Here is an 814,481-nt window from a genome sequence, read left to right on the forward strand (position 1 = left end):
AAGTTAAGACTGTACAGATGTACTTGCAGCAGTCCAGGGGAGACAACCAAAGCCAATGGAAAAGGGCAAGGTTATTCTTTGGAGTTATTGCGTGCACCAATTTTACCAGAAAGTTTTGGTGTATTTGCTGTGTGTGTTTCATTTGCTATTTCTACACACAACACATATGAATGTTTCTGTTCATTGCCACACATGGATTATAATACATACACAACTCATTTTTAAAAAATGGTTTGTTATGCAGCACTCAGCATTGAAATAGCTAATCATTCAAGGGTAAATCCAAAACATAAATGTACAAAAGGCATGCGTTTATTGCATTTTCTGTTAACAGAAATCAATGGGTTTATAGAAATAACACCTGCATTGTAAAAATTGTGTTTTTCTTTAAAAAATGAACACAAATTGCCGTGCCATGGTGAACACATTCCTTCTTCTGCCTTCTAGCAAGTACAGCTAATTATTTAACGTAAAGCTCATGAAAAGACTGTGCAATTAACATTTTGGTCCATACCACATCCATTTTACATGACTTCCCAGCCCTCAAAAGCATCTACAGCTTTGAGCTTCAAGTATATTCATCAATTAACATTGCACAGCACAAAAAAAATCTCAAAATAAAAAGGCAAGTTTGATGAACAACTGCAACAGCCGAAATTTACAAAAACACAGACGTGCCCCCATTGCAGTCACAGTGCAGAGACATGAAAGTTTTCACAAGCCTCTACGTAACTTGTAAACAAGGCCAGCCAAACTATGGGCAAAGCAATAAATACAAAATAGGGCAGTTACTTCTGCATTCATCTTACAAAAAGAGATACATCTCCAACACCACTCTCATAAAATACAAAAAGGTAATTTTAAAATGCAGCCTTCCACATCCCCATAATACAAATCCAGAAAGAAATATTCTTTACAAAAGTAGTACAAATGTTTGCACTACAGGCCCAATTTTATAATTTATAGAGGATACCCAAAGGTCATGTACAAATGGCAAAACTTTTGTTAAATCTATCATAAATGCATGTGTCTTTATGGCCATGCAAAATTGTCAATATATTGCTCATAATATTAAAAACTGAACAGTTTCAGAACAATAGTAATTACATTTTAATCCCAAGAACAATGACGCCCCATTTCTCAAGAGTTATAATGAACCCCCCCCACCTCCGTAGTCTTTCAAACTCATTAGAATTCCAGCTTTATATTGCAGAGTACTACAATTATTTTTAAGAAAGCTGCTGAAATCAGAAAACAGTGTCCATCCTTAAAAGTTATAGCCCTCAGTTACAAAAGGAAACACGCTTTCAGCTGCTGCTTCGAAACAAGCATCATATTAATCCAGGTTACAGCCGAGCTGTATCTATGGCTGGATTACAGCTGGCGTTTGAGGATCACACGTGTGTCTCGATACAGGTCAACCATTTACACTCTTTAATCCAGCAAAACCCAGGTTTATTGCTGTATGTATCCCTAATACAACAATGTACAGTCTTCCAAAGTGTAGCACATTAAGGGGCATTAACGAGTAGCCTGTTCCAAAGAATACATGAACCTTTGACAGAAATCTGTGCTGCAACAAACATTACAGGGTTTCAATGATCAGCATGAGTGGGCAGGCCAAATTTTACTCTTGCTATCTTAATGGAGGCATTAACCCATTTATTAAAAAAGTGGAGGATGGGGGGGGGCCGCAAAACTTGGTATGAATACATTCAGCATTCATGTAACATGGCTGACAGCAATTTCTACCCTTCCATCTGCTGCAGTGTAAATACGTTGTGTATTTTCAAATTATTGAAACCGAGGCCAATTACACACAAACTCACCAAGCCCTCCACCGCCTCAGTTCATACACATGGTGGAAGGTCTTCCAAGTCACTCTCGCCATGACAACAGTGCCCCTTCAAGAATTTTTTTAAACCAAAAAAGTTCTAACCATTCTATTGCCTTCACTGTAAATCCTACTGTTTTAATTTGGTCGGGTTTGGTTTGGTTTGGTTCAGCATGTGTATTGAAACCGCATTTCCGAATGAAGTGTGCCATGAGCTACATACACTTTGGATGCCGGGTTATGTATCTAGAAGCTTAAACCTGCCAACTTCTACCTAAAGATATAATTCCTATTAAAACATGCACCTTAGAGCATGTACAGAAAGGCCAGGGCACTATCCATCTGGTCATATGGCTAAGGTCATGGTGTAATGTTGGCAAGCAGTGTTATTTGTTTTAAAGATAACCTCAGCTCACACAAGTACATTCAGCAGCTAAATCATGCTTACTGGAGCACTGCTGCCCTTTTAAAAGTACAAAATGAGGAATATTCATTAACCTATAAAAAGCATTAAAAAAAGGTACAGGTATAACCTGTATATTATATTCAATTAACATCTGATCAAGATTGTCGTAGCCAATAAATTCAGAACTAGAAAAAAAAAGTGAACCCAAACAAGCAAGATTTCGGAGTTCAAAAGGTGGAACAGAAAGTCCACAGAAGCACAATTCTTTGGTCCAAGTTCTGGCAAGTGGCATTTGTTTCCAAAAGGAGTATTTAGGAGTCTTCCTTCAGTATTCGTTTTCTGACTACTCCATCTGCCTCGTTGTCTGATGGCTGCTGATCAAAATTACCTTCCTGTTGGTCATTTTCAAAGTCATCCTCAATAGCAGATTCATCTCCTGAGCCTTTGTCGCTCAAACCATTCCTCTCTTCCACTGCTTCCGATCCGTGTGCTCCCCAGTCTGGAACATCTGGCTCCTTTTTCTCGGGCTCCTCAGAGCCCTCATCATCATCATCCTCGTCGTCCCCATTTTCTTCTTCAATAATCTCTGTTAATACAGAAAAGCAGGGATGAGACGGTGTGCGGATACACAGTGTGCTGAGAGTTCGGTGAAGTGGGGGAAGGAGGTGCTGCTTTGCCTTGCTTTTCCTAACTTTTCCCGCAGCGCGGCAGTGGACCTGAGAGTAGAAGACTGAGATTGTGGAATAAAAGCAGCAGCAGACCTGCACCAAGAGACAACTACTGTGCGACGTCACAGGTGAGGCAGGAGAGTCCGAGAGGTGAGCAGAGTATAAAAGGGGAGGCCTAGAGCGGGAAGAGAGTCTAGGAGTCTAAGGCAAGTCATGGCAGCACAGCTCGCACCCGTGATATGCTCCTCCTGCACGATGTGGGAAGTCATGGACACTACCAGTGTCCCTGGCGACCATGTGTGCAGGAAGTGTGTCCAGCTGCAGCTACTGGCTAACCGTCTTTTGGAGCTGGAGCTGCGGGTGGACTCACTGTGGAGCATCCGCGATGCTGAGACTATCGTGGATAGCACGTTCAGTGAGGTGGTCACACCGCAGGTAAAGAATACGCAGGCAGAAAGGAAATGGGTGACCGCCAGGCAGAGTAAAAGGACTAGGCAGGTAGAGCAGGAGTCCCCTGGGGCCATCTCCCTCTCAAACAGATATTCTGCTTTGGATACTGTTGGGGGAGATGGCTTATCAGGGGAAAGCAGCAAGAGCCAGGTTCGGGGCACCACGGGTGGCTCTGCTGCACAGGAGGGGAGGAAGAAGAGTGGCAGGGCTATAGTGATAGGGGATTCCATTGTAAGGGGAACAGATAGGCATTTCTGCGGCCGCAAACGTGACTCCAGGATGGTATGTTGCCTCCCTGGTGCTAGGGTCAAGGATGTCACGGAGCGGCTGCAGGGCATTCTGGAGGGGCAGGGTGAACAGCCAGTAGTCGTGGTCCATATTGGTACCAACGACATAGGTAAAAAAAGGGATGAGGTCCTGCAAGGTGAATTTAAGGAGTTAGGAGATAAATTAAAAAGCAGGACTTCAAAGGTAGTGATCTCAGGATTACTACCAGTGCCACGTGCTAGTGAGTATAGGAACAGGAGAATAGACAGGATGAATGCGTGGCTGCAGGGATGGTGTAGGAGGGAGGGATTTAGATTCCTGGGACATTGGGACCAGTTCTGGGGAAGGTGGGACCTGTACAAGCGTGACGGGTTACATCCGAGCAGGACCGGGACCAATGTCCTCGCGGGGGTGTTTGCTAGTGCTGTTGGGGAAGGTTTAAATTAGAGTGGCAGGGGGATGGGAACCTGAGCGGGGAGTCAGAAGGGAATAAAGTTGAGAGCAGCAAGAGAGGGGAAGACCCAGGGGAAATCTACAATACAACTAGTACAAACAGTTGTTCAAGAACGAGTGAAAGGGAAAAACGTAGAGCAGCGGAAAGAAAGTGTACTTTAGGCACGAGAGATAAAATAAAAACTAGAAGGTGCAAGGCGATTAACCCAGCATCAAAGCTGTGGCAGGGGGTTGGGAACCTGAGCAGGGAGACAGAGGAAAGCGTATCAGGAAGGGACAGAAGATATGGAGTAAAAGGTAAAGTGTTAAAAAAGGAAAAAGCAGGAACTAAGCGTCACAAAACAGATTTGAAAGTTCTTTATCTGAATGCACGTAGCATTCGTAACAAAATGGACGCGTTAACGGCACAAATAATGACGTATGGGTATGATCTTGTGGCCATTACAGAAACATGGCTGCAGGGTGACAACGACTGGGAATTAAATATGCCAGGGTATTTAACAATCAGGAAGGACAGGCAGGAAGGAAGGGGAGGTGGGGTGGCTATGTTAATAAGGGAAGGAATCACTGCAACAGAGAAAAGATATTGGGACAAAGGATCAGGATAATGAAACAGTTTGGGTAGAGATAAGGAATAATAAGGGGCAAAAAACACTCGTGGGCGTAGTATATAGGCCTCCTAATAGTTGCAACTCTGCTGGAAGAAGTATTAATCAGGAAATAGTCGGGGCATGTAATAAGGGAACAGCTATAATTATGGGGGATTTTAACTATCATATTAACTGGACAAATCAAATTGGGCAGGGCAGCCTTGAGGAAGAGTTTATGGAGTGTATTAGGGATGGATTTCTTGAGCAGTATGTAACTGAACCAACAAGGGGGCAAGCAACCTTGGACCTGGTCCTGTGTAATGAGCCAGGATTAACTAATAATGTCCTAGTTAAGGATCACCTTGGAATGAGTGACCAATACATGGTTACATTCCATATCCAATTAGAGGGTGAGAAGGTTGGTTCTCAAACAAGCGTACTGAGCTTGAATAAAGGAGACTATGATGGTATGAGAGCGGAATTGATTCGAGTGGACTGGGAAAATAAATTAAAGGGTAAGACGGTACATGAGCAGTGGTGTTCATTCAAGGAGTTTTTTTACAACTTTCAAAAAATATATATTCCACTGAGGAAAAAAGGGTGTAAAAGAAATGACAGCCATCCGTGGCTAAGTAAAGAAATTAAGGATAGTATCCGACTAAAAACAAGGACATATAAGGTAGCCAAACTTAATGGGAGGATAGAAGATTGGGAAGTCTTCAAAAGACAGCAAAAAGTAATGAAAGGATTGATTAAGAAAGGGAAGATAGATTATGAAAATAAATTAGCAAAAAATATAAAAACAGATAGCAAGAGTTTCTACAGTTATATAAAAAGAAAAAGGGTGGCTAAGGCAAACGTAGGTCCTTTAGAGGATGAGACCGGGAAATTAATGGTGGGAAACATGGAGATGGCAAAAATGCTGAACAAATATTTTGTTTCAGTCTTTACGGTGGAGGACACTAAGAATATCCCAACACTGGACAAACAGGGGGCTCTGGGGGGGGGGGGGGGGGGGGGGAGGAGCTAAATACAATTAAAATCACTAAGGAATTGGTACTCAGTAAATTAAAGGGATTCAAGGCGGATAAATCCCCTGGACCTGATGGCTTACATCTGAGGGTCTTGAGGGAAGTGGCAGTCGGGATTGTGGATGCTTTGGTAATAATTTTCCAAAATTCTCTGGACTCAGCAAAAGTCCCGGCAGATTGGAAAACTGCTAATGTAACACCCTTATTTAAAAAGGGTAGTAGGCAGAAGGCTGGAAATTATAGACCAGTTAGCTTAACATCTGTGGTGGGTAAAATTTTGGAGTCTATTATTAAGCAGACAGTAGCAGAACATTTGGATAAACATAATTTAATAGGACAAAGTCAGCATGGCTTTACAAAGGGGAAGTCATGTCTGACAAATTTGCTTGAGTTCTTTGAGGACATAACGTACAGGGTGGATAAAGGGGAACCAGTGGACGTAGTGTATTTGGACTTCCAGAAGGCATTCGACAAGGTGCCACATAAAAGATTATTGCTCAAGATAAAGAATCACTGGATTGGGGGTAATATTCGGGCATGGGTGGAGGATTGGTTATCTAACAGGAAGCAGAGAGTTGGGATAAATGGTACATTCTCGGACTGGCAACCTGTAGCCAGTGGTGTTCCACAGGGGTCGGTGCTGGGTCCCCAACTCTTTACAATCTATATTAACGATTTGGAGGAGGTGACCGAGTGTAACATATCAAAGTTTGCAGATGATACAAAGATGGGAGGGAAAGTAGAGAGTGAGGAGGACATAAAAAACCTACAAGGGGATAGAGACAGGCTGGGTGAGTGGGCAGAGATTTGGCAGATGCAATACAATATTGGAAAATGTGAGGTTATGCACTATGGCAGGAAAAATCGGAGAGCAAGTTATTATCTTAATGGCAAGCAACTGGAAAGTACTGCAGTACAAAGGGATCTGGGGGTCCTAGTGCAAGAAAGTCAAAAAGTTAGTTTGCAGGTGCAGCAGGTGATCAAGAAGGCCAACGGAATGTTGGCTTTTATTGCTTGGGGGATAGAATATAAAAACAGGGAGGTATTGCTGCAGTTATATAAGGTATTGGTGAGACCGCACCTGGAATACTGCATACAGTTTTGGTCTCCATACTTAAGAAAAGACATACTTGCTCTCGAGGCAGTACAAAGAAGGTTCACTCGGTTAATCCCGGGGACGAGGGGGTGGACATATGAGGAGAGGTTGAGTAGATTGGGACTCTACTCATTGGAGTTCAGAAGAATGAGAGGCGATCTTATTGAAACATATAAGATTGTGAAGGGGCTTGATCGGGTGGATGCGGTAAGGATGCTCCCAAGGATGGGTGAAACTAGAACTAGGGGGCATAATCTTAGAATAAGGGGCTGCTCTTTCAAAACTGAGATGAGGAGAAACTTCTTCACTCAGAGGGTGGTAGGTCTGTGGAATTTGCTGCCCCAGGAAGCTGTGGAAGCTACATCATTAAATAAATTTAAAACAGAAATAGACAGTTTCCTAGAAGTAAAGGGAATTAGGGGTTACAGGCATCGGGCAGGAAATTGGACATGAATTTAGATTTGAGGTTAGGATCAGATCAGCCATGATCTTATTGAATGGCGGAGCAGGCTTGAGGGGCCGATTGGCCTACTCCTGCTCCTATTTCTTATGTTCTTATGTCCTGAAACAGTGTCAGTGAAACACGTAATAGCCTGGCAGCCTTTGGCAACCCAGCTTCCCTTCACCCATGCCCCTTTAAGACTTGCTCCCCCGCAGGCCTTTAATTCTCCATTCGCAACCCAATTGTAGGACACTGACCACAGTCAAATTCGGTGCTCGTTTCCTTTTGTTGTTTTCCAGATTCCATACAGTGAGTGAAAGGGCAATATAACAATTTTTGTCTCCGAATTAAAAAAGGGCCAGTACAAGAGGGTGGACAAGTGACTGACTGAAAATCGGCAGCTCACGCTTGTGAGGAATCACAGGCGCCAGACACGCATTTCATTATTCTACAGTGCAGTGTATTGCAATATGTTCGAGGCAGCCCCTTGAACAGAGGTTAGCAACACAATGTTGGATAAACAATTAGCTCAGGAAACACAAGAGCTGTTATGAAGGATACAAGCAACGATCTGTTGTTGCAAGGCAAGAATGAAGGCAACAAAAATTAAAACTGTACACTCATTCCTTTCAACAAAACAAAACTTTCAACGAATAACGATCATTTGATTTGTTACTCATATCCTCCAGTTATTGAGGCAGCAGCAGGACGGATGCTACAACTGGCCTCAGCATCTCGTGGGGGTGGGGGGCAAAAATCAACCAAGGTTCCCTCTTCTGATTGCAAGGCAGCAAACTCTGCTGGAACAATGTCTGTGGAGGTCAGGATGTGGAGATGCCGGTGATGGACTGGGGTGGACAAATGTAAGGAATCTTACAACACCAGGTTATAGTCCAACAGTTTTATTTGAAACTGTTGGACTATAACCTGACGAAGGAGAAAGCCTCCGAAAGCTTGTGATTTTCAAATAAAACTGTTGGACGATAACCTGGCGTTGTAAGATTCCTTACATTTGTGGAGGTCAGGTGAGAAGAGACTGCGCTCAGCTCCGGTGGCACCCCCCCGCCACCACCTGTCAAATTACCGACCAATGCCAACGTGGACAGTCAAGGCTCAAACAAAGCAATGGAAGATAACCAGCACCTGGGAAATTGTGCCCCAAGCAAAGCAGTCAATGGGAGGTTTTTTTTTTTTTTTTTGAGGGGGGGGTGGTGGGGAAAGAGAGAAAGAGGGAGGCGGAGAAAGAGAAGGAAAGACTAGAGAGAAAATTGGCAGAGGAAACTAGTGATGGAATTTTTTTTTTACTGTCAATAAATCTACCTACCATTAAGGCTCTTTTACAATCCATATAATTTTCAAACAGCAGATTTAAACACATGATCAGTGCTTCCAAATCACAACAGAAACAATATATTTAGTTTAAGTATACAAAATGATAAAATTGTATTCTAAATCGACACTTCTGCATGTCAAAATGGACCATCATACTGAAAGTATTGGCCTATTTAATACAGTCGCAAGTTTACTAAAGGATGTACAACATACTAGCAAGTGAAAATATCTTTAAATTCTGGGGTTCTTACCTGTTACCTCGAACTGACGTTGACGCTTGGGTGGACAGATGCAATCAGCAGTTAAGACCAGAATCTAAAGAAAGACAAGACACAATTTGATGCCGAGTGCTTAGGGAAGAGTTATTTTAACATTCCAACATTCGGAGAATCCTTAGGATAGCACCAAGAATCTATTGTGCAAATAAAAGCAACTAATAACCTGCATCTCAATATGAATAAGGGTTTCGATGAATTTAAATTTTAAAAATCGAATTCATCTTTAACCTGGAATAAATATATATATATAGAAACACCGAAAATGTAGATTTTAAAATATGAACCAAAAAAGGAGCAAAAAAAGTTCACTTACATAACTAAAAATTTTAAATATTATAAAAAGCTTCCGAATTTTATAATTCTTTTGGTGATCTTTTAGCACTACAATCCGAAGGGAAAAACACAGGCAATTTTACCAAGTACAAGTTTGTAGGAATGGAATAGAAGATGGTAAATGGAGAAATGACATTCAGCTCATTCATCCAGATCCCTCCTTCCTGTTGTCTGTCCATCACTACCAGGAAATGCCTTGTCTCTGTTATTGAAGGCTGGTCCCTACAAGTTCACTCTTTTGTTTGTAACTATGTCTTTGTCCATGAACCGATATCACATACAGGATTTTTGAAAGCATTTTAATCTTTCTTCTTCAGTAGCATGCAAGTTCAGTTCAGACCACAAACACCATCTGGGAGGGGGGAGGGGGGGCGAGAGACAGCTGGAAAAATAACGGGAAAAAAAATGGTAGAAACCGAGGGAGATAATAAATGAAAACCTGTGACTAAGATGTTGTGCAAAACTATTGCCCAACACCCGTTAAACACGTTACTTAGCTTCATGGCTTGGCGTACACATGTAGTTAAATGCTACAGTTACACTGTAGGTATTGGTCTCAGGCGGGTAACCCTACAGTATGTGTGCAAGCAGACCACCGAAGTACTGCTAGCTGCGCATCAGTCCCAGGTCGCAAGGTCAGCCGCAAAAGCCATAAAGTTGAGATATCTGGGGTGCTCGTTTTTAATATTAGATGATGGCGCCTTCACAGTTACCTAGAGTAATACCGCAAATCAGTGTAAACTCAAGCTAGGGCGAGTGAACTTCCTGGAGGGGTACCCAAAACTGCCTTGCGCTGAACGCAAAAGTGACACTATAACATACACAAGAGCGGCACGATCACCAACTACACCACTAAAATGACTTGCATTTATATAACGCCTTTCAAGACATTCCAAAGCGCTTTTCAGCCAATTAAGTACTTTTGAAGTGTAGTCACTGTTGCAATGTAGGAAACGCAGCAGCCAATTTGCACACAGCAAGCTCCCACGAACAACAATGACCAGATAAACTCTTAAAAAAATTTGCACAAAATGCCACTTTCAGGCTGGGCTAATAGTTATTCAAGAGATGATAATACAGCATTGTGAGGTCTGCAAGGGATGGGTGAGAAATGATGAGGGGACAAAAGGTCGCTGAGACAACGCTATAGCAAAATAGGAACAGAAAATGCTGGAAATGCACAGCAAACTGATCAGTGAAGAAGAACTATCAGACCATCCCCACCTGAAACCTTGTCCAATTCTTTTTCTCAATTAAAATGTCCTTCTAGCAACAAAAAGCCACATTTCAAGTTATAACCTGCCTTCCCATGTTACTTCTAGTGTAGAACTGATCAGAGGAGCTAATCTAAATTAAGCTCATTACAACAAACAACTGAAATCCGTTCACTCTTTGGTCCAGTGTATCCAGTATCTTACCAGGCCGAGGATGAGACCTGCCAATAAAGTAGCCACAGCAAAAATAATGTAAGATCCCCAAACTGGAATTCCCAGCGTCTCAGTCAAGTAACTGTGCATTTGCTGTAATCAAAGAGAAATAGTTTACATTGTCAAATTAAACAAAAATTTATACCAACGACACCGGCAACATTGTTCACCATACAGCGCAGCAAAACAGCCACATAAAATATCATGATGCAAATACATATTAAATATAAGAATACAAAAGAAAAAAGTCACTAGCTCTGAGCAGGAAAAGTTCTTAAAGGAGAACGGAAAAGTTATGTTCTTTCCAAAATATGTTAATTGCTTGTGACACCTATAAAGCAAGCCTTTAACTTACACTACCATTATCCTACAGTGTACTACCAGCAAATTCACAGCACACAGTACTCTAGGTAAGAGAAAAGTCATGCTGCTTTCCATTCAATAAACTGGAATGGTTGTTTTTCAGACTGGAGGAAGGTATACAGTGGTGTTCCCCAGTGGTCAGTACTAGGACCACTGCTTTTTTGATATACATCAATGACTTGGGCTTGGGTATACAGGGTACAATGTCAAAATCTGCAAATGACACAAAACTTGGAAGTGTAGTAAACAGTGAGGAGGATAGTGATAGACTTCAAGAGGATAGAGAGAGGCTGGTGGCATGGGCGGACACGTGGCAGATGAAATTTAACGCAGAAGTGCGAAGTTTTGGCAGGAAGAATGAAGAGAGGCAATATAAACTAAATGGTACAATTCTAAAGGGGGTGCAGGAACAGAGATCTGGGGTAAAGGTGCACAAATCTTTGAAGGTAGCAGGGCAGGTTGAGAAAGCGGTTAAAAAAAGCATACGGCATCCTGGACTTTATAAATAGAGGCATAGAGTACAAAAGCAAGGAAGTTATGTTGAACCTTTATAAAACACTGGTTCGACCACAACTGGAATAGTGTGTCCAATTCTGGGCACTGCACTTTAGGAAGGATGTGAAGACCTTAGAGAGGGTGCAGAAAAGATTTACTAGAATGGTACCAGGGATGAGGGACTTCAGTTATGTGGACACCCTGGAGAAGCAGGGGTTGTTCTCCTCAGAGCAGAGAAGTTAAGAGGAGATTTGATAGAAGTGTTCAAAATCATGAAGGGTTTAGATAAAGTAAACAGAAACCGTTCCCATTGATGGAAGGGTCAAGAGCCAGAGGACACAAGTTTCAGGTGATTGGCAAAAGAACCAAAGGCGACATGAGGAAAAATGTTTTTACACAGGGAGTAGTTATAATCTAGAATGTGCTGCCTGAAAGGGTGGTGGAAGCAGATTTAATCGTGGCTTTCAAAAAGGGAATTGGATAAGCACTTAAAAGGGAAAAAAATTGCCTACAGGGTAAGAGTGGGGGAATAAGACTAACTGGATTGCTCTGACAAAGAGCCAGCATGGGCTCAATAGGCCGAATGGCCTCCTTCTGTGCTGTAACAATTCTATGATTCATCACACGCATCCAAGTAGTTTATAAATCTGCATTTCTTCCATGTAAAAATACTACAACTAATGTGGGATTTTACAGCTACTGTATTTAATCTGTTCAGATTACATTAATATCTTCACTTTACAGTCAAGTTAATTTGATTTTAAAACTGTTTCTATTAATGCAGCACATTTACCTGAGGAAGGAGGAAGTCTCCGAAAGCTTGTGAATTTAAAATAAAATTGCTGGACTATAACTTGGTGTTGTAAAATTGTTTACAATTGTCAACCCCAATCCATCACCGGCATCTCCACATCTATTAATGTAGATATATACAGCTCTTCCTCCATACAACATTACTCCCAGGAATGAAAAAAAAAAGTAGCATATGATTGTACTGAGGGAAGCCAGTTTTCAAAAAAAGTGCTTGTGGCATTAAAACACGAGAAAGCAGCTACACAGAGCCAAATAATCAGATTCCACAGAATAGCAAATTTGAAGTATGAAATGCTCTGGTCAAACGACTGCTGCTAAAATCAATAGTAGCACTTGCACACTGAAGTTAGTCAGTCAATCACAGATCCTCTGCGGAGTGGCAGAATTAATGAGATGCTAGTTACTGTTTCAATCCTTTTATAACTGAAATGCAAATCATTTTTAAAAGCTATTTTAAACTTAAAACAAAATACACTAAATTTGGGAGGCATGTAAAAACTGTTCCGAAACTGAAATAGCACTAACGTTCATCAAGAGCTGTGAGTAATTTATTTCATACATAAATTAAACTTAAACGAATGTGCCATTTCTACCATGCACTTCAATAACATGCTTGCCTTTTATTTAAATAAAAATAAACTATGCTATATATAGACAGATCTTTTATGAAAACCAATTTATATCCCAATTGTGGAGTAGACCAGAACTCAATTTCATCACTTGTGCTAAAGTACTTGTTGGATCCAAATCACATTCCATTGATTTTCACAATGCATTCTATTCATGCTAAACATTAATCAGATAAAAGACGAGGTGAAGTTGAAGAGCTCTAACAGAAGGATTTTACGATGCATTGCATCCCCTTGCGGTTTAGTTCCAGCATAGCTAAGCTCGCCATGTGCCTGTATTTGGATTACAGTCCAGTGTTTGAGTAGACTGTTCGGAAAGTAAAAGATAAGCCGGACATTACTATATTAATTAAAATTTAAGTCTTACCTTTCTTTTATTAAAAATCAAAACAAAATTATATTTAAGTTGAGGGTGCAGCCTATATACAAGTTAAGATCCAACCCTCCCCTCCGCTGGGGAAGAGGATCCAATATAAGGGTACAGGACAAGTCTTTAATCATTTTCATGCCTTATGATGAGAGGGGCATTAGTTATTAAGGTTAATTAACTTTTAACAAAGTAAATCCAAATCATAATCACTCGCTCCTATCCGACCCCTGCTCAATTTTCTACTTGGCTAAAGGTGCTGCAGGCAGAGCGAATGGTAATTAGGTTTTTAAAATAAAAAACAGAAAATGCTGGAAATACACTGCAGGTTAGGGGGAAAAGAGTCAGTTAGGGTTGCATGCAATGCTTTATTCGAATCTGGTTTGCATGGTTGCATCTGGGAGTACTGTGTTTAGTTTTGGGTACCTCAGGAACGATGTATTGGCTTTGGAGGGGGTACGGTACAGATTCAACAAAATGACAGCAGAGGCTTGAAGGGTTAAATTATGGAGGACCGGTTGCATAAACTTGGGTTTGTATTCCTTTGAGTTTAGAAGGTTGAGGGGTGATCTAATTAAAGATCTTTAAAATAATAAAGGGATTTGGTGGGTAGATACAGAGAAACTATTTCCCTTGGTGGGGGACAATCTTAGAATTGGAGTTAGACCATTTAGGGGTGAAATCAGGAAGCACTTCTTCCACACAAAGGGTAGTGGAAATCTGGAATTCACTCCCTCAAAAAGGCTGCGGATGATGGGACAATTGAAATTTTCGATACTGAAAGATCTTTGTTTTGTGAAGGTGGCAAGGGACATGGAGAAAAGATATGTAAATGGGGTTGAGGTGCCAATCAGCAGTGATCTAATAGAATGGTGAAACAGGCTCAAGGGGCTGAATGGCCTACTCCTGTTCCCGTGTTCCTAAAAGTTAGGAAAGCATTTAAACATTTCTGCTCCAATTCTGATTTTTCAAAAAACGTTCACAACTCCTGAACAGAAATAATTCTAGATCCTTCTCGGAGAATTCAATTAAAAAAATGTTACAAAGTACAATTTGAGCACTGCCTGCTCCAAAAGATTTGCTATTGGCTGTTGCCAATTTCATGCATCAATTCATTCTAATTGGATCAACTACAGTTGATTTTACAAATCACCCTCAGCCAGCACAGAACAAACAGACTTAAAAAAACGTGGGGGGAGGGAATTCTGGAAAAAGCTATGCAAAGTCAAAATCTCTGGGCGCTGGAGCAGTAAAGTATCATTTGCACTGGTGCATTAGTCACACCAATAGGTTTGTAGTCAAGGAAACCGTGCAAATTGCACACTAGGTTTTACAGAATTCACGCCCATTTAAGTAGCCCACATTACGTTATGCGAACAGCTAGAACACAGATTCATTTTATCGCCAACTTTTAAGTAGTTCTACTTCTGCATATTGACATGGGCCGATGCACTCCTCCCTCTCAAGCGTGAACATTACTTTAAGAATATTCCACCGTCAAGGTTACAATTATTACCCAAAAAAAAAAATCAGGAATGGATCATTTAATAAAAAAGAATCACTCAGAGATTGTGCGGTTTGGTCGACACTTACTCTGATCCACACTGACAGCCGGAAAAGACTCGCCATTCCGGACATGCTAAAGGGAGATCAGAAAAATAAAAGCAAATTAATTGGATGTGAACAAATTGACTCCACTCCACGCCCAGCTGCACCATAAACAAAGCTGACCAACGTGACAAACCATCTTGTTGAAGACAGGGCAATGGGAGTTGAAATCAACCCAAAAGTGAGGCGACTTGTAAAACTCAAATCGCCCTTTCCTCGTCCTAAATTTTTCGGCGTATCGCCAAGTAGGAAAATTTAAACTTTTTAAAAAATGTGTTTGTTCTTGCCTTCTTCCAGCTTTTCTCTAATTATTTCAATTTACACATTCCCTCACCTTGACTGCAATGCCTTTACAGTCAGATTTCCTCAGCCATCTGACTTATTTGATGCCTTGTTCACGGCTTCTTTCTCTTAACTGGTTCCCCATCTAAGTCCCATAAACCATGGGACATACACGATTCCAACACCTTATTTATGTGCCACTGTGGAACAAGAGAGCGCTCATCCAAAATTAAAAATTCATGATTTCATAAATAAATGATATGGACAGAACGTAACACGTCCCTGTATACTACAGTCAGTGCGCATTTACCGAGGCAAGTCGCAGGCCAGTAGCTGCAGTTTGGGTTCCATTTACATGGTTTGCCTCCTACCTGGCTGTTAATTTAACTGTTCTGTTTAGGAGTGAACACTGAGCATGCCTTGCTGCAGCTTTTAAGTGAATGAGGTGCAGCAAGGTCAAACTTGTAAATTAGGGTCAGGTAAGTTTACAAATGCAAGGGGTGGAGAACCCCAGCAGAGGTTCTGTGCCCAATAGGGAGAAAAAAAGACTTGCATTTATATCACACCTTTAACAACCTCAGGATATCCCAAAGCACTTTACAGTCAATGAAGTACTTCTTAAGTGTTGTAATGTAGGAAACATGGCAACCAATTTCCACAAACAGCAATGTAATTAAAGACAAAGTTGTCTGGTCATTATGTGAATTGGCTGAGGGATAAATGTTGCCCAGGACACCGGGGACAACTCCCCTGCTCTTCTTTGAAATAGTGCCTCAGTTTAACGTCACATCCAAAAGGCACCTCTGGCAGTGCAGAGACAGACAGTCCCACAGTACTCCACTGGAGTGTCAGCCTAGATTTTGGACCCCCAGTCTGTACTGAGCTGGCTGGTAATGCAGTGGGGCCTCTACGCCTGGTCACAATGGCCCTGGACTAGTGGGTGGGTGGAGGTGAAATCATCAAGGCCAGTGCACACGTGGTTAGGAAACAGTTTTCGTTGTTATCTCATTTTTCTCTGCAACTGATAAAGAAATAAAATATACTGTATGTTCAGAACCAAGGTGGGTGCCAATCTAGAATCAAGTCAACCAGTTTTCTATTAGAAAGAAAATGAAGTAATTACACAATGGAAGATGGAGACTTCCATCCACTGATCGATTCCACAGCCTCCCACTTCTTTTCCTTAATGAAGCTTTGGAAATCTTCCAACATCCTCGCTCCATGATATTTCCGAAAAACGCCTTCTTTGGCACTGTTATGAGTGAGATAAAAACATTGCAGAACAATATGATCAACATATTCTAAATTTGCTGAAGCTCAGCAGATTAAAAAGATACAGTCAAGCAATTTATGTAAACACGAATAAAATGCTAGGAGGCTCAAAGTATAGCAAGTAGTCATGGCACGAATATTGCTGAGTGAATCGGTGAATAATGTGATAGAAACCACCAACATAACAATTAGCGTTGCACTCACTGAGTTATCTTTCTTTTGGCCAAGGTTGGTGCTGAGCAACATGAATGTGAATGAACGGAACATTTTCCCATTGGCAACTTGTATCAGCAAACACTAATGGTACTTTTAGATTGCATGAGACCAGTGCTCGTTCTGCAGGGTCCCCAACTGCGGGACACGCATGGCAAATCCTTTCAGTTTTGCAGTTGGTGAAGACGACACATTTTTAGCTGGCCTTAAGTGAGTTCCGATAGGTTTACACACTGCTTCCAGCACGAGGCCCGTGCTTAGGGAAACCGCCAGCACTGAGGCTTGACACAGCTGAGATTTGGAGTAAAACTCCCAATTAATTAACTTTAACCCCGACCTCAATAAGCACTCTTTACTGCACCAGTGTGAAGGTTTCACTTCCCACATTGGTCATCTCAGTGGCCACTTGGTGCTAACCTGTGGCTAACTTTGTGCCGTGGGCCACAATCACTCGGAGTTGGACAGACCGTCCAAGCTTAAACTAAATGGCCATAAGAACAAAGAGGCTTCAATCCCATCTGCCTGGGATGCATTTGAACCCAGGCCGCAAGGACAATGTGCAAAAATCATTTCACCAACCAGTCTTAGATCATCCTACAGAAAAAAAAGTTTGCCTTATGGTTTTTTTTAAAGAATAATCTGAGCATCCTGATAAGTGTTGTATAATATGTAGAATTTTTTTTTTAAATCCAATTTTAATTAGGGTACAGCATTAAGATTCTATTGTGGAGACACGATGACAATCATTGTACTTACTGGTAAATAGTCGGCAAAGTGGTAACAAAGAAACGGCCACTCAACCCTAAGAAAAGATTTTGAAAAAAAAAGTTTTATCACAGCGTTCTAATCTCACGCCTTATTATGCACAACGATTAATGATTCCAGAGAAGGCAATGATGAGATTGTTTTATAATAGTATTATACATTATGCCCCACAAATCTTTCATGTCAGGTGAGAGGCATGCTTATCTTTTCAAGCAAAAAAAGCATTAGAGCAGCAACACTTGCATTTATATAGCACCTTTCATGACCTCAGGATGTCCCAAAGCGCTTTGCAGCTAATTAAATACTTTTGAAGTTTAGTCACTGTTGCAATGTAGGAAATGAAACAGCCAAGTCCCACAAACAGCAATGAAATAAACAACCAGATCATCTGTTTTAGGTGTTGGTTGAGGGATAAGTGGCGGCCAGGACACCGGGAAGAACTCCCCTGCTCTTTGAAAGGTGCTATGGGATCTTTTATGTCCACTTGAGGGCAGACGGGGCCTCGGTTTAATGTCTCATCTGAAGGACAGCACCTCCGACAGCGCAGCGCTCCCTAAGTACGGCACAGAAATATCAGCCTGGATTGTGCGCTCAAGTCTCTGGAGTGGGACTTGAAGCTGCAACCTTCTGATTCGGAGGAGAATACTACCAACTGAGCCAAGACTGACACTAGTGCTACATGTCACCAACTGTACAGCATAGATTAGTTAATTTTGATACTGGAAAAACATGGTTTGTTTGTGTGGTTTGCACCCGAGAACAGCCTCCCCCCACCACCTTCTCGAGGGTAACTAAAGATGGGCCTTGCCAGTGACACCCACATCCCAGGAATGAAATTTTTTTTAAAACTCCAAACACCAGTTTAAATTTTCAAGTAGGAACAGGACAAATGCCTGATTGCATAGTTTAATGAGTTTGTCCTACAATTTGATTTTTTTTTAAAAATGATCTATTTTGCCCCTTCCTCGTTGTAAAGTACTTCACGGAGCCTCACCCCATGGCATCACATTAAATCTGCGGTGTCAGTTTCACCAGAAAGAGAGGTGAAAAACAAAAAGCAAAACTGAATTAAAATTCAAAGAAACGCAGCTTTTCAACACGTCTCTTGTACATCATCAGGGACTTGTATTTCAGCGGTCACAGCTCACTCACTAGTCATATAACTAGCAGCACTTAGTGGTTTGTCATTGAGAGCCGTACTTATAAAAAAGGTCAAAAAATGGCAGAGGGCCAAGTATGAAATGGTTTCTTGTTACTCTTCATGAAAAAGCACGGTGATCTTGCGTATTACCAAATGTAGACCAAAATTTTGGTGGATCGTCAAAGGCAGGTTAACTAGTTCAAGTTATTTGTCAAGCCTTGCATCCTCATGAATTGCTGCACACATTCATGTTACTCCAACAGCACATTGCACCCTGCACAGCCTCACCTGTGGCAAGAAAAATGGACCCAAACAAATATTGATATTCACAACGCAGAACAGAAGAGGATAGGGAGAAGCTGGAAAGCTCAGCTTCCAGTAAAGGCTTGGGGCTTTTGATACCATTTAATTACCGTGCCAATTTGGAGCTAAATATAGCCAAATTCTTGATTCGCTTACCAATTTAGAAAACTCACAACTTGCCGATACTTATTGCAGGGCTGGTCAGGGAGGAGGAGCAGAGCAATTCACTCGGCACCTTAAACAGTGGCCTGCGATACAGGATCCTCAAAACAAACGCTACTGGCGATGCCATGCAACCCTGTCTCAGTGGTTGCTATGAAAGCCACTGTACACTCTGCCGCCTGTCACATGTTTACTTTAGACAATGAGTACAGGTACAAGAAAAATACACTGGCTTTGCAGCTCGAGTCACAGGAATGTAATTATATCAACGACACGTGGCAGGGTTCCAGTTAAATTGTATGCAATTTGAGTCAGTTACAATACAGGTCAGCTCACAGGATTAAGACAGGTTTTTTTTTGTCAACCCGTAGCGGAAAGACTTAGCGGTAAAGAGCCTTCCATTGACAGGACAAAGGGGTGCTTCCAGTCAAGCAGAGATATTTGTTTCACATTTCTACAGCACTGGGATTAAATCCCAAGGAAACCAGCTCAAAACAGGATAGCAACCAGATTGATTTGAGACCCAGAGTTACTGCTATTTTGTATCGACACCAGTAGGTGGTGCAACTCTACAGGGCAGTTTACAGTCCTGTTGTCCTGCGAATCAGCCATGTCTCAGCTATGGTTACATATCTATGGTAGAAGTAGCATGTTCCACCCGACAGTCGATGGGGAAATTAATTTCCCACAATTGAAGTCAGCTCCCTCAAACGGGCTGCTTTGATCAAATACTTAAACATATCTGAAGTGTACTTCATGTCTCTTTCATTCTGGATACTAAATTCAGCGACACAAGCAACATGGGAAAGGTATAATTAAAGGGAAAACAGACAACCAGTTCCTCCGGTCACGGCACTTATCATTACCAGAGATTTTGCAAAGTGCTTCCTCCTACACTTGAGTTTTATTTCTGAACAGCAGCTATTGTTCACCAACATCAAGGGATCTTCCTTGAAATGCAAAAATTCAATTCAAGTACAAATTTGGAGAAGTAAGGATTTCCACAATCTTTTTTCAAACAGCTGATTATTACAGTCTTAGGATCACCACAAAACATATGGATAAGTTTTTCTACCACTAGATGAAGTCAGTGAAGAGTAGCCCACTTCATACTTGGCCTTCTGCAATTTTTTTTATTAAAAAGATGGCTTGTCTTCTAATTATTGTATTTTGAGGAAAAAAATTAACATGAAACAAAATAATCAGATTAGCTTCTTTTTAAAAAAAAATTCTCGGGATGCGGGCGTTACTGCCCAAGGCTGACATTTATTACCCATCCCTAGTTGCCCTCGAGAAGATTGTGGTGAGCCGCCTTCTTGAACCGCTGCAGTCCGTGTGATGAAGGTACTCCCACAGTGCTGTTAGGAAGGGAGTTCCAGGATTTTGGCTCACCGACGATGAAGGAACGGTGATTGAATGTCCAAGTCAGGATAGTGTGTGACTGGGGGGTGGTGGCGTTCCCAGGCACCTGCTGCCCTTGTCCTTCTAGGTTGACAGAAGTTGCAGGTTTGGGAGGTGCTGCCGAAGAAACCTTGGCGAGTTGCTGCAGTGCATCCTGTAGATAGGACACACTGCAGCCACGGTGCACCGGTAGTGGGTGAGGTGCCCACTAAGCTAATTGATACTCAATCAAACAGAAGCAGGACTAACTACATTTCAGAGTTCCTACATTTTCAGAATTAGGTACAGTATTAATGTCTTAAACAGGTAGCTCGTACAAAGAGGACCCGGCTGTATTGAAATGTGTTTCCCCTTTAATTGTACCTGTCCCATGTGTCACAGAATATTGTATCCGAGTTGAAACAGACATAACGTGCACTTTAGTTTGTTTAAACATTTGATCCAAGCAGCCCATTTGAGGGAGCAGACTTTAATTGCAAAAAATTAAATTTCCCTCTCAACTTTAGAGTGGTTCTTGGTTCCATGCAGAGTTGGTGCGGAGTTAGCCGATCTCAACTCGGACAGCAGGAGCGATGCTAGAACTGGCTTTCAGCCCCACTCTGGGTTAAGGAAGAAAAAAAAATCCAGCAATTCCTGGTAAGAGTTTTCTTAATTTAAAATAGACACCTCTCTTTCATTGTTGTTTCAGGAAATAACTTTCTGCGGGGTGGGGGGGTTGGGAAAAAGTGGAGGGGCTACATAAATGCAAGTAGTTGTTGTTGGACTTCTTTTCTATCCCGAGAGATGCAACTACTATAACAATACAGTGGTTTTCAATTTAGACAGGTTCTTCTCACCAGTTTTGCACTGGTCAAGACAAGGGTCATCAGCGCTGGGGCATGGAACCGTTCACGCCCCTCCCTCCCCACTTCTGGCACCCAGCGCCAGCATCGAGACAGGTCAGGTACAACATCAGGAATTTATACATGATATAAAATGCTCCTGAATGCTTCATAAATCAGTTGTAAACAATTTTACAACACCAAGTTATAGTCCAACAAATTTATTTTAAATTACAAGCTTTCGGAGGCTTCCTCCTTCGTCAGGTGAACGGGGTGGAAATGAAATTTTCGAATCCTTCACATTTGAAAATCACAGAACAATGCCTGGTGATTACTGCCCGTTGCCAAGGCAATCACAGTGAGCAGACAGAAAGGTGTCACCTGAAAGGCCACTGAATATACAAACCCCCAAAAAAAGAGAGAAGGAAGACAGTCAATGACCCGTTATATTAAAAACAGATAACATTTGTTCGCTGGTGGGGTTACGTGTAGCGTGACATGAACCCAAGATCCCGGTTGAGGCCGTCCTCATGGGTGCGGAACTTGGCTATCAATTTCTGCTCGACGATTTTGCGTTGTCGTGTGTCTCGAAGGCCGCCTTGGAGTATGCTTACCCGAAGGTCGGTGGCTGAATGTCCATGACTGCTGAAGTGTTCCCCGACAGGGAGAGAACCCTCCTGTTTGGCGATTGTTGCGCGGTGTCCGTTCATCCGTTGTCGCAGCGTCTGCATGGTCTCGCCAATGTACCATGCTCCGGGGCATCCTTTCCTGCAACGTATGAGGTAGACAACGTTGGCCGAGTCACAGGAGTATGAACCGTGCACCTGGTGGGTGGTGTCCTCTCGTGTGATGGTGGTATCTGTGTCGATGATCTGGCATGTCTTGCAGAGGTTACCGTGGCAGGGTTGTGTGGTGTCGTGGACGCTGTTCTCCTGAAAGCTGGGTAATTTGCTGCGAACGATGGTTTGTTTGAGGTTGGGTGGCTGTTTAAAGGCAAGTAGTGGAGGTGTGGGGATGGCCATAGCGAGGTGTTCGTCGTCATTGATGACATGTTGAAGGCTGCGGAGAACATGGCGTAGTTTCTCCGCTCCGGGGAAGTACTGGACGACGAAGGGTACTCTGTTGGTTGCGTCCCGTGTTAGTCTTCTGAGGAAGTCTACGCGATTTTTCGCTGTGGCCCGTCGGAACTGTCGATCGACGAGTCGAGCGTCATATCCCGTTCTTACGAGGGCGTCTTTCAGCGTCTGTAGGTGTCCATCGCGTTCCTCCTCGTCTGAGCAGACCCTGTGTATTCGCAGGGCCTGTCCATAGGGGATGGCCTCTTTGACGTGGTTAGGGTGGAAGCTGGAAAAGTGGAGAATCGTGAGGTTGCCCGTGGGCTTGCGGTAGAGGGAGGTGCCCGTCTTTGATGGAGATTCGTGTGTCCAAGAAAGAAAGGATGCCCCAGAGCATGGTACATTGGCGAGACCATGCAGACGCTGCGACAACGGATGAACGGACACCGCGCAACAATCGCCAAACAGGAGGGTTCTCTCCCTGTCGGGGAACACTTCAGCAGTCATGGACATTCAGCCACCGACCTTCGGGTAAGCATACTCCAAGGCAGCCTTCGAGACACACGACAACGCAAAATCGTCGAGCAGAAATTGATAGCCAAGTTCCGCACCCATGAGGACGGCCTCAACCGGGATTTTGGGTTCATGTCACACTACACGTAACCCCACCAGCGAACAAATGTTATCAGTTTTTAATATAAACGGGTCATTGACTGTCTTCCTTCTCTCTTTTTTTTGGGGGTTTGTATATTCGGTGGCCTTTCAGGTGACACCTTTCTGTCTGCTCACTGTGATTGCCTTGGCAACGGGCAGTAATCACCAGGCATTGTTCTGTGATTTTCAAATGCGAAGGATTCGAAAATTTCATTTCCACCCCGTTCACCTGACGAAGGAGGAAGCCTCCGAAAGCTTGTGTAATTTAAAATAAATTTGTTGGACTATGACTTGGTGTTGTAAAATTGTTTACAATTGTCAACCCCAGTCCATCACCGGCATCTCCACATCATTCATAAATCAGGGAAAGGAAGCCGAGCAGTCGAAGAGGTGACCACCTGCGCCATCGAAAAGATCGGTTCCTAAAGGTTCCAAAGCTGCCTAGGCCTCAAGCTCTGGTATTCCCTCCCTAAACCCCTCTACCTCTCTCTCCTCCTCTAAGACACTCTTTAAATCCTACCTCTTTGACCAAGCTTTTGGTCACCTGCCTAGTATCTCCTCATGTGGCTCAGTGTCAAATTCTGTTTGATAATCGCTCCCGTGAAGCGCCTTAAACTAGTAAAACGCCACAGATAAACGCAAGTTGTTGTTGCAGAAGGAGCAAGGCACAGGGTTTGAGAGAGAAAAGTTCGAGAATGCGCTGCCAAGGCAGCCGAGACAGCAGGGGTGCAAAAGGTCAGGAGTTGAAAGAGTGGACAGCATGGGCTGTCAGGGAGGACGCAGATGATGGGAAGGTGCAACATAGCACAGATCGGGCAAATCTCCTCTGTTCTGCATCGACGCCGTGTCCTGAATCCAATCTCAAAAAGATGCCCCTTATTTCAGAGGTGTCCAAACTTTCTGCTTTAATTGGGCCACTTACTTTCGTGTCAGAGTGCCACAGGCTGGTTAGGCCGCAGCTGGAGTATTGTGTGCAATCCTGGGCATCACACTTTAGGAAGGATGTCAAGGCCTTAGAGAGAGGGTGTAGAAGAGATTTACTAAAAGGGTATCAGGGATGAGGGACTTCAGTTACATGGATAGACTGGAGAAGCTGGGGTTATACTCCTTAGAGCAGAAAAGGAGGAGATTTACAAGAGGTATTCAACATCATGAAAGGTTTTGATAGAGTAAATAAGGAGAAACTGTTTCCAGTGGCAGACGGGTCAGTAACCAGATGACACAGATTTAAGGTGATCGGCAAAAGAGCCAGAGGCGACATGAGGAAACATTTCTTCTTACGCAGCGAGTTGTAATGATCTGGAATGCACTGCCTGAAAGGGTGGTGGCAGCAGAATCAATAATAACTTTCAAAAGGAAATTGGATAAATATTTGAAGAGAAAAAAAATTAGAGGGCAATGGGGAAAGAGCAGGGGAATAGGACTAATTGGATAGCTCTTGAAAAGAACTGGCACAGGCACGATGGGCCGAATAGCCTCCAGTGCTGTACCTATGATATTATGAAGTGTACAGTACTGTCCCAGACCCAGGTCTATTCCAATCACTAGGATTATCCAGCATTACAGAGTGATGCTCAGAGCCAGGTGCCTGACCGTATAGATCACTATCAACACCTAATATCACATTTAATACATCAGTAACAAGATTAAGAGTAAATCTCAACAGGTGCGAAGACATCACAATCATCATCTACTAAAACCCAAGATCGTTCCAGGTGTTAAAACAAAGGCTTAACTTTTAACCACAAAACAGTTTGAAACATTAGAACCTTTTAAAAGTGGAAAGAGAGGAGAAAAAAGTTTGCTTGATTATTGTCCCTTTGCCCATTTGATTTGACAATTTGAATGGCGGTTACTTTTCAGTCGTAACAACTGTTTCAGGCAGGAGCTGACTTTCGGTCCAACTAGCCCAGCCAAGCACAGTGTTCTCTTGGTACACTTCTAATAACCCTGCCTCAGATTCTGGTGGAAGTCCCGAGGCCTTACACTGGCTGTTCCTCAGCCCGTGGCTGAGAATCAGCGAGCGGAAGGAGCTGCGATCTCCCTCCCGAGATGCTCGGTCAGCCCAACATTACGGCACCTCCGGCGAAACTCCCAGAATCTAGGACTTGTATCCACAGAGCAGTGCATTTGGTCGGTTTCTTGTTTGGCAACAAGGAATGAAACGTGCCCAGTTTGTCATGCTGAAATGGGTATTCATCTTCAGGAGGTGATGCCAAGCAGCTTGACTGGCAACTTTATGCTGATCAAAAGAAGGAAGAAATTTTGTGAGCCTCACAACGCGATTACAACAGAAACAATACTGGGAGGGACGGGGGGTGAAAAATTCAGTCTTAATTATTCCCTCCTCCACTGTTATACAGCGAGTTAGTCAGCAGGTGATTGTCATCACCTCACCTGGGACCCTGCCTCGAGGCCTGAACATTTTAGTCCCACTGGAAGCTCGAAATATATATAAGCAGCCCAGCAAATTGGATCAAAAGCTTGTCTTGCTGCTTCGGATCCACAGAGCATACGGTGCATGACTAATGCTGGAATTTGGCATCGAGCAGGAGGACGGGAGGTAGAGGCACAGTCAATGCTATTGTACGACGTGATAAATCCCATCTCACGCTGCAGTGTGGTAACACCCAAGAGAATTTATCCAAAGACCTACTGTATATACACCACAATCTAGGCCATGAAGGGCAGTCACGGGTCTATCCTTAAAAATCCACTCCATAACTTCACAAAACATATTCTGTTAGTTATAAAGCAAACTCAATTTTCTGAGAAATGTATTTAAAGACACCATTGCAGGGTAGAGACAGAATATCAGTAAGTAAAGGAATTCTCGAGAGAGTCAATGCCGGTTTACGGTGTCTAGTGTGGGTAAGGGACGGTATATTTACTCAATGTTTTGTAAGAAATTATATTTACAAAAAGAGCTTTGGGATTGACATGACTCAATTTATCTTTCTGAAGATATTAGCAACTAGAGTGTGGAACAGCGAGGAACTGCGTAATCAATCGGAAAATAATTTGAACTTTTTTTTAAAAAAAAAACTCATTTCCGCCAGGATTTCCTCCCATACCTTTCCTTCTCTGGAGTATGGTTCCACAGATGGTGGCAGCAGTCCTCTGGCCACATGGCTAAGGTAACAATCTCCATGCGCAAGCCTAGACAACGAGGCCATCGACAGCTTATCATAGCAACCGAGCCCAATCCAGTCATAACTCCGTGTCCATTTGGGTGCATTAGACAGTGGGAGTCACTGGGGAAAGAACACGAACCTTAGCTGAGTTTTCCCCGTCTCTCGCCTGGAAAGACGGAAGCCAACTGCAGTGAGAACACAGCTACCCTGGATATGATCAACTAACTAAACACAGATCAGACCTGTGTGCGCCTCAGCATCAGATCGTGTACTGCAATCAGTTCCATTTTTTATCCCCCTAAAGTTTGGCCTTTGTTAGACAAAAAATTCAATAAAACAGTGTTACGACCGATTCATCAGTCATTTCAAATGCGTCTCCGCTGATACACATCAGCGTAGATATAGAAACACTTGGGATGACCGTAACAACAAAAGGCGTACACCAATTCTAGGAGATAAAGATTGAAATCATGTTTGTCTGGCTAAGTGCAGCAAGCTGAAATTTATATGGCTAAAATCACCACAGGGCTTTGTGCACAAGTGTTTGCTTTTAGCACAGATAGATAAAAGAAATTGGACTACAGAGAAATCGATTGCAACATATACATGGACAAAATAGGCATTTTAAAATAAAAAAGGAAGAACGTCCAACTGTATGAATTGTGTAAACTGGCCTGATGGCCACACAGTACAAGTTATTCACAGGACAGGTTAGCTGCTCTGTATTAAATCTGCTCTGGTGTCACTTTATAGTGAAGCCTAAATGCTGCACAGGTAATGAGCTCACAGTACTTTACACTGTTTCTGCTTAATGTCAGCTCGGCTCAGATATTACGGGTTGAAGCACCGCACCAAATAGTCTAGGCCGACACATCAGTGCAGCATCATCAACGGCGCCATTTTTCAGATGAGACGTATGGCCGTTTGAGGTTTAGGTGGACATTAAAAGATTCTGTGACACTATCTGAAGAAGAAGCAGGGTGTTCTCCGGTATCCAGGCCAACCTTCCTCTCAACCAACCCCAACAAGAACAGATCAACTCGTCATTCATGTCGTGTGCCGTTTGTTTATTTCACTAACATTTACCCCCCCAACCCCCCCCCCTGTAAGAAGTTTCAATCTGGATTTAAGATTTGATTATTTCAGCCAATATCAAAATCAGGAACAATTTGTTCCTGACACTACGGTTTGTACTGATTTATCACAGATAAAACATTGAGCCTGTTTTGTGACATAGTAACAGGCCACGATAATCCAACTGGGATGCAATACGTTTACACTTTCAAAATTAAAGATAACAAACATACAGTTCTCTGAAACACAGCAACATTGTGATGCTGTCCATGTATCTACAGCATTCGAGTCACACAAAGCTATTTTTACAAGCATATGTCCAGTTCATATATTTAGCTCTTTTTTAGTACAACTGGTTTTCAAAAGGATAGGACTGGGCAAACCCCTTTTCTAAGTAACTCAATTTACATAAGCAAGCTACTTCAATTTAGGACAGATTTCAATACTCTCTTTTTCAGCACAAGTATATCCTGAAGTTCTTAAGTCACTTGTGAGCTATTAATGGCAGTGTAGATTGCAGCAAAGTTATTCCATTTGCCTTCTTCTGCTGCATGATACCTGGCTATACAGGCAAAGCACAAAATGATGTGCAAACATGCATAACTTGCAATCCAGGTTTGCGATCGTGCCAAATTATTTCTCATTAACAGTTATTTTGAAGGCCCCCCCCCCTCAATTATATATTGAGTCACATGCACTGGGTATGAATGGAACAGAACTGAACTGAAAATACACACATTTCATGTGAACAATATTTTCAAAGGCATAGGGAACATTAGTATTTGGTACCACATGCAGAGGAAACCAAGATTCAGAGCTTATTTTATTCCATAAATGTTGCACAATGCTGTTTAATATTTGATTTTAGTTTACAGAAACTATTTACCAAAGTTATTAAGTGTATTCTTGAAAGCAGCAAAAGACACTCCATACAGCATGTGGGTTCAAGACTGCACAAGCTTACAGCTTTCATGTTGATATATTATACATCGGCATTTATTCCTCCAAAAAAAACATTTAGAATGCAACGCCAAGTGTTGCACAAACTAGTTCTGGGCAAACAACCACAGCTATGAAAGCCTCCATCACAGTACCTGGCTCTCGAGTGACATCTATCTTCCCCACATGGATGCCAAGTTCTTCACGAGAATTTCCGAGCTGCTCCCAATCAGCCTGGATTTGCTTGCATGCTGGACACCACGGGGCATGACTGCAGAGAGAGAAAAAAATACCTCAATTTGAATTTTGGACTTTTTTAAAAAAAAAAAAATTCACCTCAGGTCACAGGCACCGTTTTTATGTACTGTATTCAGGGAATTTAACAAAAACTCTCCATCATTGTTCTTTGCTCCTACAAGTAGAAAAGGTGGCAAACCATCCTGACTGTCGCAGTTTCCCCCACATTTCATCATCACAATATGCAACTTTTCCATGACTATAAACACACTTACAGATGTTTCCATGCTTTTCAATGAATTTTGCACTCATTCAGCTGAGGTAAGTCAGTGCTGGGGATTGGAACTTTTTTTTCCCTACTTCTGTCACCCAGTGTCAGCATCAAGTGTTAAAAATCCCTCGACTCAATCCTAATCAGCTCCCTCAGTCCAACCTCCCCCCCCCCCATCCCCCTCAAACCATTGCTCCAGCGTGATATTTTGTTTCCCTTACTTCATGTGCCGGCCATCCTTACGGCCTCCAGTGAGACGGAGTGGAAAGCCACAAGCTGACTTCGCATCAGACCCTTCATGCCAACAAGGAGAGTTTGATCAGCCGTCAGGCTGCATTTGAATCCCGGCCCCAGATATGAATGGGAATCGCAGCATTCACTGATCTCAGGAAAGGAGTTCTTACTTGTACGAAAAGACCTGGATCCATTTTGCGTAGCAAAACGGACCAGAGTTTTTAATTTCATAAACTCCCATGGGAGGGATCCACAATATCGGCAACCAGAGAACACAGATTTATGGTATTTGGCACAAGAACCAGAGGCGAGATGAGGTGTTGCTGCATTCCAATGGCCAGGAGTGCGATTGCTGCAGTAGAGGGATGAGCTCATGGCTTTTTTTAAACCAAGCAACTGCTGCACTTCTACTTATAAAATATGTGCTGTGTTTGTGAATATGAACAATCCCAAAGCTCAGTATCACTTTAGCTGTATCCTGACTATCAAATTGTGTACATTGTCAAAGACTAGGTGCTGAACTGGGTTGGATACTTAGAATCATACAACACAGAAGGAGGAGGCTATTTGGCCCTTCAAACTTGTGCCTAATTTCCAATGGGAATCACCTAGTCAAAAAAACAACCCTACCTCTTTCACCATTGCGATTAAGGGGCTACCACAACAAATCAGACGACCACTGCTGGACAATAGCATGTTAGTCTTCAGTCGAATCATCATTCAGTTTGAACTGCAGTATTACCTGAAGCCTTTCGTCTCAGGCAATATAAATAAACCCAGCCTGTGTGTTATGGGCATGCTTAAAGTTCACTTGCAAACTTGTACGCTGTTGACAGGGGTACATGTAAAATGGACAATTAGCAAAGCTCACTATAAGCACTTTCAAATTACTTCCTGCCAACAGACCATTTATTTTCATCTTTGACTGGTAGCCTGGCCCACAATCTTCAAAGGGATTGGAGATCAAGCAAGAAAGCTGGGATTTACCCAATATTGCTCAGAAATGCAAGTATTTTTTTCTCCTACATATATTTAATATTTTAGAAAAACTGACATTTAAAAATTACATATACAAGTCAGTTTTCAAAAGGCTAAATATAAAAAGGTTTTACAGCTTTCATACGGTCGAGCACCAATTTTAAGCAAATATAGTTATGAGTGGGCTGACCGCATTTTGCTGATAATGTTGCAACCACTCCATTATTCGTTTAAGTGATTTTCTGAAAGGTGTCCCATTGCTTTAAAACTGTTTATCTACACACATGGGTAAATTGTCCATTAAAGTGGCGATATTTTGCTACAAGTGCAATTCAGCTTGAATAATGCACTGAAAGCAACTTCAAAATGAAGCTTCTCCCGATTTCATACGGCCCCATTACGGTGATAAGAGTCATACTTCATGCAACGTAGTGCAATGGACTGAATTTCATTAACGAGCTCTAAAAAATTGAGGCATCAAGTACAGCCTTAAATAGTCACAAACTATGGAAAAGGAACCAACTGCCACAGAGTCTAAGCTTCGCGTAAGCCACACCCAGATATAGGTCATTGGACTCCCAATTGGGACAAGCACCTAAAAGGCACAGCAATGACTAACAATCTCCCCTGGCTTTCAATAATTAAATCGAAGCTGAAAAAAAAAGCAACACCTCCATCAATTATTGTCACATTTTTATGTAAATATGTCAAAATTATAAATGTAGCAAACCTGAATTTTTGACAGTTATAAATTTTAATGGTATGTGAAAATGTTAAACATTAATGTGTTGAAACATGTTTACTCATGGCATATTTAACCCATATTAAATGTGGCACAACAACCCAGTCCCCAAGAATGCATCACTCAAATGGACCTGCATCCCTCCTACGCCATCTGGTCTGAAGCGGACAGTGGGCAGAGCAGAACAGTCAGAACGGCAACATGAAAGGACTTGGTCACAGTTAGCTACAAAATTCAAGCTCACAATTCCCCAAAAACACACGATTATTTTGACGGAAGTTTCTTTTTTTTTGAAGTGCACCTGTCTGAATTACATTCGGACCTCGCTGGATGGAAGATACACCATGTAACCAACATACAGTGGGGCTGGACATTAGCTTGTAATGGTTTTCACCAATCCTAGTGCACTGTACAACATAAACTGGTGAAAACATCGTTCACCTGACGAAGGAGGAAGCCTCCGAAAGCTTGTGAATTTAAAATAAAATTGCTGGACTATAACTTGGTGTTGTAAAATTGTTTGAAATGGCGGTGGAAGTAGATTCAACAGTAACTTTTCAAAAGGGAATTGGATAAATACTTGAAAGGAAAAAAACTTGCAAGGCAATGGGGAAAGAGCAAGGGAATGGGACTAATGGGATAGGTCTTCAAGAAGAGCTGGCACAGGCACAAGGGGCAGAATGGCCTCCTTCAATGCAGTATAATTCTATGATTTTACTTGAAGAGCAAAAATTGTACTACATACAGGAACTGATCAATGACCTAGATTGCAACTGTACATAAGGATGGCCCCATAAGGACGGCCTCAACCGGGATCTTGGGTTCATGTCACGCTACATGTAACCCCACCAGCGAAAAAAAGTTATCTGTTTTTAATACAACTGGTCATTCTCTCTCTTTCTCTGCCTCTCGGGTGTCTCTCTCTCTGTATTTGTGTTCTGACCGATTGTGTATTCAGTAGTCTTGTATGTAATGTTTCTCTGTCTGAGCACCATGCCATTCCTTTGATTATTATATCTCTGCCGAGGTGAGATAACAGGCAGTTGGAAAGATTATCTGTAATCACCAGGCATTGTTCTCTGACTATATATGCTGTACCTTTATGGAATCCTCCTACACTCACCTGACGAAGGAGGAAAGCTCTGAAAGCTTGTGATTTCAAATAAAGCTGTTGGACTTTAACCTGGTGTTGTAAGACTTCCTACATTTGTCCACTCCAGTCCATCACCGGCGTCTCCACATCATAAATATCAAGCAGCAATCTACTCAGAGTTGAGAGGAGAGTTATAAAGCACTGAAATTCCATTCTCAGACCAGGCTATCATTTAAAGATCAGTTTATTGCCCTGTCATTACCAACAGGCATTTATTACTCACTTTTAACTAAATTTTCATCTTCATTTGGAAAGAAGGGATTGAGGGATATTGCGAGAAGGCCATCCAATGGGGCCAATCATTACAAGGGAAAAGGATGGATGTGTTGGACCAAATGGCCTTTTCTGTTCCTAAAGATTCTTACGCTATTTCTCCTCCGTTTCACCCACATCTACTGCAATGTGGATACACCGCGCTCTCAGCACTTAAAAACTTTGCAAAGTAAACCAGGCTTAATCTCAGGCTGCACCACTAAGCTGAAGAGAAGTGGCCAGTTTAAACATTATAACCAACAGAAAACTAATCAAGTAACTAACTCGTCAGCAAGCCAGCCAGGGTGGATATAGGAAAGCAATGTACGCATTACACGTTGGCTTATGGAACTGCACCACTGCGTTTTCCAAAATCAAACAGGAAGATCGATCGATTGTCAGTCTGCAGTTGATGGACATACAATTGATTGAAAAATATAATCCACTTAGGTTTGCTTTGATTGAAAAGTTAATCCAATTAAATTTGCTCAGTGCTATAACACATCAGATATCTGGCTTATAATGAACCAGGAAGGAGTATCGTACCTGTAGCAAAGCAACACAATAATCAAAATATTTAACGATTTCAATAAAGGATATCCAATTACAGAAAATAACCCATTTGTGCAGCCCTGCCATTGTTCATAAATCTGTCTTGGGCACATCTACCAGAAGCAGCGGAAGCGAGTGACACTGATCAGAAATTAATGCAGAACTTGTGTCCTTTAGGCTGCAGTGACAGGAAATGGTTCAAATTAAACTGCAAACAGTAGATCGAAGTAAGCGAGATTCTGCTGGCAATGTGGAGCCTCACCGAGATTGAGCGCGAGTCGTATCCTTTCCATCACCAAGACCGCCTACTTTCCACCTCCGTAACATCGTCCGTCTCGGCCTCCCTGCTGCTGAAACCCTCATCCGTGCCTTTGTCACCTCGAGACTCAACTATTCCAATGCTCTCCTGGCCGGCCTCCTACCTTCCACCCTCTAAACTTGAGCTCATCCAAAATTCTGCTGTCCGTATGCTAACTCGCACCAAGTCCCGTTCACCTGTCGCCCCTGTGCTCGCTGACACCCTATCCCCCACACGTTAAAAGGTGCCAAATAAATGCAACTTGTTGTTTATGATTAAGAATCTTTCTTCCAGCCTAGTGTATTAAAGTTAAGTCTCTGTTAGAAAAGCCAACACCAAAATTGGGTCTATTTAGTTGCATTTTGCTCCCTGCATTAATTTCTGCTGCTGCCTTTTCCCCACCCCTCGGAATTAAGTTGCAGCAAACAATGTGCTGCAAATGAGAATTCCTTCAGTGATTCCCATCCTGCCCCACAACTTAAGAAAAGGAAGGTGTTCATCAGGGGACTTCAAATTCAGGTGCGGTGACTCCTGAAGTGTTACATCTGCACCCATCACTGCCCCATGACCCGCATTTATCCATGCCAAAAAAAGCCCTGCCTGGGTGGGTCAGAGGAGACCCGTCTTCACCACCTCCACATCACCAGAAAGGTTGTTACTGAGCTAAGTCATCTGCTCCAGGCTGGCCCACAAACAACAGATCATTTTCCCCACACAGCTTTAAAAGGTGATCACAACATTAAGCTTTTATGGTGCTGGATCCTTGCAACCCATCTGCCAGACCAGAGGCAGCAAGCAAGCGGGAAGACGCTACTTTTGCATGGGGCAACACCTTCAAAGTGGAAAGGGCACGTCAACAGGGCATAGCGCAGTACTTTCACCAGATGGCAGAAGTGCCAAGAGCTCAGGGTATAATAGAGGGCTCCTCACAGCCTCCTTGAACAGAAAGGACTTTGACTCAATTAATGCTCAAGTGGCATCTAACCTCAGAATCCCATTATTCAGGAAGCAGCAGCCCACAGTGCCTGCATTCTTCTGAAGGCTCGCACAGATGGCTACCAGAGCAATAGGGCTATCCTCAGCAGCCATGGCTGATGACTCCTTACTCAAACAGTAGCAGGGCATAAATACAAAAAAGGTACCAATGTGTGCCTCAATCAAAATGACTACAAAGGACATGTTGGGAGCAAAATTCCTGCTGTTTGGAGCCCTTCTCTGTCGCCCAGAAAAGGCGTTCAAAATAATCATGGTAGATAAGCAAGACAAAGAGGAGCGAGCATCCAGCAGCAAGAGGAGGAGCTGCACAAGAGGACTCGGCAGGAGGAGAGGGGAGGCAATCACCATGGTGCTACGCAAGAGAAAAATCACTAAGCCTTCATGATTCTCCCAAGCTATTTTGACAGCAACAGGCTCATGTAAATTGGAGCCCAAGTTTTCCATTGTCGCAGTCACAATGTTCATTAGGGAAACTGTCTCGGTTTCTCTGTCCTTTGGGGCTCCCGGCAGATGGCCATGACGTTACCACTGTGCACTGCACACACGGCAGAGAGACTGGAGGTACACTCTGCAACAACCCTTACGGCAATCTGGTAAGATGTCGTGAAGGCCTTTTGCTCATCGATCACCTCAGTTTTGAAGGCTGACCCAGTAGCAAACCAATCCCGCACACCGTTGCTGGCAGTACGTACGATCTGCAGGATACACTGCTTGCCGAGCTTACTTCAACAGCTCCGCGACCATCGAGAAGGGCAAGATTCGCAATATCATGGGAATGCTATTGCCTTCAGGTGTCCCTCCAAGTCACGGACCATCCTGACTTGGGCATGCATTACCATTCCTTCATGGTCACTGGGTCAAAACTCAGCCAGCCCCGCACCCCGCTCACATTCCTCCTTCCTGAGCAAATTCAGGAGTGGCAACCACGGAGCATCTAGTAGCAGTGTCAGTAGGGCCTCCAAGTAATCATTCTCATACCACGGGAGTTTCCCCCAAATTCCTCCTACATTCCTCGGCAGCAAAGCGATTTTCAAGGCAGCAAGAAAAGCAGCCCCCTACACTTGCCCGACCCACCCACCCACCGCCCCCCTCCTCCAACCACACATTTAATTGAAGACAGCAGCCCTTTAAGAGACATTGGCTCACTGGACTTCTCAGCCTTCAGCTAATTAAGTTTCCAGCGAGGGAGGCGGCCTTCTTCACCAGCGGTGCAGGCCCAGATTTTGCAAACGTCACAAAATGGGGGCTAACGTATCGACTGGATAGGGTCATTGAGGAAGATGCCACATTGCAACAACACTTCCTTAATTCAGTTGCATGAATCGTTGCTATCTTGTAAATTTTAAACCGGTAAAGGATTTAATTCATTCAACAACCCTGGGAATATTATATATACACATATATAAAAAAAAACCTCATGTTTGCAGGTCATGCGATAACAAATGGAACGTGCTGGAGAGTACCCTCGTCTCTCGTGCTGATGGAGCTGCTGTGGTTTCTGTTTCTTTTTGTCTATAGATAGATGATGGAATTATGGCATTCCTCCATTCTTAATAAAGCAATTTCACCCAACTTTGCAACCGTTGTATCAGTCAGCAATTTTAAACTGGTCCAACCTTGCATTCCAGATATGCACTTGCTTTAGGTTTCTCCATTCAAAATACTAATGTATCATATTTTCTCCCTTCCACCCCCTCTCCACACAAAAGCAATTGGTACAGTTCAAAAAGACACCAATCACCTTGCCTACATGGCCATTATTCATTTGCGATCCTCGACAACGACTGCTGGCAGTCTATTCAACTACAGGGTGCGTCACAGTCAAGTGTGATCCTGCCCTCATCTGAAGCCCAGACGCAGGCACTTCCTGCAGAGGTTACTGAAATAGCGATCAGTAGCAGGAACCTTGGCCAAATGATCCCTCCCGAATCCAGGCGGACTCAGACCAACTGCAGCCCCACGCACGCTCCCCACCCCACGCGCAACCCCCCCCTCCCAGTGTTCTCTGGGCTGAGATCAGCTAGCTCAGTAAATACCAGGAATACAACCAGGGACCTTCCTAGTTTTTCTTTGAAAAACACTTCTGGTTGAAATTTAAAACAACATATTTTGGGCCGGTAGCTATCAACCCATCTAGCCTGTACATCCAGTTATTCCCTTTCGTTCGAGATACATCTAGATCTCTTACAAAATTGAGCAATAGTTTCCTTTAGAGGCTGTTTCCATTTTGAAACCCACTAGACATTTCCCATTTGGCCACCTGTGCTGGCAGCTCAATGGACCTGTTGCTCTCCCTTCTGCTGAAGAAATATCAGACTCAAGTTATCTACTTTAAATTTTCCTTATCTTGAATCTATACTTTCTGGTTCGCCAATTCAGTACAGAGCAGAAAAGCATTTCCTTTTCCAATTGAGAGAGCCTCTTCACAATCTCAAAACCTTTTATTAACCTCCCCTTTGCCTTGTCCTTTCAGGAGAGAAAAGTCCCAGAGCACACAATTGCTCTTCACAGCTCAGTAGTGGCATTAATCATGTAAGCCCCTCACCAACAGCATGATTTCGCTTTTGAAATTCAGGCACGAAGTTCTCCAGATGTGGTCTTATTGGGCAGGGTACAATTTTAAAATCACTTTTCACAATTTATAAAGTTATGCCCTTTCCTATGCTGCCAATATTGTTTGCTTTCTCTACCACTAGGCCAATGACACTGATACTGGAGGTCCCTCCCTCTCCTCCGATATCCCCAGTATGTTCTCACCAGATCTGGCCAGGGTAAATTGGAATCAAAGACTGGCAGGCAAAACCGTAATTGAACAATGGACAGCCTTTAAGGAGGAGATGGTTCGAGTACCGTCTAGATATATTCCCACGAGGGAGAAATGTAGAGCAACTAAAACCAGAGCTCCCTGGATGGGAGAGAGTAAGATGAAGCAGAAAAAAGGGGCACATGACAGATGTCAGATTGATAGCACAAGTGAGAACCAGGCTAAATATAGAAAATTCAGAGGGGAGGCGAAAAAGGAAACAAGTGGGGCAAAGAGAGTATGAGAATAGACTGGTGGCTAACATAAAAGGGAATCCAAAAGTCTTCTTTAGGCATGTAAACAGTAAACAGGTAGTAAGGAGGGGTGGAACTGATTAGGAACCAAAAAGGAGATCTACGCATGGAGGCAGAGGGCATGGCTGAGGTATTAAATGAATACTTTGCACCTGTCTTCACCAAGGAAGAAGATGCTGCCAAAGTCTAAGTGAAGAGGTAGTTGAGATACTGGATGGGCTATACATTGATAAAGAGGAGGTACTAGAAAGGCTAAACTTTTCCTAGGTTGCTGAGGGAAGTAAGGGTGGAAATTGTGACGGTACAGGCCATAATCTCCCAATCACCGTTAGATACCGGGGGGGGAGGTGCCAGAGGACTGGAGAATTGCAAATGCTACATCCTTGTTCAAAAAAGGGTGTAAGGATAAACCCAGCAACTACAGGCCAGTCGGTTTAACCTCGGTAGTGGGGAAACTTTTAGAAATGATAATCCGGGACAAAATTAATAGTCACTTGGACAAGTGGGGATTCATTAAGGAAAGCCAGCACGGATTTGTTAAAGACAAATCGTGTTTAACCAACTTGATTGAGTTTATTGATGAGGTAACAGAGAGGGTCAATGAGGGCGATGAGGTTGATGTGGAGTGTATGGACTTCCAAGAGGCATTTGATAAAGGGCCTCATAATAGGCTTGTAATCAAAGTTAAACCCACGGAATAAAGGGGGCAGTGGCAGCATGGATATGAAATTGGCTAAGTATAAGAAAAAGAGAGTAGTGGTGAAGAGTTGTTTTTCACACTGGAGGGATGTGTACTGTGGTGTTTCCCAGAGTCTCTGGGACCATTGCTTTTTTCTTGATATAATTAATGACTTGGACTTGGGAATACAGGGCACAACACCCAAATTTGCAGATGACACAAAACTTGGAAGGGTAGTGAACAGTGAGGAGGATAGTGGTAGACTTCAAGAGGACATAGGCAGGCTGGTGAAATGGGCGGACACGTGGCAGATGAAATTCAACGCAAAAAAAGTGTGAAAGGAACAGAGAGATCTGGGGGTATATGTGCACAAATCATTGAAGGTGGCAGGGCAGGTTGAGAAAGCGGTTAAAAAAGCATACAGGATCCTGGGCTTTATAAAGGGCTTTATAAATAGAGGCATAGAGTGCAAAAGTATGGAAGTCATGATGAACCTTTATAAAACATTGGTTCGGCCACAACTGGAGTATTGTGTCCAGTTCTGGGCACCGCACTTCAGGAAAGATGTAAAGGCCTTAGAGAGGGTGCAGAAGCGATTTACTAGAATGATTCCAGGGATGAGGGACTTCAGTTACATGGATAGACTGGAGAAGCTGGGGTTGTTCTCCTTGGAACAGAGACAGTTGAGAGGAGATTTGATAGAGATATTCAAAATCATGAAGGGTCTGGATAGAGTAGATAGAGAGAAACTGTTCCCATTGGCGGAAGGGTCAAGAACCAGAGGGCAAAGATTTACAGTAATTGGCAAAAGAACCAAAGGCAACATGAGGAAAAACTTACTTTTAAAAAAAAAACACAGCGAGTGGTTGTGATCTGGAATGCGCTGCCTGAGGGGGCGGTGGAGGCAGATTCAATCATGGCTTTCAAAAGGGAATTGGATAAGTACTGGAAGGGAAAAAAATATGCAGGGCTACGGGGATAGGGCGGGGGAGTGGGATTAGCTGGATTGCTCTTGGAGAGCCGGCACGGACTCGACGGGCCGAATGGCCTCCTTCCGTGCTGTAACCATTCTATGATTACATACTCCATGTTACCTTTTCCTTTGTCAAATCTCATCATTTTACATTTACCTGCATCTGCCAACTTTTGGTTGCAAAAGCATCATCTGTAAATCCTTCTACATTTCTGTATATCAGGAATCATTTGCTACAACAGAGGAAAACTGTTAATGATTTTGCAAAGGACTTAACTGTTTTATTCTTATATCCGTTTTAACTGTTGCATCAAGTTTTGCGAGAAGCCAACAATGACAAACTGGATGGCAATTACAGTACTGTTAAAAACAGGCACACGGTTGTTATGGATAACAAAGTGTATTTACGTCATTTGCTTCATTACAACATATACATTATAGCGCATACAACAAATCTTTTTTTAAAAAAGGCTGTGATACGCCAAACTGTTTAACGATTTAACTCTGGGAAACTTTTGGCCAAATATAACCTTCTTCTTGAGGTTACATTTCCATATTTCAGAGTTTCTGCGGAGCGTCTACTGACGCTACTGTGTCGGCCACTGAGATGGAGGCAGGGCAAGACTTACAGCGGTCTATTTTAAAGCAAACAAAGTCTATTTACTCAGCAAACAGCCTATTTTAAAAAAAGTCTCTACAGCAAACAGAACTCATGACCAAAAGTACAGCAACGTCTCCAGATAAAAGCAGGGTGATTTCTTCAGCAAAACGCAGTGAGTGAAGGATAGTTATATGCAAATTATGTGCATTAAATCAATCCCAGTCACTTACAACAGTGCGGTCTCCAGGCGGGATTGACGGGGGAATTACCCAATCATCTCCATTCTGGCCGGGAATAGTGGCATCGCTATGCGCAGCCGAGTTTCTGCCAGTTTGTTGCTGAAAGGTTTGCACACCGTTCAAACATGGATAAATTATAAGCATCACAAAGATTGAGAATTAGCACCGATGAGGTGATAAAGACTCTGGAACATCACTGAATTGGTTACTAGGTGATTTTCACAACTAGAAAAAAACGCTTGTAAAAAGCTCAACACATTGATTGGCAAAGGGGGCTTAACACATTGGCTTCAGTGAAGCATACAAAGCTTAAATTAATAAATCCAGGCTTTTGCAATTCATTTAAACGTTTTATTCTCTCATCAGTTATTCATTTAAGTGGGCTTGACTGTACTCCCATTTTAATGTTGTGGAAATTTAGACAACTTTCAACTGACGCCAACAACAAATCATTCACAAACATGATAAACAGTGGTCCCAACACTAATCCCACTGGCATACTAGAATGATTCCAGGGATGAGGGGGCTTCAGTTACGTGGATAGACGGGAGAAGCTGGGGTTGTTCCTCTTGGAACAGAGACGATTGTCAGAAATTTGATGGAGGTATTCAAAATCATGAAGGGTCTAGACAGAGTAGATAGAGAGAAACTGTTCCCATTGGCGGAAGTGTCAAGAACCAGAAGACATAGATTTAAGGTGATTGGCCAAAGAATCAAAAGGTGATATGAGGAAAACCTTTTTTATATATAATAAACACTGAGTGGTTGTGATCTGGAATGCACTGCCCGAAGGAGTGGTGGAGGCAGATTCAATCATGGCCTTCAAAAAGGGAACTGGATAAGTACTTGAAAGGAAAAAAATTGCAGGGCTATGGGGATAGAGACGAGCTAGATTGCTCTTGCATAGAGCCAGCACGGACTCAATGGGCCGAAAGGTTACAGCACAGAAGGAGACCATTCTATGATTCTATGCCACCAACAACCAACCAGGATGTCTTCCTGTTACTCCTAGTTGCTTTATTTTTAAACTAGCCATTCTTCAATCAAATCTAGTGCACTTCCGTATCGTGTGTGGATTTGAACCTTACGGGTAGTAATCTTTTATGCGAAACACTGCGAGATATCTTAACATCCGTTATCTCACCTTTGTCCAGAGGGCCAGTAACTTAATCAAAGATATCTAATAAATTTGTTAAACGTGACCCCCACCCTCTTCTAAAGCTATGCTGCCCAACTCCCATTAATCTATGCTCCTCAAGGCGATTCCTTATATTCGAACCAATTTTCCACAATCCATGTGAGATTTCATGATCTGTAATTAGACTGCTCATCTCGAGTCCCCTTTTCTTGAAGATAGAGGTTACATTTGCTATTTTTCGTTCCACTTGGATGTGCCCCAAGTTAAATGAGCTCTGGTAAATATACCACTAACCTTATAAGCCCCTGGGGCGAACAAAGTCTGGATCAAGTGCCTTTTCCATCTTTAGGGTCTGTAATATACTTAATCGTTGCTCTTTTATGATTACTACATTGTCCAATCTTATCCTCCACCTCAGCCATTTCATCAGAAAACACTGTTCCAAAATAATGGTTCAGCATTTCAGCAACTTCCCTATTCTTAAATATAACCGCCTCTCAGTTTAGTGGCTCAAATCCTTCCTTTACCTTTTGTTTGCATCCAATCTCCCTGAAGAATGTTTTACTGCTTGTCCTTGCGTCCATAAGTTGTCTTTTCTTTGTGTATTCTCTTTGCAACCTCAGGTTGGTTTCATATTATTCAGCCCGTCTTCACAGACCAGCTTCCTTTACCCATTAAAACAAAAGCAAAATATTGCAGAAGCTGGCGCACGAGTTCTGAAACGTTAACTCTGTTTCTCTCTCCCCAGATGCTGCCTGACCTGCTGAGCGTTGCCAGCATTTTCTGTTTTTATTTTACTTTATCCATTACCTGAGCGTGTGAACACCACGACACTTTCTTCTATGCCTTTCTGAACTCTTCTTGCACACCAGCAGCTTTAGCCTCTATGACTCTTTCAACTTATTCCAACGTTAAGTCTGTCTGTACCTGGAAAATTATTTCATTAATACGCACTCATTTTTCTATCACTCTTTCCTTCAGAATTTCTTCTCACGCTGCTGTCTCATATCTTCAAAGTCAGCTTACCTAAAAATCGAGCTGAAGTCTCTATTTTCCAACCTCATGTTTGGGACAATTTTCTTCACCTGTGATGTCCTGAATTGCTGGCACTGAGGAGGCTTTTCTTTTTTCTCCTTGATAGTTATAGGAATATCTTTTAATCAATCTTCATGATAAAAGACTGGATAAGTTAGCAGCCAATAATACTTCAGTCTAAAAATGCCATCTTAATCAGATATACAAGTTGGTCAGTAGGTCTCCCTCGACCCCTGTATGACCTGTGTTGTCAGACTGCGTGACGGACGTCCAGTCCTGGATAAGCCAAAATTTCCTCCAATTAAACATTAGGAAGACTTCGGCCCCCACAACAAACACCGTTCCCTATCCGCCAATTACATTGTCCTCCCTGGTCACCCTCTCAGGTTCAACCAGACTGTTTGCAATCTTGGCGTCCTATTTGATCCTGAGCTGAGCTTCTGACTCCATATCCTCTCCGTGACAAAGACTGCCTGCTTTTACCTCCGTAACATCGCCCGTCTCCGCTCCTGCTTCAGCCAATCGCCGTCGAAACCCTCATCCGTACTTTGGTTATCTCCAGGTTTGACTATACCAATGCTCTCCTGGCCGGCCTTCCATCTTTCACCCTCCATTAACTTGAGCTCATCCAAAACTCTGCTGCCCGCATCCTAACTCGTACCAGGTCCCGTTCACCCATCAGCCCTGTGCCCGTTGACCTTCATTGGCTCCAGGCCCACAAACGCCTCGATTTTAAAATGGTCATCCTCATGTTCAAATGCCTCCTTGGCCTCACCCCTCCCTATCTCTATATCCTCCTCCAGCCCTACAACTCTCCAGAGAACTCGTGTTCCTCCAACTCGGAGCTCGCCCTTCCATTTCATTCGCCCCACCACTGGCAGCCGAGCCTTCAACAGTCTAGGAATTCTCTCCCTAAACCTCTCCGCCTCTCTCTTCTCCTATAAGACGCTCCTTAAAACCTATCTCCTCTTGTGCTAACCTCTCCTCCTTTGGCTCAATGTCAATTTCTGTCTGATTTTGCTCCTGTGTAGTGCTTTGGGTCATTTTACTACATTAAAGTTGTTGGTGTTTTGGTCTTATTTTTCCAACTTTTAAGTTTATTTTTCTTTCCAACTAGTTTAATCTAATTAATTTTTCTAACCTTTTTTGCAAAACATTTTGAAACCTTTATTTTATCTGGTTTTTTTCTTCTTTTGGACTCTCCCTTGCATTTTAAACAGTGGGACAGGTCCTGTTTTTTTAAAAACAGAACACAAAAAGGTGGGGTTTTTTTAGAAAAAAGCTAAAACTCAATTTTTTTTTAAGAAAAGTGCCTTTAAAATCCAGAATATTAAAGTTGCATTGCAACCAGTTCAATCTTTGGCTCAAAAGTCACATCCATACATGGGTCGCACTGCTCGGATGAATAAACCAGTCCACGGTGCTCAGAGTTAAATTTAATGAAAAGTACTCGACGGGTTGAACGTCAATGCTAGGAAACTGAACACATCACTTTCTCCACTCAGGATCGGCACTAAAATCATTCACGGTCAGGAACAGAGTGGGTCAGTTGACGGTAAAGCTCCCTCTAGTCTGGCCAAACAACACGATGAACTTCCACGTGTCCGATTCCATCAGGCAGTAGGCAGACACTGTGAACCACTTTCACGGTCGTGCCTTTTTACTTCCTGTGAGTGGTCCCTTTGGCTAGGCCGCTCTACACCAAGCACACTGGCACCTAAAATTACATCGGGGTCCCACGTACACGGCAATGACAGCTGGCTCAGTAGCCCCACGGGGCGTTAGTGGACCGATATTTCCCCTCCACTACCACCCTGTTCCTGCCCAAAACTTAGGGTGAAAATAGGGCCCAGTGTGCCTTAGCCTCCATCTCCAACAAGAATGCCCCTCTTGCAACAGAGGCAACTTTATTATCCCATTTTCTTGACTTCTTCAGAGAATGCCAATTCAGTGCCAAATTATGAACAATTTTGTACTGTGGCTGGAGATGCACTACAAACTCTTCAAAAATCACTCCATAAAGCATCCTTACAAGTGGCACAGAGGCGTGCTTCATTCTGGGCCCAGGGGTATATCCAGGCCGTAGAGGCAAAAACAAGAAAGTGCACTATAAAGTAACCCAGTCCTCTCAATACTGCAAACACTTCGAACCAAAGTATTAGAAGTTGCAAATTAACTTGTCATTGCTGTTAACATTGTCCCAATTTCGTTAATTCATAATGCCGCCGATGTGCGTTTAATCCCATTTTCTCCAGAAGAATGATTAGTCTGTCCAACATTATGCACTTTATACTTTGTAAATCTCCAACGGATCTGTTCAGCTGCATTTATTTTTACCATCCTGTCCGCTGACCTGAGTTCATTACCGATTGAGCTAACTATGGTCCGTCCTAACTGTGCAGGGTGCCTATAATGTCATCTGAAACAGTTTTCTTTCTGCCCCTTCCCCTTTAAAATTGTTCTGTTCTTTTCTGCAACTATATTTCTGGTTTCTTTCAAATTCTTGGTCTTGACTCATTTATAGCTTGAAATCTGTGATGGCTGAAAGCAAGTGTATTAGTTCAATAAGTGGTTTCGCACAGTACACGATGTACAGTACTGGAACATTCATCCAAACATACCCAATTTAATGGAGACGTCCCAACATTCAACAACACCACTTCCGATTTAATTGCTGGGACAGAAACTATACAAGCACAGTGGGCCCAGAACTACATCACTGTCACAGCCAAAATGCATTGCTTTTAAACAGCAAATGTTTATTGCAGCCCATGAGGAGGCACAGTGATTCTCCTCATTTATTTTGAAGCTGCTTACTTGGATAATTATATAATCCAACCTGAAAAATATTCTAATTACCTTTTATATTTCATAGAATGCAAAGTGCAAAAACAGGCCATTTGGCCCAACAGGTCCATGCTCCACACGAGCCTCCTCCCTAACCTACTTCATCGAAGTCTTGACTGAAATAATCTCAATTTGTATTGGGACCTACGTATTCTTTCACTTTTATCCAATGGGAGGCAACACGAAGCTTAACCTGTTTCAGAAATGGCCTAATAAATTCCTAAATATGTGATTCACTGTTGGACCTTCTATAGCTCCTGCACATGTACTTGGGGCTGTTTTCATTAGAAGGAGGAGATTAAGGGGTGATTTGATAGAGGGGTTTAAAATTAGGAAAGGCTGGGACACAGCAGATAGAAACAGACGGTTTCTGAGGGGGGTCTAGAATGAGAGGATTAAAACGCAAGATTAAATGCATGAGATTAGGGACATGGAGCAGTTGAAACATGTTTTTTTTTAATTACACAGATGGTTGAGACTGGATTGCACGGCCAGTAATAGTGATGGAACCAGAAACCATTTAAGAATAGGTTAAGTGGGTGGTTGAAGGAAAGGGGGATAAAGGGATATAGGAGCAGGGCAGGCACATAGCATATTGCTCAGAATCAGCATAACAAGTGCAGAAGTAACCAAATTTGTACCGAGGAAATGGTAGAAATAGAGAAGTTTATTAGAATATTTTTCCGGTTGGACATATAATACATATCCAAGTAAACAGCTTTGAAATAAACACAGTTAGCTGTTCCTCCTGCATGGGCGACATGGAATTAGGACAATTGCTCATGTGAAAGATAAATACCAACATGGACTGGTTGGCCAAACATCCTGCTTAAGATTTGTACTTCATATATATTCTAATCACTCAGATCAGCATATAGAATATCCTATGAAGATTTTAAACTAAATAAAACATCTTGCTTTGTGCATTTTTGCAAAACTCTACATAATTTACCACTGAACAAGTTTCTTTCAAGATCATATCCTGCCAAACATTACCCCAGTCTACAAAAGGATGCATGAAGGAGATAAACCCTGTTAGCAGCAAATTGCTCCGAATCAACCTATTATAGATACCTAAATTAAAAGGAGGACCGTTGTAATGAGTAGGCCAACAAATAAGCCAAAAGGCAAGATAACATTCAAGCAGAATCATCAAGTGAAAAAAGGAAACTCATAAGCCACGTAGCGACAGACTTTGCTAAACTCCCAGTGGCAGCTCACGTTTTACAAAACCTGTCCAAAAATAATGTTTGAAGACTTTAACCCACCTCCTTCTTTGTGGAATCGTGGTCCCAGCCTCAGTTTATAATTGTTTTGCCATCTTATGATAGAAACTTCTGACCAGGAGACATCCTGTGATACTGTGGCTGCCATGGATTTGAATTTTAAATCCTCTCTAACAGACTCTTTGAACTCTGCCACTGACAGAGAGACTTCAACTGAGAGTTCTCCCAAAAATCTGATTCTGCATTAGCAAAAGACGGTAACCCAATCTTAACTACACATTTTAAAAACAGACTTCGGTCGGCACAGGGTCAATGACCCACTCTGTTCAAAGCCCCCTGGGAGGAGATATAAAAGTTGGTGTGCAATATGATGCAAATAGTTTGCAATAATCCTCGCCGTCCACTTAACGCCCTGCAAAATCCGCGCAAACTACCCCCACCCCTCCCCTACCCATTGAATATTTTACATCCAAAATGATGATTCACCGTGCAACAACCGCCCCCCCCCCCCCCCCCCCCAGTGTGAGCGCCAAGCTTCCGGAGGCGTGCAGAATGCGGGCCCGGGCCCACAAAGCATCTTTTGCTGGGGGAAAGCGGCTGTGCGTTGCCCGCCCGCGCGCTCCGGGCCTCTAGGGTTTCCCCGGGGATCTGCCCGCCCGCCCGCCCGCGCGCTCCGGGCCTCTGGAGTTTCCCCGGGGATCTGCCCGCGCGCTCCGGGCCTCTGGAGTTTCCCCGGGGATCTGCCCGCCCGCGCGCTCCGGGCCGCGTTCCATTTCACGCTACTCACAACTGCAACATCCACTCGCCGCTCAGGATCAGGGTCCAGTTGGTGTCGCCCAGCGGCTCCACCGTGGGGTCGGCGGCCCAGTCCCCCTCCTGCGTCTCGCAGCGGGCCGACTCGGCCAGCAGCAGGCACAGGCTCAAAATCCAAGACGCTCGTTCCGCCGAACCCGCCATCTTTGTTGATAAATGCAGCATTTAACCCCCCCCAAAAAAAAAAGAGGTAGGTCTGGAAAAACCGAGAGCGTCCCTAATTTTCAAAACCGTGCCTTCCCGCTCCCTGCAGCACAGCCTCTACCGTGCGGCCACACGAGTCCTTAGTGGGCGAAGTCAGAACGCCTGAGGTAACCCCGCCCTCAACCATTAATGCTGCATAAAAGTTCCAGTGCCACGTTCTGTGCCTTTGCAAAATAAAGTAATAACCCAGTGTCATCAAGCAAAAGAGGCAAAGGAAACTTATAACATTAAATAAGAATATTATTATTATCGATGTCCAGTCGCAGAAAGCCTCAAGCTCCTTCTCCAGCACCACACCGGCCCGGACAAGATCCACGTTTTATGTTCTCCAGAAAATGAGCTGTGTGTTCCCCCCCTCTCCGATGTTTCTAACCTGGGAACGAACGCTGGGTGCGGGTATGTGAGGATTCCCGAGAATGCAGACTCATTAGCGACAACAAAGTGTAATCCATGGCAACTCAACTTGCATCGAGAATCTTTCACCCTTTTCGAGCAGCTGAAGACCGTGTCTAAAAGTTCACTGATTCAACCGCGGAGTGTGCATTTTTGTACCTAATGTATGTACAATAATTTTCAAAGGTCCGTTTTCACATCATGTACCTGATTACTGCTGTAATGGAGCAGATTTTTCGTGAGGGATGGTCTGTACCCAACATTTTAGAAAGATTCTTGGGACAACTACAGCTGGTAGTATTTAAAATTGTTAACATATATGTGAACGACCACCTCATTGACCAGGATCTGGCTGTTTGGAATTGAATGGATTGACTGATTGACAGGAGCCACATCACAAAAAGATCTAAGAGGCAAATTACAATGAGTTCATTACCCTCCTGTACACAAGGCAATACAACATCCTACATAATAACACAATTATAAAAAGTTGCAGGGAGTAAGGAACTTGAGCAATTCCTGGATTTGGATCAAGGGAATAAGATATAAGCAACATAAAAATATTTGACAGGGTCAGGTCCCCTTATTCCTCCTCTCCCGCCCCCCCCCCCCCCACCTACCCATTGCAGAAGCACAATATCCCCCACAATATGGGGGATATTGTGCTTCTGCGATTACATATGCTCATACTGTAACTGTGTCACCTACAAAGCCAACTGCAAATATCTGCAGGCCATAGTAGGGCAACTAGCAAAACAAAGCAAGGATGGGCCTGGCCACGCTGCCACGGAACGCTCCGTCCAGTTGGACCGTTCCGCCCCACCTGTCCTTCGTGGAAAGGTTTGTGCAGGAAAACACCTTTGACCACAAGGCGATCAGCAAGTGGTCCGCACGTAACGTCCTCGAGACCCTGCGGGAAAAGGAGATGGTGGATCCTGTCGGTTGGTTCCCCGAGCAGACTGTCAATGTCATTTGGCAGAACGCCTCATCGCCAGAGCTTTCAAACAAGCACCAAGACCTAGCTTGGCTGGTGGTGAGAAGGGCCCTTCCCGTCAGATCCTTCATGCACTCCCGGGCTCTCAGCGCCACCGCGCGCTGTCCCAGAGGAGGCTGCGGTGGAGACGAGACCGTCACCCATCTCCTTATGGAATGTGCCTTTGCAAAGAAGGTCTGGAGAGAGATGCAGTGGTATCTGTCCAGGTTCGTCCCGAGCAGTTCCGTAACACAGGTTTCTGTGCTCTACGGGCTGTTCCCGGGGACGCACACTGAGACGGACATCAGCTGCTGCTGGAAGACCATCAACTCGGTGAAAGACGCCCTTTGGTCTGCCCGAAACTTGCTGGTCTTCCAGCACAAGGAGCTGTCCTCGACCGAGTGTTGCAGACTGGCACATTCCAAGGTCCAGGACTACGTGCTGAGGGACGCACTGAGGATGGGTGCGGCCGCCGCAAAGGCCCTGTGGGGAAAGGCAACCGTTTAGAGCCTTCCCGCCATTGTAAACCGAGGGGCTGCAATCAGGGAAAAACCCCCTCGGGCAGAATGTAAAATTCAAATTGCTGTAATGTACCTGTAATGAATCTGAAATGAATCTGTAAGCAATAATCTGTGTTGAGTATGATGCAATGAGACACCCTAGAGTGTCATGAACTGTAATTATGTCCAATGTGTTCATTGAACTGTACTTGACGTAACCTGCAAATTGTATAATCTGTATTGTGTACGTTTGGAAAGTGATATGACAACTGTATTGTATGTACTGCTGCAAATTTTATGAATAAAGTATATTTTTGGAAAAAAAAACTAGCAAAACAAAGCAGCGTAAATCAAACATTGATTACAGTATTTATAACTAGAAATTACTTATTACCCTATAAACTTAGCACCCTAATTGCACATAGGAATTTACAATGTGAAAAGTTGACAGGAAATGCACGCACATGTAAGATTTGGAATATATTACTGGTCAATCTCCTGTGGTGTTGCATATGGTAAGTCGAAGAATGTGGTCTGCTGCTTGTCTGCTATCTTTGTTTTTTCTCTCTGTCTCTCTTCCTCTGACCCTGTCTTTTTTTTCTGCTTCTCTCCCCTTAATTCTTTCTGCGTCATTTTTTCTTTTCAGGCGAGATGTGTAGGGAGGAATGGGGCAAACATATCAGCTGGCTTCTGAAATCAACTGGTGTTTTTAAGAAATCGAAGTAACACTACATGAAGAAACAGACACTCTTTCAACCCCGCTCTCTCCATTTCACTTTCTAAAGTTTATAGAACACAGAACAAAGGTTACAACTCGTGTGAAATCAGAAAGCTCACTCATGTATTCTTTAGTACAGCTGACTGATGCATCCTGAGAAATTAGGTACTCTGCATATCCAAATTCTGCTCGCAGCATCACAGATCTGGGCAAAAAAAGAATAACTCCAAGAACAGATTTTTGGCAGAGGCTGAAATCTTCAACTAACAACTTGAAAGACACAAAAGACAATTCAATGGATAAATGTAAACAGGTTATTGGCAATTTTTAAAAAAAAATTAAACCCTTATTTTAGAAATTAGAAACTAAAGTTACTGAGAAAAAATGGCAAGTATTTTTTTTTTAGCAAGGATTTTGAGAGAATTTTGGGAACCCAGTGGTCAGATATCTAGTGATTGAACCCAGTGCAATCAGAGTGACAAGTTTACATAGGCGTTTTGATTATAAATATGGACATAGGAATTTATAATGGGAAAAGCTAACACAGAAATGTGTGACAAAATGTGATAAAGAAAATTCCAGCGTGATAAGCTTACATCGAAGGTTTCCATTACAAATCTGGACATGGGAATTTTTAGTGGAAAAAGTTGACAGGCACAGATGAATGTTTTTCATGATATCATATATTATTCATCGATCTCCTGCACACAGAGAGTCCAGACCATAGAATCATAGAAATGTTACAGCACGGAAGGAGGCCATTCGGCCCATCGAGTCCATGCCGGCTCCACGCATGAGCAATCCAGCTAGTCCCACTCCCTCAAGTGTCTTCAGGTGAAGTGGGATTAGAAGGTGGAGAATAAATGAGTCAAGGCATGGAGATGCAGTTCAGTCTCCATTTAAACTCATACATCTCATTCCAGGTCCAAGTGGTCATGGACCCACAGCACTAATCTTGTACTAAATTGACATCTCATTCAGAAAGGCCACAAGATGACATGTTTGGAAAGTGGAAAAATTGTCACGTTGATGTAATAGGGATAGTCTTCTAAGGTTGGAATTAAGGCACATTGTTGAGACAGAGTAGAGGGAGGTCCTACTTTTGCTATACCTGATCTATACTTGATGATTATCTTGGTTAGCACAAAATTCATATAAAGAAAATTATTAAAAAGGTGTATATGTCATTGCAGGGTCTTTTACAGATTCATTTATAGATATGCAAACTTATTCCTTCAATTGTTCTATTAATTCCTTCACACCACACACACATTAGAAATGCAGCATGAATAATGCGGACAATAGAGAGGCATTAAGTCATTGATATAGTTGAAATGAAGCAGAGATGTGTGGACAAAGGGCTTTTCTTTGGCTTTCAAACAAACCTTAGAAAATGGATTAAGAAAGATATTATAAACTATGCTGTTCCAATATTTCTGAATGTAACAGTTGTTAAAAAAAAAACAATTTCACACTTACCAGACAATTCTGATTCTGAGGACATACTGTCTTCCTCATCGTGAATTATGAAAATTCAAAATATTTGGTAATTAAGCACTCAGGCCAACTAGGCGGGGTTACAATCACAACAACTTGCATTTACGTAGCGTCCTTAATGTAGTAAAATGTCACAAGGTGCTTCACAGGAGCGTAATCAGACACAAATTGACACCAAGCTAAAGAAGAAGACATTATGACAGATGGCCAAAAGCTTGGTCAAAGAGGTAGGTTTTAAGGAGCATCTTAAGGGAGAAGAGAGAGGCGGAGAGGTTTAGGGAGTGACTTCCAGAACTTAGGGCCCAAATGGCTGAAGGCACAGCCGCCAATGGTGGAATGCAAAGTTCTTGAAGGGTTGTTGGGCTGGAGGAGGTTACAGAGATAGGGAGGAGCAAGGCCATGAACAGAAGGATGAGAATTTTAAAATCAAGGCATGGGTAGGCCAGGTACCAATGTTGGTCAGCAAGCGCAGGCATGATGGATGAACAGAACTTGGTGAGAGTTAGGATGCGGGCAGCAGAGTTTTGGATGAACTCAAGTTTATGGACGATGGAAGGTGGGAGGCCGGGCAGGAGAGCATTGGAATAGAACTTGGTTTAGGACTGGAATGCTTGTTTCTTGAATTTCTAAAATGTGCCCTTGGCACTGAAATTCGGACTTTAATAATAGAAATCCATTTTTTGCATTTCTGTGTCTCATGACATGGAAACATTAATTATTGGGGCTATTAGAGTTTCTAGTGAATTTTAATTATCAGCAAAACAAATATCAGAACTTAACCCAGTATAAATATCGCCATCAGCCCTACTCCGACAAAGCTGTGATCTGGCTTTGGACTTGACAAAAGGTAACAAGTCTTTTTTGGTACTTTGTGTTTTTTTTGTGATCTGCGGTAATTTATTAGATTTCTTTTTGTCTGGTCATTGCTACGTTTACAGTATCCCTACATTACAACAGTGACTACACTTCAAAAGTATTTCATTGGCTGTAAAGAGTTTTGGGACGTCCTGAGGTCGTGAAAGGCGCTTTATAAATGCAAATTCTTTCATTCTTCTGATCCCTCAACTAACACCACCAAAAACAGATTCCCTGGTCACTGATATGCTGTTGCTGGGACCTCACTGTGTACAAATTGACTGCCATGTCTGCTTACGTAACAGTAGGAACGACACTTCAAAAAGCAATTTATTGAATGTGAAGAACTTTGGAGTGTATTGAGGAGTGAGAAGGCAATATATAAATGCAAGTTCTTTCTTTTTACTGCCGGCAGTAAGTTAAGATACTGCTTATTGGAATATGCAACATTCCTAGCTGTGTACAAAGTCAATGAACTGACCACTGCATAACTGAAGTACCTTAACGCCCAACCCACTGAAAATATCCCCCGTAATTCATCATTTTGTTTCTGATCCATACAGTTTTAAAAACATATAGAATTTTTTATACTAATGATTCAAAGGTCTGTTTCATATTGCAGGAGGAGTTTTTAGAAAGTGCAAAAATAAGGGTAAGAATAATTTCTTTATTTCACTGAATGTTGCCTGACATCCTCTGTATCTACTGTTCAAGGTGTCCTGTCAGAAAAGAAATGATCGAAAGCCTCAGTTTGTTTTGGTTTCTAATTCTGTACATTATTTTAATTTACAATGTATTTTACAGAATCTCATCACTTTGCTATCAGAAGTAATAGAAAGGAATGCTTCAGTATTCTGGCAGTGAACTACACGAGTGTAAATCTTGCGTAGTACCAAGATAAGTGAGTGTGCAAACTGTTACAGATATATGCCCCTTATTTTATCCTACTTTCTGAGATTGAATTCATATCCGGGGCGGGAGAGGGAGAGAGGAAAGGACAGAACTCAAGATTTGGTGGAAACAAGTATTATCTGCACATTGAGTTGGGGCCCATTTAGCTTACCTGTGGAGAGAACTCCAAACAGGGCACAAGATGTGACATCAACTCCAATTTGTGCAAAGTGGGAAATTTGGGCCGATATATATTCCAATGTATTACTGTATTTATTAAGTTGATAAGTATTTTTTAAGTCTTTGAAGGGAGAAGAGTAACTGTTGCAAAATCTTTATATTTTCATTTTTAATCTTTTTCACCTCAGTATTAATGTTTTGCTACTGCCCATCTGTTTTATTCTGGATTCAGATGTTTGTTTCTTGTTTGCTCCTTCCCACTCCCCACCTCCACGATGATATGGATGAAGAGTTAATTTTCTACCAAAACAGCACCTAACAACCCTCCTTAAAATGCTAGTTTTTAACCAGGCAGTAAAACCTTTTCATTTTAGGGCATTCATACTGGACTGGACAACAGCTACTGGGTAGAAAAAACAGCAGGCGTTTTACCTTCGACATTTTATTGATAGAGAAAGGTTACAGCATGGAAGGAGGCCATTCGGCCCACCAAGTCCGCACCGGCTCTATGCAAGAGCAATCCAGCTCGTTCCACTCCCCCGCCCTATCCCCGTAGCCCTGCAAATTTTTTCCTTTCAAGTACTTATCCAGTTCCCTCTTGAAGGCCGTGATTGAATCTGCCTCCACCATTCCCTTGGGTAGTGCATTCCAGATCCTAACCACTCGCTGTGTAAAAAGTTTTTCCTCATGTCACCTTTGGTTCTTTTGCCAATCACCTTAAATCTATATCCCCGGTTCTTGACCCTTCCGTCAATGGGAACAGTTTCTCTCTATCTACTCTCTCTAGACCCTTCATGATTTTGAATACCTCTATCAAATCTCCTCGCAACTGTCTCTGTCCCAAGGAGAACAACCCCAGCTTCTCCAGTCTATCCACGTAACTAAAGTTCCTCATCCCTGGAATCATTCTTGTAAATCTTTTCTGCACCCTCTCTAAGGTCTTCACATCTTTCCTAAAGTACGGTGGCCAGAACTGTTCTTATGTTCTTATGTTCAATACTCCAGTTGTGGCTGAACCAGTGTTTTATAAAGGTTCATCAAGACTTCCATATTTTTGTAGTCTATGCCTCTATTTATAAAGCCCAGGATCCCGTATGCTTTTTTAACTGCTTTCTCAACCTGCTCTGCCACTTCAACGATTTGTGCACATATACACCCAGATCTCTCTGTTCCTGTACCCTTTTTACTGTGCCCTCTAGTTTATATTGCCTCTCCTTGTTCTTCCTACCAAAATGTATCACTTCGCATTTTTCTGCATTAAATTTCATCTGCCATGTGTCCGCCCATGCCATCAGCATGTCTATATCCCCTTGAAGTCTACCACTATCCTCTTCACTGTTTTGTGTCATCTGCAAATTTTGAAATTGTGCCTTGTACACCCAAGTCGAAGTCATTAACATATATCAAGAAAAGCAGTGGTCCCAGCACTGACCCCTGGGGGACAACACTGTACACCTCCCTCCAGTCCAAAAAAAACAACTACTCTCTGTTTCCTGTCCCTTAGCCAATTCTGTAATCCATATTGCTACTGCTCCCTTTATTCCATGGGCCACAATCTTGATGATAAGCTTACCATGCAGCACATTTTGAAAGTCCTGAGACACCACATCAACTGCATTGCCCTTATCTACCCTCTCTGTTATTTTTTTTATTTGTTCATGGGATGTGGGCATCACTGGCAAGGCCAGCATTTATTGCGTATCCCTAATTACCCTTGAGAAGGTGGTGGTGAGCAACCTTCTTGAACAACTGAGTGGCTTGCTTGGCCATTTGTAGAGGGTGATTAAGAATCAACCACATTGCTGTGGGTCTGGAGTCACATATAGGCCAGACCAGGTAAGGACAGCAGGTTTCCTTCCACTAAAGGGCATCAGATGGGTTTTTATGACAATCTGGTAGTTTCATGGCCACTATTACTAATACTAGTTTTTTTTAAATTCCAGATTTTATTTAATGAATTGAATTTAAATTCCCTAGCTGCTGTGGTGGGATTTGAATTCATGACTCTAGAATGTTAGTGCAGGCCTCTAGAATTACTAGTCTAGTAACATAACCACTATGCTACCGTACCCAGTACCTCATCAAAACACTATCAGGTTAGTTAAACATGATTTGCCTTTAACAAATCCGTGCTGACTTTCCCAAATCAATCCACACTCATCCAAGTGACTGTTAATTCTGTCCCGGATTATCGATTCTAAAAGTTTCCCCACTACTGAGGCTTAACTGACTAGCCTATAGTTGCTGGGTTTATCCTTACACCCTTTTTTGAACTAAAGGCCTTGGTAATTTTTGCATGGTTACTTCATTGATGCCTGGGGGCAATACAAGGCAGCTAGTCCAGAATGTTAGTAATTGAAGAGTTATGTGAATCAGTCTCAAGGTAATGAAACAATAGTGTCTGAGGACCAATTATCGTATTGTCAGAATTTGTGCAGGAGTAAAATACAAACGACAATTGTAAGGTTCTTCCCAAATACTATTAAAAAGAGATATTTTTTTAATTTTAATTTTTAATTTGAAGAAAGGATAGACCCCAGCCTCTGACCTGAATGTATTTGTTTGATAATAATGAAAGCAATGGCCTCTAAATGCATCTATGTTGAATATTATACTAGAAATGTTTAACATGCATTAAAAAAAATTCTAATGAACATTCATTTTATTCAAAAACTGACTGTGCATCACTCATTTTTGATATGGAAGCTTGTTTACAGTGCTATACTTTGTTTCAATAACACAAGGACAGAGTAGAACCTAAACTGAGCATCACATAAGCTGCAAGTATGGTCGGACAATTCTTTGTTAACTTTTGGAATCCTTTTAAAGATGCTAAATTGTATTTTGGATTCTTGGCCAGATCAAATCTATGCTATGAATTCATGAGGTGGGAATTGTAATCCCCACTACCCAATTGATATTTATAAAAGTAAAATTAAAAGTTTTATATTGTAAAAAAAAATGCAAGTCAAGGGGCCAGGAGCATGTTGAATCTGGACCAGAGATGCGGAAAATTGTTCAGCAGGAAACCTTGAACAGGAATAAAATTTGCATTAATTGTCAAGTCAACTAATATATTGTGGTTGGGCTAGCACATCACTGCTGAGTGTTAAATTTCTCACTGGGCATGGTAATTGTCCCTTGAACAACAGATGTTTACTCTGTGGGCCTATTTTGTACTTGTACTCAGGGGCAAAGCAAATCCCTGACTTTAAACATGAAAAGTAACAGGTTCGCTCGATTCATTTTCCATCTGTCAGCGGAAGTTGGGTGGGGATTTGGGTCGAAACTGTGGCACCAGGTAGTTCTCAAGTTTAGCAGTAACTTATAACTGGACCCTTCACTGCCATAAAGAATTCATGAAAAGTACTGTCTGGAGCTGCTTTCATTTTGCATACACCTCCAGACTATGGGTAGAATTGTGGACCAAGCCATGCAAAAGATTGCTTTAAATAAGTAAATAGATATTAGTTGCAAAGAAACATTTAATATTAAGTATTTTGCAGCATTTGGAAACGCCTAAATGCTCACAAGAAGCTCTTGTGGCCATGATTGCCGATAATTAAGAAAAAGATTGTTACAGACACTGATGCTTATGCATAATTGCAACTTTGGCAATTGTACACAAGACCCAGATTGCAATTCTGCGCATGGATTAGGATTAATGCACACAGTTGTTTCTCATCTGTAACTACAGAGCAGAAAATCAGGCCCCAAGACATTCTTGTGAGCATTTGCAAACAGCAAATTGCTTAAAGATCTTACTGATACTGATATGGTTATCAAATGTATGAAAATTAGATGTTTCTTTAAGAACTTGGACACTACAATTAGACGCAGTATCCTTCGAAGACGAAGGGGGAAAGTTCCCACTTGGGATGGCGATCCACTCACCCCTGCTGGAAAGTGCACATGTGTGGCTTGTTGGATCAGTCTTGACTGCAAAGCTCACGGTCCAGTGGACTGCACACTCACTGTCTAGGCTCAAGCGTGAAGAATAGCCACTTAGACAAGGTGCCAGAGGGCAGCAGGTGCCTGGGAAACCATATCCTTGCTTAATTAACAATCTTCAAGAGAGAAGGAGAGAGAAGTCAGAAGGGGGGTAAAGTTGCTGGTCACGATGTTATTCTGCTCAAGTGTGAAGGGAACTTTAAGGATGTTACAGCAATCGTTTTCGTTTGATATCCTTGTCCTTGTTTCTGATGAGACTTTATTTAAAAGATTTTTTTTTCCAAATAAATTAAACCACGACATATGATATATCAGAGCCGATTTTAACCCCTGCCCGCCCAGCGGAAACTGGCAGGCAAGCAGGTAAAATGGCCACCATTGACCCTGTCGAGCAGGCGAGCGGTCACTCGCCAGAAGGCAGCAGGGTCCTTCTTTAAATATGACCATCAGGCTCCGATGAGGTCATTGCCCTGACTGCAATTTTAACCGAGATCTGCCAGCAAGCAGATCCGGGACCAGGAGAGGCTCAGAAAGGTAAGTAATTTTTTGTTTTTAAATTGTTTCCATGTGGGCCAGAAGGAGCAACCTTCTAAACTCGTGGAAATACATACCAAGTTTATGTAACCTGTGCTCATAATTTAAATCTTTAAGCTATGCTTTCATTCTGGTGAATCTGTGCTGTACCTCCTCCAAGGCCAATATATCTTTCCTGAGGTTTGGTGCCCAAAACTGAACACGGTTCTCCAGATGAGGTCTGACCCAGGCTCTGTGCAGCTGAAGCATCACTTCCTCATTTTTGTATTCAAACCCCCTTGAAATAAAGGCGAACAATCGATTAGCCTATTCGATTCCTTTTTGTGCCTGTGCACTATAGTCCAATGATCTGTGTACATGGGCACCTAAATCTCTTTGCTCCTCCACAGCTCCTAGTCTCTTATCTTTTCGAAAATATTCTGTTTTGTCTTTCTCGGATCTAAAGTGGATGACCTCACACTACCCCACATTGAACTCCATCTGCCATCGTTTTGCCCACTCATTTAGTCTGTCTGTGTCCCTTTATAACTTCCTGCTCTCATCTACATGACTTACTATGCCTCATAACTTAGTGTCATCTGCAGAGTTGGATATAGGACTCTCTGGGGGAAAAAAAATTGATAAGGCCTATTATTGGGCGGGGGTTGCGCGATCCGCTATTACCCCACGCCCAATGGTCCCAGCGCAGGCCTGAGGACTTACCTTCAAGCAGCGTTCTGAATCAGCGTTGACATGAGGATTCAATGCAATTCGCACTTCCCACCAGTAGGGGGAGCCCCAATCTCTTAAAGGCAGTCTGTCTCTTAAAAATCTCTTAAAGGTAGCCGGTACCTGTTATTTGCTGAAAATAACAGTCTGTTGTCTACACAGAGTCTGAATGGAGATCAATCACAGATGCAGCTCCCATCCCTATCTTTGCAAACTGATGAGTTATGTTAAAACATTGAATAAAGGTTGCACACTACCAAAACTCACATCCTCCAATCTGCATGCCAGACCTCACCAATCTGCAGATATGAGTTGGTATGAGGCCTGTGAGACTCCGTGCACCAAGATTCTCAGATGATGCACTAGAGGCCTTGGTGCAAGAGGTGGACAGAAGGAGGGACATCCTATATCCGCAGCCGGGAGGTGGTGGGGGTGGGGGTGGGTGCAAGAGGCCCTCCAGACATATACCCAAAAGGCAGAGGGAGGCAGTGAGGGATGAAGTCAATGCCAGGTGCACACTATCATGAACATAGATGCAGCGCAGGAAGAAGTTCAATGCTTTGACATGACTGGTCAAGGTGAGTGAAGTCAACTATCAAGTGGTTTCTCCTACTGACTGCACCACTAGCCGCATCCACTGCTCCACGCACTACACCCCCATCAGCCACATACCAACAAACTCTTTCCATCAGTACGCAATTTTTCCAATCAGATGCTTCCTCTCACCCTTACACATTACCACTGTTGCAAGCCACACACCCATAACTCACAGGTCACACACACTGGCAGCTATTCAACCATTACAGGCACATCACCCAGACACACGTCCCACTTTCTTGCAGAAGAAGGTGGCGCATAACAGGACGCAGCAAGTAGCAGTGGCATTTAGCCCCTCGAGCCTGTTCTGCCATTCAATGAGATTATGGTGGACCTGTGACCTAATTCCATATACCCACCTTAGCCCCATATCCCTTAATACCCTTGGTTCACAGAAATCTATCAATCTCAGATTTAGAATTCACAATTGAGCTAGCATCAACCGCCATTTTCAGAAAAGCATTCCAAACTTCTCCCACCCTTTTCGTGTAGAAGCATTTCCTAACTGCACCCCTGCATGTCCTGGCTCTAAAAATTATGCTATGTCCTCGCGTCCTTGTATTCAAGTATAGGAGACCTCCAAAAACAGGTACAAATGTCTCGGCAGCCAGAAGCAATAATCCAGCCACTAACCCGTAAATCCTGCATGGTCCCTTTAAATAGCCCTGGTGGGAGGTCCTCCAGGCACTCTAAGACACGTTCAGATGGACGTGGTTAAGACTATGCGTTGAGTTGAGCGTTAAGTACCAAAATGGTGTCTATCACTTTAAATCAACGTTGCACACTGATTGTATCCATTTCTCCTTACTTTACATGCTTCCGGCGTTCAGTATTTGCGCATGCGCTAACTCCTATACCAAGATGGCGTCCGGCGCACATCATGCTGGAAAAGCGCTAAATTGGGCAGTGTAGCGCTGAAACAATGGGCGCTACACGGCCCAATTTAGTGCCCTCGATTCCTTCATCCAAGTCATTGCTTTATATGGTGAAAAGTTGAGGCCCCAGTACAGATCCCTGGGGGACATCACTTGTCACATCCTGCCAGTAAGAGAACACTCCCTTTATCCCTACTCTGTCTCCTATCTCCCAACCAATTACCAACCCATGTCACAAGGTTAGCTCCAGTTCCATGGGAAAGTTCTCATCTGCAGTGCTGCCCATTGCCCTGCATTGCGAAAGCCATGTTCCTGCTGTGACTGCGAACAGGCTTTAATTTGTTTTGGTTCTTTCTATGCTTTTATTATCATAATAAAAATATTGAGTGCACTTATACAACTTTAAACTCATAAATGACGATATGGTTTTTGAGTAGCAAGCACAGAATTCCCGAAAGAGCTTTCTCAGCATTGAGCTGGGGGAAACCTCTTACTCAAAGCACCAGCAGTGTTTACGTTATACTTGCCAGTCTTTTTGAGAAACTTGTAGGGAGAGAGCATAATTAAGGAAGGCTTACATCTCCAAATTTCTTGCAGTTGATTGATTGATAATTTATTTACAGTGATTCAAATTTTTAAATTGTTAATCATTCCTGTGCAAGATTCTTAGAATGCAGATGTCAAACAAATCAAATCGGAAACTATTTCTTGCAAACATTTTTGCTCACCAATTTTTTGCTTTGTAGCCCTACTGACTACAGACTTAAAATAAGTTTTCTAACATAATAAAAACAAAAAAATGACATATTTCACAATACATGATTAAAAGTAACTAAAAAGTTGCCATTTGTTTCTTTGAGTATCTTTATTAATGTTTTTTACTTGAAGGCCTCGGCCTCTCTCAAAAGCCTGGCCTTGAACTTGATATTTTTGCCTAGAACTTTTAATTTGTTGACTGAAGAGAAATCATGCAGTCAAATTGCAGTCAATTCAAAGTCGCTTAACACAAATTACAGGATAATTCAAATTACGCTTGAAAAAAACCCTTCTATTTAATGCAATTGCTTGATTCAAGTCATGGACTATTTAAATTTGGTTGCACAAAATTGACTTTGAATTATCAGGATTAACTATGGGGGAAAAATTCGTTCATGTCACACCCGTTTGTTGCATGCTAAATTCACATTGGAGGGACCAATTTCCCAGCACAGTCAAGCATGTCTCCCCCGCCCAAACCTGGAAGTGCTACCAAAAACAGGCGTTAGGTGCCTTTAATATGCTAATCAGCAGCTTAATGCCTACTTTAGGACCCATGTAAGGAATCTTACAACACCAGGTTATAGTCCAACAGTTTTATTTGAAAATCACAAGCTTTCGGAGTTTACCTCCTTCGTCAGGTGAGTGAGTGAAGCATAGCATATATTAGGCTGGGAGGCGATCACAGCAATCAAAGGTGTCGTTGGTGTTCAGACAGGTTAGCCACGGAAAACATTACATCCCAGTATACTGAATATACAGTGGGTCAGATTACACAGACAGATAGAGAAAGAGACCCGAAAAGCAGAGAGAGAGAGAGAGAGAATGTCCAGTTGTATTAAAAACAGATAACTTTTTTTCCCGCTGGTGGTGTTACGTGTAACGTGACATGAATCCAAGATCCCGGTTGAGGCCGTCCTCATGGGTGCGGAACTTGGCTATCAATTTCTGCTCAACGATTTTGCATTGTCATGTGTCTCGAAGGCCGCCTTGGAGAACACTTACCCGAAGATCGGTGGCTGAATGTCCTTGACTGCTGAAGTGTTCCCTGACTGGGAGGGAACCCTCCTGTCTGGCGATTGTTGCGTGGTGTCCGTTCATCCGTTGTCGCAGTGTCTGCATGGTCTCGCCAATGTACCATGCTCCGGGGCATCCTTTCCTGCAACGTATGAGGTAGACAACGTTGGCCGAGTCACAGGAGTATGAACCATGCACCTGGTGGGTGGTGTCCTCTCGTGTGATGGTGGTATCTGTGTCGATGATCTGGCATGTCTTGCAGAGGTTACCGTGGCAGGGTTGTGTGGTGTCGTGGACGCTGTTCTCCTGAAAGCTAGGTAATTTGCTGCGAGCAATGGTCTGTTTGAGGTTGGGTGGCTGTTTGAAGGCGAGTAGAGGAGGCGTGGGGATGGCCTTAGCGAGGTGTTCGTTGTCATCGATGACATGTTGAAGGCTGCGGAGAACATGGCGTAGTTTCTCCGCTCCGGGGAAGTACTGGACGATGAAGGGTACTCTGTTGGTTGCATCCCGTGTTTGTCTTCTGAGGAGGTCTATGCGATTCTTCGCTGTGGCCAGTCGGAACTGTGGATCGACAAGTCGAGCGTCACATCCCGTTCTTATGAGGGCGTCTCTCCTGTTCGCCTTCCCCTTATGCCCAAGCCTGCATCGTGACGCCCGATTAGCAACTGCAGCTCATCGGTATTACACAGATGAGATCCAGGGCATTCATTTTCAGCTCAAGTTCTAGGTACGCCGTCCACTTTCTCACTGAGATCTATTTCACGTCCCTGTATTTCAGTTTGTGTGCTTTTAACATAATTTGAGCACAAATTGGAAGATGAAATTAAGGTTTTCAGCTAACATTTCAAATAGATGCTTTAGAAAGCGAGTCAAGCTGAGGGAGACAGCCACACTAATCGGTCAAATGCCCTCTCTATTGTTTACGTTCACAATTCCAAAACCAATGATTGTTTCCGCTGGATTTGTTGATATAGCTCCAGAATGTAAGGAAACACTAACTGTTTTTCCATTTCTGGACACTGAAAAATACGTAAACCATGAATTTTTGGCACTTTTATCCAAATTAAATGAGATTTTCTCTGGTGAGTTTAATTTTTTTTAAACCGACAACAGCAAGTGTTTTTCTTTTCAAGCATAGCTCCTTCACTGTGGAATTGAACAACCACAAAACATTTCAGATAATTGTTTTTTTTGTATTTAAAACCCGACAACAATGTAAACTATTTTGTTATCATTAGGTTCTTATCCGAAAACAATATTTCGGGACATTTATCTGCAGTAAATAATATTTTCTGAGGCAAGTTCTGGAAATGTGGATTCTAGAAAAGAGTTGATGCTGTTTGTGAAACCCACCCATGTACATTCCAAGAGATGCAGAAACTGTTGACAGAATTTTACTGGTTGAAAGTAAAAGTACATTTGCAGCCATATCTATTGTTCCAGAGAGGTAGAGGCACAGATGCCAGAATACCATGTAATATAACTGGAATTTTGCTAAAACAGTCACCCTAAACCAATGACCTTGATAATGCATTTGCATTACATGGCATAACTTCTTGTTATAGAACAGTGTATCCTCTAACTCGTTACGAGCAACACAATGCGTTATCTGCTGGCAAGCCTTGCATCTAGCGTGCATCCAACACACAGAAGATGTCAAACTTTGCTACAGATATTAAAAAAAATATTTTATATATAAAAAAAAGAAAGAAAGGCAGTGATTGACCTGCAGCCTAAAATTTGCAAGCAGCTACACGCTGCGGTCTGATTGGCCTCAATAAAGTACAATGGCTGCAATGATCTGGATTTATCAATTAAGAGTAGTGGCATGAAGAGGTCAAGCTAGGTTAGCAACTGAACATTAGAACTGTGCTCCATTCCTCAGAGTACCAGTGAGGACTGCCTTGGGCGATCCATTAGTATATGTAAAAGTCTAGTGTTTAGTGTGCGCTTGGTCTGCTACACTTCAGGTGTCATACCTGTATATATGCAAATTTCTGTGACACACATGTAGCTCATTGATTCAAATTTTATATTCATAAAGCTGCAGCAAATTATGGTGCTGGTTTTCCACTCTGGGGTACAATCACATGACTTGCTTACCTTGGGCCGATTGTGTGTGCCAGAAGATCAAGGAGAAAACGAGATGACCCTGAGAGGCCTGCAACTGCACCCTTCATGGTCAACAACAGAATCTTCTGACTGCTACTCTTCAGAAGGAATAGAGGCCCAAAGACCAGCCCGGGGAAGGGCTGAAAATGTAAGAACTATTTAATGACATGATTGGACTTTATGATCTTTGGCCTGAACCATGTGGGTTCTGGAGCAGCCCCTTGTGTCAGGTTTCTTCAGGCATCCCTGTGTTGGGGTATCCAACAGTCATGCAATACGTAAGGTGAGGCAGGAAGCTGGAATCGTGGTTTCCCACCTCATTAAAATGGTAATACTGGGCCTACGCTTGTTCCAGGTGCACGCGCGTCAAATGAGAAAGCGCCAAGAACCCCAAGCGAGTGAAGACCTGACATAACACGTGTCCAACCCTTTTCCCTCTTCGCTGTGTCTGAGAAACACCAATTTCCTAGACACAGCAAGGAGAAAAATCCACCTGGACAACTCAACAGGTAGGGGACATACCAATCATAAACAGGAAGGGGGGTATGTAAACCTCATAGAAAAGCTACTGTGGGCATATTAAAACAACTAATGAACAACAAGCAGTCGGTAAAAACTCCCAATAAATAAAGAAGGGGAATTAATCAAATCATCGAAATAGTTCTTGAAAATCCTTTTGGTCACGAATTTGGACTCTCACTAAGGTGAGAAACTTAGTATTGGAAATAAGGTTTGTAGTATAATAGACATTAAAAAAATTACAAGAAAATTATTAAACTAACCTACTCTGCAGCATTTTATGAGTTAAAATGTCTCTAATATAGTTTCCCGTCTCAGGACTCTGAGAACCCTAAGGTTGGAGTTCATTAGGCTTTCAGAGCTCTCACTGTCAACTTAACAGACTCAGCAAGTTAGGAGACCACAACTCCCATTGGAACTGGCCATCATAAGAGTGGGTCAAAAATTGCTGTTTGTAAGCCCCACCTCTTCTCTCTCCCTGTCCAGATTTATTTATGTAACAGTGGGAAGAACAAATTGTCTTCTTTATTTATCTTCCTTCAGTGGCATTAAGAGCAGCTCATTTATTTATTGCCAGGAACCAATTAAAAATCAGTTATAAACGTCTTTTCAAATTCTTTCATCAGTAACATGTCCGCCCCCTCCCCCCCACTTCCCTAATCTACTACCACGGCAAACTCTTTGCAATAACAGAGCCTCCAACACACCAATGCCACGAGAGGTCTGTTGGAAATGAAATGTGTATAAGATCACCAGTAATCATAGAATCATTACAGTACAGCAGGAGGCCACTCAGCCCATCGAGCAACCCTTTAGTCTCATTCCCCTGCTCTTTCCCCATAGCCCTGCAAATTTTTTCTCTTCAAATATTTATCCAATTCTTTTATGAAAGCCACAATTAAATCTGCTTCCACCACCCTTTCAGGCAACGCTTTCCAGATCATAACTACTCGCTGCGTAAAAAAGTTCTTCCTCAAATCGCCTTTGGTTCTTTTGCCAATAACTTTAAATCTGTGTCCTCTGGTTCTCGAGCCTTCTGCCAGTGGGAACACTTTCTCTTTATTTAGTTTATCTAAACCCTTCATGATTTTGAACACTTCTACCAAATCTCCTCTCAACCTTCTCTGCTCGAAGGAGAACAACCCCATCTTCTCCAGTCTATCTACGTAATTGAAGTCCCCCATCCCTGGAACCATTCTAGTAAATCTTTTCGGCACCCTCTCTAAGGCCTTCACATCCTCCCTAAAGTGCAGTGCCCAGAATTGGACACAATACTCCAGTTGTGGCCGAACCAGGGTTTTATAGAGGTTGAACATAACTTCCTTGCTTTTGTACTCTATGCCTCTGTTTATAAAGCCCAGGATCCCATAAGATTTTTTAACCACTTTCTCAACCCATCCTGCCACCTTCAAAGATTTGTGCACATATACCACCAGATCTCTCTGTTCCTTTACCTCCTTTTGAATTGTACCATTTAGTTTATATTGCCTCTCCTCATTCTTCCTGCCAAAATGTATCACTTTGCACTTCTCTGCATTAAATTTCATCTGCCATGTGTCCATTCCACCAGCCTGTCTATTACCTCTTGAAGTCTATTACTATTGTCCTCACTGTTTACTACACTTCCAAGTTTTGTGTCATCTGCAAATTTTGAAATTGTGCCCTGTACACCCAAGTCCAAGCCATTAATATATATCAAAAAAAGCAATGGTCCCACTAGTGACCCCCGGGAAACACCACTGTATATCATCCTCCAGTTCGAAAAACAACCGTTCACCACTACTCTCTGTTTCCTGTCACTTAGCCAATTTCGTATCCATGCTGCCACTGCCCTCTTTATTCCATAAGCTTCAATTTTGCTGACATGCTTATTGTGTGGCACTTTATCAAACACCTTTTGAAAGTCCTTATACACAACATCAAGCGCACTGCCCTCATCAACCCTCCCTGTTACCTCGTCAAAAAACTCAATCAAATTAGTTAAACACAATTTTCCTTTAACAAATCCGTGCTGGCTTTCCTTTATTAATCCACACTTATCCAAGTGACTATTAATTTTGTCCCGGATTATTGTTTCTAAAAGCTTCCCCACCACTGAGGTTAAACTGACCGGCCTGTAGATGCCGGGTTTATTCTTACACTCTTTTTTGAACAAGGGTGTAGCATTTGCAATTCTCCGGTGTTCTGGCACCACCCCCCGTATCTAACGATAATTGGAAGATTATGGCCAGCTCCTCTGCAATTTCCACCCTGACTTCTCTCAGCAACCTAGGATGCATCCCATCTGGACCAGGTGACTTAAGTACTTTAAGCAGAGCCAGCCTTTCTAGTGCCTCCTCTTTATCAATTTTCATCCCACCCAGTATCTCAACTACCTCCCCTTTTACTGTGACTTTGGCAGCATTTTCTTCCTTGATACAGACAGATGCAAAGCACTCATTTAGTACCTCAACCATGCCCTCTGCCTCCATATGTAGATCTCCTTTTTTCCTGATCTCCAATAAGATATGTTCAGCACCCTCCTTCATTGGACCAACTGCAGCTGTTACAAGTAATTTGCGGGAAGTCTAATGATCAAGCACCACTTGTGTGGACAGGTATATCTAATTGCTGGACACAACAGAACTATATATATGTAAAATAAGTCTGTCGTTAGTTCCTGTCTGTCATACTTCAGGCTTCACATTCCAAAGCATCACACTTTTTTAAAGATGTGAAACCATTTTTTAAGCGGTATAAAAATGGAGAAAGAAAACCAGCCATTTCCTCATGGTTTTGTGCTATTGGTAACCTGACAACTCCTTGAGACCAGGAACTGGGGATTTACAAGCAGATGCCAAACTACAGACATATTTTCAGTGTTTAGCCTCTATTTATCTTAAGGATGTGGCTAATTATAACACTTTGCCACGGGGAGCATCTAACCAGTGGCATTAAAGACACAGAGCAGTTTAAACACAACTCCACTTTAGCAGCTAAACATCACACTAGTGCTCCCAAATTAGCTGTGAGCAACCACAGGACATCAGCACGCCCCTTAGAAATTTTTGCTACCTCCCTCCACCAACCCCATCTCTAAATCTCTCTTTAAAAGAACTAAATATATTAACTGTAGTATTTAGGCCAAACATTGTACTTAACTTTTCCAGTATTCATTGTATTTTCTGTTTGACTCAAATTACATACCTTTTAACAGTTGCCCTTTTAATTCTATGAAGAAAATTTAATTTTGTTTATTCCTTTACTTGGTGAATTTTTTGAGATTTTGGTTTGAGATTTACAGTGAGATCTGCTTAGGTTGTGTCCTTTCAACATTATGAATTTGGATAGTGCAGTAATGTAATCCATACAGCTGTCCAAACATCAGTATCTATAGAATTTTGACTAAGCAGATGACATGATTCTCTAGGTATAGGTATTCAATATTTTACAACTGTAACTGGATCTGTTATTTATTAATGGAAATTAGTCAAAGAACTTCAGATTAATTTGGCTATAAGAGTCAGTTGATCTCTGCTTATTGGCCCAACTCCAGGCCTGAAAGTACGTGGAGATTATATTGAGTGGGTTGGTGACTTCTAAGTACTTAGGTAGCCTGGCAACAGCTGATAACTCCATCAGTAATGGAATTAAGAACAAGATCAGTTCTGCTGCCAACTTGTTTGACTTTCTGAATAAATTATCGTGGGAGAGACGTTACAGTTCTCTTTAGCTCTCGAAAGAAATTCCCCTATACATGTTTGGAAGATAGATCAGTTTGCCAGTGCAAGCTTCTTGTAATAACAGGTTACATTAGCTATGATGTTGAACTTTGTTTTCTTCAATGTTTAGTTTGCAGTGCCACAAGTAGATGAGGGTACTGATTAGAATCCTACAGTACTTTTGAATACTAAGAAGAGCTGACTCAGTCAACCAAAGAACCATTTAATGAATGCGTAACCTATAACCATTCCAATTAATTACTGTTGCTGCGTTTTGGCTTTGTACATGTATATACCGTGGCTGCAGTGTGTACTATCTACAGGATGCACTGCAGCAACTTGGCAAGGCTTCTTCGACAGCACCTCCCAAACCCGCAATCTCCAACACCTAGAAGGACAAGGGCAGCAGATGCATGGGAACACCATCACCTCCAAGTTCCCCTCCAAGTCTCACACCATCCCGACTTGGACATATATTGCCGTTTCTTTATTGGCGCTGGGTTAAAATCTGGAACTTCCTATCCAACTGCATTGTGGGAGCACTTTCACCACATGGACTGCAGCAGTTCAAGAAGAAGGCCCACCACCACCTTCTCAAGGGCAATTAGGGATGGGCAATAAATGCCAGCCTTGCCCGACGCCCACATCCAGAGAATGAATTTTTTTTAAAATTGACTGACCTATGCGCTTCATACAGTTATAGTTAAGTTTTAAAAATATTATCACACTCATGTTATCACTTAAGTTTGTATTAAATATATAGATGTAAATGGCTGCTCTGATGACTCAGTTGCTAAAAGCATTGTGTAAACACAGACCAATAGGTTTCAAATTGAACTCTTGGTCTGTATTCGGTTAGCTACTCTCTGCTGGAGTGGCAGTAAGAGTTGCTACAATTGGCTTGAGTACCCCTGGGATAAGAAGGGGAGAATCAACCACAAATACTGCTTCTAATCGCTATCCGGAGCCCCCTGCTGAAAAGGGGGCACGTATTGATGTCGGGTGAAAGGATCAGTTGGGATGCAATGCTCACCATTTAGACTAAGAACATAAGAAATAGGAGCAGGAGTAGGCCATACAGCCCCTCGAGCCTGTTCCACCTTTCAATAAGATCATGGCTGATCTTCCACCTCAACTCCACTTTCCCACCTGATCCCCATATCCCCTGATTCCCTTAGAGTTCAAACATCTATTGATCTCAGCCTTGAATATACTCAACGACTGAGCATCCACAGCCCTCTGGGGTAGAGAATTCCAAAGATTCACAACCTTCTGAGTGAAGGAGTTTCCCCTCGTCTCAGTCTGAAACAGAGGTGACCCCTTACCCTGAGACTATGACTCCTAGTTCCAGACTCTCCAGCCAGGGGATACAGCCTTTCAGCATTTACCCTGTCAAGAACACTCAGAATCTTATATGTTTCAATGAGATCACCTCTCATTCTTCTAAACTCCAGGGACTCACACATGAAGAATGGCCACTTGAGTGAGGTACGGCTATCAGCTTGGCAAGGGTCAGCATCTTCAAGATGTTGCTTTCTCCCCATAAAGTAGCTTTTGCAATCATTTTTGACAAACTATTCAAAGAGGTGGTTGGTTTCCGAATATAATTAATATCATCTATGTAAAGATGCTATGTGCTCTACATTTCAGCCGGGGGGCACCGGATAGCGATCAGAAGCAGTATTTTTAAATTTTTAAAAATTCGTTCACAGGATGTGGGCGTCGCTGGCAAGGCCGGCATTTATTGCCCATCCCTAATTGCCCTCGAGAAGGTGGTGGTGAGCCGCCTTATTGAACCGCTGCAGTCCGTGTGGTGACGGTTCTCTCACAGTGCTGTTAGGAAGGGAGTTCCAGGATTTTGACCCAGCGACAATGAAGGAACGGCGATATATTTCCAAGTCGGGATGGTGTGTGACTTGGAGGGGAACATGCAGGTGGTGTTGTTCCCATGCGCCTGCTGCCCTTGTCCTTCTAGGTGGTAGAGGTCGCGGGTTTGGGAGGTGCTGTCGAAGAAGCCTTGGCGAGTTGCTGCAGTGCATCCTGTGGATGGTGCACACTGCAGCCACAGTGCGCCGGTGGTGAAGGGAGTGAATGTTTAGGGTGGTGGATGGGGTGCCAATCAAGCGGGCTGCTTTATCTTGGATGGTGTCGAGCTTCTTGAGTGTTGTTGGAGCTGCACTCATCCAGGCAAGTGGAGAGTATTCCATCACACTCCTGACTTGTGCCTTGTAGATGGTGGAAAGGCTTTGGGGAGTCAGGAGGTGAGTCACTCGCCGCAGAATACCCAGCCTCTGACCTGCTCTTATAGCCACAGTATTTATATGGCTGGTCCAGTTAAGTTTCTGGTCAATGGTGACCCCCAGGATGTTGATGGTGGGGGATTCGGCGATGGTAATGCCGTTGAATGTCAAGGGGAGGTGGTTAGACTCTCTCTTGTTGGAGATGGTCATTGCCTGGCACTTATCTGGCGCGAATGTTACTTGCCACTTATGAGCCCAAGCCTGGATGTTGTCCAGGTCTTGCTGCATGCAGGCTCGGACTGCTTCATTATCTGAGGGGTTGCGAATGGAACTGAACACTGTGCAGTCATCAGCGAACATCCCCATTTCTGACCTTATGATGGAGGGAAGGTCATTGATGAAGCAGCTGAAGATGGTTGGGCCTAGGACACTGCCCTGAGGAACTCATGCAGCAATGCCCTGGGGCTGAGATGATTGGCCTCCAACAACCACTACCATCTTCCTTTGTGCTAGGTATGACTCCAGCCACTGGAGAGTTTTCCCCCTGATTCCCATTGACTTCAATTTTACTAGGGCTCCTTGGTGCCACACTCGGTCAAATGCTGCCTTGATGTCAAGGGCAGTCACTCTCACCTCACCTCTGGAATTCAGCTCTTTTGTCCATGTTTGGACCAAGGCTGTAATGAGGTCTGGAGCCGAGTGGTCCTGGCGGAACCCAAACTGAGCATCGGTGAGCAAGTTATTGGTGAGTAAGTGCCGCTTGATAGCACTGTCGACGACACCTTCCATCACTTTGCTGATGATTGAGAGTAGACTGATGGGGCGGTAATTGGCCGGATTGGATTTGTCCTGCTTTTTGTGGACAGGACATACCTGGGCAATTTTCCACATTGTCGGGTGGATGCCAGTGTTGTAGCTGTACTGGAACAGCTTGGCTAGAGGCGCAGCTAGTTCTGGAGCACAAGTCTTCAGCACTACAGCTGGGATGTTGTCGGGGCCCATAGCCTTTGCTGTATCCAGTGCACTCAGCCGTTTCTTGATATCACGTGGAGTGAATCGAATTGGCCGAAGACTGGCTTCCGTGATGGTGGGGATATCGGGAGGAGGCTGAGATGGATTATCCACTCGGCACTTCTGGCTGAAGATGGTTGCAAACGCTTCAGCCTTGTCTTTTGCACTCACGTGCTGGACTCCGCCATCATTGAGAATGGGGATGTTTGCAGAGCCTCCTCCTCCCGTTAGTTGTTTAATTGTCCACCACCATTCACGACTGGATGTGGCAGGACTGCAGAGCTTTGATCTGATCCGTTGGTTGTGGAATCGCTTAGCTCTGTCGATAGCATGTTGCTTCCGCTGTTTAGCATGCATGTAGTCCTGAGTTGTAGCTTCACCAGGTTGGCACCTCATTTTTCGGTACGCCTGGTGCTGCTCCTGGCATGCTCTTCTACACTCCTCATTGAACCAGGGTTGATCCCCTGGCTTGTTGGTAATGGTAGAGTGAGGAATATGCCGGGCCATGAGGTTACAGATTGTGCTGGAATACAATTCTGCTGCTGCTGATGGCCCACAGCGCCTCTTGGATGCCCAGTTTTGAGCTGCTAGATCTGTTCTGAATCTATCCCATTTAGCACGGTGGTAGTGCCACACAACACGTTGGATGGTGTCCTCAGTGCAAAGACGGGATTTCATCTCTACGAGGACTGTGCGGTGGTCACTCCTACCAATACTGTCATGGACAGATGCATTTGCGACAGGTAGATTGGTGAGGACGAGGTTAAGTAAGTTTTTCCCTCGTGTTGGTTCGCTCACCACCTGCCGCAGGCCCAGTCTAGCAGCTATGTCCTTCAGGACTCGGCCAGCTCGGTCAGCAGTGGTGCTACCGAGCCACTCTTGGTGATGGACATTGAAGTCGCCCACCCAGAGTACGTTTTGTGCCCTTGCTACCCTCAGTGCTTCCTCCAAGTGGTGTTCAACATGGAGGAGGACTGATTCATCAGCTGAGGGAGGACGGTAGGTGGTAATCAGCAGGAGGTTTCCTTGCCCATGTTTGACCTGATGCCATGAGATCCAGAGTCAATGTTGAGGACTCCCAGGGCCACTCCCTCCTGGCTGTATATCACTGTACCGCCACCTCTGGTGGGTCTGTCCTGCCGGTGGGACAGGACAGACCCAGGGATGGTGATGGAAGAGTCTGGGACGTTGGCTGAAAGATATGATTCTGTGAGTATGGCTATGTCAGGCTGTTGCTTGACTAGTCTGTGGGACAGCTCTCCCAATTTTGGCACAAGTCCCCAGCTGTTAGTAAGGAGGACCTTGCAGGGTCGACTGGGCTTGGTGTTTTGCCGTTGTAGTGGTCCGATGCCGGGTGGTCCGTCCGGTTTTATTCTTATTATGACTTTTCGTAGCGAGATTTTACAACTGAGTGGCTTGCTAGGCCATTTCAGAGGGCAATTAAGAATCAACCACATTGCTGTGGGTCTGGAGTCACATATAGGCCAGACCAGGTAAGGGCGGCAGGCTTCCTTCCCTAAAGGACATTAGTGAACCAGATGGGTTTTTACGACAATCCGGTAGTTTCATGGCCATCATTACTGATACTAGTATTTTCATTCCAGGTTTTATTTTAATTAATTGAATTTAATTAATTAATTGAATTTTAAATTCGCCAGCTGCCGTGGCAGGATTTGAACTCATGACTCTGGATTTTAGCCCAGTAACATAACCACTATGCTATCGTACCCGGTGGTTGATTCTCCCCTTCTTAACCCAGGGCCACTCGGCTCCAGACCTCATTACAGCCTTGGTCCAGACATGGACAAAAGAGCTGAATTCCAGAGGTGGGGTGAGAGTGACTGCCCTTGACATCAAGGCAGCATTTGATCGAGTGTGGTACCATGGAGCCCTCGTAAAATTGAAGTCAATGGGAATCAGGGGGAAAACTCTCCAGTGGCTGGAGTCATACCTAGCACAAAGGAAGATGGTAGTGGTTGTTGGAGGCCAATCATCTCAGCCCCAGACATTGCTGCAGGAGTTCCTCAGGGCAGTGTCCTAGGCCCAACCATCTTCAGCTGCTTCATCAATGACCTTCCCTCCATCATAAGGTCAGAAATGGGGATGTTCGCTGATGATTGCACAGTGTTCAGTTCCATTCACAACCCCTCAGATAATGAAGCAGTCCGAGCCCGCATGCAGCAAGACCTGGACAACATCCAGGCTTGGGCTGATAAGTGGCAAGTAACATTTGCACCAGACAAGTGCCAGGCAATGACCATCTCCAACAAGAGAGTGTCTAACCACCTCCCCTTGACATTCAACGGCATTACCATTGCTGAATCCCCCACCATCAACATCCTGGGGTCACCATTGACCAGAAACTTAACTGGACCAGCAAAGGAGGAGATTGCGGGGGCTCTGACACATATATTCAGAACCTCTCTGGCCACAGGGGATGTGCCAGAGGACTGGAGAACCGCTAATGTAATACCATTATTCAAGAAGGGGAGTAGGGAAAAACCGGGGAACTACAGGCCAGTGAGCCTAACATCAGTGGTAGGAAAATTATTGGAAAAAATTCTGAAGGACAAAATTAGTCTCCACTTGGAGAAGCAAGGATTAATCAGGGATAGTCAACATGGCTTTGTCAAGGGAAGATCATGTCTGACTAATTTGATTTAATTTTTTGAGGGGGTGACTGGGTGTGTGGATGAGGGTAACGCAGTGGATGTGGTATACATGGATTTCAGTAAGGCCTTCGAAAAAGTCCCCCACAGGAGACTGGTCAAGAAGGTACGAGCCCATGGAATCCAGGGTGCCTTGGCACTTTGGATACAAAACTGGCTTAGTGGCAGAAGGCAGAGGGTGATGGTCGAAGGTTGTTTTTGTGACTGGAAGCCTGTGGCCAGTGGGGTACCACAGGGATCGGTGCTGGGTCCCTTGCTGTTTGTGGTCTACATTAATGACTTGGATATGAATGTAAAAGGTATGATCAGTAAGTTCGCTGATGATACAAAGATTGGTAGGGTGGTAAATAGCGAGGAGGATAGCCTCAGTCTGCAGGACGATATAGATGGGTTGGTCAGATGGGCGGAACAGTGGCAAATGGAATTTAACCCGGAAAAGTGCGAGGTGATGCACTTTGGAGGGACTAACAAGGCAAGGGAATACACAATGAATGGGAGGACCCTAGGCAAGACAGAGGGTCAGAGGGATCTTGGTGTGCAAGTTCACAGATCCCTGAAGGCGGCGGAACAGGTAGATAAGGTGGTAAAGAAGGCATATGGGATACTTGCCTTTATTAGCCGAGGCATAGAATATAAGAGCAAGGAGGTTATGATGGAGCTGTATAAAACACTGGTTAGGCCACAGCTGGAGTACTGTGTGCAGTTCTGGTCGCCACACTACAGAAAGGATGTGATCGCTTTGGAGAGGGTGCAGAGGAGATTCACCAGGATGTTACCAGGGCTGGAGCGCTTCAGCTATGAAGAGAGACTGGGAAGATTGGGTTTGTTTTCCTTGGAGCAGAGGAGGCTGAGGGGGGACATGATTGAGGTGTACAAAATTATGAGGGGCACAGATAGGATGGATACTGAGGAGCTTTTTCCCTTCGTTGAGGGTTCTATAACAAGGGGACATAGATTCAAGGTAAAAGGCGGGAGGTTTAGAGGGGATTTGAGAAAGAACTTTTTCACCCAGAGGGTGGTTGGAGTCTGGAACTCACTGCCTGAAAGGGTTGTGGAGGCAGGAACCCTCACAACATTCAAGAAGCATTTGGATGAGCACTTGAAATGCCATAGCATACAAGGCTACGGACCAAATGCTGGAATATGGGATTATAGTAGACAGGGCTGATGGCCGGCGCGGACACGATGGGCCGAAGGGCCTCTATCCGTGCTGTATAACTCTATGACTCTATGACTCTATATAAATAGTGTGGCTACAAGAACAAGTCAGAGGTTGGGTATTCTGCAGGGAGTTAAAATCAAAGCAGTCCATTTTGGCGGTCTTTTCCCGCTCAGTGGCTATTCTAAAGACAGGCAGCTGAGGTGCCCGTCCGACTCAGGCAGGAGGCTCCAGAATTTATGCCAATCAGAATCCTCTTACATAGATGGAACCTCAAAGCTATTTTTACGGCCCACTGGGCAGATCATGCCCCATGGACGCTCTGCTCAGAGAAAGTTGTCGGACCAGAAGCAGAGGCCCTCCATGGTAAGGGGGGATCAGGAATGCTCCTCTATACCCCACAAAAATAGTTTGTGCCGCGGCCGTCCTGGGCTCCACCCCCTTCCGCATTCCCAAAACCATCCTGAACCCCCCCCCGGACAACTTACCTTGCTGCCAGCCTCCGGGTCTGCCCATTATCGTGCCAGCCCGAACCACCATTGGGGCGAGCAGCTGGCTTGGCTCCGTTTAAATGAGGCCAGGTTGTCAAAATGGACCGGACCTCCCACTGCAGCTCCCGGTCGATCTCCTGGCCCGTTCCCACCGGCAGACCAGCCGGGAGTTAAAATTCCCCGTGTCTGGTGTGAAGTAAACCTTCCGTTCTGGCTGATTTTAAATACACCTTGGTGCTTTGGCACATTATTCGATGCAATAGTCGCAAATACATACAACCCAAAAGGACTCACGCATGAATCCAAAAACAGATGGAATTAGGGACTTCACTTGTGTTTGCAAATTTCAGGCAGTGGTGTGGGCCTTGAATGATTCTCTGAAGAGAAACCGGGCAGCATTCAGAACTCTCTATCTTTGCCATGCTGCTCCCTTTTCTGTTCTCCCCCCAACTCCTAACAGCAATTTGAAGCAGTGTTTAAAAAAATAACTTTCAAAGTTCCACTTCCCTTCACAGGCTCCATCTGCTCCAAACTCCACAACACACTCTGCTCCTGATAATTTGAAATTGATTTTAGTTTTTGCGCTAAAAAAAATTTTGAATTATTCAAACATTTGAACTAAGGCAATATAACTAACACAGCAAGGTGGGAATTTAGTGCTTAAAAGATTGAATTATCCGATCATTTTAATGTAGCAACTTTGAATTAAGAGGAGTAGAGTACACTGCAGAAACGGCTTAAACTGCGAGTATTCGCAGTCGACCGGATGCCCTAATGTCGGCATGTTATTTTTTCTCTCTCTTAGGAAATAATGCACTCGAGTTGACTGCTGTCAAAGTGGTTTACAGATGTAAGCATGCGTACAACATACCCCACAGAACCTGGGAGTCAGGCAGGTTAAAATGGTTAAATCATAGAACATTCACCAGGGGACAAAGTGAAATCAGACATAGTCAGGGATAGCAGGGCTGGGTTGCAGAATGAAGTTCCCTTTGCTCGTTATAAGCTTGCATGGTAGATTTTGTCAGAGCAGGCTTGCACTTGTTTTCTAGAGGGATTTAGAACGTGTCTCCTTCCCGCAGCACATTTTGATTTTAGATATTTAATTTGGTGAACGCTCCAGCACTTTAGATCAGGCTTTTAAAAAGATATAAATATTTCATGATGTCAAACAACGTGGATAACGAAAGTATAAGAGACTATATCCAATCGAGCTGGGAATCATGTAGACTGCAGTAGAATCATAGAATCATAGAAGTTTACAACATGGAAACAGGCCCTTCGGCCCAACATGTCCATGTCGCCCAGTTTATACCACTAAGCTAGTCCCAATTGCCTGCACTTGGCCCATATCCCTCTATACCCATCTTACCCATGTAACTGTCCAAATGCTTTTTAAAAGACAAAATTGTACCCGCCTCTACTACTGTCTCTGGCAGCTCGTTCCAGACACTCACCACCCTTTGAGTGAAAAAATTGCCCCTTTTGTATCTCTCCCCTCTCACCTTAAAACTATGCCCCCTCGTTATAGACTCCCCTACCTTTGGGACCGAGTAACCTAATATTAGCAAAACAATACACCTATAAATTCAATTATTCACACTCTCTTCCCCTCAGCCTGGTCTTCGAGTTTACTCAGCTTCCCTGCTCTGGCCTAAACTTTCACCTCACGTAAAGGGGCATTTTAACCTTTATCGCTGGGCGAAAACAGGTGATAGTGAATTGGCAGCCCATTTTCCATCATCGGTGAAGAAAACCAGGCAGGATGTAAAACAGGCTGCCGATTTGCTATCGCCCTTTTGCGCCCAGCGATAAATTTAAAATGACCCCCGCTATATGCAATGTTGTCGAAAGGCACAGCTTTCGGAATCAAATGGGTCCTTTTGTCAGGCGATTAATGGGCAGAGTTATTTTCAGTGATAATTACTCATTCAATAAAAAAGTGTTAACTGATGTTGTGAGGCTCCTGGTGAAAAAAAGAAAGCCCATTTCAAAAGATTTCTTCTTTCTCACTGTAAATTAAACCATTGTTCTATTTGATTCATTGGGTGAGCAGCATGGCTTATTGTAAGAAAAAGTATACATTCAAAAGGTCTGTACGCCCCTGTAAAAGGCTAAATCTGCATGCTTCTTTCAGATTCTTAACACCCAGGCTTAATCCCAAGACACTGGCAATTACAGGGATGAAGGAGAGGATTTAAATCTTATTATTTTGCTTTAACTCTTAATTATTTTAGACCCAAAAGAGTTAGAACCAGCCATCTGTTACAGAGTTGTTTACCAGAACAGACAGAGGATTTTAAACTAGTGAAGCAGAGGGAGGGCCAAATTGTGGAGTAGATGAGAGAGGGCTAAGAATGAAGGGGAGAAGCAGGGTAAAAGTTCAAGGCATACAGGGTTCAGAGATGCACCTTCAGACAGATTGGAGCCCAATTAAGGAGAAGGACAGTGAAAGGAAGAGGAAAAAAGAGAGTAGGGTACTGAGAAGTATAAAAAGGTAAAGGTTTCACTGTTTATGTGCAAATACAAGCATTAGAAATAAAGGGGCCAATTTTCACTTGGGAAAGTTGGCGGTACGGGCTTAAAAATGGGGTCGACTGCCTCGCTGTCTCGGCCCATCGCTATTTTGAAAGGGGCCTACTGCTTGAAGGCCGAAGAGCCTGCCTCAAATAATCGATGGGCCTCTTTTAAGAGTCAAATCAGGGTTCTATGGCATACATAGGACCCTGACTGCCATTACAGGCGAAAACTGGTCAGTGAACGTGTCGTGTACTCTCTGATCAGTTCCACAGGCAAGAGAGCCGAAGAGACCAGCAAAGGTAGGTTCAGAATTATTGTTGTGAGGCCAGCAGGAGCAGTGTGCTCTGCCAGGCCCCATAAAAATAATTCAGCATGAGATCTGTAAGCAATTTAGAGAGGTATGCAGTTGTAACAAAGATGTAATAATGGAGCGGGGCTGGGGGGGGGGGGCTTTAACCATCCTAATACAAACTGGGATAAAGTAAAAGCTTCTAGTCAAAATAGTAAGGGGTTTTCTAGAACACATGCAGGACTGTTTCTTTAATCAATATGTTGTATGTCCAACAGGGAAGCATGCACAACAACAACAACAAATAAGGTGATATTAGGATGGATCAAAGAGGTAGGTTTGAAGGAGTATCTTAAAGAAGGAGAGCGAGGTAGAGTGGCAGAGAGGTTTAGGGAGGGAATTCCAGAGCTTTGGGCCTAGGCAGCTGAAGGAACGACTGCCAATGGTGGAGCGATTAAAATTGGGGATGTGCAAGAGGCCAGAATTGGAGGAGCACAGAGATCTCGGAGGGTTGTAGGACTGGAGGAGGATACAGAGATAGGGAGGGGCTAGTGCTAGATCTGGTTCTTGGTTACAGAGCAGGACAAGGAAGCTACTTGAGGGTACGAGAAACATGGCAAATGATGACCGTAATTTAATTAGGTTCACATTGAAAATAAATAAAGAAAATGAAGAGTTCAAGACAAAGATTTTGGTCTGGAAATTAGCTCATTTCAGTGGGATAAAGGGGACTTGGCCCATTTTAATTGGTTGTAAAAAAAATGGGCAGGTCATACACCGGGCTAGCAGTTTGATGTGCTTGAATATGAGGGGGCTGAAAACACACTGCCATTCTGGAGACCTCCCACCGTAACTTAAATGGGAGCTTAGCAGAATGGCTACAAACCCGGACAGGACTCGAATATGCTGGGACTTGGCCATGCGCTGATGTTCCTGTATGACCTGTGGGGGAAAGAGTCTCCGCCCACATCTACAAGGCCATTGCCATAAGGGAGCAGGGCCAGGGGCAGGGGCTCCACAGGTGAAGAGATGCTGTGCCCCAGCCTTCAATTGGAAGCTGGCATAAGGTTGGCGCAAGTACACCTAATCCCACCAGGCGTACCTCACTGACCGGGTTGGATGTGGGGCCCAACTGGGGTCCAGGCCTGGACCCTGAATGAATAAGGGCAGAATTTTTCTTTACGAGCAGCATCCAGATACAGGGGGCCACTGGGGACAGTCTCTTCCTTCCCAGACCTCCCGCCTCCAACCTCCCAGCCCAGTCAAACAGCCTTTCCTCCGACCCACTCCCAATCAACAATTATTTTTGTAACTAATAGACAAAACGGTTCAAAGAAAATGAAAAATAAACACACAATTTTTTTTAATGCCCCTATGATTTTCCTCCTGGGTTGCTCACAGCCAGTGTCCAGGAGATTAATCTTTAATTGCTGGAGACTTCAGAACAATCCTGGACGGTTGGCAACCCTAAATCTTCAGAAAGTGGTAGTCAGTTTAATTGACCGGCCCTCTGGCCAACCTCTGGATAAGGAAGATATGGCATTCAACTTCCTGTCTCTCATGATCAGGAACTTCCTTTCACTACCCAATATCTAGATGTAGGATAGTCTAATTCAGAGGGTGTAACAGTGAGACCCTTTGTTACATGGATTAGATTTTGCGATACTCACACACGTACCCTCCGATCACTTACCAACCGCTTACCCTGGGCCTGATTGGTTCCTTCTTAAGTTAAACTGGCCCGGACCTTCCTCCCCGTCCCAGCAAAACTTCCTTTGTTTCTTCTGAGCACAGGAAGTTGAATGCCATATCTTCCTTATCTTAGGTTCGCCAGAGGGTCGGTCAATTAAACTGACTACCACTCTTCAGGATGGAGGCTCAGCCAAACCACCTCTTGCTATGTACAATTCTAAAGGGGGTGCAGGAACAGAGAGATCTGGTGGTATATGTGCACAAATCGTTGAAGGTGGTAGGACAGGTTGAGAAAGCGGTTAAAAAACCATACTGGATCCTGGGCTTTTTATAAATAGACGAATCGAGTACAAAAGCAAGAAAGTAATGCTAAACCTTTATAAAACATTGGTTTGGCCACAACTGGAGCACTGTGTCCAATTCTGGGCACCACACTTTAGGAAGGATGTGAAGGGTGCAGAAAAGATTTACTAGAATGGTTCCAGGGATGAGGGACTTCATTTACGTGGATAGACTGGAGAAGTTGGGGATGTTCTCGTTAGAATAGAGAAGGTTAAGAGGAAATTTGATAGACCTGTTAAAAATCATGAAGGGTTTAGATAAAGTAAATAAAGAGAAACTGTTCCAATTGGCAGAAGGGTCGAGACCCAGAGGATCCAGATTTAAGGTGATTGACAAAAGAACCAAAGGCGACAAGAGGAAAAACTTTTTTACACAGCAAGTCGTTATGATCTGGGACGCACTGCCTGAAAGGGTGGTAGAAACAGATTCAATCATGCCTTTCAAAAAGGAATTGGATAAATACTTGACAAGAAAAAAATTGCAGGGCTATGGGGAAAGAGCAGGGAACGGGACTAACTGGATTGCTCTTAAAAAGAGCCGGCACAGGCTTGATGGGCCGAATGGCCTCCTTCTGTGCTGTAACCATTCAATGATTCTATGACAGTATTGGTAGGAGTGACCACCGCACAGTCCTCGTAGAGATGAAATCCCGTCTTCGCACTAGAGGACACCATCCAACGTGTTGTGTGGCACTACCACCGTGCTAAATGGGATAGATTCAGAACCGATCTCGCAGCTCAAAACTGGGCATCCATGAGGCGCTGTGGGCCATCAGCAGCAGCAGAATTGTATTCCAGCACAATCTGTAACCTCATGGCCCGGCATATTCCTCACTCTACCATTACCAACAAGCCAGGGGATCAACCCTGGTTCAATGAGGAGTGTAGAAGAGCATGCCAGGAGCAGCACCAGGCGTACCGAAAAATGAGGTGCCAACCTGGTGAAGCTACAACTCAGGACTACATGCATGCTAAACAGCGGAAGCAACATGCTATAGACAGAGCTAAGCGATTCCACAACCAACGGATCAGATCAAAGCTCTGCAGTCCTGCGACATCCAGTCGTGAATGGTGGTGGACAATTAAACAACTAACGGGAGGAGGAGGCTCTGTAAACATCCCCATCCTCAACGATGGCGGAGTCCAGCACGTGAGTGCAAAAGACAAGGCTGAAGTGTTTGCAACCATCTTCAGCCAGAAGTGCTGAGTGGATGATCCATCTCGGCCGACTCCCGATATCCCCACCATCACAGAAGCCAGTCTTCAGCCAATTCGATTCACTCCACGCGATATCAAGAAATGGCTGAGTGCACTGGATACAGCAAAGGCTATGGGCCCCGACAACATCCCGGCTGTAGTGCTGAAGACTTGTGCTCCAGAACTAGCTGCGCCTCTAGCCAAGCTGTTCCAGTACAGCTACAACACTGGCATCTATCCAACAATGTGGAAAATTGCCCGGGTATGTCCTGTTCACAAAAAGCAGGAAAAATCCAATCCGGCCAATTACCACCCCATCAGTCTACTCTCAATCATCAGCATAGTGATGGAAGGTGTCGTTGACAGTGCTATCAAGCGGCACTTACTCACCAATAACTTGCTCACCGATGCTCAGTTTGGGTTCCGCCAGGACCACACGGCTCCAGACCTCATTACAGCCTTGGTCCAAACATGGACAAAAGAGCTGAATTCCAGAGGTGAGGTGAGAGTGACTGCCCTTGACATCAAGGCAGCATTTGACAGAATGTGGCACCAAGGAGCCCTAGTAAAATTGAAGTCAATGGGAATCAGGGGGAAATCTCTCCAGTGGCTGGAGTCACACCTAGCACAAAGGAAGATGGTAGTGGTTGTTGGTGGCCAATCATCTCAGCCCCAGGACATTGATGCAGGAGTTCCTCAAGGCAGTGTCCTACGCCTAACCATCTTCAACTGCTTCATCAATGACCTTCCCTCCATCATAAGGTCAGAAATGGGGATGTTCGCTGATGATTGCACAGTGTTCAGTTCCATTCGCAACCCCTCAGATAATGAAGCAGTCCGAACCCGCATGCAGCAAGACCTGGACAACATCCAGGCTTGGGCTCATAAGTGGCAAGTAACATTTGCGCCAGACAAGTGCCAGGCAATGACCATCTCCAACAAGAAAGAGTCTAACCACCTCCCCTTGACATTCAACGGCATTACCATCGCCGAATCCCCCACCATCAATATCCTGGGGGTCACCATGGACCAGAAACTTAACTGGACCAGCCACATAAATACTGTGGCTACAAGAGCAGGTCAGAGGCTAGGTATTCTGCGGCGAGTGACTCACCTCCTGATTCCCCAAAGCCTTTCCACCATCTACAAGGCACAAGTTAGGAGTGTGATGGAATACTCTCCACTTGCCTGGATGAGTGCATCTCCAATAACACTCAAGAAGCTCAACACCATCCAGGACAAAGCAGCCCGCTTGATTGGCACCCCATCCACCACCCTAAACATTCACTCCCTTCACCACCGGCGCACCATGGCTGCAGTGTGTACCATCCACAGGATGCACTGCAGCGACTCGTCAAGGCTTCTTCGACAGAACCTCCCAAACCCGCGACCTCTACCACCTAGAAGGACAAGAGCAGCAGGTACATGGGAACAACACCACCTGCACATTCCCCTCCAAGTCACACACCATCCCGACTTGGAAATATATCGCCGTTCCTTCATCGTCGCTGGGTCAAAATCCTGGAACTCCCTTTCCCACCAGCACTGTGGGAGAACCTTCACCACACGGACTGCAGCGGTTTAAGAAGACGGCTCACCACCACCTTCTCAAGGGCAATTAGGGATGGGCAATAAATGCTGGCCTCGCCAGCGACGCCCACATCCCATGAACGAATAAAAAAAAAATTACAATGGTTGGCTCCTCTGGTTTGACTACACTCTCACCCCTCCAAGCTCTAACTGCAAACTAGCTTTAAACCTTTTGTGACCACTTTAACTTAAATGCAAGTCATACACAAATTCTTCCATTGTAAGATGGTTGAAAATTCCAAAACACTTTCCTTGCGGCCTTTCCGATTGATGGTGCCAATTTATGCTTATTTACCATGAATTGCAGATAATTCTACTGGTAATTCTCTACTTAAATCATTTAAAGCACAAATAACCATACGCAGCACACAGACCTAGTAAAGCCAGCATGAGATTTCCAATTTTGCATCAATTACGAGGCAGCTTTGTGCTGTGGTCCTACACCCACTGGGAACTGGATTGAAAAAGGCTCAAGGTGATCTCATGCGCATTGACATTTACAGTCAGCGGAGAAAGAAGATGCAAGGAAAAGGCTGGGGAATAAACAAGACAAATGATGGGACATCGGTGGAGGCCCTCATAACAGTGAGGGAAATAGGGGATTCAGATAGGGCGTAGTAAGAGATGAGCCAAATACTTTATTTATAAATTACAATCATCCCTCCATAGGTAAACTTAAAAATATATTTATTAGAATTATTCTCTTGTACTTGATAGCGAGTTGGCCCACTTCTCTCCAGATAAGTAAGAGCTAGATATTACAGACAAGTGGTAAACATCAGCACTTTGGAGTTGTGCTATGTTGCTAGGTAATAAATGCTGTCTGCTAAATGCTTCATGTGCAATCCTTTATTATTCAAAGATAATTTACTTCTAACACCATCTTAAAAGCTGTGGCTAGTTTTAAAAATATATTTTGGGGAATGTCTGCTTGGGACTTGCTGTCAATTATTTTTTTATGGATCGTCTGGACTTCGTTAACTGAGTGCTGTACAACAACAACTACTTGCATTTATTTAGCGCCTTTAACGTAGTGAAACGTCCCAAGATGCTTCAACAACAACAACTTGCATTTATTAGCACCTTTAACGTAGTGAAATGTCCCAAGGTGCTTCACAGGAGCGGTTATCAAACAAAATTTGACACTGAGACACATAAGGACATTAGGACAAGTGACCAAAAGCTTGGTCAAAGAGGTAGGTTTTAAGGAGCGTCTTAAAGGAGGAGAGAAAGGTAGAGAGGTGGAGAGGATTAGGGAGGGAATTCCAGAGTTTAGGGCCTAGGCAGCTGAAGGCACGGCCGCCAATGGTGGAGCGATGAAAATAGATTAAAATACTGGACATTAACTGTGAATAATGATTCCTTATCATTTTAGCAGTCAGTTTTGATTACATAGCAAAAAACACCGCAAAAAACATAGCAAAAAACACCGCGATTTATGATACTTTCTTTAGCTTCAGACAGTATGCCGGAAAAATGTTTACACAGGAAATCTCCACAGGAGAGATTTTATTGCTTTTATTTGTGTAGTCACTTCCTGAAATATCAAATCATATTGCAGCAGCAAACAAAAAATCTTAGCGATACAGCCGCCATGACACTCCCATCCCAAGCTTAGACTGAGAGGAACATTTTTTAATGAGAGTGTTGCTTTAAATGCTGTGAATTCTGAGGTGACTAGATTGCACAATCTGTAATTCTGTTTACAGTGCGATGATGTAAAGATGCCTGGGCAAGGTGCCACCCTGAAATTTGAGACCTTCCATCGGGCAAACACTCAGAATGTGTGGTAAATGGCATAGGTGCCCACCATTAAATGCCAACTGTCAGCTTAACTGTCGGCTTTGGCTCAAAGGTAGCACTCTCGCCTCTTAGTCAAAGGGCCATGAGTTCAAGCCCCACTCTAAAGATTTCAATATATGATATGTTGACGGGGTGAGATGAAGTAAGGTGGGAGGAGGCTCGTGTGGAGCATAAACACCAGCATAGACCTGTTGGGCCGAATGGCCTACTTCTGTGCTGTAAAATTCTATGTAATCCAGGCTGACCCTTTAGTACAGTATTGAGGGATCCTGGCCTAATCTGATGTTGGCACGTGTACTTGCCAGCTGATTTCCCCCCCACCTCCCTCCTATGCAGCCCTATACTCCTACCATCTCAGTGGCATGGATCGTAGATCAAACCTATGACCTTCCTGGTCTGTGTGGATCTCAGTTCCTCAATGGATAGTGCACCTTCCAACTGAGCCATTGGAAAAGCCATCTAAGATGTCTTGGCATCAAACTATGCAGTGGCTTTACACCAATGAGAATTGAGATCCTCCATCGAAACCAGAGAGTTGCTGCCTCTATGTATCTCTTTCCTTCTCAAGGTCTCCCAGTTAACTTTGAAGAACTGGTATTCTCTGCAATTTCCATTATCAGCAATGTTTGTGATATTTCCCAAAATGATATATATTTATATTTAAAAAAAACACTCACAAATCAGTGTTCATTGCTGGCTTTAGGCCTTTTGCAATCTCATAAATTCATTTCATTTCTGGAAAATAAATATAAACCTAATTTATCTTACCATTATAATTACTGTATTTTGCCACCTCTGTATGTAATTTTTGCAGTGATTTAGAAAGCAGATGGGAAAGAGATTTAGGGACTAGCAAGTCTCTCAAGAAGTGGTGTAGTCTCTGCTGTTGTGCGCTTTCTTCCTCTGGAGAAGTATGCACTATCTTTATCCAATTTAAAATTAACTACTGAACATATTGGACACCAATTCAGCTCAATCAAAGCTGCTGGCTTATCCAAGGACAACAAATGTCAGACGAAATCTAATTTCATATTCTCTGAAGCTGTTCTAAATTCTATCTCTGGCCAATAATTGCACAATGTCTGATTCCTAAAACCCGTTGGTCAAATATAATAGGGCAGACCTCCTCCTTGCTGTTTGTTAAACCAAAATGACATGAGTTGGTTTATATTTTGCTTTACTTGGAAATGCACAGTTGTAAGGTCTCGGCTTTCATGGTGGGAGGTAGTGACAAGTATGCTTTGAAGCAAATTAGATCAAAGCAGGCAGGATCCTTAGAAAGCACGCTGTGTGCCAATCATTCCTGGTGAGTGTAGAGGACCAAAATTGCTAGATTCACGATCTGCATGCAAATGTGTTACAGGGTGAAACTTCCTTCTGCCGACTGTCCAGATCACTGATCCTGTCCTGAATCCTGGGGAGCAGGGTCGTTTTAACATTCTGAGTGAGTGGCCTGCATATATACAGATGTCCACTCTAAGTTGCACCTTGCTGTTCCAACTGGGGATGAGCCTGAGGTTGTTATCGCGCTGAGAGAAGAAAAGGCAATTCTTATTTCCCCAGAAAGAATCCCGGGTCTCCATTCGAATGTCATCTAGGATCGATTCCCCTTGCTCCATTTCCTCTTTGGGATCTTTGGAAGACCTCCAATCAAACCCACGCCCTCAGCTGACATGGAATCCACTGGGCCTAAGAAGGATGAGCTGGATGGAATTCCTGGGGTATCTTGGGAACGCCCCCAGACATGCTCCAAACTCCTGCTGAAACGTGTTCCCTCCCTACACCTAACCCAACCCCTCACCATCCCCCCACCTCCCCCCCGCCAAATCGGATCGAGATTTGAGATGGAGGGCAAATGGGACAGAAACCCAGTGAATCTAGGTTCCATCCCCAATTCTGCTCCCCCCTCCCCCAGGGCAAAACTCCCAATTTCCGCCTTCCCCCAACCCAGGAATCTCGGCCTCTTCTGTGACGTTACACTATTCTCTTAGTCGCACTGAGTTTTTTAAATCCCTACATTAATCCAAATGATGTGCTCGGTTGTGCAGCCTTGTGGTACGTGCACTTATATTTTCCAGTGATGCAGCCCATTGAAGCTAAGTGAAGAGACATAGATGCATTTGCCACACTGCTGATTTCCCAGGGTCAGCTACATCTCTCTGGAGAGACAGAGAGTGGAGGGCAGGTGCTTCCCCAGAAGGGAGCTGCTCTTTCTTGGTGGATTAGAGCCACATTGGTGCTGGCCAAGGAGCTAATCATCCTCATGGATGGAAGCACCACAGGAGAGAATGCGGTGCAAGATTTTTCTATTTTCATAGAACATTTAAAAAAAAAATTGGGTAGCCTCACCACAGAAGTTGCCCACCGATAAAGGTAAACAGTGCTTTTAACATCTAACATCAAAACATTTTTATGGGGTGTAAACAAGAATACGCTTTAGGAGTCTAGGAACAGCTGCAGGCCATTCAGCCCTTCGAGCCTGTTCTGCCATTCAATTCGATCATAAGCTTTGTCTGACTATACTTCAGTGACGTGCCTTGGGACATTTTTTCTACGTTGAAGGTGCCATAGTTGTTGTTGTTATGAAAATGCAGTAACAAATACACTCAATTCTGGTACTTGACAAATCTGGCTCAGACAGTTAGAGCTAAAACTATGGCCCTAATTTGAGAATATCAGCATGTCCCACAGATAAATACATTTCTGAAGCTTGATCCTATTACAAAACCTGTTCAAAACAGTTATCCACATTTTCAAATTACAGGGCAAGAAAGTTTATTGATGATAAAAGTTTACTTTTTTTTGCTAGCTCGGCACACGAAAACATGTTCCATCCTTAAAAACAGAACTGAAACAAGTCACCAGCAGTCAAGGGATGAATTATCTTCAGAAACCAGGCTGAGTGTGTGTTCTTCGACGGATTATTGCTCACTTTAATTAAAACAAGGCACATCAGGCTGTCGAATAAGCTGGCTCTTTCTATTAATTCCACGAGACAGAAATGATCATTATTTTCTGGTCCGATCCATACGTGTCACAGGACTGCTCAGCATGACTGATATCAGCCCCTATTTTCTCTGTAAGCCTTTGTACATAGATTCTGTGGCTGCTTTGTCTGTAACATCTGCTGTCGTTGATGTGCAGGAGTTCTCTTCCTTAATTGAAAGCACAATCAACAATGACAACAGCAACTAGCATTTATACAGCACCTTTAACGTAGAAAGAAACATCCCAAGGCGCTTCACTGAGGCATAATTGGGGAAAAAATGGATCAGGAGGGGTGGGTGTTAAGGAGGGCCTTAAAGGAGAAGAGGGGGATTGAGAGGTGGAGGGGTTTAGGGAGGGAGTTGCAGGGCATGGGGCCGAGGCACAGCCGCCAACATGTGGCAGGGGAGAGAGGAACGTGCAAGAGGACAGAATCAGAGGATTGGAGAGTGTGGGGGGTTTGTAGGGCTGAGGGAGGTTACAAAGGTAGGGAGGGGCGAGGCTATGAAGGGATTTAATGACACAGATAAGAACTCAAACGTAAGAGGTAGGATTTTAACTGTGAAAAACGGGTGGGTTGGGGACGGAGGGGGGGCATTGAAAATTGCAACAATTTCAGACCTGCCCCCAACCCGTCTCCAACCCGCCCATTTCCGGTTTTCACCGGGGTGGGACGATGGGTTGGGCAACCAACCCGCTCTCAGGATGACTGACTCCCCCCCCACCCCCCACAACCGTGACCTCCATGTCTCCCATGCCCATTGGTGCCCCATGCCCATCGATGCCCACATGTGCCCTCATACCCATTGGTGCACACATGCCCATCGGTGCCCCATGCCCACCCACGCCCCCCCATGCCCCCCCCCATACATACAATCTAAGACTTAACTGGAGTCTTACCTTTTCACATCCTCTTCCTTGCTCTGCTCTCCCGTCTGACTGAGACCAGCCTGTCAATCAGGCCGGCCAGTCGGACGGCAAACCCGTACTTCCAGGTTTCCCGTCCGCAATTTGACCCCCCCCCCCGCCCCCTTCCCGGCTCCGAGTCAAAATCCTGGCCAAGGTGTTGAGGGCCCGCGAGCCAATGTAGGCCAACCAGGACGAGGGTGACGGGTGAGCAGAACTTGATGCAGGATAGGATATTTGGCAGCAAAGATCTAAGTTTGGAAACTCTTGAGCTTTCTTTCATGTGAGCATTGCCATTTTCATTTATTTCGTTCAATTTTAAATCAAAGCAGGCTTGTTGTGGCAGCTTATAATGAAGGTTGTGCCATTATGGTACGAGTTAGTTATTTCCTAGATGGTCCATGCAGTGCATTCAACTGCACAAAACTCACTGGTGGTGACCTCTTTCCCTCTGCTATTAACACCATCACCTGCCACTGAGACAAAGGTATTTCCTTTACCCACTTGTTAAGTCAATAAAGTACTAATTAATTATTTCATGCCACAAAGCTACGAGATCGTGCTTCCTTTTTGTATTCATTTCAACTCATAATAAAGAGGTACTCGGGCGAAAAGGACATGTTCCACTGACAATGGCATTCCGAGATACTCTAAGGTGGAGTTTTCTATGGTCCTCACCAATAGCACAAGCAAGGACCATGCAAAGGGGGTCCTGAGATTGGATGAATAGGCCTTTGGCCTGTTTCCCACCTGATTCCTTTTGCCTGTTATTTGACAGCCAGACAATCATTAATATCCAGAGGCCACTCACACAAAATGTACAATATCCTTATTAAGACTCTGCAATTATTGACATTTATTTCGGTGGTGTAAACGCACAGTTTCAGTTTTTATTGGGATTGCACTGTCTAAAAGAGTGTGTGCAAAAAGGCAATGATTGTGCACAATGGTACCTCCCATAGCACAGCACTTTCCACTTTAGGTTTGGGCCACAATTGATGGGGAAGATAAGGAGTAGCTTTGCCTTGCTGCTCATAACAGAAAACGAGTGACCTGGGTGACAGCCTTAATGCAGTCAGCCACCTTCTTCTGAGCAGTTTGTACCTGTGCTTTTACTCAAGGGAGGCCTTCTGCCCCTAATAGGACTACCTTCCTTTGCTGCACATCCTGCAGCAGGACTTTGGACCCTTCAAGATCGAAAGCAGCAGCCCGCCCAATTGTGAACAATTCATCAATATTAAATATTTTTGTCACCATCACAACTAGCTCTTCAATGGCGAGCTGTAACCCTTTGAGAGTTGTTGTCTCGCTGGATTTTCCATTCCCTTACCAAGTATACTACGGGCAACCTCTTCGGACAAGCTCTTCCAATACCAATGGCCTGTTCAAATCCTGTCGCAAAATCTGACATGAGCTGCTGGCACAGGTGGTCTTGTGCTATGGGGTAACTACAGTCCAGTTTTTGCCTGACATGGACATTTAGGACCATAGAGCTGCTGTGTAGTGCTATAAATCCCTAGAAAACTTTTGAGGAGGCCTACTCCTGAGTCTGGAGCCTGAGACTTAATTTGGAGTCCTTGGCCAGAGATTGAATTGTTCACTTGGACTATGCTGCAGTCAGAGCTCTCCGTCGCACATGGGGTCCAGTGGTGACTCCCTACACAATATTATAAATTATACAACCACTTTCTTCTTTCGAGGTACGGCCACGACCTTGGCCACTTTCTCAGCTGCTGGAGATGGCGCGATCACTTTTTGAGTTGCTTGTGTTGTATTCGCAGCCTCCTTATTCTCTGATGTTAAAGCCCTGGCTGGGCTGGTACTCCCGGACTGCTCCTCTGTACCTAGTCCCCCGGACTGCTCCTTCCCCAAAGTGCAGCCAAATCCTATCTTCTTCTCCTCATACCGCCGTCAAACCCCAGGACGTTCTACCCGTTGCCACCAAACTCCAGAATACCCCTTTCCAAATCCTGGGACACTCCCCCACCACTGTTCCCAAGCACCTTGGGGGACCATTTTAAACTTGCTACCGGAGCGTAAAACTGGCATTGTGGTTATATAATCTGCTCGATTTTCCTTTCCGCTGATTTCAATAGAAGGGAACATTAGGCAGCTTCTATAATGGGCACCCAAACTGCAATGCCCGTTTTATGCTCCAGCGATAATTTGAAAGTTAGCCCCCATATTCCTTTCCCCAAATGGTGCTAAATCACCCATTTCCGCCAATGCAGCCAAACCTTGAGACCCCCTAACATTTGTCACCCGACCCCAGGGACCCCACTCCAGTGCTGCCAAACCCTGGCACTCCTTCTTCACTGTGCCAACCCCCAGAATCCCTCCATCTAGTGCTTCTAAACCCCAGGATCAGCCCCTAGGGTGTGCCTGAGTGCTGTTAAACCTCAGTACCTTCACCACACGGACTGCAGCGGTTCAAGAAGGCGGCTCACCGCCACCTTCTCGGAGCCCCCCCCCCCCCGCCTCCAACGCACCCCCTACTTCATTCGAAAATCGAGCCCATGGTATAAGACCATTATGGTGTTACTAACATGAGCAACATTAACATCAAAAACCGCTATCACAGAGCCACCCACAGGCATAAAGGATATTGCAGGTAAATGTGCACCACCTTTATAATAGGATTGTCCAGAGGTCCAGGTTGACATAGAAGTTTTCAATGTGTTTTGAAATGGAACGTTGTAACCCACCTACCGTTTCGAATATAATACTGATGTTTCACCTTGTTCTGTCTCCGCATATTGTACAATTCAGAACTCTACAACTTCCCATCCATCTTCCTCACTAGTCGATAGCATGGCAGTTGCAAAGTATCATAACTTCTAGGCAATCAATATCCAAAAAGGGTTCATGTCAGAATGTTATAAGTGAGTGCTGTCACCACAAATATATTGGGAGCCCAAAGCTTTAAATAGCTCTTGAAAAAAAGATTGATTAAATTAAAGGTTGTTGAAAGGATTATCTACACACCATTAAAAATTTGTATCTATAGAATGGATGATTATAGAGAGGATGCACATGTAAAGCGTCTACAGGAATGGTGACTTGCGCGTAGCAACCACTGGGTATTATTGGTCACGTGGTCAACACAGCCCAATCACATCCTGAGAATTGTACAAAAAACAGACAAGGCAGCCATTTTCCTTTCTGTTTCCCTGCCCCAGCTGTGCTCCAATTCAACTCACCGAGAATAGATTCCAGCGATATTATAACAATTACAGACGCTTAAGTTCATTGTTGATAGTGATTCGTTTTTTGATGATACCTTTTTGATAACACATTTCGTTTCCAAATCCTGAGTTATTGTTCTGCGTTTTTCCCCCATATAAACTGGTGCAGCCTGGGCTAGCCGAAGGATCTGCGTTTATCTTCTTCCATCTTAGGACATTAAATCTACTGACATAATGGGCCGGAAATTGCTCCGAGCAGCGAACCAGCAGCACTCGCCGCTCGTTAGATTTAAATTCACCCGCTAAGTTACCGTGTTCTTTTTGGCAGCGACTTCCTTGAACTGCAAGTTCAAATAACATCAGCGTTCTTTCCCGGGCTGTGTGAGTGGTGAAATGATCTCGAAGGCCCCTCAACTGATCAGCTTGAAGCAAGCCACGCTGTGAGAACCAGGAAGTGCAGTTCATAGACAAACAGTGCAAACTAAAAACTTGGGTGTGCCCGATAAGGTATTATAAAATGACATGGAGAAAGCGAAGTAAAGAGAGGATAAGATTAAAAGACTGAGATAAAAGAGACAGAAGGAAAAAGTTTTTTTAATTTGAATTTTTTTTTCAAGTGTCCAAAAACGATTAAAATTGGGAGTAATGAGACTCCACATTTTTAAAAGTTAATTTTTAGTGTCAGAGGTTATTTGGCAGTCATTAAGACTTACCACGCTGTTAAAACTTAGTTTAGACCTAAAAAACTGAGCGTAGTTGTTTTGTAGCGAGATTAGTTCGTTTCCAGCTAGGCAGGAGAGCAAGTTGGCGCTGGTCCATTGATTCCAGCCGGCGGTGTCCCTTTAAGGTGAAGCAGTCACATCGCTGGCGAACCAGGGAGAGCAAGTTCCGGATTTCCGCGTTTAACTGAGCATGTGCGGTCACCAGAACTTGCTCCTTGATTTCGCCACTAATAACGGTGAGCGCTGTTATGCTCACCGTTGTTTTAAAAACAATTTCTGGGCCAATAAGATAAAGAATTTTAAAGCAGCACTGCTGCCTTTTCTAGAAGCTTTCAGGTAGATATGCTTTCTAGAACTGCCAAGAGCAGTTTACTCTAGAGCAGCCATGTTGGCACTGGGAGAGAACATGATTCAGAAATGCATCAAGTCTGCTGAAATATATGTGTAAATTATGGGGAATGTTTCCTATTTTTAACTTCTAAAAACGTTTTTGCTGGGAACAGACGGAGTGGATATCATATGCATAAAAGTATAATTGGAATTTATTCCATCGGACATTTTATATCTGTTGCAGCTAAAATGTTTGGTATTTTTTGTTACGGAGAGGACTCAGATTGTGTCATGTGTGATCAGTTGTCTGCATGCTTTCCAATAATGACAATGCCCCTATTAATGCAATCTTATCCCAATGGCTAAAGACAGGTAATGTTACTTTATTGACAAAGAAACAAGTCTCTCCTGGCATGGTAAAATTCAGATTTTTATTCTTGTTCCTCCAAGGAAACGTCCGTAATGCCACTCCTTTGATATGGGGCCAGAATTTGCTAAAGCAGGGCATCTAATGGCAACTGCCGTTAGTTAGACTTGTCCCTGCAACCTTCAGCTCCAAATATTTTTGCCCACAAAATTGCTAAAAGTGCAGCTGATAATTGTGCAGCGAGGAAAACAGGGATCTGGAACCTGAGTGAACAGGGCAAGCAACAGGGTATCTCCTGATTGAAGGATTGTGAAATTAACAGCGGATGGACTGAGAAGGAAGTGTAAGTTAAAGGGAGTGAATTCAATGTCAAATCAGGTACAGAAAAGAGAAATAAAGAGAGGGAAAGAAAGATTGGATTAAGAGGGAGAAAGAAGAAACAGAAAGGAAAAGTAAAAAACAAAATTTAAAATTTAAAATTTTACGTTTCTAAAACCTCCCCGAAAAATTCAAAACCTGGAGGACTGAGACTCCACACTTGTAATAGTTAATTTTCAGTGCCAGGGAGATTGATTGGCAGTCATTAATGCTTACCATGTTGTTAAAAGGGTATTTACGCTTATAATGACAAGACTTAACCTTCTGTGGCAGGTTTAATGGGCAATTAATGGGCAAATCCAGCAAGTTCCTAAAAAAAGCGGGGAGGCTCAGGGTGAGATACCGTTTTCACAAAGCTAACGGCAGCAGCTTTTGGATATTCACATTTAACTGCGCACCTGCTCCTCACCTGAAGTTGCTGTACTATTTACCCATAAATAACGGTGAGCTCCATTAGCCTTGCTGTTATTTTGACAGCAAATTCTGGCCCATTATATAAACCAGCTGGATGAACTTTAAAATGATACTATATATTTTTTCTTCTTTGAAGGCACATAAGCAAGACTACATTATCCTCACTTTTCTCCAATGTGTCTTCCCTCGGGCAACAGACCCCTTCCATGTCTGAAAGGCTAGGATGGGCAGCCTGCTCCCACGCCATTGGGAGGAGGAGGAGGGTACCCCTGCTGCCCTTTCAGACATGCAAGGGGTCTGGTTACGACTCATCATTAGATAGTTTCCTCCTCAATGAAGGAGCCTTAGTACCTCCACACTGAAATGAGCCTGCGATCAGGAACTCAGCAGAGTGGCAAATCAAATCTATGTCTGTTAATTGCCATAGTTCATGTGAATCGATCCACTGATATGTTGTGTCTCTATGCCACCCTCATGCATTTTTAAATCATTCCATATTAAAAAGGAATAGACACCTTTGGGAAGTTTCTCACACATTACACTATGTAAATAGAATATTTATGAAAGTAAGAATATGTAATCTGAGCAGTAAACCAGAGGGCTGAATATGTATTCTGGTCATCAAAGTATTCAGAAGGAAGTTGTAGTTAAAGTTATTCAGTTAGAAAATGGCTTCAGATTTTTTGGTTTTCTATTCATTTAACAGATACATTTGCTTATTAGGCAGTCACTTATGTGCACTCATCTGAACCTAAATAAGCAATCAGCGCTGCAAATACTTGGCCATGGAACAAAGCTATGAACCTTTAATCAATAGATGGAAAGAGTAGACAGGAGAAATTATTTCATGCACCATTCCTTCATTTTCATTAAAATGATGGATCATTGCTATTTTGTACAGCTCATTACACATTATGATTGCGGCAGAGACCTGTGAGTGATGGTGAAAGGTCAAACCACACTTGATTCACCTCCACAGTGCCTGCGTCGAATGCAACAAAAGAGCATAGAAACTGTTAAGATTAGAAAAAACAATGTTACTTTGTATCTCGTGTGAAACACTTAAAAAAACGCAGTATAATTATCACAGATCATTCATATTTATAATTTATCTTTCTGCCTTTGAGTGTAAACAGTAGTACTGTGCAGAAGACATTGATTTTTAAGTCAACTTTGAAAATAGCCTTTGAAGTGAATCATCCCAGATTTTACAGCACGTGGTAACATCTACAAAATATCACAAACTATGAATGCTTTAGCACAACAAAGACCCAGTCAACAGTGTTTCAAAAGCAATATGCAAAATAATTTCAAGCTGATGTTCTGGAATGTTCTTGAGGGTATTGGTACTTTCATAGGCTTTCCACATTGCTCATTACTGGTGATTCTCTTACTGGTGTCTTGGAAAGCAAGTTTACAACATCCAAAAGCTAATCAATCTAATATTTCCTCCACCTCTTCCTTTAATTTCTGCCCTTTCCTTGTATTGCTAAGTTACTCACTTGAAAATTTGTTGTCCATTCTGAATATGTGCCCAAAACACTTCATCTGTAATTCGTAAATATTTTGGGACTGAAATTCTTTGGGTGGTTACATCGGTCTCCCACCGTAACTCTGCCAGGAGACCAGTGGTACCCCCTGGAAAACAACAGAGACCCGAATGTGGCAGTTGTCTGCCATTTCCAGGAGTTTCTGACCTGCCGTGTAAAGCTTTACATTACCTAATCATTACTTCTTGATAGATCTCATCTTCTGTCCTGCCCTTTTCAACCTTGATGTTGTTGTACACCATGGACACTTACCCTTCATTCAGGTTTCTAAAAAAAACACTCATGAATTGGAGCATGTTTGACTCCCCCGTGATCCCAACAGTGGGTGGATATTTTGTAGCACAGACTATTTGATCATTGGTACTTATCCTTACAACCTTTCATCTTGTTCTTGAATAGATATTTATCTTTTTAAAAGGGATAATCAACGCAGAATTGATTGCTTTGTTGGGATGTTCTGCGATGTGGCATGTTCCACGCTGTTGTTGCTGTTAACTTGTTAGCAGATTGTTGAAAAAAATTGAAATCCTGTAATAAATGGCTATGCAGTTTGGGATCTAAAAATAACCCAGCATGTATTCTTAGGAATGTATATTTATTTTATCACCGCCAGACAATCAAATCATCCATTCAATAATCATGTAGAAAGCAAATGGTTTGGGATTTTTGATTTCTTTCCATAGACATATTCACTCATCAGGTAGTCACTGAAGTGGAGTCAATTCTTATATATTCTGGAGCCTGACTTTTGTTTCTCATGTTATTCCTCTTCTTCGCTACATTTGCTATATCTTCCCCAATGCCACAGTTAGTAATTCTGTCTGCCTTTTTATGACTACTTGTTAGTGAGCAGTGAACTCAAACCTTATGCGTCTGTCTCATATCCCACCTTCCAAAAATATGTGTTCCCTTTCATTTTGAGCACTTTTATTTTGCATTTGATCATATTAAAAAAAGAGAAAAAAAAGTTGAGAAGCTACAACCATACATAAGCAAAATAAAAAAGACAGCAGTATTGTATGTCAGGGAATAAGATATATTTACAGTTGCAGGAGGATAATAACCATCAGTATAATGTCATATGCACAGGGTGATAAAGTAAGAGGAAACATCTAAGTGTTCATTTTGTAAGACAGGGACAGGGTAGATATCTGGTAGATTCAGAACCACATTGTCTGAAGTTGAGCAAGGCAGTTGCAAGCATTCCAAGTTATCTCCAAATCTCTCCTAAACTTTGCTATACTTAAAACAAAAGCAAAATACTGCGGATGCTGGAAATTTGGGTGCACTCAACAGGTCAGGCAGCATCTGTGATGAGAGAAACAGAGTTAATGTTTCAGATCAACGACCTTTCAACAGAACTATACCTATGTAGCCCAAATTCCATCTGTGCCCATTCTTCGGTCACAGTCAATTTGCTTTTCAGAAAAAATACATTTAATGTACATTTCCAATCCCGCTTTAATCCCCCCCTTGAGTCTTACATGGTTAAACAAACTGATCGACTAGTAGTTCTCATAAAACACGTTGCAGTTGAATTTCCATGGGGATTCGCCCAAATGTTCGCTGCAACTTTGGCAGATAATCCTTGGAAACCCTTGAGAAATGATATAGATACCATGGTTTACATCGTTTCTCCGGAGTTTCCACAAACCTTCTGCTGAAATTACGGGGGACGATCAGGAGAAGTCCCAAAGAAATTCAACCCGTTGTTTCCATTGGTGGAAACTGTTATCACTATGGACAGTTTCCATATCTCAGGGAAGTATCTAATTGCCCAAATCATGCAGCAAATTATTTACTGCTAGTACTACTACTACTACTACAACTACAACAACAACAAAACAACTTGCATTTACAAAGTGCCTTTATCATAGAAAAATGTCCTAAAATGCTTTGTAAAGCACTATCAAGGAATGGACACCGAGACAAAGGAGGAGATATTTGGAGGGATGTCATTGGCATGCACGTGAAAGCTGACCCCACATCTGTGAACAATGTCATCAAGGAGCAGTGTGCAGATGAGAAAGAGGAGATAAGCAAGGATAGGTAGTTGGGGGACTATGGAGCTAACATTATAGGGGCAGGAAAAGAAGCCATTGCTGAAGATGTTCTGACTATGATAAGATAGTTAAGAATGGAACCAAATGGCACAAGCATGATGGGCAGAATGGCCTCCTTCTGTGCTATAAGATTCTATGATTCTATTCTAAGTGAGGGCAGTCCCACTGAGCTGGACAATGGAGGAGAGGCCTTGGAGGAGGATGTGGTCGTCGGCCATGTCAAAGGCTGCAAAGTTCGAGGAAGACGAGGAGTGATAATGCACCATGGTCACAGTCACAGAGAATATACAGCAAAACAACCCCTGCAGCAAAGTTTTCATCACATCCAAACACTTTTCTAGTCTTTAGCTTATCATTTGCATCAACCATTTCAGCCTATTTAAGACAAAAGTCAGAGAGACAACTGTGCTTGAAATGGGTCACTTTATCTCACACCAATTTGTGTAAATTGATGATCTAGAGGTGTTCAACACTAACACCAGTTTGTTGCACTTTTTCCAGATTAAGTAATAACCTTTAGTACCAATAGTTGTAGATCTCACAGTATGACCAGATGTCATAGACATTCCATTTGAAAGTTTTTTTCATGCTATCTCACCTGTTTGATTTTCCCTCTTGTATTTGTTGCTTGTTCTTGATCCCCTGTTCAGTTTGTCTGTCTAATGGAGTTCTCTTGTGGGACGGTCCTACATTGGTTTTGATAATGGATGGTCTGTTATTCTCCTGGGCATCCTTCATTGGTCAGTGAACTATGGCATTGATAGAGAGATCTGTCGGTTGTTGCTGTCCTCTTTGACCTAATTATTTCCTTTCTATTATGTTGTGTTGCTATATTCATTTTTGAAAATAAATCGTCCATGTAATTAATATTTGCCAGTAATTGAAAGCAACTCCTGAGATTTTGTTGGATTAATTTAATGCAAAAAAAATTCACAGGCTGCAAAAAAAGTTAATGTCTCGCTTGTTGATGGCACAAGTTGTGTATTTTGGCAATGTGCTGAAACTTTTTACAACAGAATTATTTAATAAAAATAAAGTTACTTAGAACTGTTGCCTTTCATAAATATTAACAACTCTGGGAGTGTCTGACACGAGGGAAGGGAGGGAGGACGGAGTTTTCAGAATTAAGCATTCCTTTAGCTTGTAACATTATGTAATTTCTTTCATATATTCTTATAATCAACTTTATATCCCCTTGGCCTATCTTTGTTACACTTTGTAATGCTTCATGAGACTCTCATTATAAACCTCAACTAATTTTGTACCTTTACTTCTAGAAATATAGTGTAAGATACTTTTATTTTTTACATGCTTTCTGTGGACAACTGGGATTGTTCTCCTTCGAGCAGAGAAGGTTAAGGAAAGATTTGATCGAGGTGTTCAAAATCATGAAGGGTTTTGATAGAGTAAATAAGGAGAAACTGTTCCCAGTGGCAGAAGGGTTGGTAACCAAAGGAGACACATTTAAGGTAATTGGCAAAAGAACCAGTGGTGACATGAGGGAAAAAAAGTTTTACGCAGCGAGTTGTTATGATCTGGAATGCACTGCCTGAAAGGGTGGTGGAAGCAGATTCAATAATAACTTTCAAAAGGGAATTGGATAAATACTTGAAGAGGAAAAATGTGTAGGGCTGTGGGGAAAGAGCTGGGGAATGGGACTAATTGGAAAGCTCTTTCAAAGAACTGGCACAGGCACGATGGGCTGAATGGCCTCCTTCTGTGCTGTAACCATTCTATGAATCTATGATTCGATGAATGAATTCAGTTCCTCCCAACATCGTATGTGTCAATGCCCACTGGAAGCTATGATTCTACGATATGATCAGTTGAAGTACCTTGGAAGAATAACATTGCTATATATTCGCTTATGGTTATGTTGAGATGCAAATGGCCAGTAAGCATGTTTAATACGTGGGGCCACACCCAATGATAAATTGGTATTACTTCAAGCCACTCAAAGTATATGATGCATTTTGTTACTGCTTTAACATATGGTTAAATGATCCATGAGGAAACTGCTGGTTGATGTCATCCTCAACTAAATTAATCCAATTTCTTCTCCGCCTTTGACACATACTCTCCTCGGTCGATATACTGTTTTCTGTGCTACAGAGCAAACCTGAGGAGAGACTTTTCTATTGAAGCTACATGTGAATCTCAGGAGGATGGTTTTGTTACTGATGCCTATTACAGATGCTCTTTTTCTAATACTTTCTGTAAATTATGACACATGAGAACATAAGATGCTTTGGAAAATATTCCATTACCAGTAAATCATTATTTTCTAGTCATAGAGTTATTCATGACTACAATGGAGAATGTAATTTTCTTTCTTTGGATGTATAACAGTACGTCAAGGTCAGGTACAGAGTAGAGTAAATGGCAATGCCAGAAGCCCCAACATCCTTACAATGATGCTTCCTTAAAATGAGTCTCAAAAAGACTATTAGTTTTGAACTTCAGGCTTTTCTTTCATTCAATCTTGATTTATCAGTTAAAACTTCCTAACACCATGACCTTCTCTAGGGAGCAAGACTACATAATGTGTTTCCTTTTTTTTGGAGAGATTTTATGTACATGTATAGATATCTGTTTTAACACACAGGCATGTGCTAACACGCACACATGCACAGCCGTGTGCACAGAAGTGGTAGAACAAAAGAAATGAAAAATTATACGACTACTAAATTTTAAACACTATCAGATAAAATTATAACTTTAAATGCTCAGTATTATGAACACGACAAAGCAGATGGAAAGCACCTTTTCTACAGTTCACTTTGGGGGTTGGTTTAATGAAATTTGACTCTTTAGCAAATAGTTTTTTTTGGTATGGAGATCAAATCTTGAAATTAATTTAAGGACATCACAGGAACTGACGTACAGCCAGGTTTGTTTGCTTCTATTTCTGATGAATGTACCACTTGACCCTTTGCTGTACCTGCTTATTTGCGGGCTGGTAGTGTATTCCAGTGCGGTGGCTTCACCTTGCAGTATCCACTGGGTGAGGCACAGATTGGTATGCTCTGGAAGATGGCTCTTCTGCTGGAGCAAGGGTGATGTTTTCTTTTGCGAGCAGTGGGCATTAACACAGAGGCCTGGGAATGATCTGTATTGCCTACTGTTTTAGTGCTATGATCCATTGGAATGGGACAAATTTTACTTTCAGTTTGAATGGAGAATGGTACCACTTCTGGCTCTGGCAGTGTTTTAACATTTGAGAAACATTTTTTATTTTGTTTCTAAACTATGATCGATTGTATAAGGAAAATGATAGAGATTATTTTTCGTAAAAATAAATTTTTTGCTCTTTGTAGGTTGGATTTCATGGTATCCTACCTGTCAAGGGAGTGTGTTATGTCATTCACCTGCACGATTGCCTCCCCTGAACTGATAATGGAACCAAACTAGTGGCAGAAACTATGCTGGTGTACTCGGTCTGCTCACCTACTGGACGCACATGGTTAATAAACAGGAAGAATAAAGCTGGCACAAAATATGGAGCTCACCAAAGACATCAAACCATTAACTTTGCTCATTAACCTGTTTCGCTCTGTGCTCACTTTTCTGAAGAAGTGTTGATAAGCATTCAATTCCACGTGGTGTGGACTCAGAAGTAAGATGAGTCCCAATGCTTCTGGCGGGTTTGATGTTCCTCGATTTGCCCGCAGATGTGTTTCTGAGGATCTTGAGTAGTTTTGTCAGCCTAGCAAGCACATGATCATCCTTGCAGCTGCCTCCATTCTAGTGACCATGGGTTGGGAAAGAAGATCAGGTTAACCAGTGCCTCTGGGGTTTGTCAATCAGCATGTCCAGTTGGCCAGCGCTACAGGTAATGGATCAGCGTTAGTTTGTTAACAGATGGTGATATTTTTGGTGCGTTCTTGTCAGTTGATGCAGAGCAGCAGCATTGACATTGCCTGTTGACAGCTGATAGTCACTGTAGTTTTGTCCCAATCAACACCATACACCATTGTCTTCAGCATGGCAGCACAAGAAGTTTATATCTTTATCTACAGGATAGCTGTCTACTCTGCCACGAGTTGTGTTGAAGGCTGAACATGACAGAGGTGGCAAAAACAATTATTTAGTTAACTCCCATGGTAATGTCATTGTTGTAGTGGACATTGTTACCAAGGTCTATATTCTCTGGAGAATGCGAGGTGATCTTATTGAAACATATAAAATTCTTAGAGGGCTTGACAGGGTAGATGCTGAGAGGCTGGTTCCCCGTCTGGAGAGTCTGGAACTAGGGGGCATAGTCTCAAGATAAGGGGTCGACAATTTAGGACCAAGATGGGGAAACATTTCTTCACTCAGAGGGTTGTGAATCTTTGGAATTCTCTACCCCAGAGGGCTGTGGATGCTCAGTCGTTGAGTATATTCAAGACTGAGATCGATAGATTTTTGGACACTAAGGGAAGCAAGGGGGATAGGGCAGGAAAGTAGAGTTGAGGTAGAAGATCAGCCATGATCTTATTGAATTGTGGAGCAGGCTCAAGGAGCCATATGTCCTATTCCTACTCATGTTTCTTATGTTCTTATATAAGATTGATGAGCTGTTTGATGTCGTTAATAGTGTTATTTCCAAGTTGCAAACAAGCAGCTGTAGAGGGGCCTCAATAATCTCCTGCTGTGTTTTTTTTATTGTTGACATACTGGGGGCAATTTTAACCGAACTCGCCTGGCAGGAAACTGACGGGAGCGGGTGGAATGCTCGGTTTACACCCCAATGGATATTACTCTCCAGTACAGAATTAATCAGAGCAAGAAAAATCCTCTTGAGATCTTTTATTAGCTCAAATAGCGGAGTTATAGGGGTAGAATTTCCTGTGCCAGCATCTGGCAGTACTGGATCAATCCATGGATGGAAAACTGGACATGCTCCCTGATGGGGAACGAGCCTGTCCATTTGATTTTCCTCCAAACACTGCAAATAGGTGATCCAATATGCCCAGCTGTAAGAAAGGAAAACCTTGAGAGTGTTTTAATTATTGAAAACGCAAAAGGGGAAGTAATTGGACTTTGCTTCACCTGTTTTGTTGGGCGCAGAATGGGGGTAAGAAGCACTAATTTTCCAGTGCTGTCTCCCCTGCCCAAAGGGTGCCTGAAATTCGTCCGATGCCATATTGGGTTAGGCAATATTCAGGCCTTCGTGGCATTCTCATAAAACTGCTGTAAGGCCCCTTGCATATGATAATGAGGAGCCAAATGGCTGTCTAAGGACCCCTCCTGGAAATATGTTAGGATTGAGAGGAGCATGGGCTGGGCATGTTCCACTTGAATTTTTGAGTCCTCCAGCGGCCTAACCAATGGCCCATAAAAGGACCGCTAGAGGCCGCCACCAAAAAGGTAAGCATTTTCTTTTAAATTTACCTTCATGTGGAGCCTGGACGAGCAGACCCAAGACCACAGTGGGTGAATAAGAGGTTAAGATAATCTAAAAGCTACGCAAAATAACCAAAACATAACAAGGAAGAAAAAGTATGGATGATTGGGAGTTATATAAAAATCAGTTGAGAATGACTAAAATGAAATTTAGAGGAAGTAAAAACAAAATAGAAAGACTGATTCGAAAGATTAACACAAAAGGCATCTAAGGACGCAATTTAATCATATAAGTAGTAAATGGATTAATAAAGCTCTTTTATGGGATAAATTGGGTGGAAATATATTAAAAGATCTGAAAATTGCAGATCTATTAAGGGAAATATTTACATTAGTCTTTACTGAAAAGATTGTGGAAAATTTCAGATGCATTAGCAGAAGTCATAAAGCATGTGTTATGAAAAAAACTCATGGAATCAATGAGATGGCATGCTTTAGACAGTTATGCTGTAGTCATGCATTTATTTATGAGCCAGGGAGGAATGCTGAACATGTGTTCAGAACAGTGTACTTATATAATAAGCACAAAGAGGGGCTTGTTATTACAGGATAAATGTCCTAAGAATTGCCTTAAACGTGTCCTTAAAAGGGAGTCAGTAGTCAGACTGAATGTTAGGAAAGAAAAGAGCTAATACTAATGAAACCATGAAGGCTTATATAAACAAAACATTCCATACCAGGGGCCACAGGCCCAGAGATGGCTTGTTAAGTCCTGTTTTATCTGGACTGTGTGACTCTTCTGTGACCAAAGACGTCAGAAGCTAGGGAGTGAGGCTCAGTGGCAGGAAGCAAAGGGTAATGGTCGACTAGTGTTTTTGTGACTGGAAGGCTGTTTCCAGTGGAGTTCCGCAGGGCTCAGTATTCAGTCCCTTGCTTTTTGTGGTATAAATCAATGATTTAGACTTAAATGTAGGGGGCATGATTAAGAAGTTTGCAGATGATACAAAAAAATTGGCTGTGTGGTTGATAGTGAGGAAGGAAGCTGTGGTCTGCAGAAAGATGTCAATGGACTGGTCAGGTGGGCAGAAAAGTGGCAAATAGAATTCAATCCGGAGAAGTGTGAGGTAATGCATTTGGGGAGGGCAAACAAGGCAAGGGAGTACACAATAAATGGGAGGATACTGAGAAATGAAGAGGAACAGAGGGACCTTGGAGTGCATATCCTCAGATCCCTAGAGGTAGCAGGACAGGTAGATAAGGTGGTTAAGAAGGCATATGGAATACTTTCCTTTATTAGCCGAGGCATAGAACGGACAACGGATGAACGGACACCGCGCAACAATCGCCAAACAGGAGGGTTCCCTCCCAGTCGGGGAACACTTCAGCAGTCAAGGACATTCAGCCACCGACCTTCGGGTAAGCGTACTCCAAGGCGGCCTTCAAGACACACGACAACGCAAAATCGTTGAGCAGAAATTGATAGCCAAGTTCCGCACCCATGAGGACGGCCTCAACCGGGATCTTGGGTTCATGTCACGCTACACGTTACCCCACCAGCGAACAAATGTTATCTGTTTTTAATATAACGGGTCAGTTGCTGTCTTTTCTATGTTTCTACCTCTCTATCTCTGTTTTTTTTTTGTTTGTTGTTTTTTTTGGTGATTTGTATATTCTGAGACCTGGCAGGTAACACCTGTCTGTCTGCACACTGATTGCCTTGGCAACGGGCAGTTGAAAAAACTGTCTGTTATCACCAGCATTGTTCTGTGAATTATAAATGCGACTTCATTTCGAGGACTTCATTTCCGCATCGTTCACCTGAGGAAGGAGGTAGCCTCCGAAAGCTTGTGAATTTAAAATAAAATTGCTGGACTATAACTTGGTGTTGTAAAATTGTTTACAATTGTCAACCCCAGTCCATCACCGGCATCTCCATAGAATATAAGAGTAGGGAGGTTATGCTAGAACTGTATAAAACAATAGTTCGGCCACAGCTAGAGTACTGCGTACAGTTCTGGTCACCACATTACAAGAAAAATGTGATTGCACTAGAGAGGGTACAGAGGAGATTTACAAGGATGTTGCCAGGACTGAAGAATTTTAGCTGTGAGGTAAGATTGGATAGGCTGGGGTTGTTTTCTTTGGAACAGAGGAGGCTGAGGGGAGATTTAACTGAGATGTATAAAATTATGAGGGGCCTAGATAGGATAGGAAGGACCTATTTCCCTTAGCAGAGAGATCAATAACCAGATTTAAAATGATTGGTAGAAGGATTAGAGGGGAGTTCAAAAGAAGTTATTTCACCCAGAGGGTGGTGGGTGTCTGGAACTCACTGCTGAAAGGGTGGTAGAAGCAGAAACCCTCATCACATTTAAAGGGTACTTGGATGTGCTCTTGAGGTGCCATAACCTACAAGGCTATGGGCCAAGAGCTGGAAGGTGGGATTAGGCTGGATAGCAATTTTTCGGCCGGCAGAGACACGGTGGACCAACTGGCCTCCTTCTGTGCCGTAAATTTCTGTGATTCTATGATTCTAAATGAACAACCTGGCAAGTTTAGGTGCTGGTGCTTCATTAATTTTGAGATCATCAAGGGTACCAACAGGTCAGCGTGAGATGATTGACACCAGGAGGGCTGAACTCTTCGAACCCATGTATCACTTAGATTGGTCAATAGAATTGAGGAGGTTTCTTTCGAAATTGAGGTGAAATAACATATTGTTTTTGACACTAAAATTCAGTCTTCAGTTCCCAGTCTTCAATCCTTCGTTCTTAGTTTAATTCTAGTTCTTTTAGTAGTTCTTGTAGTAGTCTTTATATTAGAAGTTCTATGTCTAGCATATGTAGAAAGGTGTCTGTAAAATCAGAAACTCCATCTCTGACAGAGAGAGACAGAAAGGTTACAGAAGTTAAGATCGTACAGCTATACCAGCCAGAATGCTGACAGATATAAGTGTGTCACTTAAATGTACAAGTTCCCGTGAGAAGAGAGGTGAAATTTGCACAAGTTGTCTCGATACAGCTTGAAGTCTATTCGTTTCAAAAGTAAAAAAGCCCTAACTGTCTAAGCCTGTCCTGGTATCAATCTAGTGGCCCTCCTCTGAATGTTTTCTATATCCCCCACTACATGAAGGAATCAAAGCTGGTCACAGTTGTGGTCACATTTGATGGGTCACGTGGACACTTGATATGGCAATATGCCTGTACTTTTAGAAGATGAACAATTGGCAAAGCCCAGTACGTTCTTGTTGTAAAGCAACATTGTAAGTCCAGCCATGCGTCAGCATACTTACCGTGACAACCTTGCATAGTCCAGCAGATTTCCTCCTCATCTGCTCCCATGTTCTGGCCACAGGTGAAACAGCACTCACTCACTCTGTCACTTCCATTTGTGCTGTTCTGTTGCTGCTCTTTTTTGGAGGATGGGCCTCGCCAGCAAAAAAGAATCACTTTTCTCTTCACGACCACACCCTCTTTTCAGTCACATTTTTCACCCTCAGTTACAGGTCAGCTTTAAGGGCATGCAGCAGCTCTTTAAGAGCTGATGGTGCCAGATAGTTTGTACCTTGATCCGTTAGTGCTCTCACTGTAATATAAGAACATAAGAAATAGGAGCAGGAGTAGGTCATACGACCCATCGAGCCTGTTCCGCCATTCAATAAGATCATGGCTGACTTTTGAACTCAACTCCACTTTCCCGCCCGATCTCCATATCCCTTGATTCCCTTAGAGTCCAAAAATCTATCGATCTCAGTCTTGAATATACTCAATGACTGAGCATCCACAGATCTCTGGCATAGAGAATTCCAAAGATTCGCAACCCTCTGAGTGAAGAAATTTCTCCTCATCTCAGTCCTAAATGGTCGACCTTTTATCCTGAGACTATGTCCCCTAGTTCTAGACTCTCTAGCCAGGGGAATCAACCTCTCAGCATCTACCCTGTCAAGCCCTCTCAGAATTTTATATGGTTCAATGAGATCACCTCTTATTCATCTAAACTCCAGGGGGTACAGGCCCATTCTACTTAATCGCTCCTCATAGGACAACCTTCTCATCCCAGGAATCAATCTAGTGAACCTTTGTTGCACCGCTTCTAAAGCAAGTATATCCTTCCTTAGGTAAGGAGACCAAAACTGTACATAGTACTCCAGGTGAGGTCTCATCAAAGCCCTGTACAATTGCAGCAAGACTTCCTTACAATTGTACTCCAACTGCCTTGCAACAAAGGCCAACATGCCATTTGCCTTCCTAATTGCTTGCTGTACCTGTATGCTAACTTTCTGTGTTTCGTGTACAAGGACACCCAAATCCCTCTGAACACCAACATTTAATAGTTTCTCACCATTTAATAAATATTCTGTTTTTCTATTCTTCCTACCAAAGTGAATAACCTCACATTTTCCCACATTATACTCCATCTGCCACCTTCTTGCTCACTCATTTAACCTGTCTATATCCTTTTGCAGACTCTTTGTGTCCTCCTCACAGTTTACTTTCCCACCGAGCTTTGTATTGTCAGCAAACTTGGATACATTACACTCGGTCCCTTCATCTAAGTCATTAATATAGATTGTAAATAGCTGAGGCCCAAGCACTGATCCTTGCAGCACCCCACTAGTTACAGCCTGCCAACCTGAAAATGACCCATTTATTCCTACTCTCTGTTTTCTGTCCGTTAACCAATCTTCTATCCATGCTAATATATTATCCCAACCCAATGAGCCCTTATCTCTTGTGTAACGACCTTTGGCACCTTATTGAATGCTTTTGAAAATCCAAATCTACTACATCCACTGCTCCCCTTCTATCTACCCTGACTACCAACTCTGGTCAAAAAACTCTAATAGATTTGTCAAACATGATTTCCCTTTCATAAAACCATATTAACTCTGCCTAATCATATTATGATTTTCTAAGTGCCCTGTTACCATGTCCTTAATAATGGATTCCAGCATTTTCCCAGTGACTGATTTCAGGCTAACAGGCCTGTAGTTCCCTATTTTCTCTCTCCCTCCTTTCTTGAATATCGGGGTTACATTTGCTACCTTCCAATCCACTGGGACCGTTCTAGAATCTAGGGAATTTTGGAAGATCACAACCAATGCATATTTATTATGATGAGCTGAACTCATATTATGGAGAAGAAATAGGCACAACTCTGGTTAATAATTTAGGGCTGTATCTCAGGACTGAAAGCCTGTGAATGCTATCTGATATTTAAAAATAGGTGTGAGAGCTAGAGATCAATTAGTCCAGCGTGCATAGTGGATAAAATACAATAAATATTGTTTCACATAATACGTTTGAACATTTGTCGAAGGAGTTTAAATGCTTTATTTTTAATGGTCATCGTGTCTTTTCAATTATAGCCACATTATTGGTGAGAATGATTCTCAGTGGCATAGAGGGTGATTGTAAGGGAGTGTTTTATGAATGCGCGCTCTGGCAAGGTGTCTCGCTGGTAGCATTCATAAAATCAGTCCTCCATTATCCTTCCTTCAGTGACAGTCATCACCAACAGTTGACCTGCCATGTGTTATATTCTGCTATGTTTCTTCACTTTCTCTATTGATAAGGTAGCTGGTTACGTGTTGCTTTGAATTTGAACACAATGCACATGCTCAGACTGCACAATCTGTATTCAACAAACAGAGTCGTAGATCCAAGCAAAAATACCAAGTCCAAGCCCAGGCTTTGGTGAGAGGCTGGGGCCTTCAGGTAAAAAAAAAATTGAATTAAAAGGATTTCACATATTATTGTGAAATATGTAATTTAAAAAAAATTTGCTTAATCCCTTATTTTGGTGGGATTTGAACTCATGTTCTCTAGGTTAATAGTTCATGCCACTGGTTTGCTACAATAACAGCAACAACAACTTGCACTTACATAGCGCCTTTAGTGCAGTAAAACGTCCCAAGGCGCTTCACAGGTGTGTTATCAAACAAAATTTGACACCAAGCCACATAAGGAGATATTAGGACATGAGCTTGGTCAAAGGGGTAGGTTTTAAGGAGCGTCTTAAAGAGGAGAGAGAGGTAGAGAAGCGGAGAGGTTTAGGGAGGGAATTCCAGAGCTTAGGGTCTAGGCAGCTAAAGGCACGGCCTCCAATGGTGGAGAGATTAAAGCCGGGGATGCGCAAGAGACCAGAATTGGAGGAGCGCAGAGATCTCGGAGGTTTGTAGGGCAGGAGGAGGTTACAGAGATAGGGAGGGGCGAGGCCATGGAGGGATTTGAAAACAAGAATGAGAATTTTAAAATGGAGGCGACTCCGGACCGGGAGCCAATTAGGTCAGCGAGCACAGGGGTGATGGGAGAATGGGACTTGGTGCAAGTTAGGATATGGGCAGCAGAGTTTTGGATGAGCTTAAGTTTATGGAGGGTGGCAGATAGGAGGCTTTCCAGGAAAGCATTGAAATAGTAAAGTCTAGAGGTAAGAAAGGCATGAGTGAAGGTTTTAGCAGCAGATGAGCTGAGGCAGGGGCGGAGACGGGCGATGTTACGGAGGTGGAAGTAGGCGGTCTTGGTGATAGAGTGGATATGTGGTCGGAAGTTCATCTCAGGGTCAAATAGGATGCCAAGGTTGCAAATGGTCTATTTCAGCCTCAGACAATGGCCAGGGAGAAAGGACGGAGTCGGTGGCTAGGGATCGGAGTTTGCTTCGGTCTTCCTAATATTTAGTTGGAGGAAATTTTTGCTCATTCAGTGGTTGGACAAGTGAGAGACAGTGGAGGGGTCGAGAGAAGTGGTGGTGAGGTAGAGCTGGGTGTCATCAATGTATGTAGAATCTGACGTGTTTACGGATGATGTCGCCGATTGGCAGCATGTACATGAGAAATAGGAGGGGGCCAAGGATAGATTGCAGGTGATTGTCTGGCTATGACTGGATAGATAAGAATGGAACCAGGCGAACGCAGTCCCACCCAGCTGGACGACGGAGGAGAGATGTTGGAGGAGGATGGTGTGGTCAACTGTGTCAAAGGCTGCAGAGAGGCCGAGAAGGGTGAGGAGCGATAATTTACCTCGGTCACAATCACATAGGATGTGACCATGAATTTGTGACTCTGGTAAGGACCGTTTCAGTACTGTGGCAGGGGCAGAAACCTGATTGGAGGGATTCAAACATGGAATTGCGGGAAAGATGGGCACAAATTTGGGAGGCAACAACACGTTCAAGGACTTTGGAGAGGAAAGAGAGGTTGGAGATGGGGCGGTAGTTTGCAAGGACAGAGGGGTCAAGGGTGGTTTTATTGAGGTGGGGAGTGATGATGGCAGATTTGAAGGGAAGGAGGACAGTACCTGAGGAGAGAGAACCGTTAACTATATCAGCTAACATGGGGGCCAGGAAGGGAAGTTGGGCGGTCAGCAGTTTGGTGGGAATAGGGTCGAGGGAGCAGGAGGTGAGTCTCATGGTCAAGATGAGCTCGGAGAGGGCATGAGGGGAGATCGGAAAGAAACTAGAGAACGATGCAAGTTCAGGGCTAGGGCAGGGGGCAGCGTTAGGGGAAGTTTGGCTTGGTGAGATAGGGAAGGGAGGGAAATGGGAGAGGCAGCTGAACAGACGGTGTCAATCATTGTGACAAAGAAGCCCACGAGCTCCTCGCACTTGTTGTTGGCGGTGAGGGTGGAGAAAGCAGGGGAGAGGGGTTTAAGAAGACGGTTTGTAGTGGAGAATAGAAGCCGGGGGTTATCTTTGCTTTCCAGGATGATCCTGGAATATTGAGCAGTTTAGGCAGAGGAGAGCAGGACCCGATAGTGCTTTATGTGGTCCAACCAGATCTGGCGATGAATGGCTAAACCAGTTGTCCGCCATAAACGTTCAAGTCTGCGTCCCTTGGACTTAAGAAAGCTGAGATGACGGCCATACCGGGGGAACAACCAGAGTGAGAGAGAGTAATGGTTTTAATGGGGACAAAGGTATCAAAGGTGGAGGTGAGGGTGTGATTGAGCAGATCAGTAGCTGCAAAAATGGTGGATAAAGAAAGAAGTGGGATTGGGAGGGGGAAGGGGGATGTGGGTGGAGAAGGATACATGGAAGTGATCAGAGATGGCCTTACCCGTGATTGTCACGATGGGAGTAGAGAGGCCACGTGAGCTGGCAAGGTTGAGTGGGGTGGCTGTGAATATGGGGAGTTTATATGGAAGGAGAGATTAAGGGGGGATAGGAGGGTAGTGAACTCAGAGAAAAGAGAGCATGATGAGTTGAGATGGAGGTTGAAATCACTGAGGATGAGAAGTCGCTCGGTGCAGAGGCTGAGGGAGGAAAGCAGTGAGAAACTTGGCGTGGTACTTGGGTGGGCGGTAGTGAACAAGGATTTTAAAGGAGAGGTGAGAGGGGTAGAACAAGGTGAGATGCTCAAAGGAGGAGAAGGTGCCAGAGGAGTAGGGGGACAGACCAAAGTGTGATTTGGTTATAAGGGCCACACCACTACTGCGGTGGTCTGGGCGGGGCAAGTGGTGGAAGATAGAGCCAGGCGGGAAGACTTCATTAAGGGGGAAGGTGTCATCACCCATCGGCCAGGTTTCCGTCCAGGCCATGATGTCAATGCAATCGTCCACAATAAACTCATGAATGTTAAGGGCCTTGTTCACAAGTGAATGGACATTTTGGAGGGAAATGTGGAGAGTGGCGGAGATGGCTGACCTGCTGGCAGAGTTCACAGGATCAGCGCTGGGAGGGGTGAGTGAGATGGGAAGGAGATTGGCAAGATTAGCCCCCAGCGGGCGCGCTGGGTGGGAGAGTCGGTGAGTGAATAGGATGGGGCAGTTGGGGTTGCTGCTCGTAAGGAGGCAGCGACGAGTGCCTCGATGGGCCCTTCGGAGGATGCCAAGAGAGGCACAGAGGGAAGCTGTAGGCTTATCTAAGAGGGAGTCAAGCCTGGGACGGTGGCGGGAGAGTAGGAAGATCGAGGAGTGCTGAAGGGTTGGGGCATGAATTTGGGGGGGTCAGAGTACCCAAGAGGGGAGAAATGAAAGAAGGAATGGTGACAGGAAGGAGGGGCCTAGGACGGGTAAAGAGAAAATAAGAAAAAAGATGCAAAAAGGGGAAATAGAAGCAATGGGCTCGGGTCCGGAGTGACAACCGAAACATGCACGCGAATGGACACTGGGAAACTCGACCACATAGACGTGGTTACATAGCAAGATTGAGATAGATGTGTCCTGGTAATAAACAGGGAATAGAGAGGAGACAACAGGAGGGAGTCCAAGGTTAAAGTCAGAGGTCCCGTAATGGGATAAAGTTGACGTAGATAGGGTGGGTTCAGCTTGGAGCATCGACGAACATATGTCCAGGTTCGGAGACAAGTGTAGAGGGCGAGTGAGTCCAGAAGCTATTTGAAGGGTGGAGTATCGGAGGACTCACTGCTGGAGGGATTTCCGTGGGAACGAAGAGCCAGGAGGTTTGCAGAATCGATCACTGGGCAGAACAACGGCGGCAAAGTTGGAGATCACAAAAAGATCCAGCTGTGGCGGAGAAATGGACTACGGCCCAGCAGAGTGAATTTGGTGAACAGGAACCACACTGTAGCGAAATAATGCTGAAAAACCAGTCGGCCCAGTTGGACTGTCATAAGCTCAGCAGGTAACAGCAACGGTGGGGGGTGGGCTGTCGGCTGGACAAAATTACCTTAAAACTTAAGCAATTGAATAGCAAATCAGAGTCACATCTTACAGTGTAGCAAAGTGACCACTATGGTACCGTACTAAGGTTTCTTTAACGTGAATTCCATGCTTTTGGGTATGCTGTTAAGATTTCTCCGACGCTGAAATAAGTTGTTGTGTTGACATCCGCCCGCGCCCCCCCCACCAACTCTGAAATCATAGAATCATAGAAAGGAGGCCATTCGGCCCATCGAGTCCGCGCCGGCTCCATGCAGCTAGTCCCACTCCCCCGCCCTTTCCCCGTAGCCCTGCAAATTTTTTTCCCTTCAAGTACTTATCCAGTTCCCTTTTGAAGGCCATGATTGAATCTGCCTCCACCACCCCCTCGGGCAGCGCATTCCAGATCCTAAGCACTGAAATTTCAGTTACGGAGCTCAAATGGTGGATGAAGTTTTTTTTCAGAAAGCATTTGAGTCCACCTAATGGACAGATCCTGTAATAAATTATGACAAGTGATAATTGATACAGCAAAATATGGAAATAGAAATTTACAATCGAAAAAGTTGACACAAAAGCGTGATCAAAATTGTGACAACAGGAAGCAAGATTTTGTAGGCTGGAAGTACATTTCTTATGTGAGATTTTTGATGCAATATGGATTAGCTGAAATTTGAACTCAGTTCTACTTTTGCCCCATTTTAAAGGGAAGTTGTTCTGTTTTTATAATGTTTTCTCATCCTTGTGGACTATGTGAATTGCACTTAAAAAATGTGTAATTTTTTTTATTCGTTCATGGGATGTGGGCATCACTGGCGAGGCCGGCATTTATTGCCCATCCCTAATTGCCCTTGAGAAGGTGGTGGTGTTGTTGGAGCTGCACTCATCCAGGCAAGTGGAGAGTATTCCATCACACTCCTGACTTGTGCCTTGTAGATGGTGGAAAGGCTTTGGGGAGTCAGGAGGTGAGTCTCTCGCTGCAGAATACCCAGCCTCTGACCTGCTCTTGTAGCCACAGTATTTATGTGGCTGGTCCAGTTAAGTTTCTGGTCAATGGTGACCCCCAGGATGTTGATGGTGGGGGATTCGGCGATGATAATGCCGTTGAATGTCAAGGGGAGGTTGTTAGACTCTCTCTTGTTGGAGATGGTCATTGCCTGGCACTTGTCTGGCGCAAATGTTACTTGCCACTTATGAGCCCAAGCCTGGATGTTGTTCAGGTCTTGCTGCATGCGGGCACGGACTGCTTCATTATCTGAGGGGTTGTGAATGGAACTGAACACTGTGCAATCATCAGCGAACATTCCCATTTCTGGTCTTATGATGGAGGGAAGGTCATTGATGAAGCAGCTGAAGATGGTTGGGCCTAGGACACTGCCCTGAGGAACTCCTGCAGCAATGTCTTGGGGCTGAGATGATTGGCCTCCAACAACCACTACCATCTTCCTTTGTGCTAGGTATGACTCCAGCCACTGGAGAGTTTTCCCCCTGATTCACAATGACTTCAATTTTACTGGGGCTCCTTGGTGCTACACTCAGTCAAATGCTGCCTTGATGTCAAGGGCCTTTGAGTTGTGACATCCTGTCTTAAACAAGCAATGATATGGTGCCTAATGACATAACTGTGGACTTTAGTTACATGTGCCTATATCAATTTTTGCTGATCCTTTGGTTAATGAAGCATCTGTAAAGTTATTTTGCCAAATATGATAATAAACAAAATAAATTATTCGAAAAATGGCAAAAAGGGTTGGTTTCAACATTTCCTTTGAAATGATTTAAGAGCACTATATGCAGTAGCATGTGTTCATTTATACAGTGAAAACTGAATTGGAGACTCCCTGGATTTGGAGGTGATGGGGCCAATACTTTTGGGGCCCATACTGGGGACTGCAACAAGTAGATAGTGCACTGAAAGTGTGCTGATCCCAAGGTCACCGTTTAGCGCCCCAATTTCCCATTGTGGCTGATTGTAATATAGAGGGCTTTCATGGGCAGATGCTGAGGCCTCCAATCAGGGGCAGTCATGATGACATCGGAAATTGCAGCACTGCTGTGGGATCTTAAAGGCTTGTGGCTGGTTATAAAGGCTTATACATCCCTGGGCTTTGAGAGAGCCTGTCATGGTAATAACGTTTTCTGAGGCAAGGTTAAACTTGGAAGCCTGGATCTTGTTGCAACAGGTCAGACAGTTGTGTTTGTCCAGTTTGTTCTGTCAGCACAACGATTTTAAGATTTTAAATGCCAATGAAAAATAATTAGTTGTTGAATTGATCAGATTCTCTGCAAAACATCAATTATGTTAAACAGGAGGGCTGGTTGCATAAGGGCAACCTGCTTGGGTGATGAGGAGTTTCAGCAGCTGCTGCAGGAGGTGGAGCAAAGGAGGGATGTCCTGTTCCCCTCCCATGGAAGGAAGGTACTCAAGGCTGTGGCACGCAAAGCATGGTAAAAGATGGTTGAAGCCATAAACTATAGTAGCGTTGTCCACAGGATATAGATACAATGCAGAAAGAAATGTAATGACCTTACCAGTTAAGAAATAGTAAATGTGAAACCTTATTTATATAGGCCCTGAAATTCAACTGGTGTTCTACTGGTCTCTCACCGTTAATTTCAGCGAGAGGTCACCCCAGGGAAATAGTGTAAATAACTGAAAATAAACATTTGTTTGCACCATTTCCATGAAGGTTCCTCCAGTCTCCCAATGGAATATAGTGGGAGACTGGTAGAACCCCTGTGGAATTTCAGGGCCATGAAGCCAACCTAGTGTACCCTATTCCAAAATGTTATGTCTTCCTTCAGATATGATAATATAAGCCTGCAGAGTGTCCTGGCCACTAAGGATCATCTCCCTGGTCACAATTTCAGACAATGGGAGGACTTCTCAACTTCACTGCTTGGGTGAAATACTGGCAAAGTGGATCAGCCACCTATTATCGAATCTGCCTGATTTTCATTGCCATTAAATGGAAATGTAAATTGGACAGGTTCTATAACAGGCAGCTGATCCACTCCACCATTTTATCGTTCAAGTGGTGAAGGTGAAAATATCTCCCACTGACTCCACACAAGTACTTTGAAGGATCTAATGCATGAAAGAACATTAACCACCAGCTGCTGCTACTTCCCTGCAAATCCTCATTAATGCATAGGGAGGGAGCTCAGCTAATGTTGGAGGGTGTCTTGATATTGGTGTCATTAATAAAAGTCTTGTATATCTCTACGAGGCACCTTTTAAGAAAAGACAGGCTAATGCCAGTGTAGGAGCACCCGTGACGACTCATTTAGTATTTTATATATCTCTATAGACCACCTCTCAGATGCTTCCTTTCCAGGCTGAAAAGCTCAAGTCTCTCCAATCTTCTCTCATGACTCAGACCCCCTGACACTGGGGATTAGCCTCATGGCTCTTCTCCACACTGCCTCCGGAACGTGAACGTATCCCTGACACGGAAGGAAGGTACTCAAGATTGTCGCATGCAGAGCACAGTATGAGGTGGGTGAGGACATAAACTCCACTAGACAGACACCTTGTTTGAGAGCCCTTAGTTACTTTGACAGCCGTAATTTGGGGAAAGAGCTACAGTGCTGCAAGGATGGAATTTGAGAGGTGTCAGGAGATGGTGAAGCAGGTGGGCAAGTCTCTACCGCAGGTTTGTCATTCTATCACCTTCCCTTCCCTCCAAATTCTAGTAATTTTCATAGACATTAACTCTGATGACATTCTTTGGAAGATGAAAGTGATGATATCGGCAGATAAATATACCTTAAGTTCATAAAATCACAAGATACTTGTGGATGAGGATGGCAATTCATCCATCCAGAACAACCCTACACTCCTCCCATTGCTGTAATTAATTGTTTTTAAATAATTCCAGGATTTTCGCTTCCATCACTCCCCCTGGAAGTCCATTCCATATGTTGATCACTCTCTGCATGAAAAATAAACATGACATGAGTCCTAAAATTACCTTTAACCAGTTTGAACCTGTGCCCGCTTGTCCTACTCTCACAATTCAATTTAAAGTAGTAGAATCATCGATTCTATGATTCTACTATAGAATCATAGAAGGTTACAGCATGGAAGGAGGCCATTCGGCCCATCGAATCCATGCCGGCTTTATGCACGAGCAATCCAGCTAGTCCAACTGCCCCGCCCTATCCCCGTAGCCCTGCACATTTTTTCATTTCAAGCACTTATCCAATTCCCTTTTGAAGGCCATGTTTGAATCTGCCTCCACCACTCGCTTGGACAGTGCATTCCAGATCCTAACCACTCACTGTGTAAAAAAAGTTTTTCCTCATGTCACCTTTGGTTCTTTTGCCAATCACCTTAAATCTATGCCCTCTGGTTCTTGACCCTTCCGCCAATGGGAACAGTTTCTCTCTATCTACTCTGCCTAGACCCTTCATGATTTTGAAAACCTCTATCAAATCTCCTCTCAACCTTCTCTGTTCCAAAAGTATTTTGAATTAACTTTTTCCATACCATTTAATATCTTGTATACCTCTATACTTCTCAGGCGCCTTCTTTCCAGCTTAAAGAGCCCGGTCTTTCCCCTGCCACTAGGAATCAACCTTATGGTTCTTCTCTGCATTGCCTCCAAGGCTTGAATGTGTCTGTCATTTATGGCCAACCAGAACTGAACTAGGACTCGAGATGTGATCTGACCTGAGCACTATACAGTTTGTTCACTAACCGTCTGATTTGTCTTCTACCATTTGGGCTGTGTAGTTGAACATTTTATTGACTTTGTTGATTACTGCTCTAAATTGGCATTGAATATGCTAATCACTTGGGTTTCTTTCAACTTCAACAACATTTTAGATATTTCGACACCATTCATGAATTATATATGTTGCCCATTTCCCTTCCTATGTGCAATACTTTACACTTGCTTGCATCTGCATTAAATTTCATCTGCCATTGTCCAGCTCACTCATATATTTTGTTTAGCTGAATTCTATCATTTCTCGGCCGCCAACTTCAATTTCACCAACCCATCAAGTTTTGACATCATCTGCAAATTTGACCAATCAGTATTGAGTTTCTAATTCTAAGTATTGATGTAAATTAGAAACAGCAGTGGTGCCAACACTGACCCCTGGGGCACCCCACTCATTACCCTTCCCCCCTCTCCCCACGCCCCCGCCCCCCCAGCAATCTGACATCATTCCTCTAACCAGTACCTGTTGTTCTCTACCCTTTAGCTAATTTCTCATCGATACCCAAGTTTTGCCCTGAACCTCCACAGCTTTGACTTTAGTTAGTAATTACTTGGGTGGACTTTTATCAAGTGCCTTTTGGATGTCTAAGTACCTAGTGTTGCAGGGTTTACCACAATTGACTTGGGTTGGCACTCCCTTAAAGAACTCGAGAATGTTGTCACCCAGGATCTTCCATGTCCAAAGCTGGGCTGATTGCTGTTAATTAGGTTATTATACAGATAGTCCTCAAGTTTATTTCTAATAATCAATTCCATCATGATCTGTGGAATTGAAGTAGGTCTGATAGGTCTGTAGTTGCTTGTGTCTGTTTATCACCCTTTTTGAATATGGGTTCCTCATTAGCAGTTTCCATTCTACTGTCTGCATTTGCTCTTGTGATTGTCTCTCTTTATGCCTTCATAGGAACTGCACAGCAAGCAGATGCTGGGCCCTCCATGGAACTTCCAAGATGCTGCTCACTTGGCACACTGCCACATTCCAAGACTTGGCATGCAGAAGCTCAATTACTACCGCCTTGGGGTATATAGATAGAGATAATGAGCATAGCACTGAGGTGGAGTCACTGAGCACAGGAGAGCACATCAAGAGGTGCAGAAGAAAGAAGATGAGGCCCCTCGTTAGAGGAAGAGAGTGCCTCCTCCAGCAGATACACAGGCAGTCGACCCAGATCTTCAAGGCACTGCTTTCAAGAGCAAAATGCAGCTAGAGCATGATAGACTTTGGAGTTATTGGGTGATGTGCCTAGCAGTGTTGGCAACATAGCGACAAGTGTGTGGGAGTGCCTATGCTGCATGTGCAGGGCCGGATGCACAGAATTGAACGCATGCAGACATCCTTGGAGTGGCTGGCAGTTCTGTAGCCATCTGTTGCGCACCCCATTCACAGCTGAGGTCTTGTTGCCAGTCTTAGGTTCTGTTATGAATGCTCAGTGTGCTACACTCCAGATCTTCCATGGCACTGAGGCCTCCTCAATGGAAAGTTAAGGGGGATCTAATGGATCTTTGCTTCTTAAAACTTGGTCCTGAATTTTCTTGCACTCTACAATATGCACACCTCCCAGCCTGCCTTGATACTAATCTCAGGAATTGCTATAACCCCCACATCATACTATCATGGAATGCAAAAAGCTTTCTACAATACAAAATCAGCACGTAATAAGTCATAATAGTCAGTTAAATCACTGGACTTGCCATATAAATAAGACACACAACAGGAATTGCACGTATTCAATTTAATTGGACAAGATAGCTGACATGGTTCCTCGCTAAATGAAAACCGCTTATCTGCAAATTTTTTGACTCGTTTTAAAGAAAAATAAACCGCTGATAAGTCAGGCCAGTGTAACTTCTGGATGCCCCTCTTCATATTCACCTTTATCTTTATGATAAATCACTGAGCCCCATTATGTATCTTATAGGTGCCAGACACACACACTTAGAGGGATAGATACAGAGAAAAAGGGTGTCTCTCCGTGTATGTGTATAAAATCCCAACAAGTTAAAGGTGTTTGGTCGTTCTTTCTGCATTAAGTGTGGGATGCGATTGGACTGTGACAGTGGCTGTTAGCTAGGAGTCGCTGTGCACTGTATACATGTGAGCACTGTGTGTGTGTGTGTGTGTGTGAGAGAGGGAGAGGGAGCTGTGCTGAAAAGGAGAGGCAGTCACTCAGTGGCTTTTAATAATGTTGCTCTCTTTTGCCTGTGGCGTCTCCGGGGTTTCAGTGCAGCTTCCAAGGCTCATCCTCCCTCAGTGACTGGGCACCTCTCCCACGGACTCACTCGGCCATCCCAGTAGCACTCGGCTGTTTCTGTTTGTGTGTGTGTGTGTGTGTGTGAGCCACTGATTCAGTTTCGTGAGGTGGGGAGAGAAGAAGAAGAAAAAAAAAAGAGACTGACAGTTGAATCATCATTATTATTGTTTTGAGTGTTTTTATTTATTTATTTCTCCCTCCTTTACCTTGAGGAACTTTAAATGTATCTCAATGGCCGGGGCACAGCCTGGGGTCCACGCTCTTCAGCTCAAACCTGTCTGCTTGCCTGAGAACTTAAAGAGAGGAAATAAATTTATGAAATGGGATGATGTGAGTATTGACACTGAGATAAGGTTCAAGCAGGGGGGGTGGGGGGAGAGATAACATTTTGTTTTTACAAGGAGGGGTGGGGGGGTTGAGATGAGACTGGAGCTTTATTTCCGAGGTTGCTGCTTTTATTATTTCATCTCGGCGTGCAATCTGAATGTAAATATATATATATTTTTAAAAATTCATACTGTGTTTCCCTCTTTCCGTGCATTGGGTGCCGCTGCAGCGGCGGCTGCCGACTGACTGGCGGCTCCGGCTCCGGCTCGGCTCGGCTCGGCCAGAGGGTGCGAGCTGAAAGCGGTCTCTCCGCAGTCTGTCACCGGCCGCTGAGAGGACGGAGAGGAGGAGGAGGAGGAGAGACATGTTAAAAATAGATCAGTGGTCCCATATCAGCGACAGTCTGAACGCATGGCCTCAGCCCCTCCGAGTGCCCAATGTATCCATTTCTCTCTCTCTCCGCCCTTAAAACAAAAATCTCTTCGCTTCCTTCACTTTAATGTATCGTATTGCACTTGTCATTCTCTGTTTTTCGTGCAGCGCCGATTTGCCTCGATGCAACTCGTGTCGTTTTCTTTTAAATGTGTGTGTGATATTTAGGAAGCTTTGGTTTTTTTTTTGTCCTTTTCAACAAACGTGTGGTGGCCAATTGAATCTTTTTCCCCGAGTATTCGAGCTTTAGCTGGAAACATGTTACCAGCAGCCTATGTGTCTTGAGTCTGTGTGTGTCTACCTGTGTGTGTGTGTGTTTGTCTATCGGTCTGTGTGTGTCTGTCTATCAGTCTGTGTGTGCGTCTGTGTGAGTCTATCGGTCTGTGTGTGTTTATCGGTCTATGTCTGTCTATTGGTCTGTGTGTCTGTCCATGGGTCTGTGTGTGTGTCTGTTGGCCTGTGTGTGTCTGTCAGTCTGTGTCTGTTGGTCTGTATGTCTGTCTATTGGTCGGTATGTGTCTATCGGTCTGTGTGTGTGTCTGTGTGTGTCTATTGATCTGTGTGTGTCTGTGTGTGTCTGTTGATCTTTGTGTGTGTATAGATCTGTGTCTATTGCTCTGTGTGTGTGTCTATTGGTCTGTGTGTATCTGTCAGTCTGTGTGTATTTGAGTCTGTGTGTGTGTCTGTGTCTATTGGTCTGTGTGTATCTGTCAGTCTGTGTGTATTTGAGTCTGTGTGTGTCTATCGGTCTGTGTATCTGTCAGTCTGCGTGTATTTGAGTCTGTGTGTGTCTATCGGTCTGTGTGGCTGTGTGTCTATTGGTCTGTGTGTGTGTCTGTGTGTGTCTATTGGTCTGTGTGTATCTGTCAGTCTGCATGTATTTGAGTCTGTGTGTGTATCGGTCTGTGTGTGTGCATCTATTGGTCTGTGTGTCTGTCAGTCTGTGCGTGTGTCTATCAGCCTGTGTGTATTTGAGCCTTATGTTTTTGACTCTGTGTGTCTTTTGGCCTGTGTGTATTTGAGCCTGTGCATGTCTGTCGGTCTGTGTGTGTGTCTGTGTGATTTGAGTCTTTGTGTGTCTATTGGTCTGTGTGTATTTGAGTCTGTGTGTCTATTGGTCTGTGTGTGTTTGAGTTTGTGTGTATTTGAGTCTGTGTGTCTATTGGTCTGTGTGTGTTTGAGTTTGTGTGCATTTGAGTTTGTGTGTCTATTGGTCTGCGTGTATTTGAGTTTGTGTGCATTTGAGCTTGTGTGTCTATTGGTCTGCGTGTATTTGAGTCTGTGTGTCTATTGGTCTGTGTGTATTTGAGTCTGTGTGTGTCGGTCTGTGTGTGTATTTGAGTCTGTGTGTGTGTCGGTCTGTGTGTGTATTTGAGTCTGTGTGTGTGTCGGTCTGTGTGTGTATTTGAGTCTGTGTGTGTGTCGGTCTGTGTGTGTATTTGAGTCTGTGTGTGTCTGTCGGTCTGTGTGTATTTGAGTCTGTGTGTGTGTTGGTCTGTGTGTGTATTTGAGTCTGTGTGTGTGTCGGTCTGTGTGTGTATTTGAGTCTGTGTGTGTGTCGGTCTGTGTGTGTATTTGAGTCTGTGTGTGTCTGTCGGTCTGTGTGTTGCGCTGAACTGGAGGTGAAAACGTACCGATCACATCGATTCGGCTCAATGATTATCCCCCATCAAATATGCAACAGATAACATCAGCAGCGGTGCTTTTTCTTTCACCCTTTAATCGGACCGATACAAATTGATTCTAAAAGCTGATGTGCGATAATGCTTTTCCTAATGCATTTACACCCGCGTGTTTTGTTGTTGTTGTGGGCATGTGAACCAACAGATCCGGTCGGGATATCGGAGAGGAGTGACTGAGGGCTTTAAGTACAAATGTGGTATTTTCTTATCTGAAGCGGAAGTAATTTAAACGGCCACAGTAGCGTTAAGAGGTTCACGGTTTTTTGTTGCATCGTCAGCACAAAGTATTCCTTCCCATTTGAAGGGTCACTGGTCACTTTTTTCCCCTTCTCCTTCCAACATTATGCTTTTTTTCTGTTGCGTCTTGTGAACATCCCCACAGCTCCAGCTTTACACATTTTGCTAAGAAGTGTGTGAGCTGAAGCAACTGAGCCCACCAACAGGTTCAGCTTTGTAAAACTCTCCTAACAAGCCCAAACAACCTGAAGCCACCCAAGGCATAAATTCTTACAGGTACTCCCACTGCTAAAATAAAACAGAAGCTAATAATCAATAATCGACATTCATTGGAAATCGAATCCAATTAATACTTGTTATTTACGATAATGATACTGAAAACTTTAAATAGCTCAGTCAAAATAACTCTATTCACAATACTCGAGTAACACAGAGGCATCAGCAATGTGAATACCGCTTAGAGACATCAGGGTTGGGCGCCTAAAGGAAAAACTTAACACCAACAGTGCCTTTAACGTGAGTAAAACGTCCCAAGGCGCCCGTAGAAATTTCCACCCAGAGGTTATTAACGTTATTCATTAACACCGTTAAAGATTAAGCGGCCAGAGCAAGTGCCTTGAGAACTTTATATTGACTGTTTTGTCCTGTTGCTAGGACTCCACATCTGTAACTCCCGTTACCTTGAAAGTGGATCCACAGGGATTGTTCCTTTACTGGACAGATCAAAACAAGGTGAGACTATTAAACTCACTTTCTTAATATGCCTTATGGGCTTGTGGCAAGTAATATTATCAAATGATTTCCGAACATAATCATTATGGAATCAGACTGCAAACCTTAAAATGTATCTAGATTTCGAAGTCTCAAGAATTTTTGTCATTACTAAATAGTTACTACTCAAATATTTTTCCACAATAAATGGCAAGATTAACGATGCTTTCACTTCTATCATGCTTGAAAGACTAAGTATTTTGCTGAAGCATCTTTGGTTGACTAGAGAATCATTCTGATAGTCTCGAGGTCTGTAAAATTTGAAGCAATACCATACAAATAGAAGTGACCTGGCTCTCGAAGAATGTGGAAGCAAAATCAAAACAGCTGAAATGACACAGTGTTCTAAACTGGTCAGTTTTCGACTGTTTTGATTTCTCTCTGAGCCATGTTATAGTTGGCCTAGAGAAATCGTAACTTTTTCTTTTAAATTCAGAAGAGAAAATGCTGGAAATGTGCAGCAGATTGTTCGATCTCTGAAAGAGAAGGATGGGTTAATGTTTCCAGAAAGACAGGTTCATCGAGATCTGATGAAGGGTTACACGCCCAACGTCAGGCTATTTTTGTCATTCAGTCACTGACAAACTGTGCATTTCCTTTCCTTATTTCTAATTTCCAGCATTTGTGTTTTATTCCTAACAATTGCTTTTTCCTGGCCTGATGATCTTTTTTTTAATCTTTTAGCAGTGGTGTAATGCACAAACATTAATCTTGATTACCATGACTTTTGAAAGCATAGATTATGTAACCGTAATGCAATTAATTCCAAATGCAAAGCTTTAAACTAATTTGCGAGATCTGTAAAATGCAAATCATGTTTTTGTTGTTTCTATTTTTATCTTCCCAAAATTCCTGCTGATGCTGACAAAGATATTTTGTCTCTTGGGAGACTTGGGCCAAGACATAGGGATGTCCTCAGGCTGTGAATGAAAACCTTCATTTAGCTGAAGAACTACAAAAACTTTGAGAAGTATTTTGGGTGGTATGTGTGACACGCTGTCTAGCAAAATTCTCTTCTAAAAGAATTGATTGATAAACGAACAATTCGAGTTTTCAACCAGCTTACGGCCTAGAAGTAAAGGGAATTAGGGGTTACGGGGAGCGGGCAGGAAATTGGACATGAAGCTGAGTTCGGATCGGTCAAGGCCCTGTGGGTGGCGGAGAGGGCCCAGGGGCTGAGTGGCCGGGCCCTGCTCCTACTTCTTGTGCTCTTTAGATTTGAGGTTAGAATCGGATCAGCCATGATCTTATTGAATGGCGGAGCAGGCTCGAGGGGCCGACTGGCCTACTCCTGCTCCTATTTCTTATGTTCTAATGCCACATGCATCACCGTTACTGTATTGCTTCCAGTTATTTCTATTGATAAACAGATTTTTTTAAAAATTCTAAATATTACAAGGATTAAATTATGAGAAGAGATTACATAAACTCGGCTTGTATTCCCTGGAGTATGGACGGTTAAGGGGTGATATGATTGAGAGTTTTATGATTTTGAAAGGAATTGTTAGTGTAAATAGAGAGAAACATTTTCCTGTGGTGGGGGAGTCTAGGACAATGGGTCATAACCGTAAAATCAGAGCCTGGCCATTCAGGAGAGAAGTTAGAAAACACCTCTTCACGCAAAGGGTGGTAGACGTGTGGAAATCTCACCCACAGAAAGCAGTAGCTGCTCGCTCAATTAATAATTTTAACTCTGTGATCGATAGATTTTTCCTAGCCAAGGGTATTAAACGATATGGAGTCGAGGCGGGTGGATGGAGTTAGGCTACAGGTCAGCCATGATCTCATTGAATGGCGGAACAGGCTTGAGGGGCTGAATGGCCTACTCCTGTTCCTATGTTCCTAAAGAACCAAAATAAATAAGGTGTTAAGATAATAAGAATGATGAAAATCTGAAGTAAAAATTAATTTTGGTATAAAACGCAAAGTAGGTTGGTCAGCAAACGTTGACATGTCTTTATCTTGCAGATGATTGCTGATGTACTGTGTTTTCTGTTTTTATTTAAGTAAATTATTATTTGGTTGCAAGAAATAGATTATTTGGCTGTCGTAAATTTCTATGGGATCGACCAGCAGGCTTGCCAGTGATGAGTCTCTATATTAGTTTAATGTGTGGTAGGAGTGCAGTGATGTGCAGTTTAAATTGCTTTCAATGATGTAATCTGTATCAGCAGTTAGCTTATGGTCAATTGGTGACATTTTTAATATAGTAAAGTACCTTACTTTTCTTCAGCTTCTCAGTAGAACTCTTGTGGCATGAGATATAACGACACAACATTCCTGATTTTGATGCAGCAACACTGTTTCTGGAGATGATTCAGTTGTCAATTTCCTAATGACTGGAGAGTCCACCAATTACATCTGAAGAAAATGTTGGAAACTGTCAGATAATTCTTCAAGACACAGAGGGATGAGAGCCAATTATATAGTGGATATTGTCTCTGTAACTGATAGCCAGCGTAGTCAATCACATCGACAGTTGATCGTGGATTGATTAATTACACACTGTGGGGTAAACTGGGTGTTTGACATGTGCGGAAACACATCAGTATGCTTATCTCATTGAAACGTACAAGAACATTCAAGATTCTGAGGGTAGATGCTGAGAGGTTGTTTCCCCTGGCTGGAGAGTCGAGAACTAGGAGGCAGAGTCTCAGGAGAAGGGGTCGGCCATTTAAGACTGAGATGAGGAGGAATTTCTCCACTCAGAGGCTTGTGAGTCTTTGGAATTCTCTACCCCAGAGAGCTGTGGATGCTGAGTCGTTGAATGTGCTCAAGGCTGAGATAGATAGATTTTTGGACTCTTGGGGAATCAAGGGATATGGGGATCGGGTGGGAACGTGGAGTTGAGGTCGATGATCAGCCATGATCTTATTGAATGGCGGAGCAGGCTCGAGGGACCATATGGCCAACTCCTGCTCCTATTTCTTATGTTCTTAAGAGGCTCCAAACCAAACACGATGGGAGTCGTGTGGCAGGAAGAGGAGGAGATGGTGGGAAGGTGAAGGCGTAGGGACTTGATGGGAGTAAGGATGGAGATAAGGATGGGGAAAGCATTAGTGATGGGGGAGGAGATGAGAAGGGAGCTGCTGAGGGCCACATTTTCCCTGCAAACCCCACTGGAAAATATTGCCTGCAGCCACTGGGACCTGCACTCTCCACCAAGCCATGTCACACCACATACCATCTCTCACCCGAAAGGAAAGAAGAAATTTTGAAAATGAGAGAGAGAGAGAGAAGCAGAGGAGGGCAGGACAGGGAGAAAAGCAACAATAGCAAGGGAGAGAGAAGTAGAAGAGAAATAGGAACAGAAAGAGAGAAACAGCAACATGAATACGAGAGAGCAGTAGGAGAGAGATCGTATTCTCCAAGTTACTGTGTGCAGTGCCACAGGAGATTCCAAGATATTTATCTTCATGGGTAGCTTATGTATTCATCACACAAGCAACCGCCAGAAATATTCAAAGAAGCTACCTTTATGAAATAATTAGCTGAACCACCAGGGAATGAATTATCATAATATCGTTAGTTTATTAACATATTACATTATGGCCTGGCATGAGTACAGCTTGTTAAAGAAGGAACGTCACCATCTGTAGCTCTTTTAATAGCAGAAAAATAATCAAAGTTACAAAATGTTACCATCTGTACATTAAGATATCAGAGTTACTGTTAATCATCGTCCTTTTTGCCTATTTCTGCCTATTTTTTGTTCACTTTCAAATATTTTTATTGAAATAGAAAGGGCCGTGATATCATTGGGAAACTGTTTTGGAGGAATGGTGAGCACATGGGCTGAATTCAAATGAGCAAATGCAGCTGTTAATCCAGAGTGCTCTTGTCGTTTGAGCTGCATCTGTTAAGGAGGGTCTCTTGCATTGTCAAGCTCAGTAACTCCGACAAAACTGTTCCTCTGGTGTTGTCGTCAGCACGATTTAAATTAAAATCCCCAAAGCGTAGTCTTAAATGACCTCCGCTCCATCCAAAAATAGAAAGTTAAAGCTACTCCCAGTTCTTCGATTTCTTAAAGGACCGTTGTTGACAAAACATTTCAGGAAAGATATGAGAAGCCACCTTCGGTGAAACGAGTAAGTAATCCAAATAGTAAACTAGTGTGATTTTGACGCCATTTTTTTTATTGTGGGGGGGGCGGGGTGCTTGTTAGGTGAGAACTAACAGTCAGAGTGAGAATGTTTTCCACTTCAGGTTAAACGTGCAAAAAAGTGTTCAAGCTGTAGTGTTTTCCTGGGCCTTTCACATGTTTCTGTTGAAATTCATTGTAACATGACAATAAATTGCCTTTAGTATCATTGTAGGCATTTCATCCTGATGATAGTTTCCTTTCAGACTATATTTACAACAACAATTTGTATTTATATAGCGCCTTTAACGTAGTAAAACGTCCCAAGGTGCTTCACAGGAGTGTTATCTGACAACATTTTTTAGTTGAAGTAATCCACCCATCAGTAGTAGTTTCAAATCAGGTGCACACTGGCTTTCCATAACTTGTTTATAACCAGCAAGTTTACTTTTGGGTTGCAGCCGGCTGCATGCGACTCACACAAGTAGCTGTCGTCACCAGCACAGGTCTTAATATAATATGAAAGCAGCTTATTTGCAGTTCACATTACCTGTTAACTTTAGTATCTGTTAGTGGCAACTAAACTCCATTTGTAGTTATGTACTGATTGTGAATAAATGCTTATTGAAGCATATTCGAACACCATCTTTGTGGTTTGCACATTCTTTTTTTTTGTTACCAGATAGTGGATAGTGGAACTGCAATTAGTATGGAAGAAAATGTTTAGCCACTGAAGAACAGAGTGAATTAGTGGCACTCAGTACCAGAAGTGACACGTACATGTTTCAGTGCCTAGTTACCGTTGTTCACACAACATAAGCACTTGCATTAAGGCTTCACTGAACAGACCATCTGAAGGGTTACAAGACAGTTATCCTAGTATGTGTGCACAAAACGTAACTCTCCAGCACCATTCCTGCTTAAAACTTCAGTGATCATAGGTCTGAGTTTAGGGAGACATTCATTTAGACATGCCTCCAAAAGGTGCAGAACAAAAGCATTTGGGGTGATTTTATTTCCTGTCTCCACGAATAAGTCGAGAAAACATTAGAAGGAAAGTCTTTAATTTCTATAGGGCCTTTCACAACCTCAGGATGTCCCAAAGCGCTTTATGGCCAATGAAGTACTTTTAAAGTGTAGTCACTGTTGTAATGTAGGAAACACGGCAGCCAATTTGCACACAGCAAGCTCCCACAGACAGCAGTGTGATAATGACAAGTTAATCTACTTTCGTGATGTTGGTTGAGGGATGAATATTGGAGAGGACACCGGGGAAAACTCCCCTGCTATTCTTCGAATAGTGCCATGGGATTTTTTACATCCACCTGGGAAGGCAGACTCTGTTAATCCGAAAGACGGCACCTCTGACAGTACAGCACTCCCTCAGTGTCTGTCTGTCTGAAGTGTCAATCCAGATTTTGTGCTCAAATCTTAGGAGGGGGTCTTGAACCAACGACCTTCTGACTCGAGGCGAGAATCACGGCAAACACGTAACGTAAATGGGTGCTGGAGCTGCTAGTTTGCTCTGGATCTAATAAGGTCTGCAGTCACAAGCATAAAGCTGTAAACCACAACTCTTAAACAACTTGTGCACTGGCAGAATTACACACTTGCAGTTGCTTCATTGTTGCCACCAGTGTGCCACAACGTAAAGGGGGTGAATTTGGGGCACTCTGCAGCCTCACCACATTGTGGAGTAACTTCCACTGGGTTCTTCACTTAAGTAACTGGAGATCACTCTGTTGGTGAACATTAAATGCGACAGGCTGAAAGGGGCATTCCAAAAAAAGAAAATAGAGGATAAATACCGAATAAGACTGTCCCAGAAACTGTTGGGCAATGCATTTCATTGTTTTTTTCAGAATACTAGTTTAATTAATTAAACTTAGCAGGTGCCAGTCTTGGCTCAGTGGGAGCACTCTCGCCTCTGAGTCAGAAGGTCCTGGAGATCAAACCCCACTCCAGAGACTTGAGCACATAATCCTAGGCTGACTCTTCAGTGCAGTACTGAGGGAGTGCTGCGCTGTCGGAGGTGCTGTCTTTCGGATGAGACATTAAACCGAGGCCCATATTGATGTCTGCCCTCTCGGGTGGATGCAGAAGACCCCATGACACTATTCAAAGAAAAGCAGAGGAGTTATCGCAGGTATCCTGGTCAATATTAATCCCTCAACCAACATAATTTAAAAAAAAACAAATTATCTGGTCATTATCACATTGCTATTGGGCCTTGTTGTGCCAAATTGGCTGCCACGTTTCCTACATTGCAATGGTGACAATACTTCAAAAGTACTTCATTGGCTGCAAATGAAGAGGACATGAAAAGCGCGATATAAATGCAAATTCTTTCCTTCTTAGAAGCTAATGCAATGTGATTGATTATGTGGCTTGAAAGCACTGAGTGTTTCAAGTTTTGTTGAAGGTATGTATATCTGTGCATTAGTTCAGTCTGGTGTTATACTTGATCACTGAGGTCAACAGTTTATATTTTAACAAAATATTGATGTCTCCTCAAGTAGCAGGATCCCAAAAGGGCCCATGCACTTAAAGCTTAGCATTAGACCATATTGACACAACAAAGAATATATCCGAGAACAAGTGGTAGCATTTGGTTGCTGAACCACAGGTAGTTGATTGTAATGTAATTTTCATACATTGCATAAAATATGTAAAGGAGACAATTAGGAAGAAGTTCAAAGTTCTGGGAAAATAATATAGGGCTTCCGACATATACAATATACTTGTACTTTTTAAGAGATATAGGCCTAGAAATTTGGACGGAGTCGTTGCGGCAGACCAGTACCTCTGCATGCCAGTCTGGCCTTGGCGTTAAATGACCCAGACCCAATTCCCAGGGATGGGTCATTTAGATATTAGGGGTTGGCACCAATACTGGAGCTACTGGGGTGCTCACCACAAAAAGCTAGTGGGATTTTGCAGTGGTGACTTGGTGCTTGGGGGCAGGGGGGGCGGTGTTCGTGTTGGGGAGGGAGGAAGCAGGCTGGTCAAGCTGAATACTTTACTAGCCCATGCCTTCTTTGCTGCTGCTCCCTTGCTGGTAGGCCCCATATTCTCTTGAATACGGCATTATAGAGCCCACATGTGGCCCTATATGGTAAGGACGCCTGCTTCTTGCAGGTCCACTTTACTGCCAGCGGTGTAGGAGTAGCTGGCAGGATTTCTGGAGGAGTTTGGGATCCTGCCTGACATGCCCCCAAAAGTGACATAGGGATGGAGATTGGAGTTAGGCAAAAGAGATGCCTCTCCTGCCCCACCCAGTCCCCCCCAGCCCCCTTCAGAATTTCTCTTGGGAGTGACTAAGGGGAGAAACCCGGTTTCTGAGAACAAGTGACTAAGGGCAGAAACCCAGTTTCCTGTCCCCTCAAAAAACTGTGGTTTCATAGAATCAGAGAAATTTACGGCACAGAAGGAGGCCATTCGGCCCATCGTGTCTGTGCCAGCTGAAAAATAGCCATCCAGCCTAATCCCACTTTCCAGCTCTTGGTCCGTAGCCCTGTAGGTTACGGCAATTCAAGTGCATATCCAAATACTTTTAAAAATGTGTAAAATGTACTTTTTACATCAAACGCGCTACCCTCATCGACCCTCCTTGTTGCTCCTCAAAAAATTCAATCAAGTTAGTCGGACACGACCTTCCCTTAACGAATCCATGCTGACTGTCCTCGATTAATCCGTGCCTTTCTAAATGAAGATTTATACTGTCCCTCAGAATTTCTTCCTACAATTTGCCCACCACCGAGGTTAGACTGACTGGCCTGTAATTACTCGGTCTATCCCTACCTATGGTACTTAACTGCAAAAGAAAGGAAGCTGTATTCAGAGTTCTCAATTGTATATGGGTAAACATTATCTCTATGATCAGTCGGGATTGTATTTCCAACAAGTTGGAGCAGTTTTGACCCCGAGCGAATCTCATTTTTACTGGTCAGATTAGCTCGCTCTCTCTCGCTCAGTTATTCTAAAATGTGAGAAATGCCTTGTACCTTTTCCCTTTCATTCATTCTCTATTCTTTCATTCTGTGTTAAGTTCCCTCTCTCCTTGCCTGTTCGTTTCACCGTCCATTTTTATTTCTCTCTTATGGCCATGCCAACTCTCTTCACCTTCCCTTTATTTCTGTTTTACAGCCCTGGCCTATAGCTTTATAATTCATCCCTCTGCTCTATGAAAAAGACCACTTCAACCCAAAATCAACCCATCAACCTAGGTGCATGAACATTAGTTAAAAACTGTGGATGTCCAAAGGGACTTAGGGGTTCAGGTACATAGATCATTGAAGTGTCATGAACAGGTGCAGAAAATAATCAAGAAGGCTAATGGAATGCTGGCCTTTATATCTAGAGGACTAGAGTACAAAGGGGCAGAAGTTATGCTGCAGCTATACAAAACCCTGGTTAGACCGCACCTGGAGTACTGTGAGCAGTTCTGGGCACCGCACCTTCGGAAGGACATATTGGCCTTGGAGGGAGTGCAGCGTAGGTTTACTAGAATAATACCCGGACTTCAAGGGTTAAGTTACGAGGAGAGATTACACAAATTGGGGTTGTATTCTCTAGAGTTTCGAAGGTTAAGGGGTGATCTGATCGAAGTTTATAAGATATTAAGGGGAACGGATAGGGTGGATAGAGAGAAACTATTTCCGCTGGTTGGGGATTTTAGGAGTAGGGGGCACAGTCTAAAAATTAGAGCCAGACCTTTCAGGAGCGAGATTAGAAAACATTTCTACACACAAAGGGTGGTAGAAGTTTGGAACTCTCTTCCGCAAACGGCAATTGATACTAGCTCAATTGCTAAATTTAAATGTGAGATAGATAGCTTTTTGGCAACCAAAGGTATTAAGGGATATGGGCCAAAGGCAGGTATATGGAGCTAGATCACAGATCAGCCATGATCTTATCAAATGGCGGAGCAGGCACGAGGGGCCGAATGGCCTACTCCTGTTCCTATGTTCCTTCCTATGTTCCTATTACTGTCTGATGATTTAACATGTTACAGATTCCACAGCAACAACAGTACCTTTTAAAAATATTTAAACGTCACTCTTCATTTTAACTGTAGGACAAATATCAAAGAACCACCAAAATCGATGCCAACATTTATTTGTCATTTTATACACCAGTAAAGTTTTAGGGTTTTTAACTAAAGGTGCAAAAAGTCTAAAATTATAGAAGCAGCGATAAAAAGACAGTTGGACGGGGGCAGAATATCGTATGTTCTTTGAGACCTCACTAGAAATGGCTGGCATGAAGCAATTAATCACTTGTCTGTATAAGACAACAGAACTGTGCCACACACATATGTGGGTTGGAAATACAGTTATGGTGAAATAACAGAATTATGACTGAAATAAAGCAGGTGCCAGCATTGATTCCAGAATTAACTATTCACACACTTTAGGGACAATCACGTTCAGTATTTGATGGCAAAATGTTTCTTTTTTGGGCTATTTGGCTTTTTACTGCAATGATTGACATGTCTCGATGCCTCAACTTTAAAATTTTCATCCTTGTTTTCAAATCCCTCCATGGCCTCGCCCCTCTCTATCTCTGTAACCTCCTCCAGCCCTACAACCCTTCGACATCTCTGCGCTTCTCCAATCCCGACCTCTTGCGCATCCCCGATTTTAATCGCTCCACAATTGGTACCTTCAGCTGCCTAGGCCCTAAGCTCTGGAATTCCCACCCTAAAGCTCTCCGCCTCTTTACCTCTCCCTCCTCCTTTAAGACGCTCCTTAAAACCCACCCTTTTCAGTCCTAATATCTCCTTGTGTAGTTCGGTGTCAAATTTTGTTTGATATTCGCTCCTGTGAAGTGCCTTGGGACATTTTACTACATAAAACGCGCTTTATAAATGCAAGTTGTTGTTGCCTATGCCACACACAGTTGTTCATTCACATTATCAATCACAACCGCTGCATGATTGGCCTATCAGACAGGGAGAGATTTTGGGCAGATTAGCATAAACCTAAAAAATAAAATTGGATTGAAGCCATTTCAATGGTGGAAATTTGATATACTTTGATTCTTCTTACATACACATGGGCACACACACATATGGACATGCACACACAAGCACATGAGTGTGCACACACACACACACACACACACACACACACAGTTAAGGAATTCAGTTAGATTATTTGTCAACAAGTAAAGAAGAACTCCAAAGTAGTGTTACCAAGAAATCAGTTAATAAGTAGGACATACTTCAAAGTGCAGTGAGTCTGAATACTAACCTTTCACTTCTGGGACCTCGGTTTGAACCTTGCTCAGACAAAAGGGAAGGTGGCTCTCTCTTACTGTCTCTGCGACAGCTGGTCCTAAGCAAAATGAGTTTAGGCAGTCTCATTAATCAAGTTCCCATTAGACAGACATCCACAGCAAAAACTGTCCATCATTTTGTCACAAATTGCTACTAATTCAGCAAATTTGGTCTGAGAGGCTCCAAACAAAGAGAGAGACCAAACATAGAGAGTGTCATCAATTAAAAAAGGCAGATAGGTCCATTAGGGATTATCTGATTTGGAATTCAAGACTTGATCATAGTGAGCTTTTTATTGCACCTGATGCGTGCCATGTCAACCTGGGTGTACTTGATACCATAATTAGAAGCAGAGAGGAAACAATGCTGCATTCCCTTTGTGCATGCCGCTGCTCCCCATAATTATATTGGTAATTATAAAATACATGGGGAGATGATTTCTACTTTTTGCTATTTATGGGCCCATAACACGCCATTGGTTATGGGCCCAAAAACTGATGTGGGTAAGAAAGTCAAAAATCGAAGATAAAAGCTCTGTTTGTAGCACAATGGAAAAATAAGGTAACCACAAGGTTACATTTAGTATTGGATGTTGTAATGTCAAATTACAGCCACTGGAAGCCTTGCTTTGTAGCAAATGTCTGGTAAGATCTCCAGTAAAGTCTTAGCTTTTCCTTTTGAATACAACCTAGCGGGAGATTCTGAGGTTTCGATCAATAATTTGAAATGGATGTGGGACATTCGATTACTAATGTATTACTCTACAATATTCCTCAATAACAGGTATGATCGTGATAAAAGGGAGAGGATGAAATGGAACAAAGTAAAAAAGAACACTGATAAGTGGGGGGAAGAGAAGAATAGGGGATAAAATTTAGGGGCAGAGCTAAAAGGAATAAAAGAAAATTAGGACTAAAAACAAATAACAAGGAAAAATAATTCAAAAGAAAATGTAGAAAGAAGAAAAGCAGAAGTGTAAAAGAGAAGGTAAAGATAAGAGATAATTTTCTCAATGGAATGTGCTCCTCTTCCATCTGGCTTAAAAAAGAATTGCTAACTGCTTGCAGGAGATATTTGAAATTTAATAGCATTTTCCCAGCTTCAAGTAGAATTGCTAGTTTTCCAGTTTCCAAATTTGTCAGAAAATTGCTAAGCTGAACTTAGCTACAACTCCATCAGCAAGTAACTTTTATGATCCGTTACAGAATGCCATCCTTTCTGGTGAATATAAATCAGCAGGCAGCTGAACCCAGAATCTTGGTCCCAGCTCAATACACATAGTACCCCAGGATATCATTTGAACGGTCCAATCTCATCAGTATCTCAGTTTGTGACATAATTTGAACCCCGTGATAAAATTATGTCCTTGAATCTATTCACATTTATCTATCATAAAAAGCATGAAATTCTATCTTCTGAGGATTCATTTCTTTTGCACCTCTAACTTCAGTTTTCATTAGTTCTTCATATTTGATCACAAACACGTCCTTCTGAAGCCCTAATACTTGTCACAAGGAAACTTTTTGTTTTGTTTTTAACAATTACATAGATTGTCTCGTAGGAATTGGTGACATTCATTATGTAAAATGTTACTGGTTTTTGCGACCTTTGTATATTCTATGGCCCTTATTTTCTAAGATATCGGTGATATTGGTATGACTGTATGGGACACACAATGTTGAGTAATTGATGGTAAAACATTTTAATAACAATTAATGTGGCAATGAGTCAGGTTCTTGGTGTCTGTTAGTGAATAAATATTTGAAGTTACCTGTTGTTGGTTGTGCATCTTTTCTAGTAATATAAGAGACAGATATTGCTATTCCTGCTTAAAAGCCATTACCTCCTCCTTGTTCATTATTCCTGATAAAATGTAATATCTTCAACAGGAATTGCACCTGTCACCCTATATCCAGCAAATGGAGAAACCTATTCAAAGCACTTGGTTAATCTAGCAACTGCGTAGTAATTTCTTTCATTTATATCAGTAATTACTAAATTAAACAAACTGTTAATTTGTAATGTAGACATCAATAATACAAGTTCTTAGGATGTGCAAAACTCTGAAAATGAGCTTTGATAATCTGGTCTTGAAATAACATATTCTACCATGAGAAGTGCACTTTAATATTCCAGTTTCCTAACTCCCAGCATTGTGGTATCAGGATGACTACTTTCACTATATAATGTTGGGTATGTCTAACTATATAATATATACAGTCTCCTATTTAGTGTATGGGTTGCTTTATGGAATGTATACATTTCATTATAGCCTCAAAATAGCATTTAATGCATTCATATGAAATTATTTTCTCCACTATTTTGAGAAAATCAAAATTGCAAAGTAATTTCATACAAATGAGTTGGACATTCGTACAGTAATGGCACGGCATCATTTCAAGGCTCATAGTCATATAAAGGACATCTGCAACACAGTGTCCATTCCATCCTTTTAAATGTTGGCTTCACATTGAGGAAGATTCTTCATTCACTTTTGAATTAATCACAGGCTGAATCAGTATGGTGGGTTATTGGGGTTTCCATATTTGTGTGGATCTAATCAGTAGGATACACCTTTGTAAATTTTCTGACTTCATCAGCAATACAGTGTTTTCAAAACTAAGTTTTTAGACCTGCCACAGGTGGAGGTGCGGAAAAATTTATTGGAAAATTTAGGACTTCTTGAAGATTGTCACAAAATCCTTGCCGCTAATCCTGATCCAGCAATTTGATCTTCACATCCCCTCCACCCCCCCGCCCCTTCCCTGACCCTCCGAGCGGATAACAAAACAGGCCTTAAAGATAGCCTTTCCTCCCTGATTGAAGCTCCTCTCGACTCTCTGGATCAAGGTTCAGATCTTATTCAGAGTATGTTCCAGTCTCCTGGAATTGATGCTGACACATTCAATCACATAATCGGGCTCACAGTCCAAAGTTCCGGTTCATCCTTCAGCTTTTGGGCTCAGTTCTGTGCTCAGAGGCAAGAGTACTATCACCGAGCCAACACGAGCACATAGAAGGTGCAACAGGATCAAAGGACATCCTATTGTTGCTCTATTTTCAAGTATTCACCGATGATTTTGCTATGGTGAAGGCCAGGTGTGCTGTGTTAAAATATATGTGGGTGCATTCATCTGAAAGGGAAGTCAGTTCTGAGAGAGTCTTTGTTATGAAAGAACTATTCATAATACTTTCTAGCACCTGATACCATATAAAATGGGAAAAAAAGCAATTAAAATGAGAAGTGCAATAGCAAGTCCAGTAAAGATTTCCATGTGTTAGACATATTGAAACCTCTGCAGGTCCAAAGAAATAGGATGGGAGGTCCAGACATAAACCTTCGTTGACCATTTTTGCATTCTTATTATAGACTAGAAAAGATCATTTAATTTCATTATTTAACATACAAAATTTCTTTATAATCTATAACAGTTTTGGTAACTAACAATAAATGCACACATCTCTCTTCACAACTTATAATTATTTTTTACTGCAATATCTGCGCGATGAAGGTCGACTAAATATTGCCAAAAATACCATTGGGAAGCTTCTGGTAAATAAAATGTGATGAAGGACCTTTTGTTCTCCTGGCGATTCTGCATAGTTAGAACAAGTCAACCATAATTAATTTGCACAGTGATAATGAAACGATAATATGGCTGCAGTATATGTATCTATATAAATTAAAAACATTTAAAGGTAGCTTAAATCTTTTAATCCCACAATAAAGCTCAAGTAATTTATATTTTACAGATGACTTTACTAATCTTTTGACCAGCTTTAAACTCGATTGGACTGATTGTTATGCAAAGAGCCCACAATAATTATTGACTGAAATTAATGTCTTTGGTGAACAAACTTATGTAACGTTGGATTTTGAGTTCAAGTTGTGTTTTGTACTGTCTGGACTGGAAACATTAATTTCTAGCGGTGATCTCCTTATTCCATTTTTATGGTTATTGAAGTTTAAGAATAGAAACATAATTTTCTTAAGTGGGTTATCCTCATAAGGAATAGCTTATAGACAGGTTCCTGTCCTAAAGCAGAAAACATCAACAGATTGAAAGTCTTGATAACCTTCAACTTACAAGTAAGATGTGTAGTGAACTGAATGGTTAAACTCAGATACCTGTGTATTTTCTAATGGATGTTAAAATGCAGCTTATTGTTGAGTAAAGTTCGTTGAGTATGAAATGTTTATTCCATTACGTGCCCCACAGCTTTCATAATTAATAGACTTCTAAAATTTATAGACCTTTATGGAATAATCTTTATTTGAAGGGCTCCTCTGCAGATCCCAGGAGACGGATCCAGAAAGTAAAGTGCATTGCAGTCAGCTGATGTCAGGTTACCAACATTTAATTAAACTTGAGAACGACTATATGGCTGCAGGTAAAAGTTATAGGCACAGGGAAGGGAGAATATCAAGTGATAGTCGAACAAGAGATGAGAATTTTTTAGAGACAGGTAAGGCCTCTCTGTTCAGCTTGTCAGAGTTTTCTATTGCCAAGCTCCTTTTACTTTTCTCATTGTTGCCTCCCATCACCAGACTTCTTCAGACTGTAACCTCCCAGAGAGGGATCAGATGACATCAGAAAGCTCCCGAGTGCAGGTGGCTGTATATTGCCTTACAGGAACGTAATGCAATTCAAACGCTCCAGATAATATCAAATTTAAAACTTCCACAGACTGCATAGTGATAAGAACTCTATCTTTCCTATTTTTCATTTTGAGGTGATGGGTGTCAGTGTTGGGAACTGGAACAATTTTCCAACTGTTAGTATCAAAAGTGTCCAGGTCAGGTATTGTGCAGCCAACTACAGAGTAAAGCTCTTCTATTCTCTTTTACTCCAGCCTTCTAAAAGAAGTCCATACCGCTCCAGTGTCGATTTTTTTCATTACCAAAACCAATCCTCCTTGTAATCTTTCTGATTGACGATTTTTGCCGAAGATAGCCTTGTTTTTTTCTTTCACTACAGCCATTTTCTTAAACCCCTCTGCCCTGCCTCCCTTCCCTCACATCCAACAAGTGCAGGAGCTCATGGACCTCTTTGATACTAAGATTGAGACCACCCATTCAGCTGCTTCTGCTACTTTCCCCCTCCCCCAGCCCACCAAACCAAACCTCCCTCTAGGCTCCACCCAGCCCAGCTCTGATCTCCCATCTTTCTTTAGTTTCTCTATTGTTTCCCCTAATGCTCTCTCCGAGCTCATCTTGTCCATGAGATCCACTTCCTGCTCCCTTGACCCAATTCCCACTAAACTACTGGCCACCCAATTTCCCTTCCTGACCTCAGTGCTCGCTGACATTGTAAATGCTTCCGTCTCCTCAGGTACAGTCTCCCTCTCTTTCAAAACCACCATTATCACCCCTCCTCAAAAAACCCACCTTCGACCCTCTGTCATTGCAAACTACTGCTCCATCTTCAACCTCCCGTTCCTCTCCAGAGTTCTTCAGTGTGTTGTCTCCTCTTAAATCCGTGCCCACTGTTCCTGCATAGTCTTGCTCAGTGGGACTGCCCTGTTCCACTCTTGTCCTTCCAATTATAGCTTAAGCATCTTTAGCAATGGCTTCTCTTCCCACCTCTGCATTGTTGCCTCTAGAGTCCTCTGAGGATCTCTCCATGGCCTCTTCCTCATCTACGTACTGCCCCTTGGTGATTTCAGCTGAAGATATGGGGTCAGCTTCCACGTGTAAACTGAAGCTGACATCCAACTCTACCTCTTTACCACCTCTCTTGACCCTTCCACTGCCTCTGTCAGATCATTTGTCCGACATGCTGTTCTTGGATGAGCTAAAATTTCCTCCAATTAAACATTGGGACAATCAAGACCATCGTCTTTGATTCCCACCACAAGCTCCATACCCTTGCCACTGATTCCTTTCTCCTGCCTGGCCACTGTTTCCGGTTGAACCAGACTGTTCACAACCTCTGTGTCATGTTCGACCCCGAGCTGGGCTTCCGACCCCTCCCCCCCCATGCTCTCCATCACTAAAACTGCCTACTTCCACCTCCCTAACATCGCCTGCCTCAGCCCATCTGCTGCTGAAACTCTCACTGTGCCTTTGTTACCTCCAGACACAATTATTCCAATGCTCCCCTGGCCAGTCTCCCATCCTCCACCCTCTGTAAAGTTCAGCTCATTCAAAAATCTGCTGCCTGTATCCCATTCCACACCAAATCCCGCTCACCCATCACCCCTGTCCTTGCTGACCTATGTTGGCTTCCAGTCTCCCAGTGCTTCCAATTTAAATTTCTCATCCTTGTGTTTAAGTCTTTTCATAGTCTTTCCCCTACCTATCTCTGTAACTTCCTGCACCCCTACAACGTCCACAGACTGCTCCATTCCTCCAACTCTGGCCTCTTGTGCATCCCCCCTCCCTTCATTGCACTATTGGCGGCTGCACCTTCAGCTGTCTTGGCCCCATGCTCTGAATTTTCTCCCTAAACCCCTCTGCCTCTCCACCTCCCACTCCTCCTTTGACACCCTTCTTAAAACTCACCACTTTGACCAAGCTTTTGGTTACTCCTCCTAATATCTCCATCTTTGGCTCAGCAATGATTTTAATAACATAAGAAGTAGGAGCAGGAGTAGGCCATACGGCCCCTCGAGCCTGCTCCGCCATTCAATCTGATCATGGCTGATCTTTGACCTCAACTCCACTTTCCCGCCCAATCCCCATATCGCTTGATTGCCCTGGAGTCCAAAAATCTATCGATCTCAGCCTTGAATATATTCAATGACTCAGCATCTACAGCCCTCTGGGGTAGAGAATTCCAAAGGTTCACAACCCTCTGAGTGAAGAAATACCTCCTCATTTCAGTCTTGAATGGCCGACTCCGTATCCTGCTATTATGCCCCCTAGTTCTTATATCTGATTGCATCTCTGAGAAGTGCCTTGGGTGTTTTTTCCAGGTTAAAGCCACTTTATAAATGCGCATAGTTGCTGTTAACTTGTGGACAGTTTTGTGTTATGGGCCTGCAGGCATTAAGAACTGAATTGAGATTTTCAGAGCTCTTTTCACATAGAATCATAGAATCATAGAAAGGTTACAGCAAGGAAGGAGGCCATTCAGCCCATTGAGTCCGCGCCGGCTCTATGCGAGAGCAATCCAGCCAGTCCTACTCCCCCGCCCTATCCCCGTAGCCTTGCAATTTCTTTCCTTTCAAGTACTTATCCAGTTCCCTTTTGAACGCTATGATTGAATATGTCTCTATCACCCCCTCAGGCAGTGCATTCCCGATCCTAACCACTCGCTGTGTAAAAAAGTTTTTCCTCATGTCACCTTCGGTTCTTTTGCCAATCACCTTAAATATATGTCCTCTGGTTCTTGACCCTTCCACCAATGGGAACAGTTTCTCTCTATTCTAACTAGAACCTTCATGATATTAAATACCGCTATGCAACCTCCTCGCAACCATCTCTGTCCCAAGGAGAACAACCCCAGCTTCTCCAGTCTATCCACGTAACTAAAGCCCCTCATCCCTGGTATCATTCTAGTAAATCTCTTCTGCACCCTATCTAAGGCCTTCACATCTTTCCTAAAGAGCGATGCCCGGAACTGGGCACAGTACTCCAGTTGTGGCCAAACCAGTGTTTTATAAAGGTTCACCATGACTTCCATACTTTTGTACTCTATGCCACTATTTATAAAGCCCAGGATCCCGTATGCTTTCTTAACTGCTTTTTCAACTTGCCCTGCCACCTTCAACGATTTGTGTGCATATACCCCCAGATCTCTCTGTTCCTGCACCCCTTTTCGAGTTGTGCCCTCTAGTTTATATTGCCTCTCCTCGTTCTTCCTACCTAAATGTATTACTTCACATTTTTCCACGTTAAATTTCATCTGCCACGTGTCCGCCCATGTCACCAGCATGTCTGTATCCTCTTGAAGTCCATCACTATCCACCTCACTGTTCACTACCCTTCCAAGTTTAGTGTCATCCACAAATTTTGGAATTGTGCTCTGTACACCCAAGTTCAAGTCATTAACATATATCAAGAAAAGCAGTGGTCCCAGCACTGATCCCTGGGGAACTACCACTGTACACCTCCCTCCAGTCTGAAAAACAACCGTTCACCACTACTCTCTGTTTCCTGTCACTTAGCCAATTCTATATCCACGTTGCTACTGCCCCCTTTATTCCATGGGCCACAGTCTTGATGATAAGCCTACCATGCAGCACATTATCAAATTTGAAAGTCCATATACACCACATTAACTGCATTGCCTCATCTATCCTCTCTGTTACCTCATCAAAAAACTCTATCAGGTTAGTTAAACACGATTTGCTTTTAACAATCCGTGCTGGCTTTCCCCAGTCAATCCACATTTGTCCAAATGACTGTTAATTCTGTCCCAGATTATCGTTTCTAAAAGTTTTCCCACTACTGAGGTTAAACTGACTGGCCTATAGTTGTTGGGTTTATCCTTACACCCTTTTGTGAACAAGGGTGTAACATTTGCAATTCTCCAGTCCTCTGGCATCACCCCCGTTTCTACAGATGTTTGGAAGATTATGGCCAGTATCTCCGTAATTTCCACGCTTGCTTCCCTCTGCGACTGAGGATGCATCCCATCCAGACCGGGTGACTTATCTACTTTAAGTACTGCTAGCCTTTCTATTACCTGTTCTCTATTAATTTTTAGCCCATCCAGTATCTCAACTATATCTTCCTTTACTGAGACTCTGGCAGCATCTTCTTCCTTGGTAAAGACAGATGCAAAGTACTCATTTAGTACCTCGACCATCCCCTCTGCCTCCATGAGTAGATCTCCTTTATCGTCCCTAATCAGCCCCACTCCTCCTCTTACTACCCGTTTGTTGTTTCCATGCCTGTAGAAGACTTTTGGATTCCCTTTTATGTTGGCCGCCAGTCTATTCTCATACTCTCTCTTTGTCCCTCTTATTTCCTTTTTCACTTCCACGCTGAACTTTCTATATTCTGCCTGGTTCTCACTTGTGTTATCAACCTGACATCTGTCATATGCCCCTCTTTTTCCGTTTCATCTTACTCACTATCTCTTTTATCATCCAGGGAGCTCTGGCTTTAGTTGCCCTACCTTTCTGCCTCGTGGGAATGTGCCTAGGCTGTACCCGAACCATCTCATCTTTAAAGGCCGCCCACTGTTCAATTACGGTTTTGCCTGCCAATCTTTGACTCCAATTTACCCGGGCCAGATCTGTTTCCATCCCGTTGAAATTGGCCCTCCTCCAATTGAGTTTTTTTACTTTAGAGTGGTCCATGTCCTTTTCCATAACTATTCTATATACTCCAGCCTGCACTAAATTTGGATTCAAGCCCCAGAGTTGAGAGGACTCTGTGCTAACTGACTGACATCACGCAATCCACCAAAAATCTGATCCTCTGCATACATTTCCTGCAAATGATTGAGAGGTTTTCGAGTGACCAAGGCTAGTGGTGCAGGTGTGGAACAGGCCCTGGAGGACTGGAAAATTGGCCCAGATCCATAGAGCCAAATCCATGCCAATTTTAGTGCCAAGCATGTGTTTCCAGCAGGCTTTTCTGACCATCCTAAAGTGGTCTGCCTAAAAGGAGCCTTTGCTTCATTTAAATATTTAATGGATTAAATTAAGCCGTGCTCAATTTTCCATCTGTTTAGGTTGGAATTGGGCTCAAGGTTCCATTTAACCACCCGAAGTGAGGCTCAGGGACACTCCATGAACGATGGATTAAAGGATTTGAGTTTTTAGCCTTTTCTAATTCTCTTATTTTTTCAATAATTTTTTTAATTTACTGCATACTATTAATCTTTGGCATTTTTATGAGATATTTGTCATCTATGTTTTAAAAACAGTTTTGGAGAAAACATTTGGTATTCTCTGAAGAGTTTATGTTCTCTTAATATTTGTATGGAAACTAAAATAGTCAAATAATGTCTGCGAATTCACTGGAATACCGACTCTAATTGAAGCACTTGAAAGACTTCAACAGAGTAGGAATGAAAGAGAGGACATGGATAAAGGAGCCCTTATAGTACAAAATGTTACTGGAACTCCGGGAACAGCAAGGCATCCAAGTGAAAAGTCCATGAGTCAGAAGCTCACCACGAACTATTAAGTAGGACTGATCTGAAAAATCCTGGGAGTTTGGCCAGATGAGATTTTGGCTCTTCACACCCCTGCTGAATCAGAAAATGGACCAGAATATTTTTGGCTATAGTGCCTTTTATATTGGTGCTGATTTGATTTGTGTAATATAAGTGCCTTTGAAGTCAATGGTACTTTATCTCTATTTTGTGACAAAAATAGTTGACTTGTTTTCTATCAGCACAACCTGACAGGAAGAAAGTGGCTGATTGAAAGATAATGCCTTCTGATTCAATACATTATTTATTGTTTTCTACATATTAAATATAGAAAAATAGATGCCTGGGAGTGATTTGCAGGATATTGATGAATTCAGATATTATTGATAACAGATCTTCAGTGATTTGTGAACATCATCTGAAGACTGAGATAAAGTAACTGCCTATTCCTATATTCCTATAAAATATCACATGTTGATAATCAAAGAGCAGTATCAGTAGCTCAGATAAGTTCCAGAAGAACTTTTTTTGTTTTTAGATGTTAGTGTAGAATTTCTACACATTAATTGAGTCAGAGTCATTACCTCACTGATGGTAAAATGCAGTAACAAGTTTGTACTTAGCTGAGGAATGATAAAATGGCATTAATATGAGTAAAAGCTAAGGCATTGTCCAGAAAGACAAGGTCATCTTATTTAAAGATTAAAATTTATTTTCCTAAATAAGGAAAGAAGCAATAATACTTTGGTAGCTATGATTATTAAAAATGAAGCTTGCTGGCTGCCTTTCATTATTTATTTTATTATAACACTGCAAAGAATGACATTGCTAGTTAGAAATTGGACTCGGAGAGTGGATCTGCTCTGTGTTTAGACATTGAAAGTAATGTTAGGTTCTGAAAGTAATTCAGAAAATACTCCTATAATATTTTATAGTTTGAGGGTAGCATAGGCAACATATTTTCATTATTAAAACACCATTGAATGCAATTACATAGAATTTACAGCACAGAAACAGGCTATTCAGTCAGACTGGTCCATGCCAGTGTTTGTGCTCCACACAAGCCTCTTCCTATCCCTCTTCATCTCGCCCTGTCAGCAAATCCTTCTATTCCTTCCTGCTTCATGTGTTTATCCAGCTTCCCCTTAAGATTCACCTGTGATGGGTTTTTATTGTGAATAGAAGAAAAATATTGACATGCTCGCTATGACGACTTCAAAGGAATCATTCTGCAAGTAGTGCCTCAAGTGGGGAGCGGCACTTACAGGGAGATAGATACATCTCAGCAAATCGCAAGGAGCACAGTTTGTGATTTTCCATGCATTCACTTTAATGAATGGCAGATCACAGACTAAGTGCCTGTGATTTCTGGAGATGTTCTCCCTTCGAGCACTACTCCCTACTCGGATGCCCCTAAAAACTCATTGCTCCATCTTCTATTCTTAACTCGTTCTTTTCCAGGTTTCTCGACACTGTGAAACTCTTTACCTCCCTCAGCCTTCCCTTCACCTGACAACTTACCACCTTTTTTTAAAACTGAAGTTTGGCATCATCTTACCATTACTTAATTTATCTTGCTTTCTCCCCTCTTTTGAACCTTGGTGGTAGTCCTGCAATATTTATCAAACAGGGATTAGAGAGGAAAAATCTTTATTAGATGGATGTTTGAATCTGGTACCTGTTGAAGCCACAGTACAGGGGCTTGCTTGATGTCTTGAGTGGATTTGTTAAGCTCAACAAATGATTATCATTATTCTTCATTCTGCATCATCCATATTCCATAGGAACCGTAGACTAGCTTCAAAAGTTGTGCGGAAAACATGTGTTAAGCACGCAGATGAAAATCTCATGGTTTCCTATTCCTGCATTGTTCAGAACATAAGAACATAAGAAATAGGAGCAGGAGTAGGCCAATCGGCCCCTCGAGCCTGCTCCGCCATTCAATAAGATCATGGCTGATCTGATCCTAACCTCAAATTTAAATTCATGTCCAATTTCCTGCCCGCTCCCCATAACCCCTAATTCCCTTTACTTCTAGGGAACTGTCTATTTCTGTTTTAAATTTATTTAATGATGTAGCTTCCTGGGGCAGCAAATTCCACAGACCTACTACCCTCTGAGTGAAGAAGTTTCTCCTCATCTCAGTTTTGAAAGAGCAGCCCCTTATTCTAAGATTATGCCCCCTAGTTCTAGTTTCACCCATCCTTGGGAACATCCTCACCGCATCCACCCGATCAAGCCCCTTCACAATCTTATATGTTTCAATAAGATCGCCTCTCATTCTTCTGAACTCCAACGAGTAGAGTCCCAATCTACTCAACCTCTCCTCATATGTCCACCCCCTCATCCCCGGGATTAACCGAGTGAACCTTCTTTGTACTGCCTCGAGAGCAAGTATGTCTTTTCTTAAGTATGGAGACCAAAACTGTATGCAGTATTCCAGGTGCGGTCTCACCAATACCTTATATAACTGCAGCAATACCTCCCTGTTTTTATATTCTATCCCCCAGAACCTGTGGCAATGCAGCAGTACGTTTTTCCTCAGTTGAAGGTTCTTTGCCTCTTGTGTGGGATCTCTCTCCACCAAAGGTTTGGGACACATTCTCCAGCATCTTTTCATGAACAGGCGAGATTAGACGTTAGAATATCAAATACAACTGGTTCAGTAACGTCCTTTAGGGAAGGAAATCAGCCATCCTTACCCGGCCTGGCCTACATGTGACTCCAGGTTGCATAAACTTGGTTTGTATTCTCTTGAGTTTAGAAGGTTGAAGGATGATCTGATCCATGTATTTAGAATGATTAAGGGATTCGATAGGGTAGATCCAGGGAAACTATTTCCTCTGGTGAGGGAATCCAGAACAAGAGGGTATAATGTTAAAATTGGAGCTGGGTCATTTAGGGGCGAAATCAGGAAGCAATTCTTCACACAAAGGATATTGGAAATCTGGAACCCGCTCCTGTAAAAGGCTGTTGGTGCTGGGTCAATTGAAATTTTCAAGCCTGAGATAGATAGATTTTTGTTGGGTAAGGGTATAAGGGATATGGAACAAAGGCAGGTAAGTGGAGTTGAGGTACAGATCAGCCATGATTTAATTGAATGGCGGAATAGGCTTGAGGCCTACTCCTGTTCCTATGTTAAGATCTTGTTAATGGGCTTTCAGAAAAAAAAATGTAGCAGGTTCTGATGTTGGAAATTAAAATGACCAGGTAGAAAATTAAAATGATCAGGTAGGAGTTAGCTCACTCACTGAGCAACCAAACTCTTTGGCAGAGTAGCTGTTCAGCATAGACTTCACCAAGTTGTTTTATTAACTAGTTCTTTGTTGCTACTGGTGGGACAAGGCTGTTCGGGAGTGCAGGCTCTACTGGAAACCAAGTACCCTCCTCCACCAAGTATCATTGAGATTTTCAACAATCCTACTTTACTGCACTTACTGGCGCTTTAATCAGCTGAGCAGTTCTGGGCTCAGGGCACTTTAAGGAGATGAGCATTAAACCACTAAAAAACACCCATGCATTACGCAGCAGTCCATTTCATTCTTATAGGAAATTGGAAATCTCCATGTTTGCATATTTGAATAAATCACAAAGGCTGAACCAAGTGACAAATTAGTTTAAATATCATTTTTAATGCAAACTACACAAGAAGACAATGCAGACAATTTGAAAACTTGAATTATAGTTTATTCTTTGTTTCTGGTTTCAAAAGTCAAAAAGAAAGATAGACTTTCACGACTTCCGGACGTCCCAAAGCGCTTTATACGCGTGTGCAACCTTGGCTGTAAAAGTAACTTCTTTGGTTCTAATGTCATAGGTCTATAGTTTAAAATCCAGAAATGGTCATGTAAGTGAACTCAAATTCATTGTTCTGCTTCATTTCTCAGTTTCCAGGTTTCCCACTGTCTGAAAGTGGATTAATGTCTTTGGCCATTACTTGATTAGTTGTTGAGAGACTCAGAGCAGACGTGTTTGCTGGCAAGTCCCAATTGGTCAGGTTTCTGCCAGTGAGGCTAGCAAGATCCTATGGATAAACTCATGGAGTGGAAGCCTGAAGTAATTAGTGTTCTATTTGTTGCTATTTAGCAAAAAAAAGGTAAGATTAACACTCAGTTATCTAAAAGCGGAAAGCATCCTCCACAATTACTAAACATTACTGTCCAGATGTAACAACAGCACATAACGACAACATCCGGAGGATTGGAGGGCTGCTAACGTTGTACCATTGTTTAAAAAAGGAGCGAGGGATAGACCGAGTAATTACAGGCCAGTCAGTCTAACCTCGGTGCTGGGCAAATTATTGGAATCAATTCTGAGGGACAGGATAAACCGTCACTTAGAAAGGCAAGGAGTAATCAAGGACAGTCAGCATGGATTTGTTAAGGGAAGGTTGTGTCGAACTAACTTGATTGAATTTTTTGAGGCGGTAACAAGGAGAATAGGCATTTGATGGATTTTAGCAAGGCTTTTGACAAAGTTCCACATGGCAGATTGGTCAAAAAAGTACAAGCTCATGGGATCCAAGGGAGAGTGGCAAATTGGATCCAAAATTGGCTCAGTGGCAGGAAGCAAATGGTAACGGTCGATGGGTGTTTTTGTGACGGGAAGGCTGTTTTCAGTAGGGTTCCGCACGGCTCAGTACTCGGTCCCTTGCTTTTTGTGATATATATTGATGATTTGGACTTAAATGTAGTTTGCAGATGATACAAAAAGTGGCCGTGTGGTTGATAGTGAGGAGGAAAGCTGTAGAATGCAGGAAGATATCAATGGCCGGGTCAGGTGGGCAGAAAAGTGGCAAATGAAATTCAATCCGGAGAAGCATTTGTGGAGGGCAAACAAGGCAAGGGAGTACACAATAAATGGGAGGATACTGAGAGGTGTAGAGGAAGTGAAGAACCTTGGAGTGCATGTCCACAGATCCCTGAAGGTAGCAGGACAGGTAGATAAGGTGGTTTAAGAAGGCATATGGAATACTTTCCTTTATTAGCTGAGGCATAGAATATAGCAGCAGGGAGGTTATGCTGGAACTGTATAAAACACTGCTTCGGCCACAGCTTGAGTACTGTGTACAGTTCTGGTCACCACATTACATGAAGGATGTATTGCTCTGGAGAGGGTACAGAGAAGATTTACGAGGATATTGCCAGGACTGGAGAATTTTAGCTATGAGGGAAGATTAGATAGGCTGGGGTTGTTCTCTTTGGAACAGAGGAGGCTGAGGGGTGATTTAATTGAGGTGTACAAAATTATAAGGGACCTAGATAGAGTGATAGGATGGACCTATTTCCCTTAGCAGAGAGATCAATAACCAGGGGGCGTAGATTTAAAGTGATTGGTATAAGGATTAGAGGGCAGCTGAGGAAAAATATTTTCACCTAGAGGATGGTGGGGGTCCAGAACTCACTGCCTGAAAGGGTGGTAGAGGCAGAAACCCTCAACTCGTTTAAAAAGTACCTGGCTATGCACCTGAAGTGCCGTAACCTACAAAGCTATGGACCAAGTGCTGGAAAGTGGGACTAGGCTGGGTGGCTCATTTTCGGCCGGCGCGGACACAATGGGCCGAATGGCCTCCTTTTGTGCTGTAAATTTTCTATGATTCTATCTGCAGCACCGTCGGCAAATGGGTTCCAATAGCTCATGTATGGCGCCTACCCAGGGACCCTCTCCCTCCTAAATCTCTACTACTTTGCTTTGCTCCTGTGCTGTGCGGAGGATGTGGAATGAAGAGATAAAGATAGATTACACAAAGTCAGTCTCAATTCTTTGAATGACATGCATCCTCTACATACCACAATCCCACTCAAGTGTCACCACAGCCAGTGCAGGGGTATAATTTTTTTTGGAAGAGCACTGTTAAATGCTTAGTCAGTCTCAGTTTAGCTTCACGTGAAAATGAACAGGTGTAGTTACACAGATCCTGGGGTTTTATATAACACAGGAGGAGGAGACCATGTGTGCTACTGCATATCTGCAATAGCCTTTTATGTGTGTGCTCAGTTTGCCCAGAACCCACCAATCTGAGCTGTATTTCTATGAGGGATTCTGACTTGTATAGCATTTGAAGGATGAAAAAGACCCGCCTATGTAGTTAATTTCATTTTTTAATATTTGAGCATACTGCATAATTAATTGCTCATTCATAAAAGTAACACTTGCAAATAAACTATGTAATAAGTGAAAATTAATGAACACTACTAGATCAAGGAACGGTAATTAATCCAATCTTGATAAGAACAAATGAAATAACTGCAAATAGATTTAGTTGCTGTCGATGTAACTACATTTTTGTGTTTGATTTTCTGTTCAAAGGTGTATAAATAGCTTGTGTTCTGGTGAAAGGTCATCGACCTGAAATGTTAACTCTGTTTCCTTCTCCACAGAGGCTGCCTGGCTTGCTGAGTATTTCCAGCATTATCTGTGCTTTTAATTAACTATTTCAGAGTTATTTTTATACATTTCCTTGATAGCTCAATGAAACAACCAGTTTCTCCTTTTCAGACAGCTAATGTCCATGTATCAAATACTGGCACATTTCTGTCATTTTATCTAGATAGTAAAAACAGGTTTCAAAGCAGAAGCTTTCTGTTTATCAGATAGAAGCCATTAAGCATTTTAATGAAGATAATTGACAAGGCTTTTGTGGCACCAAGGATGCTGTGTGGAGCACCTGAAATTCACGGGAAACCCGAGGTGTCAACGTGGGAGGGATTTATCGTCAGACATTTCATAAAATCATTTAGGTGCTACTGAATGTGAGAGGTCTTTTCTGCAAATTAATGGCCAGCCTACACTCTGCTGAAATATATATAAAAGATATTTATTTCTCATTGTATGCAATCTGAATTTATTTAAATATGTCTTCATAATATTGAGCCCCCTCTAACAAGGAGAGCCATGCTGAACTTGTGGGGCCAGTTTTCCAGAGCATCGGTTGGCAGCAGGCTACTCGTGCTTCAGGGGGCTGAATTATATCATGTCCAGTTTTGTTTCAGTCGGTGTTGATAGCATTTCATAGCAGGCTGTCTTACTGCATGGTCTTCCTTAACAGCTACCCTGCTACCTGACTAAGTCTGATTATCCACCACTGAAACTTAACTACTGTTTTTTTTGTATTCAGAGATTTTGGCTGTTTTTAAAAGTGATGATTTTGAAACCTTTTTTTAAAATTATGTACAGATCAGCTAAGAAGATTTGGGTGCTAATAGCAGTAACATATATATAGATTGGCATAAATCAAAGCTTGTTAGCACACCAGTGTTTGTTTTCGCACAAGACAAGGATGAGTGCCAAACCTTTGACCGCACATAAACCTTATCATTTAAAAATAAAGAGTCCCAGTGTTTTTCTTTTGATGGGACTGAGATTCAACTTTGGACTTTCCATTGTGATTCTGTGCTGAATTGAAAAATATATTTTTCTCGCTGTTTAATGTTTGTTGAGAATACCATGTTTAGACTCATGAATCGGTTGTCTTCCACGGCATGATTTTGATGGTTATTGTCACCGTGATAAAATGATAGAATAGCCATCTGACCAGGTTTGTAGACAGTTTAAAAAAATAAGTAACTATTTCCCCTAAAAATACATAGCTCAGTACATCTCACTACACCTTGTGAAGCACTTTGAGATGTTTGTAAGAGAGGTAATAAGTTGTTATACAAATGCAAGTCTTTCTTTCACTATTGTACATGCTCTTTCTCCTCGCTCGTTCTTGCTGTGTTGAAGTCGAGACTTATTGGACTCTCACCTACTTTCACGCTGTTCTTTCCCAGGACCTCAAAATTGAGCAACTCCCTACCCGCCTTAGTCCTCCTATACTCTGATCGGCTTTTAAAATGCAAGAGGTAGATTTCCGCCTGGTCGGTAATCTCTATAAGGGATCGCTCGCCCTTCAGAGAACCTGCCCGATTTCGACTCCATTGATTTCAATCGGGCGGTTCTATAAGGGGCTTGGCAATCCACACCCCCAAGACTACATCTCGGGAGGGTGAAGACCAAAATCTACTCTCCCAAGCCTTGAAGCACCTACTTAATTTACCTCATCTCTTCTAAGCATATATTTTCCTCTGTTTTCTAATTTTATTAAAGGTAGTTATGATACTCCCTTGCTCTTTCAACTTTGGTGGGTTTCTTCCCCTGTGGACTTTAATCTGCTCCAGCAACTTTGAATCTCCAGAGCCAGATCACCGAACTTGCTTGAAAATTCCACAGAGGAACTACAGTCCCTTTAAAAAGGAAATCTAATCAGCCCCTTAATAAAAATCAAGCAGTTGAAAGCAACCTTATCATCATTTTTAATCGATTTACAACAGTCTTAGTCAGCTCATCGAGCAACCTGGTTTAGAAGAGTTACTATTCCTGAAGGAGATTGGGAGCTAAATTAACCACAGTTATAATGGAAAAAAATCATTGAAGCAACCTCAGCACATAACTATCTTCTGCTAATAATTCAGCTTCATCATGTTACGGGACTCGAGGACCTCCTGCAAGACAGTTTCCTCCAATGATGAGATCAGTCATTGTTTATAGAAATAGGTAGGAAAAAAATGTTACTGTTAATCATTACCTATTTCAAATGGATTTCGAAAGTGATACTGATGGTGGATTTCATCTGTGGCACCTGTGCTGTTACAATTGGAGCTGGATTTATTGGAACTGTGCAGTGTACATCTTTAAAGGCTGATGACATCTGCATTAGGCTAGTTTCAATCAGTTGTCTGTCACATGCATAATTAAAGAAAGTCTAATGGGGCAGGGGGGCAGTTAAAGTGGAGCGGGGGGGCAGTCAAAGTGGAGCAGGGGGTGCAGTCAAAGTGGAGCAGGGGGGGCAGTCAAAGTGGAGCGGGGGGGCAGTCAAAGTGGAGCAGGGGGGGCAGTCAAAGTGGAGCAGGGGGGGCAGTCAAAGTGGAGCAGGGGGGGCAGTCAAAGTGGAGCAGGGGGGGCAGTCAAAGTGGAGCAGGGGGGGCAGTCAAAGTGGAGCAGGGGGGGCAGTCAAAGTGGAGCAGGGGGGGCAGTCAAAGTGGAGCAGGGGGGGCAGTCAAAGTGGAGCAGGGGGGGCAGTCAAAGTGGAGCAGCGGGGGCAGTCAAAGTGGAGCGGGGGGGGCAGTCAAAGTGGAGCAGGGGGGGCAGTCAAAGTGGAGCAGCGGGGGCAGTCAAAGTGGAGCGGGGGGGCAGTCAAAGTGGAGCGGGGGGGGCAGTCAAAGTGGAGCGGGGGGGGCAGTCAAAGTGGAGCGGGGGGGCAGTCAAAGTGGAGCGGGGGGGCAGTCAAAGTGGAGCGGGGGGGCAGTCAAAGTGGAGCAGGGGGGCAGTCAAAGTGGAGCGGGGAATTCATCCACTTCTTTCCCTCCCCGATCTGGCCAACTGCAATTTTAAATTGTATGACGGGAGAAAGGCTCCTCTCACCCTGACCGAGAAACAGAACTGTCTTCCATCGCTGCAATGATATAATCATCAGCCCTTCAGGGGACTGGAGGCCCTGCTGCTGCTGCCACTTCTACTGCCTGGCACGGTTCTCTCTTCTCGGCTCCAAATTTAACTTCCCACTCGGATCTGACGCATTGCCTCTTTAAGCTGCTGCAGGCCTTTAAGCTGTATGTTTTTCGGTCCCCCTGTTGAGCAACCAATGGCGGGCATTAGCTGTGCCTGGTGCTGGCCCATTCTGTGCAAACGTGCTGAATCAAGAAATATAGGTGGGCACTCGTGTCAAGGTGCAAATATCCCACTACCTGACTTGTACCGAGACACTGGATGAAAACCTTGGCCTGTAATCCTACTCATAGAGACTACAAGCATGGAAGGTATGTGAAGTGGGAAATTCATACTGTTTCTAGTGGATCTTCTTCAGAGGTTGGGATTAAGGTACACTATCTTTGGCAAAATAGAAGGAGCTTAATTTTTTCATGTGACCATTCTGTTCATCACTTTGGAGCACTTGATATTAACAATGGATGTCAAAACTAGAAAAGTGTTCCATTTATCATCACCACCAATATCCTTCATCTCAATGGAGACAAACCTTCATCATAATTGTGAAATCATGCAGTTACAAAGAATTATGGTCTTTTGAATAGTTTTGTTTCAACAAGATAATTGATTTGGAGTTACTGAGCCCAGCGACATGAGGGAACTGAACTAACCTAGGCGAGCAGTGGGCACCGAACTAACCTAAGCGAACAATGAGCACTGAACTAACCTAAGCGAGCAGTGGGCACTGAACTAACCTAAGCGAGCAGTGGGCACTGAACTAACCTAAGCGAGCAGTGGGCACCGAACTAACCTAAGCGAGCAATGGGCACCGAACTAACCTAAGCGAGCAGTGGGCACCGAACTAACCTAAGCGAGCAATGGGCACCGAACTAACCTAAGCGAGCAGTGGGCACTGAACTAACCTAAGCGAGCAGTGGGCACCGAACTAACCTAAGCGAGCAGTGGGCACTGAACTAACCCTAAGCGAGCAGTGGGCATCGAACTAACCCTAAGCGAGCAGTGGGCACCGCAGGGACTGGAGTGCATAATAGACATGGACAATAAAATTATTAGTTGATTGGTTTTGGTGGTTGAATTATCAAGATGACATGGGTTGTCCCAGTGTCGTCAGTGAAGGGACATATTTATGCCGACCCCCACCCTCTTGTTTAACGGGCTTAAACTAAAAAAAACAAAGAACTAATGTATACAGCTACAATGACATGATTGCTGAAGCATTCTGGATCAGTGACTATCTGCTGATAGTAAATCAGGCCCTTCATGCTTTGGGCTTAATGACTTCGGCAGGGAATTAACCCCTAATTGAATAGTATTAATAGAGAAACTTGCTCTTCAAGTCTCTGTTTTCCTGTGGACTGCAAACAGGTAGGTGAATAACAAATTGGAAGGTTCATCCATCATCATTGCTGATGATTTATAGGTAACAGGCATTATCAGCAGTATGAGCTAATGTTGAACATTTTCAGGTTGAGTTAGGAACAATATAATCAATAGACAATTGCGTGACCTGGTTGAGGTAGTTTCAATTTGTCTCAGTTTGAAGCATTTTGCTTCTGAGTTAGAAGGATGGGGATTCAGGCCCCAATCTGGAATTTGAGCGCTAAATCCAGGCTGGTCTTCCAGTGCAGTTTTGATAGAGGTGCCACCATCAGATGAGACATTAAACTGTCTGTCAGTTCTAGTGCTTCAAGTGGACATTAAAGATCCCATGGCATTATTTAAAGAAGAGCAGTAAGGCTGCGCCAACATTTCTCTCTCAACCAACACCATCTAAAATGGATTAACTGGTCACCTCATCACTGCTTGTGGGGTTTTGCTGTGTGTAAAATGGATGTTAGCCACTGGACTTCAAAGAGTAATTCATTGTATAGGAAACGTTTTGGGATGTTTCAGAGAAATACGGTACGGTGCTATTTAAATGCAAGTTGTCTTTGTCTAATTGAATGTCCATCAATCCATGTGACTTGGACATGTTAAGTACTGGAGAACTACTGATGACATCAGGGGATGATCAGACAGCAAGGATAGTGAACAAGATGACCCAGTTTGCAATGGCACATCCTGTATCATGGATTTTATTACACTACTAGGCCTCGAAAAGCTGAAGGGTCTTTGTGGTAGTCTGAGGCCAAATTATACAATGTGGGTTCTACCCCCAAACTGGCAGTGGGACCCAAGAGGCTCAGAAATGAAAGGTAAGAGAAGGTATTTACGAACACCTTTTTTAAAAAATAGTTAAAATGTAGTATAGTGGTTAGAAAGTTAAATTAAATTGTAAAAATAGACAGGAGGAAAGGGCAAAAAGGCAGAATGTACAGAAGTGAAGGCTTCTGGCAGCCTTCCAGCACCTTACTCAAGTGGTTATTGTCATGATTGAGCCTAAACAGTGAGTGTACTTAAGGTTAATATTAAAATAGGCTAGCTCCAAGAAAGCCATTTTTAATATGATGGGTTTTAGGGAGGTTTTTACCTTTAAGATCAACCTGCAGTTCAATATTGCCACTAATCTCTGTCTTTCACCATTAGATCCTAATTATGGAGCCTTGGAACTGGGGCAGAGAGAGAGGTGAACAATGTTACTAATAAACAAAATGCTGAGTGTCTTGAACAGAAATCTCTAAAAGCATTATGTTTGAATCATGTGGTCTTGGTGTGTTTCCAATTTTAATTCCAAAGGTTGAAAAGAGATAATGTAGCTGTAATACACAGTACATCTGACAACCATTTAGAAAACAAATGAGCATCAGCCCTGAAAAGAAGATGCTGCACCTCATTGGAGACAAATGTAATTAAGACATTCAACTGCAAAATGAACTGAAGTATGTGCATGTATTCTCATACAAAAACCTGCATGCGTCAAACCAATAAAACATAAGTTATACAGTGAGTTAAATGGTTGCCTGGAAATCATGATCAATAATCTATTTAAATAAATTAATTGGTGGGCTTTTTGTGGTTACTGTATAACTATGTGAGGAGTTCAGGAGCCTAGATTAACCCTGAGCTTGCTAGCGCTGTGTTCCCTGAATTGGCTAGTGATTTCTTAAGGAATGAGTTCAGCTCATACAACACTGCTGAAAAATTGTAGTGATATTTGTTACTCATATCAGGAGTAACCTTATTCCATTATAACTGTCTACGTCCACATTTAGAATGAATCTGCCGATGCAGACTTCTCATGCTGTAATTACACCTTCCTGCCAGTGGAGGCACTATATTGCCACCACTGGCAGGGTGTGTAATTACAGCATAAGAAGTTTACATAGGCAGTTCCCATTATAAATGTGGATATAGGCATTTGTAATGAAAATATAAATGGGCAGAATGTCTCACTATAAAGTGGATTGAATCATATCTGTATGCCCTGGTCCAATTATTTCCTACCCTCCAATCCGCTTTACCGAAAGGCTATATTTAGTCTCAAAGTCCTGTGTACAATACCAAGGGAGATCAACTATTAAAATAAAAATACTTTAAAGTTTTAAATAATAAACTTAAATCATAAATATATCTCTACCCCCCCCCCCCCCCCCAGCCTTCCCTCCTCCCCCTCACCAATTTTCTCTTCTTCCTCATACTTCTTTTCTAGTAATCATTAATCTTTACAACCAATAGTCTATCCATTGCTTAACTTTGATAGATTTGTTTTTAAAAAAATGTTTAAGGGCGATACTTGAATTTGATAGTGTCTCTACTGTCCTGCTCATCTGGATCAGTTAATACTGATTTTTGATTGGCTCCAATTCAGCCAGTTGTGTCCCAGGACTTTTGTCATTGGCCTGGCCAAATGTGTGATGCTTTTTTAAGTGGGGGCATGAGGCAGACTGACCCCCCTCAACCAGTATTTTTCTCAGTGGACTCAAAACGATTAACTTCAATGGCAGTATTGGCAGGTTTAAACAGCTTAAAGGGTTTAAGACTGGACTAGCTTTTCCAATACAAACGTTTTTTTTTAAAAATAGTCCTTGAATATGATGAATTGAAAAATACTCTAGATGCTATCTGAAAAAAATTGTGTCTCATAATGTGATCTTTACACTGCTGTGCAGTTGGCACGTTTCCCTGCATTATGCTGTGCTAAGACCCTAGGCCTGCACAGCACCTGATGCATGCTGCACTCAATAACACAACCTGGAGGAGGTACTTAAGGTACTTGGAGCCTTTGTTGTGCCTATGAGGCTTATTAAAGCCTCGGTTCTAAAGGGAGGACCCTCCATAAGGAGTGAGACCCCTCAATAACACTCAGCACCCATATAAATCACCCTTTAATTGAGTTAAACATAACATCATTGTGTTTAGTATGTCTGTTCGCATTGTGCCCAGCCATACATGAGGACAGATCAATACCACATCATTTTTCTAACTGCCTTAATCTGCTTCAAACCAAATGAACTACTACAGTACATTCTAATGTCAAGTTAACCCAACTTTTATTTACACTTAGTGTATGGTGCAGGAGTGTTCAGTGTGTTTTGCTCTGGTATGTCCACTCAGTGAAAGTGTCTGTACTTCCTAACAATGTGCTGCTTGTAAGTGTTGCCCGAATGGGAGGAGGAAGTGAGGTGGGTGGTTGCTGAATGTTAGTATCTACCTCTAGGGATGGAGGTGGCTCGCTACCTTTTATGAGCTGGGTCAGTAGATAGCCCTGTACCTACAGGCACAATGGGCTTGGATTTGGTGGCTGCCTGGACTTGTATGTCTAGGAAAACATTGGTAGTCTTTTGGCTGAGTTACATTTGACTGAGCCCGTGGTGGATGTGCCTTGTATTGTACCTCTCGTCGTGATGTGGCATTACCCGGGGAGATATCTTCCTCCGTGCTAGCTCCTGCTATTCCCCGCCTGCCAGTCACACTCTCAGCAGGAATAGAGGTCTGTGTGAGAACAGACAACTGGACAGCAATGAAGTTGTTGAAGCCATACATTATAGCTGTCTACTGCTGATTCCCCACTGTACTGAATCCAGGCGAGGAAGACTGCTATAGTTTGGAGCTCTGGGTCTGTGATGGGAAGTACGCCTAAGCTTAGGACCTTAGCCAAAGGGTGCTACACTGCAGAGGGCCCTGGACTGGCCACATTCTCCATGCAAGTCTGCAGCTCGGTCCGTTAGTCATGCAGCACTGCACAGATGTGGGTTGTGGACTCCTCCAAAGAAGTTGCCAAGCTGCAAAGGTTGTTTAACACACTCTTGCATGCTTCCATGAAGTGCTGATGTTGAGCCATCAAAATGCATTTATAGCCAGCTCCTGAGAAATCCAAATCCATGGTTGAGGATGCACATTGGGCTCTGACACATTTCCTTAAGCACCTAGAGCAGAACAACATTTTAGAGTGCTCACAGCAAAACAATCTTTGAAACATAGTTTTACATGGCATGACATTCAAGTGTTTTAGACCGCAATGCCTGGTCTATGTGAGGAACTGAATGAGTGAATAAGGAGATAAGGAATTAAAAGCATAGCATACTATGAGTCTGGGGAAAGCCTTTCTGTTGTCTTCCCCATTCCCTGTATTACCTCCACACCCAGATTCTCAACTGACCTCTCATAAAGAGTCAAAGGTTGCAGTGTTGGTGGAACCACCTGTCTGCAATGTTGCGTCTTATTATGTGCAGCCTGCAATCAAATATAAAACAGGCATATGTTGAGACACGATGTGTACTCCCAAGTGCCCAAACCACCAGCCACCTTCTGGGAATGTGTGAACATGCAGCATTCAGGTTTCATTTTCTGACACATGCTGCTTGTTGCTTGTCACATTTAATGGGTCACCAAATCAACACATTGATATGGCGACATTACACTGCCCAGGAATAGCATAAGCACATCTGTGCATTTACAAGGATGAACTGTTGGGAAAGTTCATTCTTCTGCTGGTGCAATGAATTTAGAATGAAGTTAAATATTAACAACTTTTCATAACTCAGCAAATTCCTTACACACCCTGCTCCCACTTCAGGGCACAGATGAGACACCACTTGCTTGCCCTGACACCTCTATCAATCCTGTTCTTTTATTCACTTCTAAAAGACATCCTACATCATCAATTCAAGCAGTGATACAGATCTATCCACGGGGGGTGGGGGTCGATGAGTTCTACTTAAGAGCACTAGGTGAAACATAAAGTATAAATGAGGAGGAGCAAGTGCAGGTGGTGTTGGCAGAGATACAACCAGCTGGCCAGTTTAACACTTCTCTGCAAGGCCTCCACAGCTTTGTCAATGAATGGGACAATTTTCTCCCTTGTCTGCCTCTGGTCGTTCCCACCCACCCCTCAGTTGCTGGACAAATTTAAGGAGGACCAGCAGACCTTTTAAGAGCTGCTGCTGCCAGATAATCCACCTCCCTATCCCCCACGGTGCTCTCAGCACATCCTTGAATATTTGTTAGATGATGAGCTTATAGTGGAAGGACAATCCGGCAGAAACATGTTGGGCCAGAATTTGCTGTCAAAATAACAGTGAGGCCAATGGCACTCGTTATCTATGCGCAAATGCTACAACAACTTCAGACGAGGGGGCAGATGAGCAGTTAAATGCGGATATCCAAAAGTTACTGTCTGGGATTAGCTTCGCGAAAATGGCATCTCGCTGTCTGCCTCACCATTGAAATACATCGAACGGCGTGAAGTTGCTGTATTTGCGCAGTGGATACAAACTAAACTTGCCACAGAAAGTTAAGTCTTGTCCATTTTAGTCTAAGTACTCTCTTAACAACATGATAAGTGTTAATTACTGCTAATCAACCTCTCTGGCACTGAAAATTAACTATTACAAGTATGGAATCTCATTCCTTCAGGTATTGATTGGTGGAGGTTTTAAAAATCTTTAATTTAATTTTACTTTTCGTTTCTGTCTCTTTTCTCTCTCTTAATCCAATCTTTCTTTCCCTCTCTTTATTTCTCTTTCTGTACCTGATGTGATATTGAATTCACCCACTCTAATTTACACTTCCTTCTCAGTCTTTGCATTGCTAATTTCACAATCCTTCAATCTGATTTGATAAGGAGATACCCAGTTGCTTGCCCTGTTCACTCAGGTTCCAGAGGCCTGTTTCCCTCGCTGCGATGTTATCAGCTCGCACTTTCAGCAACTTGCCACGCAAAAGATTTAAAAACCGAAACATGCAAGGGCAGGTCTAACTGACGGCAGACGCTGTTAGATGTCCTGCTACAGCAAATTATGGCCCTTTATCTACCCTATTGTGCCTGTCTTTAGAGCTGAGAAGACTTGAGGAAGGTGGAGCTGCTTCCCACAGAGGACCATGAGATGCAAGTTTCACAAGACAGGAAACACATGTTAGGTAATGAAGCTGTTCAAATTGACTTAATAACCACTGGCGGGTGATGTAGAATTAAACCATGATGATATTCTGCAGGACCTGGTCTCCAGCAATGCTCTGTCAGGCAGACTGTGTGGTGATCAGTGGTGATGAAGCTAATTTAGCAACCAATGCAAGATAAGTTGTTAAATAATTAGCTGCATCTGCTCTATGTCATACCCGAGTTAAGCCAGACTGTGACCTATTAATGAAGAGTAAAGAGATTGAAGCTTGCATTCTACAGCCCCATTACAAATTACAGACTCTGACAACTTGCAGGTATTGAAATTGATGTTTTGGAAAGGGATAGCTCTCTTCGGGAATGTTTCCGTAATTGCAGAGTTGTCAATAACACAAATGCCTCAGTGTCCATAGTTTATAACCTATCTGTGTTGAGTGTATCTGGCTGAGTAGAAATGACATGAACATTAGATCTGGAGCTGCATAGAAAGAGAATTAGCTGAAACACTAAACCCAGATGTATTTTGACTGTTTGACCAGTCTTTTATTTTGGGGATTGGTGAGCAGCAAGATTGAGATTTAGGTGGTGATAATAGTTTGTAACAACAGTGAGTGGCACTTTCTTCCATTGATTGTGAATAGTAAGAAAATTCCATCTTGTATCTTTTATAAGGGGAGCAAAGAAATGTTGCTTGCATTTTAACAGAAGTATTTTCAAAGCAGAAAAGCTGCTCTCGTCACAGTCTCTGCTACAGTGCAGAGTAGCACTGAATCTTTCTGAAAATTCTGAGCATCATTTGCATCAAGTTTACATGCAGTGCCATTGTGCATGATGTTAGCAAACGTGACCTGCAAGACGATACAGCTCTTTAGGATCATCAACTCCCTAATGTGAATCTGTAAAATCAACAAACAGAAAAGAATCCTTGAACAGATTCGCTTGTTATTAAAGTGGTCGGTATTTGTCTGAAATAATTGGCATACAGAAGGCAATGAAATAATTGTATAGAAATTACAACACACAAACGGCCCAATAAGTCTGTGTTGGTGTTTATCCTACAAGTAAGCAGTTGTCCTGATTCCACGTGCCTATCTTGTTCTCGTCTCCCTTTTATCACCATTTCCTTTAAACACCTATCCAGCCTACTCTTAAATGTTGACATGGTCACTGCTTTAATCGCTAAGTCTAATACTGCATCCACAGTCTCACAACCCTCTGATTTTTTTTTTAAAGTTTCACCTGCTCTCTGAATCTTTCTCTAAAATTTGATATTTAATCATATCAATGCCCCTTAATCACTGGAAACAGTCTGTTTCTATATACTCTGTCCCATCCTCCATCACAATTTTAAACACCAATATCAAATCATCCCTTCATCTCTATTCTAACAAAAGCAGTCCAAATTTTTCATGTTTTTCTTTGTATTTCCTCATATCCTAGTGACTCTGTGCTGTACCCTCTCTATTGTCTCAGCATCCTTCCTATAACATAAAGCCCAAAACTGTTTTCTGTACGCCCACCATGGCCTTACTAAGGTTTTATTGTGATTCACCATTACATCTCAACTTAGATATTCTATGCCCCTTGCCATAAAACCCAGTAATCCATTTGCTTCTTTTATGGCCTTAACCAATCAAGATGTTGTTTTTAATGTCTTGTGAACCTGAACCCCCAAATCCCTCTGACCTTCCACATCAGCCAACCTTCCCCCATTGAAATAATGATATGTACCTCCTCGCGTTTACAGACATTGAATTCCATCTGCCACTTTTTGCCCCTTCTGCTATCTTATCAGTATCTCCTTGCAGTTGCCTTTGGTTCTCTTAATTATTTACAATGCCTCCTATTTTAATTTTATCTGCAAATGTGGACACCACTCCCTCTAGCCCTATATCCAAATCATTGATGAACACGAAGAGCAGAAGTGGGTCCAGAACAGAGCCTGGTAGGACACTGCAATCCACTTCCAATCTCTGAGAAACAGCCCTTAACTCCTACTCTCTGTTTCCCCCCCTCTTCCCAGTTTTTAATCCAATTTGCGACCCTTCCTCTAATTTCATACCCCTTAATCTTCTCCAATATCCAATCGTCTCCTGTGTCCATGTTCACCACATCCATTGCTCTTCCCTCATCCTCCAGATCAGTCACCTCCTCAAAGAATTCTATCGAGTTTGCCAAGCGTAATCTTCTTTTCTGAAATCCATGTTGGTTGCTTCTAATTATTTTCTATTCATTTCATCTTTAATTAAAGATTCCAAAAAGTTTTCTATCATGAATGTTAAACTAACTAAAGGCTTTGTGTATATTCGTAAGTATGAGGTTCACAAGATCCCAATGGATGAGGAAGGTCGTTATATGAATAAATGTAACAGAATTCTGTATAACCAGAAGAAATCCTGTAGAAATGAAATATAAAAAAGATACTCAGCAATATCGGAGATTAAAATATACACCTGATATGTCGCTAAATATGTCTCTATTAACTTATGGTAAGGATACTGTTGGGATAACAGTGGGCAAAAGTTTATTGTGCTTGTGTAGAGTTAATATAGAGTCGTGTCAGGTAAGACTATATTGCATTCTGAAACACTTCTGCCTTGAGACTGACAAGTCCAGGGGACGTTTTTATATAAGGTGCAAAAATAACTCTTCTTGTCCAGTTGATATTAAGAATGTTTAATGTTTCACTAGTACCCTTTGTTTTTGGGGAACTGCACAGCCCAAAATTCCTGGGGTCTTTTTACCACCTGGCAAATACTTACCATCCACTGAGGCTTGTGGTGCAAGAAGGGAGCATGGATGACATTTTAACTAATTTCCTCTCTTTTTATTGGAGAACTTTTCTTTTTCTTTATCCTAACTGTTCATAATGTTTATACAGAATCTAAAATAGCCAAATATTGTCTAATTCACCAGAAAGCCAATTGTATTCCAAAGTAAAAACAGAACAGCAAGAGGTCAGAGAGACAAGATGAACAAGGAGTTCTTACAATATAAACTTCCACAGGAGCTCAGGAACGCAACAAGGCATCTAAGTAAACAGTTCTGTGGTCAAGTTAAAATTAATTTTGGTGGTCTGGGTTGATTTCAAGCACCAGAAATAGTGTTTCATGGCTGAGGTGGTACAGGGTGAGAGAAGGTAGGACAAGGAGATCAACAACACAAGAGGCAGACTGCCCATATGTAACATTGCACTATATCTGCAGACCCTTGCATGCCTACCTGGCAATAACTGGGGAACTGGCTTCAGGTCAGCAGCAGATCTGTGCTGCCCACTGTAAAAACCCCTGTATCGTAGGGGTAAAGGTCACCTTCTGCTTCTGCCCCCTTTTAGGCAAGCACTTGGCTCATCTGCAGAGTGAGTTTCCACCTTTTATGTGTTGCTTATGTACGTTATCTTTTCATAGCCTTTCTGGTTTCCTTCGCAGCCGGAATAGTTCCTTCAAGGACTTTATGATGGTTCTTGGTTTTTGCGGTTGAGAATTAGTGCAATGAGTTTACCAATATTGTAGTGAGATAGGAGGGAGAAAGACAAGTGCCATCCCAGAGGAATCAAAGGAACCGCCACTATCATGGCAAGTTGAATATCATTCATAGTGCAGCATAGCTATTTTGTATAATAGGTATAAACACAATAGATACTTTGACTTTCACTTTTAACTTTAGGATAGATCAGAGACACCATAATGGCAATAGAAAAAAGGGGTACAAGTAACATTAAGATAGAGACAGAATCCATATGGATTGAAACAAAGGATAAGAAGGGATCGATCACGTTAATCGGTAAATTCTACAGACCACTTAATATTGGAAGGGAAGTGGATACTAGTGAGAGAGAGGGTTCCTCCGGGGAGTGCAGCCAGAGCTAAGTCCACGGCACCATGGATGGCTCAGCTGTGCAGAGGGGGGAGGAGAAAGGTCAGGGGAGTAATAGTGATAGGGGATTCCATAGTTAGGGGAGTAGACAGGCACTTCTGCGGCCGCAGACGTGATTCCAGGATGGTATGTTGCCTCCCTGGTGCCAGGGTCAAGGACGTCACTGAGGGGCTGCAGAACATTCTGGGGGGAGGGTGAACAGCCAGAGGTCGTGGTCCATATCGGTACCAACGACATAGGTAGAAAGAGGGATGTGGTCCTGCAGGCAGATTTTAAGGAGTTAGGAAAGAGATTAAGAAGCAGGACCTCTAAGGTAGTAATCTCCGGATTACACCCGGTGCCACACGCTAGTGAACATAGAAATAGGAGGATAGAGCAGATTAATGCGAGGCTGGAGAGATGGTGCAGGAGGGAGGGCTTTAGATTTGTGGGGCATTGGGACCAGTTCTGGGGGAGGTGGGACCTGTTCAGGCCGGACAGGTTGCACCTCAACGGAGCCAGGACCAATGTCCTCGCGGAGAGGTTCACTAGTGCTGTGGGGGGGGGGTAAACTAATTTGGCAGGGGGATGGGCACCAGGATGTAGCAATGGAAAAGAGAAACAAGATGCACAAAGGATCGGGGGAGACAAATAGCACTGGAGCAAGTAATAGTACAGTATTAGGTGTGATCAGACTAAGAGAGAGTATAAGAAAGTCGAAGACTGGTTTGCAGTGCATGTGTGTAAACACACGAAGCGTGGTAAACAAGGTTGGTGAGCTGCAGGCACGTGGGATAACGGAGACCTGGCTCAAAAAAGGGCAGGATTGGGTTCTAAATGTTCCTGGATACAAAGTGTTCAGGAAAGATAGGGAAGGAAAGAAAGGTGCAGGGGTGGGGGGGGGGGGGGTGGCAGTATTGATCAAGGAGAATATTGCAGCACTGGAGAGAGAGACCATCCGGCATCGGACCACTACGCACCGGACACGACAAAGACAAACCAAGCCCAGTCGACCCTGCGAACTAACATCTGGGGACTTGTGCCAAAATTGGGAGAGCTGTCCCACAGACGAGTCGAGCAACAGCCTGATGTAGCCATACTCACAGAATCATAGCTTTCAGCCAACATCCCAGACTCTTCCATCACCATCCCTGGGTATGTCCTGTCCCACCGGCAGGACAGACCCACCAGAGGTGGCGGTACAGTGATATACAGCCAGGAGGGAGTGGCCCTGGGAGTTCTTAACATTGACTCCGGACCCCATGAAATCTCATGGCATCAGGTCAAACATGGGCAAGGAAACCTCCTGCTGATTACTACCTACCGCCCTCCTTCAGCTGATGAATCAGTCCTCCTTCATGTTGAGCACCACTTGGAGGAAGCACTGAGGGTAGCAAGGGTATCAAATGTACTCTGGGTGGGGGACTTCAATGTGCATCACCAAGAGTGGCTCGGTAGCACCTCTACTGACCGAGCTGGCCGAGTCCTGAAGAACATAGCTGCCAGACTGGGCCTGTGGCAGATGGAGAGCGAACCAACATGAGGGAAAACCTACTTAACCTCGTCCTAACCAAACTACCTGCCGCAGATGCATCTGTCCATGACAGTATTGGTAGGAGTGACCACCACACTGTCCTCATGGAGCCAAAATCCCATCTTCGCACTGAGGCCACCATCCAACATGTGTGGCACTACCACCGTGCTAAATGGGATAGATTCAGAACAGATCTAGCAGCTCAAAACTGGGCATTCATGAGGTGCAGTGGGCCATCAGCAGCAGCAGAATTGTATTCCAGCACAATCTGTAACCTCATGGCCCAGCATATTCCTCACTCTACCATTACCAACAAGCCAGGGGATCAACCCTGGTTCAATGAGGAGTGTAGAAGAGCATGCTGGGAGCAGCACCAGGTGTACCTAAAAATGAGGTGCCAAACTGGTGAAGCTACAACACAAGACTACATGCATGCTAAACAGCAGAAGCAACATGCTATAGACAGAGCTAAGCGATTCCACAACCAACGGATCAGATCAAAGCTTTGCAGTCCTGCCATATCCAGCCATGAATGATGGTGGACAATTAAACAACTAACAGGCAGAGGAGACTCTGTAAACATCCCCATCCTCAATGATGGCGGAGTCCAGCACGTGAGTGCAAAAGACAAGGCTGAAGTGTTTGCAACCATCTTCAGCCAGAAGTGCCGAATGAATGATCCATCTCGGCCTCCTCCCGATATCCCCACCATCACAGAAGCCAGTCTTCAGCCAATTCGATTCACTCCACCTGATAGCAAGATACGGCCGAGTGCACTGGATACAGCAAAGGCTATGGGCCCCGACAACATCCCGGCTGTAGTGCTGAAGACTTGTGCTCCAGAACTAGCTGCTCCTCCAGCCAAACTGTTCCAGTACAGCTACAACACTGGCATCTGCCTGACAATGTGGAAAATTGGCCAGGTATGTCCTGTCCACAAAAAGCAGGAAAAATCCAATCCGGCCAATCAGCGCCCCATCAGTCCACTCTCAATCATCAGCAAAGTGATGGAAGGTGTCGTCGACAGTGCTATCAAGCGGCACTTACTCACCAATAACCTGCTCACCGATGCTCAGTTTGGGTTCCACCAGGACCACTCGGCTCCAGACCTCATTACAGCTTTGGTCCAAACATGGACAAAAGAGCTGAATTCCAGAGGTGAGGTGAGAGTGACTGCCCTTGACATCAAGGCAGCATTTGACCGAGTGTGGCACCAAGGAGCCCCAGTAAAATTGAAGTCAATGGGAATCAGGGGGAAATCTCTCCAGTGGCTGGAGTCATACCGAGCACAAAGGAAGATGGTAGTGGTTGTTGGAGGCCAATCATCTCAGCCCCAGGACAGTGCTGCAAGAGTTCCTCAGGGCAGTGTCCTAGGCCCAACCATCTTCTACTGCTTCATCAATGACCTTCCCTCCATCATAAGGTCAGAAATGGGGATGTTCGCTGATGATTGCACAGTGTTCAGTTCCATTCGCAACCCCTCAAATAATGAAGCAGTCCATGCCAGCATGTAGCAAGACCTGGACAACATCCAGGCTTGGGCTGATAAGTGGCAAGTAACATTCGTGCCAGACAAGTGCGAGGGAATGACCATCTCCAACAAGAGAGAGTCTAACCACCTCCCCTTGACATTCAACAGCATTACCATCGCCGAATCCCCCACCATCAACATCCTGGGGGTCACCATTGACCAGAAACTTAACTGGACCAGCCACATAAATACTGTGGCTACAAAAGCAGGTCAGAGGCTGGGTATTTTGCAGCGAGTGACTCACCTCCTGACTCCCCAAAGCCTTTCCACCATCTGCACGGCACAGGTCAGGAGTTTGATGGAATACTCTCCACTTGTCTGGAAGAGTGCAGCTCCAACAACACTGAAGAAGCTCAACACCATCCAGGACAAAGCAGCCCGCTTGATTGGCACCCCATCCACCACCCTAAACATTCACTCCCTTCACCACCGGCGCACTGTGGCTGCAGTGTGTACCATCCACAGGATGCACTGCAGCAACTCGCCAAGGCTTCTTCGACAGCACCTCCCAAACCCGCGACCTCTACCACCTAGAAGGGCAAGGGCAGCAGGCACATGGAATCAACACCACCTGCACGTTCCCCTCCAAGTCACACACCATCCGACTTGGTCAAAATCCTGTAACTCCCTACCTAACAGCACTGTGGGAGAACCTTCACCACGCGGACTGCAACGGTTCAAGAAGGCGGCTCACCACCATCTTTTCAAGGGCAATTAGGGATGGGCAATAAATGCTGGCCTTGCCAGCGGTCCCCACATCCCATGAACGAATAATAAAAAAAACTCTACAGACACACGAACAAAAGAAAAATCAGGTTAAGGACAGGGATACTGAAGGATCCACATGATGAACTCACAAGTAACAACATTGAAATGGCAGAAATATTGAACAATTACTTTGCTTCCGTATTTACCCGGGAGACTAACAAAGTGGCAGGACATTAGAAGAAGAGATCAAAAAAGATATTAAAACATTTAAGATAGAAAGGGAAGCGATAATTGATAAACTAATCAATCTTTAGGGAGGATAAGAGCCCTGGTCCAGATGGATTGTATCCATGCATATTAAAAGATGTTTGGGAGGAGATAGCAGAGGCATTATTTTTATATATATGTAAATAGATAATAATTCACTTAGAAAAGGGAATAGTGCCAGAGGACTGACGAACAGCTAATGTTATTTAACTCAGCTATTTATAATCTATATTAATGATTTAAATGAAGGGACCGAGTGTAATGGATCCAAGTTTGGTGACTATAAAAAGCTGGTTGGGAAAGAACATAAGAACATAAGAAATAGGAGCAGGAGTAGGCCAATCAGCCCCTCAAGCCTGCTCCTCCATTCAATAAGATCATGGCTGATCTGATCCTAACCTCAAATCTAAATTCATGTCCAATTTCCTGCCTGCTCCCTGTAACCCCTAATTCCCTTTACTTCTAGGAAACTGTCTATTTCTGTTTTAAATTTATTTAATGATGTGGCTTCCACAGCTTCCTGGGGCAGCAAATTCCACAGACCTACTACCCTCTGAGTGAAGAGGTTTCTCCTCATCTCAGTTTTGAAAGAGCAGCCCCTTATTCTAAGATTATGCCCCCGAGTTCTAGTTTCACCCATCCTTGGGAACATCCTTACCGCATCTACCCGATCAAGCCCCTTCACAATCTTATATGTTTCAATAAGATTGCTTCTCATTCTTCTGAACTCCAATGAGTAGAGTCCCAATCTACTCAACCTCTCCTCATGTGTCCGCCCCCTCATCCCCGGGATTAACCGAGTGAACCTTCTTTGTACTGCCTCGAGAGCAAGTATGTCTTTTCTTAAGTATGGAGACCAAAACTGTATGCAGTATTCCAGGTGCGGTCTCACCAATACCTTATATAACTGCAGCAATACCTCCCTGTTTTTATATTCTATCCCCCTAGCAATAAACGCCAACATTCCGTTGGCCTTCTTGATCACCTGCTGCACCTGCATACTAACTTTTTGATCTTCTTGCACTAGGACCCCCAGATCCCTTTGAACTGCAGTACTTTCCAGTTTCTCGCCATTAAGATAATAACTTGCTCTCTGATTTTTCCTGCCAAAGTGCATAACCTCACATTTTCCAATATTGTATTGCATCTGCCAAATCTCCGCCACTCACCCAGCCTGTCTATATCCCCTTGTAGGTTTTTTATGTCCTCCTCACTCTCTACTTTCCCTCCCATCTTTGTATCATCTGCAAACTTGGATATGTTACACTCGGTCCCCTCCTCCAAATCGTTAATATAGATTGTAAAGAGTTGGGGACCCAGCACCGACCCCTGCGGAACACCACTGGCTACTGGTTGCCAAATAAGCTGTGAGGAGGACACAAAGAGTCTGCAAAGGGATACAGGCAGATTAAGTGAGTGGGCAGGAAGGTGGCAGATGGAGTATAATGTGGGGAAATGTGAGGTTATTCACTTTGGTCGGAAGAATAGAAAAACAGAACATTTTTTAAATGGTGAGAAACTATTAAATGTTGGTGTTCAGAGAGACGTAGGTGTCCTGGTACAAGAAACACAAAAAGTTAGTATGCAGGTACAGCAGGCAATTAGGAAAGCAGATGGCATGTTGGCCTTTATTGCAAGGGGGTTGGAGTACAAAGGTAAGGAAGTCTTACTACAGTTGTACAGGACTTTAGTGAGACCTCACCTGGAGTACTGTGTACAGTTTTGGCCTCCTTTCCTAAGGAAGGATAGACTTGCCTTGGAGGCGGTGCATCGAAGATTCACTAGATTAATTTCTGGGATGAGAGGGTTGTCCTATGAGGAGAGGTTGAGTAGAATTGGCCTATTCTCTCTGGAGTTTAGAAGAATAAAAGGTGATCTCATTGAAAGATAGAAGGTTATGAGAGGACTTGACAGGGTAGATGCTGAGAGATTGTTTCCCCTGGCTGGAGAGTCTAGAACGAGGGGGCATAGTCACAGGATAAGGGGTTGGCCATTCAAAACTGAGATGAGGAGGAATTTCTTCGCTCAGAGGGTTGTGAATTTTTGGAATTCTCTACCCCAGAGGGCTGTGGATGCTGAGTCATTGAATATATTCAAAGCTGAGATGGATAGATTTTTGGACTCTTGGGGAATCAAGGGATATGGAGATCGGGCAGGAAAGTGGAGTTGAGGTTGAAGATCAGCCATGATCTGATTGAATGGTGGAGCAAGCTGGAGTGACCAAACGGCCTACTCCTGCTCCTATTTTTTATGTTCTTATTCCTATATTTAAAAAGAGAGCTAGAACAAATCCAGGGAACTATAGACCAGTTAGCTTAACGTCGTTGGTAGGAAAGATAATGGAATCTTTACTCAAAAATGTAATAGACATCGAGAGAATGAAAATATAATGAAGTATAGTCAGCATAGATTTCAAAAGGGAAAATCATGCTTGACCAACCTTACTAATTTTTTGAAGAGTAGACCAGGGTAATGTCGTAGATGTAATATGTTTGGATTTTCAAAAGGTCTTCGATAAGATACTGCATTGTAGACTCACGGCAAAGGTCAGATCATGTGGAGTCAGGGGACGGGTAGCAGAATGGATAGCAAGTTGGCTATAAAACAGAAAAAAAGAGAGTAGGGTTTAAGGCTAGCTGCTCAGACTGGCAAAAGGTGGGAAGGGGTGTTCCACAGGGATTGGTGCTGGGACCACTGTTGTTCACAAATTACATTAACGATTTGGATTCAGGAATCGGAGGTACGATTTCAAAATTTGCGGACGACACCAAATTGGGAGGTGTAGTTAATACAATGGAAGGATGCGTCAAAATGCAAGAGCACATTAATAAACTTGCAGAATTGGGCGTGCAATTGGCAAATGAATTTCAATATAGATAAATATGAGGTGGTGCATTTTGGTAGGAAGAATAAGGAGGCCACATACTACTTGGATAATAAGAGTCTGAACAGGATGGAGGAGCAAAGGGATCTAGGGGCACAGATACACAAATCACTAAAAGTAGCAATGCAATCATGCACTCGGGTTCATTTCTAAAGGGATGGAATTGAAAAGCAAAGAAGTTATGTTAAACTTGTATAGAACCTTGGTCAGACCATACTTGGAGTATTGTGCACAGTTCTGGTCTCCATATTATAGAAAGGATATAGAGACATTGGACAGGGTGAACAAAAGATTCATAGGGATATCCTCTCAGTTCTGGTATCATCCTTATCAGGAAAGGCTAAACAGGCTGGGACTCTTTCTCTAGAAAAGAGAAGGCTGAGGGGTGACCTGATCGAGGTCTTTAAGATAATGGTAGGGTTTGATACGGTAGACGTGGAGAAAATGTTTCCACTTGTGGGGGAGTCCAAAACTAGAGGTCATAAAAAATATAAAATAGTCGCTAATAAATCCAATAGGGAATTCAGGAGAAACTTCTTTACACAAAGGGTGGAACACTCTACCACAAGGAGTAGTTGAAGCAAATAGCATAGATGCATTTAAGGGGAAGCTAGATAAGCACATGAGGGAGAAAGGAATAGAAGGATATCCTGATCGGGTTTGATGAAGTAGGGAGGGAGGAGGCTGATATGGAGCATAAACACTGGCAGAGAACAGTTGGGCCAAATGGCCTGTTTCTCTGCTGTAGTCTCGATGTAACTATTTCCCTTTGGGATTTAAGCTAAATTGATTTGTCTTCATGTACAACTTTGCTGTCAACTTAAACTTAACATCTTTCAGTTCATCATTTAACTCTGTCATTTTTTCACCCAGAATTTATTTCTCCTTCATCCCATCCAGCTGATTAGTTATCTAACATGCCATCTTTTGATAAATTATCACCACTGTAGTCTTTTCTCTCCCAGCATCTTGGCATATCGTCCCCTTTTTTGTCACACTTAGCTTTCCTTGCCAGGCCTTTTTTTTTTCTTGATTTATTTCTCAATCTTTCTTCCTGTTACAAGTTTTATGATAGTCTTGTTGAAATAACTTACAATCAATAACTTGCAAGGTCCACTTTAGGCTTCAGGCCCAAACTAATATTGCCCCATTTGGGTTTGGTGCAACATGCAGTCAAATCTATTATTTGTTGATCTGCCCATCTGCTACTTTCAATAGACATCCTCCTATTTGAACTGCTGAAGCACAAAAATAATAAATCTAAGAAATGTCCTGAGAAGTGCCCTGTGATTTCCTGCTGGGCACTTCCAAACAGGTGGGGCTTCCTCCAGTGTCTCGTTTAACTCATTGGGTTGAAATAAGCAACTTAAACCGTGCCAGTTCACTGAAGGATCGATCCCACAGGACAGCAATACCTTTTCCAAAACTGCAATTTTGAACAATCATGCCGTTGAATCTTTTTTTCAAAAGTGGCAGCCCCAGCAATTTGATTTCTACATGAACTGAAGATATCGCCGTATAAATAACATCGTAAACACCCAAAATGAAATAATTCATACCAACATAACTAACGTACTATATCGTCGTCTCCATGATCTTTCCAACGCCTATAACAAAGCTTTCTCCTCTGTTTGAGAAGTTCGGCTTTGAGTTTGTGTTTCCCTGACCTTCAGTTGCTCAGCGAAACTTTCTCTTCACACTTTATTTCCTCTAACTGTGAATTGAGCATTTCTGGCCTGCTTTTCTTTATTTGCTGTTATGTTTCTGTTCATTTTTTAAAAATTTGTTCATGGGATGTGGGCATCGCTGGCGAGGCCAGCATTTATTGCCCATCCCTAATTGCCCTTGAGAAGGTGGTGGTGAGCCACCTTCTTGAACTGCTGCAGTCCGTGTGGTGAAGGTTCTCCCACAGTGTTGTTAGGAAGGGAGTTCCAGGATTTTGACCCAGCGACGATGAAGAAACGGCGATATATTTCCAAGTCAGAATGGTGTGTAACTTGGAGGAGAACGTGCAGGTGGTGTTGTTCCCACATACTTGCTGCCCTTGTCCTTCTAGGTGGTAGAGGTTGCGGGTTTGGGAGGTGCTGTCGAAGAAGCCTTGGCGAGTTGCTGCAGTGCATCCTGTGGATGGTACACACTGCAGCCACTGTGCGCCGGTGGTGAAGGGAGTGAATGTTTAGGGTGGTGGATGGGGTGCCAATCAAGCGGGCTGCTTTGTCTTGGATGGTGTTGAGCTTCTTGAGTGTTGTTGGAGCTGCACTCATCCAGGCAAGTGGAGAGTATTCCATCACACTCTTGATTTGTGCCTTGTAGATGGTGGAAAGGCTTTGTGGAGTCAGGAGGTGAGTCACTCGCTGCAGAATACCCAGCCTCTGACCTGCTCTTGTAACCTCAGTATTTATGTGGCTGGTCCAGTTAAGTTTCTGGTCAATGGTGACCCCCAGGATGTTGATGGCAGGGGATTCAGCGATGGTAATGCTGTTGAATGTCAAGGGGAGGTGGTTAGACTCTCTCTTGTTGGAGATGGTCATTGCCGGGCACTTGTCTGGCGCGAATGTTACTCTTTCGTCACCAATGTGCTTCTTTGCATTTTGGAAATTTTCTCCTGAAACCAGCCAGTGCTAAGGTTGCCCTCCTCTCCAGAGGTTTCCATGTGTCGTTCAAACAGTTATTTTCCTCTAGGTTTTTGATAGGTGTGGTGTAATTTTGTAAGAGTTTGTGCAATACAAATTTTAGGATTCTGCAATGAGGTATAACTATTAGTGTACTGGAAATGTTGATATAATCTATCGTAGTGGAGCTCGAAGCACATTGCTCACTGTGAGTCGGGGGATGAGCTATTTTATGACTGGTGCGTTGCTCCATGCAACACACAATTATGTGCGGCATGCACCATTTTGACTTCCGACTTCCACATCCATAACTTTGCCCGCCTTTGCCCCTGTCTCAGCGAATTTCCTCCCGAAACCCCTCTGCCTCTCCACTTCCCTTTCCTCCTTAAATCCCACCTCTTTAACTAAGCTTTTGGTCATGCTTTCTACTATCTCTTGCATTCATTTTTGTCTGATTACGCCTCTGTGAAGTGCCTTTGGACAGTTTCTACCGAGAAAGACGCTATATAAATGCCATTTGTTATTGTTAATGATTTTCAGCTGTCTTATTTTCCGATAAGTGGGAGGGATCTGGTAGCATCCCCAGAAAATGTTGCTTTTTGGCAATTTATTTGGTGGACTTTGGAGAGTGTATTGCATTTTCTTGATAGCAATTCAGAGAGCTGTTCTCTTATAATTCTGTAGGTGGAGGCTTATGAGTACTACTAGTCGAAACAGTTACATAGAAATTACAGCACAGAAACAGGTCCATGCCGGTGTTTATGCTCCACATGAGCCTCCTCACACCCTACTTCATCTAACCCTATCAGCTTATCCTTCTATTCCTTTCTCCCTCATGTACTTAATTAGCTTCCCCTTAAAAGCATCTATGCTGTTCGCCTCAGCTACTCCACGTAATAATTAAAATACTGTTGTATTATAATATCAAATTCTCTACATAAAATTTAAATGTTTTTTGAACATGCTTTACGCGCAATGAAATACACTTTAATTGTCCAGTCATTCAGTCATTCCATCAGTGGTTTGAACTATATTTTTTTCCCCCCGCATCACTCACACTATTAATTGCATTTGCTTTCAGACCCTGGTGAAGGCAGGGTTCAAAGCTGTAGCTTAAGGCTTCAAACTCTGGCACCGAAAAACGGAATGTTATTTAATTATTTATTTAGTTTGGTAAATTCAAAAAATAGCTCTATTTTCTGTGTCACATACATGCAGTGAGCCTTTTCATTCTAATCGTTTTACAAGTGCATTTTCACGAAGAGGGAAAGGAAGTGTAGGGGCTGTGCTCTAGGTTAGAAATATTTCTTCAGTTTATACGGAGAAAATACAGTGCTGTTGTTCACCGTTACAAAAACTATTTGGACTCTGGAATCGGAAGTACAATTTCAAAATTTGCGGATGACACCAAATTGGGGGTTTTAGTTAATACCGAGGAGGACTGCGACAAAATACAGGAAGACATTAATGAACTTGCAGAATGGGTGAGTAATTGGCAAATGAATTTCAATATAGATAAGGGTGAGGTATTACATTATGGTAGGAAGAATAAGGTGGGGGGGGCACATACTGCTTGGATAATAAGAGTCTAAATGGGGTAGAGAAGCAGAGGGATCTGGGGATACAGATGCACAAATCACTAAAAGTAGCGATGCAGGTTAATAAGGCCACAAAAAAATCAAATCAAGTACTGGGGTTCATTTCTACAGGGATAGAGTTGAAAAGCAAAGAAGTTATGTTAAACTTATATAGAACCTTGGGTAGACCACAGTTGGAGTACTGTGCACAGTTTTGGTCTCCATATTATAAAAAGGATATGGAGGCACTGGAGAAGGTGCAAAAAAGATTTACTAGGATGATACCAAAACTGAGAGGTTATACCTATCAGGAAAGATTGAGCAGGCTGGGGCTCTTTTCTCTAGAAAGGAGAAGACTGAGGGGTGACCTGATAGAGGTCTTCAAGATTATTTGATAGGATCGACATAGAGAAGATGGATCCACTTGCAGGGGAGACCAGAACTAGGGGCCATAAATATAAGATAGTCACTAATAAATCCAATAGGGAATTCAGGAGAAACCTCTTTACCCAGAGAGTGGTTAGAATGTGAAACTTGCTACCACAAGGAATAGTTGAGGCGACTAGCATAGGTGCATTTAAGGGGTAGCTGGATAAATACATGAGGGAGAAAGGAATAGAAGGATATACTGATAGGGTTAGATGAAATAGGGAGGGAGGAGGCTCGTGTGCACCATAAACACCAGCATGGACCTGTTGGCCTTTTTCTGTGCTGTACATTCTAAGTAATTCTACGTAAAATAATAGTCTGAGTGGTTTTGTACCAGCATGAATTCTCATACCAGCATGTTGGTGCTCCTTCTCTGATAGGCAGCTGCAGTGATGTCTACACTAGGAAACCATACGATAGTCGAGTGGGTGCCAGTGAGACAATCCGCACGGGGCAATGAGAGTGGTGTTATTGCACTTGTAAATCAACCCAGATGAGTAATTTAACTTTGGGTGGGGGTGGCGGGAGAGAAAGCACAAACAAAACCTAGGCAATCTGGCAACAGATAGAATGGAGAAGAGAAATGGGAAAAGAGCCTGACCATAAGGAATACAGAGATAGAGAAACAGGAGAAATATTGCACAAAGGAAAAGTGGAACAAAATAAATTACTTTTTTCAGTTTATACAGTCTATGAGGAAAGGATCCATTTAAAGTAATGGCGATCTAAGCATGTTTAAGGTGATGGTAGAGTCGCTACAATTGGCCTTAATACCCCTGGAGGGAAAATACCAACCAGAGCATCCCCTCCTGATTACTATCTGGCGACTTCAGCTGGAATCTGAGTGTGTGTGTGTGTGTGTAAATCCGATGACAGGTTCATGTTTGGCTGTGATGCTCTTCACGATGGAATATTCCGCAAGCATTCTCACTGACGGTATGGACAAGAACAATAGTTACTCGGGCAAGGTTCCAGAGGGCTGCTGATGTCAACGGACGCAGACTGCAGCATGAGTCAGTGCCTTCGGGAAAGGCTGGGAAAGCAACAGATTTCACGTTTGAAGTTGGGACACAAAATTAGTATTTCACGGAGAAATAAATCCTATCAGTAATTCAATGGGGGTCAAATTGCTGTGGTTGCTGTTTGTAGTGACGTCGTAAATCCATTCAAAATTAACATCTTTTATGATTTCACAGCACATAGTAACCAGTATAATCCTTCCTCCGTCATGGCAGAGATCCAAGATGTTCCAAATCATGTGTGGTTATCTTCGCAGACTTTTGAGTGTCACAATTTTCATTTATTCAAGGTTATGCTGACAGGGTTTACTTTTTGCAATGCAATGTTTAAAGGTGGCTTAATCAGCAAGAGGGAAATAGATTTGCAAAAATCAGTCAACAGTAGTAACCGTTGATGAAATTCTCATCAATTGACTACTTGTAAGTTACATTAAGTCACAAAATGATGATGGAAAGCAGCCATGTGATTTAAAGTATAGTGATCAAGTGGCCATGTATTTGACTGAAGACAATTCCTGACCCCTCTCTGGGTTGATGGAAGAGAAATGCACAAAGCAGGTAATTTTGATGTACGAGGATACATGGAATCTTCTAGTAATGTCATTTGTCGAGCTTTGGTGAAGTTTGTCTATATGTAAATGGGATTGACTTGTGAATAAATCAAATCAGTGGACAAGTTCCAATCTAATTGACAATGTTGTCAGGATTGACCACTCCATAGAAATAGCCTTATATTACTATACTGTCTGGATTTTCAAAAATATTGTGCAAATATTATCGACAATAAAGTAAGGCCTGTATTATTCGTCACCAGAATTAAGCAGCTAAATGTCAAGGGTTAGCTACCTGCAGTTTCAATTGCAATGATATGTGTGTGTGTGTGTGTGTGTGTGTGTGTGTGTGTGTGTTTTATTTACTCCCTATTTTTCTTTTCAATATCAACCCCGCATACTTGCACAATTTCTGTGAGAAATTGATTGTGAACATGCAGGTCCTTTGTTGAATTATTTGAATTTCTGGAACTTTCCATTTTCTTAATTGTACGATTTATGTTACATGCACTGGAACCAATATCTGTTAATGCTGATGCGTGAACCTACCTATGTACATCTGGATATGCATTTTTATATCAAAGTTCATTGTGAAATATGTTAGATGGCAGTTGTTTACAAAATATATTTTCCGAAATAATGGTGCTTAAGCATCTTTTGTATGATGTGGAGATGCCGGTGATGGACTGGGGTGGACAAATGTAAGGAATCTTACAACACCAGGTTATAGTCCAACAAATTTATTTTAAAATCACAAGCTTTCGGAGATTATCTCCTTCGTCATCAGATGACGAAGGAGATAATCTCCGAAAGCTTGTGATTTTAAAATAAATTTGTTGGACTATAACCTGGTGTTGTAAGATTCCTTATCTTTTGTATGAACAACATACATACTTTTTGAATTGAACTAAAGTGAATCCAACTTGTTGACTCTAAAACATTTCATTTTTATGGCGCACCTCTTCTCTGAAATGATTCCAAATTTGCTCTTATTCCCAAGCTGCAGTTGGTTGGTAGATTGCCATGGGAAAGTTGGCAATTTGCCATGCATAATTCACCATCCTATTTAAATCTAACCGAGTGACTGTGGTATGTTCATTTACGACAAGTGCTCTCCTCGAAGCATTCTCATAGGCTACCCTGAGAATGCTGAAGTGCTGCCAAACAGATCTATAGGTACTGTCTTCCAAGAATATGGACAAAGCTTGAACAAAGGAAGGTTAAAAGAAAGAACTTGCAGTTGTATCTCACCTTTCACAACCTCAAAACCTCCCAAAGTGCTTTACAGCCAGTGAAGTATTTTTGAAGTGTAGTCACTGTTGTAATGTAGGGAAATGTGGCACTTTGTGCACAGCAAGGCCCCACAAATAGCAATGAGATAACGACCAGATAATGTTTTTTCGTGATGTTAGTTGAGAAAAAGATATTGGCCAGGACACCAGGAGAACTCCCGTGCTGTTCCTCAAATAGTGCCATGGGATCTTTTACGTCCACCTGAGAGAGCAGACTCAATTTAACCTTTCATCCAAAAGACGGCACCTCCGACAGTCCAGCACTCCCTCAGTACCGCACTGAAGTGTCAGCCTAGATTACGTGCTCAAGTCTCTGGAGTGGGACATGAACCCACAACCTTCTGACTCAGAGGTCAAAGTGCTACCATTGAGCCAAAGCGGACGCCTTAAAGGCACTTTATGACATTCTGTCGAGGGGCTCCACTTGGTCGACATATACAATTTAGGAAAGGCTGATCCAAAGGCATTTAAGACTCACTGTACACACAAAGTAGAACAAAATTTGACAGAAACTGTCATGTAATACTCTCTGAGGCTGGCTGTAGAGACTGCTGGGAGCTCTCACAATTAATGTTTGCTCTTTATTTTCTAATCTGATTGGTCTGCCTTGACTGTGTGATATTATTGGTCATGTGGTTAGCAGCAACCAATCAATTTGGAAAGAGGGCCTCTTCCATGTCACTCACACAGAAGCAAATTATTCCAATCGTAAGAAATTGCAGCAACTTTTCCATCCAGTTTCAAATTCCGTGTTTTGCAAGAAAATGGTACATTTTTGCCTCATCTCCTTACCCTGAGCACTTTTTTTCTGATTACTACTTATATAAAAAAAATAATTTAAGCTCAATGCAATTATTTTAAAGCATGGCTGAAGCTCTACCAAGACTGATAGCAGCTGCAGTTTCTAATTGCAGTCCATCCTAAACACATTGACATTCCTGCATCATTGTTGGCTTCCATCCAGACAGCCATTATATATTAAACAGTTATCACAGTGCATGCGTTTATTTTTAGCAATCCTTTTTTACGCGGTGGTACCCAAGAATCAATGCTTATTCCATCTGCGTCCTTTACTCTGCTTATCACTTGGCTCCAAAAATTGTTGTACAAATAATTTCTGCATATCTGTAGTCATTGTTTCAATTAACTTCCACTGGTTCGGTAACTGACTTCCTCAAACATAGAGCTTGCTAATCTGTGCGAATAAAACTGCTGTGATTAAACCCCAGGGGATGTTTTTGAATTTGTTTTCCTGTTTCAGAAGATCTGTTCAGGTCAGTGGCTTTCTTTGGCACAAATGGGTTGTTGTCTTTGGAAATATTTTCCAGTGAGAGTGATAACCTTGAAGTCTACAAGTCATCGTACTCTATTTCCTCACAAATATTCATGCACCTTCCCCGCAATCCATGTTTTCAACTGATTTCAGAACTCAGTGTTGCCGTTGCCCGTTTTAATTGTCATAAATTTGAATGTATAAGTGCGTAGTTCTTTAAGGTGGCTTTTTGTGCTGATCAAGGTGAGGTATATTGGTGGAGTAGTGGAACACCCTCCCCTATCCCTAATACAGTGTCTGCGAGCACTTCCAGAGCACAGATTGTATGATTAGATGCAGCGTTAAGCTCCATCTACTATGCCATAGAAATGTCTGTCCCACCCTCAGATGTGCTAATTTTAAATTACCACACCAGCTAACTCTGTGCCCTCTCTCTCTGTGAAATTTCCAATTTAGTGCTCGTTATGTACTACAGATCCGTGCCCACTCTCATTTTGCATAAGACTCTTACAGCCAACAGGCAAAGGAGACCTTGACCGCATCAGTGTGGGCCGGTTTTTAATCGATGTGGTAGAAGGGAAAGGTCAGTGTGGAGCTCACAGCATCACCCAGTTCTTGAGGTTAACTGATTTTATAATTGGTTGTTTTGAGTCTCATCCATTGGGAGATTGGTGGGACACAGTTTTGATGATCACAAAACGATGTGTTATGGAGGGCAGGTTTCCCCAGATGGCTGTCCGCAGTACATTGAGATGAGGTCAAATGTTGTATTATTTTTGATCTTTATTGGAACAATTTTTTTTTTAAAGTAAAGTACGTCCTGCGGCTAGTGCTCAGTTGCTGCAGATTTAAGATTCTCCACCTCACTTTCAAATCCTTCCATGACCTTGTCCCTCACTACCTGTGTGACCATCTCTATCGTTTTCACACTGCATGGGGCCTCCTTTTACTCTTACAACACTGCTCTACTTCTCTTTCCCCGCTCCATCCACCATTGATAGCCACTCCTTCAGCAAATATGTCCTCTGTACCTTGAACTCCCCCCCACCCCCCTCCACCCCAGCATCTTCACCTTGCCACCTTCCAACCTGCCTTCAAAAACTTCCACAATATACTCCTCTTCATCAGCGCATTTGCCCTCTCCAGATCTTCCCCCCTCTTCCGTTCCCTCCCCACTCCCTGAGCTAGATATCCACTCACTACCCATTGCCCTATAAGAATGCTCTTGAGATGTGTTTTCAGATGTAATGACTGCGATGGAAGTGTGACTTGTTGTTAAGAGTATCGACCAGTCATCATGGCAAACATTTCAGATGGGGTTTTTTGTACAGAACTGATTTTTTGCCAGTAATGTCCCATCGGGTCAACTGGATTTATCAGCAACCCGAGGTCTAGGTCAGTAGAAGCCTGGCCCATCCTGCTTCACACCCGTCCTTAGGTCCACCTTGTTTCTGCTTGGGGGCCAAGGGACTGTTGCCTGCATCTCAAGTTGCCAAGGTAGCAAGGGTGTTGGGCATGAGTTTCCAGCGGGTACTCAGTCCTACTCAGCATCCAAACCAACAGGTCAACTGACTGTCTGAGCAACTGATCATGTTGTTGATGCACTTTTAAAAATGTTTTAGAAGCATTGGGGTTATGATTTCCTACTCCGGGTTGGACATATTCCTGGAGGATTCATCACATGACCACTTGCCTCCAACTGCCCCACCCAATCTAACATCCTTTTATTTCCATCTCCAATATTTTTATAACTAATAAATGAAAGTGTTCAAAGGAAATGAAAAAGAATGTTTTAACACCTCTATGATTTTTCTCCTGGGATGCTCATTGCAGTGTCCAGGAGATTAATCTTTAATTCCTGGAGACTCCTGGACAATCCTGGAGGGTTGGCGACCCTACGTAGGATCAGTGTTTGCAAAAACAGATGATCTGCCAGTTCTAATACCAAGCAAGATTGTGTGCTTGCTTTAAAGCACCTGCCCTGCAGCAGCACCCTCAATGTGTCCTTGACTCCAATGCCAGCAGTACTCCCCTTGCCCCCAATCACAAAGACCGGGCAGTGGAACCTCAGGGCAGGCACAGCCCAACCTGCCTGTGAGAGGTGCCACAGGAAGCCCACTTGTAATAATAACGAATATAACCTGAACTTGCATTGCAAACATTGGCGCTACTGTAAGTGTCGTTAAGCTAGAGATTTCAGAGCCAAGGACCTGCGGGCAGTTTAAAAAAAAATGTTAAATCAAGGATTCCTTGATCTACTTAGTGGGTACGGTAGTATAGTGGTTATGTTACTGGACGAGTCATCCAGGGGCAGAGAACGTAAATTTAAATCCTACCATGGCAGTCTGAAACTTTGACTTCAGTTTATAAAAAAGAAATCCAGAAATTTAGAAAAAACTCAGTGGAAAAGTGACCATGAAGATATCAGATTGTTGTAAAAATTTAACTGGTTCACTAATGTCCTTTAGGAAAGGAAACCTGCCGTCCTTACCTGGTCTGGCCTATTTGTAACTCCAGTACTACACCTACCCAGTTGAGTCTTAACCACCCTCTGAAGTGGCCCAGCGAGCCACTCAGTTGTAACAAACTGGGCAACTAGAGATGGACAATAAATGCCGGCCTTGCCAGCGACACCCACACCCTGATAATGAATTTTAAAAAAAACCTCGGGGGTGATTTTAAACCCCAAGAACGGGTGGGTGGGAATTGAAAATAGTTTTTCTCTGGGTCGCGACCACAACCCGGCTTTATTTCCGGGTTTAATGTCGGCGAGTAAAAGTACAGGCTTCCCACTGAGAATGCAAAGTCTGACAATTTTGTGGTTGCGACCCAAAAATAACAGCTATTTTCAACTCCCACTTGTCCCCAACCCACCCGTTCTTGGGGTTTAAAATCAACCCTCTAATGTCTGAAGAGATTTTTTTTTTCCATCACTGAAGTTCTCCAGATTCAGGAACTGTCCCTCTAAATTGGAAAATTGCACATGTCACTCCGCTTTTTAAGAAAGGAGAGAGAGGGAAACCGGGGAATTATAGACCAGTAAGCCTAACATCTGTTGTGGGGAAAATGCTGGAGTCTATAATTAAAGATAGGGTGACTGAACACCTTGAGAATTTTCGGTTAATCAGAGAGAGCCAGCATGGATTTGTGAAAGGTAGGTCGTGCCTGACAAACCTGATTGAATTTTTTGAAGAGGTGACTAAAGTAGTGGACAGGGGAATGTCAATGGATGTTATTTATATGGACTTCCAGAAAGCATTTGATAAGGTCCCACATAAGAGACTGTTAGCTGAGATAGAAGCCCATGGAATCGAGGGAAAAGTACGGACTTGGTTAGGAAGTTGGCTGAGCGAAAGGCGACAGAGAGTAGGGATAATGGGTAAGTACTCACATTGGCAGGATGTGATTAGTGGAGTCCCGCAGGGATCTGTCTTGAGGCCTCAATTATTCACAATATTTATTAACGACTTAGATGAAGGCATAGAAAGTCTCATATCTAAGTTTGCCGATGACACAAAGATTGGTGGCATTGTAAGCAGTGTAGATGAAAACATAAAATTACAAAGCGATATTGATAGATTAGGTGAATGGGCAAAACTGTGGCAAATGGAATTCAATGTAGACAAATGTGAGGTCATCCACTTTGGATCAAAAAAGGATAGAACAGGGTACTTTCTAAATGGTAAAAAGTTAAAAACAGTGGATGTCAAAGGGACTTAGGGGTTCAGGTACATAGATCATTGAAGTGTCATGAACAGGTGCAGAAAATAATCAAGAAGGCTAATGGAATGCTGGCCTTTATATCTAGAGGACTAGAGTACAAGGGGGCAGAAGTTATGCTGCAGCTATACAAAACCCTGGTTAGACCGCACCTGGAGTACTGTGAGCAGTTCTGGGCACCGCACCTTCAGAAGGACATATTGGCCTTGGAGGGAGTGCAGCGTAGGTTTACTAGAATGATACCCGGACTTCAAGGGATAAGTTACGAGGAGAGATTACACAAATTGGGGTTGTATTCTCCAGAGTTTCGAAGGTTAAGGGGTGATCTGATCAAAGTTTATAAGATATTAAGGGGAACAGATAGGGTGGATAGAGAGAAACTATTTCTGCTTGTTGGGGATTCTAGGAGTTGGGGGCACAGTCTAAAAATTAGAGCCAGACCTTTCAGGAGTGAGATTAGAAAACAGTTCTACACACAAAGGGTGGTAGAAGTTTGGAACTCTCTTCCGCAAACGGCAATTGATACTATCTCAATTGCTAAATTTAAATGTGAGATAGATAGCTTTTTGGCAACCAAAGGTATTAAGGGATATGGGCCAAAGGCAGGTAGATGGAGCTCGATCTCAGATCAGCCATGATCTTATCAAATGGCGGAGCAGGTACAAGGGGCTGAATGGCCTACTCCTGTTCCTATGTTCCCATGTTTCATTCCAGTTATCTCCCCTCCTCTCCTGAAGATACTGACCCCTGCTGGGATATGGTTTCATGGCAACTTGCCAGCCCCCAGTACCTCACCCAAGCATGCTAGTTAAGCATAGGTGGGGTAAGAGAATCATTGAGAATCACTACTATTCTCAATGCTTTTAAGAATCATGGTGAGCACTCTCCTGCATTTCACAGCCCTTTTTGTTTCTGTGATCTTTGGCCATAACAGCATACTTTGAAAAATGTAATTTATTTTAGGCACTTCACTAAATCAATTTTTATTATTGTTTGCTCTGAAGTCTTCAAAGGTTTGATTCTGAAAGTTAAAAACGTTCTGGTGTTTGTTGCTTCTTTTTTGTCAGTCAGCTATGAAATTAGTTTAGAAAATGTGACCCATAAATAAGTTTCGGGAAAAAAAATAGCAATCCAATTTCCATAAATATGCCAGAGGCAATGGAGAAATTATATTAGTTTTTAAGTTCCTTTTCACCACTTCCACGAGATATGTGTTTTGCACTGTGCCCTGATTCAGAGAATGAGCAGGTCATGAGCTCTTCGGCTTTTCTCTATAACTGGTCACTAGGAGGCATTTGGGCGCAGCAAGGATAACTTCAGTCTGATTGTCCCTCACTCTCTGCAGGGTAACACCTCACAATTTTTTTCTATTCATTCATGGGATGTGGGCGTCGCTGGCGAGGCCAGCATTTATTGCCCATCCCTAATTGCCCTTGAGAAGGTGGTGGTGATCCGCCTTCTTGAACCGCTGCAGTCCGTGTGGTGAAGGTTCTCCCACAGTGCTGTTAGGAAGGATGTTCCAGGATTTTGACCCAGCGACGATGAAGGAACGGCGATATATTTCCAAGTCGGGATGGTGTGTGACTTGGAGGGGAACGTGCAGTTGGTGTTGTTCCCTTGTGCCTGCTGCTCTTGTCCTTCTAGGTGGTAGAGGTTGTGGGTTTGGGAGATGCTGTCGAAGAAGCCTTGGCGAGTTGCTGCAGTGCATCCTGTGGATGATACACACTGCGGCCATAGTGCACCGGTGGTGAAGGGAGTGAATGTTTGGGGTGGTGGATGGGGTGCCAATCAAGCAGGCTGCTTTGTCCTGGATGGTGTTGAGCTTCTTGAGTGTTGTTGGCGCTACACTCATCCAGGCAAGTGGAGAGTATTCCATCACACTCCTGATTTGTGCCTTGTAGATGGTGGAAAGGCTTTGGGGAGTCAGGAGGTGAGTCACTCACCGCAGAATACCCATCCTCTGACCTGCTCTTGTAGCCACAGTATTTATATGGCTGGTCCAGTTAAGTTTCTGGTCAATGGTGACCCCCAGGATGTTGATGGTGGGGGATTCGGCGATGGTAATGCCGTTGAATGTCAAGGGGAGGTGGTTAGACTCTCTCTTGTTGGAGATGGTCATTGCCTGGCACTTGTCTGGTGCGAATATTACTTGCCACTTATCAGCCCAAGCCTGGATGTTGTCCAGGTCTCGCTGCATGCGGGCATGGACTGCTTCATTATCTGAGGGATTGCGAATGGAACTGAACACTGTGCAATCATCAGCGAACATCCCCATTTCTGACCTTATGATGGAGGGAAGGTCATTGATGAAGCAGCTGAAGATGGTTGGGCCTAGGACACTGCCCTGTGGAATTCCTGCAGCAATGTCCTGGGGATGAGATGATTGGCCTCCACCAACCACTACCATCTTCCTTAATGCTAGGTATGACTCCAGCCACTGGAGAGTTTACCCCCTGATTCCCATTGACTTCAATTTTACTAGGGCTCCATGGTGCCACACTCGGTCAAATGCTGGCTTGATGTCAAGGGCAGTCACTCTCACCTCACCTCTGGAATTCAGCTCTTTTGTCCACGTTTGGACCAAGGCTGTAATAGGGACTGGAGCCGAGTGTTCCTGGCGGAACCCAAACTGAGCATCGGTGAGCAGGTTATTGGTGAGTAAGTGCCGCTTGATTGCACTGTCGATGACACCATCTATCACTTTGCTGATGATTGAGAGTAGACTGATGGGGCGGTAATTGGCCAGATTGGATTTTTCTTGCTTTTTGTGGACAGGACATACCTCTGCAATTTTCCACATTGTCTGGTAGATGCCAGTGTTGTAGCTGTACTGGAACAGCTTGGCTAGAGGCGCAGCTAGTTCTGGAGCACAAGTCTTCAGCACTACAGCTGGGATGTTGTCGGGGCCCATAGCCTTTGCTGTATCCAGTGCACTCAGCCGTTTCTTGATATCACGTGGAGTGAATCGAATTGGCTGAAGACTGGCTTCTGTGATGGTGGGGATATCGGGAGTCAGCCGAGATGGATTATCCACTCGGCACTTCTGGCTGAAGATGGTTGCAAACGCTTCAGCCCTGTCTTTTGCACTCACATGCTGGTCTCCGCCATCATTGAGGATGGGGATGTTTATAGAGCCTCCTCCTCCCGTTAGTTGTTTAATTGTCCACCATCATTCACGACTGGATGTGGCAGGACTGCAGAGCTTTGATCTGATCCGTTGGTTGTGGAATCACTTAGCTCTGTCTATAGCATGTTGCTTCAGCTTTTTAGCATGCATGTAGTCCTGAGTTGTAGCTTCACCAGGATGGCACCTTATTTTTTTAGGTACGCCTGGTGCAGCTCCTGGCATGGCTCTTCTACACTCATTGAACCAGGGTTGATCCCCTGGCTTGTTGGTAATGGTAGAGTGAGGAATATGCCGGGCCATGAGGTTATAGATTGTGCTGGAATACAATTCTGCTGCTGCTGATGGCCCACAGCACCTCATGGATGCCCAGTTTTGAGCTGCTAGATCTGTTCTGAATCTATCCCATTTAGCACGGTGGTAGTGCCACACAACACGTTGGATGGTGGCCTCAGTGCGAAGACAGGATTTCGTCTCCACGAGGACTGTGCGGTGGTCACTCCTACCAATGCTGTCATGGACAGATGCATTTGCGACAGGTAGATTGGTGAGGATGAAGTCGAGTAAGTTTTTCCCTCCTGTTGGTTCGCTCACCACCTGCCGCAGGCCCAGTCTGGCAACTATTTCCTTCAGGACTCGGCCAGCTCGGTCAGTAGTGGTGCCACCGAGCCACTCTTGGTGATGGACATTGAAGTCCCCCACCCAGAGTAAATACTGTGCCCTTGCTACCCTCAGTGCTTCCTCCAAGTGGTGTTCAACATGGTGGAGGACTGATTCATCAGCTGAGGGAGGACGGTAGGTGGTAATCAGCAGGAGGTTTCCTTGCCCATGTTTGACCTCATGCCATGAGATTTCATGGGGTCCAGGGTCAATGTTGAGGACTCCCAGGGCCACTCCCTCCTGACTGTATATCACTGTACCGCCACCTCTGGTCAGTCTGTGCTGCCGGTGGGACAGGACATACCCAGGGATGGTGATGGAAGAGTCTGGGACGTTGGCTGAAAGATATGATTCTATGAGTATGGCTCTGTCAGGCTGTTGCTTGACTAGTCTGTGGGACAGCTCTCCCAATTTTGGCACTAGTCCCCAGATGTCAGTGAGGAGGACTTAGCAGGGTCTACTGGGCTGGTAGCTTTCCTCAACAGCCTTGCCAACATTGGAGATTGGGTGGTTGACTTGTGGGCGCAAAACTCTGGCCTGCTGTCGCCATGCCATCTGATCCCAGCGACTTTTAAATTAATCGCGACGTTCAAAGCAGGAAGAGAAAATCCTTGCTGACACCCCTTGATTTCCTGTGCACAAAATGTGGCTCTTCCACTAATGGCTATCAAAATGTTAAAAAAATTTGTGCTAGGGATGTCGACAATGCTGGCAAGACCGTATTTATTGCCCATCCTTCGTTGCTCCGACAAGGTGGTGGTGGTGGGCTTTCTGTTGTTTTTACAACTGTGTAGCTTGCGAGGCCACTTCAGAGGGCATTCAGAGTCAACAATGCCATTATGGAACGTAGAGGCCAGAATGGGTGAGGGGTAGTTGGGTTTTTAGCACAATCCGGCTGCTTTGATGGTAATTTTTCCAGGGCTGGGCCATAAAATGATAGATTTAGTGAATTCAATTTTACAACTTGCCTTTGGTGGGATTTGAATTCACAGCTTCTAGTCCAGTACCATTGCCACTCCACTATTGTACCCATAACTATCAAGAAAGTTTGAAAGGCTGGGGCTCTTTTCTCTTGAAAGGAGAAGGCTGAGGGGTGACTTGATAGAGGCCTTTAAAATTATGAAGGGGTTTGATAGGGTAGACGTAGAGAAGATGTTTCCACTTGTGGGGGAGTCCAAAACTCGGGGCCATAAATATAAAATAGTCACTAATAAATCCAATAAGGAGAAAGTTCTTTACTCAGACAGTGGTGAGAATGTAAAACTCGCCATCACATGGAGTGGTTGAGGCAAATAAGATAGATGCATTTCAGGAGAAGGCTAGATGAGTACATGAGAGAGAAAGGAATAAAAGGCTATGGTGATGGGTTGAGCTGAAGTAAGTTGGGAGTATGCTGGTGTAGAGCATAAACACCGCATCGAGCGGTTGGGCCGAATGGCCTGTTTCTGTGCTGTAAATTCGATGTAATTCCATGTAATAACCATCACCATGAACAGTGTCACAAAATATGTACTGCACCCTCCAATTCCAGATGTATCCACTGCAGATATTATCCATGATGGTGAAAATCAGGTCAGGTGAGTAAAGAAATTGTGAAAATTGCAAAAAGACATTAAAATTAAGTGAAATTTTTTAATATAAAAAATTTATTTCGTTAGGAGACTTATTACAAATCCAAACATGAAAACCACCAAATATTTACAGTTCCCACCACGTTTAAAACAGACCAATGCTTATATCAGCCAGAAAACGATAGCCATTAACCATTTGGAATTCATTTCAAGGTTGTTGGTTATAGTATCTTTCGTGTTCTGTTTATTTCGGGCAGAAGCAGCTGAGCCCACTCACTAGTTCATTGATATTATTGGGAAGATCTCCCAGAGCCACCAAATCGAATTTATAAACCGACAGCTTGGCTAAAACATAACCTCAGACAAGATGATTGTAAACAATTTTACAACACCAAGTTATAGTCCAGCAATTTTATTTTAAATTCACAAGCTTTCGGAGGCTTCCTCCTTCCTCCTTCCTCAGACAAGATGCACCACCTATCAATGGAAGAGAAATGGAACAAGTGGATAAACTCAAATCTAGGCTGAACAATTTCAGAAGAAGACTCTCCGTAGCTTCTGCCCACTGATAATAGGGAACGCAAGTGAAAACTCTGCATATCAAACTCTGACTAAAAGGAAGTACAGTCCTCACCGCATTTAGGCGGTGGATGGTAAATCCATCAGACTCCCAAACAATTTCTACGTCCATCAGAAATTAGATACACATTTCAATTGCACCCTTTTTATTAGGTCCTAAACAGAACAGATTTCTATGACCGTACTGTTACGTGCTCTTGGGAACAGTACAGTCATAGCTTGTTTTCTGCACTGAAATTGTGCGAATTGTCTTTCAAGAACTCTTAAATGTTGGTTACTAATAGTTTATTTTTATTCAAACACCGCATTTAACACATTGGACATTTTTGGAAATTAATCTCCACTTGCTGAGCACCCTCCAGACCTAGGCCTCTCCTGGTCCTCGATCCAGCTCCTGGCAACTTTGTCCTAACTGGGAAGCCACTACTGCTCCCCTGCTGTGGCCTCAGGTTAATATTGCAGTCGGCCCGAATGACGTCATCAAAGCCCAATCTGCATATTTAAAGAAGGACCCCACCGGCTTCGGGCAATTTAAAATTGCAGTCGGACAGATCGGGGTGGGAAGGATTAGGGTAACTCCCCACCCCCTCCCTGTTCCATTGTAACTGCGGAATGGAGGGGTTAATAATCCCCCCCCCCCCACTATATGTGTTTTCTTCAAGAGCCAGCGATGGCTTTGTAAGCTGCAGTAAGAGCCAGCCACCATGGAGCTGCACGATCTCAATCCCAGTAATGCACACAAACCGAGTTTTGGCCTGTACACCTCGCTTGCCTCTACACCTGTTCCTGCTGAGTGGACAGGAATATAATTCAGTAAGAAGCCTGCTTTATACAGAGGACAGGCAGAAATACACCAGCAACTTCAGGGGGAAATTACTCCTTTAAATGAAAATAATTAATGACCAACTAACAAAAATGCAGGAATACAGCTTTGAGAATATGATTTTGTCAGTGGGTAATTTAGTCATGGAAAAACTGGCATTCCCAGTTTACTATTGAGAAGAATTTCACACGTTTAATCAGCCTCTGGCTATATGCCATGGGGCCACTGGATGCTGTTTCAGTCGTACTCATTCATTCATTGCTATTGTCAGAATCTCCTAATGGGAAAATAAGGATTAATTTTGTTTTATTTAAATGGCTTCGTGTCTTTTAATATGAAAGTAGAGAAGGTTAATATATGCATATTTGACTTCTGATAGTATGTATTAATTTGGTTTATGGATTGCCCTAGAAACATTAAGATTTTATTGTTACATGTGAATAGTAAATTAATTCCTGTGTGTTGATTTTTAATTCAATTATTATCTCAGTCCAATATCTTCTGGAATATTATGAAAATATCATTTATGTATTACCACTTGTACTGGATCCTAAATTAAATGGGGTTGTTTCGAAGACTAGTAAATAACAAAAACTTGCATTTATATAGCACCTTTAACTTGTGAAAACATCCCAAGGTGCTTCACAGGAGTGTTATCAGACAAATATTGACACCGAGCCAAAGACGGAGACAGTAGGACAGGTGACCAAATGCTTGCTCAAAGAGGTACATTTTAAGGAGCATCTTAAAGAAGGAGAGAGAGATGGAGAAGTTTAGGGAGTGAATTTCAAAGCTTAGGGCCTAGACGGCTGAAGGCACGGCCACCAATGGTGGGACGAAGGGAGAGTGGGAGCACAAGAAACCAAAGTTTGAGGAAGGCAGAGTTCTCAGACAGTTGTAAGATTGGAGGAGGTTACAGGAATGGGGAGGGGCGAGGCCACGGAGGGATTTAAACACAAGGATGAGAATTTTAAAGTCAATGCGTTGGTAGACCAGGAGCCAATGTCGGTTAGCGAGCACAGGGGTGATAGGTGAACAGGACTTGGTGTGGTTTAGAATACGGGAAGCAGAGGCCAGTCTAAGTTTTTTTCAATACTCTGTAATTTGTGTTGTGATCCAAATATTGTCACTTGCAACTGGTGATGTTTTTTCTGTTATGGTCCGAGCAACTGGCTTATGGTTTAATTCACAAATCAACTGTTGACCTCTTGCTTTGAACTAGCTTTAGGGTTTAAATAAAACCCAACCTCAAATGAGAAATGAATTACAATTATTAAGGCTTAGAACATCTTGACATACAACAGCTCCTGCCAGCTTACAAATTCCATCTTATGGCCTGTCCAACTTGTTCAGTGTGGATCCCAACTGATGCTTCAATTGAAACATTGGGCTGGAAATTACTTAAAAAAATAACGGTGATCTCACCGTTAGTGGCGAAATCGAGGAGCAAGTTCCGACGTTCGCACATGTGCAGTCAAACACGGAAATCCGGAAGTTGCTCCTCCTGGTTCGCTGGTAATAGGACAGCTTTGGGTTAAAGGGATATCACTGGCTGGAATCAGTGGAAACAATGGACCAGCGCCAATTTGCTCTTCTGCCCAGCTGGAAAGTAACTAATTACGCCACAAAACTGGTGCGCTTAAAAATACCAGGTCGAAACTAAGTTTTAACAGCACGGTAAGTCTTAATGACTGCCAAACAACCAAAAATTAACTTTTAAAAATGTGGAGTCTCATTACTCCTTAATAGTTTATGGTCATTAAAAAATGTTTTTTTTTAATTTAAAAAGTGTAAGAATTTTTAAAAATTTTTTCCCTTCTGTCTCTTTTTAATTCAATTATTTCTTACCCTCTCTTTTTTTTGCTGTCTATAATCGATTTTGCAAATGATTTCAATGTTGTACCTTTCACTTCCTGGATTTAACGTTCCAGCTTGCAGAAAATGTTCGCGGCTTGTCAAAAATATTGCAATCTGATCGGAACGGTGAGCGTTGTTGGTTTGCCACTCGGTGCAATTTCTGGGCCATTGTTACGGGTTAGTGTTGAGGAATATCTCTAAATTACATGCTCAAACATCATTACATGCATTAAAGATGAATAAACACCAGTGTATTCCATTAGCCTGTTAGGGGCGGGAGAGAGAGTGACGGTGGATTGGGGATCTGGGGGAAGAGAGTGATGGTGAACTTGGGATGGGGAGGTAGTGGAGAGAGTGACGGTGGACAGGGGGTGGAGAAAGTGACCGGGGACTGGGGGTGGGGGGGGGGGAGGAGAGAGTGACGGTGGACTGGAGATGGGAGGGGAGAGAGTGACGGTGGACTGGAGATGGGAGGGGAGAGAGTGACGGTGGACTGGGGATGGGAGGGGAAGAGTGACGGCGAACTGGGGATCGGGGCAAGAGAGTGATGTGGACTGGGGATGGAGAGGTGGTGGAGAGAGTGATAATGGATTGGGGATGAGGCGATGGAGAAAGTGAAGATGGACTGGGGATCGGGGGGGGGGAAAGAGAGTGATGGTGGACTGGGGATTGGGGGGAAGAGAGTGATGGTGGACTGAGGTGAGGAGGTGGAGAAAGTTATGGTGGGATGGGTGGAGAGAGTGATGGTGAACTGGGGATCGGGGAGGAAGAGAGTGACAGTGGGCTCGGGATTGGGGGGAGAGAGAGTGATAAGAAACTGGGGGTCAGGGAATGGGGGGGGATGAAGGGCGACCTGGGGAATTTTATCAGTGTTTTGAGCTTGGAGCAGATCCTTCGATCTGTTGCGAATCTTGATTTTAGGAAACATGCTCCAAACACAGTCACTCATAAGCAGCATACACTGGCCAATCGTGATTTTGTTGTTTGAAAATTCTAAGCGTATTTTCAAGGATGACCTTAAAAATTGGCTTTATAAACTAGTGGCCATCCAGCAGGGACCAGATGGCAAAGGCAATGGTTGGAGAGGCAGCTGGGGGGCTAAATGTGCTGATCATCCCTCTGTTCATAGCTTCCTGCTCCCTTGTATATAGTTTCCTAAGCTGCAAGAATATGCAATTATGGAGTCAACCATACCACTGAGCTCTGTGTCCTCCCTGAACCCTGGGCTGGCTAAAGAGGAGAGCAAGCAAACTTTAAAATAAAAGACCATGGAAATCTCCTCAGCTGCAGGATCTATGTGTGTACCAAGGATGGTCATGGCCTAGTGGTTGTACACAAAGGGTTTAACACCAAGTTCTTGCATCAATAATCATGAGTATTGTTACTGAGAATACTTCAGACATAACGGGGCCAATTTTCCTGTTATTGTACCTGGGCCCATTGGATCGCCTGGGCACAGGGCATAGTAGAAGATCAGGTGGGGCAGATCACACACTGGTAATGCCCATTTAAATAAAGAAAAAGTGGAAAATTGGATGTAGAATTTCCACCCCCTCCCCCACTCCGTTTCCTCTGTGCACTGCACCCAGGCAATCCGATACACCCAGTTTGAACAGGAATATCTCCCCCCAACTTCTTGCATGACTACATTTGGAGCCCAGTGTTCGGCCCTGAATATGTCTGGAGATGCATGGCTGATGACTCTGCTTCAGCCTCCACCTCAACAATGGCATTCGTTTTGAAGGTAGCGAAACATTGATGGATTCGCACCTTCTCCCGAAGCTGTGCCAAGGTTGTTTCCTGGAGCTCCGATATGGAAGACCCTTTCTGCCTGTGGTCAAAATTAAACGGATGAGTTCAGATGTTGGGCCTGCTGCTGTTGTGTTGCTCAAAATGACTGTTTGTTTGATGATTATTGATTGGTGATTACACCGAAGGATCTTTTTAGTTTTTGTCCCTACATCCACTGTATGGGACTTTAGCTGCGACTAGGGAATATCTTCCAGTCTGGATGAAAATCTGGTTTTGGAACAGCGCAGTAAGCAAACCACTTCTCTATTTGGAACTGGGATGATCTTGTGCGATTTCATGCTGTCGACCCCAATTAAATATTCAGATGAGCTTCAGCCTGTATTGCGATTGGTGCTGGGAACTTGCCATGGGAGGAGGTGGGCAGAGCAGAAATTGCTCGAGTTAACAGTTCTTAAAGGGTGGATGTCACTTTAAGGCAAGTGGCCACATTAGAGGTCAGAAATTGTTTCGGCCTTTTTAAGGCTAAGAATACTTGATGTGTATCTTTCAGTCTTCCAAAAGCTGTATGGCGCAACATTAAATAGCAGGTAAAATAAACGCGAAGGAAGAAAATGCCGTCTGTGTGCACCTGATATAATGACGTGAATCGGCTGATGGCTGAACAAGTGAACGTACTGCTGTGTGAGGAGGGCTTCCCTGTTTTCCGCTCCAGGGCACCCACCCTGCAGGACTGTAGTGTGCAGCAGGCCTGGCAGGAGATGATAGTCAGGATCAATGCTGCGTACAGTACCCGCAACAAGACTCTGGAGAAGAGATGGAAGAATGTGGCATAGCTTTAGGAAGCTGCCAAGCTAGGACTACCCAAACAGTGGCCATTTATCAGGTAGCTGGTCCAAATATGCATGCCACCAAATGTTGCTAGTCAAGCTGTTTCATATTTCCTGCTGGCTCGAGCCATACCCTCAAACATTACATCTCTCTCATTGCTTGTCATGAATACCCATACTCCAGCAGTACGTATATTCAAGCTACAACTTAAAATTGAAAGCCGTAGCAGCATTCCTGGATCTTCAAGGGGCTTTACACACAAAATTCTTTTACCACAACTAGCTGCATAATGTACAGTTAGTTATTGATACCCAGGCATACGCTATGGGTGTTCCTGCAGCACATGGCATCGGTCTGCAATTGGCTCCATACTCACCCTTGGCCTGTAGAGTCACTTCCCCTTGGGCATTGCCAGGTGGGTGAGGTAGGTCCTGCAGATATGGTTGGTGGTATGATGGGCATGGGCAGTTCTGCTCTGGTGTCCGCTGATCTTCTTGGCATGCCTTCTTTCATCATGTACTGCAGCAACCATGCAATACAGTATTTGTTGTGCTTCAAAACCAATCCCCATCCTAATTGTAACTTGACTTGCTGACAGCACCAGGACTTTTCACTTCAATGCCTTGTCACTCCATAAACTCCTGCATATAAAAAAAATTAAAATTGCATTTTAAGGCCCCAGCTGGAGTATTGTGTCCATTTCTGAGCACCACACTTCAGGAAGGATGTCAAGGCCTTACAGAGGATGCAGAGGAGATTTACTAGAACGGTGCCAGGGATGCAGGACTTCATTAACGCGGAGAGACTGGAGAAGCTGGGGTTGTTCTCCTTGGAGCAGAGAAGGTTAAGAAGAGATTTAATACAGGTGTTCAAAACCATGAAAGGTTTTGATAGAGTAAATAAGGAGAAACTGTTTCCAGTGGCAGAAGGGTCGGTAACCAGAGGACACAGATTTAAGGCAATTGGCAAAAGAACCAGAGGCGCGATGAGGAGAATTTTTTTCACGCAGCGAGTTGTTATGATCTGGAATGCACTGCCTGAAAGGGCGGTGGAATCAGATTCAATAATAACTTTCAAAAGGGAATTGGAGAAATACTTGAAGGGGGAAAGTTTGCTGGGCTATGGGGAAAGGGCAGGGGAATGGGACTAATTGGATAGCTCTTTCAAAGAGCCCACACAGGCACGATGGGGCAAATGGGCTCCTTCTGTGCTGTATCATTCGATGATTCTAAGAGCTCTTTCATGTTCCCTCTTTCTTCAGCTCTTCTGTTCTGCTGTGGTCTTATGGTGAGCTTTCCAGTGAATGAACAGACTATATTTCGCTGTTTTAGGCGCCACATAAAAATCAGCTGCTGTTCGGAGAAAATGGTGAAAACATTTTTCCTAAAAGTAACAAAAAATGATGAACAGAAGCCAGTAATAAAAGTCTATTAGAAAATAAAAAAGATGAACAGCTTCGGCCTCTTAAGAATTCCGTCATCCATGGAACTTCCCTTAAAGCCCACTCCAGGGAATAGATTTTGACTTTGTACGCTAATGGCAATAAAAATCGGGAGAGATGTAAAACTGGCTGCCAAATCACTACCACCCATTTTACTTTATCGTCCAAAGTCATACTTGCCTCCCAGACTTGCAGGCAGAGTGCAATTATGTCCAAAGCAGACAAAAAAATTACACTCTGATTTATTTAAAGGTATTATCATATTTAAATCAAGCCACTCTGCTGAGACTTCAGGCTACTACTATAATACCTGCTGGAAAACAGCGCTTGGCAATAAAGTGGCACAGATCAGGCTGCATGGATCTTGACTAGATTTTCCACTCACTCCGCACTGCTCTGCTCTCGTGCCCTACGGACCAAAAATGTGTTTCTCCACAGGGCTCCCATCTGTTTGTTACTGTTTATAGCAAGTGTTCCGTTCAGCACAAGATGACATTTGCCCACTACACATTGTGCAGGAAGTGATCAGTGCTCAACTAATTGGGGGAAATATTTTTTCGTGGACAGAGCAGAATTATTATTAGCACATATTTTTCCGGTCATTCACGCTCGAGTATAGCTTTGGTGTGAACCTGAAACCGCTTTGCATCAACACTGTACTTGGAGTGTAAATCAGTGTTTGAGTCCCAAACTGCCTCTAAATGAAGTGGAGTGAGACTTCCGAGAAGGTGGAGTCTCGCTGCGGTCTAGCCAAAGCCTATTTACACAACAACTACAGCCACAGTGCAAGTTTCTTCTGACAGTACAGTTGTGCCTTAGTACTTTATATTTTTTTTTACATAAAATCTGTTTTGAACCGAGATAAGATCAGCTTTCTTTTCTCTCCATCAGAAACACATGATATAAGGCTTGAAGTGACTGTCAGCAACGTTATCACAAAACTGCTTAATGTTTTGGATCAAAGTCCTCCCTCTGGTATTTTAATGGCGACATTAACCACGGGTTAATAGTAGAGAGAGGACTCTGATAAGAGCATGTTAAACATTTTGTGTGAGAGCAGTTTTCCGGATCTGGCTGTTTTTTTTTTTGGCAGCCTCTCCTGCCCTGGAGGTGACTGAAATTATCTCCACTGTGTCCTGATCTTCCTTTCCAGGGGCATCGGTTGGCGTCAAGGGTCATTCTTCTGTGACTGGACCTGCTGTGCTGTCAATCGTTGCAGAACTGGTTGTGCGGAGGTGGGAGTTGTTAATACTGACCCCACGAGCCCTGCAACGTTTCGACGTGCTGAATAGAGCAATGTGTTCGGGGGCTACTCGGCTCTGAGCGGAAAGCTGAGCTTAACTCTTGCAGATAGTTTTTGTCAGGAGGATTTAAACACTTAGAAACAGGCTTGAGTTTGTTGCCATCCCTTCTTCCTCTTCATTGGAATTTTAGGAGAGGAATATTGTACAACGTGGGTGAAGAATGCTTTCTGCGAGGACCTGGGGAAATGGCCGTAACCCCCCAGAACATGATGAATTTTGATGCTCCACTGAGTACATTTCCAGTCTTTTAGATTACACTTTTGCGAATACATCCACACATATATGAATAAGTGAAAGTGAATGCCTATTGAAACAGGAAACGTATACAGTCAGTTGGTAAATGTGGAAAAATAAACGATTTGGATGTGATTACAGATTTATTCTAGAAATACATAAAAGTTACAACATGGAAGTAGGCTGTTCAGTCCTTGTTGGTCTTTATCCTCCACACAAGCAAATAGTCCTAATCACATTAACCCCGCTCCCCCACCGGTTCTCATGTCCCTTCATCCATCTATCCAATCCAATCTTGACACACTTTCTTCCTCATCCACTAACCCTGGAAATGTATTCCGCCGTCTCACAATTCTCTCTGTAAAGAAGTTTCTCTTGCTGTCTGCAAGTATTGAGTTAGTGAAGCTGTTGATCACCATAGGAACAAGAGTAGGCCATTCGGCCCCTCGAACCAGTTCCGCCATCTGTGATCTGTGACCTCTAACTGCAAAAACCCGTCTTAGCCCCAGATCCCTTAATACCAAAAATCTATCAATCTCAGATTTAAAATTAACAATTGAGCTAGCATCAACTGCTGTTTGAGGAAGAAAGTTCCAAACTTCTACCACCCTTTGCATGTAGAAGTGTTTCCTAACTTCACTCCTGAAAGTCCTGGCTCTAATTTTTAGGCTATGTCCCCTAGTCCTAGACTCCCCAACCAGTGGAAATAGTTTCTCTTCATCTACCCTATCAGTTCCCCTTAATATCTTGAAAACTTCGATCAAATCACCCCTTAATCTTCCAAGTTCCAGGAAATACAGCCCTAGTTGTGTAATATCTCCTCGTAATTTAACCCTCGGAGTTCAGGTATCATTCTAGTAAAGCTATGCTGCACTCCCTCCAAGGCCAATATATCCTTCCTAAGGTGCGGTGCCCAGAACTGAACACAGTACTCCAGGTGTGGTCTAACCAGGGCTTTGTTTAGCTGTAGTATAACTTCTACCCCCTTGTATTCTATATATAAAGGCCAGCATTCCATTAACCTTTTTGATTATTTTCTGCAGTTGTCCATGACATTTTAATCTATGTACAGGAACCCCCTAAGTCTCTTTGGACTTCCATTGTTTTGAGCTTTTCACCATTTAGAAAGTACTCTGATCTATTAGCATTGCTAATCATATAGTGGGATATATTTTCAGGGCATTTGATCACTGAAAAATCCTGTGTGCTACATTGAAGAGGCCATATTTAGAATATTGTATGCAATTTTGGATATCCTACCTTCTTCACAAATACATTGATGGATTCAGAGAGTACGGAAAAGTGTGACAAATCAAGAAAAGAGACATGCAAAATTGAGCTTGTTGGAGAAAAGGTGGAAACAGCACATGGCCCAGGTCCTTTAAGTGCTGAAAGGCACATATAATGTGAATGTTAAACGGTTTATTAACTTAAACTGTGATCATAGAACATGAGTACAAAATTTGAAAACCTCAAGTAAGAATAGAGATTGGCAAGAATGATTTTCCTCCAGATTTGTGGAAATGTGGTGGGATAGGTTTCTTTTAAAAGCATTTGATGTTATCTCAATTATATAATCAATTTAAGAAGAATGCAGACCAACATCTGGTAGGGAATGAGAGTCAAGGTTAGATGGTTACAAAGATTCAGTCTGGTTGAGACTATGGTACGTCATCTGTGGAACATGATGGTCTGGATTGAATAGTTTAGATTTTGAAATCTAGATTGTCTCGGGTTTTAATTTCTTCCGTGTATCATCTTTAGTCCACTGATTAAGCGATTGTTACATTCTCACTGCATTACCATAATACGGCAGGGAAACATTTCACAAATGCTTTATCTTCCTTGAATTTTTACCAGAGAGTTTTCAGGACTGGGAAAGATTAAGGAAATTGGGGAGAGTCTTAAAAAATAGACAAGTGTCTCAAGGAACTTCAGAGGCATGAAGGGAAAAAAAATGAATGTGGGCCAAAGAAGGACAGATTAGGAGGGGTGACAAGATGGGTTTTAAAGATAGCCCTAAGGGTCTTAAAGAGGGAGAGTGCAGTATTAGGGTTCAAGGAGTGATTTAGAGTGTGGGGCCAATGATTGGGCAAAGGGAGGAGGATGGACAAAAGACAGAAGTCACAAACACAGAGTTTGGGGGGAGGTGAGGTGACAGGGCTGGAGGAAGTTATGGAGATAGGGAAGGATGAGGTCATGGAAGGTTTTGAGGACAATAATTTTAAATTTGAGGCGCTGGGGACTGGAAGCCAATATAGGTCAGTAAAGATGGAGGTGATGGGTGACTGGATCGGATAAAAGCAGCACAGTTTTGGATGAGCTGATGAGAGGCTGACCAGGAGAACATTGGAGTAATGGAGGTGACATGAATGAAGATTTTGACCGCAGATGAGCTGTTGTAGGGACGGAGGCAAGTGATGTTATGGAAGTGGAAATAGGCAGTTAATCTGACGGAGAGGATATAAGATTGGAAGCTCAACTTGGGGTTGAACAGGGTGCCAAGCTTGTGAACCATCATAGTTCAGCCTAAGACCCTGGCCAGGGATGGGGATAGAATTAGTGGTGAGAGTACAGAATTAGTGGGAGCCAAAGACGATAGTTTAGGTGGTCTTAATATTTAATGGAAGAGAGTTAAGATGTGCAGCGTTGGATACAAAATCTGCCAGCATTGGAAGGTCTGAGATAGGTGATGGGAGAGGTAGAGTTGGTTGTCATCGGAATTCTTGTGGAAGCTGACCCCATGTCTACAGATGGTGTCGATTGGATACCAAAGATTGGAACCAAGCGAAGGCAGTCCCACTGAACAGGACAGTTGAGAGGTGTTTGATAGCTGCTCGTGAAACTATTGGATTCAGTCATATAGAAAGCTTGTTGCCAGAGAGAAACAAACCCTGAATATTTGCTGTTCAGATTAGCTTTTTCCTACAGTTTTTTTCACAAAACATTAGTTTTCCTTCACAACTCAAAGATATCATTTCCACACAAGATGTATTTTCTGTTATGTCGCTGGGTTCTGTAACTCACTTTGAGGTCTTATTTATTAAATATAATAGTTCCTTTGTAACTATGATGAAAATAAAGGCCAAAAATATCTTTCTATGAATCTTTCCAGGAATATTCTTTGGGCAGTGTTAATACATGAAATTCATAATTGTAGCCAAAGGAATCTCTTTGTAAATGGTCAACTGAATAATGTGGAATCAATGCTGTTTAACATTTAATGTCAGTATTTATAACTCAGCTCTGGGTTCCAGGAGATTCGTTACAAATTTAGGATACATTTTGTTCTTTTCATGAATAATAGGCTATTTGTCCTTCTAATAGAAAAATGAAGAGTGTGCCCCCATTTTGTTTCCCAAATTTGTGTTCAATCCAAATCAGTTAGCGTCAATCAAAAGTAGCCAGCTGTTTAGGAATCGGCTGATTCCACACTTAGGTGAAATGCCTCAGTGAGAAATTTTGTGTGTCCTGTTTTATAGACCGGGACACACAACTCCTGATGGACTGTGCAATTGAAATGTGAAATTAACTTTTCAGGCAGAGGAGCTGAGCTGACCAGAATCCACAATGTGGTGGCAAACAGTGGTAGATTTAGTGAGCGTTTTTCACCTGACTCCCCCTTCCAGCTCATGCACTTAAGTCAATGAACTTGCAGTTGACTAGTCAGTCCCAAGTTTAACCAAATGGTTAAACTTGGGACTGACTAGTCAACTGCAAGTTCATTGTGTGTGAACTGCCTGTGTGGGCCCAGTCAGAACTGCCAGCTTAAGTCACTGAATAAAGCAAGGTTTTGCATATCTCCTAATTCTTCTGTCTGTGCTCTTCCTGTGTAAAAATACCTCTCTGATAAGACTATGAATAAACTTTAATAAAGAATCTAATTACCTTTACCACTTTCAACCGAGCTGTGTAATTCTCACTTTGGATCCACTCTCTGTTATCAATGCTTTTCATTAACCATTAACTTAGTCGAAAAGGAAATGCTCACCAAACATCTCTGCAGGAATCCACCAAAACCCAAGTAATAACCTCACCAGCATTGCCACTACAGCAGACTGAGAAAAACCATTGGCGGGATAGTGGAGTCAAGGTGCATTGCTGCCAATTTAGCACAAGGATCAGCTCATCTTCTGTCTGTGCTGAAGGGCAGCGGATGTAGAGTGCACTTTGGAGGAGAGGCACTGATGAAGGAAGGTGTGATCGACCATGTTGAGGGCTGCAGAGAGGAGAAGGAAGACTAGGAGTGATAATCCACCATGGTCACGGTCACAGACAATGTTGTCAATGACCTTGGTTAGTTTTAGTGTGGTGGAAGGGATGGACACCTGATTAGAGGGATTCAAACTGGGAGTTACAGGAGAGTGATGTGTGTCTCAGCTGGAAACCTCTCTCAGGAGCATCCTTTACTGCCCAGTGTGATGCTTTCCACTTCCCACACCACCACCGCTCTCTGAGATAACACAGGCAGTTATTGCCAAATTATGATATTTTTGTGTTGTGGATTGTGTAAAGTTGAGAGGACCGTGTTGTACCCAACCCCACAATGTGAGTTTTTTTAACATTGACTTTTAGCAGTATTTTTCTGCAGAACTGATTCCGCATAGGCATTTAACTGGGATTTGATGATTTCATACAGTTTGACAATTTTGTCTAATAGCCGTCCTGGTAGTCTGTACAAATGCTTGAGACATGGTACATCAGCCCTGCAGGGTGCTTTTAGGTTCTTGATGTTACTGGGAATCTTTCCAAAGACTCTTACAAAACCTCAGGGGTCAGATATCTTCTTTCTGCAGCATATGGCCGAAAAGGCAAGTGATCTAAAGTAAATGTCCTGAATTTATGTTACTTTGCTGTCCTGAATTTACTTTACTCTGCTGCCTGTATCCTAACTCACACCAAATCCCATTCGCCCATCATCCCTGTGCTCGCTGACCTACATTGGCTCTCGGTCCGGCAACACCTCGATGTTAAAATTCTCATCCTTGCTTTCAAATCCCTCTGTGGCCTCGCCCCTCCCTGCCTCTGTAACCTCCTCCAGCCCTACAACCCTCCGGGATCTCTGCGGTCTTCCGATTCTGGTCTCTTGCGCATCCCCGATTTTCATCACTCCACCATTGGCGGCCGTGCCTTCAGCCTGCCTAGGCCCTAAGCTCTGGAATTCCCTTCCCAAAACCTCTCTACCTCTTTACCTCTCCCCCTTTAAGGTGCTCCTTAAAACCCACCTCTTTGACCAAGCTTTTTAGTCACCTGTCCTTATGTGGCTCGTTGTCAAATTTTGTTTGATAACACTCCTGTGAAGCACCTTGGGACGTTTTACTATGTTAAAGGCGCTACATAAAAATTGTTGTTGATTATCTTGTGTGCTAACAGAACTGCTCTGGAGATATTGGAGAGGCCAACTGATGATGTTACTTACTAACCATTAGCTTCATTAACATTAATTAATATATTCGAGATTTGGCACCATTCTGTACCAGCATCTTATAAAACATTTCAGAGAACAGGACGTTTGGACCTTATTTTATTCAGTCTTTTATAAAAGCTAATTAGAATGAAAGTGATAATTAAGAATATATTTTAGGCATCATGACCTGATTAATGGACTGAATTTTTCTTCTACACACACTCAGTATTACATCGCCATGCTTGCCAAATTACAAAAGGAAACGTAACTGAGAACATAGGTGCAGGGTGAAGCTGGCCTGCTCATTTGCCTGATTTTTATTTGGAGCCAGCAAATGTTCTAGACACTGAATGTCCCACTCCGTTGTTAGAGGGATGAGTGTGTCACTGCGTAATGCAGTATCAATCCTGAATGTTCAATGTTCCTCAGACTACTTTTGTCTGATTTACAAGACACTTGCATATCAAAAGACTCATCGTAGTTACCACCATACCTCTTAAACGATCCACATTCCAAGAGGGAATTGCACTTTAAAGCACTCTGCTGTGCATTGTCTCTAACTGCAGATTTTTTAAAACATGATTTTAGGAAGTTTACTTACACGCTGGGAAGGAAAAAAAAACATTTCTTTTATCCTTTCTTTTGCCACTTGGCAGTGAGCTCCAGTGAGAGTGGGGAAGCTTTATTGAACCAGTGTTATCTTCACAATTAATTTGGGTGATTATTCATGCAGCCACATCATCCCCACAGGATTTGGTGCCACTCAATAATTTTGGCGGGAGTCACTTGTATTGTGCCCCCTCTTTATCTTTAGCCCTCAGCAGACCTGCTGCTGCTTGTTTCTCTGGGCCTACATTCACAGTTATAAGATGTTGCTAAAGCTAAGGTTCCATGCTCCCCCTTTCTTTCCATCCAGCGAGAGAAGGCATTTCAATGGGACCATCCCAATATTTATAGATGGGAAAGCATTCCAATTGAAATCAAGAGCTCACGATGCAGGGAAGTTGGGATGTAGACCCACATCCCATCAATGTGTTAGACTATACGGTCAAGAGTTCCTCAGAGCGGCCTCTGAGCAGTAACGACACTGTTCAGAACTGTGCCTTTTAACATCGAGTCTACAGCACAGGAACAGGCCATTTGGCCCAACTGGTCTATGCCAGCATTTAAGCTCCTCATGAGACTCCTCCCTCCCTACTTCATTAACCCTATCAGCATACCCTTCTATTCCTTTCTCCCTCCTGTGCTTATCTAGCTTCCCCTTTAATGCATTTATGTTATCATATGACATGATGTTAGTTCAAAACGCTGCTGCAAATGGAATGTTGGATGGTAATACCGTTTAAATCAAATTCTATTGCTTTAAGGCTGGGTATGAGTCTGAGGTTGATTGCAGAATTTTATTTCATATTGCCAGTACCATGAAGTTACCCATTTAAACCATCCAGGATCTCAAAACAACAAGAAATTCAGCTACAATGTGACAAATTTTAGAGAAATTAAGAGTACTAGAATGATTCATAAAGGAAATGGATAATTCATAACCTATACATAATTTATCAATTTATTACATTAACATTATGGTGTTGCTATTCATTCTTAATACAATAAAGGTTATACTATTTCATGAGTATTAGACAGTCAATTTATTGCATGAATATAAATTGTATAGTTACTTCGGGGCTGATTTTCGTCTTCGTAGCACTCCAATTCGGGGTGCTAGTGGGACGGTGGAGGATGGGAAGCAGTTCTGCTGGATCTCTGCCAGTTTGGACCCCACTCTGTCTCCCGTGTGGGCTTTAGGCAGGCACCTGAAGCTCCCGCCCAAACCCCGGACCTGCTTGACGTCATGTCTCCAGCGTGCCCAGTGAAGCCTGGCAGGATTGACGCCTCAGTTGGTTCTGAAGATGGGAATGCCTTTAATAGGCTCATAGACTTTAAAGGTAAGTGCATTAAGCCTTTTAAAAGGCCCTTGATTTTTTTGTTTTGTTTCCAATTAGCACATAGGCTTTCATGAACCTTTGCGCCAGCTGCAGTTATTTATTTTATTTTGCCCCAGGCTCTCTTTATTGTCAACCGAGGGTTTGCCGCCAAATATCCTTCGTGCTGATGTATTTGGGGGAAAAGAGGGACCAGCAGAAGGAAGGTCAGTCTGCTCGAGAGGTGCTCTGAGCACCCCCCTACCTGCACCCCAACATCTGCACAGAGAGGTAGCAAACCTCACTTTGTCAGATATTGTTGGTGGGGGCTCCTCTTTCCAATGTTGGCTACACCAACCGTGCCCCAATGGCATCACAATGAGACATGAATGCCTGTCTAACCCTTGTGCTGGAAGGTTGTTCAGAAGCATTCCAATCATAGCATGCCATGCTTTACATGGTGTTGGATGAAAAAAGGCATGCCAGGGTGTTCAGAAGTCGGGGATGCCTATTTGGCCATACCCGACAAGCTGCCACCAACCATTTCTGCAGACCTGAGCAAACCCACCTGGGAATGGTTGTGGTGAGCTGCCTTCTCAGGGTCTGGATCTGCAAAGGGGAAGATGCTGAGCTCTGCCATCTGCTGCAAGGACACCAGCGGCTACCATGCAGCATGGAGCTTCCACATTTACAGGGACAGTAACGGTCAGCTGTGGCCTGCAACTTCGTACAGTAATGCTGCAGAGCTGACCTATGGGATGGAGCTGTGGAGTGGCAGAGATGGAAACCCTCCTTGCAATCATCTAATGCAGCACCACCTCAACTTCAGCAGTTGTGAAAGAAGAGATGAGCTCCACCATCACTTGTCTGCAGACTCATGTCTGCACCTACAGGTCCTTTCCTTTCTTCCTGGCCTGACACATCTTAATTCCCTGCCCCTTCGGCCTCGGTAAAGGTCACTGATGGGTTGAGATGCCTTTTAATGCTCTCGTGAAGGTTTCTAAATTTTTGCTCCCCTCCATGTGAGACTCCCCCTTAATTGCCCCTTTCCCTACATAGGAACGGGAGTAGGACATTCGGCCCCTCGAGCCTGCTCCGCCATTCAATTCGATCATGGCAGAACTGTATCTTAACTCAATCTATCCATCTTGGATCCATGACTCTTAATAGCTTTGCCTAACAAAAATCTATCTATCTCAATTTTGAAATTTTCAATTGACCTGCATACAATTTTCCTCTCCTGACAGTGGAATATTTCCTGGAACCACCTGTATTTGCATCTGGACTTGTGAATAATTATGCAAATAAGATTTGAACAGAACATTGAGTGCTTTTAGCACTTGAGATCCATGCGGGTCTTAAAGCAGAGCGACCAAATTTGAACAGTTTAACTCCCTTTTATCTCTTTAAATCTGGTTCAATTCTATGCTCGTGCATGAAAAAGGCAGCAGCAGCTGATAACTAATTCTAGTTAGAAAGGATTTAATCATTGTTTCATAGAAAAGCATTGCCTCAAATCTAACACTTAAGTTCTCGGTATTAGCATAAATATTTTTTAAAATTTGCATTTAAATAGCGCCTTTCATGACCTCAGGACGTCCCAAAGTGCTTTACGGCCAATGAATTACTTTTGAAGTGTAGTTACTGTTGTAATGTAGGAAACGTGGCAGCCAATTTGCGCACAGCAAGCTCCCACAAAAGAAGTTGGTGATGGGCTGCCTTCTTGAACTCCTGCAGCCCTTGTGGTGATGCTACTCCCTCAATAGTGTTAGTTAGGGAATTCCAGGATTTTGACACCGCGTTATCGATCCGAGTCAGATTAGTGTGTGACTTGAAAGAGGAACGTGGCAGCGATGGTGTTCCCATGGCTATGCTGCTCTTGTCCCTCTCGGTGGCAGGGGTTGCAGTGCTGGGAGACGCTGCCAAAGTTAACTTGGTGCGTTCTGTAGATGGTACATACTCCCCTCACAAAGTGCAGCTTTGCACCTTTGCTGAAGCATGGGAAACACTGCTGCTGTTCATGTTCAAAATTGCACTGAGAGAGAATTAATCTCATTGCCGCCAGAAGGTGACTTGAAGTACTGCTGATGTGAGGCCAGATACTGTGACAGCGGGGCTTGCAGCCTTCTGCTCTCCATCCTACAACGTGGTACTCGTTTTATCCATGAAGGATAAAAGATTTGAGTGAGTGAGCCCTGCCTGCAGGGCCGACTGACCCCCATCCCCCTCTCCACCTACCTCCCAGACCAATGCTCAACCAACTGAGCTACCCACCGCAGAGAAGATCCGCAGATCAGACAATATTAGTGTTTGTTTTCCTTCTGGCTCCATAGACAAAAACAACAAATAATTGCAAAGACAGCACTGGGGCAGATCTGTTGCGCTACAAAAACAACTGCAGTTGCTGTTACTTCCCTGCAATAAACTTCCACCACTTGTATGTATGATGCCATAATTTGGAATAATTTTCGACATCTTTAAATTGTCGAGAGTTTTGTGACCAGAATTATGTGAAAGGGAATGTCCAGATAGGATACAGGAGGGTAGAAATGATTGTCTTCAACCGCTTAATGTGATCATATCAAATTTTTATCTCTGCTGTTTTCAATGGAAGCATTAGTCCTTTTGTAAATGAATTTTTTGATTCGTTAATGGGATGTGGGCATCGCTGGCGAGGCCGGCATTTATTGCCCATCCCTAATTGCCCTCGAGAAGGTGGTGGTGAGCCGCCTTCTTGAACCGCTTCTATTTAAATAGTGAAGAGAAGAATTTGGTGCTATATGTTTTGAGAATTTGTCGACAAATTAACGATCATTATGTCTACCTTTGAAATTTGTTTCCTGGGACTATGTACTCTATATTAATGTAACATTTGGACTGAACACAGCTTCTTGTGTCCCACAGAGTATTCCATTATAATTTTTAAACATAGAGTACAACTCATAACACACTAAAAATGCAGAAGTATATAAGTCCAACTGATTTCTATCATCTTTGATATCCTGCATTGAATTACTGTTCTGTTCGTAGGCTTTTTACCTGCAATATTCTTCTCTGGGTTGGTTTCCTCCCACAAGTAAGTTCTTGCTCCCTGCAAACCAGAGTGTAACTCTGTCTGTTCAATATCTAGATAACTGTAGACTCGTCATGTCCCTCATTGCTGTTTGTGGGACCTTGCTGTGCGCAAATTGACTGCCGCATTTCCCAACATTGCAACTGTTGATTACACTTCAAAAGGACTTAATTGGCTGTAAAGTGCCTTGGGACTTCCTGACATTGTGAAAGGCGCTATATAAATGCAAATCCTTTCCTTTTAGGGGGTGGACAGAAATCCTTCACTGTCTTCAGTTTACGAGATACATCATGGGTTGTTATGTGAGCCTCATGAATTTAGAAGGTAATAGAATAAACATTCTGCCAGACAATGTCTTGGGCTATAAACTGCATAACAAATTTACCAACAATAAATAGGTAAGAAAACTGTACCAAAGATAAACAATACTTTAATGGTAAATGGAGACTTTACTATTCCTTCTACGAATGTAGAAACACAAGTTATCCCACCTGTGCCAACCGTCAATGTAAAGCTAGACATGAAGCATGATCCAAGAGAATATTTATTCTACTACTTTCCAATGTCAAGGAAATCATGTGGTGGCATTTGATCTGTCCTATACAGTGACGAGGGTCTATGTTCAACCATTGGACTCTACAAATACTCAGATATTGGGCCGGTCAGAGGGCACTCTGGTTCCTAGGGAGCGAGGGCTGACTTACAGGAGTGGCGTTTGGCCCTGAACCCAAGGAAAATGTCTGCGTTCAAGTCCCATAAATGTAATGGCGGTGACTGCAAAAGGTTGGGATTAGAATGTTACTCGGAGTAACAAGCTGCTCAATGTTTTAAAATTTAACGTGACAAACAGGAGTATTTGAAAATGTCTGCAAGGCTCAAGGAAGTAGAATTAACCTTTATTGGGCCTAAAGGAAAAGGATGAGTATTGTGCATTATTGTAGTGCTCAAACAAGAGGTTGAGAAGGAACAACTTAAATTCAGGCTGTACAAACATGAAGCAGAGGAACATGAGAAACCGTACTAATGCCCAAGTGCTTCTGTGTAAACATGAGGTGGAGGAACAGGGGAGACAGTAACTGGACGAGGCAGAGGAAAATGAGAAGCTTCATCCATGTGCTCCTCATCTGGTGGAGAAAGGAGTTTTGACAGCAAATCTGGTAATTGAAGGTACCTTTGATCTGGCCCATAACTTGGCATGGAGTAAGTCCAGACCAGAAATGAAACGTAAGGCAATGTGGCCTGCATGACTCAGCTGCCCACTCAATAACCTTGCTAAGTAACTGAGGGACAGAGCAATACCACATTTATTGCTCTTCCTCTCTGACAGGCTGCTCTGGTGAGGACCTAATCCAAGAAGCCATGCTAAAGGCTAGAACATTTGCACTGCTAAAACATTCTTTTAAAATTCTGTCCAGAATGCTAATTTCATCAATATAATAAGGGTGCATTTTGAACAAAGTCCTCCTTCAGCTTTCCTTCCCCCTAAACGAAAATGCATTTATTGGGTTTTACAGTTTATTTTTCAGTGTATACATAAAAATTAAATGATGCCAAATTTAGAATTTAAATGTCGTTGGTTCTCAAATTGAGTGTGACATTTAGTTTTTAGCTGCTAGAGTTTGAAGCTTTAAGCTACAGCTTTGAAACCTGACAGCACCAAGGCCTTATCAAAGAAAATGCAATCAATAGAGTGAATGATGTGGAGAAAATAGTTGACACTTGTGGGCTGAACTAATGTATTGCTGGCAGTTATAGTGTGTTTCATTGTGAGAAAGGCATATCTAGAAAATTTAATTTGAATAATAGATCTTTTCCTTTGGTTATATAAAAGTGGAGACTTAACGTGTGTGCGTTGCTGTGAAAATGGAAGGGAAGCAGCTCAGATTGTCTGGTGAGAAAATTAATTGCCTTGGTCTTAACAATGCTACTACCAAATGGAAGGTAAATCTCATGCTTTCAGCATTTGCTTCCTCCTTCGGAAATGTCTGCATCTTTCAGTGATGGGCTGGTTGCTTTTAAAATAGAATTGAATCGGTATTAATTTCTGTTTCTTTCTCCTTTTTTCCCCCTTCCTCCACTGACCACCCCATTTCTAGCCAACATGGTGCACCCATGAGCCTCTCCTGCGATGATGCTCAAAAATCATTCTGTTCATTAATCTGACTAACAGCATACCCGATGAGAAATAAATTAGGAACAGGAGTAGGCCATTCAGCCCCCGCACCCCCCCCCAAGCCAGTTGCGCCATTCAATTAGATCATGGCTGATCTGCGTCTTAACTCAATTTACCCTCCTTGGTTCCATATCCCTTAATACCCTTGCCTGACAAAAATCTATCAATCAATTATTCACTTCGTTGTTGTGAATATCCACAACTTTCTCATTTAATGACCTTTAACAAGGCATTACCAAGCAAAAAAATCAACTGCTTGCAATTTTTTTCTCCAGTGTTCATTTTTGGATGGTTAAGAATGGGCATAGTGAGGTTAAACAAGGACAAATAATCCATTCAATCACTTTTTAATCCACAAGAGCCCCGATTTTAACTCTGGGCACGTTTGGGCTGGGTGGGGTTTGGCTCAGGAGGAAAACCTCCCGCGGCAAGTCAAGCCTGAGGCTCAGGCCTCATAACAGGAGGCAAACGCGAAAAGTTGTTCAACGTAAAGTAAAACCACAATATGGAATAATTTTAAAACATGTTGCCTTCGAAAGTACCTACAAAGCAGTTACACAGAATAGTCTTTCTCCAAACATAGTTGAGAGCTTCCTATTTGCCTAAATGAGGATGCTGCCATTCCTTTCCCCTCAAAACCCTGGGCTTTGTAAAAGAGAATGAATAGAAGCAAATGATTACTTTGTAAAGATATGGGGGCTCTCGTTCTTCGAATGACGTTTCATTGTCTTTCTGATCATGGTGTAATGGTGAGAATCAATGGATTTGCTTTTGTAAGGTTCTGCTGTTTAAGGCATACCTCGCACAAAAGTGAAGACCGAGATGTTGAAACAAATTTTCAAAACAGCCGCAATTCTGCAAAGAGATTGGTGGCTCATATTTTTTTCCCCTTCTGAGTTATTTTCAGCTACTGAAGGAAAGAAGCTGAAAAAAAGCTTTTTACGGTTTTAGGCTAAGTGGCAGTGGGTGAAGAAATAGAGGCAACTGTTAAAATACTTGCAACATTTCCTCATGGCAGATTGTTACTGCTATAATAGAAATGAAGGATGACTTTACATTTATACAGTGCCTTATCACATCTCTCAGAAACATCTCAAAAAGGCTTTACATACAATGAATAACTGAAGTGCAGAGACTGTTAATTATGTAGGCAAATGTGACAAGCATTTTATACACAACAACTTCCCCCATACAACAGATGAAAGACCAATTAATCTGTTTTTGGTAGTGTTTGTTAGTCAAAACACTGCGAAAGCTCCATGCTCTTCGAATAGTACCATGGGATCTATTAACATCCACTTGAACTATTGGACCATATGGGCTTCCAGAAGGTATTTGATAAGGTGCAGTGACTCTTGCTGGAAAGTGGGAGTGTGTGCAGACAGGATTGGGAATGACTGTGCTCCACCACAGTTAAATAGTCTATTGATTATCCCCATCACTTTGCAATTGTTCTCGGGATGACGCTAGCAATACCACATTTATTGCCCATCTCCGGTTGGCATGAGAAGGTGGTGGTGGGCCGGCTTCTTGAACCACTGCAGTCTTTGTGATGATGATCCATGCATGAAGAATGACCATTTGGATGAGGTACAGGAAGTGGCCAAAGTCCATTCAACTGAGTGCCAGCGTGAGTCAGTGCCTTCAGAGAAGAGTAGCGAGGGCGGGGGGGGGGTGGGGGGGATATAAACCCATCAGAATAGATATGTTCCAATATAACGAAACATTTTAACAGTGGGGAGGAGAAAATTATCTTTTAGTGGTTATCATTGTCGCTGACCAACAAACACATAGCTAATGAATGATTATCTAATACAACAGACATTTAGTAAAGATTGAGTGAGTAGGCCCTGCCTGACAGAGGTTACTACAATTTGCTAATGTAGATGCTCCAGCTCAGCTGATCCCGGACTTCAGTTGCACTGCAGCAGTGATAGTATTTTGCAATTTCAAACTCAGTTGCTGAATTGGTACTAGTCATTATGCTACCCCTAGCAACTAGAATGAGATATTTTTAGTTGTATATGAATATAAATTTTTGCCACTCTTTGGTGTCTGTGGTGACATCTTCAGGCAGGATTTTGTACTCGATAGGTTAGAAAGCACTAAGGTAACAATTGTGGATTGTTAAGCTCTAAATCAGCGATTTTGGTAACCCTTGTATTTTACTCTTCTGGTATTTCAACCAGTTTTGAGTTCACAATTGAGGCTGACTTCCCAGTGCAGTACTGAGGGAGTGATTCACTGTTCAAGATCCTTTGAAAGAGATATTAAACCGAAGTCCCATATGCTTTTTTTGGTGGTTTTGGTTGATGTCGAAGGTCCCTATTTAAACAAGAGCAGTGAGTTCTCCCAGTGTCCACTTCAACGTGCCGCCTTTGGGCCTGTGAATCTAACGGCTTGCCTTCTATCCCTTGTATTGAATATTTTGTTTGTATAAACCTTCATGGTTTAATTAGTATTAGCCCTTTCCTTTCCTAACATTCAGTCTGACTACTGACTCCATTTTAAGGACATATTTTAGGGGATTTCTCTAACACAGACAAGATATATATAAGCATTGTCTCCAATGTGAACCTTCTCTCACCTCCAGGCTTTAGTCTCTCACTTTTGGTCACAATGGTCCTCATCTTTCTGTATTTTATTCATACTTGGTCAGTGCTCCTTTGAACTTTCCTCTCTTGTTCTGCAAATGTGTCACCTTGCATGCTCTTCTGTTTCCTGCATTCCCACGATGTTGAAAATGAGACTCCTCACATCATCATCATCTCTAACTTGTTCTTTCCTGCCCTTTGACTTTCCTTAGTCTTTCCTTCCTTCCTTTTAATCTACAGGCTTGGCATCATCCAGCCACTATGTCTTGATTTATCTCCTCATTCCTACTTGTTTCAATTTTGGCACCGTGCATTTTGACCTTTTATATAAGTTCCGCAGAAAAAAAGTGTGTAGAACACTTGGATCATTTGGATTTACGCAGTTATTCTGTATGTTGTGGAATTTTTAAACTTTCTACAATCACTTTGAGATTAATGCTTCCAGAGCTTCACCCAATTCCACCCCCTCCCCCCACAAAAAAAAATCCTCAGTGCAGATGTGAATGGGCTGACGTTGTGTTCTTTGAAAATCAGTCTCAGATTCTGTGGTATACATAGAAAAGATATAGCAAGCACTTTGAGATGCAATGCACTACAAAACAAGATGAACATAAAGTTCTTGAGGCACTTTTTTAGATTGACGGTACATGGTAAGCTGTTAATTATGGAAATTATCCCCTCCCTTGTGGCTGTGGCGCATATGGATGATGTAGGGCCCATTCATGAATATAAAAGAACATAAGAAATAGGAGCAGGAGGAGACCATACGGCCCCTGGAGCCTGCTCCACCATTCAATAAGATCATGGCTGATCTTCGACCTCAACTCCACTTTCCCACCCCATCCCCATATTCCTTAATTTCCTTCATGTCCAAAAATCTATCGATCTCAGTCCTGAATATACTCAACGACTCAGCCCTCCGGGGTAGAGAATTCCAAAGATTCACAACCCTCTGAGTGAAGAAATTCCTCCTCCATCCAGTGCTCAAACCTGCCCTACTTGTTGGTGTCAGGGACACAAGAATTGCCATAGTTGCAGCTGAACCTTTTGCCTGAATCCAAATATCGGGAGCAAAGCTTTTCAAACCACTTGCCCTGATTTCAAAACTCTCTCTGCCAGATGATGTGGCCTGGAACTTTGTCCTTTGCATTCATAAACTTCAAAAGCTTCTTGTTGGAGCACGGTTGCTGGAATATTCATTAGACCACAGGAAATCTTTCACTTGCCTGTCGATATCCCAATACAATATCTGAAAGGCGGTTGATTTTGTCGTGCGGTAAGATATTTGCCCGACCAATAGCGACACTCGGGTAGGTTTAATGGAGGGGTGCATGCACTGCATCAGTCCAGGGGACTTAGGAAGCAATTAGCAACAAAAAGGGTGAGTGAAAGATCCATCTTTTTGGGATCGAACTGATCCTGGTCCTGTATTGGCGCTGAGCAGATCCTTAGCTCTATCCTGAAGCTGTCCCCATGCAAAGACAACGTCTGATGTTTTAACTGCTGGTCAGACACAAGATATGATAATGACACTCTGCTCTTTGCTAATGTTATTTTGGTTCTGGTGTTCTTCTTTCCCAGTGTCCTCCCACCAATCACAAAGTCCTTATTACAGTTATCTTCGCTGCCCTGTATTGTTCTGCCACCTAATACAGATGGGAAACTGACTGTTCTGCTTTGGCCCACTTGTAATATAGCAAACCGATGAGCGGTTTATTTTGTTACTAAATCGATTGTATTTTAGTCTAGATTATAATAAACGTGCTTCAACATCATCTTCTGTGGTCTTATGCGAAGTAAGTCTTGAAAACATTGTTAATAGCGAATAAAATTAAAATTGTGTGTATTTACAGCCCAGTGACCATATATTTTAATAACTGGTTATGAGCTAATTTAAGTTTACAGCATCATAACATTTGTGAATTTCAATATTCCAAGAAAATACATAAATGTGATGAGTACAGACATGCTGTGACCATGTTGGTGAGACACTGTCTGCCATCAGTCTCCTTTCGACTTGTAATATATTGATGTTTACAGTGCCATTGACTCCCACAGGTAGAAATTTAAACAGGCGCTGAGATGAGTTATTAAAACCTATTATTTCCCGAGCACGATCTGACAGCGCTGGAGAATGAGTGGAGTGGGAAATGGGTCCCAGTCCACTCGTCTGAATAAATTATGCAAATAAAAGACCTTTTTGAATAACGCAGATTTATAGGGCAGCCTATGGCATAGCACACAGTGTGAAAAAAATTACATTTTACCGCAATTGTGGGCATACCTGCTGATGGGACAAAATTGATTCCACTTTCTAATTTGTAAAAGGTGGAGGGTAAAACTGCTTTTCAATGGATCCCTCACACGCAGCAGCATTTATGCTTTCAATCTCTGACTATTGATCGATAAATGTAAATATGTATCTCCACTGGGCTGATGACTGAGGCCATAATTAAAATATCGAACGAAACTGAAAAGTGACTTGACATTTGGGTTTATCGAACATATTCAGCAACAGTGGCAACTTGCATTTATACAGTGCCTTTAATGTAGTAAAATTGGTGCTTCGTAGAGATGGAAGGAATAAACAGGTATTGAGCCAAAGAAGGAGATATTAGGAGGGGTGACCAGAAGGCACCGATTTCCCCTTTAGCCACTCATTCCCCCCACTCGAGTTCACAGTGGTACTGCCAGCAATGATTTTCTTTCAGGCTCAGTGGTAGCACTCTCACCTCTGAGTCAGAAGTTTGTGGGTTCAAGTCCCACTCCAGAGACCTGAGCACATAATCTAGGGAGGGAATGCTGCATTGATGCTGTCTTTCAGATGAGACGTCTGCCCCCTCAGGTGGATGTAAAAGATCCCATAGCACTATTCAAAGAAGAGCAGTGGAATTTTCCCCGGTGTCCTGGGGCCAATATTTATCCCTCAACCAACATCACTAAAAAACAGATTATCTGGCTATTTATCTCATTGCTGTTTGTGGGAGCTTGCTGTGCGCAAATTGGCTGCCGCATTGCCTACATTACAACAATGACTACACTTCAAGACTTCATTGGCAGTAAAACACTTCAGGGCGTCCTGAGGTCGTGAAAGGCGCTATAGAAATGCAAGTCTTTCTTTTCTTTTACACATCCACCTCAAGAATAGGCATGTGAGGATTATGTGGAGCAAGTCAATTGACTTGCAGACTAACTGCTCGAAAAGTTCACTGTCAGTGACACTACTGCAATTATGGTCTATTTACTAACTAGTTACATGCCTGTTTTCAGTTGCTTGAGTCCCTTGCAAGTATTTACTTTATACAATGGAGTTGAAGCAGGCTTGTGAATTTAATACATTTATCCCAAAGAGGACCTTCCAAGATTGTGGTTTGTTGTACCTGGGAGAGTTTAAATATGTAAATGCATCCACCGAGGAATCCCTATAAATTAAAATGAATTGATTTTTTTTTTTAAAAACACTATTTTGGATACAGCTAGGGTTTAGAACTTAACAATCATCATGCCTGTCAGCACCAATAAAATGTTAAAAGTGAGATTCATGATCATAAAGGGTAACGTAGATTGCAGACCCAATTAAACAAATGGACTTGTGTTGACTTTGAGTGAGATGCAGGAAAGTAAGCAAAAAATTTAAATCACAATGAGTGTTTTTCACTCTTAATTAGTGAGACTTGACCAGTTTGCTCGTCATAATAGCTGCCCATAAGGTCCCTTCTCTTTTAAGATCCTTCCTTGACCAAATTGATCATGCTTCACTCCCCATCCCCACACCTACCGGCTGTCAACTTAAAACAGAAGCAAAATTAGGGCATGAAGTCACCAAACTGACTTTTGCAAGTGATGCAAGACCCCCTCAAGGAATCTAACAACCAGTGAGAAACAAGACCCCCTCAAGGAATCTAACAACCAGTGAGAAACAAGACCCCCCTCAAGGAGTGTAACAGCCAGTGAGAAACAAGACCCCCTCAGGGAGTGTAACAACCAGTGAGAAACAAACTTTAAAAGTTCTCAGGCAGATTTCCTCCACTTTATTTATAAACACCTTGGTGTTAGCAAAGAACCACTGTCGTGAAGACTTTTGCAAACATAAAAATGTAACTACCCATCTGGATGCTGGTGAGCAGAGCACGGTATCCCCAAGTGACTGACCAAGAGCACAATGTAAGTAACTTTTGTGCCAGCATCTCCAGTATAACAGCACTGTTACTAATTGAGTCCCATTCAGTAGGTCATACTTTCAGAACTAACGCACTTAAGGGCCATGTATGGCACATTTACCACAGTAGTTGAGGCAAGAGAAGTGGTTACAATTCTATCGCACTGTTCTAATCTCAATATGATTTACGAATCCACCTCTTGTGTAAATTCATATTACTTCAGCCTCCCTCATTTGCATAATTTATTCAAAGGTTGGGACCGTGACCATTTCCCTACTACTCCTTCAATCACTGGAACTACCACACAGACTGTATCGACATTGTTTTAATTCTTTAACACAGTTTAAAAATTTTAGCTCCATGACTCATTGGGATTGAAAACGTTGGGGGAAGAATTGAATTAATTTTAACACCATGGCCTTACAAACAGGTCCACAGTTGACGGGTGGCTGAAAGCAACTGAAAGCTGAACTGAGTCAGAATGGACACCATGTACAGTGAAGGATGGGCAACCACAATGTATTCATATTTTTTATAACGGTCACCAATCCCCTGCAAGATGTAGGGTTAAACCGAAGGGTCATTCTTTCCCATTTTTAACTTCAATTCCCGCTCAAGAGAGTTCCTAAATTAAACAAACTTTCTCAGCAAATCTGAGACTTTTCAATGGGAGTGAGACTCGGTTATCTTTCGATCATACGTGTAACATGTTTTGATGCATCTCAGTTAGAAAAATAGCCAGGCCGAGGATGTAAGAATGGTTCCGGTCTCTATGTGCAGCGATATTTCCGGCAAAATCATAAATGCATTCTTTCGGGACCTGTAGTATGATTTTACTGGAAATGCTAGGAAGTGATTTTCGACTGCTTACATGTTCCGTTCATCGGTAGACGCAACATTTGTTAAAAACTTCTACTGGCCACTGGCTACCTGATGCCGGCCCGATTCGATTGTTGAGCTGGCCTCAAAATGGCTGGTCAGCGCTCCTCCCATCGAAACAGGTGGGAGCCTCATGTACATACTTAAATCGGGGTCCTACACCCGTTCTAGGACCCTGTGTAATTTTAAGTTACCACTGGGTTCTGCTCTGCCCACTGGCACCAGACATAGAATGGCCTAACCATCAGTCCTTAAAGGGATGGTTGTAGGCTGCCCTAAAAATGGGGCAAAAAACCTCGGTGCCGTGATTTTTGTGGGACCAGGAGGGTCCTACCTGCTGCTAGCTGCTCAGTGGTGCCCAGCTGCACCCCTCCCTCCCTTCCCTTTTTAAGATGTGGAGATGCCGGTGATGGACTTGGGTTGACAATTGTAAACAATTTTACAACACCAAGTTATAATCCAACAATTTTATTTGAAATTCACAAGCTTTCGGAGGCTTCCTCCTTCCTCAGGTGAATGTGGAAATGAGGTTTTTAAGGTTTAATTTCTGGGGCTTAGCTCTGCGGAGGAGCCACCAGATTTCCTGCCCCTCGCCCCCCACCGATCAGTACGTTGGCTGTCAGCACCCGTTGAGTGCTGACGGGCACCGAGGGTAACCATGAAGAATGGTTCAGGCCGCTCACCATGTCATCAGGTGGGCGGTGCCATTGCTTCACCCACCACCCTCCTGTTGTGTGGCAAAATTGAAAATTGGCCCCTCTGAGCAGCGGACTGGCATCAGCAATATATTTTCAACGTCATGACACATACTGACCAGAGGAAGTTTGACTCCCTTTACAGAACTGGAAGTTGTACCCCATACTGAATACCAACTATTCAAAGTTTAGATGTTGAGTATAGTATTTATCTTGCAGCTGAACCTGCAGAACCTACTTCATTCTTTTTGTCTGATTGTATTTAGATGAGGGAACCAAATGTAATATTTCCAAGTTTGCTGACAACCCAAAACTAGGTGGGATTGTGAGTTGTGAGGGGGATGCAAAGAAGTTTCAAGGTGATTTAGACAATTTGCGTGAGTGGGCAAATACATGGCAGACGCAGTATAAATGTGAAGTTATCCACTTCAGAAGGAAAAACAGAAAGGCAGAGTATTATTTAAATGGTGATAGATTGGGAAATGTTGTTGTACAAAGGGACCTGGGTGTCCTTGTACACCAATCACTGAAAGCAAACATGCAGGTGCAGCAAGCAGTTAGGAAGGCAATTGGTATGTTGGCCTTCATTGCAAGAGGATTTGAGTACAGGAGCAAGGATGTCTTACTGCAGTTATACAGGGCCTTGGTGAGACCACATTTGGAGTATTGTGTGCATTGGTCTTCTTACCTAAGAAAGGATATACTTGCCATAGAGGGAGTGCAGCGAAGGTTCACCAGACTGATTCCTGGGATGGCAGGACTGTCGTATGAGGAGAGATTGGGTCGATTAGGCATATATTCACTCGAGTTTAGAAGAATGAGAGGGGATCTCATTGAAACGTATAAAATTCTGACAGGGCTAGACAGACTGGATGCAGGGAGGATGTTTCCCCTGGCTGGAGGGTCCAGAACGAGGGGTCACAGTCTCAGGATACGGGGTAGGACATTTAGGACTGAGATGAGGAGAAATTTCTTCACTCAGAGGGTGGTGAACCTGTGGAATTCTCTACCACAGAAGGCTGTGGAGGCCAAGTCACTGAATATATTTAAGAAGGAGATAGATAGATTTATAGACACAGAAGACATCAAGGGGTATGGGGAGAGAGCGGGAATATGGTATTGAGATAGAGGATCAGCCGTGATCATATTGAATGGCGGAGCAGACTCGAAGGGTCGAATGGCCTACTCCTGCTCCTATTTTATATGTTTCTATGTATTTCAATTTCAATGCCTACATCATGGAATCGTATAGCACAGAAAGAGGCCATTCAGCCGATCATGCCTGTGCCTCTTTGAAAGAGCTATCCAATTAGTCCCACGCCCCTGCTCTCTCCCGATAGCCCTGCAAATTTTTCCTGTTCAAGTATTTATCTAATTCGCTAATGAAAGTTGTTGCTGAATCTGCTTCCACCGCCCTTTCAGGCATTTCGTTCCAGATCATAACAACTTGTGTTTTCATTTTATCTATCTGAGATATATATTAGAATTTCTCTCCAGTAGACATTTGAATTCAGTTCCACTTTGATCTATTTTTCAATTAGACCATCATTACTCTGGTTCTGCATAGCTTTCTTGTTCCATGGACTTTTTAGTGGACTGTTGCAATTCTATTGAAATCAGCAAAGGCCATCTGAACACTTAACATTAATTAGAATCATACAAAATTTACGGTGCAGATGGAGGCCATTCAGCCCATCATGTCCGCGTCGGCCAAAAATGAGCCAGCCAGCCTAATCCCACTTTCCAGCTCTTGGTCCGTAGCTTTGTAGGTCACGGCACTTCAAGTGCATATCCAAGTACTTTTTAAATGAGTTGAGGGTTTCTGCCTCTACCACCCTTTCAGGCAGTGAGTTCCAGACCCCCACCACCCTCTGGTTGAAATTTCTTTTCCTCAGCTCCCTTCTACTCCTTCTACCAATCACTTTAAATCTATGCCCCCTAGTTATTGACCTCTCTGCTAAGAGAAATAGGTCCTTCCTATCCACTCTATCTAGGCCCTTTATAATTTTGTACACCTCAATTAAATAACCCCTCAGCCTCCTCTGTTCCAAAGAAAACAACCCCAGCCTATCCCATCTTTCCTCATGGCTAAAATTCTCCAGTCCTGGCAAATCCTCGTAAATCTCCTCTATACCCTCTCTAGTGCAATTACATCCTTCCTGTAATGCGGTGACCAGAACTATATGCAGTACTCAAGCTGTGGCCTGAATAGTGTTTTATACAGTTCCAGCATAACCTCCTTGCTCTTATATTCCATGCCTCGGCTAATAAAGGAAAGTATTCCGTGTTCCTTCTTAACCACCTTATCTACCTGTCCTGCTACCTTCAGGGATCTGTGGACATGCACTCCAAGGTTCTTCGCTTCCTCTACATCTTTCAGTATCCTCCCATTTATTGTGTACTCCCTTGCCTTGTTTGCCATCCCCAAATGCATTACCTCACACTTCTCCGGATTGAATTCCATCTGCCACTTTTCTGCCCACCTGACCAGTCCATTGATATCTTCCTGCAGTCTACAGCTTTCCTCCTCACTATCAACCACACGGCCAATTTTTGTATCATCTGCAAATTTCCTAATCATGCCCCCCTACATTTAAGTCCAAATCATTAATATATATCACAAAAAACAAGGGACCTAGTTCTGAGCCCTGCAGAACTCCACTGGAAAGAGCCTTCCAGTCACAAAAACACCCGTCAACCATTACCCTTTGCTTCCCACCACTGAGCCAATTTTGGATCCAATTTGCCACTTTCCCTTGGATCCCATGGGCTTTTATTTTTTTGACCAGTCTGTCATGTGGGACCTTGTCAAAAACCTTGCCAAAAACCATGTAGACTACATCAAATGCACTACCCTCATCGACCCTCCTTGTTACCTCTTCAAAAAATTCAATCAAGTTAGTCAGATTTGACCTTCTCTCAACAAATCCATGTTGACTGTCCTTGATTAATCCGTGCCTTTTTAAGTGACGGTTTATCCTGTAACTCAGAATTGTTTCCAATAATTTGCCCACCACCAAGGTTAGACTGACTGGCCTGTAATTACTCGATATCCCTCTCTCCCCTTTTAAACAACAGTACAATGTTAGCAATCCTCCAATCCTCCGGCACCATGCCTGCATCCAGGGAGGATTGGAAAATAATGGTCAGAGCCTCCGCTATTTCCTCCCTGGCTTCTTTTAACAGCCTGGGATACATTTCATCTGGGCCTGGTGATTTATCTACTTTCAAAGATGCTAATCCCCTTAATACTTCCTCTTTCACAATGTTTATCCCATCCAATATTCCACACTCCTCCTCCTTAACTACAATGTCAGCATTGTCCCCCTCTTTTGTGAAGACAGATGCAAAGTATTCATTAAGAACCATACCCACATCTTCCACCTCCACACATAGGTTACCTTTTTGGTCTCTAATAGGCCCTACTCTTTCCTTAGTTATCTTCTTGCTCTTAATGTATTTATAAAACATCTTTGGATTTTCCTTGATTTTACTTGCCAATATTTTTTCATGCCCTCTCTTTGCTTTCCTAATTTCCATTTTAATTTCACCCCTGCACTTCCTATTCTCCTCCAGGCTTTCTGTAGTATTGAGTTCTCGGTGTCTGACATAAGCTTTCCTTTTTTGCCTTTTCTTTCCGTGTATGCTCCTTAACATCCAGGGGGCTTAGATTTGGGAGTCCCACTTTTTCTCATTGTGGGAACATGTTTACTCTGAACCCCTTGAATGCTTCCCACTGCTCTGACGTTGATTTACTTTCAAGTAGCTGTTTCCAGTCGATTTTTGCTAAATCACTTCTCAGCTTAATAAAATTGGCCTTTCCCCAATTGAAAACTTTAACAATTGAGCTTTGAGCTATCTTTGTCCTTTTCCATAACTATGCTAAATCTAACTCAGCTATGAGCACTACCACCAAAATGCTCTTCCACTGATACACCTTCTATCTGCCCAGCTTCATTTCCTAAAATTAAATCCAGAACTGCCCCCTCGCTTGTTGAGCTTGCTATGTACTGGCTAAAAAAGTTCTCCTGAATGCAATGTAAGAATTTTATGTCCTCTATACCCTTCACACTGTTTGTGTCCCAGTTAATATTAGGGTAGTTGAAATCCCCTACTATTACTGCCCTATTGTTTTTGCACTTCTCAGAAATTTGCCTACATATTTGCTCTTCCCTCTCCCTCTGACTGTTTGGGGTCTATAATACACTCCCAGTAGTGTGACTACCTCTTTTTTGTTCCTTAGCTCAACCCATATGGCTTCATTTGATGATCCTTCTAACATATCATCCCTCCTCACAGCTGTAATTGTTTCTTTAACCAATAATGCCAACCCGCCTCCTTTTTTATCCCCCTCTCTATCTCGTCTGAAAACCCTGTAACCAGAGCAGCCATTCCTGCCCCTCTTTAAGCCATGTTTCCGTAATATCTAAGGTATCATACTGCCACATGTCTAACTGTGCTCTCAGCTCATCTGCCTTATTCACTGTACTCCTTGCATTGAGGTAAATATCTTTAAGCACTGCCAAACTCCTTTGTTGTTTACTTTCTAATCTTTGTTTCCTCTGCCTTCCAAGCTCACTTACTGATTTTCTGCCTTCCATTTCCAGTTCTGCTTCTCTCCCTTCTGAATCTACGCCCAGGTTCCCATCCCCCTGCCAAACTAGTTTAAACCCTCCCCAACAGCACTAGCAAATTGAAAGTAATTTGAAGATCTTTTGCAACCATTAGGTAAGGTCATAAATTCTATTCAGTGTATCATCAGTCTGTGAAAATTCCTGTAAATGCATCAGCACTGATGTAATTTCTGATGTAAGTTAGTGATGTTTATGATCAGGCTTCCGACATCAATCTGATTGTAAGTAGATCAGAGAATCTGTTGGTGCCATTGAATGTTTGTGAAAGTCCGAAGACAAATGTAGTAAGGTTAGAGTTTGGAATTTGGAGTTTTGGAAAGCAAAAGGTTTTGGCTTGAGGCCTAGTAATCTGTACTGCAGAATAAGTCCGACATAAATGCCGAGTTTGACTCGATAGATAATTGTGTTTAGTGGTGCAGTACTGAACCAGACAAATGTGGAAGGTCCCTGGTTCATGCTGAGTTGACTATGTGGATTTTACCACATTTTTACCTCTTTGTCTCCAAATTAGGAAAAGGAAAAAAAAAATCAGTTGTTATTCTTGCTCCTGATTGTTATCTAATGACTACCTACCCAGTAAAATGTGTGGACATCAGGAAGACATGATTGGGCTTGGCTGCACTGCCCATCTGAGTCAAATATTAGGCTGTTACTCAAGGTACAGGCACACATATGAAGAATAACCACTTAGACAAAGTACCAGAGAGCACTCGGTGCAAATGGAGCCATACTCCAGTGACGTATGAGGGAAAGGAAGTCTTGAGTTTCTCCTAAATTAGAACTCTGCTGAGAAGTACATCCTTTAAGGCTCATCTTCATTATCATCATTTTCATCACTCTTCCTGTGCTGTTGAGGCACATAAGGCAGTAACCTATCAAGACCATCCAATTCTGTCTTGGGCTTTTGCCTCTTGATCCCATGGTTGCAAGTGCACTGTTACTGTGTCGCGTAGAGTTCCTTTTAGTCAACTTCTAGCTCTTTTCCCTCGTGGCTTCCATTTCCATGTTTGCTTACGGGTCCTTGTATCAGTCATCGAATGTGACCAATGTCTTCCGGACTGTTGTAGTCACAAGTGGCATCTGTGATCTCTGAAGTGCACTTTCATTTGTCACTTTGTTAAAAGATCTGTTGCAGAAAATCTTACTACTGTTTCCCATGGTTACCTGCCAGCCTTTCTTCAGAACCCCTCTTAAACTTTTTTTTTGTTACTTCTGTTTATATATTCAACAATTCCCTCGCCCACCCCCATTCCCAGCAGTGCAGGAAGACTTTGGAGAAGAGGAACGAACTATGGGGAAAGAGCAGGGGAATGGGATTAATTGGATAGCTCTTTCAAAGAGCCGGCACAAGCACGATGGACCGAATGGCCTCTTTCTGTGCTGCATCATTCTATGATTCTATGATAGTAAGCCACTATTGAAGCGCGAAAATTGGCAGGAGAGAGCAGGCCCTGAAAACTCTGCATTCTTTTATGCGTGCGTTGGAACTCCAGCCATGCTGAAAATGGGTTTCAGCGTGTATCCAGGGCTTCCAACATGGTCAGTTAACTGACCAGGTGACAGTTGTAACGATATAGGAGGGTGAGTGTACACAGGGTGTGGAATGTCAGATGTCCAGCTGATTGTGCTTTGCTCTTTATGGAAGGCAGTGAAGGAAGGAGTTGGCGCCAATTTTGTGCGTAGTTTTTTTTAAAAACGTGATTACTTTTATTTACAGGGCATTGCAGTGGGGTAGGTCCATCTTTCAGATTTTTTTTGTTGGCTTGTGATTGGGATGTATATTGAATTTGGGGAGAAAGGTCTTCCACAATTGGTTATTTTCTTGATCACACAATGGGGAAAACAGTTGATCAACAAGTCATGAAAATGCATGAAAAATATGTATTTCACAAAGTTATCAATGTATGCCCAGATTGGTGTTTGCTCTGATTTGGCATTCGTTCATTGCCGTTGCCATGACAATAGATTATTCCATAATGACAACACAAGCTACTGTATGAGCTTCACACGCAGTTCTCAGTTTCTGCAGCATTTAAATTCTTTGAATTTGCGTTGGAGCAAAAAACAACAAATATCTGATTTCCACTTCAGAGGATATTGAGTAATTGACAAATTCACATTCAAGGCTACGGTGGTGATTAGGAATTGTGCCCAGATCTAATGAAAGCCACAGATGGAATTTATGACAAGTCTATTAATAAACAGTTAGGAAACAGAACATGGGCAACGATATATTTTTCTTTTTGTAATATTTCCGATTATATTATCTAAGAGCTCAACAGTCTGAGTGGAAATTGCCTAACGTTTTAAGGTTGATCTGTGGTCTACAGTGCTATGTAATCTCTGCTCGCAATAAAAATTCTTGTGATGGCAATGTACAAACCTCCTCAATTAGTGCTTTTATATCCGCATCGCAATTTGTAAGTAAATGCAATTAAAGGCAATGCACATTGCGGGGGGTGACATCGCTTTGTGTTATTTGTGACCAGTGCATTACTATGTTGGTATGAAATTCCTCTGTGTGCTTTTTTTTAATGCTCTTGGTGATCTGTTTATTTTACACAGATTAACAAATGCATTTAAAATATCTGACACAAGAATTTCATGCAAATATAATAATGCACTATAATAATATGGGGCTTATATTGCTTATTACCTCACAAGGTGGGGTAATAAAGTATAACATTAAATTAACATGATTTAGCAGCTTTTAGAACACTGAAAAAAAGGCCGTTCACCCAGCCAGTTTGAAAGGCACCTGTTTCTTATTCTCCCCACGCCCTCCTTCCACGCCCCCCTCCAATTCTCTTCCCTTCTTTGAAGACAGTGACAGACTCTGAGGTAGGGCCATTGGGTACTGGCTAAAGTGGCCATTTTTCATGTGTGAATATGGCTGGGGAATGTCACCAGACAAGTTGACCATATGGGGTACCGCAGCTGAGCCCAATTTTGTCCTCCTGGCCATGTATGTGCACTTTCTCACCGTGTCGTAGAAGCGGAAACTTTTCCTGGTTTTTGCCCCCTCTTTAGCCCAAGCCACTTGTCCTTGGCCTCATAACTGAGATGAGCTAACTTAGCATCAATTGGGAATCAAATCTGGGATGTTCCCTTTCTGCATGGCAGGACCACATTGGGTATTTAACCACTTAGCCGTTGATGAACCTACAAGTATTTTTGTTCTGGTCTCGTTTCCTCAGGAATAGACCATTTCACGAAAACAGTGTAAATCTTGGCCATGCCAATGCTGAAAAAACTTCCATTGCGTTTTTGCTCCTAAGCATCTGGTTGCATTTCCCAAACACATTGTAAGTTAGGAAGATAACAGGAATACTTAAAAAGGGCAAACGTTTTCACTTGGCTGCTTATTTGGGGATGACTAATTGTAAAGAATGAAGATACTTTGTCCAAAGTGTGGTTGTCACAGCAGATCTGAGACTCAAAGGGGAATAGTTGCCATTGTGCAGTAGAGCACAGGAACCCAAACTGCATAATGAAGAAAAACCTGTTACTTTTGGATTCTGAGCACATTGATGTTTGTGAGTCCATGCACAATTGACATTTTTTGTGGCAAAATCGGCCGCAGTTTGAAGGTAAGTCAATTCCGGAGCAAAACAATAGCTGTTGTATGTCTTCTAATAGATATTTTATGCCAAGTTTGGACAGTAGCTTCTGATCAGCAAATTGCTCGTATAACTGTGCCACGTATTTGTAAGTGATGTGCTTGGCAAGAGACAGTCTGTCAAATGTTTGTTTTAATTGTTGATTCTTGTGCCTATGCTGTGTCAGTGCTAGACTCTGTACAATACCAGCTTTGACAGACTTGATTATGCAGGATTTGGTCTGCCACTCAATGTGGCTTTTCACTTGAGTTTCCGCATTCCCTCCAGAAGATATTTGTAAAAGTGCCTTCCTACATACAGTAATTGAGATATCTATCGCCACATTCAGCTGCTCGGGTCGTGGTTTGTAGAATAGCAGAAAATAAATACTAAAAATACTACATATGCAGAATGTACCATTACATGAGAGACCTTCTTTAGATTTTCTTTGATAAGCTGAGTTTCCTTTTTAAGGTCAGCTTTTTGCACTATTTCAGTATGGGGAAGATTTTCTCTGTGCATTTTATGTAATGAAGTAATGAACCTGTTTACAAAGGCAAAGTTTAAAATTGTGTCGTACTTGACATGCAGAGGATATCTTCCAATTATATGTGTTTCATATTTCTGCCATTTTTCTCCTCATTGTCTCTCATTATTCTCCCTTGCTTTACACAAACTATAACAGTTTGTAAGCGATGCTGTTGGATGCTTTGTGAATAGGGGAAGATATGACTATGCAGTCAATGTCTGCCCAGATTTGTGACACATTGCAATGCATTTTTCCTCTGGAGTGTGCTTGTGGGCCAAGTTCCTTATTTGGTTGTCAAGAATCTCCACATTTGCCATTGAGACATTGTTTTAAATTTTTGCATATTCTACAGCTAGATTCATCAACTTTTCATTGTACCAGTTTGATAGTCCCTTAACCATTAAGGCCAGGCCATCATGATTATCAGTGGGCGAAGGGAGGAATATAGACTGAAGCTGGGGTTGTTCTCCTTTGAGCAGAGAAGGCTAAGGGGAGATTTAATAGAGGCTTTCAAAATTATGAAGGGTTTTGATAGATTAGATAGGGAGAAACTGTCCCCACTGGTGGGGAGGGTCGGTAACCAGAGGACACAGATTTAAGACAATTGGCAAAAGAGCTAAAGGAGGCATTTTTTTAACGCAACAAGTTGTTATGCTCTGGAACGCACTGCCTGAAAGGGGGTTGGAAGCAGATTCAATAGTAACTTTCAAAAGGGAATTGGATAAATACTTGAAAAAATAAAAATTTGCAGAGCTATGTGGAAAGAACGGGTAGTGGAACTAATTGGATAAACTCTTTCAAAGAGCCAGCACAGGCACGATGGGCCGAATGGCCTCCTTCTGTGCTGTTAGATTCTGTGATTCTATGAAAATTAATTCCTGAAACTTCAACTCAGAACTAGCAATAGTCACCTGGAGAAAGCGTAAAATGATTTGTGATTTTTGTTGTCGTTCTGGTGACAAAATCGTATTGCAACAAAATTGCTTATGGCAAATTTCCAGCGCCAATCATTATCTTGGAAAATATGACCCTAAGTGACCTTTTATTAATTGGACATTGTGTTTCCAGGAACTTTCCTGCCCATCTCCCACAACTCCACGCCTCCTACCACCTGCTTCTCACAACGCTCTCTGGAATCTTCCGGTTTTGCATCTGGAAATCTTGCGACGTGAAAGTTGTGCAAAGGCTAAAATCTGTCGTTGATCTGTGAAGAGCGTGATGTGCATCCGAGTCAACGGCCTGTGGCACAGGCCCCATTTTAATGGCCTCAAATTCTTATGGGGCGGATGGCAGGAAAATAAAATATTTGAACCTGCAGGCAAGGATCCCTCCCAGAAACAAAAACACAATGGAAGAGCCCATTCTTCTTTTTGAAATTGTGTTTGTGTCTACTGAGAGCCTAGGGACAGTATTTGTTGAACAACCTGTGCAGGCAAAGCTCTGTAGATTGAAAGTGGAAATGTGTTTAGCTTCTTTTACTGTAACACTACATTTACCTCTTTCCTGATGAGCCCACTTTCCCTGAGAGATGAAATTTTTTGGATTTCTCGTAAGTGATGGCCTTCCTGCAGTACAGATGCCAGCAGGTAAACCATCTGGCAGATTTGTTTACTTAAATAGATAGCAGATACAAAACTCTTGCTGCAAACCAATTTGTTCTTTAGTAGATGGATGAATTACAATACATTGATTGTGTTTAGTCATAATCAGTAACTCATTGCTTCTAGATCAATTAATGCTTATCCAGCTAATACATTTAAAGCTGACTTAAGGGTAGATGCATCTTTGAATTGAAAGCTACAAGGCCCAGCACAATTAGAACTGATCAGGTTGTTTGGAACACGGTCTGAATGCAGTTAAGTGGAAATGTCATTGTAAGGAATGCGACCAATAATATAAGGCATAAGGTTAGTTAGATAAGCTGAAGTTTTGGATGAGCAGAGATGGTGGACAGGGAAAATCTTCATTGCACTTTCTTTCCCTCAGGAGATAAAAGTAACTGAGTCTTTGATAAAGCAGACTGTACATGATTTAATAATCTAGCACTGGGCATCAGGACAAACCAGACAGCCAAATTTGTCTTGAATTTCACCACTGTGGCAAATTTCAAACATCTTTTAAGTCTTTTTAAAAAAAACTGTCAAATGGGACAGCGTCAGAAAAGTGTGTTAACAGAAATTGTGACAATTGGCTCCCTCGATGGTCAGAAACACTGACTGATTTCCTCCAGCTCCCAAGCACCATCTCCACCACCTTCCTCGCCAGACGTATTGAGGCTACTTGCAGTGCTGCGAGGGGTGCCCTGCCTTTAATCAGCGAGCTCAGCACAGAGTGGATTGAACATTGTACTATATGTATGGGTCAGTACCACATCAGGCTGTGCATTTACTCACTGGACCACCAGGGGAGCCAATTGTCATAATTTCCATTAATAATTTCACTTTTCTGATCTTTTTTGACATAACGGACACATAAAATGATCTGTCTGGTTAATAATTTCAGTGCAAACTTGGGTTAATGGAAACCTGTGGTGGGTTAGATAGCTACAGTTCTAGTTTTCCCTTGTTTCTGTCTACTTTCAATGTAGAATCTTCCCTTAGCTAGTCCAAGAGTATGAGGATAACTTTGCATTGTGATGTGTAACTGATCCCAGACCCACTGATCGAAATATTTCTGTTGTAGCCAAACTTCTGACCTTCTATTTGATCTCAAGGCTGTAGAAGCTTTGCATACCCATACTGAGAAAGTTCTGTAACCTTGGGGAAACATATTTGCCTACTGTTAGGGAATGGAAGGAACATTACATTACCAGTTATAGTGGGGCTGGGGAGCATATAGCTTGTTGCTATTTTAATTGTTTTGATCCAGTTGCCCTAAGAGATATTTAAGTTACACAGTTCTTTTTTGGGACCTGTGGTAGTTGTTCCAAAAAAAAATTTAGAATACAGTTTTCAAGGAAGGTCATATTTCAGTTAAGGACATTGGGGTTGAGTTTTTGCTCATTTACATCAGTAATATCAGTGCAATACTGGCAGAACTGGCAGAACCAGCACAAAAGATCAGGGAATTTTAAACTTAAGTGAATTACACCCAAACCACTTATGTTACGCTGGTTTGAGCTTCAGTTCGCCTGAATCAGGCCCCGTGCACAAAACTGGCCACGCCCTCAGGTCGACATTGCGAGATTCCACCGATTGCATTTTGGTGATAAACCCATTTTCAGCTGTATTAATAAAACTGTGCCAGGTTACCACCCTTAAATACATCAAGGAATAGTTTTTAATGGAAAGAAAAAAATATCAACGATTACGTTCTATTACGCCGCCCGATTGCACCGGTTCATGGAAGATTTTAAGTTTGTGATTATGCAAATGCTTCTTATCGGAAATTTGAATTGTAACCTAACCAGTGGATTTTGGGCGCAATTTCTCAATTGCACCCAAAGCGGAAACTCTACCCCATTAAATTTATGACTTTTTTTTACTGCTAAAGAACTAAGGGCTGATGTTTCTTTCTCACCCTCTGTTGGACACCAAGACAGGCACAATGTAGCCGAGGTGCACTTTGCTGGTGAAGGGAACAAAGCGTGCTAATTTCCTGGCCCTGGCCAGCACCCTTGCTGGACATTTCGCTGGGAATGGAGGCAGAAACAGGGACGTGAGAGACCTACAGCTGTGTCCTTGGCCGCCAGCTTCAAGGCTGTCCACAAATCTCCCAAATTATTAAAGGTTGGGAAACTATACTTTTTTCCTATTTAATTATTTTCCTATGACAATGTACCATGACTTGTACTAAAAAGAAAAAAGAATGTGTCAGCTTTACCAAAAATGTTGATGCATTATGTCATATATTAAATCCTAATTATTAAGATAAATGAACTGAAGAATTCATACTTTGCTATAAAATAATGGATGGCCCAGATGAATTATGTATCTGTAATCTCAATGATTTTGGTCCAGTCACGTTATAGACATAAACATTTCAGGGATCCGAGAGTTTTCAGCTCCTTCTGCTAAAGTAAGGCGAACATGCATTCAATTCATATAATAGGGGTGTGCACTAAGTCCCATTCTCCCATCGCCCCTGTGCTCGCTGACTTACATTGGCTCCCAGTCCGGCAACACCTCGATTTTAAAACTCTCGTCCTTGATTTCAGATCCCTCCACCGTCTTCCCCCCTCCTTATCTCTGTAACCTCCTCCAGCCCTACAACCCTCCGAGATTTCTGTGCTCCTCCAATTCTGACCTCTTGCACATCCCTTCGCTCAACCGTTGACAGCCGTGCCTTCAGCTGCCTAGGCCCTGAGCTCTGGAATTCCCTCCCTTAACCTCTCGGTATCTCTACCTCTCTCTCTTCCTTTAAGACGCTCCTTAAAACCTAGCTCTTTGACCAAGCTGGTCACTTGTGCTAATATCTATTTCCATGTGGCTCAGTGTCAAATTTTGTTTTGAGAATCGCTCCTGTGAAGTGCCTTGGGACATTTTACTATGTTAAGGGTGCTATAGAAATGCAAGTTGGTGTTGTGCTTAGTTACAAGTGTGTTTACTCTAGCAGTTTTTCCTCTCCTTTTGATCCCCAGTTTTCCAGGTAAACTTATCTGGTTTTTAGCATTCAACGAGTTCAATTATCTTCATCAGCCAAAGGTTTCCTTTTCTCACACTGTACCTTCCTATCTGGGATATCACCATCTCCACTGAGAACATGTGGCTAGAGCTTTGACCTAATAGCTCTGTGATGCAAAAGAGGGGATTATGGAGAAATAATGGTGTTCTGCACAAATAAAGTAAACCATTTACCTATTGTACATAACAAAACTCAAAAAGGCAATAACATCAGAAACTTCCCAACAGGAATGTATTTCATAATGAATGGTTGGCTCTGATGTTGCAGCAGACTGTATGTCCCACTGCAACAGGAAGGATGAGATTATTCGAGAAGAATAATGCCTGTTCAGACCATATCAGTCTCGCTTTTTAACTCATTTGTATGGAAGCCACCCTGGTATCATGAACTCGTTTGCTAAATTCCATTTCCGGTGGCCCAGTATGGATGATAGAATTGAGCAAGGCATACAAGATTGTGAAGCACTTCTGTCAGAACAGCTGAAAATACCAATGATTGCTGCTAATCTATGAATATGGCCTTTGTGACCATGGCAGCAAGTACATATTGAGGTCCTAGGACCATTAATGGATATGAGGTTTTTCATTTTAGTTGATGCACAAACAAAATGGCTGGAAGATGTTCAGTATATCTCATACCAACATAGAAAATGATGGGTAGGAGAAGACCAGCAGGTCCATCTAGCCTTCCCCACACTCCTGATGGCTGGAGCATCATGACTGAATTGTTCCTACTCCTCCCTCCTCCAACGCCCCCCACCCCCACCCCATGCCTCCCTTCCTGGAAGAGGCAAAAAACGAGAAAAACCCAGGGCCAAAAATGGCAAAATTACTCTGTAAAATTCCTCTCTAACCCCCTCAGGAGGTCACATGCACAAATGTTACCTATAAAGACATTTAGCTTCTGTAAGATGCGATCTCTGCCCCAGTCAAGAACCGGTCTTGCTCCCTCTAGAAGGTATAGAGTCAGCACTCACTGCACCAGCCAGCAACATCCCAGAGGCTCACTACTCTCTGGGAAAAGAAGAACCGCCTAACATCTGGTCTATTCCTACTTTTACGTCGTTTAGTATGGATGCTATGCAGCCCTATCATTGTCTTGTCAACCTCTATCAAGTCTCTTCTAAGTCTATGTTGCTCTAAAGTAAATAGACCCAGCTCCTTAAACCTACCTGAATAACTATGGTTCTTTAAGCTAGGAATCATTCTCGTAGCTCTCCCCTGATCCTTTTCCAAGGACACTATATCATCCACCATGTCAGGGGACCAAAGTACTATCACTTGTCACCCAACAAAGGTTGTGAGTATGATAAGTCATAATTTACCCAAAAGTCAGTCTCATAGGAATGGACCCTGGTTTACAGCATATAAATTTAAAAATCACTTGAAGATTTAACAATATGGAATGCACTTTTTCATTCCTATGCCATTCCTGTTCAAACAGTGAAGCGAAATAAATTGTTCAAACCTTCAGACAAATGAGGAAAAGCTGGGTCATTTTAATCTCTAAATCAGCATTTCATGCACATGTTCCAGACTGATGGGATGGAAGTCGTACCTTTTCACTGGTTTTGATGTAACTAATAAGATCAATTTAGGCAGTGAGAACCCAGTTCCTTCTGGGCAGGAGTTCGCAGCTCACAAACTACCTATAATTCAAAAACTGATGAGTACTATTCATTGGTAATTTCACCTGGAGAGGACAGAAGTGCTGGCTGCTGTGCAAAATGGAAGAATTTACAGCGGAGAGTGCTATTATGAGATTGGTGTTGAGTCACATTGGTGGAGCAGAGTAGAGGGAGCTTCACTCTGCCTCTGGCATACACTTGTAACTGGCTCGGGACTCCTTGATCATGACAGTGGGTATAAAGATGTTCCTTTCTCCAGCACTGCTATCTCTCACCTAGGTGAACATAAAAATTAAAATTTAAAAGAAGTATTTGAGGTAGCAAAATCATTTTGTCTGAGCTGGAAACAACCTTGTCATTGTCTTAAATAAAAGATGAATAGGGAACATGTGCGATATTTCTGTTGGTTGACAAGACATTTTAATAGCATCAGCACTGCTTTAAAGGTTTATTGTACATCATGTGCTATTTGCTGTGTCTGAATGATTGTTGCCATGGTATTAATTAGAACACTGTGCAGTCGTTCCTGTTATTTATTATGTTTCTTTTATAATGCCAGCTATTCAGGTAGAAACAGCATTACAGCTGTAATCCAAATCACAGCAGCCAGGTTAGGTGCCCTATGGGGAGAATTCAGGTTTCAGCAGCCGGTGTATGGGGTAACTGTAGTTCACTACAATCCTTGGGCCAGCTATTGTTTAACTAGATACTGGGCAGAAAAAGGTACACTCCTGATAATAGAGGAGGCAAGGTCTGCTTACGGGAGTGACGGGTGAGGCTGAACCCCAGAGACTATCTAGCACAAAAACGTTAAAACTTTGAGGCTCATGATGGGAAGCACTGTGGGGGATAGTGACAGAGTTTGTTGGAGTCTTAATTTGCATTGCCATGGACTGCTGAGCCCTGGGTTAATCGTGAAATTACCCTCCGCCAGCGTTTCCCAAACTGTAGGGCAGGTTGCGAAAGGTTCCAAAAGGGGGGGGCACGAAGAAGTCGGAAAAATAAAATATTTTCAGAAAAAATGATGTTGAGGTGTGAACTAAAGTGAACACTTTTGCTGTGCTTCCTGTACCCTACACGTGTGGCGGTTTGGGATGTAAGAACATAAGAAATAGGATCAGGAGTAGGCCATACGGCCCCTCGAGCCTGCTCCGCCATTTAATAAGATCATGGCTGATCTTCAACCTCAACTCCACTTTCCTGCCCGATCCCCATATCCCTTGATTCCCCTTGAGTCCAAAAATCTATCGATCTCAGCCTTGAATATGCTCAATGACTCAGCATTTACAGCCCTTTGGGGTAGAGAATTCCAAAGATTCACAACCCTCTGAGTGAAGAAATTCCTTCTCATCTCAGTCTTGAATGGCCGACCCCTTATCCTGAGACTACACCTCTAGTTCTAGACTCTCCAGCCAGGAGAAACAACCTCTCAGTATCTACCCTGTCAAGCCCCCCTCAGAATCTTTTATGTTTCAATGAGATTTTTAAAAAATTCCTTCATGGGATGTGGGCGTTGCTGGCGAGGCCGGCATTTATTGCCCATCCCAAATCACCTCTCGTTCTTCTAAACTCCAGAGAATATAGGCCTATTCTACTTAATCTCTCCTCATAGGACAACCCTCTCGTTCCAGGAATCAATCTAGCGGCAGAGTGTCTCCCACATACACAGCCCATTGCTCAATTGCCGGAGCGACATCAATCATTGCCATTTCGTGGGACTTCCCCGGTCTCGTGAGTGGGTTATCACAATCTAAGGCAATGTCCTAAACCGCTACATGTGTAGGGTGCAGGGAGCACAGCAAAAATGTTCATTTTGCGACACACCTCAACATCGTTTTGTCTGAAAATATTTTATTTTTCTGACCTCTTCGCGTGGGGGGCAACGTTGCTTTACAATAAGGACCTGTAGGGTAGGAGTCAGGACCATGAGGAAAACAGTGTGTTTTATTTTTATACTTGTGATTTATTGAACGTTGTTTTATGTTTTGTAAGTTATCAACAAATATCTAATGTTTACATTTCTGGGGGGCCACCAGATTGATTCCTGGAACTAGAGGGTTGTCCTATGAGGAGAGATTAAGTAGAATGGGACTATATTCTCTGGAGTTTAGAAGAATGAGAGGTGATTTCATTGAAACGTATAAGATTCTGAGGGGGCTTGACAGGGTAGATACTGAGAGGTTGTTTCCCCTGGCTGGTAAGTCTAGAACGAGAGGCATAGTTTCAGGATAAGGGGTCGGCCATTCAAGACTGAGATGAGAAGGAATTTCTTCACTACAGACGGGCGGGAGCCAAAATAGTTTGAGAAACTGCCGTAACCATTAAGTTCCTGATCTTGGGTACCTCCGGTCTCCTTCCTCACAGAATGAGATTTGTTCCTCCAGTGCTCTGAAGCATTTCCCTACCAGGTTTCCCTGGAATAAGGCTGTTGTCTGCTCTCTTGGGCATAACTCGTGTGTCTCAGAGTCCGACCCATTTGGGGAAAAGGGAGAAAAACAACTTTTTCTCCATCAACTTCAAAGAGTCAGACGTTTTGGATCTAAGATTATTAAACAAATAATCTTTAATTTTGTGGATACCTAAAATAGCAGATTCCACACTTGAATTTGGTGAAATGAATCATTTGATATAATCAGTTTCATTTCTAAATCTTTTAATTTAAAAAAATATATATATTTCCACCCTCCAGTTTAACAGAGCAGGAATAGACACTGGAGCACTTTTTTTTGATGGTCCTGTGCAGAGAGGACACTCGACATTTATAACAAAGGCATCACTTGAACACGCAAACAATCATTATGATGTTCTGTGTTTGCTACATGAGGCAGCATTTCAAGCTCATGGCTTAGTGACTTTATCTTTTAAGCTGCTGTGTAGCAAAAGCTAAATTAGGGATAAAAGCTCCATTGGTGCCTGAATTGGGTCTCAAAATATGAAGACAATACATGAATCTCAAATTTTTTATAAAACCATTGGAAACATTGATAAATTGTACATTTTGTTGAGTTTTAAAAGTACAATAGTAATGTCTGATTGTAAGGTGTCTTGCGATAGCACAAAATCCAATTATCAAAGTTTGCCTGGAAGGTTATGATTTTTGAATAGACCGTTTGTCCATCAAACAAGAGCATCACTAGGCCAAGGTCTCAAGTCAACATAACGCTAGTGTCAATTCCACTGCAAATACAACGCAAGGTGACTCAATGTAAAAAGGTTTGTGCTTGGAAGCAAAAGTGTTCAAGCTCACCTTTTGGCTACATGTAAACGTAAAATACCTTTAGGAAATGGTTGTGAGAGGAAGGAAGAAAGAATGAACTTGCTTTTATATGCAAGGCGGCATATCGTCAGGATATCCCAAAGTGCTTCACAGCCCGTTAATTATTTTGAAGTATAATCACTGTTGTTATGTAGACAAATGTGGCAGCCAATTTGCGCACAGCAAGGTCCCACAAACAGGAACGAATTAAACAGCCAGTTAGTCTATTTTGCTGATAGTGGTTGAGGAATAAATGTTAGCCAGGAGTCCAAGAGCTCTTCTTCGATTAAGCCTCGATTTAACATCCCATCCAAAAAATTGGCAGCTTTCACAATTCAGTGCAGCACTAAGGGAGTGCTGCAGTGTTAATCTTAGGAGGGAGGCTTGAACCCACAATCTTCTGACTCCGAAGCGAGGGTGCTACCTTCGAGCCAAGCTGAAAGTTCATTTATTTTGCAGAACAGCTGTTAGTGTCACCGATCATGCACACCAGGGCAGTGCCAGCTTTCAAACTGGGTCTGTGGCGTTTTCTGATAACTGCTGAAGAGATTTACTAGGATGGTACCAGGGATGAGGGACTTCAGTTATGTGGAGAGACTGGAAAAGCTGGGGTCGTTCTCCTTAGAACAGAGAAGGTTAAGGGGAGATTTGATTGCGGTGTTCAAAATCATGAACGGTTTTGATAGAGTAAATAAGAAGAAACTTTTGCCAGTGGCAGAAGAGTCGGTAACCAGAGGACATGGAATTAAGGTGGTCGGCAAAAGAGCCAGAGGCGAGATGAGGAAACATTTTATTACACACCAAGTTGTATTGATGTGGAATGCACTGTCTGAAAGGGTGGTGGAAGCAGATTCAATAGTAACTTTCAAAAGGGAATTAGATAAATACTTGAAGGGAAAAAATTTACAGGGCTATGGGGAAAGAGCAGGGGAGTGGGACTAATTGGATAGCTCTTTCAAAGAGCCAGCACAGACACGATGGGCCGAATGGCCTCCTCCAGTGCTGTACCTACTATGATTGGCATTGGGGCGGGAGAAAGCTGGAGGTTTATAATTGACTTAATTATCCAAGGGTTCAGAAGGGCGGATTATCGGGCAAAACATATCCTTGTGCTGAACGATATAGCCCTGCTCCAATCATTATCAGTATCAAAAGCAAACATGGCTGGCAAGAGTTAAAGCCACTGCTTCAGAACAGACAGGACCACAGGTAATACTTTGTTCAGGATCAGCTACTATTGACACAGCCATAAATCTCTTTGACAAAAGCTATTGGTTTGCCTGCAGTCCCAAAACTTTAAATTTCTTTTGCAAGCCTTCAAGGAGAAAAAAAAAAGTTTTAACTTTGATAACCCTGTCCATCTTCTCCACCTCCCCCCTCCACCCCCCCATCACTAATTTGTTCAACTGCCTCTTGGCATTTTTAATAATCTTTTGAAACCATACTTGATATCTTATTACTTTAGTTAACTGCCTCAATATCTCCTGTGCAAATGCTATGCTGAGGCTGTTGCACATTGGCATGTCCATGGTAATTAACTGATCTTCTCTGGATGGGTAAATGTTATGTTTTGCTTTTATCCGAGCTTGCTGCCACTTTTCCCCTGTTCTCCAGTACTCATTAGGGATATTATCTGTTCCAATAGCCTTCTGCTTCCTAATTGGACACATTGGCTGCCTGTGAGAGGTTCGAGTTGAATAAGCTTCGGGAGCCTTGACCCAATTGCATGTGATGACAAGTCCACAGTAGAGCTGCCCATAATTCTGCACACGTCGGTAAGCTCACGGAGGGAGGACATTAGGGCAGCTGGTGAGGGGAATAGAAAAATTCGCACCAGTGCAGGAGGGGGTGCTCTTCCCAGGTTGGAGTTAGAGATTGGGCAGGTTCCAGAGACACTTGCTGCATGACAAGTCCTCGATTTGCCAGCAGCCATATCCTTCGCCTATCAAAGAATAATTTCAAAAAAATGTCAGTTCTCAGAACATGTAATTTTGTAAAAACATCTGTAACTTGTGAACAGTACAACTGGTCAAAGCTGTAGTATAGTTTTGACATTATTTGGTTAAAGTTGAAGCATTGTAATTTGGGGGGTTGAATGCAGTGGAAGTATTTAGAATGAGAAAACCATTTCTAAGTCTGAAGATGAATGTACACAATGTAAAAAGTAACTTATAATAAATAACCAGGTAATGGTCAGGGGTGGGGGAGGTGGGAGAAAAAGCTTGTCCACATGTATATCATACATGTCTCTGTACTCTAGATATACGGATATGATTTACACTCCATTATGCCTTCATAAGCCTTATATCCACAGTTCTGAGATAGACATAATTGTTCTGATATTGGTAGCTACGTTTAATGTAGTTCTTAAAAAGGGGTTGTTTCTCTGATGTGTTGCTGTGAAAACCCTGTCGAATGAAAATGTCACTGCGTTCAGTTCTGTGTCAATCTTTGACTTGCTTTCATGTGACATGCATTGCCTTTCGAAGTTTGTAATGGCAGGTGATATTTGTATAATGAGCATGATTGCCATTTAATTCCTATAAAAAATTCTGAGGGTGTTATTTTGTGTGGCAGAGTTGGTCCTGCATTGATAGTTCAGATTACCATTGCTGTTGCGGGTTGAACTTGATGGCAGATCAAATGCAAATTATCTGTGGTCTGAAAAACCATTTTGACCTGCAGAATGACAGCTTGGAATTTTTTACTATTAATACCACAGGTATTTTTTAAAAACAAATCTGCAATTAAAATTCCCAATAGATTTTCGTGTGTGTGTGTGTGTGTGTGTGTGTGTGTGTGTGTGTATAAAATCATAGCATTTTTCTGTGTGCTGATTATATCTGATGTGGACTTAATAGTTAGTACCCCACACCAAACCTGTTTGACGGCTAAACCCTTTTTTTGAATATAATGACTGGGCTGTGTCTTTATAAAGATTTATATTTGGGATATGGATGTCGCTAGCAAGGCCAGCATTTGTTGCCCTTGAGAAGGCGGTGGTGAGCCGTCGCCTTAAACTGCTCGAGTCCGTGTGATGAAGGTTCTCCCACACTGCTGTTAGGCAGGGAGTTACATAATTTTGACCCACTGGGAATGAAGGGATGGCAAAATACACCCAGATCAGGACGGTGTGTGACTTGGAAGGGAACCTGGAGGTGGTGTTGTTCCCATGTACCTGCTGCTCTTGTCCTTCTAGGTGGTGGAGGTTGTGGGTTTGGGAGGGGCTGTTGAAGATGGGTAAGATCCTGTCACCACTGGGATCTGGATTTAAATCTAATCCAGACTGGTGGGATGAAAGTCTCCTTTTTGCTGGCTGGCTGGGTCCTGTTTGAGTAGAGTTTGGGGCAGTCTGAACCTATTGCACAAATTGCCAGTGTCAGCACTAAGCTGGCAGTCTCACTCAAAGAAGCTATAAGGTGGCTCGTGTGGGAAGTGGAAAAGTAACACTGGTGTGGGACAGCGATCAGGAGGGTGAACTTTGGCTGGGCCTGGCCCTGGGGTTGTGAGATCCACCTGAGATGCACAGACAAGCACAACTCTAATCTTCTGAAGTTATTTTATGTTTGTCTAACATTGTTTTGCCTTTTACAATGATGACTCTATGTAAAAAGATGCTGATAACATTATCAATGATTTTTCATATCACATCAGCCTATTTGTACAGAATAGCTTACTTGATGGAGTGTATATGACAGCTAATAATGAACTGATTTAATTGTGTCAAGCTCTGATGGGTGATTTATGCAATTTCTTTAAGTGGTAATTGCATGGTTTGTAAATATTATTTTTCTGTCTTATCAGTCTGTCACTGAATTACATTGCATTGGGATCCAGGCTGGGGTAAACAATACAGATATATATCTGGTTGCTGTTTGAGTTACACAGTTGATCTTGTTGCTTTGGAGTTTGAAGTATAATTTGCAGGGTAGACATAACTGGGGATACTTGTTTTCAAATCCCTCCATGGCCTCGCCCCTCCCTATCTCTAACCACCTCCAGCTCTACAACCCTCTGAGATCTCTGTGCCCCTTCAATTCTGGCCACTTGCGCATTCCCGATTTTCAGTGCTCCACCATTGGCGGCCATGCCTTCAGCTGCCTAGACCCTAAGCTCTGGAATTCCCTCCCCAAACCTTTCCTCTTCTCTATCCTCCTTTAAGAAGCTCCTTAAAGCAAGCTTTTGGTCACCTGTCCTAATGTCTCCATCTTTGGCTTTTTGATTCAGCAGCTATTAGCACAGTATGGTCTCATGATACATTCCATAGATCATTCTTCCATTGCAATCTCAAAGCTATACAGTCAGTTCCCCCACCTGCTTTAGGGAAAAAGGCTTGTGGTCTTTAATTCCCTCCCCAAACTTCTTTGCCTCTCCACCTCTCTCTCTTCCTTTTAAGACCCTGCTTAAAACCTACCTCTTTGACCAAGCGTTTGGTCACCTGTCCTAATGTCTCCTTCTTTGGCTCAGTATCAACTTTTATCTGATTACGCTACTGTAAAATGCCTTGGGACATTTTACTGCGTCACTGGCGCCACATAAATGCAATTTGTTGTTGTTGACAACTAAGATAATTGTTCAGTGATCTCCATGGATACATGTCCGCAGGTATTCCACATCAATATGGAGCACGAGCCCCCGCCCCTTTCTTCTGAAGGTACCGCCCCTTCCTGCTGTGTAGATTCGTGGGCACTGACAACCACCTGACTCTTTGCCCCAATCGTCTTTCTTCACCTGTGCTATTGAAAATGTGGAGGACGTCCCGACCAAGACTGGTCCTTCCTTCCCTCCGCATCTACACAAGTGCACTTTTCAGGGGGTGGCCTGGTGGGTCATTGTTGGGCCAACCTTCCAAGATTGTCTGGGAGTCTCCCGGAATGGGACATGAATCTCCCGGGCATTGCTGCTAGCAACCCGGGAGAACTTCACCCTTTAAATTTCTCACCACAGTAACGGCTGCGTCCCCTTTGCATGACGTACCTCACCCCTTCCCCCCCCCCCCCCCCCCGCCCCCCCCACCGCACCTGCTTAGAGGTGACCGGAATCCGAACCGGCTGGTGGAGAATCAGCTGTGAGTCTGGCGGGGGGGAAGAGATAAAGTGGGGAGAGGTGCGAGTGCTGGGTCGGAAAGGGTGAACATGAACTGGGGGACAGGGGATTGGAGATTGGGGAGAGGAGTGGACGACTGTGGCGGGGGAGGTGGTCAAAGGATAAGAGCTGAAGACCGGGGGAGAGAGAGTAACAGCGGACAAAGGGTCGAGGTCGAGGGAGATCAGGGACTGGGAGATGGAGGATAGAGATGGGGGCTTTCATGGGGGGGAGGGAGGGAGTGGGAAGAGAGACTGGGGAATGAGGTCAGGGGCTTGGGGGAGGGAAGGAGATTGGGGAATGGTGTCAAGTTTTTCTTGATAATCGCTTCTGTGAATCACCTTGGGATGTTTTACTACGTTAAAGGCGTTATATAAATGCAAGTTGTTGTTGTTTGGAGATTAGAGCTCAGACCGGGGAAGAGAGGGGGACTCATTTCACTACTCTTGGGGGGACAATTTTATCCTGATTCACCTGATGGAAACTGTGCAAGTAGACATTTAAAATAGTCCAAGGTGTTCAGCTGCCCCGGAGCTGCCATGATCCAACTGTCTTACAAATTTAATCTGCTCTCCTGTGCAGGTGGCATGGACACCTAGCTAAAGCCAGCGGGTCCTTCTTTCCATATGCATGTCAGGTCCCGATGACGTCATTGGGACCCGACTGCAATTTTAACTCTGGCCCGAGCAGGGAAAAATAGAGCCAGCCCCAGAAGAGGCCAATAAAGGTAAGTTTTTGTAGGAGCAGGAGTGTTCCTCCGGACCCCACGAGGACAATTCGTCCTCCACCACCTTCCCCAAGATGCCCACAACAGGCACCAGGAACCGATCTCGACACCTGCCTTGTGCCGGAACGGGTGAGAATTGGACTGTCTGGGAGTCTGGGTCTGATTCCTGCAACAGTTTTCCACTCAACTCACCACCCGCCCGACTGGAGTTAAAATCGGGGCCTTGATCAGTAAACCTTTGATGCATCTTTAAATATCAACAACAACTAAGTAATAATAAGAAATCTTTACCGCTTCAAAAACAAACCGTTCCAAGCACCACTGAGAAGCAGTAAATAACCTCGAAGTGGGAGCTTAATTGTACCCAGAAGTATTCAATTCACCTTAACCACAGCATGTTGCTCTTCAAAGTCATACTTCAGCTACTGTCGCTAGACGGTTTTAAGAAGAATGGAAGAAAATATCAATAATATTTAATTGAAAGTGTTTTGTTTGCAAATGAATATGACTGGATGAAAGATTAGATACTTGTTGTGAGAGAGAGTTCCCTAATATTTTTCTCACTTCAACCTTTAGATTAGACCTTGCTGTTTTTGCTAATAGTTTTGTGTCGTACATTGTCTGTAACACTGGCCCTTATTGTCCCTGTTTTGCAGTAATAGCACAATTGCCAGTGCAATGTTGCTAAACGCAATAACGGCAGATTTATTTTTCATGTTGGTTCATCTCCATTAAAACTTGTTTTTTGGGGATGGAGTGGGGAGTGGGGGGGTAGTTAATTATTTTAATCTATCAGACACCTTCCCATATTGATTCTGAACTAGAGTAGGGCTTGGAATGTTTGTTTAGTCAGTGATGTTTGTTTACTGGGAAATATTAATAACTTCTGAAACATGCAGTTGATATTTTTATGTGCACATTTTGTATTTTAATGTTTGCCTTACAGACATTGGGGCTGATTTTATGTGTCTTTGCCCATCATATACGGGGTGGTAGCAACCTGAGAATGGTGTCTGGTCACTTATCATCCCACTTATCCTGTTGGTCCGACCACAGCCATCTTGGGTAAGGTACTGAAGGGCGGCCGCGGTGCCTGCTTGTTTCAGGCGGGATGCCACATTTGGAAATCGGGGTCCTGTGACATACATAGCACCCTGATTTTCATATGAACATGTACACCCATGAGTTCTCCCTGGTGTCCTGACCAACACTTATCTCTCAACCAATATCACTAAAAACAGATTATCTGGTCATTGTCACATTTCTGTTTGTGGGACCTTGCTGTGCGCGTATTGGCTGCCATGTTTCCTACATTACAACAGTGACCACACGTCAAAAGTACATCATTGGCTGTAAAGCGCTTTGGACATCCTGAGGTCATGAAAGGCGCTATATAAATGCAAGTCTTTCTTTTTCAATAATATTTGTATTTGCTTCTGGAATGTTTGATTTGCTGTAAAAAGCAGAAGTTTGCATACTTTTTCTTGAACTTTTGAGCTATTTAAAAATGTCACAACTTACTCCTGTGTATTCACCAAGGGGGAGGTCGACGACTTTTACTGTCACCCTGCCTTCAAGTGTAATACAATCCACCCCAGTGAGTTCTGGAGCTGACTCTGTACTGCCACCACTGGAAGAGATAGAAATGGCAATCCAGGTGGGTTTCTGCACTGCAATTACCATTTGAAGCCCTGGAAGTGGTTTGTAGTAGCCATACGAGAGTATAAAGACCAATAGGTTGATTTGAAGTTTAGTCAGGGGGTGTGATCACGCAGTCTGCCTAGGGTCGCCAACATGCCAAGATTGGCCTGGAGTCTCCAGGAATTAAAGATTAATCTCCAGGACACTGTTGCGAGCAAACACCCGGGAGAATAATTATAAATTGTATGTTGTTTCCATTTTCTTTGACCTCTTTCATTTATTAGTTGTAAAAAAAAATATTGGACATGGGATTGCTCCTCCTGGCCCCACAAAAAGCAAAAAAGGTACCTTTTCCTGAGTGGCCTGCAGCGCTCTCTTTAAGGGCCCTTGGTTAGGCTGCTCAACACTTGGAACCAGTGGGCAGAATGTGCTCAGCACACACTCCGTCCATTGGTATCTAAACAAAAAAATTGCATCGGGCAGGGTCCTATGTACATCATAGGACCTCGATTTTCAGATTTGAATGAAGCTCCCGTCTAAAACGGGGGGATTCCTTAGACACCCGTGCAAAAGCCCCTGGGAAAATGTTGGCTGGTGCGAACAGGGCAGTAAACACACCATTCCAGTTTTCGGGCCACTGCTATCGGACAGAGCAACTCAAAATGCTCCCGGTATTTTCTTGGTCTTGGAATGATATTTCTGGCATCATTTATTAATTGAATGATATTTGAAGTGACAGCTGACATTTTCTGTCAAGCAAATGACCTTGCTACTGATTGGCGGTGCCTCGGGCATGCCACACTGTAATGTAGCAATATTGCAAAGACCACCAGCATGTTGTCCACGTAGTTACCAAGAGAGGGGTGTGTGTGTGTGTGTGTTTGGATAACTGCTGGAGTTTACTGATTTGCTCGTGAGGGAGAAACATTGATGACATTGTGGGCTCAATTTTGTGGGGAAATTGCGGGTGCGTTGAGGGGGGAGCTCTGAAAATCGGGGAAATCCCGTTCGGGTTCGGAAACCGGTTCCAACCTGCCGATTTCCGAGTTCCCCACGGACGCACCTGTGTGCGAGCGGGCGTCCCGAATCCAGAAGTTCTGCTGGCAATTAAAGCCGGCGGGATGATAGTTAAAGAGCCAAATATACCTCATTGAGGTACTTAAGGCACTTTACTTGTGACAGATTACATACTTAGAATGATTTTTAACTTACCTGGGTAGCTTGCCCACTGCTTCTGATTCATGTCTGGTGAAACCAGACATGAAGGGCCGGATCAGGAAAAAAGAAACAAAATAAAGTAAATCAAAAACTATTGCACGACGTTAAAACACAAAATCAACCTACCTTTCCACCCTGCTCTGATCTCCAATGTATCCCTTTCCGATCTCCCCCTCTTCACACACCCCCCCCCGATGTCTCCCCGATCTCCCCTTCTTTCCCCCCCGATCTCCCCCTCTTTTTCCCCCCCGATCTCCCCCTCTTTTCCCCCCCGATCTCCCCCTCTTTTCCCCCCCCGATCTCCCCCTCTTTTTTCCCCCCCGATCTCCCCCTCTTTTTCCCCCCCGATCTCCCCCTCTTTTTCCCCCCCGATCTCCCCCTCTTTTTCCCCCCCGATCTCCCCCTCTTTCCCCCCCCGATCTCCCCCTCTTTTTCCCCCCCCCGATCTCCCCCTCTTTTTCCCCCCCGATCTCCCCCTCTTTTTCCCCCCCGATCTCCCCCTCTTTTTCCCCCCCGATCTCCCCCTCTTTTTCCCCCCCGATCTCCCCCTCTTTTCCCCCCGATCTCCCCCTCTTTTTCCCCCTCCGATCTCCCCCTCTTTTTCCCCCCGATCCCCCCTCTTTCCCCCCCCGATCTCACCCTCTTTTTCCCCCCGATCTCACCCTCTTTTTTCCCCCGATCTCCCCCTCTTTCCCCCCCCGATCTCCCCCTCTTCCCCCCCCCGATCTCCCCCTCTTTCCCCCCCCGATCTCCCCCTCTTTCCCCCCCCGATCTCCCCCTCTTTCCCCCCCCGATCTCCCCCTCTTTCCCCCCCCGATCTCCCCCTCTTTCCCCCCCCGATCTCCCCCTCTTTCCCCCCCGATCTCCCCCTCTTTCCCCCCCCGATCTCCCCCTCTTTCCCCCCCCGATCTCCCCCTCTTTTTCCCCCCGATCTCCCCCTCTTTTTCCCCCCGATCTCACCCTCTTTTTCCCCCCGATCTCACCCTCTTTTTCCCCCCGATCTCACCCTCTTTTTCCCCCCGATCTCCCCCTCTTTTTCCCCCCGATCTCCCCCTCTTTTTTCCCCCCGATCTCCCCCTCTTTTTTCCCCCCGATCTCCCCCTCTTTTTTCCCCCGATCTCCCCCTCTTTTTTCCCCCGATCTCCCCCTCTTTTTCCCCCCCCGATCTCCCCCTCTTTTTCCCCCCCCGATCTCCCCCTCTTTTTCCCCCCCCGATCTCCCCCTCTTTTCCCCCCCCCGATCTCCCCCTCTTTTTCCCCCCCCGATCTCCCCCTCTTTTTCCCCCCACGATCTCCCCCTCTTTTTCCCCCCCCGATCTCCCCCTCTTTTTCCCCCCCCGATCTCCCCCTCTTTTTCCCCCCACGATCTCCCCCTCTTTTTCCCCCCCCGATCTCCCCCTCTTTTTCCCCCCCCGATCTCCCCCTCTATTCCCCCCCCCGATCTCCCCCTCTTTCCCCCCCCCGATCTCCCCCTCTTTTCCCCCCCCGATCTCCCCCTCTTTCCCCCCCCCGATCTCCCCCTCTTTTTCCCCCCCCGATCTCCCCCTCTATTTCCCCCCCCGATCTCCCCCTCTTTTCCCCCCCCCGATCTCCCCCTCTTTTCCCCCCCCGATCTCCCCCTCTATTTCCCCCCCCGATCTCCCCCTCTTTTCCCCCCCCCGATCTCCCCCTCTTTTCCCCCCGATCTCCCCCTCTTTTCCCCCCGATCTCCCCCTCTTTTCCCCCCCGATCTCCCCCTCTTTTCCCCCCCGATCTCCCCCTCTTTCCCCCCCCCCGATCTCCCCCTCTTTCCCCCCCCCCGATCTCCCCCTCTTTTCCCCCCCCCGATCTCCCCCTCTTTTCCCCCCCCCCGATCTCCCCCTCTTTTCCCCCCCCCGATCTCCCCCTCTTTTTCCCCCCCCCGATCTCCCCCTCTTTTTTCCCCCCCCCCCGATCTCCCCCTCTTTTCCCCCCCCCCCCGATCTCCCCCTCTTTTTCCCCCCCCGATCTCCCCCTCTTTTCTCCCCCTCTTCACCCCCCCCTGATCTTCCCCCCCCACACCTTCCATTCCAGCAGCCTATCAATCAGGCTGGCTGCCGGGCGCAAAACCCAGAGAGCACATTAATCACCATCAATCAACATGCAATCGTGTCGGAAACGGTAAATATTTTTTATTCGGGTTTGCCACGCGCACCTTCACCCCCCTCCCCCCTCTCCCCCCGTTGCCAACCTGCCACCATTTCAAAATTGAGCCTTTGTGTGTTTTTACATATGAAAAAACACGAACATGACACCTATTGTAGAAAATGAACCACTTGTTAAAACTAAGTGAAGGGACTGTGGGATGGGATCCTCCTTGTTTATAGTTTTGTCATGTGTACTTAAGAATGGTATGGCCCAAATAAACCAAATTTGAATTGGTTTTCATGTATCCTACTACAATCTATCAACATCCATCTCATACATAACTGCGTACTCCACAGTACACTGCTGTTTGTGGCCGAGTGCTCATTGTATCCTTCGTCCAATCGGCAGACCACACCCAACCTCTGTAGTAGTAGATTTTGAAATGGATTTGATAACGGAAGGTTTTATTTCTAAGAGAATCTAAATATTGTTTTTTTTTACTTTTTATTTAGTGACTTTCCAGCATTTTGAGTGAACTATTGAGATATATCTAGAATTATTTAAAACCCTTTCATTTGTACACACGTCCTGTCTACAAAATTTTAGTTCTTGTTGTAACACTTCCCTTTTGCTACTATAAATTCCTATGTCCACATTTATAATGGACGCTGCTTCTGTAAACTTGTCACGGTGTAGTTACACCCTCCCACCAGTGGTGCCAGTGTAGCGCCTGACTTGTGTCTAGCAGCTCCTCAGCCGAAACTGAAGGGAAACTCTTGTGTTCCAATGAGCTCCAATTCTCTGTATCCCAAGTTATCATTAGCTTAGCTACTTAACTATAAGTAATAAGGTGTAGAAGGGATCATTTTCAACTTCACTGCCTGGCAATGCGTTTGGCTGTGTATGGGATCCCGTTTCCAAGCACCAAACAGCCCACAACCTCCCCCATCCCCAGAAGCATGGTGCACCCATTCCACTTCACCAGCACCTGCTGTCAGAGAGAAAATGAGAGTTGTGGTTCAGGGCTGAAGTTGTTAAAGTCAATGTTCAGGCCAGAGGGCTGTAAAGTGCCTGGTAGGAAAGATGAGGCGGTGTTCCTCGATCTTGCGTTGAGTTTCATTGGATCAGTGTAGAAGGCCAAGGGCATAAAGGTCAGGGTTTGGGCAGTCTCAACCCATATCCTAGTGGGGATAAGTCCACAGTACAAAACCACTTATAATTTAGTTATAAATTAGCACTTTCAGTCACACTAGCACAGTAGGGGGGATACTCTGCTGAGATTGAGGTTGCGATGGGTTGTTGATGCAGTGTAGAGATAGCGTTCCTGTACTTGGTGGTCCTACACTTGACGTGGGAGCGTTTGACGCTGGCATCAGGTACTAAAAGTGGACAAGTGTTTCATTTCCCTACCACCGGCTTTCCTCACTTTGAGCATGCAAATTCAAGAAAAGAATTTATAAATTGGTGAGCTATCTTGATGCAAAGTAAAATGTCCCTCCTAAGCTGTTTACCATAAATCCTGTTGCAGATGAAAGGCATTTTCAAATTGCAACAGCCATTAGAATCAGCAGCAGGCTGAAAGAATGTTAATGTGGAGGGCAGCTAATGAGACAATCACTCATAATGCAACTCTGTAGAGGTTAATACTATCTGTAGGAGACTGTCCATTAAATGGCCACAGAGTTTCTTAAATCTCTTCATGATCAAATTATTGTGATCATTGCTAATAAAGAAATGCATTTGAGGTTACATCTTCTGTATATTCTCTCCAAATGAAAATCACTGGTTTCTTGTCATGTGACTAACAGAGCAGACACTACACACTGAACAAAAGCCTATTCTTTATTGCTTATACCTCTTCTACTCATTGCATCACACATAATCTAAGCAATAGGAAAATTTCAACAACAAACTAGTGTATTTTGCTGGGGCAAATAATATAGAGGGTAGATGTGATCTTGAGCACATTATATCTTCCCCACATCAACACAAACCCTAGAAAGTCAATGTATGTGTACGCAGACGACACCCAGCTCCAACTCACAACCCCCTCCCTCGACCCCTCCACTGTCTCTCATTTGTCACACTGCTTGTCCAACATCTAGCACTGGATGAGCAAAAATTTCCTCCAACTAAATATTGGGAAGACTGAAGCCATTTCCTTTGGTCCCCACCGCAAACTCTGTTCCCTCGCCACCGACTCCATCCCTCTGCCTGGCCACTGTCTGAGGCTGAACCAGACCGTTCACAACCTTAGCAACCTATTTGACCCTGAGATGAGCTTCTGACCACATATCCGCTCCATCACCAAGACCGCCTACTTCCACCTCTGTAACATCGCCCGTCTCCGCCCTTGCCTCATCTCATCTGTTGCTGAAACCCTCATCCATGCCTTTGTTACCTCTAAACTGGACTATTCCAATGCTCTCCTGGTTGGCCTCCCATCTTCCGCCCTCCATAAACTTGAACTCATCCAAAACTTTACTGCCCGTATCCTAACTCACACCAAGTCCTGTTCTCCCATCACCCCTGTGCTCACTGACCTACATTAGCTCCTGGTCTGGGAATGCCTCCATTTTAAAATTCTCATCCTTGTTTTCAAATCCCTCCATGTCCTCGCCCCTCCCTAACTCTGTGACCTCCTCCAGCCCTCTGAGATCTCTGCGCTCCTCCAATTCTTGCCTCTTGCGCATCCCCGATTTTCATCGCTCCACCACTGGCAGCCGTGCCTTCAGCTGCCTGGGCCCTAAGCTCTGGAGTTTCCTCTCTAAACCTTTCCACCTCTCTACCTCTCTCTCCTCCTTTAAGACACTCCTTAAAACCTACTTCTTTGACCAATCTTTTGGTCACCTGTCCTAATACCTCCTTATGTGACTCGGTGTCAAATTCTGTATGAAGATTCTTGGGACGTTTTACTACGTTAAAGGCGTTTTCTAAATGCAAGTTGTTGTTGATATTGAGGGTATTTAAAGGAAACGGGTCTTCAGGTATGTAATGGGGATATTATTGTTACATCAGACTTATATGAAAGCTTTTTTAACAAAACGCATAGATAAAATGGAAGGAAAACAGCGCTATCTGCACAGTGTGGAAAATATTGCACAGTAAATATTGTCTGGACCAGGTCTTTCTCCCCATCAATGTGGGGAATTCAGACAAAGCATACACATCCATTTAACTGGGGGTAGAAGATATCAGGAAACTTAAGAAAAAATCCTGAGATTTGTTACTAATTTTGTGCTTTCACCGTTCCAATATAATATTTAAAAACTGGCCAGCCCTGCGATGCATATAAATTACTTACTCATGATTCACTGTATAATTTCAGCACCTGACAGAAAAATAATTTATTCCAGTAAAGCATGCCTGGCTCCGCTGCCTCTGACTCTGTGCCTCGTAATGGTCTCGTGCCCTTGTAGCAGAAGGTTGGGCCCCTCGCCACTTGACCTTTAACACCGCTAACGACATCAAATGAAGTGCACGTGCGAGTTGGCAGGTCAGCTAATTCAAAGTCCACACACTGGCGTTATCGCAGATAAAGTGGTGATTCTCGAGATGAGACCTTTTTGGCAGGAGTCAGCCTCTTGTAGGAAGTAGCTTGATAGGAAAGGAAGAACTTGGGATTGTACAGTGTCTTCCACGTCCTCGGGACATTCCAACGTGCTTCACGGCCGATGAATCCATTCTGAAGTGTAGCTACAGTTGCAATGTAGGACACACAATCTATGGGTCTGCTAGGGAATTTACATTGAAAGTACATGCATTGCGACAAAAATGAACAGAGCAGGATGTGTTTGACTACGAAAGCGTGCGTGCATTTGAGAACAAAACAAAGCTAACTTCTGGGGCTAATTATTTCAACTTGATTTCTCATTTTGTTTCAACCAGTTACACAGGCTTACACTCGCAATCCTTCCCTACAAAGATTGTGACTGCAAAAATAAAATTGTAATTTTCTTCCCCCCCGCCCCCCCCAATAACCCCGCACCTGCCCCCAATACCACATAAACCGTGCTAGTGTTAGGTGTGCTACAATCAGCCTGGGCTAAGGGTGGGTAAAATCCGTTGGAGTTCTCTCTTCGGAAGACCATCCCGGGACAAAAACAGAAAATGCTGGAAACGCTCGGCAGGTCAGGCAGCACGTGTGGAGAATTTCACCCCGATTGTTTTGAAGGTTTAATTTAACACTTGTCTGAAATAGCCTCAGGCCGGCTCTTTCAACTGCCAGGCTGTTCCGTTCTCACCCATGGTTGTTTCAGTTGAAGCGTCTCCAGCAGTTTGCCATGGTGGAATTCTCTGGCACTGCTTCAGAAATTGTACTAATCGCCACACCACATCAGTCGATGGACAACCCAGGAAACAACACCTTTCTGCGCGTCATTCACAACACAAGTTATTCGAAAGGGGAACTGTCTCTTTTGAAAAATATTTTGCACTCCCTTTTATTTGTTTGTTTGCCAAACACTGCAACATTATGTCAAACTCTACATCAAGGTGTATCATTGCATCAGCAAGCTGTTATCATGCCACTTACACATGACATCACCAGGACTGAAATGGCCTTCAGCTATTTATTTTAGTTGCAGTGCTAAAGACGTCCACTGCAGTGCCATGTCTCATTTGTCGCAGAGAACCTTGAGAGATATGTCGTCATTTAATCTGAATGTTATTCTAGGTTTAGTCAATTCAGTGCTGCACTTCAAGGATTCACAAATACCTCATTATTTTAGGCATGGGAATAAATTAAAGGAAAACAATCGCCTGTTTGGTACTGGTTACGAAAGAAAAGTCACTTTTGTACCCTTAGGTCACTATGGTGATGTGGAAAAAAAGTCTGCTCTCTGACTACAGCCCCTTCAGCGGTTAGTCCTTGGTGGAGGCGGTGTAGTAGAATTTGTGAAGTATTTGTGGGGTACAACATACTTTGTTTGTACAGTCGTGAGCTTGACCCTCTTGCGTTCTGCTGGAGATGGTATTTGTAGCAGCTTGCCTTCTGTACCTGTCTCCACCCCTGGCCGATGACTTGTTCCCCGGCCTCCCTCAGGTTTGTCGTGTTGGCTTTAAAACTAGAGGCAGGCTATGGAGCAATGGGTAAAGAGGTGTTTGTAACTGACTGATGCTCATCGTCAGCAGAAGCGTCGACTCACTGGGTCAGGTCGCGTTGACCCATTTGACCTGGTAAATTGGATGATCATCACATAGCAGTGGGGAGAAAATTAACTCCTGGCATCAGTGCTTTGCTCCAGTAGCAGCATGTTCCTGATCTTATTTCGTGGGATTACGTCATCAAAGACTGATGGCTTAAGTCAGATGCTGGTGGTCAAGGGCCAGCTAGCAATCCCGATTGGAATGCAGCTACGTTGTGGATAATAACACGCAGCGCAACGTTGCCTTACTTACTGATTTCACTGAGAGACCACGGCTTGCAAAGCAACCATGACCTGCTTCGAGAGCTGTTTAACTTGTAAATATACGTGTGCTGGATTGAAGTCCGAGGCCTAGAGATTCGAATGCTCAACGCCTGATTTTCTGGCTCGAAACGGGTGTGCAGCATGCGCGCTGGAAATGCACTGCACGCCATATTAGGTCATCGTAGTCATCCTGGGCACCCGCTGGGAAAATGCGCGTAGGTCATTGTGAAATTAAATAAGCCTCCTACACTGGTTGTGGAGGAGCCTGGCATCTCCATGAACAGAAAAGGATACCCTTCCCTCTGCATCGTTTGTGATGAGAGTCAGCAGATAATGCAGACTGGTGTCCGGTTTCCCGACAGCAGCCATGATCCTGCCTCAGTGCTCCATCCCAGCTCTCTTCCACCCAGACTGTTGGGTTAAAAGGCTAGCTACTTAGAAGCAAGGGATAGCCAAGGCTCATGAACCTGAGCGCAGTTGCTAAGCTGGCCTGCCATGAGAGCCATGCCATCACAAGAAACCTGATAGAACAGACCATCGGTGTACTGATGTAACGGTTCCACTACCTGGACCGCTCTGAGGGAGTTCTGCAGCACAGGACTTGGCCGTGTCTCCAAAGTTGTCATGGTGTGCTACGTGCTGTGCAATTTTGAACCTCCAGAGGAGACAGCCTTTACCACCATCTGGGAGAGAATTAGTGGAGCAGGAGGAGGAAGAGTAGGAGGAAGAGGAGGAACAGAAGAAGCACATCCTGTCAGCTACCAGAAATCTCGGTCAACAACTGATAGACGAGCGCTTGAGCTGAACCATCTCTCCGCTCCCCAAGACATGTCTGTCCCACCATCCATATAATCAGGGTCCTTACAACCACCACCTGAATGCGCTCGTACAATCCAACTTTATGGGTCTTGCCCTTACACGACTAAGAATACCAAGAACAACATCAATTCTACAAAAAAAGTTTACTGTACCAACATAAATATGATGTGGTCGTCAATATACGATAGTCACTAATAAATCCATTAGGGAATTCAGGAGAAACTTCTTTACCCAAAGAGTGGTTTGAATGTGGAACTCGCTATCACAAGGAGTAGTTGAGGCAAATAGCATAGATGCATTTAAGGGGGAGCTAGATAAACACATGAGGGAGAAAGGAATAGAAGGATATGCTGATAGGGTGAGATGAAGTAGGGAGGGAGGAGGCTCGTGTAGAGCATAAACTCTAGCATAGACCAGTTGGGCCGAATGGCCTGTTTCTGTGCTGTAGGCTCTATGTAACAATGCAACTCTTCATTTGAGATTTGAGAATATTGAACATAAAGCATTAAGAATCACCCTAGTGCATGTCCTGTTTGCTCCTTTTCCTATCCTAGTGCGCCTATAAAGTGGATCCCTAGTGGCAAAAGCTTGGCAGATGGAAGGTTGCTGATCTTCCATTGTGGGTACTTCAGATGGCTGTTGTGGGTGAGCTTGAATAGCTCTGGCCTTTAAAGGCCCGACTGCAGCATCTTGGCACGGGCCAGGGCAGTCTGGTTCTGCTCTCTATGTGGCACTGGCAGGGAGGGTGGCGGTGGGGAGGCATCCTGAGAGAGGACGGCAGGTGCCTCTCCCACGGAGCCAAGGCCACTCTCGTGGGGCAGTGCCACAGCAGTTCTGCTCCTCTGGTGGAGAAAATAGTGCAGGAGTGATGTGAAGCTCTGGGAATCCCTATCCATGCTGGACCCCACAGCCAAGATGGCAGCAGTGTGAGGGATCACGGAAGCTGTCAGAGCTGCCACTCATTGAGGGGCCCCACTGCAGTGTTCGTGGAGCTGACCATTCGCTCCATTGTTTCCTGCATGGTCTCATTGCCCTGTACGATGGAGTCCACCATCCTCTGTGCCATTGTGAGCAAGCCTTACCGGCAGGCATCCCAGTGCACTCAGCAGTTCCTGGTCTATGGCCATCAGCCTTCTTCTGTATTCTGGCCCCCCCCCCCCCCCCCCTGAGGTCTGTATCAGAGGATGCAGTGTTAGCCTCCTGCGAGCTAGTTCCTGTGCCATCCTTTCCCCCTGCCTTTGCTCATGGGCACTTGTGCTCGGCGAATCACCCTGCGGAGACCATTTTAGCCCAGCCTCTAAACTACAAGCGGTGCCAGTCTCTGAGCTGGTGCTTGCCAAGGTAAGCTCGAGTGACGCCGCCTCCTGATGGGTGCTGCCCTCCTCTTCCTCTGATTTCTCTCGGACTTCTACATGTTTTGCACCTGGAGTGGAAGAAATGGACACGGGTGACCTTTTAGTGTCGGGGGGTCAGCAGAGAATGATGAATGGCTGCTGGGGTGTGTGTAGGGTGAGATAGAGGTGAGAAAGGAAACAGAGGGGTAAGAGCTGAAGAAGCCTCGAGGGACATGTCCTGCAGCATGCCTAGTCTCCACGGCCACGACTCGCCCCCTGCTCACAATGTCCACCACCATCTCCTCCTGTGGGGGCAGGATGTGGCCTTAGCCTCCTCCAGTTGCCACCTGCTCACATTGCTTGCCAGCTCCTCCTGCGAAAAAGAAGGGAGCCTGTTAGCGGTCGCCTGCTAAGATGGTTTGAGAGTGTGCCTGATGACAAGAGGCGTGGGGAAGTGAGCCAGTGAGAAGAGTAGGAGCTGTAGCATATGGCAACAGGAGCAGAAGGAGGTGGAGTGAAGTGTGGTGCAATGATTGTAGGAGCACGAGGGAAGAGGGGAAGGGAAGGATTATGAGCAGTGGAGCTACAGGTGGTGCAGGTCTGAGCAGACAGTAAGACAGCTGAGAGTTACAAGTCTTACCTTGAGAACCCTGGTGAGGTCATTAAACTTCTTTCTTCATTGCATCCAGGTCCTGTGTGCAGTGCTCCTCGCATTGATCTCTCGAGCCACCTCTTCCTACTGTCTCTGGACAACTTACTTGGAGATGCCTTCTGCATTGGAAAATCTGGGGGTCCTTGCCTCTGCAGCCATTTTTGCCCTGAGTAAATGTTTCTTGCTGCCCGCAGCCTCTGTGCACCTCCCCTTTTAAGAGATGCAGACTGTATTTATATGGCGTCGGAGACGCCAGATTTTTCACCCCTGCAAACAGGCAGCAGCCAATAAGGAGCGTGGGACCTGTTTCATTGTAATGAGGTGGGTGCACCAATATCGTGTGGTCCCTGCGGGCAGATGAACGCCCACTACGCGCCCGTATTTGGGCCCAATCGAATTTCTAGGCCACGATCTTGAGTGCTGTGGATTCTTTCTGGGGCACTCCTTATTTGATGTGGCAAGGTCTGAGCGTCCATTTCTCAGAAACACGTCTGCATACAAATGAAATGAAAGCTAAGACAGATGCTGAGTTCATTTTTGTCATCGGATTATGAATAACATTAAAAACAAAAGCACGATTTTCCTGCTTGCAGGGCCAGGCTACAAGCCTAGTGCTGTGGCAGTCAGAGCCCTGGACTCCATCATACCTAATCAAATCGACATGGCTCATCCATCAGCTACTTCGTCGTTCCAGCTGCCTTCAAAGTGACGCACCCATGCGTGAAAGCTGTTGAAAATCCCTCTACCCCAAAAGTTCAGTCATGAAGTTACTGTTGCTCTCCAGCGTGAGATTGCCAACTCTGTGCACACGCAAAGTGCAGGGCATGAGGAGATTAGTGTGTGGGCTCCGTTGCACTAAAATTGCACCTTGCTGGAAAAATAATGCTTTGCTGTTTGGAACGTTGCTGTCAATTTTATCATTCTTGTGGAACATCTTTCTCTTTCAATGTGCAAATGTTGTGCTTGTTGAGATGAAGGATATTGGTGGTGGGGAACGGACTGCTTTGTACTTTGGGTTTCCCATGTGGGTATCAAGCATTCTCGGGTCAATAGTAAAACTGTTGGGGTCCAACAATGTGCCTCGGTACCAGTCTCCGAAGAACACCTCTTACTGCACCAATGTGACGTTTTTCCATTTTCCACACCAGCCGCCCTGTGGCCGAGATTGCAAACTCATGCCGAATTAGGCCCAATGTAAGGAGTCTTACAACACCAGGTTACAGTCCAACAGCTTTATTTAAAATCACAAGCTTTCGGAGGCTTCCTCCTTCATCAGGTGAGTGACCTGACGAAGGAGGAAGCCTCCGAAAGCTTGTGATTTTAAATAAAGCTGTTGGACTATAACCTGGTGTTGTAAGACTCCTTACATTTGTCCACCCCAGTCCATCACCGGCATCTCCACATCATCGAATTAGGCCCGATATTGTTGTGCAGGCCTGTGCCCACTTACAATTGGTACAAAGCTTTCCAAGTCAATAATTAATTTAGAAAGAGCTCTTTTTAAAAAAATTATGCACACTACATTCTTGCAGACACCTATAAGGCAGCCAACAAACGCTTGCTTGATAGTGCACTAAAAGCGCCCTGTTAATTAAGCTGCGTTCTAATTCCATCATTTTGTTATAAACAGCAATCTGCCATAATTACTTTTCACACTTGAACTATTCAGCAGTCCCATTTTTAGCAGTGTAAAGCATTTCATGATAATATACAATCCGAGTGCAATGTTAATTGGATTCAGTTTTAATGTGATTGAAAATATTTGGTGGAGCATCATATAGACACCTTTTTATACTTTAGTTATTCATTGCTAATGCTTTATTTTCATTTATTTATTTTCCCCACCAGTATTTGTATTTTGATCTAAATATGTAATTTCGAGACTCTAAAGCCTGCGATCGGTTTTCTACAGATTGTGCGGCCGTATAATAAATGGTAAATAATGTTTATCATCCTAATGTTTATCTTACCCGTAGTACATGGGTAAGATGGGTATAGAGGGATATGGGCCAAGTGCAGGCAATTGGGACTAGCTTAGTGGTATAAACTGGGCGACATGGACATGTTGGGCCGAAGGGCCTGTTTCCATGTTGTAAACTTCTATGATTCTATGATTCTATCCTGAGTGCAACAAAAGGCTGGATTGTAATATTTCCATAGCATCAGATTTAAATGTTTGATGCAAGCTGCATCTGAATTTTTGTTCAGATACTTCTGACGTTGTGAAAGACTGTGTATTGCTGGTTCAGTTGGTAACTGCCTTGCTTTCTATGGAACTGAGCCATACAATCCAAGACTAAGGGGTTTAATCGCAATGTGTGAAGAGTTAGCTTGTTATTGTTGGTGCTAGTGTACCATGCCTGCAATTGAGAAAAATCAGCCAGCCTTTCCGACCTATATTGATATCTAGTGTTCCTGTAAAATTTGTAATGATGCCAGGTGAGGCCAGGATGGGGCTCGGCTGCAATGGCCTTCCCCCGCCCCCATCCAACACAACAACATGCATTTATATATCACCTTTTAACATAGTAAAACATCTACACAAGAGCGTTATCAAAAAAAAATTGATACCGAGCCACATAAGGAGATATTAGAAGAGGTGGTCAAGAAGGTAGCGACTTAAAGGAGGAGAGAGAGAGAGGCTGAGAGGTTTAGGGAGGGAATTCCAGAGTTTTGGGCCAAGGCAGCTGAAGGCACGGCCGTCAATGTTGGAGCGATGAAAATCGGGGATGTGCAAGAGGCAAGAATTGGAGGAGCGCAGAGAACTCGGAGGGTCGTAGGGCTGGAGGAGGTCACAGAGATAGGGAGGGGCGAGGCTACAGAGGGATTTGAAAACAAGAATGAGAATTTTAAAATTGAGACGTTCCTGGACCGGGAGCCAATGTAAGTCAGCGAGCACAGGGGTGATGGGTGAACGGGATTTGGTGCGAGTTAGTGTGCCGATGCTCACTGTCTGGATTCACCAATGCAGAATGGCCACTTGGACAAGGTGCTTGAGGGCACCTAGCATTTATGATACATACCATAGTATGAATCTTCAGGGCAGCTCTCCATCACTACAATGATATCTTGCAATTTATCCTGACTAACATCGATCCCTTAACCAACACCACCAAAACAGGTTATCTGGTCCTTTATCTCATTGCTGTTTGCGGGACCTTGCTGTGTGGAAGTTAACTGCCATGTTTCCCTATGTTATAACAATGACTACACTTCAAAAGTACTTCATTGGCTGCAAAGCACTTTGGAACATTCTGAGGTTGTGAAAGGTGTTATATAAATGCAAGCTTTCTCTTCCTTCACTTACCACCACAAAACTGAGCAGGTTAGATTTCCTGTTGTGCGATTTTATATTGTTATTTCTCCATTGTTAACGTCATCATCTGCCAACACTTTGGAAGGAATGAGTGGGTGCTGCTTATCTGATATATGACTAGTTAGAATGTCACCACTCACCAGTGATCAAGTGCACTGCACCATTTTAGAACTATGTAACCTTCTGCAGTTAGCAGCATTGATGGAGATGGTGATGTGAAAGAGCTGTCTTTGTTTTGTCACATACAACCCATTAAAAGCCCCATCATCACTTAAAAATCTTCTGGAACCTTTCCAACATCTGGTTTAATGGACAAAGCCAGAAAAGGTAAGTGTTGTCTGCCATAAACAGAAACCATTAGCTTAGTGTCCACCAGATGCTGAGCAAACACTAGTAGGCATTTTCTGACCTACAGGTTTACTGTCTGGTTCTTAGGATTTGTTGAAATGTCACTGAAATTGAGATTAAACCCATCCTCTTGCATCACATCACACCTCGTGTGAATTTGTTAAACTGCCAAAGCTGATTCACAGCAAATTTTTGCAATGACTGCATGTAGCCAGAGTCAGCGGGGTCCATTTTGACGTTTCGGAGACTAACCGGCATGGCGAGCTTGCCCGTACCACATGGCGAAGAGGCAGCCGCGATTTTGAGACACCGGCCTCATTTACATTTGGTCGGCGAGCTGCTGGGGGCCAAACGGGCATCGGCGGATTAAGGCTGGCCAATATCGGGCCGCTTCGCTCGCCATCAAGGTAATTGTGGGCAGGAGGGTGCCGGGGCAGTAGTGAACCAGGTTGTTTTTGTGCGGCTCAGAGGGGCGCTCCTGCTCCTCTGTGTCCCACAAAGATCCAACTTACCTTGGCTCAGCCTCTCTGGCTCTGTCGCCTGTGGAAATGATTGGCGTACAGTGCACGCTCCGAGCATTTCTAACCAAAAATGGCAGTTGGGATCCATATTGAAATGGACCTACCGCCTGAAGGCACTTTGGACGGCCAGCGTTAATGAGACTGAATCTCGATCTTGTTTGGCTTCTGCCAGCAACTAATGTACTTCAGCCTCCAACCCATCAATCTCCTTGGCTGCCCACTGAGTCTGAATCCAGTGGTTACACAACTGTGTACGACTCAGCCTCGAGCTGAGTTTTAAACCCCACACCTAGTCCATTGTCGGGATTGCTGCCTGCCATCTCTGGAGCGTTGCCCCTGCCCTCATTCGCACAGGTTCGCACATGATATCCACACCATCATCATGTCAAGGATTGTTTTCTCCAATACTTTCCCCACTGCTACTCTTTACAAACTTCAATAAACCCAGGCATCTGAGGTCCAAGTCTTCTCCTACATGAAGTTCTGCACATCCATTATCCTCTTTCTTCATCCAACCACATTAGCTTCCTGCATCCTGGTGAATTGATGTCAGAATCTCCATCCTCATTTTCAAATTTCCTCAACGCACTTGCTCCACCCAGTCTGGAAATTCACCTTCAATGCTAAGTCCTCGCACATAGCCTTCATTCCTCTGGATTATTGCTTGTTCCTTGCTCCCTCTGCTCCACAATTCCTGTCGTAATGCATTATCTCCTGATGACTAAATTCTGTTATTTCTTTGCTCTTGAATGGAGTGTGTGGTCCCCTCCTCTTTTCCCTTTGATCCCCAATTTTCTCCTCTCCTCTCCCCTCCTGTCCCCTAAAGGCATGGATTCATGCTGTGCTTTTGGTCCACAGACACTGGCAGTCCTCCAATACCTTGTGTAAGTGATCCCTCTTCTTGTTTGAGCCAAGCCATTGAGTGTTGGCGGGCTAATCAAGCATAGTTGGCATTGCTGCCAGACTGGACCTTATCCTCACCGAACACCCACACAAAGCCTTTGAGCAGGAGTCACTTGATAGTCATCAGGGGGAAGTTAATTTTGCCTGAGTATTCTTTTTCCCAGCTCGGAGACACTGGGGCCAATTGAGGCACCCCCAGCGCCGCCTCCACTGAGCTCTACTTACCCAGCACAGGCGAGAGATTGAACCTGAAACATTCCTGGTCTGTCCAACTCAACAGCACATCACGCGGGCTTTCACTCACCCAGTCAACTGGGGAATCTCCCCCTTCTATATTTGATATTTTGCTACATTTGAAAACCACTGTGATTTGGAAGAGGAGGGGGGCGGGAGGGAAGGGGTAGAGACCCATTATGAAAGATGATCTGAAACATGTTTTATTAGTATTGCTAAGCAAGCACAATAGTCGTAAGAAGACTCATCTCCAACTTAATGTAGAAAATCAAGACCGGCATGAAAATCTGGTGGGGCAGAAGGCCAGTAAGATTCATCCATGCCAGGAAGTCATTCACGACAGTGCAGCTCCTCCATCGAATGCGCAGTGTGACCTCCAAGCTAGCTGTCGTACATTGTGCCCTGCTGTCTTTGTTAAGCACATTTACATCCGTAGGGAAACAGATCACGATACGGATTCCACAGATCATCTGCGCCCACACAGTAATTTATGAGGCCTTTTCAGTCGTTATGTGTTTTTGCGAGACACTGTTTGCTTTGAAAGCATTTCATGCTCTTCATTGTTCGCAGCTGCTGTGTCAGTTAGGATCCAGGAAAGCCACATGAAAAGGAACCGCTCCAAAATAAAACTGAGCACAAGTATATTCAGAGCTTCAATAAAATGGAGGAACAAATAGAACATGATAAAATGTGTACAAGTTTTACTTTAAGGTAGGATAACCGTACTGCACACGGTTTGTGATGCTATATGATTGAGGAATGGCAGCATCCTTTGTGTTCTGGACCTGATTCTGTAGAGTTGAAAGGGCATTGCAACAGCTTTTCAAAGCATATCATAAATAGCACAAGACTATTTATTAAGAAATAAATGGGTGATGTTGAAAGAAATTCTAGCCATCTGAATAATGGTTAGACTGGACTTAGTTAAGCTCTAAGACATAAGAACATAAGAAATAGAAGCAGGAGTAGGCCATACGGCCCCTCGAGCCTGCTCCACCATTCAATAATATCATGGCTGATCTTCGACCTCAACTCCACTTTCCCGCCCAATTCCCCTATCCTTTGATTCCCCAAGAGTCCAAAAATCTATCTATCTCAGCCTTGAATATACTAACTGACTGAGCATCCGCAGCCCTCTGGGGTAGAGAATTCTAAAGATTCATCACCCTCTGAATGAAGAAATTCCTCCTCATCTCAGTCCTAAATGGCCGACCCTTTATTCTGAGACTATGCATCCTAGTACTAGACTCTCCAGCCAGGGGAAACAGCCTTTCGGCATCTACCCTGTCAAACCTGCTAAGAATTTTATACGTTTCAATGAAATCACCTCTCATTCTTCTAAACCCCAGAAAGTATAGGCCCATTCTACACAATCTCTCCTCATAGGACAACCCTCTCATCCCAGGAATCAATTTAGTGAACCTTCATTGCACCCCCTCTAAGGCAAGTATATCCTTCCTTAGGTAAGGGGACCAAAACTATACACAGTACTCCAGGTGTGGTCTCACCAAAGCCCTTACTCTTGTACTCCAACCCCCTTGCAATAAAGGCCAGCATACCATTTGCCTTCCTAATTGCTTGCTGTACCCTGCACAAGATAGTTGTAGATTGTTTTATTGTAAAGCAAAGCCATCTCCGCTATTTTTAGCTTGGAGTAATACCTTGCTGGTGAAAGCATTCACTGATTTAAAGTTTAGAGCCAGAGTTGCATATTTAATGCAGATTTAATATCTAGATGAAGAGAAAATAACTAGAAGCAGCCAACACAGATTTCAGAAAAGAAGATCGTGCTTGACAAACCTAATGAGAGTTCTTTGAGGAAGTGACAGATGTGGATGGTGCAAATGTACCACGCGGGAGACTATTGGAGAAAATGAAGGGGTATGGAATAAGCAGAAGGTTAATAAATGGGATTAAAAAGTGGTTAGAAGGGAATAAATTGAGAGTAGGAGTTAAGGGCAGTATCTTAAGAGTGGATAGCATTTCTGACCTGGAAGCCCTTCTGTTCACTGTGTACGTACATTAATGATTTGAATATAGGACTAGAGAGAATGGTGTCCAAATTTGCAAACGATACTAAAATAGGATGCATTGTAAATAATTCTGAGGACCCCAGGAAGCTGAAAGGGGATCTTGATAAGATGGTGGAATGGACAAAAAAGTGGCAGATAAAATTCAATGTCAGTAAGCGTGAGGTGATATATTTTGATTTTTTTAAAAAAGTAAAAGTAATTGTACTTGAATGGGGGAAGGTTGGATGTCAGTGGAATTGATCATTGAAGCAGTAACCAGGTCAACATTTAATAGGTTAGATAGTTGGTTGAAGGTAATGGGGGGAAAAAGAATAGGCACATGAGATTAGGACCATTGCTCATGTGGAGGATTTGCTTTTTCTTCCCCTCCCCTATATAAGCAGCCTCTGCCCGACTGCTGGAGTTAGTACTATGGTTGGAGCATTAGTTAGAGGCAAAGCAGATGACTGTGGATAAAGTATGAAATAATACCTTAAATGAAGACAAGTTTCAGACAGGTGTGACATTTATTTTGCTGCTGAAAGTGCACAATCAGAATATAATCTTGAGTATTTTCAGTAGATTTGTTTGTATTTGCTGAATGAAACTTTTCACATTGAGGGAATATTGCTGACTTTAAAGGATGGTGACTTTTCACCACACCCTATGTCACCACTTCCATGATTTGAGCAATGTTCGAAACTTGTGACATGGGATAAGGCGATAGAACGGCAATTGGTTACTGTGCTGTGTTTTGGGACGAAGGTGAAGTTCTCGTTTCAGAAATGAATGCAGGAAGGAGCTTTCCTCTCATCTCTCCAAGGGTTGAAAATATTGTGGTGAAGTGAAATTTTGTAACGCGTTCTATTTATTTTTGTAACATGGAATGTAATGTTTCTGGTGTAAAGTCATTGCACTCCATTTAAATAGTAACTATTTTGTCTGGAAGGCAAATATGTAGCAGAAGAGCTCTTGTCAGTACTTCCTTCTTCGATTGAAGATAATGGAAGCACGAAGGTATATGCTCAAGTCATCCTGCCTGAGGCTAGGTGGTTCTTTTCCTGGCCCTCGCACTCTGTTTGTTAATGGGAGTGCATGAAAGGATATGTTATAAAACACATACTTATTGGTCCTTTTACACAGAGGTATCAGGGAGTGACTGATCAACAAGTCTTATCATCTCAGCTTCTGGGTTTAACATCTAATTGACGGGATTCCAGTCGACAGCCATGCAGAAAGGATCATTAGCTGAATAGGCAAAAGACGTAGGAACTACAGAACACAAAACAGTCCATGAACTGTTGGAACTTTTCACCACAAAGTAGACATTCCTGTCTTCATTGAGGCAATCTCTCTAGAATGATAGGTTCCTCTACTGCTTAAATCTTTGAAATAAATGATTGCGATCAGAAGCTTTGTATTTGACTTCAGCCAATGCAGCTTCTATTTGGCCCACATTGATGCTTTGAAGTTCTGAAGAGGAGTGAGGAGCAGCCTGAGAGTGATTGCTCAGCTCTCCATGATTATTCTGGAATCCCATAAAGAATAAGGACCTGTGGAAGAGGCTATGTGAAATTCTTCTCTAGGTGCATATCTAATCACCCAATGATGTCAAACTTTAGTAACAGCAACAGAAAGCCAAAGAACCACTGGTGTACAGTGCTGTGGAGTGGTAGGTTTGGGAGTTCATGCTTTAGGGCTTCTTACCAAGCAATCCATTCTTAGTTGTCCCACTGTGGAAGGGGAGAGGGGTGAAACATAGGAAATAGGTTATGAACCTGTGGAGTGACAGTAGATTACTGATAGATGGCTTGACGGAGGAAGCAATAAAGCCCAGCTCATTCTAGGCACTTTGACATTATATGAATTCTGCAAATGCAGGGAGACTTGATCTATGGTATGCATTGCTTAATATAAATTATCCAGCTTCCTTATCCTAGTCGGAATATAATGAAGCCAGTTGTAATAATGTAAACCAGGAAATTCACTTTGGTCTCCTATAACCCGAACTAAACAAATGCCAACTACAAATGTTCTCGTGTATGTGTGTGTGTGTGTGTGTGTCTCACTCTGTGACTGTGTCTCTGTCCCTCTCTCTCTGTCCCTCTCTCTCTCAACCTTGATTGAATCTGAATGATGAAATGGCACTCCTGGCTTCATATCTGTGTAGTGTTACATTGTTCCATAATTCAGCAAGACCTTGAGATGACAGCTTGAGACTAATTGACATCAGAGTAGATGTCACTTGTAAATGACAGGGTATTTGTGGAAATTTCAAATGAATTGATTAGCCGACATTGGCACTTGCATGCAAACAGAATTTCGCTTCTGGGTTGAGATTGCTACTGAAATGGTTATTTACGTTTTCTTCCCTTGCCCCTTTTGTTAAAATATATTTCCCCTCCTTTAATTGTCTTGGTACCCAACACCCTACCCCTCATGCCCCCTTCGCAATGGCAAGCCTGGCAGCCCGTTCCCAGGCCTCTGCTTGTGTCTGTACTTAGCCAGTGATCAGCAGGCACACAAGAACAGCCTGGAGTGACTCACACGCTCCAGAATTCCCTCCCCTGTGGTCAGGTTCATTGCCTGCATTCTGTCTCCCCTCCTTCATGGGGTAATCAAGACTGGGAATTGACTGTATTAGGAATCCCACACACAAACTTCCATCCTGCCAGTCTGTGACGCTTGTGCTTTGGAGCATACCTGCTGCTATGCTGCTGTTAAAAAAAAAAAGTTATTTTTAATCCATCTTTTTAAAGTGGTTCTGAAGTGTAAAAGAAGTTCACCTTTCATTCAGGTCTCTAGATGTTCATTGCCAGTACTTCTGTATAAATAGCTGTCAATCCCACAGGGTCCCATCCTGTAACTCACTGTACATCACTTCCATTTAGTGCCAATGATGGATATAAATGGTCTCCTTCCACTTTTTATCTAAAAACAAAATCAAACTGTTTTTTTTCAGCGTCTCCTGATGCATGCTGTGAGGCCAGGTGGTGCATGTTTGAGTCAGGGAAATCTGAATTTACGATGAGCGATGTGCTTTTTCCCTTTGCTCCCTTTTTAGGTAGAAATCTGGATCATTAAACAATGCCCCAACTCAAATCTTTGCCTGGGAATCATAGAATCATAAAATGGTTACAGCGCAGAAGGAGGCGATTCGGCCCGTCGAGTCCGTGCCGGCTCTCTGCAAGAGCAATCCAGCTAGTCCCACTCCCCCGCCCTTTCCCCGTAGCCCTGCAATTTTTTTCCCTTCAAATACTTATCCAGTTCCCTTTTGAAAGCCATGATTGAATCTGCATTCCAGATCATAACCACTCGCTGTGTAAATAAGATTTTCCTCATGTCGCCCTTGGTTCTTTTGCCAATCCCCTTAAATCTATGTCCCCTGGTTCTTGACCCTTCTGCCAATGGGAACAGTTTCTCTCTATCTACACTGTCTGGACCCTTCATGATTTTGAATACCTCTATCAAATCTCCTCTCAACCTTCTCTGCGCTAAGGAGAACAACCCCAGCTTCTCCAGTCTATCCACGTAACTGAAGTCCTTCATCCCTGGAACCATTCTAGTAAATCTTCTCTGCACCCTCTCTAAGGCCTTCACATCCTTCCTGAAGTGCAGTGCCCAGAATTGGACACAATACTCCAGTTGTGGCCGAACCAGTGTTTTATAAAGGTTCATCATAACTTCCTTGCTTTTGTACTTAATGCCTCTATTTATAAAGCCTAGGATCCCGTATGCCTTTTTAACTGCTTTTTCAACCTTCAACATGCTGGGAAGATGCTGGAAAACACCACTGTCCGACCCAGCTAGGCCCAGCTGTTCTCCAGTTCTTATAAGTTGTTGAACTTCCTCTAATAAACTTAGTAAGAACAGTTGTTACACATAAATACTTGAGAAACAACAAAAAGGAATAACAAAACCGACATAAATTGAATCTTTTGGAGAGTCACTTATTAAGGGACTAAAATTACATTTAAAAACTTTTTATTATCCATGGACGAAAAGTTGAGTTAAGTTTAAGTTGCTTTTCCAGAGAGGGCAGGATGTTTTTCTTTATGATTTGTGAGTTTTTTTTAAAAAAAATTATATTTGCACTCATCGCTGTACCTAAACACCAAAAAAAAATGTGTTTAACTTCTCCAGCTTTCAGCAGGCCCAACTGGCTCCACCTTCCTGTCAATCTGCTGGAAATGACAGAGGTGATAATGAACCTGCACCTTACCTATGTATCATTGCTTAAAGGACCAGGCCACAGGTGGGGGGAAGTGCACAGCTGCAGTCTGCTCATTTAGCCCACATTCAAAATGGCAAGGTTCTTACTCCAAATGGGTTGATATATTTTACAATTAAATATTTTGACCTGGCAAGCCGTTGGTGATAAAAATCTTAATTGAAGTGATTCAGTCTTCAACGACTGAAATAAATTAACTTCTTGTGTCCATCAATCCTGGTTTCTGTCGAAGGATACAAGAACTGTAATAACCTTTGCATTCGTATTCCCCAACTTTTGAGGGTTTCCCAAAATATTTTGACAGCCCAATGGCTCAGTAAGTGCACTGGCTATTATGATATGGTACTGAGCCAACCAAGCCAAGACATTCATAATTCATTTGATCCGTTGCCTGTGCTGAGTTAGGTAACCTCAGCCAGGGCAGTATTGAGACACTGAAAATTGGCTTCAGTGTCCCTGGACTAGGCAGTGGACAAAATCAGCCAAGGGTGCCATTCTTGATCACCTTCCAGTGGCCCCTGACCTGGATGTTGCACAAAGACAGGGTTGCTCCCCACAGTCAGATGGACTTCCAGAATGGTCACCTGGACGAGATTCCAGAAGGCTGCAATGCCCATGGAATCATACTCCAGCATGAGTCATCACCTTCAAGAGAGAGAGGTGAAGGAAGCTGGGAGAAAATAATTCTAAAAGAATGGGGTTAGCGTAGCATGAGCTGGATATTTATAAATAATGCAGGTAATTGAGACTGCGATTGAGGCTGTTCTGAAAACTCAGTGACTTGGAGCAGCTGCATCAGCGGAACCAGGACAGTGAATTTGGATCAAAACAACCCCTGTGATCCGTATGATGGTCACAGCTGGCTGATGGCCGCTTAAGTTTTTGGCAGTTACATTTATGATAATGAATGGACTGATAAATGATAAAAGAGTTGCAGGGACCTCACAATTTAGCTAAATGGAAAGAAATTGAAGGAGAGGCTAAAGCAGAAAAGAAATAAGGAGAACATTTAAGAAGCATTGTGAGGGAGGATTCAAGAATTTGTTCCAAAGGCAGGATTGAGGCATTCATGGGGCTTTTAACGAGATAGGTGTCTGACTCACCCTCTGATAGCTAAAGAGTATGGAAGTTTAGGTATATTTTTTTGTTAACTCAGTTAGGTACGCGACTTAGAAAAATGAGATAATAAATGCGATCTAATATCGTGCGACAAAAGATAAATGATGTAGAAATAAACAGTGCATGATCTGATTCTTTCGGATTCTGTGAAAACATGCGGATTTTGAATTGAAATCACACATTTTCATGGTATGTATTTTTCACTGTACTTTGTGTTTTTATATTGGTGATAAGCCGTTAGCTTGCTTATGTTTTTGGCTCGAGGCAATGCCTTAGGTATGTGACTGATTCATGACTGAAAATCTCACACCTAGGATTTGCCCAGTGTTGACAGCATCAGGCACTGTCAGTAATGTGCTTCTACACTGAAAATATTGGGACTCAAGTCCTGTTCTCCCATCATCCCTGTGCTTGCTGACCTACATTGGCTCTCAGTGCAGCAACACCTCAAATTTAAAATTCTCATCCGTGTGTTCCAATCCCTTCATAGCCTTGCCCCCTTCCTAACCCTGTAACCTCCTCCAGCCCTACAACTCTCCGAGAACCCTGCGTTCCAACAAATCTTGTGCTTCCCTGATTTCCTTCGTCCCAACATTGGCGGCCTTGCCTTAAGCTGTCTCGGCCATATGCTCTGGAATTCCCTCCCTAAACCTCTCCGCCTCTCCACCTCGCTCTCCTCCTTTAATACTCTCCTTAAAACCTACCCCTTTGACCAAGCTTTTTGGTCACCTGCCCTAATATTTCCTTGTGGCTTGGAGTCAAATGTTGTCTGATAACTGGATCAAAAAAGGATAGAACAGGGTACTTTCTAAATGGTAAAAAAGTTAAAAACAGTGGATGTCCAAAGGGACTTAAGGGTTCAGGTACATAGATCATTGAAGTGTCATGAACAGGTGCAGAAAATAATCAAGAAGGCTAATGGAATGCTGGCCTTTATATCTAGAGGACTAGAGTACAAGGGGGCAGAAGTTATGCTGCAGCTATACAAAACCCTGGTTGGACCGCACCTGGAGTACTGTGAGCAGTTCTGGGCACCGCACCTTCGGAAGGACATATTGGCTTTGGAGGGAGTGCAGCGTAGGTTTAGTAGAATGATACCCGGATTTCAAGGGTTAAGTTACGAGGAGAGATTACACAAATTGGGGTTGTGTTCTCTCGAGTTTCAAAGGTTAAGGGGTGACCTGATCGAGGTTTATAAGATATTAAGGGGAACGGATAGGGTGGATGGAGAGAAACTATTTCCGCTGGTTGGGGATTCTAGGAGTAGGGGGCACAGTCTAAAAATTAGAGCCAGATCTTTCAGGAGCGAGATTAGAAAACATTTCTACACACAAAGGGTGGTAGAAGTTTGGAACTCTTTTCCGCAAACGGCAATTGATACTATCTCAATTGCTAAATTTAAATCTGAGATAGATAGCTTTTTGGCAATCAAAGGTATTAAGGGATATGGGCCAAAGGCAGGTATATGGAGTTAGATCACAGATCAGCCATGATCTTATCAAATGGCGGAGCAGGCACGAGGGGCTGAATGGCCGCCTCCTTTTCCTATGTTCCTATAACGCTCCTGTGAAGCGCCTCGGGACGTTTTACTATGTTAAAGGTGCTATATAAATGCAAGTTTTTGCTCGGACTATTATCCCTGCTCCCTTCCTTACACACACACACACACACACACACACACACACACACACACACCTGACTTTTATTTCAGTTCTGTGACAGATCTAACAGCTTCTGCAGTAAAAGTGGATGCTGAGCTATCCTGAGAGATCTGCTTCCAACTCACTATAAAAGCAATTCCGTGTCTCTGTGCCCAATTGTGAAGTGACTTCCTTTGTATAAAAATAGTTTTTAGAGGCGCAATTACTATGGATGAATTATTTTGAAGATTCAGTGGAGCCGCCTTATCACACTGAACTTGGCAGTTACATTTATAGTAAAGAATAGACCAATAAATGATAAAAGAGCAACAGGAAAGCAATTGAAGGAGAAGCTAAGAAAGTAGAGAAAAGTACAGAGAACATTTAAGAAGCATTGTGAAATAGGATTCAAGAATCCATTCCCAAGGCAGGGTTGATGTATTCCTGGGGCTATTAATGAGATAAATGTCTGACTCACCCACTGATAGCCAAAGAGTATGGAAATTTAGGTATATTTTTGTGTTAACTCTTGTTAGATGCGCTCCTTAGATTGCATTTATTGTCTCATTTTTCTATTATCATGTGACAAAAGATAAATCATGTAGAAATAAACAATGCATGGTCTGATTGTTTGGGATTCTGTGATAGCATGCAGATTATTGAGTGAAATCACACATTTCCGTAGTAGGTATGTTTCACTGCTGTATGTGTTTTTATATTGGTGATAAGCCTTCTGGAGGTTTATACATGCCATGCCTTCGCTTATCAAGATGACTTGCACTACGTGTAGTCAATCTGTGTAAAGAATACGATTTTGTATGACTTCGCTCATCTGTTTTGTTCCATAACTCCTGTTTTTTGTGCCATCTCTCCCACAGGAGACAGATCTGCTGGAAATCAGCCACGTTAAGGATGCTAGGACTGGAAAATATGCAAAAATTCCCAAGGTAGGCTGTGTGTGTCAACTCTCGTAGAAATTATGCCAATTTCCCTTCAGTAACCTGCACAGAAATGTTCGCGCCCAAGTGTTTGGAACAATTTGATATTTGTAAAAAAAAACAATAATTGACAAAGTTGAGGTGTTTTCTGTCTGTCATTTTCCCAGTGGCTACAAAACGCATTATGTTAAATTTCTGAGGAGACTGAAATTAATAATCAGCGGCAGGTTGGTAAAACCTTCACTTGTGGCTCTTAACTGTGAATATGCTTCGGTATCTGTGTTTATAAAATGTCGATCCATCACTTCCTGTCACCATTGTGGTGAAGAGAATTGACAGAATGTCAAGAGATAACCACAATAATGCGCATCAGCCTGACAGCTATTGCAGCAAAGTGTTGGACTCCGAAGGGTTGTGACTTCAAATCCCAGCCCTGACTTAACAAGTGACCGTACCTACCATTAGTGGATGAGATTTGCCCAATTCTCAGTCAACTGCATGACAACCGCTTGGTTCTGGAGAGGGGAAGATGAAAGCACAAAAGGTAAGCAGGTCCCAGTGCAATGCTGTTGGTAGCCCATAACGCCTGCTTTCAGTCCCAACAAAGGCCAATAATAACATGTCAGAGTTGTAATTCACCAGCCATCCTCCTTTGCGCCGGGATTTCCGATGGGTGCAACGTGGCACAGAAATGTGTCCTCTTGTAGAGGACCTCACTGGTAAATGTGACCGGAACACCAGGAAGAAAAAGTAAACATGTGAATGTACACAAATATTGATGATGTGTATTTCCCTCCCATTCTTTCGCCCCTTTTTTTTCTTTTCCCGCCTCATTTCCTCCTTCAGTTGGAGTGCTTTGAGTCATCGACTCTTGGTGCTTCACCAATGATTCCCTGATGGATCGTGAGCATCTGCTGGGTGGAACTGGTTCTCCTGATCTTGCGTGACACCCCAGCAAAATCAGTCGTGAACCCAGAGAGCAAAGTGAGATTGGTTCTTGTGTTTATTTGGTGACTGATTGATCTGCACATAATAGACAACAGTGTTGTACAGGTAAAATGTTAGACTCCTGAACTTAAAATGTTTTTACTGATCTATTGGACGGAATGGAGTATTCCAGTGGCAACTTCCAGCATTTCAACACTCATAATTTTGATAACAACTTATTGATTTCCCACTATTGTTTCAAAAGCATGTGATTCATGGGCAAAGAAATGAGAGAGACAGTATTTTTTTCTATTTCTCTTACACCATGATTATTGTGCATTAAAGCAATCAATTTTATATCTTAAAATCAATTAGTAGATAATATTCCATCACAAAACGCATTGAAAACTCCCATGTCCGGCTCTGGCTATGGGGCAATGCATTTCAAAAGTGTCAAATGTTCAGAGACAGTAAACGTTACACCTGCAGGTGGCTCTGTGATAGGGGTTTGCTTTGCTGAAAGACCTGTCCAGAGTAACACTGGCTGCAGGACAGAGTACCTGTACTGTACTGTGGGCTTGTGTATTGGTGTGCGGTTACACTGCAAAGCAAATGGGTGGCATTAAACTCCAACAAATAATCGATTTTGTGCTGTATTTATTTTGAACGGCCAGTAAATATAAATGTAAATATATCCCAGGCAAAATTGTTGCAGCTTTTGTTGGGAAGTTGATGAAACCCAGCGATCTTATAAATGTGGCCTGAGGAATGCTTGTTTGATTTACCTCAAACCTTCACTCACTGCATAGCTTCAGGCTTCTCTGAGTAGCCCACTGCGACCCCCTTCCTTGATTTTCTCTGTCCCCCCCGCAGCCCATTCGAAATATTCTTCCATCAGCCGATCTCAACCTGAAGTCATAGTCACTTCAGCGAGCCTTCTCTTCAGTCAGAGATTAAAATTCTATCTTCAAACCCAGCCCCTCACCCCCAACAACCGGTATTGCCTGAACCCAGCAAATCTGTACTGTCGTGTCAAGCTATGTAAGTTGACTGATCTTCCAGCCATATCGATGGCCAACACTAGACTTTTAACATTAAATCGACAAAATCCAGAGTGTTGGCAGTGCTGCACCTCTCGATCATGGGTGGCAATGTAGGCCAGGCTGACGATCTCAAACTCTATATATCGCTCTTTTTTTCTCTTTCTCTTTTCTCTCTCACTCTCTTCCCTCTCACCTCTCTCCCTTCTTCCCTCTCTCTCTTTGCCTCCGTCCTTCTCTCTTCCCATCTCCCTCTTACTTCCTCTCTCTCCCCCTCTTACTGCCTCTCTCTCCCCCTCTTACTGCCTCTCTCTCCCCCTCTTACTGCCTCTCTCTCCCCCTCTTACTGCCTCTCTCTCCCCCTCTTACTGCCTCTCTCTCCCCCTCTTACTGCCTCTCTCTCCCCCTCTTACTGCCTCTCTCTCCCCCTCTTACTGCCTCTCTCTCCCCCTCTTACTGCCTCTCTCTCCCCCTCTTACTGCCTCTCTCTCCGTCTCTTACTGCCTCTCTCTCCCCCTCTTACTGCCTCTCTCTCCCCCTCTTACTGCCTCTCTCTCCCCCTCTTACTGCCTCTCTCTCCCCCTCTTACTGCCTCTCTCTCCCCCTCTTACTGCCTCTCTCTCCCCCTCTTACTGCCTCTCTCTCCGTCTCTTTCTGCCTCTCTCTCTGTCTCTTTCTGCCTCTCTCTCTCTCTCTGTCCCATTTCCTTCTCACCAATAAGTTTGGACAACTGAACTCAGCTCATGGCAGGGATGAAGACTGCTCATAATTTCGGGATTTTTAACCTATCTTTGACACTTTTTGATAGGACAGAAGTGACCCTGTCACTCGCAGACCAGAAAGCAGAGCTCTGTGCATACATCCAATTACACTTGCAGAGTAATTGTTTGTCACAGTGTTATGTGCAAGACACACAAAGTGCAGGTGGCAGTGTAACTCCGTTCCACTGGCTACACTTCACACCACACAGATGAGAATCAGTATTGACGCATATTATTGAGTGTTCTGCGTTAATATTAGCTGGTGTCCTAGAATGTGAGGATCTTGATGTGTGTGTGTGTGTGTGTGCGCCATTTCAGAACAATACCTTGACATTTTGAACAAGTTTATCCTGTTGGATTTGTTTTCTGGACTGATATTTAGGGGGTTATATTGGATATCCCTTGAAACCGGGCGCGGGGGTTGCGGTGTGCGATTAACCCGCACCCGGTCTTTGAGATGCAGCCAGCACGTAACGTTCGTGCTGCCTGATGATTTGCCTGATAGCTGCGAGCAGCCAGGCCTGGCTGTGCTGTTGTGTGGCTGCTCATGAGCAGAGCGGTCCAGATAGCACGAGTGGCTCGCACCACTTAAAGGCAGCCTGCACCTCTTATTTGCAAATTATAAGATACGGGTCCGCAAGGAGTCTGAACGGAGATCAGACATCACACATGTAAAACACAAATGCAGGTCCCGTCCCTATGTTTACAAACTGTTGAGTTATGTTAAAACAGTGAATAAAGGTTGCGCACTACTAAATCCCACATCCTCCAATCTGCACGGCAGACCTCACCAATCTGCCGATCAGAGTTTGCACCAGGCCTGCGAGAGAGCGTGCACCATGGTTCCCCGATGATGCACTAGAGGCCTTGGTGTAAGAGGTGGACAGAAGGAGGGACATCCTATATCCGCAGAGGGGCAAGAGGCCCTCCAGACATATGCTCAAGGGGCAGTAGAGGGCGAAGTCAATGCCCAGGCACATAGCACCATGAACATGGATGCAGTGCAGGAAGAAGTTCAGTGCTTTGACACAAGTGGACAAGGTGAGTGAGGTCAACTGTCGAGTGTCATCTCCTGCCAACTGCACCACTAGACGCATCCACTGCTCCACACACTGCACCCCCCATCACCCACATACTGACAAACTCTTTCAATCAGTACTCAACTCTTCCAATCAGATGCTTCCTCTCACCCTCCTACATTACCACTGTTGCAAGCCGCCCACCCACAACTCACAGGCCGCACACACTGGCAGTTATTCAACCATGACAGGCACATCACCCAAACATCCATGGAGTCACTGCCACTCTCAGGATGACAGCATTCCTGTTCCACCCCTGCCACTCTGCCAGTGCCCTTGATGTTGCCTGTCAGCTGGCCAGCCCACCTGTAGAGTATTGAAACTTTATTATAGGAACATAGGAAAATAGGAACTGGAGTAGGCCATTTAACCCCTCGAGCCTGTTCCGCCATTCAATGAGATCATGGTTGATCTGTGACCTGACTCCATCTACCCACCTTAGCCCCATATCCCTTAATACCCTTGGTTAACAAAAATCTATCAATCTCAGATTTAAAATTAACAATTGAGCTCGCATCAACTGCCGTTTGCAGAAGAGCATTCCAAACTTCTACAACCCTTTTTATGTAGAGGCGTTTCCTAACTTCACTCCTGCAAGTCCTGGCTCTAATTTTTAGGCTATGTCATCTAGTCCTAGTATTCAAGTATAGGAGGCCTCCAAAAAACAGGTACAAATGCACCAGCAGCCTGAAGCAATAATCTAGCAACTAACCTGTAAATCCTACATGATCCCTTTTAAATAGCACTGTTCAGCTGTGTGTGATTAAGACAGTGCGTTAGCTGGAGTGTCGAGTTCTAAAATCGCATCTGAACTTTTAAATCAGCGTTGCACACTGATCTGCTGCATATTCTCTCTAATTTACATGATGCCGGCATTAATTATCTGCGCATGTGCAAACGCCTTTACCAAGATGGGATCTGGCACGCGCCACGCTAGAAGTGTGCGTGCGCATTCCAGATGCCGTTTTGGATCCTTAGGAGGCTGCGTAGCGCCTACAAAATGGGCGCTACATACCTTCTGCTTCTGTTGTTCAACTCTCAGGTGATGTAATTTACTTACATTGAAATGCCAAAAGCTCTGTGTTAAAATAGAAATAGAATAATCTGGCCTCTCTCGCTGGCTCAGTCATTGTATCCCGGTGAGTAGCTGAGACATATTAGATCCGACCCAAGTTCGATCCCCAGTCTGTGTTGAGTCTGCTGATTTTCTGCGGGTGTGGGTGAAACACCCTGGTTTAAATATAGGAAAAATCAGCATGGTTTTGCTCTTAAACCCTATCCAGCAACCCTTACTGGACTTGCACGTGTGTGAGTGTTGGTTGAGAACGGGATTGGGCTCCCTTTCACGTTCTTATGGTTGAATAGCTTGCCAACGATCACTGTCAGTGGCCGCATCTGAATAACCAGCAGTTGAGTGAGGAACCAAAGAGTGATCGGCATCCGTCAACTGTACATATGGAGGGAGCGTGAGGGCAAGGAAGAAATTTGCCAAGTAAAAAAATTGAATAATCTTGGATAATATTATTGAATTTTAATAATGAATGCAGAATTAAGCTAAATATACGATGCTAACATTGAGCTATACAGACCACGGTCTCAGGGTCAATCTCTAATCTCTGCTGAGTTAGCTGATCTCAACTAGGGCAGTAGTAGAGTCACTTCACTCAGTCTCACTGCCCCAGGCTAAGGAAGGGAAGCCATCGGCCAGTGTTCCCCTTCCTGGATCATCATCTTGTGACTCCCTGCTCGAGAGAGCACAAGTGTGGACTTCCGGTGAGGACCAGGTTCCAGGTGATCAGTGGTGCCATTAACAGTTGAATAGCTTGCCACCACTCACTGGGTAACACGTGAAGTTTGTCCATCTCAGCATCAGGTGCCAGAGAGCATCTGGCCATTGTGGATCTGTATCCCAGCAGGATTTAGTGCCTTTAGGATACAGAGGGAGAAAAGGAGAATAAGTTTGCAAAAAAAAATTAAAACATACAGTTCTTAGAATTATTGGAAAAGTGCTAAAGTTATTTTTTTTCCTTCTTTTTATCTTTAGTTATAATGAAAGCTTTAAAGGATCACAGTCTTTACTGAAAATCTTTGCAAAGCCCTTTTGTTGTTTACCAAACACAGAGGCACAATGATAGAACTTAGCACTGCTGCACCATTGCATTGCAGAATCATCATTGCATTACTGATGTTGATATAATGCAGTTTTGGCTTTATTCCCTCTTCACAATAAGATGACGCCACTTTCAACAAGCTGCCTTTGTGCGTGCATTCATTACATTCATTGTCACGTATTTAGTTTGCTTTTTATTCTGTTCTGTGGGGAGTTGCTGTATGTTTTGCATTAGATCTTCATAACCCGAAAATATAACTGAGCATTGACTGTGTTTTATTTTGCCCTTTTACAGTCAAGTGATTTTGTAGGAAGAAATCTATAGGCTCCATTTTGGTTTTTTTAAAGGGGGGGGAAGAAAATAATTTTATTTCTGCTGATATTTTCTATTCCCTAGAAGTAGATTCCATCATGTCTATATAAATGTACATGGACTTTTATTTGTAAAGTACATTGCACTGTGTGTCTGTGCACGCACACACTTTATTTATAATATGAGATTGCAACGAAAAGGGAGCATAGCAGTTCCACGGAAAAGGGGCCTGAGTATTACAAGGCAGGAACTGCATTTAGTAAATATTTATTGAGTCTGAAAACCAGAATCAAAATACACATTATTTTTGCAAAGTAAGGGCTAGGTTAAAATACCCATTTGTAATCTGTGCTGTTAGGTTTGTCCATTAGTTCTGTATTTCTGAAGCACACAAGCTGCGATGGCCCAACCATCATTGGCCCCTGAGTACTGTCCAAGAACAGGCAATCGGAGGAAGGTGACAAAACCTCTTCTAACCAGAACGAACAGTTCACTGAAGCTCGTGTTCAAAAGGTTTTATTTAACCACCGAAAAGGCATAGTTCATTTTGTGCTGTACTTTTTTTATTTTTGCAGCGGAGATGTTACAGGATAGCAACTGGCCATCATATGGATCAGTACCACATTGGGGAGTGCATTTTCTAACGAGCCACCAGGGGGTGCCCATACCTGACTATCCAGCTGCATTACTGTCTACATATCTACCAAAAGCATATTCATGAAATTGTAAATGTCACTGCACCTTGAGCGCCTAGCAATACAACCTAGAAATAGGCATGCAGAGAAAACCCATCCCATCAATGAATGGTGTTCACTTTCATTGTTGAATTAATTAATTAACAGCATGGCTAACCACTTTAACAAACGAATGCTTGTTAAAAGCACCCCCAAGCACTCCTTACACCACATTTAAAAGCTTCGTGGAGAAAAACATAGGAAACCTATTCTATGAATTTTCATTTCAATAATGAAAGATGATAAACTGATTTGGGGTGGGATCATTGGCACGCTAATGATGACATCTTGTTTAAATTCTGTGTGCGGGGTGGAGATTAGGCAGACTGTAAAATGAATAATGACAAGATTCGACTTTGGAGCAAGTTTTCCATTATTTTAGTCTTGCTTGGCGAATTAATGTCCAGGTAGAGGCAGTTTTCTTGCATTTATATTTAAAAAACGTGTTATGTACAGTAGTTACAGGTTTCCTTGACTGGTTAAATTGCAAACCGTAATTAAGACCCATCACTGGAGTCTTATAATACCTGAGGCCATAACAAATCTCCTGAGCTTCGAAACTTAATTTATTTCTCGTTGAGTTTGAAGCAGAATTATTGGGTTTGAAGCTGTCATTCGGTGAATTTCTGTACGTGATTCCTATCCCCGGGCAGTTGTTAATATCTTCTTTGCTGATCGCTATTTATGATTCTTGTCATCTGCTGACCTCAATTTTGATTTCCTTGGTCCCTGCAGTGGCGCCTTGCACTGTGACACAGCTCTGAATCTTCAAAGTCGAACACAAAGGAATGAGCTTGGTTCTGGCCTCTATAGTGTTGAGATGCTTCAAGATGTTCGTAGCAAGGCATTTTTAAAGAAAACAAGAACTTGCATTTATATAGCGCCTGCCACGACCTTAGCACGTCCCAAACCCCAGAGGTGTATTGCAGGATTATATTAAAAGGTTTTGAACAGCCACTTTACAAGATAGTGTATTTATTCTTTCCGTATAATTACATAGTTACTCTGCAATTTTTTTATATCTCAGAGGTACTGTAACGATCCATAGCGGAGATTACTGTGAGAAACAAAATGCCCAATGATGTTACTGAAGCCCCTCTACAATCCACCCATTAATATATACTGCATTTATGATTCATACTAGCATCTAATTTTTATTATAATTAGGTGCCTAAAATGGTATAAAGAGAATACACAATGAAAAGTCATGGCATATGATCAGGAGTTATATATTTAGCCCAGTGATGAGATATAAATTCTATCCTGTTTCTTCTTACCATGCATTCTTTATATTATAGACACAAGGCACTGATCAGCTGTGTATAAAACTTACTGAATGACATTCCAAACAAAATGAAGTACTTAAGGATGATATTACAGCGGGAACTATCCTCACCCTGTCTGTGATGTTCCCTTTGGACCTTTGTTCCAACCTGGAAAGTTCTCTCACCATTCAGATTTCTTGCTGCTGTTAACCTCATTAAATTTTAAAAGATAAAACATAACCTGCTCTGCCAGACCTTGTACATGTATGTTACGGCGGAATAAAATACACAGGAGTGTATTTCAAAGCTGTACTGCATTTCGGTGATGATGGTGTTATGGTTTGTGATATTGTCTGAACCCCCACAGTGTATTTAACCTTATAATGTGCTCTTTTAACCCCCTTCCAAACAAGCAATTTTTGCCCTCTTCATTTGTACCCCTAGAAGATGTAGTATTCTCCTGAGAAGGTGTACAGATGACTTCTTCCTTAGACTCTGCTAGATTCTGTTACAGGCTGGTAAGAGATGCACAAGATAGACCCAGGGTGATTCTTCGCTCCGGTTCCCTCCCTACCCATGTGGTGATGCCAAGCAGAACTTAGATCTTGAACCCGTTTTCCAAAACATCACCCACAGATAGCTGTCCCACTCCTCTACGATGCCCGACTTCTGTACAGTCTTGAGTAACTACTGTTCTAGGTTCTATTTTGTTCCTTCTCCACCATTCCTTTTAACAAAAATGACAGAGAATACAAGCAATTAAAAAACACTGAACACTTGTTCTTGAAAGGATTTAGAAATGTATTTCTGAAACGGAAGGTTTCGATTAAAAGTAATTCAGATTGTAATCTATTTTCTTCTGGGCTTTCTTAGCAGATTGTAGACATTGTAACAATTGGGGTTTCAGTTACTTAGCAACTAGAGTGGTGAAGGAATTTATTTTTCTACATTAATACTGTAAGCTTGCCTTTCAAGGTTCTCAATATACAATTTTGATTTGATAATGACTCGAAATTGGATTTATCACTTTTTTAATAAGTATCATTTAATACTTTATACACTCTTTTCCTACACAATAGCTGCTACTTGTCGACAATTTGTCCTGTCATTTCTGTGGAAATGTCTCTGCACTACTGCAGGTAGCATTATCGTGTCTAATTATAGAGTATCTCAGGGTAAGAAAACTGCAGACCATAAATATGAGGTACACTGAGCTATTAATCCATTACGGAAGCATTGTATTCCAGTCAGTGTTAGAGTTTTAAAGATAATGAGAAATCCCCTGTAGTTTCAGAAAAGGGAGTGTTAAAGTCGCTGGAGGGGGATACATTGTTTGTAAGGAGCTGAGTAATTGCCTTCAAGTTATAGATGCAGCTGAATTCCATGCACTGACTTGTGGCATATAAATGTGTCCTAAATGTATTTAGTCTTCCATTAGCAGAGGATTGTTTTATTATTATATTATTTCTGTTTAATGGACGACATCGTTATGTGCATCTATATTGCACTTTATAAAAAAAAATCATAATTGCAGGACTCCATATGAGTCCTTCATTTTGTTTGCAAAGACTAGAGTTAACATGCTGAGCAATTTGCAGCAGTGTCTCAGCTCCTTTTTAATGCATGATGTGGAGATGCCGGTGATGGACTGGGGTTGACAAATGTCAGGAATCTTACAACACCAGGTTATAGTCCAACTGTTTTATTTGAAAATCACAAGCTTTCGGAGGCTTTCTCCTTCGTCAGGTGAGCGAGTGCTCACCTGACGAAGGAGAAAGCCTCCGAAAGCTTGTGATTTTCAAATAAAACAGTTGGACTATAACCTGGTGTTGTAAGATTCCTTACTTTTTAATGTAGAGTAAGGTTCTCTTCTTTCTCGGTTGGTATTTCTCCCTTCTCCTCCCTTTCCTGATGTCCCCCCATGCTTCACATCACTGGAAGTTGAAGCTCTCGAGACTTCTGCAGTGCCATTTTTTTTATATAACTTTCATTTTCTTTCTCATCCAGGTGAGGGAGAGTTGCTTTGGAGAATGGAACACTTTCCGTTTCAGTCACTTAGGGCACGATTTTAAAAGGGAAAATGGGTGGGTCGGGGGCCGGGGGAGGCATTCAAAATCGCAACCATTTCAGACTCTCCCCTAATCCACCCACTTCCGGTTTTCGCTGGGACGGGATGTGGGGTGGGCGACCAACGTCCATTTTTCCAGAGTTTCCAATTTCAACCCCTGGGGGCTGGGATTTCCGGGCCTTGTCCTTCACGTCATGTGATAAGGCCCAAAACTAACAGGTAAGTGCCTTTCTGACACAGCTTGTGGGCCCGGAGGAGCAGGAGTGCTTTCCCCAAGCCCAATAAGCCAACCTCCAGAGACCCCCCACAAACGATTGTGAACTCCCCCCACCCCAGTCTCCGACCACCCCTCGAAGAATCGCAGACCCTCGCGATGATCCCCGATTTCCCCCTCCAACGATCGCTGACCCCCAATTCCCCCCTTCCCAACGATTGCGGATCCCCACGAGGACCCCCGATCACCCCCCAATGATCACGGGCCCCCAATCCCGACCCCCCCCCCCCCCCCGTTACTGATCCTCTATCCCTCCCCCCATGACTGACGCCCCCGCCCCGTGCCAATCCATGCCCCCATGCCCCCTATACCCACCCATGTCTGCTGTGCCCCTCCCCCCCCCGTCCATACAAACAAAGACTTACCTGAACACGCCCTCTTCCTGGCTGCTCTCCCATCCGACTGAGACCAGCCCGTCAACCAGGCTGGCCTGTCTGACGGCAAACCGACAAAAAAAATAAAAGATGACCTTACGTCAAAATCGTAAGGACATCCGGGAAACCCGTGCTTCCAGGTTTCCCGTCCTCAATTTGACCCCCCGACCCCTTCCCGGCTTGGGGTCAAAATCATGCCTTTAGTATCAGCATTAAGCGTTCCCAGGTCCCTTTACTCTCAACAATGTGCTTCATCCCCAACCTGAGAGCTCTCAACATTACTTCACTTCTGACACCAGCCATCCTGTGTCCGCTCTAACCGAGATGATCAATTTGTAGTCAATTGAATGCTGAATTAGAGGCAGTTTTTTGTGTTGTGCAACTTGTGTCCACTCAGAACTGGATTGAAACTTTCAATACTAATTGACTATCGGACCCCATGCTTACAAGGGACACTTTCATCCCATCAATCCAGGCTGAATTTTGACTCTGGTTTTAGAGATAAAAGGCCAGTCTCCAACAGGATGCACCATCAAATCGCCCCCATCCCCATCCCCCCCGCCAATGTCATAATGAAACTTTGTGTGTGTGTGTGTGTGTGTGTGTGTGTGTTGTGTGCCAGTGACCATGTGTTGAAGTGAAGCCCATCACTCCGATTTTGGCCCCCTCCTTCAGTACAGAATCGCCCCGCAGTAGCTGAATGAGAAATTAGCACCTCAGCACGAGATCGTGAGCGTGGCATGCACATCCCAACAGTGTGCCACTAAGCTGCCTGCACATGCCAGCTAGGTCTTTATCAGACCCATTTGCCAGTCTAATCATTCTTTTTCAAGACCATTCTGGGACCATCTTACTTTTTCCCCAGTCTCTGCTTCCAAATTTTGCTAAAAATGACTTTGCAGAGTTTAAAGTGCAACTCTGTGAATCGGCAGCAGAAATTTGATAAAGAAACAAAAGGGGATAACAAAGTGCAACTGAGATACCAATACCCTTTAGCACACAATTCTTCTTAGACTCCCGAGGCCAGAGACGTAAGGGAGTGAGGGGAAATGGGGGCAATGTTGTCTAGACAACAGCGTGGCAGGGTTCAGTCAGGGAGATGTGGGGATTGACAAATATTTTGGAGTTTTTTTAGGAATCTTTGAGAATCAAGATGTATTTATGCAGAATTTTCCCTTGGGATTAAATGGATTGAGTAGATATGCGATGAGGGAAGATTGTATAGAGTCAGTGGAAGGAGTAGTTTTGATTGACTGGCCGTGCCTCGTACAATGTTTTATGCTTCACGTTTTCTCATTAGCTGGTTAGTGTGTAGCCATAGCAACTTGAAAAGTGCATCACTAATCTATGGAACTGCAGTGCTTTGGCAACCTTTTTCCTGCTAGTTTAGAATTTAGTCGCTCTTTCCCCTTGACGGCTGCACTGTGATTCTCCTGCCATTGGTCACTGTCCTGAAGATAAACCATGTGACCTCCGGACAAACAATGGTAGCACAGATTTTTGTGGGTCTTGCTATCAGCATTTAGTGAACTGCCTTCTTTTCGGCCCATTAAACCTGCTGAGCCAGTTTAGTGCATCAGTGTGCTGAAATTACCATATAAGCAAGCCTACATGGAACCAGTCAGTGTCCATTCCCAAGCTCACTATGATATTCAGAGGTCTGCAAAATCCATTTATTTTTTAATTTGCCAGTTTAAAAAAAAGGAATAATTTTTTATAGTAATGTTATTTTCTTCTGCTTTCCTGTAGGCCCATTGGAGGCCAATTTGTGATATGGTGACACTGGTCTTTCATGCTTGCCAAACTGACCTTCTCCACCATGCCTACAGGGGGGTAGAGGCAAATAACAAAGTAAATGTAGGTTCTCAGTACTTGGAGATTGCTTTGGCATGACTCTCCAGCAACACAATGTATATAAGATAAAACCAGTATTTATACCCCATTTACATGACTGGCTTGCCTCTGGCGATAACACCCCCCACCTCCTCCCCATGGTGTAGTGGAACTCGGAGGCAGTGAACACCATCAGATTTGGTGATTTCCATTGGTGTCTCTGCCTGCATCATGAATATAAGCGGTGCTGACATTGGAAGTAAAGAAACATGGCTCCCACTAAATTGAGTGGCTGAATCCCACTCCATCTCTCCTTTGTACAGGTAAAGTGGTTTCAGCATTACTCACCTGTACAACCTTCCACAGCCAATGAGAAAGTTACGAGAGCCAAAGGAGCTGTGAATGTACAAGTACTTTCTGCTGTTTGCAATTGTTTTAAAACCTTTCCTTAACAACAAGCAACAGTTTGCAGTTTTATAGCATCCTCGTATGAAATAATGGGCCAGAATTTGCTGTCAAAATAACAGTAAGGCTAATGGCGCTCGCCGTTATTTATGCGCAAATTCTACAGTAACTTCAGGTGAGGGGCTGATGCGCGGTTAAACCTGGAAATCCAAAAGTTACTATTCGAGATGCGCTGCTCTGCCCTTAGCTTCGCGAAAACGGCATCTCGCTGCCTGCCTCACCATTGAAATGCATCGAATGGCCTGAAGTTCCTGTATTTGCGCGGTAGATACGAATTAAACTCATCACAGAAAGTTAAATCTTGTCCGTTTCAGTCGAAGTACCCTTTTAACAATGTGATAAGTGTTAATTACTGCCAAACAACCTCTCTTTCTGTACCTGATTTGACATTGAAATCACCCACTCTAATTTACACTTCCTTCTCAGTCCTTGCGCTGTCAATTTCACAATCCTTCAATCTGATTGGTTAAGGAGATGCACAGCTGAACGGTTTTTATTGATTTTCACTGGACTGGAAAATGCCTCTTTGTTCCCCGGCATTTAGATTTGTCTTAGCTTTCATTTGTCCAGTGTGTACCTCAAGGATACATGGCAGGGAGTCACAATTCATGGAAAATAAACCATTCAGTCGCATGATAATTGGTGTTTTTAACATCAATCATGGATGTCATCATGTTTTTTATTTATAACATATCTTTGTAATGGTAGGTGGCCTTATATTTTCTATGAACTGTTTGAAGATCAGAATTGTCGAGTTTAAACTGGCAACTGATTGTCATATTTAAGTTTGCCTAAGTTTAAAATAGGTGTTAAATGGGGCCTCCTTTAATGATATCTCAGCTGACACTGTTCCATCTAATACTATAACCTCACTCCTTTACCTTTCCCACTAAGATCACAATGCCCCTTTTCCAGCTGATTTAATCCTATTTAATTTAGTTGTATAACATTCAAAGACAAAATAAATATGGTGTAATCCCAGTGAATCTATATCCGGGCTAATTGTTAATGGATTGTCTTTCTTGATCTATATCAGTGTTGTCATTTAATGCTGTGATTGCCTCATGTTATTCCATTGGACAAATATGTGCAAATACGTAAATATTATCCTTGGAGTTGCTGTGACTAAAGGCCACATTATATGATTTGATCCACACTAGGTGTAAAAATTGGATGAACAAGAAATTGAAAGGTATGCGGTTTTATCTTGTAATTGACTGTTTGAATACTCAGCAGTTCCTCCTGCCCAGTTTATTAGTGCAGGTATTTAATGCTATCTAATACTATAAATTTATTTGAAATGAATACTGCCAGTATTTATTTTGAGTAGCTGCAGCTGAGGACTGGGTGGAGGTTTGGTACTTGTTATCCATCATTGCCACATGTTACCCACAAAAACCTACACTACCATGTCAATTAGAGATTCATTGGTAAATGGGGTCAGCAGATGGCATGAAAATCTACTTTAAGTAGCAGAAAGCATAGAGCTGATGGTGAAGTTCAAACACCAGCTAATGTATAGTATCAGCATGGGTCGTTCGTCAATAATTTATGCGCTAAGTTTGACATTAGCTGTAAAATACAGGCCACAGTCAGTCACAATTGAGGCAGTGTATCAACACCATTCTGAACTGAGGGTTCAGGGAGCATAGAATCATAGAAAGTAACGGCTCAGAAGGAGGCCATTCGGCCCATCGTGTCCATGCCGGCCGAAAAAGAGCTATCCAGCGTAATCCCACTTTCCAGCACTTGGTCCGTAGCCCTGTAGGTTACAGCATTTCAAGTGCACATCCAAGTACTTTTTAAATGAGTTGAGGGTTTCTGCCTCTACCACCCTTTCCGGCAGTCAGTTCCAGACCCCCACCACTGTCTGGGTGAAAAGTCCAAATCATTAATATATACCACAAAAAGCTAGGAACAAGGCCAGATTATTTTTTTTTGTGGATGTTTCCAAAATGATTCAAGCAAATATAATGTTGTACTTTCACACTGCAGTGATTGTTGCTATTCATGTTGAAGTAGTCGTGTTTATATACAAGTAGAGTACTTAATGAATCTTGAGTAGACGGTCGATTAAATAATAAACCACTTAGTGACATTGGACACAAATGAATGAGATCTGACTCCTTCGTTGTTGAGTTTCTTGGTAAGGCACCAAGACTGAGCTAGGTTTGTTGTATTGACTTTTAGTTTGCATTATTTGTATATGTTTATTGTATCTAGGTCTGGCATCAAGAATAGAGACCCATTCTGAAAAACCCAACCATGATATTGCCAGGGAGGCAAATTTCTCAACAGCAAGCAGCATCTATCCCAAATACCACATACTCCCAAAGGATGAGCAACAAATCTCAGAAATTTACTTACAAGTCAGTTTTAAAACAGTGTAGTAACTGCCCATCTTTTGCTGCTCCTGCTTAATTCACTTTCAGCATGCACCTTCAGTCTTTTGCTTTGTCCTGTTTCTTTCATTGCTTTGTGGTGTCAGTCTTTCTGGTTTCAGTGGAAAAGACAGGAGATTAAATTGGTCTTCAGTGTAGGGCGAAACCGGTGATCGTGAATCGCCAGCTCGTTTTACACTGCGCTCGATTTTCTTTTCCAATGAAGTCAATGGAACGGTGTCTTGAGAGGTGATCTTATAGAGGTATATAAGATAGTGAATGACTGAATCTGCTACAAAGGGTTAATTTGGTTCCAATCTTCAATGGCCATACATGTCATCTTGGAATCACCTTGAGGCTATGATTCCCTCTCCCCAAGGAGGATACTCAGACACCTGACAACTGCCTTCACTGGTCACTAGCTAGACAGCAAGCATTCGGAGCTCTGCACAAGTAGCATAGTGAGCAGCACAGCTAATCATAAAACGTTAGGGTGCATTGCCACCGTTCTCCTGATCACAGAATGGGGACACACAATACTCCATCAAAAGATGGTTCCACCAGCTGGAGTTGCAGAGCTTCCCTCTCTGCAACTCAATCATGACAATCTCCAGCAACATATGTTCTTGCACCCAGCCTCCAGATAACACCTGTTATCCTAAAGCTCTGAGTTCTTCATCAACTGTGCGACTGGTACCTTCCTTCAAGGTGGTGAAAGGACCTCATTGTTCTAAATGGCCAAGACCAGTTATACATGCCAGGCTTACTCATCATCAACCTCTTATTCCATGCCTTCATGTGAGAGGCCTTGCCAAAGAGATGTGTCCGCTGTAAGGTCGACACCCCCTTCAGGTACCTAGTGGGAGGTTGCTATACGCTGGAGGTCTCTTTCCCTACAACAGTGTTCCCTTTTCACTATGGATCACTTCAACACCTGAGCCTGGATTTCACACATTGAGCAGAGGAAGCATTTCTTTAATGAGGAAGGAGGACTGTTCGGATATATTTTATACACCACAAAGTGAGTCAAGGTTAGGAGGTTGCTGTTATGACCAAGTGTGTTTCTCCCCGTGGTACCGATGGACTGTTTGCAGGCTGAAGTTGGCATCTACCAATATAAATATAAATACCAGTATCAATATAAATCAACGCTTAGGGAGATGCCCCTTGTACCTAGCAATCAATACCGTCTCTTGAAGCTACTTATGAATAGCAATCAGGATTTTATTTTGACTCGGATCTGCATGAAAATTTGTGCTCCAGCATTGTGGCTTCCAGGCCAATTATGTAAGATGCTTTGTACACGATAAACACTGGCAAGAAGAAAGCCCAAAAGCCTATCGTTCATACAATTGACAGTGTCATCGCAAGAGATGGAGGGGTGTGGATTACATCATTGCTGATGGTTGAGGTGGTATGTTCAGATCGGCCAAGAGTTGATGTAATAATAATTTGTGAGGGGGCTTGAGGTCAAGGGTGAAAAGTCACGAGAGTCTGTCGGTTATAGTCAGTGCAGGCTCACGACAAGGGGTCGCGAAGCTATCTGGAATGAGGCCTGTGGTCGATCCGTTATACCAGTGGGCAGACTTTTGCATTTTTCTTAAAGAGCCATTGTCGTAGGGAATTTCTGGCTTGCGACATTGTTAGCAAGGGTGAATTGCAGCATATTGAAAATTGAGGTCGACAGTAATTGGGAACGTTTATGACACAGCTGGATGGCAATTGCCATTTTCTGTACCTTGTTAACATGCAGGAATTTCTTCTTTCGAGACATAAATTCCAGATGACAATGTCCCGTTTAAATAGCTCCAGCTGAAAATGAATGATGCGAGCAATAAACCTTCACTTCTGAGAAGTCGAAGCAGTAATAATGGGCCCTATGATTGATAAGTTGGTCAGTTGCTATTAGAAACTGCAAGGCAACATTAGTTTAGAATCTGAGTTCCTGGAGAGAGAGAGAGACGGCTTTGAAGTGAAAAACTACCAACTGCTTCAGCCTCCTGACAATCCAAGGCTTCACCTGTAAATTAACTGCCACTCGTAATTTTTAAGGAGGCTGTAAAAGGAAAGATGAAAAACAATATATTTTTATTATTTATTGCATTTTCTTGGAAAGTGAAAGTCGTTGTAGGAAATAAAGAAAGAAGAACTTGCATTTATATAGCGCCTTTCACAACCTAAGGACATCCCAAAGCGCTCTTCAGCCAATGAAGTACTTTTGAAGTGTAGTCACTGTTGTAATGTAGGAAAAGCTCAGCCAAATTGCGCACAGCAAAATCCCACAAACAGCAATGAGATAAATGGCCAGATAATCTGTTTTTAGTGATGTTGGTTGAGGGCTAAATGTTGGCCAGGACACCGGGGAGAACACCCCTGCTCTTCTTCAAAATAACGCCATGGAATCTTTTACGTCCACCTGAGAGGGCAGACGGGGCCTCGGTTTAATGTCTCACCCGAAAGACGGCACCTCCGACAGTGCTGCACTCCCTCAGTCCTGCACTGGGAGTGTTAACCTAGATTTTGTTCAAATGTAAGGAATCTTACAACACAGATCCGAAAGGAAGAGAAAGACAGAGAATGACCCGTTGTGTTGGAAACAGATAACTTTTATTCGCTGGTGACTATTCGCTGACTATGAATGCGAAACGTTCAAGGAATCCCACTCACTCACCTGACGAAGGAGATAATCTCCGAAAGTTTGTGATTTTCAAATAAAACTGTTGGACTATAACCTGGTTATTGTAAGCTTCTTTACATTTGTCAACCCCAGTCCATCATCGGCATCTCCAGAGCATAGATTTTGTTCAGTTTAGGAAGGTTCGGTGGAATATGCTTCATGGGCAGGATTGATGTTGGACTTAATCCTGCCGGCATTTCAGACCTGCAACATCACTGTGGGTGAGTAAATAATTAAATACAGAGCCAGTGTCCCTGATGTACCTTCAGCATGTAGTAATTACTCTGCTTCTTTTAGAGTCAACTTCAGCTTGGAGTACGATAGCATCAGCAGGAGGATCAGCAAATGTTAAAAATGCATTAGTGACATAAGAATCATTTCAGATTGTTTTTCAGCCCATGTTGCGCCTTAGATTTTTTTTAAAATTACGAGTAGCTACAGTTTTACAACTGAAAACATTCAGGGCGTGATTGTAAAAGTCTGAAGTATCTGAAATCCAGAATTCATTTCAGTCCCACGCATCATCAATGATTTGAAAGCCTAATTTTGCATCCCTTTCTGTTAATCACGCAGTACGTGCTGAAAAGTTTTCATGGTAAAGGGAGGAATTGTTAGTAAGCACACTGTAATTAAATGGTGCCAGTAACATGATCAACACTCGTTAATGTGATTGCAAGTGGGAACACAGTTTGGGAAGGGCTTTGGGGTCGATTTTAAAATTTCAGAAATCAGCATTAACGGCCTCAAAATGGGGTCATCTAGACTTATCGCCCTGTTAACGGAGATGCTCTGCCCGCTGCCACTTTTACAGGGGCCTATCGCTGGGCGGCCCAAGCACCTGCCTGTTTCAGGCGGTAGTCCCCTTTTAATATGCAAATCGGGTCCCACAATGTACATCGTATCCCTCTATGCCATTTTAGCACAGAACCATGTGCCGTTCACTCCAGTTTCGCTGGCGATGCTGCGAAGAGGTCTCGAAAAGGTAAATTTTAAATTATTTATGTGGGGCCAGGCGTTCTCTTCCTGGGCCCTACAAAAACAACCTGGGCCGCTGCCACCACAGGACAGCCCCTCTCCTCCGTGATTGTGACCCCCCCCGCCCCTCCTTCGTCCCCCCCCTGGACTTATCTTGCTGCCAGCCCAGCGGCCTCCGGGCCAACCGATTATAGGGCCAGCCTGAATCCGGCGAGCCGCGCGGCGACACCCATTTGGACGAGGCCTGGGCCTCAAAATGGCTACGGCCTCTTCACTGCCGGAACGGGTGGGCTGTCGGCCACCCAAAAATTTTAAAATCAACCCCAAGGGGGTGGAAACAAAAGAAACAAAGTGGGAGAATGTCTGTTCCTCGGCATAATTAACAACCCGCCAACAAAATTGCTTTCTCAGAAATTGCCCGTTTCCAAACCGTGCAGAGCTGGGAATGGAGCAAATGGAGATACTGAAGTCTGCTTGATGCTGGCAGGGAACAGAGAAGGGAACATGTGAGGAAGCCAGGTCACTTATAGTGAAGTGCGGGGCTGAGAGTGGCAGGGATCGAAACACTTTTTTTTATCCCTGCCCCCCCTCCCTCCATTTGAATAGAGAGTAAAGCTACATTATTGGCAAAACTTACAGCAGTTAAATTTCATAATATGATAACTTTGTCCATGCCCCAGTATGTGCCCATTTGTGAAAGTAGGCTTAATTTGTGATGGTGGCAACAAAATCTGGGGTGGTGAGCTGATAATGGTCAAGTCTAGGGCCAGTTGCTGGTCTGGAATGAGTTCTGGGGTCAGGTTGGACAGAGGTTTAATCAAGGGGGGAATTAGGGAATTGTCATGGCAACGGTGCCCATAAAAAGTGTTGGTCAAGTGTGATTGAGCATTTTTCTAATTGGTTCTAGGATCCAGTTGTTTTTTGGTTCTGAAACCTGATTGAAGGAATAGCGGCTCCTGGGATTTGATTGTTTGCAGTTCTCGGATATCATTGGTTGCAGGAATGGTGGCCACTGGATCCCTGATCTGATTGATCGAAGGGTCACAACAATGATACATTTTTACATTGTCACAGACTACAAGTTTTGATACTATTGGAGAAAACTGTCAATTAACTGCCCAATAAAATCAGTTTTGCACTTAAAAAAAACTGCAATTTTCTTTATTGTCAGTTTAGGTACCAACATGAATTGCAGAGTCTAACGTCAAAGGTTCGATTTTGTTATCGGTTCTGCCTAACAGATTAGAAATCTGGGCAGAGTTTGCTTACCTTGAATCCCCACCCATTTAGCCTCCAACTTAATTTTCTGGTCAGATTTTCATCTGGTGCCAGAAGCACCCGTCATTTTGCCAGGTGCAACATTCAAATGAGGCTCGTTTGACAGCATTTATACACCCCCGCCAATCCCTGCAGCTTTACTTGAATAGCATTGAGTTGTAAACCCACCCATATAAAACGGACCGAGAGATTTGCTAGGGATTGTGTTGTATGCGACAATGCATCTAAAGCGACCTATTTGAAAATGTGTTGCTGTCCTATGAAGTTTCTCCCCATCCACCACCCTAAACATTCACTCCCTTCACCACCAGCGCAGTGTGCACCATCCACAGGATGCACTGCAGCAACTCGCCAAGGCTTCTTCGACAGCACCTCCCAAACCCGCGACCTCTACCACCTAGAAGGACAAGAGCAACACCACCTGCACGTTCCCCTCCAAGTCACACACCATCCCGACTTGGAAATATATCGCCATTCCTTCACTGTCGCTGGGTCAAAATCCTGGAACTCCCTTCCTAACAGCACTGTGGGAGAACCGTCACCACACGGACTGCAGCGGTTCAAGAAGGCGGCTCACCACCACCTTCTCGAGGGCAATTAGGGATAGGCAATAAATGCTGGCCTTGCCAGTGACGCCCACATCCCGTGAACGAATTTTAAAAAAAAAAATTTGCTTGTTTTTGTCTTCCCGCTTTTCCTTCCCTCTCAGCACTTAGTTGCTGAGCAGGCTTTGTGCCAAGAGTGTAGGAACTCTTGTGTTTTTTTGGAATATCCATCATAAAATGAAAAATCCCCAAGTTTTTTGGAGCAGGAAGCTCCTACAAGCAATTGAAGGTTACCAACCCAGTTGGTTTGCACTGGAGGTAGACTGTGCACACTTAACACTACCCTCACACCTGCGTCTTCAGGCAGAGGCACCGCTACCCGAATATGCCAGTGGAGCCATGCCTGCAGATGCTCTGGATTAGCAGGGAAGCAATGATGCAGCTGTGCCATCTGCTCCAAGGACACTGACAGCCGGCTGGCAGTGCCAGTGCCAGTGGCACAAATAGTTAGCTGTGCCCTCAAGTTGCTATGAGCTCCTATGGAGAGAGCATCCTGATGTGACAAGCAGGGACACTCTGCTCGCTATCACCTCATGCAGCCCTACCTTCACTTTGCTGGCTGCATGTAGTGATACCACTACTTCGGGCCAGAATGGAGATGATTGGATAATTCCCCCGTCAATCATGCCTGGAGATCGCACAGTTACAAGTGACTGGGATTGATTTTACCCACATAATTTGTATGTAACTAGCCTCCGTTCACTGCATTTTGCTGGAGAAATCACTCAGCTTTTATCGGGAGACGTTGCTGTGGTTTCAGTCATGAGTTCTGTTTCCTGTAGTTCATAGAGACTCTCTTTAAACAGACTCTGTCGACTGTTTTCTGTAGTGCGCTGTTTAAACACACTCTGTTCGCTGAGTAAATAGACTTTGTTTGCTGTAAAATAGACCGTTTGCTGTGAGTCCCACTGTAAATCCCGCCCCGCTCCAACTCATTGGCTGCCACAGTGGAACCAATAGGCACTCTGCACTTTGCCAACAATGAATTGTGTGGGGTGGGGGTTTCAATGTTACACCACTCCATCCCTTGGTCAAACATTCCTTCCTCTTTGCATATTTATTGTGCCAGCCACCTGGTTTTTCCAGCCTTTGCAAAGGTTATAATCATTATATAATATTAAAAAATCTTGTGTATGGCACACACTTACTTATTTTCTGTCACAATTTAGAGTCATGCTTCTTATGTCCATATTTAACATTGAAAATTGCCAAGTAAAAATAGGAGAGTCCTATTTAAAGACTAAATAAGGCTATTTTTGTCTGCTCTGCCCCCACATATAGCATTTGAAAAATGGTGCATTGCAGATGTAAAATGGAGCGCTATTCCTTTGCTCCCATTTTGCTCCAAACATCCTCTCTGGCTTCTCTGGTATCTGCACCTGACGGAAACTGAAGAGGGGACAGCGATGTAAATTTAATGCGAATGAATTACATTACATTACCATAACATTACATATGGGAATGTTGGAGGACACTGCACCCAGCTTTCCTCCAAGGGGCGAGCTCCCAATGTGGGCCAGGAGCTCGCCTACATCATGTAAATGAAGCTGATCCCAAAAAAATCAGGGGGTAAGTAACTTAATGGTTCAGATGGGTGCTAATAAGTCACTGCCTGAAGGAAGCCCAATCATAAAAAACTACGCTTGCATCTTTAAAGTTGTTGCAGATCGGCCTAAACTGAGCAGTTTATCATCAGTTTGCACTCGAGTGATAACAAATAGGATCTCCGCTTCAGAATAGGAACTGGTAATGATATATTGATGTGCGAGCTGTGTGGTATTTTAATATACTGAAGGGATGACTTATTTGGTAATTCTCTAGAAATGGCACAGATGCACAGTTAAATTCCAGTGCTGCGTGCGTCAGATAGTCCCTGATAGCATCTTTTACATTTAACATGGTGTTTTTAATATTCCAGTGAAATGGGCAAGTGTGGGAAAGGAAAGCACAGAAAGAAAAAACATAGCAGTGGATAAATAGAATGTGAAATAGCCAAAAAGGAAAATGACACAACATTATAAAGGGTGAAAGGGGAAAAGAGAAGTGGTAGCTTCTGAAAATGAGACGCCAGAATCATTTGGGATTTGAAATCCTGCATCGAGCCTCGTTTTCACCCAGGGTCATAAAAATGACCAGGGTTAGCTGACTGAGATTATGGATCAGATACAGTGTACAGGCCACCTGTACTTATCCATGAGCTCATATTCTCAACCCCATTCTCACTCCAGCCTCCTAGAGGAATTTGTGAGGTTTTTTTTTTGAAGAACATAGAACAATAATAAGTTGAGGGTGAGAAATGTTTTTTTAGTTCCCCAGTTCTCCTGTCGGAAAATCCAGCTGCATTACGAACTGTAGCTCAAGTTTTGGTTTGAAGAGTTAAGCTCGACTCTTGGCCAGGCTCAGCTCTCAGCTCTCAAAAGAGCTGCCTTACTCATCTCAGTTTCTTGTCTGATGTGTATTTTTGGTGCACAGAAAAGAGACTTAAAACTATAGTCTCAAAATACAGGTAATGATATCCACCTGTCATCCTAATTGGATATTACACTGAGCTTTTCCCAACGCTACCATCCATCACATGAAGATGTGCATTCACTGTATCTCAGCAATAGAAATCCCAGCGTTTGTTAATTGAATTGCATTTATTCATGTAATTCTCACTGAGTCTTATTAGCAATTCAGTTAGAATATTTTTGCAACTGTGGAATTAACCAAGGGTTTTAACATATTGAAACTGGTTTAATGTCTGCGAACCGGAAGGATTTCATTCTTTTATCTATAAAGCAATTTAATAATCATAAACATTTTCTTGAAAATTTATCCTGGTGTTAAGTTGGTTGGCAACGGTCTCCATATAATTCAGCAGTATTTTTTATTGTGTTTTCAACATTATTGGTCTTTTAATACATTTTCAAACCAGTGTGTTCATACTTTCATCTTAAGATTCTCTTCTGTGCATCAAAAATGCACCTTCACCAAGAAGCCGAGATGGATAGGGCTGCAATTTTATAGAATCATACAGCACAGAAGGAGGCAATTCGGCCCATCGTGCCTGTGCCAGCTCTTTGAAAGAGCTATCCAATTAGTCCCACTCCCCTGCTCTGTCCCCACATCCCTACAAATTTTTCCTTTTCAAGTATATATCCAATTCCCTTTTGAAAGTTACTATTGAATCTGCTTCCACCGCCCTTTCACTATATCACGCTGCATAAAAAAAATTCTCCTCATCTAGTTCTTTTGCCAATTATCTTAAATCTGTGTCCTTTGGTTACCGACCCTCCTGCCAGTAGAAACTATCTACTCTATCAAAACGCCTCGTAATTTTACAGGGCTGAGTCATGCTAAGCAATCTTTAAGCTTAACTCATGATAAATTTAACAATGAAAATACTAATCTCATAACTGCAGGAGCAGGAGTAGCCCATATGGCCCCTCAAGCCTGCTCCGCCATTCATTAAGATCATGGCTGATCTTCTACCTCAACTCCACTTTCCTGCCTGATCCCCGTGCAATATCCAGTCTGATATCGAGCCATTCAGGTAAGGTCGGGTTAGCTGATCTTCACTGTAGATATGGTGAAAACAGTACAGTGATCTGCATGTCACTAGGGAGGAGAGAGGAACGAGTCAGCCAGGTTTTTTGGATCCTAATTGCTTTTATGTGACCTCTCCATGTTGGTGAGAGCAGGAATGGCTCGGGTGTGAAGCAGTCTCCTACAGCCCCCACACTTAGTTACTAAGTTAAGGAGAGGAGGGAAACTAAGCTGGCCAATGAATGTCCTTCCTAGAATGGCCAGTTGTGAAGGTATTACAGGATCAGCATGCTTTCCATCACTGACCCTGGGTTCTATATTAGTGATGGATCAGACCGAGAGCTCTGAGCAGAGATCAATTCCTATTTAATATTTTATTATGGGGACACTAAGTTTTTCATATTAAACTATGCCTGAAGCTGGGGGTTGGGGACAGTAGGGTAATATTGGAAGCGCTGAAAAAAATTGTCAATGTTCACTTATTCTCTTTCTTTGATTTTCTTGTATTTTGTTTTGTTGTTGCTCGAATAACCAAAAACACCATGGTGAATGAGGAACCTAGAAAATTGTAGTTCCATTTTACTTTAAAGCAATGCATTAGTTATCCCAGGTTGAGACACACCTCATTAATGCACAGATCGCTCAGCTTCTAGTGGGATATGCTGATAGGTTTAGATGAAGATGGATGGGAAGAGGCTCATGTGGAGCATGAACGCCAGCATGGACCAGTTGGGCTGATTAGGCTTGTTTCTATGCTGTAAATTCTAAGTAGTTCTAAAAAGTGGGATAGAGATCCAGGGCTGTCATGCAGACAGATATCTGGGGAGGCTTTATGTTTCACCAAGTGAGAATTGGTGTTCCATTTTATTCCAATTGGTGATGGGTTGTCATCTTCTGCAATGAAACAAAATGACCATAAAGGCAGAGAGGGGATTGAGGCAAAAGGAAACCAAAGAATAAATTGCATTGGTAACTATTTAATGACTTGATTTTCAGTATAGCGTCTGTGAAGGAGGATAAGGTACGTGTGGAGCACTGGCGATCTTGATGTGGGTTGTTATCTCTGAGTGGTTGGGTGCTTGGCTTTCTTCGGTGAAAGGGTAGATGGTGGTTCAACTTCCTGACGTCTATTGTTATGCCCTGGTCAGTGGTTTTCTAGTATCAAAGAAACATTTCCGAAATACATTTTTTCAAAATGTTCCCCATTTTATATGGTGTCTCTGCGTATCTTCCATTCTTTAATTCTTTGTGTCTCCCTTTCTCTTGTTTGTCTTCCACTCTGTGTCTCGCTTTTTTCCCTCTCTGTCTGCCGCTTTCTTTCCTACTCTCTCCCTCCCTCCTTCTCCCCATCCCTCTTCCTCTTCCCTTCCCCCTTCCCACGCGTTTCCATGCACCATCCGATTTTCTTCCCATGATTGTACACAGATAAATTTCCTGTAAAATCTGGGAATTCCCACAGACATGGGAACAGTAGGGAGGGGGCAACACAGAGAAACCCAAGCGGGGAATTGCTTTGTTTTTCTCAAACTGTTAATTGCCATAATTGCATGTCTTTTAGTTCATTACTGCTGAACATTATGACTAGCCTGGTAGAAATCAGTTTTCAAAAGCACTCTCAGATCCCTGGGTGATAGGTTTACCCATCTGCCAATAAGAAGCTGTGTGTTTGAGAGAGGGATGTAAAACACAATGACAACCACAGATATTAGTGCAGCATTTTTTAATTATGTAAACATAAACTGGCCTTTATTTTCACTAACTTTTTCTCAATAATGCTTCACAACAGAAAATACTGTTGCGCATTTAGTTTTTTTTTTAAATTTCCCCTCCAATTTTCTCCCTTCCAATCCTGTGGACACTGGGACTTGCTGGATTACAGTTCTGCAGGTATTAGCTGCCCCCAGGAAACTTGCCCAAGTGCCCATTCACCCTGTGTGAGCCAAGTCCGGTGTGTCGGCAGGCTCTTCGTTTGCGGAGCGCCTGATCGTGCCCTCGCCCATGCACTTCTCCGCAGGTGGCACTGCCCAGGGCTCAAGGTCTGCCTGATTTTCTTTTCCCACAAGTGGCCCTATTGTTGCCCTACCTGAGCGTAGAATGGGGAATCAAACCTGAGGCCTGCCTGACTTGCCGTGTTCGCGACCACACTGGGAAGCGCATTTACCAACTGAGCCATTGGCGGGGGAGGGGGGGCGGGTGGGGATGGGTGAGGGGGGGGGGCGGGGGGAGCCTTGATCTTAGCAACATTGGCGGACGCAGTTAATAGAAGAAGGTTGCAAAGGTTATAAATCAAAAGCATCTGGTTTACGTAACCAGTAGAAAGAATATGTTAAAAACTACAATTAATTGGCATATAATTAGTTGTGACAATGACTCCACAATGACTCTGCTCCTCAAATCAGAGTTTGAAAATTAACAGTTTCTGCAGACTAGGAACTGTGCAGAAGGGGTTACCTGAAGCATCCTTAAAGAAACATTGACAATGTTTGTAGCATTACAGGAACAGTTTACCCAGTACATTTAACAACACCAACTTGCATTTATATAGCACTTTTAACATAGAAAAACTTCCCAAGGTGTAATCAGACAAACAGGAGAAGGAGATATTGGGAGGGGTGGCCATAACCTTTGTCAAAGAGATGGGTTTTAAGGAGAGGCTTAAAGGAGGAGAGGGAGTTGGAGAGGCGCGGGAGTTTAGGGAGGGCGTTCCAGAGCGCGGCCCCTATGTTACACGCATGACGGACCTCCTTTCCTTGAATTGAAAATGAGCTTGGGGCTTAAATGCGAGTAGCAAATGGAATGCGTGATGTCCCCAAATTCCAAATTAAAATATTTAATGTTCACTTCAGTTCATTGCTAATTGCCCTCATCGGAGCTTAGGAATATTTTGCCTGCCAGTAAGATTACTAATTTTTACCTGTGCATGGTACTTTCAGAGTCCAGTTTCCTTTTAAAGAAGCAAATGCAAGTGATGCTTTCAAACAGCTTATGTGCCAAATGAAATGAAGGAAAAGCGGAGGCCACTTACAATGCTGGCATTAAACGTTGCCAATTGTTGAGGAGGGCCGAGAACGAGAGGACAAAGATTGAAGATTAAATGTAAGATATTAAGGACGGAGAGCAGGAGAAACGTTTTATTTACAAAGTGGGTTGTGAGGGTGTGGAATGCACTCCCAGAGTTATTGATAGAAGCAGAGACCAAGTTAACTTTTAAAAATAGGTTAGATAGGTAGTTGAATGCAAAGGGGATAAAGAGTGATGGGAACAAGGTAGACAAATGGGATTACGACCACTGCTCATGTGGAGGATAAACATCAGCATAGGCTGGTTGGGCCGAACGGCCTGTTCCTGTGTTGTAAGTTTCTATGTAAATGATACTGTAATCAATTGTATTCTGAAGCCATTCTATGCACCACAATCGCTGCTAATTTTGTAAAGACAAATTTACTGAGACTTCAGATTTATTGCGCTGCATTCCTCTCTCAATGATTAATTGTTTGAAAAATAAATCAATGCACCGCCCTGCGTGAAACATAACTCAACAATTACCATCCAGTGCTCGCTACAAATGACCTGATCTTTTCTCAGGTCAGGGGCCTCTTTGTTTTGGTTTCTTGGGTCCCGTTAGTTGCATTCAGTTGTGTTGGATGTGGTTTCCTTGGTACAGTAGAGCCTGACATATCGACTACCCCTCTAACACAGACGTCCCACTAAGTCAACCACTTTTAGAAGAATCTTAAGTTATCTTTATAAATTATGTCCCATTAATTTGATTACGTTGCTATTCAGGTCCACTTTGGATGCCTATAAGTCACCCCACCTCTTCCCCTGCCAAACTAGCCATCTAAATCTCCCAGCCAGAGGGGTCACTGGTGGAGCCCATGGAGTCGACAGGCTGTGTGCTGAATAAAAATTCAGCAGCGTTACTGAGATCAGCACTGCAGATGCTGCCAATGGGATTGCTAGAAGTTAGTACAAAACTGACTGTAGTGCTTACCTTTCTAGCTGGAGACTGCTGGCAAAACCTTTCTTCTTAACCATCTCAGTCGATTCCCCTGGTATGTGCTCCATCTTCACTCCCTCAAGTTCAAGGGGCACAGAGTTGAGCATACCTGGCGCACAACTGGTATAGCCATCCATCACCAGATTTTGTTGGACCACACCAAGCACTAATTGGCTGCATTCTCCTTTGCCAAAACTGCACACTACTCCAGGATCGTTCCAGAAAGCAAAGATGACCTCCGGCTTCTTTTCTCCACAACCAACCGACTCCTCCAACCCCTCCCCCCTGCCTCCTCCACCCTTATCTCCAACAACAAGTAAGAAGAGCTCACAGATTTCTTTATCATTAAGATTGAGATCATCTGTTCAGCTGCCTCTGCTGCTTCCTCTTCTTGCCCACCTAGCCAAGATTCTCCCAAGGCTCCCCCCCCCCCCACCTGCCCACCGCCCTAGGCCTGAACCCGTATCTTTCTCCAGTTTCTCTCCCATCTCTCCTCATGCACTTTCTAAGCTCATCTTGTCCATGAGACCCACCTCTTGCTCCCTTGACCCCATTCCCACTAAACTGTTGACCACCTAACTTCCCTCCCTGGCCTCCATGCTAGCTGATGTTGTGAACAGTTCTCTCCCCTCAGCTACTGTCCCGATGGCTTTCAAATCTTCCTTCATGACCCCCCTACTCAAAATAGCCACCCTCAATCTCTCTGTCCTTACAAACTACCGCCCCATCTCCAACCTTCCTTTCCTCACCAAAGTCCTTGAACATGTTGTCGCTTACCAAATTCACGCCCATCTTTCCTGCAACTCCATGTTTCAACCTCTCCAATCTGGTTTCCGCCCCCACCAGAACATTGAAACGGCCCGAACCAAAGTCACAAATGACATCCTCTGTGACTGTGACCATAGTACATTATTCCTTCTTGTCCCCCTCAACCTCTCTGCTGCTTTTGACATGGTCGATCATACCATCCTCCTCCAGTCCCTCTCCTCCATTGTCCAGCTCATTGGGATTGCCCTTGCTTGGTTCCACTCTTACCTATCTGATGGTAGCCAGAGAATTTTCAGTAATGACCTCTCTTCACAGCCCTGCACCATTACGATCTATCCTTGCCCCTCCCCCCTTCCATATCTACATGCTGCCCCTTGGTAACATCATCCAAAGACATGGCATCAGGTTTCACATGCATGCTGCTGAGACGTATCTCTACCTTTCCACCACCTCTCTGTACTCCTCCACTGCCTCTGTGTTGTCAGCCTGCTTGTCTGACATCTAGTCGTGGATAAGCCACAATTTTCTCCAGTGAAACATTTGGAAGAATGAAGCCATTGTCTTCAAACTCTCTACCCTTGCCATTGATTCCATCCCCCTTCCTGACCAGTGCCTCAGGCTGAACCAGACTCTTTGAAAACCTATTTGACCCCGAGCTGAGTTTCCGACCCAATATACTCTCGGTCACAAACATTGCCTCCTTCTACCTTTGCCCACTTCCGACCCTGCTTCAGCCCGTCTGCAGCAGAAACCCTCATTCATGCCTTTGTCACCTCCAGACCTGATTATTCCAATTCTGCAGAGCAAACTTCCTTATTAGAAGCAAAATGGAAAATTGGTAATCATTGATGCAATCAATAACGTGGTGATGGCACTATGACTGATGGTATTATTGTAATGACAGTCAGCACAGGCCTGTGCCAATAGTGACATTGAAGCAAAACTGTCACTGTTTTTAATGCTTTCCTGTGAGCACCATTGTGCATCAAAGACACAAAAGCCTAGATTATTCGATTGGTATTATCTTAACGCCAGCATTTTAAAAGGATTGAAGCTGGAGTTAAAGTAACGACAATCAGTAAACCTAGGCCAAAATGTGCACCCCCATTTACACATGAGATTAGCAGTGAGCCATACAGGGATGTCCCAGGTTGATTCCTGACTCTGCTGAGCTGAGTGATCTTAGCCAGGGCAGCAGAAGAGGAACAACTTAGCCTTCGTGCCCCTGGGATAGCACGGGGGGGAAAAGGGTGTCAGAGTTCCTGCTCCCAATAGCTAGTCACCAAAAAGTGTGTGTGTTTGGATGCTGGATGAGGACAGGATGAGGCTTGGTGGTGACTGCTGAATAGCTTATTGACACTTTCATTCCCTAGCCTCATACATGAAGAATGGTAATTTGGTTGAAGTATTAGATAGTATTTACAGCACAGAAACAGGTCATTTAGCCCAACAGGTCTATGCCAGTATTTATGCTCCTCATAAGCCTCCTGCCACCTTACTTCATCTAACCCTATCAACATATCTTTCCATTCCTTTCTCCCTCATGTGCTTATCTAGCTACCCCTTAAATGCATCTATGCTATTTGCCTCAACTAGTCCTTGTGGTAGCAAGTTCCACATTCTAACCACTCTCTGGTTAAAGGAGTTTCTCCTGAATTCCTTATTAGATTTATTGGTGACTATCTTATATTTATGGCCCCTAGTTTTGGGCTCCCCCAACAAGTGGAAACATCTTCTCTACATCTATCCTATTGAACCCCTTCATAATTTTAAAGACCTCTATAAGGTCACCTCTCAGCCTTCTCTTTTCTGGAGAAAAGTAGCCCCAATGCAATGGAGGGTATCTGGTACCCGTGAATCTGTAAACCAGCACATGACTACATGTTCAGAACCGGAGGGAAGAAATTGGAGGTAGGTCGGGGGGGGGGGGCGGGGGGGAGTCTTTAGAAATAATAATTTGTTGCCAAATCACAAACTTAGAATCAAGTTTTTAAAAAGATCATTGCTATTTTATTATTACTTATAGTTACTCAGGAGCTGTGGATTCAAATCCAGTTCTATTACCCACTGAATTTTAATGTGACTCACCCCTCAATGTGCACACAGCAACATTCAGAAACACCTACAGAAACGAACACTTCTACAAAGGTCCTCTGGAAAAAAATGTAAATGATTTCTGACCAGCCAGTGGAATTCGGTTAAAAATACCTACTCTAACCAGAACAGTAAGCTAATTGAATGAGCTTCAAAACAGGAAATACAGTTGTGCTGACATCCTGTTCTTTTTAAGTACTGTAGCATTGGCTCGGAAGCAGCGAATAGGAATTATAATGCAATGAAAACTAAAAATATACAAGGGAAGAGGAATTCAAATATTAATTCATTGTATTTTGGCACCGTGCCTAAGAATGAATGAATTTCTGAACAAATTATGTTGCAGCGGCTTTGCCACAGAAAACAAAGGTGCTTTAATAGAGATATTAGCCGCTACAGATTGTTGGCATGACGATATTAAGGGATATAACTTCAAATCAAATGCCACTGCTTTTCAAAGCAAGATATCTGGTAAATTATGCAGTTCTGCAAATGCCATGGGTCGTTAAAATTCTGTGTGGAAGGAGCAGAAAATATTTCCCCACCAGATGAAGAGTTTCTTTGTTCCCCACCCAGTCCTCTCTTGAAGGAGGTGATGGCCCTCATCCAACTTCTATATCTGCACTCTTTGCAACTGGAGTCACTAACAATGAGCAGGAGTGGGCACTCTGGCTGATAATTTTCTTCCCATTCCTAGCCTAACATTGCTTAGGCATATTGTAGCACCTCTACCGCTCCCCAACAACAACGTCCCAAGGCATTTCCCAGAAGCATAATCAGATTTTAAAAATTGGCACCGAACCAAAGAAGGAGATATTAGAATGCGTGATTAAAAGCTTGGTCAAAGAGGTAGGTTTTAAGGGGAGTCTTAAAGGAGGAGAGAGAGGTGGAGTGGCAGAGAGATTTTGGGAGGGATTTCTAGAGCTCAGAGCATAGACAGCTGAACGCACAACTATCAGAGGCAGGGAGAATACAAAAGAGGCCAGAGTTGGAGGAATGCAGAGTTCTTGGGAGGGTTGTAGGATTGGATTAGATTACAGAGATAAGGCGTGGCGAGGCCATGGAGGGATTTGAACAGGAGGATGAGATTTTTAAATTGGAGGGGTTTGGGGTGGAGGGGGGTTGGCTGGGAGCCAATGCAGGTCAGCGAACACTGGAGTGATGGGTGAGTGGGATTTGGTGTGGGTTAGAATAAGGACAGTAGAGTTTGGGATGAGCTGAAGTTTATGGAAGGTGGAGGATGGGAGGTCGGCCAGGAGAATATTGGAATAGTCGAGTCTGGAGGTGACAAAAGCATGGACGAGGGTATCAGCAGCAGATGGGCTGAGGCAGGGGCGGAGACAGGCGATGTTACAGAGGCGGAAGTAGGCATCTTTGTGATGGAGAGGATATGGGGTTGGAAGCTCATCTCGTCGGCACATGCGTGGAACCTGACGTCCCGCCTTCAGATGATGTTGCCAAAGGGCAGCATATAGATGAGGAAGAAGAGGGGACCAAGGTTAGACACTTGGGGGAGTCCAGAGGTAACATGAAGGGAAGTTATTGCTTGAGATGCTTTGGCTATGATTGGATAGGTAAGCATGGAACTAAACGAGAGAATTCCCACTCAGCTGGACAATGGAGGAGAGGCATTGGAAGAGGTCTACCATGTCATAGGAACATAGGAACAGGAGTAGGCCATTCAGCCCCTCATGCCTGCTCCGCCATGTGATAAGATCATGGCCGATCTGTGATCTAACTCGATAAACCTGCCTTTGGCCCATATCCCTTAATACCTTTGGTTGCCAAAAAGCTATCTATCTCCGATTTAAATTTAGCAATTGAGCTAGTACCAATTGCCGTTTGCAAAGGCAGCAGAGAGGTTGAGGAGAGATTGTGCATCATGGTCAAATAGGATGTCATTCACAACTTTGGTGTGGGCTGTTTCAGTGCTGTGGAAGGGGTGGAAACCTGATTGGAGAGATTCAAACGGGGATTTGGGAGGCACAAAGTTTTTAACAATTTTGGCGAGAAAAGGGAGGTTGGAGATGGTGCAAGGACAGAGGGTAGGTTTTTTGAGGAGGGAGTTGATGACGTGGTTTTGAAAGGGAGCAGGACAGTACCTGAGGAGAGGGAACCATTTACAATGTCAGCTAGCATGGTGTCCAGGAAGGGAAGTTGGGTGGTCAGCAGTTTAATGGGAATGTGGTCAAAGAAGCAGGAGATGGATCTCGTGAAAGATAAGCTCTGGTATGAAGGGAGCTAGAAGAGAAGCTAATGGAAGTTGTGGCCAGCTAAACCAGCCCACACTGGCAATCAAACCTCTGGCTTAACTGGTTTATAACAACCTTTTTAATGGCATAGGATGAAATACTTCAGAGTTGTAATTTTGTGCATTGGCCTTTTTTTCTTTACAGTTACAAGATTGCTTGCAAGTACACAGTGACATGTTGTACATAATGCAATTACACAAAGCCAATATTCTTTCGTTTTTTATGTCCAGTATGAATAGATTGCAATGTTATAATTTACTGCGGTTACCAATACGTATACCTAGAATTATTACTGTATGTCAAGTCCAAAACCAACTGGGGAAGCACTTATAAACTTTTTAAAAGATATATATAGAATATTACACAACATCAGGTGTATATATAAACTCAAGGAAGTGCACAGCAGACTTATAGGGATAAAGCACATTCCTGAATTTAAATGAATAATTTGTTACAATACCGTAAATGTACCTCAATACAGTACGTGCACCTCACAAAGTCTACCCACTCCCTTCTTCTACACAGTTGCCCCCAATGGCAAAAACACAATCAGAAGTAACCCTTCTAACACAAAGGAGTTGGCACTCCTCGAAAGGGGGTTTTACTGGATGCCACTGATTTTAAAGAAAAAGGCCCGACAGAGGCAAAGCTAAATATTTTCTGCTGGTGACACTTGCTGCTGGGTCTATCATCCTGGGGCTGACCTCTCAGCCCACTGTATTCAGAAAGGGCTTTTATAGACTTCATTCCACTATCAGGGACTGTTGAGGCAAGATTGTTAAAGTCACAATCGTGCATGTACAACTCTGACACAATTGTAATTGTCCTATTGTTGTTGAATCCACCCGCGATATAAACAACACCAGTGTGAGCGGATTTAATTACCAAGCTGCCTCCAGTGTAAAGGGCCGTTAGAATCAAGTCTCTACAAGTGAACTGCTTAACTTCAGTTTCTGCAATAAAAACAAAAAATGCCACAAATTCTAATAAAGGGTTGCTACCCAGAACATTAACCTGTCCTTTTTTTTTCAAATGCTGATAGATCTACCGTGTATTTCCAGCATTTTCTGTTTTTATTTCCAGCATGTTCAGATTTTTTCTTTTTATCTCTTCAGTTTCTGCAGTCCTTTACTTTACAACTGCAAGATTAGAGTTCAGGAGAGAGGAATTTATATTGGTTTCATTATAATTGAAAAAAAATACAGTCTGAGCATTTCCATAAGATTGCACAGGAACAATAGTATAATAGGTTCAAATTCCAGCAACTACAGTACGGATTGTGCTGAAAAGGCCAGACACCTGAAGGACTCTACCCCCCTCCCCACCCCCTCCTCTTGTACAACAGCTCAATATAAGTCATGCAGCATACTTTGTACCTTGTTCAGTAGAGTACAAGAGCCAGGGAACAGTTTCATGCCTCACTTAATCATTCTTTAAATGCTGTAGTAGAGAAAAAAAGACTCATATTGAATTACTCTGAAGCACAATCACTGTTATGTAGGCAAACATACCAGCCATTTTGTGCACAGCAAGGTCCCACAATCAATAACTGGTTGAATGACCAGTTATTCTGTTTCGTTGCCGGTATTTGTTGAGGGGGGAATGTTGGCCAGGACACTGAGAACTCCCTCTTCTTTGAATAATGTCACGGGATCTTTAATGACTACCCGAACCACGAATGTAGGTAGAACTGCCAACATAATCAGGATTGGGACACCATGCATGTCTTACTCACATGCCTTTTAACTTTTCATTAACCTTATTTTTGCCTCAATAACAAACTTGAAGCTTGGTGCTGGTTTCTTTCAACAGGTACTGTACTTGGAAAGATAAACATAGACGTAGGGCAACACAGAAAAGACGTGTGTCCTAAAACAATATTTTTACCTGCTGTCGAATGCATGTCGATGATGAAGATGATGATGAAGAAGAATACTGCTTGCAGCAGACAAAGGGGGAAATAGGGAGTGTTCAAGTGCTCCAGTTTACAGGAGACGGGAGAGCTCCCAAAATGAGGAACGGAAGAGGCAGTAGCACCAGTAAAGTCAGCTTTTATACAGGAGTCAAAATAGAATTTGTTAAGACTCCCGAAATGTGACACTGGCACTTCAGTGTGGTACTGTGGGAGTGCTGCATTGTCACAGGTGCCATCTTTTGAATGAGATGTTAAACCGAGGCCTCGTCTGCCTGTTCAGGTGGGTGTAAAAGATCCTATGGTACTCTGCTCCCAATTTGCTGGATAACATTTCTCTCCCAGCCAACACCATCAAAATCCCCAGTCATTCATTTCAGTTTGTGGGACATTGCTTTGCACAAATTGGCTAACATATTTGCCTACATAACAACGGTGACTGCACTTCAGATGTGATCCATTGGTTGTAAAGCACTGTGAGATATCCGGAGCATATGATAAGGTGCTATATAAATGTAAGACCTTTCTTTTGTGAGTATCCTCTTTGGGGAGTGGTAATCAGAATCTCTTTTGGGGGGGGGGGGTGGCTCTAAGCTGACATGCCTAGTGATGGAAAATTGGAAGCAAGTCAACGCTCTGTGACAGACTTGGTAAACTGATGTGTAAGCAAGGCAGGTATACTGTCCTTCAGGGCACTGTTGAAGAATGACCAGATGGCCTGGCCCATCAATGATGCCTAGGTTCATAGAGCTATCACTGGAAGTTGGGGAAATCTTCCCACTCAACCTCCAGATAACCCTGCAAATCAATAACCTAACGGGTAGGGTGGTCTCAGCTGGACAAGCAGTGGCAAGCTCTCCAGCTGTGCAATGGTGAACTGCATAGTTTTATTTGGTTAACCTCCAGTAGTTTCCCAGCACCCATTGCCAACCTACACCCAAAAGCCCTTAGATATTACCAACCTACACCCAAGTTCTCTGGAGTTAAGCGAGAGAGTGTGCAATCTATCTCTGGCAAACAGAAACTCCATCGGTGTGGATTTCTCCGTGAATCAGGTTGGCGATGCTTTAAAAATGGTGAGTGGTTTCTGCGCACTCATTTGCCTGAAAACACTTAGAAAGCCACATAATTCTATTTGTACATCTTTCCACTGATTTCCGATCAAAGGCCTCCGCAAGCTTTCAAATGTCAGTAGTGCACTTTTTCCCTCTGACTCTAATGCTAGATAATTATATCCTACCCTCTTTGGCTGTGAATTAAATTTTTGCTCTGAGACACTTTTTTTGTGTTGACGGGTGACGTCCATGCCTGCTGAAGATGTCTGCAGGGCCCCATGTCCCTTTTGTCAGCAAGTGGCGGGACTGCAGTTGCATAATTACTGCTCTCAAGATGTTGCTGGCGAACTTGACAGTATAACATCCTCCTGCATGTGTGGGCTGCGAGAGAGTAAAGTGTACCAGGCTGGGGAGTCCAAACATCGGATCTGCAAAAATCATACTTACATTCAATCCCAAAATGAAAGAATTGAAAATGATACTTTGCTTTTATTATCTATTTATTTAAGGATTGCACCCAGAGGATGGTGTATACCAACATATTTTAAGTACAATAATAAATGTGCACAATATTAAGTATTATCCAATGTTTAAGAGAATATTTAATTGTTATATATTGCTTCTTTCGGTGGGTTTGTTCTGCTCATTGAGATGCAATACATTGCCTGTACCTGGCCCCGATATAGCACAGAGTAAAGCTCCCTCTGCTTTGCTCCCCAATTAGGCGTTTCAGTCTAAATCTTATCCCAGTCTTAAATGATACCACAAAATCCGTAGCAATTTGGAGCTGTCTTTCATCGGTCTGGGTTGAATTGAAGTTGTGGTCCCAGAGGTAAAAGGATAGTGTGCTAATCTAGCTCGCCACCCATCTCTGTATGCAAATAACTTCTAGACAAGCTAACATAATGAAAGCCCCACAAAAAGTGAAGATAATTCTAGAGTCACAAACAATTAAGGAATAAGCAGAGAGAACAAGTGGGACTGGGGAAAATGATAGTCAGTGATACATTTCCCTATGCATGGTTGACGTGAACAATTATATTAACTGTTTTAAAACTAAGCCTAAGAGATAGAGACAACTGCGTTGAAGGAACAAGGACAATGGGGCGTTTTAACCCTTTGAGTACAGTACTGAATTTTCAAAAGCTTTCACCAAATACTAAGCAAGCGTATCTTTTTTAACTATATTCGCAACTGTTCTGGTGAGTTGGCTGTAGAGATACTGAATGCAATGAAGAGTATAAAAACAAATGGGAACTTTTGCAAACATAAAATTAAATCAATAAATGAGGCCATTGGTACCGACCGGTACCATAATTGTTTTTGTAACAACTCATTTTATCTAAAGAAGCTTGCTGAGGAATAAAATAATGCTTCACATGTCACTCATGGAAAAGATGTTTAGATTTCTGTTAACCACAGTTAAGAAGAGGAAGTGAAGTATTTGTTTTTGCTTTGCCATTGACCCTCACTCTTTGGCCCAGTTCATGCCAGTTACAGAACCAGTAAGCATGGCGACCAAGCAAAGGCCAGAGCAGTGAGTGTAGAAAACATGTTCCCAGTGGTCGGTATCATAGTAAACTCCACATGGACTCGGGTCCAATCATGACAGGAATGTTATTATTTCCACAGGCCTTTCCTGCAATTATAAAAGGGGGGGGGGGGAAGAGAATTGTGGAGTGCTGTAGATGTGAAAAAAAATTGGATGCAAATTAAATTTAAAAGAGATGCCATGTTTGCGGAGGCGGGCAGGGTGGGGTGGGTGTGAGGGGATGGGGAGGTGTTGAGGGTGGGTGGGGAGGAGCAGATTTAGAACAACCGTGGCTGGGATTTTCCTCAGAGCTGCTCCCTGCTCCACCGGCAAAACTTCAACACAGACGGGCTTTCTGCCGCACTTCCAGCTAAGTTACAGTGGTGGAACTTAGCTTGTCCTTTCCTTCTATGCCTCTGCAATTCCCTCTGTCCCTTTATGTTTCTGTGGTTCTCGCTCTGTCCTTTTGTGTACCTATGGTTCTCTTTCTGTTTCATTGTGTATCTGTGGTTCTGTGTTCCTCTGTGACCCTGTGGTTCTTCTCTCTCAGGATCACAGATACACAATGAAACAATGTCCCAATCTCTGGTTCAATCTGTGTTTCTTTATCTATGTATTGGGATTTGGCACATTGAGCTATCATGAGCAGAAATCAAGCCCACTTAAGGACTTATTTTGCCCTAGGTACAGAATGAAATCAAGGCTTTTACAACCTCTGTACCCTTTTCTCCAAGTCAATTTTCTCGGTCTATCTCAAGGCACCAAAGCAAAAATTCTATTCCAATTTCAAAGAAGAAAAACATCCTTTGAAATCGGGTAATTAACCTACCGTTTTGCTTTCATATCTCCTGTTCTCTCTGATCGTTTGACCTACTGTATTAATTGATTCTCACATTACATCTCCTGCAATGCATTTGTATTGCTGGCTTCTCTCTTTTTCTTTGGCCTTGTTTATCTCTTTCCATTTGTTGACGAGATTTATTTGAACTTCAATACCCAAGGCAAATTAATACGTGATGACAGCAAAACTGAATTGAACAAAACGTGGTGCCAGGCAGTGCATAGTCAAACCCACGTAGCAGGTTTTTGATCTCAGCTGTGTTGTCAAAAGGTAGATGCTTTTCTCCTGGGGAGGGAAGAGAAAGCAGAAGGTGGATCATCCTGGGGCACCTCTTGCACCTCCTAGTGACCATTTCAAAGGTAGCATTGTGTTAAAAGTTCCCACTTGGCTTCCACCGAACTCAAATGATAACATAGAATCTTACAGCTCAGACGGAGGTCATTCTGCCCATCGTGTCTGTGCTGGCTCGATGAAAGAGCGATCCAGTTAGTCCCACTCCCCTGCTCTTTCCCTATAGCCCTCCAAATTTTTCCTTTTTATATATATCCAATTCCAGTTTTCTATTGAATCTGCTTCCATTACCTTTTTAGGCAGGGCACGTCCATATTTGTGAAACAAGATATGAGGGAAGATAATTTAGGCAGACAGTATAAATGAGTTTAGTTTGTTATAATTCTGATTCTGTGTTTTCCCTTGTAAAAAAAAACTTAAATAAAACATGAAAGAGAAAAGGATTGAAAAAGTGACTAGATATGTATCTGGTGAGATCGAAGGATATGGTGGTGGAGATCTATCAGAAAGCAACAGACTTGTTCATAGTCTTTCTGTGTTCTTAAAAGTTCTCATTGTTGGTCCTGGGAGAAGGTTACCTGCCTGCCACATTGGATGAAAACCAGAACATGATGTGGAAAAATTTAAGTAATCGAGGAGAAGCAGATGGGAACGGTTGCAAGTAAACCTTCTCATTGAGAAAACAGCATAAATTGCAAGAACCAAACTGGAGCACATTGTTGTCATCTGAACCAAAGATTATGAGCTTTCCACTCATCTGTTGTGTTTATAGTTTGTGCAGCAGTGCTCTGAACGTTAGAAATCAAGTCTGAATTCTCGTCGATGTCTGTGGTAAGAAGGTTTACTTGGCGAGGGGCCATCTTGGCACATGTCGATAGTGAGCATTCTCCCTGAAAGATGAGACTCGTGATGTTACCTTTGCAGAATCTTTTGAACGTAGCTCACAGCACATTGCTGGGAAATAACTGGGCTCTGCTCATTGCAATCATTATAAAAATAGACATCAAATTACAAAGAACAGTGCAATGATGTGCTTTTTTTCTCACACATCCTTAAGTATTTGATTTTGTTGTTTTGTTTGTGGTTTTGTTGATTTGGGCTTTTTGACAGTTCCACAGGCTTGAACAGAGTGCCCTGACCCAGCAGATTGAGTCCAGAGGGGATTGCTCACAGCTTTCCAAACCTATGACTGTAAGTCATTACCAGTGTCTGCCTGACAACTTGCATTTATATAGTGTAAAAAAATTCAAAAGGCACTTCACAGCTAGAACTAGCTAAAGGGAATGGACATTGAGTCATGGTGGGAGAGATTAGCAGAGGATGGCCAAAAGCTTGGTTAAAAAGGTGGGTTGTGGGGTTTTTAAGATAGAGAGGTGGCAGGGTTTAGGAAGGAGGTTCCAGAGAGTAGGGCTGATGTGGCTTAAGGCCCCACCTCTAATGGTGAAGCAAAGGGAATGGGTGGGGTGGGGGCAGGAGACACATAAAGCCACAGCCAGAGGGACAAATGGAGTAGGAATGGATAAGGATTTTGAATATAATGGGTTGGGGGGAGACAGGAAGCCAATGTGGTTCGGGCAGATGACAGTGATGGACGAGCGGGACATAGTGCAGGGAAGGATATGGGTGGTTAAATGCCAAACAAGTTGCAGTTAATGGAAGGTGGAGGATGGGAGGCCAGTCGCGGGGGGAGTTGGAATAGCCAAGTCTAGGAATGACAAAAGCGTAGATAAGGATTTCATTGGTGGAGACACAGAGGTAGGGGCAAAAGCAAGCAACCTTGTGGAGCTGGAAATAAGTGGTCTTGGTGATGGATGGAATGTGGGATTTGAAGCTCAGCTCTGAGTCGAAAAGGACCCCAAGATTTTGCACAGTCTAGTTCATCCTAAATGAATGACGAGGGAAGGGGATGGAGTCAGTGGGAAGAGAGCAGAGTTTATGATGGAGAAGGGCTGAAAGCAAAGTCTTTGGTCTTCCTGATGTTCATTTAGAGGAATTTATGACTAATTTATGACTTGATGTCTGGCGGGCAGTCTGACGTCATGGAATTTGTTGTGTTGTCAAGAGTAAAGGTGGAGAGGTAGAGTTTAATGTCATCATCATATATTTGGAAGCTGACCTTTAACCCCGCAGGAGACAAAGCCATCAGCCGTTTTAGCTTTACTTTCTCGAGCGTATCTCCCTAAACTCATTCATGTTGCTCCCTCTTCCTACCCTTAATAACTCCTATCTTTTTTGCTGTGCTTTCCATCATCTGTCGTAATCCTTCCACTGCAGCTCAATGTCCTCTTTTCTACATAACTGTAAGTTGTTATGTTTTATCCAGGAATTAAACAAATCACTTAATTCCCTGTATTTATTCTTCCTATTTCTGTGCCAGTATTCTGAGATAATAGTCACAGAATGATATATAAATGGGCATGAATGTTGCTGCTTCACCTTGCAATGTGCACTAGGTTGACTTCACTTCATTTTGCCTGTGTTTTCCTTGCCCCTGGCAAAGCTTTGGTTGTTACACACTCTGACGGTAGATAACCGACTTGAGCTGCTAGTTCAGGATGGTGCTGCTGTCAGCAGCTGGATAAGAAATAATAAGCAGCTTTGAACTGTGGTAGACATTGCAAACACATATGACAATTGGAAATGGCAGTCTGCTGATTGAATCAAGGTTGCTGAGGATGAAAAGGATGACTGTTGTAACAGCACCAAAAAAAAAGGCTGCTGTTAGCTGCTCCAAACCAGCACACTCCAATCATTCAGCAAACACACTCCCATTGCTCTGATCAATGAGACAATGTGAGCTGAGTTGCTGTATATTCCAGTATATTGCTCCAGGTGACTCTATTTTATTTCTATGTAACAGAAACTAGTAGATCTCCCATGGCATTCTCATGGTGTGTCAGAAGATACCAGCATGGATCTGTTGGAGGGGGACGGAGATCGGGGCGGGGTGGGGGAGGTGGCGCTGGGGGCTGGGTGCTCACGATCATTGGGTGGTAGCTGCTGGTAGGCTTGTTGGGCCTGGGGGAAGCACTCCTGCTCCTCCAGGCCTACAAGCTGTGCCAGAAAGGCACTCGCCTGCAACTTCGGGCCTTCTCGCCTCTTTTCACGTGGCTTGAAGGTGAAAGCCCGGGAATCCCAGCATCCAGGGTTTGAAATCACAAAACCTGTAAAAATGGAGGCCCGAAGCCTCCTTGAAAAGTTTTAGTCACCAACCCGCCTCCTGGGAGCGGGTTGGTCACCTGCCCCTCGTCCCACCCCGGCGAAGACCGGAAATGGGCGGGTTGGGGACGGGTCTGAAATTGTTGCAATTTTCAATGCTCCCACCCCTAACCCACCTGTTTTTCAATGTTAAAATCGTGCCCATAGTGACCGAGTAATTCAAGTTCAATGTTTATTGAATGCTATTCTGGGATTTTTATGGTGTGTTAGTGATTGAATTCCATGGCTCTGTTAGTCTGTGAAAACCATAAATGAGTGGCCCTTATTTGATATTTGATATATATATTCCTTCACTAATGTGTATTTGATTTATATTAATTACCATTTTTAAAGCTGAGAATATACATCAAGATGACAGTTAGAAGTAGATATCTAATATTTATCATTAAATGGGGTTTAGCTGCACTGGGAGTGGCACTGTACTGGTAATAATAGGGGCAGTCTTCAGCTTGGGGGATAATCGTGGAGTTTAGCAGCAATGAGGGGACTGTCCTGAGATTTCGGAGAACTGGGAAGTGGCCTTGGAATTTGACAGCACTGCAGTGGTCTGCTTGGTCTGAAGGACATAGCTGCCAGACTGGGCCTCCGGCAGGTGGTGAGCGAACCAACACTAAGGAAAAACCTACTTGACCTCGTTCTCATCAATCTACCTGTCGCAGATGCATCTGTCCATGACAGTATTAGTAGGAGTGACCACCGCATAGTCCTTGTGGAGACGAAGTCCCGTCTTCACACTGAGGACACCATCCAACATGTTGTGTGGCACTACCACCGTGCTAAATGGGATAGATTCAGAGCACATCTAGGCGCTGTGGGCCATCAGCAGCAGCAGAATTGTATTCCAGCACAATCTATAACCTCATGGCCCGGCATATTCCTCACTCTACCGTTACCAACAAGGCAGGGATCAACCCTGGTTCAATGAGGAGTGTAGAAGAGCATGCCAGGAGCAGCAACAAGGTGTATCAAAAGATGAGGTGCCAACCTAGTGAAGCTACAACACAGGACTATATGCACGCTAAACAGCGGAAGCAACAAGCTGCAGACAGAGCTAAGCGATTCCACAACCAACGGATCAGATCAAAGTTCTGCAGTCCTGCCACATCCAGTTGTGAATGGTGGTGGACAATTAAACAACTAATGGGAGGAGGAGGCTCCGTGAACATCCCCATCCTCAATGATGGCAGAGTCCAGCACGTGAGTGCAAAAGACAAGGCTCAAGTGTTTGCAACCATCTTCAACCAGAAGTGCTGAGTGGATGATCCATCTCAGCCTCCTCCCAATATCCCCACCATCACAGAAGCCAAACTTCAGCCAATTCAATTCATTCCACGTGATATCAAGAAACGGCTGAGTGGATACAACAAAGGCTAGGGGCCCCGACAACATCCCAGCTGTAGTGCTGAAGACTTGTGCTCCAGAACTAGCTGCTCCTCCAGCCAAACTGTTCCAGTACAGCTACAACACTGGCATCTGCCTGACAATGTGGAAAATTGCCCAGGTATGTCCTGAACAAAAAAGCAGGAAAAATCCAATCCAGCCAATTACTCTCAATCATCAGCAAAGTGATGGAAGGTGTCATCAATGGTGTTACCAAGCGGCACTTACTCACCAATAACCTGCTCACCAATGCTCAGTTTGGGATCCGCCAGGACCACTCAGCTCCAGACCTCATTTCAGCCTTGGTCCAAACATGGACAAAAGAGCTGAATTCCAAAGGTGAGGTGAGAGTGACTGCCTTTGACATCAAGGCAGCATTTGACCGAGTGTGGCACCAAGGAGCCCTAGTAAAATTGATGTCAATGGGAATCAGGGGGAAAACTCTCCAGTGGCTGGAGATATACCTAGCACAAAGGAAGATGGTAGTGGTTGTTGGAGGCCAATCATCTCAGCCCAAGGGCATTGCTGCAGGAGTTCCTCAAGGCAGTGTCCTCGGCCCAACCATCTTCAGTTGCTTCATCAATGACCTTCCCTCCATCATAAGGTCAGAAATGGGGATGTTCGCTGATGATTGCACATTGTTCAGTTCCATTCGCAACCCCTCAGATAATGATGCAGTCCATGCCCGCATGCAGCAAGACGTGGACAACATCCAGGCTTGGGCTGATAAGTGGCAGGTAACATTCGTGCCATACAAGTGCGAGGGAATGACCATCTCCAACAAGAGAGAGTCTACCACCTCCCCTTGACATTCAGTGGCATTGCCATCACCAAATCCCCCACCATCAACATCCTGGGGGTCACCATTGACCAGAAACTTAACAGGACCAGTCACGTAATTACTGTGGCTACAAGAGCAGGTCAGAGGCTGGGTATTCTGTGGTGAGTGACTCACCTCCTGACTCCCCAAAGCCTTTCTACCATCTACAAGGCACAAGTCAGGAGTGTGATGGAATACTCTCCACTTGCCTGGATGAGTGCAGCTCCAACAACACTCAAGAAGCTTGACAACACTCAAGAAGCTCAACACCATCCAGGACGAAGCAGCCCACTTGATTGCCACCTCATCCACCACCCTAGACATTCACTTCCTTCATCACCGACACACTGTGGCTGCAGTGTGTACCATCCACAGGATGCACTGCAGCAACTCGCCAAGGCTTCTTCGACACCACAACCCAAATCCACGCCCTCTACCACCTAGAAGGACAAGGGCAGCAGGCACATGGGAACAACACCACCTGCATGTTCCCCTCCAAGTCACACACCATCCTGACTTGGAAATATATCGCCATTCCTTCATTGTCGCTGGGTCAAAATCCTGGAACTCCCTACTTAACAGCACTGTGGGAGAACACGGACTGCAGCGGTTCAAGAAGGTGGCTCACCACCACCTTCTCAAGGGCAATTAAGGATGGGCAATAAATGGAACTGTAGCTGTACTGGAACAGTTTGGCTGGAGGAGTGGCTAGTTCTGGAGCACAAGACTTCAGCACTACAGCCGGGATGTTGTCGGGGCCCATAGCCTTTGTTGTATCCAGCGACGCCCACATCCCACAAACGAATTTTAAAAAAGGTTATGGCAGCATGGGGAAAGGGCGGGTGAGGTGAATCCTTTGATCTTCCATTGCTGTAGAGAGGGAACCTGAGATTTGGTAGAACCGTGGAAGGGGAAACTCGAGGCTTGGCAGAACCGAAGGAGCAGAAGGCGGGGTTTGGCTCACCGGCGGATTTCACTTTAAACTTTAGGCCTCATGGATAAAATGAGCTCGGAAAGGGCATGAGGGGAGATTGGAGAGAAAGTAGAGGAAGATGCGAGTTACTGTAGATTTAGCTTCTCCCTGCATCCAACCTATGATTTACTTGATCTTGGAGCGTTTGATGCAGACACCGAATGCAGAAATAGAAAAATATTCCATCACCCAGCACTGACATCATTCACCTTGATGAGCACAAAAATTCACCCAAAGTGATAAATACAGCAGGCCATTGATGATTCATTTAGATTTTCCCCCATAATAACTTCATTGATCCTTAGTACTTTTCATCATTCACGAGATAATCTATAACTGGCACAATGAATCTTCTGGGCTATTTCTGACGTAGTTAATGAAAAGTGAACACCATGTACTTGTGAGAGTTGGAATTAAGTCAAAATTTTGCATAACTGACCGAAATAAACCAGAAACTGGAAGCTTAAATACAATAACATATTTGTAAATAAGCAGCATTTGAAGTCTGATCATATTCCTTTTACATTTGTTGTTTTAGTGAATAATATTTTTTCATAAGTCTTTCCCCGCAGGAGAAGGATGAAGCCACTTCCTATCATTATTTCTGGCACACACAGATGGAGGGACTCAGAGTGTGATTTAAGTGTGACTGTGATTTATTTTGTTTCGCCAGTGCAATTGGATCCCAAAGATTTATGACAACATAAAAAAAAGTTGACGTGGTCATGTTGGAATGTAATTTCTACACCTACAGAACCTGTAGCTGGAGATGGTATTATTCAACGTGTTGGGGTGATCTGGGCAGCCTTGAGCAACAACTGGCACTTGAAACAGTGACGCATTAGATGACTTTGGTTCTTCATTGAGGAATGAAGCTTTTGAATGACATTTTATTCGTTTCAGCGTTTGACTGTATCTGTGGAAGGAGAAATCGGGACTCCGAGTTCTCAAAAATAAATTCCATATGGTAAAATACATCCTTAAGTGTCAGGTTGGCTCAATTGGTGACACTCTCATCTCTTCAATCAGAAGGTTGCAGATTCAAGTTCCACTGCAAATTCAGTCCTGCACTTTTGAAGGTGCCGTCTTTCGGATGAGACATTAAACCGAGACCCCGATTACCTGCTCAGGTAAAAGATCCCCTGGTGCCACTTAAAGAAGAGTAGGCAGTTCTCCTGGTGTCCAAGCTAATATTCCTCCCTGACATAACACCATTAAAACAGATTATTTATACAAATATACCAAAAAGACAGATAGTAATGGACCAACTATGCATCATGACTTTCAATACACCCTACCCTCTCCTGGGATTTTTTTAATCCAGATTTTAAAAAAAACTAAGCCACTTCAGGGGAGAAGAATTCAGGGAAATTCCTCTCCAAGCCACATCAAAGCATAAAACATCTTAAAAACGAGTTCCAGTGGATAACAGTGACGGCATAGTACATCAGCCAATATCACACCTACCTTTTGTACGTAGCAATATCAGCCTCCTCCAGGAATTAATTCAGCTCCTTTTTGAATGTTTGCAGTGAATTCGCACTCACTGCGTGAGCTGGCAACTTATTCTTTGCGAAAAGAAAAACTTCCTAACATCTAACCCTGACCCATGCTTACATGCATGTCCTCTCACTATCCCACCAATTTATCTCATTCAAATAATCTGTCCATGGGGTCAATCTTTGGTTGCAAAGTGCTTTGGACTGTCCTGAGGATGAGATACGGTTCTATAGAAACGCAATTTTTTTTTAACTGTAACCTATTACATATTCAATCCAATTTTCCCAATAGAAGCAGCTAAGTCGTTGATTGACATAGATTCAGGTGGAATGTGAGTTAGGATCACAGGTGCAGACTGAACAAAATAGTGTGGAGGAAAAAGCATGTACAGCATGTTTTATTGCCAAGGAGTAATGTTAATAAAAGAACATGGACTCTTTTTGCACACCATGTTATGTAATGGCATGCAAAGTGCTTCAGCGTTGCTGTCTGAAGTGGGAAATATCTTACTTTTTTTCAAAAACAAATACACCATACTTCTGTGTTATTTCTTTATTGTTCTCATGGGGTGAGGGATGAAATGTATTGGGCAGCAGTGTAGTTGAATCCTCTGTGAACCCTGACAATGCACCTTAACATCAGGTTAACCTCGCTCCAACATGCAAAGTTCCACACTCCAGACACTGTGAAAGCGGCTAAATTTGATTCAGTTTCACATACTTTTGTGATGAGAACCCCTGTAGATACAGCCAGCCACGTTTCGATTTATGAAATTTACAGAACCCTCAATTGCACGGAATAAAGTGACTTTCATTGTCCTTCCTTGGTTTTAGGAACATAGGAACAGGAGTAGGCCATTCAGTCCCTTGAGCCTGTTCCGCCATTCAATTAGATCTGTATCTTAACTCCATCTACCTGCCTTGGTTCCATAACCCTTAATACCCTTGCCTAACAAAATCTATCAATCTCAGTTTTGAAATTTTCAATTAACCCCCAGTCTCAACAGCTTTTTGGGGGAAGAGAATTCAGATTAGAGTTTCTAGAAGTTAAGATAAACAGCAAGAGTCAGCTAGGGCTTTCTCAATGTAACATGTAAGATTCAGTTGTCTTTTGTTCTCCAGAACAATTAGATGCATGTTTTTATTTAATTTGTTGTAGATCTAGAAAGTACAGTTTATTCTGCTTTATACCTGCTGCAATGACTTTATGCATTGTGAAAATTAAAGGATGCTGCCTTTGTTTAATTTGGAAATATTCTTGGAGACACTGCTGATGCTAGGATTATCATGCCTTCCATCCATAGGTAATGTACTATTGTTAACAATGCCTCTTGAGCTTCTCCTCGTGTCTTGCTGTGTGTCTGGTGCGGTATTGATCCATACAGGCCACAGGTCAGAGATTCAATTCCAGTCTGATCTGAGTTCGCTCATCTAAGTTGAGGCAGCAGTTACAGAGCTACAGTTGGCCATAAGTACCAGGGACGAGGGAAAAGTCCACAAGGATTCCTGCCTCTAATCTCTATCCAACAACCTTTGCTGAAAAATACACGTGTGCAAATACTGGGTGAGGAGAGGATCCCAGCAGAGCTGTGTTGCTCCAATTATTGATTAGCCCACTGTCATTTACTATATAAACTCACACATATAGAATGGCCACTTAAGCACCCATGTTCCTTTGAAACATCCCTTCTGTCCTGAGGTCAGTGAGTTAAGACGTGATTTCACATTTGTATCCACCTGTCTGCTGCCTTAACTCCAACAGAAGACTGGTGGGGCCTCTTGGAAAACGGCAGAGTGGGGCTGGATCTCCGCAATTTCAACTCGTTTCCAACATCTCTCATAAAGTGCAGAACCTCCACCTGGGGCGGACCCAGGGGCATAGATTCCCTACGCTGGGAGTTCCCGCAATTCTGGTTCAGTTGGGACCTGGCGTATATCTAGCCTCCACATGAAGGAAAATCGGGAAGCAATCTGGACCACCGATGAAAGGGCTAAATTAAAAAAAAACAGATTGGTTCCCTTACACGGAGCTGAGGGGGCAAATTTCCTGGGGGAGGGGAGGAAACTGGGAATCCCTCCCCATGACAGGTAGGCATGAAATTTTCTGCCCATATAGGGCAGGCGGGTGCCGAAAATATGCACATAGTGGTACTTGCTCCCGCCTGCCCCATGCAGATTAGGTGCTCTCCCAGTGACCCCATAAACTTGGGGCATCGATTTTAACTCTCAGTGGGTTTCTGGCAGGAAACCGCTCTGAATAGTTGATCGAAATTGGGGCTTAACTAATTTGTGTTTATTAAGAAGCGCGATTAAACCAGAGCAAAACAAAACAGATTTACAAAAGTTACAGTACAGTGCTTCACAATTTGTTCAAAAGCAATAAAACCTCTACCACTTCAGTTCTTTTCTGTAATCTTGGACTATGAGTCTGCGATAAAAAGCTTCACATGTGAGATGACCCCCACAGAGCCCTTTCTTGCTGCCATTGCCTTGGGCAAGTGGTCTCCTAGTAAACCAAAGATCCTCGGGCTGTCACACAAACATACCTAATCAGGCAGCTTGTTGAAGCCTTAGAACAAAAGCGTCTCTCTCTCATTTAAGAAACTTGCTTAAAGAAGTCTCCACTCTTCTCTCAATACGCAGATGAAGAAGGTGTTAATGAATGTTCGCCAGGAGAAGATGTCAGTCATTGCAGTTAGCTTGTTCTCACAGGAGCCAGCTTGCATACATATCTAAAGAAATAATCAAACCTTTTGGTCTGGTAGTGGGGCTGTTTTATGAATACTTAATATAAGCAGAGGGGAGTTATCTCCCTTTGAAGCAGGCAATTTATGTACAAGCCAGGGATGTGATTTCTGCACCTTCCTCGAATACAAGGAAACCAAGATAGCAGAAAAATCCTCCCAGAATAAAGTCACAGAAGCCATTTTAAAGTCTTTGCAATAATAATGGCATAGCTACACATTGCTATAAAAATGTCTAATATTGAGACTCATGATCTGGGCCAAAGCAGGCCCTCAGGTCTGTCACTGGTATTTATATAAGTGTTGACAAACATGATCATTTGAACCCTGGTCACTTGGAGCCTGTTTAAATGTGCAGAAGAATTTACCGCTAACACAGATAAAACTAGAACAATTGCCCTTTCAAGAAACTTTGATAGACATCAGAATCACTCAGTTGATATTTCCCTTGTGCCAAAGTCGAGATCTAAGTACAGATACCAGCAAAGTATGTTGAATCACTGTAAAAATACTGGGTTAGATTATTAATTTGTCGTCCGGCGCAAAGCTGGGATTGCAGATGGGCTGCTTGTTATAGAAACTACCTGATCTTCATTTCCATTGAAATTAGTGGAATATCGGGTGGCTTCTATAATGGGCAGCTGATCCACAGCACCAGTTGTACACCCTGAAGCTGAAAATCTATCCCATTGTGGCAGCATTAATGATTTAGGCCCAGACCCAGCTCCAGATTTATTATACATGAACAGTTCTTCAAATATTGCCACGTGCAATTAAACAGGGAGAAGAGTGATGTTTGAAAAAATGCTATCTTTCGTCACCTGAGACTGGAAAGTTCGAGTGAGATGTCTCCAGGAGAGACAAGCAAGTGACATTGTGATCTGAAGGCAGTGGGGAAACCGTAGATGAATTGTAAGAGTGAACCTGTGGGAGGATTGTAAGGGCAAAGAGCTACAGCAATGGGGACCTTACAAGATCTATAATGAACCATCTTATAGTTTATTGGAGTTTACCAGATGAATGGGAAGTTCAGTTGTACTTTTGGTTATAAGAAAATCCTTGCACAATTCCTTCTCTTGTGTATTTATTCAAAGATATAGACCTTCAGGAACTTCAAAATTGACCTGGTAGGGTATTATACCTCACTAGGTACAGGGTGTGTCTTTTTGAACTTTTAAAGATACATATTTTTTTTAAATGAACATGTTTGCACCTGCGATCAGCTCAGAATCTCTGCCCAAGATTGCAATGAGAATAAAATATCATTTTACTCGGGTTAAGAGATTAAACAGTGTAAGGAAGTCAGGACTGGAGATTTCTTATAACACTTTTTAAAAAGCTTGTGCAACATGAGTTTGAGCAATCTCAATCCAGCTCCTAGGGGACAAGTGTCCGAATACTGCACAAAACTGTCCCGAATTCAGCATTAATTTACACGAAATTGGCTATCTCACATGATAAGGTCACAGAACAGTTGATGTGGGAATGGAAAAAAATACACTGGTGCATTAGGAGGTGTCCTTCTGCATCTGAGGTACATTTTTATCAGATCATTAGTACTTTACTCTCCATCTAACTGTGCTGCAGCTGACCTGGGAGCAATTGGTGCTGGCACTGTATGCCTAAAATGGGAAAATAGTATGGACTGAGCTAAGCAAATACTCTTATGATGGTTCCTGTATTGCTGTGGCTGTATAAGAGGGGATTGTTTCTTTCTGGAGGGAGGCAGGCCAGCTGGAATGATACAGAAGTGGAAATGGATACATATTCTGCAGTGTTGCTCAATTTGTTTAGGAAATCAGTAAGTATTTATGTAGAACTTTCCCTTAGGAGATTAATGCATTGAAATGAAGTTCTTCAAATATTAGGATACCAATGCTTAACACATTTGAAATTCTTTTGTCTGCTTTTTTAATGGAGATGTTAATATATTTATTTTAAATAGCGGAGAAAAGAATTAAGCATTCATACACTAATATATGAAGAGCCAAATTTCAAAACATAAATGGGAGAATGAGCCCACTTACATTGGACATTAAAACTATCAAGTCAGCTTGGATTGCCACAGTGGTGTTATCAGGGCTACACAAAATGTAATTACTCTTCTGAAAGGTTCATCGATAGCATTACTACCAACAGCAGACCGCTTCCCACCCACCACCAGCCATTAAGCTCTCCTGTACAGGCCAGCAATGTGGATTTTCAGTTACTGGTCTGTACTTGCTTCACAAGTTAGATAGAGATGAGGAACGCCATTGCGCCTAACTTAGCTCATCCATCCAGAAACACCCAACAGTCCCCTGTCACAAACTATATTTCTTAAAAGGCTCAGAAGTTTTTTTGTTCCCACTACCCTACCTGGAAGTTCATCCTTTGTTTGAAGAAGAACTTCCTGACATCAGTGTTAAATTTGCCTTTTTACTAGTTTAAACCTATGTCGTCTTGTCCTCGTCTTACCATTTAATTTCATATCCTGTTCCAGTCTACCCTTTCTATACCATCTTCCATATCGCTACAAGATTATCTCTCCAGTTCTCCTTTCAAGTTTGAAAGGCTCAAATTTCTCCAGTATTTCCTCATAACTCAGTCATCTGCTATGAGAAAAGTCATGTGGCTATTCTCTGAACTGCCTCCATGGCTCGACCATCTCCATTGCATCACAGTGAGCAGAAATGGACACGGCACTCTGACCAGAGGACTGTACAGTTTAAGTACGACTTGTACCCTTCTGGCCGTATAGCTTGGCATTCTATTTGCTTTACTGCTCCGGATCGATAGGGCGTGTTGGGGAGAGATTTACCTGGGTCTGTGCCCAGGCGCACTAGATTGCGTGCAGTTAGGTAATATCAGGAAACTGTGCGGGTAGGAGCGCTCGTCTGTGAAGGAATCTGCTCAGTTTTCCTCCATTTTAATTAATGGAAGGGAAATCAGGTGGGTTCCTTCGCAGACTTGTGTTCCAACCTATCAGATTTTCCGACATACGCTGTGCCTAGGCAATCCAGGAAAATGGCCCCTGTTTGGCATTAAGCCCACTCTTAGATCTCTTCCAACTTTATCCTGAGCTACTCTCCAGCATGTGCAGGTGTTTTACTGTTGTTTCGGCTGTCGTGCAATCTGACCCCAATGGACGTTTCCATAGCATTGGGACCCGAAGGTAATGTTGCAGTACTGCGTCCAAAATAGTCAATATAAATGCGTCCTCAATTGAGATGATCATCAGATTCAAGAATAGGCAATGAAAGGGAGAAAGCCAATGTGGAGAAAGCGAAGGGAATGAAAAACAAATGTGGAAAATAAGGAAGGAAATCAGGAGAATAAACCAAAAGGAAATTCCTACAAAGACTGTTCTGCAGTCTTGAAATTCCTGGCTTATATGAGGATTGATCTTTCAGGAAATTACATCAAATGTAATTACTGCAAAACAAAATTTATCTGCCATTTTTCAATTAACATTTGGTTTTGAAATAACTTCACTAAGTGATTCTTGGAATAATTTAAGATAGCCTCAGGTATCATTTCCTGAAATACTGCTGTGTGAACGGGCCTAATGATTTTCTCTTAAAGGCGTCAACAGGAGTAAATGTCCTTCCATCACAGCCAGCATTACTTCTTCAAAATAAAATTCCTGCCTATATTAACTCCCTAAATACTGAATTTCTTCAGTGCTTCTCAGGATTGGCATGGAGGTAAATTTTGATTGGATTAATCATCATAATTACAACCTGCAAGATATGAAAAATCTCAAACATGGACGCTACTCAACCTGTTTCTTGCAGTTTTGCAGGCCTTCCTGTTTCGTTTTTTATCCGCTAGGCCAGAGTTTCCAAACTTTTTGTCGATGGCCACGATGCCAGTCTGGGAGTGTAGGCCACACATAATGGGGCCTATTTTCACCTGGGCAAATCGGCATTAACGGGACATGAGGGCCTCAGAATAGGGTAAGTAGACTTACCGTTCCGTTAATGCTCTGGCCTCCGCCATTTTGAAAGAGGCCAACCCCAGGGAAACCAGAGCTCCTGCCTGAAACAGGCAGTAGGCCTCTTTCTCATGCAAATTGGGGATCCGAATGATGTACTTCGGACCCCGATTGCAATATTAAGAGATCGGCCGCCCAAAAGTCAAAATCAACCCCAACATCACAATGTAGACTTGGTTGAGGGAAGCCATTCAGCCCATCCCAGCTCACCTTTCCAGGAAGACCCACCAAAGTACAAATTCATCTTGGGCCTGCTCTTCGGTCCCAGAATCGGCGCTGTGCAGACAGCATGCGCCCCAAATGGGAGGATAGGCCTCGGGCCTCATTGCAATAATGTACGTGAGCAGCCCGCGTCTGTCGTACCTCCCTAGGCAGCTTGCCCTTTGTAGTGCATGAATTTTGGGCCACTTGCCCAGCCAGAAAATGGGTGCAGCGATGGGCAATTTCTACCCCAAAGTCTCCCATCACAGTGCCCAACTATTTCTTAAATGATCCCTGGGTTTTTGCTCATAGTGTCCTACTTGGAAGTCCATTTCCAATGTTGATCACTCTCCATGCAAAGAAGAACTCCCACCTCCACCCAGAAAGAGAAAAAAACACTATAGAACCAGTAGTTCGATTAAATTTTTATTTTATTAAGCCCCCTTCCATTTGCTTTATGGAAGCTGGAACAAATCAACCTCCTCGTAGCATCTCTTTGCCTTTTTGCAAGAAAAGAAGGGAGAACAGCACTGAAACCCAACCCAGTCAACAACCCACAACTGCGTAGGTTGTGAAGGAAAGACTTGAGGCCCATGGATGAAGGGGAGCTGGCATGCAAATGGTCCATCGGCTGTATTATGAGCTCTATGCAGTGCTTTGACTACGACCGTTATGTCACATTTTCTCTCGGCATCTGCTTGTGAATTTGAATTCCTCCCATCTTCACTCCTCTCCCCGAGCCTGCTCTCTGAATGTTACCATGATAGTATCCAATCGCAGAGTGAAATGCAGTGCTGAGGGAATGCTGCAGTATCGGAGGTGCCGTCTTTTGGATGCGATGTTAAAGTGAGGCTCTATCTGCCCTCTCAGGTGGATGCAAAAGATCCCATCGCACTATTTAAAAGAAGAGCAGGGGAGATCCCCCAGGTGTCCTGGCCAATATCTATCCCTCAACGACCATTACTTAAAAAAAACAGATTATTTGGCCATTAACATGTTGCTGTTTGTGGGATCTTGCTGTGCATAAATTGGCTGACGCATTTCCTACATTACACCAGTGACTACATTTCAAAAGTACTTCATTGGCTGTAAAGCGCTTTGGGTTGTCCTGAGGCTGTGAAAGGCGCTATATAAATGCAAGTCTTTCTTTCTAAATCAGCAGCCAACTCTGCATTTCACCACGTCAAACCTTGGACATTTCATCAACTACTCTACAAAGTTTGCAGCCTGTAGGGTGGGAAAAATAACTTCTGAAAAATGTGAGTCAGGATGCTTTGATTATAACTTTCATGCCACATAACACTGCTGTTCCATAAACGGCACACTTGCTGCATCACGGTTGTAAGCCAAGTTCTAATATTCAACTCGTTTGACAGAGCTCAAACCTGCATTCATCTCCACTCTGTGATACTGAGCCGAGAGTGCTAATGCTGCCAGCTTCCAGATTATAATTTAATCATGTAATGTAATTGGAACACAACATAAGCCAGCGGTAAGATATCATAATCGCCACTTGCAAGGCTGGCTATGACACAACTCAACAGGTAATTATCTCACCTCACTGCCAGCCATGACAAATCTTCTATTTATCATCATGTGAAAGTCATGACAATGAAGACTAATATTTTTCAATCGTCTATACTTTAAACCTTTTTTAAAAGATATTTTTTGGACTCTTAATAAAGCAATTAGAGTCAATTTTCCAGGTTTAGCACCTACATAAGTACCTGGAACTATGCACAAGGAAATTGAGCACTCATTCTTTGCCACTATTTGCTCCTGAATAACACTGCGGCTGCATTTCCTGTATGGCCTGTCAGGTGGTTGCACCTGACGGCAACTGAAGAGGGTGTAAATTGCACGCAATCGAGTGTCAGGGACCTGTGCATTCAGACTTCCTGTTCTAGTGCCGGATACAGATCAGGGGCAAAGCGCTCCCAAAACGAAAGTGGTGCAGTAGCTTCCAGAGCTTGCATTGCTGTGCTAGCTGCATTGAAGGGGCAGGCTACTCTTGTCTTTATTTTTGACCTCTTGAATAAAAATTCAGCTTCAGAAGTTGTTGGAGAAGACAGTATCTCTCTTTTGCTCACTGATGGAGGCCACGCTCGGTCGAGTGGTTTGCCCCCTTCTGCAAGGAGGCTCATTTGGATCTGGAAGAGGAACAGCAACCACAAGCTCCCCCTTGACAGCTGCTGAAGATATTCGCCTGACCCTCTCCAGTGTCACCATTAACTGAGTCGGTAGCAAAGGGTAGGTGTGTGTTGAGTTAACTGATCTCAGTGGTAGAAGCCTTACCACTGACTTCTGCTCCCCGAGGGAGGAGAAACTTGACCGGGGTTCCTAATCATGCTCACAAACGAACATTGGAATTGTTGGACCAAAAATGACCAAGGTCCATCTAGTTCGCCTTCTAATGTCCTGATAGTCACATAATACAACGATAATGGACTGTTGACTAATCATAGCAATCAATCTCTATCAATTAATTTACAGCTCAGACATGGGTGAGTTAAACCCCAGTGGTGGAGAGCTTTGGGAACCATTGGTCCAAAGTCACCTGTTCCTCCCAAGCATGATACACTTACCACATGTCACATCTCAAATTACTCATATACTGTATCCCAAAATGTTATTTCTGAAAGAAATCTATCTATTTTGCATTTGAATTAATCAATACTAACTAGGGTGCTTCTTCCATAGATTGACCACTCGCTCACTGAAATATTGTTTCCGCTGATTAGTTTTGCATTTACCCCACTTCAGGGGCACACCGTGACCTCTGGTTCTATTGCTCTGGACAGGGTGAAATAACCTGTCATGGTCTACGTTATCTCGTCCCTTTTTAGAATCAGTGATCATATCACCTCTCAACCTTCTCTTTTTTCCAGTGAGAACATGCCCAATTTACATAATCGCTCCTCATAATCCAATCCCTCCACCCCCTCCACATCACAATCTAGTAATGCCTGTGGAAGGACAGCTGTGTGGAGACAGGGTGAGGTTAAGTTTGGCCTCCGCTGTATTGCCCTCCACATTCCAAAAACTGGTGACACTCACTGTCCATTAGGTTCGGTGATAAGCAGAGGCTTGTTCAGTGAGGTACCGGCCCATACCCAGCAAGGAGTGAAGATCTTCGAGGGGCAGAGCTAGGAGAAAAAATATCATGAACTGTTATTGAATGTGCAAGTACAGATAGAAACTAGGAGCAGGAGTACGCCATTCGGCCCTTCGAGCCTGCTCCGCCATTCAATATGGTCATGGCTGATCCCCTATCTCAATACCATATTCCCGCTCTCTCCCATACCCCTTGATGCCTTTTGTGTCTAGAAACCTGTCTAGCTCCTTCTTAAATATATTCAGTGACTTGGCCTCCACAGCCTTCTGTGGTAGAGAATTCCACAGGTTCACCACCCTCTGAGTGAAGAAATTTCTCCTCATCTCAGTCCTAAATGTCCTACCCCATATCTCGAGACTGTGACCCCTCGTTCTGGACCCCCCAGCCAGGGGAAACATCCTCCCTGCATCCAGTCTGTCTAGCCCTGTCAGAATTTTATATGTTTCAATGAGATCCCCTCTCATTCTTCTAAACTCTAATGAATACAGGCCTAGTCGACCCAGTCTCTCCTCATTTGACAGTCCTGCCATCCCAGGAATCAGTCTGGTGAACCTTCGCTGCACTCCCTCTATGGCAAGTATATCATTTCTTAGGTAAGGAGACCAAAACTGCACACAATACTCCAGGTGTGGTCTCACCAAGGCCCTGTATAACTGCAGTAAGACATCCTTGCTCCTGTACTCAAATCCTCTTGCAATGAAGGCCAACATACCAATTGCCTTCCTAACTGCTTGATGTACCTGCATGTTTGCTTTCAGTGACTGGTGTACAAGGACACCCAGGTCCCTTTGCACATCAACATTCCCCAATCTATCACCATTTAAATAATACTCTGCCTTTCTGTTTTTCCTTCCGAAGTGGATAACTTCACATTTATCCACGTTATACTGCATCAGCCATGTATTTGCCCACTCACTCAACTTGTCTAAATCGCCTTGAAGCCTCTTTGCATCCTCCTCACAACTCACGATCCCACCTAGTTTTGTATCGTCAGCAAACTTGGAAATATTACATTTGGTTCCCTCATCCAAATCATTGATATATATTGTGAATAGCTGGGACCCAAGCACTGATCCCTGCGTACCCCACTAGTCACCGCCTGCCACCCTGAAAAGACCCATTTATTCCTACTCTCTGTTTCCTGTCTGTTAACCAATTTTCAATCCATGTCAGTATATCACCGCCAATCCCATGTGCTTTAATTTTGCACACTAACCTCTTATGTGGGACTTTATCAAAGGCCTTCTAAAAATAGATTCCACTTGCTGCACGTTTGCTGCAAAGAAAATACTTACTGAAAGTTACTATTTCCTGGAGCAGTCTGCCATGCCTATTTGTGTATTCCTTTCATGTGAGAATTGAGCTGGCTTGTAGCACACGGGAAAGGTCACTGAACAGATCATGTGACTTCAGGCCAAAAGAGATCCATTTTTTTTCCCCCCAGGCTGTGCTTTCCTTGAAAGCTGTTTTCAGTGAATGTTTGGATATGCTCAGAGTCTGTATGGTTGGATGGAGCTGGGATTATAAATCTGGTTTAGAAGTGATATTTGCTTTAATGACTGACATGACTGCACTTAGGAAAAGCATCAACACCTGTATCCACATCTGGACTCTGAATTTCTCTCAAACATTCCAGCATTAATGATAATGCATCAAAATTTAGCTGCCTCCTTTTATCATGCATAATTCAACTTTTCGTGGAACAAAACTGAATGATTTGTTTTTCAAAGATTACAAGGACCGTTATCGTACATGATGTGTCTTGTCAGTTTGTTGCTGTAGTTTTCATGTGGCTCCCAGAAGCACTGATGTTTAAATAAAACTAAAGCAGTGGTGAGGCACCAACATTCCTTTGAAGCTTCTTTTGCCACACTCGACTTTGATGGTGCTTTTGTTTTAACCTTTGATCCTTGCTGATGATGTCACATTCGCCTGCCACCATCTCAGCTTTCCTGATATTTATGTCTGCAAGTGTCTAAATGTTATGGCAGGGGATTGTACATACATGTCCTCCACATGCTGTTTTGTTGGTCTATCAGGTGTTCACGGTGAGGTGTTCTGTTAAAGCTTTTAATTATAATGGACGAATAGTTAGTCTTTGTAAGATGTTGTAATGTAACAAAAAGGGTAAAATAACCAAAATTGTACAACAAATGATGGCAGACCATACAGATGGCAAAAAATAATTCATTTAGTAGAATTTAAGAAATTGATTAACAACTAAGATTCAGTTAATACTGTTTAGATGAGAATTGTTTTGGTAGGAAGAATAAGAAGGTCACATACTCCTTGGAAAGTAAGAGTCTAAATGGGGTGGAGGAGCAAAGGGATCTAGGGGTACAGATACACAAATCACTAAAAGTAGCAATGCAGGTAAATGCCATAAGAAAAGCAAACAAAGCACTGGGGTTAATTTTTAGAGCAATAGGATTGAAAAGCAAAGGAGTTCTGTTAAACTTGTATAGAATCTTGGTTAAACCATACTTGGAGTACTGCGAACAGTTCTGGTCTCCATATTATAAAAAGGATATAGAGGCACTGGAGAAGGTGCAAAAAGGATGCCAGAACTGAGAGGTTATACCTATCAGGAAAGATTGAACAGGCTGGGGCTCTTTTCTCTAGAAGGAGAAGGCTGAGGGGTGACCTGATTGAGGTCTTTAAGCTGTTTGTGGTCTACATTAATGACTTGGATATGAATGTAAAAGGTATGATCAGTAAGTTCGCTGATGATACAAAAATTGGTCGGGTGGTAAATAGCGAGGAGGATAGCCTCAGTCTGCAGGACGATATAGATGGGTTGGTCAGATGGGCGGAACAGTGGCAAATGGAATTTAACCCGGAAAAGTGCGAGGTGATGCACTTTGGAGGGACTAACAAGGCAAGGGAATACACAATGAATGGGAGGACCCTGGGCAAGACAGAGGGTCAGAGGGATCTTGGTGTGCAAGTTCACAGATCCCTGAAGGTGGCGGAACAGGTAGATAAGGTGGTAAAGAAGGCATATGGGATACTTGCCTTTATTAGCCGAGGCATAGAATATAAGAGCAAGGAGGTTATGATGGAGCTGTATAAAACACTGGTTAGGCCACAGCTGGAGTACTGTGTGCAGTTCTGGTCGCCACACTACAGGAAGGATGTGATCGCTTTGGAGAGGATGCAGAGGAGATTCACCAGGATGTTACCAGGGCTGGAGCGCTTCAGCTATGAAGAGAGACTGGGAAGATTGGGTTTGTTTTCCTTGGAGCAGAGGAGGCTGAGGGGGGACATGATTGAGGTGTACAAAATTATGAGGGGCACAGATAGGATGGATACTAAGGAGCTTTTTCCCTTCGTTGAGGGTACTATAACAAGGGGACATAGATTCAAGGTAAAAGGCGGGAGGTTTAGAGGGGATTTGAGAAAGAACTTTTTCACCCAGAGGGTGGTTGGAGTCTGGAACTCACTGCCTGAAAGGGTTGTGGAGGCAGGAACCCTCACAACATTCAAGAAGCATTTGGATGAGCACTTGAAATGCCATAGCATACAAGGCTACGGACCAAATGCTGGAATATGGGATTAGAGTAGACAGGGCTGATGGCCGGCGCGGACACGATGGGCCGAAGGGCCTCTATCCGTGCTGTATAACTCTATGACTCTATGACTCTACTCTATTATGAAAGGGTTTGATACGGTAGACATGGAGAAGATGTTTCCATTTATGGGGGAGTCCAAAATTAGGGGCCATAAATCCAATAGGGAATTCAGGAGAAACTTCTTTACCCAGAGAGTGGTTAGAATGTGGAACTCGCTACCGCAAGGAATAGTTGAGGCAACTAGCATAGATGCATTTAAGGGGAAGGTAGATAAATACATGAGGGAGAAAGGAATAGTAGGATATGCTGATAGGGTTAGATGACAAAGGATGGGAGGAGACTTGTGTGGAGCATAAACACCGACATGGACCAGTTGGGCTGAATGGCCTGTTTCTGTGCTGTAAATTCTATGTAATCGATGAATTTTCTACTTGCCAGATAGTCACTTAAGTGGAGTTGACTAACAACTAATTATTAACAAACTTTTAGAAATGAAAGGACATAGGGGGAGGGGAATTTTCTTGATTCCTTTGTGTTAGCACCATTGTGTAAGCAGCAGGAATATTGCCAATGGTCCCTATTTTCAAAGAAATCATAAAAGCATTCTATAAGAACCTATTGATGGTTTCACTAGGGATTGTGATTGAAGGAGATCTTCCTGCTACCTTTATGATGTTGCCAACTCTTGGCTATCAAAGGAAACCTTCCACCCGGTCGCAATGTGTAACAACATGGTAAAGAAAGAACTTTCATTTATATAGTGCCTTTCACGACCTCCGTACGTCCTAAAGCGGAAATGTGATTACGAAGATTTCTTCCGTTCATTTTTCTAGTTGAATTGTAAACACCTTCCAAAGGAAAATACTTATGATTTTGTAGAAATACTCTACAGAGCATAAATACATATATGATGCCACTACATGTAGTGACCAGAGGAATTCTTACCTGAAGTTTGTTCATTGACAGGAGAGATGTGACACTTTATAGAACAGAACTATTTCAAGTAGTAATCTCCAGAGAAAACATGATGGCTGACACTGCTGCAAGCAGTATTTACATTCCTCCACCCATATTGTTGCCATCAGAGCTGCCAAGTAAAACCACCTCTTTCAGATGAGTCCTGGCACTTCAGTGGCAGAAAGCACCCCCTAACTTACATTAAGTTGAAGTTGGAGTCGCCGTCAGCAATGCTGTAAGGTAAATGCATCATGAGAGTCAAAAGTTAAGGTTATAAAACAGCAACCCATAGAAACAGATGACCTGTAAATGGTGTGTGTTTATGCTTATTTGTGTGCATGTGTGTATTTGCGTTTGTATATGTGCATATGTTTGTTTGTATGTATGTGTGTTTGTATATGTTATAGAGTTATACATCACGGATAGAGGCCCTTCGGCCCATCGTGTCCGCGCCGGCCATCAAGCCCTGTCTAATCTAATCCCATATTCCAGCATTTGGTCCGTAGCCTTGTATGCTATGGCATTTCAAGTGCTCATCCAAATGCTTCTTGAATGTTGTGAGGGTTCCTGCCTCCACAACCCTTTCAGGCAGTGAGTTCCAGACTCCAACTACCCTCTGGGTGAAAAAGTTCTTTCTCAAATCCCCTCGAAATCTCCCGCCTTTTACCTTGAATCTATGTCCCCTTGTTATAGAACCCTCAACGAAGGGAAAAAGCTCCTTAGTATCCAACCTATCTGTGCCCCTCATAATTTTGTACACCTCAATCATGTCCCCCCTCAGCCTCCTCTGCTCCAAGGAAAACAAACCCAATCTTCCCAGTCTCTCTTCATAGCTGAAGCGCTCCAGCCCTGGTAACATCCTGGTGAATCTCCTCTGCACCCTCTCCAAAGCGATCACATCCTTCCTGTAGTGTGGCGACCAGAACTGCACACAGTACTCCAGCTGTGGCCTAACCAGTGTTTTATATAGCTCCATCATAACCTCCTTGCTCTTATATTCTATGCCTCGGCTAATAAAGGCAAGTATCCCATATGCCTTCTTTACCACCTTATCTACCTGTTCCGCCGCCTTCAGGGATCTGTGAACTTGCACACCAAGATCCCTCTGACCCTCTGTCTTGCCTAGGGTCCTCCCATTCATTGTGTATTCCCTTGCCTTGTTAGTCCCTCCAAAGTGCATCACCTCGCACTTTTCCGGGTTAAATTCCATTTGCCACTGTTCCGCCCATCTGACCAACCCATCTATATCGTCCTGCAGACTGAGGCTATCCTCCTCGCTATTTACCACCCTACCAATTTTTGTATCATCAGCGAACTTACTGATCATACCTTTTACATTCATATCCAAGTCATTAATGTAGACCACAAACAGCAAGGGACCCAGCACCGATCCCTGTGGTACCCCACTGGCCACAGGCTTCCAGTCACAAAAACAACCTTCGACCATCACCCTCTGCCTTCTACCACTAAGCCAGTTTTGTATCCAAAGTGCCAAGGCACCCTGGATTCCATGGGCTCGTACCTTCTTGACCAGTCTCCTGTGGGGGACTTTATCGAAGGCCTTACTGAAATCCATGTATAACACATCCACTGCGTTACCCTCATCCACACGCCTAGTCACCCCCTCAAAAAATTCAATCAAATTAGTCAGACATGATCTTCCCTTGACAAAGCCATGTTGACTATCCCTGATTAATCCTTGCTTCTCCAAGTGGAGACTAATTTTGTCCTTCAGAATTTTTTCCAATAATTTTCCTACCACTGATGTTAGGCTCACTGGCCTGTAGTTCCCCGGTTTTTCCCTATTCCCCTTCTTGAATAATGGTACTACATTAGCGGTTCTCCAGTCCTCTGGCACATCCCCTGTGGCCAGAGAGGTTCTGAATATATGTGTTAGAGCCCCTGCAATCTCCTCCTTTGCCTCACACAGTAGCCTGGGATACATGTGAGTGTAAGTTTGTTTGTATGTGTGTTTGTATATGTGAGTGTATGTTTGTTTGTATGTGTGTTTGTATATGTGAGTGTATGTTTGTATGTATGTGTGTTTGTATATGTGAGTGTATGTTTGTATGTATGTGTGTTTGGATATGTGAGTGTATGTTTGTATGTATGTGTGTTTGTATATGTGAGTGTATGTTTGTATGTATGTGTGTTTGTATATGTGAGTGTATGTTTGTATGTATGTGTGTTTGGATATGTGAGTGTATGTTTGTATGTATTTGTGTTTGTATGTATGTGTATGCATGTGTTTGTGTGTGGGTGTGTGTGTCTGTCTGTGTGTGTCTCTCTCTCTCTGTTCCTGGATATGGAGCATCTGGATAGGATAATTGACTGTGCGGGTTTCATGTCCTGTGTGCTATTTTTAGTACACTAGTTAATGCCTTTGCAATAAATTTCTGTCTGCACTATTACAATACAATTATTAACCTGTTTCCCAGTTAGCATCTGATTTAAAAGTGCACAGACGAAAGCTTAGCACACATTATCCAGTGTGTTATGAATAGCACACGGAACAAATTGAACTCCTTTGTGTCCCTTAGCCCAGTAGCAGAATTGGACCCACAAGAACTAGGTTTATGGTTGGGCCACCTGGATAAGGGAGCCAGGTTTAGCACTGTGAATAGTGGAGCCTGCTCGTGGATGCTGGTCTTCTGGAATCCCAGCTAAATGAAGGCCAGTGTAAAAGCAGATACAAGATTGCTTGAGATTGTTGGGGAAGGCAGTTGCTATGACGACTAAATAGTCTCTGTTTAAACAAATCTATCTAATCGAATTGTAAGTAGCTAGATCTATCTACTTAATGAAATTTTATTAGCTTTATTTTTCTTATGACTGTTTCTTGCTAGTATGTGGGCTTGCTACCTGTGATTTTTTTTTATTTGTTCACGGGATGTGGGCGTCGCTGGCGAGGCCAGCATTTATTGCCCATCCCTAATTGCCCTCGAGAAGGTGGTGGTGAGCCGCCTTCTTGAACCGCTGCAGTCTGTGTGGTGAAGGTTCTCCCACAGTGCTGTTAGGAAGGGATTTCCAGGATTTTGACCCAGCGACAATGAAGGAACGGCGATATATTTCCAAGTCGGGATGGTGTGTGTCTTGGAGGGGAACGTGCAGGTGGTGTTGTTCCCATGTGCCTGCTGCCCTTGTCCTTCTAGGTGGTAGAGGTCGCGGGTTTGGGAGGTGCTGTCGAAGAAGCCTTGGCGAGTTGATGCAGTGCATCCTGTGGATGGTACACACTGCAGCCACAGTGCGCCGGTGGTGAAGGGAGTGAATGTTTAGAGTGGTGGATGGGGTGCCAATCAAGCGGGCTGCTTTATCTTGGATGGTGTCGAGCTTCTTGAGTGTTGTTGGAGCTGCACTCATCCAAGCAAGTGGAGAGTATTCCATCACACTCCTGACTTGTGCCTTGTAGATGGTGGAAAGGCTTTGGGGAGTCAGGAGGTGAGTCACTCGCCGCAGAATACCCAGCCTCTGACCTGCTCTCGTAGCCACAGTATTTATATGGCTGGTCCAGTTAAGTTTCTGGTCAATGGTGACCCCCAGGATGTTGATGGTGGGGGATTCGGCGATGGTAATGCAGTTGAATGTCAAGGGGAGGTAGTTAGACTCTCTCTTGTTGGAGATGGTCATTGCCTGGCACTTATCTGGCGCGAATGTTACTTGCCACTTATGAGCCCAAGCCTGGATGTTGTCCAGGTCTTGCTGCATGCGGGCTCGGACTGCTTCATTATTTGAGGGGTTGCGAATGGAACTGAACACTGTGCAGTCATCAGCGAACATCCCCATTTCTGACCTTATGATGAAGGGAAGGTCATTGATGAAGCAGCTGAAGATGGTTGGGCCTGGGACACTGCCCTGAGGAACTCCTGCAGCAATGTCCTGGGGCTGAGATGATTGGCCTCCAACAACCACTACCATCTTCCTTTGTGCTAGGTATGACTCCAGCCACTGGAGAGTTTTCCCCCTGATTCCCATTGACTTCAATTTTACTAGGGCTCCTTGGTGCCACACTCGGTCAAATGCTGCCTTGATGTCAAGGGCAGTCACTCTCACCTCACCTCTGGAATTCAGCTCGTTTGTCCATGCTTGGACCAAGGCTGTAATGAGGTCTGGAGCCGAGTGGTCCTGGCGGAACCCAAACTGAGCATCGGTGAGCAGCTTATTGGTGAGTAAGTGCCGCTTGATAGCACTGTCGACGACACCTTCCATCACTTTGCTGATGATTGAGAGTAGACTGATGGGGCGGTAATTGGCCTGATTGGATTAGTCCTGCTTTTTGTGGGCAGGACATACCTGGGCAATTTTCCACATTGTCGGGTAGATGCCAGTGTTGTAGCTGTACAGGAACAGCTTGGCTAGAGGCGCAGTTAGTTCTGGAGCACAAGTCTTCAGCACTACAGCCGGGATGTTGTTATTAATGGCCCTCTTGGAAAGACCGACCAGGATGTTGATTAAGCTCAGAGAGGAGAGCTAACGTGGGAGTGGAAGGTTAATGGAACAGGCAAGGGGTCTGCTGGACATGGCTTAGAAAGATGGCAATCGCGTAACCGTGTTTGCAATTTCCACCCCCTTCATGTTTTCAATCTAACACACACAGACTAGTTCAAGCCACAAATTTAATATCTGTCAGAGAAAGTTCAGTGTCGGCCAAGAGACAGGAAAATGCATTGTTTTGGTATGGCCCTCAGTCTGTCAGTGCCTTAAATAAACGACGCTGCATTTCCGTTTGTTCCTAGTAGCCCGGCTGGCTCTTTCCCCTGGTTCTCTGCTCTTCTGAAGGCTGCGTTGCCATTTATTTTTACAAAAAAAGTGAGGGCTGCCATCAGCTGTACTGTAAACAGGTTCTTAGAGCAAACAAAGTAAAGCTGCAGACAGGTGACTGAGGGACAGTACATTGTCGGGAATGAGACTTCAGTGTTTTGTTGAATTATCTTTTAATCCCTCAACCTAGGAGAGGACAAGAAATATTTTTTTAAAAGGGTTATTTTTAGGGTTAGGGTCATCTTTTAGTAAAGAGGGGCAAATGAGGTTTGGCATTTGGATTTGCAGTACTGAAACCTGTTGGATCCTCGAAAGGAATGGTTGACGCAAACCATTGCATGGGTTATATGATGGTGAAGTGTCAACATGAGAACAGAGACACCCCTAGTATATGGCTTCCCCAGTGTCAGTATGACTAGCACAAGAGGAAGGGAGATTTTTGTTCATGGTCGTAGGTTGATCCCCATAGTTCTTATTCTTAATGATTTCCCTCTGATTATTATTGACGTTAAAAGAAAATGGATCCAATGTTCTTTTGTTGCACAGTCCAGGTCAGCGTGTTTGCCTTTACCCTACAAATAATATGGCATACACCTGTGGTGGAATGTGATGATGCATAATTTACACAGGACCAGGAGTAAAGACAGATCTCTGGGCCTCTCTTCGTTATGGGAAAGAATTACTTCCAAGTTATACTGGACCAGGTAGTGCAATGTCTAGAGCATTTCTAGGAGAGGTACAAGAAGGCAGACGCAGTTACATTGTGCTCCTTCACCGCTCTCAATTTCAGGGAACTGCTTGTGCACTTAAACAACAACTACTTACATTTATATAGCGCCTTTAACGTAGTAAAATGCCCCAAGGTGCTTCACAGGGCTGTTATCAAACAAAATTTGACATGAATCACGTAAGGAGATATTAGGACAGATGACCAAAAGCTTGGTCAAGGACCTAGATTTTAAGGAGCATCTTAAAGGAGGAGAGAGAGGCGGAGAGGTTTAGGGAGGGAATTCCAGAGCTTAGGGCCTAGGCAGCAGAAGGCACAGCTGCCAATGTTGGAGCGATGAAAATTGTTTGCTATCTACTTGCCAGTCTCCAGTGAAACACCTAAAGTTAGGAAAGACTTGATCGGATCAATTCTCTTCTAAGATGGAACATATACGGGTGGTACTGGAGGCTTCTCAAGTACCTTTTTATATGGCTGTAGTAAAACCGCAGACAATGCACAATGCCAGCAGCGCAAGGCCAAACATCCTAGCTGGTCTAGCGACCGACATCAAACTGCCAATTCTGAGAAATTGCCAATAACATACATTGATCATGCCACAATGGCACCAAGCGTGTATTCCAAATGGGGCATTAGTGCTGCATAGGATTACAGTGGGGTTTAGTCAAGCTAAGACAGTGATCGCCACCTGTCAAAAATAGCAAATGGTCAGTAGAAATCAACTCGCTGGCATGGAAACCGTGTGCACCATTTATGTTACAGCACTAATGCCAGAAGTAGCTCTAACTTGAGTAAAGATGATGATACTTACTCCTTTGGAGGCTCAGAAACCCACCTAAGAGTGATCCTGGTGGCAATTTAAAGAATGCCAGGAGGCTGTGGCCATTGTTTCCCGTTTTGCTGCTGGGCTTACGTGGGTGCAGTTGCTTTTCGGTTGTTCAACAATATATAAACAGGCCGGATTGCACATCACTGCCAACCTTGGGCTCTATTGTGGAACTGCTTCTTCCTTGGATATGTGCTAGAAATTGAATTGCAAAGTTTCTTTACACTGAGTCACTACAGTTGGAAGCTGCATCGCGAACAATATTTCTGTCGGTGCTGCCTTTTAGTGAATAACATCTTTGTGCTTGAAACTCAAAGTTTTGGCTCTTTTTGGAGCAAATGATTGTGCCATTAAATAGAAGCAGTTAATCCAGATAGTAACATTACATGATAATAGTGTGCGAGCCATTATTGGTATGGTAATTTGTAGAGAATCAGTATCGGGTTCAGACAATTTATGGCAAACTTCGATTGGAAATTTAAAAAAATGAGGAATAGATGTTAATGGGGAAAAAATCTCTCTGAAAAAAATTAAAATCAAGGAACTTTGATTTCTGAATATTTCATTAAGTGTTTACAGATATGGGGGGGGGGGGGTGGAGAGAGAGTAATTTTCAACTTCCCAAAATCGGTTTTACACTGCAGCGATAAATGGAAAATTACTCCATTGAATCTGAAATAAAAACACAAAATGGTGGAAGAGAAAGATAGCTTAATGGTCTGGTGGGATGGGGATGGGGGGTGAAGTGGGGGCGGGGGGTTATGGTCCTTCACCAGAAATGTCAACCTCTCTTTCTTTTGCAAATGTTTACCCCGGATGTATGTCTCTAAAATTTTCTGCTTCTGTTTCCGATTGTGTTTATGCTTTTCATCTTGACCTAAGTCAGTAACTGTTGCGGTGTTGTGTTGTGTGCTGTAAGAATCAGCACTGTTTTGTACCCATTGAGAAGAATGCACCTTTAAACAAAGCAACAACAAAAGAACTACAGCCATTTATGTTGTTTTCATTTCCACTGCATAACGGGAACACGCTTAAAATTCCTTTGTGAGCCATTTTAATACAATCCCTAATCTGTTTCCTTCAAACAGGTTAATGACTGCATTAAATAATGCACGAGCACATTGAGCAGTGCATTGCCAAAGAAAATTAAACCCTAATGCCTACCTTTTGCAAGTTCAATTATATAAATTGATTTGAAGAAGAAATAGCTTACACTCAACTATATTAGACAAATTAATGCAATGCAAATGAGTCTTACTTCTTCAGCGTTTTATGTAGCAATAGGATTGGCCTTATCATTTATTAAAAAAGGGGGCAGGAATGATTGTAAGCAGCAGTGGGTCAAATCTGTTCTTCATTGAAATTTGTATCTTCTAACCAATTTGAAGACAGTATCCTCCTGCCTGACGGCATGAAGCATTAGCTTTGATCAGCAAGTGTTGCACTCATTGGCACCGGTACAATTCACACTGAGGCGGTTACTCAGACTCCTGCAATGGCACAGAAGCAGAAGCGCATGGCAGCGGGCCAAATTAGAGGAGAGTCTGACACCCTCGATGAGTCTTGGCGGGCAGGAATAAATCCTTTGAATGTCCGCAAAGCCCCCTCAGAAGGTGCAGCACCTGATAAATCTTGAACTCCGCGCCAATTAAAATGGTACATCAGTGAAAACATCTTGGCTGGACCTTGCAACCCTGATGGTGATGCAGCCTGATAATCTATTACAATTCTCTTGATGGGAATGATCTTATGTGATTTGGTCTTGCAGTAAAATGGCTATTTAGAATACCATCTGTCTGCATGCAAGCTATGGGAACGCAGAAAGCAAGAACTAGGTTTTTCTCAACCGAATTAAAAATGCTATTTGGAAACCGAGTTGGACAAATAAATCCTTTTTCCATCCTTTTTGATGATTATCTGACCATAATCTTTGCATCCTGGTCAAGGCCACTGAATTGCCATTTTCATAGAAAAATGGAGGGAATCACAGAAGGTGATCCTTAAAACCCCAGTAAAAGTCCTATAAACTCATGCAATAAAAATGGAATTTGATTTATTCAGCTGCTATGAACCAATGGGCCTCATTATGAAGGGATGGAATCACCGAATGGGAATCCAGAATCATTGGTAACAATCCCTGAATCCCAGGTGATTAAAAATGGAATTTGACTCATTGGCGGTGAAATTGAACTTTGGCAAAGGTGCAACTACAAGCGGTGGAAGATTGGTCGCCTGTTACACCCCCACCACCCCCGATGGAAGCTTGGGAGAGACTTCCAGCTTTACTCTCCTTCACTCCCCCTATGGCCTTTGACCCCAACATTTGCAGAGTTGTCTCTTTACAATGGCTCAAGGGTCTATGGTTGTGAGGCTCTCCTTCCTCGCACCTTTGCTCCCTCTTGTTTTATAAGAACATAAGAACATAAGAAATAGGAGCAGGAGTAGGCCAATCGGCCCCTCGAGCCTGCTCCGCCATTCAATAAGATCATGGCTGATCTGATCCTAACCTCAAATCTAAATTCATGTCCAATTTCCTGCCCGCTCCCCGTAACCCCTAATTCCCTTTACTTCTAGGAAACTGTCTATTTCTGTTTTAAATTTATTCAATGATGTAGCTTCCACAGCTTCCTGAGGCAGCAAATTCCACGGACCTACTACCCTCTGAGTGAAGAAGTTTCTCCTCATCTCAGTTTTGAAAGAGCAGCCCCTTATTCTAAGATTATGCCTCCTAGTTCTAGTTTCACCCATCCTTGGGAACATCCTTACCGCATCCACCCGATCAAGCCCCTTCACAATCTTATATGTTTCAATAAGATCGCCTCTCATTCTTCTGAACTCGAATGAGTAGAGTCCCAATCTACTCAGCCTCTCCTCATATGTCCGCCCCCTCATCCCTGGGATTAACCGAGTGAACCTTCTTTGTACTGCCTCGAGAGCAAGTATGTCTTTTCTTAAGTATGGAGACCAAAACTGTATGCCACCTTACTCTGCAAGGAGATAGCGTAGCAATGTTGGAAGCTTGACGAGCACCTGCAAGAAACTTGTGTACGCGTCAATGAGCCTGCACCATTCACCTCGTTCATTGTTTTGGAAGTTTGCTTTGTGGGCACAGCCTTACAGAATTAGATGCGACAATAACTCCAGGTTTTAGCGACAGCTACAAAGTTTACCCTGCAGCAGCATGGGAGTCTGTGGAAGAACTGTAAGGTTGTCTGGGGGATTTGCACGTGGCCTCAGTCAAACTAAAACAGAGTGAGAGCAAACTCTCTATGGCATGCATACCACAACCTGCATTTATATAGCGCCTTTAACGCAGTAAAACAAAATTTGTCGCCGAGCCACATCAAGAGATATTGGAACAGGTGACCAAAATTTTGGTCAAAGAGGTCGGTTTTAAGGAGCGTCTTAAAGGAGGAGAGGTGGAGAGATTTAAGTTTACCGTATCTATTTATTTTGGCTAACAAGGTGCTGGGTCGACTTCCCTTTGTGGTCTCCCGAAAGGCTAACGAACATTTTCCTCAGCATGCCAGTTGGAGACTGCACTCGCTCTTCTGGCCGCCTCATCTCACAAAATGCACTGAGTTCTCTGCGCTGTGCTTTACTGATGCAAACAGGATGACCCTCCTTTCCTCCACTTGCTGTAGCTGCACCTCCATTGGTGAGTGATATTCACCCCCTGTCGTTAATTCTGCGGCACGAAGGGGATTAAAAAGACCCCCCCCCTTTAAATTGCAACAGCTTTAAAATCTGCTTCTACACAGGAGATCCTGATCCCGCATTAAAGGAGCTCCAGGCCCAAACATGGGCAGGAATTTCCCCGTGGATATCAGTTGAGACTGACCCTAGAAATCTGGGCCACGGTCGCCTTGACGGAAATGGTCGAGTGAAAAGTGTCCAGCACTCCAGCCCCACCGCCTCCATGCCGAGACCAGAACTTTACACTGAAGTTTATAATACGCCTCACTTCATGCTTGGCTCACCACCTGCTTGTCACGGAAATATAGAGAAAGGGGCCAGCCGTCCTGAAACTTTATTGCTGCAATATGAGAGAAAGCATAATTCTATCTGATTAGGCTGTGTTCCAGAGCATGCCTGAGGTCTCGGAAGCAGGAAATACTGCCAGCCTGTAACGACAGGAGGTCCAGCAGCCTACCCATCAGAGGGTCAATTGGTATGTGTCTCAGAACACCATCAGACAGTGCTTAGCAGTGCCCATAATATCCATTCACTTATTTCAGGATATGATTCCAGTAGCCTTGAATAATAGGGAGTACCTCGTCCCCATCTCTTTGCCAGGACTGATACTCAAATTCAGTTCTCCACTTGAGCTGGGCTGGACTGGACTGAGCAATATTACGCTGACCCACATGCAGTCAGCTGTAAGTCCTAAATTGCGGCGCAAATCACTTGCCGCCTCGCCACAGAAAATAATAATGTTGAATTGAAGCACGCAGATCATCCATTCCAACCTCTAAAACGATACTGAGACTGATTTGCCCACCACAAAATATGTTTTCAAACAGCGAAATTCAAAAACCACACATTATTCACACCACCGAAGCAGAGCAGTGATGGACAGAAGCCCAGCACCTCATGAGCTCTGATATTTGCCTTGTAGCATGCTGCAGCTGCGAGCTCATGTGGTTTGAGAAGGAATCAAAAATACCTTGAAAAAATCCGCTTGAATTATATTACAAGTCACTATGTCATTCTTCTGAAGGGCAAGGCAATGAGGCAAACTGGTGAATATTACTTGGTTAGAAGTGTGCCAACCTAAGTGAGGTGCTTTTTAAGAGCTGTCCCCAATGACTCGGTGAGTTTATTGAGCGATTAGCTGAACCTTACAGAGCACCCACCCCAGTCCGTGCTGCTTGTCACAGCTGTAAAAGTGGTAAAGCTGCTGCCAAAGGTTTCAGTTCCCCGCTCCACCCTGGGTTAAGGAGGAAAAAATCATCCAGGGTACCTGCTCCTGGTCACTATTCAGCAATGCCTGCTCGAAGTGACATGTGAGCACGGTTGTGATGCCTTCCGTGACTGAATTGCCTGCCTACATTCCAAGTCAAGGCGCCTGACAGAGCTGTATCCTAGTAAGTAGTCCGTGTTCTCAGAGAAGGAGGAAATGGGATAAAATTGGTAAGGGGACAAAATCCCTGCCCAATGTTACTTTGCAAAAACAAATTAAACACAATTGGGGGTTATTTTTACCCTTTATCGCCAGGCAAAAAAGGGGCGATGGCGAATTGGCAGCTTGTTTCACACCTCGCCCAATCATCTCCTGATTCACCATCACCCGTTTCACACCTCGCCCAATCATCTCCTGATTCACCATCACCCGTTTCACATCTCGCCCGGTCAGTCCCTGATTCACCATCACCCACTTCACACCTCGCCCGGTCAACCCCCGATTCACCATCACCCGTTTCACACCTCGCCCGGTCAGTCCCTGATTCACCATCACCCACTTCACACCTCGCCCGGTCAGCCCCTGATTCACCATCACCCGTTTCACACCTCGCCCGGTCAACCCCCGATTCACCATCACCCATTTCACACCTGACACGATCAGCCCCTGATTCACCATCACCCGTTTCACACCTCGCCTAATCGGCTGCCGATTTGCCATCGCCCGTTTTCGCCTGGCGATAAAAATTAAAATGACCCCTGCCCTCAGTTTTAAATTTAAGGTTCCTTAAGATAAATAAGTAAGAAATAGCTTTATAAATATCTTTAGCTAAATTGTGGATAGAGTAAGCACTCAATATGGTCCTTTGAGTTGTGGTTATATTAATATATTGGTGGAAAGTAAACCACAGATAATGTTTATTGTGATTTATCAGCCTGAAATCTAAATTCAAAACTTTTTATCTTCCAACCTTGAAAGAAATGTTAAAGACTAACGGTGCTGGCAAAAAAAAAAAGCAAAGCTACAAATTTAACTGGAATAAATCTGTGATGTGCTCAGAAATATAAAGCCAAGGGACAGCTGTCAGAATTGGAAGAGAGGAGAGAGAGGGCATAACTTGATTTTGGTAAACTGGCAGATCTCCTGTGGCCCTGCCTGTGGTCGGTCATAAGATATGTGCTTTATAAGGACAGAACACACAAGCCCAGAATTTGCTGGAGCAGGGCATTGTGCCATGAGTTGGATTTTTTTATCTCACCCTTCAGGCCGTATTACTTTTGCCCCGCAAATTAGTGGAAATGCAAATTGATAATAACGCAGCAAGGGCAACGGGGTATCTGGAATCTCCTAAAGCAGTAGCATTATTCTCCTGCTAATGTGCAGCTATGTGAAAGTTGGTGTGCCCCTTTAAAACCACAACGTGTAATGTTAATATCTTCCTGGGTCAGGTCCATGGTCTATCTCCTTAACCAATGAAATTTAAGGATAGACAAAGAAGCCGAGCAAACGATGGAGAAGGAAATAGGGCGAATAAGAGTCAAATTAGATACAGAAAGAGAAGAGTAAAAGAGACGGAAAGAAAAATGAAGAGAAAAAATTATAAATTTAAGAACCTCTGCGGAACAATTTACTACCTGCGGGAGCGAGACTCCACAGTTTCAATTGTTCCCTTTCTGGGCCTCTAAGGTCGAGTTTCAGTCAAGACCGTAAATCACGTCATTAACGGGGTCTTTACGACATGAAATACCAAGCACTAAATATCTGCGATGAGATTCATTCATATTTACGGCGCAAATCCAGCAATTTCTCGACCCTCGTCGAGAGGTTGACGTCGAGCTGCCGTTTTTGCGAGGCGGAGCCGCGCAAATTGTCGAGCAAATCGCGGCGATTCGCAACTCACGGAGTATCTCTTCCTCGCCACAAGTAGCTGGGTTTTTTTACGCATTAATAATGGCGGGTGCTGTGAACTCACCATTATTTTTCCAGCATATTCAGGGCCAATATGTATTATTCTACTGCTGGTGTGCAGCTATGTGTAATTTAGTGTATCCCTTTAAGGCAACAATGTGATATTAATATCTTCCTGGGTCAGTTAGAGGTTAATTGTCCTCGGGCAAATCTTTGGATCAATTAGAGGTCAGATTGGCTCTCTTTTTTTTAATAAGCATGACTCTCAAAGTCAATTGGAGGATACTTTCTGTTGATTGGGAAACTGTGCATGCCAGTTTGCCTGGCCACCACCTTATACCAGTTAAGGTGCCCTAAATGAAGATGGGCAGCCCTCATCATACCCACCCCTTGTGGCATGACACTCATTTCGCCAGCCATGGAGCAGAGGGCTGGATACTCAGTTACTTGCTCGCAGTATTTCATGCCTCCATCTTGAATTTCCTGTCACCTTTTTATCTGGTCTTCTTCCCTCTTCTTCCCTTCAGCCTTGGCAAAGGCTGCCAACAGTCTCAAATGTCTTTTGAGTCTTTCTGTCGGCTCTGAAAATGTTTTGCTTCCTATCCAGACATTTACCTCTCACATGGTTATATTCCTTTAAATTTCAGTTATCTGCTGCCCCCATTAGCTCAGTGAAGGCGGAGAAAGCTGAAAATAACTGCTCTTGACTGGTTCTGGAAGATTGGCCTTTATTTGTTTGAGAAGTTGCTTTGCTTAAATGTTTTTTTGTTGACATTTGAAACTTCTATTTTCTCCCTGGACCAAACATCAAATCTCTCCAAAAGAGAGAGGCAGCTGGCTCCCAGTCTTCATCTGATGCCGATATAAACATATTGCCCAGAGTGGTTCAGGAGCAACTTCCTTCATTTTTGGCACTTCTTCTCTCAGAGCAGGTGCCTGGCATTCACTCAGCAACTCTCTAAAGTAGCAGGGCTGAGACTGGGGATTCATTAGTCTCGGCATTAAAACCCGTGTTCCATCGCTGCCTTTATAGCACCAATTGGCAAAATGTATTCTGCTTTAATGGATTGCGTATCAAGAGTTCTGAATTGCACACGAGACACTTCTGCTTCGAATAGGTCGCCACATCCTGGCCTATAATGGATGGTGGCTAATTGGGTAAGTGTTCTTTGTGGCGTGCGTACAAAGCCACACAGACCAGCAAGGTTTCAGGTTTGATTCCTCGCCTGTGTTGAGGTAGGTGATCTCAGCTGGAGCAGCTGAGGCAGCGATACGGTTGGCTTCAGCGTCTCTCTGCCAGGCGAAAGCAACACGAGCCAGGGCTTTAGTTCCTCATCACAAAGCACTGACTGCTGCTGTAAAGTGGCGAGGGCAGGATTGGGCTCAGCTGCGATGCCCATATCCTGTCAGCTCTCTGTGACCCGAAGAGTGCGTTGCTGAAGAGCTGTCTGCGGCGCAGTACTCTCCAGTTTGAGTCACGGCTTCAGAGGAGGATGGAGAAAGGTTGATAGAAACGACATCGCGACCTCAGCAGCCACTGAAAGTGAAATCAAAGGCAGCAGCTGACGGGCAAAGTTCACTTACGATTTTTATCTTAAAACATCTTCCCTGACAGCTTCAAAAAATAGTGTCATCATACAAACCGCTTACATTAAGATTCCACTTTCAAAACTGCCAAAAATAACATTTGATATTAAAATTGCTGCCAACTCGTCCTGTCTGATGCTATCTTTGACATCACTTGACAGGTTGGTCTCTGAACAAGAGCATCTGAATCTCTGAATATGAGTATTTGTGTTTATGAAACTCTGTTGTGAATTCTTTCGTTGATTTTATTTCCACAGATTTTTTTTATTATTCATTCTCGGGATGTGGCCGTTTCTGGCGAGGCCAGCATTTATTGCCCATCCCTAGTTGCCCTTTGAGAAGGTGGTGGTGGGCCACCATCTTGAATGGCTGCAGTCCGTGTGGTGAAGGTTCTCCCACAGTGTCTCTAGGTAGGGAGGTCCACGATTTTGACACAGCGACGATGAAGGAAAGGCGACATATGTCCAAATCAGGCTGGTGTGTCACTTGGAGGGCAACCTGGAGGTGATGGTGTTCCCATGCACCTACTGCCCATGTCCTTCCAGGTGGTGGAGGTCGTAGGTTTGGGAGGTGCTGCCGAAGAAGCCTTGGCAAGTTGCTACATTGCATCCTGTAGATGGTACACACTGCAGCCACAGTGTGCCGCTGGCGGAGGGAGTGGATGTTTAAGCCAGTGGATAGAGTGCCGATCAAACAGACCTCTTTGTCCTGGATGGTATCGAGCATCTTGAGTGTTGTTGTAGCTGCACCCATCCAGGCAAGTGGAGATTATTCCATCACAGTTCTGACTTGTGCCTTGTAGGTGGTGGAGAGGCTTTGGGCAGTCAGGAGATGAGTCACTCGCTGCAGAATACCCAGCCTCTGACCTGTTCTAGTAGCCACGGTATTTATGTGGCTGGTTCAGTTCAGGTTCTGATCAATGGCAACCCCCAGGATGTTGACGTTGGAGGATTCAGCGATAGTAATGCCATTGAAAGTCGAGGGGAGGTGTGGTCTCTCTCTTGTTGGTGATGGTCATTGCCTTCCTTTTGTCTGGCACAAATGTTACTTGCCCCAGGTCTTGCTACATGTGGGCATGGACTACTTTACTATGTGACGAATTGCGAATGGAGCTGAACACTGTGCAATCATCAGCTAACAGCCCCACTTCTGACCATTTGATGTAGGGGAGGTCATCGATGAAGCAGCTGAAGATAGTTGGACCCAGGACGCTGCCCTAAAAATTGCTGCAGTGATGCCCTGGGGCTGAGATGATTGGCTTCTAATGACCACAATCATCTTCCTTTGTGCCAGGTATGACTCCAGCCACTGGAGAGTTTCCCCCCTGATTCCCATTGACTGATGCCACACTCGGTCGAATGAGTCACTCTCACCTCATTTCTGGAATTCAGATCCTTTGTCCATGTTTGGACCAAGGCTGCAATGAGGTATGGAGTTGAGTGGTCCTGGCAGAACCCAAAATGACCATTGAAGAGCAGATTATTGGTGAGTAAGTGCCGTTTGATAGCACTGTTGACGACTCCTTCCATTACTTGGCTGATGATTGAGAGTAAACTGATGGGGCGGTAATTGGCCGGGTTGGATTTGTCCTGCTTTTTGTGGATAGGACATACCTGGGCAATTTTCCACATTGCCGGGGTGATGCCAGTGTTGTAGTTGTAGTAGAACAGCTTGGCTCGAGGTGTAGCTAGTCTGGAGCACAGGTCTGCAGCACTACAGTCGGGATGTTGTCAGGACCTGTAGCCTTTGCTGTATCCAGTGCACTCAGTCGTTTCTTGATGTCACGTGGAATTAATCGAATAGGCTGAAGACTGGCATCTGTGTTGGTGGGGGCTGAGAAGGATCTTCTGGCTGAAGTTGGTTGCGAACACTTCAGCCTTGTCTTTTGCACTCACGTGCTGGACTCCGCTGATATTGTCATGTTTGTACAATTAAAATGGCATTGACTGACTCATTACCTTTTGCTTGTGGCCCCGGACAAGTTCAGTGAGGCATTCGGACAGGAAAAATAACGCTGATGATGTCACATGAATTTTGGAAAATGGTGAGTGCTACCAGCATTTTGAGCTGAAATCCTGGAATAAACACGCTGGGAGTTGATCTGTCCTGACTAATGGAATCCCTGCTCTGGAAGAATGCTCAAAACTTGTTAGGTTTAAGGAGTGGATGGAAGTTGGCATTAAAACTGTCCAGGGTATATCTGGGGAGGAGAGGCAAATCGAGTTATTTCAGCAATTATGTCAGGAATTTGAGATGTCCCACGATAGATTATAAAGGAATGTGCAAATTAGAAAAGCCCTGAAAGATAACTTTGGAACAGGTGACAGCCGAATCCTGAACGCAATTTCATTGCAAAGATATTCAATAACATAGGAGAATGGAGACCTGAGACTTGGAAAGAAGCCCGGGAAACAGAATTTATGCAGCCTGACTGCAACATAATACAGCTGAATGTCTAGTTAGCACCTTAGCAGTGTGAGGATGTGATTAATCCAACTTAAAATAATACACCAATATTGTGCCACAGGTAATTTGGCAAGAAGGAGGCGTCTGAGTGAGAGTGAACGCTGGAGGTATGATGCTGACAGTGAAGATTTGATTCACGTACTTTGGATTTCTTGCTACTGAAATGCTGTAATGGATACAGTTTCACAGGCCAGTAGGATAAGAACAGATGGATCCAAAATGATGTATCCTGGGCTATGTCTCTGATGTCAATGCACTGTTCTTTACTTCCAGAAAGATACTCTTACCGCTGTTAACAGACTCATTACACTGGCATGGAGATCCAAATCACAACCATCTGCTTCTCACTGGGAAAGTGCAGTATTAGAAAATAGCCATTTTCAACAATTAGCTTTTAGAAGCAAAGGAGAAGCTGAAATTATTCAGAGAAATCTGGGAAAAGATTGAAAAATCTGAATTGAAAAATTGATAAGTCACCCGGTCCGGATGGGATGCATTCTAGGTTGCTGAGGGAAGTAAGGGTGGAAATTGCGGAGGTACTGGCCATAATCTTCCAATCACCCCTCAAATAATGAAGCAGTCCGAGCCCGCATGCAGCAAGACCTGGACAACATCCAGGCTTGGGCTGATAAGTGGCAAGTAACATTCGTGCCAGACAAGTGCCAGGCAATGACCATCTCCAAGAGTCTAACAACCTCCCCTTGACATTCAACGGCATTACCATCGCCGAATCCCCCACCATCAACATCCTGGGGGGTCACCATTGTCCAGAAACTTATCTGGACCAGCCACATAAATAGTGTGACTACAAGAGCAGGTCAGAGGCTGGGTATTCTGTGGCGAGTGACTCACCTCCTGACTCCACAAAGCCTTTCCACCATCTACAAGGCACAAGTCAGGAGTGTGATGGAATACTCTCCACTTGCTTGGATGAGTGCAGCTCCAACAACACTCAAGAAGCTCAACACCATCCAGGACAAAACAGCCCACTTGATTGGCACCCCATCCACCCTAAACATTCACTCCCTTCACCACCGGCGCACAGTGGCTGCAGTGTGTACCATCCACAGGATGCACTGCAGCAACTCGCCAAGGCTTCTTCGACAGCACCTCCCAAACCCGCGACCTCTACCACCTAGAAGGACAAGAGCAGCAGGCACATGGGAACAACACCACCTGCACGTTCCCCTCCAAGTCACACACCATCCCGACTTGGAAATATACCGCCGTTCCTTCATCGTCGTCGGGTTAAAATCCTGGAACTCCCTTCCTAACAGCACTGTGGGAGAACCTTCATCACACGGACTTCAGTGGTTCAAGAAGGCAGCTCACCACCACCTTCTCAAGGGCAATTAGGGATGGGTAATAAATGCTGGCCTCGCCAGCGACGCCCACATCCCATGAACAAATGTTTTTTTAAATCCTCAGATACGGGGGTGATGCCACAGGACTGGAGAATTGCAAATGTTGCACCCTTGTTCAAAAAAGGGTGCAAGGATAAACCCAGCAACTATAGGCCAATCAGTTTAACTTCGGTGGTGGGGAGACTTTTAGAAACAATAATCCAGGACAGAGTTAATAGTCACTTGGACAAATGTGGATTAATTAAGGAAAGCCAGTACGGATTTGTTAAAGGCGAATCGTGTTTAACTAACTTGATTGAGTTTTTTGATGAAAGGATTGACAGAGAGGTTGATGTGGTGTATATGGACTTCCAAAAGGTGTTTGATAAAGTGCTGCATGATAGGCTTGTCATCAAAGTTGAAGCCCATGGAATAAAAGGGACAATGGCAGCATGGATACGAAATTGGCTAAGTGACAGGAAACAGAGAGTAGTGGTGAACGGTTGTCTTTCGAACTGGAGGGAGGTATACAGTGGTGTTCCTCAGGGGTCGTTACTAGGATCACTGCTTTCCTTGATATATATTAATGACTTAGACTTGGGAGTACAGGGCACAATTTCAAAATGCGCAGATGACACAAAACTTGGAAGGGTAGTGAACAGTGAGGAGGATTGTGATAGACTTCAAGAGGACATAGACAGGCTGGTGGAATGGGTGGACACGTGGCAGATGAAATTTAAAGCAGAAAAGTGAGGAGTGATACATTTTGGTGGGAAGAACAAGGAGAGGCAATATAAACTAAAGGGTACAATTCTAAAAGGGGTGCAGGAGCAGAGAGATCTGGGGGTGTGTGTGCACAAATCGTTGAATGTGGCAGGGCACGTTGAGAAAGCGGTTCAAAAAGCATACGGGATCCTGGGCTTTGTGAATAGAGGCATAGAGTACAAAAGCAAGGAGGTTATGATGAAAATTTATAATTGTAAACAATTTTACAACACCAAGTTATAGTCCAGCAATTTTATTTTAAATTCACAAGCTTTCGGAGACTTCCTCCTTCCTCAGGCAAATGCCTTAATTAATCCACATTTGCCTGAGGAAGGAGGAAGTCTCCGAAAGCTTGTGAATTTAAAATAAAATTGCTGGACTATAACTTGGTGTTGTAAAATTGTTTACAATTGTCAACCCCAGTCCATCACCGGTATCTCCACATCATGAAAATTTATAAAACACTGGTTCGGCCACAACTGGAGTATTGTGTCCAATTCTGGACACCGCACTTGAGGAAGGATGAGGATCTCACCTCAACCTTTCTCCCTATTCTTTCAGTTCCTTCTCTCCATTTAAACACCTCATCCTCCACCACCACCCCTCCTACTTCTCCTTTAAGATCTTCATCTATTGCTTTGCAAGCCCTTAGTTATGGTTTCCAATCCTAGACTCTTCTTTCCCCCATCTTCATTCGTGTCTTAAAACATACTACTTGGGTATTCAAGGTATACACCTAGCAACATGTTTTCCCAGGGTCAGACTTCTCCAGGTCATTTCCCAAAGTCACAGCCCTCGTTGTAATCAGTTGGAGCTACTCCAGGGCACTTCCCTGTCAGTGAGCGGACACAATATGGCTTGGGTAAAGATATTTGACATGTTTAAAGACTAAATATTTTTAGGTTTTTTTTCTAATAGACTATGGAGGAGTCCAAGGGATAATGTGTTTCCCCTGGAACATCCTTCCCTGTTAACAGAGGTTTAACTAACATGTGGCCTGAGCACACACTATAGTTAAACTGTTTAAGAGGTGGGCTTTGGCTGCTGGATAAAGAGGTAATGATAAGGATCAGAATCCTCTGAATTGAAAATCACTATAGCAGTCTGCCAATCCCCAACATTTTTCTTATTTAAATTAAGTAAGTCCTATGATGGATTTCCCCTCTAAGATGGACTTAAATATAACAAGGATGTGAATTAAGGCTTAGTGATCTTACAACACAGTCTGGAATCAAATAGAAAATCTTGTAATTAATCCTAAATCATTACATAGTGTTTTATCAAATAAATTGCCCTAATAGACTTGGAAATTTTTCAGAAAAATTTATGACTTCTGTGTTCAGCAAGAGCTCGCATTTATATAGCACTACTCTCTTGCAGGATGACGTCTCAGAGCATTTTAAGACACGAATGAAGATGGGGGAAAGAAGAAGAGTCTAGGATTGGAAACCATAACTAAGGGCTTGCAAAGCAATAGATGAAGATTTTAAAGGAGAAGTAGGAGGGGTGGTGGTGGAGGATGAGGTGTTTAAATGGAGAGAAGGAACTGAAAGAATAGGGAGAAAGGCTGAGGTGAGATTTCAATATGAGCACTAGACCAACACAGGAGACATGACATGACATATAGCCAGCAGGGATGGTTTAGAAAGCGGGAAGGAATCGCCAATGGTGAGCCATGTTTTGGTCAAGGCCAGGATATCAAAATGTTTAACCAAGATGAGGCCGTGGATGGGGAGAGGCCTTCTTTGCAGGCATTTTGCAGGGCACTGCTGACAGGGAGAGTGGCTGATGGATCGTGGAAGAGATGGTGGGGAAGGGGGTAGAGGGAGGATTTGCTGTGAGTCAGAAGACGTAAGTGTGAGGGACGGTGGGAATGGAGAGAAGCCATTTTGTGCATGAAATGGAGCACGACCAAAGGCAAGGTGACAGCAATATTAGAAACAGGAGTTCAAGTGCAGGACGAAGAGGATGTCAAGTTAGGAGGAGTCTAGAGAAAGACGGACAGAATTTATGGGTGCCGTGGCAGTCAGGAATGGTGCAGTTTGTTGTCCGAGCAACCCAATGGGGGGAAAATATTTGAACTGTGAAAGAAACCATTACTGACACGTAACCATTATCTTCATTATTGTGGAAATTAGTTGAAATACTTTTAATTCAGCGTTTTGTTGTTTTGAGTTTCATCAATGAAATTAAAGGGCAGTATTGTGAGTTGAGGAATTTTCAGTCAGGTAGTAGTTCAAAGACTAGCCTGGGCTAATCGCCTAATTTCAGAGTCCCCATGCTGACTGCCCTGGCAGCTTTACACTGAGACAGATGTTATATCTGCTGCAGCACATAGTTTATTCAACGTGGTTTTTATATTTTTATCTTCAATTTTCTCTCCGTGCCCATCTCGTCCTGAAAGAGGATTAACGGACAGCGATAGTGATTTTTAATAAAGGAGGTTGTGATCCTCATCATCGCCCAAGTACCCATTTGTCATGAGTGAGTCTAGACGTTAGTGCTGGGGGGCAGTTTGCCCACATAGCTGATCCTGTTATCACCCGATATTCACACTTTCCAACTGTGGTCACTGAACAGAAATCAGGAGCAAGAGGTTTGACTGATTTTCCCCCCCTCTGCGGCCCCCTGGGATACCAGCAACCTATTACCCTCCCAGCTGAGATCTGCCAATTCAGAACAGACCAGGGATATAATCTGATCTTTATACCTCGGTGCAACACAGCACTTTGCACTGAACCATCAATTTAATCTTAGTTTATTTTTAAAAGTATGTGCGAAGCACGACACAATCTGTGATGTGATAACCTTTGTGTCGTGGTATTGTCTTCTGTACATAAAAATGTTACCATGATGTCACCGCCCCTTTAAACTGGAAATACAGTTTTCCCCATTGTTGCCTCCAGCTAAATGCGTGATTTGTTTATAATCTCCATTGTTCCTGGACTCTCTGTGGACTGGGCTAGTGTGGCTCAGAGTGACATTGTGTAAACAGAATCACTCCGCCTATTGCTTTTTAGCACTCTTCATGGCACCACTGTGCTCCAGAGAGGCTGAGAAACACATCGACTCCAAATATTTACAGGGCAATGTATTGGGAATTTAACACGCAATTGCACCAGCTATTTAAGTAGTTACATTTGAACAGTAGGTGGTTGATTACTGTACATCCTGTCTGTCAGATTGTTGCTGTATGAAATAATGGACCACTTAAATCCTATTGATCTGGTTTATTTGTAAAAAAAACATTTCTGGTTGTGACATTTAATTACTCGATTGATAACCAACCTCGTTTTATAACGAATTTTCTATTAGTTCTGTCTTAAACAGTAATGGTTTGCATCTGTTAACTATCACAGTTATGGGATTTCTGACTTTGAAAGAATCTTTAACCAGGAAGTGAATGAACTAAAGAATTACCAGTCTAAGGAATTGCCAGTGCCCATGGCACTTATGGAAGATGCATATTTTCTTCGGATTCTCACCAGCCAGTTTGTTGTGATGGTTGGTTATTTCAGGCTGGACCAATTAAGTGGATGGGCTGATGAATGGCAGATGGAAAAGTAAAAGGATTTGGGTGTAATTATGGGCCATTAGTATCCAGACATGATGAAACTCTTATTTAGCAACCTCAGAACAGGTTATTCTGACTTTGTATGGTCAATGGTGAGGTCACTTTAGGAATATCTTACAATTTGAGCAGCCACTTTTAAAAGGATATTGATTCATTAGAAAGGGACCAGAGACAAGTGCCAAGGGTGGCAAGAAGGATGTGCAGGAATTAGCTTGTCTTCTAGATCTCTGCGCTCCACCAATTCTGGCTTTTTGCGCAGCCCTGATTTTAATCGCTCCACCATTGGCCGCTATACCTTCAGCTGCCTAGGCCCTAAGCTCTGGAATTCCCTCCCGAAACCTCTCCGCCTCTCTCTCCTCCTTTAAGACGCTTCTTCAAACCTACCTCTTTGACCATGCTTTTGGTCACCTGTCCTAATTTCTCCTTACGTGGCTCGGTGTCATATTTTGTTTGATTGCTCTTGTGAAGTGCCTTGGAACGTTTTACTATGTTAAAGTCACTATATAAATGCAAGTTGTTTGGAAAAATGAAAATTGAGGTGAAACATGATCCAGTTTTGTTTTTAAATGCCGAGAGGAATGAAGGGTAAGCAGGGTATTTCACTTGGACTGTGAAGGCAGAAGTAATATATATGAGTAGAAATTTAGCAAGCCTTAGCAAAGAGGAGATTAAAAGGATTTTTTTCCCTACAGTACATAAGATACGTGGACTACCTTCCCAGTTAGTGCAATTAATTGTGTGGTAATGATACGTGGTTGGGAATAGGATTAATGGTGCTGTGGTAGGCAGCCAGTCTAGAACCAGTCATTGATGCAGTGTTTCAACCTAAACTGTAATTCAACTCCTATAGGCAGAAGATTTCCTCCGTGAACTAGCTGTAAAATAATCGTAAACCTCTTTAGTAAGGAAGCTTTTACAATTTCATCACACACATCCGAGAGAGGAAATCTTCCCCCATGGATGAATCATGAGAAAGGAGAGGAGTTTTTGGCCAATTTTTGATTCTCCTTTTCTGCAGGTGGTGACTCCTAGGTGCAGTTCCACTGATACTGGGTGGCAGACTAATAGGTCATCCAAATGACCTTTCTTTAACTCTGAATTTAGAGGGTGAATTTCACCAGTCAGTTCAAAGGGGCTTCAAACACAATCCCAGTCTCTCCCTCACAGCCACATAAGTGCTTACAAGCAGGGAGCATCCATTGTCCCACCTTCATATTCTAGATCAAATATATTAATTCTCCTTCACCATCTCTTCGATCGACGCAACTTTCATTTTATTTTTCCACTCCTCTTCTCTCAAACACATCGGGGCCAACAGTCCCGCAGGTCATTGGGCGCTTCACATTATCAGCTGCTTCACATTATTGTCCCTTCAACAGTGAGGCCAATACATATTTTTTTAAAATTCATTCATGGGATGTGGGTGTCGCTGGCGAGGCCGGCATTTATTGCCCATCCCTAATTTCTCTTGAGAAGGTGGTGGTGAGCCGTCTTCTTGAACCGCTGCAGTCCGTGTGGTGAAGGTTCTCCCACAGTGCCGTTAGGTAGGGAGTTCCAGGATTTTGACCCAGCGACGATGAAGGAACGGCGATATATTTCCAAGTATGCGCCCCATAAAGCAGGTCCCAGAGACAAGACACATAATCATCAGGAGTGCCTGATCAGCGGTCCAGTTGCTCAGCACCAGTTGGAAATAGGTGGTTCAAAGAAGGCCTTCAAACACATGGATCTCACTGCATTGCCTGTTCCTCCACAGAGGTCCTCAACTTATTGCAGAACATCCTGTCTTATGACCTCAAACGTCGGATCAGCACATCAGGTATTTCTTGTGGAGCCCGTTCTGAGATCCCCCCGCAAAAAGTGACATATATTTTAGGGCAGCCAACAACCTGCTGTATCTGCTGTCCTCCCAATAATCTACCGCCTTGGTCTCTGCATCTCTCAGCGTACCATGCACTAAGCACTGTCAAAATATTTGAAGTAACTAGGTCAGCTTGGAGTTCCAAGAGTGATGCCACTGCTCAGTGTGCAACGATCCAGGCGTTACCGTGCAGGACTTCATTATTATTGATTCCTTTCTGGGACATTTGTACGCAGCTCTGTTACAAGTTACAGGTTACTCTGTTACAAGTTACTCTGTTACTCTGATACAAGTTCGGCTGAGATCAGCTAGCTCAGCACAGATTGGCGAGCTTCCTGGTCTGTGGTGGATCACTACTCAAGTATATGGCTCTCAATTGGGAAAAACTCATTCCTACAATCTGTTACGGCAACACGGGTATTTAAAATTTGGGTACGAGGGAGATGGATATGGTAAGAATTCCGTCCTTGTTCATTTGCAACACAATGTGGAGCAAGATTTTCTGACCTTGGCTAGATGTGTGCTTTCATCTGTTGATGGTGGAAGCCATGTTTTTCAAATTTCTGATTCCCACTAACGATATATTGTACTATGTCAGTATATGGGTCATAGACCAGGGGAAATATCTGGGCAATGACAGTCTTAGTGATTCATATGGTGAGACCTTACACCCACTCAGTGGATACTAAACCCTTCTGTGCACCTACATATATTAGCTCTGCTCAGGCGCATATCATTTTATTGGACTATTGTTTAAATATAAAATGTAATGTAGGGAGCAGTGTAATGTTGAGATAATTGCAAGGATTAGCGTATTGGATTCAAAAATCAGCGATCTTGCAGTGTTATTTAAATCGTGGAATTAAAACATAACCTTACATGACCTGCTGTGAAAATAAGATCACTTAATTATCACTGAGCACTGTTCTTTTGTTTTAATATGTGACCTTCATTGTAAATTATCATGGCTGGATGAGTCGCAGGCGCTGCCAAGTTTTTCAGTAGGGGCAGGGAGACTTCATACTGCTAAGGATTAAAGGGGACCTTTTACTTATACAGAGCGAGAAAATGAAACGTCAACTACTCCAACTTTCCTGCCTGCTTCCTCGCAGTTGGATACTTGGGGGGAAAACAATCATAAAAATATCATCCCTGTAAGTTCTTCATACTTCCTTAACTACTTCTTCCCTCGTTGTTTAACTCTCCCATTCCCTAAGTATTTTGAGATTCCCCCTTGATGCGGGAAGCTGCTCTGTTGATGTCGACAGCAAGGACCCATCAGCAAATGATTCCACTGCAAATCCCACTGCTAAGTATTCAGGCTTGGCCCTGGATTTCCATTGGAGGTATATTGGGGTTTGAAATAATTTTAGTGACTTGGCTTCAGAATATAACAGAGAGGAAGAGTACAGAGAGGCAGGCGGTGTTGAGGTAGAGCTGGTGGTCGTCAGTGTACATGTGAAACTTGACACTCTGTCTTCGGATGACGTCGCCAAGGGGCAGCATGTAGATAAATAGGAGGGGATCAAAGAGAGGTCATTAGGGGACTGTAGAGGTAACAGTGCGAGACAAGAGGAGAAGTCATTGCAGGACTTTGATTAGGGCTGTGTCAGTGCTGTGGCAGGGGAGGAAACCTGATTGGAGAGGTTGAAACGTACATACGTTGGGCATGGATTTGAGAGGCGACAACATGTTCAAGGAGTTTGGAGATGAAAGGGAGGTTGGAGATGTGGTGGTAGTTTGCAAAGACAACGGGGTCAGGGGTGGGTTGTTTGGAGGGGGCAGTACATGAGCAGAATGAACCATTTACAAAATCAGTTAGATCAGAGAAAGAGGCTGGAAAGTAGGCCAGTTTCTACACGATCTGAGAATTGTATTAACATACGCCGGAACATAAAATCTAGCATAAAACAGGCAGAAATCAGCATAACCGATCGGAGCTCAAGAAAAGTGCGGACTATATGCCATCTTCCTTCAAATGCTTTTCTATCTTATTAATGTTATGAAAATTACAATTTCAAGTCATCATTTACACACTTTGGGTGCAGTCGATAATTGGGCACAAATTGTGCCCGAAACTTGTAACCCCAGTTAGGTTACAGTACGTGTTTCCGCTAAAATGCATTTCCACGATCACAAACGGAAAATCTTCCATGAACCAGCGCAGTCCAGCAGTGTAATGGAACGCAGTCGTTTATTTTTTTTTTCTTTTTTGCAATAAAAAATATTCATTATTGAATTTAAGATGTATTTAAGAGTGGTAACCTGGTGAAGTTTTATTAATGCAGCTGAAAATGGGTTTATCGCAAGAAATAAAGCATTTTTAATAAAAGTATCTGGCCCTCCACCTGTGAGTAACCTGATTTTAAATCACTGAAAATGACTTAAAAAAAACCCATACTGAACCATTTACAACTTTCATTGGTGTACACAAGTCAGTTTCTTGGTAAATTTAATATTTTTTAATATATAAAAACATTTAAAACGTACCAACGAGCTTAATTTGAAGATCCTCCGAGACCTCTGATAAAACCATTGAAACTCTACTCCATCGCATGTTTGAGAAAATGCAATTGTCGAGGCTTTTCTTCTTTTCATGTAACAGGTTCTGATGCCCAAGATATAGAAAATACAGTGCAGGTCTCAGCAAGGAGAAATAAAAAAAAGAATCTCTATAAAAAATTGCTATAAAACACCAGAAATATGACTTTGGGTCCTGCTGTGCCTAAAATTTTGGGCATAAATTTGCGCCCATTTAGAACTTCTGTGGATGCAAGAAACTCGTGTTGTCTGGTTGTCTGCCTGGGGACAGTGATCTGTTAATGAGCCAAGTGGGGTTTCAGCACACGTGGGAGCAGCGCAAATGATGGAGGAAGCTCCCATGTCACATTGTTTCACTGTAAATCAGTTTTCCTGAAATTTCCTCGGGGAGATGGGGAGAAAGCGCAACTCTGCTCTTACGCTGTAGTTACGACGAACCTTTTGAGGAAATTCCAGGCCAAAATATTAGTGCACAAAAGTCCTGTTCTCCTGTGGAGTAGCAAACATAGAATTCCTTAATGGGGTGCAGTAAAGGGGGAGTAGGTGACAGCAATGGGTTGGGAGAGAACAACAGGGCAACCATGGGTGTACAAAATTACCTCACCCCTGGGTGACACTGTCATTCTGACAGAATATTGCAGTTTACTGGGCTCCAGCTCCTATATTTTCCTGCAGTTCCCTCTGCCCACCCACATGCAGGGAAGCTGTCATGAATAAAAAATGGAAGCTGAATATTTTGAGAACCCACCATCTCCCGAATTCAGCAGAGCGTGGGATTCTTCTGGATGTGGGATTCTGTAGGATGGCACCCTGCTCAATGAAACCACTTATATTGTGCAAGCTGTTTACAGAGGGAAAATTAATTCTTTATTGAGTTCAAGATATTTTTAGTACCAGAGTAATTTTAGAAAGCGGGCGAACAAAACAAGCTGTTAATATTTAGAGGTAGTTTTTTCTAAAATTAAAAATAAAATCTACTTTAACTTTAATGGATCGTTGTTCTTCAGAACACCAGCAGGATAATATCGTTATTGATTTAGTTTTTATGTTCCAAAGGAGCTGTCAGCTTCACTCGTGCGACCATTTTTCACATGTAAGCCAACATAATGAGAGTCAGCAACTTGTTCGACCATGGAGAGGCACAGGTGGTGGATCATCACAGTCAAACCCAGTCCCTTCGTTATCCAGCATTTACACACGGGCACTTTCCAGCAGCAATCACTGGGTGGTAATTAGGAGTGGGATCCCAGGCTGATTTTCCTTCATTCTACCTCAGGGACAATGAGGCCCATAATAGCACCCTCACCACCATCCCAGCTGGGATTAGTTAAGTCTGCACAGCCCAGAGATTGAACTGGGGATCTTTTTGATTTGTAATGGCTCAGCGCCACATTGGACTGCGATGAACTAGATGAACCATTAGGAGAGTTATGGGTCGAATGTCGATTCATGGTAATATTTTCAACAGTGTATATTTTCCAATAATAGTTATAAAGCTGATATTAGTGTGGTACCAGTCCCATATTTCCATCAGATTTGATCTCGCTGTCTTTATCACCTTTACACCATTCGCCACACCTGCCCTATAATCAGTACGCCCGACATTTAATGGTAAGATAAACATAACGTGAATTAAGTAACCTAAAAGCTATAATATAAAGAGCAACATATATTGTCAGTGTGCTTCAGGCAGTAAATCAATCTCTGCTTTCAGCTGATGTCTATAAACCTCTCGAGCTTCACTCTTGCGGTTTCTGAAGTCGACAGATCTACTCAATTAAATTATTGCCTTGTAAACGTTGCAGTCCATCCATTATATTTTATATGTATTCCAATTAAACTATATAGGAGCTGCAGTCAGCAGGTCAATTAAGCTACAATAGCCACTGTTGGGTTACTGTAGAATGCAGTAACATCTGGCTAAAGGGTAAATAGCTGAGTTACAGCTCAGCCTTTGTTAAACAGCATTAGCAAAAGATGACCTAACAGTGCTGCTGTCATTATTGTGCCATGCTCTTCTTACAAGGATATGATTGTTTCCTAATAATTTTTTTTCTTTAAAACCTTGCCATTAATACTTGGGCCTCGGGATCTGATGCAGGTCCTTGTTTGTTCGGGCACCCAACATTTGTGTGAGGAGGAAAATGAGATGGGAGGTCGCGAACGCCCCCTCCTGCCTTATCTTCTCGTACCAGGTCCTGTTCACCCATCACCCCCTGTGCTTGCTGACCTACATTGGCTCTCAGTCCGGCAATGCCTCGGTTTTAAAATTCTCATCCTTGTTTTCCAATGCCTCCATGGCCTAGCCCCTCCCTATCTCTGTAACCTCCTCCAGCCCTACAACTCTCCGTGATCTCTGCGCTTGCGCTCCTCCAATTGAGGCCTCTTGCGCATCCCTGATTTTCATCGCTCCACCACTGGCGGCCGTGCCTAGGAATTCCCTCCTGAAACCTCTCCACCTCTCTACCTCTCTCTCCTCCTTTAAGACGCTCCTTAAAACCTATCTCTTTGACCAAGCTTTTGGTCACCTGTCATAATATCTCCTTATGTGGCTCGGTGTCAAATTTTGTTTGATAATTGCTCCTGTGAAATGCCTTGGAACATTTTACTACTTTAAAGGCGCTATATAAATGCAAGTTGTTGTTGTTGGTGCTGGGCCTGCATCTAGTCCTGGTGCAAGCCCAATGAAGACAATTGGGAAATCGTGGTGCGATGCAATGGGGGCAGAGAGCTGATGTTAAGTTTCTCCACCACCACTGCTCCCCGCCACTTTTCCCTCTTCACTGGGCCTTGGGAAATGCTGACTTTCCTGGTTTCTTTCTAGTATTTTGGTGGCTGACTAGCTTGTTGTCGCTTTAAGGCTTGATTACTGCTTGCTGGAAGCCTCCTGTTTGTGTGTATGAGATAAACTGGCTCCTGTGCCGATGCCACTTCAAAAGTGAGCGAACCTGAGCCAGTTCTGTATAGGTGGACTGCTTAACAATTGTTGGGATGCGACATTAACTAAGGTGTTGGAAACATCTGACATTAAGGAACTGGCTGGCGCAGTGGTTGGCATTTCACTCTGCAGCCTGGGTTCAAATCCAGCCCAGACTATTGGGATGAAAGTTACTTCTGTCTTCAGGGCCCCAATGTTAACACCAGCTGGGTTTTGGGCAGGTGGATAATGGTGTGAGTTAAAGACTCCCCTAATGCTCCAGAATTCCCGGGCCTCATTTAAATCCCGCTGGGATGTCGACAGGAAGCAGCGGAAAATGGCATGGCCTGGGGGGCCACCGGCCGACATCAGGTACGTGGCGGGATCGGCTTCAGGGGGAGGGGAGTCCGTCTCGCAGGGGTCTCGTCTTCAGGAAAGGAGGGAAAGGGGGATTCCACGGCCAGGGAGGCCTAAGCTTTCCTTGTGGGGCCCGGAAGAGATCGCCTGCTCCGCCTGGCACCACTGGGAAAGTAGACAAAACTTCCTGCTTGCCAGAAGACGTGCTCCAGCTCCTCATCCTGCTGTCTTCACTTGGCGGGAAAGCTACAGCAGGTTCCGTGCTCAGGCCACCAGTTAATTTGCAGTCAGGTCCCAATGACGTCACTGGGACCTGATATGCATATTTAATGAAGGACCCCACCGGCTTTAGGCCATCTGCTCAGTAGAGTAGGTTAAAATTTGGAATGGCGAGTTCCTGGCACCTTTCCGGCGGGTAAGTAACCTGGGTGATTTTAACTGCCCATCTGTTCAGATGGGTGGAAAGGTAAAATCACTCTCTCCCACCCCCCCCACCTTCAGGTCCGAAGGTTGCATGTGAAATGAGTTTGGGCAGTCTCAATGCAGTTCCCCATGAACATAGGCCAATCGCACAAAACTGTCCCTAATTCAGCATTAATGAGCAAAGGTGCTCAGACAAACCTAGGGATGGTTAGTGTAGGAAATCGAAAAAGTGCCTCAGTGGTGCAGCAGCGGGGTGGACTTCTAGGATTGGGGCTGACGCACATTGTTGGGGCACAGTCGAAGAGCTTTGCTGTGCATCTGGCTGCACCATACCCGACTTGGGAATGGCACCTGATGCCTGAAATGGAAAGTGTTCTGGTGGCATGGGCGGACACGTGGGAGATGAAATTTAACGCAGAAAAGTGTGAAGTGATACATTTTTGGTAAGAAGAATGAGGAGAGGCAATCTAAACTAAATGGTATAATTCTAAAAGGGGTGCAGTAACAGACAGACCTGGGGGTATATGTGCACAAATCGTTGAAGGTGGCAGGGCAGGTTGAGAAGGCGGTTAAAAAAGCACATGGGATCCTGGGCTTTATTAATAGAGGCATAGAGTACAAAAGCAAGGAGGTTATGATGAACCTTTATAAAACACTGGTTCACCCACAACTGGAGTATTGTTTCCAGTTCTGGGCACCGCACTTTAGGAAGGATGTGAAAGCCTTACAGACGGTGCAGAAGAGATTTACATAAGAACATAAGAACATAAGAAATTGGAGCAGGAGTAGGCCAATCGGCCCCTCGAGCCTGCTCCGCCATTCAATAAGATCATGGCTGATCTGATCCCAACCACAAATCTAAAGAACACAAGTCGGAGCAGGACCCGGCCACATAGCCCCTGGGCCCTCTCCGCCACCCACAGGGCATTGACCGATCCGAACTCAGCTTCATGTCCAATTTCCTGCCCGCTCCCCATAACCCCTAATTCCCTTTACTTCTAGGAAACTGTCTATTTCTGTTTTAAATTTATCTAATGATGTAGCTTCCACAGCTTCCTGGGGCAGTAAATTCCACAGACCTACCACCCTCTGAGTGAAGAAGTTTCTCCTCATCTCAGTTTTGAAAGAGCAGCCCCTTATTCTAAGATTATGCCCCCTAGTTCTAGTTTCACCCATCTTTGGGAACATCCTTACTGCATCCACCCGATCAAGACCCTTCACAATCTTATATGTTTCAATAAGATCGCCTCTCATTCTTCTGAACTCCAATGAGTAGAGTCCCAATCTACTCAACCTCTCCTCATATGTCCGCCCCCTCATCCCCGGGATTAACCGAGTGAACCTTCTTTGTACTGCCTCGAGAGCAAGTATGTCTTTTCTTAAGTATGGAGACCAAAACTGTATGCAGTATTCCAGGTGCGGTCTCACCAATACCTTATATAACTGCAGCAATACCTCCTTGTTTTTATATTCTATCCCCCTAGCAATAAAAGCCAACATTCCGTTGGCTTTCTTGATCACCTGCTGCACCTGCATACCAACTTTTTGATTTTCTTGCACTAGGACCCCCAGATCCCTTTGTACTGCAGTACTTTCCAGTCTCTCGCCATTAAGAAAATAACTTGCTCTCTGATTTTTCCTGCCAAAGTGCATAACCTCACATTTTCCAATATTATATTGCATCTGCCAAATCTCCGCCCACTCACCCAGCCTGTCTATATCCCCTTGCAGGTTTTTTATGTCCTCCTCACTCTCTACTTTCCCTCCCATCTTTGTATCATCTGCAAATTTTGATATGTTGCACTCGGTCCCCTCCTCCAAATCGTTAATATAGATTGTAAAGAGTTGGGGACCCAGCACCGACCCCTGTGGAACACCACTGGTTACTGGTGGCCAGTCCGAAAATGAACCATTTATCCCAACTCTCTGCTTCCTGTTTGATAACCAATCCTCCACCCATGCCAGAATATTACCCCCAATCCCGTGATTTTTTATCTTAAGTAATAATCTTTTATGTGGCACCTTGTCGAATGCCTTCTGGAAGTCTAAATACACTACGTCCACTGGTTCCCCTTTATCCACCCTATACGTTATATCCTTGAAGAACTCAAGCAAATTTGTCAGACATGACTTCCCCTTCATAAAGCCATGCTGACTTTGTCCTATTAAATTATGCTTATCTAAATGTTCCGTTACTGTCTCCTTAATAATAGACTCCAAAATTTTACCCACCACAGATGTTAAGCTAACTGGCCTATAATTTCCAGCCTTCTGCCTACTACCCTTTTTAAATAACGGTGTTACATTAGCAGTTTTCCAATCTGCCGGGACCTCTCCTGAGTCCAGGGAATTTTGGAAAACTATCACCAAAGCATCCACAATCCCTACTGCCACTTCCCTCAAGACCCTAGGATGGAAGCCATCAGGTCCAGGGGATTTATCCGCCTTGAGTCCCATTATTTTACTGAGTACCATCTCTTGAGTGATTTTAATCGTATTTAGCTCCTCCCCCCCGAGAGTCCCCTGTTTGTCCAGTGTTGGGATATTCTTAGTGTCCTCTACTGTAAAGACTGAAACAAAATATTTGTTCAGCATTTTTGCCATCTCCATGTTTCCCACCATTAATTTCCCGGTCTCATCCTCTAAGGGACCTATGTTTGCCTTAGCCACCCTTTTTCTTTTTATATAACTATAGAAACTCTTGCTATCTGTTTTTATATTTTTTGCTAATTTCTTTTCATAATCTAACTTCCCTTTCTTAATCAATCCTTTAGTTACTTTTTGCTGTCTTTTGAAGAATTCCCAATCTTCTATCCTCCCACTAAGTTTGGCTACCTTATATGTCCTTGTTTTTAGTCGGATACTATCCTTGATTTCTTTACTTAGCCACGGGTGGCTGTCATTTCTTTTACACCCTTTTTTCCTCAGTGGAATATATTTATTTTGAAAGTTGTAAAATAACTCCCTAAATGAACACCACTGCTCATGTACCGTCTTACCCTTTAATCTATTTTCCCAGTCCACTTTAATCAATTCCGCTCTCATACCATCATAGTCTCCTTTATTCAAGCTCAGTACGCTTGTTTGAGAATCAACCTTTTCACCCTCTAATTGGATATGGAATTCAACCATGTTGTGGTCGCTCGTTCCAAGGGGATCCTTAACTAGGACATTATTAATTAATCCTGACTCATTACACAGGACCAGGTCCAAGGTTGCCTGCCCCCTTGTAGGATCAGTTACATACTGCTCAAGAAATCCATCCCTGATGCACTCAATGAACTCGTCCTCAAGGCTGCTCTGCCCAATTTGATTTGTCCAGTTAATATGATAATTAAAATCCCCCATAATTATGGCTGTTCCCTTATTACATGCCCCGACTATCTCCTGATTAATACTTCTTCCAGCAGAGTTGCAACTATTAGGAGGCCTATATACTACGCCCACTAATGTTTTTTTTCCCTTATTATTCCTTATCTCCACCCAAACTGTTTCATTATCTTGATGCTTTGTCCCAATATCGTTTCTCTGTATTACAGTGATTCCTTCCTTTATTAACATAGCCACCCCACCTCCCCTTCCTTCCTGCCTGTCCTTCCTGATTGTTAAATACCCTGGCATATTTAATTCCCAGTCGTTGTCACCCTGCAGCCATGTTTCTGTAATGGCCACAAGATCATACCCATACGTAGTTATTTGTGCCGTTAACTCGTCCATTTTATTACGAATGCTACGTGCATTCAGATAAAGAACTTTCAAATCTGTTTTGTGACGCTTAGTTCCTGCTTTTTCCTTTTTTAACACTTTACCTATTACTCCATACCTTCTGTCCCTTCCTGTTACGCTTTCCTCTCTCTCCCTGCTCAGGTTCCCAACCCCCTGCCACTTTAGTTTAAACCCTCCCCAACAGCACTAGCAAACACTCCTCCTAGGACAGCGGTCCCGGCCCTGCCCAGGTGCAGACCGTCCGGTTTGTACTGGTCCCACCTCCCCCAGAACCGTTTCCAGTGTCCCAGGAATTTGAATCCCTCCCCCTTGCACCATTCCTCTAGCCACGTATTCATTTGAAATATCCTCCTATTTCTACTCTGACTAGCACGTGGCACTGGCAGCAATCCTGAGATTACTACCTTTGAGGTCCTATTTTTTAATTTACCTCCTAACTCCCTATATTCTGCTTTTAGGACCTCATCCCCTTTTTTACCTATATCGTTGGTGCCTATGTGCACCACGACAGCTGGCTGTTTGCCCTCCCCCTCCAAAATGTTCTGTAGCCGCTCCGAGACATCCTTGATCCTTGCACCAGGGAGGCAACACACCATCCTGGAGTCTCGGTTGCGGCCGCAGAAACGCCTGTCTATTCCCCTTACAATTGAGTCCCCTATCACTATAGCTCTGCCACTCTTTTTCCTCCCAGCCTGTGCAGCAGAGCTACCCGTGGTGCCAGGAAGTTGGCTGCTGCTGCCTTCCCCTGATAAGTCATCCCCCCCAACAGCATCCAAAGTGGCATATCTGTTTGAGAGGGGGATGGACACAGGGGACCCCTGCACTACCTGCCTGCATCTCTTACTCTTCCTGGTGGTCACCCATTCACTTCCTGCCTGTATACCCTTTACCTGCGGTGTGACCAACTCGCTAAACGTGCTATCCACGAGTTTCTCTGCATCGCGGATGCTCCACAGTGAGTCCACCCGCAGCTCCAGCTCCGAGATACGATCGGTCAGTAGCTGCAGGTGGACACACTTCCCGCACACATGGTCGGCAGGGACACTGGTAGTGTCCATGACTTCCCACATCTTGCAGGAGGAGCATATCACGGGTGCGAGGTCTGCTGCCATGACTTGCCTTAGCTGAGTTACCCCTTTTAAATTACGTTGAAATTAGAAAATGTTAACTATACTAGGGACCTAGGTTCACTAAAAAAAAAACACTATCTGCTATAAAACCTGCAGATCTTCCCTTTCTTATTACTTTACTTACAGTAAAATGGTAGAAATACTCACCTGAACCTACTCACCAATCAGCTGCCTCCCCTGTGCCGCGTCACTTTCTGACTGGTGACGTCACCCCGAACTGCCGCTGGTCTCAGAGTCTCGCTCTCAGAGTAAGCTCTGGTCTCGCTCTCTCCGCGCTGTTTATATCTCCGCTCTGGTCTCGCTCTCTCCCGCCGCTCACCGCTCTCAGGTCTGCAAGAAAAGCAAGGCAAAGCAGCACCTCCTTCCCCCAACTCCCACACGTACCGAACTCTCAGCACACTGTGTAATATCCGCACACCGTGCTGTCCGCACTGACAGGCCCCTGTATTTCTACAGTTGAGACTCAGATGAGTCAGGCCTGCCCCACCTTCAGGGACCAATTGAATCTAGCTAACCAATTAACTTGCTACAGCAGCTCTCTGCTGAAGCCTGACAGAAACTTAGAAATTTAAACTTTTAAATTGACCTTAAACAGTTGAAGCAATATGCACTAGATTTAAAGAGATTAACCCTTCAACTCCCACACCTGACAGAAACTTAGAAATTTAAACTCTTAAATTGACCTTAAACAGTTGAAGCAATATGCACTAGATTTAAAGAGATCAACCCTTCAACTCCCACACGTACCGAACTCTCAGCACACTGTGTAATATCCGCACTAGAATGATTCCAGGGATGAGGGACTTCAGTTACGTGCATAGACTGGAGATGCTGGGGTTATTCTCCTTGGAGCAGAGAGGTTGAGGGGAGATTTGATAGAGGCATATAAAATCATGACTGGTCTAGACAGAGTGGATGGAGAGAAACTGTTCCTATTGGCTGAAGGGTCAAGAACCAGAGGACACAGATTTAAGGTGATTGGCAAAAGAACCAAAGGCGACATGAGGAAAAACTTTTTTACACAGCGAGTGGTTGCGATCTGGAATGCACTGCCCGAGGGGGTGATGGAGGCAGATTCAATCATGGCTCTCAAAAGGAAATAGGATAACTTCAAGGGAAAAAATTTGCAAGGCTGTGGGGATAGGGCGGAGGAGTGGGACTAGCTGGATTGCTCTTGCAGAGAGCTGGCATGGACTCGATGGGCTGAATGGCCTCCTTCCCTGCTGTAACCATTATATGATGCTATGATTGCTCAACACTAACATCTCTTACATTGATAAGCAACAAGAATGATAAGAAAAGTTAATATTGATCACTTGGCTATCAAATGGTTATGTCTATCCATGACTTTTGCTATTGACCTACCAGTAAATCCCCAGCGGTGTCCTGGAAAAGTGGTGCTGTATAGCCCACTGGGGCTTGGGGGGAAGCAATCGCTCTGTCTCTGAGATTTGCTTTGATTCACAGTTGTAAACACTGTAGAGGCATAACCTATTAGGCAGGCTGAGTATCTATGAAACCTATTTGCGACTGGAAGCTGTATTTAATTGTGAAAGACTCCCTTTTGAACTTCCTTTGCCCCAGTTTGGACTGAAGTAAACATAGGGAATAATCGGCCTCTTTGCATCAGGGTTTCTTTAGTGAATATCTGCATCACCAGGCAGTAATGATTTGGCTGATAAAATTGTCCATAAATATCCTATTTCATGAATAAACTTCACCTCGTGGACATTGTTCCAACCTAAGTGTGCTACTTCTAAGATCTCTCAAAGCTGCAAGATATTTCATTGTTTTGTAATAGATTTTCTATGTTAGTTGAACCACTGTGATTCATCCATCTGCTGTTAATTGACATTTTCTTCTGCTGATTTTATTTCTTAATAAATGATTCATTGTTGTAGCCTATGATATATGATCTCTCAGGGTGTCCTTTGTCTGTTGGTTGGAGACATCTGGAGTTTGTATTTCCAGTGTAGATATATTAGATAAATGGGAAGGAAATTGTTCACCTCAAATTACTTCATACATAGTGTCACATTTCAGTGGATGTGATTCTTTGTGTTGGGCACAAGAAAAAAAGTGTTTGGAGAGTGTCTGAATTGTAACACTCTAAAATTGTTCTCTTCCCTCTTCTTAAGGCATTGAATCTCTCAGGGAGGTGTGCCCCCACAACTGGTGGGAGTCTGTTTTCTCACCAAAGTGGCTAAGCCTTGACAAATTATCCAACAGTGGAGGAAATCACAGCCAAGCCTGATCTGTCCCAGCCGAATGGGTCATGTGTATTGACATCCAATAAGTGTTTCTAGAAGGGAATCAGAAGTGGAACCATGGCTGATTTTCCCTGGAGCCGAAGGGCTTTGTTGTATAATTATAGTGCCCCAGCTAACTCAGTGCAAAATGGGGGATTGAACCTGGGACTTTCACAGATAGAGACTTTAACTTTGAGCTCTCAGGACAGCTGGAAAAGAGCTTCTGTGTAAGACTATGTAAAAATATTTTGTTGCTAATGGCATTTACCTTCCAGTAATGGGCACTCTGAATTCTCTCCAAATATTAGTGAGTCCTGCCTGGTCTTACAGATTTTGTGTTGGAGGCTGGCCTACTCCCAGACCTCCATATTGGCCAGCCTCCGAAGAGACGTACAACCTAATAATGGTTCCATCATCTGATTTTCTCTTCCTCCCTCTATAGGCTTACAATCAGTGCCTCCCAGTCCCTGCTAAGTATTGGTTCAGATTGGAACCTGTGCAGAGCTGGGACTTCATCTGTCTCCTCCCATTCCTGGACGCTATGCGGGAGTGCTCCAGTGCTCATTATCAACGCACGTAGAGCATCTTAGTTCTCAGTTGTATAAAATTGCCTCAGTGCAACATATGTTGTGTTACTGAGCTATACAGACCAAGGATGTCTCAAGTTCAATCCTGAGTCTATGTTGAGTTGGGTATGGTGGCAGAGAAGGCACTACCATTGCTGCTATTGGTCTAAGGAGGAGAAACATCAGTCAGCTTACAGTTCTTCATCACTATCCAACGAGCTCTGCTTCAAATGTATGTGTGTCATTGTGGAACAAAGACAGGATCAGGCTCAGCTGTGTTGCTTTCAGTGCTCAAATAATCTGTCACTCATACATTGAACTATATCCCAATGAGGGACTTGACGCCCTCAGAGGAAAAAAGTGAGGGAAAAAGTGATGGATAACCTCTCGAGCAAGGTACCGTGCTGACACCAATGGAACCAGGCCCCAAGAATCAGATCTTCAGGAGGTGAGAAAACTGGCAAAAGAAAAAGCAAGGATGTAGAAACAAAGTGAGAGGGAAAAAGAATTCATTAGAAAACAGCCATTTTGATGTGAGCTGCAGTACAGTACGAGTATTTGTTAACACACTGTTTTGGTTGTTGTCTGAATCAGTGATGCATGATTGAAATGACCAGAGCTGGTTCAGAGCCTGGCACTTTATTAATCTTTTACGTGCAAGGACAGCTGCTGCTAACTTACCTTAATGACCTCAGGCTTGCATGAATGAAGAACGCTGAGGGCGGAAATTTGTATTCTGCTCGTGTCAGCGTTTGGTGAATCATCCCCAAGATTAATTGCACTGTGAACTGTTAAATGCTAAACCTGCCTGTAGGATAATTTCATCACGCAATCTTCTTATGATAGTATGGTAATAACAAAGTATGATGAATTGATTTTAGTAATTATGCTCATGTGACTGCTGTATTTGGGAAGACCTGCAGCTGCTTAATAAGGCATTTATGTTGTTCATTCCAAACTTCTTAGAGTATCTTCTTATAGTAAACATGAAAGATTGAACTGCAGCAATGACTTAACTGACGAACATACCGCCCAGCCCATTGTAGTACTGAGTCATACAGACCAGGACGTTCCCAGGTTCGAACCTCTGATTTAGTCGATCTCAGCTCAGATGACGGTTGGCCTTTTACAATTAGTCTCAGTACTTCTGGGCAAGGCAAGGAAAAATGAGACTGTGTTTCCTTCCACTCGTGATCTCGATCCAGTGACTGCTGCTGGAAAGTGCCTGTTTGTCGAAGTCAACTGAGGGACGGGACCAGTCTCGACTGTCACACTTCCCCACACACCGTATAGCCTGCTGATGCTGTTTAGGCCCACACGTGGAACGTGGCCATTTTTGATGTGGTATTAGAGGGTGGCAAGTACCCACTGAACTGCACCCCAATTAGGGTTGCCAACTCTCCAGGATTGGCCTGGAGTGTCCCGGAATCGAACATTAATCTCCCGGACACGACCGCGAGCAACCTGAAAAAAAATTCATGGGGGTATTAAAAAAAAATTGAGTTTTTTTCATTTTCTTTGAACACTTCTGTTTGTTAGATATAAAAATATTGGAGATGGGGGAAGAAAGGGTATTTGACTGACAGTCAAGGATCATCCAATTTGGGAAATGAGTCTTTTTGCTTTCCAATTGGCACAGGAAGACGAGGCTCCACGAGGATGGACGTGTTGGGTGACCAATGGTGGGAGCCTGGGGGCGGAGCAGTTGGAGGCAGGAGGTCATGTGATGAAAGCTCCAGGAATACCTTCAACCAGAGTTGGCAACCCTAACCCCAGTTCTGCAAAGGAGAAGGGGCGTCGAGAAAATCGAGAGAGAGAGAGACAAAGGAGAGATCCCTCTGGAGAGCATTTATGGGAGTTGCAGTCTTACAAGATGAATTATTTTAAAATGAAGGCACTGTGTATTAAGGCAGCTCCGCGGCCCAGAAGGAAAATCAGTTACAGCACCCAGTTGTGTGTTTCAGTGTGATCGGGACTGACGTGATAGCTTTTCCTAGATAGCTTGAGTGGATGGAACAGCATGCTTGAGAGCAGGTAGTCTTCAAAATCCAGACTGATTATTAATGAAATGGTCTATTAATCAGCAAGCTCAGACCATGTAGATCCTGTCACTCGTGGCATTACTATAATGCAAATCAGATGCAGGTAGGAAGAGAAAAAATGTCATTTTAAGTGAAACCCTAAAGGTTTTATGCCCAAATGATTGCAGTAATGAGGAGTTTCACACAAATCATCTTACTCCGCAGCATACCCTGCTCGATTTGATGCTAACTCCCCCAGATTGAGTTTTGGCTGCCATGTTTAATAAAGCTTTCTAACTGAAATGCAGTGTGATTTCTTAACGTTTTTAAACATAATTGTCAAAAGCAGTAGACCCTTGTGTCTGTTAATTTTAATCCAAGACTTGATGTTCTGTTTGCATTCCCTCATGTGGAAGTCTGCTGTGAGCCTTCAAGGTTCGTAGGGCCAAATGGGCAAAGTATTGGATGACATATCATGCCTGTGGAACTGTATCCCGGGAAGGAATCTGAAGCAGCCACTTGCGGATGCAGTAGAATGTCACATGGATGACTGTCTTACTGTTTTTTTTTCTCCTCACACCCTAAGGAAAAGCTCCTGATCACTGCTCATTTCGACCCTCTCTGAATGAGATGTGGAACTTGAAGATGTCAGAGATGGCGGGCACAAACCCATAGTTTGTTGTTTGGTGTCTTAACGGGCACAGCTAGCACACTTCTGACATGCACGCAGGCAGATAGGTGGGGGAAGAACTTACCTGATAGTACAAATAACACCTACTCACAGTCTCGTCCTGTTTTCCTCTCTTCCTGGGATGAAGGCACTCACTCAAGGCTGGGTACAGCTCCCACGCGAGCAGGCGGCCTCCCAATGTTTCACCCAAGCGGTCGTTGTTCATTTGTGAGAGAGCGGTGGTCGTATAGCCCTGCTCACACTGAGGACATCACAGGCAAGCCTAGTAGCTGAAAGCTGCACGTGTGCCCATTCCAGCAAGGCTGACTGGATAGCGAGAAGGAACAGGAATGATGGCTAATTTAGTCTTCCTCTCCCAAGCCTAGGAACACTGAGGTCAGTTGTAGCAACTCCCAGCGCTACAATCCAGGCTGAGAATCGCTAACTCAAACTTGGGACTTTACTGGTCTGTTTGTTATTACCTCACCAGGTGGTGTCTTCATGCACAGATCCATCGCATAAATCAAACTACCACTTGTGCATATCCACGTTACAGCTACGGATTCTTCTCTCTTGTCAGAAAATTAATTATTTCTTTCCTCAGTTACCACAGCGTTTCTAGGTTTTAAAAAAAAAATGAGGTCAGCTTCAAGATTTATTTTTTTTATTCGTTCACGGGATGTGGGCGTCGCTGGCGAGGCCGGCATTTATTGCCCATCCCTAATTGCCCTTGAGAAGGTGGTGGTGAGCCGCCTTCTTGAACCGCTGCAGTCCGTGTGGTGACGGTTCTCCCACAGTGCTGTTAGGAAGGGAGATTTGTTTCTTTGAAGCGTCATTAGACAAGAAAGGCAACGATTGTGAAAATTAGTGGGGTACATGCGGGTAACCATTGTAATGATGCTATCCATCTGCTTCCAGGGGCTCTGTGCCACTGTAGTTTGAACAGAACCAGCCAGCACTGAAGAGACATGCAGAGTACATCAAATCTTTAGCTTTTAAAAGTAAAAGTCGGAATAAATTTATCACATCAAACTCACATTAGTAATAGTAGGATTCAGGTCCCTGCACATGTAGGATCTTAATTTCAGCTGGGCCATGTGAGGAGACAGTTTGCCAGAAAAAGGGAGAACAGGACAGAACTCATCGTTCTAAAGTATTTCTTTCTTGCCAAAAAGTTGGATATTGCACTGTCACACAATGCGTCAGGTTGGGACCTGACCAAAAATTGGCATATGCTGCTTACCATAGAAATCTCAAGGCCTACTGGGACATGGTTTTATACCGACAATCCCATTCCTACCTATCGATTTACCAATAATTTGCTGGTCATTGTGGGGAGGCTGAAATTAAAACCCAGGTGCTTCCTCACAAGGAGGAAGACTAATTCAGAGGGACAATCATCTTTGATTTGTTCTTGCACTTCTCTTAGCATCCATTTTTGGAGCGGCCTTGACAGAGGCCTGAGAGCGGCTCACCCACCAGCCCACCTTTTGGCCCTGTGTAAAGACTAAGAAGAGGTAAAAGAGCCAATAATTTATATTGGGCCGGAAATTGCTCGTAAAATAGCAGTGAGCCTAATGACCATTATTAATGGGCTAATCGAATAGCAAGTTCTGGCAACCGCTCATGCGCAGTCAAATGTGGAAATCCGGAACTTGTTCTTCCCGATTCCCTGCTGATCTGACAGCTTCGTGTTAAAGGGATATCATCGGCTGCAATCAATGGACCAGCGCGAACTTGCTCTCCTGCCTAGCTGGAAGCTAATTAATCTTGCCAGAAAAAAGGTATGTTGAGTTATATCAGGTCTAAACTAAGTTTTGACAGTGTGGTAAGTATTAATGACTGCCAAATAACCTCTCTGGCACTAAAAATTAACTTTTAAAAATGTGGCATCTCATTACTCCTGATTTTAATCATTTTTTGGACATTTAAAAAAAAATTAATTAAAAAATTTTAAAAGTTTATTTTTTTACTTTTTCTTTCTGTCTGTTTTACCTCAGTCTTTTAATTTTACCTTCTCTTTATTTCACTTTCTCTATCTGATTTTATAGTACATTTACTAATCTTATCTGACACTTCTTGGTTCTTGCTTTGCGCGGTTTGTGAATGAGATTCACTTCCTGGTTCTCACAGCGTGGCTTGCTTCAAGCTGATTGGTGGAGGCGTCATGGCGCTCCTTTCCTCCTCTCACCACTCAGAGAAGCCCGGGAAAGGAGGCTGCCCTTGCAGGTCTCGAATAAAGCAAGTTGACGCTAAACGGACCACGGTAACTTAATGGGTGAGTTCAAATCTAAGGAATGGCGAGCATTGTTGCTTCACCACTCAGAGCAATTTCTGGGGCAATGATTAAAAAAAATCTTAACCTCACCAAAACAGGAGAAAAGAGATGCACTTTGTACAAGCTTAGTGGGAGTGCGTGCTGCTTTTGGCTGAACAGTGAGAACAGCTGCATAAATGATATGGGTTTTAATATTAAAAAATGCAAATTAGACCTCTGTTTTGGGAGCCAACTTGCCTTCTATTGTGAAGATAAGCGAGAAGGTTTGGAATGCTCTTGTTAAAAAGCAGATGCTGTACTATAACCAGATATTTCTCAACACTACCTGTTCTTTAAAGTTTAGTGTATTCCCAAAAAGTTCTAGCAGGACTAAAAACTTAGCTCACTCATTCCAAATTCAAGGCTGCTTTTCACGTTTAATCGATTTTAAACTCCAAAGTCGTTCAGCACTTTTGATCTAATAAATATTTAAAAAGTCCCAAATAGATTGTAATGGTACTTAACTCCAGAAATATTTTTACTTCAAAATTAAACTAATGGAACTGGGTGGAGAAGTGGGTTGGACCCTAGCTTTTTATTGCTGTAACCTGGGCTCCAGTCCAACCTGAACTGACAGGGTGGAAGTTTCTCTTGTCTGCTGGCTGTAAGGGTTTTATTTGACATGAGTTTGGCCAGTCTACATGAGTTCCAAGTGGGGATATGTCCACAGCACACAATTGTCACTAGAACTGACAATCTCATTCGGATGGTTGACGTGAGAAATGGAACAATGTCCTGTGAATGGATTGGGTGTGCTCTTCCGATGTTGGGGTTGAGGCATATTATTGGGGCAGAGTAGAAGAATTTTACTCTGCACTACACTTGACCTGGGAGTGTTTGGCACTGATGATTGTCTGAAATGAAAAGCATTTTAATTCCCAACACTATTGACATTTACCTTGATGAACACAAGATTCAAAAGCTAAATAAAAATGAATTGCAAAGCAAGTGTCACATGAACTTTCTTATGATCCTATAGAAAAGATTTCTGCCCCATTTTCTTTACAGTACTGAACAACCATTGGCACCAATAATAGAGGCCACCATGTTTTCTGGTGGTTATCAGGCTGAGTGACTCAGCTTGCCTGTAGATGCTGTTTCCCACTTGCTGATGTGTACATACCTTCCCCAGTCATTGGAAAAAGTGTGATGACCAGAAAACGTCTTTGAGGTGCAAATCGTGACTTAAAGACAATTGCACATGCACAGTTCTTTTTATATTCCAGCAATGTGAGATCTGTTCCACAGCATTAGGAGCCTCGGTCAATATTACAGAACTGCCTGTTGAAGCAGCCCTGCAATATAAAAAGACCATTAGAGAGAGGTCGCAGAAGCTTTTTGCTTTCCCTCTTTGTACAATAAACTGAATAGATTTGCCAGCTTAGTTTTGATTGAACTATGATTTCTATAGTGTGTCATTTGCCTGCTGTTACATTGCATAGGGTCACAATGTGTTGTAATTGTAGTATAAGCAGGCTGATCTTTTTCCCTGTAGATCCGTTGACTGCGACATAAAAGATTTTTATTAGTGTTTTAAGTTGTGAACTTTAGTGCCTTGGTTCTCTTTCGGTTCCCCTGCCATTGTAATAACACCTCTGACTGTGCTGCATATCACAGATGCAGTGGTATAACTGCAGAATGTCTGATTCACTTTAACCTATCAATCTAGGCGTTCCTTCTATAATGTACTGTTCAGCATGTCAATGTTCCCATGGCAGTGGACAGCAGATTCCTTACTTACCCTGTGACTGGGCCTAACAACAGATAGTTATTAGGAGTGTTTACAACACAGGATGTGGAAACACTGAAATAATTTTTTACAAAGTCTCTGTGGAAATATCAACAGACATCCGAAAGTACTTGTAGGTACAGTACATGGAATAAACAGTTATTCGGTCGTTCTTGGCCTTTCAATGTGTTCACAGCATGTGAGTCAAATAGTTCAAAAGGTTCACCTCCGCCTCGAACAGCAACTTCTGCCTAAAAAAGAGAAAGGAAAGTACAATATAATTGTTCCACAGTCTCACTACAGTTTGATCACTTAATTCTGTGGTGAGCTGTTAATTCTCATTAAAAGAAGAGGTAGGGTAGCTTATAAAACGAGGATAGGGTTTTCAGTGAAATTAATGTGGTTATATTTTGTGCAAATTTTGTTTTCTGGAACCTTATTTATTTGACCTTCCAAAAATATTAATTTGTTTTAACATTATGCTGCACACGATTCATACGACAAGCCAAGCAGTATTGGTGTATTTGATGAGCTTTTAATTTTATTTTTTATTGTTAGTTCCTCCATTACAATCCTCTCGTAAGGCACTCCTCTGGTGGGAGGAGTCCAGAACAAGGGGGCATAACCTTAAAATTAGAGCTAGGCCATTCAGGGGTGATGTCAGGAAGCACTTCTTCACACAAAGGGGAGTGGAAATCTGGAAAACTCTCCCCCAAAAAGCTGTCAATTGAAAATTTTAGAATTGAGATTAATAGATTTTTGTTAGGCAAAGCTATTAAGGGTTACGGAACCAAGGCGGGTAGATGGAGTTAAGATACAGATCAGTCATGATCCAATTGAATGGCGGAACAAGCTCGAGGGGCTGAATGGCCTTCTTCTGTCCCTATGTTCTTATGTTCCACTGTGATACATTCTCATAAATCTGGGCTGGCCCATTGAATTTCTCTTCAGGCCCTGCTTGGTACCACTCTGTGATTAGTCCATAAGAAGTGAAATCCAAGTCAACTGAGATATGCTCTTATGAAGTACAGAACAAGAAAAAAGGCCAATCAACCCATTCTTTCACTGATCCTTCACTTGGGATGGAATGACCTGATTCAGTGACACACCTTTAGTAGCCTGGTCATCCTGAGGTGAGAGTTCAATTGATGAGCAGGGCTGGGTTGACCCCTTAATTGTCCCGTTTTTGAGTTCTGAGGTGTTGAAACCAGAGTTCTTTCTGCAGTCGGTGAACTTGTACTGGAATTTTTACTCTACTATCATTATCCTATAGCTTTCAGAGCAGTATTACATTTTAGAGATGCAAATTATAGTAAAGAACAAGACAAAAGAAAAAAAGTCATGAAAATTCTTATGCACATTGTTCTACACAGTTCCAGTGTTAGACTGAAGCAAAATTAGCAATGATTAACACTTTTAGAAAAGAATACAGGAATACCTAGTTAAAAATGGGGTTGATGGTTATAAGGATAATGTACATGACAACCAATCTTGATTCACATGGATAATCAGTGTTTTGGAGTCCTTATCTGCATTTCTAGATAAAAACCAACACCAACTGAGCACCACTGCCATTCCTACCTGCTGCTTCGTGGGATGTAAATCTGCTGCACACTGTGGGTGGGAATTCTCGTGATAGTTTTGCAAAATCAGGAATTCCAATACAAACCATGTAGCAGACTTCCATCCCCTGGAGAAACAGCAACATCAGGTAGGAGGCAGGAAAGTGGTGAAAGGAAGAGGAGACTGGTCATAACTTTAACTGGGTGGGGGGCAGTGGAGGGTGAAGGAGACAACTGAAATAATCTGAGGGGGAAAAGGGTGCCAGAGTAAACTGAGGGGTTAGTGGGGGAGGATCAAACCTGGGAGGGTGGAGGAGAGTGCCTTTGTGTTACTATGACAGCTGTATAAGCTATTTTGAATCACTTTAGCAATGAAATTTAGCAAAAGATTGTACCAATATATTCACAATAGCCTGCAATTTCTCTGCAAGAAATGAGGGAAAACCCTTTCAATTTTTGTCACAAGCTTCGACAACACAAATAAGTTTGTGGGTATACCTGCAGCTTAAGTTATGACAGGCCTGTGCCCCACCATACGTTCAATGTAAATACATGGGTACGGTGCTATATTCAGAGCATGTTTTCAGTTGTCAGCTTTTGTCAGTTTTCTAGCTGGCCATTTATGAGCTAACCTTTATTGGTACAGATGCAGATGATCAAATATTCTGTGGACTATTTGGTGGGGCCATGGAAATGTCCTTCTGTGGAATGATGCTGGCTAAGTTGAATAGTATAAATTATGGAGTCAGAGCTTTAAAATACATTTTAAAAGTTAATTTGTATTCTTAATATCCATTGTATGAATTTTAGGGTAGTTCACACACTCAACCTGATCCTATTGACTTGTGGGTTCATTCCAGGTCTAATTAAGTGGCAGTTGCCTTTCCATTCGAGTGGCATGTCCGCTTGGCTCAGTGGTAGCACTCTCACCTCTGTGTCAGACGGTTATGGGTTCAAGCCTCACTCCAGGATTTGAGGATAGGGTTTAAGATTGACACCTCAATGCAGTACGGAGGGAGTGCTGCATTGTCGGAGGTGCTGTTTTTGAGATGGGATGTTAAACCAAGGTCTGCCGATTCGAATGGATCATTAAAAAAAATGCATGCATTATCTGAAGAAGAGCAGGTAGTTTTCCGGGCATCCTGCCAAACATCTCCCCGCGCCCCCGCCCCAAACCAACACCATCAAAAAACGGGCTCTAATCATTTGCTCTTTGTGGGATCTTGCTGTGCACAAATTGGCTGCTCTCTTGCCCACATGATAACAATGATTACACTTCGTAAGTAATTCATTGGATGTTAAATGATTTAGGGAGCTCCCCCCACCCCCTGCCAAATACACACTTTTTTAAAATTTGGGATTACATTTTGGACACATCCTTAATAATTTAAAAGGAGGTGTTTTTATTTAAAAGTTATAGACCCCATGCAATATAATGTTTAACTAATGAATACAAATGAAGAGACTTTTCCATATTGAAACTTTGCTTGGATAAAAATTATGTGAAAATGTTATTTTCCAAGTATTATGAACCTCTTGACCACAATCTGAAAGCCAAACAGGTGTCTTGTGTAGATTGTAACACAAATTTAAGAGCATCCATTTGCTTCAATGTATATTAAAAGTTAGGTGCCTGAAGGGGTGGTCCCAAATATTTTCAATTTGACTCCAAACATGTAGTACTTAATATCACTATTCATCAACATCTCCTCTCCCTGAAATAAAGTATGACATTTTGGAACACCAAAGCAGTTGTTCTGCTACCGTTCCCAACTTTGACACCATTGTCCATCCTCTTCCTAGTTTCTCATGTTTTGGTTCAGTTTCTACTTGCCTCCTGTGAAAAGGTTTAAGGTCCTATAACATATATAAGAGGTCAATTATGTATATATATTAAGAAACTCAATAGACCAAGGGGGTGATATTCTGCCTTGTGGGTGTTTAAGATTCTTTAGCCAGATATGCTGTGGTCATACAAAGTACTTTCATATCGTACTAAGACAGTCGTGTGCTGCAAATTGTGATATGCAACATCTTAACTTCCGATTGGCAATGCAAAGCTAATTGGGACTATTGAAATCACCCACTGAGAACGAGGCATATTGCTATTCTTAAAAAGAAATGTACTGATCGTGATGCTGGTATGATGAGTGTGATAGCGGTGGTGATAAAGGACACAAAATGGAGACTAAGTCTAAATTACACAGGTAACCATGATAAAAATGAATATTTTTCCCTCAGCCGAAAATTAAAATTTAACCAATTTAATGTAATCTGTTTGCCTCCTTAATATCTGAGACTGAATACTTATAAGCTAGATGTGATGAAGAGGGTAATTTTTTCCTGAGATACCATCTGTATTGAGAGCCAGAAATCTGCCTTGAAATCCTTCTGAGATTAAACATTTTGTGTGGATTTCTTTTCGATATAAGGGTCAAGTTGTAATGACTGAAGCTCTTTACTTTCTTTGGAAAATGTAATTCCCAAGAGTTTATATGTACCAGCATCTGGAATATAACCAAAATAGAGTTTCCCAGTTATAGGGAAAGCATTTCATAGCTGAACTGAAGCTCAAGGCCAGAAGCTTTAGAACATTAAACTGTTTCCGAATAAGTTATAATGCAGTCCAACTTGTTAGCCAAGAACATCTTCTTCTCTCTTTTTGAGAGAATACAATAGCCTTGATCTAATGTGAAATCTTTTACACATTTGGCTAATAGTTAAGCTGCAAATAAAATGGAACGAATGGATGAGAAGCCAGATGCCTTTTCAAGCACGGACCTTGGAGAAGTTCTATAATTGAGTCTAACGGAATTAGTTATGTCTCTCTTTGAAATCTGAATGAATGAAGTTCGCAGAACAAAATCAAAAGACGGCAGAATATTCATCATAAGAGGATGTTCAATGGAGCCAGAAGTCTCTGGAAATCCTGTCAAGGAAATTAATAATGACTAATAACTATATGTAGTCACTTGCAGTGCATTTATGCTTTAACATGACTTACAAACATCCGAAATTACGAAACACAGGGAAAGTTCAGCTGGTCCATCAAGTCTGCCCGCACCTCATGATGGCTGCAGCATCCTGACTAAATTCTTCCCCCCACTACCCTCCTCCTTTTTAAACTAAAGACCTTGTTGAAATGCTTCTACTCAATATTTTACTTTTTTTTTTAAACTGTGGAGACAATAATTGTTCCATTCATTCCTATGGGCCATACGCAAATTGGAAATGCATAAGAACTTCTGTGGACCTGAGAGAGGCAACAAGTGCAGCCCAGGAGCAAGGGCAGAGGCCCCCCCCCCCCCACCCTTCCTTCCCCACCGCCCCCACACAACAGGCGGGAGAGGGTCGGGTGCGGGGTTAAAATTGCAAAAATCTGCTACCCGACCCCAACCCTACTTCCGGTTTGAGGGAGGCGGGTTTGGGTGCAGCCGAGTAACCCGCTCTGGAGAGGCGGGTCAGTGATTATAATATGTTAATGAGGGCCCTTTCATGAGATTTCGGCAGCGATTTGAAATTAACGCCTCCTGCACGGGTTTCCCGGCAAACTCGGCAGTAAAACGGAGGTGAGATTGAGTGGCATTTCATGGGGATGGTTAAAGGTCGGGTGTCCTGATATGAATAAAGACTCAGTGCTCACAGCTGCTTTCTCAGTTCCCCCTGGGAAACGGTTTGCTGAGAGCTGTTGTGGTGACAGACGTATTTGTACAGTTTGGCGGTGTTCAAACAGTGAACACCAGGAGGGGTGGCGCCATGGCTGCTTTAGATTGTCTTCCTCATCCAAAATTCAATCAGCAGCAGCAAGGTTGTGCTGCGGACGGAGCTGCAGGTGGCCAGCAGAGCAACAGAGAGGCCAAGTTTGCAGGAGGCACTACCCACATAACAGGGTGTACAGACAGAGGCTCAGCTTCCTTGACCTATCTGAGGAGCAGTGTTTCTGGAGGCTCAGATTGTCAGGTCAGGTGGTCGCAGACACCTGCAACCTCCTAGAAGAAGAGTTGTTCCCTGCTGAACCTGGTGGCCACACATTAGCCATGGCTGTGAAAGTCGCCACCGCCCTCAATCTTTTTGCCTCGGGTTCCTTCCAGGGCAATATCTGAGACATATCAAGGGTCTCCCCAGTCAGCTGCACATAAATGCATACGACAGATGATGGATGGATTGTTTGCCAGGGCTGGGAGTTATGTCAACTTCCCCTGCGACGACAATAGCCAGAATGAGCGAGCACTCAGATTCACATCTCTGGCTGGTTTCTCACATGTACAGGGTGCCGTCGACCGTGGCAATCCGAGGACCACCAGACCAACCAGGGGCATTCATCAACCGCATGGGATTTCATTCCATCAATGTTCAGCTGGTGTGCAACCACAAGAAAAGGTCCATGCAGGTCTACGCCAGATTGCCTGGGAGCTGCCACGATGTTTTCATACTGCGGCAGTCTAACATCCCCGACCTGTTCGTGCCTGGAACCACCCTTATGGGGTGGCTGCTAGGCGACAAAGGCTACCCCCTTCAAATCTGGCTGATGACATCTCTGAGGAAACCCATTAAGAAGCCCAAGAGCGCTACAACGACAGCCATATCATCGTGTCGTCAAGCAAGCCATCGGCATGCTCAACATGCGTTTCTGGTGCCTGGACAGGTCTGAGGCGTCCTTCAGTACTTGCCAGCGAGGGTTCTGTAGGATAATCATTTGGTGCTGTGTTCCTGCACAGCATTGCGCAGCAGCAAGGACTAGAGGTGGAGGAGGAACAAGACACTCATCGCTCTTCATCTGATGAGGATTCCAATGGAGAGGAGAAGGAAGATGAAGATGGGACACCCAACCTCAGACCAGGTGCTCACATTGTTGCCTGGGATGCCAGGGATGCCAGGGATGCCCTAATAGCTCGAAGGTTCAGTTAGTCACTCACACTGGATCAAAGTAACTATCGCATCCCCGCCACCTCCCCTCACCCCCACCCCCACCCCCACCCCCACTGACACAAAGCAGTCCTCTAACCAACCATCCACCCATTGCACATGCCCCAATTGGCCCCGTCAATTCATGTCTCCCCATTCATCACCAAGCGAGTTGCCTCTCGGAACGCAAGAATGGTGAACACGAGAAAGTGATGCAAATTAATAAATTTTATGTAAATAAATAAATGAAACTTAACGACACATCATTTTACAAACACCCATGTGCATACCCTTTGTGAATTAAAATTTATTTTCCTTTGTTTGCCTATTGCTCCTACGTGGTGCGTCCCCTGTGGCTTCAGCAGAGGTAGTGGCAGGCCGCTCTGATCCCTGCTCTGACTGCTGAGATGCTCTTGGTCAATGACCTCTGGGTGTTGGAGCCCGTGAGGGCCCCGCCAAAGATCGTCCCACCTGTACCTCTGCAGGGCAGGCTCGGGCATCGGGGATGCGGCAGCATGTCGGGTACTGGCTGGGGGAGGGGGCAACAGATGAGACGTGGGAGCGCTTTGTGTGGAGTTCCCACTTCCATGTCCCCTTTCACCATCATCCCTCTCCTGGCCCAGCGCCACATCACTCCGATCACACAGCAGGAGAGCAGCTTGGTGCAGATCAGGGATGCCTTGTAAGGCCACGGATAAGATACCTGTCATTCTGTTTAAGGCGGCAGACATACTGGCATCCAAAGTCTGCAAGCCGTGGTCATGGCCTGCAGGGACTGATCAGATTACCGCGGAGGAGGCCACTCTCTCCATTGCAGACGTTCTCGCAATGGCCTGGGGCATCAATCCCCAAATGTTCGAGCTGGACTCCTCCATTCCCTCTGCTTTTGTGGAGACTGGGTATGGCATGACTCGCAAATTTGCTGCTGTCCCTCTCTGATTCTCCCTTTCATCACTGGACCCCGCGATTCAGCATCTGTGTCCAGCTGAGCAGAGCTTGAAGAGGATTGCGCCCTCTGACGCTGACTCTCCACAGTTGTCTATGCCACCACTCTCGTGTTCACTTGTGAACTGTGACTCACTGAGTGAGAACCCACCTAACTGTCTAACAGGACCCACCGAAGTGCGAGTGTCCTGTGACAGTGCAAACTCAGAAGGAATCAGCTCCTCTGAGGAAACGTCATCCGGAAGGGCCACGGGCTGCTTTTCTTTGCGTGATGACCCTGGAGGAGAGACGAGACGGATATGAATTAGTAATGGCAATGAAAAATGTTGCTACTTAGCATAATTGAGGTGATCATATTTCACTCGTTGCTAAAATCAAGTCAACTTGACTGGGTCTTGAATGAGATGTGGGTCGGAGATATTTAATGGTGTCACCAGGCAGCTGCAAGTCCCTGTCTCTCTAACTCTGATGGTCATGGACGCAGAGATGCCGCTGACCTCTATTGCCTCGTCCTCTGCATCTGTCGGCTGCACAATCTGTGGCAGGCAACCTGCAGTCCTCTCCCTCTCCCTTGTATTTTGTGCGCTCTTCTCCTGCAAGGGGGAAATAACAGACCTATGAGTGTCTGTAAGGCACGTGTTCACCCGATGGGTGCAGTGCATTCAGTGAGGGTGACTATCAGGCAGATGCATCACATTGCATAAGGATTAGGGTGAGTGGCAGTGGTGGATGGTTAAATGGGGAGGTGAGGAAGTGCATAGAAAGTGAACGATGGGTGCTCTTGAAACTTAAGTAGGTGTGAGGAGTGATGTGATGGAGTAGACTTGACAAGACAGAGTGAAAGTGCAGGGATGGTGTTGTACGCTACAGGATGTACATGAATCTGCAACTGTGCTCACCTTTCCTGACCTGGTTAGGTCGTTAAACCACTTCCTGCACTGGATCCAGGTATGAGGCACTATAGACCTCCTGCTCAACTCCTCAGCCACCTCTAACCACACCTTCTTAGTGACAGCAGCAAGTTTCCTTTTGCTATTGCTTGGGTAGATTATCTCCTTCCTGCTCCTCACTGCACCCAGTAGTACATTGAGTGAGGAATCGTTAAATTGGGGCACAGCCCTTGACTGTCCTGACTCCATGTTTGAATTTTTTCGTCTCTGTACAAGTGCTCCCAACTCCTCCAAATTCCACCTTTGCATTGGCCCTTTAAATAGTCGAGTTGAGATCACGTCATGCGGGGGCGCATCACGCCTGATCACTCGCATTGGAGACACCAAACCCGGAAATAAAATGATAATGAGGTATCCATGTTGAAATCGGACATTCCCATGCGTCCCACCATCTTCCGCGTTTCGCGCCCGCTATCGTCGTTCCCCGCTCAGATCCGCCTCTGTTATTATCGGGCTCGCTGTCTCATTTGTCAAGAGATTTGTTAATGTTCGGCAAAAATGCAGACGGCCAACTGCACTTTCTTTTGAGAAGCTTATTGTGATAAGGACTTTTACAGCTGATTTACTCATAATCCTCTGCACTTAATGCAACTCTGGGTAGACTGAAGAAGCTGAGGCTGTTCTCCTTAGAGCAGAGAAGGTTGAGAGGAGATTTGATATCATGAAGGGTTTAGATAAAGTAAATAAAGAGAAACTGTTCCCATTGGCAGAAGGGTCAAGAACCAGAGGGGACAGGTTTAAGGTGATTGGCAAAAGAACCAAAGGCGACATGAGGAAAAACTTTTTTATGCAGCGGGTAGTTATGATCTGGAATGCGCTGCCTGAAAGGATGGTGGAAGCAGATTCAAACGTGACTTTCAAAAAGGAATTGGATAAATACTTGAAGGGAAAAAACTTTGCAAGGCTACGGAGAAAGAGCGGGGGAATGGAACTAATTTGGGTTGCTCTTACGAAGAGCCGGCACGGGCTTGATGGGCCAAATGGCCTCTTCCTGTGCTGTAACCATTCTATGAAACTTTGTTAATTTTATGCTGTACGATGGCTAAAATCTTCTTGCGCTTTTTTAGGAATGGAGAACGCACTTCTGTGCAAAAAAAGACATCCTTATATTTGATGAATTGTTCGATCAGAATAGATCAATCATATCCCAAAAATGTTATCTTATAATTTTTTTTCCTTTTAGTCTCCCACTTTTATCCTTTATCACCACCAGTGTATAACATCAAATTCATATCTTCTTTTAATTCATTGAGTCAGTGAATTGAATAATCCGAACTCTCATCTGTTTCAGTGTCTTACTGACACTAATTTAAGATGCTGTATATCAGAATACGTAGTTTTGAAAACAGGATGGTAATTTAGACATATAGCTGTCTGAAGCACCTTTGATGCCCAACATGCTGATATGTGTCCCATCAAAATCGCAAAAGTTGTAACGGTTTTAATTGAGGCTTATAGCAACATTCAAACTCCAGACTTTGTGTCACCAATGATACAGCTATTATTTGACTTCATTTAATTAGCAAAAGCTGCAGCAAATATTTTACATTCATTATTCCAAGAGTTATAGATCACCAGTTGCTGAGAAGTTATTATTTAGTTTAATGAAAATTGTGATGGGACCTTCTAAGCAATTTACCAATCAAAATAACCTCTTCAAAAAAAACTTTGGACAGGAAAGATTTAAAAGCGTCTTCTGAATCTGTATAAAAATAATCGGATCTAATCATTACCTGAAGGCTTGCTTTATAAATCATGTTGGTTTACAAATTGGTCTCATTTTTACAGTTATTATTAGGGTTAAAAGAAAAAAAAACTAATAGTGATCCTCATATATTTGTGGGGTACAGAACAAAAAAACTTGAGCTCATCCAAAACTCTGCTGCCCGTATCCTAACTCGCACCAAGTCCCGTTCACCCATCACCCCTGTGCTCGCTGACCTACATCAGCTCCCGCTCCGGCAATGCCTCGATTTTAAAATTCTTATCCTTATCTTCAAACTCATCCATGGTCTCGCCCCTTCCTTTCTCTGTGACCTCCTCCGGCCCTACAACCCTCCGAGATCTCTGCGCTCCTCCAATTCTGGCCTCTTGCGCATCCCTAGTTCTCATCGTTCCGCCATTGACGGCCGTTCCTTCAGCTGCCTAGGCCCTAAGCTTTGGAATTTTCTCCCTAAATCTCCCCACCTCTACCTCTCTCCTCCTTTAAGTCGTTCCTTAAAACCTACCTCTTTGACCAAGCTTTTGGTCACCTGTCCCAATATTTCCTTACGCAGCTCGGCGTCAAGTTTCGTTTGGTAACGCTCCTGTGAAGTGCCTTGGGACGTTTTATTACGTTAAAGGCATTATATGAATGCAAATTGCTATTGTTGACCTTTAACAGGATTTACAGCATTTGTTAATTGTTTTCCTGATGAGCCTATCTCCATTTCATAAAACTGTCAACATTAACTGCGGTCCTCTTTAAAATTTAAAGTAGTTTCCACAGCAGGATGGGTTGGGCAGATGCTTCTAATTTTTTCGAGGATTTCATTTCCACATCGTTCACCTGAGGAAGGAGGTAGCCTCCGAAAGCTTGTGAATTTAAAATAAAATTGCTGGACTATAACTTGGTGTTGTAAAATTGTTTACAATTGTCAACCCCAGTCCATCACCGGCATCTCCACATCATAATATGGTACAGCACAGAAGTAAGCCATTTGGCCCATCATGCCTGTGCTGGGTCTTTGAAAGAGCCATCCAATTAGTCCCATTCCCCTGCTCTTAACCCATAGCCCTGTAATTTTTTTCTCTTCAAGTATTTATCCAATTCCTTTTTGAAAGTTACTGTTGAATCTGTTTTCACCACCCTTTCAGGCAGCGCATTCCAGACCATAACGACTCGCTGCATAAAAAAATGTTTCCTCATGTCACCTCTGGTTCTTTTGTCAATCACCTTAAACCTGTGTCCTCTGGTTGCTGACCCTTCTGCCACTGGAAACAGTTTTTCCTTATTTACTCTATCAAAACCGTTCATGATTTTGAACACTTCTATCAAATCTCCCCTTAACCTTCTCTGCTCTAAGGAGAAATACCCCGGCTTCTCCAGTCTCTCCACATAAATGAAGTCCATCATCCCTGGTACCATTCTAGTAAATCTCCTCTGCACCCTCTCTAAGCCCTTGACATCCTTCCTGAAGTGTGGTGGCCAGAATTGAACACAGTACTCCAGCTGAGGCCTAACCAGTGTTTTATAAATGTTTAGCATAACTTCCTTGCTTTTGTACTCTATGCTTCTATTAAGCCCAGTGGTGTGCCACAGGGCTCAGTGTTGGGTCCCTTGCTGTTTGTGGTATATATTAATGATTTGGACTTGAATGTAGGGGGCATGATTGGCAAATTTGCAGACAACACAAAAATTGGCCGTGCAGTTGATAGTGAAGAGGACAGCTGTAGACTCCAAGAAGATATCAATGGGCTGGTGGAGTGGGCGGAAAAGTGGCAAATGGAGTTCAACCCGGAGAAGTGTGAGGTAATGCACTGAGGGAGGGCAAACAGTAAAAGGGAATACGCAGTAAACGGGAATATATTGAGAGGGGTAGAGGAGGTGAGAGACCTTGGAGTGCATGTGCACAGGTCCCTGAAGGTGGCAGTACAGGTAGATAAGGTTGTGAAGAAGGCATACGGAATGCTCTCCGTTATTAGCCGAGGTATAGAATACAAAAGCAGGGATGTAATGATGGAACTGTATAAAACGCTGGTAAGGCCACAGCTGGAGTATTGTGCGCAGTTCTGGTCGTCACATTACAGGAAGGAAGTAATTGCTCTGGAGAGAGTGCAGAGAAGATTTACAAGAATGTTGCCAGGGCTTGAAAATTGCAGCTACGAGGAGAGATTGGATAGGCTGGGGTTGTTTTCCTTGGAGCAGAGGAGGCTGAGGGGAGACTTGATTGAGGTGTACATTGAGGGGACCAGATAGAGTAGACAGGAAGTACCTGTTTCCCCTAGCGGAGAGTTCAAGAACTGGAGAACATCGATTTAAGCTGATTGGCGGAAGGATTAGAGGGGACATGAGGAAAAACTTTTTTACCCAGAGGGTGGTGGGTGTATGGAATTTGCTGCCTGAATTGGTGGTAGAGGCAGGGACCCTCAACTCTTTCAAAAAAAATACCTGGACCTGCACCTAAAGTGCTGTAAGCTGCAGCGCTACGGACCGGGTGCTGGAAGGTGGGATTAGAATGGGCACCTGGTTGTTCTTTGAGCCGGCACGGACATGATGGGCCGAATGGCCCCCTTCTGTGCTGTATCTTTTCTATGGTTCTAAGGCAAGGATCCCATACGCTTTTTTAACGGCCTTCTCAACTTGTCCTGCCACCGTCAAAGATTTGTGTACATACACCCCCAGGTGTCTCCGTTCCTGCACTCCCTTTAAAATTGTGCCATTTAGTTGATATTGCCTCTCCACATTCTTCCTACCAAAATGTATCACTTCATACTTCTCTGCATTAAATTTCACCTGCCATACGTCTGCCCATTTCACCAGTTTGTCTGTGTCCTCCTGAAATCTGTTACTATCCTCCACATTGTTTACTACATTTGAGTTTTGTGTAATCTGCAAACTTTGAATGTATACCTAAGCCCAGGTCATTGATATATATCAAAAAGAGCAGGGGTCCCAATATTGATGCCTGGGGAACACCACTGTATAATTCCCTCCAATCTGAAAAACAACCGTTCACCACTACTCTTTGCTTTCGGTCCCCTAGCCAATTTTGTATCCAAGTTGCCACTGCCCCTTTAATCATATGGGCTTGAATTTTGCCAAATTTTTTGAAAGTCCATATACACAACATCAACCGTACTACCCTCATCAACCCTTTCCGTTACTTCATCGAAGAAATCAATCAAGTTAGTCAAACATGATTTTCCTTTAACAAATCCGTGCTGACTTTCATTTATTAGCCCATACTTTTCCAGGTGCCAATTAACTTTATCTCGGATTATTGTCTCAAAGTTTCTCCACCACCGACGTTAGGCTGACCGGCCTGTAATTGTCGGGTTTATCCCTCTCCCCTTTTTTGAACAGGGGTGTAACATTTGCAATCCTCCAGTCCTCTGGCACCATCCCCATATCTAAGGAGGATTGGAAGATTGTGGCCAGAGCCTCCGCAATTTCCACCCTTACTTCCTTCGGTAACCTAGGATGCATCCCATCTGGACCGGGTGACTTTTCTACTTTGAATACTGCCAACCTTTTAAGTACCTCCTCTTTATGTGGTTTTGTCCTCTCTAATATCGCTGCTACTACCTCCTACATTGTTTCCCTTTTGCTTGCAGTTATTATCATGAGCATTTGTCACCTTCAGAAAAATGAAGTCGGAATTGAATTTCCTGCACAGTAAAAAAAAAAGCTGCGTCCTTTTGACAGTGAGGGATGAAAGCAGTGGGTGAGGAGGATGAAAGAAACCAGCCTTGTTCAGTTAAATAACGAGATACACAGGGTAATCAAGCTGAATGAACAATTTTCTTCAGAAAGGCAGTTCAATTCAATTCACTTTGAATGTCTAGACTTACAGAAATATTTGTCCACTAATATAACAATATGTTAATAATGAAAATAATCCAAATACAGCAGCTATTAGACTCCCTGACTCATAGCCTGCAAAGCAAGAACTCCTACAAAATTCTACATCAAAGGCTGTTAGAAATAGCCATTGTCTGTGTAACTGGTTCAGTTCAGGATTTTTCCTCCAGTTGAATTATTTTCCATGTATAAATGGCTTTTCCAGCAATCAAACGCGCCCATTTCCCTTCCTTCCTAACTTATTTTTAATGATGGGCTAGAATTTTATGTGAGTCATTCCCTGTGAGTGGCGAATTTTTACCAGATTTGCGGCAGTTTTCTTAAAGAATCAATGGCCTCTTTGCTGCCTTCCAAAAAAAAAATATCTTCGGCAATTCTCATTCCCAATGTAAAATCTGGCAATCGTTGGTATGAGGTGTCTCCCCTTCCTTTTTCAGACCGTGTGCTGTCAAGTGTTGCATTCTATACGTGTGGTTAGGGCCAGTGTTCTCAAACAACACATCAGCGACCTCCATTTTAACATCTTCAGTCAGATGGCGAAGTCTCTAACTCCATCATTAATTCGAATAATGCTGCACCTTTTGCCAAAATAATTATGGTTGCAAAAGCTGCCCTTTTTGATTTTGCTCCAGTCGTTATGGGAAATGGGCAGGATATTCTTAGTTTTAAAGGCTCATTTTGACTATTCCTGAAATCAGGACAGTTGTGAAATTCAAATTTGGTCTTTCATTCACATTGATACAAAAGCGTAGAAGCAACTTGCAAGAGGGCAGTGGTGCTGAAGTGATAAAAAAGTGGTCTGCTATTTATGTCTCCTTTTTATAATGAAGAACCTGAACCAGTTCTGCAACAGGCTAATGTTCCTAATGCTGTGGAGTCAGTCCCATTTACATTTACACTGTGGAGCTGGTAGCAATGGAGAAACAAGTGCATAGTACTTCAGTATGAAAGGGGCATAGCAGTGGTCCAAAAATAAGTGCCAGATCTAAAGCATTATGACAGCAGCTCATGGAGATCACCCTTCCCTCAATATATCATTGATTAGGCCAGTTCAGTAAAGGCATATTCCGGTATGATCAGGCATGCCATCATGTATCATCCTGAAGACTGGGTTGTACAGTATCAAAATGTCTTGCACTTCTTACATGCATCAGACTTCACATTAAACAGCCTTGCACTTTACATGATGAGCTAAATGTTATAGGGCTAAAAGGTTAACTTATGAGGACAGGTTGTATAGACTAGGCTTGTATTCCCTTGAATGTAGAAGATTAAGGGGTGATCTAATTGAGGTGTTTAAAATGATTAAAGGATTCGATAGAAACTATTTCCTCTGGTGGGTAAGTCCAGAACAAGGGGGCATAACTTTAAAATTAGAGCTAGGCCGTTCAACAGTCATGTCAGAAAGCACTTCTTCACACATAAAGGTTAGTGGAAATCTGGAACACTTTTCCCCAAAAAAGCTGCCAATTGAAAATTTCAAACTGAGATTGATAGATTTTTGTTAGGTAAGGGTGTTAAAGATTACGGAACCAAGGCGGGTAGATGGAGTTACAATACAGATTAGCCATGATCTAATTGAATAGCAGAACGGGCTCGAGGGGCTGAATGGTCTACTTCTATGTTCCTATGAACAATGAGGACGCATTCCCCACCGCACCCCCCCCCACATGTGTCTGAATTATAACACTCCAGTCATTGAGGTGAAACACAGTTCTTGCCATTGTTCTGTTTTGACTGAGTCTCTGTTAGCACCGTGTGAGCACAAAGTGAAGAAAAACAAACTTCAAAATCAAAAGCTTCAGATTATAAACAGTTACAATTTGAAGAGCTCTGTTATTCTCCCAGTAGCTGTGTATCTTGTAGAATCACAGTGCTGAATTGTATATTCTGACCTTTTTGCCATTCGCACAAAGCCAAGGGGATTTTTTTTTCTCTGACAGAGTTGTAGAGCAGGTGTTCCAGGTGTAACTGGGGCAGGGTGCACCAATCCCAATCGATGCTTAATCCTCATGCTCTCCAAACTAATTGTCAAGGGAGTTTCAGAATTCTTAGCTATTTTAATGAACAAATCAGTTGGAGACTGAGTGTCCGATCTGCAATCAAGAATGTAGTAAATCTCGTGCTTCTTTTGTGAGCTAAAGAACAACTGGACCATCCAAAAATCCCTGGGTGTTATGGTTAATTATTTCAGCTTTATCTAAAAAGGGATGATCACTGGGAATCCATGGTTTCCAGGTCATGGCTTATAGTATCTCCGACTGTAAATCTGCTATCGTCTCTTAATGGGTTATTTTCAAAGTGTTTAAACTGTGCTTAGAAGCATCCGTTACCTAGAAAGCAAACTTCAAAAATGGATTTGGTGAGAATAATGTGGCTTGACTTGCAGTGCTGTCACCTTGTTGGATACTACAGTTGCTATTGGTAACTGCTTGCACTGTTGTAAGCTGTTAGCATAATTGCTAACCCTTCACCCTCCCCAGCAGGACACCACTGCCTCTTTAAAGCCTCATCATCACTGTCCAATTATTTACTTGTCAGTCTGGTAATTTGAAAATTAGCCTACTTTGTACACAGGCCGAGAACCAATATGATTACTGCAAACAATTTCAAATAAATTTTAATGAAAAATGGCCAGAATTATATTTTTAGTTAAATTTAAACAGAGGCACAGCAGTTTTTATTATAGATTACAGTCACGACCTTCAAAAGGCCTATGAGGTACTGCTGCTTGCAATTAATCTCCTTCCTTCATTTGAACGTAATCATAAATTGCCTTTTTTGTTTCAATTATTGAAAATGTTTCTTTGTTAACTGAAAATGTTTAATTAGAACAGTATGCTTTTTGTCTTGCTGTAATTGAACTCTGGTTTGGAACATCTTTTATTCTCTCCAGTCCTGACGAAATCTGGATCCCAATGTTTTGAGGATGTAGTTAATTTGAGTGCTGATTTTTTTCAATAGATTGTAATTTTAAAAATTCATTTATTTGATATGTTATTGTTTTACCTTCCATTTTAATTACATTTTCATGTTTCTGCTGTATGTGGACCATTAATTCAGTTTAATTCTGGCCTCTTGCACATCCCCGATTTTCATCGCTCCACCATTGGTGGCCGTTCCTTCAGCTGCCAGGCCCCAAGCTCTGGAATTCCCTCTCTAAATCTCCCTGCCTCTCTCTCCTCCTTTAAGACGCTCCTTAAAACCTACCTCTTTAACCACCCGTCCTAATATCTCCTTATGTGGCTCGGTGTCAGATTTTGTTCGATAACGTTCCTTTGAAGCGCCTTGGGACATTTTACTACATTAAAGGCACTATATAAGTGCAAGTTGTTGTTTAGTGTGAACTGCCAAACTACTATCCAGGATAAAACAGCAAATGATGTAATAATGAGAGATTGAACCTGGATTACTTAGGCATCAGTGGTTGTTTACAGTGGTAGAGCTGGAAGTTTACTGCATGTTGACTGTTTGAATTTGTCTTGGTGTTATTGGAGTTGCTAATATTGCATTTCTGCCAAAAGGGAGCCTGGGAGGCATAGTGAGATAGACACTGGACTTTCACCTCAAGGCCTCAGTTTAATTCTGGCCCTGTCTGACGGTCTCCTCTGTCTGTTGGCCACAAGGGCCCAATGTTAACGAAGCTTGACCTGTCTCTACCAAATGCAGGTCAGTTCTGCAGCCAAGTTGGTCCAGGCATTACATCGTGGAAAGACTGCCAGATACGATGCAATACATTCGGAACTCCTAGCGAATATCTGAACACACGTTAGCGATACCTCACCCTGAAGTGTGCAGCAAAGGCATCAACTGACCACCTATGATTCGTTTTTCCTCATTAAAGCTGCTGATCAGGGTTTTGGGGCCAAGGCACACTAAGGGAGCTTTATTCTGCGCCTAACTGGGTTTAACCTGACCTGGGAGAGTGCTTAATGTTGACGCTGGGCATCTGAAATAGGAAGAATTTCATTTCCCAACAGTTGATGAGCATAAAATTAAATTTTTTTAAAATGAAATACTGAGCTTCCCAGAGAGGTGCCGCATATAATAAAATATGCCAAATAAAAATCGATATGTATTTTTAAAAATTCATTTATTTACAAATGGAGCAGCACTTAGTTTAACCTGCTGTCTGCCAAAAGCTAATGTTTTGAATATGGGTGTGCCGAGGAAACTGACTGGACATTCTGCCCACCTACAGCACAACCCCATTTCCGAGGCAGGATGTGTGGTGATAGACACACTAGAGATTTAGTAGAGGAAGGTGGACTTGGCTGTATTTGCGATGGTGAAAACTCTGTCAAGATTTTAAGGCTTATGGTTTAATGAAGGACTTCCACTCCTGCTCTCGATGCTGGTATGCCCTCGCCTCTAACTCTCTCACATCCACAGTGACCTGTGATGTGAAATAAAAAAATACAAAAAAAAGAGAGAAAAACAAAGGAAGGGAGAAAAAAGATGAAGGGGAATAGAGAAAAGAGAGGGAATGAGTTGAGAGAGAAGATGTGGGTATGGTTCTTAATGAATACTTTACATCTGTCTTCACAAAAGAGAGGGACAATGCAGAGATTGTAGTTAAGGAGGAGGAGTGTAAAATATTGAATGGGATAAACAGAGTGAGAGAGGAAGTATTAAGGGGATTAGCATCTTTGAAAGTAGATAAATCACCAGGGCCAGATGAAATGTATCCCAGGCTGTTAAAAGAAGCAAGGGAGGAAATAGTGGAGGCTCTGACCATCATTTTCCAATCCTCACTTGATACAGCCATGGTGCCGGAGGACTGGAGGACTGCTAATGTTGTATTGTTGCTTAAAAAGGGAGCGAGGGATAGACCGAGTAATTACAGGCCAGTCAGCCTGACATCGGTGGTGGGCAAATTATTGGAATCAATTTTGAGGGACAGGATAAACCGTCACTTAGAAAGGCACAGTGTAATCAAGGACAGTCAGCATGGATTTGTTAAGGAAAGGTCATGTCTGACCAACTTGATTGAATTTTTTGACGAGGTAACAAGGAGGATCGATGAGGGTAGTGTATTTGATGTAGTCTACATGGATTTTAGCAAGGTTTTTGACAAGGTTCCACATGGCAGACTGGTCAAGAAAAAGTACAAGCCCATGGGATCCAAGGGAAAGTGGCAAATTGGATCCAAAATTGGATCAGTGGCAAGAAGCAAAGGGTAATGGTCGACGGTGTTTTTGTGACTGGAAGGCTGTTTCCAGTGGGGTTCCGCAAGTCCCTTTCGTTTTGTGATATAAATTAATGATTTGGACTTAAATGTAGGGGGCATGATTAAGAAGTTTGCAGATGATACAAAAATTGGCCGTGTGGTTGATAGTGAGGAGGAAAGCTGTGGACTGCAGGAAGATATCAATGGACTGGTGAGATGAGCAGAAAAGTGGCAAATGGAATTCAGTCCAGGGAAATGTGAGGTAATGCATTTGGGAAGGGCAAACAAGGCAAGGGAGTACACAATAAATGGGAGGATACTGAGAGGTGTAGAGGAAGTGAGGGACCTTGGAATGAATGTCCACAAATCCCTGAAAATAGCAGGACAGGCAGATAAGGTGGTGAAGAAGGCATATGGCATACTTTCCTTTATTAACGGAGGCACAGAATATAAGAGCAGGGAGGTTATGTTGGAACAGTATAAAACACTAGTTAGGCCACAGCTTGAGTACTGCGTACAGTTCTGGTCACCACATTACAGGAAAGATGTGATTGCACTAGAGAGGGTACAGAGGAGATTTACGAGGATGTTGCCAGGACAGTAGAATTTTAGCTATGAGGAAAGATTGGATAGGCTGGGGTTGTTTTCCTTGGAACAGAGGAGGCTGAGGGGTGATTTAATTGAGGTGTACAAAATTATGAGGGGCCTAGATAGAGTGGATAGGAAGGACCTATTTCCCTTAACAGAGAGGTCAATAACCAGGGGGCATAGATTTAAAGTGATTGGTAGAAGGATTAGAGGGGAGCTGAGGAAACTCTTTTTTCACCCAGAGGGTGGTGGGGGTCTGGAACTCACTGCCTGAAAGGGTGGTAGAGGCAGAAACCCTCAACTCATTTAAAAAGTACCAGGATGTGCACCTGAAGTGCCGTAACCTACGTGGCTACGGAAAGTGAGATTAGGCTCATTTTCAGCCGGCGCAGACAAGATGGGCCGAATGGCCTCCTTCTGTGCCGTAAATTTTCTATGATTCTATGATTCTAAGAATACATTAATGCCACTTGGCTGCCCCCTGACATCTATGTGATGGCCTCTTCTTGTCACTTTGAACCATGTTTGTGCTTTTAGAATAAACTATTGACTTGGGTTTTTGGCTTGTGACTGAAAACCTCTCACCTAGGATTTGGCCAGTGTTGAGAGTTTTGCTCGTTTCTTTCTTCACATCTAGCTGTGGGAGTTACAAGTGTTTTCTATTAAGACGATTCGAGCACTCATAGTGGTAACAAAAGCCTTCTATCGGGTTCTGAGCTGATCCTCTTGCATTCTGTTGCAGGAGTGGTTGTGAGGGTTTGCCTCCATACCTGTTTCCATGTAGATACAAACCTAAAAAATGAGCAAAAGTCGACCAACGGTTTCAAAAAGTCTGACGCAGCCCCAGAAAAGCCGACATCTCAAGAACGATCTTGACATGAAAACTAGTGGTTATATGGCTTGTTACTTTAACTCTAGGCAGACACTGTATTCCTTCATTTGTATCGGAGGACAAAACATGGAAGCCCAAAGGGGAAATTCAAATTTTGAAGGTGTAAAATTAATGGTGCATTTCTAAGGGGGGCACGTTCCTCCAGAAAAAGTTGAATGTTTGCATCAAAAATTATACTTCATAAATGAGATTTTTAAGCTTAAAAAAATGAAAAACAAATGACATTTGGATTTTCAACAGATCAGCCAGACCGAAGGTTACCCCAACAGTCAGACTCCTACATCCAATCTTTCACCCTTGCCCCAGTTCAAAAATACACTTCACTCCCTCTGGACCCAGTTCACAATGACTGTACCTCATCTAATTTCCTATCCTTTCACAGAGCACACTTAACTTTTCCAACCCTCCCAGTTCACACTGACACTCTTCTCTCCCACTACCCCCAATTGAATTCTTCCAAACCAGGTAAGATTGTACTCTTCTTCCACTCCCCCATTTCACTCCCGATCTCTGTTATTGCGGGCACTCTCCTTCCTTCCTCCCTCACCACATCCAGCTTCTCCCTTCTTCCCATTCCAAAGTACACTGCCAGCTTCTGTCACTTTCCCTCTCACCGTCATTACCAGCTATTTTCTGCTTCCCTCTATTGTCATCCATTTCCCTCCTTTCATTGCCATCTGTTTGCCGCAGACCGCTCCTATCTGAGTCCAATCCCTCACTCCTCTCAGCGCTGTTCCTAGCACTAATGGCACAGATTGCATCTCCTTAATACTGCAGGCAGGAACTCATCTTCTAATGAGAATTCCCATCTACAGATGGCACAATCTAAGCCATTAAGAAAGAAAGAACTTACATTTATATGGTACGTTTCATGACCTCAAGACATCCCAAAGTGCTTCACAGCCACTGAAGTACTTTTTTGAAGTGCAGTTAAAAACCAACCTCTTAAAATAAATGTACTGATCACTTTTGCTCCTGAATGGAAGAGATTGGTTCAGAAAAGTGTCCCAGGGCAAAAGTAAACTTTCTAAAATTTCAAGCTGTTGGCTGTTGACACCAGAAAGCACAGGATATGCAAGGCAAAGGAAAATTTCTCTCATTTATAATCTTAATGAGACAATAAAACAAATGTTGATAGTTTTCTGGCTATAATTGATCAGCATTCGCACTCCAGTTTGGAGAAGTAATCTTATTTAAAACAGCAGAGTTGGCAATAGAAGGTCAGTGAGTTTTATCATGAGCAATTTAACAAGTTTATCATTTTAACATTCAAGTGTAGTCAATATTTGCACTTGCGTCAAGGAATTATTGGCAATATACTATGATTTAGCAGCAAAAGACCTGTGTTTTATTAATTCCAGTTTTACTTTGATGTTATATAGTGAAGCTATTGGACTCATTTGGGCTCGAATCCAATTTTCAGGAGTTCAAGATCAGAGATAAAAAGAAAATCTGAAATGAGAACAGAAAATCCTGGAAAGACAAAGCTCGGTCAGCATCTGAAAGTGAAAGATAGATTAAAGTTTCAGGTGGGACCCTGAAGAACATAGTGCTAACCCATTCCCCTTCAAAATCAGTACTGAAATTTTAGTTGACATTTTTAATTGATAATTAATAATACAATTTGTTTCTATTCTCTGAAACAGATTTTTTTTTAAGGTCAATTAGGATCGGCTACAACAGCATGGAAGAAATTCCTGCCTTTGCTAATTGTAGCAAGAAATTAGATACAAATAATAAGTGGTCTAATATCAGGTGGAAGCATTCCTGGATTATCCACCAATATTTAGCTTGGCTTTAAAAGTTAGTTTTTTAAAAAAAAACAGCTAGTGAAAATTACGGCAAAACGTCAGATTTTTTTGCTTGTTAAGGTCGTCAATGATGAACTTGTGCCATGTTCTGAAATTGTCGAGTTGCATCATTTACTCCTGCTCAGATTTGAAATTGGTGAGTTTAACAAAGAAAACATTCTGAAGTATCACTACAGCAGTAATAACATTCATCGGCATTTTGCCCCAGACAACATAAATATAGGGGTTATTGGAGGGTATATCAGGGGAAGAGGAATGGGGGTGCTAGTCTCATAGCAGATGCTACCCAAGGCAATGGGTCTGTCAGGGCAGTGTCCCAGGCCCAACCATCTTCAGCTGCTTCATCAATGACCTTCCCTCCATCATAAGGTCAGAAGTGGGGATGTTCGCTGATGATTGCACAATGTTCAGTTCCATTCTCAACCCCTCAGATAATGAAGTAATGCATACCCGCATGCAGCAAGACCTGGACAACAGCCAGGCTTGGGCTGATTAGTGGCAAGTAACATTCGCGTCACACAAGTGCCAGGCAATGACCATCTCCGACAAGAGAGAGTCTAACCACCTCCCCTTGACATTCAACGGTATTACCATCGCCGAATCCCCCACCATCAACATCCTGGGGGTCACCATTGTCCAGAAACTAAAATAGACCAGCCACATAAATACTGGGCTACAAGAGCAGGTCAGAGGCTGGGTATTCTGCGGCGAGTGACTCACCTCCTGACTCCCCAAAGCCTTTCCACCATCTACAAGACACAAGTCAGGAGTGTGATGGAATACTCTCCACTTGCCTGGATGAGTGCAGCTCCAACAACACTCAAGAAGCTCGACACCATCCAGGACAAAGCAGCCCGCTTAATTGGCACCCCATCCACCACCTTAAACATTTACTCCCTCCACCACAGGCGCACCATGGCTGCAGTGTGTACCATCCACAGGATGCACTGCAGCAACTCGCCAAGGCTTCTTCGACAGCACCTCCAAAACCCGCGACCTCTACCACCTAGAAGGACAAGAGCAGCAGGCACATGGGAACAACACCACCTGCACGTTCCCCTTCAAGTCACACACCATCCCGACTTGGAAATATATCGTCATTCCTTCATCGTCACTGGGTCAAAAATCCTGGAACTCCCTTCCTAACAGCGCTGTGGGAGAACCTTCAACACACGGACTGCAGCGGTTCAAGGCGGCGGCTCACCACCACTTTCTCGAGGGCAATTAGGGATGGGCAATAAATGCCGGCCTCGCCAGCGACGCCCACATCCCATGAATGAATTTTTAAAAAATCGTAATTGCTTGGGCGTGGCACAGAAGCAGTTTGTGGGAAAGCTTAGGCTGACAGGAAGGTTTGTGACTGAGGTGTACCACCTGGCCCACTGAGCCCAGCAGGGACAGTCAACTATCTGCCATACACCACTGGTGGCTACTGAACATCACCCCAAGCCATCACTTTGATGCTACAGGGGCCTTCCAGGAACCCACAGTGGAGATTGCAATAAACTTGTGCAACATCACGGCACCATAAGACCATAAGAAATAGGAGCAGGAGTAGGCCATTCGGCCCCTCGAGCCTACTCCGCCATTCAATGAGATCATGGCTGATCTGATTTTTACCTCAACTCCACTTTCCCGCCTTTTCCCCATATCCTTTGACTCCCTCGCTGATCAAAAATTTGTCTAACTCAGCCTTGAATGTATTCAATGACTCAGCCTCCACAGCTTTTTGGGATAAAGAATTCCAAAGATTCACGACCCTCTGGGAGAAGAAATTCCTCCTCATTTCCATCCTAAACGAGCGACCCCTTATTCTGAGACTATGCCCCCTAGCAAATGGTTACCCAAGGAAGAGAGGTAAGCGCAGGGACACCGTTGTAGTGGGAGAATTGATAGGGAGAGGAGTGCTGAGTTGCTTCTGTAACCCTTAATGTGAACCCCGAATGGTGTGCTGCCTCCTCGGTGCTAAGGTAAGGGACATAACAGAACAGCTACAGAAAGCCTTGGAAAGGGGTATCAAAGATGGAAATTAACACATTACTGGGAGTATATTTGGCACCATTGAACAGTAGAAAGAAAATTAATGAAATTAATGGACAAATTAGAGAGGTGTGCGTCAACAATTGAGTTATAATCGATTTTAATTATTCAAAAATTGACTGGGATCAGGGAAAATATATATGGTGAGAAAGGGAATTTTTTTCAGGATGGTAAGTTTTGCTTTTAAACACAAGAGCTGTAGGGATTGAGACATGGTGATTTGGCCAATGGAAATTTGGTACATTCTCTTTCCCATCATGGTTTTTGTACTGTAATTTGCATAATCCTTCTATTTTCACTTCCAATACCTCGTTTGAGATATCCTCGTTTGTGATATTTCTCTTTGTCAGTAAAGCATTTTTTGCAATTATCTTTACTGACTGGTGGATTTCCCTTCGCGTTGCTGAAAACATCAGAGGAATGTGTGTTTTATAAAACAAACAATGGAGCAAGGAGATGAATTGAACATGAAAGATTTATTCAACTAATTTATAAGAGGAATAGAATTGTATAGTTACTGAAGTGCTGGTTGGTGGGTCCAGCGAATTAATCATTTATTTTAATTCAATAATTAGAGACATTACATTAGATAGACAGTATAACAGGAATCAAGAAGTAGCAGATCAATTAAATGTGGAAGGTTCTTTTGACTTAATTTGCTGCAAATATAGAATGATTTAATTATTGAAGGTTTGAACCGTAAACGGAAGAACATTTTTTATTTAATTTTTTTGTATTTAAAAATATTAAAAATTGAGATTGCAAGCGTGGCTTTTTCCAAAGAACAATAAATAGGATTAAAATGTAGTAAAAGAAAACTTGTACTTAAAAATAGGTCTTAAAATAAAAATCGGCACCCAGAGACATGACAGAATGGTGTTGGTCAAACATTGATACGTTAACATGGCAAAACTGCATAGGAGATGTTTGTCTATCTATAATATGGAGCTCCCGACACACACAATGATTTTAAAAGATTACTAGCCAATCTCTCGTGGTGTTACACATAGGGAGTCAAGACCAAGTGTAGTTTACAAGTGAAGCAGAGTTGGAGGGTGGGGGATAACTGGACCAGGGTACAATGATAGAAGCCAGAAGAGGTCAGTGGGGTAAGGTAGAATGTGGTGGGGGATTGGGAAGGTAGAGCAGGGAAAAGGGGAAGGTAGGACAGGGTGGGCGTGAAGGGGAAGGTACAGCAGGGATAGAGGCTGTGAGTGGGATGTAGAGGAGGGTTATGGGGTGGATCGGTAGAGCACAATTAGAGATGGGGGTGAGGGGGAAGGTAGAGCAGTGTTAGAGGCCATGGGGAGAGGGTGCAGGTAGAGAAGGGCTAGTGGCTGGGGGGAGAGGAAGGTAGGGCAGGGTTAGAGGCCATGGGGAGAGGAGAACGATAGTGTCGGGTTAGAGGCCTGGGGAAGGGTGACGGGAGAGCAGAGGTACAGAACAGGCCAGAGAAGGGGGTAAGGTAGAGCAGGGTTAAAGGCCAAGGAGGAGTGAGAGGAAGGTAGAGCATGGTAAGAAGCCAGAGGAGAGTTAGAGGTGGGGAATCTGGAAAGAGATTAGAAGGCCAACTCACGATATTGGAGCAGAGCTGCAGCCTCGAGGAAGTGACCAGTGGTACAATATGTTAAGCTTGGCAATAGTGGAGTCAGGGGAAGTGTGGGTGGAATAGAAAGAAAGGAGGGAGGGGAGGATGGGGCAATGTGGACAGGGTGGAATGGTGAGAGAAAGGGCTGGAGGGAGAAGGTAGGAGAAAGGAGAGGATGTGAGAAAGGAGGATTGGGGAAGAGGGGATGTGGAGAAAAAGGGAGGAGGAGAGAAGTTAATTTTGGGAATATGAATCATTGAATTTAACATTAAGCAAATTTTGCTCCGAACGCTCAGTATAGTCCACATTAGAAGATAGCCTTTGGAGAATGGTAGGAGAGGGCCATGAGATTCTGAGGGTCAGAGCAGGGAATCTCAGAGGAGGGCAGTTGAGGCTGCAAAGCGACTGAGAACACAGTTAGGAACCTGGAAGGAGGTGGGGAGGCTGACCAAAGAAGAAAGGAAGAGTGTCAGCAGGCAAGGACGATAGGTGATTGGAGGCTTGAAGTGCTCTGGGTTCATGAGGGAAGCTCGCTGGAGGTAATTTTGATCAACAATATCCTGAAAGGGAAAATAGAGTTAGTGACTAATAAATAGAAATAAAATTTCCAACAATAGTGAGTTACTTACGGGTACATTGAAAAGTTCAAATAATATAAAGAGTTAAACTCAACTATTTATTTGCTGCTCACCTTGCACAGCAGAAGTCCAACATGGCAGAGTCGGAGCCAAGAGGAAAAACAATGCTCCACACTGACACCCAGTGGCTAAAGTCTGAAACTGTGTGCCGTCTCAAAGAACTTTGCTAATGTTCCAGCTTACTGACTGTTGCACTTGATAGGAGAATCTTATTAAAAATGTGATAATGTCATAGAGAAAAGGTTGCGTACAAACGTTACAGGGTAGATCGTGACAAATTTAAAGTGAGAAACCTCGCAAGGGCCTTGTTTACATAGGAGTTTCCAACGGGAGGACATGACGAACATACTGATTTTAATAACGTATAGAAAGATTACTACTTTGCTTCGTATCATATATCTGTTTTGTGTTCTTCAGTAGAATAATATTCGAACCTTACCTTTGTGCTCTTGTTTAAATCATGCAACTTTGTTTTGGATCTCCAGCCAAGTCCTCCTAAGACTGCATTGACCCTTTCAGTGACATATTAGCATGTTTGGTGCCTCTTTTGCATACTTTGGGGCCTTTCTCCCCCACCAAAAAAAATCTCTTGCATTTCTCTGCAGCAGACATAACTCATATGTTTCAAAACTGCACATTCCCAGAATTTTGTTCATGGTTTGTTAATTATGATGAAAAACGAGCACTCTCGACTAGACTCCTGTTCTCTGTGATTAATACAAATGGACATTCATTTCAGTTCTTTAATTGGCAGCATTATTTATTCTAATGATTTGGCAGCTTAACTGTAACTGAGAGGAGATCATTGATAACTTATTCATGCTTTTAAAATGATGCAGTATTTTATTCATCACTATTCCGTACTGTACACAATTGCAGCTTCCTTCCTGGCTGGTTCTACAATGTTTGATCACTGTAGGCCAGTCCAAAAAGTGAATGCCAATCATAAATGACCCAGTGTACAGTTCCAACATGCCTTGTTCCATAGATATTGAGTGTTAAAGCTGCATGACCACACAATCTGTTCTGTTCAAGATGATAGCACTCAACAAAATACTGCAAGAATTCTTACTCAAAGATCCATTTTGTTACTGAAATATCAAAATGGGAAATCTGTTGATTTTTAATCAGAATAGTTACATCATTGACTGACACAGAAATAAAAGACAATCACTTTGAATTAAATTCAACAGATTTTCCATTTTGATAGTATTCCTTGCATGCTATCATCTTGAACAGAACAGATTGTGTGATCATGCAGCTTCAACACCCACTATATATAGAACAAAGTACATTGGAACATAAACTTTAAATAGGATTATTATGTAGTAAAATTGATTAAAATATGCTTTCAATTTTATTTACTGAATGCTCGAAGCTTGTAATAATGTTCTGTTCATTCACACTGTCAGAATTTGTTAGTGGAATGCATAGATTTTCCCATCAAATGCTTTTTGTTCTCAGGCTGCTCTTGCTTTTAAAATGAATTAGAAAATGTGTTTACACAGCATAATTTTTTATTACTGTAAACTGAGGTAGTTTATGATCAGCATCCACATTTTGGTTTGACTGTACACTGGGACTGGCCGACAGTGTGATAAAAGATGATGTAACATTATAGAACCATTTCGGAAAGATGCTGCAATTGTGTCCAGTATGGAATATTGATCAATAAAAGTACTGTACCGTTTTAACAGTATGAAGAAGTTTAGTAATTGTTTCTTCTCAGCTACAGTTAACCTGTCAAATCTTCTGAACAAATTATCCTGTGCCTTTCAAATAGTTTGATTCTGACGTCTATTATTGTGACTGTCGAGCTATCAGTCACTTTCCTTCTTCATCATTGCTTGTGTTTAAGTCTCTATGATTTTATCCTTTGCTAATTAGTTACTTTTGTCATATTGTGCCAAAACTTTCACCTTATTTCAATTTCTACCTTAACCAAGTCGAATTCTGGCAAAAATATTTTTTTTCTGAGAAATTGCTGTTCCCAAGCCGCCACCAATATATGCTCATAAAAATAAAGAAGAAAGAAAGAACTTGCCTTTATATAGCGCCTTTCACGACCTCAGGACGTCCCAAATCACTTTACAGCCAATGAAGTACTTTTGAAGTTTAGTCACATGTTGTAATGTAGCAAACGCAGTAGCCAATTTGCGCACAGCAGGATCCCACAAACAGCAATAATATAATGACCAGATAATTTGTTTTTTTAGTGATGTTGGTTGAGTGATAAATATTGGCCAGGACACCAGAGAAAACTCCCCTGCTCTTCTTTGAAAACTGACATGGGATCTTTTATGTCCACCTGAGAGGACAGACGAAACCTCAGTTTAACATCTAATCCGAAAGACGGCACCTCCAACAGTGCTGTGCTCCCTCAGTACTGCGATGGAGCATCAGCCTACATTTTGTGCTGAAGTCTCTGGAGTGGAACTTGGACCCACAACCATCTGACTCAAAGGTGAAAATGCTACCACTGAGCACTGGTTTTGGTATGGAAATGCATCCAGAGTGGTAACTCTTGCGTACAATATCAGATGTTGTCTTTCTACCTAAAGCTACGTGACATTTATAATATTACAGCACTAACCACAGGCATAAAATGAATTTCTCATTGAAACTTTGTGACATAAGAGCTTTCAATGCATTTTGAATTGGAATGTGGTGACCTACCTATTGATATTAATACGTAATAGATACCCATATATTTTGTGAAGTGTACTCGATGGGAGATTAGAATCAGGGTTTGCACTGTGATCACAGAACATTGGAAGAATATAATGCTCCATTGTTTCTACGTCTGAGACACAAGTCAGTGAAATTCATAAATTAGTACAGGTTTCTCACTCGAGTATAAGTGTAAGTCTACTGAGATGTTAATGCACTTGTTTTCTGTTTTGACATGTGTAGAATAAATTGAGCAATACAATCAGTGGTATAATATTGCATTTAAGCTCACAAAAAGACCTGGACAACTTGTAGACGTGTCTGCTATATGTGCAAATTATCCTAATGAATATAAAATATAGACTGTGACAGCTCAACTTGTACCATTAGTGGGAAGAGCGGTACTCAACGGGTAGCCACGGGGCTCTACTAGGGAGAAGGAAGATTCAATATACAGCCACAGGGCTCAAGCAAGGAAATGGAACAATCTACGGATAATTCACCAAATCATCAGCATGCAGCACTTTGAGTTCTCTGTCCAGAGGATTCATTAAGATCAGAGAGGAGTCGCCTGGGAGGCAGCGGTAGATTGGGAGAAGCAAGTGGGAGTCGGCTGATTGGCATTGGATGGGATTTGGCAGCACATCCTAAAAGTTAGGCCAAAGTCAGAATATCAGAAGATTTTGTGATCTGCTGGTATCAAATTCTGGTAAATGGGGAAAATGCACATTGATGCAGTGGTGGGGGCAGGGTAGGGGTACATTTCTGAGGTTAAGATCAAAGCATTGTTGGGATAGAGCAGATAGAGATTAACCCAGAATTTGGCAGGTGCCATATCTGACCTGGCAGTACTTGATACCGACACTGTCTGTGCAAAAAAGATCTGTTTACCATTCTCGAGCATTTTCACAAGCTCGCACAAGATTAAAAACACCTCATTTGTAGTTCTAATCATTGTTTATTTCTAGAAAATGTTGGATTGTACTGTACCAGAAGCAGTGGTTTATAAATCACTCTCTCTTATATTTGCAGCCACCCTTCCACCTCTATTCCATTTGGGTTTTGTGTATTTGAATTGTCTTCGGTGTCACTGTTAATCGATTGCACTACATTACAGTTTTTACAGATTGCAAATCTATTGAGTTCATTTGAAAATTAATTGAAGCATCAGGTGCATCTATTCATAATGAGGCACAGTTTGTCGATTAAATGAAAAATCAGTTACCTTTCCAGTGCATTTTATTATTTTAAGAGCTGCGCTGTTTGGGTTTATGACAGTGCAGGTGGCATAAATTTTGGTTCGGTCTCATTCAAGCATGATTTACTATCAGAGCATTAGCTTGATTAGGTAGAACTATTGAGTTGTCTATTCTTTGAAGCTCTCACATCCAAAGAGATGTTCGTGGCATTGATATGATGCACAGTGAGTGCTCGAAAGACGCAATGAATCCACAGTGTACTCTCCAAGAACTTGTTAATTATCCTGGCTCTTCCCTGTTGTATTTTGTAACCATGGAGACTGGGATGCTATAAGCCATCTACTGCTTGATTTGCTAAGGTGGTGGTTGATGGGTTATTGGGACACGCTCACAAACTAAGGTCATGTGATTAACAGATTTCAATCACAGCCTTCTATTTATTCTGTTGTGATTTTTTTTCTCTAGTTCACTGCTTAGAGCTGTAGCATCTCTTTTACTAGTCCACCCAGGTTGTTTTACTATTGTCCTATATACTGCTCAAGGCATCCTTGTTAATACTTGTTACTCAATTCTGGCTTTCGTCAAAATGTACCCTTTGTGGCGGCCCGTAGTCCGAGGACTTCGACAGGGTTCAAATCCACGCCTTGATTGATGATCAATCTTTGCTAACCTCAGTGGGCCAGTTTTACTTTCGTGAGCCAAATTGATGGAACGGTGTGGAAAGAGTTTCGAAGAACAGGGATGCAGTGACCTTTCATTCTTTGCCTCATGCGCATTTAATCTTGCTGCGTTTCTCCCTTTCTTCAAAACCTTTGTTAAAAAAAAAACCTATTTCTTTGACGAGCCTCCTCCCCACACACAATGGCCTCGCTATTAATCCCCCCTACGAAGGGTGGGGGTTACAAAGTGAAACACGCCGGAACGGGAACCCCAACCTGCCGCGAGCGCGCCCACCCCGCCACTTTTATGCCAACGGATATCGGAGCGTCCGAGTGCCCCGCCATGGAGAGGCGGGCATGTAATTAACATATTTAAACCGGGCTCCCACCGTGCGATCGGGATCCCGATTTGAAAGCTACTGTTGTCGCAAGGGTTTCCCAGGGGTCGGAAAACCCAGCGGTGAAAGGGCGGCAGGAGCTGCAGGCTCCACATGGTAAGTGGCAGTTTCAGCACTCCTCATGGGCCAGGAGGAGCAGGAGTGCTCCCCCCCACCCCCCCCCCCCCCCCCCCCACAAGGCCCCTCAAGAAAGTCTTTGTCCTCCCCCAATCCCGATTGCCAGCCTCCCCCCAGCACCCCCGATTGTCGATCTCTTCCCCCCGCCCCCGATTACAAGCCTCACCCATCTCCCCCAGTCCTGATTGCTGACCTCCCCCCACCCAGCCCCAGCTGCTGACCTACCCCACCCCTCCTGATTGCCAGGTACCATCCCCAAGGGTCCCCAGTTGCATCCTGCTACCGCTGGTGCTCCCCAGTCGGCCAGGCTGTCCATTGCAGCAGCACTTTTTAATCAGATTTATATTATAAGTACAAAGTAATCAAATCACGCTCTGATTTAGCTGCTCTGCCTCCAGTGAGACCCAACCAGTAGGTGGAGTGACGCCGTTGGCTCCAGAATAACAACTAGAACGGACACAAATTCTACCTCCTCCTCCACCCCAGAAACCAATTTATATCATAATGCCCATTGAAAGCATCCTATCTAATTATTGGTGTGAGAGCATCCTCCTTGAAGTGTTGGACTCCGACAGAACAGTCAGTTGGACCCGTGTGTGTGACCAAATGCTCTGGGCTGTACTGAATGAGTGTTTGAGCATCCCCTAAGCTTGGAGAGCTATTACATATCTGTAAATACATACGTGCAAAGCATGAGGCAACGAATATGTATCTGCAGAGGTGTATTCATGTTTCAGAGGAAACTAGACTGCTACTGTCCATTCTCACTTTAACTTGGAGGCACTGGGAGCCAAGTGATGTTGGTGGGTATACTTTCTGTAAATGGAATTTTTGACTCCACTGTTTTCTGGCTGCTCCAAAGGTCAATCTGTGACCCCAAGGCAGCAGCATGCGGCTCTCTTTAAACCTGCATGTCCCGCCATTATTAGTAGGGCAAATGCCTTTCTTACTCTACCACCTCTGGTACTCTTGCAAGAGGGAGGTGGAGTTATTCAATGTGATCTCCTGTTCTATAGTCGCCCCCTCCCCTGGGTATAACTGTGGCATTAACTAGTGTGGGGTGGAACTTTAGTCTGGACCTCACTGGTACATTTATTCAGGCTGCTTGTTTTACTAAGAAGATTTCTACAGCAATAACTTTGTAATGGACTCCCTGGGCCCGTTTAATTAAAACCCATCAGTGCGGACAAGCAGATGGGTCTGTAGGACATGTCAGGATCTTATCAAGCTTATGCACTCCCAGCTTTGGATTTGTAAAAGAAGTGCGGTGGCCCAGTTTAAGAAACAGGAGATAGTACACTGGTCTTCTTACAGACTGAGCAAGCTTAGCTTAATCACAGTTAAGGACATCACCAAAGAAATTAGCTCCTTTGAGGATTTTGGTGGATAATATTTCAAACTCTTTGATCTTCTGTAGGACTGGAATTTAAATTAACACACACAATGTTGCCTTGTGTGAAGGTCTTTCTCCAGAAATGCGTTTAGAACTTTTTCAGATTCCTCACTGTTCCATCAATTTGTAATGCATCTGAAAAATATATCCGTATATTTTAATTAATTATCATTCTTAATACCCTTTTTACAAATGAGACTCTTTTCAAAAATTTGAGATCAATTTCAACATCATTTTGGTTTAATTTTGTCTGTGACTTTTGGTTAAACAAGGGAACTGAATTAACATTCGTCGAGAAACAGTCATGTTCCAGTCACCTGTATTAGTGTGTCAGCTCTTACTGTACATTTAACTCTCTGGTAATGTTGGGTACAGCAACTCAACTCTGTCGAGTCAGTTTCCTTAACGTTTTGGCCATTTTGGTCATTTTAACTTTTGTCGATGGTACAAAATGGTTGACATCGAATGGACCGCCCACTCTACACCGAGTCCGATTTTCATTTCCGTTGAAGTCAACGGAAGGAAAATCGGAGGGGATGGGGAGAATGCATGGTGAGGTGTATAATGGGCGTTCAATCCAATATCACTTGTTTGACACCATTGCCAAATGTTAGAATTATCCCCTTAATGTTTTGGTCAGCACTTAATGTTTTCTTTTACTTGCTGCTTCCTCTGCTTATTTTCCTCCCCTCATCTCTTGGCGGTATTGATTCCTTCCTCGGTTATGGTCATCTTCTGGTACCTCACCACTCTTATTGTGAGCCCACACAGTGAAAGTCTACAGGCTGCTAGACCATGGAAGGGGGAGGTGGGGGTGAAACACATCACAGTTAAATTTGATTCTATCCTCAGCTAAAGCAAGAGTAATAATCCAGACAATGTGAGTTCAAATCTCACCATGGTAGTTTGTGAATTTGAATTCAGTTTTTAAAAAAAAATTCTGGAAGTAAAAAGCTGGTGTTCAGTAAAAGTGACCAAGAAGTTGTCGGATTATCATAAAAACCCAGCTGGTTCACTCACATCCATAAGGACGATAGGTTTCCTTCCCGAAAGGACACGAATGAACCAGTTGGGTTTTTATAACAATCAGATAGCTTTATGGTCACTTTTACTGAACACCAGCTTGTTACTTCCAGGATATTTTTTGTGACTCCAGTCCCACACCAACATGGTTGACTCTTAACTGCTCTCTGAAGCGGCCTAGCAAGCCACTCAGTTGTATCGAACTGCGACAAACAAGAAGGCCCACCACCACCTTCTCAGAGCAACTAGGGATGGGCCATACTGCCAGTGACGGCCACATCCCGGGAATGAATAAGTAACATTGTTTTAATGTTCACACGGAGGCACTTCCAGTAGAGGTCACTCCCTAATGATCAATGGCCATTCTCCATTCTCTAATTGTAACACTTCTACCACAGCCTTAGTGAAAGTGGTGACCATGGCACGGACAGTGGATTGAACCCTGCATTGGTGTTTGTCAAAGTATTCTGTCAGAAGAAAATCGGCAGAGATAGACACAAAACTAGCTTATTTTAACATTAATCATACTTCACTACAATTGTTTAAATTTTGAAAACGTACTCATAGCTGTTGAGATGGCTCTCTAACAAAAGATAAATGTACATTGTTTCTTGGACCCACATGCAATAAATCAAAATATCTGTTATTTCGCACGTATCATAAACATTTTGAATCATTCTATTTTTCTCCAATCCAGCGCATAAATTGTACCTTCTAGTCTGTTGTTGGATTTTCTAAGTATAAGGACAGATTTCTACCGCAACTAGATGACTGGTGCATGGAGTCTTGATATTTAGTTTTGTTATACTTTGCACCATGCTGGCTATGATTCCACGGAAATCGACTGCCTTCCAGAACCTCTAAAAGGTGTCCGTTCTTTACATGTGAGCCTAAGCAGTGAGTGTTGATTGGCTGTTTGAATGTGTGGGCATAGTCGAACCCAATTCTAATCTCGTTCGATATCCACGCCCTGCAATTTCCAATTAGGAGTGCGAAACCTGGCTGTGTTTCTTACCCCCTCCCTGGCCCAGAGAGTCTACCATCGCCTTATCAGCAAACCAAAGACATACTGGGTACCAAACCTGGGACTTTCCTGGCATGTCTGGTTAAATTCCAGCACAGGGGAGTGCATTCGCCAATTGAGTCGTTGGGGATATAATTACTCCCTATCTGTGTAAACTCTTCCAGCCCTACAACCTTCTGAGAACTCTACGTTCCTCCAACTCTAGCCTCTTGCACATCATCAACTTCCTTTGCCCTACCACTGACAGCCGTGCCTTCATCTGCCTAAGCCCTAAGCTCTGGAATTCCCTCCCTAAACCTCTCCACCTCTCCTCCTTCAAGATGCTCCTTAAACCTCTTTGACAAAGCTTTTGGTCACCTGTCCTAATATCTCCTTATGTGGCTCGGTGTCAAATTTTGTTCAATAACGCTCCCGTGAAGCACCTTGAGACCTTTTGCTTTGTTAAAGGCGCTAGATAAATCCAAGTTGTTGTTGTTGAGCCGGTAATCAGAAGGAAAGAGGCAGCCTGTGTTTAGAGGGATTATTTATCAGTTGGTGCACATGATGAGACGCTTTGTTTTCTCCAAACTTTTTTTTTTAGAATGTTTTGGAAATCTAGTATAAATGTACTGCTATATCGATTAGAGCCTATGAAAAAAGGGTTAGAGAAACTTAAATTTAAGAAGGCAGTTGAAGTATATAAAATGTTAGATAGTATAGATAAGGTAAACCAAGATTATTGCTTCAAAGCATGCCAAGAAAGTAGGACCAGAAGGCATTCATAGAAATGAGTAAGAAGTAAATTTAGAACAGATATCAGGAAAAGGACTTTACCCAGAGTGATAAATATTTGGAATAATCTACCAAGCGAGGTAAAATCATCAAAATACAATTAGATTTCATTATGGGAGAATTAGTGTATGAGAGGGATGAGGTTCAAAGAGCCAAATGGCCCTATCTTTTTCCTGACTTTTCTTATGTTGTTATGAACCCTCCCTCAGGCTGATGTCTGCTTGAGTTTTGCTTCATTACAGAGACAACCAAATCTGCATTTTGTTGTGTTAAGTCATGATTATGAGAACTGTCATATGTCATTTTGGCCTAAGTAGGACATTTATCTTTATTTAAACCATACCTGTAGGGTTTCAATTCAGTGCAACCAAAATTTACATGATTAGCTTTATTTTCTCTTTCTCTTTTATATATACAAATATATTCCAGTCTTGCCTCATCTGTCACGTTTAACCTATTTACTTTTTATACTGACATTTGAGACCTCCATAGCCCTGTCTCTGAGGTAGATGGGGCTGTGGCCCTCTGCTTGACCTTAGTTTTTTGATCCTGGCTAAGTCCTTTCTGTCCCAGTGCCAACCTGCAGCCCTGGCCAGATCCCTCCCTTTCCAAATAGTTGATATGTGCCCTGCTTGGAGTCTTTCCTCCCCCCTCCACTCTCAACCCACTACCATGACCTGCCCCTCGAACACTAGCCCGTGGCCCTGGGCAGACCCATCTCTCCCACCCGCTCCCCCCCCCCCCCAACTCAAAAGTTAGCCTGTGGTTCTGGTTGGCTCTTTCCTGCTCCCCACTACCTATATAGGACAGAGAAAGATAAGAGAAGAGGAGAGAGAGAGAGAGAGAGAAGCAGATGATCAGAGAGAGCAGCAGGAGAGAAGGACAACCAGAAGCGGGAAGGAAACAGGAAGGCAAAAGAGAACAGAATAGAGTGAAACAGAAGAGGGGAGAGTGAGAAGCAGAAAGGAGGAAGTGAGATGCAAAAGAAAATATTGACGCAGGACAGAGGGAGAGAGAAAGAAGAGAGAAAGGGAGAAGCACGAGAACAGAGAGAAACAAAAGACAGAAATGAAAAGAAAATAGAAAGAAAAAGAGCAGGAAAGTCAGAGAAAAATAATGAGAGTGTGTGTGTAAAACAGTAAGTGAGAGCAAGTGGCCTATTACAAACTGCTACCAGATGCCAGTGTTCATTGTATGATTTATATCAACGAGTGCTAATTGTATTCAGGTGGGGACTCTCTTGTATCCTTTCCATTGGAGAGCTTATCTAGGGTGTGGTGTGTGTGTAAGGGAAATCTCTGTAAATAAAGGCTTGGAAGATACTGAAGACCAGGCTCTAGTATTCTGTCCCTCACCACTGTCCAATTTTAACAGTCAGTCCCCCCACCCAAACATCTTCGGCCCAAATCTCCATGCCACGCATTCCCAGCTGTCGCCCCTCCCTTACCTTCCCACCTCCTGTTAGGGCCCCACCTCCGCTGCACCTCGACCCTGTTAATGGACTTCAGCAAACAGACTGCATATAAATGAACAGTACATTAAGTCTTTAAAAATGGGACCTGAGCTGATGGCTGAGCAGGTCAGGTCACATTATTCTGAGCCCTGCCCCACCCTCAATCCAACCATAACTCCACAGCCATCCCAATGCTTCCAGATCTCAATAACCCTCTCCCACTGTTCCCATATTCCAAAACCCACCCCCCTCTCAGTGCTGAGACCTGGGACACCCTCTCCAGTAATACCAGATACTGAACCCATCCTCCGCAGTGCTTGCCGATGTTGAGACCTTCCTCTCCCACCCTCTCCGTCCCTCCCCCGGTACCTACTAATGCTGTCAGACACCAGTACTTCTCTCGGTGCTTCTAGATCATGCATCACTACTCACCAGTGCTTCAGGGCCCTAAGAGTTCCATTTAGTGCAGCTGGAGTTATGTTCTTCCCCTCGTGCTGCCAACCCCGGTACCCTCCCCACTGGTGCAGCATCCTAGCATCTTTCCCACCAAGTGCTTACAGACATTGGTGCCTTCCCCGAGTGCTTCTAGACCCTCTTCCCTGCTCACATTACTGCCACCGTCCCTCTACTGTCAGACACCAAGAATCATCCAGTAAACCAACTCCAAATTCCACCCCCTCCACTCCTACCAAATTCAGAGTTCCCATCTGCAGTAGTGATATCCCTCAGAACCACCATGCAATAATACCAAAGTAGAGCAATCGGCATAACTGCTGCTAATCTCCATAGCTGTGCTTTCCACTACCGCTAAACCTGCCATTTCAATCTGCTATATGACCCAGCCTCCTACTGTTATCATTGCCTTTAAGAAAATTAAAACATAAAAATTGAGTACATAGTTAAAGGAACGTATAATAATAATCAAGGACCATCATTTATACCTTTCATGCAAAACAGGCCAGTGCATTTTTTGTGGTTTGTTTTTGGGATATAGTGATGCTGGCAAGGCCGTATTTTTTGCTCATTCTTAGCTGTCCCAAGAAGATGGTGGTGACCTTCTTCAACTGCAGTGATCCTTGTGGTGATGGTGCTCCCACGATGGTGAAAGGTAGAGAATGCTAGGATTTTGACCCAGTGACAATGTAAGAATGGCGGCACATGTCTAAGTCAGGATGGTGGGGGACTTTGAAGTGGTGGCGTTCCCATGTTGTTGCTGCCTTTGTCCTTCTTGGTGGTGGAGTCCCATAGGACTGGAAGATGCTGTTGAAGTAAGCTTGGTGAGTTGCTGCAGTGCATCTTGTAGATCATACATAGTGCAACCACAATGGAGCGGTGGTGGAGAGAGTGGACACCGAGTCCGGTGGTAGATGTATCAAACAAATGGACTGCTGTGTCCTGGATAGTATCAAGATGCTTGAGTGTTGTTGCAGACATTCAGGTGAGTGGGGAGCCTTGTTGGAGAGGGTTTGAGGGGTCAGGAAGTGAGCCACTTATCACACAGTAGTCAACCTCTGCCCTGCTCTCGTAGCCACGGTGTTGATATGGCTGTTCCAGTTAAGCTTCTGGTCAGTTGTCCACCCCTAAGTTGTTGATGGTGGGGTCTTACCAATAGTGGTGACATTGCAGGTCAGGCAAGGTGGTTGACCTTTGTACTGTTGAGCTTGATCCCAAAATACCGAATAAAAATGCCATGTAACACAGAGAGAATTTAATGTATTAATTCAGTGGCCCAGATAATAATACACTGTGTGTTATATAGCATTAAACCCTTATTGTTATAAAACACAGCAACCTCCAACTCATCACGGACTATCTACTAGTACTGTATACCTATGTGTTCGGGGACACCCCCATCACACTTCAGGGAGTAACATAGATGCAGATTTCTGTATCATACTGCATCAAAAAAGTATTATAAGATTGAAGTAAAGCTAGGGAATCTTTCCCTATCAATAGAAAATACTCTCAAATTGACCTCAGGATTTACAACAATGAGATCTTGTGGCTTTAAAGAGACAAGTCAGGTTACATACTGCTTCCCCTTAGCGGTAGAATAGTGCCCTGTGTATCACATAGTACAATGCCTCAGTCCTGGTAAAAGAGTGCATCCTCTGACTTATCATCAACAACACTACAGGGAAGCTGCTACTATATTTAAATAGGGAGATAGAGCCAGTCCAGGGAACTATACACCAATTCGCTTAACGTCGGTGGTAGGAAAGATAATGGAATCTTTACTCAAAGGTGTAGCAGAAAAACATCTAGAAACCAAAAATATAATAAAGAATAGTCAGCACGGATTTCAAAAGGGAAGGTCATGCTTAATCAACCTTATTAAATTTTCTGAAGAAAGGGTAGACAAAGGTAATGCAGTAGATGTAATATATTTGGATTTTCAAAAGGTCTTGGGTAAGGTACCACATAGCAGACTCATGACTCAAGTCAGAGTATGTAGAGTCAGGGGACAAGTAGCAGAATGGATAGCAAGCTGGCTACAAAACAGAAAACAGAGAGTAGGGGTTAAAGGTAGTTATTCAGATCGGCAAAAATTGGGAAGTGGTGTTCCACAAGGATCGGTGCTGGGACCACTGTTGTTCACCATTACATAAACAATTTGGACTCGGGAATCGGGAGTACAATTTCAACATTTGCGGACATCACCAAATTGGGGGGTGTGTTTAAAACCAAGGAGGACTGCGATAAAATACAGGAAGACATTAATAAACTTGCAGAATGGGCATGTAATTGGCAAATTCATTTCGATATAGATAAGTGTGAGGTATTACACTTGGGTAGAAAGAATAAGGGGGCCACATGCTTGGATAATAAGAGCCTAAATGGGGTAGAGGAGCAGAGGGATCTGCGGGTACAGATACACAAATCACTAAAAGTAGCGACGCAGGTTAATAAGGCCATTTTAAAAAAAGCAAACCAAGCACTGGGGCTCATTTCTAGAGGGATAGAATTGAAAAGCAAAGAAGTTATGTTAAACTTATATAGAACCTTGGTTAGACCATGCTTGGAGGATTGTGAACTGTTCTGGTTTCCATATTATAAAATGGATATGGAGGCGCTGGAGAAGATGCAAAAAAGATTTACTATTTATACCAGAACTGAGAGATTAAACTGATCAGGAAAGATTGAACAGGCAGAGGCTCTTTTCTCCAGAAAAGAGAAGACTGAGGAGTGACCTGATAGAGGTCTTTAAGATTATGAAAGGGTTTGATAGGGTAGACGTGGGGAAGATATTTCCGCTTGTGGAGAGTCCAAAACTAGGGGCCATAAATATAAGATAGTCACTAATAAATCCAATAGGGAATTCAGGAGAAACATCTTCACCCAGAGAGTGGTTAGAATGTAGAACGCGCTACCACAAGGAGTAGTTGAGGCGAATAGCGTAGATGCATTTAAGGGGAAGCTGGATAAACTCATGAGGGAGAAAGGAATAGAAGGATACGCTGTTAGGGTGAGATAAAGTAGGGAGAGAGGAGGTTCATGTGGAGTAAAAAGACCGGCATGGAACTGTTGGGCCAAATGGCCTGTTTCTGTGCTGTACACTCTATTTTAGATTTTTTTTATCACTTTTGCAATTTTAGGTACATTTATAGGAGTGTTTCTCTTTGAAATGATTTACAGCAGCTCCTATTAACACAATTAGTCCTCTATGATCTGGGAGTTGTACTTTTCAGTAATCTGTTCTTGCAGAATAAATTCTGGAGGATGAACGATTAACCTATTTTCAGCAATGTTTAGAGTATTAAACATAGTTTTGCACTCCTTTCAGAAATGGCAGAATATTAAATACAGACAAGAGTCATTCAGGCTAAAACATTTATTCACTAATCAATAGAACTCTGAAGCAGAAAAATATTCTGCATATGGTATCAGGTAGAAATATCAAACCTAAATGTAATACATTATTACAAAATATTAAACATCAATTATAATAGATAAATTGTATTTGGCTACTTGCTCTTTTGAAAATGTCCGCAGATAATAATTGTTAAATTGCCAATACTGCCTATCTTCAAACACTCGTCCACTTTCAGTCTCGGTACAGGTTGGACTTTAATTATGACGTATGCAGTGTTCTCCTCATGTAACCCATAGGCCCAATTTTAACTCGGGGCGTAAGTGCGGGGCCTGAAGTGGGTGGCAAACCATGAGGACCAGGAGATTTTAGCTCCTGGGCCTCATTAAAATGATCGAACTCAGACTCGCGCCCAAACCCGGCAGGAATCGCTACCTGGCTGGTGGACGGGAGCGGGATTTCAGGCGGCTTAAGGTTAGAGGTCACGGGAGGGGGAGGGTCCGGAGGCAATTGCAGTCAGAGGAAGTGGATGGGAGGCTCAAGCTTTCCTCGTGGGGCTCGGAGGGGCACTCTTGCTCCTCGCGTCCCACGAGGAAACCTAATTTTTTTTAAAAATTAATCACGTTTGTTACCCTCTTCCAGCCACGTTCCTGCTTGCTGCCAAGTGGCTAATGGAAGCTACGGAACTGGGCATCACTGCCACGATCAGCAGTTAAAATCGCGTCGGGGTCCGAATGCGTCATCGGAGCCCGACATTTAAATATTAACGAGGCCTCGGCCGGCCTGCGGTGAGGGCCTCTGACGCCTCCCGAAATCTGGGAGTTAAAATGGTGGCCGACGGGAGCGCTGCGTGAGCGCGGAGGTAAGGACGCGGCCTCGATTTCAACGCCTCGCCCGTTCCGTTCTGGTCGAGTGCGGTGGGGTTAAAATCATGTTCATGTGTCTGACTGTATCTCAGAATTCAGAATGAATTGCTGAACTGAAAACCTTCAGGCTAGGACATCGCCAACATTTCCGTTCTTGTCGAGGTAAAATTATGATTTATGCGAACCAGTTAGCATATTAGATTGCTTTAGATGCTGGAAACGAGTTTCCAAGCAATATTATGCCTCAGAAAAATTACACTTCCAAAATACAAACAATCCTACAATATTCAATTAAACACAACATGCTACAGAAGCTAAGATACGGATTTGTCTCCATGGCTTCATTTCATTTCCGAGTTATCAGGCAAACACGATAGATAAACCATTATCTCATTCAGGATGCTGGAACAATAACACAACTGCCTGATCCTTGTTTTAATTTTACATTAACGTCAACAGATCCATAAATTTGTGACATTCCCCATCTGCTCCATAAGCCACTAACACAAGTGCACTTTCCAACTAGAGTCAAAAGCCCTGGCTCATTGGTTCCCTCTCTAGCCCAGTGATACTGAGATTAATTGTACCATCCCAACTGCTACCCTGGCTGTAATCAGAGAACTCAGCGCAGAGTAGTGTCGATCCTGGGACCTCCATATATAATTATGTTCATAATTAGTAGAACTATTCCGACTGAGGCCCATACTTTTTTAGCTAGTACGTAGCAAGCCCAACAAGAGATGGGGGGAAGCAGTTCTGGATTTAGTTTGAAGGAATGAAGCTAGGCAGGTGGAAGGAGCATCAGTGGGAGAGAATTTTGCTGGTAGTGATCATAATACAGTTAGTTTTAGCATAGTTATGGAAAAAGACAAAGCGAGAACAGGCGTGAAAGTTCTAAATTGGGGAAAGGCCAATTTTACTAAGCTGAGAAGTGATTTAGCAAAAATCGACTGGAAACAGTTACTTGAAGGTAAATCAGTGTCAGAGCAGTGGGAGGCATTCAAGGAGGAGATTCAAGGGGTCCATGTTCCCACAAGGAAAAAGGGTGGGACTACCAAATCTAGAGCCCCTTGGATGACAAGGAGCATACAGGATAAGATAAGGCAAAAAAGGGAAGCTTATGTCAGAAACTGAGAGCTTAATACTACGGAAAGCCTCGAGGAGTATAGAAAGTGCAGGGGTGAAATTAAAAAGGAAACTCGGAAAGCAAAGAGAGGGCATGAAAAAATATTGGCAAGTAAAATTAAGGAAAACCAGAAAATGTTTTATAAATACATAAAGAGCAAAAGGATAACTAAGGAAAGAGTAGGGCCTATTAGAGACCAAAAAGGTAACCCATATGTGGAGACGGATGATGTGGGTATGGTTCTTAATGAAGACTTTACATCTGTCTTCACAAAAGAGAGGGACAATGCAGAGATTGTAGTTAAGGAGGAGAAGTGTGAAATAGTGGATGGGATAAACATAGTGAGAGAGGAAGTATTAAGGGGATTAGCGTGTTTGAAAGTAGATAAATCACCAGGCCCAGATGAAATGTATCCCAGGCTGTTAAAAGAAGCCGGGGAGGAAATAGTGGAGGCTCTGACCATCATTTTCCAGTCCTCCCTGGATACAGGCTTGGTGCCGGAGGACTGGAGGACTGCTAATGTTGTACCATTTTTTTTAAAAGGGAGAAAAGGATAGACCTAGTAATTTCAGGCCAGTCAGTCTAATCTCTGTGGTGGGCAAATGATTGGAATCAATTCTGAGAGACGGTATAAACCATTTAGAAAGGCATGGATTAATCATGGACAGTCAACATGGATTTGTTAAGGGAAGGTCGTGTCCAACTAACTTAATTCAATTTTTTGAGGAGGTAACAAGACGGATCGATGAGGGTAACGTGTTTGATGCAGTGTACATGGATTCTAGCAAGGTTTTTGACAAGGTCCCACATGGCAGACTGGTCAAAAAAGTAAAAGCCCATGGGATCCAATGGAAGGTGGCAAATTGGATCCAAAATTGGCCCAGTGGCAGGAAGCAAAGGGTAATGGTTGACGGATGTTTTTGCAACTGCAAGGCTGTTTCCAGTGGGATTCCGCAAGGCTCAGTACTAGGTTTGGATTGCTTTTTGTGCTATATATTAATGATTTGGACTTGAATGTGGGGGGCTTGATCAAGAAATTTGCAGATGATACAAAAATTGGCCGTGTGGTTGATAGTGAGGAGGAAAGCTGTAGACTGCAGGAAGATATCAATGGACTGATCAGGTGGGCAGAAAAGTGGCAAATAGAATTCAATCCAGAGAAGTGTGAGGTAATGCATTTGGGGAGGGCTAACAAGGCAAGGGAATACACAATAAATAGGAGGATACTGTGAGGTGTAGAGGAACAAAGGGAGCTTGGAGTGCATGTCCACAGATCCCTGAAGGTAGCAAGACAAGTATATAAGGTGGTTAAAAAGGCATACGGGATACTTTCCTTTCTTAGCCGAGGCATAGAATATAAGAGCAGGGAGGTTATGCTCGAACTGTATAAAACATTGGTTAGGCCACAGCTTGAGTACTGCATACAGTTCTGGTCACCACATTACAGGAAAGATGTGATTGCACTAGAGAGGGTACAGAGGAGATTTATGAGGATGTTGCCAGTGCTGGAGAATTTTTGTTATGAGAAAAGATTGGATAGGCTGGGGTTGTTTTCTTTGGAACAAAGGAGGCTGAGGGGAGATTTAATTGAGGTGTGTAAAATTATGATGGGACTAGATAGAATGGATAAGGAGGACCTATTTCCCTTAGCAGACAGGTCAGTGACCAGGGGACATAGATTCAAAGTATTTGGTGGAATGATTCGAGGGGAGCTGAGGAGAAATTGTTTCACCCAAATTTTTTCACCCCAGAGGATAATGGGGGTCTGGAACTCACTGCCTGAAAGGATGGTAGAGGCAGAAACCCTCAATTCATATAAAAAGTACTTGGATGTGCACTTGAAGTGCCGTAACCTCCAGGGCTACGGACCAAGTGCTGGAAAGTGGGATTAAACTGGATAGCTCTTTTTTGACCCACAAAGGGCCGAATGGCCTCCTTCTGTGCCGTAACTTTCTATGATTCCATGGTTCTACTAGTCCAAGGTCAGGCAAGGGAACAGACACAGCAATAGCAATATAGATTGTCTCATCTGTTCGGGTACAATGTGCCACCGGGGAAATGGGACAAAGCACTTGAGAAATCATTTCACGTGCTGGCTGGATTCCATGATAGTGGGCCGGGCACGTGAATATTTTAAGCCATTTTTCTCATGAATATTTGAATCAATTTTCTACCTTCTTTCGCCTCTTCCCACATTGCTGAAGATGCTGATTCTGTGCGCCTTGCCCTTTGCACCTTGCTCAAGTGGCCATTCTTCTTGTCTGATCACATCAAGTGAATTAACGGTAGGCTCTCTTACCATGGGAGCAGCAGAGACGAACTCAACCCTGCCCTCACCTCATATCCACACACACGCACTTCCCAGCAGGAGTCAGTGGATAGCGGCCTATGGTGTAAACCCTGGCTCCTTTTCTCCTCCATAACCCAAGGACACCAAGGCTAATTGTACTGTCACATGCTGCCCTGGGTAACACCGGCTATCTTTGTACAGGCGGCAATTGGAAGCTGGGAACTGTCGCTTTGTGTAGTTTAGTATCACAACATGGAGTGCATTTACCCACTCAACCATTGGGGGAGTTTCCCTTGTGCAATCTTGAGTCAGGAGGCAGCTGCAATCTTTTTTTTTCAAATTGAGAAACCTCGATAAAGGCCAAGTGTAGTGCTGTCCATCCATTGAGCTGACGGTATCTGATGAGGTTGTATATCAAGTCAAGTTATTATAGTGAGCGTGGTATATTATAAAGCACAGCACAGCTTGTTCAATTCTAATAGTAAAGGGCATTCAGACACTCAGCTGAAATTCTTGCCAGGAACTTGCAATGCTTTTTGTTCAAAATATAACAGGGAGATATTTCACAGGAAATCTGTACGGAAATAACAATTGGCATTGCGTTTGCTGTTTTATCTCTGAAAGTGAAATGAAACATTAAATAGTGCTGTTGCTGGTGCTGATGTTTTTGCTTCAGAAGATCATTAATCTGTCATTTGATCTTTAACAACATTTCCCATTAAACAAGCCCCTTTCTCCTTACGTGCTGTCCAATGCGACACCAGTAGGCCGGTTAGACTTGCCGCTCACACATTTACTGCAGATATCACCCCATTTAAAAACAGATCATGTTTAGTTCCTTGTTGCTAGGTAGCTAGCTGGCCAAGTATGGTTTCTAGGCACACAATTCATGCTTTGCGCATTTAACTGTAACCCCTGTGAAGTTTACAATTGATTTAGTCCAAGCAAACTTCAACCTGCCCTTTGCATGTTTCCATTTTTAATAGCCAAAGATGTTAATAAGCTCTTTACGAGTGCAACAATAGCTTGAAGCAGAGGCTTTCGACCATGCAGTAGTGATGTGGATGAGGTAATAACTATAAACATGGAAGGGGTGTGAGGCTATTAATAGCCAACAAACTACTCAGCCAATTATTCATTGAAGCATCATTTTCAGCTACTAGATTTTTTTTTTCATTGAAAAAATAGAAAACTGTTTTCTATTGTCCAATTTAGCACTTGCATTGAATTACCTATTGCAATCAGTGGAAGCATCAAGAGGTGACACAGTGCTGTCGAAAGGTGAGACTCCAACACACACAGCCATGTAGTGGTAAAACACCACTCACAACTGCTGTTCCTCATACAGTGAGTTCACCGTCCTAAGCCATGTGGATGTGGGGGACACTGAATGGAAGTCAAGCCCCTCCTCATAATAAACAGGGAGCGAGGGAAAATTCAAGGGAAAGTTACTGTCTTAGGAGCTGGTTGCAGATTGGCAGAGGTCCAAGAGCAGGTTAGCTGCCATCCTTTCTGTTCAGAGTGAAGAGTCTAGAGAGTGAGAAATGTATAAATACTTCACCAAAAAATAATAACGGTGGAATTATTTTATTTTGTAAGCAGATGTGGTTTCATCTGGTTGAAACATGCGATTAAAAACAGCAAAATTAAATGACGGAGCTAAGTGATTCCACAACCAACAGATCAGATCAAAGTTCTGCAGCCCTGCCACATACAGTCGTGAATGATGGTGGGCAATTAAACAACTAACGGGAGGAGGAGGCTCTGTGAACATCCCCATCCACAATGATGGCAAAGTCCAGCACGTGAGTGCAAAAGACAAGGCTGAAGCGTTTGCAACCATCTTCAGCCAGAAGTGCCGAGTGGATGATCCATCTCGGCCTCCTCTCGATATCCCCACCATCACAGAAGCCAGTCTTCAGCCAACTCAATTCACTCCACATGATATCAAGAAACGGCTAATTGCACTGGATACAACAAAGGCTATGGGCCCCAACAACATCCCAGCTGTAATGCTGAAGACTTGTGCTCCAGAACTAGCCGCGCCTCTAGCCAAACTGTTCCAATACAGCTACAACACTGGCATCTACCCGACAATGTGGAAAATTGCCCAGGTATGTCCTGTCCACAAAAAGCAGGACAAATCCAATCCGGCAAATTACCATCCCATCAGTCTACTCTCAATCATCAGCAAAGTGATGGAAGGTGTCGTCGACAGTGCTATCAGGTGGCACTTACTCACCGATAACTTGCTCACCGATGCTCAGTTTGGGTTCTGCCAGGACCACTCGGCTCCAGTCCCTATTACAGCCTTGGTCCAAACATGGACAAAAGAGCTGAATTCCAGTGGTGAGGTGAGAGTGACTGCCCTTGACATCAAGGCAACATTTGACCAAGTGTGGCACCAAGGAGCCCTAGTAAAATTGAAGTCAATAGAATCAGGAGGAAAACTCTCCAGTGGCTGGAGTCATACCTTGCACAAAGGAAGATGGTAGTAGTTGTTGGAGGCCAATCATCTCAGCCCCAGGACATTGCTGCAGGAGTTCCTCAGGGCAGTGTCCCAGGCCCAACCATCTTCAGCTGCTTCATCAATGACCTTCCCTCCATCATAAGGTCAGAAATGGGGATGTTCACTGATGATTGCACAGTGTTCAGTTCCATTCACAACCCCTCAGATAATGAAGCAGTCTGTGCCCGCATGCAGCAAGACCTGGACAACATCCAGACTTGGGCTGATAAGTGGCAAGTAACATCCGCGCCAGACAAGTGCCAGGCAATGACGATCTTCAACAAGAGGGAGTCCAACCACTTCCCCTTGACACATTCAATGGCATTACCATCGCTGAATCCCCCAACATCAATAGCCTGGGGGTCACCATTGACCCAAAACTTAACTGGACCAGCCACATAAATACTGTGGCTACAAGAGCAGGTCAGAGGCTGGGTATTCTGTGGCAAGTGGCTCACCTCCTGACTCCCCAAAGCCTTTCCACCATCTACAAGGTACTAGTCAGGAGTGTGATGGAATACTCTCCACTTGCCTGGATGAGTGCAGCTCCAACAACACTCAAGAAGCTCAACACCATCCAGGACAAAGCAGCCCGCTTGATCGGCACCCCCATCTACCACCCTAAACATTCACTCCCTTCACCACCGGTGCACTTTGGCTGCAGTGTGTACCATCTACAGGATGCACTGCAGCAACTTGCCAAGGCTTCTTTGACAGCACCTTCCAAATCCGCAACCTCTACCACCGAGAAGGACAAGGGCAGCAGACACAAGGGAACAACACCACCTACACGTTCCCCTCCAAGTCACACACCATCCCGACTTGGAAATATATCGCCGTTCCTTCATCGTCGCTGGGTTAAAATCCTGGAACTCCCTACCTAACTGCAATGTGGGAGAACCTTCACCACACGGACTGTAGCGGTTCAAGAAGGCGGCTCATCACCACCTTCTCAAGGGCAATTAGGGATGGGCAATAAATGCTGGCCTTGCCGGCAATGCCTACACCCCAGGAATGAATTTTTTAAAATGTTGGGCTATTTGTGGTGACATTCAGCTCCTGGGAACAGCTGAATAAAGCCTGCTTTCTTTGCTACATGGCAATGTAGCCACTTTATATACTGCAGTGTTTCCATTTTGATCTTAATTTAACCACCAAACATTTCTTTTGATGTGACATTACCTCATCAATTCATTTATACAATCTGGACACAGTACTCAGTGGATGGTCCAACCAGTGCACTTACAGATGGGCATGACTTCCTCCAACTTGTACTCCATTGTTTTGATTATATAAGCCAGCATTCTATTTGCTGTATTTCATTGCTACTGTGCAGTGACCGGACATATTAACTACCGAGGCTCCTAAAATCCCAGCATCTCTTTCAACATCACCTTCAGCTATTTCATCATGATTTGCGGAGTGTGTACTTCACCCATTTTTTTCCAGTGTGCAATAATTTACACTTATCCGTATAGAATTTTATTTTCCAATGTTCAGTCAACTTGCAGAATTTATCTAACTCATTTATGAGTCTTTGGCTTCCTCTTCAGGTTTGTCTACTCACCCACCACCCCTATTTTGATATTGGCTTTCTTTTTGACAGATTTGTATTGAGTTTCTGCATCCACCTTCAAATGTTCTATGGCCTCACCCTTCCCTACCTCCATGATCACCTCCAACCCTACGGCCTTGTGCGCACTCTCCGCACTCAATGGCCTACTTCTCGTTCGCTGCTTCATCGTTAGCAGCTGGTCCTGCAGCAACCTTGACCTTGCCTTTTGAGACTCCTTCTCTCAGCGCCTGGGTCTTGCCACCTCTCTCTATGCCTTCAAAAACCTCATTAAGACCCCCCTCTTTCACTATGCTTTTGCCCTTTCCTTTTTTTCTTCCCCCGCCCCCCCCCCCCGATCTCTGCTTATTGGTTTCCACGCTCTATCCACCATCCTGTAAAACACTCTTGAGATGCCTCTCTGTATGTAATGAGCACTATTGAAATTTAAGTTATTATAATCCTTAAGTTGTCTTCCAATAATTCCACTATTTTACCCATGGTCCGGTAACCTCGGAGTTTTGGCACTGAGCTAACAACCCAGAGGTCACATGTTCAAATCCCATCATGGCAAGTTGTGAAATTAAATTCAATAGACCTAGTAATTTGTGGGCTGACACCAGAAAAAAAAATGACTATGAAAGCTGCTGATTTGGTTCAATAATGTCCTTCAGGGAGGTACCTGCCATTCCCACCCAGTCTGCCTTCCACATGACTCCAATCCCACAATATTTGGTTGACTCTTAATGCTCTCTGGGCAATTAGGGATGAGCAATAATGTGTTGCCCAGATCCCAAGAACAAATTTTATAAACCTTGATGTAATGGGTCTGTTGTTGGCTGGATCTGTTTTGTCACCTTCTTTCAAAATGGATATTACATTAGCTTGTTTGTAATCTGCCGAAATCTCCCCAGCATTCACAGAAATCCTCATAATGACCACCAGCACCTTGCAGATATCTGCCTTTGCATTTTTTAGTACCTACGATAAATGGCACCAATTCCTCAGGATCTCTTCATTGTGAAGCCTTCTCACCTGTCCAGCACTTCCATCTCATTGGTGCCCAAGTCATTATGCCTACTTCTATTGTCTCTGATTATGGAGGACATGTTATTAATATATTCTCCACTGAGTGAATAATTGCTGAACATATAGTTTTGTATTCACCCTAATTTGTGTCCCAGGTCAATTTATTTTTTATGCGCTAAAAGATTTCATACAAGTTAGACTTTCCATGAAGAAGGCTTTATGTCCCAAAAAACTCAACCATCATATACAATATGTCCAGAGTGTCACATAATTATCACCTTATAGTTTATACAGGGTGAGCTATGACCTGTGGCATGCAGTGAAGTAAAACCCAAAATCATTTCTGTTCCAATTACAAAATCCAATTTCAGAAACCTGTTGTCTGCTGCGACATTCATTGTTGGTGAAAAAAGTACACAAAACCAGACTAAAGCCGTCCCCTTGAATGCCATCCATGCACGTGGTTCTGTACAATACAGAGTCACCTTGAAGTAGGAGCAGCCGTGTGAGCCTGTAAATACTGAACACCTGAACGACTAGCATTGTCGTGATCCTGTACTGTACTGCAGTCATCTCGTGACATGCTGTGTTATTGAGTGCTGCATGAGCACCCTCATTGTAACTCCCCAATCCAATTCAAGCAATTTCCTTTCAGCCTGTGCTACATAACTAGTTGTTCACTCGTTCCGGCCTTTTATCAGGCCAGTACTCGTTGCATGAGGCAAAACTGAAATAAACTTTGAACAATTGGGCAGTCTTACAGATTAAGATCAACTTCCAAAGGAATTTTGTCGTTAGAAAGGCGATTTAGCACAATGTCAATGAAGACTTTATTTAACAACAACTTGTATTTACAAGTTCCTTGTATATTCAAGTTCCTTGTTATTTGTATAGCTAAGTTCCGCACCCATGAGGACGGCCTCAACCGGGATCTTGGGTTCATGTCACGCTACACGTAACCCCACCAACAGGAAAAAAAAGTTATCTGTTTTTAATACAACTGGACATTCTCTCTCTCTCTCTCTCTCTCTCTGCCTTTCGGGTCTCTTTCTCTCTCTGGCTTTGTAATCTGACCCATTGTGTATTCAGTATACTGGGATGTGCTGTTTTCCGTGGCTAACCTGTCTGAACACCAACGACACCTTTGATTGGTGTGATCGTGTCCCAGCCCAATATAAGATGTGCGATTTGAGAACCTTTCACTCACTCACTCACCTGACGAAGGAGATAATCTCCGAAAGCTTGTGATTTTCAAATAAAACTGTTGGACTATAACCTGGTGTTGTAAGATTCCTTACATTTGTCCACCCCAGTCCATCACCGGCATCTCCACATCATGTATTTACAGAGCACTTTTAAGGTAGAAAAGCATTCCAAGCCACTTCACAATGGCATGAGGTAAAACAGGCATCAAGCCAAAGAAGGAACTATGAGGAGAGGTGACCTAAAGATTGGTCAAAAAGGGTTTTAAAGGGGGAGAGAGAAGTGGCCATGGTGAAACAAGGGGGGAGAGCATAAGGGGCTGGAGTCAGAGCAGAGTTTGGGCGGGGGTTTAGGGCTGGAGGAAGTTACAGAGATAGGGACGGGTGAGGCCATGCAGAGATTTAAATGCAAGGATGAGAACTTTAAAAGAAATCATGAGAACAACTTATAGGAGATTAATACGTAAGGAAATCTGGATCAGCAGCAGTTCTTTGGGAGACTGCAATATCTGTATTTCAGACCATTACTGTGTCAAACCTGCAGTGTAACATTTTATTAGCTGTGTTTCAGCAAGGTTGAACTTAAGCTTTATTGAAAAAAACAGGTTATTTTTAATGCTTAATAATTGGTTGAAATTGAAAAGTTGACTTTGAAGGTGGCAATTTTATTTAGGTACTTAAATCAAAATGGTGGATGGTTTAATTGTACTGTTTTCTACTTCTGTGACTAAACATAACCAGCATTCTTCAAGACTGACAAACAACACCTTGCAGCCTGATAGGGTCACTGTTCTGCTTCTTTCAAGGCATTCTGTTGTTGCTGTGAAGACTGTTGCAAGAAACTTTGCAGTATTTATTACTACCCGACAGATAATATCATCGAGCACACTGTTAAATCCAATGCGTGGCTATGCAAATAAATTTTGTTGCAGTATGAGCAAAAATTGTGCAGTCGTACTGATTAAGATCAGCTTTCAAATGAGTCCTGTACTTAAATAGGTGATTTAGCACAATGTTTATGAAGAATTCATTTAACAACAACCATTCGTTGGAAGACGCTTGAGGAGTTGTCGACATTGGAATAGACAGAGAGGGTGACAAATTTTTGAGGAGGGGGAAATCTGGGGCAAAGTGGAACCTCTGCCCAGCTTATTGTTCACGTCACTGACCCCATCCAGAATCCCAGGGTCAGGCGAGTCTGCATATTTTGGGTGGGCACCGATGCTGTTCTAGCGGAATTGAGGCGCCAATCCCAGCGGGGTTCGGAGAGCAGGAATTTCGCTGCTGCACCTTGCCACGGTGTACTCGGAGCAGGCCAAAGTGAAAATAGAAAGGGTTGAAAGGTCCAGAATTCAAACTTTCCACCTTCTCGGTGGCTGCTGCAGGGAAACAGACATTGAAAAAAGCCGCCAAGCTTCACTTCCATCAGGATCTGGTCCGGGCACATACTGTACGCCTGTAATGGGGCCAACTGGGGCAGACCGGCGGTACTTAGGATAGCTGATATCATCCCGCCAATCCCCCTTCTTCTTGTGACAATATCACAGAAGGGGGGTGGGCACAAGAAACACTCGGCCCTCACTTCCTGCAGGCTTGGCACCAGGGCGAAAGAAGTTGTTGGAGACCCAGCAGAAATAGGTCCCTCCCCTCCAAAATCTGCCACCCCTCTCTACCCACCTAATGCTGGCAGTGCTCTCCCAGGCCCAGGAGTTTCACGCCCAAGGTGTTTACTGGGATGTGGGGATGTGACCTGTTTCTTAGTCCCGGTGTGGTAGCTTTCACTATGCAGGCTGGTTATAAAAAATGAACTCTTTGAGCTGACAACAGAGTACCTCCAAACACTGTTGAATAAATGCCACCAGGAGGCACAGTTTAACGTATACTTCCTGTGTGCAGTGAAGTTCCTCATCTCCGCTCCCCACACCAGTATCCTGATTTTGGCGAGGTGATGTGAACAGATGAAGATAGTCCTCATTTTGGGAAGGTAGAATGGAGACCAAAAGCTAGCCTGCACTGTCCCCACTAATGTCATGATGTGGAGATGCCGGCGATGGACTGGGGTTGACAATTGTAAACAATTTTACAACACCAAGTTATAGTCCAGCAATTTTATTTTAAATTCACAAGCTTTCGGAGGCTTCCCCCTTCGTCAGGTGAACGATGACCACTAATGTCCACCTTTTATAGCATCATTAGCAGAAGACAAAGTTCCCTTACACCCAGCCAGAAAAGCTACCGTTTGATTGAGGGTGAGCCAAGTGGGGGAGGGAAGAAAATAATTTTAGAAAAGGATGAAAACACACAGGCCTTGAAATGATGCTGTGTGATAATAGATACAAATGCTTAATACATTTGTCTGAAATTCCTTGCTCTGCTATTCTAGAGGTAGATTTAACCCTTTTTATTTAAACGGATTAACATTTCTGCTAAAATAGTGGAATGCAGAATTTCAGACCAATGCAGCAAGCATTCATATCAATTGTCCCACTGCATAATTTGAAGAATTCCTGTTGAATGCTGATCTCTGCGATCCAAAGTGCAATCTGCAGTATGATTGAACTTGATAGCTAGAGGCCATGCAAACATCAAATTTACAGACACCGTGCATTGATGATTTATACAAAGCGAACTTCACGCAATTGAAATAAGTAGGTATGCGACATTTATCATCATAACGTGAATCAGAGCAGCCACTTCAGTTGATTTACAGAGCCGTTCCTGCTACTGCTTTTTTGAAAACAACCCTCTGGTGCATGACCAGCAAGATTGTTTTTGATGTGAGTGATAGCTACTTCAGTTATTTTAATGCGATTCTCCTCTGTTACAGTTTGTACCCTTATCAGTCAATGGGTCAGGTGGGTTGCAGAATATATGTGCTCGCTACCAAATACACAAGAGACAGCGTTCAAACTGGGAATGCTGCTCTTGGCACTAAATGAGCCCAAATGACATGGTATTGAAGGTTCAAGAGTGTAAATTTTCCCTCTTTGTTGGTGAATGGTGGAAAGTTTTGGCCAAACAATTAGCGGGTGTAACGTTACTGATCCAACCTAATCAAGGCCAAAATAGAAGGTGCATGTGTGACGAAGTCAAATCAGTCAATGAACATGACTTTCAATAGAAAAGAATGATCTAGCAGCTCCCCCAATTGGTTCAATAGACAAATTCACCACTTGGTATGCACTGACGCATACAGACCTAAAGGATGCCAGAATCAGTCCCAAGTTAACGCATCTCGGCCAGCAAGATAGGAGTAGCACTATAGCTAACCGTGTCAGTGGGCTAGTGTTTCTGATCGCTTACTGGTAACCCTTGTTAGAAGTTACACAAGTGTAGGTGTCAACAACAACAACTTGCATTTATATCGTGCTTTTAATATAGAAGAACATCCTGACACCAGATGAGCACTTTGGGACTTTTCTGATGAGGTCCTTCATAAATATACCTATTGAAAATGTTCTTAAGTAACCGGAATTATTTTTTTCTATAATATCAAAACGAGATGAAACGTAGCTGTCACGTTCAGCTAGTACAAGAAAAGAAATGATCATTATTCAAGTTTAGAGAGAGGTTCTGAATAAAAGTCGTACATGAATTGACTTTTGGTCACACTAAGTAGTGTTGCAGAGATATATTTGATAAAGAAGAGAAAAATGCCAATTAGGTGAATCAATTTTATTTTTGGCCTTCGTTAGAAAAACCCACAGCCTAGACAAGTGGACAGAAAATTGTTCGTCTTGCATGAGAGATTGGTTTATTTGCATAAGTGTTGTACATTTTTCTGAAATTAGTCAAAAAGCAAAATCCCTTATAGAGCCTCTTTGCAAATTATTTCAGTGGAGATGTGCAGCCCCGCCCTGCTTCCATAGCCCAGTGAACCTTCTCCTTGCAACACTAACACATCTAACCCAGGATGTGGAGATGCCGGTGATGGACTGGGGTTGACAATTGTAAACAATTTTACAACACCAAGTTATAGTCCAGCAATTTTATTTTAAATTCACAAGCTTTCGGAGATTTCCTCCTTCCTCAGGCAAATGTTTCAAGAGCTCCTTGAAGCCTACGCATTTATACATATTGAACAATACATGGTGTTTACAGACTGCCCCTGCAACTGCCCGTTGCCAAGGCAATCACCGTGTTCAGACAGAGAGGTGTCACCTGCAGAACCCCCGAATACACATTCAACAAAAAAACAAACATGGGCGATATGCTTGTACCTATTAATATTTTAAAAGTCTTGCAATTGTGCACACTTCCTGTTGTCACACTTAGTTCATGTGTAATAATTTTGTTATGTCCGAGTGTCGCACTTTTTTCATGCCTCGGGTAACACCTGGAAGTATTTAAATAGTTAGAAATCTTTTTGAACCGACATGCTAACAGTTACTTACCTTGTAAGCCTCCCAACACTAGATGGCATTGCTGTGCCACTCAACTATGCTGCCCAACGAAGGAGAGAGATTGGGGGAAATGGAAGACTGATTGGTGGGTCAGGGACAGAGTGCGATCGAGTCGGAGAATCATAGACAGAGGGCAGGGGAGAGTGAGTCAGGCCGATCGGGAAGAGAGAGATTGGGCACTGGCATCTGGTTAGGGGTTCAGAGACTGGATTCGGGCAACAGAGATCAGGGGGACAAAGAGAGATCAGGTGTTGGAAAGAGAGGAATCATGGGAGACCGAGAAAGGCAGGCCAGGGAGACAGAATGAGATCAAGATCAGCAGGGGAGAAAGAGAGAGGCAGGTCAGGGGGACAGCGAGAGAAAGGGAGAGATTGTGTGGGTGAGAGAGGTCCCCAAAACCCCTCCCCAATACTCCCATTATCCTCAAGCCACCTCAACTACTGTCAGATCTCATAAACCTACTGCACTTCCCCCACACCCTAGCATCAAACTTCTACCATTCTCTCACACCACTGCCACATCTTGGGACCACCCACCCCTCCTCCCAGCCCACACATATTAGTAATTCAGAACAAATTGATAGGTTGCAGGTTCACTTAGATAAGTTTAAATCTATGGGACCATGTGTGGCAGACACCAGTTCATGTTCAAGACACTGCACTGGTCCATTTAAAGTTGGAAACTCCAGGAATGTATATTCCATACAGGGGTACATGTTAAAGGTAATGGAGCAAGAAAGAGACCTGGGGATAGTAGTCATATACCATTTAAAGGTGCACAAGCAATGTGAATTTATTATAGGGAAAGTAAATACATTTAGGTTGTATTTCTAAGACTGTTGGGTACAAAACACAGAGCACTACACTTTGGCTATATATGGCTCTGATGCATCTGCCATTGAAGTATCACATCCAAATTTGATCCCTCTACATGGAGAAAGATGTCAAGGCCCTGGAGAGGGTAACTAGGATGATATGAAATCCTGAAGATTTTAGCTACGAGGATAAGCTCCAAAAATTAGGATTATTTACTTGGGAGAAACACAGAATTAGAGGACATTGAAGTTTTTTAAATGATGTGATTGGACACAGTCTGATTAGATCGGTTATTTGAAATGGATGGTAGGACTAGAGATCATTCCTTATTAGATTTGTAGGCAAGATGTTCAGCTGGATGCCACACAATCATCGCCCTCTGGAACATGTGCTGAGTCTGGAGTTGCCGCTGCCTTTTAAAAGGGAACATCGGAGTGCAAAAGAGCTGAAAAGACCATTGCAGTCCATCTGGCTGTTGCTAATATCTAGTAACTATCATATCCCACTATGTATCCCACTATACCTCGCGTATCCCTCTGTCAAATTTTTCACCAGGCACTTATCCAACTCTCTCTTGAATTTGCTGATTCAGTCAGTCCACCACTGCCTCTCTCCGCACTCCATTCCGCACAATCACAGACGGAACCTACTGGGAAACTGGGTAAATAGCCATTTTCAGCCATTTATGCCAATCCCCTGGGGTTCTGCTGCTGGTTTCCTGACAGATTTATGGCAGAACCCTCCACGGAATTTCAGGGCCATTAAATCGGAACTGTTTTCACCCTCCTAACATTGAGGATATGCCCTCTTCTTATTGAACCTGTGAATGTGTTAAATATAGTGTCGTTTATCTTCTCTCTGCCCTTTAGAATCTTGAACACTTCTATAAGATCACCCTGAGCCTTCTCTTCTGCAATAAAAGCATTCCCAGCTTCTGCAGCCTCTCATAGTTCGGGTGCTTATCCCCAGTTATCAATTTAATTGCACTTCACTGCACTCTCTCCAATGCCTGGATGTCATCCTCAAAAATAAGGGTTGTGACCTGTTCCACTGGGTAAGCAGCCCAAGATCCTATTTGTTGTCTTTATTCTGGCCGCACACTTTGCTGATGGCTTCAGATATCTATCCACCGTGTCCTCGAGCTTGTCAAACTCCCGAGAGAAGAGGGCACGTCCAGTTCAAGGGGTGAGTTTCTAGTTAATTATGATGCGTCATGGGCAACCACAGTCACCTGGAACTTGCCGTATTGTCTTAGGGAGTCAGAGAAGACTTTGCCAGAGTTTTTTCCTTTTTCTTTCCACAGGTTTCTTTCTCTTTGTTCTGTGCCTCCCAGGAGATAGTATTTCTAAGGAATTGGTGGGTGGTGTTTGAGATTCCATGGTCGACTGGAATGGTTGGGCTTGAGGGATTTGATGGTCTTTTCTCGCTCTTTTCCTGCGTACCCATTATATATATTTTTTAAAATCTTGATCTGTGAGGGATGTTGTGGGAGATCCATATGTATACATACAAAAGTCTTGCGATTAGCATGAGCCAACCATTACAGTCTTCTTTCCAAATCCGTTCAGTTGCCATGATCACTCCTTTACCACCTGCCCAATTCCCACCCCCACCCCCAACCCCACCCTTGCAAAAGCATAACATCTGGCTCGCTATGAGCACCCCCAAGGGAGCTCTGGTAGTGCCATGAAAGGACATCAGGTCAAACTGGATGCTGATATAAGTGAGTTGATGAAGAAATCAGGATATGAGTAAAACAGGAATTTGTATATATTTGAGTGATATAGGAATGGGCGTCACTGTATTTTGTTAGCAATTAAATTACTTTTATTGTAAAATTGTTCCAGTGCTACTTCAGGTAGTGTGTGATGTGTAAGCTAATTAATTCCTAATTGAACAGCCTATTATACATGTTGCAGGTGGAGCATAGGCTCATGAATGCAAAATATCATGTTAATTAATCATGGTAATGTCGTCCATATGGAATTACTTTTGTACTGTGAAGCAAAGCGTTTATGACTTGGGACGTTTCTTAAGACTGGGAATTATTTAGTCAAATTGGCCTATTCTGAAAATCAAAGCTACAGTACCTCTTTTACAAATGCGTCTTCTTCCTGAAATCCAAGACATTTGTCGAGTGAGCACGCAATAAAAAAAATTGTAAAAGAAATCAAGGATCCACTTTGAGGTTTATTAATATGATAGAACTGATCCCATCTTTGAAGAGATCAAAGATCTAATATGTAAATTGACTTTTTTAATAGTTCTTTCTAATACAGTCGAATGAGGAAGGGAGGCTAGATCGTCAGGCTGTGGCGTTCTGAGGTGTTATGTGACAGGATTTGAAGATAGAGTCTTGCCATCTGTATCTCTTTAAAAAATCAAAGTTAAGAACAATTATGATTGATTGTTCCTATTTTTTTCTTCAAACAATTACTATTGATGATGGCTCCAGGGAGTTGACTTGGAGGCATTATTCTGCCTGATAGTGTGAGGGAGTTGAATTATTGTGAAATTATATTTGAAGTGCTCTGGATTAATGGACATATCTCTATTGATAATTTAATGCTGCATTTATACTACAAAACTGCTCCTGAAGGTAACCGTGTCTTTGGAGGCAATAAATAAGGTGGGGCTCATGCTCCAGGGGCATGGAGTATCACGTGTCTTTTCCCTGTTCAGCTGAAGAGGCAGCAACAATCACGGCAAAACGCTACTGCCGGCACCGAATCACGAGATAGATAAGAATGAGGAAAGCGGTTTGATCCGTCCTAACTCATCCATCCAGAAAGAACTTAGAGTCCTTCCACAACATCCAAGTGTTTCTTCAATTATTCCAACATTTCTGCTACCACTTCCTGATGTGGAAGGCCATTTCATGTGTTGATCACTCTTTATATCACAGACTAACAATTTCTTGTAAACAATTTTACAACACCAAGTTATAGTCCAGCAATTTTATTTTAAATTCACAAGCTTTCGGAGGCTTCCTCCTTCGTCAGGTGAACGATGTGAAAATCGTTCACCTGACGAAGGAGGAAGCCTCCGAAAGCTTGTGAATTTAAAATAAAATTGCTGGACTATAACTTGGTGTTGTAAAATTGTTTACAATTGTCAACCCCAGTCCATCACCGGCATCTCCACATCATAACAATTTCTTGGCATGGGTGGTGGTACAGATTTCGGTTCTGCACTCTGTGTTATCTTGGGTTTGGTTTCGCACATCACTCCCGTAAGCAGACCTCACCTCCTCTATGAACTAGACAGCACCTTTTCTTCTCAATATCTAGATAAACAACAGCATGAGTGGGAACCGTGACAATAAGACCCCTCATTGTGGAAACTGTGAATTGGCACATGCTACCACGTATGTACTCTGATCTTTCAGAAGGCCGATTGATGAACATTCTTGTGAGAGGAGGCCAATTGTGAACTAATGGTAACTTGTTTATTTTACATGACGTATATGAATGAGCAGGATATAGTTTTCAGTGACTGGTATTAACCTTAGAAAATGAGACGCCCATGTCTTACTCTGATTGCAGACTCACAATTGAACAAAACTGGCTTTTTTCAGAGAGGAAGAAAAGATGAAAGGTGACCTCTGACCCTTCACTTAGCTCTCTGGTTTAAGGATTGGCTTGCTCAGCTGCCAATCAAACTTATCACCTTAAATGAGAAACCTCCTCCCTTGGTGTGGGAGCCATGGCAACTACATTATCTGTTTAGTTAAGCACACTTGCTGTGTGCCCCTGAAATGAAACTATTCCAACATCAAACGTGTGAATATCTTTAGTAAGTGTTGCTTGATTCCCCAATGTCTCTAACTGACAGCTACTTTGTCTGGTATTCTGGCTAATGATCCTAAATGACATCCTGTAAAACTTATGTGTTTCTGGGAGTTAACCATTTGAGAACTTAATGTAACGTCATAGCACCATCATCATACAAATTAAGCCCAAATCCCTTTCAGGCCAAATAGTTAAAAAATATCGAAATGTTACGGATGTGCTGAATGCAGTTTTTATTTCCATGCAGACCTTCATCGGAGAATGAAAGTCGCCATCTTAACTTGTAAGCAGTTGTGCAAATGCATTCTTGCCCAAGCACAGTTGTCTGTCTGTTGCCCCTGGTGCTCTGGAGTCTACCATGCAATGTAAATGAGATACATTTCACAGAAATATGGACTTCAACCAAGTGCACTTATTAACTCAGCTGTGATACTTGCGCCATCAAATAGCCAACAGATGCTCATTGTCTAAGTTCACACATGAAGAACAGACAAGGATCCAGAGTGCAGACAGAGCGCATGAAACTGTACCCTACAAGGGTCCGCTCTCTCAGGAAAGGAAGGGAAAACGGAGAAAATGGTAGAATCATGGTGTGTAGAAGCAGAAGGTGTGTGTTTCAATTATCCAAAGTATGCACTGGAACAAGTCCCCAGTACACTGCAAATACTTCTGGTATCAGTTGTGCCATTACTTCAAAAAGAATGTTCATCGTAACACAAGCTCTTTAAGTTCACGAGGAAATGGGTAATCTTGAAATACATAAATCTCATTGTTAGTGTTTCAAACACTGACCAAAATTGCAGTTTCAGCCACTGAAGTAATCTGAGATCACAAGAGGCTGCCTGACCCCAGAAAGTGTGCTCAAACCAACAAGTTGCAAATTCCATCAGCTGCCTATAGTGTCACCACTATTCCAGGCCAGAATGGAGATGATTGGGTAATTCCCCTGCCAATCACGCCTGGAGATCATACTGCTGTAAGTGACTGGGATTGATTTTACCCACATAATTTGTATGTAACCAACTTCCACTCACTGCAATTTGCTGGAGAAATAATCAATTTGTATTGTGTAACTATCCTCCACCCACTGCATTTTGCTGGAGAAAGCTCTCTGCTTTTATTGGGAGACGTTGCTGTAGTTTTGATCATGAGTTCTGTTTGCTGTAGTTCGTAGAGACTCTTTTTAAATAGACTCCATTTAGACTGTTTACTGTGATGCGCTGTTTAAACACATTCTGTTTGCTGAGTAAATAGACTTTGTTTGCTGTAAAATAGACTGTTTGCTGTGAGTCCTGCCGTAAGTCCCGTCCCACTTCCAACTCATTGGCTGACATAATGGTGTCAATCAACATTCTCAATTCAATCAACATGATGCCTGAAGAGCCTGTGTATCCCCATTGATTTGTGCTTTAAAATGACTACTGATGCTGTGGTTAAGGGTTCATTCTGATAAAACAAAGTGTGAACAGTTTCTGGAGAGTGCTTTATTCAGTTTGATGTTTCGGCTGTGGAAATGGAATGAATGTTTTGAAATAGAGATGAATACTGTGGTTTTGATCTGAGTGCTAAATCATGACTGACAAAAATTGGAATCAGTTTGACTGTACTTTGGTTCAAATCAATTATTGAAGTTCACCAATAAGTCCTTTTCCGCTAACTTTCTTTACTTTTCCCCTCTCCTAAACATACCCCTGCTGGGTTATGGTTTGGATGCTATCAGCGTTTCAGTACCTGATCTAAGTGGCCATTTTGTCACATTTGACCTTAGCCAATGAATGTCAATGGGCTGTTTGGGCATGGTAGGCTTGACATCCAAGCCTGATGCTGTCGTTACCCACATACTGACTTTCTGGCAGGGTTCACCAGATAGTGACGGGAATGGAATCCCTGGATTATTTTTTCTTGGTCATGAAGTTTAAAGGGGATTGTTACCATTACAGCAGAGTGAGAATTAGCCAGGGTTATTTTCAATGTGATGGTATCATAGGGTTGCCAACTCTGGACATATTCCAGGAGGTTCGATCACGTGATGCTTCATCGTGTGACACTTGCCCCCATTTTTCAAATAAAGAAAGAAAGGAGGACCTGCATTTATATAGTGCCTTTCACAACCTAAGGACATCCCAAAGTGCGTTACAGCCAATGAAGTACTTTTGTAATGTACGAAATGTTAGCAGTGAGGATCAGAAAACTTCCTGTTTCCTCCCAAGGGCACTGAGGTTAAATGAACCACCTCAACTACCACCCCGGCAAAGAACAGCTAACTCAGAACAATTTGAGATTTGATCTGAAACATTTTGGACTGTTTCGCTCAGTTCTATTCAGGAAGGTGCATTTTTACACTAAGCTGCCACTGGAATTAGCCAAGCACGCAAGTCTAATAGAAATTAACTTCCTAACAATCAACAGTACAAAGAAAGACTTGCATTTATATAGCGCCTTTCACAACCACAGGACGTCCCAAAGTGCTTTACAGCCAATGAAGTACTTTTGAAATGTAGTCACTGTCGTAATGTAGGAAAAGTGGCAGCCAATTTGCGCACAGCAAGATCCCACAAACAGCAACGTGATGATTACCAGATAATCTGTTATTTGAGGAATAAATATTGGCCAGAGCACCAGGGAGAACTCCGTTGCTCTTCTTGAAATCTATTACGTCCACCCGGGAGGGCAGGCAGGGCCTCCATTTAACATCTCATCCGAAAGCTGGCAGCCCCGGGTGTTAGGCTAGATTTTACGCTCAAGTCTCTGGATTGGGACTCGAACCCACAACCTTCTGACTCAGAGGCAAGAGTGCTACCCACTGAGCCACGGCTGACACCACTGATCAGTGAGAGTATCTGGGATTTTGAACATTTTCCTATAATCTGCTGAAAAAGCAGAGTGGGGCACCAAAATTAGTTTTGGATTGCTATAGCAAAGAACATGGAAGAGACATGACGGAGCCAAATGGCCTCATGCTTTGCTGTAAATTTCTATGGTTCTATCAGCCTCTCTCTACAACATTCTGCGGCATACCAGAAATGAGTTATTAAATGAATTGTAGTTTTAAAAAAATGAATTATAGATTACGTATCACAAAATACTGAGAGTGTTCGGGCAGTTATTCAATCTGCAGCTTCACTCCTGTGGTCTGTGACATCATCAGAACTGCTCAATTGGATTAGTGCCTTGTAACTCACTGTCGGCCATCTATTATCTAACAGCTATTTTGGTAGAATTACATTTCCTAGACATAGAGCACAAATAACAACTGTGGCTCGTTTTGATGCAAACTACTTTTGTCTGGTAGAAGGTAATTGGACCTTAAATAATTGAATGAGCAGACAGGAGCTTTCAGTCCCAATACTGCTCCTGTCAAAGAGTGGTTACCTTGCAATCTTTATGCATCGGGATAAGCTTGTTTACTTTAATGAACTACACAATTCTTTTCTGATTTATGCATTAAGAGCTGATGGACATGATGTTGATGGACAGCTTTACTGTTTCTGTCTGCACAGAACCATTTCATATTGTTTAAATATAGCTGAACTGAAGGTGCATCAAGACATGTGTGGGTTAAATAGCAGATTAAAGCCTGCAACTGGTTTTAATGTGTTGATTTATTTCCATTATTATCTTCTGGCACACCGTGCAGAGTCTCCGGCGCCTGCACAAGTGAGGAATATTGGGGTTTAGAGAAGACCAAAGTTAGCTTTCCATAATATTTTTGTTTCTGAAAGATGGACCTTTAGTTGGAGATCAAGCCTTCAGTAGGTTTTCTGGCTCAGTTCATTCTGTGAAGTTACTAACACCTCTTGAAAAGTTATTAGTGCATTTCAGAATCGAGATAGCAGCTTATTTCCAAATGTTGGTAATGCTTATGCTGAGGTTGTGCAAGGCACTGGCCACGGTAGGTTTGATTAAATAGAGAGAGCGAAGACAAGAAAAATTGTGACACAGAGAGAGTGAGGTCTTTCTATATCTGAAACGCTCCATATACACATCCTATATTTAGTCATCCTTCCGAAAGCTCCCACTTTATTCAAAATCAAAAGTAATGACCCTGGATCGTACAGTGACTCAAGGTATTTCATTCCATTGACCTATCGCAACTCAGAAGTGCTAAGATGAAAAGACAACTCAATGCCAACTCAACAAAATTAAGAGAAGCACTGCTACTTGTAATTTCAAGCAAAATTTGGCAAATGTAAATTTTAACAACACATTAGGAGCTTGATTTCTAGCTGGCCTTTCAATGTTGTTTGCATTTATCTACCCACAGATAGCATGAACCCAACACTGATGCACTGAGTACTTAAGAATTTCATGACACGAGTGAGGCCATTAAGTGAACTATCATTGAATTATTTGAGGATTTGTGAATAATACAGTGACAGGTAGTACACCTTTTGTCGTGTGTACAAGACAGGAAAACATGCCTTTTCAGATTCTGCTTTCCATCCCTCTTATTTGCAAGGAGAACAATTAAAAAAGATAATTTACCAACAATATCTGCCTTCAGGTTTTTTTCAAAACAAAGTTTTGTCACAAGAAATTAAAGCCTAACTCCCATACAAATACAAAGAAATGTCAAAAGTTGTTCGAAGTGATCTAGTGTACCATGCATTTTCAAAGTGACGTGCGTAAGGAGAATATTAATGAAGTTAAAGGACAGATTCACCCTTATTCAGACTGCGGAGAAGCTGAAAGGTTATTTACCATTGTAATTACTTTTTGTTTGTATCCAACAGAGCAAAACTGTTGTTGCTAAAGATTGTATGTAGCTTGTCTGGATTATTTAGAGATTAGGATGACGCAATTATACCTGGCATTTTGTTCATTAAGATTGACAGAACATACCTTGTAAATCTTTCTGTGATCAAATTATCCATATAGTTATTTAACATTTTTTAGAAGTGAGCATTGAGGAGAAAGATTTCAATGCTGGGGAAATGGAATATTTTTGTCACTTTTTGCACCCATTGTCAGCATCACACGGTCTCAGGTCAAGTAGAGCCCAGATCAAAGGCAGAGGGGTCAATTTTAACCTGCTACAACAGACCTAAGAGTGTTAAAATGGCAGTGCAATACTCACCGCCCAGTTTGCGCCTGCATGGGTCGAACACCATTTTGACTCTGGTTAAGACTTTAATATTTTAATAGGGTCCTATAATGCAGATAGGACTCCCACTGTGATTTTTACAGGAAATAGCAGTTCAGCCACTGAACTGGGAAGTACAGAAAGCTGACAGGCCATTTGGAAGGAAATTTAAAGGGGCACTCACGTGAATTGTTCTGGGATCACTGGATCTAGCTGGAAAGCAAGCCTATCTTATTCCAGAGCACTGTACTTTGTAATGGATAAGTTCTGTTGGCTTATCGGAACAGTTGCCACCTTTCACGTAACATGTTCATAAGCACAGAAACTCAGGTATCATCACATCACAATACATGAATGCAATTTTGTTGTGGGGGGGGGGAGGGTCCCCATTTCCTTCCTCCCCGTCCAGAAAATGCTGGGATTGACTGTGATTTACGGATAAAAGAAGAAAGAATTTGTAGTATTTATATAGCACCTTTCACGACCGACCTCAGGACGTTCCAATGCACTATACAGCCAATGAAGTACTTTTGAAGTGTAGTCACTGTTGTAATGTAGGAAATGCAGCAGCCAATTTGCGCATGGGATCTTTTACGACCACCTGAGAGGGCAGACAGGACCTCAGCTTAACGTCTCATCTGAAAGACGGCACCTCCGACAGTGCAGCACTTCCCTCAGTACCGCACTGGAATGTCAGCTTAGATTATGTGCTTAAGTTTCTGGAGTTGGACTTGAAGTCACAACGTCCTGACTCAGAGGCGAGAGTGCTACCAACTAAGCCAAGGCTGACACCAAATATTCACCTATAAGCTGCTTTTACACTGGTGCCTGTTTTGGCGTTCATTGCAAGAGGATTTGAGTACAGGAACAGGGATGTCTTACTGCAGTTGTACAGGGCCTTGGTGAGACCACATCTGGAGTATTGTGTGCAGTTTTGGTCTCCTTATCTGAGGAAGGATGTCCTTGCCATGGAGGGAGTTCAACAAAGGTTTACCGGACTGATTCCTGGGATGGCAGGACTGACGTACGAGGAGAGATTGGGTCGACTAGGCCTATAGCCACTAGCGTTTAGAAGAATGAGAGGTGATCTCATTGAAACATATAAAATTCTAACAGGACTAGACAGACTAGATGCAGGGAGGATGTTCCCGATGGATGGGGAAATCCATAACCAGGGGTCACAGTCTCAGGAAACGGGGTATGCCATTTAAAACCGAGATGAGGAGAAATTTCTTCACTCAGAGGGTGGTGAACCTGTGGAATTCTCTACCACAGAAGGCAGTGGAGGCCAAGTCATTAGATGTATTCAAGAAGGAGATAGATATGTTACTTAATGCTAAAGGGATCAAGGGATATGGAGAAAACGCGGGAACAGGGTCCTGAGTTAGACGATCAGCCATGATCATTTTGGATGGTGGAGCAGGCCCAAAGGGCCGAATGGCCTACTCTAGCTCCTATTTTCTATGTTTCTATGTAAGTCATATTCCAGGAGACTGGAGTCAGCTTCTCATGTTGACGCTACTAAATCTATTTCCCTTAACAATGGAGTCGATGATAGTGTGGCTGGGTTAAGGACGCAGTTTAAACCTGGGGACTCCTGGATTCCAACCCAATTGAGCATCAGTGCAAAAGTAAGTTGCGTGCAAGGTTTTCAGATAAACCGTAGCACGCAACTTTTATTGAGTCTTTTCTCCAGTTCAATTCTAGAACATCCTAACTGGTTCCATTAATTGAAGTCTGTGTCAAATCACAAACGACAGAACTCAATGGCGAGGAATCATTGCCGCATGTAAACAAGTCACATTCAGGATTTGCTCAGTAATTCTTAAGTGGTTTGTATTGGTATTCTGCGTTCAGTAAATTTCCATTCTTATGCATTGCAATCTAATCTTGCTTCTGGTCATGTGCTACTTCAGCATGTTATCTTTAGCACCTTATGGGCAAGTATTATTCAAGAGCAACAGATTGTGAAATGGGAACTTTTAACATTTGTTTATCTCCACCTTTTCCCTTTTCACAGTTTAATGATTTAATTTGACAGCAGTTTTAAAATGTATTTACTCATCATATTGCTGTTACAGGAGCGATAAGCACAATCCCTCTTGTTTACCATTTCAGTCATTCACGTGTTAAACTGTTAGCTTGTGCTTTTAATGAGAAAAGGGCTCGGTGATGTTTTTATGAAGAGGATTGAAGAGACATTAACTGTGCAAACATTGCACTTGTGTGTCTAGGAAAATATTGAGATTGTTAATGTTTAGGCTCTCACTTTACAAATATTGCTTTATGGCCCCAATGAGATGCTGTTTATGGTAGTGTGATATCTGATCGATGATGCTATTCTGATCTAGTTATTGTGTTAAAGCCACAATTCTGTTCCCTCCTTCCTCCCCCCGATTAATGCCAAAAAATAATTTCCAAACAGTTTAATAAGAAGCACCTTGTACTTTAGTCTTTCCAACATTTACTGTCATATTTAAGTAGTAATATTAAGGTTTAAGTTTGTAGCTCACCCCTGGGTTAGTGCACCACCCAATGTGATATTGTGTTAAATAGAGAGAAAGAAGGCCCTAGGGCTGGTTCCAGTTCGTGCTGAGTTCTGTAGAGATGCTACAAGTGGCCTCAGTAGTTCTGTGGTAGGGAAAGGAAAAATCGGCTCAGATTCCTGCTCCGGATCATCAGGCCGTGAAAGGTGCCATCTAAATGCAAGTTCTTTCTATGTAGGCATCCCTGTTGCAGAGCGCACTTGCGTGGATGTTGGATAAGGGCAGGATCGGGCTCGGTTGTAATGCCGTCTGCCATCTAATAATCTGCTGATGTTCAGCGTTCACCTGACGCGTGGGCATTTAAGTGAGGCACCAAGGATGGCTGGTGCCACTGCAGCATGTTAACACGTTAAGGAGAGTAGGGAAGAACATTGGAGGAGAAAGAGGAAACAAAACAAAGCATATTTATACTACTATAGCCCTAACTCCTGACCTTTCCAGGATATCAAGAAGGGGAAATGTTCTGCGATGCAGCTCTACTTAAGGAAGGAACCAGTTAGTTTATTAAAAGTACAGAAAAGTGTGCCGCATTTCGTTATTTTTAGAGAATCTGAGGAAACCGCCATTCCCCAGATGTTTCAGCTAAATTGTTAGTATTCTGCCATTCTTGAATGATCTTCTGTCCAGTTAAACAGTGTTGTGGAAACAGATGGACCGATTGCTGGATTGTGACAAGTAAACAGACAGTGGTGTGGACCTTGATGGTGAGAAACTGAACCATCTCAATGGGCCACAGTGAAGTAAAATCACAAGTGGAGTAAAATCACCTGTACCAAAATCATAAATATTGTTTTACTTGCATTTATCATTTTGGTGCAAATAGTGGACAGATGAAACCTACTGCCAGTTTAGCTAAGAAGGGCTTTTTTGTGTACATGTTCATTCAGGCAGGAAGTGACCAGAGCCCAGACCTAAACATTTATTTTTTTCTCCTTCTTTACTTCCCTGGACTACAAGAATGTACCTAACGGGTTACATGTGACATCAAGGAGGCCAATGTCAAAGTTATATTCCAACCAATTTTGACCCTAAAAATGCTTAAGAACTCAGTTTCTCTCTCTCTCTCTATCTATCTATCTCTCTCTCTATGACAGAGATGTCTCTCTCTCCGGTCAGTCAGCAAGGTTGACAGACTCCAGGCTGAAATATGAAAACATTTGGCCTATAAGAAAAAAGGTTAGTGCCAGTTAGTTCAAGGATTGTTTAGCTGTAGGTGAGTTTAGGCCATAATAGAGGTGGAGTTGTATATTTTGTTGTTTTATGGTATGAGGTGTAATAGAAAATAAAGGTTTCGCATTTAGTCTGTTCATTCATGTGTTTTATGTAAAATAAACCTGTTTGTTACTTTGCAATTGGTCTCACCTTACTCGAGTACTTTTCAGTGCAACTTCCGAAAAGACAGGAGAGCACACTTGGCAGTACATGTGAGATCATGGTATGCAGTACACACAACAGTGAGTTTATTGTTGCAATCCTCGAGTTGTACCATTGTTTAACTAGATGTTGAGCAGTAACGGCGTTCTCCAAATCATAGGGACCATGAGGTCCAGTTAAGGGAGAGTACTGTGATGCTGAACCCAAGAGAATAGTTGCTGTCCACCAATGAATTTGTGATGCTCCCCTTCTACTTTCCTGTAGATTAGAGTTAGATTGCACTTTTACTGGTTTGATAATGTGTACAAAATTCTAATATCCTAATGTACTGGAAAAATAGAAATCTAACCAAACACAAATGGAAATTAATTAACATGACCTGAGAGAGGAGGGAAACCAGACAAATACATTCATTTTAATTAAGATTTGGCTGTGCAATTTATTTTACTTAATATGTTTAGAATATTTAGTTCTTTTAGAGAAAAATGTTGCATGATAAAAGATTAGTTCAGTATCTTTTGATCCAAGCACTACTGGATATATTGCAGAAGCTGGTGAAATTGGTTTTTAAATGTATCTGCTTAGGTATTGTCAGGATCACTGTCCTGGTGAAAAATAACAATGGTTTACAATTAATGATTGCCCAAGGGCCACTTATAAGATGTAACTGGGTTCTAAATCCAATCATTTTGTACATCTGAATTTGGTTACTATCATGTGGGGAGCATGAATGTACTTCAATTTAATTTTATTCACAGTACAGCAGGAGGATGAATGACGATATGCAACCTTTCAGTTGTATAATTTCAAAATGTATTAGCTGTGTGAAAAATGAAGAAGGGAGAGTCGCTCCTGGGCTGTTTCTTCTGTGCCTCCTGGTGGCTGGCTTAAAGCAGCATTGATCAAGCCTTGAGAGCAGGTTGGCCGCACATGGAACTGGGGAGGGAAAAGGAAACTCCATCCCCTTCAAAAGGACACCAACAATAAAACCAGAGATTTCTCAAGTGTTAAAAGGTCAGTCAATATGTGCCTACTTGTTCATGTTGATTCTTCAATAACACAATGAACATGAAGGCTGATTTACCTGACCTTTGTCTTTGAGCAATGACCATTTCTCCAGTCACAATAGGCAGGAAAAAAGGGGCAAAGATCCATTTTGCTGAGTCTCTGCCCCTACTTTATGTTGCCCTGGGTTCTCTAGGGCTTCCCTTGCTGAGGGAAATGTAGCCTCTGGAGCCCTGATCTCCGTCAGCAGCCAGAAGGCTTTAATCTCAGAGGCTCAATACACAACTACAGGCTTGAGAGGCCTGCAGAAGTGCTTAAATTTCCTGCCTTTCTGTCAGCACTCGGCCCTCCTAAGGGGCCGGCCTGTGCCAGGCATTCCCCGCAGGCCCACATTAATGGAATGGCCCAGGGCAGGAGCAGTGTACTTTGGGCGTATTGCTCCTGCACAGCGCTGAGGTGGGTGGGGGCAGAAGAATCTACCCGAATGGTGCTTTAGTGACCATTGTCTTTCATTTTGCCACGCCTAGAGGTGCCAAGCGTCTCTGAGTTCCAGAACGGTCCTGAAAATCAAACATGTCCGGTTATGCTCTCAATTGAATCGCACCTTGATACAAAACTCCCATCTTGTGCAGAAAAGCAAGATGTTGGGGGGTAATTTTTGACTTACTGCCAAAGAGCATTGCGGCTCAGGCACCCGTTCGATTTTTCTTTCCATTGGTGGCACTCGTAGTCTCTGCTTCAAACAAACCTTGAATTAAAATGCACCAAACACGCCGTGGGAACATACAGAGATGTAAGACTGAACGGAACACTTTGGACGAGGAAGTCGGAGATGTGCCGTTTCTCTCGGTGTCTCCCTGAAGGGGAGGGTTTACAAGGCTGCTGTACAATCTGTTCGTTATTTTACACCATAGTTGTGCATTTCCCACTTCCCTCATTAGTCTGATGTGGGAGGAAATGCTTATTCACCTTGCAGATAGTAACGGTGCAGTACTTGCACCATGTGATAATTGACTGTAAATGTGACACATAGCAGTTGAGAAATCCTAAGCGTCTATAATTATCAACACTTACCAAATAGAATGGGCCATAATTTGCTGTGGCAGGGCATCTAACAGCATCTGACGTTAGTTAGACCTGCCCGTGCATGTTTAGGTTTTTAAATTTTTTGCGTGGCAAGTTACTGAAAGTGCGAGCTGATAACGTCGCAGCGAGGGAAACTGGGCATCTGGGACCTGAGTGATCAGGGCAAGCAACTGGGTATCTCCTTAAGCAATCAGATTGAAGAATTGTGAAATGAACAATGCAAGGACTGAGAAGGAAGTGTAAATTAGAGTGGGTGTATTCAATATCAAATCAGGTACAGAAAGAGAAATAAAGAGAGGGAAAGAAAGATTGGATTAAGAGGGAGAGAAAAAAGAGAGACAGAAAGAAAAAGTGGAAAAAAAATGTTAATCTTTAATCTTACGTTTTTAAAATCTCCAAAAACTCCACACTTGTAATAGTTAATTTTCAGTGGCAGAGAGGTTGTTTGGCAGTAATCAACACTTATCACGTCGTTAAAAGAGTACTTCGACTGAAATGGACAAGACTTAACTTTCTGTGATGAGTTTAGTTCGTATCCACTGCGCAAATACAGGAACTTCACGCCGTTCGATGCATTTCAATGGTGAGGCAAACAGCGAAATGCGGTGTCCGTGAAGCTAACGGCAGAGCGGCGCATCTCGGACAGTATCTTTCGGATTTCCGCGCATCAGCCCCTTGCCTGAAGTCGCTGTAGAATTTGCGCATAAATAACGGCGCGCGCCATTAGCCTCACCGCCATTTTGACAGCAAATTCTGGCGCAATATGTCTGTGGGCTTCATCCTGTAAAGCCGCACTGCCTCATTCATTCTGGAAAATCATTTTCATTGAGGTTTAATAAAACATCTTGGGGAAGAAGTTCAGCATCGTTGCGCCCATTTGACGCTGGAGGTCGCAGAAGAATCCGTAAAAGGCAGTTTTTTTTATATAAAGTTACCTCAGTGTGGAACCAGCTGCAGCAGGAGAGCTCCTACTGCTTCTACATTAATACTGTGGACTGCTGACGGTCCGCGATCGCTGCTCTCCCAATCGTGCCCCCACCCCTGCAGACTTACTTGAACATCTCAGCCAGCGTCTGCACCACATCCTTCAGGCCACGACTGGCCAGCTGCACCGTGGCATCCAATAGGCGCCCGCAGCTTGGTGGTCTGAAGGCCCAATTTCGGACTGTTCTCGGGCTTGCCTCTCCTGCCGTCATTCCGGCATGCTGGCCAGATTGCAGCCGGCAAAGAAAATCTTGAAAATAGTGTTTTTCGAAAAAGAGAGCATAAAATAGAATGAGAAAGGGCCGCTCTGACAATCAAACTCACTCCTTCCAAAAGACTGTGTTCAACGTCATATTTATTTAATCTCTCAAAGCACAAGTGACACTTTCTAGAAAAGAAAATTCTGCCACTGAGCTCATTTAAAGGAGAAAAAAGACTCAATAAAATTTCACCTGAACCACTCCACACTGATAACGACAGAATATCAACTGAACGTTACATTACTCAATCCTAACCACTTGTATTCCACAGATGAGATTCCCATAACTCCAACAAATCTGGCGCTATAATCTATTTGATTTTTTGTGTTGATCCTCAAAACCTTTTATACTTTTCACAACCGGATGTACTTATTACAAAGTAAAGTTCCCCAATCATATCTCCTCTTCTGCGAGCTCCTGTGCACTAACTCAAGCGGTGATTTGGTTCCACAGATGTCAGGACCTCTCCAGTCCCTTGCCCTACTGGCTTCTTATTCTGTGTCAGGGTCCTAAAGGAATGGTGCCCGGGGGGGGGGGCACGCAGATAAGTATTTAGGATTGGAGTCGGGAGAAGGAAGCCCAGGGCAGGGGAGGCCTAAACTTACTCTGTGAACATAAGAACATGAGAAATAGGAGCAGGAGTAGGCCATACAGTCCCTAGAGCCTGCTCCGCCATTCAATAAGATCACAGCTGATCTTCGAACTCAACTCCACTTTCCTACCCGATCCCCATATCCCTTGGTTCCCTTAGAGTCCAAAAATCTATCAATCTCAATCTTGAATATACTCAACGACTGAGCATCCACAGCCCTCTGGGGTAGAGAATTCCAAAGAGTCACCACACTCTGAGTGCCTTCCCTCCATCGTAAGGTCAGAAGTGTTCGCTGATGATTGCACAGTGTTCAGTTCCATTTGCAACCCCTCAGATAATGAAGCAGTCCGTGCCCACATGCAGCAAGATCTGGACAACATTCAGGCTTGGGCTGATAAGTGGCAAGTAGCATTCACGCCAGACAAGTGCCAGGCAATGACCATCTCCAACAAGAGAGTGTCTAGCCACCTCCCCATGACATTCAACGGCATTACCATCGTCGAATCCCCCACTATCAACATTCTTGGGATCACCGTTGACCAGAAACTTAACTGGACCAGGCACATTAATACTAGGGCTACAGGAGCAAGTCAGAGGCTTGGGTATTCTGCGGCGAGTGACTCACCGCCTGACTCCACAAAGCCTTTCCACCATCTACAAGGCACAAGTCAGGAGTGTGATGGAATACTCTCCACTTGCCTGGATGATTGCAGCTCCAACAACACTCAAGAAGCTCGACACCCTCCAGGACAAAGCAGCCTGCTTGATTGGCACCCCATTCACCACCTTAAACATTCACTCCCTCCACCATCAGTGCACCGTGGCTGCAGTGTGTGCCATCTACAAGATGCACTGCAGCAGCTCTCCAAGGCTTCTTCGACAGCACCTCCCAAACGCGCGACCTCCACCACCTAGAAGGACAAGAGCAGCAGGCACATGGGAACAACACCACCTGCATGTTCCCCTCCAGGTCACACACCATCCCGACTTGGAAACATATCGCCGTTCCTTCATCGTTGCTGGGTCAAAATCCTGGAACTCCCTACCTAACAGCACTGTGGGAGAACCTTCACCACACAGACTGCAGCATTTCAAGAAGACGGCTCACCACCACCTTCTCCAGGGCAATTAGGGATGGGCAATAAATGCCGGCCTTGCCAGCGATTCCCACGTCCAATAAATGAAAAAAAAAAATCACCCACCCCTTATCCTGAGACTATGCCCCCTAGTTCTAGACTCTCCAACCAGGGGAAACAATCTCTCAGAATTTACCCTGTCAAGCCCTCCAAGAATTTTATACGTTTCAATGAGATCATCTCTCATTCTTCTTAACTCCAGAGAATATAGGCCCATTCTACCTTCGGGCCCAGAATCCACTTGCTGCCATGGCTGGCCCAGAAGGGAAGCTACAACAGCTTCCCCGCTCAGGGCTCGGGTCACAATTGCAGTCTGCCCCCGATGACATTATCGGAGCCCGATCTCCATATGTTAAAAAGGACCCCATTGCTTTCTGGCGGGTAACCCGTTCGCCTGCTCAAAGGAGCAGTTGACGATCACAACCCATGGCAAAGCAGCGGGATTGGAGAGGGTAAGTCATCGCGGCCATTTTAACAGCCAGGCGGGCAGGGTTAAAATTGGCCCTTTAACGTCAGACAGGATGCAGCAACTCAAGGCGGAGTTTATGGAGGGTGAAGAATGGGAGGCCAGCAAGGAGGACATTGGAATAAATGAGTCTGGAAATATGGATAAGAGTTCCAGCAGTGGAGAGGCTGAGGGTAGGTGTGGAGGCAGGCAAGGGAGCAGAGTTGATGACGGGAGCTAAAATCAATGGCTTCAGTCTTTCTGATGCTCAGCTGAAGGAAGCTGTGACTGATTGGAAACTGTGGCTCATCCATGACTTGATGTCAGATGATCTGATAGCATGGGGGTGGTGATGGGGTCACGAGAAGGGGTGAAGATGTAAAGCTGGCCCATGGATGCGGATGATACCTCTGAGTTGCCAGCATGTAGCTGAGAATGAGAAGGGGGACTAAGGTTAATTTTTGATGGACTCCGGAGCTGATGGTGCAGGGATGGGAAGAGAAGCCATCGCTGGAGATGCACTGACTGCATTTGGATAGGTAGGAGTGGAACCGTGCAAGTGCGGTCCCGTGGAACTGGACAACGAAGAGAGAGGCAGTCGAAGAGCATGCTATGGTCCACCATATCAAATGCTGCAGAGAGGTCAAGCAGGACAAGGAGAAAAACCACCATGGTCATGGTCACAGAAGATGTCCTTTGTGGCTTTGGCTCGGGCTACGCTGGACTGGAGCGATTCAGACATCGTGTTGGATGGACACGGAACTAGAGGTCAATGAGAGGTGCAAGTGCAGAGAAGCAATACTTCCTGACCGGGAAGGAGTGTCTCTCTTCAGGGCTTCCTCACACACTTCCTGCCAGGCAGTTTCTAAGCGGATGGAAGCAGTCTGTCTGCCAAACTACTTGAACAAGAAGGCGTATCTGAATTTAAGGGGCCTAAAGAATGGGAAAAAAAGTGGGGGCAAGAAATGAGGATAATCACTCCACAGATCAATCAACACAGTTATCTAATAGAGAATTTAAACAAGAGACAGCATTTGAAGTTCAAATCTCAATAGACAATGGCTTTTGAATTTCCTCTGTGTGCACTGACTCAATATCGGCCGTTGGGCCAAATCCAACCTGCTGTAATGTTTGATACATTTGGCAATGTACTTAAAGCTGTATGTCAATGGAAGAAAGAACATACAACAGTGGAGACACTAAGGTTACTGGGGAACAATTTGTAATGAAAGGGAGTTGATGAAAGCCTTTCTTATTTACTCATGTACTTCCTCTGACTACATTCACTCTCTGAGTTTCAAAATTGTGCATCATAGAAAACGGAAGAAGCAGAAGCAGAAGGTAAAGTGCAAAAAAGTAAAGGAATTAGGCAACAGAATGCAGCACGGACCATGGGAGAAAGGGATAGAGATAGAGGGAAGAAAAGAAAAATAGCAGAAGACGAGGGGAAAATAAGAAATAAGTAAAAGAGAAACAGAAATAAATAAAATAGATCAATAAAGAAAGCAAAATGAAGAGGAACTACAAAGAGGGTGTCCCTTTAAAGGAGTAAATGACCAGAATTGAAGAGACATTCTTATATTAGCTTGAGGCAACAGATGTTGTTAATTGTTTGGTGTCTGAGGGATCACTAATTGGAAATATGAAGACTTTGTTCTTTGTTAGTTAGAAAAAAAACCTTCTGAGTGAGCTGGGAGCATTACATCTCGAGGAGCTGAGCACAGCAACTACTCCTGTGTGGAAAGTCACAAAGGATGTCATTGTGCAGAAAAACGTATCTGTGTGGTTTTCCTTTTGATAGGCAGCAGTACAAGAGAATGTGCTTTCATTTTGTACAACCCCACTGAGATGTGATGTAGTCCTTACCAGTAACACAGGCCTTGCATTTTAAAAAAAAGAATTTATTGATAATTGCAGAATGAGCATATTATTACTACATTGCACACTAACATCCCCACTCCAGAGACAATCTCACTCAATTTTACAATATATACAGGCTGGATATCTCCCATATCAGTAAAGTTCAATGAAATCCCAACTAGCACTCCAATCAAGCATTGATCCATCTGCCATAATACCCCCAAGGGAAAAAAGAAGACATCACTAAGTTTCTTTTTTTGCCTTCTTCTGGTCTGAAGGTGCAGACCAATGCTTGGGTAAGGATCCCAGCTACCCTCCAGTACCTCCCCAAGTGGCCATTCTGGACATGTAAGCCAAGGCAGTGTATATTATTCAACTGTAGAGGGCATTGCAACTGAGCCTGATCCCCTGAGTTCAACCGACATCCATACATGTGCACTTTCCAATTGGACTTACTGGACAGCAATCAGGAGTGGGAACTCCAGCTGATTTTCCCCTCTTCCTACTCCGAGAGTGCTTCAGTCTACCATCGCTTCCCTAGCTGGGATAACGCAGCACAGACCAGGGGTTAAACCTGGTGTGTGTCTCCCAGTTCAGTACTAGATGATGTGCTTACCAAATAAGCTATCAGAGAAGCTCTTAAAAGTAACTATATTTCTATGTATTGGACTGAGTAATATACTGTGGATTGTGATCTACAGCTAAAGCATATCTTGTCAGCTCCATTTCTCCTGGTGTTTCCATGGTGCTGAAGTCCAGCGTGTTAATCTGTGTTACATCGAGTTCCATCAAAACTACAGCACAGAAACTGGCCATTCGGCCCAACTGGCCTCTGCCAGCATTTATGCTCCACACTAGCCTCCTCCCTCCCTACTTCATCTAACCCTATCAGGATACCCTTCTTTTCATTTTCCCCTCATTTGCTTATCAAGCTTCCCCTTAAATGCATCTATGCTATTCACCTCAACTACTCCTTGTGGTAGAGAGTTCCACATTCTCACCACTCTTTGGGTAAAGAAGTTCCTCCTGAATTGCTTATTGGATCTATTAGCGACTATTTTATATTTATCACCTCTAGTTTTGAACTCCCCACAAGTGGAAACATTTTCTCTACGTCTATCCTATCAACCCCGATCGTTATCTTATGGACCATTTTAGCAAATAACCAACAAGCAGTAACGAAGGAAGTGAAGTCCACACGGCGAACAAAGACACTCGCACGCTCTGCTTTTTGTCTTATCATTTTGCCAACAAATGCGTAAACAGGTTAAAATACCCATGCATAGTTTAGTACTGCACTCAGTTCTGGTCTCCACATTGTAAAGAGGCTATTGAGGCATTGGAGAAGGTGCAAAAAAGATTCACAAGGATGATACCGGAACTGAGAGGATGTACTTATCAGGAAAGACTGAACAGGCTGGGGCTCTTTTCTCCAGAAAGGAGAAGGCTGAGGGATGACCTAAAAAAGGTTTTTAGGATAATGAAGGGGTTTGATAGAGTAGATGTAGGGAAGACATTTCCGCTTGTGGAGAGTCCAAAACTAGAGGTCACTAATAAATTCATTAAAGAATTCAGGAGAAACTTCTTTACCCAACGAGTGGTGAGAATGTGGAACACGTTACCACAAGGAGTAGTTGAGGCATAGATGCATTTAAGGGGAAGCTAGATAAACACATGAGGGAGAAAGGATTAGAAGGATATGATGATAGGGTTAGATGAAGAGGGGTGGGAGGAGGTTCATGTGGAGCATAAACACCAGCATGGACCTGTTGGGCTGAATGGCCTGTTTCTGTGCTGTCGACTCAATGTAACTCTATGGCCCCGATTTTCAAATCAAATTGCGGGTGCATTGGGGACAGGAGGGCTGTGAAAATCGGGAAAACCCCGAGCGGGTGAGGAAGCTGGCCCCAACCCGCTGACTTCCGGGGTTGCCACAGACACGCCCGTGTGCGCGCGCGCTTCCCGAATGCGCAGGTCCCACCAGCAATTAAAGCCAGCGGGATGATAGTTAAAGAACCAAATGTACCTCATCGAGATACTTAAGGCACTTTATTTCTGACATAGTTAAACCGATTTTAAACTTACCTGGGTGGCTTTCCCACGGCTTCCGATTCACGCCTGGTTTCGGGGCTGGATCAGGCAAAAATAAAGTAAATAAATTAAATAAAAAACCATTGTACAAAGTTTAAAAAACAAAATAAACCTACCTTTCCACCGATGTCATCTGCACCCCCTGCTCCGATGTCTCCCTCTCCGATGTGCCCCTCTCCCCCCGATGTCTCCCTCTCCGGTATCCCTCTCAGCCCCCGATGTCTTCCTCTCCGATCTCCCGATCTCCCCCTCCCACCCCGATCATCCACTCCGCTCCCCGTTCTCTACCTCTCCCCCCACCGATGTCGCCCTCTCCCCCCCCGCCCCCCCCCCCCGATCTTCCCCTCTCTTCCCCCCCCCCCCCCGATCTTCAGCGCCCTCCACGCTCTGTTCCAGGGCCGGATGACGTCTCACTCTGAGCCCTATGTGTTTAATGAGCTGTGCGAATATGCGTATTGAGATCACTTGCCCAACAGTGTCTATTTATTCATTTTTAATTTAACTAAAAAAAACACATCTGCATTCCCTATTAGCCACATGTGACCAATGGCTAAAGTACTGGACAGCCCTGCTGCAGATTTAATTTAATTCTGTGTAATTCCATGAATGAGCGTTTCTTTCCTGGCACCTGTATGATAGTGGAGCCCACTACTTCCCTCTTGTGACTGACTTGTGTTACTACATTTTCCCATTCATTTCATTGGTACATTTGCAAACACCTGCCGAGCCTCCAGCTGCACCAATGTGACCTCTTCCATTTGCCACGTCATCCGTCCTTGTGGTGTCTGAGTCCCTACTCCTGATCCCTATACAACTGCCCCTGTGGACACCAGGAGACAACAGGATTAGGCCCGGCAATGATGTGCCCTGCGACGGGATAGTCTCTCAAAGTTTACTGTGACAGCCCATACTTGGTGGGGCATCAGAGAGTGACCACTCCCTGTGCATTTGGTAATCCAGTGGGGGAGTCGTTGGAGGTAAATTCAACCTAACAGGTTGAGCTGGGAAACTGACGGGATCGGGTGGATCGGCAGTTTCAGACCCCGCCCAATATTAGTCTCCTTTGACTTCAAATCGGGTGGGATATAGAACCAGTGCTGCACCCAATCCCGTCAGTTTTCAGAAGGGTGGGTTGGGTTGGGTTATAATTGCCCCCATTGTCTTCAGAAGACTTGGGGAGAAAAGTGGAGAAACAAAATGGAAGAAAACCACATACAAAAAAAAACTGCCCAGTTAAGAGTCCAGTTAATTTTCTGCCATGGCTTCATAGTGTCTGGAAGTTGGACTAAGATTGCCTAACTAACTTGCATTGAAAATTTAACACCTAACACTTCATTTGCAGAGGTAAAAGGAGGCTAGGTTCATTCTGAACTTCAGTTTCTTTATTCCATCACCAACAGGTGAAGCTCAGTCTGCTTCAAGGCAATTCTGGATGCCATCAGAATCCCTCCTTCTCCCTTTCTCCTATTTGCAGACACTCTCTATATAATGGGCCATAATTTGCTGTAGCAATGCACCTAACAGCGTCTGCCGTTAGTTAGACTTGCCCTTGCATGTTTAGGCTTTTACATTTTTTACGTGGCAAGTTGCTGAAAGTGCGAGCTGATAACGTCACAGTGAGGGAAACAAGGCATCTGGGACCTGGGTGAACAGGGCAAGGGACTGTGTATCTCCTTAACCGATCAGATTGAAGGATTGTATGATTCTATGACTGTGAAATTAACATGGAAGGACTGAGAAGGAAGTGTAAATTAGAGTGGGTGAATTCAATGTCAAATCAGGTACAGAAAGAGAAATCAAGAGAGGGAAAGAAAGATTGGATTAAGAGAGAGAGGAAAAAGAGACAGAAAGGAAAAGTCAGAAAAAATTAAATTTAACATCTTTAAAATCTCCAACAACAATTAAAAACCTGAAGGAATGAGACTCCACACTTGTAATAGTTACATTTCAGTGCCAGAGAGGTTGACTGGCAGTAATCAACACTTAGCACGTTGTTAAAAGGATACTTCGACTGAAATGGACAAGATTTAACTTCCTGTGGCAAGTTAGTTCGTATCTGCCGTGCAAATACAGGAACTTCACATCGTTCGCTGGTGAGGCAGGCAGTGAGATGCCATTTACACAAAGCTAATGGCAAAGCGGTGCAACTTTTGGATTTCCACGTTTAACTGCGCATCTGCCCTTCGCCTGAAGTTACTGTAGCATTTGCGCATAAATAACAGCGAGGACCATTAGTCTCACTGTTATTTTGACAGGAAATTATGGCCCAATGTTTCCCTTTCGATGTTGTTTTTGCTGGAGCAAAGTTAAATAAAGAATTCTGTGCATACATGCGCAGCAAGTATGCTTTTGTGCGCAGATCTCTCTGTCTCCCTCCCTCTCCCTCTCTCCCCCTCTCCCTCTCTCTCTCACTCCCTCTTCCCCCCCCCCCTCCATTTACCCACCTTTGCTCCATATCCCTTGATACTCTTGACTAACAAAATACTATCATTCTCAGTTTTGAAAGCTACAATTGTCCAAAAGTTCCAAATTTCCTAGACAATACCAAGAGATTGAATGGATTGTTAATTCCTTTGGAATATGACAGCATAGGAAATGTAAACTGTGGAGAAAAATTTTGGGTAATATGATTGGTGATTATTTTTCTAATTTGGTAATCAATTAGAAGCGTGACAAACAGGACTTAACCAATGAAGTAAAAGAAAATTGCCGCACAGAGACTCCACACTCACACGTTAGGTAACAGGCACAAGAAATGTTATTATAAGGCTGTCTTGTTTAACATTGAAGAAAGTTTGCATTTTAGAGTTCAGCTTTAAAATGATCATGACCATATGCCTCCAGTACAGACCCGACAACAGGATATTTCAAACATCCAATTTCAAAAATGGTAAACAGTTTTTCTCTTCTCTGCACTGTTTCCTCTCACTTTAAAGTACTGTCCTCCAATTCTAACACCTGAAGTTGATTTATTTTAAGAACATTAAAACCTTCAGTCCACATCTTTTTACCCCTTTTTTTAAATGTGCTCTTGTTATGCTGAATCTGTTGGAGTGGGGATGGGGGAAAGAGAATCTAGAATTCTTGGGTTGGCTATTTACAATCAATATAAAAAAATGCCACGTATTGGGGTAATGTGAAGAATCCAGGATCCTTATCATGTAAGCAAGGTGTGGAGCTGTAAGAAAACCAACTGGATTTCCTTTCCTTTGCAGACTTTTTAAGAAAGATACGGACAAGGAAAGCCATATGGCCCATTTTAGTTCATCCCTCCAGAAAGAGAAACCTGTAGTTCCCCCATCATAGCTCCCACGAACCTACCTGTAAATCTTTTCCTAGTGTTGATTAATTTTTGTATGAAGAAAGTCTTCCTGGCATCAGTGCTTACTTGACCTTTCACCAGCCTCTTTGTCCTATCTCTCATGGTTTAACCTTGAAGTGGCCTTCAAGGTGTTAGCCTTGGCTCAGTGGGTAGCACACTGACCTCTGAGTCAGAAGATTGTGGGTTCAAGCCCCACTCCAGGGTTTAAGCACATAATCCAGGCTGATACCAGGGAGTGCTGCAGTGTCAGAGGAGAGACATTAAACCAACACCTCCTCTGCCCCCTCAGTTGGGTGTAAAAGATCCCATGGCACTATTTGAAAAAGAACAGTGGCATTCTCCCTGGTGTCTTGGTCAATATTTATCCCTCATTCAGCTCCACTAAAACAGATTATCTGGCAATTTATCTAATTTCTGTTTGAGGGAACTTGCTGTGCAGTTGCCTGGCTGCTGAGTTTCCCTACATTACAACAGTGACTTCGCTTCAAAAGTAATTTGTTGGCTGTGAAGCGTTTTGGGACATCCGGAAGTGGTGGAAGATGCTATATAAATGCAGGTTCGTTCGTTCTTTCACAATTTACTGTTTCCACACTTGTACATCTCTATCAGGTCACCTCAGTTGTGTATTAAGGGTAATGTTGGTTAAAGGTGTCACTTGCCGGTCAACTTGTAATTTTAATTTCCCAAGTACATCCAAGTGAGTGTCAACCACCTCGAGCCCGAACACTTTCTGAGTCTACACATCTGGAGGATTCAATGACACTTAAAATGTTGAGCGCACAACACTGGACATAATTTTACCAAAAGTTATTGTTGATTGACAAGAGTGACAGAGATAAATATTTACAGGCTTTACGTGACTGAAAGGGAGGTAAGTGCAGCTGGAGGGGGTATGTTACAGCAGTGTCTGGCTTCCCAGTGAACACTGCGATTTCAAATGAACGGCAGTTGATTGAGTGTTCTGTATCCATTGTGACAACACACACCACAGGGCCTAGTGAGAAGCTGAGACTAAAGCTCAAACTGTCATCATTCTGTCACTCTCTTAACAGCGCTGCCGATGAATCATATCTTTGCAGCCTATGATAGTTTTTGATGGTTTGTACGACTAGAGTTGCCCCTTCCAAAAGCATAGCAGCTCAACTGACACACATAACTCTATATACCAATGTGACTAGACGCACTCAGCTCACAATTGCTCAGTTACAGAGAAAAAAATCATAGAATTCAAATGAACAAAATATTTCTTAGCCTTTCTTTCAGGTATAATTTCCAATCATGATTGGACAATTTCACTGACAAAAAAAAATTATATCGCATTAATACAAACTGTACTGACCCTTCGTGGACATGGTGCCTTTTCTCTCTTGTACAAATATCAGAAAAGATCCATGTTTGTCAGGGGTAGGAACCAGATAATTAATCTGTTTTCTGATATTTGACACCTGGTTCTCAAGAGCATGATTACCTCATCCCTTTGACAGTGCAGACACGCCACAAGTTTAGTGTTGATGGCTTCACCCTGATGCTAAACATGTTGGGGGAGATTTTGACTCATTGGAAATAAAAATCAGGAGAGATGTAAAATGGACCATCGATTCACTATCACCCGTTTTACACGATCGCACAAAGACAAAATTGCCCCCGTGGAGTGTAAAATCGGTGTCAAGGGTCGAACTGAATGACATGGCCTCCTCCAAGGTCTCTCACTGCTCTTTGCTGCAGTGTCATCTTGGACCCTGACTCCAGATCCAGGCTTACATTTACACTATAAATGGAGCATCAGTGCAAAGCAAAAACCCTTTGCACCAAAGCTACAGTTATAGTGGGAATGCACCTTAATGAATCAGATAGGGTAGCAGTTTGCACAGACATGTTGGGATTTCATTAAGCATGTTTCCTGCAACACCACTTCTGTGAATATTCTTGGGCATTTCACAAACCATGAAAGTTATGTTTCACACCAGAGAAAATAAACATATTGCGTTTGATACATCATATTATCGTCTATTAGAGACATGTCTGTCCCTTTTAGTATCACAAGTAGGCATCAATGAAAACGCCTTATGGTCCATCTAGCTCATTCATCCAGATACATTTCATAGTCCCCCCAACACAACTGACTCTTGAATGATTGTCAAGTTTTCATCTGCAACACACCACCCTGAAGTCTATTCCCATGTTGGTCATTCTATGTGTGAAAAACAACTTCCTGGCATCAGCCCTAAAGTCAGCTTTCACCAGTTTGAATCCATATCCATTTCCTCTACTGTCATGCCTTAACTTGAAGGAGGGCTCTGGATTTTACTTGACTGCACCATTTAATATCTTGTATTCGTTTGCCTGGTCCCCTCTCGGGCCTCCACTTTCAAAACAAAAGCGTCCCAGTTTCTTTAGTTTGCCCTCATGCCTCACTTGTTATGGTCTTTTCATTCTGTCACACTCTCTCTCTATATTTTCACAACAATCTGTTTTCATTCCCACTGCTGTCTGCTCCATAGCACTTCATTCCAGTTTTTTGTCCCTCTGATTTCGTTCTGTTCTTTCATTTCGAACAAGATGTTGGCAGGAAAGAAAAAGCCTAGGCGCGGAAGTAATGAAAAACAATATTTTGTTAAATAAGTCTTAAAGTAAAAAGAAATGATAGCTGATGACATAATTAAATAAAAACTATTAGTCTACTGCCCTGATGAAAAGGACATTAAAAAAGACAACCTGAATGGTGCTGGTTAAACAAGTATTTGAATCAGAATCTGTAGATCGAGCTTCCACACAGTTCACCTGAGGGAAATGAAACTTCAGGTGCACTGGTGCTCCTTAATCCCACTGGTCCACAGGTAACTCCAAGAGCTCTAACTAGCAACATCCTTGAATTGCACAAAGGAAGGTGGCTGGTTATGCAGCGCTGTAGTCAGTTAAACCAGCTTGCTCAGCTAACTAGGCCCTGCCTCATTGCATACCGCAGTCCAAATTGGTAATGTCGTTGTGCTGCTGGGGTGAAGCAGACTGCAAACTAACATCTACATTTGCAACGCCCTGTATCCTTGGGTATCTCCCTGTGTATGACTTGTCTCTGGGTGGAAGATAGATCTGACCACAGTGGCTGATGTGTCAGCCCTCTTTTACCGCAATCCTTGAATGCCTTGACTTTGTACGGTAGTGTGAAACGGGTGAGAGCGAGCCGGCAACCTGTTTTACATCTCTCTCCATTTGTATTTCCATTGAAGTCAAGATCTATCCCCTTGTGTCTTTTCGGCTGGTCCCTGCCCGACAGCTGTCTCCCTTCCCACCTGTCACCTAAGCTCTGGTTGTGCCTTGTTTGGATCTTACGAACTTTAAAAGATCGCACATTTCTCTTCAGAGCCATCTCAGCTCTCTGCATGCTCTGATACTACGGTGGGTTCATTCTCCGAAGACACAATCATTGTTTTGGATTTAGATGAATCATCTATGAAGAAATCGATGTGGACATTTTGAATTTATGACTTCTTCAGATTAGTACCTCAACAGTTTTTTTTTTAAAAGACAACTGGATTAGATTTGTGTGGGCAATGCATCACTCTGACATCTCGTATTTGAGTTGCTAGTGGAATTTAATCATTTACATTGTGTAACACAAAAACCTCTCAATAACATGTAATTTAGCTACAGCTTCACAAAGTCAAAGCGTAAAATTATATAACCCTGCAATTTTCTCCTTTTTAATTCAGAGGTACTTAAAATAGCCCCTAACTTCATTACATTCCATATAATAGCAGATAGTGGTGAAAAGGCATTTGCCGGTTATATTTGATGGTAAGTAACATCATGTGGGTGTGACCAAGGCCCCATTCTGTTGTCCATCTGAAGCAGTCAGCTCAAGAAAAGAAAGGACTTACATTTATATAGAGCCTTTCACAACCTCAGGGCATCCCAAACACTTTACAGCCAGTGAAGTACTTTTGAAGTGTTGTAATGTAGGAAACACAGCAGCCAATTTACGCACAGCAAGATCCCACAAATAGCAATGTGATAATGACCAGATAATCTGCTTTTTTAGTGATGTCAGTTGAGGAAACAGTATTGGCCAGGACACTGGGAAGAACTCCTCTGCTCTTCATCGAATAGTGCCTTGGGATCTTTTACGTCCACCTGAGAGGTTTAATGTCTCATCCGAAGGACAGTACCTCACTCCCATCAGTACTGCACTGAAGTGTCAGCCTAGATTGTACGTTCAGGTCTCTGGAGTGGGACTTGAACCCACAACTTTCTGACTCAGAGACGAGAGTGCTACCACTGAGCCACGACTGATACAGGAGACTGACAGCTCTAAATCAAAGCAAACCCAGTAAACTTTACCTCACTGTTGTGCCAACTTTCCCCTCCTGCTGCGTTGCACCCGGGAGAAATTGTGCTCTTTACCTCAATAACTCATAAATAAAGAGTTATTTACAAATGTTCTTTAAGAGTTTTTGAGCTTGTGTACATTTAACCCTGGAACAAAAGCATTATCACAATGTAAATAAAGTAGAAAGGATTTCCGAAAGCATAACTCGGAGTCAGCTGTGAAGTGTATGCTTGTACGCACATTGATTTCGCTCCCTACCGTATGTTTTTATCATTCTCGCTGAGTGTATCAATATTGAATGAGAAAGCCTTCTGTCTGATAGCAATGCCAGGGATAGTTTATTGTAAGTCAAAATGCCATGTCAGATCTCCGTCGTGCCATGACAAATGTTCTGGGGAAGCAGTAATAGAAACAAAGGTCAACTAGGGAGCAACATGCTATTAGTAGCTAGGAAAGAGAGGACTTGGGGCTTTATTAGTTGAGTTCAATCTAAGCTGACCTAGAACTGCACAGAAATGAAAAGCAGGCATTAATTACTATCCTGGCATTAATTACTATCGTGGCATTAATTACTATCTTGGATGTATAACTCGGTGAAATGAGGTACAACTGTGCCACAAATAACATTTTAGTCCAGCTTTATCTGGAGTGTTGCCAAAGCAATGAAGAATTTCCAGGCAGATTCAGTTACTTGCCCTGACAGCTCACTGTTGTGGCTGTCATGTTGGTGGCTATTGCAGAGGTCATACTTGCTCCACTATCAGCTATTCCAATGCAGCTGTAATATTTTTTTAAATCTTGGCTTTTGTCACATCTCTCCACCTTTCGAAGCGCAATTAGTACTTGACTCTATAACACAAAGGCTAAAAATTCCGGGAAATTGAGGAAAAGACATATGGGACAATGGGCAGCTTGGAGAGGAGGGGGCCAGCGATTCATTTGCACAATTGTGAAGATGTCACAAACAACAAGAACAAAGCTTGAATGATTTATAAACCTCAACGTAATGTGAGATTGAAATACTGCCTTAATCTCACTGCAGGCATCTATTATTATTTATATATATATGGATTTAATATTTAGTTTTAAATATAGGTGTTTATGTGGTGAGTGTGTTCAGTTGGAGGTTAAAGTGTAACAAAGATAATTGTAACATGGGACCTGAAGGTACGTATTATCACACGGTTAGAGTGACGGTAATATCATGTTTCATCAAGCAATGGGTTGCCAAGAAATGTATTGTACGTTAAAATATTTTACCCCTTTAATGTGAAGAAAATTCAGCATTGAGATTGCTACAATTAGTGTGTCTATTTGTTTAAAAGACAGTTACATTACTACTTGTCGTACACTTTGGATTGTGCTTAAAATCTTCAGTCCTAAACTCTGTTTGTACCTTCCACACTTCCAGCTCTGGTCTGCTGAGTGTCCCCTGCTCCCTCTACACTATCGTCAGTGGCAGAGCCTTAAGACATCTCAGTCCCACATTCTGCAACTCTCTCCCTAAACCCCTCTGTTTGCTACATCCCTCCCCACCTTCGAAAACCTCCTTAAAACAAACCTCTTTGATCATGCCTTCATCCATCTCCCCTCATCTCTCTCCCACTCCTGCTCAGTTTTGACATTGAACTATGAAACAGCTTGGAACAGTTTGCTGACCTCAAGACACTATAAATGTATAAAGTCATTGCTGTGGCAAGAGTCTGCTGTATTTGGTTGCGATGAACGCTGTAAGAAGTTGATCATTTTTGGTCAGTAAAGTTAGAAATTCTGACAATACCATTCACAGAAGGTTTGGAGCAATGTGCAGCACCTCGACATAAACCAATCCAATTAACATTGACAAGCGAGACAACTAAATGCAAGCAGCCTGAATAATGAGTAATGAACATTTTTATTGGAGCTGATAAGGTCAAGTGGAATGATTCTCTTGTTAATTAGATGCTGCTTTTAGTACAAGCCAACGCCACCTTCATCATGGAAGCAATGCAGTCAGATCCTTTCCGTATTCAAAGGATATTTGAAAGTGAAGCATGTTGCACCATATTTGGAAGAAATAACAATTCATCGCCTTTCTGATATTTGAACTGTGCTAAGCAAGATCAGTAATGCAGGCTGACATAAGGGAAACACTGAAGTAAAATGAATTATTATTCAAGCTATAATTGTACATTATTATTGTTATACTTGTATGTTTTCCCTGCGGCAGCTTGGAGTACTGATCTGTGTCCAATTTAGTACAGTTAACTTACTAGACTAGAAAAAGTCATCCAAAAGAACCACAAAGCCAGTGCTTAAAAGTTTGAAGATATCATAATAAATTGATGCATGGCTACAAATATTGAAATGTGTGTGTTTGGAAAAAAACAGAAGAGCAAAGAAAATGGAAACGCAAATGGATTTAAGTTGCAGTATGCTGTATAGTTGGAACACTTGAGATAAGATTGTCTTTAGCTGTTACACAAGGTTTAATGCAATAAACTCAACACAGGGCTTTCATTAATGTTTAAATGTATTTGGGGAGCTGTGAAGTGGAAAAGCATTAAATGTAATGGAATTAGAAGTGAGTGTATGTGTGGGGGTGTGCAAGAGTGGGATCTATCTTGCAGTGCTGTCTATCTCTGTCACTTTTGTCTGCCTCTCCATTTGTAACCTCAATAACTTGAAACATGTCAAATCATATTTATAATGAATTTCAGAACTGACCTCATCCCTTCAGAGTCTGCAGTACTTTATTGCAATGGATACGCTAGGAAGGACATTGCACTTTCCTTTCTTGTGCAGTATGGGGGAGCTGTATATTGCTAATGAACTGTCTATTAATCATACAGTAATGCATAAGCAGGATAGCAACTCTTCCAGTTTCGTGTCTGCATGTCAGCAGTATAGGATCCAAATTCTACGATGACACCCACCCTCATTCATTGATCTTTATTTTTGCATGGAGAAATTTAATTAAACCCATGCACTTTCCGCACAGACAGGGAATAAAGTTTAATTCCCTCCATCCATAATTTGTTGCTGTCATTGTTAAATAACTTAATACTTAGATAAGCAGCAATGTTACTGGTTTCATTTCCATGCAAAGCAGAGGGTAAAGAAGCACTGGCTTGTTTGCACCTATTTCTTGAGGAGAGAGAGAGGAGACTATCATTGATACCAGGTAATTCTTTGCACTTGCATTACTGGGCTGTTTACCCTGGCACGAAGAGTGTTTGAGCCCAGGGCAATATCTCGGCACCGACCTCGAACTTGGGTTTTTGCTAAATTTGATGACAGTTGGAGAACTGGTGGTGTACTGGGTCCAAACAATGTCCTTTCACCATGGGACCTGGCTTGTGAATCTATTCCAGAATGAAAGTATTCCTCTCATTAAGTATACATTATCCTCTCATTTAGCAAAACCCTTTAGTGTGGGAAATGGAAATGTCATGCTGCTATGACTGGGAGGGAATGAGGGGAGGAGACAGTGGTTTCTAGTGTAAGGGTGACAGCAACACACTATTGGCAGGGAAGAGGGAGGTTTGTTGCTAACACTGGATACAAAAAGTGCCCCATTCTCCTGCATTATGACTTCGCTCACAAAAACTCACAACAGCAATTGAAAACCTTGATATTAAGTCACCCTATCTTCAATTCTAGGTTGCGTTACAATCTTTCTGTGTCACCAACTGTGACTAAACTTTAAGTGGCTTCCACCATTTCACAATGGATACATTAGGAACTAGCAAGTCCAACACGAGAGGGGGCAGTTCTGGATTTAGTTTCAGGGAATGAAGCTGGGCAGGTGGAAAGACTATCAGTGGGAGAGCATTTTGGTGGTAGTGATCATAATTCAGTTAGATTTAGTGTAATTATGGAAAAGGACAAAGATAGACCGGGAGTAAAAGTTCTCAATTGGGGAAAAGCCAATTTTACTAAGCTGAGATGTGATTTAGCAAAAGTGGACTGGAAACAGCTACTTGAAGGTAAATCAGTGTCAGAGCAGTAGGGGGCATTCAAGGAGGAGATGGTGAGGGTTCAGAGCAAATATGTTCCCACAAAGAAAAAGGGTGGGACTCCCAAATCGAGAGCCCCCTGGATGTCAAGGAGCATACAGAGTAGGATAAAGCAAAAAAGGGAAGCTTATGTGTGATACTGAGAACTCAATACTGCAGAAAGTCTAGAGTGTAGAAAGTGCAGGGGTGAAATTGAAAAGGAAATTAGGAAAGCAAAGAGAGGGCGTGAAAAAATATTGGCAAGTAAAATCAAGGAAAACCCAAAGATATTTTATCAATATATAAAGAGCAAGAGGATAACTAAAGAAAGAGTGGGGGCTATTAGAGACCAAAAAGGTAACCTGTGTGTGGAGGCAGAAGATGTGGGTATGGTTCTTAATGAATACTTTGCATCTGTCCTCACAAAAGAAGGGGACGATGCAGACGTTGTAGTTAAGGAGGAGGATGGTGAAATATTGGATGGGATAGACATAGTAAGAGAGGAAATATTAAAGGGTTTAGCATCTTTGAAAGTAGATAAATCGCCAGGCCTGGATGAAATGTATTCCAGGTTGTTAAGAGAAGCAAGGGAGGAAATAGCAGAGTCTCTGACCATCATTTTCCAGTCCTTTCTGGCTATAGGCGTGGTGCTGGAGGACTGCTAAAGTTGTACCGTTATTTAAAAAGGGAGCGAGGGATAGACCAAGTAATTACAGGCCAGTTAGCCTAACCTCAGTCGTGGGCAAATTATTGGAAAAAGTTCTGAGGGACAGTATAAATCATCATTAAGAAAAGCACGGCTTAATCAAGGACAGTCAGCATGGATTTGTTAAGGGAAGGTTGTGTCTGACGAACTTGATTGAATTTTTTGAGACGGAAACAAAGAGGGTCGATGAGGGTAGTGCATTTGATGTAGTCTACATGGATTTTAGCAAGGCTTTTGACAAGGTACCACATGGCAGACTGGTCAGAAAAGTAAAAGCCCATGGGATCCAAGGGACTGTGCCAAATTGGATCCAAAATTGGCTCAGTGGCAGGAAGCAAAGGGTAATGTTAGATGGGTGTTTTTGTGACTGGAAGGCTGTTTCCAATGGGGTTCCGCAGGGCTCAGCATTAGGTCCCTTGTTTTTTGTGGTATATATCAATGATTTAGACTCAAATGTAGGGGGCATGATTAAGAAGTTTGCGGATGATACAAAAATTGGCCGTGTGGTTGACAGTGAGGAAGAAAGCTGTAGACTGCAGGAAGATATCAATGCACTGGTCAGGTGGCAGAAAAGTGGCAAATAGAATTCAATCCGGAGGTGTGTGAGGTAATGCATTTGGGGAGGGCAAACAAGCCAAGGGAGTACACAATAAATGGTAGGATGCTGAGAAGTGTAGAGGAACAGAGGGTCCTTGGAGTGCATGTCCACAGATCCCTGAAGGTACTTGGATATGCACGTGAAGTGCTGTAACCTACAAGGCTACGGACCAGACGGTGTCTGGCTGAGTGTCGGTGAACATCTCTGACAATAACACTAAATGACGCCAGTAAGGCATTTGTGGGTATAACTCGTTGATCTCAGCTGGTTTCCCTGCTACCTATCAGTCTGATTTCTCATTTGCACTGAGTACTGCACCTTGGTGAACTGTTGGGACCAGTAATTACCATCTGGGAGTAGCCTGAGTGTGACTGTCAAGTGAGACTGGAATTTGGACTCTGATTTTCCTGCTTTGTGTTGAGTCTGGTAAATCACTCATCAAAAATATACTTAAGTATAAAAAAAAATCAAGTGTGTTATTTAATCCATTGGGCAAGTGAGTTGGCTTATCTTGTGCCTAAAATTCAACCTTCAAACCTTCTGACAGGGGGCTTGCTTCCTGTTTTTTCTTTTATGTGTAAATTTTTTATGTTCTGGACGATTGCGCCCAAAGAGCTGGCTGTTCATAAGGGTTAAACATTCGTACACATGGCATCTGATAAGGAACGTGAACGTTTGGTTAATGGCGAGGATTTGACAATGTTGGAGCACTGGCCACAGAAGATCTCCACTCTCAGGATGCAGCGATGCTCGTGCACTTCATACTTGGAATGCAAGCCTGACATAATTCAATTATAGCAGGCTTTTTGCATGGGACTGCTAGGTTGAAGGTGAGATTTATTTCAGCCTTTGATCCACAACAGTTTACAGATTAAAAGACATTTTTTATAGTCCCCCCTCTGGATTTGGAACTTGCCTTCCATTTTTCCGAGGTTTATGTTAGCTTGTGACACCTAGCTTAGCTAAGTGGGAAATATGTTTTCAACTGTACTTTAGTGGAGGAATAATATGCATTGGGTACTGTTTCCCAGGACAGGTGGCAATGAGGGGGTGCAGGAGGCGGGGGAGAGGGGTAAAAAATTAAAAAAGAAAAGTCTTGGATTTACATAGCACCTTATCACGTTTCTCAAACATCTCCAAGTGCTTCACATATTAGGGGTAAATCAGTGATCCCATGTTGTTACCTGTCAGCCTTGCCTGCAGGGAGTGTGGGTCAACGAATCAGTTCTGCAGTGTTGTAGTTCCATCTCCAACTTGCGCTCCCTTTGAGCCAAGTTCCCCATTGGGATCATGAGATTGTGGAAGTATCCCTGTATTGAATTACTGTTCCTAGGTAAAGTGAATATGGCTGCCAATTTGTGTGCAACAATACTCCTATTTTGCTTGGAAGTGGGGCGGAGAATGTTCATCAGGACATCAATGTCCAAATAGTGCCATGGAATTCTTAATGTCCACCTGAATCACTTGAACAAGCAGATGGGACCTTGGTTTAACATCTCATCCTGAAGATGGAACCTCTGACAATGCAGCACTCCCTTTTTATTGCACCAGAGTGTCATTCGAGATGATGTATTCAGTTCTGCAATGGGCCTAAAGCCTTGCAGTTTCAGTCTTCCAAACACAGTCATTCCTGCAATATGTATGCCTTCGGTAAATTTACAATTCCACCATTGAAGAACATTCAGTATGACTGTCATACTGTAAATTCCAATATCAAATTCCTCTGGACAGCTGATCTAATGCAGTGTAATATTCAATTTGCTGAGGCGTCTGTAAATTACTGAGGATTCTTGACTGAATTGACCTTAAAAGACTTCTGCTCAATCAGTAAATTTGTTTTCTATTGATTTTGTGATGGAAATTATAAGGTATCGCACTTTCAACTTAATAGTAGCTTGAACTAGTCTTTTTGATTAAATTGTATAATCTGGACGCTGCTCAGCAAATTATAGCTGTGAGGGATGAAACATGAACCAGATACCTACCTCATTTACACTTAAGGCTGGACTTGTTACCAGTCTGAGGCTCTTATGTGAATGCAGAACCTCTGATCATCTTAATACAGACCAGAGCAATGTCACTAAGTCATTGCACTGGACAACCCTGTCAGCTATTGCCATAATATGTACATCAAAGGTTAATGCTATTTTTGAACTAGTTACTTATCACTTAAAAGGAAAGGCTTGCACTATAAATGTTTGTTTCAATTCCTTTGGCATTACAATTTAGATAGCAAGATGAAACTGACGTAAATACTTACATGCTAGACCCGTTCACCATAATCCAGTGAGATCAAATAGCAAAATTATTGAAAACTTGAAAAGATTAACATAGAATTAGCTACAATTTTGAAATTGTCAACAATATCCAGCTCAAATCCATTTTTTACTTTGTTCTAGTAGTTCCATAATGTGCAAATTCTACCCTGTCTTATGAAAGGTGCACATTAACCTTATTGGAAATTGAAGCCTTTGGGTATAGGTTAGAATAAGCCATTGCATGTTGACACTACATTTTAGAATTCTTTCTAACCAAATAACGATACTTTAGGCAATATAATGGAGAAGCACAGGTCAGTATATCAGCATTACTGACCATCTCCTTCTAGTTGTAATATCACTGATTGTGTGAGGACTGAATCAACTTTCAGCGGCTCCTCTCCAGCAATCTAATTTGCCAGAAAATTGCTTCTTGCTGCTTTAAACAGGGAAAACAAATTTCATTGTCAAATCTTTCCAGCACCCACAATGACGAAAATTTTGAATTAAAAGGAAAAAGCACATTCCTTATTCTAGTTTTGTGCAACAGAATTCCAATGGTTTGCAAATAAAATGGGACTGAGATTGTTAATCAACTTATTTTTCCTCAGGTAATAGTGATTTCTTTCATTACATAATATTTACAGCTCAGAAACAGACCATTTGGCCCAACAGGTCTATACCCACACGAGCCTCCTCCCACCTTGTTTCATCTCACCCTATCAACATATCCTTCTATTCCTTTCTCCCTCATATACTTAACTAGCTTCCCCACATTCTTCAGAAAATATCAATATAATATCTTTTCCTATGTCCCACACTGAAACAGCAACAGCGCAATATCACGTCGTGCCTCCATGTCCCACATTGGGATAGCATCAGGATAATATCCCTGTGTAAACTTATGTTCCACCCTCGGTTGGTAGCACAGCAATAGCCATGTTGACACATTGGCACAATATCAGTGAAATGTCGGTGTGTAACCACATCCCATATTGGGATGGTATCAGTGAAATGTCCCTGTGTGTAGTCATGACCCACGTTGAGATGGTATTAAAGCAATATCTCCCTCTGTATATAGCCATGTCCTATGCTGGGTATGTATCCATCTCCTAACTAGGAAATTATCCATGACTATTCTGTGTTATAGATTAAAGTGACCCTTATTAAGGTTCTTTTAACAGGGTATATGTAGCTGACTTGATATAACGTAAATTACTGTCACAAATCTTATTACAGTCTGTGCTTAATTGATTAATCGGAATAGATGTAGATCAGCAGTGATGCTATTTCAGACTGATGCCAGAGGATGATGAAGTAAATCTCCCTTAGCGCCACGTAATTGGATTCGGGAGCAGGGGGGAAATTTGCTTCTATCTCATTCAAAACAATAAATCCTTTCCGGCACTGGACTTTCAATAGTCTGATCTTTATTCTAGCAAGTGTCAGTATACTTATCACGGAGTAGACAAGCTAAATATAGTAAATACCATTTAATTTAACATTCCTAGCAACCACAAGAGTGCTCTAAAACCCACCGTTATCATTTTGCAATGTGTTTTGCTGAATACGTGTTGAACCTTGCAATATCTTCTTTACGCATTTGAACACCTGAAAAATAGCCACTGCACCAGAGCCCTGCAGCTGTTCACGGAATCTTATCACTTTCAAGGGTAAGAGGGGAGCAAAAAAACGAAAATTTGAAATGAAAAAAAGACATGATTTCTCCATTATAAAAAGAGTGTGTGGAACAAATTAAACCTCAATCTCTTTTAAATCTCCTTTTAGTCTTTGCAGTACTGGTTGTCTTAAAATAGCCTCTCGATGTCAGACACATCTCTGAGCACTGAAAAACCTTTTGAACTTTCAAAAAAGCACTATTTCATTCATCTCTAGAAGTGATTTCGCAGATCAAGTATTTCTGATTAGTTAGTATCCTCGGAATAAACAAACAAATTCTAAATATTTTTACACCAGGTGTATTTTATTTTGCTGCAGAAGTGCTAATTCTAAAAACCCTAAGCTTAACTTCCTCCATAGTTTGTTTTTAGGAGGCGCCTCAAAGACTCAATGGGTGTTGGGATATACAGAGCTGGAAAGTGTCTTGGTGTAGTCATTGGATGAAGATAGGACTGGATCAGCTCTGATTCCCACTTCCCCGGTTAAATAGTCTGTTGACACTTGTACACGAAACATGTAAAGTTAACATGCAGGTACAGCAAGCAATTAGGAAGGCAAATGGTATGTTAGCCTTTATTGCAAGGGGGTTGGAGTGTAAGAGTAAGGAAGTATTGCTGCAATTGTATATGGCTCTGGTGAGACCACACCTGGAGTACTGTGTACAGTTTTGGTCCCCTTACCTAAGGAAGGATATACTTGCCTTAGAGGCTGTACAACGAAGGTTCACAAGATTGATTCCTGGGATGAGAGCGTTGTCCTATGAGGAGAGATTGAGTAGAATGGCCCTATATTCTCTGGAGTTCAGAAGAATGAGAGGTGATCACATTGAAACATATAAAATTCTTAGACAGGGTAGATGCTGAGAGGTTGTTTCCCCTAACTGGAGAGTCTAGAACTAAGGATTGTAAACTCAGGATAAGGGGTCGGCCATTTAGGACCGAGATGAGGAAAAATGTCTTCACTCAGAAGGTTTGAATCTTTGGAATTCTCTATCCCAGAAGGCTTGGATGCTCAGTCATTGAAAATATTCAAGACTGAGATTGATAGATTTTTTGACACTAAAGGAATCAAGGGATATGGGGATAGGGCGGGAAAGTGGAGTTGAGGTGGAAGGTCAGCCATGATCTAATTGGCGGAGTAGACTCGAGGGGCCGAATGACCTACTCCTGTTCCAATTTCTTATGTTCTTATGAGATGCTAAAGGGTTGTAGGTACCCATGGGACCATATTCCAGTATGAGTCCGCATCTTCAGAAGACGAGAGGGTTTTAAATGGGAAATAAAATTGAAAAATATATTATTTTAATTTTAATTGAGATTACTCCTGAAAAGAGCACCAATTTGGACAAATCAGCCTAATGTTTTGTTTATCTGTATATATTAAAATTGGTACGTCTGTCCCATGTTCTATTGAAAGTCCTGTCTAAACACATTCATATGGACATTCTCATGTTAAAATTGTCCACACTTACCTGTCATGCTTAACTATAACCATTCCCTGTGATGCCAATAGGTGATGCTCTAATAGTATTTCCAGTGTCAATCTGAGCACTGAGGTGTAACATTGGACCTGCCACAACCCATAATGGTTTGTTACTTCTAGACTTGACTATTCCAATGAGCTCCTGGCCGGCCTCCCACCTTGCACCCTCTGTAAGCTTGAGCTCATCTAAAACTCTGCTGCCCGTATCCTAACCAAGTCCCATTCACACATCATCCCTGTGCTTGCTGAACTACATTGGCTCCCGATCCGGAAATTTTACAATTCTCATCCTTACTTTCAAATCCCTCCATGGTCTCGCCCCTCCCTATCTCTGTAACCTCCTCCAGCCCTTCAACCCTCCGAGATCTCTACGCTTCTCCAATTCTGATCTATTACGCATCCCTGATTTTAATCGCTCCACCATTGGCAGCCGTGCCTTCAGCTGCCTAGGCCCTAAGCTCTGCAATTCCCTCCCTAATCATCTCTGCCTCTCTACCTCTCCTCCTTTAAGATGTTCCTTAAAACCTACCTCTTTTACCAGTCCTAATATCTCCCATGTGGCTGGGTGTCAAATTTTGTTTGATGCTCCTGTGAAGCACCTTGGGATATTTTACTACGTTAAAAGCACTATATAAATGCAAGTTATTCTTGAATCTTCAGCCTGAAGTTGCAGGCCTTCCCCCGCACTGGTAATTCATTATCTGTGAAACGCTTTGGGAAATCCCAATAAGGTGCTGTATAAATACACGTACTTCTCTTTTCTTTCTATTGCAGGACTGAAACTGATGAAAAAGATGTTGGACTTCAGATCAGTCAAAGTCATTAAGGACCAGATTAGAAATGGTGGCGAGTTTGAATCAGGACAATTTTGTGACTAAATCCTAACCTGAACACAACGTGAATTCAGCTCATAAAGCATAAATTCAGTTGCTAAAATATCTGTATACAGATCAAAACTCAAGTGCACAAATATTTTATAGAGATTAAGGTTTAATTCGTTCCACACACTCTTTTTATAATGGAGAAATCAAGTCTTTTTTATCTTTTCAATTTTATTTTTCTCCCTCCTCTTGAAAGGTTGAGTTATGCTGGGATGAGATTCCAGGAATAGCTGCAGGGCTCTGGTGCATTGTTGTAGTGGCTTTTTTTGAGTTGTGAACCCACACAGTGAGAATTAACAGACTGTGGCATCACCACTCAGCGTAACCCTGTCCTCAACCAACATCTGCACGCACTTTCCAGCTGACGAAAGGTCTTCGATCTGAAAAGTTAACTCTGTTTCTTTCTCCACAGATGCTGCCTGACTTGCTGTGTATTTCCAGCATTTTCTGTTTTTATTTCAGATTTTCAGCATCCACATTATTTTGCTTTTGATGTAGTGTCGTCAATGCTGTCCCAGCTGAAATTATCTAACTCGGGACCTTCCTGAGCTATATGGCTGAGTGCCATTGTCCATAGTCTTCTATATTTATAATTTTTTGTATTATTGGTACATTATTATTAAAATGCATATTTCCCTTACAAACAAATGCATTCTCATTGAGCTGTTTACCAGTTTACTTTAAATTTTGTCCCAATCTTGGATTGATCACTGTGTTGCATGAAATATTTTACAGTGACATGTTCTGTACCAGCTAGTGAAAGTGACTATAACAGAGACATAATGTACTTCTCTGTAACATTCACAATCTGATTCATACTTCCAGCTTATTTCACCAGGATCTGATCAAGCAGCGTGTTTCCTGTCCGATTTGCAGTATGCTTGCAATGCAGTCAGGACCTGTTGGGCACCTTGCTGTATGCCTTGTGGGAGTGTTATAACACACAGACTGGTCTCAAAAGTCATAAACAGCTTCACTGATTACACACTGTGGAGTGCTTTATGTTGTGTCCCAGCATGATCTCAGAGAAACATCCAGTATTCACTATTTCCATAATTAAATGCTCTCGACCCTTTACATGGCCAGCAGCAGGTAAAGAAGCATGTGGTTTTTTTAATAATTACTGTTTAAAAACACATACATTTTGCCCTTCAGTTGGCTTTAAAATGCCATTTAAGTTCTTAGAACATGTCACGTGTGGAAAATGCATGTTTTATCAATAATGATCATCGAAACAAGACAGATTGTAGGGTAGAAGGTAGTCAACAGGGAGGCACATAAGCTGAACATAGGTGTCAGCCGTGGCTCAGTGGGTAGTACTCTTGCCTCTGAGTCAGAAGGTTGTGGGTTCAAACCCCACTCCAGAGACTTGAGTATGTAATCTTGACCTGTACTGCATCCAGTTCTGGTCACTAAGATACCAGAGGGACATTCAAGCTCTGGAGGTTAGTGCAGAGAAGAGCCACAAGGCAGATCTCTAGTGTTGGATCCTGAGTTATGAGGAAAGAACTTGAGAAACTTGGGCATTCCAGTCTGGAAAGAATGCATCTTCAGAGTTGAGTATTATGCAATTGTTAAAGTTCTGGAAAAAGTTAACCCAGAATATTACTTCAAATTAAACATCTGCAGTGGAACAAGGGGGCATGAGTTTAAACTGATCTTAGGACTGGTATCAGGCAATACTTCTTCAAAAAGAGTGATCAAGATGTGGAATAAACTTTGAGATACAGTAGTGCAGGCAAAAACCCTGGAATCATTTAAGAAACAATCGGATATTACAATGGGATTGGGGTGGCGAGGACTCTATGGATGGATGAACAAGGAGGGCCGATTGGCCTTCCTCGTCTGTAGTTATCTTGTGACGACTGAACTCAATTCAGTAGAATGACATGGCAGCACAATTGAAAGTGTACATCTGGAGCTTCTCATCAATTGAATGGACTGGCCTGAAATGCAAGATTTTCCACAGCCCTGTGCTGCTCAATGGGTTCCGATCAAGCAATTCCTTGTCAGGCTGTCATTCATCAACATTCACCTGACAATCAAAAGTCGCATTAATGTTTTACAGGCGACAGTGCCTTCCCTTGCCAGGATTGTAACCCTCAGGCTGCGAAGCTGTGAAATGAGCTGCTTCACCTCTTTCACTTTATTCCGTAGGTGAACCAGTCCAGAAGGGCTCCTGAGCACATGGTAAATGGACGAAGCTTTCCTGACAAAAGTAACTCCAGGCCCTGTCACATGAGGTGCTTTTATACTCAACCTGAGTTTTGTGAGGGCAATGCCAAACTGACCCCTTGTGTGTTGCTGCCTCACATTTATTACCATCCTGGACTTCCTCTGGGCCTGTTGGACGTTCATTAAACAGAGACCTGTTCTTCTGTGTTTGTCTTCCAATTTTTTGTTAAAAATCAACTTACTGATCGGGAGCTCGTATGCTTCATCTCATGCACTTGCATCATTATCTAATTTTATGTCCTGACGCAAGCATGATGCAGGCTAAGGATGGGCCATGGAATATTCATAGAATCATAGAATGATACAGCACAGAAGGAGGCCATTCGGTCCTTTGTGCCTGTGCCAGCTCTTTGAATGAGCTCTCCAATTAGTTCCACTCCCCTGCCCTTTCTTCATAGCCCTGCAAATTTTTCCCCTTCAAGTGTTCATCTAATTTCCTTTTGAAAGTTATTATTGAATCTGCTTCCACCACCCTTTCAAGCAGTGCATTCCAGATCATTACAACTCGCTGCGTAAAAAATGTTTTACTCTGGCTCTTTTGCCAATTACCTTAAACCTGTGTCCTCTGGTCACCGACCCTTCTGCCGCTAGAAACATTTTCTCCTTATTTAATCTATTAAAACCCTTCATGATTTTGAACACATCTATTAAATCTCCTCTTAACCTTCTCTGCTCTAAGGAGAACAACCCCAGCTTCTCCAGTCTCTCTACGTAACTGAGGTCCCTCATCCCTGGCACCATTCTAGTAAATCTCCTTATTTTCTCTATCTAAACCCTATTGCTGGCAGATCAGGAGTCAGAATAAAGTGGGTCTCCACTGCCATCAGCTGAACGGGGGCTGTAAGTTTACTTTTTAAGTAGTTCAGAATCCACTCATCAGGAGTCAATGGCACTACAGTCATATAAAAGAGCCTTGGCTGTCTCAAACCTTATCTCTCTGCCAGAATCAATCCTTTCAGCTTAAAGAGCCAGAATTGAACTATTTAAGCATTTGGTTTTTGGCACAGCCAGGACAGAGAGGCCCTTGTTTAGTTGAAATTAATTTCAAGTTCACACGTCTCCAAGTTCAGAGGATGACGATACACAAGGCTTGCTCTCTCTCTTTGCCACAGTTTCTCTTTCCCGGCCCCAACTGCGCTTTCCGAGAGAATGCTGCCATCGGCATCTTCTTCCCCCATGTTATTCACTTCATCCATTGGATGTGTGCTGAAGGAAAACTGCTATCTCCTTTCTCTACCATCTGTTCTGTTTTTCCAGTTTCCCCTCATCCCATCCCGGAAATGAAGCAAGAAAATAATGATTCGACACAGCTTAAGAAGATATAGAAGGGCTGATTCCATGGTCAGGTACTCCTGAAAATCACTGGCCCGCAATACTTGATTTTCTGTCCGTTTAAATTAATGGTTGGAAAATCAGCCACTGTCGGCCTGCGGTTTCCCAGCCTGTGCTCCGTGCAAGAGCCATTCTGCTCCCGGAATGCTCAACCACTGAATCAGCCCGACAGTGAGAAACAGCTGTTTGGCCAATTTAGTCTTACAAACTCTACACAATTCTTGACTGGAATTTCGCTGACCTAATTAAACTCCTGACTGAGTCGGATAATAAAAGGTAATCATTGCAAGAAGGGAAAACTCTGCAAAGTCCCTCCTTGACGTCGACAGGTGCCTGTAGATTATTGCCTGTAGACTACCATTTTACAGCCATCCGACTCAACATTGATTTCAATAACTTCAGATCATAACCACTGCTCCCATTTTTTCGGTCAGCTAGCGCTGGTAATGTTTCTGCTGCTGCCTTTTACAGCTACTTCTGATCATTCTTTTGTTTCTTAACCTGTCCCACCCTCCTTGCCTTGCACCATCATCCCTTTTGTCATTTAATCACTCGTGCCCTCTACCCTATCACAGACCTTCCCTTTTGTTCTTTCCTCCCCTCCCTCCGCCCCTTTCCATGGCTCTGTATTTGCTTAAAAACTTTAACTCTTTAACATCTTCCAGTGCTGATGAAAAGGTCTTCGACCTGAAACGTTAACTCTGTTTCATTCTCCACAGCCTGACTTGCTGAGCTTCTCCGGCATTTTCTGTTTTTATTTCAAATTTCCAACACCTGTAGTATTTTGCTTTTGATTAGCACTTGATTAGCTCCCTCATTTACTTCGGCAGAATCACAGGCTTAGAAAAAAATGATTCTGCTGGCTGGATACAGGAGCAGATTTAGTCGTGTAAACCTGGGAACCCGGCTCATGAATGTAGCCCTCCCGGAATCCAAACTAAATAGGTGCCAGTGTAAAAGCACCAAAAGATATTCGGGTGAGAAACTTAAAAGTCCAGGAGAAACTTCAGTTTTCCCCTCTTGTAAGCCTTAGCTATCATTATTCATCTGCAGCTGGAGATTACAAAGAATTACATGGAATGTACTGCACAGAAACAGGCCATTCGTTCCAACATGTCTACACCGGTGTTTATGCGCCACACAAGCCTCCTCCCACCTTACTTCATCTCGCCCTACCAACATATCCTTCCATTCCTTTCTCTCTCGTGTATTTGTCTGGCTTCCCCTTAAATGCATCTATCCTATTCGCCTCAACCACTCATTGTGGTAGCGAGTTCCACATTCTTACCACTCTCTGAGTAAAGAAGTTTTTCCTGACTTCCTTATTGGCTTTATTAGTAACTATCTCCCCCCAGTTTTGGACTCCCCTGCAAATGGAAACAGCTTCCCTACGTCTACCCTATCAAATCCCTTCATAATTTTAAAGACCTCTATCAGGTCACCTCTCAGTCTTCTCTTTTCTAGAGAAAAGAGCCCCAGCCTGTTCAATCTTTCCTGATAGTTATACCCTCTCAGTTCCGGTATCATCCTTGTAAAAAAAAAATGAGCACTTTCTCCAGTGCTTCTATATCCTTTTTGTAATATGGAGACCAGAACTGTGCACAGTACTCTAAGTGTGGTCTAACCAAGGTGGGGCAGGTTTGGCAGGGTTAGGGGGACAACCACGTACATCGCTGATGTATCGGTTTGTTTTTAGCTGCACAAATTGTCGGATGGTGCTACTGAAAGTCACCCCCTTTCTCTTCAGTAAGTAGGTCAGGGAGATTCCACCACCAATCTCTGTACAGTTTGTCCGAAAGAGTATGTTCAATTGGTCAAACAGCTGTTTTTTTATTGTAGGACGGATATCACTCTAATGTTCCAGTGTACTTTGTTTAATTTTGATGGTCCTGACTGATGCTCCATTTAGCCTTGAGATCAATGATCACATTATCTTGGGAATTCTCTAACTCCTGTCTCTGTTCTACTTCCCTTCTCTGTTCCATCTTGTTTTACCACTTTTTTTTTACACTCTATCCAGTTGCTCTTGTCTTTATTCTCGTGTCCTGTTTTACGTGTGTTATCACCTTCCCTTCACTTCTCAACTTTCCAATTCACCTCAGCTATTATTTTTACCTTCTGATTCATCCAATTTCATACATTGGGGAAAGAATCGCTCCAGTTACCATGTGCATTGTAGAATGTTAAAGCGCAAAAGCATCCGATCAAATCTGTGCTGATGTTTTTCGTCACATAAGCCGTTTGGTCTAATCCACCTCTCCTGTGCATCCCCGTAACTGTGAATATTCCTCTTTTTCAAATAGTTCTATGCTGTTTCCCCTTTAAAAGAATTTAAGGATTTTGCTTCAACAACAATTTGTGACACAGAATTCCACATTATAACCATCTTCTGGGTAAAGAAATTTTTTCTAACCTCCCCTTTAATTCTTTTTGCGATTATAAATTTGTGCTCCCTCATTACCACCTTTCTGATCAGTGGAAACAACCTATTACTATTGTAAAGCATTTAGCATGTCCTGAGGTCATGAAAGGCTCTATATAAATTCCAAGTTCTTTCTTTCCTTATCTTATCAACTCCTTCATAATCTTGATGACCTCAATCAGATCATCCCCTTAATCTTCACAGCACTCGTGAACAAACCCTTAATTACTCAAGTACCTTTTCATAAATGTAACCCTGTGTAGCAACATCATAAAAGAACATGTTTACAACATTGCTGGTTAGCAACCAAAGCAGTTCTTCCACCAGCCCCTCCCCCATTGTCTTGTTTATATTTAGCCTCTCTAATGTCCTGTATACGGTCTCTTCATTCAGTCACTCTGCTCCTTTCCCCATATCGCTGCCTGGAGCATTTCTAACCCTTTTCCTTTTTGTTGTTGTGTACTTTGGAGTTGCTAGTTTTGCAGCCCTGATGTTGGCACCACATGCAGCTTTGTACCTTGTAACTAGAACACGTTGTCACCTAATCAATCTCAACATCTAAAATGCCTTCTATACTGAGAGTTCTCATCACAGTCAGCACCTATGCTGTAATTATGTATTATGTCAGCAAATAAACCGCCTCCATATGAAAGTAAGTACAGCTGTAGATGGGGAACACAGCCTATTTTTCTAGTTGATCCTTGTTATTAAGTAACATCAGCATATGTAGTTCTTAAATGCGAAGGGAAGGGCTGAATCACAGGTTGTTTGGCAGAATTGGTCTTTCTGTGATCTCCAGTTTTCTATTGTGTACTTTGTTGATGTAACACGTTGCAGTTCTCTCCTCAAAATGATTTATGAATACATTTCAAGTCTAAGTTTCCCCTCTTCAGGAGGAAAGCTCTATTGCAGAGATTGGGGCTGGAGTGGGCAGTGGGACACACATTAGCATACATAGTGTTCTAAAGTGATGCTTTAAATGCACTCTTGCGTCAAAATGGACTCCTGAAAAGTCTGAATCACGATGTCAGGCTGTCAGTTATTACAGATAATGTATGATTTGCTACAAGGCTGCTTTTAAGGAATGCAGTGGACTACTGGAGTACCTGACACAGGCAGCATAATGTTATGTTCTAATTGTCGTTCCACAGCATCTGAAGTCCAGAATATATTGTTCTCCACAGCAAATATGCTATCAAATTGAATATGTGGAGCATTGTCTTGTGATTGGTTTAGTGTTTGAAAGTATAGTAAGCAGCCACTCAACCAACAAAGGAGCTATACTAGCTTGATTGCAAAAGCACATATATTCCTTTCATTTTCTATAATTTTGTTTTCCAGGAGCACAGCTACACATTTCACAACAGTGAGTGCAAAACAAGTACTTAAAAAAAACAGCCTTTGTGAAACAGTTGTACGTCACTTTAGGATCATCCACCTTTAAAAAAACATTTGCCATTATGTTATATGTCTACATTTGGGCATCCTACCACAAGGATCGAGGCGGGAGAACGGAGAAGGGCTTAGTCGGGGGAAGTCTGCTTTTTGAAAAAAAATCGTTCTCAGAATGCGGGCATTACTTTCAAGGTCACATTGGTTGTCCATCCCTAGTTGTCTTGAGAAGGTGGCAGGCTTTTCCTTGCAGTCTTTTTGGTGACAGACCTCTAATGATGATTTAAGTAGAGAATTCCAAGATACTGATCCAGCGAAAATGAAGGAACAGCGATGTATGTCCAAATCAAAATGGTGTGTAACTTGGAGGGAAACTTTGAGTTGACGGTGATCCCATGACCCATAAGCTGTAGTATGAAGGGCTCAGGAGAGAACTACTGGACCAAAAAAATGGTTCACAAATGCATTCCTTTTTCAAACAGTTGTCCTGATGGGCAAGAGGACCACGATATTGGTCATCTTGCATCAGCCGGAGGTGACTGGTGTACAGCGGGCGCTAGTCCCGCCCCAAGAGGCAGTTCACCTGTTGTGAGAGGAGCAAAATTAGCCAACCGGTCCGCTGGCTGCGGACCTATGGTAAGTCCAAAGGGGAGGGGAGGCGATTGGGAGGGTGGGCCAGCAGCAGCCCACAGTTTTAATTTTAATGCACACCTGCTCACCCTGGCTGCACATTCAGGTAGGGAGTTGAAAGCTCACCGTTGCGATTCTTCCATGGCCTCCAGCGGTCCCGTTAAGGACCGCAAGCACAGGACCCTTCTTTGCATATTTAAATTGGGCTACCCCGGCTTTAAATCGGCCGCCAGTGCAATAAGGTGGTAACCACGCCCCCACCACACATCAAGCACAAGACCTCGCACTCAGAAATTGGTATACTTTGCACCCATTTTATGCTCCATTATGTCATTATGCACCCATTTTATCTCTGCCAGTAATTAAACTGCAGGAAGATTCTTTCCAAATGTATCACACCATATGTCTATTAATATTGAATAACAAATTAAATCAATCCTTCACTAGTTTTTAATATTCCCTAGCCAGCAGCCAAATGCCTAATATAACTATATATGTCCATGCTACAGATTTGACTCATAGTTCCCCAAAGATCACCTAAGATGAGGACCAATTAATATTTAATACAGACTATGTATAGTCCAGAGAAAGCTAATGATCCCAGAACTGGGCTACTTTGTAGAAGTCTCAGATACATGAAGTCCCCTCACTGGCAGAGCTCAATTTAGATCAGGCTATTCTTTAAAGAGGCTTCGTCTTTCAGAGAAGATTGGCAAACATTTAATGTGTTTGCAAATACACCCACAGAATTTTCATAATTTTATCTGGTCTCCATGTCTGGCAATGTAGGGTGCAATGAGAAGATGTAATGATGGACATTTTTATATTGGTAATGTGCTGGCAGTGGCAGGTGGATGGTGTCCTCTGGCTGTTGATGGTACACTGTAATATAAAGCAGTCAAATGCCATTCCCAGAACAACAGATTTTCATGAAGGTTGGAAGTGTGAAAAATACAGTTCTCTTTGTCTGGGCTCAAACAAGGACCATACGGACAGGAGTAGGCCATTCGTCCCCTCGAGCCTGCTCCACCATTCAATTAGATCATGGCTGATCTGTACCTCAACTCCAGAGACATATGGCGCACTAAAAAAGTGGAGAACAATGTGTGGAGAATGCAGGTTACTTGTTACACTGGTCTCCCAGCACTCAAGCACCAGTATAAAGGCACTTTTATGCTGCCCGGCCAATCTCTCAAATCTAGGGAAAACTACTTCTGTGCATCTCTTTCTGTTTTATTTTATTTTGAAGTTGGGTGCCAATCGAGGTGGAATGTGAAGAGCCAATTGTTATATCAATGGAAACATGGGGGATTGGCACCACATTTACCTTCCTGAATCTGGGTCCCTTAATCCAACAGCCCCTTCATAAATCCACATTTTTGTGGCTTATGCCATTGATCCCAGCACACGTAGGAGTGTTTATATTATGGCAGCCACGTGATGGAGGCATCTCATGTCAGCTGTACACCGATCATAAGAAAGTGCCTAAAGAGACTAGCCTGGAACCTCATGTGGGGGTTGCTCCTGATCTCCCACCTTAACTTCAGCGGAAGATTGGCAGAACCCTTTGGCTATTTACGGTGTTTCTTTGGGGATTCTGCTGGAGTTAAGATCGGGAGAACAACACCTGCGGAACTTCAGGGCCACGTTAATTACGCAAATTATGTGGCTTCGTTTGTGAACACAGAAAGATGTTTACTAAGTAATGACCATGTTCCTTTAAAGATCGACAGCAGTGACTTTTATTCTGATTTTAATTGAATTTTAAACACCTCTTAAGGGTTGTGATTGAATTCCATATATCTGTTGATGTATATGAAAGTAGATCTTGTAAGAACTGATTTTGCTTCCGGAACTGGGTACTTTAGGGTTTTGTATTAATGTCACTTAAGATTTGTAAATGCTGCAACGTCAGGTCATCCATGTATTTTTGGGGTGGATATCAGACAGAGCATTTCAACTTTCCTGTCCACCTTAAGCAGTCCTGGAAGCAACTGAAATGGCAGTTTGAGCAGATGTGAGCAATAAATCACTTGTCCTACCCTATCAGTATAGATTTGAAAGCTGCTCTAGTTGTCAGCATAGAAGGCACACAGACAAAAGGGATTAGATCCTCTTCATTGCATTTTTGAAACCACATAGTATTTTAATTTAATGGCACAATTTGTTAAATTCATGAGATCATTTGAAGTACATGGTCAGGAATCGTGCTTAATTTGAGTATGATGTAATCCATGAAACACGTCAAAACAAAATGGTTGTGCTATCTTTGTCCTTGAACAAACCTTCTATTGTGAAGTAAATGGTTATGTTAGATCATGTTGCAGTTGTTCTGGCTAATCTTTTGGATGGAATCAAAGACAAGTAGCATAAATAAACATGAGACTTTCTTCTGAATTGAAAACTTGTTTACTGTGAATGGGGCTGATAAATTAAGATGTGGAATTAGTCTCTGATGATTAACAAACTCGTACACCTTAGGCATGTTAAATCCAGCTATATTTTGAAATTCCAAATTGTGTATACACTATTATTGATTTGGTTCATCTTCTGTGGTGAGTTTATACAGTATTTTTATCTCATTAAACTTTTATTTACTGTGACCATGGTGAACTATTCCTCCTCATCCTTTTCGACCTGTCTGCATCCTTTGACATGGTTGACCACACCATCCTCCTCCAATGCCTCTCCTCCGTTATCCAGCTGGATTGGACTGTGCTCGCATGGTTCCGTTCTTATCTATGCAGTTGTAGCCAGAGAATCACCGGCAATGGTTTCTCTTCCCACTCCCGCACCATTACCTCTGGAGTCCCCCAAGGATCTATCCTTGGCCCCCTCCTATTTCTCATCGACTTGCTGCCACTCGCGACATCATCCGAAAACACGACGTCAGATTCCATATGTATGACACCCAGCTCTACCTCCCAACCACCTCCCTCGGCCCCTCCGCTGTCTCTCATTTGTCATACTGCTTGTCTGACATCCAGTACTGAATGAGCAAAAATTTCCTCCAACTAAACATCTAAACATAGGGAAAACCGAAGCCATTGCCTTTGGTTCCCGCTGCAAACTCTGTCCCCTAGCCAATGCCTCCATCCCTCTCCCTGGTCACTATCTGAGGCTGAACCAGACCGTTCGCAACCTTGGCGTCCCATTTGACAATGAGATGAGCTTCCGACCACATATCCGCTCCATCACCAAAACGCCTACTTCCACCTCCGTAACATCGCCTGTCTCCACCCTGCCTCAGCTCATCTGCTGCTGAAACCCTCACCCATGACTTTGTTACCTCTAGACTCTGCTACTCCGATGCTGTCCTGGCTGGCCTCCCATCTTCGACCCTCCATAAACTTGAGCTCATCCAAAACTCTGCCGCCCGTATCCTAACTGGCACCAAGTCCTGTTCTCCCATCACCTCTGTGCCCGCTGACCTACCCAGTCCGGGTATGCCTCGATTTTAAAATTCTCATCCTTGTTTTCAAACCTCTCCATGGCCTCGCCCCTCCCTATCTCTGTGACCTCCTCCAGCCCAACAACCCTCTGAGATCTCTGCGTTTCTCCGATTCTTGCCTCTTGCGCAGCCTCGATTTTAATCGCTGCACCATTGGCGGCCATGCTTTCAGCTGCCCAGACCCTAAGCTCTGGAATTCCCTCCATAAACCTCTCAGCCTCTCCACCTTCCCTCCTTAAAACCTACCTCTTTGACTAAACTTTTAGTCACCTGTCCTGTGCTCCAAATATCTCCCTATGTGGCTGGGTGTCAAATTTTGTTTGATAATGCTCCTGTGAAGCACCTTGGGATGTTGTACTACATTAAAGGTGCTATATAAATGCAAGTTGTTGTTGTTGTTGGTTATGATCTGCTGTCTATTGGACATATTTCTTGACGAAGATAGTAATCAGCACCATCCATTTTAAGCACAAACCTGCCATTGAAATACTTGGAAGGGCACAACCAAACCCAACTTCACTCTGTATCCAACCATGTACACCTCCAGTAGGGGTCGCTGGATAGCACTGAGCGATGGGAAGCCTGGCCGATTTTCCCCGCCTCTGACTCATATTCAGCATTAGCAGCCCTACCCTGGATGAGCTCAGCTATCTCAGCACGGAACGATGATCAAACCTGGGATCTTCCTAATCTGTATAGCTCAACTAATCATTGCCTTTTTAAAAATGTATTGCATTAATCCATCGATAAACACATTTACAACATTGTTATTATTCCATTATACTAGACAATCATTCCTATACTAGACAACCATTTTCAGCCAGAAGTGCCTAGTGGATGATCCATCTCGGCCTCTTCCCAAGATCCCCAAAATCACAGAAGCCAGTCTTCAGCCAATTCGATTCACTCCACGTGATAGCAAGAAATGGCTGAGTGCACTGGATACAGCAAAAGCTATGGGCCCCAACAACATCCCGGCTGTAGTGCTGAAGTCTTGTGCTCTAGAACTAGCTGCGCCTCTAGCCAAACTGTTCCAGTACAGCTACAACACTGGCACCTACCCAACAATGTGGAAAATTGCCCAGGTATGTCCTGTCCACAAAAAGCAGGACAAATCTAATCCTGCCAATTACCGCCCGATCAGTCTGCTCTCAATCATCAGCAAAGTGATGGAAGGTGTTGTCGACAATGCTATCAAGCAGCACTTACTCACCAAAAACCTGCTCACCGATGCTCAGTTTGGGTTCCGCCAGGACCACACGGCTCCAGACCACATTACAACCTTGGTCCAAACATGGACAAAAGAGCTGAATTCCAGAGGTGAAGTGAGAGTGACTGCCCTTGACATCATGGCAACATTTGACCGAGTGTGGCATCAAGGAGCCTAGTAAAACTGAAGTCAATGGGAATCAGGGGGAAAATTCTCCAGTGGCTGGAGTCATACCTAGCACAAAGGAAGATGGTAGTGGTTGTTGGGGGCAATCATCTCAGCCCTGGGACATTGCTGCAGGAGTTCCTCAGAGCAGTGCCTTAGACCCAACCTCTTCAACTGCTTCATCAATGACCTTCCCTCCATCACAAGGTCAGAAATGGGGATGTTTGCTGATGATTGCACAGTGTTCAGTTCCATTCACAACCCCTCAGATAATGAAGCAGTCTGTGCCCGCATGCAGCAAAACCTGGACAACATCCAGGCTTGGGCTGATAAGTGGCAAGTAACATTCGCGCCAGACAAGTACCAGGCAATGACCATCTCCAACAAGAGAGAGTCTAACCACCTCCCCTTGACATTCAACGGAATTTCCATCGCCGAAACCCTACCATCAACATCCTGGGGGTCACCATTGACCAGAAACTAAACTGGACCAGCCACATAAATACTGTGACTACAAAGGCAGGACAGAGGCTGGGTATTCTGCAGCGAGTGACTCACCTCCTGACTCCCTATCTCCAAGGCCCAAGTCAGGAGTGTGATGGAATACTCTCCACTTGCCTGGATGAGTGGTGCTCCAACAACACTCAAGAAGCTTGACACCAGCCAGGGCAAAGCAGCCCGCTTGATTGGCAACTCATCCACCACCCTAAACATTCACTCCCTCCGCCATCGGCGTATCGTGGCTGCAGTGTGTACCATCTACATGATGCACTGCAGCAACTCGCCAAGGCTTCTTCAACAGCACCTCCCAAATCCACAACCTCTATCACCAAGAAGGACAAGGGCAGCGGGTGCATGGGAGCAACACCACCTGCACATTCCCCTCCAAATCACACACCATTCTGACTTGTAAATATATCGTCGTTCCTTCATCATCGCTAGGTCAAAATCCTGGAACTCCCTACCTAACAGTACAGTGGGAGAGCCTTCACCACACGGACTGCAGCGATTCAAGAAGGCAGCTCACCACCACCTTCTCAAGGGCAATTAGGGATGGGCAATAAATGCTGGCCTTGCCAGCGACGCCCACATTCCATGAAAGAATTTAAAAAATCATTCCTTAACCAGTAAGTAACTTCAGAAATTAAACTCCAGTTTGTCTCTTATGACATATATTAACCTATTGAACGTCAAAAACTGGTTAAAATATACCAGCCTTAAATTTCTTTCAGAATAATAAATCTACAATGCTCGTTCAGTATCTACTTGAGATACTCTTTCAGGTTTACTCTTCTCCCCTTAAAAAACAGAGCATCCCTTCGTTCAATGATCACAAATTTAGCTCATTGCTGTAAGCAGCTGAACCATCGAGTGAGTCCATGCTATTTTTCAAGTTGGTTCTGCCCTGTGCTCTTTTGAGGGGGAGCAGGTGGTCCCTTATCTAGGCTTCTCGATATTTGGAGAATCGAATTGTGTCTTTTTCTTTTTGTGGACCGAAGGGATTATCTCCAAGTCGAGATCTTCCAGCGAGGAGTAGCACCTGGTAGGAGTGTCCAAATGGGGAATCAGACCATGTATCTCAAATCGGAAAAATATCGACCTCCACAAGGTCAAGTGCTGCCTTATTAATTAATGCTACCGCGATGGTTCTTAGTTAAGAAGCCGGAGCATTCTCTTGGAGCTGCCCCTACCCTGCCGCCGTAACTTCACCTTGCTTACACGCCCGAACTCCCGGCAAAGTTACGTCGGCAGCTCCAAGGAAATTCCTGGCCCTCGTGGCACTTGTAAATACTGCTGCAGCTTATTGAACAAAGGCACCAGTGGCGGGAAGTTTCTGCTCGCTTTGCGCCCAGATTCCAGCGCAATCGGCCGAACCAGCCCGAAAGATCGAGAAATTTAAAACCTCGGTGTGTTACGCCCAAAACCACTTACGTGGCTGTTTTCCGCGACTTTTTACGCTGGTTCAAGATTCAATTTACCCGGATCAGGCCCCGCCCACAACGCTGGCCATTCCCCCAGGTCAACATTGCGAGATTCCACCGATTGCATTGGTTCTTCAAATTGAGCTCATTTTCTTAGGCGCACAGGCACTAGTAGGCACGTTTTAAAAGCTTTTTCACATCAAAAAATATTTACTAAGAAACTGACTAGTGTACACCAATGAAACTATTAAATGGTTCAGTATAGTATTTTTTAGGTCGTTTTCAGTGATTTTAAATCAGGTTACTCACAGGTGGACATCTTTATTAAAAATGCTTATTTTTGGTGATAAACACATTTTCATTGCCCAGGTTACCACTCTTACCACACGGGCTGCAGCGGTTCAAGAAAGCAGCTCACCACCACCTTCTCAAGGGCAATTAGGGATGGGCAATAAATGCTGGCTTTGCCAGCGATGCCCACGTCCCATGGACGAATAAAAAAAAAATACATCAAGGAATACCTTTTAATAGAAAGAAAAAAGAAGAAATTATTACATTCTATTACACCGCCCGATTGTCCGGGTTAATGGAAGATTTTACGTTTCTGATTATGCAAATGCATTTTAGCGGAAACCTGAAGCCCAACCTGACTAGCGCCCAAAGCGGAAACTCTACCCTGTGTGTGTTTAAGCCAGTTAAGAGGCAGCTACAGAACTGCTGGTAATGGTGATCGCCCCAGCTGGTGGGAAATGACTGAACATTTCAAATCGTTTATACGGTCCTACCAGTTCATTTTGTAAATACCACAAGGTAGCTCACCCCTCCGAATTATACTTCAAAGGCACAAATGGCTGCTCATGTTTTTTCCTTCAACTAGATTATCCTACTTACCTAATAAGTGGATGTGTAATATTACTGTCAGCTGCAACTAAAACCATTATCCCTATCCGCAATCTGGTCTCGGTAAACAGATTAATTTTCAACCAACTGCCCTGTCAACTGTGCAAAGCTTTGCAGCAAACCTTGTGACAACACATCAGAGGAAATTATGCAAACCTAAGACATTTAATGGTACCAGTAGCTCTTTTTTAAATAGCTGATGTGACAGATGTAAGTCAAAGCTTATTTTCCTGCCCTCGGAGATTACACAATGGAGGATTATTTCCCATCGTAGTGCCTTGACTTTACAAGGAGTCAGAGGCGGCCTCTTAGGATCTGTCCTTCTCCAGTCTGCCACCTAGGGCTTTCCGAGAAAGCTGTGTGGGAAGAACACTTTTTGTTTTCATCTCTGCAGCATAATCAGTGCCGTTGACTAATACTGCTCAGTGTCGGGTGGAAGATGTTTTCTGCTACTGACTGGGAATTCAGCTGGTTGTAGATGATTCGGGTACAACAATAAGGAATATATGTAATGAGTCACAACCAGTTCCCTGCTTGACTCTTCATATTGTCTGCCTCGTCATGCATTGTGTAATATGTTAGGAAACATCAATTTACCTCTGGTCTTTCAGCCCTATGTTAATATAACCAATGTACTGTGTAGCTATTCAGTCACATTCACTGTATCCCTGGCTAAAGTTCCTTTCAAACAATCCGTGCGCAATGTTTCAATGAGGACCAGTAAAGGCAAGTTCAGACCAGATGACCTACTGAACTGATTTCAACAGCTATGGGTTAGAGTTTAAAGTCGGGAATGGCTAGCTGACTGGCCATTTCTTAGGTTTGTTGATCCAGCTGACTGGATATCCCTATTTAGCTGACTTTGACTTGCTGGTCCAATGATTTTTTTTTCTCAGGGCAGTTTCACTTTGCACCAATGCTACACTTAGTCTAAATACTGCCTGAATCCAGAGCCAAGGCCCAACTTGAGATGAGAATGTCCCACTGACTCTAAAAGTAGTGTGAATGCGTAATTAATGCCACCCATTATTCTTATCATTTCCGCTCACCTCCCCCTACCCCTACTCTTCTCTGACTTGTGCTAAGATATGGTTCCACGGGTGCTGGCAAATTTTCAGCACCTCGCGCAAGTGGACATTCTGTATATGGGTGACACGGTGGAAATTTCAGGGCTTAAGGCCTTCACGAGTGAACGCACGGCCGCCAATTGTGAGGCGAAGGGTGTAGGGATGCACAAGAGGCCAGAGTTGGAGGAACACAGCATTCTTAGAGGGCTGGAGGAGGTTACAGAGAAAGGGAGGGGTGAGGTCATGGAGGGATTTCGAGAATGAAAATGTTAACATCAAGGCGTTTGTGGACCAGAAGACAACGTCGATCAGCAAGCACAGGGGTGATGGGCAAGTGGGACTTGGTGTGGGTTAGAACACATGCAGCAGAGTTTTGGGTGAGCTCAAGTTTATGGAGGGTGGAAGGCGGGAGAGCATTGGAATTGTCGAGTGCAGATGTAACAAAAGCATGGATGAGGGTTTCGGCAGTAGATAAGCTGAGGCAGGAGTTGAGACAGGCGATGTTATGAAGTCTCCAAAGACATGCAGATATTTATCTGCTACTCTGCTTTATTCATTCAGCCACAGTCTCTTCAAAAGCAGGGACATTTAATTGTCACACAGAGTCAGTAGGGTCAGCTGTTTGATATCACTCATCAACCAGTACTGTGTTTTTCCCAACATGTTTTATTTATTCATTATCATTTGATTTGTGGTTGCAGTTTTTTTCCTGCTCTAAAAAGTAAATGCTGTCACCAAGGTTACAGTAAAAGCATTTCAGAGATCACACTGAGCCTCAACCTCAACCCTACCTGCAATCCTAATTAGCTATGTTTATAATATTTTAATAAAAAGATGAAATGCTAACATTTTCAATATATTTGATAAATCCATAATTATATGCAATTATCTAGATAGGTATTCTGATTAACCAATTAGTTATAATTAATTTTAATATTTTTCATCTAAGATTATGTTTAATTTTATACAATTATTTCATGAAATATTTAGATTTTTATACGTTGAACTTATTTATACAATTAGATGTATTTATAATTATTATATATTGATGATATTTCTAATAATGAAATATAATTCCTTTTGGAACATGACAAGGATGGATGAATAATAGATTTAGTTATGTAATGGTGTGAGTGAGAGCCACAGATTGATTTATTACATTATTTATTGATGGGAATAGAGTGCTTGTGGGGGCATAAATTTATATATTAGTGTTTGTACTCAATTATTTCTGCTTCTGATTTTTATTCCTGAACACTGCCGCAAGATGGTATTATATATAATATGCCTTCTTTAGCCTGGCGTTCAATGTCTATCAAATAGTCACTTCTCTGCTCCCTGATTGGCTGACTATATATAGTGTCTGAAATGTTACATCATGATTTTCTGATTGGATGGCCAAAATATTTTTCTCAGATGAAAATTAGATCCAGTAGAAAAAGAAATCTCTCAGAACAGCTACCACCACAATTCCCACACCTTTCCACTTCCAACAGGTCGACCCTTAGTTTTCCCGAGGTCCATTCCCATGCCCTGCTGTACTCTGCTCTTAAGTATCGCTGCGCTCTGCTCCCAAGACCCCACTGCATTCCGTTTCCCCTGCTCAGAATGGGATCCTCCTCAAATTGGCAATCACACTCCAGATCAGCGGTTGTATACAACGTTATGGGAGATTAACTTGTGTTTCTAAACTCATTGACTTGCAATTTTCACCTGAGCGTCTCTCAGTAGTTGTAAACTGAAGTCCATCCTGGCAAAACCTGATTCCTACTCTTACTGAAGAATTAGTAAAATGTCACAATTGTGCGTTTTGATATTTAGGTTTCCACACACTAAATTCATTAGTTAGTAACATAATGCAGTCATGGTTTCATATTGTGTCACAGCAGCTGATAGTTGCCATGATTTATTCTGCCTATAATCATGAAAATTAAGGAAGAAACTAAAAACAAAAAACACAGGAGAACCTTGGCTGGTAGAAGTGTTGAATCAACTTTACTCTGTACCTAACCATGCTACACCCTGGGATGCCCAAGGCTCTGTCTTGGCAGGCCACATAGATTTGTACCATCGAGCCTCAGGAAACAAATACAAAGTTTAATTCCATGTTCACATCAATTTGCATTCGGATCAAGATGCTGATACGAACAGATCCTTGACTTCTGATGTTAGGATTTATAAACCAATGAGGCAACAGCACCAGAAACAGTTCTTTCCAAATCTCCAAGCCCACAAAATTCAAACAGGCCACATCAGCAAACTAAGAAATAAGCACCAATAGGACTGAGGTGCCTGGACTCTGAGAACCAGATTGCCAGAGCTCAGGGGCTACATGGAGCTAAAAACTGCACACTGCTGTAAACCTGCCTGGGAGTGTCCTCGCCTGATGAACAGGAGATTCATGTTGGGTGGGGGGGTTGGAGACTTCACATCATCCTTGATCAAAATGTAGCACTGGTATTAAGATATTTGGCAGTGCAGCCTAGTAACCAAACTTTCAGATTGTCCCATCCTTGATGGTTCTTCAGGTAGAATAACTCTTCAGTTGGGAAAATGTTGGAAGTTGTCCATTACTACAGCCAGGTGGAAAAGTCTTCAACTTTTCCAAATCCAAACACCATGAGGTTGAAATTGTGCTGCTGTTTTTAGTGCACTGGTTCATGAATTAGCATCAATCTCCTGTATCCATTATTTTAACAAAGCCAGTGTAAATGCACCAAACAGTGCGCAAAAGTTTGGATAGATAGAAATTTCCATCCATGTTTTGTTCTGCCTTTGTTTATGTCAATGATTGTATATATACCTATTTAGCTGATCTAATCCTGCTCGACTATTTATTGAAAAGCACTTGGGTCCCAAATTGAATAAACTACCGAGTAAATCAAGCTAACATACCTTGTCAATTAAATAGCCAATAATTTGTTTTCAATAAATCAATAGGCCTGGTCTTCTATACAATATACACTGACCAAGTGATTAATGATTGATTCTCAATAAGCTTGCACTGATTATGATGCATCTGTTGGCCCATTATCCTCTATCAATGAAATGAGCATATTGGTCTTACACGATAGATGCTGGCAGTGTTTCATGGTCTCTCGCGTGCTTTTATCTGTAGTGCCGATATTTCCTGTAATATAGGCTGATTAGGACTGTTATTTATTTTTCAGTTTGTGTTTTGTTAGTTTATAGAAACAACAGAAATTCTACTTTATATGGAATGTGATATTGTGTAGTTTGTGCTGCCATTGGGGAAAAATTTGATGCACTTAACAGGAATGACCAGCTAATGGGAAAGAATATAATGGATCTATATAGGAATACTTTTCTTAGAACAGTGTGTCCAACAGAAATTGCTGACTAGCCACAGATGTGGCTACGGCAACACCGATTTAGCCACATGCACTAATTTTAGTAGAAAATGCCTTACGTACACTTACACAAAATGTATTTCGCGTGTATATTTACTTAACAAGCATCTACCACCATTCAGCAACCAAGGAAGTAAAGTACTTACAATGATCATAAAAGCACTCACACAGACTGCTTTTTGTCATCCCATTTTATCAAAAAACACACAAAAAGATTAAAGTGCACTTGTATACATTGTGTGAAAATCACACTACGTCTATCACCGGTGTCTTTTATTATTGTTTTTATTTATCAATCAGAAATGCAATTAGCCACACCTGGATTCCCAATTAGCCACATGTGGAGAATAATAGAATATATTGTTCTCTGTGCTCAACAAGGTGCAGAATTTTAATGCAGAGAGATCTTGTTTACTTTTGGCACTCCATTGTCAGCTTCGAGCACTCCCAAGCCAGGTTAGATGCAGAGCAAAGCTCCCCGTATTTTACCCTGATAAATCTGAAGAGCATCTTCCATTGTACCAGTGTGATCTTTCCATTTTCTACACTAAGCATTTTTACAGCCTCTCCCAAGTAAAATATCCAGAGCGTAGTGTTGAATTACGGGGAGCTTTGTGTTGTGCACCTGTATCAGCTACCAGCTAGGCTGAGCCTGTATAAACTCATAGCATATTGGACCATTATACCCATCGAGGCAGAGGAGGCCTTCAATCCGTCATTCTGGATTAGAGTCAAACCCAGGCCCTAGAGGTGAGAAAAAGTGTTCTAACTCACTGGCCCCGATATTGGCGGGGAGGGAACTGGGGCCACTTGTCAGCAGCTGGGAAACCCGGAAATACCAGGAAGACGGAGGTCCTGCTGAATTTAATGGCAGGACCTCATTAGAATTTTTATTACTCCATTTCCCGCCCAGCAGCCGGCCAGATTGAGAGGCTGCCCAATACCGGGCGGGATGGTCTGCTGTAGAAGGCCGCAGTTGGGGACTGGAGGGGGTGGGGGTGGTAGAGATCGGATTACTTGGGGGGTGGGGGAGTAGAGATCAATCGCGGAGGGAGGTCAGCAGTTCGGATCGCGGTGGTGGGGGGGTGGTGGCAGTTTGGATGACTGCGGGGGGTGGTCAGACGATCGCGGAGGGGGGTCGGCTGATCACAGCAGCTTTGTTTGAGGGGCTGGAGGGGCACGGAGCCTCATTAACATATTATAATTACCGACCGGTCTTTCAAGAGTGGGTTATTCAGTCATCCCCCAACCCGCCCCGGTGAAACCGTAAGTAGGCACATTCATGTTAAGTTGGGGGTTGGGTTTCCCATTTTAACAATTTAACCCCCCCCCTTGCCACTGCCCTGCCAATCCTGGGGTGGGGAGGGGGTAAAAATTACCCCCACTCAGTCTCCCAAGTTCCTGCCTTTTTCAATCTGCATTTATTTTACATAAATATTTCACTCTCAGATGTTGCATTGTGTTGTCAAAACAAGAATACTGGAGGAAGTTTCACCACAGTTAAGAGTAAAATGCATTTGAAAAATGGTTTCCTACCTAGGACTTTCCTTACATATTGTTCCAACATGCCACACGTACAGATGAATGTAAAATGATGGCCCATAAATGTTCAAATAATGTGAGGTGGCAGAAGAGCAGGGTCAAATAGATTATTCAATATTTCACGAGGCATATTTCTTGCTGATTCTGGAGATTGAGGTTGAAATGGTTGAAACTCAGTGCATCGTTTCAGATGTATAGATGGTCCGTCTGTCATCAGTCTGATTGAAAGGCAACTCTGGTGAGTAGACATGCTGCATTTTAAAAATAAATGAAGCTTGCTTGGATCGTGTGATGAAGGTGAAATCGGAAGCATCGGATTAGAAATGATTAATTGGAAATGGAGGTTCAGCACGTTGCCTCCCTGTTCAAAACATTTACTTCATCTGTCACCAAGGTGTTAAGACTTTCAAAGGTTGAATTTATTTACTCCTGACACTCCATTTCAAAATGTCTGCTTTTGTCTTATTGTAAGCCACCTCTGAGTCAAAGATGTATATTAGGCACATGAATTTCCAGCCAATTTACTCCAACTACATTGACTTAAAAGTGAATTTATTCATGTCCTGAGCTTACCAAGAGATTTAATTGCATGTAACATGAGAGACTGAAAGGCAAGTATGAAGTTTCTGACTCAGGTGGAATTGAAGGTGATTTACAGGAGTACTTTGGTCTGAACGGTTCAAAATACTTCAAATAGATGTTATGCAAAATGGATTTTCTCCATCTGAGACTATACTGAAACCCACTTTGCTGTTTAACTATTTGTGCACAATTCCAGGAAAACATAAATTATTTAGTTGTCGATAATACTTTTCCCTGCGAGATTGAAAATGCAATTTTACCGTCATGTTCATCCCATTTCAGAAACGGTTCATGACGGAATTCCACTGTCTTCGTTATCCAACCAATTGCAAAACAAAAAGGGAATGTCTCCTGAGAATTGTCATTACTTTTGTTGTGTATTTTGAGCGATAATCATCTGAGAGGGTTTTTTTTCAATGCAAAGTTAATAGTGCTATGTGTACAGGGGAAAGGATTCATCTTGATGAATGGCCATGGTACTTTATCTTCATTATGTCTTCAGTGCTGATGTGATCAAATGCATTTTACAGAACCTAAGAACAAACTGGAAAATTGAGCTAGACTATCATTAGTTATTACAAGAAATCCATCATTTACCTCACTGACTCTGGGTTGTCCATCACTGTTGAATTTTCTATGCTGTGAAAATATTTTTTTTTAAACTTATTTTCAGATATGGCATTGAATCTTAGTGTCTCTCAAAATGTGAATTGCCCAGTTTGAAAGATATGGGGATTGTTTCCTTGATTGCCTTATCTTTGATGGGAAAGAAATGGGCTTTTCAATTGCGTAGGTTAATGCAACCATGGAAAGCGTTATCATCTTCTAGGTTTTGAATTATTGTTTGGTGGTTATCAGCCTCTCCTTTCTTAGCTTGACTCGGCTGATAGCATTTTTGAGTAAGACATTTATAGGTTCAAGTGCTGCTCCAGGGCACGAGCACATTGTTTAGGTTGGCACTCCATTGCAGTACTGAGGGAGCATGGCCATGTCAGAAAAGTAAGAGGCTGAACTCAAATTCAATCCGCTTGTTCCAGTAGTTCAGGTGGAGATTAAAGAGCCCATGAATGATGATGTGCACGTGTCATTGCTGTTGACATAAGCAACACTCAGCTTCCTCAAAGATATAGTCAGTAAATGTTTCCAGCTGGTATGGAGTTCGGTGATACAGACCAGCAATGTTCCTGGTTGATCTTCTGGCTTGCGCTGAACGCGGCCAGAGCAGGGTGAGGGACGTTACATTTGACCTCAGCAATACTTGGAGCAGGGAAGAAAAATAAGTCAGTCATGGTTCATGCTCCAGATCATTGTCCATTGACCCCCGCCTGCTGGAAAGTTCTAGGTGAGGATAGGTTCAGCTGTCTGAGCTTACACATGAAGAATGGCCACTGAGGTAAGATTCTGAGGAGCTGATGGCGCCGGTGAAGTTGTACCTTAGCATGAGTCGGAGCTTACAGGAGAGGAGGAGAGAAAATTGGAGAAATAAAGAATTAGTCAAATTATGTGAACCAGTGACTGATCGTGACTGGCACGATTGCACAGTGCATTAGTATACACGCTGTAGTACTAGAGTGATAGGATGTGATTCCCATAAATTTCACACCAGCTCTATAACTCGTTTCTGAATCAAGCTGTTTTTGAGACAGCAGCAGTCCTGTGAATTTAGTTCTGCTCAGCAGATTTTCAAGATGGCACCTGCGAGCTCTGGAGAGGTGAAAAGCAGTTCAATTGGCCTAATGGGAATTGTTTAAGTGCCCTTCATGCTCATCAGAGCCCTCATTAAAGTAAATTAAAAAGGAACGGTGAATAAAAACAATGGCTGGAAAATGATATTTAAGTCCACTTGAGTGTTAGACATGGAATAATCCACAGCAATCTGACCTGTACAGGCGGAATTTACTTTCCACTTCTAAACTCGCAGTTTATAATTCCACTCATGACTATAGTACTCAGGTTATCTCATGGAAAGAAAGAATTGAAGAGCACACATTTCTGCATAGATTGCTGAAAACGTATTTGTAGATTTAAAAGAATTTAGGAATTCAGCCCATTCAGCCCATTCAGTTTGCTCTTTCATTTAGATTCTCATTTGAGACTCCAGCAATCTACTTTCCATCTGCTTCCCACCTCAAAACTTATTTCCTTCCCATTCTTGCCGAATCAGGAATTGGCCCACTTGATTACTTCACCTGACCTAGATTAACTGTGCCCGTTGGCAGTTTGTTCCACAAAATGAGAAGATATTCCTCAAGTCTCCCTGGAAGATTTAACGAGAAAGATAGTCCTTATGCTGTGGTTTGTCTGTGCCGATTTAGATCATCTTGGATGAGGTGGCAATGGGGCACTATGGTTGGCCTCAGCACCTCCCTCCACCCCCAAGCTGGTGAAGGCATCCAAGAACCCTGCTGCAGTTATCCATTCACTCCTGCTCAAAATTTGTGTATGTACAAATGTTGGGTGAGGGCAGGGTGACTTAACTGCGATGCCTCACTGTCGAACCGACCACTGAACACTCACTATCTAGATATTGGGCTATATGGGTACACCTCTAAACCCAAGATTCTCAGACCACTTATTGGAGTGAGTGGTACCTGAAAGATTATCTAAGGCAAGACCGTAAAGCGAGCACCATCTTTTTTTAAATTCATTCTCGGGATGAGGGCATTGCTGGCAAGGCTGGCATTCGTTGCCCATCCCTAGTTGTGGTGAGAAGGTGGCGGTGAACCATTTCTGGCGGTTTGATAAAACGAAAGTAGCTCGCTAGACCACTTCAGAGGGCAGTTAGGGCAGACACGTATAAGCCAGACCAGGTAAGGAGGGCAGGTTTGTTCCCGAAAGGGCATGAGTCAATCAGTTGGGTTTTTACGTCAATCTGACAGCTTCGTGGTCACTTTTACTGATACCAGCTTTTTATTTTTGGATTTGAAAAAAACTGAATTCAAACTCTCAAACTGTTGGGTTTTGAACTCATGGGTCCCGATTTTCAAACCAAATTGCGGGTGCATTGGAGGCGGGGGGGGGGGGGGGGGTGGGGTGGGGCTGCGAAAATCTGGAGAATCCCCAGCGGGTGAGGAAGCCGGCCCCAACCCGCCGACTTCCGGGTTTCCCACAGACGCGCCTGTGCGCACGGGCGCTTCCTGAATGTGGAAGTTCCGCCGGCAATTAAAGCCGACGGGATGATAGTTAAAGAACCAAATGTACCTCATTGAGGTACTTAAAGTACTTTATTTCTGACATAGCAGATAGTTAAACCGATTTTAAACTTACCTGGGTGGCTTTCCCACGGCTTCCGATTCACGCCTGGTGAAACCAGGGCCGAATCAGGCAAAAAATAAATTAAATAAAAAAACCATTGCACAAAGTTAAAAAAAAATAAACCCACCTTTCCACCGATGTCACCTGCACCTCCCTGCTCTGATGTCCGATGTCCCCCTCTCAGCCCCTGATATCTCCCTCTCCGATCTCCCCCCTCCCTCTCCTCTCCCCCCGCCCCCCCCCCCCCCCCCGATCTTTAGCTCTCTCCACTTTCTGTTCCAGCGCCCGATCTCTCTCTCTCTCTCTCTCTTTTTTTCCCACCCCCCCTCGCGTTGCAGCTCCTGTCAATCAGGCTGGCTGCAGGGCGCGAAACCTGGAAACAACTTATGATCACCATCAATTACATTGTGATCATATCGGAAAAGATAAGTTTTGTTTATTCGGGTTTGCCATGCGCACCTTCACCCCACCCTCTCCCCCCCGCTGCAAACCTGCCACCATTTCAAAATTGAGCCCGTGCTCTCTGGATTATTAGTCCAGGCCTCATGGTTACTAGTCCAGTAACATAACCATTACAATACCGTACCCCTGAGCAATTACCCTGTATCTATCTATATGTATTTAGCACTAGTTACTGTGAGAACTTGTTTCAGTTCGTTCGGTAGCGAAGGCTTTTGTAAAGTCTTCCTGGTTAGAATCTAGCTTCTGTCTTCTCCTAGATCATATAAAGAACCAGAGAGGCAAACAGCCGATCTGTGTGGGAAATTGTTACTTTTTCCTTAAACGCCTATGTTGTAAAGGACATGAGAATGAAACTTTCCTAATCTGGTTCAGCATTATTCTAACGGTTTTTGACAAGTTTGAACGATGGAGATTATTTATAATTTAACTGTACTGCAGAAGGAGTTATAAAGACAAATGGTTCATAAAATGGAAATGCTTTCTTTATGAGGAAAAGAACCTATCTGCCTACATTGAAAAATAGCGCTAGAGTGTTATTGGGTTATTCTTTAAGTAGACAATATGAATTCAGATGGCCATTGTGTTTGTTTTGTAACCTAAAGCTTATAACAAAATATCCTTCAGAATCAGATAGTGGCAGAGTACTTGAATGTGACAGCGAGCATAAATCAGGAGTTCAGCATTATTAGACCATAATAATGGTCGTTCGGCTTCAAATAATGATGCAAAACCAGAGGGAGCTGTGCAGTGAATCTACTTTGAACGGGGACATTGCAAATAAAGCCCAGGTCCTACACAATTTACATAATTCTGTCGGAGGTGTGTTGCCTGATTGCAATAAAACATTACGAATTGTAGTTTCTTTTGAGGAAATCGTATTTTTCATTCAGAAAGACGACTGATAGATCTACTATTACTGAAGCTACACAACGTTCATTTCTGTGATTGAGAAAAGAAACCAACCTGTAGCATTAACGTACAGTAACATTCTCTTAAAATTAAACTCTGTTTGACGCGTGCCAGATAAATGGAGGAGGAAACACGTATTTTGATCTGTGTCAAGACGAACCAGTGAACTCCAGATATTGTAACAGCCCAGTGTGCAATCGAGGAGAAGTTGCTGGACAGTTATTCAAGCTGTAAGAGAATGACCTGAGCCTTGCTCACTTGAAGCCTCTAGGATCAATGGGGGGGTCTAAATTTGTCTGGAAGTCGATTGAAAAGAAAATCAAGCAGAATGGGCTGGTGAGTCGCTATTGCTTGTTTTGCGATACCGTCCCAAAACAAATACATTTTGCACAATATTTTTATCAAAGAAACGGCAGCTAGTTGAAGTTGGACCAGATTGTATCATTGTCCTCTGCATAAACATAGGAAGGGGATTTTAACTGCCAGTGGTTTTCCGGCAGGGTCACCGCTGGTTTCAGTTCATTTCCCGCCCGCCCGTAGCTGTACGTGGAAATGGTGGTTTTAACTGCCAAACCTCATTAACATGCCTCTGATCCACATCCCACCCGGAACAGGCAGGAAGTAGACGGGAAGCGGTTGCTAGCCACCGACACTTAGGTAAGTATGGGGAAGGAGGTTCCGGGGGGGCGGGGGGGAGGCTGCTGTGGTAAAGAAAGGGGGTGAGGGGGTTGAGACTGGGGCAGGGTAGGCCTCAACTTTCATTATAGGCCCCACAAAGGGAATGTTAAACACCTACCTGGAGATCCACGTCAGCTTCCCGACCTTCTTCACGCTGACCTTCACCTGTTGGGAAAGCCACTATGGTTTCTCCACTCAGGCTGAAGTTAAAATCACTGTCAAGGCCTAATGATGTCATGGACCCAGATTAACATATGTGAATTAGGACGACGACGGCTTAGCAGCCTGTCCAGAAGCCGCCGTTAAAATGGGAAATGGCAGGATCTGAGCAGCCTTCTGGCGGGTAAGTGACATGGGGCATTTTAATTGTGCACCCGCCCAGTTTCCGCTGGGTGGGTAGGGTTAAAATTCCTCCCCCCTCCCCCCTTAATTTCTTTCTAGACAATGGTTCACATTGCACCCTCTTAAAAGATAACTTATATCCGGACAGAACAATGCTGTGTGCCACTTCTGCGGAACAGTTCACTTCGAAATAATTTTCATAGTTTTGGCCTGTGCAAAATGTTAGAGTACCAGAAAAAATTGATCATGTCATCTGTGGCCCCATTGACCGCTCATGTTCCATCTTGTGCTCTGTAACCTAAACTGATGGCTTTTATACAATCTTGTGTTCAGTTTCCTTATTTAACCATTCACTTTCCATCTCATGCTGTTTTCCCTTAACTAACGCGTCATCCCCATCTTGTACTGCATTCTTCAACTGACAGCTCGTGTCCCATCTTCCACCGTGTACCTTAACGTAACGGCTCATGTCCCATCTTCTGCCGTGTACCCTAACGTAACGGCTCGTGTCCCATCTTCCACCGTGTACCCTAACTTAACAGCTCATGTCCCATCTTCTGCCGTGTACCTTAACGTAACGGCTCATGTCCCATCTTCTGCCGTGTACCCTAACGTAACGGCTCATGTCCCATCTTCTGCCGTGTACCCTAACGTAACGGCTCATGTACTATCTTCTGCCGTGTACCCTAACGTAACGGCTCATGTACTATCTTCTGCCGTGTACCCTAACGTAACGGCTCGTGTCCCATCTTCCACTGTGTACCTTAACGTAACGGCTCATGTCCCATCTTCTGCCATGTACCCTAACGTAACGGCTCATGTACTATCTTCCGCCACGTACCCTAACTTAAAGGCTCATGTCCCATCCTCCACTGTGTACTTTAAAGCAACAATATATATCCAGTCTTCTGCTGTGTACACTAAAGTAACAGCTCATGTCCCATCTTGTACTGTGTACCCTAAACCAACAACTCATACCCAATCTTGTGCTGTATACTGTAAATTAACTGCTCATATCATCTTGTGCTGTCTATGCTAGACTGACAACTTGTCCCATCTACTGCTGTATACCCCAAATTGACAGTGTATGCCCTATCTTAGGGTATATACCTTAAGCTGATAAATCATGTCCCAACTTGTGCTGTTTACCTTAAACTAATAATTCATGTCCCATCTCCTGCTGTGTACCACTGACCTTTCACAACCCATCTTGTACTGTATATCCTTGATTGTCAGCTCATATCCTCCCTGAGGACAACCTCCCCATTCCTGCTGAATGCTCCAAGGTTAAAAATGGAAGATATTTCCTCTCTGAATTTGTTTATCAGAGGATTTTTGGATTCCTTTCTTCTAAATTCTAATCTCCTTGCTGCAGGTGCACGCATGCTCATCACAAAAATGTATCCAATATGATGGTAACATCATTTGTTGAAACTTATGTGGAATGTTGTCATAGATTTAAATGGAAAGAACACCAAACTCTATAAATATTATTGACAGTTTAATCAATCAGAATTCCCTTGAGCCAATAAATTAAAAGGCAAGTCTCGATCTTAATCATTAGAATCTCATTTTACTCCGCCATTGATCTCAATGGTAGAAAACCAGGGGTTTAATCTCCTTTCTGCACTATTTTTAGTGTACCAGTTAATGTGCATGTGTAAAGTTCCTGTCAGCGCTATTTAAATGCAGTCGACCTGTTTAAATGGCTTAAGGATTGTGTTTGAACAATGCAGACAGAATTCAACCTGCGCCCATTAACTCATCTACTGGAAATAGTGCAGAGAGAAAATGAAACCCTTTAGTATTTTATTCTAATATTTTAAGTAACATGCTGTCACAGTGACTGTTTTTACCAGTGAGCCTTTGGGTTTGAACTGTGAGAAATGAAAAGAGGAACCTGAGCTCTCTTATTCTCACGCAGATTCTATCTAACGAAGGTTTAGTGGCTGAATAATCTTGTTAATGCTTTTCCTTTCTCGGTACGTCTCACAGAACTAATGGCGATGCCATTTGCAGCCCCCCCCCCCCCCTCCCCCCATACTGATGAAACACCCACACTCCCACAGTGATCACACTAAACAACAACTGTCATCACCCAGCTCCCCCCTCCCCTCCTGTTGCAACCTTCACACTCATGCAGCCATGTTGACGCATGCTTGCACAGCCCTGCGCCGATGCAAGTCCTGCAGTGATGCATCCAGAACCAACAGTTCATAGAATTACATATTACATCGACACTACAGCACAGAAACAGGCCATTCGGCCCAACTGGTCCACGCCAGCATTTATGCTCCACACGAGCTTCCTCCCACCCCTCTTCATCGAACACTATCAGCATATCCTTCTTTTCCTTTCTCCCTCGTGTGCTTAGCTAACTCCCCCTTAAATACATCTATGCTATTCGCCTCAACTACTCCATGTGGTGGTGAGTTCTGCATTCTAACTACTCTCTGGGTGAAGAAGTTTCTCCTGAATTCCCTGTTGGATTTATTAGTGACTATCTTATATTTATGGCCCCTAGTTTTGGCCTCCCCCACAAGTGGAAACATCTTCTCTACATCTATCCGATCAAACCCTTTCATAATCTTGAAGACCTCTAACAGGTCAGCCCTCAGCCTTCTCTTTTCTAAGCGTTCTTGGTTTGTGCGATTCTCAAAAATAGAATTATTCATTTTTCTTCGACAAGCTTGGCATGATTCCCGCAAATATAATGAATGTTTTTGTCACCACAAAATTTCCATATCATGCTGCACATTGTGGTCATCCTTGCTGTACTCATGTGTTCTGTCTTGCTGCAGGATCTTGGGTGGAATTTGGCCATGATGTAATTGCACTGCATGCTGGGGATCAGAGCAAACAGCTTCTTTATTTTTATTTGATTTACATATTCTTGACATTTTGCACCGTTACTGAAGGGAGTACATGTGCTGCTGGGAATGGTCATAACCATTCTTGGGGAATAGTTAAACAGCAGTTTTTGCCAGTAACTTTATTTTTCAACATGTATGGTTGATTTCTTTTTAATTGGTGTTATTAAGGTGGAGTTAATACCGTTACTGAGGAGTAGCATACTTTTGGATGTCAAGTGTAAAGATCAGGCTCTTCCAGGTCAAGGTGTAGCATGGGCCAGACACAGAATAATGCTCTCTGTACTCAAGTCCTAACAAATCTGCCTTAGCTATAACACCAGCTGTGGCCACACCCTCTCTGAACTAAATTACTGGTTTAGGAATAACTTGTGCCAAATTGTGGACTTCTAGTGCTGTGGGTTCAAGCCACCAAGAACTTGGTTGAGAGCATCTAAATTCATTTCGTTTAAGACTCTTGCAACCAGCATAAAGGAGGTTTTCATTCAGTCAGTCAGCTGGGCTGGATTTGATCTGAGGTCCTATCGGTAAAAGGATAGTGTCCAATCCACTGTGGCACCCAATTGTTTTACCTCATTGGTTACTTGAGTCATCAAGAAGGAGACATCTTTACGCTGCATTTGAAAACAAGGACATGTAATTGTTAACATTTAGCGTAGTTATTTTTGCAACAAAAAGTGGGGTCACCCAGATTTTAATAGTGCATATTTTATTTCAAATATAGATATTACAAAATCCTATGTGTAAGACACACCTTTGCACAGGTTATGGCCTGTAAACATTTAGGTCTGCTCTTTCAAACTTCTGATTTTCTAACCTTTGGTCCTCCATTCACCATGATACCTCTGCACCTATTAATCTGCTCAACCACTCCTTCACCTCCACTTTTGATGCCCCTGTCCCCAGTAAAGCCCTCTCCCAGCCTGGTCATTCGTCCTAGTATAGCTGTCATCTTAACTCCCTCAAGTTCAAAGGGTGCAGACTTGAGCGTATCTGGTGCACATCTGATTTAAACATCGATCACCAGATCTTGCTGGACAACATCAAGCACTATCAGGCCTTGCTCACCTCTGCCTTAATTGCTTGCTACTCTAGCATCATCCTTGAAGGCAAAGATAACCCCCAACTCCTTTTCTCCATTACAAACTATCTTCTTAAATCCTTCACAAACCACCTTCTTAAACCTTCTTAAACCCTTTTGTTACCTCCAGTCTCGACTATTCCAATACTCTCATGGCCAGCCTGCCATCCTCCATAAACTTCAGATCAACAAAAATCTGCTGCGCATATCCTATCCCACACCAATCCCGCTCACCCATGACCCCTGTGTTCGCTGACCTACACTGGCTCCTGGTCCCTCGCTGCCTCAAATTTAAAATTCTCATCCTCGTGTTAAAATCCCTTCATGGCCTTGCTCATCCCTATCTCTGTAACCTTCTCTACCCCTACAAACCTCCTGGAACTCTACATTCCTCCAACTTTGGCTTTGAGTTCATCCTGAAATCTTTTCGTCACACCATTGGCGGCTATGCCTTCTGCCATCTAGACCCTCAACTTCAGAATTCTCTCCCTACACCTCTCCGTCTCGCCACCTCTCTTTCCTCTTTTAAAACCCTCCTTGAACCCCGCTTCTTTGACCAAACCTTTAGTCACTGCTCCTAATATCTCCTTCTTTAGCGCTGCGTTGATTTTTGCCTGATCACACTTCTATGAAGCACCTTGGGAGATCCTTCCACGTTAGATGCGCTATATAAATGCAAGTTGTTGTTGTTATGCACCAGCACAAGTGGCCGTTTGCTGATCAGCTTAAAAGTCACAAAAGTTCTGAGGGAGAGTCTTCGACATGAAACATCAACTGGTTTGTGTTCGTTCAACAGAGGCTGTTCCACGGAACTGCTGAGCGTTTCCAGCATTTTCTGTTTTCGACTTGAACACTGATTTACCCAACACTCCAGATTTTGTGACACATATAATTAAAGGGGAAGTCCTACATCAGTAGCCTTTTTTTTAAAAGAAGTAAGAGTTGACAAGAATCGTGACTAACCTTAGATTTTTTGGTGTTTCCTGTCTGAAATTTGTTGACTATTTTCTACAAGTAGTGATCTGATTTATGTCGATTTATTAACAAAACAGACTCCTTTTCAAAGCAACACTAAAGAAGGTGAAAGCCAAACAATTCTTTATGTGTCACCTTTAATCTGCATCTTTTAATTCAGCCTGTTCAATTTGCAAGATGTCCTTTGGTGATGGCTCGGCGGTTTTATTGGTTGATAAGCTGTTGATGATTTTGATTTGTTAGCTTAATGGAAAAGGAGAGAACTCAAAAACACAGTGCTTTCAGCCGATAAGACGAAATGAAAATGACAGATAAGTTATAAGAATTATACTGTGACGCAAGCGACTGGTTCTCAACATGAATATGAAACGGTGGTTTACATGGACTATCGAAGCAAATAGAATTTCTATCGGCTGAAAAATAGATTGCAATTTAACCTTCAATTAGAGTCGTAAAAGAGGAATTTGTTACGGTTTGATCGGTAATCTTGTTCTTGATGAGAAATTCAAATAAATATGTGACAAAGAAGACAGCATTTCACTGGGGATCTGTTCTAAACAATTTGTACGTAAAGTGGCTGCGGAGAGCTGTTTTTGTAATGGATGTTGCTTTGCTCCAAACATTGAAGCAGAATTGCTTATACACAAGATAAGGGCTCATGGGGTTGGGGGTAATATATTAACATGGATAGAGGATTGGTTAACGGACAGAAAACAGAGAGTAGGAATAAACAGGTCATTTTCAGGTTGGCAGGCTGTAACTAGTGGGGATCCGCAAGGATCAGTGCTGGGGCCTCAGCTATTTACAATCTATATTAATGACTTAGATGAAGGGACCGAGTGTAATGTATCCAAGTTTGCTGACGATACAAAGCTCGGTGGGAAAGTAAGCTGTGAGGAGGACACGGGGTAATTTTAACCCCCAAGAACGGGCGGGTGGGAGTTGAAAATAGTTGTTTTTTTGGGTCACAACCGCAAAATTTTCGGACTTTGCATTCCTAGTGGGAAGCCTGTACTTTTACCGCCCACGTTAAACCCAGAAGAGAAGCTGAGTTGCGATCGCAACCCAAAAAACAACTATTTTCAACTCCCACCCGCCCCTAACCGACCTATTTTTGGGGGTTAAAATCACCCCCAAGGAGCCTACAAAGGGATATAGACAGGTTAAGTGAGTGGGCAAGAAGGTGGCAAATGGAGTATAATGTGGGGAAATGTGAGGTTATTCACTTTGGCAGGAAGGATAGAAAAACAGGATATTTTTTAAATGGTGAAAAGCTATTAAATGTTGGTGTTCAGAGGGATTTGGGTGTCCTTGTACACGAAACACAAAAAGTTAACATGCAGGTACAGCAAGCAATTAGAAAGGCAAATGGTATGATGGCCTTTATTGCATGTGGATTGGAGTACAAGACTAAGGAAGTCTTGCTGCAATTGTACAGGGCTTTGGTGAGACCACACCTGGAGTACTGTGTACAGTTTTAGTCTCCTTATCTAAGGAAGGATATGCTTGCCTTAGAGGGGGTGCAACGAAGGTTCACTAGATTGATTCCTGGGATGAGAGGGTTGTCCTGTGAGGAGAGATTGAGTAGAATGAACCTATACTCTCTGGGGTTTAGAAGAATGAGAGGTGATCTCATTGAAACATATAAGATTATGAGGGGGCTTGACAGGGTAGATGCTGAGAGGCTGTTTCCCCTGGCTGGAGAGTCTAGAACTAGGGACATAGTCTTAGGATAAGGGGTCGAGCATTTAGGATTGAAATGAGGAGAAATTTCTTCACTCAGAGGGTGGTCAGTCGTTGTTTCTATTCTGGACTGAGATCGATAGATTTTTGGACCTCAAAGGAATCAAGGGATATGGAGATCGGGCGGCAAAGTGGAGTTGAGGTCAAAGATGAGCCATGATTATATTGAATGGCAGAACAGGCTCGAGGGGCCATACAGCCTATTCCTGCTCCGATTTCTTATAAGGTTCTGGACCATCACAATAATTGAAAATTTGTGCAGCACTTTAATTTAAGTGAGACTACTTTTGTCTTCAGATTGCCCTTGTCTAAATTATGTTATTATTCAGAATTCCTCTGCCTGTTGATAATTCATTAACTAAAGGGGTCGTTTCTCCCTGACAGCTATTTGGAGTGAATCTCTAATATATGGAGCACCCTGGACTAGCCCAAGCTATTAGACATCATTAGCAAGTTTGTCTAATGTTAATGGTTGACTCACTAGTAAACTGTTAGAACATAGTCTGGATAGGGTGTTCAAGATACTGTATCCCAGTGTACATATTGGTTTAAGCTGTAATACCAAGATGGGCATTTTAACAGATATCTATCCATTCAAAGGTTGTAGAAATGATAAGGACAGAGTATTTCAAGGAGGTTATACAAAGTGCTATCTATAAAGACTTTGTACAGGGTTATCTATAAAATGTTCGAGATAACACTGTGTTATCCCTAAAGACACTTACCTTCGATATGATGCGATTTCTGCCCCAGTCAGGAACTGGTCCACTCCCTCATGAAGGCAGAGACAGAGTCAGCACCCACCGCACCAGCCAGCAATGTATTCATCATTAATCAATGGGTTTGACTGTAGCCCTAAAATCAGGTGCCTCAGTTTTAAATAAGGAAAAGCAGCCTGTTAACCCATTTAGAAGCCTTTCTATTGGAATCTTGGCTTACAAAGATTTTGGATCCCCACAAAAAAAACATAGCAATGTAAAGGACTTGAAGAGACCATTACAATCAATTGGGGTGGACCCAAAGTCCAGACCTCAAATATCCAAACATCTAACTCTTGAATGTACCTACACAATCTGCCTCCCTGAGCTATTCACTCCACGCATTCGCCACCCATTGTGTAAACTAAATAAATCTGAACCATTTCTTCACTTTCCTCTTCTAAGCTTCAGTCCATACCCTTCTAGTTGCAGAGTTTGAGACTATATCAAACATGTTCGGGTTTATGTTGCCAATAACCCTTGAGTATTTCAATGAGATTTATTTTTTCAAGCATAAACATTTTCAGTTTCCATAGCTTTCCCTTGTAGCTTAACAGCTGTTTGTGAATCATTGATTAAATCACCCTTCTCAGTACCCTCTCCAAAGCCAAGGTGCCTTTACTATTGTTGACCGGAGGTGACCGGTTACGGTTACTGGCTTAGTACAAACGCAAACCCACTAGGTTTCTCTGACACTCCCTGAGTGGTCACAGAATATAAAGGATAATACCCGAAAAGGAGAGCTGACGCTGGCCAGGCGTTCCGTTCTCTCTCTCTCTCTCTCTCTCTCTCTCTACTTCGTCTCTACGTCCCTGACGTAGGGTCTTCCACTTCCATGATGGTTGGTCTCCGGAGTGTTCACTCTGGCTCTACGCCCCAGATCCTTCATTCTTATTCCGAATCTTATCTCTTCAAGCTGTGCTGTCTCTCTCTTTCGTTGGTTTAGGCTTTCTCAGTTACCCTGTGTCTTCTCCTCATTGGCTCTGTCCCAAGGACTTAGGTAGCATTATCTCATTACTCCTTTTCTAAATAAGGACTTGTGTCTTATCACATTTCCTTTGTCTTTCACAAAACTTAGCTAATTCAAACCGGTTCCATCCAGCTAAGGCCAGCGACTGAACTCAGGTTACTTCAGTTCTAAAGTTATTCTTGCCTTTGTGTTTCAGCAGCTGATGTCTCAGGTTACTTTCTGCAGCCCCTAGCCAACACTATAGTGTGGCAAAATTGTACAACAGGTGGGGCTTAATCATTTATCCCTCAATCTACTCCTAAAATGGATGATCTGGTCATTTATTTCATTGCTGTTTGTGGGAGCTTGCTGTGCACAATTTGGCTGCCGCGTTTCCTACATTACAACAGTGACTACACTTTAAAAAATAAAGCACTTCATTGGCTGTGCAGCACTTTGGGACGTCCTGAGGTTGTGAAAGGTTCTGTATAAATGCAAGTCCGTTCGTTCTTTCTTTGAACAATACTCTGCACAAGGTCAGTGGTTGAATTTCCATGGGGGTTCTCCAGGTTGTCTGCCATAACTTCGGCATCAGATCTGTGGAAACCCCAGAGATACTCATTAGCACTGTGGATCTTCTGCTTAAGTTACAACAGATGATCAGGAGAACCCCTGTGGAAAATCTACCCGACAGCTTCATTTCCTGGGATCACTGTCTGACGGAAAGGCATGTGCCTGTGATCCTCTGGTGCCCTGTTCAATTGTTTTGAAGAAATCGCCGTGTTGCTGATGCAGACGTACCCATTTTGTTGTTCTAAGTAACTTGTTTCTTCTGCAACTACAATCGCACCTTTGACATTAAGCAAAATGCTGCGGCTGCTGGAAATCTGAAATAAAAGCATAAAATGCTGGAAAACACTTCGCCGGTCAGGCAGCAGCTTTGGAGAGAGAAACCGTGTTAACGTTGCAGGGCTATGGGGATAGGGCGGGGGAGTGGGACTAGCTGGACTGCCCTTGCACAGAGCCGGCGCGGACTTGGTGGGCCGAATGGCCTCCTTCCGTGCTGTAACCTTCTATGATTCTATGATCGGTCGATGCCCCTTTAATGTAGGCTTGCATTTGTGATCCCCTCTGTGAACTGAAAATTGCCCAGCAATTGTTATTTCAAAGGGAGGGGTGTAAGGGTACAGTTGTAATTTATTGAAATATTTCTACTTTCCTTTAGACATGATGAGATATATATATTTCTTTGCAGCTCTAGTGCAGACATTTCAACAATCTGGTACTTCACAATAAAAATCAGGTTGATTGCCACTGCTGGGCAACTGGAAAAATATTCTCAAGTAAACATTAAGAAGTGGAATATGTATTATTATCTAGTAAATACTAAGTTCCGAAACTGTTTGCTGAGAGATGTGCAAGGCAGTAGGTAAAGTGAAAGACTGCAGCTCCATTCATCTCATTACCTTTCTGTTCCACACAGTTATTCAATATCGAATTTTATACACGGTAAGACACCATTGTCTGCTGTGCCATATTTCAGGGCTGCTCAGCTGAATTATAAAAATTTCTTTGGCCTTTGTCCTTGAATTGGATTTGTGGGGGTTTTATCCAAGGCAAGAACTGGCTCACAGATTAATCGACAAAGCTTTCGACTTAAAGAGTTTAGAAAAGAGAGGCTTGATTGATACTGTTTGACGAGACCGGCATTCAAATTGAAACGAAACCTTGGTCTTAATTGTCTCCAGCATATCAAATCAGTCATTTTACCTTAGCAATTACACAGATGATTTGTATTCAGCACTGGGCAGCACATTTAACAAATGGCAAATTTTATAAGTGAGCTTTCTTTTGTGTTTCAATTAAATAAAAGGAGCAAGATTAAAAAATCAAATCATAAAGTCTGGTCTTTATTTTGCTCTGCAGTGTGTTTTAATTTTGAAGAACTGAAACAGTATAAAAATGTGAAGAGGAATGTTAATGTACATATATCATTGTTTGCAATTATGAATTGGATTTTCAATGAAAAAGAGACCTGTACAGTGGATAGAAGATTGTAAGCAAAAAGCTGGAAATCTGAAACGAAAACATAAAATGCTGGAAAGACTCAGCAGGTCAGGCAACATCTGTGGAGAGAGCAGAGAAGTTAACGTTTTGGGGTGATTTTGATTTTGATGAAGGGTCCACACCTCAAACCTGAACTCTTCTGTTCTCTGCAAAGATGCTGCTTGTTCTGTCTGCTAAGTGTTCCTAGCATTTTCCCTTTTTTTTGTTTCAGGTAGAAGATTATGTTTGATTCATTTTTTCTTTAATAATTTCTGTTTGTGGGTTTGGGTGGTATAGTGTGCTTGCCAGACTAGAATTTACTGCCCATGATATTATCACATGAACACTTGTCACATTTCTGTCAAGTTTTTCAATCTCTCATTTTAATGGGGCGCATTAATCCAATTTAAAATAACCAGGCTACCACCTCTGTTATAGGGAAAGAAATTGCTTGTATTCATATCGTCTCTTTTTTACCTTGAGTCATCCGAACGTGCTTTTACAGACAATTAATTACTTTTGAAATGTGGTCGCTTTTTTGTAGGCAAACACAGCAGCTATTTTGCACACAGCAGGGTCCCACAAACAGCAAAAAGATAATGACCAGTTAATCTGTTTTTGGTGCTGTTAGTTGAGAGATAAATGTTGGCCAGGACAACAACAATTTGCATTTATATAGCAAATTTGTTTTTCTTTCAAAAATATACTTTATTCACAAAATTTGTAAAGGTACATACAGTACAATTCAAATATCATGATACAAATAATAGTTACACCTTATATCATACAGTTCATGACACTCTAAGGTGCCTCATTGCGTTGCAATCAGTACAGATTACCGATTATATAGCGCATTTAACATAGTAAAACGTCCCAAGGCGTTGAACAAGACATCAAGAGAACTCCCCATTCTCCTTTGCGTAGTGCCAAGGTATCCACCTGAAGAGGCAGATGGGGCCTCGGTTTAATATCTCGTCCTAGAGAAGAGGAGGAACTTGATGTGAGCGCGTTAAGCATTCGTACAATAAACATCACAGATAGCAATTTTCAGGTTCCTGTTTAATGACCTATGGGACCAGGTTTTAAGCCCTACCAGAAATAGTGGAATAAAAGTTTCCTCTCTCTGCTGACTGTATGTAGATGGGTTTAAGAAATCTCAGTTCAGTTCCCAGAAGGCATAGGTTCACATTACAAAGCTCCATATAGTTCACCATAAATTGGCACCAAACTGGCAATTTCATTGAAAAAGATTGTATGGGGTGAGTGCTGTGCAGTGGAACAATCCTTACAGATGCAGTGGGGGGTGTTCTTACTGTTGTTGGGACCCAGACACATTGTTAAGAAGAATAGAAAGAGCTTTACTGTGTCTTTGATCCATGCTACATGGACAGTTCTTGACGCTCACACCAGATGCAGGAAGTGTTCCATTCCCCAACACTGGCATCTCTAATCTGAAGGGAGGGAAAAAAGTGAGCTTTTTTTTAAAGCAATGAATTTTAATAAATACACACATGTACATTAAGATGATGAGTTAAATCCCTTTGAATAATGTAATGATACTGATCATATCTGCCTGCTGTTGAATAAAACGAAGCAGAGGGGATGCATTACGCTTACAACCCACTCTCTCTCTGTTTCGCCAGGACACCAAGCTCCGAGAGTTGTTGGATGTTGGAAATCAGGGGAATCGCCTGGACAACAGGATGGTCACTGTGGTTTACGGGCCGGACTTGGTCAACATTTCATATCTCAACTTCATGGCCTTCCAGGAAGATGTAGCAAAGGTACCTGTGCATTCCCACCATTCTGTTCAGACGCGCAGTGTGATTCCTCGAGCTTGGAATGCCCGCTCTAATATTGCACTGCGGTCAGGCATGTTTGAAAGGGCGCCATTATGTTTCAGGTGAGGCGTATCTCGGGTCTTTCTGCTGGCTCCTGAATACCTGCAGTTGCCAATTTTGCCTGAAGTGAAGTGGAAACCCGGCAACTAAAGCTTCAGTCCTTTCGAGCCTCCGAATGTTCCTGCATACCTTATTTCAAAGCAGAAGTTTCCTTTTTTTAAAAAAAAGATATCAGCCACCAAATATTTCCTATTCCAATTTTCTATTATTTATAAGCGATATAGCTTCTTTTTCTAAAAGTGGAGATGATCGTTGTTACGATTTGGAACGCACTGCCTGAAAGGGCGGTGGAAGCAGATTCAATAATAACTTTCAAAAGGGAATTAGATAAACACTTGAAGGGGAAAAATTTGCAGGGCTAGGGGGAAAGGGCAGGGGAATGGGGCTAATTGGATAGCTCCATCAAAGAGCTGGCACTGGAACGATGGGCCAAATGGCCTCCTTCTGTGCTGTATCATTTAGGCAAAGGGAGGCTAAAAATGCACTCCACAGATGGAAAAACATTTCTCTGCTAAAATGGTGTATAAGTTATTTATTTTCCTGTGGTTAGTTGTCTTAAAACCACGAGTACCAGTTAAAAATATTTAGCATCAACAAGAATGATAATTCAAATTTGTTCTAGTCGAGATATTAAATTGAGATATTAAACCATTTACTGAATTATATTAAGTATGATTTCTTATTTTTCGGTATGTGAAAACCCACATATTTTCTGCTCTATTTTCCCAATGCGAGGGCGCCACCTGTAGTTGAACAGATGAGCAGGTGAGCTGCATCCTGCTCCCAGCCGGTCACTAAGAGGTCTAATAGCAGACTGGACATGATTCTCCTTCTTATTTTAATCCCCATAACAACATAGTTGTAAGAAAAAACTCAGGGTGTGTGTTGAACTGATGTCCTGTACTATCATGGTGCTGTGTTATGCCCAGTTGCTACTTATTATTGTGCAGTTCACAGACCAGGCGCTGTCTAACAGGGGACAGTTTAACATCCTTTTGTTTTATTAAATCTGAGTAATTGCATCTCTAGATTTTTCCAGTGATCTCTGTGGGCAGATTTAATGATTACAGGAGGAATGTTTGTTTGGGAATAAGTAAACAAAGTCTTGCTGCAAACCATCTTTAAAAAAATGTTTTAGGCCATTTTCTGGAACGATGTAAGTGGTGGTTTTGGTTAATAATGGTTTTAGTTCTGTTCATACTGATTTCAGCAAAACACAAATTATGCAGAGTAATATGGCTTTATGTCTCCCTTTACTGATCCATGGCAAAGTAATACCCCATATCCTTACTACTACCCTTCTCTGTCCAATACCTTTACACTGCCTGTGCTGCTTTTAAGGTAACTGCTGTATGGTGGTTTCCTCATTGTTAAAGAGTATGAGCAATAGCCATCGCCATTTTGATTTTCCTGTCATGGATACAATAAGTAAGAAAGAGCGTACATTTATATAGCGTCTTTCCCGACCTAGGGATGTACTCTGTGCTGCTATTTATAAAGCCAAGGATCCCATATTCTTTTTTAACAGCTTTATCAACTTGTCCTGCCACCTTCAAAGATTTGTTTATGTGATCCCCCAGGACTCTCAGTTCTTGGACCCCCCTTTAAAATTGTACCATTTAGTTTATATTGCCTCTCCTCATTCTTCCTCCCAAAATGCATCAGTTCACACTTCTCTGCATTAAATTTTATCTGCCATGTGTCTGCCCATTTCATTAGTCTGTCTCTGTCCTCCTGAAGTCTGCTGCTATCCTCCTCACAATCATCTGATTTTAGGTTTTGGTTGAGGGACAAATATTGGCTAGGACACTGGGGAGGACTCTCCTGCTCTTCTCCGAATAGAGTCATGGGATCCACCTGAGGGCAAGTGGGGCCACGGTTTAATGTCTCATCTGAAGGACGGCACCTCCGACAGTGCAGCACTTCCTCAGCACTGCACGGAAGTGTCAGCCTAGATTCTGTGCTCAAGTCTCTGGAGTGGGGCTTGAACCCATGACCTTCTGCGTCAGAGGTAAGAGGGCTACTCACCGACCCAAGGCTGACATTGTAAGCCCGCTTCCTGCGTCTCCTCGGTGAACTATGGGGCGTTGGACAGATGAATCAGTGCCATTACCGGGGAATGGGTGGGTTCACCAACAACAGAAGGCTGCCCACCCTCTTTTCGATAAGCTACCAGGGAATGGATGGAGGCATTAACAACACAAAACCATCTCCATCTCTGTTTACTGCACCAATGAGGATTGGATGAATGCATCTCCATTATAAAGCCTCCTCCCCGACCATGTAGATTACCATTAATTGAATATTTCTATCACCATTATAAAATCATTTGCATCACCCATTTAACCAAATCTAGTCAGCATTTAATAGATGCTGCACTAACCCCCTTAGACTAACTCGGAATGGATGGAATCTTGGTCTCTGGAAAGCCACCTACCTCCTCCGCACTAGACTAATGAGGATTGAGCAAGCCCATCACCATTATGAAGCCCTCACAAGCCTAGCAAGGATTGGATAGATACAAAACTATTTATCTCCTGCTTGTGAGACACATTTAAAAAAAATAGTTTCAAAAACAAAACAAAATAAGTTCAGGGAGATTGGATGTGTATCGTGATCATTCTGCAAATATCAAGCCTACCGAACGACACTGCACAGCCAGAATTTAAAAACAGAAAGTTAGGAAACATTTATGTTTTCCTGCAATGACTTCAAAGTCTATGTTTCCTATGGCTCACCACCCAGCTGATGGTGAGATTTATAAAATGGTGGTAGGGGAGCATAATATTTTTAAAGTGATAGGCCAACCTGAATAGTTACAATTCAGGTATTTTGGAGAATTATCGATGAATGGCCTCAATTTGAGTCTCTTAGGAGTCAGGGGCTAGTAAGTTTTGGATTGGTGCTTCTCCACTGCACAGCCACCTCCTAGTCTAACTAGGAACAGATAGAATCATGGTCTCTATAAAACCATCGACCTCCTCCCCACTAGACTAATGAGGATTAAACAGATACATCACCACTGTGGCTCGCGTCAATACTGCTTAAAGGGGAGGAAGAGTTTAGGGGGAATAGTTTTTACTCAATGTACTCCTTTTTCTATCCTAAATTAATAATCTATATCTGAAATGTCTTGGACTCTTTTTTTTTTCTCCAAAATCTTCAATTTTGTTGCCGGTATGGAAGTCCTGAGTCAGATCCCCTCCCTGCCTCACCACACTGGCGTGCATTGTGAGGAGGGTGTCCTGGAGTGGCTGCATTGCGAGTAGTGAGGGCTATGACCACCAACAGGCCTAGGGGCCCTTATGGAGCTTGAAACCCCCAAGAGACTGCATCACAAGCTGGGAAATTCACCCTAAGTCAGTTATTGAAAATCTTTTATTGGACTTTTTAGCACTATATTGAATTTAATGTTGTTAGTAGTAAGTAAAGTGAAAGTTGGCAGGAGCTCAAAATACAGTACAGCCATTTAAAGATTGGAAATTTAATTCAGGCAATGTACAAATGCAAGCTTGACTTCTTCAACTATTATATGTTGAAGTGGCTTATTAAACAATCGCATTAAATGCAATGCTTTTTGCTCTGTAATCAGTGTATCAGTAATTAGTTTATTACAAAGCCATTTAAAAGATTAAGTGTTGATCGTTGGGATTATAAAGTTACTTGCTTAATGTCATGCAAATATTTCAGGGACAGAGCAAGCTCAGTAAGAGTGGTAAATGCTTTATTGTCAGCTTCCTTGCTCGTTATTTTTCCAGCAGCCCACTGTCCTGAAATCAGCTAATATTTTTACAATGTAGTTAAGTATTATTGAAATTATTTTTGTGCCTCCAATTTTTTTCTCCTCCTCTCCTCAAGGCAGCCATGCTTGAATACAATCCCACAGGTGCCCACCAATACTTTGCCCAGGAGGCCATTCTACATGGTGCCCTGGTAGGCTATTCACCCATGGGGGACTTCAGAGTTGAGACCGAACCTGTACTAATCTGATATCCACACACACGTCCTTTCCACCATTGGTCACTGGTGGAGAGCAGGGGGGGGCAATTCTAACCCCCAAGGACGGGTGGATTGGGGACGAGTGGGAAGGTAAAAGTTGTAAAAAATAAATGTAAAACCCGACCCCAACTCGCCTCCAACCCGCCCACTTCTGGTTTTAACGGAGGCGGGGTGAGGGGCGGTCGACCAATCTGCTTTCAGGAGGCGGGTCAGTCAGTAAAATCTTTTAAGGAGGCTGTTTGCCTGCATTTTAATACCTTTTTTTATTTTTAACTCCTGGGGGCCGGGATTCCCGGGCCTTCTGATTCTCGTCACGTAAGAGGAGGTGAGAAGGCCCAGATCAAGAGGTGAGTGCCTTGTGGGCCAGGAGGAGCAGGAGTGTTTCCTCCAGGCCCAACAAGCCCACCTGCCGCGATTGGAACCCCCCCCCCCTGCCCCCGACCGAGGACCGGCCTCAAACCCCGATGTCCGGCCCCAACCTCCCGATGTCCGACTTAACAGGCATCCGCTCCTGGCTGTGTCCGACAGGCATCTGGCCTCTCAATCTCACTGGCTGTTCGGCGGGAAACCTGCTGAAAGAAATTTACAAGACGTCCTGATGTCAAAATTGCCAGGAAATCCGTATTTCCGGGTTTCCCGTCCTGAAGTCCTCCTCCCCCCTCCCCCTTCCACCCCTGCTCTCTCCACGGCTCCGAGTAAAAATCCAATTGACTGCAACGCCCCCCTCCCAACCAAGCCAAGAGCCACTGAGTTCAATAGTTGAGGCCCCTATTGGTGCCTGGTCTGAGATCAGCTAACTTAGCACAGATCAAAGATGAAACCTCTGGTCATGTTGGTCTATGTGGGCATCAGATTTACCAACCGTGCCACTGAGGGAGCTGGTAAAATACAGTTTAAAAAGTGGTGGGGCACCTTTCTCCTGACAGCTGACACAGTTGATAAATGGAGGAATTTTTGAAATGTGTTCAGGATAACTTTGTTAACCAGTACGTTTCCAGCCCAACGAGGAAGGAGGCATTGCTGGACTTGGTTCTAGGGAATGAGGCGGGCCAAGTGGAGCAAGTGTCAATGGGGGAGCATTTAGGGAGCAGCGATCATAGTATCATAAGGTTTAGAATAGCTATGGAAAAGGACACGGACCACTCTAAAGTAAAAAATACTCATTGGAAGAGGGCCAATTTCAATGGGATGAGAACAGATCTGGCCCGGGTAAATTGGAATCAAAGATTGGCAGGCAAAACTGGAATTGAACACTGGGCGGCCTTTAAGGAGGAGATGGTTCGGGTACAGTCCTGGCACATTCCGACGAGGCAGAAAGGCAGGGCAACTAAAGCCAGAGCTCCCTGGATGACAAAAGAGATAGTGAGTAAGATGAAACGGAAAAAAGGGGCATATAACAGATTGATAACACAAGTAAGAACCAGGCAGAATATAGAAAGTTCAGAGGGGAAATGAAAAAGGAAATAAGAGGGGCAAAGAGAGAGTATGAGAATAGACTGGCGGCCAACATAAAAGGGAATCCAAAAGTCTTCCACAGGCATGTAAACAGTAAACAGATAGTAAGAGGAGGGGTGGGGCAGATTAGGGACCATAAAGGAGATCTACTCCTGGAGGCAGAGGGGATGGCCGAGGTACTAAATGAATACTTTGCATCTGCCTTTACCAAGGAAGAAGATGCTGCCAGAGTCTCAGTCAAGCAAGATATAATTGAAATACTGGATGGGCTAAAAATTGATAAAGAAAAGGTATTTGAATGGCTAGCTGTACTTAAAGTAGATATATCACTCAGTCCGGATGGGATGCATCCTAGGTTGCTGAGGGAAGTAAGGATGGAAATTATGGCCATAATCTTACATTCGTACATGCGGGGGTGGTGCCAGAGGACTGGAGAATTGCAAATGTTACACCCTTGTTCAAGAAAGGGTGTAAGGATAAACCCCGCAACTATAGGCCAGTCAGTTTAGCCTCGGTGGTGGAGAAACTTTTAGAAACGATAATCCGGGACAGAATTAACAGTCACTTGGACGAGTGTGGATTGATTAGGGAAAGCCAGCACGGATTTGTTAAAGGCAAATCGTGTTTAACTAACCTGATAGAGTTTTTTGATGAGGTAACAGAGAGGGTAGATGAGGGCAATGCAGTTGATGCAGCGTATATGGACTTTCAAAAGGCATTTGATAAAGAGTTGCATGGTAGGCTTATCATCAAGATTGTGGCCTATGGAATAAAGGGTGCAGTAGCAACATGGATACAGAATTGGCCAGTAACTAGAAACAGAGAGTAGTGGTGACCGGTTGTTTTTCGGACTAGAGGGAAGTGTACACGAGTGTTCACCAGGGGTCAGTACTGGGACCACTGCTTTCCTTGATATATATTAATGACATGGACTTGGGTGTACAGGGCACAATTTCCAAATTTGCAGATGACACAAAACTCGGAAGGGCAGTAAACAGTGAGGAGCATAGTGATATATTGAAGAGGATATAGACAGGCTGGTAACATGGGGGGACACGTGGCAGATGAAATTTAACACAGGAAAATGCGAAGTGATACATTTTGGTAGGAAGAACGAGGAAAGGCAATATAAACTAAATGGAACAATTCTAAAGGGGGTACAGGAACAGAGAGATCTGGGGGTTTATATGCACAAATCGTTGAAGGTGGCAGGGCAGGTTGAGAAAGCAGTTAAAAAAGCATAGGGATCCTGGGCTTTATAAATAGAGGCATAGAGTACGTAAGTATGGAAGTCATGATGAACCTTTATAAAACACTGGGCACTGCACTTTAGGAAGGATGTGAAGGCCTTAGAGAGGGTGCAGAAGAGATTTACTAGAATGATTCCAGGGATGAGGGTCTTTAGTTATGTGGATAGACTGGAGACAGAGATGGTTGCGAGGAGATTTGATAGAGGTATTCAAAATCATGAGGGTCTGGACAGAGTAGATAGAGAGAAACTGTTCCCATTGGCGGAAGGGTCAAGAACCAGAGGACATAGATTTAAGGTGATTGGCAAAAGAACCAAAGGTGACATGAGGAAAAACTTTTTTACACAGCGAGTGGTTATGATCTGGAATGCACTGCCCGGGGGAGTGGTGGAGGCAGATTCAATCATGGTCTTCAAAAGGGAACTGGATAAGTACTTGAAAGGAAAAGTTTGCAGGGCTACGGGGAAAGGGCGGGGGAGTGGGACTAGCTGGATTGCTCTTGCATAGAGCCGGCATGGACTCGATGGGCCGAATGGCCTCCTTCTATGCTGTAACCTTTCTATGACTCTACGAACTGTCAGTGTGGAACTGAGCCGTACAGAACAGTAGGTTCCCAAGGTTGAACTGGTCTGCATTGAGGGAGCTGATATGAGCTGGGGCAGCAGTTGGGGAGACCTAATCAGCCTTAATACTGTCACCCAAAGCAGATCCTCCTGGTATCCGCCCCCCCTCCACACCCCGCGATGGCTCCTCTTTCCCCCTCCCACCCCCCCCCCCCCACAGGGTTCCTGCTCTTGATTTCCATGTCCAGTGATGCCCACTGGGAAGTATGAAGATTTTTTTTATGTTCATGCGAGTGAGTGAGGTGAAGCCCTCTTACAGGAACTCCATCACCATCCCCTATAAAGCCTGGTCCAAGTTCGGCAGCACCTTCAGCAAGTACGCCGAGGAGATGAAGGAGATCCAGGACAAACATCGGGACGAAAAGGAAAAAGCAGGAACTGAGTGTCACAAAACATATTTGAAAGTTCTTTATCTGAATGCACGTAGCATTCGTAACAAAATGGACGAGTTAACGGCACAAATAACTACGTATGGGTATGATCTTGTGGCCATTACAGAAACATGGCTGCAGGGTGACAACTACTGGGAATTAAATATGCCAGGATATTTAACAATCAGGAAGGACAGGCAGGAAGGAAGGGGAGGTGGGGTGGCTATGTTAATAAAGGAAGGAATCACTGTAATACAGAGAAATGATATTGGGACAAAGGATCAGGATAATGAAACAGTTTGGGTAGAGATAAGGAATAATAAGGGGAAAAAAAAGATTAGTGGGCGTAGTATATAGGCCTCCTAATAGTTGCAACTCTGCTGGAAGAAGTATTAATCAGGAAATAGTCGGGGCATGTAATAAGGGAACAGCTATAATTATGGGGGATTTTAACTATCATATTAACTGGACAAATCAAATTGGGCAGGGCAGCCTTGAGGAAGAGTTTATTGAGTGTATTAGGGATGGATTTCTTGAGCAGTATGTAACTGAACCAACAAGGGGGCAAGCAACCTTGGACCTGGTCCTGTGTAATGAGCCAGGATTAATTAATAATGTCCCAGTTAAGGATCCCCTTGGAATGAGTGACCATAACATGGTTACATTCCATATCCAATTAGAGGGTGAGAAGGTTGGTTCTCAAACAAGCGTACTGAGCTTGAATAAAGGAGACTATGATGGTATGAGAGCGGAATTGATCAAAGTGGACTGGGAAAATAGATTAAAGGGTAAGACGGTACATGAGCAGTGGTGTTCATTCAAGGAGTTATTTTACAACTTTCAAAAAATATATATTCCACTGAGGAAAAAAGGGTGTAAAAGAAATGACAGCCATCCGTGGCTAAGTAAAGAAATTAAGGATAGTATCCGACTAAAAACAAGGACATATAAGGTAGCCAAACTTAGTGGGGGGATAGAAGATTGGGAATTCTTCAAAAGACAGCAAAAAGTAACTAACGGATTGATTAAGAAAGGGAAGATAGATTATGAAAATAAATTAGCAAAAAATATAAAAACAGATAGCAAGAGATTCTATAGTTATATAAAAAGAAAAAGGGTGGCTAAGGCAAACTTAGCTCCCTTAGAGGATGAGACCGGGAAATTAATGGTGGGAAACATGGAGATGGCAAAAATGCTGAACAAATATTTTGTTTCAGTCTTTACGGTAGAGGACACTAAGAATACCCCAACACTGGACAAACAGGGGGCTCTGGGGGGGAGGAGCTAAATACGATTAAAATCACTAAGGAATTGGTACTCAGTAAATTAATGGGACTCAAGGCGGACAAATCCCCTGGACCTGATGGCTTACATCCTAGGGTCTTGAGGGAAGTGGCAGTGGGGATTGTGGATGCTTTGGTAATAATTTTCCAAAATTCTCTGGACTCGGCAAAGGTCCCGGCAGATTGGAAAACTGCTAATGTAACACCCTTATTTAAAAAGGGTAGTAGGCAGAAGGCTGGAAATTATAGACTAGTTAGCCTAACATCTGTGGTGGGTAAAATTTTGGAGTCTATTATGAAGGAGACAGTAGCAGAACATTTGGATAAACATAATTTAATAGGACAAAGTCAGCATGGCTTTACGAAGGGGAAGTCATGTCTGACAAATTTGCTTGAGTTCTTTGAGGACATAACGTACAGGGTGAATAAAGGGGAACCAGTGGACGTAGTGCATTTTAGACTTCCAGAAGGCATTCGACAAGGTGCCACATAAAAGATTATTGCTCAAGATAAAGAATCACTGGATTGGGGGTAATATTCTGGCATGGGTGGAGGATTGGTTATCTAACAGGAAGCAGAGAGTTGGGATAAATGGTTCATTCTCGGACTGGCAACCAGTTGCCAGTGGTGTTCCGCAGGGGTCGGTGCTGGGTCCCCAACTCTTTACAATCTATATTAACAATTTGGAGGAGGGGACCGAGTGTAACATATCAAAGTTTGCAGATGATACAAAGATGGAAGGGAAAGTAGAGAGTGAGGAGGACATAAAAAACCTACAAGGGGATATAGACAGGCTGGGTGAGTGGGCGGAGATTTGGCAGATGCAATACAATATTGGAAAATGTGAGGTTATGCACTTTGGCAGGAAAAATCAGAGAGCAAGTTATTATCTTGATGGCAAGAGACTGGAAAGTACTGCAGTACAAAGGGATCTGGGGGTCCTAGTGCAGGAAAATCAAAAAGTTAGTATGCAGGTGCAGCAGGTGATCAAGAAGGCCAACGGAATGTTGGCGTTTATTGCTAGGGGGATAGAATATAAAAACAGGGAGGTATTGCTGCAGTTATATAAGGTACTGGTGAGACCGCACCTGGAATACTGCAGACAGTTTTGGTGTCCATACTTAAGAAAAGACATACTTGCTCTCGAGGCAGTACAGAGAAGGTTCACTCGGTTAATCCCGGGGATGAGGGGGCGGACATATGAGGAGAGGTTGAGTAGATTGGGACTCTACTCATTGGAGTTCAGAAGAACGAGAGGCGATCTTATTGAAACATATAAGATTGTGAAGGGGCTTGATCGGGTGGATGCGGTGAGGATGTTTCCAAGGATGGGTGAAACTAGAACTAGGGGGCATAATCTTAGAATAAGGGGCTGCTCTTTCAAAACTGAGATGAGGGGAAACTTGTTCACTCAGAGGGTGGTAGGTCTGTGGAATTTGCTGCCCCAGGAAGCTGTGGAAGCTACATCATTAAATAAATTTAAAACAGAAACAGACAGTTTCCTAGAAGTAAAGGGAATTAGGGGTTACGGGGAGCGGGCAGGAAATTGGACATGAATTTAGATTTGAGGTTCGGATCAGATCAGCCATGATCTTATTAAATGGCGGAGCAGGCTCGAAGGGCCGATTGGCCTACTCCTGCTCCTATTTCTTATGTTCTTATAATAGCATTGGGCCTAGCTGTAATGCTTCCACAGTCAAATAGTCTGCAGGAGTCAGCGCCTTCAGGAGATGGGGGGAGAAAATTGGATGGAAAATAAAATTAAAGATTGATATAACTTTCGTTGATGGCCATGATTCCTCTCAGTGACAGTTCTTAATCTCAGCCAGACTTTCTGGGGTGGAGCAAGAGAGGGAAAGATCCAGATTTCAACGTTTCAAAAACTTTATTCAGGTAAAAAAATTTTTTAAATATGGAGCCTTTTTTTTTGTTTTAATTGGAGAGGGTGTGTGTGGGTGGCTGTCTGAGAGAGAGGGGGAAATTACTGATTATACATCTGTTGTAGCTTTCTCTTTGAGCTATTTAAACTTTAGAAAGCACATTAATCGCAGAGAGGGGCAATGTCCTTCCCCATTGTATTTGAATCAAAAACAAAAATGCTGGAATCACTCAGCAGGTCAGTCAGCATCTGGGAGCGAACAGGTAAATTAACATTCCAGGTGTGGAGCCTTCTTCAGAACTGGACGATATTACTGATCAACAGCAGTTAAAAAGATGCAGAAGAAAGGGAAGGAGAGGGAAAAACAAGCCATGCACTCACACACACACACAGACACACGCACATGCACACGCACACGCACACAGACACACGCACACACATGCACAGACGCACACACTGACACATGCACACACACACACTGACATACACACAGACTCGCACTCACACTGACTCGCAGACACACACACACACATTGACTGACATACACACAGACTCGCACTCACACTGACTCGCAGACACACACACACACACACATTGACTGACATACACACAGACTCGCACACACACTGACTCGCAGACACACACACAGTGACATTGACACACACTCACACACTGACACACAGTGACACTGATACACACGCACTGACACATACACCCACACTCACACACACTGACACTCACACTCACACTCACACACAATTAGACTGACATACAAACACACACACACAGTGACACTGACACATGCACTGACATGCACTAATACACACACTCACACTCACACACATGCACTGACACACACACACACTGACACACGCACACATACACGAGAGGAAATAGAATGATCTGTAAATTGCTTTGTTGGGAAACAGGAGATTGTTAAATAGTTAAAGTCATATTAATATGAGTAATGATAACACCTTATGTGGGGCATTTGTGGGGAGGTAAGATTTGATGCCTGGGGTGGGGACTATGCTGGTGGAGGGTCTGCAGCCTTGGTTCCGACCTGCTTTTTCTTCTCCTGCTTCATTTAGCCTATGTGTTCGTGCTTCCATTTCTACCCACCTTACCATGCCCCCGCCCCTCCTCCCTACACCATCTCAGCTATTCACACATTCTCTGTCTCATAAATGACCTTAAGTTCCCTCATTATGCCTCCTGCATGTCTCGTTTAAGCCATTTAACCAGTTCCTGTTTTCCACTTTAGCACTTGAGGTGTTGCAAACCTGTCGATCTAATCCACCTTCTTTTGTGTCCTTCCTTTTATGTTGTATTCATCTGCATCACTGGGGGTTAACCCTGTCTCTGAACTCCCAATCGCATCGTATTCCGCAATTGTTGTAACAGTCTTGAATTCAGTTATCTTGTTGCCAATGCTTCTAACGTCCTTCTACATAAACCTTAATAGGTTGATCCTATCATTTGCAGCATTCCTTTTCTTATTTGATCTTCCCGTTATTGATTTCTTTTTCGTTCTGATTATATTTTGTTTGCCCCTGCACAGTATTGTGTCACACAAAGCTATACTTCTGAGTTTGATGTAATAACACTGCAATTGCCAATGTTCCGCTAATGCACATTGTGAAAATGATAGAAATGCAATTTAATTCAAATAGGTTAATTGGTCGTGACTGAATCAGTAATGTCACTCCCATTTATATTGTTGGATGCATCCAGTGATATATAAATGCTCTTTAACAGGGCATTCTATATGCCATATCAAAAAAGTATATATTATCTATGAAAGATATTACACCCTGGTCTGCATGACAGTACAGATGGCATAAAGGCTTGTTAGTATCAATTCTGTTACTTTCTGAAGTTGGTATAAAAACTACTAACATTTGGAAAATAGTCCCCTCTGTTTCTTCGGCCAGGTAACATTTCCCTATTTGTCTTTCCAGGAATGGACTGATGCACTATTCAGTCTGGCAACTAATCTACTGGCACAGAACAGGTCAAGAGACACTTTATTGGACAAAGTGTAAGTTTGATCATTTTTTTTTTGTTGCTTTTATTTAGCTTGTTTCAACATTTTCTAAAACACAGAAAACATCACTACCCTAAAGATTTCGTATCTGTATTCCCACAAGTAGAATCAATACCATGGAGTTTAGGTTAATCTGTCTCACAATGTAAGTTCAATGGGGGTAGATTTTGATTCCGTGCGATAGTGTTAAACGGGAGATGACGAACCAGCAGCCCGTTCTACATCTCTCTCCCTTTTTATTTCCATTGATTTCATAGCTGACGATTCATTATCACCCGTCTTGCACTGTTGCACAAAATCAAAACCCACCCCAATCTATCGAACTGCTGTGCCATACTCCGAATATGTACTTCACCCAATAGCTTAGTCGCAAACTCATGAAATGCTCCCAACTGAATCAAGAAATCTGGAGCGATAAGCATCTCAGACACAAATCTGCATCCTTCTGATGGAATGTTAGAATTTTATCCAAGACCATATTTAAATAAGTCACTTGACCACCTAGCTTACTTGTCTTTTACTATTTTTAGGCTTTATGATCAGTGAAATATGACCCAAATTAAATATGTACACGCGAGTATTTTGGGCATTTGATGGAAGTACTTAAAATTGACAGACTGTATGTGACAATTCTAACCAATGACCATATGCATCAGGGACCAAAAAAAATATATGCCAGATGTGGTAATGGTTATGGTGGTAATGCTGTGCCAGGCAGAGCTTTTCCTGGGGAAGAGTGGTGGTGGTGGTAGAAAGCTTTAACTTTTTACAATCCACCATTAAATCTGTTGTTCGTGTACCAATGATAACACCAACAAGGCTTAAGTTGTTCAGACTTCTGTTTCCCCTCCTTTTGGAAACATTGCTCAGAGTGGCGAACCAACAGTGCTCGCCGCTCCATAGATTCATACTAACCCACTAACTGTTCTTATATGGTTATATAGAAAGAAAGAACTTACATTTATATAACACCTTTCATGACTTCAGAACATCCCAAAGCACATTACAGTCAATGAAGTACTTTTGAAATGTAGCTGCTGTTGTAATGTAGGGAAATGTGGCAGCCAATTTGTGCACAGCAAAGTCCCACAAACAGAAATTAAATAAACGACCAGATAAACAGTTTTTTGTTGGTGTTGGCTGAGGGATAAAAGTTGGCCAGGATACCAGGAGAAATCCCTGCTCTTCTTCAATTAGTGCCATGGGAATCTTTTACATCCACCTCAGTTTAACATCTCATGCAAAAGATGGCACCTCCGACAGTCCATCGCTCCCTCAATACTGCAGTGAAGCATCAGCTTAGATTATGTGAGTGGGGCTTGAACCCACAACCTTCTGACTCCAAGGTGAGAGTCCTACCACTGATGCTTAATATCAGAGATTAGCGGTAAAATAGCTCAGAACTTGGGGGGTTCAACGTTCAGAATCTCAATGTCTGAAGGCCAAAAGTTAAGGGAGCACTAGCAGGGATTAACAGGTCACCCAACTATGAGCAAAACTGACCCCCCTGCGACTATCAGGAATAAGAGAGGCACATAACAATCATAAAACCACATTAAATCACTGGGATCAGGCAGATGGGTAACCACAATACCTTCTACTGTCCCTGCACTAAATCACTTAGGAAATGATTTCAGAACAAGTTTAAAAAGCTGAACCCTGTTTTTATTACTGTCACTGCAGAGCTAGCTGCCATAATGAACATTCCCCTCACTGGATACGTGTTTTTGCCTGCAGCATTAAAAAAAGGCAGCTGCATTCAAGTGTATCCAAATATAAATTAGGGAAAGTGCAGAATTCCACAACCCCCCCCCACAAAAAAAATTAACTTAAATTGCCCACATCTGTCCAATCCAGTTACCCTATAAAAGCATAGATCATATCATGAAAATATATTGAGCACATCTCAGCCTGGGATGTATTAAATTGGTGGAATTCAAGATTGTGCTTGGGGTGAGAGTCCAGTTTTAGAAATCATAGAATCATAGAACGGTTACAGCACGGAAGGAGGCCTTTCGGCCCATCGAGTCTGCACCGTCTCTATGCAAGAGCAATCCAGTTAGTTCCACTCCTCCGCCCTATCCCCATAGCCCTGCAAATTGTTTCCTTTCAAGTACTTATCCAGTTCCCTTTTGAAGGCCGTGATTGAATCTGCCTCCACCACCCCCTCAGGCAGTGCATTCCAGATCCTAACCACTCACTGTGTAAAAAAGTTTTTCCTCATGTCACCTTTGGCTCTTTTGCCAATCACCTTAAATCTATGTCCTCTGGTTCTTGACCCTCTGCCAATGGGAACAGTTTCTCTCTATCTACTCTGTCAAGACCCTTCATGATTTTGAATACCTCTATCAAGTCTCCTTGCAACCGTCTCTGGTCCAAGGAGAACAACCCAGCTTCTCCAGTCTATCCACGTAACTAAAGTCCATCATCCCTGGAATCATTCGAGTAAATCTCTTCTGCACCCTCTTTAAGGCCTTTACATCCTTCCTCAGGTGCGGTGCCCAGAACTGGACACAATACTCCAGTTGTGGCCGAACCAGTGTTTTATAAAGGTTCGTCATGACTTCCTTGCTTTTGTACTCAATGACTCTATACATAAAGCCCAGGATCCCATATGCTTTTTTAACTGCTTTCTCAACCTGCCCTGCCACCTTCAACGATTTGTGCACATATACACCCAGATCTCTCTGTACCTGTACCCCTTTTAGAGTTGTGCTCTCTAGTTTATATTGCCTCTCCTCATTCTTCCTACCGAAATGTATCACTTCGCACTTTTCTGCGTTAAATTTCATCTGCCATGTGTCTGCCCATTCCACCAGCCTGTCTATATCCTCTTGAAGTCTATCACTGTTCTCCTCACTGTTCACTATACTTCCAAGTTTTGTGTCATCTGCAAACTTGGAAATTGTGCCCTGTACACCCAAGTCCAAGTCATTAATATATCAAGAAAAGCAGTGGTGCCAGCACTGACCCCTGGGGAACACCACTGTACACCTCCCTCCAGTCCAAAAAACAACCGTTCACCACTACTCTCTGCTTCCTGTTACTTAGCCAATTCTGTATCCGTGTTGCTACTGCCCCCTTTATTCCATGGGCCACAATCTTGATGATAAGCTTACTATGTGGCTCTTTATCAAACTTTTGAAAGTCCATATACACCACATCAACTGCATTACCCTCATCTACCCTCTCTATTACCTCATCAAAAAACTGCGAAATCAGCTTATTTCCTCTCAGCTTGGGGTTCTTATGTGCCGCTGTTGATTTTCTCAATGGTGCTATTTAATGTTGGGGCATCTCTGTTTAAACAGGACTGTTGAGAGGTATCATGAACTGTATATCATGTACTGTACAATGTATACTGGACATCTAAATCAGCATCTCATGAAGCTGCATGTGGCGGAATTGATTCTTTTGACATGATAGCGAGGCACTTTGAATATTAATGAGTTCTCTGAGCTATAAATAGAACAAACTTAAGAAACGCTCTTCAATATTAAAAGGGGTCTTTGAATCCTAGCGGCACTTTTAATTTATCTAAAGATGTAACAATACTTTCTCAACAGTGGGAATAATGATGCATTGAAAATAGATATTAAAAAAACCTTGCAGGTTGTATACATTACACCATATAGGGTATGTACTATGTCGGTACATGATGCATGTGTGTGTTACAATATAATAAACACTAAAGTAATCCAGCCTAATGAGAAAAATTCTTATTTTTGAGTAAAGCCAGCTCATCGTATCACAACTGAGGTCAAAATTCACAGTGTTGTACAGTGCCCCTCTACTTATCACACATGGTAATGCATATATACCTCGATATGTTCCAAAGCAAGATGAATTGCTCGGTGAAGCAACTAGTTTAGATATTGATTCAGTACAGAGCCATTTAGTGTACAGGCTGTGCAATTGTCCATCTATCTATAAGTATATTTATATGTAGTTAGTACCTGCTCCTCTGGGAGCTGGGAAACAGTGAGTGAGTCAGCAGTGACTGAGCCAGTGTGACTCTTATTGTAAATAATGATCTTTGTAAAGAGGTCAGGTTGAATTTCACTTATCAGAGGAACCAAAGGGGTAAAAGATGTTCTATAACAGTTATATTCTGAGTATGTGGTGCATGTGTTTCAGTGTATAGTGTGTTACGTTTTCAGTGTGTTCCACAGATGCTGTATGCATTTGAGTGCCCGAGTCTGCATTTCTGTGTGTGATGTATTCATTCTATTATTTATATTTATATATATATATATATATATATATATATATATATATATGAGTTCAGTGCGTGGTTTATGTTTGTACAGACAAATGCTCCCAGGACCCCTTTATATAAATCTTATCACACTTTAATATCCACACATATAAAAATGGAAAAAGTAGCAAGTACAAAATTTATTTACTCCATTTTGCAATTGTATCATGGTTATATTTGGATTTTCTTATACATTTCAAAGAAAAGTTTAAAATGAACAGTTGACAAGCAATTCTATCAAACAAACATTTTTCTGTTTTATAGGTACACCAAGCTCAAGCTTCAAACAAACCAGGATGCCCGGATCCCTGTAAAAAAGTATGTGATCCCACATTATCGTGTGGGCAGATCTGACCATTTCATAATACTCTGAATAGTGTATGTTGTTGTAGCAAAGACCTGTAAGAATTATATTCCATGGCTCAGTTGGTAATTACGCTACCCAGTGTGAATCAGCGCCAGAGGGACCAGTAAGATCCCAGGTTAAATTGCTGGTTTGTGCTGAGTTAGACTATCTCAATTGGGACAATGATGTGGGCATTACAATTGGCGTCAGAATCTCAGGCAAGGTCGGGGGGAGGGGGGGGCAGAAATCAGCTGGTGTTCCTGCTTCTAATCATTATTCAGTGATTCCTGTTGGAAAATACTAGTGTGGATCTCGGACAAAGACAGGATCAGGTTTCTTTGAGCTATCTGTTTGGTTGAATAACCGGCCGGCATTCACCGTCTCGGCTCTTCCGTGACAAGTCATCACTCGGGCAAGGTTCTGGAGAGCGGCCTTTGCCTATTGTACAATACCCTGGTGAAATTCAGCACCTTCAAGAGAGGAGGGGAGAAATTTGGAGGGGAGCCAGTATTGCATTCAGTAAATTTGTAAAGCATTAAATAGGTGGTAGAGTTCCAGGATACAAGTTACTCATAAATCCAAACAAAATAACGTATTTTCTGGTTGAATTTTAGATGTCCTCCAGATATTATTTTGTTTCGATTTTGATGTTACTTAGAAAAGAAAATTCCCGCTCCTTTTGTTCTAAGTTTTGCACATCATACTCTGGGTTAAAGCATAGGCTGGCAACCTATTCATTGGCCTCTCTCCCAATGCCGCTTTGTAGCCAGAGTATAATGTGGTTGCTCTTCTTTCTCATTTTGCTGCCCCCCCTCCCTGGGAAGTGGTCAGTTGCTATTTGACACTTTGTTTAGACTGGACAACTGAGACCAAAAGCAACAACAACAATTTGCATTTATATAGCACCTTTAACATAGTAAAATATCCCAAGGCGCAGGAGCAATTATGAAACAAAATTTGACACCGAGCCACATAAGGAGACATTAGGACAGGTGACCAAAAGATTGGTCAAAGAGGTAGGTTTTAAGGAGCGTCTTAAAGGAGGAGAGAGAGGTAGAGAGGTTTAGGAAGGGAATTCCAGAGCTTTGGGCCAAGGTAGCCAAAGGCACAACCGCCAATAGTAGAGCGATTAAAATTGGGGATGTGCAAGAGGCCAGAATTGGAGGAGCGCAGAGATCTCGGAGGTTTGTAGGGCTGGAGGAGGTTACAGAGATAGGGAGGGGCGAGGTCATGGAAGGAATTGAAAACAAGGATGAGAATTTTAAAATCGAGGCATTCCTGGACAGGGAGCCAATGTAGGTCAGTGAGCACAGGGGTGATGGGTGAACGGGACTTGGTGTGAGTTAGGATATGGGCAGCAGAGTTTTGGATGAAAACTTACTGCACAGGGAATTACGGGTATGAGTCTCAGCCATTGCACTTATGCTCTGTGACTAGTGCACATCTATGCTTCAAATATTATATTTTAAAACTTTCAAGATAATCTCATTTTTGCATTCCTCTTTTGAAATTCAGTATCTGTGCAACTGCACACAAACAACTGTCAGGGTCCAGAGGGGCAATTTTTTCACTCAAAGGGTGGTGAGTGTCTGGAACGAGCTGCCAGAGGCAGTAGTAGAGGCGGGTACAATTTTGTCTTTTTACATGGGTAAGATGGGTATAGAGGGATATGGGCCAAGTGCAGGCAATTGGGACTAGCTTAGTGGTATAAACTGGGCGACATGGACATGTTGGGCCGAAGGGCCTGTTTCCATGTTGTAACTTCTATGATTCTATGATTCTAAGATATCCAGTCAGTGTTGTCAGAGCCGGGTAGCAGACCAGAGTTGAATGGCAAGAATGGATGAACAGGCTAAAGTTTTGCTTTCTAACCTTTGGTGATCATGAAATATTTGTGTAGAGCTTCCCCTCAGCAGATTAAATTGGTGGGGTAGATTCAATGAAACAGTAGGTTATGTATGGGCTGTGGACTGGTTGGGTCAAAGGGCATTTTCTTGTCCTCTGTTTTTTAATGCTATAAAATGCATTATAAACACGTTTAAATTCAAACATCACCAACCTTGTCTTTTTCTTTTTTCTTTTGTGCAGCATTTTCCGGATGTTTTCTGCTGACCGGAAACGAGTAGAAACTGCGTTAGATTCCTGTGGTCTCCCTTCTGGCAGGGTGAGCACTATAGCCGTCAATGTCATTCTGTTACCGCAATTAACATTCATGAGTAAAAGGCAAGAGTAGACCAATTTGCCCTAAATAGCCACTGTATGGGATTGAATCAAACCTTGGTTATCTTTTTCTTAAGAGTTTTTCGTGCAACATCTGTTGCCTGTTTTCTGTGGAAACTTTTTTTTATCTTGAAATCTTGTCTGCAACAACAAACCATCACTGCAGGATATATTTTCCTCTCTGTCTCTAGAGCTACAGAAAAATTATCTCACTAAACTGTCATTATAAATCATTAAATATTTCGTGAAACAATTTGTAGTAATCATTAAAAGTGAATTCCACTTATATCAAGAAATCTGCTGCATAATACCCTTGATCTAAATTGATTATTTCTTAATCAAAAAAAAATTTCCACTTCTTTGCATCTTCATCAACATGACACACTAAATTACTCTACGAAAGTATAAATACCTTAGCAATTATTACTTTAAGAACTTTCCAGGTGGTGCACATATTTCCCTTAAATATACAATCAGGAGATTTGTACAGTTACTCAGAGTTTGCAATAAGAGGGAATCTCATGATTACAATTTTTAAAGTTAGACAATTCAAGGGAACATTATTATTTTTTTTTTGTACAATTCTATTTTTTTTAAACATATTTTTGTTGTGCATTGAGAGAAGTGGTTTGCAAGAATTATTTAGCCCAATGCGCTTGAGAGAGCTGATTTAATGGGCACTGTTGCAGTCATGAAATTTACTGAAGCATCATTGAGTTTAACTTGCTGAATGTCAAACCTCACACACCCACTAATTGTGCATGAAGGGGTAGTCATTATGTTAGAATTAATAAAGTGGGCACTAACTTTTGCCCATGCTTGTAACATTTCTCCGAGGAGTGAACAGGTGTAATACACAGTAACACTAACACACACACACACACACACACACACACACACACACTCACCTGGTATAAACTTTTGGGTTGCTTGTTCACTGCTTGATTCAAAGAGAATTAATGAGAATTGTATAAATTTCAATCACATTCATTTATGCCATTTGCAGCACCTGTCAATGCACAGGGGAAACAGGCAGCGTTCAAGAGGTGAGCAAAGCGGAGAGAAGCCTTATGGAACTAGTAAAGGGGAGACTTTTAGTGAACTTTGCAGTATGTGTGTTGGATCAATTATCTCCAGGCCAGACTTTTTGGAGGCAGAGGAGGAGCAGCAACAACAATAGCAGGAGACAACTACCTGGGAGGTTCAAGGTCATGGGTAGTAGGATTTAATGACTTTGTAAAAAAGCATTCATTCTTGGGATGTGGGGTCACCAGCAATACCGGCATTTACTGCCCATCCCTTGTTGCCCTGAGCAGGGGGTGGACCTTCTTGAACCGCTGCAGTCCATGTGGTGAAGGTGCTCCAACTTTGCTGTTGGGTTGGGGGTTCCAGGATTTTGACCCAGCGACGATGAAGGATTGGCGATATATATCCAAGTCAGGATGATGTGTGTCTTGGAGGGGAATTTGGAGGTGATGGTGTTCTCATGCACCTGCTGCCCTCGTCCTTCTAGGTGGTGGGGGTCTCGGATTTGAGGGTTCTGCCATAGAAGTCTTGGAGAGTTGCTGCAATACATCCGAAAAATAGTACATGCAGCAGTCAGGTATGCTAGTGGTGGAGAGGGTGGATGTTTAGGCTGGTGAATGAGGTGCCAATCAAATGGACTGCTTTGTCTTGGATGGTGACGAGCTTCTTGAGTGTTGTTGCAGCTGTACCCATCCAGGAAAGTGACAGGTATTCCATCACACCCCTAACTTGTGCTTTGTAGGTGGTGGAGAGGCTTTGGGGAGTCTGAAGGTGAGCCACTCATCGCAGAATACCCAGCCACTGTCCTGCTTTAATAACCACAGCATTTATGTGATTGTCCAGTTGAGTTGCTGGTTAATGGTGTCCCCCAGGATGTTGTTGGTGGGACACTCGACGATGGTAATGCCACCGAATATCAAGGGGAGATAGTTAGGCTCTGTCATATTGGAGATGGTGTGAATGTTACTTGCCACTTATCAGCCCAAGCCTGGACGTTGTCCAGGTCTTCCTATATGCGGGCCTGGACTGCTTCATTATCTGAGGAAGTGTGAATGGACCTGAACACTGTGCAACCATCAGTGAACAGCCCCGTTTCTGACCTTCTGATGTAGGGAAGGTCATTGATGAAGCAGCTGAAGATAGTTGGGCCTAAGATGCTGCCCTGAGGAACTCTTGCAGTGATGTCCTGGGGCTGAGATGATTGGCCTCTAACGACCAAAACCAGGTTCTAGGTATGACTCCAGCCACTGGAGAGTTTTCCTCCTGACCCCCATTGACTTCAGTTTTACTAGGGCTCCTTGGTGCCACACTCAGTCAAATGCTGCCTTGATGTCAAGGGCAGTCACTCTCACCTCATCTCTGGAATTCAGCTCTTTTGTCCATGTTTGGACCAAGGTTGTAATGAGGTCTGGAGGCGAGTGTCCTGGCAGAACCTAAACTGAGCATCTGTGAGCAGGTTATTGGTGTGTAAGTGCCGCTTGATAGCACTGTTGAGGACTCCTTGCATCACTTTGCTGATGATTGGGAGTCATTGATCAGGTTGGATTTGTCATGATTTTTGTGGACAGGGCATACCTGAATAATTTTCCACATTGTCGGGTAGATGCCAGTGTTGTAGCTGTACTGGAACAGCTTGGCTAGAGGTTTGGCTAGTTCTGGAGCACAGGTCTTCAGCTGGGTTATTGTCGGGCCCTGTAACCTTTGGTGTGTCCAGTACACTCAGTCGTTTCTTGATGAGACCATAAAGTGGGGCGAGAGTGGGACCTGGGAGACCATAAAGTGGGACGAGAGCGGGACCTGAGAGAGAACATAAAGTGGGGCGAGAGTGGGACCTGAGAGAGATCATAAAGTGGGGCGAGAACGGGACCTGAGAGAGATCATAAAGTGGGGCGAGAGTGGGACCTGAGAGAGAACATAAAGTGGGGCGAGAACGGGACCTGAGAGAGATCATAAAGTGGTGAGAGGGGGACCTGAGAGAGAACATAAAGTGGGGCAAGAGGGGGACCTGAGAGAGACCGTAAAGTGGGGTGAGAGCGGGACCTGAGAGAGACCGTAAAGTGGTGAGAGGAGGACCTGAGAGGGACCGTAAAGTGGGGTGAGAGCGGGACCTGAGAGAGACCGTAAAGTGGTGAGAGGGGGATCTGAGAGAGACCATAAAGTGGGGTGAGCGGTGACTCTGAAACAGACAGGAAAATCACAGTGACATCACAACACAAGCAGGAGTGGCAGGGGTAAGTTACAGATAAGTATTTGGTTTATTGGTTAGTGTTTTTGGTGGTTAGTGTAAGTTTTTAGTTGATCGGTTAGTGTTTTTAGTAGTCTTTAGTCGTTTTTTTTAAGTGGCTAGACTTTGTGTTTTAGTGTTAGCCAAACAGTAAAATAACCTTAAAGCTAAACAAACAGTTTTAAATAACTGTTAACTAACATGGCAGGTGAACTGGGGCCCGTTGCATGCACATCCTGTGCCATGTGAGAACTCCAGAACACTTAGTGTGTCCTGGAGAACCACATGTACAGGTAGTGTCGTCAACTGCTCGAGCTCGAGCTCAGAGTTTCTGAATTGAGGGACGGCTGGTGTCACTACAGTGCATACGGAAAGCTGAGTGTTTTAGGAGCTGGTAACCCCGCAGCTACGGGGAGTTCAGGAGGAGAGGGTATAGGTGACCACCATGCACACAAGGAGGAACAGGCAGTCAGTGCAGGAGAGTGGCACTCACAAACTGGTATTCAATGTTGAATACTAGTGAGGGTGATGTCACCTCGGGGAAGTGCAGTCAGAAGCAAATCCACAGCACCGTGGGATACTCGACTACAGAGGGGGCACAGGAAAGTGTAGAAATGCAGTTGTTATAGGGGATTCAATAGTCAGGGCCTTGAATGACACATTTTCATGAGACAGAAGTATAATGTCTCAATATATAACCTTTCCAACATTTGGTCCATTCTGGTGTGTGTTGCAGCAAAATTGGCAGAATTTTAGTATGTTGAATGCTGTATAATATTCCCACTTAAAAGAGGCAATATGCATGTTTGCCAATGAGCAGCTGCAGAAGGGTCAGTCCCAGATAGAGGAAGAGAGGGAAACATGAACTCTTGCAGAACACTAGCCAGTGCCCTAGGATATAGATGCAATAAGTACTAATCAATGATGTTTTTTTGAAGCTTGCATACAGCCTCTTCTGCAAACAGAAGAGCAGAATAAGAACATGAGAAATAGGAGCAGGAGTACGCCATTCGGCCCCTCGAGCCTGCTCCGCCATTCAATAAGATCATGGCTGGTCATCATCCTCAACTCCACTTTCCCGCCCGATCCCCATATCCCTTGATTCCCTTAGAATCCAAAAATCTATCGATCTCAGCCTTGAATATACTCAACGACTGAGTATGCACAGCCCTCTGGGGTAGAGAATTACAAATGCAGAACTGTGTAAATATATTTTACCTAAAATTGTCCAATTGTGTATTTTTGACACAAGACTATATGCGCCTTTTTTACATTGAGAAATACAATTGCAATTTTTAGTGAAGAATATTTGCTTTTTTTAATGTAAGGGTGCATGTGTGCAATATGCTGTGGCGTTCTCTCCTTGGGCATTATGTGCTAATGTACTGTATCTGTTCTCTTGTATTGCTTTGAAGAATTCCTGAGACGAGCCTTAGGATCTTTTCTGATTCCACTGGCAGTTCTTCTGTACTTGTTGCAGACAAATATGGTCCTGTATGTGTGTTGGAAGTAGCCTGTTCTCCTGCAGGTGTATCGGGCTTCATGCTTTGGAATTCTTCGTCTATCACTTGCTCGCAGACTGTTGCTGGCCAAGGACATGCTTTGACTCGAGAGGCAGCTGCCGGTTCCTGTGATTCTGCATGCATGCTGCGACTGGAGGTTGAGAATCTCGATGTTCAGAAAGCGTGGCTCTGCTGCGAGTTTTCTGAATCCCTCTAACTTGGCTTTGTCCAGTGTGTTTCCAAGCATGTTGAAAACTAGCCTGCATCACATTGTGGGTACGTTGCTGAAAGATGCTCCAACTCTGATTGTGTCTGGCATACCTGAGGGCTCCCCTGCAAATGCTGCTGATGCTGAATACTGTTCAATGGTAATCTACAGAGCAGAGCATCCTTGAGAACAAAAGAAATAGAAGCCAGACTAGGCCATACGGCCCCTCGAACCTGCTCCGCCATTCAATAAGATCATGGCTGATCTTTGACCTCAACTCCACTTTCCCGCCTGATCCCCATATCCCTTGATTCCCTGAGTGTCCAAAAATCTATCAATCTCAATCTTGAATATATTCAATGACTGAGCATCCACAGCCCTCTGGGGCAGAGAATTCAAAGTTTCACAACTCTCTGAGTGAAGAAATTTTTCCTCATCTCGGTCTTAAATGGCCGATCTCTTATCTTGAGACTATGACCCCTAGTTCAAGACTCTTCAGCCAGGGGAAACAGCCTCTCAGCATCTACCCTGTCAAGTCCTCTCAGAATTTTATACGTTTCAATGAGATCACCTCTCATTCTTCTAAACTCCACAGAATATAGGCCCATTCTATTCAATCTCGTCTCATAGGACATGACTGTGCACAACTGGCTGGTACAATCTTCACTTCTACCCAGACCAATTTGCAATGTCTTGCGCAATGAAGAAGTGACTTGCTCACCAGTTCAAGCCAATTCATCAATGCCTCCACAAAATCAAAAAAATGGCTCAGTGGGGCCTGTGGCCATGCTGTACCTTCACACAGCAAAAGCCAATCTTTCTTTGCGCATCACCTTAGCTGTGCTGCCACGTCAACCTCACTAACACTCTCTGAATTGTATGTGTCTGGACTGGTGTCTGCTTCAGACTGCTGAGGTGAGCATGATGGTCCCACACGACTGGGTTTCCATCTTTGCTACCTGTGGTCTTTCAGCAAAATAATACTAACACGATGGTAAACGTTGTGTTTTGTGGTAGAGCACAAACACTGCTTTGAGCCTGATGATGGTGAACATCATTGCCACTGAGCATATATACAATTATTATTGCACAAACCAGAAACGCTGTTGTTTCTATAAACTTCAGTGTTTGTCCATGTTGTGTACAGCTCCCAGCCTAAGAGTTCCATGATATCCTATTTGCTGAGTGCTAGTACCAGCACAATGCCACCCAGTGATGGGCTCAGGAGAAGTCATGCCCTCCCCTCCCACCTCCCCCCCCCCCCACCCCCCCTCCTCCCACCAATCATTCTGAGGTTGGCCAACATTGCTTTGGTAGATCACCTCCATTTCACTCCCAGAAGCCTCTGTCACCCGTCTTCAACCTCCAGGTTCGGCCTGCAAGACTGTGCAGTTCCCGACTCGGCCTTTGGACTAGGCAACTCAGCATACCCTGGTTCCCAGCTCAGTTTCTTTCCTGCGTAGTCAGAAAAATCTTGAGTTTGCCCCCCACCACAGTTGTCCAAACCTCGCTCCATCACTGGTTCCACCTGTTGAAGGAACAGGGTGCACTGCTTCAGCTGTAACTCTGCAGAAAGAAGTAACCACTGCACAATGGCACATATATTCCTGGATTTGGTAGATTGTAATGTAAAATACTTCACTAGCTGAAGATGGAAGTGAGCCAGCAACATGAATACTTTAGTGTAGTCAGTTCTGTTTATGTATATGGATAGTTACTGAACAGTTTTTCTCAGCTGTTAGCAGGCAAGTATGCTTTTTCTAGGCTGTTTTAATAGTTCGGAAATGTCCTCATTACCTCCACTTACAGCAATATATTGGCGAAATGTGGGTTAACAATACTGTCTGACACCGTCACATAATTGAATAGGAATTTCTACCAATATAAGATAATTGGTACTCAAAGCTATAATTAGTAATGTCCTTCAATCTTTAGACTTTTAGTCCTTGGGGTCAGCTAATCAACACATCATAATTTACCTTATCTGATCTTTTATATTCTCCGTGTTGCTGATGTCTTGCACTATATGATCAATCTATGGAACCGGCTCCCTCGAGGGATAATGAAAGCAGTTAGTATTGATTCATTCAAATGCAAATTGGATAGATTTCTTTCAGAAAAGAACATTTTGGGAGACAGTATTATGAGTAATTTAAGACATAACATGTGGTAAATGTAGCATACTTGGAAGGAACAGCTGACTTTGGACCTATGGTTCCCAAAACTCTTCACCACTGGGGTTTTCCTCACGTCATGTAAGAAATAAAGGCTTGCATTTATATATTGCCTTTCACTATCTCAGGACATCCGAATGTGCTTTACAGTTGGTGGAGGGATAAATATTGGTCAGGACACCGGGGATAACTCCCCTGCTCTTCTTCGAAATAGTGCCATGGGATCTTTTACGTCAGCCTGAGAGGGCAGAGGTCGACTAATTGTTTGTTGATTGTTATCATTAGTCATCAACTCCATTATCGTTGTATCACGTGACTACCAGGATGGCAGAAGGCCAACTCGATGGACATTGGTCCTTTTCCGTCCAGCAATTCTTATGTTCCTATCGACTTAGGTTTTTTACCTTGAGGCACCAAGGCTTTAAGAGGCTTTAAGAAAACAAAAACCTTCCCAATCCAATCTGAACCAGGAAAACCTCGCATTTAGCTTATTTTAATCAAACTCTTCCCTTTTCCAAAAATTGGACTCTGGACTCTGATTTGAGGATTCACTTTGTGTTCCTGGCTTTGCATCTGTCTGGTTTTATCTGGTTACTCGTGCTTCAGTGTTTCAATGTTCCCATGCTCCCGTGTTTCAATTACATTTTTCTCTTACGAAAACAGCAGTTGAAGGACTGTAACACCGAAAAGTTAATGCACTGCTCATGTCACTTTAATTGACAGAGGACTCTTTGTTTACAAAACCTTTACACCACATCTCAAAAAAAGAAATAAGAGTTCAGAAATAGATGCTTAAATATGCACCCTTTCATACAGCTTTAAATAGACGAGGACGTGTATTTTAAATGCGCGTTCTTACGGGATCTGTAACTTTAAAGAGCGTAGAATTATGCCACTTACTGTGAATAGACCCTACTCTGAACGAAAAGTGAAGTGTTTGAGTGATCCATTTTGGTGACCAATTATCAGATCAGTGTTTACAAAGGTGAGATAAGGTTAACAATAATTTGCTGTTTGAAGATGCACTGCAAATGTGCAGTAGGAAAGTATACACATCAATAAAAATTACCCTCATTATAAACAACAGAACAGTTTGAAGTGAATTTTGTTTCCTTAAAATCAATGCATATAAATTCTTTCTAGCAGATTCATACAACTGAGTGGCTTGCTAGGCCACTTCAGGGGGCAGTTGAAAGTTAACCACATTGGTGTGAGACTAGAGTTATACATGGACCTGATTGGGTAAGGAAGGCAGGTTTCCTTCCCTAAAGGACATTGGTGAACCAATTGGTTTTTATGATAATCCAATAGCTTCATGGTCACTTTTTTTTAAACTAATACCAGCATTTTTGTTTCCAGATTTATTTTTTTTAAACTGAATTCAAATTCTCTGGATTATTAATCCAAGCCTCTGAATTACTAGTCCAGTAACATAACCACCACACTATCGTACCATAGTACCCGAGAGTGATGGAATACTCTCCACTTGCTTGCTGCAGCAATGCTCAAGAAGCTCGATACCATCTCATCCACCAGCCTAAACATCTGGCCCCTCCACGACCGCTGTACCGCAGCTGCTGTACGTTCTATCTACAGGATGCACTGCAGCAACTCACCAAGGCTTCTTCGGCAGCCTCTCGCACCTATTCTTGTGACTTAATCAAAACAACATGCATTTTAACCTGGATGTATTGCACCCTATATACAGTGAAATACGTTCACCAAATCACTGCCTGGAACAAAGTGTGATTCATGTCTGGAATGGTCTTCCAGATTGGATCGTGGAGGCAAAACCTCTGAAAGCCTTCAGAAGGCAGTGAGATGCTGTGACCCGAGGTTTCTATGGAAGGATGGCATTGATGAACCAAGTGGCTTCCCTCATTTGTAGTTTGCGAAACAATACAGCATTGCTTATGGCAAGAATACATGTGTGTGTTTTCCACATCTTAGGATATGAATTTACTCGCATAAAATGAGATTCTGTGGCCTAGACATTGGACCTTGTTGCAGTCGTTTTACATGCATTTCAGGGACCAATGTCCTGTGCCCCAAGGATGCCTGAAAGACATCGACCCAATGTTGGGTCAGGCCATTTTTCTGTGGCAGTTGCCTAAAACAGGCATTAGGCTTGTTGCATGTGCTATTGAGAGTCCCTTACACCTGTTTTAGGACGCCCCTCTGGGAAACTGGGCTGCCCTGAGCGGCACAAACGCTGAGCCTACTCCGCTTAAGTTTTGCTCCTGTAGATGTGGCCTAACAAGCGGCCGCCACCAGAAGAGTAAGGAAACAAAACAAAAAATGTTGATGTAGATACAGGGGGAGCAGGAGTGTTCCTCCCAGCTCCACAGCTCACCTGAGGGCCACTGCCAGCCACGATCGTCACACCCTCCCACTGTTCTTGCCTCGGCACTTACCCAAGGCCGCTATCGGCAACGCAGGCCTCCCATTTGGCCTCCAACAACCAATACCATCCTCCTTTGTGCTAGGTATAACTCCAGCCACTGGAGAGTTTTCCCCCTGATTCCCATTGACTTCAATTTTACTAGGGCTCCTTGGTGCCACACTAGGTCAAATGCTGTCTTAATGTCAAGGGCAGTCACTCTCACCTCACCTCTGGAATTCAGCTCTTTTGTCCATGTTTGGACCAAGGCTGTAATGAGGTCTGGAGCCGAGTGGTCCTGGCGGAACCCAAACTGAGCATCGGTGAGCAGGTTAATGGTAAGTGCCGCTTGATAGCATTGTCGACGACACGTTCCATCACTTTGCTGATGATCGAGAGTAGACTGATGAGGCGGTAATTGGCCGGATTGGATTTGTCCTGCTTTTTGTGGATAGGACATGCCAGGGCAATTTTCCACATTTTTAGGTGGATGCCAGTGTTGTAGCTCTTCCAGTACAGCTACGCTAGAGGCGCTGTTCTCAAGCTGATCAATCTTGATTTGTTTGTAAGCTTTCTTCATTTCCTTGACACCAGTTTTCATTGCATCCACCGTAGTCTTTGTGTCTTTCAATGACTGTATGATATAGTTGGCTTGTTCCATGTTGTTCATACGTTCTCTTCTAGTTCTGGAGCACAAATCTTCAGCACTACAGCCTGGAATGCGCTGCCTGAAAGGGTGGTGGAAGCAGATTCATTCATGGCTTTCAAAAAGGAATTGGATAAATACTTGAAGGGAAAAAATTTCAGGGCTACGGAGAAAGAGCTGGGGAATGGCCTCCTTCTGTGCTGTAACCATGCTACGATTCTAGTTTATATTGCCGCTCCTCGTTCTTCCTTCCAAAATGCATTACTTCTATTAGGATGGAGAGCCATGCCAGCAGAGCACATGTTCACTCAGCCACTCCCTACTGCGGCACAGTTACAATGAAAAGCTCATCACAGGAGCTGAGCTGGTCCTAACATTCCATTGTACAGCGTGTTGGAGCTTTCCAGAGAATGCCCTTCAAGCAAGTTACTGCTTGATATTGTAGCTCTCAACAAAAAGTTAGTAATTAATTTGGCCTAAGTTAGCCAAGCGCTTCCATGGAGTAATTGGTGACCAATGAACCCAAAGAAAATATTGAAATTGTTAACATAGAAACATGGCTGTGAATAGAAAGTGGACATCAGATAAAATTAAGAGGGTGTTTCACAAATATGGATCTGTTAAGTTTGGTGGAGGAAAGGCATTACTAGTAAAGAATGATATAACAGAGATCAAAAGAAATTATTCAACAGCAGACGTGAAGATGGCAGAAGTAATTTGAGTAGTAATTTGTAGTGACAAGTAATAATTGACAACTGCTGTCTCCAAGTGAGCATTGTTTGGGGGAAAAAAAGAAAGTCCGATAATCATTGAGAATTTTGATATTCATGGGGAAAAACTTACACATCAGGAAGAGGGAAAAGAGGAGTGAAAGAATTTCATTGAGGTGATTAAAGGCTTTTTAAAACATTTGAAGCAGGGTACAAGGGCAGATACCACATGAGATTTAGTGTTTTGCAGTTCGCCAGAATTGTTCCTGACCCGCATACTGTTTCCAGTGATTATTGTGCAGTTGGATCTGATATCAAAACAAAAGCAGAGGCCAAAAATAACAATAGAATTGTGCAAGGTTTTTGAATAAATTTACGACTAAGCTGCAACTTAATCAGTTTTTGTGTATGAGTCATTCATAGATTCCCGTCAGTCATATGTTTCTGTACTAGGAATGACTCACTTGCTTATGACAGCTGAAATGCCAGCCATTCTTAAATTGAGTGGAAGGGCAATCATGGAGGATAAGGGTTAATCACAGAAGTATATGAAAATATGACTGCTATGCCAAAAATAGGGAATACCAATTCTCATATCTTATAGCCTTAATTTCTTTGAAGTCATGGCTGCCCACGAATCATGAATAAATATTTATTGATAATATTGTCTTTTATAATATTAAGACACGGTATTCTGAAGACTATGGAATGCTAATGATAAGATAAATGCAGATAGTTCAGAATCTATCATCTGGCTGCTTTCACGCACATCCAGCAGATATTATCAACACGAAACAACAAGAAGACACATCCATTAACAAACTTGTTATAACAAAAAGTTCAGACACACAAAATTGCTAGCTGTGACAGGATATAAATTTCAAAATGTTGAGGACAGTTTGTTCCTTTCAAAAGCACTAAACTAATTCTGTTAATTCAGAATGAGATCCTATCAAGTCAGAAAAAATATTCTCCTGAGTGTAGATGACTTTTTATGAAAAATATGTAGCAATTTATGACAACTGGTATTGGGGGTATAGCTGTGTAATGTTAGTTGGGGTTAGACATAGCGAAGATGTTTCCACTTGTGGGGAGACCAAAAGTAGGGGCCATAAATATAAGAACATAAAAAAATAGGAGCATACAGTCCCTCGAGCCTGTTCTGCCTTTCAATAAGATCATAAGATCAAGCCATAAGATAGTCACCAATAAATCCAATAGGGAATTCAGGAGGAACTTCTTTACCTAGAGAGTGGTTAGAATGTGGAACTCACTACCACAAGGAGTAGTTGAGGTGAATAGCATAGATGCATTTAAGGGGAAGCTTGATAAACACATGATGGAGAAAGGAATAGAAGGGTATGCTGATAGGGTGAGATGAAGAGAGTTGAGAGGAGACTTGTGTGGAGCATAAAGGCTCTAAGTTTGATTAGTTTATTAATTATCTCCCCCCTTTCTATCTTAATGTCTTTATATCTTTTTTGATCTCTTCTTCTAATGTCTTGCCCGCCATGTTAGTCTCCCTGGTAAATACTGAGGCAAAGTAATTATTTAAGATTTCTGCCCTTTCACTATCATTTTGTGCGTATCCCTTAGTGGCCCTATCCCTAGCCTGATTTTTCTTATGTAATTTATGTGTCTGTAGAATACTTTACTATTTCTTTTTATATTCCTTGATAATTTAATTTCGTATTTTCTCTTTGTCTTCCGAATTGTTTCTTTGACTTATTTCCTAATCTTTTTGTGTTCCATTTTGTCATCCTCTCCTTCATTGTCTATGTACTTAGTGTGTGTCTTTAGTTTCAATTTTGCCCTTATTTCATCCATGCTGTTTCTTTATGGCTATCATGTCTTGGAAACCCTGTGAAAGTTTTGGTAGCTGCCAGTCCGGAAGCCACCAATGTGTTTAGAACCACCTCCTGCCGCCTCTTAACTGCCGAAATCTCCTGGACTGTCAGTCTCTCCAAGGTGTCCTGCATGTCAGGAGTAACTTGCTGCAATGTGTTACACATACAGTAGTGGACTCCTCCTACTTCTCCATCATCTCAACCATATGCATGAAAACCGTCTCCATTGCCTGCACATGCAGCCTATGCTCCCTAATCATTGTTTGTTCAGAGGCTGTCCCCTCATCACCCCGCCCCCATGCAGCCACTTCCTTGGTCATTATTGTGGAGATGCCGGTGATGGACTGGGGTTGACAATTGTAAACAATTTTACAACACCAAGTTATAGTCCAGCAATTTTATTTTAAATTCACAAGCTTTCGGAGGCTTCCTCCTTCCTCGGGTGAATGTTGTGGAAATGAAATCGCATTTATAAATCACAGAACAATGCTTGGTGATTACAGACAGTTTTTTCAACTGCCCGTTGCCAAGGCAATCAGTATGCAGACAGACAGGTGTTACCTACAAGGTCTCCGAATATACAAATCACCAAAAAAAAAACAGAGAGAGAGAGGTAGAAACATTTTTTGGTGATTTGTATATTCGGAGACCTTGCAGGTAACACCTATCTGTCTGCACACTGATTGCCTTGGCAACGGGCAGTTGAAAAAACTGTCTGTAATCACCAAGCATTCTTCTGTGATTTATAAATGCGATTTCATTTCCACAACATTCACCTGAGGAAGGAGGAAGCCTCCGAAAGCTTGTGAATTTAAAAATCACCAAAAAATGTTTCTACCTCTCTCTCTCTTTTTTTTTTGGTGATTTGTATATTCGGAGACCTTGTAGGTAACAACTGTCTGTCTGCATACTGATTGCCTTGGCAACGGGCAGTTGAAAAAACTGTCTGTAATCATCAAGCATTGTTCTGTGATTTATAAATGCGATTTCATTTCGAGGATTTCATTTCCACAACATTCACCTGAGGAAGGAGGAAGCCTCCGAAAGCTTGTGAATTTAAAATAAAATTGCTGGACTATAACTTGGTGTTGTAAAATTGTTTACAATTGGTCATTATTGCTCTTCTAAGCTGCTTCATACAGAAAAGAGCAAGCTGCTCAGAACTCACCATCCCTCCCAATCGCAGCAAGCCAATTACCAGTGGTTTCACTACTGCCATCCCGGGCCGCTTGCATTTTGAGGCCCTTGTTCAGAAGATTAAGTGGATTAGGGACAGGATAACGTGGGAGGGCAGAAGTCACACTGCCGCTAACCCACCAATTGGGAGAGATAGAGAGAGAATGGGGCTCACAGAGAAACATTTGAGTATAAATAGGCACAAGTCTCGTTTGTTAATTTTCCATCCACATTCTGCATAGATAATCTGAAACGGAAATGAGATCATTCTTTTCTTCTCACATACTTTCTAGGCTCAGCATCCTGACAATAACCGTCTTTGACAGCATCTTTTTTATTTCTTTATGGCAATGTTATTCCTGATGTGTTTCGTCACAATGTAATGAGCAGCCTTTCAACATAAATTAAGTTCCACATTTCAAATTCAATGATACCCGAGGAGAAAGATTTTCCCCCAACTTGCATTCACTATAATCTAAAACCAGTTGTTTGATGTTTGTCGGTTCCAATTTCTTCAGCAATATTTGATGTGTTTTGCAACATGCCTCTGGAAGGATCACAGTGTATATTCGATATTAATGCCCCACTTTGTTTCTTCATTATCAGCCGAGGATTTACCTAACTGTATCACCCAAGCTGTGGGCTTTTCTGGTGATAGGAACAGGAGTAGGCCATTCAGCCCCTCGAGCCTGTTCCGCCATTCAGTTAGATCGTGGCTGATCTGTATCTTAACTTCATTCACCCTCCTTGGTTCCATATCCCTTAATACCCTTGCCTAATAGAAATCTATCAATCTCAGTTTTGACATTTTCAATTGACCCCCAGCCTCAACAGCATTTGGATGGAGAGAATTCCAGATTTCCACTACTCTTTGTGTGAAGAAGTGCTTCCTGACATCAACCATGAATGGCCTAGCTCTAATTTTAAGGTTATTCCCCTCCTTGTTCTGGACTTCCCCACCAGAAGAAATAATTTTTCTCTATCTACCCTATCATCTTAAACACCTCAATTAGATCGCCCCTCAATCTTCTGTACTCAAGGGAATACAAGCCTAGTCTTTGCAACCTGTCCTCATAATTAAACCCTTTCAGCCCTGGTATCATTCTGGTGAATCTGCGCTGCACCCCCTCCAAGATGTTTGTTAGACTAAAAGTTTCTCTTATGTATTTTCATGAATGGACTATTAATGATATTGGGGGTCACATTAAACTTTGATAGGGGCAGAAAACTAGAGGTAGCAGATAGGTCACCCACTGTACACCCCGCCTGTACACCTCTCCTGTACATCCCATCTATATATCTCGCCTGATTGTACTTTCTGTTGAAGTCGATGGAAAGGAAAATGGAGCGAGGTGTATGATGGGTGACTGATCCGCTACCACCCATTTTGCACCCCCGCTGTAGTTGAAAATGGCCTCCATTGTATTAATATTAGACTATGGAATGAAAATCCAGCAAATAGGTTGATGTTAAAATCATTCAAAATTACATAGTTCTGCAGTTGCCCCATCTAATTCTACTGGGCCCTTCCCTGTATGATTCATGTGTGCCAAGTACTTGAAATAGAAATAGTTCCGATCTTGATTAAATGTTATGCCACATAATTGAAAATATGTCTTTGGATAATTCAGCCAGGGTCCCACTCCAGATTGCTGTCCAGTGACCTCCTTACTGGGAAATACATTTGTGTGGGTACCAGGTGAGAAAACAATTGAGTGTGCCTGACAACGTTCACTGTGAGGCTCATGAAGAATGCCACTTAGGCTAGGTGCCAGAGAGCTGCTGCCAGCCAGGGAACCATGCCCAGCATGAACAGGAGGGAGAAAAATAGCTTTTATGACATCAAAGTCAATGTGCAGTGCAGCAAAGAGGTGCTGATTAATTTTATGGATTTATACATTAGAAATACCAATACAATAGGTGGTTCTTATCCCACTTGTGTGAATTACAAAACTCATTCTGCGCTGGGGACAACCTGAATGCAAATACATCCTCATAAGCAATTGAAAACAAATAAAATAGTTTGGTACTTCATTTCTATCGCAGCAAGTGCTGGCATAGCCAAGTCAGCTCTATCTGTGGCATCAATACCTATATGCAAAACACACTCGTGTTACACAAAATACTTTTATTTTCCACTACGACCAAGCTTTAAAATGATGAAATGATAAAATCACTACCGAAATCAAATTGAGTAAAACAAGCCTCCCACTGCATCCTTCACATTCATTTCTCTGCTCGGCATTGACTTACTGTGAAGTGATGACATCTCAATGCAGCATAATAGCGAGAGCTGTAAAGTGTTTGTGGTGCGACCTCAAAGTAAAAGGTCACTAACCAAAACTCAACTGTTAAAGCAATCTATTTCAAATGTTCAGCATAATAATGGAAAAACATGCACATTGCATAAATGGAATGATAAATTAAACAAATACAATAGTGCAAAAAGTCACTGATGGGTGGGAGAGGATCCCATTACTCGGGCTCTAAATTATGAGAATAGGCTTGCAAAGTTAGACTTCTTGTCACTGGAGAAAGGAACAAAACCTAGGCCTTTAAAATAAGTAAGTTATTTGGCTTAGACTGTAACCAGAGAACCGATGATGCAGGTTTGGAATTAATGAACATCAACTGAGGCAAGATATTTGGAGAAACTTATTTTCCATGGAGTAGTGGTGGGTTACACTGCTTAGAAAAGTAGCTGATGCTCAATTTCTTCAAAAATTGTGGGGTAAAAATCTAGCTAGGAATAGCTTTGGTATTTATGAAAGTAGATGTAGATGAAAGCCTCCTTTGCATTAGAGAACTGTTCTACTTGGATGGTTCTGCAGCGTGCTGGAGCTCCCATAGCTCAGGGATCCACCCAATTTGCACGAGAGGGCAGATTTCAGAGCTCCAGTAACGAGTGAGAAATAACTGCATGCATAAGAATGTGTGTGTATATATGTATCTACATACACACAGTTGTTCCCAAGCTGTGGTTGCATTTCTCGTGTTCTAGCCATGGACCTTCCCTGATATCAGGAAAGGATCTCCCAGGCCAGCACTGCAAAGCTGCATTCCTGGCCCAGGTGAACGGTTTGACCATTCAGCTCACTTGCAGACCAACAAAATGCTAGTCATCTGCCAGCTATTTCTGTTGCTGCCTACCGTGTTTCCGCCTCTGAGTCTCAGAAAGCAACTACCTGAAGTGTTTCTTGGCTGCTTCAGGTTTATCAGCACTGCCTCATCATATTTTGGCGTTGCCACCAAAATCAGGACAACTATTGGTGGCAGATCTGTCATATAAGGGGAGAGTTAGTTCGTTAGATACTCCAAGGGAGTCAATGATTCCTGTGCTGAGAAGTGAAGAAGTAGTCTGAGGGACAGCAGTATGGCATTGAATAGTGAAGATCTGCAGAAGGATGAATATTCTGGAGTTTTGTTTGATTATATTTGGAAATCAAGGCATATTTATCCAGAACTTTCTGTTAGAAGATTACATGGGTAAGGTAAAGCCCATGATAGGATTGATTATACATGAACTGTAGAAGGTGAGGACTTAATCAGTTCCTTGTTCCATTCTATCTTTTGTTCTTGAATGCTGCCTGGTAATGTATTGATGCAGTTTCTATTCTATTCATGAAGGGTCTGATGTTTGCCTTCAGAACTTAATACTAAGTAAAATCCACCTATAGTTTAAATCAATGAAATAATTCTTTGATTATGAGGAATCAAGGACATTAAGCTTTATGCTGTTATGAAGAAGCCCTGTGCAACAGACTCATTACTTTGGACCTCATGAGTCATGTATCTCTTTCACTTGTGGAGCGGACAATGTATTCACCACCTTCCTGTACAGTGTTCTGTATGTTCTACATATTGGCATTTAGTCTGGCAACATTTTATCAAAAGACATTTTAGACACGACGCATAAGCATCACCCAGTACAGAAATAGTTTAGTTCTTGAGGATGAAAGCAGTCGACATGACAGTCTGCATAGTGTCACCAAGAATTTGCATTCCACAGGACTCTATTGTGTTGAAAAAATGAACTATGGTATCAGACTTTGGAGCATGAACAGCTCCTGACAATCAATGAGTTGCGTCATTTGCATGAGCTGCAGGTAGATTTGTGCATAAATCTTATTAAAGTTGTACAGAAAAATGTCAGAACCGTTGATATATCATCGACAGTGATGCATTAACGCAGAGGTTTTTAATTGCACAGAATGCTATTGAGCTGCCAATGTGTAGACAGCTTCATTGTAAGCGACTGTAAACCCAGGAACAAAATACATAAACATACTAAAGCAGATGCTGAACAGATCTCGGCATCAAGCTACAAATTATCACTGTCTCCATGGCAAAAGGATTACAAGGTCACAGTAAAGTTTTGGTACGTTGTAGGTGCAAAAGCATTAACTCAAATAATAACTTGAAGCATTGCTAAAGACATTGTTGTGTCCATTGGAACTGTTGCCCAGCCTGTGCTAAGAATAAAAATAAATCTAGACTTTTGAGAGGAAATCTAGCTATTTTGGTCGTTAATTGGTTTGCTAGCTTGTGCTGCATCATTATAGCTGTTATATAACATACATAAGACACACATCACCCAGTACCGTAAAATGACTAAAGTTATCAATATAGAAAGAAAGAACTTGTACTTTATCATGTCTCTCAGGAATGTTCCAAAGCACTTCAATTACAGTGATGACTTTAAAGTCCAATGAGTGTTGTTATGTAGGCAAACACCACATCAGGACCATTTAACCTGTTTCCAGTTCAGGGAGGAGAGTGAACCTGGGCAACCCCCTGCTCATTCTCAAACAGTGCAATGGAATTGTTAACATCCACCTGAACCAAAGGACAGCATCTCTGACAAAATAGCACTCCCTCAGTACTGCACTGACGTGTCAGCCGAGATTATGCATTCCAAATCTGATGTGGAACTTGAATCCACAGACTTCTGACCTAGAGATATGAGTGCTACCATCTGATCCAAGCTAACGGGTTTTGAGAGGGTCGTTTTTCCAAATTTATTCTCTCCTCTCCTGAAGGAAGTGCCATGGGATCTTTTATGTCCAGCTGAGAGGGCAGATGGGGCCTCGGTTTAACATCTCATCTGAAAGACGGCATCTCCAACAGTGTAACATTCCCTCAGTACTGCGCTGGAATGTCAGCCGAGATTATGTGGTCAAGTCTAAAGTGGGGGGAGAGCACTACTATTGAACCAGGGCTAACACCTGACATTTTGTTCAAAAGGTGAATTAGACTGAAAACTTTGGACATTTTAATAAATTAAATCTGTTGTTTAAATCATTTTAAATTCCAAAGTTAAATTAATGCAAAGTTAAATTAAATGTTTTATTGGCAGCGAAAGTTACAGTTGATCCTTAATATCAGTAACACTGAAACTCTCAGAATGTTACCAGAGCCACAATAGTGTTAAATCTGCCCACAGTATCTACCGTTCCTGATCTAGTACCATAATATCATTGTTATATCTGTTTATTTTTGTCTGTTACTTCACCCGCAATGTAGTTGTAATTCATTTTTAAGAAAACAATATTTTCCAGTGCTAGTAAAATGTTCTTTTTTTAATTTTCACCCACAGAATGACTCCATTCCTCAAGAAAATTTCACATCTGAAGCATTCCGAGTGTTCTTGAATAATATTTGTCCTCGGCCTGAAATTGACATCATCTTTTCAGAACAGTAAGAAATCCATTTCCTTGTTTGATTCACAGTTGAAAGTTTGATAAGTTAGCTCTGACCTTGTGTTTGAACTTATAGCTCTGTTGTGCCTACAATATTGATGAACCTAGGAACAGGAGGAGGCCATTCAGCCCCTCGAGCCTGTTCTGCCATTCGATGAGATCATGGCTGACCTGTATCCTAACTCCATATCCCTAACACCCTTGGCTCACAAAAATCAGATTTAAAATGATTAATTGAGTTAGCATCTGCTTTTTGTGGGTGAGAATTCCACACTTCTACCAGCCTTTGCGTGAAGTGTTTCGTATCTTCTGTCCTGAATGGCCTGGTTCTGATTTTAAAGTTATGTCCCCTTTTCCTAGACTCCCCCACCAGCGGAAAAGTTTCTCTCTATCTACCCTATCAATTCCTTTCAAAATCCTAAAAACATCAATTAAATCACCCCTTAACCTTCTATAGTCCAGGGAATACAAGCCTAGTATGTATAGTCTCTCCTCATAATCTAACCCTTGGAGCCCTGGTAATATTCTGGTGAATCTGCGCTGCACTCCTTCCGTGGCCAATATATCCTTTCACTCCAGATGTGGTCTCACCAGGACTTTTTGGAGCTGTAGCAAAACTTTCTCCCCTTTATAGTCTAGCCCTCTTGTTATAAAAGCTACTATTCCCTTAGCCTTTTTGATTATTTTTTGTACCTGACTATTACTTTTAAGTGATCTGTGTACATGGACCCCCTAAATCTCTTTGGACCTCCACTGTTCCTAGCTTTTCACCATTTAAAAAATACTCGGATTATCCTTTTTTGGATATTTAAAAATGGACGACCTCACACTTGGCTGCGTTGAAATCCATCTGCCACAGTTTTGCCCGCTCATTAAATCAATCAATGTCTCTTTGTAATTTTAAGCTCCCATCTACATTACTTACCATGCCACCAATCTTTGTGTCATTGGCAAACTTGGATAAATGGCTCTTTATTGTGTTATCTTAGTAATTAATAAATATAGTGTATAATTGAGGCCCCAGCACAGATCCTTGTGGGGCACCCACTAGTCACATCCTTCCAATTTGAGTACATACCCATTATCCCTACTCTCTGCCTTCTACCACCTAATCAATCTCCAAACCAGGTCAATAATTTGCCTTCAATTCCATGAGCTTTAATTTTAGCTAACAGTCTCTTATGTGGAGCCTTATCGAATGCCTTCTGGAATTCCATATAAACTACATTCCCCTGTCTACTACTTTAATTACTTCCTCAAAATATTCAATAAGGTTCATTAGGCATGACCTACCTTTTACAAATCCATGTTGGCTCTCTCTAATCAGCTCAAATTTCTCTAAGTGCTCAGTCACACTGTCCTTAATTATAGATTCCTGTAACTTCCCCACATCAGATGTTAGACTAACAGGTCAATAGTTTCCTGGTTTCTCTCTCTCTTCTGACTTATACATAATACCCCCCTTGCACATGTACTGCACTGTGCAAATACAGAACTTGGGGCTTGTACTGACAAGATTAGATGGTTGGCCAGAGTCTATTATAGATTGGATTGTGTATGGTCTTTGGAAGGAGCATTTACAGATGTGTGGTCACCTCCCCAGAGACTTTTCATACAGCCTCAGTTCCTGCCATAACCAGGAATGCTCTGCTCCAAACAGGAGACTACGTTTCCACTGTACTAGGCACAGGGGAATATTCCCACTTAAACAAATGCACTGCATTTTATTTTTTTGCTTCATCGCACTATTTTAAATTTGTTACAGGTGGGATTGGTGAGCCAGTGACATTATTGCACTGTTCCTATTTACTGACCTGTGGAGAAAATTACCTCTGTGTGCCAGATGTGGTTAAATCATAAACCCATTGTTTATGAAGTCACATGATTTTGCTACACTTAGCACACGTTGGAAATCTTTCCTACTGATTAGTTATCTGACAGGATAATTTTCAAGATGATAATTTGTCTTTAAAACAATGGTTTCCAACTCATTGAAAATTTTTCAATTTTTAGATTTACCATCAGTAACCCAATAACAATATCAGTATACCTCAAGCCAATTCTTCAAATGATCAGTTCATATTTCAAAGTCACCATTTTTCCTACATCTAAACTATTTGGATTCACTGCAAAATAATTCCTAATCTGTAACATTGGCTGTGCAAAAGTTGAAAGTTATTTAAGATTTTTTGGACCAAAATGTCACTCCATTGCTACCTACATTCATATCCCTTTTTCTCCTTTCCCTGTCGCATTGAAATTTTCAGCGTTGCCAATGTTTGCGATTCACTTGCAAGTCCTGTGATCTTCAGAACTGTTTTTACTCAGGATTCATGCAGAAAATTTAAACAAACCTTTCTTTAAAGTTCCAGTGAGAAAAGTGAGAGTTAAAGTAAACATAAAAGATGAGACTCGTGCATGACCTCTGACTCTTGCCTTTTAATGACAGCGCATTGATTATTTAACGCATCGACATGCCCAGAGCTCAGCGGTGCACGCTGTTCTGTTGATGTTTAGATGGTTGGGTTTGTTGAAGATTTGGGCACCAAACTTCTGATGGGGTTGGAGGGCACAGAGCAGGCCAGTCCCTGGCTGGGGGGAGCCAGCCACCAACACGTCAACACACAGCTTGGAGAGGGTTTTCCCAAGTTACCCAGGGAATTTCGCCCAATTCACCAATAATAGGCCTAGCAGGGCCAATATCAGATGACAGCTTGTGTAGCTCCCATTCTAGGGTTCATTAAATTTGTGCCGGCATAAGTAATCGACCCCAGAAGATGAATTCCTTTTGAAAGAAAATCTCGTCCTTTTTTTGTACTATCACCCTGAATCTCCCAAGAGAGGTGAATAACCAAAAATAAAACATCCAAAAGATAAACCCCTTTGAAATTTCTCTCTGAACCCCAAATATAATTTAATTAAACTCCAGGATTTTAGTCTAACAGTGATCATCCTAACCAGATGACATTTTCACAATCCCAACAGCAAAAGAACCATTGCATTCTGTAGAATATTTGATCATCTCTGTTTATAATTAATCTTGTAACCTTTGGTCATGTTCTTCAACATTTATTTATTTCGTTCTTTTTAAAGGAACAACAATCACTACACAGCAATCACTGCTTGTGTTGGGAGTTTATTCCACATATCCACAATTAAGTGGTGGTATCATTCGAGTCTCCAGTAATGCTTGAGGCCTGTTAATTTTGTACCCAGGTCCTCTATATCTGTGATCACAGTCCAAGTTAAATAACAACAACAACTTGCATTTATATAGCGCCTTTAACGGAGTAAACCATCCCAAGGCGCTTCACAGGAGCGATTATCAAACAGAATTTGACTCCGAGCCACATAAGGAGATATTAGGGCAGGTGACCAAAAGCTTCTGACCAAAAGAGGTAGATTTTAAAGAGCATCTCAAAGGAAGAGAGAGAGGTAGAAAGGTGGAGAGATATACAGAAGGAATTCTAGAACTTAGGGTCCAGGCAGCTGAAGGCATGGCCGCCAATGTTGGAGCAATGAAAATCGGGGATGTGCAAGCGGACAGAATTGGAGGAGCGCAGAGATCTCGGAGGATTGTTGGGCTGGAGGAGGTTACAGAGATAGGGAGGTAAAAACCTTATTACATCCTCATTATCGTAAACAATTTTACAACACCAAGTTATAGTCCAGCAATTTTATTTTAAATTCACAAGCTTTCGGAGGCTTCCTCCTTCCTCAGGTAAATGTTCCTCATTATCGACGTCTCTCATTATTTTAAAGTATTGGATCATATTGTGGTCCCTTTAGTGAATGTCTTCTGAATTTAGAACCCTTAGTCCAAGAATCCTCCTTATTGTTTTTCTCTGAACCCTCTGCAATGGATCAATGTCCCTTTGAAGGATAAGTTGCTCAAAGCTCCAAAAAAAGTCCTACATATGGCTTTACCAATGAGTTACACAAGGTTCAAACAACCTACAATTAAATGGACTTAAGGTGCATTTCACTATATGGTACTTGATTACTTTTGATGACACCTGACTGGATCCTATCAGTGGTTAACAATCACCTCAGATCCCCCGCCCCCCAGCCCTTGTTTACTAATAGACTGTGTATACATGTTAGATGTATCTGTTCTAATATGCAATGTGTAATATTTATACACATTAAAATCCACTAATTATCCTTTATCTCGTCCACGTAATTGGTCCAAGTCACTTTAAATGCTGTCAACCTCTCTTCCACTAGCCATCCGATCAAATAGCTTAACGATTAAAAGCAGATATTATAGTAAAATTCTCAATAGTATTCTGAACCTTGGTTCCATTCTTTTTGGAGGCTGTGGTGTGCTATCTTCACCAGACATCTCATTGCCATCTTTACCATCTTCATTCTTCTGCTCTGAGTCAGTGGTAGTTTTTGGCTGTAAGTCAAAGGAACTGGATGTGGAGAGATGAAGGAATATTTTCAATAATTGGCGTTTGTACAATCAGTCTCTGCCAAAAAACAGGGAGAGACAATTTATTCACTTTGTATACAGCAAGCATTGAACGTGATTTGTAAGACTATATAAAATAGATGGCTAGAAATCATTTTATGCATTACATTTATCACACAAGTAAAGCCATCATGGCTGCCTATGGAATAAATGTAATGCATGGAGGAATTTGCAGCCAATTACTGGAAATACTGCTGAAAATCTATGAACATTGATATATTTGTAAGTGTTAAAGTGTTTTAAAAAAGCATGTATTAAGATTATAATCAAAAGACTCCAAGGAATTTCTGGCTTCCTTCCCTTTATGTTTAAGAGTTTAATTTATATTTTTTCATAGAATAGAATCATAAAATCTTGCAGCACAGAAGGAGGCCATTTGGCCCATTGTGCCTGTGCCAGCTCTTTGAAAGAGCTATCCAATTAGTCCCACTCCCCTGCTCTTCCCCATAGCCCTACAAATTTTTCCTCTTCAAGTATTTATCCAATTCCCTTTTGAAAATGACTATTGAATCTGCTTCCGCCATCCTTTCAGGCAGTGCATTCCAGATCACAACAACACACTGTGTAAAAGAAAATCTTACCCCCCCCTCTGGTTCTTTTGCCAATAAAATTTACTAGGTTTATTGAATTCAGTTTCACAACTTACCATGTGAGAATTGAACTCACAACCTCCAAGTTACTAGTTCAAGATCACGGCCACTACACTACTATACCCCTTTTTCTGACCAAAAGAGAACTTTTGGAGTTGGGACATGCTGTTATACTTCTCTGCCAAAGAACGATTTCATCATTTCAACACATGCTTTTAATCATTAATATGTTACCTGTGTCCTCTGGATTTCTAATAACCATAAACTTTATTGAGTGGCAAATGTCCTTTAACCGCACATTTTTTTGCGGTAGGTTTTAGATTGCACCACAGCAAGGAAATACATCATCTGGTTTCCAAGTGCGAGATCTGTACGAGCTTGAGAATGGCAAGGGTTCCTTGTCCTGCCCAGTGTTGGCTAAGTATGGATGAGGTTGGGTCCAAGGGGGTGGCTTTTCCAGTCATAATTCCTTTTGGCCTCACAGACTTCCTCGCTGGAGGCTGGGGCAGGACCATAATGTGTGCAGGAGTCAGATGGAATTTTCCTAAATTTGTGCGGGTGAGATATGTGCAGCGGAGGATTCCAAGTTAACCCCTTTCTCATTCTGCTGCACGTCGAGGTCATGAGAAACAATCTCAGGACCTCCTTCAAGTCCGGCACAGAGGTGGACACTACTGAATAGAGGGTTGGAATATACTTGTGGAGTGGCTCTTTGTGCTACAGAGAGCCAGTTCTAAGAAGGCCCGTGTACTTCGGATGTTATGGAGCACAGTGGGGCCCTGGAGTTAGCGACAGACTTGGAGGTAGCAGAAACAGTCGTTTTGGTTGATATGAAACCAACTAACTCTGGAAGGACATGATTTGCCTCGAGTGAAGCAGTTTGCCCAACCCAGTTGTGTTCTTCCCATGCCATGTTTTAAAAACGCTGGCATGGGGATCCTCTGAGAGATTTGTCTTGTACCATAGAAAGAAAAGGGCCAACAAGCTCACTGGAGCTTTCAGTGTGATGCAGGCTTCCCTCTAACTTGCTAGGGTCAGGGATAATATCAGGCACTTCTGGGTATCTGCTCCTCTGGGGGCTTAAGATGGGGAGTTTGACAGCCAGTTCAAGGAACATACAGGCTGTACTTACAGCTAAAAACCGCAAGGAGATATTGTGACCAATTCCCTCAAGCCAGCATCCCACTTAGCCCAATTAGAATGATGCTAGGTTGACTGCTGACGAAATAGGTCATCTTTGAAATTCTCTACCCCAGAGGACTGCAGATGCTCAGTCGTTGAATATATTTAAGACTGAGGTCAATGGATATTTGGACACTAAGAGAATCAAGGGATATGGGGATAGGGCAGGAAAGTGGAGTTGAGGTAGAAGATCAGCCATGATCTTATTGAATGGTGGAGCAGGCTCGTGGGGCCATATGGCCTACTCCTGTTCCTATTTCTTATGTTCTTATGTAGGTCAGGAATCTGCTGCTGCCTCCTCATAATGCAACCTCACTCCCCACCAACTCCTTGCCCTGCAAGTTTCCATTCCCAGCAAGGAATGTTCTTGGTCCGGTCACCAAGCACCATCCACGCTAACGTATAAAACTGTATAACCTCTACAAGATCCTCATTGTACTTTTTGTGCAAGTAACCTACACTACAACAGCGGCTACATTTCAGAAGTGCTTCATTGGCATGTATTGAGACATCCGCATTCTAGCACGTACTCTGTGCCAAACCTCCACCGGAGAAAGTGTGTAAACTCCTTATGGAAACTAAAAATAAAACTTCAGAAAAAAAAACTTTATTGCCTTTCTGCGGCTTTCTGTTAAAGGCAGATTTTTTTGCTGTCAAAACCATCATAAGAACATAAGAAACAGGAGCAGGAGTAGGCCATATGGCCCCTCGAGCTGCTCCGCCATTCAATAAGATCATGGCTGATCTTCAACCTCAACTCCACTTTCCCACCCGATCCCCATATCCCTTGATTCCCTTAGTGTCCAAATATCCATCGATCTCTGTCTTAAATATACTCAACGACTGAGCATCCACAGCCCTCTGGGGTGGAGAATTCCAAAGGTTCACAACTTCAAACTGGCCCATGTTTCTCTCATTGTTAATAAGGGCAAGCACATTTCACAACACTGGGACTAGCCTCTAGAAAAAAGGGGGAGAATGGGGGGCATGGACAGGGGCGTGGCAGCACGTGTCCTGAGCACATTTCTAACCCCAACTGCTGAAAACTAGTGGGGTGGAGGTCAGAAAAGTTAGGCCAGGGTCCTCAATCCAATTTGATTAGAGCTGAAGTATGCCCATAATCACCATTTGTGAAGAAGGCATTTTGGCACATCTTGTCGTTTTCTGATACCCTTGATATTCCCAACCAAATTATCCCTAAAGTGACCTATATGGTCTTTGATGCCTGGTTATATCGCTGCTACCCCTAAGCTACTAGTAGTATTTTTGGAATTGGGTGAGAAGACAGTGTATAATTATACTGTCCCATTACTACATTACAACCATGACTACACTTCATAAGTATGTAAAGCGCTTTGTCTGTAAAGCGTTTTGGGACGTTCTGAGGTCACAAAAGGTGCCATATAAATGCAATCTTTCTTTATTGCAGTGTTCTCAACCTGATGAAAGCAGAGATCTGTACATGTGTACTTGAGCATATGCACACAAGCTTTACTACTTAATGACCTACAGCTATGGGTGAAGTTTTTAAAAAGAACTGAAACCAACATCAGTTCTTTTTTTTTATAATCATTAAAAGTGTAAAGGCTGTCAAAGTTCTTTTAAAACATCAGTGTTAAACTGCAGCCATTGTGCAGTGTGAAGAGTGTTAGATTGCATCTCAATGGAAAAATGCCAAATTGTGTAGAGCATGTCCTCCAATCTCAGTACTGAGGCAGTGGAGACGAGGCGCTGTGCGAACTTTGCTCTGTCTTGGCGGCTCTGCATTTGAAATGACCCCCAGGAAAATGATTCAGGGTTACAACGGGGTCACAGCAATGAGCAGAAGTTCTGCCGCTCCGCACAGAGGAGAATTCCACCTACTTATTTTGTGATCCTTTAAAGGCCGTCCCCGTCATTAATTTTAGTTTGACTTGACGACTGCCACAAAAAACAGTCGTTTGCTCTTTGATGCCTTTTGGCTGCTTGACCTCCAGTGAAAGTAAGACCTCTTTTTCATGTCAACAACAACTTGCATTTATGTAGCACCTTTCACAGGAGCATAACTGAGTAGGAGTCAAAAAGGGAGATATTAGGAGTGGTGATTAAAAACTTGGGGAAAGAGTTAGATTTTAAGGAGGGTCTTGAAGGAGGAGAGAGAGGTGGAGAGGTGGAGAGGTGGACAGGTTTGCGGGGGGGGAATTCCAGTGATTAGGACCTAGATGGCTGAAGGCATTGGCTGCCAATGGTGGGGCGAAGGAAGTGCACAAGAGGCCAGCGTTGGAGGACGCAGAGTTCTCGGAGGGTTGTAGGGCTGGAGGAGGTTAGAAATAGGGAGGGGCGAGGCCATGGAGGGATTTGAACACGCGAATGAGAATTTAAAATTTAAAGCATTGCTGGACTGGAAGCCAAAGTAAGTCAGCGAGCACAGGGGTGATGGGTGAGTGGGACTTGTGCAAATTAGGATGCGGGCAGCAGAGTTTTGGATGAAGTCAAATTTATGAAGAGTGAAAGGTGGGAGGCCGACCAGGAGAGCATTGGAAGAGTGGTGTCTGGAGGTATCAAAAGCACGGATGAGGGTGGGGTGTAAAACCGGCTGCCGATTCGCTATTGCCCCTTTTGCACTACCATTGAAGACCAATTTCATCCCCTTTGCTTTTAGATGCTATGCCTATTTTCGGTTGTACAGGATTATAACACTGACATAAATGCTAGCCAGTTGCTCCAGTGTTGCCCATACATGCTATTACTGGAGGGCATCTTCTCACGATGTTTACTGATCCGTAGGAACATAAAACATTGGTCATTTCTCAGGTTTCAAAATCCTTCCTCATCAATGCCTTATCCTGTGCTTCCTGCTCAACATCACTGTGTACTTCTGTCATATGTGTATTTGCTTCAATATTGTCCCCAATTTGGGACAATGTCAATATTGAGAGCAGTCGTGCACTACTAGTCGCAGTGAAATTACTCACTGTGCTCCTTTAGTATGTATTGGTCCAAACATGTTCAATGAATCATAGAATAAGATTAATCTTGCACATGCCAGTGAGCTCTGTGCTTCCCCTCAATCGCTACAATTCTAAAGACCTTCAGACCTTCCCTATCAATTAGATCAAAATAGCATCTTCATATGTCTTGAATTATTTAATGTCCTGGGGTCCACCACGTGTTTCATGCTGTGGCCTCCTGTCATGTGTGAGTTTTACCTTTAAATGTATAAGCTGTGAGAATTAAGACCAATGGCTTGGCCCACGGAAATTTCTTCCACTGATATGTTCTCTTTCCCATCATGGCATATGTACCACAATTTGCATCATCTTGCTAAATTCCCATCAAATGCCTTGCTACATCCCAGGAAATGTTTCTCTATCAGTTGTGAAGACCCACATGAATATGAGATAACGGTCTTCAAAGTCTTCTGGACAAAACTTGAAATACGGTTTTATATATATATAAAAATATCTACACAATGTAGTGTATTTAACAATAACAGCACATCATCTTCTGCTTCTCTCTCTCTCTCCCTCTCTCTCTCTCTCTACCTTCTGCGTTTTGCTTTATATACTCAACTCCACCTTCCCCAGCACAAACCCTCAGGCTTGCTGCACAGTTCAGCAACATTTACCATGAGTCTTCAACAACTACTATGTCCCCATATATGCCCCGTGCTCGTACTTTAATAGTAATAGTCATGTGTTGTTAAAGTTGTTCTACTCCTTCCGAACCTCCATCCAGATCTTTGAGTGACGTATTGTTATGCCTGGCCCCTTCTTTGTATTTTTGGGACTGTCCTTCCACCAACGAAAACCTGCTTATGTTTCTCCGTAACGAAGGTTATCAGTATGTGCAAGGCCCTTTGGTTAATTTGGATTTTGGCACTTGTTGTTCAGCCATTTTCCACATAAAACAAAAACCACTGGATTAACATTTTTTTGACATTTAAGTGGCCTTCTAGCTTCTTGATAAGTGTTAAAAGGATCACAGTTGAAGATGTATTGTGATTGGCTGTTGGGTTTTCGTTAACAGCTAATGAAATTGCATTCTCCGGAAATATCTGTTTCAAAGTCAAACATTCCCACAGTTTTGTTAGTAGTTCATTCATTACAATGTAAAATGGACAGTTTTGCGTTAATCCCTGAATGTGGAATGTCAGGCCCATAGATGTTTAAAGGCTTTTCTGCATAGTTGTTCTGTTTGTTTTAATTGAAAACTTTGCGGGATTGCTCAGGATCAAATCCCCAAACATCTATCTCTATTATTTCACCAGGTTTGAACAGCCTTAAAGCTAAATCTTTAGAGCAAAGGACTAAAATAAATTATTCAGAATTACTGACATTTTAATTAAACAATGACAATTGTAAATCAGAATGCTCTCCTAAACCAACCCTGGTGACTATTTCACACCATGAGTCATAATGTGAAACTACAGAAAGGATCCCAGTGTAAATAAAATGGTTCTGAGTTCTCGGATGCAAACAACATAATAAAAGATGCTTGTGTTAATTTTGAGTGTTGGGACTCAACGAAGCATATTAACATAATAGTTGTGCTTGTTTACATGGACCCTGATTGTAGTGAGACTCTGAAGGTCTTACTGAATATATTTTTCCGGGATCATAAATTAAATGTCGCAGGATTTTGTTTTTTGTTATGGCCAATGTCTTACGACAGTGGGCGTGATTTTTTTCCCCCTCAAGTGACTAGCAGTGAACATTCTACCAGATTTTGTCAGTGGATGTATGAGTACTAGCACAATTGGAGGTAAGACAGATGCAAAAGAAAGAAGCTTTTAAAAGATGACCATCTAATAGCATATTATTTCAAAGTACTCCAATGTAATGGAAATGTAATGGGCTTTATTCTTTCCTTTCATTTAGTGGTGCAAAAAGCAGGCCGTACCTAACAGTGGACCAGATGACAGAGTTCATCAATTCTAAGCAGAGAGATCCACGTTTGAATGAGATACTGTATCCTCCTGTGAAACAAGAACAAGTGCAACAGCTCATCGAGAAATATGAACCGAATATCAACATTGCAAAGAGAGGTTGGTTAATTTTGGAGTTTATTCAGTATAATTGCACACTTGTAATATTGAACAATGGTTTGTTTTCAAGCATATCTTTCTTGTACTTACTTTAACAAATGTATCTATTTACCATAGTGACATGTATGAAAATTTAGTTGCCTTCCATTTAACGCAGTGACGAATGACTAAATGCAAGATTGGCAATTAATTTAAACAGTTTGCCCAATGCTGACACTGTAAAATGGGATTATTTTTACTCTATCTAACCTGTTATACAAAGAATAATGAATGACAGGGAGCGTGCTCAAGGCTGTGACAAATTCTTAGGTGTCAGATGATGTCACAAACCTGCAAAAACAAAAGTTTAAGTGCTTGATTTCAATGTCAACTTCTCTTGCCCCCTCTCCTTTGAATTTATCTCAACCCTCTCCCTCCATATAAACTCTCCTCCATACTTACAGCCACCCCCTGAACCTTACCATCTACTACAGCCTCTCTACACCCATGGTGTGGATCATTGACAAGGCCATCTCTGCCCACTTCCTTGTGTCCCTCACTTCCCACATCCCTTCACCCCATTTCATTTTGTGACTGTGCTTGGAAATAACTCTTCCCCCAAGACACTTTCAAACTCCCAACTACCCAGTCTTTGGCCTTCCATTGACCACAATACAACAGTTGTCCTGTTCAACCACTCCCTCATGTCTACCTTTGATATCCTTGTCCACAGCCAAACCTTCACTCGCTCCCATCCTGGTCATTTCCCCTGGTGTGGCCGCCATCTTTGCTTCCTCAAATCTAAGGAGCTGCCCGGCTTGAGTGTATTCTGGCACACAACTGGTTTAGCCATCCATATCTGGCTGGACCACATCAAGCGCTATCAGGCCACGCTCTCCTCTGCCAAAATTGCTTCCTACTCCAGCAGCATCCTGGAGAACAAAGATAACCCCCAGCTCCTTTTCGCCACTACAAACCATCTCCTTAAACCCCTCTCCACCCTCACCTCCAACAACAAGCACAAGGAGCTCATGGACTTCTTTGTTACTAAGATTGAGACTATCTGTTGAACTGCCTCTGCCGCCTCCCTGCTTCCCCTTGCCCACTAAACCAAACCTCTCCCCAGGTTCCCCCACACCCTACCTCTGAACCCTCGTACCCTCTCTAAGTTTGTCTTGTCCATGAGGCCACCTCCTACTCTGTTGACCGCATTCCCACTGAACATGAGGATGAGAATTTTAAAATCGAGGCGTTGGTGGACCGGGAGTCAGCGAGCGCAGGGGTGCTCATCTATCCCCTACTCACGTCCAGACTCGACTATTCCAATGTTCTCCTGGCTCACCAACCATCCTGCACACTCCATAAACTTCAGCTTATCCAAAAGTCAGCTGCTCGTTGAACCAAGTCCTGCTCACCCATCACCGCCTGCCCTCACTGATCTACATTAGCTCCTTTTGTGTGTCCCCGTTCCCTTGACAAAATGCTGACGTGGACAGAGGCAGACAAAGCGGGAGAGACAGAGGATTCGTTGGTTTTAACATCGCAGGCTTTTAGAGAGTATTGTGACTAGCAAACCTGAATAGCTCATTGAAGATCCAAGCAAAGTAATTACTGTAATGAGTGCCTTATGGCTAGTGCTCTCTATAGTGCACAAATAAAATCATTATTATTGGTATTTATCTGAAGTGAAATCCAATTTTGCAGCTTTTAGGGCTCAATCGGGCGGTGCTGCTTTTTGAAGTTGATGTGCACGAATGGTGATCCTCTTGAACTCTTTGGTGATTGACTGTTAAGTCATTATTAGGCCAAATGTTTACATGGGCCAGTGTGTAGGTGTGTAGTTCATCTTTTCTCCTACATTTTAATCTGTAGTATATGATTATTTTTAACGGCAATGGTTGTTGCTGTTGAAGTGGCTGCAGTAATTACCATCGATCTCTGAGCCAGTATGCACACTCGAGGAACGTATTCTCTTACAACAAGTGCCTGCCCATCAACCTTTGAATCAGCCATTCGCTGTAAAACTTCTTCAAAGTCTTTACCCCCTCACACACACACGTCCACTTCACTCAACCTAACCTCAAACAAGATCGTATATTTGATGCTCCTCAACTAATTTTCTTGGTACATATAATTTCTTTGGGGATAAATATTATATAAACACACCTGTAATTGCAACTTTCCGAAGCCATCAGCTTGTCTGAAGCCGTTGCCGTCTTTGTAATCTTAAGGAGTCCAGACCATGATCCCACCGTTGGGCCTCACAGCTGCCTAAGGGAGGCTGGGGCACGGGAGCTCTGATGCTCGGAGTTCCCAACACCTGGCTCCCCCACCCCTGGACAAGGCCGTCCAGGAAACTTGTGCACAAGGTCAGGACCCAGCGGGCACTGGTTCCCAGCCTAGTTTCCAGCTGTTCTGACAGACTTTCACTGCGATTGTGGTGGGATTCTGCTGGGACAGCTGTGGATTATGGTGGGATTCTGCTGGGGACAGCTGTGGATTATGGTGGGATTCTGCTGGGACAGCTGCGGATTTTCAGCCCCTTCCCTTATTCTCTTCAAAGGAGCTTCCTGGGGTATTCTCAGTTGTTGTCTTGTACTAGGGTTTATTTTGTTGCTTGAAGCTACTTAAGCATAAAATATTATTCAAAATAGTAAAATCAGCAGCCCTCGGTCCAGGTGATCCCCTGCCTGCTTGTCCCTGGCCACTGTGAGGCCAAAAATTACTGAGCCATCTTATCTTGTGAATGTACAACACACTCCCTCTTGAGATTATTGTCGGTGCATGTTATAGAAATTTCAGTGAACAAATAAACATAGTCTATCTGGGATTAGGTTCCCTATGAAGCAACTGGACCCTGTAAAATTGTATTGAAGTCCCTTCGACTACTTTTATTTTCATATTTAAAATATTTGTAACCCCCGTCCAACAAATATTGAATGAATTATATTTGGCTTGAAAGACAGAATTACAGCAGACACCAAGTGAAGCGTCAAAAATCGAAATTTTCAGGGGAAAGCTGACACGTAGCTAGAAAATAGATCGAGCATTCACAACCCCTTTCTATTAATGTCTAAATTCACCGCTGCTGCAAACTGTGCTTTTGCGTACTTTAGATGCTATATTAAGGGCTGTTTTGGGACTGTTAACTTTTTGGGGCTGTCAGTTATTTTGAAACAATTGGTCAGCTTTTGCTAGTTTTCTGGTTTGGATGTATGAGCTCTGGGAATTGTAGGTCTCCCAGCTTACATTAAAGGCATGCTACATAAATGCTGTCGGTGATGTTGTTGTATATCAGAGAGCAAAACATAGAAAATGTGTGAGACACATGCCAGAGGAGAGGAGACAGAATCAAGGAGAGAATGAGACAAACCAAGAGATACACAAACAACGACAAAAGTGTGTGAGAGGCATACAGAGAGAACTTAGAACATAAGGAATAGGAGCAGGAGTAGGCCATACGGCCCCTCAATAAGATCATGGCTGATCTTCTGTCTTAACGCCCGATCCCCATATCCCTTGAAGAGAGCGACAGAAAAAGTGGAAGACAAGCAAAGATAATGAGAGTGAATGAAAATTGAAGAGATGGAGACAGGTAAACAGTTATAGGGAGAGACACAATTTAAAAAAAAAATTTGTCGGGAAACAAAGCCACAGCTGTTATCATTAGCGGAACTGAATTGGTACGATAACAGCTCTGAAAACCAAGGAAAAAGTTGTGCGAAAAATGGCTAAAATCTCAAGCAGTTACAGGGATACTTTTCTCATGGCTACAGTCAAATTTCTATTAACTAGCATGCTTTCAAATTGCCCGTTTCTGCCCCCCTGGTCTGCTAAATATTGATGAAAGTTTTCAGGCAGTTACCTTAACAAGTGGCTGTACAGTTGATAAGTGCACAGCCCTCTGGCACTGCTTAAAATAAGAGTTTGGGATTAAATTGTTGGAACGTGGAGTATGTGCCAACTGTTACAGTAACCAGCTGGAAACTTCCTTCACTCTTTGACAGGTTGAAAGAGGCAGAGCACTAGCACTTAAAAATATACTGCTGCTTAAAATTAATGTTCAATAAGGAAGAGAAAGATGTGTTCTAGGATGAAAATCACAGGATTTGTTACAGGATGTAGAGCTGGAAGAAAACACTTGGCCTAACAATAATAATACATTCTGAATTTCACGATGTAATGCTCCTGCAATTATAAAATAGTGCACCCTCTGATTTGCTGTGAAACTAGTTGTTTTTAGATTAGGAATAGCTGAGGTGTGAATGTTTCCTTCTGATTCAGTTAGCAAGTGAAGATTGATTCAGTCTCAAATTGCACCAGCTGACAACAACAACAACTTGCATTCATATAGCGCCTTTAATGTAGTAAAACGTCCCAAGGCGCTTCCCAGGAGCGATTATCAAATAATTTCTGACACTGAGCCACATAAGGAGATATTAGGACGGATGACCAAAAGCTTGGTCAAAGAGGTAGGTTTTAAGGAATGTCTTAAAGGAAGAGAGAGAGACAGAGAGGTTTAGGGAGGGAATTCCAGAGCTTAGGGTTTAGGCAGCTGAAGGCACGGCCACCAATGGTGGAGCGATGAAAATCGGGGAGGCACAAAAGGCCAGAATTGGAGGAGCGCAGAGATCTCGGTGCATTGTAGGGCTGGAGGAGGTTACAGAGATAGGGAGGGGCGAGGCCATGTTGGTATTTGAAAACAAGGACAAGAATTTTAAATTGAAGCATTGACAGACCAATGTAGGCCAGCGAGCACGGGGGGTGATGGGTGAATGGGACTTGGTGCGAGATAGGATACGGGCAATAGAGTTTTGGATGAGCTCAAGTTTACGGAGGGTGGAAGGTGTGAGGCCGGCCAGGAGAGCATTGGAATAGTCGAGTTTAGAGGTAGCAAAGGCTTGGATGAGGGTTTCAGCAGCAAATAAACTGAGGCAGGGGCAGAGACGGGCAATGTTACAGAGGTGGGAGTAGGCTGGCACAGTTACTGAATGTCCAATACTTTGAGGTGAAATGATGAAGTAATTGAATTAATTTGGGTAACTCGAGAGGATAGGGACAGTATATTGAATTATTTGATAGCAAATGGGGAAAAGTTTTGGACAAGAAAGTTGTCCAATATGGAAAGAATTCCAGTATTGTGACTGTCCAGTTGGGATAAGTTATGATTTTTTTTCTCCTTCAATCTTTCCTCCAATTTTCTCCTTTCCTATTTTGAAGAGAATGTCTCATGCTAGGAAATGGCACCACAGGTGTTGATGACTCTTTGATACTTCGTCCAAAAGGCAATTCTTCATGTGTGAGCCTGGACAATGAGTATTGGGTTATACGGCCATGGGTGGTGTCACAGCTGAGCCTGATTATGTTGTCACTCAGTGTCCCCCACACAGAATTTCTGTTGTGTCATTGGATAGTGATGAGGCGTGGGAAACCACGCCGAAATTTCTCCTCTTAGCCCAGGGAGAGTGCCACCAATAGTCGTGGAATCATTGACTCTGGCTGCAGTCAAGCAACTCAACACAGGTCAGGGATCAAACTTTCTAGTCAGTATGGCTCATCACCACACCAGGCAGTGCACTGGCTCACGGTTTGGGGAGCTGAGAAATAATCATTTTGCTTTTCACCTCTTTCCACCATTTGTAAAGCATTTTACAAGTTATTAAACTTACCAGCTGACTCCTTGTAAAAGTAGCTAAAATATCTATACTTGTGATCATTACCTGCTGTTCTCCCATACCCTCTTTACTTTGGTCAGCCCTATAAAGAGGTTATCCTGCTTGTTCTGATGAAGAGCCCGCACTCAAAACATTCACCAGTGCTTCCAACGCTGCTGTGAATTTCTGGCATTGCTGTTCTATTTAGATTGCCAGCGATTGAATTTTTTCTTTGTGTCCTTTTAATGGTTTTAATGGAGCATTTCATTACAAAACAAAGGCAAGGTCAAGACAAGTGCCTTTCTGATCAGATTTAGTGGCACAGTAGAAGAGAAAAGGGATTCATCGTGTCAGAATAAGAGGACGTGGTCTGTACATCATATGCTGCTTCAGGGCTTTCAGCTTAAACACAAAATTTTAAAGAGTGGAAAAATATTTTGGTCATTCGACATGACTTTGCCAACACCCACGTGGTTTCAGGCTGTCCCCTTTCTGCTGTGCATCCTGTCAGCTTCTTTACCTACTTTTTTTTTCTCTCTTGGGTTTGCCCTAACTATCTCCTGATTCTTTCAAAAAATTGGAGTGACTATCTTGTGAAGAAGCTTTGCCACTCAGTACTCCCAGGTCAGCTGCAGATAGAGCTCCCCATGATCTGCCCTAACTTCAGAAGACCTCCCCGTACTGGACCAGTTTGAATCTTTTGACTTCCCATACCAATCTTCCTCATGATCTTTGAGTGCTAGTTGATGCCAAATTAAGAGCGGTTTTTCACTGTGGATCTGTACCAGCTAGGAGTTGCCTTGATATTGCCTTCTCTCATTTGACGTACGATCCTTAACAGCCTTTCAGCCTGACTTGGATTTGAACCTTAGCCCAAGCGGTGGAAGGGCAATGTACCAACCCAAAGCATCACCCATTTTTTCGCACATAACCCCCTGCCCAGTCTTCTGATTCAATTCCACTTTCTCATTCTCCTTCTGACCTTAAGATCACTCTTTATATTCTCTTCTTCCCCTATTAATAAATGTTAAAGAAGTGCTGCCTCTGCGGAAATTGCTTGGTAAACCGTTATTATTTGTTTTTAAAAAAAACGTAGGGGATGAAATTGGTTTTCGGCTGTAGTGCAAAGCATGCAGTAACGAATCGGCAGCCTGTTTACACCTTGCCTGATTCCCATTGCCATTTACTTCAATACCAGTGTCATCACATTAAAGCACGGCAGCATCACTAGCACCAAATCCTGTTGAAAATGACACACTGCACTCCTGCCTTTCTCTCACTCCAATCGACAAAAGCTTTGTCAAATACTTTTTTTGCGGTGACATTGTCCCTTTAATTCTGTCCTCACCCCAGAGGTTTTACTTGTAACTTAACTTTTAAAACATGTCTAGTTTAAATTTTAATGTATGTTTTGAGATCATTGATTCAAAAGGGATGATAGTTACAGATATCATAAATTGACAGAACTATAAGTGTGCCGAAGATAGCTGAACGGAGACGAGTAAGGCACTTTTGCACTGACACTTGTTTAGTTTGGATTGTAGGGAAGTGGCATCTGGTTCTCTGCATTTGCACTGCTAAAATCAGCTCTGTTATCTTGTTGGCAGAATTGTGCACCCTATTTTCATATGGATTTACAGTTCTGCTGCTGGGATAAGGGAGCTGCATTTAGCAATATAAACATGGATAATCTCCTATAATCCGAACTAAACAAACACCAGTGGAAGAACTGCCTACAGAACCAGAGAGGGGCAAATTGAAAGGTTTTGGTAGGATCTCCTCAATACAATGTCCTGTGTGTATTTTGTGAGGAATACATAGCTAGAAAACCTGGAAGAGGTATATCACTGTTTAGTTACAGAGTCGGGTGAGAATAGCGAGTAGATTGGCATCTGCTCAGTTGCCAGTCCACCTTGAGATCTTTAAGTCCGGTGATGTTAAAGCAGATCTTGGTCTTGTTATTTAGCCAATGACAGCTTAATGAATTTCTCTGTTGTATTCTCACGAATAAAATTGGTTTAGTGCCACATCGGTTTTGCTTTTGGGGCTTTTCTCATTTGATGCGATGAGAGCTGGACTTCACTTGGCAGCTCTTGGCTGACTGCATTCTCATTTAATCTACGCAGCCCAATTGCCCAGCTCAAAAAATAAACTGGGCCGTGAAATGTATTTTGAGAGTAAGGCAAAGTTAAATATCAAAACTATTACATTTTTAATAACTATTTGGAATTGTATTGATGGGAGAATGTTAAAGGGCAAAGGTCCAAGGAAAAGAGGACCACGACATAAATATCACAATTAAGTGCCTAGCCAGCCGAAAGCATAACTGCCAATGTTGGGGCGAAGGGACGAGAATGCACAAGAGGCTAGAGTCGGAGTAACACAGAGTTTTCAGAGGGTTGTCAGGCTGGAGGAAATTACAGAGCTGGTGAGGGGCAGGCTGTGAATAGTTGTAAACACGATGAGAATTTTAAATTTGAGGCGTTGGGGGACTAGGAGCCAATGTAGGGCACTGAGCGTAGAGCGAGGGGTTAGCAGGATTTGGTGTGGGATAGGAAATGGGCAGCAGAGTTTTGGATGAGCTGAAGTTTATGGTGGGTGGAGGATGGTAGGCCGTCCAGGGGAGCATTGGATTGGCCTAGATGGGAGGTGACAAAGGCAATAGATTGAAAAAACTAAGAGACATTGGCCTCGCTCTTAACCCACCCACCCATGACGGACAGAGGAGTGTCGGGGGTGGGGGGAGGTTTAAAATGTGAAATACGCGGAACGTGACCCCGACGCACCGCGCACTTGCCCGCCACCATTTTTACGGCAGTGGATATTGGGGCGTCCGAGTGCAACGCTTAATTAATATATTTAAATCGGGCCCCCACCGTGCAACTTACTGCTGCTGCGTGGGTTTCCCAGGGGTCAGGAAATTCAGCAGTGAAAGGGCGGCGGGAGCTGCTGGCTCCGCAAGGTAAGTGGCTGTTTCAGCAGGAGTGCTTCCCCCAGGCCCCTCAAGGAAGCCTATGTCCTCCCCCAGCCAAGATTGCCAGCTTCCCCCTCCCACTTCCCCCATCGCCAATCTGTAACCTTCTTGAAACAAAAGCAGGAGGATGTTAGGCGATAGGAAAGATCATCTCAAATAGGCGATATTAATGAAGCAACAGAATGTGCAAGTTGCTAAGACAACGAGAGACCCATCCGAGGGAAAAGGTTATTGGAAAATTTGGAGGTGGGGGGAGCAGAAAACAGAAAGTCTGCAAATGCAAGTCCGCAATTGAAACTCAAATGCTTGGAAATGAAACATTTAGTAATGTCTGAAGTCACTAACAACAAGTTGCATTTACATAGTGCCTTTAATGTGGAAAAATGTCTCAAGACACCACAGAGATGTAAGGTAAAAAATGGACACTGAGTCAAAGAAGGAGGTTTTAGGAAGGCTGATCAATTCTTGGTCATTTCTTAAATAATTCCAGAGATTGTGTCTCCACTACTCTATCTGGAAGTTTATTCCGCACATTGATCACTCTTCTTATCAGTAAGAATTTCCTAATATCAGTCCTAAAATGACCTCCTTCTAGTTTGAACATGTGTCCCCAAGTTCTGCTCCCGCAGTTCAATTCAAAGTAATATTCTGGGTTAACATTTTCTGTACCCTTAACAATCACCACCTCTGATAGTGTTAGTGCCACCTTGTTCACTTTACTGTGTCACTACAGATCGAAGCCTCGCCTCAAGATTAATGGTAAAGTGAATAAGTTATCAATTCTGATATTCCGAGAGAATTAATCTGACAAAAATGGAGTCTATGGTGTATTACTTTTCATTTCTCTAGGATTAAGATAGATTCTTTTAAAATATCACGGCACAGAGACTGCACATTTCATTAAGCCAATGTATTTACCTCTGGAGTGAATTGAAATAGTTTACTTAAAGAGGTTAATTACAATCTTGTTTATCTGCTTGTTTAGTTCTGAAGCCAGTCAATGAAGAAAAGGGATCACAAAGAGAAGGAATCTGATCCTCTCCCTGGCTCTACACTTGCTTAAAAACTGTTAGATCTTTATTTCTTCCAGTTCTGATGAAAGGCCATCGACCTGAAACGTTCACTCTGTTTCTTTCTCCACAGATGCTGCCTTATCTGCTGAGTATTTCCAGCATTTTCTGTTTTTATTTCAGATTTTGCTTCCACAGTATTTTGCTTTTATATATAATTGGGATCAGGTGGAATGGATTTGTGTTTGCTCTGTGAGAGGGGTTAGCAATACAGCCATATGCCCAGGCAGAGGGATTTATTTTGGCAGCCTATTATGGGTTTTTTTTCAGTTCTTTAGGCTCATTGAGCTAGAGATGAATACTTACATAGAATCATAAAAATCTATGGCACAGAAAGAGGCCATTTGGCCCATCGTGTCTGTGCCGGCCAAAAAAAAGAGCCATCCAGCCTAATCCCACTTTCCAGCTCTTGGTCCGTAGCCTTGTAGGTTATGGAACTTCGAGTGCATATCCAGGTACTTTTTAAATGAGTTGAGGGTTTCTGCCTCTACCACCCTTTGAGGCAATGAGTTCCAGACCCCCACCACCCTCTGGGTGAAAAAAATTTTCCTCAACTCCCCTCTAATCCTTCTACCAATTACTTTAAATCTATGCCCCCTGGTTCTTAACCTCTCTACTAAGGGAAATATGTCCTTCCTATCAACTCTATCTAGTCCCCTCATAATCTTATATTCCTCAATTAAATCTCCCCAGCCTATCCAATCTTTCCTCATAGCTAAAATTTTCTAATCCTGGCAACATCCTCATAAATTCCCTCTGTACCCTCTCTAGTGCAGTCACATATTTCCTGTAATGTGATGACCAGAACTGTACGCAGTACTCTAGCTGTGGCCTAACTAGTGTTTTATACAGTTCCTGCATAACCTACCTGCTCTTATATTCTACGCCTCGGCTAATAAAGGAAAGTATCCTGTACGCCTTTTTAACCACCATATCTACCTGTCCTGCTACCTTCAGGGATCTGTGGACATGCACTCCAAGGTCCCTCTCTTCCTCTACGCTTCTCAGTATCCTCCCATTTATTGTGTATTCCCTTGGTTTATTGACCCTCCCCAAATGTATTACCTCACACTTCTCCGGATTGAATTCCATTTGCCACTTTTCTGCCCACCTGACCAGTCTATTGATAACTTCCTGCAGTTGACAGCTCTCTTCTTCACTATCAACCACACAGCCAATGTTTGTATCATCTGCAAACTTCTTAATCATGCCCCCTGCATTTAAGTCTATATCATTGATATGTACTGAGCCCTGCGGAACCCCACTGGAAACAGCCTTCCAGTCATAAAAACACCCATTGACCATTACCCTTTGTTTCCTGCCACTGAGCCAATTCTGGATCCAACTTGCCACTTTCCCTTGGGTCCCATGGGCATTTACTCTTCTGACCAGTCTGCCATGTGGGACCTTGTCAAAAGCCTTGTTAAAATCCATGTAGATTACATCAAACGCGCTACCCTCATCAACCCTCCTTGTTTCCTCCTCAAAAAGTTCAATCAAGTTAATCAGACACGACTTTCCCTTATCAAATCCACTGTCCTAGGCATTTAGGTGAAACCTCATGCATAATAATTTTGATTTAGAGACACTGGCCCAGGTTCAGTAGTATTATGAGTGTTAGCCAAGTGCCATTTATTAATTTTTTTACCCAAGGAGGTATAAGTCAAAAGTTCTGCAGTGAATTGAAAACAGCTGCATTGGTTTTCCACTCTTTTTTTACTTTTAATAAACCTGATTTGTAGTTTAAAGGCCAGGTACACGCTCTGACAGCTTTATTTGTTCCACTATCCAAGACTAAGAGAACTCAAAAAGGGTTCGTGTAAATTCAAGAGCTAATCACAGTAACAAGGATTCTGTTCAACTCCAGGGCAATGCTACCAGATATTGAGCATATAAAGTCACACTCCAGTTCGTAGAGAGAAAAGGCTCAGTTATGAGAATGGTCTTTGTCACTGAGCACAAGCAAATAGATGTTTAAACATTTAAAATGTAACACTGCTTTCACTGAATCACAAATCCGGACAATATCCTACTTAATCTTCTTAATTAGCTCTCGGCAATTTTACAATTAACCAGCATTCGGGTTAGGGTTGCCAACTCTGGATGGATGTATTCTTGGAGGTTTCATCACGTGATCTCCCACTTCCAACTGCCCCATTCTTTTAATGCCCCTATGATTTTTCTCCCAGGTGTTGCTCGCAGCAGTGCCCTGGAGATTAATCTTTAATTCCTGGGAGACTCCAGGTGAATCCTGGAGAGTTGGCAACCCTAACTCGGATGGCACTGAACAAAACTCTGTTTACCCTGGTCAGAGCCGGGTACTATAACTGGGCATAAAGCTGTCCTGTTAAACCCGGCCACAGATTTCTTGTGGACCATCCCTTGCTGTGAGGAACTCTGATATTCCTTGTCAGTTCGCATGGGCATCTGAACTGTCAGTCAATGTCCTGCAGACAAAATGCCCCTTGGCCTGAGCCACACAATAGATCCCAAAGACAAATCCATTCCATCTGATGTTCCTTTTTCTCAATTTCAGAACTACAGAAGCAGATAAACAAAGTTTGTAATTAATCTCTTAAGTAAACTGTTTGATTGCAACCTGTTGTACTCCATCAGTCCTGCATCGCTCTCAGCAGGTACCTTTATCAAATTGGTACCAATAGTCGAACTATGCCCTTTGACCTTGTTAATGATTGAAATTATTATTATTTTGTTTATTCTACTGTAAATTAGCTCTATCAAGTTTCCTCAACTCACTTACTGTTTTCAGGCGAAGGTATAGCCCTCATTCGATAATGGTGAAACTAGGAATCTGGTCTGTCAAAGAGCCATTTTGTGATGAATTTATATGTTGCTATTTACTCGTTCACTTTTAAGTTAATAAATGAAGACTGGTGACACATTAAATGTGTTAGCAGATAGATTTCTTTATTCCCATGCCTGTGAGAGGACCACCTAGTAAACTAAAGCTGGAAATCTTATTATAATAGCCCAGTATCTTGCTGAAGTTTAATCAGAAATATTGAGGATATTGAGTACTTCAGAAAACTATATTATAATCAGAAAACAGCTTGAAACACAAACCAAAACGGTGGCTTAACTTCCAAAATAACACGGGAGTTACAAATTATTTAAACTATTATCGTACAACATACCTCCCGCAGCTCAGTGTGAATTATTGCAAGCTGCATTATTGGTTAATGTATCAAATGTCTGATCAAATAAGTTGGGCAGTTCCCAAGACTTGACCATATTAATCAAAATTCAAAATAAATGAGTATAATCACACTTTAGTTTCCAGCTGAGTCCCTTTTGGCTTCAAACCCTTGGATTTGCAATAAGTATAGCACACAATCAAGAAATAATGACCTGTCAGCATATCCAGGGGATATTTCCTCGACTTTGAACAGACAAGCTATGTTTCCGAGAAGATTTGTCGTGCCAATATTAATTTGTTTAGACAGCGCGAGCAGCAGCATCTAACTCCTGCCGGTTCTAATGTTGCCCAGAGCATGATTTGGTTGGATGTGGATTGGGAAATGTTGCTCTTAATGTTTAAGAGATGAAACGAAACGTTGGCTACCTGCGAAAAAAGGAAGTGCGTTGCTGATTCTTCCAAAGTAACTCCCCAGAAAGCTGACGCCAGGCTCGTGGACGGGCAAAATGCTGCCAACGGTGCAAATTTGAAAAATGTCATTTGGAGTGGGCAGTTTGTCCATACAAGGGGGTCAGTCATAACTCAGACCGCCGGACGGGAACGGGACGGTAGCAGCCCTGAAACTGGAGTGTTGCACTTACGGCCACAATCTCGCTCCGATACCACCATTTTGTCCAGGGCCTTCACAACGGCATTCCAGAATCCCATCGAGATCAAGCGGGAGCCTTATCAATTCAATGACAGACATAGTACCCCGATCGCAATTTTGAGGTACAAGTAGGCAGAGCGTGCGCCACGCATGCTTCAGACCATTTGCACCGGGGCAGTTGGTGGCCTTAAAGTGACCACTGGAGGCCTTTCACAAAACGGCCCAGGAAATTTCTAATTTTGTTTGATGGGCCGGGAGAAGCAGCCCTCCCGGACCCACAGTAAAAGACTCTCAGCCCTGCCGGCCCATTCGAGGGCCACCCCCGCCATCCCAGAACCGACGAGCTGCGGCGGGTGCCAGTTTGACGCCTGAAACACGCCAGCAGAGCGGAAGTGTGGCTCAGGCCTCCCAGCGGCAAGAACGGGTTGGTGGCAGGCCCTCCCATTTCCTGCCAGCAGTTAAAATCGGCCCTAATGTGTGGCAAGTAAAAATGGCTCTGTTGCGAGTAAATTTCCATGGCTGTTGCCCAAGATCAGTTGATGAAAATACATTTTTTATTTTGATGTACAAGACGCAAATGAATTTGGGACAGAGATTTCAAAGAACCTAACATTCTGTTCCACCTATTGGCCAGAGCCCGCAGCTACATCTTTAAAGGCAAATTGTTCATATGCGGGATTTCTATTCTAAATGTTTACATAGGCAGTTAACTGTTAGCATAAAAGCATGACCAAAATTGTGATATTAGGAAGTTCATGCATACGTAACATTTTTAATAATATATTAATAGATATTCGGCTTCAGCACGAATAAAAAAATATTTGTATTGATATGGCAGCTTTTTATGTCTCTCAGAAACACATCCAAGTTCTTCCAATGCAATGAATTATCTTAGAAATGCAGTGACCATCGTTTTGGAAGCAAACCTTTTCTAAAGAAACAAAACTCTTTGAAAATGAATTTCCATGCAGACGTTAAAATAAAATGTATGAGTATAGCTCTACAGAGAGCTTGCAATATCACGTTCGCTAACTGCTCAAAAACATGATGATGGGCACCAGTAACGCAATCTGAAGTAAATAAATAATTTCAGGAAAAATACTTTTCATAGCCAGCTGTTCATAGGTTGCAATTGTGACTTTCTTTTGTGGCCCAAAACATTCCCCAGTGGCTGAAAAGGAACTATACAGGGCAGTGATTGGTGTACAGTTTCCAGTAAAAAGGAACAGTCATGGAATATTTTTTTATTCATTCGCGGAATATGGGCATCGCTGGCAAGGCCGGCAATTATGGCCCATGCCGAATTGCCCTTGAGGCAGTGGTGGAGGCCACCTTCTTGAACCTCTGCAGTCCATGTGGTGAAGGTACTCCCACATAGGGCCCTAGCTGTCTCTTCCATTTTACAGCCAAGGGCACAGCTTAATAATGAATATTGCTAAGATTAACTAACTGAGCATAGATTGAGGATTAAACCAGGGATGTTCTGGTCTGCATGGCTCAGTACAATGTCAGATGGTACCTATACCCACTGAACCATGTGGGGGTCGGGGGGTTGTGAAGAGAAGGTCATCTTCTATCAAAGTTAATGCATATTTTTCCCTCCCCCTTCCCATCCCTCAGTATCTACTTTCTTACGCATTGTAATTTTTAAATGGTTTTAATTTGCGCCCAGTTAATATATTCAGTGACCACTCTGCTTAATCAATAACTATCTAATTAATGAATAGCAACACTTTGCAGCTATTAAAGGTTCTTCGGTAGTAATGGATTGATGTAAATTTGATAACGCGGAGTGCGAGAGCTGCCTTAGATGTTGATTCTCTACCTTTCAACAGGGTGATAGACAGCAGGCTTCAAAAATTAACGGTGAAGATTTTGCTCAGTTGGTCACATTGAAGTGTAGAATTTCCCAAATCTCCTGTACACTGATTGATACCCCAGCAAATGAACAGGAAGGAGAATTGGTCAGTTTTATAACACATTTGAAAGGGGTACTGTCTTTATGCCAACGAGAGTGAGTAAGACAGCCATGCATGCCTTTTGTCGCGAGATGTCACGTCATGACATAATGTTCATGAGAAGGAGAGGGAGGTTTGCAAATGGAGTTTAGATTCCTGCTGGGAGTGCAGGGTCAGTGAATTTACCCGAATATCTACTGCTGTGTGAATTTCTTGTTTTTTTGTTTTGGGTGAATTTTGTGCTCATCAATGGGAGGAACGGGAGTGTTGGGGATGGAATACTTTTCTACTTCGTTCACCTAAGGGCTGATTTTATGCTACCGACAGAGGACTTTGCCCACCAGCCCTGATGTTGGGTGGTGCACCTGCGATGTCCCAGTATGTGCTGCTGACAGGTGAGGGACCCCACCCAATGCGCAAGTTCATGGAACCATCCCTCTCCTGTCAATATCAAGACCAGGCCCATCATGAATTGGACACAAGGTTTCTTCTTTTTTTTTTGATCAGCCAGGTATCTGACATATTCAAAAACCCATCACCTTGCTTTAAGGGTCTGCAAAGCAAGCAAGCTGTCAGCCTTCGTTCAGCTGTAGCACTCTCGTCTCTGAGCCAGAAGGTTGTAGGGTTGCAGCGCAGTAATGGAAGTATTTAAGTGTGACGTTGGAATCGTTCTTGTGGTGTTGATGGAAGGTTTGGGTTTTGTTTAGTCTTTTTCTTTTGGTGAATTTTTGTACTCATCAATCACCCAGTATGGGCGTGAAACATAAGAACATAAGAACATAAGAAATAGGAGCAGGAGTAGGCCAATCGGTCCCTCGAGCCTGCTCCACCATTCAATAAGATCATGGCTGATCTGATCCTAACCTCAAATCTAAATTAATGTCCAATTTCCTGCCCGCTCCCTGTAACCCCTAATTCCCTTTACTTCTAGGAAACTGTCTATTTCTGTTTTAAATTTATTTAATGATGTAGCTTCCACAGCTTCCTGGGGCAGCAAATTCCACAGACCCACCACCCTCTGAGTGAAGAAGTTTCTCCTCATCTCAGTTTTGAAAGAGCAGCCCCTTACTCTAAGATCATGCCCCCTAGTTCTAGTTTCACCCATCCTTGGGAACATCCTTACCGCATCCACTCGATCAAGCCCCTTCACAATCTTATATGTTTCAATAAGATCGCCTCTCATTCTTCTGAACTCCAATGAGTAGAGTCCCAATCTACTCAACCTCTCCTCATATGTCCACCCCCTCGTCCCCGGGATTAACCGAGTGAACCTTCTCTGTACTGCCTCGAGAGCAAGTATGTCTTGTAACACTGCCAGTTGCATTATAGTACAAGCAGATGCAGATGCAGAATAAAGCTCCCTCCATCTTCCTCTAAATATATGCTATAAGCCTAACTAACCTCAGAAGGGCATAATCTACAGTTCCAGAGGGAATTTTTTCCCATTTCCTTTTTTCCCTTATCTCTTAGCGAGATTATCAATTTAATTTGTGGCAAATTATGTGTTTGATGCTGTGGGCTTGCAATTACAAGGAGCATTAGGGTTGATACCAATCAAACTAATTTTGAACAGGACCCATACAGCTGACAGTCAAGGTTATATTCAAATCCAGGTTCCAGTGCGAAAGGACAGTGTATTAATTCTTCATGCAGCCCAATTCCTTTATAGGAACATAGGAACTTTTGGCTTTCCATTCATCTCTCTCTCGGTTTATTGTGTTTCCTCGAATGCTGTTACAGCTGGGATCAGGTTGTTGTGCAGTGATCTTCAAATGTGCATTTAGTTATTATTCACCGTCGAAATTTCTGATGCTAAGCATCTGTTTATCTATATTGAATTAATAGAATGTCCCACAGATTTCTGACGATGGCAGTGAAATCAAATTGAAATATAGTTTTTTTTTGTTGCCCAGGAGGCACCTTCTTTTCAACTAAACATGTAGGCTTCTTTGGGAAGAAAGTCGTCAGTAAGAGATATAGGCAAAAGACTCCATGAAAGGTTAGGATGTAAGGTTATGGTCAAGGAAAGGTCCAGGATCCAATTTTTACTTGGAATAATTGCTTAGAAAACACAACTGTTATTTTACAAGAAGGGAGAGAAGGATAAACTGTGTTACTATAGACCAGTTAGTCTATCGTCAGCTGTGGGCAAACTCATGGAATCCTTAATTCAAGTTAAAATTAATGAGCTTTTAGAAATTATTGAGTTAAACAAGGACAGCCAGCATGAGTTTGTTAAAGGGAAGTCATGTTTGTTGAAGAAGTGACCAATTGGATAGATAAAGGGAATGCAGTAGACATGTTATGTATGGATTTTGATGTGGATAAGGTGTCCAACAAGAGGTTTGTTAGAAAAATTCTGAAGTTGTAACAGCAGTTGGTTGATGATCAGGAAACAATGAGTTAGGGCAAATGGGTGTGGTTTGTTTTGGAGAAGGGATGGAAGTTGTGTACCTCGGGGGCCAGTACTGGGTCCGCTTTTGTTCTTGGTATTTGTAAATGATTTGGACTTGGGTAAAGGGAAGACAATTTTGAAATTTTGCTGACAACACATAAGTAGAGGGTTTGGCAAACAGTGAGGAGGACTGTAAAAGACCTCGGGAAGACAAGGTCAGGTTAGCAGATATGCGGCAGATACAATTTAATGTGAAAAAGTATGAGGAAGAAAACAAGGAATGGAAGTATACACTGAATGGAAAGATGCTGACGAGTGTGAATAAACAGAGAGACTTGAGGGCTCATATACATAATTCTCTGTCAGTGCGAGTACAGGTAGATGAAGCCATAAACAGGTCAACAGTATTTTGGGTTTTATGAATAGAGACACAGAATACAAGAGTAAATAAGCGATTAATTTGTACAAAACATTGGCTAGGACATAGTTAAAGTATCGTGTGTTTTGAGCATCCCATTACAGAAAGGACGTTGGAACCATAGACAGCAAACAGCAAAATTCACCCGGATAATGCCAGGGATCAGAAACTATAGTCATGAGGGGAGCTATTTGGACTATTTCTGCAGAAGCAAAGAAGGATAAGAGGGGATTTAACAGATGCTTTTAAAATCATAAAGGGTTGTGATAGATGGAATAAGGAAAGAGTATTTCCTCTGTTTGAGGAGTCAGTGATGAGGGAGCACCAAATTAAAATTGTCTCTAAGTGAGTGAAGAGAGAGATTGGGAGAAATTTCTTTACACAGAGGGTTGTGGGAGTATGGAATGCTTATTAATAGGGGGTGATTGAGGCAGAGGCCATTGCATCTTTTAAAGGAAAATGGGATAAATATTTGAAGCAGAGAAAGATACAGGGCTGATGGCAGAGAGCAGGGCAGTGGGAATAGTTTTGGATTACTCTAGCAAAGTGCTGGCACAGGAACGCTGGGCCAAATAGCCACCTTCCATGCTGTGAACGTGTATGGTTCTACATTCCAAGGAAGAGTAGTAACGTCTGTAATTACTGTAAATCTGCTGTTTGTCTTCGTTTACCTCTTCAGTGTTAATAGATCTGTTTGGTAGTTTATTGTCCACTACAGTATTTATTCCACAGCTTTCTGAAATAAAGTAATGTATCCAGTAAGCTAAAATACACATTTATTCTGTTGACAGTTTTGCTATCTTGAATTCTTCTTGCAGTATCTTATTGAAATGTTAGTTTTTGGTTCGATTTAACCTGACAGTCTGATCATTTAGATGTCTATCTCATCCCTGAGAAATAAACATAAGAATTTTTCCTTGAATCAAGGTAATAGTATCTCACTTTGCTACCATGTCAGTGTTAAAGTAATAGGAGCCATTTGTAAGAAGGCACTCTGTAGCAGTAATATTCATAAAGTGGCTCAGCTCTTCCTAACAGCAAACTTCTTGTTCCATGTGTTTCTAGACCTCTGCCCATAAACTGCCAGCTCTGGTATGTTGGGAGAACCAGGATATCAGATGGATAGGTAAATAGATACTGATATTGTGGCTGTCAACGAAAAGTTGATGGGTAACTTTGATCCAAAGCCATATAGAGTACTACAGTGGAATTCAATTATAGTGATTGATTTGGCCAGTTACGCAAATGATCACTATAATTGACTGGTCAGTGCAGACGATGTGTACTCTACTGCTATACAGCACTCACAGCACTTTAAACAACTGATTAATCATCTGCTCGGCCTCTCCTTCTAATGCACTGTTTAGAATTTTACCTCTTAATGTTAAGTTCTTTTATGCCCTATAAATTCATCCTTGGCTACTAAGACCTCAATACGGCGGGCAGGAAGAGTGCGCACATTTCCAGCCAGATGTGCGTCACCCGCCATATTTGGAAAGGAAAAAGAATAGATGTACAGGGCCCGCGCCTGAAACAGGCGTATGCAAATAAGGGGCCTAAGGCCTGTTTGAGGCCCCCACTGCAAGATTAGCTTGCCCTGTGGTAGCCACACCAGCAGTAAAACCAGACTTTGGGACTGCCTGCAACCAAAAAGGTAAGTTTGAAATTTACTTAGCTGAATGTGGAGCCGGGCGGAGAAGGTCACTTGTGCCCGAATTTCAACTTGCTGGCACTTTAAACAGCTGGTTAACCTGCTGCTCAACTTCTCCCTTCAAAGCACTGCTCAGAATGTTACAGCTCTCAGTGCTATATTGCTGCACTTTGTTTCCCTTCTGTCAGTCCCAAGCTTGTACTCTTGAGCATTAATCTGCCTCAACATTTACCAACCCTTTGAGCAGCTGAGATCCCAGAAAAAAAACAATGCGAGCAGCCCCAATTCCCACTAGTTTTCCAGTATTTGGGAGAGTTCTTATTGGCAACCACAAATTCAGATAATCAATTGATGGATGGATAATTGAGTTTGCACTGTATATATGTGAGTGAGCCATGTACCAAACTCTCAGCACCATTCCGCTCCATAGCTCTGCTCCTGCTGGCAAGATTAGCGGGCACTGGTGCAACTGAGCTATTAGCTGATCCACCAGCTCAACGTTCCTCCACACACCTCCTCGCAAGCATCTGAACTTCTGGCAGCCGTTAAAGAGGAGGCTGTGAGCCGCGCTGTATCATCCGTTGTCTGCAGACTCTCTTTTCCTTCATCCTGGCCCACCGCTTCTGAAAAGCACAGCCATTCAGCTTTGGCAGAGGTTGCTGGTGGGTTGAGTTACCTTTTAATGCCCCTACAGCCGATCCATTGGCAGCTTACTGTCTGGAGCTGTACGCGACCTTCTCCCGCAAGAAAGAAGGGAGTGTGTTAGTGATAGCCTTGAGAGGTGTTCAGAGAATGTGCCTGTCATAGTGGAATTCTCATCCTTGTTTTCAAATCCTTACATGGCCTCACCCCCTCCCTATCTCTGTAACCTCCTCCAGCCCTACAACCCTCCGAGATCTCTACGCTCCTTCAATTCTTGCCTCTTGCACATCCACCATTGGCCTTCAGCTGCCTAGGCCCTAAGTTCTAGAATTCCCTCCCTAAACCTCTCTGCCTTTCTACCTCTCTCTCCTCCTTTAAGGTGTTCCTTAAAACCTACTTCTTTGACCAAGCTTTTGGTCACCTGTCCTAATATCTCCTTATGTGGCTGGGTGTCAAACTTTGTTTGATAATCGCTCCTATGAAGCGCCTTGGGACATTTTGTTACATTAAAGGCATTATATAAATGTAAGTTGTTGTTGTTGTTGAATGGCTGGTATGCAGTACGTGAGATGTGAGTTGTGGAGAAAGGAGGTTGGAATAGTAGTGAGTGTGAGGAGAAGGTACATGGTTGACCCGTCCGCCTTTCCCTGTCTCTGTACTTGCGTAAAACTGTTAAATCTCTAACTTCTTCCAGTTCTGACGACAGGTGATTGACCTGAAACGTTAACTCTGTTTCTCTCTCCACGGATGCTGCCTGACTTACTGAGTGTTTCCAGCATTTTCTGTTTTTATATCAGTAGAGCAAATGCGGATTCTCATAGTTAACTTCAAAACGGAACTATTTTTGCAGCAGAGTTTGATTTTCTGAATTCACTCCAGCAGTAACGTTGAATTTAATTGTTGAATTCTGATTTAGAGATCTGTAGAGTTCCATGAAATGTTATACCAACTTGATGATGTTTCAAGTTGTTATGACATCTGCATTTGTGCATATCTGGGTAGTTGGCTTAACCTGGTCCAATAAGGGATATGTTGTGACATTCGGTGTTAACATGTACACTTTGGTTGATTCTTTGCAGTTTAAGAATTTTTTTCTTCCTTGTCTGTTACCAGGGCAGCTATCAATCGACGGTTTCAAGAGATATTTGAGTGGTGAAGAGAATGGAGTTGTCCCACCTGAGAAATTAGATCTGAGTGAAGATATGACTCAACCTTTGTCCCACTATTTCATCAACTCCTCACATAACACCTACCTCACAGGTAAGAAATCAGAACTGTGTAGTGCCCTAGGTTTTTCTACATCAGAGATGAATGCTTCATCGAGTGGCCTTTCTTACACTTGCACTCTCATTGGCGATTGAACAAAAAAAAAAGCTGCCAACATTTCTCCTCCTTTCACCTCCACCTGAAGGCATAGACTCATGCTCGGTACATTGGTGTTTAATGTCCTCCACTACCTCACCCGTGTGGTAGTCTTCATTTGTTAGCAGGCTGTTTGACTATGGAGAAAATTACAACTGAGCCTGATTTGGGCATCGCACAATATCTACAAATGTGTACTGCCCAGCAGAGGTCAGGGACAGGAATCAGGAGAAGGCTGTTTTCCAGTGCAAAATCTCAAGTGAGAAGACACGTTATTACTGGTCATTTGCTGCTGAGATCGTATTTGATCTATGGTTTGTCTTTAACAATTTCAGAGCACAAAGTTGCTGAAGTACATTTATCGAAACTGTAGCTCTTCTAGACTTATCCGTCTCCTCCCTCTGTCTCAGTCCATCTGCTGCTGAAACCCTCATTCATGCTTTTGTCATCTCCAGACTCAACTACTCCAATGCTCTGTTGGCCAGCCTACCATCCCCCACCTTCCATAAACTTGAGCTCGTCCAAAACTCTGCTGCCCATATCCTAACCCGCATGACGTCCTGCTCACCCATCAGCCCTGTGCTCAATCAACTACATTGGTTCTCCGTCCACCAAAACCTCAAATTTAAAATTCCCATCCCCATGTTCAGATCCCTCATGACCTCACCCTCCCTATGTCTAACCTCCTCCAGCCCTGCAACCTTCCTAGAACTCTGCATTCCTCCAACTCTGGCCTCCGACTCCCTTGGCCCCATCATTGGCAGCCGTACCTTCAGCTGTCTAGGTCCGAAGATCTGGAATTCCTTCCCTAAACTTCTACATTCTTAACTTCTCTCCCCTTCTTTATGACCCCACTTAAAACCTACCTCATTGACCAAGCTTGTAGTCATCCCTTCTAATATCTCCTCTTTGCCGTATCAGCTGTGGCTCAGTGGGTAGCACTCTCACTTATGAGTCAAAAGGTTGTGGGTTCAGTTCCCACTTTAGCACCTTGAGCACAAAATCCAGGCTGACACTCCCCGTGCCGTACTGAGGGAGTGCTGCAGTGTCGGAGGTGCCGTCTTTCAGATGAGACATTAAACCGAGGCCCCGTCTGCCCTCTCAGGAGAATGTAAAAGATCCCATGGTACTAATTCAAAGATGAGCTCCTGAGGTCATGTAAGGTGCTATATAAATGCAAGTCTTTCTTTATTATCGAGTAGCTGAAACACCTTTCAGCCTGGGCCACGTTTGAATGCCACCAGTGAGCTGTGGGCGTAAAATGGGAACCCTGCAGCAGCTCACTGGTTGTGGGAGGGAGTTAGATCGTCTGACTGGCTCAGGTGGGGGTGGTCCTCACAGGAGCTGGTAGCGGGCCAGCGTCTTTTTGTGAGCCCAGGAGGAGAACGTTTGCTTTTCCTGGTCCCACAAAAACAAATTAAAAACTTCCTCCACCGCTATCTGAGTAGCCTCCAGCAGTCCCTTTTAGGACCACTGGCTCGGGCGCTCATTGTCTGGTCCACACTCCACCCGTTTGTACCTGGGAAATTACAGGTGCAATCAGTGTACTACAATCGGCAATATGATTTGCATATTTAAGCAGACACCCACCTGTTTCAGGCAGGTGTGCTGCTCGCTCATTTACAAACCTGTCTACAAATCCCTTCACCCCCGCACCCCGTGCCCCCAATTTTCAACTAACAGCCGCTCGTTTTACAGACGAGAAATGGTCGGTCAGCAGTTAAAAATCGCCCCGATTCAACAGCAACAGCAACTTGCATTTATATAAGCGCCTTTATAAGTGTTCAACGGTGGTTCACAGGAGCGATTATCAAACAAATCGAGGCACATAAGGAGATATTAGGACAGGCGACCAAAAGCTTGGTCAAAGAGATAGGTTTTAAGGAGCATCTTAAAGGAGAAGAGAGAGGCAGAGAGGTTTAGGGAGGGATTTCCAGAGCTTAGGGCCTAGGCAGCTGAAGGCATGGCTGCCAATGGTGGAGCGATTAAAATCGAGGATGCGCAAGGGGTAAGAATTGGAGGAGTGCAGAGACCTCAGAGGGTTGTAGGGCTGGAGGATGTTACAGAGAGAGGGAGGGGCGAGGCCATGGAGAGATTTGAAAACAAGGATGAGAATTTTAAAATCAAAGTGTTGCTGGACCGGGGGCCAATGTAGGTCAGTGAGCACTGGGGTGATGTTGATGCGAGTTAGGATACGGGCAGCAGAGTTTTGGATGAGCTCAAGTTTATGGAGAGTGGGAGATGGGAGGCCGGCCAGGAGAGCATTGGAACAGTCAAATCTGGAGGTAACAAAGGCATGGATGAGGGTTTCAGAAACAGATGAGCTGAGGCAGGGGCGGAGAAGGGCAATGTTACGGGGGTGGAAATAGGCAGTCGTGTTAGGACACGGCATTGTAAATATAGTTTACCCTTGGTATAAAAGATACTTCTGCAGAGTTTTGGGCATGTGCAACATGGAGGCTTTGAACAATCTTGTAGCCAAGTTGAGAAAAAAGAACTTGCATTTATATAGCGCCTTTCACAACCTTCACATCCCAAAGCACTTCACATCCAATGATGTATTTTTGAAGTCTAGTCACTGTTGTAATGTAGGAAATGTAGCAGCCAATTTGCGCACAGCAAGGTCCCACAAATAACAATGAGATAATGACAGATAATCTGTTTTTTTTTAGTGATGTTGGTTGAGGGATAAATATTGGCCAGGTCACCAGGGGGCAGAACTCCCCTGCTCTTCTTTGAAATAGTGCCATGGGATCTTTGAGAATAGCATCTTCCAACCAAATTTGCAATGTTGTGGCTGAGTCTGAGAGCAGATATGTACCTGGAGCATGAATACTGTCCCATTATAAGAGACTTACAGATAAAATGCTATTTTCCTTGCACTGTATGCAATGTTACCAAATGGAAATGTTTGGTGAGAAAATTCTGTCATTTCACAACTACAGTCAGAGACACACTTTAATGTGAATGGAGGCATCAATTACTCGCTGCTGGTTGAGTACTGCACCTGTCTTCTGGATTGCTAGATTTACCTCCGGTATGAAGATGCTTTTTAGACACAAGCAATAAGGAGGCTTTGTATCACCATGTAGCCAGGTTGAGAACTGTACTTGAGGAACATGAGGGAAAAAATGCTTACGCAGCGAGTTGTTATGATCTGGAATGCACTGCCTGAAAGGATGGTGGAAGCAGATTCAGTAGAAACTTTCAAAAGGGAATTGGATAAAGTGGAAAAATTTGCAGGGCTATGAAGAAAGAGCAGGGGAGTGGGACTAATTGGATAGCTCTTTCAAAGAGCCGGCACAGGCATGATGGGCTGAATGGCCTCCTTCTGTGCTGTATCATTCTATGATTCGAGGTGGTGTGGAGAAATAGTGGGTGGAATCCAGCTGTACAGTCAGCAAGCACAATAATTCAGTAAAATGAACACCTCTCTATAACTAACTTATTTCATGTCTCCAAATAGATTTGTCCTAATGTGGCTACAATGTATATATGAATAAAGCAGAATGTAGAGAAATAGTGATTTTGGATCCCTTTGATTAAGTCCATTGCTTTTGATTTTAAATGGTGAAATTCTAGAACTAAGACGAGTGACAAAATTATCATTATGTTCCCCATAGTGACCGCAGCTTTTAAACTTCTTACTGTAGTGTGGTGTTTTCATATATCATCAGTCATTGCTGCGTAAATAATAAATCTCATTCAAATCATCAAATGCCGTGTTGTTGCAGATTGTACACTTGCAGTGATTTTTACGTTTTTTTTTTCTCCCCCGAAATAATAAATCAAATGTTTGTCTCGTTTGTCCTGTTTGTGGCTGAAAGTGATATCACACTGCAAACAGAATTTCTCTTCCGTCTACGTGAGACTGTGTAGCTGCTTTCTATTTTGTGTTGTGTTATCACAGCCGGACAGCTGGCCGGATACTCTTCCGTCGAAATGTACCGCCAAGTCCTACTGTCGGGATGCCGGTGCGTGGAACTGGACTGCTGGAAGGGGCGTTCAACAGAGGAAGAACCAGTTATCACTCATGGATTTACTATGACAACTGAAATATGTTTCAAGGTAAAAACATTTTTTTTTATGTTTCGCTCAATTATCCCCGCCATGTTGAGTTCTTTCTTGTGGCACTAAAAGGAGCTCAAGACGGCTATTGGTTTAAAGGGAACTGAAGGTGGGACTGGATTAATTATTAGGGTATGCAGTGCCTCTTTTTGAATGCAATTGTCGTGGACAATCTTGTCTATTTTTAAATCTCACACCAGCCACTGGCTTACTTGATAAACGCACCATTTGGCGGACCGAGGTGAACAGACCAGGAAGGTTGCAGGTTCAGTAGAGGGTCTGTGCTGAGTTATTTGATCGCAGCTTAGTGATAGTAGGGGGGAGCCACAGTACCCCCAAGGCTAGGGATTGGGAAAAAAAGTCAGTCAAACTTCCCATTTCCAATCACTACACCATGACCTTTGCTGAAGGGACATGAGTGTAGATTTTGGGTAAGAAAAGGATTGGGCTCGCTGTGATACGCCCACGGTTGCTCTCACGATTGTCCTGCTCACACTCGCTGTTGAAGCTTCTACATGAAGAATGTTCATCGAGTGAGGTATCTGAGGGCAGCTGGGGGTCAATATCTTCGGGAAGAACGTTGAAGAAAAACAAAGGAAACTTAAGGAAAAGTAATTATGTTGTTGGCCTGTGCTTGAACGAAATCAATAGAACAAAATCAGACAGGAGATTGTGATTGTCCAGTGATTGTCTCCTGCTATTGTGACTTTAGTTTTGACTGCCAGGAATGGCTGTAAATTGAACTATAATTTGACATTTCTCAGACAGACCACTTTGATACATAACCTGACAGTGGGGAACTTACAATTTGTGCATAATTGTTTTAACTGAAGTCTTTGGGAGCCAAGCTAAGTCTGTGAGTTGCAAATGAGGAAGTCGAGAATGTACTTCATTTGATTTTCATACTTTTCTGTTAGCTGGATTAATACTTCATTGAGTATTGATGGTACATAGCCTAATTGAATGGGTTTGAAGTGTGCTTAACATGTTTTTTTCTGCAGTTTTGGTCCAATGCAAAATTGTGATTAATGTAAAGTCACAACTTGGTTGTTCATGCTTTAAAAGTAATATACAGTGTTTGGTCAGGGATTCCAATTTTAACTATTCAGTCCAAACAGCTACCTGCCAAGGTACAAAAGAGTTTTAGAGCTGTTTTGACTTCAAGAAGCTGCACACGATATTCGCCTCACTGCTCTGGTTAACGAATGGAGAAATATTGGTGGGTGGGATGGGAAATGAAATTATCGCCCCAAATTGTAGCAAATGAAATATTTTGTTTTTTTCATTCTTTTGCAGGAAGTGATTGAAGCTATCGCCGAGTGTGCTTTTAAGACTTCCCCATATCCAGTGATCCTTTCCTTTGAAAACCATGTTGATTCGTAAGTATTTAGAACAGTTTTAAATGATGGTGCAGTGTAACAGTTACCACACTCACACTTTCTGGAGGACTGGTCAATTGTAGGGATAATACTAACAGTGAAAAATTAACAAAAGTGAATTAAAACACACAAGGCTAGAAATTACTTTTGGCGATGTTATCAGGCATTCAAGCATTCTTATGAGATTCCTTTTTCTGCTATTTTAGTGAAAGTACTAACCTCCTTAGAATAAGTGGGTTAATGCATGCATTAAAATAACTGACAGAGGAATGTCACATGAACACATTAATATCACAGCATTATTAAAAAGTTATTAGCTTGGGTAGTTTCAGTGAATCATATTTATGCTTTTTTTTTTAAAAAAAAGCTTTTTTTGTGAATGTTTGGCTTCATCAGGGTGGGGAATATCAACATCAGGGAATGGGACGCTTTCTATTTCAAGGAACTTTGTATCAGGACAAAGTACTTGCCGATGATGAACAGCACAGCAGTACGACATTTTTCCATTTTCCAAACCAGGCTGAAATTGAGTCAAGGTCCCAGAGGTGAAAGGTCAGGTTCAGACCCACTGTCGCACCACAGTTTATATTTTTCACTGATTGTAGAGGCAGGTCAATAAAAGGGGAAGTGCAAGGAACCTTTCTTGTATAAAATTCTTCAGGTTAAAAAGGCTTGCAGCTGAAGCAGAGTGGTGACAGTACACATTGGAGCAGTAACATGTAGTGCAGTTCCTGTTTCCCACTCCAGTAAGTTCCCAATCTCAACCGTGGGCAATATCTCCCCATGGTGGTGGGGTGAGGAGAGAAAAATGAATAAGGAATCTACACCACTCCAGACTGACATTGGCAGAAGCCCTAGGGGCAACCCATCTACTTTGCCTCTTGTACACAGGAGGAGGGCAACATGGGAAAGTGCCAGCAAGAAGAGAAACTGAAGAAGAAGAAGGTACTAGCTCTCAGAGGAGATTACATACGTTCCAGAATAAATTTGTGTTTCTCCATCACAATTTTTGCTTCTGTCCCTTTAGTCCTAAACAACAGGCTAAGATGGCAGAGTACTGCAGGTCGATATTTGGAGAAGCATTGCTGATGGAAGACCTGGAAAAATATCCAGTGAGTGTACGATTCCTCTTCATTGCACTGTAATAATATAATCATAGATTTGGTTCATTTTATCTTTTTTGCTCTCAGATTCTAAGGGGTTGAAATTTCTCTTTTAACAAAAAAATGAGACGATGCCTTCTTTTCTCTGTGATTAAAGCTAATAAAATTGCAGGAATGCATAGCTTTGAAGTTTACAATTTAAAAGAATACAATTTAATTTGCAGGTTGTTAATTACAGAGAGAAGCAAATAGCCCCCTGTTCTGGTTTCCCAGGGCTACATGCTCAGGTTGCTATGTAACATCTGCTAGTTTCACATGCAGATGTGAGAATAACTTGTGCAACATACTTGGGCTGAAATTCCCCCTTGTCTGGGACTTGTGCTAATCTTGACATAAGCTTGAGATGGTTCCCCTGAGACGCACCAGATTACTTAGCTTGACTTTGGGAGTAACTCAGAAAACCAGAAATTCCACCAGCCTAAACATAATGGAGATGCAACTCTGAAGTGTGTGTCCACATACTAACATCTGTTGATGTCATTTGCGTCATCACATAGACATTATGGGCACGATTTTAACAGCGAAAAACGGGGCGGGGGGTTACAAAATTGCAACCTTTTCAGACCCGCCCCCAACCGGCCCATTTCCGGTTTTTACCAGGGCGGGACCAGGGGCGGGCGACCAACCTGCTCCCAGGAGACGTGTCGGGCCTTAAAACCTTTAAAAGTGGCTTCAGGCCTCCATTTTCCCACAGTTTCCGATTTCAACCCCGGGCCTTCTCTTTTACACCTTATGAAAGGAGGCGAGAAGGCCCGAGCCCAACAGGAACAGCTTGTGGGCCCGCAGGAGCAGGAGTGCTTCCCCCAGGCCCAACAAGCCTACCTGCAGCAACCCCTCAAAGATTGCGGAACCCCACCTCCCCCGATCATGGACCACCGCCCCTTCCCGACTCGGGGTCCAAATCATGCCCTATTTCTTTGCATTTTGAACTACATTTTTCAATCCAGATTGTACAGCTGATCTCCTGTACAGCTAATCTCCTGTTCAGTGGACATAGGAACATAGGAACAGGAGTAGGCCATTCAGCCCCTCGTGCCTGCTCCGCCATTTGATAAGATCATGGCTGATCTGTGATCTAACTCCATGTACCTGCCTTTGGCCCATATCCCTTAATACCTTTGGTTGCCAAAAAGCTATCTATCTCACATTTAAATTTAGCAATTGAGCTAGTATCAATTGCCGTTTGCGGAAGAGAGTTCCAAACTTCTACCACCCTTTGTGTGTAGAAATGTTTTCTAATCTCGCTCCTGAAAGGTCTGGCTCTAATTTTTAGACTGTGCCCCCTACTCCTAAAATCCCCAACCAGCAGAAATAGTTTCTCTCTATCCACCCTATCTGTTCCCCTTAATATCTTATAAACTTCGATCAGATCACCCCTTAACCTTCGAAACTCAAGAGAATACAACCCCAATTTGTGTAATCTCTCCTCGTAACTTAACCCTTGAAGTCCGGGTATCATTCTAGTAAACCTACGCTGCACTCCCTCCAAGGCCAATATGTCCTTCCGAAAGTTCGGTGCCCAGAACTGCTCACAGTACTCCAGGTGCGGTCTAACCAGGGTTTTGTATAGCTGCAGCATAACTTCTGCCCCTTTGTACTCTAGTCCTCTAGATATAAAGGCCAGCATTCCCATTAGCCTTCTTGATTATTTTCTGCACCTGTTCATGACACTTCAATGATTTATGTACCTGAACCCCTAAGTCCCTTTGGACAGCCACTGTTTTTAACTTTTTACCATTTAGAAACCCTGTTCTATCCTTTTTTGATCCAAAGTGGATGATCTCACATTTGTCTGCATTGAATTCCATTTGCCACAGTTTTGCCCATTCACCTAATCTATCAATATCGCTTTGTAATTTTATGTTTTCATCTACACTGCTTACAATGCCACCAATCTTTGTGTCGCCGGCAAACTTAGATATGAGACTTTCTATGCCTTCATCTAAGTCATTAATAAATATTGTGAATAATTGAGGCCCCAAGACAGATCCCTGCGGGACTCCACTAATCACATCCTGCCAATGTGAGTACTTACCCATTATCCCTACTCTCTGTCGCCTTTCGCTCAGCCAATTTCCTAACCAAGTCCGTACTTTTCCCTCGATTCCATGGGCTTCTATCTTAGCTAACAGTCTCTTATGTGGGACTTTATCAAATGCCTTCTGGAAGTCCATATAAATAACATCCATTGACATTCCCCTGTCCACTACTTTAGTGGCCAAAGTAAGTGAAGAGAAAACTGCTATTCGTAGTATAAAGTGGCGATGGGTAGGGTGGGCGCAGTTAGAGAGGAAGTAGTTCCATTTTTTTCTGTACCTACTGGCTCACAGATAAAATGGGCTGGCGTGAGGAAGTGGCAAATAGCACAGACATTGGAATCAAAGTTAAATTCCACTGAATCTGGCATCCTCTCCTCAACTATATGCAGGAAGAGAACTCTGCAGCTGGAGATCGAGGGGAGCCAGTATTACAAATGTTGAAGGCAGCTTTCAGCGCTATACTGACTGGCAGCTTAAATTCTAAAGTCAGTACAATCCCAAAGTTACCTCGTGTAAGTCTGCCACTCACTCGCCTTTCGCTGGGAGTCAGGGAACTGCAACAGGAGTAGCAAGGAAGATGCAGGACTCCCAGATACTCCGGGGATCTCTGTGTGCGCAGGCAAGCCTTGCTTGTTTGTTGCTCGCCCACTCTCCTCTGATTTTTATCCTCCTGTCGGTGTGATGTCCTCTTTTCCGCCCCATATACTCAAGAACAGAAAATGCCGGAAACATTTAGTGGGTCAGGCAGCATCTGTGGAGCGAGAAACAGAGTTAACGTTTCAGGTCGATGACCTTTCATCAAGATGTATGGGATTTAACAGTTTTGAAGCAAGTACAGAGCCTGGGAAAAGAGGGGGGGTGGGGGCGGGAGAAGAACGTAGGTGAAGGTCTGTCTGTCTTGTTGCTCCATTGCCAGGCGACGTCCAATGTCTGGTATATTTCCCAACTAAAGTTTGAAATTAAGAGACGAGACCAAAAAATAAAATAATTTCTAGGTCTAAATTAAAATTGTTCCCATTACACAATTTTATCGCTTTTCACTTTATAAAGAAACAAATCTGCATCTAATTCTGAAAAAAGGATCACAGTCACAACTTAGCAATGCAGTGCTCAATAAAATATTACCATTTTGGTCATGAAAGTTCTCCTGCATCCGATTTGGATGTAATGTTAATTATTTTATTCTCCTTTTATCTTAGCTTGAGGCAGGAGTGCCCCTCCCAAGCCCACACGATATGATTGGTAAAATTCTTATTAAAAACAAGAAGAAGGGACACAAATCCTCCGATGGAAGTGCCAAAAAAAAGCTGTCCGAGCAAGCATCGAACACATACAGTGACTCGTCTAGCGTCTTTGAACCCTCGTCTCCAGGAGCAGGTATGTTAACTGTCAGGACGCTGAACAAGGCATTTGTTGTGTTAGCAATACGGAGTTCTTGTTTCTTCATCAGGATAAGCATTGATCTTCATAATAGGGTTGCAAGATCACAAGATAAATGTGGACAAGGAAGCCATTCAGTCCATCTTTGCTCATCTTAAAAAAAAAACCGAGTTTATTCCACTACCAACACCCCAACCCCCAACTATTCCAAGCATCAAACTGTTCTTCAATGACTCCAACGATTTTGCTTCCACTATACTACCTAAGAATTCATTACACAAGATAATCACTCTTTTGAAAAGAAACTTTTCATGAATGTAAAGCAATTTCCCCCTGCCCCGCCCCTCCCATTCTCATGTCCCGGTTAACCATGAAGATGGCAATTGGTGCTCTAAAGTGCGATGTGAATGAATTTTGTTGTATGACTCCACAGTTCCACATTACAATTAGACTGGAGCTTGTACTGGCCCTGAGTTTGTAACCAACCCACAACATAATGTAAATGTTGTAATTTGTTAGTGTTTCCGTCGTTCAATGTTAATATAGTTGCATCAACAGAGATTTCAGATCTCAGCGTAAAGGGGAGAAAGGGCCTTGGTAGTATTGGTCAGGAAGGGGGAGGGAGGCCAAGACTGATGGAAATCCTTCAATGTAACTGGATGCCTCAATTTACATGGTACCACGTGCAGTACAAACAGGAAAATTGTGCACTGGTGGAGACTATTGTACTGCGCTAGTCCTGGATGCCGAGATCCAATGATGAAGTATAGCTGAGGGATTTGGCACTGCTCAAGGTGCACAATGAGTCTGACTTCAAGAAGAAAATAATGGAGATCATTCCAATTTGAGATACAGGGTGAAAGTGTGAGAGAATCTGAATAAAAGAAAGTAAGTAAGAAAGGTCTATATTGAAAGAGAGAGAATATATATACTAGGAAAAATATATTTTTATATGTTCTGAGAAGGACAGGGAAGGGACAAATAAAGAGCATTCAGTGATTTTACTCGAGACAATGATGAAGACTTTGGACAGAACATGCATGCTGCTCAAATTAAGATTTAAGAATTGGTTTTGATGATTTGAGTACTGCTCTTCCTTCAATGAGCTATCACTCACCGTCAAATAAACCAAGTCAATCCCATCGTCAACAGCACATCAAGAAATAACAAAATTTCAAACTTTGCACCGACACACAAACTCATTTACCCCACCTGTAAGTGGTCAGAACATTTATCGGGGCTAATGTTGCATAATTTGAACCTTTCCGAATTTGGCATTGGTTCCTCCACTTTCCAGCAAGGTGCTTTTCCCCCTGTGCACCTGCCTCCTGTGGCCCTCAAGTCATTCCTTTTAAATAGCACTGCCCTCTCACCCTGTGTAAAACTGCTGCTGTGAGCAGCCACTTCTATTGATGAGACTGGTGGAGGGCCCTCCTGCGATGGACGCAATGACTGTTAAAACAGCGAAAGAGCTCATGTATGAAAACAACAAAATGGACGGTTCAGGGTGAAAGAGCCTGCATCGGGATTGTCCAACAATTTCTGGCAACTGCATTAATTTACATAGATCATTAATCCCTGTGGGTGCCATTTAGGAACTGGGGTGTAGATGGTAGTCACTTATCACTTGGTTTATCATGAAGCAATAAGCTCAACACCCACATTATGTACTTAGGGTGTGTTTCAACTGGAGTTTTCCTGCAAAGAACAAATTCAGTTGAATTGACTTAGTTACAACAGATGGGGAATGAGTGGCTCAATGGATTATAACATTATCCTTTCAATTTTGTAATGTAATCCGATCAAAATCTCCCGTCTCTCTGCCACCTGTCAGGGCCCTTAGTGAATTGAGTCAAGGAGAATCACTCCAATTTCTAGTGTGCACTCGTCCACAGTCTCAATCGGAAATAGAAAAATTCTTCCTGATGCAATGGGGGCGGGGAGTCCTTTTCTGAGGTATGGGATAAGTAAAACCTTCTCAGGGTAGTATAAAGGGAGATTAAGGGCCCGATATTAGGAGGGCGGGGGGTCGACTGGGCGCATGGGAAACGCGCCCAGTGAAATCGGGATGCTCCGCACGCAATTGCAGGCTAATTGAAGCCACTTACCTGTGCTTCCGGGTTTCACGCTGGCAAGCTGCGCAGCGGGCGGACTGCACATGCGCAGCATAGGCTGTCAGCTGGAGGAGCCCTATTTAAAGGGGCAGTCCTCCACTGACTGATGCTGCAAGAAAATAGGAAAAATTACAGCATGGAGCAGCCCAGGGGGAAGGCTTCTCCTAGTTTAATGATGCCTCACTCCAGGTCTTATTGGATGGGGTGAGGGGGAGGACAGAGATCTTCCCCCTGGCAGACGGGAGGAAGCGGCCTGCGTCTGCCACCAAGAAGGCCTGGCTCGAGATGGCAGAGGAGGTCACCTGCACCACCAACATATCGCCCACCTGCATACAGTGCAGGAGGCACTTCAATGACCTAAGTAGGTCAGCCAAAGTGAGTAAACTTACTCATTCCCCTACACTCCGTCTGCCACATCACCACCCCGACCCCACATCTCCTTCTGCATTGCCAACACTACTCTATCACATCACTCCTCACACCCACGCAAAGCTCATCCTCATCTTACCTGCACTTACTCACCTCGCCAGCACTCATCCCGCCACTACCACTCAACCCAATCCTCATATAATCTCATGGCTCTATCTCATACTCACCCTCTCATGCATCTCTTTCACAGTCAGCCTCACTCAACCTGCCACTACCTGTGCTGCAGCCACAGGGCATGCATCACATATGTGCAGTAGGCAGCGTAAGGCAAACGTGTCATGAGCATGAAGGGGATGCACAAGGGTGTTTGAGGGTTTGTCATGGTTTTTACTTATATTTAATTTCTGACCAACTCACATTACATATTATATTGGCACCACTACTGCCACGTCTTTGCGAATCTTGTCTGGTTTGTGCAATAATGCCCTTTCCTGAGGATCACAATGAAGACCCACAACTGATGCCACCCATTGTGTCACTGCAGAGTGGGTGTAGGTGTATTTGCAGGGCTCTTTTGTGCAGACGGCTGAGAGACGTCGGTGATGTCCCCGGTGGCACCCTGGAAGGATGCAGAGGAGAAGTTGTTGAGGGCAGGGGTGACTTTGACAGCGACAGGTAAGAAGATGGTGCTCGGGCCAGCCGGGAGCAATTCGGCATGAAGGAGGCTGCACATGTCCACGACTACATGTCGAGTGACTCTGAGCCTCCGTGTGCACTGCTGCTCAGAGAGGTCCAGCAAGCTGAGCCTCGGTCTGTAGACCCTGTGGCGAGGGTAGTGCCTTCTGCGTCGCATCTCTCTCTGCTGTTGCCCTCCCTCCTGCTGTGCAGGTGGATGTGTCACAGCACTGTGTTGTGGAGCTCCACGTGTCAGAGGTGGACGGCGTGGCCGGTGAGGCTGGTGATGCTGTTCGTCCTCCGAGGAGGTCATGACTGCAGCTACGGCGACCCCCATCCGGAAGATGTACATTTGAGGGGGTCCGTAAGGTAGGTACATGTGTCTGGACCCCAGGGTAAGTGTGCAAGTTGGTGAATTTTATTGTTAGGAGGAGGGTGGTGGAGGCCAAACTTTGTCCAAAGTGACAGATTGGCCTCCTGCAATGAGTGAGGGTCTCCCCCCACCACAACCTGTCAAATGGACCTTTGCAGCTGCCACAGGCTGACAGCTGCAACACGTCCATTTGAACTGGGAGTGTTTCCCCCTGTACGGGAAACAGTCCCAGTTGATCTGAAAATCCCACCCCTCCTAAAATATCAGGTCAATCAGGTCTGTAAACGACCTGAAATAGCTGGTTAATTACTTCAAGTGGCACCCCGCCAGCTTTAATTGCCAGCGGGAAACCCACATGCGGGGGCTGTGCGTGCATGTCAGCACGTCACTGGGGAACCCGGAAGTGGGCAGGTTGGAGCCGGGCTCCAGACCCGCCCCGGGAATCCCCGATTTTCGCAGCCCCCCCGCCACGAACGCACCCACTCGGGGGTGCGACAATCGAGCCCTAAATGGCCAACTGAGCCATGTTACACCGTCCCTCGGAGTGCTCAATGCTGTTAGCACAGAGCCTGTTGTAGGGCTGTGCTATTTCCTGCATGGACACCTGCAACATAGCAATGACACTTCCATCGGTAATCAAAATCACCGCCCTACAGGAGGGCCAACCTCGGTCAGGAGCTCACTCTGCCCACATAGTGAGTGCCAATCCTGGGAGATTTGTTGGGATCTCCATCATCGCTATTTTGAAGAAATGACTCTGCCACAGCCCGAGTGCTGAGATGGTTAAATACATGTTATATGGCCCTCAGAATAGCCTAAAGAAGTGATTTCTATTTCATCAGAGCTGTCACTTTCATGACAATCAATTTGAAAATCATGACAGTGGAGAAGTGTCACTGGAAATCTATTTATCTTATTCCGTCTATGACACAACTCTGGAATCCTCCAGGAGCCATGCACCACAGGTGTTCTTAGCCAGCTGTACCTTGTTGATCTGGACCCACGGTCGGAATGCAAAAATAATTTCAGGCAACTGTTCTTGCACAACATTCCTGTTTTGCTTCCACCTTCAGTGAGGACAGTAAAGAGCGAGTGCTCTTATTGGAGATAACTGAATCTAAATTCTACTCATTACCAGAGTGCAGTGACTTGGGTATGGTTCGTTCTGTTGATGATTTTACCATATAGTCAATGCGGGTATAAAACAAAATTATCCCCTTACTCCCAGAGATGCCAAGCTGCACACTTGACTTGGGTGTTTGAGTAAGTGGAGACTATCCCTCCAGTGAAGGTACTTTCAGGATGGAAGGGATGGCCCAGAGCATGAAGGGACTAAAATACTCGATCAATGCATGTGTGAAGTTATGGAATAAAAGCAGAAAATACTGGATGCACAGAAGTCAATCAATTTATTAAAGGGAAAGAAAGATAGGTTCATGTTTTGGGCAGGACTCTTCTTCAGAACTCAGCTGTTCCAGTGTATGATGTTTTCCTTTTTGACACTATTCTGAGTGAGCTATAATGCTCTCACATAACTGAACGCTGGTAGTTTGAGGCAAATTTAGTTAACTTTCCGATCATGCAACCTTTGGCCAAACCTTAAGTGTCTCTTTAGATTAATTCAGGGCACTCTGTGCTGAGGACTAACCATTAAGTGTTATTTTCACACATAGGAATAATCATTTTTGGTTTTCACACATGTAAAGTATCAATCCTGTGGGCAGAAAAATAACAATTATTCTCATACAGAAAGCACAGATAGAGTCAAGCATCCTTTTATGTAATGTCAATTTGACAAAATAAAATGCACCAAAGTTGACTTACCTACACTAATTTCTTTCCATGCCTTTCAATCCAGCTTTTGACCCTCAGTCTCAGCTTCTGTCTTTCATTCCCTGTCTGTTTGCATACATCAAACTTGTGCACCAATTCTTTTTTTTGACATTGAGAGTTTTATTAAGGAATCAAGGAAGAGTAAATCTTGCATACAGAGAGAAATTGCACATGAGAGATATTATGATAAATGAGAAGAAAGTATTCGAGAAATTAGTTAAGCTAAAGGAGGACAAAGTGTCAGGACCTGATTTCCAAAGATCCTCAGGAAAATGGGGGGCAGGAGGTGGGGGTGAAGATATAGCAGAGGCCTTAGTAATTATATTTCATGGATCTATTGCTTGTGGATTGTGTGCTGGAGGACTGGAGAGTGGCCACCGTAATACCCATCATCGAAAAGAGACACAGAGCTAACTCAGGTATTTGCAAGCCAGTTAGTTTAGCATCTGTAGTAGGGGAAATGTTTGGAATCTTTAATTAAAGGTAAAATGACTTAGTATCTAGATGAAGAGAAAATAATTGAAAGCAGCCAACATTTCAAAAAAGGAAGATTGTGCTTGACAAACTGATAGAGTTCTTTGAGGAGGTGACAGCTATGGTGCATGGGGGAATTGCAATGGATGCGGTGTGCATGGACTTTCAGAAAACCTTTGACAAGGTACCACATAGGAGACTATTGGAGAAAATTAAGGGATCTAGAATTAGGGGGAAGGACAGCACGGTGGATTAAAAGCTGGTTAGAAGGAAAGAAACAGAGAGTCGGAGTTAAGGGTAATTTCTCAGAGTGGTTGGAAGTGGGTGGATGGAATTCCATGTCCGTAGAAGTGAGGTGGTACATTTTGGTTAAAATTGGTACCCTCGGGGAAGGTTGGGTGCTGTGGAAGAGCAGAGGGATTTAGGGCTCAGGTTTAAAATACATTTAAGCAGCACAAGTGGATACGGCAATTAAAAAAAGATAATGAAATGCTGGATTTTATTGCAAGAGGTATGGAATATAGAAGTCGAGACGTGATGATGAATCTATATAAAACCTTAGTAAGACCACAGTCACTTTGTGCAGTTTTGCGCCCCATACTATAAGAAGGATGTTGAGGCAAGAAGGAAGGTACAGCACAGATTCACTCGGGTGCTGCCTGGGCTGTTTTCAGCAGAACAGAGGAGAATACAGGGTCATTTGATAAAGGTACCTAAAATTACGAAGGGATGGGGTGAGGTAGCTAGAAGCAGAGTGTTTCCAGTCGTGAAGAGTCTAGCATGAGGAGACACAGATATAAGATTGAATGTCAGAAATGTTGGACAGAGAGTAGAAGAAACTTATTTTTAATACAGAATGCACTACTGGAGTTAGTGATTGAAGCAGAGACCATGTAAACATTCAAGAAAAGGTTAGATAAGTGGTTGAAGGAAAAATAAATTGAAGAATATGCCAACAGGTTGGGCATATGAGATTATATTATTGCTTATGGGGAGAATAAGCACCAACGTGGACTGGTTAGAGCAACTGGCCTGTTTCTGTGTTGTAATTCTATATTTTTATTAGTGAGAAACGTGGGTGATGGACTTCCCGTTTTTAAAACAAATTGTCATAACCTTAAATTCTTTGAATATTTTATCGTGCAGAACTATAGTCAACATGGAGTTGTGACTTAATTGTGGAATATTATGCCAAAATGTGCTGTATAAAGAAATAGTTATGGTGTAACTCCCCCCTCCCCGTCTCTCTTTCCCCCCCTCCCCCCCGAACCGCTGTAGAATGTAGTGTTAGAGGTTGAATTTCTCCACATTGGGCAAAGTTTGCAGTTTTGTCATCTTGTAAGTCAAGTTGATTTCCTCTTCAAGGCAAGCCTTCAGTCTAGGTAGTGTAAATGAACAGTAGCTTGCTGCACTGATGGAGACTCATTTGTTTCTGCTAATCGACCCCCCGAGACACAACATTTCATTAGCAGAAGAAATATCCCAAATCAGTGCTTGGAGACATTTAATTAGAAGCAATGTTTGAAGTTATTTTGGTGACAAAGCTTGTAGGTATACAACATGCCCAGCGTGTGTTACATAACCCGCTATAATAATGTTGCACTAATCAGGGAGGTATGAATATAAATGAGATGCCAGAGGAGAGGGTGACCGAGACTTTACATTGAACAGTTAGGGGTCTTTCTCCTTCGTGAGATAAGCCCATGAATGTGCCAATACAGCTGCAATAATTTGCATAATCTACGGATTTTCAGTTTACAAAGTGACAATAATCACTCATTTTTAAAATCCTATTAACTGGGGGTGAATAGAATTATGCAGGACAAGGAGTGGAGTTTTTACTTTCTCATTTTGCTGTTTAAGTCATTCTTGTTTTGCAGAACATTTTCAAAGTGTGCTAGAGCCAACTATTGGGCTGGAAATGCAACCATGGACGTTTACAGCGCAGATGGAGGCCTTTTGGTCCAAGATGCCTGTGCTGGCTCCTTGCTAGAGCAGAACCAATCTCACTGCCCCACTCTCTCCCCACAACCCAGTATCTTCCTCTGCTTCAAAAATGCAATGTTCTCCACTCAACTACCCCCTGTGGCAAAGCATTCTGACAATCCACTGTGCAAGGAAATTTCCCCAACTTCCCTCTTCACTGTCTCTGTGACGATTTTAAATCAATGATTCCTCATCATTGACTCCCCAACCAAAGGAGACAGTCTCCCCCTAATGATTCAATCAAAACCCTTTATAGTTGTAAAACCTGGTCACTAACAGGTGGTCTTTTAAAGAATTAAGTCGCGATAGAGCTGCCATGAAAGTATGCTGTGGAATATCAGCATGCAACACTTAGCATGCTCATCTGAAATTCCTCCCTCTGCTGTTTCAGTGGGGGTGTTAAACTAAATAGGCTAACTTCTCTTTTGAAATAATTCAGAGAGGATTTTCAGATGATTGCCTTAAATGTTCGAACGCTGTTATCCCCAGAGTGTAATTTCAAGACCCATGTGAATAGAGGGCTAATGAACAAAGGAAATCAAAAACATTTGCAACAGTACATTTTTCTCTCTGAAGAGATGAGCAAATCACCCTGATCTACATCAGAAGATAAATTCTGGAAGCGCACGACAGGCCAGTCAGCATGTGAAGAAGAAAGACAGATTTTATTTCTCTTTTAGACGCTAGTGAACTTGCTGTACATTTTCAGCTTTTTGTTTTCTTTTCATCTCCGCATTCATGTGCTTTTTTGCGCATGTTCACTTTTTTTTTTAAAGTAGTTTCTGCATAAGTGCGGTGTCTGTCTACTGGTCAAGTGCATTGGGGAAAGGATAATACACAGTGAGCACACAAAGCAAGATTTACACTGACAATATGTTATAATAGTTCAGAAAATAATGTGCAGCAAAACATCTTCAGTGATGTACTTTGAAATGAAAAAAGAACTTGCATTTATATAGGGCTTCATTACATCTTTAAAAAACATCATGAAGAGCCTCACAGGCAATAAATTGCCCTAAAGTGCAGACATTATTGTTATGCAAGTGAAATTAATTTCTAATCGTCGTGCTCTGCAAAAATAATGGACGCACACTACTGCTGTGATGGTACGAAGCAGCTACAAACACTAACATTGCTTTTCAAATAATCTTTAAAAAGGATCAACTAATTTTTCTTCAAAAGTGTCTTGCCATTTAGAGAATGGTCACACCGAGAGCCCATGTGTTATTTAATGCTTCCATAAGAAGCAGTGTGTCACCCCAGTCAGAGAAAGATGCCTAACCAGCGCATAATGTCACGTTATGTATGTCTTCTGCTCGTCACATTTGCTGTGCTTGAAGTAATCACATCCTCTGGTTTCATTATTGAATTATCCAGCTCAGAACCAGTAGGGCACACGACTGGGTGTGTAAGCGCACTAGACTTGGGCACCAGCTTTTGTTATTTAAGTAATGTGAGAGCGGTGGGGGGTAAGAATTCCTCGGAACGCTTTGTGTGGCAACATCGTGAGTGAACTCGTGTGGATTGACCCTGTTCGGTGTTTCTGGCGAAGTTACGAACACGTTTTTTTCCAGGCTTTATTTATGATTTGTTTCCTGAAGGATATTAGATCGGGTGAGAGTCATGAGGTAAATTCACTGCAGCCTCATTCGAAAGGAGTTTGGGTCAGAGAATTGGTGCTGCAGTGTTATAGCCCTACCTCCAATCCCACACTCCCTTCTGCAATGGGAGCGTGGGAAATCGGTGAATTTATCCTTATCTACAATAATTAAATGACCTCGTGTCACCAATCCAAATTTGTGGCATGTTAAAAGGGCCCAAACCTTTCACACAAGTTATACACCGACATCCTCAGAGTTTTGGACCAATCTGCCCTGCATCTAAGCAGTGGTACCACTAACTCACAACTCCTCAATATTGCCTTTGGTTGTGAAGACGATAAATGTTCTATTCTCACAAGTGTACTTTGTCAACTTAATGCACATCAAACTGACAAAAGGGAAAAACAAATCTTGTCAAACATTTTCCGTACTGTAGTACTTTTAGTGATACAGGTGAGCAAGAAGTAGGTAAGGGTGTTGTTTGTCTGCTCCTGCTAAAGTTTAATTGATAATTTAATAAAATAACGAAAAATGCCGATGATTTAATGGTTCCGAGGTGATTGATTTTATTTAGTCTGTACTGCCATCTGGTGTTCAACCTGGAGTAATGCAGGTATTATGATAACCTCAGTTTTGTTTCCTCGTGTTGCACACACTGCATTGAAAGGAAGTATATTTCACATGTACAGTGGATTCCATTTAACATCAGTTTCCACTATCGCTTTTCATTTGTTGAAATAATGCAGACTTACAAGGCATCTGTAGTTTGGAGGATGGGATTACAGAGCCAGGGATAGGGAGTCCCTGTTTTGGGAGTTCCTGTTTCCCTGGCTCATTTGGAACCCAGCGTCGGATTGGAAGCTGGTATGCCAAATGAGATATGGTGTAAAAAGAAAGAAAGAACCTGCATTTTATGGCGCCTTTCACGACCTCAGGACGTCCCAAAGCGTTTTACGGTCAATGAAGTACTTTTTAAGGGTAGTCATTGTTGTAATGAAGAAAACGCAATAGCCAATTTGCGCACAGCAAGGTCCCACAATCAGTAATGTGATAATGACCCAGATAATCTGTTTTTAGTGATGTTGGTTGAGGGATTAAAAATTGGCCAGGGCACCAGGGAGAACTCCCCTGCTCTTCTTCGAATTAGTGCCATGGGATCTTTCATGTCAACCTGAGAAGGCAGACGGGGGCTCGGTTTGACGTCTCATCCGAAAGACGACACCTCCGACAGCCACTCCCTCAGTACCGCACTGGGGGTGTCAGCCTGTATTATATGCTCGGGTCTCTGGAGCGGGACTTGAACCTACAAACCTCTGACGCAGAGGACAGAGTGCTACCCACTGAGCCACGCCTGACACCAGATAGGTGGTAGTGGATCCTTGAAAAACGCCCCAATTTTTTTTTTTGAGGTAATCGCTATCTGACCCCTTCTCACAGGTGTTGACGGAAGTCCACCTGCGGTCAGGGCAACCCCATCCCCGAAAGGCAAACCGGGTGCCAACTTCTCAGGTTGCACGGGGCAGGTGGGTGGCAAAGATGCACCCGTAGTGGAGCTTGCAGCCACCTGCCCCACGAAGGTGGGGCTTTTTTAGATTCCGCAGTTTCACAACAAGCAGTACATTCTCCTGTGAAACATTGGGGGTGCTCCTCTCCCATCATTCAGGTTCCTAATCAATAGTATTGGATTTTAATTAAAGTGCTACATACGTATAAGCAGTGAATTTTGCGAGGTTTCATTCCCGCCGCAGCGCCCAGCTGAGGGCAGGTCAGAAAATCAGGGCTACCATCTGCACCGCCACTAGCGAGGCTCTGCGCTGGGAGTGGAGTCTTAACAATTTACCCCCATCACTGTTTGTTTCCAGTCATATCAGCCAGACAGGAATATTCCCAGCTCATCTTCTAAATGGGTGATGTTTGCAAAATCCCCACTCCCGGTTTTATTGCACAGTGAGTCGTTTTGAATTCACCTTCGAGGAAAATGGAACTATGAAACTGTGCACTTTCTGGCAGTTTTCGTATCAAACACTCTGAAAGTGACTGTCACTGTGATTCACCGGACTGCAACTGGGACACACTGTATAATTCAAAATAAAATGAAACAACAATTCAATCGCATGCTGATTGCATCAGTTCAACATTATGATAAACGACTGCTGCTAAGTAAATTTAGATTTTTTTGCAGTGCCTGAGAAATGTGACGTGCAATACATTAAAACACAATAAGGGTTACTGTTTGGTTGATACAATGACATGAACCAAGAGTTGGCTGTCACAGCACAAACTAGGAAGTGGATGCATGTCCTAGTGGGATCACAAAAGGATTTGGGGAGCAATGATATCGATAATGACAGCAGCACCATTGTGTTATGTTTTCTTTAATATTTTAAGTACATGAAACCGACTATATGAATTGGTCTTTTCATAAGACGTTTTCAGCTAACATTGCCAATTTCGGGGAAGTTCGGTCAGTTCCTATATTGTGTGACAGACGAGCCTAGATTTCCAAATCGGCATTACATGGACACCATCCGTAAACCATTTATTTTAATGCCAACATTAAAAATAACGGTGTTTGGAAATTGTAAGCCTCAGTATGCGCGACCCTTGGTTCTGTTTTCTGCCCTCAGTCACCCGGGCACAGACTCGAGCTCTGGTGGAATTGCTACAGGATATACCTGCCCTCCAGCTTTGGTCACTTGCTTTCAGTTCATGGCACAGTCATTCTGTATTGGTCATTGCAGCACATTGATCCATTGCTTCTTTGGGAACTACTTCACCATAACAGTGTAGGGTTTGGATAAGTATGACAATGGAAGCCCTTCGTTAGAACTTGGTTGGAGAAGGCATCACATGTTTCAACAGAATGTCCTCATTATGCTGCCAATTAGAAAGAAAGAAAGAAAGACTTACATTTATGTAGCGCCTTTCACAACCTCAGGATTTCCCAAAGCGCTTTACAACCAGCGAAGTCTGGAGTGGGGCTTGAACCCATGACCTTCTGACTCAGAGGCGAGAGAGCTACCAACTGAGCCACAGCTGACACTGACAATTAAATAAAGGTCCCCCCAAAATCTGAAGCTCAGAAGTTGAGGAACTTGTACCCTTATGTCATGAATGCTAACAGACAATCTAAGATGCAGATTTTGTTAGCATCCATCTCCTTGGAACAGAGACGGTTGCGAGGAGATTTGATAGAGGTGTTCAAAATCATGAAGGGTCCAGACAGAGTAGATAGAGAGGAACTGTTCCCATTGGTGGAAGGGTCAAGAACTAGAGGACATAGATTTAAGGTGATTGGCAAAAGAACCAGAGGTGACATGACGAAAAACTTTTTTACAAGCGAGTGGTTAGGATCTGGAATGCACTGCCTGAGGGAATAGTGAAGGCAGGTTCAATCATGGCCTTCAATAGGGAACTGGATAAGTACTTGAAAGGAAAAAGTGCAGGGCTATGAGGTAAGATAGGAGGGGGAGTTCCGTTCTTGATTAGGGAGAACATCACGGCAGTAGTGAGAGGGGATATATCCGAGGGTTCGCCCACTGAGTCTATATGGGTAGAACTGAAAAATAAGAAGGGAGAGATCACTTTGATAGGTTTGTACTACAGACCCCCAAATAGTCAACGGGAAATTGAGGAGCAAATATGTAAGGAGATTAAAAGACAGCTGCAAGAAAAATAGGGTGGTAATAGTAGGGGACTTTAACTTTCCCAACATTGACTGGGACAGCCATAGCATTAGGAGCTTGGATGGAGGGAAATTTGTTGAGTGTATTCAGGAGGAATTTCTCATTCAGTATGTGGATGGCCCGACTAGAGAGGGGGCAAAACTTGACCTCCTCTTGGGAAATAAGGAAGGGCAGGTGACAGAAGTGTTAGTGAGGGATCACTTTGGGACCAGTGATCATAATTCCATTAGTTTTAAGATAGCTATGGAGAAGGATAGGTCTGGCCCAAAAGTTAAAATTCTAAATTGGGGAAAGGCCAATTTTGATGGTATTAGACAGGAACTTTCAGAAGTTGATTGGGAGAGTCTGTTGGCAGGCAAAGGGACGTCTGGTAAGTGGGAGGCTTTCAAAAGTGTGTTAACCAGGGTTCAGGGTAAGCACATTCCTTATAAAGTGAAGGGCAAGGCTGGTAGAAGTAGGGAACCTTGGATGACTCGGGAGATTGAGGCCCTAGTCAAAAAGAAGAAGGAGGCATATGACATGCATAGGCAGCTGGGATCAAGTGGATCCCTTGAAGAGTATAGAGATTGCCAGAGAAGAGTTAAGAGAGAAATCAGGAGGGCAAAAAGGGGACATGAGATTGCTTTGGCAGATAAGGCAAAGGAGAATCCAAAGAGCTTCTACAAATACATAAAGGGCAAAAGAGTAACTAGGGAGAGAGTAGGGCCTCTTAAGGATCAACAAGGTCATCTATGTGCAGAACCACAAGAGATGGGTGAGATCCTAAATGAATATTTCACATCGGTATTTACGGTTGAGAAAGGCATGGATGTTAGGGAACTTGGGGAAATAAATAGTGATGTCTTGAGGAGTGTACATATTACAGAGAGGGAGGTGCTGGAAGTCTTAACGCGCATCAAAGTAGATAAATCTCCGGGACCTGATGAAATGTATCCCAGGACGTTATGGGAGGTTAGGGAGGAAATTGCGGGTCCCCTAGCAGAGATATTTGAATCATCGACAGCTACAGGTGAGGTGCCTGAAGATTGGAGGGTAGCCTTTGTTTAAGAAGGGCAGCAGGGAAAAGCCTGGGAACTACAGACCGGTGAGTCTGACATCTGTAGTGGGTAAGTTGTTAGAGGGTATTCTGAGAGACAGGATCTACAGGCATTTGGAGAGGCAGGGACTGATTAGGAATAGTCAGCATGGTTTTGTGAGTGGAAAATCATGTCTCACGAATTTGATTGAGTTTTTTGAAGGGGTAACCAAGAAGATAGATGAGGGTTGTGCAGTAGACGTGGTCTACATGGACTTTAGCAAAGCCTTTGACAAGGTACCGCATGGTAGGTTGTTACATAAGGTTAAATCTCACGGGATCCAAGGTGAGGTAGCCAATTGGATACAAAATTGGATTGACGACAGAAGACAGAGGGTGGTTGTAGAGGGTTGTTTTTCAAACTGGAGGCCTATGACCAGCGGTGTGCCTCAGGGATCGGTGCTGGGTCTGCTGTTATTTGTTATTTATATTAATGATGGATGAGAATTTAGGAGGCATGGTTAGTAAGTTTGCAGATGACATCAAGGTTGGTGGCATTGTGGACAGTGAAGAAGGTTATCTAGGATTGCAACGGGATCTTGATAAATTGGGCCAGTGGGCCGATGAATGGCAGATGGAGTTTAATTTAGATAAATGTGAGGTGATGCATTTTGGTAGATCGAATCGGGCCAGGACCTACTCCGTTAATGGTAGGGCGTTGGGGAGAGTTATAGAACAAAGAGATCTAGGAGTACAGGTTCATAGCTCCTTGAAAGTGGAGTCACAGGTGGATAGGGTGGTGAAGAAGGCATTCAGTATGCTTGGTTTCATTGGTCAGAACATTGAATACAGGAGTTGGGTTGTCTTGTTGAAGTTGTACAAGACATTAGTAAGGCCACACTTGGAATACTGTGTACAGTTCTGGTCACCCTATTATAGAAAGGATATTATTAAACTAGAAAGAGTGCAGAAAAGATTTACTAGGATGCTACCGGGACTTGATGGTTTGACTTATAGGGAGAGGTTGGATAGACTGAGACTTTTTTCCCTGGAGAGTAGGAGGTTTAGGGGTGATCTTATAGAAGCCTATAAAATAATGAGGGGCATAGATAAGGTCGATAGTCAAAATCTTTTCCCAAAGGTAGAGGAGTCTATAACGAGGGGGCATAGATTTAAGGTGAGAGGTGAGAGATACAAAAGGGTCCAGAGGGGCAATTTTTTCACTCAAAGGGTGGTGAGTGTCTGGAACGAGCTGCCAGAGGCAGTAGTAGAGGCGGGCACAATTTTGCCTTTTAAAAAGCATTTGGACAGTTACATGGGTAAGATGGGTATAGAGGGATATGGGCCAAGTGCAGGCAATTGGGGCTAGCTTAGTGGTATAAACTGGGCGACATGGACATGTTGGGCCGAAGGGCCTGTTTCCATGTTGTAAACTTCTATGATTCTATGATAGGGTGGGGAATGGAACTAGCTGGACTGCTCTTGCATAGAGCTGGCGTGGACTCGATGGGCCGAATGGCCTCCTTCCGTGCTGTAACCTTTCTATGGTTCTATGATGTAAGGAACGTATGCCAAACGAATGACGTGCAGCCACTGTTTGGGAGTGGCAAAATACCAAAACGGCCTGTGACCGTCCCTAAAGACCTGCTCATTCCAATCACCCACAAGTCGGGTTACTGACCCTCCCAGATTGTCGGCGAGTCCCCGGGATGGAAGATTAACTTCCCGGGCACTGCACTGCAGCTCGGCTTCGGCAACTCCGCAGTGGTGTGCAGTATTGAGGTGCAGCGATCTGCTAAAAAGCTGGTAACATTGATCACTCTGCTTCTGTTAGTCACTGCCATTAGCATCTACCTGTTTTAACAAGGAGGGAGAACACTAAAAAATTAAAAGATTAGATTTGTGAAAATGTCTTTTTCACACTTTAGATCGTTAGGGGGTGATTTTCAACCCTAAGAAGTGGTGGGTTGGGGATGGGTGGGAGTTGAAAATAGCAAGTTGGTTTTATTTCTGGGTTTAACGTCAGTGCGTAAACGTACAGGCATCCCACTGGGAATGCGAAGTCTGAAAATTTTGCGGTCGCGACCCAAAAAACAGCTATTTTCAACTCCCCCCCCCACCCCCCCCCCCAACCCACCCGTTCTTGGGGTTTAAAATCATCCCCTTAATCTGACCTGGGATCCATACACACCTTTTTGAATACAATTATTCATAAGATGAGGAAACAAAAATTGGATAATGGAAGCCCAGCAGAATTCCGGCAAGTGTTAAGTCAAAAATGAACAGCAAAGAGCCTGCAAATATTGAAACCCAAAACATGTTAAATGAAAGAGGAAATGTACAAGATTTGGTCGACAAGAGTTGAAGCAAAGAGTTGGAAGTATCTTGTAGGGGAGAGCTAGGAAGATTTTATTTTGGTTTAAAATGACTAGTGAGGCATGTGTGTGTCAGGTGCATAATTTTCAAAAGGCCAAATAGCAGGGAATGAGGGAAGAGCTAAAATAGATTGACTGGGGGAATAATTTATTAACTCCTCAGTACAGGACAAATGGAGTAGCTTCATAGACTCATGTAAGAACACTCAGGTCAAATAGTTCATTAAATTAGCATGGGTAGAGTCAAAAAAAGGACCCTAAATGAATCAACGAGACAACCAATTGTAAAATAAGATAGAAAAAGGGGCTTCAGAAAAGTTTGGTTGGGAAGAATATAGGAAACTTTAGAAACATGTCAAAAGGGTTATCAGATGAGCATGGGGGGAACAGGGTAAAGAGTATAGCTGCACACAAGAGCAAGGATTCCTTCCAGTACCATTAAGCAAGAGCACAGTCGGAGAAGGAGTGAATCTAAAAGAGAATGCCAACGGGGATGAATTGGAGGATGACGAGAAAATATTTAATATAAATGTAATGAATATTTTTTTGAAGCATTTACAGTGTCACGTGATCAAATGTCACAGGATCAAACCCCCAAGAATACATCCCACCAGAGTTGTGAACCCTACCCCCCAAGATCACTCAAGTGACTCCCATAAATGAGCACAAACACAGCAAGAGAAGAAAAGAGCACCTCAAACCCCACAATGTCAGCTGACACAGACTAGGATGCCCTGTCTGCTTCACCCCATCCTTTTCCCTACAAAACTACAGCCAATGCCTTTGAGCGGCCCTTGGCCAACTGTGCTGTTACACAACCGCTCGACAACATTACACATCATTAAATTCTCAGTCACGGTAGTTACTCTGGCTCATTCAAGTCAGCCCAGAACTGTGATGGCTCCATAGGAAGGGGTTGCAGTTCCTCTTTTAATGAAAACAGGACAAAAGCTGTCCTCATCAGTGATTAACAGCCCTGCTAACAAAATTGCATTCCCAGAAACTGCACATTTCAAGGCTGAGTGTTCCTGCAATTTTGTTAACGGGTCGTTAAGCACAGAGTTTTTGTTAAAAGAGGAACTTCACCTTGTGTCTGTTCTACTGCTGGGTGACCTAATTCACAGTGGATTTCTTCAGATCCTGTCTAGATAAACTGGTAATAGTCCAACAGTTTTATTTGAAAATCACAAGCTTTCGGAGCTTACTTGCTTCGTCAGGTGATTGAGTGAAGGGTTCTAAAATCGCATAGCATATATTAGGCTGGGAGACGGTCACAGCAATCAAAGGTGTCGTTGGTGTTCAGACAGGTTAGCCACGGAAAACTTCCAAGCGTTCTCCAAGGCGGCCTTCGAGACACACGACAACGCAAAATCATCGAGCAGAAATTGATAGCCAAGTTCCGCACCCATGAGGACGGCCTCAACCGGGATCTTGGGTTTATGTCACGCTACACGTAACCCCAACAGCAAGGGGAAAAAAAAGTTATTTGTTTTTAATACAACTGGACATTCTCTCTCTCTCTCTCTGCCTTTCGGGTCTCTTTCTCTCTTTGTCTGTGTAATCTGACCCATTGTGTATTCAGTATACTGGGATGTAATGTTTTCCGTGGCTAACCTGTCTGAACACCAATGACATCTTTGATTGCTGTGATCGTGTCCCAGCCTAATATATGCTATGCGATTTTAGAACCCTTCACTCAATCACCTGACGAAGGAGGTAAGCTCCGAAAGCTTGTGATTTTCAAATAAAACTGTTGGACTATAACCTGGTGTTGTAAGATTGCTTACATTTGTCCACCCCAGTCCATCACTGGCATCTCCACATCATAGATAAACTAGAACTGAGATATGAGTGTGAAGTGCTTTCACATTAGAGCAACATTGCAGTTATAGTATCAGTACAGCCTGAATGTAGAGTCAGGTTCCGACCTGACACTGGGGTGAAATGGAGTGAGCCTCATTCCAGTCACCCGATTTACGCTGCACAAGTTTTGCATCTGTGTGAGGCCGAAACAGCATTACACCAATGTTAAACTTATTTGGGTAGATTTTCCGGTACCTCGCACATCGCAAGCGTGCATCAGAAAATCGATTTTCTGACATGTGCTCATGGCATGCAAGATATTAACTGTAAGCGAGGACTTGGAAAATCTACCCTGTAGTGTAAATGCATCCTTGGACTCTCCCAGCCGAGCATTTCTTTTTTTATTATTCGTTCATGGGATGTGGGCGTTGCTGGCATTTATTGCCCATCCCTAATTGCCCTTGAGAAGGTGGTGGTGAGCCGCCTTCTTGAACCGCTGCAGTCCGTGTGTTGAAGGTTCTCCCGCATCTGCATCAATAAGATAATTTCCTTTGATTTCAGTGAAACAGTAACGCAGCATCTCGTGGTGTCCTGGCCAATGTTTATTCCCCAACCAATATCACGAAAGAAAACAGATTATCTGATTCATTTATCTCATCGCTGTTTATAGGACCTTGCTATGCACAAATTGTCTGTCATGCTTTTTTAAAAATTCTACATTACTACAGTAACTACACTTCAAAAGTAGTTGATTAGCCAAAAAGCACTTTGCCAATTCCTATGGTCGTGAAAGGTGCTATATAAATGCAAATTCTCTCTTTCTTCAACCTGAATTAAGCAGTTTATGATGAGTAAGCCTGGGATACAGCACTGGACTTGAATGTCCAGAATCTCAAAGCAGTGGTATGTCATGAGCTGTCCTGCACAGCTCCTTCCACCTCACTAAAAGTACACACTAGGGCACTCCTTTATAATTTTATAATTCATATAACTTTATAACTCATCCAGGTGAGTGGGGAGCCTTGTTGCAGAGGCATTGAGGGGTCAGGAAGTGAGCCACTTATCACAGAAAAGCCAACCTCTGCCCTGCTCTTGTAGTCATGGTGTTGACATGGCTGTTCCAGTTAAGCTTCTGGTCAATGGCCCACCCCTAAGTTGTTGATGGTGGAGGACATGGCAATAGTGGTGGCATTGCAGGTCAGAGAAGATGGTTGAACTTTGTACCCAAAGTTTGACCCCAAAATACCAGTAAAAATCCACAAATGCCATGTAAAGCAAAGAGAATTTAACATATTAATTCAGTGGCCCAAAAAAATCAGGGACTCCTTAAGTCTTGACTCTTGCCCAACTGCAGGTGAACTTTCTGGACTTGAGCAAGTAAAGTATGTTCCTACAGGGAGAGAGTGCATACACTCAGGCCCAGATAAACGGGCACTTTAGGCTGGATTTTAATTGTGAAAAACGGGTGGGTTAGGGGCAGGAGAGCATTAAAAAGGAAGCAGGAGTGCTCCCCCCAGGACCAACAAGCCTACCTGCAGTGACCCCACCCCCCCCCCCCCCCCCGCAACGATCGTGTCCCCCCCACAACGATCGCGGACCCCTGCGATGAGCCCCGATCCTGACTGACTCCCCCGGTGACTGACCTGTGCTGACTGATCTCCCCCCCCAACTCCCCCCCCCACCCCCCCCGATGACTGACTCCCCCAGTGCCCACGTGCCTGCCCGTGATCCCCGTGCCCACCCATGCCTCTCCCATCCATACAATCTAAGTCTTACCTGAGCACTTACCTTTTCACGTCCACTTCCTTGCTCTGCTCCCGTCTGACTGAGACCAGCCTGTCAATCAGGCCGGCCTCTCGGACGGCAAACCCACAAAAAAAAAGATGTCCTTACGTCAAAATCATAAGGATGTCCAGGAAACCCGTACTTCCGGGTTTCCCGTCTGTAATTCACTGCCCCCCCCCCGCCCCCTTCCCAGCTCTGAGTCAAAATCCTGGCCTTTGTGAATTTCTTAGTAGCTCGATATGGAGAATCTTAAGCATGATTTGATTTGCCCACATGTCGGACACCTGACTGACCAAAAAAAAATCCTCGTCCACATTGTTTAATTCCACTCGGCATCAAATGAACGAAAAAGATTTACTAGAATGATACCAGAATTGAGAGATTATACCTATTGGGAAAGATTGAACAGGCTGGGGCTCTTTTCTCTAGAAAAGAGATGATTGAGGGGCGACCTGATAGAGGTATTTAAGATTATGAAAGAGTTTGATCGGGTAGATGTGGAGAAGATGTTTCCACTTGCGGGGGAGACCAGAACTAGGGGCCACAAATATAAGACAGTCACTAATAAATCCAATAGGGAATTCAGGAGAAACTTCTTTACTCAGAGAGTGGTTAGAATGTGGAACTTGCTACAGGGTGTAGTTGAGGCGACTAGCATAGATGCATTTAAGGAGAAGCTAGACAAGTACATGAGGGAGAAAGGAATAGGATATGTTGATGGGGTTAGATGAAAGGAGGTAGGAGGAGGCTCGTGTGGATCTTAAACACTGGCATGGACCTGTTGGGCCGAATGGCCTGTTTCTTTGCTGTACATTCCATATAATTCTCTGAACCATAAGAAACATGTGTAAAAGTGCTTAAAAACAAAAAGTAATCAGTAGGTGGGAAGTTTGTTTTCTGTAACATTTTACTTTTCAGATTAAACCACATAAGCAGGGAAAAGAACACATAACGACAGCAATCTGCCTTTATGGAGCACCATTAGCAAGTGCCAAGGCACATCGCAAATAAACGCAATGATGCAGACGTCAAACCAGGAAAGGAGAGATTAGGAAGGGGGGCTGAAAACTTGGTCGGAGAGATGGGTTTTTCAAAATGTTTTTAATGGTGGAGAAGCGGAGAGGTTTAGGGTGGGAGCTGGACCAAGGCGGCTGAAAGTTCTGCTTTCATTGGTGAGGCAAAGGATGGGGGGAGCTGCGTTTGGGAGGGGATATAGGGCTGGAGGAGATTGCAGAAATAGGATGGGTAGACGCCATGGAGAGATTTATAGATCAGGACGAGGATTTTAAATTTCACGAGTTGATGAATGGCAGGGCAAATGGCGAGGACAGGGAGAAATAAACAGAAAGCAGATTAAATTTGTCATTACTGTATCATACTTCCAGACAGAGGTGTCTTTTTGTCTTGCCTACAGGTTCTCGAACTAAAAGGGAGAAAGAAAACTTGACAGAAACAGCGGCCGTGGCTTCTGTTCAATAAATCGCAGTGTAAATCCTTGCTGTTTTGCAAGTTACATTAAAGGATATAGCGTAGAAATGTTATAACTTGAAACAGGATAGGACCCCACTCCTGTCGCAGTGATATAGTGCAGGATGATCTGTCATCATTGGTTTCCCAATTGTTGGCCAGGGGCTGCAGAAACTATTGAGTTTATTCCGAGCTGCTGACACACAGGCAAAAGCAACTTTTGAACTGAAGTAACCTGAATTCAGTCGCTGGCCTGAGCTGGCTGGAACTGGTTTGAATTAGCTAAGTTTCGTGACAGACAAAGGAGGTGTGATAAGACACAAGTCCTTATTTAGAAAAGGAGTAATGAGGTAATGCTACCTAAGTCCTTGGGACAGAGCCAATGAGGAGAAGACACGGACTAGGCGAGCAAGCCTAAACCAACGGGAAAGAGACAGCACAGCTTGAAGAGATAAGATTCGGAATAAGAATGAAGAATCTCTGGCGTGGAGCCAGCGAAGACTCCGAAGACCAACCATCGCGGAAGTGGAAGAACCTACGTCAGGGACGTAGAGACGATGTCGAAAGAGAGGGAGAACGTAACGCCTGGCCAGCGTCAGCTCTCCTTTTCGGGTATTAGCCTTTATATTCTGTGACCACTCAGGGAGTGTCAGAGAAACCTAGTGGGTGTGCGTTTAGATCCTAGTTTGGGTATAAAACTGTATAACCTGATGCAAACTGCATGTCTATATCTAACCAGACGTATAAGCTATATGTATATGATCTAACAACGTGAATAAAGTGAATTGAGAGTTAAGAGAGAATTGCCTCTTCTCTTTGTACTAAGCCAATAACCGTAACCGGTGACCTCCGGTCAACATATAATCAAACTGAATTTTTCTATGAGGAACAGTTTCCTTCTTTGTACAAATACATCTTGTTTACAGAAAGCATTGCTGTTGATGTATGTTATACCTGGCTGTTTAACACTTAATTACTATTAACATTGTGCAAAATGATCTGTTAACTATATGCTTCTCCATAATGTTGAACCATTGTTAAAATTGGGATTTTTCTATTTTTATGTACATCCATTTATATATATAGATAATTAATCCTAATTATTTTAATTACAAACCTGAAAAACAGCTTTATTAAAGATTTTTTTTTAAATGAACTAAATTAACTCTCCATCCCCAGCTTCCACCTGTAGCACTGTAGAAATTCACTTTCAGATTTATTATTCCTTCACTCTATGCTGTACCAAGTACTAAATCAGCATGATTCATCATTGCTTCTCACCCCAGGCACTAGTTAATCTTATTTTCTGGATGGATGGTGTACGCTCTGGTGGATAGGTAGGCAATTTGGGATTTTCGAATCCGACTTAGATAGTTTCAGCAAGTATTGTTTCAGTTGCAATTGATAGAAGAGAAGCTGGGAACTTATTGGAACTGTATTCAGGGTTAGTGCCTACAGCTAATAATTAATTCTTATAGATGTAGTGGATAGTACCAATTATTAGTTGATGAGCTATAAAGAGCTAAGTGACTGAAGAGGCCACAAGGTACACACAGTGACATTGTTTGTAATACTGTTTATAATGAACTCTTGAGAAGATGTGTATGCCCCTCTCACCTTTCGCTTTTGCCTGCTTGATGGGCACTTCTCAGTTAGTATAACTTCAGACAGTTTGTTCTGTGTCCCGAGGACCATGTTTTTCAACCCCTCATAAACGTTAACAGTAATGTGGTATGTTGTATGTTAGTTCTTGTTTCAGTGCACTGCGTTTTGCTTCTTTGATAAACTTGGACATTCAATCTATCAAACAATATGTTTCTTTATTTCAGTTTTTTTTGATCTGCGGTTTGTAATATCTCTGATAATTGCGTGAGCTGCTTCAGATTAGACACGCAAGGGCAGCCAGTCTGACCAACGCCAAGTCTTTTATTATTGCCTGTGCCTCTCCACCCATGCCTACCCCGGGACATCTCCAGGTCAAACTGGTACTTCCTTGATTATAAGCTGCTGTTTCTTTCTCTCCACCAGATAGCAATAATCTCCATGTATGTTTTATGTATCCGTATTTTACGTTTGTCATTGAGCCGTTGTCACAAAGATGGACAATTCAGTTATCACCATTTCAGAGTAAAAGGTACCTTCGATCCTGAGTGCTTTGGAAAGAGGTTTTTTAAATATCGGCACACAAGTGCCAAACGATTCATATGAAAAGCCTTTGCTATTTTATCTAGGTATTATCCTGCTTATTTTAAATGGATTGTGCCTCTGTTAAAATAGCAGACAAAAGAGTTTCGAACAAAGACGTTAAGCATTCTCACATTATTTGAAGAGCCATATCATGAGGCAGAGAGTTCTGTAACTGAGGTTCTACAGGACTTTGCAGAAATAACTACTGAATCTCGCTATGAACCAAGTTATTGGTGGTTTACTATTCATCAACCTCTATTTCCATCTCCAATAACCTTGTGTATAATATTGTGAGACATCGCATAACAATTTGTACCCTACAGTTTGTTCAGTTCTTGTGGAAAAACTAAAATAAAAAGTTATGCTTTTAAAAAAATATACCTATATGCAAAAACTTAACCATTTATCATTATCTGCATAACAGCCTCATCCAACCCTGAGGAGCATGATGTAACCCAACAATCCAATGTGGATGGAGCAGATAAACATGTGGAAAAAATAGGGAAGGAGTTGGCTGAGCAGAAAGCAATTGGCAGAAAATCAATAGGTCAGAACATTTGCAATTGTTTTCAATGTATTGTATTGCTCTTGGACAGACTGGTTCATCTTGTACCTGCTGAGAAAAAGTATCACTAGACTCATTACAATGGAATGATGTTCAGGGCAAAAAGTTGCCTACTGACAGATTTACATATTACAAGGATGGTTATAACTGTACTTCAGTAGAGGACAGTAGGAACATAGTATCATAGGAACAGGAGTAGGCCATTCAGCCCCTTGAGCCTGTTCCGCCATTCAATTAGATCATGGCTGATCTGTATCTTAACTCTATCTACCCGCCTTGGTTCTGTAACCCTTAAAACCCTTGCCTAACAAAAATCTATCAATCTCAGTTTTGAAATTTTCGATTGACCCCCAGTCTCCACAACTTTCTGAGGCGGTGGGGGGGGGGGGGTGGGGGGGGGTGGGGGGTAGAGAGTTCCAGATTTCAAGCCTATCAAGTAACTTCATCCAATGCCTTGTCCTGCACTTTCATACTCAGTTCTTCAAATATCACCTATTGCCAGAATGGAGATGATTGGGTAATTCCCCCGTCACTCACGCCTGGAGACCGCACTGCTATAAGTGACTAGGATTGATTTCACGCTCGTAATTTGCATTATGTAACTATCCTCCACTCACTGCGTTTTGCTGGAGAAATCACCCTGCTTTTATCAGGAGATGTTGCTGTAGTTTCGGTCATGAGTTCTCGTCGAGACTCTTTTTAAGTAGACTCTGTTTGCTGTTTGCTGAGTAAATAGACGTTGTTTGTTGTAAAATAGATTGCTATCAGTCCCGCCCACCTCGAACTCATTGGCTGACTCAGTGGTATCAATAGACACTAGGCAGCAGTGAGCTGCTCCAGGCTGTGCATTTCACTCTGCCCCCCTCAGAGAGATCTCTGTGTATTTATATGGGTGTGCATCTGTTTTCTTTTTACATGTTCATAGAATCATTACAGCACAGAAGAAGGCCATTCGGCCCATCGAGTCTGTGCTGGCTCTTTGTAAGAGCGATCCAGTTAGTCCCATTCCCCTGCTCTTTCCCCATAGCCCTGCAAATTTTTTTCCCTTCAAATATTTATCCAATTCCTTTTTGAAAGCCATGATTGAATCTGCTTCCACCACCCTTTCAGGCAACGCATTCCAGATCATAACTACTCGCTGCGTTAAAAAAAAGTTTTACCTCATGTCGCCTTTGGTTCTTTTGCCAATTGCCTTAAATCTGTGCCCTCTGGTTCACGGGCCTTCCGCCAATGGGAACAGTTTCTCCTTATTTACTTTATCTAAACCCATCATGATTTTGTTGGGACAGCACCAGTGGGTGTTTCCATTTTCTCATTGCATTAAAAAGTTTCTAAAGTGCCCAAAGGACCCATTTGGCTTCAGTTCGTTTGGGAGTCCGAGGGCTGAACCTAACTCCAGAATGTTTGTGGGACAACATTCATCGGAGAAAGAAGGGTTGCAACAGGCACCTTAAAAGTAATGTTTCTGCAAGGATTTGGAAATCTCAAAAAAATTCCAAGGTGATTTCAGAATCACGCAGGTGCAGATTTTGACTGAGAATTAACTAGCATTTATAAATGTTACATTTCCCTTGTGCGTTTGTAAGTACATATCCATCCATTGTTTGGATGTGTGAGCCAATGCTGTATGTTTTCCAACACTATTAACTATGTTTTTAAGCAACCTAGTGCTCTGTTCTAGTGAATAAAGCCTCCCTTTAATGGTCCTGATGGATAACATTCATTTCTGTATATCATAAATGGTTAATAATAAAAGAAACCTGCAGAAAAAAATCATAACAATTTTTTCTAAAAGTCTTTGTCTTGTTGAATTTCTCCACCAATTTTTTCCCCTCCCCCATCCTCTCATCTTGCTTGAGCACAGTTCCAGGGTGACTTGTCACCCTTCACTACCTTGCTTAAGTGGCTTTCACATTAAGTACTGGCAAGCGTGCGAGATGTCTTTGCTGGGCCTGGTCCTGTCCTCACCTGACATCCACACATTAGCAGTTCTGGCAGGGTTTGCTGGATGGCAATGAGGAGCAGGAACTCTTTACTGACATTTCCCCTTCCCAGCCTAGAGGCACTGATGCCACAGTGAGGCCTAGCACCAGATTGAAAATCTGAACGGTATTCAATTCATTAAATACTTATTTTGCAACATTTCTTCACTGTACCTCTGGACATCTGTTAAAAGTAACATCCCTGGTAATTACTGTAAAATGTCTGTAGGAGATGGAGAAGCAGAAAGTGAAGAGGAAGATGATGATGATGAAGATTCCAAGAAATCCTCTATGGATGAGGTAGGCCGAACTACTGCATAAATTATATTACTTTGTGATATCTGCACAGTGCTCTTTTCATAGATAGAGTAAATTCTGTTTAGGGAAGAGATAGTCCAGAAACCGTGATTTGACTTTATTGTCTGAAAGGTTCAATTTGGAGTTGAGTCCAAGGTTGATGGTTAGCACCACTTCCCACCTGGTGACTGCTGAATTTTTTGCTGGAAGCCACAATCTGGACTAATGCACAAGGTTCTCTGGAAGCTACTTTTATACTTGCATTGTCAGCCTTGGTACAATGGGAGCACTCTCACCTCTGAGTCAGTCGGTCAAGAGTTCAAGCCGCACACCAGAGACTTCAGCATATAATCTAGTATGAAACTTCAGTGCACTACTGAGGGAGTGCAGCACAGTTGGAGGTGCCATCTTTTGGATGAGTCGTTAAACTGAGGACCCTGTCAGGTGGATGTAAAAGATCCCATGGCACTATTCGAAGAAGAGCAAGGGAATTATCCTAATGTCCTAGCCAACATTTATCCCTCAACCAAAATCACTTATAAAAATAATTATCTGATCATTTATTTCATTGCTGTTTCTGGGACCTTGCTGGTTGCAAATTGGCTGCTGTGTTTCCTACGTTACAGCAGTGACTACACTTCAAAAGTACTTCATTGGCTCTGAAGCACTTTATGAAAGTTCTTTGTTTCACTGTTTTCGTTCAGATTTGAGGAAACCATGGGGCCATCATCGCTGAGCTTCCTCCCAACACCTACACTACTATCTTTTGCACAAACGTAACACTTCTGACAAGTTGCTATTTAAACATTTTTTTAAATATCCCGTTTTGTACAGTTCTTCCATTGTGTTTGATGTTCAGCTTCAGACCCGCTCAGAAAGGGCAGATGTTGCTTGGTCGTCACGGTGCATATTCTGAAAGCTGTAAAGGAACCTGAGCGCAGCGTGTAAAAGATTATGTAAATATGGTACATCATTTACTCACCAACTGTTGGTCAGCAATTTTCAATCATTAAAATAAATGTTGTATTTCTTGAAACTAATTATTATTCCTTTGATATGTATTATAGTGGGTTGCTTATACAAAACACTTCCAAGAAAATTATGACTTTATTCGACCAAATCTGTACTGGGACCATAATTACATAATCGTAATTTAAAATACATTTGTGGCATATCTGGCATTTCATATTTGAAGTGCAGCAAAATGTGGGATATTTATGTGAACTATCAGATCAGAGTACAAATGAACCATGGGATAAAATAGAAGGGACTCCAGTATTAAAAAGTCAAATATTTGTCTTGTACTGCTTCAATTAAATGTGTAGCTCAATTAAAGGGGCATTATATTCACAAAAAAAGTGTTTGGCAGACTTTTTTTGATTCTAGAAAGAGAAATTACAATTTTTGGCACCTTGACATCCTGTGCAGGTGACAGACTTGGACACAATTTATATAATGCTCAACAAAACTGCTTCACAAAGTCACTGCTCTTCCAATATTGATGTGTTTTATATTCTTTGATTGGAATAACAACAACTTGCTTTTATATCATGCCTTTGACATAGCAAAACATCTCAAAACCCTTCACAGAGGCGTAATCAAACAAAAATGGTTTGCCGAGACACAGAAAGAGATATTAGATGGGCAAAAAGGACGAAGCTGCAAAAGCTTGGTCAAAGAGGTGGCTTTTAAGAAGAGCCATAAGGCCAGGAGAACAATAGTGATAGGGGATTCTATAGTTAGGGGAACATACAGGCGTTTCAGCGGCCGCAGACATGATTCCAGGATGGTATGTTGCCTCCCTGGTGCCAGTGTCAAGGATGTCACTGAGTGGCTGCAGAACATTCTGGAGGGGGGAGGGTGAACAACCAGAGGTCGTGGTCCATATCGGTACCAACGACGTAGGTAGAAAGAGGGATGAGGTCCTGCAGGCAGATTTTAAGGAGTAAGGAAAGAGACTAAGAAGCAGGACCTCTAAGGATTACTCCCAGTGCCTCACGCTAGTGAGTATAGAAAAAGGAGGATAGAGCAGATGAATGCGAGGCTGGAGAGATGTTGCAGGAGGGAGGGCTTTAGATTCCTGGGACATTGGGACCAGTTCTGGGGGAGGTGGGACCTGTACAGGCTGGATGGTTTGCACCTCAACGGAGCTGGGACCAATGTCCTCGCAGGGAGGTTCGCTAGTGCTGTGGGGGGGGGGGTTCAAACTAATTTGGCAGGGGGATGGGCACCAGGATGTAGCATTGGAAAGGAGAAACAAGGTGCACAAAGGACTGGAAGAGAAAGATAGCACTAGAGCAAGAAATAATACGGTAGTAGATGGGATCAGACTAGGAGAGAGTACAAAAAAGTCTAAGATAGGTTTGCAGTGCATGTGTGTAAACGCACGAAGCATGGTAAACAAGGTTGGTGAGCTGGAGGTGCAAATAGCCACATGGGAATATGATGTTGTGGCGATAACGGAGACCTGGCTCAAAAATGGGCAGGATAGGATACTAAATATTCCTGGATACAAGGTGTTCAGGAAAGATAGGGAAGGGAAGAAAGGAGGGGGTGTGGCAGTATTGATCAAAAAGAAAAAAAAGCAGGGACTCAATGGGCTGAATGGCCTCCTTCCGTGCAGTAACCTTTCAATGATTCTATAAAAAAAAGGAGATGGAGGTGAACGGACAGAGGGGCTTAGGGAGACAATTCCAGACCATGGGGCCTCGGTGGCTGAAGGCACGGTCGCTAACGGTGCAGCATAGGGGATGGGGCTGATGCACAAGAGGCCAGAATCACCTGAACAGAGAGTTTGAGGATGGGCATTGTGGGGCTGGAGGAGGTTACAGAGAAAGAGAGGGGCAAGACCATGAAGAATATAAACATGAGGATGAGAATTTTTAAATATGAGGCTTTGGGGGTCCGAGAGCCAGCGTAGATCAGCAAGGACGGGATCAAAGAGTGAAAGTATTTTCTTCCGCCATTTTAAATATAATTTTGTCCCCAGTTTTTGTTTTTTTGTGCATTGTACATCATGTCTCAGCTGAGATCCATTGGCAACCTGCTCTTCTGCTCTTGCTACAGTATCAATGACGGCCTTGAGCCAGCCACTAAGATAGGCACAAAAGCCTACTTGCCCTCCTCCCTCACACCTTTACCCTGTGAGGGAATGCCTCACCTCTGCTCTGTGCCTTCTCAATGGAAAAGCCAAATTTACCATGTGGAGGTTACATGGACACGTGTCCCAGCACCGCAATGTGAACTGAAGCAACAACACTCCCGCGTCATCTGACTGAATAGGACAAAATTTGCCGCGGCAGGACGTCTAATGGCGTCTGCAGTTAGTTAGATTTGCCCTTGCACGTTTAGGATTTAAAACTTTTTGCATGGCGAGTCGCTGAAAGTGCGAGCTGATAACATCACAACGAGGGACACCGGGCATCTGGAACCTGAGTGAACAGGGCAAGCAACTGGGTATTTCCTGAAGCAATCAGATTGAAGGAGTTTATGATTCTATGATTGTGAAATTAACAGCGCAATGACTGAAAAGGAAGTGTAAATTAAAGAGGGTGAATTCAATATCAAACCAGGTACAGAAAGAGAAATAAAGAGAGGGAAAGAAAGATTGGATTGAGAGAGATAAAAAAAATTAAATTTAAAATTTCACATTTTTAAAATCTCCAACAATTAAAACCTAAAGGAATAAGACTCCTCACTTTTAATAGTTAATTTTCAGTGCCAGAAAGGTTGTTTGGCAGTAATTAACACTTATCGCGTAGTTAAAGGGTACTTCGACTGAAATGGACAAGACTTAACTTTCTGTGACGAATTTAGTTCGTATCCACCGCGCAAATACAGGAACTTCAGGCCGTTCGATGCATTTCAACGGTGAGGCAGGCAGCGAGATGAGTTTTTGCGAAGCTAACGGGGGAACGGCGCATCTCGGACAGTTACGTTTGGATTTCCGGGATTAACCGCGCATCAGCCCCTCGCCTGAAGTCGCTGTACCATTTACGCATAAATAACGGTGAACGCCATTCGCCTCGCTGTTATTCCGACAGCAAATTATGGCCCGGTACGTTTTTGGATTTAAAGCTACATGTCTTCATTCGCAGGACCGATATCCTCGGACTTGAAAAGCAGTATGTTCTGTAGGACCTGCATATTTATAACATTTTGACTTGTATTGCAGGGGACAGCTGGATGTGAGGCCAGTGCCACAGAAGAAATGTCCAACCTGGTTAATTACATTCAACCTGTGAAGTTCGAGTCCTTTGAGGTGGCGAAGAGTGAGTGGCTGTTTATTTGTCAACTTGCACACTGAAGAATATCACGATTTGCTGCCATCATTTTGAGATTTGACTGGGGCGGGGGGAAGGGGGTTAGAGCTTATTGTCGGGTTGAACCGGGGAATTTGGAGGGGAAGAACAGTGCCAGCTTATAACGGGGAGAGGGGGGAGGAATGCAGATCCAATTGAGGGGGAAGAGAATGTAGAGTACCGGCATGAATCGAGAGATATACCCTGGATTTTCCTCTAAATCACCGTCCAATTTGGATCGGTAAATGGAGTAAAATAGGTTCTTCGAAGCTATGGCTTCAGATCCACTGCTTAAAAAAAACTGTACCTGAATTGTCATCCCAAAAAAGCCCCAGTGCCCTTTAAAGGCCACCAGGAGCCCACTCCGACTCGTGGCTAATCCCGTCAACACTTTTCCGCCAACTTCTGCCACTGTATAAGTGACAGTAGGAGCTTCAGGGAGGTATCCCTGAGGTGGATCCCACATCCAGGAGGCCATTTTGTGTCCTGTTGGTGTTATTTAGCCTGCATATCGATCTCGTAAGTACTTTGGAAGTTTCGTCAGGAATTTTGCTGTTAGTTTCACTTAGTTTTGCTCAAAGTATCGCTTTGCGTTTGGGACATGGGTTTGCCAATAGGATGACTTCAATTTTTATGCTATGCTGAGGAGAATGCAGATATGAATGAGGTTAGATTTGAGGCTGTTAGAGTCAGGAATCACAGAAAGAATCTCTTCTCTCACTCATACCCACTCACCAGGGTCTACACACCAAGAGGTTCTTACTTAGATTTTTCTGGCCATCAGTGCTTCAGAAGCTGTGCCTCCCCCTCCCTCTTAGAGTTTACAGGGGAAATATTGCAACAGCCGACCTGCAGCACACTTCCAGGGGGAGAGCAACAATGTCCGTACTAATCAAGTTGCCACTGCTTTGAATTTCTTTGCATCTGAATCCTTCCAGGCAGCATCAGGTAATCTTTGCTACATCAGTCAGGCAGCTGCTCACCAGCACATCAAGAACGGTGATTGGAGGGGTTACTATGCCTCCATGTACTGGCTCTGGAGGCAGTAGAGTGCCTGTATGAACCTGTGGGGGTGGGAACAATATTTGAAAGGCGGCATACAATTCTAAATGTTTTGCCTGCAGCCCTGACTAGAATGATTCTATGGCTAATAAGATCAGGTTCATATCCTCTATTTGATAATTGGCATTTCTGCTTGAAAACAAAAAATAATTGAAGTAACAGATTATCTGCAGCTACTGGGAGAAAGAAGGTTTAAGATATAAAGAAAAATAATTAATTGCCAAAGTGCAATGTCCATGTTCATTGTCAACTCCAAAATGGAAAATGCATCAAATAAAGGATTAGAAATCAAAGTTTTCTGCGGGGAGAGGGGAATTTACCTCTAGACTCTACTTGAAAATAAATTTAGTGCCTTCAAAGCTTATATTCCCTTTCAGGCTGTCATGTACTTATGTTTTTTTCTTCCAATACAAGTGAAGCAATGTTGAGTATTTCTAGAGCATAGTTTTTAGGTCATGTCTCGCTGCACATTCAGTGTAAGTGTTTGTTTTTAAGCGTCAGGGGCGCTTTTGAGTTGACAGCTTTTGTTAGTGTTCTATTCATAAGAATATCGTTGACAGGACTGTAAAGTTGCCCTTTCCTTTAAGATGTATTTTACAAAAGAGCTTTCTTATTTGTTTTGGTAGGAAATATATAACTGGCTAATTTCCTGTTGCCAGGGCATTCTTTACATACGAGTGCAATATGCAATGTGACTACAAGATAATCAAAATGGTTCTTTCAGACTCTATAGCAATAGTTAGAAGACATATAATAACATAATTGGTTTATTCATCCTGCTCCGTTACGTTAATATCCTTTTTGATTCATTGACTTTTAATCATTTTCTTCCCTATTTTTATCAGACCAGGACTGTTTGGGTCAAGAGTTCTTTGCCTTTGAATCTCAGTACCCTAAGGCCAAAGATTAGCCTAGCATAATTGCAGGCAGTGTACTGTCAAACATATGACTACTGGCATGAGACAGTGAACCACAGCTTTCAAAGATAGAGTTATCCCTTGTTGAGAATTAGATAAGATCATTACTTTTTTTTTGCCTTAAACCACATGATTTGTGAGACAAACAAGGAGTTTCACATTTTCAGGCTGTACTGATATTTTTTTGGCGTCATGGTGGTTTTGAGATGTAAATGTGTGTATTATTCTGGAGTCACACACTGGTGTTAAGTACCACAGATCAAAGGCAATGTACAGGTCAGCAACTTTAGTAGCTAAGTACAAGGAAGATCGCAATTCGCTGGCCACTCGTCCTGAATTCTTTTTTGGGGATTGTTATGGAGATGTGGGCATTTGATTTTAATTGGGATTTTGAATTGATAGTCCGCATTTGTCCCACTTCGAAATTTGTTATTATCTGAATGCTACACACACACACACACACACACACACACAGAGTTTCACTGGATTGCTGGGAAAACTGGAAGTTCAGATCTATTAACGGGTAAGATTGTTAAATTACTGGATCAGTAATCCAGAGGCCAAGTCACATAATCCAGAGAACATGAGTTCAAATCCCACCATGGCAGTTTGTGAATATGAATTCAGTTTTTTTTTTAATTAAATCTGGAAATCAAAAAACTGGTATCAGTAAAAGTGACCATGAAGCTTGTCAGATTGTCATTAAAACCCAACTGGTTCACTAATGTCCTTTAGGGAAGGAAACCTGCTGTCTTGACCCAGTCTGGCCTATATGTGACTCCAGTCCCACGGCAATGTAGTTGACCCTTGACCCTCTGTAGTTGCCTAACTAGCCACTCGGTTATATCGGTTCCAGAAGAAGGCCTACCATCACCTTCTCTGGTCAACTAGGGATGGGCAGTAAATGCCGGCCTTGCCAGCGATGCCCACATCCTGAGAATTGATTTCCAAAAAATGTTTTAAATATCGTGGGATATGGAACAACCAGGCTACCGCAGAAAGCACATATTGGGGCAAATTTTTGTGTGACCGTTTCCATCAGGCAGGAGATTGGCAGAGTGAGCCCTCCTATCGCTCGCTGGAAGAGTTCCGAGGCCCGCCAAACCTTCAGGGTCGAGTCTCATCATCGTTCCGTCGGCGAGCTGCTCGCGCACTTGGAGCAACTCACCGCTCGCAGGGGGTGGAAAATCCCGTGGCTCCACCATGGAGTCCAGCCAGTCCAAGTAGGTTAAGTGGTGGGGCAGGGGGGGGAGGAGGCAATCCCAGGGGAAAGCCGGCGAGGGTTGAGCGTGCCTCAGCCACGACTCAGTTGGTAGCACTCTCGCCTCTGACACAGAAGGCTGGCACTTCAGTGCAGCGCTGAGGGAGTGCTGCACTGTCGGAGGTGCCGTCTTTCGGATGAGACAATGTCCTTACCAGTCAAGTCGCCACTGCTGTTTGTTTCTATTTTTTTCAGTTTGCATTTTGGGATTTTTGGATGTCATTACTGACGAATGGGAATATTTTTCTACTTTAGGCAATCAGCGTCACCTGAAAATGTCCATCTGTTTGACAGTTAGGAGCTAGAATGAGGGAAAGGAGGCAGAGCCATAGAGGAGGGATTTACCCCAACTCCTTTAGGTCAGTCCCTCTCTCAATATCAACAGAATATGCCCGGTGAGATGAGGTGTACCGATCTCCACTTGGGTGGATGTGAGCCCCAACCATGGCTAACCCCCACCACCCCCCCCACAAAGAAAGCTCCCGCCATTTTTTTTTAAATGGCCGATCCGACCCTCTTGTTGAGAAGGTTGGGGTAGAGGGCTGATCAAACTATCCCTCTCCACAAAGGGCAGGCGAACACTGCAGTTTCCAGCCACCATGGACATCACCTGATGTGACATTTGCAACCCCCCCTCTCCCCCCACAATGACTTCCCACTGACCTTGCAAACCTCTCCAGGGTCAGGGCTGGAGGAAGTCGGTGGGTGTAATCCCGACACAACTGTCAAGATCGTGTCCTGAGGAATTTTGGCCCTTTAATTACTTTCCAACGCCGACAGTAAAAAGCAAAGGGTGGCGGCCTCAAACTTTTGGCCGGTTCGGTTCTTACTTGCGAAACGGGATGAGGAGGTAAGGAGGAGCAAGCATGCTTCGGACAGTGTATTGGCAGCTGAGGAAAGTTCTGCGGAGGATTGGCCACGGTGATTGACGAAATGGGGAGAAACTGGAAAATTTGCCCCAGAGACGAAGGTGTTAGAGAGAGGTGACCAAAGGTTCTCTCACCAAGCAAGAAGCTTTTACCTGTAGCCTGTCCAGGAGTGGGAGAGAGGTACGAGGAGAGTCTCGGCGGATTTGGGAGCAGTATTTGAACTTTTGGGCTTTCAAGAGAGTTGTTGGAGGGGAAAAAAAGATATCTGTCACGAAAGAGGCAAGCAGACTTCCAGACTTCTTGCGTTGGATGCAGGAGTTCCATTTGAGGTCAGAGGAGATGCTGAGGCCAAGGTTGTCAGCGGTTGAAGAACAACATGGCGACGCTGTCCTAAGAGGTGGGAGATGTTGGTTAGACTCGTGAGAGGAATGAAGAAACCATGAGGTAGAAATTGATCGTTGGCTGGAGCACAAAACGGCCCACAGCGAATCGGCCGCCCGTTAGACACGTGGCTCGATTTTCTTTCATACAGACTGTAAAACAGGCGGCCCATTCGCCGTTGACCGTTGGTGCACCACTGCCCATTTTGACGTTTTAACCCTATTCCTTTGAGGAACTGAGATATTGAAAATTTTCATTGCCCCCTCAAACGTCGTGGTGCAGATCAAGATGAATGGAGAGCAGTGGGGGCAAAGCAAGTGTGGAGAATGGAATGAACCAAAACTGTTGCCAAACACTGCAGCCTGTTCAATGGCGCAAACTCTTGCAAATCAGCTCGATCCAAACTTGGTGAAGATTTACTGGAGGCAGTTGTCAACTATTGAAGTTGAAATCCGGCAGTTAAAAATCGGGCGGGCGGAGGATGTGGGGGGGGGTGAGGGGTGCAGGGGGGGGTGCACCTCGGCCACCGGATCAATGCCCAAGGCTCGCCTGCTGCAATTTTCAGGTGGGTGTGTGCAGGGGCGAGCGGCAGGCCCACCTGTTTCCGGCATTAAATATGCCAACCGGGGCCCTGCACCAGGAGCAGCTCCGAGGAACTTTTCGTCTCTGAGTCAAATATTAACACCTTATGTGTGCAGGCCAGGTTACGGTCTCCACATTCTGAGGCGCTCAGTTTTCCTACCAAAAAAAAATCAGAGTGACATTTGTGTTTAATGTAATTATATTTGTATCCAGCAGAGGGACCCTGTCAGTCATTTAATAAGCTTCAGGGTCGTGTGGTCAGAATAGTCGAAAGTGGAAAGACGACAGAGACGGTGATTTTGAAACAGAGTGGTTTCTTTACAGTTTTATTCAGAACCCATTTCCACAGACACATTGCTGAGGTGGATTGGGGAAACTATCTGTTTGAATGCACGTGGTCCAAGAGTACGAATCAGCACCTCAGTGATACCTATCCTGCTTGAATTTGCTGCACATATTTGCCTTTCCTAAATTGCGCTACGCTGGTTCGAAGTGGTTAAAGAAGTTTGAAAGGATATTAATCCAATGACAGATCGCTGTACCAAGCCTGAAGAGGATTCTGCTCCCGCTGTCTAGGCCCTAAACTCTGGAATTCTCTCCCCGAACCTCTTCACTTTGCCGACTCTCTCTCTTCCTTTGATAAATGTAAGGAATCTTACACCAGGTTATAGTCCAACAGTTTTATTATCCTCCTTTGATAGGCTGCTTAAAACCTACCTCCATGACCCACCTGTCCTAATGTTTCCTTCTTTGGCTCAGTGTCAATTTTTGTCTGATTTACGTTCCTGTGAAGCACCTTGGGACATTTTACTACGATAAGGCGCCATGTAAATGCAAGTTTTTGTTGTTAGTTGCGTTAGAAGCAACAAGAAACCTTGGGTACTCTAAGCAGCGATGGGTATGACCGTCCCAAAGCAACACTAATCAATCACGTTGTCTGAGAAGACTACTATCTATGAGACAATTGCCTCTCGCCAGGCTCAACCCAACATGGGCGGGGAAAAGGACCATGTTCATGAGGCAATCAGCAGAATAAGGACCGCAGGCACCAATCGCAGATTGTTAAAGACTGCGCTTTAAAGGCGTTACATTGACGCACACGACAGAAAAATGTGATCTGAGTGAAGTGCTGGACTTAGCACGGTCAATTAAGGGCAGAAGATGCAGAAAATACACCGAAGGCCACTGGCAGGAAGTTAAATATTGCGCAGTGGAAACCAAACCAAAAGGACAAGGAATATTGGGCTTGAAATTCGGCCGCCTAGCGCCCGTTGTTTTGGCGCTACGCGACCTCCCGAAGTGCCAAGATGGCGTCTTGGCTGCGCGCGCATGTTTCCAGCGTCACGTGCGCCAGACGCCATCTTGGTATGGTATTAGCGCCTGCGCAGAGACCGAACGCCGGAAGCATGTAAAGTAAGGAGAAAATGGATACAATCAGTGCGCAACGCTGATTTTAAGAGAGAGACACCATTTTGGAACTTAACGCTCAACGCAGTCTTAACCCCGACCATCTGAACGTGCCTTAGAGTGCCTGGAGGATCCCCACCAGCACTATTTAAAGGGACCCATGCAGGATTTACAGGTTAGCTGCTGGATTATTGTTTCTGGCTGCTGATACATTTGTAAGTTTTTGGAGGTCTCCGATATTTGAATACCAGGACGTGGGGACGTAGCCTAACATTTAAAGCCAGGACGTGCAGGAGTGAAGTTAGGAAACGCTGCTACACGCAAAAGATGGTAGAAGTTTGGAACGCTCTTCTGCAAATGACAGCTGATGCTAGCTCAATTGTGAATTCTAAATCTGAGATTGATAGATTTCTGTGAACCAAGGGTATTAAGGGATATGGGGCTAAGGTAGGTATATGGAGTTAGGTCACAGGTCCAGGATCTCATTGAACGGCGGAACAGGCTCGAGGGGCTAAACGCCACTGCTACTCATGCCTCCTGTTATGCACCACCTTCGCCCGCAAGCAAGCGGGATGTGTGTCTGGGTGATGTGCCTGTCATGGTTGAATAGCTGCCAGTGTGTTTGGTCTGTGAGCTGTGGGTGGGCAGCCACAGTGGTAATGTGTAAGGGTGAGAGGAAGCATCTGATTGGAAGATTGAGTACATGGAAAGAGTTTGTTGGTATGTGGGTGATGGGTGTGTAGTGTGTGGAGCAGTGGATGCGGCTAGTGGTGCAGTCGGTAGGAGACGCCACTTGACAGTTGACCTCACTCACCTTGACCACTCATGACAAAGCATTGAACTTCTCCCTGCACTGCATCCATGTTCATTGTGCTGTGCGCCTGGCATTGACTTCATCTCCCGCTGCCTCCCACTGCCTTTTGGGTATATGTCTGGAGGGCCCCTTGCCCTCCCCCCACCCTCCGCCGATATAGGATGTCCCTCCTTCTGTCCACCTCTTGCACCAAGGCCTCTAGTGCATCACCAGAACCTTGGTGCACGGAGTCTCACAGGCCTGGTACCAACTCGGACCGGCAGATTGGTGAGGTCTGGCATGCAGATTGGAGGATGTGGGATTTAGTAGTGTGCAACCTTTATTCAATGTTTTAACATAACTCATCAGTTTGTAAACACAGACCTGCATCTGTGTTTTACATGTGCGATGTCTGATCTCCGTTCTGACTCCATGCAGACAGCAGACTGTTATTTTCAGCAAATAACAGGTACCGGCTACCTTAAGAGATTTTAAGAGACAGTCTCCCTTTAAGAGATTGGGGCTCCCCCTGCTGGTGGAAAGTGCAAATTGCATTGAATCGTCATGTCAACGCTGATCTCCAACGCTGCTTGAAGGTAAGTCCTCAAGCCGGACAAAAGTCTCGTCCTGCCTGCGCAGGAAGCAATAATGGTTAATAATGGATTGTGCTACCCGCGCCCGGTTTTTGAGGTTATCCAATTTAACCCCCATTATTTCTGTGATGGTATATATCCATATAAGGGCAGAGAGACGTTATGGGAAAACGATCCATTTTTCAGACTGCATTTTCTTGTGAACAAAAAGTCTGATAAAGAGCCAGAAAACTAAGATGGAAGAGTAGAAAGAAGACACGGACTCCGTGTCAAGTAAGGATGCATCAATTGTGCTACAGACTGAAAATTTAACGTAATGGTGGATTCAGGTCACCCCAAATGTCGTTGATGTTTGTAGCTTTGAGGGAATTGAGCAGAGGTGCTGATACCATGGGAAAAGTTCAGTGAAGCTGTTTCTGAAACTTTGTGACATTTTTTCGTCAAATCGTAGGAGTGATACGGGCAGAAGGGAGAGTCACAACTGGTGAAATGTACAAAAATGTCAGCCGTGGCTCAGTGGTAGTGCTCTCACCTCTGAGTCAGAAGGTTGGGGGGTTCAATCTTCACTACAGAGACTTGAGCACAGAATCTAGGCTGGAACCTCACTGCAGTACTGAGGGCATTGTCAGAGGTACTGTGTTTTTCAGATGAGACGTTAAACCGAGGCCGCGTCTGCCCTCTCAGGTGGACATAAAAGATCCCATGATACTATTCAAAGAAGATCAGGGGAGTTATTCCAGTGTCCTAACCAAAATATATATCCTTCAACTAACATCAATAAAAAACAAAATATCTGGTCATTTATCTCATTGCTGCCGATCTTGCTATTGGCTGCCAGGTTTCCCTACTTAACAACTGTGACTACACTTCAAAAGTACTTCTTTGTCTGTAAAGCAGCTTGTGACGATCTGAGGCTACGAAAGACGCTATGCTTTCAATAAAGTATAACGCTGGCTCTCTCCTAAACATATGGATAGCAGAACAGTTGCAGTTGTTGAGTATAAGTAGCAGTGCTGATAAAATATTTATGAATTTCCAAACATCTCCAAGGCATTGGTAAACTGAAGGGTTTGCGAGTGAAACTACATATAGAAGAATCTGTGCAGCCTTTACTCAAATCAGTCTCAAATGATACATTGGGTAGAACTTTGGGATCTTATCCGTAGCTAAGACATCCCAGAATGTTATCCGCCAAAGATGACATCCCTGGAGTCATGAATGTATCAGATGCTGTCTTGGTAAGTCCACGCACTGAAGTGGAACGCGACACTTAATTAAGAACTGAAATGACTGAAAGCAACAGGCTCGCATTTACTCATCAAAATTGTAAACTTAGTAAGTAGTAACCTTCCCCTGGTTAGGAATATAGAGAAGATGGTCTGTCAATAGACACAAAGGAGATGGGAGCTATCCAGAAGGTGGTTCCACCACCTGGTGTCACTACTATGAGAAGCTCACTGGGGTGGTCACCTACAATTCGTACTTTATCCTTAAGCCTCCGACGGTCACAGAAACTACCACAGGAACGAAGAGTGAATGAGGTGAACTTCCAGTGGATATCAAACATATCAAAGCCTTGCAGCAGTTGGAATACTTACTTTCTAGTAATGCTGTTGTGTAGAATTTGATTCCCAATAGAGGTTTTTAAAATTATCCAAGGTTTTGAGGATAAACAATGAAACATATCGGCCTGGATTTTCCTGTTTTGGGTGGAGTGTAGGCTAATTAAGTAGATTTAAAGTGAAACAAGAGTATTCAAGTTGATTCATGTGTCCACTATTCTGACAAGGAGCCTATTCAAAAATACACTAAAGCCTTGTTAAAAGACTCGTGGGATAATTGTTGTGTAATGCAGTATGGCGTTTTGTTCTTACATTTTTGTAATACTTGCTCTCTCTAGGTTTACTCCTTGTTGACATAGAAATTGATACAAGTTTTTTTCGTTTATTACACCATGTTAACTCTTGGGACACTGCCAAGCAATAAAATGATTGACACCATTTTCCTCCCCCTCACAAGGGATTAATTCTGTTTTATTAGTGCCACCCATCACAGCAATAACGCTCCCAACAACCGGCTAAGGGCAGAATAACAGACCATTAATTTTAAGATTGCAAAATGTTCTTGCTTGGTTCACTTTCCCCAGTTTATAATATGATTTGAATTCCCATATTAGATTACATCTTGTAACTCACTCCAAAGCATGCAGCGTCCAAGAATCATGAAATAAATCCTAAATTGTTCCAGCGACGGTGCCAAGCTGTAGCAATCGCCTGTCCCGAAATCTAAAGATAACTGTTTGATGAGAGGTGAAAATTCAGTGTTTATTGGATATTTGTGCTTTATTTGTAGAGAATAACAAGAGTTTCGAAATGTCATCTTTCGTGGAGACAAAGGCTTTGGAACAGCTGACCAAATCTCCAGTGGAATTTGTGGAGTATCCTTTTTATGTGATTGTACACGACCAGAGCCCATCTTATGCACTGACTGCACTTTCCATTAACCGTTCGTTAAAAGTAATTCGATACAGTTTAGTTTAACAGGGAGAGATGTTCTCCAGGGAATCGTGCGATATTAACATACAAACAAGATATTAAACCATTTAAAATAAACGGGTTAATGTCTACTTTAAAGCAGCACAGATAAAGGAACTTCAGATACGTCTATTAATGAGTTTGTGCACCAATAGCACACTGTGCCAAAAATGTGCTTCAGGTTCATTCAGAGTATCTATGTCAGAGTGTTACATTGGGAGTTGGCCTGACATTGATGACATATTTTATTCTGTAATTTTTTGACTACACTTTTTTAAAGAAAACCTGCAAAATGTGTTTACTGTCAGAGAAAGATGGCAGGAACTCCTGAAAAATGCATGAAACACCAATGCATCGGAACACGAAACTGAGTGGAGGAGTTGTGTTTTTTTTCGGGGGGGTGTGGCGGGTGGGTGGGGAGGCGGGGGGCATGTGGGGGGGTAGGTGGGTGGGTGGGGGAGAGGGTGGGATGAAGGGTATTTTGAATTTTAACATATGTTTTAGTGGTGGAGTAGATTTTTAAACTATAGATAACAATCTTCTCATTCTGAATCCAAATGACCAGTGGCCCGCATCCTGTCCTGTTCAAAAAAAGTGATTGTAAAAAAATTATAAATTTATATTTACATAATTATATTTATATATTTATGATTATATAAAATAATAAAAAAGCTGTTCATCTAGATTATGACCACCGGTTGGAGCTGCATCTTAACAGACACTGTAGCAGTAGCAAGAAGCAAATGTGATTCGATTAGTTTTTTCTTAGATGCCCAAATTTTTAAAAATTGTTTTTATTAAGTATAATGCAATAAGTTAAGGATGTGATACATATGTTTAGGCAGTTTATTCAGTACTTATACACAACATGCACTGCTGATCAAAAAAGATTTTTCAATTTCGATTTGATAGCAGTGTTCAAAATCGTGAAGGGCTTTGATAGAGTAAATAAGGAGAAACTGTTTCCAGTGGCAGAAGGGTCGGTAACCAGAGGACACAGATTTAAGGTGATTGGCAAAAGAACCAGAGGCGACATGAGGAAAAAAAATTTACACAATGAGTTGTAATGATCTGGAACGCACTGCCTGAAAGGGCGGTGGAAGCAGATTCAATAGTAACTTTCAAAAGAGAATTGGATAAATACTTGAGGGGGGACAATTTACAGGGCTATGGGGAAAGAGCAGGGGAGTGGGACTAATTGGATAGCTCTTTCAAAGAGCCGGCACAGGCACGATGGGCCGAATGGCCTCCTTCTGTGCCGTATCATTCTATGATTCTATGAATTTGTAAGTCCCTTTCGGAAGCTCCTGTTTTAACTTTTTTGGAAACGAAGGGGGAAAATGACAGGATCAGATTTTGTAGGTTCACCTTTGACTTTAAGGCAATTTCTAAAAGAAAGTCTTCAAGAAAGAAATTTTTCCACGATGTGGAGTTTCTTCCAGAGGCGTTTGGTCTTTAACAATTGCATGTTTATTGCTGCAGCAAGTTTCCTGAATCCAACTTGTTTTGGTTTTCCAACTGTCAAGTATTTTAATGACCTCATTTAGTGCCACTTTTACTGTTTTGGTAGGGGAACCATAGTCATTGGGGCAAGAACTTTTTTGGAAGCTTTATTGCTTCAACACGGCACGATCTTCAACCCTGGGATGGAGAAGGTCCAAAATAATCCTGTGTCATCTTCATTGTGATTGTGCCATTCAACTGATGCACTGATGTCCTGACGATGCGGTTAACTCACTTTGATGGGAGACCATTGAACGTGTGACAAACTGCTTTGCCACCATTTACACGGTGCCCACCAGATTGCAATGCCAGCCATCGAACAGTTCTTCTCCTGAGTGAGTGTGATTCTTTCGAGGGTGTGCGCTCCCGAATTATGAAGAACGCACTGACTTGTGCGTTCTGCAGACAGCCAGTCACCAATTCCCCGGTTCCTCTCATGGTGATTGTATTTGTAGTATCCTTTAAGCTTCCATCTGAAAAAAATCCGAGTCCTTCATTTTCTGTTTACTTTTCCTTAGCAAATGCTCTGCAGATATAATAAGAGACAGCTGAGCCGCATTTATCCAAAGGGAACCCGAGTGGATTCCTCTAACTACATGCCTCAGGTATTTTGGAATGCTGGATGTCACCTGGTAGCCCTTAACTTCCAGACATTAGGTGAGTAACGCTGTGTAGAAGGTTCAGTTACATGAAAATGAAGCGTCTGAGCCAAATCAGCACTTTTAGAGATTAACTAACAGGAGGGTCATTTTCGGAGGCTCTGCTCCCAGCGTGGAGCCATGCCAGCAACAAGTGCGCGTCGGAAAAGTGGGGAGGCAGTGTCGCAGTCCTGAACCGAATGCTGCGCTCACCCCAGGCGAGAGTACTCATTAAATTACACTCATTAAATTAAATTAAATTCCATGTTTTCGAAGGGTATGCTGATAGGGTTAGATGAAGTAGGGAGGGAGGTCACTCGCGTGGAACATAAACGCCGGCATAGACCAGTTGGGCCGAATGGCCTGTTTTTGTGCTGTGGACTCGATGTAATGGAGCCTAGTGCGTTCATTTGACATTGTCAGTGATAGAAGCATGTGATAGAAGCACTAATATTATGATTCAACTATCAGGCTGTCAAATCAAAGAAAAACAATTTAAAATGTTTAATAGGAGCCTCTGTTGCCTCTCCATGACCATTATTTAGCAACTGGGTGGGTGGGCTGAGCAAACTATAGCTGCATGTTGTAGCCCAAAATTTTTAAAAGACCCTTATGGAAAATGAGATCACAAAACGTTTATCTTTTATTTATAAAACAAATTACAAATACAGCTGCTTCAAAGCCAAATAAGATAAAATGTTCAAACAAAACGTTTTGTTTACATTGAATATCTACCCGAGCCTATTAAAAACAGTCTGGTGTGGAATTGAACCACATAGGCTTTGTGCTGAGTTAGTTAATCTCACCAGAATTCCACATTTGGCCTCAGTGTTGCTAGACAAAGAAGGGAGGGGGGGGAAACAAAGATAGATTTAGTGTGCTTCCACTCCTGATTGTTACTGGACGGCGCCAGTATAAAATGCACTGCACACACCTGGGGTGATGATGTTGCTGGATGACATTCACTAATAAGGCTGCCATGTGAAGGATTTGGGTGAGATACCAGAAGGTCTCTGCTGCTCGTGGAAATTCAACCCCAGCACGAAACACTGCATTCAGGAGAGGAGGGAGAAAACGGAAAGGAAAAGGAGGTGTAAATCATCACTACTTTTTGTTTTTTGTAAACAATTTTACAACACCAAGTTATAGTCCAGCAATTTTATTTTAAATTCACAAGCTTTCGGAGGCTTCCTCCTTCCTCAGGTGAACGTTGTGGACCACAACATTCACCTGAGGAAGGAGGAAGCCTCCGAAAGCTTGTGAATTTAAAATAAAATTGCTGGACTATAACTTGGTGTTGTAAAATTGTTTACATTTGTCAACCCCAGTCCATCACCGGCATCTCCACATCACTTTTTGTTTGTCATCACAAAATTCTGACGGGTCCCAATGCCCATAGTTATGGTCAAATGTAAGGAATCTTACAACACCAGGTTATAGTCCAACAGTTTTATTTGAAAATCACTGTTGGACTATAACCTGGTGTTGTAAGATTCCTTACATTTGTCCACCCCAGTCCATCACCGGCATCTCCACATCATAGTTATGGTGAAAGTGCTGATTTGAATTCCTTCTTTTTTCATTTCTGCATCAACATGATACGCCATTTATACCAAAAGGAAAAATCAAAATATGATAAGTAACAAGCATCTTTACTTTCTTTCTTCAATAATTTACTCAGACCTGGCTATGCAACTGAACATGGGGATGTTTGAACACAATGGGAAAAGTGGCTTCCGCCTGAAACCAGAGTTCATGAGACGGACAGACAAACACTTCGACCCTTTCACTGAAAGCACCGTTGATGGGATTGTGGCCAACACCCTTTCAGTAAAGGTGTGAAGCTCTCATTTTTGATGGTGATTTTAAAAGGTGTTTATAACGTTGTGGGGGCAAAATTGGTTCTCGACAAAAACGCTAAACGGGCGATAGTGAATTGGCAGCACGTTTTACACCAGGTATTGAAAACAGGCAGTCGATTCACCATCACCTGAATCACGTTTTTACCAAGGACCAATTTCACCCCATAAGTATCTGAATTCATCTTGGTTTTTGTTATGAATCAAAACTTTAAAAATACATTTTTATTAAATTTGTACTCCAATTAAATTATCAGTTGTACGAATACGAACTAATAAACCTTTGAAATGATCAATTTCTCGAACAATTGATATATCCCAATGTCGGTCACTGTATTCCGAACTTTAGATTACCCAAGCATTACTTCCACACCTTCTACTCCACTGTTGACTCTCAGTTGGGTGCAGTTTTGATGATGTCATGTTTCGGGACTTTTTCAACACTTTTACGCAGAAAGGATTTGCAAAAAAAAAGTTACTTTCAAATATTGAGGTTTTTAAAGCAAACTCTATTTACACAAGTTTAAAAAAAAGACACTGAGACAATAGGTGGTTAAAATGCGGATGGTTAGCTTTGATGTTGTTTCCCCATAGACTGTAAATAATAAGTAATTCATTAGCCTGTCTTGCCAATTAATAAACACCTCACACCCATTATGTTGGGAAGTCTCTGGACCTGGTTGCTTTGGCAGCCCTTCTTTTCTGGCTATGATTCAGGTCACTAGGGAGTTCTACTGTTACAATCCTGGGCTACACTACTGTACAATTAGATATTGGGCAGTATGGGCACACCCCTAAATTTAAACTGCTCAGACTGCTTAGGGGCATGAGTAGCACTGCAGTACCTGAGAGAATGTACTGACAAGACCTGAATTTGCAAGTGCCCTTGGATACCACTGACATCTGAGCCCTTTTCTCAAAGCTACTATTAGCTAAAATATATAAAAGTATTTCATAGAAATAAAAAATCATATTCAAATACTTTAGCATCTGTAGTTGTTATGTTACCATCCTAAAATCCTTGACTATTTGTCCATTATGCTTACTTACTGTGCAAGTGTCTCTTAATTAATGGTGTATGCTTGAGATTATACAAGATTATACAAGATGGAAAGAAGTGCGCCTGAAATTCAGGCGCACAAATGCAGTTTCTGTCACACTTCTGGCCAGGTTGCAGTGACGGAGAGGGAGCAGCTCTGAGAAAATTCTGGCCATAGGTTTCACGTTCATTATATTCCACATGGCATGTTGGGCTGGGGGTAAGTTTAGTAACTCGGAAAATCAGAAGTATGAGAGGTGGGAAGGGGCGGACAATTGCGAGGCCCAACATGGAAGATACTTGTGATGGACCAGATCCACGGGCACATCAGACTCAATGGGGTAGAGTTTCCATTCGTTGACACCAGTGATATCAGTGCAATCGGCCGAACAGTGCAAAAGATTGGGGAATTTTAAACGTAAGTGAGTTACACGCAAAAATCACTTCCGTTCGTGTTATCCGTGATCTTTTACTCTGCTTTAAGTTTCAGTTTACCCAGATCAGGCCCCGCCCACAAAACCGGCCACGCCCCCAGGTCGACATTGCCAGTTTCCGCCGATTGGGCTGGTTCAGGAAGGCTCTTCATATTGAGCTCATCTTCTGAGGCGCACAGGCACTAGTAGGCACGTTTTCAAAGTTTTTTCATATCAAAAAATATTTAACTTACTACGAAACTGATGAGTGTACACCAATGAAACTACTAAATGGTTCAGTATAGTTTTTTAATGTCATTTTGAGTGATTTTAACTCAGGTTGCTCACAGGTGGAGGACTGGACACCCTTATTAAAATTGCTTATTTTTGGTGATAAACCCTTTTTCAGCTGTATTAATAAAACTGTAGCAGGTTACCACTCTTAAATACATCAAGGCACAGTTTTTAATGGAAATGAAAAAAAAGAAATGATTACATTCTGTTACGCTGCCCGATTGCGCTGGTTCATGGAAGATTTTACATTTGTGATAATGCAAATGAATTTTATCGGAAATTTGAACTGTGATCTAACCAGTGCAATTTCAAGCGCATTTTGGACGCAATTTCCCGATTGCGTCCAAAGCGGAAACTCTACCCCAATGAGTTTAACGTTTTACAATTGGTTGGTAAATGTTAACGGTCAATGGTACTGACCTACATTGGAAATAAATAAACAACTGAATCACCTGGTGAATCTGTTTACGTCACAGTTATAGCCTTCCCTGAAATGCCTCCTTTAATTGAGGGGTTAAATTATTTTCTTTCTTACCTGCCCTGAACAAAATCCGTTCCTTGTGCTCTCATCGCTGATTCTTTCTCTGCTTTAAAGAACTGAAGATGCAGATGGAAAGGTGATCTTCTCAGGCAAAAGTCCATCAGAAAGTAGTCATCCTTCTTTGTGTGGGAATCTCTCTGATTCTCATGGTTTGCAGTGTTTAGATTAACTGAGGTCGTTGGAGCGCACCTTAATTCAATGAACGATAGCCATTACACCTTTACTCAAGGTAACGAATGTTAGATCGCTATTAAGATATATTTTTTGTTGTTTCCTTCAGATACTCTCTGGTCAGTTTCTTTCTGACAAGAAAGTTGGGACTTACGTGGAGGTAGACATGTTTGGTCTACCTGTGGACACAAGACGGAAAGCTTTCAAAACAAAAACATCACCAAACAATGCTGTGAATCCGATCTGGGAAGATGAGCCTATTGTGTTTAAAAAGGTTTGTACTTTAACTTTTGAGTCAATTCAATATAGCAATATTTTATTCAACCATAATTAAACTTATTTTTTTTTTAATTTGTGATTCTGAGACAAAAGGCAGCACGCATCATCTCAAAAAAGTATATACACACCAATGTTTAATCTCTGGCACATTGCTTGGAAAGTTATACAATTATTTAATACCAGTGGATCTCCATGGCATTGCTCATAATAGATCAGAGTTTACACTGTTGCAATAACGCTGCTGGGATGGGGAGGAGATACAAGGAGGGATATGCTCGGAGTCAATTAAGTAATTGTTTTTCATTAGTTCCTGGAACACGTTGGCAGATCTTCCATGGCATTGCTCACAGTGAGTCAGAAGACACACTGTTTTGTTTTAATAATGGTGTTTTCTTCCATGTAATGCACAAAAAACTACGAAGCCCACAGATTTCTCCAGCCGCTTTCCCCATTATTATATTTTCTACCTCTCAATTACGCTTTGCTGCTGTTTTACTTCGAGTCGGTCAACAGAGTGTGATGGCTTAAATGAGACATGATGTGGAGATGCCGGTGATGGACTGGGGTTGACAATTGTAAACAATTTTACAACACCAAGTTATAGTCCAGCAATTTTATTTTAAATTCACAAGCTTTCGGAGATTTTCTCCTTCCTCAGGCAAATGTTTCAAGGGCTCCTTGAAGCCTACGCATTTATACATATAGAACAATACATGGTGTTTACAGACTGCCCCTGCAACTGCCCGTTGCCAAGGCAATCACCGTGTTCAGACAGAGAGGTGTCACCTGCAGAACCCCCGAATACACATTCAACAAAAAAACAAACAGGGAAAAAAAACAGAGAAAAAAAACACAGAGAGAGGCAGAAACATCCGGAAGGCAGAGAGAGCCAGCAAATGACCCATTATATTAAAAACAGATAACATTTGTTCGCTGGTGGGGTAACGTGTAGCGTGACATGAACCCAAGATCCCGGTTGAGGCCGTCCTCATGGGTGCGGAACTTGGCTATCAATTTCTGCTCGACGATTTTGCGTTGTCGTGTGTCTCGAAGGCCGCCTTGGAGTACGCTTACCCGAAGGTCGGTGGATGAATGTCCATGACTGCTGAAGTGTTCCCCGACTGGGAGGGAACCCTCCTGTTTGGCGATTGTTGCGCGGTGTCCGTTCATCCGTTGTCGCAGCGTCTGCATGGTCTCGCCAATGTACCATGCTCTGGGGCATCCTTTCCTGCAACGTATGAGGTAGACAACGTTGGCCGAGTCACAGGAGTATGAACCATGCACCTGGTGGGTGGTGTCCTCTCGTGTGATGGTGGTATCTGTGTCGATGATCTGGCATGTCTTGCAGAGGTTACCGTGGCAGGGTTGTGTGGCGTCGTGGACGCTGTTCTCTTGAAAGCTAGGTAGTTTGCTGCGAACGATGGTCTGTTTGAGGTTGGGTGGCTGTTTAAAGGCGAGTAGTGGAGGTGTGGGGATGGCCATAGCGAGGTGTTTGTCCTCATTGATGACATGTTGAAGGCTGCGGAGAACATGGCGTAGTTTCTCTACTACTCGCCTTTAAACAGCCACCCAACCTCAAACAGACCATCGTTCGCAGCAAATTACCTAGCTTTCAAGAGAACAGCGTCCACGACGCCACACAACCCTGCCACGGTAACCTCTGCAAGACATGCCAGATCATCGACCATGCAGACGCTGCGACAACGGATGAACGGACACCGCGCAACAATCGCCAAACAGGAGGGTTCCCTCCCAGTCGGGGAACACTTCAGCAGTCATGGACATTCATCCACCGACCTTCGGGTAAGCGTACTCCAAGGCGGCCTTCGAGACACACGACAACGCAAAATCGTCGAGCAGAAATTGATAGCCAAGTTCCGCACCCATGAGGACGGCCTCAACCGGGATCTTGGGTTCATGTCACGCTACACGTTACCCCACCAGCGAACAAATGTTATCTGTTTTTAATATAATGGGTCATTTGCTGGCTCTCTCTGCCTTCCGGATGTTTCTGCCTCTCTCTGTGTTTTTTTTCTCTGTTTTTTTTCCCTGTTTGTTTTTTTGTTGAATGTGTATTCGGGGGTTCTGCAGGTGACACCTCTCTGTCTGAACACGGTGATTGCCTTGGCAACGGGCAGTTGCAGGGGCAGTCTGTAAACACCATGTATTGTTCTATATGTATAAATGCGTAGGCTTCAAGGAGCCCTTGAAACATTTGCCTGAGGAAGGAGAAAATCTCCGAAAGCTTGTGAATTTAAAATAAAATTGCTGGACTATAACTTGGTGTTGTAAAATTGTTTACAATTAAATGAGACAGGATGTAAATGTGTCGTGTACAGTAAGGGCACTTTATATGCCAGACTTCAAGTATATGTAACCAGCAGAAGTTCTAGGGTGTTTTCACAGAAGAAGGCCATTCGGCCCTGAATATTGGCTAGGACAACCAGGGAAAACTCCCCTGCTCTTCTTCGAAGTAGTGCCATGGGATCTTTTACATCCACCTGAGTGGACAGGCGGGACCTCGGTTTAATGTCTCACCCGAAAGACGGCGCCTCCAACAGTGCAGCACTCCCTCAGCACTGCACTGGAGTGCCAGCTTAGATTTTTGTACTCAGAGGCGAGAGTCCTACCCACTGAGCCACGGCTGATATTTTTCCTCCCAATAAAGTAGAGAGAGATTCCTATAGGGTCACCCATGGCCCCAATGTGTAGGGAGGCAAACGAGAAGTGGTTGTGCCTAAAGACATTTCAATCACTGAGTTAGACATTAAAAAAAAGGTTTTTTAAAAATCTTGAAAATATAAGTCAAAAGCAAACATTTAAATTGCTGACTGCCTTTTAAATTTTTTTTCCACCTGGCATAGACTGGCAACGTTGGATGCTCAATTCACATGAGCGAAAGTTTGAAAGAGTGTGGTTCTGGCAACAGGAAATAGTACATACATTGAAATGGTATCTTTGTGGCAGGAGCTCCAAATCCAACAACAACTTGCACTTATAAAGCGCCTTTAACGTGGTGAAACATCCCAAGGCACTTCAGAGAAACGTTATTAAACAAAATGTGACACTGAGCCACATAAGGAGGTATTAGGACAGGTGACCAAAAGCTTGGTCAAAGAGGTAGGTTTTAAGGAGTGTCTTAAAGGAGGAGAGAGAGGTAGAGAGGTTTAGGGAGGGAATTCCAGGGCTTAGGGCCTAGGCAGCTGAAGGCTTAGCCGCCAATGGTGGAGCGATTAAAAGCGAGGATGCGCAAGAGGCAAGAATTGGAGGAGTGCAGCGATCTAGGAGGGTTTTTTTTTATTCGTTCATGGGATGTGGGTGTCGATGGCCAGGCCAGCATTTATTGCCCATCCCTAATTGCCCTTGAGAAGGTGGTGGTGAGCCGCCTTCTTGAACCGCTGCAGACCGTTTGGTGAAGGTTCTCCCACAGTGCTGTTAGGTAGGGAGTTCCAGGATTTTGACCCAGCGATGATGAAGGAACGGCGATATATTTCCAAGTCGGGATGGTGTGTGACTTGGAGGGGAACGTGCAGATGGTGTTGTTCCCATGTGCTTGCTGCTCTTGTCCTTCTAGGTGGTAGAGGTCGCGGGTTTGGGAGGTGCTCTTTGAAGAAGCCTTGGGGAGTTGCTGCATTGCATCCTGTGGATGGTGCACACTGCAGCCAGTGGTGAAGGGAGTGAATATTTAGGGCGGTGGATGGGGTGCCAATCAAGCGGGCTGTTTTGTCCTGGATGGCGTCGAGCTTCTTGAGTGTTGTTGGAGCTGCACTCATCCAGGCAAGTGTAGAGTATTGCATCACACTCCGGACTTGTGCCTTGTAGATGGTGGAAAGCTTTGGTGAGTCAGGAGGTGAGTCACTCGCCACAGAATACCCAGCCTCTGACCTGCTCTTGTAACTACAGTATTTATGTGGCTGGTCCAGTTAAGTTTCTGGTCAATGGTGACCCCCAGGATGTTGATGGTGGGGGATTCGGTGATGGTAATGCCGTTGAATGTCAGGGGGAGGTGGTTAGACTCTCTCTTGTTGGAGATGGTCATTGCCTGGCACTTATCTGGCGCGAATGTTACTTGCCACTTATGAGCCCAAGCCTAGATGTTGTCCAGGTCTTGCTGCATGCGGGCACGGACTTATTCATTATCTGAGGGGTTACGAATGGAACTGAACACTGTGCAATCATCAGTCATCAGCGAACATCCCCATTTCTGACCTTATGATGGAGGGAAGGTCATTGATGAAGCAGCTGAAGATGGTTGGGCCTAGGACACTGCCCTGAGGAACTCCTGCAGCAATGTCCTGGGGCTGAGATGATTGGCCTCCAACAACCACTACCATCCTCCTTTGTGCTAGGTATGACTCCAGCCACTGGAGAGTTTTCCCCCTGATTCCCATTGACTTCAGTTTTACCAAAGGTTCTTTGGTGCCACACTCGGTCAAATGCTGCCTTGATGACAAGTGCAGTTACTCTCACCTCACCTCTGGAATTCAGCTCTTTTGTCCATTTTTCGACCAAGGCTGTAATGAGGTCTGGACCTGAGTGGTCCTGGCATAACCCAAACTGAGCATCGGTGAACAGGTTATTGGTGTGTAAGTGCCACTTAATAGCACTGTCGACGACACCTTCCATCACTTTGCTGATGATTGAGAGTAGACTGATGGGGTGGTAATTGGCCGGATTGGATTTGTCCTGCTTTTTGTGGACAGGACATACCTGGGCAATTTTCCACATTGTCAGGTAGATGCAAGTGTTGTAGCTGTACTGTCAGCGAGCACAGAGGAGATGGGAGAACGGGACTTGGTGCGAGTTAGGATACAGGCAGCAGAGTTTTGGATGAGCTCAAGTTTATGGAGGGTGGAAGGTGGGAGCAGCCAGGAGAGCATTGGAATAGTCAAGTCCAGAGGTAACAAAGGCATGGATGAGGGTTTCAGCAGCAGACGAGCTGAGGCGGGGGCGGAGGCAGACAATGTTACGGAGGTGGAAATACCTACCAGAAAATGCACAGCATGTTCATTATGGGCAGTGATTTGACATAAGTGTCCCCTGCCCATAACTCTGGGGTAGTCACACTCTCTTTATGCACCTCTGTGGGTTTGTAATCAAGCCAAAAATCAACCTTGTAGTTTTCAATCTAAAGCATCTTTCTAACTTTTGTGTCCTCTTTTGTCCTTCCCAGGCTCGAAAGGCATCGAGCACTTTTTAATTAGTTCAGAGGTTTGGCTTCATTTGATTCAGAGTCCATTTGTACAGGATATGTGCAGGACATTTATTTCGGACTGTTGAACAGGATTCTTCAGCAGTTCAGCTGACTCAACCTGAATAAATTCCTGCATGTACGTCAGCAGCTCTCTTTTTTTCTGGTGTTTGAAAAATGACGCTGACTGTTGGAATATATGGATCTGACTATCAGAGTCACAACCCTTGATTTTTTTTTGCCAGTCTGATCACCAGTGGGAGTGTGATAGTGTAGGCAAATTTTTCCGATGTTGAGACACAGTATCGTATTTATGGCGGACTCACATTGGTATTGCCGCCTAAAATTTGGAGCTCACCACTGAGATTGGGGGGAAGGGGAAACGGGGGAAGTGATTATTGCAGGAATCGGATGTCTGCGGCAGCTTAAAGGGCCAGGCAGCCATCCCCAAATGAAAATATGTCGGTGCCTCTGATAAAGTTGTAAAAAAAAAATCTGCCACCGTGGAATTGTTCACTGATCATTCCTTCGTCAATTCACCTTTGTCTGTGGCATTTTTAAATACTTTAATGGGTTATTTAATGCATCTGTCGTAAGTGAAGCCAAATAATCACTGCACATGTTAAATTGGGCAGCGATCCAACATAATGGGTCCCAACCCAATTTTCCACTCCTGCATGCTTCATTACAACTAATAATCCAGTGGGATTTGAGAGGAAAATCCTGCCCAAAGTCTTAATCGAGCTCAACTTTTGTTCAATATCCTTGGATTCAACCCTTACCTCCTGTCCATTTGTATTAAATTGATCAATAATTGGCAAAATGGGGGTCTGTAATCTGGGCAGAACAAGATTCTTATGTGTATATAGTGCCACATACATATCAAGGCTGAGTCCACTGAACTGCTGCTCGTGTGCGCTAAACTTTATCCACATCAATATCAGACTGATCATTAGAACAGGAGTAGGTCATTCAGTCCCTCGGGCCCGTCCCGCCATTCAATTAGATGATGGCTGATCTGCACCTCAACTCCTTTTTCCCGCCTTTGTTCCCTGTCCCTCGCTAACCTTAGGGCTGGTGGTTAACGAGCAAACTGGTAGGCCGGGTAACAATCTGGGTGAGACGGCCAGGAGGCACTCTGGGTGGGTGATCAAGCCCACGTGCTGGCAAGCAATTGGGTGGGCAAGCAGGCAGAAGCACTTGGGGCAAGCGAGCAAGGGGCAGGCCTGGGAGCAGTCAGGGTAGACAGGCAGGAGACCTTTACAAATAATCTGCCTCAATTCTCCCCATTGGTTTTCCCCTCAGCTGCATAATGACAAAGTGGCCCCGTCATTCATTTGTCCAGGAAAATAGAGCATGGAGGTAAAGTGACGAAGCATTTGATTGCTGATTTGGGTTAGCAAGAATGCATTGAAGTCTAAACCCAGGCCTGCACATTCAGAGTAAAAACCAAACCAGAGTAATGTTCTCCAGTGAGGGGGTGACAGGGAAAGTAAGAACAGTAAATAAAAACATTGCTGTGTTAATTAACATGAATTGCATAAACAAACAACCTCCTGTGAATATTTATTTACCTCAGATAAATTACAAAAGTTCATGTCTCCATAAAATTCAGTTACCTTTCAGGCTTATGGGGTTTTCCATCGCTAGTGATAGGATTGCTAACCAGCAAGTCTTGGTATGTTCTGTGAATGGCTAATATTGCTGCCAATTGTTTAAAAAAAATCATGGAATGTCGTTACGCAGCCCCCGCGCCCACCTACAGAATGTGTTGATGAATAGACTCAGAAGGGTACGTCCTTCAATCCTGCATTCTGAGCCCAAAATGAAGAGGAGGCACATTCCCACGAGGCAGAAGGGCAACTAAAGCCAGAGCTCCCTGGATGAGAAGAGAGAGAGTGAGTGAGATGAAACAGAAAAAATGGGCGAATGGCAGATATCACGTTGATAACACAAGTGAGAATCAGGCAGAATATAGAAAGTTCAGAGGGGAAGTGAAAAAGGAAATAAGAGGGGCAAAGAGAGAGTATGAGAATAGACTGGCGGCCAACATAAAAGGGAATCCAAAAGTCTTCTACAGGCATGTAAACAGTAAACGGGTAGTAAGAGGAGGGGTGGGGCCGATTGGGGCCCATAAAGGAGATCTACTCTTGGAGGCAGAGGGGATGGTCGAGGTACTAAATGAATACTTTGCATCTGTCTTTACTAAGGAAGAAGATGCTGCCAGAGTCTCAGTAAAGGAAGATATAGTTGAGATACTGGATGGGCTAAAAATGGATAAAGAACAGGTACTAGAAAGGCTAGCTGTACTTAAAGAAGATAAGTCACCCGGTCCAGATGGGATGCATCCTAGGTTGCTGAGGGAAGAAAGGGTGGAAATTGCAGAGGTACTGGCCATAATCTTCCAAACATCTGTAGATACAGGGGTGGTGCCAGAGGACTTGAGAATTGCAAATGTTACACCTTGTTCAAAAAAGGGTGTAAGGATAAACCCAGCAACTATAGGCCAGTCAGTTTAACATCAGTGGTGGGGAAACTTTTAGAAACGATAATCCGGGACAGAATTAAGTCACTTGGACGAGTGTGGATTGATTAGGGAAAGCCAGCACGGATTTGTTAAAGGAAAATTGTGTTTAACTAACCTGATAGAGTTTTTTGATGAGGTAACAGTGGGCAGATGAAGGCAATGCAGTTTATGTGGTGTATATGGACTTTCAAAAAGCATTTGATAAAGTGCCGCATGGTAGGCTTATCGTCAAGATTGCGGGCCATGGAATAAAGGGGGCAGTAGCAACATGGATACAGAATTGGCTAAGTAACAGGAATCAGAGAGTAGTGGTGAACGGTTGTTTTTCGGACTGGAGGGAGGTGTACACTGGTGTTCGCCAGGGGTCTGTGCTGAGACTACTGCTTTTCTTGATATAAATGACTTGGACTTGGGTGTACAGGGCACAATTTCAAAATTTGCAGATGACACAAAACTTGGAAGGGTCGTAAACAGTGAGGAGGATAGTGATAGACTTCAAGAGGATATAGACAGGCAGGTGGAATGGGCGGACATGTGGCAGATGAAATTTAAAGCACAAAAATGTGAAGTGATACATTTCGGTAGGAAGAACGAGGCGAGGCAATATAAATTAGAGGCAATATAAATCTAAAAGGGGTACAGGAACAGAGAGATCTGGGGGCATATCTGTACAAATCGTTGAAGGTGGCAGGGCAGTTTGAGAAAGCGATTAAAAAAACATACAGGATCCTGGGCTTTATAAATAGAGGCATAGAGTACAAAAGTATGGAAGTCATGTTGAACCATTATAAAACACTGGTTCAGCCACAACTAGAGTACTGTGCCCAGTTCTGAGCACCACACTTTAGGAAAGATGTGAAGGCCTGAGAGAGGGTACAGAAGAGATTTACTAGAATGATTCCAGGGATGAGGGACTTTAGTTACGTGGATAGACTGGAGAAACTGGGATTGTTCTCCTTGGAACAGAGATGGTTGCAAGGAGATTAGATAGAGGTATTCAAAATCATGAAGGGTCTAGATAGAGAGAAACTGTTCCCATTGGCAGAAGGGTCAAGAACCAGAGGACATAGATTTAAGGTGATTGGCAAAAGAACTAAAGGTGACATGAGGAAAAATGTTTTTACACAGCGAGTGGTTATGATCTGGATGCACTGCCTGAGGGGGTGGTGGAGGCAGATTCAATCACGGCCTTCAAAAGGGAACTGGATAAGTACTTGAAAGGAAAAAATTTGCAGGGCTGTGGGGGTAGGGCGGGGGAGTGGGACTAGCTGGATTGCTCTTGCAGAGAGCCGGCACGGACTCGATGGGCGGAATGGGCTCCTTCCATGCTGTAACCTTTCTATGATTCTATGAGTTAATCAGGAGGAACCAAGGCAATTGGGAAGTATTAAGGCATCTGCAGAAAAAAAATACTAACAAAGCCCAACCCAGTAATTCGAACTCCAGCCAAGAATTCCAAATTGAGGCTGAGACTCCCAACACAGGTTAGGCTTCTTCAAGAAAATATTTTCCAGAGTCCTCCTCCTGGCTGCACAAAAATTACTACAGCCCAGCTGCTGGCATGTGCTCGCTGACTCCACGCCCATTTGGAATGCGAAGATTTCCCATTGCTGTTTCATTTCATTCGTTCATTTGCTGCTTGTGGGACTTTTCCCACCAGAGATTTGGTGAGATGCGCTCGCCTAAATTACTGACTGCACTTCAGAAGTAGTCCTTGTGTTGTAAAGTGGCTGGGACGTCCTGAAGATAGTGATAAGTCTGTACCTACGGAGGTTCCTTTGTTTTTTCGTTTGGAATGGAACCATATTGCCAAGGAGATTTTCATCATGGCTATTTGGGAGCCGCTTGAGTGCAACTGATTGACTAATCAGTTATAAAATTCTTCAAACATCAGGAATAGTTTTAATTACAGCTTTAATTGCTGCTTTAATTACTGTAACATTAGCCCCAACATATTAAAATACATCAAATACAAACGTAACAAAAAAACTTCAACTCTACTTGTCATCCTATTTCCCCCATTCCTCCTTTTCTATTTTCTATCTGTCCAGTTTTCTTTTACATTAAAGAAATTGGCAAAAGAACCATGAGGGAAACATTATTTTACGCAGCGAGTTGTTACAATCTGGAACGCACTGCCTGAAAGGACGGTGGAAGCAGATTCAACAATAACTTTCAAAAGGGAATTGGATAAATACTTGAAGAGGAAAAATTTGCAGGGCTATGGGGAACGAGCAGGGGAGTGGGACTAATTGGATAGCTCTTTCAATGAGCCGGCACAGGCACGATGGGCTGAATGGCCTCTTTCTGTGCTGTATCATTCTGTGAATCTATGATTCTATGAATTTGACCTTTTTAACCTTATCTATGCTATCTTCCTTAACTATGCTTCCCCTTAAAAAAAAGTAAGTTTAATAAATTTTACTTATCTGTTCTCTTCTTTCTCCTGGAGAAAGTTCACTTTGGAGGTTGAAGCATGTTGAAGGAAATGGGGTTTTCATTGGCTGACCAGCCTTGAAGGATCTGTTTTTTCAGCCACTTGAAATTCCAGATGTAGATTTGCCAGCCTAAACCAGTAAAGGGCTGCCAAATAGGTAGACTTGTCAATATGGCAGTGCCCAGATAACTAAACCTGTTTTGTAAATTTTTTTTTTTTTATTACAGACAGAAAAGAAAATAACTGATTAATCAGAACATATTTTGAAAATGTGGTACATTTAATCATTTACAATATGCTTCTGAAAACTTTTTTTAAAAACTGTTTTCAAACTCTTATATTATTTGAATCAATATAGTTCAAGCGGTCTCATTAATTCTCTGCAATTACAATGATTTCCTAAAATGTGTTTTTTTTAATGGAACATGCTCAATCCCATTCTCAGGTTGTTCTGCCATCTTTGTCTTCATTGAGGATATCTGTCTATGAAGAAGGAGGTAAATTCATAGGCCACAGGATATTGCCTGTGCAAGCTATTCGACCAGGTAAGCACAGTCACGCTCCGTGTATGTTTCCACAAATGTTTGTGAGGTTTTATTTTAGTACAGTTGACCATCTCCTCTCTGTAACGTTACTCCTTGCTTTATTTTAGGTTATCACTATATCTGTCTAAGGAATGAACGAAACCAGCCACTGATGCTTCCTGCTCTCTTTGTATACATAGAGGTTAAGGATTATGTCCCTGATACCTTTGCAGGTATAAACAACAACATCAACAAATTGCATTTATATAGCACCTTTAACATTGAAAACATCCCAAAGCGCTCTACGGTGGGAGATTTTTAAAAAAAGGAACTCCATGTTGTTTTAGTCATTGGAACACAATGCACACGATATCGACATTGTGTGGCTGAATTTCTACGGCTCACCTTTTCGGGGGTGAATCCGGTTGGAACTTTCGTCCACCCCAGAGTCGTTGATTACTTTTGGGGAAACCACCTTTTTAATTTTTTAATCCCCCACTTGAGGCATTTAGTACCGGCCTCCCCTGCATCCAGAGTTGGTCTGGGCACAGATGACAGAAATATGTTTTATGACGTCTTTCCCTGTGTTGTAGTGCATCGTTATACACACCCGCCCATTTCTGGGTGAGTGCAGTATATGCCTGCTCCCAAATTGAAGGGAAATTTTGACAGGCAGAGAAAGGGGCAAGGACCCAATATAACTAGGTAGCCACATAACATTGGTCCACATAACAGTGTTTTTATGCTGACTTCTTGGAGGACATTCAGGGCTTGAGTGTACATCAGTCTACATCTTCCATTAATATTCCCTCCCTGTGCAAATCTAGTACTAATTCCTTACTATAAACAGGGAATCCTGGATTATTTGTAACTTCATCTGAAGACACTTAATGGCCGGTTTTTAAAGCAAGCTATTTACACGGAAAATAAGAGAAGCTCATGGTGATGAAACTTCTTCTAGGCATTAGTTTCGAATATGTTTCATTTATCCTTACAGATGTGATCGAGGCATTGTCTAATCCTATTAGATATGTGAACCTGATGGAACAGAGAGCACAACAGTTAGTGGCTCTAACTCTAGAGGACGAGGAAGAAGAAAAGAAAGATGTAAGAGATGCCTTTGTCCTGTCACTGCACAAGTACACAACAGTAATTCTGTTTAAAGCAAATACAGTGTTACATAGAATGTACAGCATAGAAACAGGCCATTCGGCCCAACTGGTCTATGCTGATGTTTGTGCTCCATGCGAGCCTCCTCCCCCACTACTTCATCTAACCCGCAATCTAATCAGCAATGTGTCACAAAAGATATTATACGCAGCAGAACTGTTCCTTATTTTCTCAAGTCATGATTACTTGATGGAAGATTCTCCTGCTCACAATGTTTAAGGCTGTTTCTACTCTATAAGTAGTGAATTTTATTTTATTTATTTACTGGTTAATCTCATGTGGCAATGCTCAGAGACTATTATTATTCTCTCCCTCCCTGTAATTGTCTTTCTGTTTGTATTCCACTTTTTTTTGTCTCCCTCTTTCTCTGTAGAAACGCTCACACATTTTCTCTCATTATCATGTCTGTATCTCTGTTTCACTCTTTTTCTCTATCTCTCTTCCTCAATTGGACTTTTCCCCTGTCTTTCTATTTTGAGACTTGGAAAGGAGGACATCAATGCTGAGGCTGGGTAAGTAGGAAGACTAGGGCAGGGGAGTGCAGGGAAGCAGAGGTGGGAAAGAGTGGGGCCTAAGAACAAAGAGTCTGAGGCCTACTGCTTGAAGGAGCACATTGGGGTTGGACACTTAGAGAGCAGACCAGACCAGGCCAGGCCAAGCTGCGAAAGCAGCCCCTGCAAAACAGTACAGGACATGGAGAACGATGCTCACAAACTGAATGTTGCATTTAATTAGTCGCTAGTAACCACATGATCAACAATACAGAGGCCAATCAGAGCTGAGACAAGGTTCGCACAGAAACTAGATGACTGGAAACGAATAGGTGGATGGGCAGGCAGCGGATGGACACAAATGTTTACTTATATATAGATTTTAAAAGATTAAGCATGGAGAATGGAATATTTCCCATTTTCTGGCATCCTGGTGCTGAAATACAACAGAGCATAATAGTATAAAAACCCTTAGCACACTCATCTGAAATTCCTCTCTCCAGGGGTTGTTAAACCTCTTATTTTAAATAGTTAGCACCTCTGCGAAAATGGCAGAGAGAGGGATTTCAGAACAATGAATTAGTCTTTGTACGCTAATATCCCAATTTCAGGGATCCAATGTCAACATCAAGTTCTCCCTGGTTAGCTATAGCACAACCAGCTGCCAGAATAAATCTCCCATTCTGTTACAACAATGTGCCTCATCTCCAGCCTCTATGCCCTACTCCATCAGTATGACATTTTTGCATTTGGGTTTTCCACACCAAGCATCCTTGTGACCTCTCCGAGTGAGATTATCGGTCCAGTGCTAATTAATGCCTAAAGTTTGGTGCTACGGGACCACGCCAGTAGGAATTGGGATGTCACTTCCAAACTCATTTGAATTTTACAAGGGACTCGTATCCAGCAGGGAGAAACTTTCCAAAACAACCTGAACTGGATTCAAATTCAGGTCCCAGAGGTGTTGGTGCTATGCATTACCCCACTCAGAACCTCCCCCCCCCAGCTCCCCCACCAACCTTTTAATTACTGTTTAGGATCATATTTTCATATGACTGGTTACTGGTCTACTACTTAATACCGGTGAAGCAGTTTCAATTAATTGTCTGTCAAAGTTGTCCTTTCCCTCAATTCCATTGAAGAAGAATCATAAATTGAACCAGTCAGTTGTTGGCAGGCTTGCAGAAAAGCTAAGATGACAAATCATTTTCATGAGCCTGCTGGCAATTGCAGAGTCCGTCTGAAAGATCCATTAATCATCGGCAAATAGTTTAATTCTTCTGGTGGAACATAAGCGCTGGGCTGTAAATCTGGACTTGTGTGCAGCAATGTGACGTGCAACCTTGGCCAATCAGCCGTACCGTGTATATTGCGACTTTCTGCATTAAAAATAAATTGTTATTGGGTTGGACTCTTTCAAAGTTCTGTTCCTTCGTTCCATCTTTGCATTTCTTAGTTTTGTGAAGATAAGTGCTGAAATTATTTCAGTTTTAATTCTTCAGTGAGAATCCCATGCACTAAACCCTCACTGATTAACGATCTGTACATGGCCAGTTTCCATATACCTTTGGGGTTTTTGAAACTCGTCTTAAATTAGGCTTTGGATGGGGTTAATTTCCATTGGAATAGAATTGAAAAGCAGGGAGGTTATACTAGTGTAGAACCTTGGTTAGACCACACTTGGAGTACTGTGCACAGTTCTGGTTTCCGTGTTACAAAAAGGATATAGAGGCACTGGAGAAGGTGCAAAAAAATTTACAAGTATGATTTAAAACCTGAGAAGTTATAACTATCAGGAAAGACTGAACAGGCTGGGGCTTTTTTCTCTAGAAAAGAGGAGACTGAAGGATGACCAGATAGAGGTTTTTAAAATAATGATGGGGTTTGATAGGGTAGACGTTGAGAAGCTGTTTCCACTTGTGGGGGAGACCAAAACTAGGGGTCATAAATATGAAAGTCACTAATAAATCCAATAAGGAATTCAGGAGAAACTTCTTTACCGAGAGTGGTTAGAATGTGGAATTCGCTATCACATGGAGTAGTTGAGGCAAATATCATAGATGCGTTTAAGGGGAAGCTAGATTAAAGCACATGAGGCATGAGGGAGAAAGGAATTGAAGAATATGCTGGTAGGGTGGGAGGAGTCTTGTGTGGAAGATAAACACCAGCATAGACCAGTTGGGCCGAATGGCCTGTTTTCTGCGCTGTAATTTCAATGTAATGTAATAGTTTGAGAGTGTATTTCATTGCAGGCATGAATCTGCTATCTTGATGCGAGATCTTCTTCAAGCAGATCACATGGATTCATATAATTAGATTTTGGGTCTTTTCTGTCAGACTTGTTTGCCTAATGGAAGAAATAAACATTTTTGCCCACTTTACCCATTTGTAAAGATAAAATTGAGGGGCAAACAAAGATGTTGAGTGATTACTAACATTTCTTCTATCATAGTCTTCTTAATTTTTAATAACTGTTTTAGGACCCCTTGCCAAAATTGCCGGGCCTGTTCCACTCGGGATTCTTAAGCCGAGGGAGACTCGGCTTTGTTGAATTTGTGAGCCTTGCTTTGTTGAGTGCTTTAGTATTTGATGAGGTAGTTGATCCAGTGAACTTTTGCACCTGTGGGCTGACAGTTCGTTAATCCGATATTGTAACATTTTATCGTAATATTAAGGTACCAAGTGTACTGAGTGTAACAAGTTTTTGATCCATCTGACACAAGGCACCTGGAGTAAGGGGGAAGGTCTCTGTTTACACCAGGACATGTCCCTTCTAATCACCGATGTGACCTAAAATCCCTCTGTGGTCCGTTCATGTGCACATTTTGGCTGCTGCTTCGGAACTGAGCCCTTTACTTCTATGTCTTCTTTTTTCTCTCGTCTCCTCTCAGGCCCTTTCTCCCCCATCTCCTCCCCTCCCGGTCGCCCAGTCATTCCACATTTCATTTTTCTCCTCTTGGGTTCTTTTCCCCCGCTACCCTCAGTCCCAACCCCAACCCATCACTACTCCTCTGCCTTCCTGCTCTGCTGCTGCCACTCCAGGCTTGAATCGTCCTTTGATAAGTCTACATCGACCCTCTGCCCCTCTCTTGGCATTCTCCGAAGGGCCCATCGAGGCATCCATCGCTGCCTTCTTGTGGGCAAACTGCCCCTCTGTCGCCGACTTTCCCGACCAAGGTGCCCGCTGGGGGGCTAATCTCGCCAACCTCCATTCCGCCCCGCTCGCTCACTGGCTCCTCAGATGCTGCTACTGGATCAACAATCACCACCCTTGTCTGCATTGCCCTCCAGAATGGCCGTTCGTTCGTGCACAAGGCACTTGCCATCCACAACCTTTTTGTGGACAATTGCATTGATATCATGACCTTGACTGAAACTTGGCTAATGGGTGGTGACACCTTGCCCACATTTTCACTCCATCAAGTCCAAGGGGCACAGAGTTGAGCATATCTGACCGCACAATTGGTTTAGCCATCCGTCACCAGATTTGGGTGGACCACATCAAGCGTTATCGGGCCACGCTCTCCCTAACCCCATTCAAAAAATATTTTAAAGTTCTTCGGCTGTTTTTTTTTTTGAGCGGGCTCCAGCAGTCCCTTCAAGGGTCGCTCGTTAAGCCGCTCAACACCTGATACAAATGGGCAGAGCGTACGTCACGCGTGCTCCACCCATCTTTAACCTAAGAATTGCAACACGGGTCCTGCAACCAGCGCAGGGCTCCGACTTGCATATTTAAGCCGTCTCCCCCCCCGCCCCCCCGAAACAGGTGGACGTCCTGCTCACACTTTTACAGGCCCGGCTGAAAATTGCATCAGGTGAGCTTTGGGCGTCAATGAGGCGGCTGCGGTGGAGGCCATTTTCAACTGTTGCCCGCCTATCTTTTCAGGCAGCAAACGGTGTTCAACAGTTGAAAAAAAACCCCCTCAGTGCCAGCATCTGGCTTGGTCAGATCCAAATTAAAGTCTCTCTGCATTGGCAGTCACTTAATTTTCCATTAATCTTCCCTTCCTCCTCCACTCCGTAGCAGTTTCTCTTGCCAGAGAGTGGGAAAAAGATATGGAGGTAGGATTTTCCCATCACTTGTAATGCCAGTGAAAGACTCATATTATTAATATTATAGACTTACATTAATATTATAGGCCCTGTCAATTTGATAGGGTACCTTCACCATGGCTGTGGATTCTGGGCATGTCTTGCTTCCATCTGGTGCCTTTTTTTTTCTCACTTTCCAAAGAGCAGCACTCCCAGCAAGGGCAGGTGTCGAAAACTTAATTACCTATTATACACAATGCATTAACTCCAAACACTTAATTCAGACAAGTAAGAATTTATTAAGAAACTTGTACAAGTTGGAAGTGTATCTCAATCAAGGGTTGAGACTACGACTTCAATTCAAACAAAGAAACGGTTATCTTTTATACACTTAGTTCAGTAATGTCTGTCTATCATTGAATATGGGCGTACATGTACACTCTCAGTGGTCGAGTGGTTCGTCAATCAAAAAAATAGGGAACCCACCCTATGACATTCATAGCTCATTCCTGCTTTGGCACGAGAAAACACTAACTCCCTAAATTCCGAGCTGGTTAATCACAGAGCTGAAGTCAGAATCAAGGCTACATGGCCTCTCAAGAAGCTGTATTCTCATTATATTATAAGCCAGCAATACCCTTATCTACATGGGGGGAGGGGGGGAGGCCAGACAGTACCAAGCACCTGGACAGCCAACTTAATTATCAACGTACCAAGGACAATTGTGTCTTTCTGTGAGTGTGTATGAAATTGTAACTACCCTATGTATGGGAGTCAAGGAGTTAACATTGGTCAAATACCCATCATGCTTTTCTCTTTTATGGTCAAGTGACTGTTCATCAAGTGACTGTTCACGTATTTCTACATTAATGTGGTCTTTATAGTTTTCCACATTAGTGTGGTCTTTATAGTTTTCCACATAGGCTGTGAAAAGTATGAATAGAAGAGAAAAAAAAACGGTGAAACAAGAAGAAAGCAACGAGGAGAGAAAGAATGATAAACAGAAAGAAAAAAGGCAGAGAGAGAAAGGGCAGTGAGAAAATGACAGGAAAAGATAAAAAGGCGATAAAAAATAAAGGAAGAACAATGAAGAAGGTTGTGGGGCGAAAAGGTGATAGAAATATATGAGCAGTTTTTAAATGATGTAGTAGTCCTTGCTCTCATTACTTTAAAGCTGAGAACGGCAGGGCTCCATGCATGTATTCGCTGCTCACTGGCCAATGATCTTTAATAATCAAAATAGCTGACAGCATTGTACTACAACAGTCTACCAGAGTTTGTTGCAACTTAAGCTTAAACTTACCTTTTTTGGACGGGTTTTTTGCTTCGCCTGCTTTTTGTATCTCTCTCCGATACCCAATGAGGTACGATGAACACCTCTTCAAGCTGATTACTGATGGATGATTGGCTGGAAGCACCTCTTCTTGTGGTTGCCAGGAGACATGACTCAGTCGCTCTAATGATAACTGAAGAATTTCGGTGACTCAGAGCTTTTGAAAGAGACTGCAAAAAAAAACACTCACAAATTTCCCCATTTTGGAAAAGGACGTGCGTGCAATGCCGGGTGATGGTGAACTGCGTCAAAAGATGCCCACCTTCAGGCTTGATCAAAACCCGGGTGGTGGCCAGCAACCATCAGGCAAGTCGGTGGTTGGAATTTCGGGCCTCGACCAAAAGTTAGTGAGTATCCCTGGCTAAACCTTTGGTGTGTGGTGAGGCCATAGTTTTTTTGAGAATGTGGAATATTATATCCTTATTGAGTAATTGTTCTGATCATCTATTCTTTGATTAACAAGAGAATGTATTCTACAGCGGTCCATTTTCTGACTGTGGAGATGCCGGTGATGGACTGAGGTGGACAAATGTAAGGAATCTTACAACACCAGGTTATAGTCCAACAAATTTATTTTAAAATCACAAGCTTTCGGAGATTATCCCCTTCGTCAGGTGACGAAGGGGATAATCTCCGAAAGCTTGTGATTTTAAAATAAATTTGTTGGACTATAACCTGGTGTTGTAAGATTCCTTACATTTTCTGACTGACCACCTTCTGTCAACCTTTATCACATTGTAGGTGAATAGCTGTGTATATTTGACCTAAGTTAGGTTAGAAGTGGTTCAGCTATTTTTCTACGTTTTACCATGGCAAGGCACAGACAGGAGTCAGGTTTACATTGGAACTACCAATCCCAGAGTGCTGGCTACCAGATACATTCGCAGCTGCCAATGCTCGAATTATACAGTCTGGCTGCAAATGTGACTCATTGCCAGGGAACGCTCTGGGCGGGCATGCTTACTGACACGCACGTACAGAGTTCTGATCCCAAACAGTAAATTTTGGGCATTTAAATAAGTGCAAATTTTGAAACCAGGCCTGGCAACAAACTGGAGTTATGCTTCATGTGGTGTCCAGCTGAAGTAGAAGGAGATGTACTATTTCAGGATATTTTACACTGCTCACGTCTGGAGATAGAATCATACAGCACTGAAGGAGGCCATTCAGCCCATTGTACCTGTGCCGGCTCTGTGAAGAGCTATCCTTTTTTGTACTTGATTGAGCTCTTTGATCTTCAACCTGCCGCCAGGACTCCCTGAGACCCTCTGGTCCACATGGATCCCAGAGCACAGCCTTGCACCCCATATCTTCAGGCTGAATGGCCTCCTTCTGTGCTGTATGATTCTGCGATAGGTGAGAGGTACTCTTTCAAGATATTTCACACTCCTCACGTCAGGACATGACTTCAAAGTTGAAGTGCCACTTTCGCATTGGCCACGGAGTAGAAACCGCTTCACAGCAGTGCACGAGTGGCAGAACCTAAGACGGTCATGATTTATCTTTATAACACATTCTGTTTTTGCTTTACAGGGCAAACTTGCAGATCTTGTACTCCCAGAGAGAAGCTGCACTCAAAAGGAACTCAGGTCGGAGATGAGGCTAGGACGCTGTAGCACTGACTCCCCAACCTGCTTCCCCCTTTTGAGTGCAACTCCCCACTGGGGACACACAGGATCAGTGAGTTCACCCTTGTGTTTATTAAGGAAAACAAGCAAAAGAAAACTTACAGTCCTGCAGGCAAATACCGATTTTCAAGAGATATCTACTTTGAGTTGCTCCTCAGCACTGTATTTAAAAATAGAAGTTTCCCAAAAAACCTCATTTTGGAGCAGGCTTTAAAACTGTTGAGAAGGTTAAAAACTGATGCAGTTAGAAAAACAATTATGTCTGAACGGTAACTAACGTATTTAAATGTCTGTGCTTTCCTAGAAAGGAAAAGCTTCAGAAATGTAATAATCAATGGTTATTTCATTTGAACCGTTTTAAATTATGTTGCTAGTGTCAGCTGATTTTTGTTTTGTTCAGGTGCATTAAATTGATAAAAATATGGTAAGTAGCCGGGACAAAGGGGCTTAGTATGAACTGCAAAATAAAAGTCGTGAGCTATCCTGTTCTCTTTTCACAGCATATAAAAATTGCATTGCCAGTAATCTATAGTAAATATATAAATTATCATTCAGTTATGAATCATCAAACGACAAATTGATCTGAGCCATTCCTGTCTATGCAATTTAAGCGAGAGTCCTTGCACTGGAGGGACAAGGTAATGGCACGAAAGAGCTTTTCTTCCCTGCTCATTGGCCGTAATTGCCATCAAGGAGTGAAATGAAAGCTGCCTGAAGATCAGATCCAAGCTGAAGCACACAGGACCACTCAATCAGGCGCCATGGCAACTGGTCATCAGAATTTGGCCATCGCAATGACTAAATTGCCTACAGAGAGTGTATGAGTTTTCGAATGAGGGGAAAATGAAGTGTGTGTGTGTGTGTGTGCATGTGAGCTACTGCAGACTTGCCGTTTACAAGAATAATCTGCCCAGCATTCAGACGTCGACTGTGTAAAACTGCAAACAGAAACAGCGAAGGAGCGAACAGACTGGATAGAATGTTGAAACATGCTTCGCAGAATTGGATATCACAATTATGTTTACACAATTTGCAGCAAAACGGAGGTACTGTTCCTGTTAAAATGTATTGACGGTGCTGACTGATTAATTTGAGGTAAATTTTAAAACTTGCTCCAGAATCAAACCCTCTATTCGTATATACCGGGGCAGTGGGATACTGTCGAGCACCGATGTTATCTAGCAGCAATCAGAGAAAGAAAATTTGTTTTTGCACTTCTATCAATAACATGGACGATCGTTCTGCTCCCTGTAGGTTTTTTTAAGCAAATTGTTAGTGTACAGTAGTGACTGTTTTCAATGGGATTGATGGATTCCTTCGTTCTGAAGGATGAATGAACTGTTCCTGTCTTTCCCTCAGGCTGAACCTGTTGACATTCCCACAGAACCTAATAATGATCCAAAGCCAGCTCCAGCAGAAAACGGTGTGAGTCCCACACCTGGTCTAACACCCAAACCCCCCACCCAAGTCACCCACGTTCAACCAGCACCAGGTAAGTGAGTTGATGCTTAATGGATTTTTGTTTTTAAAAAAAATCGCGAAGAAATAAGCTTTTTCAGCGATCATGAGCCTTGTTATTCATCAAAATCGTTTTGCATTGTTTGTTAGCTGCAGTCAAAACAGCCGGTAAGGCAGAAGATCTCATACAAAGCGTCTTGTCAGGTAAGCTGTTAACAAACTCTGTGCAACACAAGGACTTAAAATCGTGTCCAGCCCACAGTCCAAATGAAGGCTACTGATAAAATAATAAAAAATATAGAAATAAAATAACAATGAAGTGCCTGCGGAGTTCATGATAAGTTCTAGGATGGATTTTTTTTTAAAAAGGCTTGCATGTATCCAAGTTTACACAGAAGCAGACAAGACAGTGTAAATTCACTGAAAAGGTTCACACATAAGGCTGAAACCTTGTCATATAAAAACCTATGACTGCTATGTGACATATAATTGTCATTTAACAATCATACGTATGATAAGATTACTATATTTGTCCGTGTATGATATTGATAATCAATGTCCGTAAAACCATATTTTTGCACTATCGCATTTAAAAGGACTTTGTCTTAGTGAAAAGTGGCTTAGCAAACTTATTTTTTTTGTTTGAGTTGAAGAGCCAAGTTATGTCTCATCTTTTGTGACAGTGAGCTTGCACACAAGTGGTGCAGGTAATGCCAGCTACACGATTTACCTCACTGCATCATTGGCTTATAAATAAATAAAAATAGTTTTACCAAGGGCTTTCTTGTGAAGCACAGCTCCATATAACTATTACAGTTCATTAAAAGCAATTGGCTTGTGTATAAATGCTCGTCACTTATTGACCATAGACCAATCTTCATTAGTTTTAACTTGTGCCTCTATCTCTGTAACCCAAGCCTGGAAATTGCAGTGTGCTGTTATCATTTTCAAACTTGTTAACGCATTCCTTTGTCTGTTATTTTAACAGAGGTGTTAACTCGTTTAGCATCTCCATTAAAGTGGCAGGCAAAGGAATCCGGGCGGAACATGCATTTGTTGCTCAGCACCATTTCAAGCCTTTAGACTCCTGTTTAAAATGGTCGAGAATATCGAGAAGGGAGAGAACGGAGGCTTTGTAGAAACTTGAATGTAACAAACTTCTCTGTCCATGTGAATTATACAAAAGTAAATTTGACTGTACTTTTAGAAAGCTGATGTATTATGCTGAGCAGTATTTCAAGGAGTTGAATCAGATAAAAAAATAAAATTACTAGTATTTCAAAATAAAAAAATGTAGGGTGCTCAGATGTATACAAAATGTATAAAGACAAAATTAAAACACATGCTAACTTCCAGTGCACATTTTTATTCCCTTCACCAACATCTTTTAAAGAGCAGGCACAGGCACGATGGGCCGAGAATGGTCTCCTTCTGTGCTCTAAGATTCTATGACTTATTTAAGGGCCGCTTCTAATAATCTTAATCTTTTCAAATTTAAACGAGTTAGTCATTTTTAAGTGCGTCGTCATTGAATATCAGGGATTCATACACTCCTGATCGTTCTCATCGTAGTCGAGGTTTCACTGAAGATGCATTGTAGTAATTTTACATTTTATGTGACAGTCTGAGTAGTTGCGGTGAGACATTTACTAAAGGCAGAAGAAAAAAAAAAACTGCGTTTGATGTGATAAACTGGTTTCTATAAACTGCTGCAGAAGTGGAAGCCCAGACCGTGGAAGAGCTCAGACAACAAAAGGCATTTGTGAAACTTCAGAAAAAACATTACAAAGAAATGAAGGAATTAGTGAAGAAACACCACAAAAAAACCACAGACCTGATCAAAGAACACACGGCAAAATACAACGAGTTTCAGAATGAGTATTTAAGGCGCAGGGTACTTCTGGAAAAATCAGCAAAGAGAGATGGTAAGAAGAGGTAGGTGCACCATTCTCAAATACTTTTGGGTAATCACAGTGGGGCCTTGTGTGATTTCTAACTTGTTGCATTAAGGGCTCTTTTCCCCCCCCCCCCCCTGAAATATTTGCTGCAGATATCACGTGATAAAATAATTCTTTGCAAGCCTATTTTAAAATAATACTAAGAAGTGTGGTTTTCTACGTGCCTTTATTATGGCTTATTTTTAGATAATAGAAAACGATAAGTCCTTTTTTATTCCTGGCATGTTCAGTGAGTCACCTTTTGCATTGTTTGTGAAAACTAACCTTGTTCACCTACCCTCATATCAATCTGTGGTGCTTAAAATGTGAAATATTTCACATCACAGCGGCTGAAAAATAACAAAAGATTTTTCGGATATGATCCACAATGCAGTGGAATTAAATGATTTATCGAAAGACCTCACAGTAAACAAATTTTCTCGGCTGTTTGTTTCAAATTCGGGTATCGGAGAGCCAGAACACTGGAAACTGATAGAAAAATATCAGATACATTAAAAATAATTGCCCATTCATAACGTAAAATAAAACCACTGGTCTGCATGGACTAATAAAAGTCTTGAATTTGAAATGAAGCAGGGAAAAGCACTGTGTCCACAACTAGCTACAGTTTCCAAGTGATCATGTGCATTTGCTGCAATTGCAATTGTCATTCTAGATTTATTCAAAGCACAAAGCTGGTTTAAAATTGATCCTATATTTTTGATTCTGGGCAAAATACGCAGCATTTCTTTATGAAAAGGGAACTGTCGAAAGGGATCATGAAAGTGTTTATTTAAACACAGGCATTGTCAGGTGGAATGGTTTAGAATGGTATGGGGCTCAATTTTAAAATCAAATTGCGGGTGCATTGGGGGCGAAAATGGCAAAATTCCCAAGCGGATGAGGAAGCCAGCCCCAACCCGCCGACTTCTGTTTGCGCGCCCGCTTCACAAGTACAGAAGTCACGCCGGCAATTAAAGCCAGCGGGATGATAGTTAAAGAACCAAATGTACCTCATTGAGGTACTTAAGGTACTTTATTTCTGACATAGTAGTTAGTTAAAACGATTTTAAACTTACCTGGGCGGCTTTCCCACGGCTTCCGATTCACGCCTGGTGAAACCAGGCAAAAATAAACAAAATAAATTAAATAAAAAACCATTGCACAAAGTTTAAAAAACAAAATAAAACCCACATTTCCACCCTGCTCCAATGTCTGATGTCCCTCTCTCCCCCCGATGTCTCTCTCTCCGATGTCCCTCTCCCCCGCAATGTCTCCCTCTCCCCCGCAATGTCTCCCTCTCCGATGTCCCTCTCAGCCCCTGATGTCCCTGTCCGATCTCCCCCTCCCCGATGTCCCTCTCCGATCTCCCCCTTCCGCCCCCCCCCCCCCCCCGATCTTCCACTCTCCCCCCGGATCTTCCCTCCTTCCCACCCCCCGCCCCGATCTTCAGCGCCCGACACTCTCTTTTCCAGTGCCGGATGACGTCTCGCTCTCTCTCTTTCTTCCCCCTCCCACCTCGGCGTTGCAGCACCTGTCGGCAACCTGCCTGTCAATCAGATTATCTGCCAGGGGCGAAACTCGGAAACAACTTTAATCACCATCGATTACATTGCGATCGGGTCGGAAAAGTGACGTTTTTTTAGTTCGGGTTTGCCACGCACATCTTCACCCGCCCTCATCCCCTGCTGCCAACCCACCACCATTTCAAAATTGAGCCCATGGAGTTCACAGTGAGAGAGAGCTGCAGTAACATTCACAGTTAACATGAAGTTGGAGCACTCTCCGTTAATGACTGTACCTCCGATGCTGTTAACTCTTGCTCCTTCTCAGCATCAGTGACTCCCCTATGAGAGGTCCTTCATTGATAACATTAGCACTGAAATTTAAGTAAATGTTTTTTAATATTTGCCCAAATTTTCCTGTCAAAATAACGGTGAGGTTAATGGCGCTTGCCATTATTTATGCACAAATGCTACAGCAACTTCAGGCCACGGGCAAATGTGCGGTTAAACTCAAATATCGAAAAGTTATTGTCCGAGTTGTGCTGCTCTGCCGTTAGCTTCGCGAGAACTCATCTCGCTGCCTGCCTCACCATTGAGATGCATTGAACGGCGTGAAATTCCTGTATTTGCGCGGTGGATACGAACTAAACTTGTCACAGAAAGTTAAGTCTTGTCCATTTCAGTCTAAGTACCATTTTAACGACGTGGTGAATGTTAATTACTGCCAAACAACCTCTTGCGCACTGAAAATTAACTATTAAAAGTGTGGATTCCCATTCCTTCAGGTTTTAATTGTTGGAGATTTTAAAAATTTAATTTTTTTTCACCTTTTCTTTCTGTCTCTTTTTTCTCTCTCTGTTAACCCAATCTTTCTTTCCCTCTCTTTATTTCTCTTTCTGTACCTGATTTGACATTGAATTCACCCTCTTTAATTTACACTTCCTTCTCAGTCCTTGCGCTGTTAATTTCACAATCCTTCATTCTGATCGGTTAAGGATATACACAGTTGCTTGCCCTGTTCACTCAGGTCCCAGATGCCCTGTTGCCCTTGTTGTGACATTATCAGCTCGCACTTTCAGCAACACGCCATGCAAAAAATTTAAAAACCTAAACCTGCAAGGCCAAGTCTAACTAACAGCATATGCTGTTCGATGTCCTGCTACAGCAAATTATGGCCCCATTACTTTGAATAGGAGCTGTGAAGCCTGGGTGCACATTAAAGACGTAATTTTGCAAGGCTCTGCTCCCAGCATAGAGCCTCATAGACTGGTGCATATGCTATATGGTGTTATAGCCCACGATCCACACCTCTCTCTGGCAAGGAACCTCACTGTAGATGGAGCTTCGCAAAATTACCCCAAATTGCAATTGTGAACATTTTGGACAGGCAAATGCAAGGTTTTATGGAACTCAAAAAAGCACAGAAACAGATGCAAAAAAATGAGGCATGCCAAAAGTTAAATAAATCTGTAATTTTGACTAATGGATTTCCATTGGGGTTCCTCTCAGTAAGTCAGGACATATGCTGCTTTATTCTGTACTATGAAGCATACTAGTATATACGTATTATTATATAATATTAGCTGATTTAAATGGTGTTGTGAACAGCACATAGGATGAAATGCTATTTTATCGTGACAGGAACATTATACCATAATGCGTATTGGACCTGGTTACGTGATTGGATGCACTGTAGTGCTGGTGCCAAGGAGAGGGGGAGGGGGAAAACATATAATCAGGTGATTCCTCACTAAGGATCTTTTTGCAACCAGAGCACAACTGAAGAGCAGAGAGCAATCACACTTTCCGTTCAATCCCTTCATTAAGCCTTTGAAAATTCTGCCAGTTCGTTCAAGGTACCTGTTTTGCGTGTTCAGTGTGCCAAAGACAAAGACAACCATTTAAAATGGGCGCTGCTTTGAAAACTCCTTTATCCATTTTGGGCATTGCACTCGAGGGGAGATTTCCTGGGTTTGCTCCGTTGTAGCTGGAGGTATTTGATGACTACTGTGCATTGGTCTTTACTAAAGAGAAGGATATCCCGAGCAGCTGAATCCTAAAGTGATTTGAGAGTGAGGTGAGCGATATTGTGATGGATGAAAGGAAAACTTTAGATCGTTTGGTTTGGCTAAAGAAAAGCAAAGCACCAATGTCGAAGGGGATACATCCTAGGATCCTGAGGGAGGAACTAGCCGAGGCCTTAGAAACGATAGGGTAGATTTTCAATCTCCGCCTGGCAGGAACAGTGCGGACAGGAATTTAAGATGGTGCGTGTGCGAGGGAGGGGGTGGGAGGGGATGCGCTGCGTTCCTGATGCATCCCCACCATCTTTACTTGACCTTAATTCAGAGACGGGAGGGAGGCCCACTCCTGGCGGGGGATGGGGGGGAGGGAGGACCTTCTTTACATTGAAAAGTTGCCGCCCAAAGACATCATCGGCATCGCGACAACATTTTAATGTCTGGATTCGGGAGGTCCACACGGGGCCAAATCCCACAGCAGAACCATAGCGGGGGGCCCCGAGTGGCCAGAAGAGGCCACGGTAAGTTTTTTTTGAAAAATGACTTTTCTGTGGAATCCTTGTGGGCCAAGAGGAGCAGCACTGCTCCCTCAGGCTCCGCAAGGAGCCCTTGGTTCTCCCCAATTCCAGCCTCTCCTCTCCCTCCCAGCGCTGGCATCTGCTGCCAAAGCCCCTGCCCAGTGTTAACATTATGCTGGAGACGGTTCCCTCGGGACCCTGGTGACCTTGGGCTTCAGACCCGATTTGTGCTTCCGCCTGCCGGCCCTCTTGTCATCCCCGCTTGTTTTGGGCGGGAGACTATCCTGGATTCTCTAAATGAGGCCCAGGAGTTAAAATGGCCTGGGCCTTCACGCTGAGCTCCCTGCACCTCAGGCGCCCTGAACATTCCCCCAGTTAAAATCGACCCCTATATTTCAGGTCTCTTATTAAGCGTGGATGTGCGCCAGAGGACTGGAGAGTGGCCGATGTAGTACCCACGTTTAAAAAGGGAGACTGTGTTAATCTGACTAATTTACAAGCCACTTAGTTTAATATCTGTGATGGAGAAAATTTTAGAGTCTGTAATTAAGGAATGTATGAACACGTATCTGGATGAGGAGAAATTAGTTAGATGTAGCCAGCGCAGATTGCAAAAGGGATGATCATGCGTAACAAAGCTCCTAGAATTCTTTGAGGAGGTAACACATATGGCAGACGGGGTGGGGTAATGCAATGCTCCTGACCCCTGTTTGATGGCTGATGAATTGGGTGTTAAGGTGTCAGCCGTGGCTCAGTGGTTGCATTCTTACCTCTGCGTCAGGAGGTTGTGGGTTCAAGTCCCACTCTAGAGACTTGGGCACAAAATCTAGGCTGACGCTTCAGTGCAGTACTGAGGGAGCACTGCACGGTCGGAGGTGCCGTCTTTCCGATGAGACGTTAAACCTGCCCTCTCAGGTGGATGTAAAAGATGCCATGGCACGATTTTGAAGAAGAGCAGGGGAGCTCTCCCCGGTGTCCTGGCCAATATTTATCCCTCGACCACCATCACTGATAAACAGATTATCTGGTCATTATCACATTGCTGTCCGTGGGAGCTTGCTGCTTGCGAGCTGGCTGCCGCGTTTCCTAGATTGCAACAGTGATTACATTTCAAAAGTACTTAATTGCCTGACAAAGCAGTTTGGGATGTCCTGAGGATGCGAAAGGCGCTATATAAATGCAAGTTCTTTGTTTCTTTCTGCTGCACGCAGTGAGTGGTTGCAGGTTTGACTTGTTTGTAACTCTAGAAGACAACAGTGTACAGGCAGTCTTAACACTATCTGTAGCACCTGTAGGACAAGTGAACAGACTGCACACTTCAATTGTACAATCTACCCACTGGAAAATTCGATGCCATGAAGTGGTACCTGTCACAATATTACATCAGTGACTGCACTTCAGAGGTACTTTATTGGCTGTAAACCACTGTGAGAATTCCTGAGGTCGTGAAAGGCACTATATAAATGCAAGTTCTTTATTTCCTTTTGTCAAAGGGTTCCACATTTTTTGCTCATACTTGCCAAACGGTCACACTGCCTTTCAGCGCCTGGCATGCATACCCATACTTCCAATAGGACGCACACTTAAGCTGCAACTTACAACTGAGAGCCCTGTGACACTCACATCACCCGTGGGCATCATACAACAAAGGACTGTAATACAAACCGGGTCACTCATTGACACCCCCGCCACCCCAGGGGGATGGGCTGAAGGTTGGGCACATGGCAGTCATCAGTGACCCATTTTGGAAATGCAACAGTGCAGTGCTTTCGGTCACATCCTGCTCGACAGCGGGAAAGGAGATAAAGCTTTGGATTTGCTGACTAGTGCATCAGTTATCTATTTGATGCAGGCAGAGGCAGCACGTTACCTGATATGGCAGTTCCTAACCAGTATTGGACGATAGGCGTAACTGTTGAAGGCTGTGGCGGCCTGCCAACCACTGGCACTGCCATCCCTACGTTGCATGTTGGCTACAAGTATCCATGCAGCAGATGGTGAAGCTCTGTCCTGCTGATCCAGATCACCTTGAGGCAATCGTCCTATGCCATTTGGCAGGTAGTTTTGCCAAGATTTCCAGATGGTTTGGGCCTTGTTTATCTCTACGGCATGCTTCTCGTATCTCAACCATGAAATACCATATTTGAGGCACTTTAGCTACTTAATGAGTTTAAGAAAAGGGACCCAAATTTGTTTTGAGCAAATAAATAGTAATAAAAATATGGAAAAAATCCAATAAAAATAGCACTGTACCGTAAACATTGCAAAGAAAAACACACAAAGTCAATTTATGCCTTCGGAATTTCCCTTGCTCTCATTTCAAATGAGTACACAAGGAAAAAAGAGCAAACCTGTCCAAATCCTACTGAATTGTGTTAGATGTTCATTGAAATATTTCTGCATCAAATCTGAGGTCTTGATGAGGTTAATACACAAAGGGCACGTCACTTTACCAAACGTAGAAGAGCGTTGAGTTGCAGCCTGGAATGAAACTGGCAGAGGGCTCTTTCAAAGAGCCAGCACAAGCACGGTGGGCCGAATGGCCTCCTTCTGTGCTGTATGGTTCTATGAAACCCAGGGCCTGCTCTCCCAATTCAGCGCTCCCTCTTTACTGATTGTGCATCTGATCTCCCAGTGCAAAGGACCATTGAATTGGCTCTTTAAATAGTTCTATTTCTTTTATTTTTCAAATTTCAAGATGTTCATCCCTTCTCATAGTTAAAGAGTTCTCATTGGTAGCAGCGGGGAAGGTTTTGTATTTTTTTTTAGATATTTGATTGTTTCATTTCTCTTTTTTGTGGAATTGATAGATTTTTTTTCAATCTTCGTTTTTAGAGATCTAATTTTTTTTTTCCTCTTTTATGAATATTTTAATTTCAGCCACTCTGGTCAAACTGTGAAAACAAAGAATGGGCATAGTACAGGTGTGACACGGAGTCTGAGACATGAATTGTGACTAGTGGATCTCCCATGGCATTGCTCATATTGAGTTGGAGGATATGGTAATACTGAGAAAGGCAAGATCTTGGGATTTGACAGCTCTGTGCAGGGGGCAAGAGGTTTGGGTATTTTGATAGCAGTCGGGTGGAAGAAGTCTTCAGGTTTGGTACTGTGAAATGACTAGCATGGTTAAATCTTTATTAAAAATTATAGTGTCATTCTCCGTATAAATAAAAGCAAGCTCAGATACTGAAAATCACCTGCCTTTCTTTGTCCCTGTTGTTGCCTGAGCTAGACACTCTGGAATTTTTTTTTTTAAGTTCAAAAGGATTTTTAATAAACTTATACTCGAAAACCTTTTGAAATTCGTTTTTTCCATTGTGATAATACTGCCACGCCCTGAACAGGGACACAATTCAAAATTTCTACTGAAAAAAATAAACTTCTTTAAATAATTGTTTATGACTTTTTGAAGTGTAAACAACAGAAAGCACAAACAGTGTAATCACTCCCTTTCTGATTTGTTTCCAAAGTAAAAATGAAGCACTTGATCATTTAAATGTGAAATTTTAGCAGAAGAAACACTCAAGTTATTCTGCCATCTTGTTTAGAAAAGCAGATTTTTTTTTAATTCGCTCATGGGATGTGGGCGTCGCTGGCGAGGCCGGCATTTATTGCCCATCCCTAATTGCCCTTGAGAAGGTGGTGGTGAGCCGCCTTCTTGAACCGCTGCAGTCCGTGTGGTGAAGGTTCTCCCAAATAAATTCAGAAATCTTATTACAGCATGAGGAAAGGCACTTCTCTTGCAATGAACCATACTGGTGCGTCTTGAGAAATTCTGGGATTTCTAGTAGCGCAGGTATAGTTGGCAACTCCCTTCAACTGACAGGCTGCCAGACATGAGGAACACATCAATTACAAGCCCAGGCTTTTGAGAAGGGCTGAGGTCTCCAAGTAAAAACATTAATGAATGTACTCAAAGACGCAAATGATAACTTTATAGGTAAGTTTAATCATGTTATTGTGAAATATGTATTTTTAAAATGTTTTTATTTTGTTAGCAACCTTATTCCGAGCCTTTAGTCGGCAGGCTGGGTGAGAAAATTGGCGTCTGAAAAACATTTCAGAACGTATTTTGGTTTGTTTGCTCTTTCCTTTCTTTAACTGGTAGCTCTTGACTGTCCATGTTTGATTTGTTTTTCTCCGAGCTTTTGATACCCATTCCTGCTCGCTACTTGCTGATTGGCAAGGTGACAACCTGTTCAGTTGTAATTTATTGCTGTATTAGGAAAATAAAATTTGAGTCATTTAGGGGAAAATGTAGCACAGAAATGTACGTGTGATGAGCACAGTGTGACAGGTAAAAGGAAGTAAGATGCTCAAATGAGACGTATAATCCTTTGTGTGGATGAAACGTCATACTTTTTATTAATATACTAAGAGAATTCCCCTGTCTTTGCTTGAGGTAAGTGCAGTGATATGCTGCTTTATAAGGACAGAGACTGATGCCCTGCGATGTATTATTTCTGTCGCTAGGTTGAAGCTGTGACCCTTTTAAGGTGATAAAGTCTAATTGCTATTAAGTCGGCACTGGGTGATTTCATTGAGTTTAATTGCTAAATAGACTTCAGGTTAGAACCCTGACTTTGTTTGTCTTTTTTTAAGTATAATTTTGTGAAATCAATTAAGGGGCTGCAGATATTCTGACTCCAGTGTTTTCTCTTCCTGGAGAGTATCTCTGTACATTCCAAAGGACTGTCGTTGTTTCTTCATACTCTTTTTAAAGTATGACACCTGAAGTGTGACTGAGAAATATAACAGACAGGAAATGGAGAAGTATCACAGGCAACAAATGTGTACTAGATGCACCACAGATATATATAAAAAAAAAATATATATATATACACACATATATAAGAGATAATGGGGGTAATTTTGACTTTGTGCAATAGTGTTAAATGAGTGATAGTGAATCGGCAGTCCATTTTACATCTCTCCTGGTTTTTATTTCCATTGAAGTCAAAATTACCCCCAATATGTGTGCATGTATACATACAACTGCCCTAGTAGCACACTAGGAATTTTGCATGAGCACATTATCCAGATTGCTACTAGAAGAAATTAGATGATTTAGATCCACATTTCCTCCCTGAGCGAACATCAGTACCATTATCTGGGCAGGCTAGGGCAGAATTTGGGGTACAACTTGGAAACTCAGAGTTCCTGCCTCATTGTGTGCCAATTCTTAATCCTGGTGAATTTGGGTTTGAGTGTATAATGTTTGGGTAGAACACCATTCAAATGAGGAAAATATGTTTAATTTCCTCCATTTGCACCCTACCCACACAGGAGAAATTATAATGGAGAATAAGGAAATGGCAGAGACGTTAAACAAATATTTTGTCTCTGTCTTCACAGTAGAAGACACAAAAACCAGACCAAAAGTAGCGGGGAACCAAAGGTCTAATGAGAGTGCCGAACTTAAAGTGATCAATATCAAAAGAGAAAAAGTATTTGAGAAACTAATGGGTCCGAAAACCGCCAAATCCCCTGGACCTGATGGTCTACATCCTAGGGTTTTAAAAGAGGTGGCTGTAGAGATAGTGGATGCATTGGTTGTGATCTTCCAAAATTTCCTAGATTCTAGATCAGTCCCAGCAGATTGAATGGTAGCAAATGTAACTGTGCTATTCAAAAAAGCAGGGAGAGAGAAAACAGGAAACTACAGGCCAGTTAGCCTGACATCAATCATCGGGGAAAATGCTGGAATACATTATTAAGGAAGTGGTAACAGGGCACTTAGAAAATCATAATATGATTCGGCAGAGTCAAAATGGTTTTATGAAAGGGAAATCGTGTTTGACAAATTTATTAGAGTTCTTTGAGGATGTAACTAACAGGGTAGATAAAGGGGAACCAGTGGATGTAGTATATTTGGATTTCCAAAAGGCATTCGATAAGGTGCCACATAAAAGGTTGTTACGCAAGATAAGGGCTAATGGGGTTGGTAAGATATTAGCATGGATAGAGGATTGGTTAACAGACAGAAAGCAGAGAGTAGGAATGAACGGGTCATTTTCAGGTTGGCAGGCTGTAACTAGTGGGGTGCCGCAAGGATCAGTGATTGGGCCTCAGCTATTTACAATCTATATTAATGACTTAGATGAAGGGACCGACTGTAATGTATCCAAGTTTATTGACGATACAAAGCTAGGTGGGAAAGTAAGCTGTGAGAAGGACACAAAGAGTCTGCAAAGGGATATAAACAGGTTAAATGAGTGGGCAAGAAGTTGGCAGATGGAGTATAATGTAGGAAATGTGAGGCTATTCACTTTGGTAGGAAGAATAGAACAGCAGAATATTTTTTAAATGGTGAGAAACTATTAAATGTTGGTGTTCAGAGAGATCTGGGTGTCCTTGTACAAGAAACACAGAAAGTTAGCATGTAGGTACAGCAAGCAATTAGGAAGGCAAATGGCATGTTGGCCTTTATTGCAATGGGGTTGGAGTACAAGAGTAAAGAAGTCTTGCTACAATTGTACAGGGCTTTGGTGAGACCACACCTGCAGTACTGTGTACAGTTTTGGTCTCCTCATCTAAGGAAGGATATACTTGCCTTAGAGGCCGTACAACAAAGGTTCACTAGATTAATTCCTGGGATGAGAGGGTTGTCCTAAAATGAGAGATTGAGTAAAACGGATCTATATTCTCTGGAGTTTAGAAGAATAAGAGGTGATCTCATTGAAACATGTAAGATTCTGAGGGGGCTTGACATGGTAGATGCTGAGATTGTTTCCCCTGGCTAGAGAGTCTAGAACTAGGGGGCACAGTCGCAGGATTAGAGGCCGGCCATTTAAGACTGAGATGAGGAGGAATATCTTCACTCAGAGGGTTGTGAATCTTTGGAATTCTCGACCCCAAAGGGCTGCGGATGCTCAGTCATTGAATATATTCTAGACTGAGATCGATAGATTTTTGGACTCTAGGGGAATCAAGGGAAATGGGGATCAGATGGGAAAGTGGAGTTGAGGTCGAAGATCAGCCATGATCTTATTGAATGCTGGAACAGGCTCGAGGGGCCGTATGGCCTACTCCTGCTCCTATTTCTTATATTCTTATGGCACGAGGGTGCTTGTGTGTTGCTAAGGGCTTGGGAGAGGAAATTAAATGTTAAATGGCCAGTTTCCATACCACAATCAAATCTAATATTCTACTTTAAAGTTGAGAGCTTAGTGTGAGCCCAATCCCATTTTAAATTTTCACACATCAGTCGGTCCGGGATATTTGCTGCTGCTTTAATTTGTATCCCATCAGCATGTGCAGCACTGTTAGTGGAAAAAATACACATTTCAAGGACCAGTTTATCAGCATATTGAAATAATATAAATGTGGTATGATGTGTCAGGACTAGAAAGGATGAATCAAATATTTATATGTTTCTTGGTGATTTGTATTAAAATTGTACGGATAAACTTATACAGCAATTTAAGGTAAAGCGATGCAGCACCACCTTGTGGCCAGACTCTTTCCCCGATTTCTAGTCCGAGGTTCAGCTTTGGAGATGATTGATTTCAAAACACACTGCCCTTCCACATCAGTGCGAGCAGCAGGTACTGCAAACAGATACAAACGGCAAAGCAGCAGCTCTGCTGTATAATGGCAGGACTCAGCTGTGCACCGACACTCCAAACGGGAACATCTGACACTCTGGAGAAAACCTCGAGCTGCTCGCAACTGAGACGCAGTTACTGCAAGAAGATTTCATGCAGAGATATTAAAATTCCCCGGCTTAAGGTGGTCCAAAATGTTTCCTTTCCTGCAATAAATGCTACCTCAAAAAGAAATAATGAATGAGGGTCATTTTAATTTTTAATCGCAGGGCGGAAAGATAATTGGATGAGGTGTAAAACATGTTGCCGTTTCACTATCACCCATTCTTCACCCAGCAAGTTAAAATCACCCCACTGATTAGTGAGCGATATTGATACAGTAAAATGTTTTTGCACGTGTTCCCTTTAATATAAAGGCCGTGTTAAACTGTCCTTTCTCTTCCCACATGCTGATGGACCTGTTGTGTACTTCCAGCATTTTCTCATTTTACTTCAGAATTGCAGCATTTACTGTGTGTTTTGTTTTGTTTTGCATTGAATTACATAGAAAGTACAGCACAGAAACAGGCCATTCGGCCCAACAGGTCCATGCCAGTGTTTATCCTCCACATGGGCAACCTCCATCCCTACTTCAACTAACCCTATCAACATATCCTTCCATTCCTTTCTCCCTCATGAGTTTATCTAGCTTCCTCTTAATGCCTCTATGCTCGTCGCCTCAACTACTCCTTGTAGCGAGTTCCACATTCTAACCACTCTCTGGATAAAGAAGTTTCTCCTGAATTCCCTATTGGATTTATTAGTGACTATCTTATATTTATGGCCCCTAGTTCTGGTCTCCCCCACAAGTGGAAACATTTTCTCTACGTCTACCCTATCAAACCCTTTCATAATCTTAAAGACCTCTATCAAGTCACCCCTCAGTCTTCTCTTTTCTAGGCCCCAGCCTGCTCAATCTTTCCTGACAATCTCTCGTTTCTGGTATCATCCTAGTAAATCTTTTTTGCGCTTTCTCCAGTGCCTCTATATCCGTTTTATAATATGGAGACCAGAATTATTCACAGTACTCCAAGTGTGGTCTAACCAAGGTTCTATACAAGATTAATATAACTTCTCTGCTTTTCAATTCTATCCCTCTAGAAATGAACCCCAGTGCTTGGTTTACTTTTTTTATGGCCTTATTAACCTGCATCACTACTTTTAGTGATTTGTGTATCTGTACCCCCAGATCCATCTGCTTCTCTACCCCATATTATCCCTGTGTGTGTATATTTAACGAGTTCACCAGGTTTAATAAGAACATAAGAAACAGGAGCAGGATTGGCCATACAGCCCCTCGAGCCTGCTCCGCCATTCAATAAGATCATGGCTGATCTTCCACCTCAACTCCACTTTCCTGCCCGATCCCCATATCCCTTGATTTCCTTTGTGTCCAAAAATTTATCGATCTCAGTCTTGAATATACTCAACGACTGAGCATCCACAGCCCTCTGGGTGAAGAAATTTTTTCACATCTCGGTCCTAAATGGCCAACCCCTTATCTTGTGACTATGCCCCCTAGTTCTAGACTCTCTAGCCAGGGGAAACAACCTCTCAGCATCTACCCTGTCAAGCCCTCCAAGAATTTTATAAGTTTCAATGAGATCACCTCTCATTCTTCTAAACTCCAGAGAATATAGGCCCACTCTACTCAATCTCTCCTCATAGGACACCCCTCTCATCCCATGAATCAATCTAGTGAACCTTCGTTGCACCCCCTCTAAGGCAAGTATATTCTTCCTTAGGTAAGGAGACCAAAACTGTACACAGTACTCCAGGTGTGGTCTCACCAGAGGCCTATCAATTGCAGCAAGACCTCCTTATTCTTATACTCCAAACCCCTTGCAATAAAGTCTGACATACTCTTTGCCTTCCTAATTGCTTGCTGTACCTGCATGTTAATTGTCTGTGATTCGTGTACAAGCACACCCAAATTCCTCTGACTACCAACATTTCTTAGTCTCTCACCTTTTAAAAAATATTCTGCTTTTCCATTCTTCCTACCAAAGTGGATAATTTCACATTTCTCCACATTATACTCCATCTGCCACCTTCTCGCCCACTCACTTAACATGTCTATATCCCTTTGCAGGTTCTTTGTATCCTCCTCACAACTTACTTTCCCACCAGCTTTGTATTGTCAGCAAACTAGGAAACATTACACTCGGTCCCCTCATCTAAGTCATTAATATAGATTGTAAATAGCTGAGGCCCAAGCACCGATCCTTACGGCACTCCATTAGTTACAACCTGCCAACCCAAAAATGACCCGTTTATTCCTGCTCTCTATTTTCTGTCCATTAACTAATCCTCAATCCATGCTAATATATTACCCCCAATCCCATGAGCCCTAATCTTGTGTAACCACCTCTTGTGTGGTACCTTATCGAATGCCTTTTGAAAATCCAAATATATTACATCCACTGGTTCCCCTTTATCTTACCCTGCTAGTTACATCCTCAAAAAACTCTAATAGATTTGTCAAACACAATTTCCCTTTCATAAAACCGTGTTGACTCTGCCTAATCATATTATGATTTTCTAAGTGCCCTGTTACTACATCCTTAATAATAGATTGTAGCATTTTACCTGCTACTGATGTCAGGCTAACTGGCCTATAGTTCTGTTTTCTCTCTCCTACCTTTCTTGAATAGTGGGGTTACATTTGTTACCTTCCAATGCACCAGGACCATTCTAAAATTTAGGGAATTCTGGAAGATCACAACCAATGCATCCACTATCTCTGCAGCCACCTCTTTTAAAACCCTAGGATGTAGGCCATCAGGTCCAGGGGATTTGTCGGCTTTTAGTCCCCTTAATTTCTCCAGTACTTTTTCTTTAATAATTTTAATTACTTTAAGTTCCTCACTCTCACTGTCCCCATTATTTCTGGTATGTTTTTTGTGTGAAGACAGATACAAAATATTTGTTTAACATCTCTCACGTCTCCTCATTTGTTTCGTACTTTCTGCCGTTAAATAATTTACCTCGTGAAAATGTAAAACCTTTTTCAAAGTAACATAAAATCAGAATAAATTGTTTAAAGTCAGCAGGAGCTTTGAATGCAGCATTTACTAATGGAATAGAAACAGAATGTTTTTTATATAATATAAAAGACCACCTTCAGAAAGAAACAGTGATGATGCTGGTAAACAGAAAATGCTCGTCGCAGCATCTGCAAGAGAAAATTGACTATTGGCCCGTAAATTGCTCCAAGCAATGAACCAGCAGTGCTCGCCGCTCACTTGATTTAAATTCACCTGCTAAGTTACCGCGTTCTTTTTGGCGGCAACTTCCTTGAACTGCGAGTTCAAATAACATCTTTCCCGGGCGGTGTGAGTGGTGAAAGGATTTCTAAGGCCCCTCAACCGATCAGCTTGAAGCAAGCCACGCTGTGAGAACCAGGAAGTGTAGTTCATAGACAAACAGCGCAAACTAAAAACTCGGGTGTGCTCGATAAGGTATTATAAAATGACATGGAGAAAGTAAAATAAAGAGAGGATAAGATTAAATGACTGAGCTAAAGGAGACAGAAGGATAAAGTTTATAAAAAAAAAATTCATTTAAATTTTTCTTAAATGTCCAGAAACTATTAAAATCAGAAGTAATGAGACTCCACATTTTTAAAAGTTAATTTTTAGTGCCAGAGAGGTTATTTGGCAGTCATTAAGACTTACCACGCTGTTAAAACTTAGTTTAGACCTAAAAAGCTGAGCGTACTTGTTTTTGTGGCGCGATTAGTTCGTTTCCAGCTGGGCGGAGAGCAAGTGGGCGCTGATCCGTTGATTTAATTGATTGCAGCCACAAGGTCCCTTTAAGGTGAAGCTGACAGATCGCCGGCGGACCAGGAAGAGCACGTTCTGGATTTCCGCGTTTGACTGCGCATGCGAGGTTGCTGGAACTTGCTCTTCGATTTCGCCACTAATAGGGCTCACCGTTATTTTGAAAGCAATTTCTGGTCCATTATTTCAGCTGGGCTCTTCATTAGAACTGAGTGCTACGAAGGCTCCCAAACTGATACCATAACCTACCTTTGCCGTTTAGATAATGATTGGTTTGCTGTGCATGTGGAATGCAGTGCCAGATGACTCTGTGCAGTTGATTTTTTTTTTCCCCCATGTGATAATACAAGTACGTTTCGATTTTTGTTTTTATCATGTCAGGCCTGAATCTGCAAGTCCAGAACATACCTATTCAAGCATCGAGCAAGAACTTTCTGCACTTGATGCAGAAATGACACAGAAATTAGCAGAGCTGAAAGAACACCAACAGCAACAGCTATTGAACCTGAGACAGGAGCAGTATTATAGCGAAAAATATCAGAAACGGGAGCATGTTAAACAGGTATATATATATATATATACGTATGTATATCTTTAATGGTATCTAATCCTCAATCCAGTCATTTCCATTGGTTTTTGTGCTACCTACAAATCAAGTAATGACAGATTAGATAGACTACTTATTTTACATATACATATATAGACACGTACATACACACACACATATATCTGCATTTATTGCCCATCCCCAGTTGCTTTGAGAAGGTCGCAGTAGGGCTGCCTTCTTGAACCGCTGCAGACCGTGTGGTCTGATAGATATTTTTTATCCAATTTAGGGATGTGGGAAGTGGGCATCGCTGCCAAGGCCGGCACTTACTACCCACCTTGAGTTGCCCTTGTACAACTGAGCGGCTTGCTCGCAAGTCAGGCCACTTCAGAGGGCGGTTAAGAGTCAACCACAATTGGGTGTGGGATTGGAGACACATCTAGGCCAGATCTGGTAAGGACGGCAGGTTTCCTTCCCTAAAGGACATTTAGTGAACCAGTTGGGTTTTTCCGACAATCTGACAGCTTCATGGTCATTTTTACTGATACCAGCTCTTTATTTCCAGATTTTTTAAAAACAATTAAAATTTTCAAACTGCGATGGTGGGATTTGAACTTGCGTTCAATGGATTATTAATCCAGGCCTCTGGATTATTAGTCCAGCAACATAATCACTACATCACCCTACCCATAGATAAGGCTTGTCAGCTGGTTAGTGGTAAAACTAATGCCAGTAATGTCATCACTAAAATATAATTCCCCAAGGCATATTGCTCATTGGGGCCAATTGAACTGAAAACCTATCTATATAGGAATACACACATAACAAGAGACCTTTTATCACAAATTGGCCCTAATTTGTTTCTTGGTTAGAGCGAAGCTAAATCAAGATGGAAAGTTGGCTGATTTCCATCAGTGCCGAATTCCCACATTTTAACATTGAGTCCTGCACATGAAATTAAATCTTCAAATTGAGCATTAATTGTTCTGTCAGGGAGTTGAGTGTTTTTTTTTGTTTTGAAAAGTTATTTTGCTTGAGACCGAGAGAAACGGAAATGGGGTTTGTGTAGGACCTGCACAGGGGTTGGTTTCATCTCTGTACAGCAGTTAATATTGTATTGGAAACGAGGCTCAATAAGCTCTATCCTGTCCAATCTTCGGGCCAAACTTCATCCATAGAGCTGGGCTATGTTAGCTTTGTAGTATCTATGCTTGTTCAGTGCAGAAGAGGGTAAAAAGTTGAAAATGGGGACAAGGCTGCTTTGGGTGTAAAGGTCTTTTTCCCCCAGCATCAATGTAACTTGCACCATTCTGCCTGTTGAACAAACAATGCCTAGTTCAATGCTAACTTCTTCATTTAGTCGTCCTTATTGTAGTGGAATTTTCAGCTATTCTGCTTTAGATGCCTACGTGGCAATAGTTGCTCCACTACAAAGTAATTCAATGCATGTGAAGCGCTTTGGGACATTTGTGAGAGGTGTGATAAAGTCTTATATAAAAGCGTCTTCCTTCTCTTAAAAGTTATTAAAATAATTACAAATATCTGTGAGTGTACAGTCAGCACTGGAAGGGTTTCACTGTGAACAAATGTCCTTTGGTCCAAGATTTAACATGATATAAAGATTTTGCATTTGTTGCTCAATTCTATGTAAAAACACATTCAATGTCAGAATTGGATTTTACTTTACAGTTTCAGTGTCTTGCTTTTGGGATCATCCTTTTCAACCAATGCAAACACCATTTTCCCTCATAATCTTCCTTTTCTCTCACCCTGCCTATTTTATTGTCTCTCCGAGCTTTCTTTCCTCTCCTGTTCCTCCTAGGCTCCAGCTATGCATTTCACACAAATTCCTCATTACATTATCGCCATGTTGAAATCAAATATATATCACACTGTCTCCCACTTTAACTCATTCTTTTCCAGGATATCAAAACTGTGATACTCCTTACGTCCCTCGGTCTTCCACAATCTATAGTCCTTTAAAACTCAAGATCAGGATCATCTAACTGCTATTTCAATTTACCATCCCCTCCCCAATTTTCTCTTCAACCTTGCTCGTGTCCTGCACTGTGCTCTTTGGCCTTTGTAGGTTTATTTTCAGCCGATGAATCTCTTCATCTTGATTGATGTGACGTGTAGCCAGAATTCATTGCCTTAGTAAATAGTTGACGTTACACAGCGATGACATTTATGTGCTCCTGAAGGTGCTAACTTTCTGAAGATTTGATTTAGAATCGTAGAATTTTACAGCACAGAAGGAGGCCATTCGGTCCATCATGTCTGTGCCGACCGAGAAAGAGCTATCCAGCCTAATCCCACTTTCCAGCTCTTGGTCCGTAGCCTTGTAGGTTACGGCACTTCAAGTGCACATCCAAGTACTTTTCAAGTGTGATGAGGGTTTCTGCCTCTACCACCCTTTCAGGCAGTGATCCCCACAACACTCTGGGTGAAAAAATTTCTCCTCAACTCCTTCCAGGAATTATTTTAAATCTATGAGCTCTCTGCTAAGGGAAAAAGATCCTTCCAATCTACTCTATCGAGGCCCCTCATAATTTTATACACCTCAATTAAATCTCCCCTCAGCCTCCTCTGTTCCAAAGAAAACAACCCCAGCCTATCCAATCTTTCCTCATAGCTAAAAATCTCCAGTCCTGGCAACATTCTCGTAAATCTCCTCTGTACCCTCGCTAGTGAAATCATATATTTCCTGTAATGTGGTGACCGGCACGGACTTGATGGGCTGAATGGCCTCCTTCCATGCTGTAACCTTTCTATGATTCTATGATTCTATAACCAGAACTGTACACAGTCCTCTAGCTGTTGCCTAACCAGCGTTTTATACAATTCTAGCATAACCTCCCTGCTCTTATATTCTATGCCTTGGCTAATAAAGGAAAGTATCCCGTATGCCGCCTTAGCCATCTTACCTACCTGTCCTGCTACCTTCAGGGATCTGTGGACATGCACTCCAAGGACCCTCTGTTCCTCTACATTTCTCAGTATCCTACCATTTATTGTGTATTCCCTTGGCTTATTTGCCCTCTCCAAATGCATTATCTCACACTTCACCGGATAAAATACCATTTGCCACTTTTCTGCCCACCTGACCAGTCCGTTGATATCTTCCTGCAGTCTACAGCTTTCCTCCTCACTATCAACCACACGGCCAATTTTTGTATCATCTGCAAACTTCTTAATCATGCCCTTTACATTTAAGTCTAAATCATTGATATATACCACAAAAAGCAAGGGATCCAGTACTGAGCCCTGTGGAACCCCACAGCCTTCCAGTCACAAAAACATCTGTCTACCATTACCCTTTGTATCCTGCCACTGAGCCAATTCTGGATCCAACTTGTCACTTTCCCTTGGATCCCATGGGCTTTTATTTTTCTGACCAGTTTGCCATGTGGGACCTTGTCAAAAGCCTTCCTAAAATCCACATAGATTACATCAAACGCGCTACCCTCATCGACCCTCCTTGTTTCCTCCTCAAAAAATTCAATCTAGTTAGTCAGACACGACCTTCCCTTAACAAATCCATGCTGACTGCCCTTAATTAATCTGTGCCTTTCTAAATGACTATTTATACTGCCCCTCAGAATTTTAACCAATAATTTGCCCACCACCGAGATTAGGCTGACTGGCCTGTAATTATTCGGTCTATCCCTTTCTCCTTTTTTAAACAACAGTACAACGTTAGCAGTCCTCCAATCCTCAGGCACTACGCCTGTAGCCAGAGAGGATTGGAAAATGATGGTCAGAGCTTCCGCTATTTCCTCCTTTGCTTCTCTTAACAGCCTGGGATACATTTCATCCAGGCCTGGCGATTTATCTATTTCAAAGATGCTAAACCCCTTAATATTTCCTCTCTCACTGTGTTTATCCCATCCAATATTTCACACTCCTCCTCCTTCACTACAATGTCTGCATCGTCCCCCTCTTTTATGAAGACAGACGCAAAATATTCATACCCACGTCTCCTGCCTCCACACACAGGTTATCTTTTTGGTCTCTAATAGCCCCTACTCTTTCCTTAGTTATCCTCTTGCTCTTTATGTATTTATAAAATATCTCTGGGTTTTCCTTGATTTCCATTAATTATGGCTTTTTTAACGTTATTATTTGTATTTACTGCAGATTTATTAACGTAGAATCTAATCTACGGCCCTCCTTCCCGGCCTCATACTGAGCATCAGTTCCATGGGTGCAAGGGGCCCTGCAGTACCTTAACCACAAGATCATTCTTGACGCATGAGTCTAGACAACAGGGGCTCGATTTTAAAAGTAAAAAACGGGTGGGTTAGGGGCGAGGGGGGCATTGAAAATTGCCACCATTTTAGACCCGCCCCAAACCCGCCCATTTCCAGTTTTCACAGGGGCGGGACAAGGGGCGGGCAGCCAACCCGCTCCCAGGAGGCAGGTCGGGCCTTAAAACCTGTCAAGGAGGCTTCAGGCCTCCATTTTTAACTAATTCCCCATTTCAACCCCAAAATCGTAAGGACAGTCCAGGTAACCCGTAATAACGGGTTTCCCGACCTCAAATTGACCCCCCCCACCCCCTTCCCAGCTCCATTTGAAAATTGAACCCCAGGTGTCACCAGGCTGTTTGATTTTTTTGGGAAGCATCATTCCTGAATTCAATCTACCCCTCACCCAATGTCCACAAATATACACAATCCAGCGATGGTCACTGGATGGCGATCAGAAGCGGAAATCCTGATTGATTTTTTTCCCCCTCTCTATCTGGGTGTTGCTGAGGCCAATTCTCATGCCTCTGTCCCAGCTGAGATCAGCTAACTCAGCACATACCAAGGACGGAAGCTGGAACCTTCCTAGTCTTTACAGTTCAGTAGGTATCAGCCTTGGCTCAGTGGTTTAAGCCCCACTTCAGAGACTTGAGTACATAATCTAGGCTGACACTTCAGTGCAGTACTGAGGGAGTGTTGCACTTTCGGAGTTGCCGTCTTTCGGGTGAGACGTAAAAGGTCCCATGGCACTATTTGAAGAAGAGCGCAGGAATTCTCCCCTGTCCTGGCCAATAATTTTCCTTCAACCAGCATTGCCAAAAAAACAGATTTTCTGGTCCTTTATCTCATTTCTGTTTGTGGGATCTTGCTGTGTGCAAATTGTCCGCCACATCTGCCTACATTACAACAGTGACTATACTTCAAAAGTAGTTAATCGCTGTGAAGGGTTTTGGGACCTCCTGGAGTGATGAAAGGCACTATATAAATGTAAGTTCTTTCTTTACCACACCACTGCTTATTCTTGCACAGGATGTCCTCATGACGCACAGCTTTTTGTAGGCTGTTTTCTTCCCCACAGCAGTAACAATCTCTCTTTAATCTCCACCTCAAAAGAACACTCCATATGGCACTAGTGTCACGTTTTCATTTCTCACAGTCGCCTTTAGGAAGCCAGTTTAAATGGGATTGGCAATTTAGTTCCAGTTCATTTTGTGTTATGGACAGTTTGTGCTGTAGACTCATGCCCACAAGGAACTGCATTGAGACTGTACAAACTCAGTCATGTGAATGTCTTATAGGCAGCTGGGAGAGGAGATTTCATCCCATTAGTCTGGGCTGGATACAAGCCAAAGTCACAAAAGTTGAAAGACCAGTTTTTTTTTTCTTGTTATCTCCAAGGGTATTTCCACTTCCACCACACTTTTGTAGATTCTTTCCAAACCATAAACCACTGTTGCTCACAGTGCAATTCCCCTGCTGCTCTTTTCATGTCAGCCTGGGGGCACACAATGGGTGAGAAGTCCCTCACTGATATTTCTCATCATCTCCTCTTGGTGCCTCCCTCTGTCGGCAGCTCAAATTGGCAACTGAGCGTTAATCCTCCAACAGGACACCTGAAAGCGGCATTTAAACCAAATACATTGTCCAATACTTTAACTTATTCTTCTGGTAACAAAATATCTGCTAATGTCCAGCACATATATTAAATTAACCATTTATCCTGACATAGTTGTAAGCTGATCTCAAAAAGATAAATGCATGTGTGAGCTCTGTATTAACTCATTGATCTCTCAGAAACTAAAGGACAATAAAAATTTCAAAATATAAAATGATATTACTACTGTATAATATTTGTTACCCTCAATTCACAAAATACATGGTGCCTCCTTCATTCTTCTACTTGTCTTGACCTCTGTCTCCTCTGTGATCTCCTTCCTCAATCCCGTACTAACTCTGGTCTCTCTTTTATCACTTTCCTACTGTCTCCAACATCCCTTCTCTGGTCCTGACCTCACTCCTCTCACCTTCTACTGGCCATAACCCATTCTCACTTCTCTACTCACCCCTCAGTTGGCTCTCATCTGTCTCCTTTCAAAAATGTCAAAATATAACATATTTTAATACTGCACAATATTTGATCCCCTCAGTTCACAAAACACATGATGCCTCCTTCACTCTTGTACTGTCCTTGACCTCCCTTCTCTCACCTCTCTATTGGTCCTAACTCCTTCTTCTCATCCCACCACGAGCCCTGATTTCCCTCCTCTCACTTAGATACAACACTGACGTCCACCCACCCCTTTCCTGGCCCTGACCTCAATCTTTTCATCCCTGCACTGGCCCGAACATCACCAATCTCGTTTCTGCCAAAACATCCCCCAGGGCTACTGACATAAATGAAACACTGCTCCATCACTAAACAAACTATAACATCTTGAAAGTTCAGTTAATCACTGTCTTGTCATTTGATGCATTCCTTTTTCGTGAAAAACAGTCCTAGAAAAATAAAATATAAAAATACACAGCGAGTTGTAATGATCTGGAATGCATTGCCTGAAAGGGCGGTGGAAGCAGATTCAATAGTAACTTTCAAAAGGAAATTGTATAAATACTTGAAGGGAAAAAAATTACAGGGATTATGGGGAAAGAGCAGGAGAATGGGACTAATTGGATAGCTCTTTTAAAGAGCCGGCACAGGCACGATGGGCCGAATGGCCTCCTTCTGTACCCACTATGATACATGTTCTCCCCTGAAAAAGAGTATGCAATATTTGTGCAATGTTTATATACATATCTAGATCTATATCTATATGTATATCTATATCTATATATTTATAATGTGGAGATGCCGGTGATGGACTGGGGTGGACACATGTAAGGAGTCTGACAACACCAGGTTATAGTCCAACAGCTTTATTTAAAATCACAAGCTTTCAGAGGCTTCCTCCTTCGTCAGGTCACTCACCTGATGAAGGAGGAAGCCTCCGAAAGCTTGTGATTTTAAATAAAGCTGTTGGACTGTAACCTGGTGTTGTAAGACTCCTTACATGTATATTTATATCTATAGATATATATATAATGAATTAAGAATGATATGTATTGAAACATATAAGTACAATTTTAACCATGATTTGAGTGCCGCTATTGAACCTGCTCCCACCCGGCAGGCTTGAATAAAATCGACCCCACTGACACTGCTTTAGTTCGGAGGTGGTGAGACCAGCACCACTGAGGAGGCTCCCCATATTTCCACAACCAAATCTGGCTTTCTTATTCTGACGACAGAATTGTCGGCCCAGTTTCTGTGGGACTATGATTCTGCCACCGGGACTAGGGAGCCGTTAGTTAATAATGTACATAGTTGGATCCAGTTTCCCGAATCCAAACTAAAACGGTGCCAGAATAAAATCTTCCGCCAGTGCTTGTTGCTAACCACGCGTAGCAGAGTTGGGACCTTGGAACAGAAACACGACTTTTATTTTCCTACTCGAAGGGAAATAAATTTCAGTGTAAATCACCTGCCAAAAAAAGTCTGCCGCCCAGTGGGACCTGAAAGAAGGGGAGAACCGCCCAGTGGGACCTGAAAGAAGGGGAGAAAAATGATGGCTTATCATGTCATTTACAGAGGTAAACAAATGGTTTAATCCAATTGACACACTGCAATGAAAACTAGACAATAATTTTGTTATCATTTGGTTTTAGGGGATGAAATTTCTCTTTTAACACAAGGTCAAATGAAGCCTCTTTTCTCCACAGTGAACGGCCCGCTAACTAAATCATACATTTCAAAAAATGGTATTAGCAGGTCATTAATTGTGGGGAAGAAACAGGGCTCCTCCCTTTTTTTCCCCTCAAAAAAATAATTTTCAGAAGCTCCCAACTACGAGGAGTCATGCAATACACCGTCCCAATCCCTGGAGATACAAGGTTGGGTTTTAAATACTGAAATAATGTAGTTGCATTTTACTTAGAAATAAAAGTTAGACAAAGTGTTATACAGGACAACAGGCCTGCGGTGCAAAAATAGTAAGATTTTCTTCATTACAGAAAAATAAAACCTCAATGACTGCCAGGAGGTTCAACCGTTATTAATAAGTGCTTTCTGGTTTTCACAGCTTGTGCAAAAACTCACCGAGGTATCTGAGGAATGCCAAGCAAACCAGTTAAAGAAACTGAAAGAGCTTTGTGAAAAGTAAGCCACTTCTAACATTTTTTTTTTAAAAATCTGCAGCTGAGATTTCCGAAGATAAATAGATTTTTTTTTTGCTGTTGATATTTTCAGGGAAAAGAAAGAATTGAAAAAGAAAATGGACAAAAAGCGCCAGGAGAAGATCACCGAGGCAAAATCAAAAGACAAAAACCAAATGGAAGAGTGAGTCTTTCAGTCTTGTATGAAAGCGCTGTTCTAATCTTCAAAGTAGATTCTTCAGTGGCCGAAGCAGCACCTGCCAACAAAGATTTTTCTTTAATTTAAAAGACGTTGCTGTGAAGCCAGGGGAAGCAGGAATACTTTCCCAACTCCACAGCGTCCCGATCATCAACGCCCACCGCCCCCGCCATTGCAGCGCCACGCCCGCTCCCCTCCCTGGGCTTACCTGCAAGCCAATGCTGGTGAGGTAAACTGCCCAATATTCATTTCTCCAAACGAGCGAGCTGCCGATGGAAGACGACAGGAGCCGCCCAGCAGAAGCGATCTCCTGCTACTTTCAAATGTGTAGGGCCATCCAACACTTGGATGGCTCACAGAAATGTCTGAATGCCCTCCATTTTCTAGAACTGAAGTATTAATGAGAAGCATTATTCCACAAATTGGTTCATCTGGCTTGACTACATATTTCCTGTTCAGAGAATGTGACCCCCTTGAGGATGAAATTCAACTTAAAAGCAACGTTGTAATCATTCCTTTCAAGAAAGGAGGGAGAGAGAAAACAGGGAACTATAGGCCACTTAGCCTGACATCAGTAGTAGGGAAAATGCTGGAATCCATTATTAAGGACGTAGTAACAGGGCACTTAGAAAATCATAATATGATTAGGCAGAGTCAACACGGTTTTATGAAAGGGAAATCGCGTTTGACAAATCTATTAGAGTTTTTTGAGGGTGTAACTAGCAGGGTAGATAAGGGGGAACCAGTAGATGTAGCACATTTGGATTTTCAAAAGGTGCCACACAAGAGGTGTTTACACAAGTTTAGGACTTATGGGATTGGGGGTAATAAATTAGCATGGATCGAGGATTGGTTAACAGACAAAAAACAGAGTAGGGATAGACAGTCATTTTCGGGTTGGCAGGTTGTAACTAGTGGGGTGCCGCAAGGATCAGTGCTTGGGCCTCAGCTATATCAATCTATATCAATGACTTAGATGAGGGGACCGAGTGTAATGTATCCAAGTTTGCTGACGATTCAAAGCTAGGTGGAAAAGTGAGCTGCGAGGAGGACGCAAAGAGCCTGCAACGAGATATAGACAGGTTAAGTGAGTGGGCGGGAAGGTGGCAGATGGAGTATAATGTGGGGAAATGTGAAATTATCCACTTTGGTAGGAAGAATAGAAAAACAGAATATTTTTTAAAAGTTGAGAGACTAAGGGGGTGATTTTAAACCCCAAGAACAGGTGGGTTGGGAGTTGAAAATAGTTGTTTTTTTGGTTGCGACCACAACCTGGCTTTATTTCCGGGTTTAACGTCAGCGCGTAAAAGTACAGGCTCCCCACTGGGAATGCAAAGTCTGAAAATTTTGCAGTTGCGACCCAAAAAAACAACTATTTTCAACTCCCACCTGCCCCCAACCCACCCGTTCTTGGGGTTTAAAATCACCCCCTAAGAAATGTTGGTAGTCAGAGGAATTTGGGTGTCTTTGTACATGAATCTCAAAAAGTTAACATGCAGGTACAGCAAGCAATTAGGAAGGCAAATGATATGTTAGCATTGATTGCAAAGGGGTTGGAGTATAAGAGTAAGGAAGTCTTGCTGCAATTATATAGGGCTCTGGTGAGACCACACCTGGAGTACTGTGTACAGTTTTGGTCTCCTTACCCACGGAAGGATATACTTGGTTTCGAGGGGGTGCAACGAAGGTTCACTAGATTGATTCCTGAGGTGAGAGGGTTGTCCTATGAGGAGAGATTGTGTAGAATGGGCCTATATTCTCTGGAGTTTAGAAGAATGAGAGGTGATCTCATTAAAACATATAAGATTCTGAGTGGGCTTGACAGGGTAGATGCTGAGAGTCTGTTTCCCCTAGTTGAAGAGTCTAGAACTAGAGGTCATAGTCTCAGAATAAGGGGTCGGCCATTTAGGACCAAGACGAGGAAAGATTTCTTCACTCAGGGTTGTGAATTTTTGGAATTCTCTACCCCAGAGGGCTGCGGATGCTGAGTCGTTGAGTATATTCGAGACTGTGATCGATAAATTTTTGGAAACTAAGGGAATCAAGGGATATGGGATAGGGCGGGAAAGTGGAGTTAAGGCAGAAGATCAGCCATGATATTATTGAATGGTGGAGCAGGCCCGATGGGCCGTATGGCCTACTCCTGCTCCTATTTCTTATGTTCTTATAAATCAGACCACGATCCTTCTGCGGCAAAGTAGTCAGAAATCGCAATACGTGACAGACAAAGGGAAGCTTTTTAAAGGGAACCTTTATCAGAAGTCAATTTTTATGCCACATTTGATCTTTCTGGAGTCATATTAAAAAACAGAAATCATTCCCCTATTTGGCAGTGAACAAAGACAGGAACAATCACTCACATTAGCATGGTGCCCATGAATCATCACATGCTACAAAGAACTTTGCTTTGTTCAGCAGCAAGTGACTCCCACACTTCGATTAAAAGCCTCAGTCAGTGACCTTGACATTTAATAGGGACATGAGCAGTTTTATTGCTTTTTTCACTCCAGACAAATGGAACTTATTTTCTTAAATGGAGACTGTAGCTATAGATTCAAAATTGCCAGTTGACAGCTCCCAAGGTGATCTCATTTTCTGGCTGTGTCCATCAAAAGAGCCAGAAGGCTTACTATCAACTTTGTGGAAATTAGAGATCTATTTATTATCCAAACTATACACTTTGATGGAGCACTACTTCCAAAAAAGCAATGGAGCTCCCGAGGCAGTATTTAGTGTGTATTGCTAGACTGTGTCTCCACGTTTAATTTCACTTCAGGAGCCTGAGCAATTTTTCTCCCACACAGCTATTTTCTCAGTCATTGGTAAAAGTAAAAAATGAACACTATAGGAACTGCGTAAGAGGTAGGAAAAGAAATCTTAGGTCACCACACAGAAATGTTATTTCAGTAAAAAATGATAGATGTTTATTATTAACTGTAATCTTGTTCTATCTCCGGCCTTCTTGTACATGCCAAGTTGTATCTAATGGTGTTGTATTGCATGGTACTGATCCAACTGCACTTTTAAAAGCCAGTTTTTTCTGTAAGTTTCCCTTTCTGTAAATTTTCCCCTTCGTCAGCCTGCCCTGATTCCTCTACAGCCAAGAAGGTGAGGATGTGGCTCGCTATCAAGTTACAGTCAATGATCCCTTTGCATAGACAACAGGAGGTGCCTCAAAGCCTCAAAGGAATGATTCTCCCCCTACTTCACTTCCCCTCCCTCCGCATGGAGATATCACAATCTTTCCTCAATCCATCCCTACTTGATGTAATATGGCTCAGATTGGGAACTGGCTGGAAACTTGGTTCTATTCCCACTCTGTGGCATTCTGACATGGAGCCCTGGAGAGAACCCTGAGTCAGTAGGGTCAGGGGATGAGCCATCAGCTATAACACAGCTGGAGGAAACTAGATAGGCATGAACATAGCCTTAGTGGGATATTCTGCACTGCCATCAGTCAGTCTGCCACCATAGATATCACAGGACCGTGCCATCATGCCATCACCTCTATCTCTGTAGCTGTCGCTGTTAATTCAGGTCTTCCCATTGACGAGATTTAATATAATGTGGGACGTTGTGCTATCCTGTCAATGTGCTCGCACCATGTATTGTACATGAGGGGGCTGCATTTCCACAGGGATTCTCCCTCCCGTCTGCCATAACTTCAGTGGGAAAGTCGCAGAAACCCTGGAAAAATGCCACAGACGCCATTTATGCCGGTTTTTCAGGAGTTTCCATGGCTCTTCTCCGAGGTTACAACGGGCAAGCTGGAGAAGAAACCCCCCCCACCCCCACCATGGAAATTCACCCCCAAGGAACCTAAAGAAAAAATGAAGTTGCTTCTTTCATGACGGGTTTAAACAAAACTCAATAATTGCATGTGTAATAATAGACCCACGTTTTACATTTACAAACACAGCAGGAATGGGAGTGATAGGAGCAATTTGTTTAGCTTTCTTTCTGGTGGAGATTACAATGTCTGTAAACAGCTCACTGCAGTCTCTAAATGAGTCTTGATCCTTAAACAATTGGCAAGTAAATGTCTCCACGATCTATTATTGGTTTCCTGGGATCCAGCTGTGGTAGTGGGATTCTGAAGATTTTTCTGCTCATATTCTGTGTTCCATTATCAATGGATTTAGTTCCAAATATTATTTAAGTCGAATGCAAGAAGCTGATTTATTTTGAACATGGAAATCTGAACATACTGCTGCCTAATTTAGGGATGTATTTTGTTTTCATTTTGTGCAGAAGGTATTTTTCTCTTCTTCTGTTTCCATGGTAACTATGTCGTGAATTTGGTTGCTCTGTCTCCAGCATGTGTTCACTGCATTTTAGCTCCAGCACACACCCATTACGTAAAATTACATAGAATGTGCAGCACAGAAACAGGCCATTCAGCCCAACTGGTCCATGCTGCTGTTTATGCTCCACACGAGCCTCCTCCCTCCCCTCTTCACCTAACCCCTATCAGCGTATCCTTCTATTCCTTTCTCTCTCGTGTTTACCTAGCATCCCCTTAAATGCATTCATGCTAGTCGCCTCACCTATTCCTTGTGATAGTGAGTTCCACATTCCAACCACTCTCTGGGTAAAGAAGTTTTTCCTGAATTCCCTATTGGATTTATTAGTGACTATCTTATATTTATGGTCCCTAGCTTAGGACTCTCCTACAAGTGGAAACATCTTCTCTATGTCTACCCAATCAAATCCTTTCATAATCTTTAAGACCCCTATCAGGTCACCCCTCAGCTTTCTCTTTTCTAGAGAAAAAAGCTCCAGCCTGTTTAGTCTTTCCTGATAGGTATAACCTCTCAATTCTGGTACCATCCTGGTAAACATTTTCGCACCTGCTCCAGTGCCTCTATATCCTTTTTATAATATGGAGTTAGCAATGTGATAGCATTGTCTTAGTGTTTCCTTGGGAATTTTTGTAAACATGTGAAGCTAATGCTGCCCATATTTTGGGATATAGTACAGGCTTTATTAGTTTACCTTAGAGCCACATTCATACACATTACGGAATCCACTGAGGAACATTAGCGCCAGAAGTACAGTTGCTTTATGTAATGTCAGAGCTCTAACATTGCTCTCCATGATTGATTAAAGAGCTCAGAACAAAATTTTATTTACGTAGCTGAGAATTCAACTATTCTTTCGAATGCCCAAAATCTAAACTCTGATCTTCACTGTTTTACTCTAGTAGGACGACTGTTTCCAAGTTGTGCTATGATGATATTCTTAATTTTATTCAATGTGGAGAGATTAGAGAAGCTGGGGATTGTTCTCCTTAGAACAGAGAAAGAAAAGTGGAGATTTGATAGAGGTGTTCAAAATTATGTGGGGTTTTGATAAAGTGAATAGGGAGAAACTGTTTTCCACTGGCAGGAGGATCGGTAACCAGAGGACACAGTTTTAAGATAATTGGCAAAAGAACCAGGGAGGAGATAAAGAGAATTTTTTTTACACAGCGAGTTGCTATGATCTGGAATGCACTGCCTGAAAGGGTGGTGGAAGCAGATTCAATAGTAACTTTCAAAAGGGAATTGGATATATACTTGAAAAGGAAAAATTTGCAGGACTATGGGGAACGAGCAGGGGAGTGAGACGAATTGGATAGCTCTTTCAATGAGCCGGCACAGGCACGATGGGCTGAATGGCCTCCTTCTGTGCTGTATGGTTCTATGATTATTTATTCCTTGTAACTAAGTCCAGCTTGAATATAGGAACATTTGAAAGCATGGGATGAAAATAGCCCATTCGATTCATCAAGCCTGCTTCTTCCACAAACCATAAACAATCTACGCTATCATGGACCCTTCCTCACCCATTTAATCTCCTGATTAATAATGAGGAGATCAAAAAATTGCATGCAAGTGATAAAGGGATCGGCTCTCCCAGATCTCCAAGGATTACCAAGGAAAACTCCAGAATATTGAACTATCCTCACATCTGCGCTGTTCAGCATGGCCTGCTCTTCAAACAATATTCTGCCCTCCCCAGCAGCACAGGAACTATTGGAGCTGATTTTCTTGTTCTTACCACCCCCTATGCACCATCACCTGGGAGGTTATGGAGAGAGAAGAGGGGCCGAAACACATAACAATGGGTCTGCGCGTCTCTGGCAGGCCCGAGACCAGGCGGGGGAAGCTGCCTGTTCTAATAGATCCTGAGCCTTTATGCAGCCAGGACGCTTGGAATCAATGCTCATTATAACTGGGCATCCTGGGTTGCTAAGCGATGAACCAGCAAGTAGATTTAAAGGGCCAAAAATAAGGTTGTTGTCGAAGTTTGATGCAATTTCCGGCCCATATTTCAGACTTTTTTTCTCCTGGTACTTAGGTTCTCATGAGCTTTTCTGCCGATTGTTTCAATTTCTTTTGTCCGAAACATCATTATCGGTATTAAAGAAAGAACTTGCATTTATATAGTGCCCTTAATGACCCCAGGACGTCCCAAAGGCACTTTACTAAGTACTTTTGAAGTGTAGTCACTGTTGTAATGAAATGCAATTGGAATGACCTTATCTGAGGTACTGGGAAAAAGAAAAGGAACACTAGGAAAAGGAATGCTAAGAGAATGAGACTTCTCAATAGGTGCCCAGATCCTGGTACCCACACACCTGCACCTGTAGATAGAGGTGGTCAAGCCACACTTTAACAGATGATTAGCGCATGCAGAGGCTCCAACTGACAAGCCACGTTGTGTTAGCAGGCTCATCGTTGCACCTACCTGGCACTATCTGTTGGGAAATGTCTTCACAGGGTCTGGACCAGCAGAGAGGCAGATGCAGAGCTATGCCTTCGGCTGTAATATACAACATGCAGCATAGGGTTGGCACAGCCAGTGATAGAACCGATCGGCTGCAGCCTCACGATGCATGTGGGGCTTCCGTTCCCTTCATTTTTATCTATTACCTCTTAACCCATGCCCGTTCAGCCTTGGCAAAGTTGGCTAATGGAAGAAGGTATGTTTTGAGACTTTCTATAGGCTTTCAGAATTATTGTCGCCCATTGTGATGCTCCCCTTTAATTGTCTATCCCTTTTTCAATTGCACGCAATTTTTTGATGGCACCACTAGTCTGGTCTGGATCGGTGATTAATGAAAAATAACCTGATCCATGGCATTTAACACATTACAATTCAGGAGGAATTAACATCAATTCATGACCTATTGGACACGACTTGTACCAATAGAGGAATATTTACCCCACTGTGTCCCATTGAGTATTTGAACACTTTAATCTATACCTATCCCTGTAACATCCATTCCCATTTTCAACCAAGCAGTTTGAAAGAATTAATCAGCTTCTTTGGGTGTCTATTCCATGAGTATAAACCATTTCATGAAAGCTTTATTGTGTATTGTTCATTAGGGATGGACGCCAAACTATTTGAATTGTGAGCTTAGTGACCTGAATTTGACCAGTGTAAGTTTATTTGTTAAACACCTAGTTTGGCCCAATTCTGACCACTTGGACTAGATTGCTGTGTCCCTCTGTTTACTCGAGTGCAAAGTTCACATAACATCAATTGCTTTGGGACTCTGAACAGTTTTGCTGTTCTCGTTGGTCTATTTGTTGAAGTCAGCCTGTTTAAAGTAAATTTGGATTAAAGTAAGTACACAGAATAAAGTAGTTACATTAAGTTTAAACAGAAATAAGCAAGTTTTTTTCTTTTTTTGGCGGAGAGAGAAAGAGAACAGCAGAGAAAACACTGAAGTAATTGGGGAAATAGTTACTAACATACAGAAAGTTTACTTTTCTGGCTTTCTGTTCATAGGAAGGCGGAGCAATGGTAGCAGAGAAGGACACAAGCTATAGAGTAACCAGACAGTACAGTGCTAGTAGTAAATAATACCTGAACGTCACTGGATTTAAAAGGGACGCTCTGTGACATTCAGATAACACAACTGATTCAATTTATTGGGGATTATTTAAAAGAAATTGTCACCTGAATTTGTCCATAAACTGTTTAATAGGACCACATAAAGAGACTTGGTAAAGTGTGTATCAATATCTGAGCAGGATAGCATGACTAATTCACTGTCTTGTTGCAGGGAAAAGACAGAAATTATCCGATCTTACATACATGAAGTAGTGCAGTCCATTAAAAGGGTAAGTATTAAGTATTTTCATTATGCATTTCTCAGCTGAAGTTTTGTAAAATTTTTACTTTTTTGATGAATATTTGCCCTCATCAAGGTCAGTGAAGTCAGTGCGGGAAAATAGAGCACTTTTCTATTTTTGGCTCAACATTATCAGTGTCAAGAACATCCAGGTCAAGGATGCCACAACCAGATGTAAACTAAATCTCCCCGTACTTTACCTTAACAATGTGCCCTGACCCCAATCTCAAAAGACTCCTCACTATTGTACTGGTGTGATATTTCTATTTCCCTCAACACACATCCTTGGAGCCTGTCTAATTGACACTCCCAATTTAGTGGAAAGTTGTGTACAATCACAGGGTTGGTTTTGGTGTGAGCTTATGCCTGTAGAGAAAAATTCCACCACCCGACTCCCCCACCTACAATCTCCACAGCTTCCAGTTTCCTCTCTCCTGGTCCACCATCCACACTGACATCAGCATCTCTCAGTCTGATCAACAACTCCCATGCCTTCATTTTCACTGCCCCTGTGCCTGCAGATCACCCACACAGCTCCATTTGGTAGAGCAGCTACTTCTATAATCTCAAGTCTCTGGGCTGGAAGTGAGAGTGTGTGAAGCATAAGCCCGACTGTTCATTTAGCAGATGTCGCTTGGCCACCTCGAGCAGTGGTGCCTCTCCCCGTTCTAGGACAAAGTTACTGCATTTGGCTGGGCCTTTATTATGCTCCCCATTCCCTCTACCTCCTGCTTGATATTCACTGCACCCCTCTGAGATGTTCTTTTATGTGAGGAGTGTTATATGAAGGTAAGGCGCTGGTGTTAAAGAACCAGGTTGAACCTACAGATGTCCCGTTTCACTTTGAATGCTTGTAACTAACAGAAAGAGAAGATGTCCAGGTTTTCAGCCAGAGCTAGATAGAAGTCCAATCCCAAGGATAAAGGGGCAGTGTACCAACACTTGTCTCTCCTCCACTCCTTGCATCAATTCTTTATTATTCAGTAGAACTCAGTGTATTATTCTAAAGCTTCAGCATGTATGTTTCTTTCACATAATGTCGATTAGTTTATGCAGTGTCATTTTAAAAGTTCATTTGCAGATAAAGCTTATCAGCTAGTTTTGTTTATTTTTATTGTATTGTGTCCATGTACTTATCTGATCCCAGGGACAAAACCTTGAAACGTTTCCAAACTGTCAAGTAATAAGAAGCTTTGTAAAATGTATTAACTCTTTATCAGTTGTGGGAAAGGACTAGTCTCTTTATTTTCTCTTTCTTATTTAGATCTGGGAAACTGTACCTAAGAGAAAAACACTGATACATGCTTCTTAATATTTTTATGTACATATTCTATGAACTGATAATATTACTTGCCTGCAATCAACTGTTGATTATCACTTGATAAACTTGCAGTGACCACACCACAATTGTTAAGTGCTAAATGTGGAGACCCTCATCAACTATCAACTACATAGAGCATCCTGGCTATCAAAGATATCCACTGAAAGGAAAATTAACGGACAAAAAATGAAGTAAAACCACGCGTGTAAACTCCACGTTGGGGCAGAACATGCTCCCGAAATAATAGAGAGCTCAACAGAATTTGCTCCTATCGGTTCACTAGCGATTTGTCAGGGCTAAACTAAGTTTTAAAAGCGCAACAACCCTTTATGACTGCCAAACAACTTAAAATTTAATTTTAAAAATGTGGAGTCTCATATTACTCCTTATTTTAATAGATTTTGGTCATTAAAAATAAATTCTAAAAATTTAAAAATTTAATTTTTTTTTACTTTTCCCTTCTGTCTCTTTTAATTTAATTCAATTATTCCTTTGGCTTTTTATTATTAAAAAATAAAAGTTTTGTTTACAGTGACTTCCAGAATGCTAGCTTTAAATGAATGAAGTCTGCTCGCCTGCTTGTGGGCGGGACTTCTCTTCCTGACAGATTCTGTGGGCGTGTCTTCTAGTCTCACAGACGTTTCCGTGCGTATCAACTCACCCTGTTCAGAGGCTGGGTTGATATCACACAATTCTTTAGAAGTTCAAAATCACGCAAGTCGACACCACAGAGCCCACAGTAAGTACATTTGTAAATTTATTTCGTAGGATCTGCAGCGATCGTCGCCTCGCTGCTCTGCGCAAGTTCTGCCCCCACATTATATATTATAAAGAAAAATAACTGATACATAGAAATAAATCTCAACTGATCTCAGGGTCCATAAATCATAATCCATTCTAACTTTGTTCTCATTCTGGTTGTCGTGTTTCAAACTATATTTTGTAATTGCATATGTGTCCAGCAGAGGGGACCAAGTCCTGAAGGTAATGCTGTTCTTCATTTAATAAGGTCCTGGCTGATATGTGGAGGATCATCACTCCTGAATAGAGAAACAGACACGTGGGTCTTGTAAGAGAAATCAGTCCTTTTACATATTAATCGAACCCAGCTTCACACACGATACTAATGTCTCTGAACTCCCAAGTAAGATTATCAGTCCCGAGTATCTTTACTTGCTCTTTAAACAGACACCGAAAGTTGACTTTCCTTATCGGAGCTGAGTGCCAACACCAGCACCTTTTCCTCCTCCTTGGCCTTCCTCTAAAATTGTTTGCCCCTTTTTTGTTCCTAAAATGACGCTTTCCACAAAAAAGTTGTTAGAATTTAGCCTCTCGAGTCCCACACGGTTTTTGCTGAAAAGGCATTATGTGCGAATGGTACAATGATGAGCTTTGATGCAATTGAGTTGTATCTCCGTAAACGACTGAAAAAGAGGTTTGGTAAACACTTTTTTTTAAAGATAGTGCAAACAGCTTGAATGTAAGCCATCTTGTTTGGCCCCACCAGAAATACAGTGCCTGAGGCCCTGATCCTATCCCCCAGATTAGATGCCCATTCAAGCTTAACCTGGCACTGTACAACCTTACTGTCCTCCTAAACCTTAAGCTGAACTTCAAACTGTACATGCAGTCCATCACTGAGATTATCTACTTCCACATGCAAAATATTACCTGTCTCCATTCCGACCTCAGCTTCACTGCCACTAAAACCCTAATCCATGCCTTTGTCACATCCAGATTCAACTTTTGAAAGTACCACCTTGCTGTCACTCCAACACCTGCATCCTATTCTGCACAAGGACCTATTAACCTATCAGCCCATTCCATTGGTTCTCCATTCCCCACTGCATCAATTGTAAAATCCTCCTCCTCGTCTTCAAACCCTCCACAACCTTCGCCCTGTCTGCACCTTCTGTTCTTGCATCTCTAGTTTGCTGCTTATTTCCCTCATCCATCCACTTGTCACTGGTGGCAGCACTAAAGCTATCCTACTCCCACATTCTGGAACTCTCTCCTTAAACCCCTCCATCTTGGTACATTTCCCCCTACATTCAAAAATTTCCTTCAAATCTGCCTCTTCAATAATGCCTTTGGCCATCTCCTAATTTCCTTGCTGCACTAATCGCTTTTCTATCTTGCAAAGATCTGACGCCCAACCTGAAGCACCTTGTCCCTTATCCCTCCTCATTCTTCTTGACCTGTCTGCTGCCTTTGACACGGTAGACCCCATCATCCTCGTCCAACGTCTCTCCTCCGTTGTCCAGCTGGGTGGGACTACACTCACCTGGTTCCATTCTTATGTATCTAGTCGTAGCCAGAGAATCACCTGCAATGGCTTCTCTTCCTGCTCCCGCACCGTTACTCTGGAGTCCCCCAAGGATCTATCCTTGGCCCTCTCCCATTTCTCATTTACATGTTGCCCCTTGTTGACATCATCCGAAAACCCAACACCAGGTTCCACATGCATGCTGATGATACCCAGCTCTACCTCACCACCACCTTCCTCAACCCCTCCAATGCCTCCGCGTTATCAGACTGCTTGTCCAACATCCATCCAGTTCTGGATGAACCGAAATTTCCACCGATTAAACAGTGGGTAGGCAGAAGCCATTGTCTTTAACACCCGCCACAAACTCCGTTCCATAGTCACTAATTCCATCCCGCTCCCTGCTCACTGTCTCAGGCTAAACCAGACTGTTTTCAACTTTGGCATCCAACTTGACCCTGAGCTGAACTTCCGACCCCATACCCTCTCCATCACAAAGACCGCCTACTTCCACCTCTGTAATATCGTCCATCTCTGCCCCTACCTCAGCACATCTGCTGCTGCAACCCTCATACATGTTTTCGTTGCCTTCAGACTTGACTATTCCAATGCTCTCTTGGCCGGCCTCCCATCTTCCTTCCACCCTCCATAAACTTGAACTTATCCAAAATTTTGCTACCCATATCATAACTCGCAGCAAGTCACCCCTGTGCTCGCTAGCCTACATTGGCTCCCGGTCCACCAACGCCTCAATTTTAAAATTCTCATCCGCATGTTCAAATCCCTCCATGGCCTCACCCCTCCCTAACCTCCTCCAGCCCCTCCGAGAACTTTGCGTTGCTCCAATTCTTGCCCCTTGTGCATCCTCCACCTCCTTCGCCCCACCACTGGTGGCCTTGCCTTCAGCCATCTAGGCCCTACGCTCTGAAATTCCCCCCCTAAATCTCTCTGCCTCTCCACCTCTGTCTTCTCCTTTAAGACCCTCCTTAAAATCTACCTCTTCGACCAAGCTTTTGGTCACCTGTCCTAATATCTCCTTATTTGGCTCAGTGTAATTTTTGTCTGATTACACTCCTGGGACGTTTTACAACGTTAAAGGTGCTATATAAATGCACATTATTGTTGGGACCTTTTGCAGTGTATCTTAATGTTGCTGTTCAAGTTATTGTTTAAAGCAGTGCTATCACCTTCGCTAATTAAAACTTATAGAAGATAAACATAGAATCATAGAATGATACAGCACAGATGGAGGGCATTTGCCCCATCGTGCCTGTGCGGGCTCTTTGAAAGAGCTATCCAATTAGTCCCACTCCCCTGCCCTTTCCCCACAGCCCTGCAAATTTTTCCTTTTCAAGTATTTATCCAATTCCCTTTTGAAAGTTACTATTGAATCTGCTTCCACCGCCCTTTCAGGTGGTGCATTCCAGATCGTAACAACTCACTGCGTAAAAACAATTCTCTTCATCTCACCTCTGGTTCTTTTGCCAATTATCTTACCGACCCTTCTGCCACTGGAAGGAAAGAAATGACATTAACCTCTAAGGGTATGAATGTCTTTCACATAGGATTTTAACTAGGAATCTGCATCTGATAGTGGGATATCCTGTGTGTGTTATTCCCAATGTTTAAATCAAGACCATCTGTTTCAAGTACGTAAAGCAAAAAGAAGAATGTAAAGTGTGTTTTTTTTTGATGAAGTGGCTTCATTATACGTTTGGATGAGTTTCAGTGATGTACAGCGTACAGGAGGCTATTTTTAGTCTGACAGTTAACATTTTAAGAGAATGCTATTATCAATTTTTCATATTCAGGTGATTTTGCAGTTAGTTTAGAGGGGGTAGGCAGACATTTTAACAGTCACCAGAGGCGTTGGACACAATTTTCATATTATTCAATGACATGGACAGTTTTGATTGGGGAAAAAAGGAGGGAAAGGTGGCCTCCTGAAAGCATTGAGTAAACTAACTGGATTGCTCTTACAAAGAGCCAGCACGGGCTCAGTGGGCCGAATGGCCTCCTTCTATGCAGTAACCATTCTATGATTCTATGAAATTAAAACTCTTTTCTCTCAGATAAGTCCAATTTTGTTCAGGAAATGTTTGATTTTAAGTGGAACAGTACAAAGATAGTTAGAATTGCTTATTTGCATTGACGAATTTAACCATATTTTTTTTCTCTGTGAACTGTACTCCATATTAAATGTATCAAAATACCTAACTGTAGCCTTGATGGCTCGGTGGGTACTCAGTGGCACTGCCCGCTGTGGTACTGAGTTGTACAAACCAGGAAGGTGGTGGATTCAATTCCCATTCTACGCTGAGTTAGCTGATCTGTGCTGGGGACAGTGGTAGCTGCTCTGCTATTAGGGTCAGTGCCCCTCTCTGATTGCTCTATAATGATTCCTGCTGGAAAGGTATGTGTATCTTGCGATATCATGTCAGGACAGGATCAGGTTCAGCTCTGATACCTCCCACGGTCAGACTACCTCCTAATACTCACTGTCCAAGCTCCTACATGAAGGATCCACACTTGAGTGAGGTGCGGGAGAGCCTCTAACACTATTGAAGCCACTGGAGTGCCAACCTGCAGGAGATGAGGCAATAATATTAAAACAAAAATCACTGTCATTTTGAGGTGTGGCTTTAGTAACAAAATTTGTTAGATACCCTTGGCAATTTCGCATCACTGACTTAAAATAATTCATTGCTCTTCCCACATTGTACTGATAGCAGTTCACATTTCCTTGTTTTTTTTCCCCCAGTTGGAAGACGCTCAGTGCAAGAGGCAAGAGAAACTGATAGACAATCACAAAGAAGTACGTCAGCAAATTCTGGATGAAAAACCAAAGGTACAATTACATGACTTGAACTCGTTAAAATATATCATTAAATTATAAGTGATCAAAGGGCTTAACCATCTGGCTGCAAGTAACATGTAAACAAGCCTCCAAGAATACAGCATAAATGTTGCATGAAGAGATTTTTTTTTTACAGTCTTCATCCTATCCGACACCCAGATAGGATAAAGACCTATCAGTCAGACTGGACAGACAGTTTATATTCAATTTTGTTTTTCGCTTTGTCTTTTTCTGGGGACCTGTTTTATCAAAATGTCTACTTAAATTGACACTCAAAGTTAAGAATTCTTCTGGTCATTTTGTGTAGTAACATTGTAAATGCATTTGTGTACATCTTCTCTGCCATTATTACTCGTGTAATTATAAATATTTCCTCAATTAGCATGTTTACAATTTTGCTAGAAATGCTTGAGCAAACCTCCATAAATGCGTTTATGATGTCGCCACACATGGTAACATATAGAATGCTAATCCCTTTGTGTTCATAAAGACAAAGAGTTCTATTGGTACTGCAGTGTTATCTGATAGATATCAACATCAAGGCAGAATATGAAGAGGACTGATTTTATACCAGTTTGATAATGAGACTACTTCATGCAGCTCATTTCTTCTGTTTCTTTACTGATCATTGCCAAATAGAAGAGTGGACCACAAAATACCTAATCCCTAAAGTCATCATGATGAAATTGGCCTTTATAGTGAATAGGCTTCCCAATTTACACCCCCTCCGATTTTATTTTCTATCGATTTAAATGGACAAGAAAATCGGTCAGGGTGTAGAACGAGCTGCCAAAACGCTATCGCCCATTTTGCGCTACAGTCCAAAACCAAATCCCAGCCATGGAACCTTACAGCACAGAAGGAGGCCATTAGGTCCATCATCCCTGTGCCAGCTCTTTGAAACAGCCATCCAATTAGTCCCACTCCCCCGCTCTTTCCCCGTAGCCCTGCAAATTTTTCCCCTTCAAGTATTTATCCAATTCCGCTTTGAAAGTTACTGTTGAATCTGCTTTCACCATCCTTTCAGGCATTGCTTCCAAATTATCATAACTCGCTTGGTTTAAAAAAAAATTCTCCTCATCTCCCCCCTGGTTCTTTTGCCAATTATCTTAAATTTAGACTTTTGCCTTTGCGAAGACTATCGCTTTCAAAAAAAAATATTCTGAAGGAACCATGCAGTGCTCCCATAAATAATGCTACTCTCACCACAGGTACATGCTCATGAGTCAACAGTTAACAAGGTCATTTCAAGTGCAGATGTAAAATAAGATCTGAAAGCACACCTGCCTGCTACATGAAAGGCAGTTAGACAGGGCTTAATACGGTTTGATGTCTTTGCTGTCAAAGCCTATGACCACCGCTGAGCCAGCAGATCAGGAATGTCCGAGCTTGAATACCTCGTTTGTGCCGGGTTAGCTGATCTCGTTAGGGCAGACTACAGTGTCCCAGTTGGGGAGGGGAAGATCAGCTAATGTTCCTGCCCCTAAATGTTATCCAGCGACTCCTGCTGGAAGTGCTTAAGCGTGGAGATAGGGCTTGAGTGATATGTCAAATAGTCTGCTTGTACTCATTTTCAAGCCTCCAAGATGAGTAATGGGCATTTGGGTGAGGTACTAGAACGCACTCAGCCTTCATAAGTGGGGGGGATGGGAGGGAAAAAAGTTGGCGATGGGGAAAAGAAACAGAACAACATATAATTCTGTGCCTGGTGTGAATAACTGACTACTACTTGGATATACACTGCCTTAAAACATGCTTCAGTGGATCGACATTTCTTCTGGTTTGACATAATGTTGATGGCCATTCAAAGTACCATCAAGGGAATCCTGAATTAATTTTGTCAGCTTTAATAGCCAAGCCGTATTTTGATCCTTTGGAGTGGGGAATTATACGAATAAGACACAAAGTACTTACCATATTCAGTGCAGATTAATTTCACTTGGGTGATGGCACTTCCATTTGGATTTGACAGATTAACTGAGAAACAACTGACCATTGACTCAAATGACGTGCACTGCGGCTGTGTGGTCTTGTCTTAATCAATGGGTAATGAATTGTGCTGCCCTCAATAAATTATTTTTCTGGCCAGCTTAGTTTTATCTTTAATTAATTTTCCGTAGACGTTTATACACTCTTGTTTTGCTGGACTGAGGGTTCCAAGCAGCACATGCAGCTCAATCATTTCCATGAGCCAAAAATTAATTCAGTAAAGATAATGTCGGTCTCTTTCTCTGATGTCCCTCAGGGTTCCACTTAAGTGACTGAAATCAGTTTCGGCAACCATGTCTCTCAATGGCCTCCTTCTGTGCAGAAGTTTCTATGATTAATATTGTACGTTCACTTCAGCAAGTTGGGTGACTGCATACCTTTTTGGTAATTTGGTTTTACTAGCTATTAAATTGCAGAAGTAGTTATAGAACTAAATGACATGCATAGAATGAATCCTACTTCTAATGTTTTTAAATTCATGGATACAATTACACAATGCTATCAACTGACCATTGTGCTGCCTTGTGTAATTCCAATGTACAGTATCAAGATGTCTGAACTTGGAAAAATTCAACTGCAATTGTGCAGCTTCTGTATATGCTTTTGTGTTACACAATGCCATATGCCATCCCACCCTTTCAAATACACTGGCTTGTTTAGAAATAAAAATGCCATTCAATTTTTCTAATAACGTTAATTGTAATTATCGATTATTGTTCATATGAGCTGTGCACAAGACTGGTAGTTGCCTTCCCCTATCCTCTGATTGTGATGAATTTGAAATTGTGGTTAGAATACAGGAACAATTTGGAATATAGATTAATAATGTCGCTGTAAAATGTCAAAGTCCATTTGTAAAAGATGTAGAAAACGGCATGATTCTTTTGATCTTTTTGAGCTGAGTAGGTTCTACAGTGAAATGTTACTGTTGTGCAAGAGATAAAAGCATTTGAGTGCTCTTCAGGTGATCAAGTTTGAAGTTCATTTTTATTCTGCACAGATTCTGAACGACACAACAGTGTTTAATCCATTCAGTCTTGTTACATTTTATAGATCACAATTGCATTTCTAATCACTTCACTATTAGCAGAATGGAAAACTGGGAATTAAAATATTACTATATGATCCCTAATCAAAGAAGATGCACCCATGAGGGCATTTTATTAATTAGCATGGAATTACAAAGCATAGAAACTAAAAATAGTTAATACAGGAGAGTTGATCTAATGTTTTTTCTGTTGACATTGAGTTGAGTTTTCACTGTGCAATGTAACACAAGTGCATCATTGCAATGTTAAGTAACACAATGGTAATGTACTCAAACAACTTAAATTATGGGGCAATTCACAATGGCCCCAACATTCCTCAGGTCACAATCCTGGCTCTTATTCATTCAGTGTACCCACCTCCACTAATCCCCCAGGTACCTGTGCAGCCTGAGGAGTGGGAATTCGCACCTTAGGGAGTCCCTGTCCCAGGCTCTGCCCCATGTTCATCATTTGCCTTCTAAGGGGTAGATGGAGGTTCTGCCCCTTACAAGGCAACCCAAAAACGACCAAATGCATCCAGGTCCCCGTCGTTTTCCTGGGAGCTATGGCGGTAGACTGGCAGAACCTCATGGAATTTCGGGGCCAATGTATTTTGGGAATGGTGCATTTTAGATCATTTTTGTGATGTAGCAAGAATGCTATGGATCAATTTCCATTTAAAAATTTGCAACAGTCCAAGTGAAAAGACTAGTTAATGGGACAAGACCACTTGATCATGTTTTTCCACATTTTCATTTAAATAAAGAAAAAAATAATATTAAAGGGAGTGGTCATTGGATTTAACTGCCATTCTACTCGTTCTTGAGACCAGACCTTACTGGAGTCATCCATATTTTGCCAGTTGCACGACTGTACCTATATTGAACAAAAGCTTAAATATTAGAATGATTGTAATGATCCAATGTAAAGGGACATAAGTAAGATATCTGCACTCCAGCACAGAGAGGAGAAACTGGGTCACAAGCACCAATTCAAATTCCATCTTAGAACCAAGGGTTTAATTAAATAAAACAGCATTCCATTCCTATTTAATTTTGCTGTTTGCTTCTAATCTAAAGGAATTATAAGATATGATTAGCATTTAAATTGATAACTCTCACACCATTCAGCTTCACTAACAGCTAACAGAATGCAGACCATAATCTCTCTGTTCTAAGCAACCCTATGGATAAAAGCTTATAATTGGTGAACAATGCCTCAGCAATTAAAGAAACAATAACTCTCTTTTAGGACAGGAAAATCAAATCCACTTAACTGAACAAAGCCTTTTAGGTAATACATCTTCAGATTTGACATCGTTTGACTTCTTTATAATTTAACATTGGGGCCATCAATGGTCTCAGTGCAGGGATATCCCAAAAGACTGACCACGTCCAGTAATGTGAGGTCAGTTCATTCAGCACAATTCGCCAGCACTCCAACGTGCAATACATGATGTGCTGGGAGTGCACCATGATCGGGGGATGGGATTTTCTATGCCAGCAGCTCTTAAAGTACTGCTGGCTTCCTCTTTAGGCTGCAAATTGGTTGAGGGCATAAAAGCCCTATTCATCCACTGGGTTTTGTAGACCATGCCTCCTCAGGTGGTCTCACAGCTAAGGATGGCAGTATTTGGAGGAGAAAGCCACCCTGTAACAAAGAGCACCACCAGGGTAGCATAAGGGGTGATGCAGCACATCAGTGCAGACCCATCTTTCACCTGAACCTGGGAACTGGTGAAGGAGTAAGTTTTTGGCTGATGCAAGGTTTTAAGGTGAGTGTGCTACCATGTGATAACATTTTAATAAGTTATCTTGCCAGGTTCCTTTATTGCTCTTCACTGTAATCATGGTGCACCAACACTAGGAGAATGCAGGAAACATTGGCAGATACTGATCTTTCAAAATGCACAGGCATGCTTAATATCTACCATTTCACCGTAACATCTTGCAATATCACAGCATTGCACTTAATTGGCCATTAAAGGGATCAAGTATCAGGTACCAATGCAATGCCGGGATAAGGTTCTTTAGAGCTGCACGTTCACACCCTCACATAGGGTGGCTGTTGTCCAGGCACTTTGGTAGAATTCATCTTACACAATCCTCCTTCTTACATATGTGTCTTTCATATCTGCTTGCAGGAGAAGACTGCACGTAAGAAGAATTAATGCTTGAAGACAAGGGAGGGGTTATCAATGCAACATCCCTTGACTCCTTATGAGGAGAGGGCAATTGAGATTATGGGTGTGGAGGTAATAGAGGGAAGGGTGGATTCAGAGGCTCCCCCAAACTTATGTCCAGTATCCTTTGCCTTTCATTTCTTATCTTCTTATCACTCATTCATTCTCTCACACACAGCCCCACAATGAAGCATTTCAGTGTAACACACTGCAATATCTTGCCATGTACAGCCATGTTTCAAGGGGTGTCTTACTGCAAACATTGTAAATTATGCTCTTCTGGTTCTCCAGGTGCCCAAGAGTAAGAGACAGTCGAGCCAACTGTGCAACCTCAACCTCGCAGTTAACAGCACATAGCGTAATCTACTCCTACTGTGATATGCACCAACACAGATATATCCACTTCAGGGTCTGTTAGCAAGTTGCAGGGAATGCTTGGTGAGCACAAGTGAGGAGGAGGAAGTGCAGGTGGATTTGCAATTTGTTTGGTCAGACGGCCAACTCAATGCCTCGTTTAGCTGCTGAGCTCGGATATCTGAATCTCACAGAGCCTGCCTACAAACATTCATTGGTAGCACAACATCAACACTTCATGGAGTTACATGACATTGAGCTTTGCTACCTGAATAGTTTGACCGTGTCCATGGAGGAGTCTGCAACCTGCACCTGTGCAGTGCTACATGACTGCTTGACAGAGCTGCAGAGCATCATAGATAATGACCACTTCAGGGCCTTCTTCAGCAGAGCATCCTAAGACAAGGTTTTGAGCTGAGGCTTAGCTTCTCTTGTGGCTGCTTTGACCTGTGCTATGGAGACAGTGAGCTCCAATCTACAACAGCTAGGATTTCCCACGTTGAGGAATCAAATTGAGATAGCATAAGATAAGACTGAACTACTTCACTGCTCCTACCCTGATCTCTGGCCATGCTGACAGTGCCCCACATCAGGAAAATGTCAAGAGTTGGCACAAATGATGGCGATGTCTCTCAGGGCAATACCACACTCCAAACTCCCTGCCACCCCACTCACATGACCACAATGGAATCAGCGATTATCCAAGTCCAAGCAGTCATTTCATCAGTAGCTGTTCTTCAGACCCAGCAGCAGGAATTGGGTGGAGACTAGATCCTAGAGGCAAGCACTGATGGCCAGCAGTCAACCATCTCATTTCCTCTTACAAGAATCACAAGGTTCAGAAGTAAAAGCCACACATCATACACTTCAACAAAAGGGGAACCACTGGGGTAAAGCACACTGTAACAGTTAATCAAAGCTGCATTAACTGTTGCATTGATTGGTACTAGAATGTGTCCAGACAATTCTTTTGTTATGCGGCTGATTCAGGGGAAAATGAGGTTGCATTCATGAGTGTCGATATACAGCTTTGCTGAATGGAGGTAAGACTTTATGTGGCATGGATTTGGGCATATGTGGGAAGGACTTTTATGCAAAAGGCTATTACTGACAGGTTTCAGCAATTAAATCCTGTCTGATGACTGTAGCGATCTGGGTAATTTGTTCAGCAGGCAGCTCTTCTTCCTTGTGATTGGCTTCCTCCTCTTCTTCTTATCTTTCTTTGCCTGGCTGCTCCATCATTAGGCCCCTTTTGAAGAGCAAAATTGTGGTGGACACAACAGACAACAATCACCTCACCGGCCTTGACTGGACCATAATGTGCAACTCACCCTGATCAGTCCAAGCAAGGGAATTGCTGTTTGAGAATGCTGAAGGTGTGTTCCATATGACCCTCATGGATGCCTGTGCCTCAAGTACCTCTCTTGAGTTCTTGTTCTTGGGCACACCTTAGCTGCAGGGCATATTCTTCATTCCCCCAAAAGCCCTAGAGTGTTTCTGGCCCCTCCAAATAAGGCCGACAACGTTGACTGCTGCAGGATGAATGAATTAAAGGAGCTGCCAGGGAAATACACATTCATGTCCATAATTCACTTCCTGTCATCATTGGTGTCATGTACATTGATGGAACGGTAACTCTCAAAGTTTAAGAATGTTGCTGTCTTCAGGTTAGGGACATAACGACCGTATGAGTACAACCAATTATGCCTGAATTTGTGGAAGTCCTGCCACCCAGATGTGGAAGGCTTTTTCTTGTTACTGGCTGTATTCCACAGAAGATGTGGTGATATCCCTGGTTAACAATACATCAGTTTCCTGCTTGATGAAATTGGTGGCCGAATGTTGGGAGATGTGACAAGAAATCTTCTGCACTTGCCTGGAAGGACCATGACACAAAATTTTAAAGTAGCTGCAGCCTTGACGTCCACTGATAGAGCTGTCCCTGGAACTGGTCTCCAAGTCTGACGGTAGAAGTGTGCGAACTTACGAACAATGAGGGACAAGAAAATACCCTCTGGTCCACCCAACCTGACCCACACAATTGCAATAGCCTGTGCATCATAATATATATGCTACCTACCCCAACCAAAATCATGTGATCTCCTGGGAGAGGCAAAAAAAAAGATAAGAAACCAGGGCAATTTGGGGGAACAAAGTCTGAGAAATTCCTCTCTGATCCCCTTAGGCGATCGAAACTAGTCCAGGAGATCACTGTGGCCGAATATGTAGTACCTGCCTTTTGAACGAGGTAATCTCCACCCCAGCCAGAAACAGGTCCAGTTTTATCTTGAAGGAATTGTAGTTGGCAAGTTTCTCCAGGCACATCCAGATAAAAGACTGTGGCAATGTATACACAAGTATCAGCAAAGGAAAATATCCAAGTGGAACATCTAAGGAGCAATCCACTTGTCCAGCTTGATTGTCCTCCTTCCTTCTTCCTCCTGTAGGACTATAGTTGGATGCAAACGAACTCTCTAACAATTGCAGCTGTACAGTCACTGACAATAGATGCAATACAGGCATCAAGTAGCTATCAGAAAGGCTCCAACAAGTCTCAGCAACTTCCTTTGTCCAACAAGAACAAAAAAGTGCAGAAACAATCAATTGCTAAGAGACACAGCAATAATAACAATGTATTTTTAACATCAAGAACCCAACAGAAGGGTGTTTCATACAGTGATGCTCAAACCTTCCAATTGCATTATGGTGAGGAAATTATAGACTGGAATGAATTTTGCACAGTGTGTAGGATCCAAATGCTTCAAGGTCACATCTTGGCATGGTATGCACATCAGACACTTAGTAGGTCAAAAATAGCAGCATGAACTTGTATTTACATACCACCTTTAACATTGAAAAAGTCCCAAGGTCCTTTACAGAAGCATAATCAGACAATAATGGACGCTGAGCCAAAAAATATTATTAGGAGAGGTGATCAAAAGTTGGTCAAAGAGACAGATTTTAAGGTGGGTCTTAAAGGAGGAGAGGGCAGTGGAGGGGTTTAGGGAGGAATTCCAGAAGCTGGGGCCTAGACGTCTGAAAGCACGGCCATCAATGGTGGGGTGAAGGGAAGCCAGAATCGGAGGAACATAGAGTCCTGGGGAAGTTGTAGAACTGGAAGACATTACAGAAATGGGAAGGGGTGAGGCCAGTAAGAGATTTAAACACAAGGATGGGAATTTTAAATGGGAAACGTTGAGGGACCGGGATCCAATGTAGGTCAGTGAGGACAAGAGCGATGGGCAAGTGGGACTAAGTACAGGATAGCATATAGGGCAGCAGAGTTTTTGGATGAGCTGAAGTTTACAGGTGTAGAGGATGGGACGCCAGCCAGGAGAGGTTGGAATATTTGAGTCTGGAGATTACAAAGACATGGATGAGAGTTCCAGCAGCAGATGGGCTGAGGCAGGGGTGGAGGTAAGTGATGTTACGGAGATGGAAATAGGTGGTCTTTGTGATGGAGAGGACACAGGCTCGGAAGTTCAGCTCAGGGTTAAATAGAGCGCCGAGGTAATGAACAATCTGGTTCAACCTGAGGCAGTAGCTGGGGAGGGGGATGGAATTGGGTAGAGTGCTGTGGCAAGGCTGGAAACCTGATTGGAGAGATTCAAACAGGGAGTTGCTGGAAAGATAGGTTCAGATTTGGGAGGCAACAAGAAGTTCAAGAACTTTGGAGAGGAAAGGGAGATTGGAGATGGGGTGGTAGTTTGCATGGGCAGAGGGATTGAGGGTGGATTTTTTTGACATTTACAACGTCAGCTAGCGTGGGAGCCAGGAAGGGTAGTTGAGTGATCAGCAGTTTGGTGGGAATGGGGTCAAGGGAGCAGGAGGTGAGTCATGGACAAGATGAGCTTGGAGAGGGTGTGAGGGGTGATAGAGAAACTAGAGAAAGACGTGGGATCGGGACTTGGGCACACGGGAGTGTGGGGGGGGGGGCGGAATTTAGATATATGGACAATAGAAAGGAAAGGACGCAGCAGGGACAGCTGAATGGATGGTTGCAATCATAGTGACAAGGAAGTACGAGCTCCCCGCACCTGTTGTTCGAGATGAGGGTGGAGGGGGTAGGGGAGAGGAGTTGAAGGTGACGGTTGGTAGTGAAGAAAAGAAGCTGAGGGTTATCTTTGTTCTCCAGCCAGATCTGGTGATCGATGGCTAAACCAGATAAGCTCAAGTCTGTTGTCCCTTGGACGAGGGAGCAAAGATGGGGGCCATACCAGGGGAGATGACCAAGATGGGAGATAGTGAAGGTTTTACTGGGGACAAGGGGATCAAAGGTGGAGGTGAGGGAGTGGTTGAGCAGATCGATAGCTGCAGAAGTATTGTGGCAAATGGCAGGCCAAAGGCTAGGCAATTGATAGCTTGAAAGTGCAATTGTAAATGACTTGGAGGCAGACATCTGTATCCAATAATAGAGAATGCCAGCCGCGATTCTCATCAGCGTTTTATGGTCCCAAATACAATAACCTTTTATCAATCCACTACATCTGGCATTGAGATGCCATCATAGGTAAATGAATCATGCATTACATTTTTGTAGGTATTTGTGCAGGGGTTTAAAAAAGACTTGTGCTTCAGTGTGTTGAATCTAACTGATCCTTAAGTCAGTCGTAACTTAGGAAGGGAAGCCTAGTATATAGTTTTCCTTCTTAGGAACTAAAATTTCTGGTTGTAGAGTTCCTCTCTGGAGTTTTCAGATATAGTTCCTTTAAAAATTCTGAACAGTTTGGCAGTTTGCTTGGCGTTTTCAGTTTGTGTAAACATTGTAATGCTTCTGAGGCTGAAAAGGACAAAAAGCATTTGTATTTGTACTGCAGATCACCCGACCTTTATAGAACGGGTATGATTTTCATTCCATTGTTGGATATGGCGGGTTCTATGAAAGGTGGGCAGCCCGCTCCGCCAGGTTATCGCTCATCAATGAAGACAAAAATCTAGCCCCTAGTAGCTTGATCCATAGAGAAAGAACTGTATAGAAGTCTCTTCACAGGAGGATGGCAGTACACCAGATTTACTGGGATTGATTTTGTCCACCATCCCATTGATCCTTGGATTCAATCTGCGGTCAGGACTGTTTTGGATCCTGTAAGAGACCTAACACTACCATTGATGGACAATCGGATTCAGGCAATGAAATGCACACAAGATGCATTTTACGTTACGCAAGATTTTCTGTCACCAGCAATGCTGGTTGCATTTATCAGGTTTTACCTCAGGCCTCTCAGTGAGTTTACTAGAAATTCCACAATGGAAATTCCTGAAGCAAAAATGCTAAGGAGGTGCTGATATTTTAAAAATGCACCAGCCGAACCTCAAAACCTCCCGGCTATGGCATTCTAGAGAATACCCAACAAATGGGCATAAATTTCACACTTCAGAGAAGCACTAACAAAGTTTGTACCAGCTGTTCTGTCAGAGCCAAGCATGGCTCCTCCATGCTTGGTTTCAAGAGAGGATGATAATATGGGGGTAGGAAAAAGCACACTCAGGACTCTCAGATCCACAACTATCAAAGTTCTTCTTGTAATCATCCATTATTGTATGGGAATAAGTTGGTAGTTGTGCAAAGCAATGGAAATGCATTAAAGTATATGCAAGGGTCTGGGATGCAAATTGATAAGCACACCATCCTGAACCTTTGTCATGGAAATTTTCCAACATTTGAAAGGGTTATTTGCTTAGATCAATCATACAGTATTGTTCTGACGTGTGGAAGTTAATGCTTTGCTCTGTTTATGTTTCATAGCGGGGGTCTCTATTGCTTAGGAAAACAAAACATTAGCTGTTCCTAAAGCAATATCAAGATTTTGTAATATCAAGATGATATCAAGAAATCTACCCATCCCGTGGTACGAAGAGTCGCCGTCCCGCAGACAAAAAGTTTTTAATGGTTCTGCGTGGGACTCAAGTCACTGGTGGAGTCCTGCAGGGATCGGTGTTAGTTCCCTGCACTTTACCATCTTTATCGGTGATCTGGACAAAAGCATGGGGTGAACTATCCACAAGTTTTCGCAGATGACAATATGATACATGTGGATGCAAGGACCTTAAATGATAAAAATAGATTGCATGTGGCTCTAGATGGGATGGGGAATGGGTTCGTATGTTACAGATGTCTTTTAATATAGATAAACATAGCATGAGGCACTTAGGTCGAAACAATTCTAAGCATGAATATACCATGCAGGGTTGCGTACTCAAGGCTGCAGAGCAGGAGAAGGACCTGGGGGCTATTGGGCACAAGTCATTAAAGGTCCATGTCCAAAGCTGTGAGGCTATTGCAGAAGCAAATAGGTTGTTATATTTAATTGTCCTGGCAATAAATCCTAAGAACTAAAAACACTATCCTTTCTCTATGTAAGGCCTTGGGCAGGTCACGCCTAGAATACTGTGTGCAGTTTAGGTCCCCTCCATGGTGAGAGATAAAGAAGCCCTGGAGAAAGTTCGGAGAAGGGCCACAAGAATGATATCTAGTCTAAGGGCCCTCAGGTATCAGGACAGGCTAAGAGAGCTGAGGCGTTTTACTTTGGAAAAGTGTAGACATCAAGGAGATTTAATTGAGGTCTTTAAAATAATGAAAGGATTAGACTCAGTCTAAGTGGATAGGCCATTCGAGCTGGTAAGATTAAGCTAAACCAGGGGACATTAGTAGACATTACAAAATCATAGAAATTAAGTTAAACAGTGACTACACTTCAAAAGTACTTCATTGGCTGTAAAGCACTTTGGGATGTCCTGAGGTTGTGAAAGGCGCTATATAAATGCAAGTCCTTTAAATGCTAGGAGATACTTCTTTTCGCAGTGTCGTCAACCTCTGGAATAAATTGCCACCATGTAAAGCGAGTGCAGATTCAATCATTTAAAAGGGAGCTGGCGAGTTCCTGAAAGTTGCTAATATATCTACATTCAGAAGGTGGGTGGGTCATCGGGCACTGTCACCCAATCACTGTGGTCTCCTGGAGTTTCCTGATTGCATTCAGGAGTGGGAAAAGAACTTCCCAGAGTTTTTTCCTAAATTGGCCTTAGTTCCTCCCCCTCACCCCCCACCCCATGTTTTTTTTTGCCTCTCCCAGGAGATTGTATGGTTGTGTGGGGGTCAGGGAAGGGGCAATAGTGGTAAGTGTACAGAAGTCACACCATGCCAGGATGGGACCGACTCGATAGCCCAGCTGGCCTTTACCTGTCCTTTACCATCTGTTTGAATTTTGATAGTTATCTGCAGGAACATAAGGGCTGTGAGAAAGAATAGTTAAACAGGAGGTAAAAGAGATCGGTACATAATGGAAGCTAGTTAGTTATAGGATGATTAATACATAGCTGACACAAAAAAATTATTTTGTGTGTATATACATATCAATGTGGGCAGTCTTTATACTGTACTTTGATTCTGACATGAGGCAGAACAAGGAGCACATTGTGACCAGATGTGTGTTATTATTGGCAGCTGGCAACACTAGCAACATCGCATCTCAAATACTCTGGATGCAGCAAAAATGGCAATAAAGAAATTAATCTCAGTTGTAGCTCTAAGGTAATTAATGGAGTATTTCACATTTTATGTTCATAATTTTATTAGTGAACATAAAATATTGTCATTTTTAGCTGTAAAGGCTTTTCATCTCATAGAAACAATGAATTAAGAGCTAAAACCCTTTCCATAAATGCAGTGTCTCAAATGAGTTGACTTGAACTAATCTCCCAATTCTGTGCATTAGGATATTTGTCCAAGCTTTTGTGTGTTCTGAACAAACCTATATATTAAATGGACTAGATTTAAGAAGGTATGTCAAGAAGGGGATTAAAGGATCAGAGGAACACGTGACATCGTTCAGGAAATTAAAAGCCAATGTGTGTTATTCAGAACAACTGGCTAACCATATTAAAAAGATTAAAACAATAAATCTTGCATTTTTACACAAAAGGAAAATGTTTGAGTGAATAAACTGATGTGGTAGTAAATATTTCCAATACCCCCCTTTGCCAATCGGTAAACATTTCAATCATTTAGCAAAGGAAATCAAGTCATAAATAAAAATAAAAATGACTTCAAAGTTACTTAAACATAATTGCTGTCAGCAAAGTAGTACATTGCTTTGTGATAACAATTAAAGTAAAGGACAGGTAACATGTTGCTGCAGAACTGCTGGGATCTCTGTTGCTAATCCATGGTTATAATACCAGACGTTGAAACTTCAGTGACATTGATGTACCAACAGATGGCACCCTAGTAATTCAAAATCAAATTTCTAAACATTTTGAGGCATTTCTGTTCAGAGATTGAGTAGAACATTGCGTTGCCTCGAATTTCATAGTCATTAAGGTTTAAAAAAAAACATTTTTGCCAACTGTGTTTGAACTTCAAGTGCACTTGCGCATGTAGTTAATGTTTAATAGGCTTCGAGCTTTATCTGAAGCAAACAAACAGCTGGCGTACTACTTTCAGAGCCAAAAGGAAGCCAGTCAGAGTGGCATGGTTAGCTATTTGAAATTGGGATCTTCAAGTAATACAGTCTGAAATAATTAAAGTTCACAATATATTTTAGAGATGTGTTTGAAATTACCACTTTTTTGCTCTATATTATGCAAATCTATTTAACCTATTTCTCTGTGCAGGTTTTGTAGAAAGGTAATTAATATTATATGTGTTTTCAATCAAATTCTATGATGTTTCTATTATAAATATTATTTTCATTCTCCCCATTTTGCTGCAGTATTTGCAAGACATTGAGGCAGAATACTCTGAAAAAAATGTTGCTCATGAGTAATACCCCCCAGAGCTCTGTGTGTTACTTTCCCTGTAAGTACAGACAAAGACAAAAATCATTGTGCACAAAAGTCAATCATCACTCCTTTTTTAAATCCTTTACTTTGGTTCATCAGTTTGTTTTCTAAATTATTGTGTCTGGTTTCTCTAGCACTCATGAAAATATCAGTTAAATCATCGTGTTATTATACCGGCATGCATCCAAATTTGTTACCACGATTCAGAAAAAAATGATTCTCATTGCCAATCACTGACCCCATTAGCCTGATCCGAGCATAACATTGGGTTTCTTGAAAACAGGAAGTTCAGTAGACTCTGCTTAGCAACAGAAAATGGTAATAATTCAGGATTGGCTAAAGAGCAGCATTGCTAATGGGCATGATCTAGTACTGCTACCAATGGGAATGATTTTGTTGCCTTAGTAACTTGCTTGTCCCCTGGCATCGTGAGGACTTGTTCAATTACAGGCTGCAGTTACTTGTTTCACTAGACGCTAGTTTTAAAATATCAATTGTACAATATATGTTTGAGCTTGGCCTCAGACATCGGGTAATTTAGACTGCGTGTTCACACAACTTGGGTAACATTAGCAAATGTTAGTATTGTGTTAGGGGCCGATTTGTTACACAATTCGCTTTTCTTATTCAGGAACTAGATGCAGAGTTTTATTTTATTACGTAGTTATAAATTAGTTAATGATTAGCTAGAGACTTAACACTGCAGCTTATTTGTCAAGTTGTTGTAGTTGTACAATAAATTATAGCAGGCATGTTTTAGGTTGAGTTGATATTAGTCGTTCTTTTTGTTTTGGGAGTTGAATGTTGATTAAGGTTTGGGGATGAAACACTTTGTCTTTGCACCAACTGAGAGTGTCAATTCATCACAGCAGATGGCAGTACATTTTGATAGAGTATAACACTTCATGCCCATTGTCCTAATGATTTATAGTGCCTGGCACAAAAGAGCACCCCTATTGCATTATTAAAGAAATGTATATATACTCTAGTTTCTTTACAGACAATATAAACCTCTAATGAATGATGTAGGAAGCATTATTCTTATGGCTTATAAAACAATACTTTTGCCTGTGGCTGATGATGTGACAGAAGCTGGAACACTTTCAGGAATATACAACTGTTGATACAAAGTATATTGGAAAGAAACCCAGTAGAAAAATAAGAACCATGTGGGTGACTAGGGAGGTAGTGGAGAGGGTAATAAACAGTGGCAATGTAAACTAAATGATATTATTCTACGGGGAGGAACACGAGAGAGGGATTTGAGAGTACAGTCGGATAGATTGCTGAGACCATTAGCACAATATTCAGCAACAATAAAGAGAGCAAATAGGATTGTGGACTGTATAGCGAAAGGAATAGTGCACAAATTGAGGATTTGTACAGAGCACTGGTATGGCTCCATATGTAATACTGTGTATAATTCTGGTCACCATAATATGAGAAAGACATTCAGGCATCAGAGAGGGTGCAGGAAAGGCAACTAAATTGATACCTGGGATTAGGTACTTGAGTTATGAGGAGAGGCTGCAGAAGCTGAGAATATTTATACTGGAGAAGAAAAAGCGCTCTTATTGAAGTATTCAAAATCCAGAAGGGTATAAACAAGATGAATGTCACTGGCCCTGAAATTCCGCAGGGGCTCTAACAGACTCCTGCCACAACTACAACGGAGTTCAATCGGTTTTCCAACCGAAGTTATGGTGGGGACCCCCACAAAATTTTAGTCATAGATTTTACAAGAAGAGGGCATAGCCTCATGTTTCGAAGAGGGAGTCCAGCTTTAACTACTATACACAGAGGGTGGTGAATGGATGGAATGGACCTCCATGGGAGGCAGTGGTTAGCTGACTATATCAGCAAATTCACAAAAGCACCGAATGAAAAACTTGATCGAAGGCTGTGGGGGTTAAATTTGATACGGCCACAAAGCGGGCGCAGGTACCGCGACTAACCCGCGCCCGGTGCTACCGTCGCAGGCGGGGCGAGACGTTCGTCCTGCTTCAGCACTCAGCTCAGCCAAGCGTTGAAATCCTGCGTTGACAGGAGGATTCGAAGACATTTGCACTCTCCACCAGCAGGGGGAGCCCGTATCTCTTAAAGGCAGGCTGTCCCACTGACAGCCAGCCAAAATCTCTTAAAGGTGGCCGGTGCCTGTAATTTGCTAAAAATAACAGTCTGCTGTCTGCATGGAGTCTGAGCAGAGATCAGACATAGCACGCGTAAAACACAGATGCAGGTCCCGTCCCAATGTTTACAAACTGTTGAGTTATTTTAAAACATTGAATAAAGGTTGCGCACTACTAAATCCCACATCCTTCAATCTGCATGCCAGACTTCACCAATCTGCCATTCCGAGTTTGTACCAGGCCTGCTAGAGTGCGTGTACTAAGGTTCTCTGCTGATGCACTAGAGGCCTTGGTGCAAGAGGTGGACAGAAGGAGGGCCACTCTATATCCACGTGGTGGGGTGGGGGGGGACAGTGGCAAGAGGCCCTCCAGACATATGCTCAAAAGGCAGTGGGAGGCAGTGGGGGACAAAGTCAATGCCAGCCGCATAGCACCATGAACATGGATACAGTGCAGGAAGAAGTTCAATGCTTTGACATGAGTGGTCAAGGTGAGTGAGGTCAACTGTCAAGTGGCGTCTCCAACCAACTACACCACTAGCCGCATCCACTGCTCCACACACTACACCCCCATCAGCCACATACCAACAAACTCTTTCCATCAGTACTCAACTCTTCCAATCAGATGCTTCCTCTCACCCTTACACATTACCACTGTTTCAAGCCGCCCACCCACAACTCACAGGCCACACACACTGACAGCTATTCAACCATGACAGGCACATCACGCAGACACACGTCCCGCTTTCTTGCAGGAGAAGTTGGTGCATAACAGGAGGCAGCAAGTGGCAGTGGCATTTAGTCCTTCGAGCCTGTTCCGCCATTCAGTTAGATCATGGTTGATCTGTGACCTAACTCCATATACCCACCGTAGTCCATTATCCCTTAATACCCTTGGTTCACAGAACTCTATCAATCTCAGATTTAGAATTCACAATTGAGCTAGCATCAGCTGTCATTTGCAGAAGAGCGTTCCAAACTTCTACCACCGTTTGCATGTAGAAGCATTTCCTCACTTCACTCCTGCACGTCCTGGCTCTAAATGTTAGGCTATGATCCCTGGTCCTGGTATTCAAGTATAGGAGACCTCCAAAAACAAATGCATCATCATCCAAAAGCAATAATCCAGCAACTAAACTGTAAATCCTGCATGGTCCCTTTAAATAGCGCTGGTTGGGGGGGGGGGGGGGTCCTCCAGGCATGTTCAGATGGTCATGGTTGAGTGGAGCGTTAAGTCCCAAAATGATGTCTGTCACTTTAAATCAGTGTTGTGCAATGTATGAATTTTCTCCTTACTATACATGCTGCCGGCATTCGTTATTTGCGCATGCGCTAAACCCTTTACCAAGATGGCATCCGGCGCACGTCACGCTAGAAGCATGCGTATCCAAGATGCCATCTTGGATGTTTGGGAGGTCGCGAAGCGCCGAAACTACGGGTGCTAGAAGGCCCAATTTAGCGCCCTATCGTGAGATACGATATTTCCTAGATACTGGGACCAGTTAGATGGACTGCAACGGTCTTTTCCAGTCCTGTACATTCCTAATTCTCTGAGACTTGTACCCTGAATTTACCTGTAATAGCTGATATCCCATGGTAGTCTGGGGTCTGAAATGAGGTGGTGGTATTTAGCAAGGTCCCATTCCGAGCCTGGGAGAATGGCACAGCGAGGGTGAGGTGTGCTTCAAGGTAAAGAATTTTGAAATTAAAACTATTGGATCTCAAGAGAAAGAGAGGCTTGTTATGGTATTCCTTCAGGTAACTATTAACTTGAAAATAAACTTATAACTCATTTGAGCAGTAGAAAACATCCAGTTTATTCAGTTATGCATCCAATTCTGAACAATCTCCATTCAAAATACCCCAAGCACCACCCATGCTCGTACGCTAACTGCTGTCTGTTAGTAGGTCTAACACTGCCTGCTGATCCACTTTACGGCATGCCTTTTTAATAGCACTGCAGATTTGGTAAACTGTGATGAGTGCTTTTCTGGGAGAATATCTTTTCCTAGATCCTATTAAATCGGGAGGGTGTACTCGAGAGAAATAAAAATGTTGTTGGTTCAATTAAAAAAGGGCTGGGTCTTTAAGGCGGGTGGAACACTGGCTATTGCAGATCAGCTGCCTGTTGTACATACTGTCTGCTTCAGGTAGAGTGTATAATGGGCAGCCGATCCACCAATGTGAATATGAACAACAAATGTCTCAGGATTCTTGGGGGACTCCTTTGGTTCCAGATTCTCAACCAGAACTTTACTAATTACTAATTATAACTATCTCCTATTTCCTATTATGCAGTTTACAACTTCAGTTTGATACATTCTGGACATGAGTCTCCCATGAGAGACCTTATGAAAAGATTTCTGATAATGAAGATGTATAATGATCATTACTTTTATTAGGCATGATTTGCCTTTTATGAATGTGTTACTGTGGAACTATTCCTTTTATGTTTATTAAATGCTCTCGAATTGCTTCCTTAATGAATAGACCAATATTTTTTCCATTCTAGATGCCAAATTGATATCTCCATAGTTCTCAGGATCTTGCTTCTATCCTTTTGATTCAAAGCAAAGAAAGTGAGCAGATAAGATAAAACTTTCAAGGCAGACAGTTTATTTGTTTATAGTTCAACAGCATCAGTAGTTTTATTGCATTACATTCATCTGTTTTCCAGATTGCAAGTAGAAATCTAAACAAGAAACCAATCTTTTTCCTTTTTCGCACTTGTATGAGAATGCTCTAGGATGAATATCTGGATTTCCCTCCTTCCTTCTGGAAAACTGCACAACTTCCAGAGAGAAGCTCCTGCAATGGCTTCTCTTCCCACCCCCGCACCCTTACCTCTGCAGTCCCCCAAGATCTATCCCTGTCCCTCTCCTATTTTGCATCTCCATTCTGCCCTTTGGCGACATCATCCGAAGACATTACACCAGATTCCACATGCACACTGACAACACTCAGCTCTATCTCACCACTACCTCACTCGGCTCCTCCACTGCCTTTGTGTTGTCAGACTGCTTGTCCGATATCCACTCCTGGATGAACCAAAATTTCCTTTAGTTAAACATTGGGAAGACTGAAGCCATTGCCCTTGGCTCCTGTCACAAACTCCGTTCCCTAGCCACCAATTCCATCCTTCTCCCTGACCATTGTCTCATGCTGAACCAGACTGTTCACAACCTTGGTGTTCTATTTGACCCTGAGCTAAGCTTCCGACCCCATATCCCCACTCCCATCACAAAGACCGCCTACTTCCACCTCCGTAATATCGTCGTCTCCGCCCCTGCCTCAGCTTATCTGCTGCTGAAACCTTCATCTGTGCCTTTGTTACCTCGAGACTCAATTATTCCAATGCTCTCCTAGCCAGCCGGCCCTTCATAAACTTGAGCTCATTTTTCTTTTATTCGTTCATGGGATGTGGACGTCGCTGGCAAGGCCGGCATTTATTGCCCATCCCTAATTGCCCTTAAGAAGGTGGTGGTGAGCCACCTTCTTGAACGCTGCAGTCCGTGTGGTGAAGGTTCTCCCACAGTGCTGTTAGGTAGGGAGTTCCAAGATTTTGACCCAGCGACGATCCAAAACTCTGCTTTCCATATCCTAACTGGTTCTCCCATCACCCCTGTGCTCGCTGACTTACATTGGCACCAGGTCCACCAACGCCTCGATTTTATAATTCTCAACATGTTCAAATCCCTCCATCACCTCGCCCCTCCCTATCTCTGTCACCTCCTCCAACCCTACAACCCTCCGAGAACTCAGCATTCCTCCAACTATGGCCTCTTGCGCATCCCCACTTCCTTCACCTTACTATTGCCGGCTGTGCTTTCAGTCATCTGGGCCCTAAGCTCTGGGATTCTCTACCTAAAACTCTCTGCCTCTTCACCTCTCTCTCTCCTCCTTTAATACACTCATTAAAGCCTAGCTCTTTGACCAAACTTTTCGTCTTCTTTGGCTCGGTGCCAATTTTTTTCCAGTTACACTCTTATGAAGCGCTTTGGGATGTTTTACTATGTGAAAGGCGCTATATAAATGCAAGTTGTTGTTAGAGCCTCTCCCAGGTGGCATGCTTGAAATTAGGAATCACCCCGGGAGGAGCGTATGTACAGAGCAGTATCCTACAGTGCTTGGCGCTTCTGTGCAGTGTTCCTCTGCACTATATCTCCATTATGTTTTTGAATATTAAGATCAGGAAATAAATGGGTTAATCTGCCAACTTAGTACCCATTCTGTCCCCCGTGCAATAAAGCATTAATACCATTGGAAGAACTTTTATAGTTATATTAGGAAAAAGAGGGTGGTCAGGAGCAGTGTTGGCCCCTTAAAAAACTGAAAGTGGGGATATTGTCGTTGACAATGGGGAAATGGCGGACATGTTGAACAATTACTTTGCGTCAGTATTTACAGTCGAAAAAGAGGATAGCATGCCGGAAATCCCAAGAAAACTAATATTGAATCGAGGACAGGGACTCGATAAAATTAACATAAGTAAAGCAACAGTAATGAAGAAAATAACAGCACTAAAGAGTGACAAATCCCCAGGAGCAGATGGTTTCCATCCCAGGGTTTTAAAGGAAGTAGGTGAGCACATTGCGGATGCCCTAACTATAATCTTTCAAAGTTCTCTAGATTCAGGAACTGTCCCTCTAGATTGGAAAATTGCATGTGTCACTCCGCTTTTTAAGAAAGGAGAGAGAGGGAAACCGAGGAATTATAGACCAGTTAGCCTAACATCTGTTGCGGGGAAAATGCTGGAGTCTATAATTAAGGATAGGGTGACTGAACACCTCGAGAATTTTCAGTTAATCAGAGAGAGCCGGCATGGATTTGTGAAAGGTAGGTCGTGCTTGACAAACCTTATTGAATTTTTTGAAGAGGTGACTAAAGTAGTGGACAATGGATGTTATTTATATGGACTTCCAGAAGGCATTTGATAAGATCCCACATAAGAAACTGTTAGCTAAGATAGAAGCCCATGGAATCGAGGGAAAAGTACGGACTTGGTTAGGAAGTTGGCTGAGCGAAAGGCGACAGAGAGTAGGGATAATGGGAAGGTACTCACATTGGCAGGATGTGACTAGTGGAGTCCCGCAGGGATCTGTCTTGAGGCCTCAATATTTCACAATATTTATTAACGACTTAGATGAAGGCATAGAAAGTCTCATATCTAAGTTTGCCAATGACACAAAGATTGGTGGCATTGTACGCAGTGTAGATGAAACCATAAAATTACAAAGCGATGTTGATAGATTAGGTGAATGGGCAAAACTGTGGCAAATGGAATTCAATGCAGACAAATGTGAGATCATCCACTTTGGATCAAAAAAGGATAGAACAGGGTACTTTCTAAATGGTAAAAAGTTAAAAACAGTGGATGTCCAAAGGGTCTAATGGGTTCAGGTACATAGATCATTGAAGTGTCATGAACAGGTGCAGAAAATAATCAAGAAGGCTAATGGAATGTTGGCCTTTATATCTAGAGGGCTGGAGTACAAGAGGGCAGAAGTTATGCTGCAGCTATACAAAATCCTGGTTAGACCGCACCTGGAGTACTGTGAGCAGTTCTGGGCACCGCACCTTCGGAAGGACATATTGGCCTTGGAGGGAGTGCAGCGTAGGTTTACTAGAATGATACCCGGACTTCAAGGGTTAAGTTACGAGGAGAGATTACACAAATTGGGGTTGTATTCTCTTGAGTTTCGAAGGTTAAGGGGTGATCTGATCGAAGTTTATAAGATATTAAGGGGAACAGATAGGGTGGATAGAGAGAAACTATTTCCGCTGGTTGGGGATTTTAGGAGTAGGGGACACAGTCTAAAAATTAGAGCCAGACCTTTCAGAAGTGAGATTAGAAAACATTTCTACACACAAAGGGTGGTAGAAGTTTGGAACTCTCTTCCACAAACGGCAATTGATACTAGCTCAATTGCTAAATTTAAATCTGAGATCGATAGCTTTTTGGCAACCAAAGGTATTATGGGATATGGGCCAAAGGCAGGTATATGGAGTTAGATCACAGATCAGCCATGATCTTATCGAATGACAGAGCAGGCACGAGGGGCTGAATGGCCTACTCCTGTTCCTATGTTCCTATTTTCTCTGTTACTCTTATTAACAAGAAAAAATTGCACCAAATTTGGTGGCGCAATTATTACCCAAAGGCACTGACTCAAACTATGGTTTGATCCCACAGACGTTGCCCATCACCAAGCACCTCATTCAATTGGCCATTCTTCATGTGTGAGCCTAGACAGTGAGCATCAGTCAGCTATTCCATTATGGGAGAGCAGTGGTGGGGGGGCGCGGTTATCACAATCCTATTTCAATGAAATGTCTGCACACAAGCCCTTTCTGGCATGAATCACTGTGTAGGGATCAGGAGCGGGAACCCTGGCTGATTTTGCCTTCTCTGGACCACTGCCACGGCGACCAATTTAACACCCCTACCACCACTCAGATGAGATCAGCTAACTTGGTACAAGCTGGATATCGAACCTCGGATTTTCTTCATGTGTATGGGCCCAAATTTCCGCCCTAAGCTGGGAACGTCTCTGGCGCGATTGCAAGAGAGAAAATGGGGCACAACCCAGTTCCTCCAGGATTCCAACTATGATAAGAAGGCTGGGAAATTTGGTTGTGTGAAGAGAGGACACATCTCCCAGACATTCCCCTCCCTCCCCCTGTCAAGGGGGCATGTCTGGGAGAGTTCCCAGGCTTTATCAGCTCTATTTTACATTACTGGCTGTTTCTTAAAAATATGTCGAACAACTGGTTTAACTCAATGTGCTGGCTAATTATTAACTGCCTGTTGATCGTGTGATTAGCTAACAAATCAACTTGTTTTGAGTGTGTCCTTAAATACTTCTATGAAGAAGTATTAATCAGGAGATAGTCGGGGCATGTAATAAGGGAACAGCCATAATTATGGGGGATTTTAATTATCATATTAACTGGACAAATCAAATTGGGCAGAGCAGCCTTGAGGACGAGTTCATTGAGTGCATCAGGGATGGATTTCTTGAGCAGTATGTAACTGATCCTACAAGGGGGCAGGCAACCTTGGACCTGGTCCTGTGTAATGAGTCAGGATTAATTAATAATGTCCTAGTTAAGGATCCCCTTGGAACGAGCGACCACAACATGGTTGAATTCCATATCCAATTAGAGGGTGAGAAGGTTGATTCTCAAACAAGCGTACTGAGCTTGAATAAAGGAGACTATGATGGTATGAGAGCGGAATTGATTAAAGTGGACTGGGAAAATAGATTAAAGGGTAAGACGGTACATGAGCAGTGGTGTTCATTTAGGGAGTTATTTTACAACTTTCAAAATAAATATATTCCACTGAGGAAAAAAGGGTGTAAAAGAAATGACAGCCATCCGTGGCTAAGTAAAGAAATCAAGGATAGTATCCGACTAAAAACAAGGACATATAAGGTAGCCAAACTTAGTGGGAGGATAGAAGATTTGGAATTCTTCAAAAGACAGCAAAAAGTAACTAAAGGATTGATTAAGAAAGGGAAGTTAGATTATGAAAAGAAATTAGCAAAAAATATAAAAACAGATAGCAAGAGTTTCTATAGTTATATAAAAAGAAAAAGGGTGGCTAAGGCAAACATAGGTCCCTTAGAGGATGAGACCGGGAAATTAATGGTGGGAAACATGGAGATGGCAAAAATGCTGAACAAATATTTTGTTTCAGTCTTTACAGTAGAGGACACTAAGAATATCCCAACACTGGACAAACAGGGGACTCTCGGGGGGGAGGAGCTAAATACGATTAAAATCACTCAGGAGATGGTACTCAGTAAAATAATGGGACTCAAGGCGGATAAATCCCCTGGACCTGATGGCTTCCATCCTAGGGTCTTGAGGGAAGTGGCAGTAGGGATTGTGGATGCTTTGGTGATAGTTTTCCAAAATTCCCTGGACTCAGGAGAGGTCCCGGCAGATTGGAAAACTGCTAATGTAACACCATTATTTAAAAAGGGTAGTAGGCAGAAGGCTGGAAATTATAGGCCAGTTAGCTTAACATCTGTGGTGGGTAAAATTTTGGAGTCTATTATTAAGGAGACAGTAACGGAACATTTAGATAAGCATAATTTAATAGGACAAAGTCAGCATGGCTTTATGAAGGGGAAGTCATGTCTGACAAATTTGCTTGAGTTCTTCGAGGATATAACGTATAGGGTGGATAAAGGGGAACCAGTGGACATAGTGTATTTAGACTTCCAGAAGGCATTCGACAAGGTGCCACATAAAAGATTATTACTTAAGATAAAAAATCACGGGATTGGGGGTAATATTCTGGCATGGGTGGAGGATTGGTTATCAAACAGGAAGCAGAGAGTTGGGATAAATGGTTCATTTTCGGACTGGCAACCAGTAACCAGTGGTGTTCCACAGGGGTCGGTGCTGGGTCCCCAACTCTTTACAATCTATATTAACGATTTGGAGGAGGGGACCGAGTGCAACATATCAAAATTTGCAGATGATACAAAGATGGGAGGGAAAGTAGAGAGTGAGGAGGACATAAAAAACCTGCAAGGGGATATAGACAGGCTGGGTGAGTGGGCGGAGATTTGGCAGATGCAATATAATATTGGAAAATGTGAGGTTATGCACTTTGGCAGGAAAAATCAGAGAGCAAGTTATTTTCTTAATGGCGAGAGACTGGAAAGTACTGCAGTACAAAGGGATCTGGGGGTCCTAGTGCAAGAAAATCAAAAAGTTGGTATGCAGGTGCAGCAGGTGATCAAGAAAGCCAACGGAATGTTGGCTTTTATTGCTAGGGGGATAGAATATAAAAACAAGGAGGTATTGCTGCAGTTATATAAGGTATTGGTGAGACCGCACCTGGAATACTGCATACAGTTTTGGTCTCCATACTTAAGAAAAGACATACTTGCTCTCGAGGCAGTACAAAGAAGGTTCACTCGGTTAATCCCGGGGATGAGGGGGCGGACATATGAGGAGAGGTTGAGTAGATTGGGACTCTACTCATTGGAGTTCAGAAGAATGAGAGGCGATCTTATTGAAACATATAAGATTGTGAAGGGTCTTGATCGGGTGGATGCGGTAAGGATGTTCCCAAAGATGGGTGAAACTAGAACTAGGGGGCATAATCTTAGAATAAGGGGCTGCTCTTTCAAAACTGAGATGAGGAGAAACTTCTTCACTCAGAGGGTGGTAGGTCTGTGGAATTTGCTGCCCCAGGAAGCTGTGGAAGCTACATCATTAGATAAATTTAAAACAGAAATAGACAGTTTTCTAGAAGTAAAGGGAATTAGGGGTTATGGGGAGCAGGCAGGAAATTGGACATGAAGCTGAGTTCGGATCGGTCAATGCCCTGTGGGTGGCGGAGAGGGCCCAGGGGCTATGTGGCCGGGTCCTGCTCCGACTTCTTGTGTTCTTTAGATTTGTGGTTGGGATCAGATCAGCCATGATCTTATTGAATGGCGGAGCAGGCTCGAGGGGCCGATTGGCCTACTCCTGCTCCAATTTCTTATGTTCTTATGTTCTTATGAAAACAATAAGTAGAAGAGAGCAAGTATTTATGACTTATACAATTTTCCATCCCTTCAAATTTCATTTGACATTCTTTCCAGAATTTACACAGATAAATAGGGATCTGTAATAAATTAATTGCTCAGATATGAAAGCTGACAGCTAAACATCCATAATCAATTCATTTAAAATGGACAGTAGTTCCAACAAAATCCCTTCCACGTTGCCATCTTCCATTATTTGTTGATCATGCAGCATTACCACGGAGTCAGAATTGCATGTAGTTTGATAAATCTTGCAGTGTCCCTTTGGCATCCATTAAAAAGTGATCGAGAACATTACAAAAATATTGCCATTATTAAAATAACCTTTTATTGACCAAAGGTCAACATTAAGCCCATTAAAATGGCTGGACATATGTTTCAATCAATACATCCTTAGTTCAGTTTTTGCAACTGAAGCTGAATATAATACAGCTGATTTTACAAATGTGCACTCCCAGCGGGAAGCCTTGCCCACCGGGAGCACTTACCGGAAAACTACAGGCATTCTGTCCACAATTGTCCATCAGTGAATGGAAAATCATGGGGAGCGGGTCCGTAATTTCCTGATATGTGCTGCTGGAGGCGAGTGATTCCCGCTGGGGGCACACATTTGCCAAAATCAGACCTAGTGCGCTGTCCTAAAGGATGAAAGTGACACTATTGTAAGTTTCAATCAGCATAAGATCATTAAATGTGCTTTCTGATTATGTACTAAAGACCTGTCATTCTCGGCTTACCGCTGCGACTGCCCACCTCATCTCGGGAGCCATGCTGCTTTGCTATGCTGGGAGCAGATGGGTCAGATAGTCGGACTCAGCAAGTCAAGCACACCAACTATGTAGCAAAATTAAAATTTTAATCAAAGGCTTCATGCGCTTTACTAGGAACTAAACAAGCTGATTGTTAGCTTTGTAAGTAGGTCACACATTGTGTTGAGCAATCTTGCTTTGTCCTTAGCCATCTGGTATCATGAATCAATGTCAGATGGATGAAAATATAACTAAGAAGGTGACCTTGGTAAGTGTACTGGTCCAGTGAGCTTCGACCACAAGAGGTTTACTTGCTTCTGCAAGTATATTTTAAGGGCAACTCGAGTAGTAATAGTAAGTCTGGGAACAAGGTAATCTTCAGGTATTTTATTAAATCCTTTTATAAAGCACAGCTCTTAATTTATTTAGGACAACACCATTACACGCAGAAATTCAATATCATAAACCATATCCTACCACACTCTGGTGAGGCATATCAGACTTCCACTTGGCCACCTTAAATTTGTCATTAAGAAAGAAAAACTTGCATTTAGAAAGCACCTTATTACCTCTAACAAAAACACCTTAAAGAACTTCATGTGAATTATTTTGAAGAGTAGTTATATAGGCAAACACCAAATCCATGTAGTTAAACAAAACAATACTGCTTATAGTCAAAAGTATTTTTTTTGGTTTATTTTTGAATTTCAATGTGTTCCAGCTATTCTATGAATATAGGTTAATACAGATTAATTGTTACCTTTTAACAGTAGTTATATAGAGATGTAAAGGGTAATTAGGGAATTAGCAGAAGGCTTTGAAAACTTACAAAGGGGTTAAGTTTCCGCTGGTTTATGTCAGTAATATCAGCGCAATCCGGGCAGAATTGGCTGAACCAGCACTAAATATCGGGGGAATTTTAAATGTAAGTGAGTGACGCCCAAAACCGTGTTTTCCGCGATCTTTTACATTGGTTCAAGATTCAATTCCCCCGGATCAGGCCCCTGCCCACAACACTGGCCACGCCCCCAGGTCGACTTTGCGAGATTCCACCGATTGCGCTGGTTTGGAAAAGCTCTTTAAATTGGATTCATCTTCTGAGGCGCACAGGCACTAGTAGGCAAGTTTTAAAAGTTTTTTCAGATCAAAAAATATTTAATTTACTAAGAAACTGATGAGTGTACACCAATGAAACTACTAAATGGTTCAGTATAGTTTTTTAATGTCATTTTCAGTGATTTTAACTCAGGTTACTCACAGGTGGAGGACTGGACACCCTTAATAAAAATGCTTATCTTTGCTGATAAATCCATTTTCAGCTGTATTAATAAAACTGCACCAGGTTACCACTCTCAAATACATCAAGGCACAGTTTTTAATGGAAAGAGAGAAAAAAGAAATGATTACATTCTATTACACCGCCCGATTGCGTGAGTTAATAGAAGATTTTACGTTTGTGATTATGCAAATGAATTTTAGCAGAAACCGGAAGGGTAACCTAACCAGTGCAATTCCAAGTGCATTTTGGGCGCAATTGCCCGATTGCGCCCAAAGTGGAAATTTACCCCAAAGAATCTGGTAGCAGGGGATTTACATAAATCTTGAAGTTAAGTCGAAGCAGATGAAATAAGAGAGGTCAAGAGAAACAGAAAATGTAAGGTTACTGAGACAACCCTAAGCATCAATGAAGTGCTTTTCAATTTCTGACAGTAAATAAAAAGGGCGAGAGAAAGTATTGATCCACTTAAAATGATCGCAGGGACTTGGAATCCAGAAATAATGCAATAGCTGAGTTATTAAATACCTACTTCACATCTGTTTTACTCAAGAAGTGGAGGAAAAATTGCCTCATTCTCCTGAATAGCAGAGGAGGACCGAGGCAGTATGAATATGATGATGGGTGAGATGAAAAAAGGTTAGATGCTCATCAAGGTTTGAAGTTTTTAAAATACATGCTGGAGAAAACTTGCACCTATGAATTTAAAACTGATGGGGACTTGAAACTACTGAAGTTTATCTGAAAGATGTGAAGGCCTTAGAGAGGGTGCAGAAAAGATTTACTAGATTGATTCCAGGGATGAGGGACTTTAGTTACGTGGATAGACTGGAGAAGCTGGGGTTGTTCTCCTTGGAACAGAGAAGGTTGAGAGGAGATTTGATAGAGGTATTCAAAATCATGAAGGGTCTAGACAGAATAGATAGAGAGAAACTGTTCCCATTGGCGGAAGGGTCAAGAACCAGAGGACATAGATTTAAGGTGATCGGCAAAAGAACCAAAGGTGACACGAGGAAAAACCTTTTTACGCAGCGAGTGGTTAGGATCTGGAATGCACTGCCCAAGCGGGTGGTGGAGGCAGATTCAACTGTGGCTTTCAAAAGGGAACTGGATAAATACTGGAAAGGAAAACATTTGCAGGGCTACGGGGTTAGAGCGGGGGGAGTGCGACTAGCTGGATTGCTGTTGCGTAGAGCCAGCACGGACTCGACGGGCCGAATGGCCTCCTTCCTTGCTGTAACCATTCCATGATTTTGTGATATTTTACTAAATTGTGGAGGGAATCCTGAGAATTGGGAAGTGGAAAACCCTAACTCATTAGTAAACAAAAGTCAAGTGACATAATGGGAAACTATAGACCAGTAAGTTTAAAATTACTTGTAGGATAAGTCTTTGAAATGAGATCTAGTGCATGAACAGTTGGAAAAGCATGGCTTGTTGAGGTACAGCATTCAGGAAAGAGGAGGCCATGTTTAACTGACCTACGTTTTTAAAAAAATATATTACTGCACGGTTAACAGGGTAGTTAATATACACTTGGACATTCAGAAAGCTGATACCATTGCCTACAGTTAACTGGATCATTCCAAGATGCACCCTTAATTCCTTAAGGAAATATGAAAGAAAGTGGGCAAGTCTGTGTTAATATTTTGGGAGCCCCACAAATAATTGTGCTGTGCCTGAGGACTTGAGGATAACAAGTTTTATCTCGATATTCAAAAAAAAGAGTGCAGCATGAGTCTGGAAGTTATAGACCAGTTAGTCTATCATCTGTAGTTGGGGAAAATACATAACATTTTACACACCTAAAGATAAGGAGCAGGCAGCATGTATTAGAAGCCATCAGTTATACCTTAGTAATCTATTGGGATTCTTTGAGGAAGTAACTAAATTAGCAAATGACGGCCATCCAGCGGATGTTAGGGTAAATTCATGGATCCCATATACCCAGCAGTGAACCACGATCAAAGGGAGTGCAGGTCAGTAAATTGGGGCAACAGTGTCCAAACCTTGTCACTGATCCGGACTCTCTTCTAGAGTGGTTCCTGCTGGGAGTGTGAGATCAATGAGATTTCCCAATAATTTAGTTGGATTTTATAAAGTTGAATATACGGGGCATTTAAAGAAAATCAAGACTCTCGGAATTAATGGCAAATTAGCTAGTCGGATTGAAAACTGGATTGACATTCGGAAGCACAAGGTAATGATAAACGGAAAATGTTTTTTCTGGAAGCCATTGGGTTCCACAGGGATTCCTGGAGCCCTGCTGTTGATAATATTAGTAAACAATTCTAACAGTCGGAAGGCAACATGGTCGACTGCTGCATTATTTCAAAAAGCCAGCGTGAGCAAAAGACTGGTGCAGGAAAATAAGTGGAACAAGGAGACAGTAGAAAACCGCAGTGTGTAGAAAGATGAAGGGGGACACTGTACCAGAAGACTGGGGAGAGCAGAACAAACAAAGGCTCTTAAAGGTAAAAAGACACACTAGAGGGTAGGTTTTAACTCTCGGGTGGCCGCCCCATCATGCCAACGGGAAGCCAGGTCCGTTTCGAGGGCCGAGGCTCATTACCATGCATGGTCCGAACGGGTGTGCCGTTGCAGCTTGCTGGCTTTGTGCCAGCGTACTATGGGGCAGTCTCCGGAGGCCGTCCCAGCCAGCAACCATGTTGCCTTCCGACTGTTAGAATTGGGGGGGCGGGGGGGGTGGAAATGGGGGAAGGCAAGGACAGCAGTGACCCGCATTATTCTTGTGGAGCTCAGAGAAGCACTCCTGCTGCTCCTGGCCCCATGAAAGTCATTTTTCACTTGCTTTTTTGGGGCCTCTTCTTCTTCATCGCCTGGTACAACTGGACATAGGACCCCCAAATTGCATACAATAATAAAGCACCCACCTGATTCAGGTGGGCACCTGTGCCGCCCGGCAGAAGGCCTCAGTAAATATGGCTCGGGGCAGTAAGTTCACCACAGCTATTTTAACTCCACTACCACTCTGTCCATGCTGGGCAGGCCGAGCTAAAATCAGCCCTTAAGAGCGAGAAAGTGAGCATCGGAAAGGAAAACATAAAAGCAACATGGGGAGGCCAGAGAAGTGTTGGAGAGGGAGAGAGGCCTTAGAGCAACCCAGAGAGGGCGACCTCTCATTTGAGCAGCCAGTATTAGTGGAGAGAGGCCAGCAATGAAATGCAGGAGGCAAGTCTGATCAGTCCTTCCAGACTTGTCCAAATTTGAAGAGGAAATTGATCATCAAAACTGGTCAACACATCATCAGTCAGTGGGGACAGTCTATCCACCTGAGACCTGCAAGCATCAAAAAGGGGTTAATCCAGGCCTGGCATTAGAGATACAGAATTATATTTAGCTTGTAAATTGTAAGGGTGCGTGATACACTGTTAAGTGAATTGAGTTGTCGTAGATGGAGAGTTCAACCTGTAATTGTAAAGTGGAGCAAGGTTGTCGAGACCATTTATGGACCACTCAAGGTCTTGCCCCACCTTACAATTGATAATATTATTGTTCTTTAATATTACCACTACCAGTAAGTTCTTGACCAGTACTTCGGCATACCATATGAATAGGCATTGGGGCAGGTAAGTGATACTGAACAGATGGAGGAGAGTACTTCCATAAAACTTGCTGATTACGCAGAGCTGTGTAACCAATTGATGAATATGAGATAGACAATATTCAAAGTAATCTGGACAAATTAAGTGGGTTTTGTTAAGGAATAGCAGATGGATAGCACTGCAAATAAATGTTAGGTGTAGCACATTGGAAAATATAGCATAAAACTTGTGTACTCAGTGAATGGGTATCATTTAACAAATGTGAAAAAGGAAAAAGATTTGGATGGGATTGTCAACCAATGTGAGATTGTTATTAACGAGGAAGATCATGTGCTGGGATTTTTAAAAATATTTATTCTTGATACTAACAAGGCTGCCTTTATTGCCCATCTCTACTTGCCCTGAGAAAGTGGTGGTGAGCTCTCGCCTTGAATCACTGCAGTCCTTGTGATAATGTTGTTAGGTTATAATATTGATCCAGCAATAATTAAGGAATGGCTGTATTTTCCAAGTCAGAATAGTGCGTGAAATGGAGGGAAACTTGGAGATGATGGTGTTCCCATGACATGGTTGCTATTGTCCTTTGTGGTGGTAGAGGTCACAGGGAAAGGAGTAACCTTTCTGTTACTGTTGAAGTAACTTTCGTGAGTTTCTGCAGTGCGTTCTGTAGCTCATACACGTTGCAGGCATAGTGTTCCGGTGATGGAGGGGTCGATATTGAGTCCAGCGCCAGGAGCACTGATTAGGCAAACTGCTTTGCCCTGGATGACGTCGAGCTTCTTGAGCGTTGTTGGACCTGCACCATTCACATGAGTGGTGAGTATTCCATCACACTCCTGACTTGAGCCTTGCAGATGGTGGAGAGGCTTTGAGGGCTCAGGAGGTGAGCCACTCATCACAGAGTACCCGGTCTTTGCTCTGCTTTTGTAGCCGTGGTGTTGTTATGGCTGGTCCAGTTCAGCTTCTAGTCAATGGTGACCCCTAGGATGTTGATGATGAGGAACTCAGGGATGGTAGTGCCGTTGAGGGTCAAGGGAAGATGGATGGGCTTTCTTTTGTTCAAGATGGTCATCACCTGGCACTTATCTGGTGTGAATGTAACCCTCCATTTGTGAGCCCAAGTCTGGGTATTATTCAGGTCCTGCCGTAAGCTGGCATGGGCTCTTCATTATTGGAGAAGTTGTGAATGGAGGTGAAGACTGTACAGTCATCAGCGAAGAGTCCCACACCTGACGTTATGATGGAGGGAAGTGGCTGAAGATGGCTGGGCCTAGGACTCTTCCCTAAGGAACTCCTGCAGTGATGTCCTAGGGCTGCGGTGATTGGCCTACAATAACCACAACCAGCTTCCTTTGCGTCAGGCATGACTCCAGCCACTGGAGGATTTTCCCCTCAACTCCAATAGACTTCAGTTTTTCTAGAGCACCTTGATGCCGTAATCAGTCAAATGCGGCCTTGATGTTGAGGACAACTACACCTCCTTTGGCATTCAACTCTTGCACCCATGCCTGGATCAAAGCTGTGCTGAGATCTGGAACCGAGTGGATCTGTCAGAACCTGAATTGAGTGTCGTGAGCAGGTTATTGGTGAGTGGGTGTTGCTTGATGGTGCCTCCTTTCATCGCTTTACTGATAAATGGGAGGAGACTGACATGGTGGTAATGGCTGGATTAGGTTCATCCTATGTTTTATGGATAGGACATACCAGAGCAATCTTCCAGCTATGAAGTATCTATTACAAAAAATGTAATTCAACAACATTTAAACTACACAAAAATCAAAGCAGATTATTTAATGCTGCATTATCTGATCTCAGCTGGAGCAGTGATAGGGGGGTGCTGTAGTTGGTGGGGGGGAATCATCCATGGTTACCAGCGATCCCTCCAATAAGTGGACATTGAGTGAGAGCAGGAACATGCCAATCTGTGATGCCCAATGAAAAAAATAGCCTGCCGACCCTGTAAATGGTTCACGTACAAATAATGGTCTCTTAGACGAGGTACTGGAGGACGACCTTGTCTCTGCTAGAAGTCAACATCTTCAGGGCAGAGGAAGGAACAAAATTGGCATGGAAAATACACTTCTTCAAAAAGAGTTAGATGAACAGTTGCTTAAAGATAAGGGTGCAGGCTGCAAGGATAAGCTGAGAATGGACATGATCAATGCAGCTCCAGAGTCGAGGAGACCTGCAAAGATTTTCACTGTTTCTTTCACTGTCTCTCACTTTCTCTTTTTGTTTATCTCCATGTTTCTTGTTTCTTCTTCTCTCGTTCTGTATTTTTTCTGCTTACTTTCACTTTGCCTCACATCCTCCAGTGTATAGCCCGCTGTGTTAGTAAATTGCTGTAAAAGTGGACCCTGCTAAAAGTTGTGCATTTTCTTAATAATCTCAGTGGTAAACTTGAAAAGGAACAGGAAAGTACAGTGTAGGTTAGTGGAATTTGCGGTCCTACATGATTTCCCACTGATTTTTGTTTTGAATTTCAGTAGATCTGGGCATTGTATGAAATGCAGTTTCTCTACAAATTACATATTGCAGTCTCTTACACTTTCCACTATCTAAGTGTAGCATATTCTTTGCTGCTAGAATAAGTCCTCTGAAATACCTCTGACTTCACTAACTTATCTTTCAGTAAACTGTTCAACGTGGATGTAGCAAAGAACCATATTTTCCTCTGTGCTTTAATTTCTCCAGAATGTAGATCAGTGTTAACAGTTGTGCAAATATCAATAGAAACCAGTAATGGAATATTTATCCACTTTTACCACCATCTTGAACAGTGCTTTCATCTTAATGGGTTCACAGAAATTAGCAAAAAGAAAACAAAATGTATTTTTGCTTGTTAAGGATTGTTAAAGACCAGTCGCTCATGCAGAATTACACAATAAGGTGGGGGGTTAAAAAGAAAAGGCAAGTATTGAACTCAGGGAGAGCACCCAGCATTAAACAGCACAACCAAGATTTTGAAGTATTGCCATAGCACTGACAGAAATGAATAGTACAGAGGGAATTTTACCCACAGCATGTGTGCTATTGCCAGGCATGTCTTTCTGCAGTAGGTGGTCTACAGGTGAAGCTGGGGCTACTGTACTAATGGCAGCTGCAACCAATGCATGTGCAGTAAATGCTTTCAGCTTGTGACCCAAGTGTGTAGCCCCACAAAGATGAGCCGTCATTAATAGCATGTTGCTACCAATTGGCCAAGGAATTACAATGGAACATCGATAATTACATATTCAACGCTACAGGTGACTGTTACAATGCGACAAATTACTGCCAACCTTTACACTTAAAAAGACAGTGAAATTGAACAAGTTAACTAGTGCACGATCAGACCAGAATTCCATGGCTGGCATCTACTGTATGCTTAGTGATCAAGAAATTGTTGGGGATAAAAAATCTTCACTTTTCTTCAGGGCTATTCATATATGCACCCGGGTTCATTTCCTCCTGCATGTATGAGAGATGCACTCACTACAAAGCCTATGGCTCGTTTGACTGTGGTTATCACTGCAGCTTTTTACTGATGTTGCTTCCTGCTGAGTGGGAGATTATAGTGCAGATAAGTATGGGGTCAAAGGTCTAGGGCCCTTCAGTTTTACTGTAACTATGGCAGAAGTGCCGCAAATTAGGCCAGGACCCAGCATATCCTCATGAACCAAAATGGTCATCCTGTTTTTCCTTTACACAATTCACAAATCCAGTAGGATCTGTTCAAGAAATATGAGCTTTACAAACTTGTGCTAAGCCATGACATGGAAGTATTGCACATTCATAGTTTGATTGACAATTTTTTTGTCTATAATGTTGGTTAAGTGGTTTGTTAGTCGTTTGAGAAGTATTAAAGGATTCGTTATTACAGGCACATTGTTTTTCTTTTGTTTCTTGCATATAAATGATAGAAGGTATGGGACAGGAGTAAGAGTATGGACAAAAAAGACAGATTGATAATGGAGAGCAGTAGGCATCAAAAACAAAGCAAGGTCACGTTAGGAACAATGCACCACTGGGATGGGATGGAAGGAGTGCCTGATACCACAACATGTAAATTCATAAATCACAGCGGAGGAGAGGGTTACCATTCTAAATTAAACCCTGTACCTCTTTTGCAATTAATAGACTGTTGGTATTTCTGATAAAGTCAATAGAGGCCCTAATTGCTAGTAGCATATATAGCACGCTGTCAAAGTTCGTAGAAAGGCCAAATTAATTTTCAGACTTATTAAATTTAAAAAGATAGTATTTTTAGTATCAGATATAGCATTGCTTCTAATTAAGCATGCTTAAAACATCACTCTTAAAGGATAGCTAACTTGCTGGATGATAAATTTACTTGTAAAATGCAACTGCTTCTCCCAAGAAAACTTTTCAAAACCCAAATAAAACCATTGCTGCAAGAGAATTGCATTCTGGTAAACATGGTCAGTGGTTGAAGCCAAGCAAATAATCTGAGGTGCAAATTAAGCAACTATTATCTGACATGTAACAGTGTAAGAGTCAAAAAGTAGCCCAAGACTGCTCGTTTCCAGTTATTAATTACTTATGGATACCCAAAGATTTCCTTGGTTTTTCTTTAGCAAAATAGTAGATTGAGTGATCTCATGGAGGGACAACAGCCAGCAATTTATACGTTCAGGTCTATCACCAGATTTTGCTGGTTAAAGATAAGTTCCTTCTGTTTTACCAGACACTTTTCATGTTTACGTATGGTAAGATTATCTTTAAATTAGGAAAGTGATACAGTGGTGGTGCAATGCATTGCGATATAAACAAACTGTGTCAGACAATGCTGCAACAGGAGTGTATCCATTAAATCCTCCATGTAGTGAGCTACCGATCTCAATTGTGTTGTTGGGCAAGTATCACCCAGTGCGGCTAGTACCATGTTTTATGCCTTGTGGACTGTTGCACTTCTCTCCGGTTGTCCAAAGAGGTAGGCATTAATGGAATTCCCAAAGGAAATCTGCATCTCCAACAGACGGTCCCCCTGGAGTCCTAGAGACCTGAGGTGACTCTCATTTCAGGGCAGCTGCTGTCCCAGCGGGACCAGCTTTCAGCATCCTGGCCCTTGCAGTAGCAAGGGGCGCCTTTCCCATGTCTGAAAGTCTCTCGTGTGAAGGAATTGGAAGGGGCCACTCTTCAGAGAAACAGTGACACCTTCGCACACTCCTTGCAGTCCACTGGTGCACAGCACAAGCTCAGAGATGCTACTGCTCAGTATCATCACAGACTTAATAGTCCCACTGGGGTCTTGGACGCCCTGTTCAAGTGTTGTGTTCAAACGTCTATTGAAGCAGAGGCAGTGGGGTTCAAACCTTGCACCTTCTGGCTCAGAGGCGGGAATGCTACCACTAAGCTAAGAGGCTCGCTGTGCCTGAATGGTAGAGGATCTATATTGGCAGCAGAACCTTGAACACCCTTGTGAGGTCATTGAACCTCTTGCTGCATGTGCGGCAGTTCTTGGGGTACTGGCGGTTGCACTTGCCTGCGTCTGCCACCTCCCTCCGTACAGCCTGCGCCACTCTCCTATGGGCCCTCATGCCTACTGTGCCCATCAGACAGTCCCTCCTGGCCCTCACTTCCGTCAGCAGCACCTCGACTGACTCTATGAAAAGTCTGGGGTTGGGGGGGGGCGGGTAGGGGGCTTCCAGCCGCTGACACCTCCTGAAGCTGCTGTTGCTTCTGCCGTCCTGCTGAGACGTGCTGGTCCCCTTTTTTGAAACCTGGACCAGAGCCGGATTTTTTCTCCCTGCCAGTGGCGGCAAGCGACGTTCGGAACCGCCCTGTCATAAACCAGCAAACGGGAGGAGAATTCGGGCCCGTATCTCTATCCAGCACTTCCCTTCTCTTCAATAAAAAACCAGAATATGCCGGAAACACTCAGCGGGTCAGGCAGCATCTGCGGAGTGGAGAAGCGTAGGGTTAACGATTCAGGTCGGTGAACTTTCGTTAGTTCTCTTTTCTTTTGCTTCTCAGCTAAACACACAGAAAAACTCAGCAAAAGTTGGTGTAAAATTAAAATGAGGTTTTATGGTTGGTGTTTGCACAGAATGGTGTTCAGTGGCAGGTGCTGGTTTGCATTCCCGAAGGATCACGTTTCACAATAGTAAATTTTAGCTTTAGGAAGCTGTCAGTTAGCACAGCTCCACTGAGGATTCCTTTAGAATAGGATTTTCTTTAAACTATCCTTGAAAAACATCCAAAGGGATAAATAGTTTATATTAAAATAGCTCTCCCATTTAATTCTTTAACAACCATTTCTGTACTTTGCTAATACTTTTATTTCAATTAGAAACGTCCCAAAGCATTACACATACAATGAATATTTTTTGAAGTGAGGTCACTATTGTTTTGCAGGCAAACTAACTTTATCTGATAATGTTTGTTATGTAGTATCCTAGATTAGATACAGAAAGGTACAGTGGACTCAGCCTGTTGTATTGTGACATGCTGCATCTGACTGTTAAAAAACTCCATAGGAATTTATTAGCTCAGTATTTTGTATCCAGATTTAACAACATTTGCATCCAGCCTTTTCTAACATGAGTCTAAGGTCATAGATTTGACAGAACACAGAGAAAATTAACATTCGAGGGATGACCTAACCTGCCTCGACAAGGAAATAAAGGGCCAAATAATGCTTAGTGTATGCTGATTAAAAAACCTCTAATTGATGACAATACACTGCAGAATAGAATTTGAAGTTTGGCAGGCTCCTAGGGCAATAATAGTGTGAACTGCCAACATACCTGCAACAGCAATTAATCATCAGGGTACTTTCAGGTCACCAGTTGATGCTCATTTCATTTAACTTTACCACATTTATAAAGGTTTGTTCGTTGTAGCAGAATTTCTAATAGGCAAGTTACATGCTTACACTTATGTTTGCATCTGTATGTGAATGCTGGTCTCCAAATAATAATTATGATACTGTTTTATGAAGAAAACAAACCACTGGTGAGAAGATGTTTCCACTTGCGGGGGAGACCAGAACTAGGGGCCATAAATATAAGATAGTCACTATTAAATCCAATAGGGAATTCAGGAGAAACTTCTTTACCCAAATGGTGGTTAGAGTGTGGAACTCGCTACAACAAGGAGTAGCATAGATGCATTTAAGGGGAAGCGAGATAAGCACATGTGGGAGAAAGGAATAGAAGGATATGATGATAGGGTTAGATGAAGTAGGGAGGGAGGAGGCTCACGTGGAGCATAAACACTGGCATGGACCTGTTGGGTGGAATTACCTGTTTCTGTGCTGTACATTCTAAGTAACTTATGTTAAGATAAAAATGCAAATGCTACAAATGCTAGAAATTTGAAATATAATCAGAACGTGCTGGAAACACTCAGCAGGTCAGGCAGCATCTGCGGAGAAAGGAAAATGGTTAGGTTAACGTTTCAGGTCTATGACCGTTCGTCAGAACCCCAGTGAAGATATTAGGATTCTGCTGAAGGGTCATGGACCTGAAACGTTAACCAAACCTTTTTCCTTTCTCCACAGATGCTGCCTGACCTGCTGATTGTTTCCAGCATGTTATGTTTTTATTTCCACTTACATTAAAACTTGGATTTGGCATTACTGAGTAACCAACTATTGTTGTTTTTCCAACAATAAGACATTTTGCATAGTTATGTCACTAGTTTCTCATTTCTTAAAGAGGAAAAAAATTGTAATTCCATGTATATTTCAGAAAATTATAGCATATATCCATCTTTTATGCGGTCAGTGTACGGTAGCATAGTGGTTATGTTACTGGACTAGTAATCCAGAGGCTTGGACTAATAATCCGGAGTCATGAGTTCAAATCCCGCCACGGCAGTTGGAGAATTTAAATTCAATTAAATAAAATCTGGAATTAAAATACTGGTATCAGTAATGGTGGCCATGAAACTACCGGATTGTCGTAAAAACCCATCTGGTTCACTAATGTCCTTTAGGGAAGGAAACCTGCCGTCCTTACCCGGTCTGTGACTCCAGACCCACAGCAATGTGGTTGATTCTTAAATGCCCTCTGAAATGGCCTAGCAAGCCACTCAGTTGTAAAATCTCGCTAAAAAAAGTCATAATAAGAATAAAACCGGACGGACCACCCAGCATTGGACCACTAGGCACCGGACACGGTGCAAAGTCCTCCTCACTAACATCTGGGGTCTCGTGCCAAAATTGGGAGAGCTGTCCCACAGACTAGTCAAGCAACAGCCTGACATAGCCATATTCACAGAATCATATCTTTCAGCCAACGTCCCAGACTCTTCCATCACCATCCCTGGGTATGTCCTGTCCCACCGGCAGGAGGTGGCGGTACAGTGATATACAGTGAGGAGGGAGTGGCCCTGGGAGTCCTCAACATTGACTCTGGACCCCATGAAATCTCATGGCATCAGGTCAAAAATGGGCAAGGAAACCTCCTGCTGATTACCACCTACCGCCCTCCCTCAGCTGATGAATCAGTCCTCCTCCATGTTGAACACCATTTGGAGGATGCACTGAGGGTAGCAAGGGCACAGAATGTACTCTGGGTGGGGGACTTCAATGTCCATCACCAAGAGTGGCTCGGTAGCACCACTACTGACTGAGCTGGCCGAGTCCTGAAGGACATAGCTGCCAGACTGGGCCTGCGGCAGGTGGTGAGCGAACCTTAATTGACCTCGTCCTCACCAATCTACCTGTCGCAAATGCATCTGTCCATGACAGTATTGGTAGGAGTGACCACCGCACAATCCTCGTGGAGACGAAGTCCCGTCTTCGCACTGAGGACACCATCCAACGTGTTGTGTGGCACTACCACCGTGCTAAATGGGATAGATTCAGAACAGATCTAGCAGCTTAAAACTGGGCATCCATGAGGTGCTGTGGGCCATCAGCAGCAGCAGAATTGTATTCCAGCACAATCCATAACCTGATGGCCCGGCATATTCCTCACTCTACCATTACCAACAAGCCAGGGGATCAACCCTGGTTCAATGAGGAGTGTAGAAGAGCCATGCCAGGAGCAGCACCAGGCGTACCTAAAAAAATGAGGTGCCAACCTGGTGAAGCTACAACACAAGACTACATGCATGCGAAACAGCGGAAGCAACATGCTATAGATAGAGCTAAGCGATTCCACAACCAACGGATCAGATCAAAGCTCTGCAGTCCTGCCACATCCAGTCGTGAATGGTGGTGGACAATTAAACAACTAACGGGAGGAGGAGGCTCTGTAAACATCCCCATCCTCAACGATGGCGGAGTCCAGCACGTGAGTGCAAAAGACAAGGCTGAAGTGTTTGCAACCATCTTCAGCCAGAAGTGCCGAGTGGATGATCCATATTGGCCTCCTCCTGATATCCCCATCATCACAGAAGCCAGTCTTCAGCCAATTCGATTCACTCCACGTGATATCAAGAAACGGCTGAGTGCACTGGATACAGCAAAGGCTATGGGCCCCGACAACATCCCGGCTGTAGTACTGAAGACTTGTGCTCCAGAACTAGCTGCGCCTCTAACCAAGCTGTTCCAGTACGGCTACACCCAACAATGTGGAAAATTGCCTAGGTATGTCCTGTCTACAAAAAGCAGGACAAATCCAATCTGGCCAATTACCGCCCCATCAGTCTACTCTCAATCATCAGCAAAGTGATGGAAAGTGTCGTCGACAGTGCGATCAAGCGGCACTTACTCACCAATAACCTGCTCACCGATGCTCAGTTTGGGTTCCGCCAGGACCACTCAGCTCCAGACCACATTACAGCCTTGGTCCAAACATGGACAAAAGAGCTGAATTCCAGATGTGAGGTGAGAGTGACTGCCCTTGACATCAAGGCAACATTTGACCAAGTGTGGCACCAAGGAGCCCTAGTAAATTGATGTCAATGGGAATCAGGGGGAAAACTCTCCAGTGGCTGGAGTCATACCTAGCACAAAGGAAGATGGTAGTGGTTGTTGGAGGCCAATCATCTCAGCCCTAGGACATTGCTGCAGGCTGTGTCCTAGGCCCAACCATCTTCAGCTGCTTCATCAATGACCTTCCTTCCATCATAAGGTCAGAAATGAGGATGTTCGCTGATGATTGCACGGTATTCAGTTCCATTCGCAACCCCTCAAATAATGAAACAGTCCGAGCCCACATGCAGCAAGACCTGGACAACATCCAGGCTTGGGCTGATAAGTGGCAAGTAACATTTGTACCAGACATGACCATCTCCCACAAGAGAGAGTCTAACCACCTCCCCTTGACATTCAACGGCATTATCATCGCTGAATCCCCACCATCAACATCTTGGGGGTCACCATTGACCAGAAACTTAACTGGCCAGCCACATAAATACTGTGGCTACAAGAGCAAGTCAGAGGCTGGGTATTCTGCGGCGAGTGACTCACCTCCTGACTCCCCAAAGCCTTTCTACCATCTACAAGGCACAAGTCAGGAGTGTGATGGAATACTCTCCACTTGCTTGGATGAGTGCAGCTCCAATAACACTCAAGAAGCTCGACACCATCCTGGACAAAGCAGCCCACTAGATTGGCACCCCATCCACCACCCAAACATTCACTCCCTTCACCAACGGCACACAGTGGCTGCAGTGTGTACCATCCACAGGATGCACTGTAGCAACTCACCAAGGTTTCTTCGACAGCACCTCCCAAACCTCTACCACCTAGAAGGACATGAGCAGCAGGCACATGGGAACAACACCACCTGCAAGTTCCCCTCCAAGTCACACACCATCCTGACTTGGAAATATATCGCCGTTCCTTCATCGTCGCTGGGTCAAAATCCTGGAATTCCCTTCCTAACAGCACTGTGGGAGAACCGTCACCACACGGACTGCAGCGGTTCAAGAAGGCGGCTCACCACCACCTTCTCAAGGGCAATTAGGGATGGGCAATAAATGCCGGCCTCGCCAGCGACGCCCACATCCTGTGAACGAATAAAAAAAAGTGTACAATTTGCATGGTATTTATGAAAGAATACACTGCTACCTTGATGTTTCTGGGAATTATGCATGCTTAGGGGTCAAAGTAATTTGGTATCATTTTGCTTACATTGCTGGTCATCCTGGATTAGGTCACTGGGTTGGTGTTGGTGAGTAATGTTTATGATATTATGACATGTAGGATATCATATTAAGAATTGATTTATCCTTTTAAGAATTCTGAGTTTAATATGCTTCCATTACCAATTGTAATTCTACTTTATGTGAATTTTAAAAATCTCGTGCAGTCATATAAATGTTGCATATTTAATCTGTGAAGCACTGCTGTGAAATGGCATTTCATTATTGTTTCTGTTAGTTTATGTTTCCACATTCTGTTGCATTTGTTGTGTTTTTTTTGCTTGTCAATATTCTTCACTCCACTAAGGAGGATAGAGAAGATGAATGCGTGGCTGGAGAGATGGTGCAGGAGGAAGGCTTTAGATTCCTGGGGCATTGAGACCGGTTTTGGGGGAGGTGGGACCTGTACAAGCCGGACGGGTTGCACCTCAACAGGGCCGGGACCAATATCCTCGCGGGGAGGTTTGCTCGTGCTGTTGGGGAAGGTTTAAACTAGCTTGGCAGGGGGATGGGAACCTGAGTGTAGATTCAGAAGGGAGAGAAGCAGAGCTGGAAATGGAAGGCAGAAAATTAGTAAGTGAGTTTGGAAGGCAGAGGAAACAAAGGTTAGAAACTAGACAACAAAGGGGTTTGGCCGTGCTTAATGGTGTAAACCTCAATGCAAGGAGTATAGTGAATAAGGCAGATAAGCTAAGGGCACAGATAGACACGTGGAAATACGATATCTTAGCTATTATAGAAACATGGCTTAAACAGGGGCAGGAACGGCAGCTCAACATTTCTGGTTACAGGGTTTCAGACGAGATAGAGAGGTCGATAAAATAGGAAGTGGGTGGCAACATTGGTTAAAGAAACAATTATGGCTGTGAGGAAGGATGATATGTTAGAAGGATCATCAAATGAGGCCATGTGGGTTGAGCTAAAGAACAAAAAAGGGGCAGTCGCACTGCTGGGAGTGTTCTACAAACCCCCAAACATTCAGATGGAGATAAAAGAGCAAATATATAGGCAAATTTCTGAGTAGTGCAAAAGCATTAGGGCAGTAATAGTAGGAGATTTCAACTACCTTAATATTAACTGGGATACAATCAGTGCAAAAGGTATAGAGGGTGCAGAATTCTTAAATTGCATTCAGGAGAACTTTTTTAGCCAGTATGTAACAAACCCAACAAGAGGGGGGAGTGTTCTGGATTTAGTTTTAGGGAATGAAGCTGGGCAGGTGGAAGGAGTATCATTGGGAGAGCATTTTGGTGATAGTGATCATAATTCAGTTAGGTTTAGCATAGTTCTGGAAAAGGATAGAGATAGAATAGGAGTAAAAGTTCTAAATTGGGGAAAGACCAATTTTACTAAACTGAGAAGTGATTTAGCAAAAATAGACTGGAAACAGCTACTTGAAGGTAAATCAGTGTCAGAGCAGTGGGAGGCATTCAAGGGGGAGATTCAAGGGGTTCAGAGTAAACATGTTCCCAAAAAGAAAAAGGGTGGGACTGCTAAATCTAGAGCCCCCTGGATGACTAGGAGAATCCAGGGTAAGATAAGGCAAAAAAGGGAAGCTTATGTCAGACACCAAGAGCTCAATACTGCAGAAAGCCTCGAGGAGTATAGAAAGTGCAGGGATGAAATTAAAAAGGAAACTAGGAAAGTAAAGCGAGGGCATGAAAAAATATTGGCAAGTTAAAATTAAGGAAAACCCAAAAATGTTTTATCAATACATAAAGAGCAAGAGGATAACTAAGGAAAGAGTAGGGGCTATTAGAGACCGAAAAGGTAACCTATGTGTGGAGGCGGAAGATTTGGGTATGGTTCTTAATGAATTCTTCACGTCTGTCTTCACAAAAGAGAGGGACGATGCAGACATTGTAGTGAAGGAGGAGGAGTGTGAAATATTGGATGGGATAAACATAGTGAGAGAGGAAATATTAAGGGGTTTAGCATCTTTGAAAGTAGATAAATCGCCAGGCCTGGATGAAATGTATCCCAGGCTGCTGAGAGAAGCAAGGGAGGAAATAGCAGAGGCTCTGACCATCATTTTCCAATCCTCCCTGGCTACGGGCGTGGTGCCAGAGGATTGGAGGACTGCTAACGTTGTACCATTGTTTAAAAAGGGAGAAAGAGATAGACCGAGTAACTGTAGGCCAGTCAGTCTAACCTCGGTTGTGGGCAAATTATTGGAATCGATTCTGAGGGAAAGCATAAATCGTCATTTAGAAAGACATGGGTTAATAAAGGACAGTCAGCATGGATTTGTTAAGGAAAGGTCGTGTCTGACTAACTTAACTGAATTTTTTGAGCAGGTGATAAGGAGGGTTGATGAGTGTAACGTGTTTGATGTAGTCTACATGGATTTTAGCAAGGCTTTTGACACGGTCCCACATGGCAGATTGGTCAAAGTAATATCCCATAGGATCCAAGGGAAAGTGGCTAGTTAGATCCAAAATTGACTCAGTGGCGGGAAGCAAAGGGTAATGACTGATGGGCGTTTTTGCGACTGGAAGGCTGTTTCCAGTGGGATCCCGCAAGGCTCAGTACTAGGTCCCTTGCTTTTTGTGATTTATATTAATGATTTGGACTTGAATGCGGGAGGCTTGATCAAGAAGTTTGCAGACGATACAAAAATTGACTGTGTGGTTGATAGTGAGGAGGAAAGCTGCAGACTGCAAGAAGATATCAATAGATTGGTCAGGTGGGCAGAAAAGTGGCAAATGGAATTCAGTCCAGGGAAATGTGAGGTAGTGCATTTGGGAAGGGCAAACAAGGCAAGGCAATAAATGGGAGGAACAAAGTGACCTCGGAGTGCATGTCCACAGATCCCTGAAGGTAGAAGGACAGGTAGATAAGGTGGTTAAAAAGGCATACGGGATACTTTCCTTTATTAGCCGAGGCATAGAATATAAGAGCAGGGAGGTTATGCTAGAACTGTATAAAACATTGGCTGGACCACAGCTTGAGTACTGCATACAGTTCTAGTCACCACATTACAGGAAAGATGTGATTGCACTAGAGAGGATACAGAGGAGATTTATGAGGATGCTGCCAGGGCTGGAGAATTTTAGCTATGAGAAAAGATTGGATAGGCTGGGGTTGTTTTCTTTGGAACAAAGGAGGCTGAGGGGAGATTTAATTGAGGTGTGTAAAATTATGACAGGACTAGATAGAGTGGATAGGGAGGACCTATTTCCCTTAGCAGAGGGGTCAGTGACCAGGGAGCATTGCTTTAAAGTAATTGGTGGAAGGATTAGAGAGGAGCTGAGGAGAATCTTTTTCACCCAGAGGGTGTTGGGGGTCTGGAACTCACTGCCTGAAAGGATGGTAGAGGCAGAAACCCTCAACTCATTTTAAAATTACTTGGATGTGCACTTAAAGTGCCATAACCTACAGGGCTACGGACCAAGTGCTGGAAAGTGGGATTAAACTGGATAGCTCTTTTTCAACCGGCACGGACATGATGGACCGAATGGCCTCCTTCTGTGTCATAACTTTCTATGATTCAATGATTCCCTCCCTCCTCCTCCTGAAGGCATTGACGTAGAAATTCGCCTGGCGCCGTTTTCGGGCCCAGACTTGTGCGCTGAGCAGGCAGCGCTCGCCGGAACCAAGAGGCCCGAGGATCAGTGGAAATTGGTCCTCAGGCTTCATCAACATACTCGGGACAACAACTCCGTGGGCAGCTCACCCGAGGGAAGAAGTCAATGTCAGGCCGTTTGCCTCACCGGCAGCGACCCTCACCGAAGTCCCGGGGGGGGGGGGCGGGGACGGTTGGAGCGGGCTACAGCGGGGAGAGAACGATTGGGACACCTGTGGATTTGGGGGAGCAGTCCTGCTCCTCAGGAAAGGTATTTTATTTAAAAATGAAATAATTCTGATACTTACCCTTTGTTGGCGGCCGCTGAAGAATTCTGTCCCCCTCTTCGCTGATTAATTTCAGCAAAGGGTCCTTCAGTAGGCATTAGGACCCTAATTAGCATATTCAAAAGGCCTAATACCTGTTTTGGGTGTCCGCCCGGGATTGGGCACAGGCCGCCCCTCTGCTAAATTGGCGTGATTTGCGCCCGCAAAATGGGGGCGACGCCTAACGATTTCTACCCCGTTAACTTCTTGCTGGGGTTCCGTGAGCACCATCCGGTATCTTGCCTCAGGTATGAGTTTTGAAGGTGAGCATGGGAGCCATTACGGCCAAGCGAGACCCTGTCCGCACTTTCAGCAGGGGCGATAGTGATCAGGAGGAGGAACCCTGACTGCCCTTCCCCACTCCCTCGCCTGGTGATACTGAGACCAACTGTAACACATCTACTCCTGCCCTGGTTGGGATCAGCTAACCCAACACAGACAGGAGAGCAAACCAGGAAACTATACGCTCACTGGATAAACACACTGACCCATTGGAGAATCACTCACAATTAAGTTTTTCAATTCACAGCTTGTATTCAAGATAGACCGAACTACGTAATGTCTAAATCCCAGACTTGCTCAACAGGGAAGTTTCAATAACACTATCATTGGCTACAAGATTTTGGACAGTGAAAGTGTTACCATTTTTTAAAAATGTTCTCCAGTGTACAACAAAGAGCAGCAAATGGAAATATTATTTGTCACATAATAAACAATAAAAATGGGTCAGTCCTTGAAATATTGCCATTAAAAAAATATTTCTGCAGCGAATATAAATAGATGCTGTGCAGACATTAAATGTTTGGAAAATATTCCATACAGTAGCTGTATTAAAAGCTTTCTGCGTGATTTATTACAGTACAAAGTGGAGGTATTGTTGGTTTTCCATATATAGGCCGTGATTTTAACTCCCAAATGGGTCTTGAGCAGGTCAGGAGTGAGGCAAGTTTAAAACTCAACCACTGCTGCTTGTAACTCCTGAGCCTCTTATCAGGTTAGTGGCTGGTTTCCCACTGAATTGGTTGACCTGACAGGAAACTCAACCACTTCCAGGGTACGGTTTCTGACAGGCCAGCCAGAGGCCTATTTAAAGCAGGAAAAAATGCACCTCTTAACGCGAGGTTGCTTTCCCCTAGTGGCTTGTTTTGTTTTGCAAGATGGTGGAAGAAGAATCTTCTGAGAAGTGAGCAGGAGGCAGGCACCAAGGTTCTCAGAAGCCTCCCTGGAGGTGCTGCTGGAAGAGGTGAGGGAGAGGAGGGACCTCCTGTTCCCCAGCAGTGCCAGGAGGGTTGCCAAACACGTTCTCCACCAGGCATGGAGAGGTCGTCAGCTCCAGATGCAACACCCCCCAGGATCTAGTTACAGTGCAGGGAGAACTCCAATGACCTCACTCGAGTAGCGAGGTTGAGCACTGCTCTTCATTTATGCCTCTCTCTCTCTAGGCAGCAGTCCTTCACCTCCTTTCCCCAGCACAATTCCCTTCCCTCACCACTCAGCACAAGGACACACGACACCACTTCTCATTCTCATTACCAACACACACTCATCTCTTCCTTGCTCTCTTCACACCAGCCACTAGCACCGCTCTCCTCTGACTTGCTAGCCTTCGCACAATCACCAACTTCTCACTGGACTCCTTTCTCACTTCACATGCTTCCCATTCAACACCTCCTCCTCCTGCTTGCATCTTGCTCCTTCTCCCACTTGCCATGTGCGCTACCAGCACAAGCCCCACATGTCTACACTCTCCTTTCAGTAACCACTCACTAGCTCTTGTCCTCTCTTTCTGCAGGACTAAACGATGCACAATAACAGTGAGAGGAGCAAGACCAGAGGAGGACCTGCTAACCTCATGATCCTGAGCGAGCAGGAGCAGCAAGCCATGGAAATTTGTGGGCCTGCCAGAGCTGTGCGTATCGGGCATTTCAAGGTCGGGGGTCTTCATTGAACAGAGTCTCTGACAATTGCTTGTACGTCTTCATTAAGCACTGGAATATCACAAGTTCAGCCAACTTGACTACATCAAATTACATTGAGATGCATGTCTTCTGCAGCCTCCCATTGCCATCCTAACGCTTGTCCCTTTTCTCTTTTCTCTAGATCCTTCTCAACAAGCAGCACCTCCCACCCATGCTCCCACCACCATCGCCGAAGAAGACACCTCAGAAGAGAAGACACCGTCATGCACTCCATCACTCCCAAACACCAGCACAGAGATTGGCACCATGGCTGCGTTAGTGAGTGAGGTAGAGAGGTCTGCACTTGATGATATGCCTGGCTCTGAGGCACAGGAACACATATTTGTAACAGACAGCCCAGGAGACAGCTCGCAAGGTCCTCTCCCAGCCCTGCTGAGGAGGACAGAGATACGAACTTCATGGGCCCAGCAATGAGAAGAAAACTGCTTGCCGCACACAAACTGTTGTAGGAGTCCTGCCAAGAAGTTTTACCACCAAGGCAGAAAGTATGGCGGCGTCTGCTTCCAGCCTGACTGGTGTCATCTCGCATGGCTTCAGTGCTCTGCAGTGTCAGCCTTTTCTCAGTGGTAGCACTCTCACCTCTGAGTCAGAAGGTCATGGGTTCAAGCCCCTCTCCAAACCTTGAGCCCATGGTCCAGGCTGACACTTCAATGCAGCTCTGAGGGAGTGCTGCTCTGTCGGAGGTGCCATCTTTCAGATGAGTCATTAAACCAAGACAAGAAACGTCTGCCCTCTCAGGTGGACGTAAAAGATCCAATGACACTATTCGAAGGAGAGCAGGGGAGTGTCCTGGCCGATGTTTATCATTCAACCAACGCCGAAGAACAGATGATCTGGTCATTTATTTCATTGCTGTTTGTGGGACCTCGCTGTGCGTGAATTGGCTGCTACATTTCCCTACATTACAACAGAGACTACACTTTAAAAGTACTTTGTTGGCTGTGAAGCGCTTTGGGACGTCCTGAGGTCGTGAAGGGTGCTATATAAATGCAAGTTCTTTCTTCCTTTTACCTTGGAGATTGTGGCCACCTCCAGGGACACTGCAGCTGGGCGCTCACAACAAGAATCAGTGCTCACAAGATATGCGGCTTTGGTGGAAACTCAAACGGCTGCCGTGCGGACTCTGAGCTCAAACCAGTGTTGTGCCTTGGAGAGACCAACGTCCAGCTTGAGGTGCAGACTGGTGGAGCACGTGGACAGGGGCTCTCAAGGAGTCGCTCACCTTCTGCGCGCTGCCCCTCTGCAGATCAGTGGAAGTGATGAGCCCCAGCCCCGCGGGAGTGGCAGTGGCGCAGCGGGAGTGGCACGTGTTACCCTCTCTCAGGATGTAAACACATTTGCTCCCTCGCCGCTCCCTCGACCAATACCCAGTAGGGCGCCAGAAAGCCAGCTGGGCCGGACTGCCCCGGCAGAAGTCTGCAGCTGAGCCCTCTCAGGCTCGAGCACCCAGGAGTCGCTGGCCTGGAGTCTAAAGGGTCCCGACATGAACATCAGCAGCCTTCCCCCAGCCCTGATGAAACCACTCGGGGAGCATCTCGTAGTGGTAGTAGAGTGAGGAAGTCTTCTGTTTAGAAAAGCACTATCGACTGAATATTCCAATCTTCTCTTTGTAAATAAATTCATCTCCTTTTTCACATTTGGGAGTTTGGTGTGTAGTCTCTATCCATTGCAGCTAGTTAGTCTGCATTGTCAGAATGTCACTGATATCGAGGTTGGCCGAATGGTTTGACTGTTCTTTAATGCAGAATGAAGGGAGTGGTGAAAGGTGGTAATAAGAACATAAGAACATAAGAAATTGGAGCAGGAGTAGGCCAATCGACCCCTCGAGCCTGCTCCGCCATTCAATAAGATCATGGCTGATCTGATCCCAACCACAAATCTAAAGAACACAAGAAGTCGGAGCAGGACCCGGCCACATAGCCCCTGGGCCCTCTCCGCCACCCACAGGGCATTGACCGATCCGAACTCAGCTTCATGTCCAATTTCCTGCCCGCTCCCCATAACCCCTAATTCCCTTTACTTCTAGGAAACTGTCTATTTCTGTTTTAAATTTATCTAATGATGTAGCTTCCACAGCTTCCTGGGGCAGCAAATTCCACAGACCTACCACCCTCTGAGTGAAGAAGTTTCTCCTCATCTCAGTTTTGAAAGAGCAGCCCCTTATTCTAAGATTATGCCCCCTAGTTCTAGTTTCACCCATCTTTGGGAACATCCTTACTGCATCCTCCCGATCAAGACCCTTCACAATCTTATATGTTTCAATAAGATCGCCTCTCATTCTTCTGAACTCCAATGAGTAGAGTCCCAATCTACTCAACCTCTCCTCATATGTCCGCCCCCTCATCCCCGGGATTAACCGAGTGAACCTTCTTTGTACTGCCTCGAGAGCAAGTATGTCTTTTCTTAAGTATGGAGACCAAAACTGTATGCAGTATTCCAGGTGCGGTCTCACCAATACCTTATATAACTGCAGCAATACCTCCTTGTTTTTATATTCTATCCCCCTAGCAATAAAAGCCAACATTCCGTTGGCTTTCTTGATCACCTGCTGCACCTGCATACCAACTTTTTGATTTTCTTGCACTAGGACCCCCAGATCCCTTTGTACTGCAGTACTTTCCAGTCTCTCGCCATTAAGAAAATAACTTGCTAACTTGTAATGAGGACGGTTAATGCAGAGCGGTTTTTTTGTCACTTTTTAGGTGAGATAGTCAACAAGAGAGCTTCTGTATCAACTGATCCCTGACCCCTCTGGCTTCCCCCTTACCTGCTGTGCTCTAACATGCCCAGTTGCTGCTTGTCCAGAGATGACGAGGCTGCTGCTCCTCTGCCTCCAACTGTCCCTTTAACTAGACTGCATAAGCAATCCAGGCACCCATGACCAGCAGAAATTGCTTAGTCAGGGTGAGTGAAGCCAAAAAGTGAGGAAAAATGAATGTGTTAGCTTACTAATGCCTTGGGAATCCAGTAAGTTCTACAGCACAGGCATCTCTGTAAACCTCTGCCTTCAGGTAAGTTCCGCTTTAAATTCTTTAGCAGCTCTGGTCAGTCAGTTTCTGAGGCCAATCTGAGCAGATTGTTTGCTGGGTAGGACTTTCGTCCCGCCCGATTAAAATAACACTGGGGTCCCAATGACATCATGGTACCCCCAACTTGCATGTATTTATTAGACACCCAACTGTTTCTGCGTAAGTCGATTTTCTTAATTTTAACCACCCGTCTGTCCTGTTCCCGCTGGGTAGGTAGGGTTAAAATCAGGGCCATATTGTCTGCTACTCATGGTGTAGTAAGTCATTCAAAAAGCTATCTGAGGGATTCCCTGATGACACAGTTGATAAAGTCAGTTGTATCTGAGCCGTTCAGACCAGAAGGTCCCAAATTCAATTCCTCGTCGGTGCTGAGTTAAATGAGCTCTGCTGGGGCAGCTATTTTAATGTTACAGTTAGACTTAGCACCCCCCCCTTGGATAGGGAAGGAAAAAAATCAGGCAAGGCTTCCACTTCTGATCATTATCCAATGATCCCCGCTGAAAAGTGCGTGTGTGTGGACAATGGGTGAGGACAAGATTGGAGCCATGGTCAAATAGCCTCCCGCACTCATTGTGTAAGCTCACTCATGAAGACGGCCAATTGAACAAGGTATAGAAGAATGCCTGGCATCCCTGGAACTCTGCTCCAGCAGCAAGCAAAGCCTTCAGTAGAGAATGAAGGGAGAAAATTGGCAAAGAAAGAATGTTTTTGGGTCTTGATTTCATTATGTGCATAGCAGCATAAGATGAGAACTAATTACTGGCCTGTCTTCCAACCAGACCAATTAACGAAAAACATCAGTAAATTTTTAGGCTTAACTGGAAGGATTGATGTGGCCTATTAAAAACAAATTGTTTGTTTGTATCGGAATGCACTTGTGTGGGACAAAAAGGAACAAGATTCCTACACTGCAGCAAACAAGTCATAATCTGTTGGTTCGGAGAATTTATTACATTACAGCCTTTCTTTTGTTTGCAGCTACAAAGTGATCTTGATCAAGAATACCAAGACAAGTTTAAGAGGCTGCCTCTGGAAATCCAAGAATTTGTACAGGATACACTGAAAGGAAAGTTCAGTGAAGATGGAGACCACAGCGCTCCACCTCCCCCCCTAGCTCCAGATAATGGGAAATTGAACCACAAGCCATGCTCAAATGAAGATGATTTAGAAGACGATAAGTCAGATAAAGCGTTCGATACTTCACTTTAATAGGCAGATTCCATCTTTAAACTGCGTTGATCTATTGCATTTCGAGGTCTGCTACACAAAGGATGTAGACAGGAGAATAACTGCTCGAGTACATGCTTGTGCTCTGGAAGACCTATTCAAACATACAGTACAGTGTCAGGATCATGTGTGTGTACATTCTGTTCAAGTGCCAGTGCGAAACTAATTGTACAGTGCCACACATTACATTTGAAAACAGTCAAAGAGGAACTTGAGATCTACGCTACCTAATAGGCAAACCTCAACAACCATGTATCCATAACATTGCATGTTTGCACTGTGTCGTAAAAAACCTTTGCTTTAGCTGCAAGCACAGGTTTGCCATTGTCTGTGCTTTATACATAAGTACACTTAGCCAAGTAATTGTACATTGCTGCACACTTTAACGTCGGCATTGCTGAATTAAGAATGCTGCTTAATATAATGGGAGTTTTGGTTGTGCAATTCTAAAACATTCTGTATAACTTTGTTCAGTATATTAAAGGGAAAAAAGTTTCAGGGATGCATGCATGATGGAAGTATTGTGGTTATCACTGTGGATACTTTAAAATATAATTGTAAGGAGCAGTTTTGTTGTGGAGTTCGTGCTGTATTGTACTTTGAGGTAGCTTTGCAGGGTAAAAAAACGTATTTGACTTGTGTGTACAAAGTAGAGTTACATTGATATCACAGTTTTTCTAAACCGAGGTTACTGTTACAAGTTAATGTGAGTGACGTAACGGAAAGTCCTTATATCCAACTGCACAATCAAAATGTTGTAACTTGTTACACATCTAAGACATTTGTAAGATTTTTTTTTGTACAATACAAGTGGTTGTAAATATCTTGAAGGGAAAAAATGCAAGCAAGTCATTGTATTAATGTGTATGTATGCACTTTGTGAATGAAATTTTAATTTCAAAATTAAACACTGAAAATGCGATATTGTTGACAATTAATCAACACTGGTAAATTTAGGAGGCATCGGTATAATGAATAGTCACCTAAATAATTTGTGTAACCTGAATTCTTTGGCATTCTTCACTCTATGCCATAGAGCCAATACATAACAGATACAAGTATTGCAGCAATTGAATTGGCAGGAAAAGTAATTCAAGGTTTAAAGAACTATTTTATGGTGAAAACCTTTCAATGTCATAATGGTTGCTCAAACTATGAAATGCATAAATCTAAAGACTCTTGTATTTCCACTGTATTCAGTACATTTAGTTATTCTGAGTGAAAACATTTCATTGCCATCGTTCTGTGCAATATTTGTCTGATATCTCAGTAAAACATTCAAACATCTCTTTTATTTTTATACGATTTAACAGGCTATTTTAATGAAAACCCCACTAGTGTTGGGTCTAGCCATTTAAATGCTGATTATTTATAATGGAGCATTTCTCATTTTTTACTTTTTATTGGTTTTAACAGTGCCACAGATTTTTGCAAAAATAGAAATTCATAGTTTTATTCAGCTTGTATCACATCCTATAGTTTTCAACAGTTGCAACAGAAGATACAGTGTGTGTGTAAAATGTGTGTATATGTATATATATATATATACACACACATGCATACACACGCACACACACTATATTTGTTTAACCTTACTTGAATTAGATTTGTTGAATCTAACAAAACTAAGAAGGGGTCTATACGATGTGTGAGTCTTGTGCCTTTAAAATGTTTGCCTTGTTCTGTATCTGTCTAAGTAGAATATTCAAAGTACTTATTATTGTAGAAATCTGTATTTATGGGCTGTTCTGTACTGAACTAGGTTGTATGTGCACTTCATGTAACAACTGCAAACACAACAGCTTGTGTTCAGCATTAAGAAATGCGGGTCATTTTTGAATTAGGACTTTTAACCTGTTTTAATGAAATTTAGCTCGTACATCAGATCTGGACAAATCACAAAATGCGTGGTATCAAAGAGTGAAGCATAACCCTGTTTGTCTCATTAATCATATTAAATGGATGGTCTGTGCTCTAATATTGTTAAATTGTTTTGATTTAAAGTTGACTGTGGAATAACAAAATGTGACAAAGGGAATACTTCACATAAAAGGATGTAAATAATGTTGTCTTTAACAATGATAACTTGTTCTGAAATGCATATTCAAATTTTGTATGAATTCTATGCAATTTTATGGCATGATGTTTCTTCCACTAGTAATTTTATGTGCATTCATCAGTTACATTGGAGAAATAAAAATTCTTTAAACATGAATTTCTCTGTGTTAGCGTTACAGAAAGTTCTGCCATGTAACGATTTTTTTTTCAGATAATTCCATTTAGTTTGAGAAAATACACTACCAAACACAGAAAGAAATAGTGTGAGTACATGCATGTACTGTGTCAGCTCTTTAAAACAATGCAAATTTTGGGAGATAACAGCATGAAAACATAGGGGACTTATTTTCATGACAAATGTTTCACAAATTATAACATGCAGAAATTGGGCCCTTTGGTGAACTTCTAAAATCATGTCAGATTTAACATTTTAGTTACTTCCATAGAATAGATCTCTGCAATGTTTGCAAATTGAGCAAGAACCAAATGCAGTGGGCTTTGAGCACATCTGACCCCCACTGAATCTTCCAGAATCAAGACTAGTTACGTCAATGCCGTGAGGAACTCTGTATGTAATACACCAGTCACTAGGGGTCAAAGTTGGGGGTCAGGACATCCAGTGCTACTGAAGGGATTTAAAGGCCTGCAGCAGCAGTTTAAATGGAAGAAGCTTTTTGGTGGATAAAAGTTTGATCATCTTAGAAATCATTGCCACTTATAATACCCCAGTTTGCTGATGCATCACCAGAGGTGCTGATGGAAGAGGTTCAGAAAAGAGGAGATGGCCTGTTTGGCAGTGCTAGGCACCATCCACAAAGGGAGTCATGGGAAGAGGGTGGGAGTCCATGTCTTTACTGCTTCTACCATGCAAAGGATCTGGCTGCAAACGTGGAAGAAGTTTAGAGACGTCAGCAAATCAGCCAAGGTAAATCTATTCACCATGATCCTATAACATGTAGATTGGCAAAGTATGCATGCCTTGTCCTCCCATTCAGTCTACCTCACAGCCCTCTAGATGCTTGCCATGCATGCCCATCTACTGCAAGGATGTACTTTACAACAGCAACCTATACCTGTGACTCGAGCTGCACTGATACACTTAAAGGGCTTCATTCAAAAAATATTAAAAAACAGAATCTAGCTGCAGGGTGCATATACATGTACTCACAACTACAATGGGATACTGGATAACTACTTGGAGGTCACTATCTGCCCTGATCGTTCCAACCTTTCAATCCTGCCTGCAGGACAAGATGCTGTTGGCTAGCCCTAGTTTGGGTATAAAACTGTATAACCTGGTGCAAACTGCATGTCTATATCTAACCAGACGTATAAGCTATATGTATATGATCTAACGGCGTGAATAAAGTGAATTGAGAGTTAAGAGAGAATTGACTCTTCTCCTCTTTGTACTAAGCCAATAACCGTAACCGGTGACCTCCGGTCAACGATGCAGATAACAGAAGGAAACATCTGGAAAGAGCTTTTATGGGATGAGGGCCCTGTAATGCAAAGCCTTTTCAGTTTCTTCAAAGAGGTCACAGTGGAAATCATTGGCATGAGTAAAATGAGAGAGGGTAAAGTCAGAGGCCTCCCCAAGCTCGTGGGCCAGTTCCACCCTCTTGTTCTTTTCACCCTACTCACTTGCATTAACTTACTAACACTGCATTCCAGGCATGCACTTCCCTCCAGATATACACTCACTCACAATGTCATATAATACAGTATGTTGCCATGTAAGCAATATTTGAAGGGGTGTTAAATAGGCAACATTGTAATACGTATATTGTAATATATGCTCCTGTTCTCTTTCGATAGGTGTGAAACAAACAATGCCAACTGCTAGTTCCACAGATGAAGCCAGCATCTCTCAACATCCTGCATCACTCACTCCTCTTGGTGCAGCCGCCTGGACAGGTACATCAACCTGGAGAACATAGGTAATGAGTTTTAGGAAGGAGCATCAAGTGAAGCACTGAGCAGGAGTGAGGAGGAACAACCGTAGGTAACAGAGGTAAAGCAGGACCCTACTAGCGACAGAACCAGTTCATATCCTTCCTCAGCTGCAGAGCCCCAGGATTTAAAAGTAGGATGCAGTCTGAGCACCAGAATGTAATGCAGCCATTGGAAGACTATGTAACAACACCCTGTAAGATTTGAAAGCAAATATGAAGGAGTGTATTAGCTGTATTTGTGCACAGAATGCAAGTACTGTAGACTACCGTGGAGCACAAGGCAACTTCAGGGCCATCTGCAACAGAGACCCAAGTGACAAAGATTTTAAACCTGATCAGAATATCTCTTGTCAACGTTCAGACTGCTACTGCAGAGGCCTTGGGTTTCAACCTATAACAGAGTCTCTCATCTAGTTCCAATATGCCAGGGGTTCGGATGGAGTGTGCTGTTGTGCAGAGCTTTGCTACCCAAAGGTCTGCTCCCTCGCAGAGTTGCAACCCTTCAGTCCCCCGCTTCCCTTCAATCACCACTCCACACTTCACTCCACCTCCTCCTGCTCCTGCTGTCTCACACTACAGCTCCTACTCTCCTCATGGTTTCACTTTCCCATGCCTCCTGTTATTTTTCACACAACAGCCACACTATTTTAACTGGACATACACATTCTCAGAACAAGACTACCACCAACAGATGCCCTTCTTTCTTGCAGCAGAAGCAGGTAAGCAATACGCAGGTGCAGGCAGTTACTGGAGGAAGCCAAGGTCACGTCCACGTCCTGTCCCCACTCGAGGAGGGGGTACTGGACATTGTGGGCAGGGGGTGAGTCATGGACATGGAGACGGGCAGACTGGAGGAGAAATCCCACAGGGTCTCTTCACATTTTACCCTCTTTTTGCCTTCTCACTTCTATCTTACCCTACAAACTCTGCATGGCAAAGTGCAGCTGCTTCAAGCAGCCAATTATCTCTCTCTGCTTACCCTTGGCACTAAAAGCTTACCCCTTGTCCCTCTCTTCCATTTCAGGTGCAGATAATGAAAGAGCACAGGAAGAGGCGTGCAGCACCCATAAAGAAGCACTGTCACCTTCTTTGGCAAGCACCAGCTCAGAGTTTAGCACCACTCGTAGTTTAGAGTGCAGGCTAGAGGGATCTTCACATGGCGAGTGGGCATGAGCCAGAGCAAAAGGGTCGGGCGGCACACGAACCAGCTCGCCGGGAGGTAACATCCCATCCTAGCCCTGCCGCAGAGGACACGTACACTCAGCTTAGGGTCCCAAAGTACAGAAGACTACTGATGGCTATTCCCCTGGAACTGCTGAGTACACTGGGAAGCCTGACAGCAAGCTTGCGCACAATGGCAGAGAGCATGGAGGTGTCCAACTCTAACTTGTGTCGGGACATCGTGCAGGGCAACAAGATCATGCAAGCAAACATGTAGTAAGTGTTCAGCTCCATGAAAACTGCAGTGAGGCCCACAATGATGGAAACTCTGGTGGCAGCTCAGACTGCTGCCACCTTGGCTCTGGGGTCTAATGTGGATAGGGACTCCCAGAACATCACATCACTCCTGGATTCTGTTCTAATGCAGAGCAGTGGGAATCCTGTGGTGTTGCTCCATGAGGATGGCATTGGCTCCATGGTAGAGGCACCCGTTGTCCTCCAGATTACAGCATGCCTGCTTCCCAGCACCCTCTCCGCCCATGTCCTTAATAGTACCACATAGCCAGCTGTGCCAGACTGTCCTGGCTGACAATGCGGAGCTGCAATCTGCAGCTGGGCCATCAAGGCCCAGAGGTGCTCGAGGTTACCCGCTCAATTGAGACTCCACTGGCATCTTTTTCATTTTGACATCTCCCCGCACTTTGTTGTTTACATTTCAGCTACACATTAATACAACCTAATAATTTGCCTTCTATCCCTTCAGCTCGAACCTAACTACTTTATAGCTATTGAAACAAAATTGGTCAGTTAAGGGATGCAATTTTAATTATACAAACTAAGAACCTCCATCTTGCATGTTGTTCATGCCATCTACTGTTTCCTAACCAATGACTCCCATTATCACATTTTCAAAGTAGGTGAGGCGTTTGGATTGTATGCATCCCTCTGGCCATCCATGCCCAGTGCTTCTATTGTACGCTACCTTTCCCTATAAAGAGAAAAGAAAAATGAATTGAATAGGTGGATATTTTGTCCTGTGTATCAAGGGATATGGATCAATGATTGGAAAATGTAGTTGAAGTACAGATCAGCCATGATCTAATTGAATGATGGAGCTGGCCTGAGGGGCAGAATGGCTTTCTCCTGTTCCAATGTTCCTGTGTATTTTAGGATACAGCATAGTTAGGCAAAAGTTCTTATAAAGGGCATGGTACTATAAACAGAAATTCACTGAAAAAGTAAGCATAAGTAAATCAAACATAAAATTTCTGTCCCTTTAGGAGCTTTGTGAAGGGACCTTACCTTGACACCCACTCCAGATGAGTGAGCTCAGCGCACCAGAACGACTCCACCCGACACAGACGAGGAACTGTGCTGTCCTGTGTTTGCACACTTGAAAGTCATTTCAATTTTCAAGTGAAGCTCTTGTACATTTTGTACTTTAGGCTGGCCTGAAAGACCAGCTGGAAGATCACACATACTGCACTAATTCAGTGGGTTCCAGCGAATCAAACTTTTTGTCTGATTTCCTGGCATCCGCTCTCACGTTGCACATCAATGGGCCTGATCGCTGGCTGAAAATGTTTATTAATGGCGCTCACAATGACAGAAGAATGAGTTGAACACTAGTCTATTATCTCGATTTGTAGCTTGTATTCCCCTTCCTGCCACTAATGTAAGCCTAGAAATGATTGTTGGTAATATAAGCAGACAACCCATAACACACTCATATGAAATTTCTTGGTCCATTATTTTAACACAGGCATTAAATGGGTTAATAACTCCACCAATGTCATGCCAACCCGTTGAACAATCATCTGCTAACAGTCGTTTTGAGACTCTAGCCTTTTAAGAGGAATCGCAACTTCACCTTCATCATTTCAACGGTTTACTCACAAACAACATCCTCTACCCAGTGTGTTGTCCAACAGATAAAATTGGATTGTTCACCTTCTAAGAAACGACATTTTGTTTTCCTTCAGTTGATAGCCTCACTTCACGGTGAACAGATTTCCTGGAAAAAAATAGTCCTATTAATGGCTCACATTGTTCTAAATTACGTTTTGTTTAATGTATCCCATCTGGGACCATTTTTACAAGGAAACTTGTTCACAATTAATTCAATAGAGAAGCCAATCCATATGATAAAAATGCAATGCTACCAGCTGGATTTTTCCACAACATAGCTGCATACAACTGGCACATTTCATGATTGTTTTGTGACCATTTTTCCACAGAAAGGATTTGAAAATAAGGGTTACTTTTAATGTTGGGGTCTTGTAAGCAAACCATAATTCCCACAAGTTTAAAAAAGGCACCTAAATGAAAGATGGTTAATAAGCCAAATATAAGTTGTTTTCACAGAGGCTAAACAATCTGTTAGCTTATCTCTCACTGTGTTGAAAAACCCTTTGATCTCTGTCAGTGAAGAGGGGAAAAAACGAGAAGGACAGGGAAAGAGTTTTTGAAACAGGAAGGCTCCGAAGGCAGTCAGGTTTGTTAAATAGAGAAGCTGGTGAGGCAGAGAGGCCCCATAAAAAGGCAGTCTCAGAAAAAGATGGGAGACTGCAGGGAGACAAGGTTCTGAACTGGGCTGTAGGCCAGATTGCAGATAAATTATTCTATTCACGTTAAATAAGACGACCCACTAATGTGGGGAAGCATAGTATGTTAATTACTTTATATTATTGAAGACAAGTTGTATTGATTGAAATAATTGAATTGGATTAGAACTCTGTGTTTACCTGATACGAAATAAAGCAGATTAACAATTCCTAACAAGCTTCATCTTACCAAATGTTCGCTTGATCCACCTTTGGAGAGATTGAAGAAATACATGTTTGAGAGACACAGGTATGTGGTTCAAGTCACAAAGGTGTACTATTGTTTCACCCCCTCCCCCCCCAGATTGTGCTATTGTACAAGTAGGTGTACAGTAAGTTGGGTCAACTCCTATAAAATCCTATAAGATGCACAGACTGCTTAAGGGAGCAACATGACACCGCTTAACCTGAGAAAGTATCTGCAGCGGACTCAAATTGGCTACAAAAATCATTAGGAACAAGGATTCTGTTTGTGAACAAACTTTTATTTTAACAGAGCTACAACATGAATTGCAAGCTGCAGACACCAACCTGTTCACACTGTCTTATTACATCTCAAATCAACAAAGCAATTATGAGATGCAATAGTGGCTAAAGTTGAGCTAATTTCTTTAATTAAAGGAGAATACTTTGGAGGAAACGAATACCTAAATTACACCCTCATTAACATGATGAAAGATATTTGCTTTAAACACCTCCAGCCTGAGAGGAGGTATTCCTGTTTTACAAGACGAATACAATATTTGGGAATACAGTCTCCACCACATACATCGTCCATGCTTATCACGGGAAGTTGCCTATATCGGGCAAATAGCGTTAAGCATTTCCATTACCATAGGAGTCAATTACAAAAGCGTGACGGCTATTTTTGGCAGTTCAATTGGTACTTACCCCGTACTTATCGATATAAAAAGCTCTGCTGATTTCAGGTAAAGGCTGGCCTTCAAGCAGTTTCAATCATCTGTTCGCACCTCGTTGAAGTGCAATTACCTCAGTGATGAGATTCTCAGTGCAACTGCTGACAATTAGGAGAGGCAGTTGTTAAGTGGGGATTGCCTGTTTATAAAAGAATATGTTGGTTACTTTTTTGGTTTTACTATCCACCACGTATAGCGGGCAAATCAGGTTAACTATAACATGCTATAAGCAGTGGGGACTGCTTTAGATTAAAAATATTTCCCCTCAAAGGTATGGTTTTCCTTTAACTGGAAACATATACATGTGTTTTTGTGTGCTGCCATTTAATGTTCCCCTGCACTGCTGAATTTCATTTTAAACTACCACTTGCACATGCCTTGGCTTCTCACAGATTTCTGGTCCCCTTTGTGCCTATCGTTGAAAGCTCGATTTTTGGGCCAAACAGGTGGCTCTTGCTTCCAACGTTTAAACATTGCAATTGGCAGGACATATCCTCATTTGCATTGTATTATCATATGGCCACTCATACGTAGATAGGGTTATTGTGCCCCTGTGGAACCAGCTCCTGGAAAACAGGGGAGGCGGGGGGTGGAAGCAAACTAAGGCAGGAAGGCAGCAGAGTGAGTTCCCCCCTATTCCCACCCCACATCTCCTGAAAAATTGGTACACAGTCTTTGAAAAAAGACTTTCCGAAGGTCTTCTGGGCAGATTGCCTAATACTCAGCACTTAGAGCAGGGTTGTCCCAGTGCCAGCAAGGATGCTGATTGCAGATTAGGCTTTGCACCAAGCTGAGAGATTGATCACACTGACAACTGGTCTGTTTCCAACCACAGGGAAAGAAAACGGGCCAGATGGGCCCAAGGCAAGTGGAGCTGGCACAAACCACACTTGACCAGTGATTGCATTAAATCATTAGTTGTTAGTTACCATCATGAAGAACTATTGATGTGTTTAAAAGCATTTTTCTAAAATTGTAAATTGTATTTAATATAATTCTGATATCAAAGCAAACATATATTACATTGTGACATGGGGGAGGAATTGCTTTGATCAGTAAGTGTAATGACATTGTAAATGTGCTCGTAAGTATTTCTAAAGGTCAGTTTCTCTCGCCAAATCTTAAATGCATTGAACAATAACACATTTTTGATTTTGTCAGGAAGACCATAAGAAATCTGAATGAACATATTTACAGTTGCAATACATAACAGCCACCTACTCCCATAGTTTTTTGTGTGCTGCACGCATTTCTACTTTCATTTTGAGCTCCTAAACTTGAGATTAACCATACGACCAAAATGAAACCTTTTTATTTCTTTTTCCAGCAGTTTGCACACAGCATGATATCTACATCAAATACATCCATCATGCAAACAATCATTTTAGTTTGGAGCTAGCCTAACAATTAAGGCTCTGCTCAGAAGATTATACAGAGGTATAGTTCACTTGAATGACTCTGGGTTGGTTTTCTTGTCATTTGTAATGCCCGTGGAGTTTAAGGATGCCTCTGTTCAGCTTCTTCCCCAAGGGTGGCTCATGCTCCTTGTCAGTGATAGTGATACTGCAATTTTATTTTAAAAACACGTTCATTTGTTTTTATGAAAACATATGATAATGATCTTGAAAACAAGTATTTTACATTTAACATTTTCAAGAACAAAGTTAACAAACTTGGCATGAAACATTAATAGTTGTAACACAAGTTTAGAATTTCTGTTACAAGGTCAGATTGGGTCATTATTGTCATTTTTGATTAACCATGTTCAGCAGACTTTTGTGCTATAGTTTGGATGTATATCAGCAGTCTGTTTTTTAAAAATTCTTGGGATGTGGGCGACGCTGGCAAGGCCGCATTTATTGCCCATACCCAGTTGACCTAAGGAGGTGTCGGTGGGCCTTCTCCTTGAATCGCTGCCATCATTGTGGCAATGGTGCTCCCATAATGGTGTTAGATAGAGAGCTTTATTTCTGCTGGCGTGTCTCTTGGCAACTAATCGTTTCTGTCTATCAAACGTTAATGTGCCTGAAATTTCAAAAGGTTAACAAAAGGCAACAAATTTTAAATTAATTTTAAAATTTACTAATGGTATATTCTTGCACTATCAATCAATGTGAAAATTAATTTGATAGTACAAGTAGCGCACATTACTGTTTCTGGTGTTATGAGATCACTTGACCTCAGTGAAGGGATGAGTACCCCACTATAATACAGTCATTTCTCTGCCAAGGTGCTTAATTATTAATTAGTTCAGTATTTGTGTCAAACGTATGAGGGTAGAAATTGGTATGGTGCCCATGTTTTGGACGTAAAATGGGCGCAAGGCTTACCTATTTGGCAGTGGGACAGCTTGCACCCAATCCGGGCGGACACCTAAAAGAGGTATTAATTAGGAGCCTAACACCTGTTAACGGACCCCACGGAGAAAGTATTTTCCAAAGAGCGGGGCAGGTGTTGGGCCTGCTCAGCTTAGGATTCTTCCCTGGCCCCCACAGTCACCAGCTAAATCTAAGTATTGAAAACATTTTTTTTTCAAACCCTTCCTGTGCAGGAGTGCTCCCCCGACTCCACAAGCATCGTGATCGTCCACCCTCAGCCCGCTCCTAAAGTCCTCCCGAGACTTTCTTGAGGACCGCCTGCCTTGGTGTCTGCTGTCGGGCGAGCTGCCTGTGGAAGCACGAACCATGCCAGCAGGTAACCCCAAGTATGCAGCTGAAGCCCGAGGAACGATTTCTGCCGATCCTCGAGCCTCTTGCTTCCAAGCGCCCGTTAATCGCGCGGTGCCAAATCTGGGCCCAGACTAATTTTTGCCACGTAAAGTAATTTCAACTTGCACAGATACAAACAAATAATATATACCAGATCAGAGGTGAATTATCAGATGGCAAGTAATTAAATGAGCATGTGTTCAATTCATATGACTATTTGATATACTTGCCATAGAAAGTGCCAACATTGTTTTTCTTCAGTGTACCAATAAATTTTGGATAATTTGTTTTAAAGCTTATTTTAACTGGGGTTGTCCACTGGGATGGTGGAATGTACACCTCATACCCTTTTGGCCCAGTAGCCACGACACCAGGATTATTACCGGAGCCAAGTTATAAATGTAATACAACGTGAGGCATTAATTAGTTAACTGCTTAACTAAGAATAAAATAGAGATGGTTTACCCGAGCGCTTTGTGGGTAACCACCACCCAGAGTGGGAGGGAGCCATACAGACTGGAAGATCTCAGGTTCCTTCCCTAGTCTGTGCTGATTTAGCTGATTTCAGTGAGTACAGTAGTTGGAATGATGCCATTGACCTCAGCAACCCTGAACTAGGAAAGGAAAACAATTAATCAGGGTTCATACTTCTGATCACTATCCTGTGATCTCTACTAGAAAGTGCACATACGGGGATAAATCTTGACTTTGTGCGATAATGTAAAATGGGTGATAGCAAGGCGGCAGTTTGTTTTACATCTCTTCCCCCTTTTAATTTCCATTGACTTCGCCGATGTCATTGGCAGGCGTCACAGACGCACCACCTGCCCGATAAAAGCGCAACATGAAAATCGCCCCCAGTGTCCTGAGCAAAATTGATAAAACTGAATAAAAACATTGTAGGTGTCAGTTATGTTTACCAAACATAAATTCCCATGCTGTAATCCTAGTTAAAATTAGTTTAAATCAACACAATGGGCTCGATTTTAGCACCCGCTATCGGGTGCGTTCTCGGCGGGGGGGCCCCGAAAATCGCGAAATCCAGGAGCGAGACCGGATCGCGCCTCGATCCCACCCACTTCCGGGTTCCCCGCTGACGCGCCGGCGTGCGCGCGCAGCCCCCGCTGGTGGGAATCCCGCAGGCAATTAAAGCCAGCGGGATGCCACTTGACAATATTTAGTTTGGTATTCCAGGTCATTAACTGACCTGATTAAGGGACTGTGTGTGATTTTTGATCAACATGGGACTGTTTCCCACACTGGGGGAAACACTCCCAGCTCAAATGGACGTGTTGCAGCTGTCAGCCTGTGGCAGCTGCAAAGGTCCATTTGACAGGTGTGGGGGGGAGACCCTCACCCATTGGAGGAGGCCACTCTGTCACTTGGGACAAAGTTTGGCCTCCACCACCCTCCTCCTGACGGTCAAAGTCACCAACCTGCACACTTACCCCGGGGTCCGGAGACATGGACCTACCTTGCGGACCCCCTCAGATGTACATCTTGCGGTACATAGTGATACCCAGGAGCGGGCATTATTGCACAAACCGGACAGGATTGGCGAAGACATGGCAGTAGTGGTGCCAATATAATGTGTGATGTGAGTTGTTCTGAAATTCAATATAAGTAACAACCATGACAAACCCTCAAACACCCTTGTGCATCCCTTTCATGCTCACGACACGTTTGCCTTACGCTGCCTACTGCACATATGCGATGCATGCCCTGTGGCTGCAGCACAGGTGGCGGCAGGTTGAGTGAGGCTGGCCGTGAGAGAGATGCACAAGAGGGTGAGTATGGGATAGAGCCATGAGATTGTATGAGGATTGGGTTGCGTGTTAGTGGCGGGATGAGTACTGGGGAGGTGAGTAGGTGCAGGTAAGATGAGGATGGGGTTTGAGTGGGTATGAGGGATGATGTGACAGAGTAGTGTTGGCAGTGCCGAAGGAGATGTGGGGTGGGGGCAGTGATGTGGCAGACGGAGTGTAGGGGAAAGACTACGTGTACTCACTTTGGCTGACCTACTAAGGTCATTGGACCGCCTCCTGCACTGTGTGCAGGTGGGCGATATGTTGGTGGCGCAGGTGACCCCCTCTGCCACCTCGAGCCAGGCCTTCCTGGTGGCGGAGGCGGGCCGCTTCCTCCCGCCCGCCGGGTGGAAGATCTCTGTCCTCCCCCTCCTCCTCACCCCATGTATTGATACCTGGGGTGAGGCATCATTAAACCTGGGAGAAGCCTTCCCCCTGGGCTGCTCCATGCAGTCATCTTTGCTTTTGGTTGCAGCATCTGTCAGTGGAGGACTGCCCCTTTAAATAGAGCGTCTCCAGCTGACAGATCTTACTGCACATGTGCAGCCCGCCCGACGCGCAGATCAGCAGCGGGGAACCCGGAGGAGCAGGTAAGTGGCTCCAATTAGTGGGTTGCCTGCTACGATCGCGCGGGAAACCCACTAATTTCAACGCGCCCGCTTGCCCATCCGCCGAGAACCCGCATCCCTGGTAAAATCGGGCCCAATGTTTCAGTGGTCCCTGAACTTCACACACTTGTCAGTAAAGTAATGCTGCTTAAAGGAACTTAAACTACCATGAATAATAGCGTAATGATTTACAGTCCTGATATTAGAGGAAATTACTCAGTGGTTGTAAATGTACAGATTTTTTTATTGCATTCTAGCAGCTCCATGTTCAGAGCAACCTAATAATCTGTCTGTTAAAGATGTCTGGTTACAAAAAGTTAATGCTTTACAACATAGCGTCAAAGTCTTTTATATAGAATGAAGTTCAGTGAAAAGCTGATGGCATTGATGAAGAACGACCAAAACCTAATACAGTTGAACCTAATTATCTACAATATATGTCAGTAGGCGATATTGTAGTTGTGCACAATCATAGAACAGGAATCAGGACGATTAGTGACTAAGTCCTTTATTCTGTCAAAAAAAGTTCTTCTTAACACAGTACGTGTATGTCAATTTGAGATAACCTGTTCAATGGTTGCAAATGTGAAAATTTTGATAAGTTTGATCTTTAAATAGACAATTCCTTTCAAATCTACTGTTACTGTAAAGGATTACCATCGATACAGATGCTTATTTATAGTCAAATGTTTCAGTTCTCAAAATCAAAAACACTAACACCAGTGCACTGTTAACAACTTGATCGATAGATGCTGATAATCAGTGACAGCACAAACAGCAATACAATATCTCTCAAGCATTCAGCAGTGAAGTGGGTTAGCACACTTGCCTTTTACTGGCCAGATCTCAGCTGTGGCTCAGTGGTAGCACTCTCGCCTTTGAGTCAGTTTGTTGTGGGTTCAAGTCCCTCTCCAGAGATTTGAGCACAAAATCTAGGTTGATACTCCAATGCAGTACTGGGGGAGTGCTGCACTGTTGGAGGTGCCGTCTTTCAGATGAGGCGTTAAAATGAGGCCTGTCTGCCCTCTCAGATGGACATAAAGGATCCCATGGCACTATTTTGAAGAAGAACACAGAAGTTCTCCCTGGTAGCCTGGCCAATCCCTCAACCAACATCACTTAAACAGATTATCTCGTCACTATCTCATTGCTGTTTGTGGGACCTTGCTGTGCACAAATTGGCTGCCGCGTTTCCTATATCACAACAGTGACTGCACTTCAAAAGTACTTCATTGGCTGTAAAGCGCTTTGGGACGTCCTGAGGTTGTGAAAGGCACTATATAGTAAGTCTTTCCTTCTTTCTTTCTTACTTCTGGGACCTTGGTCCAAATCAACCCAGACTAATGGGATGAAGTCTCTTCTGCCTGTTGTGTGTAAGGGTCTTCTATGAAATGAATCTGGGGAATCTAACCCCAGATCCTAGTGGGCTCGAGCCCATCACTACCCCTAAATGGGTATTTCAATCAGAAAGGCTGCAGGATGATTGGTGTAGGAAATGGAAAACAGTACATTGATGTATGAAGAAGGGGTCTTCTGATGTTGGAGCTAAGGCTGGGTCGCTGAGATAAACTAGGGGGAGCTTTACACCATATCTGATCAAGAAATGCCTCGGGGCTTCTCCCAGTCGGCCACTGTAACTTTGGCAGGTGATCGGCGGAAACCCCAGAGAAACCACGTAAACAAGTTTTCCCCTGAACTCGTGCCGGAGTTGCGGCAAGCGATTGGGAGAATTCGCGAGGGAGATCCCAGCGTTAGTGCCTGAAGTGGGAAAGTGGCCCATTTCCGAGCACTAACATCCCTTGCCTCGATGAACATAAAATTCACCCCTGCAAAAATGTCCTTATTGATTGTGAAATCAGTATGAACTTTTGATGTTTTTGCAATATTTTGAAGACCTACACATGACAAACATTTGTTCAATTATAAGCAAGAAATATTGATTTATTAAAACAAAATATTGAACTGGTCTTACAGCTTCGAAATGTTCAGCTTACTGAAGGAAATGCATGTTTGTCAGTTATTTTCAAATCAAAGCACATGCTGAGAGCAGATAAGTTATTTTTGTGGAATTCAATGTTCTTATAAATGTATTTTTATGCTTTAGCAATGATTGGATTAGGTTGTGATCTGAATATAATTTGCAGTTATTGTGATGCAACGTTCAAAAACTCTGTGTCTTTTTTTCTGGCAGCAGAATATATTCATTTGAACTAGAAAGCATGTTCCTGTTCGTGATGCCAAATATTTATGGCTCAGTTCACCCTTCTCACTAGGAATATCAATGTTCTTCTAATTCCTGTTGTTCATTCCAGTTTACCTGTAGATGTTAATCAGTTCCTTGACAATGTTTTTGATAAAATATCCCAGGTAAGAACTTGTTTAAACCAACCAGCAATTACAGGTAGCTCTGAACTTTGAGACAGTGGTTAGCAGTCCCAGTGAAAATGTGGCTGCTGCTGCACGTACCCATCAGTGGGGAATAAAGGTTTTACAGTGTTGCACAAAGACTTGGGGCTCCATTTTAACTCCCGGGCAGGGACACAGCAAAGCGAACCATGGGCGGAAGCAGGAAGGCCCGGCCGATTTTAACGACTGAGCCACATTAGCGGGGAGTATGCTGACTAAAATGGCCAGGAAGTGGGCGAGAGTCGGCTGCCTGGCCGTTAAATTCCGGCAGCCCCAGTGCCCGGCACAAGGTAAGTGCTCCGGAAGGGGAATTCTGGCTATGGTGGTGGGGGGGTGGGGGGAAGCCTGGGCAGGGGAGGCCCAAGGTTTCCTTGTGGGGCCCAGAGGACAACGCCTGCTTCTCCTGGCCCACAGGAATAATACTAAAAAGAAAATTAAAAACTTACCTTTTTTACTATTAAAGTTAAAAATTTACTATTTCTTATGTTCTTACCAGTAGATTTTTGGACTCTAAGGGAATCAAGGGATATGGGGATAAGGCGGGAAAGTGGAGTTGATGTCGTAGATCAGCCATGATCTTATTGAATGGCGGAGCAGGCTCGAGGGGCCGTATGGCCTACTCCTGCTCCTATTTCCTATGTTTTTACCTTGCTGGGCCTCTTCCAGCCCTGACTGTTGTTGCTGCCCTGCTCAAGCCTCCGTTTAAAATAGCAGATGGGGGCCCGATGACATAATCAGAGCCCGATCTGCAAATTTAAAGAGGACCCCGCCCCATCTGCAATATCAATTTGTAGTCGGCCAGATTGGGGAGGGATGGTGGGCAAGGAGTGGGTAAGTCCTCTGTTCCTCCCCCCAGGTTTTCACCAGGTGGGGAGAGTTAAAACCAGCCCGTTGATTTCCGTTCCGGTTATCTGCCACCTTAACCTGTAACTGCTAATGAAGACAAATATCTTTATTCAAACCAAATTCTTGGAAGTGTGACCTTTTTAATTACAATTGATATTCACTTACTGTGGAGAACTATGAAGTTAATTTGCATTTAATTTACAATTCAGATAACATTTTAAAAATAATTATATGCTTATGAATAATAAGTGTGTGTGACACAGCAAGATGTGTGGCTGTATCCTTGAGAGAATTTTACTTTAAAACTCAACTGTCAATCTTATTTGAAGCCTATAATAAATGCGATTAGGCGTGACATATCATATGAATGCAGTATTACAAACAAAATGAGTGTCTTAAACTAGAATTATCACACTGATTTTGCAAGGCTCCGCTGGTGCTGCTGGAGCCTCCCTATGGGTTAGCACGTCAGCTACACAGGCCCACAAACCGAGTTTGCCACGCACCACACTTCGCACAAAGGGAGGTTGGCCAATGCCAGCCTCGTTGTAACTATAGCAATTCGGGCCCTGTGACAAAATTCACATTCTTTGGCAGAGCCCCGCCCTCGACACTCAACTCGGCCAGAGAAAATACAAGAGACAACGCTGTGGAAAGGAGGCATCGGCCGGACAGGACGCAGACTCCAGTCTGTAGCTGATAGCACCCATGTGGGCATCAGCGTTCCTCACATTAACCCCACAGTTTGCATGAACAGAAAAGGCTTCAGTTTGATTAATATTCCGGTGGCGCCAAACCACGGAAACATCATAATGTAATTAACCAGGAAGCACCCATGATGACTTCACTATGCGGTAGTCCATAGTGCCTGCATTGTTTGAAGCTGATATAGACTGTGGCATGAGGCTGTTGTCTGCAGCCAAGGCTGATAACCCCACTGAAACCCACCCCCCCCCCCCACCTGAACAGTAGCGGAATGTAAATTTGATGAGGTACATGCATTGACCAGAACTGGAGGAGACAGTGACACCTTGTAACAATGCAGTGTAGTTAGCATGTTTCCCATTCCCTCATCTTGTTGAGCACCATTTACAGCTTACCAGGTCTCACAATCCCTTTCCGTCCCCTGCAATTGTCCCTTTAAACACAGCCTAATGTAAAGGGAAGCAGTAAAAGGCTCACATGATGAGTACTGGCTCATTTCCTGCAACTGTTATTATTGAGGGATTTTTATGGATGCTTGGGTTAGATTCCATATCTTGGCAAACGGAGAGCCATCATATTATCTACTTGCTTCTTAAAGGAGAAACCAGTGCAGAACCGGCACCAGAGAACGGCCACAGGTGGTGCTTCCCCCAACCTCTGGCCTCTCACCCTGTATGAGGAGGAATCCCTGGAACCTTTGGGCAGGCATACAGGAGAAGCAGTGGGAGACAGGGGAGTAAGAGGGCTGATGACAGATACAGGTTGGTCATACAATTCATCTTCTTGTATCTCTTCAGCTCCTGCAGGACACATTTAATCTGTCATCTGGGGAGCATCATCAACTCCCCATGTCATGCCTTGTACTGAATGTCCTGTATGCTGCTCATGTACCCATGCTTACCTCTCTTTTTGTGCCCTTCCATGTTTCCATAGCAACAAGCAGAGGCAGAGCAGCTGGAGGAATCTGGCTTTCTGCTTCGATCCTCCCCTTCTTCCCAAGCACCAGCTGAGAGACACCCACTGGGGGAAGGGGAGCAAACAGTGAACTTGAAGGGGGTACACAGGGCACGAATGGTCTGGAAGAATGAGAGGTGGAAGATGCAGACCCAGATCTCAGAGATGCTGCATGTAACAAAGCATAGAACATAGTAATCAATTGTCCATGCAACTTTGATTCAGGCGGCACCATGGACCTCGCTGTAGTGCTGCTCAGCTGGAATCCTGGGAAGCCAAGCTGCTGTCATCGGCCACCACTGCTGAGGGCATCTGTGGCCTTCATGGACCCACCCAGACATTTGCCTTTTTGCAGCAAAGAGTGGTGGTATGATGCACTGCCTCAAAATGAATGAATGAATTGTGGCAGCTTCCAGGAGAGGAAGGGAGGATTAATATGCTTGATATGGTGGTTGTGATCAGAAACCGGTGACTGGAAGCTTTCCTGTTGTATTAGTTAATGGTATAGTAAAAAGGGGCATGTTTGGCCAATTTATCACACCTTGTACTTTGGGAAATCTGACATGGTAAAGGTGCAGATATTATACTGATACCAGATGACCATAGGGAAGTGGATGTACTAGGCAGCACCAGTAAACAATATATGTTATATAATATATATGTTGCCTGCTGCATCAGTGCACAGCAAATTAGTAATCACCAATGCAATCCAGATGCAGCCCACATTGGGTGCTAATCTACTTCCCCATGCTACTCAGATAAGTGGCAAAAAACACCAGTGTTAGTCACCTAATACATATCTTAATAGTTCTAATAATTGTGATAACAGTGAATGAACTGAAACAGCAGTGGGGAAGGGAGAAACTAGTCAAGATTAGGGATGCTACCCATGCTAGGAAAGCTTGTTTAACTGACTGCATTACATCTGTACTCACGGATGAAGTGTTGGCTCATCAGCAGCAAACATTAGTGCCAGGGGTTATTGCCAACTTTGTGCATGGGAGAAGGTCACACAGTTTGTCAATGCTGTGTTGGAAACCAGGAAAAGCATCAAAGTGGTGCACAAGCCACTAAGCCAAGTCAATAAAGCCACTAAGAAATGTGATTGCAATGAAAAAATGAGTGAAACTATCACTTCAAATGCATACATATAAAGAGATGGGTTCAGTATTTATGAATGAATGACCCACTAAGCTACGAAAACGTGCAGCATTTAATAGCTGAGTGTTTGGCGTATGTGTGGGGAGACAAAATTGTTAAAGCCAGATACAGACGTAAAGTCAGTTAATCTTTTCATTCTTTTGTGGCTTTTATACAGTTCATAGTAAAAAGGAATCATGTGAGCAATTGCAGGATAATTAGGCAAAGCAACAGACATGTAACTAAATCTATGCGGAGTGTAAACCCTGTGATCTGGCTGTTATTTTACGGGTTGCAGGTCCAGCTTGCACACAATGACCAGAATTGGTGGAGGCTGTTGTTATATTTTTAGGACCCCAGCTATTTCCCTTTTGTCCAAGACTAAACACCATTCCCATAAAACAAGACTTGTCTCCATGAGAGCTGGAGTGCAATATTATACACTCAATAGCCCTGATTTTGCATAGTTCCACTCAATTGGTGTGACGTTACATGCAGTCAGTGCAGGTCAAAAAATTGGGACCAGTTTGTGAGGCCTAATTTGGGGCCTGTGTACAGGCATGAGCGGGCCTCCTAATGATATGTGAATAAGGCCCTGATTTTACGACTTCTGCCACGGCATGGTTTCTGATACCAGCACGCGTCTTCCTCATTCGCAGCCAGGTGCGAGGGACCTGGTTAGCTGCATTGACTCAGTGGGTGACCACCCTTCGTGAATCAGGTGCCTGTGCTTTTACTGGAGGATGGTTTTCAGTGGTAAATGACCTTCGTTTGGTGCATCTCCTGCAGTAGGAGTTCCAGCTCATCACCATCAAAGGGAGCAGTGCTAGTGTGAACAATTAATCCTTTTCTCGAGCACTAGCACAACCTCCCCTTACGTGGCGAGCTGCAGCCCTCTTAAGAACCGCGGATCAAGGTCTCTGAACAGCCTTTCCTTTGCCTGTAGCCTAGTTAAAGGAGGACATGGAGCTTATATTGTGAAATTGTGACTGGCCTGTCTCCACGCTACAGGCACAGGTGTGCCTAGTCTCGGGGCCAGGTCAACCTTATTTTTGACAGGATCGAAAAACTGGCTCTGATATCTGATGGTGTAGCACAGACCAGGATTGATCGGAAATTTGTATTACTCCTATACTCTCTAGTCTTCAGAAAGCAGAAAAATAAACTCCATCAGATCACACGGCTTGGGTTACAGTAGGACGGCACCTCATTAGCATGGGCCCAGCCAGCACATGTGCCAATTTAGACAATTCTGCTGCACCTACCTGCCCCATGTTCAGAAAATCATGTGCCTGCCCAACACTAATGGAGGTAACCAGGTCCGAAACACCTCATCAAACACCTCCCCTCCCCACCCTCTTGTGCAAGGGGACGAATCCAATTTATTTTAAATTTAAAAGATGACCGATCTGTTAAGAATATAAGAAATAGGTGCAGGAGTAGGCCATACGGCCCCTCGAGCCTGCTCCACCATTCAATAAGATCATGGCTGATCTTCAACCTCAATTCCACTTTCCTGCCTGATCCCCATAAACCTTGATTTCCCTACAGTCCAAACATTTATCGCTCTCAGCCTTGAATATACTCAACGATTCAGCACCCACAGCCCTCTGCGGTAGAGAATTCCAAAGATTCACAACCCTCTGAGTGAAGAAATTCCTCCTCATCTCAGTCTTAAATGGCCGACCCCTTATCCTGAGACTATGCCCCCTAGTTCTAGACTCTCCACCCAGGAGAAACAGTTTCTCAGCATCCACCTACCCTGTCAAGCTCCCTCAGAATTTTATATGTCTCATTCTTCTAAACTCCTGAGAATATAGGCTCATTTTACTCAATCTCTCCTCATAGGACAACCCTTTCATCCTAGGAATCAATCTAGTGAACCTTTGTTGCAACGCCTCTAAAGCAAATATATCCTTCCTTAGATAAGGAGACCAAAACTGTTCTTTGCCGTTCCTCCCCAGTGGGTCCCACTAGCATCTTCCTGGAGGGCCAATATGCCTCAACTCTTTCGATGCACCAGCCCACAGTGTTGTGCCAGTTTTTTTTTATTCGTTCATGGGATGTGGGCGTCGCTGGCGAGGCCGGCATTTATTGCCCATCCCTAATTGCCCTCGAGAAGGTGGTGGTGAGCCGCCTTCTTGAACCGCTGCAGTCCGTGTGGTGACGGTTCTCCCACAGTGCTGTTAGGAAGGGAGCTCCAGAATTTTGACCCAGCGACAATGAAGGAACGGCGATATATTTCCAAGTCGGGATGGTGTGTGACTTGGAGGGGAACGTGCAGGTGGTGTTGTTCCCATGTGCCTGCTAAGCCAGAGAAATGAAATTCCTGGTGTAGGAAATCTCCACTGCCATTGCCACTCCCTTGGCGTTATTGGCCTTTTAAGGGGAGGGCAGAGCTTCCACCTCTTACAAGGTCGATCGAGTAATCCCCGGAGTCAGTGGGTGTCTGGCACAAGAGTGGAGCTAGGGCTGAAGGATGGAGGGGGTCAGAGTCCAGATTTGGTCCCCGGAGGCAAAAATGTTGACAAGGGGTCTTGGGGCCGCCAGACTCAAAACCAGAACGTGATCGCAATCGGGAATTTAAAAGTTAAGTGGGTAAATTATTTGCAGTCAGTTTTAACCTGAGTCCTGACATACAAAATTGGCTGACCTCAAATTGATTGGTGAGGAGGGGGGGGGGGGGGGGGAGGGGGGGCATCACCCCCTCCTTCACCACTGCTCTGGCAGAACCCTTGAGGAAATTCAGAGCCAGAATCTCTAGTCTCTATCTCAATGAGTTCACAAGACTAGCAGAGCCGAGACCGTGTTGCCTGTGATATGCTTCTCTTTCCCTTTGAATTTCAGACTGGGGTAAAGATAAAGGAAACAAACAAGATCTTCCACAACTGAACAAAGCTTATCAAATTAAAGTGATAGTTTCCAGATACAAGACCTAAATACACTCACTAATGATTACAATCACCTTTACTTTAATTGACTAACTTCAGAACAAAATAAAGCAGCCTGTCGCCACAGAATCTACAGGCGAGGTTGTTCCTAGCAACGAGTCTTGTAACTTCAAAGGGTTTCATTCCAGGTATCACTGTTGGACAGAACTTCCACCTGCTGCAACGATGTGCTCCTGAGAGGGCTATTTGTTGTTTTGGCAGGCTGCCCAGCCTCAGTGATGCATGCCCCCTAGGCAGGGTTGACTGTAGCAGACTTTAGAGGCCTGCTGCAGTGTAGCATGATCAGCAGTCTTCTGAGTTGGACATCAAGTATTAAGCATTTTTCTCAATTTCCTCTTTTTTTAAATAAATAAAAAGCTCCTTGGACTATACCATTGAATACCCTATGTTTGATTGCATAGGCCTTCCAGGCTTTTAATTTGTAAATTACCCCGCAATTGCCCATTGCAATGCTTTACACAAGGAGCACACAGGCACAAATGGCTGCAATTATGACATATTTTGCATTGCATTTGAATACGCCTACTCAGGTTTGGCAGCCATCAGCCCCAGCAAGGGTCCGTACCTGTCCTGTTAGCTGTAGGCAGCATCAGTACTACAAAGAGCAAGTGGAAGGGGCAGATATCATTACGTTATCCTCACAACATTTCAGCAGTGACAGTATTGGAACTCAGCTAAAGAATATGCCAATGATCTGCCAGGCAGTATCACCTCATCCTATTCAGCCACATCCTTGAGTCCTTCTTCATGCTGCTTATCCCCTCAAGGCAACTGCTCATTGGTCTCCTGGAAAGAAGAGGCTGATGCCTCTCTCAATTGTGATATTAGGGAACTTACAGCACACTAACCCTATTTTACACAGCGAGGCACTTGCCTCCCCCACCCACTCCCACTCCAGTGATCCAGGTAATTTAATGATTACTTACAGCTCCAAAACACTGCTCGATTAGCATCTCAGTTTTGGCATGGACCTCACTGTAGCATTCTTCAGTCCTACTGATTGTCATGGTGACTTGGATCATCAGCCAAGATCAAAGAGGCTAGCCAGGATTCCCCAGGAGCCATCCATCTATCCTATTTCCTGGAACAGATCTTGGATGTTGGAATGTCACAGGATGTCAGTCATGGCAGCTCCCAGGATATTAAAGTGGAGGATGCTCAAGTTAACGTTCCTATACTATCAGCACATTGAGTAACATCCTTTCAATTTTTGTAAGGAACGGCATGGATGATGGGGCCTGAATGCACCCTCAGGAAACTATGAATATCAAAGAAGCTATACTGCTTGGATATCTGCTGCTACCGCAGCTCAGTGCCAAATTGCACATAGCAGGGTGCATACTTTAGCAGAGCATTGGTGACCTTTAACCTCAGGCTTGCACTTTTAACAAAACTTTGTTTGAAACTTTAGGCAAACTTTGATTCATCTTGGAACTTTAAAAGGGTAAGCTGATGGAGCTATAGCATAAAAAGTTGACTTGCTCACTGAGCTACTGTTGCTTGGAACCCATAAGTGCTATAACTCATAGGAGACATTTACATTCAGCAAGGTGTTGAGATTTGATATTTCAAGAGGCATCAGAACGAAACAGTTTAAGATTTTACCATTTTGAAGTTTCTGTGAAGCTGCAAAAAAAAATTGTTAACTACAATAACATCATTGCACAGTATTTTTAAAGATTCTTGATAACTAAGGAGATTTGGATGCACTGGAACAAGTTAGACTTGTAATTGCATGGCATTGCAAAGTAGTTCCATAATCTTAGTTCCATAATCTGTTGCCAACTATTTTGAAAAAAGATTCCCTGGCAACCAGAGTAAGATAAAATAATAAAACCAAGCTTTATCTACACTGCAACACTACAAGGCTCTCAACTTCCAAGTTCCATCTCAGAAACATCTCACAAATCAAGTTTGAAAATGCTTTCCAATTGCAACTGGAGCTTGTGAAACTTTTCTTTTGCCAGTTTTTCCCCCTTCTGTACTAAAGTTGCTGACTTGTGCTGGGATATGGTTCCGTGTGGTGCTCGTAACTCTCCGGTACCTTGTTCTACATGGCTCGTCTTCACATGTGAATCTGAATGGTGAGTATCAGCAGGCTAGTCAATTAAGGATAACAGCACAGCCATGGTTGAGCCTTCCCTGCCCCTGTCTTCTCACACAAACACACACACTTTCCAGTAAGAGTTACTGTATATCAATCAGAATATATACCTGGCTGATTTTTATTCTCCCTGGCCATTAAATGAATGTAATGCATTTTAAAAATAACCCCAGTGGATAATGGAAATTGGCAGATAATTGAGAATGCCCAAATTTTGGTCTAACACATATAGGACAGCAATATGGGAATACAGGAAGTTAAGTAAAGTGCAAATAGCAAATGTGCTTTTATTTACCAAAAGAGGAAATAAATACAAATAACACAAATGCAATGAGGCATAGACTTATGCTAGGCTTTGTCCTTTGCAAATTCTGGTGGATAATAAGACTGGACAACGGAGGTTTCACTAGGAACATCGGAACAGGAGTAGGCCATTCAGCCCCTCGTGCCTGCTCCGCCATTTGATAAGATCATGGCTGATCTGTGATCTAACTCCATGTACCTGCCTTTGGCCCATATCCCTTAATACCTTTGGTTGCCAAAAAGCTATCTATCTCAGATTTAAATTTAGCAATTGAGCTAGTATCAATTGCCGTTTGCGGAAGAGAGTTCCAAACTTCGACCACCCTTTGTGTGTAGAAATGTTTTCTAATCTCGCTCCTGAAAGGTCTGGCTCTAATTTTTAGACTGTGCCCCCAACTCCTAAAATCCCCAACCAGCGGAAATAGTTTCTCTCTATCCACCCTATCCGTTCCCCTTAATATCTTATAAACTTCGATCAGATCACCCCTTAACCTTCGAAAATCTAGAGAATACAACCCCAATTTGTGTAATCTCACCTCGTAACTTAACCCTTGAAGTCCAGGTATCATTCTAGTAAACCTACACTGCACTCCTTCGAAGGCCAATATGTCCTTCCGAAGGTGAGGTGCCCAGAACTGCTCACAGTACTCCAGGTGTGGTCGAACCAGGGTTTTGTATAGCTGCAGCCTGACTTCTGCCCCCTTGTACTCCAGCCCTCTAGATATAAAGGCCAACATTCCATTAGCCTTCTTGATTATTTTCTGCACCTGTTCATGACACTTCAATGATCTATGTACCTGAACCCCTAAGTCCCTTTGGACATCCACTGTTTTTAATTTTTTACCATTTAGAAAGTACCCTGTTCTATCCTTTTTTGATCCAAAGTGGATGACCTCACATTTGTCTACATTGAATTCCATTTGCCACAATTTTGCCCATTCACCTAATCTATCAATATCGCTTTGTAATTTTATGTTTTCATCTACACTGCTTACAATGCCACCAATCTTTGTCTCATCGGCAAACTTAGATATGAGACTTTCTATGCCTTCATCTAAGTCATTAATAAATATTGTGAATAATTGAGGCCCCAAGACAGATCCCTGCGGGACTCCACTAGTCACATCCTGCCAATGTGAGTACCTACCCATTATCCCTACTCTGTCGCCTTTCGCTCAGCCAACTTCCTAACCAAGTCCCTACTTTTCCCTCGATTCCATGGGCTTCTATCTTAGCTAACAGTCTCTTATGTTGGACCTTATCAAATGCCTTCTGGAAGTCCATATAAATAACATCCATTGGCATTCCCCTGTCCACTACTCTAGTCACCTCTTCAAAAAATTCAATCAGGTTTGTCACGCACGACCTACCTTTCACAAATCCATGCTGGCTCTCTCTGATTAACTGAAAATTCTCGAGGTGTTCAGTCACCCTATCCTTAATTATAGACTCCAGCATTTTCCCCACAACAGATGTTAGGCTAACTGGTCTATAATTCCCCGATTTCCCTCTCTCTCCTTTCTTAAAAAGCAGAGTGATATGTGCAATTTTCCAATCTAGAGGGACAGTTCCTGAATCTAGAGAACTTTGAAAGATTATAGTTAGGGCATCCGCAATGTGCTCACCTACTTCCTTTAAAATCCTGGGATGGAAACCATCTGGTCCTGGGGATTTGTCACTCTTTAGTGCTATTATTTTCTTCATTACTGTTGCTTTACTTATGTTAATTTTATCGAGTCCCTGTCCCCGATTCAATACAAGTTTTCTTGGGATTTCCGGCATGCTATCCTCTTTTTGTAAAACAAAAAGATAAGGGAAAATTTTAACTCTCCACGATCAGCTCCATTTCCCACCAATTTCCCCCTTTAATGCTGCTGGTTTTGGCGACAGGAGCCTCATTAATTGATGCAAATCAGGGTCCAATGATGTACGTACTATCACTGTGGCATTTTAACCTGCCCCACCAGGTATTGCTGTTAGCAGGTCAGCGAGGCCCTCCAAAGTAAGTTTAAAGAACTTCCCTTAGTGAGGCCAGGAGGAGCTGTAAAGAAAGTGCGGGCCTCTGCTGCCCGGTAATTCCACATTCCACCCACCACCCCCCACACCAACTGCAAAACCCTTTGCAACAGTTTCCCCCCCTGCCCCCACCTGGATTTACCTTGCTGCCAGAAGTCTACACTGATGCCAGCAGGTGACCTCTGCGCCGCCTGATGTTCGTTCCCCCCTGCTGCCGCATTCCACCCGAGACGGGCAAGCAGCTGACTGGCAGCATTCAAATGAGGCCCAGCAGTTAAAATCTGCCAGGCCACCGACTAAGACTCCCATGAGGGCTCGCCGTCCACTCCCGCTGGGAGTTAAAATCAGCAGCATAGAATTTGGCAACCCCATAGCTTGATAAATTGATTCAGTGAGGAGTTGAACCATACATGTCCAGGACAATCACGGTTTCAATCCCCAGGTTCACCTACATCCTTCAGTACTTTTTCATTAAGGATATACTCACATTCCTTGTTTTCAGCCCAAAATGTATTACCTCGCACTCATTCACACTAAGTTGCATCAGCCCATGTGTCCATTCCACTAATGTATGTTTTCCTGAAGGCTTTTGTAATCCTCCTTGCTGTTTGCCAAACTCCTTATTTTCATGTCAACTGCACTCTCTATACCAAAGTCTAAATCATCCACATACCAAGAACAAAAGTGGATCCAGCACTAACTCAGTGTCAGCACTCTCGCCTGAGTCAGACGGTTATGGGGTCAAGTCCCACTCTAGGGACTGGAGCACAACATCTTGGCTGATACTCCAGTGCAGTAGTGAGGGAACACTGCACTATTAGAGGTGCTGTTTTTCAGATGGGATGTTAAACCGAGGTCCCATCTGCCCTCTCAGGTGGACATAAAAGATCCCACGGCATTATTTCAAAAAAGAGTAGGGCAGTTCTTCCCAGTGTCCTGGCCAATATTTATCCCTCAACAAACATCACGAAAACAGAATATCTGGTCATTATCACATTGCTGTTTGTGGGAGGTCCTGAGATCATGAAAGGCATTATGTAAATGCAAGTCTTTCTTTCTAACTCCTGGGGCACATCACTTAACAATCCAAACAGTGGCCATTTACCCCAACTCTTTGTTTTCTGTCCATCAACCAACTTTCTATTCATTCTGCTACATTTCCTCTTTTTTCATACATCTGATTTTTTTCTAAAAAGCCTCTTGTGAGCAACTTCTGAAAATCCATATATACTACATCTACCACATTACCTTTATCTATCCAAGTCAGTCACAGTGACACAAATGGTTTAGTGCAGTGCTCATTTCCACATTGCTCTGACTGTAGGTCTGGTTTTAGGCTCTGACATTGGCATTACCCTTGCTACAGTGGGCAATTGTGAATCCTAAAAGTCTGCCTCATATGACCTCAAATGTCCCAGGCCAATTCTAATCATCCAGCAGATTATGTCATTATGAGATGCCTGATACAATAACTATGTTGCAAAATTCACCAAACGATTTCTCTTTGACTCATTCCATCAGGTTTCCCCAGTTCTGCTCACCCCTCAAACTATGTCTGCTCCCTCTGGTGCTTTTAAAGCAACTTCAATTGTGGGAAATTAACAAGATGTGTGCATCAAGTAAATCCTGAGTAAATGTGCCCATTTCCCAATAATTGCTGCTTGGATTAATTAGTTAACAAGCACTTAAAAAACTTTTAATGCCAGATCATTTACACCCAATTAGTCCCAGAGCAATTTTAGAACATGAACAAAAGTTAGTGCCCACTCTGTTAATGCTAACAAAATGACTACACTTTAAACGACAAATTAAGAGCCAGCATTATCAGTTGGAGCAAATTAAACCTCAGGGGTTTATGGAATAAACTACCAATTTGTGATTAAAAGCTCAGTTGTAACATTGAACTAAGATTTTTTTTTAAACAGGGATTAGACACCAAGGCAGGAGAGAGATGAAAAAGAGGTATGCCAATCCTGAAGATTAACTTAAATGATTAAGCAAATGTGATATATTAAATGTTTTTTGTCATTCTTAGTTTTACATGTTATTTTGCTCTATATTTTGAATCATAATAGGGTCTAAGGAGAATATGAGTTGTGCTCTAAAGACTCACTTCAACAAATCACAACACCTCAGTCCTGATATATTTTTAAATGTCTTGTTTATCGTCAAAATCAGTTTAACCATCAAATTTTCCTGAATTAGTCTATCATTTACCATCAAATTTACTGAGCACAGTCTTCCAGAGCTGACAGCTATTATGGTTGCATTGTCAACTTGAAGTGCTGACCTGAAACACTACATCAATAAATGCACTTATGTGAATCACAGAAAAATAAAAGCTATAAAGCAAAAGTTTACTGAGATCAGTCCTCAGAGACAGCAGCTTGCTGAAAAAAACATCCAGTGGAGACTGGGTAGGACAAGTTAGCACATTTTCCTCCCACCTCACCAAACTGGAAGTGGATGAACTCAGGACACCTGCGTGTAACAATTAATCAGTCACTGGAAAAATTTCCATCAGGCAGGTATCCCCAGCATTGTACCCAAGGTGGTAAAGCCCTCGTCTGATACTGCCACTGAGAGGCAAATCGATAGGCAGGGTATTTGGCACCTTTGAAGTGGCTGCATCAGGCGTGCGAGTGGAGCTTTGGACATCCAAATGGCAAGATAGTACAATTCATCAACTGGGATATGTCAGAGCTTGGGGATATATTGCGGGCTTGGCAGAAGGCAATCTTCAAGTCAGTGGGCTGTATGGCAACCACATCCATCTTACACAGGTTCTCTGGGACATACTGCAATTCACTTAATCATTGTTTAGGACTCCAAAACTGTTTAATGAATACTTGATTCTGGTAATAGGCTCATTGTAATGCTCCTCTGCCCAGTTAGTTGTCACAGTGACTAGTGTTAAAGAAGGACACGAGAATCCACCAACAGCCCCATCCATTTGGCTTGCTGTCTCCATGCAACACATCCGGTAAATGCTTCCTCTCCCTCCAATTTGGGTCACAGCATTGACCTGCTGAAGGCCTCAGTTTGAGCTGAGACTTTCCAGTGGGAAATGCATTGAATCTTCGGGACTCTGCTACCCCTTTAATTTGCCTCCCACCTCTTTTGCTGTTACAGCAGCAGTGGTCCTGCTGCAATGCCACTTGAATATTCTTGTTAGCTGCTGGCGAGTTCCCACGAGCTGGCCAGAATCCCGTCAGGAACCCACCATGAATGCCTAATTACCCCTGACCCAGGGCACCGTGCTAAGGCCAGGAAAATCGAACCCACAGACTCTGCATGCAAGTAATTTTCTCTTTAATAATATTTCCTACATTACAACAGTGACTACACTTCAGAAATACATCATTGGCTGTAAAGCGCTTTGAGATGCCCTGAGGTCGTGAAAGTTGCTATATAAATGCAAGTTCTTTCTTTCTTAAATGTTTTTTCTGCATGCTGCGATCTGATTTTTATTTTTGTACTGAATGTTCTGTGTGCTTTGTTCATCAGGAGGATTTTAAAAAATCAATCTAGTCGTTATGCTACTTTTGTTCAGAGGTGACGTGAGGAAAGAAAATGTACCCACCGAATTGTTATGATCTGAAACGCACTGCCTGAAAGGGTGTTTGGAAGCAGATTCAATAATAACTTTCAAAAGGGAGTTGGATAAATACTTGAAGGGAAAAGTTTGTAGGGCTATGGGGAAAGAGCAGGGGAGTGAGACTAGTTGGATAGCTCTTTCAAAGAGCCGGCACAGGCACGATGGACCGAATGGCCTCCTTCTGTGTAGTTTCATTCTATGATTACATTTTTGATATGTTTCTTTTTAGCACTCGGAACAAGTATCAGGAAAAATGACCTTCAGAACCACAGAAAACACAAAAAATGTTTTTTTTTAAATTATCAAGAACACAGTGTACTAAACCCAAACAAAGAGAGTGGGAATATGGTATTGAGAGAGAGGATCAGCCATGATTATATTGAATGGCAGAGCAGGCTCAAAGGGCCGAATGGCCAACTCCTGCTCCTATTTTCTAAGTTTCTATGTTTCCTAAGTCTATAGACACTGCTATTCAAGAAAGGAGAGAGAGAGAGAGAAAGAAAACAGGGAACTACAGGCCATGACATCAGTCGTGGCAAAATGCTGGGATCCATTATAAAGGTCATGGTAACAGGGCACTTGGAAAGTCATAATATGATTAGGCAGAGTCAACATGGTATTATGAAAGGGAAATCGTGTTTGACAAATCTATTAGAGTTTTTTTGAGGATGTAACTCGCAGGGTAGATAGAGGCGAACCAGTGGATGTCATACATTTGGATTTCAAAAGGCATTCAATAAGGTGCCACACAAAAGGGCACAACATAAGGGCTCATGGGGTTGGGGGTAATATATTAGCATGGATAGAGGATTGGTTAACAGTTAGAAAACGGAGTAGGAATATTTTCAGATTGACAGGCTGTTACTAGTGGGGTGCCGCAAGGATCAGTGATTGGGCCTCAGCTATTTACAATCTATATTAATGACTTAGATGAAGGGATCGAGTGCAATGTATCCAAGTTTGCTGACAATACAAAGCTAGGTGGGAAAGTAATCTGTGAGGAGGACACAAAGAGTCTGCAAAGGAATATAGACAGGTTAAGTGAATAGGCAAGAAGGTGGCAGATGGAGTATAATGCGGGGAAATGTGAGGTTATTCACTTTGGTCGGAAGAATAGAAAAACAGAATATTTTTTAAATGGTGAGAAACTATTAAATGTTGGAGTCCAGAGGGATTTGGGTGTCCTTGTGCACAAAACACAGTAAGTTAGCATGTAGGTACAGCAAGCAATTAGGAAGGCAAATGGTATTTTGGCCTTTATTGCAAGGGGCTTGGAATGCAAGAGTAAGGAAGACTTGCTGCAATTGTACAGGGCTTTGGTGAGACCTCACCTGGAGTACTGAGTACAGTTTTGTCTCCTTAACTAAGGCAGGATATACTTGCCTTAGATGCGGTGCAGCAAAAGTTCACTAGATTGATTCCTGGGATGAGAACGTTGTCCTATGAGGAGAGATTGAGTAGAATGGGCCTATATTCTCTGGAGTTTCGAAGAATGAGAGGTGATATCATTGAAACATATAAGATGCTAAGAAATTGTTTCCCCTGGCTGGAGAGTTTAGAACGAGGGGGCATAGTCTCAGGATAAGGGGTCGGCCATTTAGGATTGAGATTAGGAGACATTTCTTCTCAGAGGGGTGTGAATCTTTGGAATTTTGTACCCCAGAGGGCTGTGGATGTTCAGTTGTTGAGTATATTCAAGGCTGAGATCGAAAGGTTTTTGGACTCTTAGGGAATCAAGGGATATGGGAATCGGGTGGGTAAGTGGAGTTGAGGTCGAAGATCAGCCATGATCTTATTGAATGGCGGAACAGGCTCAAGGGGCCGTATGGCCGACTCCTGCTCCTATTTCTTATGTTCTTATGACATGGATATTGAAACAGGATTAACATGGGCATAAGCTGTGGCAGAACAGTATCTTCACTTTGTTGTGGAAAGCCACAAGACTGAACTTTTCCCAGCCTTGCTTAAAGATTTCAAAATTGCTGTAAGAAAACCAAAATGAAAGGCTTGATTGTAAGTGCCAATTGCAGATGGAATTGCAAAAATCCATGCTGGAAAAGATAAAAGCTCAATACTTCGCTATTGAAACTGATGAAAGAAATGACCAGTCAGTCAAAATTACTGGCAGAATAAACAAGGAAAAAGCAAAGTCAGTAAGTAGACTGAAAAGGAGCAAATTTAAGAGATGAAAAGGGGACCTAGCCCACATTATTTGGGCAGAAAAGTTGATATAAAACAGCTGATTAGCAGTGAGAAGCATTTACGCGTGAGATGGGTAGGGTACAGGCTAAAAACCTTCCAATCAGGAGTAAAGCGGTTGCATCAAAGGCTCGGGTTCTGTGGATGAAAAGCAGATTAGGTTAAACGTTTCTGATTTTAACCCCACCGGGCCGGCGGAAACCGAATGGGTGGGCAGTTCAAATCGCCTAGGCTAATTACCCACCATCAAGCTTCCCAGATGCTGCTGACCATGATTTTTACGCAGGCTTCTGCACAGGCTGGGTGGATTCTTCTTTAAACATGCAGATAAGGGTCCAATGTGGCCATCTTGCCCTGCCTTCAATGTTAACTCAGGTCTGAGCAGGGAAGCCACTGTGGCTTTTCCGACAGACTAAAGAGAATCCAAAACTGCCTGGAAGATGAAGAGGCCCAATCAAGTGAGTTTTCTTTACTTTCCTTTGTGGGGCCAGGAAGAACAGGAGTTCTCATCCCGGCCCCACAAGGGATGTTTAGGCCTCCCCAGCTCTGAACTACCCCGCTTCTCTCCCACCAGACCCTTGCTGAACCCCCCTTCCCCATTCTTACTGGCAGGCAGCCATGGGCCACCCAATTTTCCGGAGACAGGCAGCCACTTCCCGCCCATTCCAGGAAAATTAGGTGAACACCTGGAGGAGGAAAATTTTTAAGGATATGGGAAAAGAGTGGGGAAATAGAATTTGAGTAGGTAGCTCCAAAAAGAGCTAGCACGGGCATGATGGGCTGAATAGCATTCCTCCGTGCTGAAATTTCCATGATGCTACACTAAAGGAATTGGCAATTGTCGTCCAATCACTGAATACTCAAGAATCTTTGGGGGTAATTTTAACCTCAGCGATGGAAAGGAAACTCAGGCAGGGTGTACAACAGATGACCGATCTGACATCGCCAGTGTTACACCATCCGCGAAAGTTAAAATTACTCCCTTGGAGTCTGTAAAAGGGAGGCATCTGCCATCTATATCGTGTTTTACTTAATGCAGTAATGCATGCTGTCATCACTGAGGTAAAAGGAAGGATAAAGTTACTTCACAAATGTTATTGGCTTCAGTTGAGATGAAGCCAATATAATGATTGGGGACAATGGTGCGCTCCACTCCTTTCCCACTGACTCCATCCCTCTCCCTGGCCACTCTCACGCTGAACCAGACCATCCATAATTTGCCATCCTATTTCGCTCTGAGCTGAACTTTAAACCCCACATCCTATCCATTACCATAATGCTTACTTCCACATCTGCAACACTGCTTTCTTCTGTCCGTATCGCAGCTCCTCCATTCCATGCCTTTGTCCCACCAGACTCAATACTACAGTGCTCTCCTTGCTGGGCTCCCATCCTTCACAAACTCCAACTCCAATACTCTGCAGCACACATACTGTTCTCATTACCTCCCTTTTGTCCATCAAACCCCATCCTCACTGACGTATACTACCTTCCAACATATCACATTTAAAATCCTGTCCATGTCTATAAACCTCTCCATTTCCTTGTCCCTTGCGATCTCTTTCAGCCTTCTAACCCCTTCCGCAAATCCATTCCTCTGACTATGGTCTTCTGCGTATTATCACCTCAGCCTGATCCTTGGTGAAAGAGCATTCAGCTATACAAATGCAAGTTTTAGTTGTTCCAATTGTTCTTCTTCTTCTTCTAAGAGTTGTTTGGTGGGAGTGGTGGTGGTAATGCTTGTGGTTCCTCCTTCTGAGAACATAAGAAATAGGAGGAGTAAGCCATATGGCCCCTCGAACTGGCTATGATCTTAATTCAACAAGATCATAGCTGACCTTCTACCACAACTCCACTTTCCTGCCCTATCCCCATATCCCTTGATTTCCTTTGTATCCAACTATCCATCGATCTCAATCATGAATATACTCAATGACTGAGCGTCCGCAGCCCTCTGCGGTAGAGATTTCCAAAGATTCACAACCCTCTGAGTGAAGAAATTTTTCCACATCTTTGTCCTAAACAGCCGACTCCTTTTCTTGAGACTGTGACCCCTAGTACTAGACTCTCCAACCAGGGGAAACAGCCTTTCAGCTTCTACCCTGTCAAGCCCTCACAGAATTTTATATGTTTCAATGAGGTCACCTCTCGTTCTTCTAAACTTCAGAGAATGTAAGCCCATTCTACTCAATCTCTCCTCATTGGACAACCCTCTTATCCCAGCAATCAATCTAGTGAACCTTTGTTGCACCGCCTCTAAGGCAAGTATATTATTCCTTAGGTAAGGAGGCTAAAGCTGTACACAGTACTCCAGCTGTGGTCTCACCAGAGCCCTATATAATTGCAGCAAGACTTCCTTACTCTTATGCTCCAATCCCCTTGCAATAAAAGCTAACACACCATCTGCCTTCCTAATTGCATGCTGTACCTGCATGTTAACTTTCTGTGATTTATGTACAAGGACATCCAAATCCCCCTGACTACCAACATTTCTTAGTCACTCACCTTTTAAAAAATATTCTGCTTTTCTATTCTTCCTACCAAAGTGGATAATTTCACATTTCTCCACATTATACTCCATCTGCCACCTTCTAGCCCACTCACTTACCTGTCTATATCCCTTTGCAGCCTCTTTGCGTCCTCCTTACAGCTTACTTTCCCACCTAGCTTTGTATCGTCAGCAAACATGGATACATTACATTCGGTCCCCTCATCTAAGTCATTGATATAGATTGTAAATAGCTGAGGCCCAAGCACTGATCCTTGCAACACCCCACTAGTTACAGCCAGCCAACCTGAAAATGACCCGTTAATTCCTACTCGCTGTTTTCTGTCTGTTAACCAATCCTCTATCCATGCTAATATATTCCCCCCAATCCCATGAGCTCTAATCTTTCGTAACAACCTCTTGTGTGTTCTGGAACCTGTGAGTTCTAATCTACTTGTACATGTTGTGGTTCCCCCAGAATGTGCACTAGGACTTGTAGCTGTGAAATGCCATCATCTATTTCTGGGGAAGAAGATCATTTGCCTTATAGCAACCCAGAAGCACCAGAATCAGTCCCAGGATCTTCCTGCACCCTAACACCCAGAGGGACAGAGGTATGTTCCATTGAGACATGTGCTGTCCTTACTGTTTTCATAGGATTGGCTCACAGTTTGCAGGCATTCAACTAACCCTGAATGCTGTTTTGCCTTAATCTGCAGCAGTTTTGTTCCTAATGAATTAAAGTTGGCCCCCATAGGTGAAGTGTGATCATCCATGTGAGGTATTGTGCTGTTGTTATGATCTTCATTCACTCAGGCTGCTGCAGCATGTGCTACAGCAATTGGTACTTGATACATTGCAGACCTCACGCTGGGGGAGCATTGTTTCATTGCCTTGTTCAACTGCTTAAGATGTTATACACAAGCATCAAGACCATGCCATGCAGAGGTACCTACAGACCCAAATGAAGTGGATGGTCCACACAGATGGTCCAGGATCAGTTCTAAAATTGGTCAGCAAGAAACACTAACATTTCTAAAGAGGGTCAGAGTAGAAGGACCTCCACTTTGCACCACTGAGGCCCTGTGATGATTACTCTAGTGACGAAAGGCTCACTGACATTGCTGTTTCCTGCACTTGAGTGAACCCTGCGGTATTCCCCAATTCTGTTAAAGTATAGAAAGGGGGAATGCCCCTCCTTGTGCTCTTCCTCTTGACCCTGGAAGGTGCCAGCCATTGGGCTATTGGACCTGTCACCTGTGAAGAGAGCACATGCATCAACGGAAAGCAAAATAATATTATTGCACAGTCCTGACAGTTCAAGCTGCGTGAGTGCCTTTCTTTATTACCTGAATGCTGTGACACTTGCCACAGAAGTACTGTACTCAGCACATTGTATATGCATAGGCATGAACATACCTTTGTGGAATATTGGGCCTCCCACCTCAGAGAGACCTAGTCTTGGAAAGACGTTGTGATCGCTAAACACAATTAAGCAGGTGTCCCAGAATAGCAAGATTTTCTACTGGGACTGCCTACTTCCGGTGCTACTTCTGGCCTTGGTACTGTAAGTCAACTTGGCCTACAAGAAGCAAAATATTTAGTTTTAACAAAAGGCGCTAATAGAAGAAAGTGCATCAATGTAGCTGTTTCATCTGCGTGGCTGAGTCAGGAGTAACACTTTTGAATCTAAGGACATTTGTTATTCACGCCCTGCTGTGCCCAATCGTGCATAGGAAATACCAATTCATTCACACCACTACAAACATAAGAAGCAAATGACGATGGGTGTATACATTTTTTCCCCACAGAATGCCTTCCATTCAATTTCCAAAGTGTCACCTGACTTTATTGGACAGGGTATGCTTTCCTTTGGAATATGAATCTACTAGAAGTAGTAGGTTGAGTTTTTCTAATGTGTGGGTCTGTGCTACTTCTCCTCCATTTGCACATTAATTTAAACCAGTGATGGCCAACCCCAGGCACGCCTCTCTCTAGAGAGTGGCATGCCACAGCATGTAGCCGGTTGAGTGTGGGCGGAAGGTGGCGGTTACTGAACTGGGATGTGAAGGACACTCTGCTCCGAGTGCGTCACTCGATTGGCGAGCTGTACTCCTCAAAGGCCAAGCTGCACGGGTCCAGGTGGAGGCCGAAGCTCTCGACCGATCGTTCCTCGCCGACATCAGGATGCAAGATGAGCTGTTCCCCAACTATAGCCTAGGCGGGGCCTGAGCTCCCAGCAGTGATGGGGGGACGTCGTCAAACGGACCTTCCGGCTGTGCGAGGTGAACTAAGTGTGGGTATTGTCTCCGCTTGCCGAGAAGCTTTATTGGGGGTTCAGCAGCATTAGGAACTGAACACAAGAGAAACTTGTGTATTAAAGAACAGCATTTCCCACATTACTCACTTCACCTCAGTGCCCTGTACTGTTGAACATATGTGAGGTGACACTAATGTGACACTAATGTGAGATAACTGTGTTTGTCTCGAATCAAGCCGGCAGTTTCTTGTGCGTAAGCTTGTGCTGAACGGCATGGAATGGAAGAATAAGAGGAAGATAAACGTTATTGATAAAAGCGCCTTATGATATCTCTCCGAAATGTCTGAGCTTCACATAAACAATGAAGTACACTGAGCTGCATCAGCAAGGAGGTTCAGAAGCCGCATTAAGTATGTAAGATTGCCATGTTTAATTTGTAGACCTAGTGACCATTACATAATTATTGGCTCTATAACAATTGTTGGAGTTATTATTCTTGTTTTATTCAACTAAGATTGCCAAGTTTAAAAAATTAGTATTATTCATGGCAATATTCTGCAAGTGGCACGCCTGCACATTCTAGTTTCACAATGTGGCACTCCTTTGCAAAAGGTTGGCCATCACTGATTTAAACTGTAACAGGATACTTGCACCATATCAGCATACCTGTCTTTTGGCCTTTTGCTTACGAGTTATTGTTGGCTTACCTTTTTACGCAACTCATTCTTCCACACCTCAAAGGGTTGTGAACACAATGGGGGTTGAATTTATCCAGTGTTTTTAGTGCATCAGCAGTGCACAAATGATGCAGTAATTCTTTTCAGGCAGAAAAACTGGGCGAAAGCCATTTTTTTTCTGATTCCCGCCATTGAAACGTTTCCCTGAGTTCCTGCGATCTTCCCACTGAGTCCTGACTGACCGATCTCATTTGCAGATGTCAAAATGAGGGCCAGTGATGCAGCAGCTCCGGGTTTCCTGGTTTTACATTCCTCATGCACTCTGGATAAGTTAGACTGAGGTTTAGAAGGCACAGCAGCTGCCAGGATCAGCTGATACAGGCAAAAGTGAGGAGTTTCTGAGCCTTAAGAATCTGGAGAGTTTAAATAGCGATTTCTGCAACTGGGAAACTGTTTCTATTTGTAATATTTTTTGCCTCGGGTCAAAGCAATCTTGCAGTGGGGACCTCTGCATATGCAAAGGGCCTAACGCCTGCTTCAGGGGTGGGTGAAGGTTTATCCATGACTTCAGTTGATATGGTGGCTATGTTCTTTAAAGAAGCCTAGATTCTTTTTCAACAGGCTCAAAATTATATTAATTATTTATAATGTCCAAGCAGACAGCACTGTATCACCATCTGGAGAAATGCTTACTAGGTCAGGTCTATTTAGAATTTCTATCTGATACAACACCCCGGGTCTAATGTGGCAATCATAGACATGATGTTCATTTGCCTCTAACAAATGGAAAATTTGTAAATATTGGAACCTAAAAATCCATGATCCTGCTCCATCACTGTAACCGTTATGGGGCGGGACTTCTGTGTATTCGGCTGCTGCAGCCCTGACCCCATCAGAATTCTTGAGGTCAGGCAATTTGAATAAAGTGGGTGAGCACCCATGCTAGTACTAGGGCAACTGGGTTATCCGCCCAATTTGATTGGGCTCGAGTGCCAGCATGTCCAGCCAGCCGAAGAACCTTTGCAATGAAGACAACTGGTCCTTTTCCAAGAAGGCTGCTTTCCTTAGGGAAGTTGATCGCTTCACAACTGGCTGCCATAAAGTAACTGGCCTTTCTAAATTTGGTGGGCCATACTTAGAATCATAGAATCATAACAGCACAGTGGAGGCCATTCGGCCCATCGAGCCCGTGCCAGCTCTTAGTAAGAGCAATCCAGTTAGTCCCGATCCCCGCTATAGAATCATAGACTTCTGTCTGCTGGCAGTATGTGTACATCTGCTTCATGCTTCCACCAGATTGCATCATCCCACCAGCCCCAGCTCCTTCTTTGATATCAGTTGCAAAGGGGACGGACGCAGGAAATGTCTGGCACCACACCCCCAGGAAACATTGTCATGTGAAAACAAAATGGTGACCTGGCGTAAATGGGGCCTGCCCCAATTTCCACTCTTACTAGCCATATAACTATGACCTGATTAGGTTTTGTTTATGGTCAATAACATCAACAGAACCATCCCTTGAAACTATTAGCTCTTCTCCAGAGAGCTGTATGTGTTTGTCTCACTTACCCCGTACAGACACAGAAGTGTTGCTTACAGAAACCCAGTTTAAATTTGCAATACTTAGCTTAGCAAAAAGAAATTATATGAAAAGATACAATAGGGAAATGTTATAATGTAAAATGGATCCTGTATCCATCATATAAGCTGGCGCTTAATCTTGGTGATGTTAACACTTAGAGCCAAAAAGATCCTTGCTCCTTATGAGGACTGCAGTTCCAGGTTTGGACAAAGATGCGCACATGAAGTAAGCTTTCCCTCTGCTTAACTGAAATGTAGCAATCCCAAAATTACTCTTTCTGCAGCCAGCTTAATGTCGCAGGTGATGCACTTAGTAGTTAAGTGGCTGCTAAACCACTTCAGAATTGGGAAACTGGCATTATCAGAGGTAATCTTGAATTGGCCAGATTTCGAGTGTTAACACTAATACCGAAGTGGTGAAAGATTGTTCCCCAGCGGAAGATATGTGCGATTTCACATGGAAGAATGTTAGTGTTAATAAACCGGAAAAATAGGGATATTAATACTCAAGAACTAAAAGCGGAAAACATGTGTGTGCAACTAGCTTCTGTTGTCATTTCTATAATAGTTTGCATAGTTGTTAAAATGCAATTTAAGGTTATGAACTGATAGTAAACTCCCGTTCTTTGTAATTCTTTACTAACTTAAACATTTTTCATTACCTTACAAAATATGTGCACAATACATTATTTTGCAGACCTAGATGGACCAATTCCAAACATTTATAAACAAAACGTTTTAGTGGGTTCCATGATAACCAAATTTAGCGAATGGTGCATTTTGCTTAACTGACAAAGGACCTATATGATTGTGAGAGCTACTATCTAATCAAAGTTAGTCTTAACAAAGATATCAAAGAAGCCACTGTGCTATCTTACTGCTGAACTGATGCAGATAACGGGCACATCAAGTCCAGTTTATATAAATTTAGCACTTTCATTAATTAGATCCCTGTCCCTTGCAGCTTGCAATATTGTATTTTGTGACAGTTTGTTTGGATGCCAGATCATTCACCCTTAGCCACCAGGCTGTTTTACCCTACAGGTACTGTTCACCTCACAGCATTGCTTCTGAGAAAATATGTTATAACATATGGTATCCAGGCGCCAAAACCTGTCACAATGGCAACCTTAGTACCAACCTAAAAGAGTGTTCTTTAAGTACTTTATTTTCTTAAATAGTCCCAGAGTTATTAATGAACTTATTTATTACTATGAAAGAGAAAATTCATATGAGACCATACATAAAGTAAACTAAGATTTCTGTTTGCTTACATGTAAAATGGTTAGAACAGTGGATAAATATTGAATAGTGGATACCAGATAGTGAAGTTGTTATACTGAGGGGTTCAGGTAACACGCTATCCATGATTGGGAGGGTCAGTCCTACAGATGTGTCTATACGTACTATTAATATTAATTATTTCACTGACATAACAGGTTGTGCCTGAGACACGCAAGTTGGAATCCCTCCTTGACTGTTTCTCTTCCCACAAACTCCACAAAAGCCTCAATGAATCTGATACAAAGGAAAACAGAAGTGAAAACATTAGTTAACTCAAGGATTTGATTTCAGATCTCCTAGTTAACAGTACCTTAATCTAGTACTGTAGCCATCAGGATAGGCTTCCAATTCATTCAGATCTCCTAGTTAACAGTGCCTTAATCTAGTACTGTAGCCAGCAAGATACGCTTCCAATTCATTTGCACAACTTCATTCACAAGCGGTTGTTCACACACATTCACATGCGTAAGTATAATCTCCGTCATCTCCCTTCAATAACTTCTCTGTAAATCTGTCCCATTGGAACTCTCACTGTATTTGGAATTTTTCTGTATTGTCATGTTATTGGCCTTCCTTTCACTCTCTGTATTGTTGGCATCTGCCCTTTTGATGCCTTGCCTGCTTTTTTCATGTGTCACACCAGCCAATGTCATTGACTTAGATATCAGTTGAATATTTTCTTTTCCTCAAAACCTCTTGATAGGTTCTCCTACCTTCTACAAGCAGGAACTTTTCTGAATACCTTGCACTAGATCCATCCGATTTCTTATCAGTCTCCTTTGTCATCATCGTTAATCAATCCTATATTGCATCTCTGTTAATAGTAACATTGTAGATCACTTACAGGTTCAGTGGAAGATGATATCCTTGCTTCCTAAACTAGACTGTATGCCCAATATCTGGTAAAGTAGTTGTTATATTTTTGAGTTTTATGCTAGATAATCTACTCCGGTTCAGCACCACCAACCATTTCCGTAAGTAGATCTTGCATTCCCTATGAATTGGGACATGTCTTTACTACGACAACAACAACTTGCATTTATATCGCACCTTTAACGTAGTAAAACGTCCGAAGGCGCTTCACAGGAGCGTTATCAAACAAAATTTGACACCGAGCCACATAAGGAGATATTAGGACAGGTGACCAAAAGCTTGGCCAAAGAGGTAGGTTTAAAGGAGGAGAGAAAGGTAGAGAGGATTGGGGAAGGAATTTCAGAGCTTAGGGCCTAGGTGGCTGAAGGCATGGCTGCCAATGGTGGAGCGACTGAAATCGGGGATACGCAAGAGGCCAGAATTACCTACCCAATATCTAGGTAAATGATTACGAGACGCTGGGATTGAACAGAGAATTCTTGCTACTGTACTCTGGCTTACTGGAATGTAGAATGTGCTGTCACATGACTCTCCTCATCTTCGGTCGGTGGATTGGATATACGCTTTAATTAAGACACAGGTTACAAACCAACAGACAATTCATTTAACATAAAGCAAGCAAATGAACAGTAATCATTGCAAAATAGTCTATTTACAGTATTTTTAAAAATTTCCATCCTTCATAATATACCAAAACAATAAAGACACTTTTCTTGAACTATCACGCAACGTAAAATTGGACCTTTGAAAATGGTTGCTCACCTTTTACATGTGAAACCTTACCACCAAGTCACTCACTTAACATAGTCTCTTTGCTGGCTTTAGACTGACTAGTAATTTGGGCACGCATAGCCCTAAATGAGCCAAACCCAGAAACTTCCAGCCACAGAGTTATCCATCAATGAACCACAGCCAATCATTGACCCAGCCTATGTCATTGACATTAATGTGTATTTTTTGTCACCGTAGCAAGCCGAGTGATTGAACAGAAACCCTAGCTTGCTGGATGTGTCATGAGCCCTCTTGTATTCTCCTAGACTTTAGAAAACAGTAGAATAAACACTTTATCATGCCATGGGTTAATAATAACATAACCAACATATAATATAGCAGATTGCAGTAATTTACAGAACATATCTATTCCTCCTCAAGTACAAAGCTATTTTAACCATCCGCCTGCCACGTTCCCATCGGGTGGGAAGGGTTAAATTCGGGCCAACAGTTTCTGGGTTCTAGGAGACAAGAAACTGCTATGAAATTGTTGGGGGTAAAAAAGTTTTATAAAACCCGGGAATTGTAACACTTAATTAATCGACAAACATTTCCTGCCTCTCCACATTTCATTCTTAATTGTAGTTCCTACATTTTCATGGCATCTTCACATCATCTTCATTCACTTGAGCTTTATAATATTTATCATCATTCCAAGCTTTTCTGCTTCTCTGCAATACATTCTAACAGGGCACAGCCAGCTACTGGAAGTAAGGATTATGTATTAGTAATACGATGCAATTAAGCTAAAGATTACAGATGAGTGGCCAGTTCATTTGCTTTGGTGTAAATGGATGAATTACAACTGTTGGCCAACTGAGAAAGCTCCCTGCTCTTCTTCGAATTGTGCCAGCGGACTGTTAATGTCCAACTGCAACCACTGTAATGGGCAGAAAGGGCCTCAGTTTAACTTCTCATCCAAAGGACTGCACCTCTGACAAGGCAGCACTCCTTCAGTAAGACCTTAGAGTGTCAGCTTAAACATGAGCTCAATCTCCCAGCTTGAGTCTTGAACTCTGTAAAATGTTGACCCAGGGGTAAGACTGGTACCAACTGACCCAAGCTAATGTATAATATAGAAAATATGTGCTGCGCAGATAGCATATTGAAAGCTGAATCACTGTTTATGTGATCACTGGGGCAGATAAAATACTGGTGTGATAGTGAGGGTTTGAAATGTGGGAAAAATCATAGTTAGCTACTTAGCTTAATCCATTGTAAAATATCCAGATTCAAACAGTATCAATTCCCTTCATCATTTTAAAGTCCTCAATCATATCACCTTGAAGTCTATTCATTTCCAGTGAAAAAAGCCCCAATTCCCAGAGCCTATCCTAATAACTATGACACCTATGACTAACTATCATTCTGGTGGCCCTCTTCTGAACACTAGACCTCAATATCCATGTGAGGGGAACAAAATTGGGTGCAATAATCGTATCTATAAGGCAAGCATCATACTCCTAGTTTTATATTTAACTGTCCTAGCCATACATTCAAACACCCTATTCACCTTCCCTATAACCTCACGACATTGGTAATGGACCTTCAATGTTTTATGAACTGCAACTTCTCCAGCTCCTTCTCCTACTCCACAGCCTTAAAAGAATAACCCTACAAGGTATATATGGGTCTGGAATTATATCAGCCCAAATGCATCAAATTGCATTTATCCACAATGTAGGACATCTGTCACACCCGGCCCATTTCCCAATGTATCTAGATCAGCCTTTAGTCTTATTTATTTCATCTGAAGTCCCACACACATCTTTGTTTCATCATCAAATTCAAAATTGTTCCCTCCATGCCTTCAACCAAATCATTATTAAACATAGTGAAGGGCAACGTTCCTAACCTAGATCCCTGCAGGAGTCTACTAGTGACTGGACCCTATGCAGAGCTGCAACTGTTAATAATTACCCTCTGCCTAAGCAAATGTAACCAGTTCAGTATTCATCTTAAAATCTGCCTCCCAATCCCACAGGACTCAACAGCCTTCTGTGTGGCACTTCTTTAAAAGAATTGTCAAAATCAAGATACACAATATCAATTGGATTACCATCATCCACCAACCTTGTAACCACTTCAAAAAATTCAACTAAGTTAGTAAGATAGGATCTCCACTTCCAAAAGCCATGTTGAGATTCACAAATAACCTCTGCTCTTTCCAAATGATAGTACAGCACATTTCTAATAATTTCTTCCAGCAACTTACCTTTAACTGAAGTCAAACTAGCTCGCCTATAATTCTTACTATGTAGACCTCTCTCCAGTCTTTGGGAACAATCCCAGACCTCAGCGAGCTGTTAAATATATAAGCTAGCAGCTTGCATAACACAGCCCATTTCTTTTGCACTCTGGGGTGAATACCATCGGAGCTAGCAGTGCAATCTGATTTAAGAGCCCAGGCCTATTCAGGACTATTTCTACAATGACATCCATGGATTCAATTTTATCTCTATCTATTACCACTGGCAACATAGCCTCATCTTTAGTAATGATGCAAAGCAACCATTTAGCAGCTCAGCCATATCTTGGGACTCCACCCAAATCTGCCCTGCAAAATCTCTCAAAAGCCTTATGCAGTACTTGGTCACTCTCTAACTATTAAAGACATTACGATCACTAACACATCTATCTACAGTACTCTTTCCAGTTGCTCTTTTGGCCATTCTAGTAATAGATTTGTTACCCTCAACTGAATTTTATACCTATTCCGATTCTTTTGAGAACTATTTTCTTTGTATCTGGTAGATTACTTCTTCTTCAGGCTAATTTGTCTATGAATATCACCCTTGAGCCATTTGGGTTTCATTTTACCACAAATCCAGCTTTTAATCCAAGGGATATGCATAGTTTCCCTGATCACAGGTATGGCTTTAAAAGCACTCCATCTTCTATCTGTTCTACAGTTGTTCCAGTCCAGTAGCATCTCCCTGATTTGGCAAGTCAGTCATGCTGATAAGCTAGTATCTTTTTCTGTAATTTTTTTGAGCTTGTGAGATATTGATCTGAAATTAGCTGGTACAGTACTGTACGTGTACCTGAAATGAGTTGTTATAAATTATCTTATTGTTGATGCAGGGATCATTCGATGTGTTCTTTCAGAATTATGTTTAAGTGTTTCAAATAGCTTCAAATTGGAAATTCTGAGTTTAAATATTGAGCTCCTATTAAATATAGCTACTGTTTAATTGAACTTTCCATGGAAATATTCCAACCTTCACATCTTTCTCAGGAAGTAATTAAGTGCAAGACTACACAGAATATGTTGAGTTCCTTAGCTCTGCACTCCACTATTATGTACTGTTGATCTGCACTATAGACTTTTGTCTACTTTAAAGTTTCTTGAAAAAATATTTCTGTTGTCATGGGCATACTTTGAAAATGACAGCCAGAAAAATAATCCAATGGACATTCATGTTATATGAATGGTTCCTCTTTTATTGTTTATAGTATCTAGAATTATAAAATATTCCAGCATTGTTGTTTACTTTGTTCATAGTTAATATATACTCATATTCTCAAATATTGATGTTAGTTTTGTGGTAGTTTTGAGGAATCAAAGAAGACCTTTGAATAGATATGACTTACAACAGAGGAATGCAAAGGTGCCAAATAAAAATATAGGCCAGGAATTTTCTCAGAGCTGCTCTCGCTTGGCCTCCATAGCTTCACCAGAAGTATGACAGAAATCCTGTTTACGAACGTAGGCAGGGTTTCCAACTCACTTCTGGTGAAGTTACAGTAGCAGAGTTGAAGCAGCTCTGAGAAAATTCCTAGCCATAAGGTGCTGTTCCTCCAGCTTGCGTTCAGCAGTTTTTTTTTGCCTTAGGCACTTTGCAGCCCTCTCGCCTTAAGATTGACTTTAATAATTTCAGACCTTAACTTTAACTCCCACTTTCTTTACAGCAGGAGATGCTGACGATGTGGGATGGGTGTGATAGCGATTCTTTGCGGGGGGGGGGGGGGGGACGGAAGATGGGTTGGTGCTTGGGGTAGGGACCCTCCCCTCCCTCAGAACATCATGCTGATGGAGCAGTCTGCACCCTCGTCAATCTTTTTTCTTCTCAAACTGCTGGATTTCCACTTTGTCAGCTTTTCCTATTTACATTTCTGACCTGCCTTCCCACCCCCCACATCCCCCCAAGCTTTTCACTCATATATGTGTCTCGCACATATCTTTGATTTCTTTTACTATGCTTCTTCCTGCTGTCTCATGTTAATATTACATAAGCCATTTAAACATCTCCTGTTTTCCATTTAAATACTTTACAGGTCATTCTACTTGTTCTCTCACGTGTGCATATGTTTTATTTTCCATCCCCTTACCTTTGTTCTGTTCCTTTTTTAAATGCCATTCATTTGAAAGATTTTCCAGGTGTGATAAAGGGTTACATTATCTTGTCTGTTCTCTTCACAGATGCTTACTGACCTGCTGAGTGTTTCAGATTTCTAGCATTTGCAGTTTTTTGGTTCTTATTTATGACACACCAATTATTTGTAGGCCCTACAAATTCTAACAAGATGCACACAGGGTTCTCATCAGATATCACAGCTGTAGGAGTAGCAATCTTTTAAATAGACTGCGTTCAGAATTTGTCAGAAATAGTAGCATGCAATGGAATACATTTTCATTAATTACCTTAAACCAGAAGTTAAAAACACTTCTGTCAGCAGCTGAAGAGTTTCGTTACCCTAGGGTTGATTATTCTGTCAGGTTTAAATATGGCAGGCTGTGAAAATTCCTCTCTCTGAAGAATACTAAGGCAGCGATCATTAAAACATTCCTGGTCTGCCTCTCGCATGTCATTCAATAGATATCATACTGTAATGACTAAAGGGATCAATTCTAGGCTGCCAGCTTTTTATCTTAACGAGCAATCCCAGCCTGCTTTGAGATGGATGCTGCGTGAGCCACTCAAAATCCAAGTATGCCTTCTTTTCAGAAACTCCTGTGTGAGCTATACTGGATCACAAATGCTTAATTTGGATTTTGAGGAGTTATAGAGTACTCTGGCATCACCTAAAACTTTAAGAAATATCCCAATATGAAATATAAATAATGGGGGTGGGGGGGGGGGCGGGAGAACAGAATGTTGGATCTATCAAAGGTGGAAACATCTATATGGGGTGAAGAAAGTTGTTTGCAATAAAATAGCAAAAGAAAAGAAGTTGCAGTACAGAAATAATTTCATAACAAACTTCTTTCTATAGGAGACAGCTGTCCCTTCATCTCAAAGGATGTGAATTTTACGTTTACCATTCTACCATTAATGAAATTGTGGGAATGCATGGGTGTGAAACATGGGTAATTTTAACCTAACTCGCCCAATGGGAAACTGACAGGATTCGATCAGCCGAGTGTTTCACACGCCGCCCGATTTTACTTTCAATGGCGGTGTGTAAAGCAGGCAGCTGATCTGATTGCATCAGTTTCCCACCGGGCGTGTTAGGTTAAAATCACCTCCATGATTTCTGACATTGTAATTTTGTTAGTGCATCATTAATTTGGCTGAAATACTGGCTTTTTCTATTAAAACAGCGATTTCATTCTCTGCTTACTAACATGTTCTGCAAGCACAATGCAATCGAAATATACAATTCCCCACTGTTCATGTAATATTAGTTTCAGCACACAGCCTTGGACTTTAATACAAACCCTAAAAACTATTCAAGCTGCTGTACGCAGCTCCCTCTATTGGGTAAAGGCAACACCAAGTGTAGTATTAAGCCATAAAGACTACAATGTCCCATATTCGCTGCCTGTCTATACTAAGATCAATGCTCTTAGCCGTGGCGGTAGTTGGAGTGTTACAATTGACCTCTTCAACCTTGGGCTAAGAAGGGTAAAGCAATAACTCATGTTTGTACCAGTGAAAATGTGTGTGATTTGTAATAAAACACAGTAAAACACATGAATTTTTGAATTATGTCTGAAGTAACCATGACAAAAAAAAACCCCACAAACTAATTATAAATAAGGGCTTGTATATATTTATTATACAATAATGTCAAAACATGCTACATGTTGTCAAGAACCTACCCTGCTGCTCTTACCAGCCTCAGTTCCAGAAATGCTTCCACTCCTGAATTTAGCCCAAGGAATGCCTCTGTTCCAGTCGTCAGCTCCAGGAACATCTCTGCTCTCACCCTCAGCCTCAGGTATGTCTCCATTCCCAATCTCAGTTCCAGGGACATATCTGCTCTCACCCTCAGTCCCAGGTATGTCTCCATTCCTATCCTCAATTCCATGAACACCTCCCTAGCTTTAGCACCAGGAACATCCATGCTGCCATCACAAGTAATGACTCCACTCACACGCCTAACCCCAGAAATGTCTTGTTAACTCCAGGAATGCCATCACTTTTGTTGTCAGTACACGGAATGCCTTTACTCCTGTCATCAGCACTAGGAATGCCTCTGCTCCCACTGTTAGTGCTAGGAATGCTCCTGCCCCTACCCTCAGCCCAAAAACACCTCCGTGCCTATCCTCAGCCACAGAACATCTCTGCTTCCAGTCTCAGAACCAGGAATACCTTTGATCCCAGTCTCAGTCTGAAGAATGCTTCCACAGCCTGACTCAGTCCAAGGAATGCAATCATTCGTTGCCTCAGTCCCAGGAATGTCTCTGACAACTTGGGCTTTGGATGTTGCAGCTCCCAGTGTTCAGAGAATGAAGGCAACTCAATCCCTATTTCAACTTGGATCTCATGTGCCACTTGTCTCTGCTCGAGCTCCTACTTTGCCTGACTGATCTGCTCCTTGGCGCCATGTTGCATTCCTCCCAATTGTTCCACTCCCCAAACTGTACCCTGAACTATAAATTTGCAATGCCATGGGAGATTCTCAAGTAATGAACTTTATTATCAAAATCAAATATGTTGATTTAAAACCAACACCATTATTATAAATGTTTTCAATTTTTTTTGTTCACTTCATCCAAATGCGTCATAGCATCTGTTACTGTGATCTTTCCTAACCTCTCAAACATTCTGACATCTGACCACTGCCAAAACATTCACAACCTTCATATGATATGCCTGCAAACCACCTTTGCTCTTGAGTAATAAAGCAATAAATATAGTTCTTCCTACAACTATCTCTCTGCTTCTTTTGAGAGACTGACACAAGAACCTTTAGATAGTCCACAAAGAAGTTTGGGGCAGTAGAAACACAGAGCAATGGGGGGCTGTGAGCACTGAAGGGGTTGCTGCGTCATGGGAGATTGAGGTTTGCAAGTACTGGGGATAGGTGTTTTCGGGGTTGGGTGGTGGGAGCACTGAGTTGGAAGAAGGGATTGGAAGCACTGAAGAAGGGTAATCTGTCTTTTCTCTGTACAGATGCTGACTGACCTGTTGTGTATTTCCAGCCATTTTCAGTTCTCAAACTTTTTTTAGGTTGAGCCCCACCAAAAAAAAAATGTCTCGTGCCCCTTTAGTTAATAGTCATAATACTGCAGTCTGAAATAAAAGTTTATTTAGCTCTTCCTTCGCTTCTCGAGTGCTCCCCCCTCACTTCTGCCTCTCACCACCTCGACCTCTATTTCTCTCTTTTACTTCAAGCTCTCTCTTGTTCTCCTCCTTCACTTCTTGCTCTTCTCTTTCAATTCACACTTTCTCTTGCTTTCATTTATCATTGTCCTTCAAGTCTCGACCTTTTGCCCTTGCTCTTCATTTATCGGTTTCTCTACTTCTTACCGTTGTTCACACATGCTCTGCTCTCATTTGGTATCATTTACCTCTCATTCTTTCTCAACCTCCTCTTTGTTACACAGGTAGTGATCTACCTTGTCCCTGAATTTTTTTTTAGTCATGTTAGCATTAGTTGGAAAAATCATAGAGTATTGAATGGGATCGAGCCAGAGTATGTAAAAAAAACTTCATTTTTATTTTGAGGTAAATGAACATGCAACAGGTGCCAAAAAAAGAGCAGTTATGCTTACTATCAGCGGACCTGCAACATATACGTTGATTAAAAATCTGATTGCTCCTCCACAGCTTAAAGATAAAATGTATGAGGAGTTAGTCCACGTGGTCAAAGGACATTTGAGCCCGTAGGCACTTGTTATCGTGGTTCAAGTTTAACCAGAGGAGACAAAGGGATGGTGAAAATGTTTATTTGTGGTCCCTGTCTGGAAAGAAAGTATTGAATGTGAATTTGAATTGGACATTGGGGCTGTGGTAACTATTACGTCATCAAAAGTATATAAGAAAAACTTAGGGAAAATTTCCCTACAAAAAAATGACATTTTATTGTTAAGTTAAGAAAAGTTATTGACAGTCCTCGGGAAAATAAACAACCAATGAAAATATGGAAATCAGATGGAACAATTGTCTCTAATTGTAGTTAAGGGCAAAGGTGCCTCAATGAGCTGAGATTGGTTTCGTAGCTTGAAGTTAAACTGGGCCAATATTAAGAAAATCACCACTCAAAGACCTATGGAGATGCTCACGGAAGAGCATAAGTCCTAATTCAGACTGTAAGTTGGTACAGCAAAAGGTATGCTTTACTGTGAGGAGGGGGAAAAGCTAAAAAAAATGTCAACCCAGAGCAGTACCCTATGCTCTAAAGAAAAGGGTATCAGCAGAACTAGGTTGCATGGAGCATAAGGATATTATTGAGAAAATCAACCACAACGACTGGGCAAGCTCGAATATGCCTGCGGTAAAACCTGAACAGAATGGTTCACACACCGTTTCTGAAAGTGAAAGCATAACCAGCACCAAAGAAAGCCCTGATGACAATCCGGTGTGTGGCTTCAAAGAATTGTTCAATCCAGAGGGCAAGAAGCGATAGGACCAGAAAGTTTGCCCTGGGTTCCAATTCATACCAGCCAATATCCAGCAATGTTGCTCTTGACCAGATTAACCAGACCGGAAGACCAAACTATTGACAAGATCGTTGGAACCCTCACGAACGCTGACCCCTGGTCCTGACTTCACACCTTCCTGTCTAGATTTTGGAAGGCAGTCACAATGTAATCAAGAAGGAATTCCTGATGATCCTGAAATACAAAAAACACAGGAACTATTCCAAAGAGTGAGAAGTGTCCTGAACAAGATATACCACAAATGTCTCAACAGTTAATGAAGCAGTTCAGGAGCTGACAATAGATACTGGCTTGTATTCCCTTTAGTATAGAAGATTAAAGGGTGATCAAATTGAAGTGTTTAAGATGATTAATGGAATTGATAGGATAGATAAAGAGAAACTATTTCCACTGGCGGGAGAGTCCGGAACAAGGGGGCATAACCTTAAAATTAGAGCTAGGCCGTTCAGGGGAGATGTCAGAAAGCACTTCTTAATGCAAAGAGTAGTGGAAATTTGGATCTCTCTCCCCCAAAGATCTGATGAGGCTGGGGGTCAATTGAAAATTTCAAAACTGAGATTGATAGATTTTTGTTAGGCAAGGGTATTAAGGGTTATGGAAATAAGGCGAGTCGATGGAGTTAAGATACAGATCAGCCATGATCTAATTGAATGGCGGAACAGGCTCGAGGGACTGAATGGTCTATTCCTGTTCTTATGTTCCTATAAGTAGCTGTTGCAGCTCCTCCAGAAAGCTTCAGATGTTTTGCCAATTCCTTGTGTAACAAACCAACCGCCTCCCAGGACGTTGTTCGTGTTTCTGATTCTGGTGTGATCTCTTCAGGACAATCTCCAAAGAAAGTCAAGAAACCCGACAATGTTGAAACCAAACCCA

The 814,481-nt window shown here is 43.1% G+C and overlaps 2 protein-coding genes and 1 long non-coding RNA gene across 5 annotated transcripts; 1 reads left to right on the forward strand and 2 right to left on the reverse strand.

Annotated features, from left to right (window-relative positions):
* Nucleotides 1–290: 290 nt before the first annotated feature.
* tmx4 (thioredoxin-related transmembrane protein 4) lies at nucleotides 291–46,768 on the reverse strand. The gene is made up of 8 exons (XM_067989432.1): nucleotides 46,394–46,768; nucleotides 28,254–28,369; nucleotides 17,406–17,451; nucleotides 16,288–16,416; nucleotides 14,868–14,913; nucleotides 10,599–10,700; nucleotides 8,821–8,884; nucleotides 291–2,826 (listed from the first exon to the last, which is right to left on the reverse strand). Exons 1-8 carry the CDS (start codon nucleotides 46,582–46,584, stop codon nucleotides 2,552–2,554), a joined length of 969 nt encoding a protein of 322 aa, XP_067845533.1. The 5' UTR covers nucleotides 46,585–46,768; the 3' UTR covers nucleotides 291–2,551.
* Nucleotides 46,769–119,087: 72,319 nt separating this feature from the next.
* plcb1 (phospholipase C beta 1) lies at nucleotides 119,088–765,241 on the forward strand. Of its 3 annotated transcripts, XM_067989434.1 has the most exons (34): nucleotides 119,088–119,538; nucleotides 122,541–122,618; nucleotides 270,626–270,694; nucleotides 516,315–516,455; nucleotides 529,394–529,473; nucleotides 534,002–534,055; nucleotides 536,172–536,247; nucleotides 555,793–555,893; nucleotides 567,004–567,170; nucleotides 588,831–588,977; nucleotides 592,990–593,147; nucleotides 594,444–594,526; nucleotides 595,554–595,638; nucleotides 598,928–599,105; nucleotides 623,276–623,398; nucleotides 625,628–625,698; nucleotides 629,870–629,966; nucleotides 640,214–640,298; nucleotides 642,431–642,555; nucleotides 644,218–644,372; nucleotides 646,963–647,127; nucleotides 657,733–657,832; nucleotides 657,940–658,044; nucleotides 658,809–658,918; nucleotides 667,825–667,957; nucleotides 668,074–668,127; nucleotides 669,639–669,858; nucleotides 685,657–685,837; nucleotides 694,188–694,264; nucleotides 694,355–694,444; nucleotides 702,519–702,576; nucleotides 708,936–709,022; nucleotides 723,296–723,381; nucleotides 761,556–761,643. In XM_067989434.1, the coding sequence occupies exons 1-33, from the start codon at nucleotides 119,440–119,442 to the stop codon at nucleotides 723,347–723,349; spliced, it is 3,606 nt and encodes a 1,201-aa protein (XP_067845535.1). In that variant the 5' UTR covers nucleotides 119,088–119,439; the 3' UTR covers nucleotides 723,350–723,381; nucleotides 761,556–761,643. The 3 variants fall into 3 exon arrangements, with proteins under 3 accessions (XP_067845535.1, XP_067845534.1, XP_067845537.1); XM_067989433.1 differs by lacking the exon at nucleotides 723,296–723,381 and having other exon boundaries at nucleotides 761,556–765,241; XM_067989436.1 differs by lacking the exons at nucleotides 723,296–723,381; nucleotides 761,556–761,643 and adding an exon at nucleotides 757,362–757,461.
* LOC137324760 (uncharacterized) lies at nucleotides 643,280–654,170 on the reverse strand. The gene is made up of 3 exons (XR_010963717.1): nucleotides 653,943–654,170; nucleotides 646,677–646,871; nucleotides 643,280–643,585 (listed from the first exon to the last, which is right to left on the reverse strand). It is a non-coding gene; the product is annotated as an uncharacterized lncRNA (long non-coding RNA).
* Nucleotides 765,242–814,481: the final 49,240 nt, after the last annotated feature.

This window comes from Heptranchias perlo, chromosome 8 (assembly GCF_035084215.1).
Source record: "Heptranchias perlo isolate sHepPer1 chromosome 8, sHepPer1.hap1, whole genome shotgun sequence".
Classification (NCBI taxonomy): Eukaryota; Metazoa; Chordata; class Chondrichthyes; order Hexanchiformes; family Hexanchidae; genus Heptranchias; species Heptranchias perlo.

Bases quoted from the DNA above. Each gene is read 5' to 3' on its own strand.
- tmx4 (XM_067989432.1), bottom strand. From the start codon at position 46,584: ATGCTGCATTTATCAACAAAGATGGCGGGTTCGGCGGAACGAGCGTCT. The intron at 14,914-16,287 runs GTAATTACTTCA...ATCTCCCTTTAG, and splicing joins AAGTCTCCATCTTCCATTGT to CATGTCCGGAATGGCGAGTC. The intron at 8,885-10,598 runs GTAAGATACTGG...GTCTTTCTTTAG, and splicing joins CAGGTCTCATCCTCGGCCTG to ATTCTGGTCTTAACTGCTGA.
- plcb1 (XM_067989433.1), top strand. From the start codon at position 119,440: ATGGCCGGGGCACAGCCTGGGGTCCACGCTCTTCAGCTCAAACCTGTC. The intron at 270,695-516,314 runs GTAGGCTGTGTG...CTGTTTCGCCAG, and splicing joins AATATGCAAAAATTCCCAAG to GACACCAAGCTCCGAGAGTT. The intron at 658,919-667,824 runs GTAAGAGATGCC...TCTTTCCCTCAG, and splicing joins AGGAAGAAGAAAAGAAAGAT to GCTGAACCTGTTGACATTCC.